Here is a 1,136,274-nt window from a genome sequence, read left to right as displayed (position 1 = left end):
TTAAACACTAAAAAACTCTAAGCCATCTCCGTGGAGATGTTGCCTGTACAACGGCAAAGAGAATGACTGGGGTAGGCGGAGCCTAGGAGGGATCATGTGACCAGCTTTGCTGGGCTCTTTGCCATTTCCTGTTGGGGAAGAGAATATCCCACAAGTAAGGATGACGCCGTGGACCGGACACACCTATGTTGGAGAAAATGTGTATTTAAAAAAAAAAAACTGGGTACTGGCAGACAGCCAGGTTGGAGGGTAAGGGAGGAATCCTATACTGTAGAAAACAAAATTTATTTACTTTTAAAAATAAGCACCTAAGATGGTGGCGACCAGTGGAGGTGAGGAAGGGAGGAGAGCTGTTTACTAGAGATCAGGTTGGGATCATGGGGTGGGAGGTGTCAGGTGAGAGGGTAATCTTTACACTATAGCTAAACTTAACCTTACAAGATACCTGATTAAACCCTTAACTGCCAGGAATTTCCGAAGTATGGTGTGCAATTAATTACCAAAAAGTAATGGCAAAGCCATGTATGTCTGACATTTAGAGGAGCTGTGTATTAACACATAGGTCTATTGAAGAAAACTGGGAATTAAACGGTGTTTACGAGGTTACGTTGGTACGTGTTCAGTACAAGCAAACATACCGACATGATTGGGATTTTAGTTAAACTGTCCTTAAAGGGACACTGAACCCAAATTTTTTCTTTTGTAATTCAGAAAGAGCATGCAATTTTAAGCAACTTTCTAATTTACTCCTATTATCAATTTTTCTTCGTTCTCTTGCTATCATTATTTGAAAAAGAAGGCATTTAAGCTTTTTTTTGGTTTCAGTACTCTGGACAGCAATTTTTTATTGGTGGATGAATTTATCCACCAATCACCAAGGACAACCCAGGTTGTTCACCAAAAATGGGCCGGCATCTAAACTTACATTTTTGCATTTCAAATAAAGATACCAAGAGAATGAAGAAAATTTGATAATAGGAGTAAATTAGAAAGTTGCTTAAAATTTCATGCTCAATCTGAATCACGAAAGAAAATTTTTGGGTACAGTGTCCCTTTAACAGCAACAACCGTTGATCCTAGCAGAGTCTGGCATTGTATACTGTGGTAATTATTCATAACATTTAACACACGATCCGATACTCAATTGGAATAGTGGCGAGATACACGCCCACTTGATGACATCAACAATACACAAGTGGTTACTTTGAAGGCGTGTAACACTGCCCTACATACTATTGGATAAATCAAGTTATGGGAGGTGTATATTAAGGGGTAGCACCCGGGCCTCGGTTTGTCACTTCCACATTGAAAAAGGCTGCTTAGACAGCCGAAACGCGTTTGTGCTCTTCAGTGCAATTTTTTGCACTTTTTACTGCTATTGAATGCTGGTCATCCCTGCCACCTGAAGCCGAGGTATCCTGTTATCGGCCAGGAAACAGGGGGTGACCATACATTATCATTTGGTTGGCTTGATACTTTAGGATATCTTATTCTCCTTTTAACTATTTTCTAATAAAGTAATAATTTTTTTTAAGCTACTCATATGAAGGAGTGCTAATTTAACCCCCACTTAGGTCTTTCCCTAATTATTATTTCAATTCATACCTTGACCTTATGCCAGGAATATCCACGAGATTCACACCAGAGTAAGTAGGTCCTCCACACCTTATGATAGATGCGACGGGTAACCGGCTATCTGGCTTGAATGAGAGTATCAAACACCCTCTCAGAAAAAACCTCTTCAAGGTATGACTAAGTGTTCAATCTCCACGCAGTCAGCCTCAGAGAATCTAGATTATGATGCACAAAGGGGCCCTGTACCAGCAGATCCCTGCCACAGGGCAACCTCCATGGAGGGGAGGATGAAATCCCCACTAGAGCCGCAAACCACATCCTCTGCAGCCACGACGGCGCAATCAGAATAGTTGACACTTGCTCCTGCTTGATGCGTGCCACTACACGAGGTAGAAGTGGTAACGGTGGAAATATGTACACTAGGTTGAATCCCGAAGGCACTGCTAAGGCATTTATGAGTTCCGCCTGGTTATCCCTGGACTGCGACTCATATCTGGGTAGCTTGGTGACGAGTCTGGACCCCATGAGATTTATCTGTGGAGCCCCCCAACTGTTGCAAATCTCCGCAAACACTTTGGGGTGAAGAGACCATTCCCCCGAATGAAATAATTATCTGCTGAAAAAATCCGCTTCCCGGTTGTCTACACCAGGGATGTGGATTGCTGAAAGCGAGCATTCATGGGTCTCTGCCCACTCCAGGATCCAAAATACTTCCCTAATGGCTAGGGAGCTTCTCGTCCCCCCCCTGGTGGTTGATGTAAGCCACAAAAGTAATGTCCGACTGGAATCTGATGAACTTGGATGAATCTAGGAGGGGCCAAGTTCCAGGATATTAATCGGGAGAAGAGACTCTTTCCGATTCCACCTGCCCTGTGCCTTCCTGGCATCCTAAACTGCTCCCCAAACTGCGAGACTCGCGTCCGTAGTTAATCTCCCAAGATGGTCTGAGGAAGGATGTTCCCTGGAACAGCTGTTCTGGACGGAGCCACCAAGAGAGACTCCCTTGACCCGTTGTCCAGAGAGATCAGTTGGGACAGGTCCGAATGATCGCCGTTCCACTGCCTCACCATGCACAGCTGAAGAGTAGATGGAATCTGGTGAAAGGAATGACATCTATAGCGGATACCATGAGCCCAATCAGCTCCATGCATTGGGCCACTGATGGCCCTTGAGGAGGATTGAAGGGCAAGACAGCTGGAGACAATCTTGCAACGTTTCTTGTCTGTTAGGAATATCTTCATGGCAATGGAGTCTATTATCGTGCCCAGGAACTCCACTGGGAACCAGAGAACTCTTTCCTGAGTTTACATTCCATCCACGTGTGATATCCCTTTAAGACTTTCTGACTATCAGCACTTCCTCCTATTTAAGGAAGTGCTTTTCCATTACTCAGTGCCTGAAAATTAAAGTGGATTCTCTCATCCTGTGCTACTGCTCTTTCCAAGCAGTTTATTTTTCCCTTTCAGGTCATAAGTATTTTACTTTTTGAAGGCTGTTTGTATCTCAAAGTTTGCTGCACTTCTTTCCTGATTCTTTTGGACTGATACTGCTAATCGTATCCCTACGCTACCGGAACTCTATCACACGCGGCTGAAGCCGCACTCACACAAGCTGCTACCGGAACGCCGCTCTCTACTAATCTCCGGTTTAGCACTTACTCTGCTGTTATTACCGCTCTCCACGCTACACCATCGCTCCTGGGAAAATCTGGTCTTGTCACCACGCTGGTTTGGGTATCGTATTGTATACAAATCATAAGGTTCCCAAAAATAACGCTAAGTGTTTTTACTTACCTGAGGTGCATTACACTGAATTAACCTCCTCCTTGCTGGTCAATATTGCGTGTGTGCTGGAACTTTGTATATATATTTTAGAGTGTTTGTGTGAGTGCGTGAAACTTAAGGAAAGATATATTACCATTACTTTATCTAGAGTTGAACTCTATCACTTCATTTCTTATCCTGAATATAAAGGATTTTTTCTCAATTTTTCTTTTTTTTTTTTGACAATATTAATGAATCATTGCTTATATAAAAGAGACTTAAGTATCTCTCATAAGATTTATTATTATCATTCATAGAGGTTTAATCCATACTTTTCATTTCAATTACTAAAAGTAAATGCTCACCTTGAACATGCTAGTAGAACAAGTTATGTTTATTAGCCGTTTACAAGAATAGAGCAACATTCCATTTATTTTATTTTTTATTAAATTTTCTCTGAAGTTTGGTGAGACAAAATTATCACAGAATTTTCAGGCCACAAAAATAAAGTTTATTTTTTTATTATTTGGAAGATGGATCCAAATGAAATTAAAAATGAATTTTCTAATATTCATCAAAACTTGAATATCTTGCTAGAGCCTTAACAGAGGTACAAACTGAAAATAAAGCTCTCAAAACCTTAATAAAAGATTGTATGTCAGGGAAAGAAGCAGGAATTGCTGAACCTCACATACAATACCCACAACCCTTCTCTGGCAAGCGCAGCGATTTCAGGGATTTTAAAAGTGCATGCAAACTTCTTTTCTCACTTAGACCTAAAACATATCATAGTGAAAGGATAAAGGTCTGTACCACTATTTCCTTCCTCCAGGGGGAGCCACGCTCCTGGGCCAATAGATTCTTTGAAAGTGAACATCCAATATTAGATTCGCTTGAAGAATTTTTTTTAGCTATGAATGCCTTGTATGAGGATTCCCACACTCAAATAACAGCTGAAAATAAATTAAGATCTATGAGACAGGGGAAAAGAAACATTGAAGAATATATTACTGAATTTCAAATGTGGATAGATGACTCTCAATGGAACGAGATCAGCTTAAAGAACCAATTCAGATTGGGTCTCTCTGAATCCCTTAAAGATGAATTGTCACGATTAGAGATGCCTGACACACTGAATGGGTTGATGAAATTAAGCACCACTTTGGACCGAAGGTTACGTGAAAGAAAGGCTGAAAGAGCTTCCTATGAAGTTGTGCCCAGACGTTCCTATCCCTGTTCTACAACCATGGAAAAAGCTGTTTCAAACCAGGTTCCTATGGAGATTGGAACTATAAGTGGTCCTCTAACCCCAGAAGAAAAAAACGCAGATTAGAAAATCTCTGTCTTTATTGTGGACAAAAAGACCACTCCGTCACAAATTGTCCATCTCTATTGAGACAGAAAAAGGGTAAGGGTAGCTTCAATCACAACATTTTTCAAATTACCCAAAATCCACATGTCACTCTCACCTTTTCTTTACAGTGGGATCAGAAAAACGTGCGATCTAACGCTTTGATTGATTCCGGGGCGTCAGGAAATTATATAGATATAGCATATGTTAAGCTCAATAAAATTCCAACTGTTGTCAAAACACAACCTGTTTCAGTTAAACTTATTAATGGTTCTATTATACAACAGGGCCCCATTACCCATCAGACAATCCCTTTACTCATAACAACTGACCAAGGACATTCTGAATATATTACTTTTGACCTCATACCTATCTACATGCATACTATCATTTTAGGATTTAGCTGGTTACAAATACATAATCCTCATATTGACTGGTCATCATCACAAGTAAACTTTAACTCTATTGTATAAAAACTTGTTTTCCATATCAGGTAATCTCTACTATAGAACATGAGCTGCCTCAAATTTATCAGGACCTGGCAGAGGTGTTTGACCTCAAGGAGGCAGAAAACCTCCCACCACATAGGGAATTTGACTGTCCCATTGATTTAATACCGGGATCTCAAATACCACATGGAAAGATTTACCCTCTTTCACAAGAAGAATTAGTATATCTAAGATCATATTTAGATGAAAACTTGCGAAAAGGGTTCATCTCACACTCAACATCCCCTGCTGCTGCAGGACTGTTTTTAGTACGTAACAAAGATGGAACAATAAGACCTATTATTGACTACAGGGCATTGAATGAAATAACAATTAAAAATAGGTATCCTCTACCTCTCATACCAGAGTTACTAGAAAGATTAAATGAGGCCACGATCTACTCAAAATTAGATCTAAAGGGCGCTTATAATCTTATTCGCATAAAGGAAGGACACGAATGGAAGACCGCGTTCAGAACCCGTTATGGTCTTTTCCAGTATAACGTAATGCCCTTTGGACTAAGCAATGCTCCCGCAACCTTCCAACATTTTATCAACGAGATTTTTCATGATCTAATGGATATCTGTGTCATCATATATCTAGATGATATTCTGATTTATTCGAAATCTTCCATAGAACATGAAAAACATGTTAGGTGGGTTCTTACTCGTCTCAAGGAGCATAAGTTATATGCAAAGCTGGAAAAATGTGTTTTCCATGTCTCTAAAATAAAGTTTTTGGGTTATATAATTACCCCAAACAAGATAGAAATGGATCCTGAAAAAGTAGCCGCAATTAAAGACTGGCCTACACCCACTACAGTAAAAGCATTACAGCGATTTATTGGTTTCGCAAACTATTACCGTAAATTTATTAAAAACTTCTCCTCAGTAATAAGACCATTAACACAATTAACTAGTATAAAACATCGCTTTAAGTGGTCTGAACAAGCCCAGAAGACTTTTGATAGTCTTAAGGAAATGTTCACAACAGCTCCAATACTAACACTGCCTAAATTTGATCAACAATTCCTGTTGGAAGTTGATGCATCGAACACAGGCATTGGGGCTATTCTTTCCCAACAAAATAAGGAGACAGGTGAAGTTCATCCCATTGCGTTCTATTCAAGAACTTTGACTTGTGCTGAAGCTAACTATAGTGTTGGAGATAAAGAACTCCTTGCTATTAAGTGTTCACTAGAACAATGGAGACACCTACTAGAAGGATCAGTAATTCCATTCCTTATTTATACTGATCATAAAAACTTAGAATACTTAAAGAAGAATAAGACTTTAACAGCTAGACAAGCAAGGTGGTCACTTTTTCTAGATCGCTTTAACTTTTTAATAACTTATAAACCAGGGAGTCAAAACACAAAGGCAGATGCACTCTCTCGTATTCATGAGTTACTTCCTCATGAACAACCTAACTTCACTATCCCTCCAGAAAAGATAATAGGTACCTTAACACCCTTAGAAGAAGAGATTTACACTGCTCTAAAACATGATTCAATACCACTACAGAATTGTTCAAAAGATCCTACTACAGGTCTTTTTTATCATGAGGAAAAGTTATACGTACCTGAGAAAATAAGATCTTCCATTCTCACACACACCCATGATGACACCTTATCTGGTCACCCAGGGATACAGAAAACCATTGAACTTACCCGTCGTAAGTTTTGGTGGCCAGGGATGAATAAATATATTTATGATTACGTCTCTAGGTGTGAGAATTGCGCTAGAAATAAAATTGAACATAAAAAACCCATAGGGTTACTCAGACCTCTGCCCATTCCAGATAAACCATGGAGTACTATTGCCATGGATTTTATAGTGGAGTTACCTGCATCACAACAATATAACACTATCATGGTAGTAGTCGACCATTTAACAAGACTGGCTCATTTTATTCCACTCAAGGGATTACCAACTGCCATGACTACAGCTAAAGTATTTCTTGATCAGGTTGTAAGACTACATGGTTTACCCTCTAATATTATTACTGACAGGGGTACCCAATTCACCTCTTCCTTCTGGAGATCTTTGTGTAAGCTACTGAAAATTGATCATCGCTACACTACTGCTTTCCATCCACAGACAAATGGATTGACAGAAAGACTGAACCAGACCATTGAACACTTTTTACGTTGTTATATTTCACATTTGCAAGATGACTGGCTAATTTACCTCACTATGGCAGAATTTACTCATAATAATTCATTGTGTTCCTCAACCAAAACATCCCCCTTTTTCGCAACTTATGGGTACCATCCTAACACTATAACCTTGTCCCACAAAACAGTGAATTCCCCTTCAGCTTTAGATTTTTCTTCCAAACTTCAAGATCGATTGAAAGTATTGAAAACACATCTAGCTGAGGCTAAGGAATACCAAAAGAAATACTATGATCGGAAACATTCGATTGGACCTGAATATAAAATAGGTGACTTAGTGTTACTCTCTACTAAACACCTCAAACTTCAGGTCCCTAGCAAGAAATTGGCTAACCAGTTCCTGGGACCTTACCCTATAGAGCAGATAATAAATCCCAATGTGGTCAAGCTCACATTACCCAAGGATTACAAGTTTCATCCCACCTTCCATATTTCATTATTGAAACCTTTTCATTCAATGACACGCACGGCAGTTGATCTTCCGCCTCCTATCTCAGTGGATCTTCAAGAGGAATTTGAAGTTGAATCAATACTGGATTCTAGGATTCGACGACAAAGATTGGAATATCTCATCAGATGGAAGGGTTATGGTCCAGAGGATGATTCCTGGCATCTTCATTCAGAAGTTCATGCCCCTCGTCTGGTGAAGTAATTTCATCATCGTTACCCCCTTAAACCTGGTCTGGAATCCCCGGGGGTGATTCCCTGAGAAGGGGGGGGATGTGATATCCCTTTAAGACTTTCTGACTATCAGCACTTCCTCCTATTTAAGGAAGTGCTTTTCCATTACTCAGTGCCTGAAAATTAAAGTGGATTCTCTCATCCTGTGCTACTGCTCTTTCCAAGCAGTTTATTTTTCCCTTTCAGGTCATAAGTATTTTACTTTTTGAAGGCTGTTTGTATCTCAAAGTTTGCTGCACTTCTTTCCTGATTCTTTTGGACTGATACTGCTAATCGTATCCCTACGCTACCGGAACTCTATCACACGCGGCTGAAGCCGCACTCACACAAGCTGCTACCGGAACGCCGCTCTCTACTAATCTCCGGTTTAGCACTTACTCTGCTGTTATTACCGCTCTCCACGCTACACCATCGCTCCTGGGAATATCTGGTCTTGTCACCACGCTGGTTTGGGTATCGTATTGTATACAAATCATAAGGTTCCCAAAAATAACGCTAAGTGTTTTTACTTACCTGAGGTGCATTACACTGAATTAACCTCCTCCTTGCTGGTCAATATTGCGTGTGTGCTGGAACTTTGTATATATATTTTAGAGTGTTTGTGTGAGTGCGTGAAACTTAAGGAAAGATATATTACCATTACTTTATCTAGAGTTGAACTCTATCACTTCATTTCTTATCCTGAATATAAAGGATTTTTTCTCAATTTTTCTTTTTTTTTTTTTGACAATATTAATGAATCATTGCTTATATAAAAGAGACTTAATAAGTATCTCTCATAAGATTTATTATTATCATTCATAGAGGTTTAATCCATACTTTTCATTTCAATTACTAAAAGTAAATGCTCACCTTGAACATGCTAGTAGAACAAGTTATGTTTATTAGCTGTTTACAAGAATAGAGCAACATTCCATTTATTTTATTTTTTATTAAATTTTCTCTGAAGTTTGGTGAGACAAAATTATCACACCACGTGATTTCAGAAGAACGAGAAGAACTCTCGAATGGTGCTCTGCCAACTGGTAGGACGGAGCCTGAACCAGAATGTCGTCCAGATAAGGAGCCGCTGCTATCCCTCTGGATCTCGCCACCGCAAGCAGAGCTCCCAGGACCTTCATGAAGATTCTTGGAGCAATAGCTAGCCTGAAGGGAAGAGCTACAAACTGGAAGTGCTGATCCAGAAAGGCGAACCTTAAAGGGACATTAAACACCAAATACATGCTAGATAGAATGATGCATTCAAAGAAAAGATTAGTCCATGACTAACATGTAGATGTATTTTTTAAAGTTTCATTGGTCGTTTAAAAAGTGACAACATAAGTGTAAAGTTTTAGTGTCTATAAAACACTGGGAGCTGCCATGTTGTAACTTGTGTTACCTTCTCTGCTGTGGCCAATTAGGGACAGTTATACATAGGTCATTAGAGTGTGCAGCCAATGGTTGTGCTGGATTTAACAGTGTTCTGCACTTCCATTTCTAACAGGAACTGAACAGCTCACAATTTCAGAATGGAATTACAGGCAAAGAGGACAAAATAAATAATGAAAGTATATTGCAGAGTTGTTTTATTATATACAATTTATCATTTTATATTACCATCTCAAAGTGTTTAATGTCCCTTTAAGAACTTGAAGTGATCCTTGCGGATTGGCACATGAAGGTAAGCGTCCAAGTCTATCGTAGTCATAAACTGACCCTCTTGAACTAGGGGCAGTATAGACCTTATTGTTTCCATTTTGAACGATGAAACCAACAGAAACTTATTTAAGCACTTTAGGTCTAGAATCGGGCAAAACGTGCCCTCCTTCTTTGGTACCACGAAAAGGTTTGAATAGTACCCTAGACCCCTTTCTGCTAGAGGTACCGGTACAATTACTCCTAGAAAGGAGAGATCCCTCACACACTCTAGAAAAGTATTCCTCTTTTCTGGATTTAATTAGAGATTTGACAAGAGGAATCTGCCCCTGGGAGGATGAGTTTTGAAACCTATCTTGTAACACTGGGCAACAACTTCCAGAACCCAAAGATTCTGTACGTCTCTCAACCAAGCCTCTGCGAAAAGAGAGAGCCTGCCCCCTACAAGATACAGTGACGGATCGGGGGCCGCCCCTTAATGCCGATTTTGTCTCGGCGGGCCTAAAGCTCTGCTTGGCCTTGTTCCAAGACTGGGAGGGTTTCCAAGAACCCTTGGACTGCTCGGGCTTAGCAGCAGGTTGCTATCGTTGGGACTTGTCCGAACAAAAGGGACAAAAATTAGGACCCTTAGGTTTATTCTTCTTATCCTGCGGCAGAAAGGCACCCTTGCCACCCGTGAACGTGGATATGATCGAGTCCAAGACTGGACCGAAAAACATAATTTATGTAAGAACTTACCTGATAAATTCATTTCTTTCATATTAGCAAGAGTCCATGAGCTAGTGACGTATGGGATATACATTCCTACCAGGAAGGGCAAAGTTTCCCAAACCTTAAAATGCCTATAAATACACCCCTCACCACACCCACAATTCAGTTTAACAAATAGCCAAGAAGTGGGGTGATAAGAAAGGAGCGAAAGCATCAAAAAAATAAGGAATTGGAATAATTGTGCTTTATACAAAAAAATCATAACCACCACAAAAAAAGGGTGGGTCTCATGGACTCTTGCTAATATGAAAGAAATGAATTTATCAGGTAAGTTCTTACATAAATTATGTTTTCTTTCATGTAATTAGCAAGAGTCCATGAGCTAGTGACGTATGGGATAGCAGATACCCAAGATGTGGAACTTCCACGCAAGAGTCACTAGAGAGGGAGGGATAAAATAAAGACAGCCAATTCCGCCGTTTTAATCTTTATAATGAAAAAAACTGAAATTATAAGCAGACGAATCAAACAGAAACAGCTGCCTGAAGTACTTTTCTACCAAAAACTGCTTCAGAAGAAGAAAACACATCAAAATGATAGAATTTAGTAAAAGTATGCAAAGAAGACCAAGTCGCTGCTTTGCAAATCTGATCAACAGAAGCTTCATTCCTAAAAGCCCAGGAAGTAGAAACTGACCTAGTAGAATGAGCCGTAATTCTTTGAGGCGGAGACTTACCCGACTCCACGTAAGCATGATGAATCAAAGACTTTAACCAAGACGCCAAAGAAATGGCAGAAGCTTTCTGACCTTTCCTGGGACCAGAAAAAACAACAAATAGACTAGAAGTCTTTCTAAAATCTTTAGTAGCTTCAACATAATATTTCAAAGCTCTAACCACATCCAAAGAATGTAACGATCTTTCCTTAGAATTCTTAGGATTAGGACATAATGAAGGGACAACAATTTCTCTACTAATGTTGTTAGAATTCACAACCTTAGGCAAAAATTGAAAAGAAGTCTGCAACACCGCCTTATCCTGATGAAAAATCAGAAAAGGAGATTCACAAGAAAGAGCAGATAATTCAGAAACTCTTCTAGCAGAAGAGATAGCCAAAAGGAACAGTACTTTCCAAGAAAGTAATTTAATGTCCAGAGAATGCATAGGCTCAAATGGAGGAGCCTGTAAAGCTGTAAAAACCAAATTAAGACTTCAAGGAGGAGAGATTGGCTTAATAACGGGTTTGATACGGACCAAAGCCTGTACAAAACAATGAATATCAGGAAGATTAGCAATCTTTCTGTGAAAAAGAACAGAAAGAGCAGAAATTTGTCCTTTCAAAGTACTTGCAGACAAACCTTTATCCAAACCATCCTGAAGAAATTGTAAAATTCTAGGAATTCTGAAAGAATGCCAGGAGAATTTATGAGAACAACACCAAGAGATGTAAGTCTTCCAAACTCGATAATAAATCTTTCTAGAGACAGATTTTCGAGCCTGTAACATAGTATTAATCACCGAGTCAGAGAAACCTCTATGACTAAGAATTAAGCGTTCAATCTCTATACCTTCAAATTTAATGATTTGAGATCCTGATGGAAAAAAGGGCCTTGAGATAGAAGGTCTGGCCTTAACGGAAGTGTCCAAGGTTGGCAACTGGCCATCCGAACGAGATCTGCAAACCAAAACCTGAGTGGCCATGCTGGAGCTACCAGCAGTACAAAGGAGTGCTCAATTAGAATTTTGGAAATTACTTTCGGAAGAAGAACTAGAGGCGTAAAGATATAGGCAGGATGATAATTCCAAGGAATTGAAAACGCATCCACTGCTTCCGCCTGAGGATCCCGGGATCTGGACAGATACCTGGGAAGTTTCTTGTTCAGATGAGAGGCCATCAGATCTTTTTCTGGAAGTCCCCAGATATGAACAATCTGAAGAAAAACCTCTGGGTGAAGAGACCATTCGCCCGGATGTAACGTCTGGCGACTGAGATAATCCGCTTCCCAACTGTCTACACCTGGGATGTGAACCGCAGAAACTGGACAGGAGCTGGATTCCGCCCAAACAAGTATCCGAGATACTTCTTTCATAGCTTGAGGACTGTGAGTCCCCCCTTGATGATTGACATATGCCACGGTCGTGACATTGTCTGTCCGAAAACAAATAAATGATTCTCTCTTCAGAAGAGGCCAGAACTGAAGAGCTCTGAAAATCGCACGGAGTTCCAAAATGTTGATTGGTAATCTCGCCTCCTGAGATTTCCAAACCCCTTGCGCTGTCAGAGATCCCCAAACAGCTCCCCAACCTGATAGACTCGCATCTGTTGAGATCACAGTCCAGGTTGGACGAACGAAAGAGGCCCCTTGAATTAAACGATGGTGATCCATCCACCAAGTTAGAGATGATCGAACATTGTGATTTAAAGATATTATTTGTGATATCCTTGTATAATCCCTGCACCACTGGTTCAGCATACAAAACTGGAGTGGTCTCGTGTGAAAACGAGCAAAAGGGATCGCGTCCGATGCAGCAATCATGAGACCTAAAATCTCCATGCATAATGCTACCGAAGGGAACAATTGAGACTGAAGGTTTCGACAGGCTGAAACCAATTTCAGACGTCTCTTTTCTGTCAGAGACAAAGTCATGGACACAATCTATTTGGAAACCTAAAAAGGTTACCCTTGTCTGAGGAATCAAGGAACTCTTTGGCAAATTGATCCTCCAACCATGTCTTTGAAGAAACAACACAAGTTGATTCGTATGAGATTCTGCAGAACGTGAAGACTGAGCAAGTACCAAGATATCGTCCAAATAAGGAAATACCGCAATACCCTGTTCTCTGATTACATAGAGAAGGGCACCGAGAACCTTCGAAAAGATCCTTGCCGCTGTTGCTAGACCAAATGGAAGAGCAATAAACTGGTAATGCTTGTCTAGAAAAGAGAATCTCAGAAACTGATAGTGATCTTGATGAATTGGAATATGCAGGTATGCATCCTGTAAATCTATTGTAGACATATAATGCCCTTGCTGAACAAAAGGCAGAATAGTTCTTATAGTCACCATTTTGAATGTTGGTATCCTTACATAACGATTCAATATTTTTAGATCCAGAACCGGTCTGAAAGAATTCTCTTTCTTTGGTACGATGAATAGATTTGAATAAAACCCAGACCCAGTTCCAGAACTGGAACTGGTATAATTACCCCAGCTAACTCTAGGTCTGAAACACATTTCAGAAAAGCCTGAGCCTTCACTGGATTGACTGGAATGCGTGAGAGAAAGAATCTTCTCACAGGCGGTCTTACTTTGAAACCTATTCTGTACCCTTGAGAAACAAGGTTCTGAATCCAAAGATTGTGAACCGAATTGATCCAAACATCTTTGAAAAAACGTAACCTTCCCCCTACCAGCTGTGCTGGAATGAGGGCCGCACCTTCATGCGGATTTAGGGGCTGGTTTTGACTTTCTGGAAGGCTTAGATTTATTCCAGACTGGATTAGGTTTCCAACCGGAAATCGTTCCTTTAGGGGAAGGATTGGGCTTCTGCTCCTTCTGATGAAAGGAACGAAAACGATTAGCAGCCCTGAAATTACCTTTAGATTTTTTTCCCTGAAGCAAAAAGGCACCCTTCCCTCCAGTAACAGTTGAAATTATAGAATCCAACTGAGAACCAAACAACTTATTACCATGGAAAGAGAGAGAAAGCAAAGTTGACTTAGAAGTCATATCTACATTCCAGGATTTAAGTCATAAAGCTCGTCTAGCTAAAATAGCTAAAGACATATACCGGACATCAACTCTAATGATATAAAAAATGGCATCACAGACAAAGTTATTAGCGTGTTGAAGAAGTTTAACAATGCTATATGTATTATGATCTGTCACTTGTTGCGCTAAAGCCTCCAACCAAAAAGTTGAAGCTGCAGCAACATCAGCCAAAGAGATAGCAGGTCTAAGAAGATTACCTGAACATAAATAAGCTTTTCTTAAAAAAAGATTCAATTTTCCTGTCTAAAGGATCTTTAAACGAAGTGCTATCTGCCGTAGGAATAGCAGTACGTTTGGCTAGAGTAGAGATAGCCCCATCGACTTTAGGGATTTTATCCCAAAATTCCAATCTATCAGATGGCACTGGGTACAATTTCTTAAACCTTGGAGAAGGAGTAAATGAAGTACCCAGACTATCCCATTCCCTAGCAATCACATCTGAGATAGAATCAGGAACTGGAAAAACTTCCGGAATTAACACATGGGGTTTATAAACCGAATTTAAACGTTTAGCAGTTCTAGTATCAAGAGGACTGGACTCCTCCATATCTAAAGCAATCAAAACTTCTTAAGTAATGAGCGAATAAACTCCATCTTAAATAAATATGAAGATTTATCAGTATCAATATCTGAGGTAGAATCTTCTGAACCAGAAAAAAACTCATCAGAAACAGATAAGTCAGAATGATGGCGGTCACCTAAAAATTCATCTGAAATGTGAGAAGACCTTTTACGTTTACTAGAAGGAGGAATAACAGACAGAGCCTTCTTAATAGAATTAGAAACAAATTCTTTTACATTAACAGGAACGTCCTGAACAATAGATGTTGAAGGAACAACAACAGATAAAGGTTTATTACTAACGGAAACAGAATCGGCATTGGAAAGTTTATCATTACAGCTTTCACAAACTACAGCTGGAGGAACAGTTACCACAAGTTTACAACATATGCACTTAACTTTGGTAGAACCACCATCAGGCAGCGTCTGTCCATTAGTAGATTTTGATCCAGGGTCAGGATGAGACATCTCGCAATATGTAATAGAAAAAACAACATATAAAGTAAAATTATCAAATTCCTTAAATGACAGTTTCAGGAATGGGAAAGAATGCAAAAAAGTAAGCTTCTAGAAACCAGAAGCAGTGAAAAGAAAATGTTTAAATAAAGTGAGTAAAAAAAGACGCCCACATTTTTTTGGCGCAAAAAAATGTCTGAATACGCATGGTGTAACAGAATACAACTTCCGACGTAAATTAAAATTTTAGCGCCAAAGAAAGTTTGCGCCAAAAAATGACATAAAAAGAAACATTTTCTGCCCCCGCGAGCCTAACAGCACGCAGGAAAAAAATGGCCAAATGAAATTTTTCAAGGTAAGAAAAACATAATTTATGCTTACCTGATAAATTTATTTCTCTTGTAGTGTATCCAGTCCACGGATCATCCATTACTTATGGGATATTAACTCCTCCCCAACAGGAAGTGCAAGAGGATTCACCCAGCAGAGCTGCTATATAGCTCCTCCCCTAACTGCCATTACCAGTCATTCGACCGAAAACATGCGGAGAAAGGAAAACCATAGGGTGCAGTGGTGACTGTAGTTTAATGGAAAAATTACCTGCCTTAAAGTGACAGGGCGGGCCGTGGACTGGATACACTACAAGAGAAATAAATTTATCAGGTAAGCATAAATTATGTTTTCTCTTGTTAAGTGTATCCAGTCCACGGATCATCCATTACTTATGGGATACCAATACCAAAGCTAAAGTACACGGATGACGGGAGGGACAGGCAGGCTCTTTATACGGAAGGAACCACTGCCTGAAGAACCTTTCTCCCAAAAACAGCCTCCGAAGAAGCAAAAGTGTCAAATTTGTAAAATTTGGAAAAAGTATGAAGAGAAGACCAAGTTGCAGCCTTGCAAATCTGTTCAACAGAAGCCTCATTCTTAAAGGTCCAAGTGGAAGCCACAGCTCTAGTAGAATGTGCTGTAATTCTTTCAGGAGGCTGCTGTCCAGCAGTCTCATAGGCTAACCGTATTATGCTACGAAGCCAAAAGGAGAGAGAGGTAGCCGAAGCTTTTTGACCTCTCCTCTGACCAGAATAAACGACAAACAGGGAAGACGTTTGTCGAAAATACTTAGTTGCCTGTAGATAAAATTTCAGGGCACGGACTACATCTACATTGTGTAGCAGACGTTCCTTTTTCGAAGAAGGATTAGGACACAAAGATGGAACCACAATCTCTTGATTGATATTCCTGTTAGTGACCACCTTAGGTAGGAACCCAGGTTTAGTACGCAGAACTACCTTGTCTGAATGAAAAATCAGATAAGGAGAATCACAATGTAAGGCAGATAACTCAGAGACTCTTCGAGCCGAGGAAATCGCCATTAAAAACAGAACTTTCCAAGATAACAACTTGATATCAATGGAATGAAGGGGTTCAAACGGAACCCCCTGTAAAACATTAAGAACTAAGTTCAAACTCCATGGTGGAGCAACAGTTTTAAACACAGGCTTGATCCTAGCTAAAGCCTGACAAAAAGCTTGAACGTCCGGAACTTCTGACAGACGTTTGTGTAAAAGAATGGACAGAGCTGAAATCTGTCCCTTTAAGGAACTAGCGGATAAACCCTTTTCTAAACCTTCTTGTAGAAAAGACAATATCCTCGGAATCCTAACCTTACTCCATGAGTAACTCTTGGATTCGCACCAATATAAGTATTTGCGCCATATCTTATGGTAAATCTTTCTGTTAACAGGCTTCCTAGCCTGTATTAAGGTATCAATAACTGACTCAGAAAAACCACGTTTTGATAAAATCAAGCGTTCAATTTCCAAGCAGTCAGCTTCAGAGAAACTAGATTTTGATGTTTGAAGGGACCCTGGATCAGAAGGTCCTGTTTAAGAGGTAGCGACCAAGGTGGACAGGATGACATGTCCACTAGATCTGCATACCAAGTCCTGCGTGGCCATGCAGGCGCTATTAGAATCACTGATGCTCTCTCCTGTTTGATTCTGGCAATCAATCGAGGAAGCATCGGGAAGGGTGGAAACACATAAGCCATCCCGAAGGTCCAAGGTGCTGTCAAAGCATCTATCAGAACCGCTCCCGGATCCCTGGATCTGGACCCGTAACAAGGAAGCTTGGCGTTCTGTCGAGACGCCATGAGATCTATCTCTGGTTTGCCCCAACGTCGAAGTATTTGGGCAAAGACCGCCGGATGAAGTTCCCACTCCCCCGGATGAAAAGTCTGACGACTTAAGAAATCCGCCTCCCAGTTCTCCACTCCCGGGATGTGGATTGCTGACAGGTGGCAAGAGTGAGACTCTGCCCAGCGAATTATCTTTGATACTTCCATCATTGCTAGGGAGCTTCTTGTCCCTCCCTGATGGTTGATGTAAGCTACAGTCGTGATGTTGTCCGACTGAAACCTGATGAACCCCCGAGTTGTTAACTGGGGCCAAGCCAGAAGGGCATTGAGAACTGCTCTCAATTCCAGAATGTTTATTGGTAGGAGACTCTCCTCCTGATTCCATTGTCCCTGAGCCTTCAGAGAATTCCAGACAGCGCCCCAACCTAGTAGGCTGGCGTCTGTTGTTACAATTGTCCAGTCCGGCCTGCTGAATGGCATCCCCCTGGACAGATGTGGCCGAGAAAGCCACCATAGAAGAGAATTTCTGGTCTCTTGATCCAGATTCAGAGTAGGGGACAAGTCTGAGTAATCCCCATTCCACTGACTTAGCATGCACAATTGCAGCGGTCTGAGATGTAGGCGTGCAAAGGGTACTATGTCCATTGCTGCTACCATTAAGCCGATCACCTCCATGCATTGAGCTACTGACGGGTGTTGAATGGAATGAAGGACACGGCATGCATTTTGAAGCTTTGTTAACCTGTCTTCTGTCAGGTAAATCTTCAGTACTACAGAATCTATAAGAGTCCCCAAGAAGGGAACTCTTGTGAGTGGAAAGAGAGAACTCTTCTTTTCGTTCACCTTCCATCCATGCGACCTTAGAAATGCCAGTACTAACTCTGTATGAGACTTGGCAGTTTGAAAGCTTGAAGCTTGTATCAGAATGTCGTCTAGGTACGGAGCTACCGCAATTCCTCGCGGTCTTAGTACCGCCAGAAGAGCACCCAGAACCTTTGTGAAGATTCTCGGAGCCGTAGCCAATCCGAATGGAAGAGCTACAAACTGGTAATGCCTGTCTAGAAAGGCAAACCTTAGATACCGGTAATGATCTTTGTGAATCGGTATGTGAAGGTAAGCATCCTTTAAATCCACTGTGGTCATGTACTGACCCTTTTGGATCATGGGTAAAATTGTCCGAATAGTTTCCATTTTGAACGATGGAACTCTTAGGAATTTGTTTAGGATCTTTAAATCCAAGATTGGCCTGAAAGTTCCCTCTTTTTTGGGAACCACAAACAGATTTGAGTAAAACCCTTGTCCTTGTTCCGACCGCGGAACCGGATGGATCACTCCCATTAATAAAAGATCTTGTACGCAGCGTAGAAACGCCTCTTTCTTTATTTGGTTTGTTGACAACCTTGACAGATGAAATCTCCCTCTTGGGGGAGAGAATTTGAAGTCTAGAAGGTATCCCTAAGATATGATCTCTAACGCCCAGGGATCCTGGACATCTCTTGCCCAAGCCTGGGCGAAGAGAGAAAGTCTGCCCCCCACTAGATCCGTTCCCGGATCGGGGGCCCTCGATTCATGCTGTCTTAGGGGCAGCAGCAGGTTTCCTGGCCTGCTTGCCCTTGTTCCAGGACTGGTTAGGTCTCCAGCCTTGTCTGTAGCGAGCAACAGCTCCTTCCTGTTTTGGTGCAGAGGAAGTTGATGCTGCTCCTGCTTTGAAATTACGAAAGGAACGAAAATTAGACTGTCTAGCCTTAGGTTTGGCTCTGTCTTGAGGCAGGGCATGGCCTTTACCTCCTGTAATGTCAGCGATAATTTCTTTCAACCCGGGCCCGAATAAGGTCTGCCCTTTGAAAGGTATATTAAGCAATTTAGATTTAGAAGTAACGTCAGCTGACCAGGATTTTAGCCACAGTGCTCTGCGTGCCTGAATGGCGAATCCGGAATTCTTAGCCGTAAGTTTAGTTAAATGTACTACGGCATCTGAAATAAATGAGTTAGCTAATTAAGGGCTTTAAGCTTATGTGTAATCTCATCTAATGGAGCTGATTCAAGTGTCTCTTCCAGAGACTCAAACCAAAATGCTGCTGCAGCCGTGACAGGCGCAATGCATGCAAGAGGTTGCAATATAAAACCTTGTTGAACAAACATTTTCTTAAGGTAACCCTCTAACTTTTTATCCATTGGATCTGAAAAGGCACAGCTATCCTCCACCGGGATAGTGGTACGCTTAGCTAAAGTAGAAACTGCTCCCTCCACCTTAGGGACCGTTTGCCATAAGTCCCGTGTGGTGGCGTCTATTGGAAACATCTTTCTAAATATCGGAGGGGGTGAGAACGGCACACCGGGTCTATCCCACTCCTTAGTAACAATTTCAGTAAGTCTCTTAGGTATAGGAAAAACGTCAGTACTCGCCGGTACCGCAAAATATTTATCCAACCTACACATTTTCTCTGGTATTGCAACTGTGTTACAATCATTCAGAGCCGCTAACACCTCCCCTAGTAATACACGGAGGTTTTCCAGCTTAAATTTAAAATTTGAAATATCTGAATCCAGTTTGTTTGGATCAGAACCGTCACCCGCAGAATGAAGCTCTCCGTCCTCATGTTCTGCAAATTGTGACGCAGTGTCTGACATGGCCCTAATATTATCAGCGCACTCTGTTCTCACCCCAGAGTGATCACGCTTACCTCTTAGTTCTGGTAATTTAGCCAAAACTTCAGTCATAACAGTAGCCATATCCTGTAATGTGATTTGTAATGGCCGCCCAGATGTACTCGGCGCTACAATATCACGCACCTCCCGAGCGGGAGATGCAGGTACTGACACGTGAGGCGAGTTAGTCGGCATAACTCTCCCCTCGTTGTTTGGTGAAATATGTTCAATTTGTACAGATTGACTTTTATTTAAAGTAGCATCAATACAGTTAGTACATAAATTTCTATTGGGCTCCACTTTGGCTTTAGCACATATAGCACAGATATCTTCCTCTGAATCAGACATGTTTAACACACTAGCAAATAAACTAGCAACTTGGAAATACTTTTCAAGTAATTTACTATAATATGAAAACGTACTGTGCCTATAAGAAGCACAGAAAAAGTTATGACAGTTGAAAATTAATAAACTGAAAAGTTATAGCATCAAATCTTTGTAAAAAAACACAATTTTAGCAAAGGATTGCTCCCATTAGCAAAGGATAACTAACCCTGATAGCAGAAAAAAAAAAAAAAAAAAAAAATACAGAAATAAACGTTTTTTTATCACAGTCAACTACAATCTCACAGCTCTGCTGTGAGTGATTACCTCCCTCAAAACAAGTTTTGAAGACCCCTGAGTTCTGTAGAGATGAACCGGATCATGCAGGGAAGACAAACTTCTGACTGAATTTTTAGATGCGTAGCAAAAGCGCCAAAAAGGCCCCTCTCCCTCACACATAACAGTGAGAGAGATCAGTAAACTGTCATAAATTAAATAAAACGACTGCCAAGTGGAAAAAAATAGTGCCCAAAACATTTTTTCACCCAGTACCTCAGAAAATTAAACGATTTTACATGCCAGCAAAAAACGTTTAACATTAATAAATTGAGTGTTATTAAAAAGCCTGTTGCTAGTCCCTGCAAATTAGGCTAAAGTTTTATGCATACAGTATAATTCCAGTGAAGTGCCATTCCCCAGAATACTGAAGTGTAAAATATACATACATGACAGCCTGATACCAGTTGCTGCTACTGCATTTAAGGCTGAGTTTACATTATATCGGTATGGCAGAATTTTCTCATCAATTCCATTGTCAGAAAATAATAAGCTGCTACATACCTCTTTGCAGATTAATCTGCCCGCTGTCCCCTGATCTGAAGTTTACCTCTCCTCAGATGGCCGAGAAACAGCAATATGATCTTAACTACTCCGGCTAAAATCATAGAAAGACTCAGGTAGATTCTTCTTCAAATTCTACCAGAGAAGGAATAACACACTCCGGTGCTATTATAAAATAACAAACTTTTGATTGAAGGTATGAAACTAAGTATAATCACCACAGTCCTCTCACACATCCTATCTATTCGTTGGGTGCAAGAGAATGACTGGTAATGGCAGTTAGGGGAGGAGCTATATAGCAGCTCTGCTGGGTGAATCCTCTTGCACTTCCTGTTGGGGAGGAGTTAATATCCCATAAGTAATGGATGATCCGTGGACTGGATACACTTAACAAGAGAAAAATTATTAAATGCATTATCCCAATAATGAAACTGACAGTCTGTATAAAAAAGGAAAACTGATTATCCTGAATCAAGGCAAATATAAGTTTATAGACATATATTTAGAACTTTACATATAAAGTGCCCAACCATAGCACAGAGTGTAACAAAAAATAAGATTAACTTACCCCAGGACACTCCTCTACATGTAGTAGATAGCCAAACCAGTACTGAAACGAGAATCAGTAGAAGTAATGGTATATAAGAGTATATCGTCGATTTGAAAAGGGAGGTAGGAGAAGAAATCTCTACGACCGATAACAGAGAGCTTATGAAATAGATCCCCTAGAGGTAGACCATTGTATTCAAATAGGCAATACTCTCTTCACATCTCTCTGACATTCGCTGCACTCCGAGAGGAAAACCGGGCTTCAACCTGTTGCGAAGCGCATATCAACGAAGAATCTTAAGCACAAACTTACTTCACCACCTCCACGGGAGGCAAAGTTTGTAAAACTGAATTGTGGGTGTGGTGAGGGGTGTATTTATAGGCATTTTAAGGTTTGGGAAACTTTGCCCCTCCTGGTAGGAATGTATTTCCCATACGTCACTAGCTCATGGACTCTTACTAATTACATGAGAGAAAATAAAATAAAATTTCCCTTAAATGGAAGGGAATGCAATCTAGATTTGGACGTCATGTCAGCAGACCACAACTTCAACCACAGGGCCCTCCGGGCCAGAACAGAAATGCCTGATGTCTTGGCATTCAAGCGAATAATCTGCATATTAGCATCACAAATAAACGAATTAGCAACCCTCAGAGCATTAATTCTTTCATGAATTTCATTGAGGGGAGTCTCCACCTCGATCATCTCTGACAGAGAGTCGCACCAATAGGCAGCGGCTCCCGCCACCGCAGCAATCGCAGGTTGAAACCCCGTGTGCTTAAACATTTTTCTTAACAGGGTCTCTAATTTCTTATCCATCGGTTCCTTAAATGACAAACTATCCTCAAGCGTGATAGTGATGCGTTTAGCGAGCGTGGAGATAGCTCCGTCCACCTTAGGGACAGATCCCCATAATTCTAGTTGAGCGTCTTGAACAACTTTTTAAACGAAGAAGAAGGGGAGAAAAACTATCCAAGTCTCTCGCATTCATTCTTGATAATATTTGCCATCTTTACAGGAAACGGGAAAGTCTGGGGCACTACCCTGACTTAATAAAGAAACAGTTTAGGAATAGAAGGTTCCTCCAGGAGCTTCTGTTCTGGAACCTCTAGAGTCACTAATACCTCTTAACAAAAAGCTTAAGTTCTCCATTCTAAACCTAAAGTCTGGTTCCTCCGAAGTCCGAAGGCCTAGAGGCTGCAGATTCCAACCCAGAGAGAGAGGTCTCCGAAGTATCGGAATCCTTGGCATCAGCGGATAATCTAGTCTCAGATACGTCTAATGGAGTAGATGACCCCTGGGAAGGAAAGCATTGTTTAACCTTTTGCTTGAGCAACTGCTCAGTAAAATCGTGCGGCAACGTGGCCCCTCCCGCAGGAGGATTAGAAGTGCACTGGGGAGCTGCATGTGTAATCGGAGATTAATGTAGGGAACGCACCTCATGGGACGGAGACCCCTCAGAGGTGGACGGCTCAGTGGTACTAAACATTTTATTTCTTTTAGATATCACTATATTGTTGAGGCATGTGGAACAAAAGCTGAGCAGGAAGAGATACCAAAACCTCATCACAATAAACACAGGCATTAGATTTAGTTTAACAGGGAGTACCCTCTAACATATCAGAGTCCTCCATAGCTTGCACTTTAATAAGGACTACAGAAAAGGATTAAATGGCACCTTTATACTTCCAATTCCCGGGGCACTCACCACCTCCTATGACCCAGGCCCACAGAGAAACTTCGTAAACGTCTCCTGCAACCGACGGTCAGGAAAAGGAAAAGAAAGAGGCCACACCGGTCACATAGAGAACCATGCAGGACCTCCCCCGCAGCCGGGAAAAAAGCGTGCCAACTGAACCGGCTGCGCAGTAATCAAGGAAGGAAAAAACCTGACTGTTCCACATTGCCAGAGTCACATCTCACACATCTCTCAGTAAAAACACAATAAAACACAATCATGTATACACCCCCCTATTCAATAATCACCTTCCGGAGATATTAACCCTTGATTCTATACAGATAAAAGAGCCACACTGTGATCCTGTCTTCTTGAGTCATCATTACAGATATAAAAAAATTAATCTTACCAGTATCAACGCTGTGGAACAGGAACACGGCCTCTCAAGTTTGACAGAGTGTAGCATCGCTTCTGACATGGACTTGAGTGAAGAAAGCAGGCAGTAAAACTCGTCAACACTGATTGCTTAAGGAGCTGTTAATACGAGTCTAAATGGTTTTGCAGAAAGACTCTCCCTGCATCTGCAGACCCTAACATTCGTCAATGCTTTCAATGAGAGGCTGACAAGACTACTTAAAACTCCAGTCCCATTCCGAAGAGTACTACCCTTCATAAGAGAGACTACTCCGAAATCTTCCGACACTTCTCTGCCATCCTCCTGTGACGAAAGGCAAAGAATGACTGGGGGATGAGGGGAGTGGGGGAGGTATTTAAGCCTTTGGCTGGGGTGTCTTTGACTCCTCCTGGTGGCCAGGTTCTGTATTTCCCACAAGTAATGAATGAAGCCTTGGACTCTCCTCGTATTATATGGAAAATAGGGCAGGTCTTGTGGACTCTAACCACCATGAAACAAATTAATTTATCAGGCAAGCATAAAAAAAAAATCTTTCATAAGGTGGTGAGAGTGCACCAGCTATTACTCCTGGGATCTAATACCCAAGCAGTGGAGTCCATGAGTAAATGGGTGGGAAAAAGTTAAATGTAGGCGCCTAGTTACCAGCCTCTAAAGACTGTAGGACTTTCGTGTCAAAAACTATTCCAAAAGAAAAAGAGAGCAAGACCAAGTTACTGCTGTGCAATCTACTTAACAGAAATCTCATCTTGAAAAAGACTGACAAAGTGGAACTAATCTAGTAAAATGGGCAGAAACAAATTGTGATTTCCCATAAAGCCATACTTAAAGGGACATTATACACTAGGTTTTTCTTTGCATAAATGTTTTGTAAATGATCCATATATATAGCACATACAGGTTTTGTTTTTTGGTAAAAATGTATAGTTTTGCTTATTTTAAAATAACATTGTGCTGATTTTCAGACAGCTAATCAAGCTAAGTTTTAGTAGTATACTGATGTATACCTACTCCAGCTTGCTCCTGTTTGTGTAAAGGGTCTTTTCAAATGCAGAGGAAGGGGGGAGTGTCTGCTTTCACTGGGTGTTCTAGTCAACCTAATCAAAAGTGCTAAACTGGGAGCTTCTAAGTAACTTTTTAAAAGGTTTTATACTGGACTTTTAGATCCGCATCTGTGCATATTATTCTTTATATTATATATTATTCTATTACATGCAGTTATATAAAACGTGGTGTATACTGTCCCTTTTAAGGATCAGTAACTACAGTAGATATGCATAATGAACAAATGCATTATAAAAAGACAATGCAATAGACCTTAGTCTGAACTTCAAATGAATAGTAGATGTTTTTCTAACAAATTTCAGTTATGTCTATTTCCACTCCTCCTGTATCATGTGACAGCCATCAGACAGCTGTCAATCAAAAATGCATATACGTATATTCTGTGAATTCTTGCACATGCTCTGTAGGAGCTGGTGACTCAAAAAGTGTAAATATAAAATGACTATGCACATTTTGTTAATTGAAGCAAATTGGAAAGTTGTTTAAAAATGCATGCTCTATCTGAATCATGAAAGTTTAAATGTTGACTTGAGTGTCCCTTTAATGAAAGCTTTTAGCGAGAAAGCTACAGTAACAACTGCAGTCCTCTGACTCATGCTTGGACAAATGAGAATAAAAATGTTTTACAATAAATATCTGACTGTCAGAAACCTAATAAGAAACTTGCAGATACGTTCTTAACAAAATTATTATGTAAGAATAAAAAAAAATTCCTGAAATTTATCACATTAGGATCAAGAAAAACAAATTAAAGGGACAGTCAACTCAAAATGTTTTATTGTTTTAAAAGATAGATAATCCCTTTTTTTACCCATTACCCAGTTTTGCACAAAAAAACATGGTTAAATTAATACACTTTTTACCTCTGTGATTACCTCGTTTGTAAGCATCTTCTGACTGCCCCCTCATCACATGACTATCTACTGACTTGCATTTAAGCCAATTAGTGATGTGTTGTTAGACCCCACGGGCGTCAGCACAATCTCATCTATATGGCTCACATGAACTAGCTTTCCCTGAAGTGAAAAGCAAATACAAAAGCATGTGATCATGGGGTTGTCTTTAGGGACTTAGAAACAGATAGAAATGTAGAGGTTTAAAGGTTATAAAGTATGTTAATATAGCCATGTTGGTTGTGCAAAGCTGGGGAATGGGTAGTAAAGGTGTTATCTATCTTTTTAAACAATAACAATTTTTGTGTTGACTGTACCTTTAAAACTGGTGAGGGGAAAAAAAACTTGCAACAGGCTGCCTTGCCTTAAGAAAAAGGTCAACTATTGTGTTCAAAAACAGTTTATGAATCAGGATATCAGTGTCTGGGATATTAAAATTGAAGAAAAAGAAGGATATAGACTCAGATAAAGACCAAATAGAAAGCTAGAATATCCAATTCAGGTCTGCATAACCAGATTTTCATGATAAAGCTGAAGAAATCAGAAATACTGATTAGCAAAAGAGCTTTATTTTAACTATGACTGAGACCATAAGGTCTTAATGTGAGTAATAGATTCACAAAAAGGTATAAAACAATTTAAAGGAGAAACTGTTCTCCCAGAAGAAGAAATTGGAAACTGAAGCTATCCACCTCCAAAAATCCACTTCTAGGAAGTGATGCCAAAAAGTACTCAGTTCAAGACAAATTCAAGAAACTACTGTTATTGGTAAGAAAAACTAGAAGATCTCCTCTTAGGAAAAAATATGCCACAGTAGTGACATTACTTGACTTGAAAAACAGAGAGAAATATTTCACTTGAGAAAAAAAAATGTCCGAGAAGTAACAATATTGCACAAAGTACATATAAATGTATCGGTAACCTTGCCTCTTAAGAAAACAAACTCCTTGCACTCTCCTCAAATCCCAGACTACACCATAACTTGAGAGACTGGTGTAATAGAAATGATAATCCAAAAGGCCAGTATTACTGATCTTTGATTGTACACTGCTTCTATCACAGGCTGTGAGAATACTTGAGCTTCAAGATGGCGGCCCCCAGTATGAAGAGGAGGAGCTTCAGTATCTAGCACCTTTAAGCTATTAAAACAGGAGAACTGATTTGAAAAGAGCTGCAGGAAGAGGATGAAATGCAATAACAGTGAGTAGTTACTATTCTTTTGTAGCTGTGTACCGCAGTTTAATGTCCCTTTAATATTTATATGAATAATTTTTATCAGGTAGTGTTTATATGAGTGTAACAGTTTATTTTCATGTATTTTTGTTGTGTTTGGTGCACCTTTTATTTTTGTTTTATCCCTAACCCTTTACGCGAGTTCTTTAGTCGGGCTAACGCGGCGAGCATTACATTTGATTGCGTTCAAGCAAACGCAGTATTCTTATATCGTGAGCACTAACTTGTAATTATGCCCACAAAAAATAATGAAAGAAAGACAAGCTGTTTCAACTTGGATTTGCATTTATTCATAAGAGAAAAATGCATGGTACAGTCTAGAAAGATTGTCAGCAATATAACTCCTAATTGAGAACATTCTGAAAATTCAATCTTCCACTATTCCTGCGCAGAACAAGAGAAAACTGTTGTTAAATATACCGCTAAAGGGAAAACATGGAACATGAACCAAAAATAGTTTCCATAAATGAAACCAACGAAATATTTGGAGGTATTAAAACATACAAAGGAGTTCCCAGAACCTATGCAAAAAGTCTGGGAACTAAAGTCCAAAAGAAAGAGCCACAAACAGAAGCCAATTAGTCTAGAAAACAAAATTTAGGAACAAGTGGAACCAGCACCACTACCTATTACATTACAGGTCAAAGACTGAGAAAAAACTCCTGACTGAACAGGATCTTTCAGAAAAGAAGCCATAATAACCTTCACCAAAGGAAACACAGACTTGAAGTCCATACTGTATCCATAGGTAAATATGATTAAAATCCAGAGATGTTGTACATAATGCAACTAGGCCTTTTAAGAAAGGAATAATCTACATTATACCAGAATAAAATCTGGATTAGAGGTACAAGTTATTTGAAAGAGAAAGGTTTCTTAGATTCTTTTACATTATTCCAAATAACTTCCTCCATACACTGTAAGAAATAATGGTATATAATCAAGGAAAATAAATCCTTACACAAAAAAAGCAGAGATAAAGTCCATCATAAAGACGGTGTCTGTTGACCAAGAAATGAGCCATAGATATCGGTGTACTGCAAAAATTATATTTTAGCATTAATATGCACAATGACTAAAATTACATTTTTCAAATGAGGAATTTGCTGATTTTAAAAAGGTAGCAAAGGTATAAAAACATCCAATCAAAATGTATGATAGTGTTCTTTCGCTGGATAAGGGTCTTGGAAACTTAAAACCTCTATTAGCAAAATGCAAGGATGGAGAAAAAAACGATTTCTCTCCACAAAGGGAATTCTAGGGGCAGTTAGAGCACCCACTAAGTCTTAGTGGGTGCTCTAACTGCCCCTAGAATTCCCTTTGTGGAGAGAAATCATTTTTTTGACTAAAACACCTCTTAAAGGCATCAGGATTCACATATCTAAGCTGAAATGGGTATTGCCACCAAATCATCAAGCGCTACCCAGGTGCTGAGCCAAAAATGGGCTGGCTCCTATGCTTACATTCCTGCTTTTTCAAATAAAGATGGCAACAGAACGAAGAAAAATGTAAAATAGGAGTGAATTAGAAAGTTGCTTAAAATTGTATGCTCTATCTGAATCATAAAAGAAAAAAAATTGAGTTTTGTGCAAATACACATTTAATTTAAACAAAATAAGTGATCAGTGGAGCTACTTTCTAAAGGATGCAGGTTTATAACATTGGGGACAGTATCAAACATGGTCCAAAATGTAATGCACACACAAAGTACACGACCACCAAAGCAACTTACTGTGCAAAATAAAATATGTACAACAGTAATACATATATTTGCAATATGTAACTAGGAGAATATCAATAAAACAAACCATTTCAGGAGAAAAGAGAATATACATAAATAACTAACTTAAAAGGACATAATACTCATATGCTAAATCACTTCAAACTGATGCAGTATAACTGTAAAAAGCTGACAGGAAAATATAACCTGAGCATCTCTATGTAAAAAAGGAAGATATTTTACCTCACAATCTCCTCAGCTCAGCAGAGTTAGTTCTGTGTAAAAAGTTATACTTCACCTGCTCCCAGCTGCAGGTAAAAATAAAAAAAAAAATGAAGAAATGAACAGCAGCCAATCAGCATCAGCAGTGCTGAGGTCATGAACTCTTACTGTGATCTCATGAGATTTGAATTAACTCTCATGAGATTTCATAGTAAGCTTCCTTTACCTGATTGGTGAAATGATATGAGAGTTCACGATGCTCATCCTTTCAGCTGTCCCAGGACAGACACACTAATATGCTGCTTAGAAATCCTTTACAATGGGAGGTGGCTACTGAGGAACTTTTGAGGTAAAATATCTTTCTTTTTTACATAGAGATGCTCAGGAGATATTTTCTAGTCAGCTTTTTACAGCTATGCTGCATCACTTTCAAGTGTTTAAACATTTGGGTATTATGGCCCTTTAAAGTAAGTCAGTATTATAAATACAGGACTAATGTCCAGGAAAGCACATACATATTAATAAAGTAAAATAGAGACTGACAATTTAAAACCTTATAAATGTTCAACAAAAAACAGAATTTATGCTTACCTGATAAATTACTTTCTCCAACGGTGTGTCCGGTCCACGGCGTCATCCTTACTTGTGGGATATTCTCTTCCCCAACAGGAAATGGCAAAGAGTCCCAGCAAAGCTGGTCACATGATCCCTCCTAGGCTCCGCCCACCCCAGTCATTCGACCGACGGACAGGAGGAAATATATATAGGAGAAACCATATGATACCGTGGTGACTGTAGTTAGAGAAAATAATTCATCAGACCTGATTAAAAAACCAGGGCGGGCCGTGGACCGGACACACCATTGGAGAAAGTAATTTATCAGGTAAGCATAAATTCTGTTTTCTCCAACATTGGTGTGTCCGGTCCACGGCGTCATCCTTACTTGTGGGAACCAATACCAAAGCTTTAGGACACGGATGAAGGGAGGGAGCAAATCAGGTCACCTAAACGGAAGGAACCACAGCTTGCAAAACCTTTCTCCCAAAAATAGCCTCAGAAGAAGCAAAAGTATCAAATTTGTAAAATTTGGCAAAAGTGTGCAGTGAAGACCAAGTCGCTGCCTTACATATCTGGTCAACAGAAGCCTCGTTCTTGAAGGCCCATGTGGAAGCCACAGCCCTAGTGGAGTGAGCTGTGATTCTTTCAGGAGGCTGCCGTCCGGCAGTCTCATAAGCCAATCGGATGATGCTTTTAAGCCAAAAGGAAAAAGAGGTAGAAGTCGCTTTTTGACCTCTCCTTTTACCAGAATAAACAACAAACAAGGAAGATGTTTGTCTGAAATCTTTAGTAGCCTCTAAATAGAACTTTAGAGCACGGACAACGTCCAAATTGTGTAACAAACGTTCCTTCTTTGAAACTGGATTCGGACACAAAGAAGGTACAACTATCTACTGGTTAATATTTTTGTTAGAAACAACTTTAGGAAGAAAACCAGGTTTAGTACGCAAAACCACCTTATCTGCATGGAACACCAGATAAGGAGGAGAACACTGCAGAGCAGATAACTCTGAAACTCTTCTAGCAGAAGAAATTGAAACCAAAAACAAAACTTTCCAAGATAGTAACTTAATATCTATGGAATTCAAACGGAACCCCTTGAAGAACTGAAAGAACTAGATTTAGACTCCAGGGAGGAGTCAAAGGTCTGTAAACAGGCTTGATCCTAACCAGAGCCTGAACAAATGCTTGAACATCTGGCACAGCTGCCAGTCTTTTGTGTAGTAAGACAGATAAAGCAGAGATCTGTCCCTTTAGAGAACTTGCAGATAATCCTTTCTCCAAACCTTCTTGTAGAAAGGAGAGAATCTTAGGAATTTTTATCTTATTCCATGGGAATCCTTTGGATTCACACCAACAGATATATCTTTTCCATATTTTATGGTAAATCTTTCTAGTTACCGGTTTTCTGGCCTGAACCAGAGTATCTATCACAGAATCTGAAAACCCATGCTTTGATAGAATCAAGCGTTCAATCTCCAAGCCGTCAGTTGGAGGGAGACCAGATTTGGATGTTCGAATGGACCTTGAACAAGAAGGTCCTGTCTCAAAGGTAGCTTCCATGGTGGAGCCGATGACATATTCACCAGGTCTGCATACCAAGTCCTGCGTGGCCACGCAGGAGCTATCAAGATCACCGAGGCCCTCTCCTGATTGATCCTGGCTACCAGCCTGGGAATGAGAGGAAACGGTGGGAATACATAAGCTAGGTTGAAAGTCCAAGGTGCTACTAGTGCATCTACTAGAGTCGCCTTGGGATCCCTGGATCTGGACCCGTAGCAAGGAACCTTGAAGTTCTGACGAGACGCCATCAGATCCATGTCTGGAATGCCCCATAATTGAGTTATTTGGGCAAAGATTTCCGGATGGAGTTCCCACTCCCCCGGATGAAATGTCTGACGACTCAGAAAATCCGCTTCCCAATTTTCCACTCCTGGGATGTGGATCGCAGACAAGTGGCAGGAGTGATCCTCCGCCCATTGAATTATTTTTGTCACTTCTTTCATCGCCAGGGAACTCTTTGTTCCCCCTTGATGATTGATATAAGCAACAGTCGTCATGTTGTCTGATTGGAACCTTATGAATTTGGCCTTTGCTAGTTGAGACCAAGCTCTGAGAGCATTGAATATCGCTCTCAGTTCCAGAATGTTTATCGGAAGAAGAGACTCTTCCCGAGACCATAGACCCTGAGCTTTCAGGGATTCCCAGACCGCACCCCAGCCCACTAGGCTGGCGTCGGTCGTGACAATGACCCACTCTGGCCTGCGGAAGCTCATTCACAGATGGTCCAGGGTCAGCCACCAACGGAGTGAATCTCTGGTCTTTTGATCTACTTGAATCATTGGAGACAAGTCTGTATAATCCCCATTCCACTGTTTGAGCATGCACAGTTGTAATGGTCTTAGATGAATTAGTGCAAAAGGAACTATGTCCATTGTTGCAACCATCAATCCTATTACTTCCATGCACTGCGCTATGGAAGGACGAGGAACAGAATGAAGCACTTGACAAGAGCTTAGAAGTTTTGATTTTCTGACCTCTGTCAGAAAAATCCTCATTTCTAAGGAATCTATTATTGCTCCCAAGAAGGGAACTCTTGTTGACGGGGACAGAGAACTCTTTTCTTTGTTCACCTTCCATCCGTGAGATGTGAGAAAGGCTAGAACGATGTCCGTATGAGCCTTTGCTTTTGACAGGGACGACGCTTGTATTAGAATGTCGTCCAAGTAAGGTACTACTGCAATGCCCCTTGGTCTTAGAACCGCTAGAAGGGACCCTAGCACCTTTGTGAAAATCCTTGGAGCAGTGGCTAATCCGAATGGAAGAGCCACAAACTGGTAATGTTTGTCCAGAAAAGCGAACCTTAGGAACTGATGATGTTCTTTGTGGATAGGAATATGTAGGTACGCATCCTTTAGATCCACGGTAGTCATAAATTGACTTTCCTGGATGGTGGGTAGAATCGTTCGATTAGTTTCCATTTTGAACGATGGTACCCTGAGAAATTTGTTTAGGATCTTCAAATCCAAAATTGGTCTGAACGTTCCCTCTTTTTTGGGAACTACGAACAGATTGGAATAAAATCCCATTCCTTGTTCCTTTATTGGAACTGGGTGTATCACTCCCATCTTTAACAGGTCTTCTACACAATGTAAGAATGCCTGTCTCTTTATTTGGTTTGAGGATAAGTGAGACTTGTGGAACCTTCCCCTTGGGGGTAGTTCCTTGAATTCCAGGAGATAACCTTGAGAAACTATTTCTAGCGCCCAAAGATCCTGAACATCTCTTGCCCAAGCCTGAGCAAAGAGAGAGAGTCTGCCCCCCACCAGATCCGGTCCCGGATCGGGGGCTACTCCTTCATGCTGTTTTGTTAGCAGTGGCAGGCTTCTTGGCCTGCTTACCCTTGTTCCAGCCTTGCATTGGTTTCCAGGCTGGTTTGGGTTGTGAGGCATTACCCTCTTGCTTAGAGGATGCAGAATTAGAGGCTGGTCCATTTCTGCGAAAAGGACGAAAATTAGGCTTATTTTTAGCCTTAAAAGACCTATCCTGTGGAAGAGCGTGGCCCTTTCCCCCAGTGATGTCTGAAATAATCTCTTTCAAATCAGGTCTAAATAAAGTTTTACCTTTGAAAGGAATGTTAAGCAATTTTGTCTTGGATGACACATCCGCTGACCAAGACTTTAGCCAAAGCGCTCTGCGCGCCACGATAGCAAACCCTGAATTTTTTGCCGCTAATTTTGCTAATTGCAAAGCGGCATCTAAAATAAAAGAGTTAGCCAATTTAAGTGCGTGAACTCTGTCCATAACCTCCTCATATGGAGTTTCTCTACTGAGCGACTTTTCTAGTTCCTCGAACCAGAACCACGCTGCCGTAGTGACAGGAACAATGCATGAAATTGGTTGTAGAAGGTAGCCTTGCTGTACAAAAATCTTTTTAAGCAAACCTTCCAATTTTTTATCCATAGGATCTTTGAAAGCACAACTATCTTCGATAGGAATAGTAGTGCGCTTGTTTAGAGTAGAAACTGCCCCCTCGACCTTGGGGACTGTCTGCCATAAGTCCTTTCTGGGGTCGACCATAGGAAATAATTTCTTAAATATAGGGGGAGGAACAAAAGGTATGCCGGGCTTTTCCCACTCTTTATTTACTATATCCGCCACCCGCTTGGGTATAGGCAAAGCGTCAGGGGGCACCGGAACCTCTAGGAACCTGTCCATCTTGCATAATTTCTCTGGAATGACCAAATTGTCACAATCATCCAGAGTAGATAACACCTCCTTATGCAGTGCGCGGAGATGTTCTAATTTAAATTTAAATGTCACAACATCAGGTTCAGCTTGATGAGAAATTTTTCCTGAATCTGAAATTTCTCCCTCAGACAAAACCTCCCTCATGGCCCCTTCAGATTGGTGTGAGGGTATGACAGAACAATTATCATCAGCGTCCTCTTGCTCTTCAGTGTTTAAAACAGAGCAATCGCGCTTTCTCTGATAAGTAGGCATTTTGGATAAAAGATTTGCTATGGAGTTATCCATTACAGCCGTTAATTGTTGCATGGTAATAAGTATTGGCGCACTAGATGTACTAGGGGCCTCCTGCATGGGCAAAACTGGTGTAGACTCAGTAGGAGATGATGTAGTATCATGTTTACTCCCCTCATTTGAGGAATCATCTTGGGCAATATCATTATCTGTGGCAGTACTGTCCTTACTTTGTTTGGACGCTATGGCACAATTATCACATAAATTTAAATGGGGAGACACATTGGCTTTCATACATATAGAACATAGCTTATCTGAAGGTACAGACATGTTAAACAGGCTTTAACTTGTCAACAAAGCACAAAAAACGTTTTAAAATAAAACCGTTACTGTCACTTTAAATTTCAAACAGAAAACACTTTATTACTGAATATGTGAAAAAGTATGAAGGAATTGTTCAAAAATTACCAAAATTTCACCACAGTGTCTTAAAGCCTTAAAAGTATTGCACACCAAATTTCAGAGCTTTAACCCTTAAATTAACGGAACCGGAGCAGTTTTTCAATTTAACCCCTATACAGTCCCAGATATAGTCTTTGCTAAGACCCAACCAAGCCCTGAGGGGAATACGATACCAAATGACGCCTTCTAAAAGCTTTTTCAGAGATTCTTAGATCCTCACACATGCATCTGCATGCCCTGCTCTCAAAAAAACAACTGCGCATTAATGGCGCGAAAATGAGGCTCAGTCTATGACTAGAAAGGCCCCCTGACTGAAAAAGGTGTCCAATACAGTGCCTGCCGTTTTATAAGCGTTCCCCAAGATTATAAATGCCAATTGTTAGCCTAAATCTGAATAATATGCACAAATAAAGAAATCGATTTAGCCCATAAAAATGTCTACCAGTTTTTTAGCCCAAAATAAGCCCTTTATTCTGTTTGTTAGACTAAGAAAATGGCTTACCGGTCCCCATGAGGGGAGATGACAGCCTTCCAGCATTACACAGTCTTGTTAGAAATATGGCTAGTCATACCTTAAGCAGAAAAGTCTGCTAACTGTTTCCCCCAACTGAAGTTACTTCATCTCAACAGTCCTATGTGGAAACAGCAATCGATTTTAGTTACTGTCTGCTAAAATCATCTTCCTCTGAAACAGAAAAGAATGAAGATTTCTGTTTGTAAGAGTAAATAGTACATACCAGCACTATTTTAAAATAACAAACACTTGATAGAAGAATAAAAAACTACATTTAAACACCAAAAAACTCTTAACCATCTCCGTGGAGATGTTGCCTGTGCAACGGCAAAGAGAATGACTGGGGTGGGCGGAGCCTAGGAGGGATCATGTGACCAGCTTTGCTGGGACTCTTTGCCATTTCCTGTTGGGGAAGAGAATATCCCACAAGTAAGGATGACGCCGTGGACCGGACACACCAATGTTGGAGAAAACGACCTTATAAATTCCCTAGCTTTAACAAAGAAAAAAAAAAATCCTCTCAGAATCTCATCTTTTAATAATAGCGCAGCTAAACAAATAAAGATGGCAGCATCTATGAGAATAAGCAGGGAGAGCAGGAATTAGCGGAACAGGAAAAAAACAGAATTTATGCTTACCTGATAAATTACTTTCTCCAACGGTGTGTCCGGTCCACGGCGTCATCCTTACTTGTGGGATATTCTCTTCCCCAACAGGAAATGGCAAAGAGTCCCAGCAAAGCTGGTCACATGATCCCTCCTAGGCTCCGCCCACCCCAGTCATTCGACCGACGGACAGGAGGAAATATATATAGGAGAAACCATATGAAACCGTGGTGACTGTAGTTAGAGAAAATAATTCATCAGACCTGATTAAAAAACCAGGGCGGGCCGTGGACCGGACACACCGTTGGAGAAAGTAATTTATCAGGTAAGCATAAATTCTGTTTTCTCCAACATTGGTGTGTCCGGTCCACGGCGTCATCCTTACTTGTGGGAACCAATACCAAAGCTTTAGGACACGGATGAAGGGAGGGAGCAAATCAGGTCACCTAAATGGAAGGCACCACGGCTTGCAAAACCTTTCTCCCAAAAATAGCCTCCGAAGAAGCAAAAGTATCAAATTTGTAAAATTTGGCAAAAGTGTGCAGTGAAGACCAAGTCGCTGCCTTACATATCTGGTCAACAGAAGCCTCGTTCTTGAAGGCCCATGTGGAAGCCACAGCCCTAGTGGAGTGAGCTGTGATTCTTTCAGGAGGCTGCCGTCCGGCAGTCTCATAAGCCAATCGGATAATGCTTTTAAGCCAAAAGGAAAGAGAGGTAGAAGTCACTTTTTGACCTCTCCTTTTACCAGAATAAACAACAAACAAGGAAGATGTTTGTCTGAAATCTTTAGTAGCCTCTAAATAGAATTTTAGAGCACGGACTACGTCCAAATTGTGTAACAAACGTTCCTTCTTTGAAACTGGATTCGGACACAAAGAAGGTACAACTATCTCCTGGTTAATATTTTTGTTGGAAACAACTTTCGGAAGAAAACCAGGCTTAGTACGCAAAACCACCTTATCTGCATGGAACACCAGATAGGGCGGAGAACACTGCAGAGCAGATAACTCTGAAACTCTTCTAGCAGAAGAAATTGCAACCAAAAACAAAACTTTCCAAGATAATAACTTAATATCTACGGAATGTAAGGGTTCAAACGGAACCCCTTGAAGAACTGAAAGAACTAGATTTAGACTCCAGGGAGGAGTCAAAGGTCTGTAAACAGGCTTGATCCTAACCAGAGCCTGAACAAATGCTTGAACATCTGGCACAGCTGCCAGTCTTTTGTGAAGTAAAACAGATAAAGCAGAGATCTGTCCCTTCAGAGAACTTGCAGATAATCCTTTCTCCAAACCTTCTTGTAGAAAGGATAGAATCTTAGGAATTTTTATCTTGTTCCATGGGAATCCTTTAGATTCACACCAACAGATATACTTTTTCCATATTTTATGGTAAATTTTTCTAGTTACAGGCTTTCTAGCCTGAATCAGAGTATCTATTACAGAATCTGAAAACCCACGCTTTGATAAAATCAAGCGTTCAATCTCCAAGCCGTCAGTTGGAGGGAAACCAGATTCGGATGTTCGAATGGACCCTGAACAAGAAGGTCCTGTCTCAAAGGTAGCTTCCATGGTGGAGCCGATGACATATTCACCAGGTCTGCATACCAAGTCCTGCGTGGCCACGCAGGAGCTATCAAGATCACCGAGGCCCTCTCCTGATTGATCCTGGCTACCAGCCTGGGGATGAGAGGAAACGGTGGGAATACATAAGCTAGGTTGAAGGTCCAAGGTGCTACTAGTGCATCTACTAGGGTCGCCTTGGGATCCCTGGATCTGGACCCGTATCAAGGAACCTTGAAGTTCTGACGAGACGCCATCAGATCCATGTCTGGAATGCCCCATAATTGAGTTATTTGGGCAAAGATTTCCGGATGGAGTTCCCACTCCCCCGGATGGAATGTCTGACGACTCAGAAAATCCGCTTCCCAATTTTCCACTCCTGGGATGTGGATCGCAGACAAGTGGCAGGAGTGATCCTCCGCCCATTGAATTATCTTGGTCACTTCTTTCATCGCCAGGGAAGTCCTTGCTCCCCCCTGATGATTGATATATGCAACGGTCGTCATGTTGTCTGACTGAAACCTTATGAATTTGGCCTTTGCTAGTTGAGGCCAAGCTCTGAGAGCATTGAATATCGCTCTCAGTTCCAGAATGTTTATCGGGAGAAGAGACTCTTCCCGAGACCATAGACCCTGAGCTTTCAGGGATTCCCAGACCACGCCCCAGCCCACTAGGCTGGCGTCGGTCGTGACAATGACCCACTCTGGTCTGCGGAAGCTCATTCCCTGTGACAGATTGTCCAGGGTCAGCCACCAACGGAGTGAATCTCTGGTCTTTTGATCTACTTGAATCGTCGGAGACAAGTCTGTATAATCCCCATTCCACTGTCTGAGCATGCACAGTTGTAATGGTCTTAGATGAATTCGTGCAAAAGGAACTATGTCCATTGTTGCAACCATCAATCCTATTACTTCCATGCACTGCGCTATGGAAGGACGAGGAACAGAATGAAGTACTTGACAAGAGCTTAGAAGTTTTGATTTTCTGACCTCTGTCAGAAAAATCCTCATTTCTAAGGAATCTATTATTGTTCCCAAGAAGGGAACTCTTGTTGACGGGGACAGAGAACTTTTTTCTTTGTTCACCTTCCATCCGTGAGATCTGAGAAAGGCTAGGACGATGTCCGTATGAGCCTTTGCTTTTGACAGGGACGACGCTTGAATCAGGATGTCGTCCAAGTAAGGTACTACTGCAATGCCCCTTGGTCTTAGAACCGCTAGAAGGGACCCTAGTACCTTTGTGAAAATCCTTGGAGCAGTGGCTAATCCAAATGGAAGTGCCATAAACTGGTAATGCTTGTCCAGAAAAGCGAACCTTAGGAACTGATGATGTTCCTTGTGGATAGGAATATGTAGGTACGCATCCTTTAAATCCACGGTAGTCATAAATTGACTTTCCTGGATGGTGGGTAGAATCGTTCGAATAGTTTCCATTTTGAACGATGGTACCCTGAGAAATTTGTTTAGGATCTTTAGATCCAAAATTGGTCTGAATGTTCCCTCTTTTTTGGGAACTATGAACAGATTGGAATAAAATCCCATTCCTTGTTCTCTTATTGGAACTGGATGTATCACTCCCATCTTTAACAGGTCTTCTACACAATGTAAGAATGCCTGTCTCTTTATTTGGTTTGAAGATAATTGAGACCTGTGGAACCTTCCCCTTGGGGGTAGTTCCTTGAATTCCAGAAGATAACCTTGAGAAACTATTTCTAGCGCCCAAGGATCCTGAACATCTCTTGCCCAAGCCTGAGCAAAGAGAGAAAGTCTGCCCCCCACTAGATCCGGTCCCGGATCGGGGGCTATCCCTTCATGCTGTTTTGGTAGCAGTGGTAGGCTTCTTGGCCTGCTTACCCTTGTTCCAGCCTTGCATTGGTTTCCAGGCTGGTTTGGGTTGTGAAGTATTACCCTCTTGCTTAGAGGATACAGAATTAGAGACTGGTCCGTTTCTGCGAAAGGGACGAAAATTAGGCTTATTATTAGCCTTAAAAGACCTATCCTGTGGGAGGGCGTGGCCCTTTCCCCCAGTGATGTCTGAAATAATCTCTTTCAAATCAGGTCCAAATAATGTTTTACCTTTGAAAGGAATGTTAAGCAATTTTGTCTTGGAAGACACATCCGCTGACCAAGACTTTAGTCAAAGCACTCTGCGCGCCACGACAGCAAACCCTGAATTTTTCGCCGCTAATCTAGCTAATTGCAAAGCGGCATCTAAAACAAAAGAGTTAGCCAATTTAAGTGCTTGAACTCTGTCCATAACCTCCTCATACGAAGATTCTTTACTGAGCGATTTTTCTAGTTCCTCGAACCAGAAACACGCTGCCGTAGTGACAGGAACAATGCATGAAATTGGTTGTAGAAGGTAACCTTGCTGTACAAAAATCTTTTTAAGCAAACCCTCTAATTTCTTATCCATAGGATCTTTGAAAGCACAACTATCTTCGATAGGAATAGTAGTGCGTTTGTTTAGAGTAGAAACCGCCCCCTCGACCTTGGGGACTGTCTGCCATAAGTCCTTTCTGGGGTCGACTATAGGAAATAATTTCTTAAATATAGGGGGGGGAACAAAAGGTATGCCGGGCCTTTCCCACTCTTTATTTACTATGTCCGCCACCCGCTTGGGTATAGGAAAAGCGTCGGGGGGCACCGGAACCTCTAGGAACTTGTCCATCTTACATAATTTCTCTGGAATGACCAAATTGTCACAATCATCCAGAGTAGATAACACCTCCTTAAGCAGTGCGCAGAGATGTTCTAATTTAAATTTAAATGTCACAACATCAGGTTCAGCTTGATGAGAAATTTTTCCTGAATCTGAAATTTCTCCATCAGACAAAACCTCCCTCATGGCCCCTTGAGATTGGTGTGAGGGTATGTCAGAACAGTTATCATCAGCGTCCTCTTGCTCTTCAGTGTTTAAAACAGAGCAATCTCGCTTTCTCTGATAAGTAGGCATTTTGGATAAAAGATTTGCTATGGAGTTATCCATTACAGCCGTTAATTGTTGCATGGTAATAAGTATTGGCGCACTAGATGTACTAGGGGCCTCCTGTGTGGGCATAACTGGTGTAGACACAGTAGGGGATGATGTAGTATCATGTTTACTCCCCTCATTTGAGGAATCATCTTGGGCAATATCATTATCTGTTGCATTACTGTCCTTACTTTGTTTGGACACTATGGCACAATTATCACATAAATTTAAATGGGGAGACACATTGGCTTTCATACATATAGAACATAGCTTATCTGATGGTACAGACATGTTAAACAGGCTTAAACTTGTCAACAAAGCACAAAAAACGTTTTAAAATAAAACCGTTACTGTCACTTTAAATTTCAAACTGAAAACACTTTATTACTGAATATGTGAAAAAGTATGAAGGAATTGTTCAAAATTCACCAAAATTTCACCACAGTGTCTTAAAGCATTAAAAGTATTGCACACCAAATTTCAGAGCTTTAACCCTTAAATTAACGGAACCGGAGCCGTTTTTACATTTAACCCCTATACAGTCCCAGAATGAGGCTCTGTCTATAACTAGAAAGGCCCCCATCTGAAAAAGGTGTCCAACACAGTGCCTGCCGTTTTTCTAAACGTTCCCCAAGATTATAATACCAATAATTAGTTAGAATCTGCATAATATGCCTAGTAAAGCAATTGTTTTAGCCCAGAAAAATGTCTACCAGTTTTTAAGCCCTTTTTGAAGTCCTTTATTCTTTTATGTTTAACTAAGAAAATGGCTTACCGGTCCCCATGAGGGGAAATGACAGCCTTCCAGCATTACATGGTCTTGTTAGAAATATGGCTAGTCATACCTTAAGCAGAAAAGACTGCTAACTGTTTCCCCCAACTGAAGTTACTTCATCTCAACAGTCCTGTGTGGAAACAGCAATCGATTTTAGTTACTGTCTGCTAAAAATCATCTTCCTCTTACAAACAGAAATCTTCATCCTTTTCTGTTTCAGAGTAAATAGTACATACCAGCACTATTTTAAAATAACAAACACTTGATAGAAGAATAAAACTACAAAAAACTCTTAACCATCTCCGTGGAGATGTTGCCTGTGCAACGGCAAAGAGAATGACTGGGGTGGGCGGAGCCTAGGAGGGATCATGTGACCAGCTTTGCTGGGACTCTTTGCCATTTCCTGTTGGGGAAGAGAATATCCCACAAGTAAGGATGACGCCGTGGACCGGACACACCAATGTTGGAGAAATTAACTGTTAAAGTTCTGCAACACTGCGCTATTCCCCCATATTTAACATAAGGAAACTGGGCACGCTACCCAGATAAACAATATTGCAGCTTTGAGCATGAAAAGAGGATAGAGAGAGAAACTCAGTGTGCTACCGGGAGTAAGGAAGTGTGCTCTTTAGCGCTGAATAAAAGTATTAATTCTAGCGCTATAAGAAAATTCCCTGCGCAGAGCCCAAAAAAAGCTAAAGTCTAAAAACAGAGCAAATAAGACTCCTTGACCCAGTTTTAGTAAAAATTAATTTACATAAGGTCATATGCTGTACGTCAGTGATTTTTAACCTTTTTTTTGCCGTGGCACACTTTTTTACATTAAAAATCCTGTGGCACACCACCATCTCAAAATTTTAAAAAAAAATCACACATTGTAGCCTAATGCAGCATATATATATACACATACACACAAACACACACATACTGTATGTATTGTGCTGTTATGCCATGCCTCCTACAAACTACCCCTGCACTGGTAGTAAAAAAACATAATTTATGCTTACCTGATAAATTTATTTCTCTTGTAGTGTATCCAGTCCACGGATCATCCATTACTTATGGAATATATTCTCCTTCCCAACAGGAAGCTGCAAGAGTCCACCCACAGCAAAGCTGCTATATAGCTCCTCCCCTAACTGCCATATTCAGTCATTCGACCGAAAACATGCAGAGAAAGGAAAAACCATAGGGTGCAGTGGTGACTGTAGTTCAAATGAAAAAATTACCTGCCTTAAAGTGACAGGGCGGGCCGTGGACTGGATACACTACAAGAGAAATAAATTTATCAGGTAAGCATAAATTATGTTTTCTCTTGTTAAGTGTATCCAGTCCACGGATCATCCATTACTTATGGAATACCAATACCAAAGCTAAAGTACACGGATGATGGGAGGGACAAGGCAGGTACTTAAACGGAAGTTACCACTGCCTGTAAAAAACCCTTTCTCCCAAAAATAGCCTCCGAAGAAGCAAGGTATCAAATTTGTTAAATTTGAAAAGTATGAAGCGCAGACCAAGACTCCGTCTTGTAAATTTGTTCAACAGAAGCCACATTTAAAAAAGGCCCAAGTGAAAACCACAGCTCTAGTAGAATGAGCTGTAATCCCTTCAGGAGGCTGCTGTCCAGCAGTCTCATAAGCTAAATGAATTATGTTTTTTAACCAAAAAGACAGAGAGGCTGCTGAAGTCTTTTGACCTCTCCTCTGTCCAGAATAGACAACAAACAAGGTGAACGTTTGATGAAAACTGTAGTAGCTTGTAAGTAAAACTTTAAAGCACAAACCACGTCCAATATTGTGTAATAGACGTTCCTTCTTTGAGGAAGGATTAGGATACAAGCATGGAACAACTATCTCTTGAGTGATGTACTTGTTAGATACCACCTTAGGAAAAAACCCAGGTTGGTACGCAGGACTACCTTATCCGTACGAAGGACCAGATAAGGAGAATCACATTGTAACACAGATAACTTGGAGACTCTACGAGTCGAGGAATTAGCTACCCAAAATGAACTTTCCAAGATAAAGATTGATATCTATGGAACAAAAAAGGTTCAAACGGAACTTCTTGAAGAACCTTAAGAATCAGGTTTAAGCTCCATGGCGGAGCAACAGTTTTAAACACAGGCTTGGATCTAACCAAAGCCTAACCAAATGCCTGAACGTCTAGAATACCTGCCAGACGCTTGTGCAAAAAAATAGACAGAGTAAAAATCTGTCCCCTTTTAAGGAATTAGCTGACAACCCTTTTCTCAAAAACATCTTGGAGAAAAGATAATATCCTGGGAATCCAGACTTTACTCCATGAGTAACCCTTGGATTCATAACAATCAGATATTTACACCATATCTATGTTCAATTTTCCTAGAGACAGGCTTTCATGTCTGTATTAAGGTATCAATGACTGACTCTGAGAAGCCATGCTTTGATAACATCAAGCGTTCAGTCTCCAGGCAGTCCATCTCAGATTGATTCTATTTAGATGGTTGAAAGGACCCTGAGGTAGAGGGACCTGTCTCAGAAGCAGAGACTGTGATGGAAAGGATGACATGTCCACCAGATCTGCATACCAGGTCCTGCGTGGCTACGCAGGCGCTGTCAAAAACACCAAAGCCCTCTCCTGCTTGGTCTTGACCTCCGGAGGAAATCCCACTCCCCCGGAAGAAAAGTCTGACGACTTAGAAAATCCACCTCCCAGTTCTCAACACCTGGGATATGGATAGCTGATAGACAAGAGAGAGTCTCTGTCCAGTGAATTATTGTAAGACTTCTAACATCGCTAGGGAACTTCTGTTCCCCCTTGATGGCTGATGTAAGCCACAGTCGTGTATATTGTCCGACTGAGTATGATGTACCTCAGAGTTGCTAACTGAGGCCAAGTCTGAAGAGCATGGAATATCACTCCCAGTTCCAGAATATTTATTAGAAGGAGGGTCTCCTCCTAAGTCCACTATCCCTGAGCCTTCAGGGAGTTCCAGACTGCATCCCAACCTAAAAGGCTGGCATCTATTGTAACAATTGTCCCATCTGACCTGCGGAAGGTCATACCCTTGGACAGATGGACCCGACATAGTCACCAGAGAAGAGAATCTCTGGTCTCTTGGTCCAGGTTTAACAGGGGGACAAATCTGTGTAATCCCCGTTCCTCTGACTGAGCATGCATAGTTGCAGCGGTCTGAAATGTAGACGTGCAAACGGTACTATGTCCCTTGCCGCTACCATTAAGCCGATTTCATTCATGTACTGAGCCACCGAAGGGCGCGGATGGGATGAAAAAAAAAAAAAAAAAAAAAAAAAACACGGCAGAAATTTAGAAACTTTGACAACCTGGACTCCGTCAGGTAAATTTTCATTTCTACAGAATCTATCAGAGTCCCTAGGAGGGAAACCCTTGAGATTGGGGATAGAGAACTCTTTCCTTGTTCACTTTCCACCCATGTGATCTCAGAAATGCCAGTACTACGTCCGTATGAGACTGGGCAATTTGGATGTTTGACGCCTGTATCAGGATGTCGTCTAAATAAGGGGCCACTTCTATGCCCCGACCGCCAAAGCAACCCCAGAACCTCCATAAAGATTCTTGGGGCTGTAGATATCCCAAAGGAAAGAGCTACAAACTGGTAATGCCTGTCTAGAAAGGCAAACCTGAAAAACGATGGTGATCTTTATGCATCACAATGTGAGGATAAGCATCCTTCAAATCCATTGTAGTCCTCTATTGACTCTCCTGGATCATAGTTAAGATGGTACGAATAGTTTCCATCTTAAATGACGGAATTCTGAGGAATTTGTTTAAGATCTTTAGATCCAAAATAGGTCTGAAGGTTCCCTCTCCTTGGGAACCACAAACAGATTTGAGTAAAAACTCTGTCCCTGTTCCTCTCTTGGAACTGGATGGATCTCGTACACAATGTAAGAATGCCTCCTTCTTTATCTGGTTTGCAGATAATTGTGAAAGGCGAAATCTCCCCTTTTTTGGGGGGGGAATCTTTGAAATCCAGAAGATATCTCTGGGATATAAATTCCAATGCCTAGGGATCCTGGGCATCTCTTGCCCACGCCTGGGCGAAGAATGAAAGTCTGCCCCCTATAGGATCCGTTACCGGATAGGGGTCCGTTCCTTCATGCTGCCTTAGAGGCAGCAGCAGGCTCCTTGGCCTGCTTATCTTTGTTCCAGGTCCGATTGTCTCCAGACCGCCTTGGACTGAGCAAAAATTCCCTCTTGTTTTGCCTTAGAGGAAGAGGATGCCACACCTGCCCTGAAGTTTTTAAAAGGCACGAAAATTAGACCTTTTTTTTTTTTTGCCCTTAATTTGGACCTATCCTGAGGAAGGGCATGACCTTTTCCTCCAGTGATATAAGCAATAATCTCCTTCAAACCAGGCCCGAATAGGGTCTGCCCCTTGAAGGGAAGTTAAGTAGCTTATTTATTAAAGTCACGACAGCTGACCATGATATAAGCCATAGCGCTCTGCGCGCCAGTATAGTAAAAAACAGAATTCTTACCCGTTAGTCTAGTCAAATGAACAAGGCATCAGAAAACAAAGGAATTGGCTAGCATAAGCTTGTCAAATATATTCATCCAATGGAGTCGCTTAACTGTAAAGCCTCATCAAGAGACTCAACCCAGAACGCTGCAGCAGCAGTGACAGAAGCAATGTATACAAGGGGCTGCAGGATAAAACCCTGTTGAATAAACATTTTTTATCCATTGGATCTAAAAAGCACAACTGTCCTCGTCAGAGGTAGTGGTACGCTTAGCTAGAGTAGAAACTCTTCTCTCCACCTTAGGAACTGTCTGCCAGAAGTCCCGTGTGGTGGTAACTATTAGAAAACATTCTTCTAAAAAATAGGAGGGGAAGAGAACGGCACACGTGGTCTATCCCATTCCTTATTAAAAAATTTTTAGTAAACCTCTTTAGGTATTGGAAAAACATCAGTACACACCGGCACTGCATATTATTTATCCAGTCTACACAATTTCTCTGGCCCTGCGATTGTACACATTCATTCAGAGCAGCCAAAGCCTCCCTGAGCAACAAGTGGAGGTTCTCAAGCATAAATTTTAAATGTAGAAATATCAGAATCAGGTTAAATCATCTTCCCTGAGTCAAAAAAAAAAATCACCCACAGACTAAGCATATTGTGAGGTAGTATCATACATGGTTCTAAAAGCGTCTGTATGCTCTGTATCTACCCCCAGAGCTAACTGCTTTCCTTTAATTTCAGGTAGTCTGACTAATACTGCTGCCAGAATATTATTCACCACCTTTGCCATGTCTTGTAAAATAAACGCTATGGGCGCCCTTGATGTACTTGGCGCCATTTGAGCGTGAGTCCCTGAAGCGGGAGTCGAAGGGTCTGACACGTGGGGAGAGTTAGTCGGCATAACTTTCCCCTCGACAGAATCCCCTGGTAAAAGAAACGCTATGGGTGCCCTTGATGTACTTGGCGCCATTTGAGCGTGAGTCCCTAAAGCGGGAGTCAAAAGGTCTGACACGTGGGGAGAGTTAGTCGTCATAACTACCCCCACGACAGAATCCTCTGGTGATAATGTTTTTAAAGACAAAAAATGATCTTTATTGTTTAACATGAAATCAGTACATCTGGTACACATTCTAAGATGGGGTTCCACCATGGCTTTAAAACATAATGAACACAGAACTTCCTCTATGTCAGACATGTTAGAACAGACTAATAATGAGACTAGTAAGCTTGGAAAACACTTTAAATCAAGTTAACAAGCAAATATATAAAACGTTACTGTGCCTTTAAGAGAAACAAATTTTGTCAAAATTTGAAATACAGTGAAAAAAAAGCAGTAAAACAAACGAAATTTTTACAGTACATGTAATAAGGTAACAGAGCATTGCACCCACTTGCAAATGGATGATTAACCCCTTAATGCAAAAAACAGATCAAAAAAATGACAGACGTTTTTAAAAACAGACACAACAAACTGCCACAGCCAACAGTGGGAAGCTTCAGTTAACTGTTTCTATGCAAAATTTAAGCCAGCCATGTGGAAAAAACTTTGGCCCCAATAAGTTTTATCACCAAACATATGTTAAAAAACTATTAAACATGCCAGCAAACGTTTTAAAACACATTTTTACAAGAGTATGTATCTCTATTAATAAGCCTGATACCAGTCGCTATCGCTGCATTTAAGGCTTTACTTACATTACTTCGGTATCAGCAGTATTTTCTTAGTCAATTCCATTCCTAGAAAAATATTTTACTGCACATACCTTATCTGCAGGAAAACCTGCACGCCATTCCCCCTCTGAAGTACCTCACTCCTCAGAATGTGTGAGAACAGCAAATGGATCTTAGTTACGTCTGCTAAGATCATAGAAAAACGCAGGCAGATTCTTCTTCCAAATACTGCCGGAGATAAACAGCACACTCCGGTGCCATTTAAAAATAAACTTTTGATTGAAGAATAAACTAAGTAGAAAGCACCACAGACTCTCACGACCTCCTATCTATGTTGAGGCTTGCAAGAGAATGACTGAATATGGCAATTAGGGGAGGAGCTATATAGCAGCTTTGCTGTGGGTGGACTCTTGCAGCTTCCTGTTGGGAAGGAGAATATATTCCATAAGTAATGGATGATCCGTGGACTGGATACACTTAACAAGAGAAACAAGCAAAGTTTAAAAAATATGTCACACTGTTGTCAGTTTGCCATGGCACACCTGAGGATCTCTCATGGCACACTAGTGTGCCACGGCACACTGGTTGAAAAACACTGCTGTACGTAATAGACATTAACAGTAAGGGCCTGTGTGTATTGTATACATATTTGTCCCATGGCTAGGATGTACAGGGATGTGTACCTACTAATAGCTTGTAGGCTATGTGAGTTCACATACTAGTTATCCGAGCAGCACCCACTCTCTGCTGAGAAATGCAGCTGCAGGAAAAAATCTGATTGAAGCAGAGAGCCCATCCAGTGCTGTGCAGACAACAGCAGAGGATTTCTGACACAAGTACAATGACGACTCAGCAGGAGGAAACTAAGGGATAAGACCCCACAACATCTGTGGTAAGCAAACCCAGCAGGAGGCGGTGAAGGGACAAGCCACCCTGGCAACACCTGGGGCAGGCTTGTGATTAATTCAAAATACAAAAAAAAGAGATAGTGCCGGAGTCCGACAAATGTTAAAAAGAAAAGTTTATTGGGGCCAATGGCCCATGGTAAAACACATACAGCACAAACTGGATAGGATCTTGTGATTAATTTGCACAGGCTATTATTCTGTACCTGCCCAGTACTCCCGCTCTTCTGTTCCTGGCTCTGTGAAGGGAAATCGGGTCTCACATACTGTAGGTCTGAGAACCCCTTTCAATGAAGAATCTAGAGCACCTCTATTCTTTACCTTTCTATGTGTGGATACTGGGATACCAGAGAGGCGAGAGGCATTAAAAGCTTATCAAATATTGAGTATCTTTGTGTCCCATTGTGGCCAGGAGTTGAATCCCAGGAGTAATGGCTTATGAATAAGGGCCTGTCAATCATACTGAATAAATGTGTTTGGGGGGTGATTTCTATAAGTCATCTTATAGGTGGCGGTGATGGTACAAAGCAGTTTCTTATGTTGTGGAAAGTGCTCAGCAGGGGCTCTATGGCAGATTTCGATGTTTAATACACGGAGCCCTAAATCTAGGTAGGGCATTTTGAGGAAGGGAAAAAAAAAAAGTGAAGATCAGCCTTCTGCCTCATGTAACATTTGATGGATAAAGCTCTATCCAAACAGAATTACTGTGAAACAATGTGAAATAATCAGACATTCTCCAACTGAAGATAATGACTTGGGTGTCAAAGCTTCAAATAGGTTATATTGCAATGTTCTTCATAAAATATTTTGCCAGCTGGCATTACAAAGTAGCCGGGTGGGAGCAGTGTAATACTTTCTAATATTATAACATTTTTTGCTAGCCAAAGCACAGAATAATTGCATAGTTTAATCTATGTAATGATAATCTGCCCAATAAATCATTTTAATATTAGCTAGTTTTAGCTTCTGCCGGGTGGTGTACCCATTAAAAAAACTATTGGGGAGAACACTGTAATGCCCAGAATCTCCAAGATCTAAAAAAAATTTCTGCATAGACTATAATTTGCTACAATACAGTTCTCTTTGTGGCTACTGAATCTAGGTCACTAGAACAGGCCACATAGTCAGTGTAACCGATGACTTCAGAGAAAAAGCTGTAGAGACTGACAAGATAATTTTTGTGACTAAAATCAGACATGCTTACCACAAAGAGTAGCTGCAATTAAAGGGACAGTCTAGTCCAAAATAAAATTTCATGATTCAGATAGAGAATGTAATTTTAAACAATTTTCCAATGTACTTTTATTACCAATTTTGCTTTGTTCTCTTGGTATTCTTAGTTGAAAGTTAAACCTAGGAGGTTCATATGCTAATTTCTAAGCCCTTAAAGGCCGCCTCTTCTGTCAGGGAATTTTGACAGTTTTTCACCACTAGAGAGTGTTAGTTCATGTGTGTCATATAGATAACACTGTGCTCAGGCACGTGGAGTTCAAGTGAGCCAGCTCTGATTGGCTAAAATGGATGTCTGTCAAAAGAACTGAAATAAGGGGGCAGTTTGCAGAAGCTTAGATACAAGGTAACCACAGAGGTAAAAAGTGTATTTATATAACTGTGTTGGTTGTGAAAAACTAGGGAATGAGTAATAAAGGGATTATCTATTATTTTTAAACAATGCAAAATCTGGTGTAGACTGTCCCTTTAAGTAAAGATGCCAATCAAAACAAGTAAAAAAGTATTCATTCTAGAAAATGTTTCCCCATCTGGTTACTGAAACATATCGTGTCGATTAAAAATAAAATAACAATTAATATACGATAAACTAATAATATATGTCATTTACACATACCTTTCCTTAGTCTGCACAGAATCATTTTCCTCTTCATGTTTTCTGAGACCTTGTTTTGCTTTAGCTTCAAGCATCCTTGTAGCTACCTTAAATAAAAGTAAACCGTAAAACACTAAGTTTTCCTTAAATATAACATGTTATGCTATGAATTATATAAAATTCCCCACCAATTACAAATAACCCAAATGCATTTATGATTTTTTTTTACATTTTTGTAAATTAAAAGGGATAGGAAAGTCAAAATTAAACTTGCATGATTCAGATAGAGCATGTCATTTTAAGACACTCCGCAAAAGATAACAAGATAATGAAGCAAATTTGATAAACAAATGTAAATTGGAAAGTTGTTTAAAATTATATGTTCTATCCAAATCATGAAAGAAAAAAATTGGAATGCACTTCATTATTTATAGTTTGCTTTTAATGTAATTTAATAGGACATTAAACACAGGGTAAAGTTAAACCATAGCAGTGCAAAAGAAACGTTACTACTGAAAATTTTATATCTTTTCTCAGAAAAAAAAAAAAAAGTATTGATAATGCGGTTAGTCAAATTTGAAGAATATTAGATTTGACTTCTATGATTCTTTAAAAATGTGTACAAATTCTAGTTTAAAAAAGAAAAAAAAAAAATGATGCTTACCTGTTACATTTATTTATTTCCGGACATGGAGAATCCACAACGCCATTCCAATTACTAGTGCGATATTCAACACCTGGCCAGCAGGAGGAGGCAAAAAGCACCCCAGCAAAGCTGTTAAGTGTAACTGCCTTACCCATAACCCCCAGTCATTCAGCCAAAGGAAATGGAAAAAGGAAGAAACACAAGGGTGAAAAGGTGCCTGAGGTTAACTCCAAAAAAACTGCCGAATTATAATTAAAAAAAAAAAAAAAAAAAAAAAAGGGCGGGGTCATGGACTCTCCATGTCCAGAAATAAATAAATTTATCAGGTAAGCATAAATTTTGTTTTCTTTCCTATGACATGAAGAGTCCACTGCGTCATTCCAATTACTAGTGGGAAACAATACCCAAGCTAGAGGACACAGAATGAACAGGGAGGGAGAAAAAGGCAGGAGGACCTAAACAGAAGGCACCACCGCTTGTAGAACCTCTCTCCCAAAAGAAGCCTCAGCCGAGGCAAAAGTATCAAATTTGTAGAATTTGGAAAAAGTATGCAAAGAGGACCATGTTGCCACCTTGCAAATCTGTTCCACAGAAGCTTAATTTTTGAAAGACCAAGAAGATTACACAGCCCTAGTGGAATGAGTCGTAACTCTCTCAGGATGCTGCTGTCCAGCAGTCTCATACGCCAAACGAATCAAACTTTTCAACCAGAGGGACAGAGTACTAGAAGTGGCCTTCTGACGCTTACGCTTTCCAGAACAAACAACAAACAGGGCAGAAGATTGCCTAAAATCTTTAGTAGCTTGTAAGTAAAATTTTAGAGCCTGCACAACATCCAAGTTATGCAAAAGACGTTCCTTATGAGAAGAAGGATTAGGACAAAAGGATGGAACAACAATTTCCTGATTAATGTTTCGACCTAGAACCACCTTAGGGAGAAACCCCAATTTGGTACGAAGGACTGCCTTATCAGCATGAAAAAAAAGGTAGGGGGAAATCACACTGTAAAAGCTGAAAGCACAGGTACTCTGTGAGCTGAAGAAATGACAACAAGAAAAAAAAAAAAAACTTTCCAGGATAACAGTTTTATATCAACAACATGCATTGGCTCAAACGGAGCCTGCTGCAACACTAAATTAAGGCCACAGGGGAGCAACAGGTTTAAACACAGGCCTGATTCTAACTAGGGCCTTTACAAAGGCTTGAACATCTGGTAGATCTGCTAGATGTTTGTGCAAAAGGAAAGATAGCGCAGAAATCTGACCCTTTAGAGTACTGACCGATAAACCCTTATCCAGTCCATCCTGAAGAAAAAGACAAAATCCGGGGAATCCTCACCCGGCTCCAGGAGAATCCCTTAGATTCACACCAATAAAAATATTTACGCCATATCTTATGGTAAATCTCCAAGCAGTTAGCTTCAGAGAATCTAGGTTTGGATGGGGGAAAGGTCCCTGAAGGAGGTCTTTCCTCAGAGGTAACCTCCAAGGAGGTAGAGATGACATCCTCACCAGTTTAGCGATCCAGATCCCGCGAGGCCATGCAGGAGCTATTAGAATCACAGATGCTCTCTCCTGTTTGATACAAGCAATGACTTGTGGAAGGAGAGCAAAAGGAGGAAACCGATAAGCCAGAAAAAACCTCCAAGGAACCGCTAGAGCATCTATGAGAACGGCCTGAGTATCTCTTGACCTTGAACCGTGTTGTGGCGCCATCAGATCCAACTCTGGAACCCCCCACTTCAGGGTTATCTGAGAGAACACTTCTGGATGGAGACCCCACTTCCCGGAATGAAAGGTCTGTCTGCTCAGAAAATCCACTTCCCAGTTGTCCACTCATGAAATGTGGATGGCAGATAGGAGACAATCGTGGGATTCTGCCCACTGTAGAATGCGAGTTCACCTCCTTCATGGCTAAGGAACTCCGAGTACCTCCCTGGTGGTTGATGTAAGCCACTGAGGTGACGTCTGATTGGAATCTTAAAAACCGGACCAACGACAGTTGAGGACACGCAGATAGGGCATTGAAGATAGCTCACAATTCCAAGATGTTTATGGGAAGAGAGGACTCTTTCCAAGATCACAGGCCCTGAGCCCTTAGTGGGCCCCAAACAGCTCTCCAGCGTGACAGGCTGGCATCTGTAGTCACAATTTCCCAGGAAGGTCTCAGAAAGCAAGTGCCCCGGAGACATATGTTCCAGTGACACCCACAACGAGATCCAAATGATCTCCGTTCCATTGACGAAGATTACAAAGCTGCAGCAGTGGTAGATGGAACCGAGCAAAAGGAATGATGTCCATGGATGCCAACATCAGACCAATCACCTCCATGCATTGGGCCATAGATGGACGAAAGGCAAACTGGAGAGAAAGTGTCAGGGTGCCAGGAATCAGACTGAGACGAGAAGTGCAAAAATAATCACACCTTTATTAATAGCAAAAAATAATAAAAAGTCCACAAGTCAAATAACAAGCCAGGTTTTAAAACCAGAGCTGGTAGTCAGACGAGCCGAGTCAGGAGCCAAAGCGAATAGTCAGACGAGCCGGAATCATTAACAAGGAAAACAGCAGAGTCAGGAACAAGCCAGGGATCAGGAACCAGGAAGAACGTCAGGCAGCCAGGTAATACACAGGAACTCTCACAAACAGGTCTGAGACAACGCAAAGGCAAAGCATACTGAACAGAGGCCCTTTAAATAATAAGTGAAGACATCACAATTCTGAGACTGCATCCTGTCTCACACGGATGATGCACACCAGTCTGACCATAAAAGGAAGTGCAGGAAATGAGCAGCATCCCCCCCACAATGCACCAAGTCAGCAAGAGAGGTAAGTAAAATGGCACATGGCAAACAACAGGGAAAAAACCCTGACAGAAAGGCAGGAAGCAAGAATCTTGTCTTTTCTGACCTCCGTCAAAAAATTCTTCATAGACAGGGAATCTATTATAGTCCCTAGGAAACTCACTTTGGTAGAAGGAACAAGAGAACTTTTCTCCAAATTCATTTTCCACCCCTGGGAACGTAGACAACAGCATCTCTGTATGAGATTGGGCTAGTTGAAAAGATGACGCCTGAACCAAGATGTTGGTTGCTAGCCCAAATGGGAGTGCAACAAATTGGAAGTGCTTGTCCAGAAAGGCAATCCTCAGATACTAATGGTGTTCCCTGTGAATGGGAACATGAAGGTATGCGTCCTTCAGGCCTATGGTCGTCAAACTGACCTTCCTGTACCAAAGGAAGAATGGAACGAATAGTTTCCATCTTGAAGGACGGAACCCTGAGGAATTTGTTGAGGCACTTGAGGTCTAGAATGGGCCGAAAAGTTACATCCTTATTGAGAACCACAAAAAGATTTGAATAGAATCCTAGACCCTGTTCTGCTAGAGGGACAGGAACAATAACTTCCAGACAGTATAGGTCCTATACACAGGTTTAAGAAGGCCTCCTTCTTTATTTGATTTTAAGGATAGACTTGACAGGAGAAATCTGCCCCTTGGAGGGCAAGACTGCCCAGCAGTGAAGGCGTTCATTAGGTAGCTTGTAGGGTTAATTTTAGCTTTAGTGTAGAGATCAGCCTCCCACTTGACACAACCCACCCCCTGATCCCTCCCTGACCCCTCTCAAGAAGCTCTCTTCCCTCGCTCACCTCACAATTGTCACTGCCATGTCTGCCAGCATAAAATATATATATATATATATATATATATATATATATATATATATATATATATCATATTGTTCTGAGTATAGGGCACACTTTTTTCCCCTGATGTAAGTCTCTAAATCAGGGGTGCGGCCTATACTCGGTATCTTACAGTGAAAGGTCCGGGTGGGGGTTGGGCTGAAGCGCTGATGTTGCAGGGAGGGGTCCGGGCACACCCTGGGCTTCCTGGACATTTTGTGTGAGCACAGAGTTTTTAGACTTTTGCCCATATAGTACTGGTATTTCCCAATATGCCACCAGACGCCGTAGCTGATCACGTGATCCCAGAACAAGACTTGCCCTGTTCAGACAAAGGGAGGACCGTACTGGTAAGAGAAGTGAGGACCGTACTGGTAAGAGAAGTGTGATCCGAGGAGGGGACTTGACTGATAGCACTGAGGACCGGGGTGAGTCACTCATTTTACTACGGTACTTTTGTGTGGAAATTCTTAAACGTGTACCGGTATATCCCCCAGCAACAACATGGCACATCAATGTGCTCAGGATGGGAGTGAGAGGGGCTTAAGATGAGAGCGGGAGCTGCTGTTAAAGGAGGGTGAGTCAAGATTGATGAGGAGGGGGTTGTGTGAGGAAAAAGGGGGCTATGATTGGTGATAAGGGCTGAGAGGAGGCTTATGTAAGGTAGGGGTAGTGGTAATAGTGTAAGTAGTGGGCACTGCTTGAGGGAAGGAGTGGGTTAAGAGGAAGCAGCCTGTGAGGGTTATGAGGGGGCTATGTGTGTACGAGGGAGGAGGGTAAGGAGATTTAGGGTATCTGTCAGGGCTAAGGCTAAGAGATTAAAGAGGGGTTTGTGTGTGAAGGGGGTGAGAAAGGCTGAGGGGAGGCTTATGTAAGGTAGGGGTAGTGGTAATAGTGTGAGTAGTGGGCACTGCTTGAGGGAAGGAGTGGGTTAAGATGAGGCAGCCTGTGAGGGTTATTTCTTAAAAATGGCACCAAACTTTAAGGGTGCAGCTTATATTCAGGAGCGGCTTATACTTGGAACAATACGGGTATATATATATATATATTTATTATGAAGTGTAGGATCCCTCATTACCCCCCAACCTCCCTGATACCCCCCAAACAGCACTCTAAGCTTCCCCCTTGACCTAATGGCCGCCATCTTAGGTACTGGCAGCTGTCTGCCAGTACCCTGTTTCCTTACAAATTATTTGCCCTTTTCTTTGTAAAAAAAGAATTTAATCCCTTATTTTCTGTAGTGTAGCTTCCCCTTCTCAATGCCCTATCCCCCTCCCGGATCCCTTTCCAAAAATGTTTTTCCACTCCCTCTCCCCTTTCCCTCTTCCCTCCTTTGGCTGCAGTACTGTATTTGATTATTGTGCGCTCGTGGGGCATGCAGAAATAGCACAATCTCACAATTTTGAGTGAGATTGCGGCAGAGAGAAGCCCCCTTAAGTGCATAACGACCAGCGTCGTACAGGATACAACGCTGGTAGTTAGGGGGTTAATGTAACTCCCTAAGAAAACTGTCCCCACATAATAAAAAAACTGCCACTGATGCCATAAACAGAGAAGCACTAGAAATAAGACCTCATAGCAATATCTCTGCACAAGTCCCAACAACGAAATGTTCCCCAACAATAAAGTGAACTCCTCAGCCAAGTGAAGTCTCTCAAACTGTGTAAATGTCTCAAATTAAACAACATAAAGTCAAACTGTCCCCAAAAATGTATCCTTAACTATAAAAGAATAACTAGTGCCAGAAAAAAAAGGGTCCATAAGTGGATTAACCTCCTAAGTGCTGCTCTCCTTCAGTACCTAGAAGGCAAATGCACTTACCTAAAATCCTGCTGAACAGATGCTTCTCCTTAGGTGTGGCAGGAATTGTACTCCCTGTCATTGACCTGTAGGAAAATAAAGAACAGAGTAACCAACTCTGGCTTTTTGCAAAGGGGAAGCAAAGTGTTAAAATAAAAGCAAGGATTACCTTGCCGCCTTTTAACTGCTTAAAAGCCACCACTACTCTTACTGAAGAGATCGACGTGGACACAGCTAAAACCCCAATCCTTGCTTGCAGGGAAAAGTACCCATAAAAGGATTAAAATCTTCAGACACCAACTTTGCACAACCTCCATTGACAGAGGCAAAGAGAATGACTGGGGGTTATGGGTAGGGCAGTTACACTTAAAGGGACAGTAAACCTTAAAAATAATGTTATATAATTCTGCACATAGTGCAGAATTATATAACATTATATTAGCCAAACTTTGTAAATCATAATAAAAAAATACAGCTGTTTTACAGACCCGCTCTCTGTACTCTGCTGAGCGGGTCTGTTGTTTTTACTGAGCGCATCGGGCCAGCTGTATAGTCACAGCCCGGCCCGACCGCGCCATTAGACACAGTGCAGCTCGCTCCTGCTGTCAGACACAGCGGGAGCGAGCTGCACTGTGTCTAATGGCGCGGTCGGGCCGGGCTGTGACTATACAGCTGGCCCGATGCGCTCAGTAAAAACAACAGACCCGCTCAGAAGAGTACAGAGAGCGGGTCTGTAAAACAGCGGTATTTTTACAAAATAAAAAGGGAATATTATGATTTACAAAGTTTGGCTAATATAATGTTATATAATTCTGCACTATGTGCAGAATTATATAACATTATTTTTAAGATTTACTGACCCTTTAACAGCTTTGCTGGGGTGCTCTTTGCCTCCTCCTGCTGGCCAGGAGTTGAATATCAATTGGAATGACATTGAGGACTCTCCATGTCAAAGGAAAGAAAAATAAATAAAAATATAGCAGATTTTTAGCCCGTAGGTAAAAAAAAAAAAAAAAAAAAAAAAAAAAAAAAAAAAAAACAGTCTGTTTCATTGTTTTAATAAAAATAATTTTTAAAAAAGCACTATTAAGTACATGGGTTATACTTAATAGAACTTCTTGCAATATGTATTTATTGGTAAAAATGGATTTTAACTTATTTACGGGTAGATTTAGAGTTCTGCGGCCAAAGGGGTGCGTTAGCTACGCATGCTTTTTTTCCCCCGCACCTTTTAAATACCGCTGGTATTTAGAGTTCACAGAAGGGCTGCGTTAGGCTCCAAAAAAGGGAGCGTAGAGCATATTTACTGCCACTTCAACTCTCGATACCAGCGGTGCTTACGGACGCGGCCAGCTTCAAAAACGTGCTCGTGCACGATTCCCCCATAGAAAACAATGGGACAGTTTGAGCTGAAAAAAAACCTAACACCTGCAAAAAAGCAGCGTTCAGCTCCTAACGCAGCCCCATTGTTTCCTATGGGGAAACACTTCCTAAGTCTGCACCTAACACCCTAACATGTACCCCGAGTCTAAACACCCCAAACCTTACACTTATTAACCCCTAATCTGCCGCCCCCGCTATCGCTGACCCCTGCATATTATTATTAACCCCTAATCTGCCGCTCCGTACACCGCCGCAACCTACATTATCCCTATGTACCCCTAATCTGCTGCCCCTAACACCGCCGACCCCTATATTATATTTATTAACCCCTAATCTGCCGCCCCCGCTATCGCTGACCCCTGCATATTATTATTAACCCCTAATCTGCCGCTCCGTACACCGCCGCAACCTACATTATACCTATGTACCCCTAATCTGCTGCTCCTAACACAGCCGACCCCTATATTATATTTATTAACCCCTAATCTGCCGCCCCCAACGTCGCCTCCACCTACCTATACTTATTAACCCCTAATCTGCCGACCCGACCACACCGCTACTATAATAAATGTATTAACCCCTAAAGCTAAGTCTAACCCTAACCCTAACACCCCCCTAACTTAAATATAATTTAAATCTAACTAAATAAATTAACTATTATTAAATAAATTATTCCTATTTAAAGCTAAATACTTACCTGTAAAATAAATCCTAATATAGCTACAATAAAAATTATAATTATATTGTAGCTATTTTAGAATTAATATTTATTTTACAGGCAACTTTGTAATTATTTTAACCAGGTACAATAGCTATTAAATAGTTATTAACTATTTAATAGTTACCTAGTTAAAATAATTACAAAATTACCTGTAAAATAAATCCTAACCTAAGTTACAATTAAACCTAACACTACACTATCAATAAATAAATTAAATAAAATACCTGCAATTAAACCTAACACTACACAAGTACAAAAGATAAAAAAGAACTGTTAAAAAAAATAAAAAAATATTTACAAACATTAGAAAAATATTTCAACAATTTTAAACTAATTACACCTACTCTAAGCCCCCTAATAAAATAACAAAGACCCCCAAAATAAAAAAATGCCCTACCCTATTCTAAAATTAAAATAGAAAAGCTCTTTTATCTTACCAGCCCTGAAAAGGGCCCTTTGCGGGGCATGCCCCAAAGAATTCAGCTCTTTTGCCTGTAAAAAAAAACATACAATATCCCCCCCAACATTACAACCCACCACCCACATACCCCTAATCTAACCCAAACCCCCCTTAAATAAACCTAACACTAAGCCCCTGAAGATCTCCCTACCTTGTCTTCACCACACCGGGTCCCGATCTGTCCAGAAGAGCCTCCGAAATCTTCATTCAAGCCCAAGCGGGGGCTGAAGAGTGACGTCCATCCTCCGGCTGAAGTCTGGATCCAAGCGGCGGCTAAAGAATTCCATCTTCGGGCAGAAGTCTTCATCCTATCCGGGCAGAAGAGTCGATCCGGACCGGCAAACATCTTCATCCAAGCCGCATCTTCTCTGTTTTTCCATCCGATGACGACCGGCTCCATCTTGAAGACCTCCGTCGCGGATCCATCCTCTTCTTGCGACGTTCTAAGTCCGAATGGAGGTTCCTTTAAATGGCGTCATCCAAGATGGCGTCCCTCGAAATCCGATTGGCTGATAGGATTCTATCAGCCAATCGGAATTAAGGTAGGAAAATTCTAATTGGCTGATAGAATCAGCCAATCAGAATCAAGTTCAATCCGATCAGCCAATCAGATTGAGCTCGCATTCTATTGGCTGTTCCGATCAGGATGACGTTATTTAAAGGAACCTTCATTCGGACTTAGGACGTCGCAAGAAGAGGATGGATCCGCGACGGAGGTCTTCAAGATGGAGCCGGTCGTCATCGGATGGATAAACAGAGAAGATGCGGCTTGGATGAAGATGTTTGCCGGTCCGGATCGACTCTTCTGCCCGGATAGGATGAAGACTTCTGCCCGAAGATGGAATTCTTTAGCCGCCGCTTGGATCCAAACTTCAGCCGGAGGATGGACGTCACTCTTCAGCCCCCGCTTGGGCTTGGATGAAGATTTCGGAGGCTCTTCTGGACAGATCGGGACCCGGTGTGGTGAAGACAAGGTAGGGAGATCTTCAGGGGCTTAGTGTTAGGTTTATTTAAGGGGGGTTTGGGTTAGATTAGGGGTATGTGGGTGGTGGGTTGTAATGTTGGGGGGGGGGGGTATTGTATGTTTTTTTTTTACAGGCAAAAGAGCTGAATTCTTTGGGGCATGCCCCGCAAAGGGCCCTTTTCAGGACTGGTAAGGTAAAAGAGCTTTTCTATTTTAATTTTAGAATAGGGTAGGGCATTTTTTTATTTTGGGGGTCTTTGTTATTTTATTAGGGGGCTTAGAGTAGGTGTAATTAGTTTAAAATTGTTGAAATATTTTTCTAATGTTTGTAAATATTTTTTTATTTTTTGTAACAGTTCTTTTTTATCTTTTGTACTTGTGTAGTGTTAGGTTTAATTGTAGATAATTGTAGGTATTTTATTTAATTTATTTATTGATAGTGTAGTGTTAGGTTTAATTGTAACTTAGGTTAGGATTTATTTTACAGGTAATTTTGTAATTATTTTAACTAGGTAGCTATTAAAAAGTTATTAACTATTTAATAGCTATTGTACCTGGTTAAAATAATTACAAAGTTGCCTGTAAAATAAATATTAATCCTAAAATAGCTACAATATAATTATAATTTATATTGTAGCTATATTAGGATTTATTTTACAGGTAAGTATTTAGCTTTAAATAGGAATAATTTATTTAATAATAGTTCATTTATTTCGTTAGATTTAAATTATATTTAAGTTAGGGGGGTGTTAGGGTTAGACTTAGCTTTAGGGGTTAATACATTTATTATAATAGCGGTGTGGTCCGGTCGGCAGATTAGGGGTTAATAATTGTAGGTAGGTGGAGGCGACGTTGGGGGCGGCAGATTAGGGGTTAATAAATATAATATAGGGGTCGGCTGTGTTAGAGGCAGCAGATTAGGGGTACATAGGTATAATGTAGGTTGCGGCAGTGTACGGAGCGGCAGATTAGGGGTTAAAAAAATATGCAGGTGTCAGTGATAGCGGGGGCAGCAGATTAGGGGTTAATAAATATTATGTAGGTGTCGGCGGTATTAGGGGCAGCAGATTAGGGGTACATAGGGATAACGTAGGTGGCGGCGGTGTACGGAGCGGCAGATTAGGGGTTAAAAAAAAATATGCAGATGTCAGCGATAGCGGGGGCAGCAGATTAGGGGTTAATAAATATTATGTAGGTGTCGGCAGTATTAGGGGCAGCAGATTAGGGGTACATAGGGATAACGTAGGTGGCGGCGGTGTACGGAGCGGCAGATTAGGGGTTAAAAAAATGTAATAGAGTGGCGGTGATGTGGGGGGGCCTCGGTTTAGGGGTACATAGGTAGTTTATGGGTGTTAGTGTACTTTAGAGCACAGTAGTTAAGAGCTTTATGAACCGGCGTTAGCCCAGAAAGCTCTTAACTCCTGTTTTTTGTCTGCGGCTGGAGTTTTGTCGTTAGATTTCTAACGCTCACTTCAGCCACGACTCTAAATACCAGCGTTAGAAAGATCCCATTGAAAAGATAGGATACACAATTGACGTAAGGGGATCTGCGGTATGGAAAAGTCGCGGCTGCAAAGTGAGCGTTAGACCCTTTCCTGACTGACTCTAAATACCAGCGGTAGCCCAAAACCAGCGTTAGGAGCCTCTAACGCTGGTTTTGACGGCTAACGCCAAACTCTAAATCTAGCCGTTATTTTTTTAACATCATTTGTGCAGAGTCCATTACTTCCTCTTACAGCCCCACAAGTGGACTGTGATCTCTAAAGGAAGTAAATTATGGCTTGAGGTCATAAATCTTCTAGATCAACTTGAGCTGACTTTCTCTAGCATTCAGTTAAAAGGGACAGTCAAGTCCAAAATAAACCTTCATGATTCAAATAGGGCATGTAATTTCAAACAACTTTCCAATTTACTTTTATCACAAATTTTGCTTTGTCCACTTGGTATTCTTTGTTGAAAGATAAACCTAGGAGGTTTATATGCTAATTTATTCGACCTTGAAGGCCGCCTCTAATCTGAAAGCAATTTTAAAGTTTTCACCACTAGAGGGTGTTAGTTCATGTGTTTCATATAGATAACATTGAGTTCATGCATGTGAAGTTACCTAGGAGTGAGCACTGATTTGCTAAAATGCAAGTCTGTCAGAAGAACTGAAATAAGGGGGCAGTTTGCAGAGGCTTAGATACAAGGTAATTACAGAGGTAAAATATGTATTATTAGAACTGTGTTGGTTATGCAAAACTGGGGAATGGGCAATAAAGTGATTATCTATCTTTTTAAACAGCAAAAATTCTGGTGTTGACTGTCCCTTTAGCAATAATAGAAGTCAGTTTATTGCCCATGCTCACTAGAGGACAGAAAGCAACTTGAGAACTAAAGTTGTCAACATGCAGCTCCTTCAACAGCCTGAGACAAAATGGCTACACAAAGCCATTCTAAGTGCTCATTTTGCAAGAAAAACATAATTTATGCTTACCTGATAAATTCCTTTCTTCTGTAGTGTGATCAGTCCACGGGTCATCATTACTTCTGGGATATTACTCCTCCCCAACAGGAAGTGCAAGAGGATTCACCCAGCAGAGCTGCATATAGCTCCTCCCCTCTACGTCACTCCCAGTCATTCGACCAAGGACCAACGAGAAAAGAAAAGCCAAGGGTGAAGTGGTGACTGGAGTATAAATTAAAAAATATTTACCTGCCTTAAAAACAGGGCGGGCCGTGGACTGATCACACTACAGAAGAAAGGAATTTATCAGGTAAGCATAAATTATGTTTTCTTCTGTTAAGTGTGATCAGTCCACGGGTCATCATTACTTCTGGGATACCAATACCAAAGCAAAAGTACACGGATGACGGGAGGGATAGGCAGGCTCTTTATACAGAAGGAACCACTGCCTGAAGAACCTTTCTCCCAAAAATAGCCTCCGATGAAGCAAAAGTGTCAAATTTGTAAAATTTGGAAAAAGTATGAAGCGAAGACCAAGTTGCAGCCTTGCAAATCTGTTCAACAGAGGCCTCATTCTTGAAGGCCCAAGTGGAAGCCACAGCTCTAGTAGAATGAGCTGTAATTCTTTCAGGAGGCTGCTGTCCAGCAGTCTCATAAGCTAAACGAATTATGCTACGAAGCCAAAAAGAAAGAGAGGTAGCGGAAGCTTTTTGACCTCTCCTCTGCCCAGAGTAAATGACAAACAGAGAAAACGTTTGTCGAAATTCCTTAGTTGCCTGTAAGTAAAATTTTAGAGCACGGACTACATCCAGGTTGTGCAGTAGACGTTCCTTCTTTGAAGAAGGATTTGGGCATAAAGAAGGAACAACAATCTCTTGATTGATATTCCTGTTAGTAACTACCTTAGGTAAGAACCCAGGTTTAGTACGCAGGACTACCTTATCCGAATGAAAAATCAAATAAGGAGAATCACAATGTAAGGCTGATAATTCAGAGACTCTTCGAGCCGAGGAAATAGCCATTAAAAATAGAACTTTCCAAGATAACAACTTTATATCAATGGAATGAAGGGGTTCAAACGGAACGCCCTGTAAAACATTAAGAACAAGGTTTAAACTCCATGGTGGAGCAACAGTTTTAAACACAGGCTTAATCCTGGCCAAAGCCTGACAAAAAGCCTGGACGTCAGGAACTTCTGACAGACGTTTGTGTAACAGAATGGACAGAGCTGAGATCTGTCCCTTTAATGAACTAGCAGATAAACCCTTTTCTAAACCTTCTTGTAGAAAAGACAATATCCTAGGAATCCTAACCTTACTCCAAGAGTAACCTTTGGATTCACACCAATATAGGTATTTACGCCATATCTTATGGTAAATCTTTCTGGTAACAGGTTTCCTAGCCTGTATTAAGGTATCAATAACTGACTCAGAAAACCCACGTCTTGATAAAATCAAGCGTTCAATTTCCAAGCAGTCAGCTTCAGAGAAGTTAGATTTTGATGTTTGAAGGGACCCTGTATCAGAAGGTCCTGTTTCAGAGGTAGAGACCAAGGAGGACAGGATGACATGTCCACCAGGTCTGCATACCAAGTCCTGCGTGGCCACGCAGGTGCTATTAGAATCACTGATGCTCTCTCTTGTTTGATTCTGGCAATCAATCGAGGAAGCAACGGGAAGGGTGGAAACACGTAAGCCATCCTGAAGTCCCAAGGTGCTGTCAGAGCATCTATCAGGACTGCTCCTGGATCCCTGGATCTGGACCCGTAACGAGGAAGCTTGGCGTTCTGTCGAGACGCCATGAGATCTATCTCTGGTTGGCCCAAACGTCGAAGTATTTGGGCAAAGACCTCCGGATGAAGTTCCCACTCCCCCGGATGAAAAGTCTGACGACTTAAGAAATCCGCCTCCCAGTTCTCCACTCCCGGGATGTGGATTGCTGACAGGTGGCAAGAGTGAGACTCTGCCCAGCGAATTATCTTTGATACTTCCATCATAGCTAGGGAGCTTCTTGTCCCTCCCTGATGGTTGATGTAAGCTACAGTTGTGATGTTGTCCGACTGAAACCTGATGAACCCCCGAGTTGTCAACTGGGGCCAAGCCAGGAGGGCATTGAGAACTGCTCTCAATTCCAGAATGTTTATTGGCAGGAGACTCTCCTCCTGACTCCATTGTCCCTGAGCCTTCAGAGAATTCCAGACGGCACCCCAACCTAGAAGGCTGGCGTCTGTTGTTACAATTGTCCAGTCTGGTCTGCTGAATGGCATCCCCCTGGACAGATGTGGCCGAGAAAGCCACCATAGAAGAGAATTTCTGGTCTCTTGATCCAGATTCAGAGAAGGGGATAAGTCTGAGTAATCCCCATTCCACTGACTTAGCATGCACAGTTGCAGTGGTCTGAGGTGTAAGCGTGCAAAGGGTACTATGTCCATTGCCGCTACCATTAAGCCGATTACCTCCATGCATTGAGCCACTGACGGGTGTTGAATGGAATGAAGGGTGCGGCAAGCACTTTGAAGTTTTGTTAGCCTGTCCTCTGTCAGGTAAATCTTCATTTCTACAGAATCTATAAGAGTCCCCAGGAAGGGAACTCTTGTGAGTGGAACGAGTGAACTTTTCTTTTCGTTCACCTTCCATCCATGTGACCTTAGAAATGCCAGCACTAACTCTGTATGAGACTTGGCAGTTTGAAAGCTTGAAGCTTGTATCAGAATGTCGTCTAGGTAAGGAGCTACCGAGATTCCCCGCGGTCTTAGTACCGCCAGAAGAGCACCCAGAACCTTTGTGAAGATTCTTGGAGCTGTAGCCAATCCGAATGGAAGAGCCACAAACTGGTAATGCCTGTCTAGGAAGGCAAACCTTAGGTACCGATAATGATCTTTGTGAATCGGTATGTGAAGGTAAGCATCTTTTAAATCTACAGTGGTCATGTACTGACCCTCTTGGATCATAGGTAAAATTGTCCGAATAGTCTCCATCTTGAACGATGGAACTCTTAGGAATTTGTTTAGGATCTTTAAGTCCAGGATTGGTCTGAAAGTTCCCTCTTTTTTGGGAACCACAAACAGATTTGAGTAAAACCCCTGTCCCTGTTCCGATCGTGGAACTGGATGGATTTCTCCCATTAACAAGAGCTCTTGTACGCAGCGTAGAAACGCCTCTTTCTTTGTCTGGATTGTTGACAATCTTGACAGATGAAATCTCTCTCTTGGAGGAGAGTATTTGAAGTCCAGTAGGTATCCCTGAGATTATCTCTAGCGCCCAGGGATCCTGAACATCTCTTGCCCAAGCCTGGGCGAAGAGAGAAAGTCTGCCCCCCACTAGATCCGATCCCGGATCGGGGGCCCTCAATTCATGCTGTTTTAGGGGCAGCAGCAGGTTTCCTAGTCTGCTTGCCCTTGTTCCAGGACTGGTTAGGTTTCCAGCCTTGTCTGTAGCGAGCAACAGCTCCTTCCTGTTTTGGTGCAGAGGAAGTTGATGCTGCTCCTGCTTTGAAATTACGAAAGGAACGAAAATTAGACTGTCTAGTCTTGGCTTTGGCTTTGTCCTGAGGCAGGGCATGGCCTTTACCTCCTGTAATGTCAGCGATAATCTCTTTCAACCCGGGCCCGAATAAGGTCTGCCCTTTGAAAGGTATATTAAGCAATTTAGACTTAGAAGTAACATCAGCTGACCAGGATTTTAGCCACAGCGCCCTGCGTGCCTGAATGGCGAATCCTGAATTTTTCGCCGTAAGATGTACTACGGCCTCCGAAATGAAAGAATTAGCTAGTTTAAGGACTCTAAGCCTGTCCGTAATGTCGTCCAGAGTAGCTGAACCAATGTTCTCTTCCAGAGACTCAATCCAGAATGCCGCTGCAGCCGTGATCGGCGCAATGCATGCAAGGGGTTGCAATATAAAACTTTGTTGAACAAACATTTTCTTAAGGTAACCCTCTAACTTTTTATCCATTGGATCTGAAAAAGCACAGCTATCCTCCACCGGGATAGTGGTACGCTTAGCTAAGGTAGAAACTGCTCCCTCCACCTTAGGGACCGTTTGCCATAAGTCCCTTGTGGTGGCGTCTATTGGAAACATTTTTCTAAATATCGGAGGGGGTGAGAACGGCACACCGGGTCTATCCCACTCCTTAGTAACAATTTCAGTAAGTCTCTTAGGTATAGGAAAAACCTCAGTACTCGTCGGTACCGCAAAATATTTATCCAACCTACACATTTTCTCTGGTATTGCAACTGTGTTACAATCATTCAGAGCCGCTAACACCTCCCCTAGTAATACACGGAGGTTTTCCAGTTTAAATTTAAAATTTGAAATATCTGAATCCAGTCTGTTTGGATCAGAACCGTCACCCACAGAATGAAGTTCTCCGTCCTCATGTTCTGCCACCTGTGACGCAGTGTCTGACATGGCCCTAATATTATCAGCGCACTCTGTTCTCACCCCAGAGTGATCACGCTTACCTCTTAGTTCTGGTAATTTAGCCAAAACCTCAGTCATAACAGTAGCCATATCCTGTAATGTGATTTGTAATGGCCGCCCAGATGTACTCGGCGCTACAATATCACGCACCTCCCTCTGAGCGGGAGATGTAGGTACTGACACGTGAGGCGAGTTAGTCGGCATAACTCTCCCCTCGTTGTTTGGTGAAATTTGTTCAATTTGTACAGATTGACTTTTATTTAAAGTAGCATCAATACAGTTAGTACATAAATTTCTATTGGGCTCCACTTTGGCATTGCAACAAATGACACAGGTATCATCCTCTGAATCAGACATGTTTAACACACTAGCAAATAAACTTGCAACTTGGAAATACAATTCAATTAGAATAATATTAAAACGTACTGTGCCTTTAAGAAGCACAGAAGATTTATGACAGTTGAAAATTAATAAATTGAAACAGTTATAGCCTCAATCCTTGTAAACAACACAACTTTAGCAAAGGTTTAATCCCATTAGCAAAGATAACAAATTCTGAAAGCAGGAAACAAATTACAGAATAAACGTTTTTTATCTCAGTCAAACTATAATTCTCACAGCTCTGCTGAGAGAAATTACCTCCCTCAAAATAAGTTTTGAAGACCCCTGAGCTCTGTAGAGATGAACCGGATCATGCAGGGAATACAATGAGTTGCTGACTGAAATATTTGATGCGTAGTAAAAGCGCCAAAAAACAGCCCCTCCCCCTCACACACAGCAGTGAGGGAGAACAGAAACTGTCAGAAAACAGATTAAGCAACTGCCAAGTGGAAAAATAGTGCCCAAACATTTATTCACTCAGTACCTCAGCAAATGAAAACGATTTTACATTCCAGCAAAAACGTTAAACATAATCTCTAGTTATTAAACAGCTTTATGTATTTCATACAGTGTAATTCTAGTGAAGTACCATTCCCCAGAATACTGAAGTGTAAAGTATACATACATGACATTGTATCGGTATGGCAGGATTTTCTCATCAATTCCATTGTCAGAAAATAAAAACTGCTACATACCTCTATGCAGATTCATCTGCCCGCTGTCCCCTGATCTGAAGTTTACCTCTCCTCATAGTCCTCTCACACATCCTATCTAGTCGTTGGGTGCAAGAGAATGACTGGGGGTGACGTAGAGGGGAGGAGCTATATGCAGCTCTGCTGGGTGAATCCTCTTGCACTTCCTGTTGGGGAGGAGTAATATCCCAGAAGTAATGATGACCCGTGGACTGATCACACTTAACAGAAGAAATTAGGTTAATTGCTGGGGGTTTTTACAAAAAGGAGCACTTTTTCATACCCCTTTAAAGTGGTAATTTGTTTTATCTATATTTGAAACCTATTTCACTTAGAGCATTTTATATCTTTCCATTAGAATGAAACGTAATGTTACTCATATGGAGAAATATTTCACATACATACCTGCACCAAAAACACAGGTTTTGCCCCCTGAATAATATCAATGTAAGATTTAATTTTCTTCAACATTGTAATGTAGCTGAAATTCCGAATGAATTCATGGTATGGATCTTTCTTATCAACAATTGCAGCCAACTTAATTCTTAAATACTGAAAAAAACAACAACAAAAAAAACAGAAAGTAGTGTTAGTAGTGTCAAAATATATAAAAAAATATCTAGTCTTCTGAAATAAATCAGTTCTGTAAAAAACACATACTATGTGTGAAACCTTAAAGGTATAGTCTATTCAAAATTAAACTTTCATGACTCAGATAGCGCATGCAATTTTAAGCAACTTTCTAATTTACTCTTTTCATCAAATTTTCTTTGTTATCTTGGTAACTTTATTTGAAAAAGCAAGAATGTAAGATTCAGAGCTGGCCCATTTTTGGTTCAGAACCTGGGTAGTGCTTGCTGATTGGTGGCTACGTTTAGACACCAATCAGCAAGCACTACCCAGGTTCCGAAACAAAAATGGGCCGGCTCCTAAGCTTACAATCTTGCTTTTTCAAATAAAGATACCAAAAGAACAAAGAAAAATTGATAATAGGAGTAAATTAGAAAGTATTTTGACTAGATTAATAGAATTTTGACTAGATTAATAGAAAGTAGCAATTATCTCCAAAGTAGGTTATCGTGTTCATAACTGTTGTCAATACCCTATAAGTACAAATACCAATTGTACATTGATAGCCACTATGTTACTGTAGAGACTTAACTACATCTGTAGTTATTTCTCATTATTATTATTATCGGTTATTTGTAGAGCAACAACAGATTCCACAGCGCTAATAATGAAATAAAACACATTAACCCTTATGGTTGATGGGAAGCAATTCATTTTTCAACATTTTTTTTTATTATTTAATTATTCTGCAGTGGGGGGAAAAAGCCTCTTGCTAAGGGGTCATATATATATATTTTTTAATATAAATACATATTATTATCAGCCATTCAAGGGAAATGAAACCCCCCCAAAAATATTGTGTGATTCAGACAGCATACAATTTTTTAAAAAAAGCTTCCAATTTACTTCTGTTATCAAATTTGCTTCCCATGGTATTCTTTGTTGAAGAGATAGCTAGGTGTCTGGAGCACTACATGCAAGGAAATAGTGCTACCATCTATTGTTCTAGCAAATGGATAACATCCTTGCAAAACTGATGCCATATAGTGATCCAGAAACATGCACACTCCTGAGCTTAAGTCCATGCTTTTTAACAAATATACTAAGCGATCAACGAAAATTTTATAGAAGTAAATTAGAAAGTTGTTTAAAATTGCATGCTCCAGCTGAATCATACATTAAAAATGTGGTCTTTCATATCCCTTTAAGCAAAGCACTTGGAAAAAAAAAAGTTTTTATAGACATTTTAGTTTTCTAATAGAACTCTAGGGATATCCAATTAGTTATTCTTTATCAATAATAAACAAATAAAAGCCCTCTGGTAGGGCTGTACAATTCATTTTAAACCATTTTTAGCCCCGCCCCATTTGAGAGCACCCCGTCTGGGAAGTGACATCACATCATGCGCGATATGCAGCACACAGCCTCAGGAAGGCTCCATGGATTCAGTAGTATACTGGGACTTATTTACCTTTTTTAAAGCTATATTTGCTCACCACACGTACAGTCTACCTTCCAATCAGTGGCTATTAGCACTGAAATCAGCCTCATGCTCTTGCACATGATGACAATCTCAGCATTTAAATAATAAAAAAAAAGGCTGCTTCAACCTTTTAACAATGTGTTGTCTAGCTCTGATGCTTAGGGAAAGGAAGTGATGTGGAACACACATGAATTAAGACTTTAAGGAAACAGTAGACGTTGACGTCATGTATGCAATGGAAAGGTGAGATAAACACAATTTCTGGAGCTGAAGGCAGATATTAAAGGGCAGTAGGTAAGGTAATCGAATTGCCAGGTGTGCAGAAGGTAAGTAATGTGATGGTCTGTACAAAAGAGAGCAGCAAGTGTGGTCTACCTGATGCACTAGGTAGCTATAGTTTGTACTGAGTCCCCATTCATGTCCTGTTACTTGGCTGTATGTTTAGTATCTCATACCCAAGAGATCTCTGCTATGAGCATGGAATGACAGTTTAATTGAGTTGTATTACATTGGACTAAAAAAGTGACAGCATTACTTGATAGGGAGCACATTCTTCCACCCAGTTTGTTAACATAATAAAGATGTTAAATAGCAGGAAGTTATTTCTTTATCATGAAGTGGAATATAGCTTACATTTTGTATAAAATTACTTTCTCTCATTCCAAAGACATACCACGAGATCTTAAACCGACATTTTTTTTAAATGTACAGTATATATACACAGTAAAGCTATGATTTGCAAAAGATCTGCATACATTATATATTTTAAAAAATATTAAAAAAAACTAACTTTATTAGCAAACTTTGCTTTTTTTGTTTACAGTGCAGGGACACACTCCTTGAAGAGCCTCTTGCATATGCTTATTTTTTCTCCTCTTCTATGGTCAGTTATAAATGATCAATCAATCACTGTGTAGCATGTTGCAGGGTCATTGCTATGAATCCTGCAGGATGCATTCTAGCCTCTCTGCAGGCAATTGAGAAACATTGCTTTTAGAGTTGAATTAGAGGAAAAGCAGGCAAAATAAATGTTGACTGTTCACTGCAATGTTCGTTTACTGTGCATAGTCAGTCATTTTTTGGTTAATAGAACTTTGAGTCTTTTCTCTTTATTAAATTTCTCTTAAAAGCACAGAAGTGAGGGAATGCCAAACTTAAATTCTAATACCACAGCTTTGATTTTTGTTATTACATTTACTGTGACCTAGGGTTGCCACCGGTCTGGGTCATTTGGGTTTCCATTTGTGTGTCTGGGTATGAAGCTTACTATTACTGTTCTTCTTATTAAGTCACTATTCCTAAATGACACCTAGTTGTGGCGTGAGAATGTGTTTGTCTGTGTCTTTGTGTGTAAGTTATTGTGTGAAAAAGTAAGTGTATTTGTGTGTGTTGGTGTGTAAGAAAAAGTGCGTTTAAGAGAGAATGTGTGTGTGTGAGAGAGAGCGTGAGTCTATGTGTGTGAGAGTTTGTGTGAGAGAGAGTATGTGTGTGTTAGTGAGAGTGTAAATATCTGCGTTAGAGTTTGTGTTCATGTACTTTTACACATAGTGTGCTATATAGTATATACTGCTTGGTACAGGCTATTCATAATCTTTTAAATTGTATTACCTCATTTGATGTGGAGTCTTTAAATTGACGATTTATAATCTCTGATGCCATTTTAAATTTTCCTTTATTCATGCAAACTGCTACAGCCTGAAAAGAAAGGCAAAATATGCAGATACATTTTTCTTTTTATTTAAATTCAGAGTATTTAAAAAGGAAAAAAAAGAGCTAATACAAAAATAAACATAGCCCATGTGCAGTATTATTCTAATCATACAGTATGTGTTCAATTTTACCATAAAAGAAAACAAAACCTATTAAATAAATTTATTAGAATAACACACTTACTTGAACGTGTACAAAAATTTTAATCTCATCATGAAGAGTTTTTAAATTTTCTTCCAATTCCTCTATTTTGTCCAACACAACTAAAGCTGCCTCTAAAGGTGTAAGTTTGTCATCAAATTCAAACTGATTATCTATATTTAGAGAAAGAAAAAAAAAGGGGTCATGGATCTATTACCCAGCTTGTCCGTACTGAACAATGTAATTCTGCAAAAATGTATAAACACACAATGATTACTGTATAAATACTGCACCATTTTAAAACTTTAAAGCAAACATTTTCAGTTAACTTTAACCAAGACAAGACTATTTCTTACAATGAGAGGGGTAAAGTGTTTGTTGGCTTTATTTTGCTAGAGAGGACAGTAAAGATTTTTATTTTATTTTTTAAACATTTTCATTTTTTAGTTTTTATTTTAATTATTTTTTTAAATAAATTTGTACTGTTTATTGTTTATATCTGAGATTGTATTCTCTGGCCTTGTGGTTGCACCATCTCCTATACTTTTTGCTCACTAAATCAAGGGATAAAAAATCTTATTTTAAAATGAAAAGCCAAACACCAATCTTTAGGACAGTTCTCTTCCTTTTAACCCTCCCGCTTCAAAACGTACTTTTATACTAGTGTTTTTGCTCAGAACAAGTGGGGAAAGGAAAAAGAAGATATGAGACTTTATATTTGCTCAGGTTAAGTGGAGCAAAATTGGATTTAAATAACAACACTAGCTGCTTTGTATTTTTAGATATTTTTTAATCATTATATACATACACACACAAAACATGGAAAAGGACTGCACTCTCAAACGGGATCGGTACTCATCCAATGTCACTGCAAAACTCCCAGCCCTGAGTACTTACCAGCACTCACAGACAGATGTAAAGCTTCCAGCAACTCAGGCAGTTAAGGCCAGATCAGGCTGGGTGCAAAGCCAATAGGGAAATAACAAAAAAAATATTAACACAACACATGAAAGTCTGGCACTTTCTTGCAAACACACAGCTAGATTAAAAGCAAAATGGAAGAGTTAGCTACAGCATTTGGCCAAATGGCAGCCCAGGACCACCTCAAGGTCTCTTCCTCCCTGGGTCCCTAAACTACAGCCATACAATGCATGCTGCTTGCAATTAAACAGACAGACACAAACAAGAGTGACACAGGCCTTTTGGCCAAATCCTGTAACTCTTCCATTTTTATTTTAGTCTAGTTGTCTGAAATTATATATATATATATATATATATATATATATATATATATATATATATATATATATATATATATATATATACATATACATATACATACATACATACATACACACACACATATATACATACACACGTCAGCTTGAGTACTGTATGCTCACAATTGTATGTGCTGGACCCCCATGGATTTTCTGTTTTTATCCTAAGTGGAAATCGAATAAAGAAAATAGTTTTTACTTTCATCTCGCCTTGGATCTACGCTTGCCACGGATCTAACGCTCACACGAAGAACACAAGCTGTATACAGCATAACAAGCCTGGAGAAAAACAGCATGGAGACATCGTCACACCAAGCTAAGTGACACAGGAGCGGTGAGTGAATGCAGCTAATATGCTGCCCTGAGCGTTATTTATCTCTTGGTTCTATGTTGAATACCGCCTGTCACATGTGGACTATACCACCAGTGTGTTGACTTTTTTTTTCCCATTTATGGGGATACGCATAAGAGGATAAACACATGTTATGAATTATATATTGTGACTTTTGATATTGTTTTTTTACTCACTCCTATAGAGGATATTTTGAGTAATTGTGGTAGAGAGAAAATCCGTTCCTTTATGGAGGCAAATTTGTGATAGTGCAATCTAGCATTAATTACTATTCCCTGCTACCTATGACAGAAAGAGGCTATGGCAATCAAGAAATGGATACTATATTCTCTACGGACATTTCTACTTTTTCTTTGAGCAAATTGTTTGACGAGATGGAAAAATTACTTATTAAAGAACATAAGCTCCAGTTTGATGTGTGGACATTCGAGAAGTATATAAAAACAGAATTTATGCTTACCTGATAAATTACTTTCTCCAGCGGTGTGTCCGGTCCACGGCGTCATCCATTACTTGTGGGAAATGTTCTCCCCCACAGGGAAAGGCAAGGAGAGCACACAGCAAGAGCCGTCCATATAGCTCCCCCTCTGGCTCCGCCCCCCCAGTCATTCGACTGACGGTTAGGAGAAAAAGGAGAAACTATAGGGTGCCGTGGTGACTGTAGTGTATAAAGAAAAAAAATTCAACCTGATTTAAAAAAAAAAAAGGTAAGCATAAATTCTGTTTTCTCCAACATTGGTGTGTCCGGTCCACGGCGTCATCCATTACTTGTGGGAACCAATACCAAAGCTTTAGGACAGGGATGAAGGGAGGGAGCAAATCAGGTTACCTAAACAGAAGGCACCACGGCTTGCAAACCCTTTCTCCCAAAAACAGCCTCCGAAGAAGCAAAAATATCAAATTTGTAGAATTTGGCAAAAGTGTGCAGAGAAGACCAAATCGCTGCCTTACATATCTGGTCAACAGAAGCCTCGTTCTTATAGGCCCATGTGGAAGCCACAGCCCTAGTAGAGTGAGCTGTGATACGGTCAGGAGGCTGCCGTTCGGCAGTCTCATAAGCCAAGCGGATAATGCTTTTCAGCCAGAAAGAGAGAGAGGTAGCAGTAGCTTTTTGACCACTCCTCTTACCAGAGTAAACGACAAACAAGGATGATGTTTGTCTAAAATCTTTTGTTGCTTCTAAATAGAACTTTAACGAACATCTAAATTGTGTAATAAACGTTCCTTCTTTGAAACTGGATTCGGACACAAAGAAGGAACAACTATTTCCTGGTTGATGTTCTTGTTGCAAACAACTTTTGGAAGAAAACCAGGCTTAGTACGCAAAACAACCTTATCTGAATGGAACACCAGATAGGGTGGATCACACTGCAAAGCAGATAATTCAGAAACTCTTCTAGCAGAAGAAATAGCAACCAAAAACAGAGCTTTCCAAGATAGTAACTTAATATCTATGGAATGTAAAGGTTCAAACGGAACCCCTTGAAGAACTGAAAGAACTAAATTTAGACTCCAAGGAGGAGTCATGGGTCTGTAAACAGGCTTGATTCTAACCAAAGCCTGAACAAAAGCTTGTACATCTGGCAAAGCTGCCAGTCGTTTGTGCAACAAGACGGATAATGCAGAAATCTGTCCTTTTAGAGAACTAGCTGACAATCCTTTATCCAAACCTTCTTGGAGAAAGGAGAGAATCTTTGGAATTTTAATCTTACTCCAGGAGAATCCTTTGGATTCACACCAACAGATATATTTTTTCCATATTTTATGGTAAATCTTTCTAGTCACAGGTTTTCTGGCTTGGACCAGAGTATCAATCACAGAATTTGAAAACCCACGCTTGGATAAAATCAAGCGTTCAATTTCCAAGCAGTCAGCTGCAGAGAAACTAGATTGGGATGTTCAAATGGACCTTGTACTAGAAGGTCCTGTCTCAAAGGTAGCTTCCATGGTGGAGCCGATGACATATTCACCAGGTCTGCATACCAAGTCCTGAGTGGCCACGCAGGAGCTATCAGAATCACCGAGGCCTTCTCCTGTTTGATCCTGGCTATGAGCCTGGGGAGGAGAGGAAACGGTGGAAACACATATGCTAGGTTGAACGACCAAGGCGCCACTAATGCATCCACTAGAGTCGCCTTGGGATCCCTGGATCTGGACCCGTAGCAAGGAATCTTGAAGTTCTGACGGGACGCCATTAGATCCATGTCTGGAATGCCCCATAATTGGGTTAACTGAGCAAAGACCTCCGGATGGAGTTCCCACTCCCCCGGATGGAAAGTTTGACGACTCAAATAGTCCGCCTCCCAGTTGTCTACTCCTGGGATGTGAATAGCAGATAGATGGCAGGAGTGATTCTCTGCCCATTGGATTATCTTGGTTACTTCCTTCATCGCTAGGGAACTCTTTGTTCCCCCCTGATGATTGATGTACGCAACAGTCGTTATGTTGTCCGACTGAAATCTTATGAACCTGGCTTCCGCTAGCTGAGGCCAAGCCAGGAGCGCATTGAATATAGCTCTTAGTTCCAAAATGTTTATCGGGAGAAGCGACTCTTCCCGCGACCATAGGCCCTGAGCTTTCCCAGAGAGTCCCAGACCGCGCCCCACCCCAAGAGGCTGGCGTCGGTCGTGACGATGACCCACTCCGGTCTGCAGAAACTCATTCCCTGAGATAGGTGATCCTGGGTCAACCACCAGAGAAGTGAGTCCCTGGTTACCTGGTCTACTTGAATTTGGGGAGACAAGTCTGTATAGTCCCCAATTCCACTGATTGAGCATGCACAGCTGTAATGGTCTTAGATGAATTCGAGCAAAAGGAACCACATCCATTGCTGCGACCATTAGTCCTATTACTTCCATGCATTGAGCTATGGAGGGTTGAGGAATAGAGTGAAGAACTCGACAAGCTTTTAGAAGTTTTGTCTTTCTGACGTCTGTGAGAAAGATCTTCATTTCCACAGAATCTATTATTGTTCCCAGAAAAGGAACCCTTGTGGACGGTGACAGTGAACTTTTTTCTATGTTCACTTTCCACCCGTGAGATCTGAGAAAAGCCAACACAATGTCTGTATGAGCCCTCGCTTTGGAAAGAGACGACGCTTGGATTAGGATGTCGTCTAGATAAGGTGCTACAGCGATGCCCCTCGGTCTTAGGACCGCTAGAAGGGACCCTAGCACCTTTGTGAAAATTCTGGGAGCGGTGGCTAAACCGAATGGAAGAGCCACAAACTGGTAATGTTGGTCCAGAAAGGCGAAGCTCAGGAACTGATGATGAGATTTGTGGATTGGGATATGAAGATACGCATCCTTTAGATCCACGGTAGTCAAAAATTGACCCTGCTGGATTGTTGGTAAGATTGTCCGAATGGTTTCCATCTTGAAGGATGGAACTCTGAGGAACTTGTTTAATATCTTTAAATCCAGAATTGGCCTGAAAGTTCCCTCTTTTTTGGGAACCACAAACAGGTTTGAGTAAAACCCTAGACCTTGTTCCCTGGAGGGGACTGGGTTTATCACTCCCATCTTTGATAGGTCTCTTACACAATGTAAGAATGCCTGTTTCTTTATCTGGTCTGAAGATAAGCGAGACAGGTGGAACCTTCCCTTTGGAGGAAGTCCCTTGAATTCTAACAGGTATCCCTTGGAAACTATCTCTAGTGCCCAGGGATCCAGAACATCTCTTGCCCAAGCCTGAGCGAAGAAAGATAGTCTGCCCCCTACCAGATCCGGTCCCGGATCGGGGGCTACCCCTTCATGCTGTCTTGGTAGCAGCAGCAGGTTTCTTGGTTTGTTTACCCTTGTTCCAGCCTTGCATGGGCTTCCAAGCGGGTTTGGGCTGGCCCGCGTTACCATCTTGTCTAGCGGCAGTGGGGTTATTAGCCGGTCCGTTCCTGAAATTGCGAAAGGAACGAAAATTAGACTTTTTCTTAGCCTTAAAAGGCCTATCCTGTGGGAGGGCATGGCCCTTACACCCCCAGTGATGTCTGAAATAATTTCCTTCAATTCCGGCCCAAAAAGGGTCTTACCCTTGAAAGGAATATTCAGTAACTTAGTCTTGGACGACACATCTGCCGACCAGGATTTTAGCCAAAGCGCCCTCCGCGCTACTATAGCAAAACCTGAGTTTTTCGCCGCCAATTTCGTTATTTGAAAGGCGGCATCCAATATAAAGGAATTAGCTAACTTTAATGCGTGAATTCTGTCCATGACTTCTTCATAGGAAGTCTCTTTCTGGAGCGACCTTTCTAGTTCTTCGAACCAAAAGGACGCCGCTGAAGTGACAGTAATAACACACGTAGCTGGTTGAAGGATGAACCCTTGCTGAACAAAAATCTTTTTAAGCAATCCTTCCAATTTTTTATCCATAGGATCTTTGAAAGCACAGCTGTCCTCTATAGGAATAGTTGTGCGCTTCGCTAGTGTTGAAATAGCTCCCTCAACCTTCGGGACCGTTTGCCATGCGTCCCTTCTAGGGTCTACTATGGGAAACATTTTCTTAAATATAGGAGGTGGGGCAAAGGGTACACCTGGCTTCTCCCACTCCTTTTCCACTATGCTCGCTACCCTCTTAGGTATTGGAAAAGCGTTGTCGTGCACTGGGACCTCTAAAAATTTGTCCAATTTGCACAACTTCTCTGGTACTACCATGGAATCACAGTCATCCAGAGTAGTTAATACCTCCTTAAGCAAAGCGCAGAGATGTTCTAGCTTAAACTTAAATGCCACTAGATCAGGTTCTGCCTGTTGAGAAATTTTTCCTGAGTCTGAAATTTCACCCTCAGACAGCCTTTCCCTCACAGCCAATTCCGATTGATGTGAGGGTAAAATAGATAAGGCATCGTCAGCGTCTGATTGTTCATCCTTTTTATCTGTATTTAAAACTGAACAATCACGCTTTCTCTGAAAAACTGGCAGTTTGGATAAAAGATTTTCTATAGAATTATCCACCACCGCTGCTAATTGTTGCATAGAAATAAGCACTGGCGCGCTAGGTGTCGCCTGCGCGGGCAAAGCTGGTGTAGACACAGAAGGAGAGGATGTAGAGCTATCCCCACTACCTTCATTAGATAAATCATCTTGGGTAACATTATGAAAAATAACAGAGCTGTCCTGATTTTGTTTGGACGCTATGGCGCAATTATCACAAACACTCGAAGGGGGAACCACATTTGTCTCTATACACACAGAACATAGGTTATCTGATGGAACAGACATGTTAAACAGATTTAGGCAGGCAAACAATGCAATAAAAACGATTTTAAACAAAAACGTTACTGTCTCTTTAAATAATAAAATGACATTTATTTCTGAATGTTCAAAAAACTATGAAGGCAATATCCGATTTTTCTGAAATTTGGACCCCAGTGTCTTAATGCTTAGTATTGCACAGCAAATATGGAGACTCTAGCTCTTAAAACAAGCAAACCGGAGCTAATTGTTGGATTTAACCGTTTTTACACACCACAATCCCAGCTACAGCCTTGCTGCAGCTTTTTACCTTCCTTAGGGGTCACCATTCACAGAAAAAAGCCTTTTGGAGTCACTTTCTGAACCACAGGACCCTCTCACATGAATCTGCATGCACTGCCTTGAAATTCAACTGCACAGCTGAAGTGCCAAAATGAGGCTTCCTCCCTCAGCACACTAGAGTGAAGGGGCCTTCCTGACTAGATTTAGATGTCTAAAACAAGCCAGATCAATAAAAAACGTTCCCAAGTGTATGTGAGCTTATAAAATATTTCAAATGGTAAAATATTGTAATAAAAACCAATAGATTTAGCCCCTAACAGTGTCTACCAGCATAAAAAACAAAAAGGGGAAGCCTGTTATCTTTTTTGCTGAGGTGAAAGAAAAATGGCTTACCGTTTCCCCTGAGGGGAAAAATGACTGTCATCTAGCATTAGCCTGTGTTGTTAGAAGGAGACTAGTCATACCTGAAGCAGATGAGTCTGCAAACTGTTACCCCCAACTGAAGTTCTCTTGTTTCAACAGTCCTGCGTGGTAACAGTAATGGATTTTAGTTACTTGTGCTAAAATCATAGCCCTCTTAAACAGAAATCTTCATCACTTTTCTGTTATAGAGTAAATAGTACAAGCCAGCACTATTTTAAAATAACAAACTCTTGATAGAAGAATAAAAAACTACAACTAACACCACAAACTCCTCACCATCCCCGTGGTAGATGCTACTTGTTCAGAGCGGCAAGGAGAATGACTGGGGGGCGGAGCCAGAGGGGGAGCTATATGGACAGCTCTTGCTGTGTGCTCTCCTTGCCTTTCCCTGTGGGGGAGAACATTTCCCACAAGTAATGGATGACGCCGTGGACCGGACACACCAATGTTGGAGAAATTGAATATTATACCAAGGGGACTAAGGTTAAACAAGTACCCTACCTTTGAGGTTAAGGACACAGAGTTTGTTGATACATGGAATACTGTGTTAACCGAATGTTCATTCAGATTAATGCATTTGCTAATATTGTATAAAACAAAATTGTTAAATAATGTAAGATGTGAGATTGACCTGTTACAATTAGAGCTAAATAACAGTTAAATTGAGATAGATTACCCAAAGTTTTATGGGATTTTGAAAATTGCATTGATAGAGTCCAAGAATGAGATTCTTAATTTAAAGCATACCAAATACCTCATGGATCAATCCGATTATAATAATCAATTGGTTTAAGTATGGCATCATACCAAGAGAAGATCTAGCAATGGGAGAGGGAGATCTAGGAGTTGGAATAGAGGTAGAGGCAGAGGAGGTTATCAGAGACACATTAATGACCAAGGACAAGGTAGAGCCTCTGACAGTGAGGAAGAATCTGGGGAAGACACTAGAGCGTCTGGAGGGGAGGAAGCTTTGGTTGTACCGAAAGGCATATTGAAAGATACACAAAAAACAGGTGAGCATTAAGGGTTCAGTGAATACATTCAATACTGAACAAGTGAGGCCTAAGGAATACATTACCCATAAAACTGTCCCTCCCAGAAGTACAAAAAGTACAAAAAGGTATAAAGAATACTAAATATGTAAGCAGAGCTAACCAGCCTACCACTGATATCACGACAAATACAGGGGAAGACCGCAGGGTCTTTGAACAGGTTTTTTTACCAAACCCAGGAGAAGAGATATCCCTAGAGAGTGAACAAAAATAAAAAGTACCAATGAAGTATACACATAATGCGATTAATCTATCCACTACATCTCTGACAGATATACATCTTAAGGTTTTAAGTTATGGCCTCAACTTTGCCCCTACTAGCTCCTTTAACCTCTTTAATACCATGCTGGACGTCAACAAATTAATTAGAAATCTGACCCTTAAACATTTCCAGGGGGTGATGTCTAATAGTAATGATAATCAGGGTTTTTCAAGAAAACATACTGCCCCACAAGGTATACCCCCCTTAGATTTTACTGAATCATGTGATGTTATAACTTTGGTAGATTTGGAGAGGCAGGGAGACACAGCAGTAGGTACACATACTGTTAGGAGTTTCAGTGGATTTAAAAATCAATCTGAATTTTATCCAATACAAAGTCGTGGGCCCGTTTTAGAAACCTTTTTCAAGAGAGTCTAATATGATCTCACATTATTGTCCTCTGCTAAGGTGGAAACATGTGAGACTATACATCACAAAATGAATTTATCTTATCAAGAGAAACAGGCATTACAGGAGTTGCGAAAGAATGACAGTACAGTCATCTGCTTAGCAGACAAGGGAGGCTCTGTGGTAGTCTTGGACAAGACAGAGTATGTCAGAGAGGCACACAGGCAACTGCATAATTAAACAAATTACCAAAGATTGGATAGGGATCCCACAAAGCTTTTTCAAAGGGAACTAAGGACACTTTTGGATGATGGGTTGGAAGATGGGCACTTTGATAAAGCCACCCATGAATATTTGTATATAGAACATCCGGTGGTGCCCATATTCCAAAGGTGCATAAAACACTAATTAATGTACAAGGGTGTCCTATAGTAAGTGGGATAGGTTCCCTTTTTGAACATTTGTCGCAATGGCTTGACGCCATACTGTATCCCTTGGTGACCACTTTGCAGAGTTATCTAAAAGATACCAAGGATTTACTTAATTTGATGGAAACATTCACTTGGAAGACACATGAACATATGTGGTTGACAGTGGACGTGGTGGCTCTCTATTCATCTATTCCACATGAAGAGGGTCTTAAAGCTATATCTTTTTTCCTCAGAAATTTTTCAGAGTTGGATACAGACCTTGTGGATTTTGTGTTGAGAGTCACCAGGTTCACACTTACACACAACTATTTTCGGTTTGGTGACGTGTTTTATCTCCTGAGGTGTGGGACAGCCATGGGGGCCAAATTTGCACCCTCATACGCCAACCTATATATGGGTTGGTGGGAGCTGTCCCACATCTATGGAGGTGAAAACGCCCACAGAGATAAAATTGCTTTCTATAGGCGGTATATAGACAACCTCCTTTTTATCTGGCAAGGATCTGAGTCATCCCTGGCATATTTCATCAAAGGTTTGAATGAGAACATGGAGGGTTTACAATTTACATTTGAAAAACAATCTAGATCAATTAACTATCTAGATCTCAATCTGACAGCTCATGATAATGGTCAGATTCACAGTAACATGTACAGAAAGCCCATTACTAAAAATACCTTGCTCCATGCCAGGAGTTGTCACCCCAAGCATGTTCCATTGGCGGTGGCCAAGGGACAACTCATTAGGATTAAAAGAAAGTGTACTGAAGAGACCATATATTAGAAGCAAAGTCAGGAAATGAGAGACAGACTACCCTAATTACGTGATAGATAGGGCCCAAAAACAAGTAGATAGACAATCGAAATACTCTCCTTAAGGGGTCTAATCAGACTAGAGACCAATTGGACATAAAAAATGATGACAAGGCTACTTTTGTCACTGACTATAGCACAGATTACAAGGATATTTGTAAAATTATAAATAAACATTACCGACTATTGTCGGCTGATGATAAACTTGTAAACTGTGTTGATAGAGGTCTACGTTGTTCCAACAGGAAATGCAGAACCTTGGGGAACATTCTGGCCCCTTCTGAGGTACCTGTCAGTATCCCCAGAGAACAAGGCTCTTGGCTGAGACATAGGGGGATGTACAGGTGCGGCAGGTCGAGATGCAGGCCCTGTGAGTTTATCATTTCTTTGGACGAATTCAGGTCTGAAGTTACGGGGAAAAAGTTCAAGATCTCTTCCTGTCTCAACTGCACATCCTCCTATGTTATTTATCTTCTTACTTGCATTGATTGTCACCTACAATATGTAGGACTCAAAACTACCGACGTAAATACTAGGATTAGAAACCATCTGTCCACTATTAAAATAGGAGAAGCAAGCACCCCATTAGTCAAACATTTCAGAAACACCCATGAGAAAAGCAATGCCACATTTAGATGGCAGGCTATAGAATGGGTAAAACCTCCATCAAGAGGAGGAGACAGGGACCAGATATTGGGCAAACGAGAGATGTTTTGGGTTTTTAAACTCAAAACCAGAGTACCAGGGGGACTCAATTCTGAGTACGATCTGATAAATTACTGGAAATAAATATTTCCTATCAGGTTGACATTCCCTGGATTGTGCTCAGTTTGGAGTCCCCTGGTGCTCTTCATAGTTTTTATCTAATACTCCATCACACTTTTGCCAACATTGTTTCCATTTCTAGTTTTAGTAATTAGCCCTTAATGTTCATTTTGTATCAAGTGCTATTATTTCAAATAATACATTAGTGCAATACACCCCACAACATTTTCCCTTTATGGAATGTTATGTCCACTAGGCTTATCACTTTATATATGATTTTAAAGAGTTTCTCTTTTTTTGCAGATATGTTGCTTTGCACCTGCTTATCCTTTTTGGTCTATAAACATATATAAGTATTTTCTAATGTGGGGGGAATTAATTTATTTATCATCTTATGTATATACATAAAGTTTACATTTATACATTTAGTAGTAGCCTGGGAATGTAAGGTATTTTCTAATTAATATGCAATTTTGATCTGTACTGATTGGTTTTACTTTCAACCAATGAGAACTATTGTTGGTTTTTAGATAGTCAGCACATCTTTACTAACTTAGCTATGATTACGGTGTTTAACCGAAACATGTCAGCTTGAGTAATGTATGCTCACAATTGTATGTGCTGGACCCCCATGGATTTTCTGTTTTTATCCTAAGTGGAAATCGAATAAAGAAAATTGTTTTTACTTTCATCTCGCCTTGGATCTACGTGTTTACTACTGTGTATATACATACAGTATATATATATATAAATATATATATATATTATACACAATGTGAAGAAGAGGGGGAGGGAGATGTAGCTGCAGTGACTAATGAACCTGCTACTCCTACAGAGCATACTGGGGTAGGTGTGAACAGTGGAGTATCTGACCAAAGCATAGCAAGAATTTATCTTAGTCCCCTAGTGAGTTACCCTGAGAGGGTGCTTTACGAGTTAGAGCGAATGTGTGATATCCTGCAAGGAAATGTCCTCCACGAGAGAAATTGTGTCAGCTGATGCTAGTTGTTACAGGGGGCAAATGAATGCTGAGAAATGGCAGATCTGGTCTTATGAACAAGGAAAGACTAGGATTTAGGTTGACATAGGGGATCAGCGTGGGCTGACCCCCTATTTCCACCATTTTAAAAGGGGAGGTGTCATGATACAATCATGTGGAGTAGTTGATACCTGGATTGGCTACCCCGCAAAGGTGGTACTATGTTTTCAGCCTGGAAAAGGTTAATGTGAATTGCTTTTTCCTGTGTGTGAAAACTGCTTTCAGAAAAGCTGTAAGCTGAAACCCCCCTCCTTAGTAGTGTAACTGTGTGTAGGAATGCAGAACGCTCCTCCCCTTGGAGACTGATAGTGGGAGCTAAGACTTCTTTGCATTGACTGGACTCGTAAATTATAACCCGGGCGTTGTCTTTGACAAGACAAAGAAAATTTGGTTCAAATATGCAAGAGGAGGATTTTTTAGTCAGAACTGCCCTTGGGACCAAACTAAACATCTGGAATGGCAGCTCTCCACATATCTAAAGGAACTTGGTAATAAGTTAGAAATTGTGTGTAATTCTTTTCATGTCCCATTTTCTTTTTAAATAACTGTAGGTTTGCATTTGTATGTTATTTTGAATGTCTTTATAATTTTGCACCTGTATTGATATTTTTGTTATTAAACACATAGAAAATCTCTTTCTGTCTTTTGGGCTCTAATATCCGAATTCACACTCCTGTTGAGACAAGGTTAAAGGCACGTTACCTAATTGTTAAATAGTGTGAGTTTTTAGGGGTTCCCCAAAACTCCCCTTTAATTTAAAAGTTTTGGTGGTGGCAGCAGGGAAATTGTTAATTGCGGTGTGCCACTAACCCCTTCATGCCCACACCCCTCTATTGTGACGTTGAGAAGGTTTGATTTGTCACAAACACATATACATATATATATACATATATATATATATATACATATATATATATATATATATATACACACACACACACTGTATATTAGGATCCACACTCACTGGACATGTAGTGAAGAAGTAAAGAAGTAAAGACTAGGTAACGTTTCGGGGACAGATTTTCCCTTCTTCAAACCAACTAGAGCAAGTTCCAAAACAAACAATATATTTATATATATATAAAAATCCACACAAACAAAAAAAAACACAATGTGGTTGTCATGGTAACAACAACACAACATACACACTAAAGTGACCAATCACATAATTGTACGAGTATCAATATCAAATTACCCAAACAAGGAAAGACTTTGCATCTCACGCCTGACGTAATTTGAAATTAACTTTTTTCTTTTTACTGATTATATCCTTTTAATTGGCTTTTTTTTTAAATTTTATACGGCTAGATCACAAGTTTTTGTCGGTAAGGCTTGCGGGGCTAACGCTCCTTTTATTCTTATCGCTCCCTTTAAACAACGCTAGCATTACGAGTTTTCTTTAAGCCGGCGTTAGCCTCAGAAAAGTGAGCGTTGAGCAAAATTTAGCTCCACATCTCACCTCGATACCAGCGTTGCTTATGGTAGCAATAAGCAGTCAAAACGTGCTTGTGCGCGATTTCCCCATAGGAAACAATCGGGCTGAGCTGGGTGAAAAAAAACCTAACACCTGCAAAAAAGCAGCGTTCAGCTCCTAACGCAGCCCCATTGTTTCCTATGGGAAAATAAAAGTTATTAGGGGGATTAGATTAGGTGTAATTAGTTTAAAATTCTTGTAATTCTTTTTTTATTTCTGTAATTTAGTGTTTGTGTTTTTTTTGTAATTTAGTTTATTTCATTTAATTGTAGTTAGTTTAGGTAATTAGTTTAATTATAGAGTAGTGTTAGGTGTAATTGTAACTTAGGTTAGGATTTATTTTACAGGTAATTTTGTTTTATTTTAGCTAGGTAGTTATTAAATAGTTAATAACTATTTAATAACTATTGTACCTAATTAAAATAAATACAAAGTTGCCTGTAAAATAAATATAAATCCTAAGCTAGCTACAATGTAACTATTAGTTATATTGTAGCTAGCTTAGGGTTTATTTTATAGGTAAGTATTTAGTTTTAAATAGGATTAATTTATTTAATTATGTTAAATTAATTTTGTTTAATTTAAATTATATTTAAGTTAGGGGGGTGTTAGGGTTAGACTTAGGTTTAGGGGTTAATAACTTTATTATAGTAGCGGCAACGTTGGGGTCGGAAGATTAGGGCTTAATAATTGTAGGTAGGTGTCGGCGACGTTGGGGGGGCAGATTAGGGGTTAATAAAATTTAACTAGTGCTTGCGAGGCGGGAGTGTGGCGGTTTAGGGGTTAATACATTTATTAAAGTGGCGGCAATGTCCAGTCGACAGATTAGGGGTTAATAATTGTAGGTAGGTGGCGGCGATGTTGGGGGCGGCAGATTAGGGAGTTAATAAATATAATGTAGGTGTCGACGATGTTATGGGCAGCAGATTAGGGGTTCATAGGTATAAGGTAGGTGGCGGCGATGTCCGGTCGGCAGATTAGGGGTTAAAAAAATGTATTATAGTGTTTGCGATGTGGGGGGGCCTCGGTTTAGGGGTTAACAGGTAGTAGGTGTTAGGGTACTTTGTAGCACTTTAGTGAAGAGATTTATGTTCCGGCGTTAGCCCATAAAACTCTTAACTACTGACTTTTAAATGTGGTAGGAGTCTGGACAGGAGAGGGTGTACCACTCACTTTCTCCAAGTCTCGTAATATCAGCGTTAGGCAAATCCCATTAAAAAGATAGGATACGAAATTGACGTAAGGGGATTTGCAGTAGCCTCGAGTAGCGGAATAAAAGTGAGCGGTACACCTGTACCTGTCAGACTCGTAATACCAGCGGGCGTTAAAAAGCAGCGTTGGGACCTCTCAACGCTGCTTTTTAAGGCTAACGCCAAACTCGTGATCTAGGCGCTAGTTTTTTATATTGCATCTTTATTTCTGCATATTGTAGTATACGATACCTTGCTAGAATATATTATATTTTATTTATTTAATTAGGGATTATTACTGATTATCGTGAATTTATCTGATATTTGAGGAAGCAGCGCTACGTGTTTTTAGAGTTTAATAATAAAAATAGTATGTAAACTGTTCAGAGAACTTACCACTTTATGAGTCAAACCTCTGGCTCCTAAAATTTTGAACTCATTTTAAATCCCTGTTTTACATGAAATCTTTACTGAAAAGGTTTATTGGCAGGACCAACAAACATCACATACACATACTACCAAAATGTCATATATAATAAAATTCTCACCAAGATGTTTTCCTTCTGCTACATGAGTTAGCAGCTGTGCGATAAGAACAGTCTTCTGCCTGTTTTCATCTAACACATGTACACCTTTAAGAAAACCTGTCAAATAAATAAATACAAACAATTTTTTTTCCAACTCTCTTAAATTCAGTTGCGTACCACAATACTTGTGGAACCTGATCAGACATTGCAGTACTTTATTTAGTCTTTTAATACAGGTGTCAGATGTATAGGGCTCTTTTTTTTTTTCTTCTTATCAATAAGTTTATTTGTTGTAAAAATGTTCTGCACTGAAGTGACTAGCACATTTTTTAATTTTTTTGGCTCTGTTCCAAATAGCATGCCACACCAATAGTAAGACTTGAGAGCAGTTCTGAATCTGTCCCTTATTTCCAATCCTATTCATGTTAATTTAATAACTTCTACATATCTTAAATAGATACTAAACCAACATTTTTTTCTTTCATGATTCACGATTACTCCTATTATCATTTTTTCTTTGTTCTCCTGGTATCTTTAAAAAAAAAAAAGCAGGAATGTAAGTCTTAGAAACGGCTAATTTAAGGTTCAGACCCTGGATAGCACTTGTTTATTGGTGGCTACATTTAGCCACCAATAAGCAAGCATAACCCAGGTTCAATATTTCAGACCAAGCATAAAAATAGGGTCATGAAGGTATGTGGTATCATTGCACTGTGTCTTGGGGGGAAAAAAGTTTGAAGAACCCTGCATTAGAGCATGTCATTTTACGACCATCGACTCTGCTCTACTATGTGTTTAACCCCCCACAAAGGGGTTAGACACACAGCACTGTGGGTTGCTAGCAAAACCAGCTGCTTAAGACACAGATGTGCAACTAGCACTGCTGATCGCATCAGTGGCAAGTTCCACTCGGGAGCATCAGTGCACCGCAGGTCCCGAGCAACACTTCTACTATGTTTTTAATCCCTTTGCAAATATTTATGTGCTCTGTCTCCAAATGTCGTTGCTGTAAGATTTTTAATTTTACATCCCTATAAAATCAATGGACATTCTACTTTCTCATTCATCTTCCTAATTTATTTTACTATGTCTGCTATAAGGCCCTTTAAAGGGACAATAAAGTCAAAATTAAACTTTCATGATCAGGATAGAACATGCAATTTTAAACAACTTCAAATAATGTTGCAAAACACTGCTGCCATAGAGTACTAAAGACACGTGCACACTCCTGAGCTATTATGAGCCTACCTAGTTTTACACATCAATAAAAGATACCAAGAGAATGAAGCAAATTTGATAAAAGAAGTAAATTGGAAAGTTATTTAAAATTACATGCTCTATCTGAAATATGAAAGTTTAATTTGGCCTAGACTTTAACCCCTTAACGACCGAGGACGTGCAGGGTACGTCCTCTACAAAATGTCAGTTAACGACCAAGGACGTACCCTGCACGTCCTCAGTCTGGAAAGCAGCTGGAAGCGATCCTGCTCGCTTCCAGCTGCTTTCCGGTTATTGCAGTGATGCCTCGACATCGAGGCATCCTGCAATAACACTTTCTGGCCATCCGATGCAGAGAGAGCCACTCTGTGGCCCTCTCTGCACCGGACATCGATGGCCGGTATCGTTGGTGGGTGGGAGCCGACTTGGGAGGCCATCGGTGAGCTCTGTAAGGTGGAGGGCGGCGGGGGCGGAGCCTTCGGGGGCGCGCACGGGGGGGGGGGGGTGGGTGGGAACCGCTACACTACAGAAAAAAAGTTAGAAGTGTAAGAAAAAATTAAATAAACATTTTTTTTTTAAAAGCATCTAAGCGATCTGGAAGGGGTGGGGGGTTGGTATTGGGGGGGAAGCTACACTACAGAAAAGGGACATTTGTTTTATAAAAAACATATTTTCACTAAAATGGGTACTGGCAGACAGCTGCCAGTACCCAAGATGGCGCACATTAAGTCAGAGGGGGAGGGTTAGACAGCTGTTGGGTGGGGGATCAGTGAGGTTGGGGGCTAAGGGGGATCCTACACAGAAGCATATGTAAATATGCTAAAAAAAAATGCACAAAAAAGCCAAAATTTTCCTTTTATTTTAGTACTGGCAGAGTTTCTGCCAGTACTTAAGATGGCGGGGACATTTGTGGGGTAGGGGAGGGAAGAGAGATGTTTGGGAGGGATCAGGGGGTCTGATGTTTCAGGTGGGAGGCTGATCTCTACACTAAAGCTAAAATTAACCCTGCAAGCTCCCTACAAGCTACCTAATTAACCCCTTCACTGCTAGCCATAATACACGTGTGATGCGCAGCGCCATTTAGCAGCATTCTAATTACCAAAAAGCAACGCCAAAGTCATATATGTCTGATATTTCTGAACAAAGGGGATCCCAGAGAAGCATTTACAACCATTTGTGCCATAATTGCACAAGCTGTTTGTAAATGATTTCAGTGAGAAACCTAAAATTGTGAAAAATGTAACGTTTTTTTTTTAATTTGATCGCATTTGGCGGTGAAATGGTGGCATGAAATATACCAAAATGGGCCTAGATCAATACTTTGGGTTGTCTACTACACTACACTAAAGCTAAAAATACCCCAAAAAGCTCCTTACATTCTCCCTAATTAACCCCTTCACTGCTGGGCATAATACACGTGTGGTGCGCAGTGGCATTTAGCGGCCTTCTAATTACCAAAAAGCAATGCCAAAGCCATATATGTCTGCTATTTCTGAACAAAGGGGATCCCAGAGAAGAATTTACAACCATTTATGCCATAATTGCACAAGCAGTTTGTAAATAATTTCAGTGAGAAACTGAAAGTTTGTGAAAAAATTTGTGAAAAAGTGAACGATTTTTTGTATTTGATCGCATTTCGCGGTGAAATGGTGGCATGAAATATACCAAAATGGGCCTAGATCAATACTTTGGGATGTCTACAAAAAAAAATATATACATGTCAATGGATATTCAGGGATTCCTGAAAGATATTAGTGTCCCAATGTAACTAGCGCTAATTTTGAAAACAAAATGGTTTGAAAATAGCAAAGTGCTACTTGTATTTATGGCCCTATAAGTTACAAAAAAAGCAAAGAAGATGTAAACATTGGGTATTTCTAAACTCAGGACAAAATTTAGAAACTATTTAGCATGGGTGTTTTTTGGTGGTTGTAGATGTGTAACAGATTTTGGGGTTCAAAGTTAGAAAAAGTGTGTTTTTTTCCATTTTTTCCTCATATTTTATAAAAAATTTTTATAGTAAATGATAAGATATCATGAAAATAATGGTATTTTTAGAAAGTCCATTTAATGGCGAGAAAAACGGTATATAATATGTGTGGGTACAGTAAATGAGTAAGAGGAAAATTTCAGCTAAACACAAACACCGCAGAAATGTAAAAATAGCCTTGGTCCCAAACGGACAGAAAATGGAAAAGTGCTCTGGTCACTAAGGCGTTAAATAAACTATTCTAAAGTGCAGCTCGGTTTATTTTTGCTCTTTTTATCCTTTAACTACAGGAAAGTTTGTAGCAAGTGACATTTATACAGTATCCAAAAGTAAAAGTTAATAAACACAGCAGTATAAATATTGTTACATACTAATCATCACCTCTTCTCGTGGCACTACAGTGTGTGTTGGCGCATTATGAATATATGATAAAAGTTACAAAGTTGCTCTTTCCATGCTGTAACATATGTGGCTCTGTCTCCTATCCATGTTCATTACATTCCCTACCATATAAAGAAGGTATCTTGTCAATCAGGGGCGGACTGATCAGCTAGGCAAATAGGACCTGGACCAAGGGCCCACAAATAGCATCTCCGTGGTTCCTGGTCTGCTTCTAAAGTTGGGTCTGACAGGTGCCCCATCAGTAACTAAGAAGTTAAAGTGAATGTCAATTTTGACGAATAAGTGCCCGGTTTTTAATAATCCTATTAAAAACAAGGGCACTTTAATTCAACAAAATTGACATTTTCAGCATTTTCTTCAAAAACTTACCTTTTAATCCTGAAAGCTGCTCCATCGATTCCCCCAGTCGTCGGAAGCCTCTGTTTACGTCAGAAATGACAAATCCGGCTTCCTCCAATCACGGCGTTCCCCCGGGGAATCATGGCCTGAGGGAACGCCGTGATTATATGAAGCCGGATTCCCCACGAAGAGGACTTGCAGCGGGCGGAGGAAGCGCTGCAGCGGCTCTCAGGATCAAAAGGTACGTTTTTGAAGAAAACGCTGAAAATGTCAATTTTGATTAATTAAAGTGCCCTTGTTTTTAATAGGATTCTTAAAAAACGGGCACCAATTTATCAAAATTGACCTTCACTTTAAGTGTGGGTTTAGTGGGGCCCTGGTTCCAGAGTGGAGGCCTTGTGTCTGGATGTTGATGGGGTTTGTTGCTTGCGGGCCCTAGAGTAGGGGGGACCCTGTTGGGGGGCTGTCACTCTAAAGGCTATGAAGTGCGGGTCTGGCCCTGGAGGTAGGGGAACCTGGCCCTGGAGGCCTTGTGGGGACAGGGCAGGGAAGCTGCCATATTCATTTGCATACATTTTAATTAATTTGGGTCAGTGTGGGGCCCTTCCCTATTTTTTTTTCCAGGGCCCTGATTGGTCTAAATCCGCCCCTGTTGTCAATATTTACAAATGTCCCCAATGACAGCACCTAGCTAAACGTTGTCTCTATTTTCTTTTCCTTTAGCAAGCAGGTAAAAATAATTGGCGGGCAATAATAACTGTGCATGAGTTTAAAAAGCGCATGACAGCTATCATGCGCGTTACGGTTTAGGATTATCTAACCTAGTTGAGTGTTTGTGCTATGAAGTGACGCTCAATGAAGCGATGGATATAGCCACGCCTATTGTTCCTAACAGCTGCTGCAATGCATATGGAATTCGTGAAGTCACCCCAGTTACCTTCCATAGCTTTGCTGCTATGCCGAAATTCTTCATAACGGTCTTCCTTAAAGTAATGACATAGCGTAGCGAACATAAAATCAACCACCCATGGAACGGCTTCCTTAATTACTTCCTCAAACGACTGAGGGAGCGTCGCTCCGGTTTCTACTGCCATATCCCCATTTACAGGTAGTCTCAGTCTACAACCTATTTTAAATTCCGCGCGTCCGTTCTGCCTCTGTTTACTGAGCCTTCGTATTGCGCATGCGCAATATCTCCATGGTGACAGCTATATTAATACGATTGGTTCCAGTGAATGCATTGTACTGTAGCTTGTGAGCATCTATTCTGCGCACTGTATAGTTTTGTCGTTTCTGCATGGGTATATACCGGTATGTTCCACATCTATTATATATCATTTATATGTACAGAAGGAATCAGGAAGACCTTTGGAAGGAGTTGCAGAAATTGTAGTAGGCTAGGCCATCTTCGTTTATTATATTTAAAATACAAAACATTTTTTTTTTTAGAGGATACAAATGCAGCTAATAAAAAAAAAATTGCATTTTGGCAATTAGAAGGAAGCTAAATGCTGCTGTGCACCACACTTGTATTATGCCCAGCAGTGAAGGGGTTAATTAGGGAGCTTGCAGAGTTAATTTTAGTTTTAGTGTAGAGATCAGCCCCTCCCACCTGACACATCCCACCCCCTGATCCCTCCCAAACAGCTCTCTTCCCTCCCCCACCCCACAATTGTCCCCACCATCTTAAGTACTGGCAGAAAGTCTTCCAGTACTAAAATAAAAGATTATTTTTTTTTAACACCCAACATATTCTGCTGTGTAGGATCCCCCCTTAGCCCCCAACCTCACTGATCCCCCTCCAAACAGCTCTCTAACCCTTCCCCTCTACCTTATTTTGCGCCATCTTGGGTACTGGCAGCTGTCTGTCAGTACCCAGTTTGCCATAAAATATATATATATATTTTTTTTTAAATTTGTATATAGTTTTCTGTAGTGTAGCTGCCCCCCCAATAACCAACCCCCCAACTGCTACCAGATTGCTTAGATAACCCCCCCTCCATTCTGCCACCTTATACTAAAAATGTTCCATAGTGTATCGTTCCCACCCGCCCCCGTGCATGCACGCGCCCCCGTGCACACGCCTGACGCCCCACACGTGATCCACCCCTCTCCTACACGCTTCCCCCATTGATGGCCGCTCAACCCGCCTCCCTGTAACGGCTCCAATGTCCGATGAAGAGAGGGCCACAGAGTGGCTCTCTGCATCGGATGGCTAAAATATGTTATTGCAGGATGCATCAATATTGAGGCATCACTGCAATAACATGAAAGCGGCTGAAAGTGATCAGGATCGCTTCCACCGCTTGAAAACACCATGACGTACAGGGTACGTGCTTGGTCGTTAACCTTTTTTTTGTAGGACGTACCCTGTATGTCGTTGGTCGTTAAGGGGTTTGGTTAATCTTGCCAAAAATAGGAGAAAGAAAAACAATATAGCAGCTTTTAAAGTAAAAGATATAAGGTATCTGACGCCTGATGACATCCAAAAAATTTTTTTACTCACTTTCAGAAGATATATTCAGCAGATACTATTAACAAAGTGAAGAAACAAGAATTCTGGGGCAAGGTTAATGTACCCAAAGTTTCTATAGAACAGCTTAACTTATTAAATAAACATAACTATAGAAGAAGTTAGATAAGCAATTAATAGATCAGCCAATGGCAAGGTTCCTGGTCCGGATCAGATGCCTAGTGAATTCTATAAGATATAACTGATCAGATTTCTCCTATTCTTTGTGCATTGTTTAATGATTATTTTCTTCTAAATAAAAAAACTATAGGCAGTGACTTTTAGGAGTTCTCGTAAGTGTTTAATCTTTGAAGAAGAAGGGAATATATATATATATATATATATATATATATATATACATACATACACCGGTGTGTGTGTATATACCTCACGCTTGATTCTGCCATAAGGAATAAAATACGCTAAAATAATATAATTTTAATGTATTTTATTAGGAGCATCTGCAAAATTTAGTATTTCAGCATTTTTTTATTCTTAGTGCTGCCACTGTTAAAAGTATATGAAACCCAATTTTTTTTCTTTTGTGATTCAGATAGAGCATGGCATTTTAAGCAACTTACTAATGCTTAAAGTGAAGGTAAACTTTGGTGAATGAAAGCCCGTTTTTTAAAAATACTATTAAAAACAGGGGCATTTTCATTCATCAAAGTTTACAAAGCAGCCGTTTTGTTAAAAAAATTACCTTTTTTCCTTTTCACAGCTAGAGCAGCTTCCCCCACATAGAGATCCTCTATTTACACGTCAGCAATGACTAATCCTGCTTCCTCCAATCACAGCTTTCCCCCCAGGGTAGTCATTGCCTGAGGCCATGCTGTGATTGGAGGAAGCAGGATGAGTCATTGCTGACGTGTGAGTAGAGGATCTCTGGGGTGGGGAAGCTGCTCTAGCTGTGAAAAGAAAAAAAGGTAATTTTTTTTAACAAAACGGCTACTTTGTAAACTTTGATGAATGAAAGTGTCCGTTTTTAATAGTATTTTTAAAAAAACAGGCTTTAATTCACCAAAGTTTACCTTCACTTTGAAATTGCATGCTTTATCTGAATCATGAAAGAAAAAAAAATGGGTTTCAAAGCCCTTTAACAGTGGCAGCACTAAGAATAAAACATGTTAAAATAATACATGGGGCAGATGCTCCTAATAAAATACATTCAAATAAGAAATTACCTATGGTAACTTCTTATTTTAGTGTATTTTTTTCTACAATGTTTATACAATATTGCAAGTAACCAGACTTGCATGAAAATCTGTGAAATTAACCCCTCTATATATACACAGTGAGTTGGATCCCAGTCAAACATTTAAATACATGGAAATTCAAAAATGAATCTTCACTTTTAAATGATATATTGTATAAAATTGGTAAATTCTCTGGGTGGGGGACTTAATTTATTCCCCCCCCCTTAGAATATTCTAGTTTATTGTTAAAAATTGTGCGTGTGTGTTGTAATTCATGTGAACATGACCAACGCTTCGGCCCAAACATGGGCCTTTGTCAAGGTACATAATACATGATCAGAACTGTTTAAATACCCTGAGCTATGAAGTAAAGCTCAATGAATCGATGGATATAGCCACGGTTCCCACAGCTGATGTCACACATCTTCCTTTCTCTCTATTCAGCCTCATACCGCCACCTAGTGGACATTTATAAAACTGCATTCTTGGTTTCTATTTTTTTTTTTGGTCATGTTCATATGAATTATGAAATGATAAAATCATGAATACAATTAATGCAGATATTGCATAGTGATAAAAATAACATGTGGGAGTCTTATTTACCTTATTACCAAGGATGACTTCTGATTTTAAAAGATAAGCAGACGGATAGATTCACCATAGTGGATTGCTACATGTTAAAGGTGAAGCAACTGTGACATTTGTTGATACAAACTGATACAATTGACAGAACACGTTGAATACTAGTGACTAATGGAAGGCCTAACACTAATCAAGGAGCAGTTTCTGAAGAGCAATTACCTATTTATTTGACAGCATTGCAGCTTAAAGGAACAGTTCACCCCCAAAAATTGTATTTTTAATTGAAAGCACGTAATTAATTAAAGGGCCACTGTAAGTAAATATTTTCTATGCCTGTTACTAACTAACTACCCCAAATACGCTTTTTATCAATAGCATTTCATTAACATATCTCTACCGTATATCAGAAATCTTGTCTGCAAATTTAATTGTTTTCCAAACCCACTCCGTGGGTATCCTTTGCTCTGTACCAATCCGCTTACAATACCTAGGTTTCAAAATGGCGCTTTAAACACAAAGTTATTGGTTTAAGTATTTTGAACACGCAGTGCTGAAAATAGTGGGCAGGATAACGTGACATCATCGGCGAATAAAAGATATAACTTTTAGAACGTTATGAAACTTCGTTTCGGAGAAAATATAGGTCAGTAGGTTTTAATTAATGTTTATTAACTTTAATATGTTAGTTGTTTAGCTTAAAATTATAACAGAAAGTAATCCTTTAAATATGCCAGTCTGATAGAATAAATACACATTTTTTTTCTTCATAAATATATATATTTTTTTATAAAACTATTCTCAACAGGCTTGTCTATACCCTGTATTGCCAATTTAATACGTGCGTTTAGCCCTAAGTTGCATTGCAGTTGTGACCCGCCCCTCAAATGATCCTTGTTAGTAATGTGAATGAAACCTTCAGTATTGTATTGTGAATTTCAGACACAGCCCACATGTTATCCCTCATAGCCCTCACGTAAAGCATATATCCTCCTGAGATGCATTCTGTGCTTCCTCGCTTTGGAATATAGATGTTACATACAGATCAGTGTCAAGAGTGTACGTGAAAAGCAAAGTACAGTCGCAAAACACAAAAACATAAATCTTCAATTTTCTTTATGTTCTCCGGGAATTGCTCATTGCTTTTCACATACACTCTTGACAATAAATTAGAGGAATTAAATATACAAGAGAAACCAAAAGACATCTGTAACGAATTTCTATAGATGAAAAAGAAACACCTCCAGTTACATGGTATCACGCTATCTGATGATTACAGTGAAGCCAGGATCCCTAAGGGGTTTAGAATTAAAAACGTTCCTCCAACTGTGAGGAACAATCTGCGTTTTGCCGAAAGTGGTGCTACATATTGAACAAGTGCTCGCTTGATCTTATATTGTTAGTGATTGAAAAATCACAGAGAGCACTTGCAGAGTTGGAGACTGACTGAAAGAGGTTCAAGGAAAAACATAAAGCGGCACTACAAGCAGACAAATCTGAAGATTGGCTCAAAAAGTTGGAAGAGCAAAAACAAAAATACCGGGAGGACTTGACAGCTTGCAAAAGACAGTATAGGAGACGAGTAGTGGAAGATTACAAATTAAATCTGATTTACCCATGGCAGTATGGAATCCCGATGCACAGAAGGTGAAGGAGGCGGGACAGACCAGCAGTGAGATGCCCAGAAGGCTCCACCATGGATTCAGAGTCGTCATCAGGAAGCAATGCAGAAGATGGCGACAGAGGAGAATCTTTTTTAGGGGAAAGAGATGCGCTGGACTCCCATGGAGGAACCGAGCAAGGTGGCGCAAAGCAAAGAGTCACACAGAGTACAACCAATCACCAGCGAATACAACAGAACAGTTAATTTTTAACCTCTCCAGGCACATGAAATAGAAGTGTTAAATAAGGGCATTAACTTTGTTCCACGATGTAAGGGAAGGATGTTCAATATGAGGGTTGACCTATACAGATTTGGGAGATTATTAAGACTCAACAACTATTTTGGGGATAGAACTCAGGACACTTAGGTTGGGGGTTTTTCGAACAACGATAAATTTTGACCTCACCACATGGAATGCTATACCATAGAAACCTTCCATAAAAGTGGAGAAAGATTTAAGAGATTTATCAGCAGTACCGAATAAGAGGATTGGACAGCCCTAGAGAGCTTGAAAACAAATAAAGATATCATCCTTAAAGGGACAGTCAAATCCAAAATAAACTTTCATGATTTAAATAGGGCATGTCATTTTAAACAACTTTCCAATTAACTTTTATCACCAATTTTGCTTTGTTCTCTTGGTATTCTTACTTGAAAACTAAACCTAGGTAGGCTTATATGCTAATTTCTTAGACCTTGAAGGCCGCCTCTAATCTGAATGCATTTTGAAAGTTTTTCACCACTAGAGGGTGTTAATTCATGTGTGTCATATAGATAACATTGAGCTCACGCACGTGAAGTTACCAAGGAGTCAGCACTGATTGGCTTAAATGCAAGTCTGTCAAAAGAACTGAAATAAGGGGGAAATCTGTAGAGGCTTAGATGCAAGGTAATTACAGAGGTAAAATGTGTATTATTATAACTGTGTTGGTTATGCAAAACTGGGGAATGGGTAATAAAGACATTATCTATCTTTTTAAACAACAAAAATTCTGGTGTTGACTGTCCCTTTAATTCTGCAGATAAGGGCGGAAGTATAGTCCTTATGGATTATGTGGACTATCAAAAAGAGGAACAGAGACAGGTGAATGATGAGGAAAGTTATATGTTGCTTACCCGTAATCCCACTATGCAATATCAGAAGGAACTAGATAGCATTCTAAAGATGGGGGAAGATAATGGTTGGATTACAGAGTCAGAAAGAAAATTCATGACAACACAATATCCCAGAACACCAGTGTTCTACGTTCTACCCAAGGTGCACAAGTCCTTGGAGTCTCCACCTGGGAGACTGATTATTTCCTCAATGTGATCATTGAATCAGCTGGTTTCCATGTACATTGACAGTCATATACAGAAGAGTGTTAAGAAAATCCCATCATATATTAAAGACTCACAAGACTTTATTAATACATTGTCGCAAGTGGATGGAACTGACACAAATATGATTTTTGTTACTTGTGAAGTTACCATGCTGTATGTATCCCTCATGAGTAGGGTTTGGAGGCAGAGAAAAACATACTGAGTGAAGATGTTGCATATAAAGGCCCCTAATAGAATATTTACTGCTATTATTGCATTTTGCATTATTTTTTATTTGAAAGGAAAGTTTATTTACAACGTAGAGGCACAGCTATGGGCTCTAATGGAGCCCCAAGTTATGCAAATGATTATATGCATTGGTATGAGCAACAATTTATTCTAGGCCAGCCCCTTTTTGAAAAATATAGAAAACATTCCAAACATTTTATAGATTGTGTTTTTTTGTGAACAGTTAGTGAAGAGGCGTTAACATTCAGCTAGATTACAGTTTGGCGTTATGAGTGAAAAAGCATCGTTATGGCCCATAACAATGCTTTTTCCCTAACGCCGCTATTACAAGTCTTGTAGGTATAGGTGTACCGCACACTTTTTTGGCCGCCACGCAACGTCAGTACTGCACTTTAAGAAAAGTCATTTTTCAATGGGACTTCAATAGCGCCAGTATTACAAGTTTTGCTGTGAGGCCAAAAAGTGAGCGGTACAGCCTAAAATGACAAGATCCGTACCGCCATCTAAAGTCAGTAGTTATGAGTTTTATGTTACAAAGCTGTAGCATAAAACTCATAACTAAACTGTCACAAAGTACACTAACACTCATAAACTACCTATTAACCCCTAAACCGAGGCCCTCCGGCATCGCAAATACTAAAATAAATTTATTAACCCCTAATCTGCCGCTCCCGACATCGCTGCCACTGAAAAAATGTATTAACCCCATTCTGCCGCTTGCCGACATCGTCACCACTATAATAAACCTATTAACCCCTAAACCACCGCCCTCCCACATCGCAAACACTATTTTAATATTATTAACCCCTAATCTGCCGTCCGCCCACACCACCGCTATAATAAACCTATTAACCCCTAAACCTAACCCTAACGTAACCCTAACCCTAACACCCCCTAACAAATATAATTAAAATACATCTAAATAAAACTTACAATTATTACCTAAATAATTCATATTTAAAACTAAATACCTATAAAATTAAACAAGCTAGCTACAATATAACTAATAGTTATATTGTAGCTAGCTTAGGTTTTATTTTTATTTCACAGGTAAGTTTGTATTTATTTTAACTAGGTAGACTAGTTAGTAAATAGTAATTAACTATTTACTAGCTACCTAGTTAAAATAAATACAAACTTACCTGTAAAAGAAAACCTAACCTGCCTTACACTAAAACCTAACATTACAATAAAATAAATTAAAACAATACATTTATCTAAATTACAAAAAAAATAAACACTAAATTACACAAAATAAAAAGCGAAATTATCAAAAATAAAAAAGAATTACTCCTAATCTAATAGCCTTATCAAAATAAAAAAGCCCCCCAAAATAAAAAACCTTGACGAGCACGTCAAAGCAGGGCTTGTATTTGGGTGATGTATGGAGCTCAACGCAACCATATCGCCCACATAAGCCTGCTTTTTGCAAACCTGTAATAGCAGCGCTATGAAAGGTGAGCAGTGAAAATAACGTACAAGTAATTAGCAAGCAGCCATAACGCAAAAGTCGTAATCTGGCTGACTGTTTTTCACTGAGCTAAACAAGTGACCGAACCCGATAATGGTGGCACCCAAATGGAATGTAGAGAAATTTTAATTTTTGGATGTGGAGGTACATAAAAATGAAGGCAATATAGGTCAGGAAGGTCAACAACAGGTTCTTGGTTCTATACTAGCAACAGAAATAGAGAACAAAAATAAGGGGAACCGACTACATTTCTTAACTGACTACACTACAGATGTATGGAAATCGAGAAAAGCAGTACTAAATAATTGGGATATTTTGAGAGCTGAGGACCCTATGTTAGGAACCACCAATATTTTCATACAGAAGGGGGAGAAGTCTAAAGGATTTGTTAATTAATGCAGACCCCACATATAAATTTGTAGTGAAGAGTGCTAATTTTCTGACCAGAAAACTAGGTGTCTATAAATGTCATGGGTGTGTAACATGTAACAGTTTAATTTTAGGAGACACATTTACCCATAGTAGAACTGGTAAACAATACAGGATTAAGCAAATACTCAATTGTGAGTCATAGGGGTCCATTTATCATTGTGCGGACGGACATGATCCACTATAGCGAACCATGTCCACCGCACATAGATAAATGCCAACAGCATACGCTTGTGAACTGCTGGTGCAACGCCGCCCCTTGCAGATTGGCCGCCAGCAGGGGGTGTCAATCATCCCAATCATATTGCATCGGGGTGATTTTCAGGCGGACAGGTTATGGAGCAGCGGTCTTTAGAAGGCTCGCCAGAAACACGGGGCATCAAGCTCCGTTTGGAGCTTGATAAATAGACCCCAAGTATGTGGTTTACTTAATTTAAGATCCGTGTGTGAAGTCCTATGTAGGCAAAACGGAATGCATGCTAAAAGAGAGAATGGAGGTACATAGATCTAGCATAAGGGCAGCATAGATACGGGTAAGACTGATCAACCAGTGGCCAAACATTTTTTGTAGTGTAGACATCCTACATCAAGCTTGAGATGTACCCCAATAGACCAGGTAGTACAACAGGTCGGGGGGGGGGAGGGAAAAAGGTTACTACTCCAGTGGGAGGCCAGCTAGATATATGAGTTTGACACAGTCCAACCTAAAGGGCTAAATACATTTTTATCTTTGACATGCTTCCTGTAAATGAGAGGAGATGAAACACATTCAATAGTGATATACTTTATTATTTTGCATGATAAATACTGGGTTCATCCAGTACTGATGACATTGTCTTTTCTTTCTTTCAGCAAGGCCATAAAGAAAAAATAGAAGCAAAGAATGCAGTTTTATAAATGTCTCCTAGGGGGCGGTATGAGGCTGAATACAGAGAAAGGTAGATGTGTGAAGTCAGCTGTGGGAACCTGGCGCGAAATTAAGAAGCTCAGGGTATTAAACAGTTCTGTTCATGTATTATTACCTTGACAAAGGCCCATGATGGGGCCGAAACGTTGGTCATGTTCATATGAATTATGAAATGATGAATAAAATTAATGCAGATTGAGCAATATAAATTTTGGGAGTCTTATTTACCTTATTACCATGGATGACTTCTGATATTAAAAGAGAAGCAGACGGATAGCTTCACCATAGTGGATTGATTATATATATATATATATATATATACAGTATATATATAAGTACTGCTGTAAGAAGGCACTCACTGTATTTTAATTTCATAGTTTTTAATCAAAGGTGAACATTTTAGGGGTCACGGCCGTCCTCAGAGATGAGGACGGGGGTGAACCCGAAAACGTTCATGTTTGATTAAAAACTATCGCCTAGATTACGAGTCTTCCGTTAGCGTTAAAAAGCAGTGTTGAGAGGTCCCAACGCTGCTTTTTAACGCTCGCTGGTATTACGAGTCTTGAAAGTCAATGGGATTTCCCTAACGCCGGTATTACGAGTCTTCCAAAAAGTGAGCAGTAGACCCTCTCCTGTCAAGACTGGTACCGCATTTAAAAGTCAATAGTTAGGAGTTTTATGGGCTAATGCCATAGCATAAAACTCTTAACTAAAGTGCTAAAAAGTACACTAACACCCATAAACTACCTATTAACCCCTAAACCGAGCCCCCCCCCCCCCACATTGCAAACACTAAAATAAAAATTTTAACCCCTAATCTGCCGAACCGGACATCGCCGCCACTATAAAAAATATATTAACCCCTAAACCGCCGCACTCCCACATCGCAAACACTAGTTAAATTTGATTAACCCCTAATCTGCCGTCCCTAACATCGTCGCCACCTACCTACACTTATTAACCCCTAATCTGACGCCCCCAATGTCGCCGCCACTATATTAAAGTTCTTAACCCCTAAACCTAAGTCTAACCCTAACACCCCCTAACTTAAATATAATTTAAATAAATCTAAATAAAATAACTACAATTAACTAAATTATTTCTATTTAAAACTAAATACTTACCTATAAAATAAACCCTAAGATAGCTACAATATAACTAATAGTTACATTATAGCTAGCTTATGATTTATTTTTATTTTACAGTCAACTTTGTATTTATTTTAACTAGGTAGAATAGTTATTTAATAGTTATTAACTATTTAATAGCTACCTAGTTAAAATAAAGTCAAATTTACCTGTAAAATAAAACCTAACCTAAGTTACAATTACACCTAACACTACACTATAATTAAATTAATTCCCTAAACTAAATACAATGAAATACAATTAAATACAATTATCTAAAGTATGAAAAAAAACCCACTAAATTACAGAAAATAATAAAATAATTAAGTTTTTTAAACTAATTACACCTAATCTAATCCCCCTAATAAAATAAAAAAGCCCCCCCAAAATAATAAAAAGCCTTACCCTATACTAAATTACAAATAGCCCTTAAAAGGGCCTTTTGAGAGGCATTGCCCCAAAGTAATCAGCTCTTTTGCCTGTAAAAAACAAGTACATTATCCCCCCAACAATAAAGTCAAATTTACCTGTAAAATAAATACAATGAAAAATAAAGTTAAAATAAAGTCAAATTTACCTGTAAAATAAAACCTAACCTAAGTTACAATTACACCTAACACTACACTATAATTAAATTAATTCCCTAAACTAAATACAATGAAATGAAAAATGTACTTTAGATAATTGTATTTAATTGCAGTTAATTTAGGGAATTAATTTAATTATAGTGTAGTGTTAGGTGTAATTGTAACTTAGGTTAGGTTTAATAGCTACCTAGTTAAAATAAAGTCAAATTTACCTGTAAAATAAAACCTAACCTAAGTTACAATTACACCTAACACTACACTATAATTAAATTAATTCCCTAAACTAAATACAATGAAATACAATTAAATACAATTATCTAAAGTATGAAAAAAAAACACTAAATTACAGAAAATAATAAAATAATTAAGTTTTTTAAACTAATTACACCTAATCTAATCCCCCTAATAAAATAATCATATTGGCTGATCCAATCAGCCAATAGGATTGAGCTGGCATTCTATTGGCTGATTGGATCAGCCAATAGAATGCAAGCTCAATCCTATTGGCTGATTGCATCAGTCAATAGGATTTTTCTACCTTAATTCGATTGGCTCATAGAATTCTATCAGCCAATCGGAATTGAAGGGACGCCATCTTGGATGACGTCACTTAAAGGAACCGTCATTTAGTAAGCTGATTACTTTGGCCCTTTTAAGGGCTATTTGTAATTTAGTATAGGGTAGGGCTTTTTATTATTTTGGGGGGCTTTTTTATTTTATTAGGGGGATTAGATTAGGTGTAATTAGTTTAAAAAACTTGTATTTTATTATTTTCTGTAATTTAGTGTTTTTTTCTCCGTACTTTAGATAATTGTATTTAATTGCAGTTAATTTAGGGAATTAATTTAATTATAGTGTAGTGTTAGGTGTAATTGTAACTTAGGTTAGGTTTAATAGCTACCTAGTTAAAATAAAGTCAAATTTACCTGTAAAATAAAACCTAACCTATGTTACAATTACACCTAACACTACACTATAATTAAATTAATTCCCTAAACTAAATACAATGAAATACAATTATCTAAAGTATGAAATTACAGAAAATAATAAAATAATTAAGTTTTTTAAACTAATTACACCTAATCTAATCCCCCTAATAAAATAAAAAAGCCCCCCCCCCAAAAAATAATAAAAAGCCCTACCCTATACTAAATTACAAATAGCCCTTAAAAGGACCTTTTGAGGGGCGTTGCCCCAAAGTAATCAGCTCTTTTACCTGTAAAAAAAAGTACATTATCCCCCTCAACAATAAAACCCACCACCCACACACCCAACCCTACTCTAAAACCCACCCAATACCCCCTTAATAAAACCTAACACTAACCCCTTGAAGATAACCCTACCTTGAGAAGTCTTCACCCAACCGGGCCAAAGTCCTCAACGAAGCCGGGCGAAGTGGTCCTCCAGACAGCAGAAGTCTTCATCCAACCCGGGAAGAAGAGGTCCTCCAGACAGGCAGAAGTCTTCATCCAGACGGCATCTTCTATCTTCATCCATCCGGCGCGGAGCGGGTCCATCTTCAAGACATTCGATGCGGAGCATCCTCTTCTTTCGACGTCTTCTTACTAAATGATGGTTCCTTTAAGTGACGTCATCCAAGATGGCGTCCCTTCAATTCCGATTGGCTGATAGAAGTCTATCAGCCAATCGGAATTAAGGTAGAAAAAATCCTATTGACTGATGCAATCAGCCAATAGGATTGAGCTTGCATTCTATTGGCTGATCCAATCAGCCAATAGAATGCCAGCTCAATCCTATTGGCTGATTGGAGCGGGTCCATCTTCAAGACATCCGACGTGGAGCATCCTCTTCTTTCGACGTCTTCTTACTAAATGACGGTTCCTTTAAGTGACGTCATCCAAGATGGCGTCCCTTCAATTCCGATTGACTGATAGAATTCTATCAGCCAATCGGAATTAAGGTAGAAAAAATCCTATTGGCTGATGCATCAGTCAATAGGATTTTTTCTACCTTAATTCCGATTGGCTGATAGAATTCTATCAGCCAATCGGAATTGAAGGGACGCCATCTTGGATGACGTCACTTAAAGGAACCGTCATTTAGTAAGCTGATTACTTTGGGGCAATGCCCCACAAAAGGCCCTTTTAAGGGCTATTTGTAATTTAGTATAGGGTAGGGCTTTTTATTATTAGATTAGGTGTAATTAGTGTAAAAAACTTGTAATTATTTTATTATTTTCTGTAATTTAGTGTTTTTTTTCCGTACTTTAGATAATTGTATTTAATTGCAGTTAATTTAGGGAATTAATTTAATTATAGTGTAGTGTTAGGTGTAATTGTAACTTAGGTTAGGTTTAATTTTACAGGTAAATTTGACTTTATTTTAACTAGGTAGCTATTAAATAGTTAAATAACTATTTAATAACTATTCTACCTAGTTAAGATAAATACAAAGTTGTCTGTAAAATAAAAAGTAAACCCTAAGCTAGATACAATGTAACTATTAGCTAGCTTAGGGTTTATTTTATAGGTAAGTATTTAGTTTTAAATAGGAATAATTTAGTTAATTTTATTTAGATGTATTTAAATTATATGTAAGTTAGGGGGTGTTAGGGTTAGGGTTAGACTTAGATTTAGGGGTTAATACATTTAATATAGTTGCAGCGATGTTAGGGACGGCAGATTAGGGGTTCATAAATATAATGTAGGTGTCGGCGATGTTGGGGGCTGCAGATTAGAGGTTAATAAGTATAATATAGGTGGCGGCGGTGTCCGGAGCGGCAGATTAGGGGTTAATAATATAATGTAGGTGTCGGCGATGTCAGGGGCGGCGGATTAGGGGTTAATAAGTGTAAGATTAGGGGTGTTTAGACTAGGGGTTCATGTTAGGGTGTTAGGTGTAGACATAACTTTTATTTTCCCATAGGAATCAATGGGGCTGCGTTAGGAGCTTTACACTGCTTTTTTGCAGGTGTTAGGTTTTTTTTCAGCCAGCTCTCCCCCATTGATTCCTATGGGGAAATCGTGCACGAGCACATTTAGCCAGCTCACCGCTACCGTAAGCAGCGCTGGTATTGAGTAGTGATGTTGCGAACAGTCGCCGGAGAACAGTTCCCGGCGATCTTAGCTTGTTCGCGTTCACCGCGGCGGCCAAATATATGCGCCCCCTATTCATCATCATTGAGGAAACTTTGACCCTGTATCTCACAGTCTGCAGACACATTTGAGCCAATCAGCAGCAGACACTCCCTCCCAGACCCTCCCAGCTCCTGGGCAGTAGCCATTTTAGATTCATTCTGATCCTGCATTCTTAGTGAGAGGAGTTATAGTGCTGCTGCTGGTGATTTTATAGGGAAATTGATAGCTAGGCTAGTGTATTCAGTGTCCACTACAGTCCTGAAGGACTCATCTAATCTCTGCTGTAAGGACAGCACCCCAAAAAGCCATTTATAGGGCTAGAACTTCAGCCCAAAAAGCCCTTTTTAGGGCTAGAACTTCAGTCGTCTTTTTTTTTTTTTTTAAATCTAATTGCATTTGCCTGCCGGTCAGCCTGTGTGTGAGGCTCACAGCATATACTGTGATTAATTGTTCTGTGCCACCACTGATATCTGGTGTAACATTAGTGTAAATTTAAAAAAAAAAAACTTTTACATCAGTTTGCTAGTGTAATCTAATTTCATTTTCCATCAGGCCTGTGTGTCAGGCTCACAGCATATACTGTGATTAATTGCTCTGTGCCACCACTCCTATCTGGTGTAACATTAGTGTAAATTTAAAAAAAAAAAACTTTTACATCAGTTTGCTATTGTAATCTAATTTCATTTTCCATTAGGCCTGTGTGTCAGGCTCACAGCATATACTGTGATTAATTGCTCTGTGCTACCACTGATATCTGGTGTAACATTAGTGTAAATTAAAAAAAAAAAAACTTTTACATCAGTTTGTTAGTGTAATCTAATTTCATTTTCCATCAGTCCTGTGTGCCAGGTTCACAGCATATACTGTGATTAATTGCTCTGTGCCACCACTCATATCTGGTGTAACATTAGGGTAAATTTAAAAAAAAAAACTTTTACATCATTTTGCTACTGTAATCTAATTTAATTTTCCATCAGGCCTGTGTGTCTGGCCCACAGCATATACTGTGATTAATTGTTCTGTGCCACCACTGATATCTGGTGTAACATTAGGGTAAATTTAAAAAAAAAAAAACTTTACATCAGTTTGCTATTAGTGTAATCTAATTTCATTTTCCATCAGTCCTGTGTGCCAGGCCCACAGCATATACTGTGATTAATTGCTCTGTGCCACCACTCCTATCTGGTGTAACATTAGTTTAAATTTAAAAAAAAAAAACGTTTACATCAGTTTGCTATTGTAATCTAATTTCATTTTCCATTAGGCCTGTGTGTCAGGCCCACAGCATATACTGTGATTAATTGCTCTGTGCCACCACTGATATCTGGTGCAACATTAGTGTAAATTTAAAAAAAAAAACTTTTACATCAGTTTGCTAGTGTAATCTAATTTCATTTTCTATCAGTCTTGTGTGCCAGGCCCACAGCATATACTGTGATTAATTGCTCTGTGCCACCACTCATATCTGGTGTAACATTAGGGTAAATTTAAAAAAAAAAAAAATCTTTTACATCAGTTTGCTACTGTAATCTAATTTCATTTTCTGTCAGGCCCACAGCATATACTGTGCCTAATTGCTCTGTTTTCCACCATTCGTATCTGGTGTAATTTTTTTTATAAAAAACTTTTACATCAGTCTGCTAGTGTAATCTAATTGCAGTTGCCAGGCCAGCTTGCCACTGCCAGCCTCAGTGCCACCACTCATATCTGGTGTAACATTAGTGTAAATTTAAAAAAAAAATGTTTACATCAGTCTGCTAGTGTTATTTAATTGTAGTTGCCAGGCCAGCCTGCCACTAGTGCCAGCCTGTGTGTCAGGCTCCCAGCATATACTGTGCCTACTTTCATCCTCAGTGCCACCACTCATATCTGTTGTAACATTAGTGTAACTTTTTAAAAAAAAAACTTTTACATCAGTCTGCTAGTGTTATTTAATTTTAGTTGCCAGGCCAGCGTGCCACTAGTGACAGCCTGTGTGTCAGGCTCCCAGCACTGTGCCTACTTCCATCCTCAGTGCCACCACTCCTATCTGTTGTAACATTAGTGTAAATTTTGTTAAAATTTTTTTTTACATCAGCCTGCTAGTGTTATTTAATTTTAGTTGCCAGGCCAGCCTGCCACTAGTGCCAGCCTGTGTGTCAGGCTCCCAGCATATACTGTGCCTACTTCCATCCTCAGTGCCACCACTTCTATCTGTTGTAACATTAGTGTAAATTTTTTAAAAAAAAACTTTTACATCAGTCTGCTAGTGATATTTAATTTTAGTTGCCAGGCCAGCCTGCCACTAGTGCCAGTCTGTGTGTCAGGCTCCCAGCATATACTGTGCCTACTTCCATCCTCAGTGCCACCACTCCTATCTGTTGTAACATTAGTGTAAATTTTAAAAAAAAAAACATTTTACTTCAGTCTGCTAGTGTTATTTAATTGCAGTTGCCTGCCTGCCAGCGTATGTGCCAGGCCCACTTTCCAAATAGTGCCACCAATCATATTTGTTATAACAGTAGTGTAAATATTTTTAAAAAAAACTTTTTTGACTGTGAAACATCAGTCTGTTAGTGTAATGTAATTGAAGTTGCCTGCCTGCCTGCCAGCGTGTTTGCCAGGCCCACTTGCCAAGTTAGTGGCACCACTCATATTTGTTGTAACAGTAGTGTAAATATTTAAAATAAAAACTTTTTTGACTGTGAAACATCAGTCTGCTAGTGCAATCGAATTGCAGTTGCTTGCCTGCCAGCCAGCGTGTGTGCCAGGCCCACTTGCCAACTAGTGCCACAAATCATATTTGTTATAACAGTATTGTAAATATTTTAAAAAAAACTTTTTTGACTGTGAAACATCATTCAGCTAGTGTAATCTAATTGCAGTTGCCTGCTTGCCAGTGTGTGTGCCAAGCCCACTTGCCAACTAGTGCCACCAATCATATTTGTTATAACAGTAGTGTAAATATTTAAAAAAAAAAAATTTGGACTGTGAAACATCAGTCTAGTAGTGTAATCTAATTAAAGTTGCCTGCCTGCCAGCGTGTGTGCCAGGCTCACTTGCCAAGTTAGTGGCACCACTCATATTTGTTGTAACAGTAGTTTAAATATTTAAAAAATAAACATTTTTTATTGTGAAACATCAGTCTGCTTTTTTGTGTCAGGCTCACAGCGTATACTGTGCCCACTTGCCCAGTGCCACCACTCATATCTTGTTTAATACAAACAGTCTTGTCCACAGCACTATTATATCAAATTCTTTTTATTTTCTGTTTAAGTTACAGACATAGAATGCGACGTTTCGAGTGTTGCCACTCTTACTCATGAGTAAGAGTGGCAAGACTCGAAACGTTGCATTCTATGTCTGTAACTTAAACAGAAAATAAAAAGAATTTGATATAATAGTGCTGTGGACAAGACTGTTTGTATCATTGATGTTGGGGGACCCTGGCAGAGCCCCTGTCTTCACGAGCATTATTCTCCGGTTGGTTGCTGTACTACACAACTTGCATATCTTGTTTAATAGTAGTGTAAGTGTACATTTAAAAAAATAAACTTTTTGGATTGTGAAACATCAGTCTGCTTGTATTGTGTCAGGCTTACAGCATATACTGTGCCCACTTGCCCAGTGGCACCACTCATATTTTGTTTAATAGTAGTGTAAGTCTACATTTAAAAAAAAAATTAAAGGCAGAGGCAGGCCACCCCGCAGGTGCCGTCGTGGCCATGGTGCTGTGATTCCCTTTGACCCTACAATAATGCACAGTGTTCAGAGGCCACGTGCCATGAACGAAAAAAGTTCTGAGGAGGACCTAGTTGAATGGCTAACACAGGACACCCAATCTTCTACAGCTTCCGCTCCTAACCTTGACGCACCATCCACCTCCAGCTTAGCTGCGGGCACCTCTCAAGTGACCAGTGCCACTCGCCCGCCTGCTGCCACCACCAACACTAGCAACACAGCCGCTTCACTTGATCTGTCAGAGGAGTTATTGACACATCAGTTGGAAGAAATGAGTGATGCGCAACCATCATGGACAGAGGATGTAGATAACAGTGATATGTCTCAGTCAGGCAGCATTACAGACATGGACGTACGGTGTGATGATGATGGTGATGTTGTACCCGCTGCTGCTTCCTTTGTTGATTTGTCAGATACAAGTGAAGCGGTTGATGATGATGCGTCCGTGGATGTCACGTGGGTGCCCGCTAGAAGAGAAGAAGAAGAGGGGGAAAGGTCTGATGGGGAGACAGAGAGGAGGAGGAGGGGACGAGTTGGAAGCAGGGGGAGGTCGTCGCAAGGAGCTAGTGGCACAGTCAGACAGCATGCATCGGCACCCGGGGTCAGCCAGACAGCACGCCAATCAACGCATGCTGTTGCCACCACCAGAATGCCGTCATCGCAGAGCTCAGCAGTGTGGCATTTTTTTGTGTGTCTGCCTCTGACAACAGCGATGCCATTTGCAACCTGTGCCAAAAGAAACTGAGTCGTGGGAAGTCCAACACCCACCTAGGTACAACTGCTTTGCGAAGGCACATGGTCTCACATCACAAACGCCGATGGGATGAACACATGAGTAGAAGCAGCGCACAAACTCAAAGCCGTCATCCTCCTCCTGGTCCAGCATCTTCAGCCACGTCAACCACTGCTGTCCTCCTTGCCCCCTCTCAACCATCCGCCACTCAGTCTCTCTTACGTAGCAGTTCCTGGTCATCTGCCCACAGTCAGGTGTCTGTCAAGGACATGTTTGAGTGTAAGAAGCCAATTTCCCAAAGTCACCCCCTTGCCTGGCATCTGACAGCAGTCTGAACTCTTAGCCCGCCAGCTTTTACCATACAAGCTGGTGGAGTCTGAGGCGTTCAAAAAATTTGTATCTATTGGGACACCGCAGTGGAAGGTACCCGGCCGAAATTTCTTTTCACAAAAGGCAATCCCCAACCTGTACTCGATTGTGCGAAAGGAAGTAATGGCATGTCTGGCACACAGCGTTGGGGCAAGCGTCCATATGACCACTGATAGCTGGTCTGCAAAGCATGGTCAGGGCAGGTATATCACCTACACTGTGTATTGGATAAACCTGCTGATGACTGACAAGCATGGAATGCGTGGCTCTGCAGAGGAGTTGGTGACACCGCCACGACTTGTAGGCAGGCCTGCTGCTACCTCCTCTACTCCTCCTACTCCATCCTCTTCCATAACCTCTTCCTCGGCTGAGTCCTCTTCTGCTGCTGGGTCTTGCTCCACATCAACGGCACCCCCCCAGCTCCCCAGATACTATTCAACATCCCGGATACGGCAGTGTCACGCCGTCTTGAGGTTGACTTGCCTGAAAGCCGAGAGTCACACCGCACCAGCACTCCTGTCCGCCCTGAACGCACAGGTGGATCAGTGGCTGACTCCGCACCAACTGGAGATTGGCAAAGTTGTTTCTGACAATGTAAGTAATTTGGTGGCGGCATTGAAATTGGGCAAGTTGACACATGTGCCGTGCATGGCACATGTGTGTAATCTGATTGTACAACGCTTTGTGCATAAGTACCCAGGCTTACAGGACGTCCTGAAGCAGGCCAGGAAGGTGTGTGGCCATTTCAGGCGTTCCTACACGGCCATGGCGCACTTGTCCAATATCCAGCGGCGAAACAACCTGCCAGTGAGGCGCTTGATTTGCGACAGCCCGACACGTTGGAATTTAACACTCCTAATGTTCGACTGCCTGCTACAACAAGAAAAAGCTGTTAACGACTATTTGTATGACCGGGGTGCTAGGACAGCCTCTGGGGAGCTGGGGATTTTTTTGCCACGTTACTGGATGCTCATGCGCAATGCCTGTAGGCTTATGCGTCCTTTTGAGGAGGTGACAAACCTAGTCAGTCGCACCGAATGCACCATCAGCGACATCATACCATTTGTTTTCTTCCTGGAGCGTGCCCTGCGAAGAGTGCTGGATCAGGCCGTAGATGAGCGTGAAGAGGAAGAGTTGTGGTCTCCATCACCACCAGAAACAGCCTTATCAGCATCGCTTGCTGGACCAGCGGCAACGCAGGAAGAGGATTGTGAGGAAGAGGAGTCAGAGGAGGAATGTGGCTTTGAGGAGGAGGAGGAAGACCAAGCACAACAGGCATCCCCGGGTGCTTGTTGTTGTCACCTATCTGGTACCCGTGGTGTTGTACGTGGCTGGGGGGAAGAAGATACCTTCAGTGAGATCAGTGAGGACGAGGAACGGGACATGATTAGCTCGGCATCCAACCTTGTGCAAATGGGGTCTTTCATGCTGTCGTGCCTGTTGAGGGACCCTCGTATATAAAAGCTGAAGGAGAACGACCTGTACTGGGTGTCCACGCTACTAGACCCCTGGTATAAGCATAAAGTTACTGAAATGTTACCGAATTCACGCAAGTCGGAAAGGATGGAGCAGTTCCAAAATAAATTAAAAACTATGCTTTACACAGCGTATAAGGGTGATGTCACAGCACAACGGGAATCTAACAGGGGAAGAGATGAAAGTACTCCTCCTCCCACGACCACGCCGGCAAGGACAGGACGCTTTCCAGACGTGTTGTTGATGGAGGACATGCGGACCTTTTTAACTCCTTTGCATCGTCACAGCCCTTCGGGATCCAGCCTCAAAGAAAGACTCAACCGACAGGTAGCAGACTACCTAGCATTAACTACGGATCTCGACACTCTGAGGAGTGATGGACCCCTTGACTACTGGGTGTGCAGGCTTGACCTGTGGCCTGACCTATCCCAATTTTCAATCGAACTTCTGGCCTGCCCCGCTTCAAGTGTCCTGTCAGAAAGGACCTTCAGTGCAGCAGGAGGTATTGTCACTGAGAAGAAAAGTCGCCTAGGTCAAAAAAGTCTTGATTATCTCACCTTTATTAAAATGAATGAGGGATGGATCCCGAAGGGACTGACATTGTGCGATACATTAGAGTAAAAAAGGCCTGATGAGATGAGCTGCCTTGGGCTACAAATGGTACACACGCTGCTGTATTTTATCTTCGAATGGCGGATGACTTGCGTGACTTACCCGCCAACAACTAGGGTTCAAGCCGCAATGTTTTAGGGCACTTTCTAACTATCAACCAAACATCAATGTTTCTGGCCGCTGCTACAGCAACGGCTGCAACAATACCTTATTTTTCAGGCAGTTTTACATGCCTAATTTTTCTGGCCTCTGATGCTGCACTGTGGCTACAAAACCCAAACCAAAAAAAAGGCACATAACAGTGATTAAACTGTTAAGAATAGTACTACTTAACACACCACTCATATCTGGTGGCACAGTACATTGCACGCGCAGTGCCCCAAATTTGAAGTAGGAGGACTGACCAAGCATCTTTTTCCATCTCCCGGTTCCTAAAAATTATCTCCGGGTTCCTAAAATCGATGCCATACCTGTACTCTATTGTGCAAAAGGATGGCATATGTGGTGTTTCATGCTGTTGTGCCTGTTGAGGGTCGGGGACCCAAGTATAAAAGGCTGAAGGAGAACGACCTGTACTGGGTGTCCAAGCATCTTTTTCCATCTCCCGGTTCCTAAAAATTATCTCTGGGTTCCTAAAATCGATGCCATACCTGTACTCTATTGTGCAAAAGGATGGCATATGTGGTATTTCATGCTGTTTTGCCTGTTGAGGGTCGGGGACCCAAGTATAAAAAGCTGAAGGACAACGACCTGTACTGGGTGTCCAAGCATCATTTTCCATCTCCCGGTTCCTAAAAATTATCTCTGGGTTCCTAAAATCGATGCCATACCTGTACTCTATTGTGCAAAAGGATGGCATATGTGGTATTTCATGCTGTTGTGCCTGTTGAGGGTTGGGGACACAAGTATAAAAAGGCTAAAGGAGAACGACCTGTACTGGGTGTCCAAGCATCTTTTTCCATCTCTCGGTTCCTAAAAAATTATCTCCGGGTTCCTAAAATCGATGCCATACCTGTACTCTATTGTGCAAAAGGATGGCATATGTTGTATTTCATGCTGTTGTGCCTGTTGAGGGTCGGGGACCCAAGTATAAAAAGGCTGAAGGAGAACGACCTGTACTGGGTGTCCAAACATCTTTTTCCATCTCCCGGATGTAGAGGTACTCCACTAGGGGGTCTCCCTTCCTCTGTCCAAACCCAGGGGTGGCCACCGGATAGTGGGACCAAAGATATAGTTGCTGAGACCGGGGTCAAGCCAGCGGGTGTATCTCCCCCAGCTGGGCTGGTCTCAGTGGACTCCCATGCAGGTAGCGTCCCCTCTGCCTGTCTGCTTCTAGGCAGGAATAGATCCCTCTGCCTCACTGCACACTTCCAGCAGGTAGCGTGCCCTCTGGTTTCTTATAGGCAGGAATCGATCCCTCTGCTTTGCTGTTCCTTTCAGGCAGGCCATCTCTTTGCATACAGGCCCACAGACTCTGTAACAGAATGCAGGGTCAGAACCTCTGCAACTGGTATACCTGAAAGAATCAGACAGCACAAAAAGGCAATCCCGGACTCCAACCTGTACTCGATTGTGCAAAAGGAAGTAACCTTACCATGGGTTTCAGACCGCATGTTTTATTGTTATACTCTGTCAGGGAAATTATATAACTATCAATCGTATCAATCAAATATATATTGCATCTATTGATCTCTGTAATTTGTACCTATCAAATGTATATTGCATCTTTAGATCTATGTAATTTGTATCGATCAAATGTATATTGCATCTATTGATGTAATTCGTACCTATCAAATGTATATTGCATCTTTTGATCCATGTAATTCGTATCTATCAAATGTATATTGCATCTTTTGATCTCTGTAATTCGTATCGATCAAATGTATATTGCATCTTTTGATCTATGTTATTCATACCTTTCAAATGTATATTGCATCTATTGATCTATGTAATCTATGGATCTATCTATCAAATCTATCGATCTCGTGGCCGGACTGTTTTGTGACAGCAGCTTGTGTTTCGGCCAAATTTGAAGTAGGAGGACAGACCAAGCATCTTCTTCCATCTCCCTGTTCCGAAAATCAAGGCCATATAGACCTCCCCCGATAGGGGGAGTAACAGGTATTAAACTGCTAAGAATAGTACTACTTAGTGCTTAACACACCACGGGTCCCAGACCGCATGTTTTATTGTTATACTCTGTCAAGGAAATTATATAACTATCAATCGTATCAATCAAATATATATTGCATCTATTGATCTCTGTAATTCGTATCGATCAAATGTATATTGCATCTTTTGATCTATGTAATTCGTACCTATCAAATGTATATTGCATCTTTTGATCCATGTAATTCGTATCTATCAAATGTATATTGCATCTTTTGATCTCTGTAATTCGTATCGATCAAATGTATATTGCATCTCAAATTTATCGATCTCGTGGCCGGACTGTTTTGTGACAGCAACTTGTGTTTCGGCAAAATTTGAAGTAGGAGGACAGACCAAGCATCTTCTTCCATCTCCCTGTTCCGAAAATCAAGGCCATATAAACCTCCCCTGATAGGGTGAGTAACAGGTATTAAACTGCTAAGAATAGTACTACTTAGTGCTTAACACACCACGGATCCCAGACTGCATGTTTTATTGTTATACTCTGTCAGTGAAATTATATAACTATCAATCGTATCAATCAAATATATATTGCATCTATTGATCTCTGTAATTCGTATTGATCAAATGTATATTGCATCTTTTGATCTATGTTATTCGTACCTATCAAATGTATATTGCATCTTTTGATCTGCCTTGCTGCTCCTTTCAGGCAGGCCAGCTCTTTGCATAGAGGCCCACAGACTCTGTAACAGATCTCTCTTGCAGGGAGAGGTGCAGCCAGAATGCAGGGTCAGAACCTCTGCAACTGGTATACTTGATTGTGCAAAAGGAAGTAACCTTACCATGGGTCACAGACCGCATGTTTTATTGTTATACTCTGTCAGTGAAATTATATAACAATCAATCCTATCAATCAAATATAAATTGCATCTATTGATCTCTGTAATTCGTATTGATCAAATGTATATTGCATCTTTTGATCTATGTTATTCGTACCTATCAAATGTATATTGCATCTTTTGATCTGCCTTGCTGCTCCTTTCAGGCAGGCCAGTTCTTTGCATAGAGGCCCACAGACTCTGTAACAGATCTCTCTTGCAGGGAGAGGTGCAGCCAGAATGCAGGGTCAGAACCTCTGCAACTGGTATACTCGATTGTGCAAAAGGAAGTAACCTTACCATGGGTCACAGGACGCACGTCTTTGTAATTCTCTGCCTGGGAAATTATATATCTTTCAAATTAGCTATTTATCTATCAAATCTATCTAACTATCAATCGTATCTATCAAATGTATATTGCATCTATTGAGCTATGCAATTCGTATCTATCAAATGTATATTGCATCTATTGATCTATGGAATTCGTATCTATCAAATGTATATTGCATATATTGATCTATGCAATGCGTATCTATCAAATGTATATTGCATCTATTGATCTATGTAATTCATATGTATGAAATGTATATTGCATCTTTTGATCTATGTAATTCGTATCTATCAAATGTATATTGCATCTATTGATGTAATTCGTATCTATCAAATGTATATTGCATCTTTTGATCCATGTAATTCGTATCTATCAAATGTATATTGCATTTTTTCATCTGCCTTGCTGCTCCTTTCAGGCAGGCCAGCTCTTTGCATAGAGGCCCACAGACTCTGTAACAGATCTCTCTTGCAGGGAGAGGTGCAGCCAGAATGCAGGGTCAGAACCTCTGCAACTGGTATACTCGATTGTGCAAAAGGAAGTAACCTTACCATGGGTCACAGGACGCACCTCTTTGTAATTCTCTGTCTGGGAAATTATATATCTTTCAAATTAGCTATTTATCTATCAAATCTATCTAACTATCAATCGTATCTATCAAATGTATATTGTATCTATTGATCTATGCAATTCGTATCTATCAAATGTATATTGCATCTATTGATCTATGGAATTCGTATCTATCAAATGCATATTGCATATATTGATCTATGCAATGCGTATCTATCAAATGTATATTGCATGTATTGATCTATGGATTTTGTATCTATCAAATGTATATTGCATCTATTGATCTATGTAATTCATATCTATGAAATGTATATAGCATCTTTTGATCTATGTAATTCGTATCTATCAAATGTATATTGCATCTATTGATGTAATTCGTATCTATCAAATGTATATTGCATCTTTTGATCCATGTAATTCGTATCTATCAAATGTATATTGCATCTTTTGATCTATGTAATTCGTATCTATCAAATGTAAATTGCATCTTTTGATCTATGTAATTCGTATCTATCAAATGTATATTGCATCTTTTGATCTATGTAATTGGTATCTATCAAATGTATATTGCATCTATTGATCTATGTATCTATCTATCAAATCTATCGATCTCGTGGTTGTGCAAATGGACTGTTTGCGGTGCGTTAAACGGGGAGTTTGGTCTGTCACTGTGAAGCGGGCTTAACCCTTACACTACCTGATCGATACAACATCATACCTGATGTTTTAAAGCATATTATTCAAAGCAATTTAGGAATGTTAGGTGATTTATGCCCTTTATGGCTTAAAACCAGACTCTGCATCAACTATGTAATTTTCCATGGGAGTTTTGCCATGGATCCCCCTCCGGCATGCCACAGTCCAGGTGTCCCCTTGAAACAACTTTTCCATCACTATTGCGGCCAGAAAGAGACCCTGTGGGTTTTAAAATTCGCCTGTCCATTGAAGTAAATGGCGGTTCGCCCGGTTCACGAACATTTGCTGAAGTTCCCGTTCGCCGTTCGCGAACGCAAAATTTTAGGTTTGCGACATCACTAGTATTGAGGTGAGAAAAGGCTCACTTTTCTGCGGCTAACGCTGGGTTTGTAAAAACCCGTAATACCAGCGTTGTCTGTAGGTGAGCGGTGAGGGAAAACTGCTTGTTAGCACCGCACCCCTGTTACCGCAAAACTCATAATCTAGGTGTATGAGATTAAAATACTGTGAGTGCCCTCGTACAGCAGTACTTTTAAATAAGAATTTTTTGAAGTACACCCGGAGGCTGCTGAGTGGAAGTGAGTGCTTAACCCCGGTGGACTGTTTATATATATGTGACCACCTCTAAAAGCTGAAGTTTTAGCAGTTTTCTGGTCTGGAGCATTGAGGTGTGTGTTAACACAATGCCAAGGAGGAAAGACATTTGTAATTAACTTAGAGAAGCAATTGTTGCTGCCCATCAATATGGGAAGGGTTATACGGCCATTTCCAAAAATTTGAAGTCCATCCTTCTACAGTGAGAAATATTATTCACAAGTAGAAAACATTTAAAACAGTTGCCAATCTTTCCAGGAGTGGACGTTCCAGCGAACTCACCCCAAGGTCAGACCGTGCAATGCTCAGAGAAATTGCAAAAACCCAAGAGTTACATCTCAGACTCTACAGGCCTCAGTTATCATGTTAAATGTTAATGTTCATGAAAGCACAATTAGAAAAAGACTGAACAAGTATGATTTGTATAAAAGGGTTGCCAGGAGAAAGCTTCTTCTCTCTAAAAAGAATATGGCAGCACGGCTTAGGTTTGCAAACTTGTATCTGAACAAACCACAAGACTTCTGGAACAATGTCTTTTGGACAGACAAGACCAAATTGGAGATGTTTAGCCATAATGGAATGCTTATTGGTCAAATTATCATTAAAAATATGTATATAAAATTATTCAATAAATTTGTGCTTTGTATAGCAGAAAATGTTAGAATATTAGAAAATATTTCACTGCCCCTACCCAGCTAATTTATAATGCCATCCGGCTAGCAACATTTTGTGTGAAGAACACTGCCTCATATCTCTTCATATTAGGCAATGCATACACTGTACTACTAGCCAGCAGTAACTTATCTGTGATTATTTTTAGCTGTGCCTATTCTGATATAGTACACCGCACACAGGCAGGACATTTTCTATAACAGATCACTGGAGCTGCAAAACTTTTAATCTGAAGAGAATAGACAGTCATGACAGATTATGAGTTAGAAAGACTACAACTGACATGAATCCCAGAGAAGGGGATTTTCCCAAACCCTGTTTAAAATGTTGCATTGAGGCGGAAACAATCACAACAGCATACTAATGTGTATCTAGGCCAGCCTCATAACTCATGATGTAACACCTGAGAGTATTCACATATGCAGCATAATACAATCAGAGATCCCACTGCTACTAGTAAAAGCTAACAATAAACCGATATAGGCACCAGTGGCGTTTCTATTGGGGTGCTGGGCACTACCAAATCCATGTTTAGCACCCCCTTAAACTGTGAAGGGCTCCATATATTTTGTTCAACACCTTTGTTAGCCACCCAAAATTAAAGGGACAGCAAAGTCAAAATTAAACTTTCATGATTCAGATATAAAATATAATTTTGGTTCCAAAGTTTTTTTATTAAGGTATTCAGCAAATTAAATATATAAACATTTGATGTACACTTTATGATAAAATGAGAACAAAAAAGAAAAACAAAATGAAAAAGTCAGAAGAAGTACATCTTAATAATAATAATAATAATAAAAAAGATATAGCATTTGATACACCAGATATTTTTGTATTCAGTGATTTAGGAATTAACAATGTAACCTAATAAGTTCTTAGGCTTTTGATTCCTTATTTTCTAAGGGGAAAAAGCTAGTTAAAACTCCCTGTAGAAGTATTTTGCCTAATAGGGTGATATTGAAAAATTAAAACAATAAGAACTTGTCTCTATCACTATATGTGGGGAGGGTAAAAAGGTTGAAAATGTTAGCTTATTGCTGAATTAGAGTTGTAAGGTTGGGAAGTACAACTAATAGAAGTGTAGATATCAATAGAAAATGGTTATTACTAATCTTTTCAATTAAAGAATATAATAAATTATCCTCAGATGTATATGGAGAGGGGGGGGAGGTAATTAGGAAGGGGAGGGTAAGACAAGGAGAAAAAAAAGAAGTGATAAGTGGTGAAATAGATCCGCAAAAAAATCCAACCAGTGTTCCCAAATTTCTTAGTGGAGGTCTATCTCATCTAGAAGGCCAAAAACATATGTCTCCATTTTTTTGACAAATTTGATGAGGTCTATCAGGCCCATTTATCAAGCTCTGTATGGAGCTTGAAGGGCCGTGTTTCTGGCGAGTCTTCAGACTCGCCAGAAACACAACTTATGAAGCAGTGGTCTAAAGACCGCTGCTTCATAACCCTGTCCGCCTGCTCTGAGCAGGCGGACAGGAATCACTGGAAATCAACCCAATCGAATACGATCAGGTTGATTGACACCTCCCTGCTGGCGGCCGATTGGCCGCGAGTCAGCAGGGGGCGGCGTTGCACCAGCAGCTCTTGTGAGCTGCTGGTGCAATGTTAAATGCGGAGAGCGTATTGCTCTCCGCATTTGGCGAGGTCTTGTGGACCTGATCCGCAGTGTCGGATCAGGTCCGCAAGCCCTTTGATAAATGGGCCCCTAGAACTCTTTGAAGTAGAGGGGGGAGTGTTTGCTTCCTTTCTCTGGCTATTATCAACTTGACTGCGCTGAGGGGAGGTATTTCTGAAAATCTGGTATAGGCGAATTGACACTAGATGCCATCTGACTATGATTTTATAATGTAATTCCTATAGAGCAGTGCAGAGCAAGAATTTTTTGGCTAATAGTCACCTAGATTACGATTTGTGCATTCGTCTTTTAAAGGGACAGTCTAGTATAAATTAAACTTTCATTATTCAGATAGGACTTTTAATTTGAATCAACTTTCCAATTTACTTTTATTATCAAATTTGCTTTTTTCTCTTGGTATGCTTAGTTTAAACTAAAGATAGGTAGGCTCATATGCTAATATCTAAGCCTTTGAGGGCTGCCTCTTATCACATGCTTTTTAAATATCTTTTCAACACAAAGAGACAGAAAGTACACGTGGGCCATATAGATAACACTGTGTTCAGGCACAGGGGGTTATTTAAGATTTAGCACAATACAATGCTAAATTTAAGACAATAGATAATAAACAGTCGCAGTCATGTGATCAGGGGGCTGGAAGAAGGTTCCTAGATACAAGGTAATCACAGAGGTAAAAAGTGTATTAATATAACTGTGTTGGTTATGCAAAACTGGGGAATGGGTAATAAAGGGATTATCTATCTTTTAAAACAATAACAATTCTATGGTAGACTGTCCCTTTAACGCTGAAAATATGGCATTTTCAGAGTTAAAACTGCATCGCAGCCATTACAAGTTTTCTTCTGTTATGTGTGATCAGTCCACGGGTCATCATTACTTCTGGGATATAACTCCTCCCCAACAGGAAATGCAAGAGGATTCACCCAGCAGAGCTGCATATAGCTCCTCCCCTCTACGTCACTCCCAGTCATTCTCTTGCACCCAACGACTAGATAGGATGTGTGAGAGGACTATGGTGATTATACTTAGTTTTTATAACTTCAATCAAAAGTTTGTTATTTTACAATAGCACCGGAGCGTGTTATTGCCTCTCTGGCAGAGTTTGAAGAAGAATCTACCAGAGTTTTTACTATGATTTTAACCGGAGTCGTTAAGATCATATTGCTGTTTCTCGGCCATCTGAGGGAGGTAAAGGCTTCAGATCAGGGGACAGCGGGCAGATGAATCTGCATTAAGGTATGTAGCAGTTTTTATTTTCTGAATGGAATTGATGAAAATCCTGCCATACCGTTATAATGACATGTATGTATACTCCACAAAGTATTCTGGGGATGGTATTTCACTGGAATTACTCTGTTAAAAGTACATTAAACCTTTTAATAGGTATTTATTATGTTAAACGTTTTTGCTGGAATGTAGAATCGTTTGCATTTTCTGAGGTACTGAGTGAATAAATGTTTGGGCATTATTTTTCCACTTGGCAGTTGCTTGTTTTAATTGTGACAGTTTCGTTTCTCTCTCACTGCTGTGTGTGAGGGGGAGGGGCCGTTTTTGGCGCTCTTTGCTACGCATCAAAAATTTCCAGTCAGTTACTCTTGTATTTCCTGCATGATCCGGTTCATCTCTAACAGAACTCAGGGGTCTTCAAACTTCTTTGGAGGGAGGTAGATTCTCTCAGCAGAGCTGTGAGACTTATATATTGACTGTGATTAAAAACGTTGCTCTGTAATTTTTATGTTTCAAATTTAATTATTGTTACTTTACTAATGGGAACAAACCTTTGCTAAAAGTTGTGTTGTTTTTTTTTTTTTGTTTTTTTTTAAGGATTGATGCTATAACTGTTTTTCAGTTCATTATTTCAACTGTCATTTAATCGTTTAGTGCTTCTTTGAGGCACAGTACGTTTTTGTTAAATAAGATTGTAACCAAGTTGCAAGTTTATTGCTAGTGTGTTAAACATGTCTGATTCAGAGGAAGATACCTGTGTCATTTGTTCCAATGCCAAGGTGGAGCCCAATAGAAATTTATGTACTAACTGTATTGATGCTACTTTAAATAAAAGCCAATCTGTACAAATTGAACAAATTTCACCAAACAGCGAGGGGAGAGTTATGCCGACTAACTCGCCTCACGTGTCAGTACCTGCATCTCCCGCCCGGGAGGTGCGTGATATTGTGGCGCCTAGTACATCTGGGCGGCCATTACAGATAACATTACAAGATATGGCTACTGTTATGACTGAAGTTTTGGCTAAATTACCAGAACTAAGAGGCAAGCGTGATCACTCTGGGGTGAGAACAGAGTGCGCTGATAATACTAGGGCCATGTCTGATACTGCGTCACAGCTTGCAGAGCATGAGGACGGAGAGCTTCATTCTGTGGGTGACGGTTCTGATCCAAACAGATTGGATTCAGATATTTCAAATTTTAAATTTAAATTGGAGAACCTCCGTGTATTACTAGGGGAGGTTTTAGCTGCTCTTAATGATTGTAACACTGTTGCAATACCAGAGAAATTGTGTAGGTTGGATAAATACTTTGCGGTACCGGCGAGTACTGACGTTTTTCCTATACCTAAGAGACTAACTGAAATTGTTACTAAGGAGGGGGATAGACCCGGTGTGCCGTTCTCACCCCCTCCAATATTTAGAAAGATGTTTCCAATAGACGCCACCACACGGGACTTATGGCAAACGGTCCCTAAGGTGGAGGGAGCAGTTTCTACTTTAGCTAAGCGTACCACTATCCCGGTGGAGGATAGCTGTGCTTTTTCAGATCCAATGGATAAAAAATTAGAGGGTTACCTTAAGAAAATGTTTGTTCAACAAGGTTTTATATTGCAACCCCTTGCATGCATCGCGCCGATTACGGCTGCGGCAGCATTTTGGATTGAGTCTCTGGAAGAGAACCTTAGTTCAGCTACGCTGGACGACATTACGGACAGGCTTAGAGTCCTTAAACTAGCTAATTCATTCATTTCGGAGGCCGTAGTACATTTAACCAAACTTACGGCTAAGAACTCAGGATTCGCCATTCAGGCACGTAGGGCGCTGTGGCTAAAATCCTGGTCAGCTGATGTAACTTCTAAGTCCAAATTACTTAATATACCTTTTCAAGGGGCAAACTTTATTTGGGCCCGGTTTGAAAGAAATTATCGCTGACATTACAGGAGGTAAGGGCCACGCCCTGCCTCAAGACAAAGCCAAAGCTAAGGCTAGACAGTCTAATTTTCGTCCCTTTCGGAATTTCAAAGCAGGAGCAGCACCAACTTCCACTGCACCAAAACAGGAAGGAGCTGTTGCTCGTTACAGACAAGGCTGGAAACCTAACCAGTCCTGGAACAAGGGCAAGCAGGCCAGGAAACCTGCTGCTGCCCCAAAGACAGCATGAACCGAGGGCCCCCGATCCGGGACCGGATCTAGTGGGGGGCAGACTCTCTCTCTTCGCCCAGGCTTGGGCAAGAGATGTTCAGGATCCCTGGGCGCTAGAGATCATATCTCAGGGATACCTTCTAGACTTCAAATTCTCTCCCCCAAGAGGGAGATTTCATCTGTCAAGGTTGTCAACAAACCAGATAAAGAAAGAAGCGTTTCTACGCTGTGTACAAGATCTGTTATTAATGGGAGTGATCCATCCGGTTCCGCGGTCGGAACAAGGACAAGGGTTTTACTCAAACCTGTTTGTGGTTCCCAAAAAAGAGGGAACTTTCAGGCCAATCTTGGATTTAAAGATCCTAAACAAATTCCTAAGAGTTCCATCGTTCAAAATGGAAACTATTCGGACAATCTTACCCATGATCCAAAAGGGTCAGTACATGACCACAGTGGATTTAAAGGATGCTTACCTTCACATACCGATTCACAAAGATCATTACCGGTATCTAAGGTTTGCCTTCTTAGACAGGCATTACCAGTTTGTAGCTCTTCCATTCGGATTGGCTACGGCTCCAAGAATCTTCACAAAGGTTCTGGGTGCCCTTCTGGCGGTACTAAGACCGCGAGGAATTTCGGTAGCTCCGTACCTAGACGACATTCTGATACAAGCTTCAAGCTTTCAAACTGCCAAGTCTCATACAGAGTTAGTTCTGGCATTTCTAAGGTCGCATGGATGGAAAGTGAACGAAAAGAAGAGTTCTCTCTTTCCTCTCACAAGAGTTCCATTCTTGGGGACTCTTATAGATTCTGTAGAAATGAAGATTTATCTGACAGAAGACAGATTAACAAAGCTTCTAAATGCATGCCGTGTCCTTCATTCCATTCAACTCCCGTCAGTAGCTCAATGCATGGAGGTGATCGGCTTAATGGTAGCAGCAATGGACATAGTACCCTTTGCACGTCTACATCTCAGACCGCTGCAATTGTGCATGCTGAGTCAGTGGAATGGGGATTACTCAGACTTGTCCCCTACTCTGAATCTGGATCAAGAGACCAGAAACTCTCTTCTATGGTGGCTTTCTCGGCCACACCTGTCCAGGGGGATGCCATTCAGCAGGCCGGACTGGACAATTGTAACAACAGACGCCAGCCTACTAGGTTGGGGCGCTGTCTGGAATTCTCTGAAGGCTCAGGGACAATGGAATCAGGAGGAAAGTCTCCTGCCAATAAACATTTTGGAATTGAGAGCAGTTCTCAATGCCCTTCTGGCTTGGCCCCAGTTAAAAACTCGGGGGTTCATCAGGTTTCAGTCGGACAACATCACGACTGTAGCTTACATCAACCATCAAGGAGGGACAAGAAGCTCCCTAGCAATGATGGAAGTATCAAAGATAATTCGCTGGGCAGAGTCTCACTCTTGCCACCTGTCAGCAATCCACATCCCGGGAGTGGAGAACTGGGAGGCGGATTTCTTGAGTCGCCAGACTTTTCATCCGGGGGAGTGGGAACTTCATCCGGAGGTCTTTGCCCAAATACTTCGACGTTGGGGCAAACCAGAGATAGATCTCATGGCGTCTCGCCAGAACGCCAAACTTCCTCGCTACGGGTCCAGATCCAGGGATCCGGGAGCGGTTCTGATAGATGCTTTGACAGCACCTTGGAACTTCGGGATGGCTTATGTGTTTCCACCCTTCCCGCTGCTTCCTCGATTGATTGCCAAAATCAAACAGGAGAGAGCATCAGTGATTCTAATAGCGCCTGCATGGCCACGCAGGACTTGGTATGCAGATCTAGTGGACATGTCATCCTGTCCGCCTTGGTCTCTACCTCTAAGACAGGACCTTCTGATACAGGGTCCATTCAAACATCAAAATCTAACTTCTCTGAAGCTGACTGCTTGGAAATTGAACGCTTGATTTTATCAAAACGTGGTTTTTCTGAGTCGGTTATTGATACCCTGATACAGGCTAGGAAGCCTGTTACCAGAAGGATTTACCATAAGATATGGCGTAAATACCTATACTGGTGCGAATCCAAAGGTTACTCCTGGAGTAAGGTTAGGATTCCTAGGATATTGTCCTTTCTACAAGAAGGTTTAGAAAAGGGTTTATCGGCTAGCTCTTTAAAGGGACAGATCTCAGCTCTGTCCATCTTGTTACACAGGCGTCTGTCAGAAAATCCAGACGTCCAGGCCTTTTGTCAGGCTTTAGCTAGGATCAAGCCTGTGTTTAAAACTGTTGCTCCGCCATGGAGTTTAAACCTTGTTCTTAACGTTCTACAAGGAGTTCCGTTTGAACCCCTTCATTCCATTGATATAAAGTTGTTATCTTGGAAAGTGTTATTTTTAATGGCTATTTCTTCGGCTCGGAGAGTCTCTGAGTTATCAGCTTTACATTGTGATTCTCCTTATTTGATTTTTCATTCAGATAAGGTAGTTCTGCGTACAAAACCTGGGTTCTTACCTAAGGTAGTCACTAACAGGAACATCAATCAAGAGATCGTGGTGCCTTCCCTGTGCCCGAATCCTTCTTCAAAGAAGGAACGTCTTCTACACAATCTGGATGTAGTTCGTGCCCTCAAGTTCTACTTGCAGGCAACTAAGGATTTTCGACAAACGTCTTCCCTGTTTGTCGTGTACTCTGGTCAGAGGAGAGGTCATAAGGCTTCGGCTACCTCTCTCTCCTTCTGGCTTCGTAGCATAATTCGTTTAGCCTATGAGACTGCTGGACAGCAGCCTCCTGAAAGAATTACAGCCCATTCTACTAGAGCTGTGGCTTCCACTTGGGCCTTTAAGAATGAGGCCTCTGTTGAACAGATTTGCAAGGCTGCAACTTGGTCTTCGCTTCATACTTTTTCCAAATTTTACAAATTTGACACTTTTGCTTCTTCGGAGGCTATTTTTGGGAGAAAGGTTCTTCAGGCAGTGGTTCCTTCTGTATAATGAGCCTGCCTATCCCTCCCGTCATCCGTGTACTTTTGCTTTGGTATTGGTATCCCAGAAGTAATGATGACCCGTGGACTGATCACACATAACAGAAGAAAACATAATTTATGCTTACCTGATAAATTCCTTTCTTCTGTTGTGTGATCAGTCCACGGCCCGCCCTGTTTTTTAAGGCAGGTGAATATCTTTTAAATTATACTCCAGTCACCACTTCACCCTTGGTTTCTCCTTTCTCGTTGATTCTTGGTCGAATGACTGGGAGTGACGTAGAGGGGAGGAGCTATATGCAGCTCTGCTGGGTGAATCCTCTTGCATTTCCTGTTGGGGAGGAGTTATATCCCAGAAGTAATGATGACCCGTGGACTGATCACACAACAGAAGAAAGGAATTTATCAGGTAAGCATAAATTATGTTTTTTTGTTATAGCTGTACCGCAAGCCTTTTAGCCTGTAACGCAATGTCAGTACCGCACTCGTAAAAATTACATTTTTTAATGTGATTCCCATAGCGCTGCCATTACGAGTTTTGTGGTGAGGCTAAAAAGCATGCGTTACAGCCTAAAACGACAATATCCGTAACGCCATCTAAAAGCAGTAGTTATGATTTTTACGCTACAAATCAGTTACATAAAACTCATAACTAAACTGCTACAAAGTACACTAAACCCCAATAAACGTATTAACCCCTAAACCGCCACCCTCCCGCATCACAAACACTATTTAAATATAATTAACCCCTAATCTGCCGTCCGCCCACATCGCCCCCACTATACTAAAGTTATTAAGCCCTACACCACCGCCACTATAATAAACCTAATTAACCCCTAAACCACAAGCCCCCCACAACAAAATATACTAAAATAAACTATTAACCCCTAAACCGAAAGCCCCCCACATCGCAATAAACTAAATTAAACTAGTAACCCCTAAAACTAACGCCCCCTAACTTCCCTAGCTTAAATTAAATTAAAACTTACCTGTCAAATTAAAAGAACTAAGTTTAAACTAACAATTAAACTAATATAACTATTAAACTAAAAATACACTAACTACCAATTAAATTAAACTAAAATACACATTAAAAAATCCTAACACTACTCTAAAAATTACAAACTATCTAATTACAAAAAATAAAAAAGAATAAATTACAAAAAATAACAAACCAAATTATCCAAAATAACAAAGAATTACACCTACTCTAATATCCCTATCAAAATAAAAATGCCCACCCAAAATAAAAAAAACCCTAGTTTACAATAAACTACAAATAGCCCTTAAAATGGCCTTTTGTAGAGCATTGCCCTAAATTAAACCACTCTTTTACCTGTAAAAAAAAAATACAAAGACCCCCCAACAGTAAAACCCACCACCCAACCAACACCCCCAAAATAAAAAAACCTAACTCTAAAAAAAACCTAAATTACCCATTGCCCTTTGTATGGGCATTGCCCTTAAAAGGACATTTAGCTTGTTTAGCAGTAGCCCAAACCCTAAACTAAAATAAAATCCACCCAAAAAAACCTTAAAAACCTATCACTAACCCCTGAAGATCCCCTTACAGTATTTGAAGTCCGCTTGAACGATCTTCATCCAGGCGGTGAAGTCCTCATCTATGCGGCGAGAAGTCTTCATCCAGACGGCCTCTTCTATCTTCATCCAGGCGGCAAAGTCCTCATCCAGGCGGCGAGAAGTCTTCATCCAGACGGCCTCTTCTATCTTCATCTAGGCAGCATCTTCTATCTTGATCCCGGACATCCGGCGTGGAGCATCCTCTTCATACGGTCGCCGCCGTACACTGAATCTACAATGCAAGGTACGCGATTCAAGATGGCGTCCCTTGCATTCCTATAGGATGAAAAATTTGAATCAGCTAATGGGAATTAGAGCTGCTAAAATCCTAATAGCTCTCATTCTATTGGATGATTCATCCCTTGCTGCCCTTATGGAAGAGCGTCCACTGATATATTTTTTTTACTTGAACTGGACATGGTTATAGTTTAAATAAGTCAGAACAAAGAAATTTCGTTCACCATCTTTAAAATTTAGCTTTTATTCATATAATTAAAGGATTAAAACAGTCATGAAGAACTCACAACATAAGCAGGTAAGAATGAGACTGACTTACGCATTTCAGCTGCAAGGCCGTAGTCATAGCCATAGTGTCTCATTCTCACAATCACATTTAAAAAATGTGTTAAAAGTGCATGATTGTTTATTGCACTGAAACCATTACTCCACCCATGTTGATTATTAATGTTACATTCCACATTATGTGGAAATCACTTTCTAATGTATAGAAAATAAGGGGTAATAAAAAAATAAAATAATACCCAATAAATCACAATATCAGTTTGGAAACAGTGAGGCTAAGCAGTGTAATGAAGTTTAACACACTAATACTTTGTATTATACTAGATAACCTATGATACATAGCTTAAACAAAATGAACATACCAAATATTAGTATGCTCATCTAGGTACCAAAATCTTTATATGTGCTACTGATGTTAATAGATTCACTGCTTGGGTGAGCAAAATGTATTTGTCCCTGACATGGTTAACCAGTATAGGCTTTGCCTAAGCTGTGGTTTGCCTGCTTGGCTTTAGTCACACCCCACCAGTGACGTTACAGATCCCGGCAGTTAGAGGCGATCGAGGGACAGCATAGAAAATAGCTGTTTGTGAGCACGGGTTGTAGGTAAACAATGGTGCCCCCCCCCCCCCGTAATTAAAGAACCAATAGCTGCCCGAAGGATTCCCCTGGTCTCTGGACTGCAGAGAAAATTGGCTCGGCATAATACAATACTGATGAGTAATCAGTCCACTCGAGTGGATGAGTGCAGCGGTTTTCTTCTACATTGCTAGTTTTTGTACATACAAGTGGTGACTAAAGATTGTTATGAACACTTAAAATGTGGGTTATCCCCTGGCAGTTGATTGAGGGATTCATTTACTTTTCTTGGATTCTAAAATTTAAATAAATCATGAGACTAAGAAAAATACAAGTGACATCTACATTGTATAAGACTACGATTAATGTTCTATTTGCACCAACATTTTCATTTAGGCTTAGGAAAGTGGATGCAAAGTGCATGTAAAAATAATTTGCTTATAGGGACACTAAAGTTAAAATGTAACTTTCATGATTCAGAAAGAGCATGCAGTTTTAAGATACTTTCAAACTGACTTCTATTATTCACAGAACATACATAGCTTAGTGCCACAGTTGAAAACATTTTTTTAGGTGAAAGTCAGTTGAAAATACTAGTTGAATCCTCACTGAAATTTCTATTCAGTGTATTACTTATTGTCTTATCTTTAGTAGGTACAATCTAATGTTTATTAAATCCTGGCTCAATAACTAAAAATTGGGAGATAGTTCCTAATAATAGAACAGAATTGATTGAGTTGTCTACTATTGCTAGTACTAAAATAAACTCTTTTCTCCCAACTTTAATCAGGCATTCTAACTCCATCTTCCAAAAAAAATGCTCTGTCAATGTTGTTAATTTCTTATGATACTCTTTCCAGTTCAACTCGGTTGTTACCTCTTATTGTTAATCTTTCAGTTAGCTCACAATCCTGAGATTCATATTCATACAATAGGCTACAATCTAGATTCATACATTAATTCCTTGGTCTGGTAAAAGATACTGGGCAAGATTACAACTCGTATGGCAAATCAGTTGTGAAAACACTGCATGCGTTACGGCTATTTCGCATTTGGGTTTGCGCAGCTATTACAAGTTCCAAACAACTTATTCTGTGTGCGCGTTAAGCTGCGTAACCCCAACAGCCAAATCGCGTGCGTGTTCACGTATTCCCCATAGAAGTCAAAGGAGAAGACAAATAGAAAAAAATCAAATAAAAAATCTTGTACAAAGTCATTTTAATGTACCTAAAACAGTGTTTGTTTTCATTTCTTTGATTCTGATACTATTATATTCCAAACACAGGATAATGTATTTGCTATTTACAATGCCCCATACTCGTAATATTACTTTAAATTTAACATGGGATCATGTTATGGATTTTTCTATTTCTTATTTACCTATTGATATCGGATTGCAAATGAAAACCTGGTTAAGTGATTCCACAGTAATCCGATCCCTGTTAGAAAAAGTAAAGCGTGTTTCTATAGAAACTAAAATTAAGGTAGAACATGAACAAGGTATTTTAATGTCAGCCACTTCTAGTGTTTTACATGCTGCAAAAACATCTTAGTGAGAATCTGTATTTGGATATAGTAATTCAACTAATCAAATTTTTAATATTATGTCATATCCTGTTATAATTATTATTATTTTTTTTTTAACTTTTCAAATTATACAATAAAAAAATAAAAGAATAATACAATGGGTACATAATAACATAAGGGTGATATAACATCACACAAATCAGTTTTGCATAAAAACACATGAGCACATAGTTTTATTTAGTACAGGAATTGTCATATTCAGTATACAATATTTTCCCAAACAATAATGTTCTCTGAAATGTGCCTTGTCATTCAAAAAATCTGTTAGTAAAAAAATAATAAAACAAGAACACAGTATCATAAAGATGACAGATATTCTTCCCAAAGAAATTTTACAGGATGGTAATGATCCATCTGTTTGCTCTGTTGAAAGTGATATTTTTCCATAGACAGTAACATAGTAACTTGATTTTTCCAATCTGACACAGTAGGAATAGAAGGTTGTTTAACACAGCTGTTCTTAATATACATTAGAGCCGTTGTTAACTTGCATGTCAGTTTAAGGGGTTTATTAAATAATAAAATCAAAGGGTCAAAGAACATTTTTGAGATATTGCTAATTTGAATTCCTTATGTATATTTTGCCAATTTGCTGCTATCGCAGGACAGTCCCACCAAATGTGAAAAAAGGTTCCATGTCCACCACACCCCTTCAAGCAAGTTTTATCCACCTGCGGAAATATTTTAGATAATCTATATGGGTTAAGATACCATCTACATAATAGCTTCATATTTGTCTCATTTATATTCATTAAGGACGTAGATTTACCCATATACCTAAAATTATCCTAACATTCTTTATTTGACATAGTAAACTGAAGTTCCCGTTCCCATACCTTAGTGTAAGATGGCAGATTGTGAGAATGGTGTTGAAGTAAAAGCTCATAGGTCAGTGACAACCCCATATGCATGGATTGTTGTGTGTAACACCGTTTTTCAAAGGGAGCCAATGGTCTGCATCTCTCAATATTGTATATTGAAAATGGTTAAGTTTTAGATACGCGTACCAGCTAGTGAAAATTGGAATCTCCAGCTCCACAATTTCAGCTTTCGGTTTCAGTCTATTATTTATTAATACACTATAACAAGGTATTAGTGAACATAAAGTAGTGGCATCTTTAAAATGTAATTGTTGTTCATTCTGGAAATCTGAGTTTTGGACAAAGGGTGTTGGTAAAGATGGAAAAAAAAATATTACCAGTTTTAATTAATAGTATATCCCACACCTTAGATGTCTCCTGAATCATTAACGGTAAATGGGCTAGCATATTTCTTTTTATTCTGCCCAACCAACAGGAGATTTTCATTTGAAAAGCAAAAACACATTATTAACACATAATGTGCCACACATTCTCAATTAGAGACAGGTCAGGACTGCAAGCAGGCCATGATAGCACCTGCACTCTCTGCTTATGCAACCATGCGCTTGTAATCCCGGCAGAATGTGGTCTGGCATTGTCTTGCTGGAAAATGCATGGACGTCCCTGGAAAAGACGACATCAGGATGGCAGCACATGTTGCTCCAAAATGTATAAATATCTTTCTGCATTAATGATGCCCTCACAGATGTGCAAGTTACCATTGCCATGGGCACTGACACACCCCCATACCATGACAGTTGCTGGCTTTTGGACCTGATGCTGATAACAGCTTGGGTGGTCCTTTTCCTTTTTGGTCCGGAGAATGACAGCTGCTTTTTCTAAAAACTATTTGAAATGTTGACTCGTTGGACCACAAAACACGATTCCGCTGTGCTGCTGTCAATCTCAGATGAGATCGAGCCCAGAGAATTTGGCAGCGCTTCAGGACACTGTTGATGTATGGCTTCTGCTTTGCATTGTAAAGCCTTAACTTTCATCTGTGGATGCAACTGTGAATGGTGTTGACTGACAAAGGTTTACCAAAGTATTCCCGAACCCATGTCAGGATATCCATTACAGACTCATGACAATTTTTATGACAGTGACGTCTGATGGATCAGAGATCACACTCATTCAGAAGTGGTTTTTGGCCTTGCCCTTTACACACCAAGATTTGACCGGATTCCTAGAATCTTTTAATTATATTGTGCACTGTAGAAGGTGAAATGCCCAAAATCTTACCAATTTTTCTTTGTGGAATGTTGTACTCAAAGTGTTGGATTATTCTCTGACGCATCTTTTGGCAGATTGGAGAGCCTTGCCCTTTTCTTGCTATTGAAAGACTAGGCCTTTTTTGGAGGCTCCTTATATACGATGATTACACAATTGCCTCACCTTAATATTTCAACTTGTCACATCACTATCAGGGGGCTACTTATCAAGCCGTCTACTTTTCTGGCTTCGCCGGTCCAATACGTCCGCCTAAGCTCGCCTACCTTCGCCGCCGCGGACCTTGAATACGTTCGCCTAAGTTATCAAATAAAGCTGTCAAAAAGCCGCGGGGCGATGAGCAGCGGACTGTGACAGTTATCACTCATCCGATCTCGCTGCCCTTCGGCTTTTTCCCAGCTTTATTGCTAGCCTGTCACTAAGCACTCACACTAAACTACACTGTTCTACCCCCTATACCGGCGCCCCCGGAGGCCCCCGCAACTAAATAAAGTTACTAACCCCTAAACCGCCGCTCCTAGACCCCGCCGCAAGTCTTATAAATGTATTAACCCCTAAACCGCCGCTCCTAGACCCCGCCGCAAGTCTTATAAATGTATTAACCCCTAAACCGCCGCTCCCGGACACCGCTGCCACCTACATTATACCTAGTAACCCCTATCCTGCCCCCCCTACACCGTCGCCCTCTATTATAAAATTATTAACCCCTATCCTGCTGATCCCGCACCTCTCCGCAACTAAATAAATAGTTTAACCCCTAAACCGCCGCTCCATGAACCCGCCGCAACCTATAATAAATTTATTAACCCCTATCCTGCCCCCCACTACGCCGCCGCCACTGTAATAAAATGATTAACCCCTAAACCTAAGTCTAACCCTAACGCCCCCCTAACTTAAATATTAATTAAATAAATCTAAATAAATTAACTCTTATTAACTAAATGAATCCTATTTAAAACTAAATACTTACCTTTAAAATAAACCCTAATATAGCTACAATATAAATAATAATTATATTCTAGCTATCTTAGGATTTATATTTATTTTACAGGTACCTTTCAATTTATTTTAACCATGTACAATAGCTATTAAATAGTTATTAACTATTTAATAGCTTACCTAGCTAAAATAAAGAGAAATGTACCTGTGAAATAAATCCTAACCTAAGTTACAATTACACCTAACACTACACTATACTTTAATAAATTATTCCTATTTAAAAATAAATACTTACCTGTAAAATAAACCCTAAGATAGCTACAATATAATTAATAATTATATTCTAGCTATCTTAGGATTTATATTTATTTTACAGGTAACTTTGTATTTATTTTAGCTAGTTAGAATAGTTATTAAATAGTTATTAACTATTTAATAACTACCTAGCTAAAAGAAATACAAAATTACCTGTAAAATAAATCCTAGCTTAAGTTACAATTAAACCTAATACTACACTATCATTACATTAATTAAATAAATTAACTACAAATAACTACAATGAAATACAATTACATAAACTAACTAAAGTACAAAAAATAAAAAAAGCTAAGTTACAAAAAATAAAAAATTAAGTTACAAACATGTTAAAAATATTACTACAATTTTAAGCTACTTACACCTAATCTAAGCCCCCTAATAAAATAACAAACCCCCCCAAAATAAAAAAAATCCCTACCCTATTCTAAATTACATAAATTTCAAAGCTCTTTTACCTTACCAGCCCTTAAAAGGGCCATTTGTGGGGGCATGCCCCAAAAAGTTCAGCTCTTTTGCCTGTAAAAGAAAAATACAACCCCCCCCCCAACATTAAAACCCACCACCCACATACCCCTAATCTAACCCAAACCCCCCTTACAAAAACCTAACACTAATCCCCTGAAGATCATCCTACCTTGAGTCGTCTTCACTCAGCCGAGCCACCGATGGAACTGAAGAGGACATCCGGAGCGGAAGAAGTTAATCCTCCAAGCGGCGCTGAAGAAATCTTCCATCCGATGAAGTCATCATCCAGGCGGCGCTGAAGAAGTCTTCGATCCGGCCGATGTCATCTTCAAAGAGGCGCTGAAGAGGTCTTCTATCCGGGCGAAGTCATCTTCCAAGCCGGGTCTTCAATCTTCCTTCCGCCGACGCGGAACCACCTTCTTCACCGACGGACTACGACGAATGACGGCTCCTTTAAGGGACGTCATCCAAGATGGCGTCCCCTCAATTCCGATTGGCTGATAGGATTCTATCAGCCAATCGGAATTAAGGTAGGAAAATCTGATTGGCTGATGGAATCAGCCAATCAGATTGAGCTCGCATTCTATTGGCTGTTCCGATCAGCCAATAGAATGCGAGCTCAATCTGATTGGCTGATTGGATCAGCCAATCGGATTGAACTTGAATCTGATTGGCTGATTCCATCAGCCAATCAGATTTTCCTACCTTAATTCCGATTGGCTGATAGAATCCTATCAGCCAATCGGAATTGAGGGGACGCCATCTTGGATGACGTCCCTTAAAGGAGCCGTCATTCGTCGTAGTCCGTCGGTGAAGAAGGTGGTTCCGCGTCGGCGGAAGGAAGATTGAAGACCCGGCTTGGAAGATGACTTCGCCCGGATAGAAGACCTCTTCAGCGCCTCTTTGAAGATGACATCGGCCGGATCGAAGACTTCTTCAGCGCCGCCTGGATGATGACTTCATCGGATGGAAGATTTCTTCAGCGCCGCTTGGAGGATTAACTTCTTCCGCTCCGGATGTCCTCTTCAGTTCCATCGGTGGCTCGGCTGAGTGAAGACGACTCAAGGTAGGATGATCTTCAGGGGATTAGTGTTAGGTTTTTGTAAGGGGGGTTTGGGTTAGATTAGGGGTATGTGGGTGGTGGGTTTTAATGTTGGGGGGGGGGTTGTATTTTTCTTTTACAGGCAAAAGAGCTGAACTTTTTGGGGCATGCCCCCACAAATGGCCCTTTTAAGGGCTGGTAAGGTAAAAGAGCTTTGAAATTTATGTAATTTAGAATAGGGTAGGGATTTTTTTTATTTTGGGGGGGTTTGTTATTTTATTAGGGGGCTTAGATTAGGTGTAAGTAGCTTAAAATTGTTGTAATATTTTTAACATGTTTGTAACTTAATTTTTTATTTTTTGTAACTTAGCTTTTTTTATTTTTTGTACTTTAGTTAGTTTATGTAATTGTATTTCATTGTAGTTCTTTGTAGGTAGTTTATTTAGTTAATTTAATGATAGTGTAGTATTAGGTTTAATTGTAACTTAAGTTAGGATTTATTTTACAGGTAATTTTGTATTTCTTTTAGCTAGGTAGTTATTAAATAGTTAATAACTATTTAATAACTATTCTAACTAGCTAAAATAAATACAAAGTTACCTGTAAAATAAATATAAATCCTAAGATAGCTATAATATAATTATTAATTACATTGTAGCTATCTTAGGGTTTATTTTACAGGTAAGTATTTATTTTTAAATAGGAATAATTTATTAAAGTATAGTGTAGTGTTAGGTGTAATTGTAACTTAGGTTAGGATTTATTTCACAGGTACATTTCTCTTTATTTTAGCTAGGTAAGCTATTAAATAGTTAATAACTATTTAATAGCTATTGTACATGGTTAAAATAAATTGAAAGGTACCTGTAAAATAAAAATAAATCCTAAGATAGCTAGAATATAATTATTATTTATATTGTAGCTATATTAGGGTTTATTTTAAAGGTAAGTATTTAGTTTTAAATAGGATTCATTTAGTTAATAAGAGTTAATTTATTTAGATTTAGTTAATTAATATTTAAGTTAGGGGGCGTTAGGGTTAGGGTTAGGTTTAGGGGTTAATCATTTTATTACAGTGGCGGCGGCATAGTGGGGGGCAGGATAGGGGTTAATAAATTTATTATAGGTGGCGACGGTGTAGGGGGGGCAGGATAGGGGTTAATAAATGTATTATAGGTGGCGACGGTGTAGGGGGGGCAGGATAGGGGTTAATAAATGTATTATAGGTGGCGACGGTGTAGGGGGGGCAGGATAGGGGTTAATACATTTAATATAGGTTGCGGCGGGTTCAGGGAGCGGCGGGTTAGGGGTTAATACATTTATTATAGTTGCGGTGGGCTCCGGGAGCGGCGGTTTAGGGGTTAATATGTATAGAGTAGCTTGCGGTGGGCTCCGGGAGCGGCGGTTTAGGGGGTAATAACTTTATTTAGTTGCGGCGGTGTAGGGGGGGTCAGATTAGTGGTGTTTAGACTCGGGGTACATGTTAGGGTGTTAGGTGTAGACAGCTCCCATAGGAATCAATGGGATGTCTGTCAGCAGCGAACTTGTACTTTCGCTATGGTCAGACTCCCATTGATTCCTATGGGATCCGCCGCCTCCAGGCTGGCGCTTTGAAAACCAGGTACGCTGGGCCGTAAAACTGCTGATCGTACCTGCTAGTTTTTTGATAGCTAGCAAAAGTAGTGAGAATGTGCCGCACTTGTGTGCGGAACATCTGGAGTGACGTAAGAATCGATCTGTGTCGGACTGAGTCCGGCGGATCGAAGCTGACGTCACAAAATTCTACTTTTGCCGGTCTCGAGCCTTTGATAACTAAGGCGTATCAGCCTCGCCACAAATACGCTGCGGAATACGCAGCGTATTTGAGGTTGACGGCTTGATAACTACCCCCCTAAGTCCTAAATTGCTCTTGTCCCAACTTTTTTTGGAACTTGTTGTAGTCATCAGATTTTAAATTAATGTATATTTTCAAAAATACATTAAATTCACAAAGTAAAACATCAAATAATTTGTTAATAAAGTATTTTAAATATAGTACAGGGTGAATTGAATTTTCAAATTACTCTTTTTGTTTGTTTGTTTTTGCATCTTCCATACTGTCCCAGCGTTTTTGGAATTAGGGTTGTATATATCTTTCATTATGTCCACTTTATCATTCCTTTCCCTTATTTTCACTTTAAGTAGTTCACCCTCCCCTATTGGGGATTTTCCTTAATTGCCTACTCTGCTAATTAATGACTTAACAAAGAAAGTGGCAAGGCTTACCCCTCAAACAGTAGTTTACACTACATATTTAGAACTATCTGTTTATATTTATATAGTTCTAAACTATTAAAGTACATACATTTGAACTTGTCTCAAAAATTCTTACCACAAATGCTGAATCTCCTTTCCACTAATGTAAAAGATTTAAATAAACCAGAGAAACGGTCAATTAAGATCAGAGAATTAAGTAAGATGAAAGGAGACATAATAATGCTTCAGGAGGCCCACTTTAAAAAGGGAAAGAGACAAAATGGCCTTATAGTAAATATCTTACAGCTTATTTCTCATCAGGGCCTCTAAAAAATGGGGTTGGTATTGTGAGTCATAAAAATATTCTGTTACAACTGAAGCAGATAGAGAGAGACTCAAAAGTTAGACTCCTCATCCTCATAGACTTACTGTATGAGTGCTCGGTTACATTAGTCAATGCCAATAAGATGCAAGACTCTCTCATGAGGAAGGCAGCAAATTGCATCATAAAAAGCAAAAAAGGTACATTGTTTATCGAGGGGGGCTTTAATATTCCCTTGGATCCTGATGTTAACACCTCTGGGGGCTCCACATGTGCAGAGATTAAAAGCATTGGAAACCAATTAAAGGCCCTCACAGTAAATTATCGCCTAGATTATGAGTTTTGTCGGTAAAAACTTGCGGAGCTAACGCTCCTTTTTTCTCTTGTTAAGTGTATCCAGTCCACGGATCATCCATTACTTGTGGGATATTCTCCTTCCCAACAGGAAGTTGCAAGAGGATCACCCACAGCAGAGCTGCTATATAGCTCCTCCCCTCACTGCCATATCCAGTCATTCTCTTGCAACTCTCAACTAAGATGGAGGTCGTAAGAGGACTGTGGTGTTTTATACTTAGTTTATTTCTTCAATCAAAAGTTTGTTATTTTTAAATGGTACCGGAGTGTACTGTTTATCTCAGGCAGTATTTAGAAGAAGAATCTGCCTGCGTTTTCTATGATCTTAGCAGAAGTAACTAAGATCCTTTGCTGTTCTCACATATTCTGAGGAGTGAGGTAACTTCAGAGGGGGAATAACGTGCAGGTTTTCCTGTAATAAGGTATGTGCAGTTAAAATATTTTTCTAGGGATGGAATTTGCTAGAAAATGCTGCTGATACCGAAGTAATGTAAGTAAAGCCTTAAATGCAGTGATAGCGACTGGTATCAGGCTTATTAATAGAGATACATACTCTTATAAAAGTGTATTTTACAACGTTTGCTGGCATGTTTAATCGTTTTTTACATATGTTTGGTGATAAAACTTATTGGGGCCTAGTTTTTTCCACATGGCTGGCTTGAATTTTGCCTAGAAACAGTTCCCTGAGGCTTCCCACTGTTGTAATATGAGTGGGAGGGGCCTATTTTAGCGGGTTTTTTTGCACAGCAAAAATTACAGACACAGACATCCAGCTTCTTCCTGCATGATCCAGGACTTCTCTGAAGGGCTCAAAAAGCTTCAAAGGTCATATTGAGGGAGGTAAAAAGCCACAGTAGAGCTGTGGCAGTTGTTGTGACTGTTTAAAAAACGTTTTTGTCATTTGTTATTCCGTTTTTGGTATTAAGGGGTTAATCATTCATTTGCAAGTGGGTGCAATGCTCTGCTAACTTATTACATAACGAAAGAAAAAAGTGTAACCTTAGCGCTGGAAAAAAAACTCAAAGCTGCAGTGAAAAATTAAGGATCCCTTGTTCCTTACTATCAAATGCTAAAAAAGAATTAATTACACTGATTGCAGAGAACTGCAACCAGGTAATTGACCACTGCTGCGCTCTCTCAACGGATAGCTAAATGAGTGCAGCAACCAAAAAGTGAAGAGGTTGACTATAAAAATATTTTTAATTGCTTATATTAATCCCTATAGGTAAAAATCACACATATAATTTAAAATGTAGTACATAAACATATACAATAAAATCACAACAATACAACAAATATTACAATTGGTAAAAGAGGGAGAGCAAATGCACAGTCTCTTAGATAGAAATAGTCCGTTGGTTAAAAATCTTTTGGTATGCCAGTTGGTGTGTTAAAAAAGCAGAAAGGGCGTCAAGCAAGCTCCTGATGGGTTAATAGCCAGCGTGAAAGCTAAGTGATAGGGCGAGAAGAAGGATATACACAATCCTTAAACAATATGAAGATACAAAAAAACATAAGGTGCACACTTTTACTTACACCAGATGTTTAAGAACTGTCTCAGGGGGCTCCTCTCAAGGCAAACCGCTTGTATTTCCTCAGCGTGTCCCAAGGGTTTTGTAGCAGACAGAGGTCCATACCTTTTTAAGATTGTATATATTTGCCCATCACTAAAACATCTAGTTTTCTCTATAATCAACTAATTAGTCATATATATATATATTTTAGTACAGGGCTCCAAATAATCGTTTATATAGGGAATTTTAATATCCAGTTTATAAAACTGGCATAATAGGATCAATTATATTTATTATAAAGTATTTATTATAAAGTATGAAGTTTTTTAGGTATATCTAGCAATAGTGATTTTAAAGTATAATCATGTCCCCACGTTATCACAATAGGTATTCTGGAGTGACGATCTAGTGAAATTATAAAAGTGATCTAGTATTAGATGTAAATAATAAATGATGAAATTAATTACCTTTTTGCATATGAATTAAAGATCAAATCACCTGTTCAAGTTAATATTATCTGTTCCCGTTCATATATCCTATTTACATATTAATTTACAAATGTATATGAATTTTTGAATTGTTATTGTACTGCATGAATACCAAAAGGTGTAAAGTTGTTAGTATCCTTTTTTTGTATAAACATGAACTTTTCAATGAAAATATCCCTTTAAGTGGGAGCGTATAAAGGTTGGAGTTGTGATACCATCAGTATTGAGCTTGAGAAAGGCTGTGAATCAGCCGAAACGCATTGCTTAGTACTTTGGTTGTTTTGGGCTTCCGTAGCCTGAAGTCTCTGTTTTGGCGTACAGGAGCGCCTTGCTATTTTGAAGTTCCGTCTGGCGGGCTGAGCTTTCTGGAGGTTGGATAATACAGCAAAAGACACAACGGACCTCTGTCTGCTACAAAACCCTTGGGACACGCTGAGGAAATACAAGTGGTTTGCCTTGCAATTAAAAATATTTTTATAGTCAACCCCTTCACTTTTTGGTTGCTGCACTCATTTAGCTATCCGTTGAGAGCGGAGCAGTGGTCAATTACCTGGTTGCAGTTCTCCGCAATCAGTGTAATTAATTCTTTTTTAACTTATTACATACACTGTAAAAATTTTGTTAGTGTAACTGCATTTTTTCACTGTTATTTCAAAATTTGGGAAAATTTGTGTTTCTTAAAGGCGCAGTAACGTTTTTTATATTGCTTGTAAACTTGTTTTAAAGTGTTTTCCAAGCTGGCTAGTCTCATTGCTAATCTGTTTAAACATGTCTGACACAGAGGAACCTACTTGTTCATTATGTTTGAAAGCCATGGTGGAGCCCCATAGGAGAATGTGTACTAAATGTATTGATTTCACCTTAAACAGTAAAGATCAGTCTTTATCTATAAAAGAATTATCACCAGAGGGTTCTGTCGAGGGGGAAGTTATGCCGACTAACTCTCCCCACGTGTCAGACCCTTCGCCTCCCGCTCAGGGGACGCACGCTAATATGGCGCCAATTACATCAGGGACGCCCATAGCGATTACCTTGCAGGACATTGCTGCAATCATGAATAATACCCTGTCAGAGGTATTATCTAGATTGCCTGAATTAAGAGGCAAGCGCGATAGCTCTGGGGTTAGGAGAGATACAGAGCACGCAAATGCTGTTAGAGCCATGTCTGAGACTGCGTCACAATATGCAGAACATGAGGACGGAGAGCTTCAGTCTGTGGGTGACATCTCTGACTCGGGGAAACCTGATTCAGAGATATCTAATTTTAAATTTAAGCTTGAGAACCTCCGTGTATTGCTTGGGGAGGTATTAGCTGCTCTGAATGACTGTAACACAGTTGCAATTCCAGAGAAATTGTGTAGGCTGGATAGATACTATGCGGTGCCGGTGTGTACTGACGTTTTTCCTATACCTAAAAGGCTTACAGAAATTATTAGCAAGGAGTGGGATAGACCCGGTGTGCCCTTTTCCCCACCTCCTATATTTAGAAAAATGTTTCCAATAGACGCCACTACACGGGAATTATGGCAGACGGTCCCTAAGGTGGAGGGAGCAGTTTCTACTTTAGCAAAGCGTACCACTATCCCGGTTGAGGACAGTTGTGCTTTTTCAGATACAATGGATAAAAAATTGGAGGGTTACCTTAAGAAAATGTTTATTCAACAAGGTTTTATTTTACAGCCCCTTGCATGCATTGCGCCTGTCACTGCTGCGGCGGCATTCTGGTTTGAGGCCCTGGAAGAGACCATCCAGACAGCTCCATTGAATGACATTATTGACAAGCTTAGAACGCTTAAGCTAGCTAACTCATTTGTTTCTGATGCCATTGTTCATTTGACTAAACTAACGGCTAAGAATTCCGGATTCGCCATCCAGGCGCGTAGGGCGCTATGGCTTAAATCCTGGTCAGCTGACGTGACTTCAAAGTCTAAATTACTCAACATTCCTTTCAAGGGGCAGACCTTATTCGGGCCTGGCTTGAAGGAAATTATTGCTGACATTACTGGAGGCAAGGGTCATACCCTTCCTCAGGACAGGGCCAAATCAAAGGCCAAACAGTCTAATTTTCGTGCCTTTCGAAATTTCAAGGCAGGAGCAGCATCAACTTCCTCCGCTTCAAAACAAGAGGGAACTGTTGCTCATTCCAGACAGGCCTGGAAACCTAACCAGTCCTGGAACAAGGGCAAGCAGGCCAGAAAGCCTGCTGCTGCCCCCAAGACAGCATGAAGGAACGGCCCCCTATCCAGAAACGGATCTAGTGGGGGGCAGACTTTCTCTCTTCGCCCAGGCGTGGGCAAGAGATGTTCAGGATCCCTGGGCGTTGGAGATCATATCTCAGGGATATCTTCTGGACTTCAAAGCTTCTCCTCCACAAGGGAGATTTCATCTTTCAAGGTTATCAGCAAACCAGATAAAGAAAGAGGCATTCCTAAGCTGTGTGCAAGACCTCCTAGTAATGGGAGTGATCCATCCAGTTCCGCGGACGGAACAGGGACAGGGATTTTATTCAAATCTGTTTGTGGTTCCCAAGAAAGAGGGAACCTTCAGACCAATCTTGGATCAAAAGATCTTAAACAAATTCCTCAGAGTTCCATCATTCAAAATGGAAACTATTCGGACCATCCTACCCATGATCCAAGAGGGTCAGTACATGACCACAGTGGACTTAAAGGATGCCTACCTTCACATACCGATTCACAAAGATCATCATCGGTTCCTAAGGTTTGCCTTTCTAGACAGGCATTACCAATTTGTAGCTCTTCCCTTCGGTTGGCCACGGCCCCGAGAATTTTTACAAAGGTTTTGGGCTCACTTCTGGCGGTTCTAAGACCGCGAGGCATAGCGGTGGCTCCGTATCTAGACGACATCCTGATACAGGCGTCAAGCTTTCACATTGCCAAGTCTCATACAGAGATAGTTCTGGCATTTCTGAGGTCGCATGGGTGGAAAGTGAACGTGGAAAAGAGTTCTCTATCACCACTCACAAGAGTCTCCTTCCTAGGGACTCTTATAGATTCTGTAGAGATGAAAATTTACCTGACGGAGTCCAGGTTATCAAAACTTCTAAATGCTTGCCGTGTCCTTCATTCCATTCCACGCCTGTCAGTGGCTCAGTGCATGGAAGAAATCGGCTTAATGGTAGCGGCAATGGACATAGTGCCATTTGCGTGCCTGCATCTCAGACCGCTGCAATTATGCATGCTAAGTCAGTGGAATGGGGATTACTCAGATTTGTCCCCTCTACTAAATCTGGATCAAGAGACCAGAGATTCTCTTCTCTGGTGGCTTTCTCTGGTCCATCTGTCCAAGGGTATGACCTTTCGCAGGCCAGATTGGACGATTGTAACAACAGATGCCAGCCTTCTAGGTTGGGGCGCAGTCTGGAACTCCCTGAAGGCTCAGGGATCGTGGACTCAGGAGGAGAAACTCCTCCCAATAAATATTCTGGAGTTAAGAGCAATATTCAATGCTCTTCTAGCTTGGCCTCAGTTAGCAACACTGAGGTTCATCAGATTTCAGTCGGACAACATCACGACTGTGGCTTACATCAACCATCAAGGGGGAACCAGGAGTTCCCTAGCGATGTTAGAAGTCTCAAAGATAATTCGCTGGGCAGAGTCTCACTCTTGCCACCTGTCAGCAATCCACATCCCAGGCGTAGAGAACTGGGAGGCGGATTTTCTAAGTCGTCAGACTTTTCATCCGGGTGAGTGGGAACTACACCCGGAGGTGTTTGCTCAACTGGTCCATCGTTGGGGCAAACCAGAACTGGATCTCATGGCGTCTCGCCAGAATGCCAAGCTTCCTTGTTACGAATCCAGGTCCAGAGATCCGGGAGCAACGCTGATAGATGCTCTAGCAGCTCCTTGGTTCTTCAACCTGGCCTATGTGTTTCCACCGTTTCCTCTGCTCCCTCGACTGATTGCCAAAATCAAACAGGAGAGAGCATCGGTGATTCTGATAGCGCCTGCGTGGCCATGCAGGACCTGGTATGCAGACCTAGTGGACATGTCATCTCTTCCACCATGGACTCTGCCTCTGAGGCAGGACCTTCTAATACAAGGTCCTTTTAATCATCCAAATCTAATTTCTCTGAGACTGACTGCATGGAGATTGAACGCTTGATTCTATCAAGGCGTGGCTTCTCCGAGTCAGTCATTGATACCTTAATACAGGCTCGGAAGCCTGTCACCAGGAAAATCTACCATAAGATATGGCGTAAATATCTTTATTGGTGTGAATCCAAGAGTTACTCATGGAGTAAGGTTAGGATTCCTAGGATATTGTCCTTTCTCCAAGAGGGTTTGGACAAAGGCTTATCAGCTAGTTCTTTAAAAGGACAGATCTCTGCTCTGTCTATTCTTTTGCACAAGCGTCTGGCAGAAGTTCCAGACGTCCAGGCATTTTGTCAGGCTTTGGTTAGGATTAAGCCTGTGTTTAAAACTGTTGCTCCCCCGTGGAGCTTAAACTTGGTTCTTAAAGTTCTTCAGGGAGTTCCGTTTGAACCCCTTCATTCCATTGATATTAAACTTTTATCTTGGAAAGTTCTGTTTTTGATGGCTATTTCCTCGGCTCGAAGAGTCTCGGAGTTATCTGCCTTACATTGTGATTCTCCTTATCTGATTTTTCATTCAGACAAGGTAGTTCTGCGTACCAAACCTGGGTTTTTACCTAAGGTGGTTTCTAACAGCAATATCAATCAAGAGATTGTTGTTCCATCATTGTGTCCTAATCCTTCTTCAAAGAAGGAACGTCTTTTGCATAATCTGGACGTAGTCCGTGCCTTGAAGTTTTACTTACAGGCTACTAAAGATTTTCGTCAAACATCTGCCCTGTTTGTCGTTTACTCTGGACAGAGGAGAGGTCAAAAAGCTTCGGCAACCTCTCTCTACTTTTGGCTTCGGAGCATAATACGCTTAGCCTATGAGACTGCTGGACAGCAGCCCCCTGAAAGGATTACAGCTCATTCTACTAGAGCTGTGGCTTCCACCTGGGCCTTTAAAAATGAGGCCTCTGTTGAACAGATTTGCAAGGCTGCGAGTTGGTCTTCGCTTCACACCTTTTCAAAATTTTACAAATTTGACACTTTTGCTTCTTCGGAGGCTGTTTTTGGGAGAAAGGTTCTACAGGCAGTGGTTCCTTCCGTTTAAGTTCCTGCCTTGTCCCTCCCATCATCCGTGTACTTTAGCTTTGGTATTGGTATCCCACAAGTAATGGATGATCCGTGGACTGGATACACTTAACAAGAGAAAACATAATTTATGCTTACCTGATAAATTTATTTCTCTTGTAGTGTATCCAGTCCACGGCCCGCCCTGTCCTTTTAAGGCAGGTCTAAATTTTAATTAAACTACAGTCACCACTGCACCCTATGGTTTCTCCTTTCTCGTCTTGTTTCGGGCGAATGACTGGATATGGCAGTGAGGGGAGGAGCTATATAGCAGCTCTGCTGTGGGTGATCCTCTTGCAACTTCCTGTTGGGAAGGAGAATATCCCACAAGTAATGGATGATCCGTGGACTGGATACACTACAAGAGAAATAAATTTATCAGGTAAGCATAAATTATGTTTTTTCCAGTGCTTACTTTAAACAACGCTGGTATTATGAGTTTTCTGAATGGCTGCGTTAGCCTCAGAAAAGTGAGCGTTGAACATAATTTAGCTCCACTTCTCACCTCAATACCAGCGTTGCTTACGGTAGCGGTAAGCTGGAAAAACGTGCTCGTGCACAATTTCCCCATAGGATACAATGGGGCTGAGCTGGCTGAAAAATAACCTAACACCTGCAAAAAAGCAGCGTTCAGCTCCTAACGCAGCCCCATTGTTTCCTATGGGGAAACTCTTTCTAAGTCTACACCTAACACCCTAACATGAACCCCCGAGTCTAAACACCCCTAACCTTACACTTATTAACCCCTAATATGCCGCCCCCAACATCGTCGCCACCTGCATTATATTATTAACCCCTAATCTGCCGCTCCGGACACCGCCGCTACCTACATTATCCCTATGAACCCCTAATCTGCTGCCCCTAACATCGCCGACACCTATATTATATTCATTAACCCCTAATCTGCTGCCCCCAACGTCACTGCCACCTACCTACACTTACTAACCCCTAATCTGCTGACCGGACATCACAGCCACTATAATAAATGTATTAACCCCTAAACTGCCGCTCTCCCGCCTCCCAAAAACCCTATAATAAATTTTATTAACCCCTTATCTGCCCCCCCCAACGTCGCCACCACCTTCCTACAATTATTAACCCCTAATCTCCAGTCCCCAATGTCGCCGCTACTAAAATAAAGTTATTAACCCTAAACCTAGTCTAACCCTAAACCTAACACCCCCCCTAAGTTAAATCTATTTTTAATAAATCTAAATAAAATTACTATAATTAAATAAATTAATCCTATTTTAAACTAAATACTTACCTATAAAATAAACCCTAATATAGCTACAATATAACTAATAGTTACATTGTAGCTATTTTAGGATTTATATTTATTTTACAGGCAACTTTGTATTTATTTTAACTAGGTACAATAGCTATTAAATAGTTAATAACTATTTAATAGCTACCTAGTTAAAATAATTACAAAAATACCTGTAAAATAAATCCTAACCTAAGTTAAAAATACACCTAACACTACACTATCAATAAATTAATTAAATAAATTAACTACAATTATCTAACATAAAATACAATTAAATAAACTAAACTATATTACAAAAAAACACTAAATTACAAAAAATAAAAAAATATTACAAGAATTTTAATCTAATTACACCTAATCTAAGCCCCCTAATAAAATAAAAAAGCCCCCCAAAATAATAAAATTCCCTATCCTAAACTAAATTACAAAGTAATCAGCTTTTTTACCAGCCCTTAAAAGGGCTTTTTGCGGGGCATTGCCCCAAAGTAATCAGCTCTTTTACCTGTAAAAAAAACAAATACAATACCCCCCAACATTACAACCCACCATCCACACACCCCTACTCTAAAACCCACCCGATCCCCCTTTAAAAAACCTAACACTGCCCTATTGAAGATCACCCTACCTTGAGCCGTCTTCAGCCAGCCGGGCACCGATGGGACAGAAGAGGACATCCGGACCGGCACAAGTCTTCATCCGTTCCTGCCAGAAGTCTTCATCCGATCGGGGCAGAAGAGGTCCTCCATCCAGCAGAAGTCTTCATCCAAGCGGCATCTTCTATCTTCAATCAATGGGAGCGGGTCCATCTTCTATCCAGCCGACGCGGAGCCATCCTCTTCTTCCGATGTCCTAACGAAGAATGACGGTTCCTTTAAATGACGTCATCCAAGATGGCGTCCCTCGAATTCCGATTGGCTCATAGGATTCTATCAGCCAATCGGAATTAAGGTAGAACAATTCCGATTGGTTGATTTACTCAGCCAATCGGATTGAAGTTCAATCTATTGGATCAGCCAATAGAATGCGAGGTCAATCGGAAGAAGAGGATGGCTCCGCGTCGGCTGGATAGAAGATGGACCCGCTCCGATTGATTGAAGATAGAAGATGCCGCTTGGATGAAGACTTCTGCTGGATGGAGGACCTCTTCTGCCCCGATCGGATGAAGACTTCTGGCCAGATCGGATGAAGACTTGTGCCGGTCCGGATGTCCTCTTCTGTCCCATCGGTGCCCGGCTGGCTAAAGACGGCTCAAGGTAGGGTTATCTTCAATGGGGTAGTCTTAGGTTTTTTTAAGGGGGGATCGGGTGGGTTTTAGAGTAGGGGTGTGTGGGTGGTGGGTTGTAATGTTGGGTTGGTATTGTATTTGTGTTTTTTTACAGGTAAAAGAGCTGATTACTTTGAGGCAATGCCCCGCAAAAAGCCCTTTTAAGAGCTGGTAAAAGAGCTGATTACTTTGTAATTTAATTTAGGATAGGGAATTTTATTATTTTGGGGGGCTTTTTTATTTTATTAGGGGGCTTAGATTAGGTGTAATTAGATTAAAATTCTTGTAATATTTTTTTATTTTTTGTAATTTAGTGGGGGGGGGTTTGTAATATAGTTTAGTTTATTTAATTGTATTTTATGTTAGATAATTGTAGTTAATTTATTTAATTAATTTATTGATAGTGTAGTGTTAGGTGTATTTTTAACTTAGGTTAGGATTTATTTTACAGGTAATTTTGTAATTATTTTAACTAGGTAGCTATTAAATAGTTATTAACTATTTAATAGCTATTGTACCTAGTTAAAATAAATACAAAGTTGCCTGTAAAATAAATATAAATCCTAAAATAGCTACAATTTAACTATTAGTTATATTGTAGCTGTATTAGGGTTTATTTTATAGGTAAGTATTTAGTTTTAACTAGGATTAATTTATTTAATTATAGTAATTTTATTTCGTTTTATTTAAATTATATTTAAGTTAGGGGGGTGTTAGGGTTAGGGTTAGACTTAGGTTTAGGGGTTAATAACTTTATTATAGTAGTGGCGACGTTGGGGGCGGGAGATTAGGGGTTAATAATTGTAGGTAGGTGGCGGCGATGTTAGGGAGGGCAGATTAGGGGTTAATACAATTTATTATAGTGTTTGCGAGGCGGGAGTGCTGCGGTTTAGGGGTTAATACATTTATTATAGTGGCGGTGATGTCCGGTTGGCAGATTAGGGGTTAATAATTGTAGGTAGGTGGCGGCGATGTTGGGGGTGGCAGATTAGGGGTTAATAAATATAATATAGGTGTTGAAGATGTTAGGGGCAGCAGATTAGGGGTTCATAGGGATAATGTAGGTGGCGGCAGTGTCCAGAGCGGCAGATTAGGGGTTAATAGTATAATGCAGATGGCGACGATGTTGGGGGCGGCAGATTAGAGGTTAATAAGTGTAAAGTTAGGGGTGTTTAGACTCGGGGTTCATGTTAGGGTGTTAGGTGTAGACTTAGAAAGTGTTTCCCCATAGGAAACAATGGGGCTGCATTAAGAGCTGAACGCTGCTTTTTTGGGTTTTTTTTCAGCCAGCTCAGCCCCATTGTATCCTATGGGGAAATCGTGCATGAGCACGTTTTTCCAGCTTACCGCTACCGTAAGCAACGCTGGTATTACAGGTAGAAGTGGAGCTAAATTTTGCTCAACGCTCACTTTTCTGAGGCTAACGCAGCCATTCAGAAAACTTGTAATACCAGCGTTGTTTAAAGTGTGCGCTGGAAAAAAAAGGAGCGTTATCTCCGCAAGTTTTTACAGACAAAACTTGTAATCTAGCCGTAGGTTTTCTATCTATTGATATTATATTAGGCTATTAACTGTATATAACTGGGGGGAAAAAAGGGTAAAATATAGAGGAAGAACATTTTTTAGTTTTAGTTCTGCAAAAGGTGATCAAAAAACAATGCCTTAAAGGGACAGTATACACCATTTTTTGTAATAGACACTACTATAAAGAAGAATATGCACAGATACTGATATAAAAATCCAGTATAAAACTTTTTCAAAACTTACTTAGAAACTCCCAGTTCAGCACTGTTGATGAGATTAGCCTGGGACACCCTCTGAAAATGGCTGAGTGCAGAACCTCCCCCCTTTCCCCTACATATGAAAAGATACATTTTACAAACAGATGCATTCTGAAGTCTGTATACATCTAAAACTTTGGGGCTTGGTTAGGAGCACAGTGTTATTTAAAAATAAGCAAAACTATACATTTTTACAAAAACACTACCAGATGGGCTATATAAATGGATCATCATCTACAAAACATTTATGCAAAGAAAAATCTAGTGTACAATGTCCCTTTAAGTGGAAACATTTTTAGAATAATAACCCACACTAGAAACTCTGCTAAAGAAAATTAGGCAAAGTAAGGTTTGATGGTAGGAAGTCAGTTTCTGAGAATGCTGGGAACTCATTTTACATCTTAAAAGCAGAAAGAGTTTTTTTTAAAATAAATTGTTTTGATAACTCTGCAAAGGTTAATGTGACATATCTCCAATTAAGTCATGACCAGCCAAAATATATTCTGTGAATCATCGAAGAATGAGGAAAGTCATATTTTCCTTTGGCCAGATTTAAGAAAAAGTGTCTTGCCAAAGCACATGGGCTCAGTTGCCAACTGAAGAATGGACATATCTGGAGGTTCATATGAGGCTGAGGGCCTGATTCTCTAAAGCTCACTGTTCTGCTGTAATTATCAAAAAAATCTTGTCAGTACTGCAAGGTTTCTTATATCATTTTAGAAATGTAAATTGTAGCATGAGAGCTGCTTGTCTCACTAGAACAGTTTTGGAGAGACACATACATTACAATATAATGCTCAAAAAATCTCAAAGAACAATTGGAAAGGGAACAAAGTAGGACTAGTAAAAAGGAGACAATTCCCAACCAATATGAAATAATTACAAAATCTGAGGCATTGCATGTACCTTCCTATCACTGATAACTGTAAACAATGTCTTTTCACAGGACTATTACTGCAATATAATATATTATTTGGGAGAAGTAACATCTAATAATTTTCTACAGCTGTCTTTAAGGTAACTGGAAACTGATGTGACAGACTTATTCTTGCCAGAATAACACATTTTATTTGGTATTGATATATTGGGGCCGATTTATCATGGTCCGAATGGGGACAAAACAGGAGTTAAGAAGCAGCGCTCTTAAGACCGCTGCTCCTTAACTCGTCCGCCGCCTCTGAGGCTGCGGACATCAATCTACGATCGACTTGATCGACACCCCCTGGTAGCGGGCCCGATTGGCCATGAATTTGCATGGGTGGCATTGCACAAGCAGTTAACCAGTACTGCTTGTGCAATGATAAATGCTGACAGCATATGCTGTCTGCATTTATCGAGGTCTGGCGGACATGACCGCTACAGCGGATCATGCCCGCCAGACAAATGATAAATCAGCCCCATTGTGTAAAAAGTGACCAAATGTTGTATAATGAATTATACCAATTGCTTTATAATGCAGTCATTTTTCCTAGTACCCTTCTAAATGCATCACACAGTGCAAAATAAACATTTTTACTAAAACAAAGGTTGAACCCTAATTACACTTTCCTATATCTATCACATAAACACTTATGCATTTATTATTTTGCTTGGAATTTTTATAAAATAATTGCAAATTCCTTTTCTCTATATTTTGATTAGCATACTTGTACACTTGTTGCGCTGTTCTGATGATTTGCCAATATTATTGTTTTATTAATTCTGAATATGTGGTCCTATGCTTTTTATTATCGGTTTACTATTATTAATACATTTTATTTTTCATTTATAATTTATGACTGGCATTATATTATAATAATTATACATTGAGATCCCATACAAAAGAGTTACAGTGCTGTTTTATTATTATATCCTGAGTGATAATAAATGTTTTTGTTCTTAATTGTCAGGTTCAAATACCATTAATTATTAATCTTATTTTGTAGCAACCAAATTCCCTGAAAAGCTAGTGTAGTAAGCACGGCTGATCAGTCCGCAGGGGCGGACTGATCAGCCATGCGAATAGGACCTGGACAGAGGGCCCAGCATGTAGGGGGGCCCATAAATGTCATCTCCATGTCTCCTGGTGTGCTGTTTAAGCTGGGGTTGACAGCTGCCCTTTCAGCAACTAACCAGTTAAGTGTGAGCTAGGTGGGGGCCTTGTGTCTGGATGTGGGGTTTGTTGCTCATGGGCCCTAGAGTGTGGTGGGGGTTCCTGTCAGGGCTCTGCCATTATGAGGGCCATGGAGTTTGGGTCTGGCCCTTGACATTGGGGATCCTGGCCCTGGAGGTTGAGGGAATGGTGGGGGCAGGGTGGAGAGGTTACCATGTTCATTTGCATAAATGTGAATGAATGTGGGTCAGTGGGAGACAGTGGGGGCCCTTCCTCAATTTTTGCCCGGGGCCCTTATTGGTCTCAGTCCGCCCCTGGTGGTCTGAGTGAGCAAAATCCATGTTATTTTAACAGCTTTTATGGTGTGGGTATCTCAAAAGTAAAAAAGTTTTATTGTGCTTTTGTTTGCCTATTTTTTTCATAATAAACTTCTCATTTCTGGGGGGGGGGGGGGGGGAGGGGGGTTGTGTTTAGGTTCTGCCAGCAACTGCTTCAAGTAGGTGAAGACTGGCGAGCTACACATCAAGGTAATGAAGAACTGTTTAATTCTATGTGATTTGGTCAAGTAAGGCAGTACATTAATTAATACTTGGATATATTCTAGATGTTTTTAGATGTTATTATTTTTACCATATTGTCACTGTTACTGCAGTAATATTTTCCACAAATATTTTAGGTTATGTTTCTAGCTATTCCTTGTGTGTCTAACAATCCCCTCATTGTTTTAATATGGCACATTAAGTATCCTTGTGATAATATCCCAATTAAATTACCAAAGCGGCAATTAGATTGACTGGCAGCAACCATCAAATATCTCACTAAATCCAAGTATAGTTTGATTAAGAAAAAAAAAGAATGTTCTATATATTGTGCTCTATTATTATGGGCAGTTCCCCAGGTCCCACAGACAAAGACTTGCTACCTAGAATCTATATTAATTTTATACTATCTGCTTACAGAGATGTTTAACCTATTCATGGTCTCCCCTGTACAACTTTTTTGGGCACTCAGGCGTTGTCAGATCTCTTGGCACTTTTTTGTAGCTTCTGAATAAAATACACTCTGCTGCTATACATAAGATCCTGCAGAAAAACACGAGTATAGTTTATCCCAGGAATAAAATCAAACCACATAGTAGAGAAACTCCCTACCATTATGTACAACAAGATCTGCTAATGATGCACCCATTTTAAACACACTTTGAAGAGAAAATATAAATTGCACAATGTAAGTCTTACAAACTGGTAATAGGTTGTGCATCATTTTTACTACTGGATGTATAAGTGTTGCAGCAGATGTGCAGTTTGGTTTAGAGGGACACATCCTCAATGGTAAAGTAATGTTGGCAGACACAACAAACTAGATTTCCTAATTCTTTCCAGGTAACAGGTATACAGTAGTAAACGCACTGTGATCATGTGCTGGGACTGGACAGATACATTTTCACTTACCTCCCCAGATGTTGCAGAGTTTCACAATCCCTCTAACTGCCATTCCTCTTCGCCACCTGTACATTGCAGACTTTGCATTGGTTTGGCTTTTCAACAGGGTAGTTTAATTGTAGCAAAGATGAAGATGAATTATATTTATAAATCACCATTCAGGCACTGATTGGAGCAGACACTACAAAATATTCTTAGTGATGATGAATTCTATATTTTGAATGGTCGATGCAGGGTTTAGGTGTGTGATTACTTTATAAAGAGGAATCAATTCATTAAAATGATTGCTTTGTCTTAGAGTAACTATCATTGTTTTTCTTTGTATATATGTATGTATTAACATATGTATGTTCTCTTTTCTATTTTAAATATATTGTTCTTTAACCATATTGGTTTGTGATACTTACTTAATGATTTGCTTTTCATACTTTTTAAATCAGAGTTGAATAATCTACATAGTGTATGTTGTATTGCACATCAGATAGTACTGCATGTCTTTTATCATCTTGATATGAGTGTTTTATGTACATATTAATACATTGCATTTGTGACTTGTTTTGGGATCATGTCATATATAAATTATGTTAATTCTATTACCTGTTATGAAGATTGAGTTCCTCTCACTTCTTCTCTCACACACTCCCTTTGTCCTTATCTTCATCTTTCTGCTCCATTTTGCTTCCCTATGTCTCTCTCTTATTGTGTCTGTTTTCCTTACTACTCATTTCATAATCTTTCCTTTTTACAGTTAAAGGGATAGTAAACACCAAAAATGTTAAAAAAGATGATAATCCCTTTATTTACCATTCCCCAATTTTGCATAACCTAACCAACACTGTTATAGAAATATACCTTTACCTCTGTAATTACCTTGTATCTAAGCTTCTGCTGACTGCCTCCTTATCTCAGATCTTTTGACAGACTTGCTTTTCAGGCAATTAGTGCTAACTCTTAAATAACTTCACGTGTGTGAGCACATTGTTATTTATATGAAACACATGAACTAACGTCCTTTATCTGCGAAAAACTGTCAAATGCATTCAGATGAGAGGCAGCCTTCAAGGACTTAGAAATTAGCATATGAGCCTACTTAGGTTTAGCTTTCAACAAAGAATACCAAGAGAACAAAGCAAATTTGATGATAAAAGTAAATGAGAAAGTTGTTTAAAATTAATGCCCTATCTGAATCATGAAAGTTTAATTTGGACTTTACTATCCCTTTAACCTCTTAAGGACATATGACGGAATTTTTCCGTCATAAAACAATTGAGCAAACAGAAAGCTGTGTCCTTAAAGGGTTAAAGGGGCAATGCACTCAGCCAAACAGTTGACAATAATTTTTGGTATGATGCTGAAGAAACAAATGGTCCAAGCTCTCTCTCCCAGCTTCTATTGGGTGGTTGATTTCTTCTGCTGGTTTCTTACATAGCTTTTTTGTAGTCATACTTCAGTATTGAACATTTCAGTACAGGTTTAAAAAAACAATTGCAAAAGGAGGAAAGTTATCTATTTGTAAACAATTTTTAATACACTCCGCCAGGTAAAATGGATAATTGGGAACACATTAAAGAGCAGACAATTTCTTCTGTTAAGTGTGATCAGTCCACGGGTCATCATTACTTCTGGGATATTAACTCCTCCCCAACAGGAAGTGCAAGAGGATTCACCCAGCAGAGCTGCATATAGCTCCTCCCCTCTACGTCACTCCCAGTCATTCTCTTGCACCCAACGACTAGATAGGAGGTGTGAGAGGGCTATGGTGATTATACTTAGTTTTATATCTTCAATCAAAAGTTTGTTATTTTAAAATAGCACCGGAGTGTGTTATTACCTCTCTGGCAGAGTTTGAAGAAGAATCTACCAGAGTTTTTGCTATGATTTTAGCCGGAGTAGTTGAGATCATATTGCTGTTTCTCGGCCATCTGAGGAGAGGTAATCTTCAGATCAGGGGACAGCGGGCAGATGAATCTGCATAGAGGTATGTAGCAGCTTTTATTTTCTGACAATGGAATTGATGAGAAAATCCTGCCATACCGATATAATGTCATGTATGTATACTTTACACTTCAGAGAATTACACTGTAAGAAGTACATAAAGCTGTTTAATAACTAGAAATTATGTTTAACGTTTTTGCTGGAATGTAAAATCGTTTTCATTTGCTGAGGTACTGAGTGAATAAATGTTTGGGCACCATTTTTCCACTTGGCAGTTACTTAAATCTGTTTTTTTCTGTCAGTTTCTGTTCTCCCTCACTGCTGTGTGTGAGGGGGAGGGGCGGTTTTGGCGCCTTTTTCTATGCATCAGTTATTTCAGTCAGCAGCTCATTGTATTTCCTGCATGATCCGGTTCATCTCTACAGAACTCAGGGGTCTTCAAACTTATTTTGAGGGAGGTAATTTCTCTCAGCAGAGCTGTGAGAATTATAGTTTGACTGAAATAAAAACTTTTATTCTGTAATTTGTTTCCTGCTTTCAGAAATTGTTATCTTTGTTAATGGGATTAAACCTTTGCTAAAGTTGTGTTGTTTACAAGGATTGAGGCTATAACTGTTTCAATTTATTAATTTTCAACTGTCATAGATTTTCTGTGCTTCTTAAAGGCACAGTACGTTTTTAATTGAATTGTATTCCAAGTTGCAAGTTTATTTGCTAGTGTGTTAAACATGTCTGATTCAGAGGATGATATCTGTGTCATTTGTTGCAATGCCAAAGTGGAGCCCAATAGAAATTTATGTACTAACTGTATTGATGCTATTTTAAATAAAAGTCAATCTGTACAAATTGAACAAATTTCACCAAACAACGAGGGGAGAGTTATGCCGACTAACTCGCCTCACGTGCCAGTACCTGCATCTCCCGCTCGGGAGGTGCGTGATATTGTAGCGCCGAGTACATCTGGCCGGCCATTACAAATCACATTACAGGATATGGCTTCTGTTATGACTGAAGTTTTGGCTAAATTACCAGAACTAAGGGGTAAGCGTGATCACTCTGGGGTGAGAACAGAGTGCGCTGATAATATTAGGGCCATGTCAGATACTGCGTCACAGGTTGCAGAACATGAGGACGGAGAACTTCATTCTGTGGGTGACGGTTCTGATCCAAACAGACTGGATTCAGATATTTCAAATTTTAAATTTAAACTGGAAAACCTCCGTGTATTACTAGGGGAGGTGTTAGCGGCTCTGAATGATTGTAACACAGTTGCAATACCAGAGAAAATGTGTAGGTTGGATAAATATTTTGCGGTACCGACGAGTACTGAGGTTTTTCCTATACCTAAGAGAATTACTGAAATTGTTTCTAAGGAGTGGGATAGACCCGGTGTGCCGTTCTCACCCCCTCCGATATTTAGAAAAATGTTTCCAATAGACGCCACCACACGGGACTTATGGCAAACGGTCCCTAAGGTAGAGGGAGCAGTTTCTACTTTAGCTAAGCGTACCACTATCCCGGTGGAGGATAGCTGTGCCTTTTCAGATCCAATGGATAAAAAATTAGAGGGTTACCTTAAGAAAATGTTGGTTCAACAAGGTTTTATATTGCAACCCCTTGCATGCATTGCGCCGATCACGGCTGCAGCGGCGTTCTGGATTGAGTCTCTGGAAGAGAACATTAGTTCAGCTACTCTGGACGACATTACGGACAGGCTTAGAGTCCTTAAACTAGCTAATTCATTCATTTCGGAGGCCGTAGTACATCTAACTAAACTTACGGCGAAGAATTCAGGATTCGCCATTCAGGCACGCAGGGCGCTGTGGCTAAAATCCTGGTCAGCTGATGTTACTTCTAAGTCTAAATTGCTTAATATACCTTTCAAAGGGCAGACCTTATTCGGGCCCGGGTTGAAAGAGATTATCGCTGACATTACAGGAGGTAAAGGCCATGCCCTGCCTCAGGACAAAGCCAAAACTAAGACTAGACAGTCTAATTTTCGTTCCTTTCGTAATTTCAAAGCAGGAGCAGCATCAACTTCCTCTGCACCAAAACAGGAAGGAGCTGTTGCTCGCTACAGACAAGGCTGGAAACCTAACCAGTCCTGGAACAAGGGCAAGCAGACCAGGAAACCTACTGCTGCCCCTAAAACGTCATGAATTGAGGGCCCCCGATCCGGGATCGGATCTAGTGGGGGGCAGGCTTTCTCTCTTCGCCCAGGCTTGGGCAAGAGATGTCCAGGATCCCTGGGCGCTAGAAATAATATCTCAGGGATACCTTCTGGACTTCAAATCCTCTCCTCCAAGAGAGAGATTTCATCTGTCAAGGTTGTCAACAATCCAGACAAAGAAAGAGGCGTTTCTACGCTGCGTACAAGAGCTCTTGTTAATGGGAGTAATCCACCCAGTTCCACGATCGGAACAGGGACAGGGGTTTTACTCAAATCTGTTTGTGGTTCCCAAAAAAGAGGGAACTTTCAGACCAATCCTGGACTTAAAGATCCTAAACAAATTTCTAAGAGTTCCATCGTTCAAGATGGAAACTATTCGAACAATTTTGCCCATGATCCAAGAGGGTCAGTACATGACCACAGTGGATTTAAAGGATGCTTACCTTCACATACCGATTCACAGAAATCATTACCGGTATCTAAGGTTTGCCTTTCTAGACAGGCATTACCAATTTGTAGCTCTTCCATTCGGATTGGCTACGGCTCCAAGAATCTTCACAAAGGTTCTGGGCACTCTTCTGGCGGTACTAAGACCGCGAGGAATTTCAGTAGCTCCGTACCTAGACGACATACTGATACAAGCTTCAAGCTTTCAAACTGCCAAATCTCATACAGAGTTAGTACTGGCATTTCTAAGGTCACATGGATGGAAGGTGAACGAAAAGAAAAGTTCACTCGTTCCACTCACAAGAGTTCCCTTCCTGGGGACTCTTATAGATTCTGTAAAAATGAAGATTTACCTGACAGAGGACAGGTTAACAAGAATCTGGATCAAGAGACCAGAAATTCTCTTCTTTGGTGGCTTTCTCGGCCACATCTGTCCAGGGGGATGCCATTCAGCAGACCAGACTGGACAATTGTAACAACAGACGCCAGCCTTCTAGGTTGGGGTGCCGTCTGGAATTCTCTGAAAGCTCAGGGACAATGGAGTCAGGAGGAGAGTCTCCTGCCAATAAACATTCTGGAATTGAGAGCAGTTCTCAATGCCCTCCTGGCTTGGCCCCAGTTGACAACGCGGGGTTTCATCAGGTTTCAGTCGGACAACATCACGACTGTAGCTTACATCAACCATCAGGGAGGGACACGAAGCTCCCTAGCTATGATGGAAGTATCAAAGATAATTCGCTGGGCAGAGTCTCACTCTTGCCACCTGTCAGCAATCCACATCCCGGGAGTGGAGAACTGGGAGGCGGATTTCTTAAGTCGTCAGACTTTTCATCCAGGGGAGTGGGAACTTCATCCGGAGGTCTTTGCCCAAATACTTCGACGTTGGGGCAAACCGGAGATAGATCTCATGGCGTCTCGACAGAACGCCAAGCTTCCTCGTTACGGGTCCAGATCCAGGGATCCAGAAGCAGTCCTGATAGATGCCCTGACAGCACCTTGGGACTTCAGGATGGCTTACGTGTTTCCACCCTTCCCGATGCTTCCTCGATTGATTGCCAGAATCAAACAAGAGAGAGCATCAGTGATTCTAATAGCACCTGCGTGGCCACGCAGGACTTGGTATGCAGATCTGGTGGACATGTCATCCTGTCCACCTTGGTCTCTACCTCTGAAACAGGACCTTCTGATTCAGGGTCCCTTCAAACATCAAAGTCTAACTTCTCTGAAGCTGACTGCTTGGAAATTGAACGCTTGATTTTATCAAGACGTGGGTTTTCTGAGTCAGTTATTGATACCTTAATACAGGCTAGGAAACCTGTTACCAGAAAGATTTACCATAAGATATGGCGTAAATACCTATATTGGTGTGAATCCAAAGGTTACTCTTGGAGTAAGGTTAGGATTCCTAGGATATTATCTTTTCTACAAGAAGGTTTAGAAAAGGGTTTATCCGCTAGTTCATTAAAGGGACAGATCTCAGCTCTGTCCATTCTGTTACACAAACGTCTGTCAGAAATTCCTGACGTCCAGGCTTTTTGTCAGGCTTTGGCCAGGATTAAGCCTGTGTTTAAAACGGTTGCTCCACCATGGAGTTTAAACCTTGTTCTTAATGTTTTACAGGGCGTTCCATTTGAACCCCTTCATTCCATTGATATAAAGTTGTTATCTTGGAAAGTTCTATTTTTAATGGCTATTTCCTCGGCTCGAAGAGTCTCTGAGTTATCAGCCTTACATTGTGATTCTCCTTATTTGATTTTTCATTCGGATAAGGTAGTTCTGCGTACTAAACCTGGGTTCTTACCTAAGGTAGTTACTAACAGGAATATCAATCAAGAGATTGTTGTTCCTTCTTTATGCCCAAATCCTTCTTCGAAGAAGGAACGTCTACTGCACAACCTGGATGTAGTCCGTGCTCTAAAATTTTACTTACAGGCAACTAAGGAATTTCGACAAACGTCTTCTCTGTTTGTCGTTTACTCTGGGCAGAGGAGAGGTCAAAAAGCTTCTGCTACCTCTCTTTCTTTTTGGCTTCGTAGCATAATTCGTTTAGCTTATGAGACTGCTGGACAGCAGCCTCCTGAAAGGATTACAGCTCATTCCACTAGAGCTGTGGCTTCTACTTGGGCCTTTAAGAATGAGGCCTCTGTTGAACAGATTTGCAAGGCTGCAACTTGGTCTTCGCTTCATACTTTTTCCAAATTTTACAAATTTGACACTTTTGCTTCATCGGAGGCTATTTTTGGGAGAAAGGTTCTTCAGGCAGTGGTTCCTTCTGTATAAAGAGCCTGCCTATCCCTCCCGTCATCCGTGTACTTTTGCTTTGGTATTGGTATCCCAGAAGTAATGATGACCCGTGGACTGATCACACTTAACAGAAGAAAACATAATTTATGCTTACCTGATAAATTCCTTTCTTCTGTAGTGTGATCAGTCCACGGCCCGCCCTTTTTTAAGGCAGGTAATATTTTTTAATTTATACTCCAGTCACCACTTCACCCTTGGCTTTTCCTTTCTCGTTGGTCCTTGGTCGAATGACTGGGAGTGACGTAGAGGGGAGGAGCTATATGCAGCTCTGCTGGGTGAATCCTCTTGCACTTCCTGTTGGGGAGGAGTTAATATCCCAGAAGTAATGATGACCCGTGGACTGATCACACTACAGAAGAAAGGAATTTATCAGGTAAGCATAAATTATGTTTTTTCAGTACAATATACATTTAATATAAATCCAGAAACAATGGCTTTTATTTTGTGACACTGTCTAAATCATTTTTTATGTTGAGCTAAAATGTGTTCTGCACAGCTATCAGCGGCAGCTGTCAGGTTAAATTGGGTGTCAACTTTACTGCATATAAGCAATATATATTTTATGGTTATACTTTTAAGATCTGCAGATATATCTGTCTTGTTTGCAAGTTAAATGTTTCCTTAGCTAAATAAAATCAAACAAAATACCTTTAAAAGAAAAAGTCTAAAGAATTTTATCATTTTTATTCTATATGCTGTAAAACAGCATTCTATATAAAACAGCTATTTCCTTAGTTTCATGATTTGTGTTGTCATTAAATGTTCTTGTCTAAAAGCACAGGTTGTGTTGTCTTCAATAAGTAATACATGCTATGTTAATAATACATTGAATGCATTGAGCAAGGATTTTAATTTAAAGGGACAGTCTACTTGAAAATGGTTATTGTTTAAAAAGATAGATGGTCCCTTTATTACCCATTCCCCAGTTTTGCATAACCAACACTGTTATTTTAAACCACATTTTACCTCTGTGATTACCTTGTGTCTAAGCCTCTACAGACTGCCTCCTTATCTCATTGCTTTTTACAAACCTACATAGCAGCCAGCTAGTGCCGACTCATGCATAACTCCACAGGAGTGAGCACAATGTTATCAATATGACACACATGAACTAGCACTATCTAGCTGTGAAAAGCTAATTAAATGCACTGAGATAAGAGGCGGCCTTCAAGGGCTTAGAAATCAGCCTATGAACCGACCTAGGTTTAGCATTCAATAAAGAATACCGAGAGAATAAAGCAAATTTGATTATAAGAGTAAATTGGAAAGTTTTTTAAAATTGCATGCCCTATCTGAATCATGAAAGTTTAAATTTAAATTTACTGTCCCTTTAATTACTAAACAGAAAGATAGACTGGTATTCCATTACATTTGTTCATGGAGATGAGATTTTAATTCTACAAAATCTGGCAACATGGTGATGTAAGACTAATGCAAATGATTGAGAAATGAAATGAGACCAAAATGATTTGTTTATACATTTATTTTTGATCCTGCATTTGCATTCAAACTGAAATGAAGAGGAAACGCTGTCATTTAAAAAAAAAAATTTGACATAATGTTTAACAGATATACACATGCGTACAGTATTAGTAGGATGACTGCTACAGAGAAATTCAACAGTCTAAATGTTATACAGTCACATTTCCTCTTTTAAAAAGTCAAAGGCAGTTGAAATGGAAACTATGATACAGATATGATAGAGATTTATTCCACTAGGCAAGATTGTGGGAAAACAGAATGAGGTTTGACAATATCATTCAATTGTATATCTGAGAAACAAAATGAAAAGATAGGTTGAGTTATAGTGATACATGCTGAATTTCAGTCTAAAGACAGGTGAACATTACAAATTGCCCGAGCACCCTATAAAAATAACACGATTTATAATTCACTGATATACATAGTATAGTTCTATCACAGCTTTACTGATTAAAGGGATTCTGAACCCATATTTCTTTTCTTTCATGATTCAGATAGAGCATGCAATTTTAAGCAACTTTCTAATTTACTCCAGTTATCACATTTTCTTCGTTCTCTTGGTATCTTTATTTTAGAAAGCAGGAATGTATGCTTATGAGCCAGCCCATTTTGGTTCAGAACCCTAGATAGCGCTTGCTGATTGGTGGCTGTATTTACCCAGGCTTGTAAGCTTATATTACTGCTTTTTAAGATAAAGATATCAAGAGAACGAAGAAAAACTATCTGAATCATGAAAGAAAAAAAAATTGGGTTCAGTATCCCTTTAATGAACTCTATGGAAATGTTCACTATGATGACTGGAAATGGAAATGCCGAAAATCATTTAATCTCCATCTCATGCTCAATGTTTTTTAATTTCAAGAGCAAAAATATAAAAAAAGAAGAAATATTTTACAGCAAGAGAGACCAACTAATGAAATTATAATAATAATAAAAAAATCAGAAGTAAAATGTTATCTTTTGTAAGTTATTGTTGACTTGCTGGGTAATTGTGTAAATGAAATATAAGGGCTGTGCTCTTTTTTGTGCAGCATTCAAGATAATTACAGAAACAAATATAATACAAATATAAATTTTATATGTATATATATATATGTATATATTTACAGAGGCAAAAAATAAATCCCCTATTTGACACCTTAATGTACAGAAAATTAGGTACTAAGATTAAATTGCACAACAGCACAATGCTACTAATTTTTATGAAATATTAAGAGCGTGATAATTGCATGCTTGGTGGTGCTTTCTAGTAAACTCTGCTTAACAAATAACCATCTTATGATTTATTATTAAGAGCAACTAGATTACAATATAATGCTTATAGGGTGCCCTATTACATAGCAACATAATACCATTTTGTAAGCATGCTCCATAGTACCATTCTATGTAACTCCAGTAAATTATGTAAGTGGACCATTGTAGATACGAATGTTTGTAAAGATACAGTAGAATCATATGTTAGTTAAAAAAATATTTAAAGATTTGTATTTTTTTTTATCCTTAATGTTAATTTTTTATTATAAATTCCCTAAATATTTAAAGGGACATTAAAGGGACACTAAACCCAAATTTTGTTTTTAATGATTCAGATAGAGCATGCAATTTTAAGCAACTTTCTAATTTACTCCGATTATCAAATTTTCTTCGTTCTCTTGCTATCTTTATTTATATAAGAAGGCATCTAAGCTAAGGAGCCAGCCATTTTTGGTTCAGTACCATGGACAGCACTTATTTATTGGTGCTGTCCAATCAGCAAGGACAACCTAGGTTGTGAACCAAAAATGTGCCGGCTGCTAAACTTTACATTCTTGCTTTTTAAATAAAGATAGCAAGAGAATGAAGAAAAATTGATAATTAGGAGTAAATTAGAAAATTGCTTAAAGGACCAGTCAACACAGTAGATTTGCATACTCAAGAAATGCAAGATAACAAGACAATGCATTAGCACTTAGTCTGAACTTCAAAAGAATAGTAGATATTTTTTCTGACAATTTTAAAAGTTTTGTCTATTTCCACTTACACTGTACCATGTGACAACAGCCAATCACAAATGCGTACACGTACCATGTGACAGCCATTAGCCAATCACAAATGCATATACGCTTATTCTGTGAATTCTTGCACATGCTCAGTAGAAGTTGGTGACTCAAAAAGTTTAAATATAAAAAGACTGTGCACTTTTTTTAATGGAAGTAAATTGGAAAGTTGTTTAAAATCGCATGCTCTATCTGAATAATGAAAGTTTAATTTTGACTTGAGTGTCCCTTTAAAATTGCATGCTCTATCTGAATCATGAAAGAAAAAAATTGGGTTCAGTGTCCCTTTAAGTATTTTATGTATTTATGCATAGGGTATACTGACAATTAATTATTGCATTGTAAAAGATCTGCATACAAAATAAATGTTCCAAGACCATTTACAGCTGATATTTTATCAGGGAAAAAAGTCTAGGTACTGTAAATTCAGAGTAGTCTTGGGATTGGCCTGAAAACCCTCTTCAGTGTGTGTTCTTTCTGGCCACATATAGATGAGCAACTGTTCTAAGCAATCACTGTCTATAATATAGCTGGGTCATACAGACTGTATTTTACCTAAGTGTGCTGTATAGACTATGTCCTCTTTGGTGAAAAAGGAAAAGCAAGAGGTTTAGAGGTAAATTACATGTAAAGCAAGCAATTAATGAATACTGCACTGTTTCTAACAATGCTTAATTATACAGTAATTATGCTTTTGTGCAACCATCTAACTTCTTTTTTTCATCAAATGTAAGGTTATTCATTTTCATTGCTTTATATATTTCAAATATAACCCTCAATCAAAATCAATGCTAAATTAATCCAGTAACTAATTTCAAAACAAAGGCTATAAGTGACATAATTGAAGGTAACAATAAACATCACAGATATGATTCATTTACCAATGCATAGAACAAAGTGCCAGTGATTACTGAAACATTAGCATATTTCTAAGAGGTCTAATTAAGAAACCATTTGTGCCGAGTCATTATTATATATATATATATATATATATATATATATATATATATATATATATATATATATATATATATATATATATACTTTTATACATTTTTATTTGTTTTGATCATTACAAAAATAATAATAAGAGCATTGGGATCAAAATAAAATGTTTTAACTGCTTCTAGTGGTGGGAAAATATTTTTCACTCTAAAGGTGTCAATAAAAGTTTAATCTATAACATATATTTTTGTGCCATCTCACTGAAAAAAATTAATTTCATATAGGAAGGAAAATTAGAGAAAATAACACAAGGAATAAATTAAAGGGACAGTTCACTGTAATTTGTTTTTCCCTGAATGTGTTCCCCATGACTTATAGCTACAGCATATACAATGTATGAGAAATTGCTCATTAATGCTTCTTTTTGCAAAATCAATAGCTGGATTTGCGCTTTGAAACCACAGTCCATCAAAATTTGCTTGGCTTGCTGACAGATCAGATCTCGTTATCTTATCACTCAAATGCTTCCCTTTATTATCTGTCTCTGTACAATACATAGAAAGAACAATTGAAAATGAACATTTTAGAGCTTTATCTCTTCCACCTCCCACTGTGAGTGTAATTTCTTCTGCTGTCTGTGTTTACATAGTTTCTTAATAGCCTATACCTATATAGGTAGGGATACTACAGGCTAAATCAGCTATTTCAAATACCAATATAAAGGCTAAGGAGCTAATTGTAAACAATTTAATACACTCCAGCAGGTAAACTAGATCATTGGGAACAAATTAAAGAAGAGAAAGTTTTTGGGTAAACTAACCCTTTAAGGAAAGAATTAGAAGACAGTAGTGAAGCTGAGCACCACGGAGAGAGACAAGATAGAGAGGATTTTTGAGAATTGTATGCATTATCAGTGCCAGCAAACTTATCAATGAGGCAGCAGATATCTTAATAAGTTGATAGTTGAAACTTGTATTATTCTAACTAAAGAAACATTATTGAGGTTATTAATTCTTTGTTAACAAATTGACTTTTTTCTATGGATCTGTGGCTCCTGATGGCAAAAAAAAAAATCCAATCCTTGTTATTATTGTGTCTGCAGAAAATGAACTTACTTTTTCAAAATGTTCAATTAAAATTAGAGTAGGACAATTTTGGATGAATCAGGTTTTGGGGGAAAAAATATTTTGGTTAGTTGCATGTTGATCAATTGTTTTACTATAATATCATAGTGCATAATCTGCCATCCAATAGCTAAAACAAGAAAAAAAAGATTATTCATTCGGTTGGCATTTAACATTGCACAAGCACTTGTGCAATACCGCCTCCTGCAGATTCGCTGCCAATCGGCCGCTAGCAAGGGGTGTCAATCAACCGATCGTATAGGATCGGGCGGATTAATGTCTGCAGCCTCAGAGGCAGCGGACCAGTTAAGGAGCAGCGGTCTTAAGAGGATCATCAGACTCTAGACTACAACATTTAGGTTTGCAAAAGTATAAAAAAAATACACAATCTTCTTTCAGCTAGAGAAATCAACCAGCTTTATCTATTTCAACAATCTCTCTCATTTACCTCCATCCTTGCTCTACACAGAGCACTGAACATTAAAACGTGGCACCACTACTTCCATTACTGTCCTCCCATTCACTTAGCGCCTGATGATCAAAAACTCGCTGACATGGAGAGAAAGCTCACAAATCCTTTGGAGGCTTTTTTTGAGCATTATATTGTAATTTAGTTGTCTCTCCCTCACATCCAGAGCTCTGTATAGCGAGATCAACAGCGCTCAAGCTAAAATGTGCATTTCTAAAATTATTTGAGTGACCTCACAGTACTGCCCAGGCAGCTTAGATCACCTTGCCAGAGCTTTAGATCATCAGGACCACAGTGTTTATGTTGAGGAAGATGGGAGATCATTAGAGTTTTTTCTTTCCATTCAGATCATGAGGCTATTTTTCATTTCTGTTTCCTATGTTTTATCTAAAGGACCTCTATAATAAAACATATCTCCTATTAGGCTATGGATCTTCTTTACTAACAGTTGGCAAAGCTTATTTGTTTTATGTGTTTTCTGGAATTCCATTGTAATCAGAAAGATTCTAAATACATATGAAATCTAAAATAAATCCATAAGAAATAGTATTGTCTGACTAATACATGTTCAAATAACATACACGTAGATTACAAGTCGCGCACTGACTGCAGCACTCGTGCACTATGTTTTTTCTTTTGGCTCTGTCGAGTGTTTTCAGCCTTGCTAGCCTCTCCAGCCCTTATGTTACTAAATACTATTTAATAACTTAAAGGGACAGTCTACACCTTAGTCATCTTAAAGTCTTACCTTAGATTAAGCAGCAAATAGCCTCGTGCACCCTTTCTATATCATGCAGCAGGAGCATTAAAAAAGTTATTTTAAAATTAATATTGTTTCTTGTCACTTTAAAATGTCTGCCAAGCTCCGCCCACTGATTACATCACAATCGGGCCTGCATATGGAGTCCAATCACAAAAGGCTCACTAATTGGATTCAACAGACTGTCAATGCTATTCAGCAGAGTGCCTAGATGTAGCCCAGATCCTGATGTCATCAGTGGGCAGAGCTTGGCAGACATTTCAAAGTGGCCACAAACAATATTCATTTTAAAAATAACTTTCTTATCATCCTTGCTGCATGATATAGAAAGGGTGCACAAGGCTATTTGCAGCTTAATCTTAGGTAAGACTTTAAGATGACTAAGTTGTAGACTGTCCCTTTAAGGACTGGTGAGGCTAGCGAGGCTATAGACGCTTGAGGGAGCCTGAATAAAAAAAAAATCGCACAGCGCGCAACTTGTAATCTAGCGGATGATTAGCAGTAGTTTAATTCGTTTTTATTTATCCTGTTCCATGCTATATATTATTCTTGGCTTATCATTTGTGCAGTTTGCGTATCCAGTGGCAAAAAATTCACAAGTAAAAAATGAAACTCAGTTTGTTTAAAATCCGTTTTTGTTGTTTACAAGAACATTAAAGTTTGAAACACCAAGCAAACGGTCTATTAATTAGGTTAGCCATTTCTGAATAATTTAAATTGTTCTGAGATTCATAGCCAGTTTTGTTTGTGACTATATATGCTACTTTATACTGGTTCAGTAAAAAAAATGTTTTAACTAAAAATGCATGATTGTTTTAGGTTTATATGCAGTAGAAAGTATCAATCTGATAAAGAGAGATTCACTAAACCTCATTATGTTCAGAATGGTCCAGCTTGGATACAAATTCTAAACAATTTTTACCCTTATTTACTAAAGGAATTTTCATTTAGTATTTGTCACTTATCACATGGTCTCACCTAAACTTCAATAAATATAAGGTTCATGTTTCAGCATATGTCTTTCCTTAAATACTCACAGTTAGAAGCAAATCAAGATTTTTAATGAAATAAAATGTAACTTTTCTTAATTTAATAAAACTTGTGTTGTATATTTGTTTTAAAGGTGTATGGTCAGATCCCTTTGAAGATATATAAATAAAGAAATTAGCATTTAGCATAGTAACATCAGTGGACTTATAGATCTTTTTATATATGCCTAAAGTTGTAATTTATTAATGCCATGTTATATATTCAAAAGTCAGTAATGATTTTAAGTTGCATTATAATGTAAAAATGACATGCTCTAATTCATTATTAGTGCTAGGGACCCTGCAATGCTATGTGTTTAATCTTCGCAATAGGGTTAAACATATCATTTAAAGGGACACTAAACCAAAACTTTTTCTTTTATGATTCAGATAGAGCATGCAATTTTAAGCAACTTTCTAATTTACTCCTATTATCAATTTTTCTTCATTCTCTTGCTATCTTTATTTGAAAAAGAAGGCATCTAAGCTAAGGAGGCTGCCAATTTTTGGTTCAGAACACCGGACAGCACTTATTTATTGGTGCTGTCCAATCAGCAAGGACAACCCAGGTTGTGAACCAAAATTGGGCCAGCTTCTAAACTTACATTCTTGCTTTTAAAATACAGGGAGTGCAGAATTATTAGGCAAGTTGTATTTTTGAGGATTAATTTTATTATTGCACAACAACCATGTTCTCAATTAACCCAAAAAACTCATTAATATCAAAGCTGCATAGTTTTGGAAGTAGTTTTTAGTTTGTTTTTAGTTATAGCTATTTTAGGGGGATATCTGTGTGTGCAGGTGACTATTACTGTGCATAATTATTAGGCAACTTAACAAAAAACAAATATATACCCATTTCAATTATTTATTTTTACCAGTGAAACCAATATAACATCTCAACATTCACAAATATACATTTCTGACATTCAAAAACAAAACAAAAACAAATCAGTGACCAATATAGCCACCTTTCTTTGCAAGGACACTCAAAAGCCTGCCATCCATGGATTCTGTCAGTGTTTTGATCTGTTCACCATCAACATTGCGTGCAGCAGCAACCACAGCCTCCCAGACACTGTTCAGAGAGTTGTACTGTTTTCCCTCCTTGTAAATCTCACATTTGATGATGGACCACAGGTTCTCAATGGGGTTCAGATCAGGTGAACAAGGAGGCCATGTCATTAGATTTTCTTCTTTTATACCCTTTCTTGCCAGCCACGCTGTGGAGTACTTGGACGCGTGTGATGGAGCATTGTCCTGCATGAAAATCATGTTTTTCTTGAAGGATGCAGACTTCTTCCTGTACCACTGCTTGAAGAAGGTGTCTTCCAGAAACTGGCAGTAGGACTGGGAGTTGAGCTTGACTCCATCCTCAACCCGAAAAGGCCCCACAAGCTCATCTTTGATGATACCAGCCCAAACCAGTACTCCACCTCCACCTTGCTGGCGTCTGAGTCGGACTGGAGCTCTCTGCCCTTTACCAATCCAGCCACGGGCCCATCCATCTGGCCCATCAAGACTCACTCTCATTTCATCAGTCCATAAAACCTTAGAAAAATCAGTCTTGAGATATTTCTTGGCCCAGTCTTGACGTTTCAGCTTGGGTGTCTTGTTCAGTGGTGGCCGTCTTTCAGCCTTTCTTACCTTGGCCATGTCTCTGAGTATTGCACACCTTGTGCTTTTGGGCACTCCAGTGATGTTGCACTGAAATATGGCCAAAATGGTGGCAAGTGGCATCTTGGCAGCTGCACGCTTGACTTTTCTCAGTTCATGGGCAGTTATTTTGCGCCTTGGTTTTTCCACACGCTTCTTGCGACCCTGTTGACTATTTTGAATAAAACGCTTGATTGTTCGATGATCACGCTTCAGAAGCTTTGCAATTTTAAGAGTGCTGCATCCCTCTGCAAGATATCTCACTATTTTTTACTTTTCTGAGCCTGTCAAGTCCTTCTTTTGACCCATTTTGCCAAAGGAAAGGAAGTTGCCTAATAATTATGCACACCTGATATAGGGTGTTGATGTCATTAGACCACACCCCTTCTCATTACAGAGATGCACATCACCTAATATGCTTAATTGGTAGTAGGCTTTCGAGCCTATACAGCTTGGAGTAAGACAACATGCATAAAGAGGATGATGTGGTCAAAATACTCATTTGCCTAATAATTCTGCACTCCCTGTAAAGATAGCAAGAGAATTAAGAAAAATTGATACTGTAATAGGAGTAAATTAGAAAGTTGCTTAAAATTGCTGCTCTATTTGAATCATGAAATAAAAAAATTGGGTTCAGTGTCCCTTTAAGTACCACTTGCTAGCCACAGAGAACTGCTGGTCCCAAGCTGATACAACCACTGAGCCAAACAGCAGTAGCACATGTACAGCTTGGTTGTGTGGCTGCCGCTACTGATTGGCTGTTCGGCTGTATCTGATCTGGACCAACAGTGCTCTGCGACTCCCAAGTGGTTAAACTATCTGTTTAAGCTCTTTAAGGGGGTCAAAACATGGTGTCTAATGCTAAAATGACATACTCTAACATAGTAGACCATGTCATTTGTGTACTAAAACATCCATTTACGATAAATACAGTCTTTTTTTTTTTGTTACTATAAAACTAAATATATTAATTATTAATATAAAGATATTTAGCATTTTCCAAAATGTGTGGTATTTTTTTATTCATATTTTTCACATACTTTGTAATATATATTATGTTTCTTTATTTGTATCTATTGAACATATGGTTTTTTTCATACTGAGCAGGAAAACTAATTTTGGAAATAATTCAGTTTATTTTTTCCCTTATCTGCCTGTTTCTATGGAAATGTACACAAGCATTTCTCAAGTAAGGAAAAATGGGCATTAATAAGATAAGATTAACAGAAATAAAATTGAAATCTATTTTCCAACCTGTGTTACCCTCAATGGTTCATTAGCCCTTTAACTGACACTAATATAGTTACATAGATAGGGATTAGAAGTCACGTCTCCTATGATTGTACATGCATTGTTTTTTCTGCATGTTCCAAGGATAATACTGAGAAGTAATATAATTTGAGAGATACTGCTTACCATAGACGACACTGAGGGCTCGATGATAAAATCTTCGCCAGCTCAAACCTTCTTTTTCTCGCTGACACTTGCAGGGCTGCCCCGGTGCAATAATCGTAAAAAAGGGGCAGTCCCTGCAAGTAGCGAGATGACTTCTATTAAAAGTAATCAAGCTTGCTGGTTAGGGAAACTTCGCTTCTTAGTGCGAAGTTAACAGGGAGCAGGGGGAGCACTTTAAAATTAAAAGCCTGCAGCCAATATAACTCACATTATGCTGCTTTCTGCATAGAGCATCTTACATTCGCCTATACTTTAGTATGCATTTGTTTTTCTTTTGGGGTTATAAGTGTTCGTATTGTTTTGAGAAAAGCTTGCTACCTTTTAGTTGGCGAGAAAAAACGGTGAGATCTGCTGTGCGAAAATCTTTATAGAACTACACTAGGATTAGAGAGACATTTTCATTAAAGCCCATGGAACGCCCATGTTCAGCCCATTTTCCGAAAAAACAATTACGCTTTGTAAATTTCGGTGTGATTTTTGCACATCCAGTGTACTACAATTACGATTTACGCTGTGCATAATTAATTTGATTTATTCCATACTAATTTTACTTTTTTGTTAACATACGATTTTTGGTGAAGAATTTTGTTATGATTTTTGATGCACCTTAACAATAAAAAATTTCCCTGCTTATTTTTGTGTGAATGGTTCAAATATTTGTTTTGTATAATGTTTAAAATACGAATTTTGTTGTGCACATTTCATATGAAAATGCAGTATACCCCCCTTAGCGAGACGCCCTGTTTTCAGGGTAAAAAACGGCTTTAGATCATTCCACCAGGGAAATAGAAGGACTGGCGAGCATTCTTTAATAATCTCGCCAGCCCGGAGAGCGTTCAATCATCGAGCCCTGAGTATCATATTCACCCTAGTCACCTAGTTTATATTAACTTAGGTTCTGAGTGCTATACTATGGTTAAGCATAGGGATTCATCCCTCACAAGACTTCTAGGTCTATTTATAGCTCATTTTTATTCTCATGTGTGCCTTTTATCATTCTCACAGGAACTCAGGACTGTAAAATATAATTTTGATGGCCTCTTAACAATTATCTGTAAGGCCATGGACTTGAATTGAAGAGTCCATTGATTACAGTACTGTTGTTATAGTTACTGCTATTCTTTTATGTATTATAAATGTTTACTGTACTGTAATATGAAGCCTGCAATAAAGTTTTTTTAAAAAAAAATGAAATCTATCGTGTTTCGTTATTAGGTACAAGGCAAAATACATTAGTGCATTTACATTTTTATTAGAAGCATTTTTGCAACATGTTCTAAAAGCAAATATGCTTCTAGTAAGAGCTAACACTGCTATAGTAATAGCCTTGTACATAGAACCATAGATAACTTGCACCTGCATTTTAAGTTTGCTCCTGTTAACTGTACATTTAGTGAAGCATATTGCATTGGTGCTTGTGATTTAGGGTGAACATATTGCCGCTTTAAAAAGGGACATATTGGAAAAATACACATGTCAGGGTTCTTATAATTGAACATTATTCAAAACATTTCTTTAAACAGCCCTGACATATGTATATTTCATATGTGTCCCTTTATAAAGCAGCAATATGGTAATTCTATTGTGATTACCCCTGATATCCTTGGAGGATGTGGATCCATATAACCAATGCGTACATGCTTAGGAGATCATGTGCACAGTAAAAACTATCTCTATTATATTGAAATTAAAAATGAACGTGCATTTTAATTTTCACTGCAATGTCCCTTTAAATTGACAATCCAAACAAAACATTCTTTTATTTAAAAAGGTTTTTCAGTGAAAGTCAAGCACTTTTTGTGCTCAGATAAAATTGTTTATTTTTGTTTTCCGTTATCTGTCATATTACAGGCTATCATTGCTCTACTCTTGAGTCTCACATCTTGGGCTCAGCTTCTCCTCATCTGAAAACAAAAAAGTAAAGTAAATGGACCGGTGCACTTTATGTGTTGGAAATATAATTAAAGGTAACATCAAAACTAAACTTTCAGGATTCAGATGGAGCAGGCAATTTTAAACAACTTTCCAAAGGACTTCTATGATCAAATTTGCTATGTTCCCTAGGTATCCTTTGTTGAAGAGGAAATCTAGGTAGGCGTATAGGAGCTCAGGAATGTGCACATTTTTAGCAATTTATATCAGCAGTGTTTGCAACTATATATAACACTGCTGTCAAATAGCTAAAAACATGTGCATGCTCCTGAGCTCACATAGAAGTACTCTTTAACAAAGGATACCAAGAGAATTAAGCAAAAATTATAATTGAAGTAAATTGGAAAGTTATTTAAATTTTCATGATCTATCCAATCCATTTAAGTTTAATTTTGACTTTACAGTCCCTTTAATGTTTTTAAAACTTTAAATGTACAAGTTTTTGATTCAAAGACAAGTTGTCATATATACAACATATTTGTTTGTTTTTATTCATGCTAGATAATGGGGCGTTTCCATACCGCTCTAATCAGACACAGACAACACAGTAAGGTTGAACTTGGTAGTTTGCTGTCTAAGGAAATTTTAATTGAATCAAAATACTAAAGACGTTTGTTAATTATTAAACTTGATGATGATTGCACCAATTTTATGTATTCAAAATCATAGGTTATGTTCCATTTAACATATTCACCACATCGTTGCTTATGTAAATATTGTTATATAGATGTTGCCCTCAGAGGGCCAGATTACAAGTAGCGTTTTCACTCGTGCACAAACACCTCCAAAAGTAAACTTTTAACTTCTGAAAGTGACATGTAACTTCAGGACTTCAAATATGGTGAAAGCACTAACTTCTTCTCCCCATAGACTGGAAAAAAACAAAAAGTATCGCTCATGCACTAACCCGACAGGTGTTAAACCTTCAGCGCTAACCCAAGTTAATTGTGAATATTTTACATTCCAATGTTCTTCACATGGAAGAAAAAGGTTTTATTTATTTTTAAATAGATATTTCTATATATATCTAAGGTATATTTTTGTCAAATATACTTCTATACCTATATATCTATATGAATATAAATAGGTATAGATATATACAGAAATATACATATATATATATATACATATATACACATATAAACATAAATACATATGTTTACACATACATACAGTACATGCATACACAGGTATATAGATATGTATATATCCATTAAAGCCCATTCCATTCAAATATATTGGCATATACCATATACATTTTAACCCTTAGAACTTTTTTTATCAATATTTATATTAATAATTTTTATTAGATAGATTGTATATATGAGTGTAACACTTTATTTTAATGCATTTATGTTGTTTTAATGCAACCTTTTTAGTTGTATCCCAATAAACATGGTCTTCAGCCACGCCAAACTGACAAACGTGAATTTACTTTGTGCTTGTGTGGTCACGTTTACTTTCAACTTGTAATACGCAAGTTGGGCACGATAACGCGGGCACGATATTTCAATACTGCATGCACTAATGTTAGCACAACACTTGTAATCTAGCCCAGAGTATGAGTTATCAGTTTTTATGTATGTCACATCAGTGGGGGTTTTAGAGCTAAAGAATATGCAAAACAGTGGTAAATTTAAAGGAAATGGTTCTGAATTTGTAATATATTTAAATTATAAAAGTGTCTTCACTTGCTAACATGATAAAAAAAGCACCATGAGAAGAATGTTTGGTTTTTGGATCTGATGTGCCAGACACATCAGCAATTTCATTATAGTATCATGATAAAAAGTGCAGGTAAACTTAAGCCTTTAATGTGGCCTTGTAAACATTGCCCAGGGAAAAAAATGTTTACATGGTTGTAATATCAATAATGAAAATCAACCTACAATTTAAAAATATTTCAACATTTTTAATTCAGCATTAAAATTTTGGTTTTAAAGTTCCTCAAACCACATCTCCTTATAAAGTACTGATAGGCAGGAAACAAATCACCTGCTTTTGTCTGTTAGTACTGAGCCTTATATGATTTTAATATATTGCTATTAAAGATGGCCTTTTAAACGTACTCATTCTTCTTATGCGTCTGCTTTACAGCCGGATACTACACAGTTAGCAAACAGATTCTCTTATTAGGTTTTGAGCGAAAGAAATCAAAGTACACTAATATCATACCTATATTATCCATTGCTTTTTTTTACAGAAAGCTTAGTAATGTGGTATATTGTTTCACCAATAGTGGTATTGGCAAATGCACTAATTGGAAGATTACTGATAAACCTTAGAGAGACTTAGAATTCATTTATTTTTATATACAAATTGAAGAAAAACAAAAAGATCTTTGTAGGAAAATGTTTTACCATTTAAAACTAACATTTTGTTATTATTATTTGCATGGCTTTTTCTGTTTTGGTAACAGTTAAGGAATTATTATATTGAAATTTGTGTACCTGGTATCCTTTACTGTGGCCAATCAGAGGTCATATGTAAATGAGCTTGTGGACCGTTGTCATCGGGGAAGCATTACACTATAAATAAACTCAAGCAAGCCCTAATATGTCTTCAGCTCCTCGGAGAGAGAGCTGAAGACATATTAGGGCTTGCTTGAGTTTATTTAGGTGGGAATAGGTGCAAAAGAGCACTATTCATCAAAGTACAGAAAAAAATGCCATAGACATAAAGTTCATTGGAGTGATTTCATTGCACTCCTTTATTCAACATTATAGGATTTAAAGGGACTTAATACTCATATGCTAAATCACTTGAAACTAATGCAGTATAACTGTAAAAAGCTGACAGGAAAATATCACCTGAGCATCTCTATGTAAAAAAGGAAGATATTTTACCTCACAATTTCCTCAGCTCAGCAGAGTAAGTTCTATGTAAAAAGTTATACTCATCTGCTCCCAGCTGCAGGTAAAAATAAAAAAAAACGAAGAAATGAACAGCAGCCAATCAGCAGTGCTGAGGTCATGAACTCTTACTGTGATCTCATGAGATTTGACTTAACTCTCATGATATTTCATAGTAAGCTTCCTTTACCTGATTGGTTAAATAATATGAGAGTGCACGAGGCTCATCCTTTCAGCTGTCCTAGGACAGACACACTAAAATGCTGCTTAGAAATCCTTTACAATGGGAGGTGGCTACTGAGGAACTTTTGAGGTAAAATATCTTTCTTTTTTACATAGAGATGTTCAGGTGATATTTTCTAGTCAGCTTTTTACAGCTATGCTGCATCACTTTCAAGTGTTTAAACATTTGGGTATTATGGCCCTTTAAATTTATGTGTAACCTCATTAAACTTATTTGACAAGAGAAAAATAAACTAAATGAACCTATTGTTTTTTTCTTTTCCTTAACATTAAAAATATGTTTTCCTCTTCTCTATGTTGTTATTAGGATTTAATCAAACTTTTGCATGTTAAGGATCCAATTACTCATTGTTTAAGAAATTCACCTTACAGATGTTCCCATATAAAGTTATAACAATGAAGGTTCATATTTTATTTTGCTGTGCTCAAGACTTCCCAAGTCTTTATAATAATACAAGCTTTACAATAGTTAATAAAATACAGGAATGTATGTGATTTTTATATCACAAACAGGCAATTCAGACTTTAAACATAGTTCATTTGCTAATCTGCTATGATTTGTTTATTTTTCTATAGAAACTATATCAGTGGATATTATCAATTATGCTGTCACTGGCATCACATGATATGTGACATAACATTTAACCTCTGGGAAATATTGTTGCCTTTAATACTATGATTGTATTTGATGCAGTAGTATATAAAGGCCAAAACATAATGAATTGGGATATTCAATGTTATGAAAATGCTGTTATGATGTATTTTTTTATTTCTAAATCATAACTGAAAGTCTTGTTAGATTTTGTTACATACATGTAGTATAATATAGCACATTACTAAATGTGCTAGATGAAGCGTTGTTTGTGCTAGTAAGGTAGACAGTAGTTTGTTGCAATGCCTCGGCTCAACAAGGAGGTGCAGTGTCCATAAACACGTGTTTTATACATTATTAATCAAAATTGATATGAGCTAGCTTGTATCAATGCATGATATTCAGAGGAATTGATTAAAGGGTACTTAAGTGCTTCAGCTGGCACAGGGAAGTACTAGTACTTGGTGACAAAGTGCAATGCTAGTAAGTAAATGTCTCATTTTTGTGTTGATATATAAACATTAAGTACTGTGGCAATAATAAGCCTTTTAGTGCAATGTCACGACTGACACAGTGGGCTCCATTTATGGATCTACACATACAGCTTCAGGGCCATTGTGCAGGCTCTCTTGGCAGTGGCAGTCGTATGGCCTTGTCTTCTTAAGCTCTCTATCATCTCAGAGATGTCTGAGTCAAATCACCCCAGATTGACTTGTCCATGATGAGTAACAAGCTCTGCACTCACATAGTTGGATGTATAGCGACAGGGGCTGCACAAGCCTTTGTAACCATGAATGTAGGCAGATCGGTTCCCTAGCTGGTAACCTTGTCTTTCAATTATTTGCTTGAAGGGACACTGAACCCAAATTTTTTTTCTTTCGTGATTCAGATAGAGCATGAAATTTTAAGCAACTTTCTAATTTACTCCTATTATCAAATTGTCTTCATTGGTATCTTTATTTGAAATGCAAGAATGTAAGTTTAGATGCCGGCCCATTTTTGGTGAACAGCCTGGGTTGTTCTTGCTGATTGGTGGATAAATTAATCTACCAATAAAAAAGTGCTGTCCAGAGGTCTGAACCAAAAAGGAAACTTAGATGCTTTCTTTTTCAAATAAAGATAGCAAGTGAACAAAGAAAAAATGATAATAGGAGTAAATTAGAAAGTTGTTTAAAATTGCATGCTCTATCTGAATCACAAAAGAAAAGAAAAAAATAGGGTTCAGTGTTCCTTTAATAGGGGCTATGGCATGTTGCATAACTTGTGTTTTTTATTTGCAAAGTTACTAATTGGTGATGATCTTCAGTGGCAGCAGAGTGTAATGCCTGTTTCAGTGTTGGTGCTTTATCTCTTGCATGATGTCATTAGTGATGTCACTGATAGTGTTATATAGTATATAATTTCATCTCTTTGTTATGTTAATAATAATATTATTTATAAGTTGTGTTTTGTATCATCTAACTTTTAATTATTGCTGTACAGACCTGGTTGACTGGACACCAACTTCTGTTTTTCACTGAAGTTGTTAACCAGAGTGAGCACAAAAGCCACTGAATTTGCAGAACTGGAATGCAACCTTTACCAGATATTTCCTATATTTAATTATTGCCATACATAATTTCCACGTTGTTTTAAGCCATCAGCCTGAGTTGAAATTCTGCTATTTATGAAATCATGTGAAAAAATACGTGCAGACATAATTATTACATTCATGTTAGAAAAAATATAAATACTGTATTGTTTCATCCCTCATACTGGCCAAAATGGAACTGTACTGCTTGAGATGAGGATACTTTTAAATCCTAATGGATCATGGATTGGCTTATTGTTTTAGTATGTGAATTTTCCAAAGTGGTTAAAGTGCCAATCAAACTCAGTCTTGAAGACACTGGTAAAACGGAGTAGAACCACTAAAGAGGAAATGGTATTTACTTGGAGAATTGGCATGTGAGATGAATGATGGCTCTGCTAGTAAATATTTGAAACAATATTCACAAAGAACAACAGAATATGCCTCCCTTTCTATTTCCCTACTTTTATCACACACAGAATAACCAGAACTACCCTTTACTAGTTGTAGATTAATATTAAACTGAGTACAAATAATTTTTAGCATTTCAGATTCTAGCATGATAATTATATTCATGAAAAATAGAGATTTTTCAGGAGATTCTTTGTTTTAATGTTTATATGTTTTGTAACTATTTTAACATACTTTTTAATGTGTGCATTCATCTTCATATTTTATTCATTCATTTTATCTGTACTAAAATTTAAAAAAATAAATACATAAAACCAGAACAAAACACACAATAAAATTATATATTAAAAAAAATGATAGTGAATGAATAGATAACTTTCCTATAATGTAAAGTTACCTTTTTTTTTTTTTTTTGCTTAACAGATAATAATTTCACATATTTTAAATTATTCATACCTGGGGATGTTATTAGATATCATGTTTTTTGCTTGCTAAATAAAAAAAAGTATGCATCCGTTTAATCTAGATTGTAGAAAAAACTTCAAATAAGTCAGATGCTTTAAATTATTGATGACAGCAAAATAATATTCTGCATAATGTAAACCTCTAGGAATTATGTATTTGTTAATGTATTTTGTATATGTTAGTTAGCACTGCAGATTTAAAGCATTCTATGTAGATCTGAGAGGGATATAGCTCAGAGTGGCCTGTGGTGGACCACTAACTCAGCCAATATCTGGATTCAAGGACTCAAAAAATTAATAAAGAGCCTTTTAATTGTGGTCCTTGAAACTGGCTGTATCTGCATGTATAGGCTAAATTAAGCATAGATATATATAAATCTTTATCCCCTACCTAATCCCACCTAATCTATGACAACATAATCTTGAAATGTCCCTGTTGCATACTGTAGCCAACTGCTACTTTATTTTAATGAAATTACATTAGTATTTAACTCCAGTTATTAAAAATGTATTTTACTTGGAAGATTACATTTTTATCAATTTATAAATATTTTGAAATGTAAATTAATAAGTCGGCATTTGTTCTAGTTTGTATATTGGAAATATAATAGGCCACATTGATCTCAATATTATTTATTTTTAACTTGTAAATTTGTATTTCCATTATAGCCCAGTCATCAAAGAGAAAATAATTTGATGTCTTCAATATGTTTGTATCATGTCCCTTCAAGCTGTATTGCTTAGTTAAGGGTATCAATAATTCAGATATTGTTTTCATCATGATGCCACCAAACTGAATGGGACAAAGGACAACAAATATGTAAGCAAATATAACTTTGGATCATTGAGTAGTGTATACTGTTTTAGATGTTTGCAAAATGAAAATGCCACATTTCTCATAAAACATTAAAATAAACAAAGTAAATATGCACCAATCAGCACAGCACTTTCTTTTTGGAAAACACTTTATCATAAAACAAAATTATTTAAAGAAGGAAACAAACATTTTGATCATATAGCTACCAAAATGTATGCAGAAAAGAAAGAGATTTTGACCATATTGGTACCCCAAGGTTTGCAGATTCTTCTACTTAGCCACAAAATTTATGGGAAAAGTCTGGTATATGTAAGAATATTTTTGAATTATAATCCTTCTGTTTATATGAACACAGAAATTATGAAGTTCAGAATGTGCAAAGACAATATTAAATGAAGAGACATGCAAATTGTGGTTAATCAAAAATACATATTATTATGTATGCAGAGCCTTAAATGATGCAATAAGGACTTGATCTATTTTATAATAGACGTACTGAACAAAACAAAAGCATTTTAAGACACTAAATATATCAAGATTGGTAAACACTTTGTGCCACTGTGGTACCTGAAAAATGTTGTCTTTCCTTATAATAGTCAAGTGGTTTGTATAGATGTAATTATATTGAGGTTTAATTTTAAAGTAACATTATTCCAATTTACTAATTCTTGCCTCGGAAATGCAATTTTGTATGTTTTTATCTATAAAATTAAGGCTATTTTAGAAAGATTGCTACATTTATGCTAATAAATTATATACATAATTGGGTTGTTCCACTTCCAGTCTGTTGAAAATAATAAATAATTGAATAATAAACATTTTTCTCCCCAAAAAATGAATTTAAATTAATTAAAAAAAATTACAATTCAGCAAAAAATGTGAAATGTGAATATAGTAGTATTTTAACATGTTATTAATTTACTTAAAGGGACATTAAACACTTTGAGATGGTAATATAAAATGATAAATTGTATATATGAAACAACTCTGCAATATACTTTCATTATTTATTTTGTCCTATTTGTCTGTAATTCCATTCTGAAATTGTGAGCTTTTCAGTTCCTGTTAGAAATGAAAGTGCAGAACCATGTTAAATGCAGCACAACCATTGGCTGCACACTCTAATGACCTATGTATAACTGTCCCTAATTGGCCACAGCAGAGAAGGTAACACAAGTTACAACATGGCAGCTCCCAGTGTTTTATAGACACTAAAACTTTACACTTATTTTGTCACTTTTTAAACAACTAATGAAACTTTAAAAAATACATCTACATGTTAGTCATGGACTAATCTTTTCTTTGAATGCATCATTCTATCTAGCATGTATTTAGTGTTTAATGTCCTTTAAACATGTTTTTGAAAAGGAAATGTGGAATGTTTCAATCAGCTTTACCATCAGAGAAAAACAATCATACAATTTTACACAACATTCAACATATAATTAGCTAGGTGTGATATTTCATGGTATTGGCACTATTTTTCTGTTGATCATAACTGTACTTTGGTATTTGACATTGGGACATTTTTATTATTAGTAACTTTTTGGCAAGTTTTATATGAAACATCAGTCTTTACACTTTCTAGTTATTAAATCTTGCCTATTTTTAGTTTATTTGTTTTTTGTTTGTTTAATTAAGAAATGCAAAAAAAAAAAAAAAAAAACGAAAGAAAAAAAACAACAACCCCAAAACAAGCTTTATACACAGCAACATCTGTAGTGATTTATAGCACAAAAAAATATATTCTCTCTGTTAAAACCAACAAATATTTCTAAACAGAAAGCTTGATATTTAAGATGCATAGCCTATCCAGAGCCGCAGAACTTCAACACAAGATCAGCTCACTGCAATGAAGTCATCTCCGGCACTGTACAGGTTAATGTCAAGGTTGCAATTTTTGCAACATAAGTCTTTACAAATCCTCCAAGCAGTATACTTTGAAGGAAGTACCTGTGCCCCATATATGGGATTTCAATACATACTATTAAAATCATAGTGCTTTCATCTCACTTATGTACATATATATTGACTTTCCAATATTTCGAAGCACCTCATTTCCCATATTTCTTAATGCATGCATTGACATTTAATCCTTTCTTGTGCAAATTCTACACGGCTTTGTAATGTTCTAAGACATATCTACAAATGTGGATTAACGAATCAAGAATGTCAGGCTTCTCAGTACACCAGCTCTCAATAGACCTTTCTTTATTACACACCGCTGTTGAATCATTTTATATTTTGTTACAAAAGGTAGTTCCTGTACTATTTAAACTAAACAATCCTTCATGCCATGCAAAATGAATAGTTTATATACTTCTTTGAGGCTTTTCTTATTTATTTTTTTAGTTCACAGGCGTTACCAACCTTAGTGCTTTTAAGAAAAAAGTCATTATTGCTTTTACAGCTAGTCACATGCTGGTTTCACGTGTTTGACAATACCCTGTTTCCCCAGTATCTGAGTGGATTTCGGGAATGGATAGGTGATTTTCCACTTTACTATCTTCCTGGTTATTGTCCTGCGTTGTGTCATCTGCTGCAAGATAAATGTCCTGAGTACAGTTTTGACTTATGTTTTTTGGTGGTGAGACTACCGCACTTTCAGCTGTTATGTGATTTCCATCAGATTTTTCCTCAATGCAGTTTGTCTTGATTTTCTCCTGAGTATCATTTTTTGTGCCACAAATTTGCAAGAAGTCTTCATCTTCTGTATCTATTTCAGTAAAACTGCTTCTCTTTTTTGAAGTGAGTGCAAAAAATTTTGGATTACGAGATGGAGATGTTTTGGGAAGTACATTTTGTCCTTCAGTTTGTGGCTTTGATGATTGGTCCTGGGCTGGAAAATCATGAAGGAAAAGTGTACTTAGTTGAAGATGGGTGTACAAAGGATGCTCTACTGTATTTACTGGTGTTGGACTTGTAATACTGGTTTGTGGTGGTTGGAAATTACCTTTTGTTTCTTTGAAGTTAACTTTCAAAGGTTTTGTTTTAAGTGGATTGTTAATGTTCAATGAACTTTGAGGACTTTCAATTTCATTCCCAGTTTGATCTTGCATAGAAATTTGAGGGTTTCCATTATCATTTTTCACAGTATTTTCAGATAACTTATATTCAAACGTTACATCTTTGGGAGCAAAACTTGTGTATTTTGAACGTGGCAAGAAATGAGAGACTTTAATGTTCTGACTACCTTCCTCAGACACAGTGTATGATGGGAACCTAATTTCAAGATGAGGGAATGGTGTGAGAGGAGATCTTTCTGTTTCAGTAAAATCTGTTGCACAACTTGTAAAGCTGTCAATGCTGGAAACACTTCTCATATCAGTTACTACATCCCTACGAGCTACCGAAAGTTGATTTCTATTTGAGGAAACCTCTTCCATTTCTATTTCTTCCTCATATGCTGGTGGGATAGCAGACTGTTCAATGTAGACTGAATTGACACTTGGATGTGACTGAGCTTTTGTTATTTCATTATAGAGCTCTTCTAGTTTTTGTGCACTGAGATGCTGAGGGCTAGAAGATGAATTGTTCAACAGTTCTTGTGAATCATGTTGACTAACCTCCTGATACTTATTGTCAAATGATTTGTTTGAGCTTGTTTCAGACATTGTCCTTCTTGCCCATTTCCATCGACTAGGAGATAAATGATTATCATTAGTTTTTTCTGTTTTACTAGTTTCCTCTCCTGTTTTATCTACAACAATATCGATCAGTTCCATGCTGCGAGCAAATGCATCTTTAAGATTCATGGACACAATACTTCCATTCCGTTTAGCTCTTTCAAGTGCCTCTCTCCTCTTTATTGCCTTTTCTTGCCTTTTCTGTTCCTTATAGAACTCTGAGAAATTATTTACAATAATTGGTATTGGTAATGCTATTACAAGTACTCCAGCAATGCAACAAAGTCCCCCAACTATTTTACCCAATAATGTTTTAGGGTAAATGTCTCCATAGCCAACAGTGGTCATTGTTATGGTAGCCCACCAAAATGATGCGGGTATACTAGTAAACTTTGTTGCATCCTCATCTTTTTCAGCAAAGAAAACTAAACTGGAAAATATCATAATTCCCATTGCTAAAAATAATATCAATAATCCCAGTTCATTATAACTCCTTCTAAGAGTAAACCCTAGAGACTGAAGGCCAGTTGAATGTCTGGCTAGCTTCAGGATACGCAGTATCCTCATAATACGGAATATTTGAACAACGCGTCTAACATTTTGAAATTGAAGAACACTTTTGTTTGATTCTGTCAGGAAAATGGTGACATAGTAGGGTAAGATGGCCAATAAATCGATGATGTTCAATGGGCCCTTAAAAAACTTCCATTTATTTGGTGAAGAAAGAAAACGCAAAAGATACTCCATTGTGAACCAGGCAATACATACAGCTTCAACATGAGCAAGCTGAGGGTTGTCATTTGGTTGTCCAAATTCATCTGTTTCTTGCAACTCAGGTAGTGTGTTCAGTGATAATGCAATTGTTGATAGAACAATAAATAAGATCGATATGATTGCCAATATCTGAAACAAGAAAACAAAATACGGGTTAGTAATATTATTCCTTATTATATTTATTTATGTCAGATGCAAGAATAACAAGAACAGTAATCTAGTAAATTCTCAAATTATTTTCATATCATATGGAATGCTATTGCCTTAAAAAGGTATCACTACATAATTCTCTAATTTAAGAGTCATTAAAAACGCTTTTGTCTTAAAATATACTTTGTCCTATTCTCCCTAGAAAGGCCACAAAGCAAAATCTGTAACCTGGGTTTTCAAAAATCTTCAAATCATGCATGCAGTTTTAATAAAGTTTTCACATTACTTCTGTTATTAAATTTACTTTGTTCTCATGCTATCTACTGTTGAAAAGTATACTAGCTGGTAACTGATGGCTACACACTTATGCCTCATTGGCTCATCAGATGTGTTCTGTTAGGTCTCTTTGCAGGGGTAAAACATACAGCTATATGCAAGCAACAGGGCAATAATAAAATACTCTAATACATTATATTAGATTTAATTTATTTTTTGCACTTATATCATATCCCTTTAATATCCTTTTAAAGGAGCAGTTTATAATTTATATGAAAGAGCAGTATTTAAACAGAATTTCTTGCCTTAATAAATGTGAAGTGAAAAGCTATTTATGCCATTCTAATGCTAATTGGATGATAGATGCTTATAACTGTTTGGTACTTGTATGTGTGTGTGTGTGCATGCGTGTGAGTGTGTATATTTATTTGTGTGTGTGTGCCTGAATATGCATGTGTGTGTGTGATTATGTGTGTACGTGTGCATGCATATGTGTGTGTGTGTACATGCATACGTGTGTGTGTTTGCATGCACATGTGTGTGTTTGGGTGTGCATGTATATGTGTGTGTACATGCATATGTGTGTGTGTGTGTTTGCATGCACATGTGTGTGTGTGTTTATGTGTGAGTATGTGTGTGTACAAAAATATGTGTGTGTGTTTGCATGGACACGTGTGTGTTTGTGTGTGCTTGCATATGTGTGTTTGTGTATGTGTATGTGAGTGTGTGCGTATGCATATGTGTGTTTGTGTATGTGTATGTGAGTATGTATGTGTTCATGCATATGTGTGTATATGCATATGTGTGTGTATGCATATGTGTGTGTGTATGCAAATGTGTGTTTGTATGCATGTGTGAGTGTATGCATATGTGAGTGTGTATGCATATGTGCGTGGGGGGGTGTATGTATGTATATGTGTGTGTGCATGTGTGTGTATGTATATATATATATATATATATATATATGTGTATATATATATATATATATATATATATGTATGTGTATATATATATATATGCACACTGTTGTTGAATTTCACTCTAATGCAAAAAACAACCTGAATCTCATAAATAAAATATACTTTTATTTTTAGAGGAAAAGATGTTAAAATTAAAAAAAAAAGTGTTTAAAACATTTGCATAAAACAGATCTTCAGTCAAGCTTGTGTTCCAGCTGAATAGAAGCATAACTTACATGTACAGGGTCTAATTGCAGAGTTTACAGTTATTATTGCAGTTTCCTGCCTACTGGGGAGACTTAAGACACAGCAGTAACAAGATGCTAATATACGAAAGACAGATCAATAAGTCTCCTAGATTTGTATAGTTTAACAGCAGCAGCATGCACAAAATTATGGCTAAGCATTGGAAAACATAATTAAATGTATTATATTTCTGAGAGTCAGTTAAGTAGATAGGAAGAATTAAAGTCTTTTAGAAAAATATACAATAGTAACTCTTAAAGAAAAGAATGATGATAAAATTACATTGTAAATAGAAACTGTTTTATGGCTATATCACTGAAGGGGGCACTGTACATAATACTAATTTCAGATATACAATGAAGCATTTTCTAAAAATCTCAATGTTACCACCTTCAACATCCACTCATTCATATAATGAACCACTAACATAAGTGCTACTAAGGACAGTGTTTGATATTTTCAATATGCTTACGAGACTCAAGTTACATGATTAATCAAGAATTTAACCTGTTATCTGGACACGTATACACAGCACATATTCCTGGTCTTTAAAGGGACAGTATACACCAATTTTCATATACTGTAAGTGCATGTAATAGACACTACTATAAAGAATAATATGCACAGATACTGATATGAAAATCCAGTATAAAACCGTTTAAAAACTTACTTAGAAGCTTCCAGTTTAGCTCTATTTAAAAGGTTACTCGAACACCGACTGCAAGTGGGAAATATCAGACCCTCCCCCTCCCCCTTCATTTGCATATGAAAAGACCCTTTACGGAAACAGAAGCAAGCTGGAGTAGGTATACGTCGGGGGCTTGGTTAGGAGTCTGAAAATCAGAGCAATGCTATTTAAAAATAAGCAAAACTATACATAAAAAAAAAAAAAAACTGTATGGGCTATATAAATGGATCATCTACAAAACATTTATGCAAAAAAAAATCTAGTCTCTAATGTCCCTTTAAGGATCACGGCACAGAAATTTAGCAGATTTGGGACTCGCTTTATGAAGCAGCGAAAGATGCTTAGTAGGCCCATCGCTTGAGGCTCGCCAAAAACGGAAGTTAATAAGCAGAGGTTATAAGATCCGGATGATTGACAGCCCCTGCTAGCGGCCGATTGGCCACCAGTGAGCAGGGGAAAGCATTGCACAAGCATTTCACTAGAAATGCTTGTGCAATGATACATGCTGACATTTAGCAATGTTGACCGGACATGATTCGCTGTAGTAAACCCCTTGGACTATTTCTTAATAGACTAGGTCACGTTGCATTTGCAGGGAAACAATCTGCTCCATACCTTAAACTGTGCTGCCCTGACAGCCCCCTGAACCAATCAGTGAGGCTATAATGTAAACAGTACATCAAAAAAACAAACTAAAACTTTGCATTGTAATGTATAACCTGCTTTTTACAATATATTACTCATATAGTACTGTAAACTATTGCTATCAGAAGCATGCACACATATTCTGCACATGCTCCATGCACCAGCATGCAAACACAGCACCAGAGACTTGGTGGTGGATTAAATGGCTTAAATTAAAGGGACATGACCGTCAAAACATTTAAATGACGTTCTAAATGAATTATACTATCAAATGGGCATCACTCTCTTGGTTTATTTGCTTTTGTGGTTTTGTTGAAGGGAATACTTAGGTAGGCTCAGGAGTGTGCATGTCTCTTAAGCACTTTATGGCAGCAGTGTTTTGTAACATTGTTATACACACTCTGGTGCTCTCTAGTGCTAAACATGATATTACATATACATTGTTATACACACTCTGGCGCTCTCTAGTGCTAAACATTATATTACATATACATTGTTATACACACTCTGGCGCTCTCTAGTGCTAAACATTATATTACATATACATTGTTATGCACACTCTGGCGCTCTCTAGTGCTAAACATTATATTACATATACATTGTTATACACACTCTGGCGCTCTCTAGTGCTAAACATTATATTACATATACATTGCTATACACACTCTGGTGCTCTCTAGTGCTAAACATTATATTACATATACATTGTTATACACACTCTGGTGCTCTCTAGTGCTAAATATTATATTACATATACATTGTTATACACACTCTGGTGCTCTCTAGTGCTAAACATTATATTACATATACATTGTTATACACACTCTGGCGCTCTCTAGTGCTAAACATTATATTACAAATACATTGTTATGCACACTCTGGTACTCTCTAGTGCTAAACATTATATTACATATACATTGTTATGCACACTCTGGCGCTCTCTAGTGCTAAACATTATATTACATATACATTGTTATACACACTCTGGTACTCTCTAGTGCTAAACATGATATTACATATACATTGTTATACACACTCTGGCACTCTCTAGTGCTAAACATTATATTACATATACATTGCTATACACACTCTGGTGCTCTCTAGTGCTAAACATGATATTACATATACATTGTTATACACACTCTGGCGCTCTCTAGTGCTAAACATTATATTACATATACATTGTTATGCACACTCTGGTACTCTCTAGTGCTAAACATTATATTACATATACATTGCTATACACACTCTGGCGCTCTCTAGTGCTAAACATTATATTACATATACATTGTTATACACACTCTGGTGCTCTCTAGTGCTAAACATTATATTACATATACATTGTTATACACACTCTGGTACTCTCTAGTGCTAAACATGATATTACATATACATTGTTATACACAGTCTGGTACTCTCTAGTGCTAAACATTATATTACATATACATTGTTATACACACTCTGGTACTCTCTAGTGCTAAACATTATATTACATATACATTGCTATACACACTCTGGTACTCTCTAGTGCTAAACATTATACTACATATACATTGCTATACACACTCTGGTGCTCTCTAGTGCTAAACATTATATTACATATGCATTGTTATACACACTCTGGTGCTCTCTAGTGCTAAACATTATATTACATATACATTGCTATACACACTCTGGTGCTCTCTAGTGCTAAACATTATATTAAATATACATTGTTATGCACACTCTGGTGCTCTCTAGTGCTAAACATTATATTACATATACATTGTTATACACACTCTGGTGCTCTCTAGTGCTAAACATTATATTACATATACATTGTTATACACAGTCTGGTGCTCTCTAGTGCTAAACATTATATTACATATACATTGTTATACACACTCTGGCGCTCTCTAGTGCTAAACATTATATTACATATACATTGTTATACACTCTCTAGTGCTAAACATTATATTACATATACATTGTTATACACACTCTGGTACTCTCTAGTGCTAAACATTATATTACATATACATTGTTATACACACTCTGGCGCTCTCTAGTGCTAAACATTATATTACATATACATTGTTATACACACTCTGGCGCTCTCTAGTGCTAAACATTATATTACATATACATTGTTATGCACACTCTGGCGCTCTCTAGTGCTAAACATTATATTACATATACATTGTTATACACACTCTGGCGCTCTCTAGTGCTAAACATTATATTACATATACATTGCTATACACACTCTGGTGCTCTAGTGCTAAACATTATATTACATATACATTGTTATACACAGTCTGGTGCTCTCTAGTGCTAAACATTATATTACATATACATTGTTATACACACTCTGGTGCTCTCTAGTGCTAAACATTATATTACATATACATTGTTATACACACTCTGGTGCTCTCTAGTGCTAAACATTATATTACATATACATTGTTATACACACTCTGGCGCTCTCTAGTGCTAAACATTATATTACATATACATTGTTATACACACTCTGGCGCTCTCTAGTGCTAAACATTATATTACATATACATTGTTATACACTCTCTGGTGCTCTCTAGTGCTAAACATTATATTACATATACATTGCTATACACACTCTGGTACTCTCTAGTGCTAAACATTATATTACATATACATTGCTAAACACACTCTGGTACTCTCTAGTGCTAAACATTATATTACATATACATTGTTATGCACACTCTGGGGCTCTCTAGTGCTAAACATTATATTACATATACATTGTTATACACAGTCTGGTGCTCTCTAGTGCTAAACATGATATTACATATACATTGTTATACACTCTCTAGTGCTAAACATTATATTACATATACATTGTTATACACACTCTGGTACTCTCTAGTGCTAAACATTATATTACATATACATTGTTATACACACTCTGGTACTCTCTAGTGCTAAACATTATATTACATATACATTGTTATACACAATCTGGCGCTCTCTAGTGCTAAACATTATATTACATATACATTGCTATACACACTCTGGTACTCTCTAGTGCTAAACATTATATTACATATACATTGTTATGCACACTCTGGGGCTCTCTAGTGCTAAACATTATATTACATATACATTGTTATACACAATCTGGCGCTCTCTAGTGCTAAACATTATATTACATATACATTGTTATACACACTCTGGCGCTCTCTAGTGCTAAACATTATATTACATATACATTGCTATACACACTCTGGTGCTCTCTAGTGCTAAACATTATATTACATATACATTGTTATACACACTTTGGCGATCTCTAGTGCTAAACATTATATTACATATACATTGCTATACACACTCTGGTGCTCTCTAGTGCTAAACATTATATTACATATACATTGCCATACACACTCTGGTGCTCTCTAGTGCTAAACATTATATTACATATACATTGTTATACACACTCTGGCGCTCTCTAGTGCTAAACATTATATTACATATACATTGCTATACACACTCTGGTGCTCTCTAGTGCTAAACATTATATTACATATACATTGTTATACACACTCTGGGGCTCTCTAGTGCTAAACATTATATTACATATACATTGTTATGCACACTCTGGGGCTCTCTAATGCTAAACATTATATTACATATACATTGTTATACACACTCTGGTGCTCTCTAGTGCTAAACATTATATTACATATACATTGTTATGCACACTCTGGGGCTCTCTAGTGCTAAACATTATATTACATATACATTGTTATACACACTTTGGCGCTCTCTAGTGCTAAACATTATATTACATATACATTGCTATACACACTCTGGTGCTCTCTAGTGCTAAACATTATATTACATATACATTGCTATACACACTCTGGCGCTCTCCAGTGCTAAACATTATATTACATATACATTGTTATACACACTCTGGTGCTCTCTAGTGCTAAACATTATATTACATATACATTGCTATACACACTCTGGTGCTCTCTAGTGCTAAACATTATATTACATATACATTGTTATACACACTCTGGCGCTCTCTAGTGCTAAACATTATATTACATATACATTGTTATACACACTCTGGTACTCTCTAGTGCTAAACATTATATTACATATACATTGTTATACACACTCTGGCGCTCTCTAGTGCTAAACATTATATTACATATACATTGTTATACACAGTCTGGTGCTCTCTAGTGCTAAACATTATATTACATATACATTGTTATACACACTCTGGCGCTCTCTAGTGCTAAACATTATATTACATATACATTGTTATACACACTCTGGGGCTCTCTAGTGCTAAATATTATATTACATATACATTGTTATACACACTCTGGTGCTCTCTAGTGCTAAACATGATATTACATATACATTGTTATACACAGTCTGGTGCTCTCTAGTGCTAAACATTATATTACATATACATTGTTATACACTCTCTAGTGCTAAACATTATATTACATATACATTGTTATACACATTCTGGCGCTCTCTAGTGCTAAACATTATATTACATATACATTGCTATACACACTCTGGTACTCTCTAGTGCTAAACATTATATTACATATACATTGTTATACACACTCTGGCGCTCTCTAGTGCTAAACATTATATTACATATACATTGTTATGCACACTCTGGTGCTCTCTAGTGCTAAACATTATATTACATATACATTGTTATACACACTCTGGCGCTCTCTAGTGCTAAACATGATATTACATATACATTGTTATACACACTCTGGTGCTCTCTAGTGCTAAACATTATATTACATATACATTGTTATACACACTCTGGTACTCTCTAGTGCTAAACATTATATTACATATACATTGTTAAGAATATTGTTCTAAGCACACCCAACCTATAGTGGCCAGAAAATGTGCAGGAAACGAGGAGAAGGAAGTAAGTTTGATAATTGAAGTAAATTGGAACGCTTTTAAAATGCTTTATCTGAATCATGAAAGATTAATTTTGACTTTCATGTTCCTTTAAGTAATCTCTTACATGATACACACTTTCTGTGTAGGTGCAGTGTTTAATGAGGATGCATGGGGCATATGCACCATATGTGCATATACTGCTGAAAGTGATAGCTTTTACAAGGAGCATGTTTCCTAATACATATTGTATATTGCAAAATTTCCTCTATTAAAAGTTGAAATGTACATTTCAGTTTCAAATTATATGTCCCTTTAAAGGGTCATGAAACCTAAAATGTCCCTTTCATTATTCAGCTACAGCATACCATTTTAAACAACTTTCTAATTTACTTCTATTAGCTAATTTTCTTTGTTCTCTTCATATCCCTTGTTGAAAAGCATCCATATTTACTCTATGGATCTTGGAGCTAGCTGCAGATTGATGGCTGCATATATATGCCTTGTGTTATTGACCTACCAATGCGTTCAGCTACTGTAGCTTCCAGTAGTTTGTTGCTGCTCCTTCAATAAAGGATACCAAGAGAAAGAAGCAAAATTGATAATGGAAGTAAACTGGAATTTTTTTTTAAACGTGTGCTCTATTTGAGCCAACAAAGAAAAATATTGGGTTTCATGTTCCTTTAAAGGGACATTAAACCCAATTTTTTTCTTTCATGATTCAGATAGAGAATACCATTTTAAACAACTTTCTAATTTACTTCTATTATCTAATTTGCTTCATTCTCTTGATATTCTTTCCTGAAAAGCATATCTAGATAGGCTTATTAGCTTCTGATTGGTGGCTGCACATAGATGCCTCCTGTGATTGGCTGCCCGTGTGCATTGCTATTTCTTTAACAAAGGATATCTAAAGAATGAAGCCAATTAGACAATATAAGTAAATTGGAATGTTGTTTAAAATTGTATTATCTGTCTGAATTATGAAAGAAAGATTTTGGGTTTAGTGTCCCTTTAACTGTTTATCTTTCTTTCGAAGACTATGGTTCTATTTATTAATTCATGTTTGCACTGATACTTAGTAAGCTATGACATGCACTGATAAATGTTTTCTGTTTATGCAAATGTCTGTAAAATATGAATTAAAGATTAATTGTATGATTTGACCATTGAATACGGGTTGGAAAACATAACTACTGGTCAAGGGAGAAAAGTTACTAGTCCAGTGACAAAAAGTTACCAGGCCATTCAATGTTAAAGATAGTTAAAAAAAGAAAGAACAAATAAAAATTCCTAACTTGTCCAGTGAAATTTTAGCTATAAATTTTGTGATATGTCAGAACATTTTTTCTTCTTTTTCTTTTTTTTTGGTCATATTTGTTATTGCCTATGGTGTTGGGGTAGAGGGTTTTCTCTGCGCTAGGTCAGTTTTAAAATGAATGTGGTTTACAGACATGAGCTCCCAAAAAGCATTAACTTACACACTAAACAATTAACTTTTTTAAACTAAGTATAATTTGCAATTTTTTATTTGTGTTAAAAGCTTGGAACATAATTAGGAAATGAAGAATTTTAACCTATTGTCCTATTCCCTAATGTTCATTTTTAATTTAAAAGTGCGTTCTTATAAATTATCACAAAAAAGAGGATATTTAACTGCTATGATGTTAGGAACAACAGGAAATAATTACAAATAGTAATTAATTGGATTATCAATTTAAGTATATTAATTTCCCTGTATTAATAAATTTAGACTAGCACGTAAAGGGACACTCAAGTCAAAATTAAACTTTCATGATTCAGCTAGAGCATGCAGTTTTAAACAACTTTCCAATTTACTTCCATTAACAAAATGTGCACAGTCTTTTTATACGTACGTATTTGTGATTGGCTGATGGCTGTCACATGATCCAGTGGAAGTGGAAATAGACATAACTTTGAAATTTGTAAGAAAAATAATCTACTCATTTGAAATTTAGACTAAGGGGTTGATTTATCAAGCAGTAGATGCTACAATTTACCCCCGAAGTTTCAGGTCCGCCTGAAATTTAAAGGGACATGAAACCCAAAAATTTTCTTTCAGAATTTAGGTACAGTAGAACTTACAATTTTAAACAACTTTCCAGTTTACGTCTAATGTCAAATTGTGTTCATTCTCTTGGTATCATTTGTTGAAGGATCAGAAATGCACTACTGGTTTCTAACTGACCACATGGGTGAGTCTATGACAATCGATATATGACTTTACTGTCCCTTTAAGTTAAGAAGCAGCGGTCATAAGACCGCTGCTCCTTAACTCATCTGCCACTTCTGAGGTGGCGGACAGCAATCATCCTGATCAGATACGATTGCTATGATTGACACCCCCTGCTAGTAGCCGATTGGCCGCAAATGTGCAGGGGGGCGGCATTGCACAAGCATTTAATTCGAAATGCTTGTAGAATGTTAAATGCAGACAGCGTATGCTGTCGGCATTTAGCGATGTCGGGCGGACATGATCCGCTAAAAATAATCATGTCCGTCCAACATATGATAAATCTACCCCTAAGTGCTATTGCATTGTCTTGTTATCATGCATTTGTTGATTATGCAAATCTACTGTTTTTACTGGTCCAGAAGTGTTATGTATTTGTATAAATCATAAACTGAACAAATCACTGTAAAAATAAAAATAAACAAATAGCAAAAACTGCATAACCAATTCTAGTAATCTGATGATCGGTGGCTTCATTCATAAGCCTCTTGTTATTGGCTCGCCAGATGAGTTCAGGTAGCTCAAAGTAGGGCATTGCTGCTTTAAAATTAAGTTTTCATAGATTACAAGTGAAGCACAAAATATTAGCACTAACAGCTCTTAAGTTAAATGAATAGCACTCCTATTCTTGCACTCGTGTTACAAATTGAAAATAAAAAGTTAGCTTGCGATTGAAAGACTTAGGCGCGCCAACATCAGGAGGTCAGATAGTGGGACCGCACTAATGCCCTTTCCCAATAGACTTCTATGGGGAGCTCTACAAAAGCCTCTTCTGACTTTCGCTCATGTGCTAATCTTTACTTAGAAGAAAATATTTAAAATATATATCTATAGCTATATATTTATATGAGTGTGTATATGTATATATATATGTATAGATATATATTTAAAATATAAATATTTATATATATATATATATATATATATATATATATATATATATATATATATATATATATATATATTTATGAGTGCAGAAATATATATAGCATATATACATACATGTAAATTCAAAAATAAAACTAACATCTCCTAACTGAAGAACATAGGTATTCAAAATATTTCTATTAAAAAAAATATTCACTTTGTTAAAAAGGGATGTGCATATATAGCAACTACATAAGTGCACTCCCACAAACTGGAATATATTGAAGGGACAGTCAAGTCCAAAATAAACTTTCATGATTTTAAACAACTTTGAAATGTACTTTTATCACCAATTTTGCTTTGGTCTCTTAGTTGAAAGCTAAACCTAGGAGGTTCATATGCTAATTTCTTAGACCTTGAAGGCCGCCTCTAATCTGAATGCATTTTGACATTTTTCACCCCTAGAGGGTGTTAGTTCATGTGTTTCATATAGATAACATTAAGCTCACGCACATGAAGTTACCTAGGAGTGAGCACTGATTGGCTAAAATTCAAGTCTGTCAAAAGAACTGAAATAAGGGGGAAATTTGCAGAGGCTTAGATACAAAGTAATCACAGAGGTAAAATGTGTATTATTATAACAGTGTTAGTTATGCAAAACTGGGGAATGGGTAATAAAGGGATTATCTATCTTTGTAAATAGCAAAAAAAATCTGGTGTTGACAGTCCCATTAATCCCTATCCATATTTATTCCATAACAATTGAATACGGATTAAAGATATTTTCACTTTATAAGACTAGAGAGTGCTTTGTTTTGCTTGTGTAGTCACTATGTGTATATATATATATATATATATTTGTATGTGTATATATATATATATATATATATACAGTATATGCGTGTGTTTATATGTATGTATGTGCAAACATACATATGTACACATATAAACACACACACACACATATATACAGTATATATATATAGTCATGGACAAAAACATTGGCACCCCTTTATTTCTGTCACACAATGCATCACTTCGCCCAGAAAATTGTTGCAATTACAAATGTTTAGGCATTCTCATGTTATTTATTTTGTTTGTATTGCTATGACACAAAAAAGTTGAGAAACAAACCCCCAAATCTGACACATTCCACACAAAACTCTAAAAATGGACTGGACAAAATTATTGGCACTTTCTCAAAATTGTAAGAAATAATTCCAAGTTTGTGATGCTCCTGCAATTTGTAATTAAACTCACCTGTATCAATTAACAGGTGCTGACAATATAGAAATCACACCGGCAACCAGTTAAAATGGTGAAAATTGACTCAACCTTTCTGTTGTGTGTCTCTGTGTGCCACACTGAGCATGGAGAAGAGAAAGAGCAGCAAAGAATTGTCTGAGGATTTGAGAACAAAAATTGTAGAAAAGCATGGACAATCTCAAGGTTACAAGGCCATCTCCAGAGATCTTAACCCCTTAATGACCGAGGACGTGCAGGGTACGTCCTCAAAAAAAAGGCAGTTAATGCCTGAGGACGTACCCTGCACGTCCTCGGTGTGGAAAGCAGCTGGAAGCGATCCTGCTCGCTTCCAGCTGCTTTCCGGTTATTGCAGTGATGCCTCGATATGGAGGCATCCTGCAATAACCATACATGGCCATCCGATGCAGAGAGAGCCACTCTGTGGCCCTCTCTGCACCGGACATCGATGGCCGATATCGTTGGTGGGTGGGAGCCGAATTGGGAGGCGGGTGGGCGGCCATCAGTGTTGCGCGTGACGTCACGGGGGGCGGGATCGGGATCGGGACCGTCGGGGGCGCGCACGGGCGCGCGCGCGTGCACGGGGGGTGGCGGGCGGGCGGGCGCGTGCACGGGGCGGGAGCGGGTGGGAACCGCTACACTACAGAAAAGTTAAAAAGTAAAAGTAAAAAAAAAATGTAATAAACTTTATTTTAAAAACCATCTAAGGGATCTGGAAGGGGTGGGGGTTGGTCTTGGGGGGGGGGAAGCTACACTACAGAAAAGGGACATATTTTATTTAAAAAAAAGCTTTTTTTCACTAAACTGGGTACTGGCAGACAGCTGCCAGTACCCAAGATGGCGCACATTAAGTCAGAGGGGGAGGGTTAGAGAGCTGTTTAGTGGGGGATCAGTGAGGTTGGGGGCTAAGGGGGATCCCTACACAGAAGCATATGTAAATATGTTAACAAAAAATGCACAAAAAAGCCCAAATATACCTTTTATTTTAGTACTGGCAGAGTTTCTGCCAGTACTTAAGATGGCGGGGACATTTGTGGGGTAGGGGAGGGAAGAGAGATGTTTGGGAGGGATCAGGGGGTCTGATGTTTCAGGTGGGAGGCTGATCTTTACACTAAAGCTAAAATTAACCCTGCAAGCTCCCTTCAAGCTACCTAATTGACCCCTTCACTGCTAGCCATAATACACGTGTGATGCGCAGCGCCATTTAGCAGCATTCTAATTACCAAAAAGCAACTCCAAAGTCATATATGTCTGCTATTTCTGAACAAAGGGGATCCCAGAGAAGCATTTACAACCATTTGTGCCATAATTGCACAAGCTGTTTGTAAATTATTTCAGTGAGAAACCTAAAATTATGAAAAATTTTACGTTTTTTTTAATTTGATCGCATTTGGCGGTGAAATGGTGGCATGAAATATACCAAAATGGGCCTAGATCAATACTTGGGGTTGTCTACTACACTACACTAAAGCTAAAATTACCCCAAAAAGCTCCTTACATGCTCCCTAATTAACCCCTTCACTGCTGGGCATAATACACGTGTGGTGCGCAGTGGCATTTAGCGGCCTTCTAATTACCAAAAAGCAATGCCAAAGCCATATATGTCTGCTATTTCTGAACAAAGGGGATCCCAGAGAAGAATTTGCAACCATTTATGCCATAATTGCACAAGCAGTATGTAAATAATTTCAGTGAGAAACTGAAAGTTTGTGAAAAAATTTGTGAAAAAGTGAACAATTTTTTGTATTTGATCGCATTTGGCGGTGAAATGGTGGCATGAAATATACCAAAATGGGCCTAGATCAATAATTTGGGATGTCTTCTAAAAAAAAATATATACATGTCAATGGATATTCAGGGATTCCTGAAAGATATTAGTGTTCTAATGTAACTAGCGTTAATTTTGAAAAAAAATGGTTTGAAAATAGCAAAGTGCTACTTGTATTTATGGCCCTATAAGTTACAAAAAAAGCAAAGAAGATGTAAACATTGGGTATTTCTAAACTCAGGACAAAATTTAGAAACAATTTAGCATGGGTGTTTTTTGGTGGTTGTAGATATGTAACAGATTTTGGGGTTCAAAGTTAGAAAAAGTGTGTTTTTTTCCATTTTTCCTCATATTTTATAATTTTTTTTATAGTAAATGATAAGATATGATGAAAATAATGGTATTTTTAGAAAGTCCATTTAATGGCGAGAAAAACGGTATATAATATGTGTGGGTACAGTAAATGAGTAAGAGGAAAATTTCAGCTAAACACAAACACCGCAGAAATGTAAAAATAGCCTTGGTCCCAAACGGACAGAAAATGGAAAAGTGCTCTGGTCACTAAGGGGTTAAAGGGACACTGAACCCAATTTTTTTTCTTTTGTGATTCAGATAGAGCATGACATTTTAAGCAACTTTCTATTTTACTCCTATTATCACATTTTATTCATTCTCTTGGTATCTTTATTTGAAATGCAAGAATGTAACTTTAGATTGCCAGGCCATTTTTGGTGAACAACTTGCAAAAACTGCTGTCCAGAGCCCTGAACCAATAAAAAAGCTTAGATGCCTTCTTTTTCAAATAAAGATAGCAAGTGGACGAAAAAAATAATAATATTAGGAGTAAATTAGAAAGTTGCTTAAAATTGCATGCTCTATCTGAATCACGAAAGACAAAATTTGGGTTCAGTGTCCCTTTAATGTTCCTGTGTCCACTGTGCGCAACATTGTCAAGAAGTTTACAGCCCATGGCACTGTAGCTAATCTCCCTGGACGTGGCTGAAAGAGAAAAATTGATTAAAGATTGCAACAAAAGATTGTTCGAATGGTGGATAAAGAACCTCGATCAACTTCCAGACAAATTCAAGCTAACCTTTAAGCACAAGGTACAAATGTGTCAGCTCGCACTATACATCTCCATCTGAATGAAAAGGGACGCTATGGTAGGAGACCCAGGAGGACCCCACTGCAGACACAGAAACATAAAAAAGCCAGATTGGAGTTTGCCAAAACTTACCTGAGGAAGCCAAAATCCTTTTGGGAGAATGTGCTGTTGGCAGATGAAACAAAATTACAGCTTTTTGGTAAAGCCCATCATTCTACTGTCTTCAGAAAAAGAAATGAGGCTTTTAAAGAAAAGAATACTGTAGGGACTACAGTCAAACATGGTGGAGGTTCACTGATGTTTTGGGGTTGCTTTGCTACTTCAGGCACAGGATGTCTTGACTATGTGCATGGCATTATGAAATCTGAAGACTACCAAAGAATTTGGTGGTGCAATATAGGGCCCAGTGTCAGAAAGTTGGGTCTCCGACAGATGTCATAGGTCTTACAGCAGGACAATGACCCAAAGCACACGTCAAAAAGCACAGAGAAATGGTTTAAGACAAAGCGCTAGAGAGTACTGAACTGGCCAGCAATGAGCCTAGATCTCAATCCCATAGAGCACCTGTGGAGAGATCTCAAAACAGCAGTTGGGAAAAGGAACCCTTCCAATCTGAGAGACCTGGAGCAGTTTTTGAAAGAAGAGTGGTCCAAAATTCAAGTAGTTATTTTTTTCCAAGGGGTGTGCTACCAAATATTAAATTTAGGGAGCCAATAATTGTGTCCAGTCCAATTTTGGAATTTTGCGTGGAATTTGGCTTTTTTTCTCCACTTTTTTGTGACATACCAATACAAACAAACAAAAATAAACAGGAGAAGAATGCCTAAACATTTGTAATTACAACAATTTTATGGGCGATGTGGTGCATTATCTGACAGAAATGCAGGGGTGCCAATATTTTTGGCCATGAATGGATATATATATATATATATACCTACACATACATACCGTTGAGCCCTTCTTAAACACCTTGTCATATACCATATCACTTTTAATCCCTTTTTATATATTTATTTCAATAATAACTTTCGTCTAGATTACGAGTTTTGCGTTAGGAGCAGCTCGGTGCTAACTTGCAAGTTATTGTCACCGCTCACCTCCCTATAGCGCTGCTGTTACAGGTTTGCAAAAACCTGGCGTTAGCAGGCAATATGTCAGCGTTGAGCTTCATACCGCACTCAAATACCAGCGCTGCTTTGAGCTGGTTTTACGTGCTCGTGCACGATTTCCCCATAGATATCAATGGGGAGATCCGGCTAAAGCTCCATAACGCAGCCCCATTGATTCCTATGGGGAAAGAAAAGTTATGTTTACACCTAACATAAACCCCGAGTCTAAACACCCCTAATCTGCCGCCCCCGACATCGCTGACACCTACATTATACTTATTAACCCCTAATCTGCCGCCCCAACATCGCTGACACCTACAATACACTTATTAACCCCTAATCTGCCGCCCCGATGTCGCCGCCACCTACCTACACTTATTAACCCCTAATCTGCTGCCCCTGACATCGCCGCCACCTACCTACACTTATTAACCCCTAATCTGCGCCCCCAATGTCGTCTGTACTTACTTATACTTATTAACCCCTAATCTGCCACCCCCAACATCGCCGCCACTATACTAAAGTTATTAACCCCTAAACCTAACCCTAAGTCTAACCCTAACACCCCTAACTTTAATATAATTAAAATAAATCTAATACAGATAACTATCATTAACTAAATAATTCCTATTTAAAACTAAATACTTACCTGTAAAATAAACCCTAAGATAGCTACAATATAACTAATAGTTACATTGTAGCTATCTTAGGTTTTATTTTTATTTCACAGCTAAGTTTATATTTATTTTAACTAGGTAGATTAGTTAGTAAATAGTTATTAACTATTTACTAACTACCTAGTTAAAATAAATACAAATTTGCATGTAAAATAAAACCTAACCTGTCTTACACTAACACCTAACCTTACACTACAATTAAATAAATTAGATTAATTAAATACAATTAACTAAATTACAAAAAAACAAACACTAAATTAAACAAAATAAAAAAGAAATGATCAAATATTTAAACTAAGTACACCTAATCTAATAGCCCTATCGAAATAAAAAAGCCCCCCAAAATAAAAAAACCCTAGCCTAAACTTAACTGCCAATAGCCCTTAAAAGGGCCTTTTGCGGGGCATTGCCCCAAAGAAATAATCTCTTTTACCTGTAAAAAAATAATATAAACAACCCCCCAACAGTAAAACCCACCACCCACACAACCGACCCACCCAAATAAAATCCTATCTAAAAAACCTAAGCTCCCCATTTCCCAGAAAAGGCATTTGGATGGGCATTGCCCTTAAAAGGGCATTTAGCTCTTTTTCAGCCCAAACCCTAAGCTAAAAATAAAACCCACCCAATAAACCCTTAAACAAAACTAACACTAACCCCTGAAGATCAACTTACAGTTTTTGAAGACCGGACATCCATCCTCAACGAAGCCGGGAGAAGTCTTCATCCAAGCGGCAAGAAGTCCTCATCGAAGCCGGGAGAAGTCTTCATCCAAGCGGCAAGAAATGTTCCTCCAGACGGGCAGAAGCCTTCATCCAGACGGCATCTTCTATCTTCATCCTTCTGACGCGGAGCGGCTCCATCTTCAAGACATCCGGCGTGGAGCATCCTCTTCTTCCAACAGCTCTTCAAGAATGAATTCTTCTTTAAATGACATCATCCAAGATGGCATCTCTTGAATTCCGATTGGCTGATAGAATTCTATCAGCCAATCGGAATTAAAGGTGAAAAAATCCTATTGGCTGATACAATCAGCCAATAGGATTGAGCTTCAATCCTATTGGCTGATTGGAACAGCCAATAGAATGTGAGCTCAATCCTATTGGCTTATCCAAACAGTCAATTTAAGCTCAATCCTATTGGCTGACTGCATCAGCCAATAGGATTTTTTCACTATTAGTTATATTGTAGCTAGCTTAGGTTTTATTTCACAGGTAAGTATTTAGTTTTAAATAGGAATTATTTAGTTAATGATAGTAATTTTTATTTAGATTTATTTTAATTATATTAAAGTTAGGGGTGTTAGGGTTAGACTTAGGGTTAGGTTTAGGGGTTAATAACTTTAGTATAGTGGCAGCAGATTAGGGGTTAATAACAGTAATGTTGCAGCGATGTTAGGGACAGCAGATTAGGGGTTAATAATATTTAAATAGTGTTTGCGATGAGGGAGTTAATATGTTTATTATAGTGGCGGCGATGTCCGGAGCGGCAGATTAGGGGTTAATAACTTTTTTAGGGACATAACTTTCACTTTGTAATATGAGCAATATTTAACTCGGTCACACCATCCTTTGAATGTATAGGGCACGCTAAAGGGATGTCGTTCAAACTGAACATTCTCTGTTTATTCAGTTTTACCTTTGACTTATAAAACCAGACTGCAAGCTAATCCTAGTGCGGACCAGCGATATTGATAGCACACCCTGCACTATTAATAGCACTCCACTTCTAATCTAGGCCAGTATATTTTTCCTGTTAACTATTTGTATGCCAGGGAGGGCTTTACAATGTGTTGTAGTCCAGTCAGGTACTCAAGGGGTTAACCTATCTGTAACACTCTATCTAACCACAACCCTTTCATAGTTAATCTGACTGAACTGGTGGTGACATTATGAGAGTATATTTGTTTTGAATGCTGTGTTTTGAATACAGCCATTACATCTAGTACTTCAGTAGAATGTCGTTCCCATATATGTTTTATGTTTTTTAGATTGAAATTCAGATAAAGGGCTGAGTTCAGTTACTATGGAAAATTGTACACAAATGGCTTAGATAGTAGAAAAGCAGGAAATATAATACAAAACTACAGGGAATCCTGCTATAGACTATAAATGTGATGAATCAATTCCCTGGTATTGTAAACAAAAAGAAACAGTCACACCTGGCTGATCAACATATGCTATTTGTGTTTGTTTTGCATACTGTTTTGCATACCTATTTTGTATGTTTGCTTATAGTAAGAGAAATATTGATATTTAGATACAGTTTGCACATTTTCAGATTACCATGTTCACAGTTTTAACTATAGATCTCCTGTAGCAATTACCTTTGCTTTAAAAATTAAAATCTTACCCCTATAAATATTATCAGAGTGTCATTTGAGGGACATCATTAATGCAGTTTAGTGCCATAAAGGGAGAGAGACATACAGTTATAATTGTTTTTTTTTATAAAATATGTATCATACAGCTTCCAGTGCATCAGATCATTTAAAGGACATACAATTGTAAAAAGAAAATGCTATATTATATGGAAGCACCAGTGCAATAATAAAACACTATAACTAAATGTTTAACCATGACAAACAGATTAAACACATAGTAAAAGTCAGGTACAGGGCAGCAATGCACCACTGGAAACTAGTTGAACACATTTGATAAACCAGTAGCATATGTGTAAATCAACCAATCACCAGCTACCTCACAGTAATGCATTGCTGCTCTTGGACCTACCTACCTAGTTATGCTTTTCAATTTAGGATACCAAGAGAATGAAATAAATTTGATAAGACAAGTATTGAAATGTGTCTTAAGATAAACATCTTCTACCTGAACCACAAACATTTAGTTTTGGGTTGCCATGTGAAAAGACTGCTTATTTTAGAAAATATACAGATTTTTTCTCAGCTTTTAGGATAACCGTGGCAACACAATCCAAGCACCTGAATCTCATTTATGTGATGACAGGTTCTCAAATAATTCCTAACCTCTTATTATCATCATAGCTGTGAAAAGCTGGAGGTGGTCTCTGTGAGATTCCATGCTCTTTGGTCAGAAAGCGGGGGGGGGGGAGTGTGTGTCCAATATGTGGCCCCTGGGCCAGAAGCAAGGTTTAATTTTGTATTTCTTATGTAGTATTTAATTTTATATAATATGTTTTTATATTTGTATTATAAAATGTGTGCATTGTTACTGAAATTATTGGGGAATGGTGGAAGGTGGGAAAACAATTTCATATTCATGAATGTGTAAACCTTATTTAAGGCAAATATTTGGGCTAGATTACGTGTGGAGTGCTAACAGTTACACGCAAGCGAATAGGGGTTTATCTCTGGTGTTTGCTCGCGTTGGGTTTTTCGCACGTATTACAAGTTAAAAGTAAACACAACCGCTTGAACAAAAAAGTGTCACAAAACACATAAAAAATGCATTACAAAGTACAGTTACACTCATAATAACACTATCTAATAAAAAAATATTGCACAAAAAAGTTATAAGGGCTCATATGAGGTCTCGGTGTTAGAAAAAAAAGGCAAACAAAGGGCTTTAACATTGAGATACATACATATATATGATAGATATGTATGTATGTATATATATATATATATATATATATGAACATATGTATTTTTATATGTATATATGTATTTACAGGCATACATACACATATAAACACATAAATACATATGTATACATAAATATATATATATATACTGTATATATATATATATCCTATTATATAAAAGGCCAAGTGTGTTTGTCCGAAGCTGTCATGCCCAGTAGAGACAGCACAAGGACAAACACACCTGGCCTTACCTGACAATCCATGCTGTTTGCGGCGAAAGTGGGCGTGGCCAGGCGGGACCATGGACGTGACCGGACACGGTCGTGGGCGTGGCGGGCCGTGGTTGGGCATGGTCGGCGCGACACAGAGGGGAGAGAAATAGAAAGAGAGGGGTAGAGACAAAACGAGATAGGAACGAGCTAAAGAGAAGGGGAATAGCAGAAGAGAGAGGAAAGTGCAGAAGAGAGGGGGGAGAGAGAGCAAAATAGAGGGGAGAGAGACAGAGCAAAAGAGAGGGGGGAGAGAGAGAGCAAAAGAGAGGGGGAGAGAGAGCAAAAGAGAGGGGAGAGAGACAGAGCAAAAGATAGGGGAAGAGAGAGAGCAAAAGAGAGGGGGAGAGAGAGCAAAAGAGAGAGGGGAGAGAAAGAGCAAAAGAGAGGGCGGAGAGAGAGAGCAAAAGAGAGGGGGGAGAGAGAGCAAAAGAGAGGGATGGAGAGAGAGAGCAAAAAAAGGAGAGAGAGACAGAGCAAAAGAGAGGGGGGAGAGAGAGAGAGCGCAAAAGAGAGGGGGGAGAGGGAGCGCAAAAGAGAGGGGGAGAGAGAGCGCAAAAGAGAGGGGGAGAGAGAGAGCGCAAAAGAAGGTGAGAGAGAGAGCGCAAAAGAGGGGAAGAGAGGCCACAAAAGAGAGGGGGAGAGAGAGAGCACAAAGAGAGGGGGAGAGAGAGTGCAAAAGAGAGGGTGAGAGTGAGTGCTCAAAAGAGGGGGAGAGAGAGCGCAAAAGAGAGGGGGAGAGAGAGCACAATAGAGAGGGGGAGAGAGAGCGCAAAAGAGAGGGGGAGAGAGAGCGTGCAAAAGAGTGGGGAGAGAGAGCGCAAAAGAGAGAGAGAACGCAAAAGAGAGGGGGAGAGAGAGAGCATAAAAGAGAGGGGGGAGAGAGAGCACAAAAGAGAGGGGAGAGAGAGCAAAAGAGAGGGGGGAGAGAAAGCAAAAGAGGGGGAGAGGGAGAAAAAGAGAGGGGGGGAGAGAGAGAGCAAAAGAGAGGTGGAGCAAGTGAGAGCGCAAAAGAGAGGGGGATAGAGGGCAAAAGAGAGGGGGGAGAGAGAGAGCAAAAGAGAGGGGGGAGAGAGAGAGCAAAAGAGTGGTGGAGCGAGAGAGAGAGCGCAAAAGAGAGGGGGAGAGAACGCAAAAAAGAGGGGGAGAGAGCACAAAAGAGAGGGGGAAAGAGAGCAAAAGAAAGGGGGGAGAGAGAGAGCAAAAGAGAGGGGGGAGAGAGAGCAAAAGAGAGGTGGAGCGAGAGAGAGCGCAAAAGAGAGGGGGAGAGAGCGCAAAAGAGAGGGGGAGAGAGAGAGCAAGGGGTGGGACCGCTGTACTGCAAAAAATGGCCCGTGTGAACGGGCTTTAGGACTAGTATATAGATAAGTGCATTAGAGCCCTTTGCTGTTAAGTAGATGAAAAGCATATGTATACAATATTTATTTTTAATAAAGTCTTATACTGTGCATTTATTGTAAATATTTCACATTCCAATGTTCTGTACATAGCAGAATATCTTCTATGTATTTATAAATACATTTTCCATATATATATCCTATTATATTAAAGGCCAAGTGTGTTTGTCCGAAGCTGTCATGCACAGTAGAGACAGCACGAGGAAAAACACACCTGGCCTTACCTGATAATCCATGCTGTTTGCTGCGAAAGTGGGCGTGGCCAGGCGGGACCATGGACGTGACCGGACATGGTCGTGGGCGTGGCGGGGCCATGGTCGGCGCGACACAGAGTGGAGAGAAATAGAAAGAGAGGGGTAGAGACAAAACGAGATAGGAACGAGCTAAAGAGAAGGGGGATAGCAGAAGAGAGGGGAAAGTGCAGAAGAGAGGGGGGAGAGAGAGCAAAATAGAGGGGAGAGAGACAGAGCAAAAGAGAGGGGGGGAGGGGGGAGAGAGAGAGCAAAAGAGAGGGGGAGAGAGAGAGCAAAAGAGAGGGGAGAGAGACAGAGCAAAAGATAGGGGAAGAGAGAGAGCAAAAGAGAGGGGGAGAGAGAGCAAAAGAGAGAGGGGAGAGAAAGAGCAAAAGAGAGGGCGGAGAGAGAGAGCAAAAGAGAGGGGGGAGAGAGAGCAAAAGAGAGGGATGGAGAGAGAGAGCAAAAAAAGGAGAGAGAGACAGAGCAAAAGAGAGGGGGGAGAGAGAGAGAGCGCAAAAGAGAGGGGGGAGAGGGAGCGCAAAAGAGAGGGGGAGAGAGAGCGCAAAAGAGAGGGGGAGAGAGAGAGCGCAAAAGAAGGTGAGAGAGAGAGAGCGCAAAAGAGGGGAAGAGAGGGCACAAAAGAGAGGGGGAGAGAGCACAAAGAGAGGGGGAGAGAGAGTGCAAAAGAGAGGGTGAGAGTGAGTGCTCAAAAGAGGGGGAGAGAGAGCGCAAAAGAGAGGGGGAGAGAGAGCACAATAGAGAGGGGGAGAGAGAGCGCAAAAGAGAGGGGGAGAGAGAGCGTGCAAAAGAGGGGGGAGAGAGAGCGCAAAAGAGAGAGAGAACGCAAAAGAGAGGGGGAGAGAGAGAGCATAAAAGAGAGGGGGGAGAGAGAGCACAAAAGAGAGGGGAGAGAGAGCAAAAGAGAGGGGGGAGAGAAAGCAAAAGAGGGGGAGAGGGAGAAAAAGAGAGGGGGGAGAGAGAGAGCAAAAGAGAGGTGGAGCAAGTGAGAGCGCAAAAGAGAGGGGGATAGAGGGCAAAAGAGAGGGGGGAGAGAGAGAGCAAAAGAGAGGGGGGAGAGAGAGAGCAAAAGAGTGGTGGAGCGAGAGAGAGCGCAAAAGAGAGGGGGAGAGAACGCAAAAAAGAGGGGGAGAGAGCACAAAAGAGAGGGGGAAAGAGAGCAAAAGAAAGGGGGGAGAGAGAGAGCAAAAGAGAGGGGGGAGAGAGAGCAAAAGAGAGGTGGAGCGAGAGAGAGCGCAAAAGAGAGGGGGAGAGAGCGCAAAAGAGAGGGAGAGAGAGAGAGCAAGGGGTGGGACCGCTGTACTGCAAAAAATGGCCCGTGTGAACGGGCTTTAGGACTAGTATATAGATAAGTGCATTAGAGCCCTTTGCTGTTAAGTAGATGATATGTATACAATATTTATTTTTAATAAAGTCTTATACTGTGCATTTATTGTAACTATTTCACATTCCAATGTTCTGTACATAGCAGAATATCTTCTATGTATTTATAAATACATTTTCCATATATATATCCTATTATATTAAAGGCCAAGTGTGTTTGTCCGAAGCTGTCATGCGCAGTAGAGACAGCACGAGGAAAAACACACCTGGCCTTACCTGATAATCCATGCTGTTTGCTGCGAAAGTGGGCGTGGCCAGGCGGGACCATGGACGTGACCGGACATGGTCGTGGGCGTGGCGGGGCCATGGTCGGCGCGACACAGAGTGGAGAGAAATAGAAAGAGAGGGGTAGAGACAAAACGAGATAGGAACGAGCTAAAGAGAAGGGGGATAGCAGAAGAGAGGGGAAAGTGCAGAAGAGAGGGGGGAGAGAGAGCAAAATAGAGGGGAGAGAGACAGAGCAAAAGAGAGGGGGGAGGGGGGAGAGAGAGAGCAAAAGAGAGGGGGAGAGAGAGAGCAAAAGAGAGGGGAGAGAGACAGAGCAAAAGAGAGGGGGAGAGAGAGAGCAAAAGAGAGGGGGAGAGAGAGAGCAAAAGAGAGAGGGGAGAGAAAAAGCAAAAGAGAGGGCGGAGAGAGAGAGCAAAAGAGAGGGGGAGGGAGAGCAAAAGAGAGGGATGGAGAGAGAGAGAGCAAAAAAAATGGAGAGACAGAGCAAAAGAGAGGGGGGAGAGAGAGAGAGCGCAAAAGAGAGGGGGGAGAGAGAGCGCAAAAGAGAGGGGGAGAGAGAGAGCGCAAAAGAGAGGGGGAGAGATAGAGCGCAAAAGAAGGGGAGAGAGAGAGCGCAAAAGAGGGGAAGAGAGAGTGCAAAAGAGAGGGGGAGAGAGAGAGCGCAAAAGAGAGGGGGAGAGAGAGTGCAAAAGAGAGGGTGAGTGCTCAAAAGAGGGGGAAAGAGAGAGAGAGCACAAAAGAGAGGGGGAGAGAGAGCGCAAAAGAGAGGGGGAGAGAGAGCGTGCAAAAGAGGGGGGGGAGAGAGCGCAAAAGAGAGAGAGAAAGCAAAAGAGAGGGGGAGAGAGAGAGTGTAAAAGAGAGGGGGGAGAGAGAGCACAAAAGAGAGGGGGAGAGACAGCAAAAGAGAGGGGGGAGAGAAAGCAAAAGAGGGGGGGAGGGAGAAAAAGAGAGGGGAAGAGAGAGAGCAAAAGAGACGTGGAGCGAGAGCGAACACAAAAGAGAGGGGGAAAGAGCGCAAAAGAGGGGGAAAGAGCGCAAAAGAGAGGGGGAGATAGGGCAAAAGAGAGGGGGAGAGAGAGAGCAAAAGATAGGGGGGAGAGAGAGAGCAAAAGAGTGGTGGAGCGAGAGAGAGCGCAAAAGAGAGGGGGAGAGAGCGCAAAAAAGAGGGGGAGAGAGCAAAAAAGAGAGGGGGAGAGAGAGCTAAAGAAATGGGGGAGAGAGAGAGCAAAAGAGAGGGGGGAGAGAGAGCAAAAGAGAGGTGGAGTGAGAGAGAGCGCAAAAGAGAGGGGGAGAGAGCGCAAAAGAGAGGGGGAGAGAGAGAGCAAGGGGTGGGACCACTGTACTGCAATAAATGGCCCGTGTGAACGGGCTTTAGGACTAGTATATATATAGGTGCATTAGAGCCCTTTGCTGTTAAGTAGATGAAAAGCATATGTATACAATATTTATTTTTAATAAAGTCTTATACTGTGCATTTATTGTAAATATTTCACATTCCAATGTTCTGCACATAGCAGAATATCTTCTATGTATTTATAAATACATTTTCCTATATATATCTGTATATAAATAAATAAATCAATACAACATTTTTGCATAGTAAATTAGCACATCCAGGCAAGTTCCCTTGCCTGGATGTGCTATTTTCCTATGCAAACATTTTGTATTGATTTACTTTTGAGACATGGGGCATATTTATGATTGTGCAAGCGGACATGATCCGATATTGCGATCATGTCCACTGCACATCGATAAATGCCGACAGCATATGCTCTCGGCATTTATCATTGCACCAGCAGTTCTTGTAAACCAATCGGCCGCTAGCAGGGGGTGCCAATCATCCCGATCGTATTCAATCGGGTTGATTTCTGCCGATTTCTGTTTGCTGCCTCAGAGCAGGCGGACAGGTTATGGAGCTTGACAAATATTTAATCTCAGATTTTTATCTCCAAAATAATTTTCCAACATAATTTTAATGAATACCATCAGATATATTCTGTTATGTGAAGATCATTGGAATATGAAATATTCATATTTTCATGATGGGTTAACGCACACTCACTGCTGTGTTGTTAACCTTTTCACTCCCATGAAGAATTATCAGTCTGCATGAGCTGGAAGGTATGGTTATTTGCCTTTGCGTGTTGGGTCTTGATCTTTTATTGCTTTACTCAGTATAACTTATTAAAAAATAAGTACTATGACAGTAGAGTTTTATTAATTTCCTTGCTGAGGGTTGATCTATTGTTTGGGGTAGATTGTAAATTACCAGCCATACTGCTCATATATATTCATTTAAAGCTATATTAAAGGGACTGTAAAATCATGATTAAACTTTCATCATTCAAACACAATATGTAATTGTATTACTTTTATCAAAATTATTCTAGCAGTGATATACATGATTGCAATGTTACAATAATATTAGTAATCAAACCAAAAACATAGTAGGTGGTCTGCCAAATAACTGTATCCTAACTTACTGGTATTGCTTTCTAATTGGATATCATTATTTCACCTGAGTGGCATGTCATGTGATCAACAGATCTGCCTGCAGAGGTTTTCATTGTTTATTGTGATTGAAAAACTATATTTGTATTTGCATATATTATTCATGCTGCAGTGCTTTACATTGTCAGGGCTTGAGAAGTTTTAATTATTATTAAGCTGAAACATTTGAAGAAAATAAAATTAGAAATGCTCATAATTGTCTAGTAATTTTTTTTTTTTTAAATAACATTTTAAATGAAAGACTTGATGACCTAAATATTTATAGCTTAGTGGAGAGAAGCGAGACAGGTGATATGATAGAAACATTCAAATTTATTTTTTATTTTTTTTTACAAAAAGAGCAACATCATAATGAGGGGATGTGATTTCAAAATGAAAAATAGTATTCCTGTAGTAATTTGTGGAAACATTTCTTCACAGATAAAGATAGTAAAGACAAACACTGTGGGGGACTTCAAGAACATTGGGATAAGCATAAGGCTATCCTTCCAACTAATTAAGCTTATACTTTATAGAAAATATGGGCAGATTTGTTTGGCTAATTGTTCTTTTATGCAGTTAAAATACATTTTTTTATGTTTGTAAATATAGTATATTATCTTTGTTTTTACTTTCTAAGACAATCAATTGGCAAAAAATATAAGAAAAACATCAAACATCAAACATCCAAACTTTAAATGTCCCCACTCTCCCTTTTGGAGTGACATCAATGTCATCAATAATGAAATGACACATGACATTATCCATCAGGCAAAAAGATAAATAAATTATATATATATATATATATATATATATATATATATAAACTCACCGGCCACTTTATTAGGTACACCTTGCTAGTACCGGGTTGGACCCCCTTTTGCCTTCAGAACTGCCTTAATTTTTCGTGGCATAGATTCAACAAGGTGTCCTCCGAGATTTTAGTCTATATTGACATGACAGCATAACGCAGTTGCTGCAGATTTGTCGGCTGCACATCCATGATGCAAATCTCCCGTTCCACCACATCCCAAAGGTGCTCTTTTGGAATGAGATCTGGTGACTGTGGAGGCCATTGGAGTACAGTGAACTCATTGTCATGTTCAATAAATAAGTTTGAGATGATTTGAGCTTTGTGACATGGTGCATTATCCTGCTGGAAGTAGCCATCAGAAGATGGGTACACTGTAGTCATAAAGGGATGGACATGGTCAGCAACAATACTCAGGTAGGCCCTGGCATTTAAACGATGCTCAATTGGTACTAAGGGGCCCAAAGTGTGCCAAGAAAATATCCCCAACACCATTACACCACCACCAGAATGAACCGTTGATACAAGGCAGGATGGATCCATGCTTTCATGTTGTTTACTCCAAATTCTGACCCTACCATCTGAATGTCACAGCTGAAATCGAGACTCATCAGACCAGGCAACGTTTTTCTAATCTTCTATTGTCCAAGTTTTATGAGCCTGTGTGAATTGCAGCCTCAGTTTCCTGTTCATAGCTGGCAGGAGTGGCACCCAGTGTGGTCTTATACTGCTGTAGCCCATATGCTTCAAGATTCAACGTGTTGTGCATTCAGAGATGGTATTCTGCTTAACTTGGTTGTAACTTGTGGTTATTTGAGTTACTGTTGCCTTTTTTATCATCTCAAACCAGTCTGCCTATTCTCCTCTGATCTCCGAGATCAACATGGCAATACAACTGCTGCTCACTGGATATATTTTTCTTTTTCGGACCATTCTCTATAAACCCTAGAGATGGTTGTGCATGACAATCCCAGTAGATCAGCAGTTTTTTAAATACTCAGACCAGCCGGTCCAGCACCAACAAACATGCCACGTTAAAAGTCACTTAAATGCCCTTTCTTCCCCATTCTGATGCTCAGTTTGAACTTCAGCAAGTCGTCTTCATCACGTCTAGATGCCTAAATGCATTGAGTTGCTGCCATGTGATTGTCTGATTAGCAAATTGTGTTACCAAGCAATTGAATAGGTGTATCTAATAAAGTGGTCGGTGAGTGTGTGTGTGTGTGTATGTATGTGTATATATATATATATATATATAAATACCCCACAGGATCCCACACTCACTGCTCCATATCCAGCTTCTGGGGTGAACTTTAAACAATAGATATAGCAAAAAGAATAAGAAAGGCACTCTCCGTAATCAATAGTGAAATTACTTTACTTCGGTGAACGTTTTCGGGGTCGCCCCCTTCCTCAGACCTTACAAAACAACTTAACAGTGAACTATTTAAGTGCTTACCCGGTGACGATCCTGCCAGAGTCTGTGGCGTCCTCCTAGCGCAACTGCGCATGCGCAAGAGTCAGTACAGAAGCCCTGGAGGTACAAAAAAGTCACCCAAGCAAAAAACTTTTTTGGTACCACAAAAACATAAAAACATAAAAACAACAATACCAACATGTGAATTTAAAATCGTATGTACACAAAACACAATATCGTAGAGATGGTGATTACTAACTAGTAGGTATGATGTAGAGAACTGTGTTTACATGATGTTAGTGATAGCGGTATCGACTACCTAAAACTTCTATATGTAAAACGGCTAGGTTGTCTTACAGAGGATGTGTCAGAAAAAACACTCAACACCTTATAACAGGGTAACGATACTCAGATAGTAACCACCCAAGTAGATAAGTATATATATCGGCAGACATATTTCGAATGTTGCTAAGCAACCCTGTACACAATCTTACAAAACCTAACCGGTAAGTCGCAACTAGACTTAACATATCTAGTCAATCGGATAATCAAACTTAGTATAAAGTATATATCCATAACCCTCAATTTCCAAGGCAGAAGAGGAAAACATAATTCGGCAAACATATCTCCAATGTTGCTAGGCAACCCTGTATACAATCACACACAACCTAACCGGTAATGCGCAACTAAACTTAACATATGCAGTCAATCAGATAATCAAACTTGCTATAATTGTATATTCATTATCCACAGCACCCAAAGCGGAAAAGAAAAAATCAAGTATTGAAGCATCAACGCAACAAACATAAAAGTATAAAAATAAACATAAACATTGTTGCTAGGCAACCATTTATGAGCCACTTAGCATCGAACACATCAGTTATACTACAACACTATGTGTAAGGTGATCGAGGTAGCCAACCCGCCCCTCAATAATCCTATCAAATGATAAAGTATTTTGTACACCATCACCTATTAAGGGACTGTATTCAACCACATATAAGATTTATACATGCGAGATGCCTAGTGGTGTAGATATAACTACTCACACTATATAGTGGATAATATAGAAACCACAAAACCACAAACCAAGCCATATACCGCAAACTATCCTTAGTTCACTGACCTAGCCAGTGGTACCAACCATACTAGAAAGGGAACAAGAATTCAATCTGCATCAGCTGGGGAGTACAAGTACAATTAGACCGGTGACTACACCAGATATTGGATCAGTAGATCCTGTAGGGGTCATAAAAACCATATCCAATAATGCAGTCCTCACAGGAAGCACTGCATATCAAAATGGACATTTAGCCCCTTGGGGACCAAAGTGTCAAGTGTGAAAATCCAGCGACTTTCCCTCTGTAAGAGCACCCTACCTCTGTCACCACCCCTCATTAGGGGTGGGACGTGGTCAATAATAATAAACCGTAAATCTGTGTTCTTGTGTCTTGCCTGCAAGAAATGTCTGGCAACCGGTTGGTCGGATTTGCCATTCTCAAGTGCTGCCCTAATGGCCGACCTATGGTTGGCCATCCTGGTGCGGGCATCGTCCTGTGTCTTACCGACATAGAACTTGCCGCACGGGCAGTGGATCATGTATACGATGTAACATGTGGTGCATGTGACTCTATGTTTGATAGTAAATTTTCTGTTGGTCCACGGATGTGTGAAAAATTTACTCTGGGTCATCCCACTACATGTAGTGCATCCACTGCATCGGAAGCACCCATTTTTGGTGGTGTCTAACCATGTTTTAGACTTATAACTAAGTCTGTTGTCGGGTCGCATCAGATAATCTCTTAAAGAGGCCGCCCTCTTATAACCAACCATAGGTAAGTCCATAGACTCGCAGGGCAGTTTTTTGTCTATAGAGATGATGTCCCAATTTTCTCGTAGAATGTTGGGTAGAGTGACCTTCTCAGGAGTAAAAGTGGTCATCATTATCAGCCGTTCCCTGGATGGTGTCACAGGTACTGTCTTCTTTAGAGCCTCATTTTGTGTAATGGTATGGGCTTCACTGAAAGCCACATCCAGATGTTCTTTATTGTATCCCCTCTGCTCAAACTTCATCCTCATCTCATCAAGTTGTATAACCTTGTTCTCTATGTCACTATTATTCCATGTGACCCTCTTGAATTGGGATTTGGGCAGAGCTTTTTTCAAAAAAGGTGGATGACAGCTTGTACCTTGGAGGATTGAATTTCTGTCAGTTGGTTTTTGATATAACGTGGTCTTCAAGCCTTCACCAGATTTGTATATCCTTAGATCTAAGAAATCCACTGTTTGTTTATTGTGAGTCATCTTGAATTTTAGGTTAGTATTAGCTTGGTTCAGTTCATCAAACCAACTCATCAGGTCTTGTTGCTCACCCCGCCAGATCAAGAATAGATCGTCTATGTATCTGCGGAAACATATTATTCGTGGATCCTTGAATAACATCGTACCCAGGGTCTCAAACTCTGCCATGTACAGATTGGCATAGGATGGGGCCACATTGGACCCCATCGCTTTGCCCGATATCTGTAAATAGAACCCTGCCTCAAATTTGAAGTAATTCATCTTGAGACAGTACTCCAATAATTGTAGTACCGCATCAACCGGTGGACCAACATAGGGAAATTTAAGAAGAGTAGATTTGATCGCCGTCATACCGTCCTCGTGTGGTATAGCCGTATAGAGGCTGGTTACATCCAGGGTAACCAGCACATCATCCCCAGTCAGGTTTTCGATACCCTGTACACTTGGTGTAGTGATTGAACACATAACATGTCACAGACACAACCGCAGCAGGTTGGTGAACCTGATGGAGTGGAGGGAGCTTCAGTATTTCAATTCAGTGAGGCTGATGCCAGCAGAATAAGATTTATGAAGTAGCCATTAGAACCAAGAGAGAGCAGCCTGAGCAGCTGCATAACCATTTGGTTAAACTGAAGAAAAGAGCAATTGATTTAAAATGACATGGCTGCTACCTGTCTGACTATCACAGGAAATCATTTATACCTAAGGGATTTAGGGTCAAAAATGTCCCCACCATTGGACGCAACAATACTATCTTCTGCGTCAAGTGGTGTGGGATTTTGAACAAATGTTCACTTGATTTGGTTCTATTAGTAATAGAGGAAGTTTCTACACTCTTAAAACAAGTAGAAAATGAAATACAGACCTTTGAAACGCAGCACCATGATAAATTATTGAATGATGGAGAGGAAGACTGGCTAACAAAGATCAAGAACCAGGTGGACCAATATGAGAAAGAACTTATCTCTTTCAAGGAACGTAAATGGGAGGCCGTAACCAGTGACTACCGAGAGAAAAGAGTTTATAAATGGCTATTAGGCCCAGAGGAAAGAAGAGTTGTCTTTAGGAACAGGAGACCACGGGTATTTAAACCCAGAAGTTTGAATACAGTTGAAAGTTCTGACAATAGCTCTGACCCTGAACAAGGTGAGGTAGTAGCTATGGGCACTACCACAGGCTCTCAACCCATGACCACCCGGTCAAAAAACGCCTACGGGGGAGGCCACACCCCAGGAGAAGTGGTCACAAGCGCAAGGGGATCCTCCAGGGGGAGACCACCCCGACGATGGCACCGGGGGTGGCACTGAGCAATATAATCAATCTCAGCTCCCACCAACTAACAACTATTGAAATTGAAATATTGGAGAAAGGTCTTAGCTTTGTACCTACTGCTAAATTGGACAGATTTTATCTGCATGTCGACCTATATAAGTTTAATAGGAAACTTCGCCTTAAGGAGCATTTTGGGCAGACAGACGCTAAGATTGAAAAATTCAAGAGACCAAGTAGATTCGATCCAAAATCCTCAAGTGCAAGTATCAGCACTTATACACGGATGATAAAATAGAACTTTGAAGATACATTGGATAAAGAGCATCCTACAAGAAACAACTTTTCTAAAGCACAATGGAAGGCCTTGAAGGGGTTGAAGGAGAATCACAAGTTGGTAATCCGTAATGCGGATAAGGGTGGTGCAGTGGTCCTACAGGACTACCATGACTATAGGGATGAAATAATATCCCAGCTTGGTGATAACAAGACTTACCGTAGATTAACACAGGATCCCACCTCTGAATTCAAAAGAACAATTGATAAATACCTGGATATATTATATACAACTAATATTATATCAAAGGCTACATATGAATTTCTGCTGGTGGATTTCCCTATAACCCCTATCATATACACCTTACCTAAGGTCCATAAAGATCCGGTGCGACCCCCAGGATGTCCAATTGTATCAGCAAGGGGATCGATACTACAAACACTGGCTGTATATGTTGATGATATCCTGCAACCACTAGTCAGGCAGATGGACTCTTTCCTTCTGGACTCCATCGAGATGGTGAAATTACTACAGGGTATCGAAAACCTGACTGGGGATGATGTGCTGGTTACCCTGGATGTAACCAGCCTCTATACGGCTATACCACACGAGGACGGTATGGCGGCGATCAAATCTACTCTTCTTAAATTTCCCTATGTTGGTCCACCGGTTGATGCGGTACTACAATTATTGGAGTACTGTCTCAAGATTAATTACTTCAAATTTGAGGCAGGGTTCTATTTACAGATATCGGGCACAGCGATGGGGTCCAATGTGGCCCCATCCTATGCCAATCTGTACATGGCAGAGTTTGAGACCCTGGGTACGATGTTATTCAAGGATCCACGAATAATATGTTTCCGCAGATACATAGACAATCTATTCTTGATCTGGCGGGGTGAGCAACAAGACCTGATGAGTTGGTTTGATGAACTGAACCAAGCTAATACTAACCTAAAATTCAAGATGACTCACAATAAACAAACAGTGGATTTCTTAGATCTAAGGATATACAAATCTGGTGAAGGCTTGAAGACCACGTTATATCAAAAACCAACTGACAGAAATTCAATCCTCCAAGGTACAAGCTGTCATCCACCTTTTTTGAAAAAAGCGCTGCCCAAATCCCAATTCAAGAGGGTCACACGGAATAATAGTGACATAGAGAACAAGGTTATACAACTTGATGAGATGAGGATGAAGTTTGAGCAGAGGGGATACAATAAAGAACATCTGGATGTGGCTTTCAGTGAAGCCCATACAATTACACAAAATGAGGCTCTAAAGAAGACAGTACCTGTGACACCATCCAGGGAACGGCTGATAATGATGACCACTTTTACTCCTGAGAAGGTCACTCTACCCAACATTCTACGAGAAAATTGGGACATCATCTCTACAGACAAAAAACTGCCCTGCGAGTCTATGGACTTACCTATGGTTGGTTATAAGAGGGCGGCCTCTTTAAGAGATTATCTGATGCGACCCGACAACAGACTTAGTTATAAGTCTAAAACATGGTTAGACACCACCAAAAATGGGTGCTTCCGATGCAGTGGATGCACTACATGTAGTGGGATGACCCAGAGTAAATTTTTCACACATCCGTGGACCAACAGAAAATTTACTATCAAACATAGAGTCACATGCACCACATGTTACATCGTATACATGATCCACTGCCCGTGCGGCAAGTTCTATGTCGGTAAGACACAGGACGATGCCCGCACCAGGATGGCCAACCATAGGTCGGCCATTAGGGCAGCACTTGAGAATAGCAAATCCGACCAACCGGTTGCCAGACATTTCTTGCAGGCAAGACACAAGAACACAGATTTACGGTTTATTATTATTGACCACGTCCAACCCCTAATGAGGGGTGGTGACAGAGGTAGGGTGCTCTTACAGAGGGAAAGTCGCTGGATTTTCACACTTGACACTTTGGTCCCCAAGGGGCTAAATGTCCATTTTGATATGCAGTGCTTCCTGTGAGGACTGCATTATTGGATATGGTTTTTATGACCCCTACAGGATCTACTGATCCAATATCTGGTGTAGTCACCGGTCTAATTGTACTTGTACTCCCCAGCTGATGCAGATTGAATTCTTGTTCCCTTTCTAGTATGGTTGGTACCACTGGCTAGGTCAGTGAACTAAGGATAGTTTGCGGTATATGGCTTGGTTTGTGGTTTTGTGGTTTCTATATTATCCACTATATAGTATGAGTAGTTATATCTACACCACTAGGCATCTCGCATGTATAAATCTTATATGTGGTTGAATACAGTCCCTTAATAGGTGATGGTGTACAAAATACTTTATCATTTGATAGGATTATTGAGGGGCGGGTTGGCTACCTCGATCACCTTACACATAGTGTTGTAGTATAACTGATGTGTTCGATGCTAAGTGGCTCATAAATGGTTGCCTAGCAACAATGTTTATGTTTATTTTTATTTTTATACTTTTATGTTTGTTGCGTTGATGCTTCAATACTTGATTTTTTCTTTTCCGCTTTGGGTGCTGTGGATAATGAATATACAATTATAGCAAGTTTGATTATCTGATTGACTGCATATGTTAAGTTTAGTTGCGCATTACCGGTTAGGTTGTGTGTGATTGTATACAGGGTTGCCTAGCAACATTGGAGATATGTTTGCCGAATTATGTTTTCCTCTTCTGCCTTGGAAATTGAGGGTTATGGATATATACTTTATACTAAGTTTGATTATCCGATTGACTAGATATGTTAAGTCTAGTTGCGACTTACCGGTTAGGTTTTGTAAGATTGTGTACAGGGTTGCTTAGCAACATTCGAAATGTGTCTGCCGATATATATACTTATCTACTTGGGTGGTTACCATCTGAGTATCGTTACCCTGTTATAAGGTGTTGAGTGTTTTTTCTGACACATCCTCTGTAAGACAACCTAGCCGTTTTACATATAGAAGTTTTAGGTAGTCGATACCGCTATCACTAACATCATGTAAACACAGTTCTCTACATCATACCTACTAGTTAGTAATCACCATCTCTACAATATTGTGTTTTGTGTACATACGATTTTAAATTCACATGTTGGTATTGTTGTTTTTATGTTTTTATGTTTTTGTGGTACCAAAAAAGTTTTTTGCTTGGGTGACTTTTTTGTACCTCCAGGGCTTCTGTACTGACTCTTGCGCATGCGCAGTTGCGCTAGGAGGACGCCACAGACTCTGGCAGGATCGTCACTGGGTAAGCACTTAAATAGTTCACTGTTAAGTTGTTTTGTAAGGTCTGAGGAAGGGGGCGACCCCGAAAACGTTCACCGAAGTAAAGTTATTTCACTATTGATTACGGAGAGTGCCTTTCTTATTCTTTTTGCTATATATATATATATAACAGTGCCCCTAACAGGCCAGATTTACACAATATCTCCACTAGAGCATGTGTAAAATTATTATCTGATCAGTAACCATGGTTACTCATCAGTTCTCACCCAACAGCTGATTTTCACCTTGCTCTAGTTCAGATATCATGAAAATCTGACCTGTTAAGGGTCCTGAGGACTGGGGTTGAGAAACACTGCCTTATTGGTTTGTCATAGCAACCAGCTGTAAGGCTCCTCTGTTATTTCCTGACTCACATATAGCACATTGTCACTAAATAATAGCTATCTTACTGTGATGCAGTCACAAGGAGCCCCAATATGAAACCTAAACCCTTTCCCCATAGAATAAAAGCTTGTTGGAAAGAGCATTACTAACACTTCAGTAGATAACAGTCAGCTTTTGATTTAAAATGGCAGTCTTATTACCAGTAAACTGTACGTCTAAGATAAAAGTATCTAGGGGCTTAACCCTCCCAAAAGAATACAGCTGTTTGAGCTCTTATACATATTAAATGCAGCAAATAAAAAGGTCCAGTATATTTACAGGTAAAATGTAAAGAAGAAGCATTTTGCACATTTGTATACAACTCATGCCACAGTATTTATGTTCCTGAGCTATAGGGCTATCTCTCACAGCTGTACTGGAATGGACATCTTCAACTGAAAAAAAACACACAAAAAATTGTTTGTTTATTTAAAAATACTCTCTCTTGTCTGCAGCAAATAATATTTTTTATTTTTCTTTCTTGTCTCTTTGTTTCAGGTAACACTCAAATGCTGAAAGTGTTTGGCTTTTTTAATGGGCATTGCGGCAAATCTATTTTCACACGGAAAACCTCAGTAACTGTTCCCTTAGCAATGTGTTGCTCACATCAGCTCATTTATTCAAATTATGCAAGATCACATGAGGACATGTAATATCAACTGCAACCATTCACTGTCGCAATGTGAATAAACATAATCATAGTTCTTAATACTTTTCTCAAGATGCAGCCTCTCTGCTATTTTTTTCATCACATATTCAGGGACAAACTATTCTGTATTTCTCACTAGAACATAATCATTTTAGTTTCTATGGGTACACTTTTTTCTAATACATAGAAAAAGTATGTGTATATATATATATATATATATATATATATATATATACAGTGTATATACAGTATATATATATATATATATATATATATACTCTTATATTTATATATGTATATATAATATTCTGCTTATATGTTTAATTGGTTGTCTTTAGGATAAAACATAGCTAAAATTAATAAAACAGGACTAAAACCATTGAGAGAATTTCAAGAGTGGCCAATATTAGACCACACTTTCTTGTCCAATAAAAGATATCAGCAATCACTGTTACAAAATTTCTTAATGTCAGGCAAATGCTGGCTCATGTAGGTTGAATGATACATATACAGATGTTCCTTTTGCATATACAGATATTCCATTTACCCATTTACACTCAAGCATTACATACTTGCCCTTGTTATCACAAGCATTAATCTATGCATACAACACTTACTAGCAAGGTCATACAGATTGTCTATATTTAATGAGATCTGACCATCTAAGGATTTCACTCAGCGATTATATATCAATCACAAGCCTGTTTTCACACACAAACTCTGAAGCTCACTCTCCTGAATTTTATTTATAGTACCATCCCATAGACTTAGAAAACAAAACTCTGCAAACCTTATTCACATTCCTCTTGCATCAAAAGTCACTACCCCTTTCACTTGCACACTCTGGAACTCTCGCTCTGTTTGCAACAAGCTCACTTCTATACATGACCTCTTTATATCCCGCTCCCTCAACCTTCTGGCCCTAACAGAAACCTGGCTCTCTCCCCTAGACACAGCATCCACTGCTGCTCTGTCACATGGGGGTCTCCATGTCAGCCACACTCCTAGGTCTGGTAATAGACAAAGAGGTGGTGTAGGTATTTTACTTTCCTCTCGTTGCACCTTTCAACAAATACATCCCATCTCTTCCCTCACATTTCCCTCATTCGAAACCCACATGATTCGCTTATTCTCTCCTCTCTCTATATATGTTGCAGTCATATACCGACCCCCTTGCTCCTCAACTCAATTTCTAGATCACTTGGCTACCTGGCTACCTTATTTCCTTTCCTCAGACACCCCTGCCCTCATTCTTGACATCCTTCTTGACAATCCCACTGCCTCCTCTGCAAAACAACTTCTGCAATTTGCTTCCTCTTTCAGTCTTTCACAATGGACTGATTCTCCCACTCTCTTGACCTTTAGCTATCGATGCACTCTCTCAAACTTCACAAACCCCCCCTTTCCTCTTTCTGACCACCATCTCCTTACTTGCAACATATCATCCCTCCCTACAACTCTCCCTCCTTCTACTCCTCACACCAAACTTCACAGAAGCATTATGTCACTAGATCAGCAACAGCTTGCTAATTTCCTCAAACCTCTCCTCTCATCCTTCTCCTTTTCCTGCCCCGAACAATCTATCTGCCACTATAATTCCACCCTTACATCTGTCCTTGACAATCTCACGTCTCTTACCATAGCTCGGAAATCACACACTCATCCTCAGCCCTGGCATACTCCTCTGACACGGTACCTACGCAGATGTACCCGTACTGCTGAGCGGCACTGGAGAAAATCTCGGAGTTCAGCTGATTTTCTTCATTACAAATTCATCTTGAACTCCTACTATTCTGCCCTTAATCTCCATAAGCAACACTACTTCTCTACTCTTATCTCTAATCTTTCTTCAAACCCAAAACGTCTGTTTTCCACTTTCAATACTCTCCTCCACCCTCCCCCACCTCCAAATACAACTTCTCTGTCAGCTCAAGACTTTGCCAGCCACTTCAATAACAAAATCGACTCCATCAGAAATGAAATCACCTCTCAACATAATTCCATTCTCTCACCCCCTCAAATGCTCTCAATCAACCTTAAACTTAGCTCATTCTCCCCTGTTATTGAGGAAGAAGTTTTGGCACTTATACTGCGCTCTCACCTCACTACCTGTCCCCTTGACCCTATCCCCTCACAGCTACTCCCCTCCCTCTCTGCTACCCTTACCCCTATACTAACGCACATTTTTAACCTCTCCCTCAGCACCGGTATATTTCCCTCATCACTGAAACATTCACTGGTCATACCTATCCTCAAAAAACCTTCCCTTGATCCTACCTCCCTATCCAACTACTGCCCTATTTCCCTCCTCCCTCTTGCCTCAAAGCTTCTCGAAAAACTAGTATATGCATGCCTATCCCATTTCCTTACGTTAAATTCCCTTCTTGACCCACTGCAATCTGGATGGATTTCGTCCCCATCACTCCACAGAGACAGCAATTGTTAAGGTTACCAACGACCTACTTACAGCAAAATCAAAAGGCCACTTTTATCTGCTTATCCTCCTTGATCTGTCCACAGCCTTTGACACTGTTGACTACCCTCTTTTGCTCCAAATCCTCCAATCCTTTGGCATCTGTGACACAGCCGTCTCGTGGTTCTCTTCTTACCTGTCAAACCGTACCTTTAGTGTAGCCTTCTCTGGGGCCTCCTCTGCCCCATCAGCATTTTCTGTCGAGTACCGCAAGGCTCTGTCCTCGGTCCCCTTCTCTTCTCAATCTACACATCATCACTAGGTTCCCTAATAAAGTCCCACAGTTTCCATTATCATTTGTATGCCGACGACACCCAAATCTACTTCTCTGCACCAGACCTATCTCCTTCCTTGCTAACCCGTGTCACTAAATGTCTTTCACACATCTCTTCCTGGATGTCCTCTCACTACCTCAAGCTAAATATCTCCAAAACTGAGCTCCTCATTTTCCATCCTTCTTCCAAAATCTCCACCCCCAATCTCTCTATAACTGTCAACAACTCCATTATTACCCCTACCCCGCATGCCCAATGTCTTGGGGTCACATTTGACTCAGATCTTTCTTTCACTCCTCACATTCAGTCCTTGGCTAAAGCCTGCCGCTTCCACCTTAAAAACATCTCTAAAATTAGACACTTACTTACACAAGACACAACTAAGATTTTAATCCACTCTCTCATTCTTTCCCGCCTCGATTACTGCAACTCTGTCCTCTATGGTCTCCCCACCTGCCGCCTAGCTCCTTTACAATCCATAATGAATGCCTCTGCCAGACTCATCTTCCTTACACGTCGCTCTTCATCTGCTGCACCTCTCTGCCAATCCCTTCACTGGCTTCCTCTTGCCTCTAGGATCAAACACAAAATTCTCACTCTGACATACAAAGCCCTCAACTGCACTGCTCCTCCTTATATCTCAGACCTTGTCTCCAGATACTCTCCCTCCCGTCCCCTTCGCTCTGCTCATGACCTCCTACTCTCCTCCTCTCTTGTTACCTCATCACACTCCCGTTTACAGGACTTCTCAAGACTGTCTCCCATCTTGTGGAACTCTCTGCCTCTCTCCACAAGACTCTCCCCTAGTTTTGAAAGCTTCAAGCGCTCCTTAAAGACTCTACTGTTCAGGGATGCATACAACCTATGCTAACCTTACTTTATACCAGTTCCTCTCCTCCATTGCTATCCCCTGAACCCCCTTAGCATGTAAGCCTAAGAGTCCAGCTGTTTGTAGATCACCTTCTTAAGAGCTGACTACAAGAGTGCAACTCTTGGCAGGGCCCTCTACCCATGTGATCCCTATAATTGTTTTGTTGTACTTCGCCTTTGTTTATAGCGCTGCGGAATCTGTTGGCACTCTACAAATAACCGATAATAATAATTATAGCTTTTATGATTACTATGATTACTTAATGCCACCACTAATTCTATATAAGCATGAATGTGGCAAAATGCAGAGAGAGACGACTCGTGTACCAGTGACATGGCCATCTCCCTGAGATCATTTTTGGTTGTAGATGACACTTTTGTGCTTTCTTTAAGATCCAAGGCCAAAAGTATTTCTCTTTATAAGGATCATCCATAATTCTGAGAACAATAATCAGTATATCTTTCTCCTTATTAAATCAGAATAATCAAATGATAGTGCCTCTATTTTATCACCTCCCAGCTGCTCTTCCCTAAACCAAACATGAACCACCACTATGATGTGATTACTTAAACACAACCAACTATGAGCCAGATGATACTTGAGATCAGAAGTCTCTGATCCAAAATATATTATCTGATGATGACAAAGACTCTAGACCATGTCATTACCTTTACTGCTTAATGCATTCTGAGAGTATCTATTACATGAAAATCGTTTTATTTTAATTTCTTTACTACCTTCAAAAACACTAAACTGATTTACTTTAGGATTTGTGGTAGCTCCCAATCCCAAATTAAATCCAAATTCATCTATCCGATCACATGTTATACGCACATTTTATTATTGCAATGTTGCTTGCATAGAACTATGAGTTTAACCCCTGCAACGGGATTAAACACACAGGGCTAGATTAAATGTGGCGCACTAATTTGTGCATGTATTACAACTTGAAAGTAACCGCGTACTTCCAAGCACAATCTAAATTTGCACTTGTTGGGCTAGCGTGATTGAAGACCTTGGGGCCGATTTATCAAGTGTCTGGCGGACATGATCCGCTGCAGCGATCATGTCCGCCAGACATCGATAAATTCAGACAGCATACGCTGTCTGCATTTATCATTGCACAAGCAGTTCTGGTAAACTGCTTGTGCAATGTCGCCCCCTGTAGATTTGCGGCCAATTGGCAGCTAGCAGGGGGTGTCAATCCTCTGAGGCGGCGGACATCAAGCTACCTGATCGAATACGATCGGGTGGATTGATGTCCACCACCTCAGAGGAGGCGTACAAATTAAAGAGTTTTAAGACTGCTGCTTCTTAACAGGGATATACGGCCTCATTCGGATTGTGATAAATCTGCCCCCTTGTGTAAAAAGGTTAGAGCTAAAAATAAATGTGCACCAAACACAACATAAGTGTTACATTCATATATACACTATCTAATAAAAAAATCATATAAATATTAAATAAATATATGGTACATGACAAGGTGTGTGAATGGAAAGGGCTATATATATATATATATACACATACAGTGAGGGAAATAAATATTTGATCCCCTGCTGATTTTGTACGTTTGCCAAAGAAATGATCAGTCTATAATTTTTATGGTAGGTTGATTTGAACAGTGAGAGACAAAATAACAACAAAAAATCCAGAAAAATGCATTTTCAGTGGACAAACGTACAAAATCAGCAGGGGATCAAATATTTGTTTCCCCTCACTGTATATACCTCACTGTATATATATATATATATATATATATATATATATATATATGTACTGTATGTATGTATGTATATATATATATAAATATATGTATATATGTGTATACATGTTTATTTATATATGTTTATGCATACATATATACACATATAAACACACATATATACATGTATATTTGGAAGCCCTTTCCTCTCAAATACCTAAAAACATAAAAAGAGAATATGCAATTGGGTTTGCGTGAAAGTGGAGTGTTAGGTTTTAGTTTTTTTTCCACTTTTTTTTCTTCATTGACTTCTATGGGGGAATATATGAATGCACACAAGTTATTCTAAGTTCGCCTTTTGTGTTAGCTCACAAGCGAAAACAGTTTACTTTCAACTCATAATACGAGTACGGGCAACTGACAAACACAAAAAAACTACTTCTAGCCAGAGCGTTAATTAGTGCGCCACTTGTAATCTGGTCCTTTGCTTTTTGACCTCCCTAGTAAATTACAGGTGTGTAAAACCAGTGCTGTTCTCATTACAGAGCCAACACAAAAAGCTAAATTTAATTTGCCTCCTTAGTCCTTTATCATTTGCACTTCTATAGTCTACTTTTATAGATCACAACCTTATTCTAATTTACTTAACAATTTTCATTTTTATAAAGTTATCATGTGATTAAAATATATAAATACTGTAGCTTTGAGATTTATGTAGAACTGCCACTTCAGTGATAGTTATAGGTAAAACACTTCAAATAATGCAGTTTATATATATATATATACACACATACGTATATATACAGTATATTTACAATATATATATATAAATTCACTGGGTTCATAATTTTATAGTATATAGTAATGTAACCATAAAGCAAAATATTTCTGTACAGTATAATTTCAACATTTCAAGCACACTATTTTCTCAAGCTCCTTTCATTTCTGATTCCTTGCTTGTAAACAGAAGTAATGAGATGCGCATATTCTTCCAAGAATAGCTTTATTAACTACCCAGCAGACAGACATTGATTTACTTCGTATCTATAAATAGATGTGTGACGGTGACAGTACAGTATTCGCAGTTTGGTTTATACAATATTTATAATGGAGGTTTCATATAAAAATACACGATTCCTTTAAAAAAAAAGGGAAATAAATATTAAACCAATCGTTGTTTAAGTTACCTTATATAACAAAAAATGCATATTCTAGAAAAAAAAATAATTACACATAATAATAAACATTATCAGAGCTTTCATTTGAATGTTTTCATATTTTGCTACATAAAATAATGCGGTCAAATTTTTCTTTATCTTTTCTTTGTTTATTAAAATTTTAGAAGCCCCACAATAATAAAAGCTCCATTTAATGTGTGTTGTATCCAATATATGTTGCAAAAAAGATCAAAATAAACAGAGTTAACTTAAAGGGACCTGCAACTCTGCCTTTTATGATTCAGAAAGAGCAAAAACAAAAAACGTTCATTTTGCTTCTATTATCATCTGCTTTGTACTTGATATTTTTTGTAGAAGAGCATACCTAGGTATACTTAGGAGAGTGCATGTGGTTTGAGTACCTAGAATTAATCATGTGACTTTCTTGATATTCAGTGGGACTTTAGGTTTGTCCTTGCAATATCTCCATGAAGGTGTTTGAAAACCTCATTCTGTAAACGAATGCCTTGCCTAGTGACCCACTATTTAGGTTGATCGGTAGGGAAAACAGCAGATAGCATGTAGCTAGTTACACAGGTAACATAATGCTCAAATCATTCTATTGTACCTGATGTCTGAAAAGTATAGGATTTATACATTATATCCCGCATACTGTAGGTGTTTTATAAAGGCAGACTTAATTACATTAATAATATGTTTCCTTTGAGATGTAGGAATTTTGAGCAGCCGGGTTATATTTAGCATACAGTGTACTGAAGTGACCGTGGTACTGTAATTACAATAAAACAATAAATCCTTGTCCCAGATTTCTGTCTGTGAAAATGTAATCGAGCTGCCCAGTGGGTGTGAAGACAGTGTTAAAGGGACATGAAATTCAAAATTTAACTTGGTTCAGATAGAACATGCAATTTTCAGAGACTTTTTAATTTACTCCAGTCATCAAAAGTACTTTGTTCTCTTGGTATCCTTTGTTGGAAATCCTGGCTACCTAGGTAGGAAAAGGAGCAGCAATGCACTACTAGGAACTAGCTTCTGATTGGTGATTACACACACGTATGCCTATTGCCATTGGTTTACCAGAGATGATCAGCTAGGTCCCAGCAGCGCATTACTGCTCTGGAACTGCATTTACCTTTGCTAAGGATTTTAATATTAAACTATTGCTTTTTTTAAAGGGGCATAAAAATCAGCAGAATGCTGGGGGTGTTCTGCTCCTGCATATTATTACAACACACTTTGTAATATTTAGGGCACATTTAGCCGCTGATTGGTAAGTACACACTTGTGCAGAAGCTTGATTGACAATATCAAACAGTATGGTGCATACTAACAGCAATCAGCAGCAGGCATGATCACAAGGTAATGGAGTTAAAAAAAAAAAAAAAAGAAGCAATTTATATTGCTAAGTGCATCAAATTAACATAGTTGGTTGTATTGCTCCAGATGCTAATTATGGAGACATAAAATATAGAAAATTGTGTCATTTATTTGTCATTTTTTTTGTTCTTTAATAATAATAATAATAATAATAATAAAAAAATTCTACTGTCTGTTCCATTTTTTTTGTTAACTAAATAAAGCTGCTATTTGAACAATGATTCATAGAGCTTGATTTTTCAAATGGACTTTGATAACATTGCTGCAATTTATCATTGCACAAGCATTTCACTAGATCACCTTTTCACCATTTAGCCTCTAGCAGGGGCTGTCAATCATCCCGATCGTATCGGATCAGGATGTTTTCAAACCGCCACCTTTTATGAACACATATATACACCTGGAATGTGAAATACTCACAACTACCTTCCAGTTTAGCACCGTTGTTATAATGCAGTATCGCACAATAAGTGTTAGTTTGTTTTTTAAGTCTACAGGGAGAAGTTAAAGGAATACTAAACTCTTTTAAAGGGATATGAAACCCACATTTTTTCTTTCATGATTCAGATAGAGCAATTTTAATTAAGCAACTTTCTAATTTACTCCTATTATCAATTTCACCCATTCTCTTAGTATCTTTATTTGAAAAGCATGAATGTTAAGTTCAGGAGCCGGCTCATTTTAGGTTCAGAACCCTGGATAGCACTGGTTTATTGATAACTACATTTAGCCACCAATCAGCAAGCGCTACCCAGGTGCTGAATGAAAAATGATCCCGCTCCTAAGCTTTACATTCCTGCTTTTCAAATAAAGATAGCAAGAGAACGAAGAAAAATTTATAATAGTAGTAAATTAGAAAGTTACTTAAATTTGCATGCTCTATCTGAATAATGAAAGGAAAAAAATGTGGGGTTTATATCTCTCTCAAAGAAAATGCATTTAAGAATAAACTACTGTAATTCTCTAAAGACAGAATTTATGTAGTTGATAATCATATTGTTAGATTTACACAGCTTCTATAATCATGTAGAAATCCCTAATGAAATACAAAATATAAGCACTTAAAATACAACAGATCCCACCATGTACTGGTGCTGTATGCTGTTATTAAAATGATTATGTTATGTTTATGAATAGCCTTTATGCAGTAATTTCTGGCCATCATTTTTTTATCATTTGAATTTGATCCAGTTGTAATTTGAGAGAAGAATGCAGCATGTTTGTCATTTTATGTAAGAAATGCTCTGCATGATATATAGAGATAATTTCTGCATAGCAAGAACTGCATTTATGATCAAAGACAGGGCTTCCAAAAAAGAATATAATTTTACAGGAGACAAAAATTAATTATTGAACAAGTCTAAAAATACAGTCTACAATTTAAGTGCATTATATCTAAATATTTTTATATGGTAGAAAGAGGCTTGATATGGCTCAAATGTGTTGTCTTTCCTCTTGACTTTCCTCTGTGGTATGCCATGTTTAGCTTTTCTTGTCTCTGTTCTGTCCAAATACCCCTGTTTACATGGCTGTTCCCTACACAGATGCGGTAAAGATCATTTTATTGTGTACTTGGAATGTTACCAAATTTTTTTGTATAAAATATTAATAAAATTAAGGTTTCAAAATGTGCATTTTACAATTAAGGAGACAGTAAACCACTTCCGATTTTAATAGAACATGTTTAATTATGCATTTTAAAACAACTTTGCAATATACGTCCATTATTTATTTTGTCCCCTTTTCATGTAATTTAGCGTATGGGGCCGATTTATCATGTTCGGGCGGACATGATCCGCTGTAGCGGATTATGTCCACCCGACGTCGATAAATGCAGACGGCATACGCTGTCGGCATTTATCATTACACAAGCATTTCGTGTGAATCAGCTGCTAGCAGGGGGTGTCAATCAACCCGAACGTATTCGATTGGGTGCATTGATGTCCGCAGCTTCAGAGGCAGCGGATTAGTTAAGGAGCAGCGGTCTTAAGACTTTCTTTTTTTAAATGCTTCGGCCATGATAAATTGGCCTCTTAGACTGGACCTAAAATATTTAGAAATTGTACAATGTCTATTTAACATTTCATTTATGCATTTTAATGTACAGTCCCATTATGTTTCCCCGTTGTCGTAGTGAAATTTTCTATTGTTTACACTTTGCTTTTTTTATATTTTTTCTTTTTTCCCACATTATGCAAGGTATGGATGCAGAACCTGGCTACATACAAAGGACTAGATTACAAGTAGAGCACAAAATATCCCTTTCACAAAATCAATATTTGCGCACCACTTAGTAATACCAGTGCATGCAAAGGGGATAGGTCACGCAGCGCTGGGCAGCAGATTGAAATATATATGTGTATGAGATGATACATACTGTATATATGTATGTGTTTATATGTGTATGAAATGATACATACTGTATATATGTATGTGTTTATATGTGTATGAAATGATACATACTGTATATATGTATGTGTTTATATGTTGATGAAATGATACATACTGTATATATGTATGTGTTTATATGTGTATGAAATGATACATACTGTATATATGTATGTGTTTATATGTGTATATACACATATTAACACATAAATATATATGTATATAAGCATTTACATATATATTTACAGTGAACACACAGTTCCCAATAGAATGCAATGTAAAGGCACTTTTCAGTGCCATTTTTTATCTAACACACCATACCTGCCAACTTTAACCCCTCATAACTGCTTCTTGCAGTTATATAAAAAAAATAAAGATGCTAGATTTTTATTTTTTAATTACCAACACTACACTGAAATTTGGTGGCAATTGGTGCACAAGTTCTCCTGCCTGGACCCTTCATATGTCCCTTTACTGCATCTAGATACTAGATAAACCTATTAACCCCTAAACCGCCAGCCCCCCACATCTCAAAACACTAAATTAAACTATTAACCCCTAAACCTAACACCCCCCTTACTTTAAATTAAAATTACAATATAATTATCTTAAAATAAATAAAAACGTACCTGTGAAATAAAAAAAAACTAAGTTTAAACTATAAATTAACCTAACATAACTATTCTAATAAAATTAAAAAAACTACCAATTAAAAAAATCAAAATTACAAATTTAAAAAACCTAACACTATGAAAAAAATAAAAAAATCTAAAATTACAAAAAATAATAAACACTAAATTACGAAAAATAAAAAACACTAAGCTTACAAAAATAATAAACAAAATTATCAAAAATAAAAACAATTACACCGAATCTAATAGCCCTATAAAAATAAAAAGCCCCTCAAAATAAAAATATCCTCTAGCCTACAATAACCTACCAATAGCCCTTAAAATGGCCTTTTGTAGGGCATTGCCCTAAATTAAACAGCTCTTTTACCTGTAATAAAATGCAAAGTCCCCCCAACAATAAAACCCACCACACAACCAACTCCCCAAAATAAAAAACCTAAGTCTAAAAAAAAATCTAAGCTACCCATTGCCCCTAAAGGGGCATTTGTATGGACATTGCCCTTAAAAGGGCATTCAGCTCTTTTTCATTGCCTTTTAAATGGCATTTAGCTCTTTTAAAAAAGCTAAAAGCCCTAATCTAAAAAAAAAAACACTAAAAAAAAAGAAGAAAAAAAACCTAACACTAACCCCAGAATATCTAGTCACAGTTCCGGAAGTCCGGACATCCATCTCAATCCATGTGGCGAGAAGTCTTCATCCAGGCGGTGATATCTTCATCCATCCCGGGGTTGTCTTCTATCTTCATCCCGGCGGCGCGGAGCGGAGCCATCCTGGAAGCTGAAGACATCCTGCGTGGAGCGTCCTCATCATACGGTCACCGCTGTACACTGAAGTTAATTGCAAGGTAGCCGTTTCAAAATGGCGTACCTTGCATTCCTATTGGCTGATTTAATTCTTCAAATTCAAATCAGCCAATAGGATGAGAGCTTCTGAAATCCTATTGGCTGTTCAAAACAGCCAGTAGGATGAGAGCTACTGAAATCCCATACAGCTAGATTACGAGTTTCGAGCACTATAGGGAAATTAACGACCGCCACAAAAGCGGCGGTATTTAACCTCCTATAGGATCTGCTATTACAGGTTTTGTAAAACCTGGCTTGAGTGGGCTATATGGTGGCGTTAAGCTACATACCTAACCCAAATACAAGCGGTGTTTTGACGTGCTCTTGCACGATTTCCCTATAGACATCAAAGGGGAGAGTCAGCTAAAAAAAAGCCTAACACCTGTGATCGCGGAAACAAAAGCTCCGTAACGCAGCCCCATTGATGTCTATGGGGAAAGAAAACACCCTAACATAAAAACCACGTCTAAACACCCCTAATCTGCTGCCCCTAACATCGCCACAACCTACATAATGTTATTAACCCCTAATCTGCTGCCTCTAACATCGCCGCCACCTAAATAAAACTATTAATCCGTAATCTGCAGCTCCCGATATCGTCACCACCTACATTACCGTTATTAACCCCTAATCTGCCGACCCCAATGTCGCCACCACTATACTAAAGTTATTAACCCCTAAACCTCTGGCCTCCCACATCACTAATACTAAATAAATATATTAACCCCTAAACCTAACCCTAACGTAACATAGTAACATAGTAGATGAGGTTGAAAAAGACCGAAGTCCATCGAGTTTAACCTATAAAAATCTAAAATATATATAAAAAGCTCCAATTAATCTTAAATAATCCCACTAAAAGGTGACCCATTTAATACTAGCAATCATATCCATGAATTTTATTTATAGACAGAAATGTATCCAAACAATTTTTAAATGTATCTAGGGTATTGGCATTCACTACCTCCTTTGGTAATGAGTTCCACAATTTTATTGCTCTTACAGTGAAAAAACGTTTCCGTTGCAGGAGATTAAATCTCCTTTCCTCCAACCTTAAATTGTGACCTCTTGTCACAAACAATTTTCTTGGAATAAATAGAGCTTCTGCCATCTCTGTATATGGGCCTTGAATATATTTATATAAAGTAATCATGTCACCTCTTAAGCGCCTTTTTTCTAAAGAAAACAGACCGAGTTTGGCCTCTCCTCATAGGTTAAATTCCCCAATCCCCTTATTAGCTTTGTGGCCCTTCTCTGAACTTTTTCCAGTTCTGCAATATCTTTTTTTGCGATTGGTCCCCAGAGCTGCACTCCATACTCAAGGTGAGGTCTTACCAGGGCTTTATATAGTGACAGAATTATACTTTCCTCCCTTGAGTCAATGCCTCTTTTAATACATGCTAGTATCTTATTAGCCTTTGAAGCTGCTGCCCTGCATTGTGCACCCATCTTTAGCTTGTTATCTACTACTACCCCCAAATCCCTTTCCTCTTGTGTTTGGCTAAGTCTTGTCCCATTTAAATAATACGTTGCCTGCTTATTTTTACTTCCAAAATGTAGAACCTTGCATTTTCCCGTATTAAATCTCATTTTCCATTTATCTGCCCATACTTCTAATTTTTGCAGGTCCCTTTGTAACGAAAGTTCATCCTGCGCTGACCTAATGACCTTACTTAACTTAGTATCATCTGCAAAAATAGAGATGTCGCTATTTAATCCTTGCTCCAATTCATTTATAAAAATATTAAAAAGAATAGGGCCCAGTACTGATCCCTGGAGGACTCCACTGATTACCTTTGTCCAATCTGAGTATGATCCATTTACTACTACTCGTTGCTCCCTATCTTTTATCCAGTTATTTATCCATAAACTAACATTTTCAGCTATTCACAGTCCCTTAATTTTGTGCATTAATCTCTCATGTGGCACTGTATCAAATGCCTTTGCAAAATCTAAGTATATCACATCAACTGCTTCCCCTTTATCTATATTTTTACTTACTTCCTCATAGAATCTAATTAGATTAGTTTGACATGATCTATTTCTCATAAAACCATGCTGATTAGAACTCAAAATCTTGTTTACACAAATATGCTCATCAATATAATCCCTTAAAATCCCTTCAAATATCTTCCCCACTATTGATGTCAGACTAACTGGTCTATAGCTTCCTGGATCATCCCTACTTCCCTTTTTGAAGAGTGGCACCACATCATCTTTACGCCAATGCCTGGGTACCATGCCTAAGGATAATGAGTCTTGAAAAATTAAGAGTAGAGGTTTGTCTATAACAGTGCTAAATTCCCTTAACACCCTTGGGTGTATTCCATCTGGGCCTGGAGTTTTATTTACCTTAATATTATCCAATTTGTTCCTGATATCCTCTATACATAACCCAGTTAATGGTATGGGCTGGTATGTTCTATTTTGTTCCAAGGTATCATCCAATGGTCCCTCTCTTGTGTATATTGAAGCAAAAAACTGGTTTAGTATCTCATCCTTCTCCCTGTCACTGTTAGTCATGCTACCCTCCATGCATTTTAATGTACCTATATTGTCTTTCTTAGATTTTTTGCTATTTATGTACTTAAAGAGCCTTTTAGGGTTAGATTTAGAATCCTTTGCAATTAATTTTTCATTTTAAATTTTGGCTAATTTGATTGCTTTTTTGCATGCTTTGTTACATTCCTTATAAATATGAAATTTTGAGTCTTTACTATTTTCTTTGAATAATTTAAATGCCCTATGTTGTTTCCTAATTTCTCTTAACACATTTATATTCAGCCACATTGGCTTACCCTAACCGTAAGCATAACCCTAACCCTAACGTAACCCTAAGCCTAAATCTAACCCTAACCCCCCTAAATTAAATATAATTAAAATAAATTTAAATTAAACTTAAACAATTAAACAATTATTACCTACATAATTCCTATTTAAAACTAAATACTTACCTATAAAATAAAACCTAAGCTAGCTACAATATAACTAATAGTTATATTGTAGCTAGCGTAGGTTTTATTTTTATTTCACAGGTAAGTTTGTATTTATTTTAACTAGGTAGACTAGTTAGTAAATAGTTATTAACTATTTAATAATTACCTAGTTAAAATAAATACAAAGTTACCTGTAAAATAAAACCTAACCTGCCTTTCCCCATTAAACCTAACATTACAATAAAATAAAATAAATTAAATTAATAAAATACAATTATCTAAATTACAAAAAAAAATAAACACTAAATTACACAAAATAAAAAACGAAATTATCGAAAATAAAAATTAATTACTCCTAATCTAATAGCCCTATCAAAATAAAAAAGCCCACCCAAAATAAAAAAAAAACCTAGCCTACACTAAACTGCCAATGGCCCTTAAAAGGGCCTTTTGCGGGCATTGTCCAAAAGAAATCAGCTCTTTTACCTGTAAAAAAAATACAAACACCCCAACAGTAAAAACCCACCACCCACCCAACCAAACCCCCCAAATAAACCCCCCAAATAAAAACCTATCTAAATAAACCTAAGCTAACCATTGCCCTGAAAAGGGCATTTGGATGGGTATTGCCCTTAAAAGGGCATTTAACTTTTTTACATTGACCAAACCCTAAGCTAAATATAAAACCCACCCAATAAAACCCTTAAAAAAACCTAACACTAACCCCGATGATCAACATACAGTTTTCGAAGACTGGACATCCATCCTCATCCAGGCAGCAGAAGTCTTCATCCAAGAGGGGAGAGTTCCTCATTGAAGCCGGCAGAAGTCTTTATTCAGACGGCATCTTCTATCTTTATCCATCCGGCACGAAGCGGGTCCATCTTCAAGACATCCGGCACGGAGCATCCTCTTCTTCCAATGGTCGCAGAAGAATAAAGTTTCCCTTTAAGTGACGTCATCCAAGATGGCGTCCCTTACATTCCGATTGGCTGATAGAATTCTATCAGCCAATAGGAATTAAAGGTGAAAAAATCCTATTGGTTGTTGCAATCAACCAAAAGGATTGAGCTTTCATCCTATTGGCTGATCCAATCAGCCAATAGGATTGAGCTTGCATTCTATTGGCTGATTGGAATAGCCAATAGAATACAAGCTCAATCCGATTGGCTGATTGCAACAGCAAATAGGATTTTTTCACCTTTAATTCCTATTGACTGATTAGCCAATCGGAATGTAAGGGACGCCATCTTGGATGACGTCACTTAAAGGGAAACTTCATTCTTCAGTGACCATAGGAAGAAGAGGATGCTCCGCGCTGGATATTTTGAAGATGGATGAAGATAGAAGATGCCGTCTGGATGAAGACTTCTGCCCGCTTGGATGAAGACTTCTGCCAGCTTCAATGAGGACTTATGCCTGCTTGGATGAAGACTTCTGCCGCCTGGATGAGGATGGATGTTCGGTCTTCGAAAACTGTAAGTGGATCGTCGGGGGTTAATGTTAGTTTTTTTTTAATGGTTTATTGGGTGGGTTTTATTTTTAGAGTAGGGTTTTGGGCAATGTAAAAGAGCTAAAAGCCCTTTTAAGGGCAATGCCCGTCCAAATGCCCTTTTCAGGGCAATGGTTAGCTTAGGTTTAGTTAGATAGAATTTTATTTGGGGAATTTGGTTGTGTGGGTGGTGGGCTTTACTGTTAGGGGGTTGTTTGTATTTTTTTTTACAGGTAAAAGAGCTGATTTCTTTGGGGCAATGCCCCGCAAAAGGCCCTTTTACTGGCTATTGGCAGTTTAGTGTAGGCTAGGGTTTTTTTATTTGGGGGGGGGGCTTTTTTATTTTGATAGGGCTATTAGATTAGGAGTAATTCATTTTTATTTTTGATCATTTCTTTTTTTTCTATTTTTTGTAATTTAGATAATTGTATTTGATTAATTTAATTTTTGTATTTTCTTGTAATGTTAGGTTTTATTGTAAGGCAACGTATTTATTTTAACTAGGTAGTTAGTAAATAATTAATAACTATTTACTAACTGGTCTACCTAATTAAAATAAATACAAACTTACCTGTGAAATAAAAATAAAACCTAAGCTAGCTACACTGTAACTATGAGCTATATTGTAGCTAGCTTAGGTTTTATTTTACAGATAAGTATGTATGTAGTTTTAAATAGGGTATTTAGGTAATAATTTTAAGTTTTATCTTGATTTATTTTAATTATATTTAAGTTAGGGGGTGTTAGGGTTAGGGTTACGTTAGGGTTAAGTTTAGGGGTTAATATATTTATGTAGTGATGCGGGAGGGCGGCGGTTTAGGGGTCAATATGTTTATTATATCGGAGGTGTGGCGGCGGACGGCAGATTAGAGGTTAATAATATTTAAATAGTGTTTGCGATGCGGGAGGGCGGCGGTTTAGTGGTTAATAAGTATATTATAGTGGCGACGATGTCGGGGAGCGGCGGAATAGGGGTTAATACATTTTTTAAGTTGCGGCGATGTCCAGAGCAGAAGATTAGGGGTTAATAATTTTATTTTAGTGTTTGCGATGTGGGAGGGCCTCGGTTTAGGGGTTAATAGGTAGTTTATGGGTGTAAGTGTACTTTTTAACACTTTAATTATGAGTTTTATGCTACAGCTTTGTAAAGTACAACTCATAACTACTGACTTTAGATGGCGGTACGAATCTTGTCAGTATAAAGTGTACCGCTCACTTTTTGGCCTCCCAGGCAAACTCGTAATACCGGCACTATGAAAGTCCCATTGAAAAAATACTTTTTTTAAAGTGCGGTACTGCCGTTGCGTGGCGGCCAAAAAGGTGTGTGGTTCACCTATTCTGACAAGATTTGTAATATGATGCTTTTTCACTCATAACGCAAAACTCGTAACTACTGCTCTCAGATGGCGGTATGGATCATGTTGGTATAGGCTGTAACGCAAGCTTTTTAGCCTGAACGCACAACCTGTAATACCGGCGCTATGAAAATCCCACACAAAAACGTCATTTTTTTGAGTGCGGAATGGACGTTGCGTTACAGGCTAAAATGCTTGCGGTATAGCTATACCAACATGACTCGTAATATGTGTTCCTGGCGATTACGCTGGAATTGCCATTTTTTCAGCGTTAAAAGCTGTAACTCAAAACTCGTAATCTAGGTGAGAGTGAGCAGCTTTAGTAATTCACATAGTGGCTTTTTTAAATGGATTGGAATGTCTTAAAAGCACCAAAATCACCAAAGCTTTTTTTTGATGTTTTGATGCAACAAAATCTGTCAGAATGAGGACACTTTTTTTAAATGTATGACTGAAAAATTTCGTTTCATTCCCTTGCATAAGATTATTTAAAGAGGCATTACACATTTATTTTATTTACAGTTTCTCTGTTATTCATTTCAGATTACAGGATTGTGTATTAGTTCAGTTCACATAACCTATGTTCTACTATTGGATTTTTTGCTAAAACTGTAAACAGAAAAATATTAGACTGTATGTATGTAATTAAGGGACATTTAAAAATAAAATAGAGGCACTGTGACCATAATCATTACCCTGTTTAAGAGCAGTGTTGCTCCATCGTAGAAGGAGAATATAGAACCCACCAGAAACCATTGCTGAGGTATTTATTAACAAGTTAAAAACATAGGCAAGAAAAAACTGTGAAGCTATAAATAGCCACAAAGGACCATTACCCATAGGAATAAGAACAAGCTTTGTAGTTTTTTTTTCTTGAGGGAAAATATATTTATTTTTTGCTTCGCTTCTGGAGGATTCTAATCCACTTAGCTATTCAACACAACTTTATTCATTTTAGATAATGTTAGAAAATATATTAAATCCTAAAAGATTGCAAGACAGAAGAGATAGATTTTGATGATATAAAAAATTCTGAATGCTTTGTATAAATAAGTGATGCATTAGCTTTTAATTGGTCCTGCTATATGAAGTGTACAAACAAATGCTTGGAGGCTGGAGGTTATAAGCCAATCAGACACATTACCTTTGCGATTGTCTCTGGTAATGTTCATGAGGTGTTTCATGGGGCTTGTTACCTAATAAAAGGATGCACAATGCAGTTGTGAACAAGGCTACAATACACAAGCATGTGCACTGGAGTTAGTTACAGCCCTATACACAGCACTGACAGCTTGTGCACTAGTCACTAACTGGTAGTGCTGATAAATTTCACCAGAGCAACTAACAAGATGAATTTGTATCTCATTTTTAGTTATCTTCTATGCCAGGAATGGCCAACATCCTAAAACATAAGGGCCACAGTTCAACATTTTAGAAACCTTAAAAATGTATCATTATTAAACACACAAATAATAATATTCTTCCTAAAAATATTAAATGGTTTAGGGGGATTTAAATAAGGCTACAGGGTCTTTTCATCTTTATTTTTCCCTTATAAAGGGCTCATTTGAGTTTTAGCCACCCTAAGTACACATTTGTATTACCGCCTTTTCTGGGGGCCACAAAAACTTTGGCACACATTATTAGTCTGCTTTTTTCTTGAAGCTGCAAAGACTACGGCACAGGGCCGCATGACCATGAGGCCCTTGGGCCGCCAGTTCGCCATCCCTGTTATATGCCTCTTTAGCAAAAACTGAAAAAATAAAAATTTAACCAAGAAAGCTTTTATGCATATTGTGTCAGTGGAATGAGAATGAGATATATTCTGCTCAGCTGGCTGTACCCTCTTTTACCTATTGGATATTCCACTAGTTTAGCTATTTTCAGTTCATTACAGCTTCTCTCCAGAGGTGACCTTGTAATAGATGAATTGTTGGATGCACTGCAGTCTTTCTAGTTACCATCTCCATCAGGCAATGAAATGGTTAATACTGGATTGTCTGCTTCTATTTATAAGTGCAGAATGTACAAAATACAAAAAAGGAGAAAAAATATAATGGCTTTATGTGTCAGCAAATAGAAAGCAGTTATGTGCTTATTGTTGCTGGCTCACTGGACTGAGACTTTAATTTTCAAAGATCTATAGGACATCTTAAAATAGCTGGATAGATTCACTAATAATTCAGATAAGCACAAGGAGGAATAACATCTCTAACTTCTGTGTTAACTTGAAAGCACATAAAAGTGGATTTGAAATGCTATTTAAAAGGACAGTCTACTCCAGAATTTGTATTGCTAAAAAAGAGAGATAATCCCTTTACATTCCCCAGTTAGCATAACAAACACAGTTATAGTAATACACGTTTTACCTCTGTGATTAACTTGTATGTAAACCTCTGCAGACTGGCCCCTTATTTCAGTTCTTTTGACAATCAATGTTGACTCATAAATAACTCCACGGGAGTAAGCACAAAGTTAGCTATATGGCCCACATGAGCGAGCGCTGTTTATCTCTGAAAATGCAAAACGCAGGACTTCAAGGGCTTAAAAGTGATCAAATGAGCCTACCTAGTTTTAGCTTTCAACAAAGAAAAACTAGAGAGCAAAGCAAATTTGATTATACAAGTAAATTGGAAAATCCCTAAAGACCCATACAGGTGCACAATGAAAATGCTGTAATGTGTTTAGATATTTGTCTTCTCACCTTGTCACATTATTTAATACTTGTGTCTTGTGTCTTTGATATTGTTATTGAACCCCTGGCAATTACAATTAGACAACAAATGGAAGGTATAAAAGTAGGTAAAAAGGAGCTTAATATTGCTTTATACGCTGATAATATCCTGCTTTATATCTCTAATACTCGAACAAATATACCAAAACTCATCATATAGGATTAACCCTTCAAAATCAGAACTGCTATGGGTTAGGAAAAATAAAGACTCCCCATTAAATATACCCTTCAGAACTACAGAATCCTATAGATATCTGGGGGTCATCGTTTCGTCTAATCCTGATAATTGCTATAAGCTTAATATTTTGCCAGTCTTGACAAAAATTAGAGATAGTTTGAAAATGTGGCAGAATTTACCGCTTTCTATTGCAGGTCATATTGCCGTGTTTAAAATGATTCTTCTCCCAAAATTATTATACGTTTCTGCAGAATACTTCATTAATTTTAAAGGGAAAGGACATTGAAAAAGTTAATAGTATGCTGAGAAGCTTTATATGGCAGAATAAAAAACCTAGGAACTCTAACCAAACTTTCTTTACCCTGGAAGTACGGGGGCTTTTCATTACCAGATCTGCGTTTATACAACCTGACCTTTCTTGCACGAATTGTGGTTGACTGGATTCTTGAAAAAGATTATGGCCTAGATTACGAGTTGTGCGTTAGGGTTAAAAAGCAGCGTTGGCCGGTCCCAACGCTGCTTTTTAACGCCCGCTGGTATTAAGAGTCTTGAAGGTACAGGTGTACCGCTCACTTTTTTGGCCAGACTCGGAAATACCGCAAATCTACTTATGTCAATTGTGTATCCTATATTTTCAATGGGACTTGCATAGCGCCAGTTTTACGACTCTGACCAAAAGTGAGCGGCACACCCTCTCCTGTCAAGACTGGTACCGCATTTAAAAGTCAGTAGTTAAGAGTTTTACACTACAACGCCGTAGCATAAAACTCTTAACTAAAGTGCTAAAAAGTACACTAACACCCATAAACTACCTATTAACCCCTAAACCGAGGCCCCCCACATCGCAAACACTAAAATAAATATTTTAACCCCTAATCTGCCGAACCGGACATCACCGCCACTATAATAAATATATTAATAAATATATTAACCCCTAAACCGCCACACTCCTGCATCGCAAACACTAGTTAAATATTATTAACCCCTAATCTGCCGGCCCTAACATCGCCGCAACCTACCTACATTTATTAACCCCTAATCTGCCGCCGCCAACGTCGCCGCCACTATATTAAATGTATTAACCCCTAAACCTAAGTCTAACCCTAACCCCCCTAACTTAAATATAATTACAATAAATCTAAATAAAATTACTACAATTAACTAAATAATTCTTATTTAAAACTAAATACTTACTTATAAAATAAACACTAAGCTAGCTACAATATAACTAATAGTTACATTGTACCTAGCTTAGGGTTTATTTTTATTTTACAGGCAACTTTGTATTTATTTTAACTAGGTAGAATAGTTATTAAATAGTTATTAACTATTTAATAACTATCCAAGTTAAAATAAAGACAAATTTACCTGTAAAATAAAACCTAACCTAAGTTACAATTACACCTAACACTACACTATAATTAAATAAATTAACTAAATTAAATACAATTAATTACAATTAAATAAAAGTATCTAAAGTACGGAAAAAAAACTAAATAACAGAAAATAACAAAGAAATTACAAGATTTTTAAACTAATTACACCTAATCTAATCCCCCTAACAAAATAAAAAAGCCCCCCAAAATAAAAAAGCCCTACCCTACACTAAGTTACAAATAGCCCTTAAAAGGGCCTTTTGCGGGGCATTGCCCCAAAGTAATCAGCTCTTTTACCTGTAAAACAAATTACAAATCCCCCCCCAACATTAAAACCCACCACCCACACAACCAACCCTACTTTAAAACCCACCCAATTCCCCCTTAAAAAAAACTAACATTAACCCCCTGAAGATCACCTTACCAGGAGACGTCTTCACCCAACCGGGCAGAAGTGGTCCTCCAGACGGGCAGATGGCATCTTCTATCTTCATCCATCCGGCATGGAGCGGGTCCATCTTCAAGACATCCGACGCGGAGCATCCTCTTCTTTCCACGGCCGATGACTGAATGAAGGATCCTTTAAATGACGTCATCCAAGATGGAGTCCCTGTATCAGCCAATAGGATTTTTTCTACCTTAATTCCGATTGGCTGATAGAATTCTATCAGCCAATCGGAATTGAAGGGACGCCATTTTGGATGACGTCATTTAAAGGAACCTTCATTCAGTCGTCGGCCGTGGAAAGAAGAGGATGCTCCATGTCGGATGTCTTGAAGATTGACCCGCTCCGTGCCAGATGGATGAAGATAGAAGATGCCGTCTGGATGAAGACTTCTGCCCGTCTGGAGGACCACTTCTGCCCGGTTGGATGAAAACTTCTCCCGGTAAGGTGATCTTCAGGTGGTTAGTGTTAGTTTTTTTAAGGGGGGATTGGGTGGGTTTTAGAGTAGGGTTGGTTGTGTGGGTGGTGGGTTTTAATGTTGGGGGATTTGTAATTTGTTTTACAGGTAAAAGAGCTGATTACTTTGGGGCAATGCCCTGCAAAAGGCCCTTTTAAGGGCTATTCGTAATTTATTGTAGGGTAGGGCTTTTTTTATTTTGGGGGCTTTTTTATTTTGTTAGGGGGATTAGATTAGGTGTATTAGTTTAAAAATCTTGTAATTTCTTTATTATTTTCTGTAATTTAGTGGGGGGGTTTTTGTACTTTAGATAAATTTTTTTAATTGTAATTAATTGTATTTAATTTAGTTAATTTATTTAATTATAGTGTAGTGTTAGGTGTAAGTGTAACTTAGGTTAGGTTTTATTTTATAGGTAAATTTGTCTTTATTTTAACTAGGTAGTTATTAAATAGTTAATAACTATTTAATAACTATTGTACCTAGTTAAAATAAATACAAACTTGCCTGTAAAATAAAAATAAACCCTAAGCTAGCTACAATGTAACTATTAGTTATATTGTAGCTAGCTTAGGGTTTACTTTATAGGTAAGTACGGTATTTAGTTTTAAATAGGAATAATTTAGTTAATAATAGTAATTTTATTTAAATTTATTTAAATTATATTTAAGTTAAGGGGGGATTAGGGTTAGGCTTAGATTTAGGTTTAGGGGTTAATATGTTTATTATAGTGGCGGCGAAGTTAGGGACGGCAGATTAGGGGTTAATAAGTGTAGTTAGGTTGCGGCGACATTGGGGGCGGCAGATTAGGGGTTAAGAAATATAATGTAGGTGTCGGCGATGTTGGGGGCAGCAGATTAGGGGTTCATAAGTATAATGTAGGTGGCGGCGGTGTCCGGAGTGGCAGATTAGGGGTTAATAATATAATGTAGGTGTCGGCGATGTTGGGGGCGGCAGATTAGGGGTTAATAAGTGTAAGATTAGGGGTTTTTAGACTCGGGGTTCATGTTAGGGTGTTAGGTGTAGACATACATTTTCTTTCCCCATAGAAATCAATGGGGCTGCGTTAGGAGCTTTACGCTGCTTTTTGCAGGTGTTAGGTTTTTTTTCAGCCGGCTCTCCCCCATTGATTCCTATGGGGAAATCGTGCACGAGCACGTTTTACCAGCTCACCGCTAACGTAAGCAGCGCTGGTATTGAGGTGAGATGTGGAGCAACATTTAGCTCTTCGCTCACTTTTTTTGCGGTTAACGCCGGGTTTCTAAAAACCCGTAATATCAGCGTTGTCTGTAAGTGAGCGGTGAGCTTAAACTGCTCGTTAGCACCGCACAGCCTCTAACGCAAAACTCGTAATCTAGGCGTATGTGATTAATAATGAATTGGAAAAAAATATAAGTTATCAATTTCTCCCTGTGGCTTTAATTCATTGCAATCCTAGATCAGTACCTCAGGAAGTAAAAAGGTTTAAAACAATTATGTGCCCCTTACAGGCATGGTGGAAGATAGGTAGGCTATTAAATGGGAATTGGGATGTATCTAATTATATGCCTTTTTCGGCGAATACCAAATTTACAAGCAGAATTGCAATCTATACCTTTTCAATGATGGCACACCTTGGGGTTGAATAACATCTCCCAAATGGTAGATAGAGAAAGAGACAGTGCGTTAAAACATTTGAGACCCTGAAAGGAGAATTTAATCTTTTTGATAAATAATTTTTTGCTTATTTGCAGGCAAGACATTTTATCCACAAATTAGCAAACGAGTTTGGCTGGAACTGGTCTCTTGGGAACATGGAGAATTGGCTTGTGATGGCAAGAAATGGGTACATGTCAATTTCAATATGTTATCAACTCTTGAGCTCTAATAAGGGTGAGCTAAACTTAGAAAGTATTTCCATTGCATGGAACTTATTAATACCCCAACATAATATTGATCCAAGGCTTATTCAAATCTCCATCTCTAGAGTTAAACAAACTACTTTATCCACAACATGGAGGGAATTTCATACTAAGTTATTATCTAGGACTTACTTCATTCCAAAGAAAGGTCTTAGGTATGGGAATATTAATTTTATCAAATGTCCAAAATGCTCATTACCATCAGCTGACCTTATTCATATGATGTGGGATTGCCCCAAGATGAAATATTTTTGGTTTAAAATAGAATATTGGATTAATAAAGTATTAAAAATCTCCCCTCTGGGACTAACTTTGACCCACATAGTTTTTCTTGGAGAACTTACAAAAGATTTGCAGGTACACAATAAAATCATTAATATGCCCATTCTAGCGGCAAGATATCTAATTTTTAAGAATTGGAAGAAAAGTGCAACCCCTAATATAATAGAGTTTAAACTTTGTTTGAAGAAACAGTGTATGCTGGTCAGATAGACACTAATATTAACAAGGAACCAGATATTGTACGCTTTTTAAAAAAATGGTCAATATTTATTAAAACGTTACCTGTTAATGAGATAGAATATCTCCTTTTTTCATTTAGAAATTCAGAATTAGTGCTATTAGGAGTATGGTAATTTACAAAAAAAAAAATTCTCTCTTTCTTTCTCTCCCTTCCTTGGGGGGCTGAATGGCGCTGGGGTGACAGGATGATTGGATTTGTCCCTAGACCTCCTTCTCTGATGTCTAGTTCTTAATAAGAAGTTAATATTATGTAAGGAATGAGATTTGAACATTATAGGATTAGGGAAGGTTTGAAGAATGTTATGTATTTATGATAACAATTCCTTTAAGGGTAATGTTATTTCTTTTGCTGAATTTTTAAGATAAAATAGAAAATATCAGCACAGTGGAAGGAAGAATACAAACTTACTTGTCTATGAATTAGCCTTGCTGAGGACTTGTATTTGTGTTACACTTTAACTCTTTATTGCAAAACATTAATTTTATTATTAAGATACCTTGTATTTGGGGTTATAGGAACATAATTGTATGTTTGATTTTCTTGTCTTAGTTGCTTAAGGAGAATGTTCACATGGTTTATATGTATAAGGTATGTTGTTTTGTTTTTTTGCAAGGTGTTATGTATATGGTTTTTTTTTTGTTCCTCCTGTGCTGGAATATAAATAAAATAAAAAATAAATTAAAAAAAGTCAAAATTAAATATTCACAATTCAAATAGAGCCGGCAATTTAAACAAGTTTCCAATTTACTTTTAATATCACATTTCCTTTGTTGTCTTGTTATCCTTTGTTGAAGAGTAATCCTGGGAAGGCTGTTAGGAACTTGCACGTCTATAGCAGTCTATGGCAGCAGTGTTTGCAACATTGTAAAACACTGCAATAAACAACGTTGCAAGCATTGCTGTCAAATGGCTATAGACATATGCAGACGCTCACTTAGGATTACTCTTTAACAAAGGATACCAAGAGAACTAAACAATATTAATAAAATAAGTAAATTGGAATGTTCTTTAAATACCCTATCCAGTCAATTTAAGTTTCATTTTGAGTTTACTGTCCCTTTAACCATGGAGGAATTTTGCAGCTTATCCACAGGAACTCCTTGTCACCATGGTTGTCACTGTGTCCCTTTATACTGAACAGTTTGGTTGTGGTTCCATACTAAATATCTACCCAGCTGCCTGAGCTCCCAAAACTGAGACCAGGTTCCTGTACAAGGTAATGATTTCTCAGTTAAAAAGGTTTAAACCTACTTTTTTCTTGAGTGGTTCATAATTACAATAATATGTTATTTATTTTTCCTTGGGTCTATTTATTAGTGGAAATTTACACTATGGGGCCGATTTATCAAGGGCCGAACGGCCCCTGATGCCCCTGTTTCCGCATGAGCTTTCAGGCTCGCCAGAAACAGCAGTTATGTAGCAGCAGTCTTAAGACCACTGCTCCTTAACTGCTCCGCCGCCTCTGAGGCTGCCGACATCAATCCGCCCGATCCTATACGATCAGGCTGATTCACACTCCCTGCTAGCTGCAAATCTGCAGGGGGCGGCATTGCACAAGCAGTTCACATTGTTCAATGTTAAATGCCAACAGCATATGCTGTCTGCATTCAGCGATGTCTGGCGGACATGATACGCTACATCATATCATGTCCGCCAGACAATGATAAGTCAACCCCTTAGTCTAGCAATTGGTCATCAGTGCTGTCATAACAACAAAAAAAGCTAAACAAAGGGAGCATTACTGCATTAGCAGATTGCAACTATGACCAGATATAAATATGGTTTACTGTGCAGATATTTAAAAGCTTTGAAGTCAGTCAGTATTACAAATTATTTTGAAATCAAATGAGTAAAAGTTACAAACATTTTAAATCAAAGCATTTTTACTTGAATTGTTAATGAAGTTACAAATCAGGTTGATCTTTGGGAAACAAATACAATAAAACTAAAACTATTTTAAGTTTGCTTTGCTGTTCATCTTTAAATATTACTGTTCATTTAAGCCAAATAATGTTTATGATCTTTATATTAATCAACAAGTTTTTTTTTTCTTAGATTCTACATTAAAATAAGACCCAGCAAATACTGTACAACATTTTGCCAAGACAACAGAATATGTATGTGTAATGTACTTTCTTTCGTCCTTATTAATTACACTTCACAGAGAAAATAGGTTACCGTGGCAACTGTTCTACTTTTAGAATATTATGAAGCAGCGCTTCCAAATTTGAAGTAATAAATATGATGATCAGTTGTAATGATGCAAATTTGTTTTGATATATTTATTTATACATTAGATAAAAGAACAGGATTTTTTATATTCAACATAATTTATTTTGGAAGATATACTATTTAACGTGTGCCTTGAAGTAGAATTAATCATGAATGTGGGTTTTGCCCCAATCAATCCTGTGGGAATTTTAAAAGAAGATGTTAAAGTAACGCTAATAATACACAAAATAGCTCTAAATCATGTTGTTTGATATACTGGCACAGCTATATATATATCATTAGGTAAATTAGGCAGGTCCCTAGGGGCACCTTAGTCACAATACCATCCTCATTAGTCAAGTAAGAATGATTTTTAGTTTGTTCCCCCTTGATTGCCAAGCTGGGTTGATGTTTGTAAATGACAGCATAAATGTGTATACAACAAGCTATTCTTAGGTTTGCACACAGGGGTTAGTGTAGTGCATATGATTAGGGGTAACAAACAGTATCAGGGGGTACCATTGGACCCATGGAGAGGCAAAAGATACGGGAAATTACCAGCTGCGCACCAGTATGCGCTTTCAATCTACTGACCTTTAATCGTGGAGCCCACTGGGTTTAGATTTTAGTAGACAGAGTAGGCCACATTTTATTCTTGGGGGTCAATTTATTGATGCCCCATGATTCCGGCGAGCCTTTATGCTCGCCGGAAACAGAAGTTATGAAGCAGCGGCCTAAAGACCGCTGCTCCATAACTTGTCCACCTGCTCTGAGGCGGCTGACAGAAATCAACCCGATCGAATATGATTGGGTTGATTGACACCTCCTGCTAGCAGCCGATTGGCCACTAATCTGCAGGGGTCGGCATTGCACCAGCACTTCACAAGAACTGCTGGTGCAATGATAAATGCAGAAAGCGTATGCTGTTGGCATTTATCGATGTGCGGCGGACATGATACTTTACATTGTATCATGTCCGTCCGCTCTTTAAAAAATATACCATATGGACTCAAGCAGCATAATATAAACACCAATTTGTGGTACTGTTGAGGTCACTGTTTAAATGTTTTTACATTCTTATTATACCTTCACTCTTTATTTGATCTTTATAGTTCCTATAAGTAGGAAAATTCAGTGCTTTTGACATATTGAGGCCTGGTAGCACCCTCCAGCAGCCATTAGACCTGCCACTAGATGCAGCTAAGATACTCTTGCATACATACTGCGGGCATTATAAAATGAACTTCCTGTAGCAGTTACACAAGGAGAAGTGGAATTATTTTACAAATAATAGTGAGAAACAGGAAGTGCTTATGTTATTGGAGTATTGCCTGTCTATGCCTATACGTTTAATCCCCACAAACACAGGCTATAGGGACAGTGCAAATCCAGATCTTAGTGTCTTGACCTTGCACAAGACGATATTCGGATAAGAGCCGAATACCGAAAGTAACCTATTTCCTCATTCAGCAGTGAATGAAACTGCTTAATGCACATCTCTAAACATTGGTACAAATATTGTTACAAACACAGCTATAGAGTGCTAAAGACAAGTGCACATTCCTGATGTCCTATAAGCCTACTTTGTTTATTCTTCAACCAAGGATACAAAGAGAACAAATTAAATTTGATAATACAACTCAAATGGAAAGTTGTTGTTTTTTATTGTATGCTGTATTTTAACCATGAAAATTGTGTTTTGCATTTTCTATCTCTTGCACTTAAGACACTTTTCTTTTTTGCACTTTTGTGTTCCTTTCACTGCTGGGCCCATTACAAGTGGCGAGCTCACGGTAGCAATTAGCGCTCCGAAAATTAACCAGAGGTCAAACCTCTGGTCATTTTAAAAATGTCCCCCAATGGCCCCTACAATTTAGTGTAGTGTGCATTATATATAAAAAAAACGTAGCATTTTTTTTTATTACTAACTGCAGGAGGCAGTTTTAAGGGGTTAAAAGTGCAGGTCTGGGGTCTATGGGGACTGTGTTATCCCTGTAAATATATATGAATAGATACATATATATTTATGTGTTAATATGTGTATATACTGTATATAATGTATATATTCATATATATTTCTATTTGCTGCCCATTGCCGCGCGACTTACCCCCTTCGCTGCTCTAGTTCTCATACCGTGTCTCACAGCATGAGAATGATTCTCCCCTTGGAGCCTATGGAAGCGCTCTCTCATGAGCACAATGCTTCCGTGCAATGCAAACACAAGGTCGTGTTCGCATTGCACCTCACTTATAATACCAGCACACTGGTGTGCTCTAGTGTTACTAAGTTGAGCTTAAATATCACTTTCGCAGAAACTATATTTTGCGCTCAACTTGTAATCTAGCCCATAATGTGCATATAAAACAAAATTACCTCCATATTTCTTTAAAATTCTCAAGCTAAATAAGCTCAAACTCCATGCATAAATATAACAAACATTCTGCTAATTCTTAAGATAACTACAGTATATAGATTTTAATTTGGGTAATGGTAATTGCAAATAATAGATTGCTACCGTTCAGCTGTAAGAAAATGTAAACGTCTATGTAAAGATTCACCTATGACAGCAAATTACATTTAATGTCACCTATGTTAAATTATACTGTAACTTGCACTCCGTGATCTATAACATTAGTGAATATAGAGACAATGGTCATTCCAGTATAATGTACATTATACAGACAAGTACAGAAATATGCCATATTTCTGGATAAGATGACATGTCACTAAAAATAGATTTATGAAATATTAATGGGCTTGGAAGGATTTCCTGTACTGCATACAATCCTCAAGAGCATGTAATATATCTTTAACTACTTTTGCTATATAATACTTAGTAATGGATGACTTGCAAGTTTGAAATCTAGAGCAAGTTATATATTTTTAATAATACATTTTGATTATAGTAATTTGACAAAAAAAAAAGAATGTACTACAGTGTCTGCTATATTTTTAGTTTTGCCTTCCTTATTTTTTAAATACACCTTTAAAAAAAAATCGCAACTTGTTTTAGGGAAGATTCTGCATTTCTCAGTTAGTAAGATGAAGGTTATTTAAACGTAACTTTAAAACAAAGTCTGCAATCTAATGATGAAACTATCCAAGTCTGCACATCATACAAGTCAAAAACTAAAAGTTAACTTTAAAAGGATAGTAAAGTCTAAAAAATATATGCATGATTCTGATAAGGCATGCAGTCTTAAACAACTTTCAAAATTAACCTCTATTTTCAAATTTACTTCTTTCTCTTCTTACCCTTTGATGAAAAGCACATCTAGGTAGGCTCACAAGCCGCATTGCACTGCTTCTAGGAGCTAGCTGAACACATCTGGTGAGCCAATTATAAGTCATATATGCACAGCCACCAATCACCAGTTTGCTACAGCTAAACATACATATATGGTGAGCCAATAACAAAAAGCATTTATACTCAGCCACCTAGTAGTATAAGAACATGTTCTATGTGAAGAACATTGGAATGTGAAATATTCATAACTACCTTCGGGTCTTGTGCTATAGCCTAACGTGGTGTCAGGTTAGCGTGCATGCGATAAGTGTTATGTTCTTTTTTTGTGCCTGCTACATTAAAGTCTATGGGGTAAATGTGTTAACGCAGTCGCAATATACAAAGTCCTGAAGTTAGAGTGCATCAGGTTTTGCTTGCCCACAAACAGTTTAATTTTTAACTTTAATACGTGTGCTAACTCGTGCGTTAAAAGTATACTTCTGGCAGTGTTTGTGTGCGAGTGAAAGCACAAAATAGCGCGCCATATGATAGGCTTGATAAAAATAATGGCCTAAATTCATAGATGCTTGTTTAAAACAATTAAGCACCTCTTCACTTATATTTTCCCCAGATCTGTAAGTGAGAATTCCTATCAGTAACATCGATAGTTGTGCAAAGTACCGAATACATGATATCTTGCACATGAAATGAGAACCATTTGCCAAGAGGAAAACCAATAATCACAAAAGCCCCAACTTTGAAAACACGCTAGAAACATTCAGCTAGATTAGAAGTTGTGCGTTCATGTGCTAACGCTGAAAAAATGGTCAGTCCCGCAGTCGTAAAAATTAAGTTTTTTAATGGGATTCCCATAGCGCTGCCATTACAAGTTTTGCGTTGAGGGTAAAAAACCTGCATTACAGCCTAAAATGACTAAACACTCATAAACTACCTATTAACCCCTATTTTGCCGCTCCCCGACATCGTCACCACTATCATAAAGTTATTAACCCCTAAACCGCCGCCCTCCAGCATCGCAAACACTATTTAAATATTATTAACCCCTAATCTGCAGTCCTCCCCCCTAAACTTAAGTTATTAAGCCCTACACCGCCGCCACTATAATAAACCTATTAATCCCTAAACCGTAAGCCCCCACAACGAAATATATTAAAATAAACTATCAATCCCTAAACCGAAAGCCCCCACATCGCAATAAACTAAATGAAACTAGTAACCCCTAAACCTAATGCCCCCCTAATTTTAGATTAAAATGACAATTTCCCTATCTTAAATGAAATTAAAATTTACCTGTCAAATTAAACAAACTAAGTTTAAACTAACAATTAAACTAATATAGTTATTTAGCTAAAATGAAACAAACTTCCAATTAAATTAAACTAAACTACACATTAAAAAAATCCTAACACTATTCTACTACTAAAAATTACAAAGTATCTAATTACTAAAAATAAAAAAGACTAAATTACGAAAAATAACAAACAAAATTATCCAAAATAAAAAAGAATTACACCCAATCTAATAGCCCTATCAAAATAAAAAAAGTCCACCCAAACCCCCCCCCCCAGCCTACAATAAACTACCAATAGCCCTTAAAAGGGCCTTTTGTAGGGCATTGCCCTAAGTTAAACAGCTCTTTTACCTGTAAAAAAAAATACAAAGACCCTCCCAACAGTAAAACCCCCCACCCAACCAACCCCCCAAAATAAAAAACCTAACTCTAAAAAAACCTAAGCTACCCATTGCCCTGAAAAGGGCATTTGGATGGGCATTGCCCTTAAAAGGGCATTTAGCTCTTTTGCTGCCCAAAGCATAAACTCAAAAAAGACCCCACCGAAAAAACTATTAAAAAACCTATCACTAACCCCCAAAGATCCACTTACAGTTTTTGAAGTACTGCTTGAATGATCTTTATCCAGGCAGCGAGAAGTCTTCATCCAGACGGCCTCTTCAATCTTCATCCCAGCGTTATTTGAACAGCCAATAGGATTTTAGCACCTCTAATTCCTATTGGCTGAAAATTTTCAGCCAATAGGAATGCAAGGGACTCCATCTTGCATTGTGTACCTTGAATTTAATATTCAGTGTACGGCGGCGACCATATGAAGAGTATGCTCCCCGCCGGATGTTTTCAGGATGGACCGGTTCCACGCCACCGGGATCAAAATAGAAGATGCAGTCTGGATGTAGGTTGAAGAGGCCGCCTGGATGAAGACTTCTCGCCGCCTGGATGAGGACTTCACCGCCGGGATGAAGATTGTTCAAATGGGACTTCAAAAACTGTAAGTGGATCGTTGGGGGTTAGTGTTAGGCTTTTTTAAGGCTTTTTTGGGTGGGTTTTTTATTTTAGATTAATTTTTGGGCAGCAAAAGAGCTACATGCCCTTTTAAGGGCAATGCCCATACAAATGCCCTTTTCAGGGCAATGGGTAGATTAGGTTTTTTAGATTTTTTATTTTTATTTTGTGGGTTTGGGGGGTGGGGGTTTGTAATGTTAGTGGGTGTTTGTATTTTTTTAACAGGTAAAAGAGCTGTTTAACTTAGGGCAATTCCCTACAAAAGGCCCTTTTAAGGGTCATTGGTAGTTTATTCTAGATTAGGTTTTTTATTTTGGGGTGTTTTTTTAAAAATGGGTATTAGAATAGGAATATTTTTTATTATTTTTGATAATTTGGTATTTTGTGTAATGTATTTTTTTTTCGTTTTGGGGTGGGTTTTTATTTTTAGATTAGGGCTTGGGCAGCAAAAGAGCTAAATGCACTTTTAAGGGCAATGCCCATAAAAATGCCCTTTTCAGGGCAATGGGTAGATTAGGTTTTACTTTATTTTTATTTTGTGTGTTTGTGGAGTGGGGGTTTGTATACTGTTAGGGGGTGTTTGTTTTTTATAGCAAAAGAGCTGTTAACTTTAGAGCAATGTCCTACAAAAGGCCCTTTTAAGGGCCTCCAATTCTTTTTATCTTTTTTGTAATGGTAGGTTTTTTTTCTGATTTTAGTGTTTTTTTTTTTAAATTTTTGTAATTTTAGGTTTTAGTGTAAGGTAGCTTAGGTTTTGTTTCACCGGTAAGTTTGCATTTATTTTAACTATGTAGTTATTAAATAGTTAATAACTATTTACTAATTAGTCTACCTAGCTAAAATAAATACAAACTTACCTGGGAAATAAAAATAAAACCTAAGCTAGCTACAATATAACTATTAGTTATATTGTAGCTAGCTTATGTTTTATTTCACAGGTAGGTATGTATTTAGTTTTAAATATTAAAGATTTAGTTAATAATTGTAAGTTTAATTTAGCTCTATTGTAATTATGTTAAAGTTAGGCTTGTTAGAGTTAGGTTTAGGGTTACGTTAGGTTTAGGGGTAGGTGTAGGGGTTAATAGTTTAATTTAGATTTTTGCGATGTGGGGGGCTGGCGGTTTAGGGGTTGATAGATTTATTTAGTGGTAGTGATGTGAGAGGCCAGAGGTTTAGGGGTTAATAGCTTAGATCACAATTTATTAAACGACATACTTAACCACTTAATGACCACGATTTACCCATGTACGTTGCTGTTTGTTAAAGATTTTTTTGCCTATTATAGCATGGGTGTCGAAATAGAGCTCTATTTAAAACACAAGCCCCACAAAGAGACCAGCAACGTTGTCCTTAGGCTTCTATGAAGAATAAATGCAAATGAAATTGATTGTAGATAGTGGAACTCTATTGTATCAGAAAGGAATTGCCTTCAGTAAATAGCTGCTTCCTGGATAAAAAGAGAAATACCCCCATACACCACAGCCAACCATCTGCGCATTTCAGCCTGACACAGGCCTTTCTCAAGATTCTTTACTAAGGTGGTTCCTGTTTGATTCTGTGGTACTCTTAACAGTGGAGCTTGTTCTATGCGCTGAGAATTTTATGGTTATGAGATAGGCGGTGCTTTCTTGTTAATAATGGAAATTTACTCGCAACTGATGGATGTGACATGGGGCAGGTAAAAACCAACTTTCCAATTTACTTTTATTACCAATTTTGCTTTCTTCCCTTGATATTCTTAGTTGAAATCTAAACCAAGGAGGTTCATATGCTAATTTCTTAGACCTTGAAGGCCGCCTCTGTATTTGACAGTTTTTCACCGCTAGAGGGCGTTAGTTCATGTATTTCATATAGATAACATTGAGCTCAAGCATGTGAATTTACCGAGGAGTGAGCACTGATTGGCTAAAATGCAAGTCTGTCAAAATAACTGAAATAAGGGGGCAGTCTGCAGAAAATCACAGGGGTAAAATGTGTATTATTATTACTGTGTTGGTTATGGAAAACTGGGTAATGGGTAATTAAGGGATTATCTATCTTTTAAAACACCAACAAATCTGGTGTTGACTGTCCCTTTAAATTGAGTTTTGAACATGGTGGTCATTTTTTTCCACAACATTTGTTTTACAAATGGGTTTTAATGAATCTAGTCCCTTGTGTCACCTTATAATCACTGTGAGTTATCTTCATATATTGATTTTATGTAGCAACATGAGATGCCAAGAGGCACAATGAAGAGTTGCCTATTATTTTTAATGGGAAACACGTAAGACCTCAATAGTTTGTTCAAAGATGAAAACTCAAGATACTGGCTTAGCACATTCATATAACATCCTGCGACTGTATCAAACAATAATAAGTTTAGTGCACTACCCTAAGTTGCCACTGTAAAGAGAATTTATAGAGATTGCGCTTGATATACAACAGAAGTGTAGTACACAAACTGTATAAATATATTTTTATTTTTGCTTTTTAACATGTAATATGATTCTAATTTTAAGAATAACATAAACACTATCTAATGGAATGTTTTGAAATTTTGACCTTATCCTATCGTTCCCAAGCAATTTATCTTTCAGGTGTGTGACATTTTAATTATTCTTAAATAGCTGAGGGCTGAAAAACTCCAAAGTGGTACTTACAGCAAACTTTGCATTTATGTTGTTGCCTGTTTTGTTTGAAAGTACGATAATGAGCTCAGGTCGCAGTCATTTTTGCAGCACAGCTGAAAGAATGTGTTTGTAAGCAAAATAACTTACTTGACAGAAAAATAAAGCTCAAAATGTATTATTCACAGAAAAAAGGATCACCAGTTAATGCTATTGTTATAAAAATATTAAAAACCACATACAAAGTCCTTAAAATATAAAATAAATGTCCTGCTGATACATATACTGTAGAATGTGCCATTTTTCATAACTAATACTATATATTGTAAGCATGACCCCATTTTTGGCTTTAATGTGCTTAAGGGGCCGATTTACCAAATGGTGGGCGGACATGATTCACTGTTGAAGAAGGGTTGAGTTTTAGCGTGGCTCCCTGGCATGCTGTAGGTAAGTATTTTAGGACTTTGAGGTCCCAGACTGCACCTGGCATTGCTCTCCACATGTGAGTGTTGTATTCCTTTATATACAGATATACTTCTATCACCACTGTAATAGACAATGAAGTGCCAGATATACTGTGCAGGTGGTGAGCCAACATTTCGTTCAAGGAGCAGCCTGTGCTTTGGACTGGAGCTTGTGACAAAGCTGGTGAATCCCACCTGTTGTATTTGTCAGTGTTGGTGTGACAATATGTCCATAATGAATTGGACTTTGAAATCACCATTTTGAAATATTTTATTTTATGATTTATACACATTTTTATTATTCACTTTTACTATTTTAGAATTCACTTTTACAATTTTAGAAGCGTGATATAACGTGAAATTGTCCTTATTTTTTTTATTTTTAAATATAAGGGGATGGTATACAGCATTGACCTTCTTGTGTTTAAAATATAGCAGCTTTTCAATAGCTTACTCTGAAACAATTTAACTTTTATCATTTTTAGTAAGTAATAATTTATCTCATTTCTATATGTAAATTTCCCCTTGCATTAGCATATTGCTATGCTACCACTTGATGAAGCTATAAATAGCTATGCATAAATCAGTTTTATTAGGCTGTTATCTCACTAGTCCATGAAAAATTGTATTAAAAAGCTATTTATATTTTATTTCCTTGCAATCAAGTGAAGCTTCACATCTTTACTATATATAGAAATACTATTAAAGGGAATTGCCATTTTACATACTGTCATTCCCGCAATTAATGTTACCATATATTCTAAGACATTTTCTAGATTTTAGACACTTAATGTTAGTACAGGGTCTTCCAAAGCTCTAGTCTTTAAAACTCACCAGCAGGCCAGATTTTTAAAATCTAAAATACAACATAGGTAATATAAAAAGCTGCTTATTAATTATGGTTAGGATGCCTGTTCTCATACAAAGTACTCCAAAAATGTGGCCTGTTACTCAGTATTTAGAAATGGCATTTGAAAATCCCTTCTTTTTTTTTTTTTTTTTTTCTTTAGTATAACAATATATATAAAACATGTAAGATATGTTCAATAAGTTTCTGTACATCGCGGCAAAAAGGAAAACAATACAAAAAGGACAGAAGAAAACAACCGACAAAAAAGTGTACTAGCATCAGTTACATGCTATATCTATATATGCGTGTTAATTTAACCCTCCTGTACTATCCCTTTAAGCAAAACCAACAAACAACAAATAAAAACACACAAACAAACAGGGAAAGAAAAAAAAAATTTCTTTAAAACCTTCTCCAAATTCCCCCGTGTCCCTCCTTCCCGCTCGGCCAAACACCAGGCCTAACTTAGCTTAATATTTACAATTTGTTCTATTCGCTGTATGAAATCATTGCCCTGAGAGCAGACAAAAACCTTCCAGATATTACAGAACCTTTCCCCTGAGTTCCCTCCTATTTTAATGTCATAGGCCGCTTTCATTACTGCATCAAGAAGAAGAATTTCCTTACTTCCGTTATTGACGGAACTTTAGCCATAATCCAGTATCTAAAGATAAGTGTTCTAATAATTGTTACTGCAACCACCAGAAAATTAGTATCTCTATCCCATGAAGAATGGGGTCTAAGAAAAAAAATAGATTCCTTAGTTAAATAATTTTTCCTTTTGAACATAGTGAAGAGAAGAAACTCTACTTTCATCCAAAACTGGTTTAACTTCGGACAATTCCATATTAAGTGGATTAAGTCTGGATCGGCCAAGTGGCATTTAGAACAGCAATTAAGCACGTTTTTATTCCATTTTGCCACTCTACGTGGAATAAAATAGTCCCTATGTAATAATCTGAATTGAATTTCTCTATGGTAAGATGAAGGAAATAGTTTTTGGGTGGTGATTAGACTTTTCAGTAATGTTTTTTCCAGGTTAAGAGAGTCAACCATTGGTGTCCAATGAGATACCAGTTCTGTTAATGTTGATTTTTCATCTAAAGACAACAATAGTTTGTATATAAAAGATAACAGACCCTTTCTAACTTTAGCAACATCAATTAAAGGATGTTTTTTCCATAGATGAGGAGCTAACCTAGTCAGTTTAAAGATATAACCTTTGACTTGTAGAAAATAGAACATATGTTTCTTTTGTGCTTCAGGGAATTTTTCCTGAAACCATTCGAATGTACACACCTTATTTGTGTTATAATTATAGAAATCGTTCACTACTAGTGGTCTCTCTGTTGACCATTTCTTAAAGATATCAGATTTACCTAGAGGGAAATGAGGGTTACCTCTTATCGGCATCCATTTTGAGATATTTTGACTCACACCAATACTGGTAGATAGATTTCATACTTTTATTATATCTCTGTACAAAGGGTGTGACACAAAGCTCATACCTAGCTCTCTGTTTGTAGCGCATAGAATATAATTTAAAGATAACGGCGAGCAAGCTTGATTTTCTATAGATTCTTCAGAGTATAAGAAAGACCTTGTTAGCCAATCGAGAGGGAAGCGTAAAATAGCCGCTTGGTTGTATCGTTCTAAGTTAGGGAGCGCCAGTCCCCCTTTGTTATAAGGTTGATATAACTTAGATAATTTCAACCTTGGTTTTCTCCCACTCCATAAAAACAGCCTTAATTATTGGTTGAAAAGATTTAAATCATCTCCACTTATCAAAAAAGGGAGCATCCTTAGCGTATATAAAATCTTAGGGATGATAAACATCTTAAAGATGGAAATCTTTCCCAACAACGATACCGGAAGTGAAGCCCACGATTTTAATTTGTTTCTGCTATCCCCTAATATTGTATCAAAATTGTCCTTATACCAGTCTGCTGTATTAGCTGAGATTTTTAAGCCCAGATATTCCAAAGTTTTAGTTTCAATAAATTGAAAAGTTTGTACTTCCCCAGGGTTCTGTTTAAGCCACAAGATTTTTGACTTTGAGAGGTTTGTTCTGTAACCCGAAACCTCACCATACTGTTCAAGCAGCCCCATAATCGCACTAATTTGTCTTTTTGGTTCGGCGACAAAAAACAGAAGATCATCTGCGAACAAGGCGGTTTTAAGTTTTGTTTGTCCTATGCTAATTCCGAACAGTAGATCTCTCAGTTTAATAGCCAGAGGTTCCATTATAAGATCGAATAATAGTGGTGACATCGGGCAACCCTGACGGGTGCCTCTTGTCAAGATAAAAGAATCTGTCATTGAGTCATTGATCAAAATAGAAGCCTTAACATCTCTATAGATCTTTTCAATGAACTCCTTAAAGTGTCCCCTAAAGCCAAATCTCTCCAAAACTTGGATCAGGAAGGGCCACTCCACCCTATCGAAGGCCTTCTCTGCATCCAAGGATAGCAGGAAGGCCTCCGGCAGGGCAGAGCAATCCCCCCCATAATGACATATTACCTGTAAAATTTTCCTTATATTCATCTCCGATGCTCTTCCTATAACAAACCCTGCCTGGTCTTGATGAATAATCGCCGGCATTAGAGGTTTCATCCTCTCCGCCATGATTTTCATCAGGATTTTATAATCTAATCCCAATAGCGAGATAGGTCTGTACGAAATCATATCTGTAGGATCCTTATTGGCTTTTGGAATCAAAATAATGTTAGCCCTCTTGAAGTTCTCGGAGATCTTAGAGTCTGTTCCAAAGTATTCATTGTATAGCTCGTGGAGAACTGGCCCTATCTCCGCTCGCAGTAATTGATAAAGCTCAATAGGTAGACAATCCGGACCTGGAGCTTTCCCTCTCGCCATTGAGCCAATAATTTTATAAATCTCATTTTCTGTTATTGGCTGATTCAGAAGATCGCAACTTTCTGATGAAATCGTAGGCAAGCAAATCCCCTCCAGGAATTTATTAATAGTATCTGCATCCGGGCATTGGGATGAGTAGAGATCAGAATAGAAAGCGTGGAAAAGATGTGAGATCTGCTCTTGTTCTATAACTAGCTGATCGTTTACCTTTATTGCTGCTATTGGTTTCTTCCTGGATTGTCTTTTAAACATTGAAGCCATATATTTACCTACTTTGTTATCGAATTTTGCAAATCTGGCACTGTTTTTATAAAGGTGTACCTGTGCTTCACCCAGGAGGAATATCTCCCTTTCTTTCTTGGCCTGGAAATAGTTCTCAGTATTGATCTTACAAGGACTTTCTAAAAGTTTGATGTAAGATTCCCTCACCTTATCTGAGTGGGCTTTTTCTCTTCTCGCCTTCTCCTTCTTTGCTTTTGCCACATAGCTAGTTATTTCCCCTCTTAGGTAAGCTTTCGCTGTTTCCCAAAAGAGCTGAATATTATCCCTACAGTGACTGTTAAATGTTCTAAAATCATCCCAAGTTTTGACTAAGAAAGTTCTAAAGTCAATAGAATCACGTAGATAAACCGGAAAGTAAAAAGAATTGTATGAAAATTTCCTTTTCGCTGCCATAACCAAAATGACTGGAGCATGATCTGACAAACTAAAATCCTCAATAATGCATTTCTCGATCTTTGGTACCAACAGATCTGAGATTAAGAAGAGGTCCAATCTCGAGAGCGTATTGTGGGATTTGGAGCAGCATGTGTATTCTAAGCTACTGGGGTTTAACATCCTCCAAATATCTACCAGGTTGAGTGAATTGAAAAATAGATTAAATATTTTTTTTTCAAACTTCAATTGTGTGGACTTAATTTTAGTTTTGATGTTATCGTTCCCTAATTTCCTTCTATCCAGATAAGAATTCGGGGTGACGTTAAAATCCCCTGTCATCACAATCTTAGCTTTCGGAAATTTAAACATTTTCTTTACCATTAAATTCCAAAACCCTTCATCAGGAGTATTTGGACCATAAATATTAACAGATATTCTTCATTGTGGATGGAGAGTCTAATAATTACATATCTCCCTTCCTTATCTATAGATTTATCCAAAATTTTGTATTCTAATCTTGTATGGAAAAGAACCATAACCCCTCTGGAAGATTTTGTATATGATGAAAATATAGTTTCTCCCAGCCACCTAGCTTTAATTTTCCTGTGCTCTACATCAGATAGATGGGTTTCTTGCAGGCAAGCTATGTCGAAATCCCTTTTTCCCAAACAGTTCATGACTGCCTTTCTTTTTATTGGGGAGTGAATCCCCCCTATGTTCCAAGTTAAGAATTTAACCATTCTTCCCGACAAAAATGAGTGAGCAGTAAATCAAGCCTGGTACACAGAAGAAGGAGGGAACGCGGGGAGAACAAGCAAAAAAACAACAACAAAAAAACAAAAACAAAAAAAAATGTTTTCTTTTTTTTTTTTCCCTTCTCCTTTCCTTCTTTAAATAAATAAATAGACAAGTATAATAATTACATACCCTCCTATACTTAAAAATACAAAAATTCAGTGTTTGTAATCTAACCACGTGATTATCACACATCCTCATAATATAAATCTGTAAATATCAGTGCTTATATAATCAATCTTTTTCTTTTTCACACATCCCTAAATATATGAAGAAAGTAATAGACTTCTTTCTTCTATTTTCCCCTTCTACTCCTTGATTTATCGTGGTGCTAAATTCAAGTATCATATTCTCAATATTATCTAATATAGTGTACATAGCTAAAGTAAAAAAAAAAGGTCTAATGCTTCTAGATTCACATATCCTAATCTCAATCTTAACTATTTTAGTGTGCAAAACTAAATAAAATCTTGTGCTTTGACCCCTAAAAAGCAACATCTTAATAAGTCTTAACAAATTTATATACATTGGTATCGACAAATAACTAACATCTTTTAGTACACCCTGATGCATTTACTTTTATGCCTACTTGCAGAAGATTAGTGAATAGTAATAAATAATTGTGTATAATAATACATGATTTTTTGAGAGGAGATAAAAAAGAGAGAAAAAAAAAAAAAAAATATCCCACGACAAAATTTTCTGTGAGGGGAAAAAAAAAAAAAAAAATATCCCACAACAAAATTTTCTGTGAGGAAAGAGAAAAAAAAAAAAAAAAAAAAACCCATACCACAATAAACAAGAAAACCATTTATACATGAGTACATAACGTCCCAGAATTAAATGGAAAGAGGACTCTCAATCACTTTCTCCCTACTTTGCTTCCTTCTCCAAAAAGGACTGAGCTGATTCAGGGGAGTCAAAGAAAAAAAAGTCAGTGCCAGATTTTATCTTGAGCCTAGCTGGATACAGCAGTGCAAAAAATCTGTTTTCCGCCGCTAAGCGGGAGCAAATAGGTGAAAATTGCTTCCTTTTTGTTGAAGTCTCCATGGAAAAGTCTTGGAAGAGCAAGATCTTTGTTCCTTGGTAATGCAGGGGTTGTTGCTTCCTGTATGCTCTCAACATTTCATTTTTTCCTTGGAAATTTAAAAATTTCACTATAACTGGCCGCGGTCTTCTACCATTTAGTGTTGATAAGTCTCTTTCTTTTCCCATCCTGTGTATTCTCTCAGTAATAAAGACATTCTCTCCTGGATTTAGGCCCAGCATTTCTGGGATAGAATGTTCCACCAACTTTTTTAATTCCTGTGCAGATAGGGATTCAGGAATGCCAATTAGGCGTAGGTTGTTGCGCCTTGTCCTATTTTCTAGGTCATCAATCAAGTAAAGATAGATTTTGCTTTATCAAGCTTTCCATCTGTGATTGAAGTATAATTTGTGCATCTTCACAATTTGAAATTCTCTGTTCTGCTTCCTTAATTATTTCTGCATGATTTTTCAATTCTTCCAGGATTGTGCCCAGCCTTGTATTAATTTCTTCCAGTTTTGGACCAATTAAAGCAGATACCAAAGTTGCGATTTTTCCTGCATATGAAGTGTCTGGGATCTTTTCTAGGATCCTATCTTCTCTCAGAGATTTATTGGGGGAGTTGGTTGTGCTAGCAGGTTTATTAACTTTTCTCTCTGCTTGTTTAATCTTTGGTGACATCTTTGATTGGGTGAGGTATTTATCCATATATATATCAACAAATGCTATGCCCCTGATCGATTTCTTACACTTCTCGTTTGGACCCTTATGTATATTCTGTCCAAGGCTGTCGACCCCCTTCACAGAAAATACAACTATTGGAGTAGTATCCAATCAGAGTCATGCAGGCTTATTGGCATCTCAAATAGTTCCCCAGGCTGATAACTACCCCAAACAAACAGGGGAAAGGGAACATGTGGAACCAGCCAGAACCAAAAGCAAGAACAAAACAAAGACTTTTCAACTCAGTTAGTCCTCAACAGCAAGGATAGGTGAAGTAAGATAAGGGAGGGGATAAGCAGCAACTCTGTCCAAAGCCCAGCAGAAACAAGCAAAGCAAATAATTAAACAGATCCTACCTCCCCTTCTTTTAGCTCCTTGCCTTGGATCCCTTGGGTTGTTAGGTACACTTTAGCCTCCTGTACCTTCTTTTACTTTTCTTCTTCTTTCCTTTTCCTGATTTGGATGCTTATAGGGGGTAAAAGATGCTGTGCCGTGTGGGTGTCCTGGCTCCCTTCCTGGACCACCCACATACAGGCCCCAGCGTTGGTCGGCAGACAGAGACTCTGGCTACAAGACCCTTCTTGTAACGCTGTTTACTGCAACTAGCGTGGTTACCCACGGCACCACCTCCTCACTCCCGCGGCGCTTCTGGAGGATAGCCCCTGTGCGGTCACCTCTCCACCACACTGCCCCCAGCTTCCTGCCACAAGAAACTCCGCAACGAGCCTTAGAATCGCAGAGTCGGCATCGGGCGCTTTTTTTTCCCCCCGCTGTAGATTCCCTGCCGCTCTGGGATTGCGCTGTGCTTCGTCACCCCCCCCCCCGAAAATCCCTTCTTATTATCAATTCCCCAGTTTTGCATAACCAACACTGTTATATTAATATACTTTTTACCTTATATCTAAGCCTCTTCAGACTGCCCCCTTATCTCAGTTCTTTTGACAGACATGCATTTTATCCAATCAGCACTGACTTATAAATAACTTCACCAGAATGAGCCCAATGTTAAATATATGACAAACATAAACTAGCAGTGTCTAACTGTGAAAAATCTGTCAAAATGTACTGAGATAAGAGGTGGCCTTCAAGGGCTTAGACATTAGCATATGAGCCTACCTAGGTTTAGCTTTCAACAAAGAATACCTAGAGAGCAAAGTGAATTTCATGATAAAAGTAAATTGGAAAGTTGTTTAAAATTGCATGCCCTATCTGAATCATGAAAGTTTTATATGGACTTTACTGTCTTTTTATATGATCTTCTAAAATATTAGTGCATACTTTCTGTGCACATATGATTATAAAAATTAATTTTAAAACAGTAATTGAATAAGACATGAAACTGCAAAAAGGGAATGCTCTTGTCTAGAGGATTTAATTTATGCATTGTTACTTACTGAGAAGCAATGCACAACTGGGACATACGTAGCTGAACACATATGTTAAGTCAATACCAAGATCATATATGTGTAGCCACAAATCTCCCAGCTAGCTCCCAGTTGTGCATAACTGTTTCTAAGTCTACCTATGTATGCTTTATAGCAAAAGTTACCAAACGAAGAAGGTACATTTGATGATAGAAGTAAATTAAAAAGTCTCTTAAAATTGTATTCTCTGGGGCCGATTTATCAAAGAGTCAGTCGGCCCCAATGTCAATCATACGCCTCCTCTGAGGCTGTGGACATCAATCCGCCCGATCTTGTATGATCAAGTTGATTGACACCCCCTGCTAGCGGCTGATTGGCCATGAATCTGCAGGGTGCGGCACTGCACAAGCAGTTCACCAGATCATGTCCACCAGACATTGATAAATCGGCCCCTATATCTGAACCATAGAAGTTTAATTTTGACTTTTAAAGGGATACCAAACCCATTTTTTCTTTCATGATTCAAAGAGAGCATGTAATTTTAAGCAACCTTCTAATTTACTATTATTATAAATTGTTCTTCGTTCTCTTGCTATCTTTTTTGAAAAACAACAATGTAAGCTTAGGTGCCGGCCCATTTTCGGTTAAGCACCTGGGTTGCGCTTGCTGATTGGTGGCTAAATGTATCCAGGGTGCTGAATCAAAAATGGGCCAGCTACTTAGCTTAGATTTGTGCTTTTTCAAATAAAGATAGCAAGAGAATGAAGAAAAATTGATAATAGGAGTAAATTATAAAGTTGCTTAAAATTGCATGCTCTATCTGAATCATGAAAGAAAAAAAATGTAGGTTTAGTGTCCCTTTAATGTTCCTTAACCTTTGAAGAGCAATCTAGACATGAATACATATCACATTGTCCTGGGCTTTAAGGACCATGTAAATGTATAAACATAACTTGTCTCTTCATTGGCTGCGTTCCACGTTGTATGCTGCCCCTAGAGCCCAATGAGCCAATCCAGAAGGCTGTAATATTGTACAATATGTGTTGACTGGAGTAAAATTTTAACGTGCAAATACCACTAGTCTTTTACAGGTCAACTTGTGTGAAATATATTGCCTACTGTTTAAAAGAACATTTTTAAGTAAATAATTGCTTTTCTTGTAATATTTACTGTAAGGTGTGAAGTAGAAGTGTCTATGACGGTTAGCATGATATATGTGTTTGCCAAAACTGCTCTCACATAGTCCATTTGTATTATTATTTTCCCCTAAGGGTGCTCAAACCACTTTAATGTACAGCGCTGGACTTAACGGCTTAGTAGCAGCTGATTCATAATAGTCATTTCTATTGCCCAACCTAATAATTTACTTAAATTATTGATCGTGTCAGGATGAGAGACTGAGTTGGCCTTGTCAGTACTAGGACTTGCGGCTGTGAGATTTGAATGGTTCAGCAACACACTGAGCTATCTAATTAGTGATCATGTCACTGGTTATATGACAGATGCCACCATCAAAGACATCACTGTCATTCATTTCTAACTTTTTTTTTTAAAAGTATAGCTACCCCATATTTCCCTCGTTATAGTTATATAAAATGTTCTTTCCTGAGCCTTGCTGATCTGCTTAAAGAAACATACAAAAGTTAATAAAGCTTCTTGTATAATGATTATGATAAATTTAATAAATATATATATATATATATATATATATATATATATATATATATATATATATATATATATATAGAGAGAGAGAGAGAGAGAGAGAGTAAGTTTATCCTACCTAAACTATGAGTTCAAAAATAGATGTGCTATTGATTTAACTTGAACAATGTTAAAACACAATGGCCGCTAATATTTTAGTAATCTATCTTATATTTGGTTATATGAAAAATTAAGAGAGCCATTAAAAGGAAAAGATGGAGTAGAAATAAATAATAGATGTAATAAATAAATGTAAGAGCTGCTATATTATTTAACAACTGGGCTGTCAAACTAACTAACTTTTATGTTTAATCATTTACTGCTTTTCGAAAAACAGTTTGTATTTACATATTATCAGTTATGTCACGCTATTGCAATTGATAAATAATCTACAGCAAAGAACCAGAATTCACGCTCAATCAGTAATTATTCTAGCAACTATAATTAACCCTTTTCCAGCTGTTAGGACGTTCCATGCCGTCCTAACTGCGCTGGGCTTTAGCACCGTAAGGATGAAATGGAACATCTTAGACTTTTGGCTGTCCTGAAGCTATAGCCACTTTGTAAATGTGATTTTGGACTGGAGGGTGTGCCTAGCATCATAGGCACTCCCCCTTGACCCAATCCCATCCCATGAATGATTGCGTGATTTCAATTTTGTACTTTATTGTTTACAGTTCCGATGTAGGCAAATAAGTCCTGGCGGGAAAGGGTTAAATGAATGTTGAGATTTTTGTGTGTATGTATGTATATGTATATATATATATATATATATATACAGGGAGTGCAGAATTATTAGGCAAATGAGTATTTTGACCACATCATCCTCTTTATGCATGTTGTCTTACTCCAAGCTGTATAGGCTCGAAAGCCTACTACCAATTAAGCATATTAGGTGATGTGCATCTCTGTAATGAGAAGGGGTGTGGTCTAATGACATCAACACCCTATATCAGGTGTGCATAATTATTAGGCAACTTCCTTTCCTTTGGCAAAATGGGTCAAAAGAAGGACTTGACAGGCTCAGAAAAGTCAAAAATAGTGAGATATCTTGCAGAGGGATGCAGCACTCTTAAAATTGCAAAGCTTCTGAAGCGTGATCATCGAACAATCAAGCGTTTCATTCAAAATAGTCAACAGGGTTGCAAGGAGCGTGTGGAAAAACCAAGGAGTAAAAAAACAGCCCATGAACTGAGAAAAGTCAAGCGTGCAGCTGCCAAGATGCCACTTGCCACCAGTTTGGCCATATTTCAGAGCTGCAACATCACTGGAGTGCCCAAAAGCACAAGGTGTGCAATACTCAGAGACATGGCCAAGGTAAGAAAGGCTGAAAGACGACCACCACTGAACAAGACACACAAGCTGAAATGTCAAGACTGGGCCATCAACACCCTATATCAGGTGTGCATAATTATTAGGCAACTTCCTTTCCTTTGGCAAAATGGGTCAAAAGAAGGACTTGACAGGCTCAGAAAAGTCAAAAATAGTGAGATATCTTGCAGAGGGATGCAGCACTCTTAAAATTGCAAAGCTTCTGAAGCGTGATCATCGAACAATCAAGCGTTTCATTCAAAATAGTCAACAGGGTTACAAGAAGCGTGTGGAAAAACCAAGGAGTAAAAAAACAGCCCATGAACTGAGAAAAGTCAAGCGTGCAGCTGCCAAGATGCCACTTGCCACCAGTTTGGCCATATTTCAGAGCTGCAACATCACTGGAGTGCCCAAAAGCACAAGGTGTGCAATACTCAGAGACATGGCCAAGGTAAGAAAGGCTGAAAGACGACCACCACTGAACAAGACACACAAGCTGAAACGTCAAGACTGGGCCATCAACACCCTATATCAGGTGTGCATAATTATTAGGCAACTTCCTTTCCTTTGGCAAAATGGGTCAAAAGAAGGACTTGACAGGCTCAGAAAAGTCAAAAATAGTGAGATATCTTGCAGAGGGATGCAGCACTCTTAAAATTGCAAAGCTTCTGAAGCGTGATCATCGAACAATCAAGCGTTTCATTCAAAATAGTCAACAGGGTTGCAAGAAGCGTGTGGAAAAACCAAGGAGTAAAAAAACAGCCCATGAACTGAGAAAAGTCAAGCGTGCAGCTGCCAAGATGCCACTTGCCACCAGTTTGGCCATATTTCAGAGCTGCAACATCACTGGAGTGCCCAAAAGCACAAGGTGTGCAATACTCAGAGACATGGCCAAGGTAAGAAAGGCTGAAAGACGACCACCACTGAACAAGACACACAAGCTGAAACGTCAAGACTGGGCCAGGAAATATCTCAAGACTGATTTTTCTAAGGTTTTATGGACTGATGAAATGAGAGTGAGTCTTGATGGGCCAGATGGATGTGCCCGTGGCTGGATTGGTAAAGGGCAGAGAGCTCCAGTCCGACTCAGATGCCAGCAAGGTGGAGGTGGAGTACTGGTTTGGGCTGGTATCATCAAAGATGAGCTTGTGGGGCCTTTTCGGGTTGAGGATGGAGTCAAGCTCAACTCCCAGTCCTAATGCCAGTTTCTGGAAGACACCTTCTTCAAGCAGTGGTACAGGAAGAAGTCTGCATCCTTCAAGAAAAACATGATTTTCATGCAGGACAATGCTCCATCACACGCGTCCAAGTACTCCACAGCGTGGCTGGCAAGAAAGGGTATAAAAGAAGAAAATCTAATGACATGGCCTCCTTGTTCACCTGATCTGGACCCCATTGAGAACCTGTGGTCCATCATCAAATGTGAGATTTACAAGGAGGGAAAACAGTACACCTCTCTGAACAGTGTCTGGGAGGCTGTGGTTGCTGCTGCACGCAATGTTGATGGTGAACAGATCAAAACACTGACAGAATCCATGGATGGCAGGCTTTTGAGTGTTCTTGCAAAGAAAGGTGGCTATATTGGTCACTGATTTGTTTTTGTTTTGTTTTTGAATGTCAGAAATGTATATTTGTGAATGTTGAGATGTTATATTGGTTTCACTGGTAAAAATAAATAATTGAAATGGGTATATATTTGTTTTTTGTTAAGTTGCCTAATAATTATGCACAGTAATAGTCACCTGCACACACAGATATCCCCCTAAAATAGCTATAACTAAAAATAAACTAAAAACTACTTCCAAAACTATTCAGCTTTGATATTAATGAGTTTTTTTGGGTTCCTTGAGAACATGGTTGTTGTTCAATAATAAAATTAATCCACAAAAATACAACTTGCCTAATAATTCTGCACTCCCTGTATATACACACACCTATGTCTTTGCTGTCAGAGTACACTACGTCTCTTTGGCAATGAAGGGGTTACAACCTTTTATCCAAAAGATTAAATAAAATGTTTGCATACAAATCGAAGCACTAGTAATATACACGAAAAGATTAAGTATGTTTAGATTTGTAAGCTTGTAAAATTAATCTGCAAAATAATGCAATGATTAAAGATTAAAAATTGTACATCATAACAATACAATGATGTACTATATTATTTGAGCATCTTATAAACCTTTACAAGGCTGTTGATTTTTAATTTATGGTTGTGGCTTGAACACGTGTGACTTAAGTTTCTATTCCGGGAAATGAAGGAGCATTCAGCCGTATGTAGTCAGGTAAACGTCATTTAAAAGATATTCCCTAATCACCTCCAATGCCTCTGAAAGATTATAATTATGAGGAAAAGTGCATAAGTAATTAGAACGTACCGCAAACTCACAGTTATTATACATGTACATCATTCGAAATGGATATAAAATATATCATAAGATATGTGGAAAAAAATGTTATCTAGCAGCTTTAGTATCTTCTTAACTTTCCAGCCCATTTCCCTGGTGTTTCCGGTTAATTCCCTGATCTCCTTACAAAATAAGCTCTTCTGAGCAGGCATATCCTAGCTAAGAGTTTCTGTACTCAGATATATTTTAAGCACAGGTTTATGTCAATTGTATATTTTCATCATCAATTGTCATTTTCCCCCTGAACACTAACCAATGATATGATTGTGAACAATTTATATGTTTACATATTATTTACTCTTTTCTAAGCTTAGTTTAGAATTTTGTTAAGGGTGCTTGTTTCAGAAAGAGTATGCCAATTTTTTTTTTTATATTTGTCTTAATAACAATCATATTAAAGAACCACTCAACTAGAGGGTACAGTAATGCAATACTGCTCTCTGTAGCACAACCTCAGAATGACTTGCATGGACTTATCTAGGACCAACCCATTGGAAATATGTTTACATAATAACAGAGCCTAAATTCTAAATAGACAAGGAGGGAACTCAATAGGGGACGTCTTTGTCGTCAACAGATAAAACTTTGTAATCCACTATACCATGTTCATAGTTCTATTCTGCACACACATACGCCTAGTACAGCCAATGTGAAATTGTATAGGGAACGTATAGGCTTTTTATAAATTTACATTAGTGCTGATGTATGTGAGATTAAAAGACAGGAATGAACCCACGCTTGGGATTGTGATAGGTCAAATCTGCCCTTGAATGGTTATCTTTACTTGTACTAGGTGCTGTGTCCCTACAAAGCAAACAAGAGTAGAAAATGATCTTTTATATTATTAAATTCCTATATTGTTCAGCCTTGTGAAAACAAAATAAAAGCAAAAAATCACATGTATTACAGTAACCACTATGAAGCCATTTAAGAGCTCTTGCCTAAAAAATTGTGCTTTGTCCCATGTTTCCTAGAGAAGTCGAAAAGCAAAATGTTTTAAACTAGAACTTCAAAATGCAGCAAATGATCAAAACAAGCCATTTGATTTGCAGGTTACAGATTTTTTTTTTGGTCTCTCTAGGGAGTGTAGGATAAACGCTATTTTACACAAAAACAAGGACTGTTTAATGTCCTTTTAATGTTTTAATGGTCCTGATTTATTATCAGACGTGCAAGAGGGATGGTAATTAAAAAGTCCAACACATTTTCAGTTTTCCATGGGTAGTGGAGTGCCAAATTTGGGAATGGCTAGGCAGTCCCAGGTTTCAATTTTATAGGGAAGGGGCAGAGCTCTGGTACTAATTAAACAGAATAAAAAAACAAGGCCTAGACTACAAGTGGAGAAGTATTTTGAGCAAAATTTATAGCATACATTGCGCTCATGTGAAATTGCTACCACAAGTACACATGCTTGTATTTCAAGTTAAATGTAAAGTTCTCCTGTTTGAGCATTAGTATCGCTCAAGCTCTGGTACTAATTAAACAGAATAAAAAACAAGGCCTAGACTACAAGTGGAGAAGTATTTTGGGCAAAATTTATAGCATACATTGCACTCATGTGAAATTGCTACCACAAGTACACATGCTTGTATTTCAAGTTAAATGTAAAGTTCTCCTGTTTGAGCATTAGTATCGCTCAAGCGCAACTTACAAGAGCTGAAAGTAAACCGTGATCCCACTGTGAAGTTACCAAAATCCTACCAGTAACACCTTATGTAAATGAACATCACTAATATAATGGCAATTCTGCATGAATATCCCTCAGTGTTTAAATTGATAATGTTGAACCGTGTGATAGGACAACAGCATTTACATGTTTGCAATTGACCTTTTTACTTCCAATAGAATAGCCCAACTTGTGAATTAATTAGTCATACATTTGAGCTAGGGCATTATGGGTATACAGTACACGTGTGTATGATTTGTAATGTATATGCATTATACTGTTAAATTGTTCATTATATTAAGATAGTTTATTGTAAAAAAAAAACGTTTTTTTATTTTGGTGTTCTTTTGGTCTAGAAATAACAATATGGAAAATGAATATCTTGCATAAAAATGGCCATAAATTTTTCTGGTCTGTTTCTAAAAAAAGGTCCACTTTCTACCATAGCTTCTTTTGCACAGAATTGTATCTCACTGTACCAACTGTGTTTTGGAAACAACATCTCTCTGTACCAAACCCTTTCTGCAATACCAATTGGTACAGTGACATACAGTTGTGTGTGAAAGAATCCGCTCATTATTTTTAATGGTAAAAGTCGAACCTTTTCACAAAGTACATTATGCAATGACAGCCATTTGAAAACACTATAGTGACCAGGAAAAGACAAGGCCATTTTTTATGCAAGGTATTAATATCCTGTACTGTTAATCTTGTTTCCAAACAAAAAACACACCAAAATAGAAGAAACAAAATGATTAAGGAACAATTTTACTGTATAATACAAATAAATTACACATCATACACACATGTACCATATATCCATAATGCTCCAGTTCTAATAGATTAAACAATGTTTTATTTATTTTTTCCTTTAAAAACAAAACAAAAAACATTAATTTCACAACATCTAAATATATGTTATTGTCACCACATCACAACACGACATACTGTACTTACAAAATAGCCATATTAAATCTAGACAATTGTCTATTAAAGGGACAGTTTACTACAATTTTTTTCCTCCTCTTTAATGTGTTTACAATAGAGTGTATTAAATTGTTTTAATTTATTTTATCATTTGAAATAGCTGCTTTTGCCTGTTGTGTCCCCACCTATACTGTAGATTTCAATGCTTAACTGTTGGTTATAGAAAAGCTGTGTAAACAAGAACGTTTAGAAGAAATCAATGTCCCTGGGTAGGGGCAAAGAGATAATTAAATGTACATTTTTCCATTGTTATCTCAAAGTAGTGGTTTCAGTGTGTATCTAGTGAGAGAGGATTTTGTGTAAATATAGAGATAAGCAATCCCTGCAAGCTCAGTCCATTTGATTATGTTGTGGTTTCAATTAGCAGAAACAGCTTTTTCATTTACAAAACATACTTAAAGTTTGTGCTCAAACAGATTAGGGCTCCTGAAAACCTAGCGTAAGTGCAAGGGTTAAAAAAAAAGGGTTGCACAAAGCACAACATAAATAAATTGAATTAAAGTATTACACTCATATATACACTTTCTGAAAATAAAATATTTATAGGGTGATAAAACCCTACATTTTTCATTCACAATTCAGATAGAGCATACAATTCTAAGCAACTTTCCAATTCCGATCATCTGGGCTTGTCATGTTCCTTGTTCAAAGGAGAATTGCCTGGTATTTTGGGGCTGGACTGACATTACTTGGCGGGATCAGACTGATATACTTAAGGAAAGTTTTCCTTTGTGAAAAGCACACTGGTCTAAAAGAGGCTGCTTCCGGGTGGTAAATCGACATAGAACTAGCTAATGAGCTGTTGTTCGTTCCTGGTAGAGCGCTTCTCTCTTTGTATGCAAATTAATGTGACCCTGGGGAAGTCTCCCTATGGGTGATGGGGGAAACCAGACGTGGACTCCTTTCCCAGTGTGCTTAGAGGAATGTGGCTGCACCTCACTGACGAGGCCAATAGGAGGCCGAAACGATTGTCTGGGGTTGTCATGTTCCTTGTTCAAAGGAGAATTGTCTGGTATTTCTGGGCTGAACTGACCTTACTTGGCGGGATCAGACTGATATACTTAAGGAAAGTTTTCCTTTGTGAAAAGCACACTGGTCTAAAAGAGGCTGCTTCCGGGTGGTAAATCGCCATAGAACTAGCTAATGAGCTGTTGTTCGTTCCTGGTAGAACGCTTCACTCTTTGTATGCAAACTTTCCAATTTACTTCTGTTATGAAATTTTCTTTGTTTTTTTATCCTTAGTTGAAAAGCAGGGTAATAAGCTCAGGAGTGTGCATTTTGCAAGAATGTTATACATTAGCAAGACCACTAGATGACAGCACTCTTTCCTTTCATGTAGTGTTCTAGACTTGAGCTCGCTACCTATCAAACAAAAATATAACATGATAACAAAGCAATTTTATAATAGAAGTAAATTGAAAACTGTTTTAAAATATTATGCCCCATCTTAATCATGAAATAAACATTTTGTGTTTCATGTCCCTTTACGTAAAAATATTATTAATACTTTATTCTTTTAACTTGTAATATATACGCTACCCGATGCGCGCAAAAAGCTTATTTCTAGCTAAGTTTAAGTTCGAGTGTGAGCACTAAATACCACTCCATTTGTAATCTAGCCCTATTTCTTTTGCTCAGTGTGAATGATTAAAAATGTCAAATAGTGACACAGAGGCTGATATTTTTGTGATTAATGCACATTTGAAATCAATTAGAATAAACCTTGACTTGCAATTAATATATATGTAAATATAGTTGAACCACTTGGTGAATCAGTATTATTGCACAGTGGATATTTGTGCTGGCTATATACTAAAATACAGATGCAGGATACATGTTTGTATCAGAGGCTGCTATAACAAAGAAATTATTTGGTAGACATTTTTCATTTTCTACAGGTTATTCACTCTTTCAACTTAGTACAAGTACCTTTATGTTTAAAGGAGAATTGTAATATTCATTTTCTCCCCTTTAATGTGTTCCTAGTTATACATTTTACCTGCTGGAACGTATTAAATTGTTTAGAAATAAATCCTTTATATTTATTTTTCTATTTGCAATAGCTGTGTTTTGTCAGTTGAAACAGACACCCATACTGAAAAATTTAATTCTGCAGTATTGGCTATTGAAAAACTATGTGATCAGTGTCAGCCATAGAAATACAGTGAAGGGGGAAAAAATAGTCCAGCTCATTTGAATGAGTGTTCATGCAGTAGCTTTGAATATATATGCTTATATGTGCGTTGAAATTGCTCTTCCAAAGAAAAATATGATAAACAAGCTAAAGAAATGCAAGAAATATTTATAGCTTGAGGCTATTCTAAGTAAAGAACTCAAAGAGCTAGGAATAGGGCTATAAGAGAAATTAGAGATGACCTGCTATTCAAAAAGAAAGAAGCTAAGGCTTCCCCCATAAGGCTAATTACTAATTATAACTGTCACTGGAATAGTTTAAATAACATCCTGAGAAAACATTGGTGCATTCTAACTAGTGATATAAATAATGCCCAAGAAGTAAGGGAATATCCTAGTCTCACTGCAAAACCTAAATACGCCACTGCCACTCACACTATAATAAATCAGCCCCATAGTGTGTATTTACTGTAAATATTTCACATTCCATAGAATACGTTCTATGTATTTATAAATATACTAGTCTTAAAGCCCGTGTACATGTACCCTCTGATCCCCTCTCCCTCACCCCCCTCCCTCCTTCCCCCTCCCTGCCGCTTTCAACATTTTTTTTCTGCAATGTAGCTCGTGGGGCATGCAGAAATATACTTTTAGGGAGATTGCGGCAGAGAGAGGCCCAGGCAGTGGAGGCTCCGAATAGGGGCAGACGGGGCAGCGCCCCACAAGTTTGGTGAGGAAAGGTAAATAAAATTAAAATAAAAGGAAAACAAAAATAAAATCCCATTGTGATTGTACAATTAGTAATAGATGTTTTGTTTGTTTGTTTTTCATAAAAACAAAAAAAAACTTGCATTTGCAAAGTTCTCTCAGGCAGGGCATTTTGGTAATCTGCACTGTTTGAGAGGACTTCGCACATGCTTTGTCTGTGCTTTTAAGAGATTTCTGATGTCACCCATCTGTTAGCATAGGGCCGTCTAGGCACAGACGGTCTTCTAAGCTCCAATTGGATAAAAGGAGCACGTGGGGGCCCCACATGCTCCTTTCAGCCAATAAGAGGGGGCCTGGGGGAAGTCTACAAAGATCAGATCGGCACAGCAAATTAGATATGTTTACAGTGACAGAGCAAAGAAATAATGACTGTTTCTTAACTTTATTAATAATAAACACATTTGTGGGGGGTGGGGGCATTGTGCGGATGGACCATTGACTCCAGTCTACACTTTGCATCACTGTGCAAACTTGAAGGTAAGAATTAGCACTTATCTGTTCTCTTTTGGGAAGCATTTGACAATGTTTATAGCCCATTGCAGGACTGAGGATCGATGTACCCGGGCTGACTGTCTATGTTTTTTTTCCTTCCCATGTGGATACCTATTGATGCGAGTGTGCTGACAATGTGTACCAGCTCCTCGTGGCAACAGGCATCCACAGTGAGCCTTAAGGTAAGGTGCTCACACAGTCACACTCCCTTCTCTGCCACCTAAAGAAAAGGACCTGGGCTCTGGATGAGCTGCAGGCTCTCTGATATTATTTCTTTACTTGTTGGAGGCAGAGCTCCTTCATCTGGAGCAATGTGTGGACCGCGGAAGCTAGAGAAAAGGTGCTGGGTGGCCCTGGAAGCTGATCCGCGACCTGTTCATTGAGTCTATATATGTGGGAGTCAGGTTCTTGTCCTGCAGCTTCTGCCACTCTGTTTCAGACGTATACTATACTGAGAACTGAGTTCTAAACTTCTGAAACAGCGAGGCGGCAGATGCAGGACAAGAACCTGACTACCGCATATATAGACTTAATGGCTTCCATGGCCACCAATCTCCTTTTCTCTAGCTTCCGTGGTCAGCACAGTGCTCCGGATGAAGGAGCTCCAGCCAGCAGAAAAACAATAGCAGAGAGCGTCATCCGGAGCACTGAGTACACTATCCCTTCAAATGTCTAATAGCAAGTGCTGCTCCCGCCCCCTTGCTGGTAGCTCACACGGTACCCCTCAAATGGTACTCAGTACAGTGGTTTCAATTCCTAACTAATGAGAACAATGAGAGTGACATTTGAAAGCTATGTAAATATATATATGTGTATATATATATATATATATATATATCTCAAGAGACGCTGGTCGTTAAGGGATTAAGGCTAAGTATGTTACTGTGCATGACTGCGTTGGACAAACATACTTGGTCTTTTATACTATAGTATATGTCTATATATATATATATCTGAATCTATATAAAATCATAAATAGACAATCAAAAGAATATGTGTTCCACGTCAGAGGCTATGACTACGGCTTAATCGCCGAAACGCGTAAGCCCAGTGCTGCACTCACTCTGCTAAACTGTGGTGACTTCCATTGTTTGTATCTTTTTTAACCTGAAAATAAAAGTCAAGTTTTAATCCTGGAGTGGATCACATATTCTTTTGATGGTCTATCTGTGATATCCTGGGATCCAACGCCGACATACTGCTGTGCACTGCGTTTCCTGTTAACGAGCCAATCCGCAAACCCCCAACGGACATTGACGTCACCCGGAATTACCGGGCCACCTGTGGAGTACTTACGGCTAGAGACGCAGAGGGAGGCGGAGGGTACCGAGGAGCAGTTTCCCTGTAAAGACAGCGCTGTCCCTCTATTCTCGGAAGCTGGACAGTCTGAGGTGAAGGGTAAGAGAGCACACATTCAGTGCTAAGTCTGTACTATTACTATTTATAAGCAGAGGAGATATATAACCTTGCAAGTAACAGATACCCTAGGGGTTTGTGTGTGTCTTTTTGGCTTCAGCATTGGCTTTGTTTTATTCAGGAAAGGCACAGGAACTTTATTGTGCTAGTGAATTGATGTGATTCACACTCGTTTCCTTTATTGTGTGACTATATAAAATTATATATATATATATATATATATATATAGGTATAGGTATAGATATATATATTGTACCATAATACCATCAGATATATGTAGAAATATGTATTTCTGAATAAATAGAACATATTCTGATATGTGAAGAACATTGGAATGTGAAATGTTAATATTTTCATGTTGGGTTAGCACACTTGTGATTAATTGATGGGGTTAGTGTGTGTGTAGGTTTTTTCGATTTTTTTTTGCTCCATTGACTTCTATGGGGGAATAGGTTATCGCATACTATTCTAAGTTCAGCTTTTTACACTTGTCCGGTTAGAATACAAGCGAAAACAGTTTACTTTCAACTTGTAATTAGTGATGTCGCGAATAGTTTGCCGGCGAATAGTTCTCGGCGAAAATAGCATATTCGTGTTCGCCACGGCAGGCGAACATATGCGATGTTCGATCTGCCCCCTATTCTTCATCATTGAGTAAACTTTGACCCTTTACCACACAGTCAGAAGACAGTCATTACAGCCAATCAGCGGCAGACACTCCCTCCCAGACCCTCCCACCTCCTGGACAGCATCCATTTTAGATTCAGTTGGAAGCTGCATTCTTAGTGAGAGGAGGGACAGTGTAGCTGCTGCTGATTTAATAGGGAAATTGATAGCTAGGCTAGTGTATTCAGTGTCCACTACAGTCCTGAAGGACTCATCTGATCTCTGCTGTAAGGACAGCACCCCAAAAAGCCCTTTTTAGGGCTAGAACATCAGTCTGCATTTTTTTTTCCTGTGTAATCTAATTGCAGTTGCCTGCCTGCCAGCGTGTGTGTCAGGCTCACAGCGTATACTGTACCCACTTGCCCAGTGCCACCACTCATATCTGGTGTAACAGTAGTGTAGATTTAAAAAAAAAAAAAAAAACTTTTTTGACTGTGTTAAATAATAGCAGTCAATTTCCTTCACACGTGTGCAATTCAGGGCCTGCCTGCCAGGGCATAGTGTCACCCCAGTGCAACTCATATCTGGTGTAACAGTAGTGTAGATTTAAAAAAACACACACTTTTTTGACTGTGTTAAATAATAGCAGTCAGTTTCCTTCACACGTGTGCGTTTCAGGGCCTGCCTGCCAGGGCACAGTGTCACCCCAGTGCAACTCATATCTGGTGTAACAGTAGTGTAGATTTAAAAAAAACAATATTTTTTGGACTGTGTTAAATAATAGCAGTCAGTTTCCTTCACACGTGTGCGTTTCAGTGCCTGCCTGCCAAGGCACAGTGTCACCCCAGTGCAACTCATATCTGGTGTAACAGTAGTGTATATTTAAAAAAAAAAAAACACTTTTTTGACTGTGTTAAATAATAGCAGTCAGTTTCCTTCACACGTGTGCGTTTCAGGGCCTGCCTGCCAGGGCACAGTGTCACCCCAGTGCAACTCATATCTGGTGTAACAGTAGTGTAGATTTAAAAGAAACAACACTTTTTTGACTGTGTTAAATAATAGCAGTCAGTTTCCTTCACACGTGTGCGTTTCAGGGCCTGCCTGCCAGGGTACAGTGTCAACCCAGTGCAACTCATATCTGGTGTAACAGTAGTGTAGATTTAAAAAAAAAAACACTTTTTTGACTGTGTTAAATAATAGCAGTCAGTTTCCTTCACACGTGTGCGTTTCAGTGCCTGCCTGCCTGCCTGCCAGGGCACAGTGTCACCCCAGTGCAACTCATATCTGGTGTAACAGTAGTGTAGATTTAAAAAAAAAAAAACACTTTTTGGACTGTGTTAAATAATAGCAGTCAGTTTCCTTCACACGTGTGCGTTTCAGGGCCTGCCTGCCAGGGCACAGTGTCACCCCAGTGCAACTCTTATCTGGTGTAACAGTAGTGTAGATTTAAAAAAAAGAACACTTTTTTGACTGTGTTAAATAATAGCAGTCAGTTTCCTTCACACGTGTGCGTTTCAGTGCCTGCCTGCCAGGGCACAGTGTCACCCCAGTGCAACTCATATCTGGTGTAACAGTAGTGTAGATTTAAAAAAAACAAAACACTTTTTTGACTGTGTTAAATAATAGCAGTCAGTTTCCTTCACACGTGTGCGTTTCAGTGCCTGCCTGCCAGGGCACAGTGTCACCCCAGTGCAACTCATATCTGGTGTAACAGTAGTGTAGATTTAAAAGAAACAACACTTTTTTGACTGTGTTAAATAATAGCAGTCAGTTTCCTTCACACGTGTGCGTTTCAGGGCCTGCCTGCAAGGGCACAGTGTCACCCCAGTGCAACTCATATCTGGTGTAACAGTAGTGTAGATTTAAAAGAAACAACACTTTTTTGACTGTGTTAAATAATAGCAGTCAGTTTCCTTCACACGTGTGCATTTCAGGGCCTGCCTGCCAGGGTACAGTGTCACCCCAGTGCAGTCAGTTTCCTTCACACGTGTGCGTTTCAGGGCATGCCTGCCAGGGCACAGTGTCACCCCAGTGCAACTCATATCTAGTGTAACAGTAGTGTAGATTTAAAAAAAACAACACTTTTTTGACTGTGTTATATAATAGCAGTCAGTTTCCTTCACACGTGTGCGTTTCAGGGCCTGCCTGCCAGGGCACAGTGTCACCCCAGTGCAACTCATATCTGGTGTAACAGTAGTGTAGATTTAAAAAAAACACTTTTTTGACTGTGTTAAATCATAGCAGTCAGTTTCCTTCACATGTGTGCGTTTCAGGGCCTGCCTGCCAGGGCACAGTGTCATCCCAGTGCAACTCATATCTGGTGTAACAGTAGTGTAGATTTAAAAAAACAACACTTTTTTGACTGTGTTAAATAATAGCAGTCAGTTTCCTTCACACGTGTGCGTTTCAGGGCCTGCCTGCCAGGGCACAGTGTCACCCCAGTGCAACTCATATCTGGTGTAACAGTAGTGTAGATTTAAAAAAAAAAAAAAACACTTTTTTGACTGTGTTAAATAATAGCAGTCAGTTTCATTCACACGTGTGCGTTTCAGTGCCTGCCTGCCAGGGCACAGTGTCACCCCAGTGCTACTCATATCTGGTGTAACAGTAGTGTAGATTTAAAAAAAAACAACACTTTTTTGACTGTGTTAAATAATAGCAGTCAGTTTCCTTCACACGTGTGCGTTTCAGTGCCTGCCAGGGCACAGTGTCACACCAGTACAACTCATATCTGGTGTAACAGTAGTGTACATTTAAAAAAAAAAAAAACACTTTTTTGACTGTGTTAAATAATAGCTGTCTGTTTCCTTCACACGTGTGCGTTTCAGGGCCTGCCTGCCAGGGCACAGTGTCACCCCAGTGCAACTCATATCTGGTGTAACAGTAGTGTACATTTAAAAAAACAACAACACTTTTTTGACTGTGTTAAATAATAGCAGTCAGTTTCCTTCACGTGCGTTTCAGTGCCTGCCAGGGCACAGTGTCCCACCAGTGCAACTCATATCTGGTGTAACAGTATTGTACATTTAAAAAAAAAAAAATAGAATTTTGACTGTAATAGATTGAATAGCAGTTAGTTGTCTGCAAGCGTGTGTGTCAGGCCTACAGCGTCTACTCTGCCAACTTCTGCCAGTGCACAGTGCTACTCATATCTGTTGTCACAGTAGCTTGCACGCATAGTACCACCAATCGAAAAAAAAAATGACAGGCAGAGGCAGGCCACCCCGCAGGGGCCGTCGTGTTCGTGGTGCTGTGATTCCCTTTGGCCCTAGAATAATGCCCAGTGTTCATAGGCCACGTACCCCGAACTCGAACATTTCTGAGGACATAGTTGACTGGCTAACACAGGACACCCAATCTTCTACAGCTTCCGCTCGTAACCTTGACGCACCATCCTCCTCCAGCTTAGCTTTGGGCACCTCTCAAGTTACCACTCGCCCGCCTGCCGCCACCACCAACACTAGCACCACAGCCGCTTCACTTGATCTGTCAGAGGAGTTATTTACACATCAGTTGGAAGAAATGAGTGATGCGCAAACATTATTGCCAGAGGATGTAGATAACAGGGATATGTCTCAGTCAGGCAGCATTACACACATGGACGTACGGTGTGATGATGATGATGTTGTACCCGCTGCGGGAGTTTGGTCTGTCACTGTGAAGCGGGCGTAACCCTTACACTAACTGATCGATACAACATCATACCTGATGTTTTAAAGCACGTTATTACAAACAATTCAGGAATGTTAGGTGATTTATGCCCTTTATGGCTTAAAACCAGACTCTGCATCAACTATGTAATTTTGCATGGGAGTTTTGCCATGGATCCCCCTCCGGCATGCCACAGTCCAGGTGTTAGTCCCCTTGAAACAACTTTTCCATCACTATTGTGGCCAGAAAGAGTCCCTGTGGGTTTTAAAATTCGCCTGCCCATTGAAGTCAATGGCGGTTCGCCCGGTTCGCCGGTTCGTGAACTTATGGGGAAGTTTGCATTTGCTGTTCGCGAACCCAAATTTTTAGGTTTACGACATCACTACTTGTAATACAAGCGCAACCCGAAACACGCAAAAAGCTTACTTGTAGCGCAGTTAATGCTCGAGCAGGAGCGTTAAATAGTGATCCACTTGTAATCTGGCACAAAATGTTTAAAGGGCCATAATACCCAAATGTTTAAACATTTGAAAGTGATGCAGCATAGCTGTAAAAAGCTGATTAGAAAATATCACCTGAACATCTCTATGTAAAAAAGAAAGATATTTTACCTCAAAAGTTCCTCAGTAGCCACCTCCCATTGTAAAAGATTTCTAAGCAGCATTTTAGTGTGTTTGTCCTGGGACATCTGAAGGGACTAGCATCGTGCACTCTCATATTATTTCACCAATCAGGTAAAGGAATCTTACTATGAAATCTCATGAGAGTTAAGTCAAATCTCATGAGATCACAGTAAGAGTTCATGACCTCAGCACTGCTGATGCTGATTGGCTGCTGTTCATTTCTTCATTTTTTTTTATTTTTTTACCTGCAGCTGGGAGCAGCTGAGTATAACTTTTTACACAGAACTTACTCTGCTGAGCTGAGGAAATTGTGAGGTAAAATATCTTCCTTTTTTACATAGAGATGCTCAGGTGATATTTTCCTGTCAGCTTTTTACAGTTATACTGCATCTGTTTCAAGTGATTTAGCATATGAGTATTATGTCCCTTTAATCTAAGAAAATAAAAAAATATTGCTTTATACTTTCATTATTTATTTCCCCTGTTTATGCTGTAAAATAGTTTTGAAAAAATCATTGTTCCACTGCTGAGGAGGCTACAACCAATGATGGTGACCTAGCTATATTCAAAAGATTATTTCATAAATGTAAACATCTCAAAACCAAACTACTGAGCAGCCTTATCTACACACAAAGACACACACACACAAGAGAGAAATAACTGTAGGCATGTGCGGTATGTTGCAAATTCACGTAACCTTTTTTGGCTGTGGCTGCTTCCCACCAAACCCTGCATTTGCATGTCCAGGTCTGACTAAGCTTCAAACCTGGACACACAAATGGAAACCTGAACTGTCCAAGCAATTCTCTGACAGGTGGCAGCCCTAAGTGTAACCTAGATTCCAAAATGGCAGCACCGAAAATTAGAGCTAGGAGCATCAAATGTATTTAGTGTACAATGTCCCTTTAAGGTAATTCATGGCAATGCTAAATTTACAGTAAAGTAACAACGTAAGATATATTGCATGGCAAATTCACTGTCATTGAACAGAAGGTGATTAACCGCTCAGTGAAAATATACTCATACATTAGCTTCTTTAAATGAAATGTGGTCGTTAATGTAAAAAATTGCCTCAGGCATAATAGGGAATGTCAGTAAAGAACACTGTCAGCTTTCATCTTGGCTCTGCAAAGGGACACAATATTCACACAGCATAATGTGTTGGGATTACGGGGGGGGGGGGGGAAATCACATGCTTTTGTAGGAGTGCTTTGCTCTTATATTGTTTGTAAAGATTGTAGACAATTTGTCATTATTATTTGAAGAAAAAAACCAAGTGGAGCCGTGAGTCAGTCTTTGTACAGGCTTTTTTCTTTAGGATAAAGTAGTATTTTATGATTACAAAACATGTTACGGTTTACAAGGCCAAAAGGGCACAAAGAAGTCAAGGACTTGAGGGTTATATAGAAACTGAAGTGGCCTCAACAGTAATTGCACCTACATTAAATACATGATGGATGGACTGCTGAGACGCAGCAATTATAGTTGAATTTTATCTTATAATACATTAGAAATGCTAACGTATAGAGACAACAAAAAGGGCTTTTATAGAAGCTCACATCTACTGCCTGCACATAAAACTATTTTCTAAGCATTGCTAGAAGAAATATGGTCAGTGTCTAGTTTAAATTCTTTATATTGCATTTTTTCTGGAAATCTGCTTTATCTTCATAATTCTTAAAATTCTGTTGTGCTAGATTCCAATCCCACCTGTCTTTTCATGTTTTTGTTATCTGCTGAACTTTTTTTCTGAGCAATTACTATCAAAGTGCATTATGGGTATCTCTCTACATTTGCCAGATGCCTGTCGGCAAAGGAGAGATTAAAGAGCTTGTGGCCAATGACCCCCTTGCATTTTGTTGATGGGACCCTTTTAAGAGGAGAGGGGTCAAGGGGGGGGGGGGAGAACATAAGCAGGGCGGCATCACAGGTGTACCTGGCCAGATTATGGGCTTGCTGTGCAGGGACCTGGCCATGGCTCAGCCTGGACATTGAAAGACTGCCGGCAGATAGCTTGCCAGATCTCCCAACCTGTGACATTCTTGCAGGATGTGGAACGGTTGGGGGGTATTCTATTTATACAAGCTGCAGATTTTTGAAGCTGGTGCCGTTAATTCATACCAGACAAGCAAGAGAAGGAGCCCTTGTAGTGTCGGCTGCACTGGAGCTGACTTAATAGTTTTATTAGGATTATTGCATTGTGTGGGTTTGGCGGTTTAGGGGTTAATAGTTTTATAAGGTTTGTTGCGATGTGGGTTAATGGCAGATTAGGGGCTAATAGTTTTAATAGGGACTTTGCGATGTGAGTGAATGGCGGATTGGGGTAAATACATTTATTAATTAGTTTTCAATGTTTAATTAGGCATATTGTGCTGTGGGGGGTTGTCGGTTTAGTGGTTAATACTTTTATTATTAGTTCCGATGTGGGTTTGATGGCGGACATAGGGGTTTTACTTGTAGGGTTTATTCTTGGGAGGCGGGTTAGACTTTTACGGGAGATTTGATTTTTTTTTTATTTTCTTAGGCGCCGGTTGTTACTAAAGTGCCGTAAATCAATGGTGACTCCAGAAATTTGTATTTACACTCATTTCTGGACATCGCTAATTTATCCGACTTACATAAATAACCAGAATTTCAGGAGAACGCTGCAATATTATAATGTGGACCAATCACACTGACATGTGATATCCAAGTGTAATTTTGTTCTTAGTATTTGAACGGTTAAGTGGAATAAATCCACTAATTCAGCTACTAACATTACAGATGATCTAACTGTGAGGCAAGATACAAATACTAAAGTATGCATTAAATCTACTGATATACGATATATGTGAGCGGACAGCCTCACTAATAATTTGATGCTTTAGGCATTGCTGAAATATCACAGTTTGCACCAACCACACTGATATAGGATATCCAAGTATAATTGTGTTCTCATTTTGATAAGAGTGTAATGGTAGGAACCCACAAACTTAGCTATCAGCATTACAAGCGACCCTATTGTCAAGCTATCCTTGAATATCTAAGTATGCATAAATATACTGATATGTGACACCCAAGCATATATAAAACACAAAAATCACTACCAGCTTTTTGGATACTTTAGTATGCCAAATATATATACTGATCTATAATAATTTTTTGCAATGAACTAATCTTATTGATATTAGTTACTTGTACAAATAGCTATCAGACTCCCATAATCTACGAGGTTCATAAGTGTTATTATTCTTTAATAACAAGTAAAGTTTATTATGTGATTAGGATCTAACATACCAATACATCCATACATTTTCACATATATAATAAACATTAATATATACGCATTTGAACCTTTTGAACCATATTTTGAGACATAATATTTGTACTATATTACCCTAGTGCGAGCAATTGTTTTTAAGTTGCACATCCCTCAATTTTTAACTCCATTTTTTATGTGTTAAAATTAAAAGTTATGTTTTATTTAGGCCTGAGATCTTGCGATTCCTTTTGTTGATCATCTCCAATTTCAAGTATTATTTGAATCCTATGCCTACTATGAGTGCTATAAGTGTATCCTAGAATGGGACTCTTCCCATCCTTCTCTTGTTTCTAATATTTACCCAATACACAGCACCACCGACCCCAATTTGTATTTTAGCGTACAAGCTACTTAATATTATGAGGGTATAGCCATAGTGAATTACATTACACGGTAGTGCCATTGATACCCCCCTTTTTTTCATAAAAGTTCCATTACCTGCAGCAGGCAGGTTTTCCTCTCAATAGAGCACACTGTTTTTTCATAAATTTATATTTATATGTAACTAAATTTATCTATCTAAAAATGACAACCAAATGGGAACAAGATAGATTCTCACGCCAACAAAAAAGAGAAGCTGACCTCAATGAAGTATTTCAAAACCCCAATGTTCCCAGCACAAATATCAATGACAGAATGAATGGGACCTTGAGGGATATTCACAAACTCATGCACAAACAGGACAAAGTTTGGTGGAACCACCATTTTTTTAAAAAATATTTAGAAACTCACATGATCCCTCGGGGATTAAGAGTGCAACTTTTCCCTGCATTTGAATTTAAAAATCCTTCTCTAAGCATTGAATGGGAAGATGCATTATCTGAATGCTCTGAGAAATTAATGAAAATACTTATCAAACATGATAAATCTGAATATGACCTGCTGGAAACACAGATTAAAGAACTAAATGAAAAATTAAAAGAATTTGAACATCTAAATTTCTTTGAGAGTTCATATAAAAAATATCAACAAGAACTCGATAAATACGAACAAGAAATAAAAACAGCCAAACATGGCAAATTGAGCAGAGACAAATCAGATTATGAAAATAAAAAAGTGTACAAATGGAAAAAGAACAATAACAGTACCAGAGGCAAACCATCAAAAGTCAATATAATAGAAAGTGACATTTCAGATACAGACATTGAAGAGACTGACAACTCAGAAGCAGAAACAGAAACTTCAACACCAAGTACATCCATCAATGAGAGATTAACACGCATAAAAAGAAAGGATTTTTTAGAGGAAAGTGCCTCTTCTTCCACAAACGCACCAGAAGAGGCAGGGGGAAAGCCAAAAAAACAAATGAAGAACAAAAACAACAGTCACAGCAGATCAGAGAGGAAGGGTTGGAAGCCGTACAAAAGAGAACCAAGTCCGTTCTCCCAGATCAGAATGACAAAATGAGAATTATACATTTATCAAATAAATTACTTTCAGAAGAACATATTAAAGTACTATCTAAAGGGCTCTCTTTTTGTCCAACTCCGATAAATGACAAGTTTGAAGTGATCAAGGATGTGCAGCTATTTTTGAGAAAAATAGCACTAAAAAGAATATACAACAACAGAAATAGTCACACCACAGAGGAAGACAATACTGTCTGGACTGAAGATGAACAATCCAGTTTAGAAATATTGGAGGATCTATTAAGAGACAATGAATCTCCACAAGAACCAGCTTGGAGAAACAAAATAAAAAATCAATCTCAATTTATGCCCAAGATTAGTAATACGCATTATCTGGAGGTATTTAACAACATGGTATGTAAACAAATCATTGATTTAAACAGCTTTCAAACAGAATATAATCTCTCATCTAAGGAACAACAGGCGCTATCTGAATTACAAACATGGAAGGATGTAATAATAAGGAATTCGGACAAAGGAGGGAATGTGGTTATATGGCCAGTTGAATTATATCTAATGGAAGCGGAAAAACAACTAAGAGATACCAAATGTTATAAAAAGCTCCATTTTAATCCAACTCAAACCTATCTGAAAAATATACAACACTAATTGAAACTGCCAGATACAACTGCATTATTACTCCTAAAGAATACAAATTCCTTAAAGTGGAAAACCCAACGACAGCAACATTTTACTTGATCCCAAAAATACACAAGAACCATACTCATCCACCTGGCCGCCCTATAGTCTCAGGAATCAATTGTATTACTGAAAAAGCCAGCAAATATGTAGACTATAGGTTGAGAGAATACCTATCACAACTACCTTCATACGTCCAGGATACACCAGATGTACTAAAACATCTTGAACATCTGCATGTGAAACCTAACACCTGGCTAGTAACAGCTGATGTTGAATCGCTGTACACAAGCATCAATCATGACCTGGGACTTAAAGCGGTCAAAAGTTTTCTAAATATGGGATCAAGTGAAGATATCTCTCATGATGAATTTATTCTTAATTTATTAAGTTTTGTTCTTCATCACAATTATTTTACTTTTAACCATGGATTTTACCTGCAAATCAGGGGCACGGCGATGGGCACATCATGTGCGCCCACATACGCCAATTTGTTCTTAGGCTGGTCGGAGCAGAACACAGTATTCTCAGATCAGAACTCCAGCTATATGTCACACATACCAATGTGGCTACGGTACATAGACGACGTGCTCTTCCTGTGGGAGGGCAATAAGTCGGACCTGGATGAGTTCATGTGTATTCTGAATACCAACAATGTAAATATCAAACTGACGTATGAAACAAGCCAGACTGAAATTACATTTCTGGATCTTAAAATTAACATAAATCAGGAAGGAACCATCAATACCGACCTGTACAGAAAATCCACGGCAACCAATAGCATTCTTCACTACACTAGTGCCCATGCTCCAAGTACCACCAAATCGCTACCCACAGGAGAGTTTTTGCGAATTAAACGTAACTGCTCAAGTGAGGAAAACTACAAATGTAGAGCTAAAGAATTAACAGAGAGATTGGTACAGCGTGGCTACAGTAAGAGATCCTTAAAAAAGGCTGAATACAGAGCAAGACATACCCCTCGACAAGAACTATTGACGAAAAAAAACAACACCAAATCTGTTGAAACAATTAGATTTATCACCACTTACAACCCCCAAACCAAGAAAGTGATCAAAATTCTGCAAGACAACTGGCACATCCTAAAAGCAGATCCTATTTTGAAAAATATATTGGATGACAAGCTGGCTGTAGGTTTTAAAAGGGCACGAAACCTCAAAGATATGATCAGCCCGAGCCATTTTTCTGGAAAAAGAACAAAAACAAAACTATCACAGGGAACCTTTAGATGTGGAACTTGTAGCACTTGCAGTTTCATGAAAAAAACCAACACGATAACTGACAGATTCGGTAAGATACACAAAGTCAATGCATACATCAATTGCCATACAGAAGGGGTTATCTATGCTCTTATATGCAAATGTAATTTATTCTATGTGGGTATGACCACCAGAAAGCTAAGAACCAGGTTACAAGAACACCTGAGAAATATTAAAAATGCCCAAAAAGACAAGGATGCAGGTAAAACCATTACCTCGGTTGCCAGGCACTTTCTACGAGCACATACATCCAAACAATCAGACTTACAGTGCTTTGGATTACAGAAAGTTAACCTGGAAATAAGAGGAGGAAATCAAGAAAAGGCACTCTTAAGAGCAGAAACAAGATGGATTTTTCTGCTTAACTCTGTTCACCCGCATGGGTTAAACGAATACAATAATTTTGTCCACTATTTGTGAACAATAGGTCATATTACGCCAAACAGGATGCTATGCTGGGGGGAAAAAAAACAGTATTTAATCTTACAAGAACAAGAGGATTGAATTGATCAATAAAACAATAAATAATACATCAAAATAAAAAATTAAATAATATTAAATACGAAAATTCATAAACAATAATATAAAATAAGAGTATAGTACTAATATCAACCTGAAGCTCATGCATAACATATTAAGTTCAGGTAAGGACCTTTAAGCGAGAGGTCCATAAATTCAAAGTGTTTCTTATTTCAAAAGAAAAACTATAGACATAGTCATACAGATGAGCAAGCAAATATTTACTTTTATGGGTGACAAGTTAACCTGCACACAAATCATAAATTTCTCCATCATATATTGAGCAGATTGTAATAGTGTTGCATTATTATCTTTGGTATGTACTCACAATGCTTTTAAATTCTATAAAAAATTGAAATAATGTAATATTATTAATTTTTCACTTTATATTGTGAAAATCTTAGTTAGCGGTAAACCATTATTGGTTAGGTAACACAAGCACACGTCCAATCACCTACTATGTTTGATATAGTTTAGGTACTTCATTTTAATTTTTTTAATTCCCATTAGCACATGTTTATTAATTCACACTCATTATTATTCTTTAAAAGTGTTTTCCAAAAAAAAACCCTAACACGCAGCACTCAACACATGATTATTTACACCCTCATATTTATTTTAGATTTAGTAACACATTCACAAGCACACTCCATAAGCGCAACATCACTATTATGAGTATTAAGCACTTCAATATTGCAATGATAATTCTTGTGTATGGTTTTACGAGTTCAACCCATATCTAGTATTAACACAATAATTAGGGCAATACATATGCATGAACAAATAACCAACTGATAATTACATCAGTGTTCTTACTCTTATTTTGTGCAGCTAAGACATAATCTACACTTGTAAGAACGTAGCATCTGTTTACAATTCCTATCGGCTTCAAGTCATATGACCATTTGACGTCACATATGTGGGAGAGTATTTCCAGCTTCCACACACATAAAAAGCCAATCCAAGCGCGACGCGCGCACACACCCCCCTTTGAGAAAGCCGTGAGAACGGCGAAACATGTTAGGGCATTGGTGAGGAGTCAGGGAGCTCCTGTGTATGTTAGGGCTTGCTCTATCTAGGACCATTTAGTTTTAGTTCATTTATATCGGATACCTCAGATGGTATCCATGATCAGTTTAGGATAATTTTTTGGTATTAATGTGGTAACAATTGCTTGACTGAACTTGCGGTCACAGAGTTAACGATATACGGGGAGTCTACTACCTATGCCAATTATTTTACATAAAGACTGGTATGCTGAGATATAACGATCCAAGACTCAAAGATAACTACACACCTCGAATATACTTGATGGGTTATTGTAAGGGCCAGGGAATACACTGACTCATATAGATCTAAGATTGGTGTTTAATCAGCTAGACTAATTGTTAACCCCTGGTGTACGTGCAGCTAACATTTGATTCTGGATGCAGCTGTCTAAACTTTGCAGTTAAGCTAAGAATTTAAGTGAACTCACAATGCTGCGGTGATGTTGCTGCTTCAATTTTGCAGTTAATCTAAAAATACAAGTTAATTTCTAACTAACACTGTTGCAGTGTCCAATTCAGGACTAAAACTGCTGCCGTATAAGATACATTAAGTCAAATGAATTGACTAGGCATACACATAGTGACAGTGTTGTTGAGATCTTTATTTTATTTTTCTGTATTTGATCAGAACTGCACAGGGAAGGACCAAATTGAACTAACCTGTGTTAAAGTAATTACATAGAATACCAGCTAACTGGGATATTATCCAGCCATTTCCACAGTTTGTAAAAAATTCTTAGTATACTCAGCTACCAGCCCTTTAAATAACCAGATTTTCAGGAGAACGCTGCAATATTATAATGTGGACCAATCACACTGACATGTGATATCCAAGTGTAATTTTGTTCTTAGTATTTGAACGGTTAAGTGGAATAAATCCACTAATTCAGCTACTAACATTACAGATGATCTAACTGTGAGGCAAGCTACAAATACTAAAGTATGCATTAAATCTACTGATATACGATATATGTGAGCGGACAGCCTCACTAATAATTTGATGCTTTAGGCATTGCTGAAATATCACAGTTTGCACCAACCACACTGATATAGGATATCCAAGTATAATTGTGTTCTCACTTTGATAAGAGTGTAATGGTAGGAACCCACAAGCTTAGCTATCAGCATTACAAGCGACCCTATTGTCAAGCTATCCTTGAATATCTAAGTATGCATAAATGTACTGATATGTGACACCCAAGCATATATCAAACACAAAAATCACTACCAGCTTTTTGGATACTTTAGTATGCCAAATATATATACTGATCTATAATAATTTTTTGCAATGAACTAATCTTATTGATATTAGTTACTTGTACAAATAGCTATCAGACTCTCATAATCTACGAGGTTCATAAGTGTTATTATTCTTTAATAACAAGTAAAGTTTATTATGTGATTAGGATCTAACATACCAATACATCCATACATTTTCACATATATAATAAACATTAATATATACGCATTTGAACCTTTTGAACCATATTTTGAGACATAATATTTGTACTATATTACCCTAGTGCGAGCAATTGTTTTTAAGTTGCACATCCCTCAATTTTTAACTCCATTTTTTATGTGTTAAAATTAAAAGTTATGTTTTATTTAGGCCTGAGATCTTGCGATTCCTTTTGTTGATCATCTCCAATTTCAAGTATTATTTGAATCCTATGCCTACTATGAGTGCTATAAGTGTATCCTAGAATGGGACTCTTCCCATCCTTCTCTTGTTTCTAATATTTACCCAATACACAACACCACCGACCCCAATTTGTATTTTAGCATACAAGCTACTTAATATTATGAGGGTATAGCCATAGTGAATTACATTACACGGTAGTGCCATTGATACCCCCCTTTTTTTCATAAAAGTTCCATTACCTGCAGCAGGCAGGTTTTCCTCTCAATAGAGCACACTGTTTTTTCATAAATTTATATTTATATGTAACTAAATTTATCTATCTAAAAATGACAACCAAATGGGAACAAGATAGATTCTCACCCCAACAAAAAAGAGAAGCTGACCTCAATGAAGTATTTCAAAACCCCAATGTTCCCAGCACAAATATCAATGACGGAATGAATGGTATCTTGAGGGATATTCACAAACTCATGCACAAACAGGACAAAGTTTGGTGGAACCACCATTTTTTTAAAAAATATTTAGAAACTCACATGATCCCTCGGGGATTAAGAGTGCAACTTTTCCCTGCATTTGAATTTAAAAATCCTTCTCTAAGCATTGAATGGGAAGATGCATTATCTGAATGCTCTGAGAAATTAATGAAAATACTTATCAAACATGATAAATCTGAATATGACCTGCTGGAAACACAGATTAAAGAACTAAATGAAAAATTAAAAGAATTTGAACATCTAAATGACTTTGAGAGTTCATATAAAAAATATCAACAAGAACTCGATAAATACGAACAAGAAATAAAAACAGCCAAACATGGCAAATTGAGCAGAGACAAATCAGATTATGAAAATAAAAAAGTGTACAAATGGAAAAAGAACAATAACAGTACCAGAGGCAAACCATCAAAAGTCAATATAATAGAAAGTGACATTTCAGATACAGACATTGAAGAGACTGACAACTCAGAAGCAGAAACAGAAACTTCAACACCAAGTACATCCATCAATGAGAGATTAACACGCAGAAAAAGAAAGGATTTTTTAGAGGAAAGTGCCTCTTCTTCCACAAACGCACCAGAAGAGGCAGGGGGAAAGCCAAAAAAACAAATGAAGAACAAAAACAACAGTCACAGCAGATCAGAGAGGAAGGGTTGGAAGCCGTACAAAAGAGAACCAAGTCCGTTCTCCCAGATCAGAATGACAAAATGAGAATTATACATTTATCAAATAAATTACTTTCAGAAGAACATATTAAAGTACTATCTAAAGGGCTCTCTTTTTGTCCAACTCCGATAAATGACAAGTTTGAAGTGATCAAGGATGTGCAGCTATTTTTGAGAAAAATAGCACTAAAAAGAATATACAACAACAGAAATAGTCCCACCACAGAGGAAGACAATACTGTCTGGACTGAAGATGAACAATCCAGTTTAGAAATATTGGAGGATCTATTAAGAGACAATGAATCTCCACAACAACCAGCTTGGAGAAACAAAATAAAAAATCAATCTCAATTTATGCCCAAGATTAGTAATAATTATTATCTGGAGGTATTTAACAACATGGTATGTAAACAAATCATTGATTTAAACAGCTTTCAAACAGAATATAATCTCTCATCTAAGGAACAACAGGCGCTATCTGAATTACAAACATGGAAGGATGTAATAATAAGGAATTCGGACAAAGGAGGGAATGTGGTTATATGGCCAGTTGAATTATATCTAATGGAAGCGGAAAAACAACTAAGAGATACCAAATGTTATAAAAAGCTCCATTTTAATCCAACTCAAACCTATCTGGAAAAATATACAACACTAATTGAAACTGCCAGATACAACTGCATTATTACTCCTAAAGAATACAAATTCCTTAAAGTGGAAAACCCAACGACAGCAACATTTTACTTGATCCCAAAAATACACAAGAACCAAACTCATCCACCTGGCCGCCCTATAGTCTCAGGAATCAATTGTATTACTGAAAAAGCCAGCAAATACGTAGACTATAGGTTGAGAGAATACCTATCACAACTACCTTCATACGTCCAGGATACACCAGATGTACTAAAACATCTTAAACATCTGCATGTGAAACCTAGCACCTGGCTAGTAACAGCTGATGTTGAATCGCTGTACACAAGCATCAATCATGACCTGGGACTTAAAGCGGTCAAAAGTTGTTAAAATTAAAAGTTATGTTTTATTTAGGCCTGAGATCTTGCGATTCCTTTTGTTGATCATCTCCAATTTCAAGTATTATTTGAATCCTATGCCTACTATGAGTGCTATAAGTGTATCCTAGAATGGGACTCTTCCCATCCTTCTCTTGTTTCTAATATTTACCCAATACACAGCACCACCGACCCCAATTTGTATTTTAGCATACAAGCTACTTAATATTATGAGGGTATAGCCATAGTGAATTACATTACACGGTAGTGCCATTGATACCCCCCTTTTTTTCATAATAGATTCCAATCCCACCTGTCTTTTCATGTTTTTGTTATCTGCTGAACTTTTTTCTGAGCAATTACTATCAAAGTGCATTATGGGTATCTCTCTACATTTGCCAGATGCCTGTCGGCAAAGGAGAGATTGAAGAGCTTGTGGCCAATGACCCCCTTGCATTTTGTTGATGGGACCCTTTTAAGAGGAGAGGGGTCAAGGGGGGGGGGGAGAACATAAGCAGGGCGGCATCACAGGTGTACCTGGCCAGATTATGGGCTTGCTGTGCAGGGACCTGGCCATGGCTCAGCCTGGACATTGAAAGACTGCTGGCAGATAGCTTGCCAGATCTCCCAACCTGTGACATTCTTGCAGGATGTGGAACGGTTGGGGGGTATTCTATTTATATAATACATTTATATTTTTAAAGCTGCAGATTTTTGAAGCTGGTGCCGTTAATTCATACCAGACAAGCAAGAGAAGGAGCCCTTGTAGTGTCGGCTGCACTGGAGCTGACTTAATAGTTTTATTAGGATTATTGCATTGTGTGGGTTTGGCGGTTTAGGGGTTAATAGTTTTATAAGGTTTGTTGCGATGTGGGTTAATGGCAGATTAGGGGCTAATAGTTTTAATAGGGACTTTGCGATGTGAGTGAATGGCGGATTGGGGTAAATACATTTATTAATTAGTTTTCAATGTTTAATTAGGCATATTGTGCTGTGGGGGGTTGTCGGTTTAGTGGTTAATACTTTTATTATTAGTTCCGATGTGGGTTTGATGGGGGACATAGGGGTTTTACTTGTAGGGTTTATTCTTGGGAGGCGGGTAAGACTTTTACGGGAGATTTGATATTTTTTTTTATTTTCTTAGGCGCCGGCTGTTACTAAAGTGCCGTAAATCAATGGTGACTCCAGAAATTTGTATTTACACTCATTTCTGGACATCGCTAGTTTATCCGACTTACAACACTTTATGAACTGCCGGCGCCGTATATGTCATACCCCGATGTGCGAGGTGAAATTACGGGCAGCGCGGGTTTCAACAGATGCGCTGAAGCTTGCACCGCATATGTAATCTCACCCACATATTTTAGCGCTCACTAGACTATTGCTTGAGCAATAAAAAGCCTGAAATATGAGTGCAAAAATAGTGCCATTCATTGCGTTTAAGTAATGTTAATGCACAATAGCTGTAATATTTTTGCACTCTACTTGTAATTTAGCCCTTAATGTTGAAGAATAACGTTTAGGGTATTTACATAAAGGCTTGTAAATTTCTGGTAGAATTGTTGAGTTGTATTGATAAATCTTTTTTAGCTAATTGATTAATGTTATAGTTCATTTTTCTACTTTAAGGCACCTTAAGCTCCTTAACTCAATGCAAATGACTTTAAACTTTGGCCACATTTTGGTAGTTAAAGTGATGGTAAACTGACAAATGCTAGGATTCACCATCACTAAAAATAAACATTAGTTTTTGTCATCGTTTCCTAAAACATGGCATTAAACTCACCCTATTTGTAAGACAAATATATCGCTAACTCAGCACCTACGGCCGCCCACGGCACAGGGCTTTCTTCAATGACGTTTCCACCTCTAAACCAATAGCCGTGCATGTCAACTGACATCCTAACATGGCTATTGGTCTAGAGGTGGAAACTTCACCTCATTGGAGAAGAGTGCTGTGCCGTGGGCGGCCAGAGGCGCTGAGTTAGCAAAATACTTTCCTCACAGATAGGGTTAGTTTAATGTTGTTTTTTAGGAGACGATGAGAGAAACTAATGTTTACTGTTAGTGATGGTAAATCCTAAAATTTGTTATATGCTTGGATTTACCATCACTTTAAGCTACATTAAGCTATATTTACATTATATTTGTAAGATGTTGCTACTGTACTGTTAAAAACATAAAAAAGTATTGAAAAATATAAAATAAATTCTGTTTGTCCCATTCATATACCATAAGATATATTTCTTGTATATTATAGACTTAGGATCTGTAAAAAAATAATTGAACTGCATAAATGTAAGGATCAGCCTTCAGTTTGCCATGTAATAAGTGAAGGACACCCAAGGTCTAACTGAACAGAGGCCGTACGTGAGAATACATTTATTGGCAAGCACTAGAAGCCATTGAATATTTGTGGTTCCATGCTGAGACATAATACCTTAATAGTTTCCAAATTTAGACAATCATCTGCTGTCCTCCAATTTCTATAAAATCATGCTGAAAATCAAATGATGCTTTCTGTGTAACGATCACACAAAGTTAGAGTAACATAACTCATATAAACATCCCTCGGGATTTCTCTATTCCAGCTATGCTGACATTAACTTTACAGTGCATGTAACTTGCACCAGAGCAGCTAAGATCTCTTTTTGATTCATTATAGTCTTGTATTAAAGTCAATGGATTAATCAAGTGGAAAAGAAGAACAATTTACTTGTCATCATAATAATTAAATGGACAGTAAATATAATTTATTTTTTAAAATAAAATGCTTAATTATATTTAGTAATCTTTGCAATATATTGTTATTATATATTTTGCCACCCTTTTCCTGTAATTTCATTCTTTAAATTGTGGATTTTCCAGTCTGGTAAACTGAAAGAGCATACTCCAGGCTTCCCAAGCCTAACCTTACCACATATCTCTCCCTAATTTGCAGTTTACTGACTTATCATTTCTGCTGAACCCAAACAATAGAGATTTTGTTAACACATTGGGGCATATTTATCAAGCTCCGAATGTAGCTTGATGCCCCGTGTTTCTGGCGAGCCTGCAGGCTCGCTAGAAGCAGCAGTTATGAAGCAGCGGTCGCAAAGACCGCTGCTCCATAACCTGTCCGTCTGCTCTGAGCAGGCGGACAGACATCGCCGGAAATCAACCCGATCGAGTACGATCGGGTTGATTTACACCCCCCTGCTGGTGGCCTATTGGCCGCGAGTCTGCAGGGCGCGGCGTTGCACCAGCTGCTGGTGCAATACTGAATACGTATTCAGCGAGGTCTGTCGGAACTGATCCGCACTGTCGGATCAGGTCCGACAGACCTTGATAAATAGAGGCCATTGACACTGGCAAGCAAGACCCAAATTCTGTATTGGCTCTTCCAAATAAAGAAAGCAGTAGGTGGAGTTTGATCATTTATTAACAATTGCAGCGAACAATGCGAAATGTAATTACAAGGTGTTTACTCTTGTTTTACTCCAAAAATGTAAAATTAAAGTTTTCCTGATTCCTATTTATTTGTCATCAAAGCATTTGTAATCTGAATACAGTGTTAAGAAAGGACATGTGGATTGGAAGAACATTATGGACATTCAGATTACCGAGCTATGAATTCCACTTGCTGGGCACCCTAAATTTTTGCTCTTCACTAGCAGCAACTCCCGAACGTTTAATTAAATTTGCTGGGAACAGGTGTCCATTGTCATCTGCCTAGGATGAAATCTGCCCTGTTGTTCATGTTACCATTTTAATACAAATATAAATATTTACTAGTTGCTTTTAGGTGCACATGAACATCATTTTTTAAATTCCCTTATCATTTAAAAGTTTTAGAATGGTGCCATGCAAAACTGAATTTTTGTATAGACGATATATACAATTTTTTTTTAAAAAAACAACTTATATGTATTTTGATCCAAAGTTCTTGTAAGAAGTAACTTTTCTCCATCATGGTTATTTTACTAAATGATTTATTTATGTATACACAAAATTGATAGTATACTCATAACTAACAAGAATGTTTGAATACCCCTTGATCTTAATAGCTTCATTTTTTTTTTTCATTATTTTTATTGTAAATACTTTGTAAAGAATGTGTTTACACTAGCAGTTGATTGTCCTGGGATAAAACCAAAAGTTATATGTATGTGTGTATCTCTCCATATTTTTAGGGATATTTAATTTAATTAATTACAATTATTAGGTAAATGGTAATAACACCACCACAGTAAAGAACTAGAATCTCAATGAAACTGAAAATTCAGGAGCCATCCCAAACATTTAACAGACAAAAAATATGTTGCACAGCTACAGACAAACAGGGGCGGACTGAGACCAAACAGGACTCCAGGCAACAATTAGGGAAGGGCCCCCACCCTCCCCCTATGCCACTCCCTGTCTTTTATACTCCTCCCTAAACCCACTGCCTGCTTGCATTGCCCCCCCCCCCGTGCCCCCAACCTCAAGGGACAGGGCCCAAACATCAAGGGACAGGACCCCATACTCCAGGGCCTTTACAGACACAAACCCTTCCCCAGGGCCCCCTGCATTCCTGAGCTACACCCCACATTACAGGGCCCCCTGAGCAACAACCTCTCATCCAGGCACAGGGCACCTACTCAAGGGACAGGGCACCCTTAACTGCAGCTGTCAGTACTGCTCTAGCTCTTGATCATCTGTTATCAGCCCCAGCTCACAACCACTAGTGCAGCTACCCAATGTGAAAATATGCTTGCCTACTGCTGCCTCTCCCTCGCAGTCACAACTGCTAGAGTAGCTCAACTGTCACTGCTGCGCCAGCTCATTTAACAGACTGTGTTCAAGTCCTCATGTGTTGGACTGTTGGTTCAAGTCCTATTGCCCGACTGCTCAGTTCGCCCCTGAAAAAACTTGTCTTAATTTCCATGATATCTTTATATATCACTTCATTAAGATAATTTGTTTTAACATTATTTATTAATTCTTATATTGTTTACAATGTAACACGTATGCCACCTTTTGGTAGAAGGCATTTATTGATTTTGAAATATTGATTTTCAAATTGTATATGCTGATTCAAAGTAATGGGATCCAATCTCTGAAATACATGCAGGAGTAGTGGAAGGCAGATGATTTTACAGTAAGATACTACGTCAAATAAAATGTTTTATACTTAGCAAATGGAAAAACCCCACAAACAGATACAAAACAAGGCAAAACTCACACAACAATGTACACAGACTATGTGGCAATGTTAGTAAATTTACATCCAACTCAGAAGGGGCTTGCACTTTCCAAAACTATGGGAAACCAGATACCAGACTGACGGCAAAATAGGGACATGTCTACATATCTATGTATTTCATTTCAGTAAACAAATTTTTAGAAGCCCTTCTTCATTAGTTTTCTTGCATTAATGCTCAAGAGAAGTGAATTTTATCAATGAAGTGGAATCAGAATGACCAATAAGAATTAGCAATTTATAATGGTTTACAGGAAAAGACACACTGAAACAATGCTGCAGAAATACAGTCTCTTGGACTAGAGAATATACAAAACAATTTCTTGACTTGATGCATAGTCCTGCCATATATTTGCATGAAACTGTAGGAAAAATATATTTAATGCTGGTAAATTTGTATTATAGGTCCATGTGCTAATCAATATTATTAAACAAAGAACCAATAGACACACTGAGCCCATATTTCCCACTGAAGTGTAAATTTAATTAATAATATTAGATTATTTGCTCTTTAAAGCGATTTTTTTTTCTCTTTCCTTGCTATCAACTTTTCTGTACACATTCGCTATAAAGTAAATATACCTGTTATAATTCTTATTAATTATTAAACTAGACAATAATAATGTCAAAGACGTACAGTGGCTGCATTTTCAATTCAAATTATATTAGTTTTGTTTATAAAAATTGTAGAATTTCATATAAACACTTATATTTGACTTCATGAAAAATAAAAGCTATTTTATTCCACTTTTTAATATCACACCGGGTCATTTAAACTGTTAAAGAAATATTGAACTTTTATGGCTGTCTATCATATGACATTTGACATTGATGCGTAGAAAAAAAAGAGAAACATAAAAGAAAAACACTCCTGGATGTATCTTTGTATGTGTTAGCAATAAAGGGTTGACATTTTAGTAAAGTCCTTGAAGATAAAGTGCACATTGTTTCCTTTCCCTTTCTATTCACATTTAACTGACATATAATGGTCTTTGCTGTTTTATTTCTACTCTGTTGTAGATCATTGTGGATAACAGCAGTCTGCCATAATGATTCCCAGAAATATTGGGATGTATGACACCCAAATCCACACATTTGTCTACTATTTCTCAAGAGATAACATTCTACTTCAACTGTATTTATTTGTATTACTATTGGGTAACATTTGGTATTTATAGTCAGAAAGTTTGTTTGTTAATATATTAAACCTGTGTCTAGGATGGATTATAATTATAAAATAAAAAAAACCTACTAAATGACTAATTAAATGGACAGCAAACCCCAAAATTTTCTTTCATGGTTTGGATAGAACACGCAATTGTAAACAACTTTCCAATTTATTATCAAATTTGATTCATTATCTTGTTATCCTGTGTATTGCACTGTTTGCAGCTAGTTGAACACATCTAGTTAGCCAATCCCAAGAGACAAATGTGTGCAGGCACCAATCAGCAACTAGCTCCCACTAGTTTTTTTTAACAAGAGATACCAAGATAATGAAGCACATAGAAGTGAATTTAAAAGTGTCTTAAAATTACATGCTTCTTAATCATGCAAGTTTAATTTTCACTTTCCTATCCCTTTAAGTTGATTATCTAGTTAGTTCCTGAGATAGAGTAATTTCTATGTTGAAATTCAAACTTGGGGGAAAAAAAAACACAAGGCAGTTTATCACATCCCTAATGCTCTCTGCCTTAGGTTCACATTTGCTTTAGAATTTTCCTTTGCCCCTCGCCTTCTATTCTTATCTAATTACTGCAGTCTCTGTAAAGTTAGCCACTTCTTTTCATGAGATACAAGTAATATTCACTCACTTATCATTCCCAGCCTTGACATTGGTAACTCTATCCTGTTTGGTTTCAAAAGCTTATGGGGGGTTTTTCACCACACCTGCTGCACCTCTTTGTCAGTCCCTTTATTGGCTTCCCTTGACAATAATCTACAAAGCCCTCACTAATTACTATCTTCTGATATCTTTACCCTTGTATGCCAAACATATTTAAAGGGAAATTAAACTAAAAATTAAACTTTCATGGCTCATATAGAGCATGCAATTTTAAGAGAGCTTTTAAGTTTCTTCTATTATGAAACTTACTTTGTTTTATTAGTTTCATTTGTTGAAACGCATTCCTAGATAAACTCAGAAGCCACAATTCACTTCTGTGATCTAGCTGGTGATTGGTGGCTTCTCACATATGGTTTGTCATTGGTTCACCAGATGTGTTCAACTAATTCCTTATAGTGCATTGCTTCTCTGCAGCTGACTTTAACTATTACCTTATTTGAAGGACTTAAATACATAGTTATATGCAAACAATAGTGTATTGATAGCATTTAGCATCTTTCTTTTTGCATTTTATGGCCTGTGTTTTTTGTTCAGGGCAGAAACATTCATTAAAAAATGTGTGTATAGGTGTATATAGATAGATAGATAGATAGATAGACAATTTAATAATGTCGTATTTTGAGATACAACAGAAATATATGTAATTATTGAAAATTTAATTAATCCATTTTATGCCCTTTAAATAATTATAGTTAAATCTAATTATAATGGTTAATACAACTAAGGTGAAAGTTAATTGTCCGTGTGTCCTTGTATCAGTTATTTAATTTCTCTTTACTATGCACAAAAATGAATATGTATATTTTGTACGTTGGATCACTGTTACACAGAATGTAAGAAGCTTGTTAATTGTGTGTCCTATTTTTGACACAGAACATTAATCAGAAGAATGTGCATATGACACTTCAGATGTGACTTTGAGAAAGATAAATGAAGGGGAAAAAAAATAAAATATATATATATATTTCAATGTAGTACGTGGGAAAATTATATTTATTCCAATGTAGTATGTATGTCAGTCACCAAAATGGGTGTTTGAACAAATTTCCCGAGATGTGGCAAAAAGTCTCAACCATAATAATTTCAATGTAGACCAATAAATACAAAATATAGCCAGATTTATAACTGAAAAACAAGGATCTATGGATCTAGAATGTTAATGAGATGTTAAACAGTAAATACATGCTAGACATAATGATTTATTCAAAGCAAAGATTAGTCTTAGAATCATATATAGATATATGTTTTACAATTATACTAGTTCAAATATTGAAAATATAAGTGTATAGGTTTAGTTTCTCTAAAGTAGTTTAGTTACTATAAAGTAATTTGCACCGCCATGTTTAAACTAGTTTTCTATTTGTCTCCGTCTGTGCAAACAGGAATGTGTGGAAACCTTTTTGGATAATCCTATATTCTATAAAGCCTTGTTTGGACTCTTTTATTATCTGGTTTTTATCTGTTGCTAATTATCGTCAGCAGGAAAGACAGATAAGGGGAAGACTAAAGTTCAAACATGGTGGTGCTTTATTTAGAAAAAAGGGAATTTAGAAAACCATAATTTTTATAGTTAAATTACAGGTAAATGGGAGAAAATAAATAATGAAAGTATAGGGCAAAGGTTTTTTAAGTACACATAACTAAACATTTTATATTATAATCTTATACTGTTTAATATCCCTTTAAGTACCTTTTTCCTTTAACCATGTCATATCTAGAGAATCACATGATCTATTTTTTTAAAAGAAGAGACTCTAATCCCAATAATTAGAGGTGAAGTGTATTGTTGCTTTATTTTTTTTATAGAAAGTCACTTTCATTGACCATTTTATTCTTGAAAAACATATTTACAGAATTAATATTCCTCATTGCTTTTTTTTTATCAATCATGTAATGTTTTGAGTACCAAGTTACCCCACATTTGAAAAAAAGTTCCTCATAGGTATACAGATTTATTTTTGGCTGGGACATATACACAGTTTCAGAACCCTCCCCGTTTATTACTGTAAACTTGATGTGTAATAGTTTATATAATTGGCATTTCCCCATTGGCCATTGGATATCCAGAGGGATATTTGACCCCTCATTTAATTTTCTTCTGAGCACTCCTATATTTAGTGTTCTAAACTGGTAGTCTAAAGAGTTAAGCATTTTCAAATCAACTGCTTGTATGTATGTATGTATGTGTATATATATATATATATATATATATATATATACAGTATATATATATATATATATATATATATATATATATATATATATATATATATATATTGGAAGTTAATATTTTGTAGTTTTAAATATTTTATGCCCCCCCGTGTTGCAAGGGGACTGAATTATGGACTTTTTAACTGTCTATACTACCTATGTCCAGGAATCAAGAATTACAAAGCATATGTGTAAAAGTAAGTGGGGGTGGCACTGATGCATTTGCCTTTTCTTGTCATGTTGATGCCTCTTCTTGTCACGTTGATGCCTCTTCTTGTCACGTTAATGCCCTTCTCCTCATTTCCTCTGTGCAAGTGAATGTTTGGGGCAGGTGATAGAAGCTAATTAGTTTCTATTAAATTAGATTTGCATAAACATACAAAAGTATGGTTTTCCATTTGCATTGACACATTTGTTTGTGTCCAATGTAGCAAAGGGTTTAGTTAGAGATCAAATAATACTTTTACCGCTGCCAATGTGGCAGATTGTTGGCATATGTACAAGACAAAATAGTGAGTCAGAGAAATGCAGCATTTGTTGGAGCTCATTACAATCTGTTAGTTATGTAACTCCTTGTTGACCTCCTCTATTGACAATCCCCTTCAATTTTCATTTTGCCTGCATTACACAAGGCATGGAGGGTTTACATAAGTGGTTAGGTTCATTGCCAAAATTTAAAGAGCAACCTTCACTATGGAACTATGGAGTTTAAACTGTAAGCAACATTCTATTTGTTTTGCTCACTAAAGCCATCATGCCAGTAACAATAGTAATGAAAACAAAGGTTTAGAGTCACAAAATAAAGTATTTTTAATGATATAGGGCCAGGTTATGAGTGGAGCACAAACATTTGCGCACAAGAGATAAGGGATTTATCACAGGGGTTTGCCCACCTGGGGCTTAATGCTCGTTTTATGAGTTGAAAGTAAACAAGATTGCTTAAGCGCAACTGCGATTTATACTAGAATGAATACTGCAACTTCAGAGCTCTAATTAACTGTTACGCAAAACTAAAAAGTGACACAAAACACATCATAAACACATTTGTAGTTACAGTTATAATAATACTTGTCAATAAAAATTATTCACAAAAAATATTGCACAAAAAAGTTATAAGGTTTAAAGATATGAGATCTTAGGTGTAAAGCAAGTGCTTTAAAGGGACATGATACCCAAAATGTTTAAACACTTGAAAGTGATGCAGCATAGCTGTAAAAAGCTGACTAGAAAATATCACCTGAACATCTCTATGTAAACAAAGGAAGATTGTTTACCTCAAATTTCCTAAGTATTCACATCCCACTGTAAAGAGACTTTGGGGCCTATTTAACAAATGTCTGTCAGACATGATCCGATCGACAGACATCGCTGAATGCGGAGAGCAATACGCTCTCCGCATTCAGCATTGCACCAGCAGCTCTTGTGAAATGCTGGTGCAATGCTGCCCCCTGCCGCTAGCAGGGGGTGTCAATCAACCTGATCGTATTTGATCAGGTTGATTTCCCGCGATGTCTGTCTGCCTCCTCAGAGCAGGAGGACAGGTTATGGAGCAACGGTCTGAAAGTTCGCCAGAAACACGGCCCTTCAAGCTCCATACAGAGCTTGATAAATGGGCCCCTTTAAGTAGCCATTCAGGATACTTGTCCCAGGAAAGTTAGGGAGTGTGCATCTGTCATGTGCAGGCACAGCCATGTTATTTTACTATTCAGTTTAAGTACCGGTAAGTTCTATGAAATCTCATGAGATCACAGCAAAGGCAAATCATTACCTCACCACTGCTGATTGGCTATTGTTTTGTTTTTTTGTTTTGTTTTTTTCAACTTGCAGCTTTAAAGCAGCTCAAGTATAACTGTTTACATAGGACTTACTCTAGTGAGCTGAAGAAATTACGAGGTCAAATTTCTTCTTTTTTTGCATAGTGGTGCTCAGGTGATATTTTCTTGTCAGCTTTTTACAGTTATGCTGCATCACTTTTAAGTGATTTAGCATATGAGTATTATGCCCCTTTAACATAGAGATACATATATATATATACATGTCTAAAGATGTACAGTATATGTCTATATATGTGTACATTATTTTTTATGTGTATATATGTATTTACAGACAAATATACACATATAAATACATATATATATATATATATATATATATATATATAATTTTTTTTCTTTCATGATTCAGACAGAGCACACAAATTTAAACAACTTTACAATGTACTTGTTTTTTATCTAACTTGCTTCATTCTTTTAGTATCCTTTGTTGAAAAGCATATCTATCTAGGCTCAGGAGCTGGAAGCTAGCTATTGATTGGTGGCTGCAAATATATGTATCTTGTGATTGGCTAACCAATGTGTTCAGCTAGTTCCCAGTAGTGCATTGCTGGCTGCTTTTTCAAGAAAGGATTCAAAATTGATAATAGAAGTAAATTGGAAAGTTATTTACATATGTATGCTGTATCTGAATCATGAAAAAAATGTTTGGCTTTAAAGTCCCTTTAAGTAGATGAAAACATGAGAAAACATTTTTATGCACTATTCATATTTAACAAAGGGGTTAACTATATATGCACAGAATATGTTCTATGTATTTATAAATACCTATTCCTATATATATTTGTATATATCTATACATATATATATATATATATATATATATATATATATATATACTGTATATCAAGGTATAGATATATATTGAAACTAAAAACCATCAGATATATGTAGAGATATGTATTTATGAATAAATAAAACATATTCTGTTATATGAAGAACATTTGAATGTGAAATTTTAAATATTCATATTTTCATGTTGGGTTAGGGCATATGAGAATATGTGATCGGGTTTGTGCGAGAGTGGGTTTTTTTTTTCACTTTGTTTTCCTTATTAACTTCTATGGGGTAATATGTGAACACTCACATGATATTCTAACCGGCTTTTTTTGCTTGTCAGGTTAGCGCTTAAACAAAAACAGTTTACTTTCAACTGGTAATACCAGCGCAACCTGACAAGTGCAAAAAAATTACTTCTAGTGCAATTAACACTCGAGCAGGAGCATTAATTAGTGCTCAATTAGTAATCTGGCCCATAATCTCTGAAAGTGTTTTTAGGTTTTAACAGTGTCAATATTAGGGGATGTGAAAGCCACAATACCTATATTACAGGTAGATTACAAGTTATGCATGCTATAGGGAATTCAACAAACGCAACAAAAGTTGTGTTATTTAACCCTCTATAGTGCAGCCATTACAAGTTTTGAAACAGCCGGGTTGTGCGTGCGATATGGTGGTTTTAAACTCCATATCGCACAAAATACAAGAGCAGTTTTGACGTGCTTGTGCACGTTTCCCCATAGACATCAATGGAGAGAGTGGGTTAGAAAAAAAACTAACACCTGAGATTGCAGAATGAAAAGCTCCGTAATGCAGCCCAATTGATGTCTATGGGGGAAAAAAAGTAACGTTTAACCCTAACACCCTGACATAAACCCCAAGTCTAAACACCCCAAATCTGCCTCCCCCAACATCACCACCACCTACCTAAAGTTGTTAACCTCTAATCTGCCGCTCCCGATATCACCGCCACCTAGATAAATCTATTAACCCCTAATCTGCCGCTCCCCATATCACAGCCATTATACTCAAGTTATTAACCCCTATTCCCCTGCACCCCAACATCGCCCACACTATAATAAATCTATTAACCCCTATTCCGCCGCTCCCCGACATTGCCGCCACTAAATAAAGTTATTAACCTTTAAACCGCTGGCCTCCCACATCACTACCACTAAATAAACATATTAACCCCAACACTGCCAGCCCCCCACATCGCAACAACCTAAATTAAACTATATTAACCCCTAAACCTAACCCTAATGTAATCCTAACCCTAACGTAACCCTAACCCACCCTATCTTTAACCTAATTAAAATAGAGCTAAATTCAAGTTACAGTAATTAACTAAATAATACCTACTTACCTGTGAAATAAAACCTAAGCTAGCTACAATATAACTAATAGTTATATTGTAGCTAGCTTAGGTTTTATTTTTATTTCACAGGTAAGTTTGTATTTAGTTTAACTATGTAGACTAGTTAGTAAATAGTTATTAACTATTTACTAACTACCTAGTTAAAATAAATACAACCTTACCTGTGAAATAAAACCTTAGCTGCCTTACACTAAAACCTAACATTACAAAAAACACTAAAACTACAAAAAATAAAAAAATACTACATTTACAAAAAAATAAAAAAACCTACCATTACAAAAAATAACAAACGAAAGTATACAAAACAATAAAAATTATTCCTATTCTAATACCCTTTTTTTTTTTTAAAAAACACCCCAAAATAAAAAAACCTAATCTATAATAAACTACATTTATTGCCCTAAAGTTAACAGCTCTTTTGCTAAAAAATAAAATAAAACACCCCCTAACAGTATACAACCCCCCACCACCCAAACCCACAAAATAAAAATAAAGTAAAACCTAATCTACCCATTGCCCTTTTAAGGGCATTCGTATGGGCATTGCCCTTAAAAGGGCTATTCTAAAAAGAAAAACAAAAAATTTGACAAAATAACAAACAAATTATCAAAAATAATAACAATTATTCCTATTCTAATACCCATATAAAAAACACCCCAAAACAAAAAACCTAATCTATGATAAAATACCAATAGAATTTCAGATAATAATAAAGAACAAGAGGGGCGCCTCATGTGTGCATCAATATATCCATATATGTGAAATCAAAGAAAAAATGCCAAATGGGTACTCACAATTGGCCCAAGTACACTTATGTACTAGTAGGAGCAGGCTGGTATCTTCAGGTGTACCAGCTGAACCTCTACAGGTGCAGAGTAGATAGTGCAGGGGGATCTTTGTCATAATATGTGCTGATGGATAGTCAGAAGCAGTATGTAAAACTGCTATAGAAGGTAATGAACCAAAGCTTGCATAAAACAAGTTCAGTTTATTAAAACAAATATTGATAAGATTAAAACAATAGCAAGCAAAATTTAAAATAATGCAATGCGTTTCTCAACCTAGCATGTTTTTTTTCATCAAGCATCAGGCCTGAAGAGGATGCTCCGTGCCGGATGTCTTCAGGATGGACCTGCGCCGCCCTGCCGGGATGAAGATAGAAGACGCTGCCAAGATGAAGATAGAAGATGCCGTCTGGATGAAGATGGAGCCAGCGGGATGAAGATCCTTCAAGTGGGACTTCAGCAACTGTAAGTGGATCTTCGGGGGTTAGTATTAGGATTTTTTAAACTTTTTTGGGTGTTTTTTTTTTAGTTTAGGGTTTGGGCTTTTCGTAAAAGAGCTAAATGCCATTTTCAGGGCAATGCAAAAGAGCTAAATGCCCATACAAATGCCCTTTTCAGGGCAATGGGTAGCTTAGGTTTTTGTTAGAGTTAGGTTTTTTTATTTGGGGGGTTGGTTGGGTGGTGGTTTTTACTGTTGGGGGGGTCTTTGTATTTTTTTTACAGGTAAAAGAGCTGTTTAACTTAGGGCAATGCCCTACAAAAAGCCCTTTTAAGGGCTATTCAAGTTTATTGTAGGCTAGGTTTTTTTTATTTTGGGTGGGCTTTTTATTTTTATAGGGCTATTAGATTAGGTGTAATTCTTTTTATTTTTGATAATTTTGTTTATTTTTGTAATTTAGTCTTTTTTATTTTTTGTAATTAGATACTTTGTAATTTTTAGAGTAGTTTTAGGATTTTTTTTAATGTGTAATATAGTTTATTTAATTGGTAGTTTAATTTTAGTTTAAACTTTTTAATTTAAGTTTTAATTTAATTTAAGATATGGAAATTGAAATTTTAATATAAAGTTAGGGGGGCGTTAGGTTTAGGGGTTACTAGTTTAAATTAGTTTATTAGGGGTAATAGGTTTAATATAGTGGCGGCGGAATTAGGGGTTAATAACTAAAGTATAGTGAGGGCGATGTGGGCGGACGGCAGATTAGGGGTTAATAATATTTAAATAGTGTCTGCGATGTGGGAGGGCGGTGATTTAGGGGTTAATAACTTTATTATAGTGGCTACAATGTCGGGGAGTGGCAGAATAGGGGTTAATAAATTTTATTAGTGGCGGCGATGTCGGGAGCGGCAGATTTGGAGTTTAACAACTTTAATATAGTATTTGCAATGCGGGAGGGCATCGGTTTAGGGGTTAATAGGTAGTTGGATCCAATCAGCCAATAGGATTGAGCTCTCATTCTATTGGCTGATTGGAACAGCCAATAGAATGAGAATTTAGTTAATACTTGTAAGGTTTATTTAGATTTATTTTAATTATATTTAAGTTAGGGGGTGTTAGGCTTAGGGTTACGCTAGGGTTAGACTTAGGGTTAGGGTTAGACTTAGGGTTAGGATTAGGGGTTAATATATTTATGTATAGTTAGTGATGTCGGAGGTCAGAGGTTTTTGGGCTAATAATTTATTTTAGTATATTTCGTTGTGGGGGGTTTGAGGTTTAGTGGTTAATAGGTTTATTAAAGCGGCAGTGTGGGCGGGCGGCAGATTAGGGGTTAATAATATTTAAATAGTGTTTGCAATGCAGGAGGGCGGTGGTTTAAGGGTTAATATGTTTATTATAGTGGTGAAGATGTCGGGGAGCGGTGGAATAGGGGTTAATACATTTTAATAGTGGCAGCGATGTCTGGAGTGGCAGATTAGGGGTTAATAATTTTATTTTAGTGTTTGCGATGCGGGAGGGCCTCGGTTTAGGGGTTAATAGGTAGTTTATGGGTGTTTAGTGTACTTTGTAACACTTTAGTTATGAGTTTTATGTTACAGCTTTGTAACGTAAAACTCATAACTACTGACTGTAGATGGCGGTACGGATCTTGTGGTTATAGAGTGTACCGCTCACTTTTTGGCCTCTCAGGCAAACTCTTAATACCGGCGCCATGGGAATCCCATTGAAAAAGGACTTTTTAAAAAGTGTGGTACTGATGTGCGTGACAGCCAAAAAGGTGTGCGGTACACCTATACCTACAAGACTTGTAATAGCGGCGTTAGGGAAAAAGCAGCGTTATGAAGCATAACGCTGCTTTTTCACTCATAACGCAAAACTTGTAATCTAGCTGAATACGCTTTACATTTTTCATATCAATAATGCAAATTTGTGTACGCCATTGGTTGCAGGGAAAATGCAATAAATAATGTAGATAAAGGTTTCATGTTTTTAATAATCTGTTTTTGCATTTCATTCTCTGTTTATGTCTGTATATAAATACATTTTAAATCTAAAATGTATTATATATTTTTGTTATTTAGTTTTTTCAAGTTAATAAACATTTAGGGCGCGCTAACCACGCTAACATTAGCTAACAACTTGATATTACTAGTCCATGATAAATCACATATACCAGAAAAGGGTTAGCGCGGCCGACATTGCTCTAGCGCAACCGACATAGCTCTAGCGCAACCTATACTTTCAATAGATATCATGACCGTGCTAAATAGCGCTGATATTACAAGTTTAAAGTTATAAGCCAAAATTAAGCAAGACTATTTAGTGAAACTTGAGACCTGACGCAAAGTGTAAGGGTAAAAAAAGAACAACACATCAAAAACATATTGAAAAAAAAAAATATTACACTCATATATACATTTTGTTTTCAAAAATATAATTTTAAAATTGATAAAAAGGTTTTTAAAAGGGTTAAAAAGGTATATGGTATATGACAAAGTGTTTGACTGGAAAGGGCTCCAACATGTGTGTGTATATATACATACTATATATATATATATATATACCTGTATATATATATATATATATATATATATATATATATATATATATATAAAACAAGGCTCAAAATTTCCACTAGCCCACTAGCCATTGGCGAGTGGAAATTTAACGATGGAGATTGAAAGTTAGTTACTAAATGTTGAGTCTTAAGTCTGGTGGCATTTTGTAAATAGCAAAGTTGGCACATTGTATTTTCAGAATGTAAATTTCTATTGCAGCGCTGACAAACACACATTTGAGCAATCCACTAAAGGGCAAGGATATGTTATTCCTCTAGGGCTGTAGGGACCCCATTAGTGCTTAGACTGTTACTTCTGAGAGGGTAAACAGGGGCAGAAAGAGAGATTGGAGAGGAAAAGTGGAGAAGAAGGTAGAGTTAAAGTGAAGGTCAATTTTGATGAATTAGTGCCCGGTTTTTAATAATCCTATTAAAAACAAGGGCACTTTAATTCATCAAAATTGACATTTCAAGCGTTTTCTTAAAAATCTTACCTTTTAATCCTGAGAGCCGCTGCAGTGCTTGCTCTGCCCGTACCAATCCCTCTTCGTGGGTCCAAAATGATGAATCCGGCTTCATCCAATCACAGCGTTCCCTTAGGTCATGATCCCCCCTGGGGGAACGCCGTGATTGGAGGAAGCCAGATTCGTAATTTTTTATGTAAGCAGAGGCTTCCGGCGGCCAGGGGATCAAAGGAGCAGCTTTCAGGATTAAAAGGTACGTTTTTGAAGAAAACGCTTGAAATGTCAATTTTGATTAATTAAAGTGCCCTTGTTTTTAATAGGATTATTAAAAACCGGACACTAATTCGTCAAAATTGACCTTCACTTTAAGATAAAAAGGAGAAAAAAAGAGTGAAGAGATATGAGAGAGGGGAAAGGAAGAGTGTAAAAATAATATGTGGCCCGAGAGAGAAGGGAGAGGGTAATAAGAGAGATTGAAGAGAGGAGGGAGTTGAGAAATATAGTTAAGAGCGAGAAGGGAGAGATGGTAATTATTAAAAAAAAATCTCCAGGTCTGCTATGACTGTCAGCACTCTCTGCTTTCTCTCAGTTCAACAACTTCCTTTTTTCTATCCAGCTGTTGTCTTCCCCAGAACATCTAGTTGATGTTTCTAACTGCTATGAGCTTATTATTGTTAATTTATTACTAAATGTAGCATTATATAACTTGTTATGGTATAAATTAAAACAATATTACAAAATGTTTCAGAATGGCTAAACATATGCAAAGAAAGGAGGGGAAGTAGTGGGTGTGGCGTGGGTGGGATTAGAAGTGGCGAGTAACATTTTGTCCTGGCTAGTAGCTTAATTTAAATTAAAGTGAATGTCAACTTTTACGAATGAAAGCCCTGTTTTTAAAATCACTATTAAAAACAGGGGCACTTTTATTCATGAAGGTTTACATTGAAGACGTTTCAATGTAAACCTTCAAGCATAGAACACCGGAGCAGCGATTCCCCCGCCTCCATCTCTTCTTATGTCAGAAATGACAAATCTGGCTTCCTCCAATAATGGCTTCCCCCCTAGAGCAAATATTGCCTGAGGCCACGCCGTGATTGGAGGAAGCCGGATTTGTAATTTCTGAAGTAAGAAGGGACGTCCCGGGAGCGGAAGAATCGCTGCTCCGGTGTTCCACGCTTGCTAGGAATAAAAGGTAAGTATTTTAAAAGAACAGCTTCAATGTAAACTTTCATGAATGAAATGTGCCCTTCTTTTTAACAGTATTTTCAAAATATATATATATATATATATATATATATATATATATATATATATATATATATATGTATATACAATATCTATGTATCTAACTATCTCTCTATTCACAAATATACTGTATACAGGTATAGATATATATTTTACATAAAAAATAATCATATATAAAGAAATATGTATTTAAAAATAAATAGATTTTCTTCTAGTAAAGAACCTAGGAGTGAGAACCATGTAGTATGTAGTAGTGCATTGTCGGGTTAGCATGCATGCAATAACTAAAAAGCCATTAGGCCAAATTTGCAATCGCCTAAGGCTTTAGTCATGATGGGGCATCACACAACAGCATAGGAAAATATGCCCTTTATTCTCCGATCAAACAGGTGTTGATGGCATAGTAGTCCAGCCCATTGGCTTCCTCTAAGCACAGTCATATAGTCTAATATTCATAGGCATGAGCAGTAGGTGGAACAGAAGTGTCCAGATGCATTATAATGTAGGAATTCCTGCTGCAATAATCCCTGTGTTCAATGAATGCCTAATCTTCTTAGTGCTCTGCCTCTGTTCAGCTGAAGTGTGTGGTCAAGGAACTTCAGTCAGCAGCCAGCGGAGAAATATGGGCTCCTACTTCAGCTTGCATGTACAGTCATTCACTTGGCTTTATCTGCCTGGCTGCTAGGTTTAGTAGTAAATCTCAGTACTTTTTTGCCTTACTTTTCTCCTCTGCAACAAAAGTGTACTGAACTACAGTGCGACAGCTGCTCCCTCACTTTAGCTGAGCTGCCGGCAGTCCTGTGTGAGGCTGTGAGGCCTTTCCGCTGCTTAGGCAACTTGTTATTGACAGACACTGTGAGCAGTTGAAGAATGCTTTGTATATATTAACCCCCTAGATACCAGACTGTGAAGTAATTGCATCTGTTGTTTGTGATAGCTGGCAAATACAAAAGGTGTGTATATTAGATTAAAGCATTTTACAGCTAAAGTTTGCATTCAAATGCTCTTTTAAACAACCTTGCTTTATGACTTGCCTTGTATTTTTATCACTACTGGGAGCTAGCTGATGATTGGTGGTTGTACACATATACATATATGACTCGTGTTACTGGCTCACCGGACATGTTAAGCTAGCTTCCATTTTCTTGGCATGATATGAAGCAAATGTAATAATAGAAGTAAATTAGAAAGTTGTTTAAGGTTGTATGCTCTATCTCAGTGTTTCTCAACCCCGTTCCACAAGTACCCCTAACAGGCCAGATTTTTGTTATAGCTGAACTACAGCACAGGTGAAATAATCAGCTGATGGGTGAGAACAGGTTAGTAACCACAGTTACTGATCAGCTGATAATTTCACCTGTGCTCTAGTTCAGCTATAATGAAACCCTGGCCTGTTAGGGGTACTTGAAAACTGCGGTTGAGAAACACTGCTCTGTCTGAATCACGACAGGAAAATTTGAAGCTGCATGTCCCTTTAAGAAGGACCTCATAATTTAGTTTTGCCTAAGGTCTCCCTTAGTCTAGAGCCATCTCTGTAAAAAGGCTTTCTTTTGCACGTCCCATAAAAGTCAACATTCTAAGTCCTGAAGTTAGCACGCCTGAGTCTTTCACTCGCACGCTAACTTTTTACTTTCAACTTGTAATGCCAGCACTAACTCAGCTGCACTCATTTTTTAACTTAGCGCAGTTAAAATTAGCAAACTACTTGTAATCTGAACCTTTTATGTACCATTGTTTTAATATTTGCTGAAATAGCTTTTTAGTTTGACTGTGCAGTATTTACACACTAAGGACTGGACTACAAGTGGAGCACCAAAATATTAGCGCTCCTGAGTGATAACACTGCTTAACTTAAATCAATTGAGCTTTTATTCTTGCCCTCATATTATAAGTTGAAAATAAAAACTGCAAAAGCCTCAGATGCGCTAACATCCCTTTACCCACTCTGTGCTAGCAATAGAGCTACTTGTAATCTGGGTGCTTTCAGGAGTTTTAAGCATTTATAAGAAGATAGTTTTTTGGTGAACTATATTAGTTAAAACATTACATTAATTGTAGAGTGGTGATGTGTGTACACTATCATGTATCTCATCATGCTTGGCAAGTCCACTAATCTTGTCTACTGTGCCTTAGTTGTGATATAGCAGCTCCTCAATTGACATGGCAGTATAGGTCAAAATGTATGTCTGGTATTAGCTGTATAAATCATTCATTCAAATAAGAAGTACCTGGTATTTTGACTTATAGTCTTCCATGTGTCACCAGCTGCCTATCCAGCATTGCATTCTGGGTATCCTCTCATTAGCTAAAGCTCAACAGCTCCAAGATGGAGCTCCTCTTTCATGCTGCTGCCTTGAGGTGACATTTTTGGTCCTTACATTCAGTCCACTGCTATTTCTTGCTGCTTACATCTATAAAAAATATTTCTAAAATGTGTCACTTCTTCCTACAAGACACAACTAAGATTCTAATAAATTGACACATTGTATCCATCCTCAACTACTGCGAATTCATCCTCTCTGGTCTTCTGTCTACCACCACTGCAATCCCTCTGCCAGACTCTTTATCTTTTTCTTACCTCTGCTGCACCTCCGTCTTTTAATTGGCTTTGATAATACCCACAAAACTCCTTTCACTCAGAATGAAACTTGAGCCAATCAGGGTGTTAATTCTTTATTGACAATCCATATAAAATCAGATGCAATTGTAAATCAAGTGGCTTTGCTTGGCTTCAAAAATACATTTTGAAGACTTGACCCTAACATCCAAGGTGGCACAATTGGGATATTTCAATGTGGTCCTACATCTGGCACCCCTCTGTGACACCTTTTCACAATGGAAAACTTTATATCAGAGTTTCTTATCTGAAGTGTTCTCAAATGTCACTAGCCAGCCAGATTCTTAAGGTTTTCCAGCCAGGAAGGAAAAACAATCTGGCCTAAGGGTTGGACCTACCATTGGTGCAGCAGGTGCAGCGGCACCAGGGTCCAAGAGCTGGAGGCTCATAGCAGCCAGTCTATACATAGGAGTGTGCCTATTTGTGTACTGTGTATAGCGTACTCATATGTGTATAGATATTCACATCATTAAACAGGGGGACCCCAAAAACATTTATGCACCAGAGCCCTTTGTTGAGTAGGTCTGCCACTCTCTGGCCTGTTAATAGTGCTTGAAATGAGAAACACTGATTTCTGTGATACATTTAGTATGTACCTTAACTGCAATAGGGCAAAAAAATTAGGAAAGGACAAGTGCTGGAGTAACCCTTACCATAGCTTCAGGGACTCCCCAGGGCTACATGGACCACAGATTGAGAAACAAGGTTATAACTGATTCACATGTAGATACACAACTATTTCACTGTCTATAAGATAACTGCCTGGAAATCTGTGTATCACAGAAACAGTAAAAATAATAATAAATAAATGAAAGAGTATAAATGAGGAAAGACTCAAATAGAGGGATACACATGCACATGAACACTCATGGATGCAAATGAAAGTACCATTAGAAGACAAAGGGCAATAGAATTATGAATATTTAAGTAGCAGATGTTATGGATAGTCTTTTTCATTTCAATACAAATGTAAATGCTCAATTTACTTCAAAGTGAAACAATCCCTTTCCTATGCCTGGTTGTTTATACATTATTATAAACATTATATTATTTGTTGTATTTTGTTGTGAACCATCCAGCAGCTCTAAAATATTGTGTTACATTTATTAAAAATTATATCACAAATGCTTCACATTCTCGTACTTCATAAGGCATAGAGAGGTTCTGGCAGGTTATGGTGATAGGCCCAGAGGCACAACGTTTCTTCACTTCACTTCATTTTTTTGTGAACATATTAAAATAAAATTCAATTTTAAACTAGGCAGCTACAGTAAAGCACCAGTTCAATTGCAATGTGTTCATTAACTGGAGAGTAAATCAGTTTTTAAACTTTTATAATAAAGTGCAGCAGTTGAAAAGTGACAAAAACTAAAAAAAAAAGTTTTGAAAATGTCTCAAAATTGTTTTCTTTTCTCTTAGCCTAACATCACAAGAACATTTTATATTCAAAAGGCTAAAGGGCTGGGTTGACAAAATCCCTGAGAGACAGTCACTGCTTTGCAACACTGCTCCATATTTGACTGTTCTCTTCAAAAACCACTTTGCTCTGGATGCATCATTTTAAGGAAAACATACACAATGCAGCCAGAGCAAAGCTCTGTTTGAAGAGAACAGCCTAATGTGGAGCAGTGCTGCAAAGTGTAAGTGCTAAGAATTCCTGCATGTGTCTTATTCTTTCTTCAGACATACTGCACTTTCTGCGATGACACCTCAGATCATAGCATGTTCTAGCCTCAGCTAGATTTATCATAGCTGAGGCGTACAGGGGCACGTATACGCGCCCCTGTATGCCTTAGCTCGCCTGTTGCAGGGTGAAATTACCCGTAGGTAATTAACATTGCACACAAGCGCAATTTTGCGCTCGCGTGCAATCCCGCCCCCTGCCCGCGCACAGCCAATCACGTGGGCTGTCAATCTCGACCGAGGAGATTGAATTTCGCCACCTTAGAGGTGGTGAAGAGCTTAGGGAAGCAGCAGTCTGGTGACCGCTGCTTGATAAATCACAGCGAGCAAGTTCTTGTGAGAACTTGCTGCCGTAGGGGCTTGATAAATCTAGCCCTTAGTGTTTGTCTCGTACATTTGGAGAATACATTGACATCGATTGTAAGTAATCTGAGCTAACATACTGTATCCACAAACCTTTTACGTATCCTTCCAAACAATATGTATCTAAAATACCTCTCTCTCTCTCTGTCTGTCTCTCTCTCTCTCTCTCTCTCTCTCTATATATATATATATATATATATATATATACAGTATATATTATATATATATTCTAATTTGTTTAATTCTACCGAGATTAAGCTCAATATATGAGGATTAGGCTAGAGTTAGCTATTTAAAGTAACTTAAGGCTTTGATTTATTGTTCTATTCATTAGGTTAAATTATACAATTTAAGAGGAGAGGTGTCTTCAGCTTCTTTAGTTTGACAAAGAATTGTGTTTGCTAGGCTAGGGGTCAGTGGGGGAGAACATTGATAGGGATGCAAGTCGGGGTCTTGCAAGGGAAATAGGCCAGTACATGAGGGAGAAGCTAACAAGAGAAATATTTCTATTTATAGGGTAACAACACTCTGTACTAAACTAGTGAACCTTCAACTTTGCAACTGAAGCTTGTTGAACTGCCTATATGTAAATACCTACTGGAATATATTGCCTTTTAACATTTAATGTAGCCGAAGAGGGAAGTCAGATAAATAACGTGCTTCCATTACTGGTGCACAAAAATGTCTCTCTGAAACACACATTGTCAATTTTAGTAATGTATGTTCCCATAAGAGTTCTCTGTAAGCACACATATCACATAGAGCAGACAAACTCCTGGTGTAACTGTCTACCTCACAGGTTACAGAAAACAGTATATACATAAATAATGAAAATGGGTTGTCCTTGTTAAATTGCCAGCTATTCCAAAGGATGGATATTTATGTGACTGGGAGAGAGAGTGGGCATTGCATTAACGAGAGGGAAGGCTGGAAAGCACAAACCTGATCAGCTTAGGCCTTTTTTTTAACATTGATCTTACTACAAGACTTGGTAAATGTCTTTATTACTTTTTTCTTATCTGCTCTATATGTGTTGATGTTGCAAGGCTTTATATTTACAGCAAAATATTTTACAAAATAATGATCAAATATTCACTAATCTACTAGAAGTATTCTGAAAATAATATGCAGGTTCGTTATAACTAAAATCAGACAGCTGATTAAAGTTCCTTTTCATTTGTTACATTTTTTATGTCTTATTAGCGGCCTAAAAAAAGATTTTAATCACCAACAAAGAATTATAATAGGATAAAAAAAAGTAATCTTTCCTTTTGTTAATTCCTGAGCCACTTCTTTTTAGCTTCCTGTACAATAAATTAATGTGTCAAAGTTTCAGTGCAGCAAAGACCTTTCTGAATACAATAAAAAAATATATGTGACTTATGTGCATAGGGATAGAACATTCACATTTCCACTGTTTGATTCTTACTAAATACAAGGTGGGAAATCTATTTTTGATGCTGGCTAAAAACGGTGTCATGATTTAATGATTACTATATGGCAACCTATCATTTGCCTGGTGGAGTTTTCTAGGAAGGAATAATTACTGTCAGAGTCATTGTTGTTGTTAAGTGGATATGAATATTTTCATTTTAGATCATGAAATCTTAGCAAGAGAACATGTTTTGTCAAAAATGGAACCAAAATAAACATCCAGAGTAAAATGTAATAATTTATATATAAACTTTTCGTGTGTTATCACATTTATACAGAATATAAAATTTAGTTTATTCTGATTATTGAAAGAAAATAGATAGCACATTATACAGTAACAATGATGGTCAGTTAACCCTCTGTCTCCCAAAGAGATCTATCTCTCATGTCCCAAAGGTTAAAACAATAGTTAAAGACAAACATTCACTCACAAGCAATGGAATATAATCCTACTCTCTGGAGAACCCCTTCAAGAATAGGTCGGACCCAAATGTCATCTGACAGATCACACACAGAAGTTTAGAAACCCTAAGGGACATGTCTCATGACTTCTGTGTCATGCTGTGGTGGACAGTCATGAGAGATTTCAAAGAATAAAGAATTGGTTTATATATAATGCAAAGTGGAGGGCTTAAACCACATTAAAATACTTTCAATATGACCTATGTTTATAAAGTCATTCTTATTCATACTTATTCATCCATATTTTTTATACTTTAAACTTTACAGCAAAATCTAATTTCTATATTATCTTGCACTAATTAAATTAAAATATATAATAATAATAATTAGGCAAATATATATAAACTCCTCAATATTGTAAGCTCTCAGTAGCATCAAAAAAACCTGCTCTTCAACTGCAGATCACTTATATTCTATCCTATATATTGTCAGCAGATGCCTGTTGGAAAATTATAAAAATGGAAGCAATGGATGGTAAAATGTGTCATAGAACTATTCAATATCAAATATACTGTATGTTTTTATTTCTCAGGATCAAGTTTTGATATTCAAGCTTTCTTTACTACAATCTTCTAAGAGAAATCCAGATTTCACTAAATACCATGGGCGCGATCCGATATACAGGGCAGGTTTCGGCGCAAACGAGGGAACCCGTGCCGCCCGTAATTTCACCTTGCACATCGGGGTATTACATATACCCCGTTGGCAGTTCCTAAAGTGCCGTAAGTCTGATAAACTAGCGATGTCCAGAAATGAGCGTAACTACAAATTTCTGGAGTCGCCAGTGACTTACGGCACTTTAGAAACTGCCGGTGCCTAAGAAAACTAACTAAAATTTTAAATCTCCCGTAACTGTCTAACACGCCTCCCAAAAATAAGCCCGACACATATACCCCAATATCCGCAATCCCCCCTCTCACATAGCCCACACAGCAAGTAATAGCTAAATTATTAACCCCTAAACCGCCATAGTCCACACTGCAATAAACCTATTCTAGTATTAACCCCTAAACGGCCATAGCCCACATAGCCTATTAAATCTATTAACCCCTACTCTGCCGCCGCCAACGTTGCCACCACTTTAATAAAGTTATTAACCCCTAAACCTAAGTCTAACCCTAACACCCCCCTAACTTAATTATTATTTAAATAAATCTAAATAATATTACTATTATTAACTAAAGTATTCCTATTTAAAACCTATAAAATAAACCCTAAGATAGCTACAATATAATTAATAATTACATTGTAGCTATTTTAGGATTTATTTTTATTTTACAGGCATTTTTGTGTTTATTTTATGTTAAAATAGTTTTTATTGATATAACATCCTGAAACACAGTACATTCTTTATACAGTTGGTTACATTGTCAGACCATCTGGTATTTATCGCACAACATATTACAGTTTGTAGATAACCTCGTTCTAAAAACCAGTATATCTTACCTGTTATATTTTTATTTTGATGACAATTGTCAAAGATGTCATTTTTCTATATTTATATAATAAAAAGAAAAAAAAACAATTAAACAAACAGAACATTTGGTCACAAGTAATTAAGTCTTCCTGTGTCAATATCATCCTCTCTTGACACTTCCTTTAGTCCCCTGATCCCAGGGTAGGAAAACCTTTGTCATATGGTTCACCCCCACAAAGTCCTCCACTACCCATCCAATCCAAACCAGTCCCCTCACCTTTCTATATCCTATGTCTATCCCATTCCTTCCCCCCATCCTGTAGTTTAGCTGATGATATTAAGTGGAGTGCACTATCCAATAAAACCAAATCTTTTGGAATACATCTACTGTTCCCAATATCACTGCCGCAGTTTCGTGCAAAGAGTATGTCAGCTTAAGTCTGTCCATTATCTCCTGCCATGTTGGCACTCCAACTTTCCAGTATCTAGCTATACCCACCGTTGTGACCGTACATAGGATCCTGATGAAAGTGTTGATATGCTTATTAAAGTTTGGGAATGGAGCATTAAGCAGCCCCTGGGGTATGGTGAGCGATATTTGTTCTTCTAGGAGTGTGCTAATATATGCCGATAGTTTAGACCAAATGTGGGCCACTCTGGGACAATCCCACCACATATGTGTGTAAGTGCCAACTGAGTCGCATCCCCTATAGCAGTTGCTGTTTCTGCCCTCCATATAATGTGATGTAGCAATTGGGGTTAAATACCACCGGAATATGGTTTTGAGGCTGTTTTCTCTTAGATCAGCGCTAAGTAATCCCCTACAAGAGGAGTTTCCCCTCTAAGCATAACCTGCAACTTGGATTCGGCCTTTGAGTTTTGTAACATCAAATACAGTTGTGAGATGGATTTTTTGGATCTAGTATTAGTGCTACATAATTTCTCTAAGGTGGTGCTAAGTCGTTTGTGTATATGTAGCACAAACTTGTTCAAGGCAGATGTAATCTGCAAGTATATATACCAGTGAAGGGGGTAGGTGCTAATTTATCCTGCATTTGGACAAAAGTCAATGCTTTATTATGTGTCAGTAGGTCCCCCACCCGGTAAAGGCCTTTATTTTCCCATTTATCGAGTTGTTTTCGATATTCATTAGGGATGAGATATTTTAGTGGCATTTTAGGGGAAAACTCTGGTATTAATCCCCTTGTGGTTAACTGCTTTTTCCAGTGGACAACTGAAAAAATGGTGATTGGGGAACACTTTTTAAGCTGGTGCTGGTGTAACGCTTTATCCCAAATTAGATCGCCCGGTGAATCCAAGCCTCCTATCTCAGCCTCCAATTTCATCCAGAGTAAATTCTCTGTTGAGGACCCCAGGAGTGCATTTTGGGCCAATCTAGATGCATCATAATAATTCAATAAGTCAGGGGCTCCAACCCCCCCAAGTTGTCTATGAGTGGTTAGCGTCTGATAGGAGAGTCTAGATTGTTTCTTCCCATTTATAAAGTGAATCATTTCTGATTGTAAAGCTTTTAAATCTTTTTTGGGGACTGGTATTGGCAGAGTTTTTGTGTTTATTTTAACTAGGTACAATAGCTATTAAATAGTTAATAACTATTTAATAGCTACCTAGTTAAAATAATGACAAATTTACCTGTAAAATAAAACATAACCTAAGTTACAATTACACCTAACACTACACTATCATTAAATTAATTAAATTAATTAACTACAATTACCTAACATTAAATACAATTAAATAACATAAACTATAGTACAAAAAAAACAAACACTAAATTACAGAAAAAAAAATTACAAGAAGTTTAAACTAATTACACTTAATCTAAGCCCCTAATAAAAAAAAGACCCCCAAAATAATAAAATGACCTACCCTATACTAAATTACAAATAGCCCTTAAAAGGGCCTTTTGCGGGGCATTGCCCCAAAGTAATCAGCTCTTTTACCTGAAAAAAAATTACAATACCCCCCCAACATTACAACCCACCACCCACACACCCCTACTCTAAAACCCACCCAATCCCCCCTTAAAAAAACCTAAGACTACCCCATTGAAGATCACCCTACCTTGAGCCGTCTTCACCCAGCCGGGCACAAGTGGTTATCCGATCCGGGCAGAAGTCTTCATCCGATGGGGCAGAAGAGGACATCCGGACCGGCAGAAGGCTTCATCCAAGCGGCATCTTCTATCTTCTTCCATCCGACGAGGAGCGGCTCCATCTTGAAGACATCCGACGCGGAGCATCCTTCCAGCACGACGACTACTCGACGAATGATGGTTCCTTTAAATGACGTCATCCAAGATGGCGTCCCTCGAATTCCAATTGGCTGATAGGATTCTATCAGCCAATCGGAATTAAGGTAGGAAAAATCTGATTGGTTGATTTAATCAGCCAATCGGATTGAAGTTCAATCTGATTGGCTGATTGGATCAGCCAATAGAATGCAGGGTCAATTCTATTGGCTGATCCAATCAGCCAATCGGAAATTTGAGGGACGCCATCTTGGATGATGTCATTTAAAGGAACCATCATTCGTCGAGTAGTCATCATGCTGGAAGGATGCTCCGCGTCGGATGTCTTCAAGATGGAGCTGCTCCTTGTCGAATGGAAGAAGATAGAAGATGTCACTTGGATGAAGCATTCTGCCGGTCCGGATGTCCTCTTCTGCCCGGATAGGATGAAGACTTCTGCCGGTCTGGATGTCCTCTTCTGCCCCATCGGATGAAGACTTCTGCCTGGATCGGATGACCACTTGTGCCCGGCTGGGTGAAGATGGCTCAAGGTAGGGTGATCTTCAATGGGGTAGTGTTAGTTTTTTTAAGGGGGGATTGGGTGGGTTTTAGAGTAGGGGTGTGTGGGTGGTGGGTTGTAATGTTGGGGGGTATTGTAATTTTTTTTACAGGTAAAAGAGCTGATTACTTTGGGGCAATGCCCCGCAAAAGGCCCTTTTAAGGGCTATTTGTAATTTAGTATAGGGTAGGGCATTTTATTATTTTGGGGGGCTTTTTTATTTTATTGGGGGGCTTTGATTAAGTGTAATTAGTTTAAACTTCTTGTAATTTTTTTAGTTTTTTAGTTAATTGTTTTTAATTTTAGCTAATTGTAGTTAATTAATTTAAATTATTTAATGATAGTGTAGTGTTAGGTGTATTTGTAACTTAGGTTAGGTTTTATTTTACAGGTAATTTTGTAATGATTTTAACTAGGTAGCTATTAAATAGTTATTAACTATTTAATAGCTATTGTACCTTGTTAAAATAAATACAAAGTTGCCTGTAAAATAAAAATAAATCCTAAAATAGCTACAATGTAATTATTAATTATATTGTAGCTATCTTAGGGTTTATTTTATAGGTAAGTATTTAGTTTTAAATAGGAATACTTTAGTTAATAATAGTAATATTATTTAGATTTATTTAAATAATAATTAAGTTAGGGGGTGTTAGGGTTAGACTTAGGTTTAGGGGTTAATAATTTTATCAAAGTGGCGGCAACGTTGGCGGCGGCAGATTAGGGGTTAATAGATTTAATAGGCTATGTGGGCTATGGCGGTTTAGGGGTTAATAATAGGATAGGTTTATTGCAGTGTGGGCTATGGCGGTTTAGGGGTTAATACACTTTATTAGTTATTGCGGTGGGGGATTGCGGTTGACAGGTAAATAGACATTGCTCATGCATTAGGTGTTAGTTTTTTTTTTGCAGGCATTTTAGGGAGTTACGGTGCTCCCATACTCAGCGCAAGGCCTGCTACGGCTGCATTTTATGGCGAGGTGAAAATGGAGTAAGATTTCTCCATTTTCGCCACGTAAGGCCTTGCGCTGGATATTGGATACCAATTTACGACGCGGTCCCATGCTAACATGGGAGTAAAAATTGCGAGCGACGGGTGAAATATACGTGCTGCATTTAGATGCGGTGCTGTATATAGGATACCAAAAATGCACAAAACCCGGCGTCGGGCTCCATATATTATATTAAAACCCAAATCATGGGTGTTGTATTTTTATTCTCTAGTAAAGGGAAGGTATCATAATTTCCATTGTTCTTTTTATAAGCTGCATAAAATACATTGCACAAAACAATGTGTATATATGTATACACAGTATATATATATATATATATATATATATATATATATATATATATATATATATATATATATATATATAGGAATATCTATTTAAAAATAAATAGAACTTATTCTGCTATGTGCAGAACATTGGAATGTGAAATATTTGTAGTAATTACACAGTATAACACTTTATTAAATATTAATATTACATAAATATGCTTTAACATGTTTATATCTACTTGACTGCAAAGGGTATTTGTGTACATATGTTTTAATGTGTTTATATGTGTATGTATGTCTATAAATACATATATACACATATAAATACATATGTACACACACACATATATACATATATATATATATATATAATGTATATGTATGAATCTCTATGTTGAAGGCCTTTACATGGATTTTGTTTAATGCCTGAAACCTCAAATCTTTGAGCCCTTATAACTTTTTTGTGCAATATTTTTTTATTAGTGATTGTTGTGAGTACTGTACTTTATGTATTTTTAATGTTTGTGAAACTTTTTTGTCTCGCATATAGGTTAGCCAGAGCTCACATTTATTTTAAACTTGTTATACTTGTTATACTAGCACTCCTTCAGACGTGCGCAAACACTCGAGATAAACCTGATATTGCTTATACGAAACAGCACACCACTCGTAATCTGGCCCTATTTGAGCAGGCATGGTGTTTTAAAACTGGTGCACGTTTCTCACAACATATGTGCGTATGCCGACGAAAAACAGTAAGAACTTTTTCTAGAAACATTTTTATTAAAGGACCAGTCAACACATTAGATGTTCATAATCAACAAATGCAAGATAACAAGACAATGCAATAGCACTTAGTCTGAACTTCAAATGAGTAATAGATTTTTTTATAACAAATTTCAAAGTTATGTCTATTTCCACTCCCCTTGTACCATGTGATAGCAATCAGCCAATCACAAATGCATATACGTATAGTCTGTGAATTCTTGCACATGCTCAGTAGGATCTGGTGACTCAAAAATTGTAAATATAAAAGACTGTGTACATTTTTTTAATGGAAGTAAATTGGAAAGTTGTTTAAAATGACATGCTGTATCTGAATCATGAAAATTTAAATTTAACCTGAGTGTCCCTTTAATGCAAGTTAAATGGAAAAATGCTTCTATTCAAAATTAAAATTGACCTATGTACATTTCAGTTTTGACCTTTCTATCCCTTTAAAAAAAAACTACAAGGATATATTTTTTAGATGAGACAAATTAAACAAACAGGTTTAAAAATAAACTAGAATGTCCCTTGTCTCTGTTCATTGTAAAGCTTCATATTTTGATGATCTGATACATACCTATCTTGCACCTCTTGCAAAAGCTATCAATGTTCAATCAAATTAAATGACCTATTCTAAATAAACACCACTTTCCATGCAGAGAAAATGAATAGTTGTAAAAATCAATGTTGTTTTTTTATTACAAATAATTTTGCCCAAACTCCTTAACCACTAGAGAGGCCTGCAACAAGCTGCCTTTTTTTGGGCTAGGTTGCGGGTGGCGCGCTAACTATAGCACGAGAGCGATATCGTGTGAAATTGCGATTTACGCTTGTCAGAGCTCTTTCATAAAGGGTAGGGGAAGAATAAATATTGCATTAAACACAACATAAAAACATAAACACTGATAAAAAATGGTTAAAAAAATTTATAAAAAAGTTTTAAGGACTCAAAGATAGATGGTATAAGGTGTTTGTGAAAAAAAGGGCTAGAAAGGGCTTTAACATATATATATGCATACAAACACATCTCTAAATATGTCTATGTATATATATATATATATATATATATATATATATATATATATATATAAAATATATATTGAGATGTTAAATATAAACTATTAAAAAATATAAAAATAATTAAAAATTATACATACTGTAAAAAAAATATTATATACTATATATATATATATATATATATATATATATATATATATATATATATATATATATATATAGATTATTTAGAATATGTATGATAATTTCATACATATTCATTTCATTAATATTTTTTTTAATAGTTTATGTTTACATTCCTATATTCTTCACTTTTTATTATTAAAAATATACTGTTAATTTAAAATACATATCTATACCTATATATCTATAGAAATAGATGTACAGATATAGGTATATATATACAGTATATATATATATATATATATATATATATATTTATTTATATTTACAATAAAAAGTTAATTGTTTTGTATGTGAAGAACATTGGAATGTGACATTTTCATAACTCCTGTTGGGTTAGAGCAGTGTTTTTCAACCAGTGTGACATGGCACACTAGTGTGCCGTGAGAGATCCTCAGGTGTGCCGCGGCAGACTGACAACAATGTGACATATTTTTAAAATTTTGCTTGTTTTTTTATTCTGGGCCTTTTTTTTTATTTTAAGTGAGATGACTGATGGGTGGACTGTTCCCAGTGCGGGGGTGTCCCTCTTTCAAATTTTGAAATATTGGGAGGTATGTGACAGGCTCATCAGGCATCATTTACAACCATGACATATTGACATTCATTCACAGACAATAATTATGATTGTTTGTGAATGAATGTCAATATGTCATGTATAGTTTGTAGGAGGCATGGCAGCACAGTACAGTGTGTGTGTGTATGTATGTTTGTGTGTGTATATGTATGTGTATGTATGTTTGTGTATATATATATATATATACTGTATTAAGCTACAATGTGTTATTTTGTAAAATTTTGGGATGGTGGTGTGCCGCAGGATTTTTTAATGTAAAAAAGTGTGCCACAGCAAAAAAAAGGTTGAAAATCACTGGGTTAGAGAGTGAGTAAAGGTATTAGGATTTTTAGCCATTGACTTATATGGGGAGAATATGTTAAAGCAGTCACAAAATTTCATTAGCGAGCGTCGGGTTTCACTCACAAGTAAACTTTTTAGCTTCAACTCGTAATACAAGCTCAACCAGATGTGTGAAAAAACCTTCCGCTTAGCAAAATGAAGGCGTGAGCAGGAGCACAAAATAGCGTTCCACTTGTAATCTAGCCATTTGTGTGTGTATGTGTACTCCCTGGCAGTCATGAGGTTTATCAAAACAAAAGCATATTTATTGGTCAAATATATTTTTCAGTTATTAGTCATAAGCAAATTCAGACATAAAAAAGACAATAAAAAGCTGTTCTAGAAATAAAGACCTCTACAGGATTTGTTATATATTTTATAACATAGTTTAAAATAGATTTACAATTTAGTAAATTTGTGTAAACAGACATTACTTCATTTATCAAACAAAATAATGCATAAAAAACAATTATTCTTCATTTTAGATTGTTTTGAATAAAAAAACAAAAACAATGTGAAGCTAAATTAAACATGGAGAATAGATGGAAATACTTTCAGTGTGCAATCTCAGTTCCAAAAACAGTGACATATGGAAGAGAGGATTTTTTTTCTGCTACAGGAAATCAAACTGCTGCTACAAGCAGATCTAGCTGCTATTATTATATTAATTAGAATATTTTCATATTACATGAATACACTGCTTGGGGATTTATGATACATTAAATGGATCTGGGCTTTTCCTATATTGCAAAAAGCAATCTCTATGCAGTGATTATTCTATAGGTTTATGTTTTAGTAATGGGAAGGGGGTTTAATGGGTCTTTAATATGGCTATCTAGACATCTTGTGAGCATTGTAAAAATGACAGAAAAACATGTACCAATCACCACATTTGACCCCCAAGATTTGCAGCACAAACATATTTGAACTTTAATTAGTCTTAAAATTATACCAGCATACATATGACTATTTTCTTTAACTCAGGGTCCAAATGCCCCTTCTAACAATTACATTTTTAACGTACACTTGTCACTTGTAAAATGAGACATGAAGTGACTGAATGAAAATGAGACAAACATTGGCCTAGATTTATAGATCATCATGAGGTTGCTAAGGAATCTCTCTGTAAAGGCGAGTTCATGTTCTAAATTAATTGAACATTGCTTCACTTATTAGCGGACATTCCTATCATTAACAACATTTGTTGTGCGAGGGCCCCAATACATGATATCCTACATATCAAATGAGAACTGATTGCAAAGTGGAAAAAAAAATACAACTACAACTTTAAAACGGTTAAAGGGACATGAAACACAAACTTTTTCTTTCATGATACGTATAGAACATACAATTTTAAACATCTTTCCATTTTACTGCTATAACCAAATGTGCTTCATTCTCTTTGTGTCCTTTGTTGAAGGAGCAGCAATGCGCTACTGGGACCTAGCCCAACACATCTGGTAAGCCAATGACAAGAGCAGGGGCGTGCAGTCAGGGGAGGCAGGGGAGGCAGAGCCTCACCTGTCATGAAAAGAAAAAAAGAAAATAATGTTAAAGTAAAATAAAAAAAATAAAAAAACCTACCAAATTTTCTGACCTTAGCTGCAAATACATGGAGAAAGGCAGCAATCAGCTCAGCCTCTCTTGATTGTGCAACAAGTTAGAAAGTGCTGAATGGAGCACCCACCCACTGTCAGTCAAATCAGGAGTTACATTTTATCATTAAGCCAATCAGGAAAAATCCCTGCAGCTCTCATATCTGCCTCTTGAAGGGGGTATGACAGTGTTAGTGTAAGAGAAGCATTGATAATCTGTAATGTTAGCGGGAACTAACTTAAGAGGGAAATCTGGGCGGCAGAAATATAGTTCTTCAACTCCCTTTCCAATTAAATTTTTTGTTTTGAGCACAATGTCTGCAGCATCTACAGCAGAAGAGTTAATTATTTTAGTGCCTCTCTCCGCTCTCTATTGCGTGTCCTGTGTGGGCAGGTCTGGTTTCCACTTATACATTTTCCCATGTGAAGGGCTGATGGAATGTGCAAAACAGGGACGTAGCAGTCCTTGCTCTATTTTTGCTACTGGCTAGCTGGCTACACTTTTTTTTTTTTACAAACTTCTGAATTGATTGATTGAAACTTCTGCTACTGATTGAAAACACACCGATCCAATATGATCTGGATGATTGACAGCCCCTGCTACTGGACGACTGGCCCCCAGTGAGCAGGGGGTGGCATTGCACAAGCATTTCAACAGAAATGCTTGTGTAATGATAAATGCGGACAGCTATATTGAATCATATCCGCTTGACATATGATAAATCAACCCCCCCGTGTCATCTTTTTAAGCCATCTCTGTCCATCTTATCTTAAAAAAAGACATGTGCCTCTATTATATAACTAATAGTATTTTAACAATTACTTATAATTAATTGCTAAACTATTGTAACTGATTGTGTAGGAACAATACTTTATTTTAATGATAACATGTTTATTTATTATTTGTAAAACAGAAACTTACATGTGCTTGCATCTTTTTGTTAATAAAGTAAATAATGTCCCTTGCTAATGGGTTAATAGAGGAGACACTAATTAGGTTTCTATGAAAGGGTGATAAACTAAAAAAAAAAATGTTCTATTAAGCATACAATTTTTTCTTTTTACATTAAAAAAGTTGACTCACATTAAAAAATTTAAAGTTTCAGCAAAATCATTTAAATGAATACAGGGAATAAAAGGAAATGAAGGGTTGTGCACAACTGATTTCTGGAGGTTTATAGATCACTGGGTTTGATAAGGATGACTGTCACAGCTATGATGGTGATCAAGGACATGACTCCACAGCATGAAAACACAAAGTAGTTTTATTCAAGAGAGGAGCACCCATTTAATACAACGCAAAGGATTTTTGCCAGAGAAAGAAGGCGCACAGCTTATTGTAATAAAATGATTATTTTACTCACAAAGTGATTTCCACAAGAAATAAATTCTTTTCTTTAAAAATCTATTTTTCTAACTGAAATCCGAATTCCTTAGCCAGAATCAGACTTTCCACTGAAGTTTATAACCAGATTTTTCGTCTCTCCAGAATCCCTAGGCAGCTGTGTGTTGTGAACCTAAGAAGCAGTGTGTTGGCTAAAGACACTGACAAATATTGCTGCAATGTTGCTTAAAGGGATGTGAAACCCCTTTTTTCATTAAAGGGACACTGAATCCATTTTTTTTCTTTAGTGATTCAGATAGAGCATGCAATTTTAAGCAACTTTATAATTTACTCCTATTATCATTTTTTCTTTGTTCTCTTGCTATCTTTATTTGAAAAAGAAGGAATATAGGCTTTTTTTTATTCAGACCTCTGGACAGCACTTGTTTATTGGTGGGTGAATTTATCCAACAATCAGCAAGAACAACCCAGGTTGTTCACCAAAAATGGGCCGGCATCTAAACTTATATTCTTGCATTTCTAATAAAGATACCAAAATAATTAAGAAAATTTGATAATAGGAGTAAATTAGAAAGTTGCTTAAAATTTCATGCTCTATCTGAATCACAAAAGAAAAAAAATTGGGTTCAGTGTCCCTTGAATGGTTCTTATAGAGCATGCCATTTTAAGCAACTTTCTAATTCACTCTTATTATCATTTTTTCCTTCTTTCTCTTGGTAACTTTATTTGAAAAAGCAGGAATGTAAGCTTAATAACTGGCCCATTTTTTGTTCAGCACCTGGGTAGGGCTTGATGATTGGTGGCTAAATGTACATTCCTGCTTTTTCAAATGAAGATATCAAGAGAACAAAGAAAATTTGATAATTGGAGTAAATTAGAAAGTTGCTTAAAATTGCATGCTCTATAAGAACCATAAAAAAAAAATTGGTTTTCATATCCCTTTAAAAGTAAAAAAAATAAAAAATTGTTTTAATGTTTTTGCTATAAATCCACTGAGTGCATATTATTTGCATTTATATAACAGTATAGCGATTTTTTTTTTCATTATGTCTGTGGGGTATATTTATTAATGTGCGAGTGGACATGATACGATGCAGCATACCATGTCCGCTGCACATCGATAAATGCTGATAGCATACGCTGTCGGCATTTATCATTGCACCAGTAATTCTTGTGAACTGCTGGTGCAAGCACGCCACCTGCAGATTTGGGGTGTCAATCAACCCAATCATATTCGATCAGGTTGATTTCTGTCCGCTGCCTCAGAGCAGGCAGACAAGTTATGGAGCAGCAATCTTCAGACCGCTGATTTATAACTTCTGTTTCCATACGGAGCTTGACAAATTGACTCCTAAGTTTCTTTGTGTGTGTGTATCTGAGTGTTTGTTTGTGAGTGTGTATCTGAGTGTTTCTTTGTGAGTGTCTTTGAATGTGTGTGTGTTTTAGGAGTTTTCTGTGTGTCTGAGTTTTTTTTGAGTGTGTGTATTTCTGAGTCTATTAGTGAGTACATGTTTCTGTGTGTCTGAGTATTTCTTGTGTGCCTTTAAAGGGACACTGAACCCAAATATTTTCTTTCGTGATTCAGATAGAGCATGAAATATTAAGCAACTTTCTAATTGACTCCTATTACCATTTTTTCTTCTTTCTCTTGCTATCTTTATTTGAAAAATAATGCATCTAAGCTTTTTTGGGTTCAGAACTCTGGACAGCACTTTTTTATTGGTGGATGAATTTATCCACCAATCAGCAAGAACAACCCAGGTTCTTCACCAAAAATGGGCCGGCATCTAAACTTACATTCATGCATTTCATCTAAAGATACCAAGAGAATGAAGAAAATTTGATAATAGGAGTAAATTAGAAAGTTGCTTTAAATTGCATGCGCTATCTGAATCACAAAAAGAAAAAATTTGGGTTCAGTGTCCCTTTAAATTTTGCTGTTTGTGTGTGTCTATGAGTGTGTGTGCTTGAGTGTTTCTGCAGACATTTAACCCCTTAATGACCGCAGCACTTTTCCATTTTCTGTCCGTTTGGGACCAAGGCTATTTTTACATTTTTGCGGTGTTTGTGTTTAGCTGTAATTTTCCTCTTACTCATTTACTGTACCCACACATATGATACCGTTTTTCTCACCATTAAATGGACTTTCTAAAGATACCATTATTTTCATCATATCTTATAATTTACTATAAAAAACATTATAAAATATGAGGAAAAAATGGAAAAAAACACACTTTTTCTAACTTTGACCCCCAAAATCTGTTACACATCTACAACCACCAAAAAACACCCATGCTAAATAGTTTCTAAATTTTGTCCTGAGTTTAGAAATACCCAATGTTTACATGTTCTTTGCTTTTTTTGCAAGTTATAGGGCCATAAATACAAGTAGCACTTTGCTATTTCAAAACCACTTTTTTTCAAAATTAGCGCTAGTTACATTGGAACACTAATATCTTTCAGGAATCCCTGAATATCCATTGACATGTATATATTTTTTTTAGAAGACATCCCAAAGTATTGATCTAGGCCCATTTTGGTATATTTCATGCCACCATTTCACCGCCAAATGCGATCAAATAAAAAAGATTGTTCACTTTTTCACAAATTTTTTCACAAACTTTAGGTTTCTCACTGAAATTATTTATAAACAACTTATGCAATTATAGCATAAATGGTTGTAAATGCTTCTCTGGGATCCCCTTTGTTCAGAAATAGCAGACATATATGGCTTTGGCTTTGCTTTTTGGTAATTAGAAGGCTGCTAAATGCCACTGCGCACAATATGTGTATTATGCCCAGCAGTGAAGGGGTTAATTAGGGAGCATGTAGGGAGCTTCTAGGGTTAATTTTAGCTTTAGTGTAGTGTAGTAGACAACCCCAAGTATTGGTCTAGGCCCATTTTGGTATATTTCATGCCACCATTTCACCGCCAAATGCGATCAAATTAAAAAAAACGTTAATTTTTTCACAATTTTAGGTTTCTCACTGAAATTATTTACAAACAGCTTGTGCAATTATGGCACAAATGGTTGTAAATGCTTCTCTGGGATGTCCTTTGTTCAGAAATAGCAGACATATATGACTTTGGCGTTGCTTTTTGGTAATTAGAAAGTCGCTAAATGCTGCTGCGCATCACACGTGTATTATGGCTAGCAGTGAAGGGGTTAATTAGGTAGTTTGTAGGGAGCTTGCAGGGTTAATTTTAGCTTTAGTGTAGATATCAGCCTCCCACCTGACACATCCCACCCCCTGATCCCTCCCAAACAGCTCCCTTCCCTCCCCCACCCCACAATTGTCCCCACCATCTTAAGTACTGGCAGAAAGTCAGCCAGTACTAAAATAAAAGTTTTTTTTTGTTTTTTTTTTAAAGAAAAAAAAGCATATTTACATATGCTGTGTTTAGGATCCCCCCTTAGCCCCCAACCTCCCTGATCCCCCCCAAAACAGCTCTCTAAGCCTCCCGCTCTGCCTTATTGGGGGCCATCTTGGGTACTGGCAGTCTGCCAGTACCCAGTTTGCACACAAACAAATGTTTATTTTTTTTTATCTTTTTCTGTAGTGTAGCTTTCCCCCCCCCAGCCCCCCACGGACCAACCCCCACCACATAAATGACACCTAAAGTTTTTTTTTTACATTCTAGGTCCCACTTTTATTTTGTTTTGGGACACATTTTTCTGTAGTGTAGCGGTTCCCACCCGCTCCCTCCCCGTGCACGCGCCCACCCCCTCGTGCACGTGCGCGCGCCCGCCCCCGGACTCCCCCGCCCACGATCCCGCCCCCCTCCACATGACCAGGGCCATCGATGGCCGCCACCCACCTCCCACACCGGCTCCCACCCACCAACGATACCGGCCATCGATGTCCAGTGCAGAGAGGGCCACAGAGTGGCTCTCTCTGCATCGGATGGCCGTAGAAGGTTATTGCAGGATGCCTCCATATCGAGGCATCACTGCAATAACCGGAAAGCAGCTGGAAGCGAGCAGGATCGCTTCCAGCTGCTTTCCACACCGAGGACGTGCAGGGTACGTTCTCAGGCGTTAACTGCCTTTTTTCTGAGGACGTACCCTGCACGTCCTCGGTCATTAAGGGGTTAAGTAACCAACAACTAAACCTCTATCGGGTTTATATGTGCATTTATCTGGCTCTGATACTAGCCAGTGCTGCACCAGCCTCTGACCTCACTGCATGTCACTGAAGAGGTATATATGTGCAGCTACCAATCAGCAGCTAGCTCCCACTTTTGCTGCTCCCGTGCCTACAGACTGGCATGCTTTTCAATAGTATCCCTGATTCTTATCTTTTAAGGATTTTGCCAAGCAAAACATTGTATGAAAGCTTGGGTGATTTGGGACTTTATTAAATAATTGAGTAAATAGCAAATAAGCTTGTTAATTACTTTAAATATAAGTACACAAAATTATTTATGTCTGTTTTATGTTATGATTTATTCATAATATTTTGAAATCTTTATTTTGATACAGTTTAGGTTAATCAACTTTGAAATGAATGAAGTACTAAAGAAAACAAACCTAATTTAGTAATTAATTTGTTTTATTTATGATTTTTGATTCTTTAATATTAAAAATTGTTTAATAATCTGGTTAATTAGTTTCAATTATGCAAATAAGATGACATTAGACAAGTATGTTACACATTACGTTGAGTAGTTTTATAATCAAATTATAAAACGCAATATTATTTTTATTGTTGGTTTTTTTCTCCGTATTTTCTAATGAATTTATTCATGTTTGCAGATTATTTTATAAGACATATTACTAAGATTTTAAATTATAAGACTTTTTTTGTTATATTAATTTTTACTCAGTTTGTCTTTCGCTTGGGTAATATTTTGGTTGTGCTATTCCCCCCCCACCCCCATTTTCCTGCTTAAAGGGACACTGAACCCAAATTTTTTTCTTTTGTGATTCAGATAGAGCATGACATTTTAAGCCACTTTCTAATTTACTCCTATCAAATTTTCTTCATTCACTTGGTATCTGTATTTGAAATGCAAGAAGTTTAGATGCCAGCCCATTTTTGGTGAACAACCTGGGTTGTTCTTGCTGATTGGTTGATAAATTCATCCACCAATAAAAAGTGCTGTCTAGGGTACTGAACCAAAAAAATAGCTTAGATGCCTTCTTTTTCAAATAAAGATAGCAAGAGTATGGAGAAAAATTGATAATAGAAGTAAATTAGAAAGTTGCTTAAAGGGACACTGAACCCAATTTTTTTCTTTTGTGATTCAGATAGAGCATGCAATTTTAGACAACTTTCTAATTTACTCCTATTATCAATTTTTCTTCGTTCTCTTGCTTTCTTTATTTGAAAAAGAAGGCATCTAAGCATTTTTTTGGGTTCAGAACCTTGGAAAACACTTGTTTATTGGTAGGTGAATTTACCCACCAATCAGCAAGAACAACACAGTGTGTTCACCAAAATTGGGCCGGCATCTAAATTTATATTCTTGCATTTCAAATAAAGATACTAAGAGAATGAAAAGAATTTGATAATAGGAGTAAATTTGAAAGTTGCTTAAAATTGCATGCTCTATCTGAATCACGATAGAAAAAATTTGGGTTCAGTGTCCCTTTAAAATTGCATGCTCTATTTGAATCATGAAAGAAAAAAATTTGGGTTCAGTGTCCCTTTAACTGTTCAGCTCCCTTTGATCTGGAAAATGGCTAATCTCTTTTGAGGTAGAACGGAAGCTAATATTTAAATTATTAATTCTGATTAGATAAATACTATCTGAAGGATGTAGCACTTTTAGTGCTATAGATAGAACTTTTCCCAGAACAACTGATATCAAAATGTTTGTGTTGGGTCAAAGGATGAATAACTTAAAAAAAAAAAATATGAATCCTTTAAATATGAGTGAATGATATTAGTATGTGTACATTGAACAAAATACAGGTGCAGTATATGAATTCTATGCAACTGGCATGTAGGCATAGTAGAGAAACAATATTTAATGATAATACAGGTATATATTTATTTAAAACAACAAATATTACCTTTCTTATTACAGTACTGTACTATCTTTATGAGGGTACTATTTGTACAAAAGTAATAACAATTATATAAAATGACCTTTAGGTTACATGTATAAGCTATATTATGACATGTAAATATTGCCTACATACAGATTACATGCTCAAAGCTTGGTCCACTCTCGTTTCATCTCTCAAAATTCTCCATAACAGATCCCTCAAGACCCCCCTAAAAGTAATCATACCTTCAGAACAGATCCCAGCTATACAGAAGTGGGAAAACAGAGGTCTTTATAGGATCACAGACTTAGTAGACAAAGGCAAATTAATGGCATACACACAACTTCAGGATAAACTGTCTCCTTCCAAATTACATTGGTTTCTATATCTTCAGATATCCTCCATCATACATAAATACCTATCTTCATTGACTGGCCATAAATTCACTCCCTTAGAAATTATTTGTAGCTCCTCATCCAGACTTAGAAAAACTATTTCACAATTATACCAACTAATTCAATCTTCCACACAAATCACTAAAAGAAGCCTTCAGCTCAAATGGGAGGCCGACCTCAATACAGAAATTGATATTCCCGACAGGAATAACTTAATATATTATGTGAGTAAAGGCCTGTTGAGTGCCGACATGCAGGAAAATTGCCTTTAAACAATTTTCAGATGGTATCTCACTCCAATTATCACCTCTCATTCCATTAAACGGGGGTCCAAGCTCTGTTACAGGGGTTGTGAAGTCAAAGGCGCATACAAACACATGTGATGGGACTGCTCTAACTCTAAACTAATCTGGGAAAAATTATCACTCCTTTTAAGTAGGGTACTAGATAGCCCCATTCAGTTGTCGATGAACCAAGCCCTATTGAATGTACGCTTAAGGCAGTTTAATAAAGACATTAATCAATTTATCAAAATTTTATATACAGCTACATGTATATGTATAGCCCGTCACTGGAAGGAGGGGGCTCCCCCCTGGGACGAAATTTTACATAAAATTAGCCACATATACAATATGTCCGCACAGGCAGCAAAATTACAACACACTCAGGAAGCTTTTCACAAAGTTTGGTTTTATTGGATCACAAATGACTCCATATAATACTGTTTGAATTGTCAATAGACCCAATACAGCAGAGATCTTATATGCCTTTATACATCCGTTGGTTAACCATAATATTATCCTTATTGATGAAAATTCCACTGGGTGTGTCATGGTTGGGAGGCACTCTTTTCTTACTCTTCTTCATCTTCCCCTATTATCTTCTTCTCCTCCCCCTTTGATTTTCCCAGCTTTTCTCTGTACTCCCTTTGTATTCAAGATCTTCATAAATGTTTTGGTTAAGATGGGAATGGGGGGGGGGGTGTCCTTACCCCCCTCAGGTTCCCCAGACAAACTGACAGACAAGATGCATGGTGGCTGTTATTTAAGGAGTAATCGACCAATTAATTCCATCTATATAGCGATACAAATGTAAATGTCTTTAATGCTTTTAGGAAATCTTAGTTACTGTCTACTAATATTGGTCTCATTGAACTATCTGTCATTAAGTGGCTACGTCTTCTGTGAAGGTCTTGTTTATTCTTTTGTATTGTTTAAATATCAATAAAAATTATTTCAAATAAATATTGCCTAAATGACATAAGATATTGTTGTTTACACATAGGGGCCAATTTATCAATGTCTGGCGGACATAATACGCTGTAGCATATCATGTCCGCCAGACATCGCTGAATGCCGACAGCATATGCTGTCAGCATTTAACATTGCACAAGCAATTCTGGTGAAATCCTTGTGCAATGCCGCCCCCTGCAGATCGGGCAATCGGCAGCTAGCAGGGGTGTCAATCAACCCGATCGTATATCCGATCGGGTGGATTGATGTCCGCAGCCTCAGAGGCAGCGGACCAGTTAAACAGCAGCGGTCTTAAGACCGCTGCTTCATAACCGCTGTTTCCAGTGAGCCTGAAGGCTCAAGTGGAAACAGGGGTATCAGGGGTCATTCGGCCCTTGATAAATCGGCCCTTTGGTCCCATCCCCTCTCCTAACTGTCCCATTTTATAGATGCAAATATTCCAAAATCCAAACTATTCTGAAATCCAAATGTTTTCAGGTCCCAAGCAGTTTGGATAAAGGGTTTTCTACCTGTATATTAAGTGTCAATAAAATAAAGCCTAGTTTTAGATAATATCATAAGAACTTTAATAGCAAACACTGAAAAGAATAATACTGCAACACCTAAAATATCTCCATAGTAAAATCTGAGACCTAAAAACCTGGGTACTTCCATGTTATTTTGAGTTACAAAGCTTCTACTAGTATCAGTAATAGACTACCTGCAGGCCCATTCTTAAAAGGAATATGAAACAGTGTTAACATAAACAGCAAAAATGTAATTGTTTTCTTGCCAAATGAGCACTTAGAAATTCTTAGTGTAGCCACTACCTGCAGGGAGATAAGGAAGTGTCATTACAGAACTACTGTCATATTGATTTTGCTGCAAAAGTCTTCTATTGAGCATGGGCAAGAGACTGACTGGAGCTATTGAAGGTGTCTCCTAGATACCACTTCAAAGATTAGGCTACTCCTTTGCCTTCATGCAGAGACCACAGCCTTGACAGGAGGTAATGGACTAAAGTTTAATCCACTGCTTAGTGCTTTTATTTTTTAAAATACAACAATGAAACAGACTGTTTTATATCCCTATCAGCTGCAAAAAGGCCACATACATAGAGGAATTAAACAAATACACTTACAACCACATGACAAAGTCACACACACACACACACAGACAGACAGACATATACAAAGCTAGTTCTGTGGCCTCTGTACAGGGAGTGTAAGGGAAAGTGTTCCCATCTAAGGGTCAACATGAAGTAGTATTATCTCAGGAGGCATTAGCATCAGCACTCCCTCTTAACCCATTGCTCTCAAATACTGATCATGGCCTGACCCTGTTAGAATATCAGAGAAGCATCAAACATTGGAAGCTATTCTTCTGACAATTGGGTTTTACAAAAACCCATTTGAGGATATAGTCCAGATGAGGTATCCTTGACATCAATCTCTGTTGATGGTTCAAGGACTGCATATGGTCTTTGGTTCCTTCCGTGCCTCCCTCACACTCTTCTCTACAGATGGAAAAAATATCCAGTGTATACTCCTAGCAAATATATATCTATATCTATTTTAATCCACATAACTTCTGCAGCTTCAAAAAGCTTCTCTTTTCTTTAAGTCCAATATAAAGGTTAGAAGTACAGGCAATTAGTGCTGACTCTTAAATAACTCCAAGTACATGAGCACAATGCTATTTATATGCAACACATAAACTATGCCCTCTAACTGTGAAAAACTGTCAAAGGCATTCAGCTAAGAGGCAGCCTTCAAGGGCTTAGAAATATGCATATGAGCCTACCTAGGTTTAGCTTTCAACTAAGAATAGCAAGAGAACAAAGCAAACCTGATGATACAAGTAAATTATATTATTTTTTTAAATGGTATGCCCTATCTGAATCATGAAAGTTTAATTTAAGCTTTACTATCCCTTTAAATGAACAGAATTGTAAAGTAAAAATAATTTAACATATCCATCCTTATATAAGTATAAACAGAGGTGAAATATAATCATCTTCATTAGAAAAACATACCAAAGTGCTTGTGGTCATTAAAAGCAAGCTTACAATCATTTAGACAGCTTGCTACATTGCAGTGTATTTGTAAAAACAGGATGCTGATGGGATATTTTCAGGATGTCATGTGATACAATGCAGTTTCATCTGTTCATCATAAACAGTTACACCTTGGTTGATACAAGAGACATACAAACTAATGCACCATCTAGAATCTGAGAATTTTGTTATTGATTTTACTGGACAGCTGGTCAAAAAATTCTGGACTTTTAAGTACAGTAGTAGCCCTACTTACACACTATAAGCTATGCACATCTTTTTAAGGTATAGGACATTTTAGCATGAGCTGTCACACATAATTATTAAAAAAAATAACTGTATGTAACAGGAGTTGAGTGTGGGGCACTTTCTAATTCATAATAAGTACACTTAAAAAATGAATGATTTGGTACTTAAAGGGCACTGATGTCAAAATTAAATTTTCATGAATCATATAGAGCATGACATTTTAAACAACTTTCCAATTTTCTTCTATTATCAAATTTGCTTTGTTCTTTTAGTATCCTTTGTTGAAAAGCATACCTAGGTAGACTCAGGAGCAGCAATGTACTACTGCTGATGATTGGTGGCTGCACATCTATGCCTCTTGTCATTGACTCACCAAATGTGTCCAGTTAGCACCCAGTAGTGTACAGCTGCTCCTTCAACAAAGGATACCAGATAATAAAGCAAATTTGATAATATAAGTAAATTGAAAAGTTGTTTAAAATTGTATGCTCTATCTAAATCATGAAAGATACATTTTGAGTCTCTTTAAAGGGACATTGAACCTACATTTCTTCTTTCGTGATTCAGATAGAGCATGCAATTTTGATCAAACTTCAGATTAACTCCTATTATCAAATTTTCTTCATTCTCTTGGTATCTTTATTTGAAATGCAAGAATGTAAGTTTAGATGACGGCCCATTTTTGTTGAACAACCTGGGTTGTTCTTGCTAATTGGTGGATAAATTCACCCACCAATAAACAAGTGCCGTCCAAGCTCTGAACCAAAAAAAATAGCTTAGATGCCTTCTTTTTCAAATAAAGATATCAAGAGAACGAAGAAAAAATGATAATAGGAGTATATTAGAAAATTGCTTTAAATTGCATGCTCTATCTGAATCACAAAAGAAAAAAAATTGGATTCAGTGTCCCTTTAAGACAAAGGTAAAATGTGTTCTCAGATGATCTGTGCATGCCAATAATATTCAGCAGAAATCTATTAATACATAAACTATGCGTAGGACACTGTAATCCTTCTGCCATGGTCCTTGCCCCTGTATATAGCGCTACAGAATTTATTGGCACATTACAATAATAATAATAATTATAATAAATTCAATTAAACTCTTATTTAGACTTGCTAATTCTCAAGTTTGTACACCCCATATTTTGAAGTAAAAGGTTTTCATAAGTGTAAATATTACCTTAGACTGTCCCTAATATTAATATTTTCATTTTTAGAGACCATATTTGCAATTATGGCTTTTTTGTCTTTTGAGACAGCCAGGTGGATTGCTGCCTGTCTGTAAGACTTTTCATTTACTAAGACTTCTAAATAAATCTATGAAAACTTCCACAAGGAGCTCATAACCATATACAACGAACTCGTGCTGTGCATGCACTCAGGAACATACATACAATGATGACTTGATAACTAATTTTAAGGTAAGATATATATATATATATATATATATATATATTTATATTTAAACTATATATTGAAACCATCTAGACAAGTGATGACGAACCTTCCCATGATGCTTGACTGGACTTGAGTGCTCAAGCATCATGGGAAATGTAGTTCTGTAGTTCTGAAATATCTGGAGTTCCAAGGTCCACTATCATTGATCTTTCTAGACCTATTATTCTGTAGAAGTTTAAAAAAATAAAAGGTTCTCCGGTTTTAGCTTTGGCTATAGACTAACATTCTAAATATACAAGCACCCACTTTAGTCAAAACTACTGAACCAATTTACTTTTTATAGTGTAGCATTCACTCCCCCCCCCATTCATGTTTAACTTTATTAAACATTTATCTCTAACAACATAAAGCCATGCAATGTGTATACACGTTATTTTAATACATAAACATCACAGTATGTGTCCTGTTTTACATTATTTTAGTATTATTCCAAACTTTAAGAATAAATCTTTTGGAAAAAAATGGCAAACATCAACCAGTCTATGTAAATGTCCACTTTCCGATAAAAGTAGAACAATCATGTCAGATTTTTTCTAAATCAAGTGATTAATACAGCAAGACAGGCTATTGGTCCAGCTGCATGATTATAACTGCATTTTGCAGTTTTTGTGAGGATTGAGGCCAATGCAAAACATTATCTTGACCTAGTTTTTAAAATGATTTAACACACTAATATCTGCAGTCATGACTCACTACATGAATGCCATCTGTTTTGAAAGCCGTATTCTGTTTAAGTTTTTTAGTGTTCAGAGCTACTGCTAGAGGGAATGCCCGCCTAATGGGCTTCTAACTGATTTATGAATTATTAATACGTTTTAATTGTCTAATGCATGGTGCCATAGGAAAATGCTTTCACATCTTGATTAAACTATATTTCTTAAAGGGATAAAAAGGTAAAAAATGAAATATGCATAGGTGCATTTCAATTTGAAATGGAAGCATTTTTGCAATGAACTTCCATTATCAAAAATGCTTGTAATAAAAGTTATTACTGTTTGACTGTGGCATTAATACAAATCCTGTGCAGGCCTGTGCACCAGTATTGAAACACTGCAGCTTCTCAGAGGGTCATCAATAGCTTAAAGGGACAGTTTACCCCCAAAAATGATCTCCTTTAATTTGTTCCCAATTATCCATTTTACCTGCTGGAGTGTATTAAATTGTTTACAAATAGCTCCTTAGCCTATATATTGGCAATTGAAATAGCTGATTTAGCCTGTAGTATCCCTATCTATATAGGTATAGGCTATTGAAAAAACTATGCAAACACAGCCAGCAGAAGAAATTACACTCACAGTGAGAGGTGGAAGAGATAAAGCTCTAAAATGTTCATTTTCAATTGTTCTTTCTACGTATTGTACAGAGACAGAGATAAGAAAGGAAAGCATTTGAGTGATAAGATAACGAGATCTGATCACACTGCAAGCTTGATGGGCTGTGGTTTGAAAGAGCAAACCTAGATATATATTTTGCAAAAAGAAACATAAATGAGCAATTTCTCATATATTTTATATGCTGCTGCTGGTATAACAAGTCATGAGGAACACATTCAGGGAAAAACAATTTTACAGTGAAATGTCCCTTTAAATACAAATATAAAGAAACACAGGTAGTACTAGACAGGTACAGTGTCACACTACACTTAAACTGTCCCATGATTAGACAGCAAGTAAAATTAAATGCATTTAAAACAATGGATTTGAGGTCTTTAATTTATTAAATTGCAATGCCCGCTGTGTTTAATAGTATAAATGGGAGGGTATTTATATTTGCGGGTCATGTGACCTTTAACAGCCAATCACACCACAAGGATCTCGTAATTGTGTCAGAGATCGTCATCACACTGTAATAGCTGGTATAGTTGATTATACCTAAGATGTAATAGATGTGTGTGATACAGTATGCTTCTTAAAACACAGTCTTATATTAATGATTACTTTTCTCACATGTCCCCATTTCAGCTTGAGGATCGGTCACCCTTTTATTAGTGCTCCGTTCAGATATTATACAAGCATGTATACAGGTATAGGGCACGGATTATATCGTTTTAAAAAGCTCTCCTTTTTGGGTTCTATTAGTTACTTGTATACCTAACTCACAACGGCTTCAAGCAAACTGTTCTGTTCTGTTCTGTCAGCAAATAATATAAAGCAAGCAGGTAGATGAATTTCAAAACCGGTACACGGATTCCCAACAGTTACTAATATGGGGGATCACAGAAGCTATCGTTATCTCTGCTCAAACTTCATACATTTCAGTTTGTTTACTTCCCACGGCGCCTCATTAGGGATAGGCGAATGTGCTAAAAGTGTAATTCATTTGGACATTCATTTTGGACAATTGAATGTTGATTAGAATAAAAATCCATTAAAATTCAGTAATCGAATGTTATTTCCAGTTTTTCGAATATTCTTAATTAGATCGAATATCCACATTTGAATTTTTGACTGTAATATTCGATTTAACAAATACTATTCAACGTTCAATAGTTTATGTGGTAAGGAATTTAGTCAATTGATACCTAATAGTTACAAATATATCAATTAGAATGTTTCTATTTCGAATATTACATAATTAGAATATTACATTTAAAGAGAGCATTAGAAATTCTATTACAAATATATAAATTAGAATCTTTCAAATTCAAATATTGCATAATTTGAATCAAATTATTAGAAAAATTTGTTTTGAATATTACATTATAAGGGACAGTCTAGTCCAAAATAAACTTTCATGATTCAGATAGGGTATGTCATTTTAAACAACTTTCCAATTTACTTTTATCACCAATTTTGCTTTGTTCTCTTGGTATTCTTAGTTGAAAGCTAAACCTAGGAGGTTCATATGCTATTTTCTTAGACCTTGAAGGCCGCCTATTATCTGAATGCATTTTGACAGTTTTCACCACTAGAGGGTGTTAATTCATGTGTGTCATATAGATAACTGTGCTCACGCACGTGGAGTTACCTAGGAGTTAGCACTGATTAGCTAAAATGCAAGTCTGTCAAAAGAACTGAAATAAGGGGGCAGTTTGCAGAGGCTTAGATACAAGGTAATCACAGAGGTAAAACGTATATTAATATAACTGTGTTGGTTATGCAAAACTAGGGAATAGGTAATAAAGGGATTATCTATATTTTAAAACAAAAATTCTGGTGTAGTCTATCCCTTTAAATAAAGCATTAGAAATACTATTACATTAAACGAATGTTAGAATGTTGTACAAACATTCAAAATTCGAAACTAACGAACAAATGTGTTAAAATTAGTTTAATTTTTCAAATGTTGTAAAAAATTTCGCCCATCCCTACTCCTCATGCATGCTGTTTTGTCCTGTACAAGCAGTTTAACATAAATTACGTCTTCAGAAGCAGTACACACCACAGCCACCTCTCTGACCATGCATGGTGTTTGAATACTTGTGCACAGGCCATCACAGAATATGTGCATATGCCGCAGAAAAACAGCAATAAGTTTTATTTGAAGCATTTTTGCTAATTTAAGTATATTGCAAAAATGCTTATATTTCCAATTGAAATGCACCCATACACGTTTCATTTTTTTTTACCTTTCTATCCCATTAAAGCAAAAGCTTATGAAACAGTATTTTCATATTGCATTCTTACAAAGAACTGAGCAAGCAGAAAATTATCAGCTAACTTTGAATCAACAATAAGTACATTTTAGCTGTGATTTCTCTGCTGCATTCTTCACTCTTTGCTGGGTTTTCTGTGGAGGGGTGTACAAATAGGCTGTACAATGATCTATTGAGTGCCACTTAACTCATAGCAATGGAGTTTTTTCCTCATGTTTTTATGATTTGAATTTTACAAAAGAACACATTCTCTGTACTGATTTTTTTTTAAATGTTAACAGCTGTGTTACCTTGCTCTAAATGTTAATATTTGGATTTTATATTCAACATTCTAATGTTTACATCTGATATTCAAATATTAACTTTCAATATTCAAATGTTAACATTGATAGATTGTAAACTTTTCCTCCTTTGTGTTAATTTATTTTGCTTAGTTTGTTTTATGTATCTGTATTTCTTTTTACCATATTTTTTGTTTTGTTTACCAATACTCATGTACCCAGTGCTAAGGAATCTGACAGAGACTTACAAATAAATAATAATAACACTAATTCTATAAAGCATTTGTGGCCAGATTTCAAGCTGAACCGTGCTACCATTAGCGTGCGAGTTGATATTACAAGCTCATGGTAAAGCGTGCTAACCAGAGAAAGGTTAGCATGAACGATAACCTATAATTTCAATGGATATCACGACCATGCTATCCTCCACTGATATTACAAGTTGAAAGTTATACTTTGCGCTCAAACAAAAGCTGAAACTGCAAGAATATTTAGCGTAAATTCAGATGTGAAGTAAACTCTATGCGGCCTATTTATTAATGTGCGAGCGGACATGATACGATGTAGCGTATCATATCCGCTGCACATCGATAAATGCCGACAGCATCTGCTGTAGGCATTTATCATTGCACCAGCAGTTCTTGTGAACTGCTTGTGCAATGCCGCCCCCTGCAGATTCCCGGCCAATCACCCCCTGCTGCTTCATAACTTCTGTTTCTGGCGTGGTGTTTTACTGGAAAGGGCTCCGATGTATGTATATATATGTGTGTATGTGTGTAAATATATATGTGTATAGATGCATATTTATGTGTTTATATTTGTAAATATGTATGTGCACATATTTATATATTTTTACACATGTATACACTTGTATTAACATATATATATATATATATATATATATATATATATACACTTTTGGGCCCTTCCCATTCCTTTAAACATGCAATGTATTTTGTATTAATTTTTAAAGTGTTTTAATGTGTTTTAAATAGTCCTATGTTCTTCACTTTTTAAAAAATAGATATTTTTATTGTAAAATAGATATTTTTATAAATATATTTATATATAGTTTTGTCTGAGGAAGGGGTGTAAACCCTGAAACGTCACTTAATAAACACTGTGCTTAAATCCAGAGAGTGCAATTCATTGGATGAATATCTATCTATCTATCTCTATATTTATCTCTATCTATATATCTATATATCTATATATCTATATCTATCTATCTATCTATCTATCTATCTATCGCTATCTATCTCTATCTATCTATCTATCTATCTATCTATCTGTCGCTATCTAGCTCTTTCTATCTATCTATCTCTATCTATCTATCTATCTCTATCTATCTATCTATCTATCTATCTATCTATCTATCTATCGCTATCTATCTCTATCGCTATCTATCTCTATCTACCTATCTATCTATCGCTATCTATCTCTATATATCTCTATCTCTATCTATCTATCTATCTATCTATCTATCTATCTATCTATCTATCTATCTCTATCTCTATCTATCTCTATCTATCTCTCTGTCTGTCTCTCTATCTTTCTATCTCTATCTTTCTATCTCTATCTATATATCTCTATATATCTCTATATATATCTCTATCTCTCTATATCTCTATCTATATATCTCTATATCTCTATCTCTATATCTCTATCTCTATCTATATAGAGATAGAAAAAAAAAATCAGCAGACTTTCACCATGATGACAGGTCAATATACTAAGGTCACCTAGAGAATATTTAAACAAAGGATTAAGTAGACAAGAATGCCATAAATGTATGTAAAACTGACCTATAGATCAAACTCTAAAATTGTGGTTTAAATAAAGTGGTGATACCTACATAAAAATTAGCTAACATTGTACCTCCAATTAAAATGTTCCAAATGGTAAATATTGTTTACTGTTGCATTAAAATGTTCCAAATAGAGTATAATAATAATAATAATAATATTATTATTATTAATGAATCCAGTTTTGGTTTAAAAATATTTACGGTTCTCAATTCTCTATGAAAGGCAAAAAAAAAAAAGAGAGGATGAATAAGAAATGTGGTACGCTATCCCTCCCTGTCTTCTTTGTGTGGATTCACACGAGTTTGGCAATGTGTGCTTATGTTTGAGGCACTTATCCTCTTAAATAATTGATCTTTTTAAAGTTGGATTTTATAGAGGCAAACATGAAACCTTGTCTTAAGCCCTAATTTGACTTTGTAAATAAGATTAAATAATGATCCTTTTAATTTATGGCAACTGGAAGATTCTAGTTTTTACCTGTATATTTTAACCCCTGAAATGAGATTAAACTCATAGTTAAAGTCCACTCACAAGTGGAAATATATTTCTGCCTCTGAGCTGGACAAGACCAGTTAGCATGTACGTAGCCACCAATCACTGTCAATATACCAAGGTTAAATCTCTTATGAACATGTCCTCAAACCTGTATGTCAATTTGTGCATTGATTGATGTGTTGTCCTTTTGACCTTTGATAAATGTTATTGAGGTCACTGCATTAGTAAATTAATCATCATGGTAGCAAGTTTTTGTATTGCTTACACAATTAAACATACTCTTCTGTTCATTAATTTATTTCACAAATTACCCTCTAAGAGTAGCAATATGTCAGATTTAGCACTAATATCAGTATATGCTAAGGTTGATAGACAGCTAAACTATATTAGGGCTTAATTCCATCTGACAATCATTGGAGAGATAAGATTCCTGCAACGTTGGCACCGACAGTAATCATTTTTGAAGGTTCACAGGGTTTCATATTCAAAAATAGAGGTGCTATTAATAATTGGCAATGCCAAATTAGCACAATTGGCAGGACATACAGGGACTAGATGTTGTGCATGGGGGGCCAGTGCTCCCCTTACCTCACCCTAGATACGCTTATACATACCGGAGTTCCTGTCCCTATATTGTGTGACTTGTTACCAATCAAAATCAAGCTGCACAACAATTAAGTGGCTCATGTGTAGTGACATAATTAAACATCCAAATACTTCATTGGTTAGGAATTAGTTTGAATCTTAAATTTCCAAGAAAAACAATCGGCTAGATTACAAGTGTCGCGGTACGGCTTTTAACGCTGAAAAAGTGGCCATTCCAGCATAATGGCCAGGAACGCATATTACGAGTTGTGTCGGTAAAGCTATACCACAAGCATTTTAGCCTATAACGCAACATCCATTCCGCACGCAAAAAAATTTAATTTGGCTAAATGTCCGACTAAAATGCTTGCGTTACAGCCCTATACCGACACAATTTGTACCGCCATCTGAGAGCAGTAGTTATGGATTTTGCAAAACAAAATGTTTCACAAAACTCATAACTAAACGGTTACAAAGTACACTAACACCCATAAATGACCTATTAACCCCTAAACTGCCGCCCTCCTGCATCGCAAATACTATAATAAACTTGTTAACCCCTAATCTGCCGCCCACCCACATTGCAACTATTAAATAAGCCTAATAACCCCTAATCTGCCCCCCACCCACATTGCCAACACTATAATAAAGCTATTAACCCCTAATCCTCCACTCCCCAACATCGCCGTCACTATAATAAAGTTATTAACCCCTAAACCTCTGGCCTCCCACATCGCCAACACTATAATAAAGTTATTAACCCCTATTCCACCGCTCCTGACACTAATAAAAGCTATTAACCCCTAATCCACCACTCCCCAACATCGCCACCACTATAATAAAGTTATTAACCCCTAAACCTCTGGCCTCCCACATCACTGCCACTAAATAAACCTATTAACCCCTATTCCGCCTCTCCTGTCACTAATAAAAGTTATTAACACCTAATCCGCTGCTCCCCGACAGTGCTGCCACTATAATAAAGTTATTAACCCCTAAACCTCCAGCCTTCCACATCGCCGTCATTAAATAAACCTATTAACCCCTTTTGAGGGGACTTTGTATTTTTTTACAGGTTAAAGAGCTGTTTAACTTAGGGCAATGTCCTACAAAAGGCCCTTTTAAGGACTATTGGTAGTTTATTGTAGGCTAGGGAGTGTTTTTATTTTGGGGGGGCTTTTTTATTTTTATAGGGCTATTAGATTGGGTGTAATTGTTTTTATTTTTGATACTTTCGTTTTTAATTTTGATAATTTCGTTTAGAATTTTTTGTAAGCTTAGTGTTTTTTATTTTTCATAATTTAGTGGTTTAGATTTTTTATTTTTTTCGTAGTGTTAGGTTTTTTTAAATTTTGTAATTTTTTATTTTTTAATTGGTAGTATTTTTAATTTTATTAGAATAGCTATGTTAGGTTAATTTATAGTTTAATAAACTTTAATGTTAGGTTTATTTTTATTTCACAGGTAAGTTTTTATTTATTTAAATATAGTTCTATTGGAATTTTAGTGTTTTGCGATGTGGGGGGCCGGCGGTTTAGGGGTTAATGTATTTATTTAGTGGTGGCGATTTGGGAGGCCCCGGGTTTAGGGGTTAATAACTTTATTATAGTGGTGGCAATGTCGGGGAGCGGTGGATTAGGGGTTAATAGCTTTTATTAGTGTCGGGGAGGGGCAGAATAGGGGTTAATAAATGTATTATAGTGTTGGCGATGTCGGGGAGCGGCGGAATAGGGGTTAATATCTTTTATTAGTGTCTGCGATGTCGGGAGCGGCAGATTAGGGATTATTAACTTTATTTAGGTGTCGGCGATATTGGAGCAGCAGATTAGGGGTGTTTAGACTTGGGGTTTGTGTTAGGTTTAAATGTAACTTTTTTCCCCATAGACATCAATGGGGTTGGTTTACGGAGATTTTTCATTCCGCACTTCAGGTGTTAGTTTTTTTTTCTAACACGCTCTCCCCATTGATGTCTATGGAGGATAGCGTGCACAAGCACATCAAAGCAGCCCTTAGAATTTGTGAGGTATGGAGCTTAATGCCACCATATCGCACGCACAAGGAGGCTTTTCAGTAACTCGTAATGGCAGTGTTATGGAGAGTGAAATAACGCAACTTTTTTGCCATTAGTTTCGCACCCTGTTTAGCGCAAAACTTGTAATCTAGGTGAATGTGAGGCACTTGGTGTACCCATCTATACTAACATTTAAAATATATGTACATCTATAATTAGTTTTAAATTCTGTTTGGTTTTACTTTCATCATTTCAGATGCATTTGTACGTCAGAAATAAGCCAAAAATTTTAAATATGATCTGCAAAAGTAGTGCATTGGTTACTGGCCAAAAAAAAATTAATTAAATTAGTTGTTTGCAGATCTACAATTTAGTAGAGCATAAACTTTCTAAGAAAAACTTTGGTAAACCATTCTATATTTTATCTGACAATACTTTGTGATGCCTCTTAAAAGAATGGAACTGGATTGATAATTACTATAGAAGTTGGATTGTATGTCTCATACTGTAATTGAAATTCAATTTATATTAAAAAACAAAAACAAATTTTATGCCCAGTTCTTAATTTTTTTTAAATGGTTTATTTTTTGTCTAGTTCAACCTGTGTATTACTTATTGTTAAATAATTAATTAATTAATCGAAAATATGATAGTTTATAGTAATAATTTTAAAATATAGATATATAGCCCTGTGTTGCTATATATTATGATATGATCTGATTAAAGCTGTCGTCTTTGATTCATCAAAAGGAATAAGGCACCGTTGCTGTTAAAGCCTTTGGGATGCAGGTTAACTATGACCTCTGCTCTACTGTAGTCCTTGGAACATCTGGCTATGTTAGCTACAGAATAAGAAGATTAACCCAGTGCTTTGTATTCTTCTTTAAACAGCTTAAGAGTTGCTGTTTAAATCTTGCAACAGTATGTTTAAAACCACTTGAAAAATGTCACATAATTAATAAAATGAGCCTATTTTGTTAACAGTGTTGAAAGCTTCTTTTTATCCTACATTGCCTATTCTGAAATTATTATTAACTAGAGGTAGACGAGATTGACCTGTAGATTACTACAATATTACTAGGGAACGTTTCCTGGTGTTTGGCAAATGATCTAGAGACTGGTTAGCCGAGTACTGTAGAGATTGGAATAACAATGAAGGGAGTTTTGAGAAAACACTGGTGTATATGTGAAAGCACAATTTTATTTATGCATACCATAAAGTCTTTTATTATTTTCCTCACTGTTCTATAAGACATTTACTGCAATCTGGACAAGTGATTTAAAAGCAATATTTTTTATAGTTCTTGTTACTGAAATTTATTACACTAATCCTTATTGATTTAACAATATTCGCTTTGTTTGCAGAACCTTGTGGCACATTTTCCATGAGCTCTGGTGTAGACCATGGCTATTGTGTTGCTATCAAAACCCAAGCTGTAATTTGGTAGCATTTGTTATCTGTATTGCTTTACAAATAAGTAGTTGATGATTAGTTTAATATAATACTGAAAGTATGATGAATGAGGCAATAAATTGGTTACAGTCATGAATTAAACCACACCTATAACCTCAAATTGTTGGTGAGGTTGGCTGGTCTCTTGTTCAGGGAACCCTGAGTGGGCCCTAGCCAACAGAATATGTTACTTAAAGGGACATTAAACACTTTGAGATGGTAATATAAAATGATAAATTGTATATAATAAAACAACTCTGCAATATACGTTCATTATTTATTTTGTCCTCTTTGCCTGTAATTCCATTCTGAAATTGTGAGCTTTTCAGTTCCTGTTAGAAATGGAAGTGCAGAACACTGTTAAATCCAGCACAACCATTGGCTGCACACTCTAATGACCTATGTATAACTGTCCCTAATTGGCCACAGCAGAGAAGGTAACACAAGTTACAACATGGCAGCTCCCAATGTTTTATAGACACTAAAACTTTACACTTATTTTGTCACTTTTTAAACAACTTATGAAACTTTAAAAAATACATCTACTAATCTTTTCTTTGAATGCATCATTCAATCTAGCATGTATTTAGTGTTTAATGTCCCTTTAACTTTGTTTGTCTTCAGGTTATAATAAACAGTACAAATGTATCATTTAATTTAGATGTAGTATTTTTTAAGGATCAGTGTTTCTACTTATTTCTATATCACTATTTCCAATTTACAATGGAAACCAATATTTTAGAGCCTCCAGATTTCCCTCTGAAATTTCTGTTTGGTAAAATAATACAATAGCAGTATGTAAGATATACTTGTGTTATTAAACTCTTAAAAATCATATATTAGTTATTAACAAGCTGTGAGAAAGAGGAATGATTTATCAATTCCTAGTACAACTGTTTTGTTGCTTCGCAACACTGAGGTCGATCACAATGCTTTAAAAAAACTTTTCAAATGGTTTATCTACAAAAATTGCCATAGACATTAATTGTGTTTTTTTGTAGAAAAAAAAAGTTATTTCTAAAGGATTGTGATCGACCCCACTATCTTTATTACTAAGTATTTTCCTTACTATACCGTTTGATTCTCTCCATTTTCTTACCCTCTCCTTCTCTACATTTATATGTTTATTTTTAATTATTCATCATGAGGTAGCCATTTAGATGCAGGGATGTGACTAAGTTCACTCAGTTATAGACAGAATTGAACTTACTAAAAAAAAGGAATTAGTCTTTGACAGGATCAAGGAATATTTAAGTTGTCCTTTCTGCCACATTAAGTGAATCAATTTTTTTAATCTCATTTTGACAAACAAATATTTATCATTCTGAATCTTTTTATCCTATTATAGATATTGTTCCCCTGACATTTCTATATGAAATTCTAACAGGTTTTTGAGGGTTGTAATGCTAATTCCTAGACTCAGTAGACAGTGTGACAAGATCAATTAGCTGCCTAACAAGGCATAACCAACAACAACTCACATCTGGAGTTAACTCTTTACTTTCTTTTTTATTTCATTTCTTTCTTTTCGTTATTTCTTTCTTTTCTTTTTTTTTTTCTTTTTCTTATTAACTATATATTATTTTCAAATTTATTTTAAACATATTATTTTTCAAGTTTAATTTAAACAGCTTTTACTTCATATTTTTTTAGACAAAAATGTCAATGAAATACTGCTCTTTTTCATAAGTAATAGATATTTCTTGAATGCAATGTCCCTTTAAGAGCATAGACAACTATTTACACATATTTACACATATTTAAACATAGAATTTGTCAGTAGATAACAACCAAAAGGCCCATCAAGTCTACCCATATTACATGTTACTGTTTTCTTAGGATAGCCTTATGCGTGCCCCAGGCATTTTTTTTATTATTTTACAGTCCCTGTGTTTATCAACACTATTGGAAATTTAATCCATGAATCTACCACCCTTTCTGTAAAAAAAAAAATAACTCCTCACATTTCCCCTGAATCTGCTACCATCTAACTTAAGATTGTTTTGTCATTTTTCTTTTTTGTGGAAAATGCTTTCAGCTACCACTTAATTAAGTCCCTTTATATATTTAAAGGTTTCTAATATGTCACCTCTTCCCCTTTCCCCTTCTCTCCTCTAAACCAGAGGTTGCCAACCTTTCGGACCTCAGGGACCACTAAACTCACAATTTTGAATCCCGTGGACCATTATTAGAATGAAAAATATTTAATAAAAAATAATAATAATAAACAGTAATGTAAGTCCATCTGAAGGAATTAGGAAATCTGCTACAAAGAGACAGGTAAAGGGGAGAAAATAAATGAAATATAAGAGAGAAATTGTTTTTTTTAAGATTTTCTTTTTTATATACTTTAATTCCACTATTACAAGCCAAGACAATACCAACCTCTGCTGGCTTTAGAATGGAAGCATGTTCCTCTGTGCAGCGCGCTGGACAGGAGGAGTTAAAAATACAATCTAGCTATGCAAGTTGCGCAGTACTATGCAACGTGCGTAAAGAGATTATAATTTAACTCCTTCGTCGGTTTTCACTGATGTCCAGCCAGGCACTGTAGGGAGTTGTGGTGCAACGGGGGTGACACCATCAGAGGATATTCCTGCTTGGTGTCAAGGACCACCAACATCTTCTCGTGGACCACCAGTTGGCAACCGCTGCTCTAAACTATGCATATTTAGATCATAGAGTCTTTCTTTATATGTTTTATATTTTAGAGCACATACCGTTGGAAGCAACCAGAAGTCTGGACTGCACCAGGTGCAATGTGGGAGGAAACATATAAAATTGCATATTGGGCACAAAATACAGATTTAAAAATAAGCAATAAGCGGGAAAGAAGGTGTAATCTCTGCAACAGTTCCAAGCAAGCAGCGTTGCAGAGATGACACCTTCTTCCCCCTTATTGCTTATTTTAAGCCGTATTTTGTGCCCAATATGCAAGTTTCCTCCTACTCTCTGCAGTCTAGACATCTGGTTACACCCAACATAACTAACTTGGTTACCATTTTGAATAAGGTCAGACTGATATACTACAAGTGAGCTTAAAGGATCTTCAACATAAGAAGACAACATTCCACAGAGCAGATTTTAACATTTGTTGTTTTTTTCATCTAAAAGTGCTTGACAATCTCTTCCTGTAGATTTAAAAGCCATCAAGTTGATCCAGCTTTAATCTTTATCAGCTACAGTATTCATCTTCTACTGTTTATCAACAGAATATATCACTGCAGCTCTACAAAAACAAAAAATATCCCATATCATTGTAAATATCACACATTGAGTAATGATCAGTACACAAATCGCCATATTGCATGTAGAACATAATACATAATATGTACAGGACAATTTAAAGTGAGAATTACAGTAATATAGCACAAGCTGGAACAGGAATTTTAAAATATTTTAAATTTGCCCTAATAATGTACAATACGTGTTAGAGCAGGCCAAGAGCTGTTCATTACATTTTAATACCTCACTATAATCAACCCTGCTTCCTGATGGATGGAATATCCATTAAAGGGACAGTCTAGGCCAAAATAAACAGAGGCTTAGATACAAGATAATCACAGAGGTTAAAAGTATATTATTATAACTGTGTTGGTTATGCAAAACTGGGAAATGGGTAATAAAGGGATTATCTATCTTTTAAAACAATAAAAATTCTGGTGTAGACTGTCCCTTTAAGCCTCTGCAATATTTTCTTACCTTCAATCAATATAAATATCACACTACAAAGAACCATAAGGAGAGAAAAACACTACTTTTTTGCATTATTATTCTGATCTATTTATTAACGTCTGATCAGTAAAAAAGTAAGAGTATGGCAGTATGTAATGTGTATGAAGATTATTTCAAGGATATAATGATTAGGAATGTTTCTGAGCCATCACTTTATACAGCTTTTACAGTGGAAATTCCTCAAACACAAGAAAGTGATTAAAGGGAGATTCCAAAGCAAAAAAAAAACAAACACTAAATCTTTACAGATTGTAATTTTTGCATTAGCAACTATACTTTACTATTAGACATGTGCATTTGCTTTTGGACTAATGTACATTCGTACTCAAAATCGCATTTTCATTTTGTAAACAAAAATGAATATCTGAATGAATGCACCAACGAAATTTAATGAAAACGAAAAAATACTAGTGAAAATCATCAGTATGTATTTGTTTCCTTTAAATTGATTTTTAAGACTTTATACTTATCTTAACACTCTTTGGAGAGTGTGCTAACCTGATCCTCTTCTTGCCAGGTCCCTGACTGCGCTAACAGGAGGCTTAGCATGCACTAACTTTAGTGCAGGTCCTGGCAGCCGAACTGCTAAGCCTCCTGTAAACACAGCCAGAGCTCTGGCAAGAAGAGGATTGGGTCAGCGTGCTCTCCAGAGCACGTTAAGGTAAGTATGTAGCTACAGGTGAACTTTTCATTTGTAGATTTGAAACAGTTACATTAATTTTAACATAAATGAATGTAAATGTTTAACGAAAATACATTTTTCGTTTTGTTTTAGTGCAGGGAACGAATATTCATTATGAAAAAAAATTCTGAAATTATTTTTTCCCCCTGCAAATGTCTTTTAACTGTTAACTAAATTACAAGTGGAGTACAATCGATAGTGCAGTGAGCACAGTCTAGTATAACAAGTGGATGGTGCAAGCATCATAATGTGGTTGAAACTTTTTTGAGTACTATTAGCGCCCTCATTACACACGTATTATAAGTGGTGAATTAAAGGGACAGTCTAGTCCAAAACAAACTTTCACTATTCAGATAGAGAATGTAATTTTAAACAATTTTCCAATTTACTTCTTTTATCAATTTTGCTTTGTTCTCTTGGTATTCTTAGTTGAAAGCTAAATCTAGGAGGTTCATATGCTAATTTCTAAGCCCTTGAAGGTCGCCTCTTAGTTCAGGGCATTTTACACAGTTTTTCACCACTAGAGGGTGTTAGTTAATGTGTTTCATAGAGATAACACTGTGCTCATGCATGTGGAATTACCTAGGAGCCCGCACTGATTGGCTAAAATGCGAGTCTGTCAAAAGAACTGAATTAAGGGGCAATTTGCAGAGGTTTAGCTACAAGGTAATCACAGAAGTAAAACAGTATTATTATAACTGTGTTGGTTATGCAAAACTAGGGAATGGGTAAGGGATTATCTATCTTTTAAAACAATAAATATTCTGGTGTAGACTGTCCCTTTAAGTGTTGCGGTTTTTGAGTCCTGAAGTACATGATTATCGCTAATATGCATAACAAAAGAAATTAAAATGCTACGGAAATAAAGAATTTACATTATATTTTGACTTTTGAATACTATGGAAACAAAGGTTTAATAATAATAAAAAAAAGTTTTTGTGGCAGAATTAAATGGATATGGTAGTTGACAAGGGTTGGGACTGGGAAGGGGGTCAAAGATGTATGTGTGTATGGGTGGGTATCTATGTATATGTGTGTGTGTATATATATATATACAGGTATATATATATATATATATATATATATATATATATATATATATATATATATATAAGAAGTAAATAAAGAATTCCACTACTTGAGCAAATGTTTGCACTCCATGGGCTTGACGCAAATTATTTTACTGCATGCCAAAGTTATTTCACAATAGCACTAATATTTTTGAGCTCCACTTGTTACTCTATCCCTAAATGTTTAATCTATGCAAAGAGATTAAACACATGGGCAAAGTCCTGCTATTGGCATTCCTGGTTGGCTATGTACTGCTCAGGAGTGCTAGGCTTGGTGTAAAAATATAGTAATTTTAAGTTACTAGCACAAAAAGTAAATACTTTAAGGAAATAGAACATATATTTTTTGCATCAGAATGTGACTTTAAAGTGAAACCCATTTGCTGGGGCTGAAACTAGGGTTGGCACCTCAGCAATGTTTTCCTTAACGGTTATGAGACACATGCTGCAGGGTGTGCAGGGAGGAGCATGAATAATGCTGTCCAGTGGCACAATACATGTTCCTCCTTGCACACCCTGCATCGCGTGTAACTCATAACTGTCCAGGAAAACATGGCTCAGGTGCCAGCCCTAGCTGAAATGACTAATGACATTTTGCATTAGACATGTACAATTAGTTTTGGTCGAATTTAGTTTTCGGACAAATTTTAGCTGATTCGAGTCAATCCGAATTTCCGAATCGGCAACATAACGAAAATACCGAAAAAATACAGAAAACTAATAAATTAGTTACCGAATTTTCAGGTCCATTCGTTATTTTGGATCCATTCTTTATTAATATTCATCATTATTCATTCTAATCTAAACCGCAGTCCCCCCACATTGCCAACACTAAATAAACCTATTAACCTCAAATCAGCCAATAGGATATAAGCAGCTCTCATCCTATTGGCTGATTTGAATTTGTCAGCCAATAGGATTGCAAGGGTACCCCCATATAAAAGGGGCACCTTGCATTCAATTTTCAGTGTACGGCAGACGATTGCATGAAGAGGACCTTCATGTCACCAATGGACCTCCACCTCCGCATATCCACCCACCGATCCACCTATGCCATGAAGATAGCAGATGGACCCGAGATGGATGACGATGGAGCTGCCTGGATGAATATGCTTTGCTGGACTTCAGCAATGGTGAGTACCGATTTTGGGGTTAGTGTTAGGTTTTTATATTTTTAATTTGGGGGGGGGTTAAGATGAGGGCGTTTTTTATTTTTTATGGGCTTAAAAAGAGCTGAATGTCCTTTTAAGGGCAATGCCCATACAAATGCCCTTTTCGGGGCAATGGGTAGAATATATTATTTTTTTATAGTTTTTTCTTTATTTTGGGGGGTGGGGGGCTGTAATGTTAGCAGGTATTTGGTTTATTTTTTTGGCAAAAGACCTGTTAACTTTAGCGAAATGCCCTACAAAAGGCCCCTTTAAGGGCTATTGGTAGTTTATTTATATATTAGGGTTTTTTTTTTTGTTTTTTTAAACGGGGGTATTAGAATAGGAATTATTTTTATTACTTAGGATAATTTTTTTGTTTTGTTTTTTGTAATGGTAGTTTTTTAATTTTTTGTAATTTTAGTGTTTATTATTTTTTGTAATTGTAGTTATTATTTTTAGTAATGTTAGGTTTTTTTATTTTTTGTATTTTTATTTTAAACAAGTAATGTTTTTTTTTTTTAGTTTAAGCTTAGATTTTTTTGTTGTTTCACATGTAAGTTTGTATTTTTTTTAACTAGGTAGTTAGTACTATTGTAACTTTAATTTAGGTGTATTTTAATTATGTTAAAGTTAGGGGGTGTTAGGATTAGGGGCTAATAGTCTAATTTAGATAGTTGCGATGTGGGGGGATGGCAGTTTAGAGGTTAATAAGTTTATTTAGTGTTGGCGATGTGGGGGAACGGCGGTAAGTTTGTATTTATTTTAACTAGGTAGTTAGTAATATTTAACTATTAAAGTTAGGGGGTGTTAGGTTTAGGGGTTAATAGTTTAATTGAGGCAGTTGCGATGTGGAGGGATGGCAGTTTAGAGGTTAATACGTTTATTTAGTGTTGGCGATGAGGCGGTCGGCGGTTTAGAGGTTAATAGCTTTATTTAGTGTTGGCAATGTGGGGGGGGGGGGCGGTTTAGAGGTTAATACGTTTATTTAGTGTTGGCGATGTGGGGGTACGGTAGTTTAGAGGTTAATAGGTTTATTTAGTGTTGGGGATGTGGGGGGACCGCGGTTTAGAGGTTAATAGGATAATTTAGTGTTGGCGATGTGGGGGGATGGCGGTTTAGGGGTTAATGGCTTTATTTAGTGTTGGTGATGTGGGGGGACGGTGGTTTAGAGCAGGGTTCTTCAAACCATGGGTCGGGACCCATTACTGGGTTGCAACACCATGTTTACTGGGTCACGACTGTGTGTTATGGGAGAGTGTGTGTGTTGTATGAGAGTATGTGGTGTGCATATGTGTTATATGAATGCATCTGTAGTGTGTGTGTGTTGTATAAGAGTGTACGTGTGTGTTATTACATTTTACAACACTTTCAAGTTTTACTATAATTAGGAATAAAGTACGCACACATTTTAGTCGTTTTGCCAAAAATTGCAGCTATCTTGTTCTATATTACTTCAGAAAGTTTCAGACCAAGCATAAAAAAAGGGTCGCGAAGGTATGTGGTATTATGTCACTGGGTCTTGGTAAAAAAAGTTTGAAGAACCCTGGTTTAGAGGTTAATAGGTTTATTTAGTGTTGGCGATGTGGGAGGTGGCGGTTTAGGGGTTATTAGCTTTATTTAATGTTGGCGATGTGGGGGAGCAGCGGTTTAAAGGTTAATAGGTTTATTTAGTGTTGGCGATTTGGGGGGACGGCGGTTTAGATAGAATATGAATAAAGAAGGGATCCGAAATAACGAATGGATCCAAAAAACGATTTAACATAACGAATATACTGATTTTTTTTTTATTTAACCTATGAAAACGAAACTAAACACATTTTTCCGAGGGGGGGGGGGGGGACATGTCTATTTTGCATATCTACTAAAATATTAAAGTGTTTTGTGGTATCAAAATAGAACCACTAAACAACAATTGATCTTAATTTTTTTTTGTTTGTAGATACTCATTTTTATGGAGTAATTTGGGATCCAGCCCTGTGTTTCTCATTAACAGCTGTTGCTTAGCCTAGGGCTAGGCTGAGATGTGATAGAGCAAGTTTGAGGCAGCACAGAAATAGTGCTGTGAAGGCCACTCCGAGGGATTGGGTGTCCCAGTGATTGCATGCCTGTCAGTGGGGTTCCTCCATCACACAAGGTACATGCTTTAATTAGTTTATATTTTTTTTCATTTTCTTCAGTGGCGTTTTAAGGTTTTGTGCTGCCCTAGGCACTCAAAATTCTGCACCCCCCATGTTTTATGCCTTTTTTAGCCATAATAATTATAGTACTGACGGTACAGTAAATAGGGGACGGTATAGTGAGAGGGACTCACTAATAAAATATTATATATACCCATAGTGTAGTTGTACATTATTACAAACTGAGGAACCAGGTATATTTATATACCATTATGGGACTCAGATGTGAATAATTATTAAACCCGTTATTTATCATTGGCATAGGATTTCCTTCAGCACCACATTGTTGTTAACAATAGCTGACACATTGCAGCATGTTAAATGAACAAAATTAGAAGCCAGGAAAAACAAACAAAAACATATGGCTCTGTCAGAGGCCAATACTAATCCTAAGTAAAATGAAGGTTGTGCAAGTTAACCTTCCGTCTAGCCTCACACCCCTGACAAGACCTTTATCCACAGCACAGAGTGTCTCTCAGACAGCACACCTGCCACTGGAGACGGAGGCTTTTTGTGCCAATAATAGAAGTCTAAAGATTTGGCCCTTGTGTCCTCAAAGCTCATGTCACCCACCTTGGAGCTAGAAGTCCCGGACATGATGGCAGCCACAACACTGATAGGAACAAACACTGCAGAAGGCACGGACACATCTAGTTGTTAGTCATAGGTCCTGGGACCGGCTCGGCCGTAGTATACACACACAAAAAGGGGGTGGTGAGGAAATGTGGCAGGCTTGTGGGGAGGAACTGCAGCTAAACTGGGAAGTAGGCCAGAAGTGATGAAAAAGTGATACAGGCAATAAAGAGTGTCATTACATTACAGGAGGTGATGCCGGTATAGTGAGAGTGTTTTCAAAAAGTGCCGCCCCCCCAAAATCTGCCGCCCTAGACACAGACCTTGTTTGCCTAGGCTTTAATATGCCCCTCGTTTTCTTGTATTAAATCCATACTTATGTTATGTACCCATATAGAGTATTACAAGAAAGATCTGTTTATCTGTTAACAAATTGTATATAATATTTATTGGTGCACTTAACACGAGAGCAGAAAATTACAGTGAAACCAACACAGAACAAAAATGCCAAAATTTCCTTATAAAGTAGTTTTCATATTTACATTATCTGAAGCAAAAGTATATTAAAAAAATATCAATCCTGGTACACAATAACATAATAGTTATAGCAAAATACACTATTACTTTTACAGTTTATTTTGTTCTCTATTTTTTATTGGACTGAGACAACACATTTCAGCAATACAGTGCAGATGGTTGGTGCTTTATGAATATAAAAGTAATTACTTAAAGATATTTCTTATGTTCCATAATTCACATTTATAACTATACTGTTTAAAACCATTGACAATACAGTGATTGATATGTTTTATGATTACAGTAGTAATACAATATAATAATTTAAGATAAACTCATATTGCAACCTGCTATACAGGTTAATTAATAAGGAAAAATGGCTCACTTTATCATGCAATTCTATTAGCCATCTGTACATGCAAAATGGATTTGCAATGTTTAATAATTTGATGTCCAAATAAATTATTAACTTTAAAAAAATAATAATAATAATATTAAGAGATTTATAGAAATAGTATTCCCTGATGGTTACACAAATTAGTGAAATTAATTTAATTACTGATTTTAAAATTAAATAATGTTCAAATATTACTTAAGAGAAATATTGATCTTACAGAGAATGTTCTTGTTAGTAGATTGCAATAGCTTTTAATGGACCAACAAATTCATATAAAAAGGTTTTGTATTTTATATTTTCAAGACCTCACCTTTATATATTAATGTGTAGGATCTTTAAATGGTATTACAATCTAATAAATATTACTTTAAATCCTACATTTAGCCACAAATAAGCAAGCACTACCCATGTGCTGAATAAAAAATGGTCCGGCTCCTAAGCTTACATTCCTGCTTTTCAAATAAAGATACCAAGAGAACAAAGAAAAAATGATAATAGGAGTAAATTAGAAAGTTGCTTAAAATTGCATGCTCTTTCTGAATCATTAAAGAAACATCCCTTTAAAGGGACATTAAACACTAAATACATGCTAGATAGAATGATGCATTCAAAGAAAAGATTAGTCCATGACTAACATGTAGATGTATTTTTTAAAGTTTCATTAGTTGTTTAAAAAGTGACAAAAAAGGTGTAAAGTTTTAGTGTCTATAAAACACTGGGAGCTGCCATGTTGTAACTCGTGTTACCTTCTCTGCTGTGGCCAATTAGGGTCAGTTATAAATAGGTCACTAGAGTGTGCAGCCAATGATTGTGCTGTATTTAACAGTGTTCTGCACTTCCATTTCTAACAGGAACTGAAAAGCTTACAATTTCAGAATGGAATTACAGGCAAAGAGGACAAAATACATAATGAAAGTATATTGCAGAGTTGTTTTATTATATACAATTTATCAATTTATATTACCATCTCAAAGTGTTTAATGTCCCTTAAATCATTTGTGTATATAAACTGTGTAAAAGTGCTCATGAGTATCACCAATGTTGTATGTAAAAAAAACAAACAAACAAGAATAATTCATAAAAACTAAATTCTTCCTACATTTAGTTCTACTACCCACTTACAGTATTTTACAAAAGTGAGTACATTCCTCACATTTTTGTAAATATTTTATTATATCTTTTCATGTGACAACACTGAAGAAATGACACTTTTCTACAATGTAAAGTAGTGAGTGTACAGCCTGTATAACAGTGTAAATTTGCTGTCCCCTCAGAATAACTCAACTCACAGCCATTAATATAAATAAAAAGAGAGAAGCGCTCAACCTGGGAATGAACAATAGCATAATAGCTTGTTCTATGGCTGGTTACCACCCAAGAAGCAGCCTCTTTTTGCTCAACATGTGTCTTTGACAAAGAAGAACTTTCCTGAAGCATATCAGTCTGATCCTGACTTCACATTACAGTCCAGCCCCGAAATACCAGGCAATCCCTCTCTGAACGAGAGAAACAGCAGGACCCCAGACGTACGTTTCGGCCTATTGTAGGCCTTGTCAGTGAGGTGCAGCCATATCCCTCTAGGCACACTGAGCAACGGGTCCACGTCTGGATTCCTGCATCACACTTAGGGAGACTTCCCTAAGTGTCATTTGCATAAATAAAAAGAGATCCTGGTCACCTCAAATAACTCAACACACAGCCATTAATGTCTAAAGCGCTGGCAACAAAAGTGAGTACATCCCCAAGTGGAAATGTCCAAATTGGGCCCAATTAGACATTTTCCCTCTCCGGTGTCATGTGACTCGTTAGTGTTACAAGGTCTCAGGTGTGAATGGGGAGCAGGTGTGATCAATTTAGTGTTATTGCTCTCACACTCTCTCATACTGGTCACTGGAAGTTCAACATGGCACCTCATGGCAAAGAACTCTCTGAGGATCTGAAAAAAAGAATTGTTGCCCTACATAAAGATGGCCTAGGCTATAAGAAGATTGCCAAGACCCTGAAACTGAGCTGCAGAATGGTGGGCAAGACCATACAGCGGTTTCACAGGATAGCATGTGCTCAGCATCATATCCAGAGGTTGTCTTTGGGAAATATACGTATGAGTGCTGCCAGCATTGCTGCAGAGGTTGAAGGGGTGGGGGGTCAGCATGTCAGTGCTCAGACCATACGCCGCACACTGCATCAAATTGGTCTGCATGGCTGTTGTCCCAGAAGGAAGCCTCTTCTAAAGATGATGCACAAGAAAGCCAGCAAACAGTTTGCTGAAGACAAGCAGACTAAGGACATGGATTACTGGAACCATGTCCTGTGGTCCGATGAGACCAAGATAAATGTATTTGGTTCAGATGGTGTCAAGCGTGTGTGGCGGCAACCAGGTGAGGAGTACAAAGACAAGTGTGTCTTGCCTACAGTCAAGCATGGTAATGGGAGTGTGGTGGGAGTGTCATGGTTTGGGCCTGCATGAGTGCTGCCGGCACTAGGGAGCTACAATTCATTAAGGGAACCATGAATGTCAACATGTACTTTGACATACTGAAGCAGAGCATGATCCCCTCCCTTCGGAGACTTGGCCACAGGACCCCAAACACACCTCCAAGATGACCACTGCCTTGATAAAGAAGCTGAGGGTAAAGGTGATGGACTGGCCAAGCATGTCTCCAGACCTAAACCCTATTGAGCATCTGTGGGGCATCCTCAAATGGAAGGTGGGGGAGGGCAAGGTCTCTAACATCCACTAGCTCCGTGATGTGGTCATGGAGGTGTGAAAGAAGACTCCAGTGGCAACCTGTGAAGCTCTGGTGAACTCCATGCCCAAGAGGGTTAAGGCAGTGCTGGAAAATAATGGTGGTCACACAAAATATTGACACTTTGGGCCCAATTTGGAAATTTCCACTTAGGGGTGTACTCACTTTTGTTGCCAACATTTTAGACATTAATGGCTGTGTGTTGAGTTATTTTGAGGGGACAGCAAATGTACACTGTTATACAGGCTGTACATTCACTACTTTACATTATAGCAAAGTGTCATTTCTTCAGTGTTGTCACATGAAAAGATATAATAAAATATTTACAAAAATGTGAGGGGTGTACTCACTTTTGTGAGATACTGTATATGGTTGTCCACTTGTTCATTTTTACCTCATACACTTTATATCAATGTTATTCTAGGGGACAGTAAAATGGGCCAGACAACATTAATTTTAGTTTGCACAATTGCCCATTGAAAAACTTGCGTAAACTAAAAACAAATCTTACTGTAAACTAAAAAGAACTTTATTCTTCTGCTCATAAGAAACAGGTACTTTTCCTTGAAGTTCTTATATAACACTATAGAAAAAGGGTTTCCCCTATAGAACTCAATATTCTGTAGTGCAGGGGGTTAACTCAATGCAGAAGATAATTTAATATTTGTTATCTTTTATCTTATGCATTCAATTGCATTCCATCATTTTGTTACCTGACTTGCAGATCCCATCTTCAACCAATGAGATGGGTAAATTACAGAAAATATAGTTTAAAAAAATCCATGCTATCAGTGCCAACAACAGCTAATAGATAACAGACAATGCACAAATATGCGTTGTGACATGTATATACTACTAGAGTAAGATTTGTAACAATGCAGAAAGAAATAAAATCACTAATTCTCTTGGTAGATTGATCAAATGAGGTGTATGTGTTTTTTATTTTAAAAATATTTTTTTTATCAGTATATTAGCAAACATCATCAACTACTGTAATACTGAATTATATTTGCAATCAGTTCATGTTCTCTTAGCTAATTGCTACCTAGGATTCCATTCAATCTAGTGAGATGGTATAGGTTGGAACCTATTGTATCTATGGATACGCACATAGCAACCATATATCTGTGCTTCTAAAAATACTGCATTCAGTTTTACAACACATTGAAGGTGTATAGAAGCAGACTGTGTACAGAAGTAAACAAGTATGATTTCAAGTTTTAGAAAAAAAAATAGGCTAATATATACATACATATATATATAATCTCCTCAAGTAAGAGCATTCCCACTTGCAATCAAATCATTTCAATACAAGGGTGCAGAGGAGGTATAACATATATTCCATAAACAAGTCACACTCTCTGGATTTAGCACACAGCAAACTGAATAAAGCAGTTTGCTGTGTGCTAAATCCAGATAGAACAATTTATTTTGGAATATATATATATATATATATATATATATGTATTCCAAAATAAATATATATATATTAAAACATAGAGGGGCCGATTTACCAAGCAGTCAATCGGCCCCGATGCAGCTGTTTTTTGTGAAAGCCTTCAGGCTCGCCGGAAACAGCAGTTAAGAAGCAGCTGCTCCTGACTTCCGGTGGGAGGAGCGTAAAGCAGGAACACACGCTTGGCAGCTCTAGAGAGAAGAGCTGGTTTCCAACACCCCTCTAAGCAAATTCCCAATTGCTGGGGGAAGAGAACCCGGCCCGGGGAGAAAAAGATCGTCAAAGCACTTGACAGAAGTCCTGCTAGCCTGCAGAGGCCGGATGGCACTGGCCACAGGCACACACAGCGAGTGAAGAGCTGGGTGGTGAGCCTGTCTACAGAATACAAGTGAGATGACCGATGTCAGACACAGCCTCTGTTTTCCTTGCATGATGGTGCGACAGAGTGGATCAAGAGAAGTAGAAGAAGGGTTCCATATAGCGGCCAGAGAAAATCTTCGTAATCCCGCTGCACCTTCCACCTGGAGATTTCTTCTTCCTTTCCTTAAAGCAGATAACATTTGGGACTATATCGAACTTTTTGCTTCACAAGACAGATTGTTACCTATTTAATTGCTAAACAAATAGACTGGCGAACCAGTCTTAGGAACGTGGTGTCTGTATGAATTTTAGCAAAATAATTGTATTGCTAATGGTACTAACGTAGCTGGAATAGTTCATAACTCACAAGAGTTCATAGAAGCCATAATGCAGGGGTCCGCTCTGCGTATTTATACCCGTAGCCGGCAATCTGTGAGTCTGAATATGAAGTCAAAACCAGCAATACCAGTGCGCTTAAATAAAATCTTAGCTTTTAGAAACTAGCGGTATGTTCACTCACCCACCAAAGATGAAAACGTGAAGAATCTACAATCAATTTCGAGCTGTAGTTGGAATAAGCCGGTATCCTAAGGTAGCATACTTGCACAGACCGCAAAAGCCTTTCTTCCTGTGCTAGCTCCGTGTGGCGTACCACGTGCTCAGGACCTGGCCAATCCACTTACTCTTGGTGACGTCACCGTCAGCTGGGGACTTGGTAGCCAATCAGATGGTACAGTCCTTCTCTGTGTCGAGCAACTTGTATTCAATTCACAAGATGATATCCTCGATGACGTCACCATCAGCTGGGGGACTCCGTGTCCAATCAGATGGTGCGGTCCCGTTGTTGAAAACTTCTTCCTTTTAAAAGTTTTATATTCGTATCTTGAAGACACTCTTTGTATAATGGGGGTTGGTGATACAATACCGCTGTTCACAGCCAAATAATATTCTGGGCGCAAGTCCTGGAGGAGGTTATTACTTGGTATCCCATAGACTTGAAAAGTTCTTGTTCTGGGCAAAAGAAGTGGATTCCCCACAATCCACAAAATATAAAACAAAGAAGTATATCCAGAACAAGAGTTTGAAAATCAGTTGTAGCTTTATTCCTTAAAATTGTATGATGACCACATACAGCAACACAGGGTTAGTGAAGACAAAACTTCTGACCGGTTTCGGTCGTATTGACCGTAATCATATTTAATTGCTGTTATTGATATTCTAAAAAGTGATACAAAGCTTAGTAGTGTGAAATATGCACTTTTTTTCCTTTAAGGAGAGCTCTGCACTTTCCAGGACAGGGGAAGTTATACTAATCCTGGTTTAAATAGTATCAGTTTATGTAAAGGTGTAGAAGGAAAGTATTAATCTAGGCCCAGGAATTGAGGACATAGTACAGTATTATTGTGAGATGTCTCCTGCTAATTTGTTAGTAAGAAGTGTAAAAAGCAGTACATTTCCTATGTAACAGGCGGCTCAATAAGTAGTAATTGATTAGCATTATGCTGAAATAGACAGTAGCATAGAAACACAGTATTTGGTTAAAGGAAGCACAGATAATAGGAAAGGGCTTTATTGTCCTATATATATAATCTGGTAATATAGTATAGAGATCCATTGAGAAAGGCCCCCCATTTGCTAGAGGTAATTGCTGGCTACCTGTAGAATTGAAGCCTTAGCCTATACTAATAACTATTTCCATATATAATTTAGAAGTTCCATAGTATAGAATTACAGTTAACAAAAATTCATTTCCAAAAGGTACAAATTAATAGTAAAGATTTTTAAAATACAATATAATCTCTGAATGTTGAAAAGTCTAATGATATAATGGTAATCTTAAAGGGACACTGAACCCAAATTTTTCTTTCGGGATTCAGATAGAGCATGACATTTTAAGCAACTTTCTAATTTACTCCTATAATCAAATTTTCTTCATTCTCTTGATATCTTTATTTGAAATGCAAGAATGTAAGTTTAGATGCCGGCCCATGTTTGGTGAACAACCTGGGTTGTTCTTGCTGATTGGTGGATAAATTCATCCACCAATAAAAAATTGCTGTCCAGGTACTGAAACAAAAAAGCTTAGATGCATTATTTGTCAGATAAAGATAGCAAAAGAAGGAAGAAAAATTGATATAAGGAGTAAATTAAAAAGTTGCTTAAAATTGCATGCTCTATCTGAATCACAAAAGAAAAAATTGGGTTCAGTGTCCCTTTAAGGCTGGGCAAGGAACGCAAATGTTTAAAATACTTTGTTGTTTTTGTTGATCGTGTGGGGCTGGAGCTCTAAATTCCCCTTTGTAGGGGCATATATACACTACACTGTATAGGGGTATATATACACCTTTTTTCTGCTACCATTATCACTATCACTTATGCATGTGTGTATTGTTTAGATACTGGCTATATCACACAGGTTTTATCACTTTATTTCACTACATTCTACTGCTCCTATACATTTTTGGCTCTAGTGAGCCTTTAAATTGATAAATTTGTTTCACTGAATAAAGCTAAATCACCGGCAATGTCCCCAAAAGCCAAAGATAAAAATCTTATACATCTAAAAACACAGATCCAAGTATGACTGACCAAAAAAATACATTCGAAATACCTTAGATAATCAATCTCTAGCCCAGCAAATTGCTGATTTAATGAATCCCCAGCTAGAATGAATAAAAAAGGAAATATCTAATTTAGCAGCCAAAATTAGAATATTTTCAACTAGACTTTCAGAAGCTGAGATAAGGATCTCCAATTTAGAAGACCAATTAAATGTGACGGATATTAAAGCTACTGCCCAGGAAAGGGAGATAGCTATACCATGCGCAAGGACTGAGGACCTTGTGGATAGATCAAGTAGTAATAACATCAAAGTGATAGGCCTACCAGAAAATTCAGAATTTAGCGATCTCCTTTGCGTCTGTGCAGCTCCCACAAATTTTAGGATTAACAGAGAATATCCCTATAATTGTAGAAAGAGCACATCGAATAGGCCCAGTCAGAAAAGAGATGGAAGGTAACAATAACGGCCATTCTATAATGATACGTTATCTTAATTTTCCAGATAAAGTTACTATTCTCAGGAATTACCAGAAATTGAGCGAGTGCAGGATAGGCCAATTTTTTAAAATCTTACTTTTTCAAGATTACTCGGCAGAAACAGTGACCAAAAGGAAGGAAATGGCTCCGTTCTGCACTCGCTTATTTAAAGCTAAAATCAACACCAGATTACTCTACCCGGCAAAAATCTTACTTGAGACAAATGGGGTAATGAGTTTTAAATAATACTAGTGATTCTCAAATAGCTTGCAGAGAACTTAAAATAGAATGAAAGATAGCGTTATTTATAACAAAAGGGTAAATAGATATTGTGGTGATGTACAGGAGTAGATGGTGTGGTTCCCCTTTTTCTTTTCTTTTTTTTTTCTCTCTCTCCTCCCTCTCTCGCCTCTCCCATTTGCGCTGCTTCAGTAGACTGGATTAACAAAATACGTTTTTTTATGATGGGATCTGAAAATATAAATATTTTATCATGGAATGTCGGGGGGATTACATCACCGATAAAAAGAAAAAGGATATTAAAGGGACAGTCAACACCAGAATTTTTATTGTTTTAAAAGATAGATAATCCCTTAATTACCCATTCACTAGTTTTGCATAACCAACACAGTTATAATAATACACTTTTTTACCTGTGTAATTACCTTGTATCTAAGCATTTGCAGACTGCCCCCTTATTTCATTTCTTTTGACAGACTTGCATTTTAGCCAATCAGTGCTCACTCCCCGGTAAATTCACGTGCATGAGCTCAATGTTATCTATATGAAACACATGAACTAATGCCCTCTAGTGGTCAATATGCATTAAGCTTAGAGGCGGCCTTCAAGGTCTAAGAAATTAGCATATGAACCTCCTAGGTTTAGCTTTCAACTAAGAATACCAAGAAAACAAAGCAAAATTGGTGATAAAAGTAAATTGGAAAGTTGTTTAAAATTAAATGCCCTATCTGAATCATGAAAGTTTTTTTTTTGGACTTGACTGTCCCTTTAAAGCAGTTAAATAAATCCCACCCACAGATAGCGCTATTACAAGAGACACATTTTAAACCCCTGGAGATTGTGTAACTTAAAACAAATTGGGTTGGATAAGTCTTGTCTACACCATATTGTGGACGTAAAAGGGGTAAGGGGTGTTAGTATCATTTTCCATAAAAAACTAAAGTATAATATTATATCACAAGATGTAGATCCTCTTGCCAGGTTTTTAATTATTGAGATTAATGTACAAAGTATTAATCTCGTTATTTGCAATGTCTATGGACCAAATAAACTAGATACCATATTCTGGGAACATTTGCGAATCAAACTGATTTTTTTTTCCCTAGATATCTATCAGACGATTATCATTTTAATAATTAGTTAAAGGAAAAATGGAAGGAATATGCATACAATAACAGAGAAGCAATAAACAAGCCTGAGTTTTTCTGGGAAGCTTTTAGAGCGTTTTTTAGAGGGGAAATTATAGCATTTCTTTGTAAATGGAAAACATTTTTTTAAAGCCAGAGATACTCAGCTTGTACGGCAGGTGAAAAATAGCTTTGAATCTTACATAAATTCACCAACTTAAAATACTTGGGAGAAATATCTAAAGAGTAGACAAGAAAGAGAACTCTTTCTGAAACAAAGGGCTAAACAAGAAGATAGAAAACAAAAAACTAAATACAGAGGGAATTATGGAAAATCGGCCAAATTCCTTTCTTTATTAATGAAAGATGATTCTAGTTATAACTCTATAGCGGCAATTAGAGTAAATGAGCAGATAATTTCTGATCAGAAGATGATTAGAGAGTGTTTCTTTAAATACTACCGGGGAATCTATACTAAAAATGAGGTAAACTTACAAAATAAAGAGAAGTTCTGGAATACAGGGAGTGCAGAATTATTAGGCAAGTTGTATTTTTTAGGATTAATTTTATTATTGAACAACAACCATGTTCTCAATGAACCCAAAAAACTCATTAATATCAAAGCTGAATAGTTTTGGAAGTAGTTTTTAGTTTGTTTTTAGTTATAGCTATTTTAGGGGGATATCTGTGTGTGCAGGTGACTATTACTGTGCATAATTATTAGGCAACTTAACAAAAAACAAATATATACCCATTTCAATTATTTATTTTTACCAGTGAAACCAATATAACATCTCAACATTCACAAATATACATTTCTGGCATTCAAAAACAAAACAAAAACAAATCAGTGACCAATATAGCCACCTTTCTTTGCAAGGACACTCAAAAGCCTGCCATCCATGGATTCTGTCAGTGTTTTGATCTGTTCACCATCAACATTGCGTGCATCAGCAACCACAGCCTCCCAGACACTGTTCAGAGAGGTGTACTGTTTTCCCTCCTTGTAAATCTCACATTTGATGATGGACCACAGGTTCTCAATGGGGTTCAGATCAGGTGAACAAGGAGGCCATGTCATTAGATTTTCTTCTTTTATACCCTTTCTTGCCAGCCACGCTGTGGAGTACTTGGATGCGTGTGATGGAGCATTGTCCTGCATGAAAATCATGTTTTTCTTGAAGGATGCAGACTTCTTCCTGTACCACTGCTTGAAGAAGGTATCTTCCAGAAACTGGCAGTAGGACTGGGAGTTGAGCTTGACTCCATCCTCAACCCGAAAAGGCCCCACAAGCTCATCTTTGATGATACCAGCCCAAACCAGTACTCCACCTCCACATTGCTGGCGTCTGAGTCGGACTGGAGCTCTCTGCCCTTTACCAATCCAGCCACGGGCCCATCCATCTGGCCCATCAAGACTCACTCTCATTTCATCAGTCCATAAAACCTTAGAAAAATCAGTCTTGAGATATTTCTTGTCCCAGTCTTGACGTTTCAGCTTGTGTGTCTTGTTCAGTGGTGGTCGTCTTTCAGCCTTTCTTACCTTGGCCATGTCTCTGAGTATTGCACACCTTGTGCTTTTGGGCACTCCAGTGATGTTGCAGCTCTGAAATATGGCCAAACTGGTGGCAAGTGGCATCTTGGCAGCTGCACGCTTGACTTTTCTCAGTTCATGGGCAGTTATTTTGCGCCTTGGTTTTTCCACACGCTTCTTGCGACCCTGTTGACTATTTTGAATGAAACGCTTGATTGTTCGATGATCACGCTTCAGAAGCTTTGCAATTTTAAGAGTGCTGCATCCCTCTGCAAGATATCTCACTATTTTTGACTTTTCTGAGCCTGTCAAGGCCTTCTTTTGACCCATTTTGCCAAAGGAAAGGAAGTTGCCTAATAATTATGCACACCTGATATAGGGTGTTGATGTCATTAGACCACACCCCTTCTCATTACAGAGATGCACATCACCTAATATGCTTAATTGGTAGTAGGTTTTCGAGCCTATACAGCTTGGAGTAAGACAACATGCATAAAGAGGATGATGTGGTCAAAATACTCATTTGCCTAATAATTCTGCACTCCCTGTAAATATAGTATTCCGGTCCTAAACTCTCAAGATCTCTTAGAACTAAATTCCCCCATCTCTAGTGAAGAAGTCTTAGCCCATATACAAACGGCCAAGCGGGGAAAATCACCAGGACCTGAATTTATCCCGGCTGAAATATATATAAATGCTTAAAAGAACAGGTGAAGAGAAAAAGAGAGCGCCTCATAGTGCAGATATCTCTAGACAGGTGGGAAGATTTAGTATAAACCAAAAGACAGGTACTCACAAGTGGAGTGGCACTTTTCGTTAAAAAAGTGCATACAGGCAGGCTGACATTCTCAGCAGTCAGCACGCTGACCAAAGCGATAAGGTGCTGGTCTCTCGGTGTCTTACGATCCCAGGACAAAATTCCCAAACTCTCCTTTGTTGGATGGCGTACTTGGTAAGGTGTTTGTTTGTTTATTCCAGTTGGAATCGGAACCTCTTAAGCAGTAAACAGTATGAACTGTTATAGGGCTGAAATATGCGTCTCTTTGCACAAGAAAATAAAATAAAACTCAATCCAGGCTGAGTAACTGGAAAAAAGGGGTTTTATTTTTGGAGCTGATAACGCGTTTCTCGGCCGTTAGCTCCTGGCCGTTTCATCAGATCAATTACATACATTGTTAACAGGTACATTTAAAAAGGTGTACATATCACCTGATTGGATAGAGCAGAACCAATAAGCATATTGGTAACATTGTTGCAAAGAGACGATTTTGTTATACATTCTTCTAAGTGGCTGAATGGAATAATTTCTAAAAGATGTAACAACAATAACTAACTGATTAGATAAAAACATATGTCAATATAAAATATCAAATAGGAAATATTGTTAAAAACATATTAAAATTGTTTAGATAAGTTTATGTCCAAAAATATATACGTATTTTTTCGTAATATAAAAACAGGTTACTCGATTTTAGAGTGGGTTTTTTTCTTTTTTTTTTTTTCCCTTTCTGTGTTAATCGAAAGCGAAAAAAACGGAAAAAATGAAAAAGGCGAAAAAAGCGGAAAAAAATCTGCAAATAACCCAGATTGTTTTTGTTTGCTGAAAAAGATGTCTGCGCTATTTAAATATATATATTTGCTTAACGTATTTGCCGATATCTGTGAGTATATTAAAAACTCAACAAGATAGGTTTATTCTAATTCAATAGGTGCTGGTTTTTTATATTTGTTCCTTAATCCTAGAAGTAAAAAGGGACTTAGTGTTTTGTCTTTTGGGGAGTTTTTATGTGAATGCTGAATATAGGCAAGGTTTAATAACGCCTAGAACAAATGATTTTCTACATGTTTATATCTTAGTATGATCTATAGAGAACGGTTATTTGTAATGATGTGATAGAGGATGAAAGTAATTATGGCTACCGATGTATTTGTATATATGATATTAACATCTTTTATGTTCAGTATATGTAATGGACGCCGAAAATGTAAATGAGACAGATGTACTATTAATTAAAAGAACAGGTAACTCCTGCCTTGGTTAAACTGTTTAATCAATATTTTATTGAAAATAAAATGGATTCAAAGTATTTCACCGCATTCACAATCACATTAATCCTTAAAAAGAATAGACACCCTACAGACATAACCTCCTATAGACCCATTTCCATAGACCCATTACGATAATAGAATTTTTCCAGACCCAGCGGACCAAGAATAGGAAGAAAAGCAGACCCGATCTAGCAATACTATCAGTTGATGCTGAAAAGGTATTTGACCTAATAAGCTGGGACCACATTTCTACGGCTATGAGACGATTTGGTTATCAGGGGAATTTCCTAAAAATAATTACATTATTTTATCATAATCCTACATCTAACTTGAAAATTAATAATTGTCTCACTGAAAATTTCAATATCGCATTGGAGCCTTTTGCAAGCATCTTAAGGCAGGAGATGGTGGGCATCCTGGCCAGACACTATAAATCGGTGTTGACTCTTTTTGCAGATGATCTGCTATTATATTTGAGTAATACAAAATCTTCTATTAAATAATTCCTCGACCTGGTGGATCTATTTGGATCATTTTCAGGTTATAAAATTAATCCCGATAAATCGGAGATCCTATGGATATCACCACCAAGGTTGAAGGTCTATCAATGTCCCTTCAAAACGGTTGACATAACGAACTATCTTGGAATCAAAATATGTAAAGACCCAGATAGATGGTATACCTTGAAATTTTCCCCCTTGTTATCTAGATTGAATGATAGTCTAAAAAGATGGAGCCAGCTACCAATTTCTTTGTCAGCTAGAATAGCTCTGATTAAAACCATCCTCTTTCTCAAGTTATTATACTTTATGTAAAACCTACCATTTATTATGTATACTAAAGATATTATAAACTTTAACAAAGCGATGGTTAATTTTATCTGGCAAAAAAAAAAACTAAGTGAAATCTGCACACTTCTGCGGGAGGCCTAGCTTTACGTAATTTAAAATTCTATAATCTAGTGGTCCCAGTAAAGGTGGTGCTGGACTGGATTACGGAAAAAAAAGTACATAGTTAATTTAGGAATAGAATCCAAAATTGTAGCACCATTTTTGCTTAGAGCCATTATTCATTGTACAAATAGCTCAATCCCAGATCATATCTTTAAAATGCATATTTTTAAAGGTCCAATCTTGGTATGGAAGAAATATACGAGGGGGATGCCGGTAGATTACAGATTATCTAAATTCCTACCAATAAGGGGGAACCCGGAATTTCTACAGCGTATTAATTCTACAGTATTTATAGAATGGTCTGATAAAGGTATTAAGAATTTAATTCAAGTTAAGGAAGATAGATCAGATTCTATGAAAGCATTCAAATCTTTTAAACGAGAGTTTGTGCTACATAAACAGTTTCTTTGCATATCTTCAAATAAGACACCTTTTCTCCTAAATTACAAAGAATTCGGACTCAAACTGGGGATTAGGTTATCTAGAATCTGCAATTAACCTTTACAAACAGGGGATGTATTCTATCTCTTTTTTATATGATATTCTAATTAATAAAGCTGATCAACAACAAGTGGAGGGCAAAAGATTTCCCTTCTATAACCATAGATAACATTAAGAATAGCTTTGAATTGGGTAAGAGATCTTCTTTTATAGTGACCTGGGGAGAATCACAAATTAAACTTTTAAATAGAGTTTATATAACACCTACACAAATTGGTAGATGGTCAAGCAATCTATCAAACTGTAATAGATGTAACTTTGTTCTGGCAGACTTAGGCCTAGATTTGGAGTTTGGCGGTAAAAGGGCTGTTAACGCTCCGCGGGCTTTTTTCTGGCCGCACCATAAAATTAACTCTGGTATCGAGAGTTCAAACAAATGCTGCGCTAGGCTCCAAAAAAGGAGCGTAGAGCATTTTTACCGCAAATGCAACTCTCGATACCAGCGGTGCTTACGGACGCGGCCAGCCTCAAAAACGTGCTCGTGCACGATTCCCCCATAGGAAACAATGGGACTGTTTGAGCTGAAAAAAAACCTAACACCTGCAAAAAAGCAGCGTTCAGCTCCTAACGCAGCCCCATTGTTTCCTATGGGGAAACACTTCCTACGTCTGCACCTAACACTCTAACATGTACCCCGAGTCTAAACACCCCTAGCCTTACACTTATTAACCCCTAATCTGCCGCCCCCGCTATCGCTGACACCTGCATATTTTTTTTAACCCCTAATCTGCCGCTCCGTAAACCGCCGCAACCTACGTTATCCCTATGTACCCCTAATCTGCTGCCCTAACATCGCCGACCCCTAGATTATATTTATTAACCCCTAATCTGCCGCCCCCAACGTCGCCGACACCTGACTACACTTATTAACCCCTAATCTGCCGAGCGGAGCTCACCGCTATTCTAATAAATGTATTAACCCCTAACGCTAAGTCTAACCCTAACACTAACACCCCCATAACTTAAATATAATTTACATCTAACGAAATTAATTAACTCTTATTAAATAAATGATTCCTATTTAAAGCTAAATACTTACCTGTAAAATAAATCCTAATATAGCTACAATATAAATTATAATTATATTGTAGCTATTTTAGGATTAATATTTATTTTACAGGCAACTTTGTAATTATTTTAACTAGGTACAATAGCTATTAAATAGTTAAGAACTATTTAATAGCTACCTAGTTAAAATAATAACAAATTTACCTGTAAAATAAATCCTAACCTAAGATATAATTAAACCTAACACTACCCTATCAATAAAATTAATAAATAAACTACCTACAATTACCTACAATTAACCTAACACTACACTATCAATAAATTAATTAAATACAATTGCTACAAATAAATACAATTAAATAAACTAGCTAAAGCACAAAAAATAAAAAAGAACTAAGTTACAAAAAATAAAAAAATATTTACAAACATAAGAAAAATATTACAACAATTTTAAACTAATTACACCTACTCTAAGCCCCCTAATAAAATAACAAAGCCCCCCAAAATAAAAAATTCCCTACCCTATTCTAAATTTAAAAAGTTACAAGCTCTTTTACCTTACCAGCCCTGAACAGGGCCCTTTGCGGGGCATGCCCCAAGAATTTCAGCTCTTTTGCCTGTAAAAGAATAAATACAATACCCCCCCCCCCAACATTACAACCCACCACCCACTTACCCCTAATCTAACCCAAACCCCCCTTAAATAAACCTAACACTAAGCCCCTGAAGATCTTCCTACCTTGTCTTCACCATACCAGGTTCACTGATCCGTCCTGGCTCCAACATCTTCATCCAACCCAAGCGGGGGTTGGCGATCCATCATCCGGTGCTGAAGAGGTCCAGAAGAGGCTCCAAAGTCTTCCTCCTATCCGGCAAGAAGAGGACATCCGGACCGGCAAACATCTTCTCCAAGCGGCATCTTCGATCTTCTTCCATCCGGTGCGGAGCGGGTCCATCTTGAAGCAGGCGACGCGGATCCATCCTCTTCCTCCGTTGTCTCCTGACTAATGACGGTTCCTTTAAGGGACGTCATCCAAGATGGCGTCCCTCGAATTCCGATTGGCTGATAGGATTCTATCAGCCAATCGGAATTAAGGTAGGAATTTTCTGATTGGCTGATGGAATCAGCCAATCAGAATCAAGTTCAATCCGATTGGCTGATCCAATCAGCCAATCAGATTGAGCTCGCATTCTATTGGCTGTTCCGATCAGCCAATAGAATGCGAGCTCAATCTGATTGGCTGATTGGATCAGCCAATCGGATTGAACTTGATTCTGATTGGCTGATTCCATCAGCCAATCAGAAAATTCCTACCTTAATTCCGATTGGCTGATAGAATCCTATCAGCCAATCGGAATTCGAGGGACGCAATCTTGGATGACGTCCCTTAAAGGAACCGTCATTCGTCGGGAGACAACGGAAGAAGAGGATGGATCCGCGTCGCCTGCTTCAAGATGGACCCGCTCCGCACCGGATGGAAGAAGATCGAAGATGCCGCTTGGAGAAGATGTTTGCCGGTCCGGATGTCCTCTTCTTGCCGGATAGGAGGAAGACTTTGGAGCCTCTTTTGGACCTCTTCAGGACCGGATGATGGATCGCCAACCCCCGCTTGGGTTGGATGAAGATGTTGGAGCCAGGACGGATCGGTGAACCTGGTATGGTGAAGACAAGGTAGGAAGATCTTCAGGGGCTTAGTGTTAGGTTTATTTAAGGGGGGTTTGGGTTAGATTAGGGGTATGTGGGTGGTGGGTTGTAATGTTGGGGGGGGTATTGTATTTATTCTTTTACAGGCAAAAGAGCTGAAATTCTTGGGGCATGCCCCGCAAAGGGCCCTGTTCAGGGCTGGTAAGGTAAAAGAGCTTGTAACTTTTTTAATTTAGAATAGGGTAGGGCATTTTTTTTATTTTGGGGGTCTTTGTTATTTTATTAGGGGGCTTAGAGTAGATGTAATTAGTTTAAAATTGTTGTAATATTTTTCTTATGTTTGTAAATATTTTTTTATTTTTTGTAACTTAGTTCTTTTTTATTTTTTGTACTTTAGCTAGTTTATTTAATTGTATTTTTTTTTAGCAATTGTGTTTAATTAATTTATTGATAGTGTAGTGTTAGGTTAATTGTAGGTAATTGTAGGTAGTTTATTTAATTATTTTATTGATAGGGTAGTGTTAGGTTTAATTATATCTTAGGTTAGGATTTATTTTACAGGTAAATTTGTTATTATTTTAACTAGGTAGCTATTAAATAGTTCTTAACTATTTAATAGCTATTGTACCTAGTTAAAATAAATACCAAGTTGCCTGTAAAATAAATATTAATCCTAAAATAGCTATAATATAATTATAATTTATATTGTAGCTATATTAGGATTTATTTTACAGGTAAGTATTTAGCTTTAAATAGGAATCATTTATTTAATAAGAGTTAATTAATTTCGTTAGATGTAAATTATATTTAAGTTAGGGGGGTGTTAGTGTTAGGGTTAGACTTAGCTTTAGGGGTTAATCAATTTATTAGAATAGCGGTGAGCTCCGGTCGTCAGTTTAGGGGTTAATAATTGAAGGTAGGTGTCAGCAATGTTAGGGAGGGCAGATTAGGGGTTAATACTATTTATGATAGGGTTAGTGAGGCGGGTTAGGGGTTAATAACTTTATTATAGTAGCGGTGCGGTCCGCTCGGCAGATTAGGGGTTAATAAGTGTAGGCAGGTGGAGGCGACGTTGAGGGGGGCAGATTAGGGGTTAATAAATATAATATAGGGGTCAGCGGTGTTAGGGGTAGCAGATTAGGGGTACATAGGGATAACGTAGGTGGCGGCGCTTTGCGGTCGGAAGATTAGGGGTTAATTATTTTAAGTAGCTGGCGGCGACGTTGTGGGGGGCAGGTTAGGGGTTAATAAATGTAATACAGGGGTCGGCGGGGTTAGGGGCAGCAGATTAGGGGTACATAAGTATAACGTAGGTGGCGGTCGGCAGATTAGGGGTTAAAAATTTTAATCGAGTGGCGGCGATGTGGGGGGAGCTCGGTTTAGGGGTACATAGGTAGTTTATGGGTGTTAGTGTACTTTAGAGCACAGTAGTTAAGAGCTTTATGAACCAGCGTTAGCCAGAAAGCTCTTAACTCCTGCTATTTTCAGGCGGCTGGAATTTTGTCGTTAGAGCTCCAACGCTCACTTCAGAAACGACTCTAAATACCGGCGTTAGAAAGATCCCATTGAAAAGATAGGATACGCAAATGGCGTAGGGGGATCTGCGGTATGGAAAAGTCGCGGCTGAAAAGTGAGCGTTAGACCCTTTAATCACTGACTCCAAATACCAGCGGGCGGCCAAAACCAGCGTTAGGAGCCTCTAACGCTGGTTTTGACGGCTACCGCCGAACTCCAAATCTAGGCTTTAGTATATTGTTTCTGGCTCGGTCCTAAAATTAGACAATACTGGTACAAAATCTATTGGCTTAATAGGGCTCTGGAGGGGAACTTTCAAATTGATATAAAAAATATTTTTTTCCATTGTCCAGTAAAAAGACATAGAAATTACAAATTAATCAATACAGCCATACTGCTAGGAAGAAACCTTAGTCTTGAAAATTGGAAGGCAAAACAGGCCCCACCTTTTTCTTGGTTTTCTAAGGAAATGACCAATTTAATAATAATGGAACAATATTTAGTCTCGGCAAACATAGATACATCCTTAAAGCGATACTTGGGTAAACGGACAGGTTTAATTAAGTATTTTCCCAATGAGATACAACTGCAATTAATAGCCCCACTTATAAAATTACAAACATTTGGCTATATGTCCCAAATGGGGACTCTCCCAAGATTTTGGATAGAATAATAAATTATAAACAAACGTGGGTCTTAGAAGGGGGGGGGAGGGGAGAGATTTTTATTTTTATTTGTATACATCCAGATAGACTATGGATGTAATACTATTCAGAAATACCTAGGAACTATATGATGTGGAAAATATTATTGGATCTATTAGAAATGCTAATGTAACGAAAAGATTGTAGCTTATTAGCTTCTATCTGATACCTTTTATTAGTAAAGTTTAATATACAGAGACACTGATATCTCCTTGGCGTATTTTGTTTTAAGTTGTAAATAAAATATAAAATTCCAACAGTGTGAACATAAGAAATGATATTTGTTTAGCTAAATCAGAATAAGACCATGGTTTATTTACAGAACTATAATATAAGTGTATACGTTAATTGTATAATCTGTGTAATTTAATTTCTTTATTTGTTCTTCTTTTGTTCTTCTTTTGCCCTGCATGGCAGTGAATGTGGCTGCATTTTTTTTTTGTTCATTTTTTTTTTTGTTCATTTTTTTTTTTTTTGGAAACACTGTTGGATATAATTAAATAAATAATAAAAAAATAAAAAAAGACTGCTGCTCCTTAACTGGTCCGCTGCCTCTGAGACGGCAAACAGCAATCAGCCCGATCTTATACAATCCGGTTGATTGACACCCCCTGATTTTCCGTGAATCTGCAGGGGACGACATTGCACAAGCAGTGCTACAGCGTATCATGTCCGCCAGACATTGATAAATCGGCCCCATAGACTGCACTCACTGGATATATGTTTTACTATTAACATTTAATCCTGACTAAGCATCCTGGTCGTTGACTATCTGGCAGTGAGAATGCAGATACTTGTGGGATATATATATATGTTTTGCAAGTGCCCAATTTATAAAATCATCTGCATCATGTGCTTAAAGAGACATAAACATATATATTTTTTATATGTAAACACATAGGGTTAGATTACAAGTGATGCGCTATCTTGTGACCATCCGGTTTGCGAGACTGTATACCTCTCATAAAGGGTATGACTTAAAAAAAGTTGCACCAAACACAACATAAATACATTAAAATAAAGTGTTAACTCATATACACACTACATGAAAACAAATATTCATATAAATGTATTTAAAAAATTCTAAGGTTTAAAAGGTATATGTAGATACACACACACACACACACATATATATATATATATATATATATATATACACCTTTGAGCCCTTTCCACTCAAATACCTCAAAGTGAAAGTCAATCCTAGCATTTTATAAATGCTAGGATTAACTATAGAAACAAAGTGAATGAAAATCCCATTCATGAAGTATAAGATACTTCATGTAGCTACAGCAGCCCACGGCTAAAAAAATGTTTTGCTAAAAGGTGACGTTTTCACCTCTTAGGCAATAGCCGTGCGGTAAATCCAGCTCCCATGGGCGCCAAGCAGGATTTACCGCACGGCTATTGGCTAAGAGGTTAAAACCTTTTTTGTACTATAAATATATAGTACAAAAAAGGGGTGGGAAGAGACCCAGACGGGAAAGAGGGAGACAGGGGTCCAGATATGGTGTAGTAAGTCAAATATTAAAAAAAGAGTGTATGTGTACAGGGAGTGCAGAATTATTAGGCAAGTTGTATTTTTGAGGATTAATTTTATTATTGAACAACAACAATGTTCTCAATGAACCCAAAAAACTCATTAATATCAAAGCTGAATAGTTTTGGAAGTAGTTTTTAGTTTGTTTTTAGTTATAGCTATTTTAGGGGGATATCTGTGTGTGCAGGTGACTATTACTGTGCATAATTATTAGGCAACTTAACAAAAAACAAATATATACCCATTTCAATTATTTATTTTTACCAGTGAAACCAATATAACATCTCAACATTCACAAATATACATTTCTGACATTCAAAAACAAAACAAAAACAAATCAGTGACAATATAGCCACCTTTCTTTGCAAGGACACTCAAAAGCCTGCCATCCATGGATTCTTTCAGTGTTTTGATCTGTTCACCATCAACATTGCGTGCAGCAGCAACCACAGCCTCCCAGACACTGTTCAGAGAGGTGTACTGTTTTCCCTCCTTGTAAATCTCACATTTGATGATGGACCACAGGTTCTCAATGGGGTTCAGATCAGGTGAACAAGGAGGCCATGTCATTAGATTTTCTTCTTTTATACCCTTTCTTGCCAGCCACGCTGTGGAGTACTTGGACGTGTGTGATGGAGCATTGTCCTGCATGAAAATCATGTTTTTCTTGAAGGATGCAGACTTCTTCCTGTACCACTGCTTGAAGAAGGTGTCTTCCAGAAACTGGCAGTAGGACTGGGAGTTGAGCTTGACTCCATCCTCAACCCGAAAAGGCCCCACAAGCTCATCTTTGATGATACCAGCCCAAACCAGTACTCCACCTCCACCTTGCTGGCGTCTGAGTCGGACTGGAGCTCTCTGCCCTTTACCAATCCAGCCACGGGCCCATCCATCTGGCCCATCAAGACTCACTCTCATTTCATCAGTCCATAAAACCTTAGAAAAATCAGTCTTGAGATATTTCTTGTCCCAGTCTTGACGTTTCAGCTTGTGTGTCTTGTTCAGTGGTGGTCGTCTTTCAGCCTTTCTTACCTTGGCCATGTCTCTGAGTATTGCACACCTTGTGCTTTTGGGCACTCCAGTGATGTTGCAGCTCTGAAATATGGCCAAACTGGTGGCAAGTGGCATCTTGGCAGCTGCACGCTTGACTTTTCTCAGTTCATGGGCAGTTATTTTGTGCCTTGGTTTTCTTCTGTTAAGTGTGATCAGTCCACGGGTCATCATTACTTCTGGGATATTACTCCTCCCCAACAGGAAGTGCAAGAGGATTCACCCAGCAGAGCTGCATATAGCTCCTCCCCTCTACGTCACTCCCAGTCATTCTCTTGCACCCAACGACTAGATAGGATGTGTGAGAGGACTATGGTGATTATACTTAGTTTTATATCTTCAATCAAAAGTTTGTTATTTTAAAATAGCACCGGAGTGTGTTATTATCTCTCTGGCAGAGTTTGAAGAAGAATCTACCAGAGTTTTTGTTATGATTTTAGCCGGAGTAGTTAAGATCATATTGCTGTTTCTCGGCCATCTGAGGAGAGGTAAACTTCAGATCAGGGGACAGCGGGCAGATGAATCTGCATAGAGGTATGTAGCAGTTTTTATTTTCTGACAATGGAATTGATGAGAAAATCCTGCTATACCGATATAATGTCATGTATGTATACTTTACACTTCAGTATTCTGGGGAATGGTATTTCACTAGAATTACACTGTAAGAAATACATAAAGCTGTTTAATAACTAAAGATTATGTTTAACGTTTTTGCTGGAATGTAAAATCGTTTTCATTTGCTGAGGTACTGAGTGAATAAATGTTTGGGCACTATTTTTCCACTTGGCAGTTGCTTAATCTGTTTTCTGACAGTTTCTGTTCTCCCTCACTGCTGTGTGTGAGGGGGAGGGGCCGTTTTTTTTTGGCGCTTTTACTATGCATCAAATATTTCAGTCAGCAACTCATTGTATTCCCTGCATGATCCGGTTCATCTCTACAGAGCTCAGGGGTCTTCAAAACTTATTTTGAGGGAGGTAATTTCTCTTAGCAGAGCTGTGATAATTATAGTTTGACTGAGATAAAAAACGTTTATTCTGTAATTTGTTTCCTGCTTTCAGAATTTGTTATCTTTGCTAATGGGATTAAACCTTTGCTAAAGTTGTGTTGTTTACAAGGATTGAGGCTATAACTGTTTCAATTTATTAATTTTCAACTGTCATAGATCTTCTGTGCTTCTTAAAGGCACAGTACGTTTTAATATTATTCTAATTGAATTGTATTTCCAAGTTGCAAGTTTATTTGCTAGTGTGTTAAACATGTCTGATTCAGAGGATGATACCTGTGTCATTTGTTGCAATGCCAAAGTGGAGCCCAATAGAAATTTATGTACTAACTGTATTGATGCTACTTTAAATAAAAATCAATCTGTACAAAATGAACAAATTTCACCAAACAACGAGGGGAGAGTTATGCCGACTAACTCGCCTCACGTGTCAGTACCTACATCTCCCGCTCAGAGGGAGGTGCGTGATATTGTAGCGCCGAGTACATCTGGGCGGCCATTACAAATCACATTACAGGATATGGCTACTGTTATGACTGAGGTTTTGGCTAAATTACCAGAACTAAGAGGTAAGCGTGATCACTCTGGGGTGAGAACAGAGTGCGCTGATAATATTAGGGCCATGTCAGACACTGCGTCACAGGTGGCAGAACATGAGGACGGAGAACTTCATTCTGTGGGTGACGGTTCTGATCCAAACAGACTGGATTCAGATATTTCAAATTTTAAATTTAAACTGGAAAACCTCCGTGTATTACTAGGGGAGGTGTTAGCGGCTCTGAATGATTGTAACACAGTTGCAATACCAGAGAAAATGTGTAGGTTGGATAAATATTTTGCGGTACCGACGAGTACTGAGGTTTTTCCTATACCTAAGAGACTTACTGAAATTGTTACTAAGGAGTGGGATAGACCCGGTGTGCCGTTCTCACCCCCTCCGATATTTAGAAAAATGTTTCCAATAGACGCCACCACAAGGGACTTATGGCAAACGGTCCCTAAGGTGGAGGGAGCAGTTTCTACCTTAGCTAAGCGTACCACTATCCCGGTGGAGGATAGCTGTGCTTTTTCAGATCCAATGGATAAAAAGTTAGAGGGTTACCTTAAGAAAATGTTTGTTCAACAAGGTTTTATATTGCAACCCCTTGCATGCATTGCGCCGATCACGGCTGCAGCGGCATTCTGGATTGAGTCTCTGGAAGAGAACATTGGTTCAGCTACTCTGGACGACATTACGGACAGGCTTAGAGTCCTTAAACTAGCTAATTCATTCATTTCGGAGGCCGTAGTACATCTTACTAAACTTACGGCGAAGAATTCAGGATTCGCCATTCAGGCACGCAGGGCGCTGTGGCTAAAATCCTGGTCAGCTGATGTTACTTCTAAGTCTAAATTGCTTAATATACCTTTCAAAGGGCAGACCTTATTCGGGCCCGGGTTGAAAGAGATTATCGCTGACATTACAGGAGGTAAAGGCCATGCCCTGCCTCAGGACAAAGCCAAAGCCAAGACTAGACAGTCTAATTTTCGTTCCTTTCGTAATTTCAAAGCAGGAGCAGCATCAACTTCCTCTGCACCAAAACAGGAAGGAGCTGTTGCTCGCTACAGACAAGGCTGGAAACCTAACCAGTCCTGGAACAAGGGCAAGCAGACTAGGAAACCTGCTGCTGCCCCTAAAACAGCATGAATTGAGGGCCCCCGATCCGGGATCGGATCTAGTGGGGGGCAGACTTTCTCTCTTCGCCCAGGCTTGGGCAAGAGATGTTCAGGATCCCTGGGCGCTAGAGATAATATCTCAGGGATACCTTCTGGACTTCAAATACTCTCCTCCAAGAGAGAGATTTCATCTGTCAAGATTGTCAACAATCCAGACAAAGAAAGAGGCGTTTCTACGCTGCGTACAAGAGCTCTTGTTAATGGGAGTAATCCATCCAGTTCCACGATCAGAACAGGGACAGGGGTTTTACTCAAATCTGTTTGTGGTTCCCAAAAAAGAGGGAACTTTCAGACCAATCCTGGACTTAAAGATCCTAAACAAATTCCTAAGAGTTCCATCGTTCAAGATGGAGACTATTCGGACAATTTTACCTATGATCCAAGAAGGTCAGTACATGACCACTGTAGATTTAAAAGATGCTTACCTTCACATACCGATTCACAAAGATCATTATCGGTACCTAAGGTTTGCCTTCCTAGACAGGCATTACCAGTTTGTGGCTCTTCCATTCGGATTGGCTACAGCTCCAAGAATCTTCACAAAGGTTCTGGGTGCTCTTCTGGCGGTACTAAGACCGCGGGGAATCTCGGTAGCTCCATACCTAGACGACATTCTGATACAAGCTTCAAGCTTTCAAACTGCCAAGTCTCATACAGAGTTAGTGCTGGCATTTCTAAGGTCACATGGATGGAAGGTGAACGAAAAGAAAAGTTCACTCGTTCCACTCACAAGAGTTCCCTTCCTGGGGACTCTTATAGATTCTGTAGAAATGAAGATTTACCTGACAGAGGACAGGCTAACAAGACTTCAAAGTGCTTGCCGCACCCTTCATTCCATTCAACACCCGTCAGTGGCTCAATGCATGGAGGTAATCGGCTTAATGGTAGCGGCAATGGACATAGTACCCTTTGCACGCTTACACCTCAGACCACTGCAACTGTGCATGCTAAGTCAGTGGAATGGGGATTACTCAGACTTATCCCCTTCTCTGAATCTGGATCAAGAGACCAGAAATTCTCTTCTATGGTGGCTTTCTCGGCCACATCTGTCCAGGGGGATGCCATTCAGCAGACCAGACTGGACAATTGTAACAACAGACGCCAGCCTTCTAGGTTGGGGTGCCGTCTGGAATTCTCTGAAGGCTCAGGGACAATAGAGTCAGGAGGAGAGTCTCCTGCCAATAAACATTCTGGAATTGAGAGCAGTTCTCAATGCCCTCCTGGCTTGGCCCCAGTTGACAACTCGGGGGTTCATCAGGTTTCAGTCAGACAACATCACGACTGTAGCTTACATCAACCATCAGGGAGGGACAAGAAGCTCCCTAGCTATGATGGAAGTATCAAAGATAATTCGCTGGGCAGAGTCTCACTCTTGCCACCTGTCAGCAATCCACATCCCGGGAGTGGAGAACTGGGAGGCGGATTTCTTAAGTCGTCAGACTTTTCATCCGGGGGAGTGGGAACTTCATCCGGAGGTCTTTGCCCAAATACTTCGACGTTGGGGCAAATCAGAGATAGATCTCATGGCGTCTCGACAGAACGCCAAGCTTCCTCGTTACGGGTCCAGATCCAGGGATCCAGGAGCAGTCCTGATAGATGCTCTGACAGCACCTTGGGACTTCAGGATGGCTTACGTGTTTCCACCCTTCCCGTTGCTTCCTCGATTGATTGCCAGAATCAAACAAGAGAGAGCATCAGTGATTCTAATAGCACCTGCGTGGCCACGCAGGACTTGGTATGCAGACCTGGTGGACATGTCATCCTGTCCACCTTGGTCTCTACCTCTGAATCAGGACCTTCTGATACAGGGTCCCTTCAAACATCAAAATCTAACTTCTCTGAAGCTGACTGCTTGGAAATTGAACGCTTGATTTTATCAAGACGTGGGTTTTCTGAGTCAGTTATTGATACCTTAATACAGGCTAGGAAACCTGTTACCAGAAAGATTTACCATAAGATATGGCGTAAATACCTATATTGGTGTGAATCCAAAGGTTACTCTTGGAGTAAGGTTAGGATTCCTAGGATATTGTCTTTTCTACAAGAAGGTTTAGAAAAGGGTTTATCTGCTAGTTCTTTAAAGGGACAGATCTCAGCTCTGTCCATTCTGTTACACAAACGTCTGTCAGAAGTTCCTGACGTCCAGGCTTTTTGTCAGGCTTTGGCCAGGATTAAGCCTGTGTTTAAAACTGTTGCTCCACCATGGAGTTTAAACCTTGTTCTTAATGTTTTACAGGGCGTTCCGTTTGAACCCCTTCATTCCATTGATATAAAGTTGTTATCTTGGAAAGTTCTATTTTTAATGGCTATTTCCTCGGCTCGAAGAGTCTCTGAATTATCAGCCTTACATTGTGATTCTCCTTATTTGATTTTTCATTCGGATAAGGTAGTCCTGCGTACTAAACCTGGGTTCTTTCCTAAGGTAGTTACTAACAGGAATATCAATCAAGAGATTGTTGTTCCTTCTTTATGCCCAAATCCTTCTTCAAAGAAGGAACGTCTACTGCACAACCTGGATGTAGTCCGTGCTCTAAAATTTTACTTACAGGCAACTAAGGAATTTCGACAAACGTCTTCTCTGTTTGTCATTTACTCTGGGCAGAGGAGAGGTCAAAAAGCTTCCGCTACCTCTCTTTCTTTTTGGCTCCGTAGCATAATTCGTTTAGCTTATGAGACTGCTGGACAGCAGCCTCCTGAAAGAATTACAGCTCATTCTACTAGAGCTGTGGCTTCCACTTGGGCCTTCAAGAATGAGGCTTCTGTTGAACAGATTTGCAAGGCTGCAACTTGGTCTTCGCTTCATACTTTTTCCAAATTTTACAAATTTGACACTTTTGCTTCATCGGAGGCTATTTTTGGGAGAAAGGTTCTTCAGGCAGTGGTTCCTTCTGTATAAAGAGCCTGCCTATCCCTCCCGTCATCCGTGTACTTTTGCTTTGGTATTGGTATCCCAGAAGTAATGATGACCCGTGGACTGATCACACTTAACAGAAGAAAACATAATTTATGCTTACCTGATAAATTCCTTTCTTCTGTAGTGTGATCAGTCCACGGCCCGCCCTGTTTTTAAGGCAGGTAAATATTTTTTAATTTATACTCCAGTCACCACTTCACCCTTGGCTTTTCCTTTCTCGTTGGTCCTTGGTCGAATGACTGGGAGTGACGTAGAGGGGAGGAGCTATATGCAGCTCTGCTGGGTGAATCCTCTTGCACTTCCTGTTGGGGAGGAGTAATATCCCAGAAGTAATGATGACCCGTGGACTGATCACACTACAGAAGAAAGGAATTTATCAGGTAAGCATAAATTATGTTTTTCCACACGCTTCTTGCGACCCTGTTGACTATTTTGAATGAAACGCTTGATTGTTCGATGATCACGCTTCAGAAGCTTTGCCATTTTAAGAGTGCTGCATCCCTCTGCAAGATATCTCACTATTTTTGACTTTTCTGAGCCTGTCAAGTCCTTCTTTTGACCCATTTTGCCAAAGGAAAGGAAGTTGCCTAATAATTATGCACACCTGATATAGGGTGTTGATGTCATTAGACCACACCCCTTCTCATTACAGAGATGCACATCACCTAATATGCTTAATTCGTAGCAGGCTTTCGAGCCTAGACAGCTTGGAGTAAGACAACATGCATAAAGAGGATGATGTGGTCAAAATACTCATTTGCCTAATAATTCTGCACACAGTGTATGTCAAATGGGTACTCACACTTGACAACCTCAAAGAGTATGAGATATTTTTCATGCACTGGGGTGGGATATAATTCCTACTGTAATTCGACAAAGGTTATGGAAATTTAGGGGGTTTATACTCGCAATGTCTGCATCATCTGTAGGCCCTGTGGAATTGCCACGTGAGTCAGGAAGTGTGGCCTGATGCATTTTGCAGCGCTATTGGCAGCTTCATCAGGGTTGATGGCCCCCCCCCCCCATATCCTCATATTTATACTGTCCAGTTAAAGTGACAGCGCCCTTGTTAAAATATAATTATTTTATTCATATATTTTATAATACATAAAAGTCCTGTAAGGAGATAAAAGTTATACACATTCAGATATATTCCACACAATGTGAATGATAAGTATAAATTACATAGTGGACTAACCAAAAAGTAGAATAAAACGTATCACATACAGAGATTAACGGAAGATGATAAAAGAGAAGGTGGTTGTTTAACAAGAAAAATAACCTTTTGAAATGACCAATTTGGGTATTGAATATTTGGGGTCTGGAATCAAATGTTCCTTCCCTCCTTGCTATTGTTTTTGGCTTGACCAGACAGCATTTTGCTTGCAAAACTAACTAAAAACTCTTGAAGAAGCAGATAATGACGTGTATTTTTTTTTATAAAACCCTGTGTCTGTAGACACTCAAATTAGTGCCACACTGTCATATAGCTCCATTATCAAGAATATTGGAGCATGCCCCAAAATTTACATGGTTCTGCAAATCCAGTGAAGCGCAAGGATACAAACTTTATTATATGTTTTTGCATAGCTGTTAATAATCTATTACAAATGAGCTCCTGAGTTCAAACCAATCACTTTAAAACACATAACAAGAACAATCAAACTGTAGCACACTTAAAGGCACAGTCTAGTTATAATTAAACTTTCATAATTCAGATAGGTTATGTCATTTTAAACAACTTTCCATTTTGCTTTGATCATCAAATTTGCTTTGTTGTCTTGGTATTCTTTGTTGAAAGCTAAATCTAGGTAGGGTCATATGCTAATTTATAAGCCCTTGAAGGATGCCCTGAATGCATTTGACAGTTTTTCACAGCTAGAGGGCATTAGTTCATGTGTGCCATATAGGTAACATTGTGCTCACACCCCTGGAGTTACAAATGAGAGGGCACTGATTGGCTAAAATGTAAGTCTTTTAAAAGATCTCAAATAAGGGGGCAGTCAGCAGAGGTTTAGATAAAGGAAGGTAATCACTGAGGTAAAAAGTATATAAATATAACAGTGTTGGTTATGAAAAACTGGGGAATGGGTAATAAAGGGATTATCTATCTTTGTAGACAATAACAATTCTAGAGTAGACTGTCCCTTTAATTATGCACTCCAACTCTCTGGTCAAAGTGAAAAAAAAATCTCAATTTAGAGTTAAATTATAGGAAAAAGCAGGCAAATTACCATCCTTGGCCTAGATTACAAGCAGAGCACAAAAATATTGAGCGATAATACTTCACAAGTTAATATCCATAGTGCTTTAATTCTTGCGCTCGTATTACAGGTTGAAAGTAAAACGTTTGCTCATGCACAACACATAACTTTTAACTTGTAATATGAGCGATGTTAAGCGCGGCCGTGCTATCCATTGAAAGTATAGGGCAAACTAAAGGGATGCCAGCTGCACTAAACATTCTCCAGGTATTCAGGTTTACCATGGAATTGTAATACCAGATTGTGCGCTAATCTTAGCACGGTTCTGCAATATTTCTTGCGCACCCTGAGATAGGCCGTACAACAATCTTCAAAAATGTCAAATATTGAATTCTCATCCTGGACATTATTTGAATTTTGAATGTGCCATTTGAATGTTCATATGTAATAAAGAATATGAACAGGTATAAATTCTTTGTGGGCCTCATGTTTAAAAACTCATCGGCATGGAGAGAAATCATGCAAAATCTTTTTGAGCATATATTTTGTTATGTAAGTGTCTCACCTTCATATCCAGAACCTGCACAACTAAATTATACCAACAAATTAGTAAGAAACTTTTGCACAAAAACTGTCAATCCCAAATGTCCTAAATAATAAAAGTACATTTTATTATATGAAATATGCGCATACACCTTTAAAAAGTATACAAATCTTTAGGATACAAATATAATAAAACAATCAGCAGTGTGTAGTCCCAGGTTTACGAGTCTAAGTCACACAATTTAACAATGCATATCTTCTGCCGGGGTCCTAGGTTTCCAATGGATCAACCAAAACTTTTCTTTCATGATTCAGGTAGAGAATACAATGTTAAACAACCTTCCAATTTACTTCTATTATCTAATTTGTTTCATTCTTTAGATATCCTTTGTTGAAGAAATAGCAATGCACATGGGTGAGCCAATCACACGAGACATCATGTGCAGCCACCAATCAGCAGCTACTTGAGAATATGTAGATATGCTTTTTAGCCAATAATATCAAAGAATGAAGCAAATTAGATAATAGAAGTAAATTAGAAAGTTGTTTTAAAATTGTATGTTCTTTCAAAATCATGAAAGAGAAAATGTGGGTTTCATGTCCCTTTAAGTATCTGCAAGAAAAACAAACACAAAGGAACCCCACATGTGTGGAACATAAAGACACTAATGCCAAGACCCCAAAGTTTTGATCTTACTGGGGTCAGTTGGATTGATGCATTGTATAAAGTGTCTTTCGTTCCTTATATGTCCTGGATGGTTCGTTTTCTTTACACTAAATGGTCGCCTTTTTTCTCTCGACAGCCCAACGGCAATGAGTATATCTATCCCAAATGTCTTGGTATGTAGCAACGCCAAAACAAATTAATTTATTTTAAGAAAATATAATCCTTTATTCAAAGATTAAAGTATTAAAAATGCTGGCCTTTATCAAGATAAAATGTTATTCAGTTTGCTCGAATTTAAATATATCATTAACCAATTAGCAGAAAACAGTTTTTAGCTCAACCAATCATTAATGTCCATTACGTCATTAAAAAGACGTACCTGAAAGTAAGGATGGGCGAATGTGTTTATATTCGAATACGAATGTTAGAATGAATGTTATTGTAGAAATTCGATTTACATAATAGAATGTTGATAAGAACGAATATTCTTAAAAATTCGATTTTCGAATCTTATTTACAGATTTTGAATGTCACATTCGAATTTAAATGTCACTTTTGAATTCGAATGTCACTTTTGAGTTCGAATATTACATTTATAAAACACAATTGTAGACTAGAAACACTATTTCGAATTTGAATGTCACATTCAAATCGAATATCAAATTTGAATTTGAATATTACATTTATAAAACAAAGTATTAGACTAGAAATACTATTTCGAATTTGAATGTCACATTCAAATCGAATATCACATTCGAATCAAATGTCACATTCGAATTCGAATATTACATTCAAAAAACACAGTATAAGACTAGAAATACTATTTCGAATTCAAATATTACATTTATTAAACACAGTTGTAGACTAGAAATGTTGTAGACTAGAAATACTATTTCGAATTTGAATGTCACATTCAAATTCAAATATTACATTTCAAAATTGAATAAATACATAGCTAAACATTCTATTATTCTAACAAATATTTTCAAATTTTATCGAAAAATTCCAATACGAAAATTTGAAAATAGAATGTTATATAAACATTCGAAATTCGATTTGAACGAAATGTATAAAAATTCATTGTAAATTTCGAATTTTTAGAAACATTCGCCCATCCCTACCTGAGAGTGAGCTTTTAAACAGAACACTACGCGATTGAATACAGCCTCCGACTACCAATCGGCCTGCATTACATTATCGAAATATCCAATCAGATTCTGATATGTCAACTCAGCAAAAGCATAGAAGAAAAAAAGGAATATATTTTTTACATAAATATACCCATATTTGAATACTTTTATGGAAATAAAATTCAGTTTTGTTAACTAATAATTTAAAGAGCCGAAATACATGTCGTGTGAGTCTATAATAGAACAAACTTCATTAAAAAGGTCTTAGCAAAATTCAAATAGCCATGGAAAATCGCAATGAAAAATCAAGTAAACATATTGTCAACTAGGATATCAGGATGTTACATTTTCTAATTGTTAATGATATTTGAAACATATTCCCACAAACATAAATAATGCATGACTGGTTTGTTCTCTTAAATTTACATTGTTCCTGGATACATAATCTGTTTTTTTTATTGTTATATAGAATGGCTTCATCTCCACAAATAACACTTCTGAAGAATTAATCAAGTTCTAGACAGGGATACAAACTTTGAACAAAGATTTGAAATGTTGTAGACTAGGAAAATACTCTAGAATCTTTAAAAAAATTACTGAACAATAATGTTTTTCTTATCTAAAAATGTTGCACAAAAACATTATATTATAGACTTAAATGCATCAGGGTCTGCAACTTAAAACTAATGCGGTCAGGTTAGCGATACCTTCAATGCGTGTTACTGAAATATTAAATATAAAATAAGTTATTTTAAATTATTAAACATACTGTAAAATATTCTAAATAATCCATATAATTTAAATATATATATTACAGTATTTATAATAATTTTAAATATTTTTTAATATGTTTTTAATATTTTATATTTAATATTTCAATAATGTACATTGAAGATAGCAACTTGTTCATCTGCGCTAAACCGGCCGTCGGAAGTTGCAAACCCCGATGCACGTTACACATATTTAACATTTCTATGCTCTTTACATAGAAAATAGTGTACTTTTTATTATTAAATATATATCCGATACTGTTCATTTAAAATACATATGTATACTTATATATCTATATGAATAGAAATACAGGTATAGGTATATATAGATTAATATATAGAAAAATGTATTTACAATAAAAAGGACATTCTCCTGTAAGTGAAGAACATTGGAATGCTAAATATTTACAGTACATATACAGTAAAATACACAAATACATATGTAGAGACATGCAAACATATGTGTGTACACTCCCACAAACTTTAACCCCAAAATACTTCCTAGTGCATTAATTTTATTAAAAAATAAAGATGCTATCATCTTTATTTTTTAATAAACTACACTAGACAGTATTTTGGGGGCATTTGGGGCAGATTTATAAAATTAACCAGAGCTCTGATCTCTGGTTAATATTATAACCGCTAATTGCTACCGTGAATTTGCGGTAGCAATAACAAGCGACTTATTATGGCTGGTTAATTATCTCTCTCCCACAAACGGGCAAATTCACCCGTTTGCGGGATCGAGATAATTTAGTGCTCCACTTGTAATCTAGCCGTTAATATTTACATTAGATACGTCAGGGCAAATATAATGAAAGGGCAAGTCACTGAGTACCCATTACCCCAGGTTGAGAAGTAAGTTTATGGGGTCTGATAAGGATCTTCCTTCTACACTAATACCAAACATGCAACATTCATACAGAACCTATTGTCCCTGGGTTTTCTCTTTTTTTTTCTTTTACCTTTTCAAGTTTTTATTTTGTTCACATTTCCATCTTTAGACGTGTATATGTATGTATCTCAATGTTAAAGCCCTTTGCCTTTTTTTCCCTAACACCTGAGATCTCATATCTTTGAGCGCTTATAACTTTTGTGTGCAATATTTTTTAAAATAATTAGATAGTGTTATTTCGAGTGTAACTATACTTTGTAATGTATTAATGTGTTTTGTGTAACTTTTATGTTTCGCGAAACAGTTAACCAAAGCCCTGAAGTCACGGTAATCATTCTACTGTAAATAGTGATTGCACTCAACCGATCGCATTTACTTTCAACTTGTAATACCAGCAGTAAGCCTGACTAGCGCAAACCCCCACGAAAAAAAACCTTATCGCTTGGGTGCAAACATTTGCGCTTCACTCGTAATCAGGCACTAAATAAATCATTGATAGAATGAAGTATTCAGAGTAAATATTAACCTGAGAATAATATAAACATGTATTTTTTTAAATGACATTCGTTTTTTAAATATTGAAAAAATAAGGGCAACATTTTAACCCCTTCACTCAATAGGACGTGTATATACGTCCTGCAGTACTTTGCCTATTGTTAAGTTAAAGCCGAGATCTGAAGCTCCTGAAGGTTCAGGCATCTGCCGCATATGGAGCCGGAGCACAATCGGTGCTCCGCCTCCATATGAGGGCAGATGCCTGATCGTTACAGACAGTGACACTGTGTGTGTCACCGTCTGTAACGATCTTCTGCTGGAGCTGGTAGGAGGTGTGGGCCGGAGGAAGTACCTAAGATGGCGGCAATAGTTAGGGCAGGGGAGGTTTAGATAGCTGTTTTAGAGGGGATCAGGGAGGTTTGAGGGTTAGGGCAATCCTACACTGCAGAAACAAAATAAAAAATTAAAAATGTATTAAAAAAAACAAAGTTTTATTATTTTTATTGGCAGACTGTTTACCAGTACTTAAGATGGGGGTGACCAGTGGGGGGTGGGGGAGGGAAGAGAGCTGTTTGTGAGAGATCAGGTAGGGATCAGGGGGTGGAGAGAGTCAGGTAGGAGGCTAATCTCTACACTAAAGCTAACATTAACCTTTTAAGCTACCTAATTAACCTCTTCACTGACGGGAATAACAGAAGTGTGGTGCGCACCTACAATTAGTGGCCTTGTTATTATCTGAACAAAGGGGATCCCAGAGAAACTTTTACAAACATGTGTTCCATGATTGCACAAGCAGTATGTAAATAAATTCTGTGAGAAACCCAAAGTTTGTGAAAAAAGTACCACTTTTTTTTTATTTGATGGCATTTGGCAGTGAAATGGTGGCATGAAATATACTAAAATGGGCCTAAATCAATACCTTGGGTTGTCTACTTAAAACATATATATAGATTTGATAGGTAAATTAAAAAAACAAGGCTCTATTTCTGTTTAAATTGAGTGATAGCAAAAATGCTAAAAATGCTCTGGTATTTTGGGCAAGTTTTTGTCTGGAAGTCCCGGTAGTAAAAGGGTTAATGTCCATAAAGCAGTGGGTACCGCCATATTGTAACTTATGTTTCTTTTTCTGATAGGGCCAATTAGGGACAGTTATAAATGGCTTAGTAGAATGTGCAACCAATGACTGTGGATTACAGCAGTTCCACTTTTAACAGGAGTTTAGAAAGCCCACAATATTCAGAATTAAATTACAGGAAAGGGGAACAAAATAAATAATGAAAGTATATTGCAAAGTTGTTTTACTACATACAATTAAACATTTTATATTAATATCTTGTTTAATATCCCTTTAAAGGGTTGAAACATATTCTCATTTGCATACATTTTGCGTCTCAGTATTGCAAGCAACCAGAAACTTTTCCGGTACATAATATCAGTTATACAATAATTCAAATTTGATTAAAATCAAATTAGAAGTTCCAATGTCCCTATTAACATTGAAAGGCTCTTAAGAACATGTCCTTAAGTGACTGAGTATGTATATTTTATGTTTCCCCAGAGCCTATGCAACTTCAGGTTTAATTATATGGTAGCTTAATTTTTTTTTATATATAAAGGAGTGATTGCTTCTTGGTTTATGCGAGTTCAATTTAAATAGTTCTTACCAGGAATCACAGCTTAAAACCTCCATCACTGTCTGACACTAATACTGTATTTATGTACCTCTCCAGATAGTGATGGGTGAATGTTTCACAACATTCAAAAACTGAAACACATTTGTTTGTTTGTTTGGAATTTAGAATTTTTGTACAACATTCTAACATTTCTAATGCTTTCTTTAAATGTTATATTCAATTTGAATTTTTTAAATAATTTGATTCAAATTATGGAATATTCAAATTAAAAAAAATCAAATTAGTATATTGTAATAGTATTTCTAATGCTCTCTGTAAATGTAATATTCGAATTATGCAACATTTTAATTGATATATTTGTAACTAATGTATCAATTTATTAAATTCCCTACTACATGAATTTTTGAATTTATGAACAGTATTTGTTAAATTTAATGTTACATTCGAAATTTTGAATGTGGATATTCAATCTAATTATTAACATTCGAAAGCAGAAGTAACATTCGAAAACTAGAAATAATATTCGAACAAATTTTAATGGATTTTCAAAATGAATGTCCACAAGACTATTCGTTCTACCAAAATAATTACACTTTCAGTACTTTGGCCCATCCCTACCTCCAGATCAAACAGTGAGATATCCGACACATTTTTATATATGCATAGTTTACATAAACAATTAAGCACTGTAATAAAAAATAAACTGCACACAAATTAAATGTTTTTAAAGGATTTACATTTTTGTTTTCTTAGGAAAATTAATGTTGCTTTGTAATCCAGGGACTAAACTTTGAAAAGCCTCACATGGTCTGTTTTAATTATTTATTTAAATAAACAATGATAACATGCTAATTTGTATTTATTATTTTCTACAAGCTTTCTCACACACATGTATGTGCATAGACATTCTATCCTTTATTTAATGTGTTTTAAATGCATTTTTAAATCCATCAATAATCTAGATGCATAGGGTGAGGCCCATGAAATTAAATGTAAGAAATGTACACGGTACTGCCATTATCCACTTGTCCTATGTAATGTGGATGACATCACTGTAAAATCCTCTTAGGTGACCCCTGATTTTGTACTGCTCCCGGTGATCTTTACCCACTTACAGTGAGAGAAACACATTGAGCTGTCACCATGCTCACAGGATTTATGTAAATTCCAGGTATAAAATTAAAGTAGGGGAAGGGGCAAAATGTAAGTGCTGTAAACTCCCCTAAGACCAACCATTTAAATAATAATTGCTCAATATTTATTTAAAAGAGAATATAAAAATAAATAATGTAATAAAAATATATACATCATTTTGGGTGGAGGGAATCTCATATGGAAAAATGCTTAGACAACCCAAGATCCCTTCCCAAGATCCCTTATTTTAAAGAAGACACACCTTTTTCTGATTTGGGCACTATAGTAAGTCGAAGGTATATATGGTCCCTTTTATATGTTTTGTGGTAACCTTCTAGCATATAATAATATATAATAATAGTATTGTTTAAATCATATATATATATATAATATATATATATATATATATATATATATATATATATATATATATATATATATATATATATACTGGTGTGTATGTATATATATAATTTGTGTAGGTTACCCACTGAATAATGACTTACATTAGTGTTTAATTGTGAGCAGCAATCAAAAGCAGGTAAACAGCTGAACACTGAAGCGGTTTAAAATACATTTGATGGACACAAGACTGCTATTATATCATATTTTTTCATGTTTTTTTGTTATCAAGCAATAATTTTTTCAGTTTTCATAGTATTATATTATGTGGTATCACAATATTTACCTTGTAATTAAAAGGCCTTTCCACTAAGTAATCTTTTTCTAATACTTCTAGTTTTTCAAATCCACTAATCATTGTAAAAGTTACAGCGCTGTATAAAACTGAATGAAAATATCAACAACAGCCTCAGGCTGGCCATTTTGAAAGGAATAAAAAAGAAACCTGTAACACATTATTAACCATGACAAAGTATGTAAAATGGAGAATAACAAGCTCACTTTTTTTTCTCTTGTCAGTTTTCACTGTCAGTGTAATTCAGTCATAACTCATAAATAAATTTAACAGAGCTCCCGATTGTCCTGCGTATTGGGGAAATGTCATGGTTTTGGATCTCTGCTTCACTGTCACTCCCACAGATCTCTCTGGTTTACAAATCTCCTTGTTTCCAAAATGACACCAGGGACTGATTAGTCTTGCATGCCCCCATGGTATATCCAGTCTTGTCCTTAGCATGCTTAGCTCAGTCTGCAAAACACTTGTGACTCCATCTCTACCTGCAAAGACTCCACCCACAGAATACATACATCTCCTCCTACAAGTCTCCCTCACTCAGCCTAGGCCTCCCAGTCCCAGATGGCTTCTGGTACATGTTGGGAGGTATAATATAATAAAAACAAACAGCAACAAAAAACAAAACAAAAGATTAACATTGTTCTACAACTGAGATGCATCGTAATGTCCTATTGAATGTTAGTGAGACTAAGATCTGTCCTTGGGAGGAGCTAACATAACTATACAGTACCCTATATTGAAAAGCAGGTGTACGACTTGTGTTAAGATGTCATGAAGAAAGATGAGGAGGTGAGAGACAAAATATATGATTAAAGAAGTACAACAGAGAATGAAACTGGAAAATTAAAGACAAAAGGGGATATTTTTAACAAAAGTTATATTTTATTAATTTTCAGCCCTTATACCCAAACCACAATATTGTTATTAACCTTTACTCAGATACAAGTGTGCCAAATGATGCTTCTTTCCTCTACCTCTCTTTACTAGAGTCTAGATGCATAAGCCCACACTTGCATATCCCATTTTAGGAATATGTCTGTTTGTTGTACCAAGCGCTTATCATTACTTTACTGTAGCTAAAACACACAGGATTTCCTTTTTTACTTCCTAACTGAATAGGTAAGACTTTTCTATTAGCATGTATAAAATACATCATATAAAGGCTAAATGGATGTCTTACAACTTGCTGTATATGATATTTATTTACTTAAACCTGTTTCTTGACATTCAAAGAAGAAATAATAAAGTTATTAGCTTAGGGGTTGATAACAATCTTGTCCTTGTTTTTAGCATATTACAATTAATAAATGTCAGCCAAAATTCGGGTTAATCACTATACTTTAGAAAAGCTTCTATAATACCATTAAAGTCTATGGAGATTTTTGTTTATAAAATATTTGATACATTTTGCTAAAGGATTGTGGTCAACACCTATGCTTTAAAAATCTTCAGACTTTAATAGTGAATTTTGTAGAATAAAAAATAATTAGATAAACTTTTTCCAAAAGACTGCGATCAACACCATGTTCAGTGAGTATTTCTCCAGTGATCACAATTGCAAACTGATTATACTGTTAATACCCCCCCCCCCCCCCAAAAAAAAAGGAATTGTTGTCATTGTCAATGTCCTGATTTTAAATCTGGAAAACAAATGTGCAGGATTAAGATCAAACAAAATAACAATTTCAGGGGTCCCCCATAGAGAAATGTGTGTACGTCACTCTAAAGGATTTGCTTTATCACTGTATTGTGCATATGTGTATGTTGGCTTATGGATTTGCCTATTTTTTATTAGTGTAAAGAGCACTTATTATTCACTTGTTAACTTTAATTGATTGAGCAGGTAGCATTTGTATTTGGTGATGTTACATTTTAATATCATCCAATATGGAAGTGGGTAATATCAGAGTGTTTTGCCCAAGCTTGATGCAATTTCTACACTTACTAACTTTTTGGGGTACACAGTAATACTTTAAAAAGTGTTGTCTGGGAGTTTATAAAGTCCTATGTACTTGGGAATGCAATAGGTGTCTTGTACAAGTGATTTGTAAATGTGTAATACATTAGTGAGATTTGGAATTGTGATCAATCAAACAGGACAAAAACACATGTTAAATATAAGGCCATTTCTTGCCAAACCTTCAATGAAAAAAATGCTGATGATAGACAATGAAAATGGCTTGTTGTAATCACCTTGACATTGAAAAGAGCAGCTATTAGAATACTGATAATTAGATTATGATCAACCGCTTAATTTTTTGAAAAGTCTGGAATTTTGTGGAACTTCTCTAAGTCTGTTTGTTCTTTATTTAAATGGCATTATATTAATGTATTAATTCATACATTGTTTAAATGCAGATGACAACCTTTTGATTAAACTATATTTTTATAATTGAGGATATAGCCTAAACAGCATAAAAAAACAGACTGTCTGTATTATTACTCTTGAGACAGGTGTGGACTTTTGTTTTATACACCTGTGAAACCACAATGCAAATTTGCTAGTTTGAGCTCAGGGGAAAAGTCTGCTACAGGGAGTGCAGAATTATTAGGCAAATGAGTATTTTGACCACATCATCCTCTTTATGCATGTTGTCTTACTCCAAGCTGTATAGGCTCGAAAGCCTACTACCAATTAAGCATATTAGGTGATGTGCATCTCTGTAATGAGAAGGGGTGTGGTCTAATGACATCAACACCCTATATCAGGTGTGCATAATTATTAGGCAACTTCCTTTCCTTTGGCAAAATGGGTCAAAAGAAGGACTTGACAGGCTCAGAAAAGTCAAAAATAGTGAGATATCTTGCAGAGGGATGCAGCACTCTTAAAATTGCAAAGCTTCTGAAGCGTGATCATCGAACAATCAAGCGTTTCATTCAAAATAGTCAACAGGGTCGCAAGAAGCGTGTGGAAAAACCAAGGCGCAAAATAACTGCCCATGAACTGAGAAAAGTCAAGCGTGCAGCTGCCAAGATGCCACTTGCCACCAGTTTGGCCATATTTCAGAGCTGCAACATCACTGGAGTGCCCAAAAGCACAAGGTGTGCAATACTCAGAGACATGGCCAAGGTAAGAAAGGCTGAAAGACGACCACCACTGAACAAGACACACAAGCTGAAACGTTAAGATTGGGCCAAGAAATATCTCAAGAATGATTTTTCTAAGGTTTTATGGACTGATGAAATGAGAGTGAGTCTTGATGGGCCAGATGGATGGGCCCGTGGCTGGATTGGTAAAGGGCAGAGAGCTCCAGTCCGACTCAGACACCAGCAAGGTGGAGGTGGAGTACTGGTTTGGGTCGGTATTATCAAAGATGAGCTTGTGGGGCCTTTTCGGGTTGAGGATGGAGTCAAGCTCAACTCCCAGTCCTACTGCCAGTTTCTGGAAGACACCTTCTTCAAGCAGTGGTACAGGAAGAAGTCTGCATCTTTCAAGAAAAACATGATTTTCATGCAGGACAATGCTCCATCACACGCGTCCAAGTACTCCACAGCGTGGCTGGCAAGAAAGGGTATAAAAGAAGAAAATCTAATGACATGGCCTCCTTGTTCACCTGATCTGAACCCCATTGAGAACCTGTGGTCCATCATCAAATGTGAGATTTACAAGGAGGGAAAACAGTACACCTCTCTGAACAGTGTCTGGGAGGCTGTGGTTGCTGCTGCACGCAATGTTGATGGTGAACAGATCAAAACACTGACAGAATCCATGGATGGCAGGCTTTTGAGTGTCCTTGCAAAGAAAGGTGGCTATATTGGTCACTGATTTGTTTTTGTTTTGTTTTTGAATGTCAGAAATGTATATTTGTGAATGTTGAGATGCTATATTGGTTTCACTGGTAAAAATAAATAATTGAAATGGGTATATATTTGTTTTTTGTTAAGTTGCCTAATAATTATGCACAGTAATAGTCACCTGCACACACAGATATCCCCCTAAAATAGCTATAACTAAAAACAAACTAAAAACTACTTCCAAAACTATTCAGCTTTGATATTAATGAGTTTTTTGGGTTCATTGAGAACATGGTTGTTGTTCAATAATAAAATTAATCCTCAAAAATACAACTTGCCTAATAATTCTGCACTCCCTGTATTCTATGACCAAATATTCAATCTCCCTATACGGAGTTTAAATCTGTGAACACATGCAAATGTAATGTGCAGATTTCCTTTTTGTCTTACTTTCTCCAGAGTGAAGATGTTTTTTATTACTCGGGATTAATCAGGGCTTAAAGGGTCACTAAACCCAAAATCTTTCTTTCATGATTCAGATAGAGAATAGAAATTTAAACAACATTACAATTTACTTCTATTATTTATTTTGCTTCATTTTTTAGATATCCTTAGTTGAAGAAAAAGCAATGCACATGGTGAGCCAATCACACAAGGCTTCTATGTGCAGCAACCAATCAGCAGCTACTGAGCATATCTAGATATGCTTTTCAGCAAAGAATATCAAGAGAATAAGACATATTAGATAATAGAAGTAAATTAGAAAGATGTTTAAAATAGCATTCTCTTTCTAAATCATGAAATAAAAAATGTGGGTTTCATGTCCCTTTAAGCTTTATTTTATATAATTATGTATTATTATTCTTGTACTCTGGGCATGTACTACATAGTGACTGCTCTATGTGCTTTGCAGGTGATTTTTCCCCCCACTATGGACATACTAATAAAGACATATATAAATTGGAGTCTGTAACATTCAATTCAACAATGTGTTATTGATTTAAAACTTATTTTAAAAGGAAAAGCTCATTAATTATTTTAATTTGAAGAGTACCTGTCTGTGTCTTCCAATCAGTCTACACCCTTGCATATACATATATTAAATACATACTGTATATAAGTAGCCAAGTAAATTAGCTCATAGCTTCTATCATTTACATTATTGAAATATTTAGAATTCTATTTCTATTGATTTAGAGGGTACATGTTACCTCTTTTAATTACCCATTCATTTATACACAACTCAAATGCATATCTTCTTTGGCTAATATTTTATTTTTTTCTACAGTCATGATGGACTGTAAACAAATATATGAATGCAACATACACTCCTTAAATCACCCCAGCTGGTTTATATATATATATAATTACTCATTATACCCAAATATAGGTGAATGCTAAGTAAACTACACTCAAAATGAATATAAACAAGTCATTTTCAAACTTTTATATATTATTTTCTGTAATCCTGCTAATTTCTGTAATATATAATTTGTCTCACATCCCGTAGAGATACCAAAATGCTAATTCTATGACCTGCAAATGCAGCAAAACAAATAGCTGTTTTTTTTGTTTGCCCCTCTAGGGAGGATGGCACAAAGCATCATTTTTACATGAATGCATGAGGTGTTTAATGTCTCCTTAATATTTTATTTAATAGATTAATATATGAGAAGAAAAGAACCGTAAATCAATGTATTCAAAACACTTGGTAATCCAACAAGTGTTAAAAAAAATATATATATATACAGAACACCTATTTAGTATGATACCAAACCCTTAAAGCAGAGGCGTAACTAGAAACCACAGGGCCCAGGTGCAAGAATCTAAGAAAGGCCCCCCACCCCCCCAAAAAAGTGAATTTGATACATATCTTTTTTTTTTTTTTTACATTTAACACAGAAAAAAAATGTGAACCAGATTACATGTCTGCAAAAGGAGGTACCATGTGCCCACAGTGTGTGAGATGGTCTGACCCCCTATTACTGTATATAGTGACACTGTTTAACCCACGAGTACTGTATCAGTGACACAGTCTGTAATCTGTCGGTGAGTTGGCTGGCCTGACCCTACCCACCCCAGTACTTTATAAAGTGACCACAGTAGTCTGGGACATGGTCCAGCCCCCCTGTTCTGTATATAGTGGTACTGTATAGACTGACACTGTTTACCCCACTCCCCCCCATGCTGTAGTAACAAGGTCTGTAATTTGCTGGTTCCACAAACATACACACACATGCATAAATACACACACGGTCACATACATACATACACACACACACACACACACACATACATGCATAAATACACACACAGTCACATACATACATACACACATAGACACACATACATGCATAAATACACACAGTCACATACATGCATACACACACACACACACACATACATGCATAAATACACACACAGTCACATACATACATACACACATAGACACACATAAACACCAATGAGTAAAACAGAAACACTAACCTCTGTAGTCAGAGGCATTAGTGAAGCATGATGTCACACTCACATGATATCAGTGTAGGCAGAGGCAGGTCGACGTTTTTTTTTTTTTAAATAATTTTTTTATTGAAGTTTAACATATAGATTAACAAACAAGCCTCACCCTGGGCCCAAACATACATCAGAGTAAATAATCCATTGTCTATACATTGGCATTAATAGATAGAGATAAATAAGATATACCTGTAATAATACAATTACATATCCAAAGCGTATTCTGAGGTTAGACAATAAGTTTAGGCGAGGTGGAATATAACTTCATTTTATGTTATAATATGTGTGAATGATCTCCACAGAACTATAGAGAGAAACAATATAGTATCAGAATTAGAGAAAACGGGCTGTGGAGAGTAAGCTTATGCGTCAGCCTCTTTTGGGCTGAGTTATACAGAGGGGGGGGGATATTCAGCGGGTAAGCACCGCTACAAATATAGGAGAAGGGGGGGGAGGGGCCTTATATATGTATGCAAAATTTTAAATATATGCTGGGAGCTCAAAAATGACTTAATAGAAGGGTCTCGGGACTAACCATAGGCAGACTGTATATGAGCCTGTCCATCTGTTATTCAATAAAGACTCTTTGAGCTTCGTATTGATAGGTCTATGCCCAATTTCCTAGGTACTTAGGTAGTACTGAAATATCTCTGCATTATTACCCTTCACATGGTCTCTGTTAAACTGTGGGAGGTTAAAGTATGAGACTCAGAGCATTAAGTGTTAGGCTTAAGCAGCAGCTTCAGCTAATATAGTTATCTGCGTTTCACATAAGTTAATAATATCATATTTTACATATAAGGACACTTTACATTAATAGTTAAGCATATATGTAGTAAGTCAGTACAAATGTAAGTATTTAAGTATATATTCTAGTTTAACATTGACTAGAGTGTAAATCTGCAGATGTACAACCAACTAGAACTGACATCTTAAGACAAGCTGAAAACAAGAAGTGTTAAAATTGGTTCATAATGGTAAGGTAGCTTGCTTTGCCATATTGACTATATATGAGACGACTAGGGTATCTATAGTTAGAGGAGTAAGTAGCAGGTCATTGAGAGTAGATAAAACAAATAGCTGGTGTAAGAACGGTTCATGCATGCAGTATAGGAATTATCAACCGACACTACGTGGCATGTGCTTGATTTTTATTCCTGGGAAGTGAAACAGCTGTCAGCTACTGTATATACATCTCAGCTAAAATGATTAATTTATCTGACATGCCGAGCCATGACTTCCCAGTTATCACGGCCCGACAGTATCTATTAGACTATATATTGAGAGTATAACAATAAATAGACGCTGTATCTGTTTGCGTGCAAGTTAGCTCCAGTGTAATTGCCATAGTACTGACCCTATAAAATTAGATCTAAAATGATTCTAGCTAAAACATATAGTATCTTAAGAGCAAGCACTGGTTATTAGTTTCTAATGTGCGATGAGGTTAGAGATAACAGGAAGAGTTAATATTAGTTGCCAGGCTATCTTCTTCCTAAATGTTCAGCGATATAAACATAAAACCCTGACAGCATAACCAAAAAAGGTGCTTAAACATGTAAAACATTGGGAGAACTGTGGATTAATAATAGTGTGCAGGAGCTGACTAAATAATTTCAATAACATAAACAGTCCAGTCACAGATGCAGGATACTAAAGTTTGTATGTCCCTTAAAAAACAGGCCTTACATAACATCTGTATAGATTCAGGTGGTTACAGATTCTAAGATTATCACTTTAGCAGTAGGCCCTCATCATGAATCTTAAAGGAACCAGTCATATGGCCAGGTAGAACACTAATGTGTCATACAGCAAGAATATTATAGTCCCAGAAACATATTGTGGAATTTCAAAAAGCATTGAGTACAAAACATTTTAGTAAACAAACAGTGAATAAACCATCTGATAGTGCAAATAGTTATCACAGCATTTAACTAGGGACATTAGTTTACTGCTAAAATTTGTGCTATTACCTGTTTTAGTATAGATATTGCAAATAATAAAATTTCAAATGATATAAATGTGCTGAAAATATTAGCACCCAATGTCACATTATGTTTAACAAGCATGTATTAGCTAATAACATTTTCAATGGATAACCCTAAGTATTACACAAACTATATCCTAAGGCAGGAGACAGGTAACAAGATGAGGTAAGTACTGATTAGGAGCTAAGACAGTAGGGGTAATTATCCTTCTTTAGAGTATAGAGTGCATATGACAAGTTTAAGTGAAAGAATAGTCATATCAATATCGGTGCAGGATCTAGTCCCCACACTAAGGGTCAAAGTCCAAGCCCTGTGGAGTAAGATCCGGGAGCTGAAGTTTTCTCTAGGTATTGGGCTGCAGTGTTATAGGATGCCACTGTGGGTAGAAATGTCTCAGTTTGAAATCGCAGTGCGTGTGAACGAAGTATCAGATAGTTGGCATGTGGAACATAAAACATAAAGTAAATGAACGCCCATTATAACTGCTAACAGGCGTCTAAGAGTTATAAGCCCTTCTATTCTTGGCGCAAGTAATGTCGCTGGGCTGTGACTGCAACGTTAATGTGCTGTGAAGCAAGTGCCATATTTAACCTACCCCGACTCTGTTAATGTACCTGCAGTAGGGTAAACAGTTCCAGGGCCCCTTGCAGGAGGGTAGCGACCATCTCATGTTCATTCCCTCTAGGGTGCTGCCAGCAAAAGGAGACATGTTGAAATACGTAGTGCCGGCTAAGTTGCGACTGTACCTGTGGAGTGGCCTTTTCAAATCAGGGCCTGAAGTCCGTTGCCACTTTCCTCCTGACTTGCTTTTCTTTACAGTGGGTTGAGACACAGCTGGCTGCGGTTTCATATACCGCGGCTGGTTAGTACTCACTCGATCCTTCCTCTGCTGCGTGCGTGGGGCCTTACCAGTTGAGTTTAGTGCTGAAGAGCTAAGGCGCCATTTTGACTTCGTTGCACACCTCGCTCTGTCTGTAGGTGAATGTCCAGTAGTCCGCCGCTCGCAGTCTCCACATGGGGGAATCAGTGATGTTTTAAACAGAGCTGGGCATGATGTGTTAGTTAGGTGGCCGAGTGTCTCAGATGCCTCTCTCTGTAGGTAGGTCCGGTTACTAGACTTGCGCTGCGTCGCTAATGTAAATAGCCGTTGGAAACTCTCTTCTAGATCAATAAAGTGCTGGGTTATCAGTGCCTGGGTTCTCTGTTCCCAACGATCTAGCACCTCCATACCTGCTAGTCAGTAATATTCCTTGTAGATAAGTAATAAACCACAAAATGTGGGTTTTAAACAAGGCAAAACATGAATTTGATGAGGAGCTCCAAAGATATACGTCTGCTCAGACCGGCTGCTGGCTCCGCCCCCCAGGTCGACGTTTTTTATTGAAAAAAAAAATAAAATTTTTTGAAGCTGGGCTCCCACCCTTGGGGGCCCAGTCACAATTGCAACCTCTGCACCCCCTGTAGTTTCGCCCCTGCCTTAAAGGAAAAAGATTATCTATTTATTCTGTTTTCCTGGCTCATAGCCATATATGTTAGTGTCAGGTAGGAGCACAGTACGATCATGAAAATCTGCCCAACAGAATAGTATACAATTAGAATTTTTTTTATATGTTTTGGCCATATACAGGCCTTTGTAAACTCAAAATAAGGCTGAGCAACATAGTATCCATTGAAAGCAGAGGATTTGCAGAGCTTTATTAATGGGTATCTTGTCTAATAAAATCTGTAGTCGCGTGAGGTGCTAATACATAATATCTCACACAAGAAACTAGAACTGCTAGCAACTTGGAAAACAATAATTACAGTCACAACACTTAGGAAAGACACTTGCAAAATGTGTTATGTAAATGTAAAATATCGGTTGTGCTATGGTAAAGTAGTCTCACTGGATAGAATAAAAGGAGTCTCAAGGGGCCCCCATAGGTGTTCCGGGGCCTTCTAGAGGCGTGGTCAAGATTTTTCACCTGCACCTCAGCTCAGCATGCAGAATTCATTAACACTTTATTTTCCCTGTGAAGTATTTTGTCTCACGGTTGTGTTTCACTATGTCACAGCTTGTCTTGTTTTATTATTTTTATTTTATTTCTCTTTCGCTGTTTACAAATTTACTTCTTTGCATATAGGGATTAATAATTTTTTTAATTTGTTTGTGATGCCGATATCCTTCATTGTTCAATGCACAAGGATAGATGCATCTCTTTTTTATTATAAAGGGGTTTAATTTGCAGCTGTGATGAGTGGTAGGTTCAAATCCTCTTTGAATTGCACAATTTTCAAGTTGTTTTTCTAGTGAGATTTTAGTTTCACAAACAGTTTTATTGAATTAATTAAAGTGCCAGTATAACAATACATGTCTACTTGCATAACTGAATTATGCGTGCCTGGCTATGCTGCAGTAAATGATCAGATCATGGATAATGTCTAATAGGTAAGCAAGCTGAATTTACAGTACAATCCTTTCTTGAAATTAATATATAAATTAAAATGCTTACTAAAATATAAATAGTATTGCTGTGACCACTAGGAAAAAAAAAGTCACCTTGAGAATTAGGAAGAATAGTTACAGCAAGCAAAACCTGTTGTGCAGACTCTTTGACACATGATGTTGTTAAATTATTTTCTTTAAAATCAATTAAATATTTAAAGGGTCATTAAACTCAAGGTAATCTAATTCATCATGCATATGATATTTACACTTGTATTATTTTTTATTTTGCCCCCTTTTCCTGTCATTTAACTCTGAAATTAAGAGTTTTCTAGTTCTGAAAATTAAAGGGACATAATATTCATATGCCAAATCACTTAAAAGTGATGCAGCGTAACTGTAAAAAGATGACAAGAAAATATCACCTGAGCATCTCTATGTAAAAGAGGAAGATATTTTACCTAAAAATGTCTTCAGCTCACCAGAGTAAGTGCTGGGTAAACAGTTATACTTCAGCTGCTGTCCAGCTGCAAGTTGAAAAAACAAAACATAAAAAAAATAGCCAATCAGCAGTGCTGAGGTAATGCTTTGCCTTTGCTGTGATCTCATGAGATTTCACTTAAATCTCATAAGATTTAATAGAACTTACTTAAACTGAAAAGGAAAATAACATGACTGTGCCTGCACATGACTTATGAACACTTCCTAGCTTGTCCCCCGGGACAAGCATCCTGACTGGCTGCTTAAAGTCTCTTTACAGTGGGGTGTGAATACTTAGGAAAATTGAAGTAAAATGTCTTCCTTTTTTACATACAGGATATATTAGGATATATATATATATATAGAGAGAGAGAGGATATATTTTGGATATATTTTCTAGTCAGCTTTTTACAGCTATGCATCAGAAGCTGCTTAATGATGCCGTTCACTATCATATACTGCATTTTAAAGCAGCAAGCATACTCTTTTGCAGCTATGGGCTATGTGTTACTGTGTTACTGCCAAAATGAAGTTTCTCATGAAAAAAACTTTAAAGAAGGCACCTGGCAGCCTGCCCAGTTATGGGACAATAGTGGGGCCTCAGTAAATGGGTAAGGGCACTGCTTTTAGTAAGCATAGAAAGCAGTAGTACACACATACAGTACTGCCAATGCATTGCAAAAAAAAAAAAAAATTCTGCCCCTTTAATAATATACAGGAAATTTCAGATCTGTGGTTTTCGTTCACCGCCAAGTGGTTCTCACTGGCACAAGCTTAAGCTAAAGAGTTTTGAAGTTTCTAATTCTTTAATACTAAGTTGTGTCATATCAGACATCCCGTATTCTGAAATGTAACCAGCATTCAACACATCACTATCACCACTTAGTAAAGTCAGCCAGACACTTACTATGTTATTCAAAAGACTGATATCCCAAATGCTTATTCATAGACAGGCTTCTACTTCATAGACAACACAATAACACCTCAATTACAATGCCAGCATCAAACAATTGACACTATAATGTCACAAACATTCTTTTCTATGACATACTTCATTTCCTGAATTGCATTTAAAACCTGTGAAATCCCATTCATTATTTGTTAAACCTAGACCAGATATTCAGGAATGTATATATTTACAAACACACACACACCATGGGCTAGATTACAAGTAGCGTGCTATTGTTATCACCAGACACAATAAGCAATATCACAACCGGAACCGCACTAGCTTGCAAAGTAAATGGGTGCGATAGAGTGCAAACAAAAGTGCGCTCATTGGGTTAACCCAGGTGAAGACCTTGCATAAAGTGAAAGGGTTAAAAAAATGAATGTGCACTAAACACATAAAAAATACATTAAAGGGATACTAAACTCAATTTTTTTTCATGAGTCATTTAGAAGATGCAATTTTAAGCAATTTTATAATTTACTCATGTTATCAATTTTTCTTCATTCTCTTCACTATCTTTATTTAAAAAGCAGGAATATTAAGCTTAGGAGCCAGTCATTTTTAGGTTCAGAACCCTGGATAGCACTTGCTTATTGTTGGCTACATTTAGCAACCAATAAGTAAGCGTAACCCAGGTCTGAACCAAAAATGGGCCAGCTCCTAAGCTTTACATTTCTGCTTTTTAAATAAAGATCGAAAGAGAAGGAAACAATTTATAATAGGAGTAAATTAGAAAGTTGCTTAAAATTGCATGCTCTATCTGAATCATTAAAGAAAATATTTGAAGGATCTGGAACAATTCTGTATGGAGGAATGCTCTCGGATCCCATGTATTCTCCAACCTCATCAGGCATTATAGGAGAAGACTCAGAGCTGCTATCTTGGCAAAGGGAGGTAGCACAAAGTATTGACTCAAAGGGTGCCAATCATTGTGCCACACTCAAAAATATGAGACAGGCAAAAGGCTTTACCATAGAGATACATAGATATACATGTCTAAATATGTATATGTATGTATAGATATATGTCTATATATGTGTTCATATGTATTTATGTATTTACAGGGAGTGCAGAATTATTAGGCAAGTTGTATTTTTGAGGATTAATTTTATTATTGAACAACAACCATGTTCTCAATGAACCCAAAAAACTCATTAATATCAAAGCTGAATAGTTTTGGAAGTAGTTTTTAGTTTGTTTTTAGTTATAGCTATTTTAGGGGGATATCTGTGTGTGCAGGTGACTATTACTGTGCATAATTATTAGTCAACTTAACAAAAAACAAATATATACCCATTTCAATTATTTATTTTTACCAGTGAAACCAATATAACATCTCAACATTCACAAATATACATTTCTGACATTCAAAAACAAAACAAAAACAAATCAGTGACCAATATAGCCACCTTTCTTTGCAAGGACACTCAAAAGCCTGCCATCCATGGATTCTGTCAGTGTTTTGATCTGTTCACCATCAACATTGCGTGCAGCAGCAACCACAGCCTCCCAGACACTGTTCAGAGAGGTGTACTGTTTTCCCTCCTTGTAAATCTCACATTTGATGATGGACCACAGGTTCTCAATGGGGTTCAGATCAGGTGAACAAGGAGGCCATGTCATTAGATTTTCTTCTTTTATACCCTTTCTTGCCAGCCACGCTGTGGAGTACTTGGACGCGTGTGATGGAACATTGTCCTGCATGAAAATCATGTTTTTCTTGAAGGATGCAGACTTCTTCCTGTACCACTGCTTGAAGAAGGTGTCTTCCAGAAACTGGCAGTAGGACTGGGAGTTGAGCTTGACTCCATCCTCAACCCGAAAAGGCCCCACAAGCTCATCTTTGATGATACCAGCCCAAACCAGTACTCCACCTCCACCTTGCTGGCGTCTGAGTCGGACTGGAGCTCTCTGCCCTTTACCAATCCAGCCACGGGCCCATCCATCTGGCCCATCAAGACTCACTCTCATTTCATCAGTCCTTAAAACCTTAGAAAAATCAGTCTTGAGATATTTCTTGGCCCAGTCTTGACGTTTCAGCTTGTGTGTTTTGTTCAGTGGTGGTCGTTTTCAGCCTTTCTTACCTTGGCCATGTCTCTGAGTATTGCACACCTTGTGCTTTTGGGCACTCCAGTGATGTTGCAGCTCTGAAATATGGCCAAACTGGTGGCAAGTGGCATCTTGGCAGCTGCACGCTTGACTTTTCTCAGTTCATGGGCAGTTATTTTGCGCCTTGGTTTTTCCACACGCTTCTTGCGACCCTGTTGACTATTTTGAATGAAACGCTTGATTGTTCGATGATCACGCTTCAGAAGCTTTGCAATTTTAAGAGTGCTGCATCCCTCTGCAAGATATCTCACTATTTTTGACTTTTCTGAGCCTGTCAAGTCCTTCTTTTGACCCATTTTGCCAAAGGAAAGGAAGTTGCCTAATAATTATGCACACCTGATATAGGGTGTTGATGTCATTAGACCACACCCCTTCTCATTACAGAGATGCACATCACCTAATATGCTTAATTGGTAGTAGGCTTTCGAGCCTATACAGCTTGGAGTAAGACAACATGCATAAAGAGGATGATGTGGTCAAAATACTCATTTGCCTAATAATTCTGCACACAGTGTATATGTGTTTATATGTATTTACAGACACATATACACATATAAGCACATAAATATATATGGATACAAATAAAAACATACAGTATATTGAAGTGCATTGGAGCCCTTTGCAGCTAAGTAAATGAAAACATTTAAAATCATATTTATGCAATATTAATTTTTAATAGATTTTAAGTATGTATTTACTGTAAATATTTCCCATTCCAATGTTCTGTACATAGCTGAATATTTCTAAATAGATATTCATGTATATATAGGTATATATATATATATATATATATATATATTGTACCAAAAACGCATCAGATATATACAGAAATATTTATTTATGAATAAATAGAACATATTCTGTTAAGTGAAGAACATTGGAATCTGAAATATTCATATTTTTATGTTGGGTTACCACACATGAAAATAAGCGGCCGGGTTTGCCTGAGAGTGGGGTGTTAGGTTTTTTCAACTAATTTTTCTTCATTTACTGCTATGGGGGAATATGTGAACGCACATACGATATTCTAAATTTGGCTTTTTTTACTTGTCAGGCTAGCACTTGAACAAAAACAGTTTACTTTCGATTCGTAATATGAGTACAACAAGCTTATTAACACTCGAGCAGGAGTGTTAATTAGCGCTCATAGCTTCACAGCATTGCTAGTGCTATGCGGAAGCTGCACCTGATCCAATCAACAGTGGTAGTTGCATGACTAAACTTTGCGACTACCTGGTGACCTGGTGATTGGGTATATATGACTATAGAAAGCATTTTTAAACTGGTCTCTTTATTAATACTAATACTACATAAATTTCAAATAAAGATAAAGGTGGTGAATAAAGCTATATATAATATAATGATAATGTTTCACGCCTGAAAAAAAATCCACTTTTTTAAACATTTTTAGTTCTAAAATTACATTTTTCATAATCTCTTGCAAAGGAATGTTGCTATGGTAACATCAGATGGCTATAAGTTGTGCGAAGACATCAATTTTTACTTTCTCCACTAAGAGTTTTCTTTTGTGGGACCTAAGATCAGATATTTTATGGTTTTATATAAAAAAGAATAATTCAAATAATATCAACCCTCGCAAAAAAGACAATGAGCCCCATTAATCAAATCCCAGACAGACAAGGTTTGCTTCCGCTAACCTGTCCACTCAGGATTGCAGAAACCCAGCAGCAATACCCTTAACTAATTTACCATTCCACTAGCATCTGCTGATGCAATGCCACCCCCGCTCACACTAGCCCAATTGCACACTTGTAGGGGCTGTCAATCACCCCAGGCAAACGTGTCTGGAGTCATTTTAATATGCCAGCTAAGAGCAGGCGTACAGGTTTGGAAGCAGCGGTCTGATGAGCCGGCAGCGAAGGGCCTAAGAGTGATGTGGGAAGCCAGACGTGGACACATTGCTCAGTGTGTCTAGATGGATATGCAGGGCCGCCACTAGAAATTTTGAGGCCCCTGACTTAACCATTGATCAGGGCCCCCCTCCTTTGAAATGTGCAATTTTTGATCAGGTGACTAAAACGTGTATGCACTTTATTCTTAAGTGTCTATTTAAACTTGGAAATGTTATAAAGGTAGTAACATACAAACATACAGACACACTCATACACCTCACTGACGAGGCCCACAATAGGCCAAAACGTATGTCTGGGGTTTTGCCATTTCTCTTCAGAGAGGGATTGCCTCGTATTTCGGGACTGGACTGCACTGCTAAGTCAGGATCAGACTGATATGCTACAGGAAAGTTATTCTCTGTGAAAGGCACATGTTAAGCAAAAAGAGGCTGCTTCTTGGGTGGTAACTAGCCATAGAACAAGCTACAAGCTATTATGCTATTGTTTGTTCCCAGCTTGAGCACTTCTCTGTTTTTACTTATGCCAATTATGACACTGAGGGAAGTCTCCCTAAGAGTGATGCGGGAAGCCAGACATAGACCCCTTGCTCAGTGTGTCTAGAAGGATATAGCTGCACCTCAATAGGCTGAAACGTACGTCTGGGGTTTTGCTGTTTCTCTCGTTCAGAGAGGGATTGCCTGGTATTTTGGGACTGGACTGCACTTTTAAGTCTAAATCATACTGATATGATACAGGGAAGTTATTCTCTGTGAAAGGCACATGTTGAGCAAAAAGAGGCTGCTTCTTGGGAGGTAACTAATAGAAGAAGCTATTATGCTATTGTTTGTTCCTGGGTTGAGCGCTTCTCTGTTTTTATTTATGCAGCTTAATAAATGGTCTCATTTCTTTTCTTGTATTGTTGCAGACTTGGTAGAGAAAATTTAATAGTCACTAATGACTTAAAGGGACACTGAACCCAATTTTTTTTTCGTGATTCAGATAGAGCATGAAATTTTAAGCAACTTTCTAATTTACTCCTATTATCAAATGTTCTCTATTCTCTTGGTATCTTTATTTGAAATGCAAGATTGTAAGTTTAGATGCCGGCCCATTTTTGGTGAACAACCTTGGTTGTCCTTGCTGATTGGTGGATAAATGCACCCACCAATCAAAAAGTGCTGTCCAGATTTGGAACCAAGAGAAAAGCTTAGATGCCTTCTTTTTCAAATAAAGATAGCAAGAGAACGAAGAAAAATTGTTAATAGGAGTAAATTAGAAAGTTGCTTAAAATTGCATGCTCTACCTGAACCACAAAAGAAAAAATTTGGGTTCAGCGATCCCTTTAAATAAAGCTGTTATATTGCATCTATTATATAAATTGAGGGCAAGATTACATATGCGGCGTTGCCCGCAAAACCTATTGACGCCGGGTTTTTAAGCGGTTTTGGTATCACATATACAGCGCTGCATATTAATTTGTTGCGTATATTTCACCCGTCGCCCGCAATTTTTACTCCCTTAAGCTAACATAGAACCGCGTCGCAATATCACATATTCAGCGCAAGGACTTACGCTGCGAAAATGGAGAAATTTTACTCCATTTTCACCTCGCCACACATAGGCAGGTGCAGCAAGCCTTACCCCAAAAATGTGAGCACCGTAACTCGCGTAACTGCCTGAAAATATTAACTAACACCTAACGCATGCACAATATCTATCTACCTGTCAACCGCCAACCCCCACCGCAATAACTAATAAAGTATATTAACTCCTAATCCGCCATTAAACCCACATCGCAATAAACCTAATAAAACTATTAACCCCCTAATTCGCTATTAACCCACAATGCAATAAACCTAATAAATCTATTAACCCCTAATCCGCCAAACCCCCACAACGCAAATAACAAGGTAGATTACAAGTTATGTGCGCTATAGGGAATTTAACGAACGCAACAAAAGTTGCATTATTTTGCCCCCTATAGCGCAGCCATTACAAGTTTTTAAACAGCCGGCTTGTGCATGCGATATGGTTGCGTTAAGCTCCATACCGCACAAGATACAAGCGCTGTTTTGACGTGTTTGTGCACACTTTCCCCATAGACATCAATGGGGAGAAGGTGTCTGAAAAAAACCTAACACCTGCGATCGCGGAATGAAAAGCTCCGGAACGCAGCCCCATTGATGTCTATGGGGGAAAAAAATAACGTTTAAACCTAACACCCTAACATAAACCTCAAGTCTAAACACCTCTAATCTGCCACCCCCGACATTGCCGACACCTACATAATGTTATTAACCCCTAATATGCCGCTCCCGATATTGCCGCCACCGAAATAAAGCTATTAACCCCTAATCTGCAGCTCCCGATATCGCTGTCACTATACTAAAGTTATTAACCCCTAATCCGCCACTCCCCGACATCGCCGCAACTAAATAAAGTTATTAACCCCTAAACCTCTGGCCTCCCACATCACTACCACTAAATAAATCTATTAACCCCTAAACTGCCAGCCCCCACATCGCAACAACCTAAATTAAACTATTCTATCTATCTATTAGGTACTTGTAAAGCACAAACTAATCACCCGTGAGGGTTTCAAGGCGCTAAGAAAAGTCGAAGAGGGGGGCTAGCGGGGAGACGATTCAGTTGAACAGCCAGGTCTTAAGGTCTTTCCTGAAGTTTGTAATGGAGGTGGATTGTCTGAGGTGTAGAGGGAGGGTGTTCCAAGTCTTAGCTGCCATGTAAGAGAAGGATTTGCCTCCAGCTGTGGTTTTCCTGATGCGAGGGATGACTGCGAGGGCTTGGTTTGCTGAGCGGAGTTGTCTGGAGGGGGTGTAAAAATTGACGCAGTGGTTGATGTATTGGGGACCGATGTTGTGAAGGGCCCTGAATGCGTGGGTTAGGAGCTTGAAGGTGATTCTCTTGTTGACGGGGAGCCAGTGCAGGTTCCTTAGGTGTTCAGTGATGTGGCATTGGCAAGGGATGTCGAGGATGAGTCTGGCTGAGGCGTTCTGGATTCGCTGGAGTCGTTTTTGGAGATTGTAACTATTAACCCCTAAACCTAACCGTAATCCTAATGTAACCCTAACCCTAACACCCCTTAACTTTAACATAATTAAAATAGAGCTACATTAAAGTTACAATAATTAACTACCTATTAGCTACCTATTTAAAACTAAATACATACTTACCTGTGAAATAAAACCTAAGCTAGCTACAATATAACTAATAGTTATATTGAAGCTAGCTTAGGTTTTATTTTTATTTAACAGGTAAGTTTGTATTTATTTTAACTAGGTAGACTAGTTAGTAACTATTTAATAACTACCTAGTTAAAATAAATACAAACTTAACTGTGAAATAAAACCTAAGCTGCCTTACACTAAAACCTACCATTACAAAAAAAAAAAAAAAAGATCTAAAATGATAAAAAATTATCCTAGTCTAATACCCTTTTAAAAAAATGAAAAACCCACCCCAAAAAAAGGCTAATCTATAATAAACTACCAAGGGCTCTTAAAAGAGGCCTTTTGTAGGGCATTGCCCTAAAGTTAACAGCTCTTTTGCTACAAAACAAACACCCCCTAACAGAATACAAAGCCCCACCCCCCAAACCCATAAAATAAAGTAAAATCTAATCTACCCATTGCCCTGAAAAGGGCATTTGTAAGGGCATTACCCTTAAAAAGGCATTTAGCTAGTAGCTCTCATCCCATTGGCTGATTTGAATTTCCAAAATCAAATCAGCCAATAGGAATGCAAGGGATGCCATTTTGAATCGCATAACTTGCATTGAAGATTCAGTGTACGGCGGTAACGGTATGAAGAGGATGCTCCGCGGCGGATGTCTTCAGGATGGACCCGCTACGCGCCGCCGGGATGAAGATAGAAGACGCTGCCAGGATGAAGATAGAAGATGCCGCCTGGATGAAGATGGAGCTGCCTTGATGAAGATGGAGTCGCCTGCCGTCTGGATGAATATGGAGCCACCTGCTGCCTGGATGAAGATGGAGCCACCTGGATGAAGATGGAGCCACCTGGATGAAGATGGAGCGGCCGGGATGAAGATCCTTCAAGCGGGATTTCAACAACTGTAAGTGGATCTTAGGGGGTTAGTGTTAAGATTTTTTAATCTTTTTTTGGTTGTTTTTTTTTAGTTTAGGGTTTGGGCTTTTCGTAAAAGAGCTAAATGCCCTTTTAAGGGCAATGCCCATACAAATGCCATTTTCAGGGCAATGGGTAGCTTAAGGTTTTGTTAGAGTTAGGTTTTTTTATTTTGGGGGGTTGGTTGGGTGGTGGGTTTTACTGTTGGGAGGGTCTTTGTATTTTTTTTTTTACAGGTAAAAGAGCTGTTTAACTTAGGGCAATGTCCTACAAAAGGCCCTTTTAAGGGCTTTTGGTAGTTTATTGTAGGATAGGGTTTTTTTATTTTAGGTGGGCTTTTTTATTTTGATAGAGCTATTAGATTTGGTGTAATTCTTTTTTATTTTTGATAATTTTGTTTGTTATTTTTCGTAATTTAGTGTTTGTTATTTTTTGCAATTTCAAATTTATTATTTTTGTAATTACATACGGCTAGATTACGAGTCTTGCGTTAGGCTTAAAAAGCAGCGTTGGCCGGTCCCAACGCTGCTTTTTAACGCCCGCTGGTATTACGAGTCTTGAAGGTAAAGGTGTACCGCTCACTTTTTTGGCCAGACTCAGAAATACCGCAAATCCACTTACGTCAATTGCGTATCCTATATTTTCAATGGGACTTACATAGCGCCGGTATTACGAGTCTGACCAAAAGCGAGCGGTAAATCCTCTCCTGTCAAGCCTGGTACCGCATTTAAAAGTCAGTAGTTAAGAGTTTTACACTACAACGCCGTAGCATAAAACTCTTAACTAAAGTGCTAAAAAGTACACTAACACCCATAAACTACCTATTAACCCTTAAACCGAGGCCCCCCCACATCGCAAACAATAAAATAAATATTTTAACCCATAATCTGCCGAACCGGACATCTCCGCCACTATAATAAATATATTACCCCTAAACCACCGCACTCCCGCATCACAAACACTATTTAAATATTATTAACCCCTAATCTGCCGGCCCTAACATCACCGCCACCTACCTACATTTATTAACCCCTAATCTGCCGCCCCCAATGTCGCCACCACCCGGAGCGGGTCCATCTTCAAGACATCCGATGCGGAGCATCCTCTTCTTTCCATGGCCGAGAACTGAATGAAGGTTCCTTTAAATGACGTCATCCAAGATGGTGTCCCTTCAATTCCGATTGGCTGATAGAATTCTATCAGCCAATCGGAATTAAGGTAGAAAAAAATCCTATTGGCTGATGCAATCAGCCAAAAGGATTGAACTTCAATCCTATTGGCTGATCCAATCAGCCAATAGGATTGAGCTGGCATTCTATTGGCATTCTATTGGCTGTTCCAATCAGCCAATAGAATGCCAGGTCAATCCTATTGGCTGATTGCATCAGCCAATAGGATTTTTTCTACCATAATTCCGATTGGCTGATTCTATCAGCCAATCGGATTTGAAGGGACGCCATCTTGGATGACGTCATTTAAAGGAACCTTCATTCAGTCGTCGGCCGTGGAAAGAAGAGGATGCTCCGCGTCAGATGTCTTGAAGATGGACCCGCTCCACGCCGGATGGATGAAGATAGGAGATGCTGTCTGGATGAAGATGAAGGGGGATTAGATTAGGTGTAATTAGTTTAAAAATCTTGTAATTTCTTTATTATTTTCTGTAATTTAGTGTTTTTTTTTTGTACTTTAGATAATTTTATTTAATTGTATTTAATTTAGGTAATTAATTTAATTGTAGTGTAGTGTTAGGTGTAAATTTTATTTTACAGGTAAATTTGTCTTTATTTTAACTAGGTAGTTATTAAATAGTTAATAACTATTTAATAACTATTCTACCTAGTTAAAGTAAATACAAAGTTGCCTGTAAAATAAAAATAAACCCTAAGCTAGTTACAATGTAACTATTAGTTATATTGCAGCTAGCTTAGGGTTTATTTTATAGGTAAGTATTTAGTTTTAAATAGGAATTATTTAGTTAATTGTAGTAATTTTATTTAGATTTATTTTAATTATATTTAAGTTAGGGGGTGTTAGGGTTAGGGTTAGACTTAGGGGTTAATAACTTTACTATAGTGACGGCGACGTTGGGGCGGCAGATTAGGGGTTAATAAATGTAGGTAGGTTGCAACGACATTGGGGGTGGCAGAGTAGGGGTTAATAAATAAAATGTAGGTGTCGGCGATGTTGGGGGCAGCAGATTAGGGGTGTCCGGAGTGGCAGATTAGGGGTTAATAATATAATGCAGGTGTCGGCGATGTCGGGGGCGGCAGATTAGGGGTTAATAAGTGTAAGATTAGGGGTGTTTAAACTCGAGATGAGCGCAGAGCAGGACCTGCGACTGCGGAGCCATGGAGCGTGGAGGATCCTCTTCGTACGATCGCCGCCGTACACTGAATAGTGAATTCACGGTACTCGTTTAAATATGGCACCCTTGCATTCGTATTGGCTGATTTGATTCTTCAAATTCAAATCAGCCACTAGGATGAGAGCTACTGAAATCCTATTGGCTGATTTGAGCAGCCAATAGGATTTCAGTAGCTCTCATCCTATTGGCTGATTTGAATTTGAAGAATCAAATCAGTCAATAGGAATGCAAGGGACGCCATATTTAAACGCATACCTTGAATTCACTATACAGTGTACGGTGGCGATCTTACGAAGAGGATCCTCCACACTCCATGGCTCTGCGTTCACCGTGTCCTGGTCCGCGCTCATCTCCGCTCTGCACCGGCTTGGTCCGGGATGAAGAGGGAAGTTGTCCCCGCTTGGAAGAATATGTTAGCCGCTTGGAAGAAGACTTCATCGCCTTGAACAGGACCTTCTCCCCCGGACTTCAAGAATGGTGAGTACCTATTTGGGGGTTAGAAATAGGATTTTTTTTTTTTAGATTAGGGTTTTAATGGGCAATGGTAAAAGAGCTGAATGCCTTTTTAAGGGGCATTGCCCATACAAATGCCCCTTTAGGGGCAATGGGTAGTTTAGGTTTTTTTAGTGTTAGGTTTATTTATTTTGGGGGGTTTGGTGTGGTGCTGTTAATTTAAGGCACTGGCCTACAAAAAACCATTTTAAGGGTTATTGGTAGTTTAGCATTAGATTATGGGTGTTTTTATTTTGGGGGGGCTTTTTTATTTTTATAGGGATTAGGTTAAAAAAAAAAAATTAGGATAATTTTGTTTATTATTTTCTGTAATGTTAGACTTTTTTATTTTTGGTAATTTTAGATTAATTTATTTTAATTTAATCTTAGGTTTATTTTTCTAAGTACTGTTAGGATTTTTTATTTTAATTATAGTTTGGGGTTAATTTAGTGGGTGTTAGGTTAGGGGGCTTAGTAATTAAATTAGTTATTTGCATTGTGGGGGTTTGGCGAATTAGGGGTTAATAGGTTAAATAGGGTACTTTTGTTGTGGGGGTTTGGCGGATTAGGGGTTAATAGTTTTATTAGGATTATTAAGTTGTGTGGGTTTGGTGGTTTAGGGGTTAATAGTTTTATTAGGATTATTGCATTGTGCAAGTTTGGCAGATTAGGGGTTAATAGATTTATAAAGTTTGTTGCAATGTGGGTTTATTGTGGATTAGGGGTTAATAGTTTTAATAGGTACTTTGCGATGTGGGTTAATGGCGGATTGATGGTTAATACATTTATTAGCTAGTTTGCGATGTTGGCGGATTTAGGGGTTAATACTTTTACCAGGTAGATCACGATGTGAGTGAATGGCGGATTAGGGGTTAATAGTTTAATTATGCACATTGTGTTGTGCGGGGTTGTCAGTTTAGGGGTTAATACTTTTAATATTAGTTGCGATGTGGGGGGATTGCGGATATAGGGGTTTTATGTGTCAGGTTTATATTTGGGAGGCGGGTTAGACTTTTTACGGGAGATTTGATATATTTTTTTATTTTCTTAGGTGCCGGCAATTTCTAAAGTGCCGTAAGTCACTGGTGACTCCAGAAATGAGTATTTACGCACATTTCTGGACATTGCTAGTTTATCTGACTTACGGCACTTTATGAACTGCTGGCGCGTATATGTGATATTACGGGCGATGCAGGTTTAAGCAGTTATGTTGATGCTTGCGCCGCATATGTAATCTCACCCTACATATGTCTTCATAAAAAAGAGAAATAATTAAATTAGGAACCAATTGAGAAATAATTAAACTTAAAGTGACAGTAAAGTCAAAATTAAACATTCATAATTCTGACATTAACATGCAATTTTAAACAACTTTCCAATTTACTTCTGATATCAATATCTTTTGATGAAGAAGAAATTCTAAGTAGGCTAATAGGAGCAGGAAGGGACAGTCAAATCAAAATTAAACTTTCATAATTCAGATAGAGCACATAATTTTAAACAGCTTTCCAATTCACTATTATCTAAATGTAAACACTCTTTCTATACACGCACTTTCTGAGGCACCAGCTCCTACTGAGCATGTGCAAGATTCACAAGATATACGTATATGCATTTTGTGATTGGTTGATGGCTGTCACATGATGCATTTGGAAGGAAAATATAACTAACTTTGACAATTGTCTGAAACAAATCTACTACTTATTTAAAATTCAAGCTAAGGGGCCTATTATCTGAATTTCTGGATTTTCACGCCAACGCTCACAGGGGTTATTTTGGAGGAATTATCTTTAAAAAGTGTCAGTCCCTGCGAGTGTCAAGATATCTCCTATAGAAAGTAATTGAGCTTACTTGAATGGGTAATTTCACTGTGTAGGGCAAAGTTAGCAGTGAGCGGGGGTGCACTTTAAAAATATAATAAAATTCTGCATCAAAAAATAATCACATTGCACTGCTTTCTGTATATGGCATCTTACAATCACCTCTATTTTTTTTTTTTTTATTTAAATTCTGTTTTTATTGAGATATTAGGTAAATACAAAACATAACGTTCGTCCATTTACATCTACGAAAGAAGGATATGTATAAAATGCATAACATACATAAGGGCCAATACGTGAGAGAATTGGTTACATAATATAGCAGTCAGCTTATTATAACAATAAATAGAATAAACGCAGGCATTCTAAAAATATATGAATGTCTAAGAAGAGTTGTCTTAAAGGAAGTAGTAAACAGATATTCAGCTTAATACAGATATGCTCCTGTATACAACAATAAATGACTGTGTATGTAAGCAATAAAACCTTTTTAAATGAACTATTACCCTTGAAAACTATTAATCAACTCATATCTCTGCCCTTGAGAATGCAAATGGACTAAAACTAATGGGATCTCATTTTTATTTGGGTTAGGGTTTAGTATGTAACAGTAAATAAATGAAGAACTTGGGGGGAGATCTGCAGACCAGAGCTGCACGAATATTTTAGGGATAAGGGGGGCTGGGGAACGTGTCCAAGAGGTCTTTTTAGCCAGTAAAAGAGAGAGTCTAACTTAGACGTAATAGAGAGTAACTCCTTGTCTAGGGATAGTATAGAATCCAGTACAAAGTATTATTAAGACCATATATCTAATTCTCTAATAATGGGGATATGCTGAGAGGTATATTATTCAAGTAAGGAATTAGGTACCATATAACTGGCTATATTTTAATGTATCATAATTCCGATTATAATAACTCTTAACAAAAGGTGATATGATCCTCTAATTCTAGGAGGAATGACTTAAACACAGCTATTTGGGGATATAATATAAAGTCACACTGCAGTAGTTTAAATGCAAAAGCAAGTTCTCCTGTGGATAATATAAATATCTTATGAGTAAACTGGTACCTGGTTGTGAGACTATAGGTCATATTAGTCCCATGAGGCACACCTGATATATAAACCACAGTATACCGTAGAATATATCTGAAGGCTAACCTATATAAAACCAAACTGTTTGAGATTTATGATGGCATGCAATAGGGAAATAAAATATATTATCGCCCTGAGTTGTTTATCCACTTCATATCTTATTACATACTACCTCTCAGTACAGTGTAGAAAGGCAGGTAGGTCTCTTACTGGGGATCTATCCTCTGTAGCCTCATGAAAACTCTAAAAGGGTCCTATGGAGCATCAGTGGGGGAGCGTGGGCAGAGCTAAAATTGTAGTCTCCTGTGGAACCCAGACTAACTCTTTGTTAAACTGTACATAAGAAACCAATAGGATTGTGTCTCCAAATAATACACAGGATTATTATTAGAACATCTAAGTGTGTGGTATTAAAATGTATTCCTGTGCTTTAATAGCTGCTCAGTGCTAAACATAGTGGACCCCAATGTCTCGGTCACTAACAAAAAGGCCACAAATATCTTAGTAGGAAATATTGAGTTTCTAATATAAAGGGTAATTATTACTTCATGACTACTCATAGATATATATTAGTCAGATTAGGAGTATATAGATTAGCATTGAGGCTTGCCAAGAGATGTACAATAGAGATTAACATAAAATATGTGAAAACAATAAAGTATCTGGTAAAGGCATCAAGCAGAAAGTCTTCAACTATCTTATAGGCTCATATTTTCTCAAATAATTGTAGAGGGATACATATGTAGTAGTTCCAAAACGACATTGTAGAAAACTTGTTCTGGCATGTTACTCAGGCTGTATACAGCTGCAATCAACCTGTACCTAATGGGATACCAAGGTATCTTCACACTGCCTGATATAAACATACTTTACAGATAACAATGTGACATATAAAGTTGATGACAATAAGTATGAAGCATAACTGAGGATTGGAGTGCAGAGTAGATACTGAGACTCTAAATTGTCTGAGAGCCCCAAAGAAGAACATGTGTCCACAAATTTAACCGACACCTCTCCTGTATAACCGGTCTAAATCTGGTGCATGGGTCAGGGGGAAGTCAATCAAACCACGGAAGAACTGAAAGTTACTCAGGCTTGGTCGGGGGGTGTCGGTGGATATAGGAGCATACGAACCAAGTGTAGTGGTGTTTTCGGACTCAGCTGTGAAAATGTGTGGTCCGTAATTACCTTGTCTCCTCTGCGCGGTAGTAGTAAGCGCTATAGTGAACCGCTTCATTTCCATGACGCAGTGAAATACCTGAGAGCTGACCGCATCCCTATGAAACACCATCAGGGTAGGCACCGTGTAGCATGCCTGATCGTAGGCAAGAGTGTTATCGCCATTGTTTTCAGCAGAGTTAGGGGTGTAAGAATCGTCTTTGATGTTACTTTTCACAGGCTCTCTCCTAGGCAGGTCAATCCTCTTCTCCTCCAGTGTCTGTCCGGACTTGCTCTGATTATCCCTTGAGAACTCAGAGGGAGGTTGTCTCTCCTCTGTACTGGGACCCCTATGTTGTGTAGGGATATCCGCTGGGTCATTAAATGTTACTCCATGCCTCCACGGTGTCCCTATGGTATGATCAAGATCGTCAAAGTTATTAAGGATCTGTTGTTCGAGAACTTTGAATAAGTGCTTAATCTGGAGATATGTATCCTCTGACATTTTTTTTTTTTTTTTTTTTAGTGCGAGGTTCCAGGGAGAACTGGAGAGTTCAAGAGTAGGACTGCTTTACCCGGATATCAGGCCCCTCAGAGTAGAAGTAGTGAGATGGCGGTATAAGGCCTTTAATCTCGGGTTGGCCAAAACAGGATTTCAGCTCATGGGAACTGGGTAGTAGGGGTATCCGTGTGCTCCCTGTCCTCTTAGTAATCCCTATTCCAGCTTAGGTAGAAAAATGGCTTGTCAGGGAAGAGATAAACAACTTATTATTAAGTTATATGAGGAGCCCTCTCTCTTTGCGACTCGTCGTGTTTATGGCTTGGACACGCCCCCCCACAATCACCTCTATTTTCATATGCATGTGTTTTTCTATTAGGGTATTAAGTATTTTGTTTATTTTGTCACAACCTTGCCACCTTTTAGTTTGTAAGAAAAGATCTGTTTAGATAATTGCACTTGGATTTGAGAGAAACTTTTATACACACCCATAGAACACCCATGTTCAGCTCATTTTATAATAAAACAACAATTATGCTATGTATTTGGTGCTTATAAGTAATAATTTCTAGGTGTGTTTGCACATCCAATGTACTTAAATTGCAATTTACCCAATGCATATTTAAAGTGAAGGTACACTTTGATGAATGAAAGCCCATTTTTTATAAATACTATTAAAAACAGGGGCACTTTCATTCATCAAAGTTTAGAAAGCAGCCGTTTTGATTAAAAACTTACCTTTGTTTTTTTACAGCCAGAGCAGCTTCCCCCACCCAGAGATCCTCTCTTCACACATCTTTAATGACTAATTCGGCTTCCTCCAATCATGGCTTCCCCCCCAGGGGAGTCATTGCCTGAGGCCATGCCATGATTAGAGGAAGCCAGATTAGTCATTGATGACATGTGAAGAGAGGATCTCCAGGTGGGGGAAGCTGCTCTGGGTGTGAAAAAAAAACAAACGTAAGTTTTTAATCAAAACAGCTGCTTTCTAAACTTTGATTAATGAAAGTGCCCCTGTTTTTAATAGTATTTTTAAAAACCAGGCTTTCATTCATCAAAGTTTACCTTCTCTTTAATATGATTTATTCCTGTGTAATTTACATATACATTTTAAGTTTTTGATAAAGTATGATTCTTGATTCTAAATTAAACAATTTTGTAACGATTTTTGATGCACCGTAACAATATTTTTTTTTTTTTTACTTTTTTTACTTCTATTATCAAATTTGCTTCAATATCTTGTTATCCGTTGCTGAATGAAGAGCATTGCACTACTGGCAGCTAGCTGAACACATCTAGTTAGCCAATCACATGGGACAGATGTGTGCAGGCACCAATCAGAAGCTAGTGTAGGATATGTGCATATTCTTTTTTAAAGTGGGATACAAAGAGAACAAAGTACATTTGAAAATAGAAGCTATATTAAAAGTGTCTTCCTATCCATTTAAGTTTTTAATTTACTGTTCCTTTAACCCCTTGAGTGCTAATGACGGCTCTGAGCCGTCACAGAGTTTCCCACTCTGGTGCTAATGACGGCTCAGAGCCATCACTAGCACTCTCCCAACTTGAGGGAGATCTGGGGGCTCCCACCCGCTCCTACCCCGGTGATCGGTGCTGCATAATGACAGGCATCGCCGGGGCTTCACATTTTGCGTGGGGACATCACACGCAATAACGTGATGAAGTCACCGCGCAACTTTATTTAACATTAACAATGTTAAATATAAGAGCAGGGGGCATGCTGCTTAGAAGCCTGTATCTCAGGCATCTAAGCAGCTACAGACCCCCAAGACCCACCGTTGGAAAGGTAATCGCCTAACCTTTCCAACAGTGTAAGTCTTGGGGCTAAATAAATAAATAAATAAAAAAAAGTAAAAAAAAAAATATTTTTAAAAATATAAAATAAAAAACCCTTTAAAAAAAACCTTAGCACCCAGGTGAGAAAGTGCTTAGCACTCAAAGGGTTAAATATTCAAATATTCAACATTTTAGTGTCACTCAGTTCAATCACTTGACATGTCCCATGTATAGCACTGCATATGTTGATTCTTTTTAAATTAAAGATAATTATGTCATTCAATACACATATATCTTAATGTGCCTTTAACATGTCAATCTTTATTCTTGTATATGCAACATATTTACTATAATTCCCATCAGTCTGCACAAATCACACATCTGACACGGGCAAACTAATATGACAGAGGTGCTTGATTCTTCAGAAAATACTGCATCGATAAGCTTTGCCTCTCCAGGCTATAGATCCAGTTGTTATAAAGCTTTATGTCTGTTAAGGATACTGGGGCTATCGAACCCATTAGGGAACAGGGTGCAAGCAGAGAATGGCAGGACCAAGCCACAATTGCATGAGAAAAGAAAAAGTCTTTGCACTTTAAGTGATGATAAACTATAACAATACCAGAAATTGTTTATTAATTAAGCATAATATGGCAATGTAATCTGCAAAGTAAATTTCTTTTAAAAATATCTTGTTTTTATATAATAATATAATAATAATCTAAAATGTATGTCAAATCTGTCAGTCATGCAGCTTCTCTCTGTCTCTAAATTTTCTATTCTTCACTTCAGTGATGTGTAGACTGGTCCCCCGGCTCTACATGTCACTGAAGGTAAACTACAAAATCTAAGCAGACGTAAATAAGCTGCGTGACTGACATTCAGGATAAATACACTGACATACAAATAAATACATTACTCATCTTGGAAATGGACTAAATTGAGTGTGCATGCGTGTGTATGCACTCAAAGAATGTAGCTCTTTAAATACAGCCAGCCATACGGCAAGCAGGCTGATTGGATGCCACAGGAAAAATAAAAACAATAGAGGAAAGAGGGGGGTCGGCGGGTTATTGCAAAAAAACAAGGACTATAAGGTACATATATAAATAACAATTTCTATATTGAAATATTGAAAGATTATTTTAGGGTAATTATACAAAGCTTACTATCAATTTAAGTTAAAAAAAAACAAACATAATTTATGCTTACCTGATAAATTTATTTCTCTTGTAGTGTATCCAGTCCACGGATCATCCATTACTTATGGGATATTAACTCCTCCCCAACAGGAAGTGCAAGAGGATTCACCCAGCAGAGCTGCTATATAGCTCCTCCCCTAACTGCAATTACCAGTCATTCGACCGAAAACATGCAGAGAAAGGAAAACCATAGGGTACAGTGGTGACTGTAGTTTAATGGAAAAATTACCTGCCTTAAAGTGACAGGGCGGGCCGTGGACTGGATACACTACAAGAGAAATAAATTTATCAGGTAAGCATAAATTATGTTTTCTCTTGTTAAGTGTATCCAGTCCACGGATCATCCATTACTTATGGGATACCAATACCAAAGCTAAAGTACACGGATGACGGGAGGGACAGGCAGGCTCTTTATACGGAAGGAACCACTGCCTGAAGAACCTTTCTCCCAAAAACAGCCTCTGAAGAAGCAAAAGTGTCAAATTTGTAAAATTTGGAAAAAGTATGAAGAGAAGACCAAGTTGCAGCCTTGCAAATCTGTTCAACAGAAGCCTCATTCTTAAAGGCCCAAGTGGAAGCCACAGCTCTAGTAGAATGTGCTGTAATTCTTTCAGGAGGCTGCTGTCCAGCAGTCTCATAGGCTAACCGTATTATGCTACGAAGCCAAAAGGAGAGAGAGGTAGCCAAAGCTTTTTGACCTCTCCTCTGACCAGAATAAACGACAAACAGGGAAGACGTTTGTCGAAAATCCTTAGTTGCCTGTAGATAAAATTTCAGGGCACGGACTACATCTAGATTGTGTAGCAGACGTTCCTTTTTCGAAGAAGGATTAGGACACAAAGATGTAACCACAATCTCTTGATTGATATTCCTGTTAGTGACCACCTTAGGTAGGAACCCAGGTTTAGTACGCAGAACTACCTTGTCTGAATGAAAAATCAGATAAGGAGAATCACAATGTAAGGCAGATAACTCAGAGACTCTTCGAGCCGAGGAAATCGCCATTAAAAACAGAACTTTCCAAGATAACAACTTGATATCAATGGAATGAAGGGGTTCAAACGGAACCCCCTGTAAAACATTAAGAACTAAGTTCAAACTCCAACAATTTTAAACACAGGCTTGATCCTAGCTAAAGCCTGACAAAAAGCTTGAACGTCCGGAACTTCTGACAGACGTTTGTGTAAAAGAATGGACAGAGCTGAAATCTGTCCCTTTAAGGAACTAGCGGATAAACCCTTTTCTAAACCTTCTTGTAGAAAAGACAATATCCTCGGAATCCTAACCTTACTCCATGAGTAAGTCTTGGATTCGCACCAATATAAGTATTTGCGCCATATCTTATGGTAAATCTTTCTGGTAACAGGCTTCCTAGCCTGTATTAAGGTATCAATAACTGACTCAGAAAAACCACGTTTTGATAAAATCAAGCGTTCAATTTCCAAGCAGTCAGCTTCAGAGAAATTAGATTTTGATGTTTGAAGGGACCCTGGATCAGAAGGTCCTGTTTCAGAGGTAGCGACCAAGGTGGACAGGATGACATGTCCACTAGATCTGCATACCAAGTCCTGCGTGGCCATGCAGGCGCTATTAGAATCACTGATGCTCTCTCCTGTTTGATTCTGGCAATCAATCGAGGAAGCATCGGGAAGGGTGGAAACACATAAGCCATCCCGAAGGTCCAAGGTGCTGTCAAAGCATCTATCAGAACCGCTCCCGGATCCCTGGATCTGGACCCGTAACGAGGAAGCTTGGCGTTCTGTTGAGACGCCATGAGATCTATCTCTGGTTTGCCCCAACGTCGAAGTATTTGGGCAAAGACCTCCGGATGAAGATCCCACTCCCCCGGATGAAAAGTCTGACGACTTAAGAAATCCGCCTCCCAGTTCTCCACTCCCGGGATGTGGATTGCTGACAGGTGGCAAGAGTGAGACTCTGCCCAGCGAATTATCTTTGATACTTCCATCATTGCTAGGGAGCTTCTTGTCCCTCCCTGATGGTTGATGTAAGCTACAGTCGTGATGTTGTCCGACTGAAACCTGATGAACCCCCGAGTTGTTAACTGGGGCCAAGCCAGAAGGGCATTGAGAACTGCTCTCAATTCCAGAATGTTTATTGGTAGGAGACTCTCCTCCTGATTCCATTGTCCCTGAGCCTTCAGAGAATTCCAGACAGCGCCCCAACCTAGTAGGCTGGCGTCTGTTGTTACAATTGTCCAGTCCGGCCTGCTGAATGGCATCCCCCTGGACAGATGTGGCCGAGAAAGCCACCATAGAAGAGAATTTCTGGTCTCTTGATCCAGATTCAGAGTAGGGGACAAGTCTGAGTAATCCCCATTCCACTGACTTAGCATGCACAATTGCAGCGGTCTGAGATGTAGACGTGCAAAGGGTACTATGTCCATTGCTGCTACCATTAAGCCGATCACCTCCATGCATTGAGCTACTGACGGGTGTTGAATGGAATGAAGGACACGGCATGCATTTTGAAGCTTTGTTAACCTGTCTTCTGTCAGGTAAATCTTCATTTCTACAGAATCTATAAGAGTCCCCAAGAAGGGAACTCTTGTGAGTGGAAAGAGAGAACTCTTCTTTTCGTTCACCTTCCATCCATGCGACCTTAGAAATGCCAGTACTAACTCTGTATGAGACTTGGCAGTTTGAAAGCTTGAAGCTTGTATCAGAATGTCGTCTAGGTACGGAGCTACCGCAATTCCTCGCGGTCTTAGTACCGCCAGAAGAGCACCCAGAACCTTTGTGAAGATTCTCGGAGCCGTAGCCAATCCGAATGGAAGAGCTACAAACTGGTAATGCCTGTCTAGAAAGGCAAACCTTAGATACCGGTAATGATCTTTGTGAATCGGTATGTGAAGGTAAGCATCCTTTAAATCCACTGTGGTCATGTACTGACCCTTTTGGATCATGGGTAAAATTGTCCGAATAGTTTCCATTTTGAACGATGGAACTCTTAGGAATTTGTTTAGGATCTTTAAATCCAAGATTGGCCTGAAAGTTCCCTCTTTTTTGGGAACCACAAACAGATTTGAGTAAAACCCTTGTCCTTGTTCCGACCGCGGAACCGGATGGATCACTCCCATTAATAAAAGATCTTGTACGCAGCGTAGAAACGCCTCTTTCTTTATTTGGTTTGTTGACAACCTTGACAGATGAAATCTCCCTCTTGGGGGAGAGAATTTGAAGTCTAGAAGGTATCCCTGAGATATGATCTCTAACGCCCAGGGATCCTGGACATCTCTTGCCCAAGCCTGGGCGAAGAGAGAAAGTCTGCCCCCCACTAGATCCGTTCCCGGATCGGGGGCCCTCGATTCATGCTGTCTTAGGGGCAGCAGCAGGTTTCCTGGCCTGCTTGCCCTTGTTCCAGGACTGGTTAGGTCTCCAGCCTTGTCTGTAGCGAGCAACAGCTCCTTCCTGTTTTGGTGCAGAGGAAGTTGATGCTGCTCCTGCTTTGAAATTACGAAAGGAACGAAAATTAGACTGTCTAGCCTTAGGTTTGGCTCTGTCTTGAGGCAGGGCATGGCCTTTACCTCCTGTAATGTCAGCGATAATTTCTTTCAACCCGGGCCCGAATAAGGTCTGCCCCTTGAAAGGTATATTAAGCAATTTAGATTTAGAAGTAACGTCAGCTGACCAGGATTTTAGCCACAGTGCTCTGCGTGCCTGAATGGCGAATCCGGAATTCTTAGCCGTAAGTTTAGTTAAATGTACTACGGCATCTGAAATAAATGAGTTAGCTAACTTAAGGGCTTTAAGCTTGTGTGTAATCTCATCTAATGGAGCTGATTCAAGTGTCTCTTCCAGAGACTCAAACCAAAATGCTGCTGCAGCCGTGACAGGCGCAATGCATGCAAGAGGTTGCAATATAAAACCTTGTTGAACAAACATTTTCTTAAGGTAACCCTCTAACTTTTTATCCATTGGATCTGAAAAGGCACAGCTATCCTCCACCGGGATAGTGGTACGCTTAGCTAAAGTAGAAACTGCTCCCTCCACCTTAGGGACCGTTTGCCATAAGTCCCGTGTGGTGGCGTCTATTGGAAACATCTTTCTAAATATCGGAGGGGGTGAGAACGGCACACCGGGTCTATCCCACTCCTTAGTAACAATTTCAGTAAGTCTCTTAGGTATAGGAAAAACGTCAGTACTCGCCGGTACCGCAAAATATTTATCCAACCTACACATTTTCTCTGGTATTGCAACTGTGTTACAATCATTCAGAGCCGCTAACACCTCCCCTAGTAATACACGGAGGTTTTCCAGCTTAAATTTAAAATTTGAAATATCTGAATCCAGTTTGTTTGGATCAGAACCGTCACCCGCAGAATGAAGCTCTCCGTCCTCATGTTCTGCAAATTGTGACGCAGTGTCTGACATGGCCCTAATATTATCAGCGCACTCTGTTCTCACCCCAGAGTGATCACGCTTACCTCTTAGTTCTGGTAATTTAGCCAAAACTTCAGTCATAACAGTAGCCATATCCTGTAATGTGATTTGTAATGGCCGCCCAGATGTACTCGGCGCTACAATATCACGCACCTCCCTAGCGGGAGATGCAGGTACTGACACGTGAGGCGAGTTAGTCGGCATAACTCTCCCCTCGTTGTTTGGTGAAATATGTTCAATTTGTACAGATTGACTTTTATTTAAAGTAGCATCAATACAGTTAGTACATAAATTTCTATTGGGCTCCACTTTGGCTTTAGCACATATAGCACAGATATCTTCCTCTGAATCAGACATGTTTAACACACTAGCAAATAAACTAGCAACTTGGAAATACTTTTCAAGTAATTTACTATAATATGAAAACGTACTGTGCCTATAAGAAGCACAGAAAAAGTTATGACAGTTGAAAATTAATAAACTGAAAAGTTATAGCATCAAATCTTTGTAAAAAACACAATTTTAGCAAAGGATTGCTCCCATTAGCAAAGGATAACTAACCCTGATAGCAGAAAAAAAAAAAATACAGAAATAAACGTTTTTTTATCACAGTCAACTACAATCTCACAGCTCTGCTGTGAGTGATTACCTCCCTCAAAACAAGTTTTGAAGACCCCTGAGTTCTGTAGAGATGAACCGGATCATGCAGGGAAGACAATAAACTTCTGACTGAATTTTTTGATGCGTAGCAAAAGCACCAAAAAAGGCCCCTCCCCCTCACACATAACAGTGAGAGAGATCAGTAAACTGTCATAAATTAAATAAAACGACTGCCAAGTGGAAAAAAATAGTGCCCAAAACATTTTTTCACCCAGTACCTCAGAAAATTAAACGATTTTACATGCCAGCAAAAAACGTTTAACATTAATAAATTGAGTGTTATTAAAAAGCCTGTTGCTAGTCCCTGCAAATTAGGCTAAAGTTTTATGCATACAGTATAATTCCAGTGAAGTGCCATTCCCCAGAATACTGAAGTGTAAAATATACATACATGACAGCCTGATACCAGTTGCTGCTACTGCATTTAAGGCTGAGTTTACATTATATCGGTATGGCAGAATTTTCTCATCAATTCCATTGTCAGAAAATAATAAGCTGCTACATACCTCTTTGCAGATTAATCTGCCCGCTGTCCCCTGATCTGAAGTTTACCTCTCCTCAGATGGCCGAGAAACAGCAATATGATCTTAACTACTCCGGCTAAAATCATAGAAAAACTCAGGTAGATTCTTCTTCAAATTCTACCAGAGAAGGAATAACACACTCCGGTGCTATTATAAAATAACAAACTTTTGATTGAAGGTATGAAACTAAGTATAATCACCACAGTCCTCTCACACATCCTATCTATTCGTTGGGTGCAAGAGAATGACTGGTAATGGCAGTAAGGGGAGGAGCTATATAGCAGCTCTGCTGGGTGAATCCTCTTGCACTTCCTGTTGGGGAGGAGTTAATATCCCATAAGTAATGGATGATCCGTGGACTGGATACACTTAACAAGAGAAAAAAGTTTAAAAACATTTCTTAGCAGCAATTTAAAAAATGTCACATACCTTTTTTTCTTTGGAAAATACTACATAAAACCTAGATTATATGGTATCTTGTAAAAAGTGGGCAAGGATAATTCTACAACTCATTCACTAGCCAGCATATTTGAATACTCATTAAGCATGCAGTAGGCTCTCGACCCCCCCACACACACATGCACACTGAACTAGTTTTAAATAGTGGTTGACAACCATTATTGGGTTGTGCCCCTATAGTGTATATTTTGGATCCATGTGACACCTCTATTTATTCTTAACTCTGCATGGCACCAAGAGGCCCTACAAAGACATCAGATTTAATGTCTCCATAAAATGTTGAAATAGGAAAAACAAAACATTGTTTCAATGACCATTATGTTATTGCTTGTCCGGGTAGTACTTCTCTTTTTACATAAAAAAAAAAGGTTTTAATGGCTTTATCAAAAATAAAATAAGTCTGAGGGTCCAGATAAGGGAACTTTGATCTATGATAGCTATTCCATTAGCTGATTTATTTAATCAATCACTGTTGACAGGAGTTTTTTCAAATGACTAAAAAATTGCTAATTTAGCCCCTCTTCATTAAAAAGGTAGTAGGAAAGACTCTGGTAACTATAGGCCAGTCAGTTTGACTTCAATTTTAGGGAAAATAATGAAAATTCTTTTAAAGGAGATACTTGTGTCTTACCTTCAGGCAAACACCCTAGAAGACAAAGGAAAACATGGTTTAACTGCTCAAATATCATGTCAAACTAATCTAAGATTGATTTCTTTGACCATGTAACTACATTTGTAGATCAGGAAGGGGCTGTAAATGTAGTGTATTTGGTCATTAACAAAGCATTTGACACTGAAAATAATTTTTTTTCACTAAAAAGTTTTGACTTGGAGCAGGTGCTAAAATTAAGTGGTTAGACAGCAGAGGGTTTCATTAATAGAGTACATTCAAATGAGAGTTTAGTTACTAGTGCTGTTCCCCAGAGGTCAGTACTTGGATCTGTTTTGTTTAACATATTTATCAGTTATATTTGTAGTGTAGTGAGCTCCTAGGTAAGGTGTGCTTGTTTGCTGAAGATACAAAAATTTGTAACCGCGTTCCAAAAGGGTTGGATTAAATTAGCAGTAATATTAAAAAAACTTGTGAACTGGGCAAATAAATTGGATATAAATTTTAATATTACCAATTGCAAAATTATGCATTTAGGATCCAGAAACCCACTGACCAACTACAAACATAATAGTACATTACTGACTGTAACTAAAGAGTAAAATTTTAGATTTTTAAAAATTTGGTAAACAATGCAACAGTGCAGCCTGTGGGGCTGATTTATCATCGGTCTGTCCGACATGATCTGTTCAGCGGATCATGTCCGATAAACATCGATGAATGCCGATAGCATAAGCTGTTGGCATTTATCATTGCACAAGCAGTTCTTGTGAACTGCTTGTGCAATGCCACTCGGAGCTTGATAATTCAGCCCCTGTAAGTCTAGTAGAATATTTGGTTGCATTGGGAGAGGTATTAGCAGCAGAAATAGCAAGGTTCTTATGCTACTTACTGCCTACAGCTCATCTGGAATTTTTTCATCTGGAATTTTGTGAACAGTTCTGAAGATAATATCTCCAGAAGGTTATAAATAAACTAGAAACCATCCAAATGAGGGCTACTAAAATGGTACATGGTCTAAAATATAAAACTTACAAAGAAAGACTGTAAGGTCAAAAAATGTAAAGTTTAGAGAAGAGAGGGGAAAGAAGCGATATGATAGAAACCTTCAATTATATGAACAGACTTGTTAAGATGGAAGCTGAGAGCATTATCCACAAAAAAACAAAACATGGAATACAATCTTAAAGTTAGAAGGTAGGAGATCCACGAGAAATGTGAGGAAGCAGTTTTTGAAAGAAGGGGTAGTTGATTCATGGGGGCCGAATTATCAAGTTCTGAATGGAGCTTGATGCCCCTGTTTCTGCGTGAGCCTTTAGGCCCCAGTTTCAGCAGTTATGAAGCAGCAGTCAAAAGACCACTGACCCATAACTTCTCCACCTGCTCTGAGGTTGTGGACATCAATCCGCCCGATCCTATACAATCGGGCTGATTGAAACCCCTTCTAGCGGCCAATTGGCAGCGAATCTGCAGGAGGTGGCGCTGCACAGGCAGTTCACAAGAACTGCTTGTGCAATGATAAATGCCGACAACATATGCTGTCGGCATTTATTGATTTGCGGCGGACATGATATGCTACATTGTATCATCTCCGCTCGCAATTTTATAAATCGGCCCCATGGGATACACTTCTAATTGAAGCGGTAAAAATAAGGACTGTATAAGAATTAAAAAATTCCTGGGACACACATAAGGCTATCTTGAGAAATAAGCACAAGTATAATGGATAGACTTGATGGACATTTTCGATATTATCTATTGTCAAATTCTATGTTTCTATGTTTTTATATCTGCTTTTAATGTAAATGTGTGACGCCTCATCATCCTTAAAGAGATATAAAACATCTGTTATATTGTTGTAATAAAAAAAAGAACTAAGCAATGGGTTATACTTAATATAAATTATTGCACTATGTATTATACATCCTTTTAGTAGAATTTTTTTTAACTTCATTTGTGCAGTCCATTACTTCCTGTCACAGCCCCATAAGTCAACTGCGGACTCTACAGGAAGGACAATAAGTAGTTTTGCCTTTGAAGTGGTTGCTAAAAGACAACTGCACTAGCTGTAGTCAGATTCGTGCCCATGCTCAGTAGAGTAGTTTTTCTGCAAAAATCATGTAACAGTAGAACCAAAGTTATACACTGAAACGTGTTAATTTTGCAAGAAAACAAGAAAATTGTTTGCTGTTTTTATCACAATCTGTCTTTTTTATGTTTAATTTTATGTAACTTTTTTTTTTAGTAAAGGAGTGCTGTTTTATATATATTTATATAGTATGGTGAAATTTACTAAATTTACGAGTCTGTAACATTTCACACAATAATTTGTAGCTCTAAGCAGAAGTGCATTTACATATGTCCCTAATTGGCTACAAACTGCTCTTGATTTTCAAAACATTGTAAATAGTACTGACAAAATGAAGGTGTTAAAGGGACATAAAAGTGCCAAAAGAAATGTTATTTTTACCCCTTTGCTTGCATATAACTAACTATGTGTTAATCCCCTGCAAAAGATTTAAACACCTAGGTAAAGTTGGCTCCACAGCAGAAGTGCACTATTGGGATCTTGATTTTCACATGACAAGAGACATATGTATGTAGTGATCAATCACCAGCTAGTCCCTGGTAGCCCATTGTTGCTTCAAAGCCTACTTAGTTATGCTCCTCAGCCAATAGATTGTGATCAACCCTTATTTATTCTTTTTGGCATCCTTTGTTGATTGTTTTCAATAGAAATATCACTTTGTCGTCTGTTTCTCAGAACAGCTTTCATGTTTTTGTCTCCCTGATAAGAGAGTTAGATTATGTGTGGAGCGCTATTTATCGGTCCAGCACTTGCGTGTACATCACTAGAAATAAGCTTTTTGCTTTTTAGTTGAAAGTAAAAAGATGTGTGCAAAAAGCCGAACTTGCAATATTGCGACCTTGTTAATGTATTACGCCATAGACTTCAATGGAGCAAGATATATATATATATATACTCCACAACAATTGCAGCGTCGCGCTCTATCACCTCCTCCTTACACGCTGCACGCTCTCTTACGGCACTTCTCGGAGCTCCAAGGGGGGGGAGGAATGACGTCACCAAATCTGCTGGATATGCTGCCGAGTAGTTACTGCTTGTCCCACAGTATAGGTATGTAGAAAGATACAAAAGTAACTCAGGCACCTCCAGTAGAATTAGATAAAACGAAAGCTTTATTGAAATCCAAGTGGTAAAAACAGACGTAAAGCTTAGTCTATGCTGACACAGCCTTAATTCTTAACATACAGTGAATAAGGACTGTTGGGTTCCTGCTGCAGACATGTTTCGTGCTAGGATAGCACTTGTTCACTGCTTACAGGATACCCAAACTCCTCCATGTTTAAATAGGGAATTTCTTAAAGGGACATGTATAATAATTCAATCATCCTAATTGTTAATTATTTCCTTATTGATTTTTACAATTCTATGTGAGCTTGGATACCAAAGTTTTGATACACTATCTCTAATTACTACTATTAAATTTTAACTTATAAATTATCAAATTTTGTTAAGATTTAGTAAACACAGTATTATCAAAGAGAATTATTTTTATGTATTTAGCAATATTATATTTAATACAAACTGTTATTCAACATATTGTTTCCAAAAAATATATTGCTAATTCTCTCAGCAATGGTACCATGCATGGTTTAAAACCCTATTTATATAATTATTCACCTCTTTAATCTGCACTTTATAGTCATACCTACTTTATTTAGAGACACCTAAATCAATGAAATGGGGATTCATTTAGAGGAATTTTTAGAAATTGAATTTAAGATTATAGTTAAATTAGGAAGATTTAGGTAGAATTAAAGGGGTATATATTAGGTTAGACACATAAATCAATGTCTCTTCTAAAATTCAACCCATTGGGGATAGAGGTACCAGCTGTAAAAATCCAAAAGACCTCTCTTAGGTCCAGTTTCTCCTCCCTACTACCCCCTCTCCTCCATTGTGGAACATGGTCTATTGCTTGAACTGATAATAATTTTATATCTGAATTATGGTTATCTCTAAAGTGCCGTGCAATTGGGGTGTCAGATTCAGGATCTTCAATAGATCTTAGATGTGCCAAAAATCTATCCTTTAAGGATCTTTTAGTTTTCCCAATATACTGTTTTTGGCACCCCCTACAGGTCAACATGTAAACTACATGAGTTGTAGTACAACTAAGATAAAAGTTTATCTTATGTGTTTTATTTGTGGTAGTTGAAATAAATGTGTCACCCTCCGTTACATAGTCACAGGTCTTACAAATTTTCTTTCTGCATTTAAAAAAACCTTTTCGTCGCTGTAACCAACATGTATTGCCTGATTTCCTTGTGCAATCTGAAGGTGACACATAATTTCCAATTGTTTTCCCCTTTCTTGAAACACAATCACATCCCTCTCTGACAATGTCTTTTAGTCCTGGATCCGTTTGTAGTATTGGAATATTGCGTCTAATAATTTTACATATTTCAGGATATTCCATACTATATGTTGTAATAAATTTTGGCTTGCATTTTTTATTATCAGTGTTACTACGTTTAGCTTTGTACACTAATAACATATCTCTGGACATCAGATCAACCTCATTACGGGCTTTTTTCAGTATACTACTCTCATAGCCCCTGGCCATTAATCTTTCGGTTATAATGTCTGCCTGTTTGTTATAGTCTTCAAGACTAGAGCAGTTACGCTTAGCTCGAATGTACTGCCCTTTTGGTATACCATGTATTGTATGTCTTGGATGACAAGAGTTGAATTCTAAGGTAGTGTTACCTGATGTTTGTTTCCTATATAATCTAGTTTCTAGAGAGCCTGACCTCACAAAGATGTCTATATCTAAGAAACTTATTTGTGTTGTGTTTTGTTCCCCTACAAATTTTATATCACAATGATTCATATTTAGATAATCACAAAAATTCTCAACTCCTTTTTCATCGCTGTCAATGATAAAAATCAGGTCATCTATATACCTAGCATATAGTATGACATTTTGCTTGAGGGGGTTACCATCTCCAAAGACGTGGAACCGCTCCCACCATCCCATAAAGAGATTGGCATAGCAGGGGGCAAACTTTGCCCCCATGGCGGTTCCACGCCTCTGGAGATAGAAGCTCCCCTCAAACATAAAAAAATTGTGTGTCAGCAAATATTCAATTGAGTATATAATAAATTGTTTAGTGTTGTCATCATAATTGCTTTGGCTTGTTAACATATACTCTATAGCTTTAAGCCCTTGTTCATGAGTTATAGAGGTATATAGAGAGGTTACATCTGTCACTAAGAACCTATAGCTCTCTTTCCATTTAATATGTCTCAATTTCAACAATAGGTCTGTGGTATCCCTAATGTAGCTAGGCAATTTGTTAACTAGGGGTTGCAGATAGGTATCCATGAGATCTGACAGGGGCTCGTTAAGTGAGTTAATGCCCGCAATAATGGGGCGCCCAGGGGGATTGCTCATGCCTTTGTGGATTTTGGGGAAGTAATGGTATATTGGGATAGTGGTATTCTCCGGTAATAATGCTTCCACCATTGTTGCTGTTATTACATTATTATTTCTTGCCCTATTAACAATTTTACTCAGGATTTCCTTGTACTTGATAGATGGATTTTCCTTTAGCCGGCTATATACCTCGACATCCTGTAGCTGTCGTTTTGCCTCAGCTATATAATCTGATCTATTTAATATTACGACATTTCCGCCCTTATCTGAGGGTCGAATTATGATTTTATCATTGCTAGAGATATTATGTAATGCCTCTTTCTCTTTAATTGTCATGTTGTGTTTGGTTTTTTTTGAGTTTTCACTAAGTTCCCTAAGCTGTCCTTCTACCACTTTTGCTTCAAAGCCTACTTAGTTATGCTCCTCAGCCAATAGATTGTGATCAACCCTTATTTATTCTTTTTGGCATCCTTTGTTGATTGTTTTCAATAGAAATATCACTTTGTCGTCTGTTTCTCAGAACAGCTTTCATGTTTTTGTCTCCCTGATAAGAGAGTTAGATTATGTGTGGAGCGCTATTTATCGGTCCAGCACTTGCGTGTACATCACTAGAAATAAGCTTTTTGCTTTTTAGTTGAAAGTAAAAAGATGTGTGCAAAAAGCCGAACTTGCAATATTGCGACCTTGTTAATGTATTACGCCATAGACTTCAATGGAGCAAGATATATATATATATATATATATATATATATATATACAAAGATGAGGAAGAAGTGGCACACACCAACACGACAGCCACCTGGTGCACTGCAAAAAGGTTCAAAGTAGAAACCAATACACACCCGGCAAGGTGTATGTGATGTATCCGGAAGAGAGCAGGCAACACAGGAAGTTTGAACAGCAAGCCTTTTAATCCAACAAAGGTAAACAGGAGGGCCTTAACCCATAATGGGCTCCATTTGAAAAAGGTCTAAGTGTAGACCGAAACGTTATGGGTTAAGGCCCTCCTGTTTACCTTTGTTGGATTAAAAGGCTTGCTGTTCAAACTTCCTGTGTTGCCTACATCACATACACCTTGCCGGGTGTGTATTCTGGACTGTGTATATATATATATATATATATATATATATATATATATATATATACAGGTGGCCCTCGGTTTACGCCGGTTCAATTTGCGCCGTTTCAGAATAACAACCTTTTTTTCAGTCATGTGACTGCTATTGAAAAGCTTTGGAAAGCAAAGTGCACTTATTAAAATAGCTAGTAGGTGGAGCTGTCTGCTTGTTTTGCAGCAAATTTATGCAACTTAACAGCCTGAAATTGATCTGTGTACACAGAGCAGACATTAGCTATCGAGCAACAAGTTTTAGCAGCCACTTCCCTATTATCTTCCTGTCCAGCAGCTTGAGGTGAGGGTGCCTAACTGCTTATTAATCATTCACTGCATATTGAAATGCATAGATTAGGTGAAGACCCAATATTATCTAACATGCTAACAATGCAGAGAACTGATTGCAGAAAAATGCAAGTAAAAAAATGTTTTTGTTCATTAAACTTAGTTTGATGATGATGCAGTCTATATTATTAGGTTTATAATGCTGTTTAGCATTTAAAGTCTTCATTTCAAAGCTTTAAAAATAATGTATTAGGTGTTACTTATGACAATTTTGAGAGGAGCCTGGAACCTAACCCCCTCACTTCCCACTGACTTACATTACATACTGGGTTTCAATTTACAACGGTTTCGATTTACAACCATTCCTCCTGGAACCTAACCCCGGCATAAACTGAGGGCTACCTGTATATAGATATATATATATATATATATATATATATATATATATATATATATATATATATATTTAAAAATACTTAGAACCTATTCCTCTATGTGAAGAACATTTTAATGTGAAATATTTATAGTAAATAAATAGTTAAACACTATTAAATATGAATATTGCATAAATATGATTTTTCATGTTTTTAGCTACTTGACTTCAAATGGGCTCCAATGTACTTCTATATATGTCTATACATGTATACATATGTATAACTCATATCTTTGAGCCGTTATAACTTTTTCATGCATTTTTAAAATAATTTTTATTAGACAATGCTATTGTGAATATAACTATACTTTTAAACCTAATTTTGATGTGTTTTGTGCAACTTTTTTGTTGAGCATAACAGTTAATCAGGGCTCTGAAGTCGCACTATCCAGACACGCGTTAAATTCAATTGCACTCAAGTGAACACGTGTACTTTCAACCTGTAATATGCAAACAGCGGATGTAAACCCCTTTTCGCTCGCACGCAGCAGTTTGCACTCTACTTGTAATCTAGCACAAAAGCCATTTACAGGAAGCCAAGAAGTTTCTAGTTGATAACAATCCATTTTCTTGGTTCTTTTCAACAGGTTTTCGAGGCCTTTTAGACATCTTTGCAAGTATACCAAGACAATTTGAATAATTAAATTATGTGTAACATGTGCACAACACTCCAAAATGGCTACAGGTGACATTTTAGAGGTGTATTTGCATACATGGGGCCCAAATTATCAAGCTCTGAATGCCTGAAGGTTCTTGATTTATTAGATATTTGATTTATTGCAAACATAGATCCTCACGTACTGGCACTATGGTGACATAGCTATAGGAATGTGTAGTGTCACCCTCTAGTGGAGGTGTGTTTGGCCCCTTATACATGTACTATATACTTTGGATTCTGTAATAAACCTGCATTGATCCTCAAATGGCTAACTAACTTGGCAGATTTTTGTGGTAACACCGAGCCACTCTCTGGTAGAGGTGTTCAAAGGTTTAAATATATGTGTTTGTGGAAATATTCGTGGTTTTTTGCTATATAGTCCGCATTTTATACACTTTGTGAGCATTTTTGGGAACTTTTCTATTGAAAACTAATTTGCAGCTGTTAGCTTTAAGCAACCAAATCCATTTTAGATTGTGATCATCTGGAAAACACTCTTCCCATATCAGCCAAATCAGAAAGCGTTATTGGGACCTGGGCAAGACAAACTGGCAGGATCCCATAGCCCAGTGCTCTTATTCTCCTCCTCCTGTATGCCATTCATCTTGTATGGCCCACCCCTATCCCAACATTAAAGGGACAGTCTAATTAAACTTTCATAATTCAGATATGGCCTGCAATTTTAAACAACTATAAAATTTACTTTTATCTTGGTATTCTAGGCTGAAAGCCAAACCTAGGTAGGCTCATATGCTAATTTCTAAGCCATTGAAGGCCACCTTTTATCTCAGTGCATTTTTACAGTTTTTCACAGCTAGACAGCGCTATTTCTTGTGGGCCAGGGCCGTCTTTAACACAGGGCAAAATGGGCAGCTGCCCAGGGCCCAGTCTTTGATGAGGGGCCCAAGAGTCCTAAAAAAAAAAAAAATACTGTCACAATCAAAAGTTCTCTGCTTATCTTTATTGGTGAGAAACTGTGCCAGTCTGTGCCGATGTCATGTGACATGCCAAGCTAGCGCCATGCACTGTGCAGCACTGAATGCTAAGCCCTAACTTGGCATCCAGCTGACTGTAGGCGCACGCAGTCTGCTTGTCCCCTTAGCCCTGTTCTTTCTGCTGTGGCCCTAAGATCAACTAACTGAAGTTTGTTAGGGGAACAGTGCTTTGTAGAAAGGTGTCAGTGGGAAGAATAAGTGAGTGCACACATGCCCCTCCCCCATGCAGCATTGTCTAGTGCAGGGTGAGAGGAAACTTGTTCCTAGCAAAGAAGTGACATGTACAGCTGTGGCTGATGTAATAGTGTCATGCTGACACTTCACACATTAAGGTTTATTTTTTATAGTTTTTTTTCTCTCTGCCTCAGATTTTACAGCTTCCCATAGTAGTTCTGCTGTTCCAGTCAGTAAACTTATATTTGTCTGCACCTCCATGCTTCCTCCTCACCTCTTTACCTTGCTTTGCTCCTGTTGGCTGCCCTAAACCTCTTTAACCAGCTAACCTCAGACCAGAATCACATTCAAAAGCATATTCAATTAATCCACAGTGAAGGAATTTATATATATATTTATTTACTTAGTACTGCTTAGGTCCAGTTTCACATATTGCAATTTATTTCATTTTGTTTTTAAATTATTTAGTTGTTTTTTGGGGGATTTTGGGGTGGAGAGTGAAATTTCATTGGGGGGGGGCGGCAAGAAAATGTTTGCCCAGGGTCCAGTCAATATTAAAGACGGCCCTGATGTGGGCCATGTAGATAACATTGTGCTGACTCCTGTGTAGTTATTTATAAGTCAGCACTGATAGGCTAAAATGCAAGTCTGTCAAAAGAACTGAAATAAGGGAGCAATCTGCAGAGGCTTAGACACAGGGTAATCACAGAGGTAAAAAGTATATTAAAGGGACAGTCTAGCCAAAAATAAACTTTCATGATTCAGATAGGGCATGTAATTTTAAACAACTTATTTTTATCATCAATTTTGCGTTGTTCTCTTTAGTTGAAACTTAAACTTAGGTAGACTCATATGCTAATTTCTAAGCCCTTGAAGGCCGCCTCCTATCTGAATGCATTTTGACAACATGGCAGGTTTTTTTTACAACTAGAGGGCATTAGTTCACGTGTGCAATATAGATAACATTGTGCTCATGAACATTGAGTTACCTAGGAGTCAGCAATTATAGACTAAATGCAAGTCTGTCAAAAGAACTGAAATAGGGCGCAGTCTGCAGAAGATTTGATACAAGGTAATCACAGAAGTAAAAAGTATAATAATATAACTGTGTTGGTTATGCAAAACTGGGAGATCGCTAATAAAGGGATTATCTATCTTTTTAAACAATAAAAATTCTGGTGTAGACTGTCCTTTTAATATAAACGTGCTGGTTATGCAAAACTGGGGAATGGGTAATAAAGGGATTATCTATCTTTTCAAGCCATACAAATTCTGGAGTAGACTGTCCCTTTAAGTGTTACCTATATAAAGAATAACAGTATATATTATACCTCCTGATACTAAAAACACTTCTTCACAAACAAAATACAGGATATACATTGCAACTTCTCATACCCTCACCCATGAAAGTGTGGGGTCCCCCAAAGTGCGGAGCCCTGGGCGGGTGCCGCCCTACCCAAATGGCAAATTGGACATGATATGAGAAAGATTTTGAAGCATAAAAGTTTAATTTTCTAATTCATGATTTGATTCATGAAATGATTTTAAAACATTCATTTTACATTTCTATTACAAAGTAGTGCTCAAGTAAGGATATACGTAATGAGTTAAGTAATGAAACACAAATACATAAGATGAGAATACTGTGAACTGAGAAAAAATATATTACATAACATGCCACTAAAAAAAAAAAAAAAAAGATTGTGCTCAAAGAAATATTTCAGAAGCAGTTGGGAACCGTTCAGTCCTAATTGTGGCTGACACCTTCAGCTGACAGCTCTGACATCCAGGTTAAAAATTGTTGGCTTCGAATCATACAATGGGGCATATTTATCAAGCTCCGTATGGAGCTTGATGCCCCGTGTTTCTGGCGAGCCTGCAGGCTCGCCAGAAACAGCAGTTATGAAGCAGCGGTCACAAAGACCGCTGCTCCATAACCTGTCCGCCTGCTCTGAGCAGGCAGACAGACATCGGCAGAAATCAACCCGATCGAGTACGATCGGGTTGATTGACAGCCCCCTGCTGGCGGCCCATTGGCCGCGAGTCGCAGGGGGCGGAGTTGCACCAGCAGCTCTTGTGAGCTGCTGGTGCAATACTGAATACGGCGAGCGTATAGCTTGCCGTATTCAGCGAGGTCTGGCGGACCTGATTCGCACTGTCGGATCAGGTCCGCCAGACTTTCATAAATAGGGGCCAGTGTCTTTAGGAAAGAATCTAACCTTTTTTTCATTTTGTAATTACATTTACTTTATAAAGATATTTTTTCTTTTTTCAGTGTTCAGAACATATGAATTATTTTAATATTCTATTGTTTACCTTTAATATCAAAGGAAAAATACATGCACCCAGTCAATAAATAGTGACCAATGCATTTTATAGAAATCAAGCCAGCAGTTGTTCTTTTTGATACCCAGCAGTTAAAAATAGCAACAACAAAAAAATAAATGACATTTCAAAATGCCTTTCTTTCTAGTGTGCATTGTGCTGAATGTCATCAGTACTGTAACAGACAAATAAAACGGACTATTGCAGCCAGCAATACAATTGTTGGGGGGTTTGTAGGAAAGAAGAAAAAAAAATACCATGACAACCAGTCATAATGAATGGTATAGGTCTAACGAGAAGTGGATTTCTTTGTTTGTCTGCATAGTTCAAGAGAACATGTAGAGTAATACATTATCTGTAGTGCTGGGAGAGGTGTTGAATGATACTTTAAATGCAAGTCTCTTTTTCTTGTGAACAACTTGGCAAACATACTTGCAATTTAATGTTGCAACATTGGAATAAGACGATGTTACTGTGGAGAAAACCCAAGGCACTACCATGATTTACAGCAATATAACAATTATTTGAAGACACGCTTATCAAATTAAAAAATCCTGCAGTCTCTAGGAACACTCTCAGGGGTCAGTCGATCAAGTACGCACATCCTAATTACAGTCCAGCTACGACATTTGTTCCGACTATAACTAAACCTTCCTTTGGTTCCTGCTCACTTCACTGCTCACTTCCCTGGTGATTATGGGTCCGGTATAGCTTACACAGTGTAGTTTCCTCTACAAGTTTTGTCCATATTCGTTCAGACTTTATCAAGAGGTTAAAGGATACCGTCATCACTTTGATGATCCATGTTGATTAAAAATCCATACTCGGCCTGCCCACACTCTGGGATTGACCAATTGGCACTTCATCATGACATCATTTCGTAACAAACGTCATAAAGTGCCATTTGGTCTATCCCGGGGTGGGAATATAAAGCCCGTACGAACACAGACGAAACGTGTAGAGGTACCATTACCTACACTGTGTAAGCTGTAAAAAAAACCTTAATAGTCAGGGAAGTGAGCAGTGATGTGAGCAGGAACATAGTGATGTGAAATGGAGGATCAGTTATAGCTGGAACAAAAGTCGCAGCTGGACGTTGATTAGGGTGTGTACATGACCTCCGGGAGTGTTCCTAGAGACTGCAGGGCTCTTTTAATTTGATAAGCGTGTATTTAATTTAATCTAGTAAGTGCATCTTTTAAATGTTATGTTGCTGTGAATCGTGGTGGCACTTTTGTTTTCTCCACAGTACTAGAAAGTGCCTTTAGATAGCAGTCTATGGAAACTGTGTGTTCCCAGTAAATATATGTAAATACTTATATACATATATATTTAGTGCTAATATGTGTATATACATATATATTTACATGCTAATATGTGTATATAAATATATATTTATGTGCTAATATGTGTATATACATATATATTTAGTGCTAATATGTGTATATACATATATATTTACGTGCTAATATGTGTATATACATATATATTTACGTGCTAATATGTGTATATACATATATATTTAGTGCTAATATGTGTATATACATATATATTTACGTGCTAATATGTGTATATACATATATATATTTACGTGCTAATATGTGTATATACATATATATTTACGTGCTAATATGTGTATATAAATATATATTTACGTGCTAATATGTGTATATACATATATATATTTACGTGCTAATATGTGTATATACATATATATTTACGTGCTAATATGTGTATATAAATATATATTTACGTGCTAATATGTGTATATACATATATATTTACGTGCTAATATGTGTATATACATATATATTTACGTGCTAATATGTGTATATAAATATATATTTACGTGCTAATATGTGTATATACATATATATTTACGTGCTAATATGTGTATATACATATATATTTACGTGCTAATATGTGTATATACATATATATTTACGTGCTAATATGTGTATATACACATATTAACACATAAATATATATTTATATATACATCTATATTTACAATTTGCTGTCATCGCTGCACAAATTACCCCCTTCGCTGTGCTAGTTCTTATGCTGTGTCTCACGGCATGATAATAAGGCTCCCATTAGAGTCTATGGAAGCATGCTCTCATGAGTGCAATGCTTCCCAGCAATGTGACAAGTGAACTTACATTGCGTTCAACTTACAATACCAGTGCACATTTGCGTGCGCTGGTATTACTCAGTGGAGCACAAATATTGCTTTTGCAAAAGCGATTTTTTTGCGCTCCACTTGTAATCTAGCCCTTATTGCTTAATGACCCTTTAAGCAATCCCCCACATTCTAGTATTTTTGCGGATTGGAGACTTATGTTTAGAGATGTAATTGATGTAATTTGTTTATTGTGATATATAATATATAAGTATACTTGTATCTATTTTATATTAAAAATTATTCTTTTTCTGCTACTAGACCGCAGCTTTGTAATTTTTAGGATAAAAATAAGACAAACGCTAGATATGCCATTCATTACAACACATTTCTTAATGCATTTAAGGGAAGTCAACTGACAGAATCAAGGTAGCACCATAGGTAAAAAAACTTGCCGGCATGGAGACAAATTGTAGAAACATTGCTTTTTTTATTGTAAGGAATGTGTCTCTCTTTCACATCCAGAACCATGTATAGCTAGCTAAACAGCTCTAAAGCTAAAATGTGTCCTTCTAAAATATGTCTAAGGGATAGATTTATCATAGTGCGAGCGGACATGATACGATGTAGCACATCATGTCCACTGTCTATTGCAGGTCTGTAAATACACAAATATATATATATACAATACACGGAAGGGGACTGCACTCTCGGACCGTAACGGGTACATATCCCATGACCCTGCAACATGCACAGCCATGGGTGCACAATAGCACCCTTAGGAAGCTGCACTGTCCCCAGAGCCACAAGCAGTTAACTCCAGACAGGTCTGGGTGCAAGGTCCATAGGGAAAATTACAAAACAAATTAATACAGCACACAGAGAAAGTCCAGCACTCACTTACAAGCTCTCAGCTAAGATTAAAAGCAAAAATGGAAGAGTTAGTTACTGCATCTGGCCGAATGGGATAAGCCCAGGTACCACGTCAAGGTCTCTTCCAAAACCTGAGTCCCTAAACAGCCACACAGAGCTTGCATTTTGGAAGAGACCTTGACATGGTACCTGAGCTTATGTCATTTGGCCAGATGAGGTAACTAACGCTTCTATTTTTGCTTTTAATCTTAGCTGAGAGCTTGTAAGTGAGTGCTGCACTTTCTCTGTGTGCTGTATTAATTTGTTTTGTAATTTTCCCTATGGGCCTTGCACCCAGACCTGTCTGGGGTTAACTGCCTGTGACTCTGGGGACAGTGCAGCTTCCTGAGAGTGCTATTGTGCACCCAGGGCTGTGCATGTTGCAGGTTCATGGGATGTGTATCCGGTCCGGTCTGAGACTGCAGTCCCCTTCCGTGTTTTGTATATGTCTAGGGTGATTACATAAGCCTGTGCACCCTTTACTTGTTCTCAGTTTGTTGGATTGAGAGCTTGCATTGTGTGGCTGTTTAGGGACTCAGGTTTTGGAAGAGACCTTGACATGGTACCTGGGCTTATCCCATTTGGCCAGATGCGGTAACTAACTCTTCCATTTTTGCTTTTAATCTTAGCCGAGAGCTTTCTCTGTGTCTATCAACGTGACACGCTTCAGTGGCCGTCCCGCTTTGATGATGTCAGCAAGCCTATAACCTTTCCGGTGTTCAGGAGATTCGACGCCCGTTTGTTGAACTTTGTTCTGTTGAGTGCTTCTCCTGCGGAGTGAGTAATGGTATTGCCTGAAAGTTACCGGACCTCTGCCTGCCTGACACTGCCTTTGCTTAACCCTGTATGGCCTAAAAATTACCGGACCTTTGCCTGCCTGACACTGCCTTTGCTTAACCCTGTATTGCCTGAAAGTTACCGGACCTCTGCCTTCCTGACACTGCCTTTGCTTAACCCTGTATTACCTGAAAGTTTTCAGACCTCTGCCTGCTTCTGTCTACTGGAACTTAAACATCTGACTGATCCTTGTATTCCTGACCAGTATTGTGAGTACCTGTTACTTTACATTATATTCCTGCAGCTCTTTTACTAGTTGTGGGTCATGTCCTGGGTATTACTCAGTGTGCTAGTGTGTGTATATTAATTCATTTTAGCATTTGGGTCTATTCCAGACTGATACCGTTATTCCTGAAAGGTCTTTTCTGGTCGATGTTTTGATCCATGCAAGGACCATTTTCAAGACCAATCTTTATATCTTATCTGCACATTTTTTCCCTGTTGTAGTCAAGGGAAGATGTGCACATAAGATATAAAGATTGGTCTTGAAAAAGGTCTTTGCATGGTTTTGAAAAGTCGAACAGAAAAGATGATTGTCTAAGAATAAAAAGTTGAAAATCGTCTAAATTCTTAAATGGATACTGAAACAATTTTTTTTATTTCATAATTCAGATAGAGCATGCAATTTTAACCAACTTTCTAATTTACTCCTATTATCAATTTTTCTTTGTTTTCTGGGTCTCTTTATTTAAATCACAGTACTGATGAGACTTCTTAGACAATATCGCCAGAACGGAGAGCTTTACATAATTGCACCCAAAGTACATTGGGATACATGTTGAAGTCTTTACTTCAGGGAATGAAAAATATGGCATGAATCATAAAGGTTTCTAAGCTTCTGGTGAGAATATCATTTGTTTTGTATAAGAATAAGAATTTAGATGTGACAGCAAAACTAACAGCTCTGTCATAGGCATGCATAGTGCTGTTCCTCTATTTTTTAACATATAAAAAGTCCCTTGAAGGAAAAGCAGACACATATATTTAGAAGAAAAAAAGTAATCATTTATAAAGCATCTAAATTACACCACAACCTTTGTCAGAACTGTTTCTAGTAACCTAGTATCAAAAGATGCTGCTGTGATGTAAGGTTTGTGGTGCACCATAAGTTCTCTGGTAACAGCGATAGACCATATAAAAACTAAAATACATTTTTAGCTAATTTATTTATTGGTAACCACAACATATATTGTGCTCTTTCAGCTTTTCATGGAAAAGAAGATGTCATGGAAGACTCTAACCTGTGATTGTCTTAAAAAGTGTTTACTTACAGTTAGTCCTCCTTTTTCATTCCAGATAAAATATAGTGCTGCTGATACTTTTATGGACAATTATCAGACGGATGTTGCAGCATGCAGGAAGCTTAATTTGCCAGAAAACTTCTGCATAAGTTATTTATATGATAAATTACATTTCTATATACATGTTTCGTTCTATCACTCATCTCTACCTTATGTCGTAACAACTATAATGTTGCACTGTAGACAAGGATATTATGAAAACTTTTCATAAATCATTTACAGCCCATGACAATGTTATTTATGTTTGATAAAAGCATAGAAACTGACAGCAGATAAGAACAACGTACATTATGGACCAGATTACAAGCAGAGCAGTATTTAATGCTAAAATATGGCGCTTTTACAGACCGCTCTCTGCTCTCTGCTGAGCGGGTCTGTTATTTTTAATCAGCTCATCGGGCCAGCTGTATAGTCACAGCCCGGCCCGACCGCGCCATAAGACTAAGTGCAGCTCGCTCCTGCAATTTATACTTCTTTCTGTACAACTATGCATCCTACTGGCCTTACCTGTTGTGCAAGAAAGCCCACAATATATGGAAGAGGAATTTAGGGTCCTGTTAAAATGAGAGGGAAGTGATGATTACACTTTCATGCATTACTTCTAGATTGTGAACTGAAAGCAATGGGCTTGTTGAATGCAGAAGACTTTTAAACAAATCATTGTTTAGCAGACTCTAAACACATTTGTGTTACCTGCTGAAATATAACGTGCAATCATTTTGTTATCAAAAAACTTGTGACATCACTACAGTATTTAAAATGTAATAGCTTTTATTAAAGTGAAATATCTTCAGTAAAAACAACCAATCTGTCTGTACTTTCCCAATCCCATAGCAAAGATGATTCCTAAAAATCCTTGGAATCGTGCTGATTTTGAATAACAGTTATGTTATACTTATCTGTAAAAGAGCCTGCAATGTACACTGGTTTAACCCACCCTGCAACAGTGACAAGTTTGTCACAGAAAGGGTTAACCAACGCTTTCCACCTTAACCAGTTTTGTCACAGTCTTTCCACTCCAGGCAAGCTTGTGACTTGGTTAAGTGGATGCAAGGGTTAACGAACACTCTCTCCTCTGTACTAGACCCAGAAAAATGTCCAAACTCCCTTTTACTGTGATTCTCTTTTCCCTAATATTTTTTTATTTTAGAATTACATGATATTAGTTTGTTACATAAAACATAGTGTGACATGTCTAGATTCTAGAAACAATTAAAAAGGGCTACTAAATGGCACAGGAAATCAAACTTTCAAGGAAATATTTTGTGAACTTAATGTGTATAGCTTAGAGGAGAAAAGAGAGAAGAGACCAACTGCACCACCCCCTTATATTGTTTTCTGGCTAGTACCTGCTGCTGCAGCTCACTGGGAAATCTCCTGGTGTCCTGGTAGGCCAATCCAGCCTTGTACAGGACTGTAAGTGGAAGAACTGATCACATAATGCTGACAATGACCTTAAAATAAAAACTTCAGTAGCATTATCGAATTTTTCAAATTGTTGTGTTTTTGTACTAGGATATTAGTGTTTTCCATCTTTAAACTTGATAGTAGTTATTGCAAGTAAAACAACATGATCAGTGGATACAGTTAGATTCCCCAAACAAGTGCATTTTGACGTAATTTATTTTTTACGCATAGCTAATTAGTTCTGAGTGAGACAGCAGGTTAGAAAAAAGATCTAATCAAGACATCCTTTAGTGAATACTAACTGCGGCAATGTCAAACTCACTTCTCTCTGTTATTTGCAATGTGTCATTAATCTCTAGTCTTGTAAGAAGAAAGCATTTACATAAAAAAGACTTTCAATTTCAAGTGTTGTTCTCTTACCAATTAAAAAGCTCTGCATATTTATTTAATTAGAACTTGTGGGATCTCTAAATACTTCTTAAATGTTCACATTGTCTTGTATTTAGACATTTGCTAAGTAACTAATTTTACCCAAAGCACAATCCATCTTAAGTTTGTTGGAAACCACTAGAGAGCTCATAAAAAAGTAACAACTACTAAAAAATGCAATAAAGACAAGAAATTGCTTTTACTAGTAAGATCTAATTTATAATCTATCATTCATTTATATGAACTGGCAGCTAAGCTCAGAACATCTATACATTTTTATATGAATAAATAAATCCATGTTGTGCTATCTGAATGAGATTAAGAGGGGAAAAGAATACATATACGTTAGTGTACCATATTGTCTATATAAAAATGGTCGCAGAAGTACCTTATTAATGTAGACTGTTGGCTCTATTGCTCTATTAAACACTTACACTAAAAGAAATTCATGATTTCTCTTGTGTATTTTTATAGGTTTTCATAGACATTATTTCAAGATACAAACTATAAAAGTGAAACGCTTTAGATTCAGCTTTGGAATCATTAGATGGCTTATGCATTCCTATAAAAAAGTGCTGAAGAACACAGAAGACTAGAAGTTCAAAACTCTATGTTTATTACTGTCTCCTAATATAACACTGTTGGCATGGAACATTGATGTCACTATAGAATATAAAAAGGTATAAAATGGAACAATTTAAAGAAATAAGCAAAACAAGCAAAATGTTTCAAATATTTGAGGCAAAATATATGACAGCTAAGCACAATAAATACAATTCAGAATTAAAATGTCAGCTAAATTCAACATTCTAAAATTGCAGCAAGGATCAATTATTTTTATGTTGTATGATCAAAACAGAATAATATATTTTGTTACTTCAGTAAAGTCTTGGCCTACTTAGAGCCAGATTACAACTGAGGAGCTCTAATTTATCGAGCCCGCAAATGGGCAAATTAGCCTGTTTATGGGTGAGAGATAAATAACCAGTCATTACAAGTGGCTGGTTATTGCTACTGCAAACTCACAGTAGCAATTAGTGCTCCGAAAATTAACCATAGGTCAGACCCAAACTAACCCCCAATTGCCCCAAAAATAAAGGATATCATTTTTTAGTTTATTAAAAAAAAATTTAGATTTTTTTTAAAATAAAAAAATAACAACAAAAAGCAGTTTTTAGGGGTTAAAATTAGCGGGATTTGGGGTGGTAGAAATAAAACGTCACTATAAAAAGTGCCCTTACATTGCGGTCTGTGGGAACTCTGCATTCCCTGTAAATGTATATGAATATATACATTTATATTTATGTCAAGGCTCAAAATTTCCACTAGCCCACTAGCCATTGGCGAGTCGAAACTTAATGGTGGCGAGTTAAAGTTAGTGAATGTTGAGTCTGAAGTCTGGTGGCATGTGTTGTAAGTAGCAAAGTTGGCACATTGTATTTATAGACTGTACATTCATATTGCAGCACTGACAAACACACGTTTTAGGCTATGTGCTAAAACTAACTTATCTAAAGGGATATTGTATATCCATAAAAGGGCAAGGATATGTTATTCCTCTAGGGTTGTAGGGACCCCATTAGTGCTTAGACTGTTATTACTGAGAAGGTAAACAAGGCCAGAGAGAGAGAGAGAGACTGTAGAGAAAAAGTAAAAGTGAGAAGGTAGAGTTAAAGGGACAGTATACACTCATTTTCATATAACTGCATGTAATAGACACTACTGAAAAGAATAAGATGCACAGATACTGATATAAAAATCCAGTATAAAACTGTTTAAAAACTTACTTAGAAGCTCTCAGTTTAGCTCTGTTGAAAAGGTAGCTGGAAAGCCCACTGCAAGTGGGAAATAAGACACTCCCCCCTTCTTTTGCATATGAAAAGAAACTTAATGGTGGCGAGTTAAAGTTAGTGAATGTTGAGTCTGAAGTCTGGTGGCATGTGTTGTAAGTAGCAAAGTTGGCACATTGTATTTATAGACTGTACATTCATATTGCAGCACTGACAAACACACGTTTTAGGCTATGTGCTAAAACTAACTTATCTAAAGGGATATTGTATATCCATAAAAGGGCAAGGATATGTTATTCCTCTAGGGTTGTAGGGACCCCATTAGTGCTTAGACTGTTACTTCTGAGAAGGTAAACAAGGCCAGAGAGAGAGACTGTAGAGAAAAAGTAAAAGTGAGAAGGTAGAGTTAAAGGGACAGTATACACTCATTTTCATATAACTGCATGTAATAGACACTACTATAAAGAATAAGATATAAAAATCCAGTATAAAACTGTTTAAAAACTTACTTAGAAGCTCTCAGTTTAGCTCTGTTGAGAAGGTAGCTGGAAAGCCCACTGCAAGTGGGAAATAAGACACTCCCCCCCCCCTTCTTTTGCATATGAAAAGACCCTTTACACAAACAGAAGCAAGCTGGAGAAGGTAGCTGACGGTATTCTCATAAAACTTTGGGGCTTGGTTAGGAGTCTAAAAATCAGAGCAATGTTATTTAAAAATAAGCAAAACTATACATTTAAAAAAACAAAAAACAAAAAAACCTTTATGGGCTATATAAATAGATCATCTACAAAACATTTATGTAAAGAAAAAATGAGTGTATAATGTCCCTTTAAGAGAGAGTGGAGAAAAAAAGAGTGAAGAGATATGAGAAAGGGGAAAGAGAGTGTAAAGAGAAGATATGGCCTGAGAAAGAAGGGAGAGGGTAATAAGAGAGATTGAAGAGAGGAGGGAGTTGAGAAAAGATAGTTAAGAGCGGGAAGGGAGAGATGATAATTATTAAAAAAAATCTCCAGGTCTGCTATGACTTTCCATGACTGTCAGCACTTTCTGTATTCTCTCAGTTCAACAACTTCATTTTTCTGTCTTCCCCAGAACATCTAGTTGATGTTTCTAGCTGCTATGAACTAATTTTGTTAATTTATTACTGTATGTAACATCATTTGCTTTGTTATGGTATAAAATAAAAACTATATTATAAATAGTTTCACAATAGCTAAACATATGCATAAGAGGTGAAGTAGTGGGTGTGGGTGGGATTAGAAGTGGCAAGTAACATTTTGTCCTGGCTAGTTGTTCAGGACTTGAAAATGTGAGCCCTGTTTATGTGTTAATATCTGTATATACACAAATTAACACAAAAACATATAAACGTATATATTCATATATTATTGCCTATGAAATATTAAGAAGGCAATTTTTGCAGCATTAAGGAAAAAATGGAAAAAAGTTAAAATATGTGAAATAATTTGTGGTCTCATGTGTCTTGAGGTGCGCCAATACCTGCTCTTATTATTATATACATTTTGGTCACTTTGGCAGCACTCCACAATATGTGCATTTAAAAACATATGCTTTTATTAGATGTGCTTAACCATTTTTTCTTACTGATTTATCACTGGGGAAACTGACCAAAGCCCTTTTGGTTTAAAGCACTCCACCCAGTTCAGGTGTGTTCCTGACACAGATATTTAACTGTGTGTATATAAAGCCAGAAAACCTCATCCCATGCAGTCTGGATGAGAGGTATAATATTGTAATGTTATTTTGGTATATTAGAATTGTATTGGCTAACTTCATAGTGTTAAGAGGTGTTGAGATGGCAATTTTTTGCAGCATTGGGAAACAAGTTTGAAGTATGTGTAATAACATGTAGCCAGGAAGCCTCATCCCATGCAGTCTGGATGAGAGATTGGAAATTCTATTTTGATATATTAAAATTGTATTCTTGAGCTTAGCTTAGTTAGGACCAGTCTTTTATGGGACACCTTGAAAGTGGTGACTGGCTTAAGCAGAATATGGCCATATTGTGTGACTAAGATCCCATCTTTATTTAATTTTTTTTTTTTTATTTAAATTTTTTTTAAACAAATTATGAAATATTAAGAAGGAAAAAAGTTAAAATATGTGAAATTATTTGTGTCTTGAGGTGCGCCAATACCTGCTCTTATTATTATATTCATATACATATATATTTATATTTCCTGCCCCCCCCCCCTTTGCTGCCCTAGTTGTCATGCGTGTCTCATGGCATGAGAACGAGGTTTCAATTGAGCCTATGGAAGTGCACTCTATTGAGCGTAGGGCTTCCATGCAATTACAACGCAAGGTCATGTTCGCATTGTGGGCCACTTATAATACCAGCACACCTTTGCGTGCGCTGGTATTACAAGTGGAGTGCAAATATCTCGCTCACGAATGCACAATTTTGCTCTCCATTCATAATCTGGCCCTTAGCAAGTTATTCTTTCAATGTTTTCTTATTTTGTGTAAATTGTAACTGTCAATATATTTAATTTCCATGTATCCAAATTGTTATTTGAGTGTTTTATTGCACTTCAATGGCCATGGTTCAGGTAGGGCATGCCATTTAAAAAACAAAAATCACTGTATTTCTGTTCTCAAATTAACGTTGTTCCTATGTTGAAAAGCATACTCAGGTATGCTCAGGAGTATCAATGCACTACTGGGAGCTAGCTCGTAAATGGTAGATACACACATATGCCTCATTTATGGTTGTCAACTTTGTTTTATAGGAAATAACAGAGACTAAGGAATCAACTAATTCCACATACAACAAAAGTCTTCATACAAATCATTTTCATTCACATAGTCTAGTTTAATACATTCAACAACTTTCTGCAAATTTGTGAATTCTACAGTATTTCTTATTTATGGCCCAGTAGGAGAAAATACATTAAACTGTCAGATACATCAACAGTATTAACTAATTAAGAGTACAATATTAAATGTTTGAAATAAAGATTTACGTGTTGTTAAATAAATAATGTAGAAGAATGTTCTAAGAGAGCATACATAAGGGAGCTTTAGTAAATAGGGAATATCTCTGGAAATAAGGGAGGCACTTTTACTGTGTGTTTAACACCTTTGCAGGGATTGGGTCATAGTGACATGCAAGCAATAGTGCAATATTAAACTGCTCTAACAAATTAGAACATTTTCTTTTTGCACTTTTTATTGTTGGATACATTTCAGATTAAACAACTGTAGTTAGGAACTAAAATAAACAAATACATAAATGCAATAATAAAAAATTACCTTTACTCTGGTGTTAACGTTAAAGTAAATAGGTCAGTGTTTCAGAATTCTGCAATGCAATCTGTGCAAATTATTTTTGGACACCTCTCTAAAAGTAATAAAATACAAAAACAAATAGGGGCCGATTTATCAAGCTCCGTATTGAGCTTGATGCCCCTGTTTCCGCGCAAGCCTTCAGGCTCACCAGAAAAAGAAGTTATGAAGCAGTGGTCTAAAGACCGCTGCTCCATAACTTGTTCGCCTGCTCTGAGGCCACGGACAGAAATCAACCTGATCGAATAATATTGCGTTGATTGACTCCCCCTGCTAGCGGCCGATTAGCTGAAAATCTGCAGGGGGCGGCAATGCACCTGTCCTCTGGAACTCTATACCCGCTCCATAAGACTCCAACCTTGTATAGCTTCAGACGATCCTTGAAAACCCACCTATTCAGAGAGGTGTTCCATCTCTCCTCCATCCCTCATCCGAACCAAGCTAATACATGTACAAGCTAATACATGTACATGAACTGCCTGACTCACTGCTGCAAATACAACCGATGTGACAAGCTACCCCAACCTTATGTCTCTGCACCCTAAACCTATAGACTGTGAGCTCTCCAGAGCAGGGCCCTCTTCCTCCTGTGCTAGATTTGTTTAGTCTTGTTATGTTTTGTATTTTATCACAAATCTTTGTCATTGTATACCCCTATCATTGTACCCAGCGCTACAGAATTTGGTGGCGTTTTACAAATAAATAATAATAATAATTGCACCAGTAGTTCACAAGAACTAAAAACAGCCTGATGACAATTCCTTGTCACCACTATAGGGGGCGCAAAAGTGGACTAAAGAGGTTAAAATAATACAGAACAATACAATAATGAGAATAATACTATATAATACAATGTAAGAGAACAAAAAAGGACAAATTCGGACAGGTAGCCAGTGCTTCAGTAGAGTTTATTCATGTAGATGGTAATTAGCGAAAGCAGCTCAAACTATCTGATATGTTTCGCGAATGCGCTTCCATTATACAATGGTATAAATGATAAGATAATTAATGCATCTAATATGCTATAACTTATCAGTCCAATGAATAATCCGTCTCTGTTGAAGAAAATTCCAGTTTGGTTTGTTGGTGTCTTTAACTTAGGATCACGGCAGCTCCTTCCCAGAAAAAGGTCAAAAAGGAATCTGTGATGGTACAACAAAACACAGAAGGGCGAGTCCTAGTGTGATATAGTATAGGCAATGTACATAGCAAATGGCAATAGAAAGGTACTCACAAGTATGGCAGCACTCACTCGTGCTTAGTAACACCTACTGGGATCTCTCAGTGTCCTAGCACACTGTTCTTAGGCTCTCACACACCTCCGTCTGGGGTGTAGTCTCCAAACAAGAAAGAACAGGCTCTCAGTCAAGTGAAATGTAAAACTCACTTTTAATTAAAACAAAGTGAAAACACAGTGTACAAGAAAGTATCCACTATGTAGTTAAAATGTGCAACTAGTTTCTCAGCTGACACGCTGTTTCCTCAGGCATCTCTCTGGATACTTTCTTGTTCTTTCTTGTTTGGAGACTACGCCCCAGACGGAGGTGTGTGAGAGCCTAAGAGCAGTGAGCTGGGACACTGAGAGATCCCAGTAGGTGTTACTAAGCACGAGTGAGTGCTGCCATACTTGTGAGTACCTTTCTATTGCCATTTGCTATGTACATTGCCTATACTATATCACACTAGGAGGCGCCCTTCTGTGTTTTGTTGTACCATCACAGATTCCTAGTTCACAAGAACTGCTGGTGCAATGATAAATGCCGTCAGCGTATGTTGTCGGCATTTATCGATGTGCAGCGGACATGATATGCTACATTGAATCATGTCGGCTCGTACTATGATAAATCTACCCCATAGTGTGAACAGAAACAAAGAATTATACAGCTGAATATTTGTTGTATATAACAGAAGTATGTGTTTGTATTACTGTAACAAACCTCTTGGTTAACTGGTCCATAAATAGTTGAAAGTAATTTTAACATTTTAACTCATTTAACATTATCCACTTAGATAACAAGATTGTAGAGTTGTAATGGTAAATAGCAGCCTTGATAAAGACCTTTATTAGGTTGAAACACGTCGGTAATTGGGCTATCTGGTGAGATATATATGAGTAAGGTGCACTTTGGTTATGGCATATTGCACTATTTTTGTATATTTTCTTTCACTGGTTGATATCATTTAAGCTTCCTTTTTCACTGGGGACTCTTTGGATGTAATGACATTGGCTTCCTGGATTGAATATTTGGACACTTGAAGTGGACATAGCAATATTTCAAGTGTGAGCCTTATAGGATTTTTTTATTTTGTTATTATAGTGCCGGCACTAATATTTAGATTTGTATTGGTTTAGTATACCTCATTTTATTTATTTTAATTTATTTTTAACTTTTTGCCTAAAGTAATTGTGAATAAATAATAGTACTTAAGCTTTTTAGCACTACCTATATTTGTTTCTAGTACTTGATTACTCCTTTAGGGTAGAGGCGTTTTAGGTTTTGTTTGAATTATTTTGAGTATTTTAGTAGGATTGATTGTTTTTAATTTTACTGTAATGAATTGCTTCTCATGAGCCTACCTAGATACATTTTTCAGCAAAGGACACAAAGAGAACAAAGCAAATTAGATAATACAAGTAAATTGGAAAGTTTTTTTAAAATTGCATGTTGTATTTGAATCATGAAAGAAAAGTTTTGAGTTTTATGTCCCTTTAATTCTAATTATCTATAACAAGGCAAAATAAATAATATATTTAATAATGTTATTAATGGACCATTTAATATAGTAAAATTGCATAATTAACAAATGTATGATGAGAAAGACAATGCAGTAACATTTATGTTCAATTTTAAATAAGTTATTTATATTTTCCATCTTCCTTCCCTTTGTAACATTAGCGAATCACAGAATCGTATAGTTATATATTGTGAACTCTTGAACATGATCAGTAGGAGCTGGTGTATATAAAAATACTGTGCACATAAAAGCTTTTTTTTTAAAAAAAACCCCCATAAAAGCTTAAAGGGACAGTAAAGTATAAATTAAACTTCCATGATTCAGATAGAACATGCAATTTTAAGCAACTTTCTAATTTACTCCTATTATAAATTGTTCTTCTTTCTCTTGGTATCTTTATTTGAAAAAGCAGGAATGTAAGTATATGAGGTGGTCCATTTTTGGTTCAGCACCTGGGTAGAGCTTTCTGATTGGTGTCTAAATGTAGCCACCAATCAGCAAGCACTACCCAGGTGCTGAATCAAAAATGGGCCAGCTCCTAAGCTTACATTTGAATAAAGATATAAGGGAAAGAGGTGAATAAGGTAGTACTTGTATATTATATGCATAAAAGTGCTTAATTATGTAAATCAAATCAGGTTAAGAGCACTTATAGGGGGGTAAAACAGCACTAAGGGTACTCACAAGTAGATGAGTTACAAAGGTGTATAACAAAAAAAGAAAGTGTTTACCCAGCCTGATTTATAGAAAAGGAGATTCAAATGAAACCATAGTTCATAGTTGAATTCACAAAATGTCCATTTCTACTTTGGGCTCCATTTCTCATTATTTTTTGAAATACGACTTTTAGTTCTCCTATCAGTTCTCTGCAGCTCGCCTTTGGAGAGGCGCACATGTGCGCCAATATTTATCAGAAAACCGGTAGTATTTTAACGGCAATTTCCAAAGTCGATATGCGGCGGATTAATGATAAATCTCGCCATTAGTATTACATATGTGCCTTATTAATCATTAGAAATACTCCCAAATTCACTTGTTTTTTGTATATAAAATTGTCTTGCTTTATTGTTTATTTAAATACAATTGTTTAAACTACCCTTGACCATGTTACAATATTTAAATACAAAACTATTGTAATTTTAATAAAATAAAAAAATATATTTAGTTTTAAAATTATTAAAAAATATGTAACCTAATACATGTAATCTAATCAATAAATGCATTTTTTTAATCATGTGTAAGAAAGCTTTATATTTTTTTACACATGCTACAATAATAATAATGCAAACACCAGTTTTAAACAATAATACCTTTATCTCCTTCCACACCCCCTGCAGAACTTTTGACTCCTATAGATATTCAAAAATGTCACTGGTGATACGTCTTACATTGATGTAATATTGTTAGCTTTAGACTGATAAGCTAGAAAATTAAGAAATATTCCATCTTCTCTCGCGAAAAAAGTGGAGTGAATTCAATGTTCTCCACATTGGTTATGGAGAACTTTCGTGGTCATATTTGTAGGAGAATTTTAGGTTCTCCTAAGGCGCAAAATAATGATAAATCTGAATTTCGGAGATTAGTGAGGTGTATTTCTAAAAATAGACAGAAACACATTTTGAAGCTTTATTTGGCGCACATGTGCGCCTTGGCGAGAGAGAATAGAGTGGGAGAATTTTGCAGTCGTATTTGCTTAATTTTATGGCATATTGCGCATTGATAAATAGGAGAAAAATTACGACAGTGTATTTATAGGCGCAAATGTAGAAGAATTGCAATGATAAATGGAACCCTTTATCTTTATTGGATCACTATGCAATCATACTATTTAAAAACACTTTACAGGGACATAAAACAAGTTGGGATAGAGACAAAATATAACAATTCCTTATATGGCTGTATCTATCTCCCCATTAGCTTTGGTAGAATATAAGACTTTAACACTCCTTATCTGCTGGAGCATACCTAGAAGCAAATAAGTTGCTGTGAACTCAGTTAGAATTAACAAAATAATAAATTGATCAGCGCAGAAAACCACACAAACAATCATATAGAGAGGATCTCCCAAAAAGAGCTCCTCAAAATTAAAATAGTGAAAAAAAGATAGTTGATTGCGCAAAAAATGCTAAAGGTGGGAGGGAATATAAGTGACTAGTAATAAAAATCAATAATAACATAAAAATCTTAGCGATAATAATCTTATAATAGGGATCTATTTGCTGAAAAAATCCTGTGTAATAACTAATGTTAAAACACTACATTTGTGAAAAATAAAATCTTGTGATAGAGTCTTGCAAATAAGACTAATTTTGGGGTTCAAATAATGAACTCTAGCAATGTGCAAAAGGACAAATAATGTGATATAAATGAGTGAAATATATATGAGTGAAGTTATACAAAACTAAATTTGATTGTGATGATCTGTGACAACCTGAGTAGTCAGTACATGTATCCTCCCATAAAGGTCAAAATGTATTTAATTCACAATTTTGATACAAAGATACATATGCAGCCGCATAACAAATAAAAATAAGATACACTTGGGGGGGGCGGAGCCAGCACTCATAGGAGATGGCCGCACGTTAAGTGAGCTCCGGAGCATCGGCCCAGTAAACAGCTCACTATGCTATAAAAAACAAGATTGGAGGGAACAGCAAGGACGCATTGCTCAATCTGGGTGACACGAAGAAGCGGTAACTCGGTCCACTGTAACACAGCTTAACGAAATGCAATATGCCCTATGAGGAAGGCTGACACGGAGGTCGGATCAGCATCGAGAATTTACTGGGCATCTTTAAAGCTATGTGTATAGAGTCAAGGCACATCTTCAGGTAATAAATCCACTTTGCCACCCTACGAGTCACATTAGACTAAAACATTTTTGCACTGCACACGTGGCGGTCGCCATTTTGATGAGAAGTCACTCCATCCAGAAAACAACGTCAGTGGTGGGTACTAGGAAATCCTAGGAGTATATGAGGAGTAATATTGTATAACATGTTACAAGATATAGTCAATACTTATCCTGAGACCTGAACTGTAAAAAAAATCAATCACTTTATATAACACTGTCTGCAAGAACATATGTACAGGGCTGAGGGCAATAGTGTGATAGTCCTTTGTTGCTCACAGCTCTGATAATTTCTATGCACTTTTGTACAATTCAAGGGATCACATAAGATAGACAGAGATGAACATTTATATCATTATCAGGCTTTGGACATTTTAGGAAGCATTAAAGATAATCACTATCTATAGCCACACTGCTGCAGTGTAAAACGCGAGATGCAGCCAATCATCACAAACCCAAGGCACCCATATTTTCACAGACACGACCCTGCACAGCTAGGGAACATGTCACCTAGAAAAATGCCTCAAAAGGAAAAAGAGAAAAGAGCTATTCCCAAGGGTTTGTCCACACCATCAGTGGATCAATTTTTTAAAGCTGTAAATACACAGTTGACAGATATATCTCCGTCCACCTCTCCTAAACAGACACAAATGTCATCCAATTCAGAATCTGACTCAGATGCAGACCAGGCTACAGTGTGTGTCCCATAGTCATTGTTAACATCACTACCATCCAAAAAAGACTTTGCCTCATTGCTCGTGCAGGTAAAACAGTGTATCAAAGACTAGATCTCAGATTTAAAAATAAGATACAATTATAAAAAAGATGCACTTTTAAAAAAGGATCCATTATAAAAGCAATAGTAATACTATAATATTTGTAGTTTTAAAACACATATAAGAACATTTCAGACAGAGATCTCTTAAGATCAAAATAATAGTGAAAATTTCAGTATACAAAACTGATCGTTGATGGAAAAACGTTCCAGTCAATAATGTGGCTGAATCCGGAGCCTTTTGGCCTGATGAAATCCCTCAGAAAACCGCCACCAGGTTCTGTTAATGGGAGAGAGGAACTCCTTAATGCAGTGTCTACAGCAATGATGCTTAAGAGTATATCCGTACTCACATTCAGGTTTGTGTTATCCGGTGTAGATCCGTAGTGTAGACAGGGTTTTTGGGTGCGGATTTTCTCTTAAATCTCTTATAACACCTCAGTATCAGGCAAATAACTGTCTTCTATCAGCACCAAACTATTGCACGCAGTTTCAGTCAATCAGTACGAGGACAACAGCAGACTACTGCTAGAAATCGATACACAGATTCCTCCGCGTGAGACCTTCTTGACGTACAATCACAAATGTAGTGTTTTAACATTAGTTATTACACAGGATTTTTTTCATTAAAAAGATCCCTATTATAAGATTATTATCGCAAAGAACTCAGTTAAAATACAATGCCTGTGTTTCTGATGCTAAACACTGATAATGGGGGTGGATCAGACTAATCCAGACAGCATGGCTATGTAACTGATTTTTCTTTTTTTTTTTTTTTTTTTTTTTTAAATGGCAGCAATTTTTTTTTTTTAAAAAATTATGCAAACTATTTTTATTTGATTAGCCCTTTTAGGATATGCACCGATCTCAACATGTTTTATGGCACTTTAACTCTGACATATGAACTATGTGTTTCAATATGTGTTTTATTGTACTGTGGAGAGTTAAAGTGGTTTTTAAATAGAATGACTGCATAGTGATCCAATAAAGATAAAGGCCCCTATTTATCAAAGGTCTTGCGGACCTGATCCGACATTGCGGATCAGGTCCGCAAGACCTCGCTAAATGCGGAGAGCAATACGCTCTCCGTATTTAACATTGCACCAGCAGCTCACAAGAGCTTGCTGGTGCAACGCCGCCCCCTGCAGACTCACGGCCAATGGGCTGCCAGCAGGGGGTGTCAAACCTGATCGTACTCAAACAGGTTGAATTGTGGCGATTCCTGTCCGCCTGCTCAGAGCAGGCGGACCGGGTTATGGAGCAGCGGTCTTTGTGACTATGTTATGAACTGTTATTTAACTATGTTATGAACTACGGTTAAATTTGAATCTCCCTTTATATGAATCAGGGGAAAGCACTTTCTTTTTTTGTTACACACCTTTGTAACTCATCTACTTATTTGAATAAAGATACTAAGAGAATGAAGAAAATTTGATAATAGGAGTTAATTAGAAAGTTGCTTAACCCCTTAAAGACCACAGCACTTTTCCATTTTCTGACCGTTTTGGACCAGGGTTATTTCTGCGGTGTTTGTGTTTAGCTGTAATTTTCCTCTTACTCATTTACTGTACCCACACATATTATATACAGTTTTTCTTGCCATTAAATGGACTTTCAAAAGAAATCATCATCATATCATATAATTTACTATTTTTTTTTTATAAAATATGATGAAAAAATGGAAAAAAAACACACTTTTTCTAATTTTGACCCCCAAAATCTGTTACACATCTACAACCACCAAAAAACACCCATGCTAAATAGTTTCTTAATTTTGTGCTGAGTTTAGAATTACCCAATGTTTACATGTTCTTTGCTTTTTTTGCAAGTTATAGGGCAATAAGTACAAGTAGCACTTTGCTATTTCCAAACCATTTTTTTTTCTCAAAATTAGCGATAGTTACATTGGAACCCTGATATCTGTCAAGAATACCTGAATATCCCTTGACATGTATATACATTTTTTTAGAAGACAACGTAAAGTATTGATCTAGGCCCATTTTGGTATATTTCATGCCACCATTTCACCGCCAAATGCGATCAAATAAAAAAATTAAATCGCTCACTTTTTTACAAACTTTCCCCTAGATTACGAGTTTTGTGTTAGGGTTAAAAAGCAGCGTTGAGAGGTCCCAATACTGCTTTTTAACTCCTGCTGGTATTACAAGTCTTGCAGGTACAGGTGTACCGCTCACTTTTTTGGCCAGACTCGGAAATACCGCAAATCCACTTACATCAATTGCGTAACCTATATTTTCAATTGGACTTGATTAGCGCCGGTATTACGAGTCTCCCAAAAAGTGAGCGGTAAACCCTCTCCTGTCAAGCTTGGTACCGCAGTTTAAAGTCAGTAGTTAAGAGTTTTACACTACAACGCCGTAGCATAAAACGCTAAACTAAAGTGCTAAAAAGTACACTAACACACATAAACTACCTATTAACCCCTAAACCAAGGCCCCCCACATCGCAAACACTAAAATAAAATTTTTAACCCCTAATCTGCCGAACAGGAAATCGCCGCCACTATAATAAACATATTAACCCCTAAACCGCTGCACTCCCGCATCGTAAACACTATTTAAATATTATTAACCCCTAATCTGCCGGTCCTAACATCGCCAACACCTACCTACGTTTAGTAACCACTAATCTGCCGCCCCCAACGTCACCGCCACTATATTAAATGTATTAACCCCTAAACCTAAGTCTAACCCTGACCCTAATCCCCCTAGCTTAAATATAATTACAATAAATCTAAATAAAATTACTACTATTCACTAAATTATTCCTAGTTAAAACTAAATACTTGTGAAACTAGGTAGAGAGAGGCTCTAACTCGACAGACTACATGTATAGCACTCTTGGGGGTTAATATAGGGCATAATTCTATATGGTATGAAAGACTTTATTCCTTTAGGCAAAATAGAGTTACTGATGGTCTAGTGAGTTTGCGTGTTCCACGTTAAAACATAACTTTTATTGTGTCAAACTTAATATAAAATGCTGGAAATAAATTTAAAAACACACTTAGATGCTAAAGACTCAATGGTTAGCCTGTTCTTTGTAAGTAGATTCTAGCCAGGTGGGTTCTAGGTTATGTTGGTAACCTTCTAAAGTATAATTGCAACAAGTTAGTGAACCTGATGCAGACTTATAACAAGAGGTCCTGTAAAAGTTGTATGTATATCCGTGTAATGGACCTAACAGAGTAAAATATTCTGTAGTCTTAAATAGTATTAATCTTAATAAGACATTACTTAGTTATACACAACAGTTACTGTGTATTGTGATTTGACCTTTGGTTAATACAGCTCTAATTCTATTATATCACCTCAATACTGTTTACTGGTGGATAGTATACTTTATATACTAACATAGGGTAATAAGAGTACCTTGAATCTTATTAAAGAAATTAATGGTGCTGTAGTCAGCAATTTTTAACCCAATGTATTCGTTCTAAATGTCAGATTAATGACAGATTGATATTCCACATATCAACAGCTTATAAACTTATCATTATAACGTAACCGTTATTATCAAATGAGTAAGAGAGGTGATCTTTAATATGATATAAATGTGCACTTTATATACCGTGTTTTCCAGGCAATGTTAATTCTCATTAATAAAAATTCAGTATACATATGTTTTATACGCTATAACTACTCATGTATAGCTCATTCGTATCGTTTCAGGTATACTGTGTTACCATTTAAATGACTGATGGAAACACACGTTGCATGTGAGTTTGTAACTGTAGCATAGCGGTTATTGCCAATAGGTGACAGGGCTGTTTGCTGATTATATAGAGAGTTTTAAATGCAGCTTAACTCGAACACAAATGCTGTTTAATTTCAGCACACTCATGTACTGCCGGTTTTACCAGTTCAAATGGGGTTACTGCTAGCCACACCACTCGGTATAGAGCCGATGGAGTAGATGTAATTTTACCCGGTAATTATTAAGTTGTATGCCCGTATTATGTATTAATATTTGATTCCCAGCTTGCCGGTACAGCTTTATCTGTGTCGAGTGAATCCTGCAGCTCTGCCCCACAATTAGGTATACAGATTTAGTATCGTTTGTACATCAAGTCTATTAAACGAATATCGAGCGTGTAAGAACAAACATCGTTAGATTTTAACCAGAATAATAACCACCAAAGGCTAGTGTTTAAGTAAATTTAGAGCAGGTTTTGTACTAAAGCATTCTAAGGCTCATCTAAAAAATACAGGAGCTCCAGGACTCCTCACCAATTCCCTAACGTCCTAAGGGACTCTCTATATAATCAGCAAACAGCCCTGTCACCTATTGGCAATAACCGCTATGCTACAGTTACAAACTCACATGCAACGTGTGTTTCCATCAGTCATTTAAATGGTAACACAGTATACCTGAAACGATACGAATGAGCTATACATGAGTAGTTATAGCGTATAAAACATATGTATACTGAATTTTTATTAATGAGAATTAACATTGCCTGGAAAACACGGTATATAAAGTGCACATTTATATCATATTAAAGATCACCTCTCTTACTCATTTGATAATAACGGTTACGTTATAATGATAAGTTTATAAGCTGTTGATATGTGGAATATCAATCTGTCATTAATCTGACATTTAGAACGAATACATTGGGTTAAAAATTGCTGACTACAGCACCATTAATTTCTTTAATAAGATTCAAGGTACTCTTATTACCCTATGTTAGTATATAAAGTATACTATCCACCAGTAAACAGTATTGAGGTGATATAATAGAATTAGAGCTGTATTAACCAAAGGTCAAATCACAATACACAGTAACTGTTGTGTATAACTAAGTAATGTCTTATTAAGATTAATACTATTTAAGACTACAGAATATTTTACTCTGTTAGGTCCATTACACGGATATACATACAACTTTTACAGGACCTCTTGTTATAAGTCTGCATCAGGTTCACTAACTTGTTGCAATTATACTTTAGAAGGTTACCAACATAACCTAGAACCCACCTGGCTAGAATCTACTTACAAAGAACAGGCTAACCATTGAGTCTTTAGCATCTAAGTGTGTTTTTAAATTTATTTCCAGCATTTTATATTAAGTTTGACACAATAAAAGTTATGTTTTAACGTGGAACACGCAAACTCACTAGACCATCAGTAACTCTATTTTGCCTAAAGGAATAAAGTCTTTCATACCATATAGAATTATACCCTATATTAACCCCCAAGAGTGCTATACATGTAGTCTGTCGAGTTAGAGCCTCTCTCTACCTAGTTTCACATGTTGAAAACTACATAGCACCTTTAGCAGTCCACATTCTCATAGGGGAATTATCCCCACATATATTAAGGACAAATTGGGGTTAAATAGGGAATTAGAAATATTTAAGCCACATTAGGCTAAGTAGTGCCGTTGATACCTCCTTTTTCTAGTAAAACTAAATACTTACCTGTAAAATAAACCCTAAAATAGCTACAATATAACTAATAGTTACGTTGTAACTACCTTAGGGTTTATTTTTATTTTACAGGCAAGTTTGTATTTATTTTAACTAGGTGCAATAGTTATTAAATAAACTACCTAGTTAAAATAAAGACAAATTTACCTGTAAAATAAAACCTAACCTAAGTTACAATTACACCTAACACTACACTATAATTAAATTAATTACCTAAACTAAATACAATTAATTACAATTTAAAAAAATTATCTAAAGTACGAAAAAAAACAAACACTAAATTACAGAAAATAATAAAATAATTACAAAATTTTTAAACTAATTACACCTATTCTAATCCCCCTAACAAAATAAAAAAGCCCCCCAAAAATAAAAAAGCCCTACCCTACACTAAATTACAAATAGCCCTTAAAAGGGCCTTTTGCGGGGCATTGCCCCAAAGAATTCTATCACCCAATCGTAATTAAGGTAGAAAAAATCTTATTGTTCCAATCAGCCAATAGAATGCGAGCTCAATCATATTGGCTGATTGCATCAGTCAATAAGATTTTTTCTACCTTAATTCTGATTGGCTGATAGAATTCTATCAGCCAATCGGAAATTGAAGGGACGCCATCTTGGATGACGTCACTTAAAGGAACCTTCATTCAGTCGTCGGCCGTCGGAGAAAGATGATGCTCCGCGTCGGATGTCTTGAAGATAGACCCGCTACGCGCCGGATGGATGAAGATAGAAGATGCCGTCTGGATGAAGACTTCTGCCCGTCTGGAGGACCTCTTCTGCCCGGCTTGGATGAAGACTTCTGCCGTCTGGAGGACCACTTCTGCCCGGTTGGGTGAAGACGTCTCACGGTAGGGTGATCTTCAAGGGGTTAGTGTTAGGTTTTTTTAAGGGGGAATTGGGTGGGTTTTAGAGTAGGGTTGGTTGTGTGGGTGGTAGGTTTTAATGTTGGGGGGGTATTTGTATTTTTTTTTTTACAGGTGAAAGAGGTGATTACTTTGGGGCAATGCCCCGCAAAAGGCCCTTTAAGGGCTATTTGTAATTTAGTGCAGGGTAGGGCTTTTTTATTTTGGGGGGCTTTTTTATTTTGTTAGGGGGATTAGAGTATGTGTAATTAGTTTAAAAATCTTGTAATTATTTTATTATTTTCTGTAATTTAGTGTTTGTTTTTTTCATACTTTAGATCATTTTTTTAAATTGTAATTAATTGTATTTAATTTAGTTAATTTGTTTAATTATAGTGTAGTGTTAGGTGTTAGTGTAACTTAGGTTAGGTTTTATTTTACAGGCAAATGTGTCTTTATTTTAACTAGGTAGTTATTAAATAGTTAATAACTAATAACTATTGTACCTAGTTAAAATAAATACAAAGTTGCCTGTAAAATAAAAATAAATCCTAAGCTAGTTACAATGTAACTATTAGTTATATTGTAGCTATCTTAGGGTTTATTTTATAGGTAAGTATTTAGTTTTAAATAGGAATTATTTAGGTAATTGTAGTAATTTTATTTTGATTTATTGTAATTATATTTAAGTTAGGGGGGTTAGGGTTAGACTTAGGTTTAGGGGTTAATATGTTTATTATAGTGGCGGGGACGTTGTGGGCGGCAGATTAGGGGTTAATAAATGTAGTTAGGTTGCGGCGACATTGGGGGCAGCAGATTAGGGGTTAATAAATATAATGTAGGGTTCTGCGATGTTGGGGGCAGCAGATTAGGGGTTCATAAGTATAATGTAGGTGGCGGCGGTGTCCAGGGGGCGTCAGATTAGGGTGTTAGGTGTAGACATTAAAAGTATTTCCCCATAGGAATCAATGGGGCTGCGTTAGGAGCTTTACGCTGCTTTTTTGCAGGTGTTAAAACTTTTTTCAGCTGGCTCTCCCCCATTGATTCCTTTGGGGAAATCGTGCACAAGCACATTTAGCCAGCTCACCGCTAACGTAAGCAGCGCTGGTATTGAGGTGAGATGTGGAGCTAAATTTTGCTCTTCGCTCACTTTTCTGTGGTTAATGCCAGGTTTCTAAAAACCTGTAATACCAGTGTTGTCTGCAAGTGAGCGGTGAGCTTAAACTGCTCGTTAGCAGTTAGGTGTTTAGGTTTCTCACTGAAATTATTTACAAACAGCTTGTGCAATTATGGCACACATGGTTGTAAATGCTTCTCTGGGATCCCCTTTGTTCAGAAATAGCAGACATATATGGCTTTGGTGTTGCTTTTTGGTAATTAGAAGGCCGCTAAATGCCGCTAAGCACCACATGTGTATTATGCCCAGCAGTAAAGGGGTTAATTAGGTAGCTTGTAGGGAGCTTGCAGGGTTAATTTTAGCTTTAGTGTAGAAATCAACCTCCTGACACATCCCACCCCCTGATCCCTCCCAAACATCTCTCTTCCCTCCACCACAATTGCCCCCGCCATCTTAAGTACTGGCAGAAAGTCTGCCAGTACTACAATAAAAGGCTTTTTTTTTTTCTTTTTTTTCTTTTTTTTAAATCTATTCAGCTATGATGGATCCCCCTTAGCTCCCAACCTCCCTGACCCCCCCTCCCCCAACAGCTCTCTAAACCTCTCCCCGCTACCTATTTGCCACCATCTTGTGTACTGGCAGCTGTCGGCCAGTACCCAGATTGCCCCCCAAAAAAAGCTTTTTTATTTTTTTTAATTAAATATAAATTTTTCTGTAGTGTAGCTGCCCCCTCCCCCTCCCAGATCCTTTGATCTTTATTTTTTTCCCCCTTCCCTCTCCCTCCTTCCCATTCACTTACTACATTGGTGGCAGTAGTTGCTGCATGTGCGTGCCCCCAGCAGGCTCCCAGAGTGCACATTGCACTTACACGAACCGGATGCCGAGTAGCGATGGGCCGCCCACCTGCCTCCCTGCTAAGGCTCCCACCCACTAACGATCGGCACCATCGCTACCGGTGCAGAAGGGGCCACAGAGTGGCTCTCTCTGCATCGGTGTGTAAAAAAAATGGTATTGCAGGATGCTTTAATATCGAGGCATCACTGCAATACCATGAAAGCGGCTGGAATCGATCAGAATCGATTCCTTCACTTCAAACCCCTAAGGACGTACAGGGTATGTCATTGGTCGTTAACTGAACTTTTTTGTAGGATGTTCTTGGTCATTAAGGGGTTAAAATTGCATGCTCTATCTAAATCATGAAAGTTTAATTTTGACTAGACTATCCCTTTAATTTTGAAATTGGTGTCCCAATCGCTTATCTATGAAGAATGGGAAAACAGTATTAAACATACAGGTATCTTGTTGCAATACAATTGAAACCTTAATGTGTTGAATGTAACTGAATTACAAATAAGCAATCATTTCATTGTTATTTTGAACAAACATTTATTTTTATTGAGCGTGTTTCCTAACTTTAGTCAATCCAGTGCTGTTAGATAATAATTCAGAAGAAAAGATTACAGCACAGATTTGTTAACACAGGTCACAGCAGAAATACAAAGTTTAACAGTGAAATAACAATATTCATGTGTTAATTTGCATGTCTAAAACAGGTCAGGAAATCTATCTGGCTTAAAATGAGATACTAAAAATAGACAGTGCCGTGACAATTTTAAAAGAACATTTTAGTGTAAAAATATTTCATTAGAGCATTTATTTTGGATTACTTTATTTTAATATGCATTTAACCCCAACAAGTGGGATACATATATTGTCAAAGTAGCACTCACATGTCACTCCATATGAGTATACAGCAGGCATACATGACTACATTTTTAACCCTTTTGAAGGTAATCTGTTAAAAAATAAAATGCTCTAACAAATAATAATAAAATTGAAAACATACTTTAAATGTGTTTCCTCCCAGTTATTTTCCATGAGATTAAATATTGGGAGAAATCAATTTGTGTGTGGAAAAGATTCCAGGACAAGGAATCTGTCCACGTGCATTTGTGGCCTCCAATTCAGTATTCTCTACTGTAATGTAACATTGCACAAGCAAAAGCTTGTGGAGCCCTGTTTCCTTCTCTCACCCAATCAATTGTTCAAGATCAGGGCTTTTTGGTCATCCCGAACAAATAAGTTCAAGATGTTTGATATCCGCATCCTCTAAAATTTTAGACAAATTAAGAAGCAGCCATCTTAACACTGGGGATTCTTAACTTTCAGTTGCAGACTTGTACCCCAACTGCCCTAAGTTGCATGCACAGCTTCATAAAGGTTTGGCATGAAATCTAATACATCAAAAGTGTCTTTACACAGTGCACTATGAACATTAAAAGAAACACACTAATAAGACAGTCACACCCTGGCATCATACCTGGAACCTCAGCTTCTTAGGCTGCCGCCTGTTTCTTTGTTTAGTTGGCTTTTTGTTTTCCTTCTCTTTGGCTCCACCTGCAGCTGTGGGTAATCGGCAATTACTTATTTCAAACTATATAAGCCCAGCCCTTCCAGCAGTCATTGCCATTTATTGAGTTGTTACTCAGGGTGTGTTGTTGCTTGCTATTTGGATTGCTCTCTGTTACAGACTTGGATTTGGATACTGGACTTTGCTTTTTCTCTGTCCCTTAGTCGTTTGTTGGATTGACTGTTCACTTTGATCTCAGAACTGGACTTTGACTATGCTTTGCTTTAACCCCTTGTACCTCAAGCCTGCTAGCTTTACTACACTGGAATGTTTTGTTTACCAGTACTGTGTAACTTGCTCATAATCTCCATATTTATATAGTACTGTACAGTCTGAATTGCATCCAGAGCTTCAGTTTGCACCTTAATCTCTGGGTTACCTCATACCATACCTATATTTTGTGTGGGTATTGTACCTTATGCCCTGTCTCTCCACCTGACGATAAGGTATCCCGTTATCAGCCAGCAAAGTGGAGAGGCAGTCATGACTAAGGTGTGCTAGTCAGCTCTCACATCAGCTTGTACTTACAGCTGTCTTGCTGACAACAGACTTTTTCTATACAGGCCTTTGGTCTACAATTTTTAAAAAGTTTTCATGGTGTTCTTTGAAACCAAAACAGGCTGTTTAACAACATACCATTAAAATTGTTCTGTGTTACTGTCTACTATGCAGAAATCAAAAGCATGACTCCCATCCCATTGACAGACCAGTACCACACGTGTCATATATATATATATATATATATATATATATATATATATATTAATACAGTTTTTAGTTCTTTTTAGTAGACAGTGACACACATATAAACACCAATATCAACCATGTAAACAAGTCTCATACCTTTTTGTTAAAGGGATAGTAAACCACAAAAATGTTATTGATTAAAAATATATAAAATCTCTTTATTTACCATTCCCCAGTTTTGCATAACCAATACTGTTATAGAAATATACTTTCTTTTATGTAATTGGCAAAAATCCATGAGCTAGTGACGTATGGTATATACAATCCTACCAGGAGGGGCAACGTTTCCCAAACCTCAAAATGCCTATAAATACACCCCTCACCACACCCACAATTCAGTTTTTACAAACTTTGCCTCCTACAGTGAATGTCAGAGGGATGTGAAGGGACAGCCAATAGAATGCCAGCTCAATCCTATTGGCTGATTGGATCAGCCAATAGGATTGAAGTTCAATCCTATTGGCTGATTGCATCAGCCAATAGGATTTTTTCTACCTTAATTCCGATTGGCTGATAGAATTCTATCCGCCAATCAGAATTGAAGGGACGCCATCTTGGAAGACGTCATTTAAAGGAACCTTCATTCAGTTGTCGTCCGTGAATAGAAGAGGATGCTCCGAGTCGGATGTCTTGAAGATGGACCCGCTCCGCGCCAGATGGATGAAGATAGAAGATGCCGTCTGGATGAAGACTTCTGCCCGTCTGGAGGACCACTTCTGCCCGGTTGGATGAAGACTTCTGCCCGTCTGGAGGACCACTTCTGCCCGGGTGGGTGAAGACGTCTTCCGGTAAGGTGATCTTCAAGGGGTTAGTGTTAGGTTTTTTTAAGGGGGGATTGGGTGGGTTTTAGAGTAGGGTTGGTTGTGTGGGTGGTGTTAAGAGAAATTAGGAAAAAATTTAGGGCATTTAAATTATTCAAAGAAAATAGTACAGACTCAAAATTCCATATTTATAAGGAATGTATACAAAGCATGCAAAAAAGCAATCAAATTAGCCAAAATTGAAATGAAAAATTAATTGCAAAGGATTCTAAATCTAACCCTAAAAGGTTCTTTAAGTACATAAATAGCAAAAAATCTAAAAAGACAATATAGGTAAATTAAAATGCGGGGAGGGTAGCATGATTAACAGTGACAGGGAGAAGGCTGAGATACTAAACCAGTTTTTTCTTCAGTATACAAAAGAGAGGAACCATTGGATGATACTTTGGAACAAAATAGAACATGCCAGCCCATACCATTAATTGGGTTATGTATAGAGGATATCAGGAACAAATTGGATAATATTAAGGTAAATAAAACTCAAGGCCCAGATGGAATACACCCAAGGGCATTAAGGGAATTTAGCACTGTTATAGACAAACCTCTACTCTTAATTTTTCAAGACTCATTATCATCAGGCATGGTACCCAAGGATTGGCGTAAAGCTGATGTGGTGCCACTCTTCAAAAAGGGAAGTAGGGATGATCCAGGAAGCTATAGACCAGTTAGTCTGACATCAATAGTGGGGAAGATATTTGAAAGGATTATAAGGGATTATATTGATGAGCATATTCGTGTAAACAAGATTATGAGTTCTAATCAGCATGGTTTTATGAGAAATAGATCATGTCAAACTAATCTAATTAGATTCTATGAGGAAGTAAGTAAAAATATAGATAAAGGGGAATCAGTTGATGTGATATACTTTGATTTTGCAAAGGCATTTGATACAGTGCCACATGAGAGATTAATGCACAAAATTAAGGGACTGGGAATAGCTGAAAATGTTAGTTTGTGGATAAATAACTAGATAAAAGATAGGGAGCAACGAGTAGTAGTAAATGGATCATACTCAGATTGGACAAAGGTAATCAGTGGAGTACCCCAGGGTTCAGTGCTGGGCCCTATTCTTTTTAATATTTTTATAAATGATATGGAGCTAGGATTAAATAGCGACATCTCTATTTTTGCAGATGATACTAAGTTAAGTAAGGTCATTAGGTCAGAACAGGATGAACTTTCGTTACAAAGGGACCTGCAAAAATTAGAAGTATGGGCAGGTAAATGGAAAATGAGATTTAATATGGGAAAATGCAAGATTCTACATTTTGGAAGTAAAAATAAGCAGGCAACGTATTATTTAAATGGGACAAGACTTAGCCAAACACAGGAGGAAAGGGATTTGGGGGTAGTAATAGATAACAAGCTAAAGATGGGTGCACAATGCAGGGCAGCAGCTTCAAAGTCTAATAAGATACTATCATGTATTAAAAGAGGCATTGACTCAAGGGAGGAAAGCATAATTTTGTCACTATATATAAAGCCCTGGTAAGACCTCACCTTGAGTATGGAGTGCAGTTCTGGGGACCAATCGCAAAAAAAGATATTGCAGAACTGGAAAAAGTTCAGAGAAGGGCCACAAAGCTAATAAGGGGATTGGAGAATTTAACCTATGAGGAGAGGCTAGCCAAACGGGGTCTGTTTTCTTTAGAAAAAAGGTGCTTAAGAGGTGACATGATTACTTTATATAAATATATTCAAGGCCCATATACAGAGATGGCAGAAGCTCTGTTTATTCCAAGAAAATTGTTTGTGACCAGAGGTCAAAATTTAAGGTTGGAGGAAAGGAGATTTAATCTCCTACAACGGAAACGTTTTTTCACTGTAAGAGCAATAAAATTGTGGAACTCATTACCAAAGGAGGTAGTGAATGCCAATACCCTAGATACATTTAAAAATTATTTGGATACATTTCTGTCTATAAACAAAATTCATGGATATGATTGCTAGTATTAAATGGGTCACCTTTTAGTTGGATTATTTAAGCTTAACTGGAGCTTTTTGTATATATTTTAGATTTGTATAGGTTGAACTCGATGGACTTCGGTCTTTTTTCAACCTCATCTACTATGTTACTATGTTACTATGAATGAATCCATCAGTAATAGTAAAATGCCTGTTGTTCCTTCAACATCTAATGTACATGATATACCTGTGAATATAAAAGATTTTCTTGCTGATGCGATTCAGAAGGCTTTGTCTGCCATCCCGCCTTCTAATAAACGTAAAAGGTCTATTAAAACTTCTCATAAAGTTGATGAAATTTTAAATAACCAACAACATACTGAAGTATCCTCCTCTGATGGGGATCTATCTGATTCGGAAGAACCTTCCTCTGATATTGACACTGACAAATCTACTTATTTATTTAAAATGGAGTATATTCGTTCCTTGTTAAAAGAGGTGTTGATTACATTGGATATTGAGGAAACTAGTCCTCTTGATATTAAAACTATTAAATGTTTAAATTCTGTTTATAAACCTCCTGTGGTTACTCCAGAGGTTTTTCCAGTTCCTGATGCTATTTCTGATATGATTTCTAAGGAATGGAATATTCCTTCTTCAAGGTTTAAAAAATCGTATCCTTTGCCAGCAGTTAGATTGGAGTTTTGGGAAAAGATCCCCAAAGTTGATAGGGCTATTTCTACTCTTGCTAAACATACTACTATTCCTATGGAAGATAATACTTCTTTTAAAGACCCTTTAGATAGGAAACTTGAATCTTATCTAAGGAAAGCTTATCTTCTCAGGCCTGCCATTTCTATGGCTGATGTTGAAGCTGCATCAACTTTTTGGTTGAAAAGTTTAGCTCAACAGGAAATGGATCCTGATTTGTCTAGCATTGTTCGCTTGCTTCAACATGCTAATCATTTTATCTGTGATGCCATTTTTTATATCATCAAAATTGATGTTAAATCTATGTCTTTAGCTATTTTAGCTAGAAGAGCTTTGTGTCTCAAATATTGGAATGCTGACATGGCATCTAAGTCTAAATTACTATCTCTTTCTTTCCAAGGTAATAAGTTATTTGGTTCTCAGTTGGATTCGATTATTTCAACTGTCACTGAGGGGAAGGGAGTTTTTTGCCTCAGGATAAGACCTAAGGGTAAATCTAAAGCTTCTAACCGTTTTCGTTACTTTTGACAAAATAAGGAACAGAAACCTAATCCTTCCCCCAAAGACTCTGGTTCCAATTGGAAACCTTCTTCAAGTTGGAGTAAATCCAAACCATTTAAGAAACCAAAGCCAGTCCCCAAGTCTGCATGAAGGTGCAGCCCTCATTCCAGTTCAGCTGGTAGAGGGCAGATTAAGATTCTTTCAAAACATTTGGGCAAATTCTGTCCAAAATCAATGGATTGTCTCTCAAGGGTACCGAAGGCTCAGGCTTTTCTGAAGTGTGTTTCAGACCTGGAGCTTTTAGGGGTAATCGTACCAGTTCCATTTCAGGAACATGGTCTGGGGTTTTATTCAAATCTATTCATTGTCCCAAAGAAAGAAAATTCATTCAGGCCAGTTCTGGATCTTTCAAAATAGTGACTATAAGGACTATTCTGACCTTTGTTCAGCAAGGGCATTATATGTCCACAATAGACTTACAGGATGCATGTGTTCATATTCTGATTCATCCAGACCACTATCAGTTTCTGAGAATCTCTTTTCTAGACAAGCATTACCAATTTGTCGCTCTTCCATTTGGCCTAGCGACAGCTCCAAGAATTTTTTCAAAGGTTCTCTGTGCCCTACTCTCTGTAATCAGAGAACGGGGTATTGCAGTGTTTCCTTATTTGGACGATATCTTGGTACAAGCTCAGTCTTTATATTCTGCAGAATCTCACACAAATCAACTAGTGTTGTTTCTTTAAAGACATGGTTGGAGGATCAATTTACCAAAAAGTTTGTTGATTCCTCAGTCAAGGGTCTCCTTTTTAGGTTTCCAGATAGATTCAGTGTCCATGACTCTGTCTCTAACAGACAAGAGATGATTAAAATTGGTTTCAGCTTGTCGGAACCTTCAGTCTCAATCATTCCCTTCAGTAGCTATGTACATGGAAGTTTTAGGTCTCATGACTGAAGCATAGGACGCGATCCCCTTTGCTCGTTTTCATATGAGACCTCTCCAGCTTTGTATGCTGAACCAATGGTGCAGGGATTATACAAAGATATCACAATATCCTGAAATCCCAATGTTCAACTCTCTCTGACTTGGTGGTTAGATCACCATCGTATAGTTCAAGGGTCCTCTTTTGTTTGTCCAACCTGGACTGTGATCACAACAGATGCAAGTCTTTCAGGTTGAGGAGCTGTCTGGGGATCTCTGACAGCTCAAGGGGTGTGAAAATCTCAAGAGGCGAGGTTACCAATCAATATTTTAGAACTCCGTGCTATTTTCAGGACTCTTCAGGTTTGGCCTCTGTTGAAGAGGGAACCGTTAATTTGTTTTCAGACAGACAAAATCACAACTGTGGCATATGTCAATCATCAGGGTGGGACTCACAGTTCCCAAGCTATGAAAGAAGTATCTTGGATACTTGCTTGGGCGGAATCCAGCTCCTGTCTAATTTCTGTGGTTCATATCCCATGTTTAGACAATTGGGAAGCGGATTATCACCGCCGTCAGACTTTACATCCGGGGGAGTGGTCGCTCCATCCAGATGTGTTTTTTCAGATTGTTCAGATGTGGGGTCTTCCAGAAATAGATCTGATGGCTTCCCATCTAAACAAAAAAACTACCCAGGTACCTGTCCAGGTCCAGGGATCCTCAGGCAGAAGCATTGGATGCGTTAACAGTTCCTTGGCGTTACCCACCTGCTTATATTTTCCCGCCTCTAGTTCTTCTTCCAAGAGTGATCTCCAAAATCATCATGGAACAATTGTTTGTGTTGCTGGTAGCTCCAGCATGGCCTCACAGGTTTTGGTATGCAGATCTTGTTCAATGTCCAGTTGCTAACCTTGGCAACTTCCATTAAGGCCAAACCTTCTGTCTCAATGTCCATTTTTCCATCAGGATCTCAAATCATTAAATTTGAAGGTATGGAAATTTAACGCCTAGTGCTTAGTCATAGAGGTTTCTCTGACTACGTGATTAATACTATGTTACAGGCTCGTAAATCTGTTTTTAGGAAGATTTATTATCAAGTTTGGAAGACTTATATTTCATGGTGTTCTTCTCATAAATTCTCCTGGTATTCTTTTAGAATTCCTAGAATTTTACAGTTTCTTCAGGATGGTTTGGATAAGGGTTTGTCTGCAAGTTCCTTGAAGGGACAAATCTCTGCTCTTTCTGTTTTATTTCACAAAAAGATTGCTAACCTTCCTGATATTCACTGCTTTGTACAGGCTTTGGTCCATATCAAGCCTGTCATTAAATCAATCTCTCCTCCTTGGAGTCTTAATTTGGTTTTGAAGGCTTTACAGACTCCTCCGTTTGAGCCTATGCATTCTTTGGACATTAAACTACTTTCTTGGAAAGTGTTGTTCCTTTTGGCCATCTCTTCTGCTAGAAGAGTTTCCAAATTATCTGCTCTTTTTTGTGAATCTCCTTTTCTGATTTTCCATCGGATAAGGCAGTTTTGCGAACTTTACCTAAGGTTGTGAATTCTAACAACATTAATAGAGAAAGTGTTGTCCCTTCTTTGTGTCCTAATCCTAAGAATTCTTTGGAGAGATCCTAACATTCTTTGAATGTGGTAAGAGCTTTGAAATATTATGTTGAAGGTACTAAAGATTTCAGGAAGACTTCTAGTCTATTTGTTATATTTTCTGGTTCAGTTTGATTCCTCTGCTTATGTTTAAGTTTTTTCTTTTCATTATGAGAATAAATTTATATTTTGGGTTGTAGATTAATTTTTTTCAGCGGAAAATGTCTGTTATTATTTTATCCCTCCCTCTCTAGTGACTCTTCTGTGGAGTTCCACATCTTGGGTATTACTATCCCATACGTCACTAGCTCATGGACTCTTGCCAATTACATGAAAGAAAACATAATTTATGTAAGAATTTACTTGATAAATTCATTTCTTTCATATTGGCAAGAGTCCATGAGACCCATCCGACCCACTCTTTTTATGGTGGTTATGATTTTTTGTATAAAACACAATTATTTCCAAATTCCTTTGTGGATGCTTTTTACTCCTTTCTTTATCACCCCACTACTTGGCTATTCATTAAACTGAATTGTGGTTGTGGTGAGGGGTGTATTTATAGGCATTTTGAGGTTTGGGAAACTTTGCCCCTCCTGGTAGGATTGTATATCCCATACGTCACTAGCTCATGGACTCTTGCCAATATGAAAGAAATGAATTTATCAGGTAATTTCTTACATAAATTATGTTTTTTACTTCTGTAATTACCTTATATCTTAGCTTCTTCTGACTGCCCCCTTATCTTAGATCTTTTGAAAGACTTGCATTTCAAGCAATAAGTGCTGACTTAAATAACTTCATGTGCATGAGCACTGTGTTATCTATAGAAAACACATGAACTAATGCCTCTAGCTCTAAAAAACTGTCAAATGCATTGAAATTAGAGACAGCCTTCAAGGGCTTAGAAATTAGCCTATGAGCCTACCTAGTTTTAGCTTTCAACTAAGAATAACAAGAGAACAAAGCAAATTTGATTATAAAAGTAAATTAGAAAGTTGTTTAAAATTGTATGCCCTATCTGAATCATGAAAGTTTAATTTGGACATTAATATCCCTTTAAGTTGTTTAACGTGCATCTAACAAAAACATGTTTTTGAAACCTTTTTTTGTGAGCTCCATTGTTGTGAGTTTACTTTAAACAATGAGGTGCTTGTGGTTTTATAATAAATGATATCCCTTTTACAATTTGATCTATTATAAAGAATTTGTAGGTATCTATAAAAAAGAGATGTATCTTATGGTACACAATCCTCCATAAAAAAAACCCCAGAACAACCAGCAGGTTACCAGGGAATAAAGTAGGTGGGGCTCACACAATCAAACTTAAAATGTTTTTGGCCCCATCTTAAACCCTGTCATACATATTTTTCACAACTGAGCAGTTATTTATCCCCTTGCTGCTAGAAATGCACTCAAACCCTTACACTCAAGCTCTTTACTATGCCTGTAACACACAACAGAACAATTAGGTGAGGGCAACACACACATTTCTGTGATCTGACACACCTGACTGTCAGTTACATACACAATACAATGATATTACACTTTCCTGCTTCCAGTAAGAAAGACCAGGGATTAACCCTTTTTCTACCAGTAATAGATTAACTTTCTATTACCTTTTTGCCAGTAATGCATCCAGCATCCAGTGATCTAACCTCTCTCTGTCAGTACTACATTTTGTAGCTGGCACCTAAAGATCAGGATAATTGTACTGCTTTGCCAGTTAAAATAATGAACTCATGTGCATATGATGTCACCAAAATTGTGATTAAGTGGGTTTAGTGGGTTGAAGGGCCTGTATGTTAATGAATTCCTTTTAATACTGTATGGTGATGCAAATAGGTGAGGTGTGTGCAATTAACCTGTTGTCCTCCTAAACAATAAACAACAATAAAGATATGTGCGTATGTTGCTTTAAGGGATTTGAACATTACCAGTATAGTGGGCATGTGTGTTTGGTGGGTTATTGATATGGCTAATTTGTATTAGTGTAAACGAGCTTATTCTTATTAATGTTAACTGAGCAGATAGCATTTGTATCTGTTTGATGACATTGCTTTCTAGCGCCATCCAATGTCACATGTGTGTCAGTGCGCTAAGCCCATGCACAAAGCCAAAGTTCAAACTTTTTGCGGTACTCATTCATAATTTGAAAAGTATTGTCTAGGGTTTATCTAGTCCCTTTAACTGTTGAATTTGATAAGTGAAAATGGCTCCATTAATGTGTCATTCATTATCGAGAATTGGGATTGTGATCAACTAAACAGGACTGGCACATTTTAGGTATAGGGACATATTTCACCAAACCAAAGTTCTGGTGGTAAGAAATAAAAATGGCGGATTTTGATTGGGTCAACATTGAAAAAAAGGTTCATCTGCAGCTGCCAACATGCCAATAATTCTTACAATATAGATTATTAACCCAAAATTGGAAACACACTTTAACATTGACTTTTAGGTTTCTTTAACAAAGAAGTTCTGAAACTTAAAAGCTCACTAACAAATTGTAGGCACAGATGTCTTGTCAGTAAAAATTATTAGTTGTGTCTGCAAAACACTGTTCAAGTCTTATCTGTGGAGGAGGAAGATGAAAGCTAAAAATATATTAAAAGTGACAGCCCAGTGTGTTATTAAGATGGCATAGATATATTTCAAGTATGATATATTTCAAGATATCATTACCCTGCTATGTCACATTTTCTACCTCGATCTTGGTGAGCTTTTTAAGGAAGGCAGTGACAAGCCTTTTATCTCTTGAATCTATATAAGTGATTGTCTAAGCCACATGTCTATTTATTTCCAAGTTACTTATTCTAGCAAAATTGTTCAATGCTTTTTGCTTCTTTCTTCTTTCAAAATAACAACAGAACTGGGCATTTATCTATAAAGAACATGCACTCTCTTTTCTAGCGCTCGGCTGTGAGACTTGCTACAATAATTACTTTTTGTTAAGGCTACATTTATTGGAAGTTGCATGGAAAGAATTCTATATACTGTAGAAAATATAACAAATAGGTACTTCAAAACTGTATTGTAAGCTTTCTGAGAACACTCATTGGTATTAGGCTTATTTTATATCTATGCATCATTTTTTGTTTAGTGATAAAAATAAATGCTTACAACACTACTACATGAACAATTAAAGGGACATGAAACCCAATTTTTTTCTTTCGTGATTTAGAAAGAGCATGTCATTTTAAACAACTTTCTAATTTACTTCTATTATCTAATTGGCTTAATTCTCTTGATATCACTTGCTGAAAAGCATATCTAGATATGCTCAGTAGCTGCTGATTGGTTGCTGCACATATAGGCCTTGTGTGATTGGCTCACACATGTGCATTGCTATTTCTTCAACAAAGGATATCTAAAGTATTGAGCAAATTAGATAATAGAAGTAAATTGGAAAGTTGTTTAAAATTGCATGCCCTATCTGAATCATGAAAGTTAAATTTTGACTAGACTGTCCCTTTAAGTGTTCATGTAAACTGTAAAACTTAAGTCCTCCTCACCCGCTTGTAGATTATTGTAACATCATCAACTACATCACAAATGTGATAACGACATAATTAGCTATAGCATCACACACATCTAACCGTATTATAGATAACATAATTGCTGACATGACACATCATATAGTTGCAAATACAACACAAATGACATTACTTAACAGTACATTTATGTAAAATGGTCAAAATAAATTCTTCAACAAAATAACACATGGGCTATTCACTGCTTGATACATATAGCCCAAAACATCATTTTAGCCATCGTAGCTATAAGAAATTTGCATATTTTCTTTTCTTTCAATGGTAGGTAATGAATAAATGAATAATTTAATGATAATAAACAATACAATTAAATATAAATAATGTTTAAGTCAATTTACTAAAGTGAACAAACTCAAATGACTTTATAGGTATATGAAACCCTAAAAAATTTTCTGTCATGATTCAGATAGAGCATGTGATTTTAAACAACTTCCAAAATTTTTATTTATTATAATTTTTTCTTCTTTCTTTTGGTATCTTTTGTTTAAAAGCAGGGAATTATGCTTAGGACCTGGCTCATTTCTGGAGACCTATATGGAAACAGTTTTATAAGAATGTTATTCATTTGCAAGAGCACTAGAGGGCAGCACTATTTCCTCCCATGTAGTGCTCCAGTTGCCTACCTAGGTATCTCCAACACAGAATATTGGGGAACAAAGCAAATTTGACAATAGAAGTAAATTGGAAACTTTTTTTAAAATGGTCTGCGCTGTCTGAATCACAAGAGAAAAATGTTTTGGTTTCATATCCCTTAAACATTAAAGATCCATAAAAAAAACTTGTTTCAGTCAGATTTCAATTTAAAGATCAAGTAACAACCCTGATTTATTTTATACATAAATGCAGATAAAGTGAAACACTAATCACCAATGCAATCCTGCAAAATCTCAGTGAGGGGTTAAATATAAATGACTGAATTACTGGATGCTGCTCCCAAACAACCACCACATCATAAAAATCCCAAGCTTCCCATTTCAAGACCTTGCGCCCAAGTTTACCTAACCCATAAGATAACCCAGACCTACTTAAAGGGCCAGTGTGCCAATCAGCAGAAACAAGTAAGAGGTTAGAACTTTTTTTTAGGCATTTAAGACTAGTAACTTATTTTCCCTGAATGAAGAAACATGTGGTCTAAAGTTTCTTTTCTATAAATTACCATATTTTGTTGTTCTAAAGACTTTGTATAAAACAGTGAGATCTGCATTAAATGGAACCATGCTATCATGATTTTGAATTCAACAGCGAACCATAGAATGTGAATATTAGTTTTTTTAGCTATTCTTTAAATGCAATAGAAATGCAGCATTTCTGTGTTTTTGAGTGGGGATTATGCTTAATAACATGCAGCTAATTACATATATATCATTTACGTTTAAGACTAGTAACTTATTTTCCCTGAATGAAGAAACATGTGGTCTAAAGTTTCTTTTCTATAAATTACCATATTTTGTTGTTCTAAAGACTTTGTATAAAACAGTGAGATCTGCATTAAATGGAACCATGCTATCATGATTTTGAATTCAACAGCGAACCATAGAATGTGAATATTTGTTTTTTTAGCTATTCTTTAAATGCAATAGAAATGCAGCATTTCTGTGTTTTTGAGTGGGGATTATGTTTAATAACATGCAGCTAATTACATATATATCATTTACGTTTTTCTTTTTCATTAATTAAGAGTTTGCTTTTAATTGCAAACTTGAACCCCTGGGGCGCGATCCAATATACGGTGCAGGTTTCGGCGCAAGTGTGGAAACCTGCGCCGCCCGTAGTTTCAGCTCGCAACTCGAGCTATCAGATGCTAAAGTGCCGTAAGTCTGACAAACTAGCGATGTCCAGAAATCTGCGTAAGTACAAATTTCTGGAGTTGCCAGTGACTTACGGCACTTTAGAAACTGCTGCCGCATAAAAAAACCTGACTAAGTTATAAAATCACCCGTACTGTCTAACACGCCTCCCAAACATAGCCCGACACGTATACCCCTCTATCCGCAATCCCCCCTCTCACTCCTAATAATAAATATATTAACCCCTAAACCGCCGCTCCCGGACCCCGCTGCCACCTATATTATATGTATTACCCCCTAATCTGACCCCCCTACACCGCCGCTAGCTACATTAAATGTTTTACCCCCTAATGTGAGACCCCTACCCCACCGCCACCTACATTAACTATATTACCCCCTAATATGATCCCCCTACACCGCCGCCACCTATTTAAACTAAATTAACCCCTAATGTGATCCCCCTACACCGCCGCCACCTATTTAAACTATATTACCCCCTAATATGATCCCCCTACACCGTCGCCACCTATATTAAATATATTAACCCCTAATCTGACCCCCTACACCGCCGCCACCTATATTAAACATATTAACCCTAATTATATTAGGGTTAATATAGTTAATATAGTTATTATATTATATATATTAACTATATTAACCCTATCCAACTCTAACACCCCTAACTTAATTATTATTAAAATAAATCTAAATAATATTAATAATATTAACTAAATTATTCCTATTTAAAACTAAATACTTACCTATAAAATAAACCCTAAGATAGCTACAATATAATTAATAATTACATTGTAGCTATTTTAGGATTTATATTTATTTTACAGGTAACTTGGTATTTATTTTAACTAGGTACAATAGCTATTAAATAGTTAATAACTACTTAATAGCTACCTAGTTAAAATAATTACCAATTTACCTGTAAAATAAATCCTATTCCTATTCCTAATCAGTGTACGGCGGCGATCGTTTGAAGAGGATCATCAGCGCTCCGGCTCCGGTCTTCAGTTCCAGCGGTCTTCAGTTCCAGCGTCGCCGATCTTCAGTTCCAGCATCGCCGGTCTTCAGTTCCAGATGGACGGTCTTCAGCTCCGCGGTCATCGGTCTTCAACTCCTCCGCTCAGCGCCGGCTGGATCCTGGAAGAAGAAGAGGTCGCCGCCTGGAAGAAGACTTCTCCGCCTGGAACAGGACCTTCTCCGCCGGTCTTCAGGACAGGTAAGGAGCACTTGGGGGTTAGACTTAGGTTTTTTAAGGGGGGATTGGGTGGGTTAGAATAGGGGTATGTGGGTGGTGGGTTGTAATGGGGGGGTTGTTTTTTTTTACAGGTAAAAGAGCTGATTACTTTGGGGCAATGCCCCACAAAAGGCCCTTTTAAGGGCTGGTAATAGAGCTGATTACTTTTGTAATTTCGATTAGGGTATGGAAATTTTTTTATTTTGGGGGGCTTTGTTATTATATTAGGGGGCTTAGAATAGGTGTAATTAGCTTACAAATCTTGTAATCTTTTTTTTATTTTTTGTAATTTAGTTTAGTGTATTTAATTGTATTTTAGTTTAGATATTTGTAGTTTATTTAATTAATTTATTGATAGTGTAGGTGTATTTGTAACTTAGGTTAGGATTTATTTTACAGGTAAATTATTTTAACTAGGTAGCTATTAAATAGTTATTAACTATTTAATAGCTATTGTACCTAGTTAAAATAAATACCAAGTTACCTGTAAAATAAATAAAAACCCTAAAATAGCTACAATGTAATGATTAATTATATTGTAGCTATCTTAGGGTTTATTTTATAGGTAAGTATTTAGTTTTAAATAGGAATAATTTAGTTAATATTATTAATATTATTTAGATTTATTTTAATAATAATTAAGTTAGGGGTGTTAGAGTTAGATAGGGTTAATATAGTTAATATATATAATATAATAACTATATTAACTATATTAACCCTAATATAATTAGGGTTAATATGTTTAATATAGGTGGCGGCGGTGTAGGGGGGTCAGATTAGGGGTTAATATATTTAATATAGGTGGCGGCGGTGTAGGGGGATTAGATTAGGGGTTAATATATTTAATATAGGTGGCGGCGTTGTAGGGGGATTAGATTACAGGCAAAAGAGCTGATTACTTTGTGACAATGCCCCGCAAAAAGCCCTTTTAAGGGCTGGTAAAAGAGCTGGTTACTTTGGGGCAATGCCCCACAAAAGGCCCTTTTAAGGGCTGGTAATAGAGCTGGTTACTTTGGGGCAATGTCACGCAAAAAGCCCTTTTCAGGGCTATTTTTAATTTAGTTTAGGGTAGGGACATTTTAGAATTTTAGGGGGTAATACATTTATTATAGGTGGCGGTGGTGTAGGGGGATTAGATTAGGGGTTAATACATTTAATATAGGTGGCGGCGGTGTAGGGGAATCAGATTAGGGGGTAATATAGTTAAAATAGGTGGCGGTGGGGTAGGGGGCTCACATTAGGGGGTAATAATTTAATATAGATGGCGGCGGTGTAGGGGGATTACATTAGGGATTAATAATTTTAATGTAGGTGGCGGTGGTGTAGGCGGATCACATTAGGGGGTTAGACATTTAATGTAGGTGGCGGCAGGGTCCGGGAGCGGCGGTTTAGGGATTAAACACTTTATTAGGGATTGCGGCGGGGGACCGCGGTTGACAGGTAGATAGACTTTGTGCATGCGTTAGATGTTAGGTTTTATTTTGCAGGCCGTTTAGGGAGTTATGGGGCTCCAAAACACAGCGTAAGGCTTTCTACGCCTGCAATTTGTGGCGAGGTGAAAATGGAGTAAGATTTCTCCATTTACGCCACGTAAATCCTTACGCTGTATATTGGATACCAAACTGCGCTGGTTTGGTATACCTGTCTATGGGCCAAAAAACTACGGCCGAAGGCAGAAATATACGAGCCTAACTTCTATGTTACGCCGTATAAGTGATACCAAACCAGTGCAAAATTTGTCGTTGCTGGCTTTTGCGAGCGACAATTTATATCGGATCGAGGCCCTGATATGTGTAATAAACGTTTCTGTGTTGGGATCCTTAGGGGGTCTGCATTTGTTATTGCTTTCTCAAGTGTCTGCAAGTCTAGATTAGGGATGAGCTCTAATGAACTTAAATATCATCTCCTTGGCCATATTCATTAACAAAGGGGCTTAATCTTGTAAGCGATTGCAGCATGTGAGATGTTTCCCTATTCAGTCTTTCATCTCATCAACTCCTATTTTAATATGGTTTTGGAACTGCCTACTGAACTCTATGTTAAACAGCAGCAATGTGTTTGCTGTCCCATGCTCTGTTTAAGAGCCAAGTGAGCATGAGTGCTTGGCAGGCTGCATACTGAGCTGTATTACTAAACTGTATTAAATTGTATCAGGGTGTTGCCCTCCTAGTCACTGCCCTATGTGACCACTACTCTAACAGTAATTCCCAACTCTGAAGCAGCTTCCACATAATGCTTTATAACATTAATGTCCATAACTAGTCTGCCCTCATTGTATTGTGAATAAAGCAGTAACCACATAAACAGCCAACAATACTTTATCCTGTGCAGTGCAGGATACTGAGTGAGATCTGAAAACGTCAACAAGTTAAACCACACCAAAATGAGCCATCCTATTGCTGCAGTTACATTGTATGCTTAGTATTTTGAAAAGTTGACATTTGCCTGTTAAAATTCTGATAATAAATCCAACAAATACTGCTGTGTTTTTTCCCAGCTGCACAGCGTTTGTGGTTTGATATAAAGCTCACAGAAATTACATCTGAAAGGTTATGAGTTGAAATCATCTGATTATTGTAGCCCTTGGCCCTGTCTAAGCAAGGTATGCGTCTGCTTTCTTTTGCTGAGGTGTGACTATTAAGAAATAGATATTTTGAATTAAGACAAATAGAGACAAATAAATTAAAGGGACACTCAAATCAAAATAAAGTTCAGATAGAGCATGCGGTTTTAAGACACTTTCCAATTTACTTCCATTATTACATTTTGCACAGTCTTTTTATATCCACACTTTCTGGGGCACAAGCTCCTACTGAGCATGTGCATGAGCTCACATGGTATACTAGTCTGTGATTGGCTGCTCTCTGTCACATGATACAGGGGGAAAGAAAATGGGAGAGAAAATACATTTGCCAGAAAAAAAAAATCTACTGCTTATTTGAAATTCAGAGTAGGTGCTTTTGCGTTGTCTTTTTATTATGCACCTGTTAATTATGCAATTCTACTACATTTAGTGGTCCTTTAAAGGGACAGTCTACACCAGAATTTTTATTGTTTTAAAAGATAGATAATCCCTTTATTACCCATTCCCCAGGTTTGCATAACCAACACAGTTATAATAATATACTTTTAACCTCTGTGGTTATCTTGTATCTAAGCCTCTGCAAACTGCCCCTTTATTTCAGTTCTTTTGACAGACTTGCAGTTTAGCCAATCATTGCCTGCTCCCAGATAACTTCACGTGCACAAGCACAGTGTTATCTATATGAAATACGTGAACTAACACACTCTAGTGGTGAAAACTGTTAAAATGCATTCTGAAAAGAGGTGGCCTTCAAGGTCTAAGAAATTAGCATATGAACCTCCTAGGTTAAGCTTTCAACTAAGAATACCAAGAGCACAAAGCAAAATTGGTGATAAAAGTAGATTGGAAAATTGTTTAAAATTACATGCTCTATTTGAATGAAAGTTTATTTTGGCCTAGACTGTCCCTTTAAGTAACTGAACTGTGTGTAAAGCAATGATGACAACTAAAAAATATTATCTAGAAAATGACAAACTAAATACAAGTTTGTTTGATGTCAAGTCCCACATTTCTATATGTTTATTAATATCCTTAAACAAAATATGTTACTATGTTCTGAGTTCACATACTACAAATAATATAAATATTTGCAATAACTATTATTGTTATTAATTTAATCGGACCTCTGTATTGCAATGCAAGCCAGTACGCAATTGATTGTTTTTGACGACCTCTTTCCGTGATTCCACTTGCAGGAACTCTTAGATGGTGTACAGATAAGTGGTATTGAATCTTTTGTATAGTAATTAAGATTTAAAGAATCTAAGTACTTAAAAGAGAGTGTTTGGAAGCAGATCACAATGACGTAGCCTTGAGTTAATGTTCTATAGTGCAGCGAACAGCTTGCATTTACGCTTTAATTTTTAATGAAAGTTTTTATAAGTTATTTGAAAGTAGCCTCAGGCTCATTTTGAAAGTCTATTAATTTTCTTTCTTCCATTAAAGGGAATATTTTAAAAAGTAACTATTATTACATTTTAAGTTTAACTATCCAAAAGAATGAATTCCTGCTTATTAGCATTATCTTTAACCAGTTACTCATATTAATACATTTTTAAGTGAAGGTTGCAACAATATTTTTTAACTGCTATGTTTACTTCCTTGAGTATTGGGGATGAGACTGGAGGATGAGCAAGTAATTTGCTACAGCTACTTTATTTCATTTAGGCAGCTCCATTAATATTTCAGTGTAAAATGGCAAATAACTTTTGAGCATGCTAGAATACATTTCTAACTCAAACATGAAAAGGCAGCATCATTCCAGTGTAAGGAGTTGTCTTTTAATGGAAGTCCACATCTTAAAGGGAAATTAAATCTCAAAACTGAAATGCATGCAAATACATTTCAATTATAAAAAGAAGTCTTTTTCTAATACACAGACATTAGTAAAATAAAAGTTATTGCTGTTTCAGTGATGGTTTTTACAGTTCAAAGAGCATATGTACAATACGACATGCACTTTTATTAAAAAAAATGTGCCTGCTCAGAAAACCTTTAGTGGTTTGTTTTGAGCAGTGATAATGCAAATTGAATCATCACCTACACAATATATGGTATCTCAGTAGGAGTTGTGTTTGTATTCAGTGAAAACTGAAATGCACTGATGTGGATTTCAATTTTGAGTATTTTGTCCTTTTAAATACAAAACACTGCATGTGTGTGCAACTAGAAATATGCATGCACAACCTTACTTAAAGGCTCTTTATTTAGCAACAAAGACGTTTGCGTACAAACTTAAATTCTGGCATTAATATATAACGTTTAAGGAAGTGTATCCTGCATGATGGAATATGTTTTGAACCAGTGAATTTTCTACATTTAAACAGAGGTCTTTATTTTCAAAGCTATTTGGAGGCATATTAAAAATAGATATGTACTGGGTAACAACACATTTTGGTACTGATCCAGTTTTATTTAAAATACACAACATTTATTGTGTTTTGGAAAATAGATGTCCCTGTGATTACTAAGAAAACTATTTTTTTATGCTAGTGAAGACATGTCCCTGTCAACTGATAAAGCAATACCAGCTGTCCTCATAAGCCAGTAAGCAACACTTGGGGACAAAAAAACACAAACATTTTCCCTTAGTTTTAATCTAAATTTAAACAACCTTAAATTAACTTCTGTCATGCAAAAAAAAAAAATATATGTAAAAATATTTAAATGTTGCTCTATTAAATGATTGATATAACACAACACCTTTCAACTTTACTTGCTGGTGCTGATAGTGTGCCTGATCTACAATAATATAATTATTTCCTTAAACAAATAAATACACGGCACAGGTTCTGTTTGCTCACCTGTCCTGCAGCTGTAGGGAGACACTAGGTAAATACAATAAGTCTCTCTCTTATTCTTACCAGTAAAAAATAAATACAAAATATAGTGACTACTTAAAAGAAAAAAAAATCAAACATTATTCTTAGGACTCGTTAGGTTGATATATTAATTTTGTTTGCATGATATATATTTACCAATTTATTTTAATTAATAGGAGGGTTAGACAAAAAGTTATTACTGCAAGCTATTTGACAGTGGGATACACCAATACACTAATCTATAATAAAGCAGGCAGGTGATAATTTATATGTAATATCCGACAACAGAGACAAATTTATTTAACACTAATACTGACCTAAACATATGTTGATATTAGAATTTAGAGTTATGTTTTGTTTATAAATAACCCTCAGAATACCAAACAAAGGCTTACTGCTCTCTGGGATACAATTGATTACAGAACAGACAGTCACACTCAACAGAGTATCCAATGGTATCCAATTGTTTGAATGGTATCCAATGGTAAACAATGGTTTGAATGGTAACCAATGGTTTGAATGATAGCGAAAGACCCTAAACATTGCTGCCCTCAACCTTCAGCATTTTCAGTTTTGCAATATTTTTCACATCAACCTTGAAGCCTCAATAATATGTTAACAATAGTTTGGTATTAAACCTAGATACAGTAAAGGTCTGAGGCAGGATGGAGATGATGGGAAAAAAAGTTGCAGTCATATACTGCCCTCTTGGCTCCTCAACTCAATTTCTAGATCACTTTGCTGCCTAACTATCTTATTTCCTTTCCTCAGACACCCCTGCCCTCATTCTTGGTGACTCTAACATCCCTCCTAACAATCCCACTGCCTCCTCTGCAAAACAACTTCTGCAACTAATTTCCTCTTTCGGTCTGACTCTCCCACTCAAAAAAGATGGTCACTCCCTTGATCTAATCTTTAGTTATTGATGCACTATTTCAGACTTCACAAATTCCCCTTTTCCTCTTTCTGACCATCATCTCCTCACTTGCAGTATTTCATCCTTCCCTACAACTCTCCCTCCTTCTACGCCTCACACCAAACTTCATAGAACCATTATGTCATTAGATCAGCAACAGCTCGCTAGTTCTCTCAAACCTCCCCTCTCATGCCCTCTCATCCATCTCCTCCCTTTCCTGCCCTGACCAATCTATCTGCCACTATAATTCCACCCTTACATTGGTCCTTAACAATCTGGCCCCTCCTACCATAGCTCGGAAATCACACACTCACCCTCAGCCCTGACACACTCCTCTGACACGGTACCTACGTAGATGTTCCCGTACTGCTGTGCAGCACTGGACAAAATCTCGGAGTTCAGCTGACTTTCTTCAATACAAGTTCATATTGAACTCCTACTACTCTGCACTTAATCTTTATAAGCAACATTACTTCTCTACTCATATCTCTACTCTTTCTTCGAACCCAAAATGTCTGTTTTCCACATTGAATACTCTTCTCCGCCCACCCCCACCTCCTAATATAACTTCTCTGTCAGCTCAAGAAACTAAATCAGCTCCCAACATACTTCAAGTCTCTCAGCCCCTCAAAAGCTCACAATCAACCAAAGCCCACAAAGCCATAAATTTATCTCTTTCACCCCTGTTACTGAGGAAAATTTTCTGCATTTATGCTGTGCTCTCACTTCACTACCTGTCCCATCGACCCCATCCCCTCACAGCTACTCCCCTCACTCTCTTCTACCCTTACCCCTATACTCACACATTTTCAACCTCTCCCCCAGCACCGGTATATTTCCCTTATCTCTAAAATATACACTAGTCACACCTATCCTCAGAAAACATTCTCTCAATCCAACCTCCCCATCCAAATATCACCCTATTTCCCTACTCCCTCTTGCCTCAAAGCTTCTTGAAAAGCTAGTATATGCACACCTATCCCAGTTCCTTACATTAAACTCCCTCTTTGACCCACTGCAATCTGGATTTCGCCCCCATCACTCCACAGAGACAGCAATCGTTAGGGTTACCAACAACCTACTTACAGCAAAATCCAAAGGCCACTTCTCTCTGCTTTATCCTCCTTGATCTGTCTGCAGCCTTTGAAACTGTTGACCACCCTCTTTGCTCCAAACCCTCCAATCCTTCGGCATTTGTAACATAGCCCTCTTGTGGTTCTCTTCCTACCTGTCTAACCGTATCTTTAGTGTAGCCTTCTCTGGGGCTTCCTCTGCCCCGTCACCACTTTCTATTGGGATACCGCAAGGCTCTGTCCTTGGTCCCCTTCTCTTCTCAATCTACACGTCATCATTAGGTTCCTTAATAAAGTCCCACGGGTTTTAATATCATTTGTATGCTGATGACACCCAAATTTACCTCTCTGCAACAGACCGATCTCCTTCATTGCTAACCCGTGTCACTAATTGTCTTTCTCACATCTCTTCCTGGATGTCCTCTCACTACCTTAAGCGCAATCTCTCCAAAACAGAGCTCCTTATTTTCCCTCCTTCTTCTAAAATCTCCACACCCCCCATCTATCTATAACTGTCAACAACTCCATCATTACCCCTACCCTGCATGCCTGATGTCTTGGGGGTCACATTTGACTCAGATCTTTCTTTCACTCCTCACATTCAGTCCTTTGCTAAATCCTTCCGCTTCCACCTTAAAAACATCTCTAAAATTACACATTTCCTTACACAAGACACAACTAAGATTTCAATCCACTCTCTCATCCTTTCCCACCTTGACTACTGTAACTTTTTCCTCTCTGGTCTCCCTAGCTGCTGCCTAGCTCATTTACAATCCATAATGAAGGCCTCTGTGAGGCTCATCTTCCTTACACATAGCTCTTCATCTGCTGCACCTCTCTGCCAATCCCTTCAGTGGCTTCCTCTTGCCTCCAGGATTAAAGGGATAGTAAAGTCCAAACTAAACTTTCATGATTGATATAGGGCATGTAATTTTAAACAATTTTCTAATTTACTTTTATCATCAAATTTGCTTTGTTCTGTTGTTATTCTTAGTTGAAGGCTAATACTAGATAGGCTCATATGCTAATTTCTAAGCCCTTGTAGGCCACCTCTAATTTGAATGCATTTGACAGTTTTTCCACAGCTAGAGGGCGTTAGTTCATGTGTTTCATATAGATAACATTGTGCACATGCACGTGAAGTTATTTAAGGGTCAGCACTAATTGCCTGCAATGCAAGTCTGTCAAAAGATCTGAGATAAGGAGGCAGAAGCTTAGATTCAAGGTAATTACAGAGGTAAAAATTATATTAATATGGGGGGCGGAGTCCGGAGCTCATGGGAGCAGTCGCATAGTCTTGCTGCTCTGGTCCTAGTTATGCAATATACCCTTCCATATATCGTTTTTCATAGAGTGAAGCTGGAAAAATTCTCTAAACACACCTTGGGCTCTTATCTAACGGCTGGTGGAAGCCAAAATTAACTCCAAGAGCTATTCTTTTGTACTAGGAACGGGGCTCTGACTTGAATCTGCACAAGCGGCAGCCATTTTGCCACCCTCGTGGCTACAGATTTTCACAAATCTACCCGGACTTCCAAGATACTGTGAGGACTTTTACCACCATCTGGACCCCCCGGCGGGTACTCTTAGTAGGCCTGTCGTTAAGGCGCAGTGTTGCCTCACTAATCACTGCAATAGCACCGCAAGTATAACCGCCAACCTATGCAACCTAATCTACTGTACTGACCGACCCAAAGAACACATTAGAAGGCCGATATGGAGAACGCTGCAAAATTCTTCAAGGCACTACACGATCTCTTATCAGATCACCATGCAGCCCTTGCTGAACAGCTACATATGGCGTTTGCACCTGAACCCCCGCAAGTATCCCGGCTGCCTATACAAGTTGAGCCTGTTATGGTGAAGTACCCAGACAACAGCGCGTTGGGGCCCCAGCGCTGTGTAACTAACCTGACCAACCGAGATAAAATTAAGGCACAATCTACCGCAGAGCTTGTGTCCGGAGATGCTATGCCTGCAGCCAGGATCAGTGACAGATTTCTTGCAAGCAACGCTGCTTCTGTCCAGAGCGACATCAATGGCACAGCTGAGTCTCAATCAGTTTGTATGCCTACTCCGATCACATGGATATACACTTTCAAGAGAGCCCCTGTCAAAAGCTTCCCCCAGAGCCAAAGAGACTCACGATCACTAAGAACAGGCTCCTCTGCTACCTTTCTGCTCATGGGAGCCCCGTGTTATACAGAGTTGCCGGGGCTTAATTGGGAGGCTGTCCGGACACTGAGACTTTGCCTTTCTTCCCTCTCACCAATATGCCTATCACACCTGGCGATTTTACAGCTGACTGGTATTATAGATTACCTCCAGGAGACCCGGTCAGGAGTTGGTTAAACATAGGACATACTAAGAATAACAGAACTATGATAATAACTTTATTACTTCCTCGCACTCTGTTAATGCAAGGTATTGTTATATTTCAATAGCGGTTCTTTGACCCTGATTGAGTCCTTATAGTTCACTTCATAGGTCATGAGGGTTCTGTTTTCCTATACACTTGTACTCCTGCCTAAGCGTTTTCGTAGCTCTATAAAATATGTTTACTTGACACAGGGACTTAGCTAGCTGCAGGTTTCGGTAACCTGGGCTGCTTGAGTATCTGCTCCACATAGAATGTTATATCGCTAGATAGGGGGGACCAACACAGTATCATTGTTTTATGCCAAATACTGTCTCTCATAGAATGAGTAAGCTAACACTTGTTATTTTGTAAGTTGCTGCGTGGTGTCGCGCCGTCAGTGGCCGAGATGGTGCGTTTTCTATGCAGCTATTTGACCAGTCTCTTTCTAGCTAACAGAAGATATAAGAAAATGCTCAGTTTCCTATAGTGTGCCTCTAAAATGTGTTGATTGCCCCAGATTTTATTTTTACACTCTATAATATGTCTGTTTATTTGACTAATTTCATGTGAGAGTGCAATTCTGAACCCTTTAAACCCTTTTTTTTTTTTTTAACACATGACAGGGACCCCTCTTTCACTTTATCAATCTCCCTATTCTAGATTGGAAGTAATGTTAGATTCTCAGTCTATGACCTAATGTGGATAGATTTCTGTTTTCTCTGACTAGTTATATCTCCCTCATAACTACGGTAGCTTTGTAACCATCTGCTGCAAATAACTCCATGTGATTACAGTATACATCTGTTACTAAATGCTAGCTGGGTTAAGTATTACCTTTGCCTTTACTTTGTCATACAACTTCTCCTGTGGCCATTATCTACCGAGAGTTGGTTAGTACAGTATAATTTTTGTTATGTAATGCAATAATAAACAAAAAACCTGAGGTCCAAAGTATGAGATCCATAAGTGGTCTCTTTTTTTTTAGTTAGCCCTCTATTAACATCATCACTCCATTGAGAATGAGGTCCAAGAGAGGCCTCCTGTATAACTGAGAGGGCTTAAATTGTTATTGGCACGTTTAATTTTTTTTTCCTATGGGTGTTTTCCTTACTTCTCTGCAACAACTGTTTATTCTCTAAGTTTTATATCATATAGACAACAGACATGTAAACTTTTATTTGGTAATCTATATTATGACTTTCGTTATCATAAGCATTGCTAGAGACTAATCTACCTTAAGCTTTTTGTTACAGCAGATTCTGTTCAATGCATATGCCTTTCTCAATATGTAACCTATATTATCTACTCTGTCATAAGTCTTTTTGGAATGTAACCACCCAATGTTGTAATACTTTATTTGTATGCCAAAATCTCGACCTCAATAAAAAAAATAAAAAAAAATAAAAAAAAAATTATATTAATATAACAGTTTTGGTTATGCAAAACTGGGGAATGATAAATAAAGGGATGATCTATCTTTTTAAACAATAACATTTTTGGTATTTACTATCCCTTTAAACTCAAAATTCTGACTCTGACATACAAGGTCCTCAACTGCACTGCTCCCCCTACATCTCAGACCTTCTCTATAGATACTCTTCCTCCCATCCCCTTCGCTCTGCTCACAACCTCCTACTCTCCTCCTCTCTTGTTACCTCCTCACATTCTTGTTTACAGGACTTCTCCAGACTGGCTCCCATCTTGTGGAACTCTCTGCCTCGCTCCTCAAGACTCTCCCCTAGTTTTGAAAGCTTCAAGCGCTCCCTAAAGACTCTACTGTTCAGGGATGCATACAACCTACACTAACCTTTATTTATACCAGTTCCTCTCCTCCATTACTATCTCCCATGAACCCCCTTAGCATGTAAGCCTAAGAGCTGTTTGCAGATCACCTTCATAGGAGTTGACTACAACAGTGCGACTCTTGGCAGGGCCCTCTATCCCTTGATCCCTATAAATGTTACCTTGTATATCATCTATGTTTATAGCGCTGCGGAATCTGTTGACGCTTTACAAATACCTAATAATAATAATAATAAGGTGTGTTATTTTCATTTCCATCTTTTTTAATTATCATGAAAAAAATATAAGGGAAGAGCTCCTTCAACAGGGCTGTTTATTTTTTTTATGTTAATGTTACTTCAATCTTGTAATAACTTTTGTTCTGCAAGATCACTTTTCATGTATTTATGCCATGGTAAGCAAATTATTATTAAACATTTTGTGCACTGTTAAATAGATATTAATTATATTAGTTGTTGCCCTGCGTGGCGCATATATGACGAACATATCCTTGTTTTCTTTTTTGTGTTTCCTTAATTGTTACTTACGCTGTTAAATTTTCTCCCTGTTGGTATTCAATAAATAAATATTTAAAAAAAAAAAAAAAAAAAAAGGAGAAATAAATTATATTAGTTGTTTAAAAATTGAAGATATAAATGTAAATGTTTAGTTTCAATAAAGTATTTGTTGTCCATGTTATAATCTAGGTTTTCCCTTTATCATTTTTTTTTCTGCGCAGGACAATTAGAGACAGATATAAATCAGGCAATAAAAGCGAATGTGCAAACAAGGAAGTGCAGAATATAAAATTGTTCAAATAACTATCTAACAGGGCTTCCACACAACCTTCCCTGCACATTTTTTATTAACTGTTTTATATATGTCTCTTATTGTCCTCAGCAGAAAACATAAATCAAAATAAAGACCTAGGTTCAAAACATGGTGGCTGCCATTACATTATAGAAAATCAGTGGAATTGAAAAAAAAAACCACTTCAGAGTTAAAGGGATAGTCAAGTCAAAATGAAACTTTCATGATTCAGATAGGGCATGACATTTTAAACAACTTTCCAGTTTACTTTTATCATCAAATTTGCTTTGTTCTTTTGATATTCTTTGTTGAAAGCTAAACCTAGGTAGGCTCATTCTAATTTCAAAGCCCTTGAAGGTCGCCTCTTATCTCAGTGCATTTGATACTTTTTCAATGCTAGACAGTACTAGTTCATGTGTGCCATATAGATAACATTGTGCTCACTCCGTAGAGTTATTTATAAGTCACCATTGATTGGCTCAAATGTAAGTCTGTCAAAAGAACTGGAAAAGGGGGCAGTTTTAGAGGCTTAGATTTTTAATTGTAAGCTCTATCTGAATCCTAAAAGTTTAATTTTAGAATAAATAAATAATTTCTTTTTATTTCAGCATAAAGGATGAACATAAGAACTGGAAAAAAACATTTTGTTCACATGTATTTTAGCAGTGAAATTGTGTCATTTGTTCTTCAATGAACAATTAACTATGAGTTCAGACCATCTGTTTTAAAGACATGACCAGTAAGATTCCACATATGTTTGTAACACTCAAGAACAATTCAAGTAGGTGATTCACATTTTCTTTTGCAGTTACGCCATGTTTTGATTTGATATCCCCATCCAGGCTACGCTACAGAAAAAACACAATTAATAAATAGCAACACGCATATTATTAATAGTATACGTTAAAGGTTGTTTTAAAGTTATTGTATGTCATATTTTTAGCCTGAGGAACATGATTATTCTGAATACAAGAAAGGCAAGTAATTGATCAGAATAAGAAATCATAATGTCAACAACATATAAAACTAATTTCACTAAAAGCACAATGTATTTAAATATATTCTGCCCATCGTAAATAACATGGTGCCTCATAAAAATTGAAAACTAATTATTTATGAACAGAATACAAATAGAAATTTGAAACAAAAACCTTGATATGATTCTGGTGTATTTTTGTACAGTTAAAATATTGTGATGGAGATTATTGTATATTAAAGAGTAAAGTAGCCCTTAAAGTGATGGTAAATTTAGTGCATTTTAAGAGTAAAGTATTACTCCTCCAGTCTGTACAACCTAAATCGATATCTTTATTTAAAACAAATCTCAAACATTTGATATTAAATTTAGATGGGACTTACTGAGCGTTATCGCTCCTAACTCCACCCCCGGCATTACTTCCTGACCTGTTCCATTACCAACGTAGAGAGCGGAACCACCCGCTCTCTATGTCATTAATAGGGCATCTTGGACTTCACTGTTCACTCTGCGCATTCGAGTCATTCCTTTTGCAATACATAGTACTGTATACAAATAGTATTGCAAATAGAATGAATTAAAAATTGCGCGTGCGCTTACATAATCTAGGGCGTGTTTGCTTAAATACGTGTCGCCGACTGGCCTGGATTTCTATTGGCATTGAAAAAAACGTGACATCAAAAAATCAATGGCGGCGGTTTTACGGGTGGGGGAACGAAGTTGAATATGAGGCATTTAAATATTAAATATTTACAAATACCGACAGATTGCGGCGGTTTCATGAATGAAAGTCACTTTATTTTTTTATTTTCTATACAATCGCATGTTTGACTGGGTCATAGTTTACCATCACTTTAAAATACAGTTAAAGTGACAGTCAAGTCCAAGAAAAACTTATCCAATTTATTTTATCACCAATTTTACTTTGTTCTCATGGTATTCTTAGTTGAAAGCTAAACCTAGGAGTTTCAAATGCTAATTTCTTAGACCTTGAAGGCCGCCTCTAATCTAAATGCATTTTGACAGTTTTTCACCACTAGAGGGTGTTTGTTCATGTGTTTCATATAGATAACATTGAGCTCATGCACGTGAATTTACCAAGGAGTGAGCACTGATTGGCTAAAATGCAAGTCTGTCAAAAGAACTGAAATAAGGGGGCAGTCTGCAGAGGCATAGATACAAGGTAATGACAGAGGTAAAACATGTATTATTATAACTGTGCTGGTTATGCAAAACTGGGGAATGGGTAATAAAGGGATTATCTATCTTTTTAAACAACAAAAATTCTGGTGTTGACTGTCTCTTTAAATTACACTTATTTTCTATATTGTTGTATACACTATATACTAAAAATTAGAAAACACAATTAATTTAATTACTAACCACCCAAAATACAATAATATTATGTTCAAAGTTTCATTGATCTATCATTTTTAAATCTCCTTTTGTTAAATATTCACTTATAACTACAGACAGATTTATGTCTAAAAAAATAAACTTTATTTGTATGAATATTTACTTATTTATATGTTTTCTTACCTAAATATGGAATGTGCTGTATATCATATGACATACAAAGCATCTGTGTATTTTGGTTACTTGATGCACAAAATCTGCAAATGACATATGACATGTATATTTTAGAATAATTTGACTGTATTGATAAGTTATTGAAACTACTTTTGATAATAATTTGTATTAAAAATGTTTAGAATGATAAACTAATACCGTAACATTATCTCTACATTATCTAAATTTGGAATTTTCAGAATTAAATTACCAGAATAGGGGAAAATATAAAGAATGAAAGTATAATACATATGTATAGAAGTGTTTAAAGTGAATGTAAATTTGATGATAAAGTGCCGTTTTTAAAAAATTTGATTAAAAACAGGGGCACTTTAATACATCAAAATATACATTTCATTCGTGTTGTGAAAATATTGACAGCCGCTACAGCTTCCCCAGTCGTCGCAAGCCCCTTCCTACGTCAGAAATGACGGATCGGTCATCAGGGCTTCCCCCCGGGGAATCAGTGTCTGATTCATCTCCATGATTGGAGGAAGCCTGATTCCTCATTTTAGACCCAGGAAGAGGCTTTGGGATGGGCAGAGGAAGCAATGCAGCGGCTGTCAAGATTAAAAGGTAACTATTTTTACAACACGAGTGATATGTAAATTTTGATGAATTAAAGTGCCCCTGTTTTTAATTGAATTTTTAAAAACCGGGCACTTTATCATCAAAATTTACATTCACTTTAACCCCTAAGCCATTTCACACCCCTGTGTTAAAGGACCAGTCAACACAGTAGATTTGCATAATCAACAAATGCAAGATAACAAGACAATGTAATAGAACTTAGTCTGAACTTCAAATGACTACTAGATTTTTTTTCTAACAATTTTAAAAGTTATGTCTATTTCCACTCCCCCTGTACCATGTGACAGTCATCAGCCAATCACAAATACATACACATACCATGTGACAGTCATTAGCCATTCACAAATGCATACACACTTATTCTTGCACATGCTCAGTAGGAGCTGGTGACTCAAAAAGTTTAAATATAAAAAGACTGTGCACGTTTTGTTAATGGAAGTAAATTGGAAAGTTTAAAATGGCATGTTCTATCTGAATAATGAAAGTTTAATTTTGATTGAGTTTCCCTTTAATCTGTTTTGGAGTTTTTAGATGCTGATCACATTTAAGCCCTACTATAAGTAATTTTTAAATGAGAACCCACACATATTATATATTGGGCTTTTTTCAACAGACCGAGCAGATCCAAACTATACCATTATTTTATTTATATATCAGGATAAATCATGTAAAATAATATACAACCAAAAATGTAAAGAAAAAAACAACATATTTTCATTAACTTTTTATTAAACAAGTTTGAAACAATAGTGTGCGTGTGTGTGTTTTTCTAAACAGTCAAAAGAGGATGGGTTTATCTTCATGTAAATAAGGGCCTTTGGGTATATTGATATAACTTTTATCTACCCATAGGATTCCCCATGACCCACTACTCAAATAAATGCACCACCACAGTGATCACCTGGCTAGTAAAACCTATATAGAGGCTTTATCTTAAAGAAGGGCTTCTGGGCATTAAAACAAACTTTTTGATGTAATTTTATAATTTAAAAAAAGTGTGTGTCTTTTTTTTTTAATTGTGATTACACTTTATACCCCCAAAATACACATCAAGAGCAGGTGACTGTTACAAGGTGGGCGAGTAGTTTGGCATTTTGATGTTGAACTGCTTCACCACCATGTAATAGCATTGAGTGCATAGGGCTTTCATCAGCTCCAAAAGCACCCCCCAGATGATGACACACATTACGTAAGTGGTTATTGCCCCCTTAAATATCTCACTTTTGCAAGTCAACCTTTAGATGGGATACAATTCTGGACACTCCATTTAGATTTTGGATAGACTTATGTGTAAAAGACAATGGGTTAGATTTAATAAATCTAATTTTTAAAACAAGTTGCTGTTAGAGCTTTAATGTACAATACAGAATTCACAAATGATTTTTGTATTGTAGATATCTGGATAAGGGATATTCCCTATATTTCTAAATGTCGACGTGAGACAAAATTTAATAAGATTCTCGAGTTTGTATTTAGTGTGTAATAGTTAACATTAACATACCAACAATTATACTATCCAAATTTGAATTGTTTAACTCAATGTTTTTTTCTTCCTTGACTGCTATACAAAAAAAGCACCCAAGGGTTTGAATGGTACACAATTCTAACCAAGACATTGATCTTAATTATCCATTCCCCAGTTTTGCATAACTAACACAGTTATAATAATACATGTTTCACCTCTGTGATTACCTTGTATCTAAGCCTCTGCAGACTGCCCCCTTATTTCAGTTCTTTTGACAGACTTGCATTTTAGCCAATCAGTGCTCACTCCTCTGTAAATTCAGGTGCATGAGCTCAATGGTATCTATATGAAACACATGAACTAACACCCTCTAGTGATTTAGATTAGAGGAGGCCTTCAAGGTCTAAGAAATTAGCATATGAACCTCCTAGGTTTAGCTTTCAACTAATACAAAGAGAACAAAGCAAAATTGGTGATAAATGTAAATTGAAAATAAAGCAACATTGTAATTTGTTTTTGCTTGCTTTTTTTCTGTAACATGCCACTGAAATATTAGTAGTTAATATTTACATTAGCATACCAATGGATTTACTGTAGCATTCAATATTAACATTTCAAAGAATATACTATTCAATATTTAATATTAACATACCAAAGAATATACTATCTGATATTTAACATTAACATACCAAAGATTATACCATCTGATATTTAACATTAACATACCAAAGAATATACCATCTGATATTTAGCATTAACATACCAAAGAATATACTGTTCAATATTTAACATTAACATACCAAAGAATATACTGTACCATTCAATACTAACATTCCAAAGAATATGCTATTTAATATTTAGCATTAACACACCAATAACTATATACCAGCCTAAAAAAACAACACAATACTGTTATACTCAGTCTTATGAGCCTTTTATTCAATTAAGACTTGGTATTTTTTTCTTCTAATGTAACTAGGAATACCAATTTAAATAGCTAGAACTTAGCTTCAAACTCTTTTCTAATTTGATAGGTCTTGCAGTGTATGTAAGTGACATGAACACGATGTTCTTCAGTATTTTTTTTGTACAAAAGACCCTATCTGAATGTAAAAAAAATCTCATTTGCCACCTAGATTCTTGTGTTCCTTTCCATTCTGGTTATTTATTGCATTGGAGGCTCATTTTCTCACTAGCATTATGAAAATAAAAATTAAACTGTTATAGGCAGAGCATTAATTTGTAAATACAAACAAACATTGCTGTCATATAGTGCTTGAGACACGTGCACGCTCCTACTTCAGTATGCGCTCTTGAAAAGAAGCTACATTTTAACAAAGGGTATCAAGAGAATGGTAATTTCTTAACCCCTTTGAGAATGCCTCGTCATGCGCATCACTACCTGTAGGCACATGACGAGTCCTTCTCATCATGCAGGGGGATCACCGATCAAACTCTGTTTGATTAGCCCCCCAGGCTGGAGATCGTTGGGGTCTAGTGGGTGGCACTCCCAGGCTTCATGGTAGTGCCGGCCAATGTAACCGTGTGGACCTAAGGCGGGATTCACCGGTAGCTGCTAGGGAGCTGGATGGGGGGGAGGTTTTTCTAACCCTCTTGACCTCAGCTCCCATAGTAGCTCCTGTTATTGGCTTACCAGATATGTTCAGCTTGCTCCAGTAGTGCTCCTTCAACAAAAGATACCAAGTGAATGAAGCAAATTTGAAAATAGAAGTAAATTGGAAAGTTGTTTAAAATGTTATGCTCTATCTCAATCTTGAAATAAAAAATGTTGGGTTTCATGTCCCTTTAAAAAACAAAAAACAAAACTTAAGCTATGAAGGAGAGACAAAATGTCTGTAATATTCAAAAAAAGGTACAAAGGGTTTTACTTTTACCCACAAACATAGAAATAATAATACATGAAGATAAAGAAAAAAAGCAGCATCCTTTTCCTTTATCTAAGCTGAATTACAGTTGTTATTCTTTTTATGTTTATATTGTCATTCTAGAAGTGTTTAAAATCCACACCAATGCATTGGAAATGTCTTTAGAAGTATTAGAGCAACATTTGTCCTGTTGATAATGCAGAAACAGGTTGCATGTGACCTACTACCATATAAGGCATTTGTGGAGAACCAATAGCATAAGTGCCCACTGACAACAATTTGCTGGCACTATGCTCACCATATTGCTGATATTATTGTCTGCAATTGTAGAGTTTAATAACTTGCTGTACTTATGGATCCATGCTTTATATTAACTATTTTCTTTTAATGTGCTGATACATATTTTGGATTAAAAAACACATAAATATTTATTTAAGGTACCTTTTAATTAAAAAATGTTTTTAAAGATCTTAGTCAATTTGGGTACATTCAAAATAGTTTGCCACCCAAGATATGGACACTAATTTTTTCATTAATCAAATATCACCTGTAGTAAGATGGGGCAACTACCATAAGTGACAATATACTTTAAAATAAATTTAGAAATATGTTTTACACAAGTACATTGTTCATCTAAACTGCAGTGTCAAGTAAAAAACATGTATTTTGTATGAGCATTTTTCGATTCAGCACAAATATAATAAAACATCTAGTACACAATACAAACAAACTCTAATCTTTCTAAAATCTGTAGTCACAGTGAAAGGGACAGTTAAGTCAAAATTAAACTTTAATGATTCAACTAGGGCATGCAATGTTAAACAACTTTCCAATTTACTTTCATCATCAAATTTGCTTTGCTCTTTTGGTATTCTTTGTTGAAAGCTAAACCTAGGTAGGCTCATATGCTAATTTCTAAGCCTTTGAAGGCCGCCTCTTATTTAAGTGCATTTTGACAGTTTTTCTTAGCTAGACAGCGCTAGTTCATATGTGCCATAAAGATAACATTATGCTCACTCCCGTGGAGTTATTTATGAGCTCGCACTGATTGGCTAAAACGCAAGTCTATCCAAAGAACTGAAATAAGTGGGCTGTCTGCAGAGGTTTATATACAAGGTAATCACAGAGGTAAAAAATATATTAATATAACTGTGCAGGTTATGCAAAACTAGGTAATGGATAATAAAGGAATTATCTATCTTTTTAAACCATAAAAATTCTGGAGTAGACTGTCCCTTTAATTGTCTATATTATCTGTCCAAACCGAATGCCTGCATGGACAAAATTTTGCCAAATCAAAGGTTTGAAAAAAAAATCTAAAACAAATCTTTCAGACAAAACAAATATTTTGCCCATGCATATGTCTACTTTCTACTCTCAATAAACATGGTACAGTGTACAACACAAGTACTTCAATATACTGTCACCATTTTGAGTGTGAAGAATCTGATTTAGAATTAGAGATAATTATTTATCTTTATCTGTTTAATAGCTTTTATATGCCTCTCTATGGTGAAAGGCTCTGTGATTATTAATAAAATAGTTTGCTTTAAAGAAAGGGGAAAGTTTGTAAATGTAGAATTAGATATAATAACAGCTGTAGGATTATTTTAGTTTTATGCTTTGAAGTGAGCATCTGGTAATTATATTTATTGGCAGTGTATTTTACCCAATTCCGGATAAGATCGAGTGATTTGTTTCCATAGGAGCTGAACTAGGTAAGAAATTTTTATTTTTTCCTGGTTTATATCTTGTGACATATTTTAATGGCACATGATCGTTAGTCTCTTTTAACTATTTAAAATTGTAATTAAAAATTAGGGACGGAGCCAAGCCGGATCCGGACCTGTATCTGAGCTTAGTTTGGGGCTCTTGAGGTCACTACACCGTGCTATCCCCTTTTTGATGTCCCCCAGCACCTTCACAAAGCTGAGCTGCCTGTGAGCTCACGGTGCGCTGCCATCTTACCTGGGACGGAGCAGTGGGACCTCCTATCTAATCGCCCGGTCCTCGGGCTGTGATCCTGATTTGGGAGCCTCCCGCTTCACAGCAGCAGCTGTTTCTTTGAGGCCACTGGTTGCGGACCGGTGATTGACGGGGTGGCGGAGTCATCAGAGCCAACTGGACAAGTCTCACTCACATGGCTGTATTTCACACGCTCCTTCTCTAACCACCAAAAGCAGTGTACCAACGCATGCAGACAGTCTCCAGGGCTATCTCTGTGATCGAAACTTACCAGGTATAATTAAGCCAGGGCTGCTGGTGAAATAAAGGGGCCTAATATTAATATCTGCATAACGGAGGAGGGCTTGGGAGGCCTCAATTTTGCAACAGTGGGTATAGAAGCTACCCACTCATTATAAAATCATAAGCTAAGAGAGTTTATAATCCTGAGGGGTCACGCTCCACACAGCTAATTAATATCATAACAGTAGGGCAGCCAACTTTATCCCTGCCATTCCCTGCTCACTTGGGGGCCAATTTTATCACTCACATATAATGACCCCCAAAAAGGGTCAGAAAATGGATAAGCCGCCCAAGGCCTCAACACAGACTCCCTCTGTCTCTAACTTTTTTCACACTAGTGATCCGAATGCTCAAACAAATGACTCTCAATCTGCTGCAGGTATCCAGGGTCATATGCCCAGCCAGCAGGACTCCCTTCAGGCCATTCAAGTACAACTGGCGATATTACCTTCTAAGTCTGACCTGGAGTCCCTGAAGACATTTATAAAGGAAGAGATCAGGAACCTAAAGAAAGATTTAAACGAGATGGGCTTGGGGATTGATTATTTGGAGGAGGGTCAGGATGCTTTGAACAATCCTGTCAGTTCAAATACTCAGCAACTTTCTATTTAGGATTCCATGGTCCATTCACTGCAAGACAAAATAGAGGACCTTAACAACTGCGGATGCAGGAACAACCTGCGTATCCGCGGCATCCCCAAGGACATTCAACAAGAACAACTGAAGCCTTTCCTGATTGGTTTCTTTCTCCATCTCTCTCCAAACTCTCCACCTTTACTCCCTGAGGACATTGATAGAGCTGCGGCCCCTCCCTAATCCTCCCTCGCCCCCGTTAGATGTGGTCATCCGATTTTTACAATATACTGCTAAAGATGACATTTGGCAGGCTACCAGAACCAACCACACTATCTCCTATCAAGGCCACTCTCTTCAAGTCTATCAGGACCTTAGTCCCTATACAATTCAAATGCGCAGAGAGGCCAAGTTCATTACAGCTACCCTACAGGAACACCGCATAAAGTATCGATGGGGCTTCCCATTCAGCCTGATTGTTTCCCATAATGGATCAAAAGTTGTCTACAGGGACTTCAACAACCTTGATCACCTCTCCAGATCTCTCAACATAAAATTCTCCCCCCCTGCTAAAGCTGCTCTTAATCTGCCTCCTATCCGGGCCGAACCCGGCCCTTCTGCCACCAAGGAGCAAAGATCCCAGTGGCACAGGGTTCAGTTCAAGAGGAGGAAGACGGGTCCCTTGCCCTCAGATGAAGGTGACCCCCTGCGTTGAAGGGCCTGACTTTGCAATTCTCTCGCATCATTTGGCGAGTATAGGGTCTAGGATTGCTTTCAGGACAGTTCCAGAATATCAGGACCTTTTCTGAACTCAAGTATTGCACTTCCATAATTGTTTTCTTTCCTATAGGGCCCACTTTACAAACTTTCCTTCTGGTCCATAGCCTGAATGGATGGGGTGACTGCGGTGACACCTGAAACTGAGTCTGGTAATAGGTTGACACTTAAAATGTTTACTGTCAATGTCTGATGGTCTGTGTGTGTGTGTGGGGGGGAGATATGTTTAACATGCAGGCTGGGTATTGTTTTTCTCTACTGTTCATATAAATATTTCTAGGGCCTCTAGCTGTACATCCGGTATGTTACTTCTAATACTTATAGAAATATGTTTTACACAAGTACATTGTTCATCTAAACTGCAGTGTCAAGTAAAAAACATGTATTTTGTATGAGCATTTTTCGATTCAGCACAAATATAATAAAACATCTAGTACACAATACAAACAAACTCTAATCTTTCTAAAATCTGTAGTCACAGTGAAAGGGACAATTAAGTCAAAATTAAACTTTAATGATTCAACTAGGGCATGCAATGTTAAACAACTTTCCAATTTACTTTCATGATCAAATTTGCTTTGCTCTTTTGGTATTCTTTGTTGAAAGCTAAACCTAGGTAGGCTCATATGCTAATTTCTAAGCCTTTGAAGGCCGCCTCTTATTTAAGTGCATTTTGACAGTTTTTCTTAGCTAGACAGCGCTAGTTCATATGTGCCATAAAGATAACATTATGCTCACTCCTGTGGAGTTATTTATGAGCTCGCACTGATTGGCTAAAACGCAAGTCTATCCAAAGAACTGAAATAAGGGGGCTGTCTGCAGAGGTTTATATACAAGGTAATCACAGAGGTAAAAAATATATTAATATAACTGTGCAGGTTATGCAAAACTAGGTAATGGATAATAAAGGAATTATCTATCTTTTTAAACCATAAAAATTCTGGAGTAGACTGTCCCTTTAATTGTCTATATTATCTGTCCAAACCGAATGCCTGCATGGACAAAATTTTGCCAAATCAAAGGTTTGAAAAAAAAATCTAAAACAAATCTTTCAGACAAAACAAATATTTTGCCCATGCATATGTCTACTTTCTACTCTCAATAAACATGGTACAGTGTACAACACAAGTACTTCAATATACTGTCACCATTTTGAGTGTGAAGAATCTGATTTAGAATTAGAGATAATTATTTATCTTTATCTGTTTAATAGCTTTTCTATGCCTCTCTATGGTGAAAGGCTCTGTGATTATTAATAAAATAGTTTGCTTTAAAGAAAGGGGAAAGTTTGTAAATGTAGAATTAGATATAATAACAGCTGTAGGATTATTTTAGTTTTATGCTTTGAAGTGAGCATCTGGTAATTATATTTATTGGCAGTGTATTTTACCCAATTCCGGATAAGATCGAGTGATTTGTTTCCATAGGAGCTGAACTAGGTAAGAAATTTTTATTTTTTCCTGGTTTATATCTTGTGACATATTTTAATGGCACATGATCGTTAGTCTCTTTTAACTATTTAAAATTGTAATTAAAAATTAGGGACGGAGCCAAGCCGGATCCGGACCTGTATCTGAGCTTAGTTTGGGGCTCTTGAGGTCACTACACCGTGCTATCCCCTTTTTGATGTCCCCCAGCACCTTCACAAAGCTGAGCTGCCTGTGAGCTCACGGTGCGCTGCCATCTTACCTGGGACGGAGCAGTGGGACCTCCTATCTAATCGCCCGGTCCTCGGGCTGTGATCCTGATTTGGGAGCCTCCCGCTTCACAGCAGCAGCTGTTTCTTTGAGGCCACTGGTTGCGGACCGGTGATTGACGGGGTGGCGGAGTCATCAGAGCCAACTGGACAAGTCTCACTCACATGGCTGTATTTCACACGCTCCTTCTCTAACCACCAAAAGCAGTGTACCAATGCATGCAGACAGTCTCCAGGGCTATCTCTGTGATCGAAACTTACCAGGTATAATTAAGCCAGGGCTGCTGGTGAAATAAAGGGGCCTAATATTAATATCTGCATAACGGAGGAGGGCTTGGGAGGCCTCAATTTTGCAACAGTGGGTATAGAAGCTACCCACTCATTATAAAATCATAAGCTAAGAGAGTTTATAATCCTGAGGGGTCATGCTCCACACAGCTAATTAATATCATAACAGTAGGGCAGCCAACTTTATCCCTGCCATTCCCTGCTCACTTGGGGGCCAATTTTATCACTCACATATAATGACCCCCAAAAAGGGTCAGAAAATGGATAAGCCGCCCAAGGCCTCAACATAGACTCCCTCTGTCTCTAACTTTTTTCACACTAGTGATCCGAATGCTCAAACAAATGACTCTCAATCTGCTGTAGGTATCCAGGGTCATATGCCCAGCCAGCAGGACTCCCTTCAGGCCATTCAAGTACAACTGGCGATATTACCTTCTAAGTCTGACCTGGAGTCCCTGAAGTCATTTATAAAGGAAGAGATCAGGAACCTAAAGAAAGATTTAAACGAGATGGGCTTGGGGATTGATTATTTGGAGGAGGGTCAGGATGCTTTGAACAATCCTGTCAGTTCAAATACTCAGCAACTTTCTATTTAGGATTCCATGGTCCATTCACTGCAAGACAAAATAGAGGACCTTAACAACTGCGGATGCAGGAACAACCTGCGTATCCGCGGCATCCCCAAGGACATTCAACAAGAACAACTGAAGCCTTTCCTGATTGGTTTCTTTCTCCATCTCTCTCCAAACTCTCCACCTTTACTCCCTGAGGACATTGATAGAGCTGCGGCCCCTCCCTAATCCTCCCTCGCCCCCGTTAGATGTGGTCATCCGATTTTTACAATATACTGCTAAAGATGACATTTGGCAGGCTACCAGAACCAACCACACTATCTCCTATCAAGGCCACTCTCTTCAAGTCTATCAGGACCTTAGTCCCTATACAATTCAAATGCACAGAGAGGCCAAGTTCATTACAGCTACCCTACAGGAACACCGCATAAAGTATCGATGGGGCTTCCCATTCAGCCTGATTGTTTCCCATAATGGATCAAAAGTTGTCTACAGGGACTTCAACAACCTTGATCACCTCTCCAGATCTCTCAACATAAAATTCTCCCCCCCTGCTAAAGCTGCTCTTAATCTGCCTCCTATCCAGGCCGAACCCGGCCCTTCTGCCACCAAGGAGCAAAGATCCCAGTGGCACAGGGTTCAGTTCAAGAGGAGGAAGACGGGTCCCTTGCCCTCAGATGAAGGTGACCCCCTGCGTTGAAGGGCCTGACTTTGCATTTCTCTCGCATCATTTGGCGAGTATAGGGTCTAGGATTGCTTTCAGGACAGTTCCAGAATATCAGGACCTTTTCTGAACTCAAGTATTGCACTTCCATAATTGTTTTCTTTCCTATAGGGCCCACTTTACAAACTTTCCTTCTGGTCCATAGCCTGAATGGATGGGGTGACTGCGGTGACACCTGAAACTGAGTCTGGTAATAGGTTGACACTTAAAATGTTTACTGTCAATGTCTGATGGTCTGTGTGTGTGTGTGTGGGGGGGGATATGTTTAACTTGCAGGCTGGGTATTGTTTTTCTCTACTGTTCATATAAATATTTCTAGGGCCTCTAGCTGTACATCCGGTATGTCACTTCTAATACTTCAACACCTTTGATACGTCCCTCACTAATTCAATGAAGATTAGCTAGACCCTGGCCCTCTATTGAGATGTACCTTAAATCCCTTCTCTTCTCGGGGCCCCATGTATACATGTCCCCTCCCAGGGTTGGTTCTGTCACTCCCCCATAGACTAACGTTTCTGTCTTTGTACTTGATATTATAGCCCTGTGTGGTGCGGGTCTTTCCCACCACTCCCTTTAGTTCTCACTATTATTTTTCTAACTTGAGAGTTAGTTAGGCTACTTGCGTTTGTTGTTAAAGGTATCAATTGCAATGTTTATTACTTGTCTCTCAATACCTGCCTAATCAAGACACTGTAATATTTTCTGGTCTTATGACTGGTTCCAGGGATTTCTCTCGTTATTGTGTGAAAAGTACAACCCTAACAAGCTTATGGCTGACACATTAGCAAAGGTCAAGATTATATCCCACAAATACTCCACAAAAAAGGTCAATGGCCCTGAGGGATTACAAAAAGAGTAATGGAGACATTTTATTTCTCCAAGAGACCCACTTCAAGAGAGGCTCAGTTGCTAAATTAGCCTTAATGAAATTTGGAGCGGTCTTCCTTTTATCCCACTCTGCTAAACGCAATGGCATAGGGATTCTTATTAGCAAGAAACTTCCCTTCCAAGATACCTCCATATATAAAGATAGAGAAGGAAGATACATAATTATAGTGGGTAAACTCTATCACAAACCCATAACCCTTTTGAACGTTTATGCCCCCAACAGTGATCCCTTCCCTTTTTTCCATCAGTTATGTAAAACAATATTAGAGGTTTCTAGAGGCAGTTTAATAATGGGCGGTAATTTTAATCTTGCATTCAACCCTAGTCAGGATTGTTCCTCGGGCTCCTCCTCCGTGCCTGCTAAGACATTAAAGCAGATTAAATCAGCCCTCTCTCAACTCACGATACATGACCCATGGAGACTCCAACACCCCTCAACGAGAGATTTTATGTTTTACTCCCATCCTCATTGCCTATACTCTAGGATCGACTATTTACTTACTGTCTCCACCCTATCCTACGCTACTCACACTGACATCTATCCTATCACTTGTTCTGACCATGCTAAGATTAGTTGCTCACTTGAGTGGCCCACTTCTTACTTACCTAATGTAAACTGGAAACTGGACGATTCCCTTCTTCAGGACTCTCTGTCCTTCCTCCAAACACAAAAAGCATTATTTGAAATTTTTCAATTAAATAACACAGACTTCCACTATATTTGGAATGCCCATAACTGCGTCATTAGAGGGGAACTTATTGCCATCAAAGCTGCTAAATTAAAACAAAAAATACTTATTTAAATCTCTCCTAGACGATCTATCCAAACTGCAAGACATCCATAAACGCTTCCCTAAAAATGCTTCCCTGTCAGAGAGTATTGCACACAAACGCAGCCAGCTCTGTCTTCTCTTAGGAACCGAGGCCAAAAATAGAGCTCTTTTTCTTAAAAAACATTATTACAAAGGAGCTAACAAACAAGGGAGAATGCTGGCTCGCCAGCTTAAACGCAGAGCATGTAAACATTACATTATGGGAATCTGTGACGCTTCTAGTAGGCTGAAATCCTCCACCAAGGACATCGCTCTGACCTTTAAAGACTATACAATATACGTGATAAGACTGGTGACCCTAACCCGGACGAAATAGCTAAATATCTAAAGCAATTAAAGCTTCCCAAGTTAACTAAGGAACAAAATGAAGAACTAGAAGCCCCTTTCTCTGAAGAGGAAATTCTGGGTGTTCTCTCTTCGCTCTCCAAAGTCAAAGCCCCAGGCCCTGACGGGTTTAGTAATTCCTACTACTCCCTATTTAAGGAGATTCTAGCCCCCCAACTTCTTAGATACTTTCAAAGTGTCGACGAAAATGGGTCAGTCCCTCCCTCCACGCTCCTAGCCCATATCACAGTCATCTTAAAACCGAATAAATCTTCAGAACAAATCTCAAATTACCACTCGATTTCTCTTATCAACACTGATATAAAATTTTTTGCTAAAATAATGACTAACCGAATCAACTGATTCCTCCCTAATATAATTCATAATGACCAAGTCGGATTTGTCCCGGGGCGTAAGGCGCAGGATAACACTGTTCGCAATATGAACCTCATTTGGCATATCACTAATGAGAATATCCCCTCAGCACTTCTCAACAGACGAAAAGGCTTTCAACCATGTTAATTGGTCATTCCTCAGATCCTCCTTGGAAGCCTTTGGCTTTGGATCTGTCACTCTAAACCGTATCTTCTCGCTTTACTCATCCCCCAGTGCCCAAATCCTCATTAACGGCACCCTCTCTCCCCCGGTCCCTATTAGAAATGGTACCCGTCAGGGCTGACCTCTATCACAAGAGCAAGTCTGAAATAATGGGCTTTTGCCTATCAGAGTGCACGGTCCTAATGATTAAAAATAGCTGCCCCTTCAGGTGGTGTAACGGAGCTATGAAATACCTAGGCATTTACCTAACTAACTCTTTCGATAAGTTATTCCTTAAGAACTATCTCCCAATCAACTCTTTAACTCATTAACTCTTTGAAGATGGCTATCTTCCCTAAATTGCTTTATATTATGCAAGCGCTACCTATCCCTCTTCCCTCCAGTTATATCCCTCAAATTCAGAATTTATTCAGCTCCTTTGTATGGCAATGGAAGCCACCTAGAATAAATAAAGTAACTATGTCCCTACCAAGAAGCCTTGGTGGCTTGGGAATGCCCAACTTGGAGGCATACAGGTCTGCCATATTCCTACAGAGAATCCTGGACTGGAGGAAAGGAGTAGAGCAGAGAAAGTGGGTCCATCTGGAGGAGAGCATAAATTCGACTCCACCTCTCGCTAGCTTCTGCTGGATCCCTGGCTTTTCTAGAAGAGTTAAGTTGATTTCTAACCCGAATACGAGAGAGACTGCGAGCCAGTGGGCCGTGGTCAATAAACTTAACCCTTGTCTCTCCTCCAGCCTGGGCCCGCTGACCTCTTTAGTTCATAGCCCAGACTCTCAAGTGTCATCCTTCGGCACCCTGCTAACTACAGACACCCCCTCCCACGACATACTTGCGCACCATGTTTCTGCAAATGACTCCATATGCACACAAGACCAACTGATAGATAAAGGGTATGAATGGGCGAGGAACTTGTTCTCTTATAGGAGATTATATAACTATATCACCACTCATAAACACGGACGCAACTTGACCCGCTCTCCCACTAACATAGAAAAACTCTACCTATCCAGGACTCCGGTCAAGCACTCCCTCTCTATTATTTATAAATTTCTTCTCCACCCCCCCAGGCAACCTGCCATATTCTATTGACATGTGGGAAAGAGAACTGGGAGTCATTATTCTACCTCAAACGGCGCTTAAAATGTTTTCCAATACTAGGATGGCCTCTACCTCAGCCTCCATCTTGGAGATTAACTATAAGATACTTCACTGTTGGTACTTGACCCCCAGAAAACTACACCATTTATTCCCTAAAGTTGGTAATCGATGCTGGAGGTGCGGTCATGTTGGGAGTGGCATGGGTCACATGTGATGGTGGTGCTCACAAATTAACCATTACTGGTATGACATTATGAACAAAGTGGAGCTTATAATAGGTGCTCCAATTCCTCCTGACCCCCAGATATGGCTCCTAAATAAGTCTGTTTGTCTCCCCTCTAAATACCTAATCCCACTATTTAGGATTTTTACAAACAGTGTTAAGATCATTATAGCGAGGCTTTGGAAATCTAAAGAAAACCCAACCATGATTACGTGGAAAAATAAAGTCACCGAGCTGTTGGAGCTTGAAGAATATTCTGCATATAAAAACGGCAATATAGATAACTTCTAGTACTACAATCAATGTGGGATGAATATAATAAAAGCTTGATGGAAACATCACATAGTGCTGAGAGCTAGTTTGGAACCAATATGTCCAAATTTTCCAATTTTATATTACAACCAGGGAAAAATACTGCTTAAAATCTTTTGTGTTTTTCCTTTTTTCTTTTGTGAATTAGGCACTCAAACCATTTAGTTTCAAATTTCTTATTTATTTCTGAGACATGTCATCTGTTGTTTATGTATGTGTTTTCTAATTGATACTTTGTATATTTTGCCTTAACCAAATAATATGCAAGTCTGAATTTGCAACTCGTTTTATACTTTTTGATGTTCCACGAGTGGGATACTATGTTACGACTATTGTATTGATTGAACAGACTCCTTCAATAAAAAAGATATTTAAAAAAAAAAAAAATGTAATTAAAAATTGAAGTAATTTGCAATTACTGTCAGGGCCGGAATGGGAATGAAAAGCAGCCCTGGGAAAATTGAAGGACCATCCCTATATTTTGTCAAGTAAACAGAATACACAGAATGGTATAAAGAGTTGATGGAATACAAAAAAAGACAACATATAATTAAAGATGTTATAACTTCCTATTAGTCACTTATGTAATACTGGATTAACCCCTTTGTCCATGTAATATGTACACTTCTGTAGGCCTACCATAAACCTGTTTTACTCAAATTATTGAAATTTGTCAATAAATCAAGTTGTAGGGTCATCATATTAATTGAAAATTACAGAACTGCATCCCAAAGTATATATAGCAGCAAGAGTGTGTTTCTTACTATTCTGTTTAATGAAACATTTCTAACTATGTTTATGAATAGTAAAATTTACAAGTTATAAAAGGAAATAAAAAAAACTTTCTGGGCTTAGTCACATAGTCTCACCCTAAACTATTTGTGCTAGTTAGAAACTAAAAGAGCTGTATAACTGAGAGTAATATATATATACTACAGTACTTAGCAACCTTAAAAAATATCACCTAGATTACGAGTTTTGCGTTAGAGGCTGTGCGGTGCTAACGAGCAGTTTATGCTCACCGCTCACTTTCATACAGCGCTGGTATTACGGGTTTTTACAAACCCGGCGTTAACAGACAAAAAGTGAGTGTTGAGCAAAATTTTGCTCCACATCTCACTCCAATACCAGTGCTGCTTACGTTAGCGGTGAGCTGGTGTAACCTGCTCGTGCACGATTTCCCCATAGGAATCAACGGGGAGTTCCGGCTGAAAAAAAAGTCTAACACCTGCAAAAAAGCAAAGTTTAGCTCCTAACGCAGCCCCATTGATTCCTATGGGGAAATAAAATTTATGTTTACACCTAACACCCTAACATGAACCCCGAGTCTAAACACCCCTAATCTTACACTTATTAACCCCTAATCTGCCGCTCCCGACATCGCCGACACCTACATTATACTTAATTACCCCTAATCTGTTGCCCCCAACATCGCTGACACCTACATTATACTTATTAACCACTAATCTGCTGCCCCCAACATTGCTGACACCTACATTATATTTATTAACCCCTATTCTGCCACCACAAACGTCGCCGCCACTATTCTAAATTTATTAACCCCTAAACCTAAGTCTAACCCTAACCCATTTTATTTAATTGTATTTAATTGTTTTTAATTTAGGGAAATAATTTAATTATAGTGTAGTGTTAGGTGTTAGTGTAACTTAGGTTAGGTTTTATTTTACAGGTCAATTTGTCTTTATTTTAGCTAGGTATTTATTAAATAGTTAATAACTATTTAGTAACTATTCTATCTAGTTAAAATAAATACAAACTTGCCTGTAAAATAAAAATAAACCCTAAGCTAGCTACTAACTATTAGTTATATTGTAGCTAGATTAGGGTTTATTTTATAGGTAAGTATTTAGTTTTAAATAGGAATAATTTAGTTAATGATAGTAATTTTTAGGTGTCGGCGATGTTAGGGATGGCAGATTAGGGGTTAATATTTAACTAATGTTTGCGAGGCGGGAGTGCGGTGGTTTAGGGGTTAATATATTTATTATAGTGGCAGCAAAGTCCAGTTCAGCAGATTAGGGGTTAAAAATTTTATTATAGTGTTTGCGATGCGGGAGGGTCTCGGTTAATAGGTAGTTTATGGGTGTTAGTGTACTTTTTAGCACTTTAGTTAAGGGTTTTATGCTACGGCATTGTAGTATAAAACTCTTAACTACTGACTTTAAAATGCGGTACCAGTCTTGACAGGAGAGGGTCTACCGCTCATTTTTTGGCAGACTTGTAATACCGGCGCTATGCAAGTCCCATTGAAAAAATAGGATACGAAATTTACATAAGTGGATTTGTGGTATTTCCAAGTCTGGCCAAAATAGTGAGCGGTACAACTGTACCTGCAAGACTCGTAATACCAGCGGGCGTTAAAAAGCAGCGTTAGAATCGGCCAACTCTGCTTTTTAAGCCTAATGCACAACTCGTAATCTAGGAGTATGTAACTTAAAATTGCAGTGGTACTAATACTTAGCTTTTACGAAAGGGAGAGTATACTTTCATATAACTGCAGATACTACTGCAGTTATATATAACTTATAGATATATAACTTGTAGATACTAATATAAAGAAGAATATGCTCAGATAATGATCTCAAAATCCAGTATAAAACTTTTTAAAAACGTACTTAGATGCTCCCAGTTTAGCACTGTTGATGAGGTTAATTAGCACACCCAGTAAAAGGGGCTGAGTGCAGATACCCCCCTTCCCTGTATATAAAAATACGGATTAGACAAACAGAAGCCAGCAGTAGTCTGTAAATGTGCTTGTACATCTGACACTTTGGGGCTTTGTTAGGAGTCTGAAAATCAGCCCAATTTTAATAAAAAATAAGCAAACCTAAACATTGTTACAAAAACACACCCAGATGGGCTACATAGATGGATCATCTACAAAACATGTATGCAAAAAAAATTTGGTGTACAATAGCCATTTAACCCTCTTACAGCTAGTCCTGAATTGAGATTTATTAACAAGTGAAAGCTGTGACTGGGAGATCAGAAAACAATGCAGGAGAAACTGTGTGCATGCGGCATTGTAATGTAGTAGTGTGTAATACCTGGGGAAGTGCTGTTAAGTATTAGCACAGCATTGCAGAGCCACATGTATGTTAAATGTATGTTAAGAGCTGTGTATGTCCCCTGAAGCTGCAGAGATAACCTGTTTGAAAGTATTTCTTAGAATAAGTGTATTTATGTATTTATTTATTTATTTATTGGTTTTATTTTTTATCCACATTTGCATTTTAAAAGTATCAGATGTTTGCAAATTCCAATATTAAGGAGTACATATTTAGTAGCCTAGTAAATTAGTAAAAAGTACATAAATGATACTGACCTTAAATGCATTTAAAACATTGTCATAGTGCAACTCTTTTATATGTATTTAGAAAAATATTGCAACTTATATTATGTTGCAACTTTTTTTATGGAATACTTAATTGTGTTGTGATTCTGCCATTTCAATGGAATATTTCTCCACTACAAACAGGGAAGATCACAAAAGAAGACACTAATGGGTAAATTGATATTCAATGATTTTACTGGAAATTCTAACACCAAGAACAACAATCCTTGTGTTAAAGGGACAGTTTACACAAAAAAATGCTTCCCTTTAATTTGTTCCCAATTATCCACTTTACCTGCTGGAGTGTATTAAATTATTTATAAGTATCTCCATTGCCCTTATGATGGCATTTTAAATAGTTTATGTAGCCTGTGGTATCCACACCCATCCTTAAAGTTCTTGGCCTGGAGGCCAAGCTGTGTTAACACAACCAGCAGAAGAAATTACACTCCCAGTGGGTTATAGAAGAGATAAGGTAATAAAATGTTAATGTTCCATTGTTCTCTCCAAGTATTTGTGATTGGTTTATGGACAGATATAAGATAAATAAGCATGTATATGTACGCAATGTGATAAAGTAATGAGATCTGATTATACCTACGAACTCAACCCATTGTATTAGGTTGTGGTCTCAAAACACAAAATCAGCTAATTCATATACACAAATAAACCTTAAAAAAGCAAATCTCATACATTTTATACTCTGCAGCTGGCAAAAAGTAATCAGAAACACATTAAGGGAAAAACAATTGTTTAGTATACTGTCCCTTTAATTTCAGACCATTGTGTCCTCAGAACTAAAAAACAAATCCAAAATGATGAGACGTCTCAGCTGTAGCCCCTGTTGAAACCAAACTCTAATTATTTTAGAACCAATTTAGCCAATCATCCTTCCTAGGTTGATATAATAATAATAATAATAATAATAACAATAACAGTAACTGCTATCAACCCCTTCCTGACGGTAATTATTTGTTACAAAGTAAAAAATTGAAATCACACGATCGTTCATGTGACCGCATGATCTCAATTATAGGTTTGGGTCATGGGGGAGTGCCTATGATGCTAGGCACGCCCTCCAGCCTGCGATCCCAGTTAGGAAGCCGTTATGGCTTCAGTACAGCAGAACAGCTAGGACGTTCCTAATGGCTGGAAGGGGTTAAAGAGTTGGCATACATTTTAAAGAGCGACTGGTGATAAGCTTATAAAAAAAGTTCTCCTGATTGTCTATTTTCCCTTTTTTTCATATAAATCCATATTATATCAACAAATAAAGCTCAATTACTGATATATAAAATGAATACTAAGGAAAATAATTTATTACATTTTACAGCTGCCGCTAATTAAACTAAGCCTTATTGTAAGCGTCTGCAAATTCACGATGAGTGTTACATGTGGTACTCATGGCCCAGGTTGGCCACCCCCGAGCTATTATTTATCAGCTGACAATTATCCGATAAATCCATTGTGTGGATGCCAAGGGGTCGATTTATAAACCAGTCAATGCATCTGTTTCCGCACTAGCCTTCAGGCTCGCCGGGAAAAGGAGTTAAGAAGCAGCGGTCTTAATACCGCTGCTCTTTAACTCGTCCGCCACCTCTGAGGTGGCAGAAGGCAAACAGCCCGAACGTATATGATCGGATTGATTGACACCCCCTTCTAGCGGCCGATTGGCCACGAATGTGCAGGGGGTGGCATTGCACATGCATTTCACTAGAAATGCTTGTGCAATGATAAATGCCGACAGCGTATGCTGTCGGCGTTTATCAATGTGCAGCGGAAATAATCCACTACAGCACATCATGTCCACCCGCACATTAGTAAATTGGCACTGGATGCTAAGCACTTTTGTCCCGCTTGGGATCGTGACTGCACATCTTTGCGATGAGTGGTCAGCACAAAATGTACTATGTCCGCTGCCCACATTCACTATAAGTCAAGCAATTGCTTGTGCAGCTCCGCCCCCTGCTCTCAGGTACTCTGTCAATCACCCCAAACAAATGTTTTTTGGGGGGATTTATGTATGGCCGCTGCTTTTTGCTTTGCAATAAGTAGTCTCAAAGGCTCCAAAGGCTCCAGACCAGCATTAACGATTGATAAGCTTATAAAAAAGTTCTCCTGATTGTATTTTTTCCCTTTATTTTATATAAATCCATATTATATCAACAAATAAAGCTCAATTACTGATATACAAAATGAATACTAAAGAAAATAATTTATTAAATTTTACAGCTGCCGCTAACTAAACTAAGCCGATGAGTGTTACATGTGGTACTCATGGCCCAGGTTGGCCACCCCGAGCTATTATTTATCAGCTGACAATTATCCGATAAATCCATTGTGTGGATGCCAAGGGGTCGATTTATAAACCAGTCAATGCATCTGTTTCCGCGCGAGCCTTCAGGCTCTCTGGAAACAGGAGTTAAGAAGCAGTGGTCTTAATACCGCTGCTCCTTAACTCGTCCGCCACATCTGAGGTGGCAGACAGCAAACAGCCCGAATGGCTACGATCGGGTTGATTGACACCCCCTTCTAGCGGCACATTGGCCACAAATGTGCAGGGGGCGGCATTGCACATACATTTCACTAGAAATGCTTGTGCAATGATAAATGCTGACAGCATATGTTGTCTGCATTTATCAATGTGCGGCGGACATGATCCGCTACCACACATTAGTAAATCGGCCCTGGATGCTAAGCACTTTTGTCCCACTTGAGAACGTGACTGCACATCTTGCAATGAGCGGTCAGCACACAATGTCTGTCTGCTGCCCATATCCACTATAACTCAAGCAATTGCTTGTGCAGCTCCGCCCCCCGCTCTCAGGTAATCTGTCAATCACCCCAAGCAAATGTTTTTTTGGGGGGGATTTATGTATTTTGGGGGGGATTTATGTATGGCGGCGGCTGCTTTTTGCATTGCAATAAGTAGTCTCACAGACTCCAAAAGCTCCAGACCAGCATTAACTGCTTAGTGCATAGAGCCTTTTGAGTTCTACTGGAAAATAAAATCCCAATAAAAATAATAAAGCATTAAATAAATAAAGCAATTATTAAATCATGGACTACTGAAATGGAATCTGTCTATGTTAAAGCTGTTTAATCTTTATAAATTAAAGTGATTGCATTTTGTTTTTGGTAAAGATACATATTTTCAATGTAAAAAGATGTAAAAGAAAGCTTAACTTGCATCCATGAATATTCTCAAACAGTTTTAATATTATTATTGGTTTATATAACTATGTGATGTTCATCCCATATTCTCCTAGATTTGTTTTTTTTTAGCCACAATATATTAATAAAAAGAAGACTAAAGTTGATGCATTTCAATTCCTATCCTACTTGAGTCATCAGTGGCTGTAATCATATGCTAATCTCATTTTAAGGTTTCATGTATTGTGATGTCATATAGAGGGATAGGATAGGAAAAGTGTTGCCATACTTAACAAATGTAATATTCAATTGTCAAATGTATGATTGAAATATTCATATATCAACATTTGAATGAAAGACTTCAGTGTAAGTCTATGGGAATCAATATTCAAATATAATATTCAAAAACTGTTAACAAATTTGCTTTGTTCTGCTTGCATAATTTGTCGGAAAGCATACCTAGATAGCATTACTGGCAGCTAGCTAGTGATTGGTGGCTATGTACATATTCCATTTTTGCACTTTTATGTCCCTTTAAATCTGCCTATAAACACAGAGGCTCAGCTGAAACGTACTGCTGCTATTCTCAATTCCTGATATCAAGGGCCCCATTACATATGCGGCGTCGCCCGCAAATGCCGGCAACGCCGGTTTTTGCGCGTTTTTGGTATCCTATATACAGCGCCTCATATAAATGAGGCACGTATATTTCACCCGTCGGACGTAGTTTTTTTACCCATAGACTAACATATAAAAGACGCGCAATTTGGTATCCACTATCCAGCGCAAGGACTTACGTGGCGAAAATGGAGAAAACTTACTCCATTTTCACCTCGCCATAAAAAGCAGCATTAGCAGGCCTTGCGCTGAGTAACACATGCGCAATGTCTATCTACCTGTCAACCGCAATCCCCCACCGCAATACCTAATAAAGTGTAATTAACCCCTAAACCGCCATAGCCCACACCGCAATAAACCTATTCTATTATTAACCCCTAAACTGCCGTAGCCCACATAGCCGCCGCCACTATAATAAAGTTATTACCCCCTTAACACCCCGCTAACTTAATTATTATTTAAATAAATCTAAATAATATTACTATTACTAACTAAAGTATTCCTATTTAAAACTAAATACTTACTAGGTTAGGATTTATTTTACAGGTAATTTTGTAATTATTTTAACTAGGTAGCTATTAAATAGTTATTAACTATTTAATAGCTATTGTACCGAGTTAAAATAAATACAAAGTTGCCTGTAAAATACAAATAAATCCTAAAATAGCTACAATGTAATTATTAATTATATTGTAGCTATCTTAGGGTTTATTTTACAGGTAAGTATTTAGTTTTAAATAGGAATACTTTAGTTAATAATAGTAATATTATTTTGATTTATTTAAATAATAATTAAGTTAGGGGGGTGTTAGGGTTAGGGTTAGACTTAGGTTTAGGGGTTAATAACTTTATTATAGTGGCAGCGACGTTGGCCGTGGCAGATTAGGGGTTAATAGATTTAATAGGCTATGTGGGCTATCACGGTTTAGGGGTTAATACATTTATTATTAGGAGTGAGAGGGGGGATTGCGGATATAGGGGTATACGTGTGGGGCTTAATTTTGGGAGGCGTGTTAGACAGTTACGGGACATTTAAAATTTTAGTTAGTTTTCTTAGGCGCCGGCAGTTTCTAAAGTGCCGTAAGTCACTGGCGACTCCAGAAATTTGTACTTACGCTTATTTCTTGACATTGTTAGTTTATCCGACTTATGGCACTTAGGAAATGCCGGCGCCCTATATGTAATACCCCGATGTGCGAGGTGAAATTACGGGCGACGCAGGTTTCCACGCTTGCGCTGAAACCTGCGCCGCATATCGGATCGCGGCCCAAGTCAGTAATTGTGATCACAAACATATCTCAATAACGCTATTTTAAAGTCCCCCCTTGTAGCAATAAGCTATCTAGTTTAACAAAATACATGCAATTTAAAATCAGCTGTAAAAAAATAGAATGAGAATTTCTACCCATCTTTAATTTAAATATTTTATCAGGCCCTGCATTGATTATTAACAGTGATTTTTGCTGCAGTAGGTTAATATTACCAGAGAAGTATTTACAAAGAGGCAACATGCACATCCCCATACAGACTGTTAAGTGACAGCAATTTACCACTTATGAAATTTACCAATATTTTCATATAAAGTTGCAGAAATAAACTCTGATATTTTTCAGCCAGTCAGGTTTCAGCATTAGAAAAACAGATATCTGTGCAATACACTACAAGGTTTTTAGTCTCAGGACGCCCTATTGATTTGTTAGTTAGTACTTAATAAACATTGGCTGGCTGTGCAACCAATTTGAAATAAATATTGTAAGACAAGTAGCAACTTCCGCCACAGCTGCATATGTACAGATCTGGGACACTAATTGCACTATTTATAATGGTTGTTTGTTGTTCTTGGGAAAATATTTCATACAATATAAATTACTCAGAAAATGCTAATAAAGGTCTTACACAAAGTCAGACTCTTTACCTCTTTATTCATCACTAATTTGACTGTACAGTTAGACTGAGATTAGGAATGGAGGCAAATCTTTTTTATAGGTGCATCAGAAATTAATAACTGAGTTGCTAAATATTTGCATTTAAAGTAAATTCTTTAAAATAGTTTAAAACCTTTGTTTTTGTTAGCAAAATTTAGATTGTTTTGCAGTCATTTCACTATTTGAAAAGCCTTTTGCTGTTTATTTTATTCCCTATGCTGTAGCCAATTAGCGACTGATACAAATAAGCTCCTGCATATACTAAGCAATCTCTGTGCAACATGTAGAAAGGTCTGTGTTTTCTGAATACAACAGAAAGCATTGCAGCCTCTGTGGGAAGTGGAAAACTTCTATTTTCAGAAGCAATTGCAGAAAAAAGCAGGCAAAATGAAAAGATTTTTTAAGTTTTTCTTTGTGTAGAATCAAACAGTTGGTTTATTATTCTGTTATGAAATTATTTGCAGAAACGGAACCTACCTATGATAGAAAGATAGATTAATAGATAGACAGACAGATAGATAGAGAGATAGATAGAGAGATAGCTAAATAGATAGATAGATAGATAGATAGACAGATAGATATTAAACCATACTCTTACAAAAAATATCTTTAATTTGTAGATAACTTTCAAAATGGTAAAAAAAAAAAGGCAGAAACCAAAGCTCTTGTGTGAAGATTGAGTGGGAAGTCAGTGTGCAACAACCACTCATATTTGGTGATAAAAACTCATCTTTGGTGATAAAATGGAGGTACACATCAAAGTTAAAATAATTACAAGCAAAACTTTATTTTTAAGGATGGTTCAATTTGTATTCACTTATAGATACAAATTCCTTAGACCTTCACTTTTTTTCCTTTACCATTTAAGTTTCATGAATCATTGCATGCCGCTGCAGTGCTATAATTCATCTGTGGATTATATAACTTTTTCAAGGCAACACAGACTTTAAAAGGTAAATGTTTCAGAATCAGAAGATTATATTTTAGATATCTTATGCTAGAATTGCATGCGTATACACTGTAATGTATTGTATGGTAGTTCATAGCACCAAATGTTATGCTATAAATACGTGAGGCTCCATATTCTATGGATTTAATATAGAAATAGGGGTGCCCCTTTATCAAAAATATACTTGCATGGTAGTGCGGCCTTAGCTTAAGTTTGATTACATTTTATTAAAATCCATTTAATAGTTTTTCAGTTTTTAAAAAGTAATACATATCATGTTTTCAGCATGATAATTTGTTGGTATTTAGACAGTAATATAGTAAAAACTACAGCATCATTTTTTAAATTGGCATAAAAATATATCAAATATAGTTTCTTAGTACCTTTGTAAAGATTCTTTCTGCAGATCTGGAGATATAAACTTTCAATTTGGGTTGTAATCTTGTTATTCCCATATGCCTACTACATAGGGGGATGTTCCCTATAAATACTCATGCACCAAATAGTTTCTCTATTCAGAATCATCATTACTTTTAATTTGATTTTTTACAAAAACTTACAATGATCAGAGACATAGCTAATTTAACACAATTGTAGGCATCAAATTTTATTTTTTTATGGTGATTGGAGGTTGGTCTGAGACAACAAAGTCAAATTAAATGTGCTTCATACGAAAAAAAATAGACAAAATGTGTCAAGCAGTTGCCATTGATTGTGTATTAATTAGATCAGTTAAAAATAAGCTTTACTATCATTTCTAAGCCAACATTTTATAACATATTTTATTTTTTTAAATTAAAACAAAGTTGAATGTAGCAGGTTATGTCATAAGTGATACCATCATTATTGCTATTTATGGTGCCTGTTATGAACACCAATGGAGCGCAAAATGTATCAAGCTCACTTATTGAGGTTTGAAAAAAAAAAAAAAAAACATTAACCTCAACAACAGTTTTTTGTCATGGAATATAACATCATGGCAACACACAAGAGGCTGAGCCACAACAACTAGTATATAAATATTTTTAAAATACTATAAATTTGTATAAAAAAAAAACATTGTAGAAATAATTTGAATGCTGTTAAAAGGAGAGTGTATTGTGTTGTGTCTGGAATTTTTTATAGTCGCCTGTTAGTTAAACTAGTATTTCAAATCAGATACTACTCATGTCATTGGGCCAGTTGGAACTACATTCAATGAAGATAAACCCTTTATTTGTATCAGAATGGCATTGTTTGGAAAAATATAATCTAATTAACTGGGTTAGTGATGACTAAATGTACATGCGATTGTCATCCTGATATTAAGACATACCCACAATCCCCCATCCCCCTAATCATTTATATAATTCACCATATACATGGGATTCTGCTACTTCAGTAGCACTTTAAATAATTAACACCTTACTGGCAGATTCCATTAGATTAAGCTCTTGCTTAAATAATGAACCCTTTGCCGCTTGTGTCTTATATGTAAGGTGCTTATTAGCACAGCAACGCTTACCACAGGAACCAACTTGTGACATCATTGATGAAGTAATTTGTATAGTGAGTGACACTAGTTGGTTTCCAGAGTCAGATAATTAAACACTATAAAAGGATAATTAACATATTATCTTCCTGAACTACTTATTGGCTATGAAGAAGGTATAACTTTTTTTTAAAGTTTGACACTTTTATATGTTTCTGTTGCAGTATAGCTTTATAATTATTACAGTCTTTACAGCACTAAGGATATGAGAAGGAGGTGAAGATTGAAAAAGCATTTCTCTTCTGCAACATATCATTTGGATTTATTACAATTTTATTGTTCAGTTTTCATGGGGCAAAAATTTTCTCATTAAAAAAATTCCATTGCATGTGATCTGTGTGGTTCTAGCCAGTAAACAGATTAACAATGCACTAAATTCTCAATAGCAGTAGATAATGTGTTTCTATTTCATATCTAAGGCATGGGTATCTCTCTCCATGTGAGTTCAGTCATTTATTTTTTTCCAGTTTTACTATGTTATTATGAGGTAAAACTTAAAGAAAATGGATGCCAGTTCAGGCTGCCTTATAGCCACATCGATATATTCCTGAAATTCTTAGCATACAAAATATTCTGTTAAGCTTGCAAATCACATTCCCTCTCTTTCTACCAAATAGATGGCACCAACAATTATCCAGTCCCCAGACATTTTTACTATATTATAGCATTTATTTTATGTATTTTCATGGCTGTGGATATTTACCCAACAACAGTCTTATGATTTCACTATCTATTATATTAATACTAAATATATTTCACATTTTACTTTATATTTTGTCAATTTTCTAAAATGCTTGAAACCTGGGAAAATATAGGCCCGATGATATAAACTTGGTGGAATTATCGTAAAAAAGGGGCAGTTCCTGTGTGTGGGAGACGTTTCCTATTGAAAGTAATGGAACTCGCTGGAAAGGTAAACGTCTGTGTTGTTGTTACGTTTTTTTTTATAAAATAACATTTTTGGTAATACACCTTAACAATACAATTTTTACCTGCATTTTTTGTGTGTGAATGGTTCAATTATTCATTATGTAAGATCTTTAAAATACAATTTTTTTAAAATGCAAATTTTATTGTGCACCCCGTATGAAAATGCAGTATACACCCCATAGTGAGACCCCCCCCCATCTTCAGGGTAAAAGGTGGCTTTAGATCATTCCACCAGGGAAATAGAAGTACTTGCGAGCATTGTTTAATAATCTCGCTTGCACAGAGACCTATCGGGCCCTATGACAGATGCAAGATATTAGGAAATTAATTGCATTCGAGATGTCCGTAGTTGCTAAAAGGTTATCTACAGTTAGGTTGCCCTAGGACTTAATTAAATAATCTATCTAAGAAATCTACCATATTTTATAGCATATGGGAAAACTTAGTGTAAAGTGATAAAAAGGGCAGAATATCCTTATTACTGTAAACCTCTGGCAAAGTTATAAGACATTCAGGTTTCTTAAAATGAGCAATCAATCAGTAGATCTCTAAAGGGTGACCAGTTGCTCACAAAAATGCTTTCAGATTTTCAATTTTCCCATGTGCATTAGATATGGCCTAAATTTACAAAAACATGGAAATGTAATTTGTTCAGGTATAATATGAACCACAGCAGTGGTTTTAACTCTAAAATAGGTGTTTTATATGCATACATTCGCCTAGATTTAGAGTTCTGCGGTAGCCGTCAAAAGCAGCGTTAAGGGGTCCATAATTTTTACCGCTCGCTGGAATTTAGAGTCAGACAGGAAAGGGTCTAACGCTGACTTCCAAGCCGCGACTTTTCCATACCGCAGATCCCCTTACGCCAATTGCGTATCCTATCTTTTCAATGGGATCTTCCTAACGCCGGTATTGAGAGTCTTCGCTGAAGTGAGCAGTAGACCCTCTACCGACAAGACTCCAGGCGCAGAAAAAAGTCAGTAGTTAAGAGCTTTCTGGGCTAACGCCGGTTCATAAAGCTCTTAACTACTGTGCTCTAAAGTACACTAACACCCATAAACTACCTATGTACCCCTAAACCGAGGCCCCCCCACATCGCCGCAACTATAATACATTTTTTTAACCCCTAATCTGCTGACCACATATCGCTGCCACCTACATTAACCCTATGAACCCCTAATATGCTGCCCCTAACATCGCCGACACCTACATAATATTTATTAACCCATAATCTACACCCCCCAATCAGATTGAGCTCGCATTCTATTGGCTGTTCTGATCAGCCAATAGAATGCGAGCTCAATCTGATTGGCTGATTGGATCAGCCAATCCGATTGAACTTGAATCTGATTTTTCCTACCTTAATTCAGATTGGCTGATAGAATCCTATCAGCCAATCGGAATTCGAGGGACGCCATCTTGGATGACGTCACTTAAAGGAACCTTCATTCGTCGTCTAGTCGTCGGTCAAGAAGGATGTTCCGCGCCGGAGGTCTTGAAGATGGAGCTGCTCCTCGTTGGATGGATGAAGATAGAAGATGCCGCTTGGATTAAGATGTCCTCTTCTGCCCGGATAGGATGAAGACTTCTGCCGCTCCGGATGTCTTCTTTTGGTCCATCGGTGCCCGGTTGGGTGAAGACGACTCAAGGTAGGGAGATCTTCAGTGTTAGGTTTATTAAGGGGGGTTTGGGTTAGAGTAGGTGTAATTAGCTTAAAATTCTTGTAATCTTTTTTATTTTTTGTAATTTAGTGGGGGTTTTTTTTTTTAATTTAGTTTAGTTTATTTAATTGTATGTAATTGTAGTTAATTTATTTAATTAATTTATTGATAGTGTAATGTTAGGTTTAATTGTAACTTAGGTTAGGATTTATTTTACAGGTAATTTTGTAATTATTTTAACTAGGTAGCTATTAAATAGTAAATAACTATTTAATAGCTATTGTACCTAGTTAAAATAAATACAAAGTTGCCTGTAAAATAAATATAAATCCTAAAATAACTACAATATAATTATTCGTTATATTGTAGCTATATTAGGGTTTATTTTACAGGTAAGTATTTAGCTTTAAATAGGAATACTTTAGTTAATAAGAGTTAATTTATTTCGTTAGAATAAAATTATATTTAACTTAGGGGTTGTTAGGGTTAGACTTAGCTTTAGGGGTTAATCCATTTATTAGAGTAGTGGCGAGGTCCGGTCGGCAGATTAGGGGTTAATACTTGAAGTTATGTGACGGCGATGGTAGGGAGGGAATATTAGGGGTTAATACTATTTATTATAGGGTTTGCGAGGCAGGAGTGTGGCGGTTTAGGGGTTAATAACTTTATTAGAGTGGCGGCGAGGTCCGGTCGGCAGATTAGGGGTTAATAAGTGTAGGTAAGGTAGCGGCGACGTTGGGGGGGCAGATTAGGGGCTAATAAATATTATGTAGGTGTCGGCGATGTTAGGGGCCGCAGATTAGGGGTACATAGGTATAATGTAGGTTGCGGCGGTGTCCGAAGCGGCAGATTAGGGGTTAATAGTATAATGCAGGGGTCAGCGATAGCGGGGGCGGCAGATTAGGGGTTAATAAGTGTAAGGTTAGGGGTGTTTAGACTCGGGGTACATGTTAGGGTGTTAGGTGCAGACTTAGAAACTGTTTCCCCATAGGAAACAATGGGGCTGCGTTAGGAGCTTAACGCTGCTTTTTTGCAGGTGTTAGTTTTTTTTTCAGCCCAAACTGCCCCATTGTTTCCTATGGGGGAATCGTGCACAAGCACGTTTTTCCAGCTAGCCGCTACCGTAAGCAACGCTGGTATTGAGAGTTGAAGTGGCGGTAAATATGCCTGTACGCTCCCTTTTTGGAGCCTAACGCAGCCCTTCAGAGAACTCTCAATACCAGCGTTGTTTAGAAGCAGCGCTATAAAAAAAAGACGTGTAGCTAACGCACCCCTTTGGCCACAAAACTCTAAATCTAGGTGATTGTTATTCATATTATTAGACTATTTTTGGCCAATATCTGATAACTATATTTTCTATTGAATATGACATTTAGGGCTAGATTACAAGTGGAGTGCTAATTTAACGCGCCAATAAACGCGCAAATTTGTTTACGGGTGCATGCTAAATAACCAGCAATTACGAGTGGCTGGTTAATTCTTATGCAAGCTCGTGGTAGAACTTTGTGCTCAGTAAAATGAACCAGAGGACAGACCTCCTATTTTTTTAGCAAAAAATGTCTCCCAATTGTCCCTCCAAATAAAGAGTACAATTCCTTTTAAAAAATAAAATATTTGAGTATCTTTTTAAAAAAACTAAATATAACCGCACAAAACAGTTATAAGGGGTTAAAGTGAGCCGATGTAGGGGTGTTTGAAAAAAAAAACCATCACTGAAAAGAGTGAAGTACATTGCGGGCTATAGGAATTGTGTTATCCCTTGAACTATATATGTACAGTATATGCTTATATACATATATATTTATGTGTTAATATGTGTATATTCACTTTTAAACACATAAATATATACTGTGGGTATTGAAAAGAATCACCCCCTTGAAAACAATCACATTTTGTTGCTTTGCAGCCTGAAATAAAGACAGACACAGTTTTTGTTTACCCATTTGTAATTTCTCAGTGCAACTTATAACATCCAAGGGAAAGATATAACACCAACATGTCAGGCAAAAATAAAGACAATTCAAAAACAGAATCACTGGGTTGGAAAAAGGATCACCCCCTCCTAAAATTACTTGTAAACTCAATCAGGTGTAGCTAATCACCTTCTCAATGGCACACACAAAGCCATTTGACCTTCAACTGTGATCAGATGCAGGCATATTGATTAGCTCAGCATGAAAATAGCTTTCCTGGAGCATCTCAGTCCCTGGTAGTTCAAATGAAGCAAACAATCAACTATGAGTGGCAAGGCACTGTCAAAAGATTTCCGGGATAATGTTGTGGACAGGCACAAGTCAGGAGATAGATATAAGAAAATATCAAAGGCTTTATCAATGCCTAGAGGCACAGTGAAGTCTATTATTAAGAAGTGGAAGGAATTTGGTACAACACAGACCCTCTCTGGATCAGGACGTCGCTCCAAACTGGATGAAAGAGCCAGAAGGAAACTGGTCAGAGAAGGTACCAAGAGGCCCACAGCAACTCTGAAGAAGTTGCAGGAATTTATGACAAAGAGTGGTCATTGTGTGCATGTGACAACAATATCACAAATTCTCCACAAATGTGGCTTGTATGGTAGGGTTGCAAGAAAAAAGCCACTGCTCAAAAAAGGCCACATGCAGTCATGACTGAGCTTTGCCATAACACACCTAGGATATTCTGAGGCCACATGGAAAAAGGTGTTATGGTCAGATGAGACTAAAATTGAATTATTTGGCCTCAACACTAAACAATATGTCTGGAGGAAATCCAATACAGATTGCCATACAAATAACACCTACAGTAAAGCATGGAGGTGGTAATATCCTGTTTTGGGGGTGTTTCTCTGCAGCAGACACTGGAGCACTTGTCAGGATAGAAGGAATAATGGATAGGGCAAAATACCATCAAATTCTTGAGGGAAATCTGCTGCCCTCTGCCAGGAAGTTGTCAATGGGAACAAGGTTTAACTTCCAACATGACAATGACACAAAGCACACAGCAAAAATAACCACACAGCGGTTGAAGGAGAAGAAGGTGAATGTCCTTGCATGGCCTAGTCAGAGCCCAGACTTAAACCCCATTGAAAATCGGTGGCATGACTTAAAGACTGCAGTCCACAAACGGTCACCATCAAAAGTAACGAAGCTGGAGCAGTTCTGCAAAGAAGAGTGGGCAAATATTGCACAGTCTAGATGTGCAAAGTTAGTAGAGACATATCCCAACAGACTAAAGGCTGTAATTAAAGCAAAAGGTGGTTCAACAAAATACTGTCACAAGGGGGTGATCCTTTTTCCAACTCAGTGATTCTGTTTTTGAATTGTCTTTATTTTTGCCTGACATGTTGGTGTTATATCTTTCACTTGGATGTTATAAGTTGCACTGAGCAATTACAATTGGAGAAACAAAAACTGTGTCTGTCTTTATTTCAGGCTGCAAATCAACAAAATGTGATTATTAAGGGGGTGATTCTTTTCAATACCCACTGTATGTATATATTCATATACATATATATTTAAACTTTGCTGCCCAAGGCTGTATGACTTGCCCCCTTTGCTGCACTACGTTCTGTGCCGTGTCTATCGGCCTGAGAATGAGGCTCCCATTGCAGCTTATGGAAGCATGCTCTCATGAGTATAAAGCTTGCGCTGGTAGTACGAGTGGAGCACAAATATCACGTTCGTGAAATCGTAATTTTGCTCTCCACTAGTAATTTGGTCCTTAATTAATTTAATCTAAAAAAAGGAAATTTAAAATGTTTTACCGACTTTTTGTTTATAGATGAATAGACATTACTGTGTTAAAAACATTTTTTTTATGTGGATATTTAAATAGTACTGTTTCATAGTTTCATATGCATAATATATATTTTCTGTGATTACTGTATTTTTCTCCTTAGGATTAATTTTAATATATAAATTAATCCTATATGTTTATTTTTATATTTGAAACCACCACTCATTATAACAATTTCTGGATTAACCTTTGTGTATAAAGAAATAGATGAGAATGCTCAGCCTATTTGAATAATCATAAATAATCATGTTCTAGAGAACAATGGGTGTTGGTTTTAGTGACCAAAACCAGCTATTTAAAGTATAAAAATAAACACAAAGTGGCAATTTCCCATATATTTAAATCTTTGGAGCTGGTATAACAGTCAGAGGAAAACACGCTATAGTGAAGAGATTTTAATAATGGCCCTTTAAGTTTGTACACTGACAAGAAGCTCACTATGATGAATATATATATATATATATATATATATATATATATATATATATATATATATATATATATATATACATACATAAAAACAAAGTAGATCTTGTGCCTGCCCAACACTGATCTAGTAGAGATTTAAAGCACTTTAGTAGCAGTCAAATTAAATATTTATACGTTTGTCTTGGTTTCATGAATTTTACTTGCTTTAGGAACAGTGCAGTATTTACTGCAGTATAATTTTTCAATGGTACTCATAACTAGCTTTGCTTCCCTTGAACCCCCCAGGTGGACGCAAAAAAGATAGTGAAGATGCGGGAATTACAGTGCATCGTATATATGCAGTGACTCGATGCACTCTGAGAAGATTTATCATGTTGCATCAGGCTTTACTCACAGCCGCTTGGGTAATGTCAGGTTTACCCGGATAATGCTAGGATTACCCAATTTCTTACTTTACCCGCAACATTATATGTATATATATATATATAAATATATATATATATATATATAAAAAAAAAAATATATATATATATATATATATATATATATATATATATATACACACATACATACCCATCTTTAGACCTCATAACGTTGAGCCCTTATAACTTTTTTGTGCAATATTTTAGTGCAAAATTGATGTTGGATATTGCTTGAATGCTAAGCTAAGGTGTGCTAAGCTGATGGTGCACACATAGTAAAGTCCTTCATGAAGTTCTCTGCAATACTATTGATAAAAATGGTTTACTTCAGGTCTAAGAAAGCACTACATTTTACAGCTGTATTTTGGATTGTGACATAAAACCCCAAATCTTGTCTTCTACAATTCAGATAGAGCATTCTGTTTTAAACAAATTTCCAATATAATTATTTTATCAAATGTACTTCAGTCTTTTAGCATCCTTTGTTGAAGGAACAGCAATGCACTACTGGGTGTTAGCAAAACACATCATGTGAGCCCCTGACAAGAGGCATCTGTGTGCAGCGACCAACTAAGTAGTGCATTGCTGCTCCTATTCAAGTATAAACATTATTGCAATAGATGTCCTTTGTTTTTGCTTGTTGAATGCTTTATAAATATATGCTGTGTTCTTCCTATACTGAGTTATCTCTTAATACACAGTCAAAGCACAATTAAACTAAATGAGCAATCCCTCTCATCCTGTCAGTGATATTTTCATGATAATGGAAGTCATTTACAAAATAAACCTTACACTTTAAAGGCCATTTGACTCTTGCTAATGATAATAAGAGGCACGATAACTCTGTTTCCAGAAAACCACACTTGCTGAATCATCTCTAATGTGTAAAGTATTTTGACAGAGCTTTTATGTCTGGGCTGTGCACTTAAAAGTCTTAACCCTAATTGCTATGTATATTTTTTAAGAAATTGTCTCTATTTCTAATTGCATCTTCGGATAAATTGGTTTAAAAAGAGTAGCTGTCTTAGGGAGACATTTATTAAAGGGACATGAAACCCCAAATTTTTCTTTCATGAATCAGATAGAGAATACAATTTTAAACTACATTCCAATATACTTCTATTATCTAATTTGCTTCATTCTTCAGCAAGAAATAACAATGCACATGGGTAAATGAATCACACGAGGCATCTATATGCAGCCACCAATCAGCAGCTACTGAGCACATTTAGATATGCTTTTTAACAAAGGATATCAAGAGAATGAAACAAATTATATAATATAAGTACATAGGAAAGTTGTTTAAAATTGCATGTTCTTTCTGAATAATGAACGAAACGATTTGAGTTTCATGTCCCTTTAAACTGTGCACAAACTGATATCTAAAATGGAATTGTAGTGCTCTGAAGATGAAATAAACTGTGACATCATTTATTGTTGTTTATTTAAAAAAAAACTGAAATGTAATTTGTGTCAAATTAAAAGCAATCAAATTATAGCCAGTGATATCCAGTTTGTGGATTTTCACTAGTTTCAGTTTTGTTCACTTCTGAATGTGGAAGAAGACAGCAAAGTCCCTTTCAACTTTGCTATGATTCTAGGTTGCATTCTATCAGACTGGTATCTGTGATTATAACAGCACCATTTGCCTATACACTGTGTGATTGAATGTAATTACAAAGGCTTAATATTAAATTAGGCAAAAAGAATAACTTTTTAGAGCTGTTATCAAACCAATTAACAATGAAATCCTTCACTACTGGGTGACATTGTTTAGAGTTCCTCATTTGTTCTGTGCAAGAGGACAGATTTATATGCAGTATAAGATCCACAAACAGAAAGATCAAACACACTTCTGAACAGATTTACCTTCCAACTAAGACTAGTGAGTAAGGACCATATAAGTTTAATGGAAACATCAACATAAAATTTAAAGGGACAGTCAAGTCCAAAAATAACTTTCATTTTTCAAATAGGGCATGTAATTTTAACCCCTTAATGACCACAGCACTTTTCCATTTTCTGTCCGTTTGGGACCAAGGCTATTTTTACATGTTTGCGGTGTTTGTGTTTAGCTGTAATTTTCCTCTTACTTATTTACTGTACCCACACATATTATATACTGTATTTCTCGCCATTAAATGGACTTTCTAAAGATACCATTATTTTCATCATATCTTATAATTTACTATAAAAAATTATAAAATATGAGGAAAAAATTGAAAAAAAACACACTTTTTCTAACTTTGACCCCCAAAATCTGTTACACATCTACAACCACCAAAAAACACCCATGCTAAATAGTTTCTAAATTTTGTCCTGAGTTTAGAAATACCCAATGTTTACATGTTCTTTGCTTTTTTTGCAAGTTATAGGGCTTTGCTATTTCCAAACCCCTTTTTTTAAAAATTAACGCTAGTTACATTGGGACACTGATATCTTTCAGGAATACCTGAATATCCCTTGACATGTATATATTTTTTTAGAAGAAATCCCAAAGTATTGATCTAGGCCAGTTTTGGTATATTTCATGCTCAGAGAGACAAGGTATTCAAAAGGCTTACCAATAAGCTGTGCACCGTTCTGTGACCGGTGCTATCAGGCAGACTAACACTCTCAGTGGTTAGCACACTGGGTGGCCTCAGGTGTAATGCAGGCAGGTGGATCTCAGCGTTACTTGATTAGAGTGACTCCGCGGCTATGCAGCACGTATACTGCAGATTCCAGTGGGTATTGGAATAAAAAACACACCTCCAGGTAAGATAAAAGAGAGTGTGGGACAACTTCCGTGTAGTAAAGTTAAAAATCTTTAATCCATACACAATTTGCTACGCGTTTCTAGACCAATGGTCTTTTCCTCAGGCATAAAAACAAATGGATTCCAGCGCCCTCTTTTTTCCTAAATTTCAGAAATCTTCACTTCAAGAACCAGAGGAGCTTAGCCGCTTACACCGCTTGGTTTCACAATTTTGCAAGAAACCGTTCTATTGCATAGGAGCCAATTAACCTGACTTCACAGGAGCCATATGGTTTGTGGTCATTTTTGTTAATTTCGTTAATTAGAACCACCTAGCGCACCCCGCTCTCAGGTTCCCCTCGGGGTCCCTGGTTTGACTTGGTATATTTCATGCCACCATTTCACCGCCAAATTAGATCAATTAGAAAAAATTGTTCACTTTATCACAAATTTTTTCACAAACTTTAGGTTTCTCACTGAAATTATTTGCAAGCAACTTGTGCAATTATGGCATAAATGGTTGTAAACGCTTCTCTGGCATCCACTTTGTTCAGAAATAGCAGACATTAATGGCTTTGGCTTCGCTTTTTGGTAATTAGAAGGCCGCTAAATGCCACTGCGCACCACACGTGTATTATGCCCAGCAGTGAAGGGGTTAATTAGGGAGCATGTAGGGAGCTTCTAGAGTTAATTTTAGCTTTAGTGTAGTGTAGTAGACAACCTCAAGTATTGATCTAGGCCCATCTTGGTATATTTTATGCCACCATTTCACCACCAAATACGATCAAATGAAAAAAAACATTACATTTTTCACAATTTTAGGTTTGCCACTGAAATTATTTACAAACAGCTTGTGCAATTATGGCACATATGGTTGTAAAAGCTTCTCTGGGATCCCCTTTGTTCAGAAATAGCAGACATATATGGCTTTGGCATTGCTTCTTGGTAATTAGAAGGCCACTAAATGCATCTGCTTACCACACGTGTATTATGCCCAGCAGTGAAGGGGTTAATTAGGGAGCTTTTAGGGTTAATTTTAGTTTAGCGCTAAACTCCTCCCACCTGCCAGTCTAGGATAACTGCCTCCTTCCAAGGTAGTTAGTTTTCACAGAAAAATTACAATAAATTTAGATGGCGCTATAAGCTGTGGGAAACTTTAGGAGATGTTTATTAGTAATATATTTTCGTAACTACCCTTTGAGAAAATATCCTTAATGGACTATAGATCTTGTTGAATCCCTTTTAAGATCTTTCCTTTATTATATCATTATATATAGAGGATAATAATATTGAAGATATATTCTTTTATGTCCCTCCAAACAAATCTACACACCTGAATATAGTAATCACACAAATGTATTTACTTTGCAATAAAAATACAATTCTGATACTATCTAATCAATTCTTTTCCCAAACATTTGGGTGCTAAAAATTCAAACAATATAATTATCACCTGCATTCACTCCAAACACACATTCAAAAACCTTCCTCCATAATTTATCACACAATATAAAATCTTTAAGAATATAAACAACTTGAATCTCAATTTATCAGCGTGCAAAAGTGCCTCAATGTTATTGCTATAAGTAAAAAAATGTCTCTGTTACAAACACACTGATAGCCAATACTAGATGGTATGTGAATCGTCCCGGTATCAATGTTCCGATCTGGGAAAAGTAACAAGTCTTTTGGTCATAAGCCCCAAAACTCCCTTTACCGCAGGAGTGGTCTCCCAAAGGTTGTAAATTATAACCGCTTCTGGCCAGGAGGCTCTCTTACCTCTCTCCTTTTTTACCTTCTGGGGTGTGATCTCCCACTTGTTGTCCCCTGCTTCTCGCTGCAGCTCCGATAAGCTGTACTTGTACGGGCCTTCCACGCTATGCATGTGATGTCACCCGGCTTTCGACACTCCAATGTTACTTGCGCAAGTAAATGGTGCTATTTTTTCTCTTTCATTGGCTATCCCAAGCCAAACTTCCTCTGCATTTTAGTACTAGGTACGTAGAGCTGGCGATCCTCCTCACCAAAAGGCTTTTGACTTGGTAATTCTGGCGACTTTATCAATTGCAGGGTCTGTCAGTGACCTTCATTTTTCAACTCCTTATCACAGTTCTACGCGTTTCACCCCTAAGATGGGGCTTTTTTTAATTTTAGCTTTAGTGTAGTGTAGTGTAGTAGACAACCCAAAGTATTGATCTAGGCCCATTTTAGTATATTTCATGCCACCATTTCCCCGCCAAATGCGATCAAATAAACAAAACTTTCACTTTTTCACAAACTTTTTCACAAACTTTAGGTTTCTCACTGAAATTATTTACAAACAGCTTGTGCAATTATGACACAAATGGTTGTAAATGCTTCTCTGGGATCCCCTTTGTTCAGAAATAGCAGACATATATAGCTTTGGCGTTGCTTTTTGGTAATTCGAAGGCTGCTAAATGCCACTGCGCATCACATGTGTATTATGTCTAGAAGTGAAGGGGTTAATTAGGTAGCTTGTAGGGAGCTTGCAGGTTAATTTTAGCTTTAGTGTAGAGATCAGCCTCCCACCTGACACATCACACCCCCTGATCCCTCCCAAACAGGTCTCTTCCCTCCCCCACCCCACAATTGTCCCCGCCATCTTAAGTACTGGCAGAAAGTCTGCCAGTACTAAAATAAAAGGTATCTTTTATATTTTTTTAGCATATTTACATATGCTGATGTATAGTATCCCCCTTAGCCCCCAACCTTCCTGATCCCCCCCCCCCAAACAGCTCTCTAACCCCCCCCCCTCTACCTTATTGGTAGCCATCTTGGATACTGGCAGCTGTCTGCCAGTACCCAGTTTACTAAAAAAAATACTTTTTTTTCTTTTTCTTTTTTCCCCTTTAGTGTAGCTTTCCCCCCCAAAGACCAAAGACCAAAGGGATCTAATCCCTCCCAGATCCCTTAGATGCTTTTATAAATTAAATCTAACCCCACTCTATCCCACTTTTATTTCAAAAAATGTCTGTAGTGTAGCCGTTCCCACCCGCTTCCACCCCATGCATGTGCCCACCCCCGCCCCCCCATGCACGCGCGACTCTGTGCGTGCCCCTGGTGATCCCGCCCAAGATCCCGTCCCCCACTATGTCATATAGCCCATTGATGGTCACCCACCCACCTCCCACGTAGGCTCCCACCCACCAACGATACCGGCCATTGATGTCCAGTGCAGAGAGGGCCACAGAGTGGCTCTCTGCATCGGATGGCAAAGGGGTGTTATTGCAGGATGCCTCAAAATCGAGGCATCACTACAATAACCGGAAAGCAGCTAGAAGAGATCAGGATCGCTTTCACCGCTTGAAACTCCTAAGGGGGTACAGGGTACGTCCTTGGTCGTTAGCTGACTTTTTTGTAGGACGTACCCTGTACGTCCTTGGTCGTTAAGGGGTTAAACAACTTTACAATTTACTTTTGTCAACAATTTTGATTTGTTCTCTTGGTATTCTAGTTGAAATCAAACCTAGGAAGGCTCATATGATAATTTCTAAGCCCTTGAAGGCAGCCTCTATTTTATTTGCTTTTCACAGCAGGGGAGAGCTAGCTCATGTAGGCCAAATAGATAGTATTGTGAGCACGCCCGTGTCTAGTGGCAGACACTGCACTAATTGGCTGAAATGCAAGTCAATAGATAATAACTAAAAGTCATGTGATTAGGGGCGGTCAGAAGATGCTTAGATACAAGTTAGTCGCAGAAGTAAAAATTGTATTAATATAACAGTGTTGGTTTTGCAGAACTGGGGAATGGGTAATAAAGGGATTATCTATCTTTTTAAACAACAAAAATTCTGGTGTTGACTGTCCCTTTAATAGTCTTCTATAGGAGGAGATACAAAAATCTGTACTTCATATGATAATAACATCACAAGTGATTACTTATAGTGAACGTTAACCAAGCACAAATGCGCTTCTAATCCGTGTAACAGCTGAATATTAGGTTGAATATGAATATTATTATGGGGTTATATAGCCATGCTGTAATGTAAATACCACTATGAGTATTTGATCACTACACAGCGAGTATGAAATAGAAATAATAGCAACATTTTCAATATTTACAAATGTAAAATTCATATAGTCTGGTATTGAAACGTCTGGTTTTGTGTTTTTAAATGGTTATTTTTATTTAATTTTAACACAATAACACTTAAGTTTTAATGTTAAAACTGTGCACTATATAAACCAATTTGATTATTTAACTAATAGTGCTTATATGCATTATTTTCATGGGTCATTTTGATACTCTGTAAATAAAGTTAAAGGACGGCATAGAATATATATCTTAAAGGGATATGAAACCAAAATGTTTTCTTTCATGATCCAGATAGAGCAGGCAATTTCAATCAACTTTCTAATTTACTCCTATAATCAAATTTTCTTTGTTCTCTTGGTATCTTTATTTAAAAAGCAGTAATGTAAACTTAGGAGCCGAACCATTTTTGGTTCAGCACCCTGGGTAGAGCTTGCTGATTGGTGCCTACATTTAGCTTACATTCCTGCCTTTCAAATAAAGATACCAAGAGAACAAAAAATGTGATAATTGTAGTAAATTAGAAAGTTGTTTAAAATTGCACGCTCTATCTGAATCAAAAAATAAAACATTTGGGTTTCATATCCCTTTAATGAAAAAACAGCTGATTAAAAAAAACAAAAAAACATAAACAGGATATAATTTGAAACCCTTCTCATTTGAAATACAGCCAAGTAATTAGAAATATAAAATATGATGTCACTGAATTAACTGGAGCAGGACTGGACAATGACATCAGGGACACAAGAAAATGGTCCAGTGAAGAATGAGTGCTGGAATCAATGTACTTATTGTTGCCTATGGATGTATAAACCTTGTGCCTTGCCTCAAGAGATTACAGATAATACATTAGATTAATGGAGCTGACTGATACATAAAGGAACCAGATACTGTAAGCCCTCTAAAGGCATCACTACTTGTCAGAACATCTATGAAAACATCATCTTAATGAAATCAATTAGAAAACAAAGAAAAACACATTATGAAGCTGTTACTTTGATTAGGTTCATATGTTCTCAAATTAGAAAAAAAACAACAACAAACAGTAAACTTCTCATTAATATTTAGGGTGAAACAATTTCTTAATCATCATCCTGCTAAGATTTAGTTTCTCCTTTTCTTAGTTACATCAACAGTGATGCATAATTATGTTCCACTGGGATTCTACAGAGTGGTAGAAAACAGCTGAGACTCACAATGAAAAAATGTTCAACATATTTTTTTAACTGACTTGTTATACTGTATTTAAATAACCCATGTTTGTAACACTGTCCATATTGTTTGGCTTTATAAATAGATTAAAAAAAAAATATGCTTGAAGTGGTAGACCCCCAAATATCCGACAATTTATCATTAAGTGAAAATGAATATGCAAGGCACTGAATAGGTTAAGTAGCGCAGCAATGGCAACAAATGTAACATTTCTGTCTAGAAACAGAATTCAGAGATATGATTACAGGCGTTAAACGAGTCACCTTTTTAATGGGATTCATTTAAAATCAACTTGAACATTTATTGTAAATTTATTAATATTTGTATAGATTAATCTTGATGGATTTCTGTCTTTTTTTCAACCTCATCTACTATGTTTCTATGTTACTTTTTCACCTGCAACAAAGGAACATTTACATTCATTTTAACGAAAACTTTTTGTTTTAAACCAAACAAATACTGAATAGTGCAGCAATCAAATAAAAAAATTTTTTTTTTCCATAATATTTGTTATGAATGATTCGTCTGTAACAAATTATTCACTGCTGCACAAGACTATTGGCCTTATACTTGCTAGAGAAATCTATTATAAGCAATGTTGCAAAATCAGCCAAGATACTGACACACAAACAAATTTGTCTGTGTTTATGGAACTGATTATTTATCACAGCACCTCATAATTACAACAAACAGTACCTTAAGAGGAAATAATTCTATTTGTTTTTTATACATAAAATATTGTGGGCTAGAAAATACTTAACAATTCTGTGGGAACACACAAGAAAGAAGTACGCCTCCTAGTGTAATATAGTTTACACAGTAAACAATCACACAAAATGGAAGACAGGTACTCACAATGGAAGCAGCACCCACTTGTGCTTAGTAACAGCTACTGAGATCTCTCAGCGTCCCAGCTCACTGCTCCTTGGATCCTGCACACCTCCGTTTGGGGCGTCTCCCCAAGGTATAAACTCAGGCTCTCAGTCAAGTGAAAGTAAAAAATGACTTTTAATAAAATACAATATAAAACCATAGGGTACAACAGTGACCACTATGTGATAAAATAATGCAACGCGTTTCTCAGTTTACACGCTGTTTCATCAGCATATAGACCCTAACTGAGAGCTCTAAGCTTTAAACTTAACCTATTCAATCAAAACTAGAGTATAACAACCCTCCTCCCTATACAGGTGTTTCCAATGATTATTTGTTCTCAAATTAACTTTTCATATAATTCTGCAACATCAGAATAATGTGTAGACAATTTCCCACATACAATGAACAATAGCCAGTGGTGTCCTTCCTTGATGTGTGTAACAACAAGCCCATAATATTTCATTTGTATCAACTTGTCATAAAGATCTCTGTGTAGATCCCCTGTGATAAGAATCACTATTGACCTGTTTCCAGGTTATATTAATACACATGCCAGGACTCGCTAAGATCATGAATTAAACATTATTACAAACCTAAAAGATGTTATTGCGAGGGTCTCATCAAACTTTTTAGAACTAATATGTGTCGAACGTAATTAAACTTTGTATCTAACTTGTTGTGTAAATATTTGCTTCCGTGTCTTATGAGGCTGGAAGCCAATTGGCGGTCTCTCTTTTTTTTATACACCTGTATAGGGAAGAGCGTTGTTATACTCTAGTTTTGATTGGGTAGGTTTAGTTTAAAGCTTAGAGCTCTCAGTTAGGGTGTATATGCCTGATGAAGTAGCGTGTAAACTGAGAAATGTGTTGCATTATTTTATCACATAGTGGTCACTGTTGTACCCTATGGTTTTATATTGTATTTTATTAAAAGTGATTTTTTACTTTCACTTGACTGAGAGCCTGAGTTTATACCTTTGGGAGACGCCCAAACGGAGGTGTGCAGGATCCAAGGAGCAGTGAGCTGGGACACTGAGAGATCCCAGTAGGCGTTACTAAGCACAAGTGGGTGCTGCTTCCATTGTGAGTACCTGTCTTCCATTTTGTGTTATTGTTTACTGTGTAAACTATATTACACTAGGAGGCGTACTTCTTTCTTGTGTGTTCCCATAGAATTGTTAAACATCTTCCAACTGGATTGGGAAGGAGCAGCCGACAGTGGAGAGTAAAAGAACCCTCTGTAGTCCTAAGAAGGGACAGAACAAACAATACCGACCATACATATGGACTATTAAGATAAGAATTTCTTATTTGTGACAAAAAACTGTCCATTTTATACTTGGCTAAACTTAAGATCTTATCATTGCTTCCAGCTTGTGAGATACAAGATCTGGTATAACATCTTTTACTTATTTTTGGGTGTATTGCGCCCCCTTGAATGGTGAGAGGTATGGTCACCAGGTTATTCTGGGCTAGAAAATAAGTGGTGTGCTAACTTTTACTTTCGCTCTCACGCTAACTGCGCTAAAAGTAAACTCTTAACGTGGGCGGGTTAGCGTGCATATTACAAGTTGAAAGTAAAAAGTTAGTCCACAAATGAATGTCTGATGCATGCTAACTACAGGACTTTGAATATTGCTACTGCATTAAAGGGACATTAAACACTAAATAAATGCTAGATAGAATGATGCATTCAAGAAAAGATTAGTCTGAGAATAACATGTAAATGTATTTTTTAAATATTGACAAAATAAGTGTAAAGTTTTAGGGGCCGAATTATCAAGCTCTGAATACAATTGGGTTGATTGACACCCTTTGCTAGCGGCCAATTGGCCGCGAATCTGCGTCTGCGGTGGACATACTACTCTACATCGTATCATGTCCGCTCGCACTATGATAAATTGGCCCCTTAGTGTCTATAAAACAATGGGAGCTGCCCTGTTGTAATTTAGGTTACCTTCTCTGCTGTGGAAAATTAGGGACAGTTATAAATATGTTACTAGAGAGTACAGCCTATATCTGTGTGGAATATTACAGTAGTGAATGTACGAGAAGCACACGAGCCTTGGCAGATTAATTCATTCATTTATTGACAAACATACAGATATCGTTGTGAGGGGTATATACCCCTGGGTAAAACAGCAGAGACAAAAAGGAAAAAATGAGCAGAGCAACTAGTGAACGGCTTACGCATTTCAGCCTAAGCCTTACTCATAGCCAGACTAAAAAAATGCACTGAACTAGCGTGCTTTAAAACCTTGCCCTAGCACTGATTGGCCACCAGGATAACATCCCTTCTAATGCTGGCCAATCCGGTAAATGGAAACAACCACACCTCCCCCTCATCATTCGCATAAACTGTCCCACGTCTTTGGTGATGTGAATCCCCACCAAGGGGAAATTAACTGGCATGGACGTTATATTGACGACCTCCTGTTTATCTGGAGGGGTTCCGAGTCCCTCCTGGTAAAATTTACAGAGTACCTCAACAAAAATACTGTTGGCATTGAGTTCACTTCAGAGACACAGGTCTCCCGAGTGAACTTTCTGGATATTACCTTAATAGGAATCCCAAGTCAGAAGATCAGGACTGAGGTGTATTGTAAGCCTATCACAGGCAACTTTCTCCTCCACGCCTCAAGTTGCCACCCCCGATTGGTGTTCGGAGGTGTGGCTAAAAGCCAATTCATCCGCCTGAAAAGAAATTGTTCAGAGCCTCAGGTTTATGAGGCAAAGGCGAATGACCTGGCTATTAAATTGAATGATAGAGGCTATAGTGCACAGACTGTTAAGAAAGCCAGACAGTCTGTGGAAAAAATACCCAGGGCTAGTCTACTGGTTCAAAACAAGCTCAACAGTAAAGAATCTAAATCTGTGACCAGACCGGGCTCCAAGGTCAAGTTTATCACTGAATATTCTGGACAGTATGATGAGATTTGCCAAATTGTAGGCAAACATCTCAAGCTTTTGACAGCTGATGATAGCCTAACTGAAGTGATTGACCAGGGAGTCAGGTTTGCTTACAGAAGAAATAGAACCATTGGGAACACAGTTGCACCCACCAGAATTGGGACTGCCAGTTCTATTCCCTCCTCTTCCTGGCTCACCAGTGTGAGGGTTTTCAAATGTCACTACCGTACCTGTGTTGCATGTGAGAAGCTAATTGTGGGGGATTCTTTTAAATCCTCTGTAACAGGAGAGTCGTTCAGAATCAAATATTGTCTGAATTGCAGACAAACTTTTATCATTTACCTTATCACATGCAACAGCTGCTCTCTTCAATACGTTGGTCTCACAACGAGGGAGGCCAGGACGCGTATTAAAGAGCATTTGTCAGACATTAGGATAGGCACCATGACGACCTCACTGGTAAAACATTTTGTTGAAAAACACCAGAAGTCGTCGAGATCCTTGGTTTGGACCATCATTGACAAAGTTTTCCCAAAAAGGGGTTTGACTGACCGAGTACAAAAGCTAGGGGAGAGAGAGGCCTTCTGGATCTTCAAATTGAGAACCAGGACTCCAGAAGGCCTAAACTCTGAGTTTGATTTAATTAACTTTTGGTCAGTCTAATACCCCAGGGAAACAGTAGAATTGTGTTTATATAAACTTCAATCTGTTCTTTCTCTCCTGCATCCCTACATATGTATTGCATTGTTTATTTGTAGGATCTTTTTGTTTTGTGAACACTGTTGTAGTGTATTTTCACTACTTTTTCTTTATTGAGAGTGTATGGGTTATCAATTTTGGTGCATTTGTTAATGGGGTCTTAGGTTGTTAGCTAATATTGTTAAGACTTTATATAATCCCTTATAGACGATCCTATTTTGGAATTGGGTATAACCACTCTTTTGGATTTTGTGGGGTGAGGTTTGTTCTGTTTTGCTGACTAATACAGTCCATTTAAGCATGCCCTCCCCAGATGGAGTGAGCCTAATTTGACCCCTACTTACATTGAACAGTGATTCTAACACTGGGCCCCTCCCTCTATCCCCTTTTTTCTTTTTTTTCTTTTCTTTTTTGTTCTTTTCTTTTTGCTTTTTTCTGATCTTTGGTTCTTTTTCTATCGCCCCTTGTGACTTGGATACTGACATGGTCAGTTATTTGATTTAACAATTGGGTACTTGACAGTCCACGGATATAACACATTACAATGTATCTTAGTATATATTCCATTATGAATTTATCATGTCGGGTTCACTTTGCAATGTGTCACTGTGGGTTCCCTTTTCCTCCTCTCAACTTGGAGTCCCCGCCCCTTTTCCTACACACTTTGAGCCATTATTAACCAGTACTGTGATAAGTTTGACGTACATTTATCTAAGTGTATACTTTGTTGGGTTCTTTGCTCACGGTGTAGGCACTATGTTTCTGCTGTGGATACAAACAGGGGTGTCTGCATTATTTTTTATTTTTCATTATTATGATTTTTTATATCAACTTTAATGATCAACCCGCTGGACGTTTTTCTTTTTGACATGACTATTTGTAACACGGCGTAATATTGGTGACGGGGGCTGCCTTAGCACACTTCTTTGGGGGGGTGGGTACCCGCTGCAATGATGTATTATGAGTAGGTGGGTACTCCCCTGGGTGTGTATGTGAGTTTATGCGAATGATGGGGGGAGGTGTGGTTGTTTCCATTGGCCAGCATTAGAAGGGATGGTATCCTGGCGGCCAATCAGTGCTAGGGCAAGGTTTTAAAGCACGCTAGTTCCGTCTGGCTATGAGTAAGGCTTAGGCCAAAACGCGTAAGCCGTTCACTAGTTGCTCTGCACATTTTTTCTTTTTTCCTTTTTGTCTCTGCTGTTTTATCCAGGGGTATATACCCCTCACAACGATATCTGTATGTTTGTCAATAAATGAATGAATTAATCTGCCAAGGCTCGTGTGCTTCTCGTACATTCACTACAGTCTATTTATGCAACTTGACCTTTGTGAGCACAGAGTATTTGGCAAAGGGCTGCAGGGGTGGCTGTTTCACTGGAGCGCTGTTTGGACAGGAGACCGGAGTTTACCCAAACAATAGGACGGCTGTGAACACAGGGATTCCTCTCATCCTGGCATGAATTGAGGTCTGCCCTTCGAACCTGGATTAAGGAAGAAGGTATTTGCTGAGCCGTTGTTAGTTCTCTGGGGAACTGTGTTACTTGATACTGTATCCGGATTTGCTTGACTGAGTGTTTGTTTAGTAACCCGAAGGTCAGTTTTCCAAGCATTGTGGTCAGCAGGGGGTTAGAGGAGCCCCTCTGTTTGCCCTAGCGCCCAGTTTTCAGGGAGTAGAAGATTTCAGCATTTTGAGTGGTGTCTCACGCTGTTTCTTCCTCTGCAGGAATAATGTATACATTAGCAGATCTGTGATTACTACCTGAACTGTTTCTCTACCTAATATTTTTCTCTTCCTCGAGTTTTTGGATTTGGAATATTACAGTGTTCTGCAATTCTATTTATAACAGGAACTGAAAAGCTCACAATTTCAGAATGGAATTACAGGAAAAGGGAATAAAATAATTAATGAAAGTATATTGCAGAGTGTATTTATATATATGATTTATCATTTTATAGCAATATCTCAAAGTGTTTAATGTCAAATTTTGTTTGCGATTGAGCACAACTGTTTACTTTTCACTTGCACGCAAGTTAACGTCGTCGCGATATTGCTTATCATGTCACACATAAACATTAGCGCACCACTTTAAATCTACCTAAAAAACGAAATAAATGACAAATTACATACTTGCATGTATTTTTTAAAAGATATAGACATTCACAATTATAAAAGCTTTGAAATGGTTTTCACATTAGCACTGTGCAATATGTGTCCAAATGCGTGAATTACATGTACAAGTATTTTTTTTATTTTTTTTTTCCACTTCTTCGTCAATTAGCAAGACAATACATGTATGGCTTGACCCACAAGGAAACATAATGTAGCAAAATATGTTAATCTGTAATAAAAACATAATGGAATATTGTCATTAATCTAGACTTTAAATAAAAATCAACTAAGGAATTTTTCAAATGTCATGTTTTTGAATCCATGAATGAAAATTTAGAGTGATTTGCCCAACACAGCAGCCAGGTTTGTTGCTAATGAGACTAACAGGGGCTGGAGCCACAAATGATCTCCAATATTTTACAGGAGGGGTGGAGCATTTGATTGCTCATTATATACATCAGAAATGTCTTTCCATTTTTTAATTATGTGTCATTGGTAGATTTTATAATATATTTTACTATTAACTATTTTAAAAGCACTATGTATTTTAGGTATGTTTAAGTGGTTTTTAAAAAGCTTTTACAAAAATGTTTAAAAGGGTAAAAAATGTGCACAGGAAGGGAATACTGACTGTACTTCCATGCATAAAATATGCACTAGGCTTGTGCATTCGGATTCTACGTTAGCATCTAAATGCAGAAGTAAGTGCACAGATCTTAATGTGGTGATCTTGCACCAGAATCATTAAGGCTCCGAAAAGAGCTGAATAACGCTTACTTCCACATTCAGATCATAAAGAAGGATCCGAATGCACAAGCCTGATATTTAAACTACAATAGGCACTGGCCCTACGTTTTGTTAGTTCTTTAATGGGACACAGAGTACAGGTGAACTAATAAACTGATTTGTTACCATGGTTACTAACCTACTCAGCTGATTATTTTACCTGTGATGTAGTTCAGATATCATAAATATCTGCCCCATAAGTGTGCCCTGATGACCGGAGTTGAAAAACACTGACGTATATGCCTATAAATGTGGCATATAATTGTCAAAAGGATATTAGATAACTGAGGGTGGGGGCGCACCCGGGTGACACCCTCCAGGGGGTGACACCAAAAAAAAATATTTTTTTTTTTTTTTTTTTTTTTTTTTTAAATTTTATTGAAATTCAAAGAAATACAATGTTGAGATGCATAGATTTTTTTTTTATTAGAGGGGCTGGCATTTGTGAACATTGGTGGGACTGGGGAAGATGTAGACACACAATTTTTTTGCCCCTTGAGCCAGTGCTGCAATTTCAACAAATAGTTTTCCCGGCTGCTTTTGCTTGTTTGTACTTTGCTTCTCCCTGCCCAATTTCGCTATGAATGTTGTGGGCATGCCGTGGGGCTAGCCTAAACCTGCCTGCCTATCTGTGCTCACTGCTCAGTGACATGTGGAGCAGTGGAGTCACTCACTGCTGTGCTGTCTCTCTAAACGGGAACTGGCAAATCATGAGGGGATGCCTGGCACCTGACCGCATGACTGTTTGACACTGTCTTTAAAATGAAGGAGCCACGTATGATGCCCACCAGACCATTACGGTTACGGTACACTAAGTGCACACTGAACAGGTAGGAGGGCGGGCGGGGGTCTGGGGGTGGGCAGAGTGCAGAGGTGATTGGCCATAAGAAGCGGTAGGCACGCAGCCCGGGGCTGTGCACTGACAGGCTTGGAACAGAGTCAGAGAGCAGAATTTTCATAGTTTGCACCTAAAACTTTTCTTTAGTGATTTATTTTTAGAGTTCTCTGTTTATCTTTCATTTGATGCTCTGCTGAGCCAGGGAGCAGCTCTAGGCATGAGCTTTATAATTAATGCAGTGCAGTTTACATATTTTTTAAGTTTGTGTCTGAGTTTTTGTGTGTGTGTGTGTCTCAGTGTTTTTGTGTGTGTGTTTTTGTGTGTGTGTCTGAGTGTGTTTCCGAGTGTTTGTGTGTGCATCTGAGTATGTTTTAAGTGTGTCTGAGTGTTTGTATGTGTGTTTGCCTGTGTTTTTGTGTGTGTCTGCTTTCTGGGGGGGGGGGGGGTGACACCATAACTTACCGCACCGGGTGACACCAACCCTAGTGACGCCACTGAATGTGGTTAGAGACCATTGTGATGTGTTTTGGGCATTAGCCTCCTATATTTTTGGAATTCTCACAACAAATATACACATGTGCAAACGGTATACCATGTTACAGTTTATTTATGCAATCCACTAAGAAAAAAGCAACAGTCTAAAGCTAGAAGCCAGAGGTGCTGTTCATGTTACAGTTATATTCATCTGGTATGACCATTGGGAAACTACTTCAACATCTATCAAGCAAATACATCAAATCTACCTTCAATAAAACATTATCCAAAACTGGTCTAATATTCTATAAGTGCTTATTCTCATTATCATTGCCCTTACAAAGGGATACTAAACCCAAAAGCAAGAATGTAAAGCTTAGGAGGTGGCCCATTTTTGGTTCAGTATCTGGGTTACGCTTGCTTATTGATGGCTAAATGTAGCCACCAATAAGCAAGTACTATCCAGGGTTCTGCACCTAAAATTGGCTGGCTGCTAAGCTTTACTCTCCTGCTTTTTATATAAAGATAGCAAGAGAGAGAAGAAAAATTGATAATAGGAGTAAATTAGAAAGTTGCTTAAAATTGCATGCTCTATCTGAATCATAAAAGAAAAAATGTAGCGTTAGTATCCATTTAACACAGATATTGTATACATGTTTATATTAAATTATTCCTTAAAAATAAGAATTACAAATGCACACATCTAACATACTACAGTCGATCTATATAATTTATGAAGGAAACAAAAATCTTTAAAAGACAAAATATTTCAGATTTTTTTTTTTAAAATAATCTCAAGACAAAAGTCAGAGGCTTTTTCACTCTGCAGCTATTGTGTGCTTATAATATTCTGCTCCTGCCACGTTTATGAGATTTTATCTTTAGGATGTACAGAATAGCAACCTTACATGGGCAAAAGCCAAGAATTGTAGCTATTAAATAAATTACTATCCCTATTGTATATCTGTGTAATTGAACTTTTAATACAATTTTATTCTCAATTTCATAGCCCATAAAGCAGAAAGGCTAGCGTTAAAGGAAACAAAGTAATGAACATAACATATTTCTCCATAAGAAAATAATTAATGCCTTCAAGACACCACTAGAGAAAAGTTTTTTAACACGTTCACTAAGAACACTAAGAATGAAAACTACAAAGAAAACCTCGGAAAGAAGACTAAATATGAAATCTGTCAAAATGGTTTATCAGAAAGACCTTTTCACTTGCTCAAGAAACGAGAACTAAATGCACTGGTAAAATAGTTATTATATTGTTGTAATGAAAATGTGTTTAAATCAAACCATATATTTGATTTTAATGTTTATATAATGTTATTCTGTGCAGACGTCTATTGGCTTCATTGAGTGGTCACTTGTAGGGACAGTAAAGTAAAAAAACATAATTTATGCTTACCTGATAAATTTATTTCTCTTGTAGTGTATCCAGTCCACGGATCATCCATTACTTGTGGGATATTCTCCTTCCCAACAGGAAGTTGCAAGAGGATCACCCACAGCAGAGCTGCTATATAGCTCCTCCCCGCACTGCTATATCCAGTCATTCGACCGAAACAAGACGAGAAAGGAGAAACCATAGGGTGCAGTGGTGACTGTAGTTTAATTAAATTTTAGACCTGCCTTAAAAGGACAGGGCGGGCCGTGGACTGGATACACTACAAGAGAAATAAATTTATCAGGTAAGTCGCAGCCTTGCAAATCTGTTCAACAGAGGCCTCATTTTTAAAGGCCCAGGTGGAAGCCACAGCTCTAGTAGAATGAGCTGTAATCCTTTCAGGGGGCTGCTGTCCAGCAGTCTTCTAGGCTAAGCGTATTATGCTCCGAAGCCAAAAGGAGAGAGAGGTTTCCGAAGCTTTTTGACCTCTCCTCTGTCCAGAGTAAACGACAAACAGGGCAGATGTTTGACGAAAATCTTTAGTAGCCTTTAAGTAAAACTTCAAGGCACGGACTACGTCCAGATTATGCAAAAGACGTTCCTTCTTTGAAGAAGGATTAGGACACAATGATGGAACAACAATCTCTTGATTGATATTCCTGTTAGAAACCACCTTAGGTAAAAACCCAGGTTTGGTACGCAGAACTACCTTGTCTGAATGAAAAATCAGATAAGGAGAATCACAATGTAAGGCAGATAACTCAGAGACTCTTCGAGCCGAGGAAATAGCCATCAAAAACAGAACTTTCCAAGATAAAAGTTTAATATCAATGGAATGAAGGGGTTCAAACGGAACTCCCTGAAGAACTTTAAGAACCAAGTTTAAGCTCCACGGGGGAGCAACAGTTTTAAACACAGGCTTAATCCTAACCAAAGCCTGACAAAATGCCTGGACGTCTGGAACTTCTGCCAGAAGCTTGTGCAAAAGAATAGACAGAGCAGAGATCTGTCCTTTTAAAGAACTAGCTGATAAGCCTTTGTCCAAACCCTCTTGGAGAAAGGACAAAATCCTAGGAATCCTAACCTTACTCCATGAGTAACTCTTGGATTCACACCAATAAAGATATTTACGCCATATCTTATGGTAGATTTTCCTGGTGACAGGCTTCCGAGCCTGTATTAAGGTATCAATGACTGACTTGGAGAAGCCACGCCTTGATAGAATCAAGCGTTCAATCTCCATGCAGTCAGTCTCAGAGAAATTAGATTTGGATGATTGAAAGGACCTTGTATTAGAAGGTCCTGCCTCAGAGGCAGAGTCCATGGTGGAAGAGATGACATGTCCACTAGGTCTGCATACCAGTCTTGCGTGGCCACACAGGCGCTATCAGAATCACCAATGCTCTCTCCTGTTTGATTTTGGCAATCAGTCGAGGGAGCAGAGGAAACAGTGGAAACACATAGGCCAGGTTGAAGAACCAAGGAGCTGCTAGAGCATCTATCAGCGTTGCTCCCGGGTCCCTGGACCTGGATCCGTAACAAGGAAGCTTGGCGTTCTGGCGAGACGCCATGAGATCCAGTTCTGGTTTGCCCCAACAATGTACCAGTTGAGCAAACACCTCCGGATGGAGTTCCCACTCCCCCGGATGAAAAGTCTGACGACTTCAAAAATCCGCCTCCCAGTTCTCTATGCCTGGGATGTGGATCGCTGACAGGTGGCAAGAGTGAGACTCTGCCCAGCGAATTATCTTTGAGACTTCTAACATCACTAGGGAACTCCTGGTTCCCCCTTGATGGTTGATGTAAGCCACAGTCGTGATGTTGTCCGACTGAAATCTGATGAACCTCAGTGTTGCTAACTGAGGCCAAGCTAGAAGAGCATTGAATATTGCTCTTAACTCCAGAATATTTATTGGGAGGAGTTTCTCCTCCTGAGTCCACGATCCCTGAGCCTTCAGGGAGTTCCAGACTGCGCCCCAACCTAGAAGGCTGGCATTTGTTGTTACAATCGTCCAATCTGGCCTGCGAAAGGTCATACCCTTGGGCAGATGGACCCGAGAAAGCAACCAGAGAAGAGAATCTCTGGTCTCTTGATCCAGATTTAGAAGAGGGGACAAATCTGAGTAATCCCCATTCCACTGACTTAGCATGCATAATTGCAGCGGTCTGAGATGCAGGCGCGCAAATGGCACTATGTCCATTGCCGCTACCATTAAGCCGATTACTTCCATGCACTGAGCCACTGACGGGCGTGGAATGGAATGAAGGACATGGCAAGCATTTAGAAGTTTTGATAACCTGGACTCCGTCAGGTAAATTTTCATCTCTACAGAATCTATAAGAGTCCCTAGGAAGGAGACTCTTGTGAGTGGTGATAGAGAACTCTTTTCCACGTTCACTTTCCACCCATGCAACCTCAGAAATGCCAGAACTATCTCTGTATGAGACTTGGCAATTTGAAAGCTTGACGCCTGTATCAGGATGTCGTCTAGATATGGAGCCACCGCTATGCCTCGCGGTCTTAGAACCACCAGAAGTGAGCTCAGAACCTTTGTAAAAATTCTCGGGGCAGTGGCCAACCCGAAGGGAAGAGCTACAAATTGGTAATGCCTGTCTAGAAAGGCAAACCTTAGGAACCGATGATGATCTTTGTGAATCGGTATGTGAAGGTAGGCATCCTTTAAGTCCACTGTGGTCATGTACTGACCCTCTTGGATCATGGGTAGGATGGTCCAAATAGTTTCCATTTTGAATGATGGAACTCTGAGGAATTTGTTTAAGATCTTTAGATCCAAGATTGGTCTGAAGGTTTCCTCTTTCTTGGGAACCACAAACAGATTTGAATAAAATCCCTGTCCTTGTTCCGTCCGCGGAACTGGATGGATCACTCCCATTACTAGGAGGTCTTGCACACAGCTTAGGAATGCCTCTTTCTTTATCTGGTTTGCTGATAACCTTGAAAGATGAAATCTCCCTTGTGGAGGAGAAGCTTTGAAGTCCAGAAGATATCCCTGAGATACGATCTCCAACGCCCAGGGATCCTGAACATCTCTTGCCCACGCCTGGGCGAAGAGAGAAAGTCTGCCCCCCACTAGATCCGTTTCCGGATAGGGGGCCGTTCCTTCATGCTGTCTTGGGGGCAGCAGCAGGCTTCCTGGCCTGCTTGCCCTTGTTCCAGGACTGGTTAGGTTTCCAGGCCTGTCTGGAATGAGCAACAGTTCCCTCTTGTTTTGAAGCGGAGGAAGTTGATGCTGCTCCTGCCTTGAAATTTCGAAAGGCATGAAAATTAGACTGTTTGGCCTTTGATTTGGCCCTGTCCTGAGGAAGGGTATGACCCTTGCCTCCAGTAATGTCAGCAATAATTTCCTTCAAGCCAGGCCCGAATAAGGTCTGCCCCTTGAAAGGAATGTTGAGTAATTTAGACTTTGAAGTCACGTCAGCTGACCAGGATTTAAGCCATAGCGCCCTACGCGCCTGGATGGCGAATCCGGAATTCTTAGCCGTTAGTTTAGTCAAATGAACAATGGCATCAGAAACAAATGAGTTAGCTAGCTTAAGTGTTCTAAGCTTGTCAATAATTTCATTCAATGGAGCTGTCTGGATGGCCTCTTCCAGGGCCTCAAACCAGAATGCCGTCGCAGCAGTGACAGGCGCAATGCATGCAAGGGGCTGTAAAATAAAACCTTGTTGAATAAACATTTTCTTAAGGTAACCCTCCAATTTTTTATCCATTGGATCTGAAAAAGCACAACTGTCCTCAACTGGGATAGTGGTACGCTTTGCTAAAGCAGAAACTGCTCCCTCCACCTTAGGGACCGTCTGCCATAAGTCCCGTGTAGTGGCGTCTATTGGAAACATTTTTCTAAATATAGGAGGTGGGGAAAAGGGCACACCGGGTCTATCCCACTCCTTGCTAATAATTTCTGTAAGCCTTTTAGGTATAGGAAAAACGTCAGTACACACCGGCACCGCATAGTTTCTATCCAGCCTACACAATTTCTCTGGAATTGCAACTGTGTTACAGTCATTCAGAGCAGCTAATACCTCCCCAAGCAATACACGGAGGTTCTCAAGCTTAAATTTAAAATTAGAAATCTCTGAATCAGGTTTCCCCGAGTCAGAGATGTCACCCACAGACTGAAGCTCTCCGTCCTCATGTTCTGCATACTGTGACGCAGTATCAGACATGGCTCCAACAGCATTTGCGCGCTCTGTATCTCTCCTAACCCCAGAGCTATCGCGCTTGCCTCTTAATTCAGGCAATCTAGATAATACCTCTGACAGGGTATTATTCATGATTGCAGCCATGTCCTGCAAGGTAATCGCTATGGGCGTCCCTGATGTAATTGGCGCCATATTAGCGTGCGTCCCCTGAGCGGGAGGCGAATGGGTCTGACACGTGGGGAGAGTTAGTCGGCATAACTTCCCCCTCGACAGAACCCTCTGGTGATAATTATTTTATAGATAAAGACTGATCTTTACTGTTTAAGGTGAAATCAATACATTTAGTACACATTCTCCTATGGGGCTCCACCATGGCTTTCAAACATAATGAACAAGTAGGTTCCTCTGTGTCAGACATGTTTAAACAGACTAGCAATGAGATTAGAAAGCTTGGAAAACACTTTAAAACAAGTTTACAAGCAATATAAAAAACGTTACTGTTCCTTTAAGAAACACATATTTTCCCAAATTTTGAAATAACAGTGAAAAAATGCAGTTACACTAAAGAAATTTTTACAGTGTATGTAATAAGTTAGCAGAGCATTGCACCCACTTGCAAATGGATGATTAACCCCTTAATACCAAAAACGGAATAACAAATGAAAAAAACGTTTTTTAAACAGTCACAGCAACTGCCACAGCTCTACTGTGGCTTTTTACCTCCCTCAATACGACTTTTGAAGCCTTTTGAGCCCTTCAGAGAAGTCCTGGATCATGCAGGAAGAAGCTGGATGTCTGTGTCTGTAATTTATGCTGTGCAAAAAAATGCTAAAATAGGCCCCTCCCACTCATATTACAACAGTGGGAAGCCTCAGGGAACTGTTTCTAGGCAAAATTCAAGCCAGCCATGTGGAAAAAACTAGGCCCCAATAAGTTTTATCACCAAACATATGTAAAAAACGATTAAACATGCCAGCAAACGTTTTAAAATACACTTTTATAAGAGTATGTATCTCTATTAATAAGCCTGATACCAGTCGCTATCACTGCATTTAAGGCTTTACTTACATTACTTCAGTATCAGCAGCATTTTCTAGCAAATTCCATCCCTAGAAAAATATTTTAACTGCACATACCTTATTGCAGGAAAACCTGCACGCTATTCCCCCTCTGAAGTTACCTCACTCCTCAGAATATGTGAGAACAGCAAAGGATCTTAGTTACTTCTGCTAAGATCATAGAAAACGCAGGCAGATTCTTCTTCTAAATACTGCCTGAGATAAACAGTACACTCCGGTACCATTTAAAAATAACAAACTTTTGATTGAAGAAATAAACTAAGTATAAAACACCACAGTCCTCTTATGACCTCCATCTTAGTTGAGAGTTGCAAGACAATGACTGGGTATGGCAGTGAGGGGAGGAGCTATATAGCAGCTCTGCTGTGGGTGATCCTCTTGCAACTTCCTGTTGGGAAGGAGAATATCCCACAAGTAATGGATGATCCGTGGACTGGATACACTTAACAAGAGAAATTAACTTTTATGATTCTGCTAAAGCATGCAATTAAATTTGCTTCATTCTCTTGGAATCATTTGTTGAAAAGCATTTTGTAGGTAGGCTTAGGAGTAGCAATGCACTACAGGGAGCTGCTGATTGGTGGTTGCACACACACACATATATATATATATATATATATATATATATGTCTCTTGTCATTGTCTCGTCTGCTGTGTACAGCTAGCTGCCATTGTGTATCACTGTTCCTTCAACAAAGGTTTCCAAGAGAATGAAGCAAATTTGATAACAGAAGTAAACCAGAAAGTTGTTTAAATTGTATGCTCTGTCTGAATCGTGAATGGAAAAAAAGTGTTTCATGTCTCTTTAAAGTGATTGGAAACTTTGTCGATGTAATCCACAGTATATAAAATTATTCATAAAACCAGGGGTACTTTCATTTATATTAAACATATTTAAAGACGCTTCCTTTATAAAATGATTACCATTTATTGATAGTAAAAATTGCAGCATCCCTCCGCTTGCATCTCATACTTTATTTTTGTTTTAGATGACAAATCCGGCTTCATCCAATCGCTGCATGCTCCCTATAGTGTCGTGGGGCATAGAATCATCGGATGACGCTGAATTCGTCTTCTAATCCAAAAATAAAGTATGAGATTTGGGGGCAGGAACAGTGCAATGTTTCCGGTCAATAAATGGTAATTATTTTACAAAGGAAATAAAATTTTTAAAAAATAAATAAATAATTTAATGAATGAAAGTGCCCCTGGTTTTATGAATAATTTATACACTGTGGATTACATAGACAAAGTTTACAAGCAATTTAAGGGAAGCATGGAATTTGAAGTTTGCAGTGCATCTTGGGACCACACAGCTTACAACATACAAGGGACAATATACTAAAAAATGTATCATACATAATTGCGTATTGACATTTATATTGCCTGAATAAATACGAGATAATAGGTTTTGAAATATAATTAACATACCAGTATCAGTTGTGCACTTTTCACTTATACCCCCTCACTTATAGGTACAATGACCACTGAGCATAGGTACATCTTACTAAAAAACATTACAAGAAAGTGTTCATTAGCAGGAATAAGTGTTAATATGGATGACATACATTTATGGAGCATCTCTGTTCACCAAGAAAATAGCATTAAAGGGCCAGTAAACCTAGAAAAACATAATTTATGCTTACCTGATAAATTTATTTCTCTTGTAGTGTATTCAGTCCACGGGTCATCCATTACTTATGGGATATATTCCCTTCCCAACAGGAAGTTGCAAGAGGATCACCCAAAGCAGAGCTGCTATATAGCTCCTCCCCTCACATGTCATATCCAGTCATTCGACCGAAACAAGACAAAAAAGGAGAAACCATAGGGTGCAGTGGTGACTGAATTTTTAATTAAAATTTAGATCTGCCTTAAAAAGACAGGGCGGGCCGTGGACTGAATACACTACAAGAGAAATAAATTTATCAGGTAAGCATAAATTATGTTTTCTCTTGTTAAGTGTATTCAGTCCACGGGTCATCCATTACTTATGGGATACCAATACCAAAGCTAAGTACACGGATGAAGGGAGGGACAAGGCAGGAACTTAAACGGAAGGAACCACTGCCTGTAGAACCTTTCTCCCAAAAACAGCCTCCGAAGAAGCAAAAGTGTCAAATTTGTAAAATTTCGAAAAGGTGTGAAGCGAAGACCAAGTCGCAGCCTTGCAAATCTGTTCAACAGAGGCCTCATTCTTAAAGGCCCAGGTGGAAGCCACAGCTCTAGTAAAATGAGCTGTAATTCTTTCAGGGGGCTGCTGTCCAGCAGTCTCATAGGCTAAACGTATTATACTATGAAGCCAAAAAGAGAGAGAGGTTGCCGAAGCTTTTTGACCTCTCCTCTGTCCAGAATAAACGACAAACAGGGAAGAAGTTTGACGAAAATCTTTAGTTGCCTGTAAATAGAATTTCAGGGCACGGACTATGTCCAGATTATGCAAAAGACGTTCCTTCTTTGAAGAAGGATTAGGGCACAATGATGGGACAACAATCTCTTGATTGATATTCCTGTTAGAAACTACCTTAGGTAAAAACCCAGGTTTAGTACGCAGAACTACCTTGTCTGAATGGAAAACCAGATAAGGAGAATCACAATGTAAAGCAGATAACTCAGAGACTCTTCGAGCTGAGGAAATAGCCATCAAAAACAGAACTTTCCAAGATAAAAGCTTAATATCAATTGAATGAAGGGGTTCAAACGGAACACCCTGAAGAACTTTAAGAACCAAGTTTAAGTTCCACGGAGGAGCAACAGATTTAAACACAGGCTTAATCCTAGCCAAAGCCTGACAAAAAGCCTGGACGTCTGGAACTTCTGCCAGACGCTTGTGCAAAAGAATAGACAGAGCAGAAATCTGTCCCTTCAACGAACTAGCAGATAAGCCCTTTTCCAAACCCTCTTGTAGAAAGGACAATATCCTAGGAATCCTAACCTTACTCCATGAGTAACTCTTGGATTCGCACCAATATAAGTATTTACGCCATATCTTATGATAGATTTTTCTGGTAACAGGCTTCCGAGCCTGTATTAAAGTATCAATAACTGACTCTGAGAAGCCACGCTTGGATAGGATCAAGCGTTCAATCTCCATGCAGTCAGCCTCAGAGAAATTAGATTTGGATGGTTGAAAGGACCTTGTATTAGAAGGTCCTGCCTCAGAGGTAGAGACCATGGTGGACAGGACGACATGTCCACTAGGTCTGCATACCAGGTCCTGCGTGGCCATGCAGGCGCTATCAGAATCACCGATGCTCTCTCCTGTTTGATCTTGGCAATCAGTCGAGGCAGCAGCAGAAATGGTGGAAACACATAAGCCATGTTGAAGACCCATGGGGCTGCTAGAGCATCTATCAGCGCCGCTCCCGGGTCTCTGGACCTGGATCCGTAACGAGGAAGCTTGGCGTTCTGGCGAGACGTCATGAGATCCAGTTTGCCCCAACGACGAATCAGTTGAGCGAACATCTCCGGATGAAGTTCCCACTCCCCCGGATGAAAGGTCTGGCGACTTAGAAAGTCCGCCTCCCAGTTCTCCACGCCTGGGATGTGGATCGCTGACAGGTGGCAAGAGTGAAACTCTGCCCAGCGAATTATCTTTGAGACTTCTAACATCGCTAGGGAACTCCTGGTTCCCCCTTGATGGTTGATGTAAGCCACAGTCGTGATGTTGTCCGACTGAAATCTGATGAACCTCAGTGTTGCTAACTGAGGCCAAGCTAGAAGAGCCTTGACTATTGCTCTTAATTCCAGAATATTTATTGGGAGGAGTTTCTCCTCCTGAGTCCACGATCCCTGAGCCTTCAGGGAGTTCCAGACTGCACCCCAACCTAGAAGGCTTGCATCTGTTGTTACAATCGTCCACTCTGACCTGCAAAAGGTCATGCCCTTGGACAGATGGACCCGAGAAAGCCACCAGAGAAGTTAATCTCTGGTTTCTTGATCCAGATTTAGTAGAGGGGACAAATCTGAGTAATCCCCATTCCACTGACCTAGCATGCATAATTGCAGCGGTCTGAGATGCAGGCGCGCAAATGGCACTATGTCCATTGCCGCTACCATTAAGCCGATTACTTCCATGCACTGAGCCACTGACGGGCGTGGAATGGAATGAAGGACACGGCAAGCATTTAGACGTTTTGACAACCTGGACTCCGTCAGGTAAATTTTCATCTCTACCGAATCTATAAGAGTCCCTAGGAAGGAGACTCTTGTGAGTGGTGATAGAGAACTCTTTTCCACGTTCACCTTCCACCCATGCGACCTTAGAAATGCCAGAACTATCTCTGTATGAGACTTGGCAATTTGAAAGCTTGATGCCTGTATCAGGATGTCGTCTAGATACGGAGCCACCGCTATGCCTCGTGGTCGTAGAACCGCCAGAAGTGAGCCCAGAACCTTTGTAAAGATTCTCGGGGCCGTAGCTAACCTGAAGGGAAGAGCTACAAACTGGTAATGCCTGTCTAGGAAGGCAAATCTTAGGTACCGATAATGATCTTTGTGAATCGGTATGTGAAGGTAGGCATCCTTTAAGTCCACTGTGGTCATGTACTGATCCTCTTGGATCATGGGTAGGATGGTACGAATAGTTTCCATTTTGAATGATGGAACTCTTAGGAATTTGTTTAAGATCTTTAGGTCCAAGATTGGTCTGAAGGTTCCCTCTTTCTTGGGAACCACGAACAGATTTGAGTAAAAACCTTGCCCTTGTTCCGTCCGCGGAACTGGGTGGATCACCCCCATTATAAGGAGGTCTTGTACACAGTGTAGAAATGCCTCTTTCTTTATTTGGTTTGCTGATAACCTTGAAAGATGAAATCTCCCTTGTGGAGGAGAAGCTTTGAAGTCCAGAAGATATCCCTGGGATATGATCTCCAACGCCCAGGGATCCTGGACATCTCTTGCCCACGCCTGGGCGAAGAGAGAAAGTCTGCCCCCACTAGATCCGTTTCCGGATAGGGGGCAATCCCTTCATTCTGTCTTAGGGGCAGTAGTAGGTTTTCTGGCCTGCTTGCCCTTGTTCCAGGACTGATTATTTTTCCAGGCCTGTCTGTAACGAGCAACAGTTCCTTTCTGCTTTGGAGCGGAGGAAGTTGATGCTGCTCCTGCCTTGAAGTTTCGAAAGGCACGAAAATTAGACTGTTTGGCCTTTGATTTGGCCCTGTCCTGAGGAAGGGTATGACCCTTACCTCCAGTAATGTCAGCGATAATTTCTTTCAAGCTGGGCCCGAATAAGGTTTGCCCCTTGAAAGGAATATTAAGCAATTTAGATTTAGAAGTCACGTCAGCTGACCAGGATTTAAGCCATAGCGCTCTGCGCGCCTTGATGGCGAATCCAGAGTTCTTAGCCGTTAGTTTAGTTAAATGTACAATGGCATCAGAAACAAATGCATTAGCTAGCTTAAGTGCTTTAAGCTTGTCCATGATTTCATCCAATGGAGCTGAGTGAATGGCCTCTTCCAGAGACTCAAACCAGAATGCTGCAGCAGCAGTGACAGGCGCAATGCATGCTAGGGGCTGTAAGATAAAACCTTGTTGAACAAACATTTTCTTAAGGTAACCTTCTAATTTTTTATCCATTGGATCCGAAAAAGCACAACTATCCTCCACCGGGATAGTGGTACGCTTAGCTAAAGTAGAAACTGCTCCCTCCACCTTGGGGACCGTTTGCCATAAGTCCTGTGTAGTGGTGTCTATTGGAAACATTTTCCTAAATATAGGAGGTGGGGAAAAGGGCACACCAGGTCTATCCCACTCCTTGCTAATAATTTCTGTAAGCCTTTTAGGTATAGGAAAAACGTCAGTACACACCGGCACCGCATAGTATCTATCCAGCCTACATAATTTCTCTGGAATTGCAACTGTATTACAGTCATTCAGAGCCGCTAAAACCTCCCCTAGCAATACACGGAGATTCTCAAGCTTAAATTTAAAATTAGAAATCTCTGAATCCAGTTTCCCTGGATCAGATCCATCACCCACAGAATGAAGCTCTCCGTCCTCATGTTCTGCAAACTGTGACGCAGTATCAGACATGGCTCTCACAGCACCAGCGCGCTCTGTCCTTATCCCAGAGCTATCTCGCTTGCCTCTTAATTCTGGCAATTTAGATAATACTTCTGTCAGGGTATTATTCATAATAGTGGCCATGTCTTGTAAAGTGATTTGTATGGGTGTCCCTGATGTACTTGGCGCCACAATATCACGTGCCTCCTGAGCGGGAGGCGAAGGTACTGACACGTGAGGAGAGTTAGTCGGCATAACTTCCCCCTTGTCGTCTGGTGATAATTCTTTTATAGATAAAGACTGACCTTTATTATTTAAAGTGAAATCAATACATTTAGTACACATATTTCTATGGGGCTCCACACTGGCCTTCAAACATAATGAACAAACAGATTCATCTGTGTCAGACATGTTTAAACAGACTAGCAATGAGACTAGCAAGCTTGGAAAAACACTTTGAAATAAATTTACAAGCACTAAATAAAACGTTACTGCGCCTTTAAGAAGCACAAAAAATTGTCACAGTTGAAATAACAATGAACCAAATCAGTTATAGCAACCAAATTTTCACAGTAAATGTATTAAGTTAGCAGAGCATTGCACCCACTTGCAAATGGATGATTAACCCCTTAATACTCAAAACGGATAATAATATAGAAAAAAACGTTTTTTAACACAGTCAAACACACTGTCACAGGTCTGCTGTGACTGATTACCTCCCTCAAAATGACTTTTGAAGTCCCCTGAGCTCTCTAGAGACGTCCTGTGTCATGCAGGAAGAAACAGGAAGACAGAGACTGAATTTTTACTGCGCAAAAAAGCGCTAAAATAGGCCCCTCCCACTCATATTACAACAGTGGGAAGCCTCAGTTAACTGTTTCCATGCAGAAATATAAGTCAGCCATGTGGAAAATTCATGCCCCAATAAATTTTATCACCAAAGTACCTCACAAAAACTATTAAACATGCCAGCAACCGTTTTAAACATCTTTTTCTTTTATTTTTTAAAGAGTATGTATCTCTATTGATAAGCCTGATACCAGTCCTTCTACTGCATTTAAGACTTATTACATTACTTCAGTAATAGCATCATTTTCTTAGTCAAATTCCATTCCTAGAAAATTACTTTACTGTATATACATTAATCAGCCTGATACCAGTCACTTCCACTGCATTAAAGGCTGTACTTACATAACATCGGTATCAGCAGTATTTTCTTAGTCAATTCCATTCCTTAGAAAAATATTTTACTGCACATACCTTATTTGCAGGGGACCCCGCACGCTATTCCCTTTCTGAAGTTACCCCACTCCTCAGAATGTGCGAGAACAGCCAGTGGATCTTAGTTACATCTGCTAAGATCATAGAAAACACAGGCAGATTCTTCTTCCAAATACTGCCTGAGGAAAAAAAACAGCACACTCCGGTGCCATTTAAAAATAACAAACTTTTGATTGAAGAAATAATTAAGTATAAAACACCACTCTCCTCTCACGACCTCCATCTATGTTGAGAGTTGCAAGAGAATGACTGGATATGACATGTGAGGGGAGGAGCTATATAGCAGCTCTGCTTTGGGTGATCCTCTTGCAACTTCCTGTTGGGAAGGGAATATATCCCATAAGTAATGGATGACCCGTGGACTGAATAAACTTAACAAGAGAAATAATGTCATATAATTCTGCACATAGTGCAGAATTATATAACATTATATTAGTGCTAGCTTTATGTAACATAATATTGCAGCCGGAATTTTTATTAAAAAAGAGGGTTTTTCCGACCTGCCCTCAGTGCTCTACCTGTCAGACAGAGCAGGAGCGAGCTGCATTGAGTGTAATGGCGCGATCGGGCCGGGCTGTAACTAGACAGCTGCCCAGATGCGCTCAGAGGGAAAATCAGACCTGCTCAGTAGAGCACAGAGGGCGGGTCTGAAACACCCTCTTTTTTAATAAAAATTCCGGCTGCAATATTATGTTACATAAAGCTAGCACTAATATACATAAAGCTAGCACTAATATAATGTTATATAATTCTGCACTACGTGCAGAATTATATAACATTATTTTCTAGGTTTAGCAAAATAATATTAAAAAAGAGATTTGCATTGTATTATATTAATAGAGAACTTTTTGCATTATTGACTACTAAAATAGTTAACCCTTCATAACGTGCTATTTGCAGCTTAAACTAATAAATGACATTAAGATGACTAAGACTGTCCTTTTAAATGTCCCTTTCAAAAAATTTTTTTTTATAAATGCATAAGATATATCAGCAGCTAATCACTGTGTTACAAAAGATCTGCCTCCAAAATAAATATTTGAAAGCATTATAAGTCTGTAATTTTGCCAAATTTGAAGTGTTTTGTACTCTAGGAGCATACCCTTTATAAAGTCTAGCCCTAACACTTGACTTCGGGTGTCAAGTAATGCTAAAAAATGTTTTAGCACTGTTAGAGCAACTCCTAACTCGCAACTTGTTACATGAGCGAAGTTTAGCATGGCTGTACTATCTGTTGAAAGTACAGCTCATACTAAAGGAATATGTGCAGCACTATACATTCTCTGGTAATTCTGTTTTACCGTGCGCTTGTAATAACAGATTGCATGCAAATCTTAGTATGAGCCCAGTATATTGCTAGCGCACCCTGCTTCACTTGTAATCTAGGCCTTTATGGGAAATTAAAGTTTGTGTTTAATGTCCCTTTAATACATATTAAAAGTGTAATTAAAGCAATATCTACCTATCTATTGGGTACTTATAGAGCGCAAACTAATCACCCGTGAGGGTCTCAATATGGGTTCATAGGTGTTTTTTTTATATGTCAACTGGTGCATATTGCCCAACATAGTGTCAAATCAACCCCAGTATCCTCTCCTGGTCTCCTATACACCTCTGTTCTAAATTATATAACAACACAACATCATCTAGGTTTCCAAAAAGTGACAGATTCACTGTAAGAAAAGAATAAAAAGTGTTACATTTGGTCAGAGAGCTAAGGAATTCCTGAAAACAGACAGGTTTCTATATCATATTATCAGTAGCCGAATATAGCAGTGGAACCATTCCTGGCATAGATTAAAGGGACAAAATAGTCAAAATTAAACTTTCATGCTACAGATAGAACATGCAATTTTAAGACACATTTCATTTTGCTTCTATAATTACATTTACTTCCTTCTCTTGATATACTTTGTTGAAAAGCATACCTTGGTAGGTTCAGGAGAAGCAATGCACCACTGGGAGCTAGCTGGTGATTGGTGGCTACACACATATGCCTTTTGTCATTGTCTCATCAGATGTGATCAGCTTGCTCCCAGTAGTGTATTGCTGCTATGGGAACCATTTTTAACTTCATTTTAAGGAGTTAAACACATAGTTATATGCAACAATTAACTGCTCAAACAAGTTAGAGTATATTCTTGTTGTGCTTTTATGTCCCTTTATTTAAGCATTGGTTATTTAGGGAACAGTTATAAAACTGAACCACCTTTGGTTATTTACTAAAAGCTACTTCCAGCTAAACATTGGTCTTATGGGGAAAATAATTTGTATTGAAGCATAATGGGTATGATTTCCAGTGCAATGCTTTCTGTAATTTTTGTTAAACTATTTTTTGAAGTGACAAGACGATAACAGAACCAACAGAACCAACTCCTCGAAAAAATAAAATCACCAAACCTTTATTGAAGAAAATTAATATCAAAGCTGAATATTTTTGGAAGTAGTTTTTAGTTTGTTTTTAGTTTTAGCTATTTTAGGGGGATATCTGTGTGTGCAGGTGACTATTACTGTGCATAATTATTAGGCAACTTAACAAAAAACAAATATATACCCATTTCAATTATTTATTTTTACAAGTGAAACCAATATAACATCTCAACATTCACAAATATACATTTCTGACATTCAAAAACAAAACAAAAACAAATTAGTGACCAATATAGCCACCTTTCTTTGCAAGGACACTCAAAAGCCTGCCATCCATGGATTCTGTCAGTGTTTTGATCTGTTCACCATCAACATTGCGTGCAGCAGCAACCACAGCCTCCCAGACACTGTTCAGAGAGGTGTACTGTTTTCCCTCCTTGTAAATCTCACATTTGATGATGGATCACAGGTTCTCAATGGGGTTCAGATCAGGTGAACAAGGAGGCCATGTCAGTAGATTTTCTTCTTTTATACCCTTTCTTGCCAGCCACGCTGTGGAGTACTTGGACACGTGTGATGGAGCATTGTCCTGCATGAAAATCATGTTTTTCTTGAAGGATGCAGACTTCTTCCTGTACCACTGCTTGAAGAAGGTGTCTTCCAGAAACTGGCAGTAGGACTGGGAGTTGAGCTTGACTCCATCCTCAACCCGAAAAGGCCCCACAAGCTCATCTTTGATGATACCAGCCCAAACCAGTACTCCACCTCCACCTTGCTGGCGTCTGAGTCGGACTGGAGCTCTCTGCCCTTTACCAATCCAGCCACGGGCCCATCCATCTGGCCCATCAAGACTCACTCTCATTTCATCAGTCCATAAAACCTTAGAAAAATCAGTCTTGAGCTATTTCTTGGCCCAGTCTTGACGTTTCAGCTTGTGTGTCTTGTTCAGTGGTGGTCGTCTTTCAGCCTTTCTTACCTTGGCCATGTCTCTGAGTATTGCACACCTTGTGCTTTTGGGCACTCCAGTGATGTTGCAGCTCTGAAATATGGCCAAACTCGTGGCAAGTGGCATCTTGGCAGCTGCACGCTTGACTTTTCTCAGTTCATGGGCAGTTATTTTGCGCCTTGGTTTTTCCACACGCTTCTTGCGACCCTGTTGACTATTTTGAATGAAACGCTTGATTGTTCGATGATCACGCTTCAGAAGCTTTGCAATTTTAAGAGTGCTGCATCCCTCTGCAAGATATCTCACTATTTTTGACTTTTCTGCGCCTGTCAAGTCCTTCTTTTGACCCATTTTGCCAAAGGAAAGGAAGTTGCCTAATAATTATGCACACCTGATATAGGGTGTTGATGTCATTAGACCACATCCCTTCTCATTACAGAGATGCACATCACCTAATATGCTTAATTGGTAGTAGGCTTTCGAGCCTATACAGCTTGGAGTAAGACAACATGCATAAAGAGGATGATGTGGTCAAAATACTCATTTGCCTAATAATTCTGCACTCCCTGTATATGTTTCTCTTGCGTATTACAAGTTGAAAGTAATAGTTATACACCCATACACACACACACACACACATATATATATATATATATATATATATATATATATATATATATATATATATATAGAGAGAGAGAGAGAGAGAGAGAGAGAGAGAGAGAGAGAGAGAGAGAGAGAGAGAGAGAGAGAGCTAAAGGACGAAGCACTCTCTGGTCTTATCAAGTGTACAACACAATTTTATTTACAGTGATGTTTCTGGGTGTTCACCCTTCATCAGAAACGTCACTGTAAATACAATTGTGTTGTACACTTGATAAGACCAGAGAGTGCTTTGTCCTTCAGCTCTATCTACTACTCTTAGCACCCTGCACCCTGGCATATGAAGCTTATTAGTGGGAGTGCACCTATCTCTACATGCATAACATATATATATTATAAACCATTCTAGTAAACACCTTGTTATATGCCATATAGCATTTAACCCTTCTAAAAAGTTTATTATTTATATAAAAAAAATTTTTAATCAGAAACTATATATGTGAGTGTAACACTTTATTTTAAAGTATCTTTTATGTGTTTTGTGCACACATTTTTAGACTTAGAGTCTATGAATAAGCGCCACTAGGGGGGGGGCGTGAAATGCGTCAGACAGGGATATCTTCGGCCAACTCTGTATGTATTTATTTAAGTTTTGCAATAAAGCCTTTTCTGTTATTAACTTTATCTCACACAGATGTAGTGCCTGCCTTTCCATTGTAACTATTAATGATACCCTTTAGAAGTTACAATAAAGAATTTCTTTGTATTGATACTCCCCAAGGCAGAACATGCGGTGAACTGCGATGTCATAACAGAAAATGCTGCATGCCTGCAAAAAGTGCTATGTCCTTGCTATAACAAAGCACTGCTAAAAGAGTCAACTAGGAAGCAGCAATTGCGATGCCCTGAGTCAGAGGTTGGGACCCATGGGGTGTGGTTCATGCGGGGTGTACATTGTGTGTAATATCAACAACTGTAGGCAAGGTTCAAGGCGGAATTAGGCCATTGCAGCAGACTTAAAGAACAAATAAATCTATCTACTGTGTCCCCAAATTCCTCACAAAGATAATGGCTTTAGTGTAGGATCTGTTCCCTGAAGATTACATCTACCGGAGCCAAGCAGGGATGGCTGCAGGGGCTTAAGGGTGGTACACAATGCTGTTCATGTGTACAACTGCAGTTTATGTGTACAAGTGTAATATAGATCAGTGCTTGTACACTACTGCCGCCAACAAAATTTAGCCTGGCGCATATCATTTAAAATGATGGTGCTACCGGACAGCGGACCACTTAAACATTTTCATCTGTTGATTTAACACTGCACTGCCTGCTACCTGGTGAAATCTGCTAGCGGCTGCAGAATGTGGCCCAGTAATAGCAGCTTTTTGCACTCCTGGGAAGCTATCAGATTGGACGGCTCCTGTGGGTTCTACAGATACAATTATTTTTAAACCACTGCCTTTCTTAGCTTCTGGTTGCCAAGTAAATTATTTTGCTCCTTAAATTCTTGTCAGAGCTGCGGTAAATTCTGCTTTTAGATTAAATTGTGATCTGTCTTGAGAGCACCTGTAAAACATAAGGAAAGGACAGGACAGACGGGGAATTAAAAGACTGTGGAACATTTTATTACATGGGATTTCCCCTATGCCAGATTACTATTTCTGCACACCAATCTATACAGCACCTCCTAAATAACCTGCAATTTCTATTTATATTTGTGATTCCCTGCACTTTTTTTTCATCTGTAAGAACCTCTGGGAACTCAATTATGAGAGTCTGTTATTTAATGGTACATCCCAATATGATGTTAGGTATAACAGAAGCCGTGCTCTTATCAACAAACTTGCCTTGCTTCTACTGATAAAAAAGTTCAGTTTCTCTCAGCAACGCATTTCTCCTGAACATTAAGGAGACCAAAATTCTTGCAGTATGCAATAAATTGTACCATATACATAACATTCCATTAAAAATATCCAGTATTCAAAATGTGTTTTTGAATATGTACATTTAATTAGATATGAACCATTAGTGAAAACGATTAGGTAAGTATAAGTAGTGAAGTATTTTTGTTACCAGCAATAAGACAAATGGTCAATTTTCAAAACAAAAACTAAGTATATTCCCCTGTAATCATCCTACAAAATGATCTTTTGTGCTGACCCAGACCTTCTTAATCAACTGTATTAGATACTGTTCTTTTTGTATTTTATTTTTTTAAATGCAGATTGTTTTAAAATACTTGGAATATAGTTATAAAATACACTCAGTTTTTTTATGCCAGGATTCTGCAGAACGCGTCACTTGCATGTCTCTGCTAACTGTTTTCCCTCAAATAATAAACAATTGAAGACAAAATACAAAATAAAATTTAAATATAACTGAATCAATAAATACACATTTGTATTTTATGTCATTTTTCAGTGTATAAAGGATATTTTTTTGTATGTTAGATATCTGTTGAAATTCAAACACAATTTAAATTAGTACTTCTGACACCTTTTTTCCACAGTTTAATTTGCATTTTTTTTCTCTCAATAATAAAAACAACTTTTTTATTGGAGTCCTAGGAAGCTTCCTGACCAGTAGCCTCAAAGAAACAGTATTTTTATTTATATTCTGCAATGTGGTACAACCAAGCAGGTTCTCTACATCTCTAACCTGACTGTCTGCAATCTTAATAAATATTCCTTACTGTATGTAGCACTTACCCTAGTAATAAGATGTCTGCTTTGAGAGGATACACCCATCTTGAATTTTAAAGGGACAGCAAACACTTTGACTTTGTAATATAAAATAATGAAATGGGTCTGTTAGATCAAGGCCAAAGGAAACAAATTTATTCAAGAGATTTTAAAAACTTCAATTTCTTTATTTTTTTTTCTGCAGCTAATTTTTAACAGCTGCAATATATTATAAAACTTTAAAAATGGCTTTATACTTCAGTTATTCAACACATTGCAATTGAGCTAGTGCTTTAGTGTAGAGAAAAATTACATATTTCAAAATGACCTGCAGAAAAATATTCACAAAAAAAAATCTTAGCGCAGAAAGTGAATAAAAGTTCCGTCTCTGGGGTAATACTTCAAGTCGACTATTCTATATTAATAAGTATTACAGGTGTCTTATAATCTTATAATCACTCATTCAGCCAGTTTAAATGGAGAAAGTACCCACTCTGCTGTGTCAGTGTGTGTGTAACACTGAACATAGGAAAGAAAAGGAAAACCAGAGAGTTGTCTAGTTAAAAATAAAGTAATAGCCAAGCATGGTCATCGTAAATGCTACAGAGCATGATGTTCCATTGAGCACTGTTGCCAATATTATTAAGTGGCACTGTAGCCAACATTCCTAGGCATGGTCACAAGAGGACAACTGACCCAAGAATGTTGATAAAGATTGTTCGAATGGTGGAGAAAGAACCAAGGACTTCAAAACAGATCCAAACCGACGTTGAAGCTCAAAGCGCAACAGTTTCAAGTTGCACCATCCGTCACTGTCTGAATGAAAATGAGCTCTGTGGTAGAAAACACAGGAAGATCCTACTTCTAAGAAAGAATACAAGAAAGCCTGACTGGAGTTTGCCAAAATGAATGTTGATAAGCCTCAGTCCTTCTGGGAGAATGTTCTTTGGCCAGGAAGAACAAAAGTAGAGTTTTTTGGCAAACCACAATAACTCTATTTTTAAGGAAGGATAAATGGTAGATTAATGGGTTATAATGAGTTGACTGAATGAGTCGAAAACCTCATAAAAACCCAGGCAATGTACCCACATGGAAACTCACATTGATTAGAATGGGGCTCTTAGTATCTTATTTTTAGTCATATGTATTCTTATTTCTCTAGAGATATTACATCCTTCTTCTTCTAAGTTTATATATATAAATATAAATATATATATATATATATATATATATATATATATATATATATATATATATATATACACACACACACACACACATAAATACATATATGCAGTATATGAAGTCTACTTTCTCTATAGATATTACATACTTCCTCTAAGATATATATATATATATATATATATATATATATATATATATATATATATATATATATATATATATATATATATATATATATATATATATATATATATATATATATAATGAGTACCCTTGTGTCTAACTGCCAAGTCTGGCAGCATACATTGCAATATGATTAATTTTATAACTTTATAATGAACAAATATTGAGTGAATTCCTCTACTGAGCCTAGTTAATCTATTCTGTCAGATTAATGAGGATGCAACAAATTCACATAATTTCCTAGCTGCCTGCAAATGTTAAATACAAGCATGTATCAATTTAAAAAATACGGCAAGACTATAAAATCAATAAAGTAATATAAAAGTCATAACTCAGAGTTTGTGTTACATTTTTCTATCAAAGAAGAAGTATTACAAAATACTTCTTCTGTGTGTGTGTGTATATATATATATATATATATATATATATATACTGGCGACCCTCTGTCTCTATGTTTTTAACCCCACAAAGTGGTTAAACACATAGCAGAAGCACTGTTAGTTGAAGCACTGCTGGTCCCAAATGGAAACTGCTGCTGATCCTATCAGCAGTGCTAGTTATACAGGTGGGTTTTGGGACTAGCACTGCTGATTGGACAGAGGAGCAGGGTAGCAAATCTTAAAGTTACACGCTCTGTAGGATGCACTTTTTTTGTCTATAACAGCCCTTTAAGCATAATTACATAGACTCATTTTAAAGTTACAGCTGTTTTCGCTTATATCTCTTACAGGCTGTTAATAATATTATCTTTAAAAACATTACTGTAAAATCAGCCTCTGTGTTTCAGAGCCAGGATTTGCTTTAGAAGCTAGCCATATTCATTCAGATTAAGTAAAAATTTTACATTTTGTAATAAACAACACATGGAATTAAAGGGACATGAAACCCAAAATTGTTCTTTCATGATTCAGACACAGCATGTCATTTTAAACAACTTTCCAAATTACTTATATTATCTAATTTTCTTCATTTTCTTTGCATTTTTAGTTGAAAGGGATACCTAGGTACCTTCAGGAGTAGCAAAGCATTACTGGGAACAAGCTGCTGATTGGGGTCTGCCAAAAATTTTTTTCATTGATTCATCAGATTTGTGCAGCTTGCTCCCAGTAGTTCATAGCTATTCCTTGAACAAAGGATAAAACAAAACTGAAGCTAATTTGATAATAGAAGTAAATTGAAAAGTTGTTTACAATCGCATGCTCTATTTGGATCATGAAAGAAAAAAATTGGGTTTAATGTCCCTTTAAATACTAAATACATTGTTTAGGATACTTCCCAGTGAAGGATTATTCAATGACATGTTCCACTGTCATGCAGTTTAAATAGGGTGAGCAACGATATTGCCTCTTTAAAAAGGGACACATATGAAAAATACATATGTCAGGGTTCTTATACAAAACCTCTCTTTAAACAGCCCTAAAAACAGCCCTGACATGTATTTTTCATTTGTGTCTCTTTTTAAAGGGGCAATATGGTCACCATAAGTTTAAAACAAAAATGACTTTTACTGTGGGCACCATCCCTGTTAGAAGTAATGGAGCAGGTGCTGGAACAAGCAGATAACCCATGGGGAGATTCTGTGTGGTCACCTGAATTAAATGAGAAAAGGAGATCTAGACAGCAAATGCTCCATATACATGATGTCTTGAGGAGCGTTCATATGAGCCTGGCTTTTGGAATGTAGAGTGGGTGGGAAAGCAGTATAGAGCATCTGAGGAAGGGCCAGATCTCCTAAGTCAGAGTGCATCCACCTGTCAGGTGCAGAGTAGGACTTAGATTGGCATTAAAGGTGTGACTGTGCCTTTAAAAAAGAGAAACCTGATTAATTATACCAGCATGAGTGATGGAATATATATTAGAAGAAGGACTTCAAAGGGTTCTATTAGTGGGTAACTGGGATAGAAAAAGTGTGGATGCTTTTTCTGCACAATCCACACAGAGATTTTTATGGGTGTCAGGAAATTCCATAATGTTATATACATAATAAGTCTGGTCGGAAGGGGTGAAATAGACAAAACAGGGAAAAAGAAAGGAGGAAGAACTCCATGGGAGCAGAAAAGTGAAGTGGGTTGAAAATAAATTGAGGACCCACCGAGTGAAATTAAAAAAAAAATGAAAGCTGTTGCCAGTGTTGCCAGTGCCCAGCAGAGACAGTCCTAGTCTGGATATCCGGACCAGTGGTAATATAGGAGAACTGTTTATGGGACACTACGTTTATTTACTAAGCAAGAGTCGTGAGAATCAATGATGAGCCATTTGTTTGATGTGCTTTTAACATACCTCATAATCGTTTGAGGTCTGGTAATGTGAGTGTTCATTTGTCTTGATCTGAATAAATTTGTCATTTTTCAAGACTTACTACGCTTAGAGTAGTGTGCGCCTCTGTATTCCCCTTTTTGTTTCTATATAGCTTGTTCCGGTTGCCAGGACCGTGTTTCTTAAGGGGCTCTTAAGAAATGCTCCATATATATCCTTTTAGAATTGATTATTCATGTATTTACATATATATTAAATCATTTATACATGCATTTTTTATATAAGACATTCAAGCTGATTTTATTTTAATCTAATTTATTTCGTTTTATTTTATTAGGCTCTATGTAGGGTGCTCTTTCTGTGTTTATTCTGTATATATAATTGAAGTTCTTATCTGAATTATTTCCTGTTTTACTGCTGACATTGGTGAAGAATGTGAATTTGATCCTTGATTTCTAAAACTAGCCATTCTATCCTCTGGCTAGGACCACAATGCCTTGTGAAATGGATACATTTTTTCTAGGGAAGAATTTGGGTGTAAATAAAAAAAAAAAAAAAGAACAGAAAGCACTAGGGTGGCAAGTATCTGGAAAATAAGAGTAGCATTTATTTACCAGATGGACGGCAAACCTATGCATATGGCAGACTATTAGAAAATGATCATGTTTTATCCAAGAAAAAAACTTAAAAAATGGAAGGAGGTGGAGGGTGATTTAGGAGGAGTGCTTCCAATTCAAATTTAATTTGAAACTAATGAAATCCTAAACCACTCTAAAAACCTGTTCCTTTTAAGGGAAGACTGTATTAAAAAATGTTCTATCGTGCAGCAATTAAAAAAATATATATTATTAGAAGGCCCCCACCTGCAGGGGATGCTGGGCTTTATAGTTCTCTCCATACAGCTGCTTTGGAAGGACACACAGTTCAGTGTGTGGTGGGGTTAGGATGGAGCTGTTTGTTATGGGGCTGATATTTAAAGAAATAGAAGCACTCAACCTGGAACAAACAACAGCTCAGTAGCAGGTTCTTTGGCAAGTAAACTTGGAGCAGTGCTATCCACAAAGGAATACTTTCCTGAACTCCTGAAATGCCAGGCAATGCTCCACTGAATAAGGAGCATGGCAACCCCAGATGAGCATTTAAACCTTCTGTCAGACTTGTCAGTGAAGTGCAGCCATTTCATTCTAGGCACATTGGGCAGGAAGTTTATGTCTGATTTTCCCCATAACCATAATACATATATTTACAGAAAGTGAAGTGGTCAAAAATGAATGAACGCCAGCACAGTGGCTTGGTCTTTGGTGAGTCACCACCTGGGAGCTGCCTCTTTTAGCCCAATTGTGCCCATCAGCTCCCCTAAGGTGCATGGGGGAACCAGACGTCGACTTACTTTCCAATATGCCTAGAAGGATGCGGCTGCACCTCATTGATAAAGTCCACAGAAAGCACATCACTGATAAAGTCCACAGAAAGTTGAAAAGATATAACACATTCAGAACAGTGAGAACTTACATCTGAAATAAAAATAGAATATGAAAAAAAAACATCAGCTCATATAAGTGTATTATTCATGCCCTAGTTTCACAACTGTATTGTAACAAAAGGGGTTGAGCATCTGTTGACATTTGTAAATTGTATTTCCATACAATACTGTCTAAAGGGATTATTAACCTTACACCTGCAGCATTACACCCACAAATATGTATAGTAAAACGCCTCTTGGCGAGACTACCTTCAAACACTGATTTCAGGCCTTTTTTTAAACTTCACCAGCAATCTTTATTGCCATTGCCACAATTATTTTATTGTCAAGCCCAAAGGATAATAGAGAAAACTCTCTGTACAATGGGCCTAGATTTCTGTTTTTCTAATATTTTTAGCCGACTCTTTTTTTTTTACAAATTCGTCATGACTTGGTAAACACTTTAGATTAAAAGTTTTTATTGCTTTTGTGGTACCCCATTGTGACAGGCCTGGACTGACCATAGGGCATACAGTTTATTTGCCAGGTGGGCCGGGCCAGTTATGGGTCAGAGGTTGGTTGCCTTAGCCCCGCACATTTACAAGCATCATTATTTCTGCAAGATTAAGGGCCAGCCTTGCCCTGCCTCTCAGTGCCTTTCTATGTCTGGGAGCCAGTACAGGCTGTAGCTCTCGATTAAGTTTGGGCCCACACATCTAGGGCCCATTCTGTCCCTTCATTCATTATTAGCCTTCCTACAGGGGGGCTAGGTGGTGCCTGGGTTCCATCTGCATCCCCCCTCCATTTAATATAGGCTTCACTGTATTCAGACAATGTATAAATTTACTTTTATGGTGGCAGGGTTTCTAAGATAGCCACCAAAGTGTTGTTGTACAGAAAAGCCTGCCACTATCATTGTACAGGAAGTCTGTACAAGTGCATATTCTCTGACTTAGACTAACCAAGGGGAAGGAAGACACAGAGCAACAGCTCCTCTTTATGGTGCCTGTTGCTATATGTGGGTGCCTGTTTTGTTTGATTGTGTTACGTCTGGGGTGCTTTGTCTGTGCATGTGGATGCCTCTTGATATCTGTGTGTTTTTTCTCTCTGATAGAGCAGCTTACGTGTGATGCCAAGTGCCTGCTATTTTGAGTGATTGTGACTACACAGTCTAATGAGCAATAAATAGTTATTCTTTATATAGATATGAACTTTAATAGTTTTTTTATTATATTTCACCTTTTTACTATTTAATGATACCCTATTTACAGAATACAGCAAAAGAAGGGTGTAACAAACCTTTAAAGGGATATGAAACGCAAATGTTTCTTTCATGATTCAGATAGAGCATGTGATTTTAAACAACATTCTAATTCTATTATCAGTTTTACTTAATTTCTCTTGGTTTCTTTTGTTGAAAAGCAGGGACATATGCTTAGAAACCAGCTCATTTCTAGAGCACTATATGGCAGCAGTTTTGCAAGAATGTTATTCATTTTCAAGAGCTCTAGATGCCAGCACTATTTCCTGCCATGTAGTGCTCCAGATGCCTACCTAGCAGTGTTAATTTCGTTGACTAAAACTAAAACAATACCGATGACTAAAATACGAATAAAACTAAAATGGCATTTTAGTCAAAAGACTATGAATAAAACTAAATCAAAATGACATTTTAGTTAAAAGACATAGAGGCCCATTTATCAAGCTCCATATGGAGCTTGTGGGCCCGTGTTTCTGGCGAGTCTGAAGACTCGCCAGAAACAGCAGTTATGAAACAGCATTCTAAAGACCGCTGCTCCATAACCCTGTCTGTCTGCTCTGAACAGGCGGACAGGAATCGCCACAATTCAACCCGATCGAGTACGATCGGGTTGTTTGACACCTCCCTGCTGGCGGCTGATTGGCCGTGATTCTGCAGGGGGCGGCGTTGCACCAGCAGCTCTTGTGAGCTGCTGGCGCAATGCTGAATATGGAGAGCGTATTGCTCGCCGTATTCAGCGAGGTCTTGCGGACCTGATCTGCACTGTTGGATCAAGTCCGCAAGACCTTTGATAAATAGGCCTCTATGACTAAAACGAAATTAACATTTGCTGTCAAAATTAACACTTTATGCAAGGTGTTATAATCAATCAATCCATATCTAATTACTGCTTTTTTCTAATAATAATAAAAAAAAGCAAGGCTATCTTCTTGTTTATTTACTAAACTTTGTTTTATTTAATTTTAAATCTGATAAATTTGTATTGCATGTTTAAACCTTAATACCATAATTAAAAACAAGTTAATAAACCTTCACTCCAGGAGTATATAATGAGTTTGGAAGTTCAAGAGCAGTGTTAATTTCGCTGCCGAAAAATTATCGCCATAGTTTTCGTCAGCTGCATGTTTTCAGTGACGAAAACTAAACGATAACTAAATAAAAACTGAGGTAATAGAATTAAAACTATGATGAAAATCCATTGCAATTTTCGTTAAGGAACGAAAACAAGACGAAAATGTTAGGGTGAGATTATTACAGTCAGTGGCGGATCCAGGGGGGGGGGATTGGCACAGTTTTCTTCTTGCCATAGGGGGGTAGTTATCAAGCCGTCAACCTCAAATATGCTGGAATTCCGCAGCGTATTTGTGGTGAGGCTGATTCGCCTTAGTTATCAAAGGCTAGAGACCGACAAAAGTAGAATTTTGTGATGTAAACTTCGATCCGCCGGACTCAGTCCGACACAGATCGATTCTTACGTCACTCCAGATGTTCCGCACACAAGTACGGCACAATCTGACTACTTTTGCTAGTTATCAAAAAACTAGCAGGTACGCTCGGCACTTTTACGGCCCAGCGTACCTGGTTTTCAAACCGCCACCCTGGAAGCGGCGGATCCCATAGGAATCAATGGGAGTCTGACCATAGCGAAAGTACAAGTTCGCTGCTGCCAGATATCCCATTGATTCCTATGGGAGCTGTCTACACCTAACACCCTAACATTTACCCCGAGTCTAAACACCTCTAATCTGTCCCCCCCTACACCGCCACAACTAAATAAAATGATTAACCCCTAAGCCGCCGCTCACCGCAAGCTACTCTATACATATTAAACCCTAAACCGCCGCTCCCGGAGCCCACCGCCACCTACATGATACCTAGTAACCCCTTATCCTGCCCCCCTATAATAAAGTTATTAACCCCTATCCTGCCGATCCTGCACCTCGCCGCAAATAAATAAATAGTTTAACCCCTAAACCGCTGCTCCCTGACCCTGCCGCAACCTATATTAAACTTATTAACCCCTAATCTGCCCCCCCTACACCGTCGCCACCTATAATACATTTATTAACCCCTATCCTGCCCCCCACTACACCGCCGCCACTGTAATACATTTATTAACCCCTAAACCTAAGTCTAACACTAACCCTAACACCCCCCTAACTTAAATATTAATTAAATAAATCTAAATCATATTTCTATTATGAACTAAATTAATCCTATTTAAAACTAAATACTTACCTTTAAAATAAACCCTAATATAGCTACAATATAAATAATAATTATATTGTAGCTATCTTAGGATTTATTTTTATTTTACAGGTACCTTTCAATTTATTTTAACTAGGTACAATAGCTATTAAATAGTTATTAACTATTTAATAGCTTACCTAGCTAAAATAAAGAGAAATGTACCTGTAAACTAAAAACTAACCTAAGTTACAATTACACCTAACACTACACTATACTTTAATAAATTATTCCTATTTAAAACGAAATACTTACCTGTAAAATAAACCCATAGGCCTAGATTTAGAGTTTGGCGTTAGCCGTGAAAACCAGCGTTAGAGGCTCCTAACGCTGGTTTTAGGCTACCTCCGGTATTTGGTGTCACTCAAAAAAGGGTCTAACGCTCACTTTTCAGCCGCGACTTTTCCATACCGCAGATCCCCTTACGTAAATTGCGTATCCTATCTTTTCAATGGGATTTTTCTAACTCCGGTATTTAGAGTCGTGTCTGAAGTGAGCGTTAGAAATCTAACGACAAAACTCCAGCCGCAGGAAAAAAGTCAGTAGTTAAGAGCTTTCTGGGCTAACGCCGGTTTATAAAGCTCTTAACTACTGTACTCTAAAGTACACTAACACCCATAAACTACCTATGTACCCCTAAACCAAGGTCCCCCCACATCGCCGCCACTCGATTAAATTTTTTAACCCCTAATCTGCCGACCGCCACCTACGTTATCCTTATGTACCCCTAATCTGCTGCCCCTAACACCGCCGACCCCTATATTATATTTATTAACCCCTAATCTGCCCCCCACAACATCGCCGCCAGCTACCTACACTTATTAACCCCTAATCTGCCGACCGCAAAGCGCCGCCAGCTACATTATCCCTATGTACCCCTAATCTGCTGCCCTAACATCGCCGACCCCTATATTATATTTATTAACCCCTAATCTGCCCCCCTCAAAGTCGCCTCCACCTGCCTACACTTATTAACCCCTAATCTGCCGAGCGGACCGCACCACTACTATAATAAAGTTATTAACCCCTAATCCGCCTCACTAACCCTATAATAAATAGTATTAACCCCTAATCTGCCCTCCCTAACATTGCCGACACCTAACTTCAATTATTAACCCCTAATCTGCCGACCGGAGCTCACCGCTATTCTAATAAATGTATTAACCCCTAAAGCTAAGTCTAACCCTAACACTAACACCCCCCTAAGTTAAATATAATTTTTATCTAACGAAATTAATTAACTCTTATTAAATAAATTATTCCTATTTAAAGCTAAATACTTACCTGTAAAATAAATCCTAATATAGCTACAATATAAATTATAATTACATTTAGCTATTTTAGGATTAATATTTATTTTACAGGCAACTTTGTAATTATTTTAACCAGGTACAATAGCTATTAAATAGTTAAGAACTATTTAATAGTTACCTAGTTAAAATAATTACAAAATTACCTGTAAAATAAATCCTAACCTAAGTTACAATTAAACCTAACACTATACTATCATTAAATTAATTAAATAAAATACCTATAATTACCTACAAATAAACCTAACACTACACTATCAATACATTAATTAAATACAATATCTACAAATAACTACAATGAAATAAACTAACTAAAGTACAAAAAATAAAAAAGAACTAAGTTACAAAAAGTAAAAAAATATTTACAAACATAAGAAAAATATTGCAACAATTTTAAACTAATTACACCTACTCTAAGCCCCCTAATAAAATAACAAAGACCCCCAAAATAAAAAATGCCCTACCCTATTCTAAATTACTAAAGTTCAAAGCTCTTTTACCTTACCAGCCCTGAACAGGGCCCTTTGCGGGGCATGCCCCAAGAAGTTCAGCTCTTTTGCCTGTAAAAAAAAACATACAATACCCCCCCCAACATTACAACCCACCACCCACATACCCCTAATCTAACCCAAACCCCCCTTAAATAAACCTAACACTAAGCCCCTGAAGATCATCCTACCTTGTCTTCACCTCACCAGGTATCACCGATCCGTCCTGGCTCCAAAATCTTCATCCAACCCATGCGGGGGCTGGCGATCCATCATCCGGTGGCTGAAGAGGTCCAGAAGAGGCTCCAAAGTCTTCATCCTATCCGGGAAGAAGAGCCGATCCGGACCGGCAACCATCTTGATCCAAGCGGCATCTTCTATCTTCATCCGATGACGACCGGCTCCATCCTGAAGACCTCCACCACGGACCCATCTTCTTCCGGCGACGTCCAACTGAAGAATGACGGTTCCTTTAAGGGACGTCATCCAAGATGGCGTCCCTCGAATTCCGATTGGCTGATAGGATTCTATCAGCCAATCGGAATCGGAATCAGATTGAGCTTGCATTCTATTGGCTGATCGGAACAGCCAATAGAATGCGAGCTCAATCTGATTGGTTGACTGGATCAGCCAATCGGATTGAACTTGAATCTGATTGGCTGATTCAATCAGCCAATCAGATTTTTCCTACCTTAATTCCGATTGACTGATAGAATCCTATCAGCCAATCGGAATTGAAGGGACGCCATCTTGGATGACGTCCCTTAAAGGAGCCTTCATTCGTCGGTAGTCCGTCGGGAAAGAAGGATGTTCCGCGTCGGCGGGATGAAGATTCAAGACCCGGCTTCGAAGATGACCTCGCCCGGATAGAAGACTTCTTCAGCGCCTCTTGGAAGATGACATCGCCCGGATGGAAGATTTCTTCAGCGCCGCTTGGAGGATCACTTCATCGGATGGAAGATTTCTTCAGCGCCCCTTGGATGATCACTTCTGCCGGTCCGGATGTCCTCTTCAGTTCCATCGGTGGCTCGGCTGAGTTAAGACGACTAAAGGTAGGATGATCTTCAGGGGATTAGTGTTAGGTTATTTTAAGGGGGGTTTGGGTTAGATTAGGGGTATGTGGGTGGTGGGTCTTAATGTTGGGGGGGGTTGTATTTTTCTTTTACAGGCAAAAGAGCTGAATTCTTTGGGGCATGCCCCCACAAAAGGCCCTTTTAAGGGCTGGTAAGGTATAAGAGCTTTGAACTTTTTAAATGTAGAATAGGGTAGGGCATTTTTTTATTTTGGGGGGGTTTGTTATTTTATTAGGGGCTTAGATTAGGTGTAAGTAGCTTAAAATTGTTGTAATATTTTTTTAAATGTTTGTAACTTATTTTTTTTATTTTTTGTAACTTAGCTTTTTTTATTTTTTGTACTTTAGTTAGTTTATGTAATTGTATTTAATTGTAGTTATTTGTAGGTAATTTATTTAATTAATGTAATGATAGTGTAGTGTTAGGTTTAATTGTAACTTATGTTAGGATTTATTTTACAGGTAATTTTGTATTTCTTTTAGCTAGGTAGTTATTAAATAGTTAATAACTATTTAACAACTATTCTAACTAGCTAAAATAAATACAAAGTTACCTGTAAAATAAATATAAATCCTAAAATAGCTACAATGTAATTATTAATTATATTGTAGCTATCTTAGGGTTTATTTTACAGGTAAGTATTTAGTTTTAAATAGGAATAATTTATTAAAGTATAGTGTAGTGTTAGGTGTAATTGTAACTTTTAGTTAGTTTTTAGTTTACAGGTACATTTCTCTTTATTTTAGCTAGGTAAGCTATTAAATAGTTAATAACTATTTAATAGCTATTGTACCTAGTTAAAATAAATTGAAAGGTACCTGTAAAATAAAAATAAATCCTAAGATAGCTACAATATAATTATTATTTATATTGTAGCTATATTAGGGTTTATTTTATAGGTAAGTATTTAGTTTTAAATAGGATTAACTTAGTTAATAGTAGAAATATTATTTAGATTTATTTAATTAATATTTAAGTTAGGGGGGTGTTAGGGTTAGTGTTAGACTTAGGTTTAGGGGTTAATAATTTTATTACATTGGCGGCGGTGTAGTGGGGAGCAGGATAGGGGTTAATAAATTTATTATAGGTGGCGACGGTGTAGGGGGGGCAGGATAGGGGTTAATAAATTTAATATAGGTTGCGGCGGGTTCAGGGAGCGGCGGTTTAGGGGTTAAACTATTTATTTATTTGCGGGATCAGCAGGATAGGGGTTAATAACTTTATTATAGAGGGCGACGGTATAGGGGGGGCAGGATAGGGGTTACTAGGTATAATGTAGGTGGCAGCGGTGTCCGGGAGCGGCGGTTTAGGGGTTAATACATTTATAAGACTTGTGGCGGGGTCTAGGAGCGGCGGTTTAGGGGTTAGTAACTTTATTTAGTTGCGGGGGGCTCCGGGGGCGCCGGTATAGGGGGTAGAACAGTGTAGTTTAGTGTGAGTGCTTAGTGACAGGATAGCAAGAAAGCTGTCAAACAGCCGAAGAGCAGCGAGATCGGATGAGTGATAACTCTCACAGTCCGCTGCTCATCGCCCTGCAGCTTTTTGACAGCTTTACTTGATAACTTAGGCAAATTGTTTCAGGTCCACGGTGGCGATGTGAGGCGAGCTTAGGCGGGCGTATTGGGCCGGCGAAGGCAGGAAAGTTGACACGTTGATAACTACCCCCATAGTCTCAATAAAGTTTCCTTTGCATAAACTCAGTTTTTTTCTTTAATGATTCAGATAGAGCATGCAATTTTAAGCAACTTTCTAATAACTTCTATTATCAATTTTTCTTCGTTCTCTTGCTATCTTTATTTAAAAAGCCGGAATGTAACGCTTAGGAGCTGGTTCCACACACTAATGGCATTGTAGCATGTGCACTTTTTCTTTGAATGTATTTGAGAATTATAACTGTTGAAATAATAATTTGTGAACAATCAATTGTTTCTTCTCATGGAAATAAGAATAACCCACGAGTATGGGTTTAAGTTATGCTGTGCCTGTGCTAGCTGCAGAAACGTTTTGTTGTGTTGAGTTACTTGATACTTGTTTTAATTGTTAATAGAGAACTGTTAAAGTTTTTATATTCGGCAATATGTGCAATACAGCCAATACAGTTTACAGTTTGTTTTTTATATTTTAAAGTTGCACTTCTGTTTGTTTATGAAACTTGGTTTCATTTAATTTTAAGTTTAATAAAGACGTTATATATCACAGCAGTTAAATCTGTGTCTGTATTGCATGTTTAAACCTTAATACCATAAATAATAACAGGTTATTAGATCTTTACTCCTGTAGTATATAATGAGTTTGGGAATTATAGAGAAATGCTAAAACTTGCATTACACTTTAACTAAACCCCTTAGATTAAGCCGACTAGAACTCGACTAAAACTAAAACAATTCAGATGACTAAAATACGACTAAAACTAAAATAGCATTTTAGTCAAAAGACTATGGGGCAGATTTGTCAAGTGTCGGGAGGACATGATCCGCTGTAGCAGATCATATCCGCCCAACATCGCTAAACGCGATGCAATGTTACCCCCTGCACATTTGCAGCCAATCGGCCGCTACCAGGAGGTGTCAATCATCCCGAGTTGAGGAGCAGCGGTCTTATGACCGCTGCTTCTTTACTTTGGTTTACGGCGAGCCTGAAGACTCACGCAGAAACAGATGCATCCGCAGAATAATAAATCTACCCTTATGACTAAGACTAAATCGAAATTTTCCGTCAAAATTAACACTGATACCTAAGTATCTATTCAACACAGAATATCATGAAAACGCAGCAAATTTGATAATAGAAGTAAATTGAAAAGTTTTTTTAAATGGTATGCTCTGCCTGAAACACAAAAGAAAAAAAATGGATTTCATATCTCTTTAAATTTTAAATGATTTTGTAATTCAATCCAGTACCTTATGCTTGTCGGTTTTGATGAATAGTTAAATAATAAAAAGGGGGGAGTGGGCTGCTCTGCCTTAAAATGCCCAGGCCTATTTTTGGTTCCAGTCCAACCCTGCATTGCGCCACGCTTGTTTTGAATTTTTTGACCATAAGACTATTCTATTTTTATAATGCGGTTGGATCTTTAAATGGAGTTTTTATGTCCTGAAATTGATTTGTTATGCCTAACAGGGGCGGTCCCCGAGCACTCTGCAATTGATTCTACAGCAGAAGAATACCACGGACAGGATTACAACTGGAGCACCCTTCCTCTTTTGTGTGGGTTTAGATTAAATGTAGAACAATATCATAAAGAACAGACTGAATGGGACAAAAATCACTAGGATAATTTAGCTGCAGATATTTGTCTCCAAAGAGGAGACTTTTTTTTCACTTTTAAAGGGATACTACCCCCAAATTTTTTCTTTCATAATTCAGATAGAGCATGCAATTTTAAGCACCTTTCCTATTATCAATTTTTCTTTATTCTCATGTTATCTTGATTTGAAAAAGCAGTAATAAAAGGTTAGGAGCCGGCCCATTTTTAGTTCAGCACCTCGGCTGTCGGCTACATTCAGCCACAAATCAGCAAGTGCTACCCAGGTGCTGAACAAAAAATGGTCCGGCTCTAAAGCTTACAGTACTGTTTTTTCAAATCAAGATAAAATGAGAACAAAGAAAAATTGATAATAGGAGTACATTAGAAAGGTGCTTAAAATCTCTTGCTCTATCTGAATCATGAAAGAAAAAAAATTGGGTTTAGTATCCCTTTAAGTGTATTCAAAATCTTTCAACGTTTTTGTTAAAAGGTTTCTTAGGATAAATGAAAGTTTTTTGTATAGGTTTGTGTCTCTAAAATGGAGTAAAAAAGCTGCATCAGTGTTATCTAGATGCAACATATTCATATTACCTTGCTTCTGCCAAATCTCACTTCCAGTATGTTTTTCACAAATGCTTTCAACTGAGTACAAAATAGTTATATTGAAATATGATGTCACTTACAGGTTTATTGTGTGACATTTCCTGAGTTTGGATAAAGAACGTTCACAGTAATGGCAATAGCAATGGTGCTGTACTCTAAATTATCTGTCATTTATATGGGGTTTTTTGTTTGTGTGAAAAACTGCAATTTAAAAGCATTTTCAATGTAAAATCAAATTAATGCAGCTGTATAAGTTGTCTACTTCCTAATAATGCACATTGACTGATAGGCACTTTCTACTATTGTTCATTGGCTGATTGGCACTTTCTACTATCTTATTGGCACTTTTTACTATCATATCCGCCCGACATCGCTAAACGGCACTTTCTACTATTGTTTATTGGCTGATTGGCACTTTCTACTTATTATTATCGGTTATTAGTAAAGTGCCAACAGATTGCACAGCGCTATAAACAAAGACAGAGTACAACAAAACAATTATAGGGATCAAATGGGTAGAGGGCCCTACCAAGAGTCACACTGTTGATCTGCAACAGTGATCTGGAAACAGCTGGACTCTTAGGCATACATGCTAAGGGGGTTCAGGGGATAGCAATGGAGGAGAGGAACTGATATAAAGAAAGGTTGTAGGTTGTATGCATCCCTGAACAGTAGAGTCTTTAGGGAGCGTTTGAAGCTTTGTATGTCAGAGTGAGAATTTTGTGTTTAATCCTAGAGGCAAGAGGAAGCTAGTTAAGGGATTGTCAGAAAGGTGAAGCAGATGAAGAGCGACTTGTAAGGAAGATGAGACTGGCAGAGGCATTCATTATGGATTGTAAATGAGCTAGGTGGCAGCTGGGGAGGACAGAGTTGCAGTAATCGAGGCAGGAAAGGATGAGAGAGTGGATTTAAATCTTAGTTGTCTCTTGTGTAAGGAAATGTCTAATTTTAGAGATGTTTTTAAGGTGGAAGCGGCAGGCTTTAGCCAAGGACTGAATGTGAGGAGTTAAAGAAAGATCTGAGTCTAATGTGACCCTGAGACATCGAGCATGTGGGGTAGGGATAATGATGGAGTTGTTGACAGTTATAGAGAGATTCAGGGTAGACATTTTGGAAGAAGGGGGGAAATAAGGAGCTCCGTTTTGGAGAGATTTAGCTTGAGGTAGTGAAAGGACATCCAGGAAGAGATGTAAGAAAGACAGTTAGTGACACGGGTTAGCAAGGAAGCAGATAGGTCTGGTGCAGAGAAGTAAATTTGGGTGTCGTCGGCATACAAATGATATTGGAAACCATGGGACTTTATAAGGGAACCTAATGATGATCTGTAGATTGAGAAGAGTAAGGGACCAAGGACAGAGCCTTGCGGTACCCCGACAGAAAGTGGTGATGGGGCAGAGGAGGCCCCAGAAAAGGTTACACTAAAGGTACGGTTTGACAGCTAGGAAGAGAACCACAAGAGGGCTGTGTCACAGATGCCGAAGGATAGAAGGGTTTGGAGCAAAAGAGGGTAGTCAACAGTATCAAAGGCTGCGGACAGATCAAGGAGGATAAGCAGAGAGAAGTGGCCTTTTGATTTTGCTGTAAGTAGGTCGTTGGTAACCTTAACGATTGTGGAGTGTTGGGGACGAAATCCAGATTGCAGTGGGTCAAGGAGGGAGTTTAATGTAAGGAAATGAGATAGGCGTGCATATACTAGTTTTTCGAGAAGCTTTGAGGCAAGAGGGAGGAGGGAAATAAGGCAGTAGTTGGATGGAGAGGTTGGATCATGGGAAGGTTTTTTAAGGATAGGTGTGACTAGTGCATGTTTCAGAGATGAGGGAAATATACCGATGCTGAGGGAGAGGTTGAAAATGTGTGAGAGTATAGGGGTAAGGGTAGAAGAGAGGGAGGGGAGTAGCTGTGAGGAGATAGGGTCAAGGGGACAGGTAGTGAGGTGAGAGTGCAGTATAAGTTCTGAAACTTCTTCAGTAACAGGGGAGAAAGAGCTAAGTTTATGGCTATGTGGGTTGTGGTTGCTTGCTAGCGTTTATGGGGGTGAGAGAATGGAATTATGTTGAGAGCTGATTTCGTTTCTGATGGAGTCAATTTTGTTATTGAAGTGGCTGGCAAAGTCTTGAGCTGACAAAGAAGTTGTATTAGGAGGTTGGGGTGGGCGGAGAAGAGTATTGAAAGTGGAGAAGACATTTCTAATGCTCGTTGGCTGATTGGCACTTCCTTTAAATTCTCAGTGGTTGTTATGTACTTTTTGAACATTACCAGGAAGTACATGTAAGTCAAATATTAGCAGGAAGTGCACAACTTATACTGATATTCTTAAAAAATATTATGTTAAAGGGATAGGAAAGTCAAAATTAAACTTGTATGATTCAGATAAAGCCTGTAATTTTAAGACACTTTTAAATTCACTTCTATTTTTAAATGTGCTTCATTCTCTTGCTATCCATTTTTTAAAAAGAATACACACATATCCTAAACTAGTGGGAGCTAGCTTTTGATTGGTTCCTGCACACGTGTCTCTTGTGATTGGCTAACTAGTTGTATTCATCTAGCTGCCAGTAGTGCAATGATACTCCTTCACAGGGCCGCCACTAGAAATTTTGGGGCCCCTGACTTAACCATTGATCAGACCCCCCCTTCCTTTGACATGTGCAATTTTTGACCAAGTGACTAAAACGTATATGCACTTTATTCTTATGTGTCTATTTAAACTTGGAAATGTTGTAAAGGTAGTAACATACAAGCACACAGACACACTCATACACTGAAACACACACACACACTCACACATAAGGATTCACATATAGACACTCTAGCAGACACGCAAAGAAACACACTCAGACACCCAAACAGACACTCAGCACTTGTTTACATTGACCTGACAAGCAATGAGGTAAATTACAGTTTTGTAAAAAAAAAAAAGGAGATTTAGAAAACAAAATATGGAGTTCTGATTATCTTTTTGTAAAGGAAGATGCCAACTAAATGATGACAACAGCATGCAGTGGCTGAAAGGAAGGTCCCTGAACTGCCTAAACAATAATTTAAAGGTTAAATGGTAGATTGGTGACTTCTGGAAAGGTCTCATTAGTCTCAAAGTCTGTAGAAAGATGTGAATAATCAGTAGTAAGGTCAAAATGTCCTAAAAAAGAACAGACAATGGACACACACACACAAATTCAAACACAAACTTGCACATACACCCAAGGAAACACTGACAGAGACAGCCTCAGAAAACACACAAAGACATACACACAGACACCCACAGAAAACACACAAAGACATACACACACACAGAGAGTCAACCAAATAAAACACAGAAAGACATACATACACACACCCTCACTGAGACATCCACAGAAAACACACAAAGACATACACACGCCCTCACAGACACCCACAGAAAACACACACCCTCACAGAGACATCCACAGAAAACACAGACATACATACATACATACCAACACACACCCTCACAGAGACATCCACAGAAAACACAGACATACACACCCACCCTCACAGAGGCATCCAGAGAAAATACACAAAGACAAACATACACACACCCTCACAAAGACACCCATAGAAAAAGCTCAAAGACATATGCACACACCCTCACAGACATCCACAGAAAATGCACAATGACATACACACCCACCCTCACAGAGAGACTCACAAAAAAAAATACATACACCCTCATAGAGACACAAACCAAAGCACAAAGACATAAACACAGACACCCACAGAAACACTCACAGGAGGAAACATTTATGCACCTTGCATCCCCTAAATCAACAGTGTGTGACATGCATGATAAAAAAAAATTGCAGAAATTAAGAGATCACTTTTTAAAGAATCATATTTGTAAATGTGCAAACAAAAATAATTCTGTGAATTCAAAATTGTACATTAATGATCTGGGTAGATGGCTAGATGAAGAAAAGTACTTTTATAAAGGTTAACATATGTTTGATTTTTCCCCATTTTCCCCAACTAAGAGCACCACTTCAAATATAGTGTACAAATGTTCCCATCTGTCAGCTGTACTTATGGATTTTGAAAATGCTGTACTCTATATGGTCTTGGTGGAACCATAAGCTGTGGTACTCATACCATTAGATCTGGTTAAATGCAGGATTTAGGCTTGTTGGTATGTATTTCATAATTAAGTCAGCTGTAGTATAAACTAAACAGTTTTAAGTTAACCTGTCTCATTTCAAACACTGAGCAATCTTAGTCTGAGAGTATAACATGTTATGCAGATGTAAAAATCTTAGATAAAATGCCTCCTTGCATCTGGAAAGTCCTTGCATAAAAGGGGCAGTAAACTGGAATGTAATATCTATCTATCTATCTATATATCTATATATCTATATATATCTATATATATAAAATGCATATCTTCCAAAAGGGCACCTACCACATTTGTGTATTGATGAGGAAACATTTTTATGGACCCCTGGCCCCACCATACAACTACTACCACACTGAAGTTACAATCCGAAATTGCACAAAGTAAGTCCTACCTCCTCTGCAAATGAAAGTGATCTGCCGTCTGACTCAGGCACACACTGTAAAAACAAAGTGCCTAGTCTGTCTCACACTGTGCATAGTGGTGTAGTGCACACTCAGAAATACTCTCAAATGCTAATACTTTACTCCTTGTAATAACATTTCCCATGCTAAATTAGCACTCTGCTGTAATACCCACTGGTGGCTGCCAAAATTTAAAAAAAAAATAAAAATTTTTTTTTTTAGTTATTGCCACATGGGGCCCCCCTGGCCCATTGGGCCCCTGACAGGAGTCACCCCTGTCACCCCCTGATGGCGGCCCTGCTCCTTCAGCAAATGTTAACAAGAGAATGAAGCAAATCTTATAATAGAAGTAAATTAGATAGTTGTTTAAAATTGTATGCATTATCCAAATCATGAAAGAAAATGCTTGGGCTTCCTGTTCCTTTAAAGATGTCATAATTAAACAGCCATCAGCAAATAAAAAAAAAAAACAACAAAAAACAATGTTGAAATGTTGTTATTTGACAAGAATTACAAAAAAAATGTTTTGAGTGTTGTATCCTTTAACTTTACAGCATATTTTGTATTTTCTTTATTTCATGATAATTTTTCTACATTTTCACAAGTAGCCTTTAAATCAAAGTAAAACATTCTGCATGTTCTTGTCCCTTTACACAAGAATTAACTAAGAATGAAGAATCAAAGTAAATGCTACATCTATCCCCTCAGTATTCAAGTATACAATGCCACAAGGGTCATTCTCTATAATCCATATGACTTTCAGGGCTATATTACAATGACTTAACTGCTGTTAAAAGTGAATAGCATGTGCTGCACCAGGGATATTTTTAGCACGGTGACTTCTGATTGCATAAAGACTCTTTAAAAGCAGTGTAATCAATACCAAAGTAAAGGTTGAGAAAGAATTCATAATGATCTGCGATGGGAGAAGATTTTGTAAATGAAAAAAATGTAGTGGTATGTTGCTTATATTACTTATAAATATTTTTTACTTCTAACAAATAAGTCAAGAACAAACTACAGGTGATTTTTTATTTCTTGTCCACATAATTAATTTACTAAGTCGCTAACAACTGCCACAAGCTATGTCTGGCGGTTGAATGTCAGTCTCTTAGAGGACTGGTTTGGGATTTTATTTTCTTGCATTTTATCTGGTGCAAGGTTTCAAGTGACCTTGCAGTAAAGTAATTTTACCAGTACTTGTTCTATAGATTTCTTGCCCTGTGCCATGTCTCAGAGGTATGCATGTATCGCTAACTCACAGTATTTAAACCTTTTTCTGCCAGAGGGCTTGAAATACAGAAAATAGACTTAGGTCTGTTTTTTTTTTTTTGAGTGAAGGTAATGATTTTTCTAAGTCTTGTATAACACAGAACTCATTGGCAATTGCAGTATTTTATTAGGAAATACTTTCTGAACTGAAAAGCTTTTGTATTTATTGAGATATATATATATATATATATATATATATATATATATATATATATATATATATATATATGTGTGTGTGTGTGTGTGTTTCAGGGAGAAATATCACTAAAGTTTACTAGTCAGGGGTTAAAAGTTACTAGTCCAGAGGGAAATGTATGTAGTACTAGTCCACTCAATGTTGATAGGAAAAAGTAAAGGGCTAGATTACAAGTTGAGCTCAAAATATCTCTTCTGCAAAAGCGATATTTGTGCTCAATTTAGTAATACCAGCGCATGCAAGGTGCTCACAAGAGTGCGTTTCCATAGACTCCAATGGGAGCCACGTTCTTATGCCGTCAGACACGGCATGAGAACCAGTGCAGCAAAGGGAGTAAGTCGTGCAGCAATGGGCAGCAAATATAAAGATATATGAAAATATACAGATATATATTATGTGTTAATATGTGTACAGTATATATACACACATTAACACTTAAATTTAGATGTATATAAGCATATACATATATATTTATTGAGAACACACAGTCCCCATAGACCGCAATGTAAAGGCACTTTTCAGTGTAAAGGCAACTTTAGCCACCCAAAACAGCTTAGTGCAGTTTTTTTTATTAAAAAAAGATACTTTTTTAATAAAAAACTAAACTATACTTTAATTTGGGGCCAATTACAGCACTTTTAAAAAATGAACCAGAAGTCTGACATCTGGTTAATTAATTTTTTAGTGCTAATTGCTACCGCAAGCTTGCAGTAGCAATAAACAGCCACTTGTAATGGCAAATTGGCCCGTTTGCAGGCATGTAATAAATTAGCTCTCCACTTGTGATCTAGGCGAAAATATTTCTACTCGTCCACTGCAATTTTAAATCTAGGTGGGATGATAGAAGCTTAAGAGTGTGCACATCTTTGTTGTTCAATGGCAGCAGTGTTTGCTACTATGGGGACTATTTATTAATGTGCGAGCATCGATAAATGTGCGAGCATCGATAAATGCCGACAGCATACGCTGTCGGCATTTATCATTACACAAGCAGTTCTTGTGAACTACTTGTGCAATGCCGCCCATTGCAGATTTGCGGCCAATTGGCCGCTAGCAGTGGGTGTCAATCAGCCCGATTGTATAGGAGCGGTCAGATTGATGTCCGCGGCCTCAAAGCAGCCGGACAAGTTATGGAGCTTGATAATTCAGCCCCTATGTATTGAATTGCTACAATCAATATTGCAAATACTGCTGTCAGATGGTTAAATACATGTGCACGCTCCTGAGCTCATTTAAGATTACTTTTAAACAAAGGATACCAAGAGGACTAAGCGGAATTGATAATGCAATAAATTGGAATATTGTTTAGAATGTCATGTTTTTTCCATTCCATTTATAATTTTGACTTTACTGTCCCTACAGTATAATCTTATATATACAGAATATATATATATATATATATATATATATATATATATATACATACATATATATATTTTAATATTAAAACAAATCATTTACATCTTATACAATTTCATTCTTCCATATCGCTCCTTGACCCAGTACAATTAGGCTTCTATTCTCAGCACTGCATGAAACGGCACTTACGATGGTAGCCAATGCTCTACTTAAAGCTAAACAAAAGGTCACTTCACCTTACTTGTTCTCCCAGATCTCTCAGCAGTATTTGACATAGTGGATTATTTCTTGATCTTGCAGATTTTCCACCCCGTTAGTACCTATGACACAAGTCTTTTATAGTTTGTTTCTTATCCATCTATTGTGAAAACATACCATTGTAATGACTCCCAACTTTATCTCTGTTTTCTATCTCTTATAAACAAAGTGCAATTTCTTTTAGAATCTTGTCACACTATCTAAAAGTCAATATTCAAAACTGAGCTCCTACTTATCTCTCCTACATGCAACACCACTTCGCAGATTTCAAAATCAGGATAGGTCATCTAACCCAGGGTTCTTCAAATCACAGGTTGCGACCCATTACTGGGCGGCAACACCATGTTTACTGTGTGTTGTATGAGAGTTTGTGGTGTGTGTATTTGTGGTGGGGGAGTTGTATGAGAGTGTGGGTGGTATGTGATTATGAGAATGAGTTTCTGTGTGTTGTATGAGAGTGTTTATGGCGTGTTTGTTATATGAGATAGTTTTTGGTGTGTTTGGTGTATGAGAGTGTGGTGTGTGTGTTGTATGAAAGTATGTGGTGTGTTTGATGTGTGTTGTATGAGAGTGTGTGTGGTGTGTTTGTTGTATGAAAGTGTTTTTGGTGTGTTTGTTGTATGAGAGTGTTTATGTTGTGTAGGTTGTATGAGAGTGTGGTGTGTGTGTTGTAAAAATGTGGTGTGTGTGTGATATATGTTGTACGAGAATGGATGTGGTGTGTTGTAAGAGAGTGTGTGTAGTGTGTGTTGTATGAGAATGTTTATGGTATGTTTTTGTATGAGAGTGTGTATGTTGTATGCGAGTGTGTGTGGTGTGTGTGCTATATGAGAGTGTGCTTTGTGTATGGTGTGTGTGTGTTGTATGAGAGTGTGTGTGGTGATGCGTGTTGTATGAGAGTGTGTGCAGTGTGTGGGTTGTATGAGAGTGTGTGTGATGTGTGTTGTATGAGAGTGTGTGGTGTGTGTGTTGTATGATAGTGTGGTGTGTGTGTGTTGTATGTGAGTGTACTGTGTGTGTGTTGTATGAAAGTGTGCTATGTGTGTGTGGTGGGTGTGTGTGTGTTGTATGAGAGTGTGTGGTGTGTGTGCTGTATGAGAGTGTGTGTGATGCATTGTGTATGAGATTGTGTGTGGGTTGTATGAGAGTGTGTGTGATGTGTGTTGTATGAGAGTGTGTGTGGTGTGTGTTGTAGTTACTTTTAACTATGACTACAACTCAGAAATAAAGTACACACACATTTAAGTCACTTTTCCAGCTATGTTATGTATTACTTCAGAAAGTTTCAGACCAAGCATAAAAATAGGTTGTGAAGGTATGTCGTATCATTGCACTGGGTCTAAAATGAGGTCAGTTTTTATAATCTTACATCGCTTGTATAAGTAACATTTTCTCACACAAACCATTCTATGCATTATGGCTCATTTTGATATTTTTACCATTTCCCTTTCATTCTTCCCACCACTCCTGTTACTTTAGTTAATCAGAAATGCTTTTGCCAGAGTCAATAATCTGACTTATTAAGCTTCTGCAGTCTCTGTGAGTGGTTACTTTGGTTCCTAATACACCACAAAAATCATTTTCATTATACTTAACAAACGTACTTTTCTTCTCCCCTTGTCAATGATATAGATCTATCCCTTTTCCACCTCCAAAGCTTCTCCCATGTTACAACTATATTGTACAGTTCTTTATCTTCCTATGTTATGGCTCCACCTTTCAAAGCTGTTACAATTCTTTGAATTAGTTTGATAGAAGTCTATCATGTACCCCTAGAATCCACAATAATACAGAATGAGCTGATTTTTACATTATTAGAGTTTAACCAGAAATTATTTTTGTTTTGCATACCAACTGAAAATTTGATTATTTAGGGCTAAATTAAAAGTGGGGCACTAAATTATTGCGTGCCCACAAACGGGCAAATTTGCCCGTTTGCGGGCGCGCAATAATTAATCAGCCATTACAAGTGGTTGGTTATTGCTAACACGAGCTTGCAGTAGCAATTAGCACTTATAAAATTAAAATGAATGTAAATTTTGATGCTAAAGTGCCGGTTTTTAAAAATTCGATTAAAAACAGGGGCACTTTAATTCATCAAAATTTACATTTCACTCATTGTGAAAAAATACTTACCTTTTAAACTTGACAGCTGCTCCAGCTTCCCCCGGTCGTTGCAAGCCATTTCTGACGTCAGAAATGATGGATCGATCATTCTCCAATCACGGCTTTTCCCCCGGGGAAATCAGTCTCTGATTCAACGCCGTGATTGGAGGAAGCCGGATTCCTCATTTTAGACCCAGGAAAAGGCTTTGCGACGGGCGGAGGAAGCTGGAGCGGCTGTCAATATTAAAAGTTAAGTATTTTTTCACAACACGAGTAAAATGTAAATTTGAATGAATTAAAGTGCCCCTGTTTTTAATCAAATTTTTAAAAACCAGGCACTTTAGCATCAAACTTTACATTCACTTTAACCAGAGATCAGATCTCTGGTTAATTTTATAAATGTGCCCCAAATGGCCCCAAAATACAGTGTAGGGTATTTTATTAAAAAATATAGATAACAGCATCTTTATTTTTAAATAACACATAAATATATATGTATATATGCATACACATATATATATAAAATTGCTGACATCACTGCGCTATTTACCCCCTTTGCTGCGCTGAAGTTCTGATGACGTCTCTGAGGCATCACAAAGAGGCTCCCAAGGAGTCTGTGGATTCTGTGGAAGCGCGATCTCAAGAGCGCAATGCTTCCCAGCAATGTGAATGCGAGGTCGCGTTCGCATTGCTGTGAACTTGTAATACCAGCGCACATTAGCGTGCACTGGTATTACACAGTGGAGTGCAAATATCGATTTAACGAAAGTGATATTTAGCGCTCCACTTGTAATCTGGCCCTTAGTGTATTTAACTCTATATTCCCTATATAAACTGACAGTGTTTCTTTTTTTTGTTTGCCCACTGGAATGTAGACTGGTGTTGTATGACGATTCACCATAAAGACAGCTATACTGCCATGATTCCAAAAACAGGAAAGATCAACAATTGTGGGTGGATATTGTTTCAGGATATTTCATGATCTTCAAACATGCCAAATCAATAGTTATATAGCATGAGAGCTCATGCTGGAGGTTTATGGTATATAATGTCCTGAACAGTTACCCAGATGTTATTGTTAACATGGTTTTAACCTTGTCAATGCTTGTAATTCTATGGAGTAACTAAAAAGCATTAAACAGATCTAGGGATTAGCAGTGTAGATGGACAGAATGATGTTGTATACTATTTATAGTGAGCTCGCCCTGTTCTGAAGCATCTGCCACTCACTCTGACGTCAGACGTAGATGTATTGTACCTGCCTTATTCTGCTTTGTAAAGGGATATTTTAGCAGAGGATGAGTTAAACACAAACCAGATATAATGAGTAAAAAAAAAAAAATAATAGTAAAAATAGAGTAAACAAATATTTACTGCAGGTAAGCTATGAACAGCACATAAAGGACTATTTTTTTGCATTCAACAAAAAGGAATTCATGCATGTGCAGGAAAGAATTGTATCTTTTCTCAAAAAACACTTGGGGAAATTCATAGTGTCATTAATATGCAAATATATATATTGATAAAATAATGACCATCTTGCATATTTATATTTATATGTGTGTATGTATGTACTGTATATATATATGTATATATGTATATATATATATATATATATATATATATATATATATATATATATATATATATATATATATATATAAACAGATATTGGCAAATCTCACTATAGCTATCATGTTCATTTACACTTACTGATTTTAATTGTTTCTTTAAGGGATATTAAACCCCAAAAAAATGATTTTGTGATTCACACAGGGGATACCATTTAAAAAAAAAAAAATCTAATTTACTTCTATTATCAAATTTGCTTTGTTTCCATAGAATTCTTTGTTGAAGAGATACATAGATAAGCGACTGGAGCACTAGTGTTGTGCTCCAGAAATGTGCACGCTACTGAGCTTATGCCCCTGCTTTTCAAATAATAGATACCCCAAGAGAACAAAGAATATTTTATAACAGAAGTAAATTAGAATGTTTTTAAAATTGCATGCTCTATCTAAAACATGAAAGAAAAAATTTGGATTTCATGTCCCTTTAATATTGTTATCCCTGTTGTCTGAAATAGCGCCCTGCTACTCTACTTACATCGCTAATTCAAATAAAAACACTGTGTTGATTACACTTTGGTTAATTTACAATACAAATATATGCAAAGCATATTCTAGTTTCCACATGAAAAAACACAAATACAAAACCCAGGTGCACAGGGTCACGTATATGTCTTAATACAATTTGGTTAAAATTATAATGTTAATGTTGAAATTGACTTTGCATTAAGAAGAACCTGCTGTAATGAAGCGCAGTGCTTTTTCCAGGATGGATTAGTCAGAGAAAAGTAAATCAATCAATGAAGTAGTCTCACCACCTGTAAAATGTTCTGAAGAAAATCCTATAAATCACAGAAAATGTATCATATGGTTAACTAATGTCCATCTTTTGTTTTGTTTTTTAACCTAAATTGTGATGTGGGTAAAACTAGTGTTTGTTAGACAACCAGGCACGCAGTTGACCACAAGGCTATGTATCAAGAGTACAAATGTATTGGTGGGGAACTGTATCTTCTACTACCTATTCCTGTGTTTATTTTTTAGTAAATCCCCATTCTCAATCCTTTAACCCCATCCTGACTCTGTGTAGAACACTGTGCAAATAAGCAAATCCCTACTTTGCAAATTCAAGGCAGCTGGTATCTTTGAGTTTTGGGGGGTGCTACAGTAATGAATAGGGGGCTGCCTCCACCAGCCCTATAGAAAAGTAGTACCATAGATTTTGATGGCAGATAAGAACCAAAAGCCCAACAAGTCTGCCCAAAATTCTAAGGCCTAGATTTAGAGTTCGGCGGTAGCCGTCAAAACCAGCGTTAGAGGCTCCTAACGCTGGTTTTGGCCGCCCGCTGGTATTTGGAGTCAGTGATTAAAGGGTCTAACGCTCACTTTACAGCCGCGACTTTTCTATACCGCAGATCCCCCTACGCCATTTGCGTAGCCTATCTTTTCAATGGGATCTTTCTTACGCTGGTATTTAGAGTCGTTTCTGCAGTGAGCGTTAGAGCTCTAACGACAAGATTCCAGCCGCCTGAAAATAGCAGGAGTTAAGAGCTTTCTGGCTAACGCCGGTTTATAAAGCTCTTAACTACTGTACCCTAAATTACACTAACACCCATAAACTACCTATGTACCCCTAAACCGAGGTCCCCCCACATCGCCGCAACTCGATTAAAAATTTTAACCCCTAATCTTCCGACCGCCACCTACGTTATACTTATGTACCCCTAATCTGCTGCCCCTAACCCCGCCGACCCCTATATTACATTTATTAACCCCTAATCTGCCCCCCACAACATCGCCGCCAGCTACTTAAAATAATTAACCCCTAATCATCCGACCGCAAAGCGCCGCCACCTACGTTATCCCTATGTACCCCTAATCTGCTACCCCTAACACCGCCGACCCCTATATTATATTTATTATCCCCTAATCTGCCCCCCTCAACGTCGCCGACACCTGCCTACACTTATTAACCCCTAATCTGCCGAGCGGACCGCACCGCTACTATAATAAAGTTATTAACCCCTAACCCGCCTCACTAACCCTATCATAAATAGTATTAACCCCTAATCTGCCCTCCCTAACATCGCCGACACCTAACTTCAATTATTAACCCCTAATCTTCCGATCGGAGCTCACCGCTATTCTAATAAATGTATTAACCCCTAAAGCTAAGTCTAACCCTAACACTAACACCCCCCTAAGTTAAATATAATTTACATATAACGAAATAAATTAACTCTTATTAAATAAATGATTCCTATTTAAAGCTAAATACTTACCTGTAAAATAAATCCTAATATAGCTACAATATAAATTATAATTATATTATAGCTATTTTAGGATTAATATTTATTTTACAGGCAACTTGGTATTTATTTTAACTAGGTACAATAGCTATTAAATAGTTAAGAACTATTTAATAGTTACCTAGTTAAAATAATAACAAAATTACCTGTAAAATAAATCCTAACCTAAGATATAATTAAACCTAACACTACCCTATCAATAAATTAATTAAATAAACTACCTACAATTACCTACAATTAACCTAACACTACACTATCAATAAATTAAATAAACACAATTGCTACAAATAAATACAATTAAATAAACTAGCTAAAGTACAAAAAATAAAAAAGAACTAAGTTACAGAAAATAAAAAAATATTTACAAACATAAGAAAAATATTACAACAATTTTAAACTAATTACACCTACTCTAAGCCCCCTAATAAAATAACAAAGCCCCCCAACCCCAAAATAAAAAATTCCCTACCCTATTCTAAATTTAAAAAGTTACAAGCTCTTTTACCTTACCAGCCCTGAACAGGGCCCTTTGCGGGGCATGCCCCAAGAAGTTCAGCTCTTTTGCCTGTAAAAGAAAACATACAATACCCCCCCCCCCAACATTACAACCCACCACCCACATACCCCTAATCTAACCCAAACCCCCCTTAAATAAACCTAACACTAAGCCCCTGATGATCTTCCTACCTTGTCTTCACCATGCCAGGTTCACCGATCCGTCCTGGCTCCAAGATCTTCATCCAACCCAAGCGGGGGCTAGACATCCACTGAAGAAGTCCAGAAGAGGGTCCAAAGTCTTCCTCCTATCCGGCAAGAAGAGGACATCCGGACCGGCAAACATCTTCTCCAAGCGGCATTTTCGATCTTCTTCCATCCGGTGCGGAGCGGGTCCATGTTGAAGCAGGCGACGCGGATCCATCCTCTTCTTCCGATGTCTCCCGACGAATGACGGTTCCTTTAAGGGACGTCATCCAAGATGGCGTCCCTCGAATTCCGATTGGCTGATAGGATTATATCAGCCAATCGGAATTAAGGTAGGAATTTTCTGATTGGCTGATGGAATCAGCCAATCAGAATCAAGTTCAATCCGATTGGCTGATCCAATCAGCCAATCAGATTGAGCTCGCATTCTATTGGCTGTTCCGATCAGCCAATAGAATGCGAGCTCAATCTGATTGGCTGATTGGATCGGCCAATCGGATTGAACTAGATTCTGATTGGCTGATTCCATCAGCCAATCAGAAAATTCCTACCTTAATTCCGATTGGCTGATAGAATCCTATCAGCCAATCGGAATTCGAGGGACGCCATCTTGGATGACGTCCCTTAAAGGAACCGTCATTCGTCGGGAGACATCGGAAGAAGAGGATGGATCCGCGTCGCCTGCTTCAACATGGACCCGCTCCGCACCGGATGGAAGAAGATCGAAGATGCCGCTTGGAGAAGATGTTTGCCGGTCCGGATGTCCTCTTCTTGCCGGATAGGAGGAAGACTTTGGACCCTCTTCTGGACTTCTTCAGTGGATGTCTAGCCCCCGCTTGGGTTGGATGAAGATCTTGGAGCCAGGACGGATCGGTGAACCTGGCATGGTGAAGACAAGGTAGGAAGATCTTCAGGGGATTAGTGTTAGGTTTATTTAAGGGGGGTTTGGGTTAGATTAGGGGTATGTGGGTGGTGGGTTGTAATGTTGGGGGGGGGGTATTGTATGTTTTCTTTTACAGGCAAAAGAGCTGAACTTCTTGGGGCATGCCCCGCAAAGGGCCCTGTTCAGGGCTGGTAAGGTAAAAGAGCTTGTAACTTTTTAAATTTAGAATAGGGTAGGGAATTTTTTATTTTGGGGGGCTTTGTTATTTTATTAGGGGGCTTAGAGTAGGTGTAATTAGTTTAAAATTGTTGTAATATTTTTCTTATGTTTGTAAATATTTTTTTATTTTCTGTAACTTAGTTCTTTTTTATTTTTTGTACTTTAGCTAGTTTATTTAATTGTATTTATTTGTAGCAATTGTGTTTATTTAATTTATTGATAGTGTAGTGTTAGGTTAATTGTAGGTAATTGTAGGTAGTTTATTTAATTAATTTATTGATAGGGTAGTGTTAGGTTTAATTATATCTTAGGTTAGGATTTATTTTACAGGTAATTTTGTTATTATTTTAACTAGGTAACTATTAAATAGTTCTTAACTATTTAATAGCTATTGTACCTAGTTAAAATAAATACCAAGTTGCCTGTAAAATAAATATTAATCCTAAAATAGCTATAATATAATTATAATTTATATTGTAGCTATATTAGGATTTATTTTACAGGTAAGTATTTAGCTTTAAATAGGAATCATTTATTTAATAAGAGTTAATTTATTTCGTTATATGTAAATTATATTTAACTTAGGGGGGTGTTAGTGTTAGGGTTAGACTTAGCTTTAGGGGTTAATACATTTATTAGAATAGCGGTGAGCTCCGATCGGAAGATTAGGGGTTAATAATTGAAGTTAGGTGTCGGCGATGTTAGGGAGGGCAGATTAGGGGTAAATACTATTTATGATAGGGTTAGTGAGACGGATTAGGGGTTAATAACTTTATTATAGTAGCGCTCAGGTCCGCTCGGCAGATTAGGGGTTAATAAGTGTAGGCAGGTGTCGGCGACGTTGTGGGGGGCAGATTAGGGGTTAATAAATATAACATAGGGGTCGGCGATGTTAGGGCAGCAGATTAGGGGCACATAGGGATAACGTAGGTTGCGGCGGTTTACGGAGCGGAAGATTAGGGGTTAAAACTGTAATGCAGGGGTCAGCGATAGCGGGGGCGGAAGATTAGGGGTTAATAAGTGTAAGGTTAGGGGTGTTTAGACTTGGGGTTCATGTTAGGGTGTTAGGTGCAGACGTAGGAAGTGTTTCCCCATAGGAAATAATGGGGCTGCGTTAGGAGCTGAACGCTGCTTTTTTGCAGGTGTTAGGTTTTTTTTCAGCTCAAACAGTCCCATTGTTTCCTATGGGAGAATCGTGCACGAGCACGTTTTTGAGGCTGGCCGCGTCCGTAAGCAACTCTGGTATCGAGAGTTGCATTTGCGGTAAAAATGCTCTACGCTCCTTTTTTGGAGCCTAACGCAGCATTTGTTTTAACTCTCGATACCAGAGTTAAATTTATGGTGCGGCCAGAAAAAAGCCCGCGGAGCGTTAACAGCCCTTTTACCGCCGAACTCTAAATCTAGGCCCTAGAGTATAAACTTATCTAGTTTGTAGAATAGCCTTATGCTTCTCCCAGGCATTCTTAAAGTCCCCTACAGTGTAGAAACAGACAAATCCACAAAAACAGCCCATTCATAAACACTTATACACACTCACACACAGACACACATACATGCTCACTCAGAGACACACTCAATCACAGACACAGCCCATACATACACACTTATAAACACTCACTTATAAACATGCATATACATGCTCACACAGAGACACACTCAAGCACAGACACAGCCCATACACACACACTTATGCAAACTCACAAACAGACACACATATGCTCACTCAGAGACCCACTCAATCACAGACACAGCCCATACATACACACTTATACACACTCACTTATAAACATGCATATACATGCTCACACAGAGACACACTCAAGCATAGACACAGCCCATACACACACACACTTATGTAAACTCACAAACAGACACACATACATGCTCACTCAGAGACAAACTCAAGCACAGACACAACCGATACACACACACTTAAACACACTCACTCACTCACAAACATGCACATACATGCTCACACAGAGACACCACATTCAAACACAAAGCCCATACACATACAATTATATACACTAACTCATAAACAATCAAATACATGCTCACACAGAAACACACTCAAGTACAGGCACAGCCCATACATACACACTTAAACACACACACATACATGCTTACACAGAGACACACTCAAGCACAAAGCCCATACATACACACTAATACACACTCACACACAGACACATGCATGGTCACACAGAGACACACTCAAGCACAGACAAAGCCCATACATACACACTTATACAAACTCACACACAGACACACATACATGCTCATACAGAGACACGCTTAAGCAGAGATACATCCCACACCCACAGTTATACACACTCACACTCAAACATGCACATGCAGTGTCACAGAGAGACACAATCACAGACAGAACACATACATACCCACACAATCACAGACACACAAACTCTCACATACATGCTCACATATACACAAGGACACAGAAAGCACATAAATTACATACTCACACAAACTCACACACACATAACCCCATAAAGACACAAACAAGCACATACAAAGCACATGCATACACCACACAACACATTTACAGATACACAAACTTGCACATACATGCTCAAACAGAAACACACACAGGCACAAATAACTCAACACATGCATACATGTACAAACACACACACATTAAAACCCTCCACTACATTAAGATACAATCACCCCCCACCAACACACTCACCCAATTACTTACACCCAAATCCCCACACACACGCACACTTAATCAACCCAGCTCCCCCCCCCAAAAAAAAACCCCAGCACAAACACAGGCCTATTCACACTCTTAAACACACACACACAATAGCCCAAACCTCATAAACACATATAAAGTGCGCACAAATACACACCAGAAACTCTCCACACCACGCACACTCTACATGTTACATGCAAACTGTTTCTGGTTACACTGTAGGGCATTGAGTTCCAGACAGTTTGGCTTTACAATGTGTGTGTAAAGTAACCTTGTCTCCATGTTACTTCAAACAAATGTTTATTGTCTACAGAACACCCAGACTTTGTTACAATTCCTGACAGTAAAAATAATAAATATGTATTTACAAAGTCCTGCACAATGAGTATATTTTAAAAACTTGCAGTTGTTTATTTCCAACTATTAAACAAGAGGGTCAATTCATCAAGAAAATAAGGTTTCTTGGCAAAAAGCAAACTGTAAACCCAACTGAAAGTAAATCATTTAATTACTACTTAGTAGGCAAGTAAGTCAAAATCAAACACTTTTAATGTAAAATCATTTGGCTTGACCCAAAGTTTTTTAATTTTAATTTATATTATAACATTTGAATAAAGCAGCTAAAGGTTCCTTAATTTAACTGAATACATATGCATCAGAAATGAATCACTGCATCACAAAAGATCTGTATACAAAATACAAGTTTTTAAACATTTAATACTGTCATTTGTATTGTTTTGAATCCAGTAGCACACTCCTTGAAAAATACTGAATATTTAATCACTCCATCTAATATTGGGCGGATATAATTCACCTCCTGAATGTATAAAGGAATTACTGTACAGCTTGTAGGCAGGTCTATGTACTGGATTCCATGGAATTCATCCTACACTCTGTGGCCTCTAGTTATGAAGCTCCGTATTTACCTGCATTCACCGGCCCAATACGCTCGCCTAACATCACCACCGCGGACCTGAATACGTTCGCCAAAGTTATCAAAAAAGCTGTCAAGAAGCCGCGCACCAAGTACGGGGCGATGAACAGCGGACTGTTGTTAACTGACAGTCATCGATCTCGCTGCTCATCGGCTTCTTCGCAGCTTTCTTGCTAGCCTGTCACTAAGCACCCACACTAAACTATACTGTTTAACCCCCTAAACCGCCGCTCCCGGAGCCCCTCGCACCTAAATAAAGTTATTACCCCCTAAACCGCCACTCCTGGACCCCTTCGCAACTATAATAAATATATTAACCCATAAACCGCCGCTCCCGGACCCCACCGCCACCTACATTATACCTATTAACCCCTAATCTGCCGCCCCCTATACCGCCGCCACCTACATAAAGTTATTAACCCCTATCCTGCCGATCCCGGACCCCGCCGCAAATAAATTAATTGTTTAACCCCTAAACCGCTGCACCCAGACCCTGCCGCCACCTACATTACATTTATTAACCCCTATCCTGCCCCCCTACACTGCCGCCACCTACATTACATTGATTAAACCCTAATCTACCCCCCCTACACCGCCGCCACTATATTAAATGAATAAACCCCAAAGCCTGTCTAACCCTAACACCCCCTAACTTAAATATTATTTAAATTAATCTAAATAAATATTACTATAATTAACTAAATTATTCCTATTTAAAACTAAATACTTACCTGTAAAATAAACCCTAAGATAGCTACAATATAATTAATAATTACATTATAGCTATTTTAGGGTTTATTTTTATTTTACAGGCAACTTTGTATTTATTTTAACTAGGTACAATAGCTATTAAATAGTTATTAACTATTTAATAGCTACCTAGCTAAAATAACTACAAAATTACCTGTAAAATAAATCCTAACCTAAGTTATAAATACACCTAACACTACACTATCAATAAATTAATTAAATAAATTAACTACAATTATCTATAATAAAATACAATTAAATAAACTAAACTATATTACAAAAAAACAAAACACTAAATTACAAAAAATAAAAAATATTACAAGAAGTTTAATCTAATTACACCTAATCTAAGCCCCCTAATAAAATAAAAAAAGCCCCAAAAATAATAAAACTCCCTATCCTAAACTAAATTACAAATCGTAGTAACCAGCTCTTTTACCAGCCCTTAAAAGGGCCTTTTGCGGGGCATTGCTCCAAAGTAATCAGCTCTTTTACCTGTAAAAAAAAGAAATACAATACCCCCCAACATTACAATCCACCACCCACACACCCCTACTCTAAAACCCACCCGATCCCCCCTTAAATAAACCTAACACTACCCCATTGAAGATCCCCCTACCTTGAGCCGTCTTCACCCAGGCGGGCACCACTGGTCATCCGATGCGGCAGAAGAGGCAGAAGTCTTCATCCGATCGGGGCAGAAGAGTTCCTCCATCCGGCAGAAGTCTTCATCCAAGCAGGGCAGAAGAGGTCCTCCATCCGGCAGAAATCTTCATCCATCCGCGGCTCCATCTTCAAGACCTCTGAAGCGGAACATCCTCCTCGGCTGACGGACTAACGACGAATGAAGGTTCCTTTAAATGACGTCATTCAAGATGGCGTCCCTCGAAGGTTAGGTTAGGTTTATTTAAGGGGGGATCGGTTGGGTTTTAGAGTAGGGGTGTGTGGGATGTAATGTTGGGGGGGGGGGGTATTGTATTTCTTTTTTTTACAGGTAAAAGAACTGATTACTTTGGGGCAATGCCCCGCAAAAAGCCTTTTTAAGGGCTGGTAAAAGAGCTGGTAACTTTTGTAATTTAGTTTAGTATAGGGAATTTTATTATTTTCGGGGTCTTTTTTATTTTATTAGGGGGCTTAGATTAGGTGTAATTAGATTAAACTTCTTGTAATATTTTTTATTTTTTGTAATTTAGTGTTTGTTTGTTTTTGTAATATAGTTTAGTTTATTTAATTGTATTTTATTAAAGATAATTGTAGTTAATTTATTTAATTAATTTATTGATAGTGTAGTGTTAGGTGTATTTGTAACTTAGGTTAGGATTTATTTTACAGGTAATTTTGTAGTTATTTTAGCTAGGTAGCTATTAAATAGTTAATAACTATTTAATAGCTATTGTACCTAGTTAAAATAAATACAAAGTTGCCTGTAAAATAAAAATAAATCCTAAAATACCTATAATGTAATTATTAATTATATTGTAGATATCTTTGGGTTTATTTTACAGGTAACTATTTAGTTTTAAATAGGAATAATTTAGTTAATTATAGTAATATTTATTTAGATTAATTTAAATAATATTTAAGTTAGGGGGGTGTTAGGGTTAGGGTTAGTCTTAGGTTTAGGGGTTAATTAATTTAATATAGTGGCAGCGGTGTAGGGGGGGGTAGATTAGGGGTTAATCAATGTAATGTAGGTGGCGGCGGTGTAGGGGGGGACAGGATAGGGGTTAATAAATGTAATGTAGGTGGCGGCGGGCTCCGGGTGCGGCAGTTTAAGGGTTAAACAATTAATTTATTTGCGGCCGGGTCCGGGATCGGCAGGATAGGGGTTAATAACTTTATGTACGTGGCGGCGTTATAGGGGGTGGCAGATTAGGGGTTAATAGGTATAATGTAGGTGGCGGAGGGGTCCGGGAGCGGCGGTTTAGGGGTTCATATATTTATTATAGTTACGGCGGGGTCCGGGAGCGGCAGTTTAGGGGTTAATAAGTATAAAGTAGGTGGCGGCGGTGTAGGGGGGCAGATTAGGGTTGTTTAGACTCGGGGTACATGTTAGGGTGTTATGTGCAGACACTTCCCATAGGAATCAATGGGATATCGGGCAGCAGCGATCATGAGCTCTCACTGCTGTCAGACTCCCATTGATTCCTATGGGATCCGCCGCCTCCATGTCGGCAGATTGAAAACCAGGTACGCTGGGCCGGAATAGTGCCGAGCGTACCTGCTAGTTCTTTGATAACTACCAAAAGTAGTCAGATTGTGCCGAACTTGCGTTCGGAACATCTGTAGTGACGTAACCATCAATCTGGGTCGGACTGAGTCTGGCGGATCGTATGTTACGTCACTATATTCTACTTTTGCCGGGCTGTAGGACTTGATAACTACGGCGAATCAGCCTCGCCACAAATACGCTGTGGAATTCCAGCGTATTTGCGGTTGACGGCTTGATAACTAGAGGCCTCTGAATGAAAGTGAATTGCAAAGTTGTGGATTTTCCCCCCAACTATTCATAATTAGACTTTTTTTTTATAAGGAAATACATTTTGAGTTCAATGTCCTTTTAATAAGCCATTACTGAGAGGAACATATATATTTTGTTCCAGTAGACCCACAGTTACTAGAAATTTATGCATTCAATAAATGCGTTTTATTCTTTACTTTACTTTAAGGTTTCAGCTGTTAAGTGCCAATACTTACTAAAACTAAAAACAAATAATGGTTTTGCTTCATAAATCATGCTTAAAGGGACATAATAGTCAAAAGTAAAATGTGCAAGAATGCATTTCAGCTTTGAACATAAAAAAATATTTAACTTACTTGTATTAGCAAAAATGCTTCTAGAAAAGGCTATCACTGTTTCAGCAGCATACCCACATATGATCTGTTACCCTTAATGCTTCTAGAAAAGGCTATCACTGTTTCAGCAGCATACCCACATATGATCTGTTACCCTTAATGCTTCTAGAAAAGGCTATCACTGTTTCAGCAGCATACCCACATATGATCTGTTACCCTTAATGCTTCTAGAAAAGGCTATCACTGTTTTAGCAGCATACCCATATATGATCTGTTACCCTTAATGCTTCTAGAAAAGGCTATCACTGTTTCAGCAGCATACCCACATATGATCTGTTACCCTTAATGCTTCTAGAAAAGGCTATCACTGTTTCAGCAGCATACCCACATATGATCTGTTACCCTTAATGCTTCTAGAAAAGGCTATCACTGTTTCAGCAGCATACCCACATATTATCTGTTATCTTTAATGCTTCTAGAGAAGACTATCACTGTTTCAGCAGCATACCCACATATGATCTGTTATCCTTAATGCTTCTAGAATAGGCTATCACTGTTTCAGCAGCATACCCACATATGATCTGTTATCCTTAATGCTTCTAGAATAGGCTATCACTGTTTCAGCAGCATACCCACATATGATCTGTTATGCTTAATGCTTCTAGAAAAGGCTATCACTGTTTCAGCAGCATCCACACATATGATCTGTTATCCTTAATGGTTCTAGAATAGGTTATCACTGTTTCAGCAGCATACCCACATATGATCTGTTATGCTTAATGCTTCTAGAGAAGGCTATCACTGTTTCAGCAGCATACCCACATATGATCTGTTATGTTTAATGCTTCTAGAATAGGCTATCACTGTTTCAGCAGCATACCCACATATGATCTGTTATGCTTAATGCTTCTAGAATAGGCTATCACTGTTTCAGCAGCATACCCACATATGATCTGTTATGCTTAATGCTTCTAGAGAAGGCTATCACTGTTTCAGCAGCATACCCACATATGATCTGTTATGCTTAATGCTTCTAGAATAGGCTATCACTGTTTCAGCAGCATACCCACATATGATCTGTTATGCTTAATGCTTCTAGAATAGGCTATAACTGTTTCAGCAGCATACCCACATATGATCTGTTATGCTTAATGCTTCTAGAGAAGGCTATCACTGTTTCAGCAGCATACCCACATATGATCTGTTATGCTTAATGCTTCTAGAGAAGGCTATCACTGTTTCAGCAGCATACCCACATATGATCTGTTACCCTTAATGCTTCTAGAAAAGGCTATTACTGTTTCAGCAGCATACCCACATATGATCTGTTATCCTTAATGCTTCAAGAAAAGGCTATCACTGTTTCAGCAGCATACCCACATATGATCTGTTATCCTTAATGCTTCTAGAAAAGGCTATCACTGTTTCAGCAGCATACCCACATATGATCTGTTATGCTTAATGCTTCTAGAGAAGGCTATCACTGTTTCAGCAGCATACCCACATATTATATGTTATCTTTAATGCTTCTAGAAAAGGCTATCACTGTTTCAGCAACATACCCACATATTATCTGTTATCTTTAATGCTTCTAGAAAAGGCTATCACTGTTTCAGCAGCATACCCACATATGATCTGTTACCCTTAATGCTTCTAGAATAGGCTATCACTGTTTCAGCAGCATACCCACATATGATCTGTTATGCTTAATGCTTCTAGAAAAGGCTATCACTGTTTCAGCAGCATACCCACATATGATCTGTTATGCTTAATGCTTCTAGAATAGGCTATCACTGTTTCAGCAGCATACCCACATATGATCTGTTATGCTTCATGCTTCTAGAATAGGCTATCACTGTTTCAGCAGCATACCCACATATGATCTGTTATGCTTAATGCTTCTAGAAAAGGCTATCACTGTTTCAGCAGCATACCCACATATGATCTGTTATGCTTAATGCTTCTAGAATAGGCTATCACTGTTTCAGCAGCATACCCACATATGATCTGTTATGCTTAATGCTTCTAGAGAAGGCTATCACTGTTTCAGCAGCATACCCACATATGATCTGTTATGCTTAATGCTTCTAGAGAAGGCTATCACTGTTTCAGCAGCATACCCACATATGATCTGTTACCCTTAATGCTTCTAGAAAAGGCTATTACTGTTTCAGCAGCATACCCACATATGATCTGTTATCCTTAATGCTTCAAGAAAAGGCTATCACTGTTTCAGCAGCATACCCACATATGATCTGTTATCCTTAATGCTTCTAGAAAAGGCTATCACTGTTTCAGCAGCATACCCACATATGATCTGTTATGCTTAATGCTTCTAGAGAAGGCTATCACTGTTTCAGCAGCATACCCACATATTATATGTTATCTTTAATGCTTCTAGAAAAGGCTATCACTGTTTCAGCAACATACCCACATATTATCTGTTATCTTTAATGCTTCTAGAAAAGGCTATCACTGTTTCAGCAGCATACCCACATATGATCTGTTACCCTTAATGCTTCTAGAATAGGCTATCACTGTTTCAGCAGCATACCCACATATGATATGTTATGCTTAATGCTTCTAGAAAAGGCTATCACTGTTTCAGCAGCATACCCACATATGATCTGTTATGCTTAATGCTTCTAGAATAGGCTATCACTGTTTCAGCAGCATACCCACATATGATCTGTTATGCTTCATGCTTCTAGAATAGGCTATCACTGTTTCAGCAGCATACCCACATATGATCTGTTATGCTTAATGCTTCTAGAAAAGGCTATCACTGTTTCAGCAGCATACCCACATATGATCTGTTATGCTTAATGCTTCTAGAATAGGCTATCACTGTTTCAGCAGCATACCCACATATGATCTGTTATGCTTAATGCTTCTAGAATAGGCTATCACTGTTTCAGCAGCATACCCACATATGATCTGTTATGCTTAATGCTTCTAGAAAAGGCTATCACTGTTTCAGCAGCATACCCACATATTATATGTTATCTTTAATGCTTCTAGAAAAGGCTATCACTGTTTCAGCAACATACCCACATATTATCTGTTATCTTTAATGCTTCTAGAAAAGGCTAACACTGTTTCAGCAGCATACCCACATATGATCTGTTATGCTTAATGCTTCTAGAAAAGGCTATCACTGTTTCAGCAGCATACCCACATATGATCTGTTATGCTTAATGCTTCTAGAATAGGCTATCACTGTTTCAGCAGCATACCCACATATGATCTGTTATGCTTAATGCTTCTAGAATAGGCTATCACTGTTTCAGCAGCATACCCACATATGATCTGTTATGCTTAATGCTTCTAGAAAAGGCTATCACTGTTTCAGCAGCATACCCACATATGATTTGTTATGCTTAATGCTTCAAGAAAAGGATATCACTGTTTCAGCAGCATACCCACATATGATCTGTTATGCTTAATGCTTCTAGAATAGGCTATCACTGTTTCAGCAGCATACCCACATATGATCTGTTATGCTTAATGCTTCTAGAATAGGCTATCACTGTTTCAGCAGCATACCCACATATGATCTGTTATGCTTAATGCTTCTAGAAAAGGCTATCACTGTTTCAGCAGCATACCCACATATGATTTGTTATGCTTAATGCTTCAAGAAAAGGATATCACTGTTTCAGCAGCATACCCACATATGATCTGTTACCCTTAATGAGATATTAATGAGATGTTAATTAGATGTTCCAGCATAAATAGTCAGGAGTGGTGTGTATTGTATCAGCTCTCAGTAGGCCCTGTTTTTGAATGCTGGTACATGCGAATCTCACTAGATATGTGTATATGTCATTGATACAGTGATAGGAACCCATTTATCAAAGCTTCAACTGTGAATACGCTGTAAATCCGCTGCAAATTAGGTGCTAAATTGATATGGCATAGTTAACACGGCGTAAAAATTATAAAATGTAGAACAGTCTGATGAAACATTCACTCCCGCGAGATCACTTTGACGCTAATCGATGCTTGCGTTATTTCAGCGTATCACTACTAATCCGCCGTCACATAAGACTCTATGCGCCCAAATTATAAATTTAACAACCATTCAACACGTACACTCACGTTTTTTCCGACGCAGCGTACCTAACTTTAGATCCCCCACGTTTCAGCACGTGAATGCCATAGAAATCAATGGGATGTTACGGTATTAGAAAATGGGGGGGTGATAACACAGAAAGGTTGAATTTGATGCAGTTTCTTGTCGCAAACAGTTATTAGCATTAATTAGAATAATCTTTTAAGAAAAATAAAAACATGAGATACGCATATCATGATTTTTAGAAATACAAATAAACTTTAATCTATGTGAAAATATCATATATCATATTTTTCGTCTAAAAAATAAAATAAAAGTACATTTCTATGAGATATTGTTCAGGTATAAATTTAGCTATTTCAAGGACATTAACAGATGAAAAATAAAAGATTAGCTTTGAAGAAATGTTCATGGACAGGAATGAAATGGTATAAATGAAGTTGAAAAAAGAAGACAAAAATGTCTTAATTTGATGGACATTCAGGGCAGATGATTTGATAAATAAGGATATCCGCAACATCGATGCTTCTTATTTATCAACTGTCCGATGCTATTTGCACAGGCTTGACGCACGTGAGTTTGACAGACGTGTTGATAAAGAAGATCATCTAATGTAGATTTGTGTCAGAGATGTCTGGCTAGCTTATTTACCACAGCTTCTAGATTGACGCTTTGATAAATGGGCCCCATAGTCTTTACTAGAGGCATTTTTGCAAATTCAAAAATATTGCAAAATGTTTTGTTTTGAAAACTGAAATGCACTCACACACATTTCAATTTTGACCATTATGTCCCTTTAATCTCATATAGCAGGTTTTTATGCAATTTTACATTATGTAGTAAATATTTACTAAATTTCGAGTAGAAGAGCAAATATGTTAAGCTTATAGTAGAATTTTCAAGGTATTGAAAAAATTATGTACATTGAAATAATATTTACTACGATTCTGATGAAGTCAGTGTGAGTAAAGCGATATATGCAGTTATCGATTCTTTCTAATTATACATTCACCAAAGCATAACTGGGCCAGAAATGTTAACAGATCCACAGTACAAAGCAATATTTAAAGAATCCCATACAACTAAAATGAAAGAAACTTACATTTACTAGTGTATCCTATAGATTTGTACATTTGTCTTAAAGGGATACTGAACCCACATAGTTTATTTCATGATTCAGATAGAGCATGCAATTTTAAGCAATTTTCGAATTTACTGCTAATATCTATTTTTCTTCGTTCTCTTGCTATCTTTATTTGAAAAAGAAGGCATCTAAGCTAAGGCGCCAGCCAATTTTTGGTTCAGACCCTGGACAGCACTTGTTTATTGGTGGGTGAATTTATCCACCAATCAGCAAGAACAACCCAGGTTGTTCACCAAAAATGGACCAGCTTCTAAACTTACATTCTTGCTTTTCAAATAAAGACACCAAGAGAATAAATAAATTTGCTAATAGGATTAAATTAGAAAGTTGCTTAAAATTGCATGCTCTATCTGAAACACAAAAGAAAAAAATTGGGTTCAGTGTCCTTTTAATACAAGATATCTGGATATCAATTTAAAATTGCATCACTAGGGCTCGGGCAACAGTAAACAGTAAGTCTGATACATTATGATATTATAAATCCAGAATTAGTACACATCACACTTCCTGCCATAAGTGCCAGCAACATAACATTAGTTGACAGTGAGCTTCCTTTGAGTATAACTAAACATAATTGTACACTTCTAGAGAAGCAATAGGCTGAGGAACTCAGAATTTAGTGAGCTTTATGTTAAGAATCAGAACACTAGATGAAGTGCAGAAAAACCTTATGCACAACACAGTTACACTATTTTAACTAGAAACTATATTGTCACCATTACTACTAGGAAATGAGAAATATCCACAATTTTCATTTGTTTGACAGCACTTAGAGAGCTACTGATATATAGACTTGTCCCCTAGCCTGTGTTTACTGGAATGACTAGTATTTTTAAAGGGACAAATTACTCTTTTTTTTCCCCTATCATAAATATCATTGATGAACAACATCCTATTAGATATACTTTTTTTTTTTAAACAGTCAAACAAAAGCTGTTTAAATTAAATGGTTTATTCTGCAAAGAAACAACTATTTTTCAAAAACAAAGCACTATAATACAGTTTGAAATAAATATTCACTTTTAGACAGAACAGAGACCATTTTTAAGTACTGTATATAATAAAGCATACAAGAAGAAATAAATTGCCTATTATGGTGAAACTGCATCTAAGTGTGTTGAGATCTAATTGGATCTAAATGATCATATTAAATCTATCCTATCAGCTTTAGTTTCTGAAGTATTTTGCACAACTATCTATACAACTGTTTACTAATTAGCATGACTGGTATTTGTAAAAAAAAAATGTTGTCAGCCCTAAGCTATCACTTTAGCACAGTTGCAGCACCGTATTGTATTACAACTTAGGGTTATCAGTTTCCAGACCTCTTTAAATATGCTTTGTAAATAGAGGCAGATTGGGGATCATACAGGCTGGGGCCTTTGAAAGCATATGGAAGAAAACTGGCATTTAAAGAGACAGTAAATTAAAGTTTCATTGTTTAGACATAGCATATCATTTTAAACAACTTTTTAAATTTACTTTTATTATCAAATTTGCTTTGTTCTCTTGATATCAAGAGTGTGCACATGTCTAAATCCTTCTATGGCAGCAGTGTCAGAAACAGTGGTATGACATGGCAACAGTAATTACAGGGACATAAAACCCAAATTATTTCTTTCATGATTCAGGTAGAGCATTCAATTTTAAGCCACTTTCTAATTTACTCCTATTATAAATGTTTCTTCGTTCTCTCGCTATCTTCATTTTGAAAACGCAAGAATGTAAGCATAGGAGTCGGACCATTTTTGGCTCAGCACCTGGGTAGCGCCTGCTCACTCGTGGCTAAATGTAGTGAACCAATCAGCAAGCGCTACCCAGGTGCTGAACCAAAAATAGGCTGGCTCTGAGAAAGCAAGAGAACAAAGACAAATGTATAATAGAAGTAAATTAGAAAATTGCTTAAAATTGCATGCTCTATTTGAATCATGAAAAAAAACATTGGGGTTTAGTGTCCCTTTAAGTCATACAAGTCTACCTAGCTTTACTCTTCAACAAAGAATACCAAGAGAAATTAGCAAATTTGATAATAGAAGTACATCCAAAATTAGTTTAAAATCACATGCTCTATCTGAATAAAATATATTTTTGACTCTTCTTTTCCTTTAAATGACCATAATTACTAGAAGTACTGCAAGGTTAGAGCTTGACCATGGCTGTACTCATTTAGCTAAAGGTCCTCTGTATAGCAGACACATTTCTTGCTTCACTAATATTTACACCTATAGTTGAAATTGGAGCTTTGAAATAATACTATGTTTATATGTTTAAAGGGACATAATACTCATATGCTAAATCACTTGAAACTTATGCAGCATAACTGCAAAAAGTTGACAGGAAAATATCACCTGAGCATCTCTATGTAAAAAAGGAAGATATTTTAGCTCACAATCTCCTCAACTCAGCAGATTAAGTTCTGTGTAAAAAGTTATACTTCACCTGCTCCCAGCTGCAGGTAAAAATAAAAAAAAAATGAAGAAATGAACAGCAGCCAATCAGCATCAGCAGTGCTGAGGTCATGAACTCTTACTGTGATCTCATGAGATTTGACTTAACTCTCATGAGATTTCATAGTAAGCTTCCTTTACCTGATTGGTGAAATAATATGAGAGTTCACGAGGCTCATCCTTTCAGCTGTCCCAAGACAGACACACTAAAATGCTACTTAGAAATCCTTTACAATGGGAGGTGGCTACTGAGGAACTTTTGAGGTAAAATATCTTTCTTTTTTACATAGAGATGTTCAGGTGATATTTTCTAGTCATCTTTTTACAGCTATGCTGCATCACTTTCAAGTGTTTAAATATTTGGGTATTATGGCCCTTTAATGGCTAAAATAGATGAGTAAATCTGCAAGAAATAACACCTAAAGCTACATCATCTAAAATGGTTAAAAAAAATAGGGCTCCAAATATCAGTTATCATCACACCTGTTTTTTCAACCTAACATATTTGACAACCAAATATTGTCCCAAATATTGAGTTCTTTATAACATCATTCTCAACGTGAGATATGTGCAGAAAACTGTTTCCTGCTTCATTAATATGTATGAAGTTTACGGATACAGCCAACATTTGAGTTGCTGGGGAAAAAAAATTGATGGAAATGTACGAGGAAGAACATCAACAGTTATATAACATAAACCTGCTTTGAATTGTTAATTGATGGAATACAAACTAGGTCAACATGAATCTTATCCTAATAATTGTTGCGCCAACTTGTTCTTTCGCCTGTTTGTGTTGTATTGCAGACGGTGTAGGCTACACAAGTTATTTTCTTTGTCAGCTTGTTTGCATTGTGCTGTCCTGAATTAAATAAAGCCTGTGTTTGAGTGTGGTGTTCTGGACTAGCTGGTGTCTCATTTGGTTGAGTTTGATGGATCTATCACCATCTGTATGAATGTGTGTAGCTGGACACTTATATGCCTGTGCATTACAATCAGTGTCTATCATGTTTTCACTGTCTGCTTGTGTGTACTGTACTGGATTGTGCATGTCACTGTAGGTGTCTGCTTGTGTGTACTGTACTGGATTGTACATGTCACTGTAGGTGTCTGCTTGTGTGTACTGTACTGGATTGTACATGTCACTGTAGGTGTTCTAGCGAGTTACTGATGTGTCATGATAATGGGTGGTGTATTTACTATTCAGAGAGGGCCTATGAAAGTAAAAAAATACAGAAATAAAAATACTTTGATTGCATGCAGTATTAAATAAATGATGTATTGAATCATCATTATTCATTATTTAATATTATTTTTAAGGACTTCAACTAAATGAGTCATCTCATTAAAAATGTCAACGCAATTGTTAAAAAAGAAATCTTGTGTTTTTAAATGTTGCCAAAGTGCTGCTTGGTACATAGTATAACTCTTAGGAAAGGATCATTCATGCAGAATTATGTTATGTTTATATTAGAGTGTGCACATAGTTTACTTTCTGCTGCATCATCTTTGTTGGTGCTCTGAGTCCTGAGGGACACATTGCAGATAAAGCCCTATATGCTGTTAAAATGAAATATACCAAATATTGCATTCTTTAAAAAACTAGTATTATGAGTATTGGTGAAATCATGTAAGCTGTAAGAAATAGTAGTCATGAACAAATAAAAGTAATCTCTCATCTATCTATCTATCTATCTATCTATCTATCTATCTATCTATCTATCTATATATATCCAGAGGTTGGATAGATAGATATATAGATAGATTTATAGATAGATGGATAGATTGGTAAATAGATAGATAGTAGATAGACATATAAATAGACAGACAAAGACAGGCAGATAGACAGACAGACATATAGATAAGTAAATAAATATAGATAGGCAGAGATAGACAGGTAGGCAGCGATAGATAGATTAAAAGATAGATAGACAGACAGACATACAAACAGACAAACACAGACAGGCAGGCAGGCAGGCAGGCAGGCAGATAGACAGACAGATCGAAAGCTCAATAGATAGATATATATAGGTAGGGATAGATAGATAGATAGACAGATATAGTGATTGATTGATAGACAGACACAGACAGACAGACAGACAGTTAGGCAGACCGATAAGGTAAATAGATTGATAGATTGATTGATAGACAGACAAATATGCAAACACTCACATCAAATAGTTCCTTGTTACTGAGTTTTAAATACTACAAGTTGGAAGGCAGCGCATAACTACACAGTGTATTTACTTGATCAACAGAAGCAAACATTGGAATTGAGAATGTGAAAGAAGAACTGTATATCACTCCAGCTCCTTTTTTTACCTTTGCCGCTACTGATGAATTAGGTTTTTCCAGCAAGTCCCATAGCTTTTTCCGTTTATCTGGACAGCATGTGTTATCAAATTCTTCTCCTTCTCGCTCTCTTAGTGTCTCTGCTTCTCTCCTCAGCTCCTCATTCATCTGTTCTTTCTTTTGATGATATCTTGCCTGACAACATGACTCCAAATATATCTCATCAATTCCCCAGTAATCAAGTTCCTGACCAAATGACAGAGCGCACATCTCTTCCATCATATGTAATTTCCCTGTCCTATAGAAATTCAAAATAGATGTAAAAGCTCCAGGATGTCGGTCAAAAAAATACTCATTCTCATTAAGATTATAGTCATCGCATACTTCCAGCAGAGATTCATGGGTGTTGCAATCTCTTAGTTTTCCTAATCTAGTCCTTGGAAGTCTGTCTAAAGTTCTCCACAACACTTCATGATTCAAACCCCCTACGTTTATTTTCACTCTTCGTGAACATGCCTTGCTTCTTATTATCTCCACAGGCTCTGGAGGAAGGGATAAAGTTGACCTTGATATTTTCCTGTTGAGCCCTGGCGGTGCTTTTTCTGCCATGTTGTAGAAAATATGGCAGCTATCTCAAAATTCTCAATCAACAGTCATGGGAAAAATAGATGAGATGATGATATATAGGCAAGTGCCACGTAAGATGGATAAAACCTTTCTTGACCTACAAAAACACAAAGGAAAAAAAATAGTTTGTCAGTTTAAAAAAATTTAATTAAATAAAAAAATTATCATTTTTTGAGTGCTAAACTTGATGAAATTCTTAAATATCAACCTTGACTGTCCACAAGAATATATAATTAACACCTGAACAATGGGGACTTATATTTAAGGCATTTTATGGTTAAATAATTGACATTTCTACCTTTAATACATGTAATAATTGAGAATGAAAGAAAAAAATAATTTATTAGCTTTATTGGAGTATGCATATTGATATAACAGAGAAACTATAAATGCATTGCTTAAAAAACCTTCTTCAAGCTTTATTGGTATAATTATATCTGTTAAGCATTTCACAAAAACGTCAAAACATATTTATTGGAGTCAAAGGCTAGATTATGAGTTTTGCGTTATGAGCGGCTCAGTGCTAACTTGCAAGTTATTATTACCGCTCACCTCCCAATAGCGCTGCTATTGCAGGTTTTCATAAACCCAGCGTTAGCAGGCAATATGTGAGCGTTGAGCAAAATTGAGCTCCATACTGCACACAAATACCAGCGCTGCTTTGAGCTGGTTTTACGTGCTCGTGCATGATTCCCCCATAGACATCAATGGGGAGAGCCGGCTAAAAAAAAGCCTAACACCTGCAATAAAGCAGCTTAAAGCTCCATAACGCAGCCCCATTGATTCCTATGGGGAAAGAAAATTTATGTTTACACCTAACACCCTAACATAAACCCTGAGTCTAAACACCCCTAATCTGCCGCCCCCGACATTGGCGCCACCTACATTACACTTATTAACCCCTAATCTGCCTCCCCCGACACCGCCGCGACCAACATTATACTTATTAATCCCTAATCTGCCGCCCCTAACATCGCCACCACCTACCTACATTTATTAACCCCTAATCTGCTGCCCCAATGTCATCGCTACCTACCTACACTTATTAACCCCTAATCTTCCGCCCCAACGACACTGCCACTATACTAGAGTTATAAACCTCTAAACCTAACCCTAAGTCTAACCCTAACGCTAACACCCACTAACTTTAACATAATTAAAATAAATCTAAATAAAAATTACAATTAATACCTAAATAATTCATATTTAAAACTAAATACTTACCTATAAAATAAACCCTAAGCTAGCTACAATATAACTAATAGTTACAATGTATCTAGCTTAGGTTTTATTTTTATTTCACAGGCAAGTTTGTATTTATTTAAACTAGGTAGACTAGTTAGTAAATTGTTATTAATGATTTACTAGCTACCTAGTTAAAATAAATACAAAGTTACCTGTAAAATAAAACCTAACCTGAGTTACACTAACACCTAACCTTACCCTACAATTAAATAAATTACATTAATTACATATAATTAACTAAATTACAAAAAACAAACACACACTAAATTACACAAAATAATTTTTTTTTTATCAAATATTTAAAATAATTACACCTAATCTAATATCCCTATCAAAATAAAAAAAACCCTAGCCTAAGCTAAAGTACCAATAGCCTATAAAAGGGCCTTTTGCAGGGCATTGCCTCAAAGAAATCAGCTCTTCTACCTGTAAAAAAAAAATACAAACAACCCCCCCAACAGTAAAACCCACCACCCACACAACCAAACCCCCAAATAAAAACCTATCTAAAAAACCTAAGCTCCCCATTGCCCTGAAAAGGGAATTTGTATGGGCATTTCCCTTAAAAGGGCATTTAGCTCTTTTTCAGCCCAAACCCTAAGCTAAAAATAAAACCCACCCAATAAACCCTTAAAAAAAACCTAACACTAACCCCCGAAGATCCACTTACAGTTTTTGAAGACCGGACATCCATCCTCAACGAAGCGGCAGAAGTCCTCAGCGAAGCCGGCAGAAGTCTTTATCCAAGCGGGCCAAAGTCTTCATCCAAGCTGGCAGAAGTCTTCATCCAGACGGCTTCTTCTATCTTCATCCATCTGGCGCAGAGCGGCTCCATCTTCAAGACGACGGCTAACAAAGTATGAAGGTCCCTTTAAGGGACATCATCCAATATGGCATCCTTTGAATTCCGATTGGAACAGCCAATAGAATGCAAGCTCAATCCTATTGGCTGATTGGATGAGCCAATAGGATTTAAGCTCAATCCTATTGGCTGATTGCATCAGCCAATAGGATTTTTTTACCTTTAATTCCGATTGGCTGATAGAATTCTATCAGCCAATCGGAATTCAAGGGACGCCATCTTGGATGACGTCCCTTAAAGGAACTTTCATTCTTTGTTAGCCGTCGTCAGAAGAGGATGCTCCCCGCTGGATATTTTGAAGATGGAGCTGCTCCACGCTGGATGGATGAAGATAGAAGATGCCGTCTGGATGAAGACTTCTGCCCGCTTGGATGAAGACTTCTGCCGACTTCGCTGAGGACTTCTGCTGCTTCGTTGAAGATGGATATCCAGTCTTCAAAAACTGTAAGTGTTTAAATTTAACCAGTGTTTGCGGGAGTACAGCGGTTTAGGGGTTAATATGTTTATTATAGTGGCTGCGATGTCCGGAGAGGCATATTAGGGGTTAATAATTTTATTTTAGTGTTTGTGATGCGGGAGGGCCTCGGTTTAGGGGTTAATAGGTAGTTTATAAATGTTAATGTACTTTGTGACACTTTAGTTGTGAGTTTTATGCTACGGATTTGTAGCGCAAAACCCATAACTACTGACTTTCCTTTTATGGTGTGTATGTTGATGGTATAGGCTGTACCGCTCACTTTTTGGCCGGACAGGCAAACTTGTAATACCGGCACTGTGGAAGTCCTATTGAAAAAGGACTTTTTGAAAGCTGCGTTAGTTACGTTGCGTTACGGCCAAAAAAGTGTGCGGTACAGCTATACCTGCAAAACTCGTAATATCAGCGGTAGTAAAAAAGAGCCATAAAGCTGCTTTTTCACCCATAACGCAAAACTCATAATCTAGCCGAAAGTTTTTATTGTATACTAGCTGTATACAGCATGCAAACTGCGCTGTTTCCCCTCTTTCCTATATAGAGGTTTTGCGCTCCATTAAAAGAACTAAATAAAGTGGTTTGCACTGGTTTTGTAGAGTTTTTACAACCAAGGGACCTATCTATCAAGCTCTGAATAGAGCTTGAAGCCCTGTGAAACACCAGTTATGAAGCAGCGGTCTAATCGCCGCAATTCAACCCGATCGAGTACGATCGGGTTGATTGACACCCCCTGCTGTTGGCCGATTATCCGCGAATCTGCAGGGGGCAGCGTTGCACCAGCAGCTCTTGTGAGCTGCTGGTGCAATGCTGAATATGGAGAGCGTATTGCTCTCCGCATTCAGCGATGTCTGTTGGACCTGATCCACACTGTCAGATCAGGTCCGACAGACATATGATAAATAGGCCTCCAAGTGTACTCCAAGGCACTTTGAATAACAAAAACACACTTTGAATAAATTGCTTTGAAAACAGTATTCCATTGTATGCAAAAAAACATGATTTTTGGATTGATCATATATATATATATATATATATATATATATATATATATATATATATATATATATATATATATATACATACACTCATCTGGCTTGTTACAAATGTTAATGTTCATCTGTATGCTTATTTCACATAGCAATATACATTATTGTTTCCAGGTTTCATAAAAGAAAAAAGTTAATCACACTTTTAAACTGCAAAATGTGTACAAAACTAAAATATGATTATTAGAATGTCCATTTACTAATTAAATTTTTTTATTCTTTATAAAACTATACAAAATGCTGTAAATGATTTATTGATGATTATAACTGTATAACCCCTTTGCAGACATCCCAACCTGCAAAAATTCATTTCCGGGAGGTACCCCCTCGGACCCCCCCCTCTCGCCCCCCCCCTCGGACCCCCCCCAAAAAAAAAGAGGGATGAAAAAAAATACTGCCAATATACAAATTGAGAGGACAGCTCTACTCTTAGATTAGAACTGTCCTCTCAATTTGTATATTGGCAGTATTTTGTTTCATCCCTCTCTAATGACACACAAACACTTACAGAACACCGGCCGCCTGCTATATTTTCTCCCCTGTTCATTGGTTATTTAACACATGGCCACATCAGTGTGTCTCTCTATTATGCAGTGTGTGCTGATTTTTTGACAGACCTGGGTTACTGCTGGACGTGGACGGGTTAATAGTACTCCGTCCCTTAAAACCTGGCTTCACCATTTTGTCTGAGGGTTCCGATCACGCTAGAGCACTATGGGTAAAACATTGTACTGGAACGCACACGTGTTTGAAACTGGAATGCATAGCGACCATATTTGAACTGAGACGCTTTACACAGCTCATAAGGATTGTTTGCCCATAATAAATATGGCCGGGTACTTTTATCTGGTTTCCAGGATATTATATGTCATTTGCGGGTGTCAGGGAGCCGCTATTTAAATGCAGGAGACTCCCGGACCTTCCGGGAGAGTTGGGATGTCTGCCTTTGAATGGTATAGGAAATAAGACAAAAATATTAAATAATTTGAAGCTTTCTTTCACTTTAAACATGTTTTTGCACAAAAAGGATTACATTGAATTTGCTTCAATTGATATTAAAGCTAAATAAATATGCACTTCTGTTCCTAAAGAATCAGCTGCTCAAGGGCAGACCAGCAGCTCTACTGATGGAAAGGTTTATACACTTAATAAAAACTATTGTTTTATTAAGCACAGGGACATACTTTCAAACTGGATAACATTTTAAAAAAGAAAAGAAAAAGGACCCATGAAACTGCAATCCTGTATGCAAATTGAAAAAGGTCCTTATCGTGATACTTGACAAGTAGGGGTAGATTTATTAAATGTCAGACTGTAGTGAATCATGTCTGGCCGACATCGCTAAATGCCGATAGCATACGCTGATGGCATTTAACCCGAAATGCTTGTGCAATGCCGCCCCCTGCACATTTGCGGCCAATCCGCCGCTAGCAGGGGGTGCCAATTATCCCGATCATATCTGACCACTGCTTACGACCGCTGCTTATGACTGCTGCTTCTTAAGTTTTTGGCGGCGCAGAAACAGCTTCATTCGCAGCATAGTAAATTGGCCCTGTAGTGTCAAATATACCTATAAAATGGCTCTAACTAGCCTAAGTAATACACTACTCGCTAACCAAATGCTTTAATTGTCTATTAGTTATATTTAATTGTATACAATACTTAGGGCCAGATTACAAGTGGAGCACTAAATATCGCTTTCAAGAAAGCTAATTCTTTAATGTGTGCTGGTATTACAAGTTAACAGCCATGCAAACGCGAGTACCACACTCCCACCAACTGGAAACCCCAAAAACTGCCTAGAGAAGTTGTTTTTTATTGTTAAAAAATGCTACTTTTTTTTTAATAAAAAACTAAAATGCGGGGGCGTGGCTACACAGCTTTCATGAAAGGTCGCATGTTATGAAGCTCCCAGCCAGATTTCCAAAAACTATTACTTATTAAACTGCAAGATCAACTTCAGCTTATAATATTTTACACTTCTGTTGTAGAGCTGATCCAACACGATCTACTTATCGCATTTGGAACTGGAGAGCTGATTCAATTTTTCAGACACATAGGCGGAGGCCTACACCTATACTTTCCGCAACCCCCCCACCCGATTAGCCGGGTTAGAGCGAAGCTATTACTACTGTGATTCAGAGACCACATCGGATAGAGAAGTTATGTAAATCATGGAGGAGGATTGCCTTTCAGTACTACGATTACTGCTCACTCAGCTAGACGGGCAGATGCAAAGCAATTTCCTTGATCTCAAGCACACGATTAAGGCCTCACTAGGGAAAGAGCCTAGCGACACACTTAAAATGGCGGATACCAGTGCACATTGTACACAGGAGACGGAGCTACACGCTGATGCAACAACCATCCATCCGAAGGCTGACAATCACCAGCACTGTGCCCAGTGGTTTCATCAGACAGAAGGAGAGCAGAAATTTACCGTACCAAAGAGCAACTCGGACAACTCACGCAACAGAACTTATCTTACCCCCAGGTATCAACAGCGGAGTCCCAGTTTAGAATCCCTGCTAGCCTGTAACCAGGATGGTGCGGCCGGCCATCCAATAAGTAAAGATATGGGTGCTGAGAGTCAGACTCCTATTATGCGAGGTAGACGGTATGTATCCCGATATAGCCCGGACTATGTGAGACTAATCCTTAGTCATAGAGTGACTGCCGCCTCTTGCCCGCTCTCCTGTTATGCCCCCAGACAACCGCACACTCAGAGCCAGTGGCGGTGCTTAAGTTTTTTGCTCCACTATATGTCACTTTGCTGCCTCCTGAAACATGTGGATCAACTTGCCATAATGGGAGTGGGATGAACAGTCTATCATTAAGTCAACTTCAATTCCCTACCTTCTTAAGGGACTAAAATGTAATCACCCATATGATGTTCAGTTATTATTCTAATGTTAGCTCATACATGCTATATAGTCTCTTATTTTATTATTTTATTTTTATTACTATTATACTTAATCTGTTACACTTTGTAAGGTTACACTAAGAATTGGTTGCAGTTATAGAGATATACGCGGTGTGTCTAGATGTTTGCACTACTATTTTCTACTGCACATGTCATTCGCTGTCCTTTTTATATATGTGCTAGCAGTAATCTTTACTATAGTCACAATAGTATCCAAGTTTCTCTATATGTAGTGGGCCACAAGCGTCCCTGATAGAGCTATGTGCAGATAATAACCCTCCCCAGAAGGCTTACATTATATTTAGTAGCCTGAATTGTGTTCTACCCTAATCATATGGATATATAGCTAGTTCAATGTTCAGTAACACTATAGATCTAAGAGCACTCAAGATACCTTCTACTTTATTAAGGCATAGCCTAATCAACTTTCCTACGATGAGAGACCTACTCAATATCAACTAACTCTAGATACATAGCCCCTTCTTATCTCTAATTGCTAATACTCCTAATTGTTTTGTTATAATGAGAATTAGTTTCAACTGTTTCAGTACGATGTGTGAGTCGAAAGGTTCTTACGGTTACATATTTTGTTAGCTTCTGACCCTAGATGTACTTCGCATAACTGTTGTGGTTGTACATTATACCATATTAGCTGAGCATCTAAGAGATTGATAAGTTTAACTCGCCACGTGTGTTAGGCTAGGTAATCCTGTATATTGCTTTACAAATAAAGATTCAGTCTACATACATATATATATCTTAACGTATAGACGGTCTACTATATAGTAACAGTGCAGATTTCTTCAGACCTAATAATATAGGACATTTCCAAGTACACCCTCCATTTGAAAGTACATAGCTAGATGCTAAATATCCCCCTAAAACTCAACTTAAGGCTATACCCCAGGTTTGACATATATCCCGCTTAAACCTCCAAACTGTGGTCTCCCTCTATGAATATTTCCACTTCTAACCTCAGTTAGTACTTAACCTATCATTTATATACTTAAGCTTTATTAATTCATCATAAGGTCCAAGCACAGTTTGCTAACTTCCCTGCATTTAGTTCATATACTCTAATCCAATAACTCATATTTTTAGCGGTGCTTACCCGCTGATTGTTATTGGATACCCTGAAATCCCCCCCCCCATTATATACCCACTCATAAATTATTTGCTTGAAGCTCGCAGAGAGCTGCTTATCTGACTAACAGTTATGTTTTGTATTCCTAGGACCTTTGACCTAGGGGATTGGTGCATGATTAGTCAGTCTAATGTGTTATTATGCTACAAAAATGAGGATTTCATTTAGATATTTTTTGCAATACCTTACTTTGATATAGTTCTTCTTGTCTAGTATTTTTGTTGAAATATGTTATTATGCCATTGTTTATGCCAAATGATTTCTTACACAGTCTCATTGTAACCTTTGTGACAAGACTATCTGTATTTGTTATTATGCTCATGATCCTCAATAAAAACTAATTTAAAAAAAAAAACTAAACTAAAATTCCCTCTATTTTTGAGGGCATTTAGGGCACTTTAGAAAATTAACCAGAGATCAGATTTCTGGTTAATTTTCTAAACTCTACTTGCTACCGCAAGTAATGGCTGGTTAATTATCGCACGCAAGCAAACGGGCAAATTTGGGCACAACATAATTTAGCTCTCCACTTGTAATCTAGCCCTTAATGCTTCTAAATAGGCTATGATTTAAAGGAACTTTTTTTAGGAAAACATAAAACTAAAACAATGTATAAAAATTAAGTTCTACGGAAAATATTAACAAAATTATATTTCAATGATGTTAGCTGTTAGTGGGTGATGTTTAGAAATAGGTATATTCACACAATAGGTATATGGATATAAAAATGTCTTAGTAATAAACTTGGACTAACTCATTTCCGCTATAAAGTATTATAGCATATTGCTACGTTTTGGGGGAAAACATTTTCTTTATAATAATCCACCAGACAGTTAGGTAATCACCTGAAATTGCTCCTCATTTCATATAAAAAATCCTCATTATGGTCCTAAGCATCTCAGCATGTTGTGAGAGGGTAAAACAGAGATTCCCACAATTTTCTTGACTATAACATATATACTTAGGAATCTAAAAGGTAATTGCTGTTGACATGGAGATCACTCAATAGAAACCTCCTTGTATCCTGATATAACAATGAACAAAAAAAGTCTGCAAAGTATCTGTAGAAAATAAAATCATTCATTTCATATATGACAGTGATACCTTCAAATTGTCCTTTTTTAAAGTTAAAGAGACACTGCACTAAGGTCCAGATTAAAAGTGGAGCACTAAATATCACTTGAATGCCAGCAATATTAGCGCTCCAATTTGTAATAACAGCGCACGATAATGTGCGCTGGTATTACAAGCTAATCACAATGCGAACATGAGCTCACGAGAGCACGCTTCCATAGGGTCCTATGGGAACCTTGTTCTAATGTATACATATATATTTATGTGTTAATAACACCTTATTCCCACCAACTTTAAACTTGCCAGATTTTTTTTTAATAAAAAACTACAATGCCCTCTATTTTGAGCCCTGGATACTTAAAGACAGCAGTACAGTTTCCATCTACTCAGGCAGTTAATACTCGACCAGCCTAGGTGACAATCCCATAGGGAAAATTACAAAACAAAATATCACCACAACACACAGAAAACTGGCAAGCACACAGCAATATTTAAAAGCAAAAATGGGAGAGTTAGCTGCATTTGAAGCCAAACCGTTTAAGGCCAGGACCATGTCAAGTTCTCTAACTCCTGGGACCCTAACCTGCACACACAATGAGGCCAATTTATTATAGTGCGAGCGGACATGATCACTAGAAATGCTTGCGTAATGCTGCCCCCTGCACTTTTGCGGCCAATCGGCCACTAGCAGGGGGTGTCAATAAACCTGATCGTATGCAAAAGGGGGGATTACTGTCTGCCACCTCAAAGGTAGCGGATGAGTTAAGGAGCAGCGGTCTTAAGATTAAAAGATTAAGACCGCTGCTTCTTAACTCCCGTTTCTGGCGAGACTAAAGGCTCGCGTGGAAACAGCTGCATGCAGCTCCATACGGAGCTTGATGAAGTGACCCCATAGTTTTATGAGCATTATTTTGCATTGTAGGTGTCTCTCCTTCACACCTAAAGAGATAAACAACTCTCAAGAAACAAAAATGACCTTTTTAAAAGACTTTGAGGGACCTCACGGTATAAGACGTATAAGATCATCCTAAAAAGTAAGCGATGCGGGGAGAGCTAACAAAGCTGTGAAGCTAAAAAAGCTAAAAGTAGGATATATAAGGGTTCCGAAATATTTATTCAGGATATCATTAAAGATTATTAAAAGGTTAAAAAAGTAGAAATGATGCTTTTAAGTACAATAACTAAGCCAAAAATCTCTACCATAAATGGTACATATTTTGAGATAAATGACACAAAAATACAAAGATGCAAATACAGAAATGCAAAAAATACTGTATAAAATAACATTGAGAGTACCAACATAGTCCAAATGAGTTCAAAAGTCCAAATAAGTTCAAAAGTATTGAAGTGTCAAAAAAGGGGGGTGTATTCAAAAAATAATCCAAAAGCAAGAGTACTCTAAGAAATACTATAAAAAAGATATATATATGTTCCCAATGGCTGTGTCACAACATCCAAAAAAAGAGGGTTCAAAATTATGTATAGAGTATGTGTCCAAATACTAAAAATTGAAAAATGGAAAAAAAATGGAAAAAAGTGATGTACACCAAAAATTAATAATAACGTGGAAACGTTCTGAAAGTAGCGTTCTAAAAAAAGTGTGAAAAAATATATGTGAAAAAGTATGTGAAAAAATATGATCATTTATCCAATGATATATCCAATAATATGTGGAGCAGAGGGTATCAATCTCTATGGAATTAGCCCTTTATGCAAGACAATCTTCAATGCAGTTTGTGGTACTGAGCGATATCCTATAAAAGATATATACTTTTTAGGTTCATTTTAAGATCTGGTTGAGAGATCTTGCTATTAGGAGAAGCTTATGTAGTATAACTTTGGCACTGTGGAACATTTGTATAAGATCATCCTGTCAGAGCAGAGAGGTTTACATCATTGGGCCCTTTGAATGTATACCCAGTCTGGTCTGAGAGTGCAGTCCATTTCAGTGTTTAGTATGTGCTTATGGAAATTACAAAGGCCTGTGTCACCCAGGTGGTTTTCAGTTTGTTTATTTGTTTGAAAGCAAGCATTGTGTGTGTGTGCAGGTTAGGGTCCCAGGAGGGGAGAGACCTTGACGTGGTCCTGGGCTTAAACAGTTTGGCGCTAGATGCAACTAATTCCCATTTTTGCTTTTAAATATTACTTTGTGCTTGCCAGAGAGTGCCAGGTTTTCATTGTGTTGTGTTGATATTTTGTTTTGTCATTTTCCATATGGTCTTCTCACCCAGGCTGCTTGGGATTAACTGCCGGAGTTGCTGGAAACCGTACAGCTGTTTGTAAGTATTCAGTGCTGTGGGTTGTACAGTGACTTAGGATGCGAAACCCAGTCCGGTCTGAAAGTGCAGTCCACTTCTGTGTTACATAAATATGCACACATACAAACACACACACATACATATGCACACATACAAATACACACACATTCATAAGCACACATACAAACACACACACATACATATGCACACATACAAATACACACACATACATAAGCACACATACAAACACACACACATACATAAGCACACATACAAATACACACACATACATATGCACACATACAAACACACACACATACATATGCACACATACAAATTCACAAACATGCATATGCACACATACATATGCACAAATACACACACATACATATACACACATACAAATACACACACATACATATGCACACATACATACACACATACAAATACACAAACATGAATATGCACACATACATACACACATACATATGCACAAATACACAAACATACATATGCACACATACAAATACACAAACATGCATATGCACACATACATATGCACAAATACACACATATACATATACACACATACAAATACACACACATACATATGCACACATACATATGCACAAATACACACACATACATATGCACACATACATACATACACATACAAATACACACACATACATATGCACATACATATGCACACATACATATATACATATGCACACACATACATATGCACACATACATACACAGGTACATATGCACAAATAAACACACATACATATGCACACACATACATATGCACAAATACAGACACATACATATGCACACATGCTTACATACACATACATATGTACACATACATACAAACATACATCTGCACACATACATACATACATACATACACATATAAACACACACACATACATATGCACACACATACATATGCACACATACACACACACATACGTATGCACAAATACAGACACATACATATGCACACATACATATGCACACATACATACATACATACACATACAAATACACACACATACATATGCACACATACATATGCACAAATACAGACACATACATATGCACACATGCTTACATACACATACATATGCACACATACATACCAACATACATATGCACACATACATACATATGCACACATACATACATACATACAAACATACATATGCACACATACATACATACATACTGAACAAAAAATGGGCCGACTCCTAAGCTTACATTCCTGCTTTTTCAAATAAAGGAACCAAGAGAACAAATAAAAATTGACAAATACACACACATACATATGCACACATACATACACACATACATATGCACACATACATACATACATACATACACATACATATGCACACATACATACAAACATACATATGCACACATACATACATACTGAACAAAAAATGGGCCGACTCCTAAGCTTACATTCCTGCTTTTTCAAATAAAGGAACCAAGAGAACAAATAAAAATTGATAATAGAAGTAAATTAGAAAGCTGCTTAAAATGCCATGCTCTATTTGAATCATGCAATAAATAATTGGGTTCAATGTCCCTTTAAATCCAATTAGGGATAGACATGTAGCAGGGTTAGCCTTGATAAGTCAACGGGGTCCATTTAAAAGTCTGAGAGTAAGAAAATCCTCAATTTTCAGAGCTAAATCACATGGAAAGAGGGCAAAATAAATAAATAAAATATATTTGCAAAGTTATTTCGTTACTCGTAACTAAACATTTTATATAAAAATGAGGTATTTACCATCCTCTTGTAACATCAGATTGAGCGCTATTCTTTGCTCAAGTTCGCACAACAGATAACGCCCCCTGCACTATTGATTACGCTCCTCTTGTTATCTAGCCCTAAATGTATGATAGAAAATTGTTGAGGCGACTATTCATTTAAAGCACAGTTAAGAGAGCTCAGTATTTTTAGCTCTCCTAGCAATTTAGTAGGATTTTTCCTATATACTGTATTAAGCTACAGCAGCATTTGATGAAACACTCTACAAATGAGATGCCAGATGTGATATCATGCTTGAAGGGAATTGTTCTAAAAGTCCACTAATGCACTCAATTCTACAATGACTAACCTCTATTTGTTATCAGCACTTCTACACATTACATAATACAGCAGATTGTTTTTTTGTATTCTAGACCATGCTTCATTTTTTCCTCAATTGGATGAAATGGTAATTTCCTAATATATTGTTCTTGGCGTTGCCAGTTTCAATGGGTTACATGTCAAGGGAAGTCTATTAAAGTTCTGTTATGTTGGTTATACTGTTGACAGATCCTAGAAATTGATAGCATGAAACTATGACCTCTTGTTAAAGAAACCAGGAGATTTTTCTTGTTGTTGACAGGAGTACATTGTGCTTCTCTTTCTGTGTATGGCTTTTGGTATATATCAGAACACCCACTTCTGACATTTTAGTAAATGTCCACTTTGCTTTCAACATAAAAACAAAATTGTGTTGTGCTTGGCAATATTAAATGTACGTCATATGGCAGTAAAAGCCCATAAACAATACACAGTTTTTAAAATGTTTGTAGAGATATATATATATATTTTTGTTGGCAATATAGGTCAATTGAACACAAGTTTTTGTATACTTTTTGCTTTTAAATGGTAGGACGATTATATTTCTGCTATAGGTATGAGAACATGACTAAACCATACTTTTTAAGAAAAATAAGGATCGTCAGTGACTACCCGAGTGTGTTTTTAACTAATTAATAAATTAATTATAATATATAAGGGGATCCTATGGTGGAGGGGAGGATTAGAGGGTAGGGATATGATCTTGGAGGGGGAGTGGGTAAATGAGGGAGGGGGGAGGGAAGAGGCAACTACACTACAGAAAAAAAATTTTTGTTTGTTTTTAATAAATACAATTAAAAATTATAGCAAACTGGGCACTGGCAAACAGTTGCCAGTACCGAAGATGGTAGAAATCAGTTAGAGGGGAAGAGATAGATAGCTTTTTGGAAGGGATCAGGGAGGTGGGAATGTAAGGGGGTAATCCTACACTGAAAAAAAAATAATAATACAAAAAAAACAATTAAAAAGTGGGGTTGGGCGGCCCATCGCTGGATGGGGCGGGTGGGGTGACCATTGGGGGGTGGGGGTGGAAGAGAGCTGTTTGAGAGGGATCAGGTAGGGATAAGGGGTGGAAAGTGTTAGGTGGGAGGGTAATCTCTACACTAAAGCTAAAATTAACTTTACAAGCTACCTGATTAACCCCTTAACTGCTGGTAATAATAAAAGTGTGGAGCACTGCTGCAATTAGCAGCCTTCTAATTACCAAAAAGCTATGCAAAGCCATATATGTCTGCTATTTCTGAACTAAGGGAATGCCAGAGAAGCATTTACAACCATTTTTGCCATGATTGTACAAGCTGTTTGTTAATAATTTCAGTGTGAAAAAGTTAACATTTTTTTTTTTATTTGATTGTATTTGGCGTTGAAATGGTGGCATGCAATATACCAAAATGGTCCTAGATCAAAATTTTGTGTTGTCTACTAAATATATATATATATAGTTTTGATAGGTAAACATAAAAAAGGCTCTATTTCTGTTTAAATGTAGTGGTGGCAAAAATGCTAAAAATGTTCTGATCTTTTGGGGAAGTTTTAGTCTCAAATGCCTGTTCCTTAAATGGTTATACATTAGCAAGAGCACAAGATGGCAGAACTATATCCTGTCATGTAGTACTTCAGGCATGTGCTTCCTATCTGGATATCTCTTTAACAAAAAATAACATGAGAATGAAGCAAATTTGGCAAATAAATAAATTGGAAACGCTTTTCAAACTGCATTCTCTATCTAAATCATGAAAGGAAAAATGTGGATTTCATGTCCCTTTAATGAATTTCAAACAAAGACAAAGCTCCACTGTAGAATAATGAGTGTCAACGAATCTAGCCCAAACTATAGAGAAGCAGTGCCTACTTGAATACTATGCTGATATAAATGTAGAGAAGACTAGAGCCTATGAAAGTTTAGAAAGGATAGTGCTCTGTCAAATGATACTTAAAGGGATATGAAAAACAAACATTCTCATTTGTGATTCAGACAGAGCATACCATTTTAAAAAATGTTCCCAATTTATTAAGTTACCAAGTTACCAAGTTACCAAGACAAAGAACAAAAATCGATAAAAGAAGTAATTTGGAAAGCTGTTTAAAATTGCATGTTCTGTTTGAATCATGGGATTCATATCACTTTAGTTTAAAAGGACAGTAACCCTAACAAAATGCTAATGACCATGATGTATTCTAAAGAAAGATCAGACTGAGAATATGTAGATGTGTTTATTTTTATTATATTAGCTATATAAATATTTTAAAAATAAGTATCAAGTTTTTTTATTTAATATTTTATTTTAGTAACAGGTTCCACCATGTTCTAAGTGATCCAAGGTTAAACAAACCTGCTCTTCAGATCTCTCATGCTAAGACCAATTAGCAATATAATTGTAAATGAGCTGAAAAGTAACAATTTGAAAGGGTTTAGTGTCCTTTTAAATAGTGTAATGCACTAAAACATAGCAAAACATCCTACACTTATATGACTACATATTGCCAATAAAGTAATAAAAGGGGGCAATCACAATCCTTTAGGAAAGCTTAAAGAGACAGTCTACTTAAAAAGTGTTATTGTTTAAAAATATAGATAATCCCTTTATTACCCATTCCCCTGTTTTGTATAACCAACACTGTTATATTAATATACTTTTTACATCTGTGATTACCTTGTATCTAAGCCTCTGCAGACTGCTCCCTTATCTCAATGCTTTTTACAAACTTGCATTTAAGCCAGTTAGTGGTGACTCGTAAATAACGCTACAGGAGTGAGCACTATGTTTATCTATATGGCACACAAACTAGTGCTGTCTAGCTGGGAAGAGACAATAAAAAGCACTGATATAAGAGGTGGCCTGGAAGGACTTAGAAACAGGCAGATATTTAGGGGTTATAAAGTATATTAATATAACAATTTTGATCCTACAAAGCTGGGGGATGGGTAGTAAAGGCGTTATCTATCTTTTAAAACAATAAAAAAACATCAAGTAGACTGTCCCTTTAATGATTTTTCTACAAAATGCACCATTAAAAGGACATTCTACTGTAAAATTGTCTCCCCATTTATACGTTCCCAATGATCCATTTGATCTGCTCCAGTGTATTAAATTGGTTACAAATATCTCCTTTACCTTTTTTGAAATAGCTGATTTTATCTATTAAACCACCACCCATGCTAAAAATATGAACACATTTGTATTCTGTAAAAAAATATGTACACAAGAACTAGCAGCTATGTGGGTGTGGGAGTGACAGATACTAAAATATTAAAGGGACAGTCTAGTCAAAATTAAACTTTCTAATTTACATATGCTCATTTCTTAGCTCTTGAAGGCCGCCTCTTATCTCAGTGCATTTTGACTGTTTTCCACAGCTAGATAGCGCTAGTTTGTGTGCCATAAAGATAACATTGTGTTCACTCCTGTGGAGTCAGCATTGATTGGCTAATATCTGCAGGATACACAGCGGTGAGGCTTCCAATGAACACTGCTTCAAAATCATTCACAATAAGGAAAGCGGCTAGTGTTCCTCCAGCTGCAGACATACCCTAAACACTCAGTGCAGAGCTAGGTGGAGAAAATATACAAAGCAAGAAGTATCCAAAGCGAGTTAAAGAGCAAAATGGCAACAATACTAAACTGCACTAGTAGAAAAGTTAAAAACTTCAAAATTTATTAATAGAGCTGTAAAAACATACAAGTCTGTGGACATACACAGAGGAGTGTGGGATAGTGGAACTCAGTCTACGTCATCTGACGCGTTTCACGCCGTTATGGTGCTTTCTCAAAGACAGTGTGGAGGATGCCGGTTCAAGACAGCCTATAACCACAACAAGGCATGCCTTCTGACGTACGCTAGCCAATCACATGTTAGCTATAGGAACCAGCCTCCACCACACCATGTTACAAAGGCTTACACTCAAAACAGAAACACAATTTAAAACAACAATTAAGAACAAAAATTTAGTAACAAAGTAAAACATGTATCGGATCAAAAAGTATCTATAAAGAGAGCTGTAGGGAAATCGGAAATCTGCACATAGAGAGGCATATATTGGTCAGAGCATGATCTTGTTAAGGGTTCACACGGCATCCGCATATATACACAGGATCACTGGAAACCTTATTTCAATGTGATCATAAAGACCTCTTATTCACACATGTCTATTTGCATTTTTAACGTAAATCAATTATTGGATAGCTCAAAATTAGGAGCTGCACAGCAATGAATTTCTACCACACTCAGGGAGAACGCCTTTTTTGCCACAGCAAAGACACCTTGCTTTTGTGGAATCAAACTGACTGCTACAGATAGGACAGTATATTATCATATCTACAATAGTATATGTATATCTGATGTCTTTCATTCCACAACAATATTATCCTTTTTTTCAGACCTTATAGATTTTAGGCATATTATACAGGCATATTATTTGAATTGATATTTTACCTTTGTAAATACTACACAAACATACGGCTAGATTTAGAGTTTTGTCGGTAACGACCCGCGTAGCTAACGCTGGCTTTTTTTCCCCCGCACCTTTTAAATACCGCTGGTATTTAGAGTTCACAGAAGGGCTGCGTTAGGCTCCAGTAGTAATAGTATTACTTCTGCTCTTTTTGCAAGCTCAGCCCATTTTAATGAACCGTATTTTCACTGGACACAAAATAGCATTTTCAAATTCAAATATAAATCTAAAAAAAGTATTTTGCAATATATGGCATATTCTGCAGTTGGGTAATTGGAAAAACAATTTTACAAAACAATGTTCCTTTAAAGTCTATGAGGATGTTTATAAACTCACAATATGATAAGCTTTCCAATAATCATAATTGACCCCAATGTTAGATGGGTATTTATTTAACAAATGGTTAGTGGTATAAAAATGGTCAAAATTAAAAGAGCATTAAAGACAATTTTATATGTACTTAAAAAAAGAAGATACAAAGAAATGTTTATATTCATTTACATGGTTTTGCAAATCAAGAGCAGTTCAGGGGTAAACCCATAACAAGCCTGGTATTATTTTCCTGATCTTCCTTGCTAGAACCAGTTTAGTACAGATTGACCTAAGTTTGTGTTCTAAAATAAGCAATATTGTGTAGAATGTTCTTGGGTTACATGGAAATATTAGAGGTACAAGGGAGTGGAACAGAGATTTTTGAAGTATTTTAAAGCAAAAACAGCCAAAATGAATAGTGACTATATATTGCAATGTTTATTAATTTAATTAAACTGCTTATGGGTGTTTCATTTTGAGTTCAATATACCTTTAAATGATCTATTACATTAGCACTTACAGGGATATATCAGCTCAGTTAAAGAATTTTAGTGTAAGTTTTAGGGTGGATTTAGGCGCCTAAAATAAAATACTGCTAATTAATGGTCTGTGCATCAGCAAGGTCTAGGGCAGAGCTTTCCAAACTTTTCATGTTGGTGACGCACTTTTTAGACCTACAGTACATAATTTCACGACACAGTAACTCAGTTACAGGAGGTTAAACTAACTGGTTTTAAGAAACATACACCTAGATTTAGAGTTTTGCGGCCAAAGGGGTGCGTTAGCTACGCGTGTAGAGGTCCTTCAGAGGGTCCGAAGTCTTCATCCTATTCGGCAAGAAGAGGTCCTCCAGAGGGTCCAAAGTCTTCATCCAGACGGCATCTTCTATCTTCTTCCATCCGGAGCGGAGCGGGTCCATCTTCAAGCAGCCGACGTGGAGCCATCCTTTCTCACTGACAGACTAACGACGAATGAAGGTTCCTTTAAATGACGTCATCCAAGATGGCGTCCCTCGAATTCCGATTGGCTGATAGGATTCTATCAGCCAATAGGAATTAAGGTAGGAAAAATCTGATTGGCTGATTGAATCAGCCAATCAGATTCAAGTTCAATGGGACTGGCTGATCCAATCAGCATATTAGATTGAGCTCGCATTCTATTGGCTGATCGGAACAGCCAATAGAATGCAAGCTCAATCTGATTGGCTGATTGGATCAGCCAATCCGATTGAACTTGAATCTGATTGGCTGATTCAATCAGCCAATCAGATTTTTCCTACCTTAATTCCTATTGGCTGATAGAATCCTATCAGCCAATCGGAATTCGAGGGACGCCATCTTGGATGACGTCATTTAAAGGAACCTTCATTCGTCGTTAGTCTGTCAGTGAGAAAGGATGGCTCCGCGTCGGCTGCTTGAAGATGGACCCGCTCCGCTCCGGATGGAAGAAGATAGAAGATGCCGTCTGGATGAAGACTTTGGACCCTCTGGAGGACCTCTTCTTGCCGGATAGGATGAAGACTTCGGACCCTCTGGAGGACCTCTTCTTGCCGGATAGGATGAAGAGTTCGGACCCTCTTCTGGACGGATCGGTGATACCCGGCTGGGTGAATACAAGGTATGGAGATCTTCAGGGGCTTAGTGTTAGGTTTTTTAAGGGGGGTTTGGGTGGGTTAGATTAGTGGTATGTGGGTGGTGGGTTGTAATGTTGGGGGGTATTGTATGTTTTTGTTTACAGGCAAAAGAGCTGATTTCTTTGGGGCATGCCCCGCAAAAAGCCCTTTTAAGGGCTGGTAAGGTAATAGAGCTGTTAACTTTTTATTTTAGAATAAGGTAGGGCATTTTTTTATTTTGGGGGGCTTTGTTATTTTTTTAGGGGGCTTAGAGTAGGTGTAATTAGTTTAAAATTCTTGTAATCTTTTTTTATTTTTTGTAATAAACAGCTAGATTTGGAGTTTGGCGTTAGCCGTGAAAACCAGCATTAGAGGCTCCTAACGCTGGTTTTAGGCTACCGCCGGTATTTGGAGTCACTCAAAATAGGGTCTAACGCTCACTTTCAGCCGCGACTTTTCCATACCACAGATCCCCTTACATCAATTGCGTATCCTATCTTTTCAATGGGATTTTTCTAACTCCGGTATTTAGAGTCGTTTCTGAAGTGAGCGTTAGACATCTAACGACAAAACTCCAGCCGCAGGAAAAAAGTCAGTAGTTAAGAGCTTTCTGGGCTAACGCCGGTTTATAAAGCTCTTAACTACTGTGCTCTAAAGTACACTAACACCCATAAACTACCTATGTACCCCTAAACCGAGGTCCCCCCACATCGCCAACACTTGAATAAATTTTTTTAACCCCTAATCTGCCGACCGCCACCTACGTTATCCTTATGTACCCCTAATCTGCTCCCCCTAACACCGCCGACCCCTGTATTATATTTATTAACCCCTAATCTGCCCCCCACAACGTCGCCTCCACCTGCCTACACTTATTAACCCCTAATCTGCCGAGCGGACCTGAGCGCTACTATAATAAAGTTATTAACCCCTAATCCGCATCACTAAACCTATAATAAATAGTATTAACCCCTAATCTGCCCTCCCTAACATCGCCGACACCTAACTTCAATTATTAACCCCTAATCTGCCGACTGGAGCTCACCGCTACTCTAATAAATGTATTAACCCCTAAAGCTAAGTCTAACCCTAACCCTAACACCCCCCTAAGTTAAATATAATTTACATCTAACGAAATTAATTAACTCTTCTTAAATAAATTATTCCTATTTAAAGCTAAATACTTACCTGTAAAATAAATCCTAATATAGCTACAATATAAATTATAATTATATTATAGCTATTTTAGGATTAATATTTATTTTACAGGTAACTTTGTATTTATTTTAACCAGGTACAATAGCTATTAAATAGTTAAGAACTATTTAATAGCTAAAATAGTTAAAATAATTACAAAATTACCTGTAAAATAAATACTAACCTAAGTTACAATTAAACCTAACACTACACTATCAATAAATTAATTAAATAAACTACCTACAATTGCCTACAATTAACCTAACACTACACTATCAATAAATTAATTAAATACAATTCCTACAAATAAATACAATTAAATAAACTAGCTAAAGTACAAAAAATAAAAAAGAACTAAGTTACAAAAAATAAAAAAATATTTACAAACATAAGAAAAATATTACAACAATTTTAAACTAATTACACCTACTCTAAGCCCCCTAATAAAACAACAAAGCCCCCCAAAATAAAAAATGCCCTACCCTATTCTAAATTACTAAAGTTAAAAGCTCTTTTACCTTACCAGCCCTGAACAGGGCCCTTTGCGGGGCATGCCCCAAGAAGTTCAGCTCTTTTGCCTGTAAAAAAAAACATACAATACCCCCCCCCCAACATTACAACCCACCACCCACATACCCCTAATCTAACCCAAACCCCCCTTAAATAAACCTAACACTAAGCCCCTGAAGATCATCCTACCTTGTCTTCACCTCACCAGGTATCACCGATCCGTCCTGGCTCCAAAATCTTCATCCAACCCAAGCGGGGGTTGGCGATCCATCATCCGGTGGCTGAAGAGGTCCAGAAGAGGCTCCAAAGTCTTCATCCTATCCGTGAAGAAGAGGCGATCCGGACCGGCAACCATCTTGATCCAAGCGGCATCTTCTATCTTCATCCGATGACGACCGGCTTCATCCTGAAGACCTCCACCGCGGACCCATCTTCTTCCGGCGACGTCCAACTGAAGAATGACGGTTCCTTTAAGGGACGTCATCCAAGATGGCGTCCCTCGAATTCCGATTGGCTGATAGGATTCTATCAGCCAATCGGAATTAAGGTAGGAATATTCTGATTGGCTGATGGAATCAGCCAATCAGAATCAAGTTCAATCCGATTGGCTGATCCAATCAGCCAATCAGATTGAGCTCGCATTCTATTGGCTGATCGGAACAGCCAATAGAATGCGAGCTCAATCTGATTGGCTGATTGGATCAGCCAATCGGATTGAACTTGATTCTGATTGGCTGATTCCATCAGCCAATCAGAATATTCCTACCTTAATTCCGATTGGCTGATAGAATCCTATCAGCCAATCGGAATTCGAGGGACGCCATCTTGGATGACGTCCCTTAAAGGAACCGTCATTCTTCAGTTGGACGTCGCCGGAAGAAGATGGGTCCGCGGTGGAGGTCTTCAGGATGGAGCTGGTCGTCATCGGATGAAGATAGAAGATGCCGCTTGGATCAAGATGGTTGCCGGTCCGGATCGCCTCTTCTTCCCGGATAGGATGAAGACTTTGGAGCCTCTTCTGGACCTCTTCAGCCACCGGATGATGGATCGCCAACCCCCGCTTGGGTTGGATGAAGATTTTGGAGCCAGGACGGATCGGTGATACCTGGTGAGGTGAAGACAAGGTAGGATGATCTTCAGGGGCTTAGTGTTAGGTTTGTTTAAGGGGGGTTTGGGTTAGATTAGGGGTATGTGGGTGGTGGGTTGTAATGTTGGGGGGGGTATTGTATGTTTTTTTTTTCAGGCAAAAGAGCTGAACTTCTTGGGGCATGCCCCGCAAAGGGCCCTGTTCAGGGCTGGTAAGGTAAAAGAGCTTTTAACTTTAGTAATTTAAAATAGGGTAGGGCATTTTTTATTTTTATTTTGGGGGGCTTTGTTGTTTTATTAGGGGGCTTAGAGTAGGTGTAATTAGTTTAAAATTGTTGTAATATTTTTCTTATGTTTGTAAAAAAATTTTATTTTTTGTAACTTAGTTCTTTTTTATTTTTTGTACTTTAGCCAGTTTATTTAATTGTATTTATTTGTAGGAATTGTATTTAATTAATTTATTGATAGTGTAGTGTTAGGTTAATTGTAGGTAATTGTAGGTAGTTTATTTAATTAATTTATTGATAGTGTAGTGTTAGGTTTAATTGTAACTTAGGTTAGTATTTATTTTACAGGTAATTTTGTAATTATTTTAACTATTTAAAATCTAGCCGACAAAACTCCAAATCTAGCCGTTAGTGTAACTATTTAATAGCTATTGTACCTAGTTAAAATAAATACAAAGTTGCCTGTAAAATAAATATAAATCCTAAAATAGCTACAATGGAATTATTAGTTATATTGTAGCTATATTAGGGTTTATTTGATAGGTAAGTATTTAGTTTTAAATAGGATTAATTTATTTAATAAGAAATAATTTATTTTGTTAGATTTAAATTATATTTAACTTAGGGGAGTGTTAGGGTTAGGGTTAGACTTAGCTTTAGGGGTTAATACATTTATTATAGTAGCGGTGAGGTCTGGTCGGCAGATTAGGGGTTAATACTTGAAGTTAGGTGGTGGCGATGTTAGGGAGGGCAGATTAGGGGTTAATAAAATTTATTATAGGGTTTGCGAGGCGGGAGTGAGGCAGTTTAGGGGTTAATACATTTATTATAGTGGCGGCGAGGTCCGGTCAGCAGATTAGGGGTTAATAAGTGTAGGTAAGGTAGCAGCGACATGGGGGGGGGCAGATTAGGGGTTAATAAATATTATGTATGTGTCGGCGGTGTTAGGGGCAGCAGATTAGGGGTTTATAGGGATAATGTAGGTGGCGGCGGTGTCCGGTCGGCAGATTAGGGGTTAAATTTTTTTATTATAGTGGCGGTGATGTGGGGGGACCTCGGTTTAGGGGTACATAGGTAGTTTATTGGTGTTAGTGTACTTTAGAGCACAGTAGTTAAGAGCTTTATGAACCGGCGTTAGCCCATAAAGCTCTTAACTCCTGACTTTTTTCTGCGGCTGGAGTTTTGTCGTTAGAGTTCTACCGCTCACTTCAGCCAAGACTCTAAATACCAGCGTTAGGAAGATCCCATTGAAAAGATAGGATACGCAATTGGCGTAAGGGGATCTGCGGTATGGAAAAGTTGCGGCTGGAAAGTGAGCGTTAGACCCTTTCCTGACTGATTCTAAATACCAGCAGGCGGCCAAAAGCAGCGTTAGGACCCCTTAACGCTGGTTTTGACGGCTAACGCAGAACTCTAAATCTAGGCGATAGATATTGATGGCAGATAAGAGCCATAGGCCCAGCAAGTCTTCCCAATATTAACTAAGAGATATGGACACATACATAAATTATATAATAATAAAATGTATTTACAAGTAACAGTAAGTATGTGCAAGAATTAAAAAAAAGTTTAACATCACGAATAGCTACTTACTAATTTAATGGGATGTATGAGGTTAATGGGATGAACACAGTTTCTGAATATTTAGTGGAATATTAGATAAAGACACTCACATTTCATCATCAAGCATTTTTAAGCTTCCACTTCCTATCCATATCAAGAGCAGGAGCAGCAATGCAATACTGGGAGCTAGCTGCAAAAAAAACCCCACTTTGACTTCTGAATTCAACTCAGCATCTAAGCTGCCGCCTTCAGAGCTCCGTGAGTTTGACTGACCACTGCCCGTGCTGCAAGCACACTGCTGTCCCACTCACTGACTACACATGCAGTCACGAGCCGATTGAGGGGACTACACATGCAATCAGGAGCCAATGTTCCATTAAAGCCGCCAGTGGGAATAATTTCAGTTCCCGCTGAGCTGCGCTAATAGGTTAAGATGATCTGTGACCCACTAGGTATCAATCGTGTCAACCATGTGATATGCGTAGCAGGCAGGAGGAAAGTCGGAAACCAAAAAAAAAAATTAAAAAAAAATTTGTGCTGAAGCAGGGACAAACCTACACACTGCCGCTGACACACTAATGTATCACGACACACAGTTTGGAAAGCACTGGTCTAGGGCATTGGCTATCAACATTTTCAGTAGCATGACACAGGCCAATAAGACAGGAACACCCACATTTTACAGCTGGTATCAATTGCTCATCATTATCCCATTATCAAATGCAATTACTGTAATTATTTTCTTACCAGAGAGGTTTGTCACACAGTCATAGTGTATACAACAAGCTAAAAGATTAAACATACAAATGCTTTAAATCTAGTCAAATAAATATTTATAGCCCTACATAAATTCCACCCTGAAAACTCAACTCAGCCTTCTGAATCTTGCATTTTCATCATATAAATAATTGAACTGATAAATAATTAAAATGATGTGGATCAGGCCAAATCACAAAGTAGCGTAAAGAGCAACCATAGTCATTTAGATGGAAATCTAGATTTGCGTTCTATTTATTCTAACATGGACAATTTACACTTCAAGAAGTATAAATCCTTGCCCCATTTATTAAACACGGTCATTTAATTTTTCATAAAAACCTGTAAGGGCCTTTGTTATACATGTGACATACACAGGGCACATTTTCTCAGAAAACTAGTACTGAAAAGAAATCTACTGTAAATATCCTATGCCAATTCAGGCAGCATCCTTCTGATCCTGTTATCCTGTCATATATCTAAATAAATGAGAAAGGTCTGAAAGTTAATATCCACATGATGAAGCCAGTATGTAATACAAATAATAAGCCAGAAGAACTAACTGTTCTATAAAAGCTATGCTTAACTTCTGAAGTGGACATAGATTTAACTGGCTGACAGTGGTATGTAGAATATGTTTAACAGAGCCCAGGCCGTGAAATACAAAAGGATAGGGTGTCTTGAACACAGAGTTTAAATACACTAGCAGTTCTAGTTTATCTAAGAGGCAGAAAGAACTGTTGTATGTGGTGCTAATACCAGGGTCTATGGTTTATGTGCCTTTGATGAAGGCTTGTCATTGGTTCCAGGAACAAATGGTCTTCCAGTGGTTCAACCAATCATATAGAGGCCTATCTATCAAGCTCAGAAGGGAGCTTGAAGGGCCGTGTTTCAGACATCTCCGCAATTTAACCCAATCGAGTATGATCGGGTTGATTGACACCTCCCTGCGCGAGTCTGCAGGGGGCGGCATTGCACCAGCAGCTCTTGTGAGCTGCTTGCGCAATGCTGAATACGGAGAGCATATTGCACTGTCGGATCAGGTCCGCAAGACCTTTGCTAAATTAGCCTCATAGTGTATGCTTGGGTCTCTAGGACAACAATCTGGTTTTATAGTGATTTACTGTAACCAGAATGATGCATTGTAACTGAGACACTGTTATAACTAGGGTAGGGGTTTTTAGGCATGTAAATAACACAACTCACAAACAAAAAAACAACAAAGAAAGTTAAACATATGTTCATAAAAGCATTTTTTTTAAATAATTTTAAAATGCCTTCTCTTAGATGCAGCAAAGGGGAAAAAATGCAATATGGTCTTTGTAATAAAACAATACATAGTACAAAAATAGATGCTAAAGATGCATAGTAATTTTACACTTGGCATGATCAAGCCAGCACCTTCAAAATCATCCACTAGCAATACACTTACACGGACTACGTCTGCATATGCTCATTATTTATTTATTTTTCATGTGTGTATGGGCATATAAATCCATGTTTGCCTCTATTGTAGAAAATATGTTAAAAAATACTAATACTAACTAATTCAATTCCCTTTACCAAATTAATGTAGGAGTTACTTTGTCTATACAAATTTTAACAAGATGTGTTCAGAAGTTTGGTATGTAGCCATGATTAATACATTTTCCTAACACCAGATTAAAGGGATATGAAACCCACATTTTTTATTTCATGATTCAGATAGAGCATGCAATTTTAACCCCTTAACGACCTGCACCGTACCCCTGGATCTCTTGGTATTTAGGGGATAAATGATGGGGATATAAAATAAAACAGCCCAAATTTATGGCAAAGTGGTTACTGGCAGACAGCTGCCAGTACCCAAGATGGCGGCAATTAGGTAGAGGGGGGAGGGTTAGAGAGCTGTTTGGGGGAGGGGGGTCAGGGAGGTTGGGGGCTAAGAGGGATCCAACACTGCAGAATAATATATAAAAAATGTATATATATATAAAAAAAAAGCCTTTTATTTTAGTACTGGCAGACTTTCTGCCAGTACTTAAGATGGCGGGCGACAATTGTGAGGTGGGGAGGGTAGAGACCTGTTTGAGGGGTGTCAGGGAGGGATCAGGGGGTGGGATGCATCAGGTGGGAGGCTGATCTCTACACTAAAGCTAAAATTAACCCTTTCCAACAAAAAAGAAAATAGCGAGTTGGGGCAACAGGCTAAAACTTAAAACTTAGCGTTTATTGTCAGTACAATAAGATAGGTGTACATCCGTGATGCATACATAAAAACATTGAAAGCCAGAGCAGCAGCTGCTACCTAATTAACCCCTTAACTGCTGGGCAAAATACAAGTGTGGTGCGCAGCTGCAATTAGCGGCCTTCTAATTACCAAAAATCAATGTCAAAGCCATATCTGTCTGCTATTTCTGAACAAAGGGGATCCCAGAGAAGCATTTACAACCATTTGTGCCATAATTGCACAAGCTGTTTCTAAAGAATTTCAGTGAGAAACCAAAAGTTTGTGAAAAAGTTAACAATTTTTTTTATTTGATCACATTTGGCGGTAATATGGTGGCATGAAATATACCAAAATGGGCCTAGATCAATACTTTGGGTAGTCTACTACACTACACTAAAGCTAAAATTAACCCTACAAGCTCCCTAATTAACCCCTTCACTGCTGGGCATAATACAAGTATGGTGCGGCATTTAGCTGCCTTGTAATTACCAAAAAGTTATGCCAAAGCCATAAATGTCTGCTATTTCTGAACAAAGGGGATCCTAGAGAAGCATTTACAACCATTTGTGCCATAATAGCACAAGCTGTTTTTAAATAATTTCAGTGAGAAACCTAAAGTTTGTGAAAAAGTTAGTGAAAAAGTCAAGTTTTTTTTTTATTTGATCGCATTTGGCGGTGAAATGGTGGCATGAAATATATCAAAATGGGCCTAGATCAATACTTTGGGTTGTCCACTAAAAGAAATATATATACATGTCAAGGGATATTCAGGGATTCCTGACAGATATCAGTGTTACAATGTTACTATCGCTAATTTTGAAAAAAAAAAAAAATGGTTTGGAAATAGCAAAGTGCTACTTGTATTTATTGCCCTATAACTTGCAAAAAAAGCAAAGAACATGTAAACATTGGGTATTTCTAAACTCAGGACAAAATTTAGAAACTATTTAGCATGAGTGTTTTTTGGTGGTTGTAGATGTGTAACAGATTTTGGGGGTCAAAGTTAGAAAAAGTGTGTATTTTTCCATTTTTTCATTATATTGTATAATTTTTTTATAGTACATTATAAGATATGATGAAAATATTGGTATCTTTAGAAAGTCCATTTAATGGCGAGAAAAACGGTATATAATACGTGTGGGTACAGTAAATGAGTAAGAAGAAAATCACAGCTAAACACAAACACAGCAGAAATGTAAAAATAGCCCTGGTCCTTAAGTGTAAGACATTGAAAAATGCTCATAACACCCTTTGGGAATCCACTTTCTGAACACTTGCTTTGCTCTTTGACATTGAAAAATGGTCTGGTCCTTAAGGGGTTAAGCAACTTTCTAATTTACTCCTATTATCAATTTTTCTTCGTTCTCTTGGTATATGTATTTGAAAAAGCAGGAATGTAAGCTTAGGAGCCTGCCTTTTGGTTTAGAACACTGGGTAGCACTTGCTGATTGGTGGCTATATTTCCAATTTACTTCTATTACCTAATTTGTTTCCTTCTCTTGGTATCCTTTGCTGAAAAGCATACCTAAGTAGTCTCAGGAGGAGCAATGCATTAATGGGAGCTAGCTGCTGATTGGTGGCTACACATAGATACTTCTTGTCATTGGCTCGCCAATGAGTACATCTAGCTCTCATTAGTGCACTGAGGCTGCTCCTTAAAAAAGGATACCAAGGTAATGAAGCAAAATTGAAAGGGTTACAAAACCCTTTTGAGATGATAATATAAAAATGTAATTATTGTATAGAAAAAAAAAAACTTGCAATACGCATTCATTATTTAATTTGCTTGCTTTGCTGTAAATCCTTGCTTTGTGTCAAATATGAGCTTGATGCATGCTCCTTAAAGGGATACTAAACACATTTTTTTTCTTTCATGATTTATATAGAGAATACAATTTTAAACAACATTCCAATTTACTTCTGTTATCAACTTTGCTTCATTCTTGAGCTATCCCTTATTGAAGAAATAGCAATGCACATGGGTGAGCCAATCGCACGAGGCATCTATGTGCAGCCACCAATCAGCAGCTACTGAGCCTATCTAGATATGCTTTTCAACAAAGTATATCAAGAGAATAAAGAAAATTAGATAATAGAAGTAAATTGGAAAGTTGTTTAAAATTGCATGCTTTTTGTAAATCATGAAAGAAAAAATGTGGGTTTCGCGTCCCTTTAACCCCTTAACAACGCGTGTCGTACAGGGTACGTCGCACACAACCTGGTCTTAAAAGACCAGCGACGTACCCTGTACGACATTAGGGGTTTAAAGCGGCTGGAAGCGATCCTGCTCGCTTCCAGACGCTTTCCGGTTATTGCAGTGATGCCTCCATATCGAGGCATCCTGCAATAACACCCCTTGGCCATCCGATGCAGAGAGAGCCACTCTGTGGCCCTCTCTGCACCGGACATCGATGGCTGGTATCGTTGGTGGGTGGGAGCCTGTGTGGGAGGCGGGTGGCGGCCATCGATGACGATCAGTGATGTGGAGGGGGGCGGGATCATGGGCGGGGATATCCGGGGTCGCGCACGCGTGCACGGGAGGGCGGGGGAGGGCGCGTGCACGGGGAGGGAGTGGGTGGGAACCGCTACAATACAGAAAAAGTTGGTGTCAAATTTTTTTAAAAAAGGAATACAAATTAAAAAAAAAAGATCAGGTAGGTGGTGGGGGTTGGTCGGGGGGGGGGGGGGAAGCTACACTACAGAAAAAAAAAAACCAAAAACAAAAAAAACTACTTTTTTTTGCAAACTGGGTACTGGCAGACAGCTGCCAGTACCCAAGATGGCCCCCAATAAGGCAGATGGGGAGGGTTAGAGAGCTGTTTTGGGGAGGATCAGGGAGGTTGGGGGCTAACGGGGGATGCTACACCACAGCATATGTAAATATGCTAAAAAAATATATATATTTTTTAAAAACCTTTTATTTTAGTACTGGCAGATTTTCTGCCAGTACTTAAGATGGCGGGGACAATTGTGGGGTGGGGGAGGGAAGGGAGCTGTTTGGGAGGGATCAGGGGGTCTGATGTGTCAGGTGGGAGGCTGATCTCTACACTAAAGCTAAAATTAACCCTGCAAGCTCCCTACAAACTACCTAATTAACCCCTTCACTGCTAGCCATAATACAAGTGTGATGCACAGCAGCATTTAATGGCCTTCTAATTACCAGAAAGCAACGCCAAAGTCATATATGTCTGCTATTTCTGAACAAAGAGGATCCCAGAGAAGCATTTACAACCATTTGTGCCATAATTGCACAAGCTGTTTGTAAATAATTTCAGTGAGAAACCTAAAATTGCGAAAAAATTTAAGTTTTTTTTTAATTTATTTGATCGCATTTGGCGGTGAAATGGTGGCATTAAATATACCAAAATGGGCCTAGATCAATACTTTGGGTTGTCTACTACACTACACTTAAGCTAAAATTAACTCTACAAGCTCCCTACATGCTCCCTAATTAACCCCTTCACTGCTGGGCATAAAACACGTGTGGTGCGCAGTGGCATTTAGCAGCCTTTTAATTGCCAAAAAGCAACGCCAAAGCCATATAAGTCTGCTATTTATGAACAAAGGGGATCCCAGAGAAGCATTTACAACCATTTATGCCATAATTGCATAAGTTGTTTGTAAATAATTTCTGTGAGAAACCTAAAGTTTGTGAAAAAGTGAACAATTTTTTTTATTTGATCGCATTTGGCGGTGAAACGGTGGCATGAAATATACCAAAATGGGTCTAGATCAATACTTTGGGATGTCTTCTAAAAAAAATATATACATGTCAAGGGATCTTCAGGTATTCCTGACAGATATCAGGATTCCAATGTAACTAGCGCTCATTTTGAAAAAAAGTGGTTTGGAAATAGCAAAGTGCTACTTATATTTATTTCCCTATAACTTGCAAAAAAAGCAAAAAACATGAAAACATTGGGTATTTCTAAACTCAGGACAAAATTTAGAACTATTTAGCATGGGTGTTTTTTGGTGGTCGTAGATGTGTAACAAATTTTGGGGGTCAAAGTTGGAAAAAGTGTGTTTTTTTCCTCATATTTTATAATATTTTTAATAATAAATTATAAGATATGATGAAAATAATGTTATCTTTAGAAAGTCCATTTAATGGGGAGAAAAATGGTATATAATATGTGTGGGTACAGTAAATGAGTAAGAGGGAAATTACAGCTAAACACCGCAGAAATGTAAAAATAGCCCTTGTCATTAAAGTGAAGGTCAAGTCCGGGGTTGTGGTTATCATTTTTCAATAAGTTCGCTATAATTAGTATGAGGTTCATTCATCAAATCATAGAAAAATGCAATAAAAAGTTTTATTTTTTACGATCTGAATGCGCTCCGTTTCAGCATTACAATCCGCCCGTCACAGTGCCTTTATTGATTGACAGTTTTTCTCTCCAATGTTTGGTTTACCCCCGTGGCGTCCAGCCCCTTTTCTGTTTCGTCATTGAAACAATATGCGCATGCGTGTAATTAAACAGCGCGTCATCATCTGCATGCTCGTTCATGTTACGCGCATGCGTTCTCCGCTGTCATATTTTTTGATACATTGAATCGGCAGCATCGGTCTCCCGCATACTAGCAAACTAGCAGCGATCTCTAAGAACAGGTAAAAATGAAGACGCTGCTCATCTAACCCACAAATTTGTTGTATTGCATACAAAGGTACACCGTAAATGAAACGCATGCGCTGTTTAGATGTGGCTATGCATGCGCATTTAGAAACAACACACGGGTGCACGAGCGTAGTCCGCTTGAAAGAAAGAATGCAACATCATAACAGCTGAATAAGGAAGTGCTGTATGGGCGGAGATTAGAGCGATAACGGAGGTACATTATAATAACTGTTTATTTGCAAAGGATTCGTTATTAAGAGATATAAAGTGAGGGACTAAAGTGTTTATACTATAAGCTTCAAAATGATGTATTATGAAACCCAAAAATTGACCTTCACTTTAAGGGAAAGAAATTGAAAAATGGCCTTGGTCCTTAAGGGGTTAAGGGGGCGAAAAAGCAAATTCTATAACCTATGTCCTTCAAATTGCTGCAAAAATAGCTGCATACTAGAGTTGCTCAGCGCAATGATTCAAACAGAGCATGCGATTTTAAACAAGTTTCTAATTTACTTTAATTATCACATTTTCTTTGTTTTCTTGGTATCCTTTGTTGAAAAGCATTGACGTATGCTTAGGAACTGGCCCATTTCTGGAGCACTATATGGCTGCAGGTTTGCAAGAATGTTATCCATTTGCAAGAGGACTAGATGGCAGACCTATTTCCTGCCATATAGTGCTACAGATGTCTACCTAGGTATCGCTTCAATGCAGAAAATCATATTAACAAAGCATCTTTGATAATCGTATTAAATTGGAAACTTTTTTCAAATTGCATGCTCTGCCTGAATCACAAATGTAAATTGCTGAGTTTCATATCCCTTTAAGGGAATATGATAAATACTTAGGAGTGTGCATGTCGTTTTGCAAATTGTTACTTAATGTTCAGTTTTAAATAGTTCTAAAAACAAAAGTCTCTTGCAATCTAGTACTTCTTAACTGCGGATATAATGTATGTATAGAAAAATACTTTAAGCACGAGAAGCCACCATTTTTTACTTCTATCGTCAAATTTGCTTTGTTCTCTTAGTATCCTTTGTCTAAGAAGCAGTAATTTATTACTGGGAGCTAGCAGAACACATTGGTTGAGCCAATGACAAGAGGCATACACATGCAGCCACCAATCAGCAGCTAGTTCTCAGTAGTGTATTGTTGCTCTTGGACCTATCAAGTCAACCTTTCAACAACACATACTAAGAGAAAGAAGCAAATTAGATAATAGAATTGAAATGGAAATTTGTTTAAACTTGCATGTATCTGAATTATGAAATTCTGACTGAACATGAAACCCACAATTTGTATTTCATGATTCTAATAGAGAAAACTATTTTAAACATCTTTACAATTTACATCTATTACCTAATTTGCTTTGTTCTTTTGTTATCCTGTGTTGAAAAGAATGCCAAGGTAAGCTCAGCAGCTGGAGGCAAGCTGGTGATTGGTGGTTGCACATATATGCCTGTTGTCATTGGCTTACAGATGTGGTCAGCTAACTCCTAGTAGTGCATTGCTGCTCCTTCAATAAAGGATACCACGGAAATTAAGCAAATTTCATATTAGAAGTACATTGAAAAGTTGTTTAAAATTGTATTCACTATCTGAAACTTGAAATAAAGATTTTGGGTTTCATGTTCCTTTAATGTGCCTTTAAAGGAATCAAAAAATAAATTTGAAATCCATAGCATTTCCACAATCTGCTTTTGTTTGCAATTTTGTTTCTAGAAATGTTATCACATTGATGATGTCACAGGCACATAAACAAGCATGAGAAGAGAAAGCTTGAGAACGTGACTGCATATGCACAGCGGGCCATATGCACAAGAAGATGAGTGCTGTGCATTACTAATGATCTTGTATGTCCTGCTTAATATATTGCGCAATAGCAATTCGTCATAATGATGACACTATAGTAAGAAAATGAATCTAAGAATTCCAGGGAATATTACACTGGTGCCAGAAGTCTGCACACTGAGCCAAATGTTAAATAAATGCCACTTGCCCTCTGTTTATAAATCTACCACACACATTGCAGGGAACGGGTCCAATAGTTCTGTTGTCAGGTTCTAATTCTAATGGACCATTGCTTTCCGTATTCAAATTATTTATGTTAGAAACCTAATATTGAATTATATAACTATAACATTACGTAGATTAAATGTGAAAAAAGACAGCTTTCCATGTGAACAGTCTGTTTAAAAATGTAAAACTTTCTATTATCCATTGAAAGACACAGCAATAAAATGTTAGTATATTTTGTGTGAAAAAACAACAAGTGGGCAATACATGTTGCAAACCTATGTGTGCCTTTTCTCACTGTACTGATAGGGAAAATTCCAACAACTTAAAGGTGCATGATGAAACCAAAAAATATTCTTTCAAGATTCAGGCAGAGAATAAAAATGTAAACAATTTTCCAATTTACTTCTATTAACATATTTGCATCATTCTCTTGGTATCCTTTGTTGGAGAAGCAGCAATGCACTACTTGGAGCTACCTGAATATTGGGTGAGCCAATAGCCTACCCAGGTATCCTTTCAAACAAAGATTACCAAGAATACAAAACAAATTTCATAATAGAAGTAAATTGGAAAGTTGTGTAAAACCACATACTCTTTCTGAATCATGAAAGAAAAATGGCAGACTTCACAGGCATAACTTTGCCACATATTTCTTAATAATTTGCAGTGTCTTATCTTTTCTGCTGAAATTTGGTTAAAGGGGCATAATACTCATATGCTATATTGAATAACTGTAAAAAGCTGACATGAAAATATTACCTGAACATCTCTATGTAAAAAGAGAAGATATTTTATCTCACAATTTCCTGTTTGCCAGAGTAAGTGCTCTGTGAATATGTGAACAGTTATACTTGGGAAAAAAGTATAAGTTATTAGTTGGAAAAAAAAACATCAATCAGCATCAGCAGTGCTGAGGTCATGCTGTGATCTCATGAGATTGTATTGAAATCTCATGAGATTTCATAGTAAACTTCCTTAAACTGAATAAGAAAATAACATGACTCCCTTGCAAGTCCTGGAACTAGTATCCTAAATGGCTGTATATGTATGTATATGTATGTGTGTACATATTTATGTATGAATGTATATGTATGTATGTATATATATATATATATATATATATATATTTGTATATATGTATGTGTATATATGTATGTGTATATATATATATATATATATATATACTGCCCATTGCTCCATGATGAAGAACAATAGTTCATATTATTTATTTTTACACCAAAGTGGTATCATATAGTATTATGAACATGTGTGCAAGTGATAAACTTATGCATGAGGATACAATCTGAGTAACTCACTGCTATGATTAAGAATAGTCACGTTTTATGTCCCAAGTAGCAGGTAGTTTCCATTTAAAAGCCAGTCACCAAGATTTTTGTTCCCCAATAAAAACTCTCACTATATCAAACGGTGCTGTCCCCTATAGCATGTGTGTGATAACAAGCCTAGAGGGCTCTCATGAGATTACTATTGTAATATCCATCACATAACAGATTTTTTTGAGAAATAGCTTGGGGTGGGAGAAGTTCTATAATATTCCCTGCTTTCAAAATATAGGTGCAGGAGACCCTTCATTTGAAACAGGGATGTTCCCTTAAAAATAGGAAATAAAAAGATTATGATTATGATTATGATTATGGTCTGTTGACCGAAACCAGTCAGGCCATCATTCCTTTTCTCTGTTTATAGGTGTTAACCTTCCTTTTTTAAAACTGTATTCCTATATATTTTGCGTTTCATGCTGGCTATTTTGGACTCTTTTGTTTGTACCCCCTACCAAATTAGCAAATTTAAGTATAGTTAAAGATGATCAAATCTTAAAAGTAATGCATCAAATATTTAGGTAGATCAAACCATCTGAAAGCAAGTTTTCCAATATACCTAAATTTATTATTTTAGCCCTTCTCTTTATTCTATTTAAAAGGGTGTCAAAATGATGTCAAATTTAATTTACGTCACTAAGGACATTGTTCAAGATACAGCTGCCTTATAAAAAATATTTCTAACTTTACTGCAAGGTTATCCCACAAGAATATCACATGACATATGTAGTTCTGCCATGATAGAATGCATCATAAAATGTATTTTGTATCAGGATAGACACTGATACACAGGCTGACCTATTCTGGTTAAAATGTAATTGGAATGGTTAAAGGGAGAGTAAAAATAATGGAATTTATTACATATTAATTTGCAGTATTTCCCTGTTATATGATGTGCATATGTCATACTTTAAATATTCATGTCATGTAATACAAATATCTTTAAAACTTGCTTTATTTCTCCACTGGCCTCCCATAGCTCCATTTTTTGTACTTATTCTTTAACCAGACGGTTATGTTCCCAATCCCATGGCTACCAATGGCACTGCTATATTAACTCCAGGTGTGCTCATGAAAGGGCTTAGAAGGGAGGAAAAGGGAGCAGCCTTATTGTGGGCCAGACCACTCACTCCAAAAACACTCCCCAAGAAACTACAGCTTAGGGGGTAGCTGTCTAACTGATCCATAATAGCTCCTAGAATAAAATGTAAGCATACAATCCTATACATATATATATATTTATATTCTCTAATTCATTAGAGCATACAACTAGTGACCCTATAATGCTATATGTTTAACTCCCTCAAAGGGGTTAAACAAATAAAGTAACCCCTCAGTAGCTGCAGAGCACTGCTGGTCCCAAGCCCATCAGCAGTGCTAATTGCACTGCTGGGTCATCTGAATAACACTGCAGATTGGGTCAGTGGCAGATTCTGCTCAGGGCCAGCTCTGCAGCTCCAGAAGGGTACATTAAAGGGCTGTTAAAATAGAAAAAAATACATGCTGTAATTTGTTAGAATAGAGCATGTAATTTTAAGGCTAGCAACCATGCACTTGTTTGGGTTTAACCAGTGCAAAGGGGTTAAATACATAGTAGAAGTATTGTTTGGGACTACCAGAGCACTGCTGGTCCCAAACAGAAAATGCTGCTGACCCAATGAGAAGTGAATCAGAGCATGCAATTTGTTGACTATAAAAGCCCTTTAGCTATGTGTTTATCTTGTTTGCAATGGTACAGAGTTGTTAATTTTAAAGTGACACACTGAAACATGTCATTTATTTTAAATATAATGGCCCTTTACTGCTTCAAGATGAGCAAATAAACTCTAATTATACAGTGAATCTTGGTTAAAAGTATATATAAAGGTATATAGAACCTGCAGTTTGAACCAACTTTCTTCTTTTATAAAATGTTCTTTGTTCTCTTGGTACCTTTTGCTGAAAAGCACGGACATACGCTCAGGAGCGTCCATGAGTCTGGAGCACTATATCGCAGCAGTTTTCCTGGAATGTTATCCATATGCAAGGGCATTACATGGCAGCACTATTTCCTGCCATGTGCCTACCTACGTATCTCTTCAACAAAGAATAACATGGGAAAATGAAATTTGATTAAGTAAACCCCAACCAAACACAACACCAACCTTTAATGTACAAAATATCTGCAATCCATTTAAAACATTTACTTATTACTTTTTATTTATGTTTAAGTGTGCAATGTACAGCCAATCAGATGCTATACCACCTAACCCATAGGGGCATATGTATGAATGTGCGAGCGGACATGATATGAAGTAGCGTATCATGTCCGCTGCACATCGCTAGATATCGATAAATGCCGACAGCATAACGCTGTCAGCATTTATCCTTGCACCAGCAGTTCTTGTGAAGTGCTGGTGCAATGCCGTCCCCTGCAGATTTAGCAGGGGTTGTCAATCAACCCGATCGTATTCGATCAGGTTGATGTCTGTCCGCCGCCTCAGAGCAGGCGGACAAGTTATGGAGCAGCGGTTTTTAGACCGCTGCTCCATAACTTCTGTTTCCAGCGAGCCTGAAGACTCGCCGGAAACACAGGGCATCAAGCTCCATATGGAGGTTGATAAATATGCCCCATAGGCTTCAATATTCCAGTACAGAATTAAGGAGTAGAACACAGGTGCGTTTAGTTTTCAATATTTGACAGGGCTGCAGTATTTTAAATGCAGATATTGTATAAATTCTTGGTCCCTTTTAGTGAAAGTGAGCTGATAATAAAAAGGTATATGCTTAGTATATCATAAAAAGCTCTTTTTCATATGATCATACTATTTTATACCAAAAGGGTTAAGCACATATCTAAAGCCCTGCCTTGGACCTGCAACATGCTCTTCTTAATTGTTTGACTGCTGTGTATGGTTCATGATGTGCAATGTACTGCAACCCCTAAGTGCAGAGTTAAACACATAGGGCTCCATCACAATCCTTTAGAAAACACATCTAATGGTTTTCAACAGAAAATTACCATTACAATGTAAGGGAATTTGTGTAGATAAATGATTTGATTAGTTATTCTAAAGGGCTATAATCTACCCCATAGCTTGCAAGAGGCACAAGAGATGAGTTTTATATTTGTATATTTCCATTAGAAAGTGTAATAAAACTTAACAAAAACAGTTACTGCATCCACTACCCAGCTCATGGAACTCTTCATACACACATGTATAGTATACATAATATTTTTAAAACTATACAATAAAATAAATCTATAAATCTATATATATATAGATCTATAAATCTATACAAAAAGTAGTATTTTATAGAGCATGAATCTGTGTATCACTTATAAACATGAAAATGAGTGCACACAGAAACTGTGACCATAGGGACAATGATGTGAAATAGAATAGATTACAATCATTGCCTGTTTATAATCATACACAGAGTAAAATATACGTCCTTCATTCGAGGAAAGCCCTAAAAACAGTGCTTCTGGAAGCTTACAAAGGCACCATAATTCATGGTAGTGAAGGTGCATAGCCCTAGTTATGGCACATAGGAACATACTATTGTGAACATTATATGCCCTGAATCGTTATTTTTTGTATGACTGACCCTAGCTTACTATGTGCTTAACTCTTGCAAAAGGAATAAACACATAGGCTGATCAGGACACAGATGCTGATTGGTGGATACGTGTGACAGCTACACCTGATTGGCTCTCTAGTCATGTTCTCCTCAGTGTTTGCAATGCTGTCTCAAGTGAGACTACCTATGTATGTAATTCCTTTGGAAGGGTTAAACACGCTGTATTAAGTCCAGTCATGCATAAATGATTTTATCTATAACTAACCAATTAGAGCATGGAAGTTTTGCTTTAGAACCTTGCTTTAATTAACAGTAGATCACATGAACTTTAACTTTCTGGGTTAATGATATAATTGATTAAAGGAAAATTAAAGTCAATGGCCCCAATCACAAGCGATAAGACTTTTCTGTGCAAAATGATTGTACACACGCTTTAGTGAGTTTGATTCCTTTCCTAAACCACTCCAATTCATCTGAATAGCTGTTATTTGTATTAGTAAAGAAATATAAAAGTGCAAGAAGAAATGCTTTAATGTGTTAAGAGAATTTTATTATTTAACTATTGGTTGCATATAACTATGCGTTTAAACCCTGCAAAGGAGGTTACCCACATAGTTAAAGTCAGCTTCTGAGGAGCAACCCACTACTGGGAGCTAGCTGACCACATCTGGGGACCCAATGACAAGAGGCATATGTGTGTAGCCACCAATCACAAGTTAGCTCCCAGTAGTTCATTGCTGCTCCTGAGTTCACCTAAGAATAATTTTAAACGATGGATACCAAGAGAACAAAAGTAAAAAAAATTATGAAAGTACATTGAAAAGTCTAAATCATAAAATGTTGACATTCATGTCCCTTTAAGCCACTTGCATTACATATACAATGTAACACAATCATCTGGTTAAAGGGATACTAAACCCAATTTTTTTATTTTATGATTCAGATAGAGAATGCAATTTTAAGCATCTTTCTAATTTACTCCTATTATACAATTTTCTTTGTTCTCTATTTTTATATAAAAAGCAAGAATGTAAAGCTTAGAAGCCGGCCCATTTTTGGTTCAGAACCTGGCTTACGCTTGCTTATTGGTGGCTAAATGTAGCCACCAATAAATAAGCACTATCCAGGGTGCTGAACTTAAAATGGGCCAGCTCCTAATTGATTCAAATTTGCTTATGTTAGCCTAATGTATTTGAATGGAAGTATTATTGCTTATCAATTTGTGATTTGTCCAATTAACATTTTTTTAAATTCTGAGTAATATTAGCGCTGCAGAATCTGTTGGCGCTCTTCAAATAACCGATAATAATATTAATAATATTCTGATTAATTATTTTTATCTCAAAAACACTTACATCCAGTCATAATGAAAAGTCTCTTTATCATATTTTCGTTAAGCACAAGTTTCTACTATATTTTTACATTTTTATTAATCATGAAAAATAGTGAGTTTAACATGTCTGAATGAGTTTAACACAGAAAAAATGTAATGTATGCATTACTGACTCTTATGATATGCTTAACCCCCACAAAAGCACTGAGATAATATTCCACTTTGAGGCCTACATACCTTGCTGTTCCTAGCACACAGGGTAGGGCTACTTCCTTTCCTGATTGGCTGATTGGCTGTGCCTTGCTCTGAACCTACAAAGCTTGTAACTCCAAGCCAGGACTTTACCTATATTTTAACCTTTGTGGGGCCCATAACACATGACGTCTGCAAGCAACAATTACATGCTCTAATGAATTACTACATTTTATTATTCCATTAGAATACCCCTTTATAGAGACATGGAAGTTAAAATGAAACGCTCATGATTCAGACAGAGCAGGCAAATATAAGAGACTTTTCAATTTGCTTCTATTACCAAATGTGCTTCCTTCTGTTTTTGTTGAAAAACATACCTAGATAGTCTTAAAAGAAGTCTAGTTAAAATTAAACTTTAATGATTCAGATAGAGCATGCATTTTAAAAAACTTTCTAATTTACTCCTATTATCAATTTTTCTTTGTTCTTTGGTATCTTTATTTGAATCTAAGCTTAGGATCCGGCCCATTTTTGGTTCAGCACCTGGGTAGCGCTTGCTGATTGGTGGCTAAATTTAGGTACCAATCAAAAAGTGCTACCCAGGTACTGAACCAAAAATGGGCCGGCTCCTAAGCTTACATTCTTGCTTTTTCAAATAAAGAGACCAAGAGAATGAAAAAAAAAGGATAATAAGAGTGAATTAGAAAGGCTCGCCGGAAATAGCAGTTATGAAGCAGCGGTCTAAAGACCGCTTCTCCATAACTTGTTCGCTGCCTCTGAGGTTGTGGTCTTCAATCCGCCCAATCCTATACGATTGGGCTGATTGACACCCCCTGCTAGCGGCCGATTGGTGAACTGCTTGTGTAATGATAAATGCCGACAGTGTATGCTGTCGTCATTCAGCGATGTCTGTCGGACATGTTACGTTACAGCGTATCATGTCGGACAGATATTGATAAATCTACCCCTATATCTGAATAATGAACGTTTAATTTTGACTAGACAATTCTTTTAAGAGCAGCAATGCACCAGTGGAAGCTAGCTGGCAATTGATTGCTATACACGTGTCACTGGCTCACCAGATTTGTTCACCTACCTCCCAATAGAGCTTTCTTCTGTAGACGACCTTAACTTTGTGTTTTAAACCTTTTCAGGGGTTAAACACATAGATATAGATAAGCAATAGTACTATAATAAAACGCTGGAACAAACTATTCTTTTTGCATTTGTATGTTCCGTCTATGAACTTTGAATGCATTAGAATGACCAGGTATTTAGAAAAATCCAGTTAAGATGTCTCACACAGCTCTTTTAATGAACTGGAATAGACCTCAAGGTTTTGTTTTTTGTTTGTTTTAAAATATGTTTATTTTCTTTGTTCCCATGGGGAACCTCCTATGGGAGGTGTCCTTATCAGCCAGTGAGAAAATGATGCTTGAGAATCAGTTATACACAAACATGCATTTATTGTTTGTTTCCATATAAATTTCTGCAACTTTAAATTCTATACACATGTATTATACATGTTTAATTGCTGCTCTTCTATACACACAACAGTAAAGTTTTTAATTTAATGTCCTTTAAAGATTAAATTACTACCAGTGCAATAAAAATATGATATACACCTACTTTAACTGTCTTATTACATCACAATACATAGGACTTTACCATTCACTGGTACCAGTTTGTATCTGAAAAATACTATCACATCTACCCAGTAATTTAATATTTATCTTTATAAAATCAACCTATATGGGGAAAATAAACTGCATCAATTTACTGGGCAAGAAATATTCTTGTTTGACTTGTATTGGTCTATATCCTGGGCCTTCATAATGTCACTGGTTATTATTGACTCTGAATGGAGGAAAATGTAACATAAACTTAACCCTCTGTGTGCCAGGCAGAAACACACACACTGCAAAACAATATATTACACTGAAAAGGGATTGGTGTTTTATAACTTTTTTATATTCATAAAAAATGTAGCTGGTCATGCTTTTTATTTCCTTTTCGTTTTAGCTCACTGTCTCCTTAGCACCAGATATGATTAATATTGATTGAGAGTACCTTCCTTTAGCCTTGCTCTGTCTTGTGTTTTCAGCATATTATATTCATTACAGATTATTTGTTCAGGAACCACCCAGCCACTTAGCACCTTCATCATATTCTCAAAAACCTCACAATTTACAAGTAAGATCCACAGATACACTTGTGTACTCGACAAAAGAAACTGATTCTTACAGCTTGGATGTTACATAACTTGTTACGATTACTCAAGCAATAAGGAATATATATCCCAGTATACATTTATACATACAGTCAATACATTACTGTCAGTATTTGTACTTACTATTCCTTCCTGGTTTTACATGATGTGCTAAAATAAAAATAAAATAAAAAAACAAACAAACTATAAAGGACATTCATATAAACAGTTAACCAGCACTGCGCTGATCATCATGTTACTGTTTCTGTAAAGAGTTAATTATCATGGCATAGAACTTATAATACAAATTTCTTAACACATTCATAACATACACTCTAGTGATTTTATTGTCATAAGCATGTTTGTGCATAATTAATGTATCCTATTAATACAAGGTATAGATAGATAGATAGATAGATAGATAGATAGATAGATAGATAGATAAATAGACAAACATGTATATTCACACAATCACACATGTTTATTAATTTAACATAGTAATTTAACAGGATCTGAATAAAGATACACAAACTTGCTTATAGCACCAACATCACTAATGTAGTTTATTGATAAGTTACAAAAATATGTAACATTAGTTGTAACTTCAATAAAAAGCAGAATAATCTGAAATCTGTTTATGCAACCCTATTAAACTTACATACTTTACAAGTATCTGTTTAGATCAATAATGATTTGCACAATCATATAAATATATATATATACACACAAAGGAGAAAAAAATATATATATATATCTACACACAAGGGGGGTGTATATATATATATATATATATATACATACATATATACATACATACATACATTTGAATATATTGTGTAATAGCAACTAAAGGACGAGATTTGCCAGCTGCAATGCTGTTATCCCAGCAAAATGATGATTGCACTATCTCAGATAAAGATTTGAGTGTCTTTTAAGTCCATGTACTTGATGCCATATGGCAGTTTTGATCAACCTCATTTAAAACTAATACCAGGTTAAGCAGCAATGATTCAGTCCATGTGCAGGAAATATTTTGCCTATCCCCTTACCTTGTTCAGAATGATCCAGTTCTGCATGAACATAAGCTTGACACGCACAGGTAGATTGGGTGCATCTTTTCTACAAGGGTGGTGCTATTAGATGATGTTCAGAAGAGTTTTCACACTGTACTGCCAGTTTTTGTTTTGTCCCATCTCTTCCATCCCAATATGTTAGACAGATCCAGAGTTCAACAAGTCTAAAGCAGCAAACAGTATCTGAAATAATAAAGTGTCAGTAAAGCCATGGAGGAGAGATGGGTTGTACTTGTGATCAGCTGCATGTCGTGTGCAACATCCCTTACATGCAATGAGATGGGCGGCTGTGTGCTGCGGATGTGCACTGTGGAATGGAAGGCAGTTCAGCAGATGCACCTATAGAGACTTTGTAGATAAATTCTGTGATAGGCTTTTCAAGTGGAATAGAATATAGCCCACTGCCACTATCACACGAGTACAGAACTCTCCTTCACCAGGGATAGTCCGGGCTGGATCCCCCACAAGCTGGCTCAGAGGCTCTAGAGGTGAAAGCTAATTGGATTGAGCTCTGCATCACCAAGGACAGCAGCAACAGATCGGCAAGTGCTCTTCATCAAAGCCAAGAAATCCCGAGGAGAAGGAGCAGAGGGAGGAGGGGGCTGGGGGATTCCTATTCTGAGAACAGCTATTAACCCCTCTGCTATGTAACTCTTTAAAACATAATTATGAGAGCAGTTTTCATGTATCCAATCACTGTCCTGAAGTAATACAAGCATAACATGGCAACACAGCTTTTAACTCCATGACTGCCAGAAAGGGGTGTACTATACAGGTTTAATATGTTTGTATTGACAGACAGGTCACCTGTTCAGCTTTAATCACCTATACAACCTAAGTTCATTTTAACCCTTCAGCCCTATGCATAAAACACATTAACTTCTGACTTACAATTCTGAAAATGATATTACAATACATTAAAAGGCTGCACACAGTTCACATACTTCACCAACATGGTGTGTTCTTTACAAAATAAAAATAAAAACTGTCATTTTGTAAGCACTTAATGTCATTTTTACATATAGAATAGAGAACATTGTCTTCTGTATAGGAACATGCACTCTCTATAGCACACGTAAAGGGTTAACATGTATTTGCCTTTTTCTACCTTTCAGCTCTGCCTCGGTTGTTATGGTTCCCCTGTGTAGGACGAAAAATGTCCGTGTTGGTTAGTGCTTAGTAATAGCACATAGATACTAGTGAAGCTGGCATGGCGGATAGCTGTTGTTCATCTATAAATAAAAGAGGGTCACACGTTAGAATGCTTTTCCTGTGAGCTGTCAGGAGGACTCTTTTCCCCCCTCATATAATGGGACAGTAAAACGATACTACCAAACAAAACACCAGCACACTGCTTAAATATTACAAATGTAAACGTTTAACCCTTTGGCACCTTCACCACAGTGTAACCTTGACTTTTTAATTAAACATTTAAATCAATGAGGAGAGTAGATATATTTGGTATACAACGTACTGGAAATTGAAGATTAAATTATATGATTTTTACTGATCTTTTATTATCTAAAATATAGAAAGCTCAATATAAATATGTGCTACAATAATTACATTATGAGGGTTACATCTATGAGAATATGGAAAATGACTGAAATACACAATGTGTTTATGATATTGATTGATAGGTGAACAAGCAGGCTGGCCTGATGATAACAGTGGGTGAGGTTGCTAGCTGCTTCACAGTAATCTCTGCATGCAATAGAAGCAATAGGAATCCCAGGCTGTACTGTACCCAGGCTGCTAGGAAACCCCTCTGAGCTCCAGCCATGTGTGCTGTGGACAGAGGCCATTTATCAGTGAAATTGTGCTGTATGTCAGTAGGTTTAAGGCTAATGAAATTACATCCAATGTATTTACTGTATTTGCCATCATTATAAATCAGCTGCATACTATCCAGGCCCCCTTTGTATGTGTTTGTTATTGTAGCTGCTGTGTGCATTAATATTGGATGGTGTTTGTAGAGACACTGTTTTTGATGCATTATGTTTTATATGCCAAGTGAAGTTGTTGTTGGCAATGTAGTAGAAAATATGAGATATACATAATACCTCTTAAAGAGTGCTACCTACTGGGTATACAACAGCCATAAATATGTATGATATAAAAATACTAATGCATAAACTATAAATAAACCAAAATGAGGCGCTCAATGTGCCTATAGTGTACCCAAGTGTTACCACACAATTGGTGATGCTTAGAATAGGAATTAAAACAAGTAAACAAAACAACACACACACATATTACAATGCATGTATGTGTGTGTGTGCATGTGTATATTGCAGTATTACAGTAGTACCAGTCTCTTGTCCAGTTGAAATAATGACCAAATAAAAGAAATACACAATGGGCGCAATCCGATATAGATCGTAGTTTGCGGCGCAAGCGAGGGAACCCCCGCCGCCCGTAGTTTCAGCTCGCAACTTGAGCTATCCAATATACAGCGCCGTCAGAGGCTAAAGTGCCGTAAGTCGGATAAACCAGCGATGTCCAGAAATCTGCGTAAGCACAAATTTCTGGAGTCGCCAGTGACTTACGGCACTTTAGAAACTGCCGGCGCCTACAAAACCTGACTAAGTTATAAAATCACCCATACTGTCTAACACGCCTCCCAAACATAGCCCGACACGTATACCCCTCTATCCGCTATCCCCCCTCACTATCCTAACAATAAAAAATGTATTAACCCCTAAACCGCCGCTCCCGGACCCCGCCGCCACCTAATAAAGTTATTAACCACTAAACTGCCGCTCCCGGACCCCGCCGCCAGCTATATTAAATCTATAACCCCCTAATGTGAACCCCTACCCCGCCGCCATCTACCTTACCTACCCCCTAAAGTGAGCCCCTACCCCGCCGCCATCTACCTTACCTACCCCCTAAAGTGAGCCCCTTACACTGCTGCCATCTACCTTACCTACCCCCTAAAGTGAGCTCCTACCCCGCCGCCATCTATTTTAAAATTATTAACCGCTAATTTAATCCCCCTACACCGCCGCCACCTATATTAAATTAATTAACCCCTAATCTAATCCCCCTACCCCGCCGCCAGCTATATTAAATTATTTAACCCCTAAAATACTAAACTATCCCTACCACTAAACCTAAGCCTAACCCTACAAATAGCCCTGAAAAGGGCTTTTTGCGTGGCATTACCCCAAAGTAAACAGCTCTATTGCCAGCCCTTAAAAGGGCTTTTTGCGGGGCATGCCCCAAAGAATTCAGCTCTTTTACCAGCCCTTAAAAGGGCTTTTGGCGGGGCTTTGTCACAAAGTAAACTAGTAACTAGGTAGCTATTAAATAGTTATTAACTATTTAATAGCTATTGTACCTAGTTAAAATAAATACCAAGTTACCTGTAAAATAAATATAAACCCTAAAATAGCTACAATGTAATTATTAATTACATTGTAGCTATCTTTGGGTTTATTTTATAGGTAAGTATTTAGATTTAAATAGGAATATTTTAATTAATAATATTAATATTAATTAGATTTATTTTAATAAGAATTTCGTTAGGGATGTTAGAGTTAGATAGGGTTATTATACTTAATATATATATATTAATATATAACGATATTAACTATATTAATCCTAATATAATTAGGGTTAATATAGTTAATATATATAATATAATAACTATATTAACTATATTAACCCTAATATAATTAGGGTTAATATAGTTAATATAGCTGGCGGCGGTGTAGGGGGATTAGATTAGGGGTTAATGTGTTTAATATAGGTGGCGGCGGTGTAGGGGGATTAAATTAGGGGTTAATATTTTTAAAATAGATGGCGGCGGGGTAGGAGCTCACTTTAGGGGGTAGGTAAGGTAGATGGCGACGGGGTAGGGGCTCACTTTAGGGGGTAGGTAAGGTAGATGGCGGCGGGGTAGGGGCTCACTTTAGGGGGTAGGTAAGGTAGATGGCGGCGGGGTAGGGGCTCACTTTAGGAGGTAGGTAAGGTAGATGGCGGCGGTGTAAGGTGCTCACATAAGGGGGTAGGTAATGTAGCTGGCGACGGTGTAGGGGGATCACATTAGGGGGTTATACTTTTAATGTAGGTGGCGGCGGGGTCCGGGAGCGGCGGTTTAGGGGTTAAATACTTTATTAGGAATTGCGGCGGGGGATCGCGGTTGACAGGTAGATAGACATTGCGCATGCGTTAGGTGTTAGGTTTTATTTAGCAGCCAGTTTAGGGAGTTACAGGGCTCCAATAGACAGCGTAAGGCTTATTACAGCTGCATTTTGTGGCCAGGTGAAAATGGAGTAAGATTTCTCCATTTTCGCCACGTAAGTCCTTACGCTGTATATTGGATACCAAACTGCGCGGGTTTGGTATACCTGCCTATGGCCCAAAAAACTACGAGCGAAGGCAGAAATATACGAGCGTAACTTCTAGGTTACGCTGTATATAGGATACCAAACCCACGCAAAATTCGGCGTGGCCGGCTTTTGCGGGCGACGCTGCATATCGGATCGGGCCCTTGGTGCCTCTATCACTAGTGAATATGTGTACCTTCTATTCTAAACATACAAACTAAAATATGTTTATTTGTTTACTGGATCTCCATTAAAGCTGGACATGTGTGGGAGCGTTAAGCTGTTGTAGAATGCTGTTTTTATGCAGGTTGGTCAGGAGTGCTGGGCTGGTGATAGGAGTATTTATAAGTTTACCCTCTATGTTTGTCTGAAGGAGTATTTGAACCTGAAATATTACAGATATAGCATTAACATCTGTAAAATGGTCAGTGAGTGCTGCTGAGACTTTTATGTTGTTGGTAGATTGTTTTCTGTGATGAGGATACTGGTCATAATATGAGGAGAATTTTCATGGGGAGTGTATTTAGATTATTCTGAGAGTGCTGCCCAGGTAATTTCAATAACATGTTTTTCTTTTTTTTTTTTAAAAGGGATACTAAACCTAATTTTTTTTCTTTCATGATTCAGATAGAGCATGCCGTTTTAAGAAACTTTCTAATTTACTCCTATTATAAATTTTCCTTCATTCTCTTGGTATCTTTATTTGAAAAAGCAGGAATTTAAGCCAAGGAGGCAGCCCATTTTTGGTTCAGCACCCTGGATAGCGCTTGCAGGTTGGTGGCTAAATTTAGACACCAATCAGCAAGCACAACCCAGGTGCTGAAATTAAAATAGGCCGGCTCCTAAACTTAGATTCCTGCTTTTCAAATAAAGATAGTAAAAGAATGAAGGAAAATTGATAATAGGAGTAAATTAGAAAGTTGCTTAAAATAGCATGCTCTGTCTGAATCGTGAAAGGAAAAAATTGGGTTTAGTATCCCTTTAAGTAGGATATTTTCACAGATGCGCTGTGCAGACATAGGCCTGTTTGCTATTGCTGTTGCACGTTGTGTACACTTGTGGTAACATAAAATATCTTTAAAGACTTTATTGGAGATACTTGTTGCACAGTTTACCACAGCAATGGAAACTAGGCCATAATTAGAAACTTGCAGGGTTGGCTAAGGATAGGAGCCAAATACTGGAAGTGCCATTGTGGTGAATTTAGGTTTATCATTTCTTGGCCAATAACTATAAATAAACTCTCTACTTTACTTGTAATTGCCCTTGAGTGTGAGTCAGCTAACATTTTTGTATTTCCTTGTTTGTATTTGCTGCTCAATCTCAGTCGATGTTCACCCAGTTTAATTTAACAGTGTTCTTGGTTCATGGTTCATGCAACCATTTTTTTTCTGAGGGTACTGCCCATGTCATGGGATGTGCTCACAGTCTAATCTGTTAGTATAGTCCCTTGCAAGTTTTATGAGAAATTATGTTATACAATCTCACGTTTATTTTAACCATCAAACCTCAGGTGCCTTGTCTAGTGATAAGAGACTAACAAGGGTTCTGGGATTTATTTAATTACGGAGTTCCTTGCTAACTACTTGAACCTCTCGTTATGAGAGTTTTTTGACTGGAGAAGGTGTTGGGTACCAGCGAGCAGGATAAAGTGAGAATATGACCATAGGTGCAATGCAGGTGCATTCACTGTCCCACAACTATGCTAAGTGCTAGTGACATCATTCATGATATAACTGGCACCTATTGTGCATAAGTTACAACAAACACAGGTAGACTGCATATACAGTAGCTTTGTATAGCTATGTAACTTATAAGCTCTCAACAAGAGTTTGTGAAAGTAAGTGGCTGCTCTAAGATAGTATTAGGAATCCTCAATCATTATTTGTAGCTCTAGCGTTTCTCACGGAAGTTAAGCCATATATTTAAAGGAAGACTGAACCCACATTTTTCTTTTGTGATTTAGAAAGAGCATGGAATTTTAAGCAACTTTCTAATTTACTCCTATTATCAATTTTGTTTCGTTCTCTTGCTATCTTTATTTGAAATAGAAGGCATCTAAGCTTTGTTTGGTTCATAGCTCTGGACAGCACTTTTTAATTGGTGGATGAATTTATACACCAATCAGCAAGAACAACCCAGGCTGCAAAAATGGGCCGGCATCTAAACTTACATTCTTGCATTTCAAATAAAGATACCAAGAGAATGAAGAAAATTTGATAATAGGAGTAAATTAGAAAGTTGCTTAAAATGTCATGCTCTATCTGAATCATGAAAGACAAAAATTGGGTACAGTGTCCCTTTAAAATAGAACCCTCAATGTTTGCATGTCCTTTGCTCTACCAAGGACACTGAGAAAAGTAAAAAGAGTGAAAGGTGGGATTTAAAAAACAGAAAAATAGGAATAAACAGTGAAAAAGCATTACACCTATCAGTACTACCCACAGCACTTTATATGGCAACCATTCGGCGACGGCTAGATTACGAGTTTTACGTTAGAGGCTATGCGGTGCTAACGAGCAGTTTTTTCTCACCACTCACTTACATGCAGCGCTGGTATTACGAGTTTTTACAAACCCGGTGTTAAAAGACAAAAAGTGAGCATAGAGCAAAATTTTGCTCCATATCTCACTCCAATACCAGCGCTGCTTAAGTCAGCGGTGAGCTGGTCGTATGTGCTTGTGCACGATTTCCCCATAGGAATCAACGGGAGAGCCGGCTGAAAAAAAGTCTAACACCTGCAATAAAGCAACGTAAAACTCAGTAACGCAGCCCTATTGATTCCTATGGGGAAATAAAATTTATGTTTACATCTAACACCCTAACATGAACCCCGAGTCTAAACACCCCTAATCTTACACTTATTAACCCCTAATCTGCCGCCCCGACATCGCCAACACCTGCATTATATTTATTAACCCCTAATCTGACGCTCCGGACACCGCCGCCACCTACATTTTACTTATGAACCCCTAATCTGCTGCCCCCCACATTGCCAACACCTAAATTATATTTATTAACCCCTAATCTGCCACCCCCAATGTCGCCACAACCTACCTACACTTATTAACCCCTAATCTGCCGCTCCGGACATCGCCGTCACTATAATAAACATATTATCCACTAAACCGCCGCACCCCGCCTCGCAAACATTAGTTAAATATTATTAACCCCTAATCTGCTGTCCGTAACATCGCCGCCACCTACCTACATTTATTAACCCCCTAATCTGCCACCCCCAACGTCGTCGCCACTATATTAAATGTATTAACCCCTAAACCTAAGTCTAACCCTAACACCCCCTAATTTAAATATAATTTAAATAAATCTAAATAAAAAATATATTATTACCTAAATTATTCCTATTTAAAACTAAATACTTACCTGTAAATTAAACCCTATGCTAGCTACAATATAACTAATAGTTACCTTGTAGCTAGCTTAGGGTTTATTTTTATTTTACAGGCAAGTTTGTATTTATTTTAACTAGGTAGAATAGTTATTAAATAGTTATTAACTATTTAATAACTACCTAGCTAAAATAAATACAAAAGTACCTGTAAAATAAAACCTAACCTAAGTTACAATAACACCTAACACTACACTATAATTAAATAAATTATCTACATTAACAATAATTAAATAAATTAAATTAAATTAGCTAAAGTACAACCCCCCCCACTAAATTACAGAAAATAATAAACAAATTACAAGATATTTTAACTAATTACACCTAATCTAATAACCCTATCAAAATAAAAAAAGCCCCCCCAAAATGAAAAAAAAAAAAAACCCTAGCCAAAACTAAACTACCAATAGCCCTTAAAAGGGCCTTTTGCGGGGCATTGCCCCAAAGTAATCAGTTCTTTTACCTGTAAAAAAAAACATCCGACGCAGAGCGGGTCCATCTTCAAGACATCCGGCGCGGAGCATCCTCTTCAAACGACGACTTTTTACTGAATGATGTTTCCTATAAGTGATGTCATCCAAGATGGCGTCCCTTAGATTCCGATTGGCTGATAGAATTCTATCAGCCAATCGGAATTAAGGTAGAAAAAATCCTTGTATCAGCCAATAGGATTTTTTCTACCTTAATTCTGATTGGCTGATAGAATTCTATCAGCCAATCAGAATCTAAGGGACACCATATTGGATGACACCACTTAAAGGAACCGTCATTCAGTAAGAAGCTGTCGTTTGAAGACTCCCGGCTTCGTTGAGGGCTTCTGCCCAGTTGGATGAAGACTTCTGCCGCTTCCTTGAGGATGGATGTCCGGTCTTCAGAACAGTAAGTCGATCTTCAGGGGGTTAGTGTTAGGGGATTTTTAAGGGTGTATTGGGTGGGTTTTAATTTTTAGATTAGGGTTTGGGCCGCAAAAGAGCTAACTGCCCTTTTAAGGGCAATGCCCATCCAAATGCCCTTTTCAGGGCAATGGGGGGGGGGCTTAGGTTTTTTAGATAATATTTTATTTGAGGGGTTGGTTGTGTGGATGGTGGGTTTTACTGTTGGGGGGTTGTTTGTATTTTTTTTTTTATAGGTAAAAGAGCTGATTACTTTGGGGCAATGCCCCACAAAAGGCACTTTTAAGGGCTATTGGTAGTTTAGTTTAGGCTAGGTTTTTTTTTTATTTTGGGGGGGCTTTTTTATTTTGATAGGGCTATTAGATTAGGTGTAATTAGTTTAAATATCTTGTAATTTGTTTATTATTTTCTGTAATTTAGTGTTTGTTTGTTTTTGTACTTTAGCTAATTTAATTTAATTAATTTAATTGTTGTTAATGCAGTTAATTTATTTAATTATAGTGTAGCGTTAGGTGTTATTGTAACTTAGGTTAGGTTTTATTTTACAGGTACTTTTGTATTTATTTTAGCTAGGTAGTTATTAAATAGTTAACTATTTAATAACTATTCTACCTAGTTAAAATAAATACAAACTTGCCTGTAAAATAAAAATAAACCCTAAGCTAGATACAATGTAACTATTAGTTATATTGTAGCTAGCTTAGGGTTTATTTTATAGGTAAGTATTTAGTTTTAAATAGGAAAAATTTAGGTAATAATATACATTTTTTATTTAGATTTATTGTAATTATATTTAAGGTAGGGGGTGTTAGGGTTACACTTAGGTTTAGGGGTTAATAAATATAGTATAGTGGTGGCGATGTTGGGGCGGCAGATTAGGGGTTAATAAATGTAGGTAGGTAGCAGCGATGTTAGGGACGGCAGATTAGGGGTTAATAATATTTAACTAGTGTTTGCGAGGCGGGAGTGCGGAGCATTAGGGGTTAATATGTTTATTCTAGTGGCGGCGATGTCCGGAGCGGCAGATTAGGGGTTAAAATTTTTATTTTAGTGTTTGTGATGAGGGAGGGCCTCGGTTTAGGGGTTAATAGGTAGTTTATGGGTGTTAGTGTACTTTTTAGCACTTTAGTTATGAGTTTTATGTTACGGCGTTGTACCATAAAACTCATAACTACTGACTTTTAAATGCGTTAGGACTCTTGACAGGGGTAGGGTGTACCGCTTACTTTTTGGCTTCCCAGGACAGACTCGTAATATCAGCGCTATGGAAGTCCCATAGAAAAAAGACTTTACAAAGTTTACGTAAGTCGTTTTGCGGTAAGGCCAAAAAAGTTTGCGGTGACCCTAAACCTTCAAGGTTGCTGTAAAATACCTTGTTTTTTCTGTGAATAATGTGCTCGTCCTACATTCCATAGAAAGGCTATCGGTAACATTTTGTAACTAGAACTCTACAACATGCTGGAAATGACTTGTTTTGGCTACATACTACACAGTGACACCAATTTCAAGCAATATGTTAGCACAATGTACTTTTGCAATATAATATTATAATGAACCTTTAATATAGAACATTTAAACCTGTATAAAATACTTTTTTTATATTTCTTTCCTTTCAATAAAATAATTATAAATAGTATATATGAGGATGTTGATGTGTAAAATGAAAGACTAGTGAGCTAATCTTAGTCAGTTTCATCCTCACTTAATCTAATGTACAAATGTTCCTTTAAATTTGCTTAAATAGGTATCTAAAATAGCAAAACAGTGCTAAATTCAGTTAAAAGCCAATTTCCTCTCCCGGCAGCAATATCTTAAAGACACAGCAGGTAACCAAGCCTGGGGCTAATTCTATCTTCTACAGCCAGCAGTTTTATAACTGTAAACTCTTCAGTGACAAATCAGTGCTCTCAGCCTCCCTCAAGCAAAGCCTGAGATATAAAAGTCTATCTGTTTTCTCCAATCTTTATTTATCATGAGCTGAGTGTCAAGTGCCTATTTAGTTCTATAAACTAATCCTTAAAAAAAACATAATTCCTTTCAGTGTGGGTTCCATTGTGTAGTCCTCCGTTTTAATAGAAGAGGACATAAATAACTATATGTCAACCAGAAAATGCTATAGTATGTAGTGCACTACCCAAGTACCTATAAATCCGTTCAGCAGCTTCATCCTGTGCACTGGCTGCCACTCAAAGGCAATGTCACGGGAAAGTCACATTTTTCACAGCATCCAATAAAAATGAAGGGCAAAATTCTATCACCTAGATTTAGAGTGCTGCGTTAGCCTTAAAAAGCAGTGTTAAGGGGACCTACCGCTGCTTTTTAACGCCCGCTGGTATTACGAGTCAGGCAGGTACAGGTGTACCGCTCACTTTTCTTCCGTGACTTTTGGCTACCGCAAATCCCCTTACATCAATTGCGTATCCTATCTTTTCTATGGGATTTGCCTAACGCCGGTATTAAAAGTCTTGGAAGAAGTGAGCGGTACAGCCTCTACCTCCAAGTCTCCTACCGCATTTAAAAGTCAGTAGTTAAGAGTTTTATGGGCTAACGCCGGAACATAAAGCTCTTAACTACAGTGCTATAAAGTACACTAACACCCATAAACTACCTATTAACCACTAAACCGAGGCCCCCCACATCGCAAACACTATAATAAAATTATTTAACCCCTAATCTGCCGACCGGACATCACCGCCACCTACATTATACCTATGAACCCCTAATCTGCTGCCCCTAACATCGCCGACACCTATATTATATTTATTAACCCCTAATATGCCGACCGGACATCGCCGCCACTATAATAAATGTATTAACCCCTAAACCACCGCACTCCTGCCTCGCAAACACTATAATACATTTTATTAACCCCTAATCTGCCCTCCCTAACATCGCCGCCACCTACCTACAATTATTAACCCCTAATCTCCCGCCCCCGACATCGCTGCTACCATAATAAAGTTATTAACCTCTAACCCTAACCCTAACACCCCCTAAGTTAAATACAATTTAAATAAAACAAACTAAAATTACTATAATTAAATACATTAATCCTATTTAAAAATAAAAACTTACCTATTAAATAAACCCTAATATAGCTACAATGTAACTAATAGTTACATTGTAGCTATTTTAGGATTTATATTTATTTTACAGGCAACTTTGAATTTATTTTAACTAGGTACAATAGCTATTAAATAGTTAATAACTATTTAATAGCTACCTAGTTAAAATAATTACAAAATTACCTGTAAAATAAATCCTAACCTAAGTTACAAATACACCTAACACTACACTATCAATAAATTAATTAAATAAATTAACTACAATTATCTAAACTAAAATACAATTAAATAAACTAAACTATAATACAAAAACAAACAAACACTAAATTACAAAAAAATAAAAAAATATTACAAGAATTTTAATCTAATTACACCTAATCTAAACCCCCTAATAAAATAAAAAAGCCCCCCAAAATAATAAAATTCCCTACCCTAAACTAAATTACAAAGTAATCAGCTCTTTTACCAGCCCTTAAAAGGGCTTTTTGCGGGGCATTGCCCCAAAGTAATCAGCTCTTTTACCTGTAAAAAAAAAATACAATCCCCCCCCCAACATTACAACCCACCACCCACACACCCCTACTCTAAAACCCACCCGATCCCCCCTTAAAAAGTCTTCAGCCAGCCGGCTACCGATGGGACAGAAGAGGACATCCGGACCGGCAGAAGTCTTCATCCTATCCGGGCAGAAGAGGACATCTGGACCGGCAGACATCTTCATCCAGGCGGCATCTTCTATCTTCATCCTTCCGGAGCAGAGCGGAGCCATCTTCTATCCAGCCGACGCGGAGCCATCCTTTTCTTCCGATGTCCTAACGACGAATGAAGGTTCCTTTAAATGACGTCATCCAAGATGGCGTCCCTCGAATTCCGATTGGCTTATAGGATTCTATCAGCCAATCGGAATTAAAGGGCCACTAAACCCAAAACCTTTCTTTCATGATTCAGATAAAACATGCAAATTTAAAAAACATTACAATTTACTTCTATTATTTATTTTGCTTCATTTTTTAGATATCCTTATTTGAAGAAAAAGCAATGCACATGGGTGAGCCAATCACATGAGGCTTCTATGTGCAGCAACCAATCAGCAGCTACTGAGCATATCTAGATATGCTTTTCAGCAAAGAATATCAAGAGAATAAAACAAATTAGATAATAGAAGTAAATTAGAAAGATGTTTAAAATTGCATTCTCTTTCTAAATCATGAAAGAAAAAATGTGGGTTTCATGTCCCTTTAAGGTAGGAAAAATCAGATTGGTTGATTTAATCAGCCAATCGGATTGAAGTTCAATCTGATTGGCTGATTGGATCAGCCAATAGAATTGACCTCGCATTCTATTGGCTGATCCAATCAGCCAATCGTAAGGTTAGGGGTGTTTAGACTCAGGGTTCATGTTAGGGTGTTAGGTGTAGACATAAAATTAATTTCCCCATAGGAAACAATGGGGCTGCGTTAGGAGCTGAACACTGCTTTTTTGCAGGTGTTAGGTTTTTTTTCAGCCAGCTCAGCCCCATTGTTTCCTATGGGGAAATCGTGCACAAGCACGTTTTTCCAGCTTACTGCTACCGTAAGCAACGCTGGTATTGAGGGTTGAAATGGAGCTAAATTTGGCTCAACGCTTACTTTTCTGAGGCTAACGCAGCCATTCAGAAAACTCGTAATACCAGCGTTGGCTTAAGGGAGCGCTGGAAAAAAAGGCTCGTCGTTAGATACGCAAGTCTTAACCGACAAAACTCCAAATCTAGGCGTATATTAGTTAACACATGTGTTATCATTCACGCTTGTGCTAACACAGTTATATGCTAATATACATACACAATTTTATTTATATTTTATTTTTATGTTTAAATATTTTTATTGAGAATATAACATCATATAATATCACATCAATTTACCACCCATGTCACGAGCAGTCTAGTGGTATGGTCATTATACAGATAGCTAAAATGAAGCTAACAATCTTGTAGTTGATCAGGTGGAATTACAGTTTGCATTCTCAAAATAGTTTTTTTTTTTTCCTTTAAAAAACTTATAACATATGGATTTACTAACATGTCTAACTGTAACAGGGTAAAAACACGAAGACCCCAAGATATATTTTGAAAGTTTTCTCTGAATCACCTTGTATCAACCTTGGGTTAGGGATATTAAGGCCACAGTGAGCCCTAAATAGAAAGTAAGAAAAAGAAAAAAGAGAAAGAAAGGAAAAGAAAAAGAGAAAAAGATTTATTTTAGTTGCCAAGAGTTATCTCCTTGTTTGTCCCCCCCCCCCCCCCGCGGGTCAGCAGTTATCCACACCATCTCCTAATCAGCAAGGGGAGAGCCGTGTTTAAGTTGTAGGTCTGTTATTTAGTGTCCAGTAAAACCAGATCTTCTCAAATTGTGCTTGTGTGTCCAGTACTTGTGATGCAGACTCATACATTCGATATGTAAGAGAAATTCTATTTAAAACCTCTTCCCAAGGGGGGGCCGAGACCTTCCAGTATTTTGCAATACTTACTCTGGTGACTGTGCAAATGATTTTGATGAATGTATTTATCTGTTTATTTAGTTTGGGAATAGGTATGTGTAACAATGCATGGGTTGGAGCCAGGCAGATAGTGTCCTCCAGGATTGTACTGAGTAGGTCAGAGGTTTTAGTCCAGATTTCCTGTATTTCCCTACATTCCCACCACATATGGTGATAGGAGCCTATTTCTCCACATCCCCTATAGCAATATTTGCTATGACTAGCGGATATATGGGCCGTTTTAATTGGGGTCAGATACCATCTAAACATGGTCTTGATCGTGTTTTCTCTCAAATCGGTACTCAGTAGTCCTTTACAGGCTGAGTGGAACACGTCATCCCACCACCCCCTATCTTTGTAAATGTTTAGATCTGATTCCCAATTAATGAGTAGTTTAGACTTGTGTGGGTTTCCAAGTGTTTGTATTTGCATGTATAATTTGGAAATGGCCCCCTTAGGTCTGTGGGAGGATTTGAGTAGGCTTTCTAACGGAGTAGTAATGTTTGGCTGAAAGTCTCTAATGTATCTACAGATCGCTGAGTTAACTTGTAGGTACTGGAACCATTGTAGTTTTATTGTATCAAGTTGTGTTTGAATCTGGTTAAATGTTTTAGGTTTTCTACCATCCATCCAGTCCGCCACTCTGTAAAGTCCTTTGTTGGACCATTTATCGATTGTAGCATGTAGGTCTATAGGAGTTAGAGATCTAAGTGGACGCACTAATGTTTGTTTGGATAATAAGTTTTGTCGTTTAGTCATAAAGGACCATATCTGAGAAGTATGTAATGTTACCTGTGAACCTGGTTTGTTTGAGAGTTCTTTTGAGGGGTAATCATTCCACAGAATATCGTCTGAGTGTGAAGAGTCTCTTAGCTTAGCCTCTAGGTCAATCCAAATAATCTCCCTAGATGTGTGTCCCATTAGTGTTGTCTGGGCTAACCTCGCTGCTCTGTAATAATCTATAATGTTGGGCGCACCCACTCCACCCAATTGTCTATGTCTCATAATGAGTGTGGATATTATCCGCGCCGTTTTGTTCCCCCTAATATATGCTATTATGTCTTTTTGTAGTGTCTTTAGGTCTTTGAGTGGAACTTGGATGGGGAGAGTCCTAAAGAGGTATAGTATCTGGGGTAGGATGGTCATTTTGACAGACGCTAGTCTGCCTAACCACGAGAAGTTATATGTTTTCCATTTATGTAGTTTTTTCTTTATCTCTTTGTAAAGGGGTTCGTAATTATGTTTGTATAGCTGGTCAATACGAGATGTTAGGTGTATTCCCAAATATTTGAGCGAATGGGCAACCCATCTGATTTGGAAGTTAATTTCAATGTTTTTTTTGGTATGTTGTGGTAATCCTAGGGACATTGCTTCGCATTTATCCAAGTTAATTTTGTATCCTGAAATTTGAGAGAACTGGTCTAGGAGAGTGTATAAATTGGTTAGTGAGGTGAGGGGCTTGGACAATGTCAGAAGAATGTCATCTGCAAAAAGTGTTGATTTGTATTCTTGGTTTTTAATTTTGACTCCTGAAATATCTGGATCTAATCTGATTTTTGCCGCCAGAGGCTCTATGCAGAGCGCGAAAAGAAGAGGGGAAAGTGGGCATCCCTGTCTCGTGCCGTTTAATATGGGGAAGATCTTAGACTTGTAACCTGAGATTGACACTTGGGCTGTTGGGTTTGAATAGATAGCATTTATAGCCGTAATAAAGGCCCCCCTGAATCCCATCTGATGTAGTACCGCCGACATGTATCTCCAATCTACTCTATCGAATGCCTTCTCTGCATCCAGCGAGAGGAGCAGAGAAGGCATCCCGGAGTCTCCCACATAATCTATGATATTTAAGAGCCGTCGTACATTGTCTGGAGCTTCCCTATCTGATACAAAGCCCACTTGATCTGGGTGAACTAGTTTTGGCAGAATATGTTTTAGTCTATTAGCTAAAATTTTCGTGAAAATTTTCATGTCTTGATTAATAAGCGAAATGGGGCGATAATTCGCGCATAAGTTGTGGTTTTTGCCGGGTTTGGGAATCACTACTATTTTGGCTTGTAACATATCTTTTGGGATAGTGTGCCCCTCTAGTATGAAATTGCAAAAATCTGTGAGATGTGGGACTAGTATTTCTTTGAATGATTTATAATATTCCCCCACAAATCCATCAGGTCCTGCTGCTTTTCCTGTCTTAAGGTCCTTAATGACCCTCAGGACTTCTGCCCTGGAAATTGGTGTGTTTAGTTTGTCTAGGTCTTCTGTTGTAATTGTGTGTAAATTGGCTTCTTTTAGAAATTGCTTTGTTTGGGATTCTGTGGTGCTTGTGTAAGTGACCTTATTACCGTCGTATAACTTCCCATAGAAGTCCGCAAATGTATCCGCGATAAGTTGAGGATTTGAAACTGAAGTGCCATTTGCCGCTAATATGGAAGGGATAATAGATGCTTTGCATCGGTCTCTGAGTTTATTCGCCAAAAATTTGTCTGGTTTGTCTTTGTAGATATAGTATTGTGTATTTAGTTTCTGTATAGCTCTGATAGACTGAGTGTTTAACATGTTGGCTAAAGCGTCTCTTTTAACTGTTAGGGTGGTTAAAATGTCTTTTCTTTTTGTAGTCTTATGGAGTTTCTCTAAGTCGGAAATTTCGGTGTGTAGTTGTGATATTTGAGCTCTGTATTGTTTGTTGTTAGTGGATTTGTCCTGGATGAATAATCCTCGCATGTAGGTTTTATGTGCTGCCCAAGGAGATAGAGGGTTCAGTGTAGTTCCCTTATTAAGTTCCCAAAAATCAGTCTGTGATTTAATGTATTTATCTCTGTGTGTGGGTTTTTTTAAATGTGTCGGATCATAAGTCCAGGATCTCGCTCTTTGTGTATCTACAAATCCCTCTAGATATAAGGACAAAACAGAATGGTCTGACCACACACATGGCTGGATTTTTGAAGTTTGTAGAAGTGGTTGTAAGACTTGGCTAATGTAGATGTAATCCAGTCTCGTGTATTGTTTATGGGCTGCCGAATAAAAAGTAGTGTCTGTTGTGTTTCCATATAATGTGAACCAAGAGTCAAATAGAGCATGTGGTGTTAGGTGTTCTTGAATGGAGCTTACGATTCTGTTGTGTCTGATTTGTTTAGCTGTGAGTTTGGTTTTGGATTCTTTAAATTTGGTCATCGTGATATTGAAATCACCTGCCAATATAATTTTATAGTGGGACCAGTTGGTAAGTAAACTGGAGATTTGGGTAAAAAACGAATGCTGATTGTCGTTGGGGGCGTAAACATTGCATAAAATAACGTGGGATTCTCCAAAGTGACCCCTGACTATAAGATACCTTCCTTCTCTATCTGCAATAGTGGATTCATGTTTAAATGGTAAATCAGCGTGGATAAGGATGGAGACCCCTCTTTTCTTAGAGTTAGTCGTTGCGTGGAAGTGTTGTGTGAATTTTCTGGTCCAAAATTTCGGGATTATGTCATTAGTAAAGTGGGTTTCTTGAAGGAATAAGATGTTGGCTCCTAAAAGACTGTACTGGGACATAGCTGTACGTCTCTTAACATTAGTATTTAAGCCTCTCACGTTGTGAGATATGAGGTGAATTTTTGGTATCATCTAGTTCGTAAAATGTAAAGTGTTTTCTGATATGGTGCAGGTAACCAAGTGTTTAATACATACGACCCAAAGGAGGTGGTAGGTTCAGACCTGGAAGCGATAGAAAGTTGTGCTGACCCGGAGGGGGTGACCTTCTTGGCATCTTTAGGGGAAGAATTAAAGAACGTTAGAAGAGAGATAGAAATGAAGCATAAACATGAAGAACAAAGTGTAACATAACAACTGTTAAACCTAACTTGTGGGTATGCATACATTATTACTACTAACAAGTAGGGATAGGGGAGAAGAGCTGGACCTTGAGATGAGTTAATAAAAAGTTAGCTAATGTGTCAGCTTTTAGAAATTTCGACTAACATAACTAATCATATTTTCTAACTGAGAAACAACATATCATAATACTTTTCTCCTCCTTCGTTTTGTACAAAGGAGGGCTTTAAGGTAGTTCATACAAAAGGATATAGTAGCCAAAGTTCCCTTGTCAGGGACTTTGGTCAGAAAGTACTCGGGGGTATTGGGGCTCTGCTTGGAGGGTCCAAGCGGCATTTTTGTGAATGTTCTGCATCCCCCCGGTGAAAAAACAAAGAAATGGGTCAGGCAACCTTGATAATATATCATTTTTTGGTTCTTTTGCGGTTTACTTGTGTCCATTTTATGTGGTTAGAGGTGTTCGGCAGTGGTTGAGGAATGTCTTCCATTGGTATGTTCGGGACTTCCAGTCCTAGTAATTTGCAGGTAGGGGGAATATCTTCTACATCGTGGACTGTAAAGGTTTTGTTGTCCCTGAGAATGTGCAGGGCGAAGGGGAAGCCCCATCTATATTTAATTTGTTTTTTGCGTAGAAGAGTTGTTAAGGGGCGCAGAGAGCTTCTTCTTTGGAGGGTTCTAATGCTGAGATCTTGGAAGAACTGTATAACACTTCCCTGAAATTTATAGGTAGGTTTGCTTCTGGAAGCTTGAAGGATTTTCTCCTTATCTTGAAAAAATGAGAATTTTACTATAATGTCTCTAGGAGGCGCCTCCTCCCTGGGTTTTGCTCTTAATGCTCTATGGGCTCTTTCAATCGCAAACTCAGTTTCTTCTGATTCTCCCGTGATATTTCTGAATAAGTGTTTCAGGTATGTGTTTAGATCAGGATTAGTGATTGATTCTGGGACCCCTTTCAGCCTGATGTTACTTCTGCGTGATCTATTTTCTAGGTCATCGACCTTGTCTTGCAATTCGTTGATGGTCTGGTTTTGTGACTGTAGGGTGTGAGAGGTAGTTTCCATTTCTTCTGTTACTGTGTCTCTGTGTTCTTCTAAGGCTTCTAGTCTACCTCCCATGTCTGCTATGTCTGCTCTGATATCTGTTAGGCTGGATGTGACTGCTGAGTGCATTGTGTCTATCTTTTCCCACAATTTTTCGAAATTTGCTGCGATGTCTTGTTTTGAGACTAGGTCTTTGAGGTCTGCTTTTGTTACTGGGTGGGTCTCACTGTGTGGAGTAGAATCTAATTCAGTGTCTGAGTTTCCCTCCATCTCCTCTGTCACTGTTTCTGTCAGTTTACTGTGGCGTGAAGGTTTGAAGAAGGTGCTCACAGTGGAGGATTTATTTATTTTTTCTCCTTTAGTAGATTTTTTGGCTGACATATTAGTTGTTTATTATTAGAGATGAGAATATAGTGTGGTGGAGGGTGAGCCAATATCTTTAAGAGACTCTCCAATATGTTAGTATAGTCTTTTGAAATAAAGAAACCTTGCTGTATAAGAGAAAGTTGCCTCGGGTGAGAGGTAATATTATAATATCTTTTAGAGCTGTTGACTTCCTGATAGAAAATGACTCTAGGTGACTAAGAGTGATGGATTCAGTTGGTTGTCTTGAGATAGCCACTAAAAGTTATGCCCCGTTAAATGAATTGTTTGATGCCACGTGTGTGTGGATAACAGGGGTTATGTTGCAGGTTTTAGGGTATGCCGTGCACTTCAAATTGCCGAATATGTTAACAGACTCTTGTATTCCTTATATGTTTTTAAATTGGGTATGCCTGATTGATCATTAGATGCCTCACATCTTCCGTTTGGGGTCAGTTATACTTTAAAGTTATTGTGAGTCCTTTGGCCCAAATTTAATTGCTTTTGCCTGAGATGTCTCTCTTATTTTGCCCCCAAGCATAGTCCGGCTAAGACTGCCTGTATTACTTGTAAGATTTATCGCCTTATAGTTTGGGGGTGTTGGGGCGGCTGACAGCGGCAAATTCCAGCATCTATCTTCATCGGTTACTAACCGTTATGTGTTACGTGGATCGGCATTCACTAGGCCCATGTGTGCAGGTGATGGAGGTTGCTTACCCATGTGATGTATCTGGATCGGAGCGGTCAACGCCGCTTAACTTATAAAAAGTTTGTGTTGTTACCCATCTGCTTACTGTGTTATGGCTCTAGTCGCTGTTGCTTGAGTGCTGGGTTCCGGAGTTTTGTTCGTCTGTTGCTTGTCACGCCATTAATGCTGCAGGGATTACTTTAGTTTCGGCGCGAAGCCGCCGCTTGCAGAGTTGGTAATTTTCCCAGCTGCTCCAACCGCACACTGTCCCTCTTCAGATTGTGTTCCCGGCGTTCAGAGACCTCACCCAGTGCATAAATATTAAATATTCTTTTTTTTTTATAAGCTGAAATGCTGACTTTGTTAGGGATTCCAGCTCAGAGCTCAGAGCTCACACGTCCATCTTTGAGCTCAGTCAAACTCCGCCTATCTTATATTTTATTTTTAAATACATTTTATTGATAAAGTAACAGTAGTACAATAAAAATATGCACTTAAATTTAAGTTTAACATGGCCCTCTGGTTGTCATGTGGTCAGTATGCCCTGCTAAAGAGTAATACATTTCAGAAGTTGCTGAAACTGTACAGCTGTCCCAACCAAAAATAAAATCAATAAATGCATGAGACCTCTTACCTAAAATAGTGGCATTTCCAATTTCAAAATCTGTGTGACTGGAACCTCTAGATTACATATGGTCAAGGTAAGAAGTTTATTATACACCAGATTTAGATTAATACAATGGGATGTTTGTTGAAATTGTGTCTCTTTTATAGCAAAAATGAAATCTTCACATCCATGAGACACCTAATAAAAAAGAGGATATGGGTGTTATATGACCTTTATGCCATATGGCTGATAAACAAAATGGGTAATATTGCATTGACTGGTGGTGAGGCTTTTAGAGAATCCAGCCTGCACATCTTTATTGCCACTGTTTCTCATCTTAGCAGAGGGTCTGGCCTGTATCTTCCTATAAGAATGTGTTTTCTGCTCATGTGCTTGCACTGCACATACAACTGATTTGTGCATGTCAGCAGGCCCTTCTAAAAGGAACATACAGGTGTTTGTAAAACCTAAACAATATTACAAAGGGAATTTCTTTGACTGCATTACAGAATTGCTTTCCCATGCAAACAAGCATGCAGCCAGTCATTTAGTGCTTTCAAAACCAGCACTTATTTTAGACAGGATAAGTAGCGTTTTATATCTCTTAGGGCTATAGTGCCCATGCCTTTTGTAATTTATAACTAATAAAGAACCTGTTATGTCTCTACAGGGAGTGCAGAATTATTAGGCAAATGAGTATTTTGACCACATCATCCTCTTTATGCATGTTGTCTTACTCCAAGCTGTATAGGCTCGAAAGCCTACTACCAATTAAGCATATTAGGTGATGTGCATCTCTGTAATGAGAAGGGGTGTGGTCTAATGACATCAACACCCTATATCAGTGTGCATAATTATTAGGCAACTTCCTTTCCTTTGGCAAAATGGGTCAAAAGAAGGACTTGACAGGCTCAGAAAAGTCAAAAATAGTGAGATATCTTGCAGAGGGATGCAGCACTCTTAAAATTGCAAAGCTTCTGAAGCGTGATCATCGAACAATCAAGCGTTTCATTCAAAATAGTCAACAGGGTCGCAAGAAGCGTGTGGAAAAACCAAGGCACAAAATAACTGCCCATGAACTGAGAAAAGTCAAGTGTGCAGCTGCCAAGATGCCACTTGCCACCAGTTTGGCCATATTTCAGAGCTGCAACATCACTGGAGTGCCCAAAAGCACAAGGTGTGCAATACTCAGAGACATGGCCAAGGTAAGAAAGGCTGAAAGACGACCACCACTGAACAAGACACACAAGCTGAAACGTCAAGACTGGGCCAAGAAATATCTCAAGACTGATTTTTCTAAGGTTTTATGGACTGATGAAATGAGAGTGAGTCTTGATGGGCCAGATGGATGGGCCCGTGGTTGGATTGGTAAAGGGCAGAGAGCTCCAGTCCGACTCAGACGCCAGCAAGGTGGAGGTGGAGTACTGGTTTGGGCTGGTATCATCAAAGATGAGCTTGTGGGGCCTTTTCGGGTTGAGGATGGAGTCAAGCTCAACTCCCAGTCCTACTGCCAGTTTCTGGAAGACACCTTCTTCAAGCAGTGGTACAGGAAGAAGTCTGCATCCTTCAAGAAAAACATGATTTTCATGCAGGACAATGCTCCATCACACGCGTCCAAGTACTCCACAGCGTGGCTGGCAAGAAAGGGTATAAAAGAAGAAAATCTAATGACATGGCCTCCTTGTTCACCTGATCTGAACCCCATTGAGAACCTGTGGTCCATCATCAAATGTGAGATTTACAAGGAGGGAAAACAGTACACCTCTCTGAACAGTGTCTGGGAGGCTGTGGTTGCTGCTGCACGCAATGTTGATGGTGAACAGATCAAAACACTGACAGAATCCATGGATGGCAGGCTTTTGAGTGTCCTTGCAAGGAAAGGTGTCTATATTGGTCACTGATTTGTTTTTGTTTTGTTTTTGAATGTCAGAAATGTATATTTGTGAATGTTGAGATGTTATATTGGTTTCACTGGTAAAAATAAATAATTGAAATGGGTATATATTTGTTTTTTGTTAAGTTGCCTAATAATTATGCACAGTAATAGTCACCTGCACACACAGATCTCCCCCTAAAATAGCTATAACTAAAAACAAACTAAAAACTACTTCCAAAACTATTCAGCTTTGATATTATTGAGTTTTTTGGGTTCATTGAGAACATGGTTGTTGTTCAATAATAAAATTAATCCTCAAAAATACAACTTGCCTAATAATTCTGCACTCCCTGTATAACGAGGTTGAAATAATCCCAAATTAACACAATCAATTCACTGTATTTTTCTAGAATTAGTCTGTTATTCATAGGGCCATGTAATCTCCCGATTTAAAGGAGTCTTTTTTCTTTTACACATGGGCTCTCATTGATTTTATTTTTGGTCAACAGTTTTTCTGTTAAACCCCCTTTTGTTAATCTAAACCTGATGTATAATGGGTTAAGAAATTGCCATTTCTACATCAATTGTGTGTTCTCAAAAAGGGACCAATGATGCCTCTTCAGAAAGAGGAGATTATCTTCTTTTACGTAAGCATGGGTGTACGCATGTTTGTAGCATAGCTAGTGGCACAATATCAGAGCCCTCTCTTATGCATCACTATAAACCTAGCGTCTAACAATTTAGACAACTTACATTTCTAAAATGATAACGTGATATCCAGTGGGCACTGAGTTAAGGGTTCTTTTACTGACTGTCCCCAGGATTAAACTTTTCTCCTTCCACCACTGCAATTCACCCAAATTCTTATCTTCCCCATGCAAATACCCCAAATATGTTACCTCAATTCCACCACTGCAAGTAACCCTAAAAGTAAAATACTTCATTTGAATGTCTCCACCATAGACACCCTTCTACATTAATAAGCACAGCTAAACTGAATACTTTAAAGACCGCTGCTCCACAACTTGTTCACAAGAACTGCTGGCGCAATGATAAATGCCGACAGCATGTGCTGTCAGCATTTATCGATGTGCGGCGGACATGATACGCTACATTGTATCATGTCTGCTCGCAAATTAAAAAATATACCCCTATGTCACAAGTTACAGCTTGATTAATACAATATAATCTTACCTTTCCTTATCAATCTGAAGAGCAGGTGGACTACGTTTTAATAGCTTCCCTGCCATTCCTCAATACTGATTATTAAACCTGATTAATGTAGCTTTATTCCAGAAATGAAGTTAGCAGGTTAAGAGGTGCATAGTGATAGGTTCTGAAGGGACATATGCCCAGCCACAAATTTATCTACTAATCTTTGCTTTTAATATTTTATTCTAGCTTGAATTTATTGTTGAATGTCCCTTTAAGTTCTTATATATGCTACAAGTTATATGCCCTTTAATACAGATATACAAAATGACTAAGTAAAATTAGGGACTGCTTTATGAAAAATTAAATCACAATTACTTTTTCTTAAACAATGTAAAAAACACTAGACAGGGTTTAAAGTATTGTTCTCCCTGAGAATGTTATCAGATTAGAGGTTACTAAGAAGGTCTCTTGGGCATTACTGAAGGTCATGCCTGAATCAATAAAAGCTTCCTAGACCAAAATGTCATAAGCATACTTCTGATAAGTCCAGGGCAAGGTCTGAACCACCAGAGCCCATATGAACATGTTCTGAGATACTCCTTGATTTTCAAACAAATTGTGAATAGTGATGGCAATGCTGTTATGGACTATCTGAATTTGTACATGTAAACATTGTTTAGTAGTGCAGGCATGGGTGCCCAGGCGAAACGCGTCATTTTGCTATATAGAATCCAAGTAAAAGAGAAACCACACTTACAGTCAGTGGTAACACTATTTCTTTATCTATAGCAGTCAGTGATAATGGTTACGTTAAACAACTGACAATTTATAGGTATCAGCTGATATCAGCCGATCGTACTGAGCGACAATTTGCTATATAGAATCTAAGTAAAAGAGAATCCACACTCTTAGTCAGTGATAACACTGTTTATTTACCTATAGCAGACAATGATATTGGTTATGTTAAATAGCTGACAATGCATTCAAAGGTATCAATTGCTTAGATAGAGCGCCATCCCGCATTACAAGGACTTAGAACTTGCCAATTCACACGTTACACGTTAATGAGGAATGTGTCACAATAGTCCAACTTAATAACCAAATAATAAAAAGCTGAAAATTAGCTGCAGTACTATTTAGTACCTATTACAGTTAGTAATAACTGCAATGAGATACAATTGACTAATACACCACAGTACAATAATACAGTTTTTGACATAAATTAATTCTTATCCATCTCAATAAGATACAGAATCTGAAAATACTCTTGATCTGTTCACGTAAATCAACAATTATTTCATGTAGTACAAGAGGTTTAATTAATTATTATACATATAATAATGGAATATATGATACAATTCCAAACACTTCAGAGGATCATGCGATAGGAATAAACTGTATAGCCCACTTTTCACTTGTGACCCTTTAGAGTGGAGAGCTTTTACTAACAACCAGTGAGTCTGGATAGTATATTCACACAACAGAGGCCACACAAGCATCAGACAGGTCTGACTGTTACTCCAACATCCTAATCAATCATGATAGAGATTTTTAATTTGTTTGTGTCTACCCATCTTTTAAGTGTTCAATAAAAGGTATATTTTAAATAATTTTCTTTGCCTCTATGATCAGTCTGGGCAATGAGTGCTACATAAGCATTTCTTTCCACGGAATCTAATCCCAATTGTTTAAATAGTTTTGAACCAAATGCTAGCACCACTCCTCATGAAGAAATATTAAACTGATACTGACGCATAAAGTATCTTGTGATAAAATATATATTTGAGGAGTCCGCCTTTATAGTGCCCTTGCCATTGCGTGTGAAACATATCCATACTTACAATTGTTTATGTATTACACATAAATAAAAGTAAAGTTTAGTCCATGCTCATAGGTCTTGAAAACATGTAATCTGCCAAAATAAGCCACATATAGACACATTAACCTGTTTTTCTATCATTTTATACTCAGCAGCATATGCACCAGTGTGCAAGTGAGGTCTTAAAAAGGGTCCTGGAGGATTTGTACCATACTGCCTGCAGACTGTTTTTATTGGAAGGGACAGTAAAGTCATAATTAGACATTCATGATTTAGATCAGTGTTTCTCCAGTCCTCGGGATACTTACCAGACCAGATATTCATTATTTATGAGGGATGTGAAGAGAGGTAAAGGAACTTGTTCTTCAAAAAAGAAACACATATAGCACTCTCAGTTTTGGGATAGTCATACCGCTGGATCAGCTGATGGTAAATAACAGCTAATTCACTAGTAAATTTATGGGGTCACAAATGAAATAAAATATAACTTTTATTTAGTTTAAAATAAAATCTGGACATTAAGGTACTGGGGAGGAGTCCTAGGAGCTCCTGTGTTTTTATTTATCTCCAAATATTTAGATGACTGTATTTCATTTTTGTACAAAGGTCATGATTTAAATGTGTGATTTGATCTATATGTATACATTTTTTATAAAACAAAGAAATTACCTTTTTTTAAACATGTGAACTGGGCCTACCATAAACACTGCCCAAAAAAATGTTTGCCGTTTGATTTGCCCCATGTCAAGTATAGTGAGAATTTTACTACCACAAATGCATTTGAAAAGCGGTGATGAACTTCACAAAATAAATTGTATTGATTGGAATAGAGCAGGGTGACCAGACAACCCCTTTTAATGGGATTGTTCATTTTTAAAGCTATGTCTCATTGTCCCCAGAAATATTTGAAAAGATAACAAAATGTCCTTTTATTTAAACACGGAAAATTAGTAATTAATTTAATTTAATTTATATGGTCTAATCTTTACTTCCAGTTCCGCATACAGTTTTCTGCATGATACTCTGGGAGAGCATGATAGGCATGAGGAAAAGAAAAGGAGGACTTGGTACTTTTTTCAGGAGTGGAAGGAGTGGGAAGTGGAGTAAGAGGTAAGCAAAGTATATTCTGAGTTTAAGGCTTGGAAATGTGTAATTGTTCATTTAGAATCTATCAAAATGAATTCTACAAAACATATGTGGTATTTATTGCAAGAAATATCTGTTCTTGGTACCTGAAGAAGTTTGAATTCCCTCATATAAAGATTTTAAAACCGGCATAACCTCCCCCTTCTGGCAAATAATGAATTTAATAGAAAAAGTTAAAATAAGGTGCTAAACTTCTGTGTATCAAAGTGACAAATAACTATTCTGTTGTCTTTAACTGTATAATGTGCAGAAAGTATAGAAATGCATGCAGAATGCAGCCATAATTGGTGATAAAAGCTATATTTTCCCTGAGATGCAATGACTATACAATATATTAAGAAACTTACTTTCCCTGACTGTGACCCAGATCTCTGCATAAGATGCGATGCCATTAATACCCTTTGTATTGAATTGTTGCCGCAGGATGCTCATGTTTAACCTTGTAGCAACTGTAGGCGCTTCTCTTTGCATTTGACATGTCAGATTCATGGTAAAAAGGGGATATAATATTAAAGAAATGCTAAATATTAGTCATAGTATCGGTAATGGACAAAGTAGAAACACGGTCAACACTTTAGCATTTAAATATTAAGACTATAGTAGAAACCTTTGTATTGCAGGGTACACAGCATGAATTAAGTTGACTACATATTCTACAAAGTTATTTGCAGCTCTAAGTTTTCAAATATAGCAGGAAATGTAAAAATCCTTGCCAGCTTGTCAGGAATTGCCCTTTATTTTTTATATTGTAACTGTAAATCACTCTTTTTTATAAGTTATTTTTGCAAGAGGTTGAAGGTCTGGGTAAAAAACATATAGGATTTTTGTTTCAAATTCCTGACAAGTTAACATGGTCTTAAGTTACCTGTTACATGTGAAAAGATCTTATCATAGCAAATTAACTTGTCTTATTGGTTGATTAGAAAAGTGAAATACAAATCCCTTTTTAGTTAGTGCATTATAGCTTTAGTCATCTTGATACTGTAACAGACTGGGGTATAAAGCTTTAGAACATGTTAGGCACTTTGTTTCAAAGAAATAATAATCACTGATGTCAGAATGGGGTTATAATAGGTAGCAGCTTGTTTTATTAACAGACAATAAGTAGCAATGATAACATATGTAACATTAAAACCAATAGACCAAAATGGTGCTATCCCAGTCATCAGGGCACAGACACACCCATTTTATTAACTTTACTCCTGTAATAACCACATTATTGGTCAATCAGGTTAGTATCCTGACTCCATTCTAGTTATATTCTCCTATGCCCAACCCCATTGACCTGCAACCAATAATTGTATTTAGGCCTACACTAGGCTGAAATCTCCTTTCATCAGAGTGTGTTTATCTAGTGTTTTCTTTCCTGCTTTAACAAAGATAGGTAATCATTTAGTTGACCTTTGACTGACTAATCTTTATTCATCCAGTGCTGATCTATCTGAACTATTTGCGTAATGAAAATTAACTTGGTATTTTATTACACCTATCTGCAGGTAGAAAATTGTGATCTGTTTTCTATAATATGGTATTTAGCCGTGACAAAATGTCATTTTACTGATTTGCTGATGTGTTGAATAGAAACCTTAGGATTGCAAGGTACACAGCATGAATTAAGTTGACTAAATTTTCTACAAAGTTATTTGCAGCTTGCAAGTGTACTGTTGGATTTGTGTATAGAACTTTTATTAAATCTCTGACAGATCACATGCCTTGATTTAAAAGAAAAACAAAAAACAAATTATTATTATTATTATTATCGGTTATTTGTAGAGCGCCAACAGATTCTGTAGCGCTTTAAACAAATACAGAGTACAACAAAACAATTATAGGGATCAAATGGGTAGAAGGCCCTGCCAAGAGTTGCACTGTTGTAGGCAGCAATTAAGAAGGTGATCTACAAACAGCTGGACTCTTAGGCTTACATGCTAAGGGGGTTCAGGGGATAGCAATGGAGGAGAGGAACTGGTATAAATAAAGGTTAGTGTAGGTTGTATGCATCCCTGAACAGTAGAGTCTTTAGGGAGCGCTTGAAGCTTTCAAAACTAGAGGAGAGTCTTGTGGAGCGAGGCAGAGAGTTCCACAAGATGGGAGCCAGTCTGGAGAAGTCCTGTAAACGGGAGTGTGATGAGGTAACAAGAGAGGAGGAGAGTAGGAGGTCATGAGCAGAGTGAAGGGGATGGGAGGGAGAGTATCTGGAGACAAGGTCTGAGATATAGGGGGGAGCAGTGCAGTTGAGGGCTTTGTATGCAAGAGTGAGAATTTTGTGTTTGATCCTAGAGGCAAGAGGAAGCCAGTGAAGGGATTGGCAGAGAGGTGCAGCAGATGAAGAGCATGTGTAAGGAAGATGAGCCTGGCAAAGGCATTCATTATGGATTGTAAAGGAGCTAGGCGGCAGGTGGGGAGACCAGAGAGGACAGAGTTGCAGTAATCGAGGCGGGAAAGGATGAAAGAGTGGATTAAAATCTTAGTTGTGTCTTGTGTAAGGAAGTGTCTAATTTTAGAGATGTTTTTAAGGTGGAAGCGGCAGGCTTTAGCCAAGGACTGAATGTGAGGAGTAAAAGAAAGATCTGAGTCAAATGTGACCCAGAGACATCGGGCATGCGGGGTAGGGGTATTCTAAAAATAAAAAAAATACAGAGGGCGACTCCTAGTGCAGGTGAGTAAGTTAGATTAAACCCACTTTTTGTTCCCAACAGATGGATACTCACAAAGTGTAAAGCACACTATAGTGCAATTGTAGCCTGCTGGGTATATTATAGTGGCCCAGCGCACATTATAACCAGGGTTGTTTGCTGCTCCAAATTCTTTTGGCATTCAATGAAGGAACGGAGACTCCAGTATATAAGAAAAGGGTTTTATAATTCAAATGTAAAAACAATTTTACAGATAAAAATTAATCAATTTTATCAGTATAACACGCTACGCGTTTCTCAGCGCTAACCACGCTGTTTCCTCAGGCAGGTAATACTGATATGTGACTGAAGTTTCCTATTTAAGTAGCCATTAGCCAATGTTGTTACAGGCTACACCCTGGTCACACACTTTTCAACAGGCGTTGTAGTAATTCAGTATACAATACATAAATGAAGGTGAATGAATACAATGTGTTTTACCTAATTCAACATACATTAACATTGTTTAAAGACATTGTTTACATATAACATTGTAACAAAAGATACATGATAAATTCTCACTTTACCTAAAAAATACATACATAGTGAACTCTAACTTGAACCTAAAACAGGTTATTAGCTTGAACTCTCATCTATATATCAATAGCACACTCGATAAAATATACCTTGTGGAGATTGTTTCTTTAAGAACCCAGGGCTCCTATTGTTGTGCATATTAAACTGAGCCTCTTATTTGTATTTAATAACTATGTTCTTTTTTTCGGATCCAATTGCAATGCTTGGTAATTTAACACAACGTTTGTGTATACCAACCAATAAAACTGGTATTATATGGGGTGTGTGAATCTCAACCAATAGCTGTGTATTATTTTGAACATCTTCCGGTATCAGCGATATAGCTAGTATGTTTATTTTTAAGTTTGCGCATATTAATAACCTGTGAAAGTGTGTGAGCCAAGTATCTAACACATTTGTCTTAACACTCAAAAAGAAAAAAAAATGAGTGTATAGTGCTTTATAAATGTTGCGGATAGTGAATGTTAGAGTTTTATGTTGTAGTGACGTTTTACGAGTGATCAGCTTATAAGAATTATACCTAAAAGTAGGTGTGTAAATTTAAACCAATGGTTGTGGGTTGTTCTATCTGTTCTAACCAGCCTAACGCATATTAATAACCTGTGAGAGTGTATGAGCAAAGTATCTAACACATTTGTCTTAACACTCAAAAGGAAAATAAAAATGAGTGTATAATGCTTTATAAATGTTGTGGATAGTGAATGTTGAATTTTTATGTTGTGGTAACGTTTTGCGAGTGATCAGCCTATGAGAATTATACCTAAAAGTAGGTGTGTACATTTAAACCAATGGCTGTGAGTTGTTCTATCTGTTCTAACCAGCCTCGCAAAAATGCACGCAATTATCCCAGCCTTCACCACAGCTACACTGTTGCTCAAATAAATGCAACACTGTCTGCAACAATAAACACAACCAAAATGGCCCACAAATATACCTAGTCCCTCAAAACCCGATGTACCACAAATGTACCTAGTCCCTCAAAACCTGATGGACAACTGAAAAAATGTCAGTGTATCAGTGTTAAAAAGAATAATATAAGCGTGTGATAGTGAGATCTTAAAATTTGATCATCCCTAAACTAATAAAACCTAAAGTGACAAAATAAATACCATTCATACGCCTAGATTTAGAGTTCTGCGTTAGCCGTCAAAAGCAGCGTTAAGGGCTCCTAACGCTGCTTTTTACCGCCCACTGGTATTTAGAGTCAGACAGGAAAGGGTCTAACGCTCACTTCCAAGCCGCGACTTTTCCATACCACAGATCCCCTTACGTCAATTGCGTATCCTATCTTTTCAATGGGATCTTCCTAACGCCGGTATTTAGAGTCTTGGCTGAAGTGAGCGGTAGAGCCTCTACCGACAAGACTCCAGTCGCAGAAAAAAGTCAGGAGTTAAGAGCTTTCTGGGCTAACGCCGGTTTATAAAGCTCTTAACTACTGTGCTCTAAAGTACACTAACACCCATAAACTACCTATGTACCCCTAAACTGAGGTCCCCCACATCGCCGCCACTCTAATAATTTTTTTTAACCCCTAATCTGCCGAACGGACACCGCCGCCACATACATTAGCCCTATAAACCCCTAATCTGCTGCCCCTAACACCGCCAACACCTACATAATATTTATTAACCCCTAATCTGCCCCCCCAATGTTGCCGCTACTTACCTACACTTATTAACCCCTAATCTGCCGACCGGACCTCGCCGCTACTCTAATAAATGTATTAACCCCTAAAGCTAAGTCTAACCCTAACACCCCCTAAATTAAATATAATTTTAATCTAACAAAATAAATTATTTCTTATTAAATGAATTAATCCTATTTAAAGCTAAATACTTACCTGTAAAATAAACCCTAATATAGCTACAATATAAATAATAATTATATTGTAGCTATTTTAGGATTTATATTTATTTTACAGGCAACTTTGTATTTATTTTAACTAGGTACAATAGCTATTAAATAGTTATTAACTATTTAATAGCTACCTAGTTAAAATAATTACAAAATTACCTGTAAAATAAATACTAACCTAAGTTACAATTAAACCTAACACTACACTATCAATAAATAAATTAAATAAATTAACTACAATTACATACAATTAAATCAACTAAACTAAATTACAAAAAAAACCAAACACTAAATTACAAAAAAAAATTACAAGAATTTTAAACTAATTACACCTACTCTAAGCCCCCTAAAAAAATAACAAAGCCCCCCAAAATAAAAAAATGCCCTACCCTATTCTAAAATAAAAAGTTAACAGCTCTATTACCTTACCAGCCCTTAAAAGGGCTTTTTGCGGGGCATGCCACAAAGAAATCAGCTCTTTTGCCTGTAAAAAAAACATACAATACCCCCCCAACATTACAACCCACCACCCACATACCCCTACTCTAACCCACCCAAACCCCCCTTAAAAAACCTAACACTAAGCCCCTGAAGATCTCCTTACCTTGTATTCACCCAGCCGGGTATCACCGATCCGTCCAGAAGAGGGTCCGAAGTCTTCATCCTATCCGGCCAGAAGAGGTCCTCCAGAGGGTCCGAAGTCTTCATCCTATCCGGCCAGAAGAGGTCCTCCAGAGGGTCGGAAGTCTTCCTCCAGGCTGCATCTTCTATCTTCTTCCATCCGGAGCGGAGCGGGTCCATCTTGAAGCAACAGCCAATAGAATGCAAGCTCAATCTAATTGGCTGATTGGATCAGCCAATCCGATTGAACTTGAATTTGATTGGCTGATTCAATCAGCCAATCAGATTTTTCCTACCTTAATTCCGATTGGCTGATAGAATCCTATCAGCCAATCGGAATTCGAGGGACGCCATCTTGGATGACGTCATTTAAAGGAACCTTCATTCGTCGTTAGTCCGTCGGTGAGGAAGGATGGCTCCGCGTCGGCTGCTTCAAGATGGACCCGCTCCTCTCCGGATGGAAGAAGATAGAAGATGCCGCCTGGAGGAAGACTTCCGACCCTTTGGAGGACCTCTTCTGGCCGGATAGGATGAAGACTTCGGACCCTCTGGAGGACCTCTTCTGGCCGGATAGGATGAAGACTTCAAGTCCTCGGACAGAAATTGCATGCGTGTACATAGGTTGATATACTATATGGTAGTAATGAACACTATATGAATATGATGAACACTATGTGATTATGATGAATACTAGAGTAAATATTCCTAATGAAGTGTAAATGCATATATATGTTTTTCAGACATGTCAAACAAAAATCGATAATGTGAAAGGTGAATATTTATCATGAGTGTGTCTACATTTAAAAAGCTGCTGTGTCTATTACTTCGTTCAGACCCTCTGGGTATAAAGAAGCAAATTTATATATCCAGAAGGTCTCCCTTTGACGGAGTTTAGACATTCTGTTTTGTGAATTAGTTGCCGTAATGATTTCCAATGGAGTAATATTCATAAGGCATTTATTTTTACCGTGTAAAGATGAGTGATGTCTAGAAGTGCTGTATTTATCAGATCCTCTTAGAATACATCTAAGATGTTTTGACCATCTTTGTCTAATTTTTCTACAGGTGCGGCCTATGTACTGTAGGTCACATATGCAGGTTATACAATAGATAGTGTATGTAGAATTACAGGTTATTTTTTGTGTAAGTGTAAATGATTCTCCTGTGCTATTTGATTTAATTGTTTTTGAGCCGTTGGTGATATATTTGCACATGTTACATCTACTCTTATTGCATCTATAAGCACCTATCAGAGATGTCTGATTATGAATAGATGATATTGAGAGTCTGTTATAGGGGACACTGGATATTTGTTTACACATCACTACTTTACTTGGTGCTAATTTTTCTTTTATCGTTGGTGCTCGTCTGAAAGTACACTGAGGTTTTTCTCCTAGGATAGATTTAAAAATCGGATCCCTTTTAAGTAGAGTCCAATGTTTAGATAAAAATTTTTTAATTTCCTTATGAGTATCATTGTATCTTGTAATGAAAGTAGATTCATATCCTGAATCATATGTAGGTTCATATGTAGGTTCTTTTTTCTTTTTACTTAGTAATTCTTCTCTATTTAGGGAGCGTGCCTTCTGATAGCCAAATTCTATCAGTTCTTCAGGATAATGTTTTTCCTTAAACCTATCTTTTAGAATCAAACTTTGTATATCGTATGTAGTAGTATCGGTGCAATTTCTTTGTATTCTTCTAAACTGACTATAAGGTATAATTAGTTTCCAACTGGAATAATGATTTCTATGGGAATCCAACAGATTATTACTATCTACTGTTTTGAAAAAAGTGCAGAATTTAACATGATTATCTTCATCCCGCATAAGGGAAACATATAAAAAATCTATCTTATCTTCTTGTATATTCCATGTGAACTGAATGCCCATATTATTCATATTTAGTTCATTTTGGAAAGCAGTAAGTGAATGTAGAGGACCTTTCCAAAGAAATAGTAGGTCATCTATGTAACGGCCATAGAAGACCAGATAGGTAGGGGTAATGATGGAATTGTTGACAGTTATAGAGAGATTGGGGGTTTAAGAAGGGAGAAATATGGAGCTCAGTCTTGGAGAGATTTAGCTTGATGTAGTGAGAGGACATCCAGGACGAGATGTGAGAAAGACAGTTAGTGACACTGGTTAGCAAGGAAAGAGATAGGTCTGGTGCAGAGAAGTAGATTTGGGTGTCGTCGGCATACAAATGATATTGGAAACGGTGGGACTTTATTAGGGAACCTAGTGATGATGTGTAGCTTGAGAAGAGAAGGGGACCCGAGGACAGAGCCTTGCAGTACTTCGACAGAAAGTGGTGACGGGGCAGAGGAGGCCCCAGAGAAGGCTACACTAAAGGTACAGTTTGACAGGTAGGAAGAGAGCCACGAGAGGGCTGAGTCACAGATGCCAAAGGATTGGAGGGTTTGGAGCAAAAGAGGGTGGTCAACAGTGTCAAAGGCTGCGGACAGATCAAGGTGGATAAGCAGAGGGAAGTGGCCTTTTGATTTTGCTGTAAGTAGGTCATTGGTAACCTTAGCAATTGCTGTCTCTGTGGAGTGATGGGGACAAAATCCAGATTGCAGTGGGTCAAGGAGGGAGTTTAATGTAAGTAAATTGGATAGGCGTGCATATACTAGTTTTTCGAGAAGCTTTGAGGCAAGAGGAAGGAGGGAAATAGGGCGGTAGTTGGATGGGGAGGTAGGATCAAGGGAAGGTTTTTTTGAGGATAGGTGTGACCAGTGCATGTTTTAGAGATGAAGGAAATATAACGGTGCTGAGGGAAAGGTTGAAAATGTGTGTGAGTATAGGGGTAAGGGTAGCAGAGAGGGAGGGGATTAGCTGTGAGGGTATAGGGTCAAGGGGACAGGTAGTGAGGTGAGAATGCAGTATAAGTGCCAAAACTTCTTCTTCAGTAACAGGGGAGAATGAGCTAAGTTTAGGATTATGTGGGTTGTGGTTGATTGATAGCATTTGAGGGGGTGAGAGAATGGAATTATGTTGAGAGCTGATTTTGTTTCTGATAGAGTTGAATTTGTTAATGAAGTGGCTGGCAAAGTCTTGAGCTGACAGAGAAGTTGTATTAGGAGGTGGGGGAGGGCGTAGAAGAGTATTAAAAGTGGAGAACAGACGTTTTGGGTTTGAAGAAAGATTAGAGATAAGAGTAGAGAAGTAGTGTTGCTTATGGAGATTAAGGGTAGAATAGAAGGAGTTCAAGATGAATTTGTAAAGAAGAAAATCAGCTGAACTCCGATATTTTCTCCAGTGCCGCTCAGTAGTATGGGAACATCTGCGTAGGTACCTTGTCAGAACAGTATGCCAGGGCTCAGGATGAGTGTGTGATTTCTGAGCTATGGTAAGAGGGGCCAGATTGTCAAGGATGGATCTAAGGGTGGAATTATAGTGGCATATAGATTGGTCAGGGCAGGAAAAGGAGGAGAAGGATGAGAGGAGAGGTTTGAGGGAATTAGCAAGCTGTTGCTGATCTAATGACATAATGCTTCTGTGAAGTTTAGTGTGAGGAGTAGAAGGAGGGAGAGTTGTAGGGAGGGATGATATGTTGCAAGTAAGGAGATGGTGGTCAGAAAGAGGAAAGGGGGAGTTTGTGAAGTTTGAGAGAGTGCATCAATAGCTAAAGATCAGGTCAAGGGAGTGACCGTCTGTGTGAGTGGGAGAATCAGTCCATTGTGACAAACTGAAAGAGGAAGTGAATTGCAGAAGTTGTTTTGCAGATGAGGCAGTGGGATTGTCAAAAAGGGATGTTGAAGTCATCAAGAATGAGGGCAGGGGTGTCTGATGAATGGAAATAAGGTAGCCAGGCAGTCAAGTGATCTAGAAATTGAGTTGAGGAGCCAGGGGGTCGGTATATGACTGCAACACATATAGAGAGAGGAGAGAATAAGCGAATCATGTGGGTTTCGAATGAGGAAAATTTGAGGGAAGAGATGGGTTGTATTTGTTGAAAGGTTCAACGAGAGGAAGTAAAATACCTACACCACCTCCTTGTCTGTTACCAGACCTAGTGTGGCTGAAGTGGAGACCCCCATGCGACAGAGCAGCAGTGGATTCTGTGTCTAGGGGAGAGAGCCAGGTTTCTGTTAGGGCCAGAAGATTGAGGGAGCAAGAGATAAAGAGGTCATGTATAGAAGTGAGTTTGTTGCAAACAGAGCGAGAGTTCCAGAGTGCACAAGTGAAAGGGGTAGTGGCTTTTGATGCAAGAGGAATGTGAGTAAGGTTGGATGAGTTTTGTTTTCTGAGTCTATGGGATGGTACACATGGATGTGCACGGCTAGGCAGTTGTTGGGGACAGGATTAGGGGAGATGTCACCAGCAGTTAGTAAAAGCAAGAGGGAGAGTGACATGAGATAAGATACAGATTTGCAGTAATGAGACTGCTTTTGAGATGAGGTGCAGGGGGGAGAGAGAGTGTTTAGGAATAGGTAAAGTTCATGAGTTCAAAAGTAAGGTGAGTTTAAGAGAGATGTGCTAATGAACAGTGCAGGTAGAGAGGGAGAAGGAGTAATTGAATAATGTAGTTTGTTATAGAGACAAGAGGCAGCAAAAAGGAATATGAATATATTGAGCATTTTTAAAAAAGTGAGAACCAATTAAACACATAAGACACAGTATTACAGCAGCACTTGCATAAGGAAACAAGGAGGTACATAAAACATAATATTACAAAAGTACTTGCCTTTGTCTTGCCACTTGCCCAATCCTTGTTCAATTCTTGTATAATTCTATTGTTAATGCCTCACTTATAAAATGTTAACATAATTATTGTATAATTCTATTGTTAATGCCTCACTTATAAAATGTTCACTTAATTCTTGTATAATTCTCTTGTTAATGCCTCACTTATAATATGTTCACTTAATTCTTGTATAATTCTATTGTTAATGCCTCACATAAAATGTTCACTTAATTCTTATATAATTAATGCCTCACTTGCAAAATGTTCACTTAATTCTTGTATAATTCTATTGTTAATGCCTCACTTATAAAATGTTCACTTAATTCATATATAATTCTATTGTTAATGCCTCACTTATAAAATGTTCACTTAATTCTTGTATAATTCTATTGTTAATGCCTCACTTATAAAATATTCACTTTAAAAATGTGAACATATGTTGTTGTAGAAATGCACAGCCCAGTGCAATGCACATCCCAAGCTGATGTTAAAATATATATACGCCTAGATTTAGAGTTTTGTCGGTAAAGACCCGCGTAGCTAACGCAGCTTTTTTTCCTACCGCTGCTCCCAAACAACGCTGGTATTTAGAGTTGTCTGAAGGGCTGCGTAAGGCTCCAAAAAGGGTGCGTTGAGCCGAATTTACCGCCACTTCAACCCTCAAAACCAGTGTTGCTTACGGTAGCGGTAAGCTAGAAAAACGTGCTTGTGCACGATTTCCCCATAGGAAACAATGAAGCAGTTTGGGCTGAAAAAAAAAACACCTGCAAAAAAGCAGCGTTAAGCTCCCAACGCAGCACCATTGTTTCCTATGGGGAAACACTTTCTAAGTCTGCACCTAACACCCTAACATGTACCCCGAGTTTAAACACCCCTAACCTTACACTTATTAACCCCTAATCTGCCGCCCCCACTATCGCTGACCCCTGCTGTATATTATTAACCCCTAATCTTCCGTTCCGTACACCGCCGCAAACTACATTATACCTATGAACCCCTTATCTGCTGCCCCTAACATCGCCGACACCTACATAATATTTATTAACCCCTAATCTGCCCCCCCAACATCGCCGCTACCTTACCTACACTTATTAACCCCAAATCTGTAATTTAGTTTAGTTTATTTAATTGTATGTAATTGTAGGTAATTTATTTAATTAATTTATTGATAGTGTAGTTTTAGGTTTAATTGTAACTTAGGTTAGGATTTATTTTACAGGTAATTTTGTAATTATTTTAACTAGGACGCTATTAAATAGTAAATAACTATTTAATAGCTATTGTACCTAGTTAAAATAAATACAAAGTTGCCTGTAAAATAAATATAAATCCTAAAATAGCTACAATATAATTATTCGTTATATTGTAGCTATATTAGGGTTTATTTTACAGGTAAGTATTTAGCTTTAAATAGGAATACTTTATTTAATAAGAGTTAATTTATTTTGTTAGATTAAAATTATATTTAATTTTGGGGGGTGTTAGGGTTAGACTTAGCTTTAGGGGTTAATACATTTATTAGAGTAGCGGCGAGGTCCGGTCGGCAGATTAGGGGTTAATACTTGAAGTTAGGTGGCAGCGATGTTAGGGAGGGCAGATTAGGGGTTAATACTATTTATTATAGGGTTTGCGAGGCGGGAGTGCGGCGGTTTAGGTTTTAATACATTTATTAAAGTGGCGGCAAGGTCCGGTTGGCAGATTAAGGGTTAATAAGTGTAGGTAAGGTAGCGGCGACTTTGGGGGGGCAGATTAGGGGTTAATAAATATAATATAGGGGTCAGCGGAGTAAGGGGCAGCAGATTAGGGGTTCATAGGGATAATGTAGGTTGCGGCGATCTGCGGTCGGCAGATTAGGAGTTAAAAATATTTATTATAGTGGTGGCGATGTGGGTGGACCTCAGTTTATGGGTACATAGGTAGTTTATGGGTGTTAGTGTACTTTAGTGCACAGTAGTTAATAGCTTTATAAACCAGCGTTAGCCCAGAAAGCTCTTAACTACTGACTTTTTTTGGCGGCACAGGAGTCTTGTCGGCACAGGGTGTACCGCTCACTTCAGCCAAGACTCTAAATACCGGCATTAGGAAGATCCCATTGAAAAGATAGGATACGCAATTCACATAAGGGGATCTGCGGTATGGAAAAGTCACGGCTTGAAAGTGAGCGTTAGACCCTTTCCTGCCTGACTCTAAATACCAGCGGGCAGCCAAAAGCAGCGTTAGGAGCCCTTAACGCTGCTTTTGACGGCTAACGCAGAACTCTAAATCTAGGCAATAGGCAGGGAAGTCAGCTGTGTCCACTAAATTACTTGATTGATAAATCAGAGACAAATGAAGGGCCAATTTGAAAGTTAGATTCTGGTCTGGTCAGGGTGAGTTAAAGGGACACTGAACCCAATTTTTTTCTTTCATGATTCAGATAGAGTATGCATTTTTAAGCAATTTTCGAATTTACTCCTATTATAATTTTTTCTTCGTTCTCTTGCTTTCTTTATTTGAAAAATAAGACATCTTAGCTAAGGAGCCAACCAATTTTTGATTCAGAACCATGGTCAGCACTTGTTTATTGGTGCTGTCCAATCAGCAAGAACAACCCAGGTTGTGAACCAAAAATGGTCCGGCTTCTAAACTTACATTCTTAATTTTCAAATAAAGATATCAAGAGAATGAAGAAAATTTGATAATAGGAGTAAATTTGAAAGTTGCTTAAAATCGCATGCTCTATCTGAATCATGAAAGAAAGAATTTGGGTTCAGTGTCCCTTTAAGTAAACAGACAATACAATTTGGAGGAGGTTAAGACTATGGCATATAACAGCTATACATTTAAGAATATTAGGAAGTATTGATACCGATTGAACATCACATGGCAATTAACAAAACATTTGAAGTAATACATTGGATAACAGTACAACAAATGCAGGACTAAATTAGCAACCTAAAATCATTTGCTCTATATAAATATACACATGCCAAAAGAGAGTTACAGGAGTGGAAAAAACACCAGAGTGCAGTGAATACTTTGCAGATTGACAGGGAATCTATTCATGTGCCGAAAAAGAGTTACAGAAAAGTAAAAAACACCAGAGTGTAGTGAATACTTTCCAGATTGACAGGGACTCAATTCACATACCAAAAAAGAGTTACAGGAGAGGAAAAAACACCAGAGTGCAGTAAATACTTTGCAGATTGACAGGGACTCTATTCACTTACCAAAAGAGAGTTACAGGAGAGGTAAAAACACCAGAGTGCAGTGAATACTTTGCAGATTTACAGAGACTCTATTCACGTACCAAAAGAGAGTTGCAGTAGAGGAAAAAACAACAGAGTGCAGTGAATACTTTGCAGATTGACAGGGACTCTATTTACGTACCAAAAGAGAGTTGCAGGAGAGGAAAAAACACCAGAGAGCAGTGAATACATTGCAGATTGACAGGGACTCTATTCACATACCAAAAAAAGTTACAGGAGAGGAAAAAACACCAGAGTGCAGTGAATACTTTGCAGATTCACAGGGACTCTATTCACGTACCAAAAGAGAGTTACAGGAGAGGAAAAACACCCAGAGTGCAGTGAATACTTTGCAGATTGACAGGGAATCTATTCACATACCAAAATAGAGCTACAGGAGAGGAGAAAACACCAGAGTGCAATGAATATTTTGCAGATTGACAGGGACTCTATTCACGTACCAAAAGAGAGTTACAGGAGAGGAAAAAACACCAGAAAGCAGTGAATACTTTGCAGATTGACAGGGACTCTATTCACGTACCAAAAGAGTGTTACAGGAGAGGAAAAAACACCATAGTGCAGTGAATACTTTGCAGATTGACAGGGACTCTATTTACTTACCAAACGACAGTTACAGAAGAGGAAAAAACACCAGAGTGCAGTGAATACTTAGCAGATTGACAGGGACTCTATTCACGTACCAAAAGAGAGTTACAGGAGAGGAAAAAACACCAGAGTGCAGTGAATAATTTGCAGATTGACAGGGACTCTATTCACATACCAAAAGAGACTTACAGGAGAGGAAAAAAAGCCAGAGTGCAGTGAATACTTTGCAGATTGACAGGGACTCTGTTCACGTAACAAAAGAGAGTTACAGGAGAGGAAAAAACACCAGAGTGCAGTGAATACTTTGCAGATTGACAGGGACCCTATTCACGTACCAAAAGAGAGTTACAGGAGAGGAAAAACACCAGAGTGCAGTGAATACTTTGCAGATTGACAGGGACTCTATTCACGTAAAAAAAGAGAGTTACAGGAGAGAAAAAAAACCACCAGAGTGCAGTGAATACTTTGCAGATTGACAGGGACTCTATTCACATACCAAAAGAGAGTTACATGAGAGGAAAAAAACCAGTGTGTAGTGAATATTTTGTAGATTGACAGGGACTCAATTCACATACCAAAAGAGAGTTACGGGAGAGGAAAAATCACCAGAGTGCAGTGAATTCTTTGCAGATAGACAGGGCCTCTATTCACATACCAAAAGAGAGATACAGGAGAGGAAAAAACACCAGAGTGAAGTGAATACTTTGCAGATTGACAGGGACTCTATTCACGTACCAAAAGAGAGTTACAGGAGAGGAAAAAACACCAGAGTGCAGTTAATACTTTGCAGATTGACATGGACCCTATTCACGTATCAAAAGAGAGTTACAGGAGAGGAAAAACACCAGAGTGCAGTGAATACTTTGCAGATTGACAGGGACTCTATTCACTTAACAAAAGAGAGCTACAGGAGAGGAAAAAAACACCAGAGTGCAGTGAATTCTTTGCAAATAGACAGGGCCTCTATTCACGTACCAAAAGAGAGATACAGGAGAGGAAAAAACACCAGAGTGCAGTGAATAGTTTGCAGATTGACAGGGACTCTATTTACATAACAAAAGAGAGTTACAGGAGAGGAAAAAACACCAGAGTGCAGTGAATACTTAGAAGATTGACAGGGACTCTATTCACATACTAAAAGAGAGTTACAGGAGAGAAAAAAACACCAGAGTGAAGTGAATACTTTGCAAATTGACAGGGACTCTTTTCACGTACCAAAAGAGAGTTACAGGAGAGGAAAAAACACCAAAGTGCAGTGAATACTTTGCAGATTGACAGGGACTCTATTCATGTACAAAAAGAGAGTTACAGGACAGGAAAAAACACCAGAGTGCAGTGAATACTTTGCATATTGACAGGGACTCTATTTCTGTACCAAACGAGAGTTACGGGAGAGGAAAATTCACCAGAGTGCAGTGAATACTTTGCAGATAGACAGGGCCTCTATTAACATACCAAAAGAGAGTTACAGGAGAGGAAAAAACACCAGAGTGCGGTGAATACTTTGCAGATTGACAGGGACTCTATTAACATACCAAAAGAGAGTTACAGGAGAGGAAAAAACACCAGAGTACAGTGAATACTTTGCAGATTGACAGGGACTCTGTTCACGTACCAAAAGAGAGTTACAGGAGAGGAAAAAACACCAGAGTGCAGTGAATACTTTGCAGATTGACAGAAACCCTATTCACGTACCAAAAGAGAGTTACAGGAGAGGAAAAACACCAGAGTTCAGTGAATACTTTGCAGATTGACAGGGACTCTATTCACGTAAAACAAAAGAGAGTTACAGGAGAGAAAAAAACACCAGAGTGCAGTGAATACTTTGCAGATTGACAGGGACTCTATTCACATACCAAAAGAGAGTTACAGGGGAGGAAAAAAACCAGTGTGTAGTGAATACTTTGCAGATTGACAGAGACTCAATTCACGTACCAAAAGAGAGTTACGAGAGAGGAAAAATCACCAGAGTGAAGTGACTACTTTGCAGATAGACAGGGACTCTATTGACGTACCAAAAGAGAGTTACAGGAGAGGAAAAAACACCAGAGTGCAGTGAATACTTTGCAGATTGACAGGGTCTCTATTCACATACCAAAAGAGAGATACAGGAGAGGAAAAAACACCAGAGTGCAGTGAATAGTTTGCAGATTTACAGGGACTCTATTTACATAACAAAAAAGAGTTACAGGAGAGGAAAAAACACCAGAGTGCAGTGAATACTTAGCAGATTGACAGGGACTTTATTCACATACGAAAAGAGAGTTACAGGAGAGGAAAAAACACCAGAGTGAAGTGAATACTTTGCAGATTGACAGGGACTCTATTCACGTAACAAAAGAGAGTTACAGGAGAGGAAAAAACACCAGAGTGCTCTGAATTATTTGCAGATTGACAGGGACTCTATTCACATAACAAAGGAGAGTTACAGGAGAGAAAAAAACACCAGAGTGCAGTGAATACTTTGCAGATTGACAGAGACTCAATTCACGTACCAAAAGAGAGTTACGGGAGAGGAAAAATCACCAGAGTGAAGTGACTACTTTGCAGATAGACAGGGACTCTATTGACGTACCAAAAGAGAGTTACAGGAGAGGAAAAAACACCAGAGTGCAGTGAATACTTTGCAGATTGACAGGGTCTCTATTCACATACCAAAAGAGAGATACAGGAGAGGAAAAAACACCAGAGTGCAGTGAATAGTTTGCAGATTTACAGGGACTCTATTTACATAACAAAAAAGAGTTACAGGAGAGGAAAAAACACCAGAGTGCAGTGAATACTTAGCAGATTGACAGGGACTTTATTCACATACGAAAAGAGAGTTACAGGAGAGGAAAAAACACCAGAGTGAAGTGAATACTTTGCAGATTGACAGGGACTCTATTCACGTACCAAAAGAGAGTTACAGGAGAGGAAAAAACACCAGAGTGCAGTGAATACTTTGCAGATTGACAGGGACTCTATTCACGTAACAAAAGAGAGTTACAGGAGAGGAAAAAACACCAGAGTGCTGTGAATTATTTGCAGATTGACAGGGACTCTATTCACATAACAAAGGAGAGTTACAGGAGAGAAAAAAACACCAGAGTGCAGTGAATACTTTGCAGATTGACAGGGACTCTATTCACATACCAAAAGAGAGTTACAGGAGAGGAAAAAAACCAGTGTGTAGTGAATACTTTGCAGATTGACAGGGACTCAATTCACGTACCAAAAGAGAGTTACAGGAGAGGAAAAATCACCAGAGTGCAGTGAATACTTTGCAGATAGACAGGGTCTCTATTCACATACCAAAAGAGAGATACAGGAGAGGAAAAAACACCAGAGTGCAGTGAATAGTTTGCAGATTTACAGGGACTCTATTTACATAACAAAAAAGAGTTACAGGAGAGGAAAAAACACCAGAGTGCAGTGAATACTTAGCAGATTGACAGGAACTTTATTCACATACCAAAAGAGAGTTACAGGAGAGGAAAAAACACCAGAGTGAAGTGAATACTTTGCAGATTGACAGGGACTCTATTCACGTACCAAAAGAGAGTTACAGGAGAGGAAAAAACACCAGAGTGCAGTGAATACTTTGCAGATTGACAGGGACTCTATTCACGTAACAAAAGAGAGTTACAGGAGAGGAAAAAACACCAGAGTGCTGTGAATTATTTGCAGATTGACAGGGACTCTATTCACATACAAAAAGAGAGTTACAGGAGAGGAAAAAACACCAGAGTGAAGTTAATACTCTGCAGATTGATAGGAACTCTATTCACGTACCAAAAGAGAGTTCAGGAGTGGAAAAAACACCAGAGTGCAGTGAATAATTTGCAGATTGACAGGGACTCTATTCACTTAACAAAAGAGAGCTACAGGAGAGGAAAAAACACCAGAGTGCAGTGAATTCTTTGCAAATAGACAGGGCCTCTATTCACGTACCAAAAGAGAGATACAGGAGAGGAAAAAACACCAGAGTGCAGTGAATAGTTTGCATATTGACAGGGACTCTATTTACATAACAAAAGAGAGTTACAGGAGAGGAAAAAACACCAGAGTGCTGTGAATTATTTGCAGATTGACAGGGACTCTATTCACATACTAAAAGAGAGTTACAGGAGAGAAAAAAACACCAGAGTGAAGTGAATACTTTGCAAATTGACAGGGACTCTTTTCACGTACCAAAAGAGAGTTACAGGAGAGGAAAAAACACCAAAGTGCAGTGAATACTTTGCAGATTGACAGGGACTCTATTCATGTACAAAAAGAGAGTTACAGGACAGGAAAAAACACCAGAGTGCAGTGAATACTTTGCATATTGACAGGGACTCTATTTCTGTACCAAACGAGAGTTACGGGAGAGGAAAATTCACCAGAGTGCAGTGAATACTTTGCAGATAGACAGGGCCTCTATTAACATACCAAAAGAGAGTTACAGGAGAGGAAAAAACACCAGAGTGCGGTGAATACTTTGCAGATTGACAGGGACTCTATTAACATACCAAAAGAGAGTTACAGGAGAGGAAAAAACACCAAAGTGCAGTGAATACTTTGCAGATTGACAGGGACTCTATTCATGTACAAAAAGAGAGTTACAGGACAGGAAAAAACACCAGAGTGCAGTGAATACTTTGCATATTGACAGGGACTCTATTTCTGTACCAAACGAGAGTTACGGGAGAGGAAAATTCACCAGAGTGCAGTGAATACTTTGCAGATAGACAGGGCCTCTATTAACATACCAAAAGAGAGTTACAGGAGAGGAAAAAACACCAGAGTGCGGTGAATACTTTGCAGATTGACAGGGACTCTATTAACATACCAAAAGAGAGTTACAGGAGAGGAAAAAACACCAGAGTACAGTGAATACTTTGCAGATTGACAGGGACTCTGTTCACGTACCAAAAGAGAGTTACAGGAGAGGAAAAAACACCAGAGTGCAGTGAATACTTTGCAGATTGACAGAAACCCTATTCACGTACCAAAAGAGAGTTACAGGAGAGGAAAAACACCAGAGTTCAGTGAATACTTTGCAGATTGACAGGGACTCTATTCACGTAAAACAAAAGAGAGTTACAGGAGAGAAAAAAACACCAGAGTGCAGTGTATACTTTGCAGATTGACAGGGACTCTATTCACATACCAAAAGAGAGTTACAGGGGAGGAAAAAAACCAGTGTGTAGTGAATACTTTGCAGATTGACAGAGACTCAATTCACGTACCAAAAGAGAGTTACGGGAGAGGAAAAATCACCAGAGTGAAGTGACTACTTTGCAGATAGACAGGGACTCTATTGACGTACCAAAAGAGAGTTACAGGAGAGGAAAAAACACCAGAGTGCAGTGAATACTTTGCAGATTGACAGGGTCTCTATTCACATACCAAAAGAGAGATACAGGAGAGGAAAAAACACCAGAGTGCAGTGAATAGTTTGCAGATTTACAGGGACTCTATTTACATAACAAAAAAGAGTTACAGGAGAGGAAAAAACACCAGAGTGCAGTGAATACTTAGCAGATTGACAGGGACTTTATTCACATACGAAAAGAGAGTTACAGGAGAGGAAAAAACACCAGAGTGAAGTGAATACTTTGCAGATTGACAGGGACTCTATTCACGTACCAAAAGAGAGTTACAGAAGAGGAAAAAACACCAGAGTGCAGTGAATACTTTGCAGATTGACAGGGACTCTATTCCCATACCAAAAGAGAGTTACAGGAGAGGAAAAAACACCAGAGTGAAGTGACTACTTTGCAGATTGACAGGGACTCTATTGACATACCAAAAGAGAGTTAGAGGAGAGGAAAAAACACCAGAGTGCAGTGAATACTTTGCAGATTGACAGGGTCTCTATTCACATACCAAAAGAGAGATACAGGAGAGGAAAAAACACCAGAGTGCAGTGAATAGTTTGCAGATTTACAGGGACTCTATTTACATAACAAAAAAGAGTTACAGGAGAGGAAAAAACACCAGAGTGCAGTGAATACTTAGCAGATTGACAGGGACTTTATTCACATACGAAAAGAGAGTTACAGGAGAGGAAAAAACACCAGAGTGAAGTGAATACTTTGCAGATTGACAGGGACTCTATTCACGTACCAAAAGAGAGTTACAGGAGAGGAAAAACCACCAGAGTGCAGTGAATACTTTGCAGATTGACAGGGACTCTATTCACGTAACAAAAGAGAGTTACAGGAGAGGAAAAAACACCAGAGTGCGGTGAATTATTTGCAGATTGACAGGGACTCTATTCACATAACAAAGGAGAGTTACAGGAGAGAAAAAAAAACACCAGAGTGCAGTGAATACTTTGCAGATTGACAGGGACTCTATTCACATACGAAAAGAGAGTTACAGGAGAGGAAAAAACACCAGAGTGAAGTGAATACTTTGCAGATTGACAGGGACTCTATTCACGTACCAAAAGAGAGTTACAGGAGAGGAAAAAAACACCAGAGTGCAGTGAATACTTTGCAGATTGACAGGGACTCTATTCACGTAACAAAAGAGAGTTACAGGAGAGGAAAAAACACCAGAGTGCTGTGAATTATTTGCAGATTGACAGGGACTCTATTCACATAACAAAGGAGAGTTACAGGAGAGAAAAAAAAACACCAGAGTGCAGTGAATACTTTGCAGATTGACAGGGACTCTATTCACGTACCAAAAGAGAGTTACAGGAGAGGAAAAATCACCAGAGTGCAGTGAATACTTTGCAGATAGACAGGGTCTCTATTCACATACCAAAAGAGAGATACAGGAGAGGAAAAAACACCAGAGTGCAGTGAATAGTTTGCAGATTTACAGGGACTCTATTTACATAACAAAAAAGAGTTACAGGAGAGGAAAAAACACCAGAGTGCAGTGAATACTTAGCAGATTGACAGGAACTTTATTCACATACCAAAAGAGAGTTACAGGAGAAGAAAAAACACCAGAGTAAAGTGAATACTTTGCAGATTGACAGGGACTCTATTCACGTACCAAAAGAGAGTTACAGGAGAGGAAAAAACACCAGAGTGCAGTGAATACTTTGCAGATTGACAGGGACTCTATTCACATAACAAAAGAGAGTTACAGGAGAGGAAAAAACACCAGAGTGCTGTGAATTATTTGCAGATTGACAGGGACTCTATTCACATACAAAAAGAGAGTTACAGGAGAGGAAAAAACACCAGAGTGAAGTTAATACTTTGCAGATTGATAGGAATTCTATTCACGTACCAAAAGAGAGTTCAGGAGTGGAAAAAACACCAGAGTGCAGTGAATACTTTGCAGATTGACAGGGACTCTATTCCCATATCAAAAGAGAGTTACAGGAGAGGAAAAAACACCAGAGTGAAGTGACTACTTTGCAGATTGACAGGGACTCTATTGACGTACCAAAAGAGAGTTACAGGAGAGGAAAAAACACCAGAGTGCAGTGAATACCTTGCAGATTGACAGGGTCTCTATTCACATACCAAAAGAGGGATACAGGAGAGGAAAAAACACCAGAGTGCAGTGAATAGTTTACAGATTTACAGGGACTCTATTTACATAACAAAAAAGAGTTACAGGAGAGGAAAAAACACCAGAGTGCAGTGAATACTTAGCAGATTGACAGGGACTTTATTCACATACGAAAAGAGAGTTACAGGAGAGGAAAAAACACCAGAGTGAAGTGAATACTTTGCAGATTGACAGGGACTCTATTCACGTACCAAAAGAGAGTTACAGGAGAGGAAAAACCACCAGAGTGCAGTGAATACTTTGCAGATTGACAGGGACTCTATTCACGTAACAAAAGAGAGTTACAGGAGAGGAAAAAACACCAGAGTGCTGTGAATTATTTGCAGATTGACAGGGACTCTATTCACATAACAAAGGAGAGTTACAGGAGAGAAAAAAAACACCAGAGTGCAGTGAATACTTTGCAGATTGACAGGGACTCTATTCACATACCAAAAGAGAGTTACAGGAGAGGAAAAAAACCAGTTTTTTAGTGAATACTTTGCAGATTGACAGGGACTCAATTCATGTACCAAAAGAGAGTTACAGGAGAGGAAAAATCACCAGAGTGCAGTGAATACTTTGCAGATAGACAGGGTCTCTATTCACATACCAAAAGAGAGATACAGGAGAGGAAAAAACACCAGAGTGCAGTGAATAGTTTGCAGATTTACAGGGACTCTATTTACATAACAAAAAAGAGTTACAGGAGAGGAAAAAACACCAGAGTGCAGTGAATACTTAGCAGATTGAAAGGAACTTTATTCACATACCAAAAGAGATTTACAGGAGAGGAAAAAACACCAGAGTGAAGTAAATACTTTGTAGATTGACAGGGACTCTATTCACGTACCAAAAGAGAGTTACAGGAGAGGAAAAAACACCAGAGTGCAGTGAATACTTTGCAGATTGACAGGGACTCTATTCACGTAACAAAAGAGAGTTACAGGAGAGGAAAAAACACCAGAGTGCTGTGAATTATTTGCAGATTGACAGGGACTCTATTCATATACCAAAAGAGAGTTACAGGAGAGGAAAAAACACCAGACTGAAGTTTAATACTTTGCAGATTGACAGGAACTCTATTCACGTACCAAAAGAGAGTTACAGGAGAGGAAAAATCACCAGAGTGCAGTGAATACTTTGTAGATTGACAGAAACCCTATTCACGTACCAAAAGAGAGTTACAGGAGAGGAAAAACACCAGAGTGCAGTGAATACTTTGCAGATTGACAGGGACTCTATTCACATACCAAAAGAGAGTTACAGGGGAGGAAAAAACCAGTGTGTAATGAATACTTTGCAGATTGACAGAGTCTCAATTCATGTACCAAAAGAGAGTTACGGGAGAGGAAAAATCACCAGAGTGCAGTGAATACTTTGCAGATAGACAGGGCCTCTATTCATATACAAAAAGAGAGATACAGGAGAGGAAAAAACACCAGAGTGAAGTGAATACTTTGCAGATTGACAGGGACTCTATTCACGTACCAAAAGAGAGTTCAGGAGTGGAAAAAACACCAGAGTGCAGTGAATACTTTGCAGATTGACAGGGACTCTATTGACGTAACAAAAGAGAGTTACAGGAGAGGAAAAAACACCAGAGTGCTGTTAATTATTTGCAGATTGACAGGGACTCTATTCACATACAAAAAGAGAGTTACAGGAGAGGAAAAAACACCAGAGTGAAGTTAATACTTTGCAGATTGACAGGAACTCTATTCACGTACCAAAAGAGAGTTACAGGAGAGGAAAAACACCAGAGTGCAGTGAATACTTTGCAGATTGACAGGGACCCTATTCACGTAAAACAAAAGAGAGTTACAGGAGAGAAAAAAACACCAGAGTGCAGTGAATACTTTGCAGATTGACAGGGACTCTATTCACATACCAAAAGAGAGTTACAGGGGAGGAAAAAAACAGTGTGTAGTGAATACTTTGCAGATTGACAGAGTCTCAATTCATGTACCAAAAGAGAGTTACGGGAGAGGAAAAATCACCAGAGTGCAGTGAATACTTTGCAGATAGACAGGGCCTCTATTCACATACAAAAAGAGAGATACAGGAGAGGAAAAAACACCAGAGTGAAGTGAATACTTTGCAGATTGATAGGAATTCTATTCACGTACCAAAAGAGAGTTCAGGAGTGGAAAAAACACCAGAGTGCAGTGAATACTTTGCAGATTGACAGGGACTCTATTCCCATACCAAAAGAGAGTTACAGGAGAGGAAAAAACACCAGAGTGAAGTGACTACTTTGCAGATTGACAGGGACTCTATTGACGTACCAAAAGAGAGTTACAGGAGAGGAAAAAACACCAGAGTGCAGTGAATACTTTGCAGATTGACAGGGTCTCTATTCACATACCAAAAGAGGGATACAGGAGAGGAAAAAACACCAGAGTGCAGTGAATAGTTTACAGATTTACAGGGACTCTATTTACATAACAAAAAAGAGTTACAGGAGAGGAAAAAACACCAGAGTGCAGTGAATACTTAGCAGATTGACAGGGACTTTATTCACATACGAAAAGAGAGTTACAGGAGAGGAAAAAACACCAGAGTGAAGTGAATACTTTGCAGATTGACAGGGACTCTATTCACGTACCAAAAGAGAGTTACAGGAGAGGAAAAACCACCAGAGTGCAGTGAATACTTTGCAGATTGACAGGGACTCTATTCACGTAACAAAAGAGAGTTACAGGAGAGGAAAAAACACCAGAGTGCTGTGAATTATTTGCAGATTGACAGGGACTCTATTCACATAACAAAGGAGAGTTACAGGAGAGAAAAAAACACCAGAGTGCAGTGAATACTTTGCAGATTGACAGGGACTCTATTCACATACCAAAAGAGAGTTACAGGAGAGGAAAAAAACCAGTTTTTTAGTGAATACTTTGCAGATTGACAGGGACTCAATTCATGTACCAAAAGAGAGTTACAGGAGAGGAAAAATCACCAGAGTGCAGTGAATACTTTGCAGATAGACAGGGTCTCTATTCACATACCAAAAGAGAGATACAGCAGAGGAAAAAACACCAGAGTGCAGTGAATAGTTTGCAGATTTACAGGGACTCTATTTACATAACAAAAAAGAGTTACAGGAGAGGAAAAAACACCAGAGTGCAGTGAATACTTAGCAGATTGAAAGGAACTTTATTCACATACCAAAAGAGAGTTACAGGAGAGGAAAAAACACCAGAGTGAAGTAAATACTTTGTAGATTGACAGGGACTCTATTCACGTACCAAAAGAGAGTTACAGGAGAGGAAAAAACACCAGAGTGCAGTGAATACTTTGCAGATTGACAGGGACTCTATTCACGTAACAAAAGAGAGTTACAGGAGAGGAAAAAACACCAGAGTGCTGTGAATTATTTGCAGATTGACAGGGACTCTATTCACATACAAAAAGAGAGTTACAGGAGAGGAAAAAACACCAGACTGAAGTTTAATACTTTGCAGATTGACAGGAACTCTATTCACGTACCAAAAGAGAGTTACAGGAGAGGAAAAATCACCAGAGTGCAGTGAATACTTTGTAGATTGACAGAAACCCTATTCACGTACCAAAAGAGAGTTACAGGAGAGGAAAAACACCAGAGTGCAGTGAATACTTTGCAGATTGACAGGGACTCTATTCACATACCAAAAGAGAGTTACAGGGAGGAAAAAACCAGTGTGTAATGAATACTTTGCAGATTGACAGAGTCTCAATTCATGTACCAAAAGAGAGTTACGGGAGAGGAAAAATCACCAGAGTGCAGTGAATACTTTGCAGATAGACAGGGCCTCTATTCATATACAAAAAGAGAGTTACAGGAGAGGAAAAAAACACCAGAGTGCAGTGAATAGTTTGCAGAATGACAGGGACTCTATTCACGTACCAGAAGAGAGTTACAGGAGAGGAAAAAAACACCAGAGTGCAGTGAATAGTTTGCAGATTGACAGGGTCTCTATTCACGTACCAGAAGAGAGTTACAGGAGAGGAAAAAAACACCAGAGTGCTGTGAATAGTTTGCAGAATGACAGGGTCTCTATTCAAGGTACAAGAAGAGAGTTACAGGAGAGGAAAAAAACACCAGAGTGCAGTTAATAGTTTGCAGAATGACAGGGTCTCTATTCACGTACCAGAAGAGAGTTACAGGAGAGGAAAAAAACACCAGAGTGCAGTGAATAGTTTGTAGAATGACAGGGTCTCTATTCACGTACCAGAAGAGAGTTACAGGAGAGGAAAAAACACCAGAGTGCAGTGAATAGTTTGCAGAATGACAGGGTCTCTATTCACGTAACAGAAGAGAGTTACAGGAGAGGAAAAAAACACCAGAGTGCAGTGAATACTTTGCAGATTGACAGGGACTCTATTCACATACCAAAAGAGAGTTACAGGGGAGGAAAAAAACAGTGTGTAGTGAATACTTTGCAGATTGACAGAGTCTCAATTCATGTACCAAAAGAGAGTTACAGGAGAGGAAAAAACACCAGAGTGCAGTGAATACTTTGTAGATTGACAGGGACATTATTCACGTACCAAAAGAAAGTTACAGGAGAGGAAAAAACACCAGAGTGCAGTGAATACTTTGCAGATTGACAGGGACTCTATTCACGTACCAAAAGAGAGTTACAGGAGAGGAAAAAACACCAGAGTGCTGTGAATACTTTGCAGATTGACAGGGTCTCTATTCCCGTACCAAACGCAAGTTATGTTAGAGGAAAAATCACCAGAGTGCAGTGAATAGTTTGCAGACAGACAGGGCCCCTATTCATGTACCAAAAGAGAGTTACAGGAGAGGAAAAACACCAGAGTGCAGTGAATATTTAGCAGATTGACAGGGTCCTATTCACGTACCAAAAGAGAGTTACAGGAGAGAAAAAAACACCAGAGTGCAGTGAATAGTTTGCAGATTGACAGGGTCTCTATTCACGTACCAAAAGAGAGTTACAGGAGAGGAAAAAACACCAGAGTGCAGTGAATAGTTTGCAGATTGACAGGGTCTCTATTCACGTACCAAAAGAGAGTTACAGAGAGGAAAAAACACCAGAGTGCAGTGAATAGTTTGCAGATTGACAGGGTCTCTATTCACATACCAGAAGAGAGTTACAGGAGAGGAAAAAACACCAGAGTGCAGTGAATACTTTGCAGAATGACAGGGTCTCAATTCACGTACCAGAAGAGAGTTACAGGAGAGGAAAAAAACACCAGAGTGCAGTGAATAGTTTGCAGATTGACAGGGACTCTATTCAATACCAGAAGAGAGTTACAGGAGAGGAAAAAACACCAGAGTGCAGTGAATAGTTTGCAGATTGACAGGGCCTCTATTCATATACAAAAAGAGAGATACAGGAGAGGAAAAAACACCAGAGTGAAGTGAATACTTTGCAGATTGACAGGGACTCTATTCACGTACCAAAAGAGAGTTCAGGAGTGGAAAAAACACCAGAGTGCAGTGAATACTTTGCAGATTGACAGGGACTCTATTGACGTAACAAAAGAGAGTTACAGGAGAGGAAAAAAACACCAGAGTGCTGTGAATTATTTGCAGATTGACAGGGACTCTATTCACATACAAAAAGAGAGTTACAGGAGAGGAAAAAACACCAGAGTGAAGTTAATACTTTGCAGATTGACAGGAACTCTATTCACGTACCAAAAGAGAGTTACAGGAGAGGAAAAACACCAGAGTGCAGTGAATACTTTGTAGATTGACAGAAACCCTATTCACGTACCAAAAGAGAGTTACAGGAGAGGAAAAACACCAGAGTGCAGTGAATACTTTGCAGATTGACAGGGACCCTATTCACGTAAAACAAAAGAGAGTTACAGGAGAGAAAAAAACACCAGAGTGCAGTGAATACTTTGCAGATTGACAGGGACTCTATTCACATACCAAAAGAGAGTTACAGGGGAGGAAAAAAACAGTGTGTAGTGAATACTTTGCAGATTGACAGAGTCTCAATTCATGTACCAAAAGAGAGTTACAGGAGAGGAAAAAACACCAGAGTGCAGTGAATACTTTGTAGATTGACAGGGACATTATTCACGTACCAAAAGAAAGTTACAGGAGAGGAAAAAACACCAGAGTGCAGTGAATACTTTGCAGATTGACAGGGACTCTATTCACGTACCAAAAGAGAGTTACAGGAGAGGAAAAAACACCAGAGTGCTGTGAATACTTTGCAGATTGACAGGGTCTCTATTCCCGTACCAAACGCAAGTTATGTTAGAGGAAAAATCACCAGAGTGCAGTGAATAGTTTGCAGACAGACAGGGCCCCTATTCATGTACCAAAAGAGAGTTACAGGAGAGGAAAAACACCAGAGTGCAGTGAATATTTAGCAGATTGACAGGGACCCTATTCACGTACCAAAAGAGAGTTACAGGAGAAGAAAAAACACCAGAGTGCAGTGAATACTTTGCAGATTGAAAGGGACTCTATTCACATACAAAAAAGAGAATTACAGGAGAGGAAAAAACACCAGAGTGCAGTGAATATTTTGCAGATTTACATGGACTCTATTCACGTACCAAAAGAGAGTTACAGAAAAGGAAAAAACACCAGAGTGCAGTGAATACTTTGCAGATTGTCAGGGACTCTATTCACATACCAAAAGAGAGTTGCAGGAGAGGAAAAAACACCAGAGTGCAGTGAATACTTAGCAGATTGACAGGGACTCAATTCACATACCAAAAGAGAGTTGCAGGAGAGGAAAAAACACTAGAGTGCTGTGAATACTTTGCAGATTGACAGGGTCTCTATTTACGTACCAAACATGAGTTATGGGAGAGGAAAAATCACCAGAGTGCAGTGAATATTTTGCAGATTGACAGGGACCCTATTCAGGTACCAAAAGAGAGTTACAGGAGAAGAAAAAACACCAGAGTGCAGTGAATACTTTGCAGATTGACAGGGACTCTATTCACATACCAAAAGAGAGTTACAGGAGAGGAAAAAAGCCAGTGTGCAGTGAATACTTTGCAGATTGACAGGGACTCAATTCACATACCAAAAGAGAATTACAGGAGAGGAAAAAACACCAGAGTGCAGTGAATACTTTTCAGATTTGCATGGACTCTATTCACGTACCAAAAGAGAGTTACAGGAAAGGAAAAAACACCAGAGTGCAGTGAATACTTTGCAGATTGACAGGGACTCTATTCACATACCAAAAGAGAGTTACAGGAGAGGAAAAATCACCAGAGTGCAGTGAATACTTTGCAGATTGACAGGGACTCTATTCCCATACCAAAAGAGAGTTACAGGAGAGGAAAAAACACCAGAGTGAAGTGACTACTTTGCAGATTGACAGGGACTCTATTGACGTACCAAAAGAGAGTTACAGGAGAGGAAAAAACACCAGAGTGCAGTGAATACTTTGCAGATTGACAGGGTCTCTATTCATGTACCAAAAGAGAGTTACAGGAGAGGAAAAAAAACCAGAGTGCCGTGAATACTTTGCAGATTGACAGGGACTCAATTCACGTACTAAAAGAGAGTTACAGGAGAGGAAAAAACACCATAGTGCAGTGAATACTTTGTAGATTGACAGGGACTCTGTTCACGTACCAAAAGAGAGTTACAGGAGAGGAAAAAACACCAGAGTGAAGTGAATACTTTGCAGATTGACAGGGACTCTGTTGATTTACTTATAAAATGTTCACTTTAAAAATGTGAACATATGTTGTTGTAGCAATGCACAGCCCAGTGCAAAGCACATCCCAAGTTGATGTTAAGATATATGGGCAGGGAGAGGAAAAAACACCAGAGTGCCGTGAATACTTTGCAGATATACATGGACTCTATTCACGTACCAAAAGAGAGTTACAGGAAAGGAAAAATCACCAGAGTGCAGTGAATACTTTGCAGATTGACAGGGACTCAATTCACATACCAAAAGAGAGTTACAGGAGAGGAAAAAACATCAGAGTGCAGTGAATACTTTGCAGATTGACAGGGACTCAATTCACGTACCAAAAGAGAGTTACAGGAGAGAACAAAACACCAGAGTGCAGTGAATACTTTGCAGATTGACAGGGACTCAATTCACGTACTAAAAGAGAGTTACAGGAAAGGAAAAAACACCATAGTGCAGTGAATACTTTGTAGATTGACAGGGACTCTGTTCACGTACCAAAAGAGAGTTACAGGAGAGGAAAAAACACCAGAGTGAAGTGAATACTTTGCAGATTTACATGGACTCTATTCACGTACCAAAAGAGAGTTACAGGAAAGGAAAAAACACCAGAGTGCAGTGAATACTTTGCAGATTGACAGGGACTCTATTCACATACCAAAAGAGAGTTACAGGAGAGGAAAAAACACCAGAGTGCAGTGAATACTTTGCAGATTGACAGGGACTCAATTCACGTACCAAAAGAGAGTTACAGGAGAGGAAAAAACACCAGAGTGCTGTGAATACTTTGCAGATTGACAGGGTCTCTATTCACGTACCAAAAGAGAGTTACAGGAGAGGAAAAAACACTAGAGTGCCGTGAATACTTTGCAGATTGACAGGGACTCAATTCACGTACTAAAAGAGAGTTACAGGAAAGGAAAAAAACACCATAGTGCAGTGAATACTTCTTAGATTGACAGGGACTCTGTTCACGTATCAAAAGAGAGTTACAGGAGAGGAAAAAACACCAGAGTGAAGTGAATACTTTTCAGATTGACAGGGACTCTTTTCACGTACTTATAAAATGTTCACTTTAAAAATGTGAACATATGTTGTTGTAGCAATGCACAGCCCAGTGCAAAGCACATCCCAAGTTGATGTTAAGATATATGGGCAGGGAAGTCAGCTGTGTCCACTAAATTAATTCAGTATAATCTAGGATCAGTAAATTATATATTTTAAAAGTCTGCAATTTTTGATAGTGTTGTTACAACTTATCATTTAGTATGTACTGTAAGTCTCTAATATGACATCTCTAACATTAACCTGGATTTACAAATTATTTAACATTGCACTAATTTGATGTTTGCTTTTTTTGCAGCTCTCCAGAATACGCACACATCCTATCTTCAATAAAGCTAATTCTAAAGTCTTTTGCACAATCAAAATGCATTTAAGCAAAATATTTGAGAAATGGCTTTGAGATCTTAAAGGTCGCTGTATAAGTGATGGAGGGTGGATCCTCTGCCAAATAGCTTCACAAATATAAATATGGCTCTGAATAAATCTGTGCTTTCTTACAACTGTCAGATATTACTACCCATAGATGCAACTTCACAGTGATCCAAACAAACATGATATGACTATTCAAATAATAGTGTATGTTCAGAACTTAAATCTGCTGAAATATTTACATAGATTTGACTGTCAGATACTGAGCTCTGGTGTAATGTTTTATATAAGTGAGTAATAATACTTGGAAGTTGTGCATAACATTGAGCACAGAAATCTTTTTCAGTTTGTCCTTGCTTATCACAGTTTGCATAAGGTTACAAGAAGCTGCCAATGAATATTACCCAGATTCATTAGAGCCTATTCCAATTTCTATAATACCCATATGGTGAATGTCTTACTTTGAACATTTAAGCATATACAATTATAAAGTCAGAAAGTGTTAAAAGGCCATTAACCCTTTCATGACAGGTTGTATTTGTCTATATTGGAACAACGTTCCTATGTAAACAAATTGAAATCCCGCGATCATGCACCCGATCACGATATTTCGATGATGGATCAGCTCAGGGGGGCTTCCCTATGACGCTAGGCATGCCCTCCAGACCGTGATTGCATCCTTGAAGCCCTGTTGTCTTCAGGGCAGCCAAACATTTAGGACCTTCTATTCTGTTTCTATTAAACAGAATAGAAAATGTCATAACGGCCTTAAAAGGTTAAATATAGTAGAATTACATTATCAACAAATACACAATAAAAGACAAAGCAATAACACTTACTTTAAATGTCAAATGAGCAGTAGATTTTTTTTTCTTTATTTTTCTGGCCTACGTGTATGAGCTCTGAACTTTAAGTAGGAGTTGGTTCCTCAGAAGATGTGAACATCAGATCATGCACACTCCTCCAAAGATGAGGACCTGTCCGTTTACCATTTTTTTCACTAGCTCTTTTGCAAAGGCTTCTGTCAGACTCCCACAACTAGACAAAACAATTGTCTAAGTTTCTGAGGTGTGATAAAACTGTAAGTGCAATAAATAAAATATTATGCAGTGTTGCAAACATTGCTGCTGTATAGTTCTCAAGAACATGCACGCTCCAAAATGTAATATTATGCTCTACCTGAATCATGAAAGTTTCATATTGAATGTAATGTCCCTTTAAAGGGACATTGATGTAATGCTGTCATCTTAATGCAGCTATTCCAATTTTCTAGGAAGAAAAATGTATAATATGAGTAAATTAGAAAGCTGCTTAAAATCGCATGCTCTATCTGAATCATGACAGAAATAAATTGGGTTCAGTATCCCTTTAAGCCAAAACCCCAGCAATTGAATTAAAAATAACTAATACGAAATCAGAAAAGTGACTTATTGGAAAGCTAACAGTAAACTAATGTTTAAAGTAGCATAAATATCTGCAAGGTGACATCCTGTTAAATATTTCAACATTATTAAAAAAGTATACAAAAGAAGCAGTAACCTGTACGGAGTTTGAAACCAGTGTACTCAATAATACATTGTCCTGAAGTCTAGGTTGCATAGAGTCCATAATAAACACGAGGCATTAGGTATTTATTGACAACATTAAGATTAGTCATAAAACAAAACAATGTTATAACCTTGAGCTAAACATGACAGGTAGCATATTGCATCAGTTAGAGTGCTCATGAGACAAAAACAATTTTTATAATCTTGAGTGAAAATACAAGAATTTAATTTCCCAGTAGCACGTAATCTTTTACTTAATTTTTGAAATTAATTTTATTTGAAACTATTATATTTATTAACGTATAACATAATAAAACATTGCATTGAAATTATTGTATTCATTAAGAAATTCAGTAAAGCATTTTCTCTTTCATTTGGAATAACTAATACACTTTCTAACAGCTAAACGATATAGCATTATGAACCTGAATACAAGATGTGCTTGTAACATGGTATTTACTGTTTTTCAGGAATATAAAGCAAGAACAATTACTAGTGATTGAGAGTTTAATTTCTTTTTAACCCTGTTTCATTTGTTTTTAATCTCACCCAGGCTGAGTAATAAATTGTGCTCATTTAAATTAATTTTATTTTCTGTACTATTTGCAAATGAAATAGGAATCCAATATTGCAAACTTTATTTAACTTAATGTTATTTAAATTTAGAATACAGATATCTATTTTATTTGCTATTAGTGTAGGTAAGAAAACAAATTTAAATAGGTATAATTAATCTATCCTGGTCTCTAAAATGTAAATTAGTTATTGCAGTGTGAGTGACAGACCAGAATTGATACGTTTGGGTTTTCAGTAATATTGATGACTATTTTTATTATTATTATTGGTTATTTGTAGAGTGCCAACAGATTCTGCAGTGCCATACTATTTTGTCTTACATATGATTTTATGGAAATAATTTTGTGTCTCCAAATAAAGATTTGTATGTTGTAATTTGGACACTTCTGTATTTTGCTTTCTAGATGGGGAGGTCAATTCAGTTAATTTCATGTGTGTTTATTTAGGGCTAGATTACAAGTGGAGCGGTAATTAGCGTGTTAATTTGAGCACTAATACCGCTGAAAGTAAACTTTCTAGCGATTAGCACGCCTTGGGTTTCATGCATGCACACTAATAATAATGTTTTTAAAGCTAGCCTGCACCCATATTACAAGTTGAAAGTAAAATATTATTGCGCCTGGACCCCGATTCGCACTAACCGCTGGACTTTGAATGTCGCAACCTCACTAACTTCTCCCTATAGACTTGAATGGAGACGCAAAGTTTAAAAAAAAAACTAGCACCAATCGCTAGCGCACTAACCTGACCGTATTTAACCAAGTGGGCTATAGCCGACGTGTGTTATTAATATTTTACATTTCTATGTTCAGATAGAAGAAAATTTTCCATTTATTTTTAAATTATCCTTTTACAATGTGTAAATGTCCCTTTAAAAATAGGCACTACATTATATACCTATATAAGTAAGTATAACATATAATGTTGTATTGTATTATGTATCCATTTTTTATGGAAACCTTTAGGCCAAGGATCACAGGAATTAAAATATTTTTTCTTTTCAGACACACATTAAATTATTTAAGCAAGTTCTGAAAACACTACTTAAAATGTCCTTGACTTATATTTGATTCCCATGTCGCTGATATTTTCTTTCGACACACAATTTCCTTTTCATAACTAAAAATGTGCAATAAAACTGGTGAATAATATATCAATCTTGGTGCACCATTGTAACACTGGTCAACAGCTTTTCTGGTTGGGTGGTACTAGTGAGCAAAAAAAAAAGGGTCAAAGTGCTTTTACATATGTATCCATAGGAATACATGTTATAAAAATATGTATGTGTATAAATATATATGCATGTATTTCTATACATATATGTATTTATATGTGCATATATGTATCTACAGACCAATATACACATAAATATAGATATACTGTACATATGTATAGAAATATATACATATATCTCATTGCAATCCTGCGCTTGTGTTTGCGCGAGCTGGTGGCTGTTATTTTTTTGTTCAAAACAAGGCTCCATTAAAGTCTATGGGGGAATATGACCCTACCTTCGCAACTTCGTAAAGCCTTTTTTCTGTGTGAAGATGTGACCATGAGAGCGCAAAAGTCAAACCATAATACGTGTGTAACTGGGTGCACAACAGTAAAAGAAGTTGAGCACCGATAAAGCACTCATGGGATCACAAATTTGCACTCCACTCATAATCTAGTCCTTTGTGGGGTTAAACACAGCGTTGCAACATCGCTAGTGATACAGTTACATGTTTTAACAAATTAGAACATGTAATTTTATTATTAAAATGGTCCTTTCATATATATTCAGTTACCAAGGAAGTATTGCTGTTTATTAGACATGTGCACAGGCAAACATTTCATTTTGTTAGAAAGACTTACATCCGATTTATTTTTGGCAGAATTTCAGGAATGCTAGTCTTTGGCTCAGAAGAGACATCGGCAGACAGCAGAGTTATTAAAATAGGTAGAATTTTCATTATAGCACACAAACAACAAAAATACACCTCCAAGATAAATGAACACACATGTAAGTAGAGTCCATTGGGAAGCTGCTAGCCACTGTGTCCAAGGATTTGGCCTTGACTAATAATTACCACAACAGAGCAAGAACAACAAGATCAGGAGCTGAAGTGCAACAGAGTTAATAAACAAGGCATCTGATTATAGTACACAAACCCTAAAAATACACCTCCTAGGAAGGAGAACAAAGACATGCCTAGAGTCCATTGGACTTAGCAACTGGCAGTTCCCTAAGGATTTGGCATAGACTGATGACCACCACAGAGCAGGAACAGCATGAGCAGGAGTGGCAACAGTATGCAACAGAGATACTGAAGTAGGTAGATTCCCTTGGATACTTCAGTTCCCTAAAAATTTGGCATTCACTAATGATGACCACCAGAGAGCAGGAAGGACAGGAGAGGTAGCAGGAGAGTTACTGAAGTAGGCCTCTGAAGGAATTTCACAAAATCTTTTTAAAGAGATCCAATGTGAGCAACAGAAGTATCTCATAGAAGCCCAACTTAAATATAAGAGAGAGAGATTACTTTGAAAATTATGTTTTGATGTAGGGAGGGGACATGAAAGAGATGCACAATGTTGTGGAATGTGCATCCATACTGCAACAACCATAGTCTTGTGTGTTTTTATTTCCTAACTTGTGCACTCAACATATTTGCAAAGAATCTTATCTGACTTCCAGGTAAGCCCCCAGCCTGGCCTGACATTGTCATTGTGAACTCATCTTTATGCAACATACAGTATTTAGTCAGCCACCAATTGTGCAAGTTCTCCCACTTAAGAAGATGAGAGAGGCCTGTAATTTTCATCATAGGTATACCTCAACTATGAGGGACAAAATGTGGAAACAAATCCAATCACATTGTCTGATTTGGAAAGAATTTATTTGCAAATTATGGTGGAAAATAAGTATTTGGTCAATATCAAAAGTTCATCTCAATACTTTGTTGTATATCCTTTGTTGGCAATGACAGAGGTCAAATGTTTTCTGTAAGTCTTCACAAGGTTGTCACACACTGTTGCTGGTATGTTGTCCCATTCCTGCATGCAGATCTCCTCTAGAGCAGTGATGTTTTGGGGCTGTCACTGGGCAACACAGACTTTCAACTCCCTCCAAAGGTTTTCTATGGGGTTGAAATCTGGAGACTGGCTAGGCCACTCCAGGACCTTGAAATGCTTCTTACGAAGCCACTCCTTCGTTGCCCGGGTGGTGTGTTTGGGATCATTGTCATGCTGAAAGACCCAGCCTTGTTTCATCTTCAATGCCCTTGCTGATGGAAGGAGGTTTGCACTCAAAATCTCATGATACATGGCCCCATTCATTCTTTCATGTACATGGATCAGTCGCCCTGTTCCCTTTGCAGAGAAACAGCCCCAAAGCATGATGTTGCCACCCCCATGCTTCACAGTAGGTATGGTGTTCTTTGGTTGCAACTCAGTATTCTCTCTCCTCCAAACACGACGAGTTGTGTTTCTACCAAACAGTTCTACTTTGGTTTCATCTGACCATATGACATTCTCCCATTTTGCTTCTGGATCATCCAAATGCTCTCTAGCATACTTCAGATGGGCCCGGACATGTACTGGCTTAAACAGGGGGACACGTCTGGCACTGCAAGATCTGAGTCCCTGGTGGTGTAGTGTGTTACTGATGGAAGCCTTTGTTACGTTGGTCCCAGCTCTCTGCAGGTCATTCACTAGGTCCCCCCATGTGGTTCTGGGATGTTTGCTCACCGTTCTTGTGATCATTTTGACCCCACGGGGGGAGATCTTGTGTGGAGACCCAGATTGAGGGAGATTATCAGTGGTCTTGTATGTCTTCCATTTTCTAATTATTGCTCCCACAGTTGATTTCTTCACACCAAGCTGCTTGCCTATTGCAGATTCAGTCTTCCCAGCCTGGTGCAGGTCTACAATTTTGTTTCTGGTGTCCTTCGACAGCTCTTTGGTCTTCACCATAGTGGAGTTTGGAGTGTGACTGTTTGAAGGTTGTGGACAGGTATCTTTTATACTGATAACAAGTTCAAACAGGTGCCATTAATACAGGTAATGAGTGGAGGACAGAGGAGCCTCTTAAAGAAGAAGATACAGGTCTGTTAGAGCCAGAAATCTTGCTTGTTTGTAGGTGATCAAATACTTATTTTCCACCATAATATGTAAATAAATTATTTCCAAATCAGACAATGTGATTGTCTGGATTTGTTTCCACATGTTGTCTCTCATAGTTGAGGTATACCTATGATGAAAATTACAGGCCTCTCTCATCTTCTTAAGTGGGAGAACTTGCACAATTGGTGGCTGACAAAATACTTTTTTGCCCCACTGTATGTTTGACCAAGCAAACAGCGATGTGACTAATCTGTTTGACACTGCGGCTACCTGTTCCTTAAGTTATCATTGATTGATAACCACCACAAAGCAAGTATGGCAAGAGTAGGAATGACAGGAAAAAACAGACTTTCGGAAGTAGTCCTTCAGATTATAGTACAGCAACCCTATAAATACACTTCCAAGTAAGGCAAACAAAGATGTGCCAAAAAATTTAATTCCTGTCGGAAGCCTTAAAAAATCCTCATTATTTTCATAGTCTTCAAAATCAAAACTTACATTTGGATGTCTCTGTTTTGGCAGTGCATTCTATGTTCCTTGGTTTGCTTTTACCAAACTGCATTTCAGTTAAACTCAAAACCAGTGCAGAAGGATTGCAGGCCACTTTTACTGCAGTCAGCTCCTTAGGCAGGAATAGGAGAAGGCAGGGCTTCCCCGGCACTGTCTTGAGCAAGACATCCCTACTAGTTAGAACTCAACTTTGAAGGTGGTGTAATAATTTTTTGAGCAGCAGAGAAATATCCATGCCATGGATTCTGATCAACTCATTAGGATCAGGAGCCCATTAGGTATAGATGAATTGACCATGATCGGGCAGTTAGCGGCAGTCCTAAAGCCTTCCTGGTGGTTTTCTAAGTAGTGACATAGCAGAACTAGTCAGGAGGCTGATTGAGCAGCTGAAAGGTCAAATATGGGAGCATCCTAGGATGCTCCCGCATTCAAAAAATTTTAATAGTAAAAGCTTGCATTCAGAAGTAAAGTGGTTTGAAAAGTGTAATTTAATTATTTGGCAGACTTTGAATTATATAATAAATACATAAAAGATAAATGCAAATGTACAGGAAGCAGTGGAGAACTTACCTATGTCGAGGACATGTATTCAAACTGGATACTGTTCATAGGCCTTTAATAACTTTACTAACTACAAAATGACTTGGTCAAGCAGGAAACTTCATTACTAGATGGTAAGCTAGAGTACCCTCTTTTGCATATGAGTACAGGCCGGGAACCAAATATTTGATACCTGATTGCCTATCTCTCTTAGCTTTGCCATCACTAGATATTCTACTGGAGGATTATGTATTACAGCCTACATACATAAGTCTTGCTTATGATATACTACTAGTGGAGGTATCAGTATGAGTAGTGGGTGACGCTGTTGTAGTAACTGACTGCTCTACAACTGGAGATGATGTTAGAGATGGAGAGAAAGAGAATCAATGCAGGTGGATATTGCTGGCCAAGGCACTGCCTCTGTAGTGGGATCTCCTCCTCCACTATCTCCTAAGGGGCTATAACTCCCAAACTGTGGTGATAAATTCCCACATATAATTTGGTATAATTTAAAATATTAGGCAAGTAAATAAAAAAGACAACATATACTAAGCATATGAAGGTTAAAAACCCATTGGAGAGCTTATCTGTTTAACTTCAGTTACAAAACAAAAAACATATCTCAGATTCCTCCATTTTCTATTTGCCCATTACAAGTTTAACTGAAAACTTCAAACATATCTTTCCACCAAGTCCAAGAAGGCCACATCCCAAAACTGAAAATTAGATTTACAGTTAATCCTAAAACACTCAATGTGTCTTAGGACACCAGGTCACGCTTTAGTAAAAAGTGTCCCTTGTAGTACCCAGGTCTCACCTTTATTATAGAGGAGTGAATGTGACAAATAATACAATAATCTCTATGGAATCTTATTATTGAGTTTAAATAGGGGTAATTTCACCAATAAACTAAGCCTAAAATATTATTTTATGCTATGAATGAAAAGAACATTCATGAAAATTGATTTTAGCAACTAGCTGGCATATGTTGAATATCTATGCAATAAGTAAATTATATAGAAGAATGAAGACTTTTGTTCTTTTTACGTGTTTAGCTACGTAAAATAATAATATTTAAGTGATTAAAAGCCTGGGTATAAATCTATCACTATAAGTTTGTGTATATATAAATTACTTTTATTTGAAATAATAGTATTACTAAATTTGTTAATATGTCTTCAAGTGAAAAATATATTCTGATCTGGCACCCATGTAAAAGGCTGGAGGGAATAAGAGAACTTTGTGACATTTATCATTTTGGGACTCAAATATATACCTATTAATATCATTATAATGTGAACTAATACATTATCATGCTTATTCAAGCTACAATTTGTTATTTATATGAGATGCGAAGTATTTGTATAAAGTTTGCGAGGAATGATTCTAACAGCTTATGCAATATAAACATTCTTGTGGTAGAGACAGAAACCTTTTAAGGATCCAAAAATAGAGGAGCAATGTGTTGGAATGCATTCTGTACCATTAGTCAAACCAAGAAAATCGATGAATTAATAGCCAGAAAGAAATACAGATAGCGACTTCAGCTGAAATCTATAAAAAATATAACAATGTTTTCATGAATAAATGTCCTTGTACAACCACACAATATATTATTTTGCTATAAAAGCAAAGGCTAAAATAGAAAAAATGGTCATTAAATGTGTCATATGAATATTCTTAAAATTCATATAAAAGCACTTGATCACTTGATACAATTGCTAATTAATATCTAAATCAATCAATCAATCAATCAATCAATCAATCAATCTATCAATCTATTATCTAAATATCTATCTATCTACAGTATATAATCCTATCTATTTTCTTAGTAATAAATAGTAAATAAATATAATTTATTCATTTAATATTTTTAAGAGCCATGTTCCAGCAATGTTTGGAATTAAAACTTAAGAAATGTTTTACTGGTTTTGTTCTCCATCACTTCTGGTAGAAGTGAATGCTATGCGTAACATGTTGCTATATTGTTTGAATTACATTGTATTTGTTAAAGCTGTTGCTATTGAAATCATTATATTGAATGTGGCTGATTTATAAATTACTCATTGGTTGGTAATGACAACTCCCATAACTATATTTGGGGGCAGGCAGAAAGAAGCAGTTCTCCACAAGCATAAAAAAAAAGTATTTTAAGTGCAAGGATATGCATTTTTATACCTCAAAAACTGTAATGCATTTAAAATATGGTATATACAGTCGGGGTCAAAAATATTGGCACCCCTGAATTTCTGTCAGATAATGCACCACTTCGCCCAGAATTGTTGCAATTACAAATGTTTAGGCATTCTCATGTTTATTTATTTTGTTTCTATTGGTATGACACAAAAAAGTGGAGAGAAAAAAAATCTGACACATTCCATGCAAAATTCCAAAAATGGACTGGACAAAATTATTGGCACCCTCAATTTAATATTGGTAGCACACCCTTGGAAAAAATAACTGAAATCAATCGCTTCCTGTAACAATCAATGAGTCTCTTACACCTCTCTACTGAATTTTGGACCACTCTTCTTTTGCCACTGCTCTAGGTCTGTCAGATTGGAAGGTTTCCTTTTCCCAACTGCTGTTTTGAGATATCTCCACAGGTGCTCTATGGGATTGAGATCTGGAATCATTGCTGGTCTGTTCAGTACTCTCCAGCGCTTTGTCTTAACCATTTCTGGGTGATTTTTGACGTGTGCTTTGGGTCATTGTCCTGCTGTAAGACCCATGACATCTGTCAGAGACCCAACTTTCTGACACTGGGCCCTACATTGCACCACAGAATTATTTGGTAGTCTTCAGATTTCATAATGCCATGCACACAGTCAAGACATCCTGTGCCTGAAGTAGCAAAGCAACCCCAAAACATCAGTGAACCTCCACCATGTTTGACTGTAGGGACTGTATACTTTTCTTTAAAAGCCTAATTTCTTTTTCTGAAAACAGTAGAATGATGGGCTTTACCAAAAAGCTGTAATTTTGTTTCGTTTTTGTTTTCGATTTTGGCTTCCTCAGGTAAGTTTTGTGAAACTCCAATCTGGCTTTTTTATATTTCTGTGTCAGCAGTGGGGTCCTCCTGGGTCTCCTACCATAGTGTCCCTTTTCATTCCGATGGCTACGTATAGTGTGAGCTGACACATTTGTACCGTGTGTCTGAAGGTCAACTTTAATTTGTCTGGAAGTTGATTGAGGTTCTTTATCCACCTTTCGAACAATCCTTTGTTGCAATCTTTGATCAATATTTTATCTTTCGTCGACGTACAGGGAGATTAGCTACAGTGCCATGGGCTGTAAACTTCTTGACAATGTTGCACACAGTGGACACAGGAACATTAAGATCTCTGGAGATGTACTTGTAACCTTGAGATTGTCCCATGCTTTTCCACAATTTTTGTTCTCAAATCCTCAGAAAATTATTTGCTGCTCTTTTTCTTCTCCATGCTCAATGTGGCACACAGAGACACACAACAGAAAGGTTAAGTCAATATTTCACCATTTTAACTGGTAGCCGGTGTGATTTCTATATTGTCAGCACCTGTTAATTAATACAGGTGAGTTTCATTACAAATTACAGGAGCATCACAAACATGGAATGCAATTATTTCTTACAATTTTGAGAAGGTGCCAATCATTTTGTCCAGTCCATTTTTGGAGTTTTGTGTTGAATGTGTCAGATTTGTTTTTTCTCTACTTTTTTGTGTCATACCAATATAAACAAAATAAATAAACATGAGAATGCCTAAAAATTTGTAATTGCAACAATTTTCTGAGTGAAGTGGTGCAATATCGGCCGGAAATGGAGGGGTGCCAATATTTTTGGCCATGACTGTATATATATGTAAAAGGGGACAATGAAAAAATTACATTAAGGGGATAAGTATAGATAGTTTTCCCTTATATGAAACCTGACAATCCCGTATAAAGTATCTGGTGGACCAGAATAAAGGACCACTCAATGCAGTAGAATTGCTTTATCGAACAAATGCATAATAAAAAGACATTGATTTAACACCTACTCTGAATTTCAGATAAGCAGTAGATTTGTTTTCTGACAAATTTATTTTTTCTCCCATTTTCTGGCCCCCTGTATCATGTGACAGATATCAGCCAATCACAGACTAGTATACGTATATAAGTCCCTTGTAAGAGTAGTACTTTTATTTAATATATTTATCTTTAAGCAGTTTCCTATGCTTCACTTGGTAATGAAAGAGTTAAAAAAATGTCCATAAGGGAACATAAGAGGTGGACTGCAGCATGTTTTTCATGCATATACTACATAGTATATACTATACTTGAAAAAAAAAGAAATAAAACAATGCTGCTCTGTCCCCTGGAAGCACTGGTAATATATTTAATTTTTTGACATTTCTCACAGTCATTGTCTGTCACACATTATATGATGTATGATGTATATTGTGAATTGCATGATGGATTGCTATATACAGGAGATAACTGTCCTGCTGGATGTGTTTTATCACTAACATTCACCTAGATTACGAGTTGTGCGTTTGTGTTTTAACACTGAAAAATGGCCATTTCAGCGTTAAAACAGCACCGTAGCCATTACAGCCATTACAGTCTTGTCGGTATAGCTGTACCTCAAGCCTTTTACCCTGTGCCGCAACGTCAGTCCAGCACACGTAAAAATTACGTTTTTCATGGGACTTCCATAACGCTGCCATTACGAGTTTTGCGGTCAGGCTAAAAAGCTAGCGTTGCAGCCTATACCAACAAGATCCTTTCCGCAATCTAAAAGCAGTAGTTATGAGTTTTACTCTACAAAACTGTTACATAAAACTCATAACTAAACTGTCACAAAGTAACACTAACACCCATAAACTACCTATTAACCCCTAAACAGAGGCCCTCCCGCATTGCAAATACTATATTAATCTTATTAACCCTTGCCGCTCCCGACATCGCTGCCACTAAAAATAATTATTAACCCCTTTTCCACCGCTCCCCAACATCGTCACCGCATCGCAAACACTAAATATTATTAACCCCTAATCTGCCGTCTGAAATTAAACTAACAATACATTAAAAAAATCCCAACACTACTCTAAAAATTACAAAGTATCTAATTATAAAAATAAAAAAGACTAAATTACAAAAAATAACAACAATAAACTACCTAAAAATAACAACAAAATTATCCAAAATAAAAAGAATTACACTTAATCTAATAGCCCTATAAAAATAAAAGCCCACCCAAAAGTAAAAAAAAACCCCTAGCCTACAATAAGCTACCAATAGCCCTTAAAAGGGCCTTTTTGTGGGACATTGCCCAAAGATATCAGCTCTTTTCCCTGAAAAAATACAAAGACCCCCCTCAACAGTAAAACCCACCACCCAACCAACCCCCCAAAATAAAAAACCTAATTCTAAAAAAAACTAATCTACCCATTGCCCTGAAAAGGGCATTTGTATAGGCATTGCTCTTAAAAGGGCATTTAGCTCTTTTGCTGCCCAAACCCTATCCTTAAAAAAACCTAACACTAACCCCCCATGATCCACTTACAGTTTTTGAAGTCCCGCTTGAAAAATCTTCATCCAGGCGGCAAGAAGTCTTCATCCAGACGGCCTCAAATTACACAAAATAAAAAAAGAAATTATCAGATATTTAAACTAATTACACCTAATCTAATTGCCCCTATCAAAATAAAAAAGCCCCCCCCAAAATAAAAAGGGCTTTTGCGGGGCATTGCCCCAAAGAAATCAGCTATTTTACCTGCATCCTCTTCTTCTAACGACGAAGGTTCCTTTAAATTACGTCATCCAAGATGGCGTCCCCTTGAATTCCGATTGGCTGATAGAATTCTATCAGCCAATCAAAAAAAAAGGTGAAAAAATCCTATTGGCTGATGCAATCAGCCAATAGGATTGAGCTTCAATCCTATTGGCTGATCCAATCACCCAATAGATTGAGCTCGCATTCTATTGGCTGTTCCAATCAGCCAATAGGATTTTTTCACCTTTAATTCCAATTAAATAAATAAATAAATTTAGTATATTGGTGGGGACGTTGGGGGCAAGCAGATTAGGGGTTAATAATATTTAACTCGTGTTTGCGAGGCATGAGTGCGGCGGTTAGGGGTTAATATGTTTATTATAGTGGCGGCGATGTGCCTAGCGGCAGATTAGGGGTTAATAAATATAATGTAGGTGTCGGCGATGTCGGGGGCGGCAGATTAGGGGTTAATAAGTATAAGATTAGGGGTGATTTGACTCGGGGTTTCATGTTAGGGTGTTAGGTGTAAACTTAAATTTTGTTTCCCCATAGGAATCAAATGGGGCTGTGTTACGGTGCTTTACGGTGCTTTTTTGCTGGTGTTAGACATTTTTTTTCAGCTGGCTCTCCCCATTGATGTCTATGGGGAAATCGTGCATGAGCACGTAAAACCATAGCTTTCAGCAGCGCTGGTATTGGAATGCGGTATGGAGCACAATTTTGCTCTACTCTCACTCTTGCCTTTTAACTCCGGGTTTATGAAAACCTGTAATACCAGTGATGTAGGGAAGTGAGCAGTGACAATAACTTACAAGTTAGTACGCACCGCTCTATACCGCAAAACTCGTAATCTAGCCGTTTGTTAGGTAAATTAAAAAAATACTCCTTTTCTGTTTACATGTAGCGATGGCAAAAATGCTAAAAATACTCTGGTGTTTTGGGGACGTTTTAGTCTGAAATACCCGGTCCTTAAGGGGTTAAATAACATCTGCTAACTTCTATATAGCAGAGCATAAAAGATCTTAACTGAATTGCTGCTAGCTTATAAAGGAGATATATTGTCACAATTTTAAAGATATGGGGATCAATTGCTTACGTGTTTTGAATTCAAGGTCATTCCAATCCATCAGAAAACCCAATTTCCATAGGTTTCCCAAAGTTTTTTTAACTTTTTTTTATTTGCACCCAGAAAACGTTTTTTCATATGATTAGAGAAATAGCTGCGTTACTGTTTTTTGCTGACATTTCAGCGTTAAAATCCGTAACGCAAAACTCGTAATCTAGGTGAGACAGAATTAGAAAAAACAGCACTAAATAGTTTTTTCAAGGCCAAAAGTCTCATGAGTTACCTCACCTTTGTCCCCACAGCTGTTTTCATTACTTGATCTAATAACTACAGTAGTTTATTATCCACATTAACTACACTAATCATACGTCTAGCAGATGTCACTGATTTGAAAGTCAGTAAGTGCAATATATCCTTTAATCATATAAAACAAATAGAAAAGAAGCTAGCTGTGTTATAATATATATTTATTTTATCTCTGTCATTGGGTGTTTTAAAGGGATAACCACCTAATAATAATAATATGTATTGCCCATGCAATGTAATGGAGAAATAAATATTTTGCTGTGTAAATCAATTATGCAAGCACTTACTTTGTATATAATTCAAGTATTCCTGAGTTGCCTTCTTGGAACTGCTAATCATCTCAAACAATAGTAATATTTAGTTGAGCCCATTACTTTGTTTAGATGGCAAATGTTGAGGAGGTGCATCTTATAAAATACTTGGGGGGTCCACATTTTTCATAAGACAGGCTGGGCCAATAGAAAAAACAAAACAAAGTAACATAGACAATGATGAAGAGAATGAAAGAAAAACTGAAAGAGAGGGGGGCATACAAAGGAAAAAATGGAATGTTAGAGATGGAAAAAAGAGAGAGTTTACTTTAACAAAACATGAATATTCTTTTGATTTTTTCATGATAATAACAAGAATCATAACCTCAGGTATAATATAAAAGATAGATAGGTAGAATGAGACATGGTAAGATAATTGATTATATGGTTACTGTCAAAGAAGACCAAATGTCCAAACAAGACATAAGAATCATTCCATTGCAGTTACATAATCTTTTTCACTATTGCTTCCTGCTTTAACTGCATTTTTCTAGCAAGTGTCTTTTTAAATTCCAGATTTTTTTTGTGCATTGTTAGATAAACAGACATTTAAGGGATAGTTTGGTGATGTATCAGCAGCTTACACAGCAGTAGATCAGCATCACACAGGTGACCAAGGGACCTATAACATCCGGCCTTAAAACACTAGAACATCAGAAATGTGTGCTAGACACAATGCAGGATCTGGTTGGAGATCTTCCATAATAAACTTTAGTAAAATAATATGCTCTTGATTGTTGCTTAGTTACATCAACTACATCTTTACACTGCCTCCCATTTAAATGTCTATTCTGTAAAAACTCTAATATTGCATGGCATTGAAAAAAAGCCTATACAGTCTCTTTTTGAGCAAACTGATTTTTATGTAACAAGCACCTAGTGAGGAACATCTTATATGCACACAACCTTATGTTTCCCCATACAAATATCCATATATCCTTAACCACCCCACTTTCCCTACTTGACTCTACATTTCTCAATGCACTTTTTTTTTATTAGCACACATATTCTCTTTCATCTATTTTTTTCTTAAATTTGAGACTACTCTAATGGATTATTACCGTGGCACTTGTTTTCGTTTCTTGACTGATTTCCTGGCAGCTGACCCTGGCGGATCCCTGATAATCCATAAGGAGTTTCTGTATGTACTTTTGCTATGTTTCTTACTTGTTATTGCAGAGTTACCTGTCTACTGCATATCCACATACACTGCCTGCTATTGAAGAGTTACTGTGTACAACATATCTAACGTACCCTGCCTGCTATGGCAGAGTACTTGTCTACAGGCATATCTACAATTACCTGCCTACTATTGCAGCATTAACTTCTACGAAATATCTATGCTTTCTTGTCTGCTATTGCAGAGCTACCTGTCTACAGCATATCTAACGTTCCCTGCCAGCTTTTGCAGAGTTACCTGTCTACAATATATTTACATTCCCTGCCTGCTATTGCATAGATTCCTGTCTACAGCATATCTATGTTCCTTGCTGCTATTACAGAGTTACCTGTCTACAGCACTATATATGTTCTTTGCCTGACTATTGCAGAGTTACCTGTCAAGTGTCTAGATTTTGCCTGTCTGCATTTTGTATCCTTGACTGCTCTACTAACACTTGTCCTTGTTGCAGCAAACCTCAAGTATCCTGATTGCCTACATATACTACCTGCCCTGCTTTGAGACTGCCTAAAACTATGTTACCTAACCATGTGTACTTGTTTGTACAGAGACTTTGCCTTACCTGCAGTCTGCATTTATCTGCATTGCTAATTATTTTGTTCAAGAAACCTTTTACCTTTATTCTCAGTACCTTGTACTGCTTTAGCTTTATTATGCCTAGAAGGAAAGACTCACGTAGACCTCACAAATCACTAGCTCCAGAACCTGACACTGCTGCAAAACAGCTGCCATCACCTGAACCTGCTCCATGAAGAGTATCACACAGGGGATCTGGGTAGGAAAACAGAGAACAAAAATGTTATAACTTGGTATTAATGGTATTACATGTTTTTGTTAATTTATTATATAATTGTATGTATTTATTCATGCACCTTTGCAGTTAATAAAGTTATGAATACAATGTGAAACATATATTTTATGCTGTTTATTTATGTAAACTTTACCTCCTGCATCAGGTTCCAGTATCCTTCCCTATAAGGGACTGTACATGCTTTCAGATGGAACCTTAAGGTCATTAGGGGCATATTTGTCAAGCTCCATATGGAGCTTGAAGCCCCGTGTTTCTGGCGAGCCCGCTTCTCATAACCCTGTCCACCTGCTCTGAGGCGGCGGACAGACATTGCCGGAAATCAACCTGATCCAATACGATCGGGTTGATTGACACCCCCTGCTAGCGGCTGATTGGCCGTGAATCTGCAGGGGGCGGCATTGCACCAACTGCTGGTGCAACGATAAAGGCCGACAGCGTATGCTGTCGGCATTTATAGATGTGCGGTGGACATGATCTGCAATATCGGATCATGTCTGCTCGCACATTAATAAATAGGCCCCATAAACTATGTAGTGGTAGGACAAGTCTGGTGTACATGACTGTAGGGAACTGATTTTATTGTACTCTCCTATAAGAATATACAATTAGATCCTGAACACAACCTAGCAAGAGTTGCCTAAATAAATCTTTATATAAAGTGAGATTTGCTCCACATTTAGCTGACATAATACCCAATTATAATCTCTCCTGTGGCCCAGCATTTTCAATTTAAAATAATTGTGTTTCTTGACTGTATCAACTGTATTAATTGTATTCAATGAAAATTAACAATTTTCCACTGCCCTCAGAGAAGCTAGAGTGAAACCTATGGAACCCAAAACTTTTAACTTGCGACATTTCACACAGTGAATGCTTCATCATTACAGGAACTAAGCTTTTTTTTTATCTGTCCCAAAAAGTCACTTGCAGAGCACATAATGGGCAAAATTGCAAGTGGAACATTATTTAACGCTCCCGCTCGAGTGTTAACTCCGCTAGAAGTTGGGTTTTGAAAACCAAAAAGAAAAATAATAACTATCTCAAGTGTGCTAACCAACATGAAAATATGAATATTTCACATTCCAATGTACATCACATACAATAGTATGTTCTATCCTATATAATAAAAGGCCAGGTATGTTTGTCAGATGCAGTCATGCGCAGTAGAGACTGCGCAAGGATAAACATACCTGGCCTTTAGGATCAACTTCAGACATCAACATCAGATTGGCCATTGTGGGGGCATGGTCGTGGTTGTGTAGAGCAGGCGTGACTGGCGGGAGTGTCACAATGGGGGTGTGGTCGGCCCAGGAGTGGGTGTGGCCTATGAGCGAAAAAGAGGGGGGGAGAGATAGAGAGAGCAAAATAGAGGGGGAGGGAGAGCAAAAGAGAGGGGGAGAGAGAAAGAGAGGGGGGAGAGAGAGCTAAAGAGAGGGGGAGAGAGAAAGAGAGCAAAACAGAGGGGGATGTTAAAGAGAGGGGAGAGAAAGCAAAGAAAGGGGAGGAGAGAGCAAAAGAGAGGGAGAGAGAGCAAAAGAGAGGGGTGAGAGAGCAAAGAGAGGGGGGAGAGAGAGCAAAAGAGAGGGTGGAGAGAGAGCAAAAGAGAGGGGAGAGAGAGCAAAAGAAAGGGGGGAGAGAGAAAGAGAGAGAGAGCAAAGGAAGAGAAGAGAGAGAGAGAGAGCAAAGGATAGGGGGAGAGATGAGCAAATAGAGGGGGGAGAGAGAGAAAAATAGAGGGGGGAGAGAGAACAAAGACGAGGGGGAGAGAGAAAGAGAGGGGGAGAGAGAGCTAAAGAGAGGGGGGGAGTAAGAGAGCAAAAGAGAGGGGAGAGAGTTAACGAGAGGGGAGAGAAAGCAAAGGAAAGGGGAGAGAGAGCAAAAGAGAGGGCAGAGAGCAAAAGAGAGGGGAGAGAAAAAACAAAAGAGAGGGATGAGAGAGCAAAAGAGAGGGGGAGAGAGCGCAAAAGAGAGGGGAGAGAGAGCAAAAGAGAGGGGAGGGAGGAGAGCAAAGGAGAGGGTTGAGAGAAGAGCAAAAGAGAGGGGTAGAGCAAAAGAGAGGGGGGAGAGAGCAAAGGAGAAGGGGAGAGAGAGCAAAGGAGGGAGAGAGAGCAAAAGAGAGAGGGAGAGAGAGCAAAGGAGAAGGGGGAGAGAGCAAAGGAGAGGGGGGGAGAGCAAAAGAGAGGGAAGAGAGCAAAAGAGAGAGGGTGAGAGAGCAAAAGAGGGGGGAGAGACAGCAAAGGAGAGGAGGGAGATAGAGCAAAAGAAGAGAGGGGAGAGCAAAAGAGAGGGGGGGAGATAGCAAAAGAAAGAGGGAGAAAGAGCAAAAGAGAAGGGGCGAGAGAGAGTGCAAAAGAGAGGGGCAGAGATAGGAGGAGAGAGTGAGAGAGAGCAAAAGAGAGGAGGAGAGAGAGCAAAAGAAAGAGGGAGAGAGAGCAAAAAAAGGGTTGAGAGGGAGAGCAAAAAAGAGGGGAGAGAGAGCAAAAGAGAGGGAGAGAGCGCAAAATAGAGGGGAGAGAGCAAAGAGGGGGGAGAGAAAGAGCAAAAGAGGGGAGAGAGAGAGAAAAAGAGGGGGGAGAGAGAGAGCAAAGAGAGGGGGAGATAGAGGGCAATAGAGGGGGAGAGAGAGAGCAAAATAGGTGGGAGAGTAGAAATCTAAAGAGAGGGGGGAGAGAGCAAAGAGAGGGGGAGGGAGCAAAGAGGGAAGAGAGGAGAGAGCAAATGAGAGGGGGAGAGAGAATTGAGCAAAGAGAGGGTGAGAAAGAGCAAAAGAAAGAGGGAGGAGAGCAAAAGAGAGGGGGGGGGAGGAGAGAGTAATAGAGAGCAAGAGAGCACAAAAGAGAGGGGAGAGAGAAAGCGCAAAAGAGAGGGGAAGAGAGAGCGACCAAAAGAGAGGGGTGAGAGAGTGAGCAAAAGAGAGGAGGAGGAGAGCAAAAGAGAGGGGGAAGAGAGAGAGCAAGGGGGTGGGACCGCTTGTACTGCAAAAAATGGCCCATGTGCATGGGCTTTAGGACTATGTTTATTCATAAATAAATATTTATTTATATATAATATATATATATATATATATATATATATATATATATTGATGGTATTTTGGTAAACAAGTTAACGTCCAGCACCAATTCTGTCCTCGGTAAGGGTGCAAAGCAGCCGCTGTCTCACCTTGACAGGTATTAATATGCAAAATAGAAATGGCTGCAGCACTCCAAGTTGAATTTTATAACATTTTTATTACAAGCAGTGAAATACAGGCGACGATTCGGGCTTCTGTCTTTCTCAAGCCAAGTGATTAGAACATAATCCAACTCCACCTTTTATAGGCAGTCCATGTGACCAAACACAGTGTAAATAATTACAATTGTAATGATAACATATTCTTTCAAACAAAATAAAAATAATCAATAAACAGTGATTTTGTTTCATAATCATATAACTATGCATTTCTTATACAAAAAACCTTGTGATTCTAAACATATGTGATTCTTTAGACACCTTCTCTATTGTTAAATACTTAGTGTTAATATGGGAAAGATATATATAAAGTGACCTTAACAGTTCATTATCTTATCTGTGAATTATGTGAAATATTTTCTTGTTAGTGATTTTCATTACCATTTATTAATGCTATTTAAAAAACCTTTATTTTATTAAAAACAGTAATCAAACTAACAACTAAATTCTATCTTGCAAGATATGTTGTTTCTCTGATGGATGTTAAAAAGGGGAATGCACACACTCCAATATTATTTACTATATGGAAACCATAACAACAGCGTTCTAAAGAAAAAACTTATATTCTTTCAAACAACCTCTTTTTGATATTATGTTATTCAGCACATTTCTTTTTCAAGTTGTTCTTTTTTCTTTATGTGAATCTTGATCTAAATCATAGAGAAAAAGGTTTACAGTAAATTATCACAATTCAACCCATGTATAGAACAGAAACAGGTTATAATCTTTATTTAAACCTTTAGGGTGCATACTTTCTAGTCCTATTAATCCAAATAACCTCTCTTGTTGTAATTTTTAACCCTATCCTGGCCCCTTCTCTGTATTGGAACATGTTCAAGGATTTGAAACATAAGCTGGTTAACATTATGGTTTTTTTCTTTAAAATGTGCAGATACAGGTAAATCTGAGATGGCCTTACGTATGTATATTTGTGTTGTGTGAGTCTGTCTTTCATTTTTTGGGTAGTTTCCCCCTATATATATTAATCCACAGGGACATTTTAGAGAATATATGACATGATCTGTTTGACAAGTAAACAACCATTAATCCTATATTTTTTACCCGTTGTATGGTGGACAACCTCACTGCCTTTAATCACACAACTACAATGTGAACAATTATAACAGGGAAAAGTACCTTTCTTTTTTGAAAATGACATCCTTGTCTTACTGCTACCTATATCAGTTTTAATTAAATAGTCCTTTAAGCTTTTAGGTCTTTTATATGATAGCAATGGAAAAGATTGAAATTCTTTTACATCCTGATAGTTATTTTTTAAAATATGCCAATGTTTTTTGACTATACCAGATATCTGCTTACTATTGACATTGTATGTACTCACAAATGGAATTCTCTCCATCTGTGTGTTTTTCAATGTTTTTTGTAAAAGTTGATTACGAGGGATTTGATTGACCTTTTTTAATTCATCATCCAATATTTTTGTCGGGTAACCCCTTTGTTTAAATTTTTGTCCCATTTCAAGCAACCTTCTATTACATACATCCTCATCACTCACTATTCGTTTAACACAAATGTATTGTGACTTCGGTAGAGATTTTATTGTGTTTTCTGGATGACAACTTGTATATGATAGAAACGTATTTTTGTCCGTTTTTTTAACAAAAAGATCAGTTTTAAACTTGTTTTCTTCTATTGCTACAGTCACATCCAGAAAATCAATACACTTTCTATCATGCTGCATTGTGAATTCAATATTAGCCGGATTAGAATTAATTTGTTTAAGGAAAACATCAAGAGTATCTTCATTGCCTAACCATATCATAAAGACATCATCTATATAGCGCCACCATACGCAAGCATGCTGTTTAAACAATTCATTAGGATAGATGAAATCATCTTCAAATGTACCCCATGCTATATGCCTGTGTATGTGGCGCCATATAGCACCCATAGCGGTGCCTCTCTTTTGCCGGTAGTACATGTCACCAAACAGAAAATAAATTATTGTTCAATTACAAATGCCAATAAATCAATTATAAAACTTAATTTGTGAACCTGTATACATTTGTTCCTTAACCAAGTATTGTTTCACTGATTGTACACCCCCTACATGGGGAATACTGGTGTAATAGATTTTTAACATCTAAGGTGACTAGAATCGAATTTTGTTGACCATTTAATTTAATCTCATTAAGCCTATTGAGGATTCAGTAGAATCCTCCAAATACGATGACTAGTTTGGACACTATTTGTTTAAGTTTTTTAATCAAGAAAAGTGGCTATATTTGATAAAACCTGAATCAACACTCGCACACAATGGGGCGTCCCGGTGGATTAATGAGGGAACTGTGAATTTTAGGAAGTATATATATCAGGGAGTGATACATTCTTTCTTTAGCAAATATTGACTTAGTTTCTGGTCAATGATACCTTTATCAAGGGCATTTTGGGACAATAACTTTCAATTCATTTTGTATTGTTGTTAATGGATTATTGTCAAGCTTTTCATATACCTCTGTGTCCCTTAATTGATTTTTTATTTCTTCTATGTATTTTATTTTATCCATGATTATAATTGCCCCGCCCTTATCCGCTTTTTTTAATAAATTATATCAGGGTTATTTATAATTTTATTAAGGGATTGTTTCTCCTCAACTGTTAAATTGTATTAATTTGTATCCCCTTATGTAATCTGATATTATATTAAGTCTTTCTATATCCTTACTTACCAATGTGATATACGTTTCATAGGATGGTAATTTGTAGGACGGAATAAAGCTAGACTTAGCAATTAAATCAAAATCTGAGAATTTTTAAACAATCATCATTAACAGTGTTTAAATTTACAACATTATACGGTATTTTAGATAAGTGAGCTTTAAGACGCAATTGTCTAAAGAATCTATATAGCTCAATGTCCAAGTCCATACAATTAATGGTTATTACTAGGGCAAAAGCCCAAACCCTTATTAAGTAAGTTCAATTCCCCTTCGGTGAAAGGTACCTGTGATATGTTAATCACTAGATCATTTACCGTTTCACCCGACGTCCCTCTCGGTGGCCGACTTGCGTTGCCTCTGGTATTTTCGGCCGCCCCTCCGCTCCGTCTTTGGCCCGGGTACCTGTAGGAAAAAGAAGAAGGAGAGGGAGACTGGAACTGGGAGATAGTCACCCACTGAGTTGTTTCGTGATGAATCGCTAGCCTCAGATCGTGTTTGGCGTTCTCTTCCTCGACGACTCTGGCGTCTGACGTCACCTCCTGGGCATTCGCGTCTCGCGGGACTCCCATCTGTACACTTGACCATACAGGTATTCGTCCGCATCTCTAGAGAACTTGATTCTTTTCTTTTCTTCATTGCCTTTTCGAAATTCATCCAATTTTGTATCCAAGGTCAGCTTTTAAAGTATTGAAATCAGTGATGGACAATTTTTCTTGTAAAAACTGACCTCTAATGCTTGTATCTTCTGTTGGTTCGTTTGTATCTCTTTTTGTATACGTTGTATCGTCAGGATCATAAGATCAAAGGAACACTTGTTAAGGATCTTTTCAAAGGTTGAACAATATTCTTTGTCTTCCATAAAAAGTGTCGGTCTTAATGACACTCTCAGGCCTCTCGGGATTCGGCGCAACTTGTAATATTCAGCAAGAGTAGAGGAATGTAATTCCCAATTCACCTCTTTCTTTTTTTCACGTTCCCACTGTTTTAGAACATAAGTCTGTATCTGGGATAGCCAGAAAGTCCCGTGGGCCTCTTACAAGAGTGGCAATAGCTGCAGCCTCCACATCAGAGAACGTAAACACATCTTGTTGAATTCTCCATAGCTTGTATTTAGAGTAATTTTGTTAAGAATTGTGCTATTGAACTGGTGAATTAATTATACAAACAATGTTAACGTCCAGCACCAATTCTGTCCTCGGTAAGGGTGCAAGCAGCCGCTGTCTCACCTTGACAGGTATTAATATGCAAAATAGAATTGGCTGCAGCACTCCAAGTTGAATTTTATAACATTTTTATTACAAGCAGTGAAATACAGGCGACGTTTCGGGCTTCTGCACATTTTAAAGAATTTAACATATCACAGGTACCTTTCACTGAAGGGGAATTGAACTTACTTAATAAGGGTTTGGGCTTTTGCTCCTAGTAATACCATTAATTGTATGGACTTGGACATTGAGCTATATAGATTCTTTAGACAATTGCGTCTTAAAGCTCACTTTTCTAAAATACCGTATAATGTTGTAAATTTAAACACTGTTAATGATGATTGTTTAAAATTCTCAGATTTTGATTTAATTGCTAAGTCTAGCTTTATTCCGCCTACAAATTACCATCCTATTGAAAACGTATATCACATTGGTAAGTAAGGATATAGAAAGACTTAAATATAATATCAGATTACATAAGGGGATACAAATTAAGTACAATTTAACAGTTTGAGGAGAAACAATCCCTTAATAAAATTATAAATAACCCTGATATAATTATTAAAAAGCGGATAAGGGCGGGGCAATTATAATCATGGATAAAATAAAATACATAGAAGAAATAAAACAATCAATTAAGGGACACAGAGGTATATGAAAAGCTTGACAATAATCCATTAAAAACAATACAAAATGAATTGAAAGTTATTGTCCAAAATGCCTTGATAAAGGTATCATTGACCAGAAACTAAGTCAATATTTGCTAAAGAAAGAATGTATCACTCCCCTGATATATTATACTTCCTAAAATTCACAAAGTCCCTCATTAATCCACCGGGACGCCCCATTGTGGCGAGTGTTGATTCAGTTTTATCAATTATAGCCACTTTTCTTGATAAAATACTTAAACCAATAGTGTCCAAACTATCATCGTATTTGGAGGAATTCTACTGAATTCCTCATAGGCTTAATGAGATTAAATAAATGGTCAACAAAATTCGATTTCTAGTCACCTTAGATGTTAAAAATCCTATACACCAGTATTCCCCATGTAGGGGGTGTACAATCAGTGAAACAATACTTGGTTAAGGAACAAATGTATACAGGTTCACAAATTAATTTTATAATTGATTTATTGGCATTTGTATTGAACAATAATTATTTTCTGTTTTGGTGACATGTACTACCGGCAAAAGAGAGGCACCGCTATGGGTGCTAATATGGCGCCACCATACGCAGGCATATACATGGGGTACATTTGAAGATGATTTCATCTATCCTAATGAATTGTATTAAACAGCATGCTTGCGTATGGTGGCGCTATATAGATGATGTTCTTTATGATATGGTTAGGCCAATGAAGATACTCTTGATGTTTTCCTTAAACAAATTAATTCTAATCCCGGGCTTAATATTGAATCACAATGCAGCATGATAGAAAAGTGTATTGATTTTCTGGATGTGACTGTAGCAATAGAAGAAAACAAGTTTAAACTGATCTTTTCTGTTAAAAAAACGGGCAAAAATACGTTTCTATCATATACAAGTTGTCATCCAGAAAACACAATAAAATCTCTACCGAAGTCACAATACATTTGTGTTAAACGAATAGTGAGTGATGAGGATGTATGTAATAGAAGGTTGCTTGAAATGGGGACAAAAATTTAAACAAAGGGGTTACCCGACTAAAAAAATATTGGATGATGAATTAAAAAAGGTCAATCAAATCCTCGTATCAACTTTTAACAAAAAACATTGAAAAACACACAGATGGAGAGAATTCCATTTTGTGAGTACATACAATGTCAATAGTAAGCAGATTATCTGGTATAGTCAAAAAAAACATTGGCATATTTTAAAAAAATAACTATCAGGATGTAAAAGAATTTCAATCTTTTCCATTGCTATCATATAAAAGACCTAAAGCTTAAAGGACTATTTAATTAAAACTGATATAGGTAGCAGTAAGACAAGGATGTCATTTTTCAAAAAGAAGGTACTTTTCCCTGTTATACTTGTTCACATTGTAGTTGTGTGATTAAAGGCAGTGAGGTTGTCCACCCCATACAACGGGTAAAAAATATAGGATTAATGGTTTGTTTACTTGTCAAACAGTCATGTCATATATTCTCTAAATGTCCCCTTGTGGATAAATATATATAGGGGAAACTACCCAAAAAATGAAAGACAGACTCACACAACACCAAAATATACCATACGTAAGGCCATCTCAGATTTACCTGTATCTGCACATTTTAAAGAAAAAAAACCATAATGAGTTAACCAGTTAAGGTTTTCAAATCCTTGAGAACATGTTCCAATACAGAGAAGGGGCCAGGATAGGGTTAAAAAATTACAACAGAGAGAGGTTATTCTGGATTACTAGGACTAGAAAGTATGCTACCCCTAAGGTTTAATTAAAGATTATAACCTGTTCTTGTTCCTATAATGGGTTGATTGTGATAATTTACTGTAAACTTTTTCTCTATGATTTAGATCAAGATTCACATAAAGAAAAAAGAACAACTTGAAAAAGAAATGTGCTGAATAACATAATATAAAAAGAGGTTGTTTGGAAAGAATATAAGTTTTTTCTTTAGAACGCTGTTGTTATGGTTTCCATATAGTAAATAATATTGGAGTGTGTGCATTCCCCTTTTTAACATCCATCAGAGAAACAACATATCTTGCAAGATTAGAATTTAGTTGTTAGTTTGATTACTGTTTTTAATAAAATAAAGTTTTTTTTAAATAGCATTAATAAATGGTAATGAAAATCACTAACAAGAAAATATTTCACATAATTCACAGATAAGATAATGAACTGTTAAGGTCACTTTATATATATCTTTCCCATATTAACACTAAGTATTTAACAATAAGAAGGTGTCTAAAGAATCACATATGTTTAGAATCACAAGGTTTTTTGTATAAGAAATGCATAGTTATGATTATGAAACAAAATCACTGTTTATTGATTATTTTTATTTTGTTGAAAGAATATGTATCATTACAATTGTAATTATTTTACACCTGTGTTTGGTCACATGGACTGCACTATAAAGGTGGAGTTGGATATGTACTAATCACTTGGCTTGAGACCAGGGCAGAAGCCCGACATTTCGCCTGTATTTCACTGGCTTGTAATAAAAATGTTATAAAATTCAACTGAGTGCTGCAGCCAATTTCTAATTTTGCATATATTTAATATATATATATACTATATATATTAAATATATTATATATATATATATATGTATAAATAGTTACACTGTATATACAGATATATATGAATAAATATATAACCCTTAACGACCAATGACGGAATTATTCCTTCATGAAACAATTGAGCAAAACTGAAGCTGTGTCCTTAAGGGGTTACAAATGCATAGAGCATATTCTGCTATGTGCAGAACATGGAATATGAAATATTTTACAGTAAATACACAGTATTATACTTTATTAAATATGTTTTTACATGTTTTCATCTAACTTAACTGTAAATGCTCCAATTCACTTATATTATATATATATATATATATATATATTGAATGTGTACATATGTATTTATGTGTATATATGTCTGTAAATACATATATAAATATATAAATACATAAATACATCTGCACACTCATATAACATAAATATATACACAGGGATAGGTAAGGTGTCCATCCATGGGCATGGTGTCCATGACCGGCCCTTGTAGTGTCTGCCGCCCGTTTTGCAGTGGGGAGGGATCGGGATGAATAGAATCCCCCTTGACACATGCAGCGCCAGGTTTCACAGGGTTGGGGCAGCGCCCCGCATGAGGAAGCCACTCAGGTAGCGGGAAAATGACTCTGAGTGGAGACGAGAGAGGGACGATTCAAGAAGCAAGCTGCCATTGCACTGTGTTTCTTTATATGCAAAGGTAAAGCATACAAAAACAGTGCACTTTAACAGGCAGCGACCTGACATCAGGGGCCCCGATCCGACTATGCAGCATCGCCCTGCAAAAGCCGGCGACGCCAAATTTTGCGCGGGTTTGGTATCCTATATACGGCGTAACCTAGAAGTTTCGAGCGTATATTTCTGCTTCGCCCCGTATTATTTTTTACCCCATAGACTGACATACAAAACACGGTTTGGTATCCAATATACAGCGTAAGTACTTACGGGTGCAGATTTCAGAAAATCTACTCATTCTCATCTCGCCACAAATTGCAAGGCGCAGGAGCCCTTGGCACTGACTAAAAACCAACGTAACTCCCTGGAAGCCCTTAACAAACACATACATTTAAGCAGCATCTCAAGGTTAAAGGGACAGTTAATTATGATATTGCTTTTTTAAGGTTTATTGTGTATTTGAAATAGTCAAATGGATTGAGCTTGTAGGTACTTTATCACATTGGGGACATATACTTGCCATATTTACTGTAAATCGGATTTTACCGTCATCTCTTTAGAACCCATGGAGTGTAATTTATTCTAATGCTAACACAGCTTGGCACTGATGCCAAAATATATAAAGGGACAGTCAACTCCAAAGAAAACCTTCTTGTTTCAAATAGGGCAATGTTATTTATAACTACGTTCAGATTTAATTTGAACACTTGCTTTGTTCTCTTGGTTATTCTTAGTTGAAAGCAAACCCTTAGGATGGCTCATATGATCATTTCTAACACTTCTTGAAGGCTGCCTCTTTGCAATTGTGTTAAACAATCACACACACCACAACCTCTCACCTGCAGACTTTAAAACACTGATAATGCCCACCCCTATCAGTAACATCACTACTATATATACCAATGGGTCAATTTATATTGGATGTGAGATACATTGATTTACATCTTACAAGTGAATATTACTATATGTACCCTTCAGAAACAACTATGTGGATGGGAGTTATAGTACAAGAATATGTTAGAATTAGAATAATATTACCTTTTTTGGGCATTCCACAACAGGCCTTATTATATGTTTTAACAATATTAGTGTACTAAAAACACCCCTCACATGGATGTGGATGACATTATATGGTAAAAAAACAGAGGACAAGATTTATGGTGAACTATAAGAATATATATATTTTTTTTTGGCTTCTTGGATGAGGGGCAGAGGTGACTGGAGTGGATTTTCTGGTTCTCCTGGTTTGGGAAGCTTCAGATAGGATTCTGCTGGACGTGCTGGCCACAGATGAAAGGCTGGAGGCAGTGTCCTGCTGGTGTGTGAAGTGCTCCACCAACACACCCAATAGTTGGTTTTGTTTCCCGCCATCTGTTGTCCATCTGTATCTGCATATCAGACTGGATTTAATCATTTGAGACTGATTTTGGACATTCCATTTAATGAGGGCTGCAATGTGCCTCTGCAGCTTGATACTATGCTCTGAGAGCCTCTTTTGGCTCCATGAACCTCTGTTGGCCTCTCTTGAATGCTTTCGCAGCTTGTATCAGCCTCCTCTGTAGTGAAATGTATTCCTCTCCCAGGGGAGAATTACATTGGATCAAAAGGCTCTTGCGCAGCAGAGTGATTGTAGAGTGCGTTCCTGCTCTATCTGCTGGTGCATCATGGACAACTTCTGCTTAAGGGCCAACCTCAGCTGCATCTGCTTCAGGGCCAACCTCAGCTGCAGGTGCTTCAGGGACAACCTCAGCTATATGCTCACCTGAGGATGGTGGAGCTCTCCCAAGGGAAGCGGATGGTGGAGCTCTCCCAAGGGAAGCGGATGTGGAGCTCTCCCAAGGGAAGCAGATGGTGGAGCTCTCCCAAGGGAAGCAGATGGTGGAGCTCTCATGCTGGATTGGTAGTCCCGTTATCCACTACTGTGTGACCACTCAGCCTGTCCACTTTGCATACCTTGCGACATCCCCTGTGTGGAAAAGCCATGAATGGCCTGATATTATGTTGGGGGGGTAAAGACATCAACTCTTCATGGCTGACTTGGGTCCCCCTCAAAGCAAAAAAGGATGTTCCTCAGGCCAGGTATCTTGCCATGGCTCGTATGTTAATGGTGGTGGCATGACTTCTAGGTCCTCAACGGAGGCAATACAACCCAGCTGATGCCTGGGAGCAAGCGAGGGAACCCGCGCTGGCCGTAATTTCACCTTGCACATCGGGCTATCCAATATATGGCGCAGTCAGATGCAAAAGTAGCGTGAAGTAGGACAAAACTGGCGTTGTTCAGAAAAGTGCGCAAATACCCATTTTAGTCGTCGCAAGTACATACGCCGGTCTTTTGTTCACGTAAAGTCTCATTAAAGTGTAGTGTTATGCCAAATTTGGCCTAAGACTCGTAAAAATTACCCGATACTCCATCTAAAACTGCTAAACGTAATTACGCTATTCAAAAAGTCATATATAAACCCATGCGCAGCCGCCATTTTTTTTGTGTGGTTTGGATGGTTCGTTGAGCTACAGCACACTTAGTGAGTTGAGGATTAGTAAGAGTAGTGAGAGAGGTGCAGCATAATAGTTAGTTCAGTCGGATTGTTGTTCTGGGTAAGTTTGTACATTTACTTACACTTATTTTCACATATTGCACACATATGCATACATACATATACAAAATACACAACACTTTTTTTTTTCTAACACCCTCACACATTTTATTTCAATTTTACAGTGTGATAGGCTGAGTGTTTTGGTTGTGATTGTGTGTGATTGAACTGGGAGTGAGTGTTATTGTGTGAGTGTGTGTAGTTTGAGGAATGGCAGGGAGAGGTTAGGGCGGAGGGGAGGAGGGGGAGCGGGGATGCAAGGGAGAGGAGTATTCTAGTGGACAGGAGGAGCAGCAGGGTCTCTGTCAGGGAGTTAGTGGAGTGGAGAGAGGGAGAGTTAGAAGGGATGATGGGAGGGAGAGAATGCCCAGAGACCTAGGCACACTTAGAAGAGGGTCAGAGGGTGCACATGGGAACAGAATGGGCGAGGAGGGAGAGGATAGGGAGGAACCCACACCAGGGACATCCCAAGGGAGGAAGCCAGGTGGCCACAGAGGAGGAGCGCATGAGATGCCCAAATTTCTCATTTGGATGGGAATGTTGCGCTAGTCCAGGCCATCATGGACAACCACACTGCCCTCTTTGGCCAGGAGAAGGGCAGAGGCATTGCCCGAAGGCATAAGGAAGCCTGGTCAGCGGTAGAGGAGGCTGTAAACAGTGTGGCCCCGCAGAGGAGGACTGTCGAGGGTTTGAAAAAAGATAAAGATGGAATGATTGCAAGAGGCGGGTGAAGGAGAAGATGGGCCAGGAATCCGTGCACCAGAGGGGAACAATCTGTGGTCCACCCTCGGAAGCAGAATACAATGTATGGCAGGAGATGATACGTAAATCTCTGAGTATCACAGCAGTCCGTGGACTCGTGATTCAGGGATTGCAACCACAGCACCTCATGCTGGTGAGTAACATCCCACACACCAGTATGATATGTATTTGAGATATAACATCCTTTAATGTAACACATTCATGTACACAATGAGGAGCATGGTATTTGGCTTACTAACAAAAACATCTACAATTAGATTTGACATTAATGCTACTTAACACAATGCAATTCATGATATGAGGTGGAATAGTGCAATACTAACATGTTTCAGAGTAACACAGGCCACAAGCCACATGTTGAGTTTTCAGTAAATGGACACTATAGCCATCACAATACTTTTAGCTCAGAAAGCAGGTTCTGTGCCTACATCAGGCTAAAGTGAATTGTGTGACCATAGTGTCACTTAAAGAACACATTTTCTCCATCACTGACATCACTGACATGTACACATAACTCTTGTATGAAACACATACCTGTATACTGTGCAGATTAAAATCTCTAATAGAGTTTGACATGAGAATGAGTATTGTTCCTAGCATGTATCAATGTATATTGTATGCCCACATGGACATATATATGACTGTACTAATCCCTATCATCATTTGACTCCTCCTCAGAACCTCCTGTCACCAGGCTGCAAACTGGCATGCCGCCACCTCCACCACCACCACCAGTCACAGCCATGCAGCCACCTCCACCACCGGTCTTCAGGCAGCAACATGGACATTATGCTCCCAGGCATCACCTGGGTTGGATTGCCTCCGTTGAGGACCCAGAAGTCATGCCACCACCATTAACATACGAGCCATGGCAAGATACCTGGCCTGAGGAACATCCTTTTGGCTTTGAGGGGGAGCCAAGTCAGCCACGAAGGGTTGATGTCTTTACCCCCCCAACACAATATCAGGCCAGTCATGGCTTTTCCACACAAGGGATGTCGCAAGGTATGCAAAGTGGACAGGCTGAGTGGTCACACAGTAGTGGACAATGGGACTACCAATCCAGCATGAGAGCTCCACCATCTGCTTCCCTTGGGAGAGCTCCACCATCTGCTTCCATTGGGAGAGCTCACCCATCCGCTTCCCTTGGGAGAGCTCCACCATTCGCTTCCCTTGGGAGAGCTCCACCATCCTCAGATGAGCATATAGCTGAGGTTGTCCCTGAAGCACCTGCAGCTGAGGTTGTCCCTGAAGCAGATGCAGCTGAGGTTGGCCCTGAAGCAGATGCAGCTGAGGTTGGCCCTGAAGCAGATGCAGCTGAAGTTGTCCATGATGCACCAGCAGATAGAGCAGAACCTGCACCTACAATCACTGCTGCTCAAGAGCCTTTTGATCCACTGTATTCTCCCCTGGGAGAGGAATACATTTCACTACAGAGGAGGCTGATAACAAGCTGCAAAAGCATTCAAAGAGGCCAACAGAGGTTTCATAGGAGCCAAGAGAGGCTACTCAAGCGTTGCATCAAGCTGCAGAGGGACATTGCAGCCTCATTAAATGGAATTGTCCAAAATCAGTCTCAAATGATTAGAATCCAGTCTGATATGCAGATACAGATGGACAACAGATGGCGGGAACAAAACCAACTATTGGGTGTGTTGGTGGAGCACTACACACACCAGCAGGACACTGCCTCCAGCCTTTCATCTGTGGCCAGCACTCCAGCAGAATGCTCTGAAGCTTCCCAAACCAGGAGAACCAGGAAATCCACTCCAGTCACCTCTGCCCCCTCATCCAAGAAGCCAAAAAAAAAAATATTCTTATAGTTCACCATAAATCTTGTCTGTTTTTTACCATATAATTGTCATCCACATCCATGTGAGGGGTGTTTTAGTACACTAATATTGTTAAAACATATAATAAGGCCTGTGTGGAAATGGCCCAAAAAAGGTAATATTATCCTATTTCTAACATATTCTTGTACTATAACTCCCATCCACAATAGTTGTTTCTGAAGGGTACATATAGTAATATTCACTTGTAAGATGTAAATCAACGTATCTCACATCCAATATAAATTGACCCATTGGTATATATAGTAGTGATGTTACTGATAGGGTGGGCATTATCAGGTGTTTTAAGTCTGCAGGTGAGAGGTTGTGGTGTGTGTGATTGGTTTAACACAATTGCAAAGAGGCAGCCTTCAAAAAGGTTTTATAAATGATAATATGAGCCATCCTAGGGTTTGCTTTCAACTAAGAATACCAAGAGAACAAAGCAAGTGTTCAAATTAAATCTGAACGTAGTTATAAATAACATGCCCTATTTGAAACAAGAAGGTTTTCTTTGGAGTTGACTGTCCCTTTATATATTTTGGCATCAGTGCCAAGCTGTGTTAGCATTAGAATAAATTACACTCCAGTGGGTTCTAAAGAGATGAAGGTAATCTAATTTACAGTAAATAAGCAAGTATATGTCCCCAATGTGATAAAGTACCTACAAGCTCAATCCATTTGACTATTTCAAATACACAAATAAACCTTAAAAAAGCAATATCATAGTATACTGTCCCTTTAACCTTGAGATGCTGCTTAAATGTATGTGTTTGTTAAGGCTTCCAGGGAGTTACGTTGTTTTTTTAGTCAGTGCAAGGGCTCCTGCGCCTGCAATTTGTGGCGAGATGAGAATGGAGTAGATTTTCTGAAATCTGCACGCGTAAGTACTTACGCTGTACAGGGAGTGCAGAATTATTAGGCAAGTTGTATTTTTGAGGATTCATTTTATTATTGAACAACAACCATGTTCTCAATGAACCCACAAAACTCATTAATATCAAAGCTGAATAGTTTTGGAAGTAGTTTTTAGTTTGTTTTTAGTTATAGCTATTTTAGGGGGATATCTGTGTGTGCAGGTGACTATTACTGTGCATAATTATTAGGCAACTTAACAAAAAACAAATATATACCCATTTCAATTATTTATTTTTACCAGTGAAACCAATATAACATCTCAATATTCACAAATATACATTTCTGACATTCAAAAACAAAACAAAAACAAATCAGTGACCAATATAGCCACCTTTTTTTGCAAGGACACTCAAAAGCCTGCCATCCATGGATTCTGTCAGTGTTTTGATCTGTTCACCATCAACATTGCGTGCAGCAGCAACCACAGTCTCCCAGACACTGTTCAGAGAGGTGTACTGTTTTCCCTCCTTGTAAATCTCACATTTGATGATGGACCACAGGTTCTCAATGGGGTTCAGATCAGGTGAACAAGGAGGCCATGTCATTAGATTTTCTTCTTTTATACCCTTTCTTGCCAGCAACGCTGTGGAGTACTTGGACGCGTGTGATGGAGCATTGTCCTGCATGAAAATCATGTTTTTCTTGAAGGATGCAGACTTCTTCCTGTACCACTGCTTGAAGAAGGTGTCTTCCAGAAACTGGCAGTAGGACTGGGAGTTGAGCTTGACTCCATCCTCAACCCGAAAAGGCCCCACAAGCTCATCTTTGATGATACCAGCCCAAACCAGTACTCCACCTCCACCTTGCTGGCGTCTGAGTCGGACTGGAGCTCTCTGCCCTTTACCAATCCAGCCACGGGCCCATCCATCTGGCCCATCAAGACTCACTCTCATTTCATCAGTCCATAAAACCTTAGAAAAATCAGTCTTGAGATATTTCTTGGCCCAGTCTTGACGTTTCAGCTTGTGTGTCTTGTTCAGTGGTGGTCGTCTTTCAGCCTTTCTTACCTTGGCCATGTCTCTGAGTATTGCACACCTTGTGCTTTTGGGCACTCCAGTGATGTTGCAGCTCTGAAATATGGCCAAACTGGTGGCAAGTGGCATCTTGGCAGCTGCACGCTTGACTTTTCTCAGTTCATGGGCAGTTATTTTGCGCCTTGGTTTTTCCACACGCTTCTTGCGACCCTGTTGACTATTTTGAATGAAACGCTTGATTGTTCGATGATCACGCTTCAGAAGCTTTGCAATTTTAAGAGTGCTGCATCCCTCTGCAAGATTTTTCACTATTTTTGACTTTTCTGAGCCTGTCAAGTCTTTCTTTTGACCCATTTTGCCAAAGGAAAGGAAGTTGCCTAATAATTATGCACACCTGATATAGGGTGTTGATGTCATTAGACCACACCCCTTCTCATTACAGAGATGCACATCACCTAATATGCTTAATTGGTAGTAGGCTTTCGAGCCTATACAGCTTGGAGTAAGACAACATGCATAAAGAGGATGATGTGGTCAAAATACTCATTTGCCTAATAATTCTGCACTGCCTGTATATTGGATACCAAACTGCGCGTGTTTTGTATGTCAGTCTATGGGTAAAAATAATACGGGCGAAGACAGAAATATACGTGCAGAACTTATAGGTTACGCCGTATATAGGATACCAAACCCGCGCAAAATTTGGCTGCATATCGGATCGGGCCACTGTAGTTTACCTCTGTTAGAAATGTATTTATTTATGAAGACAATCGCTATTCTGATATCCCAGACTGTCATGATATATAAATACTCAATACTATTTTGTAATTTTGGCTATGTACATTTTAATTTAAAATGCATAATATGTATACATTCAGGAGAATAGCTAAGAAAATCATTGTCTGATTTGTAGAAAAAAAATGATGGAAAATTACTATACATTTTTTAAACATGTTGTTTCATGTTTTTATCACATACAAGTTACAGTTCTGTATGGTTTTTTTTTTTGTTTTTGTTTTTTTTTCTCTCTAAAAGATTAGATTTTTAACCATTAATAATAATGAAATTTAAGAAACTTGTGGGGTTTCACAAACTAACAGGTCACAAAGAGGCCAGCATTCTATGACACTTTGGGGCCTATCTATCAAGCTCCGAAAGAAGCTTGACGGCAAGCTTTGTGACAGCAATTAGGAAGCAGCAGTCACAAAGACCGCTGCTCCATAACCTGTCCACCTGCTCTGAGCAGGCGGACAGACATCGCAGGAAATCAACCCGATCGAGTACGATCGGGTTGATTGACACCCCTCTGCTGGCGGCCGATTGGCTGCGAGTCTGCAGGGGGCGTCGTTGCACCAGCAGCTCTTGTGAGCTGCTGTTGCAATGCTGAATACGGAGAGTGTATTGCTCTCCGCATTCAGCGAGGTCGTGCGGACCTGATCCACACTGTCGGATCAGGTCCGCCAGACTTTGATAAATAGGGGCCTTTAATATTTGTTACTGTATTCTTTATGCCCTAAAGCCAACAAAATGGTGATATTTTCTTTTAAACTTTATTGCACCACACACAATATAATATATGATCCATTTAGATTGATGGAAATTTTGTTTCCATTAACCCCTTAGTGACCACAGCACTTTTCCATTTTCTGACCGTTTGGGACCAAGGCTATTTTTACCTTTCTGCTGTGTTTGTGTTTAGCTGTAATTTTCCTCTTTGTCATTTACTGTACCCACACATATTATATACCGTTTTCCTCGCATTATATTGACTTTCTAGAGATACCATTATTTTCAACATATCTTATAATTTACTATAAAAAAATTATAAAATATGACGAAAAAATGGAAAAAAACACACTTTTTCTAACTTTGACCCCCAAAATCTGTTACATATCTACAACCACCAAAAAACACTCATGCTACATAGTTTCTAAATTTTGTCCTGAGTTTAAAAATACCAAATGTTTACATGTTCTTTGCTTTTTTTGCAAGTTATAGGGCCATAAATACAAGTAGCACTTTGCTATTTCCAAGCCATTTTTTTTTCAAAATTAGCGATAGTTACATTGGAACACTGATATCTGTAAGGAATCCCTGAATATCCCTTGACATGTATATATTTTTTTTTAGTAGACAACCCAAAGTATTGATCTAGGCCAATTTTGGTATATGTCATGCCACCATTTCACCACCAAATGCGATCAAAATAAAGTTGTTCACTTTTTCGCAAACTTTTTCACAAACTTTGGGTTTCTCACTGAAATTATTTACAACTTGTGCAATTACTGCACAAATGGTTGTAAATGCTTCTCTGGGATCCCCTTTGTTCAGAAATAGCAGACATTTATGGCTGTGGCGTTACTTTTTGGTAATTAGAAGGCCGCTAAATGCAATTGCGCACCACACTTGTATTAGGCCCAGCAGTGAAGGGGTTAATTAGGGAGCTTGTAGGGTTAATTTTAGTTTTAGTGTAGTGTAGTAGAAGACAACCCAAAGTATTGATCTAGTCTTACTCTTACTTTTTCACTAACTTTGGGTTTCTCACTGAAATTATTTACAAACAGCTTGTGTAATTATGCGCAATGGTTGTAAAAGCTTCTCTGGGATCCCCTTTGTTTAGAAATAGCAGACATATATGGCATTGCTTTTTGGTAATTAGAAGGTCGCTAAATGCCGCTGCGCACCACACTTGTATTAGGCCCAGCAGTGAAGGGGTTAATTAGGGAGCTTGTAGGTAACTTGTAGGGTTAATTTTAGCTTTAGGGTAGTGTAGTAGAAGACAACCCAAAGTATTGATCTAGGCCCATTTTGATATATTTCATGCCACCATTTCACCGCCAAATTCGTTCAAATAAAAAAAATCGTTAACTTTTTTACTAACTTTGGGTTTTTCACTGAAATTAATTACAAACAGCTTGTGCACTTATGGCACAAATGGTTGTAAATGCTTCCCTGGGATCCCCTTTGTTCAGAAATAATATATATGTATGGCTTTGGCATTGCTTTTTGGTAATTAAAAGGCTGCTAAATGCCGCTGCGCACCACACTTGTATTATGCCCTTGAAGGGTTAATACATAAGGGTGTAGAGATCAGCCTCCCCCCGACACATCCCACCCCCTGATCTCTCCCAAAAAGCTCTCATCCTTCCCCTACCCCACAATTGTCCCCACCATCTTAAGTACCTGCAGAAAGTCTGCCAGTACTAAACTAAAAGGCTTTTTGTCATTTAAAAAAAATAAAAAATAATACAAAATATATATACTGTATATATATTCTGCTGTGTAGGATCCCCCCTTAGCCCCGAACCTCATTAATCCCCCCAAAGAGCTCTCTAACCCTCCCCCCACTAACTATTTTCAACCATTTTGTGTACTGGCAGCTGTCTGCCAGTACCCACTTTGCATTTAAATGTGTTTTTTTTTTAAATTATCCACTATTTTTCTGTAGTGTAGCTTCCCCCCTCCATACCCTACCCCCTTCCTCTCCCAGACCTATTTTGAAAAATTATTTCCCCCCTCCTCTCCCACACACAACCGCCACCCACCACCCTCTCTCACCACTTTTAAAATGACTAAGTACCGGATCGCAGCGTGCACGCGCACGAACACGCGCGCACTCTCCCCTGCACTCCTGCGCACACCCGACAATCTTTTCCGACTGCTGGCTAGAAGATTGCAGCTGCTCCCACCCACCAACGATCGGCACCATTGCTGGCCGATGCAGAGAGTGCCACAGAGTGTCTCTCTCTGCTTTGGTGTGCCAAAAAAGGTATTGCAGTGATGCTTCAATATCGAGGCATCACTGCAATACCTTAAAAGCTGCTGGAAGTGATCAGGATCGCTTCCAGAGCTTCAAACCCCAGAGGACATACCAGGCACATCCTTGGTCGTTAAGTGACATCCAATGGTCTACTTTGGTGTGCCAAAAAAGGTATTGCAGTGATGCCTCAATATCAAGGCATCACTGCAATACTTTAAAAGCTGCTGGAAGCGAACAGGATCACTTCTAGAGCTTCAAACCCCAGAGGACGTACCAGACACCTCCTTGGTCATTAAGTGACATCCAATGGTTGTTAAGGGGTTAAAGAGAGACTAAACCCAATTTTTATTTCTTTCATGATTCAGATAGCAAGGATAACTTGCCAAAAACCTGTAGCAAATTTTCACTTTAAGTCTGCTTAACTTGCTGCAAGTTTGAACTGGCAAGTGTGTTTACTTGCAGCATAATTGCTGCACAAGTTCTAGTTGACACTTTTTCAACTTGCAGCAATTTTGCATGGCAAGTCTCTAGCAAAAGGTAATTTGTAATTTTGAGACGTCAGCAGCAAGAGCTCTACAACAAGTCTCCTGCAAATATTTGTTAAGTCAACAGCAAGAGCTCTGCAGGTTTACAGCAATTTTCTGGCAAGTCAACTGCAAGAGCTCTGTAAGTCTCCTGCAAATGTTTGACAAGTCAACAGCAAAAGCTCTGCAAGTCTCCTGTAAATGGTTGACAAGTCAACAGCAAGAGCTCTGCAAGTCTCCTTCAATATGTTAACAAGTTGATAGCAAGGGCTCTGCAATTCTGTTGCAAATCTCAGACAATTCAATAGTGAGAGTGCTGTAAGTCTGTGGAAAATCTCTGTCATGTATGTCACAATTAAGTGCAGTGTCTGTCACAAGTGTCTGCCACAAGAGCACTGCAAGTTTACTGTTATATGTGTAAATTATAATAACAAAATAATAATTTGTTAATATTAAAAGTTTTTTTTTTTTTTCAAAAGTTAGTTTATGTAAGTTATTTGTATGAATTTAATTAATTTCAGAGTTGTAGCTATATATTATCTAAGAGAATATACTATCGGCAAGATTACAAGTTTTGCGTTTCGGAGCTATGCGGTGCTAACGAGCAGTTTTGTCTCACCGCTCACTTACCTACAGCACTGGTATTACAGGTTTTTACAAACCCGGCGTTAAAAGGCAAGAAGTGAACATAGAGCAAAATTGAGCTCCTTACCGCACTCCAATACCAGCGCTGCTTAAGTCAGTCGTGAGCTGGTTGTACGTGATTGTGCACGATTTCCCCATAGACATCAATGGGGAGAGCCCATACAAAGATTATACAATATGGGTGAATACTTTCCTTTGAGTTTCTGAACCGCAGCCGTCTCACAGTCTCTCTTTGAACACTGTGCAAATCGATATGTTGTGCTAGATAGAGGCGCTGGTTCTCTGTTTTCAGCTTTGTATAGAGGCGCTGGTTCTCTGTTATCAGCTGTTCGCTCCTTCCCCATTTTATCTCACTTGTCCTCAATCTCTAGGTGCAAGGAACAACGCTGAGGCATCAAACTGAAGCATGTAAAATAAGGTGTATATCTACTCACAGTAAATATTCCCAATGTCCGGCTCTCTCCTGTTGTTAACAAAAGCGATTCCACAGATTTTTGAATAAAAAACTGTATTTATTAAGCTCAATGCGTTTCCACGGACCCAGCCGTCTTTCTCAAGAGCAGTAAAAAGTTTAAAAGTGCTTTACATACCAGATAGCAATCTGGTATCTGGAATGTAAAGCACTTTTAAACTTCCAATCAGCCAATAGAATGCAAGCTCATTCTCAGCCAATAGGATTTTTTCTACCTTAATTCCTATTGGCTGATAGAATTCTATCAGCCAATCGAAATCTGAGGGATGCCATCTTAGATGACCTCACTTAAAGTGATATTCATTACAAAGAAGATGTTTGAAGAGGATGCTCCGCGTCGGATGTCTTGAAGATGGAACAGCTCCGCGCCGGAAGGATGAAGATAGAAGATGCCGTCTGGATGAAAACTTCTGCAATGCTTCCTAACAATGTGAACGTGATACAACATTATCGTGCGCTGGTATTACCAAGTGGAGCGCTAAGTGCGCCACTTGTAATCTAGCCTCAATTGTTTAACCATTAGTTGCATGTTACTGAAGAACTGAAAATACCAAATGGAGCAGTCATGTTGGAGCTTAAGTATGGGTGGTACCACTTATTGTTCTTTTGACAGGGATGCTTCTTTTTTGATAGGATTTCTCATTCATTAAAATTTGAATTGACATTACTTGATAATGCAATAAAATCCACCAGGACCAATTATGTCACAAAGAAGCACCCCTGTTTAGATGGAACATTCTTGTCAAAAGGTCAGCCCTATCCAAGCAAAGAGATACTGTAACTCCAACATGGCTGCTCTCTTTATGCTCTCCAGTGCTGTAGCAAAAAGAATCTACAAATCAAACAATATGTTTTTATGTAAAAAGACAAACATATCACACAGCACGAGGAGCATTCGGGAAGTGAAAAAAAAAAACACTCTTCTGCTGTATAATATGATATCCATATTTTTTCTGTTGTATAAACATAAATAAAATAATTTGAAAATACATGACTCAGGTGAATTAAACAAGAATAAACAATACTACCCACCTAGGACAACGAACAACTCTTGTGTCTGTTTGGTTAAGCCAGTCTCCAATGATTTTTTTCATTTTATGGTCAGGGATACTTTTATAGACCTTTCGACAAGTTTCTGTAATGGAAAAAAAAAAACATTGTTTATGCAAACACTTTTCAGTGGCTAAACTTCACCTACACTTTTTCTTATTTGGAGGAGCTAATCCCGACATACTTCATGTGATAATCACTCTAGTCACTGTCAGAAACCCTTTTTTGTATGTTCTTACAAATTCACTGCTAAAGCCAATTAAAGAGATGCAGATTTCTGGTCATGTGACATTTGAACCCTGTATTACCAATTATCATCATAGTAAAAACCCATACTGTGGTAGCTATGGCAGGCACCAGCCTGTCTGGAGGCGCGGGAATAGCGGGAGATTTGGGAGTGAGATAATACCTGTGTGTGTTTATTTAAGCAGGGTATGTTTCTTTAATAAAGCGTACTTCTTGTTTTACCTGAATGCTAGTCTGTCTAGTTATTTGGGTGGGAATTGCTATAATCACTTTCTCTGCTATATAGCAGCCTGTTGTCAGGGATAGGAAGGACCCTCTGGCAGAGCAACCCAGTTGGTGTAGCAGGAGTCTGTCACAGGGTGGGATCCTAAATACTGGTGCTGTCTAGTATCAGGGTGGGCTACTGGCTGTAATCACTTGGCGGCTACACATCTGCAGTCGGCAGGGAAGAAGCAGGACCCTTTTGGCGGAGCTACCCAGTCTGGGTAGCCGGGGTATCTGTCACAAGCCGAACTTAGAATATTGCGGGCACATTTACGTATTCCCCCATAGAAGTCAATGGAGAAAAAAAAAGGGGGGGGGGAACTAATCACCAACTCTCGCACAAATACGATTGCATATTCTCAAGTGCGCTAACCCGACAGGAAAATATGAATATTTTACATGCCAATGTTCTTTACATAACAGAATATATTCTGTTTATTCATAAATATATATTTCTATATATTATCCTGATGGTATTTTGGTACAATATATATCTATACCTATATATAGTTTTGTCTCTTTATGTAAGGGCACTCACAGGTATTATAAAATTTAACCTGTGTCAATCACTTCCCAGGAGGACGGCTAAGATGTGAATTGAAACGGACATGTTGTCTTGATAAAGGCTCGACTCTGAGCTGAAACGTTGATATCTGACTTTTTATGAAGATTTTCTAATAAAGTATAAGAATTTTATAATACCTGTGAGTGCCCTTACATGAAGAGACAAAACTATATGATGTACATTTTGGATAGCACCCAGGTTATGTGAAGATGAAAGTGGTGGAGTGCATGGCAACAGACTGATATATATATATATATATATATATATATATATATATATATATATATATATATATATATATATATATATATATATATATATATATATATATGTGTGTGTGTGCATATAAATAATGAGTGGGGAGGCAAGCACTCCAGATAACTCCTCTTCTTTGCCCAGGGTGCCACATATAAGTAAACATGCATAAAAGAAAGTGCACTCACTGGGTATTCTTAACACTTTTATAGTGTTTTTGTAAACTTTCCTTTATATACAGTATATATACACACACATACATGATTATATACAGGTATAGATATATACAGCTATATATATAGGAATATCTATTTATAAATACATAGAACATATTCTGCTATGTGCAGAATATTGGAATGTGAAATATTTACAGTAAATACATAGTTAAAACCTTAAATATGAATATATTAAAATATGAATATATTCATTTTTGAAGGAGCAGCTATGCACTACTGGGAGCATTCTGAAGACATCTTGTAAACCACTGAAAAGAGGCATTTTTGTGCAGCCACCAATCAGCAACTAGCTCCCAGTAATGCATTGCTGCTCCTGAGTCTACCTATGTATGATTTTCAACAAAGGATACCAAGAGATTGAAGCAATATAGATAATAGAAGCAAATTGGAAAGTTGTCTGAATCACAAAATACATTTATTGGGCTTCATGCCCCTTTAAAACCCTTTGTAGACTTTTTTTTTTCTAACACCCGAGATCTCATATTTTTGAGCCTTTACATTTTTTGTGTGCAATATTTTTTTGAATTATTTTTATGACAGTGTTAATTTAAATGTAAGTGTACTTAGTAATGCATTTTTTCCGTGTTTTGTGCAACTTTTATGTTTCGCAAAACAGTTAACCAGAGCTCTGTAGACGCAGTAATCATTCTAGTGTAAATCGTGACTGTGCTCTAGCGATCACATTTACTTTCAACTTGTAATACCAGCAGTAAGCCAGATGAGTGCAAACACCCGCGATAAACCCCTTATTGCTCGGGCGCAAACATTTGTGCTCCATTCGTAATCTGACCCTTATTCAGGAACTTAAAGAAAAATTAAAAACTACAAAAAAAAACAAAGTAAGAATTCTTAGCATACTTCCTAAAAGTTGTAGTTTATCAAAAATACAGAATAAATGTAAGGCTAGCCAGTACATGGTTAACATAAAAACTTAAAAAAAAAAAGTGTGTGTAGTTTTACCATATATTGCAAGCAAGAGTGTCAGCAAATTTTTAGATGGGACTACCATTTAAAGGGCCACTAAACCCAAAATCTTTCTTTCATGATTCAGATAGAACATACAAATTTAAACAACATTACAATTTACCTATATTATTTATTTTGCTTCATTTTTTAGATATCCTTATTTGAAGAAAAAGCAGTGCACATGGGTGAGCCAATCACATGAGGCTTCTATGTGCAGCAACCAATCAGCAGCTACTGAGCATATCTAGATATGCTTTTCAGCAAAGAATATCAAGAGAATAAAACAAATTAGATAATAGAAGTAAATTAGAAAGATGTTTAAAATTGCATTCTCTTTCTAAATCATGAAAGAAAAAATGTGGGTTTCATGTCCCTTTAATAATGGCGTTTTATGAAAAAAGATGGGTGGGTCATTACATATGAAATCAACTTTTAGTTTTTTTAAAGTCTAACTTTAGTAAAACTTAAATATTTTAAAATTGGTTGCTCATTGACTTTTTTTGGCCCTGAAAAATGTATTTGTTTTTTTCCACAAGTAATTACTAGCCAACCTTTACTGAACTTTGAAGGCCTAACCCTGTAGAAAATGGAGGTTTGTTTAGTCATATTTACACAGGCAGTAAATTACATAGGGGCCGATTTAACAAGGGCCAAATTGCCCCTGATCCCTGATCTGTCTTAAGACCACTGCTCTTCAACTAGTCCACCATCTATGAGGCGGCGGACAGCAATCAACCAGATCGGATACAATCAGGTTGATTGACACCCGCTGCTCGAATCTGCAGGGGACGGCATTGCACAAGCAGTTCACCAGAACTGCTTGTGCAATGTTAAATGCAGACAGCATACACTGTCGGCATTCAGCGATGTTGGGCGGACATGATTCACTACAGCAAATAATGTCCGTCCGACTGTTGATAAATCGGCCCCAAAGGCTCAACAAACCCTATAACTTAAAGGGACATGCCACCCACATTTTTTCTTTTATGATTTAGAAAGAGAATGCAATTTTAAACATCTTTCTAATTTACTTATATTATCTAATTTGTTTTATTCTCTTGATATTCTTTGATGAAAAGCATATCTAGATATGCTCACTAGCTGCTGATTGGTTGCTGCACATAGAAGCCTCGTGTGATTGGCTCACCATGTGCATTGCTTTTTCTTCAACTAAGGATATTTAAAAAATGAAGCAAAATAAATAATGGAAGTAAATTGTAATGTTGTTTAAATTTCTATTCTCTATCTGAATCATGAAAGAAAGATTTTGGGTTTAGTGGCCCTTTAAAGGAATAGTCTATTCAAAATTAAACTTACATGATTCAGATAGAGAATTTTAAGCAACTTTCTAATTACTCCTATTATCAATTTTTCTTCATTCTCTTGGTATCTTTATTTGAAAAAGCAGGAATGCAAGCATAGGAGCAAGCTCATTTTTGGTTCAGACCTAGGTAGCACTTTCTGATTGGTGTCTAAATGTAGCAACCAATCAGCAAGCTCTACCCAGGTTCTGAACCAAAAATGGGCTGACTCCTAAACTTACATTCAAATAAAGACACTAAGGCCTAGATTACGAGTTGTGCATTAGCCTTAAAAAGCAGCTTTAAGAGGTCCTAATGCTGCTTTTTAATGCCCGCTGGTAATACGAGTCTTGCAGGTACAGGTGTACCGCTCACTTTTTTGGCCAGACTCAGAAATACCACAAATCCACTTACGTCAATTGCGTATCCTATATTTTCAATGGGACTTGCATAGCGCCGGTATTACGAGTCTGACCAAAAGTGAGCAGTAAACCCTCTCCTGTCAAGCCTGGTACCGCATTTAAAAGTCAGTAGTTAAAAGTTTTACACTACAACGCCGTAGCATAAAACTCAACTAAAATGCTAAAAACTACACTAACACCCATAAACTACCTATGAACCCCTAAACTGAGGCCCCCCCACATCGCAAACACTAAAATAAATATTTTAACCCCTAATCTGCCAAACCACACATCGCCACCACTATAATAAATATATTAACCCCTAAGCCACCGCACTCCCGCATCGGAAACACTATTTAAATATTATTAACCCTAACATTGCCTCCACCTACCAACATTTATTAACCCCTAATCTGCCGCCCCCAACGTCTCCGCCACTATAATAAAGTTATTAACCCCTAAAGCTAAGTCTAACCCTAACCCTAACACCCCCTAACTTAAATAAAATTTAAATAAATCTAAATAAAATTACTACAATTAACTAAATTATTCCTATTTAAAACTAAATACTTACCTATAAAATAAACCCTAAGCTAGCTACAATATAACTAATAGTTACATTGTAGCTATCTTACAGCTAGATTTAGAGTTCTGCGGCCAAAGGGGTGCGTTAGCTACGCTGGCTTTTTTTCTCCCGCACCTTTTAAATACCGCTGGTATTTAGAGTTCACAGAAGGGCTGCGTTAGGCTCCAAAAAAGGAGCATAGAGCATATTTACCGCCACTGCAACTCTAGATACCAGCGTTGCTTACGGACGCGGCCAGCTTCAAAAACGTGCTCGTGCACGATTTCCCCATAGAAAACAATGGGGCAGTTTGAGCTGAAAAAAAAACCTAACACCTGCAAAAAAGCAGCGTTCAGCTCCTAACGCAGCCCTATTGTTTCCTATGGGGAAACACTTCCTACGTCTGCACCTAACACCCTAACATGAACCCCGAGTCTAAACACCCCTAACCTTACACTTATTAACCCCTAATCCGCCGCCCCCTATCAGCCAATCGGAATTAAGGTAGGAATATTCTGATGGAAGTTCAATCCGATCAGCCAATAGAATGCAAGCTCAATCTGATTGGCTGATTGGATCAGCCAATCGGATTGAACTTGAATCTGATTGGCTGATTCCATCATGGTGGACTTCCGACTTCAGCCCGATGATGGAGTTCTTCAGCCGCCGCTTGGATCAAGACTTCGGACCCTCTTCTGGACCGATCGCTGAACCCGGTGAGGTGAAGACATGGTAGGGAGATCTTCAGGGGCTTAGTGTTAGGTTTATTTAAGGGGGGTTTGGGTTAGATTAGGGGTATGTGGGTGGTGGGTTTTAATGTTGGGGGGGTATTGTATGTGTTTTTTTTACAGGCAAAAGAGCTGAATTCTTTGGGGCATGCCCCACAAAAGTTCCTTTTAAGGGCTGGTAAGGTAAAAGAGCTTTGAACTTTTTTAATTTAGAATAGGGTAGGGCATTTTTTTTATTTTGGAGGGCTTTGTTATTTTATTAGGGGGCTTAGAGTAGGTGTAATTAGTTTAAAATTGTTGTAATATTTTTCTAATGTTTGTAAATATTTTTTTATTTTTTGTAACTTAGTTCTTTTTTATTTTTTGTACTTTAGTTAGTTTATTTAAATATATTTATTTGTAGGTATTGTATTTAATTAATTTATTGATAGTGTAGTGTTAGGTTTAATTGTAGGTAATTGTAGTTATTTTATTTAATTTATTTATTGATAGTGTAGTGTTAGGTTTAATTGTAACTTAGTTTAGGATTTATTTTACAGGTAATTTTGTAATTATTTTAACTAGGTAACTATTAAATAGTTATTAACTATTTAATAGCTATTGTACCTGGTTAAAATAATTACAAAGTTGCCTGTAAAATAAATATTAATCCTAAAATAGCTACAATATAATTTTAATTTATATTGTAGCTATATTAGGATTTATTTTACAGGTAAGTATTTAGCTTTAAATAGGAATAATTTATTTAATAAGAGTTAATTTATTTCGTTAGATAAAAATTATATTTAACTTAGGGGGGTGTTAGAGTTAGGGTTAGAATTAGCTTTAGGGGTTAAAAAATTTATTAGAGTAGCGGTGAGCTCGGGTCGGCAGATTAGGGGTTAATGCTTGAAGTTAGGTGTCGGCGATGTTAGGGAGGGCAGATTAGGGGTTAATACTATTTATTATAGGGTTATTGAGGTGGGAGTGAGGCGGATTAGGGGTTAATAACTTTATTATAGTAGCGGTGCGGTCCGCTCGGCAGATTAGGGGTTAATAAGTGTAGGTAGGTGGCGGCGACGTTGGGGGGGGCAGATTAGGGGTTAATAAATATAATATAGGTGTCGGCGGTATTAGGGGCAGCAGATTAGGGGTACATAGGGATAACTTAGCTGGCGGCGGTGTACGGAGCGGCAGATTAGGGGTTAAAAAATTTAATAGAGTGGCGGCGATGTGGGGAGACCTCGGTTTAGGGGTACATAGGTAGTTTATGGGTGTTAGTGTACTTTAGAGCACAGTAGTTAAGAGCTTTATAAACCGGCGTTAGCCCAGAAAGCTCTTAACTCCTGTTTTTTTTCTGCGGCTGGAGTTTTGTCGTTAGATTTCTAACGCTCACTTCAGCCACGACTCTAAATACCGGCGTTAGAAAGATCCCATTGAAAAGATAGGATACGCAAATGGCGTAGGGGGATCTGCGGTATGGAAAAGTTGCGGCTGTAAAGTGAGCGTTAGACCCTTTCCTGACTGACTCCAAATACCAGAGGGCGGTAAAAAACAGCGTTAGGAGCCTCTAACGCTGGTTTTGACGGCTACCGCCCAACTCTAAATCTAGCCGTTAGGGTTTATTTTTATTTTACAGGCAACTTTGTATTTATTTTAACTAGGTACAATAGTTATTAAATAGTTATTAACTATTTAATAACTACCTAGTTAAAATAAAGACAAATTTACCTGTAAAATAAAACCTAACCTAAGTTGCAATTACATCTAACACTACACTACAATTAAATTAATTACCTAAATTAAATACAATTAATTACAATTAAATAAAATTATCTAAAGTACAACCCCCCCCTCTAAATTACAGAAAATAATAAAGAAATTACAAGATTTTTAAATTAATTACACCTAATTCTAACGGAATAAAAAAAGCCCCCCAAAATAAAAAAAAGCCCTACACTAAATTACAAATATCCTCCAGATGGGCAGAAGTCTTCATCCAGACGACATCTTCTATCTTCATCCATCCGGTGCGGAGCGGGTCCATCTTCAAGACATCAGACGCGGAGCATCCTTTTCTTTCCATGGCCGACGACTGAATGAAGGTTCCTTTAAATGATGTCATCCTAGATGACGTCCCTTCATTTCTGATTGGCTGATAGAATTCTATCAGCCATTGGCTGATGCAATCAGCCAATAGGACTGAAGTTCAATCCTATTGGCTGATCCAATCAGGCAATAGGATTGAGCTGGCATTCTATTGGCTGTTCCAATCAGCCAATAGAATGCCAATCCGCCAATAGAACTGAAGTTCAATCCTATTGGCTGATTGCATCAGCCAATAGGATTTTTTCTACCTTAATTCCGATTGATTGATAGAATTCTATCAGCCAATCGGAATTGAAGGGACGCCATCTTGGATGACATCATTTAAAGGAACCTTCATTCGGTCGTCGGCTGTGGAAAGAAGAGGATGCTCCGCGTCGGATGTCTTGAAGATGGACCCGCTCCACGCCGGATGGAGAAAGATAGAAGATGCCGTTTGGATGAAGAATTCTGCCCGTCTGGAGGACCACTTCTGCCTGGTTGGGTGAAGACGTCTCCCGGTAAGGTGATCTTCAAGGGGTCAGTGTTAGGTTTTTTTAAGGGGGGATTGGGTGGGTTTTAGAGTAGGGTTGGTTGTGTGGGTGGTGGGTTTTAATGTTGGGGGGGATTGTAATTTTTTTTTTCAGGTAAAAGAGCTGATGACTGGGGCAATGCCCTGCAAAAGGCCCTTTTAAGGGCTATATGTAATTTAGTGTAGGGTAGGGCTTTTTTTATTTTGGGGTGGCTTTTTTATTTTGTTAGGGGGATTAGATTAGGTGTAATTAGTTTAAAAATCTTGTAATTTGTTAATTATTTTCTGTAATTTAGTGGGTTTTTTGTACTTTACATAATTTAATTTAATTTAATTAATTGTATTTAATTTAGGTAATTAATTTAATTGTTGTGTAGTGTTAGGTGTATTTGTAAGTTAGGTTAGGTTTTATTTTACAGGTAAATTTGTCTTTATTTTAACTAGGTAGCTATTAAATATTTATTAACTATTTAATAACTATTCTACCTAGTTAAAATAAATTCAAAGTTGCCTGTAAAATAAAAATAAACCGTAATATAGCTACAATGTAACTATTAGTTATATTGTAGCTAGCTTAGGGTTTATTTTATAGGTAAGTATTTCGTTTTAAATAGGAATTATTTAGTTAATGATAGTAATTTTATTTAGATTTATTTAAATTATATTTAAGTTAGGGTGGGTTAGGGTTAGGGTTAGACTTAGGTTTAGGGGTTAATATGTTTATTATAGTGGTGGCGACGTTGGGGGCGGCAGATTAGGGGTTAATAAGTGTAGTGAGGTTGCGGCGACATTGGGGGCGGCAGATTAGGGGTTAATAAATATAATGTAGGTGTCGGCAATGTTGGGGGCAGCAGATTAGGAGTTCATAAGTATAATGTAGGTGGCAGCGGTGTCCGGAGCGGCAGATTAGTGGTTAATAATATAATGTAGGTGTCAGCAATGTCAGGGGCGGCAGATTAGGGGTTAATAAGTGTAAGATTAGGGGTGTTTAGACTCAGGGTTCATGTTAGGGTGTTAGGTGTAGACATAAATGTATTTCCCCATAGGAATCAATGGGGCTGCGTTAGAAGCTTTACGCTGCTTTTTTGAAAGTGTTAGACTTCTTTTCAGCCGACTCTCCCCCATTGATTCGTATGGGGAAATCGTGCACGCGCACGTTTTACCAGCTCACCGCTAACGTAAGCAGCGCTGGTATTGAGGTGAGATGTGGAGCAAAATTTTGCTCTTTGATCACTTTTTTGCGTTTAACGCCGGGTTTGTAAAAACCCGTAATATCAGCGCTGTCTGTAAGTGAGAAGTGAGCATAAACTGCTCGTTAGCACCGCACAGCCTCTAGCGCAAAACTCGTAATCTAGGCGTAAGAGAAGGACGAAAAATTGATAATAGGAGTAAATTAGAAAGTTGCTTAAAATTGCTTCTCTATCTGAATCATGAAAGTTTAATTTTGACTAGACAATTCCTTTAAGTACAAAATAAAAAAGATTTTTTAAACACATCATGTGGAGCTATAAAGCTCTTATATATATAAAAAAAAGTTATGGCCAATCTAAAAAAAAGCCCTGAAAGATTAATTTTATGCAATTCTTAAACCATGTAAATGCCTATACAGGTATGGGAACCAAAATCCAGAATTGTTTAGGTATTATAGGCATTCTGGATATGGGGAATTCCTGGATTTTGATATTCTGTACAAAATAATTTTAATTTTGGGTACCTGTACACAAATGTTTAATGTGTATTTGCAATAGAATAGTAAATAATAAGAATAAAGCATGGAATACAAATGTAATGAGAAACATGCCTTCAGAGACAGACTGACTAAATCTGTTCAATTCCCAATTTAATTCCAATCGCCTAGATTACGAGTTCTGCGTTAGCCTTAAAAAGCAGCGTTAAGGGGTCCTAACGCTGCTTTTAAATGCCCGCTGGTATTACGAGTCTGGCAGGTACAGGTGTACTGCTCACTTTTCTTCCGCGACTTTTGTCTACCGCAAATCCCCTTATGTCAATTGCGTATCCTATATTTTTAATGGGATTTGCCTAACGCTGGTATTACAAGTCTTGAAAGAAGTGAGCGGTACAGCCTCTACCTACAAAACTCCTACCGCATAAAAAAGTTAGTAGTTAAGAGTTTTATGGGCTAATGCCGGAACATAAAGCTCTTAACTACAGTGCTACAAAGTACACTAACACCCATAAACTACCTATGAACCCCTAAACCGAGCCCCCCCCCATCGCAAACACTATAATAAAATTATTTAACCCCTAATCTGCCGACCGGACATCGCCGCCACCTACATTATACCTATGAACCCCTAATCTGCTGCCCCTAACATCGACGCCACCTACATTATATTTATTAACCACTAATCTGCCCCCCCCAACGTCGCCGCCACTTACCTACACTTATTAACCCCTAATCTGCCGACCGGACATATCGCCACCACTATAATAAATGTATTAATCCCTAAACCGCGGTACTCCCGCCTTGCAAACATTATAATAAATTGTATTAACCCCTAATCTGCCCCCCCAACATTGCCACCACCTACCTACAATTATTAACCCCTAATCTGCCGCCCCCAACATCGCTGCTACTATAATAATGTTATTAACCCCTAAACCTAAGTCTAACCCTAACCCTAACACACCCTAACTTAAATCTATTTTTATGAAATCTAAATAAAATTTCTAAAATTAAATAAATTAATCCTATTTAAAACTAAATACTTACCTATAAAATAAACCCTAATATAGCTACAATATAACTAATAGTTACATGGTAGCTATTTTAGGATTTATATTTATTTTACAGGCAACTTTGTATTTATTTTAACTAGGTACAATTGCTATTAAATAGTTAATAACTATTTAATAGCTACCTAGTTAAAATAATTACCTGTAAAATAAATCCTAACCTAAGTTACAAATACACTTAACACTACACTATCAATAAATTAATTAAATAAATTAACTACAATTATCTAACATAGAATACAATTAAATAAGCTAAACTATATTACAAAAACAAACAAACACTAAATTACAAAAAATAAAAAAATATTACAAGAATTATAAACTAATTACACCTAATCTAAGTCCCCTAATAAAATAAAAAAGCCCCCCAAAATAATAAAATTCCCTATCCTAAACTAAATTACAAAGTAATCAGCTTTTTTACCAGCCCTTAAAAGGGCTTTTTGCGGGGCATTGCCCCAAAGTAATCAGCTCTTTTACCTGATTAAATCAACCAATCAGATTTTTCCTACCTTAATTCCGATTGACTGATAGAATCCTATCAGCCAATTGAAATTTGAGGGACGCCATCTTGGATGACGTTATTTAAAGGAACCTTCATTCTGCGTTAGGACATCGGAAGAAGAGGATGGCTCCGCGTTGGCTGGATAGAAGATGGCTCCGCTCCGGAAGGATGAAATTAGAAGATGCCGCCTGGATGAAGATGTCTGCCGGTCCGGCTGTCCTCTTCTGGCCCATCGGTGCCCAGCTGGGTGAACACGGCTCAAGGTAGGGTGATCTTCAGGGGGTAGTGTTAGTTTTTTTTAAGGGGGGACCGGGTGGGTTTTAGAGTAGGGGTGTGTGGGTGTTGGGTTTTAATGTTGGGGGGGGATTGTATTTGTTTTTACAGGTAAAAGAGCTGATTACCTTGGGGCAATGCCAAGCAAAAAGTCCTTTTAAGGGCTGGTAAAAGAGCTGATTTCTTTTGTAATTTAGTATAGGGTAGGGAATTTTATTATTTTGGTGGGCTTTTTTATTTTATTAGGGGGCTTAGATTAGGTGTAATTAGATTAAAATTCTTGTAATATTTTTTTATTTTTTGTAATTTAGTGTTTATTTTTTTGTACTATAGTTTAGTTTATTTAATTGTATTTGAGTTTAGATAATTGTAGTTAATTTATTTCATTAATTTATTGATAGTGTAGTGTTAGGTGTATTTGTAACTTAGGTTAGGATTTATTTTACAGGTAATTTTGTAATTATTTTAACTAGGGAGCTATTAAATAGTTATTAACTATTTAATAGCTATTGCACCTAGTTAAAATAAATACAAAGTTGCCTGTAAAATAAATATAAATCCTAAAATAGCTACAATGTAACTATTAGTTATATTGTAGCTATATTAGGGTTTATTTTATAGGTAAGTATTTAGTTTTAAATAGGATTAATTTATTTAATTATAGAAATTTTATTTTGTTTTATTTAAATTATATTTAAGTTAGGGGGGTGTTAGGGTTAGACTTAGGTTTAGGGATTAATAACTTTATTATAGTAGCGGCTGCATTGGGGGAGGGAGATTAGGGGTTAATAATTGTAGGTAGGTGGCGGCGACATTGGGGGGACAGATTAGGGGTTAATACAATTTATTATAGTGTTTGCGATGTGGGAGTGCGGCGGTTTAGGGGTTAATACATTTATTATAGTGGCGGCGATGTCCGGTCGGCAGATTAGGGGTTAATAATTGTAGGTAAGTGGCGGCGACGTTGGGGGGGGGGGGCAGATTAGGGGTTAATAAATATAATATAGGTGTCGGCGATGTTAGGGGCAGCAGATTAGGGGTTCATAGGGATAATGTAGGTGGCGGCGGTGTCCGGAGCGGCAGATTAGGGGTTAATAGTATAATGCAGGTGGCGACGATGTCGGGGGTGGCAGATTAGGGGTTAATAAGTGTAAGATTAGGGGTGTTTAGACTCAGGGTTCATGTTAGGGTGTTAGGTGTAGACTTAGAAAGTGTTTCCCCATAGGAAACAATGGGGCTGCGTTAGGAGCTGAACGCTGCTTTTTTGCAGATGTTAGTTTTTTTTCAGCCGACTCAGCCCCATTGTATCCTATGGGAAAATCATGCACGAGCACGTTTTTCCAGCTTACCGCTACCGTAAGCAACGCTGGTATTGAGGTTAGAAGTGGAGCTAAACTTTGTTCAACGCTCACTTTTCTGAGGCTAACGCAGCCATTCAGAAAACTCGTAATACCAGCATTGTTTAAAGTAAGAGCTGGAAAAAAAAGGAGCGTTACCCCCGCAAGTTTTTACCAACAAAACTCGTAATCTAGCCGAATGTTAATAAGAACTATACTTCATAAGCTTGAAACTATTTTGTTTTCAGAGTGAACGAATGTCTGATGATGCTCAATTGGCATTCAGAAAAGTACCTGGTCTCAATTCATTAAAGTTATTTCCCCCCCCCCCACACAAAAACTAAAAAACATAATTTATGCTTACCAGATAAAAAAATTTATTTCATGGTGTTGAGAGTCCACGATCCATTACTCATGGGAATTAATCTTTTCTACCACTAGGAGGATGCAAAGATTCCCAATACTCTATAAAACCCCCTCCCATCTTACCTAGTAAAGATCTAGAACACTAATGTTTAATGTAGAAAAAATGATCACCAGACAGGCTCAGAGAATGAAATAAATAGCCAATGCTTTCCAATTCAACAGCAGTTATTAAAAATAGGCCTAGACTCTCAAAAAATGTAAGAGTTAAGGCCTGTAACATAATTCAATTTTACATTACCTACAAGATATGTGATGGATTAATACGAGGAAGAAAAAGAATGCTTAAATCAAATGTTAATAGTTAATAATGTTAAAATCAAGGGGCGCGATCACATATACGGGCATGTTTCGGCGCAAGCGTGGGAACCCCGTGCCACCCGTATTAATCTTCACCTCGCACATCGGGGTATTACATATATTGCGCCATTATATTGTTAAAACTTGCGGTAAGTAGGACAAACTGGCGATCGTCTGAAAATGTGCGCAAATACACATTTTAGTCGTCGCAAGTAAACTTACGCCAGTATTTTGTCACGGAAGTGTCATAAAGAGTAGTTTTATGCAAATTAGGCTAACACTCGTAAAAATGAACCGCGATTTTCATATAAAATGCGACACGTAATTACGCTATTCAAAATTCATATATAAACCCATGCGTTTTTAAGGCAGCAGGTGAGAGGTTGTGCTGTTTGTGACTTGGTTTGTGACACACTTGCAGGGGCAGGAATAATAAATGCTTAGAAGAGGTTTAACTGTTTGAGATTTGCGGCTGATATGTATGTGATTGCGCACGCGTTTGTTAGGCCTTCAGGGAGTTACGTTGCTTTTTTAGTCAGTGTAAGGGTTACTGCACCTGCAATTTGTGGCGAGAAAAGAATGGAGTAGATTCTCTGAATTCTGAGCGTGTAAGTCCTTACACTGTATATTGGATACCAAATTGCGCAGCTGTTCTATATTAGTCTATGGGTATAAAAAATACGTCCGAAGGGTAAAATATATACGCGCGTAACTTGTATGCTATGCCGTATATGTAATACCAAAATCACGTAAAATCTGGTGGCGGAGGATTTTGTGGGCGACGCTGCATATTTAATGGAGGCCCAAATTGTTAAGTTAAAGATAAATTACTTACTTTTCACTGCAAATTGCAATTGCCACAGCTTGCAGAAAATGTGCGTCACCTCTTCAAATCTGAAAACAAGGGAACATTTTTACACCGAACTACACAAGCAAGGGTTACATTATTAACTCTTCAACATATGCATAGCAGGATATAGTTGCCATAAAACTACAATAATAAATCACAAGCAAGAACAGAAACATAGTATACCCTAACTTTTTAATGCCAATTGCAATTGCCACAGCCTTGCACAACAGTAAATAAAATGTGCGTCACCTCTCCAAATCTGAAAATAAGGAATGATAAATTTTGGGTTGAAAACAAAAATCAAGAGTGATAATTAAATGTTAAAATGTTTTTAGGGGTGTTTTTTCATGAAAAAAAAAACAAGTTACACACCCATGGGACATAGGAACAGAGAAAGTTTCTTTTTCAACACAGGAACAACAATATTTTAAGAAACAAACAAAAATACGTATTAAAATACCCTCTTTTAACTGCAAACTCAAAAATATAATTTGTTATGATCCTTTAACTCATATTCTATGCAATACCCTCTGAAAAATATCTTTTAGACCAGAGATGAAAATGATCTGAGGTTCTGAGCGTCAGAATGTGAGTGTACCAAGGGCTCTCAGAAATAGCTTACAGGCCCATTTAGATCTGATCTTAGGTTAGGTGGAGTATGGAAATTTTTCTAATAATACGCTGATTTTTTTGGGTACAGTGTAAAATACATTTAATATAAATATAGTATATATATATATATATCTATATATATATATCATATATATATATACACATGATTATGTATAGGTGTATATCTATATCTATGTATATAGTATGTGTGTGTGTGTTGTATATAAGTATATATATATAATAATATATACTAAGTCCTAAAGCCCGTTCACACGGGCCATTTTTTTGCATTACTCAGTGGTCCCACCCTGGCGTTCTCTCCCCTCCCAACTCTCTTTTGCTTTCTCTCTCCCCCTCTCTTTTTTGCCGGCCTCTCTCCCCCTCACTCTCTCCATCTCCCCCTCTCTCTCGCTCCCCTCTCTCTCTCGCTCCCCCTCTCTCTCTCCCCCCTCTCTCTCTTTCCTCTCTATCCCCCCTTTCTCTCTCTCTCCCCTCTCTCTCTCCCCTCTCTCTCTCTCTCACCCCTCTCTCTCTCTCTCTCTCTCTCTCTCCCCCTCTATCTCTCTCTCCCCCCCCCTCTCTCTCTCGCCTCCTCTCTCTCTCGCCTCTCTCTTTCTATCTCCCCTCTCTCTGTCTCTTTCTCCCCCCTCTCTCTCTCTCTCTCTCTCTCTCTCTCTCTCCCCTCTCTCTCTCCCCCTCTCTCTCTCTCCTCTCTCTCTATCCCCCCTCTCTTTCTCTCTCTCCTCTCTCTCTCCCCCCCTCTGTCTCTCCTCTCTCTCTCTCTTGCCCCTCTATCTCTCCCCCCTCCCCCCCCCCCCCCCCCTCTGTCTCTCCCCCCCCCTCTCACTCTCCCCTCTCTCTGTGTCTCTGCTCTCTCTCTCTCCCCTCCCCCCCCCCCCCCCTCTCTCTCCCTCTCCCCCCCCTCTCTCTCTCTCCCCCCCCCTCTCTCTCTCCCTCTCATTCTCTCTCTCCTCTCTTTCTCTCTCCCTCTCCCCCCCTCTCTCTCTGTCTCTCTCTCTCCCTCTCCCCCTCTCTCTTTCCCCTCTCTCTCTCCCCCCTCTCTCTCCCCCCCCCTCTCTCCCCCCCTCTCTCTCTCCCCACATCTCCCCCCCTCTCTCCACATCTCCCCCCCTCTCCCCATCTCCCCCCCTCTCTCCACATCTCCCCACATCGCTCCCCTCTCTCCACATCTCCCCCCCTCACTCCACATCTCCCCCCCTCTCTCCACATCTCCCCCCCTCTCTCCACATCTCCCCCCCTCTCTCCACATCTCCCCCCTCTCTCCAATTCTCCCCCCTCTCTCCACATCTCCCCCCACACTCCACATCTCCCCCCTCTCCCCACATCTCTACCCTCTCTCCACATCTCCCCCCTCACTCCACATCTCCCCCCCTCTCCCCACATCTCTCCCCCTCTCTCCACATCTCCCCCCTCTCTCCACATCTCCCCCCTCTCTCCACATCTCCCCCCTCTCCCCACATCTGTCCCCTCTCTCCACATCTCTCCCCCTCTCTCCACATCTCCCCCCTCCTCTCCACATCTCCCCCCTCTCTCCACATCTCCCCCACATCTCTCCCCCTCTCTCCACATCTCCCCCCTCACTCCACATCTCCCACATCTCTCCACATCTCCCCCCTCACTGCACATCTCCCCCCCTCTCCCAACATCTCCCCCACATCCCCTCCACCCTCTCTTGAGCTGTTTGAGCTCTCTCCACGGCCCTTCACGGGCCTTCACGCTAGGGCCTCCGCCCCCTTCAGGGCTTTCACGTTAGGCCCCCGCCCCCTTCACGATCGGCCCCGCCCACTTCTGCTCGGGCGCAGTCGGGCAGAACAGGTAGGGAACTTAGGCCAGTGTGTTTTGTCCGCGTGCTGTCTCTACTGCGCATGACAGCTTCGGACAAACACACTTGGCCTTTTATAGTATAGGATATATATATATATAATATATATATATATACATCTTTAGGCATGTATATGTATCTATCTCAATAAAGCCCTTTGCAGACTTTTTTTTTTTATAACACCCAAGACCTCCTGTCTTTGAGCCCTTATAGCTTTTGTGTGCAATATTTTTTTAAATTATTTTTATTAGATAGTGTTATGACCTTTAAAGTCGTCAATCTCTGGCCCCTCATATAACCAACCAACAATCCCCACTTAACATACCTGAAATAAAACACATGACACATAACCTTGGTACAAAATTGGCCGCAGCACTTTTATTAAATAACCATAACCTTTAATTATTAATAAATACAACCTTTAAACCGAACATACACAATGTTCTTAAATAACTTAGACCATAAACCCATTTAATACCATACTGAAACATCCCCCCAGCGGTGCTAGTTCCCTAACTAATTAGCAACATGGCCGTCATTCAAACTGGACTCGCTGAGTCCATAACCAACCTCACCTCCACTGTAATAGGGAACCCCTTGCCCCTATAATAACCCAGTTGCACCCTCACCCCATGGAGAGGCAACTTGTTCACAACCCCCAATTCACTTGGCCATATTCCTTTCATTTTCTGTCTGAGAACTAGCACCCCCTCCTTGCTGCGACAAACCTAAAGGAAAGAAAAAATCAACATAAGGGTGGGTGGGAGGGAGCTGTTATCACCACAATTTTTCTGACAGGTTACTTCTTGCCTCTTCCAGCTCAGTCCCTTAAGTATAGCCCCAGCTTGCGCTGGCCCCCTTCCTCCACCAGGACCAATCACCAACGTGCCTTTTCCTCCTCTGGTCAAGGCCCCCTCCCGTTACTCCGGCACTTCCAGGGGCTTCTTGACCTTTAAAGTCGTCACTCTCCGGCCCCTCATATAACCAACCCTTAATCCCCACTTAACCTACCTGAAATAAAACACATGACACATAAACTTGGTACAAAATTGGCCGCAACACTTTTATTAAATAACCATAACCTTTAATTATTAATAAATACAACCATTAAACCGAACATACACAATGTTCTTAAATAACTTAGACCTTAAACCCATTTAATACCATACTGAAACATCCCCCAGCGGTGCTAGTTCCCTAACTAATTAGCAACATGGCCGTCATTCAAACTGGACTGAACTACATACTCGCTGAGTCCGTAACCAACCTCACCTCCACTTTAATAGGGAACCCCTTGCCCCTATAATAACCCAGTTGCACCCTCACCCCATGGAGAGGCAACTTGTTCACAACCCCCCAATTCCACTTGGCCATATTCCATTCATTTTCTGTCTGAGAACTAGCACCCCTGCCCCCGACTGGTCTGACAAGTCAGCCCAGACCCGCCAACCCCAACATTTCCCCTAAAGATTCCTTAAGGTCAAATAAAAACAGCTGCAGGCCAAATTGGTTAAAATGTACCCCATCCTTCAAATAAAATTCCCCAGACCCCTCCACCTCAAAATCTGGATGGAAAGCCACCCCACCCCAAGTCTTCTAACGAAAGAACCTATTAACTTATTAATCTTCCTGTGACTCCTCTCCAGCCTATCATAGTCCCAGGCCGCCCTCCAAACCAACCGTGGTGTAATATGGGACCAAATAATTCTCAAAGTGGGATGAAGATCCCTAATTCTCCCCAAATCCCTCTTGATTCTCCTAACCAGCTCCCTCTGTGACAGAAAACCCAAATAATTTCCCCCCAAATGCACAATCAACACCTCCGGGGGAGGAAATTGCTTACAGTAGTCCACGAACAATGGCAACAAACTCTCCCATCACATACCCCAAACCCCTCACCATTTTACCTCCCACTGAGCAACCAGACACCCCAACTGCAGGCCGCCCATTCTTTTTCTGGCCTCAGCTCTGGCCCAGTAAATAAAGGAGTGCCCCATCACCCAGACGCTCCTCGCACCTGCAAATAAAAGAAAACACACAGAATATCAATTGATAGGAGCACTCCCCCCCAACTCAGGCCTCACATAAGACCTGTAACGAGTGGATCCCCATCTCCCAATACACTTTAACACATCCTCCCACAATCCCAACGTAGAGGCCTCCCTTGCTGCCCCTATATGGAAGGAATGAGACCCAAACTCCGAAGGAGCAAGCCCTAGCATCCCCACCGTCCCTTTCAATACAGCCCGAAACTGATATTGTGACAAAAAGGACCCATCTGAATGAATTAACAACGGGCCCCCTTGCGTAGGCCGTATGGCCCCATAATGTGACAAGATCTGACAGGGACAGACTACCCTGCCGCTAGGGAATAAAACTATACTCTTCCCTCTCCCATAAGTATCAGTTTTGCTTCCCCTCAATCACATCTCAACCCTTTGCTCCCCCAACAACACATCCTCCCTCTGCAAACCCCGGGGGACCCTCCTACTTGGGCTAACTAACTCAGATATGCTGAAGGCCCCGAAAAAAGCTAAGACGAAGGCCGTTCAAAAAAAATTATTTCAAATGTTGAGAAACAAATATTAGGCAACACTCCCCAAATCTTTTCCAATAATGCAAAATGTAATTGGCCTCCTATTATCCATACTCTTACTCCCCTTTTTCAGGCCCTTGAGAACTTGACGAATCCAAAAAAACCTTAGTCACATCCCCCAAACCTAACAACCTAAACCTGAAAGCTAAAGCAGCCAACCTCTTGTCCATACTCGCTGCTGACAAACCCATAACACCCCAATGCCACAACCATTCCAACAGGCAGCCAGTAACATTGTCAACTCTCTCCCTAACTTCAGCCTGTTTCAACCAATTTTCCCATTCCCCCCACACTGTTACATAAGCGGACCAAGTACCTGGGGCCAACGAACTCTTCACCAATCCAGCAAGTCCTCATCCCCAAGCCTCCACAGCTGATCCGGACACCGTCTCCCCACTGCATCCGTCTGAGGTGCCAGCTCCCGAAAACGAGTCCACTGCAATTGAGATAAAGCATCTGCAATCAGATTACACTTCCCCGGAATGTGCTTGGCCCTAAACAAAACATTCATGCGCAGACATTGTAATACTAGCACCCTCAGCAAACACAAAACCGGTGGGGATGAAGTCGATAACGTATTAACAGCAGCGACCACACCCATATTATCCGTGTGGAACAGTATAGATTTGTTCACCAACTCCCCCTCCCATACAAACAATGCTACTAATATGGGGAAAAGCTCCAGGAACACCAGGTTCTGAATTAAATCCAGCCCGACCCAGGCCTGCGGCCAAACAGCCGCACACCAGTGTCCCTGGAAATATGCCCCGAACCCACCCCCCCGGCCGCATCAGTCACCAAATCTAAATCAATGTTAGACACGCGGGCCTCCATGAGCAGCGACGCCTCATTAAAGTCCTTCAGGAACCGCAACCATACCAACAAATCATCTTTGTGCCCTCTTGTCACCCTCACAAAGTGATGGGGCTTATGGACACCAGCTGTAGCCAACGACATTCTCCTGGAGAATACTCTACCAATGGGAATGATTCTGCAGGCAAAAGTCAATTTCCCCAGGAGGGACTGCATGTCCCGTAAAGTCACCTTGGACAAGCCAAGAAACCGCCGAATCATGCCCACTAAATCCTCAATCTTCTCCCTCGGCAACCTACACTCCATTCTGACTTAGTCAATCGTGATTCCCAGAAAATTGAGGGCCGTCACCGGGCCCTCAGACTTCTCTATAGCAATGGGAACCCCAAACTCTGAAGCCACCAAAGAAAAATAGTCCCTCAATTTTACGCAAACATCCGATCCGATCCACAAAAAGAAAGTCATTGAGGTAGTGTACTACTGACGACAACCCCAACCGGACCTTCACCACCCACTCCAAAAAGGAGCTCAAACACTCAAACAAGGAGCAAGAGATGGAACACCCCATAGGGAGGCAAAGGTCCACATAAAAGGCCCCATCAAAGCAACAACCCAGCAGATAATGAGAAGAAGGATGAACCGGCAGCAACCGGAAAGCCGCTTCAATGTCAACCTTTGCCAACAAAGCCAAATTACCCGCCTCCTTCACCAGCTTGACAGCCAGGTCAAAGGATGTATATGACATTGAAGCCAAATCCTCCGGAATGCCATCATTCACGGACCCCCCCTTTGGGAAGGACAAGTGATGTATCAACCTGAACTTCCCCGGGTCCCTCTTAGGCACCACTCCAAGAGGAGAAATGCTCAAATGAAGAAGTGGTGGGGCCCTAAAAGGACTGGCCATACGCCCCAACAAAACCTCTTTTTCCAATTTCTCCTGCACCACTTCATGCCATTCCCTAGTTGACTTTAGGTTACCCTGGAAATGAATCACCCCCCCCGTGGATGGGATTTTAAAACCATACTCGAACCTGTGCCACAACAACGCCTTTTTCTCACACCCCTTTTGCTTAGCGTAATGAGCGAGCCACCGCTCCATCCCGCTTACCCTCACCAGCATTGTTCCCTTTGTCAGGCAACTCCGCAACTCCACCTGCTCTGTTCTTCCAGAAACACTTGGAGTACGAGTGTGCTCCCCCACACCCCGAAAACTTGTGTCTAAATTTACAAGTTGAGCCCCATTTACACCCCTTCTCATTGAAAGAGAAGCAGAATCCCTTTCTGGCTGCTGCTGACCACCCACCCTGAGGAGACCCGCCGGCTCCCCCAAGAAAAGGCTGAGATGATCGGAGCAGTGTCATAATCTTAAGCCATAAGCCCATATCCCGATCATCTCACCTCATCTCAGGCTTGACCGACAAGCGTTGACGGAACTGCTCATCGTAAGCCCACCAAGCCATGCCCCCGTAAGTATGCTGGGCAGCAGCTACTTCGTCCAAATAGCAAAATAGCGCCGCTCCCTGTTCCGGAAACTTGCCCGCCAACACACTGGCATAAATGACAAACACCTGGAACCAATTGGTAAACATTTTTGGTAACTTCCGATACCGCTTTTTTCTCTCCTCCTTCTTGGACGCCTCCTTCTTAGAATCTTCCGGGATTTCAAAGGATTGGTCAAGCGGTAAAAGGGAAAACAACTCAATGAATTCCCGCTTCCAGATCTTTTCCCTCAATTCCGCCGTCAGGTGCATGCCCAATGGGCCAATCGAGCACAGACAGCAATCTTAAACTCCGATCCCCCTGTCCCCTTACCTTCAATGTTGGCAACCCTTAAGTGAGGTACCTCAGCTGGCTGGTCCTGAGTTGCTGCCCCGGTCCCCTGCCCAACCCCTACTAGCCCACCAGTGGCCGTGCTTAATACTGAGGCCCCAGGAGGGACCCAAGAACTGGCGACCCCCCCTGATCCCTGTAAACTGGACCCCTCTAACCTGGCTAACAAATCCCTCAACCCCGCTACCACCGTAACTGCCATAGAATCCACACCTACAACCACAACTTTTTCCACCCCAACACTCTGACCCCCCACACCAGTCACCCCCATACCTGCTCTAGGTTCCTCCAACAGCTCGGACTGATCCTTGTGAGACACAGCCGTGACAGTCTTCTGGCTCTGGAACCCGATGTCTCTAGGTTCCGTAGCAGCCATATCCTGCTGTCCTCCAGCGGCCTGCAAAACAGAGACATGTTACAAGCCCCCCAATTGGCGCCCACAACCCCACACCCCTCTGCACCGTAGAAAGGCCCAGAACACTATCACCAACTCCCCCTCTCCCCCTCTTGCGCCGGCCCCCTTCCTCCACCAGGACCAATCACCAACGGGCCTTTTCCTCCTCAGGTCAAGGCCCTGTCCCGTTACTCCGGCACTCCCAGGGGCTTCTTTATGAGTGTAACTGTACTTTGTAATGTATTTTTATTAGATGTGTTCTGTGTGTAACTGTACTGTGTAATGTATATAAATTAGTGTTATTATGAGTGTAACTGTACTGTGTAATGTATATTTATTAGATAGTGTTATTATGAGTGTAACTGTACTGTGTAATGTATATATGTATTAGATAGTGTTATTATGAGTGTAACTGTACTGTGTAATGTATATTTATTAGATATTGTTATTATGTGTGTAACTGTACTGTGTAATGTATATTTATTAGATGTGTTATGTGTGTAATTGTACTGTGTAATGTATATTTATTAGATAGTGTTATTATGAGTGTAACTGTACTGTGTAATGTATATTTATTAGACAATGTTAGTATGTGTAACTGTACTGTGTAATGCATATTTATTAGACAGTGTTATGAGTGTAACTGTACTGTGTAATGCATATTTATTAGACAGTGTTATTATGTGTGTAACTATACTGTGTAATGTATATTTATTAGATAGTGTTATTATGTGTGTAACTGTACTGTGTAATGTATATTTATTAGATGGTGTTATTATGTGTGTAACTGTATTGTGTAATGTATATTTATTAGATAGTGTTATTATTAGTGTAACTGTACTTTGTAATGTATATTTATTAGATAGTGTTATTATGAGTGTAACTGTACTGTGTAATGCATATTTATTAGACAGTGTTATTATGTGTGTAACTGTACTGTGTAAGGTATATTTATTAGATAGTGTTATTATGTGTGTAACTGTACTACTGTGTAATGCATATTTATTAGACAGTGTTATTATGTGTGTAACTGTACTGTGTAATGTATATTTATTAGACAGTGTTATTATGTGTGTAACTGTACTGTGTAATGTATATTTATTAGATAGTGTTATTATGTGTGTAACTGTACTGTGTAATGTATATTTATTAGATGGTGTTATTATGTGTGTAACTGTACTGTGTAATGTATATTTATTAGATAGTGTTATTATTAGTGTAACTGTACTTTGTAATGTATTTTTATTAGATAGTGTTATTATTAGTGTAACGGTACTTTGGAATGTATTTTCATGTGTTTTGTGCAACTTTTTAGTTTTGCAAATGAGTTAACCAGAGTTCTGAAGTCACGGTAATCACTTGCGTAAATTGCGATTGCGCTCATAATTCGAGCAGTAAGCCTGATGATAGATAAAACCCTTATTACTTGCGAAAACCTTTCTGCTCCTCTTTTAATCTGGCACTTTGATTTCTATCACAGTGGAACCTTTTCAAAAAGTAAATTAAAACACTTGCAGCAAGAAAATTAGATTAAAATCACTCTGTAACTAGCTCAAATAAGTTTTTTTACTGAGTACTTACAAATGCTTCACATGCACTTACAGTAAAAACTCTCACTTAAAGGGACAGTCAAGTCCAAAAAAACCCTTTCATGTTTCAAATAGGGCATGTAATTTTAAACAACTTTCCAATTTACTTTTATCAACAATTTTGCTGTGTTCTCTTGGTATTCTAGTTGAAAGCTAAACCTAGGAAGGCTCATATGATAACTTATAAGCCCTTGAAGGCCGCCTCTATTTTATTTACTTTTCACAGCAGGGGAGAGCAAGCTCTTGTAGGCCGTATAGATAGCATTGTGATCACGCCCGTGGCTAGTGGCAGACACTGCACTAATTGGCTAAAATGCAAGTCAATAGATAATAACTAAAAGTCATGTGATTAGGGGCGGCCAGAAGATGCTTAGATACAAGTTAGTCACAGAAGTAAAAAGTGTATTAATTTAACAGTGTTGGTTTTGCAAAACTGGGGAATGGGTAATAAAGGGATTATCTATCTTTTTAAGCAACAAAAATTCTGGTGTTGACTGTCCCTTTAAAACTGTGATGATTTTCTATAAGCATTTGTTTGCTAATGTCTGTATATTATATAAAAATGTGTTTGCAAACAGAAATGTAAATATACAGACTTTACTTTTAGCTGGATTATAGCCTTAACATTTAAATATGGTTAACTACTTTTGTAGCTTCTGTAATGTATAACAATGTAAATAGACATAACTGAAATATTCACAAATAGGAAACTATGAGGTAAAGAAATTCCCCAGTAAATCTGAGGAGGTTTACTGAAGCATGAAAATGCACCTGGTGAGACTGATGTTTTATACCCTCCTAAACAAAGAATTAAAATGCCACAAGCAGCACTATAACTTGCTTTCTCTTTGTCTTTTACCCTTTCTTGTTTTCTATATGGAATCTGATGGCTTAATCTTACCTGATTTCAAATGGGTACAAACTTAGGCCTAGATTTGGAGTTCGGCGGTAAAAGGGCTGTTAACGCTCCGCTGGCTTTTTTCTGGCCGCACCATAAATTTAACTCTGGTATCGAGAGTTAAAACAAATGCTGCGTTAGGCTCCAAAAAAGGAGCGTAGAGCATTTTTACCGCAAATGCAACTCTCGATACCAGAGTTGCTTACGGACGCGGCCGGCCTCAAAAACGTGCTCGTGCACGATTCTCCCATAGGAAACAATGGGACTGTTTGAGCTGAAAAAAAACCTAACACCTGCAAAAAAGCAGCGTTCAGCTCCTAACGCAGCCCCATTGTTTCCTATGGGGAAACACTTCCTACGTCTGCACCTAACACTCTAACATGTACCCCGAGTCTAAACACCCCTACCCTTACACTTATTAACCCCTAATCTGCCGCCCCCACTATCGCTGACCCCTGCATTACACTTTTAACCCCTAATCTGCCGCTCCGTAAAACGCCGCCACCTACGTTATCCCTATGTACCCCTAATCTGCTGCCCTAACATCGCCGACCCCTATGTTATATTTATTAACCCCTAATCTGCCCCCCACAACGTCGCCGACACCTACCTACACTTATTAACCCCTAATCTGCCGAGCGGACCTGAGCGCTACTATAATAAAGTTATTAACCCCTAATCCGCCTCACTAACCCTATCATAAATAGTATTAACCCCTAATCTGCCCTCCCTAACATCGCCGACACCTACCTTCAATTATTAACCCCTAAACTTCCGATCGGAGCTCACCGCTATTCTAATAAATGGATTAACCCCTAAAGCTAAGTCTAACCCTAACACTAACACCCCCCCTAAGTTAAATATAATTTTTATCTAACGAAATAAATTAACTCTTATTAAATAACTTATTCCTATTTAAAGCTAAATACTTACCTGTAAAATAAATCCTAATATAGCTACAATATAAATTATAATTATATTATAGCTATTTTAGGATTAATATTTATTTTACAGGCAACTTTGTAATTATTTTAACCAGGTACAATAGCTATTAAATAGTTAAGAACTATTTAATAGTTACCTAGTTAAAATAATAACAAATTTACCTGTAAAATAAATCCTAACCTAAGTTATAATTAAACCTAACACTACACTATCAATAAAATAATTAAATAAACTACCTACAATTACCTACAATTAACCTAACACTACACTATCAATAAATTAATTAAACACAATTCCTACAAATAAATACAATTAAATAAACTAGCTAAAGTACAAAAAATAAAAAGAACTAAGTTACAGAAAATAAAAAAATATTTACAAACATAAGAAAAATATTACAACAATTTTAAACTAATTACACCTACTCTAAGCCCCCTAATAAAATAACAAAGCCCCCCAAAATAAAAAATTCCCTACCCTATTCTAAATTAAAAAAGTTACAAGCTCTTTTACCTTACCAGCCCTGAACAGGGCCCTTTGCGGGGCATGCCCCAAGAATTTCAGCTCTTTTGCCTGTAAAAAAAAACATACAATACCCCCCCAACATTACAACCCACCACCCACATACCCCTAATCTAACCCAAACCCCCCTTAAATAAACCTAACACTAATCCCCTGAAGATCTTCCTACCTTGTCTTCACCATCCAGGTATCACCGATCCGTCCTGGCTCCAAGATCTTCATCCAACCCAAGCGGGGGTTGGCGATCCATAATCCGGTGCTCCAAAGTCTTCCTCCTATCCGGCAAGAAGAGGACATCCGGACCGGCAAACATCTTCTCCAAGCGGCATCTTCGATCTTCTTCCATCCGGTGCGGAGCGGGTCCATCTTGAAGCAGGCGACGCGGATCCATCCTCTTCTTCCGATGTCTCCCGACTAATGACGGTTCCTTTAAGGGACGTCATCCAAGATGGCGTCCCTCGAATTCCGATTGGCTGATAGGATTCTATCAGCCAATCGGAATTAAGGTAGGAATTTTCTGATTGGCTGATGGAATCAGCCAATCAGAATCAAGTTCAATCCGATTGGCTGATCCAATCAGCCAATCAGATTGAGCTCGCATTCTATTGGCTGTTCCGATCAGCCAATAGAATGCGAGCTCAATCTGATTGGCTGATGGGATCGGCCAATCGGATTGAACTTGATTCTGATTGGCTGATTCCATCAGCCAATCAGAAAATTCCTACCTTAATTCCGATTGGCTGATAGAATCCTATCAGCCAATCGGAATTCGAGGGACGCCATCTTGGATGACGTCCCTTAAAGGAACCGTCATTAGTCGGGAGACATCGGAAGAAGAGGATGGATCCGCGTCGCCTGCTTCAAGATGGACCCGCTCCGCACCGGATGGAAGAAGATCGAAGATGCCGCTTGGAGAAGATGTTTGCCGGTCCGGATGTCCTCTTCTTGCCGGATAGGAGGAAGACTTTGGAGCACCGGATTATGGATCGCCAACCCCCGCTTGGGTTGGATGAAGATCTTGGAGCCAGGACGGATCGGTGATACCTGGATGGTGAAGACAAGGTAGGAAGATCTTCAGGGGATTAGTGTTAGGTTTATTTAAGGGGGGTTTGGGTTAGATTAGGGGTATGTGGGTGGTGGGTTGTAATGTTGGGGGGGTATTGTATGTTTTTTTTTACAGGCAAAAGAGCTGAAATTCTTGGGGCATGCCCCGCAAAGGGCCCTGTTCAGGGCTGGTAAGGTAAAAGAGCTTGTAACTTTTTTAATTTAGAATAGGGTAGGGAATTTTTTATTTTGGGGGGCTTTGTTATTTTATTAGGGGGCTTAGAGTAGGTGTAATTAGTTTAAAATTGTTGTAATATTTTTCTTATGTTTGTAAATATTTTTTTATTTTCTGTAACTTAGTTCTTTTTTATTTTTTTGTACTTTAGCTAGTTTATTTAATTGTATTTATTTGTAGCAATTGTGTTTAATTAATTTATTGATAGTGTAGTGTTAGGTTAATTGTAGGTAATTGTAGGTAGTTTATTTAATTATTTTATTGATAGGGTAGTGTTAGGTTTAATTATAACTTAGGTTAGGATTTATTTTACAGGTAAATTTGTTATTATTTTAACTAGGTAACTATTAAATAGTTATTAACTATTTAATAGCTATTGTACCTGGTTAAAATAAATACAAAGTTGCCTGTAAAATAAATATTAATCCTAAAATAGCTACAATATAATTATAATTTATATTGTAGCTATATTAGGATTTATTTTACAGGTAAGTATTTAGCTTTAAATAGGAATAAGTTATTTAATAAGAGTTAATTTATTTTGTTAGATAAAAATTATATTTAAGTTAGGGGGGTGTTAGTGTTAGGGTTAGACTTAGCTTTAGGGGTTAATCCATTTATTAGAATAGCGGTGAGCTCCGATCGGAAGTTTAGGGGTTAATAATTGAAGGTAGGTGTCGGCGATGTTAGGGAGGGCAGATTAGGGGTTAATACTATTTATGATAGGGTTAGTGAGGCGGATTAGGGGTTAATAACTTTATTATAGTAGCGCTCAGGTCCGCTCGGCAGATTAGGGGTTAATAAGTGTAGGTAGGTGTCGGCGACGTTGAGGGGGGCAGATTAGGGGTTAATAAATATAATATAGGGGTCGGCGATGTTAGGGGCAGCAGATTAGGGGTACATAGGGATAACGTAGGTGGCGGCGATTTGCGGTCGGAAGATTAGGGGTTAATTATTGTAAGTAGCTGGCGGCGACGTTGTGGGGGCAGGTTAGGGGTGAATAAATATAATACAGGGGTCGGCGGGGTTAGGGGCTGCAGATTAGGGGTACATAAATATAACGTAGGTGGCGGTCGGCAGATTAGGGGTTAAAAATTTTAATCGAGTGGCGGCGGTGTGGGGGGACCTCGGTTTAGGGGTACATAGGTAGTTTATGGGTGTTAGTGTACTTTAGGGTACAGTAGTTAAGAGCTTTATGAACCGGCGTTAGCCAGAAAGCTCTTAACTCCTGCTATTTTCAGGCGGCTGGAATCTTGTCGTTAGAGCTCTAACGCTCACTTCAGAAACGACTCTAAATACCAGCGTTAGAAAGATCCCATTGAAAAGATAGGATACGCAAATGGCGTAGGGGGATCTGCGGTATGGAAAAGTCGCGGCTGAAAAGTGAGCGTTAGACCCTTTAATCACTGACTCCAAATACCAGCGGGCGGCCAAAACCAGCGTTAGGAGCCTCTAACGCTGGTTTTGACGGCTACCGCCGAACTCCAAATATAGGCCTTAAACTGCAAGTAGAAAGAACAGCACAAAATGTGTACAAGGGCAATTACAAAAAGCTTTCTCTATCGTGAGCTGTGAGACTGGTAATGACAAGACAGTGCAATCAAATGCCACAGCGCCCTTTATTTCACATAGCACATAATTCAAATTTAATAGTAATTTCAAACAATTTATTGTAAATAAAAACCTATTTACATAATAAAAATGAAGTGTAAGTCAATTAGGCTTGCATTTTTTTAATACAATCAAATTTTTTGGTCTCTTTATTTGAGAGTAGGAAGCTAGAAAACCGCAATACAAGGTATTGCGGTTTTGAATATGAGCTTGTGTGAGATATGCATATAGGGAAACAGAATAGATAGGTGTAAGTGAGATGATAAAGATATATATTGTACACCTGATGGATGGTAGGGGTAAGATAGCAAGATTACAACTTTTTCTGTTTAGTATTGAAAGGATGGGTATTACAGACAATTCACCTTACTACCACATATAGTGCCAGATTAGAAGTGGCACGCTATTGCGTACAATCTTCGCTAGAAGTAATCTTTTTACATGGGTGGGTTATTACAAGTTGAAAGTAGAAAAGCTTGTGAGTGAGCGAAGATTGATGTGCGCGAGTCAAAAAAAAATTACATCAACATTATGGGGCCTATTTATGATGGTGCGAGCGGACATGATCCGATATTGCGGATCATGTCTGCTGCACATCGATAAATGCTGACAGCATATGCTGTCAGCATTTATCATTGCACCAGTAGTTCTGGTGAACTGCTGGTGCAATGGCGCCCCCTGGAGATTCGCGGCCAATCAGCCACTAGCAGGGGGTGTCAATCAACCCGATCGTATTCGATCGAGTTGATTTCTGTCCGCCAAATCAGAGCAGGCAGACAAGTTATTGAGCAGCGGTCTTTCAGGCTCGCCGGAAACACGGGGCAACAAGTTCCATACGGAGCTTGATAAATATGCTCCTATGACTTCAATGTTAGTTTAATTAATGTCAGGGTGCCAGCAATCAGACTGAGACGAGAAGTGCAAAAATAATCACACCTTTATTAATAGCAAAAAATAATAAAAAGTCCACAAGTCAAATAACAAGCCAGGAGTCAAAACCAGAGCTGGTAGTCAGACGAGCTGGAATCAGGAACAAGGAAAACAGCAGAGTCAGGAACAAGCCAGGGATTAGGAACCAGGAAGGACGTCAGGCAGCCAGGTAATACACAGGAACTCTCACAAACAGGTCTGAGACAACGCAAAGGCAAAGCATACTGTACAGAGGCCCTTTAAATAATAAGTGATGACATCCCAATTTTGAGACTGCATCCTGTCTCACATGGATGATGCACACCAGTCTGGCCATAAAAGGAAGTGTAGGAAATGAGCAGAATCCCCCAAAATGCACCATATTCAGGAAGAGAGCTGAGTAAAATGGCTGCCAGCAGCACATGGCAAACACAACAGGGAAAAAATCCTGACAGTACCCTCCCCTCAACGACCCCTCCCCCGAGGGAGGACAAAAGACTTATTGGGGAAACGGGCATGAAGGGCACGGAAGAGGGTGTGAGCATGAACATCAGAGGAGGGAACCCAAGAATGCTCCTCCAAACCGTAGCCCTTCCAGTGAACCAAATACTGTACACGACCCCTGGACATATGAGATTCAATAATGCTGCTGACCTCATACTCTTCATGGTTGTCACCAAAATTAGGACAGGGACAAGGCAACACAGTGGTAAACCGATTGCAAACCAATGGTTTCAAGAGGGAGACATGAAAAACATTGGAGATGCGCATAGCAGGAGGAAGGTCAGGAGTGTAGGCGACAGGATTAACCCGTTGGAGTATTTGAAAAGGACCAACATAACGGGGAGCCAATTTATTGGAAGGCACATGAAGGTTCAAGTTGCGGGAGGACAGCCAAACTCTCTCACCAACCTGTTAGGAAGGTGCGGGCAGACGCCTATGATCAGCCTGGAACTTTTAGCGCTGCATAGAACGATGAAGGCAATCCTGAATCTGCACCCAAGTGGAACGGAGTTGCCGGAGATGCTCCTCCAAAGCGGGAATACCCTGAGACATGAATAAATCAGGCAACAAGGATGGTTGAAACCCATAATTCGCCATGAACGGGGATAACTTGGAGGAAGCATTAATAGCACTATTATGAGCAAACTCTGCCCAAGGTAACAGTTCAGACCAATTATTGTGGTGCTCTGAGACATAGCAATGGAGGAACTGTTCCAGAGCTTGATTAGACCGTTCCGCAGCCCCATTGGATTGAGGGTGATATGCCGAGGAGAAGGAAAGCTTGATCCCCATTTGAGCACAAAAGGAATGCCAAAATCTGGAGACAAACTGGCTACCCCGGTCCGACACTATCTCCTTGGGTAACCTATGTAAACGGAAGAGCTCCCGGGCTAAAATTGAAGCAAGCTCCTGAGCGGTAGGCAGCTTCATCAAGGGAATGCAATGTGACATTTTAGAAAAACGGTCAACCACCATAAGGATAACAGTATTGCCATTGGAAACAGGGAGCTCGACAATGAAGTCCATGGAAAGATGTGTCCAAGGACGCTCACCATTAGCAATAGGTTGAAGAAGACCCACAGGAAGACGTTGAGGAGTCTTATTCTGTGCACAAACTGAGCAGGAGGCAACATACGCAGCAACATCAGAACGAAGACCTGGCTACCAGAATTGTCGAGTGACAGACCAAATCATTTGGTTCTTGTCTGGGTGACCTGTGGCTTTAGGATAGTGGTAAGTGTGCAAAAGTTTAGTTTGAAGATTCTCAGGAACAAAATACTTACCACTAGATTTCTCAGGAGGTGCATTGGTTTGTGCAGCCAGGATCTCCTCCCCCAAGGGAGAAGTCAAATTAGTACGTATGGTAGCCAAAATATGGTCAGGAGGTATAACAAGAGTAGGTACAGACTCCTCCTTGGATGGAGGCGAAAATTGTTGAGAGAGGGCATCAGCCCTAGCATTCTTACTACCAGGCAGGTAGGAGACCACATAATTAAACCGAGACAAAAAAAAAGCACCCATCTGGCCTGTCGGGGCGACAAACGTTTTGCTTCAGATAGATAAGTTAAATTCTTGTGGTCAGTAAGAATGAGCACTGGCACGCTAGTACCCTCGAGAAGATGCCTCCATTCCTTAAGTGCCAAAATTATGGCCAGTAATTCCCTGTCGCCAATTTCATAATTGCACTCTGCTGGAGACAATTTCTTAGAGAAGAATCCACACAGATGCAAGGAACCGTCAGGCGTAGGATGTTGAAACAAGAGGGCACCTACTCCAGTCTCAGACACATCGACCTCAAGAATGAAAGGCAGGACAGGGTTAAGATGAGCGAGAACTGGAGCGGCAGCAAAGGCAGTCTTAAGACTATCAAAGGAATTAATGGCAGTAGGTGACCAATGGAGTGGATCATTCTCTTTACGGGTCATGTCTGTGATAGGTTTGACCAACGAAGAAAAGTTTTTAATAAACTTTCTATAGTAATTGGAGAACCACAAAAAATGTTGAATAAACCGAAGACCAACTGGGCGAGGCCACTGCAGAACTGCAGATAACTTGTCAGGATCCATGGAGAACCCTGCAACAGAGATAACATAACCTAGGAAGGTTACTTGAGTCTGATGGAACTCACATTTCTCGAGTTTACAAAACAGGCCGTTCTCACGTAGTCTCTGAAGAACCCGTGTAACATCAGAACGATGAGCCTCAAGTGTGGGTGAGTGTATGAGGATGTCGTCTAAGTACACCACAACAAACTGTTGCAACATATCTCATAGGACAATATTAATAAATTCCTGAAAAACAGCGGGACCATTAGAAAGGCCAAAGGGCATTACAAGATACTCATAATGCCCGCTCCTGGTGTTAAATGCTGTTTTCCATTCAAGGCCCTCCTTAATCCTAACGAGATTGTACGCTCCTCTCAAATAAAGTTTAGTAAAGACCGTAGCTCCCTTGAGGTGGTCAAAGAGTTCCGTAATAAGCGGAATAGGGTAAGCATTCTTAATGGTAAGACGATTAAGACCCCTATAATCGATACATGGTCTTAACTTGCCACCCTTTTTCTTCACAAAGAAGAAGCCATCCCCTGCAGGAGAGCAGGATTTGTGGATGATCCCTGCGACAGAGCATCAGCAACATACTCCTCCATTGCACAATTCTCTGCAACAGACAGAGGGTACACCCGAGGAGGAATGGCTCCGGGTTGCAGGTCTATGGCACAATCGTAAGACTGGTGAGGAGGCAACGTACCGGCACGCACCTTGTCAAATCAAACACGTCTAGGAACTCTTCGTACTCCTCTGGGAATTGAGATACCGAAGAAGTGCACAAGACTTTAACTGGTTTCCGAAGACAAGTGGAAATACATTGCGGGGACCACCAAAATTTTGGACCTGCACCAGTCGAGACTGGGATTGTGCTTTTGGAGCCAGCGATAACCCAGAACAACCGGAAAATGCAGAGAGTTTATCACTTGGAACTGCAGGGTTTCAAAATGGAGAGCCCCAACAGCCATGGACAATGGAGCAGTTTCGTGAGTAACAAGTGCGGGCTGAAGGGGCCTGCCATCAATGGCCTCAATAGCAAGTGGAACGCACCGAGGCAAAACAGGAATGGAGTGCTTTGATACAAAAGGACTGTCAATGAAATAGCCCAGCGGCACCGGAGTCAACAAGAGCCAGGAAAGGACAACCGTGACCAAAGGTTTCTCCTTAAGCAGTTCCAGGGACAAGGATAAACCACCCAAGGTCTGCCCCTGACAGGACCTTAGGTGTGAGCATTTCCCGGCCGTGTAGGACAAGACTTCAAAAGGTGGCCCTGTAATCCACAATAGAGACAGAGCCCCTCCCTCCTCCTAAAGGCCCTCTCCGCCACAGAGAGACGCGTGAATCCCAGCTGCATCAGCTCAGCAGTACCTGGTGACTCGGGACCAGGAGGCATGGGAGGAGAGGGAGGCATGGGTGGGAACGAACACGTAGGAGACAACGGAACAGGAGGCTTCCGCAAGCGCTCATTGAAAGAGGGCCTCTCTCTGAGTCTGATGTCAATTAGGATCAAAAAAGACACCAATGCCTCGAGATCCTCTGGTAAATCTCTGGCAGCAACTTCATCTTTAATCGCATCAGAGAGCCCATGAAAGAAGGCGCCAACAAGGGCTTCATTGTTCCAACCTACCTCTGCGGCAAGCATACGGAACTCAATAGCATACTGAGCAACAGATCTTGTACCTTGCTGAATGGACATGAGTCGTTTAGCAGCAGAGGAGGAGCGAGCCGGAACATCAAATACCCTTTGAAAGGAGGCCACATATTCAGGGTAATTTGAAATCACAGATTTATTAGTCTCCCACAAGGGATTAGCCCAGGCAAGAGCTGTGTCAGAGAGTAACGAGATGAGAAATCCCACCATAGCTCTGTCAGAGGGAAACGCCTGAGGTAACATCTCAAAGTAAATGCCTACCTGGTTCAAAAACCCTCTGCACTGAATAGGATCGCCTCCATATCGCTGAGGTAGAGGTGCAGAACTGGACATGCTCCTGGTAGGCATAGGTGCAGCAGCGGAAACAGGAGCAGCCATAACTTGCGAGAACACTTTGGTCCAAATGTGCAGTGCGAGTCAGCAGGGTTTGCAGGGCTAGGGCAAATTGATCCAAGCGGTGATCCTGTTCATTCATCCTGGAAATGATGGCAGGTAAAGGTGGATTATTAGCACCATCAGGATTCATGGCCTTTGCGTAATGTCAGGGTGCCAGCAATCAGACTGAGACGAGAAGTGCAAAAATAATCACACCTTTATTAATAGCAAAAAAATAATAAAAAATCCACAAGTCAAATAACAAGCCAGGAGTCAAAACCAGAGCTGGTAGTCAGACGAGCCGGAATCAGGAACAAGGAAAACAGAAGAGTCAGGAACAAGCCAGGGATCAGGAACCAGGAAGGCAGCAAGGTAATACACTGGAACTCTCACAAACAGGTCTGAGACAACGCAAAGGCAAAGCATACTGAACAGAGGCCCTTTAAATAATAAGTGATGACATCACAATTCTGAGACTGCATCCTGTCTCACATGGATGATGCACACCAGTCTGGCCATAAAAAGAAGTGCAGGAAATGAGAAGCATCCCCCACAATGCACCATAGTCAAGAAGAGAGGTGAGTAAAATGGCTGCCAGCAGCACATGGCAAACACAACACGGAAAAAACCCTGACAATTAATGAAAAATGTACCTGAGTATTACAGCTAAAAATAATTGATCACTTTGATAATTAGTATCTTGAAATCAATAATCAATCAATCAATCAATCATTATGAAAAATCAAGGAAGTGAATTATTAGGTGCAAAATTTGAATTTAGAGCAACTATTAACTACTCATGATATAGAACTATGTAGGGGGAACATAAAGGGCCAGCTTACAAGTGCAGTGGTATTTAATGCTCTAGCGAGAGTTAACTCTGCTAGAAGTAAGTTTTTTGCGCATCGGGTTGCGCTCGTATTACAAGTTGAAAGTAAACTGTTTTTACTTGCGCGCTAACCCGTCGATCGTAAAAAGCCAAACTTATAATATCATGATAACCTACAGTATTCCCCCACAGAAGTGAATGGAGCAAAAAAAGTGGAAAAACAAACTACTTGAACATAAACACGATCGCATATTCTCAAGTGCGCTAACCTGACATGAAAATATAAATATATTTCACATTCCAATGTTCTTCACATAGAAAAATATGTTATATTTATTCATATACATATTTCTATATATATCTGATGGTATTTTGCTAAAATAAATATTTTTACCATATTTTTACACATATATATATATATATATATATATATATATATATATATATATATATATATATATATATATACACACACATTTGATTATATATATAGGCATAGATATATGAATATTACATAAATATGTTTGACATGTTTTCATCTACTTAACAGCAAAGGGCTCCAATGCACTAATATACAGTATGTCTATAAGTGTGTACATATGTATTTATGTGTCTATGTGTATATATGTCTGTAACTACACATATACACATATAAATACATAAATACATATGTACACACATATAAACATACCGCATACATATCCATCTTTAGACCTGTATACAGTTGCAAGAAAAAGTATGTGAACCCTTTGGAATGATATGGATTTCTGCACAAATTGGTCATAAAATGTGATCTGTTCATCATCTATGTCACAATAGACAATCACAGTCTGCTTAAACTAATAACACACAAAGAATGAAATGTTGCCATGTTTTTATTGAACACACCATGTAAACATTCACAGTGCTGGTGGAAAAAGTATGTGAACCCTTGGATTTAATAACTGGTTGAACCTCCTTTGGCAGCAATAACTTCAACCAAACGTTTCCTGTAGTTGCAGATCAGACGTGCACAACGGTCAGGAGTAATTCTTGACCATTCCTCTTTACAGAACTATTTCAGTTCAGCAATATTCTTGGGATGTCTGGTGTGAATCGTTTTCTTGAAGTCATGCCACAGCATCTCAATTGGGTTGAGGTCAGGACTCTGACTGGGCCACTTCAGAAGGCGTATTTTCTTCTGTTTAAGCCATTCTGTTGTTGACTTACTTCTATGCTTTGGTTCATTGTCCTGTTGCAACACCCATCTTCTGTTGAGCTTCAGCTGGTAGACAGATGGCCTTAAGTTCTCCTGCAAAATGTCTTGATAAAATTGGGAATTCATTTTTCCTTCGATGATAGCAATCCTTCCAGGCCCTGACGCAGCAAAGCAGCCCCAAACCATGATGCCCCCACCACCATACTTCACAGTTGGGATGAGGTTTTTTTGTTGGTGTGCTGTGCCTCTTTTTCGCCACACATACGGCTAGATATAGAGTTTTGTCAGTAAAGACCCGCGTAGCTAACACTGCTTTTTTCCCAACGCACCCTTAAGACAACTCTGGTATTTAGAGGGGCTGCGTTAGGCTCAAAAAAAAGGTGCGTTGAGCCTAACTTAGCTCCACTTCAACCCTCAATACCAGCGTTGCTTACGGTAGCGGTAAGCAGCTAAAACATGCTCGTACACGATAACCCCATAGAAAAAATAATGGGGCAGTTTGGGCTGAAAAAAAACCTAACACCTGCAAAAAAGCAGCGTTCAGCTCCTAACGCAGCCCCATTGTTTCCTATGGGGAAACACTCTTTAAGTCTACACTTAACACCCTAACATGAACCCCGAGTCTAAACACCCCTAACCTTACACTTATTAACCCCTAATCTGCCGCCCCCGCTATCGCTGACACCTGCATTATACCATTAACCCCTAATCTGCCGCTCTGAACACCGCCGCAACCTACATTATCCCTATGAACCCCTAATCTGCTGCCCCTAACATCGTCAACCCCTATATTATAATTATTAACGCCTAATCTGCCCCCCCAACGTCGCCGCCACCTTACCTACACTTATTAACCCCTAATCTGCCCCCCCCAACGTCGCCGCCACCTTACCTACACTTATTAACCCCTAATCTGCCGACCGGACATCGCCGCCACTAGAATAAATGTATTAACCCCTAAACCGCCGCACACTCCCGCCTCGAAAACACTATAATAAATTGTATTAACCCCTAATCTGCCCTCCCTAATATCGCCGCCACCTACCTACAATTATTAACCCCTAATCTCCCGCCCGTACTGTCGCCGCTACTATAATAAATTTATTAACCCCTAAACCTAACCCTAACCCTAACACCCCCCTAACATAAATATAATTTAAATTAAACGAAATTATATTCCTAAAATTAAATAAAATAATCCTATTTAAAACTGAATACTTACCTAGCAAATAAACCCTAATATAGCTACAATATAACTAATAATTGCATTGTAGCTATTTTAGGATATATATTTATTTTACAGGCAACTTTGTATTTATTTTAACTAGGTACAATAGCTATTAAATAGTTAATAACTATTTAATAGCTACCTAGTTAAAATAAATATAAAATTACCTGTAAAATAAATCCTAACCTAAGTTACAAATACACCTAACACTACGCTATCATTAAATTAATTAAATAAATTACATACAATTAGCTAAAATAAAATACAATAAAATAAACTATACTATAATACAAAAAACAAACACTAAATTACAAAAAATAAAAAAGAATTACAAGCAGTTTAAACTAATTACACCTAATATAAGCCCCCTAATAAAATAAAAAAGCCTCCCCCCCCAAAAAAAAATTCCCTACCCTATTCTAAAATACAAAAGTAATCAGCTCTTTTACCTGAAAAGAAAAATACAATTCCCCCCCCAACATTACAACCCACCACCCACACACCCATTCTACTGGATGGAGGACCTCTTCTTTGCCACTTGGATGAAGACTTCTACCGGATCAAGGACCTCCTCTGTGCACCTTGGATGAAGAATTCGGCTCGGCTGGGTGAAGACGACTCAAGGTAGGATGATCTTCAGGGGGTTAGCGATAGGTTTATTTAAGGGGGGTTTGGGTGGGTTAGAGTAGGGGTGTGTAGGTTGTAATGTTTTAAATAGGATTATTTTATTTATTTTAGGAATATTATTTCGCTTAATTTAAATTTTATTTATGTTAGGGGGGTGTTAGGGTTAGGGTTAGAGTTAGGTTTAGGGGTTAATAACTTTATTATAGTAGTGGCAACGTTGCGGGCAGGAGATTAGGGGTTAATAATTGCAGGTAGGTGGCAGCGATGTTAGGGAGGGCAGATTAGGGGTTAATCAAATTTATTATAGTGTTTGCGAGGCGGGAGTGCCGCGGTTTAGGGGTTAATACATTTATTATAGTGGTGGCGAGGTCTGGTTGGCAGATTAGGGGTTAATAAGTGTAGTTAGATGGCAACGACATTGGGGGGCAGATTAGGGGTTAATAAATATAATATAGGGATCGGCGATGTTAGGGGCAACAGATTAGGGGTTTATAGTGGGGGTGTGGGGGGGCCTCGGTTTAGGGGTACATAGGTAGTTTATCGGTGTTAGTGTACTTTAGAGCACAGTAGTTAAGAGCTTCATATTCCGGCGTTAGCCAATAAAGCTCTTAACTACTGACTTTTTTTGGCGGTAGGAGTCTTGTCGGTAGAGGGTCTACCGCTCACTTCTCTCAAGACTCTAAATACCGGTGTTAGGCAGATCACATTGAAAAGATAGGATACGCAATTGGCGTAAGGGGATCTGCGGTAGCCTGGAATCGCGGTAGGGAAGTGAGCGTTAGACCCTTTCCTGGCTGACTCTAAATACCAGCGGGCGGCCAAAAGCAGCATTAGGACCCCTTAACGCTACTTTTGACGGCTAACGCAAAACTCTAAATCTAGGTGATAGTGTTGTGTGTTTCTTCCAAACAACTCAACTTTGGTTTCATCTGTCCACAGAATATTTTGCCAGTACTGCTGTGGAACATCCAGGTGCTCTTGTGCAAACTGTAAACGTGCAGCAATGTTTTGTTTGGACAGCAGTGGCTTCCTCTGTGGTATCCTCCCATGAAATCCATTCTTGTTTAGTGTTTTACGTATTGTAGATTCGCTAACAGGGATGTTAGCATTTGCCAGTGACTTTTGTAAGTCTTTAGCTGACACTCTAGGATTCTTCTTCACCTCATTGAGCAGTCTGCACTGTGCTCTTGCAGTCATCTTTACAGGACGGCCACTTCTAGGGAGAGTAGCAGCAGTGCTGAACTTTCTCCATTTATAGACAATGTGTCTTACCATGGACTGATGAACAGCAAGGCTTTTGGAGATACTTTTATAACCCTTTCCAGCTTTATGCAAGTCAACAATTCTTAATCGTAGGTCTTCTGAGAGCTCTTTTGTGTGAGGCATCATTCACATCAGGCAATGCTTCTTGTGAAAAGCAAACCCAGAACTGGTGTGTGTTTTTTTATAGGACAGGGCAGCTGTAACCAACACCTCCAATCTCATCTCATTGATTGGACTCCAGTTGGCTGACATCTCACTCCAATTAACTCTTGGAGATGTCATTAGTCTATTGTTTCACATACGTTTTCCACCTGCACTGTAAATGTTTACATGGTGTGTTCAATAAAAACATGGCAACATTTCATTCTTTGTGTGTTATTAGTTTAAGCAGACTTTGATTGTCTATTGTTGTGACTTAGATGATGATCAGATCACATTTTATGACCAATTTGTGCAGAAATCCATATCATTCCAAAGGGTTCACATACTTTTTCTTGCAACTGTATATCTCTTTGCTAAAGCCCATTGCCTGTTTTGTTTATTTTGTAACATCTGAGACCTCGTATCTTTGAGCCCTTATAACTTTTTTTATGCAATAATTTATTTTACTAATTATTATTAGATGGTGTTATTATAAATATATCTGTAAAGCAAATCTATTCTGAAGACTTTTTACGCAGACTGTCATCAAATGTGCAGCAAACTTTTGAAGCTTGGCAAGTCTAGGGCCCGATCCGATATGCAGCGTCGCCCACAAAAGCCGGCGACGCCAAATTTTGCGCGGGTTTGGTATCACATATACGGCGTAGCATACAACTTACGCGCTTATATTTCTGCCTTCATCCGTATTTTTTTATCCATAGCATGACATACAAAACACGCGCAGTTTGGTATCCAATATACAGCGTATGGGCTTACGCGCACAGATTTCAGAAAATCTACTCCATTCTCATCTCGCTACAAATTGCAGGCGCAGGAACCCTTGCACTGACTAAAAAAGCAATATAACTCCCTGGAAGTCTTAACAAACACATACATTTAAGCAGCATCTCAAGGGTAAAGGGACAGTATACTATGATATTGCTTTTTTAAGGTTTATTTGTGTATTTAAAATAGTTTCAAGCCACAACATAATCAAATGGATTGAGCTTGTAGGTACGTTATCACATTGTGGACAAATACTTGCTTATTTACTTTCAATTGGATTACCTTCATCTCTTTAGAACCCACTGGAGTGTAATTTATTCTAATGCTAACACAGCTTGGCACTGATGCCAAATATATAAAGGGACAGTCAAGTCCAAAGAAAACCTTCTTCTTTTAAATAGGGCATGTTATTTCAAACTACTTTCAGATTTAATTTGAACACTTGCTTTGTTCTCTTGGTATTCTTAGTTGAAAGCAAACCTAGGATGGCTCATATGATCATTTCTAACACCTTCTTGAAGGCTGCCTCTTTGCAATTGTGTCAAACCAATCACAGACAACACAAACTCTCACCTGCACACTTAAAACACCTGATAATGCCCACCCTATCAGTAACATCACTGCTATATATACCGATGTGTCAATTTATATTGGATATGAGATACATTGATTTGAATCTTACATGGGAATATTACTACAGGGAGTGCAGAATTATTAGGCAAATGAGTATTTTGACCACATCATCCTCTTTATGCATGTTGTCTTACTCCAAGCTGTATAGTCTCGAAAGCCTACTACCAAATAAGCATATTAGGTGATGTGCATCTCTGTAATAAGAAGGGGTGTGGTCTAATGACATCAACACTCTATATCAGGTGTGCATAATTATTAGGCAACTTCCTTTCCTTTGGCAAAATGGGTCAAAAGAAGGACATGACAGGCTCAGAAAAGTCAAAAATAGTGAGATATCTTGCAGAGGGATGCAGCACTCTTAAAATTGCAAAGCTTCTGAAGCGTGATCATCGAACAATCAAGCGTTTCATTCAAAATAGTCAACAGGGTCGCAAGAAGCATGTGGAAAAACCAAGCCGCAAAATAACTGCCCATGAACTGAGAAAAGTCAAGCGTGCAGCTGCCAAGATGCCACTTGCCACCAGTTTGGCCATATTTCAGAGCTGCAACATCACTGGAGTGCCCAAAAGCACAAGGTGTGCAATACTCAGAGACATGGCCAAGGTAAGAAAGGCTGAAAGACGACCACCCCTGAACAAGACACACAAGCTGAAACGTCAAGACTGGGCCAAGAAATATCTCAAGACTGATTTTTCTAAGGTTTTATGGACTGATGAAATGAGAGTCTTGATGGGCCAGATGGATGGGCCCGTGGCTGGATTGGTAAAGGGCAGAGAGCTCCAGTCCGACTCAGACGCCAGCAAGGTGGAGGTGGAGTACTGGTTTGGGCTGGTATAATCAAAGATGAGCTTGTGGGGCCTTTTCGGGTTGAGGATGGAGTCAAGCTCAACTCCCAGTCCTACTGCCAGTTTCTGGAAGACACCTTCTTCAAGCAGTGGTACAGGAAGAAGTCTGCATCCTTCAAGAAAAACATGATTTTCATGCAGGACAATGCTCCATCACACGCGTCCAAGAACTCCACAGCGTGGCTGGCAAGAAAGGGTATAAAAGAAGAAAATCTAATGACATGGCCTCCTTGTTCACCTGATCTGAACCCCATTGAGAACCTGTGGTCCATCATCAAATGTGAGATTTACAAGGAGGGAAAACAGTACACCTCTCTGAACAGTGTCTGGGAGGCTGTGGTTGCTGCTGCACGCAATGTTGATGGTGAACAGATCAAAACACTGACAGAATCCATGGATGGCAGGCTTTTGAGTGTCCTTGCAAAGAAAGGTGGCTATATTGGTCACTGATTTGTTTTTGTTTTGTTTTTGAATGTCAGAAATGTATATTTGTGAATGTTGAGATGTTATATTGGTTTCACTGGTAAAAATAAATAATTGAAATGGGTATATATTTGTTTTTTGTTAAGTTGCCTAATAATTATGCACAGTAATAGTCACCTGCACACACAGATATCCCCCTAAAATAGCTATAACTAAAAACAAACTAAAAACTACTTCCAAAAATATTCAGCTTTTATATTAATGAGTTTTTTGGGTTCATTGAGAACATGGTTGTTGTTCAATAATAAAATTAATCCTCAAAAATACAACTTGCCTAATAATTCTGCACTCCCTGTATATGTACCCTTCAGAAAAAAACTATTGTGGATGTGAGTTATAGTACAAGAATATGTCAGAAACAGGATAATATTACCCTTTTTTGGGCCATTTCCACACAGGCCTTATTATATGTTTAAACAATATTAGTGTACTAAAACACCCCTCACATGGATGTGGATGACAATTATATGGTAAATAACAGAGGACAAGATTTATGGTGAACTATAAGAATATTTTTTTTTTTGGCTTCTTGGATGAGGGGGCTGAGGTGACTGGAGTGGATTTCCTGGTTCTCCTGGTTTGGGAAGCTTTAGATGATTCTGCTGGAGTGCTGGCCACAGATGAAAGGCTGGAGGCAGTGTCCTGCTGGTGTGTGAAGTGCTCAACCAACACACCTAAGAGTTGGTTTTGTTCCCGCCATTTATTGTCCATCTTTATCTGCATATCAGAAATAACTCTCATCATCTGTGACTGGTTTTGTACAATTGCAGTTAATGATGCTGCCATGTCCCTATGCAGCTCTATGCTACGCTGGAGTAACCTCTGTTGGCTCCTGTGAAACCTATGTTGGCATTTTTGTCTGCTCTTGCAGCTTGTTATGAGCCTCCTCTGGAGTAAAATGTATTCCTCACCCAGGGGAGAATACAGTGGGTCTACAGGCTCTTGAGCAGCAGTGATTCTAGGTGCAGGTTCAGCTATATCTGCTGGTGCTTCATGGACAACTTCAGCTGCTGATGCTTCAGGGACAACTTCAGCTGCTGGTGCTTCAGGGACAACTTCAGCTGCTGGTGCTTCATGGACAACTTCAGCTCCTGGTGCTTCAGGGACAACTTCAGCTGCTGGTGCTTCATGGATAACTTAAGCTGCTGGTGCTTCAGGGACAACTTCATCTATATGCTCATCTGAGGATGGTGGAGCTCTCCCAAGGGAAGTGGATGGTGGAGCTCTCCCAAGGGAAGCGGATGGTGGAGCTCTCCCAAGGTAAGTGGATGGTGGAGCTCTCCCAAGGGAAGCGGATGGTGGAGCTCTCCCAAGAGAAGAGGATGGTGGAGCTCTCAGGATGGATTAGTAGTCCCATTGATGACTAGTGTGTGACCACTCAGCCTGTCCAGTTTGCATTTCTTGTGACATTCCCTTTATGGAAAAGCCATGACTGGCCTGATATTGTGTTGGGGGGGGGGGTAAAGACATGGAACCTTCGTGGCTGACATGGCTCCCCCTCAAAGCCAAAAGGATATTCCTCAGGCCAGGTATCTTGCTAGGGGTCGTATGCCAATGGTGGTGGCATAACTTCTGGGTCCTCAACGGAGGCAATCCAACCCTGCTCATTCCTGGGAGCATACTGTCCATGTTGCTGCCTGAAGACTGGTGGTGGAGGTGGCTGCATGGCTGTGACTGGTGGTGGAGGTGGCTGCATGCCTGTGACTGGTGGTGGTGGTGGTATGCCTGTTTGCAGCCTGGTAACAGGAGGTTCTGTGAAGGAGTCAAATGATGATAGGGATTAGTACAGTCATATATATGTCCATGTGGGCATACAATGTACATTGATACATGCTAGGGACAATACTCATTCTCATGTCAAACTGTATAACATGCATGTGCACAATGTGATTTGTGATATGAGGGATTTTAATCTGCACAGTATACAGTTATGTGTTTCATACAATAGTTATGTGTACATGTCAGTGATGGAGAAAATGTGTTCTTTAAGTGACACTATGGTCACACAATTTACTTTAGCCTTATGTAGGCACAGAACCTGCTTTCGGAGCTAAAAGTATTGTGATGGCTATAGTGTCCATTTACTGAAAACTCAACATGTGGCTTGTGGCCTGTGTTACTCTGAGACATGTTAGTATTGCACTATTCCACCTCATATCATGAAACATTAGACAGATAGGGATAGATGGAGAGAGGGATACAGATAGAGGGATAGAGATAGAGGGATAGAGATATAGGGATAGAGGGATAGAGATAGAGGGATAGGGATAGAGGGATAGATGGATAGAGGGGGGATAGATGGATAGCAGGATAGGGATAGATGGATAGAGGGATAGGGATAGAGGGATAGAGGTAGAGAGATATTCCTCCTAAGAGGTATATTTCTTTAATTACACATTTTGACTTGTGTACACAGGCTTTAACACTAGTTAACACACACACACACACATATATATATATATATATATATATATATATATATATATATATATATATATATATACAGGGAGTGCAGAATTATTAGGCAAATGAGTATTTTGACCACATCATCCTCTTTATGCATGTTGTCTTACTCCAAGCTGTATAGGCTCGAAAGCCTACTACCAAATAAGCATATTAGGTGATGTGCATCTCTGTAATAAGAAGGGGTGTGGTCTTATGACATCAACACCCTATATCAGGTGTGCATAATTATTTGGCAACTTCCTTTCCTTTGGCAAAATGGGTCAAAAGAAGGACATGACAGGCTCAGAAAAGTCAAAAATAGTGAGATATCTTGCAGAGGGATGCAGCACTCTTAAAATTGCAAAGCTTCTGAAGCGTGATCATCGAACAATCAAGCGTTTCATTCAAAATAGTCAACAGGGTCGCAAGAAGCATGTGGAAAAACCAAGGCGCAAAATAACTGCCCATGAACTGAGAAAAGTCAAGCGTGCAGCTGCCAAGATGCCACTTGCCACCAGTTTGGCCATATTTCAGAGCTGCAACATCACTGGAGTGCCCAAAAGCACAAGGTGTGCAATACTCAGAGACATGGCCAAGGTAAGAAAGGCTGAAAGACGACCACCACTGAACAAGACACACAAGCTGAAACGTCAAGACTGGGCCAAGAAATATCTCAAGACTGATTTTTCTAAGGTTTTATGGACTGATGAAATGAGAGTGAGTCTTGATGGGCCAGATGGATGGGCCCGTGGCTGGATTGGTAAAGGGCAGAGAGCTCCAGTCCGACTCAGATGCCAGCAAGGTGGAGGTGGAGTACTGGTTTGGGCTGGTATCATCAAAGATGAGCTTGTGGGGCCTTTTCGGGTTGAGGATGGAGTCAAGCTCAACTCCCAGTCCTACTGCCAGTTTCTGGAAGACACCTTCTTCAAGCAGTGGTACAGGAAGAAGTCTGCATCCTTCAAGAAAAACATGATTTTCATGCAGGACAATGCTCCATCACACGCGTCCAAGAACTCCACAGCGTGGCTGGCAAGAAAGGGTATAAAAGAAGAAAATCTAATGACATGGCCTCCTTGTTCACCTGATCTGAACCCCATTGAGAACCTGTGGTCCATCATCAAATGTGAGATTTACAAGGAGGGAAAACAGTACACCTCTCTGAACAGTGTCTGGGAGGCTGTGGTTGCTGCTGCACGCAATGTTGATGGTGAACAGATCAAAACACTGACAGAATCCATGGATGGCAGGCTTTTGAGTGTCCTTGCAAAGAAAGGTGGCTATATTGGTCACTGATTTGTTTTTGTTTTGTTTTTGAATGTCAGAAATGTATATTTGTGAATGTTGAGATGTTATATTGGTTTCACTGGTAAAAATAAATAATTGAAATGGGTATATATTTGTTTTTTGTTAAGTTGCCTAATAATTATGCACAGTAATAGTCACCTGCACACACAGATATCCCCCTAAAATAGCTAAAACTAAAAACAAACTAAAAACTACTTCCAAAAATATTCAGCTTTGATATTAATGAGTTTTTTGGGTTCATTGAGAACATGGTTGTTGTTCAATAATAAAATTAATCCTCAAAAATACAACTTGCCTAATAATTCTGCACTCCCTGTATGTATATCTGCATATACATATATATTTGCTACATACACACAGTTCCTATTGACCGCTATGTAAAGGCACAGCCTTTTTTTTTTTTTTTGCCTTTTTTTTCTAACACCCCCATGACCCAAAACTTTAGCCCCAAAATTCTGCTTAGTGCAGTAATTTTATTAAAAAATAAAGATGCTGCCATCTTTATTTTTAATGAAATACACTAGACAGTATTTTGGGGGCATATTTATAAAATTAACCAGGGGTCTGACCTCTGGTTAATTTTATAAGCGCTTATCGTTACCGCAAGGTCATGGTAGCAATAACCAGCAATTTCTAATGGCTGGTTAATTATCTTGCTTCTGCAAATGGGCAAATTTGCCGTTTACAAACAGATGTCTAGATAACAAGTTTTGCGCTATAGAGGGTGCGAAATGAACGCAACAAAAGTTATTTCACCCTCCATAGCGATGCCAAGTTTCTAAAAAGCCGCTTTGTGCGTGCGTTATGGTGGCGATAAACTCCATACTGCACAAAATCCAAGGGCTGAGAATATGTGCTCATGCACGCTTTCCCCATAGAAAAAAAAACTAACACCTGAACCACGGAATGGCGATCGCCATAACGCAACCCCATTGATGTCTATGAGAAAAAAAGTTATGTTTTAATAAACCCCACGTCTCAACATCCCTAATCTGCCGCCCTCGACATTGCCGACACTGAAACAAAGTTATTAACCCCTAATCTGCCACTCCCGACATCGCCGCCACTAATAAAAGTTATTAACCCCTATTCGATCGCTCCCCGACATCGCCGCCACTGTAATAAAGTTATTAGCCCCTATTCCCCCGCACCCCAACAATGCCACCACTATAATAAAGCTAATAACCCCTATTCCGGCGCTCTCCGACATCACCACCACTAAATAAAGTTATTAACCCCTAAACCTCTGGCCTCCCACATCACCGCCACTAAATATACCTATTAACCTCTAAACCGCCAGCCCCCCACATCGCAAAAAAATAAATTAAACTATTAACCCTAAACCTAACAACCCCCTAACTTGAAATTAAAATTACAATATCCCTATCTTAAAATAAATTAAAACTTACCTGTGAAATTAAAAAAACCTAAGTTTAAACTAACAATTAACCTACCATAACTATTATACTAATATTAAAATAACTACCAATTAAATAAACTAAATTACATATTAAACGAAACCTAACACTACTAAAAAAGTTTGTCTAAAATTACAACAAAAAAATAATACTAAATTTCAAAAAATAACAAACACTAAATTATGAAAAATCACAAACAAAATTATCCAGAATAAAAACAATTACACCTAATCTAATAGCCCTATAAAAATAAAAAAAGCCCACCCAAAATAAAAAAAACCTAGCCTACAATAAACTACCAATAGCCCTTAAAAGGGCCTTTTGTAGGGCATTGCCATAAATAAATCGGCTCTTTTACCTGTAAAAAAATACAAAGACCCCCCAACAGTAAAACCCACCACCCAACCAACCCCCCAAAATAAAAAAACTAACTCAAAAACCTAAGATACCCATTGCTATGAAAATGGCATTTGTATGGGAATTGCCCTTAAAAGGGCATTTATCTCTTTTGCATTGCCTTAACCCTAATCTAAATTTTAAAAACAAAACACCCCAAAAAAGTTAAACAAAATCTAACACTAACCCCCGATAATCCACTTACAGTTTCTGAAGTTCGGAAATCCAGACGGCGAACTCTTCATTCAGGCGGCGAGATCTTTATCTATCCAGGCGGCGTCTTCTATCTTCATCCAGGCAGCATCTTCTATCTTCATCCCGGTGGTGTCTTCTATCTTCATCTGGGCGGCACGGAGCGGGTCCAACCTTGAAGACATCCGGCGCAGAGTGTCCTCTTTATACGGTCACCACCGTACACTGAATCTTCAATGCAAGGGAGTCTTTTCAAAATGGCGCCCCTTGCATTCCTATTGGCTGATTTGATTTTCGAAATTCAAATCAGCCAATAGGATGAGAGCTACTGAAATCCTATTGGCTGTTCAAAGCAGCCAATAGGATGAGAGCTACTAAAATTCTATTGGTTTTTCAAATCAGCTGGAGGGATAGAGGGATAGGGATATATGAATATAGGGATAGAGGGATAGAGATAGAGGGATAGAGGGATAGGGAAATAGGGAAAGGGATAGATGGATTGATGGATAGGGATAGATGGATAGAGGGATAGGGATAAAGGGATATAGATATAGGGATAGAGATAGAGATATAGGGATAGAGGGATAGGGATAGATGGATAGGGATAGAGGGATAGCTGGATAGGGATAGATAGATAGATAGATAGATAGAGGGATAGGGATAGAGGGATAGAGATAGAGGGATAGAGATAGCGGTATAGAGATATAGGGATAGAGGGATAGGGATAGATGGATAGGGATAGAGGAATAGGGATAGAGGGATAGATGTATAGGGATAGATGGATAGAGGGATAGGGATAACGGGATAGAGATAGAGGGATAGGGACAGAGATATAGGGATAGAGGGATAGGGATAGATGGATAGGGATAGAGGAATAAATGGATAGGGATAGATGGATAGAGGGATAGGGATAGAGGGATAGAGATAGAGGGATAGAGATAGAGGGATAGAGAGATAGGGATAGAGGGATAGGGATAGATGTATAGGGAAAGAGGGATATGGATAGAGGGATAGATGGATAGGGATAGATGGATAGAGGGATAGGGATAAAGGGATAGAGATAGAGGGATAGGGATAGAGATATAGGGATAGAGGGATAGGGATAGATGGATAGGGATAGATGGATAGGGATAGATGGATAGAGGGATAGAGGGATAGATGGATTGAGGGGGATAGATGGATAGCAGGATAGAGATAGATGGATAGGGATAGAGGGATAGAGGTAGAGAGATATTCCTCCTAAGAGGTATATTTCTTTCATTACACATTTTGGCCCGTGTACACAGGCTTTAACACTAGTTAACACATAAATATAATATATATGTATATCTGCATATACATATATATTTGCTGCATACACATAGTTCCTATTGACCGCTATGTAAAAGCACTTTTAAGTGCATTTTTTTCTAACACCCCCATGACCCAAAACTTTAGCCCCAAAATTCTGCTTAGTGCAGTCATTTTATTAAAAAATAAAGATGCTGCCATCTTTATTTTTAATGAAATACACTAGACAGTATTTTGGGGGCATATTTATAAATATAACCAGGGGTCTGACCTCTGGTTAATTCTATAAGCGCTAATCGCTACCGCAAGGTTATGGTAGCAATAACCAGCGACTTCTAATGGCTGGTTAATTATCTTGCTGCTGCAAATGGGCAAATTTGCCCGTCTACAAACAGATGCCTAGATAACAAGTTTTGCACTATAGAGGGTGCGAAACGAACGCAATAAAAGTTGCGTTATTTCACCCTCCATAGCGCTGCCATTACAAGTTTCTAAAAAGCCGCCTTGCGCGGGCAATATGGTGGCGATAAACTCCATACCACACAAAATCCAAGGGCTGAGAATACGTGCTCGTGCACGCTTTCCCTATAGACATCAATGGGGAAAAGGTGTTAGAAAAAAAACTAACACCTGAAGCGCAGAATGGCGATCACCGTAACGCAACCGCATTGATGTCTATGGGAAATAAAGTTACGTTTAAATAAACCCCACATTTAAACACACCTAATCTGCCTCCCCCGACATCGCAGACACAAAATAAAGTTATTAACTCCTAATATGCCGCTCCCGACATCGCCGCCACTATAATAAAGTTATTAGTCCCTATTCCCCCGAACCCCAACAATGCCCCACTATAATAAAGCTATTAACCCCTATTCTGCCACTCCCCAACATCGCCACCACTAAATAAAGTTATTAACCCCTAAACCTCTGGCCTCCCACATCACCGCCACTAAATATACCTTTTAACCCCTAAACTTCCAGCCCCCCACATCGCAAAAAACTAAATTAAACTATTAACCCCTAAACCTAACAACCCCCTAACTTTAAATTAAAATTACAATATCCCTATCTTAAAATAAATTTAAACTTACCTGTGAAATTAAAAAAAACTAATTTTAAACTAACAATTAACCTAACATAACTATTATACTAAAATTAAAATAACTACCAATTAAATAATCTAAATTACACATTAAACAAGACCTAACACTACTAAAAAAGTTTGTCTAAAATTACAAAAAATAAAAATACTAAATTACAAAAAATAACAAACACTAAATTACAAAAAAATAACAAACACTAAATTATGAAAAATCACAAACAAAGACTTCCGGTGGGCGGGCACCGGGATAGGCAGCAGAACAGCAGAGCTCTGCATCAACGGGCTTCTACTTGCCCAATAAACTACATTTGGTAGCTCAAACACGGCTAATTTTGCCCTCCACTTACTCCACAGCCCCACGAAAAAATCCTAGGCAGGTCTCGCTGCCCGGAGCAGAGAGGTTGCTCGTAGGTGATCTCCCTCTGTACTTTTTCACAGGAGTGATTCCAACTCCCCCACCGAAGACCCCTATTCTAACATCCGGAAGAAAGGAGGCACTTCCACCAGACGGCTACTTACTGGGATACTTGCGGAGGTCAGCCCGGCTCCCGCTCCCCGTCCCCGGCAGTTTCGGATTGCACGGGTCTGCCGTGAGGAACTGCGCCACAGTCACGGCTGACGCCATCTTGGGCCCACGTGGCTCACCATTCTCCTGACTAGGAGCAGCGCAGAGTGCAAGGTGAGGCCGAGTATCACACGGACAGAACGTGGTTCCACCCGACGACTGACACCCCAGACTCCGGACCTCTGCTTTGGTGGACTGCTGAGCACCTGACCATGATCCTTGCCGCTGCCGGCCAGTAACCGACTGATTGATCAAGGCACCGACTCACTTACCTGGGAGAGTCCTTTCACCTTGGAAGGGATTGCGGGTGGCTCGCACTCTCGGCCACACCGGGGAAAGACTCCGTGCTCGCAGTGAACTCCCGCTATACCGGGTAATATTTCTACACCTGCTCCCCCATATGAGCCTCCTTTGCCCACACCATTACTTGGCCGTTGCTACTGGCTATATTATTAACACATTTTAAAGACACTAGTCTGGGCCTGCCTGATACTAGTACACCTCCTTCTGAACATTTGGACTGGGTCTCTCCTTACTTCTCACGGAGGTGACCACTCCGATATTTGTTTGGCCTTTGGGGGATAGACCTTTACTGGAAGCCCTTATTGGCCCTACACCAGAGCCTAACAGGACACTTTACAACAGACCCTGGGAAAACAAGTATTTAAAGCGTACCCTCTCCCAGTGACTGACCACCTCCTCACAACCCTGCACCGTAGGGAGGAAAAAAGGGAAAGAAAGCGGTCACTCTGTTTTCCAAGACCCCTGGAGAGTGGAACTAAGCCACAATATACCCGTACACTCTGATTCCCAGGGGACAGAAACTTCACAGAACCCTATGCGGGGGACACTCTCCTATAACCACAGGGTCAATTGTACTGTATGATATATAATTGCTACCAGTTTTTTGCCTTTAATCACAGTTTGGTTCCTAGCTCACACTGGGATTATATTCTCTTGCAAGGAGATTGCAGACTGGGATGGGAATGTAAGAATTTCATGTTCTAACTGTTGGCAGGTTCTTGCAATACTTAATCTGCTGTATATTATTTTGCTCATTGATGGTTAATGTACTACATACTGTGTCTATTTTACCTTGTCTTGCTGTCTTTGTAAGCTACACCTCTCATCTCGCTCAGTAAAAACAGCATATATCTGGCTTTTCAGCACCACACTTCCCACCCTGCAAGTCCCCAGGTATATGGATAAATTTCTAACTAACACCCCAATGGCGAGTCGCAGTAAAGCCAATGACCGCCGCCATAGAGCTGCTAGTGATTTAACCACTCAGGGCCACAGCTCTGAAACCCTGTTAGAAGGGGAACAGATGGAAACACACCCTATTGTAAAACAAATCACCCTACTTTTTATGCCTAAAATTGACAACCTACAAAGGGGTGTAGACACCCTGGCGGGCGAGGTCAAACTGTTTTCAACCAGATTGGGGGAGGCGGAGGGTAGAATATCTGATCTAGAAGACTCCAATATTAATACATCGAGTAGAATCGCACACTTATAGAAACAAAACACATCCCTCCAGCTGAAAATAGACGATTTAGAAAATAGATTGAGGCGCAATAATATGCGTCTCCTTGGTCTCCCAGAATCCATTAAACAACAGGAGCTGATTTATTTTATAGAAAACACTTTACCATCGCTACTGAATGTATCTATTAAAGACCTTGCTGGTGGGGTGGAGAGGGCACACAGAGTAGGGCCGGATAGACCCAGTCAGAATTTGGAACAACCTCGCCCCATAATGATTAAATTCTTGCATTTTCAAACCAAAACTGCCATATTGAGAGCTTACAGAAAAGTAGGCGAGCTGATGTTTGAAAACTCAAGGCTATTATTGTTCCAGGACTTCTCTGCGGACCTAATGAAACGCCGCAGAGAATTCTCACCCCTATGCTCACAGCTTCACAAGGAGGGTAAACAGGCCTTCCTTTTGTACCCCGCTAGACTCAAACTGGTCACCCCCAAGGGTTCCAGATTCTTCGAAACCCCAGCCGCTGCTCAGGAATTCTTAGACAACTATGAACCCCTAGTGCGCAGCCCCTCACACAGCCCCCAGAGACAACTGAGAGGAGAGGAGGGTTGAATGAGAAATTTAGGCACAGCTAATAAATGTCTAATTATGTCTATTGTATCAAACTTAAATTGCAATAATGGTTAATTGGACATGGATATTGACTTTGTCTCAGTTAATCACACTACTGCAGGGACCCTCCTTGGAGAGGGGCCAGGTGTCTGGCCCGCTCCTGGATACAGGGTCCACACCCGGGACAGCCCTGTTGGACTGTCCTGGCTGTGACTTCACAAGGTTTTGTTACAAATGTTTTGAGATTTTAGTTGAGGCAGCTTCTTTATGGCTGCTTCCTATTTTGGGCGCACATGTTGGAAAAAATGCCTGTCATGATATGTTAACTTTCATTGATCTTATTATAAATGCTGTACTAGATTGGGTTCTGATGACAAATCTGATTTTCTTTACAGCGCCATTGTTTACAATGTCTGTTCAAAGGGGCCTGGCTGGGGCCCGACATGGTGAAAGGCTGAACCGGGAGCCTCTACCCACGTCACAAAGGTTTGAAATCCCCCCTCCTCCTTTTTTTTTTTTTTTTTTTTTTTTTAATTATTATCTCTTTCTTTCCCCTCTCCTCGATTTCACTATCCTCTTCCTTTCCCCCTCTTGCCCACTTACCCTGTGCTTGTTTGCAATGTCACTTACAACATACCTACCTTAGCTGTGACAGTACCCTTGACACTCACACCTCACCCACTAGATAAGATTTAATTTATATTCCTGGAATGTTGGGGGAATTCACTCCCCTATCAAGAGGAAGTCGATTTTAACCCACCTAAGGAAAAAACGGGCCGAAATTGTATTTTTACAGGAGACCCACCTCTCAGATCTAGAACATAATAAACTACAGACTGGCTGGGTGGGAAGAGTTGAGTTCGTCTCCTACAAATCAGCTAGCAGAGGTCTGGCTATACTCTTCGGTAAGCAACTGGAATATGAGATTCTGGATGTGCTTAAAGACCCTGAAGGTAGATACCTGGTGGTGCAGATTAGAGTCCTAGACAACACATACACCCTATGTAACATTTATGCCCCGAACCAAAGGGACAGAAAGTTTTGGGATTCCATTACGACCCTACTTACGCCCTACCTGGACACACACATCATTTTAGGTGGGGATTTCAATCTCGCCCCCAACCCCCACTGCGATAGGCTTAGAGACCCAAACAGATGCGCTGCGAGAAACCTGCCCAGAGTTTCAGACAAATTTGAGAGAGAAGTCTTCGAGGGTCTGGGGGACGCCTTAGATGTCTCTGACATCTGGCGCCAACTCAACCCCGATGGCAGAGATTATACCTGTGTTTCCAGGGCAACGCCCTCCATGTCACGCATAGATCTATTTCTGATTTCAAACTCGATGATCACTCAGGTCATAGATACAAAGATAGGTGAAGTTATTGTCTCTGATCACGCCCCTATAGCACTTTTTCTAGACATCACACCTAAGGTGCCCAACAGACGTACCCTGCGTTTCCCAAAATACCTGGCAACCTCCCAAGAATTTCAGTCCTACCTAGTTCACTGCTGGGATGACTATAGGATAAACAATATCCAGCATCTAAATTCGCCAGAACTCTTCTGGAACACGGCTAAAGCCGTTCTTTCGGGCAACATTATAGCGTTTATGGCCAGCAGAAAAAGGCAATGCACGGAGAAAGTTGCGGGATTGAGAGATAGACTGGCGGAGGCTTATCGTGCGTATTGCTCTACCCCCTCCCACAACACTTACCGCGCTTATACCAGCATCAAACTGGAGTATGACACACTCCTTGCATACCAGGCCTCTCAGGCACTCATAAGGACCAAGGGTAAATATTACCGGTACGGAGACAAATCCGGAAAACTTTTGGCCACCCTGGTGAAACTGAGCACCTCCTCCAAACATATCGTGGTGATCAAGGTCGGGGGCAGAGTCCTGAGGGATTCAGGGGCCATTGCAGAAGCCTTTGCCTCCTACTACTCATCTCTGTACGCAAGCGAACTCCCCACGGGGAGTGAGGCGAGAGATCGCTTCTGGGAGACGATCACTCTCCCAAAACTCTCGGAGGAGCAACTAGCCACGCTGAATGCCCCCATAACAAGAGAGGAGGTGGAAAAAACCATTATGAGCATGTCAATGGGCAAGGCGCCTGGCCCTGATGGCCTACCGATAGAATTCTACCGCCTTCTTAAATCGCAAGTGGCCTCCCCCCTTGTGGACCTGTTCTCGGCCTACTCCGAAGGGGAGAAAACCCCCGCCCCGGAATTCCTTTCGGCCTCAATCACATTAATCCATAAAGCGGGAAAGGATTGTCTGCTACCTGAGTCTTATAGGCCGATTTCTTTATTGAACTCGGACTATAAGATTCTTACCAAGTTGTTTGCAGAGAGGCTGAAGTTTATTCTGCCCAGCATTATTCACGAGGACCAGACTGGCTTCATGTACGCGCGCTCATCGACGGTTAATGTGCGAAGGGTCCTACAGATTGTCCAACACTTCTGGTCAGGTGCCCATACTCACAGGGAAGATAGGCCAGAGGCCTTTCTGCTCTCCCTAGACGCGGAAAAGGCCTTTGACCGTGTGGAGTGGGGTCATTTGTTTCATACCATGGCTCAAGCCAACTTTACCGGTCCCTTCCTTAACCTTATCAAAAATATCTATCAGACACCAATGGCAAATGTGCTAGTGAACAACACATTCTCTCCCAGCCTCCAACTGCATAGGGGTACTAGGCAGGGATGCCCTTTGTCGCCCCTCCTTTTCAATTTAGCATTGGAGCCGCTGGCCATCAAGCTTCGTCAAGCTTTCCCAGGTATAGATGTTGCGGGTGTCCCGCAACATCTGGCTCTATACGCGGACGACATGCTCTTATTCGTGCAGGACCCCCAAGCACACCTACCTAACATTCTGCGAAATCTTGCTGAATTTGGCCTCTTCTCCGGCTATAAAGTCAACGTGCAAAAGTCGGAGATTCTTTGGTTGAACCGCACTAGAGGCCCAGATGCGAGTTACCCCTTCTCGGTAGCTACCCAGGATATTACATATCTGGGTATCAGGATTTCTGCCAACCCCAACAGACTATATGCTAATAATCTGACTCCCATATGCGCGAAACTCAGAGCTCAGATGAATAGTTGGAGATCTCTCCCACTTTCATTGTCGGGAAGGGTGGCCCTACTCAAGATGGTGGTACTCCCACGATTGCTTTACCCAATGCTCATGCTCCCCTTACTGCTGAACAAACCCGATGTCAAACTCTTAAACTCGGCAGCGAGAGCCTTTATCTGGCAGGGGAAAAAATCAAGGATCTCAAGAGACAAACTCAGCTTGCCCTTTCTCCATGGAGGACTGGCGCTCCCAGACTTCCGCCTGTACAATTGGGCTGCACTGATCCGGCTGGTGGTGGATTGGCAGGTTGGTACTGGACACTTTTGTCGTTTAAATCTTGAACAGGCGGTGCTGGGTAATGTCTCTTTGGCCTACCTTCCACACGCGCCTGACGCAAAATCCCTCCGATCCTTGGGTCTTAGCATGTTATACAAAGATCCCTTGAAGGCCTGGTTGCTGGCACATAAATATCTGGGTAAAACTTGCCATGCCTCCCCTTATTTGCCGATCAGAGGAAATCCCGACTTCCCGGCAGGTTCTGAGACCCTGCCTTTTCGTATTTGGGAGACGCGGGGACTGTCTTCACTTAAACACCTGTTAGACCCCTTATCAAGAACAATCAAAACATTTGGTACCTTACAGAGAGATTACAACATACCCAGAGCACACTTCTATGCCTACTTACAGGTTCGTCACTATACGGGGGCTCTGATCAGAGACGGTACTGATTTTTGGGAAGGTTCTCCCTTCCGCCTGTCTCAGACAATATTCGCCATGGGTAGGTTCTCGCTTTCGGAAATTTACCACGCACTTCTGCACCACCGTTCCACCTCCCATCAGTCTTCGATACAGACAGGCTGGGTTAGAGAGGGTATGAGAGAGGTCTCTTGGACAGAAGTAAGGAACAGCCTGGAAAAAACCAGGAAAGCGACTCTGTCTGCTTCATACAGGGAATCCCAAACACGTTTCTTGCACAGGGCCTACCTCACCCCAAGGGCACTGGCAAAATGGGCGCCTTCCTCCCTGAACAAGTGTACTAAATGCGCCTTAGCTAACCCCGGGCTTCTCCATTGCTTATGGGAGTGTCCCCCAATTCGACAATACTGGGGTAAGATACAATTTTGGCTGAGAAGGCAGTTACAGATACAGATTGACTTACTTCCTGAGACTATAATATTTCTGATATGGGATGAGAGGCTCCGACAACAAGACTCGATACTAAGCTTGATTATTTTAGTGGCTAGGAAACACTTACTACAACACTGGATATCAGATAAAGGCCCCTCCTTTAGAGGTTTTAAAAATCTGCTAAAATCACAACTTTTCATAGAGCAGATGGATGTGAGATCCGATGTTCAGGATAGACTGAGCCGGTTCCTACGCAAATGGCGCAGACTTATACTCACTTTCGAGCTAGAGGTTCAGAGGTTACTCCTCAGGCCTTTTAGGGACTCAGTTGCCTTCATGGAGGACACACTTAGAGGAGACTGGGACCACCATTTTTAACTAAAAACCTATCCTAACCTATACACCTATTCCCCCTTCACCCCCCATCCCCCCCCTCTTTCCCCTTTTTTTTTTTTCCAGCCAGGCCCCAACATTACGTCGGCCCTGCCACGGCAGGCCCGTATCCGTTACCTCTGACAGAGGTTTGATTTTTCTTTACAACTAGTTAGTTAGGGTTATATTGTTTAGTTAGGTTTATGGTTTTATTTGTTACAAAGAAAAAGGAAAGAAGTAGAGTTTGGGATTAGGACTTATGCACTATTGCCATGCCTGTATTTTGATATTTACTGTAATTTAAATCTCAAATGGTATCTTGCTATAGTAAGGGGTTGTCATGTTCCTTGTTCAGAGGAGAATTGCCTGGTATTTCGGGGCTGGACTGACCTTACTTGGCGGGATCAGACTGATATACTTCAGGAAAGTTTTCTTCTGTGAAAAGCACACTGGTCTAAAAGAGGCTGCTTCCGGGTGGTAAATCGCCATAGAACAAGCCACTGAGCTGTTGTTCGTTCCTGGTAGAGCGCTTCTCTCTTTGTATGCAAATTATTATGACCCTGGGGAAGTCTCCCTATGGGTGATGGGGGAAACCAGACGTGGACTCCTTGCCCAGTGTGCTTAGAGGAATGTGGCTGCACCTCACTGACGAGGCCCATAGAAGGCCGAAACGATCGTCTGGGGTTGTCATGTTCCTTGTTCAGAGGAGAATTGCCTGGTATTTCGGGGCTGGACTGACCTTACTTGGCGGGATCAGACTGATATACTTCAGGAAAGTTTTCTTCTGTGAAAAGCACACTGGTCTAAAAGAGGCTGCTTCCGGGTGGTAAATCGCCATAGAACAAGCCACTGAGCTGTTGTTCGTTCCTGGTAGAGCGCTTCTCTCTTTGTATGCAAATTATTATGACCCTGGGGAAGTCTCCCTATGGGTGATGGGGGAAACCAGACGTGGACTCCTTGCCCAGTGTGCTTAGAGGAATGTGGCTGCACCTCACTGACGAGGCCCATAGAAGGCCGAAACGATCGTCTGGGGTTGTCATGTTCCTTGTTCAGAGGAGAATTGCCTGGTATTTCGGGGCTGGACTGACCTTACTTGGCGGGATCAGACTGATATACTTCAGGAAAGTTTTCTTCTGTGAAAAGCACACTGGTCTAAAAGAGGCTGCTTCCGGGTGGTAAATCGCCATAGAACAAGCCACTGAGCTGTTGTTCGTTCCTGGTAGAGCGCTTCTCTCTTTGTATGCAAATTATTATGACCCTGGGGAAGTCTCCCTATGGGTGATGGGGGAAACCAGACGTGGACTCCTTGCCCAGTGTGCTTAGAGGAATGTGGCTGCACCTCACTGACGAGGCCCATAGAAGGCCGAAACGATCGTCTGGGGTTGTCATGTTCCTTGTTCAGAGGAGAATTGCCTGGTATTTCGGGGCTGGACTGACCTTACTTGGCGGGATCAGACTGATATACTTCAGGAAAGTTTTCTTCTGTGAAAAGCACACTGGTCTAAAAGAGGCTGCTTCCGGGTGGTAAATCGCCATAGAACAAGCCACTGAGCTGTTGTTCGTTCCTGGTAGAGCGCTTCTCTCTTTGTATGCATCTTGCTATAGTAACCAACGTGTCAAACATGGATTCTGTATTCTATACAATGACAATGTAATGAAACTCCACTTCTTGTTGTAATGTGACAGCAATAGATAACCTTGTTTTGTATGTGCATTTTGTCCTCCCCAATAAAAAAATGATATTTTTTAAAAAAAAAAATCACAAACAAAATTATCCAGAATAAAAACAATTACACCTAATCTAATTGCCCTATAAAAATAAAAAAGCCCACCCAAAATAAAAAAAACCTAGCCTACAATACACTACCAATAGCCCTTAAAAGGACCTTTTGTAGGGCATTGCCCTAAATAAATCAGCTCTTTTACCTGTAAAAAAATACAAAGACCCCAACAGTAAAACCCACCACCCAACCAACCCCTGTTCAACTGTTCAAGTCAGCCAATAGAATGAGAGGTACTGAAATTCTATTGGTTATTCAAATCAGCCATTATAATTTCAGTAGCTCTCATCCTATTGGCTAATTTGAACAGCCAATAGGATTTCAGTAGCTCTTATCCTATTGGCTGATTTGAATTTCAAAAATCAAATCAGCCAATAGGAATGCAAGGGACGCCATTTTGAAAAGGCTCTGTTGCATTGAAGATTCAATTTACGGCGGTGACTGTATGAAGAGGACATTCCGCGCGGGATGTCTTCAAGGATGCGCCGCCTGGATGAAGATAGAAGACGCCACTGGGATGAAGATAGAAGATGTCACCTGGATGAAGATAGAAGATGCCGCCTGGATGGATGAAGACCTCGCCATCTGGATGAAGACTTCTCGCCGCCTGGATGTCTGTACTTCAGAAACTGTAAGTGGATCGTCAGGGGTTAGTGTTATTTTTTTAAAAACTTTTTTGGGGTGTTTTTTTTTAGATTAGGGTTTGGTCTTTATTAAAAGAGACACCTGGATAAAGATAGAAGACGCCACCTGGATGGATGAAGACCTCGCCGTCTGGATGAAGACTTCTCGCCGCCTGGATGTCTGTACTTCAGAAATTGTAAGTGGATTATCAGGGGTTAGTGTTAGAGTTTTTAACTTTTTTTTTTTTTTTTTTTAAGATTAGGTTTTGGGATTTATTAAAAGAGCTAAATGCCCTTTTAAGGGCAATGCAAAAGCCCATACAAATGCCCTTTCAGGGCAATGGGTAGCTTAGGTTTTTGTTAGAGTTAGGTTTTTTTATTTTGGGGGGTTTGTTGGGTGGTGGGTTTTACTGTTGGTGGTCTTTGTATTTTTTTACAGGTAAAAGAGCTGATTTCTTTAGGGCAATGCCATACAAAAACATAATTTATGTAAGAACTTACCTGATAAATTCATTTCTTTCATATTAGCAAGAGTCCATGAGCTAGTGACGTATGGGATATACATTCCTACCAGGAGGGGCAAAGTTTCCCAAACCTCAAAATGCCTATAAATACACCCCTCACCACACCCACAAATCAGTCTAACGCATAGCCAAGAAGTGGGGTGATAAGACAAAAGTGTGAAAGCATAAAAAATAAGGAATTGGAATAATTGTGCTTTATACAAAAAAATCATAACCACCACAAAAAGGGTGGGCCTCATGGACTCTTGCTAATATGAAAGAAATGAATTTATCAAGTAAGTTCTTACATAAATTATGTTTTCTTTCATGTAATTAGCAAGAGTCCATGAGCTAGTGACGTATGGGATAATGAATACCCAAGATGTGGATCTTCCACGCAAGAGTAACTAGAGAGGGAGGGATAAAATAAAGACAGCCAATTCCGCTGAAATAATCCACACCCAAAATAAAGTTTAAATCTTATAATGAAAAAAACTGAAATTATAAGCAGAAGATTCAAACTGAAACAGCTGCCTGAAGAACTTTTCTACCAAAAACTGCTTCAGAAGAAGAAAACACATCAAAATGGTAGAATTTAGTAAAAGTATGCAAAGAAGACCAAGTCGCTGCTTTGCAAATCTGATCAACCGAAGCTTCATTCCTAAACGCCCAGGAAGTAGAAACTGACCTAGTAGAATGAGCTGTAATCCTTTGAGGCGGAGTTTTACCCGACTCAACATAAGCATGATGAATTAAAGATTTCAACCAAGACGCCAAAGAAATGGCAGAGGCCTTCTGACCTTTCCTAGAACCGGAAAAGATAACAAATAGACTAGAAGTCTTTCGGAAATTCTTAGTAGCTTCAACATAATATTTCAAAGCTCTAACTACATCCAAAGAATGCAATGATCTCTCCTTAGAATTCTTAGGATTAGGACACAATGAAGGAACCACAATTTCTCTACTAATGTTGTTAGAATTCACAACCTTAGGTAAAAATTTAAAAGAAGTTCGCAACACCGCCTTATCCTGATGAAAAATCAGAAAAGGAGACTCACAAGAAAGAGCAGATAATTCAGAAACTCTTCTAGCAGAAGAGATGGCCAAAAGAAACAAAACTTTCCAAGAAAGTAATTTTTTTTTTTTTAAATAATTTTTTTATTGAGGTATTGGCATAAAACATAAATAATATACAATACACCTTTTTGTCAAAAGAATAGGATACAAACATAAGAAACCAAAACAATTCGGCGTCTATGTAATACATTGACTAAAGGCAAATGAAACCTTGATTTTTCAATAATATACCATGTATAACTGACCAGTTAGAAATATGGATTTAGTCCTCAAGGACCAAGAGTATATGAAGTAGGAGTTATCTGATGGTCAGGAGTCTAGCTCCTTAGGAGCTTCAAAAAGAGCGTGAACAAGGGGAAAGGGGACATTCAGCGGGTAAGCACCGCTATAGATAGAAGGGAAAGGGTGGAGGGCGGAGCCATATATATATGCTAATACTTTAGGGAACTTGGAGGGGGGTTTTTAGTCTTGCCAATGAAGGGAATTGAATGGGCCATGAAGCAGTGTCAGCTATCTATTCATAGATAGTTATGCAAATATATAGTAGGGGTAAATATAAAGGTTAACCTTATATTGGAAGCTCTATCAGTATTGTTTTGACATTAATACATACTCTGACCCTATAAGGCTGGAACCTAAAATACAAAAACAATGCCTCTTTTACCATTCTATATCAGTGGTTCTAAGTTACCCAAGTATATATAGAACAGCTTATGAGCTATCAGTGGAGCTATAATAGTTTTAACATGGCTATATACGAAGGATCTAGTTAGTAGAGTAGGGATGTTACAACAATAGATTATATAATGAAAGATGATCCCATGTATCATGTCTCTAGGCCATTTAAACTAACTTATATTTACACCCTTGAGGCTCAGACTCCAGATTTAGGCATCATGTATAAAGATATTGTCAACAAGTGGAGCTCTAAAACACATTATCAACCAGATAACCATAGATTATGTAAAGAGGCTTTGATAGAATCATGTAAGTAGAAAGATATAGACTCTGTCGGTCATAGAAGGCTCAACTATAGAGTGGTATATAAATTAGAGTTTTACAAGTCTCAAAATAGCTAAATGAGACAAAGTTTTATAGAAAACAGAGTTTAAGCAAGCCTAGAAAGAAACAATATATTTCAATATGTTATCTAACTGTCTAATAACTAAGCTAGGACAACATAATAGATTTGATTGGAGAAAATTATTATGTAGAAACACAGATACAATTAAAACAGATCTGGTGCATTAAACTGTACCCAACATAGAACAACACAACCTTGACTTTTCCTATATAGTAAGTAATACTGTCAGTTCCACTTAAAAGTTGTGGAATGTATTATGCTCATTCGTGGCTGCTATCAGAACACTGGGATATGTCAGTTATTATCTGCTTTTGATTGCAGATAAAATAGTAGCAAGGAGAATAGAAAATGGGGGACAAATAATATGAGTTATGGTCATATCTACAGCTGACATAGGCACAAGGGTAAACCAACCAGGAGTTTAAAATTCTATAGTACACATTGGTTTACTAAAAAATAATAAATAAAAAGAGATCATAAAGCACACATTCAGTAATGGACCATAGTAATAATAACAGCATATTAAGTAAAACATAGGAAATATGGAAACACCCAAGTATAAATAAATGTTTAGCTTAGCAACTGAATTTTAGGTATGGTACTAGCATATAGGTTAGAGGGTTATTTAAGATAGACCTAAAAAAACATGAGACTGAACTAGTATATTGAAGGAAATCCATCAGGGAATGGAGTTAGTTCAAATATTAAACATATAAACGATGTGGAGCCATGTAACCTGTGTAATGATGAAGGGTAACTGTGGTTAATGACTGAAAAGGTCCACTCAATGTCTCATCAACTATGGTATAAAAAAAAAATTACTGACAATTGAGATTTGAACAGGGTTAAAACCAGGTGTTAACGATCCCATAACAGTCCACAGCACCCACATAAAAGTTACGGTGTCAGAGTCAAATATCTGTCCCACACCGGATCTCATGATGGTACCGCGGCCACAGCAAGTACCTCTTTTCTGAAAACATCCCACATCAGATGCATTAGGGAGTGCATAGCACAGTTGGTAAAGGTTCCGAAAATCTGGGCTCCAGGATTGAGAGTGTGTGATCGCATGCCTGCTATCTTGCAGGCATGCAGCTATATGGCGATCACCCTGTAGTAGCTCTGCTCCAGTAAGTAGACTCTGTAACTCATCGGCCTGCATGGTATCTGGAGCGATGTTTAGGTCGGGGATCCGGCTCTCTGGTAAGCGGTATAGGCTGCCTGCTTGCCGTGTAATAGTAGCGATCCGTGCTTCTCTGTCATCAACATACAGCCGCTCTTCATCCGGGTGAAATGAGATTGGTCCCCTCTCGACTGCAGGACTCTCTTTTGCGCCATGATGCGTCTCCTGTACAGAAGAGCCTATGTAGGTCCGCGGCAGCTCCAGCGCAGAAATTGAAGCTCTGTTATTGATCTGTGAGGTCTCATCTTTCCCTTCAGGATTAGCAGGAGCCGCCATTTTAGATAGGAAAGTATCCTCTGCTTCACACTGCTCTCTAAGTACGAGTGTCAGATCCTGAAAGTTGAAGTCCAGCTGCTGCATCAATTTCTCTAGAGATTCTCTCACTAGTTTAGTAAAGTCTGCCATTCTTGGTAGTGTAGTCTAGGGACCAGAGAGCTATGAGCTATGAGCTATGACTATGTACCAGGTAATCACCGCTACCACGTGGAGCTATCAGTTAAATTGTCGCTGCACAGGAGGCAAAATAAATGCTTGATACCGCATTAAATAAAGTTGTAGAAATGCTGCATACCCCCTTATGATGAAGGGATTCTAGCGTTGAGTTGAAAAAACATAAATTAAATGTTCCATATGCTGAATAATTAAAGATTTTGCAGGAGCTCAAGATGTAAGCGTCCTGTCGCTGCAGTAGTTGGCTCCGCCCCCCTCCAAGAAAGTAATTTAATGTCCAGTGAATGCATAGGTTCAAACGGAGGAGCTTGAAGAGCCCCCAGAACCAAATTCAAACTCCAAGGAGGAGAAATTGACTTAATAACAGGTTTTATATGAACCAAAGCTTGTACAAAACAATGAATATCAGGAAGATTAGCAATCTTTCTGTGAAAAAGAACAGAAAGAGCAGAGATTTGTCCTTTCAAGGAACTTGCAGACAAACCTTTATCCAAACCATCCTGAAGAAACTGTAAAATTCTTGGAATTCTAAAAGAATGCCAGGAAAAATGATGAGAAAGACACCAAGAAATGTAAATCTTCCAGACTCGATAATATATCTTCCTAGATACAGATTTACGACCTTGTAACATAGTATTAATCACAGAGTCAGAGAAACCTCTTTGACTGAGAATCAAGCGTTCAATCTCCATACCTTCAAATTTAAGGATTTGAGATCCTGATGGAAAAAAGGACCTTGCGACAGAAGGTCTGGTCTTAACGGAAGAGTCCACGGTTGGCAAGTGGCCATCCGGACAAGATCCGCATACCAAAACCTGTGAGGCCATGCTGGAGCCACCAGCAGAACAAACGAGCATTCCTTCAGAATCTTGGAAATTACTCTTGGAAGAAGAACTAGAGGCGGAAAGATATAGGCAGGATGATACTTCCAAGGAAGTGACAATGCATCCACTGCTTCCGCCTGAGGATCCCTGGATCTGGACAGATACCTGGGAAGCTTCTTGTTTAGATGAGAAGCCATCAGATCTATTTCTGGAAGTCCCCACATTTGAACAATCTGAAGAAATACCTCTGGGTGAAGAGACCATTCGCCTGGATGTAACATTTGGCGACTGAGATAATCCGCTTCCCAATTGTCTATACCTGGGATATGAACCGCAGAAATTAGACAGGAGCTGGATTCCGCCCATACCAGTATTCAAGATACTTCTTTCATAGCCAGAGGACTGTGAGTCCCTCCTTGATGATTGATATATGCCACAGTTGTGACATTGTCCGTCTGAAAACAAATGAACGACTCTCTCTTTAGAAGAGGCCATGACTGAAGAGCTCTGAAAATTGCACAGAGTTCCAAAATATTGATTGGTAATCTCACCTCCTGAGATTCCCAAACCCCTTGTGCTGTCAGAGACCCCCAAACAGCTCCCCAACCTGTGAGACTTGCATCTGTTCAAATCACCGTCCAGGTTGGAAGAACAAAAGAAGCCCCCAGAACTAAACGATGGTGATCTGTCCACCACGTCAGAGAGTGTCGTACAATCGGTTTTAAAGATATCAATTGAAATATCTTTGTATAATCCCTGCACCACTGGTTCAGCATACAAAGCTGAAGAGGTCGCATGTGAAAACGAGCAAAGGGGATCGCGTCCAATGCAGCAGTCATAAGACCTAGAATTTCCATGCATAAGGCTACCGAAGGGAATGATTGAGACTGAAGGTTTCGACAAGCTGAAACCAATTTTTGACGTCTCTTGTCTGTCAGAGACAGAGTCATGGACACTGAATCTATCTGGAAACCTAAAAAGGTTACCGTTGTCTGAGGAATTAATGAACTTTTTGGTAAATTGATCCTCTAACCATGATCTCAAAGAAACAATACAAGTCGATTCGTATGAGATTCTGCTAAATGAGAAGACTGAGCAAGTACCAAGATATCGTCCAAATAAGGAAATACCACAATACCCTGTTCTCTGATTACAGACAGAAGGGCACCGAGAACCTTTGTAAAAATCCTTGGAGCTGTTGCTAGGCCAAATGGCAGAGCCACAAACTGGTAATGCTTGTCTAGGAAAGAGAATCTCAGAAACTGATAGTGATCTGGATGAATCGGAATATGCAGATATGCATCCTGTAAATCTATTGTGGACATATAATGCCCTTGCTGAACAAAAGGCAGAATAGTCCTTATAGTTACCATTTTGAATGTTGGTATCCTTACATAATGATTCAATATTTTTAAAACCAGAACTGGTCTGAAGGAATTCTCCTTCTTTGGTACAATGAAGAGATTTGAGTAAAACCCCAGCCCCTGTTCCAGAACTGGAACTGGCATAATTACTCCAGCCAACTCTAGATCTGAAACACATTTCAGAAATGCTTGAGCCTTCGCTGGATTTACTGGGACACGGGAAAGAAAAAATCTTCTTGCAGGAGGCCTTATCTTGAAGCCTATTCTGTACCCTTCTGAAACAATGTTCTGAATCCAAAGATTGTGAATTGAATTGATCCAAATTTCTTTGAAGAATCGTAATCTGCCCCCTACCAGCTGGGCTGGAATGAGGGCCGCACCTTCATGTGGACTTGGAGCTGGTTTTGGATTTCTAAAAGGCTTGGATTTATTTCCAAACTGATACCGCTCCTGTAGGGGAAGGATCAGGCTTTTGTTCCTTATTGTGACGAAAGGAACGAAAACGATTATTAGACCTAAATTTACCTTTAGATTTTTTATCCTGTGGTAAAAAAGTTCCTTTCCCTCCAGTAACAGTTGAAATAATAGAATCCAACTGTGAACCAAATAATTTATTACCCTGGAAAGAAAGGGAAAGCAAAGTTGACTTAGAAGACATATCAGCATTCCAAGTTTTAAGCCATAAAGCTCTTCTAGCTAAAATAGCTAGAGACATATACCTGACATCAACCCTATTGATATCAAAGATGGCATCACAAATAAAATTATTAGCATGTTGAAGAAGATTAACAATGCTATGAGAATTATGATCTGTTACTTGTTGCGCTTAAGCTTCTAACCAAAAAGTTGAAGCTGCAGCAACATCCTCTAAAGATATAGCAGGTCTAAGAAGATTATCTGAACATAAGTAAGCTTTTCTTAGAAAGGATTCAATTTTCCTATCTAAAGGATCCTTAAAGGAAGTACTATCTGCCGTAGGAATAGTAGTACGTTTAGCAAGAGTAGAGATAGCCCCATCAACCTTAGGGATTTTGTCCCAAAACTCTAATCTGTCAGATGCCACAGGATATAATTGCTTAAAACGTTTAGAAGGAGTAAATGAATTACCCAAATTATTCCATTCCCTGGAGATTACTTCAGAAATAGCATCAGGGACAGGAAAAACTTCTGGAATAACTACAGGAGATTTAAAAACCTTATTTAAACGTTTAGATTTAGTATCAAGAGGACCAGAATCCTCTATTTCTAATGCAATTAAGACTTCTTTAAGTAAAGAACGAATAAATTCCATTTTGAACAAATATGAAGATTTATCAGCATCAACCTCTGAAACAGAATCCTCTGAACCAGAGGAATCATTATCAGAATCAGAATGATGATGTTCATTTAAAAATTCATCTGAAAAATGAGAAGTTTTAAAAGACCTTTTACGTTTACTAGAAGGAGGAATAACAGACATAGCCTTCTTAATGGATTTAGAAACAAAATCTCTTATGTTAACAGGAACACTCTGAGTATTAGATGTTGATGGAACAACAACAGGTAATGTAACATTACTAAAGGAAATATTATCTGCATTAACAAGTTTGTCATGACATACCACAAGTTTACAGCAAATACACTTAACTTTGGTAGATCCAGCATCAGGCAGCGATTTTCCAGAAGTATCTTCTGATTCAGGGTCAATCTGGGACATCTTGCAATATGTAATAGAAAAAACAACATATAAAGCAAAATTGATCAAATTCCTTAAATGACAGTTTCAGGAATGGGAAAAAATGCCAGTGAACAAGCTTCTAGCAACCAGAAGCAATAAACAATGAGACTTAAATAATGTGGAGACAATAATGACGCCCATATTTTTTAGCGCCAAAAAAGACGCCACATCCGGTAACGCCGACACTTTTGGCGCAAAAAACGTCAAAAATGACACAACTTCCGGTGACACGTATGACGCCGGAAATAACAAAGAAATTTTTTTGCGCCAAAAAAGTCTGCGCCAAGAATGACGCAATAAAATGAAGCATTTTCAGCCCCCGCGAGCCTAACAGCCCACAGGAAAAAAAGCCAAATTTTAAGGTAAGAAAAAAATTGATTATTCAAATGCATTATCCCAAATAATGAAACTGACTGTCTGAAATAAGGAATATTGAACATCCTGAATCAAGGCAAATAATTGTTTAAACACAAATATTTAGAACTTTATATAAAAGTGCCCAACCATAGCTTAGAGTGTCACAAAAATAAGACTTACTTACCCCAGGACACTCATCTACATGTAGTAGAAAGCCAAACCAGTACTGAAACGAGAATCAGTAGAGGTAATGGTAAATATAAGAGCATATCGTCGATCTGAAAAGGGAGGTAAGAGATGAATCTCTATGACCGATAACAGAGAACCTATGAAATAGACCCCATAGAAGGAGATCATTGAATTCAAATAGGCAATACTCTCTTCACATCCCTCTGACATTCACTGCACGCTGAGAGGAAAACCGGGCTCCAACCTGCTGCGGAGCGCATATCAACGTAGAATCTAGCACAAACTTACTTCACCACCTCCACGGGAGGCAAAGTTTGTAAAAACTGATTTGTGGGTGTGGTGAGGGGTGTATTTATAGGCATTTTGAGGTTTGGGAAACTTTGCTCCTCCTGGTAGGAATGTATATCCCATACGTCACTAGCTCATGGACTCTTGCTAATTACATGAAAGAAAGGCCCTTTTAAGGACTATTGGTAGTTTATTGTAGGCTAGGGTTTTTTTTTTTTGGGGGGGGGGGGGCTTTTTATTTTTATAGGGCTATTAGATTAGGTTTAATTGTTTTTATTTTGGATCATTTCGTTAGTGATTTTTCATAATTTAGTGTTAGTTATTTTTTTGTAATTTAGTATTTTTTGTAATTTAGTATTTTTTATTATTTGTCATTTTAGACTTAAACTTTTTTAGTAGTGTTAGTTTTTTTAATGTGTAATTTAGTTTATTTAATTGGTAGTTATTTTAGTATAATAGTTATGTTATGTTAATTGTTAGTTTAAACTTAGTTTTTTTTAATTTCACAGGTAAGTTTTTATTTATTTTAAGATGGGGTACTTTTAATTTATAGTTAAGGGGTCGTTAGGTTTAGGGGTTAATAGTTTAATTTATTTTTTTGCGATGTGGAGGGCTGACAGTTTAGGGGTTAATATGTTTATTTAGTGGCGGTGATGTGGGAGGCCAGAGGTTTAGGGGTTAATAACTTTATTTAGTGGCGGCGATGTCAGGGAGCGGCGGAATAGGGGTTAATAGCTTTATTATAGTGTCAACAATGTTGGGGTGCGGGGGAATAGGGGTTAATTATCATTATTTTATAGTGGCAGCGATGTCGGGGAGCGGCGGAATAGGGGTTAATAACTTTTATTAGTGACGGCGATGTCGGCAGTGGCAGATTAGGGTTTGATAAGTTTAATATAGTGTTTGGGATGTGGGAGAGCCTTGGTTTAGGGGTTAATAGGTAGTTTATGGGTGTCAGTGTACTTTGTAACATTTTAGTTATGAGTTTTGCGAAACATTTTTGTTGCGCAAAACTCATAACTACTGCTTTCAGATGGCGAAACGGAGCGTGTTGGTATAGGCTGGAACGCAAGCATTTTAGCCTTAACGCACAACTTGTAATACCGACACTATGGAAATCCCACGCAAAAACTTCATTTTTTGAGTGCAGGATTGATTTTGCGTTACAGGCTAAAATGCTTGCGGTATAGCTATACCGACAAAACTCGTAATGGCTAGATTACTGTTTTAACTCTGAAATGGCCGTTTTTTCAGCATTAAAACCATAACGCACAACTCGTAATCTAGCCGAGAAAAAAGGGGAGCGCCTAAGAAAGGTCAGCTATAAAATTGAAATCAGATTTTTAAACAGAATAAATTACTATGCTGAAATAACAATGTAATACACTGTATAAAGTTGTACACATATCTAAAAAAATATATATCAATATTAAAAACACATCTATTAAAATACTATTTCAAATATATTAAAAATAATGCAATTTATAAATTTAACACCGGTGGCTTTAACGCTATAATTAAAAACAAAAAATCTAACAAGTTCTCTAGAAAAGGCAATGCTTACTATCGATAAGTTTCAAAAACAAAAGTGTACTTGAAAATCTATTCCTGAACACAGACTTCAATACCTAATGCGGTCACCCAAAAATTGTTTTAAGTATCTCTTAGCAGTGTTTCAGATACTTTTGATATCAAGATCTATATAGGTGCAGAGAAATATGTACAGTATATCCCTTTGATTTTAGTACGATAACATATGTTGGGTATTAGGGGCCGATTTATTAATGTGCGAGCGGACATGATACGATGTAGCATATACGCTGTTGGCATTTATCATTGCACAAGCAGTTCTTGTGAACTGCTTGTGCAATGCTTCCCGCTGCAGATTCGCGGACAATTGGCAGCTAGCAAGGGGTGTCAATCATCAGAATGATGTCCGCGGCCTGAGAGCAGGTGGACAAGTTATGGCGCAGCGGTCTTTAGCTTGATAATTCTGCCCCTAAATATTTTGTTCAGATTAAGGTAGATGCTATGAGTCGGGTAAAGAGCTGCAGGAGGTAAGAGCGGTGAAGTGAAAATATCTTTGGATTCCGGTGAGTCAAACGGTTCACATTTGGACACAGCCACAAAAATAGAAAGGCGAGTCGGGGCCACAGGTTAAGAATTAAGACTTAACTTTTATCTTAATTCTTAACCTGTGGCCCCGGCTCGCCTTTCTATTTTTGTGGCTGTGTGCATACATTGCAGACTTACAGAGGTCTGCTGGTGGTTTGCGGGGAGCGCCGATTGCGGCTGCAGTGTTGGAAAGCTGGCCTCATTGGTCACACTTGGTTGTGACAAAGAAAGAAGGGGTGGAGACTCTCACAAGAGGAACCGACCGGGACCGGGAAGTTTGCTTAGAATTGTTGCAATGACCAGAGGAAATAAGGTACTGTGTTCCTGAGTTAATATTGTCTGTGCTGTGTTACCCCCTGAGCAGATCGGCTAATGTTGAATCACAGCAAGCACTGTTGGAGCGCTGATATAGGAAACTTTCGTTTGTTTATAAAGGTTCACATTTGGGGCTGTCAAGATTGCTACTAAAGGACTCTTTCTTGGAACATATGTTATCTATAATAACCTATCCAGCTATTAGTGGAGTATATCACATATAATAACAGTATACACTGACTATACTTTGGATTGAACTTTTTGGATTGAACTCTCTATTTAACCCCTTAATGACCACAATGTACCCTGTATGTCACTGGTCGTTAAGGGGTTTTTCAGGACATAATAGCACAAGTCTAGCAAGAACACGCTATTAATGCCCTCCCTCCAGCAGGCTTTGTGGAATAGAGCAGTCTCAATGCTGGTGGAAAGACCGCGCTATAAAACAATCAAGTCCCAAAAAAAGGCCAGCGACATACAGGGTACGTCGCTGGTCCTTAAGGGGTTAAAGTTGATACCATATATCACCAAATATTAATACTCAACATATGGTATAGGACTAAAATCAAAGGGATATACACACATTTTCTGCACCTATATAGATCATGATATCAAGAGTATCTGAAACACTGCTAAGAGTTACTTAAAACCATTTTTGGGTGACCACATTAGGTAGTGAAGTCTGTGTATAGGAATAGATTTTCCAGTACACTTTTGTTTTGAAAACTTATCAATAGTAAGCATTGCCTTTTCTAGAAGAGAACTTGTTAGATTTTTTGTTTTTAATTATAGCGTTAAAACCACTGGTGGTAAATTTATAAATTTCATTATTTTTATTATATTTGAAATTGTATTTTAACAGATGTGTTTTTAATATTTATATATTTTTTATATATTTGTACAACTTTATACAGAGTGTATTACATTGTTATTTCAGCATAGTAATTTATTCTGTTTGAAAATCTGAATTTCAATTTTATAGCTGATCTTTTTTAGGCGCTCCCCTTTTTTCTGTTTGTATTTTAAGCTTCTTAAGGATTGGGATAGACCTTTTGCAGAGACAGCTTAGCTATATCTATAGGTTATTTTAGTATTGTATTAAATATACCCATTTGCGGGAGTGCGATAAATTAAAAAATCTCTTGGTTCTAAAGACCACTGCTCCATAACCTGTCCGCCTGCTCTGGGGCGGCGGACAGAAATCAACCCGATTGAATACGATCAGGTTGATTGACACCCCCTGCTAGCGGCCGATTGTCTGCAAATCTGCAGGGGGAGGCATTGCACCCTACATCGTATCATGTCCGCTCGCACATTAATAAATTGACCCCTAAGTGTGTGCTCTTTTTCAAGAGAACAAAACACATTTGAAAGTAAAAGTTAATTTTAAAGTGTCTTAAAATAACATGCTCTATTTGAATCATGCAAGTTGAATTTTGACTTTCCCAGCCTTTTAAATAGGTTTTTTTCTTGCATAATTTCAATACATAGGGGTACACAGGGGAGACCACCTGTACAGTACAGGAACGTATCATCCAACATAAAAGTAATATCAGAACAAATAAAACAGATGCCCCTGTATCCCATAATTTTTTGTCAACTGGACATAATTTGAGTCAACTGAGATTCCAAATCCTAGAACAAGTTAAGCACCCTAGGAGGGGGTGACTGGAAAGAGAGAGGCATTTTGGATCTTTGAACTTGGTACTTTTATGCCAGGGGGGATGGATAAGGAACTTGACTGGTCTATATTTTTATAGAGGTATATATTTTGATAGAGCTATACTTTGTAAATAGGTAAATATAATATGTATGAATTGCATTTAGTGACTATGTGTAACTAATTCTATAACATTTGTGTGTTATGGTATCTATTTTGTAACATACCATGACCACTAGATGGAGATGTGACTAATAGGTAGATTGTGTACAGCTAATTTGTGTTTGTGGGGGTGTGGTCTGTATAGGTATTTAAAGGTGAAGTCAGTGCTTGTTTAACCATACATGACTAAGGACATGAGTGAAACGTTGTTGTTAATTTCAGTCTGGCTCAATAAAGAACCTTTGGCAACTTTGAATCTTGGTGGTGCGGCTATTCCTTGTATTTGGTTCTTTTTCTGGGGGATTATTCAGAACCCCTTTAGCTTGCACACCGTTTGCTCCCAGGTGCTGGATTTTTTGGACATTTTTGCTTGATGGGTGTTAGGGTTTTTTCAACATTTTTTTTCTCTTCATTGGCTTCTATAGGGAATGCAAAAATGTGATGGTGTTTGCATGCTCTCGGGTGTTAGTTTTTTTTTTTCTATTTTATTTTCTCAATTTGATTCTATAGGGGAATACATGCATGCGCTATTTGGGTTACCGCTTGCACAATATAAGTTTTTTTGGAAACTGTTATGCAAATGCAACCTGACTAGAGCAAAAAGCTTAACTCTAGCGGGTTTTCACAATCGCAAAAAAATAAAATACAGCTCCACTTGTAATTTAGCCCTATATATTTACAGAAATATTTTTAAGTATTATCCACAGTTAGTAACCAGATTTTTTGCTGATTTCATACATTAATTGCTTAATGTGCATGAAGCGAATGTCTAATCAGTTTTGCTTGGTTATATACTTCTCATATAAAACATGAATTGAAATAAAATTTGGTGTTTTGCTATAATATGCAATGAATTTTAAATAAGGCAATTCATTTGGCTACAGATTTAAACATTTTTTTGCAGCAGGAGAAGGAAAAAGATACTTATTTTAAGCAGCGATACCGAAAAACAGACTTTTGGGGAAAGATTGTGAAAAATAGTTGTTTGATTAGTATTGAAATGATCGGATTTCACTTGTTAATACTTCTTTATGTTTTCTGAATGTTTTTGCAGCATTTCCTGAAAGTACTTGTGATTCGTACCTCTGATAGGTTTGAGGCAGTTGAGTCCCTTCAAAAAAAGCTGTTAGGTTTCTTACCTTGCTGAAGAGCATACCTAGATAGGCTCAGGGGCAGCACATATATGGCTCTTGTCATTGGCACAACAGATTTGTTGTTAGTTCCCAGCAGTGCATTGCTGCTCCTGAGCTTACACTTCAACAACGAATACCAAGAAAACAGCACATTTGATAATAGAAGTAAAGTTGGAAAGTTATTTAAAGGGTCAGTAAATTATGCAAAAATGCATTTTCTTTCTTGTAGGGCAGTATTGAATTACCTGAAATTAAACCCTCATCTCACAGTTGTTTTTTGTGCTTAGCAGGCACTGGCCCTTAAACACAAAACAAATTATGAGCATAGAAACTAAAGTCCATTTATTTGTGGCAAAACTAGCCATACATGGTTTATCATTATGATATGCTTAGCTCCCAATATCACTCTTATTGCCTAACATGTTTAACTCCTAAGTGACCAGACAATTTTTCAATTTTCTTACCGTTTGGGACCAGGGCTATTTTTACATTTTTGCGGTGTTTGTGTTTAGCTGTAATTTTCCTTACTCATTTACTGTACCCACACATATTGGGGCCTAGCTATCAAGCCGTCAACCTCAAATACGCTGGAATTCCGCAGCGTATTTGTGGCGAGGCTGATTCGCCTTAGTTATCAAAGGCTCGAGACCGGCAAAAGTAGAATTTTGTGACGTAAACTTCGATCCGCCGGACTCAGTCCGACACAGATCGATTCTTACGTCACTCCAGATGTTCCGCACACAAGTGAGGCACATTCTCACTACTTTTGCTAGTTATCAAAAAACTAGCAGGTACGCTCGGCACTTTTACGGCCCAGCGTACCTGGTTTTCAAAGCGCCAGCCTGGAGGCGGCGGATCCCATAGGAATCAATGGGAGTCTGACCATAGCGAAAGTACAAGTTCGCTGCTGCCAGACATCCCATTGATTTCTATTGGAACTGTCTGCACCTAACACCCTAACATGTACCCCGAGTCTAAACACCGCTAATCTGACCCCCCCTACACCGCCGCAACTAAATAAAGTTATTACCCCCTAAACCGCCGCTCCCGGAAACCACCGCAAGCTACTCTATACATATTAACCCCTAAACCGCCGCTCCCGGAGCCCACCGCAACTATAATAAATGTATTAACCCCTAAACCGCCGCTCCCTGAACCCGCCGCAACCTATATTAAATGTATTAACCCCTATCCTGCCCCCCCTACACCGTCGCCACCTATAATAAATTTATTAACCCCTAATCTGCCCCCCCTACACCGTCGCCACCTATAATAAATTTATTAACCCCTATCCTGCCCCCCACTACGCCGCCGCCACTGTAATAAAATTATTAACCCCTAAACCTAACCCTAACCCTAACGCCCCCCTAACTTAAATATTAATTAAATAAATCTAAATAAATTAACTCTTATTAACTAAATGAATCCTATTTAAAACAATACTTACCTTTAAAATAAACCCTAATATAGCTACAATATAAATAAGAATTATATTGTAGCTATCTTAGGATTTATATTTATTTGACAGGTAACTTTCAATTTATTTAAACCATGTACAATAACTATTAAATAGTTATTAACTATTTAATAGCTTACCTAGCTAAAATAAAGAGAAATGTACCTGTGAAATAAATCCTAACCTAAGTTACAATTACACCTAACACTACACTATACTTTAATAAATTATTCCTATTTAAAAATAAATACTTACCTGTAAAATAAACCCTAAGATAGCTACAATATAATTAATAATTATATTATAGCTATCTTAGGATTTATATTTATTTTACAGGTAACTTTGTATTTATTTTAGCTAGTTAGAATAGTTATTAAATAGTTATTAACTATTTAATAACTACCTAGCTAAAAGAAATACAAAATGACCTGTAAAATAAATCCTAACCTAAGTTACAATTAAACCAAACACATTAAACACTACACTATCATTAAATTAATTAAATAAACTACCTACAAATAACTACAATTAAATACAATTACATAAACTAACTAAAGTACAAAAAATAAAAAAAAGCTAAGTTACAAAAAATAAAAAAATAAGTTACAAACATGTTAAAAATATTACAACAATTTTAAGCTACTTACACCTAATCTAAGCCCCCTAATAAAATAACAAACCCCCCCAAAATAAGAAAAATCCCTACCCTATTCTAAATTAAATAAATTTCAAAGCTCTTTTACCTTACCAGCCCTTAAAAGGGCCATTTGTGGGGGCATGCCCCAAAAAGTTCAGCTCTTTTGCCTGTAAAAGAAAAATACAACCCCCCCAACATTAAAACCCACCACCCACATACCCCTAATCTAACCCAAACCCCCCTTACAAAAACCTAACACTAATCCCCTGAAGATCATCCTACCTTGAGTCGTCCCACCGATGGAACTGAAGAGGACATCCGGAGCGGAAGAAGTTAATCCTCCAAGCGGCGCTGAAGAAATCTTCCATCCGATGAAGTCATCATCCAGGCGGCGCTGAAGAGGTCTTCTATCCGGGCGAAGTCATCTTCCAAGCCGGGTCTTGAATCTTCCTTCCGCCGACGCGGAACCACCTTCTTCACCGATGGACTACGACGAATGACGGCTCCTTTAAGGGACGTCATCCAAGATGGCGTCCCCTCAATTCTGATTGGCTGATAGGATTCTTTCAGCCAATCGGAATTAAGGTAGGAAAAATCTGATTGGCTGATGGAATCAGCCAATCAGATTGAGCTCGCATTCTATTGGCTGTTCCGATCAGCCAATAGAATGCAAGCTCAATCTGATTGGCTGATTGGATCAGCCAATCGGATTGAACTTGAATCTGATTGGCTGATTCCATCAGCCAATCAGATTTTCCTACCTTAATTCCGATTGGCTGATAGAATCCTATCAGCCAATCGGAATTGAGGGGACGCCATCTTGGATGACGTCACTTAAAGGAGCCGTCATTCGTCGTAGTCCGTCGGTGAAGAAGGTGGTTCCGCGTCGGCGGAAGGAAGATTCAAGACCCGGCTTGGAAGATGACTTCGCCCGGATAGAAGACATCTTCAGCGCCTCTTGGAAGATGACATCGGCCGGATCAAAGACTTCTTCAGCGCCGCCTGGATGATGACTTCATCGGATGGAAGATTTCTTCAGCGCCGCTTGGAGGATTAACTTCTTCCGCTCCGGATGTCCTCTTCAGTTCCATCGGTGGCTCGGCTGAGTGAAGACGACTCAAGGTAGGATGATCTTCAGGGGATTAGTGTTAGGTTTTTGTAAGGGGGGTTTGGGTTAGATTAGGGGTATGTGGGTGGTGGGTTTTAATGTTGGGGGGGGGGTTGTATTTTTCTTTTACAGGCAAAAGAGCTGAACTTTTTGGGGCATGCCCCCACAAATGGCCCTTTTAAGGGCTGGTAAGGTAAAAGAGCTTTGAAATTTATTTAATTTAAAATAGGGTAGGGATTTTTCTTATTTTGGGGGGGTTTGTTATTTTATTAGGGGGCTTAGATTAGGTGTAAGTAGCTTAAAATTGTTGTAATATTTTTAACATGTTTGTAACTTATTTTTTTATTTTTTGTAACTTAGCTTTTTTTATTTTTTGTACTTTAGTTAGTTTATGTAATTGTATTTAATTGTAGTTATTTGTAGGTAGTTTATTTAATTAATTTAATGATAGTGTAGTGTTAGGTTTAATTGTAACTTAGGTTAGGATTTATTTTACAGGTAATTTTGTATTTCTTTTAGCTAGGTAGTTATTAAATAGTTAATAACTATTTAATAACTATTCTAACTAGCTAAAATAAATACAAAGTTACCTGTAAAATAAATATAAATCCTAAGATAGCTATAATATAATTATTAATTATATTGTAGCTATCTTAGGGTTTATTTTACAGGTAAGTATTTATTTTTAAATAGGAATAATTTATTAAAGTATAGTGTAGTGTTAGGTGTAATTGTAACTTAGGTTAGGATTTATTTCACAGGTACATTTCTCTTTATTTTAGCTAGGTAAGCTATTAAATAGTTAATAACTATTTAATAGTTATTGTACATGGTTAAAATAAATTGAAAGTTACCTGTCAAATAAATATAAATCCTAAGATAGCTACAATATAATTCTTATTTATATTGTAGCTATATTAGGGTTTATTTTAAAGGTAAGTATTTAGTTTTAAATAGGATTCATTTAGTTAATAAGAGTTAATTTATTTAGATTTATTTAATTAATATTTAAGTTAGGGGGGCGTTAGGGTTAGGTTTAGGGGTTAATAATTTTATTACAGTGGCGGCGGCGTAGTGGGGGGCAGGATAGGGGTTAATAAATTTATTATAGGTGGCGACGGTGTAGGGGGGGCAGGATAGGGGTTAATAGGTTTAATATAGGTTGCGGCGGGTTCATGGAGCGGCGGTTTAGGGGTTAAACTATTTATTTAGTTGCGGAGAGGTGCGGGATCAGCAGGATAGGGGTTAATAATTTTATAATAGAGGGCGACGGTGTAGGGGGGGCAGGATAGGGGTTACTAGGTATACTGTAGGTGGCAGCGGTGTCCGGGAGCGGCGGTTTAGGGGTTAATACATTTATAAGAGTTGCGGCAGGGTCTAGGAGCGGCGGTTTAGGGGTTAGTAACTTTATTTAGTTGCGGGGGGCTCCGGGGGCGCCGGTATAGGGGGTAGAACAGTGCAGTTTAGTGTGAGTGCTTAGTGACACGCTAGCAATAAAGCTGGGAAAAAGCCAAAGGGCAGCGAGATCGGATGAGTGATAACTGTCACAGTCCGCTGCTCATCGCCCCGCGGCTTTTTGACAGCTTTATTTGATAACTTAGGCGAACGTATTCAAGGTCCGCGGCGGCGAAGGTAGGCGAGCTTAGGCGGGCGTATTGGGCCGGCGAAGCCAGAAAAGTAGACGGCTTGATAACTACCCCCCATTATATACTGTTTTTCTCGCCATTAAATTGACTTTCTAAAGATACCATTGTTTTCATCATATCTTATAATTTACTATAATTTGCTTTTATAAAATATGATGACAAAATGGACAAAAACATACTTTTTCTAACTTTGACCCCCTAAATCTGTTACACATCTACAACCACCAAAAAACACCCATGCTAAATAGTTTCTAAATTTTGTCTTGAGTTTAGGGCAATAAGTACAAGTAGCACTTTGCTATTTCCAAACCTTTAGTTTTTTCAAAATTAGCTATAGTTACATTGTAACACTGATATCTGTCAAGAATCCCTGAAAAACCCTTCACATGTAGATATTTTTTAAAAGAAGACAATCTAAGGTATTAAACTTGGGGTATTTTGACTCTTTTCTATTTTTTTTTTCTATTTTGCCACCAATCTATGCCAAAGTTTGAAAAAAAAAAGTGATGATTTTTTGACAAAATAGCAATTTAAGCATACATGTACTGAGAGTGTTAAAGGGACACTGAACCCAAATTTTTTCTTTCGTGATTCAGATAGAGCCTGAAATTTTAAGAAACTTTTTAGTTTACTCCTTTTATCAAATTTTCTTTTTTCTCTTGGTATCGTTATTTGAAATGCAAGAATGTAAGTTTAGATGCCGGCCCATTTTTGGTGAACAACCTGGGTTGTCCTTGCTGATTGGTGGATAAATTTATCCACCAATAACAAAGTACTGTCCAGAGTTCTGAATGTAAAAAAAAGCTTAGATGCCTTCTTTTTCAAATAAAGATAGCAAGAGAACAAAGAAAAATTGATAATAGGAGTAAATTTGAAAGTTGCTTAAAATTGCATGCTCTATCTGAATCATGAAAGAAAAAATTTGAGTTCAGTGTCCCTTTAAGGGTTACTGCCAAATAACACCCCAATATGTGTTCTCCTGAGTACAGTGATACCACCCATGTATAGGTGTGTCAGGTTCTCTGGGAGCTAAAAGGCCTTATTTTTAGGGGGCGCATTCCAGTTTTCCAATTTGGAATTTTCACATCTGCCATCATGCACCCATGTCCTATTTGGGAAATTTCAGAAGCCAGCCAATATAATTTACCCCCATCAAAACCATATATTTTTGAAATGTAGACACTCTAGGTATTTTTTTTATTATACTTTATTTATAAAGCACCAATAGATTCCGCAGCGCTGCCCATGGGTATAAGGATAACAGTACAATGGAGAAACAATACAATAAAAGACAACATTTTACAGACAAATACAGGGGGAATTGAGGGCCCTATTCCCGTGGGAACTTACAATCTAGATGTTGGGTATTTGAAATGCTGGTATTTTAACATTTTCCATGCACTAATTCAACCACCAGTCTTTGTCAAACTTTTAGGTAGTCATGTTTTTGTGTTAATGTTCACACACATTGTACTTTAGGCATGGATTCTCAGCTCATGTTATGTGTTACTGCCAAAAAATACCCCAATATGTGTTCAACAACATCTTCTGAGTACAGTAATACCACCTATGCATAGGTTTGTTGGCTTCTTTTGGTGGTGCAATGCCAAACTTCTGACATGTGTTTGTGATTATTCTTTTTCACATTTAACATATATTCTTTGCCTATCTTCTTTTTGAGGGCCTTTTTACATACCCCAATTTATTTGCTTGCCATGAATTTTCATACATTTGAAAAGTTGACACCCCAATGTATTGTATATGGAGTGTTTTGATGCCTTTGATTCAACCGTTTTAGTAAAAAAATTTTTTTAACTGATTTAGAAGAGATTGTTGTAAGTTATTGCAAGAAAGCACTCCAGTTTGTTTTCTGCAAGACCACCTGAGTACAGCCATGCCCCCATGCATAGGTTTGACAGGATTTGGAGAAGGTTCAGTTACAATTGTATGACTTCTAATTTGAGTTGAAAGAGAGAGTATTTCTTCTGATAGGCCAATTTTTAGTTTGGGTCCTATCACATACCCCAGTTTTATTTATTGCCATGAAAGTGTATATATTTGAAACATTGACACCCCAAGGTATTGTATATGGAGTGCTTTGATACCTTTGATGCAACCGTTTTAGCCAAAAAAATTGGAGAAAGTTTATGGTGGTAATTTTTAAATTTTCATTTTTACACACACATTGCTTTTTGACTATGATTTAGGAGAGCCTGTTGTAAGTTATTGCAAGAAAACACTCCAGGTTGTTTTCTGCAAGACCTCCTGAGTACACCCATGCCCCCAAAGCATAGGTTTGACAGAGGTTTTGATGAAATACAGCACTGATTTTTAGAATTTATAAAAAAATAGAACAGTGAAAGTTAAAAATCTGGCACAGTAAAAGTAAAAAAACAAAAAACAAACTCAGTAACAGTAAACGTAACCAAATCCCCTTCCCCCCCAAAAAAACAACACAACGGCAAATGTAAAAAATGTTTTACAAATTTACCAGTTTGTGATACCACTTGAAGCAGTCCCCAATGCAGAGTCCAGGCTGTCCAGGGCAATCAGGACAGTAAAAGGTGGTGTCCTTTCTCTGCCCCCTCTTAAAACAGACTCTGAATGTTTTGAGGATTCTGCTTTGCTGCAGTAGGGGTGATTTTGAAAATAAAATGGGTAGCCCCAACTCTGCTCTGTCCCAACACCACCCGGGGAGCAGGTGCATCTTGGTACAAAATCCCTGAAATGATCCGGAGCTGAAACGGTAAAAAAATCAGTTTCATTTTGGGGTTTGCTTTTTTGAACAACAAAAAAGCATTGTGGGTTGCAGTCTGCATTAAGTAAATTGCAACCTTTTTGTACCAGGCTGTTGTCTTCCGCATAATTAGGTAGGGCTGCAGCAGCTGATCTGCTAGATCAACCCCACCCATATGCCAGTTATAAGCCTTGATGCACACTGGCTTCATTGTGCTCTCAGCTCTGTCACATACAGAGACCTCCACAGTCCTCTCTGTGTGGATGGTGGTAAGAAGGTATACATCCTTTTTGTCTCTGTACTTAACTGCCAAAAGCTCCTCTTAGTGCAGAGCTGAGGTCTCCCCCCTTCGTAGCCGGTGCGTGCAAGTTGCCCTAAGAAACCTGCGTGGTTCTTTCGAATTGTACTGCAAGCTACTGTATCAATACAGTAGCTTGAACAAAAGGACACTTGTATAGAAATGATCTAAATACAAGTGGTACCCTTTGTTCATTAGGGGTAATATCAGGTTCCAGACAATCTTGCCAGTGGTTTTCATATGTTCTGGGCAGCCTGGAGGCTCAAGGTGGATATCCTTTCCCTCGTACACCCGGATAGCCTGAGTATACCCAGTTTTGCTCTCACAGAGCTTATACACCTTTACTCCATACCTGGAGCACTTGGAAGGAATATACTGCTTCAATCCCAGCCTTCCCTTATACTTCATCAGGGATTCATCCACGCATATATTCCTTCCAGGTGTATAAGCCTCTGCAAACCTGGCAGCAAAGTGGGTAATCAGGGGGCGGGTTTTATACAGCCTGCCAAATTGGGGATGCTCCCTAGGAGGGCACAGGCTGTTGTCACTGAAGTGCATGAAATGTAGAATCATTTCATACCTCTTCCTCGACATACACTGGGAGAAAATGGGGGTAGAGAAAATAGGGCTACTGTTCCAGTAAGAGTGGATGGAGGGTTTCTTTATGATGCCCATCAGCATAATCAATGTCCAGAATTTTTTTAAATTCTGGCACATCGAATGGGGGCCCATTGCTGCTTTGCCAAAAAAAATTGTCAGGCTTTGCAGCACGGAACTGATGGGCATATAAATTAGTTTGGGCGACAATGTTCCCCAATACATCATTGCCCAGAAACACCTCCATATACTGTTGGGGGCTAAATCCTGCCACATCCACAGTGATGCCAGGATTTGCAGTGAAGGGTGGGATAACTGGCCTCTTGTGATGAGGTGTTACCCACTCTTCAGCAACAATGGCAGCTGGAGCAACACATCTCCTTCTGGCAGGGGGGCTAGCAGCCACAGATACATCACTATCAGTTGAGACTGTGGGGTATATTTATCAAAGTGTCAACTGAAAATATGCTTGAATCCTGAGTCAAGATTGTCCAACGTTGAAATTTGTGAAGTAATATACGCTCCTGCAGATCGATGCTTGCGTCATTACAGATGTTTCAAAATCATATTCGACTCTCTTTGACCATATTCCCAATTTATCAAACATTTAACAGGTACACTCGTGTCTATTCCGACGCAGCGTACCAAGTTTTCCACCCTTGAGGCCGCGGATGCCATAGAAATCAGTAGGAGTCTGAAAACACAGAAAGCTTATGTTCAATGCTGCAAGAGAATGAAGTATATTACATAATAAATGTAAATTAGAAACTTTATTAAAATTGTATACCCTTTCTAAATCAAACAATATTATTGCTCCACATTTGGTGCACTAGTAGATACAGGGATAAAAATGAAAAATACATTAAAACTATGTTTTGCCCCAAACTTGTTGCACTAATAGATATAGAGATAAAAATGAAATAAATACACAACATAATATAGCTAACTTCCTTTTTATTTTTTTGGAAAAATCTATTTGCACCATGTTTAAGCCATGTAATACAAGTCCCACTCTCCACTTCACACCAATTTTGACGCAACAATTTTCGCACCAATTATGATACAAACTCCGAAACAACCCGCACACTAGTGATTTTTTCAACCACTTTTGATTAGAATATGCATAATCGCATGATTTATGACATCAGCCAATCTGTTTCAAATATGCTTTTTAAACTATCACTAATGAATCAAATTGCTTGATACTTGTGTCATTGATCACTCATCAGAACTTGTAAGTGCCATTTGTTACATTGTGTATTATACTTTGAAACTATGTATATGTGAAGTTAGTATTAAAGATAAACATTGATGCTGACATTAGGACACAGAGTAATATTCTAGAAAATGAGGCCCATTTATCAAGCCGTCAACCGCAAATACGCTGGAATTCTGCAGCGTAATTGTGGAGAGCCTTATTCCCCTTATTTATCAAAGCCTACAGACTGGCAAAAGTTGAAATCTGTGACGTAAGATACGATCCGCCGGTCTCAGTTCGACACAGATCGATGCTTACGTCATTACAGATGTTTCGAATGCAAATTCGGCACTATCTGACTACTTTTGCTAGTTAGAAAGTGGTGTGTTGTTAGGGGCGCCCCAAAAGGCTGACTGTGAATGTGACTATACTGTGAGTATTTATACTGAAAATTTAAATTCTTAAAAAATTCTTAAAAAATTGTTGATAGTACTATGTACGAAAAAACTTTTGGTGCGAGTTATTTAGTTACCTCTATGTTATAAACCTAGGTTGGAGTAATCAGAATTGGAATCTAAAGCTCAAAGGTAATTTAACTTCCGGACCCAATGTTCACTCTAATTGTACTTGCCAAATGAAGGGTATATTACCATTGGTAGATATAAATGAATTTATTATATACATAAAAATAAAAATATAAAATAAATTGACATTCAAATATCCCGCTAAATAATAAAATGATTAAAATTATAGACACCGGTGTCCCCAACAATTAGATGTTCAGTTAATTTATAGCTTTGCATAAAAACATATAGATACATTCATCTAATGATTAAGGCGTTTCAAAATTTTGCTACTACTGGCCATGTATTACATGCATAAAGTAAATCATAGGCACTTGTGATGTATTACACAATGCTCAATTATATCTCAATATATATGTTCTTATCTTCAGTAAATTAAGTATTATGTTAGTCCATTAATTTTGACTCTTTTCTTCAGCGTGTGAATGATGAATATTTAATGTCCAGGTCTGTATCGTAGTGTGTTTGAGTACAAAGATTATGAACTATTCAATTGTATCGATAGATGAGCAGTTAATTCGAGATGTAGTTTGTTTTATATTCCAGGTGGTTGCTATGTTGTGGCTTCAATTGATACTCACTGTTGTTTCTTCGGCTTCAGAGCTGTTGGTATTACTCGTGTACTTACTCTTAGAAGCAACTTTGTTTCATTCTTTGCTTTGACCGACTGGTCCGCTTACAGTCTGTTTGTATTGTGTCAAATCTTTATCCAATCTTTGTGAAGTATGATGAGTGCGCGCACTTTTTGAAAATTGTCGGTTGACTCCCGTCTCCTACCGCTTCTCTCTGTATTCAGAATTGGTTCTGGGAGTGGGATCTAGCAATCTCCTACCAATTCAGTTTGCACCTATGTATGTTAGTGCAATACTGATAATGGTCCTGGGAGATCTATTGCCTTGTCTTTAGTTCTGGGAGCTTAGTAGTATGATCTACGCGTTTCAGCTAAGAATAGCCTTTATCAAGATCTTGATAAAGGCTATTCTTAGCTGAAACGCGTAGATCATACTACTAAGCAATAGATCTCCCAGGACCATTATCAGTATTGCACTAACATACATAGGTGCAAACTGAATTGGTAGGAGATTGCTAGATCCCACTCCCAGAACCAATTCTGAATACAGAAAGAAGCGGTAGGAGACGGGAATCAACCAACAATTTTCAAAAAGTGAGCGCACTCATCATACTTCACAAGGATTGGATAAAGATTTGACACAATACAAACAGACTGTAAGTGGACCAGTCGGTCAAAGCAAAGAATGAAACAAAGTAGCTTCTAAGAGTTAGTACACGAGTAATACCAACAGCTCTGACGCCGAAGAAACAACAGTGAGTATCAATTGAAGCCACAACATAGCAACCACCTGGAATATAAAACAAACTACATCTCGAATTTACTGCTCATCTATCGATACAATTGAATAGTTCATAATCTTTGTACTCAAACACACTACGATACAGACCTGGACATTAAATATTCATCATTCACACGCTGAAGAAAAGAGTAAAAGTTAATGGACTAACATAATACTTAATTTACTGAAGATAAGAACATATATATTGAGATATAATTGAGCATTGTGTAATACATCACAAGTGCCTATGATTTACTTTATGTATGTAATACATGGCCAGTAGTAGCAAAATTTTGAAACGCCTTAATCATTAGATGAATGTATCTATATGTTTTTATGCAAAGCTATAAATTAACTGAACATCTAATTGTTGGGGACACCGGTGTCTATAATTTTAATAATTTTAGTATTTAGCAGGATATTTGAATGTCAATTTATTTTATATTTTTATTTTTATGTATATAATAAATTCATTTATATCTACCAATGGTAATATACCCTTCATTTGGCAAGTACAATTAGAGTGAACATTGGGTCCGGAAGTCAAATTACCTTTGAGCTTTAGATTCCAATTCTGATTACTCCAACCTAGGTTTATAACATAGAGTTAACTAAATAACTCGCACCAAAAGTTTTTTCGTACATAGTACTATCAACAATTTTTTAAGAATTTTTTAAGAATTTAAATTTTCAGTATAAATACTCACAGTATAGTCACATTCACAGTCAGCCTTTTGGGGTGCCCCTAACAACACACCACTTTCTATCTACCACTTTTATTCTAATTTGTGAGAAATTAGAATAGTTAGGAGGCTTGCACTGCAATCTCTAAGGAATAGTGTACACCCACCCAAATACTTTTGCTAGTTATCAACTTTCTAACAGGTACGCTAGCCACTATTCAGGCCCAGCGTACCTGGTTTTCAATCTGCCGCCCTGGAGGTGGCAGATGCCATAGGAATCAATGGGAATCTGAAAGCAGCGAAAGCTCATGTTCGCTGCTGCCTGATATCCCATTGATACCTATGGGAGAATAAAATTTAAGTTTACACCTAACAACCTAACATAAGCCCCGAGTCTAAACACCCCTAATCTGCCGCCCCCTACATCACTGCCACCTACATTATACTTATTAACCCCTAATCTGCCGCCCTGACACCGCCGCTACCTACATAATGTTAATTACCTCTATCCCGCCGGTCCCCGGAGCCCACTGCAAATAAATAAATTTATTAACCCCTAAACCCATGGCCTCCCACATCCCTAGCACTTACTAAACCTATTAACCCCTAAACCTCCAGCCCCCCACATCACCATAAACTAAATTAAGCTGATAACCCCTAAACCTAACAACCCGCTAACTTTATATTAAATATTAACTCATCCCTATCTTATAATAAATGAAAACTTACCTTTAGATTTAAATTAAACTATATTAAACTATTAATTAACCTACTCTAACTGTTATACTAAAATTACATTAAACTATATTAAACTATTAATTAACCTACCCTAACTCTTATACTAAAATTACATTAAACTATATTAAACTATTAATTAACCTACCCTAACTATTACTCTAAAATTACATTAAACTACAAATTAAATTAACTATATTACATATTTAAAAACCTAACTCTACTCAAATAATTTTAATCTACAATTAAAAATTACAAAGTTACAAAAAACTAACAACTAAGTTACAAAAAATAACAAACACTAAGTTACAAAAAAAAATAAACACTAAGTTACACAAAATAAAAAATAAATTATCAAATATTTATATTAATTACACCTAATCTAATAGCCCTTTGAAAATAAAAAAGCCCCCCAAAATACACCCCCAGCCTACAATAAACTACCAATGGTCCTTAAAAGGGCCTTTTGCGGGGGCATTTCCCCAAAGAAATCAGCCCTTTTACCTGTAAATAAAAAATACAAATACCCCCCCAACAGTAAAACCCACCACCCACACAACCAAAACCCCAAATAAAAACTTAACTAAAAAAACCTAAGCTCCCCATTGCCCTGAAAAGGGCATTTATCCCAAAACCTAATCTAAAATTAAAAACCACCCAATAAACCCTTAAAAAAGCCTAACACTAACCCCCGAAGATCCACTTACAGTTTCTGAAGAGCCGACATCCATCCTCAACGAAGCAGCAGAAGTCCTCATCGAAGCCGGCAGAAGTCTTCATCCAAGCATCCGAAGTCTTCATCCAAGCATCCGAAGTCTTCATCCAAGCCCGCAGAAGTCTTCATCCAGATGGCATCTTCTATCTTCATCCATCCGGCGCAGAGTGGCTCCATCTTCAAGACATCCGGCGTGGAGCATCCTCTTCTTCCGAGGTCTTCTTCTGAATGAAGGTTCCTTTAAATGATGTCATCCAAGATGGGTTCCATTAGATTCCGATTTGATTCTGATAGAATTCTATCAGCCTATCGGAATTAAGGTTGAAATAATCCTATTGGCTGTTGCAATCTGCCAATAGGATGGAGCTTTCATCCTATTGGCTGATCCAATCAGCCAATAGGATTGAGCTTGCATTCTATTAGCTGATTGGCTGGCGGTTTAGGGGTTAATAGGTTTAGTGAGTGATAGTGATGTGGGAGGCCAGAGGTTTAGGGGTTAATACATTTAGTTAGTTGCGGCAGGGTCTGGGAGCGGCGGAATAGGGGCTAATAAGTTTATTAGAGTTGCGGCGGTGTCGGGGAGTAGCGGGATAGGGGTTAATACATTTATTTAGTTGCGGTGGGCTTTGGGAGCGGAGGGATAGGGGTTAATACAGTTAGTTAGTTGCGGTGGGCTCTGGGAGCAGCGGGATAGGGGTTATTAACTTTATTTAGTTGCGGCGGGGTCTGCGAGCGGCGGGATAGGGGTTAAACATTTTAGTATAGTGGCAGTGTTTAGCAACAGTATATAAATAAAGCTGGCAAAAAGTCAAATAGCAGCAAGATCGATGACTGTTAGATAATAACAGTCCCCTGCTCATCGTCCCGTACTTGATGCATGGCTTTTTGACAGCTTTTTTGTTAAATATGGAGAGCGTATTCAGGTCAGCGGCTGCAATGTTAGGCGATGTCAGGCGAGCGTATTGGTGCCGTTGAATGCAAGTAAGTTGACGGCTTGATAAGTAGGCCTCAATGATTTTAAAATTCTAATTGATGTTTAATTAAATATAATGTTAAGCTAAAAGCTCAAAGGGATAGCCCACCTAACATTAAACTGTCATGATTCAGATACAGCAGAAATTAACATTACCTCTTTACTGTCATGCTATTTTCAGTGTATTTCTTCTTTCTCTTGAATTTCTTTTTCAGTAAGAAATGTCATCTTATATGCCAGCCCATTTTATAACACCTGTGTAGGGGTGGTTTTCAAAACTAGATTGCAATCAGGAGGGGTTACACAGGTGTAGGGATAAAACTGGCCCAGCTCTGAAAATGTCCATTGATTGCAAATAAATACATATGATACCCTGATTACATGCTATAATCGCAATTATTCCTGTTCAGAGTAATAATACATTTACACTATATACATATAGTGGTATAAATAAACACAGAGATTTGACAGACAACATGGTTTAGAACAAAAAAGGGAACTTAGGGACATGTAAATATGTTTGCAAAAGATATCTGACTTGACACACACACACACACACACACACACATATATATATATATATATATATATATATATATATATATAGTATGTGCAAAGTTATATGTACAAATTCTAGCATTAATAATCATTTATAAAAAAACGTGATAAAAGCATATCATGACTTCTAGAAATGCAAATACACATTAATTTATGTGAAAGTATCATATAACAGATTTTTTTTGTATAACAAATAAATATAAAAATAACTTTCTATGAGATATTGTTTGTTGAGGTATAAATCTATCTATTTCTTGGACATTAACAGATGAAAAATAAAAGATTAGCTTTAGAGAAATGTGTTTGTTCATGGACAGTAATGAAGTGGTATAAATAAAGTTGGGAAAAAACGAATAACTGCGACATCAATGACTTAGTTAACAACAGTCCGATGCTCCTCACGCCATACTTGACGCGTGTGTTTTTGACCTTTTTTTTTATAAATAAGGGGATCGTATGTGGATCCGCGTCAGCGAAGCCTAGGGAGCGTATTGACGCCGGTAAATGCACTTTGATTGACGCTTTGATAAATATCCTCCTGTATCTAATGATGTATCTGAGCATATGGCAGGATTAAAATTGAGGTCTGAGTCAGACATAGAGGCATCTTACTCTGACGCAAGGATGGCATACGCCTCCTCAGCACTATATGTTCTCTGTGACATTATTTAAAAAATTACTAAAAAAAAAAATCAACACAAGATTTAAATTTAAATTAACTAAATGGCTCTGAAAAGAGCCTTTGAGTCTCACAAAAAATTACTAAAAAAAATTAACCCCTAAAAATATGCACAGAGCAAAAAAGTACTGTTGTGCAATAGCCAGTGATTTATAGTGATTACTGACAAGCTCGGGGTTAATGGCTCTGAATAGGGCCTTTGGATCTCAATCTTTTTACAAACATTTATTAAAACTAGCTAAATGGCTCTGAAAAGAGCCTTTGGCCTCTAGTTATCAAGCTCCGTAAGGAAGACTCGCCAGAAACAGCAGTTATGAAGCAGCGGTCACAAAGACAGCTGCTCCATAACCTGTCCGCCTGCTCTGAGCAGGCGGACAGTCATCGCCGGAAATCAACACGATCGAGTACGATCGGGTTGATTGACACCCCCCTGCTGGCAGCCTATTGGCCGCGAGTCTGCAGGGGGCGGCGTTGCACTAGCAGCTCTTGTGAGCTGCTGGTGCTATGCTGAATATGGCGAGCGTATTACTCGCCGTATTCAGCGAGGTCTGGCGGACCTGATCCGCAGTGTCTTAATAACTAGAGGCCTTTGAGTCTAAAAAAATTACTACAAAAAAATAACCCCTAAAAAAATGCACAGAGAGCAAAAGAGTGCTGCTCTGTTAGTTCCAGTCATTTATAGTGATCACTGACAAGCTAGGGGTTAATGGCTCTGAAAAGTACCTATGGGTCTCACAATTTTTAACAAATATATTATCTAAATCTCTCTCTCCTAAACACAGATCTCTCTCTCTCACCCACAAAAACGCAAGTGAGGAGAGGGAGATCCACACTGGTCAGAGTCAATATTTACTAATATTGACATGATCAAACACATTGAATATTTTATTATTAAAAGTTTAATTATAGGGGCAAGCTCAGATTGGATGACCCTAGCCTGCCCCTATGATGAGGTAGGCTAAGGACACCCCCAGAAGCCCCATGATGCACTGGGCATCACCATGTTTGAAGCCTCATGGGGAGGGGGGCTATTTTAGTGCCACTGAGGCACTTAGCACACTTTTAGAGCACCAGAAGCCTGCTCGAGTAAGAAAAGAGGCTAGTAAGATTCTTTGTTGGCTAGTGAATCTCGGGCATATCTTTCCACACCTGTATGTGTATAAGTGTGTGTGTGTTGCCTGAGGGAAATAGTGAATTTTTTTCACTAACTCTTTTCACTTTCTTGTGAGGAAGTATTGAATTAACTGCAATTAAACCTTCATCTTACAGTTGGTTGAACAAGAACAGAGGGAAGATGATAAACATGGTGTCTGGAGGGGGACAAGGGGGATGCTTGCCTCCCTCTACAAATTTGCTCCAGGTAAAAAGTCAGGCACACTTATGCACGTACACAGCTAGATTAAAACTAGTTTTTTTATTTTGTTTTTAATTTAGCTGAGAGAGTGCCAGATTTTCTGTGGTGTGTTAAATTTTTCTTTGTAATATTTTCTATGGGTTTTGCACCCAGGCTGGCCAGGAGTTAACTGCCTTAGTAACTAATAGCAGTCCAGATGTCTGTGAGTGCTAGTGAGTACCTAGGGCTGTGAGTTTTGCAGGGTCATGGGATGTGTACCAGGACTGGTTTGAGAGTGCAGGCCATTTCTGTGTTTTGTATGTGTCAAGAAAAATTACAAAAGGCCTGTGCAACCCTTGTATGTATCTGTTTGGTTGAAGGTTAGGGACTCAGGGAGGAAGAGACCTTACATGGTCCTGGGCATGGTTTGGACAAATACTGTAAGTAGCTCTTCCGTTTGCTTTTAATCTAGCTGTGTGCTTGCAAGAGAGTGCCACACTTTCTGTGTTGCCACTGATAATATTAGGGTATTTTATTTTTTCTATAAAAATCGAAAAAGAGAGAACAGCACTCCATGAGATAGAACAGAAGCTGGAATAACTTCCATGCATGTTCATTTTTATTGAATTCCTCAGGGTGCCAGTTCTTTTTGCACACTATGCCCCTTCACAGAGAAAAAATATCCTGAAGCATATCAGTCTGACCCTGCCCAATGACAGTCCAGCGCCGAAATACCAGGCAATTCCTCTCTGAACAAGGGAAGCAACAACCCCAGACAATCGTTTCGGCCTCTTATGGGCCTCGTCAGTGAGGTGCAGTTGTATCTCTCTAAGGGCAAGTGTGCATGGAGTCCACGTCTGGTTTCCCCATTACTCTTAGGGTGACCCAAGAATAATTTGCATAAAAATCGAAAAAGAGAGAACAGCACTCCATGAGATAGAACAGAAGCTGGAATAACTTCCATGCATGTTCATTTTTATTGAATTCCTCAGGGTGCCAGTTCTTTTTGCACACTATGCCCCTTCACAGAGAAAAAATATCCTGAAGCATATCAGTCTGACCCTGCCCAATGACAGTCCAGCCCCGAAATACCAGGCAATTCCTCTCTGAACAAGGGAAGCAACAACCGCAGACAATCGTTTCGGCCTCTTATGGGCCTCGTCAGTGAGGTGCAGTTGTATCTCTCTAAGGGCCAGTGTGCATGGAGTCCACGTCTGGTTTCCCCATTACTCTTAGGGTGACCCAAGAATAATTTGCATAAAAATCGAAAAAGAGAGAACAGCACTCCATGAGATAGAACAGAAGCTGGAATAACGTCCATGCATGTTCATTTTTATTGAATTCCTCAGGGTGCCAGTTCTTTTTGCACACTATGCCCCTTCACAGAGAAAAAATATCCTGAAGCATATCAGTCTGACCCTGCCCAATGACAGTCCAGCGCCAAAATACCAGGCAATTCCTCTCTGAACAAGGGAAGCAACAACCCCAGACGATCGTTTCGGCCTCTTATGGGCCTCGTCAGTGAGGTGCAGTTGTATCTCTCTAAGGGCAAGTGTGCATGGAGTCCACGTCTGGTTTCCCCATTACTCTTAGGGTGACCCAAGAATAATTTGCATAAAAATCGAAAAAGAGAGAACAGCACTCCATGAGATAGAACAGAAGCTGGAATAACTTCCATGCATGTTCATTTTTATTGAATTCCTCAGGGTGCCAGTTCTTTTTGCACACTAGGCCCCTTCACAGAGAAAAAATATCCTGAAGCATATCAGTCTGACCCTGCCCAATGACAGTCCAGCGCCGAAATACCAGGCAATTCCTCTCTGAACAAGGGAAGCAACAACCCCAGACGATCGTTTCGGCCTCTTATGGGCCTCGTCAGTGAGGTGCAGTTGTATCTCTCTAAGGGCAAGTGTGCATGGAGTCCACGTCTGGTTTCCCCATTACTCTTAGGGTGACCCAAGAATAATTTGCATAAAAATCAAAAAAGAGAGAACAGCACTCCATGAGATAGAACAGAAGCTGGAATATCTTCCATGCATGTTCATTTTTATTGAATTCCTCAGGGTGCCAGTTCTTTTTGCACACTATGCCCCTTCACAGAGAAAAAATATCCTGAAGCATATCAGTCTGACCCTGCCCAATGACAGTCCAGCGCCAAAATACCAGGCAATTCCTCTCTGAACAAGGGAAGCAACAACCCCAGACGATCGTTTCGGCCTCTTATGGGCCTCGTCAGTGAGGTGCAGTTGTATCTCTCTAAGGGCAAGTGTGCATGGAGTCCACGTCTGGTTTCCCCATTACTCTTAGGGTGACCCAAGAATAATTTGCATAAAAATCGAAAAAGAGAGAACAGCACTCCATGAGATAGAACAGAAGCTGGAATAACTTCCATGCATGTTCATTTTTATTGAATTCCTCAGGGTGCCAGTTCTTTTTGCACACTATGCCCCTTCACAGAGAAAAAATATCCTGAAGCATATCAGTCTGACCCTGCCCAATGACAGTCCAGCGCCGAAATACCAGGCAATTCCTCTCTGAACAAGGGAAGCAACAACCCCAGACGATCATTTCGGCCTCTTATGGGCCTTGTCAGTGAGGTGCAGTTGTATCTCTCTAAGGGCAAGTGTGCATGGAGTCCACGTCTGGTTTCCCCATTACTCTTAGGGTGACCCAAGAATAATTTGCATAAAAATCGAAAAAGAGAGAACAGCACTCCATGAGATAGAACAGAAGCTGGAATAACTTCCATGCATGTTCATTTTTATTGAATTCCTCAGGGTGCCAGTTCTTTTTGCACACTATGCCCCTTCACAGAGAAAAAATATCCTGAAGCATATCAGTCTGACCCTGCCCAATGACAGTCCAGCGCCGAAATACCAGGCAATTCCTCTCTGAACAAGGGAAGCAACAACCCCAGACGATCGTTTTGGCCTCTTATGGGCCTCGTCAGTGAGGTGCAGTTGTATCCATGCACACTTGCCCTTAGAGAGATACAACTGCACCTCACTGACGAGGCCCATAGAAGGCCGAAACGATCGTCTGGGGTTGTTGCTTCCCTTGTTCAGAGAAGAATTGCCTGGTATTTCGGCGCTGGACTGTCATTGGGCAGGGTCAGACTGATATGCTTCAGGATATTTTTTCTCTGTGAAGGGGCATAGTGTGCAAAAAGAACTGGCACCCTGAGGAATTCAATAAAAATGAACATGCATGGAAGTTATTCCAGCTTCTGTTCTATCTCATGGAGTGCTGTTCTCTCTCTTTGACTTTTTATGCAAATTATTCTTGGGTCACCCTAAGAGTAATGGGGAAACCAGACGTGGACTCCATGCACACTTGCCCTTAGAGAGATACAACTGCACCTCACTGACGAGGCCCATAGAAGGCCGAAGCGATCGTCTGGGGTTGTTGCTTCCCTTGTTCAGAGAAGAATTGCCTGGTATTTCGGCGCTGGACTGTCATTGGGCAGGGTCAGACTGATATGCTTCAGGATATTTTTTCTCTGTGAAGGGGCGTAGTGTGCAAAAAGAACTGGCACCCTGAGGAATTCAATAAAAATGAACATGCATGGAAGTTATTCCAGCTTCTGTTCTATCTCATGGAGTGCTGTTCTCTCTCTTTGATTTGATATTTTATTTTTTCGCCTTCCCCCGTAAAAATTTCTGCAGACATCCTTGATGATAAATATGGTTTGCAGAGAACAATTGGCTAGCCTCAAATATAGCCCAACATGGTCTCTGATTGGGAATCTTGTCCACGAGTGCCTTCGTATATGGTGCCCTTTGTTTGAATAACAATGGTTAGCACTAAGCTATTTCATATATTTAATTGTTAATTGGCTTATTCTGACAATTGTGTCTTATAAGAATTATGTTGTACAGTTATACCATAACCTGTTTCTTTGCACTAATTCCTGCATTTTATTTCTGTACTACTCGTATAGTGCTATGTTTATAATCATGCAGATATCGGTATCTTAGCAACCTTGATGTATCCTTCACATTACATTTCAAAACACTGGATGTTAATCATATACCAGAAGCAGTAATAATTTTCCTTTTAGCCTTTCATTATAAAATTAGCAGCAATAGATTTGGGTTACAAGGATGTTTTCTATGCTATGCTGCTAGACCAATAAACAACACTTAATGAACATCATTGGTATGCTGATTCTTTTTGTATTCCAAAGCAATATAAAACTCATTTTGCAATTGCAAACATCTGCTTATTATCATTGAATCCAGTGGTTTCCTTAGGAAATACTCCATCTTACAGTCTGTTTCTCAATTAATTTTGCTTTTTTTTCATAGGGATAGTTCACTAATCTTGAACTTTCAGGCATATAATTTTAGAGCTCTATTAAACCCTCCTACACTTAATTCTCCACACTCTGCTAGTATTTATATCACCTTTATGAACTAAAATCTTGTGTCTATGCCAAATACAGTTCCCACATACAGGGAGGGGAACTTATAAAATATGATTATAAATTCAGAGCACAACAGATATTGTCAAGATTGATTGCATTCAGCAAAAAATAAAAAATGCAAAATAAACTTTTGAGTCAAATGCAATAGATATAGCACCTGCATATGAATTAGGAAATCGGATACAGCTGTTATATTTTACTTAATCATAAGTGCTGCTTTCTATAGTTGAGACTTGCTAAACATAATGCTTATCTATCAAGGTGGTTTATTTTTGCGCTTTTAAGGAAATGCAGGGATTTTTTAAGTTGAGCAAAAGCCAACACTATCAGGATGGCTTCTGATGACTAGTCTGGAGTCATCGATTATTTCAGAATGACTCCAGGAAGATCATTCCTTTTGATTGGGGAACTTAACGTGTCCCTGGAATTGTGCTCCCAGGGCCAAGCATATTAAAGTGGTGCAGATAAAGTGTATCATGGTCCCAGCAAATCCCCATTACAAGGCTGGTACCCTCCACTCTCACTAGACATCAGTTTAGCCTGTACCCAGAGATCCTCCTAAGAAGTAGTAAGTACTCTGGGTAGTAGATTACTTTTACACATAGGGATAGATTTATGTAGCTGTGAATGCAGCTGTTTCCTCTACTCCTTAACTCATCCGCCACCTCTGAGGTGGCGGACTATAATCATCCCGATCAGATACGATCAAGATGATTGACACCCCCTGATAGTGTAATGTGCAGGGGGTGGCATTGCACAAGCATTCCACAAGGAATGCTTGTGCAATGATAAATGCCAACAGCGTACAGCAGATCATGTCCGCCCGCATCTTAATAAATCGGCCCCATAGGGTTGTTATTTTGCATGGACAAAAATTTGTTGCCCCATCCCTACCCTACAAGCCCAAAGGAGCTGAATCTGATTACTTCTCCCTGTAGCTAGGGATAGGTAATCCATAGAGGTGCTTTCCCACAAGTACTGATACTATCCCAGGATCTCTTTTGCTCATTCCAGGATCTGTCCAAAACGGTTTATTTCCCATCCGTGTCCTCTCCTATAGATCCTCTTCCAAGCTTATATACTTCCCCAGACACTCTCACACCCTTATGATCACCTTTTAAAGTTCATTTTTAGAAAATATTTACTTTCATGGGGCTAAGCTGGGTTTGTGAGAAAGTTTTTCCCCGACACTTGAAAGAGCTGATTTTTTTTAGTTCTGCTGTTAAAATATCATGACTTAAAAAATCTTACATGCTTGATATCTATGTATTCAGAATAACAAATATTTTTAAAAACATTATTTTAAGTCTACTTTATCATGTGGATATATTTATGTATTCATTTTTAAAAGAATGTCAGGAATTTGACACCAGATCACAACATCTTGTAGAAGGAACAAAGCCTGTTTTAAAAATGTGCATTATTGTTCTTTTAAAAAACAGCACCATGAATCTACAACACCAACAAACAACACATAATGACAACGAATAAGATCTTGCTGTGTGTTGTGGCCAGTGTTCCATTCAAGTTGAAAAGGCCAGTTTATTATTAGCATTTTATCCAGTCCCTTTTGCTGTCAAATTCACTAAGTAAAAATGGTCCTGAACATCTGTTGGAAGTATTGAGAAATTGGATTGTGATCATCTTGAACAGTACCATCCAAGGTTATCTATAGAGATTTTTTTCTGAGGACCAGTAAATAATAAATAGTAAAAATAATAGAAAATGACTGAATGTGAATGAGTTGAGTTTTAAAAGTGATTACAAATGCCAAAATGATGGAACAATGAAATGTAATTGTAATCAATCCAAGTCAGCTCCAGAGAAACAATGCACCAATGGGACTAGTGGAATACATCTAGTGAGCCAAATATAAGAGGCATATGTGCATATCTATCAATTACCAGCTAGCTCCCCGTAGTGCACAGCTACTCCTTAGTCTACCTAGGTATACTTTGAATCAAAGGATTCCAAGAGAACAAAGTACACTGAAAAATCTCTTAAAATTGCATGCTATCTAAACCATGAAAGGTTAATTTTGACTTTAATAATGCTTACTTTAATACATGGATAAAGCACTATTCTTTTTGTAGTGGTTATATATTAAATTTGATGAATACTAATCTTAAAACCATTCATCTATTTTGACAGCATGGTCCAGGAAAGGGAGAATGTATGGATTTCCTGTCAGTACAAGGCTTTGTTTACAATTTGTATGATGATATGGAATTTTTAATGTCCAACATAGCATAACAGGGACAGCTCTCTTGAATGAATGCATTATACGTCATAGACTGCAGTAGTACAACAAATATGATCTTTAGAAAATAAATACTCCATAAATTGGTTTTCCAATTTTATATATGGCTAAAATTTTGTGTAAACCATTATAAATAAAAATGTAAGAATTTTAATTTCATCATGTTGTAGTTTTTAACAACGCAAACATGGCAAAATTTGTAATCCAGTATTCCTGCTTTTACAGTAATGTACGGATTGCAAAATAAACTTAGAAATTAATTTATCAACTCAAATAGAAATATTACAATATTGCATGGAGATAAGGGGCAGTCCTGTGTTTAAATAATATATTTGTTTTTTTTGTCACTTCAAAATGTATTAATTGGGCTCATACTGGAAACCAATGACACTTCTTTAGAGTAGACTGTCATGACATGCAGGACACAGCATAGAAGGTACAACACTATTTTATTGCAGAGCATAGAAGTATACAGCCTGTACAACACATCTAGCTTGGTAACTGCGACATAGACAATAACGGCCCTAAACCCCGCCCCCATCCAGTGACGTCACTTCCCACTCTTATCACATATTTCCCCTTTTCAAAGGACAAAGCATACATTTTTTTCTTTTTGAATACATCACATAACAAGGTATACAAGAAGCATACAGAAATAGTATTGTTTAGTATAAACAACAAGTTAAAGAGAATATATACTGTATAAACAACATGAAATACAATCCTGACTTGAACATTCGGGTAGACTACCCTAGTCCACAGTGACCATGGGATTATTTGCCCATACTTCCGGTCACTGCTCTAACTAGTGCTAATCCTGATATCGGGCTGGAAGTTTCACCACCCTTCCACTTGATGTAATTTTACATGAACTGTCCTCTGATACAGAAGAAGGTGATTGAGAGTCTGCTGGAAGTAGAGAAGTATCCCTGCTGTGATCTTGCTGAGGGGAAGGCACCCCTCTTAAAACAGGGGATCCCACCGGCAGTGGTACTGAGGCATCCAGTCCCAAACTCTCAGTTACTGGCTTAAGATGTCTTTGATTTTGACGTATGACTGTCCCTCCATCAGTAAGGACTACATAAGACCTTGGTTCTGGAGAGCGTTCAATTACTGTGGCAGGCGTCTTCCATTTCTTCTCATCATCCAGTTTAACTCTGACACTTTGCCCCACATTCAGCTCCTGCAAGGGCCTCACAGAGTGTTTCCATAGTGTAGAAGAATCGATAGCCCCTTTTAGCCTCTTCATCCCACTTAAAGACTTCGTCCAGGAGGAACAGAGCTAGTTGGCTGGAAGACACCCACAGAGGGTAAAGTGGTACATTTTCTCATGCAGTTCGCACAAATCAGCAGCTATTTTTTGCCACGGGCCTGAAGGCAGCGGAGTAGAAATCAAGGGCTCCCTTCTCTTACTAGGCCGGTGTTCCCGGCAAAAGGCACATTTTGACACATGGCTTGCAATGTCAGAACTGATCCCAGGCCACCATTCTGCCGCAGCTGCCCTTTCTCTGAACTTTGTAATGCCCAAGTGGCCATCATGAATCCTGTTTAACATCTCCTGCCAAATGCTAACAGGAATAACAATGCAGTCCTGGAAAAGCACCAACCCATCCAGCTCTGTGAGCTGCAACCTTTCTGACTGGTAAGAACTTAAAGACATCTAGGCTGCCCGGCTCTCGAGTCGACCTTATTTTATGTACTTAATAGCTTCTTGAAGGTCAGTATCTAAATATGTCTCCTTTCTTATTTGCTCTAGCTTCCCTGACGAAATGGATTTGGATGCCAGAACTGAATCTACATACACTTTCACATCGGATTCCGTTGAAGATTCTTCAGCAGCAGCCAGCTGGAGCCTGGAAAGCGTATATGCCATTACCAGTTGTTTCCCTGGCACATGCACTGCCTGAACGTTGAACCTGAACAGTCTCATCAGAAGTCTCTGGCATCTTAGGGGTGTTTTGTCAATATCATAGGAGTTGATTAGAGAGACTAGCGGCGTATGGTCAGTCTCCAGACTAAATTTCTCTAAACCCACTAGGCAACGCTGGAAGCACTCACAGGCCCAAACTGCAGCCAGGCACTCTTTCTCAATTTGGGCGTATTTTGACTCAGCAGACGTCAGTGTACGGGAACAGTAGGCGATGGGCTGTAGTTTGTTCTCATTCAACTGCAGGAGGGCGGCCCCTAACCCATAACTGCTCGCATCAGCATTAACCACAGTCTTTTTAGAAGGGTCGTAGAACCCCAACACTGGGGCAGACCCCAGCAGGGACTTGACACAAAAGATTCTTCCTGTGAAGGTCCCCAGACCCAGGCAACATATTTCTTTAGAAACTCTGTAATAGGGTGTAGGATTGTGGATAAATCTGGAAGGAACCTGCCCACATAATTCACAAGGCACAATATTTGTCTCAACTGATGTACATCAGAAGGACTTTTCATCTGTTCAATAGCAAGGATTTTATCAGGGTCTGGCTTGATGCCATCCCCATTGATAATATCCCCCATCCAGTGACATCACTTCCCACTCTCATCACATAGACTATTTTGGAAAGGGGTCATCATAGCTTTCAGGAAGGCATCATATTAATCCAGTCTCTCTGAGGGCTTTGAGGAATGGTACTGTCCTATAGAAGACTTCACAGCGTCATATTGTAAATTTGCATATAAGAGAGGAAAAACGATTGGCAATTATATTGCACCCACCAAATTACCCTTGAGGGAAAGGAGAGAATCATCTTGGCTTACCATGCATGGCATGTTTCGCTGCCACAACAGAACTTGTGTGGCATGTGCGAAAGTTGACACAGGAGACAATTTTAAGTCCACTGTGACAGGGCAAGTTTTTAAGAAATTTTCTTGTCTTAACTGTAGGTCAACTTTTGTTATCTATCTGATAATGTGCAACATTTGTGAAAAACAGTATGTGGGCCTCACGACACGTGAGATAAGGTCCCGGATTAGGGAACACCTTTCCAATATTAAAAAGGGAATAGTGAGCACTCCACTTGTGCAGCATTTTGCACAAAAACACAATAAAAGTTCTGATTCATTCAGCTGGACGTGTATTGAAAGGGTTACACCCCCAGAAAGGGGAGGAGATCGGGAGGCACTCCTGAGTAAAAGAGAAGTTTTCTGGATATTTAAGTTGAAAACTAGATACCCAGGGGGGCTGAATTCAGATTACGATCTGATCAATTTTTGGCAGTGAAGCATTTAGAAAAAATCTTGTATCCACCTTTCCAATAGTATGTTTCACATCGGTACTACAAATCTCCTCAAAAATTCATAGCTCTGGCCTTTATGTATTCACATTTCCTAGAGACCCCTTTAATTCTGTACAGTGTTCTCCTCTTAATATATATCCCCATGGCCCTCCTTCAGTCTACTCAGCTGATTATCTATAGTGATGTAATAGTAAGAGTGTGTAAAGCATTACCTACACTAGTGGTGATTATTGACATTGTATCATTGCATGACATGTATAGGATTTATATTATCTGTCAATTACATAAAAGAGTTGCTAAACAAACTTTAGTCCCCAGGAATAGAGTAAATTTTCTTAGTGCACACGTTGTACATTAACACTATTATTGTTAAAAAAACCATTTATTATTGTAATAAATGGGCTAGACTACACTGGCCAGTAGTGATTTTGGGATAATTTTATCCACTGTGGTGGTGTACCCTTAATACAGGTTAGTGTCTGTCCAGCTGGGGGTCAGTCAGAGAAATTAATTAGCACGCAATCCACCCATTTACTACTGACAGTGCATCATTAAAAGCAATCACTAAGTAGTGTGTTAAAGGGTTTAAGCCTAGTTATTGTTAAGATTCACAATAATAAAGTACACAAGAATAGTATCATATTTAGTTATTAGTGTTTATATAATATATCAAGTGTTTGACACCTTAGTTAGGATTATCCCTTAATGCAGGTTTCAATCAGTACAGTAAGAGTTAACATTTTGTAGAATGTGTGATCGAGTACCTGATTACCGGTTAACCAATCAGAGGCAGCATGTTTATTTTAAAAATGGTGTTTTAGAACTTGAAGCCAGCAGCTACGACTACGGCAACAGCCGAAACGCGTCAGCTTGTGCTTCATGTGCTGACTTCACAATTGTACTTTATTATGGTCTGTGTGACAGGCCGGATTTTATTCAACTTTTGTAATAAAATTTGAACTTTTTAATTTTAGGCTCCCGGTTGGTGCTCCTTTACATTTCCTGTTTGACAAAGTAACATAACTCAGCCTTCCTAAAATGGCATTTCTCCTTATTTAATTTCAGCTCAGACTCTCTAATGGTCTGCAGCACACAGCTCAATCGCTGATCATGTTCTTCCCAGGTGGACCCATACACCAAAATGTCGTCTGTGACGACTACCGTGCCCTTGTGGTCCCTTAGGAGAGAACTCATCTCTCTTTGAAAGATTTCTGGAGCAGAGGATGTCCCAAAGGGGAGTCTGCAGAAACAAAACTGACCTATCGGTGTAATGAAGGTAGTCAGTTTGCGGCACTTTGGATCTAGAGGTATCTGCCAGAAGCCACTGGAAGCACCCAGTGTAGAGAAGAACTTCGCCCCAAACAATTTCGGAGCTATGTCTTCAAGTGTCGGCAGCACATATATCTCTCTCTTTACTGCCTCATTCAGCCTTTTCAAGTCTACGCAGATGCATACCTTCCCGTTTTTCTTTGCAACAGGCACAATGCGGCACACCAATTAGTTGCTTCAACAACCTCTTCAATAACTCCCATATTCTTTAGACACAGAAGTTTCTTCTCCACTTGAGGCATGAGCGGGAACGGAATTCTATGAGGATTGGTAATGGTGTATGCGACTGCGTCACCTTTAAGTGATATTCGACTGGCTTGAAATTCAGTAGGCCCAATTCACCAAACATGTCTTCTGAAATCTCATTCACTCTGGCAACCAGGCCCAAATCACAGGCTGCTTTTCTGCTCAATAGGTTGTTAACACACTGACCTCTAATCACATGTACCTACATGGTGTATTTCCTCTGCTTGTACTCGCAGTTGGCCAGAAATTTCCCCACACAATCAATGCGGCCACCAGGACTATGAACTTTTGTTGTAACTTTCGCCAGCTAAGACTGTCGAGGCAGTTTTATAAATGCTTCAAGGGACATAACAGTGATATCTTCTCTTGTGACAATCTGAAAGGCAACTTTGACTCCAATTACAGTAAGAGTAACCCGCTAACCAGACCGTTCAACAACAGACCCTACAAAGGAAACTTCTTGACCCTCCTGGTCACTATCCACCTGCATATTTTTTTCTTTAGCAGGGCATACTACACTCGGATCATGTGTACGCTTACACTGCGTGCAGCGAGCATGCTGCGCCCATCCGCTTCTGGGCCTATCTGTTGCCCTTGGTCTACCACTTACACTGTGCTTTTCACTAGCAGCAATCCTGAACTGCTGCACTTCATCCACAATACTCTCGGACCTCAGATCAGCACTTGCTTTTTCACCAGTTTACTCTGGCAGGTCATCCTAATAGCCCAATCCAACTGTAGCTTCAATGAGACTTCAGCATCTGCAATTCCTATGACTATTCTGTCTCTGATTTGCTCCTCTTTAGCAACACCAAACTCACAGAATTCAGCTAGTTCATACAGGCTGCGCACAAATGACTCCACAGATTCTCCCACACGCTGAGCATCTTTGTGAAAACAGGCCCTCTCATGAATCACATTTCTTTTTGGTCACAAAGTGAGCACTGAGTTTGTTCATAACTATTTCAAAGTCAGATTCATCCCCTTCTTGGAAAGTAAAGGCATTGAACACTGGTTCCACATCTTTCCCCATAGAGTATAAAAGAGAATTAACTTGTACTTCATCACTCGCCTTGTCCAGCTTGGAAGCAATCCTGAAGCGTTGAAACTGCTGATGCGATGTGTGCCAAGCTGCAGGCTGAGAGAAAGCAAAAGGCTCAGGTGGGGTAAACTTTGACATTGTCATTAATCAAGAAACAGAAGTGCAGGCAAGTACTACTGACACCATGTCATGAGATGACGGGCACAGCATAGAAGGTACAACGCTATTTTATTGCAGAGCATAGAAGTATACAGCTTGTACAACACATCTAACTTGGTAACTGTGACATAGACAATAACGTCCCTAAACCCCGCCCCCATCCAGTGACATCACTTCCCACTCTCATCACATAGACTATTTTGGAAAGGGGTCATCATAGCTTTCAGGAAGGCATCATATAAATCCAGTCTCTCTGAGGGCTTTGAGGAATGGTACTGTCCTCTAGAAGAATATATGCAGATGGTTTGTGTGAATTTGTTTTTCAGTCTGACATTGCTGATTTCTCACACAAACCTCTTTTTTTGTTTACACTGATTATTATATATTTTGTTTTGTGTTTGGAAGCTTGATAGTAACAATCTCACTGGTTCTTCTAAAATATTTTTTTAGTTCTTCAGCTCTTTTTGATTTTCCTAAAATTAGGAGTTAAGAGTTTGAATCTTATCTTGGTTGAAATCTGAAACATTTTGAACTTTTTCTATGATTTTTGGCTTAACATTTGGAGAGGGAGAGACTGGGATCATATTTATAATTTAAATATATATTATCCGGACATAGTGCATTTTATAACCCAAATAAATCAGACATTAAAACAATTTTTGATTTATGTCTTTTTACTCTGAGAGTTTTTCCATCTCTAATCTGGGCTAACAAATATGTATGCTGTTGGGTCCATGAACTCAAGTTTATCTCCTGAATTGCTTTCCTATGTCTGTACTGATTACTTTTTAAAATATAAATAAAATGATTATACATTTAATTTTTTGAAGAATAAATTATTTGAAGGGAGGGTATGAAAAGTCTTGCGCAAAGAGAGAGGAAAGGGTTAAATTAAAATGTGTTGCTTGAAACAAAGAACATCAAACATGTTTGACCTGTAAGGGAAAGGTAGATTTTTAGAACTGGATAACGCATTTCTTATTATTATTGTCCATATATTGATTTTGTTGTGTTTTCTATAATATTTTTATTTTTATTATTTAATGCCAACCAATTTACAAAATAGAGTGACTTTGTCAATCAAACTAGTACATTATACTTGTCATTTTTGTTGTATTGTTAAACAAATAGTAGTGGAGGGAGTTGGCTGCTCAGCCTTAAAATTTACCAGGCCTATTTTTGGTCCCAGTCTGGCCCTGGCTGATAGCTTTATGAAATATGTTTAGAAAAATACTATTCTATCAATCTACTCACCTCAGAAAAGAGACTTTTTTTTAAAATAGTTTGGTATATTTATTCATTAGTTATTAAAGAGTACTTTGTGCTACAGCCCTTTCTTTTATACAAAAGGTTAATGATAATGTACCTGAAAAGTGTGTATTTATGCCTGTTGAATAGTGTGCTTTATTAACCCAATGTTTACCAAAGTGAACTGCAAAACATTGCTGTACTCCATATTACAAGCCTCTCTGAAAGCCATAGGGGCATATGTATCAAGGTCTGGCGGACCTGATCCGACACTGCGGACGGATCAGGTCCGCCAAACCTCGCTGAATACGGCGGACAGGTTATGGAGCAGCGGTCTTTGTGACCGCTGCTTAATAACCGCTGTTTCTGGCTAGCCTGCAGGCTCGCCAGAAACATCCTTCTTCAAAGATATAAGACAAAGGGCTAGTTAAAACTGCAGTTTGCAAATTTTATTTGAGTTTATAGCAGCAGTTGACGAATTAAAATGTCCATTTTATTTAATCAGTTAAAAGGCAAAATGCAAACAGAAAACATAGAAAATGTATAGATTGTAAAACACTATAGACTAGTGTGAAACAGTAAGTTGAAATGATTAACATAAATGGTTTATGGTTTTATATTTATTTTTATTTTGGATTTTTCATGGTTTCTTGCACCTTGGCCCTGAGGTTTCTATTTACGCCTCTGCATAGCTCTCTCTCATCTATACAAGTATTTATCAATGAGCTAACATTTTCAGCTATTTTCAACTATTACCAGTCCTTTCCTTTTATACTGGTAACAATCTATTATGTGGCACTTTATCAAAAGCCTTTGCAAAATCTAAGTAAATCACATCAACTGAGTCACATTTAGCTATATTTTTGGGTACCTTCTCATATAATCTAATTAGAATTATTTGACATGATCTATTACTCATGAATCCATGCTTATTTGAACTCATAATCTTGTCTCAAATATACTCTTCAATATATCCCTTATAATTCCTTCCAGTATCTTTCCCACTACTGATGTCAGATTTACTAATATTTAGCTTCCTGAATCAGCCCTGCACCCCATTTTATTTTATTTTTAAATGGATATAAATAGAAACATAAGTATCCATATAGGGCTAGATTACAAGTGGAGCGGTAATTTAATGTACTGTTTACCGGCACACATTAAATAACCAGCCATTACAAGTGGCTGGTTAATGCTACAGCAAGCTCCTGGTAGCACTTTGGGCTCAAGTTCATTAACCAGACATCAGATTTCTGGTTAATAAAAAAATGTCCCCCAATTGAACCCACAATAAAGTGTAAGGTTCCTTTAAAAAAAAATAAAAAATGCATATTTATTTTTTAAACAAAAAACTGCACAAAACAGTTAAAAGGGGTTAAAGTGAAAGGATTTGGGGTGTTAGAAAAACAATGGCACTAAAAAGTGCCTTTATGTTGCGGTCTATGGGGACTGTGTATAAACTGAAAATATATATGTATATGCTTATATACATATATATTTATATGTTAATATGTTTATATACACATATAAACACATAAATATATATGTATATATTAATATACATATATATTTTAATTTTGCTGCCCAATTCTGCATGACTTACCCCCTTTGCTGCGCTAGGTTCTGTGCTGTGTCTATCGGCATCAGATTGAAGCTTCTATCGTGAACGCAAAGTTTCCATCCAATGCAAATGCAAGGTTGCGTTAGCATTGCACTTAACTTCAAATACCAGCACACATTTGCGTGATCTGGCATTATGAGTGGAAGTCAAATATCTCCCCTGGGAAAGCGTTATTTTGCGCTCCACTCGGAATCTAGCCCATAATCGGTATTGAATATGTATGGCAATATATAGAGACAGGACAATCAAATATGTATAGCACTCACAATTAGGAAATAAAATGTGTTTTCTGTAAGCCTCATAATTTATTAGATTATGTTGCTTATAAAGAGAGCAGGTAGCAGAGTGAACAATATATTTTAACAATGGTTTACTAAATCATACATAAGGGTAAGACAATAATATCAAATTTGGGAAAAGAAAAAAAGATTCTCATCAACTCCTCCTGTGGGAATTTAGAATGTTTCTCAGTTGCGTTTATCCAATATGTCCAGATAATTTCAAAACAAGTTGTCAAATTTAAGGACTGAAAACAATAACTTTCCATTGAATGTATACAGTCCATAATTTCAGTAACTCTAGCCCAGGTTTAGTACGATTTGGAGTACCCCAATGAATGAGCGCAGATTTCGCATGGTCTGGAATGGTAATGTGAAATTTTGTTAGCTTTCTTGCCCCTCCAGCAGAGGGGATGAGATGCTTTTTAAATATATTTTGTTTAACTGGTGTAATATACCACTGAGTTTTGCACCAGTCCTGAGGATAATGAGTCTTGAAAAGATAAGAGCAGAGGTTTGACTATGATAGTGCTAAGTTATCTTGATATTAACCAGGTTTTTCCTGATATCATCTAGCGATAACCTAGTGATTGGTATGGGCTTGTATGTTCTAGTTTGTTTCAATATCTCTCCCATTTGTTCCTCTCTTGTGGATACTGAAGAAAAGAACTGGTTTAGCACCTCAGCCTTCTCCCTGTCACTGTTAATCATGCTACCCTTCTCACATTTTAATGTACCTACAAATATATATATATATATATATATATATATATATATATATATATATATATATATATATATATATATATATATATTACAAAAAAGAATGATATATATATGTATGAAGAACATTTTCTTCTATGTGAAAAACATAGGAATTATAAGTATTCCTAACACCCCTTTTGGCTTCTGCACAGTTGATCTAGCATCTTTGAGAAAGAGCTGGAGAGCTAAACCAGTCAGATGCTGGAGGATTATTGCTAAACCTTGTCAAAAAATGTTGTTTAATGAAGCTTTGAAAAAAAGTAAGTTGTTTTAACTTTTATATTTATGACTCTGTCTGATTGCTAGTAAGTATATAGCAACCCTTGATCGACTTGCTTTTTTTCAATGTTGTTAATGGCTATAAAAACCCAGTCATGGAGGATTGGATATTGTAGTTTTAAGGTTAGCTTTAATACATTGTACATTATTCTTCCCTTTTTATTACCCCTATCAAACCTACTCTAAATAAGGTATAACCCATTGGCCCCTATTTATGAAAGGCCTGTCGGACATGATCCGACATTGCGGATCATGTCCGACTGACCTCGCTGAATGCGGAGAGCAATATGCTCTCCGCATTCAGCATTGCACCAGCACTAGCAGGGGGGTGTCAATCAACCCAATCGTATTCGATCGGGTTGAATTGCGGCGATCTCTGTCTGCCTCCTCAGAGCAGGTGGACAGGTTATGGAGCAGCGGTCTTTAGACCGCTGCTTCATAACTGGTGTTGCTGGCGAGCCTGAAGGCTTGCCAGAAACACGGGACATCAAGCTCCAAACGGAGCTTGATAAATGGGCCCCTTTAAGTTAACTGCCCAGTCATATAAATCCCACCGAGTTTGATTTATGGTAATAATATATTGTTTTTCCGCTGCTAAGAACTACAGCCCCTCCATTTGTTGTCATGCATTTAATTTCCTCAAACTTTCTGTTTTTACTTCTTCCATCCAAATTTTGTAATGTGACATTTCGAGGATTCATAGTCTGAGATATTCACAGAATAATCTGTCAGTTGTATTATGTTTCGATGGACCCTCCCCTTTCCTAGTTTAACCCCTTTACTTCCATGAATTTCAGAGAAAAACTTTGCCCTAAGTACTGGAGAATTTTTATCATTTCAGCATTCACCCAGTTTAAACAGAAATAGATTCTTTGTTTTTTATTTACCTATAAAAACTATGTATATATTTTTAAAGTAGACAACAAAGTATTGATCTAGGACCATTTTGGTATATTTTGGTATATTTGATGCCACTATTTTGCTGTCAAATCCAATTATGTATATAAAAATTCATTAACTTATTTTGCAAACTTTAGTTTTTTTTTACTGAAATTATTTATACACAACTACTACAGTCATAAGACAAATGGTTGTAAAAGCTTCCATGGGATCCCCTTTGTTCAAAAATAGCAGACATGCATGGATTTTTTGGCAATTAAAATGCAGTTAATTGCAGCTGTGCATCACACTTTGAAATTCCCATCTGTGGAGGGGTTGATCAGTGCTTGTAAGGTTAATATTTGCTCTAGCGTGGGGACTACACTCCCACCTGATTCTTACCTGATCCCTTCCAAGAACTATTCCATCATCCCCCCTCTGGTCACCACCATCTTAAGTACAGGCAGACCGTCTGCCAGTATGCAGTTTAAGGCTTATATTTATTTTGTTTCTGTATTTTTTAAATTAATTTATTTTCTATATTTTTGTAGTGTAGATCCATCCTCACCCTCTCACCTCCCTGGCCCACCCAGCAGCTCTCTAACCCTTGATCCTCCAACTGCTCCCATATTTGTTACTGGCAGTCAGTCTCTAACAAATTACTACTTTTTTTGTTTATTTTTAATTTTAATAAAATAGAAGTATGTTTAATAATTTTTAATATTTTTTTATTAATGTTTTTTAATATTTTATATGTAATATTTAATTATTGCGCATTAAAGTTAACATTTTTTTATATGCGCTTATCCGACCGCGTCAGTCTTAAATTGCAAACTCCATTACGCTTCACGCATATTTTACATTCCTATGTTTTTCACATTGAAAATAATGTACTATTTATTATTAAATATATATTTCTAATCTGATACTGTTAATGTAAAAAAAAAAAAAAAAAAAAAAAAAAAAATATATATATATATATATATATATATATATATATATATATATAAATACATATGCAGGTATAAGTATTTATAGATATATATAGAAATATGTATTTTCAATTAAAAGTACATTATCCTGTAAGTGAAGAACCTTGGAATGTAAATATGTACAGTACATATAAAGTAAAACACATAAGAAATGTAATACATACATACACATTTCTACATATATGCACATATTTAGATATTTCTATATATATGTTGAAGCCCTTTGCAACCCTATTTTTTTTATACCATATAACTTTTTTTTTTTTAAATAATTTTTATCATACAGTGTTTATATGAGTGCAACTGTACTTTTGCATGAATTTTTTTGGGGGCTAGATTACAAGTGAAGAGTTAATTTAATGTGCGCCCACAAATTGGCAAATTCGCCCGTTTATGGGCGCACATTAAATAACAAGGCAGGGTTAAACATATAAACACATAAATATATATCTATATATGCATATTAGGGAAGCACCGAAATTTCGGCCGTAGAAACTTTTTGGCCGAAAATGGCATTTTTGGCTATTTCGTTTTTTCCTTTTTTTTGCCTGTTATTTTCGGTAAAATTATTGCATATTTCAAATTTGATACTAGCCTAGAGCTGCTGTTTGAGTTAATTTCTTGACTTACTGTTTTGCATAATAGATTTCTAGGACTATACTTTATTTGGATAATTGGTAAAAAATACTTAAATCTGATTCTGTTACACACAACTAAATAAAGAATAATACAGTATATTGATATATAATATTGTTTTAAGTAGCGATGCACCAACATTTTGGTTGCGGAAACATTTTGGCCGAAAATGGCATTATCGGTTTTTTACCTATTCTTTTTTCTTGGTTAAATTATTGTGTAGCATATTATTGTTTTAAGATATTTTTGTCCAATTTTATTGTGTTAGTTTCAATAAAAGTGTGGTTATTTTATTTGATTGACTTGCAGATTTTCATTTCAGATTAATTCATTAGTCTAATTATGCAAATACAAACTAAAATAAAAATACTTTAAAATAATTTTGAAAAAAAAAAAAGAAATTTTCTGGTTCGGTTTTCAGCCAACTGCATCCTGTATTTTCAGGTTCGGTCCAGAATTTCCATTTTAGTGCATCACTAATACATATACATGAATTTTAAACTTTTCTGCCCATCACTGCACGACTAACCCTCTTCGCTGCATTAGGTTCTGGGCCGTGTCTATCAGCATCAGAAAAAGACTCCCATTGGAGCCTATGGAAGCGCGCACTGGTATTTTCTTGCACTGGTATTACGAATGGAGCACAAATATCGCATTTGTGTAAGCAAAATTTTGAACGACACTCGTAATCTAGTCCTTAGCGTTTTATTTTTTCCTCCTCTACCCTTTGCAAAAGCTCTCAAGTCACACTAACCCGGCGAGCTTAAATTGTGAATGCTCTTGAGCGTTTACTTTCAACTCTTAATACAAAAACCAGAGACAGTTAGGGTGCCATTTGTAATCTAGCCCTTAGTTGCTCATGCGTCACGTCGGCTTGCTAGGCTGCAGGAGTATTTTGATTTCACGTGTATGTGTGTGCGCAGCTCAACGGGTGTCAGTCTTTTATGCTTATTCTTATACACAAGTGCAATTTCTGTTCGTTTTTTCTATACTGAATCCGTAAATTTGGACTAGCATTGGCCTGTGTGCTTCTGCACTTGTTGCTTTGTCAAGACCAAATATAATACAGATAACTGCCTCTTGGTTCTTGGTTTAAAACCCTTTTTTCTGCATCTGACATCACTTTTTCCTGTATTTTTTAATGCCCAGCTTTTCCCTCTGTGTATTCCTCATTCTGGGCTAGACTACCAGTGGCTAACAGCTGCATGCATCCGATACAAGGTTTATCTTGGGTGTTTGCGCGCGTTGGATATAGGACGCGTATTACAAGTTAAAAGTAAATGCGTTTGCTGGAGCGCAACTCAATTTAATGCACATCGTGTTACAGTGACTTCAGAGCTCTGGTTAACTATTAAAGGAACAGTCTAGTCCAAAATAAACTTTCATGATTCAGATAGGGCATGTCATTTTAAATTTTCCAATTTACTTTTATCACCAATTTTGCTTTGTTCTCTCGGTATTCTTAGTTGAAAGATAAACCTAGGTGGTTCATATGCTAATTTCTAAGCCCTTCAAGGCTGCCTCTTCTCTCAGGGCATTTTGACAGTTTTTCACCTCTAGAGGGTATTAGTTCATGTGTGTCATATATATAACACTGTGCTCACGCAAGTGGAGTTCCTAACAGCTAGCACTGATTGGCTAAAATGCATGTCTGTCAAAAGAACTGAAATAAGGGGGCAGTTTTCAGAGGCTTAAATACAAGGTAATCACAGTGGTAAAAAGTGTATTTATATAACTGTGCTGGTTATGCAAAACTAGGGAATGGGTAATAAAGGGATTATCTATCTTTTAAAACAATAAAAATCCGGGTGTAGACTGTCCCTTTAAGCTTGAATAAAAAGCTGCACAAAATATACATTAAAATGTACAACTACACTCATAATAACTCCATCTAGTAAAAAAAATATTGTCTAAAAAAGTTATGAGGTCTCAGGTGTCAGGGGAAAAAAGGCATGCAAAGAGCTTTAAAGGGACATGAAAATCTAAATATTTATTTCATGACTCAGAAAGGGAATACAATTTTAAACATTACAATTTACTTATATTATCTAATTTACTTCATTCTTTAGATATCCTTTGTTGAAGAAATAAGCAATGCACATAGGTGCACATAGGTGCACATAGGTGAGTCAACCACACAAATCAACTATGTGCAGCCATCAATCAGATACATGCCTTTCAACAAAAGATATCAAGAGAATGAAGCAAATTAGATACATATAAATATATATGTTTATATGTGTGTACATATGTATTTATGTATTTATATGTCTATTTACAGATTGGATTGGGGCCCTTTGCTGTTAGGTATTTAATATATATATATATTTATGAATAAATAGAACATATTGAGCTATTTGAAGAACACTGGAACGTGAAATATTCATATTTCATGTAGAGTTAGCGTGAGAAAATGCATTCGGGTTTGTGAGACTTGTAAGGTGTTAGATGTTTTTTCCCCACTTTTCACGCTTCATTGATATCTTAGGGGAAATACGTTAATGCAGTTGTGATATTCTAACTTTGGCTTTTTGCTTGCATTGTGTTTGCAGACTAGCAAAAATGTTTTACTTTCAACTTGTAATATGTGCGCAAAAAGCTTAATTTAGCCCTTTATGTCCTCTGGCTCTTACTGACCTCTAGTCGCTGACATCTGGCTTCCCTTTTGGACTTGTGTTTTTTGTATTTGCTTTTTTGGGTCTTCAAATTCAAATCAGCCAATAGAATTAAAGGAAAAATCTTTAATTCTATTGGCTGATTTAAATTTGAAGATTCAAATCAGCCAATAGGAATGCAAAGGTACCCCCATATAAATGGTGTACCTTGCATTCACTATTCTGTGTGTCACACCGTGCCGGCTTTCTAGCCGTTGCTAGGGTTGCGGTGTCTCCTTCCCTGCTTGTTGCCAGGGGCAGTGTCGGCTCAGATGCGTGCGGCGCTGACGTCATCGCCGCACGCTCCTGATGCCGGTTAGTCCTCAGTGGCATGAATCCTGCGGCTATTTAAACTTTCCACAAACGATCTGTCACTGCCCAAGTATAGGTGTCACTTTGTGTACTACCGTTACTGAACCTGCCTGCTTGACTACTCTCCTGCTTTAACCCTTAAACTGCTGGATTGATTACTGTTGCTGAACCTGCCTGTCTGACTACTCTACCTGCCTTAACCCTTAAACTGCTGGATTGATTACTGTTGCTGAACCTGCCTGTCTGACTACTCTACCTGCCTTAACCCTTAAACTTCTGGATTGATTACTGTTGCTGAACCTGCCTGTCTGACTACTCTACCTGCCTTAACCCTTAACTGCTGGATTGAGTACTATTGCTGAACCTGCCTGTCTGACTACTCTTCCTGCCTTAACCCTAAATCAACTGGACTGCTTTACTATTGTCATACCCTGCCTGCCTGACCATTCTGGTGGTTTATCCTTGGACTTCTTTGCTGTTGCCAAACCCTGCCTGTCTGACTATTCTACTGGTTCATCCTTGGACTGCTCTGCTGTTGCCGCTGGGGACTGTCCTACCTGTGGTGAGTGCCGCCTTCCTCATCTCACTAACTTTCTCTGCTCTGGGATATTCCCTATCATTTCGGCTTGACGCTGGGATAACAAGACTACTGGCCGAGTTTGGTCTGATAGAGGAGTATCCCATGAGCGTTACACTGTGTGCAGCTGGAGAAAGTATGAAGAGGACCTACATGTTGAAGCTCGCAAGAGGAGGACCACTGCCGCCGCCACCGCATCCTGGAAGAAGATGGACCTCCGCTTGAATGAAGATGGACCGCCATCTGGATGAAGATGGATTGCCGCCGGCATCATCATCATCGGTGAGTACCTTAATGGGGTTAGTGTTAATGTTAGTTGTTGTTTTTTTTGTGCGGGGGGAGGGTCTTTTTAAGAATACAGGTATACCTCACTTTACAGTGCTTCGCTAATATAGCGCTTTTGTGGAGCTGAAGTTCAACCTCCAAGGATTTTGAAACATTGCTGTAATCATCGTGAGATTGCGAGAAAAGTGATTTGCACCATTTTGTTATGCTTAGTTCACTCTGTTTACATCATTACAGTGCAATCTTTGTCTCAGTGCTATAGTCTGGCAAATTGTACTAAAGTAATTGTCACTATTTTACAGGAACAGTATTTATTGAATAGTAATTGAATACTGTGCTGTGCTAGTGCTAAACTAAACGTAGCGCTATTGCACCTCTAATATATGTTATTTCAAACATGTTTTCAAGTCTTTAAATACACTGGCAAGTGAAAAGAAAGCTAAAACTGCCTTGTTTCACTTTAAGTTGGTTTTCACTTTACAGCGGTGCTCCGGTCCCTAACCCGCTGTATGAGCAGGGTATACCTATAGTTATTTTATGGGCAGCAAAATAGCTAAATGCCCTTTTAAGGGCAATGCCCATTCAAATACGCTTTTCAGGACACTTTGTAGTTTAGGTTTTTTAAGAGCTTGAGCTTGGAGTATTTGAATAGGATTAAATTTTTATTTTTTTGGTAATTACTTTTTTATTTTCTGTAATGTTATTTTTTTTATTTTTTTGTAATGATAGTTTTTTTTTGTAATGTTGGGTTGTTTTTCTTTGTAATGTTAAGTTTTTTTTTCTTTTGTAATGTTAGGTTTATTTATTTTTAGTAATGTTACGGCTAGATTACGAGTTGTGCGTTAAGGTAAAAAAGCAGCGTTAATAAAAAAAACGCTGCTTTTTTACGTCCGCTGCTATTACGAGTTTTACAGGTTTAGGGACACCGCACACTTCTTTGGCCATACCGCAAAACGACTTACGTAAACTTTGTGAAGTTTTTTTCTATTGGACTTACATAGCACCGGCATTACGATTCTGTCCCGGGAGGCCAAAAAGTGAGTGGTACACCATCTACCTCCAAGATTCCTAACGCATTTTAAAGTCAGTAGTTAAGAGTTTTATGTTACAACGCCGTAGCATAAAACTCTTAACTAAAGTGCTGAAAAGTACACTAACACCTTTAAACCGAGGCCCTCCCGCATCACAAATACTAAAATAATGTTTTTAACCCCTAATCTGCCGCTCCGGACTTGGCCCCTACAATAAAAACATATTAACCCCTAAACCGCCGCACTCCCGCCTCGCAAACACTAGTTAAATAATATTAACCCCTAATCTGCTATCCCTAACATCGCCGCCACCTACCTACATTTATTAACCCCTAATCTGCCGTCCCCAATGTCGCCGCCACTATATTAAATGTATTAACCCCTAAATCTACGTCTAACCATAACCCTAACACCCCCTAAATTAAATATAATTTAAATAAATCGAAAGCAAATTACTATAATTAACTAAATAATTCCTATTTAAAACTAAATACTTACCTATAAAATAAACCCTAAGCTAGCTACAATATAACTAATAGTTACATTGTAGCTAGCTGAGGGTTTATTTTTATTTTACAGGCAAGTTTGTATTTATTTTAACTAGGTAGAATAGTTACTAAATAGTTATTAACTATTTAAAAACTACCTAACTAAAATAAATACAAATTGACCTGTAAAATAAAACCTAACCTAAGTTACACTAACACCTAACACTACACTACAATTAAATAAATTAACTAAATTAAAAACAATTAAATAAATTAAATTAGCTAAATCACAAAAACAAACAAACACTAAAAACTACCTAACTAAAATAAATACAAATTGACCTGTAAAATAAAACCTAACCTAAGTTACACTAACACCTAACACTACACTACAATTAAATAAATTAACTAAATTAAAAACAATTAAATAAATTAAATTAGCTAAATCACAAAAACAAACAAACACTAAATTACAGATCTTTAAACTAATTACACCTAATCTAATAGCCCTATTAAAATAAAAATATCCCCCCCAAAATAAAAAAAACCCTAGCCTAAACTAAACTAAACTAAACTATCAATAGCCCTTAAAAGGGCCTTTTGTGGGGCATTGCCCCAAAGTAATCAGCTCTTTTACCTGTAAAAAAAAATACAAACAACCCCTCCAACAGTAAAACCCACCACCCACACAACCAACCCCCCAAATAAAATACTAACTAAAAAAACCTAAGCTCCCCATCGCCCTGAAAAAGGCATTTGGATGGGCATTGCCCTTAAAAGGGCAGTTAACTCTATTGCAGGTCCAAACCCTAACCTAAAAATAAAACCCACCCAATACACCCTTAAAAAATCCTAACACTAACCCCCTGAAGATCGACTTACTGTTCTGAAGACCAGACATCCATCCTCAAGGAAGCGGCAGAAGTCTTCATCCAACCAGGCCGAAGTCCTCAACGAAGCCGGGAGAAGTCTTCATCCAAGCCGGGTGAAGTGGTCCTCCAGACGGGCAGAAGTCTTCATCCAGATGGCATCTTCTATCTTCATCCATCCGACCCAGAGCGGGTCCATCTTCAAGACATCCGATGCGGAGCATCGTCTTCATCCGGAGTCTTCTTACTGAATGAAGGTACTTTTAAGTGATGTCATCCAAGATGGCGTCCCTTAGATTCCAATTGGCTGATAGAATCAGCCAATCGGAATTAAGGTAGAAAAAATCCTATTGGCTGAAGCAATCAGCCAATAGGATTGAAGTTCAATCCTATTGGCTGATCCAATCAGCCAATAGGATTGAGCTTGCATTCTATTGGCTGATTGTAACAGCCAATAGAATGTGAGCTCAATCCTATTGGCTTTGATTTATTTAATTTTACAGGTAAGTTGTTTATTTTTTAAGGTAGTTAGGATTTTTTTTTTGTAAATTTAGGGGTATTTTAATTTGGGTTAAGTTAGGGGGTCTCTCCTACCCAAATATCCTTTGGCTATGAGAGACTGTGTTCTTATATGTGTCCCTGAAGGCAACTGTAACTATGGCAGAAGGTGGTTTTGACACTAGAAGAGCTAAGTTTAATGCTCTCATACAAGGTCAGCAGGTCAGCAACAGTACTTTTAATCAGGACTTGGGAGGTCTGTTCTCTCAAAGAGAGAAATTGGAGATACAAGAGCTGAGATTATGGTGGAACATTGAGTTTTTGCAACTATATATAAATGAAGAGAAGGTCCCTCGAGGACTTTGTATGAAGAAATATCCTGCCTATGCTTCTAAAAGAGAGGACTTTATGTCCGAATGGAATAATACCCTGTCAGCCTTCTCATTAACATTAATGAAACAGCTGTTGAAGGATAAAAGAGTGGATCATGAAAATATACTACTTGAAATTCAAGAGTTAAAGTTGAAAATGACTGACTTTGAAAATGATGTGAAATCTGGTGATTACCAGAAACAACTAGAGGACACTCTTATTAAAGTGGACAATGAGCTGACTGGGTTTAAGATGAAAAAATATGATAGAGATCGAAAAGATTATGAGCTCAATGTTGTATATAGCTGGAATATTAGATCCAAACAAAGTAACAAGAAACAGCTTACAAAGAATAACAACAAAAGGAAAGTTACATTTTCAAGTTTTGAAACTAGTAATTCAGTGGATACACCTAGAGCATCTACACCAGTCACGCAGTTAACCAGTGATGACCAAGATATATCTGGGGGCTAAACCCAAGACAGGGATTTTACATCAATCTATTAGAGGCAGACTAAGTGCCATTAACACTAATGAGTCACATGAAGAAAGAAATTTGTAGTCTGATACCCCCTCACTTTAAAAAACTTTGAAAAATGGGTTCCCGCTGCCAGATACCCAAGCAGAGGATTAAAGAAGGCAAGGGGTCAATCAGACAGCAAAAGTCAATACGTACAGAAACCTTGATCAGTCAAGGATTAGAACAGGTTGATAACACTATGATTTTGGATATTAATATTGTTAATTTGTCTCACATCAAATTATCTAAAATTGAAACAGAAGTATTGTCCCTAGGTCTAGGATTTGCACCTACAGCTGTCTTTAACGTTTTTTTTACATTGGTTGATGTTAATAAACTGATACGTGCACTTAATCTAAAGAGGCATTTTGCACATGATAAAGAAGTAAGTAAAAATGACAGTGATTCAGTGCTTAGCCAGTCCTTAACATTAACTACAGACAGCACTGTAAAGATGGATGTTCCTCAGACAATGAAGTTCAATGAACAATGTAGTCTCATTTCATTACATATTTTAGAGAGTGAAAATAGTAGGTACGATCCACAGAGTTTGAAAAATCCTACATGTAAACTTAAGGGGTCCAATCAGAGTTTTTACCCTATACAAATGAGAGGTGATTTTGTAGATACATTCCACAAAATAATTGAAAGAGATCTTTTTGCACTAGCTGAATCTGTAGCACTTGAAAACAAGACCAAAAGAAACTGTAGATCGAATATAACTAAAGAACAACAAAATGCTCTGATAAGTTTACAAAACAAAAAGAACCTTGTGATTTCCAAATCGGATAAAGGTGGTTTCATTGTTGTCCAAGATAGATCCCAGTATGTTAATGAGGCCAAAAGGCAACTAGAAGACATGAGTACATACAAACAAATCACCTTTAATCTGACTGGGAAATACAAGAAGGAGTTAATTATGTTCCTATCTTATGCTAAAGATGAATATCTTATTAAACAGAAAAGTGCTGAATTCCTTATGGTTCATAATCCACAAGTCCCTGTTTTTAAGCATTTACCAAAAATACACAAGACCAATGTATCACCCCCGGGAGACCCATTATCTCGGGGGTTGGTTCACTTGGTAAGAAGTTGGGAGCCTATGTGGATTCAATACTCCAACCAATAGTGAAACAATCACCAGGGTATATTAGAGATACCAAACATCTGTTGTCTTTGCTAAAAGACATGGTTGTACAGGAGCAAGATATCTTTCTTACTATAGACGTACACTCCTGTGTACCTCTCAACCATGGTATTGAGGAATTGACAGAGATGTTAACTCTGTATAGTAATTTTGATAAGCTTTACATTAAATTCATTTGTGATTCTGTATATTTTCTACTCACTCACAACTTTTTCTCTTTCGAGGGTCAGTTTTATGTACAACAATGTGATACTGCAATGTGTGCAAAATTTGCACCTTCATATGCAAACTTGTACTTAAACGCCTTCAAAATAGACAAATTGTTTACATCTGCAAATCCATACAAGGATAAAATCAAATTTTATTCAAGATACATAGACGATTTGCTACACATTTGGAGTGGTGACAAAGTTGTGATTTCTGACTTTGTCGAATATCTGAATAAAAATGACAAGAACTTAAAGTTTACATTTGCGTTTTCAAACAAATAAATTCCTTTTTTGGACCTACTGATTTCAAAGGATTCTGACACTGGGGCAGTTATTACACAGACATACAGGAATACAGGAAAAATATATATCAGGCAACACCATCCTAAGAGCTAATTCACACCATCCCACACACCTTAGGAAGGCAATTCCAAAGGGACAATTCATCCGCCTAAAATGAAATTGCGCAAGACAAGATGTTTACAATAAGCAGGCTGACGATTTAACAGAAAGACTTAAAGCCAGAGGTTATAATCAGGAGACTCTAGATAGTATATGTGAGAACGTTAACGAGATAGACAGGTCTACTTTATTAAAGGACAAAAGTAAGCCACAGAAACAAGACTCCAAAGATACTTTTAGGTTTATTACATCATACAGTAGACAATATAGGCAGATTTGCAATATTGTTCAGAGAGCATTGTCTATCCACCCAAAGATCCACCCATAGGTAAACAAGTATCAGAGAAAGGCATACAGTGTGTTTCGAGAAAAGCTAAAACTTTAGAAACTGTTCTCAGAAGGGATTTTAGTACCCCAGTTAGACCTGATAGAAGCTGGCTAAATCCAGAGAAAGGTTTTTTTAAATGTGGGACTCGCCCATGTAAGAGCTGTGAATATGTCTCCAAAGGGAAAGAGTTTAGATCTAGTGTGACAGGAGAGTCATATATAATCACTTATCACCATACTTGTGACTTGAAGTTTCTGGTATATCTAATTAAATGTAAGATATGCTCAAAACAGTATACAGGGCGTACTACACGCCTTCTGAAGGATCGCATTAGAGAACATATAAGTTCAATAGGTGCTGACCCCCCTAAAACTCTGGTTGCCAAACATATTGCAATGCATACAGAGGTCAGTATGAACAACATGTTCTCTTTCCAGGCCATAGATTGTGTTCCCAATGATATTAGGGGAGGGGACAGACTAGCTAAGCCTAACTAAAAAGAAGCGTACTGGATTTATCTGCTCCAGACAGGTAAGTTATATAGTAATCATGTATTCTTGACATACATGGTTTTACTGGTATAGACTACTATAGTCTAGACTGTGTGCTATATGGTAATGTAAAAGAATAATCAAAACCATGGATATAAGACAGTTAATTCGAGGTGTTCATGTGTGACCGTCATTCATTCATTTGTTATCTGTATGTATAACATTAGAATGCCGCACTTCTTCATTGAAATTATTGATAAGATATTTTGTATACCTTGGATGATTAATGGATAATAGTTAATATATTGTTGCCATATACATCCTACTCAATGTATCCATACATATCTGCAAATGTACGCTTACCTAGATGGTAAATTGTTTTATTTTAAATATCCTGTTAGAATAATTAGAGCATCTCTGTCCTTCAAGATACGTAAATGTAATTTTCTAGCCTTTTTGATTTGTTCACATTTATCCCTTTTTTGTTTGGAACATGGGTTGTTTATTTTTCAAGACTGCAATTTTTTCATTGCCGTATATTTTTACTATAATCAAATTCATGTGTTGCATCTTATTGCGGTAATAAGGATTATTTGACCCTGTGTATATGTTTACTTAACAGATACTTTATATTATATGGTTATATGTATATATAAAGAAAACGTTGAATGGGTAAAATAAACCATGATGCAATATGGTGCGACATTATCACTATTATGACTAATATTCATATCTCCCTGTTAGGCTTTTTACTTATTTATCTACAGTGTTTTCGTGTTTTTCACGCTAGCTTTGTGTTTTTCACGCTAGCTTTTTTTCATTGGTGTTGAGCACTATAGCGTGGTCCAATGAGCGTACCTATGTTCCAAACTAAACTAGTCTATGCATCACTTTAACATATGATCACTTATGCACCGGAATGTTATTGTGAATTGTTACCAGAGTATAAAGTAGAGGAGGAGGAGTGTATTCACTATCCCTGACGAAGTGCCTGTCGGCATGAAATGCGTAGGATGTTTACCTGACCTGCTGTATCACGTATGATGTGTTGCTGTTTACTTTGCAAAATAAATTGCACTGCTTGATGACCACACAGACCGTTTTCATCTTATTAAGTTAGGGGGTGTTAGGTTAGGGGTTTTAGATGTTAGTTTATTACTTTGAGATGTGGGGGGATGGTGGTTTAGGGGTTAATAGTTTATTTAGATACTTTGTGTTGTGGGGATGGGGGTTAGGGGTTAATAGTTTATTTAGATACTTTCGCGTTGTGGGGGGTGGTTTAGGGGTTAATAGTTTATTTAGATACTTTGCGTAGAGGGGGATGGTGATTTAAGGGTTGAATAGTTTATTTCAGGAGCGTATTTTGGCTTAGGCAAAGAAGGTACTTGCCTAGGGCGGCAGATTGGAGGAGGGCAGAACTTTTTGAGCGGCAGGTGACTTAACTAGTGCTAGCCGTCTGTATTTATATATTATACATAACTTTCTGCACATGCTAAATCAATCCACCTGGGTGTATGCAAGTGTTTTGCAAGCCTGGTGAACAGGATAAAAAGTCAAATAACACCCTGACCAAAAAATATTAAGGTTAAAAAAGGGCTAAAAGCTGAGGGGTGGGGTTGGGGGGGCAGCAAAATTTTGAGTGCCTAGGGCAGCACAAAACCTAAATATGCCACTGGTTTATTTAGAAACTTTGCATTGTGGGGGGATGGCAGTTTAGGGGTTAATAGTTTAGTTTAGTTTTTGCGATGTGGGGGTTGGCGGTTTAGAGGTTAATAGTTTATTTAGATACTTTGCGTTGTGGGCGATGGTGGTTTAGGGATTATTGGTATATTTAGGTTGTTTGCGATGTGGGGGATGGTGGTCAAGGGGTTAATAGTTTATTTAGATACTTTGCATTGTGGGGGGATGGCAGTTTAGAGGTTAATAGTTTAGTTTAGTGTTTCAATGTGGGGGGATAGCGGTTTATGGGTTAATATTATACAAAGGTACTTTGCGATTTGGGGGATGGAGGTTTAGGGATGATTAGTGTAGTTTAGTGTAACTGTTTCATCTGGACAAACTCTTTATATGACCTTTAAAGTTGCGTAAAAGTTTTATTGGTAAATGCAATTGCGCTTGCACGATTGCATTTACTTTCAACTTATAAAAGAAGAGCAAATTAGTGCTTTTTGCAACCCATAGAAAATGTGGGCAGTATAAATTACCACTAGTTTGCACAAACTAATTTGCGGTATTTTTGATAGCGCTCCACTTGAAATATTTATTTTAGCGTACAATTGCATTTACTCTCCTAGCCCTAACAATAGTGCTCCACTTGTAATCTAGCCCTTAATGATTATTGACAAGATGTACAGTTATCACATAGATTTTGTTTTAAAACTTTGTTTATTTTAATTATGGTTCTGTAAGCCAATTTGCAATGAGATTTCTATAGCGTTAGGAAAATTATCCTTTTATAAATGGAATAAAATTCAAACTTGAGTATTATTTATTCAGGCAAAATTAAAAATCCCACAATTCTTATGCTTTTATTAATATGCATTCATGTTGTTATTCATAAGGAAAAAAAAAACACAAAACATGAAAGGTTTCAAAGCAAAGAGAAAATTGGATTTTTGTACAACATACTGAGCTTGGCAAGTTTTTATCATACCAACATTTTCTCAGTATGATCTCTATTGATACATCCTACATTATTTTTGCACGATAGTGCTTTTATAATTTATGCCACCAGATATGTTTTTTGTTTATTTATTTGTTTAATTAAAGTTATATGGGCAAAGCAAGCAAAGTAACCTAATAAATTATTTTGTTTGTTTTAATTGCAAGGATATTTAAATCAACTTACAAAGGATGAAAAACAAAAAAATCTTAGATACATAATAAATTCAAAAACATGAATATGAAAGAATACCTTTTTAAGCAGGTGATTTTGTTTGTGCATCAAAACAGCTATTTAAATTGATTGAGAAACAGGAAGTGCATGTTTGTCTACAATTGTACATTCATTAAGGACATTTACCACAGCCTTTTTGATAGACAGAGACATGTATATCAAGCATAAACACATAAAAAAGTATTTTTCTCACCACAGGAACATCTGTACTTATTCTGGGGCATATGTACATATGCTTGCTGACAATGTTTACAGCACTTGTATTCAGAGAGCTGACAGTGGAATGTAGCTTGCTAGAGAGGCATCATACAAACTATCATCAGGTGTCTGAGCGCAGACGGTGTTTGAATGCAGGTGCATTGGGCTTGCCTGAAGCCTCTGAAACAGTAACATTTACTCAAAGCATTTTTGGTAATAAAAAGGTATTGCAAACATATTTCTGTTCAAATATTGTGTCCCTTAAAAAAGGGACAGTCTACTTTTATTGTTCAAAAAGATAGATAATCCCTTTATTACCCATTCCCCAGATTTGCATAACCAACAGTTATATTAATATAGTTTTTACCTCTGTGATTACCTTTTATCTAAGCCTCTGCAGTGCTTTTGGCAGACATGCATTTTAGCAAATCAGCACGACTCCTAAATAACTCAATGGCAGTGAGTACAATGTTATCTATATGACACACACGAACTAGTACTGTCTAACTGTGAAAAACTATCAAAATGCAATGAGATAAGAGGTGGTTTTCAACCATTTAGAAATCAGTTTGAGCCTACCTAGGTCTAGCTTTCAAAACAGAAAACCAAGAGAACAAAGCAAAATTGATGATACAAATAAATTAAAAAGTTTTTTAAAATTGCATACCCTATTTGAATCGGGATGGTTTAATTTTGACTAGACTGTCCATTTAAATGTCCCTTTCATTTACCTCTGTATGAAATGGATACAACATTCACTGTGATTCTACAGCAATTGTGTGCCTTTCATGGTTACTAAATGTACAAATCCTAATGCAATAGATGACCGTAATCTTAAATGGACAGTCTAGTCAAAATTAAACTTTCATGATACAGATAGGGCATGCCATTTTAAACAACATTCCAATTTACTTGAAGGACGCCTCTTATCTCAGTACATTTTGACAGTTTTTCCCAGCTAGCCAGCACCAGCATTGTGCTCACTCCAGTGGAGTCACCTAGGAATCCGCCCTTATTGGCTATAATGAAAATTGAAATAAGGGGGCAGTCTGCAGAGGCTTAGATACAAGGTAGTCACAGAGGTAAAAAGTATATTAATATAAGGGTGTTGGTTATGCAAAACTGGGAAATGGGTAATAAAGGGATTATCTATCTTTTTAAACAATTACAAGTCTGGAGTAGACTGTCCTCTAATTATTTAAACACAGACATGTTCCTCTGGATCAATTCCCCAAATACAATCAAAAAGAGATAGATAATAGCCACAATTTATTTAAAAGGACATATTTTTAACAGAGATAGGAATCTGCACTGATTATTAACCAACTGAAGCAAAGTAAAATAGTAAACTAATGCCTAACCTAGTATTACATAAATGTAAGTCAACTGTACGTAATCCTCTACAATCACTTGCATATCTAATGTCAGTTAGGTGTGATTATTAAAGACCAATAGCTGACTTGCTCTTAGAAGTATAGCCATTATAGCTTGCTACCTCCTATGAGGTAATAGTTTCCTTTGCTATATACATTCCATATTAGTTTACTTTAACATATTACATATTATTTATTTATAAAATATTTTACCAAGAAACATACATACATACTGTATACACTAAGTTCATGCACACAGAATATATGTACATTTATAAACAATCTAACATTATAGGCTTTCACCCCATTGCTGAATAAGACAAGCAAACGCCTGGTTGCTAAATTAACTAAATCAATATGAGAAATGTGGAAGCTGTCCACCAGTCTGCAATAGGGACTGGAAATATCTAATAGTCTGACTAGGAAGGAATTGGGGAGAAGTAAGGATATGAGATATTTTCCTATATTTAAGACATAGAGGCCTAGTTATCAACGTGACTACTTACCTGCAATCGCCGGTCCCAATACTCCCGCCTAAGCTCGCCTCACATCGCCGCCGCGGACCTGATTACGCTCACCGAAGTTATCAATAAAGCTGTCAAAAAGCCGCGCACCAAGTACGGGGCGATGAGCAGCGGACTGTGATAGTTATCACTCATCCTATCTCGCTGCTCTTTGGCCTTTTCCCAGCTTTATTAATACCCCTGTCACTAAGCACTCACACTAAACTACACTGTTCTACCCCCTATACCAGCGCCCCCGGAGCACCCTGCAACTAAATAAAGTTATTAACCCCTAAACCGCCGCTCCTAGACCCCGCCGCAACAATAATAAATGTATTAACCCCCAAACCGCTGCTCCCGGAGCCCACCGCCACCTACATTATACCTAGTAACCCCTATCCTGCCACCTATAATAAATTTATTAACCCCTATCCTGCCGATCCTGGACCCCGCCGCAACTAAATAAATTGTTTAACCCCTAAACCGCCGCTCCCAGACCCCGCCACCACCTATATTAAACTTATTAACCCCTAATCTGCCCCCCCTACACCGTCGCCACCTATAATAAATTTATAACCCCTATCCTGCCCCCCTACACCGCTGCCACCTATAATAAATTTATTAACCCCTATCCTGCCCACCTACACCGCCGCAACTATAATAAATATGTTAACCCCTAAACCAAAGTCTAACTCTAACCCTAACAACCACCTAACTTAAATATTAATTAAATACATCTAAATATTATAACTCATTAACTAAATTAATCCTATTTGAAACTAAATACTTACCTTTAAAATAAACCCTAATATAGCTACAATATAAATAATAATTATATTGTATCTATCTTAGGATTTATTTTTATTTTACAGCAAAATTTCAATTTATTTTAACTAGGTACAATAGCTATTAAATAGTTAATAACTATTTAATAGCTATCTAGCTAAAATAAAGAGAAATTTACCTGTAAAATAAAAACTAACCTAAGTTACAATTATACCTAACACTACACTATCATTAAATAAATGAATCCTATTTAAAACTAAATACTTACCTGTAAAATAAACCCTAAGATAGCTACAATGTAATTAATAATTACATTGTAGCTATTTTAAGATTTATATTTATTTTACAGGTAACTTTGTATTTATTTTAGCTAGTTAGAATAGTTATTAAATAGTATTAACTATTTAATATCTACCTAGCTAAAAGAAATACAAAATTACCTGTAAAATAAATCCTAACCTAAGTTACAATTAAACCTAACACTACACTATCATTAAATCAATTAAATTAATTAACTACAAATAACTACAATTAAATACAATTAAATAAACTAACTAAAGTACAAAAAATAAAAAATAATAAATAGGGGTTAATAAATTTATTATAGGTTGTGGCGGTATAGGGGAGGCAGGATAGGGGTTAATAGGTATTATGTAGGTGGCGGCGGGGTCCGGGAGCGGCGGTTTAGGGGTTAACATATTTATTATAGTTGCGGCGGGGTCTGGGAGCGGCGGTTTAGGGGGGAATAACTTTATTTAGTTGCGGCAGTATAGGGGGCGGCAGATTAGGGGTTAATATGTATAATGTAGGTTGCGACGGGGTCTGGGAGCGGCGGTTTAGGGGGTAATAAATGTATTTAGTTGCGGCGGTGTAGGGGGGGGCAGATTAAGGGTGTTTAGACTCGGGGTACATGTTAGGGTGTTAGGTGTACATATTTCCCATAGGAATCAATGGGATGTCGGGCAGCAGCGAACATGAGCTTTTGCTAGGGTCAGACTCCCATTGATTCCTATGGGATCCGCTGCCTCCAGGGCGGCAGATTGAAAACCAGGTACGCTGGGCCGGAAAAGTGCCGAGCGTACCTGCTAGTTTTTTTATAACTAGCAAAAGTAGTCAGATTGTGCCGAACTTGTGTTCGTAACATCTGGAGTGACGTAAGAATCGATCTGTGTCGGACTGAGTCCGGCGGATCGAAGCTTATGTCACTAAATTCTAATTTTGCTGGGCAGCAGGGCTTGATAACTAAGGCGAATCAGCCTCGCCACAAATACGCTGCGGAATTCCAGCGTATTTGAGGTTGACGGCTTGATAACTAGGGACCATAGAACGTTACATCGGTCTGATGTTCAACTCAGAATTTAGATGTCCTTTTTTAACCCATTAAGGCCTCTACTCTTGAAGGGACAATCAAGACTGAAAACAAGATAATTCTCTTGTTTTATTATGTACTAAACTCCTTTAAAAGGGTTAAACCCATTATCAATGTTATATTCATGGAACAACATCTTTCAGTTCTAGAGTAGATTACAGCCAGCGATTAGGGCATACACACGTATCTGATTTGTGGAACTGCAGTATACTCATCTGGAGTGGCAAACAAGAACAGTTTTGACTATATATGTAACACTAATCAGAACCATGTTCAATTCCTTATTCTTTCCTAAGATGTGGTGAGTCCACGGCTTGAGTAATTACTGTTGGGAATATCACTCTTGGCCAGCAGGAAAAGGCAAAGAACACCACAGTTAAACTGCTAAGTATCACTCCTTTACCCACAACCCCCAGTCATTCTCGGTGCATAGAGGAGGTGAAGTTTAGGTGTCTGAAGAAAAATCTGCAAGCAAGTTTTGGGGTATAGCCGTATTCCATGTCATTCCTTGCAGTCGGTTAGTGGTGGCTTTAAAGCAGTTTGGAACTTGTAAAGAGGTACTTACTGTGTTTTTCTAACAATTGCTGCCCTAGTTTAGAAAGCCAGAGTTGGCTATGCAGTTCTTTCTTTTTCAAAGGTCTCTGTGAAAAACTGTGTCTTCTCATACCTTGTAACTGTCTACATGCGGTGCAGGTAAGTGTTTTTTCTTCCAGTTGGGGAGACCATGCACTTAACAAATTAAAGACACTGCTTTTTTATTGGGGTATAGATAATCCTGTTGTATGGGTTACACTGGGGCATGAATCAGGCACTGTAGCATGTGTAAAACTAACATTTAAACACTTTTAAAAAGAAAGGGTAAACGTTTTATTAGGCTTTATTTTCTGACACATATTTACTTGATAAAACAATACAAGTTTAAACTGAAAGTAAGGCTGGATTTTCTATTTCAACAGTTTATTAATTTCCCCAATGCATTAAAATAAAACAATGCAACATTTTAAACTGTCCGGTTTGAAAAAACGGTTATTTCTGGTACTCAGTGTATCAGGAAGTAGTGCCTCTCTCGGTCGCAGCAGTAATTTGAGGTCGACAGTTGCGGTTACATGACCATCTTTACTTCATTACGTTTCTGTAAAAAGTTGTTTTTCTCCATTTCTGGGTGATCCGGTCTTAATTGGTAGCGGTAAGGCACCTTAGTAATTGAGGTGTGGGGTTGCTTGAGGGGTATTTTAGAAGTTTATTTGATGTTTATTATATGTTTTTTCTTAACTTTTCTCACATAATTTTAGCTGGGGGTCGATCCTAATTTGGGATAAAATTTAAAGTGTATTTTTTCCTTAGCTTATTTTAATTGAATATTAAAATCTTTTAAACTTATCTGTACAAGTGTATTTACTGTTTCACAACATGTCTGATATGGAGCAAGAGCCTGTTCTCATGAATTCATGCATATTATTTTTAGATGCAAAAATTGCAGCACCTATGCAATTTTTTTCTTCATGTGTCAAGAAAACCTTGCAAAATAAAGGTAACATTTTGAGCCCAATGTCTCTCAGGATGATGCTGTTAATATAATGCCTCAGCTTATGTCACAAGCCTCAATGGCGTCACATACAGTACTCTGTAGTTCCTCTATAACTCCTAGTGGAGTTTATTTAAAAGCAGATATTGCTGCCCAGGTATCTTCAGCGGTATCTAAAGCATTAGCTGCCATTCCCAGATTACAGGGAAAACACAAGTGTAAATCTAGAAATTCAGAAAGTAAGGTGCCTGGCCTCAGTTCTGCTTCCCAAGTTGCCCTTTCTCCTAAGTCTGATGAGGAAGATACATCGGGACTTTCTGAGGGTGAAATCTCAGATTTGGACAGTATAATTCCTTCTTCTGAGACTGAGGTGGTATCCTTCAGATTTAAACTTGAACACCTTTGTGTATTGCTAAAGGAGGTTTTAGCTACTTTAGATGACTCTGATACCCCCGTCATTGTCATTCCTAAGAAATCTAGTAAACTTAAAGGGACACTGTACCCAAATTTTTTCTTTTGTAATTCAGAAAGAGCATGCAATTTTAAGCAACTTTCTAATTTACTCCTATTATCAATTTTTCTTCATTCTCTTGCTATCATTATTTGAAAAAGAAGGCATCTAAGCTTTTTTTTGGTTTCAGTACTCTGGACAGCACTTTTTTATTGGTGGATGGATTTATCCACCAATCAGCAAGGACAACCCAGGTTGTTCACTAAAAATGGGCCGGCATCTAAACTTACATTCTTGCATTTCAAATAAAGATACCAAGAGAATGAAGAAAATTTGATAATAGGAGTAAATTAGAAAGTTGCTTAAAATTTCATGCTCAATCTGAATCACGAAAGAAAAAATTTGGGTACAGTGTCCCTTTAATAGTTTCTTTGATGAACCTTCCACTTTGGAGGTTTTTCCTGTGCCGGACCATGCTAGGGATATTATCTCACAGGAATGGGAGAAACCAGGGGTGTCTTTTTCCCTGTCTCCCATTTTTAAGAAAATGTTTCCTGTCGAGGACTTCATAAAAGACCCTTGGTATACTGTACCCAAAGTTGAAGGGGCCATTTCCACTCTGGCTAAGAGAACCACTATTCCTATTGAGGATAACTGCTCTTTTAAGGATCCGATGGACAAGAAGCTGTAGGCTTATTTGAAAAAGATTTATGTTTATCAAGGTTTCCAATGGCAACCTGCAGTGTGTATTGCCACCGTGACTAGTGATCTTATTGGTTCAATGCCTTGTCTGATTCCCTTCAAGTAGAGATTTCCTTGGATGAAATTCAGGATAGGATTAAAGCTCTTAAGTTGGCCAATTCCTTTATTGCAGATGCCATTTTACAGGTTGTTAGACTAGGAGCTAAAACTTCTAGTTTCGCTATCCTAGCCCGCAGGGCGTTATGGTTGAAATCCTGGTCTGTGGACGTTTCCTCTAAAGTCAAGCTTCTGGTGATTCTATACAAGAGGAAAACCTTGTTTGGGCCCAGTTTGGCAGAAATTATCTCTGATATTACGGGTGGAAAGGGTCTTTTCTACCTCAAGATAAGAAGAATAGGTCAGAGTAATTTTCGTTCCTTTCGTAACTTCAGAGGAAAGCCTTCCCCTTCTTCTTCCAAGCAGGACCAATCTAAGTATTCTTGGAAACCCAATCAGTCTTGGAACAAAGGGAAACAATCAAAGAAACCCGCAGCAGATTCCAAATCAGCATGAAGGGTTTGCTCCCGATCCAGGATTGGATCAGGTGGGGGGCAGACTTTCTCAGTTCTCTCAAGCCTTGATACGAGATGTCCCAGATCATTGGACTGTGGATATGGTATCCAAGGGTAACAAATTGGAATTTAAGACTTTTCCTCCCAGAGGCAGATTCCTTCTCTCAAGATTAAAAGAGAGAGGTGTATACAACATCTTTCCAACCTGGGAGTGATAGTTCCAGTTCCAGTGCAGGAACAGGGTCTCAGGTTCTACTCCAACCTTTTTGTGGTTCCCAAAAAAAGGGAATTTTCCGTCCCATTCTAGAGTTGAAGTGTCTAAACAAGTTTCTCAAAGTTCCATCCTTCAAGATGGAGACTATATGCTCCATTCTTCCTTTAGTACAAGAGGGTCAGTTCATGACAACCATGGACCTAAAGGATGCGTATCTTCATGTTCCTATTAACAGAGACCATCACAGATTCTTGAGCTTTGCCTTTCTGGACAAACATTTTCACTTCATGGCCCTTCCATTTGATCTAGCCACAGCTCCCATAATTTTTTCAAAGGTTCTGGGGGCTCTTTTGGCAGTGATCCATTCTTGTGGAATTGCTGTGGCACCCTACCTGGATGACATATTGGTTCAGGCGCGATCTTTTCAACAAGCAAAATCTCACACATAGATATTGTTGTCTTTTCTTCGTTCCCACGGATGGAATGTGAATCTGGAAAAAAGCTCCCTTTCCCCTGCTACAAGAGTAGTGTTCTTAGGGCCATGGTCAGGAAAAATAAAATCATTTACTTTTGCCTCTCTCTTCAGGCTACTGCTCATCCATCAGTGGCTCAATGTATGGAGGTAATCGGTCTGATGGTGGCTTCCATGGAAATCATTCCTTTTGCTCAATACCATTTGAGAGCCCTGAAGTTGTGCATGCTCAGACAATGGAATGGCGACCATACGGATCTATCTCAGAGAAGAGTTAGATCAGTCATCAAGGAATTCTCTCCCGTGGTGGATTTCTCAGGAACATCTGTCTCAGGGCACATGCCTTCGGAGACCGTCTTGGGTGATCGTGACCACGGATGCCGGTCTGGAACTCGTTAAAGGCTCAGGGCCTTGGGACTCAGGAGGAGTCTGCTCTTCCTATCAACATTTTGTAGTTGAGGGTGATTTACAATGCTCTATTGGCTTGGCCTCAGTTGTCCTGAGCCCAGTTTATCAGGTTCCAGTCAGACAACATAACCTCTGTGGCTTTCATCATTCACCAGGGAGAAACTCAGAGTTCCTTGGCCATGATGGAGGTTACTCAGATTATTCAGTGGGCAGAGACCCACAATTGCTGTCTATCTGCCATCCACATTCCAGGAGTAGACAAATGGGAAGCAGATTTTCTGAGCAGACAGACTTTTCATCCCGGGGAGTGGGAACTCCCTCCGAAGGTGTTTTCCAGCTTAGTCCTCAAATGGGGGTGACGGAGTTAGTTCTGATGGTGTCCAATCAGAACACCAAACTTCCAAGGTACGTTTCAAGGTCAATAGATCTGCAGGCCATCCTGATAGATGCTCTGGTGGTTCCTTGGGTTTTTAGGTTGGCATACCTGTTTCCTCCGTTTGTTCTCCTTCCAAGAGCCATTGCTCTTATCAAACAGGAGAGGGCGTTGGTGACTCTAATAACCCCTACGTGGCTTTGCAGGCTTGCAGTGTGAAAAAAGAGAGATAAGTTGGTGCTATGGATCCCTAAATGCCAAGTACAGGGGGGATGCCCCAATCAGAAACCCCTAGTAAGGAACAAATGTGGACAAGGAGGGAAAGTACTGGTGCTGGGAAGCTAGGGGGAGTCTATAAAGAAGACTTATGTCAGAGAAAGGGAAACAAATCTTAGAAATGTAGCATTTAAATCTGCTATTAGTACAGATTATATAATGATTCAGTGTAAAATACACTTTATTAGAAATTAAGTAACTAATATGTTGGAACACTAGGGACTAGCTCGTAGAAAGCAGATTACAGTAGTGTCCAGTGAAATAATTCAGATTTCTTGTATGAATGTGCTAATATGTATGACTATGCTAGTAGTCAATAGTGTTAACAAACATAAGGCTTGTATATTGTTGGATTAGTTAGTGTTATAAGATTAACAGATGCCAAACGTAACGGGATATAGTAGAAAATAGTAATGTTTATTAATACAGATAAAATATCAATAAAATATAGACAAAATATGGAGAATCTGGACGTCCAGAAATTAAGCTAAAAACAATAGCAAATAACCTGTTATATGGCTAAAAAGACAGTTGTCTTAATATCATGTAAATGATCACTATAAGATATAGGGATTACAATGAATCAAGGTCCATTTTACAGATACATAGTATAGTTGAAAGTACCTGAGAAAACCTCTCGCTCTACGTCTAGAGTGAGAGTTTGATTAAATAATGGATCCACTCTCATTTGATGGGGCCGATACAGCCCTGGTGGTTTTTAATTTAAAATGTGGGTCCGTTGGGGCTCGGTGAATAGGAGCCGATTCGATGGAAAGCTGGTATCGGTGTAGTTGGGTTTACTGTAGTTGAAGTTGTTCTTGTTCCTATCTGAAATACTTTTGGCATAGAAGGTGCTCCGTTCCACTCCTACGTCCTCTGTATTCACTTACGGGTTCGCTGCTGACATCTTCTACTGACTTAACTTATATTCCGTTGCTCCGTACAGGATTATGGAAATGATGTATTTTCACCATAGTGTGTAGTCCTCTGCTGATAGTTGTAATAGATACTATGGTCTTGTAGAAGGCGACATTGCTTGTTCCTTTTTTGTGCACTGATATGTGCAAAGTAGAAGGAATATCCAGTCTTTTCAGACTAGGCCAAAAAGACGTGCGGCTTTAAAATGTGCACAGGTTGACATGCAATAACTCAGTTCACTATGGTTTTGTAGAAAGCGATATTGCTTGTTCCTTTTTGTATGCACTGATACGTGCAAAGTAGAAAGAAATGTCCAGTCTTTACAGACTAAGCCAAATATGTGTGGCTTTAGAAGGTACACAGGTTAATGTGCAGTAACTCAGTTCAACACGTTTCACCCCACACTTGGGGCTTTTTCAAGAATGAGTTACACCTCAAATGTCCATTTATTTAAGGCAGTTTTCTGTATCCTATTGGGTAATTAGCCGTGGGTGTGTTGTTCAGGGAACCTATTATTGCCAAGTTTTTAAAGGTGGAATATATCCATTCTTAGTTATATGTTGTCAAATTCCTTAAGGTGGAATATACCCAATCATGGTTTGTTGTTCCATTGTTACCAATGGGCAATTGTTGGAGGATAATTGCTAATTGTAATCCAATGGGGGATCCATTTCTTCAGTTAGAATTAAAGCATCAATACGCATTGTGGTTACGTTCTTATTACTCAGCTGTATCTTTTTAAAATACAGATAAAACAAAAGCAATAATAAGTATGGACTCAAATATAAACTTAAAGTTAAAACTCAAAGTTAATAGCCATTGTTATAAGGTTGTGAGTGTGTAGCGGATAGTATAGCCACCTATTAATTCAAATTCAAAGAAATGGTCATACAAAAAATGGTCATACAAAAAAATTATGTACATAGGTTTCACCCATATATAAACAGAGTATTCTTTAATGATGTTAATTGAATTGGAGGGTCATGTATGAGTGTGAATATTAATCGTACATGAAAGATGTAACATCAAGTTCTGAATTAAGACCTAGTGGGTGTAGGGTTTTCATTTTATAGCTAAGCTCTGCTTCCTTTTTAAGGAGTTTGTTTTCATAATTACCTCCCTCCAGTGGGCTTTTACTTTTACTATACCCCAGAATGTTAGGTCTTTTAATCTGTTGTTATGTACGTCTTTAAAATGTCTATATAGATGAGTATCTTTGTTACCCTTTTCTATGAGCCAGAGGTGTTCTCTTATTCTCTCTCTGAGGGTCCTCGTGGTCTCTCCTAAGTATTGTTTTTTGCAACTACATTGTATAAGGTAGATTACCCCTTTGTCAGTGCATCTAATGGTGTCTTTAATTACAAATTTTTCTCCAGTGTGATTAGATGAGAATTCTTTGGTTTTTGAACTAAAATGACAGGATTTGCAACAGTGGCATATAAAGAAACCATTCACTTCATTCCCATGTAGATCCTTCTGTGTCATATGTGTGTCTTTATGTTTAAATTCACATGGAGCTAGAAGCATTTTTAAATTGTCAGAGCGTCTATAGATACATTTTGGTTTTATGGGTAATTTGTCACCTATGATGGGGTCTTCTCTGACAAGGTGCCAATGTTTATCAGCTTCTCTACTTTTTTTATATTCTCTTTTGTAGTTAGTGATAAAAGCTACAGTTATGTCACTTTCTTCCGGGCTAGTTATGTTGTTCTTAGGCAGTTTCACCTTATATTGTAATAGGCTTTCCCTATCTATTTGTCTGACCTGTTCAAAATCTTTCGTGATGGACACTTCATTATATCCTCTATCTGCAAACTTCTTTCTGAGCATTTTAGCTTGTTCTTCATAGCTTGTTAGTGTTGTACAGTTTTTTCGTACTCTTAGGAATTGTGCTTTTGGTATGTTTTCCTTCCATCTAGTGAGGTGACAACTGTCTGCATGAATGAAGTTGTTAGAATCAACTTTTTTTAAGAAGTTTTTGGTATTGAAACTATTAAATCCAATTTCTATGTCCGGGTCAAGGAATGATATTCGTGCCTTACTGATTTCATAAGTAAATTTCAGTTCTTTGTCGTTCTGGTTCATGTGACTAAAAAGTTCAAGTAAATTATCTTTACTACCTTTCCAAATAATTAGGATATCATCTATATATCTTCTATAGGTCACTAGATCTTGCACCAAGCTACACGACATCAGGAAATCTGCCTCCCAGTTCCCCATAAACAGGTTGGTGTAGTTTGGTGCAAATCTAGTGCCCATAGCTGTCCCCTTAGTTTGAACATACATTTTTCTGTTAAAAGAAAAGGTGTTGTTATTTAGAATAAAACTAATACTTTCTAAAATAAAATCTTTTTGTTCGGTACTTATATCCTTATCCTGTCTCAGAAATTTAGAGATGGCCTCTAATCCTAGAGTGTGTTTAATGTTAGTATAAAGTGAGGTAACATCACAGGTGGCCAGTGTGATGTTACCTTCTATTTGTATATTATTTATAATCTGTAATACCTGTGTGGAATCTCTGAGGAAGGAGGGGAGTGTTTTCACATATTTTTGTAGATATTTATCTATACATTGTGATAGATTCCCTGTGATCGAGTTAATCCCTGAAATAATAGGTCTCCCTGGTGGATTGTGTAGGTCTTTATGAATTTTGTGGAGAAAATAAAATATGGGTGTCTTAGGGAATTTGGGGTTGAGATAGTCAAACTCTTTTGTATTAAGGATACCCAATCCATGTGCTTTCTCTAGGAGGTTGCTTAATAGGATGCTGTCAACTCTGGTTGGGTCCCTTTATAATTTTTTTTATATGTGGTCTGGTCACTGAGTAGCCTATCTGCTTCAACTAGATAGTAAGTCCTGTCCATAACAACTACTCCACCTCCCTTATCTGCTGGTTTTATAATAATATTTGGATTATCTTTTAATTGTTTTAAGGCTTCATTCTCTGATTTGCTGAGATTTTTTCGTAATGTTTTTCTATTTAGTCTCTAAGTACTGTTTTTTCAAAAATTTCTAAATTTGTACCCTTATCATTGGTTGAATAAAATTTGGATTTGGTCCTTAGGTCTGTGTGAATGCATTTGTCACTGGGTGGTGTATTCCTATTAAAGTCAATGGGATTCTTTAAAAAAATACATTTTTAATGTTACTTTTCTCACGAATTGTTGAATGTGGATGTGGGTATCGAATTTATTAATTTGTGAAGTGGGTGCAAAAGATAATCCCACACTTTTTTATTCCTCTGTTAATGGTTGGCTACTGATGTTAAATACACCATTGTTTTTGTGTCTATCTTTTGTTCCTCAATTGTTTTGGGTTTTCTATTCCTTTTTCCTCTTATTCCTCTAACATTCTTTTTCTTAAATTCATCAAAGTTGCTAGATGTATCCTCTCTATAATGTCCCCTTTGGATGTTTCTGCTAGGGGAGTTTCTCCTAAAAAATGAGCATGTGTTAATTCATGGCTGTGGGTTTCATTCATTCTGGTGGATTCCGAATTTCCACCTATGGCTAGTGGTTGGAATCTTTTCCTTAAGGGTACTCTCCAATTTTTCTCCTCCCTTCTATATAGATGATCATTATGCGATCTATTTGGATAGTAACTTTCATTACTAGTGTGATGTTCCTGTCTGCATTCTCTTTCCGGCAGAATTCTCTATCCAGTCTTTGTTCCTTTTCAATTTTGGGGGGTATCTTTAGTCGTGTCAGTCGTTATTCTGTCTATAGTGAGGTCGATACCAGTCTCTATTGGTTCGATTTTCAAGATGTCTACCTTGGCTTTTAGTGTTAGGGAAGCGGAAATTATTCTCATCATCATCCTGGTTAGATCTGGGATAGGGTTCAAATATATTATTCTGATGATATACGTTATAATCAGGGGTGTTATTCCTTCTATTAATATCATTTGGAAGATCCCAATTTCTTCTAATGATATGTGGAGGTGGTATATATCTTTCCCTGTTTTTATTAGGTATTCTAATAGTTGCTGGTGTTTTATTCATTTCTATGCATGTGGTATTTCTGAATGACTTTTTGTGGTGGTAAATTGTACTGCTGTCTTTGGAAGATATAGTTGGCATAGGTTGTGAATGTGTATCTATGGATGAGATGATTTGTGGGCCTTCTTTAGTTTCTACTGTTCCCGAGTAGTCATCCTGATCTCATTTCAGTTTTTTCTTCTTCACCCTCTGTAATTCTATGTTAGTATTATTTAAAGCTCTAATGATTTCTGTTTGTCTTTCTTTATATATGTCAGAGTCTCTCCTATTTTCTAAGGGTTTTTTTTTTATTTAATTTATCCTTGTATCTAGTTTAGTAAGACTGATGTTTTCTTTATAATATCAATTAGTACAAAGGATGCTTTTTCTAGAGACATGAACCATTCGTCCTTAAGTTCTTCATTCAAGTCAAAAGTGCATGTTTTTTCCAGTCTAAGACCTCTTGATACTATATTAAGTGATATGTATTTGTTTAAATATTTAATTTCTGTGTTTTGTTTTATTTCTTTGATCATGATTTTTTCTAATTCATTCATTAGTTAATTTGTACTTATATTTGTGTTTTCTGTGTTTGCTGATTCAATATTTATGGTATCAGTCTCTATCTCTATAAGTAGGTGATCTCTGGTGGAAAATAGATCCATATCGAGTATAATTAAATATTAAATCATTCTTGTCGGTGACTGTTACAGAAGCATTAGTTATTTTGTTGTGAAGAGCTTATTTCCCAGCAGCAATGCCTGAACCAGCAAGCCAGCGCCTAAGAAGGGCTCCAAGAAAACCGTAACAAGTATCATTTCATAAAGAGTTAACTCTTTTTTTTCAGCTTTTAGAAACTATTGCCTAAATACACATTTGCTGGCCTCAGCTCTAAGTTTAGTGATAACAAATCCCATTGTCTAATCACCTCTGGAGCCAGACTGCTAATTGATAAGATGAACTTGTAAACTTGTTATCTTAAGTACTGTAATCCTATTGTGGCCTGTCAAAGGACAGTGCTCTCTATCTAAATGTGTGATGGGGGATTTTGTGCTTCCCCCCCTCTCCCCCTGGGAGTGCCCTGTGTGCATGTAACCTTAATAAAAAGCAGGCTGGGCATCCCAGTCCTGAGTTCTTGTTTGACCCTCAATCACAGCGTTGACTCGTTTTTGTGGGCAGAAGGGTATCCTAGCTGTACTGCAGCTAAGGGAGATTATTCTATATTTGCGAGACTCATATAGAATACTATGGAAAGCAGCTTCTCCCCTCTTTAGCAATAGGGATCCAGGCTACTAAGCGGTCCATCTCTCAGCGAGACTAAGGGTAACCGTAACATTTGGCGGCAGCGGCAGGATTTTCCTGGATTTCCTAGGAGAGGTACAGAACGGATGGAGAGCGCTTACGAAAAATTGAAGCGTACAACCCTAAAGGATTTACTTGAAAGCAGAGGGGGGTACGCCAGCAACCGGCCGAGGAGAGAGCTGATCGCAGAATTGACCGAACTGGATCAGAGCTTCACAATGGCGGAAACACCGACCACGATTAGTGACGAAAAAACCAGGATTGTTCGGGAAAGGCTCTCATTATACGGGCCAAACCCCTCCATGGAATTGGTACAGCAGTTGATGGCGGAGGCAGACGAGGATATACGAGAGAATCGAGCCCACGAACTCAACCTAGCGAACGCACACCGCAATGCTGAAGCCCCGCAGGTAATCATCCCTGTCGAAAATGCTGGGAGGCCCAAGATACCCTATGCGGCATTTCGACCCTTCCTAGAGAGCGAGACAGGGATTGATGAATATTTGGCGGACTTCGAAAGGCAATGTGCCCTGCACCAGATTCCCAACAGAGAGTGGCCCACGATATTGTCTGGGAAACTATCCGGGCGAGCCCTGGAAGCCTTTCGTACTCTGGGTGCTGAGGAAGTGACACAGTATGAGCTAGTTAAGGAGACACTGTTGCAACGGTACGCTGTAACTCCGGACACGTATCGCCGACAGTTTCGGGGCACGGAAAAGAAGCCTAACGATACCCATATGGAATGGGCGCACCGAATGCGGCAAATCACTGGCTGAGCGGAAGTAAAGCGGTGACTGGGGAGGAAATTTTACAATTGTTTCTCTTAGAACATTTTTATAATGGCATGGAACAGCAAGGGAAGGAATGGCTGCGAGACAGGCGGACTTCTACCTTAGAAGAAGCAGCCAAATTGGCCGATGAACATTATGACTCCCGTCTTCACGAACCCATGAACTACCGAGCTCCAGCACGGGTCGAACCCAGAGAGGTTTACCGTGCATCCCCTCGTGCTGAATTCCGAGCCCCGGTGCCCACAGGGCCCGTCCGACACTCAGGACCACCCAATAACAGCTCTGAGCGTCCCAGACCGACTTGCCACCGATGCAAGCAACCAGGGCATTTCATGGCTAGCTGCCCCCTTAATATGCACCAGACACCCAGGAATTACAATTACAATTACCCCTCTGGGTCCTATCGTCCGGCCCGGGCCCTCTGTGTTAACCAAGAGGCCCCTATGGAGGGATATGTGGGGCCGCTTCACGAGGCAGACCCTGTATATGCTGCCTCAGATAACCGCCAGCACCATCGGCAGAGGGTATGGCTCGAGGGGCGATCTACCGAGGGATTGCGAGACACAGGGGCTACTATCACGCTGGTACAGAGTCATTTGGTGCCAGAGCACAAGCGATCCGGACAGACTGTGGCCGTTAGAGTGGCGGGGGGGGATGTGTACAAAATTCCAACAGCTAAAGTGCATCTTGATTGGGGAGCGGGAAAGGGGGCTGTGAACGTGGGCCTAATGGATAATTTACCTGCCGAAGTACTACTGGGCAACGATTTGGGCCCCATGACTTCTGCCTATGCTCCAGTATGCAACAACGAGGCGGACCCAGTGACTACACGGGCCCAAGCCCGGACGGAGCGAGAGCTCTCACCAGTGCGGGAGACACAGGTAAGACCTACCCCGACCTTGCCTGACAGGTTAGGCCCCATACCCTGGGACACCCCAGATGCTTTCGAGGCAGAGTCTAAGACTGACCCGACCTTACAAAAGTACCGGGAACGAGCAGAGACCGGAGGGGGCGGGGCAGATAACGAAACATTCTTATGGGAAAAAGGGAAACTATACCGCTGGACATAGAAAAGGGGACAGCATAGGCGACAGCTGGTAGTGCCCCACAAATACCGTCAAGAAATCCTCAAAATAGGCCACGACATCCCCTTAGCAGGCCACCTAGCCGTTACCCGTACCCTACACCGCATTACTCACACATTCTTTTGGCCAGGGGTGCACGCTGACGTTAGAACTTACTGTAACACCTGCGATGTGTGTCAACGAGTAGGAAGGCGAGGCGATCACCCTAAAGCCCAGCTAGTAAATATGCCCATTGTAGAGGAACCCTTCAGCCGGGTTGCTATTGACCTAGTGGGACCACTGGCTACCCCTAGTCCCTCCGGTAAGCGATACATTCTTACCATAGTGGACTACGCTACCAGGTACCCAGAGGCTGTCGCCCTATCCAACATACAAGCGGATACGGTAGCGAATGCACTAGTACAGGTGTTCTCCCGGGTAGGATTTCCAAAAGAAAACCTATCCGACCGAGGCACCCAATTTACGGCTGAATTGACCCAACAACTCTGGCAGGTTTGCAAAATTAAGTCCCTCCTGAGCTCCCCATACCACCCCCAGATGAACGGGCTGTGTGAGAGGTTCAATGGGACCCTCAAGCAAATGCTCAAGACGTTCACTCAGGAATACCGAGACTGGGAACGCTTCCTGCCACACCTCCTATTTGCTTATCGGGAGGTGCCCCAGGAAACGACAGGGTTCTCTCCCTTCGAGTTGCTCTATGGAAGAAACGTACGGGGACCCCTAAACCTGATCCGGGAGCACTGGGAGGGAGAGATGGAGGCTGACGGTGTCCCCATTGTGCCATACGTGCTGGAACTCAGGGACCGAATGGAGCAATTAGCCAAATCCGTGCGGGCTAATCTCCAGTTGGCCCAGAGAAGACAGAAAGTATGGTACGATCGGGGGGCCCAAAAGAGAATCTTCACCATAGGACAAAAGGTGTTAGTACTTAAGCCGGTGAAGACAGACAAATTGCAGGCGTCCTGGCAGGGTCCCTACCAGATCGTAGAGAAAAGGGGAGACACCACTTATGTGATAGCTAGCTGCCACGACAACAATCTTAGAAAGACATTCCATGTAAACATGCTCAAGGAATATTTTGAGCGACCAGAGAACGTGACGGCCGTATGTTGTTCCCCTCAGGAAGACCCCGACAGTTTACCCATTCCAGACCTATTAGAAAAGAGCCTCCCCACAGGTATAGTGGCGCAGGTTCAGATAGGGGACCGAATTAGCCCCACTGAAAGGGAGCAGCTCAACCAACTCCTCCAGTCCAAACACCTCACCTTCTCCCCGAAGCCAGGGTACACTACTTTAACCACCCACCAGGTAGATACTCCGGGACAAGCTCCCTTGCGCCAGGCTCCGTACCGAATCCCAGAAGCAGTTAAGACAGGAATGAAGAAGGAGATCAATGAGATGCTCCAGCTCAGGGTAATTGAGCCCTCCGATAGTCCCTGGGCCTCCCCAGTTGTCTTGGTGCCCAAGAAAGATGGGACCACCCGGTTCTGCGTAGACTATCAGAGGCTCAATGAAAATACTGTGACGGACGCTTACCCTATGCCCAGGGTAGACGAGCTACTCGATCGTATAGCCAGGGGAAATTACCTGACCACTATTGACCTCTGCAAAGGTTACTGGCAGATTCCCCTGGCCCCGGAGGCTATCCCCAAGTCGGCATTCGTCACCCCATTCGGCTTATATCAGTTTAGGGTAATGCCGTTTGGGATGAAGAATGCCCCAGCTACATTCCAGCGCTTGGTGGATAGGCTCCTGGATGGCTTCCAGAGTTTTGCTTGCGCCTACCTGGACGACATAGCGATCCACAGTGAGTCCTGGGAGGACCAATTAGCTCATGTGGGAATGGTTCTGGATCAGATCCGGGCTGCTGGCCTGACTCTGAAGCCAGAAAAATGCCACTTTGGGATGGCCGAGGTACAGTACCTGGGTCACCGGGTGGGGTGTGGAAAGCAGCGACCAGAGCCGGCCAAAATAGAAGCTGTCGCCAATTGGCCCACCCCCATCACTAAGACTCAGGTCCTAGCCTTCCTGGGCACGGCAGGGTACTATAGACGGTTCGTACCAGACTACAGCACACTTGCCAAACCCCTGACTGACTTGACCAAGAAGAACTTACCTCGACAGGTCCTGTGGTCTCCCCACTGTGAAACGGCTTTCCAGGCTCTCAAAAATGCTCTAATTAACGTTCCTGTCTTGGCGGCCCCAGCCCTTAACAAACGTTTTATCGTCCATACAGATGCTTCCATGTTCGGGCTGGGAGCCGTCCTCAGCCAAGTAGGCGAAGATGGAGGGGAGCATCCAGTTGCCTACATCAGCCGGAAGCTCCTGCCCCGCGAAGTCAGCTATGCAGCGGTCGAAAAGGAGTGTTTGGCTTTGGTGTGGGCATTAAAGAAATTGACTCCCTATTTATATGGTCAGGAGTTCACTCTGGTCACCGACCATAACCCGTTGGTGTGGCTGAACCGGGTCTCTGGAGATAACGGCAGGCTATTACGTTGGAGCTTATCGTTGCAACCCTTCAATTTCACCATTACTTACAGACCTGGGAAACAGAATGGCAATGCCGACAGGTTGTCCAGACAAACCGACCTCAGCCCCGCATAACCAGCGGTCTGGACAGCCTTAGTCTGCCCCGAAAAGGGGTCAGACCGTGTCTGCCAGAGTGTTCCACAGAAAGGGAGCACTGTTACAGAAGCATTAGTTATTTTGTTGTGAAGAGCTTATTTCCCAGCAGCAATGCCTGAACCAGCAAGCCAGCGCCTAAGAAGGGCTCCAAGAAAACCGTAACAAGTATCATTTCATAAAGAGTTAACTCTTTTTTTTCAGCTTTTAGAAACTATTGCCTAAATACACATTTGCTGGCCTCAGCTCTAAGTTTAGTGATAACAAATCCCATTGTCTAATCACCTCTGGAGCCAGACTGCTAATTGATAAGATGAACTTGTAAACTTGTTATCTTAAGTACTGTAATCCTATTGTGGCCTGTCAAAGGACAGTGCTCTCTATCTAAATGTGTGATGGGGGATTTTGTGCTTCCCCCCCTCTCCCCCTGGGAGTGCCCTGTGTGCATGTAACCTTAATAAAAAGCAGGCTGGGCATCCCAGTCCTGAGTTCTTGTTTGACCCTCAATCGCAGCGTTGACTCGTTTTTGTGGGCAGAAGGGTATCCTAGCTGTACTGCAGCTAAGGGAGATTATTCTATATTTGCGAGACTCATATAGAACACTATGGAAAGCAGCTTCTCCCCTCTTTAGCAATAGGGATCCAGGCTACTAAGCGGTCCATCTCTCAGCGAGACTAAGGGTAACCGTAACAGTGACTCTTAGCTAAGCAGCCTAACTAGCAATTGGGAAAATGTAGTGTGAAAAAAGAGAGATAAGTTGGCGCTATGGATCCCTAAATGCCAAGTACAGGGGGGTGCCCCAATCAGAAACCCCTAGTAAGAAACAAATGTGGACAAGGAGGGAAAGTACTGGCGCTGGAAAGCTAGGGGGAGTCTATAAGGAAGACTTATGTCAGAGTAGGGGAAAGAAATCTTAGAAATTTAGCATTTAAATCTGCTTTTAGTGCAGATTATATAATGATTCAGTGTAAAATACACTTTATTAGAAATTAAGTAACAAATATGTTGGAACACTAGAGACTAGCTCGGAGAAAGCAGATTACAGTAGTGTCCAGCGAAATAATTCAAATTACTTGTATGAATATGCTAATATGCATGGTTATGCTAGTAGTCAATGATGTTAACAAACATGAAGCTTGTATATTGTTGGATTAGTTAGTGTTATAAGATTAACAGATGCCCAACGTAACGGGATATAGTAGAAAATAGTAATATTAATTAATACAGATAAAATATCGATAAAATATAGATAAAATATGGAGAATCTGGACGTCTAGAAATTAAGCTAAAAACAATAGCAAATAATCTGTTATATGGCTAAAAAGACAGTTGGCTTAATATCATGTTAATGATCACTATACGATATAGGGATTACAATGAATCAAGGTCCGTTTTACAGATAAATAGTATAGTTGAAAGTACCTGAGAAAACCTCTCGCTCTAAGTCTACAGTGACGGTTTAATTTAATAATGGATCCTCTCTCATTTGGTAGGGCATATACAGCCCTGGTGGTTTTTAATTTAAAACGTGGGTCCGTTGGGGCTCCGTAAATAGGAGCCTCTTCAATGGAAAGCTGGTATCGGTGTAGTTGGGTTTACTGTAGTTGAAGTTGTTCTTGTTCCTATCTGAAATACCAAAACCTTCTTCAAAAAAGTCAATTCTAACAACTTCATTCATGCAGACAGTTGTCACCTCACTAGATGGAAGGAAAACATACCAAAAGCACAATTCCTAAGAGTACGAAATAACTGTACGACACTAACAAGCTATGAAGAACAAGCTAAAATTATCAGAAAGAAGTTTGCAGATAGGGGATATAGTGAAGTGTCCATCACAAAAGATTTTGAACAGGTCAGACAAATAGATAGGGAAAGCCTATTACAATATAAGGAGAAACTGCCCAAGAACAATGTATTTAACCCAGAATAAAGTGACATAACTGTACCTTTTATCACTAACTACAATATAAAAAAGTAGAGAAGCTGATAAATAAACATTGGCACCTTGTCAGAGAAGACCCCATCATAGGCAACAAATTACCCTCTTTTTAGCCATATAACAGGTTATTTGCTGTTGTTTTTAGCTTAATTTCTGGACATCTAGATTCTCCATATTTTAACGATATTTTATCTGTATTAATAAACATTACTATTTTCTACTATATCACGTTACGTTTGGCATCTGTTAATCTTATAACAATAACTATTCCAACAATATACAAGCCTCATGTTTAACATCATTGACTACTAGCATAATCATACATATTAGCATATTCATACAAGTATCTAAATTATTTCGCTGGACACTATTGTAATCTGCTTTCTACGAGCTAGTCCCTAGTATTCCAACATATGTATTTTACACTGAATCATTATATAATCTGCACTAATATCAGATTTAAATGCTACATTTCTAAGATTTCTTTCCCCTACTCTGACATAAGTCTTCCTTATAGACTCCCCCTAGCTTTCCAGCGCCAGTACTTTCCCTCCTTGTCCACATTTGCTTCTTACTAGGGGTTTCTGATTGGGGCACCCCCCCGGTACTTGGAATTTAGGGATCCATAGCGCCATCTTATCTCTCTTTTTTCACACTACATTTTCCCAATTGCTAGTTAGGCTGCTTAGGTAAGAGTCACCGACAAGAATTATTTAATATTTAATTATACTCAATATGGATCTATTTTCCACCAGAGATCACCTACTTATAGAGATAGAGACTGATACCATAAATATTGAATCAGCAAACACAGAAAACACAAATATAAGTACAAATGAATTAATGAATGAATTAGAAAAAATCATGATTGCTAAATTTCTAAGATTTCTTTCCCCTACTCTGACATAAGTCTTCGTTATAGACTCCCCCTAGCTTTCCAGCGCCAGTACTTTCCCTCCTTGTCCACACTCGCAGGTTTGCAGACCTAGTGGAGATGTCATCTCTCCCACCTTGGAAACTACCTCTGAGGAAGGACCTCCTGATTCAGGGTCCCTTCCTTCATCCAAAAATTGCAAGCCTGTTACTAGAAAGATTTACCATAAGATATGGTGTAAATATCTTTATTGGTGTGAATCCAATGGCTACTCTTGGAGTATAATTAGAATTCCTACAATTTTATCTTTTCTTCAGGAAGGCCTGGAAAAGGGATTGTCAGTCAGTACCCTGAAGGGTCAGATTTCTGCTTTATCAGTTTTACTACATAAATGTTTGGCAGATGTGCCAGATGTGCAATCTTTTTGTCAGGCCTTGGTCAAAATCAGGCCTGTCTTTAAGTCTGTTGCTCCTCCTTGGAGCCTTAAAGGGACACTGAACCCAATTTTTTTTCTTTCATGATTCAGATAGAGCATGCAATTTTAAGCAACTTTCTAATTCACTTCTATAATCTATTTTTCTTTGTTCTCTTGCTATCTTTATTTGAAAAAGAAAGCATCTAAGCTAAGGAGCAAGCAAGTTTTTGGTTCAGACCATGGACAGCACTTGTTTATTGGTGCTGTCCAATCAGCAAGGACAACCCAAGTTGTTCACCAAAAATGCATCTAAACTTACATTCTTGCTTTTCAAATAAACAAAAATAAATTTGATAATAGGAGTAAATTAGAAAGTTGCTTAAAATTGCATGCTCTATCTGAATCACGAAAAGAAAAAAATTGGGTTCAGTGTCCCTTTAACCTTGTTCTTAAAGTTTTACAGCTGGCTCCGTCTGAGCCGTTGCATTCCATAGACATTAAGTTGTTATCTTGGAAGGTTTTGTTTCTTGTTGCTATCTCTTCTGCTCTAAGCATCTTGGAACTCTCAGCTCTGCAGTGTGATTCCCTTTATCATATTTTTCATGCCGATAAGGTGGTTCTTCGTACTTAGGTTTCCTTCCTAAGGTTGTTTCTAATAGAAGTATCAATCAGGAAATTGTTGTTCCCTCTCTGTGTCCTAATCCTTCTTCTTCCAAAGAACGTTTGTTACACAATTTGGATGTTGTACGTGCTCTTAAATTCTACTTACAGGCGACTAAGGATTTTTCGCCAGTCCTCTTACCTCTATGTCTGTTTCTCTGGGAAATGTAAAGGTCAGAAAGCTACTGCTGCTACTCTTTCTTTTTGGTTACAAAGTATAATTTGTTTGGCTTATGAGACTGCTGGACAGCAGCCTTCTGAGAGAATTATGGCTCGTTCCACAAGAGCTGTTTCCTCTTCTTGGGCTTTTAAATTTTTTCCAAATTTGATACTTTTGCCTCGGCTGAGGCTTCTTTTGGGAGAAAGGTTCCTCAAGCGGCGGTGCCTTCTGTTTAGAACTGCCTGTCTTGTCCCTCCCTATTTATCCGTGTCCTCTAGTTTGGGTATTGGTTCCCAACAGTAATTACTCAAGCCGTGGACTTATCATATCTTAGGAAAGAAAAACAAAATTTATGCTTACCTGATAAATTTATTTATTTCCGGATATGGTGAGTCCACGGCCCCACCCTTTATTTTAATACAGTTGCTCTTTTGACTATAACCTCAGGCACCTCCGCACTTTGTGTTACTCCTTTTTCCTCATTTCCCTTCGGTCGAATGACTGTGGGTTGTGGGAGTGATACTTAGCAGTTTAACTGTGGTGCTCTTTGCCTCCTCTTGCTGGCCAGGAGAGATATTCCCAACAGTAATTACTCAAGCCGTGGACTCACCATATCTGGAAATAAATAAATGTATCAGGTAAGCATAAATTTAGTTTTTTAAGACAGTTGATCTTTTGACTATAACCTCAGGCACCTCTATACCTTGTGTTACTCCTTTTTCTCCATTTCCCTTCGGTCGAATGACTGGGGGTTGGGGGTAAGGGAGAGATAATTAGCAGTTTAACTATGGTGCTATTTGCCTCCTCCTGCTGGCCAGGAGTGATATTCCCAACAGTAATTACTCAAGCCGTGGACTCACCATATCCAGAAATAATTAATTTATCAGGTAAGCATCATTTTTTTTTTAGAGAACTGACTGTGCTCTGCCTCCGCAAAAGGTTGACATAATGATTTCACTTCACTGTGACAACTTATGACGAGACCTGAGCTCTCATTTTTAAATATTAATGGATTTAAAAATATCACTTTATTGACATATATGCTAAATCAACGTTACCATAGGGAAAGTACTGCCAAGGGAATTATGAGAATGGGTAAGTGACCTCCAAACTTCTATACTTAAGTATCCCTTGTAGGTCAGTATATCCCTATTGATAATCACACACAATAAAAAGTACGTGAATGCTATACCCTGACGAAGTCACGTTCATGTGACGGAAACGCGTCGGTGGGCGTGGCCTTGTATCGAGCGTGTTTGAGTATACACCAACACATAGAACACACAGCGGTCTATCCTCAATACCGCTATAGAAATTTCGAAACCATTCCTTGTAACTTTGTTATGCTTTGATATAAGCAGACACTTTGTATATAATTTAGTCTATGGGAGCATACATAATTGAATATACGCTACAACCAGGGATGTGGATATAGTACATCCACTAAGCTACTAAGAGACAGCACTAGCCGTTTTTAAAGCTGGGCACTCTGATAGACTTGGTTTATACTTATGCTTATGCATACGAGTAAGAAATGTGAATGTTGTGAATGTTTGGTGACTGATTTGTTGGAACTTAGGGATTGAAACTAGAAATCGGCTGACTTTGTTCAATTACAGCAGTATGCAGGTAGGAGGACGCCCTCGAGCGCATAGCCTGTTTGATATTTATGTATGAATACATGTGTCAAGTGAGGAACCTCCCCTAAAAACCTGCTGAATTTTTACTATCCTTTGTTCTATTAGTGACTATACACGCATACAAGGTCCACTAGCCCTTACCTTTCATTTTTAAATTCTGATGCTATGTAGGAGAGGCTATAGAATTTTGAATTTTAGCGGTGGAAGTAATTATACCCATCTCTAATAGCCTACTCTAGCATTCACGTACTTTTTATTGTGTGTGATTATCAATAGGGATATACTGACCTACAAGGGATACTTAAGTATAGAAGTTTGGAGGTCACTTACCCATTCTCATAATTCCCTTGGCAGTACTTTCCCTATGGTAACGTTGATTTAGCATATATGTCAATAAAGTGTTATTTTTAAATCCATTAATATTTGATTTATATAGTGTATAATTCTACACTTGACTTAAATGTCACAAATCCCCTTTCTTTCCCTAACCTCTATTATTTTCTCATTTTTACTTTGTGTATATATTTTCATAAATATACACATTTTTGTGGTAAAGTATGACTAAAACCTGAGTAACAAATATACAGATAAAAGCACATATGTAAATACACCAACTAGACATATGTTTTGGGATATCTACTCTATTTACATTCACCTAGATAGCAAGTTTTGTGCTAAACAGGGTTAGAAACTAACGCCAAAAAAGTTGCATTACTTCACTCTCCATAGCGCTGCCATTACGAGTTACTGAAAAGCCTTCTTGTGCGTGCGATATAGTGGCGTTAAGCTCCATACCGCACAAAATCCAAAGGCTGCTTTGATGTGCACGCTTTCCCCCATAGACATCAATGAAGAGAGAGTGTTAGAAAAAATCCTAACACCTGAAGTGCGGAATGAAAAATCTCCGTAACGCAACCCCATTGATGTCTATAGGGAAAAAAAGTTACATTTAAACCTAACACCCTAACATAAACCCCAAGTCTAAACACCCCTAATCGGCCGCCCCCAACATCGCAGACACCTACATAAAGTTATTAACCCCTAATTTGCCTCTCCCGACATCACCAACGCTAATAAAAGTTATTAACCCCTATTCTGTCGCTCCCCAACATCGCCGACACTAATAAAAGCTATTAACCCCTAATCTGCCGCTCCTCGACATCTCCGCCACTATAATAAAGTTATTCACCCTTAATCCTCCGGCCTCCCATATCGCTGCCACAAAATAAACCTATTAACCCCTAAACAGCTGGCCCCCCACATCGCAAAACACTAAATTGAACTATTAATTCCCAAAACATAAAACCCCCTAACTTTAAATTAAAATTACAACATAACTATATTTAGATAAATAAAAACTTACCTGTGTAATAAAAATAAACCTAACATTAAACTATAAATTAACCTAACATAACTACTCTAATAAAATAAAAAAATACTAACAATTAAAAAATCTAAATTACAAATTTAAAAAACCTAACACTACAAAAAAATAAAAAAATCTATAATTCCAAAACATAATAAACACTAAATTATGAAAAATAAAAAACACTAAGCTTACAAAAAATAATAAACGAAATTATCGAAAATAAAAAGAATTACACCTAATCTAATAGCCCTATAAAAATAAAAAAGTCCACCAAAAATAAAAAAACCCTAGTCTACAATAAACTACCAATAGCCATTAAAGGGGCCTTTTGTAGGGCATTGCCCTAAGTTAAACAGCTCCTTTACCTGTAAAAAAATACAAAGTCCCCCCAACAGTAAAACCCACCACCCAACCAACCCCCAAAAATTAAAAAACTAACTTTAAAAAAACCTAAGCTACCCATTGCCCCTGAAGTGGCATTTGTATGGACATTGCCCTTAAAAGGGCATTTAGCTCTTTTTCACTCTCCTTAAAAGGGCATTCAGCTCTTTTACAAAAGCCCAAGGCCCTAATCTAAAAAAAAAACCCTCCGGCGGTTTAAGGGTTAATAGGTTTATTTAGTGGCGGTGATGTGGGAGGCCGGAGGTTTAGGGGTTAATAACTTTAGTATAGTGGCGGCAATGTTGGAGGCCGAAGGTTTAGGGGTTAATAACTTTATTATAGTGGCGGCGATGTGGGTGGCCGGATAATCAGGGGTCAATAACTTTATTTTAGTGGCCGCAATGTCGGGAAATGGTGGATTAACGGTTAATATATTCAAATAGTGTTGGCGATGTGGGTGGGCGGCTGATTAGGGGCTATTAGGTTTATTTAATAGTCGCGATGTGGGTGGGCAGCAGATTAGGGGTTAATAAGTTTTAAATAGTGTTTGCGATGCAGGAGGGTGGTGGTTTAGGGGTTAATAGGTAGTTTATGGGTGTTAGTGTACTTTGTAAAAGTTTAGGTATGATTTTTGTGAAACATTTTTGTTTCGTAAAATCCATAACTACTGGTCTCAGATGGCGGTATGGATCGTGTCGGTATAGGCTGTAACGCAAACTTTTTATCCTGAACGCACAAACTGTAATACCGGCGCCAGGGCCGCCATCAGGGGGTGACAGGGGTGACTCCTGTCAGGGGCCCAATGGGCCAGGGGGCCCCATGAGGCAAGAACTTAATTTTTTTTTATTTTTTTTAATTTTGGCAGACACCAGTGGGTATTAAAGCAGAGTGCTAATTGAGCATGGGAATTGGTATTACAAGGAGTAAAGTATAAGCATTTGAGAGGATTTCTGAGTGTGCACTAAACCACTATGCACAGTGTGAGACAGACTTTATTTGTACAGTGTGTGCCTGAGTCATACGGCAGATCACTTTCATTTGCAGAGGAGGTATGACTTACTTAGCAAATGTTTTTATTTCTTTGTGCAATTTCGGATTGTAACGTCAGTGTGGTAGTAGTTGTATGGTGGGGCCAGGGGTCCATGAAAACATATTTTTTTTAGCAGCAGTGTATTTCTGATTATTTGACAATGCTGTAGAAATTCTATATTTAAAACCATGCAGAAATGTTTCCTCCTCAATACACAAATGGTAGGTGCCCTTTTGGCAGATATGCATTTTTATATTTATATATATATACTTTCCAGATGGATGCAAGGAGGCATTTTATCTATGATTTTTACATCTGGATAACATGTTATACTCTCAGACTAAGATTGCTCAGTGTTTGAAATGAGACAGGTTAACTTAAAACTGTTCAGTTTACACTACAGCTGACTTAATTTTGAAATACATACCAACAAGCCTAAATCCTGCATTTAACAAGATCTAATGGTATGAGTACCACAGCTTATGGTTCCACCAAGACCATATAGAGTACAGCATTTTCAAAATCCATAAGTACAGCTGACAGATGGGAACATTTGTATACTATATTTGAAGTGGTGCTCTTGGTTGGGGAAAATGGAGAAAAATCAAACAGACATATGTCAACCTTTTAAAAGTACTTTTCTTCATCTTGCCATCTACCCATATCATTAATGTACGATTTTGAATTATTTTTGTTTGCACATTTACAAATATGATTCTTTAAAAAGTGATCTCTTAATTTCTGCAATTTTTTATCATGCATGTCACACACTGTTGATTTAGGGGATGCAAGGTGCATAAATGTTTCCTCCTGTGAGTGTTTCTGTGGGTGTCTGTGTTTATGTCTTTGTGCTTTGGTTTGTGTCTCACTGTATTTATTTTCTGTGGGTCTCTCTGTGAGGGTGAGTGTGTATGTTTTTGTGCATTTTCTATGGATGTCTGTTAGGGTGTGTGCATATGTCTTTGTGTCTTTTCTCTGGATGCCTCTGTGAGGGTGGGAGTATGTATGTCTTTGTGTGTTTTCTGTGAATGTCTCAGTGAGGGTGAGTGTATGTATGTCTTTCTGTGTTTTATGTGGTTGTCTCTCTGTGTGTATATGTCTTTGTGTGTTTTCTGTGGGTGTCTGTGTGTGTGTGTATGTCTTTGTATGTTTTCTGAGGCTGTCTCTGTCGGTGTTTCCTTGGGTGTATGTGCAAGTTTGAGTTTGTGTGTGTGTGCGTGTCCATTGTCTGTTCCTTTTTAGGACATTTTGACCTTACTACTGATTATTCCCATCTTTCTACAGACTTTGAGACTAATGAGACCTTTCCGGAAGTCGCCAATCTACCATTTAACCTTTAAATTATTGTTTAGGCAGTTCAGGGCTCTTCCTTTCAGCAACTGCATGCTGTTGTCATCATTAAGTTGGCATCTTCCTTTACAAAAAGATAATCAGAACTCCATATTTTGCTTTCGAAATCTGCTTTTTTTTTTTTTACAAAACTGTAGTTTACCTAATTACTTGTCAGCTCATTGTAAACAAGTGTTGAGTGTCTGTTTGGGTGTCTGTGTCTGAGTGTGTTTCTTTGTGTGTCTGCTAGAGTGTCTATATGTGAATCCTTATGTGTGAGTGTGTGTGTTTCAGTGTATGAGTGTGTCTGTGTGTTTGTATGTTACTACCTTTATAACATTTCCAAGTTTAAATAGACACTTAAGAATAAAGTGCATATACGTTTTAGCCACTTGGTCAAAAATTGCACATGTCAAAGGAGGGGGGGCCCTGATCAATGGTTAAGTCAGGGGCCCCAAAATTTCTAGTGGCGGCCCTGACCGGCGCTATGAAAATCCCACACAAAAACGTCATTTTTTTAGTGTGGAATGAATGTTGCGTTACAGGCTAAAATGCTTGCGTTACAGCTATACTGGCACGACTCGTAATATGTGTTCCTGACCATTACGCAGGAATGGCTATTTTTTTCAGCGTTAATAGCTGTACCGTAACACTTGTAATCTAGCCAATTGTTTGATACCTCATGCTTTCTATTTTTCTGTAATAAATCAAATGGTTTCCACATTACAGTGAATGAGATAATAAATATACTAAAAACAAAATGAGTGTTACTTGATCTCAATTTGTCTATGGAAATAATACCATGCTTGTTTGCTTACTTTTTCTTAGTCCCCAGCACTGCATCATTTTTTTATTGAGTTGTGGTGTTCTCATTAGGCTGTTGTTCTGTCAGCTGTTTCCAGCTCTCCGTCACCATTTGTATTATGTATTCTGTTTGATGAGGAATTTGCAGCACATGTTCCTGTTGACTGAAATTATAAATGGAACGGGGAAAACAGCAAAAGAGCACAATTCTATGCATTTCTAATACTTGTGTAGAATTAATCATAATCGCAATAAAAATATAAAATAAGATTAGTTTACATATGATAATGTAAAGCAATTAAACTATTGGCAGATTAAAACACTCCAAGAATTTTAAAGGAAATATGAAATTCTAAGGTAAGTTGACTAATTAACTTACTGGAAAAGTAGTCTACTTAAAAGGCCATGAAACCACACATATTTTTGTTTATGAAGTTCAAGAGTGTGCACAACAGGTGTGAAGCACTATATGGCAGCAGTTTTGTAACAATGTTATACATTAGCAAGAGCACTAAATAGCAGCACTATTTCCTGTCATGTAGTGTCCCAGACAGGTGCACACTATGGGGCCCATTTATCAAGCTCTGTATGGAGCTTGAGGGCGCGTGTTTCTGGCGAGCCTTCAGACTCGCCAGAAATACCAGTTATGAAGCAGCGGTCTAAAGACCCCTGCTCCATAACCTGTCCGCCTGCTCTGAGGAGGCAGACATCGCCGAAATTCAACCCGATCAAATACGATCGGGTTGATTGACACCCCCTGCAAATCTGCAGGGGGCGCCGTTGAACCAGCAATTCACAAGAGCTGCTGGTGCAATGCTGAATGCAGAGACAGGGCCGCCATCAGGGGGTGACAGGGGTGACTCCTGTCAGGGGCCCAATGGGCCAGGGGGCCCCATGAGGCAAGAACTTAAATTTTTTTAATTTTTTTTAATTTTGGCAGACACCAGTGGGTACTACAGCAGAGTGCTAATTGAGCATGGGAATTGGTATTACAAGGAGTAAAGTATAAGCATTTGAGAGGATTTCTGAGTGTGCACTAAACCACTATGCACAGTGCGAGACAGACTTAGCACTTTATTTGTACAGTGTGTGCCTGAGTCATATGGCAGATCAGTTTCATTTGCAGAGGAGGTAGGACTTACTTAGCAAATGTTTTTATTTCTTTGTGCAATTTCGGATTGTAATGTCAGTGTGGTAGTAGTTGTATGGTGGGGCCAGGGGTCCATGAAAACATATTTTTTTTAGCAGCAGTGTATTTCTGATTATTTGACAATGCTGTAGAAATTCTATATTTAAAACCATGCAGAAATGTTTCCTCCTCAATACACAAATGGTAGGTGTGCATATATATATATATATATATATATATATATATATATGCATATATATATATATATATATATATATATATATATATATATATATATATATATATATATATATATATATATAAATATATATATATATATAAATATATATATATATATATATATATATTACATTCCAGTTTGCTGCCCCTTTATGCAAAGACTTTCCAGATGGATGCAAGGAGGCATTTTATCTATGATTTTTACATCTGGATAACATGTTATACTCTCAGACTAAGATTGCTCAGTGTTTGAAATGAGACAGGTTAACTTAAAACTGTTCAGTTTACACTACAGCTGACTTAATTTTGAAATACATAACAACAAGCCTAAATCCTGCATTTAACAAGATCTAATGGTATGAGTACCACAGCTTATGGTTCCACCAAGACCATATAGAGTACAGCATTTTCAAAATCCATAAGTACAGCTGACAGATGGGAACATTTGTATACTATATTTGAAGTGGTGCTCTTGGTTGGGGAAAATGGAGAAAAATCAAACAGACATAGGTCAACCTTTTAAAAGTACTTTTCTTCATCTTGCCATCTACCCATATCATTAATGTACGATTTTGAATTCACAGAATTATTTTTGTTTGCACATTTACAAATATGATTCTTTAAAAAGTGATCTCTTAATTTCTGCAATTTTTTATCATGCATGTCACACACTGTTGATTTAGGGGATGCAAGGTGCATAAATGTTTCCTCCTGTGAGTGTTTCTGTGGGTGTCTGTGTTTATGTCTTTGTGCTTTGGTTTGTGTCTCAATGTATTTATTTTCTGTGGGTCTCTCTGTGAGGGTGAGTGTGTATGTTTTTGTGCATTTTCTATGGATGTCTGTGAGGGTGTGTGCATATGTTTTTGTGTCTTTTCTCTGGATGCCTCTGTGAGGGTGGGCGTATGTATGTCTTTGTGTGTTTTCTGTGGATGTCTCAGTGAGGGTGTGTGTATGTATGTCTTTCTGTGTTTTATGTGGTTGTCTCTCTGTGTGTGTATGTCTTTGTGTGTTTTCTGTGGGTGTCTGTGTGTGTGTGTGTATGTCTTTGTATGTTTTCTGAGGCTGTCTCTGTCGATGTTTCCTTGGGTGTATGTGCAAGTTTGAGTTTGTGTGTGTGTGTGTCCATTGTCTGTTCCTTTTTAGGACATTTTGACCTTACTACTGATTATTCCCATCTTTCTACAGACTTTGAGACTAATGAGACCTTTCCGGAAGTCGCCAATCTACCATATAACCTTTAAATTATTGTTTAGGCAGTTCAGGGCTCTTCCTTTCAGCAACTGCATGCTGTTGTCATCATTAAGTTGGCATCTTCCTTTACAAAAAGATAATCAGAACTCCATATTTTGCTTTCTAAATCTCCTTTTTTTTTTACAAAACTGTAGTTTACCTAATTACTTGTCAGCTCATTGTAAACAAGTGTTGAGTGTCTGTTTGGGTGTCTGTGTCTGAGTGTGTTTCTTTGTGTGTCTGCTAGAGTGTCTATATGTGAATCCTTATGTGTGAGTGTGTGTGTTTCAGTGTATGAGTGTGTCTGTGTGTTTGTATGTTACTACCTTTACAACATTTCCAAGTTTAAATAGACACTTAAGAATAAAGTGCATATACGTTTTAGTCACTTGGTCAAAAATTGCACATGTCAAAGGAGGGGGGGGCCCTGATCAATGGTTAATGGGATCTGATCATGTTGGACAGACACATAATAAATAGGACCCTATGTATCTAGATATCTCTTCAACAAGGAATAACATTAGAACAAAGCAAATTTGATAATAGAAGTGAATTGGATTTTGTTTTTAAATTATATTCTCTATCTGAAGCAATAAATAAACATTTTGGGTTTCATGTTCCTTTTTAATTTAATGGCAAATTAGCTTTCTTAGAGTTGAAAAATTCCAACTAAAAAAGTGGAAAAAAAGAGGATAAAATGAGGCAAACATTAAATGGGTATTAAACCCAATTTTTCTCTTTCATGATTCAAATAGAGCATTCAGTTTTAAGCAGCTTTCTAAATTACTCCTATTATCAATATTTCTTAGTTCTCTTTCTATCTTTATTTGAAAAAGCAGGAATATAAGCTAAGGAGACGGCCAATTTTTGAGTCAGCACCTGGGTTATGCTTGCCGATTGGTGGCTAAGGGGGATATTTATCAAAGGTCTGGCGGACCTCGCTGAATGTGAAGAGCAATACGCTCTCCATATTCAACAGTGCCCCAGCAGCTCTTGTGAGCTGCTGGTGCAACGCCGCCCCCTGCAGATTCATGGCCAAGCCAGCAGGGGGTGTCAATTAACCCAATCGGGTTGAATTGCAGCAATGTCTGTTCGCCTGCTCAGAGCAGGTGGACAGTATATGGAGCAGCGGTTTTTAGACTGCTGCTTCATAACTGTTATTTCTGTCGAGCCTGCAGGCTTGCCAGAAATACAGGCCCTCAAGCTCCATACCGGAGCTTGATAAATGGGCCCCCAGATGTAGCCACCAATCAATAAGCGCTATCCAAAAAAAATGTGGGTTTAGTATCCATTTAACTTAGTGATATTGTCTGGGCATAACCTGATAGCATCAAAAACTTACTGATCATTCCAAGTACCAACAAACATTTCACTGCCCATAACTGACCAGCCCAAACACTGCACTTAAATATTTATAACCACTGTGTCCTATCAACAAATGAAAAACACCTTTACACCAAAAAATGATGCAACTTTATCTCAAGCAAAAGTGTTACTTTCACTACAGACTAGACTGGGATTGCAGATTATGAGGCCTATTTATCAAAGGTCTGTCGAACCTGATCCAACAGTGTGGATCCGGTCCAAAAGACCTCGCTGAATGCAGACAGCAATACGCTCTCAGCATTGCACCAGCAGTCAATCGGCCGCCAGCAGGGGGTGTCAATCAACCCGATCGTACTTGATCGGGTTGAATTGTGGCGATCTCTGTCCGCCTGCTCAGAGCAGGCAGACAGACAGGGTTATGGAGCAGCGCTCTTTAGACCGCTGCTTCATAATTGCTGTTTCTGGCGAGCCTGCAGGCTCTCCAGAAACACGGGCCCTCAAGCTCCATTCGAAGCTTGATAAATGGGCCTCCATGTAAGTATATTTCCATTTGACTTAAATTACTTTTGTAACATTATAAAATTATTCAATATAAATTATTTTAAAGCTCTTTATTTGCATCAACTATGGAGGGTCCCTCAAAGAATATCATCAATCTAGTACAGAGGTTTACAAAAAATAAAGCAAAAGGAACACTGTGTGCTGGCTGGGTGAGATCAGGGAGGAATGTATTAACCCTCCTTCTGTCACATGGGCCACTAGGTTCCCCAAGTTGAGTATATTCAATATATATCTACAGTATATATGTGTATGAGACAACTCTCCTGTTCTAGTGCCAATTATGATCCGGATAATGGGGGATTTGAGCAATGGTGAGCAAATAGAGGACTGATATTATTCCGTATCCATCTGTAACAATGTGCTAGATTTGGTTTTCCTTGTCTCCTGTATGTAAAATCTTGAGTATACTGTAATAATTGGTTATTCTTGTATATATGGTACTATAGGTCATAAGGGTATAAGGATAGATTTATTAAAATTATTTTACTACATCAAGGGAGGGTTCTGCAAAAGAATAACACAGACAGATGTGTAATACCAGAAGGTCCCCTCCATTTATCTTATAGACAAGTGAATGAACAAGTGTCAAGAGAGTATGCTAGGGCCTTGTGAATAGTAATCTATTTGACAGTATAAAAAGTTAATAAAACAGCAAGGCCCCATAAGGGCAAGGGGTGGATCCCCATGTGACGTGATTGCGGCAGTGTCATGCCTTTCTTACCAGTTCTGTTGATGTCTCTTTAAGAAGCTCCTTTTTGCAAAACCTTATGTTGGATGCAGTGTCCCTTTAAGCTTTGTTCTTGTTCTATATCTCAATCACATTTCTGTGGGAGTTCCATTCACTGCTGTGATCAGTGGCTTATTTAGGTTTTGTGCTGCGCAAGGCACTAACAATTCTGCTGCCACCCAGGTTTTAGGATTTTTTTGTCCATAATATTTTTTGGTGAGGGTGAGACTAGTGCCTTGTTTGCCTAGGCCAAAATACACCCCTGGCTGTGATGTTTGACTAATTGGTTTCACCTGAATCCATAAGAATTGTTCAGAGGCCTATTATTTGTATTAGCATAGGTTAGCATTGCCTATTCAACTGCCAAATTCTTATCTCTGTTATTTGGTTTTCTACAGCCTTTGGCATCTACTTATCAAGCCGTCAACCGCAAATACGTTGGAATTTCACAGCGTATTTGTGGCGAGCCTGATTCCCCTTAGTTATCAAACCCTACAGACCGGCAAAAGTAGAATTTTGTGACGTAACATACGATCCACCGGGCAAAGTCCGACACAGATCGATGCTTACATTATTACATATGTTCCAAATGCAAATTCGGCACTATCTGACTATCGGCCACCTAAATTATGAACCCCTAATCTGCCGCCCTGACACCACCGCCACCTACATAAAGCTAATCCCCCTAACAAAATAAAAATCTGCCACCCCCTACACCATTTAAGTTCAATCCTATTGACTGATATAATCAGCCAATAGGATTGAGCTCGCATTCTATTGGCTGTTCCAATCAGTCAATAGAATGCAAGCTCAATCCTATTGGCTGATTGCATCAGCCAAAAGGATTGAATTTAAATGCTATTGGCTGATTGCATCAGCCAATAGGATTTTTTCTACCTTAATTCCGATTGGCTGATAGAATTCTATCAGCCAATCGGAATCTAAGGGATGCCATCTTGGATGACATCACTTAAAGGTACCTTCATTCAGCAAGAGGACATTGGCCGAAGAGGATGCTGTGCGTCGGATGTCTTGAAGGTGGATCCGCTCCGCGCCGGATGGATGAAGATAGAAGATGCCGTATGGATGAAGACTTCTGCCTGTCTGGAGGACCACTTCTGCCCGTCTGGAGGACCACTTCTGCCAGATTCATTGAGGACTTTGGCCCGGTTGGGTGAAGACTTCTCCCGGTAAGGTGATCTTCAAGGGGTTAGTGTTAGGTTTTTTAAGTGGGTATTGGGTGGGTTTTAGAGTAGGGTTGGTTGTGTGGGTGGTGGGTTTTAATGTTGGGGGGATTTGTAATTTTTTTTACAGGTAAAAGAGCTGATTACTTTGGGGCAATGCCCCGCAAAAGGCCCTTTTAAGGGCTATTTGTAATTTAGTGTAGGGTAGGGCTTTTTGTTAATTTTGGGGGGGCTTTTTTATTTTGATTCGGTGTAATTAGTTAAAAAAATCTTGTAATTTGTTTATTATTTTCTGACTCTCTGTTATATTTTAGTGATATATATTTGTATGACTAATGATTATGAGGGAGGTGCTCCTAACAAGTGGTGGGTGGGGTCCTATTGGGCATAAATTGTTGTTAGGATATACTAGAAAACCAGAGTCCTAGAGAGGTGCGCTGGTGCGAAAGGTAGAAATATATGGAAAAGTTCAGGCCACACTCTTAGTAAGGAGAAATGATAGAGAAATCCTGTGGGAGAGGAAGAAAGAGGTGCCACATAGGGTAATATTGCCTGCACGAAGGGTAAACCATACACAAAAGAACACACCCCACCCCTGAGGGTGGCTACTCACAAGGATAGCAGCACAACTGGACTGCCTGGCTAGGTGGTACGGGACCAACAGAGTCAACTCAAGGTAAGGCCCAAATCATGGGGCATCAGGTCACTTGAAGATAAAGACCAATCACAGGAGCAGGTACTTCCGATGGAAATCAGGTAACCCAAGGTCCGCAGGATGATGTACGCAAAGAAGCGTCAGACAGGAACCATGGGGGTCAATAAATATCGATCAAGGATTTGTATAAAAACGATGTTTAACAAAAGAGCATACATATATAATGATAAAAATACAATGAAATACCAAAAAGATCACTTGAGATTATATGGTCAGAAAAGGCTTAATAAACTAAAAACAAAATATACACTCAATAGAGACATTCTGTATGGTAGTATATAAAGAGGAATGATCAATAGACTAGAACTGTGACATGTGATGAGTGCTAGTATAAATATAGCCAGTGATCTATCAGGGAAGGAGAGACTCAAAACTAGCTAAACCCAGAAGGCCAATGGACCGCCATATAATAGCAAAAAAGCGAAATCAAAACCACTCCATGTCACAAGGGATGGTCAACAACTTGTGATGGCAACTAAACACGGCTATCAGGCTCTACTAGCACATACTATAGTTGATAAACTGATTGCATAAATGATTCAGCCTAAGGATTAAAACTATTTTCCCTAGATAAACCTAGCCCTTAGGACCAAAACATATCATATTAACAAGTGACAGCAATAATGATGTTAACCATAATTAATATAGCCTAATTAATTATGGTTAACATCATTATTGCTGTCACTTGTTAATATTATATGTTTTGGTCCTAAGGGCTTGGTTTATCTAGGGAAAATAAAAATACATTAAATCTGTAGGCTAAATAATTTATGCAAGCAGTTTATCAACTATAGCATGTGCTAGTAGAGCCTGATAGCCGTGTTTAGTTGCCATCACAAGTTGTTGACCATCCCTTGTGACATGGAGTGGTTTTGTTATCGCTTTTTTGCTATTATAGGGTGGTCCATTGGTCTTCTGGGTTTAGACCAATGGACCACCCTTCCCTGATAGATCACTGGCTATATTTATACTAGTACTCATCACATGTCATGGTTCTAGTCTATTGATCATTCTACTTTATATGCTACCATACAGAATGTCTCTAATGAGTGTATATTTTGTTTTTAGTTTATTAAGCCCTTTCTGACCATATAATCTCAGGTGATCTTTTTGGTATTTCATTGTATTTTTATCATTATATATGTATGCTCTTTTGTTTAGTTGTCGCTATGTGTCATGTGCGATTCTTATAGTAAGTGCTATATCTCTCATAGTCAGTGCCACTGCACACCTGGATTTTTTTGCTTAGCAAGCATTTCTTATCACTCATTATGATGGTAAGAGGCATGTGTATTGACTCTGCTAATAGATTGGTTAGCATTAATTGCAGACCACTCCTATAGCTTTTAGACATAGTAAGATTTTTTTGATCCCTTGTATGATGTACTCCCTATGTGATTGTGTATATATTATTATTATTATTTGTATTCTGTATTTTTGACTGTTTTTATAATGTGTTTTTGATTATTTGGATGTTGTGCTTATTGTTTTTATAATGGTCAGTGATATATCATACCCCACTATATTTCCTTTATTGAGTGACGAGCATGATTATTTAGCTCATTATGATGTAGAGGGGTATGTACAAACACTGATCCATGATTGGTTAATCTTTTAGATTTATAGAGCAAGTAGTTGTGTAATGTTATACAGCCTGATGAAACGGCATCTGTTATGCTGAGAAAAGCGTCACTGTGACTATTGTGTACCTAATAAAGTATACATCTTTTTATTACCACTTGCTCTGACATTTTTATCGTTTTTATACAAATCCTTGGTCGATATTTATTGACCCCCACGGTTCCTGTCTGACGCTTCTTTGTGTACATCATCCTGCGGACCTTGGGTAACCTGATTTCCATTGGAAGTACCTGCTCCTGTGATTGGTCTTTACCTTCACTTGACCTGACGCCCCATGCTTTGGGCCTCACCTTGAGTCTATTGGGCAACTGTTGGTCCTGTACCGCCTAGCCAGGCACTCCGGTTGTGCCGCTATCCTTGTGAGTAGCCACCCTCAGGGGTGGGGTGTGTTCTTTTGTGTATGGTTTAGCCTTCGTGCAGGCAATATTACCCTAAGTGGTACCTCTTTCTTCCTTTCCCACAGGATTACTCCATAATTTGCTGTTGCACACTACATGGAGTAGACTGTTTTGCAGTGGTGGTCTTTACAAATGCTCCTGCAAAAGACAAAACATGGACTGTATTTTTATCATATATGGATAAATAAATATATGCATTTATATTTTTGCATAACAGCGGTGAGTGTCTTCTTCTGGTCTTTTTATATATTGGAGAGGAAAATTGAGAGTGGAGAAAAAGATAAAGTTAAGAGAGAGAGAGAGAATGGAGAAGAAAGAAGATATGGCCTGAGAAGGAAGCGGAAACTTAAAAGAAAAATTGAAGAGAAGAGAGTGGAGAAAGAGTTAAGATGGAGAAGGGAGAGATGATAATAATTTAAAACATTCTCAGGTCTGCTATGTCCTTCCATGACTGTCAACCCTTTGTTCAACAGCTTCCTTTTTTTCATTCAGCTGTTGTCTTCTCCAAAACCCCTAGTTGATGTTGCTGATAAGCACTTATTTTTCTTAATGTATTACTGTATGTAGCATTATTTTATATGTTATGGTATAAAATAGAATATTAACCCCTTAAGGACCACAGCACTTTTCCATTTTCTGTCCGTTTGGGACCAAGGCTATTTTTACATTTTTGAGGTGTTTGTGTTTAGCTGTAATTTTCCTCTTACTCATTTACTGTACCCACACATATTATATACCGTTTTTCTCGCCATTAAATGGACTTTCTAGAGATACCATTATTTTCATCATATCTTATAATTTACTATAAATTTTTTTATAAAATATGAGGAAAAAATGGAAAAAAACACACTTTTTCTAACTTTGATCCCCAAAATCTGTTACAAATCTACAACCACCAAAAAACACCCATGCTAAATAGTTTCTAAATTTTGTCCAGAGTTTAGAAATACCCAATGTTTACATGTTCTTTGCTTTTTTTGCAAGTTATAGGGCAATAAATACAAATAGCACTTTGCTATTTCCAAACCACTTTTTTTTCAAAATTAGCGCTAGTTACATTGGGACACTGATATCTTTCAGGAATACCTGAATATCCCTTGACATGTATATATATTTTTTTAGAAGACATCCCAAAGTATTGATCTAGGCCCATTTTAGTATATTTCATGCAACCATTTCACTACCAAATGCGATCAAATAAAAAAAATTGTTCACTTTTTCACAAATTGTTTCACAAACTTTAGGTTTCTCACTGAAATTATTTACAAACAACTTGTGCAATTATGGCATAAATGGTTGTAAATGCTTCTCTGGGATCCCCTTTGTTCAGAAATAGCATACATATATAGCTTTGGCATTGCTTTTTGGTATTTAGAAGGCCGCTAAATGCCACTGCGCACCACACGTGTATTATGCCCAGCATTGAAGGGGTTAATTAGGGAGCTTGTAGGGAGCTTGTATGGTTAATTTTAGCTTTAGTATAATGTAGTAGACAACCCAAAGTATTGATCTAGGTCCATTTTGCTATATTTCATGCCACCATTTCACCGCCAAATGCGAACAAATAAAAAAAAAGCGTTACATTTTTCACAATTTTAGGTTTCTCACTGAAATTATTTACAAACAGCTTGTGCAATTATGGCATAAATTGTTGTAAAAGCTTCTCTGGGATCCCCTTTGTTCAGAAATAGCAGACATATATGGCTTTGGCTTTGCTTTTTGGTAATTAGAAGGCAGCTAAATGCCGTTGCGCACCACAAGTGTATAATGCCCAGCATTGAAGGGGTTAATTAGGGAGCTTGTAGGGTTAATTTTAGCTTTAGTGTAGGAATCAACCTCCCACATGACACATCACACCTCCTGATCCCTCCCAAACAGCTCTCTTCCCTCCCCCACCCCACAATTGTCCCCGCCATCTTAAGTACTGGCAGTAAGTCTGCCAGTACTAAAATAAGAGTTTTTTGGGGATTTAAAAAAAAAAAAACAATAATAATTCTGCTCTGTAGGATCGCCCCTTAGCCCCCAACCTCCCTGATCCCCCCCAAACAGCTCTCTAACCCCTCTCTCTGCCTTATTATGCACCATATTGGGTACTGGCAGCTGTCTGCCAGTACCCAGTTTGAAATCAAATATGTTTTTTATCAATTTTTTTATTTTATTATTTTAAAAATACTATTTTATGTAGTGTAGCTGCCCCCCCTCAACCCCCAACCTCCCACCCTCCCAGATCGTTAAAATGTTTAATGTTCCCACCCTCTCTCCCGCCAAGTACTACAGTTGTTCCATAGTGTAGGTTTCCCACCCCCCCCCGCGCGCGCACCCGCTCCCGAGTACCCGCGCGCACCCTCGCACGTGCGCGCACTCGATCCCACCCCCCTTCCCACCGATGGCCGCCCACCCGCCTCCCTGGATCAGCTCCCACCCACCAACGAACATGGCCATTGATGGCCAATGCAGAGAGGGCCACAGGGTGGCTCTCTCTGCATCGGACGGCTAAAAAATGTTATAGCAGGATGCCTCAATATCGAGGCATCACTGCTATAACATGAAAGCAGTTAGAAGTGATCAGGATCGCTTCCACTGCTTTCAAAGACCAACGACGTACGGGGTACGTACTTGGTCATTAACTGCATTTTTTTGCAGGACGTACCCCATACGTCGTTGGTCGTTAAGGGGTTAAAAATGACTGCATAAAAATATGTTTCACAAAGGATAAACATATGTAAAGGCTGGGTTGGGTAGAGGATGTGTTGTGGCTGGGATCAAAAGTGGTTAGTAACATTTTGGGTTTGCTAGTATCTTAGTATATTGAGCCGTGTATACATAAATATATATATATATATATATATATATATATATATATATATATATATATATATATATATACATACAGTATACACAGTTATATACAGGTCTGAAAAATGCTGTGAAGTAAGAATACTATAAAACATTGAAATGTTAATAGTTTATATTTATCAATTAATAAAATGCAAAGTGAGTGAACAGAAGAAAAATCTAAATCAAATAAATTTTGGGTTTGCTATCAAAACAACATCAATTCTTCTAAGTACACTTTTAAGCAGTTTTTTTAAGGAAATCAGCAGGTAGATTGTTCCAAACATCTTCGCGAATTAACCACAATTTTCCTGTGGATTTAGGCAGCCTCAGTTGCATCTGTCTCTTCATGCAATACCAGACAGAAAATGCAGCCCCCAAATGACAAGGAACCTCCACCATGCTTTATTACCATGCTTTATTATTGCCTGCAGACACTCGTTCTTATACTGCTCTGCAACCCTTCGGCAAACAAACTGCCTTTTGCTACAGCCAAATATTTCTGCTCATCAGTCCAGAGCACCTGCGTTAACAGGTACTAACGCTGCTTTTTCACTACCACTACTATTACGAGTCTTTCAGGTTTAGGGGCACCGCAAACTTTTTTGGCCTTACCGCAAAACGACTTACGTAAACTTCGTAAACCCTTTTTTCTATGGAACTTCCATAGCGCCAGTATTACAAGTCTGTCCTGGGAGGCCAAAAAGTGAGCGGTACAGCCTCTACCTCCAAGATCTGTAATGCATTGTAAAGTCAGTAGTTATGAGTTTTACACTACAACACAGTAGCATAAAACTCATAACTAAAGTGCTAAAAAGTACACTAACACCCATAAACTACCTATTAACCCCTAAACCGAGGCCCTCCCGCATCGCAAACACTATAATACATTTTTTAACCCCTAATCTGCCGCTACGGACATTGCCGCCACTAGAATAAACATATTAACCCCTAAACCGCTGCACTCCCGCCTCCCAAACACTAGTTAAATATTATTAACCCCTAATCTACTGTCCCTAACATCGCTGCCACCTACATTATGCTTATTAACCCCTAATCTGCCGTCCCCAATGTCGCAGCCACTATATTAAATGTATTAACACCTAAATCTAAGTCTAACCCTAACACCCCTAACTTAAATATAATTTAAATAAATCTAAATAAAATTACTATAATTAACTAAATTATTCATATTTAAAACTAAATACTTACCTATAAAATAAACTAATCTAATAGCCCTATCAAAAAAAAAAAAAAAAAGCCCTCCCAAAATAAAATAAAACCCTAGCCTAAACTAAACTATCAATAGCCCTTTGCGGGGCATTGACAAAAAGTAATCAGCTCTTTTACCTGTAAAAAAATACAAACAACCCCCCCCAACAGTAAAACCCACCACACAACCAATCCCCCAAATAAAATACTAACTAAAAAACCTAAGCTCCAACCTAAGCTCCCCATTAGCTCTTTTGCAGGCCCAAAGCCCTAACCTAAAAAATAAAACCACCCAATACACCCTTAAAAAAATCCTAACACTAACCCCCGAAGATTCACTTACCGGGAGAAGTCTTCATCCAAGCGGCAAAATGTCTTCAACGAAGCTGGCAGAAGTGGTCCTCCAGATGGACAGAAGTCTTCATTCTGACGGCATCTTCTATCTTTATCCTTCTGGCGCGGAGTGGGTCCATCTTCAAGACATCCGACGAGGAGCATCCTCTTCAAACGACGGACTAACGATGAATGAAGGTACCTTTAATTTACGTCATCCACGATGGTGTCCCTTAGATTCCGATTGGCTGAGAGAATTCTATCAGCCAATCGGAATCTAAGGGACGCCATTGTGGGTCGCTGAGAACCGACATAGCTGTCAACGGACAATTAGGACTTGTGATTATGTGCCTTTGTATGTTCTCCCTGAGTATCTTTGACACTCATTATGGCCCCAAAGGTGGTTTATTTCTCCTACATACCCAGAGTCGCTCTGGAGTGGGTTAAATTCCCAAAGCTAATATTGCCTCTAATGTAGAGCTGCTTAGCTGCAAGTAAAAAATGTTTGGTTTGAGGTTTCCCTGTTTATTTCCTAAATCTTATTTGTTATTTTTTGTGCCTGGAATGTAAGTTAAGGTTTAATATACTGATGAAGTGGACGGCTGCCAGTTAGGGTGTACACAATATTTTTTAAACCACAGTTGTAAAGTATAGGAGAGTGCATAACCAAACCTATATATCCTGTATTCTTACCCCTAAATATGAACCCATTTTTATTGAAGATTCCTTTTTATTAGAGTTAGTGCATTATTCAATGTCCACTTATATACCACACAAATGTACTTATTTATGCAAGGAGGACATATCTTGAACAAACATCTCCATGAATAGCATATTTATGTTAATAATTCCAGTTTCTATTTGTTCTTATTTTTACATGCTCTTGATTATATTAGTCTAGCTTATATTTTCGTCCCCCACGTTGTCCCGTGCCCAACATTTGCATCTGTCTGGCACCAGTGATTCATTATGTACGTATCCTTTAATAACATTTGAGATACCCACACAATTGTCTAGTGGTCACAGACATAATAGTCGCTTTATATTACACCTGAAAGTCAATAACAGACAATTACATAAAATCATATATTTCTTTAAATTAATTAGAGCAACAAACAAAAAATAACATCTAATTGATGATCTGAAAATTAAAGCATATTGCTAATCTTCCAGGAGCCTAAAACAGGGATCCCTGCCTGTTACCAACAGTAAAGTCAACACTCACAAGTCCCGATTAGTAATACATTCATGAACCATGATATGAAAAACAAAGTATCTAGCAAGATCTTACAAATAAAACTTCATACAATTGTATCCGAAATGTGATTATCCATAGTCTCATGAAGATACAATGGCTGCTAACAGTGTTATAACTGTTTCAAAGTTATAGCTGCTGCGTACTATGAAACAGTTATAACGCTGTCAGCAGCCATTGGGGCCGATTTATCACGGCCCAAATGGGGCCGTATACCTCTGTTTCCGCGCAAGCCTTCAGGAGTTAAAAAGCAACAGTCTTAAGACCGCTGCTCCTTAACTTGTCTGCTGCCTCTGAGGCTGCGGACATCAATCCGCCCAATCTCATACGATCCGTTTGATTGACACCTCCTGCTAGCGGCTGTGAATCTGCTGGAGGCGGCATTGCACAAATGCTGTAGAGTTCGTCGGTTTGCAGCACTTTTTCAGAGGATCCTTTGCTTGCTTGTGGTCTACCCCAAGTCTACCCCAGAAGACATTACGTTATGGGAGCAACCGCTGAGGGAAGAGCAACCGCGTGAAAAAGACAGGTATCAAAGTGAACTGTTATCCATAACACCTCTCTCCATTACTATTTGTGTACCTGTGAAAAAGACGCGGCGGGGCTAAGCTTTCCTTGTTCACAGACGCTCTAACGTAATTACACTCCATTATACACATAGGGGTATAGACTATACTCAACTGGCTTGTGTATTTTGGGGACTCGTACTACATCTTTGGATTACACATATATGCAATTGATACATGCATTATTGTTACAAACATTTATCCATTGTTGCATACTGGTGCACCAGTCCCCCTCACGGCCCATTTGTTACTTTTTATGCAACCGGGCGATCCTCTGTATGTATGTGATTTGTATGTTTGGAAGTTTGGATGTATGTAACTAAGTTTTATTAAACTATTTTGTACTTTAAGAATCTGCTGTATTTTCTTTATTTTTCTACATACAGTTGTGCTTGTTTTTAGACTTTTAGAATCCTGTATTTTAGGTTTCTACTCTCTTTTTTATGTTGTTAGATGTTTGTTTGCAGTTACCTGTATAGGTTGCGGTGCATCTAATTTTTAACTTTTTATTTTATGTATTGTATTGTGTAGTAGTAAAGCCAGAGGTGGATATGTTTCTTATTGTTAAGGAAGAGGAATTGCACACAATTTTGAAATTGTTGTCGAGATTTCTGTAGATTTGAATAGAAATTGAATATAGATCAATTTAAGTGATTTTGTTGGACTTTAAGTTAGTAGTGGACTGTTCTCAAAGTGGTTAGATATAGAAATGAGAAATTTTAAAGAAATGGAAAAATGCAAGGTCAATAGAAAGGCAGATGTCAAGAAAATGAGGACAACTGTGAAAGGCCAAAGGCTTATAAATGGCATGGATACGTATGTTTTCAATAGGGATAATAAAGTCCCTAAAGACAATTAGTTGTAAGAGAATTAGGCAGCCAAGCATTACAGTTGTCAAAACATTGAGAGGTTGATCAGGGGGATGTCAGTAACTCATAGAAGGACATAGATATACAAAATGAATGGATCAAAGTAGGTGAACATAACAGGAAACGTGGTATACACTTCAAGGTGTCTACCTACTCCTCATTTAAGATAAGCTTCCTATGAACCAGTAATTATTACTATAGTGGAGGCTTCCAAAATAAAAAAAAATCTAACACTAAAAAAAAAATTAAACTACCCATTGCCCCATAAAGAAGCATTTGTATGGGCATTGCCCTTAAAAAGGCATTCAGCTCTTTTACTGCCCTTAAAAGGGCAAACAGCTCTTTATCAAGCCCAAATAAACCCTAATCTAAAAACAAAAACAAAACAAAAATTAAAATAAAAAAGCCTAAACTGAAGCCCCAAATAGGTACTCACTGTTCCTGAAGTCCGGCGGAGAAGGTCTTCTTCCAGACGGATCCATCATCTTCTATCTTCATCTGAAGTAAAGGCGGCATGGAGCGGAGGTGTGGAGCTGTGTTCCCTATGCCTGGATCCTCAGTGGCTGCGTTCCTCGGTGGCGGTGTTCCTCGGCGGCATTGAGGCTCCTCTTCATCCGATGTCCGTTGTAGACTGAAGATTGAATGCAAGGTGCCGCAATCAATTTGGGGTACATTGCATTCCTATTGGCTAAAATTTTGAAATCAGCCAATAGGATTAGAGCTACTGAAATCCTATTGGCTGTTCAAATCAACCAATAAGTTTTCAGTAGCTCTCATCCTATTGGCTGATTTTAAAATTTCAGCCAATAGCAATGCAAGGTACCCCAATACATATGGGGTACCTTGCATTAAATATTCAGTGTGCGATGGATGATCAAATAAAAAAAGAGCCTCCACATTGCCGCCGACCGCCGCCGCCAAGAACCACTGCCAAGAACCGCTGCCAAGGACCGCCGCCATTGAGGATTCAGGCATCGAGAACACAGCTCTGTGCCGCCTTCACTATGGATGAAGATAGAAAATGATGAATCCATCTGTAAGACCTTCTCCGCCAGACTTCAGAAACAGTGAATACCTATTTGGGGCTTAGGTTTAGGCTTTTTTTATTTTAATTTTTGGGATGTGTTATTTTTAGATTAGTGTTTTTTTTTGGCTTGAAAAAGAGCTGATTGCCGTTTTAAGGTCAGTAAAAAAACTGAATGCCCTTTTAAGGGCAATGCCCATACAAATGCCAGTTTAGGGGCAATGGGTAGTTTAGTTCTTTTAGTGTTAGTTTTTTTATTTTGGGGGTTTGGTGGGTGGGGTGTTTTTACTGTTAGGGGAGACTTAGTATTTTTTAGAGGTATAAAGCTGTTTAACATAGGGAAATGCCCTACAAAAAGGCCCTTTTAAGGGCTATTGGTAGTTTAGATTAGGTGGTGTCTTTGGGTGGGGGGCTTTTTTATTTTCTTAGAGATTAGGTATAATTTTTTTTGTTTTATTTTTTCTGTGATGTTAGACTTTTTTATTTTTTGTAATTTAATGTTAGTTTTTTTATTTTAATTGTAATTTAGTAGTAATCGGGGTTAATTTAGGGGATGTTAGGTTAGGGGCTTAGTAATTAAATTAGTTATTTGCGTTGTGGGGGGTTTGCGGTATAGGGGTTAATATATTAATTATGGTTATTACAATGTGAGGGTTGGCGGTTTAGGGGTTAATAGGTTACTTAGGTTTATTGCGATGTGGGGGGTTGACTGTTTAAGAGTTAATAGGTTAAATAGGTGTATTGTGATGTGGGGGGTTGGCATTTTAAGGGTTAATATTTTAATTATGTTATTTGCCGATTAGGGGTAATTGTTTTATTATTTTGCAACGTGGGGGTTGACGGTTTAGGTGTTTGTTATTACTTTGTTCGGGAGGTTAGGTTTTTTGTTATACTTAATGCGGGCAGTTACGTGTTTTTATTTTTATTTCTTGCGGGCAGTTACGCGTTTTTTAGTTATTTTGTGCGGGCGGTTGCATGTTTTTTTTTAAGGCTTCGGGTTTGCCTACCTGGCATCCAGGTGGATTCCGAAAATGGCAGGGTGGTAAAAGAATCACCTGCTTTGGATTATTTCAGATGCATCCAGGTGGATTCTTTTGGCTGTGCGTGCAGCCAACATTCTTTTCGCTGCTTCGCGCAGCCGACATTCCTTTGAGGATGCGTGCGCAACTGGCAACACTGACGGACATGTTACAAACATGATTATAGTATAGATAAGGATATGGAATAATCAACTCTAATGTATAAAAATATTATAACAATTAAGAAATGTTTTGAAGAAAAAATATGCAAGTTATATGAAACTGTCAATTCCACTTTTTCTTTAAGTGATATTACAGGTAAACTTACGAGTGCAGTCAAGCACATTAGTCAACAATCATCAATACTCAATCAATTTCCTGCCATGTCTTGTTCTCATTTTAGCCACATCTGTTAGCTTCTGCAAAAGTAATTTAAAAATCCTGCAAAAATACGCAAAAAGCAGGAGAATATCCATTTTCCTTATATTTTTTGTATATTTAGAAAATCCAAATGTGTAAAAAATATTTTGTTTCAGCATATATTGTATTCATAATTTGGGCTGTGCAACTTAATGAAACAATATTGCTTTGGATAAATTAGAATAGCATATCACACAAAGCCCAACGTGATCTGCATTTAACCCCTTAATGACCGGACCATTTTTCAATTTTCTTACCCTTAATGACAATGGCTATTTTTACATTTCTGCAGTGTTTGTGTTTAGATGTAATTTTCCTCTTACTCATTTACTGTTCCCACACATATTATATACCGTTTTTCTCGCAATTAAATGGACTTTCTAAAGATACCATTATTTTCATCATATCTTATAATTTACTATAAAAATGTAAAATATGAGGAAAAAATTGAAAAAAAACCCACACTTTTTCTAACTTTGACCCCCAAAATCTGTTACACATCTACAACCACCAAAAAACACCAATTCTAAATAGTTTCTAAATTTTGTCCTGAGTTTAGAAATACCCAATGTTTACATGTTTTTTGCTTTTTTTGCAAGTTATAGGGCCATAAATACAAGTAGCACTTTGCTATTTCCAAACCACTTTTTTTCAAAATTAGCGCTAGTTACATTGGAACACTGATATCTTTCAGGAATCCCTGAATATCCCTTGACATGTATATATATTTATATTTAGAAGACATCCCAAAGTATTGATCTAGGCCCATTTTGATATATTTCATGCCACCATTTCACCGCCAAATACGATCTAATAAAAAAATAAAAACTTAAATTTTTCACAATTTTAGGTTTCTCACTGACATTATTTACAAACAGCTTGTGCAATTATGGCACAAATGGTTGTAAATGCTTCTCTGGATCCCCTTTGTTCAGAAATAGCAGACATATATGGCTTTGGCATTGCTTTTTGGTAATAATAAGGCCGTTAAATACTGCTGCGCACCACACTTGTAATATGCCCAGCAGTTAAGGGGTTAATTTGGTAGCTTGTAGGGTTAATTTTTAGCTTTAGCGTAGAGATCAGCCTCCCACCTGACACATCCCACCCCCTGATCCCCCCCTGACCCCCCTCAAACAGCTCTCTTCCCTCCCCCACCTCACAATTGTCACCGCCATCTTAAGTACTGGCAGAAATTTATTAATATTTTTTTATTTTTTTCATACAGTCTGCAGTGATGGATCCCCCCTTACCCCACAACCTCCCTGATCCCCCCCAATACATCTCTCTAAACCTCCCCCTCTACCTATTTGCCGCCATCTTGGGTACTGGCAGCTGTCTGCCAGTACCCAATTTGCCCCCCAAAATAGTTTTTTTTTTACTTTTTTATATGAAAAACTTGTTTTCTGTAGTGTAGCTGGCCCCCCTAAATGATCTACATCCCTCCCCCTCCCAGATCCCTTACTAAAGAACTAAGATCCCCCTGCTTCCACATCGGTCTTTTTTTTTTTACTTTCATTTTCCGGCATAATTTGCGTGTGCGCGCACGCGCACGCACCCAACGCTCCCGCCCCCCCCCGGCCGCAAACGCCCCTCCGGTAACTACCGACAATGTCAGATCGCTTTGGCAAACAACTGAGGCTCATATAGACAAAAGATGCTCCCACCCACCAACGAAATTGTTAGCATCAATGGCCGATGCAGAGAGGGCCACAGAGTGGCCCTTTCTGCATTGGTATGTAAAATAGGGGATTGCAGTGATGCCTCAATATTGAGGCATCCCTACAATCCCTTGGAAGCAGCTGGAAGCAATCGTGATCGCATCCAGCACTTCAAAACACAGAGGACGTACCAGGTACGTCAATTGTCATTAAGGGAGCTTTTTCCTATGACGTACCTGGTACGTCCTCTGTCATTAAGGGGTTAAAGGGATATGAAACACACAAAAATGATTTCATGATCTAGATAGAGCATGCAATTTGAAACAACTTTCTAATTTACTTCTATTATCAATTTTCTTTAATCTCTTGGTATCTTTTGTTGAAAAGCAGGGACTTATACTTAGGAGCCGGCACATTTTTGTAGCACTCTATGGCAGCAGTTTTGCAAGAATGTTATCCATTTGCAAGAACACTAGATGACAGCACTATTTTCTGCCATGTAGTGCTCTAGATGCCTACTTAGGTATCGCTTCAACACAGAATATCATGGGAACAAAGAAAACTGGACATTTGTTACAAATGGTCTGCTCTGTCTGAATCACAAAATACATTTTTGGGTTTTATATCTCTTCAATACAAAGTGTTTTGCACAACAAACACTAATGAACTTGAATGGTGGCCAATGTATGATAAAGCTGAAGTACAGACATTTTTTTAACATATTTTTTTTTATAAATTTCAAATGTAATAAGATCTTGTTAAAGGTGCAGTAAAGTCAAACTTAATCTTTCATGATTCACACAGAACATTTTAAATTGTATCTATTATCTAATGTGCTTCATTGAAATACTTTGTTAAAAAGCATACCTAGGTAATGCACTACTAGTAGCTAAGTGTTGATTGGTGGCTGCACACATATGACTCTTGTCATTGGCTTATCTGATGTGTTCAGCTAGCTCTCAGCAGTGCTCTGCTACTCCTTCAACAAAGGAAACCAACAGAACTAAGCAAATGTGATAATAGCAGTGAATTATAAAGTTATTTAAAATTGTGTGTTCTATCTGCTTCATGAAAGAAAAAAAAATTGGATTTTATGAACCTTTAAAGGATTGTAAGATTTCTTTGGAATGTGAACATTTTACAGGCTTGCATTACTGATAACATACATGATTTTTAAAAAAGAAAGAAAAAATACAGCATATGTAATACAGATATTTGTTTAATTTTATTACATAGCATTTCTCAGTCATCTGTATCTGTTTATTTTAAGAATTACATGCAATATTTAATAATATATCATCATACATTCTTTATGAAATGTCTGCATGTAAATATGTAACCCGCTAAGAAGGAGGAGAATGCCAGTGTCAGAGATGGTAGCATTTCTCTTTATTGACAGATTGATTAGGACAGAGAGATTATGCAGCTCTATTGATCCTAGCACAAACAAAGTGAGAGAGATTATGCAGCAAAAGCAGACAGCTAGAGAAATACACACCATTCAACTCTAATGGTTTCCTTCAAACTAATTATATAACATAAATTATATTGTATCAGGTTCTGCTTGGTAACAGTAAGGCACTGTATTACTGGTTCCATTGACTTGATTTGAGGGGGGTGTTTTAATATAAATATTGCTTTTAATTAAAATAAACTAAGTATGTAAATGCACCCTTTTTAATTATATACAATGTTAAAATGCTGAATTATGCATAAAAACCTGACACTTAAAAAGTCCCCTATGGTAAAGGAAAATAAAAGAGCTCTATTTAAAATATTAAAAATAAAAAAAAAACTATTGCAATAACAAAACATACAAATTATGAGACTGCAAGAGAAACAAACGTAGCTCACATGAAAACAACTGAAACGTTTTACTAAACATGACTAATTATATTCTATTTTTATCCTATTTAAATTATTATGGGTTATATCTGATGGAAGCCACTATAATGGAACTGCTATGAAAAAATATAGATGACAGTTAATAAAGCCAGTATCTATGTTATATCACAAAATTGATCCTGTCGTCTCAATAATCTAATTAAACAACCAGGACTGTTTTTTTAAATACAGGAAGGATCCCCTAAAAAGAAGCAGAAGACAAGAAAGGAATCAAGAAAAGAGGGAATATGTTGTGTCTGTTTTGAGGTTGAAAATAAAGATTTGTTTTATTAATTTGATCTTTTTTCCCAAAGTAGTGCTAGGTTTTAAAATGGGGTCTTAGGTGTTTGGTGTTTCAATGAGGGAGATGTTGATACCAATAGGGGAAATCAATAGAGGTTGTTTTAGTGTAGGGTACTTTTGGTGGGGAGGGTTCATGTACAGAGGAATTAGGAGTAGGGCTTGTTTAAGGGGTTATTTGCAGTTCATATAGGCGGTGTTTTGAAGGAGGATGATCGTATACGGAGCTCCTTTGGGGGTTAAGGCTTACATATAATCTAGCCCTAAATTTTCAGAGATAATAAGTGAGATTTTTGAACTTCTTGAGTATTTTTTTTTCTATTCAATACATAGAGCAAGTTTAGTTAATACTAACGCTTAAAAATCTCCCAAATGGATATTTAATAAAAAATTGCCAAATTCAACCTAATATTGAGCTGTAAGTTCTTAATTAGGATATGTCTACTGTGCACATTTGCAGAATTGTTGTCGCTATTGCTTTCCCCAGCATTTTTCCTATAATTTTATTAATTAGCAAATAGGCCTTTTATAATCAAACCTCTTTTAAGGAATCAAATAGGCTACTCTAGGTATCAAAATAAACAGCAAATCTAGGGAAGAATAATTAATAGTAGAATAAATAGCACCCTTAGATCAACCATATGCAGATGAGCTGTGTCCATAGGCTACTGCTACTTTGATCTGACAATGGATATGGCAAAACTTACATTAAATATTAAAAATAGGAAATAAAAGTTATCTCAATGTATGAAGATAATAATATATGCTTTTATTTGCTTGGTGTATGTTTATTCCTGTTTATTACTAACAGGGCGAGTTACGCAGTCCACAATTTCCAATAAAGTATGCCAGGTATTTTACCAGAAATTGACCTTGAGGGACATCAAAGCTTGTAAATAAAAGTTCAGTTGGAAAACATAACTCAACTTGCTTGCTTCTACTTTAGATAACAGCTAGCCTATTATATATAATGCTTAAAAGGGACCCATAAAATTGATTAATACCTACTTGCGCAAGTGATAAATCATAAAATGAATGGTGCATTATGGATAACATATCAGAGCTGGTGGTTTTCATAGAAACATACACAAGATAAAATGATACAAGAAAGACATAAATCTAATACAAATATCTTATTTAGTACTTGCACATTTAGAAAAAAACAACATGGCAAATGAAATAAAATATTTTACTGCTGAATTATGAAAGTTTAGGCAAAAAATGAATATAGAGAAAAAACATCTTAATCTTACATTTTTAAATTAATTAATCAGAGTTTTATTTCTAAAAATAGCATGGGGCTCAGTTTTAATAATAAGAAATATAAATGTCACAAATGATTGAATACATTTGAACAAGCCCAGTGTATCTGCAGGAACCAGAGTCATTGTAGTATTTGGTGATCCACTAACCTACTATTAACCTTATTTGCAATAAGCATTCCTTGACGGTAACTCTAGGTACCCACTCTGCATTCAGCCCCCCATTGCAATTAAACCTTAACCATAACCTTTACAACCCATATCTATTAGACCCTTTAAAGGGACAATGAACAGAATGAGTTTGTAACATAAACAGCTAGAATTACAAGTGGAGCACTGTCGTTATCTCAAGTAGCACAATTGCGATTGCAAGGTTTTTTACCCCTAGAACACATATTACAGTTTGGAAATGAAAAAAATATTGCTTGCGTGAGATAAACATATATACTGCTTCCTATACCAAGCCCATGGTTAAAGGGACATGAAACACAACATTTTTGATTCAGATAAAGCATACTATAAAAAAAAAAAAACTTTCCAATTTACTTCTATTATAAATTTTGGTTCATTCTCTTGGCATCCTTTATTGAAGGTGTAGCAATGCCCCTCTGGGAGCTAGCTGAACACAGTGGTTAACCAATGACAAGAGGCATATATATATATATATATATATATGCAACCACCAATCAACAGCTTGCTCCCAAACCTATCTAGGTATTATTCTCAACAAAGGATACCAAGAAAACAAAGCAAATTAGATAATAGAATTGAACTGGAAAGTTGTTTTAAATTGTATGTTCTATCTGAATCATGAATAAAATGTTTTGCGTTTGATGTCCCTTTAGGCATTGCTCTTGAGTGATAATTACTTTAATGCTGGAAATGTTACCCAAGGTCAAAAGCTCTGGTAAAGTCATTGGAGCCGATTTATTATAGTGCAAGTGGACATCGATAAATACCAACAACATACGCTGCCGGCATTTGTCATTGCACAAGGATTTCTCGTGAAATGCTTATACAATGCCGCTCCCTGCAAATTCACGGCCAATCATAACTGATCGGGCTGATTGCTGAAGCAGAGTGGGTCGGAAGCAGCATCCGCTGCATCATAAATCGACCCCATTGTGACTACTCATAAAGGACCTCATAAACCACTAAACTGGCCACTTAGGTTTCATTTTCTCGCTGTTTCAAGAATAGATAAAACACGGATGCCATTTTAGACTTAATACACATTGGTCGAAATTAATTAAAGGAACATAAAACACAATCTTTTCTTTCTTGATTCAGATAGAACATGCAATTTTAAATAACTTCCCAGCTTATTATTATTAACTAATTTGTTTTTATTATCTAATTAGTTTCGGTTTCTTTGTAGCCTTTGTTGAAAAGTTTACCTAGGTAGGCTCAGAAGCTTCTGATTGGTGGCTGCACATATATGCTTCTTATCATTGGCTTTCAGCTAGCTCCCAGAAGTGCATTACTGCTCCTTCAAAAAAAGGATACCAAGAGAATGAAACAAATAAGATAAAAGATGTAATTTGGAAAATTATTTAAAATTGTATGATTTATCTAAATTGTGAAAGAAAAAGCATTGGTATATTCATATCTGTTTTATAGTCCTTCGCTATTGGTTGGTCCTGAAATTTAAATATTTGACTATGTTAATTTTTCAGTTATAGATAATATCGCACAGCACACAAGAACCAATACAAACACAACAATACTTAAGTCGCAATTGCAACATCAGGAAAAACATTGTGCAAACACCTTTATATGTCTGTATTTATGTATTTAATTTTTGCATGTATGTAATGTTAATTTTTTAGCATTCTCATTACTCAGGAATGATTTACTCTGTAAGCATGTCATGGATTTGTGCTGAAGGGGTAAAATAAATTTACAATATACCTTCATTATATATTTTGTCACATTTCCCGTAATTTACCTGTGACAGTTGAGTGCTTTCCAATTTTTACTGATTATAAACCAATCACTATAATCTATAAATCTGTATATATAGAACACATAGAAAGTCTCTCTTGCATGCACACAGCTAGATTAAAAGCAAAATGGAAGAGTTAGTTACAGCATTTGGCCCAGGACCACATCACGGTCTCTCCCTCCCTGGGTTCCTAATCTACAGCCGCATGCCTTCAACCAAACACACTGAAATACAAACAAGGGTGACACAGACCCTTTGTAATTTCCATAGACACATACAAAACAAGGAAATAGTCTGCACTCTGAAACTGGACTTGGTACACTTCCCATGACCCTGAAAACATTACAGCCCTGGGTGCTCACCAGCACTCATAGGCCACTGCACAGCTCTCAGGGACTAAGGTAGTTAACCCCAGCCAAGTCTGGGTGCAAAGCTCATAGGGTATAATTTCAAAATAAAATTGTTAACACAACACATAGAAAGTCTGCAAGCACACAGATAGATTAAATCACAGTTGGCTAGGGTTAACTGCATGAGTCCCTGAAAGCTGTGCAGCTGCAGCTGTCAGTGAGTGCTGGAGAGCACTTAGGGTTATGAGCTTTGAAGGGTCCTGCAATGTGTACCCTGTCTGGTTTAAGAGTGCAGTCCATTTCCGTGTTTTGTACGTGTCTAGGGAAGTTACAAAGGACTTGTGTCACCTTTGTTTGTATCTCAGTGTATCTCAGTGTGTTTGGTTAAAGGCAGACGCCAGACTTTCTACAAGTTGTGTTAATAATTTTGTTTTGTAATTTTCCCTATGGCCTTTGCATCCAGACTTGGATGGGGTTTACTGCATCAATCCCTGAAAGCTGTGCAACTGTCTGTGAGTGCTAGTGAGCACCACGGGATGTGAGCTTTGCAGGGTCATGGGTCGTGTACCAGTCTGGTTTGGGAGTGCAGTCCATTTCTGTGTAATATATATATATATATATATATATATAATTGAAGGACAGGATTCGGTGTGAGTCCCACTGTATCCACAACAGTGAAAGCCAGCACAAGAGGTTCAAAAATATCACCTTTAATGTTACAAAAAGCATAAAGTTTCAGCCACACACAGAGGCCTTGGTCACATGTATCAAGTCACACATGACAGACATAAAACATATCACCCAAAGAGTGCCTTAAATACCCCTAAGAAATTACCTGAAACGCTTAGGAAACTGGCACAATTAGCATACAAACCAGCTGAAACCCATTGCTAGCAAACGTCATCAACATGAGCATCGTAGTCATAACAACCATAGAACATTGACCACAACAACTGGCGTGGTGTATCAGAACAATGCGCATGTGTATACGTAATGATGTAGCTAAGATGGCGTCGGTTGTCATGGAGACACATGTAAACCTATCCGGTATCATCTCGTCATCATATACTGAACAGATATAATGTGGACAAAATGTCCTCAGTATAGCAACCCTGTGTCATCATGTCAACCGATACGCCACCAAGTAGCAAAAAAATAGCATGAATGTATAATTCAACCAATTACCAAACAATCTGCTAGATTACGAGTCTTGCGTTAGCCGTAAAAAGCAGCGTTGAGAGGTCCCAATGCTGCTTTTTTCCTAACGCTAGTATTACGAGTCTGGCAGGTACAGGTGTACCGCTCACTTTTTTTCCGCAACTCGAGCTTACAACAAATCCCCTTTACGTCAATTGCGTATCCTATCTTTTTAATGGGATTTGCCTAACGCCGGTATTACGAGTCTTGAAAGAAGTGAGCGGTAGACCCTCTCCTGTCAAGACTCCTACCGCATTTAAAAGTCAGTAGTTAAGAGTTTTATGGGCTAACGCCGTAACATAAAACTCTTAACTAAAGTGATAAAAAGTACACTAACACCCATAAACTACCTATTAACCACCAAACCGAGTCCTCCCCCACATCGCAAACAATTAAATAAAGTTTTTAACCCCTAATCTGCAGACCGGACATCGCCGTCACTTTAATAAATATATTAACCCCTAAACCGCTGCACTCCTGCCTTGCAAACACTAGTTAAATTTTATTAACCCCTAATCTGCCGTTCCTAACATCGCCGACACCTACCTACATTTATTAACCCCTAATCTGCCGCCTGCAACGCCACCGCTACTATATTAAATTTATTAACCCCTAAACCTAAGTCTAACCCTAAATCTAAACCCCCTAACTTAAATATAATTTAAATAAAACAAAATAAAATTACTAAAACTAAATAAATTATTCCTATTTAAAACTAAATACTTACCTATAAAATAAACCCTAAGATAGCTACAATATAAATAATAGTTACATTGTAGCTATCTTAGGTTTTATTTTTATTTTACAGGCAACTTTGTATTTATTTTAACTAGCTACAATAGTTATTAAATAGTTATTAACTATTTAATAACTACCTAGTTAAAATAAATACAAATATACCTGTAAATTAAATCCTAACCTAAGTTACAATTACATCTAACACTACACTATCATTAATTTAATTACCTAAACTAACTACAATTAAATATAATTAAATTAAATAAACTAAAGTACAAAAACCCCCACTAAATTACAGAAAATAAAAAAATAATTACAAGAATTTTAAACTAATTACACCTAATCTAATCCCCCTAATAAAAAAATAATAGGATTTTTCCTACCTTAATTCCGATTGGCTGATAGAAACCTATCAGCCAATCGGAATTCAAGGGACGCCATCTTGTATGACGTCATTTAAAGGAACCTTCATTTGTCGGGAGTCGTCGGAAGAAGAGGATGCTCAGCGTCGGCTGGCTTCAAGATGGACCCTCTCTGCTCCGGATGGATGAAGATAGAAGATGCCGCCTTGATGAAGACTTCTACCCATCTGGAGGTCCTCTTCTGCCAGGATCGTATGAAGACTTCTGCCCCTCTGGAGGACCACTTGTGCCCGGCTGGGTGAAGACGGCTCAAGGTAGGGTGATCTTCAAGGGGTTAGTGTTAGGTTTTATTAAGGGGGGATTGGGTGGGTTTTAGAGTAGGGTTGGGTGTGTGGGTGGTGGGTTTTAATGTTGGGGGGTAATGTATTTTTTTTTACAGGTAAAAGAGCTGATTACTTTGGGGCAAGGCCCCGCAAAAAGCCCTTTTAAGGGCTATTTGTAATTTAGTATAGGGTAGGGATTTTTATTATTTTGGGGGGCTTTTTATTTTATTAGGGGGATTAGATTAGGTGTAATTAGTTTAAAATTCTTGTAATTATTTTTTTATTTTCTGTAATTTAGTGTTTGTTTTTTTTGTACTTTAGTTTATTTAATTTAGTTGTATTTAATTGTAGTTAGTTTAGGTAATTAAATTAATGATAGTGTAGTGTTAGATGCAATTGTATCTTAGGTTAGGATTTATTTTACAGGTATATTTGTATTTATTTAACTAGGTAGTTATTATATAGTTAATAACTATTTAATAACTATTGTAGCTAGTTTAAATAAATACAAAGTTGCCTGTAAAATAAATATAAACCCTAAGATAGATAAAAATTTAACTATTAGTTATATTGTAGCTCTCTTAGGGTTTATTTTACAGGTAAGTATTTAGTTTTAAATAGGATTAATTTATTTAATTTTAGTAATTTTATTTCGTTTTATTTAAATTATTTTTAAGTTAAGGGGTGTTAGACTTAGGTTTAGACTTAGGTTTAGGGGTTAATAAATTTAATATAGTAGCGGCGAAAATGGGGGCGGCAGATTAGAGGTTAATAATAGTAGGTAGGTTGTGGCGACATTGGGGGCAGGATATTAGGGGTTAAAAAATAAAAAGTAGGTTTCGGCGATGTTGGGGGCAGCAGATTAGAGGTTCACAGGGATAATGTAGGTGGCGGCGATGTCCGGAGCGGCAGATTAGGGGTTAAAAATATAATGCAGGTGTCAGAGATGTTGGGGACAGCATATTAGGGGTTAATAAGTGTAAGATTAGGGGTGTTTAGACTCGGGGTTCATGTTAGGGTGTTAGGTGTAGACATATATGTTCTTTCCCCATAGGAATCAATGGGGCTGCGTTAGGAGCTGAACGCTGCTTTTTTGCCCCATTGATTCCTAAGGGGAAATTGTGCACAAGCACGTTTAGCCAGCTCACTGCTACCGTAAGCAGCGCTGGTATTGAGGTGAGATGTGGAGCTAAATTTTGTTCTACGCTCACTTTTTTGCGGCTAAAGCCGGGTTTAAAAAAACCTGTAATACCAGCGTTGTCTTCAGTGAGCGGTGAGAAAAAACTGCTCGTTAGCAGCGCACCCCTGTTACCGCAAAACTCGTTATCTCGGTGAATATATGTTGAAAACACTATGCAGACCCTATTGTGTTTAATGCAGTTATCTACTGTAATATAATCACAGTGTTGGACAGTACATCCATAAAACGGGAAAGTATGTTGTCATGACAACAAACAGATCTAGCAAGCGGTACACAAAATAAGTATATCTAGGACTAACTAAAAACATAAAACCAAACATCAGGTCATAGTAACATGAGCGAATGGAGCCAAAAATGATGAGAAATAGATATTACTTATCTCTCTACTCCATATTCACATACAAATTATAGCGTTGTAGGTATAATACTCCTATCAGCATATCAATTTAACATGTTGTCTGACTAGTAGTATATATCATACGTACAAAAACTTTAAAAAACAGAGTGTTCCAAGGAGATGGTAGAAACTAGATGTATTGATGAGAGGAAGCTCACAGTCTCTCGTAAAAACAGCTGTAGTCGATCATCACGTTCAAGCCTTCAGGTGTAATGGTGTCCAATCGATGGATCCAACATGATTCCATTCTTAAAAGGGGCCTTAGCCCTATCACCCCCCCTCTGGGTTTAGGGATGTGATCAATAAGAATAGTTCTCATAGTAGAGATGGCATGCCCCGCTTGCTGGAAGTGGTGTGCCACTGGTTGATCTGAGGAGCCTTTTTCAAAGGCTAGCCTAATGGCTGATTTGTGGTTTGCCAATCTCTCTCTGAACATAGTGGTCATTTTTCCCACATAATAGAGGGAACATGGACAGATGATCACATACACAACATGGTCCGAAGTACATGTCAGCTGATGTCTTATGTGGAAGGTTTTGTTAGTATGTGGATGATGGAATTTATTACCAACAATCATCCCATTGCATGTTACGCAATTACCACATGTGTAGCAGCCCTTCTTTTTTTGGGGTAACCAGGTATCTCTCTGGTAGCTTCGTATAGGGTCAGTGTTTAACAACAGAGCCCTAAGATTCTGTGATCTCTTGTAAACTAGTCTTGGAGGTGGCATATCGCCAAAGGGAAGACTTGAATCCGTGAATAAAATAGGCCAATGTTGTGTGATGTTTTTTGCACCGTATGAGATGCCGGTGCATATGTGGTAACAAAATTCAGCCATTTATCAACAGGTTTTACTGGTTTGCAGATGATTGATTGCTGGCTTAATGAGTGTGCTTTCTCACTTTGTGTCATTATTAATGGTTTTGGGTATCCACGATTGATGAACTTCTGTGACATCAAGTCTAGTTGTTGTTTCTTGTGAAGCCTCCTCGGTGTTGTTGTGTACAACATGCAGGAGCTGAGAGGAGCTAACCCCTTTTTTTTCTGAAAGCTGGGATGGAAACTATTAAAGTGTAGTATGGAATTTTTATCCATGGGTTTATTATAGACTAGTACTCTAGTGAAAACTAATATCACTAAGGTACTTATAAGAGGCGCTTAGGAGTAACAAACGGTAACAAGTAAAAATAAAAGCAAGTGTCTAAAAAATGATTATAATAAAGATAAGACAATGATATCTATAATATACAAAACTGTCATCCAAAATGGGATGGCATGTGACGGCAAAGTCCTTGATATCCGTAATAAAAAGTCCCAGAAAAGATGTGGTTCCAAACCGGAGGGCCGCTCCTCTAGAGTGTCACGCCACGACACAAGGATAGGGAATCTAGAGAAATCAAAATAGAGGGCGCCACATGGTGCAGATCAGATGGTAAATGATAAAACAGACTAGGAGCACAAAAGAATCCTACTCACGAGATGTAGAGCACAGATGTGCAAAAACAGCAGTCCGGAACCGCTTGTCGTCCGGTAGACCAAATGGATATGATCACAGGGGCGAATCCTCGTCTCACCAGGGAGAGTCCAGGGATGCCTTAGGGCAGGAGTCAGTCAGCAGATAGGAATCCAGCAGTGTCCAGTCCCACACCTCAACTGACTAGAGGAGAGGCTAGACCAGTTCCAAGGGAGTCAACGATTCAGAAGATCAAAAAGGTAGGCAGCAAGTGAGGAGATGAATAAATCTTTAAAATTTATTAAAATAGTAAAAACATAAGCAACGCGTTTCTCAGTGTAACACACTGTTTCATCAGGCTGTATAACAAACAAACTCACAGCTGCCATATTTAAACCCTAAGCAACCAATCAGAAAGAGGAAAAAAATTCCAGCCCCTTACCAGGTAATACCATGTTCATAAGGGTGTGGGGGGGGAGAAAATAATATTAAATCAAATTAGGTATAAAACATTTGAAAATATACACATAACATATAATATGTACATACATGCAATTAATAAACTGTGACATTTCTCCAAAGAACAACTAGTCACCATTAAGATGTATAAAATTAGGATATCATAGAGACATTATAGCCACAATTACTGCCCTTAGGCACCCACTATACCTAATCACTAGGAGATCATAGAGACATTCACTGCCCTTACACATCCACTGCCCTTAGGCACCCACTATATCAAATCACTAGGATATCGTCTAGACATTTAGTCACATTCACTGCCTTCAGGCACTTATTATATTCACACAGGTGCCCAGTTAGAATATGCGAATATCGGTCTTTGCATTAATCTATCTTTAGTTTATTTTCTCTTTTCTCCAGTATTATCTAGTTATTCCCCTGGTATATATGACATTCTCTTTTTTTTTTTTTTCTTTTTTTATTCACACTGTGATCTTATCCCCTGTCATAAATTGCCCATTCGTTATTTAATGTTTCTCATTGGCCAGTTTTCATTAAACAGTCATTGGTTATCATTCCTTAGTATTTACTTCCTACTGGTGGCTGATTGGAGGCTCTTCACACACCCCCATCAGTCACTGTTCCTTTTGTAAACGGCAATTTTTTTTCTCTGTGAGCCGTCGGCTAATGCTGTCATCACAGTGGTCATGTGGTCTCTACACTGACCATTGGAATATCTTTAGTCTTACCACTGACCTAATTTAGTTTGTTGCACTTATACTTTCACTCGATATTCCCATGAACATTACTGCTCACTGCACCACGCCCCATTACACTGACACCAATGACGTGTATCAACCTCCCCTGTTGCCTAGGCAATGTAGTTCACGCTTAGATTTGGCTTAACGGAGTTATCATACATAAGCTAATAATAAGTTGTCTAAACATTTATTCTATCATTTTTCCAATAAAGAAGTTTAGTTAGTTTCTTTTGGCTCTTCATCATTGAATTTCCTTCTTTCCCGATTCACACTTTGCATGTCCCCCACACGCCCCCCCCTTCCCCCTCCCTCTTTTTTCTGACAGCATATTAATATTCACACAGAAAACACTATATCGATCACATATGGTTATATAGTTATATCATTCTTTATTTCCCCTTCTCCATTTCTCACATTAGCAATAACCAAATGGAATCTTTAATGAATCCTGCTTTAATAGGATAGATACGTTTTTATTATCTACTCCTACTGACTATTGGAATGTACCATTAGCAGTTTGATTTTGGTGTCATTTTTTCTAATAATAATTTTGTAATTTTATACATCTTAATGGTGACTAGTTGTTCTTTGGAGAAATGTCACAGTTTATTAATTGCATGTATGTACATATTATATGTTATGTGTATATTTTCAAATGTTTTATACCTAATTTGATTTAATATTATTTTCTCCCCCCCCACACCTTTATGAACATGGTATTACCTGGTAAGGGGCTGGAATTTTTTTCCTCTTTCTGATTGGTTGCTTAGGGTTTAAATATGGCAGCTGTGAGTTTGTTTGTTATACAGCCTGATGAAACAGTGTGTTACACTGAGAAACGCGTTGCTTATGTTTTTACTATTTTAATAAATTTTAAAGATTTATTCATCTCCTCATTTGCTGCCTACCTTTTTGATCTTCTGAATCGTTGACTCCCTTGGAACTGGTCTAGCCTCTCCTCTAGTCAGTTGAGGTGTGGGACTGGACACTGCTGGATTCCTATCTGCTGACTGACTCCTGCCCTAAGGCATCCCTGGACTCTCCCTGGTGAGACGAGGATTCGCCCCTGTGATCATATCCATTTGGTCTACCGGACGACAAGCGGTTTTCCGGACTGCTGTTTTTGCACATCTGTGCTCTACATCTCGTGAGTAGGATTCTTTTGTGCTCCTAGTCTGTTTTATCATTTACCATCTGATCTGCACCATGTGGCGCCCTGTATTTTGATTTCTCTAGATTTATTATAGAGTGTAGTATGTAACCTCAGGCCATCACATGTCATATTCTTGTAAATCTCTAGATCAAGGAAGTGTATTCTTTCATTATCAATATCCATCTTGAACCATACAGTAGAATTAATGGAGTTTAAATGATTGAACCATATATTAAGATATTCAAGGTTCCCTCTCCATACTAGGAATACATCATCCTGATCAACCTGATAGAGTTTTGTTCAGGAGTCAGAATGTGTTCATGCTCATACATGGACATGTAAATGTTAGCATATGATGGGGCCATGTTTGACCCCATCGCAGTGGATGTTTGCAAGTTATAGCTGTTCTCAAAACGAAAATAATTCTTAACCAGACAAAGCTCTAGTAGGTGAAGGAGAAACTCTACTGTATAGGTAGACATATATATTAGGATTAGTGGATAGGATTCTTCTGACCATGTCCATCCCGTGTGTGTGGGGAATAATGGTATATAAATTAATGACATCCATGGTTACCAGGATGTCTGTTGTACGAATGTCAACCATCTGATTCTATAAGTGGATAAGTTCAGAAGAATCCCTTAAGTATATATATCATTTTACTATATATAAATAATATTTTCCTTTAAGCGAAGAATAAAGATAGTATTTCTTAATGCACCTTTGGCTTTAGCGCAGTTGTCCTATCGTACCTTTGGGTCCACGTGTGAACAAAAGCCAGAATAGGTTTAATACTAAAATGATACAATATTGGTTAGAAACAGATACAGGATGTATGCACAGGTATCAAACATGTTGAAGGGTGCTATAAGAAACTCAAAGGTCAAGTCAGTCTTAAAGGGATATGAAACCCAAATATTTTATTTTGTTATTCAGACCGAGCATACAATTTTTAAAAAAGTCTCTGAATATTCATAAAATTTAGTTTTCTGAATATTTGGCTGCCGTGCTATTCGGTATTTATGCCATTTTAAACAAAACAAATACTGAATATTTGTTGAACATTTACATTAATTTTCGTTAAACAAATGTAAATGTTTTAGTTTGTATTGTGCTGTAGCTTCGAGGGCAGTGAGCAGTTTTCTGCTGCATGTGCTGTATATGTATAAGTGAAAATCATACACACACATATATATATATATATATATATATATACACAGACATATTATATATATATATATATATATATATATATATATATATATATATATATATATATATATATATATATATATATATATATATATATACATATACACACCCTATATTGATACTTCTATGTCTGCAAAAGGTGAATATACACAAAACATTAACAATTCTGATTATCCTAGTATTTGAAGGTATAATCTAGATTTTATTAAAGACACAGAGACGAGTATTTTATGCATTACTCTTTCTTTACTACTCAATGCAGCCTTTTTAAAGAACAAACATATATAAGATAAATAATATGCACATAATAAGAAGTTAACATAAGCTTATTATAGTGAGAAAAAACAGCCAATCAGCACAGAGAATAGCCTATAAACAAAGCACCCAGTTAACATTCTTCCTCTTTCTAATTGATGCTCAAAAGGAATAAAATATTGAACATCATGAAAAGTCCAAAAAGTCCGAAACAACAAAGGGTGGTAAATGCCAACTTCCTGTAGAACTGATGGATGGAACTCCATGGAATGCTGAATTTGATAGAAGACACAGTAGATGTCCAGGGATCAGTGGATGAGAGATGAGACTTCTGAATTGAAGTGAAGAATCCAGAAGATGAAAAAGGATTGGAATCACATGGATACTGTTAAAAAACAAAAATGTTAGTAACATATAATGATAAATAACAGGGTGGGAAGAAACACAATTATCTATGTGAGGAGGGAAAATACTCGTCTCTGTGTCTTTAATAAAATCTAGATTATAACTTCAAATACTAGGATAATCGGAATTTTATTACAAGACCAGAGACTCCTATTTTATGCAAGTTTAAAGTAATTAGGAGAATAAATTAAGCGAGGCATGTTGAATGGGTCTGAAATAAAATTGTTTAAAAATGGAATCAGAAGACCAATCTGCAGCATTTAAATTTTTTTGGAGAGGAGCTGCTTTTAAAAAGGCTTTTGAAGCCGCAGAACCTCTGACGGAATGAGCTGTGAAAGAAATGTTTATACCAGCCTCTTTCATGACCCATTTAACCCACCTTGCGATAGAGGTAGAAGTGATAGGAGCATGGGGAGGGACAAAAGAAATAAGCAGTTGATTATGGTTAATTTTCCTAAAAGTTAAAGTTCTAGATTCATATGACTTTAAGCATTCAACTACGCACAAAGAAGGTTCGGAAGGAAGATAAGGGTAGAAGATGGAAGTAGATAAAGTTTTTGTTCTGCGAGAAAGAAAAAAAGGTGACTCCTTCAGGGGAGAAACGTTTCCAATCCAAGGCTTTTACATCAGATACTCTTCTGAAAGAAATAAGGCAGAGAAAGGTAGCAAGTTTAGCGGAAAGTTGTTTTAGAGACAACAAGTTATTATCTGGCCAAGATTTAAAAAGGGAGAAAATTAAATCTACATCCCAGAAGAATTCATGTTTCGGAACAGAAGGACGCTTTAATCTAATGGCTTTTAGAACTCTACAAACTAAAGGATGTTTACCAACAGGCGAGTTATTGATTAAAATATGTCTGGCTGAAATAGCTGATCTATGGACATTAATTGTTCTGTAAGCTAGGCCAGAGTCAAAAAGGTGAGACAGATAATTAATGATCTCAGTTAAATCCGAAGAAACGGGATCCAAATCCCTTCGCAAGCACCAGCTAGACCATTTTGACCATGCGGCAAAATAACATCTGCGGGTACCTGGAGCCCAAGAATCTTGAATGAGGGATCTAGCTCCCTCCGAAAGGCCTCGGAGAGACCAGGGTCCCCTGATATTGTCCAAGCTATCAGCAGAAGAGAGCCTTGGAGAATTAAACTGTGATATTCGCCCTCCGGGTTGGCTAATAGGTGAGGAGGTGGAGGAAAAAGAATTGGAAGATTGATGGACATCTCCAGGAGGGAGGGGTACCAAGATTGGGTTGGCCAAAGGGGAATCACTATGGTTAGGCAAAGGAGATCCCTGCGGACTGTTGAAATTGTCCTCGGGATCATTGAGAATGGAGGGAAAGCATAAGCTTTCCTGGAAGGCCATGGTCGAAGAAAAGCATCTATGGCTGCAGCTTCCGGATCTGGACGCCAACTGAAGTATGGGCAAATTTGAAAATTGGTCCTGGACGCAAAAAGGTCCAAACAAAAGGGACCTCTGAGAGATTGAAGGAATAAAAACATTTTCCTGTCTAATCTCCAATCGCTGGAATCTGTCAGATGCCGAGATCCCCAATCTGCAGCTGCGTTTGATTGTCCTGGAATATATTCCGCTTTGATAGAAATATTCCTGTCTAAACAAAGGTGAATAAATTCCTTGGTTATGTTGGACAAATTCCTTGATTTGGTGCCTCCCAAACGATTGAGATATCGTACTGCTGAAATATTGTCCATACGAAGGAGAATAGAAACTGGAGAAGAAAATTTGGCAAAACTTTTGACTGCAAACGAGCCAGCCAATAATTCCAAACAATTGATATGGAAACGTTTCTCCTCCAATGTCCATTTGCCACCAGTAATGGAAGGACCGCAGCGTGCACCCCAGCCTGAAAGACTGGCGTCCGATTCTATAACGAAATCTGGAGTTCTGCCGAAAATGGCTCTTCCATTCCAGGCTTCTAGATGAGAAAGCCACCAAGATAGTTCTTCTTTGGCTTCTAGAGACAAAGGAATCAAATGAGAATAGGAAAAACCTTTCCTCAAATGAAGTATCTTTAATCTCTGAAGTTCTCGGTAGTGTAATGGGGCAGGAAAGATAGCCTGAATAGAGGATGATAGTAACCCTACTATTCTGGCTATAGTTCTGATAGGGACTGAATCTTTGGATAAAGTTTTGGCAATTTCCTTCTTGATATTCTTTACTTTGTCTGAAGGAAGACTCAGAGTAGAGAGTGTCGAATTGATTTTGAAACCTAAGAAAATCAAAGACTTTGTAGGGAAAAGAACTGACTTCTGTTTGTTCACAATAAAACCTAAGGATTCTAGTAAGGAAATTGTGGTAGTTAGATGATTCTGAAGGGAATAAAAATCTTGGTCCATGATCAAAATATCGTCTAAATAAATTATCAGACGAATCCCTCGGAGTCTCAACCAGGCCACTACTGGTTTCAGTAACTTGGTGAAAATCCAAGGGGCAGAGGACAGGCCAAAGGGAAGACAAGTGAAATTCCAAAACTGGTCTTCCCAACGGAAAGTCAAGAATTTCCAATGTTCTTGAGCGATTGGGACGGTTAGATAGGCGTCTGTGAGATCTAGCCGAACCAACCAATCGTTTCCGCTTAAGCATTCTCTTAGTAAATGGATTCCCTCCATTTTGAAATGATGGTACACAACAAAGGTATTTAACGTCTTTAGATTTATAACTGGCCTGTACTGATTGTTTTTCTTTTTTACTAAAAATAGGTTGCTTAGGTAGTAATCTTGTGGTTGAAAAACTGGAAGAATTGCTTTTTTGGAAGAGAGAGAAGAAATTTCTCTCCTGACCAAAAGAGAATCCTCCTGAGAGAAATGAATGGGATGGGGAAGACAAATTTGAATTGGGGGAGATATGAATTCTATGAGAATACCTGACACAGCTTGTAAGACCCAGGGATCTGAAGTAATTGAGGCCCAATTTTGAGTAAACAGGGCGAGTCTACCTCCAATTTTTTCTGGGAAAGAAGGGACATGGGGAGGAAGTAATGAACTTACCTGGAGCTTGTCTAGCTCTGGCTCTGGTCCTAAAGCCTCTTTGAGTCCAGAGCCGACCTCTTGTCGGGAAGAAGGAGGAGGTAGATGGTTCTGAATAACCTCTTTGAAACTGTGTCTGAAGCTGATGTTGGTATTGTGTTTGTTGGGGATAGTAGTGAGACCTGGATAGGAAGGATTGGCGGCCGGGAAAGCGGCCTCTGCCTCTCCCGGCCCTGTCAGAAAAACCCTGGTTAGGGTAGAAAATTTTCTTTATGGATGTCTTTACTTTATTTAGATTAGTGAAAGTATTGACATATTGGCTTAGGTCTTTTAAGTATGAGTCTCCAAACAAAAGACCCTTGTTATCTGAAGCGATATTGCTTGAGGAAAAATCGGAAATTTTTGGATCTATTTTCCTCAAGATGTTGCGTCTTCTTTCTCCAGACATTGCACAATTAGTATTTCCAATAAAACAAAGAAGTCTTTGGACCCATTCCCTGACCACGTAGGGATCCAAAGGGCAATGTTCGGCTACACCTTGTTCAGATAATTCAAATAATTTAGTGAGGGGACCAACCGAATCTAAAAGTTTATCCTGGCAGATTTTCCAGGATCTATCCACTCCTTTTTTCAATTTATAAGCTGGGGAGCCAATAAATTTTAAAATTTTGGGATCAACCTCAGGTGTGATGGAAGCATTCTTTGGTAACAGGGGACGAGGACACTCAGCTTTCATTTTATTACGGGTTTGCTTTTTTAGGGGTTTACGTAATTGATGGTCAATGAATTTGGCTAAATCAATGGGGGGACACCACTCGGCGGACCGGGGATGGTCTGGTTTAAACCTAGGGTTACCCAAACAATCTATAAAGTCCTCTTCGTCCTCGCTGTAATCATAAGATTTTTTGGCTTTCTTTTTCAGTTTTTTGGCTGCAGGGGAGCCATCAGAATTATCTGATTCATTGAAATTGTCTGAGTTAATATCAGTATATTCATCACCATCTGAATCCTCAGATTCTGAAGATGGATTATCAGTAATATTTTTTGTCTTAAATTTTAATTTTTTGCATACATAAGTATCCCCTGTTTGGTTACCCTCAGGGTGCAGAGTTCTATGGACAGCGGTTTTTCTTCCTTTGCTGTGAGGAATATTAGGCTCAGCTAAAAGTTGACGAGACTTTTCAATAAGTTTTTTACTTGCTTTATAGGCAATAGATGGGTTCTTTCTTTTTAAAGATATTTTTCTTTGTTTCTCTCCCATCAAAGAGGACATTTTGTTAAATAAATTATCCATAGAGGAATCTATCATAGATTGTACTGTATGTAAAGTTAAGGGAGGTGATTTTGTTTGAGTTTCAGACATTGATTATAATGTTTTAACAGATAGCAATGTAAGGAAAAAATTAAATATTAAAATATTTCAATAAATAAATATCTCCCTTAAGGAAAACTGTAAAATATCTTAATATATATTATTTAAATAATAAAAGGATTTATCTGAACAATGTCTTGAAAATATACAGTTGTAGGTAAAAAAAATTTGAGGTAAAGTTTTTTGAGTCTCACTAGATTAAGCTGTAACGTTTGTTAACAAGGTTTTGTGAAGCAATTATAGTGTAATGTATAACTATACCAGAAGATGGCAACATTAGCTTGTAGAAAAAACTTTTGTAATTAAAAATGTGAGAACCGAGTGTAACAGAAACACAGTTACCACCCGGTTTGTAAGCAAGCTACAGCTGACTGAAGGGAGAAGAGGACGGCCCACAAAATGGCGGCCGCCCGGCTTTTTTATTTTAAGACTGCACTACTTATCTGAGTGTGAGCAGCAAAAAGAAAGAGAAAGAATGTTAACTGGGTGCTCTGTTTATAGGCTATTCTCTGTGCTGACTGGCTGTTTTTTCTCACTATAATAAGCTTATGTTAACTTCTTATTATGTGCATGTTATTTATCTTATATATGTTTGTTCTTTAAAAAGGCTGCATTGAGTAGTAAAGAAAGAGTAATGCATAAAATAGGAGTCTCTGGTCTTGTAATAAAATTATGTAGTTGATATGAAAAATCCACAGTCCATTAGCATATTATTGATCTTGTACATACATCCAATGTTCTTTCCATAATACAAAATGCATAAAATTATAATTATAAAGTACCTAGATATAAGGTAAGGTAGAATTCTTTCTCATCCAATAATATCGATAGTTATGCTGTGCTAAGATCACAGGACAGTAGGAGAATAATTTCTTCTATAAACCAGGCACCGTAAGGTTTATTGGCTGTAGATTGGTCCAGCTTCACCACAAATGCATTCTGCACCATGTCACTATCTGTTACTAACCATTGAAGCCATTTGCAAGGTGAACAAATATTCCAGCTAGCCAAAATACAAATCTGCAGATTACTGTAACTGCTGATATTTTGTTCAGCAATTAAAGTAATCTGCAGATTTGTATCAATATAAGCTGTATATTAAGTCTCTCAATTGTTGCGCTATCCTAACAATTTGATTGTTACATTAAAAAATAATAAAATTGTATAGAAAGAACATTTACCGCACTGTATGGGATCAGGCAGCTGATTGGGAGAAGATTTGATTAGTATAATATTACCAAGGAGCAAAAAGTTTTTGCACTAAACAGCACTTGTTTTCACATTCCCTTTCTTTAACATATACATATACATAAAAGATTGATTGGCTGAAATTTGATGGGGGAGGGGTTTGAGTCATTATTTAACATTGCTTGTTTCACATTTTGGGTTGTCTGAGGAAGGGGTGAATGCCCCGAAACGTCACTGCCGAATAAATATTTGTTGTTTTGAAATCCAGTGAGTGCTTATTCCTATTCAGATTGTTCATTCCGTTAAGCACCCTGGTCTGTGTCTGGGTTGGCCAGTGAGAGTGCACTAAATTGAAGTCTCTGTTATATCGTGTAGCACCCACTGCCTTGCTACCCTCCCTATCTTCAGCCATCATCACTTTTGGATACACTTGGGTGACACTTGCACTTTGTTGTGGACTATGGATACACCTGTACTGATCAGTGCCTCACAGGGCCTGCCTGTAATAGCACCATCAGATGTAGAGGGAGCTGATACACTCTCCCTGACTGAGGTGGATGCAGCAAGAATTTTATTTGAACATGAGGAAATCACAACAGATACTGAATCCATTCAAACCCTATATTTGAATTTATTAAAATTGAAGAAAAGAGAGGTAGACTTACATTTACATGGGGTCTACTTATCGGAATATTACAAAAAGAAAATGATCCCTAAGGGGTTCAGGATACACAGCGTACCCACGATTGGGAGAAACAACAGTGAATTTTGTAAAAAATGGTGTGCAGTGCTAAATAAATGTTCCCTTGATCTATTATTGTTGGTGGTGGAAGAAGTTAGAGTCCTACTCAATAAAACCAAGGAAGAAATCGGGATATTTGATACCACGAAAGGCCCCATCTTAGTACAGGATCAGAGTGACAATTGGTTGAATAAACTTACACACCAAGTCAAAGAATATAAGGACTCCCTGATAACCTTTAAAAATAAGAAATTACAACAAGTGATTGAGGACTACAGGGAGAGACAGGTATACAAATGGCTCTTGAGCCCTGAGGAGAGGCAGAACTACAGGCCTAGGCGACCTCGCCGTCAGAGGGTATACACCAGAAGACAACTGAACACTGTGGATACAAGCTCAGGTTCTGACACAGATACTCCAGGATTACATGATTATGCAAGTCCCTCAACTTCTCAGTCGCATTTTTTAGGGGTGACTACAAGGTCAAGCCACCGAAAAAAGGAAGGAGACCACATCCAAGAAGGAGTGGGACTCACTGGAAGACCACCACGACGTGGACGAACCAGGAGAATATAGTGCTGAATCTATCTGATCGCTTGCTTAATAAAGCAGAATTGACACTCCTCAATAGAGGTTTGACATTTGTCCCTACACATAGACCAGATGAATTTGATACTTGGTTGGACATCCAAAAGTTTAAAAGAAATCTTAAGCTTAAAGATCATTTTAAGATGACAGAACTGCAAGAAATGGGGACCACTTTTAGGAATAAGAGCACATTTGACCCTCAACACACTGCTGCCAGTATACAAACCTACACTAGATTGGTCCTACAAGATGCTGCAACAATGCCGAAAGAATTATTCAGACATAACATCTCCAAAGAGGAACGTGTGGCAATTGAGAGTCTGGCCCGCGATCCCAACATTGTGATCCGCAATGCGGACAAAGGTGGGGCCATTGTAGTCCTGAATTATAAGGATTACAAAGAAGAAATACTCTCACAATTAAATGATGACCGGGTATACCTACCTCTTAAGAAGGATCCTACCAAGCTATTTCAAGAACGAATTGATAATCTACTGCTTGAAGGTGTAGCGGAAGGTTGGGTCAATAAAGATACATATGATTGGCTGCGGGTGACATATCCGATTTGCCCTATTCTTTATACCCTGCCCAAAGTACACAAGAGCCTGGAGAAACCCCCTGGACGCCCGATCGTGTCAGCAAGGGGATCCCTGTTGAGTCCTTTGGAAAAGTGGATTGATTCATTTCTCCAACCACTGGTGAGACACATGAAATCATATGTTAAAGATTCGACTGACGTATTGGGACATCTTTCGCAGGTTCAAGATCTATCTACAGATGACTACTTGGTGTCTATGGATGTCACAAGCCTATATACCATCATCCCACATCAAGATGGAATGAGGGCAATTACAAAGGCTCTTTCTAGATATCCCTATGTCGGGCCTAGCAGTACCTATATTATCAAGATCCTCGAAGTATGCTTGACATTAAACTTCTTCAGGTTTGAATTGAAATACTACCAACAAATCACGGGGACCGCCATGGGGTCAAGCATGGCCCCGTCATATGCGAACTTATTTATGGAGGATTATAAATCCAACGCCATGAAGGTTTATGAGATTCCTGAAATCATCAAGTACATGAGATACATCGATGATGTGCTACTGGTGTGGAGAGGTACAGAAGAACATCTGCAGAAGTGGATACAGGACCTCAACGATCTACCACATCCGGTGAAATTTAAGATGGTGGCCAGCAAAGAAGCCATTGATTTCCTTGACTTGAGAATACTTAAGGAGAATGGGCAATTAGAAACCACCATGTACCAAAAACCTACAGACAGGAACTCCCTACTGTTGGCAAGTAGTAGTCACCCGAGATCTCTCATCAGAGCCATCCCATTGGCACAACTCTACCGAGTAGTGAGGAACAATTCTATAAGGACTAATGGCGAAAGACAGTTAGAAGAAATGTCAACCAAATTTCTACAGAGGGGATATTCCTACACAACCATTCAAAAAGCTCATAGAATAGCCAAAGACACAGAAAGGAGCACCCTACTTAAAACAGGAGGAATGAAACCTGTTGAAAAACGGATGACTTGTACTACGACATATTCACCTAATATTGAGATTGTAGCAAAATCAGTGAAGGACCATTGGGATCTACTGACCACAGACCAACAATTACCTTTCAAAGAATTCTCCCCACCAAGGATGGGATATAAAAGAGGGCGTAACCTCCAAGATATGCTGATGATCACTGATCCAAGACACGCCTACATCAAGGAAACATGGTTAAAATCGAAGAGACAGGGATGCTTTAAGTGCCTTGGATGCACAACGTGCAATTCGATGATACAGAGCAAAACCTTCCACCATCCACATACCAATCAGAGTTTTAAGATCCAACATCATCTAACCTGCTCTACTCCATTTGTGGTCTACCTGTTGAATTGCACATGTGGGATATATTACGTCGGTAAGACGGATGATGACATCAAGAAGAGGATGGCTAACCATCGGAGTGCCATCAGGACTGCACTCAAAGATGGTACATCGGAACAACCGGTGGCACGCCATTTTATACAGATGAACCACACTGTGAAGGACTTACGCTTCATACTTATTGATCATGTGCCACCTTTGATACGGGGAGGCAACAGAAAGAAGAAACTCCTACAAATTGAGGCCAAGTGGATCCATAGACTTGGAACGGTGCAACCAGGTGGATTGAATACAAATGTGGACTGGCATTGCTTCCTATAGTACCTTTTCTTGGGACATAACTGGTAGGATGTCTCTAAACATCCCATTTGTTAATGAGAGTCCATGTACACTTTATTAAATCCTTGTGGACATATTAAGAATCCACACTTAGCCTACCTACTAGAGATCTCTTGTAATACCATACTCTGGGAGTTACGAAGTTCCATTCTCAGGTAGGACTGTAGTGACACAATGCCGTACTGTTATGATCCCAACAATTAGTGTACCCATTTGGTTAATCTAGCCTAGGGTCGATTTAGACATATGTAGTGTCCTGGATATCTCACCAGTTTACATGCTCAGACCCCTATTAAGAAATCACAGGATTTAGATCATCCCCATTATACTCTGTGATATTCCATTTTGAGAGTAGCTAGGGATCCAGTCATTATGTCTTGAGCTAGTCAGTATGTCTAGAGCGGGACATTTTTGATCCAATAATTAACTTATATATTGGCCTTTGTAGCATTAGAACACACGGCTCATAATTTAGATTCGTGCCAGATTTTGGATTGAATAATTTGTGGCTATATACTTCTCAATTTTTGACGTAATGATCCCCTCTAGAATATTTAATTACATCCACTATAGTCTTAGAGATCTGTTTAGAGTATATTATGCATCAGCTAGCTTTATTTCTCACGACCGCTGACAGTTCTATCACTGGATAACGCTCAATGTGTTAGTTTATAGTTAACCGCATATATAGTTGCCACACAAGTATGTTCTCAATAAGCTAAGCATTATTCGATCAGATTATGACACTAGTTATGCTTACATACTGATCTTTATAACGTTAAAGTGTTTGTTGGGTTGCCATGGTGACCTATTGCAGACCTATACAGTATGGCCTCGTTCTGATGTGCTTGGTGACGCCGCGGTAGGTTGCTATGGCAACGCATAACAACGCTTAGGGCATTGATTCCCAGGAGCGATTCAAGAAGCTAACCCGGATGTTGACACGCCCCCTCAGACCATGCGGTGGTTAGCGTGATAGCTAATGGCGGAGTATCCATACCCTTTGAGGATTATCTAAATTAGATGCTTTTTATGAACAGTAAGTTGCTTTGCAGTTAAATGAGTAAATGTCTCTGAGCACTTTATATGTGGTACAAATAAGCCACTTCTCTTTGTAACAGTTTTTTCTAGTGAACACCTTTTGTTTTGATTACAGTGTGTATTATAAGAAGGCAGATTTATTATTTATTATCTGTTAGCACATTCCATAGCCACCCACTTCACTGTCACTGACACATTATTACATTACACTATATATTGATATACTACACATGTGCTTTTTAAAAGTATACACTTTGTTGACATTATACAGAAATGTAATTGTTTTTGTTTAACATACATCCCCTATTGATTGCTTTGGATGTATTTTGATTGGCTGAAATTTGATGGGGGAGGGCTTTGAGTCATTATTTAACATTGCTTGTTTCACATTTTGGGTTGTCTGAGGAAGGGGTGAATGCCCCGAAACGTCACTGCCGAATAAATATTTGTTGTTTTGAAATCCAGTGAGTGCTTATTCCTATTCAGATTGTTCATTCCGTTAAGCACCCTGGTCTGTGTCTGGGTTGGCCAGTGAGAGTGCACTAAATTGAAGTCTCTCTATATATATATATATATATATATATACACACACACATTTACACAGGTAGGGGTTAGTGTAATTCTGTACACATGGCAAAGTTTTGCGACACACGGTGCTCTTTTGGCAGCTGCCTAGTTAGTATATTGCTTAAAAGTAAGGCAAGAGCGAAAAAAACAAAGTTGGACATAAACTAAATACAATACCTATACTTATTACCAAGCTTCCAATATTTCTATGGAGAACTCCCTTCTGATGTTACTGCTTCTGTCCCAGGCAAGTTCTGAATACTTATTCTGTAACATTCAATTATATCTACGTCTCCCTTTGTCTTGTCAAGACCACCGCCCTTGTGTTATTTTACAATTATCTAAAACATTCCATGCAAGTCCCTAAACCAAGGTACCAAGAGATAGCAGACACCAGGAGGAGGGGGGAGGAAGGGGTTCTTTAGATCACTGCATTCCTTAACAAACAAAGATGTTACACAACGAAAGAACAGTTCAGATTAACCTTGGCAATGTTAAGACACCATACCACCTCTGCTAGGTAGCTAATCCATGCATACTCCTCATAAGTGTATCATGACAAATAAAGTTTTGGGTACACTGCCACACACATGAAGCAGATTGTGTCATGGCGGATAGTAGCACCCTTACAGTTGGTCTGGGTCATATATGGTGGCACAGCTGCAGTGTAATACATTGCTAAATCATGAGCAAATAGAAATGTAGTAACTTGTATGCTTGGGGAGGCAGATTCTTACAGGCTGCACATTAGTACCCATAGAACATTTACAGTACATAATGCTAAGCAGGAGACTGGTGTCAAAAAGAGCAAACAAAATCACTGGCCAGAAACACACAGGACAGTTGCTGTAAGACATAGGCCCAGATTACGAGTTTTGCGTTAGAAGCTGTGCGGTGCTAACAAGCAGTTTTCACTCAACGCACACTTACCTACAGCGCTGGTATTACGGGTTTTTACAAACCCGTCGTTTAAAGACAAGAAGTGAGCATTGAGCAAAATTTTGCTCATTACTGCACTCCAATACCAGTGCTGCTTAAGTCAGCGGTGAGCTGGTGTAACGTGCTTGGGCACGATTTCCCCATAGGAATCAACGGGGAGAGCCGGCTGAAAAAAAGTCTAACACCTGCAAAAAAGCAGCTTAAAACTCCTTAACGCAGCCCCATTGATTCCTATGGGGAAATAAAATTTATGTCTACACCTAACACCCTAAAATGAACCCCGAGTCTAAACACCCAAAATCTTACACTTATTAACCCTTAATCTGCAGCCCCCGACATCGCCTACACCTAAATTATAATTATTAACCCCTAATCTGCCGCTCCAGACACCGCCGCCACCTACATTATACTTATGAACCCCTAATCTACTGCCCCCAACATCACTGAACCCTACATTATATTTATTAACCCCTACTCTGCCGCCCCCAATGTCGCCGCACCTACCTACACTTATTAACCCCTAATCTGCCACCCCCAACGTCGCCGCCACTATAATAAACATATTAACCCCTAAACCGCCACACTCCCGCCTCACAAACATTAGTTAAATATTATTAACCCCTAATCTGCCGTCCCTAACATCGCCGCCACCTACCTACGTTTATTAACCCCTAATCTGCTGCCCCCAACGTCGCCGCCACTATATTATTAACCCTAAACCTAAGTCTAACCCTAAACCTAACACCCCCTAACTTAAATATAATTTAAATAAACTTTGTAACTATTGCAACTTAGGTTAGGTTTTATTTTACAGGTACTTTTGTATTTATTTTAGCTAGGTAGTTATTAAATAGTTAATAACTATTTAGTAACTAGTCTACCTAGTTAAAATAAATACAAACTTGCCTGTAAAATAAAAAATAAATCCCAAGCTAGCTACAATGTAACTATTAGTTATATTGTAGCTACCTTAGGGTTTATTTTACAGGTAAGTATTTAGTTTTAAATAGGAATAATTTAGTTAATGATAGGAATTTTTAGTTAGATTTCTTTTAATTATATTTAAGTTAGGGGGTGTTAGGGTTAGGGTTAGACTTAGATTTAGGGGTTAATAACTTTAATATAGTGGCGGCGACATTGGGGGCGGCAAATTAGGGGTTAATAAATGTAGGTAGGTGGCGGCGATGTTAGGGACGGCAGATTAGGGGTTGATAATATTTAACCAGTGTTTGCGAGGCGGGAGTGCGGCAGTTTAGGGGTTAATATATTTATTATAGTGGCGGCGATGTCCAGTTCGGCAGATTAGGGGTTAAAAATTTTCTTTTAGTGTTTGCGATGTGGGAGGGCATCGGTTTAGGGGTGTTAGTGTACTTTTTAGCACTTTAGTTAAGAGTTTTATGCTACGGCGTTGTAGTGGAAAACTCTTAACTACTGACTTTAAAATGCGGTACCAGTCTTGACAGGAGAGGGTCTACCGCTCATTTTTTGGCAGACTCGTAATACCGGCGCTATGCAAGTCCCATTGAAAAAAGAGGATACGCAATTTACGTAAGTGGATTTGCAGTAGGTCCATGTCTGGCCAAAAAAGTGAGCGGTACACCTGTACCTGCAAGACTCGTAATACCAGCGGGCATTAAAAAGCAGCATTAGGACCAGCTAAAGCTGCTTTTTAAGCCTAACGCAAAACTCGTAATCTAGCCGTAAATATTTACAGGCATGGGGTAGTTAATGTCATGCTGACTACAAACTAGCTGGGTTGCAAAACAAATCACACTCACCTGCACCTGCAGGTCACCAGTTTCCCCTCAGACGCTGCTACTACGGGCCGCCATACCAGTGACTAAGTTCTCGCCTACATCACACCCTAGGAGAGGTCACATAGAGTAGATGCAGATATGCCGTTGAAGTAGTTAGATGAGGCTAACAAGGGACAGGTCAGGTATTTTGAAACAACATTGGACCAGTGAGTACTGTTTGCAGCAGGGTGTAAAATAAAACTTTATCCTGCACTAAGTACCTTCGAAAAACATTTAAATACAGAGACAGCTGATTCATCCCTGTTAATGGCATCTCAATGATCCAATCAGGTATGAGAGCTGATCCTACACCAAATCCCACCCCAGTGTGGGGCCTAGGCTGGTACTTAGTGCAGGATACAGATTTATTTCACACCCTGCTGAAAAAAAACACTCACTGCACCTATGTTCTTTTACAATACCTGTCCCATGTTAGCAGCATGGCATTTTGGGACTTATAGTTTAAAGCCACACAACCTAGAAAGGACCTAGCCAAACCAGCTACATTTTAGAACACAGTCAAGGTGTGGCTGGTAGTGGTAACCGGTGGCCGGCGGGTTAAGTGGGAAAAACCTATAGGTGTCTTGGGGCTCCAAATCAGGGCACCAGGGCCTAATTTCAAGGTACCAATTTGTCAAGCTCTGCTCTAAGGTAATTTAAAGGAAACAAATGTATATTGACAAATCGAGAATTACTTGCCATTAAATGCGCTTTAGAGGAATGGTGACACTTTCTAGAGGGGTCTCCACATCCTATCACGATATATACAGATCATAAGAATCTAGAATACGAGAAGTCAGCTAAGAGATTATGTCCCCGTCAAGTCCTATGGGCCCTCTTCTTTCCACATTTTCCAATCCAAAAAACTTAAAAGCAGATGTTGTGAATGTACAATGTTTCTTCTGACAGTACCTCAATTCATGATACCATCCTACCATCAAAGCATTTCCTTGATACTCATCAGTGATTGACTAACAACGTCAAAGCTCAAATGGCATTGTGCACACCACCATACCAAGCAAAGCTTAACATCTCCCAAGGTCTCTATTTTAAGGACAATAACATTTGCCTGCCCCTTCCTAATCAATTAGAGGTTTTACAACACTGTTATAGCCATTCTACTTCAGGACATGGAGGGAATAACCAAAACAATGGAAGCTGTTACTCTTCACTTCTGAGATGTAAAGTCTTATGTTAACTCGTGTGATACTTGTACAAACCATTCATCAAGATCTCCTGCTGGTCCATTACTTCCACTGCCAACTTCTACTAGACCATGGAGTAACACAGCCATTGACTTCATAGTGGACGTACCATCTTCAGAGAAGCATAATACTGATTTGGTTGTGGTGGATTGTTTTTAAAAAATGGTTCACTTTATATCTACAATCGGTCTACCTACAGCCAGCACTACAGCTTCCCTCTTCCTGAAAGAGATCTGATAGGGGAACCCAGTTCACCTACAAATTCTGGGAACACTTTTGTGCCAGTCTAAAGATTACACATTCTTTATAATCTGCCTACCATTCCCAGACTAATGAGCAGACGGAGAGAACCAATCAAGTAATAGAACCTATACACCTATTTTGGTAAATGGCTCTGGTAGAGGGAATTCCTGACTCTCGTTTCAGATGGGGACAACTGGAGTATCTTGTGTCATGGAAGGGGTTTGGTCCAGAAGAGAGGTCATGGGAGCCAGTTATAAACATACATGCTACAAGTCTGATTCAACAATTTCACAAATTGCATCTAAGAACATCCATGCGCACTTGGAGGTGGCGAGTTAGGGAGAGGTTATGTCATGGTATAACCCAATACACTCACAGAAAGAGAATTACTGTACCTGTTGCAATCTGTGCTGCATAGATATTAGTTCAACCTGCCATACCCTGTGTGAGGTCTGTGTCTTGTCCATCTTTGTGCAGTCTACCCAGCATGCAAGTATTGCACTCTGAAGGTCTTCTTCTCTCAACCTCTCTGTTGTCTGATGTTTCTCTGCCTGTGCTTCCACTAATTCAGTCCAGACTCCCAGAGTATGCCTAAAACAAAGCAACATGCTGAAGGAAAAGGGAACGTGAGCTCCACTAACCTATGTGTCAAAAAGCAGGTATTGCAAGCCAGTACAGATATAGGTGATTTAATTTGCATTGAATCTCATCCTGCTGAACCAATCCCAAAGAAAGGGCCATTGCCTTTAAAACCCAGCATCTCACTTTGATCAGTGATTGGACATTACTGCACTTAGGGCTAGATTACAAGTGGAGCAGTATTTTATATCTTACTCTCGCAAAAACAACATCACATATATATATATATATATATATATAAAATTATATATTGGTATAGATATATACAGATACATATATATATATATATATATATATATATATATATATATATATATATAAATACTTAAAACATATTCTGCTATGTTAAGAACATTGGAATGGGAAATATTTACAGTAACTACATTTTTATTATATATGAATATTGCATAAATATGTTTTTACATGTTTTTACCTACTTAAAGGGAAAAGGCTCCAATGCACTTATATATATATATATATATATATATATATATATATATATATATATATATATATATATATATATATATATATATATATATGTCTTTATATGTATACATACACTCACCGGCCCCCTTTTACCCTCAGAGCTGCCCTAATTCTTCATGGCATAGATTCAACAAGGTGTTGGAAACATTCCTCAGACATTTTGGTCCATATTGACATGATAGCATCACGTAGTTGCTGCAGATTTGTCGGCTGCACTTCCATGATGTGAATCTCCCATTCCCCCACATCCCAAATGTGCTCTATTGGATTGAGATCTGGTGTCTGTGGAGGCCATTGGAGTACAGTGAACTCATTGTCATGTTCAAGAAACCAGTTTGATTTGAGCTTTGTGGCATGGTGCATTATCCTGCTGGAAGTAGCCATCAGAAGATAGATACACTGTAGTCATAAAGGGATGGACATGGTCAGCTTCAATACTCAGGTAGGCCCTGGCATTTAAACAATGCTCAATTGGCCCAAAGTGTGCCAAGAAAATATTCCCCACACCATTACACCACCACCAGCAGCCTGAACCATTGATACAAGGCAGGATGGATCCATGCTTTCATGTTGTTTACACCTAATTATGACCCTACCATCTGAATGTTGCAGCTGAAATCAAGGCTAATTAGACCAGGCAACGTTTTTCCAATCTTCTATTGTCCAATTTTGGTGAGCCTGTGCAAATTTTAGCCTCAGTTTCCTGTTCTTAGCTGACAGGAGTGGCACCTGGTGTGATCTGCTGCTGCTGTGGCCCACCTGCTTCAATGTTCGACGTGTTGTGCGTTCTGAGATGGTATTCTGCATACCTTGGTTGTAATTTGAGTTACTGTTGCCTTTCTATCATCTCAAACCAGTTTGCCCATTCTCCTCTGACCTCTGACATCAACAAGGCATTGTCGTCCACACAACTGTCGTTCACTGGATATTTTATGTTTTTTGGACCATTCTCTGTAAACCCTAGAGATGGTTGTGCGTGAAAATCCCAGTAGATCAGTAGTTTTTGAAATACTCAGACCAGCCCATCTGGCACCAACTACCATGCCACGTTCAAAGTCACTTTAAATCCCCTTTCTTCCCTATTCTGATGCTCGGTTTGAACTTCAGCAAGTCGTCTACACCACTTCTAGATTTATTCCTAAATGCATTGAGTTGCTGCCATGTGATTGGCTGATTAGCAATTTGTGTTACCAAGCAATTGAACAGGCGTACCTAATAAAGTATTTGGTGAGTGCATATATTAAAGTTTTTATATGTGTATATGTCTGTAAATACATATACACACATACAAATACATTAATATATATGTACACATATATATATATGTGCAATATTTTTATTAAATATTTTTTATTAGACAGTGTTATTATGAGTGTAAGTGTACTTTGTAATGTATTTTTGATATGTTTTGTGACACTTTATTTTCGGAAAACAGTTAACCACAGCTCTGAAATCGCGGTAATGATTCTAGCGTAAATTTCGTTCAACTTGTAATAGCACAATTTAAAAGGAGTGCAAACAATTGTGAAAATCCTTGCAAAATTGTTTGCGCTCCACTTGCCCTTAGTGTCTGTGTTTCCTGGCAATCTGTGTTTCCTTATACCCTATTTGTTTCTGGGTTCCAGACCTCTGACTTGGCTATCTGGACTGCTCTATTGCCTTGCCCTTTCCTGCTGTGTTTGCTAATTGGACTGATTACTGGTGATGACCTCTGGCTTGCTATTTGGACTGCTCTGACTGGCTTCTTGTAAAACCCTCTACTTTCCTCTGCACATCGGGTCCAGCATAACCTTCAGTGGGAGTTCGGGGACCTGAAATAGAATACCCAGTGGAAAAAGTTTTTTTTTTTATTTTAAATATATGATTTTTCAATAATAGTTTATTTTGATTGATATTTATTTTATATACAATTTTATAGCAAGACAGGAGGCTTCATATTTTGCATCAAATCTTTACTGAAATCCAAACAGCAGCAAAGAAAACTGAATAGAAAATTTGCATAAAAGTTGCAACAGTACAGCACCAATCAGCACACAGATAGTGTATAATAGTCCCAACATAACATAGTAACTTCCTCTTTACTTTGCTGCATCCAGACAGCAGGTCACGTATAATTTTCTCCTACCTTATTCCTTTATATTACCTTTATTTCCTTTATTTTTCTTCAACTGGTATTTATATATATATTTATATATTTTATATTATTAATATAATATTAATATAATTCTTGATTTTTTTGTTTTATTTCTACTTTCTTTCACTTTATTTATTTTTGTCCTAGAGTTAAAATCCACATCTCTCTCTTTTCCCTAACGTCTTATCACATCTTAATCTGTGATTCTCCCTGTCTTTGGTATTTTTATGTCTCATTGGTGGCAGTGGTGTCTTACCTACAGTGATCGGGCGGCTGTATTTTTACCGCTCCGATTGCTCTCTCCCACAGATTTGCGGCCTCAGTAAGGACCTCCCCTCCCACCTCCAAGTCTTGCACGCTTTTACTCCAGGACCGGGCTGGGGCCTAGACGGAAGCTCCTCTGACTAGCTCTTAAGCCAGTTGGCTGAGCGAGCCGCCTCTTGGCACGGCCCTGGAGGGTTATTTACCCTTTGTTCACTTAGGTCAGAGTTGCCTGCAATAAATGTGAGATTAGTTTGATGGATTATCACAATGAATAATTTTATGCTTGAGTTCCGGATTATTAATGTGATTTCCAAGTTTATTTATTTCACAATCTTATTGTGTGATTTTGTCATCATCATTGTTGATATCCTATCCTTCATAGCTTAGAGGCTTTTTCCTAGCCCTTCCACTTGATAGACCCAGGTCCCATCCCCCTCATGGCCTATTTCATTCTATGCATATAATATCTTCTTGGGTATAAACAAATAGTAATAATAAACTTTAATTTTAGCTTTCAGTTATAGCTTATGATTGAATCATTTCTCATTTTAGCATATTTACTGGTGTAAATAAATGTTGATGTTTTTATTATTTATGTGTGTACATACACATTATATACATACAGTATATAAATACATTAAGGTTTATTTCTTTTTCTTATTTATAGAATGCAGTCCCAAGAAGACTCTCACTCTCCCCCTTGCATCTCTCAACCTTTAGAGACATCCATGGCATCTTCCAAAGAATTGTTAGATTACATTAATTCGGCTATTGCAGCAGCTTTAAAACAAAATAATCCCACTCTCTCAGAAGCCGATTCTAAGGCTATCACTTCCCACTTGAGAGCTATCTCATCTGATTCTTCTGAGTCAGAATCTGAACCTCCTAAATGCAAGAGACACTGGAAGGCTCAGTCTCGCTCAGCCCCTCATAAGGGCAAAGCTCCGGCCCGTAGGCCCCACGCCCCTCCCCTGGGCATTTCACATAGGGGTGATAGAACCTCTCCCCCCAGGTAAAATGGGGCAAAAGAACCCTTTACCCCCAGGGTTTACAAGAGGGGAATTTTATTTGGATGACTTGGCATGGGAAGCGGATGAACAATCTGATCAAGAGGTCCTTCACTCCGTTTCCCATCCCAACACGCCTTTACCTTCGGCGAAACATGAGGAGGCAGAGGAGGATATAGTGGATCTTTCAAGCAATCTGATCTTTAGCCCCAAACACATCAAGCATCCTAGATCCTCTGAATGGTCTCTGGCTCCTCATATTTCCCATTTCTTGTAAAGGTGTCTTCGCAAATCCCTGGATTGTGAAGATCGCAGCAAACTCAGGGTTGAATGTCGCAGACCTTCTCTACCCGGTAGAGAATCTGTGACCCCCAAGTTTGATTCTAAACTTGCTACTTTTTTGACCAGGAAGGGTAAGGACACAAGGAAGGGCATGGACAAGGCCCTCAGAGGGGTGCAGGACAAATTACTGGATATCTCATGCCCTCTGGCTCAGATCCTGCTTCTCGCTGACGAAGCCCTCCTCTCCGGCTCCTCCTTGGATCCTTTTGCTATACGAGAATGGGCATTTTGAACCTTTTGTTTCTTGGGCAATGCAAATGTAGCCATTTCTAGTGAGTGCAGGAGATCTGCCCTGCTGCGTATTAACCCACACTTAGCAGTTCTAGCAGTAGAAGAGGCAGGTTCTTCAGCCAATGGACTTTTTAGGGACCCATTCCTTCAAATTATGAGACACTATGTCTCAACTTTTACCTCCATTGAGAAAATCCAGTTCTCCCTACGTAGAGTTTTTAACCCCAATCATATTTTTGACAGGACCGAAAGATTCAGGGGTTGTCTCCCCGGCCACCAACAATTTCTGGCACACCAGTGACAACAACACCAAGTGCTTGGATACCAGCAGTACCCCTCTAATTCTCAAATGCTCTTTCCTCCTCATTCCCGAGCAACCAGGTCAAGACCCCCTAGAATCTCCCTGCCAGCAGGTCTAGCTCCCACCAGAGTGAGTACACTGCCCCCCTCTTTCCCCTTTCTTTTTGCAGGCAGACTCTCCTATTTTTCCCTCCAGTGGGACCTAATCTCGCAAGATTTCATTTGTCCTCATTTCCAGGACTCTCCCCCAAATCCCATTGTCTGGTCAAAAGAAGCGTCCAATATGGTACAAGCAGAGGTGCTTTTACTCAGGCACAAAGATGCAATAGAACAGGTTTCTTCTTCAGACCCAGGTATTATCAGCAACCTTTTTCTGGTCAAGAAGAAGATAGGTGGTTTCTGAGTGGTCATCAATCTTCGGGATCTCAATTATTTTGTGACATACCACCATTTCAAAATGGAAGGTATTCACATGCTGAGAGATCTTGTCCGTATCGGAGGTTGGCTGGTTCGCCTGGATCTGACCGACACATATCTCATTGTGCCGATTTCTCTACATCATCAGAAATTCCTCAGATTCATCTGGGCAAATCAAAACTTGGCAGTTTACATGCCTTCAGTTCGGCCTCAGCTCTGCCCCCTGGTGTTTTACCAAACTTATGAAACCGGTGGTAGCTTCCCTCAGAAGTCGAGGTATTCGCCGTATTATATATCTCAACAACATTCTCCTCATAGCAGAAGATCCGACGACTCTCAAACATCACCTAAAAGACACTCTAGACTTCCTTCAAGGTCTAGGTTTTATCGTAAATTTCTAGAAGTCCTCCCTGTCTCCTGCACAACAAGTGGAATTTCTAGGCTTCCACATAGACTCCACTTCAGGTCTTCTGCTCCTCCCTCAGGACAAGATAGAAAGAATCAAACTTGAGATTCAAGGGGCCCTTTCTTCCCCCGTTGTTTCCATCAGACAGCTGTCCAGGATCATTGGTCTCTTGTCCTCTTCCATTCAAACAATCTTTCCTGCTCTGCTTCACTACTGGGCTATGCAACGCCTGAAGATTCGTTCTTTCCAGGAAGCCAGGTCCTACCAACAGACGATATTCCTGACAGATGAAGTGAGAGCGGAAATGCCCTGGTGGTTGCTCTACATGGAATCATGGAACGGCAAAGCTATTTTTGGCTCTGGTCCAGATTTTGTTCTATCCTCGGATGCCAGTCTCCTGGGATGGAGAGCATCCTTTGGAGATCTGGCTTCCAGAGGTTCTTAGACCTCTCTAGAAAGCTTTCTCCACATCAACTGTTTAGAGCTACTGGCAGGATCCTTTGCGATCCAATGTTTTTCAAAACATCTTACAAACTGTTGCATCCTTCTTCAGATGGACAACATCTCAGCCGTCCAATACATCAACCGTCTGGGTGGCACCAAGTCCAAATCCCTTTTGGATTTACCCTCCGACCTCTTTCAGTTCTGTGTTTCCCGTAACATATCACACCTGGCGCAATACATTCCTAGTATTATCAACACAGTAGCAGATTGGTTCTCTCGCTTATGGAGAGATTCCAGCGATTGGCAAGTTCTGCACCCTGTTTTTCTATCTATCCTGAAATCATTTCGTCCCTTTAATCTGGACCTGTTTGCCTCCCATACCAACCATCAACTTACTTGGTACTTCAGCTGGCTCCCAGATCTAGGGAGCGAGGCCACAGATGCATTCCTTCAATCATGGCCTCTCACGGGGGCTTACACCTTTCCTCCTTTTACCCTCATTCTGAGAACTCTGTGGATGGTCCGGAAAGCCATATGTTGCCTGACTCTTTTCACCACCTTTTGGCTGATGCCCCTCCTCTCCTTCTTCCCCAGGTTCCAGACCTTCTGTCAGACTGGAGAGGTTGACCTCACCCATTGATTTTTCAGGAGCATCTCCTTCTGCTAGTTTGGCAGATTTCAGGGGATCCTGGACATCTGAGGGCCTTTCTAGAGATGCTCAACTTGTCCTCAGAGAGTCTTGAGCCTCAGGTACTAGGAAATGCTATTCTTCAGCCTGGGCATCGCCTTTACCTCGATATTCCCAACTTTGGGACGTTTATTTGGTGCTAAATTTTCTCAGGTCCTGGCCTAATAATGACACTCTCTCCCTGAAACAACTGTCCAAGAAATTGGCCATGCTTTTATGTCTCGTCTCCTTTCGTAGAGTATCAGACATTCGCACTTTAGACTTGGAGGGTCTCTCCTTCCCCCTGGAGGGTGTCTCTTTCGTAGTCTCTCGGCGTAATAAATCCGCCTCATCGTCCATATTCTATCCCTATTTCCCTGAGGACCCCAATCTTTGTGTGGCTCTTTGCCTTAAAGAATATTTGGGTAGAAACTCTCCTTCTCGCTCTTTTCGCAGTGGGGCCAAATTCTAATTTCTTATATTCTTCCATTTAAACCGGTCTCTTCTCCTACTCAGGCCAGATGGGTCCATTGGCTCATGTCTTCGGCTAGCATTGATTTGTCTTTCGGAGCACATTCGGTCAGAGGAGCGGCATCTTCCAGAACCTTGTTGGCGGGCATTCAACTTCAAGATATTCTGAAGGCCACAGACTGGGCCTCAGCTTCTACTTTTCTTTTCTTCATGCAGCTAATGTCCTTAATTCTGTGCGTTAAAAATGCAAAATATGAAGCCTCCTGTCTTGCTATAAAATTCGGATTATTATAGCCTAGGTGTATAAATAATCTAGATTTTATTAAAGACAGGAGGCAAATATTTTCCCTTCACTTTTTTCTCCCCTCCCTTTAAAAAAAAATAAAATAAAAAAAATGGAGGGTTTGTTCTGTTATATGTTTATTGCATGATGGATGAATTAGCATATGGAATAGTGGTTATCTGTATGTTTCTCTTTTATTTTTCAGTATAATCATTTGGATGATTCCTACCCAGGGTTTCTCCCTTCAGCTGTTATTTGTGGATGATTATTTATGGTTCTGGTTCTCGTTCCTGTGTCTTCATCGCAGAAAAGAGGAAATTACTATGTTATGTTGGGACTATTATACACTATCTATGTGCTGATTGGTGCTGTACTTTTGCAAATTTTATGCAAATTTTCTGTTCAGTTTTCTTTGCTGCTGTTTGGATTTCAGTAAAGATTTGATGCAAAATATTCGCCTCCTGTCTTTAATAAAATCTAGATTATTTATGCTCAAAGGCTATAATAATCTGAATTTAATTTTTAATTCTTAAGTATGAAATTAATGGAAATATGCACTTTGCATAATGAGATTGTGGCCACGCATCCATGAATCTGCTATATTCAATGATATATTTTATAAATCAGATTCTAACATTTATCGAGCTGTAACTAATATTTAATTCTTATCCCTTTAAATGGACTCTCATTTATTGCCGAAATTAAGGAGGAGGTCCAATAAAGATAAAATGGACCAATAGGAAATAAATTCAAGCTATATAAAGACTGGATGGATATTCTTACCCTTGAAAAAGCCACAAATGGTGGAGAACCTACGTCGGGGGGCGTGTCACCAGGAGGAGTGGATCTTTGTGCATTGATGCAAGTAGCATCTCTAACAGTGTCTGTTGAAACATTGTAGCTGCTTGATCAGAAAACTTTGTATACGAAGGACTTGAGAAAAGATATGTTACTGTCGGCCAACATACCCTGAGTGACTTTTTAAGCTATGATTGTTTTTAATGTTTTATGCATGCAATAAATATTTTAAATGGAGAAGTGACCATCCGTTTGATTATTATAATAAAAACGCCAACTGTAGCTCCAACAAGTGTGAGTACCCATCGCAGAGGGATGAATGTGGATAATTGATAATTTAATACAGAATCACGCTATGTGGTAGATTTACCAATGTCTGTCCGACATTATACGCTGTAGCGTATCATGTCCGACAGACATCACTGAACTTCATTGCTGGGCAGCAGCCTCAATAACAGCAAGCTAGAGTCTTTCTTCTTGGCTGCACATCATCTATCGAGGGGTTTTTCTCCAGACCGGCAGACATTTCAAATCTTATGGAGTGAGTATATTGCACTCATATCATTTGACATATATACATACATTAATCCAATGCCCTTTGTCTTCAGAGATGTCTACATATCCAGAGCAAAACATATAGGACCTGCACCATCTATACCTCAAAAGTTTACCAGAACTGCTTGTGCAATGCTGCCCCCTGCAGATTCGCGACCAATCGGCCACTAGCAGGAGGCTTCATAACTGCTCTTTCAAGTGAGCCTGAAGGCATGTGCAGAAACAAGAGACATTCTGCCTTTGTTAAATCTACTCCAATGTATATGTTTTTCTCTCTTTTTGAGGATTAGCACCAACGAGAGAGGAAGGATTATAATTTGGATTTATCTTTTAAAGAGAGTAATAAAGTATTGCTTCATTTTGCACTTTATTGCACATATCACATTTTATTATTAAAAGATACTAAGAGGAGGGGGCGAAGCTAGCCATAGCACTGACTAGACGCATATTCACTGAGCTCCTGAGAATAAAAGAATAAAAGTTAAAAAAGGAGCTTTATAAGGTGCAAATTGTAAAGGCTGATGGTCATTTAAGCTGTGGGCTATTGCTGGTGGACATCATCTCTTAGAAGTCTGATCTACTTCAGTTGTCTTGCCCGCCAGGCCCGTCTATACGGAGCTACTAACCTAATCTACTGTGAGCTGCTGCTATCGGTTCCAACACAGCGGACTGGGGATCCACACCGGGCCATCCATCTGCTGTACCTATACATCTGGACCTCACTGACTAGCCCTGCGGCTGCTACACTAGACGACATCGACCAACACGGGAGGACGCTAAACACACCCGTTACTTGGGCTGTAGCTGTCCCTCTGCTCCAGAGTCTAGCGACCAGTGCTTGTCCCCAGCCACCACCAATTAACACCGCTCCGGAGGGTCGGGGATCCGCTCTGGAGCGCTCACATAGTGACCCCTGCTTTACCTGACAAGGAGAAGATAGACCGGGAGCTCAGGCCGTTCACATCTGGGGATCATCGCTGCCTGTGGTCTCTACATTGAGGGGATCGGTAGTGGATTACTTCCCTCCCGCATACTGTTAAGCGGTGGGCAGTGAGGGGAGGCTAACTGACCCATCTAGATCTGCATACCTGAGAAAAGCTGTCCAGGCCTCATAGTTGCGCAGCCTGTGGAAAAGGCGCGAACACCCGCCATCTTGTGCTATAGCGCTCTCTCACACCTATGCTGGGCCTGAAGTGGCGGTCATCTGCAAACGGATCGAGCTTTGACCACTGTGATTAACCAGTTGGAAGCTGCTGTATCCTCCCTCGCAGCGTGATCCACCTTAAGGACTGGGTAAGATTCTGCTGCAATATTGAGTGCCATATGCTGTTCACTTAGGCCTAGATTTGGAGTTTGGCGGTAGATGGGCTGTTAACGCTACGCGGGCTTTTTTCTGGCCGCACCATAAAATTAACTCTGGTATCGAGAGTCCAAAAAAATGCTGCGTTAGGCTCCAAAAAAGGAGCGTAGAGCATTTTTACCGCAAATGCAACTCTCGATACCAGAGTTGCTTACGGACGCGGCCAGCCTCAAAAACGTGCTCGTGCACGATTCTCCCATAGGAAACAATGGGGCTGTTTGAGCTGAAAAAAACCTAACACCTGCAAAAAAGCAGCGTTCAGCTCCTAACGCAGCCCCATTGTTTCCTATGGGGAAACACTTCCTACGTCTGCACCTAACACTCTAACATGTACCCCGAGTCTAAACACCCCTAACCTTACACTTATTAACCCCTAATCTTCCGCTCCGTAAACCGCCGCAACTTACATTATCCCTATGTACCCCTAATCTGCTGCCCCTAACACCGCCGACCCCTATATTATATTTATTAACCCCTAACCTGCCCCCCACAACGTCGCCGCCAGCTACTTACAATAATTAACCCCTAATCTGCCGACCGCAAAGCGCCGCCACCTACGTTATCCTTATGTACCCCTAATCTGCTGCCCCTAACACCGCCGACCCCTATATTATATTTATTAACCCCTAATCTGCCCCCCTCAACGTCGCCGACACCTGCCTACACTTATTAACCCCTAATCTGCCGAGCGGACCTGAGCGCTACTATAATAAAGTTATTAACCCCTAATCCGCCTCACTAACCCTATCATAAATAGTATTAACCCCTAATCTGCCCTCCCTAACATCGCCGACACCTAACTTCAATTATTAACCCCTAATCTGACGACCGGAGCTCATCGCTACTATAATAAATGGATTAACCCCTAAAGCTAAGTCTAACCCTAACACTAACACCCCCCTAACTTAAATATAATTTACATCTAACGAAATTAATTAACTCTTATTAAATAAATTATTCCTATTTAAAGCTAAATACTTACCTGTAAAATAAATCCTAATATAGCTACAATATAAATTATAATTACATTGTAGCTATTTTAGGATTAATATTTATTTTACAGGCAACTTTGTAATTATTTTAACCAGGTACAATAGCTATTAAATAGTTAAGAACTATTTAATAGTTACCTAGTTAAAATAATAACAAAATTACCTGTAAAATAAGTCCTAACCTAAGTTATAATTAAACCTAACACTACCCTATCAATAAATTAATTAAATAAAATACCTACAATTACCTACAATAAAACCTAACACTACACTATCAATAAATAAATTAAATACAATTTCTACAAATAACTACAATTACATAAACTAATTAAAGTACAAAAAATAAAAAAGAACTAAGTTACAAAAAATAAAAAAATATTTACAAACATAAGAAAAATATTACAACAATTTTAAACTAATTACACCTACTCTAAGCCCCCTAATAAAATAACAAAGACCCCCAAAATAAAAAAATTCCCTACCCTATTCTAAATTAATAAATTTAAAAGCTCTTTTACCTTACCAGCCCTGAACAGGGCCCTTTGCGGGGCATGCCCCAAGAAAATCAGCCCTTTTGCCTGTAAAAAAAAACATACAATACCCCCCCCAACATTACAACCCACCACCCACATACCCCTAATCTAACCCAAACCCCCCTTAAATAAACCTAACACTAAGCCCCTGAAGATCTTCCTACCTTGTCTTCACCTCAACAGGTATCACCGATCTGTCCTGGCATCCGGTTCTGAAGAGGTCCAGAAGAGGCTCCAAAGTCTTCCTCCTATCCGGCAAGAAGAGGACATCCGGACCGGCAAACATCTTCATCCAAGCGGCATCTTCGATCTTCTTCCATCCGGTGCGGAGCGGGTCCATGTTGAAGCATCTGACGCGGATCCATCCTCTTCTTCCGGCGTCTCCCGATGAATGACGGTTCCTTTAAGGGACGTCATCCAAGATGGCGTCCCTCGAATTCCGATTGGCTGATAGGATTCTATCAGCCAATCGGAATTAAGGTAGGAATATTCTGATTGGTTGATGGAATCAGCCAATCAGAATCAAGTTCAATCCGATTGGCTGATCCAATCAGCCAATCAGATTGAGCTCGCATTCTTTTGGCTGATCGGAACACCCAATAGAATGCGAGCTCAATCTGATTGGCTGATTGGATCAGCCAATCGGATTGAACTTGATTCTGATTGGCTGATTCCATCAGCCAATCAGAATATTCCTACCTTAATTCCGATTGGCTGATAGAATCCTATCAGCCAATCGGAATTCGAGGGACGCCATCTTGGATGACGTCCCTTAAAGGAACCGTCATTCGTCGGGAGACGCCGGAAGAAGAGGATGGATCCGCGTCGGATGCTTCAACATGGACCCGCTCCGCACCGGATGGAAGAAGATCGAAGATGCCGCTTGGATGAAGATGTTTGCCTGTCCGGATGTCCTCTTCTTGCCGGATAGGAGGAAGACTTTGGAGCCTCTTCTGGACCTCTTCAGCACCGGATGCCAGGACAGATCGGTGATACCTGTTGAGGTGAAGACAAGGTAGGAAGATCTTCAGGGGCTTAGTGTTAGGTTTATTTAAGGGGGGTTTGGGTTAGATTAGGGGTATGTGGGTGGTGGGTTGTAATGTTGGGGGGGGTATTGTATGTTTTTTTTTACAGGCAAAAGAGCTGATTTTCTTGGGGCATGCCCCGCAAAGGGCCCTGTTCAGGGCTGGTAAGGTAAAAGAGCTTTTAAATTTATTAATTTAGAATAGGGTAGGGAATTTTTTTATTTTGGGGGTCTTTGTTATTTTATTAGGGGGCTTAGAGTAGGTGTAATTAGTTTAAAATTGTTGTAATATTTTTCTTATGTTTGTAAATATTTTTTTATTTTTTGTAACTTAGTTCTTTTTTATTTTTTGTACTTTAGTTAGTTTATGTAATTGTAGTTATTTGTAGAAATTGTATTTCATTTATTTATCGATAGTGTAGTGTTAGGTTTTATTGTAGGTAATTGTAGGTATTTTATTTAATTAATTTATTGATAGGGTAGTGTTAGGTTTAATTATAACTTAGGTTAGGACTTATTTTACAGGTAATTTTGTTATTATTTTAACTAGGTAACTATTAAATAGTTCTTAACTATTTAATAGCTATTGTATCTGGTTAAAATAAATACAAAGTTACCTGTAAAATAAATATTAATCCTAAAATAGCTACAATGTAATTATAATTTATATTGTAGCTATATTAGGATTTATTTTACAGGTAAGTATTTAGCTTTAAATAGGAATAATTTATTTAATAAGAGTTAATTTATTTCGTTAGATTTAAATTATATTTAACTTAGGGGGGTGTTAGTGTTAGGGTTAGACTTAGCTTTAGGGGTTAATACATTTATTAGAATAGCGGCGAGATTCGGTCGTCAGATTAGGGGTTAATAATTGAAGTTAGGTGTCGGCAATGTTAGGGAGGGCAGATTAGGGGTTAATACTATATATGATAGGGTTAGTGAGGCGGATTAGGGGTTCATAACTTTATTATAGTAGCGCTCAGGTCCGCTCGGCAGATTAGGGGTTAATAAGTGTAGGCAGGTGTCGGCGACGTTGAGGGGGGCAGATTAGGGGTTAATAAATATAATATAGGGGTCGGCGGTGTTAGGGGCAGCAGATTAGGGGTACATAAGGATAACGTAGGTGGCGGCGCTTTGCGGTCGGCAGATTAGGGGTTAATTATTGTAAGTAGCTGGTGGCGACGTTGTGGGGGGCAGGTTAGGGGTTAATAAATATAATACAGGGGTTGGCGGGGTTAGGGGCAGCAGATTAGGGGTACATAAGGATAACGTAGGTGGCGGTCGGCAGATTAGGGGTTAAAAAAATTTAATCGAGTTGCGGCGATGTGGGGGGACCTCAGTTTAGGGGTACATAGGTAGTTTATGGGTGTTAGTGTACTTTAGGGTACAGTAGTTAAGAGCTTTATGAACCGGCGTTAGCCCAGAAAGCTCTTAACTCCTGCTTTTTTCCTCCTGCTGGAGTTTTGTCGTTAGAGCTCTAACGCTCACTTCAGACACGACTCTAAATACCGGAGTTAGGAAGATCCCATTGAAAAGATAGGATACGCAATTGACGTAAGGGGATCTGCGGTATGGAAAAGTCGCGGCTGAAAAGTGAGCGTTAGACCCTATTTTGAGTGACTCCAAATACCGGCGGTAGCCTAAAACCAGCGTTAGGAGCCTCTAACGCTGGTTTTCACGGCTAACGCCAAACTCTAAATCTAGGCCTTTGTCCCCGGCTAGAAGGCTGCACATAAGTAAAAATTAAGACTGTCACCTGATTACACACAGGGCCTGGGACATTATACCCCATTATTTGAAATAGATCTATTTCCCCTTCTCACCACAGCTCATCCCTAACAGCTTGCAGCCTGTGGACACACAGAATATCAGGGAACTCCAGTGCTGGTTATTAACCACTTGCCCCCATTCACCTAACTGTTACACACTGATATGCAACGCTTCATCTTTGTCTCCTTTTCTACAAGAGAGCTTCACTAAAGCATCATTGTGAAGAGATTGCTCTCATACTTTGGATTCAAATATATTTAATAAACTTTGGCCCACTGCATCTTTACCTTCAACCCCTGCATTGGTTCACCATTTCTATATGCTTCCACCCAAGCACCTATACTAGACCATTTATGTGCTGGACTCTCCCCTTTGGGTATTAGCTGCTGCGTCAGCTTTATTGTCCTCAGGTTTGTAGCCTCAGGTGGAGTGCTATTATATTATTTGCAGTAACATCTAATGTTTTATATTACAGGTTATTAAGTCTCAGCCTAGTTCATATACCAGCCCAAAGCTACTATATATATCTGTACACCTAGGGCCCGGTTATTTGTACTAGTTACATAATCTCACTTCATACAATTAGTCCCAGGGTTAAATCACTAAAAGGTGGGTGTTTTGAATGTCTATAGTTCATATTTGGGTCTTCTCAGCGAGATTGATTATTGTAATCCCAGCTTAAGCCCCAACCCAAACTTCCCCTCCAGTGTCTCTTGCTGACTAGGATTTACCCTTTTTCCCTTGACCAGTATAGACGCCCTCTGGCACACTACCTAAAAACAAAAAAAAACAAAAACAAAGAAAAAAAAAATATATATAAGAAAAAAAAAGAGGGGGCTCTTATATCCTGCCACTCTTTCTATCATATCTCATAGACCTTTTAATTCCATAGTTACCACGCCAACTCTTTACAACTAGCTTATTTACCTAAGCTGTAGTATTAATCTGTTACCTAATCTTAGCCTTTTTCTCTAAAGGCGCTGTAACCGGAATTTTGTGTGCTACTGGCCTCTGTAAAATCGCTTAAGCAAACCTTGCTGTCTGTGGTCACACTTCTCTGGTTTTTGCTGCGGGAGGATCACCAGCTGGCCCACCCTTTCCGACTCAGCTTGTCTGAGTTGGTCACTTCCCCTTCCCTTTTTCCCTTCCTTCGGGTCGTATCCACTGCTCCTGGGCCATTTGGGGGTGTGTAGGTTCTAGTAATCACTTTGCTCAACCTGTGCCGGGGAGTTCCGGCGGGCTCCTGCCTCTGCGTAGTGATTTTCTCTGCCTCCTCTCTTGCAGGTAGTGTTTTGGTCTGGTTTTGACTATAAACATGCGGGGGTAGGAGCCGGATTGAACTTCTAGGCCTCACTCCTTAGGTACATGCTTATTCTCGTTTGTAAGTGTAACCAATGTATATTAATGTAACATAACTAAATTTGACAACCTAACTTAGCGATACACTGCCTGGTCTGTTTAATACTTTGCTTCTAGGATTGCTCCTTGGGTGACCAGACGGTCGCTCAGTAATAGCGAAAATGCCTCACACTGCTAGGCGACAGTCTAGAGCCCCTGGTCCAACTAAGAAAACAGTCTTGGACCACTTTACTCAGTCAGTCAGGAGATCTGAGGAGGATTCACATGATGACCTTAGTGAACCAGAATCGGTTGAAGAGAGGTCCCAACCTGATCCTACTCCACTTTCCAGATCTCAACATTACATCACAGAGGAAACTCTTAAAAAAATGTTTGCGCAGCAAACGCGCTCCATCACAAAGGAAATCCAAAGGAGCCATGCCGAGCTCAAAAAGGACATTGGAGAAATTGGTGACAAAGTGGACTCTCTAGAAAGATGGCAAGACGATATTACCATGGACCAGACAAATTTACTTGCATACTCTGAGTCGCTGGCTGATCAGTTGAGCCAACTTGAATTCAAACTGGCGGATGTAGAGGATCGTGCCCGGCGGAATAATATTAGATTCCGGGGCATTCCGGAAGATGTTTCATCTGCGGACCTGCAGAGCTACCTGTCAGAACTCTTCAACAATCTGTTGGATTCCACCGAAGGTATGACCACCACAATGGAGAGAGCTCACAGAGCCCTACGGCCAAGATCTGTCTCGCAAGACAAACCTAGAGACGTCATTGTCTGCTTTCACAGCTTCCTTTTTAAAGATAAGCTCATGCAGGCCGCCTTCCGTAAACCACTATTGGCAGAGAAATTCCAAAATCTTCAATTATTACCAGATCTATCGGCTCACACTTTGCAAAGTCGCAGACTATACCAACCAGTCACCTCTGAGTTGAGAAAGGCGGGTCTTAAATACCGATGGGGCTACCCAGCCAAGCTGATTATCACTAAGGAAAACCAAACTCATATCGTGTCATCACTGGCTCAAGGTTCCACTCTACTCGCACAATGGGGCCTCACAAAAGGCAGTACAATAGAACCTGCTCCTGTCAAGGCAAAACTGAGAGCCACAGCACCCGACTGGCCCCCTAAAGATCAGCGGGTTAAAAGACTGAAAACCCAAACAGTACAGGACTCTCAGGAACCTCCGGAGGCTCTATCTTGACCATTGGACAGCACCAGTTGGTAACGTTGCCCTTTACTTGAATATTTGTTCCTTCTTTGCTCTTTCTCCCCAGCACAGCCAGGGAAAGAAACCACTGGCATAGGTAGCGTCTAATTAGACCTAAATAAAACCTGATCTCAACCTCTTGTTATATCCTAACCAACAATAGGCTGTTTTTGATGTTTCTAGATATCTTATTTTGTGTTGTTGACTTCTTTATAGCAGGCTATGTTTCATTAAAATGTCACAAGGGGTCACCCTAGCACAGGTTGAGTGTCTATGCCCCGCTGGGAGGAAAAACTGTTAATAATGATGGTAAAGTTGTTGATGTTATTGTTTAGTTGGCTAATGTTTTATTATTAATGTTTATGTTTACATATTGCTTTACCAGGGCACTACTAATTGGATGCCTTTATACCATATAGATACACGAGCATTACACTAACTCATTAGGACACCATTAGTTAGATGCCTCCATATCACAGATACATACGAGACTTATTCTACTAATAAATGGAGTGGGGCCAGATAACCCGGCCCTTCCTCATATAGCTCCCCCCCCTTATAGGTAGCCCACGCCAGGGTTCCAACTAGGTGGACTATTTCCACCCCAAAACCCAGTACAGCACTTAACGATATACAATTTGAATGTCCTACATAACTACATTCCCATTGTTCCTTCCCCTTACCCTCCCTCTCCACGACAATGGCAAACCGACTTAGACTTCTTATCCATAATGCGAGAGGCCTTAATTCTCCCCACAAACGAAGTCTTCTGGCCAGGGAGCTCCAGCATCATAATCCTGATGTTGTTTTTATACAAGAGACTCATTGGAAGTTAGATTCCCCTCAACGCTTTCATTCCCGTTCCTACTGGATACCAGACCACTCTCCTTTTACTAAAAAAGCTAGAGGCACGGCCATACTTTTGCACCATAGAATGGCTTACAAACCCATTCAGGTTCTTAGAGACCCGCAGGCCAGGTATACTATCTTAATCTGTAAACTAAACCACGTACTACATACACTAGTATCCATCTATCTCTGTAATTCTCACCAATCCGCATGCCTCCGCAAAATCCTTCAATTAGTTGACCAGTACAGACAAGGACGAGTTATTTTGGCGGGCGACTTCAACATGACTTGGGACCCCTCCTTAGACCGTAAAACTAAGACTCCCGACAGGACCAACCCCCAGGCAAGCAGCACCTCCGCTAAGTTCCCGGAGTGTAATGTCTCACTATGGCTATTTAGACGTGTGGAGATCCTTGCATATAAGAGAAAGAGACTATACCCATTACTCACATCCCCATAAAATCTACTCTCAACTAGACCACATGTTTTGTCAAGCGGAGACCTTGCACTCCGTTATTCGGTCAGAGATTGCTTTAAGCTCCTGGTCAGATCACGACTTACTTCTAACTGACTTGCACCCTACGGACAAGCCATTTCCTCAGGCAGATTGGAGACTCCCACGCCGTATTCTGACAGACATTGCCTTTAGAGAGGAACTGAGACGCGACTTAGCTGAACTGCTCAGGCAAAATGACAATGGGCAGATCCCAGATGATATCTTATGGGGCGCCATCAAAGCAATGGCTCGAGGACTCATAATCCGCAAACAGAGCCATCTGAGGAAGCAGGCCGGCTTAACGCTTGCGCAGGTGCATACAAAACTCAGGCATTTGGAAACATGCAATCGTGCCTCTATCTCAGCAGACCTGACAGAGCAAATTAGAGTAGTTAGGGACCATATCAATCAACTGGAATTAAAGCGAACTCAATGTACCCTTTCCAAACTAAAACAGCTCTTTTACCATAAGGGAAACAAGGCTGACACGCTTCTAGCCAACAAATTAAGGAACAAACATAGTGCATCCCGCATCTCACAAATCCTTCATAATAATAGGCTACACCATAAACCATCTCTGATAGGTGAAAGCTTTGCAGATTTTTATTCCAAATTATACAACATTGGCACTGCAGAACCCTCAAAACCGTCCCCCATATCCGAAATTAAAAAGTACCTATCCAATCTGAATCTGCCCATGCTCACGACAGAGCAGCAAACCGCGCTCAACATGCCAATCTCGCTGCTTGAAATTAAGCAAACCATCAAGCGTCTGAAGCCTTTTAAGGCTCCCGGCCCTGATGGGTTCCCTGCCCAGTTTTATAAACAGTACATCCATGAACTGGCTCCATACCTACTTAGGTTTTTCGACTTGGCAAGCAGAAAGGGTCTCTCAAAGAAGAATTCCTACAGGCTGCTATTGTCACGATACCCAAACCGGGCAAGGACCCGTCTCTCTGTTTAAACTATAGACCGATTTCCCTGATCAACATGGATATTAAGATCTATTCCAAGATTTTAGCTACCCGTATCGGTAAACTGCTACCAGATCTAATTAGCCCTGATCAGGTAGGGTTTATCTACAACAGAGAGGGTCCGGATAATACCAGACGTCTCATCAACATCATGAGCGAGTCAACTAGGATGAATAAGCCCTTCTCAGTTATCTCCCTAGATGCTGAGAAGGCTTTTGATCGAGTACGTTGGGAATACCTGTGGGAAACACTCCAAGCTTTTAATTTCCCACCCGAAACCTGTGCAGCTATTAAAGCTTTGTACTCAGCTCCAACGGCATTTGTTAGAGGCTTAGGATTTCGGACCTCGCCCTTTAGTATATCTAACAGCACTAGACAGGGGTGTCCACTTTCACCCCTGTTGTTTGCCTTAGTGATTGAACCTCTGGCCACAACAATCCGTTTGGACGCGTCCCTTCCAGGGATCAGACTTTCGGGCACGCTGCATAAAATAGCACTGCTTGCGGACGATGTCACCGTATTCACTGCAGACCCTGCCAGAGCCATCCCTAGACTGTTGGAGAATCTGAAGATATTTGGAGATCTCTCCTTCTATAGACTTAACTCACACAAAACTGAAATCTTTTGGTGGGGATACCCGCAACCCTACATTCGGGAATTGAAAGACAAATACAATTTCAAGTGGTTGACAGAGCGGATCACCCATTTAGGAGTAAAGCTGTCTCCCAGTGCCCAACAAATGATAAAGGATAATTACTCCCCTTTATTGACAGAATTACGCAATTTAAAAAACACATGGGACCATAAGTCCATTTCATGGATGGGAAGAATAGCGTCGCTTAAAATGTCCTTCCTCCCTAAGTTAACATATCTATTCCGTTGTCTACCAATTAAAGTCCCTATGCATCTCCTCCTCCAATTTCAGAGTGAGATCACAAAGTTCATTTGGCAAGGCAAGACCCCACGAATTGCTCACAGGACTTTGCAATTCCCTATTCCCTTAGGCGGACTCGCCTCACCGCCGGTAGTGAAATACTACGAAGGAGCTATGCTAACGCATATCTCCCAATGGGGAGTACTCCAGTCTTGCGACAGATGGAGAGAACTCGAACAGGCATCATTGCCATCCAATGTTCTCCTTCGAGATGTTATATGGATTCCACCACATAGCCGCAGGACGCTGGGCATTGGTAATCTGGTCATTCTGGAGTGCCTATCAGTCTTGGATAGGCTTAGGCATTGTCAACTCATTGCTCCCCATCCTTCCCCCATCACTTCAGTAGCCGGACTACTCATGAGCTTGCCTGATACTCACCCGAACACGTGGGCTCAGTTAGGGATTACCAAAGTCTCAGACTTTTGGTCCGCCACACAGCCGGACAAATTTATAACTTTAGCGCAGCTGGGCCAGCAAGTAGCCACCCCTAAGTTCCTAACTTTTGAAATCACTAGGATCCAGAGCTTTTTAAGAAGCTGGAGCTTCCTTCCGTCCGCCTCCCGCCCTCCCACTCCCTGGGAATCTACCTGGCAAGGAGGGCGTAGACTCGTCAGGCCACTATCGAGACACCATGCTCTTCTAGACAGCACCTCCCCGCCTACTTTGGCTCCGCATCTTCTAAGATGGGATGCCCTCCTACGTACTGAAACCTCTATCGACTCTTGGCAAAGAGCCATCCAGTTGACTAAGAAGACTTTACACTGCGTAACGATGTTCGAGACGTACTATAAAGTTCTCTCACATTGGTACTTTGTTCCTACCCGCTTGTCTAAAATGTTCCCAGGAACGTCTCCACTATGTTGGAGAGGCTGTGTCCTTCAGGGTAGTTTGCTACATATATGGTGGGAGTGCCCCATTATTAGACCCCTGTGGGAAAAAGGAATACGCGTCCTTTCTGCTTACGGCTTTAGAGTCTCTGCTGGTCCTGCGCTTGTTCTCCTCCATCTGGGTCTTCACGCCCTTCCCAGGCACCAAGGACTCTTTGGAGTCTATCTCTTGGCCTCAATTAAAACTAATATAGCCCGGGCTTGGAAAAGGGATGCTCCCCCCAGCTGGCAGGATATTACCCGCACAATGGCCTATCTGTACACTATGGAAAAGGCGATATACTTTGATCTTAACAAATCTGACCTGTTCGAAATGGCTTGGGCTGACTGGAAGAACAACCATGATACTGTGTGGCACCCACAAGTTCTGGCAAACGACACCCCAACTGACAGCTAACGACCTGACTACTCTCCCTGACGGATAGCATACACAGTTATCTAGAAGTACTGACTGTAACATACCCCCCCCCCCTATTCCACATATATGTGCCCCTCCCCCCCTACCCTTCACCCCCCCTTCTCTCCTCTATACCCGAAATATCTAAGCTGAAGTGCTCTACTGTATTACCAATGATCCGCTCATCCGTACTAGAAATAACTTATAAATTGACTCTGTACAGGGTGAGTATAACTTGATGTATTTGAATCCAAATGCATTTATATTGTTTTTCTTGTTTGTTTCATTTACTATCCTTTTCAAATGTGCAGAATTTTCTGTGTAGGGTCAGTTGACCCATTATTCTATTTGTTTATATTGCTGAAAAAGGGGTCCTGCGAGTCCCCAATTGTTATGTTATGGATCTGCAAAATCTTGAATAAAAATAATATTTAAAAAAAAAAAAAAGATACTAAGAGAACAAAAAAAAATGATGATATAATTAAAATAGAAGTTTTAAGGGATACTAAACCCACATTTTTTATGTTATGATTCAGATAGAGCATGCAATTTTAAGCAACTTTCTAATTTACTAATATTATAATTTTTTCTTCATTCTCTTGCTATCTTTATTTAAAAATCAGGAATGTTAAGTTTAGGAGCCGGCCCATTTTAGGTTCAGCACCCTGAAAAGCGCTTGCTTATTGGTGACTACAGTTGGACACCAATCAGCAAGCGTAACCCAGGTTCTGAACCAAAAATAATGGGCCAGCTCCTAAGCTTTAGATTCCTGACTTTTAAATATAGATAGCAAGAGAATGAAGAAAAATTGATAATAGGAGTAAATTAGAAAGTTGCTTGAAATTGCATGCTCTATTTGAATGATTAAAAAAAATTGGGTTTAGTATCCCTTAAAGACTGCAGTGCATGCCCTATCTGAATCATGAAAGAAACATTTGGTGTTTTTTTTTTTTTTTAAAAGCTTTATTGAAAAAAAAAATAAACACAGTACAATATGCCATGCAATGGTCAGGTAAAATGATCATACATACGTCAAAGGAGATTTAACCGGCTCAGTAGGTTCATGGGTAGGGAGATATTCCAAAAAGAATGTTCGTAAAGGTGACCTAGGCCAGAGAATATAGGTCGATCTCCTTAACACTCTACCATCCAAGTAAATAGATTATTCCAGGAATCTCAATGATAAAGAAATGAGACAGGTGAGTGTCAGGGGAGCTTTGTGACAAATATATAAGCTACATATGTATCAATGCAGAGGAAAAACTAACAATTTACGTGCATAGGCATCTGTATTATACCAACTAAGAAATCAACATCATTAAATAGAATGTAAACTGTGGTCCATTCCAACTTTTGCGAGAGGATGGGAGGGGGAGGGGGGGGGGAGGGCGAAGGAAAGAAGAAAGTAGTGGAATATAGGAGCGTGTGCCAGTAAAACTGGATATTGTGGAATAGCGGTAAGCTACCATTTTTAAAATATGAGTATTCCTCCACTGAAAGAAGTTCAGATGTTTTATGCATCCATTCCTGTAAGGAAGGGATAATCGGGGACTTCCACCTATGGGCAATGAGTAGCCTAGCACTGTTAAGGCTATATTGCAGGAGTTTCCATTTAATTTTGCACATTTTACCTGGTTTATGGCTAAAGAGGGCCGGGACAGGTGACAAGTTAAACTGATCACCCATGACTATCTTTAGTTGGTTAGTGACTCCTTCCCAGAAGGGGAGCAGCTTCGGGCAATGCCACCAAATATGGACCATTGTGCCAGGAGACCCACAACCCCTCCAACATGTCGCACTGGCATTAGGGTATATACGTTTAAGACGATCTGGAGTGAGGTACCAACGAAATCAAATTTTGTGGTTCAACTCCAGGATCTTGGGGGAGGAAGAAGATTTAGAGGAGTGGTAGTATATGTTCTCCCACTGTTCCTTGGAGATGGGGAAGCCTAAATCATTTTGCCAGTGAGAGTCGTATGATGAGGTCGGTAGTGTGAGTGCATTGTCTAATATCCTCTTTGCTATTGATAAGGTTCCCCTGGGTAAGTCCCTTCGTGACAAGAGGCATTCAAAATGTGTCAGGTCCCTTTGGAGATCATGTTCATAAGGTGAGGATCCTAGTAAATGTGTTAACTGAGCATATTTTAACCATTTAGAGAAAACTCCCCCGGCAATCTCAGTGAGTTGTGGCCTCGATTTCCACGACCCTTCCCTGGTCAAACATGTAAAAGGGATAGTCTGGCCCGTGTTTATGTGACATTGCTCTGTTGGAATTATCCCTTTACTAAATTCTGCATTTATTAGGACAGGCATCATGGGGGAAACAAACAAGGAGATCCCTTTATTCTTGGCCCTTATTGTATCCCATGTGTGGAAAAGATGTGAGTATAACTGAGATGATTTGGCATGAGTGGTTCTGCATGAGTTCCTAATCCAACAAAGTGGACCTATTGCAGGAGAAACCAGTAGATAAGAGTCAATAGTGGCCCATGCCTTAGTGTATTTGCGTTCGTGCCATTCTAGCACTCTTTGTAGTACCACGGCTTTAAAGTATTGAGTAATTAGTGGAACCCCCAACCCTCCCCTGCCCAATGGTTTCATAAGTACTTGCTAATACGAGGTTTAACATTTCCACATATGAAGGAATTTATCAACGACTGTATTTGGGTCAAGTATGTCACAGGTAGATGTATCAGGGCGGCCTGAAGGACATATAAAATCTGAGGGAGAATGGTCATCTTAACCGACTGAATCCTGCCCCACCAGGAAAGAGGCTTGTGTTGCCAGGTATCAAAATCTTTCTTGAGTCTGTGTAGAATAGGCAAGTAATTATATTTAAATACTTTGTTAATAGAAGGGGCAAGGTTAATACCTAAATATTTGATTTTATCCTGCATTAGCCTGTATTGGCAGTGGGTCTTAAGGGCCTCAAAGTCCCCTTTCCGCATATTAATGTTGAGAATTTCGGATTTTTGGGCATTAATTAGAAAGTTAGAATGCCTACCAAATCTCTCAAATTCTCCCAATAAGTGTGGCAAGGACTCAGACGGATGAGTGAGCAAAGTTAGAACATTGTCGGCATATAAGGTGAGTTTATACGTATTAGGGCCTAGTGTCAAGCCAGTGATTTTAGAGTTATTCCTTATATGTGACGCTAGTACTTCGATCGAGATGGCGAAAAGCAAAGGGGACAGGGGGCACCCCTGTCTCGTGCTGTTTTGTATGTTGAAACTATCGGACAGTGTCCCATTTGCCCGTACCCTAGCTGTTGGGTGTGAGTATAAGCTAAAAACCCTTTGAATCATAACAGGACCAAAGCCAAAAGCTACCAGGCAATGTTTCAGGAAATTCCAGTCCAGTCGGTCGAACACTTTTTCTGCATCCGTAGAAATTAAAATAGAAGGTGTGCTCGACCGACCATACTGTTCGATCAGGTGTAAAACCCTGATGGTGTTATCACGAGCTTCCCTTTTCGGGATAAAGCCTGTCTGGTCCACATGAATGATTTGGGGAAGTATTTTATTAATTCGTATTGCAAGGATCCTAGCATACAGTTTAAGATCTGTATTGAGCAAGGAAATTGGTCTATAGTTACCTACCAGGGTAGGATCTTTACTGGGCTTAGGTATAACCGAAATGTGCGCCTCGAGTGAGCCCCTAGACCACTCCAAGCCCCTATCGATAGATTGAAACAATAATGTAAGAAAGGGGGTTAGTAAATTCTAAAATTGCTTATAATAAAGGTTAGAAAAGCCGTCTGGACCTGGGCCTTGGGGCGTAATGGGGTCATCTAGCGTCTCCGATATCTCTTTAGGTATATTAGGAAGCGCAGCATCAGCGATGTACTGTTCAGAAGATAAGGGGATACTTGTGGCAGGTGGGGCTGCTAAGTTATAGAGGTTGTTATAAAAACTTTTAAATTTGTCAACTATTGAAGAGCTGCCTACTGCATATTTCCCGGGTTCGTCTATAACTTTGTGTATATAGGAACTAAGTTTACGTTCCTTAAGGATTCTAGCCAAAGATGGGCCTATTTTATTCGACCTAGCTAAGTGTAATTTCTTAAGGTACAATGCCCTGGTTTGAGCCTCTGTGTACAATAGCCTGTTGAGTTAATTCCTGTGATGCCTTAGCTGTCTAGATAGAGACATGTCCTGAGGGGCTTCCTGGTGTCGTCTTTCTAAGTTATGTATGGATTGTAGGATATTCCTGTATTGTGTTCTATGTTGTTTCCTTTGTGTGGCCTTGTATTTGATAAATTCGCCTCGTAGGACAGTTTTGTGGGCTTCCCAAAGGGAATGAGGGGAAATACCTTCAGTATCATTAAGCCTAAAATATTCCTCGATTGTTTCTGCCAAGTTTTTAGCCAATACATTATTTTTGAGTAAAGACTCGTCCAGTCTCCATATAAATGGGGATAAAGGAGTATCTGACCATTGTAGGCTAATAGAGACCATTGCGTGATCTGACCAAGTGGTTGGTGTTATTTCTGCATCTCTAACTAGATTGTAAATAAGTTGGTCAGTGAAAATGTAGTCTATTCGGGAGTAATTCCTGTGGGGATTTGAGAAAAAAGTATATTTATGTTGAGAGGGGTGTTTTACTCTCCAAGTATCTAGTAATGTTAACTCTTGGATTAAGGATGTCGTGTCAGTCAATGTTTTTGGCGAAATGCAGCTTCGACCAGAAGAACAATCTAAAGTCGGGTCAAGCGCCAAATTAAAGTCCCCTGCCATGATCAAGGGGCCCCTCTGGTTCAAGAGTATGTGTCGTTTTAATTTATGTAGAAATTTAGCCTGTTTGGTATTGGGGGCGTATATATTAGCCAGCGTGAGTGGCTGGTTGTGGAGAAGACCAATGACTAAAAGCCATCTGCCCCCAGGGTCTGCCTCAACCCTGTGTAACTGGAAAGGCACATTTCTGTTAATCAGGATCCCAACCCCCCTACCTTCCTAGTATTATGGGCAAAGTACCCTGTTGGATAGTCTCTATTTGAAAATGTGGGAGAAGAGTCTTTGGGGAAGTGGGTCTCCTGTACAAAAACAATATCAGCTTTGGATCTCCTAAACCACGCCAAGGCTACGGAGCGTTTGGTCGGTGAGTTCAGCCCTTTAGCATTCTGCGTGACAATAGATAACAACTGAGTGGCCATATGTTATCAGTGAATGTGTGACTTGCAATGTAAGTCTGGAGGTGGAATCTATAGTTTATAGTAACAAAACATAGCGAGTAATAAGGGCATTGGCTTACCTGAGAGTCGAAATCTCTATTACTGTAGTAGACCCAATCGAACCGAAGGAGGAAGGAGGAGAGAAGGAAGGATAGTAGGGAATAGGAAGTTAAGGCATATCTGGAATGGTAAAAAACATTTGTAAATATTACAACTTTAAATACAATATGAACAACATTACATAATACGTCAATTAGAACGTAACTCATTAACTACTCCTAGGAGTATGTCTAGGGGAGGAAAAAGTGACTGCTACAACTCATGGTAGCAGGTCGGCTATCAGGCATTATTATAATATGGGAGTGCCTAAGCTAGGTAACTTGCAGTCAGGCTATTCTGACCGCTAATAAACCAAACAATTTTAAATATTTGAACAGTATACTTGGTAACAGGTAATTATAGTGCACAAGTATATGCTGAGCTTTTAGCGGAAAGAATAAATAAGTAAGAAGTATAACTCGGTAAACAGGCTGTCCCGGCATGCTCTTTCAGGCGATCCGATCTTGTTCAGAGGATGGGCTTTTATTTGAAGTCTTGCTCCGTTTATGGCGAGTAACCCGGCTCCACTCCTGGCGCCGGGGTCTTTGCTCCATGGGTGTCGGGGAAGGTGCCCGAATAGAGGGTGTCTCTGGAAGACTGATTCCCAGCTGGGAACAAAATGTGTCCATGTCATCCGGCGACCTGTATATTGCTGTAGTATTGTCCTTAATGACCTTTAGGCAGAAAGGGAAACCCCAACGGTATGGAATTTTGAGCTCCCTTAGGTGTGAAGTAAGGGGTCTGGCCTCTCTCCTTTTAGATAATGTAATTTGATTAAGGTCAGTATAGAACTGTAGGGCATGGCCTTCGAAAGTAATAGGTGCTTGTTTCCTGGCAGCGGACAGTATACTCTTTTTCTTTAAAACTGGTGAACTTAAGGATGATATCCCGTGGTGGGGCTGAGTCTTTAGGTGGTGGCCGGAGAGCTTGATGGTATCTATCCAGCTGATAGACAACGGGAATCTCACTGGGTGTGTCTCCGCAAACTAATTCTTTAAACAGCTTTTGAAGAAAGGGTAGTAACTCAGCCGATTTAATGGATTCTGGGACACCTCGAATCCTAATATTTTGGCGTCTGCCCCTATTATCTTGGTCTTCGACCTGATCCTGCAGTTGTTGAATGAGGCTAGAGTTTTGCGAGGTGTGGCGGATTTGTTGATCTAAGAGTCTGTCTGTACCTTCCATATCCTCTTCCAAATGCATTATTCTATTACCAATCTCATTTATTTCCCTTTTCACCTCTGAGAGGCTAAATTTGATCATGGAGCTCACCTGAGTCCTCCTTTGATGGAAGTGCTGAAATGTCAGCTTTTGTGAGGATAGTGTCTTCCTCTGTCTGTGCATCCGCTGCAGGCTGAGTAGGGGACATATTAGTTTGTGAAGTTGAAGTGTGAGCTGTGGGATTCTCTATATTTTTAAAAAAGGAATGAACTTTGGAGGAAGCTGTATTTGTTCCCTTACTGGGTTTCTCAGATCTGGGCCCTTTCTTTGAAGCCATGTAAAGGCTGTGTATGAGGAGCGTGATAGTATTCCCAGCAACCAAGAACAAAAGTCTGCTGCAGTGCCCACTGTCTCCCAGCTAGTACAGGCTAAGCAGTATATAGATATATGAGCTTATTTATTTGAGCAATCTCCCATATGCACTGTTTCCCTGCTCTGCTTCTCAGCCACGAGGGATAGAAATAAAGATGGCGCCCACCAGGAGCTTAAAGCATACCAGAGCAATGAGGAGCTATTCACCGTCTCAGTAAAGTGCTTGTGGTCCTAAAGATTGAGAGCCTGACTCTTATATCGAGCCTATTACATTTAGGCAATATGGGTCTGTCAGCAAAGGTTTTATCAGGGAGTGGGGGCTCTCACTTAAACTTACAGGGTTGCGATCGCATCTTCAAGCAGCTCTCACCTCCGTAATATATATCCGCTAGGTACAGGAAGGATCAGGTGGGCGGGTGTGTAGGGGAGATATTAGCTGATATACTTAGGAACGTCTCCGTGATCTGTCGTTAGACCTCGTGGTCAGCCGCTCCACTCCGCAATAACAAGGGACAGTCACTCCAGAGAGCTGTCTCCAGGAACGGAAAGGTGCCCTGCTAGGTTCTTACAGCTACTGCCCAATGAAATCAGAAGGTATATCACATTTCTCAGCCTTCTAGGCACTTATATCGCCGACCTCACTTCAGAGCTCTAAAAGCCTGCAACCATCTTTGTGCAGGCTAGCTCCGCCTCCAGAAAAATTTGGGGTTTTAAATCCCTTGAAGATCAAAGATTCATCATCACAGAGAGAAATACTTACAATGCACTTTTTTTGAGCATTGTACTTTAAGGCATGTGACACTTCTTCACATCAAGAACCCTGCATAGTGAGATAAACAGATTTTAAGGTAAAATTTGCTTTTCAAAAATGATTTGCGTGTTCTCGTAGGACTTCTTAGATAATGGGGAGCTTTAGATCATTAGCCCAAAAGGGGCCGATTTATCATCAGTCTGTCCAACATGATCCGCTCAGTGTATCATGTCCGACAGACATCGATGAATGCCAACAGCATATGCTGTCGGCATTTATTATTGCACAATCAGTTCTTGTGAACTGCTTGTGCAATGTCGCCCCCTGCAGATTTGCAAAGGGGGTTTCAATCAACCAGATCATATGAGATAGGGCGGATTGATGTCCGCAGCCTCAGAGCAGGCGGACCAGTTAAGGAGCAGCGGTCTTAAGACGATTGCTTCTTAACTGCTGTTTCCGGCGAGCCTAAAGGCTCGCACGGTAACAGGAGCATCAGGGGTCATACAGCTCTTGATAATTTCGGCCCCATAGTCCTTAGAATGAGAGAATTTGTGAGGATTATGTTGTAATGCCAAGTGTGGGGATACCCATATTCTGTACTGTGGTATGACAATGTCTCTCTGTACAAAGGTACCAGCATAATTCAGCACGTGCATATGGTGATTTACTGTGAACTGTAGATGAGCATGAAAACGAGGTAAGCTTTAAAAGGCTCTTCAAAATGATACCAAATTTGTCAGGAAATGGCCGTCAGTAGAAGGCTCTATTATCTGGGCTTATGTTTTCTAACCCCTTAAAAAAGATCCTTGTCCTTCAAGAATTCCTGGTGGCTAATGGAGCCATCAGATGATGACTGTTTCCATAGCAATTACATGTGATCATCACATGACTGCTCATTTCAGAGTAATAATAATTAAATGTGATCACTAACAATAAAGATTAAGTGGTTTATTATTAAAGAGGGAATCTGAAAAATTAGCAGACAGCTGAAATGACTAGATGACATTTAAGATCAGGAATAATGTTAGAATATAATAGCGTAGTGTTGTGTATTAATTTTCAGCCATCATAACATAATGTCTTGTGGGTACCATGTAAAGGCCTAGATGTAAGGTGATATTTTTCTTTTCAACAAGAATTTATTTTATTGACTATTTTCCTTAATATGTTCCGAGACCTTTGTACTTAGTGAATATCACAAAAATAATAAATTAACTAATTATTTGTCCTTGATGTTTTCAGACATTGATCTGTCATTTGGAATTCATTTAAAATAATTAAAAACAGCTTGTGTTTCTGTCTCACAGCTTCTATTATCTATATCGAATGGATATTATTTTTCTCAGACTTTGATTTCCTGCATTATTCATATCTTTTTATTCTCAGTAACTTTGATGCTCTGTATAGAACTTGATTCTATTTTATTTCTTTGATGAGTTTTATTGAGCTTTACTGCTCTGACTCAGAGACTAATGTTCTGCATTGAGTTTTCCTGTCCTGACACAAGACATGAAATGATTCAGTGACTATTTTTTTCATGATTTTTCCTAGGAACTCTTTTTTTAAGGGTTACAGTTCTTTCTCACAGCTAGATTAAAAATTGCGTTATTTAACCCCCTATAGCGCAGCCATTAAAACGTTTTCAAACAGCCGGCTTGTGGGTGCGATATGGTGCTTTTAAGCTCCATATCGCACAAAATACAAACGCTGTTTTGACGTTCTCGTGCACGCTTCCCCCATAGACATCAATGGGGAGAGCAGGTCAGGAAAAAGTCTAACACCTGTGATCGCGAAATGAAAAGTTCCGTAAAGCAACCCCATTGATGTATATAAGGAAAAAAAAAAGTTTAAAGCTAACACCCTAACATAAACCCCGAGTCTAAAAATCCCTAATCTGCTGCCTCCGACATCGCCGCCACCTACCTACAGTTATTAAACCCTAATCTGCCTCTCCCGATATCGCTGCCACCTAAATAAAGTTATAAACCCCTAATCTTCTGCTCCCAATATTTCCGGCAATATATTATAGTTATTAACCCCTATTCCGCCGCTCCCCGACATCGCCGCCACTAAATAAAGGTAATATCCCCTAAAACTCTGGCCTCGCACATCACTACCACTAAATAAACCTATTAGCCCGTAAACCACCAGCCCCCCACATCGCAACAACCTAAATTAAACTATATTAACCCCTAAACCTAACCCTAACTTAACCCTAACCGTAACCCTAAACCTAACCCTAACACCCCCTAACTTTAACATAATTAAAATAGAGCTAAACTTAAGTTACAATTATTAACTAAATAATACCTATTTAAAACAAAACACATACCTGTGAAATAAAACCTAAGCAAGCTACAATATAACTTATATATAGTTATATTGTAGCTAGCTTAGGTTTTATTTTTATTTCACAGCTAAGTTTGTATTTATTTTAACTAGGTAGACTAGTTAGCAAATAGTTATTAACTGTTTACTAACTACCTAGGTAAAATAAATACAAACTTACCTTTCAAATAAAACCTAAGCTGCCTTACACTAAAACCTAACATTACAAAAAATGAAAAACACTAAAATTCCAAAAAAGTAAAAAACCTACCATTGCAAAAAATAACAAGCGAAATTATACAAAACAATAAAAATTATTCCTGTTCTAATTCTATTCTTTAAAATAAGAAAACACCCTAAAACAAACAAACCCTAATCTATAATAAACTACCAAGGGCCCTTAAAAAGGCCTTTTGTAGGGCATTGCCCTAAAGTTTACAGCTCTTTTGCTAAAAAAGAAAATAAATACCCCCTAACAGTATACAAACCCCCAAACCCACAAAATAAAAATAAAGTGAAACCTAATTTACCCATTGCCCTGAAAAGGGCATTTGTATGGGCATTACCCTTAAAATGGCATTTAGCTCTTTTGCTGCCAAAGCCCTAATCTAAAAATAAAAACCCACCCCAAAATGAAAAAAACAATCAAATTATCAAAAATAATAAAAATTATTCCTATTCTAATACCCATTTAAAAAAAACACCCCCCCAAAAAAAAAAAAAAAAAACTAATCTAGAATAAACTACCAATAGTCCTTAAAAGGGCATTGCCCTAAGTTAAACAGTTCTTTTACCTGAAAAAAAATACAAAGACCCTCTAACATTACAAACCCCCACCCCCCAAAATAAAAAAAACTATCCAAAAAACCTAAGCTACCCATTGCCCTGAAAAGGGCATTTGTATGGGCTTTGCGATGATTAAAAGGGCATTTAGCTCTTTTGCTGCCCAAACCCTAATCTAAAAAAAAAACACCCAAAAAACCCTTAAAAAACCTAACACTAACCCCCAACGATCCACTTACAGTTTTTTAAGTCCCACTTAAACGGTGGCGAGAAGTCTTCATCCAGGCGACCTCTTCTATCTTTATCCAGGTGGCGAAGTCCTCATCCAGGCAGCGAGAAGTCTTCATCCAGACGGCCTCTTCTATCTTCATCCAGGCGGCATCTTCTATTTTGATCCCAGCATCCTGAAAACATCTGAAGCAGAGCATCCTCTTCATATGGTCGCCGCTGTACACTGAATCTTCAATGCAAGGGAACCGTTTCAAAATGACGTCCCCTTGCATTCGTATTGGCTGAAAATTTTAAATCAGCAAATAGGAATTAGAGCTGCTAAAATCCTATTGGCTGTTCAAATCAGCCAATAGGATTTAAGCAGCTCTCATTCTATTGGCTGATTCGAATGAGCCCTAATCAATTGTCATGATCTGGATTCAGTCATATGTGAAAATAGGCACCGTTCTTAGACAGCATTAAAAATAACTTACCTTTATTTTACTCATAGGTATTGAACTGGCATTAGATCAAGAAATAAACGGCCATCTTAATATGAACTATTGCATTTTAGGCAAAGCCCCAAAATGTGAAGGACAAATACGCTCTAGTCAAATATAAATGTACAATGTATTTTTTAAATATTGCAAATAAACCAAGACATATTCTCTTAACCAAAGGGCCCTGTTCAGGGCTGGTAAGGTAAAAGAGATTTTAACTTTAGTAATTTAGAATAGGGTAGGGCATTTTTTATTTTGGGAGGCTTTGTTGTTTTATTAGGGGGCTTAGAGTAGGTGTAATTAGTTTAAAATTGTTGTAATATTTTTCTTATGTTTGTAAATATTTTTTTATTTTTTGTAACTTAGTTCGTTTTTATTTTTTGTACTTTAGCTAGTTTATTTAATTGTATTTATTTGTAGGAATTGTATTTAACTAATTTATTGATAGTGTAGTGTTAGGTTAATTGTAGGTAATTGTAGGTAGTTTATTTAATTAATTTATTGATAGTTTAATTGTAACTTAGGTTAGTATTTATTTTACAGGTAATTTTGTAATTATTTTAACTATTTTAGCTATTAAATAGTTCTTAACTATTTAATAGCTATTGTACCTGGTTAAAATAAATACAAAGTTACCTGTAAAATAAATATAAATCCTAAAATAGCTATAATATAATTATAATTTATATTGTAGCTATATTAGGGTTTATTTTACAGGTAAGTATTTAGCTTTAAATAGGAATAATTTATTTAATAAGAGTTAATTAATTTCGTTAGATGTAAATTATATTTAACTTAGGGGGGTGTTAGTGTTAGGGTTAGACTTAGCTTTAGGGGTTAATACATTTATTAGAGAAGCGGTGAGCTCCAGTCGGCAGATTAGGGGTTAATAATTGAAGTTAGGTGTCGGCGATGTTAGGGAGGGCAGATTAGGGGTTAATACTATTTATTATAGGGTTAGTGATGCGGATTAGGGGTTAATAACTTTATTATAGTAGCGCTCAGGTCTGCTCGGCAGATTAGGGGTTAATAAGTGTAGGCAGGTGGAGGCGACGTTGAGGGGGGCAGATTAGGGGTTAATAAATATAATATAGGGGTCGGCGGTGTTAGGGGCAGCAGATTAGGGGTACATAAGGATAACGTAGGTGGCGGCGCTTTGCGGTCGGCAGATTAGGGGTTAATAAGTGTAGGCAGGTGGAGGCGACGTTGAGGGGGGCAGATTAGGGGTTAATAAATATAATACAGGGGTCGGCGGTGTTAGGGGGAGCAGATTAGGGGTACATAAGGATAACGTACGTAGCGGTCGGCAGATTAGGGGTTAAAAAAAATTATTCGAGTGTCGGCGATGTGGGGGGACCTCGGTTTAGGGGTACATAGGTAGTTTATGGGTGTTAGTGTACTTTAGAGTACAGTAGTTAAGAGATTTAGAAACCGGCGTTAGCCCAGAAAGCTCTTAACTACTGACTTTTTTCCTGCGGCTGGAGTTTTGTCGTTAGATGTCTAACGCTCACTTCAGAAACGACTCTAAATACCGGAGTTAGAAAAATCCCATTGAAAGGATAGGATACGCAATTGACGTAAGTGGATCTGCGGTATGGAAAAGTTGCGGCTGAAAAGTGAGCGTTAGACCCTATTTTGAGTGACTCCAAATACCAGCGGTAGCCTAAAACCAGCGTTAGGAGCCTCTAACGCTGGTTTTCACGGCTACCGCCAAACTCCAAATCTAGGCCTTAGGTTTTTTAAATTTGTAATTTAGATATTTTAATTGGTAGTTTTTTTTTTAATTTTATTAGAATAGTAAGGTTAGGTTAATTTATAGTTTAATGTTAGGTTTATTTTTATTTCACAAGTAAGTTTTGATTTATATAAAGATAGTTAGATTGTAATTTGAATTTAAAGTTAGGGGGGTGTTAGGTTTAGGGTTAATGGTTCAATTTAGTGTTTTGTGATGTGGGGGGCCGGCGGTTTAGAGGTTAATAGGTTTATTTAGTGGCGGCAATGTTGGGGAGAGGTGGAATAGGGGTTAATAACTTTATTATAGTGGCGGCGATGTCGGGGAGCGGCGGTTTAGGGGTTAATATATTTAAATAGTGTTTTGGCGATGTGGGTGGGCAGCAGATTAGGGGTTAAGAGGTTTATTTAATACTTGTGATGTGAGTTAGCGGCAGATTAGGGGTTAAAAGCTTTAATATAGTTTTTGCAATGCGGGAGGGTGGAGGTTTAAGGATTTCTAGGTCGTTTATGGGTGTTATTGTACTTTGTAACAGTTTAGTTATGAGTTTTGTGAAACATTTTTGTTACACAAAATCCATAACTAATGGTTTCACATGGCGGTATGCAAGCATTTTAGCCTCACCGCACAACCTGTAATACCGGCGCTATGGAAATTCCACACAAAAACATCATTTTTTTGAGTGCGGGATTGACTTTGCGTTACAGTCTGGGCTAAAATGCTTGTGGTATAGCTATACCGACACGACTCCCAATAATACATTACTGCTTATACCCTGAAATTGTCATTTTTTCAGTGTTTTCTAGGTGTATATTCTTTTCTTTAGTGGAACAGCTGCTAGGAACTATATTTGTGCACGTGAAGACTGTGGCATCTGCCTTTTCCACCAGCGTGTATTCTAGTGTATAACCGTCCACAGCACAACTCCTTTTGCCTACTCACAACTTTATTCCATCTTTGTCCCCACATCTAATATTGGAGCAATGATGGATCATTCTATCTCTTACTTTTCTCACTGTCTCTCAAATATAGATGAGGGAACACAGACATTTGATTACATAGATTGCATATGTGTTTTCAAATGTTAAAAAAAAATCTAATTTCAAATTTATATCCACTTCTAGGATGTAAGAATTATTTTCTCCTGATGATAGAGCTATAGATCATACACTCCATTTCTTTGTAAATTCTGGTTACATTTGTCTAATACTTCTTTTGGATAGCCCCTTTCTAGGAATTTATTTTGCATCTCTTGTTATCTAGTTTCTAAATTATGCTGTTCTGTTACTATTCTGTTCACTCTAATGAGTTGGCTCTTAGGGAGCGATTCCACCATATTACGTGGGTGGAAGCTGTTATATTGTAACAATGTGTTTCGGTCTGTTGCCTTTGTGTACAGGTCGAATTCTAAATGTGTACCTTTTATACACCCTTGTGTCCAGGAACATTATGGACTCTTCACTGTAGTTTAACATGAATTCTAAGCCTCTCACAGCCACATTTAATTTTCCCACTAATTTCTCAAAGTAGTCCACGCTGCCATACCATACACCAAATATGTAATCTATATAGAGCCACCAGGTGGTGCCATATAGTTTAAACAAGTCATTCTCATACACTATCTTTTCTTCTATCATATTCATGAACAAATTGGCGTATGATGGGGCTATGTTGGACCCCATGGCTGTTCCTTTAATTTGTATGAACCAATTATCCTGAAAAGGGAAATAGTTCCAATACAAAATAAGTCTCAACAATTCTTCTATGAACATAAATTGCTGTTTGGATTTTTTTTTTATCCACTCTTAACACTCTGTTGATGATACCAATTCTTGTTTCATGTTTAATACATGTGTACAGACTTTTAACATCCAAAGTGTACATTATATATTTATTATCATTAGGTAAATATAAATCTTTGGCTTTCTTCAGAAAGTCCCCTGCATCTTTAAGATACAAACTAGATTTTACAACTTCTGTCTGTAACAAAAGGGACACATTTAGAATTCGACCTGTACACGAAGGCAACAGACAGAAACACATTGTTACAATATAACAGCTTCCACCCACGTAATTTGGTGGAATCGCTTCTTAAGAGCCAACTCATTAGAGTAAACAGGATCGTAACAGAACAGCATAATTTAGAAACCAGATCACAAGAGAAGCAAAAGAAATTCCTAGATAGGGGATATCCAAAAGTAGTATTAGACACATGTAACCAGAATTTAGAAATAAATGTTTCAAAAAACATAAGAAAAATAGTTAATTTTGCAAGAGACAAAGAAACTTATATAAGCAATACAAGTATGGAAAGGTAGATGGCACCAGATGTAAAAATGAGTGGCGTGAACCATAATGTTTAAAAGGAATCACAGTGTATCATATGTTTAGCATGAGTAAGGGAGTAATTCCCGAAACATTGCTGGTTTTTATTGTCATGGAATAAAGTTGTGAGTTTGCAAAAAGAGTTGTGCTGTAGACATTTATACACTTGGATATCTATCTATATTAACACACATACATACATACACACACCTATATAGGGCCCCATTTATGAAGCTTAGGGAACCCAGTGTTTCAGGATTGAACAGACGGCGGCATTGCACAAGGCTAAGCAAACCTTAACTGCACAGACATTAATAAATGGGGCCCTATATATCTATATCTCTATCTGTCTATCTATAAAAATTAAAATGTGCCGCCTGTTTAACAAACTCAATACTTCTTTAAATAGGCCTTGTAAAGTAAATGCCAACCGATAAAAAAAATTTCCCTAAATAAGAGCTTTTGCTTATGCTAAGTCTTTTTTCATGGTTGTGATGGCAGAATTACCATGATCTAATGTATGTTTCACTGCTATGGCAGTTTTTTTTATGTACGCATTTCACACAGACTTTTCAAAGATGTCCATTGCAGGTGTCATAGTTTTAAACTGTTATTTCTGCAAGTTATTATTTACAAATACCACTAGTCTATAAATAATAACCAATAATATAGAATATAAAAAAAATGACTTATAAGGTATTAGCAATTTTGTCACTCTCCAATTCAGTATACTAATTCATAAACTGCCGACTGGCTGCACATGTGTAGTTAACTGAAAGAATATTCAATAAAAAATATGTATGTTTAATTAATGGAGTTCATTAAAATCAGGTTACCAGTGGAAAGCCTCAGTGCTGTAACCTGTTTAGTGTGCCATATAAATCAGTGAAATTACTTGCACGATTAAAATGAAAATGTGTGGCAATATAAATTTATGTAACATAACTCACATAAATAAATGGGCAAGTAGTAATGTAAAAATAAAAAGTAGATCAACAAGGTATATTTAGGATACAATAACATAAGGGAGGTATATAGTTTACTTAGATGATAATACATCTGCTATCAAAGTGGTAATTATTTGTGTCAAATAAAGTTAAATCTGACTCCAGATAACAGTATTGACATTATACTTAGGCTGACCATATTGCCGCTTTAAAAAGGGACACATATGAAAAATACATATGTCAGGGCTGTTTTCAGGGCTGTTTAAAGAAATGGTTTTGTATAAGAACCCTCACATATGTATTTTTCATATGTGTTCCTTCTTAAAGCGGCAATATGGTCAGCCTAATTATACTGTAAGAAAAAAGAACACACGGCAGCACCCCATGCTTCAATTAGTGGACGAGAGCATAAAACATAGACCTAGTTTCTATTGAGGTGGTAAAGTATGGAAACTGGTGGTAAAAACATCTATCTCCATTAAAGTCTATTGGTCAGATTACGAGTTTTGCATTAGAGGCTATGCGGTGCAGTTTATTCTCACTGCAGCGCTGGTATAACAGGTTTTTACAAACCCGGCGTTATTAGGCAAGAAGTGAGCGTTGAGCAAAATTGAGCTCCATACCGCACTTCAATACCAACGCTGCTTAAGTCAGCAGTGTGCTGGTTGTACGTGCTCGTGCACGATTTCCACATAGGAATCAGCGGGGAGAGCCGGCTGAGAAAAAGTCTAAAACCTGCAAAAAAGCAGCGTAAAACTCAGTAACGCAGCCCTATTGATTAATATGGGGAAATAAAAGTTATGTTTACACCTAATACCCTAACATGAACTCCGAATCTAAACACCCCTAATCTTACACTTATTAACCTCTAATCTGCTGCCCCTGACATTATCGCCACCTACATTATATTTATTAACCCCTAATCTACCGCTCGGACATCGCCGCCACCTACATTATACTTATTAACCCCTAATCTCCCTCCCCCAATGTTGCCGCAACCTACCTACATTTATTAACCCCTAATCTGCCATCCCCAACGTCCATCTTCAAGACATCCGATGTGGAGCATCCTCTTCATCCGGAGTCTTCTTACTGAATGATGGTTCCTTTAAATTACGTCATCCAAGATGGTGTCCCTTAGATTCCAATTGGCTGATAGAATTCTATCAGTCAATCGGAATTAAGGTAGAAAAAATCCTATTGGCTAATGCAATCAGCCAATAGAATTGAAGTTCAATCCTATTGGCTGATCCAATTATTCAATAGGATTGAGCTTGCATTCTATTGGTTGTTCCAATCAGCCAATAGAATACGAGCTCAATCCTATTATTTTATATTGGCTATTAGATTCGGTGTAATTAGTTTAAAGATCTGTAATTTGTTTTTTATTTTCTGTAATTTAGTGGGGTTTTTTGTACTTTAGCTAATTGAATTTAATTTAATTGTATTTAATTTAGGTCATTTATTTAATTGTAGTGTAGTGTTAGGTGTTAGTGTAACTTAAGTTAGGTTTTATTTTACAGGTACTTATGTATTTCTTTTAGCTAGGTAGTTATTAAATAGTTAATAACTGTTTAGTAACTGTTCTACCTAGTTAAAATAAATACAAACTTGCCTGTAAAATAAAAATAAACCCTAAGCTAGATACAATGTAACTATTAGTTATATTGTAGCTATCTTAGGGTTTATTTTATAGGTAAGTATTTAGTTTTAAATAGGAATAATTTAGTTAAAGGGACAGTATACTGAAAAATAGTTGCTTAATGTGTTTACAATTGCTTTTTTTACCAACTGCAGAGAACAAATGAATGGAAAATAGCTTTTTATGTTTTTTTTTTGTGTATATTAAAGCTCTGATTTTGTGTTTTGAAGCCACAACCTAATAAAATGGGTTGAGCTTGTAGGTATAATCAGATCTCATTACTGTATCACATTGTATACATATACCTGCTTCTTTATCTTATATCTGTCTATAAAACAATCACCAGTACTTGGAGAGAACAATGGAAAATCAAAATTGTATTACCTTATCTCTGCTATATCCCACTGGGAGTGTAATTTCTTCTGCTGGCTGTGTTTCCAAAGCTTATCTATAGCTGGGACCTGCGGCCATAAACTTTCAGAATAGGTGGGGATACCAAATGCTAAATCAACTATTTCAAATGCCAATATAAGGGTAAAGGAGCTACTTGTAAACAATTTAATACACTCCAGCAGGTAAAGTGGAACATTGGGAACAAATTAAAGGGGAGAACATTTTTGAGTAAACTGTCCCTTTAAAGATAATAATTTTATTTAGAGTAAAGTGGATCATTGGGAACAAATTAAAGGGGAGAAATTTTTTGAGTAAACTGTCCCTTTAAAGATAGTAATTTTATTTAGATTTATTTAAATTATATTTAAGTTAGAGGTTGTTAGGAATAGGGTTACACTTAGGTTTAGGGGTTAATATATTTAATATAGTGGCGGCGACGTTGGGGGCGGCAGATTAGGGGTTAATAAGTGTAGGTAGGTTGAGGCGATATTGGGGGCGGCAGATTAGGGGTTAATAAATATAATGTAGGTGTTGGCGATGTTGGGGGCAGCAGATTAGGGGTTTAATAAGTATAATGTAGGTGGCGGTGGTGTCCGGAGCGGCAGATTAGGGGTTAATAAGAATAATGTAGGTAGCAGCGATGTTAGGGGTGGCAGATTAGGGGTTAATAATATTTAACTAGTGTTTGCGATGCAGGAGTGCAGCGGTTTAGGGGTTAATACGTTTATTCTAGTGGCAGCGATGTCCGGAGCGGCAGATTAGGGGTTAAAAATTTTATTATAGTGTTTGCGATGCGGGAGGGCCTCGGTTTAGGGGTTAATAGGTAGTTTATGGGTGTTTAGTGTACTTTTTAGCACTTTAGTTATGAGTTTTATGCTACGGTGTTGCAGTGTAAAACTCATAACTACTGACTTTAGAATGCGTTACGAATCTTGGAGGTAGAGGCTGTACCGCTCACTTTTTGGCCTCCCAGGACAGACTCGTAATACCAGCGCTATGGAAGTTCCATAGAAAAAAGGGTTTATGAAGTTTACGTAAGTCGTTTTGCGGTAAGGCCAAAGAAATGTGGGGTGCCCCTAAACCTGCAAGACTCGTAATAGCAGCGGTAGTGAAAAAGCAGCGTTAGGACCTGTTAACGCTGCTTTTTCAGCTTAACGGACAACTCGTAATCTAGCCGTATGAATTTTTTTATGTTACCACCAGGTTCTAAACTTTACCACCTCAATGAAAACTAGGCCTATCCTGCAGTGTGCACAGGTAATACCAGTTACACTCTAGAAATTAGTCTGAAGCAGATTCAACAACATTTAGCTGTTAGGACATTCATTTAATAATTATTAATAAAATATGATTAATAAATACACATTAGAAATTAACCCTTTAAAACAAGTTCCTTAATTATTTTCGGTAATTGGAGCTATAAATGCAGAAAAGGGGTTGTGCAATTAAAAAAACTCAATTAGAATAAACAAAAACAAATGTATAGAAACATTTATAAAATACAAACTACAAAACCATTCAAATTATATTTATTTCAATTTAATCTGTTACACTATGGGCTAGAGTACAAGTGGCACGCTATTGTTTGCGATAACTTGCATGTGTATTATAAGTTAAAAGCAAACATGTTCGCTCGAGTGCAAATAAAATTTTCACTCATTGGATTAATGTGACTGAAGATCTTGCATAATGCCTAAGTGTTATAAAATTATGCAACAAACAAAATATAAATACATTAAAAGTAAAGTGTTACACTCATATGTACACTATCTGCTAAAAAACATATTCATAAAAAAATAAATAAAGGTTTTGTATAAGGGTTAAATATAAAGGGTTTATATATATACAGGGAGTGCAGAATTATTAGGCAAATGAGTATTTTGACCACATCATCCTCTTTATGCATGTTGTCTTACTCCAAGCTGTATAGGCTCGAAAGCCTACTACCAATTAAGCATATTAGGTGATGTGCATCTCTGTAATGAGAAGGGGTGTGGTCTAATGACATCAACACCCTATATCAGGTGTGCATAATTATTAGGCAACTTCCTTTCCTTTGGCAAAATGGGTCAAAAGAAGGACTTGACAGGCTCAGAAAAGTCAAAAATAGTGAGATATCTTGCAGAGGGATGCAGCACTCTTAAAATTGCAAAGCTTCTGAAGCGTGATCATCGAACAATCAAGCGTTTCATTCAAAATAGTCAACAGGGTCGCAAGAAGCGTGTGGAAAAACCAAGGCGCAAAATAACTGCCCATGAACTGAGAAAAGTCAAGCGTGCAGCTGCCAAGATGCCACTTGCCACCAGTTTGGCCATATTTCAGAGCTGCAACATCACTGGAGTGCCCAAAAGCACAAGCTGTGCAATACTCAGAGACATGGCCAAGGTAAGAAAGGCTGAAAGACGACCACCACTGAACAAGACACACAAGCTGAAACGTCAAGACTGGGCCAAGAAATATCTCAAGACTGATTTTTCTAAGGTTTTATGGACTGATGAAATGAGAGTGAGTCTTGATGGGCCAGATGGATGGGCCCGTGGCGGGATTGGTAAAGGGCAGAGAGCTCCAGTCCAACTCAGACGCCAGCAAGGTGGAGGTGGAGTACTGGTTTGGGCTGGTATCATCAAAGATGAGCTTGTGGGGCCTTTTTGGGTTGAGGATGGAGTCAAGCTCAACTCCCAGTCCTACTGCCAGTTTCTGGAAGACACCTTCTTCAAGCAGTGGTACAGGAAGAAGTCTGCATCCTTCAAGAAAAACATGATTTTCATGCAGGACAATGCTCCATCACACTCGTCCAAGTACTCCACAGCGTGGCTGGCAAGAAAGGGTATAAAAGAAGAAAATCTAATGACATGGCCTCCTTGTTCACCTGATCTGAACCCCATTGAGAACCTGTGGTCCATCATCAAATGTGAGATTTACAAGGAGGGAAAACAGTACACCTCTCTGAACAGTGTCTGGGAGGCTGTGGTTGCTGCTGCACGCAATGTTGATGGTGAACAGATCAAAACACTGACAGAATCCATGGATGGCAGGCTTTTGAGTGTCCTTGCAAAGAAAGGTGGCTATATTGGTCACTGATTTGTTTTTGTTTTGTTTTTGAATGTCAGAAATGTATATTTGTGAATGTTGAGATGTTATATTGGTTTCACAGGTAAAAATAAATAATTGAAATTGGTATATATTTGTTTTTTGTTAAGTTGCCTAATAATTATGCACAGTAATAGTCACCTGCACACACAGATATCCCCCTAAAATAGCTATAACTAAAAACAAACTAAAAACTACTTCCAAAACTATTCAGCTTTGATATTAATGAGTTTTTTGGGTTCATTGAGAACATGGTTGTTGTTCAATAATAAAATTAATCCTCAAAAATACAACTTGCCTAATAATTCTGCACTCCCTGTATATATATATATATATATATATATATATATATATATATATATATATATATATATATATATACATATATATATATATATATATAAATATATATAAATATGTGTGTATGTGTATATATATATATATATATATACTGTATATATATATATATATATATATATATATATATATATATATACATATATACATATATACATTAGAAGCAAGCTTTTTGTGTGTCGTATTACAAGTAAAAAGTATATAAGATACTGCGACTGCACTAGTGCATTCAACATATAGGGGCCGAATTATCAAGCTCGCTGAAAACTTGGTCCGTCTGCTCTGAGGCAGCGGACATCAATCCGCCTGATCCTATACGATTGGGCTTATTGACACCCCCTGTTAGCGGCCGATTGACTGCAAATCTGCATGGGGTGGCATTGCACAAGCAGTTCACAAGAACTGCTTGTGCAATGATAAATGCCGACAGCGTATGCTGTCGGCATTTTAATCGATGTGCAGCGGACATGCTACCCTACATTGTATAATGTCCGCTCGCACTTTGATAAATTGACCCCATAGACTTCAATGATGAGCGTAGAAGAAAAAACCTAGCACTTATCGGACGCACGCTAACCCGACAGGAGTTATTAATATTTCACATTGCAATGTTCTCATACAGGACAATGTTATTTTTATATACTGTATATATAAATATATATATTTAAATATACCTATATATCATTCCTAGGTATACATACAATATATATTTAATAATACAAATTAGCAAAATTTCTATGTGAAGAACATAAGAATGGAAAATATCTGCAACGATTCATGTTTCCCTATTTAGGTCTAATGCGGTGTCGGGTTCACGGACATGAAATCTTAGTTATCTTAAGGTATGTTATTGAAATATCACATATAAAATATTAAAAACAAATATTAACAATAATTTTTAAAGATGATACTGTACAACATTCGGAATAATAAGTGCATTGGTGCCTTTTGCAGTTAAGTAGATGAAAACATGTTAAAACATATTTATGCAATTTTTATTTTTAATAAAGATTTTAACTAGGTATTTAAAATAAATATTTCACATTCCAATGTTTTGCACATATCGGAATATGTTCTATGTATTTATAAATAGATATTCCTATATATAACTGTATATATCTATAAATATATATTTGTGCAAAAAAACATCAGATATATGTAGAAGTATGTATTTATGAATAAATAGAACTTATTCTTCTATGTGAAGCACATTGGAATGTGAAATATTCATATTTTCATGTCAGCTTTGCACACTTGAGAATATGCGATCGTGTTTCACTTTTTTTCTCCCTTGACTTCTATGGGGGAATAGGTTTTTACACATGTTATATTCTGTTTGGCTTTTTACGCCCGTCGAGTTAGCGCACAAGCAAAAGCTTACTTCTAGTCAGTGGAGGCTCCTCCATTTGTGCACAGGCGCACGTGAACCCCCAATCAAAAGAAGAAAACATTTTTTTGGGCTGAATAAAATATCCTTTTTCCCAATAGTGCCCCTGTTGGAAAAAATATATTTAATTACTAAACCAAAAAAGTCAAAGCCAGACTGTGTTTTGAAAAAAAAAATAAAAAAATGATTTTTTTTTTAACCGCCCGCCTCTCCAACCTACTAGACGTTTTAACTTTGGGTCCACTAGGGGACCACCTGAGGGGAGCTTGAGGTGCATCAGTAAATAGTGCAGGATCCACACACTTTACTTATAGAAGTTGACCGTAGATAGAAGAATGTATCTAGTTAGCAGAGAGACAGTAGAGTAGAGACTAAGGAAGAATATTGCATATTAATTTTAGACAGAGAGAGGCTGAGCAGCAGACTAATTTTACTAGTTGACCGTTGACAGCTGTCACGACTGCTGTATATTAGTAAAAAGTATTTTTATTTAGAAGTAATTATTAGCAGATTGCAGAGAGCTGCAGTTAACTGCTGCAGATAGGAAGTAAACCTGCATATTTTTACTTTTATTTTATCCCCACTTACTTCTATATTTAACTGCTTATGATTATTATTTAGTTTACCCCTGACTGCTATATTTAACTGCTGCAGTGCAAGAAGGAAGCCTTTTTGTATACTCTTTGTTGGATGGTGGGACTGGAGAGATAGCTGCTGAGAGGAGCTTCTTTATTTAGCTGGTTTACACAGTTATTTTAAAGTACACCACAGACCAGTTAACTGCTGCAGTCAGCTTTTTTGTAGATACATTGGTGGATGGTGTGAGTCTTGAATATCTGCTGAAAGGAGCTTGTTGATTTAACTGCTTCTCAGTTAAAAAAAAAATATATATTTTTTAAAGACACCAGTTAACTGCTGCAGCTTTTTTGCAGATACATACATTGGTGGCTGGTGGGAGCCTGTGATATCTGCTGAGAGGAGCTTGTTTAGTTAGTTTAGTTAAGTTTAAAAAGCTAGTTTAAAAGTCAGTTAAAAAATTAAGACTTATTAAGCAGGTCCCCTTTTCAGATATATATTGGTGGATGGTTAGTGGAATATCTGGAGACTGGAGTGCCCTATAACAGCAAAATTACTTGCCTAAAAGTTATATATTTTATAACAGCAAAACTACTTACCTAAAAGTTATATATTTTATAACGGCAAAACTACTTACCTAAAAGTTATATATTTTATAACAGCAAAACTACTTACCTAAAAGTTATATATTTTATAACAGCAAAACTACAGGTACTTACCTAAAAAGTTATATATTTTATAACAGCAAAACTACTTACCTAAAAGTTATATATTTTATAACAGCAAAACTACTTACCTAAAAGTTATATATTTTATAACAGCAAAACTACTTACCTAAAAGTTATATATTTTATAACAGCAAAACTACTTACCTAAAAGTTATATATTTTATAACAGCAAAACTACTTCCTTAAAAAGTTATATATATTATAACAGCAAAACTACTTCCCTAAAAAGTTAAATATTTTATAACAACCGCAAAATTACTTACCTAAAAGTTATATATTTTATAACAGCAAAACTACTTACCTAGAAAGTTATATATTTCATAACAGCAAAACTACAGGTACTGACCTAAAAATTTATATATTTTATAACCGCAAAGCTACTTACCAACAAGTTATATATTTAATAACAACCGCAAAACTACTTACCTAAATGTTATATATTTTATAACAGCAAAACGACTTAAATAAAAGTTATATACTGTATATTATAACAGCAAAACTACTTACCTACAAATTATATATTTGATAACAACCGCAAAACTACTTACCTAAAAGTTAAATATTTTTTATAACAGCAAAAGCACTTACCTACAAGTTATATATTTTATAACAACCGCAAAGCTACTTACCTACAAGTTATATATTTGATAACAACCGCAAAACTACTAACCTACAAGTTATACATTTTATAACAGCAAAACTACTTACCTAAAAGTTATATATTTTATAACAGCAAAACTACTTACCTAAAAGTTATATATATTATAGCAGCAAAACTACTTACCTAAAAAGTAACTTGCATTTGAGATTTCATTTTTATTTGGTTCTGGCAAACAGTAAGCATACAATTTAATAAATCATTTTTAATTTCTTTTGACATTTCTTTAAAAACAGTGGGACTAGCAAGATGTTCTTTTAGAGATACATCAAGTTCTGAGAAGTTTATAAGACCCCTGGAAACGTCTGGATTTAATGAATCATCGCGTTCATCATGTCCTCGAAGTGCAGCGCAAAATAGAATACAATTAATAATTTTGGAAAGAACATAACGATTACTTGCTCATTATCAGCTAGATTATGAGTTTTGAGCGCTAGTTTTCAAACATACGCCTTTCGCGTGCAATATGGTTGCATTGAGCTCCATACCGCACACAATCAGAGTGATGTTGAGATGTGCTCGTGCATGATTTCCCCATAGATATCAATGGGGAGAGCCTACAAAAAAAAAACTAACACCTGCGATTGTGGAAACAAAAGTTCCGCAACGCAGCCCAATTGTCTATAGGGAAATAAAAATACAGTTTAAACCTAACACCCTAACATAAACCCTACATCTAAACACCCCTAGTCTGCTGCTCCTAACATCACTGACGCTTGCCTACAGTTATTAACCCCTAATCTGCCGCTCCTGATATTGCCGCCACTATACTACATTTATTAACCCCTAAACCACCAACCCCCACATCGCAACAAGCTAAATTAAACTATATTACCCCTAAACGTAACCCTAATGTAACCCTAACCCTAACATAACCCTAAACCTAACCCTAACTTTAACATAATAATAATAGAGCTAAATTAAATTTACAATTATTAACTAAATAAATCTATTAACCCCTAAACCGCCAGCCCCCCACAATGCAACAAGCTAAATTAACCTATATTAACCCCTAAACCTAACCCTAAATCTAAACCTAACCCTAAACCTAACCCCCTAACTGTAACATAATTAAATTAGATCTAAATTAAATTTACAATTATTAACTAAATAAAACCTAACTAAATACATACTTACCTGTGAAATAAGAACTAACGCCTAGATTACAAGTTTTGTCGGTAAAAACTTGCGTGGCTAACAAGCGTTTTTTTCCAGCACACACTTTAAACAACGCTGGAATTACAAGTTTTCTAAATGGCTGCATTAGCCAAAATAATGAAAAAAGTTTGGCGCCAAGTATGACGCACAACGTAACTGAATACTTTTTTGGCGCCAATAATAACCGGAAATGACACACTTGCATCACTAATGACGCAACCATGTGTAAGGCTTCGGCGTGAACTATGACGCCGGAAACTACAAAGTTTCGTCATAGACGTCTTTTTCCACACCAAAAAAATTCTCGCGCCAAGAATGATGCAATAAAGTCTAGCATTTGACACCTCCGTGGGCCTAATAACGCCCGCAATTTGTAATAAGTAGTCAATTGAAAAAAAGAGTAAACCCCAGGTAAGAAAAACATTTCTTAAAAAAAATGTTTATTTTCCCCAAATATGAAACTGACAGTCTGCAGAAGGAAATACATGAACCTGACTCCTGGCAAATATAAGTACAATACATATATTTAGAACTTTATATAAATGCATAAAGTGCCAAACCATAGCTGAGGTGTCTTAAATAATGAAAAACATACTTACCAAAAGAAACCCATCCACATATAGCAGATAGCCAAACCAGTACTGAAACAGTTATCAGTAGAGGTAATGGTAAATTGAGAATATGTTGTCAATCTGAAAAGGGAGGTAGGAGATGAATCTCTACGACCGATAACAGAGAACCTATGAAATAGACCCCCATTAGGGAAATCATCGTATTCATAAGTGATACTCCCTTCGAGTCCCTCTAACATTCACTGTACTCTGAGAGGAATCGGGCTTCAACAATGCTGAGAAGCGCATATCAACGTAGAAATCTTAGCACAAACTTACTTCACCACCTCCATAGGAGGTTGGGGCCTAGATTTAGAGTTTGGCGTTAGCCGTCAAAACCAGGTTTTTACCGCCTGCTGGTATTTAGTCAGTCAGGAAAGGGTCTAACGCTCACTTTCCAGCCGCGACTTTTCCATACCGCAGATCCCCTTACGTCATTTGCGTATCCTATCTTTTCAAAGGGATCTTTCTAACTCCGGTATTTAGAGTCGTGGCTGAAGTGAGCGTTAGAAATCTAACGACAAAACTCCAGTCGCAGAATAAAAACAGGAGTTAAGAGCTTTCTGGGCTAACGCCGGTTCATAAAGCTCTTAACTACTGTGCTCTAAAGTACACTAACACCCATAAACTACCTATGTACCCCTAAACCGAGGCCCCCCCACATCGCCGCCACTCTATTAAAATTTTTTAACCCCTTATCTGCTGACCGCACACCGCCGCCACCTACGTTATCCCTATGTACCCCTAATCTGCTGCCCCTTATACCGCCGACCCCTATATTATATTTATTAACCTCTAATCTGCCGCCCCCAACGTCGCCTCCACCTACCTACACTTATTAACCCCTAATCTGCCGACCGGACCTCACCGCTACTATAATAAATGTATTAACCCCTAATCCGCCTCACTCCCGCCTCAATAACCCTATAATAAATAGTATTAACCCCTAATCTTCCCTCCCTAATATCGCCACTACCTAACTTCAAGCATTAACCCCTAATCTGCCGACCGTACCTCACCGCTACTCTAATAAATTTTTTAACCCCTAAAGCTAATTCTAATCCTAACCCTAACACCCCCCTAAATTAAATATAATTTAAATCTAACGAAATAAATTAACTCTTATTAAATAAATTATTCCTATTTAAAGCTAAATACTTACCTGTAAAATAAACCCTAATATATCTACAATATAAATTATAATTATATTGTAGCTATTTTAAGATTAATATTTATTTTACAGGCAACTTTGTATTTATTTTAACCAGGTACAATAGCTATTAAATAGTTAATAACTATTTAATAGTTACCTAGTTAAAATAATTACAAAATTACCTGTAAAATAAATCCTAACCTAAGTTACAATTAAACCTAACACTACACTATCAATAAATAAATTAAATAAAATACCTACAATTATCTACAATTAAACCTAACACAACACTATCAATAAATTAATTAAATACAATACCTACAAATAAATACAATGAAATAAACTAACTAAAGTACTAAAAATAAAAAAGAACTAAGTTACAAAAAATAAAAAAATATTTACAAACATTAGAAAAATATTACAACAATTTTAAACTAATTACACCTACTCTAAGATCCCTAATAAAATAACAAAGACCCCCAAAATAAAAAAATGCCCTACCCTATTCTAAAATTAAAATAGAAAAGCTCTTTTACCTTACCAGCCCTGAAAAGGGCCCTTTGCGGGGCATGCCCCAAAGAATTCAGCTCTTTTGCCTGTAAAAAAAAACCATACAATACCCCCCCCAACATTACAACCCACCACCCACATACCCCTAATCTAACCCAACCCCCCCTTAAGTAAACCTAACACTAAGCCCCTGAAGATCTCCCTACCTTGTCTTCACCACGCCGGGTTCACTGATCGATCCAGAAGAGCCTCCGATGTCTTGATCCAAGCCCAAGCGGGGGGCTGAAGATGCCCATGATCCGACTGAAGTCTTCATCCAAGCGGGAGCTGAAGAGGTCCATGGTCGGGCTGAAGTCTTCTATCAAGCGGCATCTTCAATCTTCTTTCTTCCGGATCCATGGTTATCCCGCCGACGCGGAACATCCATCTTCACCGACGAATGACGGTTCCTTTAAGGGACGTCATCCAAGATGGCGTCCCTCGAATTCCGATTGGCTGATAGGATTCTATCAGCCAATCGGAATTAAGGTAGGAAAATTCTGATTGGCTGATGGAATCAGCCAATCAGATTCAAGTTCAATCTGATTGGCTGATCCGATCAGCCAATCAGATTGAGCTCGCATTCTATTGGCTGATTGGAACAGCCAATCGGATTGAACTTGAATCTGATTGGCTGATTCCATCAGCCAATCAAAATTTTCCTACCTTAATTCCGATTGGCTGATAGAATCCTATCAGCCAATCGGAATTCGAGGGACGCCATCTTGGATGACGTCCCTTAAAGGAACCGTCATTCGTCGGGAAGTCGTCGGTGAAGATGGATGTTCCGCGTCGGCGGGATGACCATGGATCCGGAAGAAAGAAGATTGAAGATGCCGCTTGATAGAAGACTTCAGCCCGATCATGGACCTCTTCAGCTCCCGCTTGGATGAAAACTTCAGTTGGATCATAGACATCTTCAGCCCCTCACTTGGGCTTGGATCAAGACATCGGAGGCTCTTCTGGATCGATCGGTGAACCCGGCGTGGTGAAGACAAGGTAGGGAGATCTTCAGGGGCTTAGTGTTAGGTTTATTTAAGGGGGGTTTGGGTTAGATTAGGGGTATGTGGGTGGTGGGTTGTAATGTTGGGGGGGGTATTATATGTTTTCTTTTTACAGGCAAAAGAGCTGAATTCTTTGGAGCATGCCCCGCAAAGGGCCCTTTTCAGGGCTGGTAAGGTAAAAGAGCTTTTCTATTTTAATTTTAGAATAGGGTAGGGCATTTTTTTATTTTGGGGGTCTTTGATATTTTATTAGGGGGCTTAGAGTAGGTGTTATTAGTTTAAAATTGTTGTAATATTTTTCTAATGTTTGTAAATATTTTTTTATTTTTTGTAACTTAGTTCTTTTTTGTACTTTAGTTAGTTTATTTTATTGTATTTATTTGTAGGTATTGTATTTAATTAATTTATTGATAGTGTAGTGTTAGGTTTAATTGTAGGTAATTGTAGGTATTTTATTTAATTAATTTATTCATAGTGTAGTGTTAGGTTTAATTGTAACTTAGGTTAGGATTTATTTTACAGGTAATTTTGGAATTATAATTTATATTGTAGCTATATTAGGGTTTATTTTACAGGTAAGTATTTAGCTTTAAATAGGAATAATTTATTTAATAAGAGTTAATTTATTTCGTTAGATTTAAATTATATTTAATTTAGGGGGGTGTTAGTGTTAGGGTTAGACTTAGCTTTAGGGGTTAATACATTTATTATAGTAGCGGTGTGGTCCGGTCGGCAGATTAGGGGTTAATAATTGTAGGTAGGTGGAGGCGACGTTGGGGGCGGCAGATTAGGGGTTAATAAATATAATATAGGGGTCGACGGTGTTAGGGGCAGCAGATTAGGGGTACATAGGTATAATGTAGGTTGCGGCGGTGTACGGAGCGGCAGATTAGGGGTTAAAAAAAATATGCAGGTGTCAGCGATAGCGGGGGGCGGCAGATTAGGGGTTAATAAGTGTAAGGTTAGGGGTGTTTAGACTCGGGGTTCATGTTAGAGTGTTAGGTGCAGACTTAAGAAGTGTTTCCCCATAGGAAACAATGGGGCTGCGTTAGGAGCTGAACGCTGCTTTTTTGCAGGTGTTTGGTTTTTTTTCAGCTGAAACTGCCCCATTGTTTCCTATGGGGATATCGTGCACGAGCACGTTTTTGAAGCTGGCCGCGTCCGTAAGCACCTCTTGTATCGAGAGTTGCAGTGGTGGTAAATTATGCTCTACGCTCCCTTTTTGGAGCCTAACAAACTGAAAACCCAGCCATTCTGTGAACTCTAAATACCAGCGGTATTTAAAAGGTGCGGCTAAAAAAAAGCCAGCGTTAGCTACGCGGGTCGTTACCGACAAAACTCTAAATCTAGGCGAAAGTTTGTAAACTGAATTGTGGGTGTGGTGAGGGGTGTATTTACAGGCATTTTGAGGTTTGGGAAACTTTGCCCTTCCTGGTAGGATTGTATATCCCATACGTCACAAGCTCATGGACTCTTGCCAATTACATGAAAGAAAGTGAGCGTTGAGCAAATTTAGCGCCACTTCTACCTGTAATACCAGCGTTGCTTACGGTAGCGGTAAGCTGGCTAAAACGTGCTCGTGCACGATTTCCCCATAGGATACAATGGGGCTGATTCGGCTGAAAAAAACCTAACACCTGCAAAAAAGCAGGGTTCAGCTCTTAACGCAGCCCTATTGTTTCCTATGGGAAAATACTTTTAATGTCCATACCTAACACCCTAACATGAACCCTGAGACTAAACACCCCTAATCTTACACTTATTAACCTCTAATCTTCTGTCCCCAACATTGTCGCCACCTGCATTACACTATTAACCCCTAATCTGCCACTTTGGACACCGCAGCCACCTACATTATCCCTATGAACCCCTAATCTGCTGCCCCTAACATCACCAACACCTATATTATATTTATTAACCACTAATCTGCCGCCCCCAACGTCGCCGCCACCTACCTACAATTATTAACCCCTAATCTGCCACCCCCAACGTCGCCGCTACTATATTAAATGTATTAACCCCTAAACCTAAAAAGTCTAATCCTAACCCTAACACCCCCTAACCTAAATCTATTTTTAATAAATCTAAATAAAAAATTAAATTAATTATTCCTATTTAAAACTAAATAATTACCTATAAAATAAACCCTAATATAGCTACAATATAACTAATAGTTACATTGTAGCTATTTTAGGATTTATATTTACTTTACAGGCAACTTTGTATTTATTTTAACTAGGTACAATAGCTATTAAATAGTTAACAACTATTTAATAGCTACCTAGTTAAAATAATTTCAAAATTACTTGTAAAATAAATCCTAGCCTAAGTTACAAATACACCTAACACTACACTATCAATAAATTAATTAAATAAATTAAATACAATTATCTAAAATAAAATACAATTAAATAAACTAAACTATATTACAAAAAAACAAAACACTAAATTACAAAAAATAAAAAAATATTACAAGAAGTTTAATTTAATTACACCTAATCTAAGCCCCCTAATAAAATAAAAAAGCCCCCCAAAATAATAAAATTCCCTATCCTAAATTACAAAGTAATCAGCTCTTTTACCTGTAAAAAAAAGAAATACAATACCCCCCCAACATTACAACCCACCATCCACACACCCCTACTCTAAAACCCACCCGATCCCCCCTTAAAAAAACCTAACACTATCACATTGAAGATCACCCTACCTTGAGCCGTGTTCACCCAGCCGGGCACAGATGGGGCAGAAGAGGACATAAGGACCGGCAGAAGTCTTCATACTATCCGGGCAGAAGAGGACATCCAGACCGGCAGAAGTCTTCATCCAGGCGGCATCTTCTATCTTCATCCTTCTGGAGCGGAGCCATCTTCTATCCAGCCGACGCAGAGCAATCCTCTTCAATCGAAGTCCTAATGAAGAATGAAGGTTCCTTTAAATGAAGTCATCCAAGATGGCGTCCCTCGAATTACGATTGGCTGATAGGATTCTATCAGCCAATCGGAATTAAGGTAGGAAAAATCTGATTGGTTTATTTAATCAGCCAATTGGATTGAAGTTCAATCCGATTGGCTGATTGGATCAGCCAATAGAATGCTCACTTCTTCCAAGATAGAAAATGCCGCCTGGATGAAGACTTCTGCCAGTCTGGATGTCCTCTTCTGCCCGGGCCAGATTAGGGGTTAATAAAATTTACTATAGTGTTTGCGAGGCGGGAGTGCGGCGGATTAGAGGTTAATACATTTATTATAGTGGCTGCGATGTTCCGGCGTTAGCCCATAAAACTCTTAACTACTGACTTTTATATGCGGTAGGAGTCTTGGAGGTAGAGGCTGTACCACTTCTTCCAAGACTTGTAATACCAGCGTTAGCCAAATCCCATTAAAAAGATAAGATACAGAATTGACGTAAGGGGATTTGCGGTATGGAAAAGTCGCAGAAAAAAAGTGAGCGGTAGACCCTTTCCTGCCTGACTCGTAATACCAGCGGGCGTTAAAAAGCAGCGTTAGGACCCCTTAATGCTGCTTTTTAAAGCTAACACAGAACTCGTAATCTAGCCGTAAGCTAGCTACAATATAACTAATAGTTATATTGTAGCTAGCTTAGGTTTTATTTTTATTTCACCGTTAAGATTGTATTTATTTTAACTACGTAGACTAGTTAGTAAACAGTTATTAACTATTTACTAACTACCTTGTTAAAATAAATACAAACTTACTTGTGAAATAAAACCTAACCTGCCTTACACTAAAACCCACCATTACAAAAATTAAAAAACTACATTACAAAAAATAAAAACCTACCATTACAAAAAAAAAGAAATTATCCCAAAAAATAAAAATTAATCCTATTCTAATACCCTTAAAAAAATAAACCCACCCCCCCAAAAAAAAAACCTACTCTAGAATAAACTACCAAGGGCCCTTAAAATTGCCTTTTGTAGGGCATTGCCCTGAGATAAACAGCACTTTTACTTAAAAAAAAAATGCAAACACCCCTAACACTATACATTACACAAAATAACAAACAAATTTTCAAAAATATTTTTTTTCCTATTCTAATACCCATAAAAAACACCTCAAAATAAAAAGCCTAATCTAGAATAGAATACCAATGGCCCTTAAATAAAATTACCAAGACCCACTAACATTACAACCCCCCACCCCCAAACCCACAAAATAAAAAACTATCTAAAAAAACCTAAGCTACTCATTGCCCTGAAAATGGCATTTGTATGGGCATTGCCCTTAAAATGGCATTTAGCTCTTTTGCTGCCCAGACCTTAACCTAAAAAATTAAATCCACCCAATAAACCCTTAATAAAGCCTAACACTAACCCCCCTGATCCACTTACAGTTTTTGAAGATCTTCATCCCGGCGAAGTCTTCATCCAGGTGACCTCTTCAATCTTCATCCCGGCATTGAAGTCCTGATCCAAGCGGAGAGAAGTCTTCATCCATGTGGCCTCTTCAGTCTTCATCCAGGCGGCATCTTCTATCAGCCAATAGAAATTAGGGATGCTAAAATTCTATTGGCTGATTTGAAAAGCCAATAGAATTTTAGCAGCCCTAATTCCTATTGGCTGATTCAAATTTTTCAGCCAATAGGAATGCAAAGGATGCTATCTTGAATCGTGTTCCTTGCATTGAAGATTCAGTGTACAGCGGAGACCGTATGAAGAGGATGCTCCGTGCCAGATGTCTCCAGGATGGACCCGCTCCACACCTCCAAAATCAAGATAAAAGATTCCGCCTGGATAAAGATTGAAGAGGCCGCATGGATGAAGACTTCTTGCCGCCTGGATGAGGACTTCACCGGCTGGATGAATATAGAAGAGGTCGCCTAGATGAAGACTTCTTGCCGCATGGATGATGACTTCGCCGGCTAGATGAAGATTCTTCAAGCAGAACTTCGTTGAGGGTTAGTGTTAGGTTTTTTTAAGGGTTTTTTTAGATTAGGGTTTGGGCAATGTAAAAGAGCTAAATGCCCTTTTAAGGGCAATGTCCATACAAATGCCCTTTTCAGGGCAATGGTTAGCTTAGGTTATTTTAGATGCTTGGAAGGGTTGGTTGGGTGGTGGGTTTTACTGTTGGGCGTGTTTGTATTTACTTTAAAGGTAAAAGAGCTGATATCTTTGGGTCAATGCCCCACAAAAGGCCCTTTTAAGGGCCATTGGTAGTTTATTGTAGGCTAGGGTTTTTTCATTTTGGGTGGGCTTTTTAATTTTGATAGGGCTATTAGATTAGGTGTAATTCTTTTTTGTTTTTGATAATTTGTTTGTTATTTTTTGTAATTTAGTGTTTGTTTGTTTTTGTAATTTAGTTAGTTTTTATATTTTGAAATTAGATACTTTTCGTAACTTTTAGAGTAGTGTTAGGATTTTTTTATTGGTAGTTTAGTTTTATTTAATTGGTAGTTAGTTTAAAGGGACAGTCAAGTCCAAAAAAACCTTTCATGTTTCAAATAGGGCATGTCATTTTAAACAACTTTCCAATTTACTTTTATCACCAATTGTGCTTTGTTCTCTTGGTATTCTTAGTTGAAAGCTAAACCTAGGAGGTTCATATGCTAATTTCTTAGACCTTGAAGGCGGCCTCTAATCTAAATGCATTTTGATAGTTTTTCACCACTAAAGGGCATTAGTTCACGTGTTTCATATAGATTACATTGAGCTCATGCACGTGAATTTACCATGGAGACAGCTCTGATTGGCTAAAATGCAAGTCTGTCAAAAAAACTGAAATAAGGGGACAGTCTGCTGATGCTTAGATACAAGATAATTACAGAGGTAAAAGTGTATAATTATAACTGTGTTGGTTATGCAAAACTGGGGAATTGGTAAATAATGGATTATCTATCTTTCAAAACAACAAAAATTCTGGTGTTGACTGTCCCTTTAATTTTAGTTTAATAATTATAATAGTTTAATTGTTAGTTTAAAATTATTTTTTTTAATTTGACAGGTACGTTTTAATTGAATTTAAGATAGGGAAATTTTAATATAAAGTTAGGGGGTCATTAGGTTTAGGGGTTACTAGTTTAAATTAGTTTATTTTGTTGTGGGGGCTTTCGGTTTAGGGGTTAATAGTTTATTTTAGTATATTACGTTGTGGGGGCTTGCGGTTTAGGGACTAATAGGTTTATTATAGCGGTGGTGTGTTTTTTTAGTGGCGGCGATGTCGGGGGCGGCAGATTATCGGTTAATAAATTTATTATAGTGTTTGCCATGTGGGAGGGACTCAGTTTAGGGGTTAATAGGTAGTTTATGGGTGTAAGTGTACTTTGTAACAGTCTAGTAATGAGTTTTATGTTACAGCTTTGTAGCGTAAAACTCATAACTACTGACTTTAGATGGCGTTACGGATCTTGTCATTTTAGACTGTAACGCTCACTTTTTAGCCATACCGCAAAACTCGTAATACTGGCGCTATGGGGATTCCATGAAAAAACATAATTTTTACGTGTGCGGGGCTGACATTGAGGTACAGGCTAAAAGGTGTGTGGTACAGCTCTATCAAAACTGTACTGGGCTATAGATTTTGTTTTATGCCATTAACAGGAATAGGAATCTGGTTGCCATCTGCTGGCCTTTGTTCCAGTGTCTCCGTCGTGGGCACACGTTGTGATCCAGCCTGCACCGCTTGTACTTTTGGTTGCTCCATCTTTGTGAGTATATATAACATTATTGTTCTATTATTGTGCAGACGTTACTAGGCCATATTGGCGCCTCTGTGTCTCCTTTTCTCCTGGTACAGCTCTACCGACAACACTTGTAATAGCTGTGGTGCTGTTTTAATGCTGAAAATGCAATTTTTTAATGCTGAAAATGCAAGTAATCTAGCTGCAAGTTTTTTTAACATTTAAACGATATGCACAAGTTTTTGTTGAATATCATCCCTTCCTAGCAAATTAAACTCTAATGTGGAGTTTAAATGTGATTGGGAGCAATTATGCTTATTTTTAGAGTTAAATGTGATAAATCTGCGACACCATAACTCACTCAACTTGAATCACCACTTTGTTTTGCAAACAGAAGACAATAAAAACAAAAGAGCCTGTTAGATAAAGTTGAAGTTATGCTGGGTCTGGATATTTCAACAAGATAACGACCCAAAACACTGCTCAAATCTACTCTGGCATTTATGCAGAGGAACAAGTACAATGTTCTGGAATGGCCATCCCAGTCCCCAGACCTGAATATAATTGAAAATCTGTGGGATGATTTAAAGCGGGCTGTCCATGCTCGGCAACCATCAAACCTAACTGAACTGGAGATGTTTTGAAAGAAGGAACGGTCCAAAATACCTTCATCCAGAATCCAGATACTCATTACAGGCTATAGGAAGCGTCTATAGACTGTTATTTCTGCTAAAGGGGACTCTACTAAATATTGATGTAATATTTCTGTTGGGCTGCCCAAATTTATGCACCTGTCTAATTTTGTTTTGATGCATATTGCACTTTTTCTGTTAATCCAATAAACCTCATTTCACTACTGAAATATTACTGTGTCCTTCAGTTATATGATAGATCGAAATTAAATTGCTGATCCAAACACTTATTTATAAAATCATGGAAATTGTCAGGGGTGCCTAAACTTTTGCATACAATTGTATAAAGTGTATATAATGTATTCATTTCAAAGCCTCATTGGTATATCAGATTTCTGAAATAAAGAAAAGTTGTTGGTCAAACATTTAAATATAGTATTAAATGGCCAGATTACGAGTTTTGCGTTATGAGCGGCTCGGTCATCACTTGCAAGTTATTTCCACCGCTCACCTTTAATAGCGCTGCTATTAAAAACCCGGCATTAGCGGGCAATATAGCAGCGTTGAGCTCCATACCGCACACAAATACCAGCGCTGCTTTGAGCTGATTTGACGTGCTAATGCACGATTTCCCCATAGACATCAATGGGGAGAGCTGGCTAAAAAAAACCTAACACCTGCAATAAAGGAGCGTAAAGCTCCGTAACGCAGCCCCATTGATTCCTATGGGGACAGAAAATTTATGTTTACACCTAACACCCTAACATAAACCCCGAGTCTAAACACCCCTAATCTGCCGCCCCTGACATCGCCGACACCTACCTACACTTATTAAACCCTAATATGCTGCCCCCAATGTTGTCGCTCTGCCTCCCATATCACTAACACTAAATAAATATATTAACCCCTAAACCTAACCCTAAGTCTTACCCTAACACCCTTAACTTTAATATAATTAAAATAAATCTAAATAAAAATTACTATTATTACCTAACTAATTCCTATTTAAAACTAAATACTTACCTATAAAATAAACCCTAAGATAGCTACAATATAACTATTAGTTTCACAGCTAAGTTTGTATTTATTTTAACTAGGTAGACTAGTTATTAAATAGTTATTAACTATTTACTAACTACCTACAAATTTACCTGTAAAATAATACCTAACCTGTCTTACACTAACACATAACATTACACTACAATTAAATAAATTACATTAATTAAATACAATTAACTAAATTCCAAAAAAATAAACACTAAATTATACAGAATAAAAAAGAAATGATCAAATATTTAAACTAATTACACCTAATCTAATAGCCCTATAAAAATAAAAAGCCCCCCCCAAAAAATAAAAAAACCCTAGCCTAAACTAAACTGCCAATAGCCCTTAAAAGGGCCTTTTGCGGGGCATTGCCCTCTTTTACCTGTAAAAAAAATACAAACAACCCCCCAAGAGTAAAACCCACCACCCACACAACCAAATCCCCCAAATAAAATCCTATCTAAAAAACCTAAGCTCCCCATTGCCCTGAAAAGGGCATTTGGATGGGCATTGCCCTTAAAAGGGCATTTAGCTATTTTTCTTTGCCCAAACCCCTAATCTAAAAATAAAACCCACCCTATAAACCCTTAAAAAACCTAACACTAACCCCGAAGATCCACTTACAGTTTTTGAAGACCGGACATCCATCCTCATAAAGCCGGAAGAAGTCTTCATCCAAGCGGGCAGAAGTAATCAACGAAGCCGGGAGAAGTCTTCATCCAAACTGCAAGAAGTAGTCGTCCAGGTGGGCAGAAGTCTTCATCCAGACGGCATCTTCAATCTTTATCCTTCCGACACGGAGTGGCTCCACCTTCAAGACATCTGGCATGGAGCATCAGCCAATAGGATTTTTTACCCTTTAATTCCGATTTGCTGGTAGAATTCTATCAGCCAATCAGAATTCAAGGGATGCCATCTGGGATGACGTCCCTTAAAGGAACCTTAATTTTTCAGTAGCCGCTGACAGAAGAGGATGCTCCGCGCCGGATGTCTTGAAGATGGAGCTGCTCCCCGTCGGAAGGATGAAGATAGAAGATGCCATCTGGATGAAGACTTCTGCCCACCTGGAGGACCACTTCTTGCCACTTGGATGAAGACCTCTCCCAGCTTGATGAGGGTGGATGTCGGGTCTTCAAAAACTGTAAGTGGATCTTCGGGGGTTAGTGTTAGGTTTTTTAAGGGTTTATTGGGTGGGTTTTATTTTTAGATTAGGGGTTTGGGCAAAGAAAAAGAGCTAAATGCCATTTTAAGGGCAATACCCATCCAAATGCCCTTTTCAGGGCAATGGGGAGCTTAGTTTTTTTTAGATAGGATTTTATTTGGGGGTTTGGTTGTGTGGGTGGTGGGTTTTACTGTTGGGGAGTTGTTTGTATTTTTTTACAGGTAAAAGCTGATTGCAAAAGGCCTTTTTAAGGGCTGTTGGCAGATTAGTTTAGTTTAGGCTAGGGTTTTTTTTATTTTGGGGGACTTTCATTTTTATATGGCTATTAGATTAAGTATTTAGTTTAAATATTTGATAATTTCTTTTTTATTTTGTGTAATTTAGTGTTTATTTTTTGTAATTTAATTAATTGCATTTAATTTATGTAATTTTTTTAATTTAATTATTTAATTATTTTATTTAGTTTATTTAATTTATTTTATTTAGTATTTGCGATGCGGGGGGACCTCGGTTTAGGGGTTAATAGGTAGTTTATGGGTGTTAGTGTACTTTGTAACACTTTAGTTATGAGTTTTATGCTACAGATTTGTAACGTAAAATCCATAACTACTGACTTTCAGTTTACGGTATGGATCTTGTAGTTATAGGGTGTACCACTCACTTTTTGGCCGGACAGGCAAACTCGTAATACCGGTGCTATGGAAGTCCCATTAAAAAGGACTTTTTAAAAAGTGCGGTAATTACGTTGCGTGATGGCCAAAAAAGTGTGCGGTACACCTATACCTACAAGACTCGTAATAGCAGTGGTAGTGAGGCTTTTTCACTCATAACGCAAAACTCGTCATCTTCCCAAAAGTTATTTATATATATATATATATATATATATATCAGACATTTATGTAATATAGTATATGTAATATGCATCAGACATATCTCCTAGATTCATATATTGGTACATTCACACAGTCTGAGGTACATATTTTAAAATTATCTGAACAATTTAAAATCTAAAATTTAAATTCTTCTATAGATTTAATTGCTCCTTAGAATATTAAGGGTAATTTATCTGGTACATCCAACACAGACACCACATCTATGTGTTTGTTTAATTAACCAAGGATGTATTAATTAACTCTTAGGTGGTACATAGATCAATTGCTGGTCATTGTGAGATTCTGCCTTACTTCAGATATAATTATAGACTTGTGTCTGCTGTCACCACAGGGATGCTCTGATCTAGCTAAGAAGTTTATCAGGGTAATTTAATTTAGATATTTTGATCTGAGAAGATCATAGAACAAAGGCTATGTGAAGTGATCTCCTGGTCATCTGAGCAGAGTACTTTGTCAGGTCTGTAATGTGTATTCATCAGTAGGGGGTCTGGGTCTGTTCAGGTTCATTGATAAAGATCTTTACATTACAGTACAGAATTTTTTTCCAAAGTGAACATTTCATCTAAGTAAAATATTAATCTGTATTAGATATGTATACTTTTACAGTGTCCTCACCACTTACCTGACAAAGAGTAACATTGTCTGCAAATAATACAATTCAATCATCTTGGGTGCCAAAAGGGACCCCAGATATATGCGGAGAGTTCCGAACAGTCTGCACAAAGGGTTCCATCCATTACTAAGGTAAATATAATAGGAGCTGAATGGAACTTGATGCTCCTGTTTCCGCCTGAGCCTTCAGGCTAGCTGGAAACACCAGTTATGAAGCAGCAGTCTAAAGACTGCTGCTCTATATTTTGTCTGCATGCTCTGAGGCTGGGGACATCAATCCGCCTAATCCTATATGATCAGGCTGATTGACAACCCCTGATAGCAGCTGATTGGTCATGAATCTGTAGGGGCGGCATTGCACAAGCAGTTCACAAGAACTGCTTGAGCAATGCTTAATGTTGACAGCATATTCGGTAGGCATTTATTGTTGTGTGTTGCGGACATGATACACTACATTGTATCATGTCCGCTCGCACTTTCATAAATCGCCCCAGTGCCTCTATCCAGGCACTAAACATGAGTTCATTGACAGGACAACTAGCCTTGCAAATCAATATACTTTTATAAGTAATAATGCCTCAGAACCATAAAGAATGCAAAATATATGGTGTTTGGTATCAAAATACATCTAATGACATAAAAAATAGATTGCCTATTTGTGTGTATGAGTTAGATATACATAACAGAAGTTATAAGGTGTTCTATAATTTCAGACAAAGACTCTGAACTTTATGACATGTCATAAAAAGAGAGGAGTGGATATTTCTGGCCCCTCTGTAAAAAGGTTGGGTCAAGAAATTTGATATCAGAGAAACAGGTATAAAAATGTGTGTCTAGCAATAAAAGTGACCATCTTTTCTTGCCAATCTCCCTAGCACAGACATATAAGCTAGGAAAGTATTAGGTCTGTTATTTCTCCTTTTTATTTTTAAAACTGTTTGCTTGTATCTCCCAGCTTACAAGCAGGCAATTGTGCTTCGACATGTAGTAGAATGGGCACACAACACTGACAACAAGACCTGGCTTCAATTGGATAGAGATGTCCTCAAGGTAAATAATGGTGCATCACTAGCCTGGACACCCTCTCAACAGAGACCCAAACACACACAACAATACCTCATTACGGCACATATTCTGTCGGAGTGGGTCAGGCTCCTTTACCACCACATATATATCTTCTAGACTCGGACCACTCTCCCCGCTCTTAGAGAACGTAGACCTCCCTTATCACAGACTGAAAAGCAAAATCTCAACCTCTTACCCTCTTAGAGCTGGCTCCATTTACTTTATCTCAGAAGGGGGTAAATTGAAAACGTAACAGACCCTCGCGGAGACCCATGGGGGAATTTTCTCCTCATGGCTCCACTATAACCAACTAGTACACTATATCTCGCACCACAAGCACAGGCATGACTTTGGGAGAGAACTTACACACTTCGAGAAGCTCTGTACACAATCTAATTACCCTAGACACTTGATCTCCAAATTATACAAACTCATTGTTGTTCCCTCCACCACCTATCTCCCTTCATACACAATCTCCTGTCAGCGGGAGCTAAACCAAAATATAGACCCTGAAACATGGTCAAGAGCATTTAAACTTATCAAACGCTCCTCAGTGTCAGCGAAAGTACAAGAAATTCATCTCAAACTCACTAGCCGCTGGTACTGAACGCCAATGAGACTAAGCAAGATGTTCCCTGGAACGACCAACATATGTTGGCGGGGGTGTGGGGAAGTAGGCTCTCTCCTCCATATTTGTTGGAGTTGCCCTTGCTTGACAGACTACTGGACATCGGTATTTCATGCCATGTCGGAGGTTTTAGGTACAACAGTCCCGCTAGCATCAGAGACTCTGCTATTCTGTTCCCTGCCTTGACTTGTAGGACAGGGTAAGCAGGCATTGTTGCTGCTGATGCTGACTGCGGCCAAAAAAATCATCCCAAAATACTGGAAAACACAAACGGCCCCCACTGAACAAGAATTGCGGAACCAGGTGAATGACCTGCTGCTACTTGAGAGATACCACTACCTAAAAACCCATAAGCTAGACATTCACAAACTATTACTAGCATACTGGAACAAAACCATATAATGTTGTCACCCACTCAGCCGAGGGCCAGTGTCATCCCCCCTAAGAGCACGTCTTGGACCCTTCTCCCGCCCCATTCCCCCCCCCCTTTTTTTTTTCTTCCTCTTCTTCTTTCTCTTCCTTTTATCCTCCTCCTTTGCTATACCAGAATCTTCTGGTCTGCACACTTATCTGCATATACATATATCATATTGTATTGAAAAAAAAGAAAAATTAGGTTCTACCTCTTAGCAAGGGCCCGATAAGGGACCTCTTAACTATCCTCAGCCTTCTAAGTGTTATGGGACTACAAAGGGTCCAAGAATGGCCCTCATCTTTAATCAGAAGGCATGTCAGGCAATTTTGATCTATAATATCTCCAATCAATGTACCTATCTTTGTTGATTGAGCCTATGTATCATTGTTGTGCATTGATGGTTGTTCTTTTTTCTTTGTACTGCTTGGTGAACCTTAATAAAAATTATTTAAAAAAAAAAAAAACCTGTTTGCTTGTGTATAATTCTATTTGTTAACATCTTTTTTTATTAATAATGCACTGTGACTTGATTTTTGCTCATAATAAATAATTCCTTTATTTAAGTTTTTGCCTTTGTCTAATATTTGAACCACGTTACTGAAAGAGACTGGTAATATTTATACTGTGATTTTAGGTCATTTTTTGCTAAATTCCATTATGTGACTTAATTTGTTAGTCAGGGTTTTCCTTAAGATTTCCCATATAATAAACTTTAAGTGGTGGCAGTTTAGAGATAGTTTAGTGTGGGTGGCATTAAAGGGATGTTTGGGCATTTTTTTCTAAATCTAGGACAGACTAGAGAGTGTTGTTAACCCTTACCCCCACTGAACTAATTCACAGGCTTGCCTGAAGTGGCTAGACTGTGACAGATGGTTAAAGTGAAAAGGGTCTGTTAACCCTTTCTGTGCCAAACTAGTGACTGGTGCAGGGTTAGTTAACCTTGGTCGTCACATTAATATTCAAGCATAAGCACCCAATGTCAGGGTGCCAGGAATCAGACTGAGATGAGAAGTGCAAAAATAATCACACCTTTATTAATAGCAACAAATAATAAAAAGTCCACAAGTCAAATAACAAGCCAGGAATTAAAACCAGAGCTGGTAGTCAGATGAGCTGAGTTAGTGTCAGGGTTTTTCCCTGTTTTGTTTGCCATGTGCTGCTGGCAGCCATTTTACTCACCTCTCTTGCTGACTTGGTGCATTGTGGGCGATGCTGCTCATTTCCTGCACTTCCTTTTATGGCCAGTCTGGTATGCATCATCAGTGTGAGACAGGATGCAGTCTCAGAATTGTGATGTCATCACTTATTATTTAAAGGGCCTCTGTTCAGTATGCTTTGCCTTTGCGTTGTCTCAGACCTGTTTGTGAGAGTTCCTGTGTATTACCTGGCTGCCTGACGTCCTTCCTGGTTCCTTGTCTCCTGGTTCGTTGTCTCCTATGTGTTCATTCCCACCCATGCCTCCCTTTCCTCCCATGCCTCCTAGTCCTGAGTCACCAGGTACTGCTGAGCCGATGCAGTTGGGATTCACATGTCTCTCCACGGCGGAGAGGGCCTTTAGGAGGAGGCAAGGGCTCTGCCTCTATTGTGGGTTACAGGGCCATCTTTTGAAGTCTTGTCCTATACGGACGGGAAACGCTCAGACCTAAGGTCCTGTCGGAGGCAGACCTTGGGTGGTTTATCCTCGTCCCCGGAACCGCCAAAGGAGAAACCTTTGGTCACGGTTGTCCTTTCCTGGGTGGACTCCTCCATAGTCACTCAGGCTCTTGTTGACTCCGGTGCAGCGGGCTATTTCATTGACAGTGTTTTTTATCAAAGCACTCCATTCCTGTTGCCTCGGTCCGTTCCGCTTGCTATTGAGGCCATTCATGGCAGGCCCCTTCAGCCCGCACTCGTTACTCACGAAACTGCTCCGTTGTCCATGGATGTTGGGGCTCTCCATTTTGAAACCCTCCAGTTCCAGGTGATAAACTCTCCGCATTTTCCGGTTGTTCTAGGTTATCCATGGCTCCAAAAGCACAATCCCAGTCTCGACTGGCGCAGGTCCGAAATTTTGTCGTGGTCCCCGCAATGTATTTTCACTTGTCTTCAGAAACCAGTTAAAGTCTTGTGCACTTCTTCGGTATATCAATTGCCAGAGGAGTACCGAGAGTTCCTAGACATTTTTGACAAGGTGCGTGCCGGTATGTTGCCTCCTCACCGGTCTTACGATTGTGCCATAGACCTGCAACCCGGAGCCATTCCTCCCTGGGGCTGGGTGTACCCTCTGTCTGTTGCAGAGAATTGTGCTATGGAGGAGTATGTTGCCGATGCTCTGTCACGGGGGATCATCCACAAATCTTGCTCTGCTGCAGGGGCTGGCTTCTTCTTTGTGAAGAAAAAGGGTGGCGAGTTAAGACCATGTTTCGATTATAGGGGTCTTAATCGTATTACTATTAAGAATGCTTACCCTATTCCGCTCATTACGGAACTCTTTGACTGCCTCAAGGGAGCTACGGTCTTTACTAAACTTGATATGAGAGGAGCGTACAATCTCGTTAGGATTAAGGAGGGCCACGAATGGAAAACAGCATTTAACACCAGGAACGGGCATTATGAGTATCTTGTAATGCCCTTTGGCCTATGTAATGTTCCTGCTGTTTTTCAGGAATTTATTAATGATGTCCTATGAGATATGTTGCAACAGTGTTTTGTGGTGTACTTAGACGACATCCTCATACACTCACTCACACTTGAGGCTCATCGTTCTGATGTTACACGGGTTCTTCTGAGACTATGTGAGAACGGCCTGTTTTGTAAACTAGAGAAATGTGAGTTCCATCAGACTCAAGTAACCTTCCTAGGTTATATTATCTATGTTGCAGGGTTCTCCATGGATTCTGACAAGTTAACTGAAGTTCTGCAGTGGCCTCGCCCAGTTGGTCTTTGGTCTATTCAATGTTTTTTGGGGTTCGCCAATTACTATAGAAAGTTTATTAAAACTTTTCTTCCTTGGTCAAACCTATCACAGACATGACCCGTAAAAAGAATGATCCACTCCATTGGCCATCTACTGCCATTAAGGCCTTTGATAGTCTTAAGACTGCCTTTGCTGCCGCTCCAGTTCGGTCTCATCCTAACCCTGTCCTGCCTTTCATTCTTGAGGTCGATGCATCTGAGAATGGAGTAGATGCCCTCTTGTCTCAACGTCCTATGCCTGACAGTTCCTTGCATCTGTGTGGTTTCTTCTCTAAGAAATTGTCTCCAGCGGAGTTCAATTATGAAATTGGCGACAGGGAATTACTGGCCATAATTTTGGCACTCAAGGAATGGAGGCATCTTCTCAAGGGTACTAGCGTGCCAGTGCTCATTCTTACTGATCACAAGAATTTAACTTATCTATCTGAAGCAAAATGTTTGTCACCCCGACCGGCCAGATGGGCGCTATTTTTGTCTCTGTTTAATTATGTGGTTTCCTACCTGCCTAGTAGTAAGAATTTTAGGGCTGATGCCCTCTCTCGACAATATTCGCCTCCGTCCAAGGAGGAGTCTGTACCTACTCCTGTTATACCTCCTGACCCTATTTTGGCTACCATACGTACTAATTTGACTTCTCTCTTGGGGGAGGAGATCCTGGCTGCACAAACCAATGCACCTCCTGAGAAATACAACTTCTGCCTCCAGATTACAATACCTTCTTATTTTCCAGAATAAAAAGATTAAATTAGCATCCAAAAAGGGGGTTGCAAAAGATACACAATTTATTGTGAAACGAGACACATATAAAAACAAAAGTTGGAGCCTCAGCCAAACAAATGGAACTTGAAGGGGTCACAGGACGGCTCATGCAGACATGTTTCGTGTGGTTCTACCACACTTATTCACTGCTGAAGTTTAGTCGCCACTGGGACCTCTATTTAAAGGAACAACACTTAATTTTAAAATTAACAATTAACCCCTTCAAGGCCTAATCCAATCTGTGTTACTAAGTTAAAACAGTATAGATGTAGTCTTTTACAATAGTATGTTATATGTTCTTTAACTATTTATCTCAGACTGCCATGGGAATAATTGTGACTTAGTTTACTCTAATTTAACCTGTATTTAGAAAAAATTATAATAATCATTTAGATACATTCCTATTCCTTAATGATAATAACCCTAAAGATTAGCTAAGACACACGGTGCATACTAGCTTGTACTTTTTGTTAGACTGGATTTATTATAGACTAAATTAGTGATATAGAGTTTAGACTGTCTACTGCTTATCCCTTAACTATCTTTTAAATGAATACGTTTACATCGCTTTCTTTGTTAATTCCTAAGGGGACTCTGGTGTTAAGCAAAAAAATCCTTCGGGCCTCCTTATAGTCTAGTTTCTGTATCCTATCCCCTCCTCTTTTATGGGCGGGGACATGGTCAATAGCCTGGATAGACATAAGGGATGCATCTCCCAAGTGCATAGACTTAAAATGTCTGGAGACTGGCATAAAAATATCAGGATCTTCAATGTCTCTAACGTGTTCTAGTGCTCTGTCCCTGAGGAGGCATTTTGTTTTGCCTACATATTGAATTTGGCAACCCCTACAGGTGAGTAAGTATATGACATGATTAGATTTACAGTTCAGATTATGTCTAATATCGTATATTCGTTTTGTTACAGTAGAAGAAAAGTGACTTCCCTCAACTACATGACTGCATGTTTTGCATCTTTGGGCTCTACATTTGAAAAAGCCCAGTCTGTTGGGTAACCAAGTACGTGGATTGGCCTTGGGTAAATCAGAGGGCGCTACCATGTTGCCTATCATTCTGCCTTTTCTAGCTACAAATCTACAGCCCTCACTAGCTACTTTTTTTAAACTTGTGTCAGTAGCTAAGATTGGTAGACAGTCCTTAATGATTTCACAGATTTTTCGATATTCTAGACTGTAGGGTGTACTAAATACAAGTTTACCCTCTGTTTTTAAGTCTTGTTTGTAATTTGCTTTCTTGTATTTTAGTAGATTGTCGCGTGGGATTTTATCTACTTCCTTCTTAGTCTTTTCTAGCAAATGTTTGGGGTAACCTCTTGTTACCAGTCTTTCTTCCAATATTTTACATTGTACCTCGTATGTTTGCCTGTCTTAGTTCTTACATACTGTCCTTTGGGGATAGCTTTTTTCACGTGTTATCACACCTTACAAATTCAATCAGAATAAATTTACACAAAACCTGTTTATAGTAGGAATTGATACTCAGGTATAAGAATGTCTCAGGTTCCTTAACTACAAGCAACTGGAAGTTTGCAGGTAAAGAATCTGAGTTTAATATATGCCAATTACATTAGTGGTAGACAGACACTGTAGTCTGTAACACTGTGCAGAGGCGTGGAGGAAATGGTAGAAATCACAGGCAATAAATGAGAGGAATTACTGCAGTTTAAATATGAGTGTAGTATTTACAGCGTTCTTGAACAGAAATAAATGTCAGCAATTTGTAAGTATACGACCTGAGGATGGTGTTAGGATTAACCGTCAACTGTTAGATGTATATGCAGCTTAGGTTACCCCTGCTCTGAGGATGTGTGAGAGCGGGTACGATTGCGGCCATAGCTGATGATGTGGCAGCGTGTGCTGACAGCCTGTGTGAGCAGGAAGGCAGAGAGAGCTGACAGGTTGAGCTCGCAGAGTGGAAGTGTGTTAGGAGTTGCGCAAGGGCTTGCGAGGAGTGAAGTCTGGAGAAGCAGCTGACTTCCTGTAAGGTGAGAACCGGATTGGTTCACTGAGACTCTGAGACGTCAGAGACAGGAAGAATAATCCAGCAAAGTGTCAATGAAACTGTGGGGTTTTATAGGCAGGCAAGAGGAAATTTAAAGGAACAGCAACAGGAGGCAGATAGGATCTGACACAGCCCCCCCAAAAAGGAACGCACCACGAGTGTTCATGGAGCAGGCCTATCAGGGTTTCTACGGTGGAACAAGGACACACATCTAGGATCAGATACAGAAGTAGCTGGTTCCCAGGAGTCCTCAGAATGATCGAAGCCCTTCCAATGAATGAGATATTCAAGAAGACCCTTTCTGCGTCTGGAATCAACAATAGAGTGTACCTCGTATTCCTGGTCCTGAGCGACGTTGTGAGAGACCAAATCGGGGGTCAAGTTGTGAATAAGACAGGGTTTCACTAAGGACACGTGAAAAGTGGGATGAATCTTGTAGACATCAGGTAGTTGAAGAGTAACAGTCGTAGGATGTTTAATGTCGACGATCGGGAAAGGACCAATGAAAAGCTTACTTAACTTCCTAGATGGAGTACGCAGCCTTAGATTCTTAGTAGAGAGCCATACATGTTGACCAATTTGGTAAGTTGGTTGGGGTGTATGACGCAAATCATAATATTTCTTATGTGATGCTTGTGCGGATTGAATATAACGATGAGCAACGGTGAAGGTTTGAGAGATATCGTTTACAGCATCATTTACCCTCGGGTTCGAGGAGGGACTGTAGGGTAGGTAGGATATCCTTGGATGTGTTCCATAATTGAGGAAAAACGGGCTGAATGAGGTGGATGAGTTAGTGGAATTATTATAAGCAAATTCTGCCAAAGCTAGATGTTTCGCCCAAGTGTCCTGTTGGTTAGAGCAGAAACAGCGGAGGTACTGCTCCAACCACTGATTAGTACGCTCTGCTTGCCCATTAGACTGGGGGTGATAAGATGTTGTGAGTTTCTGAGTAATTTGCAGAGTTTGGCAGAGAGTCTTCCAGAAACGGGACGTAAATTGTGAACCCCTATCAGTTAAAATCACTGTAGGGAGTCCGTGTAAGCGGACTACTTCCTTAATGAACATATCGCAGGTCTCTTGAGCAGTGGGTAAACCAACTGCAGGGACAAAATGTGCCATTTTCGTAAACAGGTCTACTATTACAAGTACTGAAGTGTAACAATTGGAGGGTGGTAGGTCGACAATGTAATCCATTGCAATATGAGACCAAGGAGTTTCTGGAACCGGATAAGATTGGAGCAACCCTATTGGAAATTGGTGACTTGGTTTTGAAGTTGCACAGGTGGTACATTGGGTGATGAAATTTTGAACTGATGTGGTCATAGCTGGCCACCAATAGTGAGGGCGAAGCAAATCCAATGTTTTCCTAAAACCTAAATGTCCGGATAGAGGAGAGGTATGACAGGAGTGAAGGAGTTCAGTCCTACAAGTAGGAGGTATATATAATAAGTTATTGTAATAGTACAACCGTTCTGTTTTGTATGAAGAAGTTGAAGCGGTTTGGAAGGATCATTTATTTGAGAGTTTTGGAAAACGGGATGAGAGGTTATAAGTAACCCTAGAATTTTGGATTTTGGAATAATGGTAGATGGTGCTTCCTGAGTGAGTGGTCTGGAGTCCCTTCTGGAGAGAGCATCAGCCTTACCATTTCGAGTACCTGGACGATAAGTGATGATAAAGTCGAATCGTGAAAAGTAGAGATTCCAGCGAAGTTGTCTGGCTGACAAAGTTCTATTTTGCTGTAGGTACTGCAAGTTTTTATGATCCGTTATTACTATAATAGGACATGTAGCACCCTCAAGTAGATGTCTCCACTGCTCAAATGCAATCTTGATCGCCAGTAATTCTCTTTCCCCAACAGGGTAATTGCGTTCAGCAGACGTATGTAATCTGGACAGGTAAGCAACCGGATGCATTTTATCAGTAAGAATCGTTTTTTGCGACAAGATTGCCCCCAGAGCATAATCCGAAGCATCCACCTCGACTATAAACTGTCTATTTGTGTCTGGGAACTGCAGTATGGGAGCTGTAGTGAATTCTTTTTTTAATTTTTGGAAGACCTGTTCACATTCATCTGTCCATTTAAAGGGCTTTCCCAGTTTAGTCAAGTCAGTGAGAGGTCTGGCTGTGTGTGCAAAGTTACAAATAAACTTACGGTAAAAATTGGCGAATCCAAGAAACCGTTGTACCTGTTTCTTGGTATTAGGAGTTGGCCATTGGGTTATCGCATGGATTTTTGAATCATCCATCATAATTCCAGAGTTAGAAATGACATATCCCAAAAAAGTGACCTTAGAACTATGGAACTCACATTTTTCTACCTTGGCATACAATTTATGTTCTCTTAAGCGTGCTAAAACAGTCCTGACATGGGTGATATGTTGTTGTTCAGTGTCTGAATAAATGAGTATATCGTCTAAGTATACAACTACAAAATTATCTAGAATGTCACGGAAAATGTCGTTAATAAAGCATTGAAATGTTGCTGGAGCATTACAAATGCCGAATGGCATGACAGTGTATTCGTAATGGCCATACCGGGTTCTAAAAGCCGTCAACCATTCGTCTCCAGCCCTCATTCGTATGAGGTTGTAAGCAACCCTGAGATCCAATTTTGTAAAGATCTTGGCAGTGCGTAACCTCTCTATAAGTTCAGGTATAAGTGGAAGTGGATAACGGTTTTTCTTTGTTCTTTTGTTTAGCTCTCTATAATCCATTATAGGCCTGAGTGTCTGATCTTTATTTTTAACGAAAAAAATACCAGCCCCAGCTGGGGAGGTTGATGGTCGTATAAAACCTCTGGCTAAATTCTCTTGTAGGTATAACTTCAAATGATCTAATTCAGGTTTAGACAATGGGTATATGTGACCTACAGGAATAGTTGCACCAGGAAGGAGGTCAATGGGGCAGTCGTATGGCCTGTGTGGCGGAAGAACCTGTGCCTCAGTTTTATTGAATACATCTTGGAAGTCTTGATATACAGTAGGTATGTTTTCAGTAGTGGTAAGTAAAATGTTGTCAAGTGGATAACAAGTTTGTGTACAATATGTGGAAGATAAATTTACAGTTGAGTGTTGCCAGTCAAAATCAGGTTTGTGTAGTTGCAACCATGATAAGCCGAGAATGATAGGATATAGTGGGCTAGGAATTATGTCAAAACTAATTACTTCTCTGTGACGTGAATTAATACAGAGTAGTAAGGGTTTAGTTTCATGAGTTATAGGACCTGTAGAGAGAGATGATCCATCAACTAAATTAATTGAGACGGAAACCTGTTTTGCTAGGAAGGGAATTTTATTTAGTTTTACAAATTCAGAATCAATGTAGCTTGCTGAAGCCCCGGTATTGATTAACGCCTCGACTTCAATGTGATGGAGATCCCACTGTAATATAAGTGGCAAAGTAATATGAGTATTAGATTTTTTGTTTAATGATAGGCTAAGAGAATTAGAGATTGTCTTACCAAGTTTTGTCTTTTTCAAAAGAGGGCAGGTGTTCACATCATGCTCTGGGGATGCACAGTACATGCACAATCTTAAAGCACGCCTTCTACTTTTCTCTTCAGTAGAGAGTGGACCACGCATAAACCCAATCTCCATAGGTGTTTCTGATTCCTTAGGAGTGAGAGCAGTGGGTGTGTACTTTTTGTACGTTGATGAGGTACCAGATCTCTCAAGTTTGCGTTCACGCAGACGTCTGTCTATAGTAGTACAAAGACTACAGAGATCCTCCAACCTGGTTGATACTCCAGTGCGGGATAACTCATCCTTTATTTCCTCGCTGAGTCCAATTCTAAATTGGTGTCTTAGTGAAGCCTCATTCCATTTGGATTCAATGGCATATATTTTGAATTGAGAAATATAATTCTCCACAGGCTGTCTGCCTTGTTTTAGGCCCCTAAGTGATGTTTCGGCGGATTCCTGCTTAAAACGATCATCGTACAAAGAAGAAAATGCCTTTAGAAAATCTTGTAGTGAATCTAATATAGGGTTTTGATTTTCAAATAAACTATCAGCCCAAATTCGGGGCTCAGCCCTTAAATAAGAAATAATGGTTAGAACCTTTAACCGGTCAGTGTTATAAGTTTTAGGTTTGAGTTCAAACAGAAGTAAACAGGCATTTCTGAATTCTTTGAAATTAGCCCTGTTACCACTGAATTTATCTGGCGAGGAAACCTGTGGTTCTGGTTGTGTGGTTTTAACAGCATACATCTCTCTCACACAGTCTTTTAACACCTGGGTTTCACTTTGTAATTCCCTGACTGATTGAGTCACATTATCCATACTCTGTGTGAGCACTGATAATTGATTTGATATCTCAGACATATCCATAACTGTAACACCAGTAATTAAATCTTTAGGCTGGATTATTATATCACACCTTACAAATTCAATCAGAATAAATTTACACAAAACCTGTTTATAGTAGGAATTGATACTCAGGTATAAGAATGTCTCAGGTTCCTTAACTACAAGCAACTGGAAGTTTGCAGGTAAAGAATCTGAGTTTAAAATATGCCAATTACATTAGTGGTAGTCAGACACTGAAGTCTGTAACACTGTGCAGAGGCGTGGAGGAAATGGTAGAAATCACAGGCAATAAATGAGAGGAATTACTGCAGTTTAAATATGAGTGAAGTATTTACAGCGTTCTTGAACAGAAATAAATGTCAGCAATTTGTAAGTATACGACCTGAGGATGGTGTTAGGATTAACCGTCAACTGTTAGATGTATATGCAGCTTAGGTTACCCCTGCTCTGAGGATGTGTGAGAGCGGGTACGATTGCGGCCGTAGCTGATGACGTGGCAGCGTGTGCTGACAGCCTGTGTGAGCAGGAAGGCAGAGAGAGCTGACAGGTTGAGCTCGCAGAGTGGAAGCGTGTTAGGAGTTGCGCAAGGGCTTGCGAGGAGTGAAGTCTGGAGAAGCAGCTGACTTCCTGTAAGGTGAGAACCGGATTGGTTCACTGAGACTCTGAGACGTCAGAGACAGGAAGAATAATCCAGCAAAGTGTCAATGAAACTGTGGGGTTTTATAGGCAGGCAAGAGGAAATTTAAAGGAACAGCAACAGGAGGCAGATAGGATCTGACACGTGTCCTGGATGACTAGATCTATAATTTAAAATAGTGTTGCCTCCCATAGGTTTTCTGTACAGTGTTGTAGTAACTTTGTGTAATGGTATATCTGCTGTCCAAATCAAGGAACACTATTTTATTCATATTGAATTCTGATGTAAACTTAAAGTTGTTGTTGTTTGTATTGATGTACTTTATAAATTTCTCAACTGACTCCACATCCCCCTCCCACACCACCAGGAGGTCATCAATGTATCTTACATAGTAAATAATATGTTCCTTAAAGGAGTTGCTATCTCCATAGACGCGGGCGGTTTCCCACCAACCCATAAATAGGTTGGCGTATGAGGGGGCAAACTTAGCCCCCATCGCTGTCCCACGTCTCTGTAGATAGCAACCCCCCTCAAACAAAAAGTAGTTGTGAGTTAAAAGGAATTCAACAGCTGTTAAAAGAAAATGTATGATGTCCTCCGAATAATTAGAATTTTTTTTTAGAAAAAATTCCACAGCTTCAACCCCCTGGAGGTGGGGATGGATGTGTATAGGGCTGTTACATCTACTGTCATATGGCAATAGGTGTCCTTCCAGTAAAAATCTCTCATTTGATTGAGTACCTGTGTTGAGTCACTTATATAGCTCATTGAATTTCTCACCAAGGGCTGCAGGTATGTATCCACTAATTCTGAAAGGGGCTCAGTAGTGACCCTACCCCTGAAATTATGGGCCGACCTGGCGGGTTCTTGCTATCCTTATGTAGCTTAGGGACAAAGTTAAAAATTGGTGTATATGGTGTAGAGGGTAGTAATGTATCAAAAATTCACTCTTTGAAAGCTCCTACTTGTTTACCCAAATTTAGAATATCAGTTAATTTTGCCCGAAATGTATTTGTAGGATTATAAGTAAGTTTAGAATAAACTTACTCATCGTGTAATTGCCTATGTGCTTCCATGATGTAGTATTGGCGGTCCATTACGACCACGTTACCTCCCTTGTCCGATTCTTTTATTACTATTTGACTGTTTTTGCCCAATGTTTTTAAAGCATTATTCTGTTCTCTTGTAAGATTATGGATGTATCTATTTTAATTTTTATCACTTATCTCATTTGACACTTTCTCTGACAGCTGTTTTAGTTTGTGCTCTACCGTAAGCTGAAACACCTCAATGCTTTTGCTTCCACTATTTACAGGATAGAAGTCACTTCTTTTCATACTGGGCTTAAAAGGTGGAATCACCTCTGTAGTTTCTTGTTCTAAGTTTTCATTGAACATTGTGGTGAGATCCAAAATTAGACATTGCTCATCAAAAGGGACTTGATTCATAGTTATGGGCTGATCAGTTCGCTGGACTTCAGTTATGACCTGTTCGGTACTGTCCCATGTAAAGTGATTCTTTAAAGTCAGATCTCTTACAAATTTATTTACATCATGAACAGTACCGAACAGGTCAAAATGAGCCGCTGGTGTAAAACCCAGACCCAAGCCCAATACCTCTATTTCTGTGGCTGTTAGGTCATATTTGGACAGATTAATCACATTTTTTATATGTATTTCTTTAGCTGATTGCGTGTTTGATACCTGTTTCCTTTGCCCCTTCTGTTTGTTTCTACCCCTACTGCCCCTTCTTGTTTTTTTATTTGGGACTTGGTGCCTAGACGCTCCTCGTTTTTTGACATAGCATCATTACTTTCTACTGGTACATCCAGAACTGACAATCCCTCCCCTGTAGTCAAATCCTCACTAGAATCATGTTCAGAGGTGTCAACGTCATACTCAGTTTCTGCAAATTGTACTTTTTTGGTACTATTCTTTTTAGATTCAGAATCTGATTTGTTTTTTTGGAAACTATGAGCATGACGCTGACTCCTCCCTGAATTTTGCCATTGATAGACTTTATTAAATTCATAGTCCCTTTTGTCTTTTGCTAGTTTTTGTTTTTTGAAGTCCCACAAGTCTTTGGTGAATCTAGCCATATTTGCTTCAAATTTGTTATCATAAGATTTAAATTCTTTATTGCTTTGGAATATCTGCAAGTCTTTATGTACAGTCTTTATAAATTCAATAGACTCCTTTCTCTGTTGTTTCTTGTACTCCACCAAAAGTTCGATTAATGCAAAAGAACAAGCATCAAGAATTTGATTCCACTTTTTAATGAAATCCATATCATTAACCATAAATGAGGGGAATTTTCTTATCCTTAACCCTCTAGGGATCCTTTTTTGACATTTATATAGCAAGAAGGTTTTAATGTCAAGGTCCGATTTTATATCTTTCCTCCTTAACTCATCCATTTGCAAAAATAGCCCATCCAGTGTGTTTTCATTTTCCTGAAAAATAGTGTCTACTTCCTGTTCATAGACCTGTAATGTTTCTTTTAGGTCTTTGAAGACAAAACCTTGTAGTGTTTCCGTCATCTTTACTGTGTAAATTAGTTACTGTGTCTTTAATAGACTAGTGTCTCAAGATATCACTGACTTTTAACTCAGTCCTTGTATAATGTCAGTGTAATGTTGTATAGTTTAAATAACACCACTTATGCGTAAAATGTTAAAGCTGTCCATTTTATATTAGTTACCTACACTCTAAAAACGCTTATATTGCTTCACTGTACTTTTCTTACAGGTACCCCTAAGGTCTTGCAGCCACTATTACGGATAATATGCTATACAAGTGTAGAAGGAATACAGTGGTGCTTACCTATTCTGGGGGTCCTGTGTTGCTATGTCCATCTGGCAGCATTGCTTCAGTGTGTCTGCGATGTGCGCCGTATGCGCTCAGTCAGCTGTGTGTTATTTCCGGTAAGAAGGGAGCCCGGCCACTATCCAAGGCGCAAAATGCACTGCAACATACGACTTCTGCCTCCAGGCTACAATACCTTCTTATTTTCCAGAATAAAAAGATTAAATGAGCATCCAAAAGGGGGGTTGCAAAAGATACAAAATTTATTGTGAAACGAGACACATATAAAAACAAAAGTTGGAGCCTCAGCCCAACAAATGGAACTTGAAGGGGTCACAGGACGGCTAATGCAGACATGTTTCGTGTGGTTCTACCACACTTGTTCACTGCTGAAGTTTAGCCACCACTGGGACCTCTATTTAAAGGAACAACACTTAATTTTAAAATTAACAATTAACCCCTTCAAGTTGCAGGAGGACAGCCAAACTCTCTCACTAACCTGGTAGTATGGCACAGGCAGACGCCTACGATCAGCCTGGAACTTTTAGCGCTGCATGGAACGATGAAGGCAGTCCTGAATCTGCACCCACATGGAACAGAGTTGCCGGAGATGCTCCTCCAAAGCCGGAATACCCTGAGACATGAATGAATCGGGCAACAAGGATGATAATTCGCCATGAACGGGGATAATTTGGTGGAAGCATTAATAGCACTATTACGAGCAAACTCTGCCCAAGGTAACAGTTCAGACCAATTATTGTGGTGATCTGAGACATAGCAACTGAGGAACTGTTCCAGAGCTTGATTAGACCGTTCCACAGCCCCATTGGATTGAGAGTGATATGCCGAGGAGAAGGAAAGCTGGATCCCCATTTGAGCACAAAAGGAACGCCAAAATCTGGAGACAAACTGGCTCCTTGGGAAACCCATGTAAATGGAAGACCTCCCAGGCAAAAATTGAAGCAAGCTCCTGAGCGGTAGGCAACTTCTTCAAGGGAAGGCAATGTGACATTTTAGAAAAACGGTCAACCACCATAAGGATAACAGTATTGCCATTGGAAACAGGGAGCTCGACAATGAAGTCCATGCAAAGATGTGTCCAAGGACGCTCACCATTAGCAATAGGTTGAAGAAGACCCACAGGAAGACGTCAAGGAGTCTTATTCTGTGCACAAACTGAGCAGGAGGCAACATACGCAGCAACATCAGAATGAAGACCTGGCCACCAGAATTGTCGAGTGACAGACCAAATCATCTGGTTCTTGCCTGGGTGACCTGCAGCTTTAGGATAGTGGTAAGTGTGCAAAAGTTTAGTTCGAAGATTCTCAGGAACAAAACACTTACCACTAGGTTTCTCAGGAGGTGCATTGGCCCCCTTTCAAGGAGCGCTTGCGGAAGCCTCCTGTTCTGTTGTCTCCTACATGTTCGTTCCCACCCATGCCTCCCTCTCCTCCCATTCCTCCTAGTCCTGAGTCACCAGGTACTGCTGAGCCAATGAAGTTGGGATTCACGTGCCACTCAGTGGCAGAGAGGGCCTTTAGGAGGAGGGAGGGGCTCTGCCTCTATTGTGGGTTACAGGTCCACCTTTTGAAGTCTTGTCCTACACGGCCAGGAAATGCTCACTTAGTCTGATGTCAATTAGGATAAAAAAAGACACCAATGCCTCAAGATCTTCTGGTAAATCTCTGGCAGCAACTTCGTCTTTAAATGCATCAGAGAGCCCATGAAAGAAGGCGGCAACAAGGGCTTCATTGTTCCAACCTACCTCTGCAGCAAGCGTACGGAACTCAATGGCATACTGAGCAACAGAACTTGCACCTTGCTGAATGGACATGAGTCATTTAGCAGCAGTGGAGGAGCGAGCTGGAACATCAAATACCCTTCGAAAGAAAGCAACAGATTCAGGGTAATTTGAAATCACAGGATTATTAGTCTCCCACAAGGGATTAACCCAGGCAAGAGCTGTGTCAGAGAGTAACGAGATGAGAAATCCCACCTTAGCTCTGTCAGAGGGAAACGCCTGAGGTAACATCTCAAAGTAAATGGCCACCTGGTTCAAAAACCCTCTGCACTGATTAGGATAGCCTCCTTATCGCTGAGGTAGAGGGGCAGAACCGGACATGCTCCTGGTAGGACTAGGTGCAGCAGCGGAAACAGGAGCAGCCATAACTTGCGGGACACTTTGGTCCAAATGTGCAGTGCAAGTCAGCAGGGTTTGCAGGGCTAGTACAAATTGATCCAAGCAGTGATCCTGTTCATCCATCCTTGAAATTATGGCAGGTAAAGGTGGATTATTAGCACCATCAGGATTCATGGCCCTTGCGTAATTTCAGGGTGCCAGGAATCAGACTGAGACGAGAAGTGCAAAAATAATCACACCTTTATTAATAGCAAAAAATAATAAAAAGTCCACAAGTCAAATAACAAGCCAGGAATCAAAACCAGAGCTGGTAGTCAGACCAGCCGAGTTAGGAGCCAAAGCGAGTAGTCAGACGAGCCAGAATCAGGAACAAGGAGAACAGCAGAGTCAGGAACAAGCCAAGGATCAGGAACCAGGAGGGATGTCAGACAGCCAGGTAATACACAGGAGTTCTCACAAACAGGTCTGAGACAACGCAAGGGCAAAGCATACTGAAACGAGTCCTTTTAAATAATAAATGATGACATCACAATTCTGAGACTGCATCCTCTCTCACACGGATGATGTATACCAGTCTGGCCATAAAAGGAAGTGCGGAAAATGAGCAGCATCACACAGTATGCACCAGAGTCAGCAAGAGAGGTGAATAAAATGGCTGCCAGCAGCACATGGCAAACAAAACAGGGAAAAAACCCTGACACCCACTTAATACATTTTTTAATCCAATGAGCTACTATTGATAGGGTACAACATACAACTCTCTCCTGCTAAATATGTTGCGACTGATTTTTATTTTGCTAAGGGTATTTTATTTCTTTCTGCACATTGGAAATACTTCTGATGGAGCCCATGATTGGCGCTGTTCCAATCTCCCAGAATTACCATGCAAAGACGTTGAAGGACTGTTTGCAAAGTTACCAACTTCAAAGCAATTCCAGTCCTTTTGAAAACTATGTAATAACCCACCATTTTCATATTAATGGGCAATAAATCCTATAATTACCATACATGGGGACAAATAAAGAAGGGCATTTAATTTTTTTAGAATTATACTTACCTTACAAAAACTTCTAATTTTTAATTTCTCATCTATAAATCTATCTATCTATCTATCTATCTATCTATCTATCTATCTATCTATCTATCTATCTATCTATCTATCTATCTATCTATATGTCTGTCTGTTACTTAGGGCTGCTACTTAGACCAGTTTATTGTAATATTTAATTATGCTTTAAATTTACTTTCCAATATCCCCAATACCTCATATCTAGGAATTCCACCCCAGACATGTTTACCTAGATAGCTATGAGTTAAACATGCTGCAGGGTTTGCAGGAAGAAACATGAATAGTGCTGTCCAGCAATTCTATTTGTGTTCCTCCTGCAGTATGGTTAAATCATAGCAGTACTATAAAACATGGCTGAAATGACAGTCCTACTTATAACTCAGATTCCAAGATTTAGAATTGTCATTACCTTTGTCTGTGGGACATAAACAAACAAGTAGAAGCTTGCTGACTATTAACAGATATATATTAGGATCAATTCCCAATTACGCAATGTTTTATTATTAATCATTACAATGAACTAGCAAAAGATGTTGTGTTCTGTTTTCACTGGATTATCAAGCAACGCTATGCTTTAAGGAATAATGATTATATTTAGATAGTATTAAATATAGATTATTATATTTTAAATAACATTCAGACTGTGTTATAAATCAAACATCTTTATTATAAACTACCTCTATAAGCACCTTCTTGTCATATAACCACAGGAATATTTTTTTTGCAGTGCAATTGCTGGTGCTTTAAATAAAGATAACACTGAATTTATTCTCCAGAATAAATAATCACTGGACTCATTATCCATTATCTTTGAACAAATAAGCAGGGTTTTTCCAGCCCATCTCAATTTAAGAGGCTGTATTCAAAATAATGTCACCCACAGCAGGAGTTAGCTTAATCAACATAACTTCACTATGATTTTGGCAGCATGTGAAGACAATTTCTTTGTTACAACACGGAAGAACCACTTGTCATATAAATTTAGTCTTTTAATACCACAATAACATCAATCCCATTCAGTTTACTTTGGCCAAGAGTACTAACATGAGGGATTACCTGTTGGCTTAATGACTTACATTTATTGGGTTCTCACTTACATTGATATCTATCTCCAAATACAAATATAGTACAAACAGGACTTCTATTTAAATATATTGTGGACTTGTTTTTCCAAATTAACTCAGGACATTAACTGAATTAAATGAAAAAAGTGGCAATATGGACCTCATTCTCCAAAGCTTGTCCATTGTTCAAAAATTCTGAAGGTGTATCTGTTTTGTTTTTTACAATATAATATTTTAATTTCTATTGTGTATGTAAGTATTGCTGAGTACAGTTTCTCAAATGGGTGTGTTTCCAACACAAGTCTGTACAATTCTTGTTTGTATTTATGTTTTCATTTAAATTAGGTTAATTAAATGTAAACTGATTAGTTACCTTGATGGAAAGAAAAAAATATCTATACTGAAGCTGTATGCAATGTATCATAGTTATTAAAGTGAATGCCAATTTTGATGCTAAAGTGCCCGGTTTTTAAAAATTCAATTAAAAACGGGCACTTTAATTTATCAAAATTTACATTTCACTCATTTTGTGAAAAAAAAACTCACCTTTTAATCTTCACAGCAGCTCCAGCTTCCTCCGGTTGTTGTAAGCCATTTCTGACGTCAGAAATGATGGATAGTTCATCCTCCAATCACGGCTTCCCCCAGGGGAATCAGTGTCTGATTCAATGCCGTGATTGGAGGAAGCTGGATTCCTCATTTTAGAACCAGGAAGAGGCTTTGCGACGGGTGGAGGAAGCTGGAGCTGCTGTGAAGATTAAAAGGTAAGTTTTTTTTCTCAACAGGAGTGAAATGTAAATTTTGATGAATTAAAGTGCCTCTATTTTTAATCAAATTTTAAAAAAACGAGCACTTTAGCATCAAAATTTACATTCACTTTAAATGTGTTCCAACAGTTTGCATTTTAGTCTAAGTTTTATTGATATTAAAGGGACTTTTTCTTTCTTGATTCAGACAGATCATAGAATTTAAAAAAAGTTTCCAATTTGCTTCGATTATTAAATTTGCTTTGTTATTCTGATTAATGAAGAGATATCTAGATAGGTAGCGTGCACATGTCTGAAGCACTAAATTGCAAGAAAAAGTGCTGTCATCTAATCCTCTTGCTGATAACATTCTTTCAAAACTGCGGCCATATATTGCTTAAGACGTGCACGCTCCTGAACCCACCTTCCTGGTTTTCAACGGAAAAAAACAATTAACAAGGGTCACTTGGAAAGTTGTTTAAAATTGTATGTTTCATCTGAATCGTGAAAGAAAAATGTCCCTTTAGTTGCTTACATTGATTGTTTCATCTTTATCATGAAGGCTTAGATTAGTGAAGCGCAAAAATATTAGCACTATTGTGTATTAACATTGCTCGAGTGCCATTAATAAAGCTTCTATTTCTGCACTCATATTACAAGTCTAAAAGTTCATTTTAGCGCACCCTAGTGATAGTCTATGGTGCACTAACATCTGCCTGTTGTATATCGCAGGTGCACTAGATCCCTCAAACAATAGACTTTTATGGGGGCACACAGTAAAATTAGTATCCCCTTTATCTATTCCAGATGACTTTAAGCTTATTTAAATATTTGAAATAGATGTTTTATCTCATTAACACCATCACCTAGGATGTGCGCATAACAATGGAAAGAGCCTGTCAGCATTTATCATTGCACCAGCAGTTCTTGCGAACTGCTGGTGCAATACCGCCCCCTGCAGATTTGCGTCCAATCGGCCGCTAGCAGGTGGTGTCCGCCACCTCAGAGGTGGCGGACGAGTTAAGAAGCAGCGGACTTAGGACCGCTGCTTCTTAACTTCCACTTCAGGTGGAACTGAAGCAGAGTGGGTCGGAAGCAGCATCCGATGATTTATAAATCGACCCCTAAAAGTATTTATGTTAGGTATTGAAATGCTAATTTTGACTGGGGGTTTGAATAAACACAATCAGCTGTTTCACATACAAAATCTCTTTTTCCCTCATAACCCCCCCCCCCCAATCAGTGCTATAGTCTCCTATTTAAATAGCTTTTCTGCATAGAAACATTTTAGTATAGGTGGGGATACCAGAGTCAAAAGTAAGTAGCTATTTCAAAAAGAAAATAAATTAAAGTAGTTTGAAAACAATAAAATACACTTCAGCAGGTAAAATAGACCACTGGGAACAGTTTAAAGGGAAGAACATTTCCCTTAACTAATCACCTTTAACTAATCACTTGTAATATGAGGGCAATGAGCGACCTATTAGGCATCCTGTTTATAGGATAGGCTAAAAAGTTTGGGCCGTGTTAAAATGCTTTAGTTAAAATAATTAGCCAACCATTATGTCAATTATGTATTTTGAGAAGTTTTACAAATTGAAATGGAAGCTCTTTTAGTGGATTGGAATAGCAGAAACAGAGCAAAAATACACCAAAAGCAAAAAACACGATTTTTAAAACACTAACGGCTAGATTTAGAGTTCTGCATTAGCCGTCAAAAGCAGCATTAAGGAGTCCTAACGCTGGTTTTGGCCGGCCGCTGGTATTTAGAGTCGTGTAGGTAAGGGTCTAACGCTCACTTTCAAGCCGCAACTTTTCCATACCGCAGATCCCCTTACGTCAATTGCGTATCCTATCTTTTCAATGGGATCTTCCAAACGCTGGTATTTAGAGTCTTGGCTGAAGTGAGCGGTAGACCCTCTACCGACAAGACTCCAGCTGCAGAAAAAAGTCAGTAGTTAAGAGCTTTCTGGGCTAACGCCGGTTCATAAAGCTCTTAACTACTGTGCTCTAAAGTAAACTAACACCCATAAACTACCTATTTACCCCTAAACCGAGGCCCCCCCACATCGCCTCCACTCTAATAAAAAATGTTAACCCCTAATCTGCCGACCGCACACCGCCGCCACCTACATTATCCCTATGTACCCCTAATTTGCTGCCCCTAACATCGCCGACACCTACATTATATTTATTAACCCCTAATCTGCCCCCCCCCAACGTCGCCGCTACCTTACCTACACTTATTAACCCCAAATCTGCCGACCGGACCTCGCCGCCACTCTAATAAATGTATTAACCCCTAAACCGCCGCACTCCCGCCTCACAAACCCTATAATAAATAGTATTAACCCTAATCTGCCCTCCCTAACATTGCCGACCACCTAACTTCAAGTATTAACCCCTAATCTGCCGACCGGACCTCGCCACTACTATAATAAATGTATTAACCCCTAAAGCTAAGTCTAACCCTAACCCTAACACCCCCCTAAGTTAAATATAATTTTATTCTAACGAAATAAATTAACTCTTATTAAATAAAGTATTACTATTTAAATCTAAATACTTACCTGTAAAATAAACCCTAATATAGCTACAAAATAACGAATAATTATATTGTAGCTATTTTAGGATTTATATTTATTTTACAGGCAACTTTGTATTTATTTTAACTAGGAACAATAGCTATTAAATAGTTATTTACTATTTAATAGCTACCTACTTAAAATAGTTACAAAATTACCTGTAAAATAAATCCTAACCTAAGTTACAATTAAACCTAACACTACACTATCTATAAATTAATTAAAATAAATTAACTACAATTACATACAATTAAATAAACTAAACTAAATTACAAAAAAAAACCCCCCACTAAATTACAAAAAATAAAAAAAGATTACAAGAATTTTAAGCTAATTACACCTACTCTAAGCCCCCTAATAAAATAACAAAGCCCCCCAAAATAAAAAAATTCAATACCCTAATCTAAATTAAAAAAGTTAACAGCTCTATTACCTTACCAGCCCTTAAAAGGGCTTTTTGCGGGACATGCCCCAAAGAAATCAGCTCTTTTGCCTGTAAAAAAAAACACAATACCACCCCCCAACATTACAACCCACCACCCACATACCCCTACTCTAACCCAAACCCCCCTTAAATAAACCTAACACTACCCCCCTGAAGATCTCCCTACCTTGAGCCGTGTTCACCCAGCCGGGCACCGATGGACCAAAAGAAGACATCCGGAGCGGCAGAAGTCTTCATCCTATCCGGGCAGAAGAGGACATCCGGACCGGCAGACATCTTCATCCAAGCGGCATCTTCTATCTTCATCCATCGGATGAGGAGCGGCTCCATCTTCAAGACCTCCGGCGCGGAACATCCTTCTTCAACAACTACTACCCGACGAATGAAGGTTCCTTTAAGTGACATCATCCAAGATGGCGTCCCTCGAATTCCGATTGGCTGATAGGATTCTATCAGCCAATCGGAATGAAGGTAGGAAAAATCTGATTGGCTGATTGAATCAGCCAATCAGATTCAAGTTCAATCGGATTGGCTGATCCAATAAGCCAATCAGATTGAGCTTGCATTCTATTGGCTGATCGGAACAGCCAATAGAATGCAAGCTCAATCTGATCGGCTGACTATCTTCCATCTTAGATACACCTTATCAGTCTCTCCAGATTTTCATTGTCAATATTTTTAAATGTAAGAAATATACTGAATGTACAATGAAACTTAATTTACATATGCATTATTTGAACTTTTACTACACAGAAACCAAGTTTCGTTTTATTGAATGCAAAGTCTATGTTGTATAAACATACCTTGAATAAAGCCCCCTCCCCCGCCAAGATCCAAAATCACTGTTGATGTTGGTGGACTTTGCTGAAACTGTGATCTCTGTTGTTTTCTATGGAAGGAACATCACCACGCGCCAGAGGGTCAGCGGGTCAGCTAATTTATTTTATAAAATATTTCCGGAGACATGGATTGCAAGATGTAAAGGCAATTTCTTGTAGCTCTGATGATCCTTTTATCATCAGGCCCCACGTATGAGGGTAACCCTCTCTCAAATAAGCACACTATAGGACATTTAAGTTGTAGAAAATGTTTTTCTAGACCCCCACCCCTCTGTTTTGGACTCAACGTCTGCAATACCCATGTTCACCAGAAATTAACTTGTGCGCGGCGGAAAAATTAGTTTTGTTTCGTTTCGGACCAATTCCTATTTTTTTTTAATGTATTAGTTTTGGATTCATTCTAGTTTTAATAAATTCAGATGTATTTGGATGTATTCAGTTTGGATTCGATTAAAAAAATCGGAAGTTCAGTATGTGTTAGGTGGGATGTGCTGTGTATTAGACTAGTATTATGTACTGTATATTAGGTGTAACCCATCTGAATCAACATAAGTACCACAGCTACCAGCTACACAACATGCACAGAGCTAGCAGAGGTATATAACCTAATATACAGTACATAATACTAGTCTAATACACAGCACATCCCACCTAAGTACCAACCTCACAGGTACCAGCTACATAATGTGCCCTGCACAGAACTAGCAGAGTGATATAACCTAATATAATGTACAATACTAGTGTAATTGTGATTAGTCCATGGCCATTCAAATGTTACAAACAAATCCGAACTAATTCGGAATTATTCGTTACAAGTGCATTTGGATTAGTTTAGTTTTATTGCTAGAGTAATTTGGATATCCAAATCAATCCAAAGCTCCAAATTTGACAAATTCATCCGAATTTCGATTCAGAATGAAACAAAACGCAGTCTACCAGAAACATAAGTTAAGAAGCAGCAGTCTTAAGACCGCTGCTCCATAACTCATCCACCACCTCTGAGGACGGCGGACAGCAATCATCACGATCGGATATGATTGGGATGATTGACAACGATTGGCCATGAATCTGCAGGGGGGCATTTCACACGAAATGCTTGTGCAATGATAAATGCCGACAGCGTATGCTGTTGGCATTTATCGATGTCGGGCGGACATGATGCGCTACAACGGATCATGTCAGAACACATCTTCATAAATCGGCCCCTATACCTCTAACTTTTAGTTGTTTCAAACTGTGAGACTTACGGCAAAAGATCTCCAGCCCCCACTTACTTGGTTGCTTCTAGTGTCTGCTGTACGGAGGAGGGGTGCACTTCTTCCTCTGACATTCTTTCACTGTTTCACTGGAAGTGCTTTTTGCCTGTTGCCCCTTGTGTTTGATTTCTCCCGGTCTCTGACAGCGCTATGTGATTTATGCACACAGCTGTCAGTCAGCTTAGGTCCTTCCCCTTCAGTGTAGCACAGGAAACAGATCAACCTGTGCTACACCGGAAGGACTATTTATTTTAATTTTAACTGTGCTCTGCAATGCCGATTTCCTGGAGGCCATTAGTGATTAAATATAAAATTAAAAAGAAAATCACTTTCCACATTCCTCCTGTGTTTTGCACAGCCTGATGTACTTCAAAAGAAAGAACAGGGGTACTAATGGCACTACTGAGGTGGAAGGGTTAAGGATTGCTTATCATGGTGATTATTGTTAATCTAAAAACATTAGAAACAATAAATTGTGATATATTACAAGCTGGGGTGCTGTGTACTTGGTATGCGAGATACAGATATATGAGTCTGAAACTGACAATAATGTACACATGTATAGCACCTTATACTCCGCTACTACCCAGAAAAAAATATATACTATATTTAATCATATGAAGATACTATATTTAATCATATGAAGATCTGAGCCTACCTCCCTCTTAGCCACTCAGGGCTAAAATATCTGTACTTATATTATGTATGCCTTGACTATGGATTAATATCTACATCCTAGGTCGGGTTTATGATATTATATATACTCTTTACTTATACTGAGTTTGAACAAACTGTTGTGTGCACCGTGATTCACATAACCTACCAATTTCCTGTGTTTTTAGAGTTGGGTTTTTTGTGTGTATGTGGACCATTTTAATTATTTTAATAAAGGTTATATTTTAATTTGAAGTTTCCTCCTCCTTCCCCCTACCTGTCTAACTAATCTATCCAATAGGCCCTAAGGAATGTGAGTGCTATACATGTGTACACGTGTATTGTCAGTTTCAGACTGATATATCTGTATCTCACAGCCTGATGTACTGCCTGGGCTACACAGAGAGGGAAGGTGAGTGGCTGCGCTGCTGCTAACCTTAGAGGGAAGATTGATGGCAATGCAAATACAATGTTAGAAAAGCCGCCTATTTAAAAAAAGAAAAGAAAAAAAAAAGCTGTTTAACTTAGAGCAATGCCCTACAAAAGGCCCCTTTAAGGGCTATTGGTAGTTTAGTTTAGATTAGGGGATGTTTTTATTTTGGGGGACTTTTTTATTTTCATAGGGATTAGATTTTTTTTTTTTTTATTTTGGATAATTTGGTTTATTATTTTATGTAATGTTAGACTTTATATTTTTCGTAATTTTAGATACATTTAAACTTTTTTTTTTAAAGTAATGTTAGGTTTTTAATTTTAATTGTGATTTAGTATTTTTTAATTTAGGTAATTGTGGTAAATTTAGGGGGTGTTAAGATAGGGGGCTAAGTAATTTAATTTGTTATTTGCATTGTGGGGGGTTGGAGGTTTAGGGTTTAATAGCTTAATTAGGTTAATTGCGTTGTGGGGGGTTGGCGGTTTAGGGTTTAATAGCTTAATTAGGTTAATTGCGTTGTGGGGGGTTGGCGGTTTAGGGGTTAACAGCTTAATTAGGTTAATTGCGTTGTGGGGTGGTTGGTGGTTTAAGGGTTAATATATTTATTACGTTAATTGCATTGTGGGGGTTTGTTGGTTTAGTGGTTGATAGATTAATTACATTAATTGCAATATGGGGGCGTGGCAGATTAGGGGTTAATAGTTTAAATAGATACTTTACGATATGGGGGTTGGCGGATTAGGGGTTAATACATTAGTTATTGTGGTGGGGGGTTGTAGTTGAGAAGTAGATATTGCGCATCCGTTAGGTGTTTGATTTTATTTTAACAGCGAGCGACGAGGAAAATATACAGGCCACACTTGTATGTAGCGCCGTATATGTGATCGAGTGTAGTGTAAGGTTGGGTTACCATAGTAACCTATTAATGTTTTAGAAATCCGGCATCGGGTGGAAGCGTTAACACAATGCTAACTTACACCTACACGAAAAGAGCGACCGCACGCAAAGCGGAAAACTTTTCAATGGAAACCTGGTACTAAAATGGAGCCGTAAATTACTTTTAGCTGTCGGCCGCTTTGGTGGCTTACAGCTCCATTTTTAATGGCTCAATGGAAGCGAGCTCTTATTTGTTTAATGGTGCAGTTTTACACATTTGCTCCAAGCAAAAAGTTGCTGTCTTACTCTTTTAAATAGTATTGTGTTATTATATTCATTAGCGGTTGAATAATATTTTTATGGGGTACACTATTGGTGAGTTTATGAAACCAAGAGGAAAAAAAACATTTGGGAAGAAATGTTTTAGATATTGTTTATTTGTTTGTTCAATAACAAACAGATGTTTATAACTAGATGGCCACAGTTTTATATACTTCTGTTATTCAGAAATGTAATTATGTTATTCTATAAATATATCACCATCTGTAAGACGTCATGCACATTAGCAGTCATAAAAATATTTTCAACATAACACTAGGATTATCGTCTAGTGTTTCATAGATGATCATATGTTCAGTTATGTGATGTCTTGTTTCATGACTTTCAAAGTCCTTTAGGGTATGAGTTGATATCTACATAATAAACACTAAACAATAAAGATAGTAAATTGACATGATGACTTTTATACATGTTAAATCTTTATTTTATTTAAACATAGTATTAGGATGCTTAAAAGGTATAGGAAACCCAAAAATTTAATTTCATGATTTGGGTAGTTCATAAACCAAAAAAGATATACAATCCAGCTCCGTCCACAGTATAAGAGTTAATATGTGAGTAATGCAATAGGAGAAAGCAATCATAAGCGTCAAATAATCTCTACTTTTTAAAAACTGCTGATTACAAACACTTCCTTAATTACTGCAGAAACTGGGTCACAAGAAACAGTGGACGATTACTCACCGCCCTCAGTAGTCGGACTGTTCTGCAGACAGGATAAGGTACTTCTGTGGCGGTGTGGAATTCCGACAAACGCTCCTGCAGACTCCTTGCCCGGGCTCCGTGTTACATCTGGGTGTTACATAATGGCATAGACACTCCTCCTATTTGCCCAATAGCGTTACTCCTGAGGTAGTCAGTAGTCACAAGGACAGAAGATCCACAAAGCAAAAATGGACGGTGCCGTGCTAGTGAGGAAAGTGATCAACTCAAAAAACACAGAATATAGCCGGCACTGCTTCCTTGTAGTTAAAAAGTCTTTAATTCAGGTCACATTTAAAAACAAATGTCACAAATCATTTGCAAAGCCAAAAATTACACCTTACATGTTTTGGCTGTCAAGCCTTACTCATAAGCGTAATTCACTCTAAAACTAAATTAAAATAAATAGGGCTTGCCATTCGCTCATTGGTAAATCATTAACACGTGACTACCCATACCTATTACCTGGGTTAAGGTGGAATTAAAGAGAAAGGGGTCACAAATAGTTTAAGGTGGTAATACTTAAACTTAAATAAAAATATTGAAAAAAATATTGAAAAAAACATAATATATAAATTACAAACGGCTAGATTTAGAGTTTTGCGGCCAAAGGGGTGCGTTAGCTACGCATGTTTTTTCCCCCCCCCCCGCACCTTTTAAATAACGCTGGTATTTAGAGTTCTCGGAAGGGCTGCGTTAGGCTCCAAAAAGGGAGCGTAGAGGCATATTTACCGCCACTTCAACTCTAAATACCAGCGTTGCTTACGGTAGCGGCCAGCTGGAAAAACGTGCTCGTGCACGATTCCCCCATAGGAAACAATGGGGCAGTTGGAGCTGCAAAAAAACCTAACACCTGCAAAAAAGCAGCGTTCAGCTCCTAACGCAGCCCCATTGTTTCCTATGGGGAAACACTTCCTAAGTCTGCACCTAACACTCTAACATGAACCCCGAGTCTAAACACCCCTAACCTTATACTTATTAACCCCTAAGCTGCTGCCCCCGCTATCGCTGACCCCTGCATAATATTATTAACCCCTAATCTGCCGCTCCGGACACCGCCGCAACCTATATTATACCTATGTACCTCTAATCTTCTGCCCCTAACACCGCCGACCCCTATATTATATTTATTAACCCCTAATCTGCCCCCCAACGTCGCCGCTACCTTACCTCTGCCGACCGGACCTCGCCGCTACTCTAATAAATGTATTAACCCCTAAACCACCTCACTCCCGCCTCGCAAACCCTATAATAAATAGTATTAACCCCTAATCTGCCCTCCCTAACATCGCCACTACCTTACCTAAACTTATTAACCCCTAATCTGCCGACCGGACCTCGCCGCTACTCTAATAAATGTATTAACCCCTAAAGCTAAGTCTAACCCTAACCCTAACAGCCCCCTAAGTTAAATATAATTTTAATCTAAGGATCCAATCAGCCAATCAGATTGAGCTCGCATTCTATTGGCTGATCGGAACAGCCAATAGAATGCAAGCTCAATCTGATTGGCTGATCCAATCAGCCAATCGGATTGAACTTGAATCTGATTGGCTGATTCAATCAGCCAATCAGATTTTTCCTACCTTAATTTCGATTCCTATCAGCCAATCGGAATTCAAGGGACGCCATCTTGGATGACGTCATTTAAAGGAACCTTCATTCGTCGTTTGACAGTCGGTGAGGAAGGATGGCTCTGCGTCGGCTGCTTCAAGATGGACCCGCTCCACTCCGGATGGAAGAAGATAGAAGATGCCGCCTGGATGAAGACTTCCGACCCTCTGGAGGACCTCTTCTGGCCAGATAGGATGAAGACTTCGGACCCTCTGGAGGACCTCTTCTGGCCGGATAGGATGAAGACTTCGGAACCTCTTCTGGACGGATCGGTGATACCCGGCTGGGTGAAGACAATGTAGGGAGATCTTCAGGGGCTTAGTGTTAGGTTTTTTAAGGGGGGTTTGGATTAGATTAGGGGTATGTGGGTGGTGGGTTGTAATGTTGGGGGCGGTATTGTATTTTTTTTTTTCAGGCAAAAGAGCTGATTTCTTTGGGGCATGCCCCGCAAAAGGCCCTTTTAAGGGCTGGTAAGGTAATAGAGCTGTTAACTTTTTATTTTAGAATAGGGTAGGGCATTTTTGGGGGGCTTTGTTATTTTTTTAGGGGGCTTAGAGTAGGTGTAATTAGTTTAAAATTCTTGTAATCTTTTTTTTTGGTAATTTAGTGTTTGTTTTTGTAATTTAGTTTAGTTGATTTCATTGTAGGTAATTGTAGTTAATTTATTTAATTTATTTATTGCTAGTGTAGTGTTAGGTTTAATTGTAACTTAGGTTAGGATTTATTTTACAGGTAATTTGGTAATTATTTTAACTAGGTAGCTATTAAATAGTTAATAACTATTTAATAGCTATTGTACCTAGTTAAAATAAATACAAAGTTGCCTGTAAAATAAATATAAATCCTAAAATAGCTACAATATAATTATTCGTTATATTGTAGCTATATTAGGGTTTATTTTACAGGTAAGTATTTAGCTTTAAATAGGATTAATTTATTTAATAATAAATCATTTATTTCGTTAGATTAAAATTATATTTAACTCAGGGGGGTGTTAGGGTTAGGGTTGGACTTAGCTTTAGGGGTTAATATATTTATTAGAGTAGCGGCAAGGTCCGGTCGGCAGATTAGGGGTTAATACTTGAAGTTAGGTGCCGGCGATGTTAGGGAGGGCAGATTAGGGGTTAATACTATTTATTATAGGGTTTGCGAGGCGGGAGTGAGACGGTTTAGGGGTTAATACATTTATTAGAGTAGCGGCGAGGTCCGGTCGGTAGATTAAGGGTTAATAAGTGTAGGTAGGTAGCGGCGACGTTGGGGGGGCAGATTAGGGGTTAATAAATATTATGTAGGTGTCGGCGATGTTAGGGGCAGCAGATTAGGGGTACATAGGGATAATGTATGTGGCGGCGGTGTGCGGTCGGCAGATTAGGGGTTACATTTTTATTAGAGTGGCGGCGATGTGGGGGGGCCTCAGTTTAGGGGTACATAGGTAGTTTATGGGTGTTGGTGTACTTTAGAACACAGTAGTAATGACAAAACTCCAGCCGCAGAAAAAAGTCAGGAGTTAAGAGCTTTATGGGCTAACGCCGGTTTATAAAGCTCTTAACTCCTGACTTTTTTCTGCGGCTGGAGTTTTGTCATTAGAGTTCTAACACTCACTTCAGCCAAGACTCTAAATACCGGCGTTAGGAAGATCCCATTGAAAAGATAGGATACACAATTGGCGTAAGGGGATCTGCGGTATGGAAAAGTTGCGGCTGGAAAGTGAGCGTTAGACCCTTACCTGACTGACTCTAAATACCAGCAGGCAGTAAAAAGCAGCGTTAGGACCCCTTAACGCTGCTTTTGACGGCTAACGCAGAACTCTAAATCTAGGCGATAGGAAATTGTCAATGAACAATAAACAATGAACACTATTAACTCTAAAAATTCAGAGTGAGGACTTTCAAAAGGAAAAATATTACCTGATCAAAATAGGAATTTAATCTAAAGTTGCCCATATAAAGATAAAGCAATTTAGCCACAGTTACTGCAAGAGTTAAAATCTGTGGAAAAAGCTATGAAAGGACACTGTAATTTTTATTACAATACAAAATTATATTATATTTCCTCTTTCTCCACCTCTTTTTAAAAAAAAGGAGGAATGACACATTCAAGAAGGGTGTTCAAATATTAAATTGGATTAATCTTAATCCATCAGAACTTAATGTTTTAAACATAATTACCATATCCAAAAAGGATTGTGGGAAATTATTCCCAGAAATTAATTAAATCAAAAGACGAATTGAAGCCTTTTGGTATACGTGTATCCATGTTAAAGATCCAAAAGGCTTCACGTTTGAAAAGTAATTTACTCATATTGCCCCCCCCCCCGTTTTGGAAGTTTAACTGTTTCAATCACCATCCACTTAAACGTGCTATTGACACTATTGTGTTTCAAAATGAAGTGATTAGCTAACTCGGAGCAGCCATCCTGTCTTTTGATATCAGAAAGATGTTCCCTGATCCTTTCTCTGACCTCACGTGTGGTGCAACCTATGTACTGTTTGTTGTTACAAGTACACCAGATCATATACACTACGTTATTTGATCTACAATTAACGCAGCCATAGAGTTCATATCTTTTGCCAGTGACATTTGACTCAAAAGTTTTGGACATACTCCCAAAATCACAGGGTATGCAGTGGCTATAGCCACACTTGTGCATCCCCTTAACTTGAAGCCAAGAGCTAGTGGGCCTGTCGCTTTTTAGTTCACAGTGAGAGTAGATTACCTAAAGTAATACCCTTACGGTAAGAAAAGTTACAGCCCTTTTTAACTACATTTTGTAGACTATCATCAGCCAGCAACATTGGAAAATGCCTTCTCACAATATTGCAAATCTGATGATATTCGGAAGAGAATTGTGTAACAAAACTTACTCTATCGGGTAACTGCTTAGAATCTTTAACTTTCAATTTATCCCTAAGTAGAGTTTCTCGAATAATGCCATCAACCTCTGCCTTGGCTTTACGAATAACATTTAGATTGTAACCCCTCTCTAGGCATCTTCTGGTAAGATCTTTACTTTGAATTTCAAAATCAATTTGATTGCTACAATTGCGTTTGGCTCTAATAAGTTGCCCTTTAATGATGGAATATGGGACCTGTTTAGGATGGTTACTCTTTCCATGAAGAATGGTATTGCCGGATATAGGTTTTCTATATATTGTGGTTTCAACTTTACCATTTTTGTGATTGAACATTAAAGAAATGTCCAAAAAGTTATTTTTTTAATCACTAAACTCATGGGTAAACTTGAGACCACAAGATTTGTCATTAAGGTAAAGCATGAATTCTCCAATTCGTCGGTTGTCACTGGTCCAGACCAGAAGAAAGTCGTCTATATAACGATGATAAGTGTGAATGTCTCTGATGAAGGGATTTCTATCTCCATAAACGAAGAGGGACTCCCACCAACCCATTGTCAAATTTGCATCAGATGGGGCAAATTTTGCCCCCATGGCGGTCCCACGAATTTGGAGATAGAACATGTCTTGAAAGGTGAAATAGTTATGAGTCAGTAAAAAGTTAGTCATCTCAATAAGATAACTCACAAAGGTCGGTGTGTAATCCATACTATTGGCCAGAAAGTATTCAATCACTCTTAAACCCACCTGATGTGGGATAGAGAAATACAGCGAGACCACGTCCACTGTCAACCAACTGTCACTTGGATTACACTGAAATTTTTCAAACCTTTGAAGTACCTGTTTAGTATCTCTTAAATAACTTGGAAGTTTTAAAACTAGAGGTTGAAGAATACTATCCATCCATTCAGACAATTTTTCACAGAGTGAGCCAATACCAGAGACAATGGGACGTCCTTTAACATCTATTAGAGATTTGTGTACTTTTGGGAGAACATGAAAGATTGGAATAATAGGTTGCTGAACATACAAAAAATTTAAAGTGTCTTGGTTAAAATGGCCTGCCGCTAGTCCCTTGTCTAATAATGACTTCAATTTAGCTTTGAAAGCATTAGCGTGGTTATGGTTGAGCAATATGTAGTCATCCCTGTTATTGAGTTGTCTCATTATCTCGTCAATGTAAGAAGACTTTTGCCACACCACTTCACTTCCTCCCTTATCCGCAGTTTTAATTACCAGGTCTGAATTATTTTTGAGGGAATCCAGGGCTAATTTTTCTTCTTTTGCTAGATTATTGACAACTTGTCTTGGTTGGAGTGACAACCTCACTAAATCAGACTCAATTCTTTTTTGGTAGTTAACCAAAATCTCACCTCTTGAGTGGATGGGATAAAATACTGATTTAGGTCTAAATCCTATATGTGAGTCTGTCACTCCATCCCTAATGTTGCTCTCATATTCCAAGTCCGTCAAACTCTGTTTGTCAGTCAGTCCACTGCTGCACTGTCACATGGGGGTCTCCATTTCAGCCACACTCCTAGGTCTGGCAATAGACAAGGAGGTGGTGTCGGTATTTTACTTTCCTCTCATTGCACCTTCCAACAAATACAGCCCTTCTCTTCACTCACATTTGAAGCACACATGATTCGGTTATTTTCTCCCCTTTCTATACGTGTTGCAGTCATATACCGCCCCCCAGGCTCCCCAACTCAATTTTTAGATAACTTTGCTGCCTGGCTTCCTTATTTCCTTTCCTCAGACACCACTGCCCTCATTCTTGGCGATTTTAACATCTCTCTTGACAATCCCACTGCCTCCTCTGCAAAACAACTTCTTCAACTGACTTCCTCTTTCGGCCTGTCACAATGGACTGACTCTCCCACTCACAAAGATGGTCATTCCCTTGATCTGACTTTCACCTATCGATGCACTCTTTCATATTTAACAAACTCCCCTTTTCCTCTCTCTGACCATCATCTCCTAACTTGCAACATCACTTCCCTACCTACAACTCCCCCTCCCTCTACCCCTCACACCAAACTTCACAGAAGCACTAAGTCACTAGATCTGCATCAGCTTGCTAGCTCTCTCAAACCTCTCCTCTCATCCATCACATCCTTTTCCTGCCCTGATCAATCTATCTGCCAGTATAATTCCACCCTTACATCGGTCATTGACACTCTGGCCCCTCCAACCTTAGCTCAGAAACCACACTCTCATCCTCAGCCCTGGCATACTCCTCTGACACGATACCTACGCAGATGCTCCCATACTGCTGAGCGACATTGGAGGAAATCTCGGAGTTCAGCTGACTTTCTTCACTTCAAGTTCATCCTGAACTCCTACTATTCTGCCCTTAATCTTTACAAGCAACAATATTTTTCTAATCTCATCTCTACTCTTTCCTCTAACTCTAAACATCTGTTCTCCATGTTCAACACTCTTCTCCGCCCACCCCCACCTCCTAACACAACCTCTCTCTCAGCTCAAGATTTTGCCAGCCACTTCAACAACAAAATTGATTCCATCAGAAGTGAAATCAGCTCTCAACATACTTCCAATCTCCCACCCCCTCAAAAGCTCACGATCACCCAAAACCCAAATATCCAAAAATGCAGCTCTTTTGCCCCTGTTAATGAGGATGAAGTTTTTGCCCTTATGCTGTCCTCCCACCTCACTACCTGTCCCCTCGACCCCATCCCCTCACAGCTACTCCCCTCCCTCTCTTCTACCCTCACCCCCATACTCACACACATTTTCAACCTCTCCCTCAGCACTGGAATATTTCCCTCATCTCTAAAACATGCACTGGTCACACCTATCCTCAAAAAACCTTCCCTCGATCCAACCTCCCCTTCCAATTACCGCCCTATTTCCCTACTCCCTCTTGCCTCAAAACTCCTCGAAAAGCTAGTTTACACATGTCTATCCCATTTCCTTACACTAAACTCTCTTCTTGACCCACTGCAATCTGGATTTTGTTCCCATCACTCTACAGAGACAGCAATTGTCAAGGTTACCAATGACCTACTTACAGCAAAATCCAAAGGCCACTTCTCTCTGCTTATCCTCCTTGACCTGTCTGCAGCCTTTGACACTGTTGACCACCCTCTTCTGCTCCAAACCCTCCAATCCTTCGGCATCTATGACACAGCTCTCTCGTGGTTCTCTTCCTATCTGACTAACCGTACATTTAGTGTAGCCTTCTCCGGAGCATCCTCTGCCCCGTTACCACTTTCTGTTGGAGTACCTCAATGCTCTGTCACTGATCCCCTTCTCTTTTCAATCTACACGTCATCACTAGGTTCCTTAATAAAGTCCCTTGGGTTTCAATACCATTTGTATGCCGATGACACCCAAATCTACCTCTCTGCACCAGACCTACCTCCTTCCTTACTAACCCGTGTCACTAACTGTCTTTCTCACATCTCATCTTGGATGTCCTCTCACTACCTTAAGCTAAAGCTCTCCAAAACTGAACTCCTTATTTTTCCCCGTTCTTCCAATGTCTCCACCCCCAAAATTTCTATAACTGTTGATAATTCCATCATTACCCCTACCCCGCATGCCCTATGTCTTAGGGTCACACTTGACTCAGATCTTTCCTTCACTCCTCACATTCAGTCCTTGGCTAAAGCCTGCCGCTTCCTCCTTAAAAACATTGCTAAAATTAGACATTTCCTTACACAAGATACAACCAAGATTTTAATCCACTCTCTCATCCTTTCCCGCCTCGACTACTGCAACTCCGTCCTCTCTGGTCTACCTAGCTGCTGCATAGCTCCTTTACAATCCATTATGAATGCCTCTGCCAGGCTCATCTTCCTTACTCGTCGCTCTTCATCTGATGCACCTCTCTGCCAATCCCTTCACTGGCTTCCTCTTGGCTCTACGATTAAACATAAAATCCTCACCCTAACATATAAAGCTCTCAACTGCACTGCTCTCCCCTACATCTCAGAACTTGTCTCTAGATACTCTCCCTCCCGTCCCCTTCGATCAGCTCAGGATCTCCTCCTCTCCTCCTCTCTTGTTACTTCCTCACATTCCCGTTTACAGGACTTCTCCAGACTGGCCTCCATCTTGTGGAATTCCCTGCCTCGCTCCATAAGACTCTCCCCTAGTTTTAACAGCTTCAAGCACTCCCTAAAAACTCTACTATTCAGGGATACATACAACCAGCACTAACCTTTCCTAACTCAATTGCTTTCCCCTTGAACCCCTTAGAATGTAAGCCTATGGGCCCAGCTGTTTACAGATCGCTTCATAAGAGACGACTACAACAGTGAAACTCTCGGCAGGGCCCTCTACCCACTTGACCCCTACAAAAGCTATCCTGTACACCGACTATGTTTACAGCGCTGTGGAATCTGTTGGCGCTCTACAAATACCTGATAATAATAATAATAAGTTCTGCAAAGGTCAAACCGATCTCCTTAGATAAATCATCATCATTAGTACTGGGATCAATAGTCATTACTGCTCTAGAGTCTTGTGTCTTGGAGGATAGAAAATGCTTTTTTAGAGTGATTTGTCTAATAAATTTATTCCCATCCACTAGGGTTTGAAATAAATTCAATTTTGTAGTTGGAACAAATCCCAAACCAAAGCCCAGAACTTTCTTTTCAATATTGTTGAGCACATAATTACTTAAATTGATCACATTATTAGTGCATATGGTATCACTACTATTTACTCTACATATTTGTTCTGACCTCGACCTCTTCTCAACTGATATCTTGTTTGATTGTGTGGTATGTTGTTTCCTCTTAACACCCCCCCCCCCCTCCTTGTCCTCTTGTGGGATTCATTGGAGGTACCTGAAAAACCTGATCTATCTCTGATTGTTCAGAGATAGAATTAGCTACATTATCGGTATGAGCAATAGATGTTGAATATTTGTTTATTGTTTTTGGTTTAGTGGTATGTTGTCCCACAGTGGACATATTAGAAAAGGCCACTGTTTTTTTTAGGTATAGTGTTTTTTAAAATAGGTTTTGTGCACTATTACTACCACTCTCTTGTTCTGTATGACAATCCTCTACTGAGTCTGTGTCATTACTAGTGTTGCTACCATGTCCTCTATTCTTGTTATATCTGGTACCCCTACTCCTTGATCTACCTCTATTTTTCTTTTGCCATAGCTAGACTTTACCCGAATTATAATCAGCCTGATCTCTCATATATTTGCTGTGTTTGATAAGGGTTAATTCCTTCTTAAGTGAGGCTATTGTTTCATTTAACATTATATCAAAGTCTTTGTATTTGCTCTCTAAGGTGCACAGATCAAGTTCAGATTGAAGTGTAAAGATTTGTTCTCTAACCTTCAATAATTGAGTGTCTTTAAACTCTATGATATAAGACATTAGTTTAAAGGAACACTCAGATAAGGAGTTGTTCCACTGATCTATAAAGTCCTTATCTTCAACCATGAATGTAGGAAATGTTCTAATCCTTAACCCTCTGGGTATAATTCTGAGAAGTATATACCGTTCAATAGTCCATTTATCCCATTTGAGTTTTGTTTCTTTAATCATCAAATGTTGTAAAAATGTATCTCCTAGAGGGTTAACCAAATTAGTTTGATCAGGTAATATTTTTCCTTTTGAAAGTCCTTTTGAAAGTCCTCACTCTGAATTTTTGGAGTTAATAGTGTTCATTGTTTATTGTTCATTGACAATTTCCTTTGTAATTTATATATTATGTTTTTTTCAATATTTTTTTCAATATTTTCATTTAAGTTTAAGTATTACCATAAAACATTTGTGACCCCTTTCTCTTTAATTCCACCTTAACCCAGGTAATAGGTATGGCTAGTCACGTGTTAATGATGAACCAATGAACGAATGGCAAGCCCTATTTATTTTAATTTAGTTTTAGTGTGAATTACGCTTATGAGTAAGGCTTGACAGCCAAAACATGTAAGGCGTAATTTTTGGCTTTGCAAATGATTTGTGACATTTGTTTTTAACCCCTTAAGGACGCATGTCGTACAGGGTATTAGTGATGTCATGAACTGTTCGCCGGAGAACAGTTCCCGGCGATCTTAGCTTGTTCGCGTTCGCCGCTGCGGGCGAACACATGCGATGTTCGATCCGCCCCCTATTCGTCATCATTGAGGAAACTTTGACCCTGTATCTCACAGTCTGCAGACACAGTTCAGCCAATCAGCAGCAGACACTCCCTCACAGACCCTCCCAGCTCCTGGGCAGCAGCCATTTTAGATTCATTACGATCCTGCTTTCTTAGTGAGAGGAGGTTTAGTGCACCTGCTGCTGATTTTATAGGGAAATAGATAGCTAGGCTAGTGTATTTAGTGTCCACTACAGTCCTGAAGGACTCATCTAATATCTGCTGTAAGGACAGCACCCCAAAAAGCCCTTTTTAGGGCTAGAACTTCAGCCCAAAACACCCTTTTTAGGGCTAGAACTTCAGTCGGTTTTTTTTTTTTTTTTTGTAATTTTATTTGCATTTGCCTGCCTGTCAGCCTGTGTGTGAGGCTCACAGCATATACTGTGATTAGTGCCACCACTGATATCTGCTTAACATTAGTGTAAATTTAAAAAAACTTTTACATAATTTTGCTAGTGTAATCTAATTTCATTTTCTATTAGGCCTGTGTGTCAGGCCCACATCATATACTGTGATTAATTATTCTGTGCCACCACTGATATCTGGTTAACATTAGTGTAAATGTTTTAAAAAAAATGTTTACATCATTTTGCTAGTGTAATCTAATTTCATTTTCCATCAGGCCTGTGTGTCAGGCCCACAACATATACTGTGATTAATAGCTCTGTTTTCCATCACTTATATCTGGTGTAACATTAGTGTAAATTTTTTTTAAAAAAACTTTTACATGAGTCTTCTAGTGTTATTTAATTTTAGTTGCCAGGGCAGCCTGCCACTAGTGCCAGCCTGTGTGTCAGGCTGCCAGCATATAATGTGCCTACTTCCATCCTCAGTGCCACCACTCCTATCTGTTGTAACATTAGTGTAACTTTTTTTAAAAAAAAAACATTTACATCAGTCTGCTAGTGTTATTTAATTGCAGTTGCCTGTCTGCCAGCGTGTGTGCCAGACCCACTTGTCAACTAGAGCCACGAATCATATTTGTTATAACAGTAGTGTAAATATTTAAAATAAAAACTTTTTTGACTGTGAATCATCAGTCTGCTAGTGCAATTGAATTGCAGTTGCCTGCCTGCCAGCGTGTGTGCCAGGCCCACTTGCCAACTAGTGCCACCAATCATATTTGTTATAAATGTATTGTAAATATTTAAAAAAAAAACTTTTTTGACTGTGAATCATCAGTCTGCTAGTGCAATTGAATTGCAGTTGCCTGCCTGCCAGCGTGTGTGCTATGCCCACTTGCCAACTAGTGCCACCAATCATATTTGTTATAACAGTATTGTAAATATTTAAAAAAAAAACTTTTTTGACTGTGAAACATCAGTCAGCTAGTGCAATTGAATTGCAGTTGCCTGCCTGCCAGCGTGTGTGCCAGGCCCACTTGCCAACTAGTGCCACCAATCATATTTGTTATAACAGTATTGTAAATATTTTAAAAAAAACTTTTTTGACTGTGAAACATCAGTCAGCTAGTGTAATCTAATTGCAGTTGCCTGCCTGCCAGCGTGTGTGCCAGGTCCACTTGCCAACTAGTGCCACCAATCATATTTGTTATAACAGTAGTGTAAATATTTTAAAAAAAAACTTTTTTGACTGTGAATCATCAGTCTGCTAGTGTAATCTAATTGAAGTTGCCTGTCTGCCAGCGTGTGCCAGGCCCACTTGCCAACTAGTGCCACCAATCATATTTGTTATAACAGTATTGTAAATATTTAAAATAAAAACTTTTTTGACTGTGAATCATCAGTCTGCTAGTGCAATTGAATTGCAGTTGCCTGCCTGCCAGCGTGTGTGCCAGTCCCACTTGCCAACTAGTGCCACCAATCATATTTGTTATAACAGTATTGTAAATATTTTTTAAAAAAATTTTTTGACTGTGAAACATCAGTCAGCTAGTGTAATCTAATTGCAGTTGCCTGCCTCCCAGCGTTTGTGCCAGGCCCACTTGCCAACTAGTGCCACCAATCATATTTGTTATAACAGTAGTGTAAATATTTTAAAAAATAACTTTTTTGACTGTGAAACATCAGTCTGCTAGTGTAATCTAATTGCATTTTCCATCAGGCCTGTGTGTCAGGCCCAAATCATATACTGTGATTAATAGCTCTGTTTTCCACCACTTATATCTGGTGTAACATTAGTGTAATTTTTTTTTAAAAAAAAACTTTTACATGAGTCTTCTAGTGTTATTTAATTTTAGTTGCCAGGGCAGCCTGCCACTAGTGCCAGCCTGTGTGTCAGGCTGCCAGCATATACTGTGCCTACTTCCATCCTCAGTGCCACCACTCCTATCTGTTGTAACATTAGTGTAATTTTAAAAAAAAAAAACTTTTACATCAGTCTGCTAGTGTTATTTAATTGCAGTTGCCTGTCTGCCAGCGTGTGTGCCAGGCCCACTTTCCAACTAGTGCCACGAACCATATTTGTTATAACAGTAGTGTAAATATTTAAAATAAAAACTTTTTTGACTGTGAATCATCAGTCTGCTAGTGCAATTGAATTGCAGTTGCCTGCCTGCCAGGGTGTGTGCCAGGCCCACTTGCCAACTAGTGCCACCAATCATATTTGTTATAACAGTATTGTAAATATTTAAAAAAAAAACGTTTTTGACTGTGAATCATCAGTCTGCTAGTGCAATTGAATTGCAGTTGCCTGCCTGCCAGCGTGTGTGCCATGCCCACTTGCCAACTAGTGCCACCAATCATATTTGTTATAACAGTATTGTAAATATTTAAAAAAAAAAATTTTGACTGTGAAACATCAGTCAGCTAGTGTAATCTAATTGCAGTTGCCTGCCTGCCAGCGTGTGTGCCAGGCTCACTTGCCAACTTGTGCCACCAATCATATTTGTTATAACAGTAGTGTAAATATTTAGAAAAAAAACTTTTTTGACTGTGAATCATCAGTCTGCTAGTGTAATCTAATTGAAGTTGCCTGCCTGCCAGCGTGTGTGCCAGGCCCACTTGCCAACTAGTGCCACCAATCATATTTGTTATAACAGTATTGTAAATATTTAAAATAAAAACTTTTTTGACTGTGAATCATCAGTCTGCTAGTGCAATTGAATTGCAGTTGCCTGCCTGCCAGCGTGTGTGCCAGTCCCACTTGCCAACTAGTGCCACCAATCATATTTGTTATAACAGTATTGTAAATATTTAAAAAAAAACTTTTTTGACTGTGAAACATCAGTCAGATAGTGTAATCTAATTGCAGTTGCCTGCCTCCCAGCGTGTGTGCCAGGCCCACTTGCCAACTAGTGCCACCAATCATATTTGTTATAACAGTAGTGTAAATATTTTAAAAAATAACTTTTTTGACTGTGAAAAATCAGTCTGCTAGTGTAATCTAATTGAAGTTGCCTGCCTGCCTGCATGTGTGCCAGGCCCATTTGCCAACTAGTGCCACCAATCATATTTGTTATAACAGTATTGTAAATATTTAAAATAAAAACTTTTTTGACTGTGAATCATCAGTCTTCTAGTGCAATTGAATTGCAGTTACCTGTCTGCCTGCCAGTGTGTGTGCCAGGCCCACTTGCCAACTAGTGCCACCAATCATATTTGTTATAACAGTATTGTAAATATTTTAAAAAAAAACTTTTTTGACTGTGAATCATCAGTCTCCTAGTGCAATTGAATTGCAGTTGCCTGCCTGCCAGCGTGTGTGCCAGGCCCACTTGCTAACTAGTGCCACCAATCATATTTGTTATAACAGTATTGTAAATATTTAAAATAACAACTTTTTTGACAGTGAAACATCAGTCAGCCAGTGCAATTGAATTGCAGTTGCTTGCCTGCCTGCCAGTGTGTGTGCCAGGCCCACTTGCCAACTAGTGCCACCAATCATATTTGTTTTAACAGTAGTGTAAATATTTAAAATAAAAACTTTTTTGACTGTGAATCATCAGTCTGCTAGTGCAATTGAATTGCAGTTGCCTGCCTGCCAACGTATGTGCCAGGCCCACTTGCCAACTAGTGCCACCAATCATATTTGTTATAACAGTATTGTAAATATTTAAAAAAAAAACTTTTTTGACTGTGAAACATCAGTCAGCTAGTGTAATCTAATTGCAGTTGCCTGCCTGCCAGCGTGTGTGCCAGGTCCACTTGCCAACTAGTGCCACCAATCATATTTGTTATAACAGTAGTGTAAATATTTAAAAAAAAAAACTTTTTTGACTGTGAATCATCAGTCTGCCAGTGTAATCTAATTGCAGTTGCCTGCCTGCCAGCGTGTGTGCCAGGCCCACTTGCCAACTAGTGCCACCAATCATATTTGTTATAACAGTAATGTAAATATTTTAAAAACTAACTTTTTTGACTGTGAAACATCAGTCTGCTAGTGTAATCTAATTGAAGTTGCCTGCCTGCCAGCGTGTGTGCCAGGCCTACTTGCCAAGCCAACTAGTGCCACTAATCACATTTGTTATAACAGTATTGTAAATATTTAAAAAAAAATCTTTTTTGACTTTGAATCATCAATCTGCTAGTGCAATTGAATTGCAGTTGCCTGCCTGCCAGCGTGCGTGCCAAGCCCACTTGCCAACTAGTGCCACCAATCATATTTGTTATAACAGTATTGTAAATATTTTAAAAAAAAACTTTTTTGACTGTGAAACATCAGTCAGCTAGTGTAATCTAATTGCAGTTGCCTGCCTCCCAGCGTGTGTGCCAGGCCCACTTGCCAACTTGTGCCACCAATCATATTTGTTATAACAGTATTGTAAATATTTAAAATAAAAACTTTTTTGACTGTGAATCATCAGTCTCCTAGTGCAATTGAATTGCAGTTGCCTGCCTGCCAGCGTGTGTGCCAGGCCCACTTGCCAACTAGTGCCACCAATCATATTTGTTATAACAGTATTGTAAATATTTAAAAAAAACTTTTTGACTGTGAATTATCAGTCTCCTAGTGCAATTGAATTGCAGTTGCCTGCCTGCCAGCGTGTGTGCCAGGCCCACTTGCCAACTAGTGCCACCAATCATATTTGTTATAACAGTATTGTAAGTTTTTAAAAAAAAAAATCTTTTTTGACTGTGAAACATCAGTCAGCTAGTGTAATCTAATTGCAGTTGCCTGCCTCCCAGCGTGTGTGCCAGGCCCACTTGCCAACGAGTGCCACCAATCATATTTGTTATAACAGTATTGAAAATATTTAAAATAAATTTTTTTGACTGTGAATCATCAGTCTCCTAGTGCAATTGAATTGCAGTTGCCTGCCTGCCAGTGTGTGTGCCAGGCCCACTTGCCAACTAGTGCCACCAATCATATTTGTTATAACAGTATTGTAAATATTTGAAAAAAAAATTTTTTGACTGTGAAACATCAGTCAGCTAGTGTAATCTAATTGCAGTTGCCTGCCTCCCAGCGTGTGTGCCAGGCCCACTTGCCAACTAGTGCCACCAATCATATTTGTTATAACAGTATTGTAAATATTTAAAATAAAAACTTTTTTGACTGTGAATCATCATTCTCCTAGTGCAATTGAATTGCAGTTGCCTGCCTGCCAGCGTGTGTGCCAGGCCCAGTTGGCAATTAGTGCCACCAATCATATTTGTTATAACAGTATTGTAAATATTTAAAATAAAAACTTTTTTGACTGTGAATCATCATTCTCCTAGTGCAATTGAATTGCAGTTGCCTGCCTGCCAGCGTGTGTGCCAGGCCCACTTGCCAACTAGTGCCACCGGCACCAATCATCTTTGTTATAACAGTATTGTAAATATTTAAAAAAAAAAAAATTGACTGTGAAACATCAGTCAGCTAGTGTAATCTAATTGCAGTTGCCTGCCTGCCAGCATGTGTGCCAGGCCCACTTGCCAACTAGTGCCACCAATCATATTTGTTATAACAGTAGTGTAAATATTTAATAAAAAACTTTTTTGACTGTGAAACATCAGTCTACTATTGTAATCTAATTGAAGTTGCCTGCCTGCCAGCGTGTGTGCCAAGCTCCATTTGCCAAGTTAGTGGCACCACTCATATTTGTTGTAACAGTACTTTTAATATTTAAAAAATAAACATTTTTTACTTTGAAACATCAGTCTGCTTTTTTTGTGTCAGGCTCACAGCGTATACTGTGCCCACTTGCCCAGTGCCACCACTCATATCTTTTTTAATAGTAGTGTAAGTGTACATTTAAAAAAAAAAAATTTTTTGGATTGTGAAACATCAGTCTGCTTTTTTGTGTCCGGCTCACAGCGTATACTGTGCCCACTTGCCCAGTGCCACCACTTATATATTGTTTAATATTAGTGTAAGTGTACATTAAAAAAAAAAAAAACTTTTTGCATTGTGAGACATCAGTCTGCTTTTTTGTGTCAGACTCACAGCGTATACTGTGCCCACTTGCCCAGTGCCACCACTCATAATTTGTTTAATATTAGTGTAAGTGTATATTTTAAAAAAAATGACAGGCAGAGGCAGGCCACCCTGCAGGTGCCGTCGTGGTCATGGTGCTGTGATTCCCTTAGACCCTACAACTATGCACAGTGTTCAGAGGCCACGTGCCATGGATGCGAAAAGTTCTGAGGAGGACCTAATTGAATGGCTAACACAGGACACCCAATCTTCTACAGCTTCTGCTCCTAACCTTGATGCACCATCCACCTCCAGCTTAGCTTCGGGCACCTCTCAAGTGACCAGTGCCACTCACCCGCCTGCCACCACCACCAACACTAGCACCACAGCCGCTTCACTTGATCTGTCAGAGGAGTTATTGACACATCAGTTGCAAGAAATGAGTGATGCGCAATCATCATTGACAGAGGATGTAGATAACAGTGATATGTCTCAGTCAGGCAGCATTACAGACATGGACGTATGGTGTGATGATGATGATGATGATGTTGTACCCACTGCTGCTTCCTTTGTTGATTTGTCATGTAATTTGTATCTATCAAATGTATATTGCATCTTTTGATCTGCCTTGCTGCTCCTTTCAGGCAGGCCAGCTCTTTGCGTACAGGCCCACAGACTCTGTAACAGATCTCTCTTGCAGGGAGAGGTGCAGCCAGAATGCAGGGTCAGAACCTCTGCAACTGGTATACTCGATTGTGCAAAAGGAAGTAACCTTACCATGGGTCCCAGACCACATGTCTAATTGTTATACTCTGTCAGGGAAATTATATAACTATCAATCATATCAATCAAATATATATTGCATCTATTGATCTCTGTAATTTGTATCGATCAAATGTATATTGCATCTTTTGATCTATGTTATTCGTATCTATCAAATGTATATTGCATCTTTTGATCCATGTAATTCGTATCTATCAAATGTATATTGCATCTTTTGATCTATGTAATTCGTATCTATCAAATGTATATTGCATCTTTTGATCCATGTAATTCATATCTATCAAATGTATATTGCATCTTTTGATCTATGTAATTCGTATCTATCAAATGTATATTGCATCTTTTGATCTATGTAATTCGTATCTATCAAATGTATATTGCATCTTTTGATCTATGTAATTCGTATCTATCATATGTATATTGCATCTTTTGATCTGCCTTGCTGCTCCTTTCAGGCAGGCCAGCTCTTTGCATACAGGCCCACAGACTCTGTAACAGATCTCTCTTGCAGGGAGAGGTGTAACCAGAATGCAGGGTCAGAAACGCTGCAACTGGTATACTCGATTGTGCAAAAGGAAGTAACCTTACCATGGATCCCAACCGCACGTCTTTGTAATTCTCTGTCTGGGAAATTATATATCTTTCAAATTAGCTATTTATCTATCAAATCTATCTAACTATCAATCGTATCTATCAAATGTATATTGCATCTATTGATCTATGCAATTCGTATCTATCAAATGTATATTGCATCTATTGATCTATGCAATTCGTATCTATCAAATGTATATTGCATCTATTGATCTATGAAATTCGTATCTATCAAATGTATATTGCATCTATTGATCTATGCAATTTGTATCTATCAAATGTATATTGCATTTATTGATCGATGTAATTCGTATCTATCAAATGTATATTGCATCTTTTGATCTATGTAATTCGTATCTATCAAATGTCAATTGCATCTTTTGATCTATGTAATTCGTATCTATCAAATATATATTGCATCTTTTGATCTATGTAATTGGTATCTATCAAATGTATATTGCATCTATTGATCTATGTAATCTATGTATCTATCTATCAAATCTATCAATCTCGTGGTTGTGCAAATGGACTGTTTGCGGTTGTTAGCGGTGCATTAAACGGGGAGTTTGGTCTTTCACTGTGAAGCAGGCGTAACCCTTACACTACCTGATCGATACAACATCATACCTGATGTTTTAAAGCATGTTATTCCAAACAATTTAGGAATGTTAGGTGATTTAAGCCCTTTATGGCTTAAAAGCAGACTCTGCATCAACTATGTAATTTTCCAAGGGAGTTTTGCCATGGATCCCCCTCCGGCATGCCACAGTCCAGGTGTTAGTCCCCTTGAAACAACTTTTCCATCACTATTGTGGCCAGAAAGAGTCCCTGTGGGTTTTAAAATTCGTCTGCTCATTGAAGTCAATGCCGGTTCGCCCGGTTCGCAGGTTCGTGGACATTTGAGGAAGTTCGCGTTCACCATTCGCGAACGCAAAATTTTAGGTTTGCGACATCACTACAGGGTATATCACACACAAACTGGTCTTTAAAGACCAGCAACGTACCCTGTATGACATTAGGGGTTTAAAGAGGCTGGAAGTGATCCTGCTCGCTTCCAGCCGCTTTCCGGTTATTGCAGTGATGCCTCGAAATCGAGGCATTCTGCAATAACACCCCTTGGCCATCCGATGCAGAGAGAGCCACTCTGTGGCCCTCTCTGCACCGGACATTGATGGCCGATATCGTTGGTGGGTGGTAGCTTACGTGGGAGGCGGGTGGGCGGCCATCGATGGGCCCTATGACGTCGAGGGGGGCGGGATTATGGGCGCGTTCGTCGGGGACACGCACAGAGGTGCGCGTGTGCACAGGGGGGCGGGCGGGCGCGTGCATGGGGTGGAAGCGGGTGGGAACGGCTACACTACAGAAATTTAAAAAAAAAAAGTGGGATAGAGTGGGGTAAAATTTAATTTAAAAAAAGCATCTAAGGGATCTGGGAGGGGGTGGGGGGTTGGTCTTTGGCTGGGGGGAAGCTACACTACAGAAAAAAATAATAAAATAATAAAAAGCAGTTTTTAGTAAACTGGGTACTGGCAGACAGCTGCCAGTACCCAAGATGGCTACCAATAAGGTAGAGGGGGAGAGTTAGAGAGCTGTTTGGGGGGGGATCAGGGAGGTTGGGGGCTAAGGGGGGATCCTACACATCAGCATTTTTTTTTTAAAATACCTTTTATTTTAGTACTGGCAGACTTTCTGCCAGTACTTAAGATGGCGGGGACAATTGTGGGGTTGGGGAGGGAAGAGAGCTGTTTGAAAGGGATCAGGGGGTGTGATGTGTCAGGTGGGAGGCGGATCTCTACACTAAAGCTAAAATTAACCCTGCAAGCTCCCTACAAGCTACCTAATTAACCCCTTCACTTCTAGACATAATTCACGTGTGATGCACAGCGGTATTTAGCGGCCTTCTAATTACCAAAAAGCAACGCCAAAGCCATATATGTCTGCTATTTCTGAACAAAGGGGATCCCAGAGAAGCATTTACAACCATTTGTGCCATAATTGCACAAGCTGTTTGTAAATAATTTCAGTGAGAAACCAAAAGTTTGTGAAAGAAATTGTGAAAAAGTGAACTTTTTTTTTATTTGATCGCATTTGGCGGGGAAATGGTGGCATGAAATATACCAAAATGGGCCTAGATCAATACTTTGGGTTGTCTACTACACTACACTAAAGCTAAAATTAACCCTACAAGCTCCCTACAAGCTCCCTAATTAACTCCTTTACTGCTGGGCATAATACACGTGTGGTGTGCAGCTGCATTTAGCGGCCTTCTAATTACTAAGAAGCAACGCCAAAGCCATATATGTCTGCTATTTCTGAACAAAGGGGATCTCAGAGAAGCTTTTACAACCATTTGTGCCATAATTGCACAAGCTGTTTGTAAATAATTTCAGTGAGCAACCTAAAGTTTGTGAAAAAATTTGTGAAAAAGTGAACAATTTTTTTTATTTGATCTCATTTGGCGGTGAAATGGTGGCATGAAATATACCAAGATGGACCTAGATCAATGCTTGGGGTTGTCTACTACACTACACTAAAGCTAAAATTAACCATAGAAGCTCCCTACATGCTCCCTAATTAACCCCTTCACTGCTGGGCATAATACATGTGTGGTGCGCAGTGGCAATTAGCGGCCTTCTAATTACCAAAAAGCAACGCCAAAGCCATATATGTCTGCTATTTCTGAACAAAGGGGATCCCAGAGAAGCGTTTACAACCATTTATGCCATAATTGCACAAGCTGTTTGTAAATAATTTCAGTGAGCAACCTAAAGTTTGTGAAAAAAATTGTGAAAAAGTGAACAATTTTTTTTATTTGATCTCATTTGGCGGTGAAATGGTGGCATGAAATATATCAAAATGGGTCTAGATCAATACTTTGGGATGTCTTCTAAAAAAAATATATAAACACGTCAAGGGATATTCAGGGATTCCTGAAAGATATCAATGTCCTAATGTAACTATCGCTAATTTTGAAAAAAAGTGGTTTGGAAATACTTGTACTTCTTGCCCTAAAACTTGGAAAAAAAGCAAAGAACATGTAAACATTTGGGTATTTCTAAACTCAGGACAAAATTTAGAAACTATTTAGCATGGGTGTTTTTGGTGGTTGTAGATGTGTAACAGATTTTGGGGGTCAAAGTTAGAAAAAGTGTGTTTTTTTCAATTTTTTCCTCATATTTTATAAAAAAAAATTATAGTAAATTATAAGATATGATGAAAATAATGGTATATTTAGAAAGTCAATTTAATGGCGAGAAAAACGGTATATAATATGTGTGGGTACAGTAAATGAGTAAGAGGAAAATTACAGCTGAACACGAACACTGCAGAAATGTAAAAAGAGCCCTGGTCCTAAAGGGAAAAAAAAATGAAAAATGGCCTTCTCCTTAAGGGGTTAAATGTGACCTAAATAAATGATTTGGGTAGAACATACAAATTTAAACAACTTTCTACATTACATCTATTATCAAATTTGCTTCTTTCTCTTGTTATCTTTTGCTGAAGGAACAGCATTGCACAACTGGCAGCTAGCTGAAAACATCTAGTTAGCCAATCAGCAGCTATCTCCCACTAGTGCAGGATATGTGCGTATTCATTTTCAACAAGGGATACAAAGAGAACAGAGCACATTTGAAAATAAAAAAGAATTTAAAAGCGTCTTAAAATTACATGCTCTATTTAAATTATGCAAGCTAAATTTTGACTTTCCTATCCCTTTAAAGTGAAATTAAAGTAAAAAATATACTTTTCAGATTAGTAAAGAACATCCAAATTTAAACAACTTTTCAATATACTTCTTTGATCTAATTTGCTTTGTTCTTTTGGTATCCTTTGTTGAAAAGCATACCTAGGTAGGCTAAGCAACTACTGGGAGCTAGCTGCTGATTAGTGTAGGGTTGCCACCTGTTCCTTAAAATACAGAACACTTATAAGTTACACATGCTGCAGGGTGTGCATGGAGGAATATAAATAGTGCTGTCCAGAAACACAATACATGTTCCTCCCTGCACACCCTGCACCATGTGTAACTCATAAGTGTCCAGGAAAACATGGCTGAGGTGGCAACCCTAGATTAGTGGCTGCACATATTTGCCTTTTATCATAGGCTCACGTGTGTGTTCAGCTCCCTGTAGTGCATTGCGGCTTCTTCAATATAGGATACCAAGGGCTAGATTTAGAGTTGGGTGGTAGCCGTGAAAACCAGCGTTAGAGGCTCCTAACGCTGGTTTTAGGCTACCGCCGGTATTTGGAGTCAGTCAGGAAAGGGTCTAACGCTCACTTTTCAGCCGCGACTTTTCCATACCGCAGATTCCCTTACGTCAATTGCGTATCCTATCTTTTCAATGGGATCTTTCTAACTCCGGTATTTAGAGTCGTGTCTGAAGTGAGCGTTAGAAATCTAACGACAAAACTCCAGCCGCAGAAAAAAGTCAGTAGTTAAGAGCTTTCTGGGCTAACGCCGGTTCATAAAGCTCTTAACTACTGTGCTCTAAAGTACACTAACACCCATAAACTAACTATGTACCCCTAAACCGAGGCCCCCCACATCGCCGCCACTCTATAACATTTTTTAACCCCTAATCTTCCGCTCCGTACACTGCCGCCAACTACGTTATCCCTATGTACCGCTAATCTGCTGCCCCTAACACCGCCGACCCCTATATTATATTTATTAACCCCTAATCTGCCGCCCCCGCTATCGCTGACCCCTGCATATTATTATTAACCCCTAATCTGCCGTCCGTCCGCATGCCGCCGCCAGCTACATTATAGCTATGTACCCCTAATCTGCTGCCCCTAACACCGCCGACCCCTATATTATATTTATTAACCCCTAATCTGCCCCTCTCAACGTCGCCTCCACCTACCTACAATTATTAACCCTTAATCTGCCGAGCGGACCGCACCCCTACTATAATAAAGTTATTAACCCCTAATCCGCCTCACTCCCGCCTCAATAAACCTATAATAAATATTATTAACCCCTAATCTGCCCTCCCTAACATCGCCAACACCTAACTTCAATTATTAACCCCTAATCTGCCGAGCGGACCGCACCGCTACTATAATAAAGTTATTAACCCCTAATCCGCCTCACTCCCGCCTCAATAACCCTATAATAAATATTATTAACCCCTAATCTGCCCTCCCTAACATCGCCGACACCTAACTTCAATTATTAACCCCTAATCTGCCGATCGGAGCTCACCGCTACTCTAATAAATTTTTTAACCCCTAAAGCTAATTTTAACCCTAACCCTAACACCCCCCTAAGTTAAATATAATTTTATTCTAACTAAATAAATTAACTCTTTAAATAAATTATTCCTATTTAAATCTAAATACTTACCTGTAAAATAAACCCTAATATAGCTACAACATAAAATTATATTATAGCTATTTTAGGATTAATATTTATTTTACAGGCAACTTTGTATTTATTTTAACCAGGTACAATAGCTATTAAATAGTTAAGAACTATTTAATAACTAAAATAGTTAAAATAATTACAAAATTACCTGTAAAATAAATCTTAACCTAAGTTACAATTAAACCTAACACTACACTATCAATAAATTAATTAAATACAATACCTACAATTATCTACAATTAAACCTAACACTACACTATCAATAAATTAATTAAATACAATTCCTACAAATAAATACAATTAAATAAACTAACTAAAGTACAAAAAATAAAAAAGAACTAAGTTACAAAAAATAAAAAAATATTTACAAACATTAGAAAAAGATTACAACAATTTTAATCTAATTACACCTACTCTAAGCCCCCTAATAAAATAACAAAGACCCCCAAAATAAAAAAATGCCCTACCCTATTCTAAATTACAAAAGTTCAAAGCTCTTTTACCTTACCAGCCCTGAACAGGGCCCTTTGCGGGGCATGCCCCAAGAAATTCAGCTCTTTTGCCTGTAAAAAAACACATACAATACCCCCCCCCCAACATTACAACCCACCACCCACATACCCCTAATCTAACCCAAACCCCCCTTAAATAAACCTAACACTAAGCCCCTGAAGATCTTCCTACCTTATCTTCACCTCACCGGGTATCACCGATCGGTCCTGGCTCCAAAATCTTTATCCAACCCAAGCGGGGGCTAGACATCCATCATCCGGCGGCTGAAGAGGTCCAGAAGAGACTCCAAAATCTTCATCCTATCCGGGAAGAAGAGGCGATCCAGATCGGCAACCATCTTGATCCAAGCGGCATCTTCTATCTTCATCCGATGAGGACCGGCTCCATCGTGAAGACCTCCAGCGCGGATCAATCTTCTTCCGACGACGTCCAACTGAAGAATGACGGTTCCTTTAAGGGACGTCATCCAAGATGGCGTCCCTCGAATTCCGATTGGCTGATAGGATTCTATCAGCCAATCGGAATTAAGGTAGGAAAATTCTGATTGGCTGATGGAATCAGCCAATCAGAAACAAGTTCGATCCGATTGACTGATCCGAGCAGCCAATCAGATTGAGCTCGCATTCTTTTGGCTGATCGGAACAGCCAATAGAATGCAAGCTCAATCTGATTGGCTGATCGGATGAGCCAATCGGATTGAACTTGATTCTGATTGGCTGATTCCATCAGCCAATCAGAATTTTACTACCTTAATTCCGATTGGCTGATAGAATCCTATCAGCCAATCGGAATTCGAGGGACGCCATCTTGGATTACATCCCTTAAAGGAACCGTCATTCGTCGGGAAGTCGTCAGTGAAGATGGATGTTCCGCGTCGGCGGGATGAACACGGATCCTGAAGAAAGAAGATTGAAGATGACGTTGATAGAAGACTTCAGCCGGATCATGGACCTCTTCAGCTCCCGCTTGGATGAAGACTTCAGCCGGATCATGGACCTCTTCAGCTCCCGCTTGGATGAAGACTTCAGCCAGATCATGGACCTCTTCAGCCCCCCGCTTGGGCTTGCATCAAGACATCGGAGGAGCTCTTCTGGATAGATCGGTGAACCTGGTATGGTGAAGATAAGGTAGGAAGATCTTCAGGGGCTTAGTGTTAGGTTTATTTAAGGGGGTTTTGGGTAAGATTAGGGGTATGTGGGTGGTGGGTTGTAATGTTGGGGGGGGGGGTATTGTATGTGTTTTTTTTACAGGCAAAAAAGCTGAATTCTTTGGGGCATGCCCCGTAAAGGGCCCTGTTCAGGGCTGGTAAGGTAAAAGAGCTTTGAACTTTTGTAATTTAGAATAGGGTAGGGCATTTTTTTATTTTGGGAGTCTTTGTTATTTTATTAGGGGGCTTAGAGTAGGTGTAATTAGTTTAAAATTGTTGTAATCTTTTTCTAATGTTTGTAAATATTTTTTTATTTTTTGTAACTTAGTTCTTTTTTATTTTTTGTACTTTAGTTAGTTTATTTAATTGTATTTATTTGCAGGAATTGTATTTAATTTATTTATTGATAGTGTAGTGTTAGCTTTAATTGTAGATAATTGTAGGTAGTTTATTTAATTTATTTATTGATAGTGTAGTGTTAGGTTTAATTGTAACTTAGGTTAGGATTTATTTTACAGGTAATTTTGTAATTATTTTAACTATTTTAGCTATTAAATAGTTCTTAACTATTTAATAGCTATTGTACCTGGTTAAAATAAATACAAAGTTACCTGTAAAATAAATATAAATCCTAAAATAGCTATAATATAATTATAATTTATATTGTAGCTATATTAGGATTTATTTTACAGGTAAGTATTTAGCTTTAAATAGGAATAATTTATTTAATAAGAGTTAATTTATTTCGTTAGATTTAAATTATATTTAATTTAGGGGGGTGTTAGTGTTAGGGTTAGACTTAGCTTTAGGGGTTAATACATTTATTAGAATAGCGGTGAGCTCCTGTCGGCAGATTAGGGGTTAATACTTGAAGTTAGGTGTCGGCAATGTTAGGGAGGGCAGATTAGGGGTTAATACTATTTATTATAGGGTTATTGAGGCAGGAGTGAGGCGGATTAGGGGTTAATACATTTATTATAGTAGCGCTCAGGTCCGGTCGGTAGATTAGGGGTTAATAAGTGTAGTTAGGTGGAGGCGACGTTGGGGGCGGCAGATTAGGGGTTAATAAATATAATATAGGGGTCGGCGATGTTAGGGCAGCAGATTAGGGGTACATAGGGATAATGTAGGTGGCGGGGGTGTATGGAGCGGCAGATTAGGGGTTAAAAATAATATGCAGGAGTCAGCGATAGCGGGGGCGGCAGATTAGGGGTTAATAAGTGTAAGGTTAGGGGTGTTTAGACTCGGGGTACATGTTAGAGTGTTAGGTGCAGACGTAGGAAGTGTTTCCCCATAGCAAACAATGGGGCTGCGTTAGGAGCTGAACGCTGCTTTTTTTGCAGGTGTTAGGTTTTTTTTCAGCTCAAACAGCCCCATTGTTTTCTATGGGGGAATCGAGCACAAGCACGTTTTTGAAGCTGGCCGCGTCCGTAAGCAACTCTGGTATCGAGAGTTGCAGTTGCGGTAAATATGCCTGTACGCTTCCTTTTTGGAGCCTAACGCAGCCATTCTGTGAACTCTCAATACCAGAGTTATTTAAAGGTGCGGCCAGAAAAAAGCCAGCGTTATCTACGCGGGTCGTTACCGACAAAACTCTAAATCTAGGCTCAAGATAATTAAAGGGACATAATACTCATATGCTTAATCACTTGAAACTGATGCAGTATAACTGTAAAAAGCTGACAGGAAAATATCACCTGAGCATCTCTATGTAAAAAAGGAAGATATTTTACATCAAAATTTCCTCAGCTCACCAGAGTAAGTCCTATGTAAAAAGTTGTACTTCAGCTGCTGTCCAGCAGCAGGTAAAAAAAAATAATAAAGAAATGAACAGCAGCCAATCAGCATCAACAGTGCTGAGGTCATAAACTCTTTTACTGTGATCTCATGAGATTTCACTTAACTCTCATGAGATTTAATAGTGAACTTCCTTAAAGGGACATTAAACCCAAAATTGTATTTCATGATTCAGACAGAGAATACAAATTTAAACAACATTTGAATTTACTTCTATTATCTAATTTGCTTGATTCTTTAGATATCCTATGTTAAAGAAAAAGCAATGCACATGGGTCAGCCAATCACACGAGGCATCTATGTGCAGCCGCCAATCAGCAGCACCTGAGCCTATCTAGATATGCTTTTCAGGAAAGAATATCAAGAGATAAAAGCAAATTAGATAATAGAAGTAAATTAGAAAGTTGTTTAACATTTTATTCTCTATTTGAATCATGAAAGAAAAAATTTGGGTTTAATGTCCCTTTAAACTGAATAGGGAAATAACAAAAGTGTGCATGAGGCTCACTCCCTTGCCGGTCCCTAGACAGGCATACTGATTTGCTGCTTAAAGTCCTTTACAATGGGGTGTGAATATTTAGGAAATTTTGAGGTAAAATATCTTTCTTTTTTACATAGAGATGTTTAGGTGATATTTTCTAGTTAGCTTTTTACAGTTATGCTGCAGCACTTTCAAGTGTTTCAACATTTCGGTATCATGGCCCTTTAAGCAAATCTGATAATAGAAGTAAATTGGAAAGCTGTTTAAAATTATATGCTCTATTTTAATCATGAAAGTAAAAAAAATGGGTTTTATGTCCCTTTATTGCTTTAATTATTCACTCACACACACACACACAAACACACATATATATATAAAAAGGGCCAGATTAGTGGAGAGCAAATTAACACTTCTGCTCGAGCATTAATTGTGCAAGCAGTAAGCTTTGTGCGCTTGTTGGGTTGTGTTCGTATAATGAGTTGAAAGTAAACAGCTTTTGAACCTCACGATCTAAAAAGCCGAAGTTAGAATATTGCTTGTGCGTTCATGTAATTCTCCATTGAAGTGAATGGAGAAAAAACCTAACACCCCACTCTCCCCCAAACCTGATTTTGTTCTTTGTAATGTATTTTTGATGTGTTTTGTGCAACTTTTTTGTTTTGCAAAACAGTAAACCAGAGCTCTGAGAATGCGGTAATCATTCTAGCATAAATCGTTATTGTGCTCAATCAATATCGTGTTTACTTTCAACTTATAATACCAGCAATAAGCCAGACGAGTGCAAAACCCCGCTATAAACCCCTTATCACTAGGGCACCCGACGAGCGCAAAACCCCTTATCGCTAGGGCGCAAACATTTGTGCTGCTCTTGTAATCTGGCCCAAAATCAATGACCATTTTATTGATAATATTTCATAACAATTTAAGTCCATGGTTATTTTATACTACAAATCTATTTCAAGAGTTTGCAACTGGACTGGGAAACAGGGAACAAGGATGAAATGTTCTCAACGAATCTAATCACTGGCCACTGTTGGAATGTTAAAAACAGTATCACAATCTGCAGCGAGGGTGTAATGTAAATGATCCCTTTAGTCAGTATTGAATGACAATACTATTCACAGGTGTGAACCAAAACGCTTTAGTTACCATATAATAGTGAAACTTGTACATGAATAATAAGCCTATATGAGCTGGGGGATTGTGGGTATAGTGTGCATGTGTATATTTTAAGTATATATATATATATATATATATATATATATATATATATATAAAAATTATACTGTAAAATAGTCATTATGCATTTTATGTAAGTTCTCTATTTAAATAAAAGTGTTTTTAATCTTTTTTTTTTTTTCAATTTAGGAAGAAGATGTTGCCCATGTTAATATCCCATTGAAGACAGTAGCCTCGAGTTTTTAATTTTACAACAGTGCATTTTTCTCCTAATTTGAGAAGAGAGGATACCCCAATAAAATGATAGAGGTGGAAATGGATAGGGTAGGAAGGAATGAAGAGTGCTAGCACTGATAGAAAATCTCAACATATAGTTTGTGTCACACAATACAATTCATATAGCCAGGAAATAACTAAAATTGTCAACAGATGTAAAACCTGATACACGCACATTCAGAAGATCTTACCAAAGGTACACCCCTAAAGATTCACACTTGTGGGAGGTTGGGAACACTTATTCTATCTGGACTGTACAGCTCACAATAAAAGAAGTATCACACAATCAACGGGCATAGTTTCAAAGCACCTATTGTGAAACATATGACCTGTCCACAGTAAAACTTCAACCTTTATTTGCACATATTATGCTGAACGTTCACTAACAACAGAATAATAAAATGGTTGTCTCATGAAACATTTGTGTTAAGATCACTGAAGGGGAGTTTATTCCTTTTGGTTTGCTGATACAAGGGCTGATGCTGCCACCTAGAGGACTCTCACACTCATAACAAGAGAACTTTGTTTATACTGTAAGCAAATTAGTGCAAGGTTTGCATGAAGCTAGATCATTACTTCAAGCCTGTATCAAGCACACTGGCTGACAAAATGACATCCAGGCATAAGCAAGCAGATAAGAAGAGGCCTGCACCAGAGTTACATACTGAATCCCCACCCTCTCCCAAATCTTCACATGTGATCACATCTGACTCCTCTGCTCTCCTCCAGGAACTCAAGTCTTTCTTTCTACCGAAGATGGAGTCCCTTCAGGCTGGGGTAGATACATTAACCAGCGAAATACGCCAATTCTCTACCAGAATGTCCCACGTGGAGCAGCGTGTGTCAGATGTAGAAGACAGACAAGATTCAACCACTACCTCAGTAAGGCAACTACAACGGCAAAACCAAATATTGCAAGACAAGGTGGATGACCTTGAAAATCGGAGTCGGAGGAATAATCTCCGAATGGTGGGTGTACCTGAAACAGTGAAAAACAAAGATCTGCTTGAGTTTACCGCTTTAATCATCCCTAAACTGCTGAAAATGAACCCAGATCACTTGCCCCTTGACATAGAGTGAGCCCATCGCATAGGCCCGGATAGAGGCCTTGAGACTTTAAATTCTCGCCCGCGCCAAGTGATTTATAAGTGCCTCAACTACCAGGAAAAACTCGCACTATTGCGAGCTTATAGGGCTCATGCGGGAGATTTGATCTTTGAAGGAAAGAAAATACTGATTTTTCAGGACTTTTCTGCAGAGGTTACCAAACTCCGGAAAGAATTCGCTCCACTGTGCTCTCGACTTCATAAGGAAGGGAGACAGGCTTCCCTGCTATATCCTGCTAAATTAAGACTGCAAACACCAGCTGGTCCCAAGTTTTTCAGTTCCCCCAAAGATCTGCAAGTATACCTTGATAAAGATGACCAACGAGATGTACACTGAACATAGAAGAATTCCTTACCAGCCACAATTTTCTCCAAGTTCTCTGTTACATAATGGAGAGATGGAGTGTTGCAACATGCCCATTGGCAGGGAGAGTAACTGGGACTGAACTCAGGAATACTGAACTGCCTGAACAGCTCATATGTGATCTGCCGATACTCCCAGGAACTATGCTATGGGGGCATATGCACTCTCCCACTTCTTGGTTCATGAAGACCAAACTTATACATTTTGGGGAAATACTGGTTTGGTTCCTCAATGTTATCTTGTTTTGTGTTAAAAGTTATGTTTTGCAAGCATTTTCGAAGACAGTAATTTATGCTTTTTGTCTCCCAGGTTTGACACTAGCCCCCTCCCCGCATAAAGGTAGAGGGGTGACACTTTTTCTCCTCCCAGGTTTTAAAACTAAGCCATACATGGGGTCCCTATCCTCTAACAGGGCTGGCAGGCTCCCCTTCCCTTGCTTTAAACCTTCTATACCCGATATTCAAACAGCCTGGGAAACGGTCCAAAGTGGCTTTAATTCCAATTACAGTGCTCCCAGCCAAGTAGAACCCGACTCCCCCTTAACCGTTATGGAGAGATATTTCATGTTCCTAGACTATGTTTGCCTAACCATTTCTTTCTCTCTATTTGTTACTATTTTGTGTGTCCTTAGGGATGTTTATGCTGAGATCGACATAATCTTTGTTAGGTACCAAGCCTGCTACCAGGATATTCTTATGATAAAACAGGGTCTCCATCCTTTTTCTCAGGCTGATGAAGTCTGCTGGTTTCTGGTTGGAACTTGTCTGTTATGTTTATGGGATTTGTCTACAGTGTCTATATTATGTGATGCACTAATGCTTTTGTGTCTCTGCCTCCAGCAACAGATGCTCCTCCACTCTGGGGGGTCCCCACACCATGCAATCCTTGACATGTGGAAACCTTCTGGTTTGGCTTCCCGATTCTCTCCCATCTGGCCGATTCGTGAGTACAACTCCCTGGCACAAACTGATATCACGCCCTCCCCATACCACACTTTTCCCTATACCTCAAGGTACCCATATTTTATCCTACTGATCCGCCTGCTCCACAGACCGTACCTTAGAATAGCAGGGCTGGGGGAACATTCCATGCTTTCATTAGATAATGGCGCAGCGTTATAATGTAGTATCTTGGAATGTTGGAGGTATCACCTCTCCAGCTAAAAGAAGCAAAATACTCCACTACCTCAATTCAATCCATGCAGACATTGCACTGTTGCAGGAAACCCACTTGACACAGGAAGAGCACGCTAAGCTGAAGGTTAGATGGGTGGGCCAAGTTATAAACACGCCAACGACAGGCAGAAAAAGGGGGGTGGCGATACTGGTCAGGAAGCGGTTACCAATAGTGTTTACAGATACACATATCGATGTGCAGGGAAGGTATATCATCACTAACTTGCATATGTCTTCCAAAACCTATATACTTTGTAATGTCTATGGGCCGAATAATCTCTCTCCCCACTTCTGGTCCCAGATTCAATCACTCCTAACTAAATGTAATAGCTCTCAAATCCTCATGGGAGGGGACTTCAACATGGCCCAACTATCCCCTCTCGATAGATTTTTAAATCCCTCACAATCCTCTAGCATAAAACAGGGCTCTCAGAGACAGAAAAACGAATCTAAAATTACTTTAAGACTTAAGGAGGGCTTGGGATGGGTTGATTTATGGAGATTGCGTAATCCGGAGGTTAGAGACTACACCTGTATGTCTAGGATTGACTACTTCCTCACGTCTCCTGGCCTCACCCCTTTTATACCCTCAACTAGAATACAACCCATCACCATATCAGACCACGCCCCTATCACATTGGTGCTAGACTTTACCCCCTCTGACAATCTATACAAAACATGGAGGTTTCCTTCCCATCTTTACAACAATATAGATTTCCGCCAAAACTTACTTGCATACTGGATAGACTATGACGCAGATAACGCCCAACACCACGACAACCCAGATCTCTTTTGGCACGCCTCAAAGGCTGTGCTAAGGGGGAGAATTACAGCATACACTTCACACCATAAGAAACAGGCTAAGAGGCTCACTGATCAAATGCTAAGAAATCTCACAGATGCATATAATACATATCTGCAACATCCGACCAACCAATCGAGGCAACATTATTACAACTTAAAGCAAGAAAGAGACACCCATATCCAAATGGTGGATAATATACACACACTGCATAGGCAGGGGAGATTCTACAGGTACGGGAACAAGGCGGGGAAAATAATGGCAAACATGGTCAAAGTGGTCACCCCTAGATCTAACATTCCAGCAATCATTACAGATAAGGGCCTTTGCAATGACACCCCTATGATTATGAAAGAGTTTGTGTCATACTACACTAAATTATACACTAAGCAGGATATATCAGAACATAATAAACAATCATTCTGGGGTAATGTCACTATCCCCACCATGACCCAGGAACAATTGGCTACGCTTAATGCCCCTATCCAAATACAAGAAATCGTGAATACCATACGAAGCATCAAACTAGGGAAGGCGGCGGGACCTGACGGTCTCCCCGCAGAATATTATAAAATCTTATGCCCTGCGATAGCGCCCACTTTGGTGAGGCTTTTTTCTGATTATTTAGCAGGGAAGTCTGTACCGGACTCTAGATTTACCGATGCTAACATATGCGTCATTCCCAAACCGGATAGAGATTCGACTCTGCCGTCCTCTTATAGGCCGATTTCTTTATTAAATGGGGACTATAAGTTGATGACCAAAATTCTCGCTAATCGGCTGGCAGATGTTCTGCCACTGCTGGTTCACCCAGACCAGACGGGTTTTGTCAAACACCGATCATCAGTTATCAATTTACGCAAAGCACTGGCAGTCATTGCACAATACCATCAAGCCCGAAATAACCGGTCAGACGCCTCACTACAGGATGCCTGTTTCCTCTCTGTCGACGCCGAGAAGGCGTTCGATAGGGTGGAGTGGGATCATCTATACACTACGCTTATAAACTTTGGTATCACAGGCCACTTCTTGGATGCTGTACGTAGACTATATGATTCACCCTCGGCATCCATCGTTATCAATGGTGGTCTCTCCCCCTCCTTTAAGCTAGAAAGGGGCACAAGGCAAGGTTGCCCACTGTCCCCACTCCTATTCGATCTTGCCATTGAGCCGCTGGCTTGCTATATCCGACAACATTGCGCTGGCCTTAGACTCCACGCACAGTGTTTACATATCTCACTGTTCGCTGACGACCTCTTGCTATATATTAGTAACCCTGATCTTAATGTTCCTCAAATACTACAAGTAATGACAAAATTTGGTACCTTTACTGGATACAAAATAAATGAAGACAAATCTGAAGTCACTTGGCTTCAAAATCAGGGAGGCAACTCCCTACAGAACACGAGTCTCAAGGTCACGGATGGGTCCTTTAAGTACCTTGGGATTCACTTACATGTGGACCCCACAAAGATTTATCACCTTAATATCCCAAAAGTTATACTTAGTTCACAGGACACCATCCGAGGTTGGAGGGGTCTCCCCCTCTCCCTTCATGGTAGAATTCATCTATTGAAAATGGTAATACTACCAAAAATCTTGTACCCCTTGCAAATGCTCCCTCTTCTGCTCCACAACAAGGACATACAGGTTATCTCTTCTACTTTTACCTCCTTTGTGTGGAACCAAAAAAAGCACAGGATCAACACAACCAGACTTTCTATGCCACTGGAGGTGGGGGGACTTCGGTTCCCGAACATACAGTGGTACAATTGGGCAACATTAACTAAGCTAGTTCTTGGCTGGTTGGCCGGATCTGAATACTTCAGCCATGCTGTAGAAGCGGACTGTGCGTCACCGTTGAACTTGGCCTACCTCCCACACTCTACCTTGTCTGCCTTACCCCATCACATTTCTCAGAACATACTGTTTAGAGACACGTTGAGAGCATGGCACAAGCTATGCCGATTCTGGGGTAGTGATCACAAAGTGACCAAGTATCTGCCCATACAGGGAAACCCTACGTTCATACCTGGCTTCACCACCAGGGCCTTTCAGAAATGGAGGGCCTCTGGCCTGATCTCTATTGCGCAATTCATCAATCCTAACACGCTCCAGGTTCTCCCTTTCCAGGAACTAAGAGAAACCTTTGCTATCCCTGCTGATACCATGTTCGCATATTTTCAGTGTAGGCACTTTGTCAGGGCTCTCATCTCAGATAATCAGCTTACTAAAGTAAGTTCTGGCGTGGACAGACTAGTCCGCATGACGAAACAGGGATCATACTCCATAACCCGCATATATAACGAAATCACAAGTCACTTAAAACAACCTGTCCTTCAAACAATACACAACAAATGGCAGGGGACAAGAGACATACAGATTACAGCACAAGAGATCGAAGATAGCTTTCAGAAAGTAAGGGCAGCTACCCTTTCAGCTTATTCTAGAGAGGCACACACTAAACTAATACATCAGGCATATATCCTCCCTAAACTAAGACTAAGGTGGGTCCCTCAGGCAGTAGACAAGTGTAACAAGTGCTCCCTTGCATCACCTGATCTCATACACTTGATATGGGACTGCCCCAAACTAAAAAGACTGTGGGGCAAAATTCAGTTTTGGCTCCAGAGGGTACTCCAACAAGAGATAGCTTTAACTCCTTCCACCATTATTTTCCTGACAGATCTGGGGATTACATCTCAACATCAGAAATTTCTGAACTCTGTGATTCTGCTCTCTAGGCGACTAATCATGCAGTATTGGGTAAGGGATAGGGCCCCGCCCTTTAAGAAACTGTTGGGAGCAATACACACTCAGGTTTTGGTGGAGCAGGCGGACGTACAGGGAGATCTTGATAAAAGAATAAAATCTTATATTCATAAATGGGAACCTTATTTACTGTACATCTCTCCACAAGTAAGACATAGAATACTTTATCCCTTTCGCAATTCAACATTTATCATGGAGGAAAATTTGAGAGGGAAATGGTGTCTTTCTCTGTCGCCCCCCCCCCCTCCGCCAACCTGACCACATACGCATAGTTTCGTAGTAGCCTATAAACTCTCTTTGATATAAGTGCCAGGGAGCTCAGTCCCCCCCCCTCCCTAAACCCTATCCCTATTCCCCCTCCCCCCCCCCCCTGGAGTGGAAGGACCCGACTCGTTTTGATTTGATAGGATTGTTTACTGTTTTATGGTTTGTATTAGTTATTTGATGCTTTATAAAAAATGAAAAAGAACCAGATTAACATCTCAGTATGGAGATATCTTACTTGGGGAAGGCTCTCTCCCCCAGATTGTGGGGGAGGAGGGTCGTCGAATTCCCTCTCTGTATCTTAAAATGTAAATTCTGATGTATTACATACTGTGATTTCCATATTGTGATGGATCTGGATTATAAATAAAGTTTAAAAAAAAAAAAAATTGTCAACAGACATTTGAATGTGTTTAGGGATTGCAATCCAACAAAATTGGCATTTAATTTATATGTATACATATGTATTTATGTATGTATATATGTCTGTTAATACATATAAACACATATAAATAACTGTGTAAACACACACACATATATATATATATATATATATATATATATATATATATATATATATACACACATATACATATTTAGAGATGTATATGTAAGTATCTCTATGTTAAAGTCCTTTGTTTTCTAACACCCGATACCTCATATCTTTGAGCCCTTATGACTTTTGCATGCAATTTAATTTTTTTATACTTTTATTAGTTTTACTGTACTTTTTAATATATTTTTTATGTGTTTTGTGACACTTTTTATGCGAGAGTAATAGTTAACCAGAGCTCTGAGGTTGCACTATCCCGACGCAAGTTAAAATCAATTGCACTCAAGCGATCGTGTTTACTTTCAGACATGCAAACAGCAACGCTAGCACGCAACTGTTAGTACACCACTCGTAATCTGACCCACAATGTCGCACATATTTTGGCAAACACAATCAACCAGGCCACAAATTATCAAATAAATATCATCAACAAAATAAATACATTGAATTCAAAAACCAAAAGGCACCTAATAAACGATCAACACCCACAGATGGATTGATTACTCACATCAGATAAAGGATAATAATAATGGCCAAAAATCTGTGCATACTTGACCTAAAAAACTAGACAGTGCTGCCAACACCAACATTATGGCCCTTTCTAACGACGGCGGATTGCGTTAAATAACAAATGGAACTGAATATGTCATCACCAAAATTAAATGTAAAAAACATATCTACTAGATATCAAAAGTTGTAAAATTAATACAGATATCAATACCAATGTAAATCCTTTCAGTAATTGACATAAAAACACCACTCTGTTTAATTGCAACACACACATATGGACTCAATTAATCAACATGTTGTGTTTAGAATTGTTTGTTTAGATGTTGCATATTGATAATGTACAAAAAAGAGAAAAAAGAACAAGCACGACCGCGATTTATCGTATCTTTTATTTACGTCAGACACCTGACACTATGTAATGCACTTACAAGATTAAAATGTAAATAAGCCTTAATATCACCACTCTTGCTTCCCAGTTACTCGGATATGGCCGTCCGTTAGTTGTTAATGCGGCTTGCTGTCTGCTTGCATAAGGGGATCTGCTATAGACTCATCACCCTTAGACAGTATAGTTCTCTGTAGTATCGACTAGGCAATATCGGGTGATACAGGTTTCCCACGAACACTCAAACTGTACGCGTTTAGTCTGCACCCGGGCAAACTTTTTCAACAGGGTATTAGTGTGTATGTCAGTTAGTTCATTTTTCAAAAGAAGACGGCTCCAGCTGAGATTAAAACGAAAGTCCTTTATTGAGAAGTTTTAAAACATGTGAAACACAGCAAGCGGGTGAAAGGTGCTGAGGGCGCAGCACTGTCTGGCTTACATGTTTCGGAAATGATCCGAAGTCATAGCCTACAGTGCTGTGCCCCACACCTGTTTAAAAAGAGAATAAAACAAATGTGATTTGCTATTGCGAAAACCCGCCCTCAAACTTAACCTAACACACCTATTTCTAATTACTCCCTATGCAGTAATACTGATTATGCAAAGAAAAGAAAGGTTAACACTATATACAAAAGTACTACATCTCGGTAAAAGAGCACTAAACAAAAATGCAGAATAGAGATCTATACAAGGACAGCAAAATGAAATAAAGAAAATATGAAGAAAATATGAATTTGGGAATTACATAAATAAATACACACATGATTAATGCTAGTAAACAGAAAACTTATATGTATTAGATATAAATATATATATACATAAAAATGCTCCCAACAATACTGATAATACCATAAAATATTGGGAATGCTAATGCATAGTTAAATCTGTAAACATACTGTCTCTCTACTGTGTATTAAACCCTTGATAATAGGTTGTCTGTGAGCTATACCGTATTAAGATGATATAGCATCAAATCATAATAAATGTGATTCCCATTTCACTGAACACAAGTATTCATGTTATAATAATTAATCACAGGCAAAAAACAACAACAATAAGCCATAGGTCAAGGGGCCCAAATATATATATCTTGATAATATTAATACAAAGGGAAAAAAAATGAACTGAATATAACACTATAAGGGAATGAAGTGGTGTGGTCAATCCAAGGCTGTGAAGATGTATAATAATTATAACTATTTGGCGTGTATACATAATAAGTACAAAAGTACATAATTATTAGAAGGTATATAGGGAGATACCCTATAATACTATATACTGTATAGTATGATAGTGGAAGACTGAAGAGGTGGGGAGTGATAGGATTAAGTCATATAGAGACATTATTCCCAAAGATTTAGGATATCATACCTGGAGTTTAACCCATCAGGCACCCTCGTGCCCATGGTAAAAATCCAATAGGCTTCCCGTCTAGCGAGAAGTGTGTCAATATCACCTCCCCTGATGGGTCTACTCACTTTTTCAATACCACACCAAGTGAAGCCCTGTAAATTATTATCATGGAAAACCCCAAAATGTTGGACAATAGGTGTTGAGGACCTCTTAGTATTGAACGAGGAAAGATGTTCTCTAATCCTAGTATTAAGGTCACGTGAGGTGAGTCCTATATACTGGATTTTACACAGGGTGCATTCGATTAGATAAACCACTGACTCAGTCTTGCAATTCATGCAAGCCCCAATTTGATATAGTTTGTTGGTTTTTTCACTCTTGAACTCTTTGGTGATGTTGACATATTCACAGGGCTTACACTTTCTGTGTCCACATTTGTACATACCCATGTGTTTTAACCAGGAACCCTGATTGGGTTTGTCAGATTTCAGTAGTGTTGGCGAGAGGATAGAGCCTAAAGTGGGACTTTTTCTGTATGAGCATCTTAGTCCTGTTTTCACAGTATCCACTAGTTTATCCTCTGCCAGCAGCACTGGAAAATGTTTGCGTATAATGTCGCATACCTGGGAATATTGTACACTGTGTGTAGTTACAAATGTGACTTGCTGTTCCTTGGGTCTTCTGCTCTGCTGGCTGCCCAAAAGTTTCTCCCTAGGGATAGTATGAACTTGCTCCCTGGCCCTTCTTATTATCTTAGGGGGATAGTCTCTGTCCTTAAGTCTCTTCTCAAGAATCCTAGATTCAGTTACAAAATCTGCATGTACTGTGCAATTTCTCTTAAGCCTGGTATATTCACCTTTTGCTACCGCAAAGGGAACATGCTTAGGATGGCAACTGGTACCCAAAAGTAGAGAATTCCCCGAGATGGGCTTCCTGTAAATTGTAGATTTTATGGTGCCCTCTCTGGTCCCTTCCAATGTGAGATCAAGGTAATTGATATACCTATCATTAGATTCAAAGGTAAATTTGAGCCCAATCTCGTTGTTATTGAGATAATCCAAGAACCGAGGGATACTGGCATGATCACCTGTCCACACAAATAGGAGGTCATCAATGTATCTCCTATAAAAGGACATACAGTTTTTGAATGGGTTACTATCTCCAAAGATGTGGTAAAACTCCCACCATCCAAGAAACAAATTGGCAAAAGATGGAGCAAACTTTGCTCCCATGGCGGTACCACATCTTTGGAGATAGTAAACCTCCTCAAACTTAAAAAAATTGTGTGTGAGTAAAAAGGTGGTGACTCTCAAAATAAACTCAATAGAGGTATCACTATACTCAGTACCTTGTTCAAGAAAAAAGGCAATGGCTTCAACTCCCACTTGGTGTGGGATACTCGAGTATAATGAAACAGCATCCACTGTAAGCCATTTGGACTGCTCAGTCCATTCCATTTCCTCAGTCAAATTTAGAATATGTTTGGTATCTCTCACATAGGAATGTAATGACATCACAATGGGTTGGAGGATAGCATCCAACCATACTGAGAGGTTCCCTAAAAGGGAATCAATCCCACTCACGATGGGTCTCCCCTGGACATTGTCCAGGGATTTGTGGGTCTTAGGTAAATGATGGAATAGCGGGGTCTTGGGACAATCTACTAACAAGAAGCCTACTGTGGCTTGGTCCAGGATACCCAGTTCCAAACCGTCATCCAAAAGTTGTTTAAGTTCTACCTGAAACATTGCAGTGGGATCTCTGCTTAGAACAGTATAATCTGTATCATTTTGTAATTGTCTTAAGCCTTCCTGGATATATTGTACCCTATCCATAACCACGACCATTCCACCTTTATCTGAGTTTTTAATGACAAGAGATCTGTTGTCTCTCAGTAATACCATAGCTTCCTTTTCAGAAAGAGATAGATTGAATTTATGTTTAGGTTGATTATTCTTGAGAGACAGCAGATCCTTCTCCACTCTGTTATAGAAGGTTTCTATGACATTACCACGGCTATGGATTGGGTCAAATGTAGATTTCTTTCTGAAACAAGGACCCCTGTTGACAAAACCTGTTGCTCCCGATGCTTCCAGTTGTAATTGTTGGAGCATGACCACATTACATGTATGATTAAAATCTTGAGCCTCAATACTGATGTTATCAAGCTGGGTCATTGTTTGTTCATTATTACCTTCATAAGAAAAATGTTTCTTGAGAGTTAGATTGCGTATAAGTTTGTTGACGTCCAGAATTGTTCTGAAAAGATCAAAATCGTTAGTTGGTGCAAAATTAAGGCCACGATTCAACACTCGATACTGTGCCTCACTAAGATGTTGTGCTGACAAATTCACCACATTGCCCACTACTCTAGAATCTTTTACTTGTATCTGGTTTGTGGCCTGGGCTCCCTGAGTTGATACCTGTCCTGACCCTGGTTGTAATGTGTACTGGGGTGTGTAGTTCGTCTCCCCCCTGTGGGTGCATCCCGTTCCTGGGGAAAAACCTGATTAAGGGTAAAAGGGTCAACCTTATTTTGTATGTGAGTTACAGGGGCCGATTCCAGGTAAGCACTTTGTACAGAGCTAGCTCCCAGTGTTACCGTGCCATCTCTGTTAGTAAATGTAGAAATATCTGTATGCGGGGCTTGTATCAGTATGAATGTAGTATCCCTGACAGTAGTGGGGGTTGTTGTTGCTGGTATACTGAGTGGTTCTCCTTCACTAGACCCATCAGATTCCCTCCCTGAAAAAGTGACATTTTTGGCTGTATTACCTTTGTCATTATTACGACTTCTATTTCTGTTCCTATTGCCCCTTCTCCTCCTGCCAAATCTGGGTTGATTAGCCCTAAAATTACCCCTGGAGGTCTTATTCCAAATATACACAGAGTTACTGGAGTAATCAAATTTGTCCCTTATAAACTTAGTGTGTTTTGTTTCCATTATATTTGATCTACCTTTAGCAACTAACTCTCTAAGAGTTTTGTCAAATCTGGCAAAATCAGTGTTACTACTCCTCCTATTCATTTCAACTTGTAGATCATGTATATCTTTTCTAATAATCTCTAACAGTTTATTTTTATATTGTATGAGCAATTTCATAAGTCTCATTGAGCAGTCTGTGAGTACAGCATTCCAGGCTTCCACAAAGTCTTTATCCTGGGTATCAACCTCAAAAGTGGGAAACTTGTATAGCCTCAAGCCTCTGGGTATCATGCTTAAACTCAGATACTTCTCCAGTGTCCATATATCCCACTGGGTTTTGGACTCCTTCAATAAAAGATTCTCCATTTGCTCAAATAGGGTGCCTAATGTGAGTACCCCCTTATCCTCTGAAAAGATAAGTTCACAGTCTGTAGAGATGGTAGTGCGTGCAGTGACTAACATTAAGGAGTAAAAATTTGGCTGTGTTTCCTCCATATCTGTGCTGGTTAGTAGGAGACTGAGATTAGCAATAAAACAGATAAGGGTGTTGGTATATCCAGTATATACCCAAATATAGTGTATAAGTCAAAGAGAAACCCAAAATCTGTATATGTAATCCAAGGTATAAGATCCTTCTAAATATAATGTGTGCTGTAATGCAAATAAAGCAACAAGTGCAGCAATATCGGATATCCACGAGCAGAAAAGCAGCAAGAAAAACACCAATCAGCACATTAACATTGCGAACTTCACTCACCACAAGAGGGTACGTGCGGGGTTTCCAATCAGTGTTGGTACATATGCCCGTCTCACTGGCTCCATCTGGAGAGCTGCCACTCTGGGGAAAGAAAACTGCCTGGGACGAAGCGGAGGAAAACACCACCCGCCTCAACTTATCCCGGCTACGATCCTCGCGGCTAGTGAAAAACACTCCTCCCCTCTCCTACGTCCCTTGGTGAGACTTACTATGCTGGGTATTGGTTGAGAATGCTGCTCAGTAAACACGCATAGCACACATGCTCCTGAACAGTCCAATGGCAACAGAGCGTCAGCTGGAAAACTGGAAAGGCAAATTTTTCAAAAGAAGACGGCTCCAGCTGAGATTAAAACGAAAGTCCTTTATTGAGAAGTTTTAAAACATGTGAAACACAGCAAGCGGGTGAAAGGTGCTGAGGGCGCAGCACTGTCTGGCTTACATGTTTCGAAAATGATCCGTAGTCATAGCCTACAGTGCTGTGCCCCACACCTGTTTAAAAAGAGAATAAAACAAATGTGATTTGCTATTGCGAAAACCCGCCCTCAAACCTAACCTAACACACCTATTTCTAATTACTCCCTATGCAGTAATACTGATTATGCAAAGAAAAGAAAAGTTAACACTATATACATAAGTACTACATCTCGGTAAAAGAGCACTAAACAAAAATGCAGAATAGAGATCTATACAAGGACAGCAAAATGAAATAAAGAAAATATGAAGAAAATATGAATTTGGGAATTACATAAATAAATACACACATGATTAATGCTAGTAAACAGAAAACTTATATGTATTAGATATAAATATATATATATACATAAAAATGCTCCCAACAATACTGATAATACCATACAATATTGGCAGATTATACTGTTCTAAGTAGAGATCCCACTACAATGTTTCAGGTAGAACTTAAACAACTTTTGGATGACGGTTTGGAACTGGGTATCCTGGACCAAGCCACAGTAGGCTTCTTGTTAGTAGATTGTCCCAAGACCCCGCTATTCCATCATTTACCTAAGACCCACAAATCCCTGGACAATGTCCAGGGGAGACCCATCGTGAGTGGGATTGATTCCCTTTTAGGGAACATCTCAGAATGGTTGGATGCTATCCTCCAACCCATTGTGATGTCATTACATTCCTATGTGAGAGATACCAAACATATTCTAAATTTGACTGAGGAAATGGAATGGACTGAGCAGTCCAAATGGCTTACAGTGGATGCTGTTTCATTATACTCGAGTATCCCACACCAAGTGGGAGTTGAAGCCATTGCCTTTTTTCTTGAACAAGGTACTGAGTATAGTGATACCTCTATTGAGTTTATTTTGAGAGTCACCACTTTTTTACTCACACACAATTATTTTAAGTTTGAGGAGGTTTACTATCTCCAAAGATGTGGTACCGCCATGGGAGCAAAGTTTGCTCCATCTTTTGCCAATTTGTTTCTTGGATGGTGGGAGTTTTACCACATCTTTGGAGATAGTAACCCATTCAAAAACTGTATCTCCTTTTATAGGAGATACATTGATGACCTCCTATTTGTGTGGACAGGTGATCATGCCAGTATCCCTCGGTTCTTGGATTATCTCAATAACAACGAGATTGGGCTCAAATTTACCTTTGAATCTAATGATAGGTATATCAATTACCTTGATCTCACATTGGAAGGGACCAGAGAGGGCACCATAAAATCTACAATTTACAGGAAGCCCATCTCGGGGAATTCTCTACTTTTGGGTACCAGTTGCCATCCTAAGCATGTTCCCTTTGTGGTAGCAAAAGGTGAATATACCAGGCTTAAGAGAAATTGCACAGTACATGCAGATTTTGTAACTGAATCTAGGATTCTTGAGAAGAGACTTAAGGACAGAGACTATCCCCCTAAGATAATAAGAAGGGCCAGGGAGCAAGTTCATACTATCCCTAGGGAGAAACTTTTGGGCAGCCAGCAGAGCAGAAGACCCAAGGAACAGCAAGTCACATTTGTAACTACACACAGTGTACAATATTCCCAGGTATGCGACATTATACGCAAACATTTTCCAGTGCTGCTGGCAGAGGATAAACTAGTGGATACTGTGAAAACAGGACTAAGATGCTCATACAGAAAAAGTCCCACTTTAGGCTCTATCCTCTCGCCAACACTACTGAAATCTGACAAACCCATACAGTGTTCCTGGTTAAAACACATGGGTATGTACAAATGTGGACACAGAAAGTGTAAGCCCTGTGAATATGTCAACATCACCAAAGAGTTCAAGAGTGAAAAAACCAACAAACTATATCAAATTGGGGCTTGCATGAATTGCAAGACTGAGTCAGTGATTTATCTAATCGAATGCACCCTGTGTAAAATCCAGTAAATAGGACTCACCTCACGTGACCTTAATACTAGGATTAGAGAACATCTTTCCTCGTTCAATACTAAGAGGTCCTCAACACCTATTGTCCAACATTTTGGGGTTTTCCATGATAATAATTTACAGGGCTTCACTTGGTGTGGTATTGAAAAAGTGAGTAGACCCATCAGGGGAGGTGATATTGACACACTTCTCGCTAGACGGGAAGCCTATTGGATTTTTACCATGGGCACGAGGGTGCCTGATGGGTTAAACTCCAGGTATGATATCCTAAATCTTTGGGAATAATGTCTCTATATGACTTAATCCCATCACTCCCCACCTCTTCAGTCTTCCACTATCATACTATACAGTATATAGTATTATAGGGTATCTCCCTATATACCTTCTAATAATTATGTACTTTTGTACTTATTATGTATACACGCCAAATAGTTATAATTATTATACATCTTTACAGCCTTGGATTGACCACACCACTTCATTCCCTTATAGTGTTATATTCAGTTCATTTTTTTCCCTTTGTATTAATATTATCAAGATATATATATTTGGGCCCCTTGACCTATGGCTTATTGTTGTTGTTTTTTGCCTGTGATTAATTATTATAACATGAATACTTGTGTTCAGTGAAATGGGAATCACATTTATTATGATTTGATGCTATATCATCTTAATACGGTATAGCTCACAGACAACCTATTATCAAGGGTTTAATACACAGTAGAGAGACAGTATGTTTACAGATTTAACTATGCATTAGCATTCCCAATATTGTATGGTATTATCAGTATTGTTGGGAGCATTTTTATGTATATATATATTTATATCTAATACATATAAGTTTTCTGTTTACTAGCATTAATCATGTGTGTATTTATTTATGTAATTCCCAAATTCATATTTTCTTCATATTTTCTTTATTTCATTTTGCTGTCCTTGTATAGATCTCTATTCTGCATTTTTGTTTAGTGCTCTTTTACCGAGATGTAGTACTTATGTATATAGTGTTAACTTTTCTTTTCTTTGCATAATCAGTATTACTGCATAGGGAGTATTTAGAAATAGGTGTGTTAGGTTAGGTTTGAGGGCGGGTTTTCGCAATAGCAAATCACATTTGTTTTATTCTCTTTTTAAACAGGTGTGGGGCACAGCACTGTAGGCTATGACTACGGATCATTTCCGAAACATGTAAGCCAGACAGTGCTGCGCCCTCAGCACCTTTCACCCGCTTGCTGTGTTTCACATGTTTTAAAACTTCTCAATAAAGGACTTTCGTTTTAATCTCAGCTGGAGCCGTCTTCTTTTGAAAAATTTGCCTTTCCAGTTTTCCAGCTGACGCTCTGTTGCCATTGGACTGTTCAGGAGCATGTGTGCTGGGCGTGTTTACTGAGCAGCATTCTCAACCAATACCCAGCATAGTAAGTCTCACCAAGGGACGTAGGAGAGGGGAGGAGTGTTTTTCACTAGCCGCGAGGATCGTAGCCGGGATAAGTTGAGGCGGGTGGTGTTTTCCTCCGCTTCGTCCCAGGCAGTTTTCTTTCCCCAGAGTGGCAGCTCTCCAGATAGAGCCAGTGAGACGGGCATATATACCAACACTGATTGGAAACCCCGCACGTACCCTCTTGTGGTGAGTGAAGTTCGCAATGTTAATGTGCTGATTGGTGTTTTTCTTGCTGCTTTTCTGCTCGTGGATATCCGATATTGCTGCACTTGTTGCTTTATTTGCATTACAGCACACATTATATTTAGAAGGATCTTATACCTTGCATTACATATACAGATTTTAGGTTTCTCTTTGACTTATGTCAGTTAGTTCAGGCAGAAGTTTAAATTTACCGGGCTTCTGATTACTTCATGTACCAATCCGTTACCTTGTGGTAATTACCTGGTACACCTGGATGTGAATTTTTGTTTACAACTATTATCCGCCTTTAACTTCCTGACAATTATACAATAAAAAATACTTCACAAATATACACGTACATGTGATATATCACATGTTATATAAATTAACATATTTAAAAAAAGGACATATGTACAGAAAAAGTACTCCCTCAATCCCTAACTTTCAACACATAATTTATGAGTGTTTAAATATTCATGAAACATCACTCTAAAAAATAATTATTAATACAATTACAATAAAACATAGTTACATAATAACAATTTATAAAATCAGCTGGTGGCTGCTGTACTTAATTTATCTATCTCCCACCATGTAACTACTATACATACGCTGACTATGCCATGAATGGTTGTAGGTCTATGTGAACATTTAATCCTTTAGGGGACATGCTACCCAATATATGTATATATTTAGTTTCAGCTTGTCTTAACTTCACTAAACAATTGTTTACCTTACAATCAATCGGCTAGATTACGAGTTGTGCGTTAGGGTTAAAAAGCAGCTTTAAGAGGTTCTAACGCTGCTTTTTAACGCCCGCTGGTATTAGGAGTCCTGCAGGTACAGGTTTACCGCTCACTTTTTTGTTCAGACTTGAAAATACCGCAAATCCACTTACGTCAATTGTGTATCCTATATTTTCTATGGGACTTGCATAACGCCGGTATTACGAGTCTAACCAAAAGTGAGCGGTACAGCCTCAGTCAGTAGTTAAGAGTTTTATGGGCTAACGTCGTAGTATAAAACTCTTAACTAAAGTGATAAAAAGTACACTAACACCCATAAATTACCTATTAACCCCTAAACCGAGGCCCCCCCACATCGCAAATACTAAATAAAAATGTTTAACCCCTAATCTGCCGAACAGGACATCGCCACCACTATAAAAAATATATTAACCCCTAAACCGCCGCCCTCCCGCATTGCAAACACTAGTTTAATTTTATTAACCCCTAATCTGCCATCCCTAACATCGCCGACACCTACCTACATTTATTAACCCCTAATATGCCGCCCCCAACGTCGCAGCAACTATATTAAATGTATTAACCCCTAAATCTAAGTCTAACCCTAAACCCCCTAACTTAAATATAATTTAAATACATCTAAATAAAATTACTACAATTCACTAAATTATTCCTATTTAAAACTAAATACTTACCTATAAAATAAACCCTAAGATAGCTACAATATAACTAATAGTTACATTGTAGCTAGCTTAGGATTTATTTTTATTTTACAGGCAAGTTTGTATTTATTTTAACTAGGTACAATAGTTATTAAAAAGTTATTAACTATTTAATAACTACCTAGTTAAAATAAAGACAAATTTACCTGTAAAATAAATCCTAACCTAAGTTACAATTACACCTAACACTACACTATAATTAAATTAATTAACTAAATTAACTACATTTAAATACAATTTAAAAAAATTATCTAAAGTACGAAAACCCCCCCACTAAATTACAGAAAATAATAAAATAATTACAAGTTTTTTAAACTAATTACACCTAATCTAATCCCCCTAATAAAATAAAAAAGCCCCCCAAAATAATAATAAGCCCTACCCTATACTAAATTACAAATAGCCCTTAAAAGGGCCTTTTGCGGGGCATTGCCCCAAAGTAATCAGCTCTTTTACCTGTAAAAAAAGTACAATACCCGCCCCCAACATTAAAACCCACCACTCACACACCCAGCCCTACTCTAAAACCCACCCAATACCCCATTAATAAAACCTAACACTAACCCCTTGAAGATCACCCTACCTTGAGAAGTCTTCACCCAGCCGGGCCGAAGTCATCAACGAAGCCTGGCAAAGTGGTTCTCCAGACGGGCAGAAGTCTTCATCGAAGCCAGGCAGAAGAGGTCCTCCAGATGGGCAGAAGTCTTCATCCAGGCGGCATCTTCTATCTTCATCCATCCAGTGCGTAGCCGCTCCATCTTCAAGACATCCGACGCAGAGCATCCTCTTCAAATGAAGTAGATCACCCTTCCTTGAGAAGTCTTCACCCAGCCGGGCCAAAGTCATCAACAAAGCCTGGCAAAGTGGTTCTCCAGACGGGCAGAAGTCTTCATCGAAGCCGGGCAGAAGAGGTCCTCCAGATGGGTATAAGTCTTCATCCAGGCGGCATCTTCTATCTTCATCCATCCAGCGCGGAGCCGCTCTATCTTCAAGACATACGACGCAGAGCATCCTCTTCAAACAGCCAATAGGATTGAGCTTGCATTCTATTGGTTGATCCAATCTATCAGCCAATCGGAATTCAAGGGATGCCACCTTGGATGACGTCATTTAACGTAATTTTATTTAATTGTATTTATTTTAGGTAATTCATTTAATTATAGTGTAGTGTTAGGTGTAATTGTAACTTAGGTTAGGATTTATTTTATAGGTAAATTTGAATTTATTTTAACTAGGTAGCTATTAAATAGTTAATAACTATGTAATAACTATTGTACCTAGTTAAAATAAATACAAAGTTGCCTGTAAAATAAAAATAAATCCTAAACTAGCTACAATGTAACTATTAGTTATATTGTAGCTATCTTGGGGTTTATTTTATAGGTAAGTATTTAGTTTTAAATAGGAATAATTTAGTGAATTGTAGTTATTTTATTTCGATTTATTTAAATTATATTTAAGTTAGGGGGTGTTAGGGTTAGGGTTAGACTTAGGTTTAGGGGTTAATAACTTTATTATAGTGGCGGCGACATTGGGGGTGGCAGATTAGGGGTTAATAAGTGTAGGTAGGTGGCGGCGACATTGGGGGCGGCAGATTAGGGGTTAATAAATCAAATGTAGGTTGCGGCGATGTTGGGGGCAGCAGATTAGGGATTCATAAGTATAATGTAGGTGGCGGCGGTATCCGGAGTGGCAGATTAGGGGTTAATAATATAATGCAGGTATCGCGATGTCGGGGGCGGCAGATTAGGGGTTAATAAGTGTAAGATTAGGGGTGTTTAGACTCGGGGTTCATGTTAGGGTGTTAGGTGTAGACATAAATTTTATTTCCCCATAGGAATCAATGGGGCTGCATTAAGAGCTGAACGCTGCTTTTTTGCAGGTGTTAGTTTTTTTTTCAGCCGGCTCTCTCTCATTGATTCCTATGGGGAAATCGTGCACAAGCACGTTTTGCCAGCTCACCGCTGACTTAAGCAGCGCTGGTATTGAGGTGAGATGTGGAGCTAAATTTTGCTCAATGCTCACTTTTCTGCGGCTAACGCCGGGTTTCTAAAAACCGTAATACCAGCGTTGTCTGTAGGTGAGCGGTGAGGGAAAACTGCTCGTTAGCACCGCACCCTTGTTACCGCAAAACTCGTAATCTAAGTGATTGTGTTCCAAGATTTTAAAAGTAACTCCAAGACTGCTACAATTGTGTTTAGCCTTACAATGATTCAAAACACTATGCCCCTCCATTCCATTTTAATATTATTAAGCTGTTCATATACTCTTCTTTTTATTTTTCTCTTTGTGCGCCCTATATAAATCATGCCACATACACAAGACAACTGATAAACAACATATGTGGAATGTGATTGAGACAAGTGTATCTGCACTATACAGTGATATTATTCTATCTATTTACATATCGATTGAGATACTTTGTTGCTCAGTCTGTTCTGGACTGTTCCGGATACGGGACATTTATAGACTATTGACTGCAAGATCCTTATTGACTTTATATTGTTATTACAACATATATAACCTTTTTTTTTTTTTTAATTTGTATATTTTTTTATTTGTATATTTTTTGCTATTTAATTGTTGATACTCTGCAGCATAGGAGCGCTGCTTCACAAGTGTTGTAAGTATATTGATAATGTAGAAATTAAAAGAGAGAAGCGCTCAACCTGGGAACAAACAATATCATAATAATTTGTTCTATGGCTAGTTACCACCCAAGAAGCAGCCTCTTTTTGCTCAACATGTGCCTTTCATAGAGAAGAACTTTCCTGAAGCATATCAGTCTGATCCTGACTTCACAGTACAGTCCAGCCCCGAAATACCAGGCAATCCCTCAATTGATCAAATCCCGCAATTGATAATGTAGTCAATGTTTGTGATTGGCCGTGGAGTCCATAGTAATGTGAAGTAACATTCTGGTTCTGGATGTTTGTTGCGCAGTTGTATTCTTTCATATATTGATACGGTTTTCATTATTGGTGGTTAAAGGGTCATGAAACTGAAAAATTTTCTTTCATGATTTTAACAATTTTTTTTTCTTCCTTCTTTCTTCCTTCTGATTTTAACAATTTTAAACAACTTTCTAATTTACTTCTATAATCTAATTTGTTTCATTCTCTTGGTATCATTTGTTGAAGGAGCAGCAATGCAGTAATGGTTTCTAACTGAACACATGGGTGAGCCAATCACAATCAATACATATATGCAGGCACCAATCAACTGCTATAACCTAGGTTCTCTGCTGCCCCTGAGCTTGCCTCGATAAACCTTTCAGCAAAGAATAACAAGAGAAGGAAGCAAATTAAATAATAGAAGCAAATTGGAAAGTTGTTTAAAATTGTATTATCTATCTTAATCATGAAAGAACAATTTTGGGTTTCATATCCCTTTAACTGTGTAGTTGTGTAAAACAGAGATTGAATATTATGGAGTGATCAAGCTTGGCAGTGTTTTGATAAAAAAATAAATAGATTTGATCTAATTTTTTACCTTTTTTATATGAAACAAGAATTTAAGAAAGATTGGAATTGAGGCCAAAGTGTTCAAAGGCTTAGACTGGATGAACTGGGAGCAATTATTTACTCCAATTATTTACTCCAAAATCCTTTTACTCCAATCTTAATTCCATAACACATATTAAGCTATGAGTTCCTAAGGGTTTCTGAAATCCTTGTTGGAAATCACATACAGATTAATATTGATTTTTAACCTAGAACCACTATCAACATTTGTTATTACTTTGTTAAAACTGACGTAATATATATATTGAAACACTATTAAAATTTATATTTCAAGCCAGTCGAAGAAGATGCACCTTCACACTTGTAAAGAGGTATTTTGAAGATGATTAGCTTAGTGGTATCACTGATCCTGATCTTTCCTGATGTTTTTCTTTTGACATTTAGTGCCCTATTTATTATTTAACAGCAATACAATGTTCTGAGCTAGGGAACATGTCTGCCTGTGTGCTGCCCACATTTATTATTGCACAAGAAATTTCTTGTGTAGCAGTGCGCCTGCTATTGCGTGATTAGTAATTTAATTCCGTTACAATGAGGTTAAAAAGCATTGATAAACTTCTTAATCTGTGGTGATCACAAGGACCCACACCAGCCTTAACTGCTTGATAAATTAAAGGGACAGTCAACACTAAAACTGTTATTGTTTAAAAAGATACCCATTGTTTAAAAAGATACCCATTCCCCTACTTTCCACAACCAACATTGTTATATTGATATAGTTTATAACCTTTAAACCTCTATCTTCTGTCTGTTTCTAAGCCACTAAAGACAGCCTCTTATCACATGCTATTTTATTAGCTTTTTACAACGGGGAGTGCTAGTTCATGTGAGCCATACAGATATAATTGTGCTAACGCCTGTGGCTTGTGGCAGACACTGCACTAATTGGATAAAATGCAAGTCAATAAATAATAAATAAAAAGTCATGTGATCAGGGGGCAGTCAGAAAAGATACAAGGAAATCACAGAGGTAAAAAGTATATCCATATAACAGTGTTGGTTATGCAAAACTGGGGAATGGGTAATAAAAGGAGCATCTATCTTTTTAAACAATAACATTTTTTGAGTTGACTGTCTCTTTAAACATTTGTATCCTCAGGCACTATAATGCATACGTTGGGCCATGTATGATGGAGGCATATACCTGGCATAACCAGCTGTAGAGTCGATGCATCTGTTATAAGGTGTCATGTGAGCATATAGCTGACTTGGAATAGGCATAAAACTGACATAAAAGGAATGCATATATGTATACATAAACTTACAAGATTCCCAAAAAAAACATTTTTGAGGAGATTATCTTGGATTTTTCCAAAACCTAATTTGTATTAATTGTAATTGTTTGATATAGAACTTTTCTCCTAAAATCAGATCTCCTTGCACATATGCCTCAGATTTTAGCCAACAATTACCTGATAAATGCTAAATATAATTCTACAGTTTAATGGTGCTCAATTTTTCACAATGCTTTTCATTTCCAGTCTATTTTTAGTGCACTATTTGTATGAGTACATACAGCCTAGCACCTCATACGATTCTCTAAGAGTTTAGTTGCGTTGCTACAGACCATCTAGACAATTCTCTTTCCCAAACATATACTCACTAAAATTCTAGCAAATAATTATAGACTGATAGTTTTAGCACCACCTAAATGTTAGGCTTTACAAGCAAATCTTGTTTATGCACACAAGACTAGATTGTACAGCTTTTCTCTGTTTTAAATTTCCTTTCTTCGGTTTGAGTGTTAGTTTCCAAGAAACCTTATATGTTTTAAAAGGAAACTCAATAAAATTGTACGTGCGTAAAGGGAATAAAAAAACAGAAAACACTTGCTTCCGCTGTGCGTTGAAGCATTATTGACGCTAGCATGACCTCTAGAGGATTATTTGTGAATTTCTTAATTAAACTTATTGAGCCTCAAATATTTTCATTTAACTGTAAAGCTGGTTTAATAGATGGTCTGAAATTACTATGATACATCATGCTACTAATTAAACATTCTAGAGTTGTAGTACTATTGAATCTAAAAGTAATTATAAAATAATTAAGCAACTGAAACAATCTGGGAAATTATTATTACACTGGAGAGATGAAGTACATAATCTAAGAAGTAATATAGTAGTAAACCAAACATATTAGTAAGGTCAATGTTAATTTCCATAATAGCATATAATTAGTTATTCAAAATCTATAAATGTAAATATGCATGCTATGCTATTTTAAAAGTAATCTTCTGCATATAATACATTGGAATGAAAAAACACCAATAGCAATGGTGATTTAGGCATTTTTTTTTAAACTATTCAATTCTATTCAGAATAGCTGGTGAGACTTTTATGGGGGGGGGGGGAATCCAAGGTTATCTTGTTTTTTTTTTTTTGCTTTTGAGTAAATTAAGTGCATTTTTTTTTGCAGACCTTACAAATAAAATAATATATTACCAACCAATGGGAAAACGGGGCATTATCAAAACTTATTACATTACGCAAAATAGAAACAAGCTTAACAGTAATCTTTTTACAGAGGATGAGGTTTTGTTAGCATTATCAAAAATAAATGTTACAAAGGCAGTGGGTCCTGATAATATTCATCCAAGGGTTTTAAAAGAACTTCGATCAGTGCTAACTGTCCCATTAACTGATCTGTTTAATCAGTCACTATTAACAGGAGCTGTCCCAGATGATTGGAGAATAGCAAATGTAATACCCCTTCATAAAAAGGGCAGTAGAGAAGAATCTGGCAACTACAGGCCAGTTAGTTTAACTTCAGTAGTAGGGAAATTAATGGAAAGCCTCTTAAAAGAAAGAATTATGACTTACATAAAGACAAACAATTTAGAGGACCAAAATCAGCATGGTTTTACTTCAGGGAGATCATGTCAGACTAATCTAATTGACTTCTTTGATTATGTAACAAAAGTATTAGACAAGGGAGGAGCAGTTGATGTAGCATATCTAGATTTCAGCAAAGCATTTGACACTGTCCCACACAATAAACTTATTCACAAACTATATCTCCTTGGTCTAGATTCAAAAATTGTGAACTGGGTGGAATGCTGGCTTAAGGACAGAAAACAAAGTGTCTTAGTAAATGGAGTTCATTCAGCAGAGGGGGCTGTTACTAGTGGTGTTCCTCAGGGGTCAGTTCTGGGGCCTGTTTTGTTTAACATATTTATCTGCGATATCAGCAAAGGGCTACAGGGGAAAGTATGTCTCTTTGCAGATGATACAAAAATTTGCAACAGAGTGGATGTTTCAGGGGGGGTAGACAAAATGAGAAGTGATATACAACAATTGGAGGATTGGACAAACGACTGGGGTCTAAAGTTTAACACAGCAAAGTGTAAAATAATGCATTTAGGGAAGAAAAATCCAAATGTTAATTACAGACTCAATGACACTTTACTGACTGTTACAGACGAGGAACAGGACTTGGGAATTATTATTTCAGATGATTTAAAACTTAGTAAACAATGTAGTAATGCAGCGAGTAAGGCAAGCAGAATGCTTCGATGTATTGGTAGAGGTATTTGCAGCAGAAATAGTAAGGTTCTTATGCCACTTTATAGATCATTAGTTAGGCCTCATCTTGAGTATTGTGTGCAGTTCTGGAGACCATATCTTCAGAAGGATATTAACAAACTTGAATCTGTGCAAAGGAGGGCTACCAAAATGGTACATGGTCTAAAAAATAAAACTTACCAGGATAGGCTCATTGACCTAAATATGTATAGCTTAGAGGAGAGAAGGGAAAGAGGTGATATGATAGCAACTTTCAAGTACATTAAAGGGTTTAGTAAAACTGAGGCTGTGGGTATTTTACATAAAATGGAAAATTCAAGAACAAGGGGTCATGAGCTCAAGCTAAAGGGTAGTAGATTCAGAAGTAATTTGAGGAAGCACTTCTTTACAGAAAGAGTGATTGATTTATGGAATAAACTTCCTCAAGAGGTAGTAGCAACAAACACTGTGGGGGACTTTAAAAATGCATGGGACAAGCATAGGGCTATCCTACGAACTAGATAAGTTTATACTGTTAGGTAAGGTCGGGCAGACTTGCTGGGCCTATGGCTCTTATCTGCCGTCAATATCTATGTTTCTATGTTTCTATTGCTTAATAATATATAAGACTATGCTAATGAGATTAATTTTATCCGTGTAGCTGGAACTAGAGAGAGATAGACATGCATGCTAGAGCTCAATAAGAAAAGTGTATTACATGGCTGTACACATCCCACTTATACATTCATATACAGGGGCGGAACTACTGTTGATGCAGCCATCGCGACTGCGACCGTGCCCAGGAGGTCCACCCATAAAGGGGGGGGGGGGCAACTTCAGGATGTGTTTTGTTAATTTTTTTCAAATTTTTTAATGTATTTATTTTTGTTTCCTAACTTTCCTTCCAGGTCAGGCAGGAGATGTTTAATATGCTGCTACTGTATTAGAATAGGGTGGCTATAGCAATGATGATGTTGTGCTCCGCCTTCATCACTAACAGTTTAAATTGTAACGACCGTGACGTTACAATTTAAATTCCTCCTGCCATTATTACCACTATAAGTATTATGCCTCAGGGGGAGCCAAGACAAGGAGCGGGTCGGGAGGCCCGCAGGCGGAGCCAAGAGATGCATGCACTAATGGCCTGGGAGAGGAGAGCAGTGAGCTGGCCTGGCTCATCCGGTCCGCATTCTGTTGCTCGTGCCGGGGAAAGTGGCAAAACCACCTTGCCTTCCTGAAGCAGATGTGGATCATACATGGCAGGGGCAGCACTTTGATTACAAACAGGCGCTGCGGCCTGCGGGAGTTCCTGGAGACCAGAATAGATCTACTGTCTACAACAAGAACACATCACGATCAATCATCAAGCAGGTATAATTTAATATCTAGGTATTGCGCTGCTAAGCTAATACAAGGTATAACTGTCACTCACTTTTTGGGCTATAGAGGTATTACTGTCACTGCGGGGTTATATACTGAGTATAGCTGTCACTGACACAACTGTCACTCACTGGGGGTATATTCTGAGAATGGTATAGCTTTCACTGGGGCTATATACAGAGGTAATACTGTCACTGGGGCTGTATACTGAGTTACAACTGTCACTGGGGCTGTATACTGAGGTACAACTGTCACTGGGGCTGTATACTGAGGTACAACTGTCACTGGGGCTGTATACTGAGGTACAACTGTCACTGGGGCTGTATACTGAGGTACAACTGTCACTGGGGCTGTATACTGAGGTACAACTGTCACTGGGGCTGTATACAGAGGTACAACTGTCACTGGGGCTGTATACAGAGGTACAACTGTCACTGGGGCTGTATACAGAGGTACAACTGTCACTGGGGCTGTATACAGAGGTACAACTGTCACTGGGGCTGTATACAGAGGTACAACTGTCACTGGGGCTATATACAGAGGTATAACTGTCACTGGGGCTATATACAGAGGTATAACTGTCACTGGGGCTATATACAGAGGTATAACTGTCACTGGGGCTATATACAGAGGTATAACTGTCAATGGGAGGGGGGTCTCTATGGATTCTTGCACCGGGGCCCTGAGGTTTCTAGTTACGCCTCTGTTCATATATATTTTAAATTTAATTTCCTAAACATATTATGAGTAATTAGAAGAAGTAGGGAAAAAGAGGGAAAGAGCAGTAGAAAAAAGGGGGTGAAAGGAACCAATCTGAAATGTAAAGTAATGAGCAAAATGAACAGAAGAAACATCATTTGGAAAGGAAGCTTGAATGCAAGTGGAATATTCAAACTTCTGAAGTTGAGCTGGGTTGAACGATCCAAATTCTTAAGATGACAATTAGAGACTGCAGAAGACGTCTGAACCAAGCAGAGATTAGAATTCAAGTCTTTAGATCCCTGGATTGGGAAGAATGGATGCTGAAAAATATAAACAAAATGTAAAGTAAATATATAAATTCCTCTGATAGAAAGTCTCATTGAGTCATAAAACACATAAATTAGGGTAATCATCGAAATAAGGATAGAAAAAATATTAAGAGGTTTTTATCCTTCTGGATAGAGGGAAAATAACACCTTGAGGGGAAAACATCCTAGAGTTATAATATATGGCTCTAACATCAGAAACTCTTCTGCAGGTTATTAAACATAAGAGAGTGGCTAATTTAGCAGAAAGTTGATTAAGAGAAAGATTGGAGTTATCATCCAATTTATTGAAAAGGGAAAAAAATAGATTCCCATCCCAAAAGTAAGAATATTTAGAAGAAGGTGAACGTTTAAGTTTTAATAGATTTCATGACACGACAAATAGAAATATGATGACCAATAGGAGAATTATTGAAAAGTTTGAGTCCAGCCAATATAGCTGATCTGGCCACATTGATTGATCTGTATGCTAAACCAGCTTCAAACAATGAAGTAAAAAAAATTCAATACTTCATTTAGAGAAGCTGAAAAGGGATCCAGATGTCGTTGATCGCACCAGCCAGACCATTTTTTCCATGAAGAAAGGTAAAAAGTTTTAGTTCTGGGGGCCCAAGATTCTTGTAAGAGATTTTGTGCATCTGAAGAAATTCCTTTGATGGGGCAGGAACCCCCGAAAATGTCCATGCAATGAGACTGAGAGAACCTGTTCTGACAAGATCATGAAATCTCCTACGGGATTTGAAAGGATGTCCATCTGATGCGGTAGATGAAGAGGTGGAAGGAATTAAATTTCTAGAAGAGATGGGTACCACGGTTGAGAGGGCCATCATGGAGTTATTAGTACAAGGGAAATCTGATCTCTCCAAATCCTTGAAATTGTCAGAGGAATCATGGAGAAAGGAGGAAAGGCATGTGCTCCCTTAATCGGCCAATTTTCAATAAAAGCATCCATCTTCTTATTGTGATGGTAAGAGTATCCTCTGCGAAGATAAGATATCTTCAAACGTTGAAGATCTCAGTAATGCAGAGGGGCAGGATAGATGGCTTGAATGGAAGAATAAAGTAATCCTATAATCCTGGCTAAAAGTCTGATGGGAAAGCTCTCCTTCTTAAATAGAGAGGACATTTCTTTCTTGATGTTTGAAATCTTTTCTGAAAGAAGTCTTGAAGTGACCAGATTGGTGTCTATTGAAAAGTCAAGAAAAGTTATGTTTTGAGAAGGGGTAAGAACTGACTTGTTGAATAAGTAAACCTTGATTTTGAAGGAGAAAAATAGTGAGATTTAAATGATGAAAAATTAAGGCATGATCCTGATGCAAAAGAAGGATGTCTTCCAAATAAATAATTCAACGAATCCCTCTTAAACGAAACCAGGCTACAACAGGCTTCATCATTTTTGTGAAGTCCCAAGGAGCTGAAGAAAGGCCAAAGGGAAGACAGGTAAACTGCCAAACTGAATCTCTTCAGATGAAGCAAAGGAATTTCCTGAAATGAAGATGCACAGAAACTGTTAGATAGGCATCTGTTAAATCTAATCTTAACATCCAGTCCCTGTCCATCAGGGAATCTCTTGGGAGGTGAATACCCTCCATTTTAAAGTGATTCATTTAAATTTCTTAAATTTATAACTGGATGAAAAGAGTCCTCTTTTTTCTTTACGAAAAACATGTTGCTTATAAAAGACTGATCTAATGAAAGGACTGATTATATTGCAGATTTTTGAGCCAGATTGGATAGTTCTACGTCTAGGAGAAAAGAGTCCTGAACAGAACATTTTATTGGGTCGGGTAGATTGGGTTGGGAAGGGGGGAAAATGAAAATTAGATGAAAACCTGAAATAGTTTGAAGGACCCACGGGTCTAGAGTTATTTTCTCCCAATTGTGTATGAAGCGTTTTAATCTAAAAGCTTGAGGGGCACCGATGACACTACTTGGAGTAATAAATAACCCCAGTAACCCCTATATATATCCCCAAAATACAAATCAACCATATACAGGTAAATTTTAAGGGGTTCAGGTGCTATGTAGTGGGTTCAATTCACGAAGATTATCAAGAGAGGTAGAGAAACCAACTTTTGAAAAAGACTACATGTTCAGCACTCAAAGGGATAAGTGGAGTGTATAAATATTAAATTACTTAACTTTACAGCTTGTAAAGCTGAATAGACAAAAGGGGCAAATAGTAACACAAGTTGAAGGGTTCAGCTAAATATTAATTCAAAATGTATTAATTCAAAATGCTTTATTAATTCAAAATCCCTCAATTAAAAAAGGAAAAGATCGAAGTTAAAAAACACTCTTAGGAGCCAATCATTAGATCAGCAGAGTTAATCCTGAATGAAATGACCTAGTGTAGCTGCTGTAATGTTTACACTGGTAGTTTAAGAGCAACTGGGGCTGAATCAGCTCTAATTTTGTAAAAATTAAAATAACTAAGGCAAAAAATGCTGTCTCAAATATAAATGCCAGATAATACATTTGTATAACATTATATGTCAAAGTTCCAGGTAATTATTAACCTGTAGTCTGATAGATTGCCACACCAATATCTGTCAATGAGAGAGTGCTAGACCAGCAGTCTAGAACATAATTAAAACTATCAACCAGTAGAGCATATTTATATATCTCACTCTCACACTATAACAGTCCAGTGGAGTAGATGAACAAAACTCTTTAAATTAGGAGTAATATTATTCCATACAAAGTTTAGCAGCATAGCCTAAAGTTACTATGATTAGCAGTGAATATTGTAATCTATTTTGCATGGCTAGAGTCCGCTAGTTGCTCAGGATGTAGACCGTTAAACAATAAATACTCACGCTGCCAAAGGCAATGTGAGTTACATATGGCCCCTATATGTTACAGTGTTTGACGTGGCTGTTTAGCAGTAAAAGCGTTTAACAGTAAATGCGTGCAGCGAAAAGTAACATTTTAATCAGATATCACGTGAATAACTGCAATGATATGGTAGCCTAAGGCTAGCTAAAAACACAGGAGCTCCTAGGACTCCTCACCAATTCCCTAACATGTTTTGCCTTAACGGCCTTTGAAAATACAGGTTAATAATTACCTGAAACTTTGATATATAATTAATTATATACAAATGTATTAACTTAGGTGAGTGGCATTTATATTTCAGCCAGCATTTTTTGCCTTAGTTATTTGAATTTTTACAAAATACGAGCTGATTCAGCCCCAGCTGCTCTTAAACTACCAATGTAAACGTTACAGCAGCTACACTAGGTCATTTCATTCAAGATTAACTCTGCTGATCTAATAATTGGCTCCTAAGAGTGTTTTTAACTTTGCACTTTTCCTATTTTAATTGTGTGATTTTGAATTAATAAAGGTTATTTTATTTTATTTAGCTGAACCCTTCAACTTTTGTTACTATTTGCCCCCTTTTGTCTATTCAGCTTTACAAGCTGTGAAGTTAAGCAATTGAATATTTACACACCCCACTTAACCCTTTGAGTGCTGAACATGTAGTCTTTTTCAAAAGTTGGTTTCTCTAACTCTCTTGATAATCTTCGTGAAGTGTTTTAATCTGCCTCCCACTAAATGTGGGAAAGAAATTGAAAAGGGATGCAAATTTTTTACCTTGAAAATGTCTTCTTTGAGATCTGGAATGAAACATATAAAGTTTCATGTCCTGGATCGTGTTGGGAAAAAAGTAGAGAATGAAATTGAGACCATGAGACGAATGAATGACCGGGAAAGTGGCCTCTACCTTTCCCGGCCCTGCCTATTTTTTTTTTTACAAAAAATACTGATTGGAAGTGGCGCCAATTAAGGCTATCTGATTAATTAGTAGACACTATGTGTATCTGAATATGGATATTTATAATAAAGCAAATTACTACAATTGTTAGTTTAAAGCAAAGTCCACAATAATTTATTGATCAATTATAAAAATAATATTCAATAATATTTCTCAAGTTCAATCGATTTGAAGGGTTCAATTCCTATTTAAAACAATACATTCAATAATAAATCTAAAAAAGCAATCAATCTTTTTCTAAAAACACCGGTGTTCACTTCTAAAACCTAAATGGTTAATATCACTCAACTGATACGTATAAAAACAAGCCTTTAAACATATATTGCAGGGATTGGACATTCAATTACCATAACATAAATGTAATTGTTCTAGTAGTTTTAGGCATATACCACAGGGATTAGAAATTCAGTTTCCCTACATAAAGCTAGTGTCTCTTGGCACTTTGTTGGCAGATTCGTTACTTAAATTACTGACACACTTGCTTATGCAGACATGTAGTGTCATACACTGGTAGATAAAGTCTATTGTATTCGGCTCTATTCTAGCAGCCAATTCCTAATGTTCAGGCATAAAGTTCATTCATAAATGTGTTGGAATTTTCTTATGTGAGCCACTAAGCAGCTGTTTCCTGGGCCCTTTTCAGGCTGCTAATACAGAGAGTTCTCTCCCCAATCCTACTGTCCGGAGTGGGAGGAGGCAAGGTACAAACACTCGCCTATGTTTCAGCGTTTCCTTTAATCACAATGTATCTCCTAAGTGTGCACACTTACAGTTTTCTTTCTCCTTCTTTCACTCTTCACTCCTACCGTCTGCTCAGCGTTGTCTTGCAGTTATTCCACCTGAGCTGGTTTAGACGGTCCTGGGAGCCAGATAAGTCTTTTCAAATAGGTTGAGTCTTTCCCAAAAACAAACTCTGGTGTGGTTTTCTACGCGTTTCAGCTCTCCAGGGAGCCTTTGTCAAGATAACCCCCACCAGCTGTGATGCCTTTTTATACGATCGCTCCATGTTTAACCCTTTCTTAGGATTTTTCAAAACTTTTCAGAACTTTCTGGTTCAAACTCATATTATTTCAACTCATAATATTTCCCTGTTTAGAAGTTATGCATTATCCCATATATTCAATAAAACATTGTCAAAAAATTGTCAAAAACGGCTGTGTCATCAGTTGATAATACTTTAAAATTCAGACAAATTTCATTTAGCACTTTGCTTTTTAAACCCATCTCAAATCTAAATTTAGTAAAAAACTAAGATAAATGAATTTTGCACTGGTCTTAAGTAAATATATATTTGCAACGTTTCATGAAAAAACAACAAAATCTTGAAAAAAAAAATAAAAAAAAAAATTCTTATGACATTTATATAAATCATGGTCAGATTCGATCTGGTGACTTAGTGGTCTAGAGTCCATATCCCTAACCATTGTGCTATGGTTGTTATACGTCTTGTTGTCTAGACAGTCTGAATCATATCTCCTTGTCTGATCATCTTTTTAAGGAAAAATTTAAACTAATGTTTTCAATTCCTCTCTGGATTCAAACTCCTATTCCTACCCTGTCAAGGGTTTACGTCTTAACCACTATGCTATTTGTACAGTGGCTATAATAGTCTCAATCTTCGATCAGTTATATAGTTTTATTTCAAATAATCTAGGTATTCATCTCTTTCTATGGAGGATGTGATATCTACTCAGTACTACATGATGTTAGTGTCTAAATTTAAGTGTGAGATATTATTTAAGATATTACAAAAAATATATTTTGATAGTGAAAAGATACTTATCAAAACAATCCCTTATTTTATCTTAACTCATTTGGCTAAAAAACCTTAAAGAATTATGGATTATTGTATATATGTTGTTCGATTAATTTGTACCTTCACATGATTTAGGGTTGTTTATTTTACCATTCATTATATCAATTGCGGATTAGCACCTATCATTTAGTTAAGTTTATATTAGACACTCATCAAATATTTGAAAGATTGTCCAATTAAATGAAAGAGTTTATGTCCATTTCACTATTTAGACCTTTTGGGTGTAGTGTACCAAAATTAAAAATAAATTCGGCCTCCTGTTTTAGTAATTTCCTTGTTAAATTCCCTCTCCTCCCATCTGGTGTTACTTTTTTTATTCCCCAGAATTTAAAAGCTCCTAGATTTCCCCTATGGACCTCTTTAAAATGTTTATACAAGATGGTATCCTCTCTCTCATGCTCAATCGCCAGTATATGTTCGCGTATGCGGTCTTTTAGTTTTCGCCCTGTCTGTCCAAAGTACCTCAAATTACAATCGCACTGTAACATGTATATGATGTTTATATCTGTACATCTTATAATCTCGGTAATCTTTATAATTCTTCCATCTTTTTCAGATGTAATCTGTTTAAGTTTGGTGCTATTCTTGCACGCCTTACATTGGTGGCAGGGAAAAAAACCCTCAATTTTGTCTCCTTCTAAGGTCTTATAACCCCTATTGCACATTTTTATATCTCCTCTAAACTCACTTGGGGCTAGCATTGATTTCAAGTTCTTTGCCTTTCTATAGATGAATCTTGGTTTCCTTCCTAGATTCGGCCCTATTAGGGGATCTTTCAATAAAAGATGCCAGTGTTTTTGTACTATATTTTGGAATAATTTGTGGTGTGCAGAATATGTTGTGATTACCGGTATATCAAGTGTTTCTTTATACCCTTCTTTGTGTAATTTTTCTTTTTTAAGTAGTAATTTTTCCCGATCTATATTTTTTATGTCCTTTACTATATCTTGGATTTTATCGGTATTATAACCCTTCTGCCCAAATCTTTGTAATAGAACTTCTGATTGTTCATCAAAGTCTCTTAAATCCGTACAATTCCTTCTAACTCTCATTATCTGTCCTTTCGGTATATTCTTTTTCCATTTGATGTGATGGCAACTTGCCGCATCAATGTAATTGTTGGAGTCAACTTTTTAAAAAAAAGTCTTTGTTTTCATTTCACCGTTTTTTATCTCTATCTCTATATCCAAATAATTCATTTTTAAATTACTAAACTCATAAGTGAATCTTAGGCCGAATCTATTGGTGTTCAGATCATCAATGAACATATCTAATAGCTCTGTGTCACCCCTCCAGATGAAAAACAGGTCATCAATGTAGCGTCTATAGAGCACAAGGTTCGCACCCCATGGGGACTGGTCAATGACCTCTCTTTCAAAAATCCCCATGAATAAATTAGCATAACTGGGTGCGAACCTTGTGCCCATAGCCGTACCTTTAACCTGTAGGAAATAGCTACTTTCAAATTTGAAGTAGTTTTTTCCCAGAATGTATTTGATACATTTTAGTAAAAAGACTCTTTGAGTCTCTGTCATGTTAGGATCTTGTTTAAAGAAATAATCTATAGCCTGCATTCCCAGTTCATGTTCTATGTTCGTATAAAGGGAACTCACATCGCATGTGACCAGTACAAAATTCTTTTCCCATTTTATATCTCTTAAGATTCTTAAAAAATGCGCTGAGTCTGAAATATAAGAGGGGAGTTCTTTCACATAGTCTTGTAAGAAGAAGTCAATATATTGTGACATATTAGATGTAATTGAGTCAATACCCGATATTATCGATCGTCCAGGTGGTTCTTTAAGATTCTTATGGATCTTGGGCAAGAAGTAGAATATGGGAGTTCTAAAATTTTTAATTAAGAGGAAATTAAATTCCTGTTCAGTTAACAAATTCGCTAGTTTAGCTTCATCTAGCATTTCTTTCAATTTGCAATAATAATTATCACCTGGATCATTTAGAAGTTTTTTATAGGTAGATGTATCATTCAGTAGTCTATAGGCCTCAGTTTTATAGTATATACTGTTCATAATCACCAGACCCCCTCCTTTATCCGCCTGCTTTATGACTATATCGTCTCTAGATTGTAATTCCTTTAGGATTGTTTTTTCTTTCAAACTCAGATTCCATTTAAGATTCTTAGTTTTTTTGGTGTCAATTTCCTCTAATTCTTGTTTCACCAACTTTTCGAAAGACTCTATATAATTACCTTTTTCTTGTGTTGGAAAAAATTGTGATTTGGGTCTAAAATTTGTATGGATGTATTCTCTTTTCTCCACTGCATCAGTATTTACAATTGGATTTTTTAAAAAATGTTTTTTAAGAGTTAGTTTTCTTACAAATTGGTTAATATTAATGTAATGTTCAAATTTGTTCATCACTGAGGTTGGAGCAAATGATTTTTCAAAACATTTTCTTGCGTCTTAGTTAATTCTAGTTTACTGAGATTGAAGATTCCATTGCTCTCTGTACTTTCAGGTGTATCAACTCTAATTGGGTCACTAATTCCATTAATCAATAGATCTCTCTTTCCTCTTTTTTTTTTTAAGAGGGTAGAAAATTTTCTTAGCATTAACCTTAATCTTATTAAGGGAATTCAACAAATTCACATACACCCAGATTACAAGTTTTGCGCTATAGAGGGTGCAAAACTAACGCAACAAAAGCATTATTTCACGCTCCATAGCGCTGCCATTACGTGTTTCTAAAAAGCCACCTTGTGCGTGCGATTTGGTGGCGATAGACGTTTCTTGCTCATAATGAGACCTTTAGGAGCAGCCACAACAGCTGGTTCAGATAAATGCTTCCTTTTTTGAGCAGCTTTTTTATGTATATGAGGTGGACTATCAGATACAGATTGCATTACAGATTGCATCTGAATGTTGAACTGTTGCTTTACATTATCAATTGAGCTTTGAATCATATTTTGTACAGATTTCTCTGATAATGAATGAGAATTTTCCTCAGACATTTTAAATGTTAATATTCTTATGAAAAAACAAAATATAAAATCTGTCTATATAGCTAATAATGATTAGAAAAATATTAATAAATGCCAAACGGCTAGATTAAGGCTCCTTTTCACTACCGCTGGTATTACGAGTCTTGCAGGTATTTCTGCACCGCACATTTTTTTGGCCGTAATGCAATGTAACTACCGCAGCTTTCAAAAAGTCCTTTTTCAATGGGACTTCCATAGTGCCGGTACTACGAGTCTGCTTGGGAGGCCAAAAAGTGAGCAGTACAGCCAATACCGTCAAGATCCATACCGTAAACTGAAAGTCAGTAGTTATGGGTTTTACGCTACAGAGCTGTAACATAAAACCCATAACTAAAGTGCTAAAAAGTACACTAACACCAATAAACTACCTATTAACCCCTAAACCGAGGCCCTCCTGCATCGCAAACACTAAAATAAAATTATTTACCCCTAATCTGCCGCTCCCGACATCACCGCCACTGTAATAAACATATTAACCCCTAAACTGCTGCACTCCCGCAGTTAAATATTATTAACCCCTAATCTGCTGTCCCTAACATCGCCACAACCTACATTACAGTTATTAACCCCTAATCTGCCACCCCCGACATCGCCACCACCTACCTACACTTATTAACCCCTAATCTGCCGCCACCAGCGTCGCTGCCACTATACCAAAGTTATTAACCCCTAAACCTAACCCTAAGTCTAACCCTAACACCCACTAACTTTAATATAATTAAAATAAATCTAATTAAAAATGCCTATTATTAACTAAATAATTCCTTATTTAAACTAATTACACCTAATCTAATAGCCCTATCAAAATAAAAAATGCCCCCCCAAAATAAAAAAAAAAACGAGCCTAAACTAAACTACCAATAGCCCTTAAATGGGCCTTTTGTGGGGCATTGCCCCAAAGAAACTCCCCAACAGTAAAACCCACCACCCACACAACCAACCCCCCAAAATCAGCCAATAGAATGTGAGCGTAATCCTATTGGCCGATTGGATTTTTTCACCTTTAATTTCGATTGGCTGATAGAATTCTATCAGTCAATCGGAATTCAAGGGATGCCATCTTGGATGATGTCATTTAAAGAAGCCTTCATTCTGCAAGAAGATGTCGATTGAAGAGGATGCTCCACACCGGATGTCTTGAAGATGGAGCAGCTCCGCGCCGGATGGATGAAGATAGAAGATGCCGTCTGGATGAAAACTTCTGCCGGCTTGGATGAAGACTTCGGCCACTTGGATGAAGACTTCTCCCGGCTTCCTTGAGGATGGATGTCGGGTCTTCAAAAACTGAAAGTGGATCTTCGGGGGTTAGTGTTATTTTTTTTAAGGGTTTATTGGGTGGGTTTTATTTTTAGATTAGGGTTTGGGCAGAAAAAAAAGCTAAATGCTCTTTTCAGGGCAATGGGGAGCTTAGGTTTTTTTAGTTAGGTTTTTATTTGGGGGGTTGGTTGTGTGGGTGGTGGGTTTTACTGTTGGGGGTTGTTTGTATTTTTTTTTACAGGTAAAAGAGCTGATTTCTTTGGGGCAATGCCCCGCAAAAGGCCCTTTTAATGTCTATTGGTAGTTTAGTTTAGGCTAGGGGTTTTTTTTTATTTTGAGTGGGCTTTTTTATTTTGATAGGGCTATTAGATTAGATGTAATTAGTTTAAATATCTGATAATTTATTTTTTATTTTGTGTAATTTAGCGTTTTGTTTTTTTTTGCAATTTAGTTAATTGTATTTATTTTATGTAATTGATTTAATTGTAGTATAAGGTTAGGTGTTAGTGTAAGACAGGTAAGGTTTTATTTTACAGGTAAATTTGTATTTATTTTAACTAGGTAGTTAGTAAATAGTTAATAACTATTTACTAACTAGTCTACCTAGTTAAAATAAATACAAACTTGCCTGTGAAATAAAAATAAAACCTAAGCTAGCTACAATGTAACTATTAGTTATATTGCAGCTAGCTTAGGGTTTATTTTATAGGTAAGTATTTAATTTTAAATAGGAATTATTTAGTTATTAATAGTAGGTTTTATTTAGATTTATTTTAATTACATTAAAGTTAGGGGGTGTTAGGGTTAGGGGTTAATAACTTTAGTATAGTGGTGGCGACATTGGGGGCGGCAGATTAGGGGTTAATAAGTGTAGATAGGTGGCAGCGACATTGGGGGCGGAAGATTAGGGGTTAATAACTGTAATGTAGGTGTCGGCGATGTCGGGGGCAGCAGATTAGGGGTTAATAAGTGTAATGTAGGTGGGGGCGACATTGGGACGGCATATTAGGGGTTAGTAACTGTAATGTAGGTGGCGGCGATGTAGAAGGCAGCAGATTAGTGGTTAATAACTGTAATGTAGGTGGCAGCAATGTCGGGGGCAGCAGATTAGGGGTGTTCAGACTCAGGGTTTATGTTAGGGTGTTAGGTGTAAACATAAATTTAGTTTCCCTATAGGAATTAATGGGGCTACATTACGGAGATTTAAGCTCCTTTATTGCAGGTGTTAGGCTTTTTTTCAGGCGGCTCTCCCCATTGATGTCTATGGGGAAATTGTGCACAAGCACATAAAACCAGCTCACCGCAGCTCACCGCAGCGTTGGTATTGGAGTGCGGTATGGAGCTTAATTTTGCTTTACGCTGCAATATTGCCTGCTAACGCCGGGTTTATGAAAACCTGTAATACCAGCGCTGTAGGTAAGTGAGCGGTGACAATAACTTGCAAGTTAGCAGCGTGCCGCTCATAACGCAAAAAAATCTGAAAATTAGTTAAAGTTAAATAAATAAGTTAACAATTAAAATATTAAATATTCCTATGAGGGATTGACCCAGAGTCTCTGAATTACCAGGTAAAGGCAATTACCTCTAGACTAAGAGATATATATGTAAACTAGCAGTTTTATTATATATTAACAGCATAGAGGGACAGTCTGAAAGCAGGTCCGAAAGTTCAAAGGTAAGAGAGGGCGGGGAGGAGGGCGGAAAAGATGGTGAGTGTAAGACGCAACCAAAGGGGCGTGGCTAAAGTCCGACAACAGATCTAAGATGTTTGCACAACCGGGGATGCAGGAGAGAGGAGGGGAAAGAAACTGCTATGGAGAAAACAAAAATACAAATCTGAAAAAACGGATAAAGAGAAAACAGGTAAAATAAGAATAATAGAAATGAAACTAGAATGAAAATACAACTAAAGAAAATTTAAGAAAATAAAAGCAAAACAAAGGAAATAAAAAGGGGAAAAACAAATAAATAATAATAATAAAAAATCATATTAAAGGCAAAACATATCAGAAAATAAGAAATCTTTAAAAGGTTTAATAAAGAATAAATATAAATATAGTGAATAAATGAATATGTACTTATCTCTTGGAGCAGTGGTCGCCAACCAGTGGTCCGTGGACCACTGGTGGTCCACGAGAAGATGTTGGTGGTCCCTGACACCATTAAGCAGGAATTAATCATCTCTGATGGTGTCACCCTCGTCGCACCGCAACTCCCTGCATTGCCTGGCTGGACATCAGTAAAAACCGACGGAGGAGTTAAATTACAATCTCCCTACACACGTTGCGTAGTACTGCGCAACTTGCATAGCTAGATTGTATATTTAACTCCTCCTGTCCAGCACACTGCTCAGAGAGGTTGATATAGTCTTGGCTTGAAATAGTATATTATAGTATATATAAAAAAAAAAGAAAATCTTAAAAAAAAATATTTCTCTCTTTACCTGTTTCTTTGTAGAAATTTTTCCTAATTCCTTCAGATGGACTTACATCACTGTTTGTCTTCCTCCCCCTCCATTTTCTTTCTTTTTTTTGTTGTTAAATATTAATTATTTTTCATTCTAATAATTTTCCAGCACACAAAGCCATTCCATTAATTGCAATCCAGCAGATCAGCCATATTCCACCAGTATTATAGTAATTGCCAGTAATATCAGTCGTGGTTAGCTCACATCCATATTGAGAGCTTTCTGATATAAACTTAATTTATGACTCCAATGTCTGTCCATGAGCATAAGTAGTTTTGAATAACTCTTGAATGGGGAGGTAACTTGATGGTCTTGTGGTCCTTTTAAACATAATTCTTTTTTTTCCCACTTTCTGCCTCTCTGTTTGCAGCTGAAAAGTTGTCACTCACCCTTCATCTG

The 1,136,274-nt window shown here is 38.4% G+C and overlaps 1 protein-coding gene and 1 long non-coding RNA gene across 2 annotated transcripts; one reads left to right on the top strand and one right to left on the bottom strand.

Moving 5' to 3' along the window:
- Positions 1-182,372: 182,372 nt before the first annotated feature.
- Positions 182,373-670,893, bottom strand: KCNB2 (potassium voltage-gated channel subfamily B member 2). The gene is made up of 3 exons (XM_053715124.1): positions 669,896-670,893; positions 625,879-626,572; positions 182,373-184,707 (listed from the first exon to the last, which is right to left on the bottom strand). The coding sequence occupies exons 2-3, from the start codon at positions 626,455-626,457 to the stop codon at positions 182,593-182,595; spliced, it is 2,694 nt and encodes an 897-aa protein (XP_053571099.1). The 5' UTR covers positions 626,458-626,572; positions 669,896-670,893; the 3' UTR covers positions 182,373-182,592.
- On the top strand, positions 598,695-696,605 carry LOC128660995 (uncharacterized). The gene is made up of 3 exons (XR_008402600.1): positions 598,695-598,782; positions 637,473-637,520; positions 696,491-696,605. It is a non-coding gene; the product is annotated as an uncharacterized LOC128660995 (long non-coding RNA).
- Positions 696,606-1,136,274: the final 439,669 nt, after the last annotated feature.

Source organism: Bombina bombina, chromosome 5, assembly GCF_027579735.1.
Source record: "Bombina bombina isolate aBomBom1 chromosome 5, aBomBom1.pri, whole genome shotgun sequence".
In the NCBI taxonomy this organism is placed as follows: Eukaryota; Metazoa; Chordata; class Amphibia; order Anura; family Bombinatoridae; genus Bombina; species Bombina bombina.
Note: the sequence above shows the minus strand (reverse complement) of the source record. Positions and strands in the feature narration are given on the sequence as shown.

Excerpts from the sequence above, each read along its gene's own strand:
- KCNB2 (XM_053715124.1), bottom strand. The coding sequence starts at position 626,457 with ATGGCAGAAAAAGCACCGCCAGGGCTCAACAGGAAAATATCAAGGTCA. Across the intron at positions 184,708-625,878 it reads ATTCATCAGTAGCGGCAAAG|ATATTGGCAATCATATCGAT; the intron begins GTAAAAAAAGGA and ends TTCTTGTTTCAG.